The 1,153,433-nt window shown below is 43.3% G+C and overlaps 1 protein-coding gene across 5 annotated transcripts; it reads left to right on the top strand.

Annotated features, from left to right (window-relative positions):
• Positions 1–271,399: 271,399 nt before the first annotated feature.
• On the top strand, positions 271,400–1,148,774 carry PDZD2 (PDZ domain containing 2). Of its 5 annotated transcripts, none has more exons than XM_069220426.1 (24): positions 271,400–272,002; positions 671,615–672,047; positions 697,664–697,806; positions 706,869–707,001; positions 750,397–750,564; positions 822,171–822,282; positions 899,808–899,956; positions 925,516–925,617; positions 940,014–940,128; positions 944,269–944,342; positions 944,518–944,743; positions 953,278–953,395; positions 976,993–977,125; positions 982,860–982,944; positions 986,152–986,255; positions 993,068–993,239; positions 996,854–997,665; positions 998,848–998,992; positions 1,003,422–1,006,920; positions 1,021,139–1,021,256; positions 1,059,430–1,059,531; positions 1,067,253–1,067,523; positions 1,071,698–1,071,826; positions 1,143,936–1,148,774. In XM_069220426.1, exons 1-24 carry the CDS (start codon positions 271,527–271,529, stop codon positions 1,144,100–1,144,102), a joined length of 7,986 nt encoding a protein of 2,661 aa, XP_069076527.1. In that variant the 5' UTR covers positions 271,400–271,526; the 3' UTR covers positions 1,144,103–1,148,774. The 5 variants fall into 5 exon arrangements, with proteins under 5 accessions (XP_069076527.1, XP_069076519.1, XP_069076511.1 ...); XM_069220418.1 differs by having other exon boundaries at positions 925,498–925,617; positions 993,071–993,239; XM_069220410.1 differs by having other exon boundaries at positions 925,498–925,617.
• Positions 1,148,775–1,153,433: the final 4,659 nt, after the last annotated feature.

Genomic DNA, 1,153,433 nt, shown 5'->3' with positions numbered 1-1,153,433 from the left:
ATCGTTAATATTTTAGACAAAGCAACAGCTGAAAAAATACAGTTTTATCAAAGGTATACAAGGACGCTCCTTGCGTAAAATAAGCTACTAACTTTACAATGAGAAAAAATATAACAGATTTGGGATTGACAGATGCTCAGTTGCAAAAGTATTTTTCTTACAACCTTAGCCTGTATCTCACATAAACTATGAAAAATATATACATCTTGCAAATGTCCATGCAAGTTGGCTTTGCATGAAAAGCGTGACTTTTGCAACATTTTTATGGGAGTGTAGTTTGACATATATTTTGTGTGGGTATTGAGTCAACCTCAAGGAAAATTCACATAAAGTATACACTTATATACAAGGTATTTGCGAGATATAACTAAAAAGCCTATTTCACAGTCCTTGCAAGAAAAATGCACATCTGTTTTTACCACTGTCACTCACTCACAAGAAAATGTCTGCGTTCAGCGGTAGGTAGAAATAAAGAGGGAAACTCTATAATATATGCGGGCCAATAAATTGGAGACTATGCAAAATGTATCTTGTGCAATAAAAACTTTACACACACTGATATTTGGAATGTGCAAAATGAGAGAGCACACTTGAATCGCACTGAAGACAAACACCTGAATACTAAAATTGATACAATGAGAAAGACTCCAAGTAGAAAAATATAGGAGTGAAACAGTGCTAGAGCCAAACACACAAGTCGCAATGACTAAGGGCCTGATTATGAGTTTGGCAGTCAGAAAACCCAACTGTAAGACCCATGGTGAGGAGACCGCCGCAGAGAGGGCAGTCTCCCCACCGGCCCCATTATGAGTTTTCCACTGGGCTGACCAGCAGAAACCAACATTTCCACCGTCAGCCTAGTGGAAAATGTGTTGTGGCATTGGACTCGGCTCCACATGGAGCTGAGTCCACTACCAATGCACAGGGGGACTCCCTAACACCCTCGGAATGCGCACTGTCTGCACAGCAGACATTGTGCATTCCGACTGTGCTGGGTAGGGGGCCCCCTGCACTTGTTGTCGGCCAGTCTTTTCATGGCAGTTGAACCGGATGAAGAGGCTGGCAGAGAACATGGTTGTAATCAGCATGACTGCGCTGACGTCAGTGACCGCAGTGGATGATTACAGCCAAGAGCACAGTCATCCTGTCTGGATCAGAGATCCTGGCAGAGATGGCGTTTTTTTTGGCGGCACCGACCGCCATTCTTGTAATATGGCGGTTGGACTGCCACAGCCATGGCGGTCTGACCTACACCGTGAGTCTGGCGGTCTTTAGACTGCCAGACTCGTAATTGGGTGCTAAATCTGGACTGTTGAAATTGTGACAGAGATGGTGGAAAACTAGTGAAAGTAGTTCAAAGAGTTATGCTAAATACAAACGGTGATTGATGTCATTCCAATTGGAAGCATTATAAAACAAAGGAAGCTTTGAAGAATACATCCTCAATGGAACACTGTAAATCACGTGTTGGCTGTCTAGATGGATACTATATAACAAATGTGTACTTGTAGGAGGCTGGCCCTCTATGTAATCTGCAAAACTAGGCACGATGTGTAGGGGGTCCAGGCAACCACATGTTGGTTTACAGGGGTAAAAACTATATCATCTAATGCTCTAATTTTTAAGGTAGCTTGGTTGAGCACTTAGGCCAATCTTGGAGAAGTGCAAAGCATTTATTGTACTCACAGTATCAATCCTGCAACTCACACACTCAAAGGAATAACTCAAGACCAACTTATAAAAATACTTCAGATTTTATGCAGTTTTTAAGACCAAAATTATCAAAATTGGTTAAGTACTTTTTGAGAGATGAATTTTTGAAGTTTAATAAAAATAGTCTTTGTGCGTAATTACACACCATAGGAATCAATGGAAGATCACCTTTAAAAATACATATAAAATCGTACAGTTGGTTTACCAAGCTCTTTTGCAGGTTGGTCGAGGTCCTCGGTGGGCACACTGTGCCAGCTGAAGAAGTTCGGGTGGCTCCTGGTTCCGGTGGGAGCAGCAGGAGAAGGTCTCTGGAGCTGGTGCAGGGCCACTGCAGGGACCACTTGGAAAAGCACTGCACAGTTAAGTTTAAAGATGGTTCCTGGGGGGCACCATGGAGTGTGGAGGTGGGGTGGGGGACCCTTAGGGCACAGCAGGTTCTTCGGTGCAGGGCACAGGGCAGCTGGGTACAGAGCGAATCGGTGAGCTAGGAGTTCTGCGCAAGGATACCTTCTGGAGCAAGAGGTAAGTTGGTTCAAGGGTCGTTTACAGGACCACGGGGGCACTCCAGCAGGAGGTCCCGCATGTTCCTGAAGTCCCTCCACAGGGGCTTCCTCCTTGTCCTTTTTAAGCCCCAGTGGGCTGGTTTTCTTCGTGTCCAACGTTAGCTGCCCAATACCTAGAGTATTGGTACGGTTTGACCACTGGATGGCGCAATGCCACCAAACTTGGAACACTAACAGGGTTTGTCCTCACGGTCATAGGTGTGTTGTTTGGTCTAGCTGCAGTGTTTAGTTTGGGAGTTAGCGGGTGCCAGTGAAGTGATCCTCACTGGCTTGCTGGTTACTTGCTGTTGTAGAGTGGTACCTCCACTCTGGAGGGAGTTCTATGGTGATTTTCAAAGCCTGGAGGTCCTCTGGGGTTCTGTAGAGTTTTTCCAGTTGCATAGCAGCTCCTCTGCAGTGATTCTCAGGTCCTGAGTACAGCAGGCAGGGTTTGGTGCCTTTTCTTTGTTGCAGCAGGCCCACAGTTCTCGTGCCTTGTCGATCTTCTTGATGCTGGTCTTCTTTTGTCTATCAAATCTGATTTCCTGGTCCAGGGATGCCCACTGAATACTGTATTTAGTGGGTGTTTTGGGGGGAACCTGGTAGTGACCAGTGTGTCACTTACTTTGGGTGGCTACACCCACCAAAGTGACCACTTCCTGTGGGAAAGGTCATTACCTTATCCTTGATTGGCTATTGTCCTTCCCTCCAAAATGGAGGAAAATGAAATGGAGTGCCCACCTTGCAGGCAACACCTTAGGTGTGGTGCATGCCAGGTGGGGCCACTCCTCCTACTCTTTGTTTGAGTTTCCCGCCATTGCTCCCCCCAAAAGTGGGAGACTGGTTGCATGGGGTATACCATTGGCTGCTAGCAGCAGGCCTGGGTGTCGAGTTTCAAAAGCAGTTAGCCCTTTGAAGCTCACTGCCAAGGCAGTGCACATTCCTGAGGGAGGGAGTGTTGGCACCTCCACCCAGGAAGGGCTTTGTTCTACAAATTAAAGAGATGGATTTTCCCCTAATGTTTATAGATTGGGTGTCTGGAGGTGGCAGGCTGCATAGGACCAGTCAGCAACCATGACAGGGTAGTTAGCTCTTGCAGGGGCACCCCTAAGGTGACCCATGGGTACTTTTAGGGATAAATCCAATACTGGTACCAGTTTGGATTTATCATTCTGAGTTGTTTGATTCCAAACAACCCAGGGTTCAGAGTGGCCATCATGTAGCTGGGAAACTTGTATTGACCAGAGTTCAGCACATGTATTAAAACGGCTGCTCTGTTCACTCACTATGTCCGAGGTTTGGTAAGGACACAGTGGGAGCATATTGCTCATGCAGCTATGCCCTCACATATAATATGATGCCGTGCCCTAGGGCTGGAAGGCCTGCCATAGGGGTGTTTTATCCATAGTGTATGCAGTGTATTGTTGAGAGGGCACACAGGCAGTGTTTTAGACTTGCATCAGGACACCCAGCCTGCAGTGCTGGGTGCATCAGGATGCATGGCCCTAGAGGGTGGCACAATCAATGCTGCTGCGCTCAAGGGCCTACCCTTAGTACCCCATGCCCTGGGTACCTAAGTACCTTTTACTAGGGACTTATAGTGTTAGCTAAAGGTGTATCCAATTGTGCCAATGCATCACAACAGTTTTAGGGAAAGAGCTATGGCCCAGGGAACCTGGTTAGCAGGCGCCCTGGGCACTACAATTTCTAGGCTACATCATAAATCAGGCAAAAAGTGGGGGGTAATCACTATCCAGTTAACCTTTTTGGACATTTTCTTGGAGGGGACAACTATAGTACCATAGTCCTTCACAAATCTCCTATAGTACCCAGACAAGCCAAGTAATGCCTGACCTGTGTCTTGGTTGTGGGGGCTTCCGATGCCAGAATGGTCTGAATCTTGGGTTGGAAGGTGTTGTACTTGTCCTCCACCAAGGGGTTGTACTTGGCCTTCACCAACCAGATGGCCCAAGTAAACAACATTACCCCAGCCCTATATGGCACTTACTGGTCTTGATAGTGAGGCCTGCCTTCTGCAGAGCCTCAAGGACCTTCCCTAGGTGGATCAGGTGATCCTGCCAGGTGGAACTATAGACAGCTATGACATCCAGATAAGCTGCACTAAAATATTCCAGTCCAGCAAGGACTTGGTTCACCAAACTCTGTGATGTGGCAGGTGCATTCTTTAGTCCAAAGGGTATAACAGTGAACTGATAATGCCCACTAGGAGTAGAAAATGCTGACCTCTCTTATGCTCCTGGGGTCAGACCAATCTGCCAGTACCAGATGTCAAATCAAAGGTACTCAGGTATTTGGCTGCCCCTAGTCTGTCTATGTGCTCATCAACTCTTGAAATTGGTGTGCATCAGTCTTTGTCACAGAGTGGAGGCCCCTGTAGTTCACACAAAACCTAATGTCCCTTTTCTCTCCTTTGGAGTGAGGTTTGGCGACTAAAACTACTGGGCCAGTCCAGGGACTCTCGGAGGGTTCAATGACACCCAAATCCAGCATCTGCTTGAATACTCTCTCTGACATGTTCTGACTGTCTATAAATCCTGTTCTTGAAAGGCAAGCTGTCACCAGTGTCCACATCATGGGTACACCAGTTTGTTTTTCCAGGGGTCAGATAGAATAATCCAGCATAGTGGTTAAAGAATCGCCTGCAATCTCAATGCTGTTGCTCTCTGAGGGTGTTTGATAAGACCACTCCATCCACAGAACCATTCTTGAGGTTTGCTGGAGAGGATATCAGGGAGAGGCTCACTCTCATCTTCCTGTCCTCCCTCATGATGTGAGCATGGTCACATCAGCTCTGTCATAGAAGGGTTCTAGGCAGTAGACATCTAAAATTCTGTTTGGGGTTTTGCAACTGCCCAAGTCAACTAGATAAGTGACCTCCCCCTTTCTTTCAAGTATAGGATAGGGCCCAGACCATTTGTCCTGGAGGGGCCTTGGAGCAACATGCTTCAACTCCCAAACTTTCTGTCCTGATTGGAACTGAACACTAGCAGCTTTCTGGTCATACCAGAGCTTTTGCAGCTTCTGGCTGGCCTGAAGATGTTTGCTGGCTTTCTCTATGTACTCAGCCATGCTTGAATGTAAGCCAAGCACACTGTCCACAATGTCTTGCTTGTGCTCTTTGAGAGACTTCTCCCAGCTTTTCCTAACAAGAATTAGTGGTCTCCTAACAGGGTGCCCAAACAAAAATCAAATGGAGAGAAACTACTCCCTTTTGTGGCACTTCCCTTTATTCAAACAACAGGCAAGGAAGCAGGACATCCCATCTCCTCCTGAGTTTTTCAGGGAGTCCTCCAATCATGCCTTTTAGGGTCTGGTTAAACCTTTCGACCAGCCCATTTGTTTGAGGATGGTGTGGGGTGGTGAACTTTTAGGTCACCCCACATTCCTTCCACAGGTGTTTTAAATATGCAGAAATTAATTTGGAACCTCTGTCGGATACTACCTCCTTAGGGAACCCTACCCTTGTGAAGATACCCAGGAGTGTTTGGGCAACTACAGGTGCAGTAATGGTCCTAAGGGGTATAGCCTCAGGATACCTAGTGGCATGGTCCACTACCATTAGTATGCCTCTGTGTCCTGATGCTGTTTGAGGGTCAAGGGGGCCAACAATGTCAACCCCTACCCTTTCAGAGGGTATCCCAACCACAGGTATTGGCATTAAGGGGGGCTTTTAAGTGCCTACCTGCTTTGCCACTGGCCTGGTAGGTGGGGCAGGACTGACAAAAGTCCCTCACTTTTTGGGACATTCCCGGCCAATAAAAGTGGTTAACTAACCTACTCCAAGTTTTATTTTGGCCCAGATGGCCAGCTAGGGGAATGTCATGGGCTAGAGTGAGGAGGAATTCTCTGAACTGCTTGGGCACTACCATCCTCCTGGTTGCACCGGGTTTGAGGTTTCTGGCCTTAGTGTAAGGAGCCCCTCCTCCCAATAAACCCTGTGGGTACCACCGTCATTCCCTAATTCTTCCTGTGCAGCTTGCTGCCTCAGGCCTTCAAAAGTGCACAGATCTTCCCTAGAGGGTCCCCCTGGGCTCAAGAGCTCTGGGTAGTAAGGCCCAAGCTCTTCCGGCTCAGTTCCCTCCAAGAAGGTTAGCTCCTCTGCTGGGAAGTGGGATCCTGATTCGGCATCTGTTTTGAAGCCAGTCCCCCAGTCTTCTTGCCTTTTCTCTTGGGAGACTGGTCCACTATTACAGGATCCAGCTCTCCTTTTTCTCTCTGTAATTTCCTTTGTGCCCTTGTCTTGACATATGTCCTCTCAGGGATCCCTAGCATTGCTGTATGGGTCTTCGGTTCTACATCAGCCCAGTGGGAGTGTTCCAGGTCATTTTCAAGCAGTCAATCTACTGGGATTGATAAGGACACAGCCACTTCTTTTGCCCCACTTCCCCCCACCAAACAAAGGTTACCATAGCCATTGGATGGAACTTTGTCTCATTGTCAGCATTGGTGACAGGATAAGACTTTAAGACTTCGCTACCAGGAACTGATTTGAGTGAACCAAGTGCTGAATTACCATGGTAACACTAGCTCCTGTGTCCCTCATGGCTTCCACTTTCTCCCCATTAATCAAAGGGTGCTGCCTGTAATTTTGCATATTACTTGGCCAGACAGCACAGGATAATTCTACCCCACCCTCAGTGATTAATGTTGCCTCTGTAGGGTCACTGGCACGGCCAGGCCACACCTCTGATCCAGTCTTGAGATTGGCAACTCCATTTGCTGCAGGTTGACTAGAGGCATTATTTTGTTTTTACAGTTAGAGTGTCCAGTTTGGTGCCCTTTAGTTTTGCAATCATGGCACCAAGCCTTGCTGGGATCAAAGTGTCTACCTTTGTACCCCCCTAGACTGTGAGGAGTCTCTGGGCCCACCCTCCTCTGCAGGTTTTTGGGGGCCTTGAGAAGACTCTTTATTATTTTTGCTTTGGCTCCCACCTTTACACATTTCCCTTGGGGGTACTTTTTGGCCTCTTTCTTTTGGTCTCCCTCACCAGTGGTCGTTTAGGTCACCTTTGTCTTGACCCAATGGTCTGCCTTCCTTCCCAATTCTTGAGGGGAAAGTGGACCTAGGTCTACCGGATGTTGATGTAGCCTATCATTGAAACAATTACTCAGAAGATACTCTTTCATGAACAGGTTATACAGCCCATCATAATCTTGTACCTTGTTTCCAGTTAGCCAACCACCCAGCATTTTTACTGAATAGTCCACAAAGTCTAACCAAGTTCGAACCTGGGTTTTTCAAGCCTCCCTGAACTTTATTCAGTACTCTTCAGTTGTAAATCCAAAGACCCTTAATGAATTCATTGGATTTAGAATCTGCCTCATTCAGTATCAGGACCCTATCCCTGAACTTTCCTGAGAATAACTCCCACAACAATGTGCCCCAATGTTTTCTCTAAATTTTCCACCCAATATAGGCTCTTTCAAAGGTAGAAACTACTTGACTACATCATCCCCTTATGTGAAGGGAGGGACAACTCCTTTTAGGAGCTGGATGTTGAAGGTTTTCTCCCTCAATACCTTGTATGCTGCCATCAGAGATGGGCCCAACTCTTTTCTCTGTTTCTCTATTTCCAAGAGCGGATTCTCGAAGGCCAGTCTCTTGGTCAGCCTGAGAATGTCCAGGTCTGTTTCTGTGGGTGCTCTAGAGCCTCTGGTAGAAGAGGAACCACCCTCATCCACATTATCCACAGGATCTTCTTCATCCACTACAGGTGCATCATCTTCTTTATCTGGGGGATTATCTTTTTTGTGCTGGACCACCACAAACTTTAGTTTCTTTGTACTGGGGCTTTTTCCAGTACGAATTTGGTACAGCCTGCAGAGTCTCCTTAATTGGTCATAGCTATATGCCTCATAAGGTTCCAGGTTGAGCTCCTGGCTCTTGGTCTCTGCATCTGTCATTTTATATTGACTAAAGCTAGGACCTTTTTAAGAATTTAGAACCCCCTTTTTGGATAGGCCAACTGAAGTAAGGAGTTTTGGCGGGGCGGAGCCAACAAGATGGCTGAAAAGACATGTTTAGTCTATTTCCGGCCGGCCCGTAAAGAATCCTAGCAATCCTGAGCAAAATCCTTTGTACAGTCCCGGAAAATAGCTGGGGGACAAAGCCCGGTACAGGAGCTGCCGAGACGATTCCCTGCTGGCGCCCGGCAAGGCCTAAAAATGGTGCGGGTGAGCCCTGAGGTGCGGCCACGCATACGGGCCGACCTGACCATTGTGCCACCTGAGGTCGATGACTGCGACTAACGGGCACGTGTGGCAGCCCCCCGTGATGGCCTGGTGCCGGGGGAAGGAGGCAGTGTGATGGCGGCCGACAGGGGGGGGAGCTGGCAACTGTGGGATGCTGCTGAGCAAAGGCTGCAGGCCAGGGAATCCTTGGTGCTGCCCGGAAGCAGGGGTGAAGCGCCCCCACTGAAGTAAGGAGATGGGAAGCAGAGTCAGCGGTGGAGAGAAGGGCCTGTGCTGCCGGGAATGGCGGAATGGCTGGCCTGCAGATGAAGAGCCACGTGTGGAGGAAGGCCTTTGAGGTAATGTAAACAGAGGTTGGGGGGAGCACACTGGGTCCAAGCTTGACCACCACCCCCGCCCCGAAAATACCAACCCTGGGCCCGGAAAGTGTGGAAACAGAGGCCCTCAGCTTATCAATTGTGCAGCATTATCTAAATGGGCCTGGAGTGCATAAACAACCAAAAGGCCCCGTAAGTGAAGCGTTGATACCTGGAGGCATGGGGGAACAAAGGAATCACCAGCGCCAAGGTCACCCGAGCTGGGGAGTAAAACTTGTACAGTAGAAGCCCATGTGTGAGACTGAAGGGGGCACGGCGTGACAGATCTCAGTGGCTGATTTATTGGTGGGCAGCTAAGGGATCTGCAGGAGCTGTGTATTTGGACAGAGAAGGCTTCTGGAGACCGCCCTGCAGACCACTAGAAAGACCTGTGAAATCCTACTGTACCGGTTCTGGCTTGAGTGTCAGAGGCTGGCACTGGAGACATGATAAAGGAGGGCGGCAGTCCCAGGCCAATAAGATTGTTAATTATATGCAAGTCACCCATGGTAAAGGTAGGACAGACATAAATACCCTGAATGATACTCGGGGCACTGTGAAGAGCCCCGTCCCACGGGAACCCTCCATGTCTGACATTCTAAAAGAAATAAAGGGCACACACACAGTACTGGTCACAGAAATCGACACAGTGGCAGTGGATGTTACACTATTACGAGCAGACCTGGGGAGAGTGAAAGAGATGGAGAACACCATTGGAGTGCTTAACTGAGAGGTGGATACCCTAAAAGACACTGTCTCCTCTCTTCAGAGGCTTACTGTGAGACTTGGGTAGCAGACAGAAGATGCGGAGGGCAGGTCCCCTGAAACAATTTACGATTCGTAGGATTTCAGGAGGTGGTGGAAGGACGAAACATGGAGGAATTTCTGGAAACATGACTGGTCACAATAGCTCCCCTGGAGGATCGTTCCCCTTTTTCAATGTCGAGCATATCCATAGGGCCCTAATGCCTACTCCGTGGCCTAGGGTGCCGGCACATGCCATTATTGCCCGTTTCTTTCACTACAGGGACTAAGATGTGATCCTTCAACAGGTGCGGAACAATGGACAACCACTCTATGATGGGCACCAAATATTGGTGTTTCCGGACTACACCCAGAAGGTGCAGAATCTCAGAAAATACTTTATGAATGTTAAGAATTGGATGTGAGATTTAAATCTACGTTACAGCTTAGTGTCTCTGGCAAAACTCAGAGTAATACATAATAACAAGGTTCAGTTTTTTACTGACTGGCAAGAGGCAAGCGAATGGGTGGACATTGTGTCCCCACGAGTGAGATCCCATCAAGATCCGGGGTCGGACAGGCCAGAAGCTCGTAGGGACCGGCGTGCAAGGAAATGCACCCAGAAGCCATCGGAGAGTGGTGCCCCGCGTCTAGCCTCAATGGGTAGAATTACTGTGCAACTGGATGGAACTCTCGCTGATGAGGGGGACGAACTGTATGGTCATGATTCAACTGGAGAACAGCACAGACACTCTGACTCCGACACTGATGTTACAGGAGATGGTCAGCCTTGATAGTGTTGAAAGAAAGACCTGCCTAGGTCGATGTGGTCCTAGGAAATGAGGGGGAAAACTACACCAGATAAATGAAAGGATGAAGACGGCACAGGTCCTGAGACTCACTTCTACTGGCCTAACCAGTTCTGGCCTCACATGATGATTTATGTATTAACAAGAAAAATTAAATGTCCTATACCAATGTGCGGGGATGGTTGTCCCTATACCCCAACAGGGATCCTGACTACTGGAAGCTCTGCCTCGTGGTTAGCCTCGGTGATGACCTCTGAAGAAACGTAATGATACACCTATATATGGTTAATAGGTTACTAATCTAATCTGTTTTTATTGCCTAATCAGGTCATGAGGCGGGGCACTTCGGCCTCTAACCCATTTTGGTTCACATGGGAAAGGGCCGGGTCACTGCCTTTGAGACGGGGGTAAGTTGGGGAATGTTAGTTTTTTTGTTTTTTCAAAATGGGCTTTACTGCTTGGGATGGTTGTTGGAAGAGTGTACTTCTCAGTCCTGAGGTGCAGAATAATTCTCTTAGAGATATGTACTAGGTTGTAATCATGACAGACGTTTATACATTAATATCATGGAATGCACAAGGTTTGCCCCAGTCAACTAAGCAGCGCCAGGTACATGCTTATCTCTGGTGCTATCGTGCTTCGATAGCAATGCTACAGGAGACGCATACGTGGGGGAGCTGTATCCCTGTTCTTCAAAAACACTGGAGGGGCCAATTATACGTGACTTCTTATTCTGACTATGCAAGGGGGGTATTGATTTGGATAGTCCCTGGAGTACCATTCCAAAACAAAAGCCATGTGCTTGATCCAGATGGAAGGTATGTGGTGTTGTTTGGATCCCTGGACAGCCGGTAAATATGCTTGATAAACGTATATGCCCCAAATGTAGATAGTGGGACTTACTTTAGGGACATAGTGCGGGCTGCCTCCCCATATCTAACAGCAGAAGCTATTTTGGCAGGAGAATGTAACTGTGCCCTGGACGGTACAGTAGACCAGGATCCCCCACAGCAACATACGAAACCCCCGAAACCCCACCTGACTAGACAATTGGTAGATACTATTGAGAGCTTCAGCTGCAGGATCTCTGGCGCAATAGGAACCCCACTCTTAGAGAATACTCCTGTTACTCCCCAGTGGCTACTTAGAGCAGACTGGACTATTGCTTAGTGTTGGAAACCTTATCCCCGCTGATCCAGGCAATTGCATACTTGGCCCGTTACATATCGAATCCCCTCTTCTAGTATCTTCTAGAATCACTCCCCTCTTCTAGTAAAATTGAATAAAGGCTATGCACGGCCTGTGGTCCCGACGTGGTGGTTGCGACCCGAGGCCTTGTTGGATGCCTCGTTTGAGGGGGCAGTCCGGGACGGGATGACGCAATACTTTAACACAAACTGGGGAATGTCCACGCCCAGGGGGTGTGACTGGGAAGCGATGAAGGATGTGATCAGGGTTCTTTGCATGCAGACTACTTAAGGCGTTAGGTGTCAGCTCGAGAAAGATGTTCTGGAGACCTGGAGAAATGCCTTCCAACGCAGCCGCAGAGAATGGAAGAATGGTGACGGACTCGGCGATCGCTTCTAGACAACTGGCGACGACTGGAACGATATGTTTATAGGGCATACCACCAGCGTCTGCATGCGGAGGGTGATAAGGCGGGTGTGCTTAGTGATAAGCTAACCGTATGCCTGTCACTGCCCTGGTAGCTAATACAGCTAGGAGAGTATGTATGCAGGTAGCAACTAAGACGGTGTTCCGGAATCACCTTGATCGACCATATGCTTTGCCAAGAGATGCCCCCTGGAGGCTAGGATGGCCTTCCTGGATGGAGTCTCACTTCCTTGACTGATGCGGACTGCCATGGCTCTATTAAATGCCCCTCTTGATAGGAAATAAATACAAGGGGCCATAAAACAGTTAAAAACATCAAAAGCGCCTGGCTCAGATGGACTCCCAGCAGAGTTCTATCAAAAATATTACGAAATACTTTCTGAGAAACTGTTGGCAGTATACCAAGAGGCGGCTGCCCATGGCTGCCTATCGGATTCGATTAGGGAAGCTTGGGTGGCTTTTATTCCCAAACCAGATAGAGATCCAACGGATTCCACTGCATACAGACCACTGTCGCTCCTGAACGTGGATATTAAGATATTAAGTAGCGTTCTGGCGGCATGCCTACTTCCTCATTTAGCCTCCCTCGTACATGAGGATCAATGTGGTTTTATACCTCACCGCAGCACAATGTTTAATATTCATCACCTTGCCCATATATATCACACACACCTGCAGTGGAAGGAACCAGTAGTGTTTGCACTCCTGGATATAGAGCAGGCTTTTGATTCCGTGGATTGGGGTTATCGTTGGCAAATTATCGCCAAATTAGGCCTTGGCCCGAAGTATATTGCTTGGGTCCAACTTTTGTATCAACGCCCAGTCACTCGTGTGCGAACTGTGGAGGTGGTGTCGGAAGCTGTCCGATTGAAGAGGGGGATGCGACAGGGCTGCTTGATGTCCCCTCTCCTATTTGCTATGGCAATGGAGACATTGGGGGCGCACTTCCGTGATCTACTGAACCCCTGCGGCTTATGCATTGGGGGGACTACTCACATGGTATCCCTATATGCGGACGACATACTAGTCTATGTGCGGCACCCAGAATCATCAATTCCCGTTCTTTTACATGCCTTGGAGAAATTTGGGGAGTGCTCTGGACTCTGGGTAAGCCTTTGTAAGTCCTACCTGTTCCCGATGGGCGCTATAGCTAGGGGCCAGATTGATACATCCCCGTCAGTGGGATTGCCATGGGGAGCTGAGGGCCTTCGCTACCTTGGGATACAATTGGCACATACTGCAGAAACATATTATGACCTCAATCATGGCAAAGTGTTGGAGGGGTTGGAAACTTCTGTCAGATTTTGGAAGGACTTGCCACTTTCCCTGATGGGCAGGGCGGCCGTTATAAAGATGGTTGTCCTGCCGCGCTGCTTATAGGGGCTACAGAATACCCTATACAAAGTGCCTAGATTACACTTTGCACGAATAGCTAGTCTGATCCTAGAGCTGTTATGGGCAAAGAAGAGGAAGAGGGTGGGACAGTCCATGCTACAACAAACATGGGAACGCAGGGGAATTGAGCTCCCACATATGGAACTTTATTACTTTGCCTCTAAGCTGCAGCATGCGGTACACTGGTTTGACCCTGACATTAACTGGGAGAAGAAACTCCAACAGGGTTGTGTGTAGGGGAGACATCCTGTCGGCCCTATTACTGGGGAACCGGACGGTGCAAGATGGAGCCCCCTATATAGTGAAACAGGTTTGTAGTGTATGGACCCGAGTGGGGTCCTCTGTGCTGCACTGTCACCCTTACTCCAGGGAGGTACCCATATGGGATATGCAGGCATTTGCGAAGTTTGCCTTGGACATTCCTATGAAGAAATGGAAGGATGGGGGGGATGTGAAGTAGCAGGATTTCTTTTCCTTGGGGGTAAATTTATCACCCAGCAGGATGCTATGGACGCTTTCCAGATAGGGAGAGGGCAGTCCCTATATTATGCAAAGCTGGTGGCGACAGTTCATGATCTGTGGTCTGATTTCATAAATCATAGATATTTGATGGTGTCTTTTGTATGCATTAGGGTGTGTTTATTTTCATGCACTGCCTGGTGGCTTTGGATTTCTTTGGTGGTTAGTCTATGGTTTTTTTTTATCACTTTTCATATATCTTAACACTGGGTTTCTATATTTGTGCACTTTAGAGTTGTTTGATGAGAATTGGGTTGTGGTATGAAATAGGTGGCTAGCAGAATCTCAAGGAATTGTATTAAGTATAATATTATAGTATTCCTTATTGTTACTTTCTATATTTATTAGATTTGACTCAGATGGGAAAGACGAGAATTTAGAAGAACTGTGATATCAGTCACCGAATATTAAAAAGGAATTGCCCTGATGAAGGCGGTTCTAGAAACCGGAGTTTTTCCGCCGAAACGCGCGTAGGCTTAGTTCCTACAGTTTTTAAAAATGGAATATGAAATTCTAGGGTCCAAGTAGTTTTTCTCCTATGTATTTGGTGGAGTCGTGATCCTGTTCTAAATTTTCATATGTTACAATTGTGAACGTTATTAAGGCTCTAAAGTAGTGCCATAAAGAAAGTATATATCCAATTTGTATTTTGTTGTATTTTGTACAGTTTGGACTTTCTGTTTCTCTGTTTCTCATGTTATGTTTCTATTATCTTTTGTGTTTTGTATTGTATAACTCTTTGTCTCTGTCTAACTATTATATATCAGTGTGTGTGTCTTTCCCTTTGAAGATGTAAATATTTATATATTATATTTGGACTATTATTGTTTTGTTGTTGTACATGCATATGAAATAAATATCATTTTTTGTATTATATTTATCTTGACGGTTTTGGTTGTTTTATATTGTAAACAACAGTGTATATTAGCTGTAGCTCGTTTTCTTTCTTGTGTTCACTGATTTTCCTGATGAACATCCTGCCTCAGCCACTCTGGATGCATTGTTATCCCTGGCTGATTTCTTGCATTTATAAAGCCCTGAGAGAAGATGTACTGTGTATTACCCCGGTGATGCAGCGTAGATGGGGGGGGGGGGCAGTGCTGGAGGTGGAGATTTCAGCTAAAGACTGGAAACACGTATATGAGGGGACTAGGACCAGCAGTTCCAATGCCAGGTTCAAACTCATACAATATGATCACCAGGTGTTTGGAAAGTAGCCTCTTTCTAGCCGTGTTACCCCCACTTTTGGCCTGTTTGTGAGTATATGTCAGGGTGTTTTCACTGTCTCACTGGGATCCTGCTAGCCAGGGCCCAGTGCTCATAGTGAAAACCTTATGTTGTCAATGTGTTTGTTATGTGTCACTGGGATCCTTCTAGCCAGGTCCCCAGTGCTCATACGTTTGTGGCCTATATGTGTTCCCTGTGTGGTGCCTAACTTTCTCACTGAGGCTCTGCTAACCAGATCCTCAGTGGTTATGCTCTCTCTGCTTTCCAAATTTGTCACTAACAGGCTAGTGACTAAATTTAACAATTCACATTGGCATACTGGTACACCCATATAATTCCCTTGTATATGGTACAGATGTACCCACAGTATTGGGGTTCCAGGAGATCCCTGTGGGCTGCAGCATTTCTTTTGCCACCCATAGGGAGCTCTGACAGTTCTTACACAGGCCTGCCAGTGCAACCTGCGTGAAATAACATCCACGTTATGTAACTTATAAGTCACCTATATGTCTAACCTTCACCTGGTGAAGGTTGGGTGCAAAGTTACTTAGTGTGTGGGCACCCTGGCACTAGCCAAGGAGCCACCACATCGTTCAGGGCAAATTCCCCGGACATTGTGAGTGCGGGGACACCATTACACGTGTGCACTATACATAGGTCACTACCTATGTATAGCGTCACAATGGTAACTCCGAACATGGCCATGTAACATGTCTAAGATCATGGAATTGTCACCCCAATACCATTCTGGTATTGGGGGGACAATTCCATGATCCCCCGGGTCTCTAGCACAGAACCCGGGTACTGCCAAACTGCCTTTCCGGGGTCCCCACTGCAGCTGCTGCTGCTGCTGCCAACTCCTCAGACAGGTTTCTGCCCTCCTGGGGTCCAGGCAGCCCTGGCCCAGGAAGGCAGAACAAAGGATTTCCTCTGAGAGAGGGTGTTACACCCTCTCCCTTTGGAAATAGGTGTGAAGGGCTGGGGAGGAGTAGCCTCCCCCAGCCTCTGGAAATGCTTTGCTGGGGACATCTCTGCATAAGCCAGTCTACAGCGGTTCAGGGATCCCCCAGCCCTGCTCTGGCGCGAAATTGGACAAAGGAACCCTGACCAGTACCTCCCAGGGGAGGTGCCCAGAGCTCCTCCAGTGTGTCCCAGACCCCTGCCATCTTGGAAACAGAGGTGTTGGGGGCACACTGGACTGCTCTGAGTGGCCAGTGCCAGCAGGTGACGTCAGAGGCTCCTTCTGATAGGCTCTTACCTCTCTTGGTAGCCAATCCTTCTTCCTTGGTAGCCAAACCTCCTTTTCTGGCTATTTAGGGTCTCTGCTTTGGGGAATTCTTCAGATAACAAATGCAAGAGCACACCAGAGTTCCTCTGCATCTCCCTCTTCACCTTCTACCAAAGGATCGACCGCTGACTGCTCCAGGACGCCTGCAAAACTGCAACAAAGTAGCAAGATGACTGCCAGCAACATTGTAGCACCTAATCCTGCCAGCTGTCTCGACTGTTTCCAGGTGGCGCATGCTCTGGGGGTAGCCTGCCTTCACCCTGCACCAGAAGCTCCAAAGAAATCTCCCATGGGTCGAAGGAATCTTCCCCCTGCTAACGCATGCACCAAAAGACTGCAACACTGGTCCTCTGGGTCCCCTCTCATCCTGACGAGCGTGGTCCCTGGAACACAGCAACTCTGTCCAAGTGACTCCCAAAGTCCAGTGACTCTTCAGTCCAAGTTTGGTGGAGGTAAGCCCTTGCCTCCCCCGCTAGACTGCAAAGCTGTGTACCTCGTGATTTGCAGCTGCTCCGGCTCCTGTGCACTCTTCCAGGATTTCCTTTGTGCACAGCCAAGCCTGGGTCCCCAGCACTCCGTCCTGCAGTGCACAACCTTCTGAGTTGTCCTCCGGTGTCGTGGGACTCCCTCTTGTAACTTTGCGTGGACTCCAGTTCACTTTACTTCCAAGTGCCTGTTGGGGTACTTCTGTGGGTGCTGCCTGCTTCTGTGAGGACTCTCTGAGTTGCTGAGCACCCCCTCTGTCTCCTCCTCCAAGTGGCGACATCCTTGTCCCTCCTGGGCCCCTGCAGCACCCAAAAACCTCTACTGCGACCCTTGCAGCTGGCAAGGCTTGTTTGCGGTCTTTCTGCGTGGGAACACCTCTGCAGGCTTCATCGCGGCGTGGGACATCCATCTTCCAAAGGAGAAGTTCCTAGTCCTCTTCTTTCTTGCAGAACTCCAAGCTTCTTCCAACCGGTGGCAGCTTCCTTGCACCTTCAGCTGGCATTTCCTGGGCTCCTGTCCCCTCTCGACACTGTCGTGACTATTGGACTTGGTCCCCTTGTCTAATCAGGAGCTTTACATGTCTCCTAGTTCAGCCTAAGCTGCTTTGCCATAGCTACCTTCTATCAGCCTAAGCTGCTAGAAACACCTCTTCTACACTAATAAGGGATAACTGGACCTGGCACAAGGTGTAAGTACCTCTGGTACCCACTACAAGCCAGGCCAGCCTCCTACACCAGACGTACCTGGCTCCAAATCTCCTTCAGCGTATATACCCAGCGAGATCCCCTTGTTGCCCGTACTGCGCTATGGCTTCAGCAGACTTCTTCCACATAGTATGGCAGTGTAGTGCGTTGGCCTCATACTGGGAGGATATAGTGATGGCATTGGAGGGGGCCACTGAGTGGAAGCTGGCATGTACCGCCAGAGTGATACTGCTGGGGCTACTTCCCACGCATAGGGGGAAACATTTAACCCATAAATGTATAATGCTGGGACTTTTATTGGGCAAGCGTTGCATAGCGATTAAATGGCTCAACCCCACCCCACTGAGGTATGGAAACTGATTCAGAGACTTCAGAGAATGGGCATTGGCGGAAGAAGTCTAGATGAAACATGTTTGCACAGATCCAAAGCTGGTGGAAGATATGATAGCTTGGGCACGGATGGTGCTAAATCTAAAAGTGCCAAATAATCCACCAAGGGAAGTTGGGGAGGATTAGAACATCTGCAAGTGCTGGGAATTAACAGAGCAAGCTGCGGTATGGGCAGCTGGGAGTGGGGAAGATAAATGTTTATGTATCTGATGACTGTGTAGACTAAATGCACCAGGTGTAGCTGATCGGTCTAAAAATGTATAACAATATGGGGGAAAAAGATACTGAATGTACTGATATGATAGGACATGAGAAATTACCAGAAGCAGTATGTGGGGCGGGAGGGACAGTTGGAGGGTTTGCATGCACTTGCTTATTTGAAGTTAACAGGAAAAGAAAAACAATGATGATTGCTCCAAGCATTACGGCAACGATCAACTGTAATACTGATTATATGTGGTGTGCTACCGCAAAAAATAATAAAATATTTTTTTTTTTTAAAGTAAGGACCTTTAAAACTTTTTGCTAGAGTTGTAGGGACCTAATCAGGGCCCTAACCGTTATTTTAAAAAAATTGCTAAAAATGTTTAGTCAATTAAAAATCAAAAAATAATCAACTAAAGGCAAATTGGAGAGTTATCTGTGTGCTCACAAAATTGACAAAATGGTAACAGCAAATGCAAAGTCTTTATCCCACCGCTGCCACCAAATGTAGGAGGCTGGCCCTCTATATAATGTGCAAAGCTAGGCACACTGTGTAGGGGTCCAGGCAACCACACGTTGGTTTACAGGGGTAAAAACTAGATCACCCAATGCTCTAATTTTTAAGGTACCTTAGTCGAACAGTTAGGCCAATCTTGGATAAGTGCAAAGTATTCATTGTACTCACAGTATCAATCTTGCAACTCACACACTCAAAGGAATAACCCAAGACCGTTTTATAAAAATACTTCAGATTTGGAATTTTCACGACCAAGATTATCAAAATTGGTTACGTTCTTTTTGAGATATGAATTTTATGTGTAATTACGCACCATATGAATCAATGGAAGATCTCCTTTAAAGATACATATAAAATCGTACAGTTGGTTTACCAAGGTCTTCTTTTTGCAGGTTGGTTGAGGTCCTCGGTGGACACACTTTGCCAGCTGGAGAAGTTCGGGCGGCTCCCAGTTCTGGCAGGAGCAGGTCTCTGGAGCTGGTGCAGGGCAACTGCTGGGGACCACTTGGAAAAGCACTGCACAGGTAAGTTTAAAGATGGTTCCTTGAGGTCATGTTGAAGTGTTGAGGTCGCAAGGGGTGGAGAATCCTTAGGGCACAGCAGGTTCCTTGGTGCTGGGCACAGGGCAGCGCGAATCGGTGAGCCAGGAGCTATGCGCAAGGCTGTCCTCTGGAGCATGAGGTAAGTTGGTTCAAGGGTCATTTGCAGGACAACAGGGGCACTCTGGGGGGAGGTCCCTCAACTGGGGGTTCCTCTTGGTCCTTTTTAAACCCCAGCAGCCTGGTTTTCTTGGTGTCCGATGTTAGCTGCCCAATACCCAGGTTGGTGCGGTTTGACCACTGGAGGGCACAGTGCCACCATACTTGGCACACTAGCAGGGTTTGTCCTCGTGGTCATAAGAGTATTCTTTAGTCCAGCTGCAGCATCTGGTTTGGGAGTTAGTGGCTGGCTGGTTACATGTTGTTGTGGAGTGGTACCTACACTCTGGAGGGAGTTCTATGGCGATTTGTGAAGCGTGGATGTCCTCTGGGGTTCTTTAGAGTTTTTTGAGTTGCCCAACAGCTCCTCAATGGCGATTGTCTGTCCTGCGTGCAGCTGGCAGGGGTTGGCGCCTTTTCTTTTTTGCAGCTGATCCACTTGGATCTTCTTGGTGCTGGTCTTCTTTTGTGCGTTAAATCTGACTTCCTGGTCTAGGGATGCCCACTAAATAGTGTATTTACTGGGCATTTTAGGGGGAACATGGTAGTGACCATTGGTCACTTACCTTTGGGTGGCTACACCCACTAAAGTGACCACTTCCTGTGGGAAGAGTAATTTCCCTATCCCTGATTGGCTATTTTCCTTCCATTCAAGATGGTGGAAAATTAAATGGAATGCCCACTTTGCAGGCAACACCTTAGGGATGGTGCATGCCAGGTGGGGCCACTCCTCCTGCTCTTTGTTTGAGTTTTCCGCCATTGCTCCTGCCAAAAGTGGGGGTTTACATGGGGGTTACCATCTGCTGCTAGCAGCAGGCCTGGGGGTAGAGTTTCAAAGGCGGTTAGCCCTTTGAAGCTCGGCGCCAGGGCAGCGCACATTCCTTAGAGAGGGGGTGTTGAAACATCCACCCAGGAAAGGCTTTGTTCTACAAACCAGAGAGACAGATCTCTCCCCCGAGGTTTGTAGATTGGGTGTCTGGAGGTAGCAGGCTGGATAGGACCAGTCAGCAACCATGGCAGGGTAATTAGCTTTTGAAGGGGGTAACTCCAAGGTGACTCCTGGGTACTTTTGGGGTATAAATCCAATACTGGTACCAGTTTGGATTTATTTTTCTGAGTTGATTGATTCCAAACAACCCAGGGTTCAAAGTAGCCATCATGTATCTGGGAAACTCGTATTGACTAGTGTCCAGCACATGTAATAAAACGGCTGCTCTGTCCACTCACTATGTCCCAGGTTTGGTAAGGACACAGTGGGGGCATATTGCTCATGCAGCTATGCCCTAACATATAATCTGGGGCACCCTGCCTTAGGGGTGTCTTATCCATAGTGTATGCAGAGTATTGTGGACATGGCACACAGGCAGTGTGCCAATGTCGAGTTTGTGTTGTAGTCTTGCACCAGGACACCCAGCATGCAATGACAGTGCTGGGTGCATCTGGATGCATGGCCCTAGAGGGTTGCACAATCAGTGCTGCTGCACTCTTGGCGGTCCAACCGCCACATTACGATGCTGATAGTACACCACCACCACTGCCAAGATCATGGATACCGATGGGCTGGTGGCGGTGCAAGTCATGGTCAACCACGGCGTGGCTGTGTTCAGCACCGCCCTCCCGATTATGACTTGCCTTTCCACCAGCCTTTCCATTGCATGGGCAGTGCAGTGGCTCCCATGTCAGCAAACTCAGAATGCACACTGTGTGCCATGGCAATGTGCATTCTGAGTGTGCTGCTGGCACACACAGTGAGCCAGCATTTTCCTGGCTCTCCCTGAGAGCTGAAGCCAATGCCACCAAGTTGTGTCTGTCGGCCGGCTTCCCTTAACATATCTAGCTCCAGTATGATTCAGCCTCAGCACCCCTACTTACAGCACCAGTGACTACCGGCCAAGAGTGAGTCTTGCCTGTGGGGGCAAACTGAGAAAACCTCAAGCAGCCTAGCTGGATGTCCCATGAGTGGCCCAGGCCGGATGTTCCTCAAGTGGACTGGGCTGGTTGCTCCTCGAGCATCTATGAACATGGAGTACAAAGAAGTATCTGTGAGGGGCTAGCATTTCTTTACAAAATGAAAGGGATTAAGAAGCTGAAGCACAAGAGGCGTCCTACTAGACAAAGTTTTATGAAGGCATTTTAGATTTAGATGCTAAAGGACAATCAGATATGACCTCTATGCTATTAGCTAGCATCAAGAAACCTTCGGGTATACTCTGTGCTCCATAAATTGAATTAACATAACATAACATAACATAAAAAGAAGGAATGCAAACACTTGTAAAGAATTGGATCTCAAGCAGCATCGGACTGGCCCAAAGACTTTAGACATTTACCCTACTAGCTGGCCTGCCTGCCCTTGCTTAACTGTTCCCCATTGTTTCATCCTAAAACTCAAAGCCCACTTAGTGATTCAGTGAGCTCACAGTGGTACCTGCTTCATGCTCCAAGGGCGACTGCAGTACTTGTCCAAAGATCATCCACAGGCTCTTGAGTCCCACAACCCCAACGAACTGGCCTGGCACGTTCGCTTTGTGTATACTAATGTGAGCTTTTTCTTTGTTTGACTAAAACTAATTTACATTTTCCTTAATAGAAAATAGCCCTTAATCCAATGTGAATCAATTCACAAATACATTTTCACTTGTTCTGCAGATAACTATAAATGGTGGGCTTTTTTTCACACAAAAAACAAAAATGGATGGAATTGTAACCCCTTGCTTACCGAAGCGGGTTCTGTCTATTTAGGGGAAATCAAAGAATTCCCAGAGTAGGAATGAAAATCTGTGCAATTCACAGCTTTCTAAGAGTGCTCAAATGTGTAGCCGTTTACACATGCAGAATTATTGCAAAGTTTACAGTTCTGCTTCCATAAATCTAATGCATAAGTGCTCTTCAATAACTATTTTCCTCCAGGGTGCACATATGTTTTATGTGGTTTTGAGGGGGCATAACCACTCACCCTGAAAACAGATTTATTCCTGACATTGGCAAGAATAATTACCCAGGTGTTTTCAGGATAGCAACTTACTGGCAAATGTGTGTAATTACAGACAGACCATTGGGTACTCACCGCCTTTTGCGGTTGTCCCTAGAGCTGCCAAGACTCCCAATGCTGTGCATGTGGAGCTCATCCAAGGTGACACAAACACTCACGTAGTATCCCCACAACAAACAGAACCACCCTCATACATATCTCACAAACTACCAGACACCCGCAAACTACAGACAACACATTCCATCTCAAGTTCAGGATCTCTCGCTCTGCCATACTGCATACCAGATGTCACAGATCTCCTTACCAACCACAAGGTTGACACCCTCTTCAACACAGAAACATGGCTTCCCCCAACCTAGACTCCATCCTTCCTATAGGCTACAGCACTCCATTGTGTGGACCATGCATATAAAAAGAGAGGTGGACTCGCTGTTATCCATAATTCCTCCTGGTCCTGCACCCTAGGCAAGCATGTGACTGTCAACTCTTTAGTGACCTTGAAGACAATAAAACCAACATCCACAAACATGAAAAAATGGAAGAAAAACAGAATTCCTGATGATGCTGAAGTCCCTCTGCACAAAACTCTGACCTCTCTTTACACCGGCCAAAGCACAGCACTATACCAATACCATCAATGAAGCTACTAACAAAAGCAGAACACTTTTCATGAAAATCAAGCACTTCATTAACCCTCTGCCTGGCCCACTTATCTCACAGTCCACAGACAAGTGCAATGCCTTTCTCCTTTTTTTCCAGTGAAAATATAAAGAAGTTCTGACAACACCAAGCCTGTGTCCCCTCTTACAAGCACCACTTCTTGTAGAATCCCACAATGGTCATCCTATAGCCCTGTCTCTCACAGATCTCAAAGACACACTCAGTACCCTCAAAGCCACTTCCTTTCAAGATAATTCTTACCCTCGTCCTTCATCATAGCTCTCTACGGACAAGCTCACTCAGTCCTGCTCACCTTTGTCAACACCTCGCTCACTCAGTCCATCTTCCCAGAATCTCTCAAAACAGGAAGACTCTGCACCCTTACAGAAACCTACATTAAACCCTGATAACTTTTCTTAGTGCAAACCCATCATTAATCTACCTTTCATCAGCAAGATCTTTGTAAAACAGTTTACACTCAACTCACAGATCAGATAATTGCTACAATCTCTTCCATGATTACTAATTTGGTTTCAGATCTTTCTGCACAGAGACCCTTACTTTACACATCCTAGATTATGCCCTCCCAGCCAGAGATGAAGATAACTCCTGTCTCCTGATATTGCTGGACCTCGCTGCTACCTTCGACACAGTCGATCATCCAACCCTTATCAGCACCCTGAAGTACTGATTCTGATTCACAGGACATTTCCATCATTGGTTTTCCTCCTACCTTGCCAATTAATACCTGTTTGTTCATATAGGCACCAAAAGGTCCCTATCACCTGCCATCTCCCCCTGCCTCCTATCATCTTCAGCCTTTATCTAAATTCCTGGGTGCTCTATGGGGGTGTAGATAACAGAATCAAGATTCGTTAGTATGATGGTGATACACAACTCTACCTGAAAGTCTTCTCTGCTGCAGACAGCCAGTTCTTCAAACATTGCCTCCACCTCTTCCGGACCTGGATGTCCAGCGCCTACATGAAGCACAACCCAAGACAAAATTCCTATAATTTGTATAAAACTGCAAGCAAGAAAAAGTACAAGCTTGGCTCAATGACATCGACCTTGACAGCTTTAATCCCAAAATTTCACAAAATGCTGAATCATTTGGATTCACTATGAACACCACGCTCACCCTCATGGAACACATTGCCAAAAAGATAGCAAAAATGGCCTGGTACCATCTTTCTCTTCTAAAGGAAGTGAAACTGTTCCTTCCCGAAAGAGATTTCAGAAGTTATGTTCATGCTTACATACTCTTGCATCTGGATTGTGTCAAGACACTGCTCCATGGCCTCAAAGACTCCACACTGTCACCCCTTGAGAGCATCATACATGCTGCAGCATGTCTCATCCCAGGCCGGAACAGATACGATCTCCCCAAAATTGATGGAACTCCCTTGGTTCCCTTTGCTGGCCTGCACCATTTTGAGCAGAATCATTTATAAAAACCACCATGACCAGCGCCCGCTTATCTTGCAGATGAGCTCACCATCTCTGGTGGTTCTCGGAGCACCTGCAGGCAGAACCCCATAGGGCTTCAGACCAAGAAGTGAAAAAAAGAAAAAATATATGGGGCCTGCCTTTTCCATATATGCACCCATGATCTGGAGCAACATTTTTGTACCCATAGGGTCTCGTCCCACCGCGGCTCCAATTTAGGATAGAGTTGAAGACTAACCTCTTTAAATAACACACCATCACAATGCAGTACCAACACAATAACCAGCTATTTCTATCTGACTGCTTGTCTTTGATTCTGTACAACACTTCACTGTGTATTTTGCTAGGCTTGCTGTATACAATTACAGTATACAGACATCCAGTACAGACATTGTATAGTCGCTGTTTATTTACATTGTGGTATTTGCAGTCCTGGTTTTCCCATTATAAATTAAGGATTACAAGTACCAGAATGCAAAGTGAAATCTGGATTGGATCAACTAGTCACCTACCAGATTGAGAATCTTGAGATCTCTGTGACCCCATGCAGTTATTACCACAGCTCATGCCATCGAGCAGATTCAAACACACCATACTGGAGGAGTTTTAGGTTTGCTAAATCCATGTACATGAGCAAAATCACTTCGACCTTTAGCCCTTGAATCACCAACTCGATTTTGCCATCATAAACGCTGCAGTTACAAGCAGGGACAGCTTGAAGGCGGCCCAACCGATGCAGCCGCACCTATCGCTGATCTTGGGGGGATGCTGGATTTAGGAAGAACTTATGGTTTTAAGAGCACCTGTGGCAGATTCCCTGGAGTGTCCAGCAGTTCTCAGGCAACAACAAAAATGCCAGGATAATTCTGGTGTTTAATGTTCCTGCTGGAGAGAGATTGGAGTTGTGTCTAGTGGTAATTTTGAGTCATCGTAAAGTAACACAGAGAGTTTAACCCTTTGGACGCCATGGACATAATGGTTACGTCCAGTGGCACTGAGGCGCCACAGATGTAACCATTACGTCCTGGGACCGGTCTTCGGGGGAAGCGCTAGCGCTCCCCCCAAGGGCCTCCCACCCCATCCCCTGTGCTGGGGGTGGAAGGGGAATCGCTTCCCCTTCCACCCCGACCTCTCCCAGTGACGTCTGATGACATCTGACCTCATCAGAGGTAGCCCCCATCTCGTTGGAAGCTCAGCTTCCAGTGCGATCAGAAGAGAAATGCTTGCATTTCTCTTCCGATCAGGTGTGAGGGTAGGCAGAGAGACATGAAAGGAAAGGATAGGCCTTTCTTTCCTTTCATGCCTTTCTGAGCATTTCTGCAGTCTGATCGTAAAGCGAATGGGCTGCAGAAATGCCCACTAGACACCAGGGAGGTTTTTTTTTATAAATAAAGAACGGGAGCGACCCCTATGACAAGGGTTGCTCCCCTGGGGGCAATTTTCTAGTAGGCCTTTTCTGCCCGACCTGGGGGCAGATCGGCCAATTTAATTAGACCGATCTGCCCCCGGGAGGGGCCAGAAGCCACTAGACACCAGGGACATTTTTTTAATATATTTTTTACTGGGGAGAGCGACCCCATATGCAAGGGTTGCTCCCCTGGGGAGGAAATAATTTTTAGGCCATTTCTGCCCCCCCTTCCCAGGGGAAGATTGGCCTATTTTTATTAGACCAATCTGCCCCCAAGGAGAGCAGAAACCACTAGACACCAGGGATTTTTTTTCGCGACAATTTCAGTAAAGGGGAGCAACCCCTCAGGCAAGGGTTGCTTCCCTGGGGGACAAATTTATTTTAGGCCATTGCTGCCCCCCTTGTGGGCAGAACGGCACATTTTAATTTGGCCGATCTGCCCCAGAGGGGGGCAGAAACCACTAGGCACCAGGGATTTAAAAAAATGTTTTTTTACAGATGGGGAGCGACCCCTTGGGCAAGGATCGCTCTCCTGAGGGGCAATTTTATTTTGGGCCATTTCTGCCCATCTTGGGGGCAGATTGGCCTATTTTATTTATGACAATCTGCCACCCAGGGGGGCAGAAACCACTAGACACCAGGGATTTTTCTTTTTTGCCCCAATTTCATGCAAGGGGAATGACCCCTTAGGCAGGGGTTATTCCCCTGGGGGCAAATTTATTTTAGGCCATTGCTGCCCCCCTTTGGGGCATATCGGCCTATTTTAATTTGGCCGACATGTCCCCAAGGGGGGCAGAAACAACTAGGCACCAGGGATTTGTTTTTAAAAAGTTTTACAGATGGGGAGCGACCCCTTGGGCAAGTGTTGCTCCCCTGAGGGGCAAATTTATTTTGGGCCATTTCTGCCCATCTTGGGGGCAGATTGGCCTATTTATTTTATGCTAGTCGTCTGCCCCCCAGGGGGGCAGAAACCACTAGACACCAGGGATTTTTCTTATTTGTGCCAATTTCATGCAAGGGGAGCGATCCGTTAGGCAGGGGTCGTTCACCTGGGGGGCAAATTTATTTGAGCCCATTATGGCTTATTTTAATTAGGCCAATCTGCCCCCATCGGCTTAGGCAAGGGTCGCTCTCCTGGTGGGCAAATTTATTTTAGGACATTTCTGCCCCCCTTGGAGGCATGAGGGCAGATGGGCCTATTTCTATTAGGCCTATCTGCCCCTGGGGGGGACAGAAAACTCTTATGCACCAGGGATTGGGGGAGGGGTGTGTGTGTTTTCTGTTTGTAAGGGTCGCTCCCCAAGAGGGCACATTACTGTTGTCCCACCTATTTTTGTAAGGCCCATTTGCCCCCAATGGGGGCAGAAAGCCCACCAGACACCAGGGAAGAAATGTTTTTTAAAAAAAGAGGGCAGGGGTATGGCCATACCCCCACCCCAAATATATGGGGACAAAGTTCTTCTGCCCACCGGTGGGCAGATGGAGCAATTACACCGATACACTTCCTGGGGGGCGCAGAAAGCCTATTAGATGCCAGGGAATTTAAAAAAAAAAAAAAAGTAGTGGGGTGGTGGCTAACAACCAGTATGGGCATGGTTATGCCCCAACCCCGACTGAAGGGGGTAACAGTCTTTCGGCTCTCCCCCCCGCACACTAAAAGATCTTATCCGAACAGCAAGCAAGAGGACATTTGATTATTTGGGGTTTTGGTTTTACATTTGGGCCACAAGAGCTTGTTTAACTCTCAAAATCGTCCGCCTTGGAATGGAGAGGGATGCACTTTTTGGACTTTGGGAGGCTACCATATAGAAAAATATATGAGACTTAGACACATCTGAAAACTAAAGATCTGGGTGAGTCCAGGGTGGTGTGCTTCACATGCACCCGCACCATTTTCTTACCCACAATGCCCTACAAACCTCCAACTTTGCTTGAAATCACACATTTTTCCCACATTTTTGTGATGGAACCTTCCGGAATCTGCAGGAATCCAAAAAATTCCTACCACCTAGCATTATCGCATCTATACCGATAAAAATTCTGCCCCACTTGTCAGCCTAAAAATGTTTTTTCTCAAACTGCCCTTTTGGACCCGCTTTGCTTCCTCCTCAAATTTGACATGTTTTTGGCTCTTCCCTGTCACAGGTACTTGGCTCACCTACACAAGTAAGGTATCATTTTTATCGGGAGACTGAGCGGAACGTTTGGTGATAGGACATTTGTGCTGATGCAGTGATCCCACACAGAAATGTGGGGAAAATATGATTTTTAGCTACATTTGAGGTTTGCTGAGGATTCTGGGTAAGAAAACTCTGGGGAACCATGCAAGTCACACCTCCCTGGACTTCCTCAGGTGTTTAGTTTTCAGAAATGTCTGGGTTTGGTAGGTTTCCCTAGATGGCTGAAAAATGGTAAAAACACATAGTTTTGTATATGATAATTTTGATGTGTCCACGTAGTGTTTTTGGGCATTTCCTGTTGCAGGCGCTAGGCCTACCCACACAAATGAGATACAATTTTTATTGGGAGATCTGGGAGAATGCTGGGTAGAAAGACGTTTGTGGCTCTCCTCAGATTCCAGAACTTTGCAGCACCGAAATGTGAGGAATTATTTTTGTTTTTGCCAAATTTTGAGGTTTGCTAAGGATTCTGGGTAACAGAACCTGGTGAGAGCGCCACAGGTTACCCCATCCTGGGTTCCCCTAAGTGTCTAGTTTTCAAAAATGTCCCGGTTTCCTAGGTGCAGGATGAGCTAGAGGCCAAAATCCATATCTAGGCACTTTGCAAAGAACAGGTCAGTTTTCTTTGGGAAAATGTGATGTGTCCATGTTGTGCTTGGGGGCATTTCCTGTCGCGGGCACTAGTCCTACCCACACAAGTGAGGTACCATTTTAACCGGGATACTCAGGGAAATGCTGGGTGGAAGGAAATGTGTGGCTCCTCTCAGATTCTAGAACTTTCTATCACCAAAATGTGAGGAAAAAGTGTTTTTTTGGCAAATTTTGAGGTTTTCAAAGGATTCTGGGTAACACAACCTGGTGAGAGCGCCACAAGTTACCGTATCCTGGGTTCCCCTATGTGTCTAGTTTTCAAAAATGCACAGGTTTGGTAGGTATTTCTAGGTGCTGGCTGAGCTAGAGACCAAAAGACACAGCTAGGCACTTTCTAAAAAACACGTCAATTGTCAACGTAAAAATTTGATGTGTCCATGTTGCGTTTTGGGGCGTTTCCTGTTGCGGGCACTAGGCCTACCAACACAAGTGAGGTACTATTTTTATCGGGAGACTTAGGGGAATGCTGGGTGGAAGGAAATTTGTGGTTCCTCCCAGATTCCACAACTTTCAATCACCGAAATTTGAGGAAAAAGTTTTTTTTTCTGCCAAATGTTGAGGTTTGCAAGGGATTCTGGGTAACAGAAACTGGCGAGAGCCCCACAAGACACCCCATTCTGAATTCCCCTAGGTGTCTAGTTTTCAGAACTGCACAGGCTTGCTTGGTTTCCGTAGGTGCTGGCTGAGCTAGAAGCCAAAATCCACAGCTAGGCACTTTCCAAAAAACACGTCAGATTTCAATATACAAATGTGATGTGTCCATGTTGCGTTTCCTGTCGCGGGCATTAGGCCTACCCACACAAGTAAGGTGCCATTTTTATCAGGAGACTTGGGGAAACACAGAATAGAAGAACAAGTGTTACGGCCCCTTGTCTCTACATTTTTTCCTTCCAAATATAAGACAGTGTGTAAAAAAGACGTCTATTTGAGAAATGCCCTGTAATTCACATGCTAGTATGGGGACCCCAGAATTCAGAGATGTGCAAATAACCACTGCTTTTCAACACCTTATCTTGTGCCCATTTTGGAAATATAAAGGTTTCCTTGATAACTACTTTTCACTCTATATTTCACCAAATTAATTACTGTATACTGTGTATATAATGAAAACCAATTGCAAGGTGCAGCTCCTTTATTGGCTCTGGGTACCTAGGGTTCTTGATGAACTGTAAAGAAATGGCTCCCTGTTGCAGTTACCCCCCACTTTTTGCCTGATACTGATGCTGACTTGACTGAGAAGTGTGCTGGGACCCTGCTAACGAGGCCCCAGCACCAGTGTTCTTTCACCTAAAATGTACCATTGTTTCCACAATTGGCACAACCCTGGCACCCAGGTAAGTCCCTTGTAACTGGTACCCCTGGTACCAAGGGCCCTGGTGCCAGGGAAGGTCTCTAAGGGCTGCAGCATGTCTTATGCCACCCTAGGGACCCCTCACTCAGCACAGACACACTGCTTGCCAGCTTGTGTGTGCTGATGGGGAGAAAATGACTAAGTCGACATGGCACTCCCCTCAGGGTGCCATGCCAACCTCCCACTGCCTGTGGCATAGGTAAGTCACCCCTCTAGTAGGCCTTACAGCCCTAAGGCAGGGTGCACTATACCACAGGTGAGGGCATATGTGCATGAGCACTATGCCCCTACAGTGTCTAAGCAAAACCTTAGACATTGTAAGTGCAGGGTAGCCATAAGAGTATATGGGCTGGGAGTCTGTCAAAAACGAACTCCACAGCTCCATAATGGCTACACTGAATACTGGGAAGTTTAGTATCAAACTTCTCAGAATAATAAACCCACACTGATGCCAGTGTTGGATTTATTAAAAAATGCACACAGAGGGCATCTTAGAGATACCCCCTGTATTTTACCCAATTGTTCAGTGCAGGACTGACTGGTCTGTGCCAGCCTGCTGCTGAGAGACGAGTGTCTGACCTCATGCGGTGAGAGCCTTTGTGCTCTCTGAGGACAGAAACAAAGCCTGCTCTGGGTGGAGGTGCTTCACACCTCCCCCCTGCAGGAACTGTAACACCTAGCAGTGAGCTTCAAAGGCTCAAGCTTCGTGTTACAATGCCCCAGGGCACTCCAGCTATTGGAGATGCCCACCCCCTGGACCCAGCCCCCGCTTTTGGCGGCAAGTCCAGGAGAGATAATGAGAAAAACAAGGAGGAGTCACTGGCCAGTCAGGACAGCCCCTAAGGTGTCCTGAGCTGAGGTGACTCTGACTTTTAGAAATCCTCCATCTTGTAGAAGGAGGATTCCCCCAATAGGGATAGGAATGTGACCCCCTCCCCTTGGGAGGAGGCACAAAGAGGGTGTATCCACCCTCAGGGCTAGTAGCCATTGGCTACTAACCCCCCAGACCTAAACACGCCCTTAAATTTAGTATTTAAGGGCTACCCTGAACCCTAGAAAATTAGATTCCTGCAACAACAAGAAGAAGGACTGCCTAGCTGAAACCCCTGCAGAGGAAGACCAGAAGACAACAACTGCCTTGGCTCCAGAAACTCACCGGCCTGTCTCCTGCCTTCCAAAGAACTCTGCTCCAGCGACGCCTTCCAAAGGGACCAGCGATCTCTGAATCCTCTGAGGACTGCCCTGCTTCGACGACGACAAGAAACTCCCGAGGACAGCGGACCTGCTCCAAAAAGACTGCAACTTTGTCTCAGAAGCAGCTTTAAAGAACCCTGCAACTCCCCGCAAGAAGCGTGAGACTTGCAACACTGCACCCGGCGACCCCGACTCGGCTGGTGGAGAACCAACACCTCAGGGAGGACCCCCGGACTACTCTACGACTGTGAGTACCAAAACCTGTCCCCCCTGAGCCCCCACAGCGCCGCCTGCAGAGGGAATCCCGAGGCTTCCCCTGACCGCGACTCTCTGAAACCTAAGTCCCGACGCCTGGAAAAGACTCTGCACCCGCAGCCCCCAGGACCTGAAGGACCGGACTTTCACTGGAGAAGTGACCCCCAGGAGTCCCTCTCCCTTGCCCAAGTGGAGGTTTCCCCGAGGAAGCCCCCCCTTGCCTGCCTGCAGCGCTGAAGAGATCCGTTGATCTCTCATAGACTAACATTGCAAACCCGACGCTTGTTTCTACACTGCACCCGGCCGCCCCCGCGCTGCTGAGGGTGAAATTTCTGTGTGGGCTTGTGTCCCCCCCGGTGCCCTACCAAACCCCCCCGGTCTGCCCTCCGAAGACGCGGGTACTTACCTGCAAGCAGACCGGAACCGGGGCACCCCCCTTTTTCTCCATTCTAGCCTATGCGTTTTGGGCACCACTTTGAACTCTGCACCTGACCGGCCCTGAGCTGCTGGTGTGGTGACTTTGGGGTTGCTCTGAACCCCCAACAGTGGGCTACCTTGGACCAAGAACTGAACCCTGTAAGTGTCTTACTTACCTGGTAAAACTAACAAAAACTTACCTCCCCCAGGAACTGTGAAAATTGCACTGTGTCCACTTTTAAAGTAGCTATTTGTGAATAACTTGAAAAGTATACATGCAATTGAAATGATTCAAAGTTCCTAATGTACTTACCTGCAATACCTTTCAAACAAGATATTACATGTTAAATTTGAACCTGTGGTTCTTAAAATAAACTAAGAAAAGATATTTTTCTATAACAAAACCTATTGGCTGGATTTGTCTCTGAGTGTGTGTACCTCATTTATTGTCTATGTGTATGTACAACAAATGCTTAACACTACTCCTTGGATAAGCCTACTGCTCGACCACACTACCACAAAATAGAGCATTAGTATTATCTATTTTTACCACTATTTTACCTCTAAGGGGAACCCTTGGAGTCTGTGCATGCTATTCCTTACTTTGAAATAGCACATACAGAGCCAACCTCCTACATGAACCTACAAACCCTATCCCGGCAACCAGTTGAGTCCAGCAGATGTAACGGTATATTGCTTTCAAAAATCTGCCACAGCTGGAAAAAGTTATAGAAAAACACGTGGACAGAATTCTTTTTTTTTTTTACCTCAATTTCAATATTTTTGTGTATTTTAGCTGTTATTTCTGTAGGAAAACCTTGAAGGATCTACACAAATTACCCCTTAATGAATTCAGAATGTTGTCTTCTTTTCAGAAATGTTTAGCTGTCTGGGATCCAGCATCGGTTTTACATCAATTTCTGTCACTGGCTGGAAGGGGGATAAAAGCACAAAAGATGGTAGAAATGGGGTATGTCCCAGTAAAATGCCAATCTTGTGTTGAAAATGTGATTTTATGATTCAAGTGTGCCTGTTCCTGAAAGCTGGGAAGATGGTGATTTTAGCCCAGCAAACCCTTTGTTGGTGCCATTTATAGGGAAAAAAATGCTTTCTTCTGCAGCACATTTTTCCCCATATAAAAAAAAAACAAAAAACTTTTAGCTGTACTTTGACTAAAATCCTGGTCTCCTCCAGGGGAACCCACAAACTCTGGGTACCTCTAGAACCCCTAGGATGTTGGAAATAAAGGACGCAAATTTGGCGTGGGTAGCTTACGTGGACAAAAAGTTATGAGGGTCTAAGCACGAACTACCCCAAGTAGCCAAAAAAAAGGCTTGGCATATGAGGGGGAAAAGGACTAGCAGCAAATGGGTTAATAAACCTGCTGCAAAGAATGTGTACCATGCAGATCACAGAACTGTATTTTATATTGATAGCTCAGTGGGTTACTGCTTTTTTTGGAGATGCTTTTGTTACTTGCATTTCCCAAGTTACAATTCTAATATACAGTGCTTAATTTGTAATAAAATAAGTGCAAGGGTCCTCATTAGGAGGCCACTGCGGCTTGCATTACCAAGTGCCCCTGCCAACGCTGCTAATGACAAAACCAAAACAACTGCTAACCACCACACTCCTAGAAGTGTGACAATTCAGAGTTTTCCAGGCCCCCAAAGCTACGAGGCTTGCTTGAGCAGCAGGATTAGTCATTTTAAATTGTATTGGATAAATAAAGAACTGTAGTTGCACTTAACTATAAATAAGTCTAACAGCCCCACCAAGTGGCAGTGCGGGTGTTGACAATTAAGTGCCAGTGCTGAATACCAGCTCAAATTAAGCACTTCTAATATAGCACGGTGAGCTATGAACTGTCATCAAAGAGTTGCATGCAAACTGCATGGTAAAGTTTAGAACCTCTATGTTTTTCCCTAGTCTTTCATTATCCTAATGTTGCTAAAAAAGGTTTGTTGAACAGAAATGCATGCTTATTAGTAAAGTCAACCCAGACCACTGTGGAATGTTTAAAATCCAGAGTTTGTGTGATTCCAGACCAAACACTTAGAATATACTGGCTACCAGTATAGATGGCGTGATTATTACACCTGGTCATCCTCATTGTCTTGTGTTAGGTGTCCCATACATCGATGCACACAGGTGTGATTCTTTGTATAATGTGTGTGATGTTAAGTGCTTTGACAACCTATACTAGCGTTATAACCGGTCCCGGTTACCAGTAACTCATAAGTGCACTATTATGAGCCCTTTGGGGTGTTTGAAAAGCTTTAAAAAAGTTCGTCGACTTTTCTGGGCCGTCAGAGCACACATACGCGCCGTTACCTGGCTTTGCATCCTGGGGAGGCCGGCCACGGCAGCCAGTGCTGTTTCGGATGAAGTAACGGGAGTCGGCCTGGGTGCCGGGCTAGTGAGCGGGCGCAGGAAGCGGAGCTGTGCGGGCTCCCTCTGGGGGAGGGCTCTGGGTGAGCCAGCGCGAGACCGCCGCTCCCCAGCCTGACCCCGGGCTCTTGCCGATTCCGGAGTGTGGGAGGGAAGCTAGGATCATGGGAGGAGAGCGGAGGGAAGGGCTGGGGACCAGCCACTGAGCGCTTTTCCAAGCCCGGCCGCAGCCTGGGGCTGGCGGGGAAAAACAAACAGAGCATCAAACGTGTAGGAAGGAAGGGAGGCGGAATAAACACTGCACGGACCCCGGGACAAGCCGTGCTGCGGCAGGAGAGGCGGCCGTGCTCGGCAAGGACGGGGGTCGCAGGATGCAGGTGAGCGAACATCCATGTTTTGTTCAGTCTGAGGGAACTTTTTAGCGCCTCTTGTGAGAGGCAATGCCAGTGTTGCCCCTGACAGGCTTGATGTCACCGTCTCACTCCCGGTGAGAAGTGATCTTTGTATTTTGGGTATTTCAGCGTGCCTCTCCCCATAATGGTGATTTCATTGCCTATGTTCTTTGTTAGAGCTGTGGAAATACTTTATACTCCGTTGAGGAGTATATCACTCTCCATTCACTTGATGGAACGTGTTGACGTGTTTCACTTTATCTGGGGTTTGTTAGGCTGTTTCTCGCTCACGGGAAGTTTCCAGTTTCAAAACAGTTCCATCTGGTATTTCTAACGCCCAGCAACGGCATAAAGCGCTATACTAAACTCAGGCGTTGATACTGCGCCTTTCTGCGATGGATGATTACGGCGTTTCATCCCATCTGTGATGGTTGAACTTAATGTTTCAGTCTCTCATTAACAGTGTTCCACGTATTTTTCACGCCACAGCACAATATTTGAACCCCAGGTTTTCCTGTTACCATCGTTTTTATTTTTAATTCTATTTTACGTTTTAGTCTAAATGGTGCAAATGAATTAAACTAAGACTACAAGATCCATAATGCACGGATTTGCGAATTGACGCCTCGGGCTGGAAACTAGTTGCACGTGACTTCACTCCTCTGCTAGACCTATCCCACTAGTGGTTTGTTTGATCGTTTGTTACCCACCGCCCCTCCCAGCGAGGGACAATTTCAGCATCTCATCGCTGGTATTGTAGTTTAGCATTCCCTTAGCGCCATTTATAACACTAACTATAGTCTCAAGGCGCTGTGGCGATTTCCGTCTCGGTGACTCCGTGGTCTCGCGCTCCAGTCAGGTACGCTGTGCATTCTGGTACTTGTAGGTTGCCATTACACGTTTCTGCATCGAAGTCCCGCCGTGGATATTTCTATTGGTTTGAAAGAGAGGAATTGTAACACGTGCAGTGGTTATTCCAAAAACCCGACTCGGATCTGTCTCTCTGGGTTTTGGTAGGACACCCTCCCTGATGCAAGGAGGGCTGGATTCAGATGCGAGCTTTGCGGCAGAGATGCCTGTACCATTCATGACATATTTCCGGTTCGTTAATAACTACCGCCATCCCCTTTGTGTGTAATGTAACTTTCACCCCTAAATTAAACCAGATCTGCTCTCCGTGCCTTCAGTAACTTTACCGCTCGGCGGTCTGTGGACCGAGAGCTCATTCACTGGCGTAAAATGCAGTGAACACCGCGGGCCCTCCGCTGCCAGTGATTCATTCAGCAGCACAGGGCTGGCCAGTTATTTCCATGTCCGAGGTATTTTCCTTGCGCGTCGACTGAAGCAGGGACGCTCTCTGAGGTGTCTCTGTCAGAGGCTTGTTTGACACTGAGACGGGTGTCAGTGCGCCTGGAAACTCCTTAACGGCCTGGCAGACGCCTCTCTACCCATTTAGCGGGCAGCGGCATCTTTCTGTTGGGTCTTTTCAGACCTTGTTGTAAAAACCTGTATTTATTTATAGCGGAAAGAGTGAGGGAGTCGTTCTGGATCGAGTTGCGCGGTATTTTTGGAACCGGAGGGCTGAAGGGGACGGAAGAAGAAGGGATTTGTTTAATTTCCGAGAGCAGCGAGATCTTGAATACGTTTATGTGGGCAGATCCTCTGCCGCCCCTTTGGCAGGGTGGGCCTACATACCCTTTGTTAAGAAACGTTACCCCTCTCCTAATTAAGTGAATGGGGTGGGTGGTCCCCCTTTCAATGCTAAATCACCCTCTGAAAGTTGACAAATCGCTATGCTTGATAGTTAAACAGAGTTAGCCAGATGACTCGAAACTACAAGTCCCAGAATGCAGCATGCTAAGATGCAGGCGGCAACTGGGAGCCAGAGCCAATGAGAAAGTCAAATTGCTGGGGCCACTTCTTTGAGTTTCAGGGTGCCTGTGGGTGGACTGGCAAGTTCACTTCTTTGTGGGTCTCTGCAGTTTCTCAGTGCCAGTGCTGACAGCACAGCTAAAGCACTTTTATATAGATATCCCCATAAACATTAAATATTTGTCTTCTCAGTGCAGAATACTCTACCTCACTCTGCTCTTTTTATTATTTTTTTAATTTATTTTTTCTTTAATATTCATACTATGTAATGCAGTTTTGAGAACATCGATTTATACCATGCTGGGCGTTTTTACCCACCCAGCATTGATTTTTACATAAAGTATTTCTTCTGTTTCAGCCCATATTTTCCTTCCTAAAAGTGAAATCCTTTTCAGTGTTGTTGACTTGACAATATCCAGATGCATGTGATAAATAGCTCGTGCCAGAAGGTGCGCCTCCCTTGCTTTCCAGCTCCAAACCCGGAAGGGCGCCTGAACATTAACAGCAGACAAACCTTTCAGGCTGGTCCTTTTGGGAGTGAGCCACGCTAATGTGGTGGTAGTAATTGCAAGGCACGTTTAAGAGATTTGCTACATTGAGTGTGTAAGAAAATGTAAAACATTTCAATGAGCTCATCAAAAAGCCATTAGTAATGCACTCAAATGGAGGCCGAGCTCCCAGTAAACACTGCAGGCACGAGCCAAGGTGGTGGTAGTGGTATTTGTATAGCGCTTCCCCTGCAAAGCCTCCAGCGCTTTCCAGTAGAACTGGGGAGTGGACGTCTGCTCCTAATCTAAAACCACCTTCAACTTTTCATTGTCACCCATTAAGGTCCTCATTGAGACTCGCCAGATTTACCAATACGGGAGGGTGTGATGACTCCTGGTTGCGCGTTGAGGTGTGACTACACCTTAACCCCTGTTACGCCTCAGAACTGGGAATATTGGTGCAAGCTGGTAATTCTGCGCACATTTTTCACCCTTTCCGAAGAGCTTTTTTCAGATACATTCCAAAAGCTTTTGACCAACGAAATGAGTGTGGGAAAAACCCAAAGTGCCTGTTTTCCCACATAATTTGTAATCCCAATTTGGACGTGATCTCTATTTTATAGATTAATCAGGACTGTTGAGAAACTTTTAATGCGGGCCCCTGACAGTTCGGCGCACATTAGAACATTTTAGCATCGCACGAGCTGCAGAACATTTTTTATCAGTTCACAGCTTGTGACCAGGCATCCACAAATATATGAAAACCATGAAAGGGCTAAGCAAAAATGGCTGCAAAAGTCTCAGCCACAGGCAGTCGCCTTGGACACCTATCATAGTCTATTGTTTTCCTCCCACTGTGACACTTCAGACAGAGATCAGCCATGATCCTGCTTCAGTAGCAACAGTTCAGCTTGGATTGCCTGCCCAGACCTCATCTGGAGGGGAGCACAGGAACTCTAGGCTAGATTTGACCTAGCTAGGCCTCAACAGTGAGGTAAAGGCTGATCCCAGTGGCACAGCAGCAGGGGACCCAGGTTTGGGCATACCCAGCCACCTGAGTCTGAAACTGGTCTGGGGTTGCAAGGCTTCTTTACAGGCTCCAGTAGCAGGGATAGCTCTCAAGCTACAAGGACCTTCTAGGCCCATGCTTCACACACTAGAGTTGTACCTTAAGTAACATAGAATAAACTCAGTTTTGATTTAAATAGCAAAGCTATTATTAAGGTTACACAGATCTTGCAGGTGATGGCTTAAGACAGCAGAGCTGTCTCTCAGGTTACACAGACCCTACTTTCTAAGGTCTTGTGTATTTGGAACATCTTCAGGCATCCAAGCTATCTCACACAGCAGATCCATCCCTCATGTTGCACAGCTTCTATTAAAATTAACAAATTGAGCACATCATGTATCACACAGGATGTCTGAAAGCAGGGAGGACATGTTCACATCAAGCCCAGCCTCTGTCACTTGTCTGTTTTCTGCTCTGACCTTGCCTGCTTTTTTGCATTGGTTTGAAATATTCAGGACATTTGATTTATGCACAGTGCATTAATGGCAATTTCTTTATGCACAGTCTCACTCACCAGTTCTCAGTTTGCATTAATCACCTTTTCTATCTCTCTCTCATCCTTTTTCTGTCTTGCATTCGAACTCTTGCTCTGTCTACCACTCTATGGCTCTTCAACACTACTTTTCAAAAGTTGATGGATTTATTTGCATCTATAAAGTCCCTCCCATGTATTCCTATGAGAATAAGAGAAACAGTTGTTTGACTGCAACATCGCCGCGTAGTTGGATACCACTGTAAAGGAATGTAAAAGTTCTAAGGTTAATAATGTATAGAAGTAACCCTGTCCAGCAGTACTAGATAATAGGGTGCCAAGAAGTCTGGATGGAGTTGTACTTTCTAAACAGCTTGGCTGGATAAGTAAGTGAGCTTTCATGTTGTTGAGCTTGCTCCAGAGAAATTGTCTCTGGATAAACAGGGTAATGACCAGCAAGTAGGCACCCAAGATGGAGGTTCCTTTGCAGTAGTGAAATACACACCTGTGGCTCCTCCCACTGGGCTTGCTCCCGAGGGTATTATTTAAATTATCCAATGGTGGATCAGTAACCTGAATTCTTCGATAGCAAATTAATCACGGTTATGTTCATTGTGGCCCCCCACTCTTTTTAGGTCGAGCATAGCAACGCGCAAGCTCTGCTTTTCCGACGTGCTGGTATCTATGTAGGCTTTTAACCACGCCCACCTCACGCCCATCACTTTCACTCATTCGTGGGCTTGCCGTTCAATTATCCTTTGTTATCATTGGTAAATGCTTTACGTTTTTCCCTCCTTGGGGCAGTTTTGTTACAGCCTTGGCCATCAACCCTATTACATGGATAATTGCACATTTGCTGATATGTTTGACTGTGAGAAAACTTATTTTTCTTTTTGTGTCACTCGTTCGCAGTTACGCTCATGGCGGACGTGGCGCTTTGAATTGGCTCACTTATGTCAACCGTTTTACTTTTCATTTTCAGTTTACGTGGCAAGAAAAGTCCAGTTGGGAATTTATAACACTAATAGCTCTAACTCGAGCAAACATGAGACCCATTGCATTGCAAATGCTCATTTTGCTTTGATGGGGGAAAGGGACTAGGCTTAAGCCCTTTTGAATAATGATTAATGAGGAATCTGCTACCTGCAATTACTTTCACATTTGAGAAGACAATGAGAATAATTAAAATATAATTTGACTGCCAAACAGAACCCCTTCTCAATCTTCTGTTATCAGTCCATTTTCTCTGAGGTGTGCTGTGCATCCTCATCAGGTCTGGCCTGAAAGTGCATCTGTCTCCATGACGTATTGATACCAATTCTTGTGGAGTATTATTCTCTCACCTCATACTATGGCTATTTGATGTATCTTTTCACCGAAAAGTGCGTTCTTTGGAATGCATGAGGGACTATGCACATCTGGAAAAAGCCATCACTGTGTTGTTTGTCACATTAACTTCTTTATCTCCTATATGCATTCTATAGAGAAATCAGCCCTATTTAACAGACATCATCCTGGACTATTCCAGCAGGTGGCTCTATTTACCCTACTTTGTTCTAGTCTTTAGTTGGTCATTGGCTACTGTAGTACAGCGCCACCATTTTGTTTACAATCTCGCAGATTTTCCGTCCTCTGCATTGCAAGTTTTCATTTTCCTTTGAGATCAACACACATAACCCTCGTCCCATCGTCATTGGTTGATTTGCATCATGGATATATTGGCGCCCCTCAACCCTGCGGTAGGCTTCGTTCGAGGACTGTTGGATGCGACCATTAAATAGTTGGCGCCTTCCCAGTTGGATGCTCAGAACGTATTTATCTTGGCCCTTTGTTTCTTCTGAAGCCAAGGTGCCATGTGGGGTGTTCCAGGCCTCCACGCTGCTGTCACTGCTCATGTTACACACTTTTACCAAAAGCACCTTCTCTGTCATCATCACTAGAGGGCTATATTATCGGTTCTCTGCTGACGAAACACAAATGTATGTGCATGCCGAATGCCTTAAAGAGGGATTGAAAGAAAATGCATTTTGGGTGAATCAAAGTGGTTTGAAGATGAACGGGGCAAACGTGGTGGTGCTACCAGCAGCAATAGAGAACCAATAATCTTTCGGACTCACCAGACCATTTTTGTTCATCAGGGACCATATTATGTATTGGGTGCTTTGTCCCATTCTGCGTCATGGTGCAGCCTTAAATGGATGTGTCGGGCACAGACCTGTTGGTGCTCTTTATTTCAGTGAATGTGCTGTTCTCAGTGCAGGATGGAACTCCCACCTGCACTGTAAACAGTGATGTCAAGCTCCTGGTCTACGTTTCACAGCAGGCAGCCCCCTGTATGCAGTTCAAGGAGGTCCGAGGTCGCACTGCAGGTGAATGCTGTGAGCAACTGCACCCACCTGCAGGCGTGGTGCCTGGGGAGTCCCTGGGACCATTTCCAACCACTGTGCCTCCTGGCTGCTGTGAGTGACTGCATCTACCTGCAGGTGTGATGCATGTGGAGTCCCTGGGACCCTTCCCAGTCAGTGTGCCTCCTGGCTGCTGTGAGCGACTGCAGCCACCTGCAGGTGTGGTGCCTGGGGAGTCCCTCGGACCATTTCCAACCATTGTGCCTCCTGACTGTTGTGAGTGACTGCACTCACCTGCAGGTGTGGTGCCAGGGGTGGTCCCTGGGACCCCTCCCAGTCAGTGTGCCTGATGTGAACAACTGCAGCCACCTGCTGGGTGGTGCCAGGGAGTCCCTAGTGCTCCTTCCAGTCAGTCAGTGTTCCCCTGACTGCTGTTAGTGACTGAATCCACCTGCAGGTGTGGTGCCTGGGAGTTACTAGGACTCCTCCCAGTCAGTGTGCCTCCTAACTGCCTCTACACCCATGTCTGTTGTAGGGTATGGGGCAGAGGAACCACCCTCTTGTGATCGTGTCTATGCGATCCATATTATAGAAGGTTCTGCACAAGCATCTGTGGCCCGTTCTACACTAAGAAAGCACCATGGGGCCACAAGAAGCAGGTACACATGCCCTCTTAGTCTCCGGTACACTTTGTAATAAGGCCCTGAATGTCTTCACAAAGAAAGTAAAACATGTAGGATTTGTGTGCAGTCCTAACTTTTTTTTGTTTATTAATTTTCCATTTGAAAAACAATTTTGAGCACGTATAACAAACATGTCAATAAGACTGTTAATTAGACATCATGGGCACGAGGTAGCATAGATCAAAGCATTACTCTCACCATAGTCCTGTAAATCAGACCAATTTGCGTATTTGAGATTTCAAACCGCTACTTCTCCCCCCTCGTTTACTAGGTCTTGCCAAGGCAGTGCATGCGCTGTCCCTTCGAGGCATGGTGTATCTCATATGTGGGCTCAGAGCACGCCCATGTCTTGTAACTCGTTCCCTTGTGTGCCCTTCGAAAATCTGTGCTTTTCTGTGGGCAATCGATTTGGTACCTCCTTTTGGTGTGTTGCTCACACTAATGAGGACTGGCCCTATTACTTGTAGCCTTTCACTTCTTCCCAATTGTCTTACGTTTGTGCACTATTTTCTTTTCTTTTGCGCCTGGCCCTTGGGGATCAGCAGGCGGTTAAAGCAGTCTCGTAGCTAAAGCTCATTCAGTATTTACAGCATGTTTTAGGCACAGTGTGTCTCTGTTTTACGAGGAGAGCACACCATAACTTAATTCCGGACTGTTTCTTGGTGTCTCTCTCCTCGTGCTTTCTGAATGTTGGGTTTGTGTGCATTTCCAGATAAATGTGACGAACTGTGCACCCAGGCCCAATTACTCTTCTTATGTCTCAGTCACACGTATTCTGAGACATTTACATCCAGATCTAACATCAGTCCATCCAAAAGTTCTCTGGCCCTCTCTCCCTCTGATTTCCCACACCTCTGTGCTGTTTTGCCTTTGCCTATAATTCTGTTTTGTGTGCTCATGGGCAGTGAACCTGAGTGAGTTCCAAGGCCCCACCCCCTCCATGTACTTTGCTGCCCCCCCAATCAAGTTTTGTTTCGCCAATGTTCCTGGGTTTCACTGTTCTGGGGATCCATCAATGTCTAGAGCATTTGTTCCTGGTCTGCTAGGTTTTCAGTCGGTGGTGCTGGAACAATTTTCAAAGTGGGGAGTGCTGCTATTAATGTTACATCACTAAAGTCATAGTGATTGTGAAAAATCCAAAGGTCCAACCAGAAGCAAGTTTAGCAAATGTATCGTGCCGATTCAGTACGCGAAGAGTGTTCTCTGTAGCCAGTGGTGCATTTTGGAGCACTGGTGTGGTAGTGGTCTGTCATTAACAGACAGCACTGTTTCCATTGAAATGGCCACAAAATCTGCATATACATACAGTTTTGCTAGTAAAACTATGTTGCAAACAAAGATGTGTGAAAATCGGGTTTCAGAGATTATCATTTGTGCATCACCTAGCAAGGTGTCTTGATGTTATTTTGATCCTATTAAAATCTTTATTTTCATCACGCTTCAGAATTACAAAAAAATGTGCTTCATTTCTTCTCACCTAATGCTGAAATATTTTGAAATACATGTGTGTGTGTGTGTTCATTCACAGGTATATAAATGTTGAGGTGTGTAGCAAAAAACTGACATCCTGCAGCCTTTCCTTTCACTTCCAGTACCCCAGCAAAATTGTCACCTATGTCACTTTTACAAAATGCTCTCACTTTGCAGCCAGAGAAATAAAAACTAAACAACAGTTTTTAAATAAGCAACAATTTGTCCAAGGCATAGCCCGACATTTGACCTCTGTTTTTAAATACTGAAAATTTGACAAGAAGGTAAACAGAAAACCTAAATACATCTTTATTGCTGATTCACCTTCTGAACAGGTTATTTTTGGGGGCTCCTACTTCCAGCGCCTGTACTCGGTGTTTCATCTCCTCTGGTGTGTTTCATGTATGTTTCTGCTGCTCGCCCCTGCTCTCTAATCCACTGGCTCAGCTGTGCTGCCTGCGCCTGTAGTCAGTGTATCACTATTCTTTTGGCTTATATTGTACCACAGTGATGTGAGTTTTTGTGTCCTTTTACCCTTCTGTCTCCTAAAAAAAATTCGCAATAAGCATTGCCTGTGAGTCAGTAAATTGTATTTAACGTGAGGTGCAAGATGAATCCTAAACAATTAATTGAATTCAGTGATTTAAACCTGGTGTCACTCAATGTTACTTTAAACTGTACGCATGGCTTGTGAGAATGGGCTCTGGAGTACCTGCATCTCATATGTCCCTAGTCTTGGCTGCTTCTCTTCTGTCTTGTTGCATTGCCTCATGTATATGGGTTGTCCCCATGCTTTGTAGTAGGGCCAGAATAGTTTCCGTCATCCAAGTGGTCGTAGATGGCTCCATAAATGTTTTCCATACTCCCCTGGCAGTGTGAGTTGTATGTGCATATTGGAGGAGTTTCCCTGTTTCTACATCTAAACACTCCTGGATCACTGGGACACAAGCCAGCAGCCGCCATACACCCTTCCTCCTGCCATCTGCTCCCATAAATCTCCTGTGCAGTCATCCGGAATGGTTGTATACAACACAATGGTATATCTTCTGCATACAGAGCCATTTTCGTTTTGTCTTGACCACTCTTTCCCATACTCTCCCCACATGTTTATGAATGCAAGGGCAATTCTCTGGTCTCTGTCCTTATACCATGTACAATTCTGGTTGTGGTCTCTGACCATTTGCATGTATCTTTTAGCAATTATTTTCCAGTGTGTGCCATCCTCAAGCCAAGTAACATACTGCAGCTGGGAGGCTATTAATGTAGTTCAGGTTCTCCAGGCTATTTCAGCGTCTCTAATCTCAGCTGGCTATATTTACCCGCCCATACTAGCAATGGCATTAGTTTATCCCTGCAGAGCATGTACGCATTAAGACAACATACCATCTTAACCAAGGAGCTCTTGCCATTTATAGAGTGGGGATATAGGAATGTGTTTAGAGCCCTCCAGTACTCCTATTTACTGAGTGTGATGCATTAGCATTATGTGACACCTGCATGCCCAGCTGTCAAAATCCATATGTTCCCTAGTGATGCGGGCATTCATGCCATAGCCCTCGCGCAGTAACTCAACTCTCTGAAACTGTGCGCCCCATTTTCATAGGGGCTGTCAGCTTGGACTAAAATAGTTAACACTATCTTCTGAAGGACTGACCAAAACCCAGCAACTCCAGCACTGCCCACTATTCTTCCCCTCCAAACAGTGCTTAATTTGAGCCGGTGGTATTCGGTGCTCAGCACCGGCACTTAATTGTCTACACCAGCACTAATGACACCCTGCCATATAATGACGCTTTTATGTAATTTGGAGATGAGCATAACCACAGTTGTTTATTAGTTCAAGTTACTTTAAAAACGACTAATGCATGCTGCCCAAGCCGTTCTTGAATAGTCTGGATTGCCACACTTGTGGGAGTGTGATGATTAATTGCTGTGTTGGCACGGTACTGGCATTGGCTGCATTGGCATCAGCAATGGGTGGTGCAAGCTGCAGTGGACTCCTGACGGGGGCCCTGGCACTTATTTATTTATTTTACAAATTAGGGACTGCGCCCCTGTGATCCTAATATTGCTTTTAATACTGATAGGCTAGAGGTTCCTTTAGCCTTCTTGTGTCTCAGTTGAAACCAACACTCCCATTCCCAGACACAATCAGTTATAAGAGTATAGTCGGCTTTCTCATCCACTCCAAGCTTAAGGGTGCCAGAGCCATGTTAGGGAGCCTGTCTAAACTAAAGAACCCGATTGCCTTCAAAATATGGCAGCCAAGCTTGTTCTGAATCTTGTTAAATGTGGTAGTACCACCTTTGGACTCTGAGTTCATCGTTGGCTGTGTCAGAACGTCTACATTTAAAGTGGCTGGCCTAGTATTTAAATGCATGAAAGGAGCAATGTCTGCTCATCTTCAGGGGAAACAATGACACCAGACACAGTCGTGTGGTAAAGTCATCAGGTGCTGTTTCTGGTTCCCAAAACCCAGCTTCCCTGGAAGGGAGAGCACAGATTCCGAGTACTGAGATCTCGAATTTTGAGCTTGTTGCCAGAAAACATAACAGAGAAGCCCAGCCTGATTAGCTTTAGAAAAAGCTCCTTGAAATCAACGGTGTTCAACTCACATCGGTAGGATGGGGCTTGAAATGACACCCTAGAATTATAAACTCGCTATTCATTTATAAATGAGTTGGTCCTTAAAGAAAATTGATGAGGAGACTTAATAACCCCTAAACGCTTGCTGTTACAGTTTCGTGGTTCCTGGGGGCCCATGGATAGCTGAGACATATTATTTGCCAATGTGGGAGGGTGGGGGGAGAGATGGGAGAAGATCCAAGTTGAATGGGACTGTTGTGATTCGTATTGATTGCCATAGCAAGTGAAGGGCTATAGAAGGCAGTATTCGACTGTGTGAGCTATGTAGAAATTGTACTGTGCGATGGTGCAATTGCTTTTTGTATTAACTTGTGTTGAAAAGCATAAATAAAGAAATTAAAAAAAAAAAACTTACTGCCCTTAGATGTCTAAAAATCTCTGACCCCTATTCATCCACCTACCTCCAGTGCTCTGAGGCAGCATACAATGCAATATGTGGCTCATCAAAAAAAGCATACAATAATGTAAAGAGCCATACACGGATATATAACTCATAAATATTACATTTCTTTTCTGAAGGCTAGCCACCTGACAAAATCAAATAAAGTGTCTCTGATACTGAGGATCTCCCTAGTGTAGGGTGGCTTGGCATTCATTCCATGCAGACCATTTTAAAGCGGTCTTTCACATATTAATTAATAAATATTTACAATACTCAAATGTATATACCATTCCACACATTTGATATTTGAGGAAGATGAAGGTTAAATTATTTGCTCAGAATTGCACAATTTTAGGCCTGTCTTACTGACCTCTGAGCTGTTTCTCCTAATTCGTATATTGAAACCTCATATATTTAACAAAAAAAAAAAAAACAATCACATTTAGATGCTAAGGGTCAGATTAGGAGTGGATCGTTGTTTTTTCGACCCTTGTGTAAGCCCCTGATTCAACAGAGACAGAATTAGGAGTTTGGTTGTCCTTAATATATCCAATAATTATCAGATATGTTAAATACCTCAACCGTAGTTACATTTCGGCAGGTCAAACCTGCTGAAATTAGACCGAGGGAAAGCATACAATATTTTCTGTATCATGTGAACTTTAGTGCATTAGACACCTAGGGCCAGATGTACGAAAGGATTTCACCCATTCTGTGTCTATGGGAAAAAGCTTTCGTTCATATGGCCCTAGATCTGTATCTTATGCCCCAAAACTCATAATAACTGCTATTTATCACACCCAATAAATAACACACCCTGTGCTATAGTTATTTATTAGATGCAATAAATGGCACCCACACTGTTAATCGGGCCCATAGTGAGATTTTGTCAGCCCTTTCCATCCATTGCTCTGTTTAACAGTCATTCATATTTTGCTTCCGCCCCCAACTGCATACAGCATGAAGCAATGGCTCAACCTACTTCAGCCACTGGCTCGCTAGCATTGCAATTCAGTTTTTGTTCTTACACACATGCACATCCACCGAAAAAGAAGTGCACTTCATTGCTTGGGGACCAATACTTTACTTGGCCAGTATTTTTTTTCTTTCTATTCATTATGTTTTAGTCCTCCTTGTATTTTTAAACTATGTCTTCTAGTTACAGTAATTCAAAACCAAGAATATCATTTTTTTATTCCATTAAAAATCATATTTCCTGTGATCGACGTTAAAACTAAAAATAATGTCTATAAATGTTATAAGTACACCTGCTTTATATGAAGCACCCGGCCCAATTCAATATTAAAATTATACCCAAGCGTTATATTTTTTTAATTTAAGTTTATCATGGCAAATGTGGCTTCTATGTTTAGGAGGCAGTATGTATTTTCTTTGTTTTGTTCTTTTTATTTTTGTGGCATATGCTTCCAATAAAATAAAAAAAGTAACCATTGCGCCATCTTGCCAAGGCCGGACCTGTTTGCTTTGCCACTGCTTGTTGCTAAAGTGTTAAAGACTGGATTAATACCCTGGAACCATTTCTAGCGATACAACTTTAGCCACTAGGCCACCTTTATTCAAAAATCACTTTCAAAGTGTAATTGTACAAGTTGGTTCCTGAAGGGACTAGTCCAGCTGCTTTTAAAAGCTGGTTTAGCGCGCAAATGATTTGGCGCTGGGAATTTATATCACCAGGAAGCAGGAAAAAGGCTCAGTAGATTTGGCACGATAAATTAATTACCGAGCAGAAAACACTTGTTAATGTTTCATTCACTGCAATCAATCAACGACTGCACAGGCCCATTACATTATTTATGAATCAGTTGTTTTAATGAGAAAAAATAGGTAACTAAAATGAATTTTCAGGAAAATGTAATAAAATATGATTGACTGAGGCACTTTTATGGCTTCTGAGAGGCTTAAAAAGCCCTTGTTAAAATTTGGTATCATAATAATTCTTGTGTTTGCTAGGAAACAGAAGGTTTGAATAACTCTGTGTTAAGTTTCCTCCCCATAAACGAAAAAATAGTTTCTGCTTTTTTGCGCGTGCATGCTTGAAGAGCCAAGGTGATTTAGGTGGTTGGCCTGAGGATTAGAATATAAAAGTTGTGAATAAATATTGATATAAGTGAGTCCCCTTCCATTTCTGGTTAGTGTTGAGTGTGGAGCTAATCTGAGTGGGAAAGATGGGTTGACTGTTCTGAACAACTTGATCTAAGGAGGTCCACGCAATGTTGTAAAGTGTGCTGTGCTTCATCTTGTTTGTATTTGTGTATGACTCCAGTGCATTGGCTTGACATCGAGTTGTGCATGAGCACAATGTAAGATGATGTGCATGTTGAGTGATGGCGGGGCTAGTTCCTTGCACACTGTTCATTGCAGTATTTTGAGGGGATTCACAATATTGATTTTGTTCTGACATATATGAAAATAAAGGATCTGAATTTGGTGATTGTGAACTCTAAAGGTTTAGTAAATACCATGGTTCTTACCTATTTGACCATGTCTACAAACGGTAAATTAAATTTATTTATTTACAAGGTATACATTAATTCGAAAAACAGGTCTTCCACTGAAACAAAGTCAATCTTGCCAGATATTTGATTAGCTTTAACAATCTTGCAATCCTTTTAGAAACAGGGAGGTAAAGTGATTTTTCCAAAATCGCACAACTTTGCATTGAGAGCCAGGCTGGGATTCGAAACCTGTGTACCCAGGTTCCAAAGGTGGCAGCTCTAGCCGATAGGCTGCATCTCCAACCTGGATCCCCATTTTCAATCATATAGTTTGAACGCTCTGAGTAGTTAAAATTATACAGAGCTAGCTGACCTCCTTCAGCGCCATAGATTCTCCACTTCTCTTTGAGACTCGTAAAAGCCCATCTCGCTCCCACCTCTCTGCAGCTAGTCATTGTAGACCTTAAAGTTTAAGTAAATACTGTGGTTCTTGCCAATTGGACAATATCTACACACAGGGGGAAATCAAATGTGCAAGGTATCCATTGTTTCAGTGGAGGACCTTTTTTTTAGAATTGGAGTTCTCTCAACTCAATAAAAAGCAATGATATTGAATTTAAATTGGCTTTGGAAGTATGGGTGGTTTCAGTCTGGGAGCTCTGTAGCAATATAATGTCATTTGTTGTTTTAAATAAAAGCTTCAAAGAGTCACTAAGAGATAGAGACCAGTAGAGTAATTGAATTAATACAATACAAAGGAGGAAATGGTGAACATTTATAAGTAGGACCTAAGGGTAAATATAGAGACCATGTAGGGTTTAATTTGACTAACTAAAATGACTGGGCCTTCAATCAATTAATCACAGAGTTATATAGTGCGAGCTAGTCACCTGGGGGGTGGGGAGATGTCTTTAGGCTCTGGGGTGGGGGGGTGCTGCATGCCTTGTCTGGCTGGTGCTGGCTGTTGAAAAGGCAGGTCTTAAGCTGCTTTCTGAAGTCCTCCAGGAAATGGGAAGTGTGCAGGTGGAGGGGGAGGTCGTTCTGGGATCTGGTGGCAAAGTGGGAGAAGGAGCGACCTACGTAGTGTTTGTGGCGGTGCAGGGGGACTTGAGCAAGGGTGAGGGAGGCTGAGCAGAGGTCTCTGGTTGGCTGATGGAAAGTGAGGTGCTTGTTGATGTAGGCGGGTCTGGCATTGTGGAGGGCCTTGTATGCGTGCATGAGAAGCTTGAAGAGGCATCTTTGCTGGCTGGGGAACCAGTGGAGGGACCTGAGATGGGGGGTGATGCTGGTTCATTTGGGGAGGTTAAGGAAGAGTCTTGCAGCTGCTTTCTGGATGGTCTGGGGGTGGTTCATAAGCCGCTTTGTAGTTCTGGCATAGAGCACGTTGGCGTAGTTGAGTCGGCTGGAGATGAGAGGCTGGGTGATGGTTTTGCTGGTAGAGATGGGTATCCATTGGAAGACCTTGCAGTGGATTTTTAAACAGGCAGAAGAGACGGGTGTTGATCTGTTGCTTCATGGTCAGTTGGGTGTCTAGAGTGACCCTGAGGTTGCATGTGTGGTCGGTGGGAGTGGGTGGGGAACAGAGGGCCGCGGGCCACCACGTGTCATCCCAGGAGCAGGGCTTGTTCCCAAAGATGAGGATCTCCATTTTGTCTGAATTTAGCTTGAAGCAGTTGGTCCTCATCCAGGGGGCAATGTCTGTCATAGTGTTTTAGAAGTTAGTTTGTGTGGTGGCGTCTGTAAGGGATAGGATGAGCTGGGTGTTGTCGGCGTAGAAGACGATGTTGAATCTGTGGGTGTGTGCGAAGACTGCCAGTGGAGTCATGTAGATAACGAAGAGGGTGGGGCTGAGGGAGGAGCCTTGGGGGGTGCCACAGAAGATGTCTTTGAGAGCGGAGATGTAGGGAGGGAGGAGGATCCTCTGTGTTTGGTCAGAGAGGAAAGAGGAGATCCAGTTGAGTGCTTTGTCTTTGATGCCAATGCTGTGGAGTCTTGTGTGAGACTGTGTCGAAGGCTGCCAATAGGTGGAGGAGGATAAGGGCTGCTGTTGCCCCTTGGCGAGGAGGCACCTGATGTGATCGGTAGCTGCGATCAAAGTGGTTTCGGTGCTGTGATTGGGCCAGGAGCCGGATTGGGATGGGGTCGAGCATGTTGTGTTTGAGGTAGTTTGTGAGCTTGTGGTTGATGGCTTTTGCCAATACTTTGTCAGGAAAAGGGAGATAGGGCAGTAGTCTTTGAGCTTTCTGGTGTCAGCTGAGGGTTTCTTCTGGAGGGGCTTGATGTGGGCATGCTTTCAGCTGCCAGGGACGGTGGCTGTGGATATGGAGGTGTTAAGGAGTTCTGTGAGGGAGGCTCTGATTGTTTCTCCTCCTAGGTTCTAGAAGTGGTGTGAGCATGGATGGAGGCCTTGATGGATATAGTCTCTTCCTGTGGGGGGGGAATCATGATGGGATTGCGTTAGGGTTGGTTGAGATCAGTGGGTTGAGAGTCGAAGTTGCTGTAGATGCCGGCAATCTTGTGGTAAAAGTAGGTCAATAGAGTGTCATGGAGGGCTTGGGAGGGGTGGATCATGTTCTCTGTGGTGGAGGGGCAGGAGAAATCTCTGACGATGCAGAAGAGTTTTCTGGTGTGGTTGGTGCTTGTCTCGATAGGGGTGGTGAGTTCTTCTTTCTTGGTCTCTCTGAGTCAGTGGTGCTATCTTTTGAGGGCGGCCCTGAAGGAGTTGAGGTTGGCGGTGGTCTTGTTGGAGTGCCAGTGTCTTTTTAGTTTTCTGCAGTGTCGCTTCAGGGTCTGAAGTCCTGGGGTGAACCATTTGGCTTGCTGCTGGTGGTTCTCTTAGGTGGAGCTGTTGTTTCGGCAGCTGAGGAGATCCAGTTGGAGAAATGTTGCATGCAGCGATCGAGGGTGTCTGCGGGGACGGGTCTAGCTGCTTTTGAGGGCTGCGATCCAGGGTGTTTCGGTGAGTTTGCTCTAGTTGTGGCAGGGGATGGTGGGGGATGTCGTCGGGACTCCAGGCAGCCCCTCGAGGGTGAAGGTGCTGTCGTTGAGCCATGTTACCTGACAGGTGTTTGAGAACTTGGCTTTCGCTGGAGGAGAAAATTGGGTCAAGTGTGTGTCCTGTGCTGTGCGTGGGGGTGGTGACCAGTTGAGAGAGGCCGATGATGCTCATGTTTTTGAAGCGTCAGGCAGAACTGGCATCATCCAGGTCTATTAGGTGGAAGTTTAGATCCCCCAGGAAGATGTAGTGGATGGAGTCGATTGCCAGGGGGCAATGAAGTCTGGAATGGAGCTGTAGAAGCTGTGGCAAGGGTCAGGGGGTCTGTAGGTGAGGGGTCCTCTGATGCTGGTTTTGACATCAAGTTTGATCTGGAAGTTGAGGTGTTCCATGATCGGTGTTGTGTCTTCTTCCAAGGCAGTGCAGTGGAGGCAGTCCTTATGGATGATGGCGATGCCTCTGCCATGCCTGTTGGGACAGTCACAGTGGATGTGGCAGTGGCGATGTCTGGTGCAGAGTCGGGGGTTAGCCATGTTTCAGTGATGAACATAATGTCAGGTGGGAGGGTGGGGATGATGTTCCAGATCTCTATGGCATGCTTACAGACGGATCAGAAATGCTACACTTACATTGGCCTTGTAATGATGGGAATAACCAGAGTCTAGCACCTGCCTAGAGAAAAGAGTAGCCCGTATTTTGTAAAAGAAGCACTTATCCCATTTCCGTGTTCATAATTGTAGGATATACTGGTGTGAGGTTTTGCTAAGGATACCCCTTAACTCCTGGTCATTGAGAACACCATTTCCCAATCCTTGGCATTCCTTTAACTACCTAATGTAGTCTGAGACATATAGTATTAGCTTAACTCAGCTGAACCAATTAAGCTAGCTCACCTGAAAACAGTGTTTTGTAAAATGCCCAGGATTGAAATATGGTGATATGGTGTCATCTAGAAACCTTAGATGTGTCCATGCTTTAATGAGGGGATCGTTTTGTAAATGAATGTTACTTCTCATGTGAAGATCAAGCAGGATATTTAACTTCTGTTTTCAATATGTATGGATTGGTATTTATGTAGCACAAACCTAGCTATGAAGCAGCGCAGTGCTGTACAGTTGGGAGATTGTGTACATGAAGTCGGGATTACAAGATTATTTCTTACACACTCTACAGTTCAAATTCTTATGCTCAATTAGATTGTGATGCTCCCAGAATCACATGATGTTAAGTCCAACCTGGACCTACTTTTTCATTGATATATTTTGAACTTTATGGCTAGATATGATTTTACCCACTTAGCTGACCTCTTGCAGCGCCACAGATTCTCCCTGTCTCCTCTTTATCATAAAAGGCCATCTTGCTCCCTTCTCGGAGCTATTGGTCATAGACTTCCTTCAGTCATCTTGTCATCCCTCCATCTTCCCCGTTTTAAAAAATACTTTCACCGCCGATCTGATTGATAGTTACACAGTTGATCTGTTACAAGTCATGTTTACCTTCTGTTTCCAAAGACAGCATGTTTTCGCAGTGCTTGGAGACCCTCACTGGTTAAGTATTCATGCTATATAAATATTGATAGACACCCCCCTTCTGCATTTCCCAGCTAGACTGATAATTGTGTATGGTTACCGATGCCTGTAACAAACTCTAAAGCCCTTCCTGCATTAATGAGTAGTATCTAAGCTGAGTGGTGGCCACCACTCATTACAGAAGTACCCCGGTGATCAATGGTGTCATCTGCTGGCAAGTAGTTAAATATTTATGTGGTGCGGTACTACATTTCTACTACAAGCCTTGATTGCCAAATTAGTATTACAAGGGTGGTGTTTGAATGGCGCTCACTATCTAAATGTTGACCAGTCTTCAGCCTAAGGGGTCTGTATATGGGAAAAGAGGGGTGGGACAAAGAGTGGGCTAAATGGGATCTACGTTTTGGTATGCTCACCACACCTCTGTTGTTTGTTACCGAAAGTTCTCCTCTGTTGAGTGGACATATTTTTTTAACAGTGATCTACAGGCATGGCATACGCTAAGGGGTTGACTGTAGTGAACCAGACTCTTGGAACGCTTCATGCCTGCCCCTACAGAGAGGATTTACTTTTTGTAATTCATCTCTATCTCTATATTTTCTGACCAGGAGTAAAATTGCCTGCCAAACAAGCAAGCAAACACATTTAGTTAAGATCACCCTGCATTGGGAAACTGTATGAGAAGGAGAGTTGGATTACAAGACCATGTGAATCTGTCACCAAGGATACCAGGTTCCAGTCTTGTGCTTTCTTTTCGCAAATCGGTTTCAGATGTGCTCGACCAGTTGGTTCAGTTAAACTGAACCTATACTACAAGATCCAGAATTCATTAGGTTGTTAAAGGAATGCTGAGGACTAGAAATTGTGTTACAGATAACTTTGGAATCATTTAGTAGCCTAATGAATGCCTGGCACTTCATGTTAGTGTCCTCTGAGCAAGTTTTGATGTTAATTCCTCATTGTGGACTTTAGAACTTCACAAACCCATTTTGTTTGCCTATCAAGGCCTGCTGGTTTGGCCACCTCTCGCTCCCACTCATGTCCATCAGCCTAGGTGGTTCCTGCTGGGGTGCTGTTGTTTCTGACACATTTGATTGGATTGGATGTCTGGTTGATCAAGTCTGTTCACCCCTGTTTTCCTAGCCCACTGTCAGCGTTGTTGTGGCTACCATTAACTCCAATACTAATCTACCCTTTCATCCTCGGTAGGCAACCTACCGACGAGTTTACGCAAGTGTTAACTTTCCTAATGAGCAAATTATTGTTTTTTAAGTTCTAGTGGAACACAGTCCTGTAAGCGATTGTCTTCATTTGTTTTTACTTCAACTTTTTTTTTTTACTTGGTCAAGGATAGATGAACAGATAGTATGGGAAACAGGAAGCACAAAACAACAAATTTCATTGTATGGCAACCGGCTTACAGCTCAGCCAGCGAATGAAGAGGGTCCTGACAGGGAAGTTTCGCACAATTACACGGAATTTCACTAAAAGACCAAACTTTTCACGACAGACTGATCTGTTTAGAGCTAATATTTTACGAAAGTCGAGTAAAGCGATCAGAACCAGTTCAAGGGCTAAATGAGGCTTCAGTAAAGACACTTTATACCAACCACATCAGTGCAAGATGTAAACGAGTACTCTTGGCAGGCTGGGCAGAGTGACCTAGCCCTGCACAGTTTTGCCAAATGATACAGGCGGCCGCCTCCTGAGGGTAGAGAGGGCGAGGACGCAGCACAGTTTCCACTGATCACCGCTCTGCTCATTTTGACGTATGTTTTTATCTTTTTGCTGACAACAGCATGTATGTTACCCAATAGAAAAACCACAATTAAATGTTTTTGGAACACGTACGTGCAATAAATCAAGTAAAAGGAAAAATTGGCTTTTCCTTTCAGTAGGTGAAGATGTGAATTTAAACAGGGCCAGCTGTGTCGTCATGGATGCTTTGGCCTCTGTAACCACCGTGAAAACGTCTCCAGCTGGAGCCCAAATGGAACGTGCACACGCACATATTAAATTGTGTTTTATTGGCCACTTGTCTTAACATAGGAGCAAAGCTGCCCGGCGGTAGGTGGATCTCAGTTAACGCACGCTTACGCACGCACACGCACACTCACTCTCACTCTCCCCTCCCTTTAACTTGTTACGTTGATATGTTGAGATAAACGGTGCTTACAAATACGAAAAAACAATTATTGCATTGATAAGCAACGCTAATAGCGGCCGTAAATCATGCACAGCATACTCAGTGTCTCGTCCGGCTCGTGACTGTCGGCGCGCCTCCAGCACGGCCCGTTTATTCTCCCCTCCGGCCTCCGGGACCAAACCAACAGTCCCGTGAATGACGGGGGATACAAACTGTTGTAATGAACACGCACGTAGGCTAAAGGACACCCCTGCCAGCCCGGCTGACTTGGGGAGTCCCAAACATAACATTCCTCCTCAACTAACATTAAATTAAACTAACAGTGAACCAAAACCCACGAACTCAAATACAATGCCATGCGGTTCAAAATCCCTGTCCTCACAGCTGCCTGGCCAAACAGCATGCCTTTGCGCCCCACACATTTCAGTCATCTGCTTCTCCTTGCGGTTGAACAGTATTAGCTGTTGTGTACACCATATCAAAACAAGTCCAATTACTCACATATATAGTCCTTTAGTCTCTCGGGGGTGACGTGCGGGACCGCAAATCATACCTGCCCCTACCTCGTCTTGGGACTGCATCATTTCTGCTGTTCTCAGGTGACACCTGTGTTAGCCGGCCCTCCTCACTCTGTGCAGGGGGGCCCTGTGCCATGAGGTTGCTGTCTTCCGGTCCCTCCCGGGTTTTCAAAAGACTCTTCATCAAACACCCCTCCGCAGAGGCGTCGGGTCTCCTAAATTCTTCATCTTCCCTGTCCTCCTGGTCTCCTCCATACTGACTGCAGTCATTTTTGCTCCCTTGACCATCCATTGGATCTCCTATATATGTCTTAAAACAGGATATGTTCCTCGTCACACTCTCGCGTCCTCTAGTGGCTGTCACTAGTGTTCCTTTCACTCGAGTGACTGTCCATAAACCAGATTCAAATGGTGTTTTAAATTTTCCGCCTGGGTGTCGATTCTTCATCAATACCACATCCCCAATGGTCAGATTTCTTGTGTTAGCTCTTCTCTTCCTTGACATTCGGTCATTGTAAATACGTCTTTGTTGGAGTCTTGTTTTCACTTGGTTTTGTCTGGTTCTCGCCTGGCCCGGCGTCTCTGTTAGGGTCTCCACTTGAGGAATCGTATCTCTCACTGTCCGTTGCATACAAATTTGACTCGGGGATACCCCCGTCGTGCTATGTGGGGTCAGGCGATATTCCCTCAAAAACTCAAAAATGGCACAGTCCAGATTCTTCTCTCTCACCACCGCAATCCTTAATACTTTGTTTAGCGTCCTCATAAATCTTTCAACCTCTCCATTGGCTTGAGGCCACCGGGGAGTAATCTTCCTGTGTTTGATGGCATGTGATTCTAAATAGGCTGCAAAATCATGGCTGGAAAACGGGGGACCATTATCAGTTCTGAGCTCTTGTATAATCCCATGTGTGGCCATTATTTTCTCCATGCATGGTATCACTCTCTCAGTGACCGTGGATTCTAATATCTCTACCTCCGGATATTTTGAGAAATCATCGATCACTACCAGCATGTGTCTTCCATCCGGTAGACTCCCCAAATCTGCACTCGCTCTCTGCCATGGTACTGACGGGATGACTTCAGTGATGATGGGGGGTGGCGGATCTGTCGGCCCCACCAGTTGACACACATGACACCTTTGTATTGTCTTCTCCACTCGGGCGTCAAGGTCGGGGAACCACACTTTGCTTCGTAGTCGGGCCTTGGTTTTCACCATTCCCTGATGAGTGGCATGGGCCAAATCCACTGTCCTTTGTCTCATACTGTCTGGAATGACCAGTCGGCTTCCTCTCAACAGACAGTTCTCTGACGACACCGCCAACTCGTTCCGGACTCGGAACAAAGCCTGCAGATTGTTGTTGGCCTCCTTGGTCCTTAATGCCAGATTGTGCTTCAGTAGGTGCCATCTTCCATCACTGACGCATGATATAGCCAGCTGCAATACCTCATCTGCTCTCGTAGCCTCCTGTATTTCTTTCATGGATATTGGCAGTGGCCGGGATCTCTCTACTACCAGCCTCACGTATTCCTCCGTATTTTCAGTTTCCTCTTCTTCGAGCATGGTGAATGGTCTGGTGTGACGGGACAAATAATCTGCTGGGTTCTGGGCTCCTGGACGATATACCACAGAGAATTGGTACCCCTGTAGCTGAAGAATCCATTTCTCAATTCTTGGTGGAGGTTGGGAGGCTGTTTTATTGAACAATGGTATCAGTGGCTTGTGATCAGTATATATTACAAACGGGTGACCATAGATGTACAGATGGTAGTGTCGACAGGCCCAACTAACTGCTAACGCCTCTTTCTCAATGTGTGAGTATCTTTGTTCCGTTGCCGTCAGAGCTCGGCTGGCGTACGCTACTGGAGCCCACACACCATCATTTTCTCTTTGAGACAGTACTGCTCCGAGACCTATTGGGCTGGCATCCACAGAGAGCTCTGTTTCTTTGGCTGGGTCGAAGAATACTAAAGTTGTCTCTGCCGACAGGGCCTGCTTGGTATCTTGAAACGACCTTTCATGTATCGCATTCCACTCCCACGGACTGTGAGCCTTTGTTAGTTCCCGGAGTGGGGCAGTGAGTGATGTCAGATTGGGAATGAATCTCCCACAATATGTTACCATTCCCAGGAAACTTCTGACACCTGTGACTGATGTAGGAGGGGGTGCCGACTTTATGTCCGCCACCTTTTCTGGGTCAGGTCGGACACCTCTTTCAGAGAAATGATATCCGAAGAAAGCAATGTCCCTTCTCAGGAATTCACACTTCTCCCGATGCAAAGTCAGACCGTGTGTCTTCAGCCGTTGGAAGACTGCTTGTAGCCTCTGTAGGTGTGCCTCAATCGTTGGTGCATGTACCAGAATATCATCACTCACATTGATGACTCCCTCCAACCCAGCCAGAACGCCCCTTATGGTGTCTTGGAATACTTCAGCCGCGCTGGCGATCCCAAAACTCAGGCGTTTGTATCTTCTCAGTCCCACATGGGTGGAGAACGTGGTGATTGCTCTGGACTCTGGAGCCAGCATGATCTGGTGATATCCCGCTCTCAGATCCATTTTTGAGAACCATTTGGATCCGCTAACCTCCGTCACTATGTCATCCACGGTCGGAGTGAGATGGCGTTCCCTCCGGATGGCCACGTTTGGGAGGCGCATATCTACACATATCCGAACTTCCCCTGGTTGCTTGGGTTTCCTCGTGACTACAATGGGTGACACCCATGGGGTTGGTCCTTCCACCTTCTCGATGATGTCTGCTTCTTCCAGCTTCCGTAGTTCTGCCTCCACCTGTGGGCGTAGATGAAATGCTATGCGTCTGTGTTTCAACGCGACTGGCTCTATGGACTTATCGATGTGTAGTTTTATTTGACGATCCTTGAGGCATCCAATGCCTTGGAATAGATCAGCGTACTCTTCCTGCAGATATTCTAGCTCACCCACTTGTATGCTGAATGCGAACGCCACCAACTTCAGCTCTTCCGCCGTGCGGCAGCTGAGCAGCATCCCCGTTCCTATCTTGGTAACGTATACCTTTGTTCGTACCATTGTATCCTCATGACTGATCTCGGTCACAAACACTCCTGCCATGGGAAGGGGTCTTGTAGACCCAAAAGCGAATACTTGTACTTTTGTGCGCCGTAGAAGGGAGCGATGCGTCATTTGTTCAAAAACAGATTCAGCCAGTATGTTGATTGAAGCCCCTGTGTCGATTAGAGCTGTCACTTGGTGTCCCGCCACTTTGACCTTACACTTTGGAATTTTCTTTCGTCTTTGGCAGCCTGATTCTGTTGCCTGGATTATGTACACCGTTCCTTCTGGCTCATCATCATCATCCATGTCGGGGATCAGATCTGGTGGTTGCACCGCCTTTGCTCCTTGACTTGTCTTTGGTCTGTCGCCTTTTCCTCTTGCGTTTGACCGGCAGACTTTTGCAAAATGATTTAGTTTTTGGCAGTTGGTGCACTGTTTTCCCAATGCAGGGCATTTGCCCTGATGTGGAAACGTTCCTCCACACATATAACATGATCGGTTTGCCCCGGCCGGTCTTGTCTTCTCCTTTCTTTTTATTGCGCTGTTAGAGGCAATAACATTTACCGGCTCTGTTTTGATGGTCTGCGCGAGCGCCGATTCCATGTGTGCTGCCCTTACTCTGGACAACTCCTTTGACCTGCCCATCGTCAGCATGTCAGCCATTGTCATTCCTGGTATTTGAAGGATGTGTTCTCTTAATTTGGTCGAGTGGCATCCCTGGATGAATTGTGCTCTTATCTCATCATCCGGGTCCGGTAATGTGCATGTGCTTGCTAGTTCCTTTAATCTTGCATAGTATGTGTCCACAGACTCGTCTGAGTGCTGTCTGGCTTGTCGCAGGAGGAAACGCTCATAGTCTGGATTCGCCATGGGTTCAAAATATGCTGTTATTGCTCTTTTTAGGGTTCGGTACGTGAATGGGGGTCCTTCCTCAGCCACTGTTTTGCTGATTTTGTGCAGCATCACTCCCCCCATATGAAGGAGCATCGGTCTTTGTCTGTCCGGGTCTAGTGTGACCGCTGCAAAATAAAATAGTTCTCTAACCGTTCTACCCATGACTTCCATTTAGCAGCTTGTGCTGACGGGGGCCCTTCCATGACAAACGGCTCTATGATCGGAAAAGTCGCCATTCTTTTCTCTTTATTTTTTTTTTTTTTTTTTTTTATATTCCTTTGTGGCTTATTTTCTGTCTGTGTGTGTGTCCTTTCCCCTCACTGCATACTGCTATGTACGAGCTTTGGGCCCAATTCCTCCTATGCCGATTATTCAGGCCTCCCTCTCCCAGAGCACAGGCTTCTTTCTTTCTCACCTCTTCCTGTTGTGTGGCCAGGCTCTCGGGGCCCGTAGGATCAGGTGTACCTTTCACGGAGCGTCACTGATTCACTTTTTTAAATGCTGCTCATCCATGTGCACGCTCCGGGCGTTTCATTCACAGCATGCGTCTCTGCTGTGCCGGGCCTCCGACGCCGTTCTTTTCCCCACGTGGGTTGTGCTTTTCTCCTTTTTTTTTTTTTATTTCTCCACTCGTCGCCAATTTGTTACGTTGATATGTTGAGATAAACGGTGCTTACAAATACGAAAAAACAATTATTGCATTGATAAGCAACGCTAATAGCGGCCGTAAATCATGCACAGCATACTCAGTGTCTCGTCCGGCTCGTGACTGTCGGCGCGCCTCCAGCACGGCCCGTTTATTCTCCCCTCCGGCCTCCGGGACCAAACCAACAGTCCCCTGAATGACAGGGGGATACAAACTGTTGTAATGAACACGCACGTAGGCTAAAGGACACCCCTGCCAGCCCGGCTGACTTGGGGAGTCCCAAACATAACATAACTAGACGCGAACAAACCTACACAACCTTGAGCACCTGAGTTCTGCAACCACCAAAAACCAAAGGAAGCGGTGTTTGGCGAGTCTGTTTTGTAGGTACTGCAAAGAAACGTGGGGAGGGACTACACTGGCTTGGACATATTCAAATTATGTTTTCCTCTGTGACTCAATTTAATTTAAATTGCAGAAAATTCGAATTGTAAAAATGTTTACAAATATAAAGTTTTACGTAAAGAAAAAAATGTAAAACCACACTACCTAAAGGAAAACGGCATGAAAGAAAGAAATTGGGAAAATTGTTTTTTCATCATTCAAAAGAATTTTGACGTGTCATAAACTATTAGTATCTTAGTCCGCTTGTGGGCCCACTGGCCACACTGATCTACTGGATTTATCACAGCATTTGATAGTCACCAAGCCTTCCTCTAGCTGCTCCAGCCGATAGCAGGGAAAGAGGTGTCCATCGTTACCTGAATCATATATATATATATATATATATATATATATATATATATATATATATATATATATAAAACGATGGACAGTATATTTTTTTTTTAAAAGAACTCCAATGAATGGTCCATGAAGGTATTTCTTTCCTGCAGTAGTGAACTGAATTGTTGAGTATCCTAAGGTTCTACTAGTCACCTAAGGCGCTATACAGTCCCATGTGTTCAATAATGGTTATCATTTACTTTCACCCAGGTATGGGTCCTATAGCTTTAGACCTACACTCATGACGCCAACATCACTGCAGCACTTGGCTGCTCCACACAAGATGCCACAAAGCCATCAAAATGTAGATGCCCAGCAGTTTGTTGCATCTAAACAGAAAAAGAAACTCCAGATTTGCTTTTTAGGGAACTTTATCTAAATCACTCTTGTTCTCCAATATATACTACGTCTGTATGGGCTGTGATCACTGGTTCTTTACTCGCTAATGTTTTAGGAGATTTTGTAACAACTGGATCGTGGCGGCCTTGCTAAACTCTGTCCTCGATTATGCTGTCTCTACCGCTACCATACAAAGCTACAAGTTGAAGCTAATGTAGGCGTTGAGTGGTTATGCTCTTTTGTAGCAAAGGTTGTGGGTCCTGAAAGGATCTGAAGTGGCTTCATGCTGAAAACTGAAAACAATTTAAAAGCCTCTTTTTAATAGACAAGGGCTTTTCTAATTGTGCACTATTGTATTTAGCAAAAACATTGCACTCCACCAGAGCAAAAGGACACTTAGATGATCTAAAAGGGGCCTGCTGCATTTTTTCCTTTTGCTAATTATCAGTAGTTGGGGGGGGGGGTAGGTGTGGAGCGGAGGAGGAAGGAGTGACTACAGTGTGCTTCAGGAGGACAGCCGTCTATTTAGCAAAGCTCTTTGTTGTTCTGAAAAAAAAATGTTTTGTCTTATGCCTCACCTTTCTATCTGCGGTTCATGCAATAGGGTTCCTTCATCCGTAAGACGTAAAGGCACTGAAGTCCCATCCGGTTAATGTCATTCTGGCCATTGCCGACAATGAGTCTTCCAAGAATGTTTAGGTGTTGTTTGTATAGCCTGGCTTGTCACCCAAGTGGCTATCTAGGTGCTTACTGCAGGTGTTTATTTGAAAAGCCAGGTTTTCAGTCCCTTTCTGAAGTGGGTCAGCAATGTTGTGGTGCATGGGTGGGAGGGTGTTCTAGGTTTTGGTGGAAAGGTGGGAGGAGAAGTGCCCTCCGGCGCAGCAGCTGCATATGTGTGTTATCTTTGCAAGGGCGATGTTTGCTGAGAGGAGGTTCCTGGTCGGTTGGTGGAAGTGAAGGCAGTGGTTCAGATAGTTGGGTCCTTGGTTATGGAGGGCTTTTTAGTCATGATTTGGGAGCTTGAAGTGGCATTTTTTCTGGATCGGGAGCCAATGGAAATCCTTCAGGTGCTGGGTAATATGGGTTCTCTTGGGCAGGTTGAGGATCACTCTGGCAGCTGCGTTCTGGATCGCCTGGACTCTTTGCATGACTTCGGTGGTGGTGCCTGTGTAGAGTGCGTTGCTGTAGTCCAGTCGGCTGGTGATGAGGGCCTGCATCACTGTCTTCCTCGTGCTGATGGGGAGCCACTTAAAGATCTTGCGGAGCAGGCATAGTTTGTGGAAGCAGGCTGAGGAAACTGTGTTGCATGGAGAGTTCGCTATTGAGAATGATGCAGAGGTTGTAGACTTGATCTTTCGGTGTAAGGTTGGGTCCAAGCTCTGTTGGCCACCAGAAGTCGTTCCAGAGGGTTGAGTGTCTGCCGAAGATCAAAACCTCTGTTTTGTCTGTGTTGAGCTTCAGGCGGTTGTCCTTCATCCAGGCAAATATGTTCTTCATACAGTTGTGGAAGCTGCTCTTCGTCTTGGTGGGGTCTGTTGAGGGCGAGCGGACGAGCTGGGTGTCGTCAGCTTAGGAGTTGATGTTGTTCGATCTCACAATGTCTGTGAGTGGTGACTTGTAGACGTTGAAAAGTGTTGGGCTTCGTGAGGAGCCCTGGGGGGATGCTGCAGATGAGTGCTTAGCCTGTGAGGTGAAGGGGCTGAGGCGTACTTTCTTGTGGCACCCCGGGGGGAAGGATGCCATCCATCTGAGTGCTTTGTATGTGATCCCAATCAGTTTGTGGTGGGAGACTGTGTTGAAGGCGGTGAAGAAGTCGAGCAGGATCAAGGAAGGCTGCTTCTCCTGCTTTGAGCAGGGCGTGGATGTCATCTGTTGCGGAGATCAGAGCTGTTTTGGTTCTGTGATTGGCTTTGAAGCCTGATTGGGAGGTGTCTAGCTGGTGGTTTCTCTCCAGGTGTTCGGTGAGTTGGAGATGATGGCCTTCTCCGTGACTTTGGCGGAGGAACGGGAGCAGAGAGATCAGGTAGTAATTCTGGAGCTTCCTGGGGTCTGCAGAGGGTTTCTTGAGGAGGGGTCTGATGTCTGAATGTTTCCAGGCTTCGGGAAAAGTGGCTATGGTTAACAAGGTGTTGAGGATGTTAGTGAGCTGGCGGCTGATCTTGTTTTTTCTGAGGTTGAAGACCCTGTGGGGGCAGTGGGCAGGGGTGCCTCCAAGTGGATGGACCTCATGAGTGTGATTGTGTTTGGTGTGCTGAGTTGTCCCAATGCGGTGAGCGGGTAGTTGGCAGTGGAGGTTGATGAGATGCTGTGGAGGTTGGAGGGTTGGTGATCGAAGTTACTGTAGATGGGTTCTATATTGTGTCGGCAGACTTCTTGTGAGGGGGGGATGGAGTTTTTGATAGCTGATGGGCAGACAAACTCTCTAATGATGGTGAAGAGTTCCTTGGTTTGGTTGGTGCTGTCCTTGATCTGGTGGGCCAGGGCCTAATTTTTTGTGGCTTCGTTCTGGCGGTGGTAGTCGTTGGGGCCGTTTTAAAGGTGGCTCAGTCAGCATGGTCCTTGCTGGTGTGCTATCTTCTCTCCAGTTGTTATATCCACATCCTTAGTAGACATTAGGCATGGTCTAAGCAGCAGTTGTGGTGGAATTGGAACCTTCTAAAACCCTTAAGTGTATCTCCCACAAATAAAAGGATCTTGTGTCAAACATTCGACTAACTAAACTGTATTCCAAGATCTGAGACCTGATGATACAAAATATCCAACTGAAAGAGAAGGAAGGCTCTTATTTCTCACAATATCACTCCTAAATATTAACATTGTGTTCTACTGCCCAACCTTTAAAATGATGAAGGCAAGTTGGTAACCAACAGTCCTAAAAAATATTTATTAACTCCTGAGCAAGAGGAAAATGGTGTACACCGACTTTGAAGGAACCTGAAGAAACAGGTGCGTATAGTGTTTTACATTAGCAGCTCCAACCAGCCTAATATTGAAGTTCAAACGCAGTCTGATTTAAAGTGTTGATGTCCTTGTTCGTAGTTGGAAGACTTCCCGTCCATCCATTTCTTGTAGCAGCGACCATAGAAAGTAAAGCTGGACACCAGAGACTCCTAGCTCAGATATGGACCTTTCAGACTGGGCTGGTAATCCCACAAGGATGGAGCTCAAAGTTTTGTACCCTCCACAGCCACCGGGCTAAACTAATACGGGAGGAGATAAAGTTGCCTTAAGTTAACGTCAGCACTTCTCAGCTGAACAGGCACTTGCTCAACAATGTGAAAGTTCTAGGACAGACTTCCTGAGTTGTACATTTTTTTTTATCATACAAGTCTTTGGACTATGACAGTTGAGTGCTGCAACGCCTACTAAATAATAGAGATGGCATTGTTAGTGGACAATATGGAAGCATTTGCTCTTAATTTGAGATTGATTTATAGTACGATCATCTGATGCGTTGCTTTGCAAAGCCTCAAGAAATTGTCAGCTGAAATGTCCATGGGACGTGTCTCTTCGATTCCCACCCCTCTCATATGAAATCTAACTTCTCTCCTTACCTCCATGGGCTTGTGCTGTAGCCACAGGCCTAGTTAAAAAAGAACCATCTTAAAGCTTCTTACAGCATGTGCCGACTCAACTTGTGCAGTTGGGGCATGTGAGATTCTTATTAGCTCTTTTGCTGCCGGTGTTTGTATTCATCATTTCAAGTGTCAAGTGGGGGCAATTATTTAATTGACTGCATATTGTATGAAAATACATCACATGAATAAATACCCAATCCTGTCCATGTGCACAGCCCTGTATTTGCAAACATGAGTGCATAGAAAGTTATGCAAATCCCCATGTAGATAGTGATTCATTGAATACTTCAATTAATCTAAGCCATTGATTATTACTCTGGGCTGTATTTCAGTCCATTGTTTTTAAGCTTTTCTATGTCATACTAGACCACTGAGATCCACAAAATACTAATTTATCTTGGCCCTGCGGTAGAAGGAGTGGTCCAGACTGAACTGTCAGGCCAGCCTTCCTCAGAATGCAAACTAAAGCAACCCAGACCAGATTTTATCTTTTTGGGCTTCAGTTCAGTTATTGTGGCCCAGCAATCTCAGGAGCTGTGTCTGGGTGTGCCCCCATTAATGGAGACCCATTTGCATAAGAGAAACAGAAGACTTCTACAATGGGATATTTTCTTAATCCTAGAAACTGATAAGCAAGCATTGTGTTTGCAGCCTAGCATGCATATGAAGCCAAGAACATCAAGAATGCCCAAAACAGATCTCCCAGCACCTGAAGACCCTCCACTGGCTCCCGATAGAAAAACAAAATCACCTTCAAGCTACTCACCCCCACGTACAAAGCCATACACAACATCGGACCGGCCTACCTGAACCACAGCGTCTCCTTCCACACCCCCACCAGATCTCTCCGCTCTGCTCAACGGGCTCTGGCCCCTATCCCTTGCATTAGAAAAACCACAGCCAGAGGACGATCCTTCACCTACATAGCTGCAAAGAGCTGCAACAACTGGCCCCATACCTCAGACAAAGCCCATCGCTCACCATCTTCAGGAAGAGCCTCAAAAAGTGGCTCTTTAGATGACGCTCCATCCTTCTCCCCATCCCCTCCAACCCCCCTCCAGTGCTTTGAGACCCTCACTGGTGAGTAGCCACGCTTTACAAAAACTGATTGATTGATTGATATTAATACATGCTGGGGAATCTCTTTAATAGTACTCTCACTCAGAACTTCATAACACGTTTCTGTATAACCATTTGGCACTACACTATATGTTAAGAAAGGGATAAGAGGTTAATTATTCGCCTAGCCCAGGAGTGTTGCACTATAGGGAATGCACCATTTGCAGTCCTATCAGCTTTGCTAGGGTTGAGGTTGCGTGTGACTTCATGTGATTTGGATACCTATGGATTACTGGACGAGTCTTCCAATACAGAGTCTAGGCTACTTAGTGGCCTCTGACCCTCCTGGGTGAGGGTGTATTTAGGACATAGTTTTTATTACAGGATAACCACCACAACACCTTGTAAGATTGCAGCACTGAAAGAGTAGCAACTGAACTCCCTATCAAAGGCAAGGCACTTCTGAAATTGATACACACTAAATAAGCAGATATTGTGAAGCTTGGGCAAACACCCTTGTTGCCTCCTAATGTCCTCAGATTGATATCCACATTAGATCCTCTACAGTACTACTTGATGGCACAATCCAAGACTAGAGGTGCAGCAACCTTATTTAGGATAGGGACTCCTTTTGCTCTTGAGAAGTTTTGCACTTATAGGGTTGAGAAGGAGATTGCCTTGTGAAGCTGGTTCAGTGTAAATGCTGCTTGCAGTGTACTAACTGTGGCACAAATTACAATATAAGTGCTTAAAATGCATGCATGTTCCCACTGTGGCTGGACTTTCTGCGGGGACCTTATTTGAATGGTGCTGTTAAGGGCAGGTCTATTTGCTAAAGTAGGTGGAATATTCTTGTTGTGCAAATAAGGCCTGCTACTTTCAGTAATCTGCTCAGCATTCAGATTAAGGATGGATAGAAAACAAGAAGTCAATGATTGCAGACTGAGACTTCAATACTTCAGAAGGAAATAACTAAGAAGTCAGGAAAACCCCTTCTGAAGTGGCAGTTAGACCAAAATTTGATGGACACTAAGGCTTCAGGAAGAAATAAAGTGCTCATGATCAGGAGGCCACTGAATCCACAACAGTGTCCATCTGTCGGGACTATCAACACTGCAAAACATCCTGCTGGTTCTGATCTCGCAGTTAAAATATATGGCTAATTTGACTTGGAAAAGGAAGTAGTGAGAAACGGGAAGCTAAAATCCTCCATAATACCATGAGAATCGCTCTAAACAGAACTTCTATTAAAAAAAAAATATATTTTTATTGTGATTTTCAACTTTTCAAACCATGTTGCTTTAGAAACCCAAACCCAGACAACTTTCTTTGTAATCATGTCTGTTGTTTCCTAGCACCTTATAACATATTTGAGAACAGAACCAATTACAGTGAAAAACATATGTTACATCCATGATGACCTCACATTGGATTTCACCTGGCATAACATCATTGGAATGGGGTCATCGTTATTTTGACCCAGTCTAATTATGTTGTGGTAATCTTACTGGGGGACCTATATCTTTGTGTGTTTGGGGGGGGGGGACACATCCCCTAGGTTTATAAATCAATTCTTCTGCAAAGGAACAGTAATCCATCCCTCTTAACCACTCCGAGAAGTGGGGAGCCTTCTTCGTCCTCCAGTGGCTCGCTAGATCCCATTTTGTCAACATGCATCCTATACCAGTCAGTATCTTCTGGCCCATTGATTTCCCGACCCTGGAAACACTCCCAGTATGGACGTTATCCTCCCTGATGGAATTCACAAAAGGGCTCAAGACCTGGTTACTCAAATGAGCCCCTGCAGCAATACCCCCAGCACCTAGATACCCTTATGGGTGATTAGCCATGCTTTATAAATCTATCTGGTTTGGATTGGCATAATGCTAGTTTAGGGTTGCGATCACAAACATTCCCTCCAGCTTATGATATTGCTGCTCAAAATTTATGAATGATGTGGCATTCCCATATCGCATGCAAAAGGGTGCCCCTGGCTTGCCCGCATTTGAGACGTTCTGATCTGCTTCTTCTCCCCATCTTTCATAGTCTACATGGAGTATAATATATTCAGTGGAAGTACTTAAACTGAATCTGCAGAGCCAGGACAACCAGTTGTCTTGCTGCAATATTTGCCTCGGCCTAGTCTTCCTCACCTAATGTCCCCAGATCTGAATCCCACCTCTCCCTTAACTTTGTCATAGGATCTGAGACATTAATCACAGTTGCCCTGTACAGACGAGAAATACCCTTTCCTCTAATAGCTTCCATGGTGAGTTTTGATTCCAACAGGTTAAATTCTGACAGTAAGTCTATCTGCATTCTGTAGGCTCCTAACACATGTCTTATTTTCAGATAAAAGAACTGGCTTACTGGGATCTGTGTAACTTGCATTCCTCTACAAGGTAATTCAAAGGATAGCATATGATTGTGTGACCAAACATCACCCAACTTAGAATTTCCCAGTCTATCCCAGTTCTTAAATCCCTGCTGCTTAGATGTTTCATTTAGCCATGTCCCTGACTACAACAGTATTTATTTAGTAAGTGTTTAATTATATCCCGTCCATTTCAAAGCTCCTTACCAACTTCCTGTTGGTATCGCCGTCACTGCAGGTTTTGTGACAGGAACCTTGTTGCCATACAGCCAGGTCCTTATCCTGTCAAAAGTCACCAAGTTTAACCATGTGCCAGGGTCACTCCTATCCCCAAAATCCCAATAATTTATTTGAATTGGGTGAGCAGCCAAATAATATAACCTAAGCTCTATTCCCCAATCATATGGGCACAGTATACATTTCTTCTGCGAGTCTCTTTAAGAGTCTGTTGGAGGAGCACCCCATCCCAGGCAATCCCATGTAGGTAGTTCTGAAATATGTGCAACATCTGTGTCAAAGCCGCCATCTTTACAAGGGCATTGCCCTCAACACTTTTAATGGTAGTCCACTCCAGTGCAAAATGTGCCCCCTGATCTTTTTATGCTATGGGGTCCATGTTCCTGTCCCTACTTATATCCAGGTTTCTGGAGATATATATATGTAAGAATTTAAAGGGTAGTTTTCACATAATGGGAGTTCCTTGCAGTAAAAATGGGGACACTCCCCAGCAACAAGATTGCAGATTTCCCCCCAGTTCATCCAGAGCCTGGAAGCATCCCCATAAACTTCCAGGATTTGGATTAACCTCTGGATGGACTGGTCAGGGCATCTCACATATATATATATATGGACATCGTCCGTAAAGAGTAAGATGTGATCTTCCGTTTCGTCCTCCAACTGCAGAGCCCCTATTTCCTTGTCCATTCAGTTAGAGGTAGAGGTTCAAAGATAAGGGCAAAGAGGAGAGAGAACATCCTTGATGATAACCTTCCTTTTTTGGGAATTCCCTGGACCTAACACCATTCCTTTGAACACTTGTCCATTGTGAACAGTATAGCTATTTTATGCAAGTTTCCCCGATGATGTGTAGGAAGGGCCATTCGACCAAGTCTAAAGACTTTTCTAAGTCTAGCTGTACCATTGTGGCAATTCATCCAGGTGTGCCAGTGCTGTGCTAAGTCCACGAATACTGTGTCTTCTTCCCCTAGCTGTCATGAAGCCATTTTGGTCTTTATTTACCAGAGACCTTACGTCTTTCACCAGCCTGTTAGCAGGAGCTTTCCCCACCAGATTGGCTTTTGTATTTATGAATAGGATCGGCTGGTATGAGGCACGTTCCATTAAAAGGTTTGTCGAGTTCGGGGATGACCACCACTGTGGGCCAACAAAGGTCGGGTAGTACCCTCTTGTGAACATCCTCTTCTAACATGGTGAGTAGAGGTGGGATGAGGGTGTCAGCCATTTGTTTAAACAAATTAATTGGTACACTTGTTAGGAGCGGGGCCATTCCTGTTGGCATGTCCTGTATTGCTGAATTCAGTTCTTTCTCCATAAGCAGAGAGTCTAAATCTGCTTTAACAGCAGGGGAAAGCATGGGCAACACCAAGTCTCTAGCTGTAGGATTCTGCCATTGGCTACCCGTTTGGACATTTTGGTGAATACCACGTTGTATACCCCGCAAACGAAGTCCAGACGTTTGTGACTATTGCCTAACGAGTGTGTTGCCTCAAGTACATGGACTGCTGGAGCCATCCTGTGCTTCTGCCAGATATAGCACTCCTCTTAACATTGTATATCAACTCATTAATGTTCCAGGAAGTTAGCTTTTAGGAAGTGACCACTCCTCTGTTTGTTAGGGTGCACGTTGTGTTGTGTTGAATAATACAGTACAGAGGGAGAGAGAATGTTCTCCATGCTGGCCAGTCCTTGCATTGGCCACAGATGCTCCTTTCAGCAGCAATATTGGTACCCAATGTCCGAGAATTCTACCAACCTGGTCTACGCACCCAGGTCTACGAGTGTCAGCCAATTAGGGCCTCCCAACCTTTTGCCATTATGTCAGCTGCAACCCGCTGCTCCTCACTGGAACCTGCCATGGAAGAGTCTCCAAGTCTGTTTTCTGCTTTCAAAAACCCTGACACATTCGGTTTCATCTCCTGGATTTTCTGTTCCTGTGTGGAAGCACATATTCAGCCCCACTCCCCTTTTGAGACGTCATTGGCTCTGCGAATGACTTGGGGAATATTTTTCTTTCCTTCACCCAGTCCGATGACATCCAAAGGCTCTAGAAGAAGAGGGATTTCTCCTGAAAGGTACCTTTTAACTTGGCAGGATACAGCAACATGTACTTAAACCCAGATATGATTTACATTGAAGTTGTACTTTGGTTGGGTAGTCTGGGAATATCAGGGTTTTGGATGTGTCACCTCTGACGTCTGGGCAGCAATGTGCCATCAGAAGGATATTGTCTACATATACAGTAACCTGATTGTTATTTGCCTGGGGGGGTGGTACATTAATGTAATGGAGCAAATCAGTAATGAATGCAACAGGTTACGATTTTGTAATGTCCCTTGACCCTGACTTTCAAAAAGGCATGATGAGTATTTTACAACCATGACAATAGAGGCATATAGATTGGCACATGTAGTACATTGGGCATGGCAAGGCAGAGTAAAACAGGGAGCGACTAAGGATGCTAATACCTACAACATGGGCTTGAGGGCGTTTTTTTATATAGTGCTTAGGACAATTTTTTCAGTCACTTCCAGGGCCGTAGCTTTGAGGTGTTACACCCTCCTAATAAATCTATTCTCTAGTAAATAGTTGGGTGGAGGTGTTTTCAGTTGGGTATGGTGAGGAGTCTATCGAATTTCATCTGGGATTTTTACATATACACACAGACAAAAACACCCTCTCCCTCCTATGTTTTGAAGTTCTTAAAAATGTTAGTCACTTTACAAAATATTGTGTTTTAAGCACTCCTTACACACTACGCATTGCTCCTTTTTCACCACCTCTTAAACTCCCCTTCTGCACTGATTTTCTTACAATGTATTTTAACATGAAATGCCAGCATGGTTGTTGAAAAACCAGAAGCTCCCCCCCCCCCCCCCCCCCCCATCTTACTGACCAAGCCACACCCCTGATCCCTTTCATGGTCAAGATCTGGTCTGGAGAACGCAGACGAACATTTCCAAAAGCTCTTTGGATAACATCTTGCAGAGAGAGGATACATCTTGTTTTTTGCAGACATGACAAGGCAATGCTGACTAGGGAGTTCAGAGGTGGTGTCATACTCCGGTAAGGTTAAGCACAGTATTTGGCAGGTCAGCTACATGTTGGAAAGTAATGTGGTGACACTGGTACTTGCTATCACATGTGGTGCACATCCGATCAAATACAACTTTTTGCAAGGAGCTCTGCTTCCTTGTTAAAGTTATTACCAATTTACACCGACCAATTGTTCTGCTGATTGTCCTGCTTAGATATTTTGACAGGGAGCATGGACACTCTTTCATTGTTATCTGGCAAAGTAATTTTTCCAGATAATAGTAGCCAACATGCTATTTCCCAGAACCAGATCTTCCTAGTGGTCAAAACTAAGGCATATGGAAAAACTAACAGCGACCATTAGCGACAGGTTGTCGTGCTTTGGGAGAATGTAAACTTCTTTCCACATCTGTCAGACAGACCTGTCATGCATGCCTGCCCCTACCTTAAGTGACTCTTACCACAAGCAAATGTGCTTTACCTTAAATAGCCATTTTGTCCATGGTAGGGGTTTACTTGCTTTTGTCTCGCCTTCTGTATATTTCTCCAAGTGTTTTTGTCCTGCACACCCTACAGATAGGACGACTTAAACGTATTTGTGCTAATCAGGGGTGTGGAATTTATTAAAATATCTACTTGTCCATGGGACAGGTTGCTTCTCAAATCTACTTGTCCTGTAAAAAGATCTACTTGTCCCTTTGATGCCATGTAGTGTGGCGACAAATTATGGCAGCAATCTCATTATGTAAGAGCTCTGATAATAGCCTCTCTGATTATGCCAGGGCTACTACCATAGTAGGGCTTGAATACTTGCAGTTTCAATCCCTACTGTAGCAATTTCCTTATTTTGCCACCTTTCTGCAGATCTGCATACTGGGGCTGGAGGAAGCAGTAAGCAATAGTTCCAGGGCTGTAATGCCTTTGAGTCTGCAAACCTACTAACCTGCATGTTTTAAAGATTTTCACCAGCTTCTCTCTAATATTTTCCCATAATAAGAAAGGTTGGACATTTACTCCTGACAATGGCAGAAATTAGAACTTCTTCCAGGGTTGGGAAGAAAGTGGCTGGAGGGAAAATGAACTTGCAAATGCTCAATAGATTTTCACATGAGCAAATCTACACATCGTATTTACCCATGCTAAAATACAGTTCACAAATATTTTATAGGGGTACAACATATACCATGGGTGCACTTTTGTGACTTTCTTTAAGAATTTGGGGCCACATGTAGGTAGGTTCAGATTTGCGACTCGCAAATCCGAATGTAGGATGGTGTCCCTGACACCATCTGTGATTCGCAAGGGCTTCGCAAATGCCCACCTCATGAATAATCATGAGGTGGGTCGCAATTTGCGAACCCCTTGCAAATGGCGGCCCTCACAGGGATGGTGGCCTGCTGGAGACAGCAGACCACCATGTCTGTGACTGCTTTTCAATAAAGCCTTTTTTTTATTTTTTGTAATGCAGCCCGTTTTCCTTAAAGGAAAACGAGATGCATTACAAAAACAAAAATGAAATGTTTTAATTTCATTTTTTCAGAGCAGGCAGTGGTCTGCAGGACCACTGCCTGCTCTGAAAAAATGTTTACAGTGACATTCACAATGGTTTTGCGAAAGTATTAGCACCCATTTGAAATGGATGCAAACTGCGATTGGTTTGCGCCCGCGGTCACGAAACAATCCTACATTGCACTGCGATTCGCAATTAGGAAGGGAACACCCCTTCCTAATTGCGAGTCGCAAACCCGTTTTGCGATTCGGTAACCAGGTTACTGAATCGCAAAACTGGGTTTGTGCATCGCGATGTGCTTTTTGCACGTTGCAAACAGCGAAAGTCGCTGTTTGCGTCATGCAAAAAGCTACCTACATGTGGGTCCTGGTCCCTAATTAGGTCTGGTGTTAACAAAGGCATTTTGTTTTTATTAAACTTCTATATCTCTCTCTTTCTGCTGGCTTTACTGTGAGTGATCGCATTCTGCTCTTCCACAAGGAGCATATTGGCACACAAAGTAGTTTTGTTCAGTGTCAGCAACTACAGTGGCAATCAGTGACGTAACGAAACTGGAGGGTGCCCCTTTGCAAAGAACATGGAAGAGCCCTCTCTCCAGACTCACTCAGGGCAGGTGCTGTGCTGAAGGGGCCCCCTGGAGGGCGGCTGCGGGGCCTTTGTTATGCCACTGGTGGCAACGTGTGCTTTTAGAGTTAAAAAGCTTTTTGGTTTTTTTTTGCCAGTGTTTGTTACAATGTTGAGGGCCTGGTAGCTCCCACAACAATAAAGTGTTACAAAAGCCATGTCAAAACAAGACACGCATTGATGAAACTAAAAGACTTATAAAAATATGTCAGATCAGTTGGCTTTGTCAGTGTTTGTTTATTTCCATGCTTCCCATAATCGTGTTGAAAATTGTTACACTGATTTTCCATTAGAAATATTTTTGGGAAATACTAGCATGCATCAACACATTTTACTAAATGACACTTCATTTGCATCTAATCAGAGAGCATTCTGGGAGCATTATACTTAGCCTTATAGCCTAAACTTTTCAAACATGTGTATACACGTTTGTTTTTTTTGTACTGGAACCAACGTCCGTAGTGAAGTGTGACCTTAAAACATTTATTTACAGCACTCACCCTAATAATGAAGGCTTTAAAAAAATGAACCATAAATACAAGTTCGAACAGCATTGTCTTTTGGAAACACATTACCTCAACTGCAGAGAGTTCCACTCTCTGTAAACAGGCAGCCAAAGGGCTTGTGCTGCAGAGGGTTGGGCCTACTTGTCCCAAGGACAAAGTAAACATAAAAAACTTGTTGCCCTTGACCCCAAACAATATGTCCCGGGCTTCGGGCGATAGGAATTCCACATCCCTGCTAATTGTTTTTTTATATTTTGCAGTTATGTGTGACTACTTCAGCTATTTATGGTTGATAAAAAAATTTGTTGGTAAGTTTGTGTGACTCCTTGTACAATTGTTTATAAAAAAGCATGGCTTCCAGCTCTGCAGTTTTTCTCCCAGGTTCTTGGCGCAGTCTGAAACCTGCTAAGAGAGAGTTAGGCACAAAAGTTCCCATTTCTAAAGTATTTTGTGCCGGTAAGTAGGTGCATGAAAGTAGATTTGCAAATCCTCATTTGCTTAATCGGGATTTGTGGCGTTTTATGCCTGCAAATTAAACTTCCCACTGTTGAAAATTCAGTAACATGGTGAAATGTCCTCAGTCATGTGTTAAGGTTTAGAAATGGGATTATGAGTCTTCACAAGGAAGGGGGAGAGGGCCACTACTGGGAAGATAATTAACCACAAAGCCCTAGCTTTTGAGTATCCACCAACCTCAATCATTTTCACACCTTGGGCCTGATTTAGAATTCGGTGGACAGGCTATTTGTCACTGTTGTTGAGTAATCTATCCACTGAAATCTAAATCAGGCCCTTGGGTGTGGTTTGGTTTGGTGGACGGGTTACTCTCTCAGACGTGAGGGATAGCGCGTCCCGGTATTACGATATCCATAGGACATAATGGAATCGTGATGCGGCAGACAGGATATCTCTCACATTTGTGAAGGAGTGACCCCATCCACCACGCTCTCAATCAGGCCTTTAGTGCACATGCCTTCAGCTAGTGCCGAAAAGACTAAATTCTGTGTGAAAATTGTTGTGAAAGCACCAACATTTCACAACCGTCCATTTCCTTGTCCTCTCTTGGAAAATGGTTTTCCACCTGTAAGAATACTTTCCGCCAGCAGAAAAGAAAATTAAGATACATTTGCATCCGAATACACTTGTGGAGGTTAATCCGAGTTTGTGTACCAAACTAAGAGCAATTTTGTCTGAATTATTTGGAGACAAGGACGCAAACGTGCAAGTGTTTTGTTTTTATTTATATCTGTTGGGGGGAGGTCCGGTTACCGCAGGGGCGTGGTGCTTATTAAAATAAACATAATCCATATTTTTTAAGGAAGTGTGTGGTTGATGCATCATCTTAAAATGACTGCTTGCTGTGTACATCACAGATCAGACAGTAGTGATTCCAGCACCGCTGCTCAGCGCGTGCCTCCCTGCCATTCAAGGTTTCCAGGTAACGAGAACCCCCCTCCCTCTTCCAGGGTTCCGCTCTCTCCCGGGCAGACGCCCACATTCGACTTAAGGTTCTGAATCCCGCCACAGTTTTATAGTGGAATTCAGAACCTTTCATGCAGCCATGAGAAGTTGCTGGACACTGATTTTTATGAGAGAACTCGACATCAGATTTTGACTGAATTCATATATGAACACCGCTGTAAATCTGAGCCGGCAGAAGGTCAGGCGCACCCAAGGACAGTTGTGCTCTTCATGTGTGTTACAGCTGCAGGCTCTGAGAGTTATGTGACTCTCATTATAAGAGTAACCTAGATAAAATCCTAACCTATAAACTACTAATCCTAAGGGAATGTCATTTAAATGCTAGAGTGCCATACGGTTTGGTGAAGGCCCTCTATAAAGACTAGTAGTATTTGTGTATGGGCCCCATGTGGTTTATTAAATGGTAATTTAACTGGTGGGACACATTGTTACTCTTAAAGGGCGGCTACCCAGACTCTCAAAGCAAACCAATATCTTCATTTGTCATTGTGTTTTGCCCGCACAAAAAGGTTGCGTTTGGACCAGTCAAGATGAGAGACTAACAACCATTGAAGAAGGATAACAATACACGTAGGGAAGGTGGTGAAAGTATGATATGTCCATTTATTTCACATTCGGAAATAAACAATACAATACAGTGGTTTATGTGCACAGAGTCTGCAGAGCTGCATATGCGGTTTATCTATACTTTGTAGACAGGGGGAGGGGTGAGAGGTATTTATTCGATTAGGGGTCCTGGTACATCCTTCCAAACAATGAAATTACTAACAATAGGTAACAGGGCACCTGTGGATGGGGTACATAGGAGGTTCTTACTTAGAAACCAAGAGCAAGCAACAACTGATTACCGCAAGAGAGTCACATAACCCTCACCGTTAGGTGCTGCTACGAATAGTATAGGAGCCCTACCCACCAATAGTGTAACATAGGCCCCCCTAGCTGCTGTGGGGCGGGGGTGTGGTGGCATTGGGGCTGAGCTCCAGGGGGCCCCTCAGCACAGTACCCTGGCCTGAACAGCTCCTGACTGAGTCTAGAAGGGGGGGGCACCATGTAACTTTCCGGGGGGCCTCCCTCCATGTACCTTGAAGGGGGCCCCCCTAAAGTTTCGTTACGCCACTGCCACCCACTTCCAGTGGCATGCTTCATCATTGGGCACTTCCTCACTATAACCATCATGTTGGTGCGTAGCCGGCTTCTTGGAGAGCTGTAAGCGGGGTTTGAGGAAGAGTGCATCAAAGAGTATACCCCAAATAGAAAAAGGAGTAAAAGGATTTTACTCCAGGATGTGTTGTAAATATTTCTCCTAAAACAATTCCAGTGAGTATAATAATGACAGGGTCCAAGGAAATGGAACATGTGTGAAATGTTGTTTTAGTTATTTAGAATGTATTTTTTGACCCCCTTTTCAAATAGGTGAAAGCAATGTTACAATAGGAGCTGTGTAATGCAGTCTCCCAGTGTTATATCTACATGTTTTTGCACACTATTAAGATGTTATCATCATCATATATATCTTAATTCGATTGTGGATGCGATCGTAAAAGAACATAACAACAATATATACATTCATGTACCAGCTTAAAAAAATTAAAAGATAAAAATATTAACAGCAAAATGCATCAAATAATACTCTAATACCACATATGAATCAATCCGGCCTGGAGCACCTAGATTTCACAGCAGCACATAAAAAACATGAAACAGAAAGAACGTCTACATTAGGCAAAAGCTGCAAATACAAAAGTGTCGGGCGAGCTTTTGCAAAGTTCAAAGCCTTCAGTATGGGAAGAAGGAATCCCTTCCTGGGCATGCTAAAATATTTACACAACAGTACAAAATGTAGGGTGTCGGGTGGAGACACGTTGACACAGCCATAGGATCCTAAGGTGCCTGGACAAGATCAGCCACTCGGGGTGGCTAAAAGGTGACGTAACAAGTTGAACCTAAATCGTGGCAATACAAATCTTCCCTTTTCATTGGGTAGCAGGGAGAGATATGGCTCCTTACTCTGGACAGATTTTAATAATAAATGACTTCTGAACCATAGGTTTCCAAAGCTCTAAATGATCATGTATAGACGCACGTTCAAAGAACAAATCCCTTACCCTTTTCTTCCACTAAGGGCAGAGCGAGTGATGGCTATAAAGCATGTCCTCCCTCCCCAAGCTAGTGAAAGCTGCCTTCACATAGGCTACCCATAGGATTTTATACATGTGCTCAAGAGATTAACAATCTGACAAGATTAACCTTTCCCAGTCCATATATTACCCCAGCAAAGCAGGGGCCTGAGAGCAATAAGATCGCTAATGTATCTAACATGGACCAAGAAAGCGAGGGTACTTTGTGGGAATCGCAGAATACGCCTCAAAATGTATTTTATGTGAATTGAATCTTATCAACCAACTTATAGCCCCAGACGTCACTGCCATATAACACCTTGGAGATGCACTTGGACTGAAAAAGCTTGACTACAGTAACCGGTGACCACAAGCCCAAACTCTGGGGAAAATCTGGCTACCACCCCAGTGGTCTTAACCAAATTGTAAGTCTTGCCTGAACCAGTGGGGTTCCAACTCATATTAGCATCAAATAGCACCCCTAAGTAGGGGACAGCTGGAACCTAAGCCAAGGTATGGTTACCCACCATGAAAGTTTTGGAGCGTGTGGACAGAGGGCCAGCTACCAAGACATATGACTTACAAAAGTTGACTGCCAAGTCCAAACTGTCCATATAGGTAACAGAATTGTCCAGCAAAGACCTCAATCCCCTGTCTGTCAGTCTGTCAGGGGCATTCATCAGGACTGAACCCCACTAATACTAGTAGTGAGGCGATGACAGTAAAAAGATGATGCCCCTGAATGTCACGGTAGAATACCTGGTCAATTGACCTGTAACGAAAATAGAAGTGAACGTTAATGATAAACAATGTCCAGGGACCACTGCTCACTCTTTGTGAATGTATCCATTCATTCATAACTTCTACCATCCATAGTAAGATGAGCTCAGTTGCCCTTCATGGTCACGAGAGCACAGAGTAACGAAATGTGTAAGTGGTTACTAGTGTTTAAAAAGGATCGGTCAGGAAAACGTGAGGCACCATACATAGAGCCCTGCACGTGACATTACTGTACAACAAAATCATGGCTGGCTTTGAGGGGGGGGGGTGCAACCACACAGGGGGCCAAGCTCAGGGGTGTAAAAAGAACACATTTGTGGGGAGTTATTCTTCCTTCTCGTGTAGAACATATGCTGAATTGAGACACTTCTAGGTGATTTCATGGTGTGGATTTATGTTTGTGACAAGCCATGATTAAGAGCTCTGGAACTGATGCTAAAGGAAGTGCGTGTTTCTCACACTGTCAGTGGGTCATAAATGTGTGCAGACTACATGCTCACGCAATCATTGGCCACTCCGGAGAGCTATGTTCACTTAAGGCTTTATGTAAAAGTGTGTGAAGGAGTTACACAGTTGCAGAAATATTGACTGTGCTAAAGGAAAAGAAAATTCTATATCTGTAGGTGAGAGTGTGTGCAGGTGCATGGTGAAAGGGAAGTGATGCATGCACACGATCAGAGTAAAATTACACTGATGAGAAAGATGTGTGACATGCAAAGGGATGGTTTATGAAAAATGTGGGGACAAAAGACAGAGAGAGTGTGGAGGAAAATGGTTGTAATTGCATTTATATAGCTCTTGCTAACCCTGATGAAGCGTTGAAGTAGAAGGAAAAACTGGAGGAAATGATTCACTATTTTTATCTTTGCAGAATTGAAACATTTTCGTTTCTGGTTATTCACAACATCATCAATGGTTTTACTCATTAATAAAATGCAGCTATGGTAAAGCACAATAGGGCCCGCTTAACACCTCCATTTTAGAATGCAGATTTTAAGTTGGCACTGCTTTCTGATGGTGACTTTTTACATTACTTTTTCACTCGTGATGCACTGAGAAATCACTGTATATGCAGCTTGTCTCTTGTAAGCGTTGCTGCCTTTCTGTCTGTACAGTTCGTCCATGGTTAGGCACACAGAACGCAATGCCTTAGTATTGCGATTGTCCATGGAGACAGCTCCTTATTCGCAGACATATCATCACCTCTGACACAGTGCAACACAAACAGTGCTATTATTATAAAAACTGGCTCTCCGCTACATTCAGCAAAGGAGCATTTCTGCTAGGGTTGTCCTGGTACGTGGTGCACTGTGTCCAAGATGTAGCCTTGCTGACTATGACCTCTATCCTGCAAAGGACGATAGCCTGCACTACACCAGAGCAGCTTTTTGACTTCCTGGTACATCTTACCTAGGTGTGGGGAGAGGTTAGCCTATCCCAATTGATCTGGCAGAGGGTACTCCCACTATGCTCTTGATAGTGTAGGTAGTAAGATAAAGGAGTGTACCAACACAATATCTTTATGATGGCTGAACAGTTTACCTTTTTCACCATTTTTGTAATGCTGGTTACCAGGCTTTGTCTCGTTTGCCTAATAATTGCAGCTCATGTTTTTTTCTGCAAGAATAGGATTGTTGAAATAAATGTTCAAAAGAAATGTTCGCATCTTTCTTGTGTCTTGTCGTGGGTACGCAGAATGAGACAAAATGATAAATCTGTTTCCACCATATCCTTAGGAATCTGAGTAGCCCTGTTCGAGGGTGCAGATGCCATCTGGTACCCTGGTATGTTTAGGGGTTCAGATGGGGCACTGTAAGCTAGCTAGGAACAGTCTCATCATTTCCAGATGGCATATGCAAACTGAGTCCCTATACACTGACGTTTGTGTTGACCAGATACACAGTCCTACTTGGTTTGCAGGAACCGTATCACACTGCTATTAAGTATTGATAAAGCCAACATGTCTGGCTTGTTTCAATCACATGTTCCTTGCTGTGTGATATGTTAGGATGCAATTATAGAAAACTCAGACACTGAAATACTGATCAGGTGGCCCGCTCTTTAAACAGGGTTCTGATATAAATGTTTTAAGGCACACCATTAATTAAATAGACCACTCTTACCAGAAATTATAGCTAGTTAGGCTTCTTTGGCCATGCCCTTTTCAGAGACCCACCACACTTTTGATTTGTCAGACGTAAGGCACTGTGGCCCTCATATACAAAGATTCTATTTAAGGAATCGTCAATTACGACAAATAACGAGTCACAACTTGAGATTCCTTAAATGGAATGTACAAAATGGATTTGTTAGAAGTGGTCGCAATTTGTGCACGGACTTCTAACACATCCATTGGTATTTTGAAAACCAACCTATGGATTATTAGGTTAATTCTCAAAATACCAATTTGTAGTGGGTTGCTATTCAACATGCCTCATTAATATGCATGAGGTAGATTGTACATTGTGACCTCCTATGATTGGCTGCATTCATGGGCTTGGTGGACTGCTCTGGTCAGCTCACGACCATGTTTGTGACTGCTTTTAAATCAATCTATTTTTAAAAAAATGCAACCCGTTTCCTTAAAGGAAAATGGGATGTGTTTAAACAAGAGAAAGAAAAATTACATAAACCAATTTTATGAGCAGGCAGCGGTCTCATTGGCCACTGCTTGCTCATAAAAAGGTTTTTTTTATGAAGGGGAATGGGTCCCCTGGACGCCCCCTCCCATTTGCAAATGCCTACCCCCTCCTTCGTTGAGGTGGTGAAATATCAATGATTTGCAACCAGATTTTGGTTGCAAAACATTAATACATCCCTAAAGGAATCAGTATTTGGAAGCGACGCACTTAACACACCCTTTCCAAATACCGATTCGGTATCTATTCTCAAACCCAATTAGCGATTTGGCAAGATTCATTAACCTATTAATGAACAGCTATTTGGGTTTGGTGAATTACAAAATGCCATGTTGCAGTCACAAAGGCACTGATTGTATTAATCTGAGTCTTACAGACTGTTAAATGTGATGATACATTAGGGCCTGAGAGTGGTAGAGAAAAGGGACAACACAGATTCATATAAACACATTCATATAAACACACCTGTAAAAGAAGCATATACTTTAACATTTCTGACTTTGCTTTATGTATGAAAGGGTCCTACTAGTGGTCAGCACCAGCAGTAATTACAGATTGACATTCAAACGTCTTTAAGGGGTCCTATAGTCAAGTCCTTAGCTTTACAAATGAAACAAGCATTTGCAATGCAATAGGTCTCGCATTTTCTTGAGTTAGAGCTGTTGGCATTGTAAATTCAGGACTGGACTTTGCTTGCCACATAAATTGGTCAACCCTGTCTCATAATATCATCTTTTCCTGACATATTTTAGTGGTCACTGGTGGCTACTGACACCAGAAATCACAAACCCTTGAGGAGAGATGAGGAGATGACTCCACTACCTCACGTTGTGTAAACATCTGGACAGAAATTAGAAAATAACTCTGGAAAAGTATTTTCTTTTTATTTCAACAGAATGAAAAGTTTTGCAAGCATTCTTGCCTCATATTTCAACTAGCAGAGCAGCCTGAGAAGATTTATGGCCCCAATAAAGGAGATAAGCAATGCCCTGTATGAGATGCCAGGAGTGCTGGCAGGTAGGGGCCCTGGAGAGAGAGGCTCAAGATGCGATGCAAGGCTAGGCAAGTTTCACATAATTGCTTCTAGGTTTAGCTACATTCTACCAGAAAGGGCATATTGTGACTTTCATGATCAGTGAGCTTAACGACTAAGTCTTTCTTTTGTAAAATAAGCTTATTTTAGGAGAGGTAAACGAGGCCAGCACTGGAAGAAAGACAAAACAAATGTCAGCGACATGGGAGGAGATGGGAGGAGCAGAATGCTGCAGTAAAACGCAGGCAGCTACCAGCCTAAATCACCTATAGTGAAAGAGGCACACCTAAGAAATAAAAATAGTCCGTCACAGCAACAGATAAAGACACCTAAGTGGAATAATACAGTAGTTGGTTACTGCTCTGAAACATGAAAAAGGTAAAACTGACCACTAGCAACCAAGAATGCTTTCAACCAACAAATAAAATCACTTTAAGCCATAAGAAGTATACTAAAAGTATACACAAGGTCGAACACTTACGCTCGGCCTAAAAAGCTGACGTGTTCCTTGGCAATGAGTGCAAAATCCTTAATGTAATCCATGCATGTGATGCAGTCTCTTGTTAAATTCCATTCATTTTAGTTCATGTTTCATAGTATATGTGTTGCTACCCACTAAGGATGTTGAGTTTCTATTGTTTTGCTTCTCATGCAACAATTGGGTCTGGTACAGTGCCTACTTTTTTTGAGCCGCTTCTGGGTGTCTGAGTTCAGAATGTGGGTGCATGTTTAGGGCTGGTCATGATTGAGAGCTCTGAAGGTGAGACGGAAAGCAGTGCATGTTTTTTTACAGTACCGGTCAGAAAACATCCAGACTGTGCTCAGCCAGTCCTGGACCTCATTGCAGAGAAAGTGATGGCACTGGTTACATGTGATGCAGTGCCCTCCCATGTACACTGTCCTCTATGTTAGAGAGACCTTATGGAGCTCATGCCGGCCAAACAACTAAGAGCTCTGATGACAGAATGATCGTCACATATGGGTCAATTGAGGTTATGATTATACGGGAAGTGAAGCAGGTATATAGGTGTGGAAGTATGGACAACACTAAAGGAAACAAAATGCATTGTACAGCGTGTGGTGCGGGGGGCGCCAGTACAGATGGTCACAATGGGCGCTACCAATGCTAAAGTCGGTCCTGACCATGACAGAACCCTAAATGTCATCTCACTTATATAAGCATTTAGATAACGCCTCAGTGAATCCAAAACTAGAAAGAAAGGTAAAACAATGTGTTTTAGAAACACAAATGTATGATTTTAATATGGCTGACTCACAAACAATGCAATATTCCCAAACACAGTGATTAGCTGCATATTGTTTCAGATAATCTCTAGATAAAATGAAAATAGCACAACCTCTGTGAGTTCTGAGAAAGTTTAAGGCATGGTCAGTAGCCTAGGGCTCCCATCCTCCAAGGGGGGGGGCTGGTAAAATGATTAGGGCAGTTAGAATTCCAACTGAAGTAACATAATAATTGTGTCCCCTAGAAACGTGCTTTTTCCTAATCTGACAACTGGACATGCACACTTTACAGAAGCGTATTCTGCACGCACAGCCTGCCCACCCTTAACCATTGCGCTCTTAGGCAGCTGGTGGCAACTAAGTTAAAAATCTAATTTTCTGACTCATGCCTCTCCTTACTTCATCTCTGCTCTTCTACCTCACCCTCTCTGTTGCTCTATGAATTTCAAAATCTCTCTGTCCCTACCGCCTCTCTATCTAAATTGTCTCTGCCTCGCATTTACTTCACCTCTGCATATGAACTTCACATTTATCATTTTATCCTTAATTTCTCTCTCGCTAACTTTCTCAATACCTCGCTTTGTCTTCATCTAACTGGTCTCTCTATACCTCTTTTCAGTTTTCCTCTCTGTTAACTTTTTAAGAAAAGAAGTAGGGAAAGAAATGTAAGTTACATTTCTCTTCAGCTCTCCTGTTGGTCTATCCAAACTAAATCTTGCTCTTGCTACATTGTATACTACTTATCTCTCCCAAACTCTCTACTTCCCTCTAAAATCCTACCTGTCTCTTTACCTACCACTTCCCCTTTCTACTTCTCTGTATATGTGTTTGAGTACCTCATCTTTCTCTATTTACCTTTCTCTTTATCTGATATCTTTCCCTACTTCTTTTTTCACACTGCTTTACCTCTTTTGCTATACCATTCTCTTTAGTTCTTTGTTCTTCTCCTGTGGCCCGCCCCTCCCACATACACCACCCCTCCCAAATGTCACTAACTAGCCAGAGAGCTGTGGATGTCAAAAAGGAGAGCGGGACATAGCACAGGTATATAGTTAAGGAGAAAATTATCATATTTTCCCCTGATGGAATGGTAAAAATCCTTAGAGCAGCTTTTGGTTTTCACTGTTAGAGTAATGATGCCACTTGTGAAGGGGGAACTATTTGTGATTACTGATGTTCAGCAAGTGCTATGTGTATGTGTCCTACTTTATCATTATGCTAATCATCGACCCAGTCACCCTTGTTGTTGCAAAGCAAAATATAATCTAGAATAAGGCACTAAAAGTAATGCTTTATCAACTCCTATGCAGGCTTTTTGTGGCACTTTTTGATCGTGAATGATTATGAATGGGTGGACAGAATTTTTGTATATTTCTGAGTGTCTCCAATTTCTTAAAGTTTATTGAGTAATTTGACACAAGGGCTTGGTTTAGGTAAGAATGACTTATTCAAATTGGTTTTGGGTGCAGGGTTATTTATAACTTGTATATGTTCTCTTGTTCATCAAACTTCCCACTCCCAATCTTTCAGTAACTTTCATCCATGGTCAGTGTATCCTATGATCAGTGTACAGTGTCATGGCCCGGTCAAGTGCTTTAAGAACGTTTCAGGTCGCTCTAAGATATATAGTGGAACAAAGGAACCTGGTATTAGCAGCTCCAGTAATGGAACTTTAAGTGGAACAGAACCCATTTGAGGAATACATTTCAGCTAGTGAATGGTACTGATCCGGTGCACTTTCCTATACCTGCAGGTTCTAGTGTAGTCGTCAAATAAGTTGTGACACTGGTTGTAAGGTTTACTTGACTATCAAATAAAAGTGTATAAAAGGAGCTAATATCAGCACCACAAACCAAATTACAGTGAAAACCAATTTGACTCACATGGATGACTGAGAGGATGGTTTCAAACCACGAAGGTTTCTTAGCAAGTGAGTCAAAAACTCAAGCTTAAATCAATCAGTAAATCAGTTATCAAAATAAACATGAATATATCTATTCGGTTATACAAACTGAAATTGTATATTATAAAGATGAAAAGGCATCAAATACAAAATGCAAAACAGACCATATATTGCTCCATAAAGGAACTTCCCTAGCTAAATAATCATCGAAGATGGCAGGGGGAATTCTAAGTGGAAGGTGCCAGAGTCAGATGAACCATATTAAGGATTTAGGGCAAAAGGCAGAAAACGGTCAAGATTCTAGCTCGAGAACTTAGGAGGTATGGGTTCTCTTGCTTGTACTTTTCACTTAGGTACTGACATCTCAAACAAGATATGTACAATACATTTGTCTTTAGGGGAAAAACCCTTTGGTTTTAGTTCACATTATGAATTTGATCTGGCGGATGTCTCTGTACCTTAATATTTTAGCATAGTCATCATACAAGATCCTCCACTGTTCGTATGGACCTTTGGTTGTTGACTGTAAGTGTATGATAAGAGCTAGCATCAGCGATCCACTTCAATTACAGTGAAATCACTGTGTCTCCTCAAAAATGGCTGAGGGGTTGATGTCCAAACCATGAAGATTTTTTAGCAAAATTTAAGAAAGGTTGCAACTCAATCATTTAGTAAATTAATTGATCAAAAAGCCTATACATCAATTTGATTATGCAAGCTGAATTTGTATATTGTAAATGGAAAGCAAAATATAATGACATAGCACAGAATCAGGAAGTGTGTTACGTAAGGGAGTTTTCCTACTCTAAATAAGGCATCAAAAGTGACAAAGAAAAGTTCAAAGAGGCCAACATCAGAAGAACCTAGATAAAGTTCAGGGGAAAGACATGGGTTCTTAAGCATGAAGCTCAACACCCTGGACAAGGAGAATTAGCAGAGTTTGAGAAAGGTCCCCTCTCAATTAAGTCAGGACAGAATCTGCTAAACTAATTTATGGAACATGAAATTAAATCACAGTAGAAGGTTCTGGAAGCTTCGTCCCACCAACCTCCTCTGGATGGTCCTGTCAGACGACAATGTTTTCTAGGAGCAGGTAGACGTCCCAGGCCCCCGGCATCTAACGAAGTGTACAACTGTTTGGCCTGCAAGCTAGCAACAGACCAGTTTACTTGGTAGAGGTGGCTCTCTCCCATCCCCACACACTACAGGTCCTCAGTCAAGTTTCAATTAAATAGTCTAACCTAAAAGTTTTCAACAGTAAGTGAAGTCCATATTCTAACTAACGAGTCTCTTCGATAAGACACTTACAGAGAAGAGAAGAACATGGAACTTTCAATGCAGTTCATAAAGAAAATATTTAAAGTGACTCAGGCCTGGGCACAATCGGAATCGACATAGAGTGCAGTGTCTATTTCAACAATACGCTGCCCATCAGTCCCATGTCTTCACCTGCCTCTGGCATCTTTAGCTGATAAGGTCATGTTATGGATAGTTGTGTATTGAACATCAATTTCAAGTAGCTATGTAATCAACTTATTTTGAAAATTTCTTTCAGCTATTGCTGAAATGGACTTGTTTTGTGTGCATGTCATGTACAACTAGAGAGGGACTACCTTGGTGTGTGTTAAGTGAAAACAAGTTAAACTGTTGAATTGCTGACGGGTGCTCACATGGTTCTTGGAAAATCGAATACAAATGTGATTGGGAGATGAAAGACAGTAGTGGAGATTGACAGGAATAAAATGGGAGAACATTGTTTGGTATGATGTCAGAGAGAGTAATAAACTGACATAGACTTTAACAAAAACTGATGTTTAAGAGAAGAAGAAGGTATAAAAGTGGTAGAAAATGGCTGATTGGGGGGGAACAATTGAAATGAAAGAAAATGAGTTACATTAGGAGTTAGTTGAAGCAAAATACAATTCGTTGTGAACAGTAGCAAAAGTTACAACAGATCTGAGGCTATTATACAAAATGCATGATAGAACCGAAGAGGGACTAGTTTTGGAAAATAAATGAAAGAGGGGAAAGAAGAATGAATACAGGATAAGATAAGAGCACAATACACAGCCATATGCGCCCCACAAAGTGCTGTTAAAACAGTTTACTGTCATTACTACACTCCAGTGAATCCCAACAAAATTTCTTAGTGATACCCACATCTCCCATGAAACAGAAAGCCCTACAGTACTTTATATGCCCCTGAAATGGTTGTTGCAAGCCAGAAATGCTTTATAGAGAATCTAAAGATAAACAAAGTCTGAGAAGTGCATAAAACTACACCAATATTATATAATAATTACAGTTATGAACTTCATTATCACGCCTGCCCCCTGCACTGCTGTTTACCCTGATGTATACCTCAAGCATCATCAGTGACCTCACTGGTGCCATTATATACAACTACCCTTACAGCATAACCTGTGGCAGCACAGAAGCTGCACTCAATTTTTGCAAATTTCACTGATTGAGGAAATACACCTTTACTCTGCGCTTAATATATGTGAGGGCTTTATTGACAGTAGTAATACAGCCTTATAATACATTTACTCATGTGAGGATATCTATTGCATGTCAGGGTAAAACACATTAGTCTTTTTTCTTCAGACAATCAATCAATCAGGATTTGTAATGTGCGGTTAATCACCCAACAGGGTATCCAGGCGCTTGCAGGTCCCGGAGGCTCGTTCGAACAGCCAGTCCTTGAAGGCCCTTTGGAATTCCGAAAGTGAGGTGATGGTCTGGAGTTGAATGGGGAGGCTGCACAAAAAAAGGGGAAAAAAGCAAGGATAAAGCAGTGAAAACAAGGAAAGGGCACACAAAAAAGGGGAGGGGGAAGCAAGGAGAAAGCAGTGAGATGAGTGAAAAGCAAGGAGAAGGCACCCAGCTAATGGGGGAGAAAGCAAGGAGAAGACAGGGCCTCGAGCAAGAGCGATGCAGCAGCACAGGGAGAGCTGGGCCTGGGACAAAGACTAAAGGTAAGAATCTGAGATTGTGTTCCATAGGATTAATGCAAAATTTAGTGCAAATTTACTGTTCTTAGGAGTCTTTTAGAATCCCAGGAGTACTCCAGGTAATCTGTTACCTGGAGTGCTTAATTACATAAATATTGTCTATACTTATTTTTTCCAGGTAGAAAATTCTACATGCTGCAAATGAGCATGCCTATTGGAAACTATTTTTCCTTATGGAGAAGCACCTTTCCCAAACACTTCCATTAAATATGGGTGAACTTTGTCCCCATTCCAATCTAGTCACCTACATGTGTCTTTGACAGGAGAAAATTTGCAGGCATTTCCATAAGCTGCTGACCTTTTAAGGTTTATAACAATATCGAAAAGCCCTATACGTTTCTTTTTTGGTTTTCACCTACATTTGACTATTGCTTTCCCCACGAATGCTCAGAATGTCACGAAGAGCAAACCTATGAATGTGAAACAAAATTGTGTCAAATTGATAGATCAATCATAAGTGCACCTTACAAATTGAATACCTAATTCTATGATTGAATATTGCAATTTTGTATTTATAACGTGCTTAATTTGGGCACATATGCTGAACTAGACAAAATGGTCCAAAACAGTCAAAAAGGGTGAAAGCATGGTTAAAAATGGCCCTCCAAAAGTGCAATAAGAGACTAAGGGCCTGATTACGACTTTGCCTGTCTGACCATCGGACCGCCAAAGTCACGGGAAAGAGGCCACCGTCAAGCCAGCAGCTTCACCCCGTCCTATTAAGCAGTCACGGCTCGCTACTCTCTCAAAGGGCTGGGGGGGGCTAACATCTAATTAAAAAAAAAATATATAATAATAAAGAAAAACTTACCTCTTATGATGCCGCCGCACCGCTCCTCTGCCCCTCGTCACTGCAGGCACAGGCTCCCATTGTGCCCTCCAGCCAATCCTGACGCTGCTCAAAGTATTAGGATTGGCTGGGAGCGCCCAGCTAGGGTGCTGTCAGGCAGACTGGGAGCCTGTGCAGGCTCTATCCAGCCCAGCAACTGTGTTGCTGGGCTTGAGAGAGCCTACTGCACATGTGTGTTTGGCTGGCCCGAGACGGCCGGCCGGCCAAACATACATGCACACTGAGTGGAGTGCTCTGTGCACTCCCCTCAGTGCTTGTCACTCCCAATGCCCCACCCCTTTACAAGAAAATTATAATAAACCTGGATTATTATCGTTTTCTTGTAAAGGTTTTGCAGCTGCTGCTGCTGTTGGGGGGGTGACACTCCTCTGCCCAAACGGAGGAGCCACTCCTGGTATCAAGATGTTTCCACCTGGCTGACCAGCAGAAACGTTGCAATTACGATGCTTACGTCAGTCAGCCTGGTGGAAACAGTACGGTGGCATTGTCCTCGGCTCCCTTAGGGAGCTGAGGCCAATGACGTCACACACAGCACCCTCGGAATGCGCACTGTCTGCATCCCTGATCCTGGTGGAGGCCTCCTGGTGTTCCGACCACCAGGAACATAATCTGGCGGTCGAACCACCAGGAGTCCAGCGGTCTGACTGCTTCTGCGAGTTTGACAGCCCTCGGACCGTCAAACTTGTAATCAGGCTCTAAGGGCCAGATGTAGCAAAGGGTTTTACCCATTCTATGTCTATGGGAAAATGTGTTTGTACATATGGCCCTAAGTGTCAGATGAGGGAAGAAAGAAAAATGAGGTTTAATAAGGGAACCTTTATTATCTTCAATAGTTGCATTTGGAGGTACCTTTGATGGGCTCCTAAGAAACCTTCTTAACCCCCACAAAGGAGGGAAGGAAAGAGGAAGAAAATGATAGAAAAACAGTGACAATGGGAAAAAGCAGAGATGGAAAAGAACAGTTCTAGTAAGAGGCAGGAGGTGTGGGGTGGAGGATAGAAGAGGCATGAGTGGGAATTAGGATTACGCAGCCCTGGTATTCGGCACCCCGACCTTTGGTGTTCTTCTAAAAATGAAGCACTGCAGTAGGCCGAGCACTGCCAAATAAGAGGAACGTTACAGAATTAGCTGGGGAGAGCACTGGGTCTAGGGGATTAGTAAAATATCTAAACTACCTCACCTGAAAAACTAGTACAAGCTTTGGCCTAGATTTGGGGTGATGCAAGTCTTGGTGCTGACTTGTCATAGCTCTGCACAGAAGATGATGACTTTTGGCCACGTCGGCTATATTAAAGAGAGGTTGGTGGTTGGTTTGACCCTGGGCAGATGTTGCTCTTAGAAGACAAAACTATGAAGTGCTTATAACTGATTACAATACATGCTTAAAAAAGTTTTTATGTAGTGCCTCACTAACGTATGTTATCATGGTGCTTTGTAGGATTGAGCATGCAAGCGCTCTGGCCCCTGTTGTAATCTTTCTGTTGGTTCATGGGCTTGCCTTTTAAAATTCACTTGATTTAATTAATGAGAGGCATGCATATGTCATGCCTTTTCCGGTGTTTAGCCCTCCTTGAGAGCACCGGTAAACTACTGAAAACATAACGAGGCTCCGTGTTTTCCACATGGCTTCTGAACTACTTTTTATTTATATTTCCTACGCAGCGCGATCTCGCTGGGCAGTAGTCAAGCGCTTTGCATGACATCAACCCTGTTGCACGGATAATTGCACTTTTGCTGTTTACATGGATAATTGCACTTTTGCTGATACGTTTGATTGTGAGCGAACTGCTGTTTCCTTTTGTGTGTCTCCTTCACGCTCATGGTGGCCGTCGGCTCGCTTATGTGAAACTGTTTTACTTTGCATTTTCAGTTTATGTGGCAAGAAAAGTCCGGTTAGGAGTTTAGAACGCTAATAGCTCTAACGCGAGCAAATGCGATACCCATTGCATTGCAGATTCTTGTTTGACTCGGGGACAATAAACCTCACTGTTTTGCAACAGTCAGAAAAAATACTGGCATTGTGCAGGATTAAGAATTTGCAATCGCTTAGAAATGGTAAGAAATCATTTGATGAATGTGGTAACAGCAAAGCATCAACATAAAATATGGAGGCTAACTAGAACTGTCTCAAAACTTCTTTCTTATTATCCGTTAAAGGTTTATTTTATTTCACTGAAAATATAAGTTCACAGTGAAAAGAAACTTAATGCGGCTGTCTGTGCTTTAAATTAATCATTGAAGGTGCTTTCACTGTAATGAATACCCAGAGCGTGAATCACAGCAGTATATTTACTCTTGTAAAGACTTCTGCATGGAAAATCTAATTCCTTGGCCTAACCTCTCAAAAGTATAAATACTTTTTTACTTTAACCATACAAAGTGATACGTTTAGCATAATGAAGATTAATTTTGAAGCCATTTTAATGGCATGAAGTTTGTGTTACTTAGCTGCATAACTTTCCAAGACATAAACTGAGCTTTAGTCGTGGGCAGCCGTAGCAGGAAAATATATTTCCAGACTTAGTTGGTATGTGGTTGGTGTTAAATCCAAGATGCCTGTCTAGAGCAACATAATTTTTTTGCCTCACAGACTATTTTAATGGGCTTTAAGGAAGGAGTACAAGTAGTCCTACTCACATCTACAGATTTCCCACATCAGACAGAACCTTTAGCCACATCCAACACACCTCAGATATTCCATAGATTTGCTCATCACCAAGCTTGCAGCAGATTCAACCATAATATTAATACAACATTCTCAACCCCAATGCAACACATTAGTAAGAACACAGAACAAAGCACAACATATAATGTATTTCAGAGGCCATATATAGTTGACTATTACTAATCTCACCACAGTACCCCATCTTTCACCAAACCGTGTACCGTGCTATTGCAGCACATAACATACTAAACACCGCACCCCACCCCACAGCTAGTCTGCGTAAAAAGGTGTACTGTGAACCCTAGCAAGATGCAATGCTCTTGATTACCACAAAGACATACATGAAACCCTGACAAGGCACTCACCAAACTTCCTGCATGCATACACCTAAATACATTTACACAAAGTACCACACTACTGACGCAATTCAAACAGTCAAAAAACAGACTACAGCCTTTGGTGAAGGCTTTGGTGTGAAGGTACCCGAACTATGACAGTGCTCTACGGCCATAGCCAAGTGGTATACAAATCGCTGCAATATAGGACACTGTTTTAGCAGTCTAGCTATTATTAATACAGTGTTTGATGTGGCACCGGAGTGCGTGGGTTACTACTACCCCAAAATGGCTGTCCGTTACCACCTAACTAGAAGGTGGGACAATTTTGCTTTCTTGCATGGCACCGTTTCTTACAGCACTGCACGTGTGATTCAGAAAGTGCCCAAATTCTTCTATTTTTCAGAACATGGAGAAAAACCATGTGGGAGTTTAAAAGCTGCAAAGTGTAGCTGCAGCTTCTCAGTAGTCTTGGCAAATCTTGCAGCAAGAGGAGGGTGGCGGGAGGTACTCAAGTAAGCCACTGAAAGAAATGGGCGTCATATCAGAGTGTAGAGAAATGCAGACACACTTCACTTATTAGAACTTATTTATTGAGCTTATTCCATTACTTGCAAGAATAATGCTCAATATTTACTTTTATTATCAATAACAAGCAGTTTACTAAAGAAGCATGCCCAGGGGGCTGTGAGAAAAACAGCTTGATAAAGATACGCATCACCAATTAAATTAAAAAATGAATTTAAAGTGTTCTGGAAGGACAGACTAGGACTGTGTGAAAGAAGACAACGGGCGTGCTGAACACAAATGACTTTTTAATAAAAAATTTAAAAAAACACAAAAGGAAATATATTTGTCAGATTCAGAATACTTTTTTGCAAGAGGCATTTGGAACAGCATTCAATTTACTTAAAGTGGAGTTTGTGTGAATGGCAGACCAAAGTTGCCTGAGAACCACAAATTAGGAGAGAAAATCTGTATACTATATTTAATTAAAAAGCATACTTGAAGGTTTGCCACTAATGCCGAGTAAGGGTTGTGTGAGGAAACACAATTTGAGAGAAACAATTGGAACACCTATTTAAATTAAGTCGAAGAGAGTGATTTACCAGAGAATCAGGCAACACTAGTGAATTGAAAAATTAAGAAAAACAGAATATACTGCATTTGGAACTGGCTTAATTTCTTAGAAGACAAGGCTGCTCCTTTCATTATTAAGCAGTCAAGATTTTGCCCAGGTGATTTTCTTTTAATGTCGGATTATTGATGCTTAACTTTTGGGGACTTTAGGATTACTTCAATATGTACCCGCCTCCTGTCTTTTTTTTCCCCACTTATCAGAGCCTTTAGCACTATCAAATTGCTTATCTTCAGGAAAATCTGAGATTCTACTCTCTTCCAACTTTGGTCTAACTTAGTCTTCGGTTTAGTTCTCTCTGTATGGCCTTTAGCTAATTAAGTCTCTAACTGTATCATCAGACCTATGAGCTCAGCACATTTAAAAGAAAGGTTGACTACCTCTGTTGTTATATCCTTCAACTCACTTCATTACTCTTGATAGAATAATTAAGGGCTGCAAATATCTCTTCTCATCAGGGCAATGAGGCTCAACCTCTAAATGATTAAATGTGGTAGTGTAATCTAAAAGGTCTTGATGGGCCTGTGTCAAATTTAACAACTCATTAGCTAGAGAAATAGTATGTGACTTCCTATCAAACACTTTCTGCATTTGTTTTTTACATTATATTTGCAAGACAAAGACAACTTAGTTTGGTCATCTGGAAAGGTCATAGGTTTACATAGGAAATGTAATTGATATTGATTGAGAAATAATGCAAAAGTCTCCAGATCTCCCGAAAATCTCTCACGTATGCTAAAGGTGTAATGGGAATTACTTGTGGATGTGAACCATAGACCTTTCAATTTTGTATTGGAGTTAGTGAGGCCCAAGGATCATTGGTTTTAAATTCTGAAGGTAATGGCACTTGACTTGTGTTTTTCCTTTATGTTTTGTGTATGGCAACTACCTCCTGTTTACTGAGTGTAAGGCCTAATTTTCAGACCCTCTGAGCTGATTCTGAAATTAATTCTATATGGAAGTGGCATCAAATTGTAAAAACTAGGAAAATTCCAGTCTCAATTAAATCAATTGATAAATCCTTTGTAAATGCTGCATCCACTGTCATTCTTTTTGTAATAATAGTTTATCCACATTACCACCCCTCAATGGAAGTTTCAGTTGTCCATAATAAAGAAGTCATAATTGTGACTAACTGAGTGCTGCTTCAATAAAATGTCTCGTCATTCTGGATAATTGTGACAGTGCTAGTTTTAAGATCACCCTACGGCCTTCTCTACACTATGACAGACAAACAACTGTTGTGCTCTGGCCCGTGAACCTGGATGTTAATGAAGAAAATATTTTCACTATTATGATATGGTTTACTGCAAGAACCTCCCATATCACAAACATGCAAAAGGGTTTGTAAGCAGAAAGCGGTCGTAATGAAGAGTTTGGCACCTGATTTTATTTTATTAGCATTTTTATCCCTCTCTCACTGTTCATGCAAAAATTAACAAACAGGCAACATTAACTCAAAAATCTAAATGATGTAAACATAAAAACTAAAACAGTTGGTGAAGGAAAGCTAAGGGTGTAGACATGTAACTGGAAACAATGGGACAACTTGGCAAACAGGAAAATATTTGTAGGGAATGAAAACTAGATGTTAATAAATTAACTGAAGACAGAAAGTAAGGAATGGTAGTTTGCATTCTTGGGGAGAGTGGGCTGTGAATTAGTTTTCTACTTTCTTTCAAATTCCTAATGGTATTTGACCTCCCTGTCTTCCAGTGGTTTCACGTAGTATTGTATTGTTTTTATGACACATATCACAAGGCCAGAGGGTTCATTACTATGCACATTGCATTATATATTATTTGTCTGTTTTTTTGTCTCCAGGTTCTTCTTGAAGCACCCTTTCTGCTTTAAAGAAACACATTGCCTTATTTGACTTTTCTGGTATTCACTTGCCTTTGTTTTCTGATGATATCTTCCTTCTTTTCAGTGTATAGCTCATTCAGATTACCATGGTTTGTTCGAAGCTTCCATTTATCCCCTCCACTTGAGAACAAAATGCCAAGGTGTCTGTCAAAGATGTAATCATAAATAAGGAGACATATCTTTCTAACACAAAACACTGTCTAGTTTATAGGTGCAGTAAGTGAGCTGCAGGCACTTGTCAGTTTGTATATCTCTGGTTAAAGCACATGGAATGGCTTCAGTAGACCTATTTGCATTTTTGTTGTTGTCTGTGACTCTCTAGATAAAACCATATCTTGGAATACGAACAGTAAAAAAAGAGGAGATGAGTAACATAGACAGGACAGAATCTGTTGGAAGTGAATTAGGTACAATCAAGAAAGAATAACACACACGTCCCATAATTCTCTGGCCCTAGACTCCTATCCCTGCATGCTACAAGACTGGGGCAGATGGGGAGAGCCGAGATAAAGCATTCCAGGAAAGATTGTTGATATTAGCTGCTATAAGGTTTGTGGCATCAGTGCGCTTTTCACAGTCAGTCCAATACTCACAAGTAATACAGTTGATCTGGATGTTTATTAAAATGTAATAGGATGGACAAAGAAAAGGAGATATAGACGCTTTGTACAGTTAGAGAATTTCAGTAGCATGATAAACCTTCAGACAAAAATTGCAAATGACATGATGGCTTGTAATAACAAGTGGTTAAAAGTGCAATAGAAACATCGGAACTTAAAAGGAGTGACTACTGCAACCAGGAAAAGTAAAGGTGTAAGTACATTTTGCCATGAGTCAGATAAGAGAAATACAGGATGAAATTGCAGTATCTCCAACTCGTTGCAGAAAGCAAATGAATCGGAGACTTGGTCAGGACCAGACTTCTCAGACCTTCCCCTCCCAACCCTCTTCCGATGCAGGTGTCCCTTCATTTTAATACCATTACTACAGGGGCAGAGAAAGCATTATTTACGAATTTGATTTACTCCAACCATTATTTTTCCTGATGACCGGCTGCCTATCATGTGCTTTTCACATTACTTGTAATCTTTGTTATTTGTTATATGCTTGGAATTGTTGTTTATATGCTTGATAGGCTTGTTGTTAATACAATTAGATTACTTGTGACTGAGCCTATTGTGTGTGATTAGCACTGGTTTTCTAGAAACTAATTCATGCTAATTTTACAGTTCTTTGGACAGTTGGTTCTAGGTTGTCACAGTATTTCTTTTATAAAAGCACTCTTTTAAGGCTTCATCGGCCAAGTGATTTGAAGTCGAGCCAGTCAGTTTAGGATGGTGGTACCATCCTTATCCTCTGTTCGACTTGGACTGTGTCAAGATAAGATCTGGTATAGTGCTGTAGTTGAATAGTATTTGGGCTTGATGAGTAACATGTATTGTGGGTTAGCCTACTCCAAAGTGTTGTCTGTTTTTCCTTCCTAATGCATCTTGTGTGTGTATCTGAAGCTAAGCATCTTAACTTTACTGAATGTTAGAGTATTTGTAAATGCTCATTCTCACCATGGTAGTGGAGAGGACCTGTCTTGAAGTGGTGATGCTGCTTGTCTCAGCTGAGATTCTTGGGCCATAAGTCAAGACACCAAATTCTTCTTGCTGCTCTGTGTGTCTTTTCAACATTATTGATGAGAATGGGCAAATGTCAGTATTGTAAATGAAGAGCAGGATAAACTACACAGTAACCTAAAAAGCCTTGTATTGAGTCCCAGTAAAGTGGGAACATGTTCCCAAAGATTCTATTCAGTCTAATGATTGAGTATGTTCATCTTGATCTCCAGCTGGATTCAGAGGCTTGTGCTACAATCATTTCACATGACTGTGGCATATTGGAGTAAATGTTAAAAGAACCTGATATTAATAGGTGGGAGGATTTTCAAGGGGCAAAACAGATTGGCTACTTAGACTCATCTGTTTCTTTTAGATAGTTTAACATTTTTGGGAAAGTATATGTGTCTTTCAAGTCAAAAACATTCTCGGTGGATTCATCGGGGAATGATCAACTTTGCTTACAGTTATCTTCTTGGCAAAAGCACAGTGACTTATCAGTTGCTGATGGAGACTATTGCCCTTCACTATATTTGTTCCCTAGCGCGGGATGACTAGGTGCAGTCATGGGTGATGGACGAGTCTTCTGGAATGGGTGAGCTTAAGGTGGTTTCCCATGTAGGCTCCTTAGCCTACATTAGCAAAGTTATAAACAAGTACAAATCATCTTTGCCAGGGGTTTGGGGATCTTAGGAATTTTGAAATAAAGTTAAGACTGACTGAAAGTGGATGCTGTTGTAATGAAGCATAGACTAGAGCTGATCCACTTAGTGTTAAGCAGCAGCATAACAGTTTTGAAGCTGAGGGAGATAGTGAAGCTGTAAATAGCTCTTTGTAGTTATGTTTTATTGTTAGATCATGTAAGAGGACCAAAGAATTGTGAGCAAGTGATAATTGTACTCCCTTATCGAAGCTTTTCCGACTGGTACTCCCTTCCAACAATATAAGAACCTTTAGCCTGTCTTGATGGGGCTTGAATGTCCTCCAGTTTTGACTTGTGCTCTGCTTATCATATTGTTTATCCACTTGAGTTATGCCACTTAACTGCTTTCTTTTGTCATCCAGGATGGTGTTCACCAGCATAAGAGGATGCCGTTTGGTTTGGCATCTAGACCACTATATTTCAATGCACCAAGGGGTAGTTCACATTGAAAGACTTGACAAGGTGTTGGGAGTGCTTCAGAGAAGTAGAAACTGGTTCAGCATTGATGACTGTTTTTGTGCAAAATTAGATGTAATAGTTGGAGCATGTTGTAAGTGAGAAACGTTTCATGCCCAGACCAGGTCTTGTGTGGGAGGTGAAAGATGCTCCAGCTCCCAAAGACACAGAACAGATTCTGGCCCAAGATTAGGTTTTCTAAACCCTGTAGTGCAGTGGTTCCCAACCTGTGGGCCAGGGACCCCTGGGGGCCCGCAAAGCCTCTTCAGGGGGTCCACAACAGCTTAGAAAATTAAATAATATCAACAGACTAGGTCCCAAGCTTTTAGTAATGACTCAGTGGGGGGTCCCCAGATTACAATAATGATTCATTGAGGGTCCCTGGGTTCCAGTAATGATGATATGGGGGTCCACAGAAGTCAAAAGGTTGGGAACAACTGCTCTAGTGACAATACAGACTCAATGCTAATTTACCAACTTAGAGATGGAAAACCTGGTGGATTGTAGGCCACAAACCACCAGAGCGTTTTGTGATGCTGGTGTGTTCTGGGTAACAACCAGTCTTGTGACTCACAGTATTATTTGTTGTGAGTTCTGAACCTCTTTCCACTATGAATAGATACACTCGAGAATATATAGTAGGAATGTGTTTTATGATTTTTATTAAATATTAAAACTAACATCCTATCCTAAGGCATAAGATGTGGTTAGTTGTAACTATGACAAGTAACAAAACAGTGACAATAAAAAAAAAGTATAAGGAATTAAAACATTGCAACATTTTAAAGTGTTTCTGAATATTCCAGCAAAAAAGATGGAACCAGTCTCTGTTCTCCAGCACCTCCGTTCTTGCCTCTAAGATGTCTTAACATTGAAAGGCCCTGTGCTGGTTTCTAAGCTGGCCTCTCACCACATACATAGTAGAACAACAGAAATGTGTTTGTGTATGAATACGTTTGTTGCCTGTCTCTGCGCTCAGTAGCTTATCCCAGCAAGTTGGTAATGCTGGCTGGTTTCAACCTTCTTGTAGCTTTCCTGAAGGGTGCTAACTGCTTCTTAAATCTCGGTCTCCACGGAAGTTTGATTCCTCCTCTCTGCTTTATACTTGTCTGTACCAAGCTCTAATACACTTTTCTGTTTATTTTCAAAAGGCAGGCCTCATGTTAAATGATGACTAAAGCAAGAATGAGCCCTTTATAAACCATGTGATCACATATATGTGAAAAATTGATAAAGAATAACACCAAACGCAATATACATTTATACTTGCGAAATAAATGAAATGCAATGGGGTTGGTATATAAGCATATAATACGAAGATTACGTCGGTTTCAACCATATGTTCCTGAGTTTCCTGTGTGTGCGTGACAGTGGTGCGGCTAATTATGGCTTAGATGCAGTCTTGACTCAGAGAGGCAGAAAAGAAGAACACACTGTTGCGCCTCTTGCGTGCTGAGCAAGGTGAAAAACCAGTATTCTAGAAGTGGAAAGGCCTACATGTAGTGAGTTATTGGAGTTCAATTTTGAGGTGGAGCATATTCCAGGGAAAGCTAAGGGCATGGTGCATTATCCTTCATGATTACCAGTGGCAGATAAGTATGAGCAGGTTGGTGAATTAGGCGATGCTGAATGATTAACTGCTGTTTGAATCGACATTCAGGAGAACATTTATGCCACGGAAGAGCAGTGGAGACATGCAATGGTTTCTGAGTATGTTAACCAGAGAACATTAAAGTTTGTAAGTGAGGGTTGGAAAAAAGAAAGTTGTTTGGGTGGTGATTAACAAACATTGCAGAGGTCACTTCCGAATTACCCAGAGAGGAAAGGGATTCTTTTCAGACAGGAAAAGTTGGTTCATCCCTTGGATTTAAGGAGTAATCTTGGCGTGGATTGGGAATTTGGGGATGATTTTGAAGAAGATAAAGTTATTTGTGACCAAAGATGTGGAACAGAAAAGTCGAGGATGTGCAACCTATAGAATTCTTGACAAGAATCTTGTCAGAAAAACTCCGCCTATGGTTCAAGTGGCGGTTCTGGAACGTGTTTGGGAGAGGGCGGCATTTGATTTCTTGGGGGCCTTTCTATGGGCTACAGACAGGGCTTAGGCTTGCCTTTTTCCTGATATATTGCACGTCCAGTGGATCAAAGCTAGGTGTGTGAGACAACCTGATACGAAATGTGGATGTCTTTGTGCATGATGGCCCCCTACAGCTTTGGTGATAGATGAGGGCTTTTTACGTCTTTTGGAATGAGAGTGCTCTTGTAGAGACCGGAGTTCTGCACTGGACTGGTTAAAAGAGTTCATTGGCTATCTGGGTTGCATCAGACTGGCGGCGGTAGCAGGGAGTTTGCTTGTTGAAGAAGAGATAAAAGAAGCTTTGTGATTCTGGCATTCCACTACAGGTGCTGGACCCATCAAAGCATTGAAAAGGACAAGACACATATGATAATGGAACCTTAGAGGCTGAATCTCCACTTCAAAGGGACTGCTTGCTACTGACAATCAGGCCTTTGCACACATCAGAATGAATTGTAAGCAAGAGCAGGTTAATTTTTTGCATTATGTTAAGCAGGAGATTCCCAGGGGTTGACAGAGTTTGGCTTAAGGTTTGCAGGGTATCAGAAAGAGAGAAGTGAAGTTAGGGCCACAGAAAAGTTGCAGAAGATTTCTCGGAGTCTATTGTTAGTGTGTTTGGAGTTAAGTGATGGAACAAGGGGGCAGTAGTCTGCATTGGTCCCAGACATTGACAGGGCACAGAGGGTTAATGTGGAAGTTCCCAGGCACACTCAAGAAGCAGAGGGAGATGATGGTCAGGGCAATGTTATGCTGTCCTTTGTGCACTAGTAATGGTGAAGGGTCAGTGGTACTTAAATAGAAGCTGTCACAGTCTAATTTCCTACCGTACCAACAACTAAAAAAGAAGTGGAGGAATCTCAAAAACTCTCATCTTCAGGTGCTGGAGAAGATCCTTCAGCTTCTGTAATAGTTGCTACCATACTGCTCCAAATGGCCCGAATGTGTTAGTTGTAGCTCCATCACTAAAACATTCTATATTAAAATCAGTCTTGTGAAGGTTGATGGCTCATCTGATTTCCTTCAACAGGCTAAACTGTTCATCCTAACTGGAACCACCATATAGAACTATTTCATTCTGTCATTCATAGTCACATACCCTAATAAAGAATCCCAGAGACTCAGCCTACCAACCTAAAAACGAATAATTAACAACCAAACATCATGCAAGAACAGATCAATCACAGATGGTATGGTACACCATCATTTCACACCTTCTAGATATAATTCTGATATTCCTTGACTCATGTTAGCTTCCTTGGAGCGTGGTACCAGCTTCTCATGATATTTAGTTGTGCTTCTCTACCTTTCCACAGTTGGTTCAATTCTCCGATTTTTCTTTGTCATTTCTTTGACTGGATTGTGTATTAACTGATTAGTAAATATCCAGGACCCTCTAGATCTAAAGGTAACTGTGCCTCCTATGTAAGTGGAGTGGTTCAATGCTGTTGTCAAATCTAATCCCGTATACCAGTTACTATGCTAAATCATGTATTTTATTACTTTATAAGATCTATGTATGTTTGAAAAGTGGGTATGATCTATTGTAGCTGGGCGAAGGTCTCGCTATGTATTAGCTCTCTGTCAAGAAAATGATTGGTAAGTACTATTGAGATTCTACATGTTGATTTTCTCAGAACTTACTTATTGTTTCCTTCCAAGGTGATGAGTCCAGGCGCAGCCCGACCTTTAGGGTGGAGGGGCCACGCACCCCCCACCTTTTGCCCCTCATGAAGAGTGTCTGGCAGGCTGAACAAAGGTCAGCCTGACAGACGCTCTTCATGTTCAGGTCAGGCAGCCAGGAGCAGACCTGCGTGATTTGCTCAGACTCCTGGCTGCCTGAGCTGAACTTTGCTGGGCTGACGAGGTCACAGCTCCTGTGGGCGTGACCTCCTCGGCTCAGCAAAGGTGCCTTGAAGCCCTCCCCTGCGTGACGAGGAAAGCGTCAGCCATTGACTTAGACCTGGGTGCTTCAGATTTAAGCCCTGAAGTGCCCAGGGCGAGTGTCAATCAGTGACACTTCGTCACAGAGTGGGGTGGGGTCAGCAGTCTCACTGACCCCATCCCACTCTGTGACGAGACTGGGACTGCTGCCTTCCCTCATTGGCTGACCAAAGGTCAGCCAATGAGGGAAGGCAGCAGGTGTGTGTGTGTGTGTGTGTGTGTGTGTGCGCGCGCGCTTCCCGCCTGCCCCTCTCCCTCCTAAAGCTGCCGGCTGCCACTGGATGAGCCCCTCTTAAAATGCAATGATTTTCTAAATTGGAAAAATGCAGGAAAAATGGCCTTGTTGTTGGTCTGGAGAGTTCAGGAGAACTAACACTCTTGAAAGTCCTGCGACACTTCAGTAAGTAAAAGAAAGAAAGTTTGTGAATGTATGGCCTTTCTCTGAGCTCACAACACTACTGATTAGCACTAGGATATGTTAAACAATGATGAATGTTGAACCAGGTATGGAGGATCTAGAGGTGATAACTTTATTATTCTTGGTTACCACCAACATGGTATAATCTTTATTTACTGAATTAATACATTTATATGGTGGCAACTGCTGCCCTAGGAGCATACTGGCATGAAGAAAAACGCTAAGAAGGCAACTAGGATTATTCCATTGTCCTAAATTACGAAGTTTTGAGTCTACAAACCAGGTATTTTTTTTTAGGCTTTAAAGCAACGGCACATGGCTTTGAGATCACTGGTGCGTACGTTGATTGCTCTTCATGTACACCGAGAAGATTATGATGCTCCAAATAGTAGGTGAGGTATGGAGAGGCTATGTAAAAGGTTGGCTTGATTTGAAGGGAAAGTGGATAAATACCCTAGGAAAACTTGGAGAACTCAACAAGTCAGTCGAATTAGTCTTGCTGCAAACTCCACTACTGACACTAAAAAAGATGGCCTCCATAGCCACTTGTTCTCTTCTCCTACATCTGCCCATTTAAAACTGCTGAGGGAAAAATTTAGTTGTGTTAAAATATGTTTGTTTTTTAATTGTGTATGTGGAACCTAGGAGGATGAATGGTAAACCATTAACTTTAATTTAACTTTGGGCGACCAAAAAAATTCGGTTGTATCTTTGCTCTTTTTGCATCCAAATGCTGCATAGATGAGCAGGCCCACAGTGCAATTTTTTTTTTTTTTTTTTTTTTTTTTTTTTTTTTAGTTTTACTCAGTCAGTTTCAGTAAAGGCTCCTGAGAAATAAAGAAGGCGACATATGAATTGTGTCAAACATTAATTTGCATATCATATGATTTATAGGGGAATTAAGATAACTGTTGAAACTCGGTCGTGCTTATGCTGTGGATATGCATATTGCTAATGTATGTTAGACAGAGTGCCTTTGATGAGGTGGTAAGTCTAATAGGCCTGTTTGAAAGTCTTGAGAGTCTGTCTCTATGAGATGGGTGCAGTCAACTTCTGAGATATTGACGCTGCCCATGGTCAAGGTGCCATTGGTTGTACCTGCCGTTATTAATGAGTTTTTGAGCTTCTTTACCCGTGGCCTATTCCACCAATTGACGAAGTCTTGCACAGTATGTTCTCATGTACCAAAGCAACTGGTGCCAACTTTCCCCTCCTCTGTGTTTAAGTATGGTGTCTAGAGCAGTGAATCCGAGTGTTTCTTGAGGTGCCTGAGCTGATTAAGTCTCTCTATAGAACTTGAGATGATTTCTCCTTTCTCATTTAGAGCACCTTTCAGAAACTCTTTGGGAAGGACCAAGGAGGGTCCTCTTTAGGGGACTTTCCCTTCAAGGGAGTGGAGTCATAAACTCCCCTTTGTTGGGGATGGGCGTCTTGCATAGGATGGATGTGCTTCTGTGCGGGCAAGGACACTGCAAACAATGTGGCAAGTGCTGCACTGTCAATAGCTGAACATCTCAGCATTCATTTTAGGGGGGACCAGGACTTATTTGTAATTATTAGATATTAACCCACAACGAGAGAGAGAGAGAGTCTGGAAAAGGGGGCAGAAGGAGGAAGGAAAATGAGGAAAACAGTGAAAAAATGAGATAGCAGGAATTAATAAGAACTTGCAAGAATGAGTTGAAGGGGCAGGGAGAGGAGGTTTGTGGATGAAAGAGGTATGAAGTGAAATCAAGATGTCAGCCGTGGTATTAGGCACAGCACCGACGGTCTTCCGAAAAAAAAAAATTTAAGCCGGGTACTTATTCTTCTTCAAACTGAGCACTGCCTTGAGGTTTCTCACTGTCATGGCGGCCACCAGGTCCCTTTTCAAAGGTCAGAAAAGCTCCAGGCACAGATCCACATTCTCATTAACAAAGATACGTCTATATGGAGATAATTCCTTATGTCTTTAAGATCATGTACATATATTTTTTAATTTCTTGTTTAATCTCACCTCCTCGTTGGTTCTCAATGCGATGTGCTGCCAGCACTAAAGTCACATTTTAACTGTTCCAAGACCTTGTTTTGCAATTATTAGCTATTTCTTCACAGCCTCTCAGCACGATGCTCCTGCTTTTAGGGCGAAAAGTGATTCATTGTACATTTAAAGATTAATAATTAAAAGCAGCATAGTGCAGTGTTACATTTTTTGATGAGTTTGTCGTTTTCTGTATTTCAATAAGTTTATTGCGTATAAGACTTGCAAGAGGCTGCTGTTAAATATTTTCTAACATTTAAAGGAGTCGCCATCTTGTCGCTGTCATGGAAGGATGTAGAGCAGTGGTTCCCAACCTGTGGTCCAGGGACCCCTGTGGGTGTGCGAATCCTCCTTAGGGGGTCCTGGACTGCTTAGAAAATTAAATAATATTAACAGATTAGGTCCCCAGCTTTCAGTAATGACTCAGTAGGGGGGCCATTGAATCCAATAATGATTCAGTGGGTCTCCCTGGGTTCCCATAATGATAAAGTGGGGGTCCACAGATGTCAAAAGGTTGAGAAGCACTGATGTGGAGTTAAGATGTGTGAATATTTACTTATTAATATTCATGAGCATTCAGTAAAAGTTCTGTTGTGACGTAGTTAAAAGGCAGATGGCAGTGGACTTCACACTGTAGAGTTCCAGTAGGGTTTATTGGACATCGCGAAGGTGGGTACAAGTATAGATGAACAGACAGACCCCACCAGTAGCAGCCCGAGGTGTAACTGCCTAGTGACATCTTTCAGGAACTACCATCCCTCATTGGATGCAAGTGAATCATTCATACCATACTTTTTTATGTTTGTATGTGGCTTGTGCAGTGCTCAGTGCAAGATTTTGATGCCTAAAATAACATGAGCATTTTATATGAAGTCAAAATTAAGGATGAGCAATACAATAGCCCCTAACAAATGCAGTGCTTACTTTGCAAAAATAGTAGTGTCTGGAGGGAGTGGGCTTTCTGTGAAGAGTTGTGCACAGGCCGAGTGTAGGAAGCTGGCTTTCTATATAGTGCACTAAAAGAGTCCAGTGGATCCCCAAAGGTTTGCAGAGGCTGAAATAGATAGGTCTAATGCTCTATTTGTGGTAGTGTGGGCGAGCAGTTACGCTTATCAAGGAGTTGTGTTAAGCATTTGTTGTACTTACAGGGGCAATAAACGAGACACACTCAAAGAATACATTTGAGACTAAATTAGAAAAATAACATTTTCTTTTATATATGCTTTGAACCAAAGAACTTCATTATAAGGTAAGCAGTTTTTAAATAAAAACGACTTTTCAGTTTAAAAAATCGATGCTGGAATTTTCAGAGTCTTCAATGTTAACCTATGAGAGGAAAACAAGAACACAGTTTTGCAGGTAAGTACTCGACTTACAAATCCAGTCTTTGTAGTTTTAGGTCAACACCAGGCAAGGTTGGAATCAGTACCAAGAGTGCACCCACAGCTAAACCGGGGCGACTGGGTGCAGAGGTCAAATTCAGAGTCGGGTGCCCAACGATAACCAATGGAGACTGGGGATGAAAGAAGATGCGCTGCTCACAAGTGAGTACAAGTGGTAGCAGAGGTTTGTCTCATGGGGTCGAGGCAAGCACCAGGGAGGCCACAAGGCAACACCAAACTTACACCCTCAGTGCCACTGGGGCGTCTGGGTGCAGGGTGTCAACACAGTGTTGAGTGCCCAATGTTAACCAATGGAGGCAGGGGGTAACCCGAAGATGCGCTGCTCACAGGTGAGTAGAGCGGGCTCAGGAGTTGATCTCCTGGAGTTGAGGTAAGTACAAGAGGGGGGCCACAAGGCAGTACCAAACTTACACTCTCAGTGGCAGAGGTGGCTGGGTTCAGAGTGCCATCACAGCGCTGGGTGCCCAATGTTATCCAAAGGAGATCGGTTTCAGAAATAGGCTGAAGGCTCTGGCCAGGAGGCCGGGTTATGACAACCCACAGCTGCCCACGTAGGTAGAGATGCTGTGGAATGTAGGGGAGCTGTTGGTCGTGCTCCCCAAGGCCCAGGGGCTCCTGGTTGCAGGGGTGTTCTTAAGCATCGGAAAACTCTTACTGGGCAGGTAGCGGTCAGTATTTGCGTTGAGGCTGCAGGCATCACTGTGGAGTACGGCAGGGGTCAGCCCACGGCGAACTCTTGCTCAGAAGCACTGGGGAACCTTCACAGGACCAGTGAACCACTTGGATTTGGGCAGTGGGCTTCTGGTGCAGAGGTTGGCCTTGAGGCAGTTTTTCGGTTCCTCAGGCAGAATTCTTTTTCTTTAAGGTTGGTTTCTTTTGGACACGGTGGATCTTGGTCTTTATCAAAGGCAGGCAGTCCTCCCAAGGCTTTGGAGGTTGCTGGGCTGCAGGACAAGTCATCCTTTGGTGCAGGATCTTCGAGGGCTGCAGACAGGCCAGTAGGGCTGGGGCAAAGTCACTTGGTGTCTGCAGTCTTCTCTGCTGGTGCGACTCTGTGGTGTCCGGCTCTTCTTATGTCGTCAGGAATCTGAGTTCTAGGGTTCAGGGGAGCCACCTAAGTACTCAATTTAGAGGTGTTACAAAGAGTGCCAGGCAGTAGCCAATGGGCTGACCACCTTGAGGGTGACTATACCCTTCTTATGACCACCTCCGCTGGGAAGTGGGCATAACCCTAACCACAGTGACCTAATTAATTCCAAACAAGATGGAAGAATTTAAAAAGTAGTGGCTGCTTCAGCTCATTCACCTTAGGGGTGGGACTGTCATGAAGTGAGCACTCCTCCTAATTTAACTAATTTTCCTGTCTGCGCTGTCACCAAAAGTGGGGACTGGAGGGTTGTTCACCTCCGCCATCTGAGGAGACCTGGGTCATACTACAAAGGCGACAAGGCCTTTGAAGCTCCCTGCCTCAGAATATCTGTCCTGCCTAGGAGAGGACGTAACACCTCTGCCCAGTGAAGACTTTTGTCTCTAGACTTCAAGAGCACTGTCTCTCACCGTGGGGGGGTCCAGAACGTGTCTGTGGTGGCTGAACAGGCCAGGACCAGTCAGTCAACACGCTAGTAGCTGGTAGGTTTTCAGGGGGCACCACTAAGGTGCCCTCTGAGTGCATTTCTTAATTAATCCATCAATAGAACCAGTGAAGATCTATTATTTTGATATGTTTCACACCAAACATCCCAGGGTTCAGAGAAGCCATCATGTAGCTGGGGAACTCCGTAGTGACCAGTGCTCAGCACATGTATTTAACATGGCTTCCCTGTGCACTTACTATGTCTCAGAATCGACAGAGGCATAGTAGGGACATATCTGCTCATGCATATATGCCCTCACGTGTAATACAATGCACCCTGCCTTAGGGCTGTAAGGCCTGCTAGACTTACATATATTGCATGCAGTGTTGGGAGTCAAGGCACACAGCTGGCACATGGCACACAGCTGGCACACACCTCTGAGGGGTGATCTTCAGTACCCATGCCCTAGGTACCATTTACTAGGGGCTTATAGGGGGCTGAAGGGCCTGGTCACTTGGGGATCAAGTGACCAGGTGTCTTTGTTTTAGGTAAGGAACACTGGCGCAGGGGACCTGGTTAGCAGGAACCTAGTGCACTTCAGTAGAAGTTGCATCTAAAAACCAGGCAAAAAGTGAGGGGTTACTGCAACCAGAACCCAGCTCCCTACAGCGGGGGCTGTACGTTGTAGGGGATTGGCCACCTGATGGGATTTTGGTGTCTGTGTCTGGAGGAATAAGCACTCTGTGAAGATGCTTGCGTAGAGTGAAGGCTGTGCATAGTAGAGGCTTGGCATTATTATTATAAGATAACTTCGAACAGTAGTAGGGCGGCTGATGTCATCAGTGATGTCATTGAACATGACATAAGTGATATAATTTATGAGGCCATAAGCAGTGTGTGGCGAGAGCACAAGTTATATTTAGCTCAGTAAACTATAACTTGTTGAGGTCTGTGATTTTTTTTAATTTTTTTTTTGTTTAAAATGTTACATTAAAAATGTCATTTTCACCAAACTATGACATCACTTTAAGCTTTGTTTTTTTCTGTGACTTTCTGATTTTTTTTTTTTTTACATAGCACGTAATATTATTCCCAGACCTAGCTATAATGTCCTTTTTAACTTATGTTTTTTCAGTGAATGTGTAGGGTTTTTGTAATGTAAAATAAGTTCCTATTTCCATGCCTAACTAAAACGTTACTTTGACCTTTGTTTTTTTTCAATGAATTTCTGGGCTGTTTTGATCGTATTTATAAAATGTCCTCAGCCAGCATGCCTTTCTGTGTTGCACAGTTGGCCAAATGCCCTTTACCAATCCCCTTGAGGGTGGAAAACCCACTGACGTACGCACAGAATCGGCTGTGCCCCATGTGGGGTTGGCTTGCTAACCCCCCCGACTGTGCATAGCTTTAGGCAGTTGTCAGGTAGATTGACCTCTGATTACCCCTCTTATATCCCATTCCACCCCGCCCAACCCCACATGTGTGTCTTGGGCCCCATAAGCAAAACGCCTCTCAACCTATTCCAGATGCACCCTCAATACAAGGAGATGTCATTTTAGATAAGGCAGGCCTACTGGCTTTGTCAGTGGGTCAGCACATCAATATGTATATTTTTAAATAAAGCAGATCTATAGGCTTTGTCAAGGGATCACCAACTTACTATATCAGTAATCACATATATTCAAAGGCATTTAATAATAATAAAACATTATATTATTCATCAGCAAAATGGTCAATAAAGCATTTTAAGTCACATGTCTGAGCCGTTCTTTTACACATTCAGACCACGAAATGTTGCCATATGACCAACCACAGGAGGTGCCTGTACTCGAAGAACCAAGGATCGAAAGCTCTATGAGTGCCTGGAAATGATGTAGCTTTGCCTAGGAGTCATTCTTTCGATTTTCCCAAAAACATGCAATTTCACTGAACACTTCTTTAGGAGGCTGTTGCAACTTCTATTATATATGTGCATATATCTCTGAAAGTGACAATAGATACCGTGTAGTTATGTTTGGGATAGGGTTTACATTCGAAAGCCATTTATTGATTTGCTTATAACATTTGATCCTGTGGACGAATTTACAGAACACATGGCAGTCTTTCTGCTTATCCAGCTCAGTTTTGGCATGCAGAGTTTCATGAAGATCCCTTGATGATAAAAAAGTTGAGGAGGGGTGAAAAAGTGTATCATTTCCCATTTTAGCTCCCATAGAAACTTTTGCTGAAACATTGAGCAAAAAATGCTGAATGAACTTACACCAAAGTGAGCATGAATATAGAACTTTCTTCAGAAAGCGTGCTTTTTACGGCTGAGCCTGCGTTGCATGCGTATCACTTGCAAGACGCTTTAGTAGTTAGAAAAGGGCCCGGAGCCCCGTCCATGTCACAGCAGTGTCTTTCATTGGTTCATGGGCTTGCCTTTTAAAATCTGCTTGCTTTCATTAGTGGAGGGCATGCATACGTCATGCCTTTTCCAGTGGTTAGCCCTCCTCGAGCGCAGTGACCAAGTACTGAAAACATACGAAGCTCGCTGTTTTCCGTCCGGTTTGTGGACTACTTTTTATCTTTTTTTGCAGCGCGATCTCGCTGGGCAGAAGTCGAGCACTTTGCATGACCCTGTTACATAGTTAATTGCACTTTTGCCGGATACGAAGATAATTACACTTTTGCCGATAGTTTTCACTATGAGTGAACTGTAGCAGCGTGATAGCGCTCTTTTTTTTTTCCATTTAATGTGGCAAGAAAAATCTGGTTGGTAGTTTACAACTGCTAATAGCTCTAACTCTGAGAAATGCGAGACCCGTTGCATTGCAAATGCTTGTTTGTTTTGGTGTAACACTGATCAGTAGTTTTTGAGATACAGTTGTTTGAAAAAGGTGCTCTGCGGGCTTGAAAGGATTAACAATTTTGTAGATCTTGACAGTTGAAAACCCATTTGTTAATTAGCTTATAACTTTGGCACTGTCTAACAAATATACCTGAAGTTTGGCAGACACGTGTTATGTTAAGTTTACTGTTGGCGTTTTTTAAATTTGTGCAGATCTATAAGAGGGACCCAGTTAAAAAGAGGGTAGGCAAAAATTTTCATTTGCGAATAAGGTTGGCACTGTGTGAGGAATCGGCACGAAATCTAACAGGAGTTGTGAAAGATTCGTTTTCTACTGGTATGTCCGGTTTAGTGCCAACCCAGATGGGGGAGCGCACTTAAAAGGGGGATCGCTAGTATTTTCATTTGCTTCTAACATTAATCAATCTGTGTCTATTGTGCCAGGTAGCTAGCAAGTGATACCCAGAGCAGGGATATTAGTTTTCATGAGGATCCAGTGGGTGGAGGTACAGTTCGGAGGGGAGGGGAAGTGTGTGGAAATATTATTTTTTTTTTAAGTTCATGCAGATCTATTAATGTGGGCAAATTCATGAATGCAGGGGCACGGAAGTGTTAATTTGTGTTTTGAATCTGCATGAAATTTGGCAGTACTTTAGAAGGTTTGGTTTTTAATTTTGCCTTTTCTTGAAGGGGTGAAAAGATAAAAGGGGAGTGATAAACTTTCCAGTTGCTTATCATTTTAATGCTTTTTTATGCATCAAAATGTGACAGGCAGTTAACAAGTTACACACAGTGTAGGTATTTATGGTTTAGAGCAGATCCAAAGGAGGGTATTTAAAAAACGGGGGGGGGGGGGGGGGAGTTAAACCATTTCTGATTACTAATAACTTTGACACCATCTGATGGATCTGCACGAAATCTAGGAGACACTTAGCATGTGTAGCTTACTCTTGTTCTAATTTCGTGTAGGCCGATCAAGGGCAGGCCCAGTGCAAGACCAAGCAATCCCTGCAACCAACCACTGCTGCTCACAGCCAAAGGTGGTTGGTCACAGGGCCTGACCAAAGTCTGTGCATAGTACAGAATGGCAGCCTTTGCGCAGTGGGGTTGGGTGGCCACAGTGGGTTGGGATCAGGACTTAGCCCTGCAGCCAATCCCAACAGTGCACAGCCAAAGGCCTTGCACTGCATGGTTTGGGCACCCATGGTGTTGGGCGCAGGGACTGGCCACAGCCCCACTGTGCATGGCCAAGTTCTGTGTCCAAATGGGGTTGGAAATTAAAATACCAATGAAATTCACTAAATGAAGAACACTGCTAAAAATATAGCAAAGTTGTGTTGAGGGTCAAAAGCACAAAAACACTGACATCCGCCAGTTATGAAGAGAGGCTGCCACAGGATGTGGAAAAAACAAACTAGGTTTAAGATAAAAAAAGTTCTTCCAGTTATAGATTTTAGCAATATGCAGACTGTACCGAGTGCAAACATTTTTTATAACTTTCTTTTAGAAGTTGCTCTGAAAAAGTTACTGTCTTAAAGTCTGGTGCAAAGAGTTCTGTTTGCGGTGGAGGAGGCGGCGAGGAGCAGGCCGAGCATTGCAGATGGTCATTGCTGTACAGCGGAGAGCTTTTGTGGCATCACGGACAGTTGTTGCTGAGTGATCTGGTCAGTTGTCACAGATGGTTGCTGCTGAAGCTTCATGTTGGCGTCACCCTGGGATGTTGTTACTGTAACGCAAAGTGCAGATCTCGCTTTGCCAGTTGTCGCTGGTGGTTTCTTTTGCACAAAGAGTTGGGTTAACCGAAGCTTCGCATTGGTGGTCGTTGTGGGTGGCAGGGACTTGACGTGAATAAGTTCGCAGTTGCAAAGACACTAGAACATCAGGGATTCATCTTTCTTCACAGAGTTCAAATAGTGCCAGGCAATGGTCCAGGACCTGGGGAGGCAACTCTTGGGGATCAAGGAACTCACTCCAGAAGAGGCCAGTAGGGCTCAGGCAGGTCCAGTTGCAGGTTCAGGTAGGTCAAGTGCAGCAGGTCAGCTGGACAGTTGCAGGGAGGCCTCTGGAGCTTATGTCCCAATAGCTCAGACAAAAGGTCCACTAATCTCTTGGAATCACTCAGGTTACATGGGGTTAAGGGGGAAGGTCCAGACTTCCTTCTCATAGAACATGGCGGTCCTCCAGCAGCTGGGCATTCCTCTGGGGGAAAAGGCAGTCCTTCTTCTGTAATGTCCACGGTCCAGGCTTGTACTGATGAGTGTCTCAGAAGTCTTCGAATTGGGGGGGATGCCCTATACTAGCCCTGCATCTTGGTCTGGAAAGTTCTTCCCTTCCCCTGTAAAGGATCCAAAGATGTTTGATGAAAAGTCAGGTTTATTTATGTCTGCAGGAGGCAAACCCCTTTAAAATGCTTGAGCAAGTGTTTTTTCCGACTGTAAAAATCCACAGATCTCTATTCTGGGAACAAGCTTTTGAATTTAAGTACATAAATTCTACTTTTGTGCAGCTAAATGCCTGTTAGGTGCTCACGTTTTTGTAAATCAATTCTATAATGCGGAATGCAACATTGAATTCAATGACCCTTAAACACTATGTTTATGAAAGGATTTAAGAAAAACCACAAATTTCAGGACCATATAATCAAAAATGTGTGTGTTTCAAATCCAGCATATGAAATTGCAGCCTTTAGAAACCACGTCATTGAAGGCATTCCAACCTCTGGAAAAACATAAAATGCAAGCGAGAGAAGTGTTCGTGTGTAGGAGCTGAAGAGCTCGCTTCATGATTGGAGGGGATTTAATAGTTCAATCTGTTATCGGTGGCAGTCTTAAGGAGCTCGTGAGCATCTTTCTCACAAATCTCAAACACACGTTCCCGCCTGAAAATGCGTAATACGTGTATTTGAAATTGAGTAACACTTGCTGTGCTCTGAGTGCACTAAAAAAAAAACATTGCCAAACCTACCCCATTATACTTTCTCCTTAGTTTATTTTCTCTACAGAGAAATCTATCAAGAAAGATGGTGCGACGTGTGGACCATGGGAAAGGACAGATGTCCATAGTAATATCCGGCAGTTTACCTACCCACAGTATGTTTGGTGCTGCCCGCAGGGATGAGCTGTCCTTCGGTAACCGATGCCCCTCCCTCCCATTCTGTAACGATTGTAGGAGAGCGCGTCCTTCCTACACAACTGTACCGAAGCTCGAAACACATTGATAATCAAGGAATTTGTTTATACTCCCAGTGTGCGCTTATCAAAAGTTAAGGAATTCAAGGCTATTGCATGAGTAAGCCTGGAATATATGAGAAAGTATTCAAGTTGGAAACTGAATGTTTACATTGTTTCCCACACCACCATGAAAGAAAATACCTTTCACATTAAGTATAGAGCTATAATTGTAAAAATAAACTTTAGAATGGAATTGATATTCTGTTTTAAAAAAATTAAAAGAAATGACCTAACGTACAAAGCTGGAGGAATTGAATGGAAAATTAAGATTCCCTGCACTAATGTGCAGGTGGATTTTTTGTAGTATTGACAGCAGGGCCAGTCAATAGCACTCACTGGACTTGGAGTTAGTGTGTAGGTCAGTGTTCTCCAACCTTTTCTACTACTTATGTTCAATATGTCATGCAGGACTACTCCTGTTATTAGTGTTGTAAGAGTGACCACATCACACGAGATTACATTGGTGGACACCATTTGCAAAATATATCAAGTGATCACCTCAGTGCATCAGGTGTGGGTACCTGCAGGGATGTGAAAAGGGATTGGTCAATGTGGAATTCCTTTACGAGCATAATACATCACAGCCGTAGCTGAAATGCCCATGGCAAGAAAGGTAATAATATTAATTATATGTCTCCCCAATGCCGCATGATTTGTCATTCAAATATCAACTTTAAATATAATTTGGAAATTCAACCATTTTCCTCCAAACATCAGCTTATAAGTTCTGAAATATACACATTTTAGTCCTGGATACATATTTTTCAATTTTTGCATACATGCATTGATTAAACCAAGCAAAAGCTTCTAATTGAATAGGTTGGGCTCCCACAGGAGAACTACCAGTAGCTGACAAGTTTCTCGTTGGAGAAGCCTGGTGGATGGGCATCTCTAGACATGAATCATTATCACGTTTCATGTGAAGGGACAAACGAATGCAGCGAGGGGTGCACTAATGCTACAACTCTGCAAGCTAGCATCTGTGCTGCAGACAGAAAACAATGGAAATCGTGTGGCAACCAGTATATTTATGTGCAGTTCTGCAGCCTGTGCATTAATTCACAGAGTTTGATAGACTTGGCACACATCGGCTTTTTGCCACTGAATCCACAGGACTGCTACTTGATGCTCATTCTCGAGCCTCGGACGAGGGTGCATGACAAAGGGCAGTTACTACAGGTAGAATTACTAACTGGCGCTAAAGTCATTAATCCCATAGCACATGAATTTGCCCATATGTAAATGCCAATTACTTCCTTCAACTTCCAGTATCTCTACCTCCTCCAGTAAGCTTCTTCTCTTCTTATTATCAGAGTTTGAATTGAGATGTGTTCTGAGTCCATGAGTAAAGCGCGGTCCAAAACTAATAGTTACTGACTACATTAAGATGAATTTTACTGGTTTTCCCTAAGCCCCAGTATTCCATCAAATTAGGTAGTAGATAACTACATTCGGCCTCTGGCAAACCAAAGTATGAGTCGGGGTTGCTGCATCAGTGTTCGTGGTGAAGGTTACAAAGATGATGTGGAGAGAGGTCACCAAGTAACTATTCTTCACTGATGCTGAAATCACCCTCTAATGCAATCATTCTTTGAAGTTGGGGTAGCTTGTTTCTGCTATTCTGCTTCTGAACGAGTTTGCCTGATGTACCCTTTCCAGTTTCACGGCTTTCTGTTCTCAGCAGCATGTGCTCACAGATGCCCACTCTCCAGTTCAGCCCCCGAGGTCTAGTGTCCCTCTTCTGTAGGTCCTGTTTTGAGCAGTAATGCTGAAGAGCTTCTACTCAACTTTGCCCTTTCTTTTGTGTTTCTTGTATTGCTGTTTGTCTCCTTTCAGCAAACATTCAGGAATCTATCATGCTGACTGCAGGGACCCTGATTCTTGATTTGGTGTTCTCTCTGTTACATGTGGACTGTACTGTAATGCTCACAGTTCATCCATGTGAGATACATAGATGTTTAAATATGGATGTTTATGTTGCAAAACATACATTTTTAAATTCTGCCATATGCACCAGGCCATTTGGTTACAGTATGGTCTAGGTATCCGTGTGACTAACAGGTGAGGCATGTTATCATTAATGTAGGATTTCATCCAGAATTACATAGGTGGATGAGTTTTGATGAATCGAGGAGCCCAAAACCCTTCTTGGGTTCATGAGGAAAATCCCATGGAATACCGTGAACAACACCCTTCTATGACACATGAAGAGGTCCGATGGAGCACTATATTCAACACCCTGCTATGGTGCATGAAAAAATTTCAGTGAGCTCTGTGCATGGCACCCTGCTATGATGCAGTGCTATTGAGCATAAGGAAATCTTGTGTAGTATTGTGCCCAACATCACCCTGTGGTTCACAAAGAAATTTCATGCATCATTAAGACAAACATCCTGTAACACAAAAATTATATATATATTGATAAAAATTATACATAACTTGAATGTCCAAATCTACTCCTGTATTTTATTTTGCGCAAAGAATTTAAAAGCCCAATTCACAAAACACTGTGTGACTCTAGGTTCAACTTAAGCATAAGCAATTTCTAGTTTCTGGTGAAAAACATACAGATACTGAACCACAGAAACATGATTTGTGAACTTTCCTGACTGTAAATTCCAGTTAACAGTTGGGAAAATCAATAAGTGGTGTAAATCCTTGCAGAATTTCCATATTCACAAATCTTGTTTGCAAAGGTCATATCCTGCCAGTACAATTCATTATGTGAATAATGACCCGGATCCCCTGCAAACTAAGTTATTTGCACAGCTAAATTTAACTTGTGTGAACAGATAGCTTTGTGAATGGGGCCAAAACGACCTTGTCTTAGAGGATTTCCTGGGCCTAATGAAGTTCTCCAAAAAAAACAGCTCGAAGACTGATAAGTCTGAGAGTTGGCTCATAATTTATTTGGATGTATTATTTACAGAGACATTAAAAGCGAAGACCAAACCTAAGGTACATGCCATCAGCAAAACTAAAACATTTTGACAGATTTCCTAAACAAATTGATTTTAGAGGTGGTGGAGTTGTAGCTGTAGACCATTTTAGAGTTTGTGGCCCATGCGCCTTAATGAATTGCCGAAGGTGCCCCCAAATTTGATTTGATGAACTTCAATTAAGGTAAGTGAGCTGGAGGACAATAGTTCTGTATAAAGAGAAACATTCCTTAAGACAGACATGGCCAAGCTCGAGGAAAGTTTTTTTTATGCTTGAAGCAGATGGTCTTAAAATAGGCCCCCTGTTTTGCAGGGAACCGATAAAGTGCAATACAAGGGCAAGAAAACGTCTTCGAGTTATACTGTGTAGAAACACACTGCAAATTTTAATTCACCTGGAAGTTATTTAGACATATGGATAATGATCTTTAGTTACTTGTATTGCATCTGCTGTGTTTGTAACAATCAACAAACTTTGTAAAAATGTTTTTAAAATGGGTTCATTTGTGTCAGTGTGTTGCAGAACACAAGTTCAGTGATTACCTCTCTCTCCTAGGAGATGTGGTGCTACGTGTCGCTATGAGACATACGTTGCAGATCTTAAGCCTATTTTTATTTATTATAATGGGTTCATAGCTGTTTATGCTAATAATTTGATCCATATTAATATAATTTGGGTTCCAAATTATATGCAAAGGGTGTAGCTACCCCACTGGTAGGTCTGATGTCTTATTGAGTGCAAAGTGACCAGCCCAGGGATATAAAGGTATACACTGCAATATAAACCTTAAGAATCTACCTTTATCCTTAATAATAAGCACAGGAGTAAGAATGCCTTCACCAAAGTTGGCTCGGAAGGCAATCAGAGTGTCTGTGGGTGACGGTAGAGCAGCTTGGGCAAGTGGCGATAATGGTTTTACCACAGACTGGCCACAAATATATTAGGCTGTTCTAAAGTTTTGGAACAGTCTGAAATCTGTCTAAGTGAATGGCAGTGGTGTTCACTTCCTCATCTCTATATTTTCATTGTATACAGAACCATTTTCTCACCGAAACTAGGACAAGTCAGACAGACTGAGATTTCAAATTAAGGGATATATCAAAAACATTTTTGCTTCAACAATGACGTGCTGCTTTTGTCCTCCACATAAAGGCAGATTACACAGCAGAGCCGCATTGATGTACTCGGGAATGTATCAGGATTTGAAATTAATACAGACGTAACTTTTTTTTTTTTTTTAATTTGACTGGACTTAGGTTCCGGGGAAAAACATAAGTAGGATTTGGGATCACCTGGTAGACGTAGCCGGCATAAAATGTGCAAGGATGTTAAATAAGAGGTTGCCCAAAATGGAGTTATTGATTCATATATCCAATTAGTACCCAAAGAAAAATGGCGTCTTTTCTTTGGGCATAGAAAGCAGTATATAGCTCGGCTTCAAAGTTGCAGCACACCCATTGTAAGGAGGGGTTGGTAACACATAGTACATAACACTAGGCTTCTTTATGTAGGATATGACATCCGGCGCAGTATTAGTAAAATATGCATTGAAAAACTTGTGTAACAACTTATCTCAAGTTCTAAATAAATGTAACTTGCATCAAGTTGGTGTGACATAATAGTTTAGGAATCTATAAATGTCTAATCATTTTAAGGTTCCTAGAAAAGATAAACTTTCACAGGAGGAACTTGGGAACATCTCAACTCATCTCAACAACTATGTGTAATGTCTACATGAAACCTATAAGTTAGTAGTTGTTACTTTAAGTTTACAGTTTTACAACTTTGCTAATGAAACATGTTGCATAAAGGCTAACTGGTGATGTTACTATATCAGTAGTATCCATGCAGTCTACTGTAATATACAGGCATGGATCTGGTTTTACAGGATTAGACGAATGAGCGAAAAAACAAATACCTCCTGTGTAACATCCTGTGAAATAGAAAAAGTTGGAAATCGCTGAATGTGACTTCCTATCGAGCATCCTGATATAGCTCCACTATCCAGGTAGGAGATCTTAGGAGTTTTCCTGCAGTCCACCTTATTTGCAGCCAGAGTAGATGTACTTAGGCGGTCTTTCACAGGACTGATTTATTTAGCTTTTGGTCAACCTCCTACAGTAGCGCAGGCTATTGTTAGAGCAAGGTTTGATAATTCTATGCCTTTTACCCTGGTATAACCAAGGAATCAATCGAAATTTTTACAGATGTTCAGAACCCGGCTGACAGCATTCGTATGGCACCCGATGAAAACTACGAACGATCCCAGTTCCACAGTTTACTTTTATAGTTCTCTTGGTGGGTCATGGAACTATCTTCAGCAGTGTCCCCGTATGCATTGAGGACATCGTTAAAATCTGCAGACCATGTCTTATGCTTCACTCTTTTGAAATACTTTTAATTTCTAATGTTAGAATGGGGATTTTTTTTATACCTCACAGCTAAATTTTGTAGCTGCCACCTACATTACTCCAGCTCATACAGAACTATGCTAGTATTTGGGGTATGGTACCAGGATATCATTGTCAGAACACTGCAGTAATTTGCTGCTTATTATTAGTGCTTAGATGCCCTCTTTGTTAAGCTCTCTACAAACGCTCTTATATCAGGTGATTCTTACACCACTCTAGGAGGACTAAAGAGGCCTACACAGGTACACTCACTGAATAAAACATTATCAAATGCAGGATTTCTGCTCAGAATTGTCTGAACCCTAAATACTTATTTGAGACTTTAAATTAGCTTGTTGAACTATCCTGTGCCATTCAGGGATCACTGGAGATTATGGCGTTATTTTCCATTTGATGCTAATATTAGTAAGACATCCCATTGGCACAGTAAGAGAGACTCAATTGGACAGACATTAAGATCCATTACAGCTAAGCTTCCGAAATACAATGCCAGAAAAAAATACACAGATGCATTCCAGTAGTCTCTTTGTAATATCCTCATTGAATTGCCTCTGGGAGTCCTTCCTGAAATGAGTTGTGTGTGCTTTTATGTAAAGCCCATGGGGATAAAATGAGGTTACCTTGCTTCCCCGGATTGTTGTGAGAGTTAAGATGATAGCAATCCTTTGTTCTTTGGCGGCACTGTGACAGGTGGTGTGCCTTGGAGGGGAGGGGCAGCATTGAGATATTGAGCATACTCGCACCTTGAGGTCCCTGCTGCTTGAAGTGGCTTTGGCACTGAAGAAACTTGTCAATGTAGTTCACAAAGAAGAGCAGGAAGAACTCTCTGGTGGGTGAGAGAGGTGCATTCCCTGTAACATAAAGATAAGTTGAACTTTGAGACTGGCAAATGTGGTGACTGTGCTGGCACTGGGAGATATTTCCCATGACCTGAGGAGGGTCCTCTGTTGCACGAGTGTCAATCTATTTGTGATCTGACATGTCTCCAAAGGAAAGAGCGTCTTTCACTCAAAAAGACTTAATACCCAAAAGTTCCCGGGGATCCGAAGGAGTCTTTTTCTACAGGCATGGGTATAATTCAAGGTCAGATGCTGATGATGTCCATGTTAAAAGAACAGTTCAGCAAGCATATGGTCTACAATTCCTTCAGTGAAGGATGTCCTGGTGGTTATAAAGGGACATGTAGTAGCTAACAAGAAGGTGTTGGACACTTTAGACTAGTGAGTTACCTCCTCACTGTCTGTGAGGGGAAAGCTGAAGTTGGAGGCTAAGGAGTCAGAAGTTTGAGCAATGCAAGATAACTGCTCCAACTCACCTGGAAGCAAACATAGAGGATATGGCGAATGAAGTAGGATACTGAGTTGTTTCCTCCCACCCCCAAGAAGAGTATCAGACATTGATTTGGGCATGGACTCTACATTTTAAGTAGTTGTTCTTCAAGTTATTAGGCTCCCTACAACGGTACTCCCAGGAGCTGGGTAGGACTCTGGCACCGTGTTGGTGGAGCTGTCAAATACTAGACAGTGGGAGTTGATAGCGAAAGTGGCTGTAAAGAAGTCAGACTTGTGTTTGTGGGGTGCTAAGGTCCTTATGTTGCAAGAAGTGTGCTGAGCTACACACCTTGCCTAAAGCAGGAGCTGCAGACTCTTGTTTAGTCAGTATATACGAACAAAGGGAGAAGAATGTTCGTATAGTCAAGTGAAGTTTTTCCCCTGTGCATTTCAGTTTCCTGCTAAAGCTCATAAACTAAAGAATGTTTTACACCCTCTAGTAGAGTATACAGCAATAAACTACCTTGCATAGCACGGACTACATTCCTTTAATGACGTATTTCTCCATTTTGCCAATGGAAGAATTAAGAGTGATGCTAACATACGCAAAGTGAAGCCACTATCTATTTTGAGATGTCTTCTGGCTGAGTGTAAATTCATCCCAAGCATCTGTAATACTGGTATTAGGAGCTGAATGATCCATGTTGACTGAGCCTCAGACAAACTGAGTTTTAGCATTCACCCCTTGTCTGTACCATATAGCACCAAAAAGTAATGTAAAAATTCTATTTTCATGTCTTAATCTGGCGGCCAAACTAAAGGGTCGGCAATGGTGAGCTCTGGACAGAGGTGAAGGCCCGCTGTATTCTAGTGCTTTAACTATTGTTCAGTATCGCCCCCTGGAGTGGGAGGGTGACTGCAATTAAGCATAGCAGATATAAACGTTTTTATTCTGTGTCCTGTCCCTTACTGTGAATAATGGAGGCGGTATTCATTTTCCAATTTAAACCTAAAAGGTACAGTGGCAAGTGAAATATGGACTAAACTTATGTCAGAGCCTGAAGCCTGCCATAAATCCTAGTTTTATGGAACTAATGTTTCTGTGGGTTGATTTTCCCTACTCTTAAAAACAAATAATTGGATATTTGGAAATAAAAACTTGGTCAGAGTCCAATTGTTTTGAATGAGTAGCCTTCAAATACAGAACCAAACATCAGTGGCCTTTGTAAAGTTGACACATGCGCAGTGCTGCAGCGCAAGCACACAGACAGCATACACTTTATGATGCCAGCTGGAAGTGAGGATCGAACAGCTTCGCTCGCCTTTATTTTTCCCCTCTGCTGTGCCATCCCTCCGGGCGTGTGCAATGCATCCCATCAGACGTAAGCGCCGGGTGGCTCCCTACATCCATTCCAACATTAGTTATGTTCTTGGTAACACCTTGGTATTTTGGTGGTTGTTGCTATCCACTACAGAGATAGTGTATTAATACTTGGCTTGGGGCAGGGTTTCTTCATAAGTCATAGCTCTGGTTTTGTGTCATAGCTGACTGTTTTTCCACAGGGACCATTGGCTCTTCCCATTCCTCCCTTCTCGGGTGAAGTGATACTGTCTTCCAAAGGTACTTGAGTGCCTTGTGTCCTACTCAGGGCCATTAATACATCAGGAGTGTCCAACATTTCCTCCTTCTCTTTTCCACTGTCATTCTATGCTGGTATTTTCCTGAAGCTGATGTTTCTCAGGACCTGTTCTCACTGGAAAGCTGATATGATTGTTCCTTTTACTTGTTCAACCACTCAGATGCTTTTCAAAAGGCTTTGGACCTTCTACTCCATTTGTTGATCTCATTTAAGCACCTGATCCCCCAGACTTAACTTGGAATTTTGGGCCCCTTTGGCTCGACTAGTGCATTTGTTTGTCTTTTGTCACCACTGTTGGGCCCTTGTGATATTAAGAGCTTTGGGTCACCATGTTGGGCCATCTGGAATGCTGTCCTGCATGGGCCCATTTAACATGAGCACGTTGGATAAATGTTGAGTGGTCCTTTGGGGTGTGTTACCATACACTCTCAGGAAATAGATAGGCAGTATTCTAAGTTTTCCCCTTGGGCCAACCCAATGTGGAGGACCTTGTTTTGAGAGGCACGGCCTGCTTTGATTATATCCTCCACCCCTTTGCCTATCCCTAGGAACTGTAGCTTCTCCCTTAATCTGGCCTTCTTTTTAGTAATTCCTTGAATTGCCAGTTTCATAACCTGCTTCGGGGGTTACTAACGCACTACAGTTTGTTGCTCCCTCAGGAGGAGTCTATCACCTGTGGTGCTGATCTTGTCTTTCACCTGCTACAGCTGCATGAGTATTACTTTTGTCTCCCTTCCCCTGCCTATAGGAATCCCTCAAACTTTTTCCATGCATGTGTCGTAGCGCCCCTACCACTTCTGCACACACTCGTCCTCCCGTAAGGCCAATATAATTTCTGCCAGATCCATGTCCTTTGGGCAGGCTTCTTCAGTGACCAGGTGTACAAAGTCTTCAGTGTCTTCTTCTGGGGGGTGGGTATTTTTAGGTCACTGTGTTGCACGTCTCTCAACAGGTAATCTGTGGGGTTGCTCAGTCTGTGTCTATAGAGTACCATTAAAAAATGCACCTGCAAACCAATGAGCTTGTGGTCCATGATGACACTGATCTCTTGCCTAAGGAGATAGATGTGAAAATAGTGACAGCCCATTTGATGGGCAGAGCTTCTCGCTGAGTGGATACCTGGATTCCATGACCGTCAGTGCCCTGCTTGAACATGCAATGGGTGTCCATATCTCATCTCATACTCCTGCACGAGGAAATCCTCAAAGCCCACCAAACTTTCGTCCACGATCAGTTCAATGTTTTTTCAAAGTTTGAAGTAAACTATTGAAGTATCCTGAGGAAGGGCATTCTTGATATCTCTAAATGCCTCTTCTGATGTTGCGCTTCCCTCCCACTTGATGTTTGCTTAGTCAGCACTCTTAAGGGTTCAGAAATCACGACTAAATTAGACACAGACTGTCTACAACATTTAGTCATGCCCGAAAAGCTCCTCAGCACTGTGGCTTTGTGTGGGACCAGTGCATTTCATATTGCTTCTGCTTTCCACGGGTCTACTCGGAGACCATCTTTGGAGAAGACTTCTACAAAGAAGTCGATTTGATTCTTGAAGAATGAGCACTTGTTATGTAAGATGAGCCTGTGTTCATTCTAGTCTGTTCAAGGTCGGTCAGAAGCCATAGTGGTGTTCTGCCTGTATTGTGGAATATATGAAGATGTTATCGATGATTTTTAGCACACCTTTGATCCAGACAGGGATACCAGAATGCCTTTCTAGAACACTTTGGCTGCCAAAACGTTTTTAAAAATTGAAACTTGTATAGTTCCTAAGTCTTAGGTGGGTGGAGAAAGTTGTTATTCAGCTGATGGTCGATTCAGCATCAACTGTTGGTACTCAGCATTGACGTCTAACTTCGAAAACTGAAGTGCCCCACTGAGGTCTGCAATGATGCTGTCCAATGTAGGTGAGATGTCTCATGCCATATACCTTTGTTAGGCAGCCTCATGTCGATACACACCTGGGCGACCCCTGGCTACTTTGGCTTTGCTGTGTTGTTCATGGGAAACACCCACAGAGTAGGCATTTTCAATCATGTCCAGGTGTTCCAAATGCTATATGTTTTCCACCAATGGGCGTAGGTAGAATGACACCCTTCAATTCCGCATGGCATGATCCTCAAGAACATCATCCACTTGCAGCTCGTACTTTGCATACAATAAATGCCGCTCCAGAAATCCGTCCTGGGCCAATTTTGGTTTTCCTCGGAGAAGTTGTGTACGATATCCAGAGCCAGTTTAAAACCAAATTACTGGGAGTGTGTTGTTGTCGAAAACGTGTTGAATTGCAAAGGGTCTCTATCGTTAACTTTCATTAATTTTAAACCCAGTGCGCACTATGAGCACACAATTGATGAAATATTTCCTCCCTTGGAAAGGAAGCTGCAACTGCAATTTTGGTACAGACCTTTACCCATTAAAGCCTTTAGTAATAAATGGCATGAAAAGAGCGTGCTTGCCACGGGGATCTGGAATAACTCACCCATGTACTTTACTTTTTGTCCCTCTTATTGGCAGCTTCTGAAGAAGTGGATTGTGCTATCATGTGAGAACCTGGGCATCAGAAAGTACATGGAAGCATTTAGCCTACTGAAAACTGATACTAGCAAAGTAGTGGTTTTCAGAGAAGCCAAATACCTATTTGCCCTGTGGGTAAGCCAAAAAAAAGCATATCATTGGTAACCACCCCTCTGCTAGAATGCAAGGGTGCATAAAACTAGAGCTCCACGTAAGCGTAGTATTGCATGGGTTTTAAAATGCTAACTTTACTGCAGTACTGTACTATTTGTGTTCGTCAAGGTTTTTTCTGTTCTGCTCATAGTTATTCTGACAGTTCATTGTACCTATGCACTGGTTATCCCATTATACCTATGATAATGCATATTGTTGCAGGATTTCATTTATTGCTTTGGCTCTTTGAGTGCAATACTAAGATATTTATCTAGCTCTTTCCTTGGCCCCATGAACTCCTTGTTGCTATTATGTTGTATTGGGTCCAATACTAAGCAACTTATCTTCCTCTATCATTGGACCCATGAACTATTTGTTGCTATCATGATGTATTTACTCAGGAGTGTGGAATTTATTAAAATATCTACTTGTCCAGGGGACAGGTTGCTTCTCAAATCTACTTGTCCTGTAAAAAGATCTACTTGTCCCTTTGGTGCCATGTAGTGTGGCGACAAATTATGGCAGCAATTAATAGCCTCTCTGATTATGCCAGGGCTACTACCATAGTAGGGCTTGAATACTTGGAGTTTCAATCCCTACTGTAGCAATTTCCTTATTTTGCCACCTTTCTGCAGATCTGCATACTGGGGCTGGAGGAAGCAGTAAGCAATAGTAACAGGGCTGGAATGCCTTTGAGTCTGCAAACCTACTAACCTGCATGTTTTAAAGATTTTTACCAGCTTCTCTCTAATATTTTCCCATAATAAGAAAGGTTGGACATTTACTCCTGACAATGGCAGAATTAGAACTTCTTCCAGGGTTGGGAAGAAAGTGGCTGGAGGGAAAATGAACTTGCAAATGCTCAATAGATTTTCACATGAGCAAATCTACACATCGTATTTACCCATGCTAAAATACAGTTCACAAATATTTTATAGGGGTACGACATATACCAAGGGTGCACTTTTGTGACTTTCTTTAAGAATTTGGGGCCATAAGTAGGTAGGTTCAGATTTGTGACCTGCAAATTGCGAGTCGCAAATCCGAATGTAGGAGGGTGTCCTTGACACCATCTGTGATTCGCAAGGGCTTCGCAAATGCCCACATCATGAATAATCATGAGGTGGGTCGCAATTTGCGACCCCCTCGCCAATGGTGGCCTGCTGGAGACACGTTTGCGGTCGCAAAACAATCCTACATTGCACTGCGAGTTGCAATTAGGAAGGGAACACCCCTTACTAATTGCGAGTCGAAACCCGTTTTGTGATTCGGTAACCAGGTTACTGAATCGCAAAACTGGGTTTGTGCATCGCAATGTGCTTTTTGCACGTCGCAAACAGCGAAAGTCGCTGTTTGCGACATGCAAAAAGCTACCTACATGTGGGTCTTGGTCCCTAATTAGGTCTGGTGTTAACAAAGACATTTTGTTTTTATTAAACTTCTATTTCTCTCTCTTTCGGCTGGCTTTACTGTGAGTGATCGCATTCTGCTCTTCCACAAGGAGCATATTGGCACACAAAGTAGTTTTGTTCAGTGTCAGGAACTACAGTGGCAATCAGTGACGTAACGAAACTGGAGGGTGCCCCTTTGCAAAGAACATGGAGGAGCCCCCTCTCCAGACTCACTCAGGGCAGGTGCTGTGCTGAAGGGGCCCCCTGGAGGGCGGCTGCGGGGCCTTTGTTATGCCGCTGGTGGCAACGTGTGCTTTAAGAGTTCAAAAACTTTTTGGGGGGGTTTTGCCAATGTTTGTTACAATGTTGAGGGCCTGTTAGCTCCCACAACAATAAAGTGTTACAAAAGCCATGTCATAACAAGACACGCATTGATGAAACTAAAAGACTTATAAAAAAATGTCAGATCAGTTGGCTTTGTCAGTGTTTGTTTATTTTCATGCTTCCCATAATCTTGTTGAAAATGGTTACACTGATTTTCCATTAGAAATATTTTTGGGAAATACTAGCATGCATCAACACATTTTACTAAATGACACTTCATTTGCATATAATCAGAGAGCATTCTGGGAGCATTATACTTAGCCTCTTAGCCTAAACTTTTCAAACATGTGTGTACACGTTTTTTTTTTTTGTACTGGAACCAACGTCAGTAGTGAAGTGTGACCTTAAAAAATTTATTTACAGCACGCACCCTAATAATGAAGGCTTTGAAATAATGAACCATAAATACAAGTTAGAACAGCATTATCTTTTGGAAACACATTACCTCAACTGCAGAGAGTTCCACTCTCTGTAAACAGGCAGCCAAAGGGTTTGTGCTGCAGGGGGTTGGGCCTACTTGTCCCAAGGATAAAGTAAACATAAAAACTTGTTGCCCTTGACCCCAAACAAGATGTCCCGGGCGTCGGGCGATAGGAATTCCACATCCCTGATTTACTGCTTTTTCCCCTTTTTGGATTTTCAGTGATCTTAGGATGTCTTTGCGTAATTCTTACTATTTTAACTTTTCCTTGCTGACATGGCACCTTGATATTTTGTTTTTTAACTAATAATTATTCAACTATAATTTTAAATGTTTTATGTGACGTATTGCTATGTACTGTTATGAGCCTAGTGATCGATAATAAAGTCTTTGATGACAAAAAATACCAGCCATAAGTCTTCCATTGTGTGACATGACAGGAGTGATCCTTTCCCTTTTGCAGTGATGTGGAAAAGAGCTTGTGTCTCACCTTCACCATTGTGAATGGCTACTTCAGTAACTTCAGCTAGTGATAGGGGCTGTGGCTTGTTACTGATTTAGTCATTTACTGTCATTTAGTGTGGTGACTTGTTTGGCTGTTGGTTTGTGGTAGTCTCCCATTTATGCCTTGATTGCCAATGATTTTAGAAAGATGTCCTCATCCTCATAAATGCTGTGTCTGGGTGTCATGGCTGGTTGTTCGTCGTTCAGCATGACTTATCGCAGTGCTGAGATGATAATTTGTTCCCCTCTGATTTTGCACCCACGTTCTCCACTTCTGCACACTCGGGCAAAATGGTTTCCCTTGCCACATTTAGAACATACGCTTCCTAGAGCAGGGCATTTGCCAACAGCATTGGTGTCTAATTCTCACTTTTGGCATTTGGTCACTGTGCCCTGTTGTGCTCCTTTCATTGCCCATGGTGATGTTCTTCCTTGCACAGCTTCTATAACTATTCTCTGCTTCGCACTGCTCTGATGGTATTGGAGTTGCATGGGTTGCCTTGAAAGAACTACTTTCATCTATTCTGCTCTGCTGTTTGATGTAATATCAGATGTTTCAACACTGACGACCTGCACTCCTGAATGATCTGAGCTCACACTTCCTTCTTTTTGACATAGAACCCATTGACTGTTTATTTATCTATTCGTCGGGCCTGATGCAGTTTGAAACTTTCATAGTCTGGATTCAACTATAGATCAAGTGGGCTTCTTCCCCAACAAAATGCAGTAGCAGGGACCTAATTACTGTGCCATCGGTTTCCCCCAGTGTTTGGAAGTAGTTCTTTAGATGACCGACCTATGTTTTCCAGTGTGGGGCAACAGTAGGTGGGTTCATCAGCTTACTAAACGGTGGCAGAGCTGTGACTGACACGTGTAGCTGCCCTAACCTGTGAAGAAGCCACTCATAGAGGGCCTTGTTGTTGGGCCGGTGCTTTTTGTGGGGGGACATCAGCTATGCTAGGTCAGTCAAAGTATTAATTGGTAGATTGACTTTTAATGTTTCTTATTTTTTTGGATTGTCCTCCTTGATTTGTGCATTCTTGAAGGGTGTAAGTCATCATTGCTGATCTCTGCCTTTACCAGTATTACAGTGTAGTATGTGCTGTGTCTGAAGTGTGGATTCAGAGAAGTATCTGCATGGGTCCCTTGTCAAATAGTATTGATCTGTTGCAGCCATTTTGAAAGTGTCACTCTCTCTCTCTTGTGGTGTTCAATATCTTGCACTGACCCTCCTTACTTCTTTCGGAGGTATTCACTGGAGGCAGTTGTCCACTGGGGTACACTGTGTGCATATCTCTCGCCTTGTGTACTATTGGCAGTGGCAGCTTGCTACAGCTATCTGGCTTCGCCCTGCTCCACTGGTTCTGCTTGAAGGTCTGGCAATGCAATTTACGTCCCTGCTGAAGCCTTCTAATTGCAACAGGCAGGAGGAGGATGTCCCATGGAGTCAGGTAGGACAGACCACTTTGACCTTCTCTGTAGAAGACTGCGTATGTGAGCTAGATGAGGCGCCACACCAGCTGCAGGTCAACTGGGTGGTGTGGCGAGCGTGTTGGTTACTACATGTCGTGCAGGGTAATGCCAATGACAAGGACCACCTTGAGTGTCATCACTATAAAGTGGTGCAGGGTCACAGCGTAAGCACACAGACAATGCACACTTTATGATGCTATCTAGGAGTGACCCCCCCCAAGCAGCAACACTCCCTTTATTTATCCCCCTTGGCCTGCCCTGCCATCCAAGGTGTGCAGTGTGTCCCATCATAGACATAGGAGGCGGTGGCCAATTACAGGCTTATGTGAATCAACTGTTCAGACACTTTCTATGAAAAGCTCCTGCCTATGGGTGCGCTGCATTAAGGTAATTACAAAATTTAGCATGCACTAGCAACATATTTCCTAAATTACTTTGCAACTTGACAAATGTGTAAGTTTCCGTTTGTCCCTTCCCTTGGCAACAAAATAGACAATAACTGTGTGTTTCCTGATTAAGTAGTAATAATCTTAATTACATTGACTGTTCCACTCCGAGCCCACACTCCCTGTCAATCTTTCCTACTAGCCCTTGTGGAGAGTATCAAAAGTTCCTGTCTCTTACTTTCGGGCCCATTCGGGCCCTGGGTGAGTTGGGTGAGTACCAGGGGAACTGGGGGTTTAGCCAACATACTTTTGGTGGTATTGGATAGCTTCATCCGCCATTGCAAATGCAACACCAGAGTTGACCATCACTTGGGATTGCGCTTGAGACCAGAAAGGCAGAAAAATATGGGAGATGCTGTGATAAATGAATGATGAGTATTTATAGAGTGCAACTGTCACTCCAAGAAGCATCTTGGCACTATACTAAAAAAACTGCTACAGATCCAGAAGGGTAATCAGGTTGCCCCTAAGTGAACGATTAGCGCAGTGAGTCTGAAACTTTAAATAAGCAAGTTGTTAATTCCTTTTTAGGTCGAGTGTAAGCTTTCGACCACATGTATACTTTAAATATATTTCTTATGGCTTAAAGCGATTTCATTTGTTGGTTGCAGTGTCCTTTAAAAATTCTTGCCCGCTTAGTGGGCAGTTCTGCCTTTTTCTCCCACCTTTTTCTCTTTCAGAGCAGTGACCAACTACTGTATTATTCCACTTAGGTTTCTTTATCTGTTGCTGTGCCAGACTTTTTTTTGTTTTTTCTTTGGTTCTCCCCTTTCACTGTGCGTATTTTAGGCTGGTAGCTGCCTGCGTTTTATTGCAGCATTCCATTACTCCCATCTCTTCTCATGTAGCTGGCATTTGTTTTGGCTTTATTCCAGTGCTGTCCTCATTTACCTCTGGCTCCTAAAATAAGCTTATTTTACAAAAGAAACACCCGGTTGTTTAGCTCACTGTTCATGAAAGCCACAATATATCCTTTCTGGTAGAATGTAAGTGAACGTAGAAACAATGATGTGAAACTTGCCCAGCCTTGCATGGCATCTCAAGACTCTCTCTCCAGGGCCTCTTCCAGCTAGCACTCACGACATCGCACACAGGGCATTGCTTATCTCCTTTATTGGGGCCATAAATCTTCCCAGGCAGCTTTGCTCTGGCCAAGAATGTTTGCAAGAGTTGTCAATCTGTTAAAATAAAAGGAAAATACTTTTCCAGCCTTATTTTCCAATTTCTGTTCAGATGTTTACACAACGCAAGGTAGTGCAGTCATCTTCTCATCTCCCCTGAAGGGATTGTGAATTTCTGATGTCACTAGCCACCAGTGACCACCAATACATGGCAGGAAAAGACAACATTATGAGACCGGGTTGACCAATTTGTGTGGCAAGAAAAGTCCAGTTCTGAATTTACAATGCCAGTAGCTCTAACTCCAGTAAATGCGAGACCTATTGCATTGCAAATGCTTGTTAGAATTTGCTTCAGCTTCAATGAAACTCATGCTATGAGGAAAAAGGTTCCATGGTTTAGACCCTAGAACTGCAAAAGACTGTCTGCCACAAGATTTTGGTTGGAAAGAGGGAGGTCTCAAAAGATACTCTGAGGATTATCTTAAGGTATGCTGAGGCAAGTAATGGCAAAACCGGTGAATAAGGTATTTGGGTCCTGTCTTTTTTTTTTAGATGCTTGATAGACAAGCAGAAGTAATTTAAACAGAATCCTTTATGGATCGGAAGCCAGTGCAGAGTACAAAGAGTGCCTGATGCAGATCTCCTACTGGGAAGTTCTAAAATCAATCTAGCTGCTGCATTCTGTACCATCAGCAGTGTATGGATGAGGCGTTTGGTACTGCCAGCGTAGAGGCTATTACAATAATCCAGTCTCGAGGAAATGATAGCAAAAGCCACCGTTTTCCTGGCCGCTAGAGATAAAAGTTAGAAGAAATCTCTCAGAGCCTTTATGAGGTTAAAACACATCCCTGCAACAGCCAAGGCTTGCGGCCAGAAAGAAAGATCAGTGTCAAATTTTACCCCAGATTTTTGGAAACTCTTACAGTGGCTGGAGGAGGAGGAGCCATACTTGACCACTGCTGTCTTGGGGGGGGGGGGGGGGGGGGAGAAACAAGTAAACTTCCCAACCATAAGTATTTTAGTTTTTTCAGAGTTATATTTGAGATGATTGTCTTGTATCCACAGACAAATATCAGCGAAGCACTTCCGCAGGTTAATTTCTGTTTTTGATGAATTCTCGTCCAGAGACCGGCTCAACTGAGTGTCATTGGCCTATGGCAGTGTCAATTCCATAAGAGGCAATTAGAGACATAAGTAGAGTCATATACATTTTAAACAGGGCCGGGCTTAAAGAAGAACCCAAAGCCACACCCACCATTACCATTGTTTCTGTGGAAAATAATTGTCTAAGTGAAACTGATTGTCTTCTATTAGTCTAGCAAGATGACGTGTGAGATGGTATCAAATGCAGCAGATAAGTCTAACAATATTGGCACTGCTTTGCTTCCCGAGTCCAAAATCATTTTGATAGATTTTAAGACCTCGAGAAGTGCTGATTCAGTTGAATGATGAGGCCTAAAAGCAGATTGTCAGAAACGTAGTATGTTGGAATGCTCAAGAAAAGATGTGAGTTGTTGATTGACAATTTTTTCCAGGATTTTACTTAACATAGGAAGGAGGGAGAAGGTACTTCAATTGGACAGAGGGGTAGGGTCCACCAAAGATTTTTTTGTAAAGGTTCAACAATCGCTAAATTCTCATCGGGAACTGCCGCTTTTTTAAGTGAGGTATTTATAATGTGGTTAATGATAGGATTTACCACATCAGTGGCTGCAAGCAGTATTACTGGAGGACAGGGCTAGAGTAGAGATCCTGACTTACATGAGATAATCATCTGGGAAAAATGAATTAGAGAAATCTCATGAAATTGGGCTAGCCCCTCCTTTAGGAAGATACTGCTGACTTAAATGGATGGGACATTTGATAATTCTATACTTGGAGTGTAACTGAAGCCTTATTGGATGGCGGAAATGTTATCCTCGAAAAAATCTGAGATGCGCTCACAAAGAGTCTGGGAAGAGGGAATATTCCTAACAATTCCTAACCTAGCCTCTTCAATTTTTAAAGTACAGTGAGGCGATAAAGCAGGCATCCTGCAATTGACAAAGAGTGATTGACTTAGAGGCAAAAGCCTAAATTCTTAGCTCCTTTAAGTGGAGCCATATCAAAAGGATTACATTGCCAACAGTCCTAGAAGATGATGGCTATGCCACCTCCACAGCCTTCCTCTCTATCCTGTTGTTTAATCGTGTACCCTGGAGGAAGAGCAATCACAATATCAGGGTTAGCTCATGGCTTTAGCCTAGTTTCTGTAATGAGCAGAACATCCGGCTGGTTGCCAATTATTAAGTCATGTACTTCCTGAGCATGCTTGCTCATTAGCAAATTCTAATTAACCCTCCCTGTGAAAAATGTGAGGATAGAGTGATACTGTGTGGTCTGATCAGAAATGGCTCAGTATCGCTCCCAAACTCCACTGTGCACCCATATCAGGCTGTTTCTTGTAAAGAATTATGGTAAGGATCACAGTAGTTGCAATTTGAGATTGGGTTAAGGCTTTTTTTTAAATCTGAGATAAGAGCTTTACTTGAGGTAAATCTGCCATAATTGCTGGCGCTGCCTGTGGAATGGACATGTACCGGTGCAGACATGCTTGCCTTTGGTGCGCTGGTGGCACACCTGCTGCATGCATCCGCGCTGCAGGTCTGCAAATAAAGGTAGCTGAGCCCCACCTCCAACAACAACTAGTATGGGGCAAGGATTGATAAAACAAAGATAAAAGCAAAGCAAAACTGATAAAATCCTCAAAACACAAGAAACTGACCCAGGGTAGAAAGAAATGGCAGTGAAGTCAGTTAAGTTGCGTGCTACCGCCAGGGCCAAGTATCTGTTACAGAACGGAGTGCCTCGCGTGGACAACCTGCCTACAGGATATCGGGACGTGTAGTGTTTAGAATCTACTCTCCTTGAAGGAGGTGGATGTGTTTGTTTAGGGAGCTGGGATGGTGTCTTTCTTACAAGGTGGATAACTTCGAAAACAAGCATTGGCTAAGCTGGCAGGTCTGGCTTGCTTTATGAGTCTAGTTTAAAACTTTACAAAAAGGCTGCTGTGCAGAAAAAAGCAAAACAATTTTGCTTTCTGTATAGAATGCATCTATGGCAGTGGTTCTCATCCTTTTGACTTCTCTGGATCCCCACTTTATCATTACTGGAGCCCAGGGCCCCCCACTGAATCTTAATTGGAATTCGGGACCCCCCTACTGAGGCATTACTGGAAGCCGGGGACCCAGTGCTATATATTGTTGAAGCATTCCATTATACACATACACAAATAACAAATTTTATTTAATTTGCAAACAAACAAAAAAACATATTTTAATTTTAATAGGATGAATGGAGCTTTTCTACATTCAGTTGATTGTTTTATGCACTTTCTCCTCTCCCACAACTCAATTTGAGGATACCAATTTAATTTTTAGTCTCCAGTTTCAAGTTCCTTGACATCTACAGGATGTTTTGACATTTTCAGCTGTACATTCAGCCACATTATTCATATACACTTTATTAATCTGTTAATAGTAAATTTTCTAAGCATTCACAGCCCCCCTGAGGCTCTGGGGACCCCCAGACCACAGGTTGGGAACCACTGATCTATGAGATGAAAGTGCAAAGTGTCATGATTCAGTGTACTTTTCAGATGTAAAACAGTCCCTCATGCAGTGCAAAGCAAGCACTCCTTGGGAGGTGGAAAAACAATAAACCTACCACCCAACTGCTCTATCAAGCCAGATCTAATAAAGGACCATGACGAGGTAATGCCTTGTGGACATATATTGCTTGATAGTAACTGAAAGCTGCCTTGTGTGTCTAGTGCAGCTTAATAATAAAAAAATCTAATTTCTTTAATCTAACCCTTGGTGCTGCTGAATTTGCAGTTTTTATCTCCGTGGGTAATACTATTAGCCAATTCGTGATGGTGCGACTCGACTTATCTACATGGAGCGTGAAGGGCTTAGCATTGCCATGCTCGGATTCAAACCTTTGACCTCCAGGCCACATACAGAGTTCAGCAGCCAGTCGCCCACTTCTTGAACTATCCAACTGGCCACCATGACTCAGATTTCAGATGCTAATGACATTTCCATGCATATATATCCTGAAACTTTATATGACGCACACTTGCCAATTAAAAAATATAAAAGAAACTAAAAATACACAAAAATACACTTATTTTTTGTCTGCTTTGTTTTATTGTTAAAGGATCTCAAATGGAAATTGTGTAACAAAGTAATCCACTCCATGTACTTTAGAAATTTGAGCGGCACAGAATGTGTCAATTTTGCAGGCACCTTTTTAATGCTAACAGGTACAGATAATGCACTTCGTTTATCTTTTAAATCTGTGGTTGTAAAGTGGCAGAGTGTTTCCAGACGTCTTTTCCCCAAACCATTTCTGCTATATTTCTCCCCATGACACTCACAAATCTTAGGCATCAAATTTAGAGACAGTATGCCATGTGAAATTGGGATTCTGTTATTTGGAAACTAAGTTGCCGTTTCATATTTCGTATGACTGAAACATTGTTGGATGAAGTGCCTTTTTCCATTTCCATGAAAGTAAGGAATGGGCACGCGCTGCGTGGGGGGCGTGCGGGCCTTGACGTGAGCTGCGGGGGTTACAGACTTTCTTCAGAACGAAGAAAGGCAACTCTCCCAGACACAGGCCTGTGTTTTCCATCACATGGGCTCTGAATGATCTCTGCTCTTAGTCAGACTGGAACAAAAATAAACTCAGGCACCAAAATAAAAGTACCCCCCCCCCCCAATTGGCGAACACAACAGCTGAAAAAGTGACCCACATTTGCATACCAGGCCTGTGCTGAACTTGTAAAGACACACTGTATGGGTACTTAGCAAAGTATGGGAGACTGGATAATTTTGTGCTTGCTGTAGGCAATGCATGGGGTAATATCAGTGATATTAACAGAAACAAGCATTGGCAAAGCCAACAGGTCTCACCTATACAAGAGCTATTAGCTTTATTAATGTGTTTTAGCCATTTTGTACACCAGCATGGCTGCTGTTCGGCATGGGTAAAAGTTAGTGGGGTAAAGGAGAGTGGCATGAAGTGTAAAGTGGAGTAGAGTTGAGTGTTACGGAGTGGTGTAGAGTGGAGTAAAGTGGAGTATCATGGCGTAGCGTGCAGTGTTGTGAAGTGTTATGGAGGGAGCAGCGTGTCAGAGTGGAAGGGGTAGATTGGATGTAGAGTTTAGTGTCATAGAATGGTGTGGATTAGAGTGTTATGCAATGGTGTATAGCAGAGTGAAGTGGTGCAGAGTGTTGCTTAGGTGGAGTAGAGTGGCATAGAGCACAGTAGATTGTTGTGGAGTGGCATAGTGTGGGGTAATGTAGGAGAATGGAATCGCATAGTGTAGAATGGACTGGCGTGGAGTGGCGTAGAGTATCATAGGGTGAAGTGGTGAGGAGAAGTGTGTCAGAATAGAGTTGAGTGAACTGGCATGGAGTGGCATAGAGTGAATTGTGTAGAGTGGAGTAGTGTTATAGAGTGGAGTATCTAGAGTGAAATGGCATAAAGTGCAGTGGTGCAGAAGAAGATTGACATAGAGTGCAGTGGGATAGAGTGAATTGGCTTAGAGTGGCATAGAGTGCTGCAGAGTAGATTTCAGTGGTGTACAGTAGATTGTTTCAGAGAAGAGCGAAGTGGCCTAGAGTGGAGTGGTTCAATGTAGAGTGGAGTGGTGCAGGGTAGAGTGCAGAGGTGTAGAGTACAGTGGTATGGAGTGCAGTGGTGCAGAACAGATTACAGTGGTGTGAAGTGATGCAGAATGTAGTGTGGTGTACAGTTGAGTGGTGCAGAGTAGGTTACAGTGGCGTAGAATGCAGTGACATAAAGTAGAGTGTTGCAGAGTAGAGTGGTGCTGAGAGCAGTGGCATAGACTACAATAGTGCAGAGTAGAATAGAGTGGCATAGAGTGCAGTGACATAGAGTGCAGTGGTGTAGAGTGGCATAGCGTGCAATGGTGTAGAGTGGTGAGTTCAGTGGTGGAGAGCACATTGTTGCAGAGTACAGTGTTGTAGAGTAGATGTGTGCAGAGTAGAGTGGTGCAGAGAGCAGTGATGTAGAGTACAGTGTAGAAGGGTGTGGCTTAGCATTCAGTGGCGTAGTGTGTAATGTGTAGAGCACAGTTACATTGAGGATTGTTGAGTAAAGTGGAATAGAGTGCAGTGGTGTAGAGTGGATTCGTTTTGAGTAAAATGGTGTTTAGTCCAGAGGTAGGTTTAGAGTAGAATAGAGTGGTGTGGAGGAAAGTGGCTAGAATGGTGTAGAGAAGTGCAGTGTAAAATGCAGTGGCTTAGAGTTCTGTGTCTGAGAGTCCAATGTTACAGATTAGACTGTCATAGAGTATGTGTACAACAGTGCATTGTCATAGAGCGGAGAGTAGAGAGCAGTAAGATAGAGTACAGGGGTGCAGAGTAGAATAGAGTGGTGTAGAGTGCAGTGATGTAGAGTACAATGGGGTACAGTGAAGTGGCTTAAAGTGTTACAGAGTATAGTGGTGAAGAGGGCAGTGGTGCATAGTAAATTGGCGTAGAATGCAGTCATATAGAATGCATTGCTTTTGAGTAAAGTACTGAAGAGTGCATTGGCATACATCGCAGTGGTGCAGAGTAGAACGGAACAGTGTAGAGTGGAGTGGTGCAGAATGTAGTGGAGCTGAGTGCAGTGGCGTAGAGTCAATTGTTTGAGTAGAGTTGTGCATGGTAAAGTACAGAGGTGTAGAGTAAAGTGGCAATAGAATGCAGAATAGATTAGAGTAGAGGGCATCGGTACAGATTGGAGTAGCATGGAGTGCCTTGCTGCAGACTTGAGTGGCACAGAGTGGAGTGGTGTAGAGTGCAGTGGTGCACAGTAGAGTAGTATGGGGTACAGTGCATTGGCATAGAAGAGAATGGAGTAGAGTAGAGAGGCGTAGAGTAGATGGGAGTGGTGCACAGTTGAGTGCAGTGACGCAATGTGGTGTAGAGTGGCGTGGAGTGGTGCAGAGTGGAGTGGCATAGAGTGGAATATGCAGGGTGCCATTACAGACAACACATCTTCAGTTGAAATGGCCATTACATTTGCACAGACATACAGTTTTACCAATAAAAGTATGCAGTTCACAAACAATAATGTGTGGAAATGTCATCACCTAGTGTATTGATTTGTTTTGATCATATTAAAATATTTGTTTCCATCACACTTCAGAATTACCATCAAATGTGCATTATTGGGGCTTTTAAATTCTAATATATTCTGAAATATCTGCATAGTTCATTTACAGATATTTAACTTTTGTTGTGTGCTCATTGCTCCCTCAGCAACCAGCATGATTGCCACATAAATCCTCTCACTTTGATGTCCGAGGAAGAAAAGTAAACATCAAGCGCCCTGGAAGACAGAACCTGACATTTGACTTCTGTCTTTGAATGCACATCAAACGTGACAAGATATCAACATGATTTTAAGGCGTGTTTACAGAAATCCAGTACTGGCGGAAAATACAGTAAATAGGGTTTGGGCAAGTACAGGGACAAACTCAAGCTGGACAGCCTAAAACAATAGAGTCAGCAAACAGGAAGCATGTAAATGTGAGTTACAAACCACAAAGCCAGTGGCCAGTATTGGGTGGAATGCATTCCCAGGGAAGCTTTCTGAATGTCCCCAAGATGTTGTTAGCAAACCAGACAGCATAGGCTTTGGCCTACAAAACAGCCCACCTGGCCATAAAACAGGTATGCAAACTGCTAAAAAAAAAATGGCTGTACTAATATGTGAGACCAGCCCATCGGGCACTTCCTGATTGCCCATTAGGCCAGTCCAACCCTGTCTCTGGAGATAGGCAGAGGGGGACAAAATAGCATTTCAAATAGTAAGCGTCTTACACTGGCCAATACACAAACATTTGGAAATACGCTCTTCTGAACTAAGCCCATCTAACCAGAGTATAGGATATCTATGCGAGTCTGGTAGCTCTCTGTCTTTAAAGTTTATAGTCCTGTTACCAAACCTTTGCACTAGTGCTAAAAACCAGGGCAAATTCATTTACACAGTTCTTACTGCTAATGAAACAAGGACCGAAGCAAACAGTATTTCCACCCGGCTAAAAACATGGCACAAACTATTTGTTGGAGTGGCTTACATAATATGTCAGCGGTGCTATTATTTTTTAAGCAGGATCAGTTTGTGCCATTTTTTTTTTTTTTTTAGTAAATAGTTATGTCCCAGTCCCAATTATATTCATACTAATGCAAATATGAAGAGACAGATAGTTGTACATTGCTTAACATATGTAATATTTCCCTATGCTTATCAGTTAATTGACGTTTGGTAAAGAGATTTTAACAAGTAAACCAACAATCATTTAGTTAAAAAAAAAAAAAAAGGAAATTTAGCTTGCATTGATTCTTTTATTTGTTTGCACAATTCTGCATTGGACACACAGCACACCAGTACATCAGAGCAAAGTTCTGTAGTGCGCCCCTTGGACTCGCTTAGCTTGCTACTGACGGGCACACAGTGCATTCTGTGTTCCTTTAAGTGTAATGGGTAACCACGTCTTTATTAAACAGAGAACGCTGAAGGCTTTTGGCTCCCTGGACAGGTTATCTCTGTAGTGTGGCAGATTTGCAGGATTAAGGGTTTAACCTTTGAACTTTTGGCTGGGTGACCTGCACCACAGAGTTCTTACGTTTCCAAGACAAAGGAATGCCTAAATCAGTTACAGGTTTTAGTCCAATCACATTGTCTGTCTGGGAGGCACGTGCTTGCGGTTTTGTAGATAACTATTTTAGAATGTACTCTATCTTTGTTTTTGTCTTTTTCCATTGTTGACTTATAAAATGTTGGTATGAAATGTTCAAGGAAATTTTAACAATTCTTGGTTAAAAATTCCCATTGTGGATGGTGAGTTTATCTCGACTCCTACGAGTGTGTCCTACATGACGATAGAAAACACATAGGGTCGTATTCACAAGCAACAAAATGCAGGTTGTACCGGTCAAAAGCCACGTCCTTGTTCACACAATAGAAGACGTGCTTCGCCAGCCCCACAAACTGCAGTTACAAAATGGAAAAGCCATCAGTACAGTGGATGAAGAAGCAGGGAAGCCGGCATTTCTGGGAGGCAGGCAACCTGTAAGTGTGGGAGAACACTTTCTTAAGTTTGTGGGCATTCACATTCCCTTTCTAGGTAGTTTCTCATCCTGGAAAAGCAAGTGGGTGAAGAAGCACTGTCATCTTCTAAAGATGATGTAACTAGTTCGACATTTTTATAGTTAAATTTTTAGCATGTTAGTACTCATGCACACATGCAATCGCGTGGATTTCACAGTACTCCATGAATTGCCGGTAAATCCCATGAAAATCAGAAATGTACTGCATTTCTATGTCTACTGGAATCACAACAGGGGTAACAGTCACACATTTAGTTTAGTTGGACTTTGTGAACCTAGTAATGGCCTGTGAATGACCAGTCACCCAGAAATGTATGTTGTGATGCCCCTACCGCCTTGCTTTCCCCATTCCACACCCTGAACCCACTTCCTATGTGAGCAGTGCAGCGAATGAAGAATAAAGGGCTATTAAAAAGCAAAAAGCCCTCCTTGTTACCTCTTCTCTGTCGTTATGATGTCTGGGATCACTCTCCATCCAGACCAAGACCATGCCCACCCCCAGATGTTCTTTATTGCTTCCCTTCTTTGGCTGTCACTGTAAGGCTTGATAACCATAGGGGCTTATCCTGGGTTTTTGCCCTATCAATTTAAAAAAGAAGGGTACACTTCAGTGTAAACTTAAGTCTGGCTTAGGTTCTACATGTTATACATTATGAAACTGCACTTATATAATGAAACAAACAACGTCTCCTCGTGCAGGCTGGGCCACTGACTCGATAAAATAGCAATTAACTGATACTTAAAGTTTGTTTTACATTTTCTATATGTTTTATCATCATAATAGCAGATAATACGACAAAGTTGTAAGCCAGGTGTTAGATGAGCATGGTACGGTGGAGGTCCTCTGAACCACGGCACTGCCACTCGATCCCTAGTGTGAAGCATGAGTGTAGCAGAAGGGTTTCTGATTTGCTTAGCAAAATTATCAATGTATCCCAGCAGGGCTTGGAGTAGGGCAGCTCATCATGAGTTTGCTTTACATCTGTTATTATATTAATTTTTGCTTTTTAAAAGTTTTGAATACAAGGGCAGTGCCATACTATGCCATAAAGGAACCTGGCATGCCTTTGCGTGCATCTGCAGCAGGCCGAGCTTAGAGTAGGTTAAAATTGTGATTGGTGTGTAGCACATAAAAGTTACAAATTTAAAATGTAGTAGTTTGTATCTGTAATTTAGAGAGAGAGTTCTGTTTGAGTGCAGCACCACCTCCTACAATCTTCACTGAGCGGAAGGTTTAAGTCTCTCTCCTGAGTCCTGTGGGATGGTTGGTTTTCTTAAGTGCACTCAGTGAGAAACTGCCTTCATGTCAGGAATATCGCGCTGAGAATGACATGTGAGTGTATTGTGCTTGTAAGCAGAGCCCATTCCACTGGTTCCTCCAGGAAAGTATAGTAGGCAGTAGGCACTGAATTTTGTAACCTGAATATATAGAAATACATCCAAGGAAATGTATAACTGCCTGCCCTCAATTGCCCAAGCCACTCTTTAACAAATTACCTATTTGAGTTAAATCTTTGCCTGCTAAACTTGCCTTCACAACTTTCCCCAGTGAGAATGAGAGCACTCCTACAAGCCTCCCACCATGCTTATGCTGTGCAGTGAGTAGTCTGTATCAGTACATCTGATCTAAGCGAACGCCCAGCTACCACCAACTCATGCATAAGGTTGAGGCTCAAGGCTCATTCTAGGAGAGCGAGATAACTGGACCTAAGTAAGTGGTTATGCTGCGGCGGTAGATGCAGGAGAGCCTGGGGTGGTGCTGTTGCACACCCTTTACCTGTAACTAAGGTTCCTTTTCTTAGCTTTGAGGCTGCGTGGCAGCTGAAATGGACTGGCACATATCAGTATCTCCTGTTCCCAGAGATCTCTTGCATGGTCTTGGGACGGTGAAGAGACTTGTAATTCTTTCAGTACATAGTTACGGGGGCAGGTGAGATACTAGCTAGCTTGGGACAGTTCTTTTTGGTGGCTTTGTCTCCAAATAAGAATAAAGAAAAGTATAAAGTATCTAGTTTCCATCTTGGCTTTTTGCATGGCTTAGTTGAAACTAATCTAAATATTCCAGCACGGAGGGGAACCACATTATGTCCTTCTTCCTCTTCTGAATTCCGATCGATGAATCCTAATCTGGGTTTCTGAAATTATGCACCAAATTATGCAGCTGTGTTGGCTGAATTATGCTACAAGAAAAGGCTTCATAATGTGCCACATTTTTTGATAGTATACTATATTTTTATTTTTGTAATGTATGCACTTAATAATATTGTCTGGGCACAGATTACACCTTATTACTACCTGTTTATTCACCAAATATAGAAATATGAAAAATGAAGGATGACCAGTTAACCTTTGTGAATGGCCTTCCACTGTGCGCAAGCACGTTGCCACAGTTTTAGTAACATTTAGTCTGAGCTAGAAATAATTTTTTTTGTTAACATCTGCAGATTGTGCAGCAGATGATGGGTTATGTGGCAAATGCAGCAAATCCATAATTATGAGATTCTGTGGCTGCGGCTTTTTTCACATAGTTCCAGTTGCCCTGAACATAATAAGAGCAGTCTGAAGCATCTTGCTGACTGATCGGCTTTAAAGTGACATCACAACTCACATGAAAGTTTAATGTGTTTTGGTCTGCAAACATCATTTTATTGTTAAGAAGGCAACAATGCATTGTATGTAATTGTTTGTCATTGTGCTTGCTACATCTGATGAGCTGTTGAAACACTTTACTCAAGGTAGCACGCTGCTCCGGAACGCAAGGCTAGTGATAACCTGTGTGCGGCTCCATCTTTCCCTTCTCCTCCTCTGATTCCTTTACACAAGCTGTTCCCCTACAAGGTACCAGATTTAGAGGTGCAAAGTAAATATTCATGAAAGTATATTACAGGTAATTAGAGGAGAAAACAGATATTCAAAGGGTGCCCCAATTCTACAGCTTCGTGAGACCAGTCTTCTGTCTTTAGCTGCTTGATGCAGTAAGGGATTTCACTCTTGGGAACAACTTGATCCAAATGGAAATTAAATTCCAAAACCCATGTGAAAAAATGACTTGTTTGAAAGACCAGATTATGAAATGTATTATATTATTATATCATATAATTGAATGTGTTGTACCTATGTATGTATGTATGTATGTATGTATGTATATGGCATTTCTATAGTGCAAACCTAGCCAAAAGGCAGCGGAGGTCTGTACATGGTTATAGCCAACCTTTAAGTCAGTAAGTAATAGAAGAGGATGCTGAGTCGTGGATGGTTAATGCATTGTGATGTAGCGTTCTTCAAAGAGGTGAGTCTTCAGCTCTTTCCTAAACTGGAGATCCTAGGAGCATATGTGGAAAAGGCATGTTATCTTTCTTTTTTCTTTTTCACACTTATTAATCTGAAGTTGGAGGGTGCTCTGACTGCAGGTTTGCCAAGAACCACAAGAGATGGTGAACCTGTCTGCAAGAGAAGTGGGGGTGCTTGTTTGAAAATGATGCAACTCATTGTAGATGGTGAGGGCTGGCAAGGGGAGCCAATGGAGTTCCATCAGGGTGTTGGTGATATGAGTATATTTTTTCAGGCCCTGGATGAAATGTGTTGCAGCATGTTGGATGTCCTTAAAGAATGCCTTTGTGGGGCCTAGGGGTCCCTAGCTTAGGACATTACCATCATCCAGATGCAAGAGTATGAGGGCTTGAATCACCGTTAAATAGACAACACATTGTATAATAATAAGATCTATAACAATAGAAAAACTAAATCAAGAACAAGAATACTCCTCAGTTTTTTCCGCTCTACACTTGTTGTACTACATCCTGCGCTCACTTCACAAGATTGTGTGGTATCTAAAAAGTCAAAAAAATCAAAACAAACCCAAGAAAGGAATGAACTCCGTGATTATCCTTGCCAGCCCAACCTAATTCACATTCTGTACACACCAGTCTTACTACATCAGTCGTTCTATAGGCAACTACCAATGCCACGAACGGCCAAGTGTGTGCAAAACTCTCCTTCCCATAATTGAGCATCCTGTATCCAGCATTGTTACATTGTCCTGTAACATTAATACATCAAGCACACGGTTCACATGTGCTCTATCAGTATGAGTAGAGTTCGCAACCTATGGCTATCCAATCACATACCACTTCATATTAAATAAAGGGGAGCATCATACACCACTGTGTGCAAACCTTAAAATGGAATACACAGATCACCCTTCCTCCACAGATGGGAATGCAGCCTGCAGTTCTCTCAGGGCAACCTCTCTACAGCTCCAGTTTAAGCTAGTGTAACAAAGCTCTGAACAATCAGAACATTTATATCCAGAAGCCCTCACATCCATAGCATGTGCTCCCATGCTAAGCCAATGGAAACGACATACCCAGCCATAACTATCGAATCACCTTATTCTTCTAGTTTTAAGCTGTCATGCCTTAATATTCAATTACCATCACAACCTATGCACATCTATTTATACTCTATAAGCCTCCAGCCTAGATATTATCACCTTTCACCCAATACATAATTTTCCACACACTCCTCTAATAATTCTCCCCCTTACCTGATAAACAGTATACCATCGAGTGTAACAGCATCCTGGCCGAGTAACAGCATGTCTTATCAACTTCACAATCTGCTACAGATTAGTTTTATAACAAGTATGCACCAATCACATGAGGTTCAGACCCTAGCCATCCAACTATAGTGTGCCTTAAGTCAGATTGTGAAAGGTGCGACCCTAAACTCTTACATCTCTTTATTGGCCACATTAAAATCCACATATCATCCAATCACATTATTCAGATTTTCAAACAAACCCATCATTTCTTTAGCGCTTGTCTTATCAACTTTACAATCCGCTATTGAGAAGTTTTATAATATGCATTCACCAATCACGCAAGGTTTAGACTCTAGCTATCCAATCATAATGCCCCTTAGGTCAGAATCTGAATGGTGCGACCCTGAACTCTTACATCTCCATATTGGCCACATTAACATCAACACATCATCCAATCACACTCTCCAGATTTTCAACTAATCGTCTCTCTAATCGAAACATGATATTAAAACCCTAGCCTTCCAATTATTCTGCACCTCAAGTTGGAATGTAAATAGAGTAACCCCAAACAATATTGTCTTTGACCACACCAACGCGTATGTATTATCCGATCACATTCTTCAGATTTTTGAGTGAGCAAATCGTACAAGTTACTTACCTTCGGTAACAAGATATCTGGTAGAGACATATTCTAGTTGCAGATTATTTACCTTAGAATTTCCCCCAGGCGTCAGACTGGATCTGGAGATTTTTCTTCGAGCAATACCCTTGGCGTCGGTTGACTCAGCGTGCGTCATTGGCGGCGTAGTCGCCATATGACGTCGGTAGTAGTACATAGACGTCACCTCAGCGCAGTGACGTCAGTTTCTTTTAACGACTTTCCACGCCAAAGTGCAGAGCCGCTAAGAACACTGAGATTGGTGCGCAAGAGCTAAGGACCTGAAGGGGGAATCCCTGTCCCGAGAAATCAGTTCTCAGGCAGGAAGGATGGGTAGGCGGTAAGGAATCTGCAACTAGAATATGTCTCTACCAGATATCTCGTTACCGAAGGTAAGTAACCTGTACATCTGATAGAGACTTCTAGCTGCAGATTCCTTACCTTAGAATAGATACCCAAGCAATGCCATCCTCTGACGTGGGCTGTGAACCAAGATCATACTAGAAAGGACCAAACGACCAAAGTAGCCGTCCCGACGGACCTGACTGTCCAGGCAGTAGTGTTTAGCAGATGTGTGCAGGGATGCCCACGTAGCTGCCTGGCAGATATCCAGGACAGGAACTCCGCGTGCTAATGCAGTGGAAGCAGCCGTCGCTCTGGTGGCATGAGTGTGCAAGCCCTCAGGGGGTTGCTTCTTGAGCAAAGAAGTACCCATCAAGAGATCGTACGTTTTTGCACCGCCTTCCCTTTCTTTACACCCACATACCAGACAAAAAGTTGATCGTCCACCCGGAAATCTTTAGTACGATTAAGATAGAACGCCAATGCTCTTTTTCGGTTCAGACAGTGGACTCTCTCCTCCTCATGGAAGTATGTAGGGGTGTGTAAAAAGTAGGCAGGGTGATGGACTGGCCTACCTAAGAAAGCGTAACCACCTTGGGAAGGAAGGAAGCCTTAGTGTGCAACACCACTTTGTCATGGTGCACAGACAAGAATGGAGGTTTGGACGAAAGGGCTTGAAGCTCACTCACCCTGCGAGCAGAAGTGAAGGCAACAAGAAAGACAGTCTTGAAGGTGAGGAGCCGTAAGGGACAATTGTGCATCGGCTCAAATGGAGTACACATTAAATAAGTAAGGACAAGATTGAGGTCCCACTGAGGCATGATCAATGGAGTAGGAGGAATTAAATGGGTGAGACCTTTTAGGAATCTACTCACAATAGGAGATTTAAAGAGTGAGGGCTGGTCAGGTAACCGAAAAAAAGGCCGAAATGGCAGATAAATACCCTTTAAGGGTGCCCAAAGCAGAGCCCTGCTGGGCCAAAGAAAGAATGAACAAAAGAACCTCAGATAGAGGGGCAGAGAGGGGATCAACAGATTTGTTGGTGCACCATGCCACAAATTTATGCCAACGACAGGCGTATGCCGTTTCGGTGGAGGGACGCCTGGCTGCCAAGATAACTTAGTCAACTGGCACCGCTCAATCTCCACGCATGAAGGCGGATATTGGACAGGTTTGGGTGGAGAACCATTCCCTGCTGCTGTGACAGAAGATCTGCCTGAAGAGGCAGTCTGAGTGGAGGATCGATGGCCATACACAATAGCTCTGGATACCATACTCTCCATGCCCAGTCCGGAGCCACCAATATGACTTGGGCCCGTCGTTCCTGATCTTCTTGAGAACTCTGGGCAGAAGTGGTATAGGCGGAAAGGTGTGAAGGAGGCCGGAGTTCAACTCAAGACGAAAAGCATCTCCTAGTGAGTGCCGTCTTGGTCTTGAAAACTCCAATGCGCAAAACAGCTGACATTGCACGTTCTCTGCAGAGGTGAACAGATCTAACCTAGGCTCTCCCCACTGCTGAAAGAGACCTTGCACCACCTCCGGATGGAGATGCCATTCGTGATTGGCTGTGCATCGACGGCTGAGTTCAGCCCTCTGGCGTTGAGAGAACTCCCCAGATGTTGAACCACCAGGGTAATGCCCTGATGTTCCAGCCATGTCCAGAGACGTTGTGCCTCCTGACATAACATAACATGTGTATTTGTAAAGTGCACGTTCACCCGTAGGCCTCTTCGCGCTGAATAACAGATGTTTTATTGTTACCCAACTCAATGGTCCAGAACCCTACTCCGCCCTGTTTGTTGCAGTACCACATGGGGGTAGTATTGTCTGTGAATACCTGCACTGCCTTCCCTTTGAGAGAGGGAAGCAATGCTTTCAATGCAAGCCTGATCGCTCGGAGCTCCAGAAGATTGATATGGAGCCCAGACTCCACTGGAGACAAGAGGCCTCTGGTCTCCGCCTCTCCCATGTGGCCGCCCCAACCCAAGAGCGACATATCTATCCCTATAGATAGATCTGGTTGGGGAAGGGAGAGGGATCTGCCTTGGACCCAATATGGATTCGAAAGCCACCACTGCAGGTCTTTCGCATTCCCCTCCGAGATCTGGACCATGTCGGAGAGATTCCCCCTGCGCCCACTGGAACTTCAAGTCCCACTGCGGAGCCCGCATATGCCATCTGGCATGTGTCACTAGCAGGATGCAGGAGGTCATGAGGCCCAGCAGCCTCAGAGTCCGTCTCACTGAAACCCAAGACAGAGGCTGAAAGATCGGAATCATAGCCTGAATATCTTGGACTTGCTTTTTGGGAGGATAAGCCCGAAACTGCACTGTCCAGAACAGCTCTGATGAATGGGAGCGTCTGAGAGGGAGTTGGGTGTGACTTTGGCACGTTTATAGTGAACCCCAGCATATGCAGGAGGCTCGTCGTAGTCTTGAGGGTGGGAGACGACTTTCTGGGGTGAGTCTGCCTTAAAAAGCCAGTCGTCGAGGTAGGGGAAGACTGTGACCCCTAACCTGCGCAGATGAGCTGCAACCACTGCTATCACCACGAATCGTAGGTAACGTCTGTGGGCAGGCAGGATGGGGATGTGGAAATAAGCGTCCTGCAAGTCCAGCGTTACTATCCAGTCTCCTGGGTCTAAAGCAGACAGAACCTGAGCCAGGGTGAGAACTTTGAATTTCTCCTTCTTGAGAAAGCAGTTGAGGTCCCGAAGGTCTAGGATAGGATGTAAGCCCTTGCACTCTTTCGGCACCAGAAAGTAGCGGGACTAACAACCACAACCTACTTCTAGCACAGGGACCTTCTCTATAACTCCCTTGGCCAAGAGAGCCACACCTTCCTAGCGGAGAAGTGCGAAATGTTCCTCCGGGAGTTGGCTGAGTGATGGAGGCATGGCCGGTGGGGCAGATGCGAAAGGGAGGAAAGAGCCTTTAGAACGATCTGCAAAACCCACCTGTCCATAGTGATGGATTCCCAGTGGGGCAGGTGATTCCCCAATGGATTGGAGTGAGGGGATGGACTAGGAGGGTTTGGAGGCTGCAGATGGGGCAGAGGTGGACTGGGCAGACTTCTGGTTCCCTGTCTCACGCCCACGTGGCATTCCATGTCCCTGGCCACACATCGGCTGAACAGCATGGGTGGCACAGTGGCTGGGTGGGGGATGTGACAGGCAGCCCCTTCCGTGGCCACAAAAGGGGCAAAAAGTGGGCTGCTGGGGACGAGAGGCAGCGGAAAGACCAAGGGACCGAGCTGTAGCCCGGGAATCCTTGGATCTCTCCAAGGCCGAGTCCGCTTTGTCTCCATAGAGATGTGTGCCATCAAAGTGCATGTTTATGAGAGACTGTTGGACATCCCCTGAAAAAACAGAAGTACGCAACCAGGCATGGCGTCTTAAGGCCACCGTCGTAGCAACCGATCTGCCCAGAGAGTCGGTCGTGCCCAGCCCACATCTGATCATGAACTTCGCCGCATCTCTCCCATTGTTGACAGCTTAGGCGACGATAGCACGGGCCTCCTCCAGTATCTGCAGCAGAACTTGCGCTACCGTATCCCACAAAGAGTGGGTATAGCGGCCCAAAAGGCATGCGGTGTTCACAGACCGCAGCGCAAGATTCTTCCCAAATTGTTCCAGCCTGTTTGATTCCATATCCAGGGGCACGGAAGGGTATGCGCCTGAGGAAGCCTGGATGACAAGATGCTCAGGCGTGGGGGGTTGGGACCGGAATCTAGGGTCGTTTGGGGTGGGGCGATGGCGGCGTGCGATAGTCCTATTCACAGGAGCTCCTGTGATGGGTTTGGACCAAGTACTCAAAAGGACATCGGTGAGTGCTTCATTGAATGGTAAAAGGGGCTCAGATGTGGAAGCCCCAGGTTGAAGCATCTCTGTCAGGAGGTTGAACCTGACCTCTACAGTTGGTAGCTCAAAGCCAAGGACCTTAGCCGCCCAACTGACCACCACAGCATAAGTTGCTCCCTCCGCCGTAGCCACGGTAGGAAGAGACCGCATGCCATCATCTGGAGAAGTGTCCAGTCCACTGGCCTCGCCTAATTCCTGTGCCCAGTCCAAAGGGCCATCCTGGTATTCAGGACCCCTCCAATCCTTCCCCGATTTGTACCGATAGGAAAAAGGGTCCAAATCTGTCCCGGGGTGAGTAGGCCCCATGGAAGACAGAGGCTGCGTCGGCCGACGCCACTCCGACTCCAAGTCGTTGGGAATAAGGATCGAGTTGATTTGGATAGTAGGCTCTACCGACGTCGGGAGCATCGGCAATTGAACCTGCACCGGGGAAGGTCTCAGTGGTGCAACCGGCATCGGTGTGGATCCGTGAGAGGATCTAGAGGGAACCTCGGTGGCCGGAGACAAAGTCGCCGGCGCAGAACCCGAAGGCCACTCAACCAAACCCTTTGGACCCAAAGGTGCCATGTCGGGGTCGGTCCACCCAAAAATGAGGGACATGGCCTCATAGAACTCTTTAAGTTGGTTGGGAAGCAGGGAGCGGACCCAGAAGCAGAGGCTCCAAGGACGGAGGCCTTGAGCGTCGACGCTCCTCCTGCATTGCATCAGCAGAACGACGGGGCAAAGTCAAAATGCGATGGGTCCATTTCGACTTATTATTTTTCTTACCAGTACCCGAAGATTTGGAGGAAGATAAATGGTGATGGCGGCTCTGCGAACGGTCTCTAGACCTTCCTCTCTAGCGAGACTAGGACCTACACGGAGTCGAGCACCGGGCCGCCATGAGCTTGAGAGAACGCTCCCTCAAGGCCTTCGGGTGCATGGCCCGGCACTCAGAGCATGACTTTGGGTCGCGGTCCAGGCACCACAAACAAACCTGATGTGGATCCGTCACCGACATCATGCGGTGACAGTCCTCGCACTGCTTGAATCCCGTCTTTGGGGACATCCCCAACGCACCAAAAAACTCACACAAAACTCGACAAAAGGGTCGAAATCAGTCAAAGAGAGACCAAGGTAGCTCTCTCCAGATCAGCGCGTGGCACAGAAAGAAAAGAACTGACGTCACTGCGCTGAGGCGGCGTCTGTTTATAGTCAGAATATTGATTATTGATGGAATACTTTTAAAGACATTATTATTGGAATCCGTTTGGGTCCCTCTTTGTATATGGATTAACAGAAGAATATTTTGTGCAATGACTGTATAGATTAGTCTACATTTTCAGATTGAGTGTGCAAAGAATATTTCAGTGTTCCTGCTTCATTGAAATTTGTTATGCATGTGTAGTGGTCACCAGGCCGTGAGACCACAAGGGGTTGACCACCATTCAGAGACATATTAGACCCATACTTCGGTGTGGCTGATCTAGTGCCAACACTGTTCTATTTGCTTTGCAGAATTGTCAGAGAATGCATGGAGTGCTGTTTAAGTGACAAAGCTTGCAAAACAAGAGTTCAGCTGTTGCTTGTGATATACATCCCGGAGACATTGTGACAGGAGATTTCTTTGAATATCTTAGGACCAGTGACAGGCAGAGCAGGTCAGTTGTATGTATTAGTGCTGATGAATATGTTCTCGAGCTGGCCAGAAATAGGTATCACACAGAACATAGAGACTTGTAGTGTTATTGCTTTTCTCAGGGACATTTTCAGCAGGGAGGGATTTCCAGACTATATATTGACAGACACTAGTGTTCTATTAGTCTCTAAGGAAATGTAAGAATTCTTGTCCCTCAGGGGTATTAAACACAAAGTGCTCACAGCATGGTAGAGTGATTTAATAGAGCATTGAACGAATTTACTCAGATTTCAAAAGCTCAAAACAAGGATTGACAAAATATACCTGAAAGAGCTGAGGTTTATTGTTTAACACCTTGTTCGGTCACAGGTAGACTCCCTTTTGACGTATTTAGAGGTACGGTGCCTAGCACAACGATGAAACTGTTCTGGATGATGTGTACATAGGGGTGCTGCCTGACAGTGATGAATGGAAGAGGACTAAGCAAGAAAGGGTTTGGAAAAGGAAGCAAACTTTGCTGGAAGAAAGGCTGTTGTGACAATAATTTAAAGGTGTGTGACATGGTGAAAGTAAGATTTCTTCAGAAAAATGGGGTTTCAAAGTTTTCCTCTCCTTTCAAGGTTAAATTGTTTCTTAATTCAAATAATCCTAACGACAACCATATGTGGAATTTGAACAGAATTGTTGTGGTACTTTGTTGCCCAGTTAGTAAAATTGTTTGTACGGATGTGTGTGGTTACAGTGAACCAAGACGTGGCAGACGGATTGTGGTTTCTCCAAAATTCTTGAAGGACTGTGTATGAACGTTCTTATATATTTTATCAGTTACCTATTGTTCATCTTTTATAAAGAACAAAAACAACAAAGGGGTGGGAGATATTTGGTATCTATATTTAGACAATTGCTTAGTACATAGTTTGCTATACTAATGCTTAGTGTATAGAATTTTTCTTAGAAACTTAGAATATAGAACGTGTCAGTTGGATCTTTGATGATGTGGTGGCTGGGACATTTTTTATGTTCTGCTGTACTTCAGTAAATTGACTCTTGGATCACCTTCCCATGTGCAGTCATCTTCATCACAATAGGGCTTTAACAGTTGACCATTGTGGGATTCTACAGAAGAGGTTGGTGTGAGAGATGAAGCTGGTTTGACATCAACAGTGTGCTATTGGATCTTTTGTATTTTTTCACTAAAGACGTTAGTTGCTTTTTCTATGAAGTGCAGAATAGGTGGGCCTGGCAAGGGGTTGATGCAGTGCTTGATTGTCTTGAACAGTGGTCTGCTTCTATTGGACTCTTCATTGAATGTGATGATGTAGTACTTTACTTTCATTGATGTGATGAGGTATCTGCATGTTGCGCAGAAGGCCTTTAGTAACCAGAAATCCTAAGGAGATCTGGTTTTCTTCAATTTTCTTACCTGCATGCAAAAGGATAGTTTGTCAGTAAGTTTTTAGAATACCAAAGTGCTGAAGGATTTGACTTGCTCGTGCGTGTTGTAATTGGACCCTAACATGATTCCCCTCCTTCTGCTCCAAGGAAGGGATGGTAGAAACATTGAGATGCCTTCAAAACCCAGATGCTTGTTTCTCCTCAAGGGTAACCGATATGTGCATAGGAATTGCTAACAAAGCAAGATAAAGACCATGTTAAATTGATGTGAGAGTGGAAAAGAAGCTGGTCAGCACCTTCATGCCAGGAATAGTGTAAAACAGTGCATTATGAGTTTTTGTTCTGAAACTTTGAAGGGATGTGTCAAATCTTAAGGTGAAGGGTGAAGCCATGCCACAGTCTTGGAAGATTACATCACAGTTCCTTCTCAAGGGTATTCAGCCCTACTTTACTGCTTTGGAAGAAGGAGTAGAAAGATAAATTATATGATCTTGCTTTCATAGATACACTACTCCTGCAACAGTCACCCCAACATTAGCAAGGTGCCTGCTGAGGATTTGTGGAGGGGAGGCTGAGGCAGTCGAGAATAATAATTAAGTTTATTTTTCTAGAAAAAAAGCCAATTGTCACTCAGTTGGTTGTATTGCTGAAGAATTTACATGGGAATATATTGCATCCACTGCAATGTCAATTCAAGACCAAAACCTCAGGCTGTTAATTTCATCCTTCGAGGTAGCAGTACCAGCATCCTTGCAAACCTGCACCCTGAACAAATGATGACGGATCGGGGCATCTTAGTCCATTTCTGTGTTTTAGGCACTGCATCTTGTGGGAAACCTCTCCGAGCCTCTTGGAGCTTTGCTGAAAGGTCTTCAGTTGAATGACAATCATCATCCAGACATTGATGTCCTTTCATGTTGTGACTGTGTGTGGATAGCAATGGAACGGTGTTAGATCTGGAATGCAAGGGAGGGCAATTTTACATATAATCCTTGACTAGGGCTTGCTGGGAGGAACAGTCAGAGCTGAATTTAATATTAAATGCCAGTGTGTCTACAATTTCACGGAGGAAGAATCTTTTTACAGTAGTCTCAGTTGGAAGTTGAATAGTGTACCGTTGACCTCTCAAAGGCTTACTGAATACAGAAATGAGGGGTAGAAGGATACACTCCGCTATCTCTTTCATATATGCAAGTTAAGGATTGCGCCCTGAGTTTATGTCCCAATCTGCTGTCTCATGTTGAAAATCTCGCACTTCCACTCAGTCTTAGTAGTGAGACCGCACATACTTCTTCCTCACGCGGTCTCTGGCACGCTACAGTTCGTTCAGGAGTGGGGCTTACCTCCACGTGCACACACGTCATAATCCACAGGATGCGTGTGGTACTGCCTGGCTGTAATTCATCCTGATCATGTAGTAAGCTGTAGGTAATGCACATCTCTGCAGGGACCATCGCATGATACAATGGCTGCCAGCACATAAATACCATTTAGCCATTTCTCGGTGTGGGTCAGATCATGACAACAGAACGCACTATACTTACTGCATGAACATTGGGCCCTGGAAACCAATGGGACCACCACAAGGTCTAACTTGCATTCATTACTGTGTCCTTCAAGATGGGAGAATCACCTTTGTGGTGGGAGAGCGCACGTCTGGTGCGGCGCCTTGTTAAAAGAAGGGTGAATCTTCGGGAAATAGCTTTAAGCTGACATTGGGCGGGTGACGCTTTGTCTATTGTATCTCTCCGCACACCTGAGACACCTGCATTGGCTCCCAGTCAGCAAAAGGATCACCTTCCGACTTCTCACCCACGCACACAAAGACCTCCACGACAAGGGATCGGAATACCTCAACAGACGGCTCAACTTCTACGTCCCCACCCGCCCCCTCCGCTCCTCTGGCCTCGCACTCACCGCCGTCCCTCGCATCCGACGCTCCACGGCGGGTGGGAGATCTTTCTCCTTCCTGGCGGCCAAGACCTGGAACTCCCTCCCCACCAGCCTCAGGACCACCCAGGACCACTCCGCTTTCCGGAGACTCCTAAAGACCTGGCTGTTCGAGCAGCGATAACCACCCCCTTTGTCCCTAGCGCCTTGAGACCCGCACGGGTGAGCAGCGCGCTTTATAAATGCTAATGATTTGATTTGATTTGATTTGATTGTATGTCACAGCAGATGCTCTCAGTGGATTAGTAAACGTGAAAGAAATGACGCTACAGGTTAATAAACACTGTGATCAATTTTGTAACGTTGCTGTTAGTAAGAACATGGTCATGTACGTCATGATCGTGCTTACACGTTTTCGTTGTAGGCTTTGGTTTAATTATACGTATTATTGGTAACTGTTGGTTAAAAGAAAATCCGTCACATCGAAACACCATACCACTTCTACATAAGAAAGGAAAACCGAAGATCCATGGGTAAAACGGGTGGGGAGGGGGGGGGAGGGATAGTTTGGTGCATGTGTTAGTAATTCTGGCGTGTTCAGTGACACCAGACAGGAAGCGTACGTTCGGAGGGGCAGGAAGTGCTTAGGCAGCAGTCCGTGGTTCAGGCCATATCCGGTGAGGAGTAGTTAGATTAATTTGAAAATAGTCTACGACGGCTAACGGTACATTTTAAACCTAAAACTGGCGTTGTGCTCCGAGACACTGCTTTATATACGAGAGGTCAAGGGAAGAATAAAGATGGACATGGTTTTAATGTTGCATTACATATTATAGCAGCTGCTTATAATTTTAAGGATGATGTTTTTATGGACCATATAATGGCGCACGTAAATAACCGTAGATTTCAGAAAAGATCGTGTGTCGTGGGAATAACTGCAACTCAGTGAACAGCCAGAAAAATGTCAAAAGCAGTGAAAGCGAACAGGAAAGCAGAAGCCGAGGTGCGGGGTGTGAACCCAAGTAATCGTTGGGAGGATCACAGGAGGCAGGAGAGGCTCAGAGAGTTGTACGTGCAATAATTTTATAAACTATACGCATCAAAAGTACATCTGCCATTATAAGGATCAACTAAAAACACGTCGTTAATGAAATGTTAAAGGGGCAAGAATCGTAGTTAACACTGAGAAAGGGTGAATATTCTACTGTTCTTGTGTAGGGACGAGGACAAGAAGTGAAGAAGGAGGAAGCTCAGCGGCGCGTGATGTCCATGTCCAGAGTTGGGCATGACGGCTAATTCGGGATCACCACATCCAATCACAATATCCAATCACAGTGCAGAAACCACAAGCATCTGCAATGCATTGGCTATTAGCCTCGTAAATCTCTATCTGGACTTTTCTTGCCACATAAATTGAAAATGAAAAGTAAAGCAGTTGATATAAGCGAGCCGATTCACAGCGACAGGGCTCGCCATGAGCGTGAGTGCGAAGGAGAGACACAAAAGGGAAAAGAAGTTCGCTCACAGTCAAACATATCGGCAACTGTGCAATTATCTGTGTAACAGGGTCGATGCCACGGTGGTAACAAAAGTGCCCCAAGGAGGAACAAACATGAAGCATTTAACAATGATAACAAAGGGCTTTTGAAAGGCAAGCCCATGAAGGAGTGATAGTGATGGACATGCGGTGGGCGTGGTTAAAAGCCCACAGTACTTCCAATAAGTCCAAGCGCTTGCGCACTCGACCTATAAGGGGAATGGTAAGACTAAGATTATGTTGCATAAGGTTTGCTTAGTAGGTCCATCATTACCTACACTTACTGTTACAGGGAAGAGCCGTTGTTCAACTACTACATACTCTCCTTTTTGTGCTGTTTTACAGAAAATATGCACTTTTGCATTGTAGCCAATGTATATTTCCATAAGGTGTCTTTGTTGCTTGTGCAAATAGCTATCAGGACAGTTATCAGTGGAATATTACCTTGTAAACAGACAGTTGTTCGTAATAACTATCTATTTAATTCCCAGAGGAGGTGCAAAAAAGTTGTCAAATTTGCCAAACTGCTTGCTTGATCTGCCTTTTTACACCTTGTTATAAGATGAATTACAAACTCTAAATTCTGCAGTTTAAGCTATTGTAAAATATCTTCAGAAGGAGCTTTGTTTGTTGTGGTGAAGGTGTATTTGCACTTTGTAACTGGTACATTTATTATGTGTAATTATTTTGAAGTACGTTTTATGGGTAGCTTTTCACTCAAAATAAACTTTGTAATAATAAGGACCTTTACTGCCATAAACGGTTGGTGCATTTATGGGACCGAATATGTAATTGCTGAGATGGGAATGTCTCTTTCATGGTAAATTGTCATGTACTCCTGCCTGTATGTGAAACTGGTATCCCTTTGACTTTTATTTGTCCCACGCTAATCTAGTCAGTGTGCGCAGAGCCCTAGGTCCCTCCCTGGCAACGTGAGTGCCTTGTTTGCAAAGGGCTGCTGACTAGTTATTCCTGAGCATTGCCATTTAGTAGATTTTAGGGTGAGAGGTGGGCGGCAGTTTTGCTTGTTCTAATTGAGGAAATTTCTAGACAAGGCCTTCCTCTTGCCTGCCCAGGGTTACTACTTCAGGGAGGCTGATGACCGCAAGGTACAGCGATCTCCCACTACATGGTACCCTGTCCTGCCTACAGACATCATGTTTGCTGCCTGCTGTGAAAGCCATCACCTAGAGGCTGTGTCTGATGAATAGCCAGACAGTGATATTTGAAAGAGCACCAACTTAAAACCAGTTCTGATACTTAAACATTTAATTCACATCCCCTGTCTGAAAAATGTGTGAAAATGGAATCCAAACCACCCCACTTTATTCTTCAGGACCAAGGAAGGGGATGGTCTGCAAAGTACTTGGAGGACTGCTGTGTGACCAGGGTTGGTGTCTGACAGCCAGCTTCCCAGAGGTGACAGGCCATCACCTGAAGTCTTCACTTCCGCTTGAAGAGCAGAGAGTCTGCCTAGAGCCTCAAAGCCTGCCTGCCAGCTGAGAGAGGGAAGGCGTGTGTCTAGCCCTGCAGGGAGTGATATTGTACAGGGGGTGGGAAATGACCAGAGAAAGTAAAGGACCAGGAGGAAGTGAAGCCAGGAGTAGCATGTGTGTGGCAGTGTCCTCCAGCGGTTATTGTTGCATTGTCTCCTAGAAGTGCAAGCATTGTGTTTGACTAGCAGCCTGCTCTGGGATGGAAAGACAGACGCTGCTTCTACTGATGTCAGTCAAGATACTGCATTGCCACCTATGTGGGAAGCTTGATTGGCGTGGAGACACTTACAGGTTCATAATTAGCGTGAAGGCCACACTTGTCATCCCAATTCCCTGTCTGCCGCTTACGGAATACCTGTGCTGCCATAATGACATCTCTCAGCCATCAAGTTCAGCTCCCATTTCCTGCCCAGCCCACACAGTTCAAGAGCTGCTGTTGCAGGACCTGCAACTGCACATGTTTGTCCTGCACCACTCACACTGCACCCATAAGAACGCTGGGGACCACAGGACAAAGCACTGGTTAGGAACGGGTGCAGTTCACTCAGAACACTCCCCCATAACAATTCACTTTGCTTTCACCTCCTTAACAGGACTTGTTAACAGCCTCAAGTTCCATCTCAGACCTTTGTCAGCTGTCTGGCTTTTTCATTCCATTCACAGTTTTAAGGCCTGTGGTCACCTGAGGTCTTGTGGATGCAGTGTGAGTGGTGCATAGCAGACGTGCAGCTCCTGCACAGCAGCAGCTCTTGAAGGACTACTGACTCCCCTCGAGACAGACAGACACACACCCACACACACCCCCACCACTCCCCTCCTCGAAGCCTTTGACTTCTCGTCCTCTCTACCATGACAGACAATTGTGGGAAGGGTGGTCTTGGCCCTGTTTGCAGAGGCCCACAGTAGGATGGACCCCATGGCACCTGTGGCAACATAGCCTCAATTTCCATGTTAGGGGCTGATAACGCGTCCAGTCCTTATAAATTACTTGTACCTGGACACGTTGGAGGAGTTGGGCTCTCCTCATCCTAGAATAGTCGGATCACTTAAATCTATAATCAATAACTATTGTAATTGAGACCCAATACTCTATTACTAGATCAAAATAACACGTTAGGAATCAAATAACAGTTGGTATTTCGACGCAACATGACCTTTCGGTCATGAATAACCACACCAGTTTATTAAAAGTTAATGAGTTTATTTCCCTATATTAACAAAGCTAAAACAATATATATGAGTCTCAAAATCAAATGATATATGTATACGAACATTACTAGCTGTCCATAAAGGCGGAAGAAACGCAATCTAAATCTGAATTATAATACACTCGGTTATAGCAATGCAAATCACTAATATGAGTAACTGAATTTGACTAATTACATACATCGGTCAGCATAACAAGATTTCAATTCAACATGGTGCGTCAAGTGAATACCTCGACTAACCTCTAATTAGCATTGGCATGTGGGGCTTCATGCAAAACGAATTTAGTCAACACAAATTTGGAAAACTTCTAGCTTGGGCCCTATCAAAATAGCAGTTGGTACCTAAAAGGAAAAGACAATGCATAATACAATTATACTTTCATAATTACCAAATACAATCAACATTCAAGAAAGTCTTCGTCCTTCAGGTACCGGTTCGATCAGCATGGGGCAGCTTTCAAAGGGGCAGAGTTAAGGGCAAGTTTCCTTGCGGCAACAAGGAGAATGGGGCAAAGTTACTGCATGGACAAGACTGGGCAATTTATAGTTAAAGTCTCTAGGGTGAGAATTCTTAAAGTCTCTTTCTCTGGAATAGAGAAAAGGGGCATCAAGATGTCGTCCAAGATGGCATCTGGCATTTGGCTTCAAAGATGGCATCAAGGAAAAATGGCTGACTTCTCTTTGTCCGGTGGGTTTAAGTAAGAAACATTCCAAATACTTAAGGGCCTTCCATTGGAGGGTTCATAGGGTGGCTTCAATTTGACCAATGAATAGTGTCTTTCTCCTAGTACTCATTTTTGCATACATTGTCCTTGGAGCCTTGGAACACAAGTTGCAACAAAGTTTGCCAATTAATTTTATCTTAAAGCCTTTATTGTCCGCACCTGCAGGAGCTGACCTTGTATCAAAGGGGATGAAACCGGCCTAGCACGAAACCTTGGAGATAAGTGTATTAGTCATCCCTACTGGAAAAATACAGAATAATGTATTTTTGTTAATCAAAGTAAAAACCACGCAGTTAAATTTGAGATCAGGTGACTAGGCCAAAGCCTCTACTAAATTTAAGCTAAGCATAAAACAGTTTCAACAAGAAAATCATAAAACACATTTGCAATTAAGACGGATAACTACATTTTTCAATTCTTCATGATTAATTAAGCTCGTTTATAATAATGGCGAACTACTCAGTGGGCACAATTTCCCACGTACATTATTTTCTTTACTAAAATTACACTGCTTTATACGATTTTGGTTACGTGATATATGAATATATGTTGGTCCTTCTTTTTCTGCGTCATCAATCCCTCCTCTGATGACTAATTATGTAATCACATCAAATTTTCCCACAAATTTTATTCCATTAAAATTCTGTTTTAGTAATTTGGCGCTTCAGTCAATTCCCTCTTTCTTTTGGGTCCCTTTGATTTTTCTCTGTATATTTCTATCATTTTATTTTGTTCTTTCTCTTCTCTTTTCCTTATGTTTCTTGTTTTCAATATTTTAATAGCTTTCCATATTCCCCAAATACCTAATAAACAAATTAATACTATTAATATTCCTTTTACTATTTTCAGTAATAATCCATTGCAAATGTTGCTGAGCCAATTTTCCACGGAAGCAAATCCTTTTCCCATACTCCTGGTTCTTTCAATTCTTTCAAATCTGTACTTTCGCTAGTTAAATTTGTAAGCATTTTTCTAATTTGCCCGCTGTTGTCCGGAATATAAGTACATCAGTGACGTGTACCAAGCATTTTGCAAACGCCGTCATCCTTTGCTAAAAGAATGTCTAAAGCAAGCCGAATTTGAAGAGTCATAGCTCTTTCTGAAGCAAGTTCAGCATCCATCAGGATTATAGCTCCTGAGAATTTCGTCAGAATGTTATCCACAACAGTAGCAACTTTCGTATTTTAATTCAGTTCAGTATGACTCCCACTGAAGGAATAATTGCTCCAAATATATCTCCTACCACACCAGAAGCTGTCTCCCTTTTCTGAACATGATGTGATACAGACAGCTTTGGGAATTTCTTTAAGTCGTCCAATTGATAAACCTTTGGGAACACTATTCCCAAATAACATCTCCCATACCATCCTTTAGGAAGACGATAATAGGCGTTAAGTCCACAAATATAATATACTCCTGGAATAACTGGGTCTTGTCCATTCAGCATAAACGTCCATTTAGGTTGAAACAAAAACGTATGTTTACATTCACTCATTCCCACAAAGACTGTGTCATAATATGATTTATGTCTATGTACACAGAACCTCCCTACGTGTAATGCATCTAAAGCTATTTTCCCTTGTGTCTTTATCGCGGCAAAAGCATAATTATCTACAGATGTCCTTTTGTGTAATACCCTTTCTAATTTCTCCTTCCCCGCTTTCCTCCTATCGTCAGTGTGATCTAAAAAGCTTTTCTCCATCGGTGAAAGCAAGCATGTAAGGTTCTCTCTGTGAGCGTAAGCTGTGTGAAAAGGTGACAATGGCTCAAAGAAACCCCTCATTATCTTTATATAATAATCTCTTGCTATTTTACTAGGTGCTCTATTATGGGGATATATGCAAATACAACATCCTGATTGGAATAAAAGTAGTGAATATACTCCTGACCATAAAATCTGGTCATTATTAAACTACATGAAATTCCATACGTAAGAGGCATGCTATGATATGTCACTCCTTCCATTACTGAGGTAGGTATTTGTGTGCACACATAACAATCTTTTGCATCCATGGTCTCAACATACTCACTCAACAAGTGATAGAAAATGTTGGACGAAAGTTCCTTCTTATCATGCAAATGTCTTTCGTTTTGTTCGAGTTTCTTCAAAGGAGTTAGTTCAGTAATAGGTTTAGAAGTAGAAGCATCATTCACGTCTCTCTCATTCTTTCCATGCATTCCAAAAACTATTGCGATAACTGTTAGTACACATGCAGTTATCAGACCTAAACACATGTATTTACAACACTTCATCTTATGTCCCTGTGTAGTGTAGCCTGTCATGATCTATATAGAATCGGAAAGTTGAAGACACTTTATCAAATCAGATTTGCAGATATATATATATAAAGCTGAATGAGTTCAATGTTCACGCGATTCTTTTTAGCAGCATTAGTCTCTTATCGGTTTAGCAGCTTTGTCTCAAAATCGGTTTCAAATCAATCAGATTAGCAATGTCTCATCCGGTTCAAAGTTCAATCAGATTATCAATGTCTTATTTGGTAAGGTTCATGGTAATTCACTTTTCAGGTACCAAAGTGTAATTCTGCTTCTTCGTTCTCAAGACTGAGAGATAGGAATTCGTCTGACCAATCGTTAGTGGCTATGTACGCCCACTCTGGACCAGAATATCTTCTGCTCGGTATTCTTTTCCTTTTCACTTTTGCCTCTCCTTTTGAATCTCTCTCGCTGGTACTTTCTTCCTTGGCCGGGTCTTTCTCTTCACTTGGTGTTGTTATTGCGACAGACCCTTCTTTTCTTTTCTCTTTCATCTTTGGCCCTTCACTTTCGTTTAATATTTCTCTAGTCCTTAATTTCACTGGCGATATGCTTTGTCTCCGTTTCGCACTGTTTTCACCTGATGGACCTGCAACTGGTCTTGGAAGAGTTTGAACAGTTTCACCCTGTCCTGTCTTGTCTTCTCCCTCTAGGAGGTCAATTAGGTTCTCCTTTTCTTGTGCTGTATCGTCTGCTTCTGGGAAAGCCCTCCTCTGATCAGGCTTTCCAGCTCCTTCACCTATCTCAGGCTCTTTGTCACCTTCAGGACCTTCGTCACTTCCTGAGGCTTCTCCTTGGTCCTCCTCAAATGAATCAGTTATTTCTTCCTCAGAAAATATCTCTCCTTCCTCTATTTCTGCTTGTTCGCCTCCAGGTTCTCTTTGTTCTGTCTCGGTGCCTGGTACTCTTTTGTCAGTCACTGGTGATTTCAGCGCTTCAACTTCCTCTTCTGTGGGGCACGTCACCCTTTTCATGTGACTGGCGTGAATCCAGTTGGGAACTCCCGCACACTTCATAGCGGTGGTAGTTGTCAGAATCACTTGGAAAGGTCCTTTCCAACGGGGTTCCAAACACGACTTCCTCACGTGCTTCTTTATCACGACCCAATCACCTGCTTTCAGGGCATGTCCTGGACCTTGGATCGGTGGCAAAGTGGTTGCCTCCACCTGGTGAGAAAAAGAGCGGACCACATCAGCTAGACCTTTGCAGTAGTCCAACACCATATCATCTGTAATATTCAAAAGAGCATTTGCAGGAACTGCTGGAAGCCTCATGGCTCTGCCCATGAGGATCTCATGCGGGGACAGTCCAGTCTTTCTATCAGGGGTGTTCATCATTGACATTAACACCAAGGGCAATGCGTCAGGCCATTTCAAGTTTGTTGATGCACATATTTTCGCCATCCTCGATTTCAAAGTGCCATTCATTTGCTCCACTAGTCCTGATGCTTCAGGGCGGTAGCTACAATGCAATTTTTGCTCAATGTTCAGCGCTGCACACAGTAATTTTATGACTTCGTTATTGAAGTGACTTCCCCTATCTGATTCTAAGGAGATCGGGAATCCGAAACATGGTATTAGTTCTCTTAAGAGTAGTTTTGCAACTGTAAGGCTGTCATTTCTACGTGTGGGGTATGCTTCAATCCAGTGACTAAAAATGCACACAATCACCAACACATATTTCAAGCCTCCATGCACAGGCATCTCAATAAATTCCATTTGCATCCTGCTGAATGGACCACCTGCTCTTCCAATGTGGCTCAAATTTACTACTGTTCCCTTCCCTGCGTTCATTTGTTGGCAAATGACGCAACGATGGCATACTGCTTCAGCAACTTGACGGAATTTGGGATTAAACCAATCAATTTTGAATAGCCTAACCATGGCATTCCTTCCAAGATGGGCTTGTCCATGATACAGTCTGGCCAACTGCGTCAAAAGACTGTTTGGTAGAACCAATCTCCCTACACTTGAAACCCACAAATCATCTGGTTTCTTTACGCACTGTAACTTGCTCCATGAGAGTTTCTCATTTTCACTAACATCGTTCTGCAGGGACTTCAATTCATCGATTGTATCTACAACCTTTAGAGCTAAAGCTTCACTTGGTTCAAGTTCTGGCTCATTTATCTTGTTCCATTCGTCTCTGAGCAATATACAGTTCAATGCGCAAAACCTTGCGACTTGATCTGCATACCCATTTCCCAAAGAAACATAGGGCCTGATTCTAACTTTGGAGGACGGTGTTAAACCGTCCCAAAAGTGGCGGATATACCACCTACCGTATTACGAGTTCCATAGGATATAATGGACTCGTAATACGGTAGGTGGTATATCCGCCACTTTTGGGACGGTTTAACACCGTCCTCCAAAGTTAGAATCAGGCCCATAGTCTTGTGATTTTGAGTGTGCACTGCATTTTACCACTGCTACTTCTCCTGGTAACTGGATGGCATGTAACAATTCCCTTATTCTTTCACCATTTTTCACTGGTGATCCTGAAGAGGTCATGAAGCCTCTTTGTGACCACAACTGTCCAAAGTTATGCACTATTCCAAATCCGTACTGACTGTCAGTGTAAATTGTGACTTTCATTAATGCGGAAAGTTGGCAAGCTCTAGTAAGTGCTACCAGTTCCGCTACTTGTGCAGATTAAACTCCTTGAAGCCAAGATGCTTCCAGAACACCTGTTATTGTACATACAGCATATCCTGCTTTCAATATTCCTAGTGCATCTCTTAGACATGAACCATCAACAAAAATAACTTGATCGTTTTCTTCCAATCGGGTATCTTTGATGTCAGGTCTTGGTTTTGTACAAAATTCAGTCACCTGAAGACAGTCGTGCTCGATGTCTTCAGCGTTCTCGATTTCAACATTTTCACTGGGAAACAAGGTTGCTGGATTCAACGTAGTGCACCTTTTCGGCTGCACATTAGGTGAACCCAAAATTATTGTCTCGTACCTTGTAAGCCTAGCACCGGTCATGTGCTGTGTTCGGGAACGTGTCAAAAGTATCTTGATTGAGTGAGGGACCATGACTGTTAAAGGATGTCCCATCACTATTCCTTCACTCTGATTTAGGCTGATACCAACTGCTGCTACGGCACGCAAGCACCCTGGCAGTGCTGCTGCTACCGGATCCAAAGTAGCTGAAAAATATGCTACTGGTCTGTTTACGCCACCATGGGCTTGAGTCAAGACAGACAAGGAACATGCATCACGTTCATGACAAAACAATGTAAAAGGCTTTGTATAATCAGGCATACCTAAAGCTGGAGCCCTGCACATGCATTCCTTTAATTCAATAAAAGCATCCATCTCATCTCTTTTCAGCACTATTTCATCCAGCGCATCTTTCTGGGTCAGTTTTAGTAAAGGTTTTGCTAGAGTTGAGAAATTGGGAATCCATTGGCGACAGTAGCTCACCATTCCCAAAAACTTTCTCACCTCTCTTCTCGTCTTTGGTGGACTCATTTGAAATACGCTTGTTATTCTTTCTTTCATAATTCTTCTCGACCCTTTCTCTATTTGGTGACCCAAATATTTCACTTTCTTCTGGCAGAACTGTAATTTTGAAGGGGACACTTTGGGGGTCATTACGATGCCCGCCAGGCGGTAACCGCCGCGCGGCTGCCAATGCAGCCGCACTCACGCGGCCCCCATTATGACATTCCCGCTGGGCCGGTGGGCGAAAACCAAGTTTGCGCCCTCCGGCCCAGCGGGGATGAGGCCGCAACATAGGAGCCGGCTCCTAATGGAGCCGGCGGTGTTGCGGCCGTGCGACGGGTGCAGTTGCACCCGTTGCGCTTTTCACTGTCTGCTATGCAGACAGTGAAAAGCTGGCCGGGGCCCTGTTAGGGGGCCCCAGGACACACCTTACCGCCAGCCTCGTCCTGGAAACAGGCTGGCGGTAGGGGTGTCATAATTCCCAGGGCAGCGCTGCTTGCAGCGCTGCCCTGGCGGATTATCACCGCCGGGGCTAAAACGGCGGGAAACCACCGGCCCCGGCGGTGCGACCGCGGCGCTTCCGCCGAGGTCATAATAGGGCTGGAAGCACCGCCAGCCTGTTGGCGGTGCTTCCGTCCTTTTAGCCCTGGCGGTCTCGGACCGCCTTTGTGTCCACTCCTTCCCAAATGGTTCAATAGGGCAATGGTGTCAGCTGTACAGTCATTTTCTTTCTTGAACGCGATCAGCAAATCGTCAATATACTGTACTAAGGTTGATTCAAATGGTAATTCCAATGATTCCAAATCTTTCTTTACAATCTGATTGAAAATTGATGGTGACTCCGAAAACCCTTGAGGAATTCGACACCAACTGTAGACTCTGTCCAAAAATTTGAAACAAAAGAGAAATTGTCTGTCCTCATGAAGAGGCACAGAAAAGAAAGCTTGTGATAAGTCGATGACTGAGAACCACTCAGCATCACAGGGAATTTGAAACATTATCACAGCTGGATTTGGTACTACGGGACAACATTTGACTATTATGTCATTTATTTTCCTCAAATCCTGAACAATCCGGACCTTTCCTCTCAGTTTTATTAGTCCCATGATTGGTGAATTACATGGACTACTTAACACCTCTTTCAGTACTCCCTGTTTCACAAACTCGTCAATGAGTTGGGTGACTTTCATGAGGGTGTCTTGCGGCATATGGTATTGTGGTGTCTGGGGAAAATTTGCATTGGGTTTTACGGTCACTTTCACTGGTTCTACTCCTTTGACCAATCCTACTTCTTTCCCTGTCATATCCCACACTTCCTTTTCAACTGTTTCCTGTAACTCAGCAGGAATATCTGCTTCAGTGAGCATTGGATAAAGAGTAATCCGGGGATGCTCTTCATCGACATTTTCCACTTCGTCTCCTCCTAAACTGTCCTCTTCTTCCTCATCACGGTTTGTCTGAATTTTAATTCCATCGGTTGAACACATAATCGAGCATCTCAATTTACACAATAAATCTCTCCCTAATAATGATATCGGGCTTGACTTCTTGAATTTTTTGTGACCCGTGATAGTTACCAATTCTGACTTGCACTGGGTCTGTGATTGGGTTTGTCAGGTACCTATTTGCTACTCCCACTACTTGAACTGTTCTCCCTGAAAGTGGCAAATTTGGTACTTCGATGCTTCTAACTGTAGAACGTGTAGCTCCGGTGTCAACCAAGAACGAAACACGGTGACCCATAACTCTTCCTTCCACATACGGACCCTTTTGATCAACTTCCAAGGATGCTGCAAGCATACAATTTCCCTCCTCATCTGAACTTTCACTTTCCCACACATTGTTTATTCCATTCTCCCTGTGTAACGGGAATTGGTGTACTGTGTCATTTTGGTTCATCCCTTGACCCGCGACCTGTTGAGGAAGCATTACTTGTTGCTGATTCATTGGTGCTAAGGGTATTTGCATTTGCTGATTAGGTACCATAGGAAACTGCTGTTGCATTGGCTGCAACTGTGCCATTTGTGCACGGGACATTTGCACCTGCTGCAGTTGTATGGGTTATAAACCCTGGATCTGATTTACATTATTTTGAAAATTTAGATTTGGACCTCTCAATTTCGGTCCTCTCATATTCTGAAATGCATTGACATCATTGTTTTGCTGACCTACACCTTCCTGCACCATCATTGGGCACTCCCGTTTCCAATGCCCGATGATTCCGCACGTGTGACATGGCATCACCTTCTTCATTGCCTGTATACCGTTTGGAATCATAACAGTATTTAAATCAGGACCATTATTCACAAAACCTCCTCGGCTTCTGCCTCTCATTTGTGGCTGAAACATAGCATTTCCCTGCTGTTGCTGCTGCGGTAACTGTTGTTGAAAACCTTGCAAACCCGTCTGAGCTGCTCTAAGCTGCATCCCCATCACCTTTTCTTTCAACCTTTTCTGCTTTGTCTCAATCTCATCACTGCAGTATTTTGCGTAGTTCAACACTTCGTCGATCGATTTTGACTGCCAACAAATCAAATGCATTTTAATCATCTGACTGATCTCGGGTCTCAACCCTTCCACAAATCTGAACACAAAATGGAGCATGTCCTTTGCATCAATCGTTTCCATGCCACTGTAGTTTTTAAACGCTTTCAACAATCTCTCATAGTATGCATGTATCGACTCTTTAACCTCTTGTTCTGTTCTGTCAATCCTCTGCCAATCCACATTTTTCGACGCAACCTTTGTTTTCAAGTGCTCAATCACCTTATGGTATAAACTCATTACCGTAGGTGATGGTGCACCTGTATCCCTATCTCTTTCTGGTTCACTTGTCAGCCAACCTACAGCCCTCTTACAATATTCCCACAAATCTGCCGGAACCACAATTTCGAATAAAGTGTTCAGGTCTTCCCAAAGACATTTTGCGAGTTTCACAAATCTATTCGTTTGTTGATACCATTCAATCGGTTTCTCTCTTAATTTAGGGAAATCATCCGTAAAGGATTGAATATCGCACCTGTGCCACGGTACATGTACAAGTTTTCCCCCTGCTGTTTCTCTCATTGGCAACATGGTTATCAGGTCGTCATTCTGTTGTGCTTTTTCATTCCGATCTGGGGTACTTTCTTTCTTTTTGTCCTTTTTCTTACCCCATCTACTTTCCCACTTGTCTAAACATCTCCAGATCTGTGCGCTCTGCAGTATCTCCTTAAGCTGTGTTTTCATCCCTGCAGATCTCATGTGTTCAAAATCTTTTGTCTCAGTCTAGCCTGTAACTTCTGCTCAAGTGTTTAGTCTTACCTATATCGATCTCGTTTCTGTCTGCAATTTCTTGTAACTTCTTATGTACCCTGCTTACTTCTCTTGTAATCCTAGGGCACGTGTATCTCAGCTCTTCTTCTGTGTATGATTCTAACCTGTTCAGACCCATCGTTCCCTCCACTAGTTCATCTGCTTCCATGCCCAATCTTATTTTATTCAGGTATTCTTCTCCCTTCCCGCTGGGTGTACTCTGTGGGGAGTTCAAACTGTTGAACCATTGTGTTAGCTGTTGTGTGTTCAGTCCCATCAATGTAGCACTTACATCAACTGCTACCGATGGTTGCTGTAGCACTTCAGTTTTTGAAGTTAGCGGTACTATTAGTGGTGGATTTGACCTTACCATAGTTGACGGAGCACAAATTGGAATTGGACTAAATTCCGACAAAGACCCAGATCCATTTGGCAGTGTTCCTACCGGAGTCGTTTCTGGAGTGTTTTCTATACATCTTCTCCCTGTCTCACTTTGTGTCATTACCCCTTGATCGCATACGTTTGGGTTTGCCTGTATATACAATGGCACTGGTGGACCTACAGTGATAGGCAGAGATATTGCATCTGGATTCTGTCTGTTCCCCGAATTCTGTGGCATGTTAATCCCCACGTTATGGTTCATCATTGCTGACATACCTAACTGGCTCTCTGTTACTCGAGTGTACCTCGGCACTTCTTGTACCTGCTTTTGAGGCATCAAAATTTGTGTTGATTCGGCTTGAATCAATGTCGGTCTTTGATAATTCTGTCCTCCCTGCGCCATTAAATCAGAAGTCATTCCCAGATTATGCTCATCACAGCAGCACCTTTGAACCTGCGGCTGATAATTATCGACAGGATTCAATTTAGGCACGTCAGGATATATCCTCTGAATTTGTGGTATTTGTGGTGCAAAGGGCATATCGGAACTGCTCTGCCTCTGTGATATTCTCAAATTCAGTGTCACATTACCTTGTATTGGTTCTGGAGGGGCAGTACTAGTGCTTGAGCCTTTTTCGCTTTCCACATATGGTGGCGGGCGATCATTTAGCAATTGTCTAATGAACTCCTCATCGTCTGACTCCTCTGATCTTTTCGAATTTCTGTTGTTTTCTCTATCTCTGGACTGACTCCTGTTTGTTTTATAGGTAGCTTTCCTTCCTTCCGTCTCTGCTTCATCAGTAATTGCTGGAAACAATTTAATTCCTTGCAATACGTCTGATCTCCAATCCTTTTGTGTGCTATCCCATCTAGCATCCGCTAGTGTCTTTTCTACTTTTTTCACTCTTGTCTCAAATTTCTTTTGTTGTTGGTTTCTAGCTATTAGCTCCCAAATTGCTAATGCCTCAAACTGTGCTGGTCTTGGTGGTACTTTCATGTCGTATAGCGCAAATCTTAGGTTCTCCAAAACCCTTAGATTAAACGACCCATGGATAGGGAACGCTACACTTCCATGTTTTTCTGTTAATTTGCACCATTGCTTTAGCCAAAGACATGGTGCGACACACCTTTCTTCAATCACGATGTAAGCTGGTGTACCCTCAGGCGGTGTTTCTTCTCCTACATTTGCTTTAATATATACGTCTCCCCTCAAAGCACTCTTAAATGCTTTGAAAAATTTCATCTTTCCGTCTTTTATTTTTCTAAACTATGTAATCAATACGCGACTTTAATTCCTGGAATACTCTTTGCTCGTCTTTCCACACCAATTGCGCTTCATGGACTGCGTCCAATCCGTGCGCGACCCTTCTCACCAACCAACCTATCCCAGAGCGGATCCTAGTGACGTCACACCCACACACTGCGGCTGACAAAGTCCCGCGGCTTGTCCTCTTTCATTCAACTTCACTCAAAACTTATTTCCGCAATATATCGCGAGCACTAACCAAAAGAAGAAAACAAATCTGTTGGTTTACTACAGGAAGGGTAATACGATCGCTTCAGAAACCTTAGGGATTTTTCACTAGCCTCAGCAGTTATTCCATCTTTCTCGGTTTCCCACTTTCGCAAGCAAAATTTCACCCGCAAACTTTACTCTCAACTGATTAATGAACTATTCTAGTGCACCTTAGAATTCGTCAAATCTCAAAGTCAAAAATTGTCTTTAATTCCTCAATATTCATACTGCCTCGTTGACCACGCCCTATCAACCTAATAAACCGAACAGATTACAACATCAGTCAAGTGTCTCATACACTTTTCAAAATATTTCGGAGTCTCTTGACCTCGCAGGGCCCGTCTCAACATCAACAACCACGTGGACAATTTTTCCTGCACAAAGCGCTACACACGTGAAGTTCGACGACTTCCCTACTCTCACACTTTGGAGTAACACTCCTCTAAAACCTTTCAATTGGAGTTCGTAATCCCCTAAAATCCTCACAAACTTCTCAATTAATCTGCGGCAATAAGCTGTGCAAGCGCAAAACCCTAACTTCTCTCATACCGTCACTAGAAACGCCAGAAACATCCTCACACCTCCATTTCCTCCATTCGCAAGCTCCGAGATTCCGGGAAAGTCATTGGGGATTTAGGGCATCATCATCTCTCCAACTTGTTTTATCAAAGAAAATTCAAACTTGACTCCGTCTATTGTTCGGATGCGGTCCCAAAGGGCGAAACCATCAGTCTCTGCTACCATCTACTGATAACGCGTCCAGTCCTTATAAATTACTTGTACCTGGACACGTTGGAGGTCAGTGAACCTTTTAGCCGAGTTGGGCTCTCCTCATCCTAGAATAGTCGGATCTCTTAAATCTATAATCAATAACTATTGTAATCGAGACCCAATACTCTATTACTAGATAAAAAAAACACGTTAGGAATCAAATAACAGTTGGTATTTCGACGCAACATGACCTTTTGGTCATGAATAACCACACCAGTTTATTTCCCTATATTAACAAAGCTAAAACAATATATATGAGTCTCAAAATCACATGATATATGTATACAAACATTACTAGCTGTCCATAACGGCGGAAGAAACGCAATCTACGCAAAATCTGAATTATAATACCCTCGGTTATAGCAATGCAAATCACTAATATGAGTAACTGAATTTGACTAATTACATACATCGGTCAGTATAACAAGATTTCAATTCAACATGGTGCGTCAAGTGAATACCTCGACTAACCTCTAATTAGCATTGGCATGTGGGGCTTCATGCAAAACAAATTTAGTCAACACAAATTTGGAAAACTTCTAGCTTGGGCCCTATCAAAATAGCAGTTGGTACCTAAAAGGAAAAACGCAATGCATAATACAATTATCCTTTCATAATTACCAAATACAATCAGCATTCAAGAAAGTCTTCGTCCTTCAGGTACCGGTTCGATCAGCATGGGGCAGCATGGGGCAGCTTTCAAAGGGGCAGAGTTAAGGGCAAGTTTCCTTGCGGCAACAAGGAGAATGGGGCAAAGTTACTGCATGGGCAAGACGGGGCAATTTATAGTTAAAGTCTCTAGGGTGAGAATTCTTAGTCTCTTTCTCTGGAATAGAGAAAAGGGGCATCAAGATGTCGTCCAAGATGGCGTCTGGCATTTGGCTTCAAAGATGGCATCAAGGAAAAATGGCTGACTTCTCTTTGTCCGGTGGGTTTAAGTAAGAAACATTCCAAATACTTCAGGGCCTTTCATTGGAGGGTTCATATGGTGGCTTCAATTTGACCAATGAATAGTGTCTTTCTCCTAATACTCATTTTTGCATACATTGTCCTTGGAGCCATGGAACACAAGTTGCAACAAAGTTTGCCAATTTATTTTATCTTAAAGCCTTTATTGTCCGCACCTGCAGGAGCTGACCTTGTATCAAAGGGGATGAAACCGGCCTAGCACGAAACCTTGGAGATAAGTGTATTAGTCATCTCTACTGGAAAAATACAGAATAATGTATTTTTGTTAATCAAAGTGAAAACCATGCAGTTAAATTTGAGACCAGGCAACTAGGCCAAAGCCTCTACTAAATTTAAGCTATGCATAAAACAGTTTCAACAAGAAAATCATAAAAAACATTTGCAATTATGACGGATTACTACATTTTTCAATTCTTCATGATTAATTAAGCTCGTTTATAATAATGGCGAACTATTCCGTGGGCACAATTTCCCATGTACATTATTTTCTTTACTAGAATCACACTGCATTATACGATTTTGGTTACGTGATATATGTCATCAGGGCCGAACTGCTCCTGTCTGCTCCTTGGCCACCTGAAAGATGTCTGACAACTCTTGGGCTAATTCACGCAGCCAGAACTATTCTTAAAAACTTATGTTGCAACTAACCCATTGTTGTCATTTGTATGGAAAGATTGGATGAAAGGTTACGTGAAGTTATTTATGTTCACCACAGCAGGTTACAAAAGTTTAGAAAAAATCTGAAAAAGCTGTGCATATAAAACTTTTTTTGAACAGTAGTGTCAACACGGCCAGGCATAACATCTACTGGGTGCCTATCACAGTGACCGAGAAGTGAAGAAACGTGTTCTACGAGTTGTTTAGAAAAGGATAATAGAGGAAATAAGTGTTTGCACAATGGACTGAGACATTCATTTTGTTCAGGGAAGCAAAGCTTGCACACAGATTTAAAACATTTAAACACATTCTACTAGACTTCTCTTCCCTTCTCCACTTAAAGAAATTGGTCAGTAAACTCAGGATGCCCTGGAATTCTTAACATTACATTTCTGTTTTGTGTTCCTTGAAGTGCATCTGCATCGTGAGTCAATGCGCTTGACAGCATGTCTGATACGGAAAGATTTATTTAAGTTCAGCTCTTTTGGTTTGGTGTCAGGCTCCTCAGTTTTAGAAGGTTCTGTGTCCCACTTCTTCTTAAACATAGATAGATAAGACTTTCTATTGTTTTTAAGATGATATTTAGTATATTTGTATTTGTGATGACATAACGAATATGGAAGTATTGGAAAATGGGTGACAGTTTGAAGAGTAAATACTGAAGAATAAATAGCCTATAATGAATAGATTGTCGAATGAGTTTACCTGTTCTTTATGCAAAGTATTTTGGGGGGCGGCATCTATTCCAGTGGTTGCATAAAGTACAGGTATACTCATTCGGCATAGAATTTTGGGGGCCAGCACCTATTCCAGTGGTTGATACCATTGCAGTACCCTAAAGACAAAGAACAAATTATCTGATTTTGTGAGTTGTGTGAAGAAAATGACAAATATTTTGGGATTCTTGAAGGTGAGAAATTAGTATTCCAGTAGGGAAAAGAACGCGGATCTGTTTCAAGTGGTGAAGGGATCTATTGTAAATGCTCAAATTTTCGATACGTTGAATGGAGCGGCTTTAGTTTTTATGTGGTTTTATCTGAGGAGTGTGGGTAAGTGATTGTAATACTGCCTATGTAGTTCTTTTGCACAGATAAAATGTACTCCGTTTTAGAAGGGTAGTATCTGCACTGGTATGGGCTGTGTAACCACCAAGGAGGCTGAACATCAAACATGAACAGATGACAAGCTGCTGCTATAAAGTCACCAAGCGGAACAAGGAATTAAGATTGCACACATTGAATTGCAAGACAGTAAGCGGTATGTGATGGGTAAATTTACATAGCAGATTGCTTTCCGTTAACGCCATAACAGTAGGCACATCTTGCGCGGGAAGGAAATGTGGAGGAAAGTGTGGCACCTGTATGGTGTGCAGTGCTTAATTTGTGCTTGTTATTTACGGGGCTGAGCACCGGCACTTAATTTTGAGGGCACATGCTTATTCTTCTGCCTCAAGCATTTACTATGTGCAAAAGATACATATGGGAAAGACGGAGGAAGGGAAAAATGAAAAAGCATCACAACGGGAGAAAGCAGAAAGCTGAAAAAGTGAGCTGAAGGGGCGGGGGTGGCTGTAAATGGACTGAAGAGGCCCGAGATGGCTTCAGGATTACGCTGCCTCAGCATTCTGTATTCCCACATGTAATTGCAGCAGCCGTGTGTTTAGGAGGAGGGCTTTGGGCACCGCCACATTTTTATTTACAAATTAAGCACTGATGGTGTGCAATATCATTTGAGTAATTTAGAATGCGCTGAAAGGTTGCAAACAAAGACCAGCTTCCATCAAGACTTAAGAGTTATCTGCAACAAGACTGGCCTAGAATGAAAATGCCAGTGGTGGATTGAGTGTAGGAAAGGCACTGTGTGTTGCAGGATAAATGAGACACAAGCTGAATTTGTTCAAACTGAAAGGATAAGGAAACGTCTGATGGAATGTGCCCACCAGCGACAGTGTAGAATGCCCGGGATTAAAAGGTTAGTACAGTAAATGTATTGGCGTCTGGCGATGAATTCACATTGATAACATGGTGAGAAATGTTCAGAGTGTGCAGCAAGTGACTGAGTAATGAACATGAGCTGCACCCCTGTTACAGTAAAGTGGCCGAACCGACCCTGCAGAAAGTAATATTAGATACTGTGAACCTATTTAGAAAATTGACAGAGGGGGATCATTTTAATTAGTAATAGTTGATTATTATTTTGCAACGGTTTTGATGTGATTTGTTTCAGCAAATATTTACCATATAAATAATTACCAGTGAAAGTATACACATTCTCAGGCTGCGAAGCAGAGTTTGCTGTTGACCTTCTAAATAGGACAAAGTTGGAGAAAATTGTAGCAGAACACCATTGGTCATACCACACTGTGTAACCTGAGTGAAGAAGTAAAACTGGTGTCAGCTGATTGGTGGTTAAAATATGTGCAGAAGAGGTAGGACACATGCTAACATTAGGTGAAAAAGTGGTGACTTGCATGCAGCACAAAAGTATTAAGTGTTATGATGTACGCAGAGGGGTAAGTACACAAAGTTTGCACAGGCCTTATAATGAAGTTACTTTTGCCAGTTGATAGGGAAAAGGGTGAATCGAGGGTCAGTAGCCTGAAAAAGGTTAATTTAGTGTGACAAAACTGTGTGTGGTTGGAGGTAGGAAACTACTGCAATATTTGAATGGTGTCAAGGTGTGTGGTAGAATCAGCCAGTGTCAGTATTGACTGGGTGAGTGGTGGTTGGGCCCGCATCAGTTTGTGTTGGGTGTGTATTTAACTGTGTCTTTCGCCGAGATACGAACAGAAAGAATACATGGTAATGTGGCGAATTATTGCAGCAGAAACAATGTGCAAAATAGTCAACTGAGTCGGTACAGGAGCAGATTTTGTTGAGTGTGATGATGGTGTACAGGGTGCAGGAGGAGGAAAGGGTCGGTGAACGCCAAGGAAAATTGGATAAGATAGTTATGTAGAGTTAGGTGGTGGATGTGTGATTCGTTGGGTAGGCATGCTAAGAGGAAGTGTTGTGGGTGTTTATGAAAATATGTGTAATTGTTGAGATTTGTGTAATGGGTCAATTATATCTGTCTGTATATCCTGTTTTGTGTGATGTATGTTTGTATGTGAAGAGGGAAGTGTGCCATGTCCTCATTGTGTGTTGTCAGTGTTGGGTCACTAGGGTGTAAGAGAATGGGGATTATGTGGATGATGACTTGTAAACAGCTGATAGGGAGACCACCTATTTTTGGATGTATTTATTCCTGGTCGTCTATCTATAGTGAATCTTTATCTGAATATCAAGGAAGAAGCCTTTCTCTGACATTACATGGGACAATACTGACATTTTGCTTGGAAGAGGCCACCTATAAAGCACTGTCTCCTTAGGACTTGGGCTAGGTTTACCAATCAACATTCTTGGGTCCAGAACATCACTGCGGAAGTAGTCGAATTTTATCCCGGTGTCATGTTTAACCACAAACACAGTGACATCCAGCTAACTGGTACTAACCCATTAAATGGACTTTTGTGAGATCACCCTCAAATTGACTAAACGAAATATGTGCACAACACAGCATATGTTAATGACTAATAACGTGTTTTCCTCAAGCTAATGGTGTCGGTTTACTTCTAATGAGAGAAATGAGCTACGTCTGTGCATCTTGGGGTATATAACACAGTTTGCTCCTCACTCTGAACAAATTCAATTAGCACCTTAACCCTTTCCCTGCTGGGTTGTCTGTGCAAGAGCCTTTTAAAAAAAATCTGGCATTAGGATGTTGAAGCACTTTGGTTTCTTTGTGCAGTCATGCAAAGTATATTTTCTGGCACATTCAGATCTATGGATTGGTGTGAACCCCACAACAACATTTAATTTCACCCTGAAATATACCTATAAATATGTGGAGCATTATTTTTTTCAAATCAAATGTATTACATTATTTGTGCATTTGGATGGACAAACCCAGAAATGTTGCCCTGAATGTCTGGAGTCTAGCAATAACAAATGTGTGGCTTCCCCAAGGAATGAAGTCTGCACAAACAATTATATAAAATATAATTATATAGTAGAGCAGATCATATAATTGTGGCACAATCACTTTTTATGGTGCACTGTTCATTTCATGGCCCATATAAAATTAAGGACTACATAGGATATATAAACACTATATACTTGCTAATTCTATATGAACTAAAAAAAATATTGTTGCAGGCCGCACTTACCTTGTATTTAATGACTGCCCAGTAGAACAATCTGACTTTTGTCAAATTTTTAGCAAACCTAGTACTTCTCCCGATAATTCACTGTGCAGGAGCATAACCTACCAAGGCTTTGACTCCCAGTTCTGTTCCTCTGGGTCTCCTGAGGGTATTAGACATGTACATACCTGCTAACTTCAATCAAAATATAACAGTGTGGTCAGGGGGTGGGGCCTCAGAGGGCAGGCCTTGTGCCAAGAAGCATCTAAGAGTCACTTTTGCCCCACCCCAGCCCCAAACCCCCTCCTCTGAAAATCAAAACCGAAAGCTTGCTGAAACTGTTGCCGATGTCCTGGGAGGGTTTTCACACCCATTAATGGGCATCTGCAGTTAAAAGCCTCCAAAAACGAGCTAAAAACCATTGTTGACAGTGGTCTTTAGCTCGTTTTCCTTGCCATCTGTAGGAGGCTGGACTGGCTTGTAGTGAGTACCAAGGGGTACTTGCACCTTGCACCAGGCCCAGTTATCCCTTATTAGTGTATAGGGTGTCTAGCAGCTTAGGCTGATAGATAATGGTAGCTTAGCAAAGCAGCTCAGGCTGAACTAGGAGACGTGTGAAGCTACTACAGTACCACTTAGTGTCATATGCACAATATCATAAGAAAACACAATACACAGTTATACTAAAAATAAAGGTACTTTATTTTTATGACAATATGCCAAAGTATCTTAGAGTGTACCCTCAGTGAGAGGATAGGAAATATACACAAGATATATATACACAATAGCAAAAATATGCAGTATAGTCTTAGAAAACAGTGCAAACAATGTATAGTTACAATAGGATGCAATGGGGAAACATAGGGATAGGGGCAACACAAACCATATACTCCAGAAGTGGAATGCGAACCACGAATGGACCCCAAACCTATGTGACCTTGTAGAGGGTCGCTGGGACTATTAGAAAATAGTGAGAGTTAGAAAAATAACCCTCCCCAAGACCCTGAAAAGTGAGTGCAAAGTGCACCAAAGTTCCCCTAAGGACAAAATAGTCGTGTTAGAGGGAGAATGCAAGGAAAACACAAATCAGCAATGCAACAACGATGGATTCCTGTCTGAAGGTACCTGTGGAGCAAGGGGACCAAGTCCAAAAGTCACAAGCAGCTCGGAGATGGGCAGATGCCCAAGAAATGCCAGCGGTTGGTGCAAAGAAGCTCTTACTAGGCTGAAGAACTGTGAATACTGCAGGAACGACAAGGGCTAGAGACTTCCCCTTTGGAGGATGGATCCCCCACGCCTTGGAGAGTCGTGCAGAAGTGTTTTCCCGCCGGATGGACGCCAACAAGCCTTGCTACACGCAAATCGTGCGTTTGGCGTTTTTGGACGCTGCTGGGGCCCAGGAGGGACCAGGAGGTCGCAAATTGGACCTGCAGAGAGAGGGGACGTCGAGCAAGACAAAGAGCCCTCACTGAAGCAGGTAGCACCCGGAGAAGTGCCAGAAACAGGCACTACGAGGATGCGTGAAACGGTGCTCGCCGAAGTTGCACAAAGGAGTCCCACGTCGCCGGAGACCAACTTAGAAAGTCGTGCAATGCAGGTTAGAGTGCCGTGGACCCAGGCTTGGCTGTGCACACAGGATTTCCGCCGGAAGTGCACAGGGGCCGGAGAAGCTTGCAAAGTCGCGGTTCCCAGCAATGCAGCCCAGCGAGGTGAGGCAAGGACTTACCTCCACCAAACTTGGGCTGAAGAGTCACTGGACTGTGGGGGTCACTTGGACGGTGTCGCTGGATTCGAGGGACCTCGCTCGTCGTGCTGAGAGGAGACCCAAGGGACCGGAGATGCAGCTTTTTGGTGCCTGCGGTTGCAGGGGGAAGATTCCGTCGACCCACGGGAGATTTCTTCGGAGCTTCTGGTGCAGAGAGGAGGCAGACTACCCCCACAGCATGCACAAGCAGGAAAACAGTCGAGAAGGCGGCAGGATCAGCGTTACAGAGTTGCAGTAGTCGTCTTTGCTACTATGTTGCAGGTTTGCAGGCTTCCAGCGCGGTCAGCGGTCGATTCCTTATCAGAAGGTGAAGAGGGAGATGCAGAGGAACTCGGCTGAGCTCATGCATTCGTTATCTAAAGTTTCCCCAGAGACAGAGACCCTAAATAGCCAGAAAAGAGGGTTTGGCTACCTAGGAGAGAGGAAAGGCTACTAACACCTGAAGGAGCCTATCACAAGGAGTCTCTGACGTCACCTGGTGGCACTGGCCACTCAGAGCAGTCCAGTGTGCCAGCAGCATCTCTGTTTCCAAGATGGCAGAGGTCTGGAGCACACTGGAGGAGCTCTGGTCACCTCCCAGGGGAGGTGCAGGTCAGGGGAGTGGTCACTCCCCTTTCCTTTGTCCAGTTTCGCGCCAGAGCAGGGGCTAAGGGGTCCCTGAACCGGTGTAGACTGGCTTATGCAGAATTGGGCACATCTGTGCCCAACAAAGCATTTCCAGAGGCTGGGGGAGGCTACTCCTCCCCTGCCTTCACACCATTTTCCAAAGGGAGAGGGTGTCACACCCTCTCTCAGAGGAAGTTCTTTGTTCTGCCATCCTGGGCCAGGCCTGGCTGGACCCCAGGAGGGCAGATGCCTGTCTGAGGGGTTGGCAGCAGCAGCAGCTGCAGAGAAACCCCAGGAAGGGCAGTCTGGCAGTACCAGGGTCTGTGCTACAGACCACTGGGATCATGGAATTGTACCAACAATGCCAGGATGGCATAGAGGGGGCAATTCCATGATCATAGACATGTTACATGGCCATATTCGGAGTTACCATGGTGAAGCTACATATAGGTAGTGACCTATATGTAGTGCACGCGTGTAATGGTGTCCCCGCACTCACAAAGTTCAGTGAATTGGCTCTGAACAATGTGGGGGCACCTTGGCTAGTGCCAGGGTGCCCTCACACTAAGTAACTTTGCACCTAACCTTTACCAGGTAAAGGTTAGACATATAGGTGACTTATAAGTTACTTAAGTGCAGTGTAAAATGGCTGTGAAATAACGTGGACGTTATTTCACTCAGGCTGCAGTGGCAGGCCTGTGTAAGAATTGTCAGAGCTCCCTATGGGTGGCAAAAGAAATGCTGCAGCCCATAGGGATCTCCTGGAACCCCAATACCCTGGGTACCTCAGTACCATATACTAGGGGATTATAAGGGTGTTCCAGTAAGCCAATGTAAATTGGTAAAAATGGTCACTAGCCTGTCAGTGACAATTTGGAAAGAAATGAGAGAGCATAACCACTGAGGTTCTGATTAGCAGAGCCTCAGTGAGACAGTTAGTCACTACACAGGTAACACATACAGGCACACTTATGAGCACTGGGGCCCTGGGTTACCAGGGTCCCAGTGACACATACAACTAAAACAACATATATACAGTGAAAAATGGGGGTAACATGCCAGGCAAGATGGTACTTTCCTACACCATCTTATGCTCCTCAGCGGGTAACCGTGTGATGGAAGCCAATATCGTATGTCACACGGTGGCACCGTCTGAGTTGGCAGGTCTGCATGTATTAGATTTCAGTGGAGTTAGGGCGTCCCTAGGCAATACACTGGGTGTAGTGCATTTTAGAGATGGGAATGCAGCTGCAAAATAAATTGTGGTCTAGGGCGGCTGTATCTTGCTTAAAGATATCATCTCTGAGCTGTACTTGAGCATGCCACAACTGAATACTTTTGGCTTCTATATATTCTAATGACTGTTTGAATTAAGACAAATAAGGTAAGCCCCTATGTTGAATCTACTTAGTTCAGATGGATGACAAGGGGGATGTTACTTAGATGTAATCTTGCCCTTGAGGCCATGAACTCAACAAAGCATGCGATAAGCAAGCATATATCATCAAACAAGATCAATAAACAAGCAAGAGAATAATAAGGAATGCAACGGGCAATGGCAATGCCAATCGGTCTTGCTTACCGTTACATACAAGGGGGACTGATAGGCATTACCAATGCTTTTTGTATTGTAGTCTTCAATGCCTTTCAAGCTCGGTGTTGTCTCTTCCACATTTCTGCTGCAGTTCTTCTAGTGACTACCAGGTGGCATTGAAATGCAGCAAAGTGATGTTGCCTAAACATGGCACTGTTTGCAACACTGCATTCGGAGCAGGACACATGATAAATGCAATTACGGAGAAACCAAAAAGTTCTTGTGGGCAGGACACACACAGAAAACGAGGAAAGCAATAAATAGGAGCAAGGTAATAGAGATTGACACGAAATCCATCCAATCTTGCAAGGATTGGCTCCATGGAGTATTGTATACAGTGCTGCCTCCGGACAGGCAGCTGGAGCTGTCTGCAGCGAGAAACAGAAAGTGCTTGACAGAAAGAAGGGAATAAAGTACAAAGTTACTTAATAAGCATTGCTATGTACTATCTTCACATAGTACCTGCCTTTTATAAAGGATCCATTATGACACCACATCCAGTGACCTGGAAGTGGGTCCAAAGCTATAGATCTTAACTCAATTTACAACAAAGAGTTACGCATGCCTCATGTTCCTACCTCTACAAAGGTACCCCCAAGCGGTGCCAGTTGTCTAACTCTGTGGTCACGCCCAATAATTACTGCCTTCCATATGGCAAAACACTACTAGATGTGCACATAACATCCAACACAGGCCAACAAAGCTACTAGCACCTATGCACACAGACCACCAGACATAAAGTCACCCATTCATGGAGGCCAATACATAGGTGCTTGCATTCTAGAAAGGTTCACCTACAGTGCAACACACCACTCATACAATACGAAAGTCACAGCACACAAAAGGCACAAGCAGATTGGTCGAATGGACAGATAAAGGGATGGCAGCAGGAGAGGCTCCTCCTTTGGGGCGGAGGAGCATTGATCCCCTCTGCCCCCCACCTGCAGCAGCAGGAGCTGCAAAACTTTAGAAATAAAACAATAATATACACTGTTTATTAATATTTTATTTTTAAAGGGGTGGGGCCATGGGGGTGACGAGCAGTGAGGTTGAGTGCACAGAGCACTCCCTGCAGTACGCATGTATGTTTGGCCAGCTGTCTCGGGCCGGCCAAACGTACATGCCCACAAGGGCTCTCTCCAACCTGGCACTGTGTTGCAGAGTTGGAGAGAGCCGGCCCAGGCTCCCAGTCTGCTTTGAGCAGCGTTATGATTGGCGCAGGGCAGGCTGGGAGCCTGTGCCTGGAGAGCGACGGTGACTTTAAGGTAAGTTTAATTTTTTTATGTATATTTTTTTTATTATTTTTGTTTTGTTTCCCCCTGCCACTTTGCCGTGTCGCCAGCCGCGACTGGATGACAGATGAATGCATAACTGGTGCTTGTGAGATTCATACATCTTTCCCCTTAGTATTCAACCCCCCCAGGAGAAAATTGCTTTCAAGGTGGTGAAAGTAGTGGAATGTCAACATCCAGTCTATCCTTTGTCTCTCCTTGGAGAAACCACTTCTTGGTAATGGAAAACTTTAGGCTCCATGTCTATCAAACTTTCCCTCTCTAAGATGGTCAAATGAATGTAACAATACCGAACACTGTGCATGCACATTCCATTCTTGGCCTTTCTGGTATATTCATTCATATGTAGCACTGCAATTCAGTACAGGTGTCTATCTAGGGATATTATCAGTATAAGTGTCTATCTAGGAATATTATTTGTTATTAATCATTAGGTTACTGTGTGTTTTAAACCATAGTATGTCTCGTAATATAAACATTGCTTTAATAAAGTACATTATGTAATGTTCTTGAATAAATTAGTATTATTGATTACAGACATATTAACAGTCCCATTAGTTCAAAATTCATCCACGTGCCACAGCTCATAAACTAAGTAAGAAAGAAAGGCTCAATGAAATAGACCACTGATACTTCATAGAGGGCTACTGTATAAAATATGAGATACTGTATCAAATTGGCCAGAACAGAAGCTCTATGGTCTTCCATCTTGTGGTATTCCATATGGTACAATCAGTACTTCAGGGAACGCTTTTAGATCCAATGAGCACCAAGGGTTCTTTCTATCCTAACCTATCATCTAACCCCAGTTTCTGAAGCAGGTCAGAAAGAGAACAGAACTTTATCATGAAAGACCATGGTAAAGTAGTTTGATTGGATAGTCAGCACATCGCTTGGTCACTCGTTCGGGTATTAAATTAATGTAGGCCTCCCCTTAGTAGGTGTGTTTTTAAATTTAATGGAATTGAATGGAAAAGTTCTGTCAGTATGGGTACCAGTATGGAGGGAAAGTCCTTGGAAAAGTTGCCAAGGTAGCCATTTGGCCCTGGGGTTTTGCATAATTTAAATTGCCCTTTAAACTATATAAAGGCCTCTTCCTTAGTAAAGGGACTTTCAAGAACCTTCCCTCCCTCCTGCTCTTATCTGTGAGGAAGGGAGTAGTTGCTAAGTATTCATTTTGTTTTTCATCATCTGAGCATTTGGGTCATTATTAGCTTTTGTAGTAATCTGTGAAGGTTTCTAGTTTGTCTTTTTTCAGTTACTTTAGGTGGCATTGGGATGTATTACGTCTGTTATGTATTTTTGTTCTAACACTTAGCTCAATTGCTCAGCTAAATGGGTACTCAGTTTGTTAGTTTGACCATATGTGTTTTTTGCAAGCTATAGACATTTACATTCAATTTCTTGGTTGCTGTGGCATTTAACTTGCCCCTTAGTATGATGACTTCACGCTGCAAGGTTCTGGTAAGGTTTTCTTTATGTTCCTTTTCTGATTGCTGAAGTTCTTCTTCTAGATGCTCACGTTTGTATTGGTTCATTAAAAAAAAAAAAGATTGATGAGCTCCTTGATGCGCTTGCCTCAGATTGCTTTAAAAGCCTCCCATGTATGCATAGTGTTTCCATTTGAGAGTTCAGTTGAAAGTATTCCTAATGTGTGTTTTCAGCTCTTCTTTTACTCCTGGACCACAAAGGAAGGCAGGTTGGAAAAGCCATCTGCCTTGAACTAGGCCAGAAATAGATTTAATGGGACATGGTCTGAAATTATTTCGGGATACATTTATTAAGGTTTAGCCAGATTTGTCCAACACTAACATGAGAGAGTATTTGTATTTTGCTTATTTACTTTCAATTGAGCCCCTTGGTTCTGCAGTGAGGTAAAGGGTGTTTATTATTACTCAACTCAGTGGTTCCTCAGTGACCGCAGAAAGATTAAACACTGAGTAGACATGCCAGTGTTCAAATAGGTGACCACGAAGTCAAACACTGGCCCCCCTAGTAGAGGCATTAGTCCACTAGGCCACCAGATCTAGCAACATTTGTCACCGAAACCAGATCCATGTGCGCTTCTCAGGATACGCGTTAGGGATATTTATGGAGAGGGACTCAATAGAAGTAATTCATTTAGTGGTTAGTCTGAAAATCTGGCATTAATGCAGCCCTCACAGACTAGTGTTGTAAACTATTGGTTTAAAGTGTTGGGATCTTGGCAGATGTTTGCCATTCTCATTTCAATGCTGCAGGTTTTTATTTGGAATAGTTTTGCTGTGCATGCATGTCATCTAGGGCTCTGAAAGCCCACTGATGCTCGAAAACTAAAAGTATGAGTCAGAAATCTCTCAGATGGAAGTAAGGCTTCCAAGAGATTATAGTTAAGAAACTAGTGAAGAAAACAACTCTTTGATAAATTTACAATCCACATGCTGCTTGAGTTAAGGATAGTTTGTTCAGGCAGTTTCTCCAACAGTTTACATTTTGGCAGGCGTTGGTCAGAAACTGAATGTGAATATTTAGGGATTGCGGATTATATTAAGATCGCGACGTAAAACTGGGCAGGCCCTGAAAGGCTAAATCTTTCTAGAACTGATTATGGAAATACATCATTTGCTACCTTTCAGAAAACCTCCGGCAAGCTGTTTAATAAAGCATTTGTCCAAACAGTAGGGAACGATTAGGTCCTCTTTATTGGGTGGTCTAAACTTAAGCATCTGGGAGTTGACGCTGTAGCGATTTCCAATACAAACACAGATGCAGTTTGTGAGGTTTTCAATCAGCCTTGAGTACATTTGAGGGCTGATCTACACTCTGCAATTACTGGGTTATTTTTCCTGTCAAATCTGGCTGAAAGAATGCCACATAACGACTAGAACAATAGTCCTAAAAGGTACCCTTGCTCTCCTGTGTGTGTCGAATAGGAGGCTCAAAAGAAATACGTGCAGTTGAGCAGAACAAATACGTTATAACTAAGGTCTATATTTCCAGTTCAAAAAGGAAAAAAGTTTTATTCATATTGTAACCCATCAAATGAAAAAAGCCCAAGCACAAATAACTGAGGCCTTCTAAATGTACAATACAACTCTGTTTAACTCAAACAGGGAGTGGACCACTAAACGTTAAGGGAATCGGTTTTTTTTTCAGAGTGTTTTATTGATTTTTTCTTTTTGCCATTTGTATTCCTCCAATGTCAACAATATAACCCAGCACGTGTACTACCGTAAGAAAAGTCTGTAGCAACCCGGCCACAAGTCTCAGGAATAGTGTGGAAAAGATTTATTTTGGAAAAAAAGACTTTATAGGGACACCAACTCCTTTAAGTGCACAATACTGTTTCCTCAGGCCCCATACTTTCTCAGATGTTTTTTAGACATCCTCTTCCTACATTTTTGTACCATGCACCAGATACTCCAGCCCTGACTGACTTTTCAGTAAGCCACATTTTTGGGCGCCTCGCCGTCATCAACACCGCACCATATCACAGAACAATTTAGTGTTTTGAGAGGGGATGTTTTCATTCCATGTGTCATGTTGCATGACTTTTACTTCCCCAACCTCCGGAACATCATCTACTCCACCTAAGCATTGCCCGACTCTCTCCCACAAGTGCTTGGGAAAAGTTAGGTTCGAACTCGGGAACTTTAGCAGTGACTGGGAAATTCTCTGAACTGTCTAAGTGGTGCAACCTTGGCATCCGCATTGATACAGCTCAGAGTTTTGCAGATGATTGAAGAAACTTTTGTTTTTGTGACCATTTACTGTGGATGATCAGGCGAGGGCACAGAGGGCATCCTGTAGGAGAGGACAAAGTCAGGTGGGCAGGGCTAGAAAAGCTACAGTAAGGACTGGAGGAGAGTGTGGTGAAGGCCCACATGACTTGTGCTCCTCTATACCTGCTGCTTTGTTTTGGGGTCCCTTTATAGGCTGGTAACAGGCTTATTATTGAGGTTGCAGTGGGTATGGACAGATGGACTGCATGCAGAATTGGAGGAGGGTTTATGGCTACTTGACCAGTCTCTGTCCTCTGCTGCAGCAGTACAATGCTTAGCAGCGTTTTGACAGGGAGCACGTGTTTCCCTCTGGAATCTCTCAAAGGGATATATTAATGATCTCACTCTAGCATTGGTATGGGAGTCTTCATTGATGAACAGTAAATCAAAGTGCCCTAGAGGATAATACCCCTATCACTCATTGACTGAATGCTTGCCTTGGCCATGCACAGTGCTTCAGTACCTTCTGGCTAGGTTCGCGCCTGACAAATACAACATACTCAGAGACATTTTAAGGCATTGCTAAAGTGGGCTCTGGCCAGGGCCCCACCCTTTCGATAGGGGATGCCCTGTTTGATCCGTCTCTATTCTCCCCACAGTCCTGCCCCGATGACCTTGAGTTATTTTTGAAACAGAGATTATTTTAAATGCCATTTCCCCTATGTTTAATATGGGTATCTGTGGGAGTCTAGTAGAGACATTTTGCAGAGAATTGTTGTGTTCATCTTTGTCAACACCATATAACCTCCATAAAAAGGTAATTTTAGATCAAAGCAGCACCTCACATACGAGAAATGGCTGTAGGTCTGCTGCTGTATTGAAAACACAAATGACTACCTCTAAATATTAAAAGGGAACACATTTGGAATTTGGACTAGTCTCTCCGTGCAGTGTCAGTGACCTTTGCCAAAAAGGGCATGAAAAAACTGAAATCGGATCATAAATGCAAAACTGCTCTGAACAGGGTCCCCCAAGTGTGTCTGGCCTAGGGCCCCCAAAATCTTTAAGATATCCCTGCATGCTAACATACATACATATCTACATACATAGAATGCATACGCAGCACAGATGATTGATTTTACACAAGCTAAATGTCAGGAATGTGTCAAAAATATGTTTTCATATGTCTTTGGAGTCTTCTTCAACTATAGTATATGGATTATTTCAACATCTTTATTTACGCAAGCAAATGCATTTCACGAACAAATAAAAAAAAAAGTGTTTTTAGTTAATTAACACAAAAAATCCACTTCCATATTTTTGTTTCAAATATCCAAATTACATTAATTGTAATCCTTAAAGATTTGTTGGTAAGAAATTGTTTAAACATGGCAACCCCTGGTATTACTAAATGTACTCCAGTATATTTCCCTATACAAGTTGCAAGTCATGATAGGATAATCTTTTCATTTGTTTCTGCTAATCAATGCATGGGAAGTAAAGACAAAAAAATGGGGATCCTCAGCCAGTTTATTACTACCCCTGCATTTATTTGTATTAATGTTTTTAACTCTGAGAGATTCTATAATTCCTGTTTTTAATCTCTGAGACATTCTATAATTCCTGTTTTAACTACAACATCTCTGTAACCTTGGGGTTTTTAAATGAATTTCCAAGGTTTTTTAAATTCAATTTCATAGCTATAACATTCCTGTAACCTTTGTTTTTTTCAGTGAATTAAAGATCTAGATGCTTATATATATATATATATATATATATATATATATATATATATATATATATATATATCCATGCCTATGAAGCCAGATTTAACATTTGAAGCAAACAACATTGTTTTCCAATGAAAGTTATTTGGTTGAATTAACGTGTGTCCTAAGGTATGGTAGCAAAAGAGCAGATCCTCAAAGTTTGGAAGTCAAGGAAGAGTCCCATGGTTCAAATTGCCTGGAAGATTTGGTGGTGTTATCTAATTTTGACCCGAGGCAAGGCCAGAAAAAAGGAAGAGTTTAAGGAATGCAAATGTCAACTCATCTATAAGCATCAGCACCATAATATGTAGATTTTCAACATATAATTCAGTTCAGTTAGCATTCAGGTATTCCAAAGATGCCCTGGCATGGAAACCCTTGTTAGGGAAGCTGTTGGATTCTCATAAATCTAAAAAAAATGTCTAAAATATTTTGGCCCTCATTACAACCCTGGCGGTTGGCGGAGAAGCGGCGGTCTTACCGCCAACATACTGGCGGTAATTTTTTTGGAATTATGACCATGGCGGTTACCTGGGTCTCCAGCCCGGCGGTCGTCACAATACCGCCGGCGGTATCATGACCCGGCTGACCGCCATGGATTTCATGGGGTTTGGGGTTTTGGTGAGCATGGAATTCTTTCCCTGGCACTGATAGGGGTCTCCCCCACCCCGAGTCCTTCCCCTACACCCCCCACCCCCAAAGGTGGCAGGACCCCCCTCCCCACCCCTACCCCCAACATCACATTACACATTCACACCCGACACACACGCAGGCACCACCAACACACATACCCGCACACACACCAACATACATGCCAACAGCCACACACACAGTCATACGCACACACCCACATTCAGACATACACGCACACATCCATACATACACGCACACATCCATACAGACATACATACAGACAGACACGCACTCATTTCCAAACACCCCCGCATGCATACACGCACTCACACACCCCCTCTACATACACACATGCACACCCCCATGCATGCACACAACACACAACACCCCCCACCCCCTCCCCTAACGGACGATCAACTTACCTGGTGCGTTGATCCTCCGGGAGGGGACGGATCCATGGGGGCTGCTCTGCCGCCACCACACTGTCAACAGAACACCGCCACGCCGAATCACAGGACGTGATTCGGTGGGCGGTGTTCTGTTGACGTGGAGGTGGAGCAACCTCCACTTCCCCGCCGCCCGCCAGTATGGCTGCTGGCGGTTGTCCGTCCGAAAAAAGGCCGGAGGGCTGCCAGCAGTCATAATACGCCGAGCGGAAAACCGCCACCACTGGCGGTCTTCAGCACGGCGGTCCTCTGCGGTCTTGTCAAAAGACCGCTGAGGTCGAAATGACCCCCTTTATGTTCTCAAAAGCACATATTGCCATAGTAGCCCCTGAAACTGGAAGGAACTAATTTGTGTGTGAAAAGGTCCTCACTAACAGTAAAGCTAGCTAATGGCAGAAGTTGCCTGACCCGTCCGCCCATGCTTTAGTGGGTGAAAGAAAAATGTGAATGAAATGACACAAAAACAGACTAACGGATTAAGATTGCTGGCTGAAAGACCCTATCAGTAAGTATATTATGCATATCATTTTAGTGAAATCAGGTGGTCTTGGAACGCCAGGCCTAAAAACGTACTGTAGAACTCAGCATTAAAGAAAAGTTTCCCACACGCTTAGTGCAGTAACCAGTTCACTGCAAGGAGTTTGAGGCAGATGTTTAAATCTCACCTAAAACCTCGATACAGGTCAAACAGTAGCCCAAGCATGCACTACAAAAGGCAAACAAGGAACGCAGTGGCACAGCGCTTCGTGGCCTCGTCAGAAGTGTTAAATGCTGTAAAATTCTACAATATAATTTATCAAGTCACCTTTACTTAGCGTTCAGGCCCGAGTAGGCCCTTCGGAAATTCACATTTTACACAAAGGACACCAAGTTTAGAGACAGGGGCGTAGTATGGTGTGGAACGGTTTGTTTCGGGTGTTACCTCCCCCCAACAAATGTATTTTCTGGAAAATAGTTTGGTACAGCTGCTTTCAGTCGGGTATGGTGAGGCATGTGTCGGATATCAATAGGAATTTTTACATATATGGTGACAAAAACGCACACACAGTTTCTGTCTCTCTGTTATGAAAGTCTCCAAAAATGTTGGCTACTTTACAAAATATTGTGTTTTCTCTCACTTAGTATCCCTACCAATACCCTGACCTCTCCCTTTCCACGGTCCCTTTAGCCCCTCATGTGCCCTGCCTGTCTTATAATGTATTTTGAGATTATATTGCAGCGTCATTGTTGGAAAATCTGAAGCTCACCCCAGTGCCCCCACCCCCGAATCTTACTGACTAAGATAGGCTCGAGTCTTGACCTTATTGATTCTTTGCAAAATCTTTCACAAAGAAACTATCAAAATGGCAGTGCTTTCTGCAGGTAACTGTGACAGCCAGAATCACACTAACAGGGCAAGCTGATGATGTGATGGCACTGGAATTCTTCTTAATTAGCAGCAAGATGGGTGGAATCAGTTGAGCAGCAGATGGCTGTACAAAACAGTTGGCTGCCCCTTGTAATGAGTGATTCACTTCAGCCATGCTGTCTTTGCCTTGAGTGAAGGCGTACTGCCCATTCACAAGGAAAACCTCCGTATACAAAGTACTTCCCATCAGTTTTTGGGACTGCTATGGTAATATGTGCTTTTTTAGACCCAAAAAATGCTAGCCAATGCTTTTTTTTTTTTTTTTTTTTTTTTTTTTTTTTTTTTTTTAGCTTGATGAGTATTGACCACACCTAAATGCTGGTGGCAGCTCCAATTGGTTTTGGCAGTGCTTGTTTACTCGTGTGCCCTCTCATTCTGTTAGTTGATATCTGATCTGTTTGGATATCCAGAGGTCTATGAATATGTTAAGTTGATCAACCTGATTGCTCTTTTAATCAAATTGTCTCCCGGGCAGCAAGTCCTGTTACATATGTCAGAAATAACTGCCCCATGCCTCGGGTGTAATTGCTAAGTACCTCCTCTTCCAGCGTTCATCATGGGAAGATGGACCGGGTCAGGCTTACATGCTGCTAGTGTGAAAGCATCTTATCCTGCCAAGAGCTTCACGTAGGTTAACTCTGCCACGTGATAAATCAACGTTATTTCTTTTTTTACAATATGTCCGCGCAAAGGCAGTGTGTGAGGTTTTACTCAGCAAAATATTTATAGCATGACAACGATCGTGGTTACTCAAGCAGGTAACGGCATGCCCAACAAGAACTGGGCATTTTGCACCATCTCATTAGCACATATGATCCTAGTTAGGAAATGTGTGGAAAAGGCGGCAAAACAATGGATGCTCACGTGTGTAGTCAAATTATTAAGATCTAATTAATGTAAGGTATGGGGACAGAGGCGACAGGAGAGGAAATAGACATGGTGCAGCAGAAGCTGCAAGGCTTTCACCATGAAGGAATAATAAACAAGGTTTATTATTCCTTCGTTGTGAAAGGGGTGGGGCATAAGGGATGACAGCCTTGGAAGGGAGTGCACAGAGCACTCCAGTCAGAGCGCATGTGTACTTGGCCAGCTATCTCGGGCCAGCCAAACACACATGCGCTGTAGGCAATCTCCAGCCCAGCAACACGGATGCTGGGCTGGAGACAGCCTGCACAGGCTCCCAGTCTGCCTCGGAGTACCAAGCCAGGGCGAGCAGCGTCAGGACCAAACAACAACATGGAGGCTTGCGGTTCAGTGTAGTCTGAAAGACCTGACAAGGCTGCTCGATCTTGGTGGTGCTCACTTGATCAGCTATCAGTTTCTCTTTGCAAGTACTGTAATAGCAGCTGCTAGAGTGGAGTTGTTGGACAGTGGCAGTACACAAAGGGGCTTCCTATCCAGGGCTGGGCCGAATATGTCAAATAATAGGTTTTGAAGAGGATGCGCCCGCAGCTTTTGTTCTCCTTGACCACGTTGCCTTTCTGTGCTCCTGACTCTCTATCCAAGGGTCAATTTTTCCTAAAGTCTAGCTCCGTGCCATCAACCAGCAGGATTTCTAGATGGTGTAAGGGTTTGTGTAATTGCAACATGCTCATTTCCAGTGACTCACAGGGTTGGCAGCAGCTCTGCACCTTGCTGGAGAAGGTTTCAGGCCAGGCCAGGGCTGCACTACTTATATCACTGCAACTCCAGAAGTAAGATAACCAGTACTGATGGGCTAAGCCAAGAAATGCTTCTCCACAGTCAGCTAGTAGCAGTCTGTGCAGCCTCAGCGTGTAAGTGGAGGAGATAGGCGAGGGCATTTGTGAGCTGTGTACACCTATATCTCTATATGAATTCTAATGTCCTGTATGTGGGAGAGCTGACCGTTGATGGACCAGATCTGCCTGTTTTGTGTTGCAGTACTCCAATATATGGACCTTGACAGAGGCCTGTCACCCCAGCACAGTCATGTTGTAAAAAGGGGTGTAGCCAGCTTTGCTAGTGCATACCTCAGTCTACATTTCTATTAATGTGCACACAGAAGCTGCCTTCAGTACTTGAAGGTAGACGCTTCCAGCGGGCACCGTGGCACGTTTAATGTAGACTAGGAGAGAAATGTTACATTACTGCCTTCTGCCTCAGCTTGCCCGCAGATGTTGGACAATAAACCTGCGGGTTTTTGTGTGATTTCACATATAAAGTTTAAATGTATTCACTGATCGTAGTTCCAATTTATACCATTTAGAGGAGCTGTAGCAATGTAAATTTAGGAGTTTTGTATCAAAATCTATAAGCTTGTAATCTTTTTACAAAACAAGAGTTGATTATGAGGTTATAGCTAAGTACAATCATTGAGAAGCCTGTATTCCTCCAACTGGAGGAGATAATTAATATTTTCATACATATTTTTATTTATCTCTCCAGAAAGCTCCTATGTTGAGCTGGGAGCAACGCCTGTAAAGACATGATGAGATTTGAACTCGAATATTTCCAAACAGGTATTCCTATTTGTCAGGATATCGGTTATTAAAATGGGAGGAAGGTACCCCTACCAACTTAATAAATCCACTCTGGTTCGGTCAATACACAGTCGAGAGAATCTCTGCTCAAACCCTGGTAGCCATGGCACAACCAGCAGGCGATCGCAGAAAAGCGCATGTTACGTCTAAGCAGTGTCAACAATTTCAAAGTCAGGAAAACAACATAATACATTTTCCACACCAAATTAATATAACAGAAAAAAATGACACCAAAATAATTAAAAGCAGAGTAGTGAAGCCAGAGATAAGAATTTCTTACGTTTCAAGACAAAAAGCGCCAAGAAAAATTGAAGCATTATCAACTCATTGTTTCCAGTGGATTGTTCGCTGACCATGATAAAGAGGAGGTTGGATACATCAAGCAGTCATTGTGGGCAAAGATTTTACATTCTGACTTGGGCTCTGAAATTAAAGGTAAAATATTTCAGCTGGACAAGGCTTAAAAGAAGTCAGATATGTAATTGTTAAACTGCCACTGAAGTCATTGGTTTTACCGCCAAAAGCTCCAAGCAGGACAGACCTGGATTTCTTAACCACGAAGGTCGCTTCACAAGAAAATAGATTTGCCCTCTAATGCTGGTCTAAAGTTTTACCCACAGACTTACACTTTTTTGAAGTGAAGATCCTCCGTCAGTGCAAGACTTTAAGCCACCATTACTTTAGGCTGACAAAGTCAACTTTGGGGTGACATATTAATATCTAAAATATGTTTTTCTACATAGCAAAAACACTTTTCCTTGCCATGTATTACCGCAGTGCCTTTAACCTGCAGCTCTGCCAAAGCACAGTAGTGTTCCTTGCATGTCTGTCCTTTTTTTCATATGTTCTTGATGTAAGTGTGCACTGCACTGCGCCCTCATACAATATTTAACTCCAATGATGTTGGTTCAATTTCTGCACCTTCCCCTCGGCCTTGGAAAAGTTAAATAGACCAACCTGGTGAAACCAATTTTACCAGCACCATTTTAGGGTCAGAAAACGTGCACTGTGACGCTGAAGAGCGTAGTCACAATGCATAGAATCCCAATACCAGCAAAAGTAATGGCAAATCTAGGGAGACTATGCAGAAAAATTGAATTTGTGCACTATTCTGCAACCAATAACTGACACTCGCTTAAAGTAATGTGTGTGGCTGACAGACTGTCAAATGGTCCCGGCTTTAACATAACAGATAAGTAGAACATTTAATAACAGAAAAGTAGACAATTTTCATTTTCTTAGGAAATGTGGTGTGGTGTGTGTCTCTTGACGACAATAAAAGTATCAAAGGGGATTTTATATTTTGTTGCTTTACGTGCTTAGCCAGAAGTAAAGACTGTCCCGCCAAGCATTGCAAGTCCAAGCCGTAAATGAGAATGTTACCACTGCCTTTGTAAGGTCACATGTTCAATCCTCTTTAATTAGGAGGGCTTTCAGGGCCTTTGCAGCAAGCACTTTTAAAGATCTGACACGGCTCATGATCTCATTATGTTTAGAAGCATGCAATTGGCTGATCCCATGGTTTGTGAGGACTAGGACACAGTGGCTAACGGAACTGGTGGGGGTCTCCTGCACAGAACATGGAGAGGCCCCCACTCTGGACTCACTCAAGCCAGCTGCTGTGCTGAGAGCCCCCCTGGAACTGGGGGGAGCACACAGCAGAGGCTGCGGGGGCCTTTGCTACGCCCCTGCTGGGACATGGAAGAATTACGTGGATTCCATTAGCACTTGCACCATGTAAAAGTTGAAAATGAAGGCAGTAGCTTGTGATCATTTGAGGAGAAGCCTGGGAAAGCGATATAGCCACAACCCAAGTTCTCTCTGTCAGGAAAGCTCTAGCCAAGTCCAGCGATTACCATTGCTTAATGGAGGAAATCCCCAGGGAGGTTATGGTCGGTCATACACGCTAGTAATTGATGCCCATTGTAAGTTTATGTAGTAATAACTGTCTGTCTGCATTCTTGATTGACTGAAGGCGACCTGAACTCGATTGGGAACGATGATTTCAATGAAGTGCCAATAGCTGCATTGTAGATCTAACAACTTTGCCTTTTATGGAAAATGTGGAAATGGCTGGTAATTTCATAGAGTTGAGTGGCCTGCCTTAAGCATCCCAAGAAGAGTCCTACTAACTTTCCTTGTCAATGAAATTCGAACCACAGCTTGTTTTCCAAAACATGTTGCCCTGGGCATTGGTCATAAGGCTATACTAACATCCCAGGAAACAACCTTCCTGGCCTCTCCAGCTACTTTATTCGCTCAGAGTAAGCTGTACTTGCTACTGAGAGTGGGGATTTAAAGTCGGGGAGGGGCAGGCAGAGATGTTAAGCACAGATATGGCATGCTGAGCAACAGGGAGCAAACAGAGCAATGGGGCTCAGAAGATGGTGTGGTACAGGGAGTGGAGGATCACAGGGATTGGTGGTCACAGTGTGTGGTAGAGCAAAGAGCGATACAGTGCATAGCGAGTGGTCTGTAAAGACGGGGCATTTAGAGAATAGAGGCAGTGGGACAGATTGGTTGAAACACAGCAGAACATGATGCACAGAAATCTATGCATTTATGTATGTGGACTATTATATGGTGCAAGCATTCTCTTTTTAACCACCTCATCTGCTGCACTGTCGCTCCCATATAAATGTCTCTTCTTTCCCACTCCTACCCTCCATACCGCATCAGCAAAAAGTTTTTTTTACTGATGCTCAATACCATCAGCAAAAAACAATGGTAAAACCATTAGGTACGCATTAGCAGCCAAAGGGGAGATCTATCTGATTGGCTAGTGCTTCTTGTTATCTTGCTTTTGAGTGTCTTACAATGGCCCCCAGAGAGACTGACCTTACCTACCAACTATGGTGGGGTACCCGAGTTTACCCCCTCCCCTCAAAGTATTATGGGGTACCTGAGATTACCACCTGAGGTACCAAGCCTTGAAGAGGATGCTGGTGTGTTGATAGAGAGGAATTTAGTGATGTGGTGTGGAATGACTCCTAAGGTGTACAATAAGAGAACATGCTGACCTATAGGGCATTTTAACATCTTCGCCAAATAAATGTCAAGATTGGGGCTATTGTACTGGTGTGCATTTGTGAGATACATCAAAGACACGTTTTTCTCCTCAACACACAATAGCTTTTCAATATTACCAAAGAGAGGCCTGTTCACTATCCTGTTCATTACGCCAATGCGTCTTTATACGTTGCTGTTGCACGGCAGTGTTTTGGGGCTAAAAAAGCAAAGTTTACTGTTTTAATGCCAAGACTTGAGTATGTGCAAAGACCACAATGTAACAATTACGTGGGCATGTGATTGATAACAGTGCAAAATGGCGCCGTTTCAAACTTCATCAAAATAATCTGACTGGTTTTCAAAATCTTTATTAAAGAAAACTTAGAGCGTGTGTAAGGTCTTCCCCTGTTAACCTTGGTGTATGGAAATGTGGGTTGCAATGCCATTACAAGCACATTTTCCCACAGCATGTTGAGAATTCTAGGAATGACGGATTACTTGCTCGCTGCCTTGAAGAATTTAATCGTATAATTCCTACAGCGCGCACAAGACTGCTGTAAAGTGTTTTATAAAAAATGTAGATCATAAAATTGCATTCTAAGTGAAACAGAATATGTCTTGGTGTAATAGATTGCAAATATATCGCTACTGTCTCCTCATAGTGCCAAGACACACCTTGTTGTGTAGTTGCAAAACATTCTCACATCTTCGCCTTGAAGCTTGGAACACATTGTGGGCTATGTTGCACAACTGTTGTTCTTATGTAATGTGTCCCTGGTAGCTGCAAAACAGCGTGTTCAGATCTGTCTACCAGTGTTCAGAGGAGGTTCATCTCTCGCGCCCTTATGATTTGTAACACAACAACTACAAACAGTACAGCAAAGGAGGGTGGGCATATGTTACCCCCAGAAGCTCTAACAACCGTGAAGGGTGAAACATTGCATCTGTGTTACAATTTCACTTACCGTGTGGACCAGAGGTGTCCAACGTGGACCCAAGAGTGCAAGCTCAAGGTCACATTTTCATGATATCCATCTAAGACAGGGGTCTTTAGCGGGTGGCTCGGGAGCTACTGGTATCTCACCAGTACCCTGGAGGTAGCTCCCTGCAGTGCAGCCCAGCGCAGTACTTAATCCAAAGGGTTTTCTCTAGTCATATTGAAGAAGGCCACTTTGCAAGAAAAAGACAAGATTTTTTTATTGAGTGTGTTAACCCAAAATATAACGTATATATACAAACCCACGTATTTTGAGAAACTGGTATGCTAAGGTATGAACACAATATGATTGAAGTAGTCAAAACATATTCAAACTGCTCTTTGAAGGATACTTCATAAAGAGTTATGGAGATATATATATTTTAGCATTTCCTTCATGCCAATAGGCATGTAGTGCTGTGACTGTTATTTCATCAGCAATGTGGAGGCATTTGATTATGACAAACCCAGGCTTAAGCATGGAATAGTTGGTGGTCAACTACAATATCGAATTCTAAATATTGTTCAACCAAAATATTGTGTGCAGCATATAGATTGCCACAATATTATGAAGTACATAAAGATAAGCATAGTTTAATTTACATTGTTAACTCCATATCTATTTAACTTGAATATATAAACCTTCAAGATATGTAGATGTGGAGTTTAGAATTGTAAATCTATGTTTATGTACATTTATTATACTGCATTAGTTAATATTCATGGGCTATATATTTTGGCATCACTCGATATTGTGACATACATTTGGGTGTTTGCTACTTGTAATTGTACAAGAAGTGGCTACTGTTGTGCTTGTGTCTGTGACCTTTGACATTGTGGTTTACAGCAAGGGAATGAATATTTTCATCAATCAGAAGTAGCTCATTATTAAAAAAAAGGTTTGGGGATTCCTGATATAAGATAATTTTATTTATAATGAATCTAATTTTAGCTGGTTTGCATAGTCTGTGGTTATCATGAAAAATCAGTCCATATCTATCCTCCTCTCCTCTCATTCTCCCCTCCGGGGCATACATCAGGCAATACTGATTATTTCCCATTTTAAGTCCCATAGGAAGTTTTTTATTTCAATACAGAAAAACTGTTAAATCAAATTACACCAACTTTAGCACAAATTTAGAAATGTATTCAAGGGAGTGCCTTTTATGGTTTGGTGTAAATCGGTTCTGTAGGTTTTGAGAAATTAGCATTTAAAAAGGAGCCCAGATTGGGCATCAACTGGTTACATTTGGGTAAACTACAGAGTACACCTGAAAGTTGAGGGTCAGTGGATATCCGCTAATGCAAGTATACAAAGAATACTCAGATCATCTTCCAGGGGCAACCCCCATCTCCTGCAAAAATCTCTTCCTACTCATCACCCTACAGGAAAAGTTTAAGATGCTCCAGAAAAACATAGTTGCTGACAAAAATATTGATAAGCTCTTTGTCATATATGTCAGTGGTGTAACATAAGCCACCGCAGCTTCTGCTGTGGGGGGAGGGGGCTCCTGAGCTCCAGGTGGCCACTGTCAGCGAAAATGATAGGAGGTGGGCCGAGGGGTGGGGGTGATGACGCAGAAAAGAAAGGGCTAACAAATATTCATATATCATGTAATCAAAATCGTATAAGGTAGTGTGATTTTAGCAAAGAAAAAATAATATACGTGGGAAATTGTGCCCACGGGGTAGTTCGCCATTATTATAAACTGGCTTAATTAATCACGAAAAATTGACAAATGTAGTAATCCGTCATAATTGCAAATGTATTCTATGATTTTCTTGTTGAAACTGTTATATGCTTAGCTTAAATTTAGCAGAGGCTTTGGCCTAGTTGCCTGGTCTCAAAATTTAACTGTGTGGTTTTCACTTATATTAACAAAGACGTATTATTTTATTTTAAGGCTGTATTTTTCCAGTAGAAATGACTAATACACTTATCTCAAGGTTTCGTGCTAGGCTGGTTTCATCCTCTTTGATGCAAGGTCAGCTCCTGCAGGTGCAGACAATAAAGGCCCTAAGATAAAATTAATTGGCAAACTTTGTTGCAACTTGTGTTCCAAGGCTCCAAGGACAATGTATGCATAAATGAGTACTAGGAGAAAGACACTATTCATTGGTCAAATTGAATCCACCCTATGAACCCTCCAATGGAAGACCCTGAAGAATTTGGGATGTTTTTTACTTAAACCCACCGGACAAAGAGAAGTCAGCCATTTTCTTTGATGCCATTTTGAAGCCCGATTCAAGAAGCCATCTTGGACGATATCCTCAATGCCTTTTCTCTGCCACAGAGAAAGAGACTTTAAAGAATTCTCACCCTAGAGACTTTAACTTTAATTTTGCCCCGTCTTGCCCATGCAGTAACTTTTGCCCCATCTTCCTTGCTGCCGCAAGGAAAACTTGCCCTCAACTTTGCCCCCCTTGACATCTGCCCCATTCTGATCGAACCGATACCTGAAGGACGAAGACTTTTCTTGAATGCTGATTGCATTTGGTAAATATGAAAGGATAATTGTATTATGTATTGTGTTTTCCTTCCTAGGTACCAACTGCTATTTTGATATGGCCCAAGCTAGAAGTTTTCTAAATTTGTGTTGACTAAATTTGTTTTGCATGAAGCCCCACATGCCAATGCTAATTAGAGGTTAGTTGAGATATTCACTTGATGCACCATGCTAAATTGAAATCTTATGCTGACCGATGTATGAAATTAGTCAAATTCAGTTGCTTATATTAGTGATTTGCATTGCTATAACCGAGTGTATTATAATCCAGATTTTGCGAAGATTGCATTTCTTCTGACGCTATGGACAGATAGTAATGTTCGTATATGTATACCATTTGATTTTGAGACTCACATATATTGTGTTAGCTTTGTTAATATAGGGAAATAAATTCATTAACTTCTAATAAACTGCTGTGGTTATTCATGACTGAAAGGTCATGGTGCGTCAAAATACTGATTGTTATTGATTTCTAATGTGTCGCTTGATCTATTGATTAAGTATTGGGTATTGACTACAATGATTATTGATTATTGATTTGAGTGATCCGACTATTCTTGGATGAGGAGAGCCCAACTCGGTTAAAAGGTTCACGACCTACGGCGTGTCCAAGTACAAGTAATTTATAAAGACTGGACGCGCTATCAGGGGTCAAGCTTTGTTACGCCACTGATGTGTGCAAAACAACAATACTGTTAATACATAGGAACTTGTCATTTTAATACATAGGAATAAATTATGGTTTATACTCATGAGTCTCCCCCACCAGATGTCCTATACAATGCCACTGCATCATCTAGTGATGCGTAATGCTCAGAACTCCTTTTCTCAGAGAAGACATCATTCACTCATTCAACATTTGGCGATTTCAGATGATGAATCACTTGCAAGTCCCCTTTTTCATTCTTTGGAACTACTACTGCTGGGTACACTATCAAAGCCCCCTCCCCCCAGTCATCAAATGGGCCCTGCATCCTCCCTCCTCAGTCATCTTCAACAGCTTCTTCTTCAGTGCCTCTCACTTTCAAAGCTCAAATTCTCTGCCCACCTTGTTAACCTGGGTGTTCATATTCCAACATATATCTTTCCATTAAACCTGCCCCCCACTTGCCCTGCCTGATTGTTGCTGCCAATTACCTCCCTGCACACTTGCTCCCCATTCCAAACATCTGTCTGAGGCATTGTAAACTGGATGCATAGTCATTCACTTTGAGCACTTGTGCTTAAACTTGCAGTGTTCCCCGTTGCAAAGCTCATTGTTATTGGTCCAGTAGCCCCTCCCCTTGTGGAAACTGCCCTCTACTTGCTCCACCCACCCCTTCCTGGACGGGCCGAGCTTGAAAGGCCCGATACAAAACTGGCAGCCCGCTTGCAGTATTTATCTGTTTGGTGCCGGCCTAGTTGTTGCCTGCTATTAGAGTCAGAGGTTTGTATCAAATTCACCTCATTTAACATCCACATCCTCAACCAGCCACACTCTGAACCCTTCGTGATAGCAGTCTTACACAAAACCACCAAATGTTATCTCGTCTTTTCTGATGATATCTATATATTTGGAAAGATGCAGACTCCTGAGATGTTAGTAACTGACACTGGCATAAGTTAACAATAACACAGTCAAATTGTCACTGGCACTTTCGACTTTTGGGATAGCTGTCACTATTCCTCCTTTTTAACCCTCATTTCCCTTTGTAACAAAAAATATAAACAAAATCACCTTTACACATTTTTTTTATTTCCCCAATAAACATACCTCCAACGTCTCCATAACTCCATAAATGGCAATTTCGTTGACTTCTCTTCCCTTATACTTTCTGTGTGCACCCTTTCACACCGTGCCAACTCCTACCTGTCTTTCTTTCACTCCCTCCCTCATTTGTGTTCTTGTCATCAGCTACAATTGTGTGATCCAGCCCCACACCCTTGTCCAAGACCTACTTCCCTACACAATTTCCTATTGTGTCCACACCTTTACCCCAACTCAGTGAATCTAACCCTTTGTTCACATCTGGCCATTTTTCTATTCCTTGATCTCAGTGTGGAGGCCTGCTCTGTAATACTTCACCTCTTGTCTATCTTTGCTGGCTTGCTTCCTCTCACTCATCGAGGGCCGTCTCCCTCTTTCTTCCTATAACACACCAACCTCCCTCTCCGAACTGGGGCACTGTTGGCATCCACCAGCTACCAGATTCTCTTCCCAACAATGCCATCCTTCAACACCCTTCCTAGCAGGACTTTCTCTCTCTTCTGCAGTTTCACCCTCTTCCACTTCTTCACCCTTCTATTCCTTGTACCAATTCTTACCCCCAAACATTTCAGTAACCTTTGTCATACTCTGCTACTATCCATTTCCCCACATCAAATTTAAATGCAGTAGTCTTGTGATGGCCAGCCTGCAAAGTGGCTGCACTTGAACAACCATGTTTGTCATCTTCAAAGCCCATTGCTGTCCTTGGACACCCGTGAACATGCCCTCTCTTTGGGCCGGGACCCATCTTCATCACTGCCTGAATAGCTAGGCCTACCCCTCCGTGCAAATGCCCCACTTGGTGGTCACCCCTTCCTACTCTGTACATGGGCCTTGTGTACCATATTAACCTCCTGAAGTGACTAGGGCGACTATTCTGCCTCTGCCACTCATACCATTGTCTGATACCCCACTGCCACAGGTGCAACTGCCCTTCTCTCCTCCCATATGCCTGCCTTTCTGCTCAACAGAAGGCTTTTTTTTCCTGGTGAGGACTGCTGAACCTGCTGCTACCTCCCTGCTATCTTCTCCTGCCAAGCCTGTCTCCTCTGCATGATTTGCCGCACACTAGAGGGAGGGGAGCAGGTTAAAACCGTTGTTGCCACCTCTCTTGTCGGCTTCCTCAGTGGCCCTCGCTTCAAGACACCCAGGCAGCGCTTAATTTGTGCTTGTTGTTTCTGGTGCTGAGGGCCGGCACTTCTTTTTCTGCCTCAAGCATTTACTGTGAGCAAAAGACACAAATGGGAAAGACAGAGGAAGAGAAAAACGAAAAAGCGTCACAAAGGGAGAAAGCAGAAAGCTGCAAGAGTGCAAGGGGCAGGAAGTGGCTGCAAATTGATTAAAGAGGCCCAAGATGACTTTAGGATTACACTGCCTCAGTATTCTGTGTTCGCACATTTAATTGCAGCAGCCGTGTGTTGCAGAGGAGAGCTTTGGGCACTTTACACGTTTTTATTTACAAATTAAGCACTTCACCCAGGCATGTTCTAGGACCTGAGCTCCAACAGATCCTCTCAACCCCCTCTCTCAGCACCACAAGGGCCTCAGCCACCACACCTATTACCCCTTTCTCCATGATCTTTAAACATAAAAATGTACTTCTAGTAAAACTTTGACTCCAATCGACCTACCTGACCTAACAATGCCGACTACTAGCCCAGCCTGAAAACTAACCAAGGCGCTGGCTACCAACAGCTCAAAGGGCCCTGCTGAGACAAAGTGTCATCTGAGACCACCCGCTGCCGCTAGCACCACTGGCCCCTGCCAATAACCACCTGCTGTGACAATAAGAAGAAATGGTTCACATTTTTTACAGACAGGACTACTGCAAAGAAAGTAAAGAGCCCTCTTTCAAGTTACACAAGTCCCCCTACCCTCCCTGACAATGACACCGTATTTAATGCTTATTGGGGCAGTTATGCACCTACTTCTGTTAGTGCCCCGAGTCAATTAATAGTGTTATATTTTGCCTTTCCTCCTACCCCTTGGTTCATATTTGATGTTTCATGTGGCAATTGTGTGTCCACTTGCTAGTAATGTCCTGCGTAGCACTTACTGGTAGTCCTACTGTAGAACTGGCCCTGTCTGAATGATATGCTTATATTAATTCATATTGCGCACAGCACACTGTGGGGCAATAGTGAGATTGGATCTGCTTAGCCAGTATTTATGAAGAAAAGTGACGAAGATAGATACTCAGTGTTTACAGAGAGCTTCTTCCAAAGCTGTAACCCAGTTGTAGCTCCCCTCGGGGTTTCCAGGTCACCTGAGGTTGCACCAGTAAAAGCTTTTATCTGATCGCAGGGAGTGATTCAGTTCATATGTCAGTTATTTTCTTAAGATAAATGGTGCCAAGCTCTTGAAATATCTTTTACACAGTCCACAGTATATTTTTGTTAATCCTTTTAATTATTTTTCAGCTTAAAAGAAAAACATTATTAATTTGTTGTAGAGCAAAATCTTACTTACCTTTGGTAATGATCTTTCAGGTGGATGCTCTCCGCATGGATTCTGAACCTTTGGAACTCCACCATACACCAGACTGGAAATGTTCATAGCAACTGCTCCCACACACTGACAGGTGGTGCCACTGAGCCTGCATTGACCATGTGCCACCTCAAGCAGTGACATATATACCTGTATGTAGGCGTCACTCCTGCACAGTGATGTAAGTTTTTCTTGGAACTCTTCTAATCCCTAAAAAAGAATGGCGGGTAAAGAGTGCATTGAGGAGGACTAAGTATCCACCAGAGAGAGCGCTACAGAGCGCAACTAACTTGTTCTTTTGATACTTTTAACTGCAGATCCCTCTTCTTTTGAATAGATACCAAAGCAGTGCCTTCTCAAATGTGGAGAGCCTGAGCAGTGTACTTACACCAGGAAGCTTTGAAGGACCAAGCATACGAAATGGCCCTCTGTGTGGACTTGTTGAGATAGAAATGCCTGGTGAAGGTGTGGACAGACGCCAGTGTTGAAGCCTGGCTGATGTCTAGCTCTAGAACTCCTCTGCCTAACATTGTCATGGCAGCCTTGGCTCGGGCGGAATGAGCCTGAAGTCCCTATGGAGGTCCCTTTTTGTTTAGAGCATAGCATGCTTTAAGACACAGAGCAGTCCTCCTGCATAAGGTTTGTTTCTGGACTGTATTTCCCTTCTTAACACGGAAAGCCAGTAATCACTTGATTTTTAACTCTGTGCTCTATTGTGTGCTTTATGTGAAAGATGAAAACTCTTCCAGGGTCCAGCCTATGAAGCTTCTCTTCCCACGAAGAAGCAAAAGATTCACAGAGTGATGGACTGTTCCATGTGGAAGGGGAACACCATCTGTGATGAAAGGAGGCATAAGTTTACAGCACCAAACTGCCTGAAAAGAATCTGGGTTAGTGAGTTTACACTGATGGCACCTGCGCTCACAGACATAGCACGCTCAAGTAATTGTGATGAACCTTACCATCTCAATGGTTAGCAATCTTAGTGAGTAACTTTGCACAGACACAAAGAGTGTGGGTATCAAGAACATAAGGACAAAGTTAGGATTGTCTTAGGCATAATAAATTGTGCAAGAGGAAACATGTTGATGAGCCTCTTTAAAATACATCAAAACTAGTGCTTAAATAACAAAGCTTAGTTGGGCAACCACAGAAAGCCCAAAAGATCTGAGAAATAATCTTTAACATTACCCACCACAAACCTTACTGAGCCAGAGATAAAATAAACATCAAATCCTCAGCCATTTTGTCCTGGAGCAGGTCAACTTGTCTGTCTCTGCACCATGCCATGACTTCACCCATTGACCAGATTAAATATAGTCAATAGATGGATGCCTGACCAGGAGAATAACAAACACACTTCCACAGGAAGATCATACCCACTCAGTTGGTGCCATTGAGACTCCACACATGGAGATCTTGGTTGTGGCGATTTGGTTGGAATATGCTTCCCTGTTGTTGATACAGGAGGTTCTCTCTATGAGACAGACATATTAGCAAATGCTAAAGCTCAAAAGATGGTAGTATCACACTCTCCTGGCCTAATCTTGGGGCTATTAGAATGATCTCATCTTGGTTTTTACTGACTTTCTTCAGAACTCATGCAGTAGAGATAGAGTCAGGAAGGTGTACAGGAGACCAGAACCTCACTGAAGGTAAAATAGATCTGCCAAAGAGCCTCTTAGTGGACATTCTAATGTGCAGTAGTTGTGACACTGTGCATTCTCGACAACAGTGAAAAGATCTATCTGTGGCAAGCCCTGCTGGGTGAATATACCTTGAGTCATCTCCAGTTTGAGACACCATTCGTGGTCCACCAGATGACGTCTGCTGAGCTAGTCTGCCCTGCCACTTGATGAGTGATGGATCCCCTGGGAGTCCAACCACTTCTAAAGTTTCAGCACCTCCTTGCATAGGGGCCCACAAGTTCATACCAGCCTTCTTGTTGCAGTACAACATGATGGTTGTGTTTTCCATCAGGACATAAACCAATTTCTCTTTGATGGATAGAAGGAAAGCCTTCAGAACCAATCACATGTTGCAAAGCCCCATCAGGTTGATGTGGGGCCTCTCCTGCTCTCCACCTCTCCCAGATTGCTACCCCCAACCTAGAGATGATGCTTCTGTCACTACTGCAAGCTCTGAGTGAGGTATGGGAACGGTCTGCCACAGGTCAGGGTGGTGTCCTACAGAGACCATTGAATGTCTGGGGCTGTCTCCTTTGAAAATACAGATCTTGTCCTAAAGACAGCCCCCGTGTTGAATCTACTGCAGGCATAGGTTCCACTTCAAGGCCCACATGTGCCATCAAGCCTGAGGACCAGCAGGATGCATGAGGCCAAGTGACAAATAAACCTCAGAACTGTTTGTGCTGGAACCTAGGAGTGATCCAGAAGCATTGGGTTTATAACCTGAATGTCACAGACTCGTAGCAGGGCTCAAAAGGCTTTGAGACCCACATGCCCAAGATGTCCCTTATAAAAGGAATCATATGTGTAGGTTGCATGTGCTACTTTATCTCATTGATCGAAAACCCCAGGGATGGTAGAAGGGTGACAGTTCTCTGCAGATGATCTATGATTAAATGTGATGATCTCGCCTTCAACAGCTAGTCTTTCATTTGTGGGAATACATGTTTCTCTGACTTGCAATGATGGGCTGCAACCACTGTCATCACCTCCATGAACACTTGAAGTGCTGAGGTAAGGCAGAAAGGAAGGACGATAAACAGGAAGTGTTCTGACCCCCCACCACAAACCAAAGGAATTGTTTGTGGGACTACAGGAGGGCCCACGAAAGTGTGTCACTCCAGGAAGGGAACATGAAAGTGTCTGTCCTGCAAGTTCAATTACACCATCCTGTCCCCTCAGTTCTATAGTGGGAAGTAACCTAAGCCAGAGTCAACATCTTAAACCTGTCCTTCTGCAGGAAGATGTTAAGATATTGAAGGACTAAAATTGGCCTGAGAGTTCGGTCTCGTTTGAGGACCAAAAACGTAACAGTAGCAACACCCCCTACCATTCTCTGCCTATGGGACCCTGTATGTGGCTCCTGTGGCAAGCAGAGACTGAACTTTCTGTGCCAGAATAGAGGCATGATCTACCAAAGTCTGAACAGCGACAGGTGCAATGTGAATGGGTGGATGTGAAGGGGAGGGTGTAACCCTGATCTTCAGCACCCACTGGTCTGAAGGTATAGTATGGCAGATAGAGCAGGAATGAAACTCTGCTAGTTTCGGTTGCATGGGACCATGGGTAATGGGACTCAAAGTGACTTAGTGACAGCTGTTAAGGAGGAAGAGGGCTGCTGAGTATGATGGTGCCAATGGCCTCTGCTGTCACTGTCTCACGACTGCTGTGAAAGGGCTATACGAGGTGTCCTGTGGGTTGTGAGGGTGCCTCTGGCAAAATGCAAGACCCAAAGAGCATCCTCTGAATTTTCAGTATTGCTGATGGAATTGATGGTCCTGGACTGGCGAGAGCAGTCCTAATGAGCAGGCTGGAGAACTGCTGCGCCTAAAGTGTTCAAGTGCAAAAAGGCCTCGAATCAAATGGCATATTTATAAAGGAGGCCTTTCCGTCACCAGAAAATACATTGACGTTCACCCAGGCATGATGTATGACACCGGTGCCAGTGGTGTGACCCGCACAGGCTGTAATGTCCAGGCTGACCCTCAAGAAATAGTACGCCAAGTCCTGTCTGTCTTTGATTGTCTGAGTTAAGGTGTTCTTAAATTCATCAGGGATGGATCGTATGATTTAACTGGCCATATCCCACGAAGCATATGTGTAGCATGTCAGCAGCAGACACCATATGGGGACCTCGGCGCCAGACTGGTGGAGGAAAAGACTCTTTTACCAAATGCATCAATGCGCTTTGGTTCTGAGTAGGGGGGTGCAGTAGGAAATGTGTTGGGCTTTCCCTTGCCAGTGGTGGCCTGAACCACCAGGTTCTTGAAAGTCTGGTACTGGGTCAGGAAAGCTAGATCCTCTGAAGCAGGTATATGATACCTAGCTGCTGGAATACTTACAGGAGGAGCTGAACACAGCTTAGACCATGTTGCCATCAGTGTTTCTGTCACAGCCTCATTAAGGGGCAGCAGGGTATCTGAAGGGGGGCACAGACTGCAAGATGTCTGTCAGTAGGTTTGCCTTAGTCTCTGTATAGACCACAGGAGATCCAACATCTCTGTTACTCTGCAGACGACTACTAGTGCTCAGTAGGCACTGCCCTCCATAGGGAGTCAGATGACAAGTTTAATTCTGTCTCAGGTCTAAGTATCTCGGCCACTGGCATTCTGTAGGTCTAAGTTGAGGCAGAGTATCTGTAAATAATCAAAGAACAGCTGTTAGCCACACTTATTAAGCTGTTTTGGTGTAATTGGTCCAAATCTAACATTTTTGAATACTGAAAAATGCGTGCAGCCAATATATCCCAAAATGTCTCAAGTCTTCATCATGTTTATGGAGTGAGTTATTTGTGGTGTTATCAAAGTCCACAGGCTGTTAAAGTTCTGGTGGGAGCTCTGTGAAAAGTTCCTCTTATGCCATCACAATGGCTGTGGCCCATGAAACTGGGTTGGCAAGGTCCAGACAGTTTGTAACAGCTCGCAAGTTGATTATTGGCTGAAATTATTTTATGATACATGGGAGCTTGCAAGCATTTGATTTACATTAAACTGACTTAATATATGTTTTGCAAAAAATGCTAAATGCTTTTTGATGCCGTTTTAAGTTTGCACTTCAGATTATGCTTTTATTCTTTGTGTCTATAATGAACATGAAAGAGCAGGGCACCATGGATTTAAGTGGTGTGTGGAAAGTGTGTTGATGTAATTATGTATTATGAGGAATAAAATACTCTCTGCCATATAATAGAAGGATTTCCAAGTCACCTCGGAGTTCCAGAACGTTATAAAGAAACTCTGCCTTCAGCCTTGTTCCTCAATATCAGGGGTCCCTTACCTTTTCTGTAAAAGGGCTACTTATGTTTAATGCAAAATATGATTACATTAGTGGTAATGAAAGATTACCAGCAGTGATCCTCTCAGTGCACAATGCAGGGTTGCTATCAGCAATGTGCAGTGATCCTCTCAGTGCACAATGCAGGGTTGCTATCAGTAATGTGCAGTGATCCTCTCAGTGCACAATGCAGGGTTGCTATCAGCAATGTGCAGTGATCCTCTCAGTGCACAATGCAGGGTTGCCGTCAGTAATGTGAACCAGCAGTGATGGTCTCAGTGCACAATGCAGGGTTGCCATCAGTAATGTGAAAAAGGCTTTATCAATACAGAATGCCTCTGTGTGGTTAATGCATGCCAGCCATAGCTGCAATGGCCCTGAATTATCAGTAATAGAGCTCTCCAGGGTCTCATGATTTATTGCTTGAATATCAGCTTTTAAAATAATATTTTTTTTCTCCAAACATCATGTAATCAATTCTGAAAATACACACATTTTCACCCTGAAAAACGTATTTTTGAATTTTGGAATTAATTTATTAATTCAGCCAAGCAAAAACTAATTTACTAGTTTGTGCTGCACGTAGTAGAGCTACTCACGAATAGTTCGAGAGCTACCAGTAAGTAGCTCACGAGCTACTCGTTGGAGATGCCTATTCTAGATCCTCACGGAACTCCTCAGTGACATGCACTATCCTTATTAAATATGGTAGGGGGCAGTTTATCCCATGTTAGTTGCCTGCTTCCATCTTAGAAATGGGTTTATATGTGAGAGGATGATCATTACAAACGTTTTGTCCTTATCCAGTTATTTTTATTTTTTTCCATTTGTCTAGTAGCCACATGCTTTCTGAGTAATTTAAGTCTTTCTGCATACAGTAGGACATTGTGTGTCTCTGTGCATTATTATTGTTCATATCACAAGGGCTGAATCACGAGGCAAACACACTGGTTAGTAATTGTAGTCCTGCCCACAATGAGCCGCATTATTTCCATTTCTCCTCACTCTAGTGTAGAGGAGAGGAAACTTCACCGGCTCATCTACGAGTGACTTGAGTGGGATATAGTGGCTCATATTAATGATAGGAATGACAAGGGGCCAACTGATAATGCACAAACAACTGAACTCTTCCTCTGCTCCCTACCTCTAGGCGCTTTCTAGTTTAATAATGACTTTCGCTTCCTCCTGCCTCGTATTTCGTTCGTATTGACGCTTAACAGACCCACAAACTGATGACGTTGTGGGGTACTTTTGTGCTTTTCTAAGAAATAATTCCCAAGCACTGCACGCAAGGGTTCTCAAATGCACTGAAAATATGGTTGTTTAATTGATTAAAAACGTGGGGCTTGATGAAGAGGTGATTGGTAACTAAATAAACGATGGAGTTCACGTCCACCCATCTCTGCCTCCCCCCCAGCTCATTGAGACTGAGGTGGAAGATGGAATACCCAGTGCTTTATTTGTCAAATGATAAGTGCCGGTGCCCAAAGCGCTGCTCAGACAGCCACGCCGGTGCAATGAAATGTCAGCTTCCCAAGCAGGAAGGCTGAGCAGCCCTGGATACACCTCAGGCCACTTGAATTCGCTGCCAGGAATTCCCTGTCTCCTCTCCTCACTCCAACAGGTTTCTGCTTTCTTCCTTGGCGACTTATTTTCTGTATTTGTCTTCCTCAGTCTTTCCGTTGAGTTGTTTTTCCATCTTTTAGTCTCGGTAAGGTCTGATGAGAAGAAGTAGGTTCCGGTCCCCAAAAATAAGTGCCGGTGCCCCCCACCGGCAACCGCCGGCTCAAATTAAGCACTGGGTGTACCTGATGTTGAAGCTTCACTGGCTCTGAAGTTGGAGATACCCTGTGGTGGTGATGACTTCTACCGGAGTGGTGTACAGAGGGCAGGGGTGTAGCATTTATTGTGTCGCCCTGTTTCCGAGCGCTAGCTTTTGCTAAGACTAGGAGTTGAATGTATGCGATTTAGAGATTGTATAAACACAGACGCAGGTTGCGTAAATACAGCCTTGCCTCGCACGCACGCACACACACGTTCATGATATGATTTATATGTGTGTGTGTGTGTGTGTGTGTGTGTGTGTGTGTGTGTGTGTATATATATATATATATATATATATATATATATATATATAGTGAAGCTATTCCTGTACCGTGCAGCTTTCTCTCCTGCCCTGGTATCTCTGTGGGAAGTGAGCATCCTAGGGCTTAGAGACTGCAATCCCAGTCAGGTAACACCGTGGAGCGCCCTGATGCATGTAAACGCCATATTCAAATGCTGAAAAGATGGCTGGGTGGGGAATGGCGCTTGCTGGTGAGACCTTTAAGGCCTGCAAGTCACAGGTTAAACCCCAGGAAGGTAGCCTAGTAGGTTGAGCACATGCGATAAAGCGAACGCAGCCTTCCTTCCATCCTTTTGAGACTGATAAAGTAACAAGTGCACTGGTGGATTAGATTTGAAGGTTAAACAACTTTGTTGGTTCCCACATAATGAACCTTACTTATATTTAGTTTAACTTATGATGGAGCTGAAAATCTTGTACTAACAACCTTAATAAGGATGTCTAGGGGTCTCTGCCTTGTCCTAGTGCTTACTATAGGCAAGACCTGGTCTGCATGCAGTCGTCGGCTCCGTAAAGTCCTCCTCGCCGTCTCTTTCCGCTCCCCAGTACTCTCTGTGCCTGCCTGTTATCTGGAAACCCTGGACAGGAGACCGACCCTTCTCCCTCCACGCTGCAGAGCTTTGGAACCAGCCTCTCTCTCTGCGTCTGGTCCAACCACCGCCTCTTTCCTAAAGCTCTGAAACCCGCTGAATGACCGGTCTCGATTAATTTACGAGTTGGCCTCGCAAGAACACACCCCAGGTTTATTCAGCATTTTATAAATTACTTATCCTAGCCACGTGTCTGTAATTTGGTATTAAGGGGTATTTTTGCATTTAGTACTTTCTTTATACAATAAGCACTTTAAAAATGAGGACTGAGTATTTTGGTTAATATCATGTTCTCAAATACCCCTTACCATACCTTATAAGGCTGCTGTAGGTCTCTGAGGAGTCTGCAACTAAACAGAGGGAAATATTTCAAACCTCTGATAAGGTAGCCTGCCCTTTAATTGGCAGAAAGGTGCTCCGGAAACAGACTAGTTTTAGGTCAAGCCTACAAGACCGCAAATGCTGTCTGGCTGAGAAAGACGTATTGTGGCCTCACCGAGAAAATACAGGGACTTGTACCCCACCCACTGCTTACAATTGGCTCGCTTTACTGACACTCTTAACATCTTACTTTCTATTCAATGGCTTTTCTTCTTTCAAGCTGTCCTTCTTGTGTTTGTCCCGCCCATCTTTACCATCTCTTTCAATGGCTTTTATGCTTCTACTGCTCGCTTTTAGTGAACTGTTTTTTTTCTTATTGCTTAAGCACTCCATAATAGTGCATGTGTTTTCCAGGTGTGTCCGTGTCCTTTTTCCCCCCTCCCAATTGCTCTCTCTTGCCCTCCACACACTCACACCCAAGTGGCTTTCTCCCCCACCCATACTTATGGTGCTCTCTCGCCCATGTGTTTCTCCCCCACCCTCCACGTTTCTCTCTTTCGCCCACGTGTTTCTCCCTCTGCCCCTTGTTCTCTCTCTGCCTGTTGTGTTGCTTCCTCTCCTGTCTGTTGTGTTACTTCTCCCCTCCATGGCCTGCTGTTTAGCCACTCTTACCCCTGCCCAACCGAAAACCCACTCATCCATTTTCATTTTTTTGTGCTTCTTTTTTTTTTTTTTTTTTTTTAAATGGATCGGTCCACCTTAAATCAGAGTATAAAGAGAATAAAAGCCTCTGTCCTTTTGTAAGCAGGTGCATATACCTACAAAGTGACGTGGGAGTGCCACTATGCTTTTTTTCTTTGCTGCTGCTTGTCAGCATGGCAATGTGTGTAATACGTGTGTGTGTGTGGATGTGGTATTAAATATATATATATATATATATATTTTATATATATATATATATATATATATATATACACATATCTTAAGTTAAAATAAAAATAATAAAGTTTAAAGCAAGAGTGTTTTGGTGTTTATCCCCAAAATTAAGAAACAAAACAAAAAACCTTGTACATCGATGTTTTTCTGTATGTATAAAACTAAAACGATGCGACACGCATTAAAGTAGGGCTTTAAGGTTCCGTGTTATAAGAATCACACTACAAACAACGAGTCTGGAACTCCTTAAAAAAGCAAATGCTGGCCGAAGTCCATCCATTGTTATTGCGAGTGATAGTGTGAGGTGCTACAATGCTAAATTACAATACCGGGCACCTCCCTGATAACAATGATATTTTCTTCATGCAGCGCATTATTGAGAAAATGGAATGAACTCGAGTTGTTAATCCCGCTCATGTGAGGGGGTTTAGCATGGTCTGCTGTTAATTATGCAAGTTATATATATATTTTTTATTTGAAACGAAGCTGTTAATAACAAATGTATTGAATGTAATAGACAAGCCATGGTGAATGGATTCTCTGAGACGTTGATGGATACCTATCAAACATATTCATTCTCCAAGTGTTGACTTTCAACTTTGTAGCCAGACAGTATCTTGGAGGTCCTTAGCTTTTAAACTCTTAAAGTTTCTCAAGTTGTTTCTCTACTGCTAAGACTCACTTAAGATTATAACTTGGGTGTCCTCAAGGGAACTAATAAAATATCTGAACCTCATTATCATTTCTTTTTCTTTGATTTGAAATTCAATGCAGACTCGTTAAACAAATAATAACTAGGTCCAGGGGGAGAAAGTTTTCTTTAGGAACCTGCTCCCGAATGCCGGGTTTGCAGATTATCGTAGCTGCCTAGTCTTTGATCTTATACTTCTTTCTTCTGCCCCCTACCCAACCTTTCCTATCCCGATCCCACTCAGAGAGGTTCTTTTTCATTCCTCCTTCCTTCTTTTCTCAATGTTCTCCTACCTTGCTCTGCCTGCTTTCTCCCTTTTCTGCCCTTCTCTCTCTTGTTCCGAGTCGAAGTCTGAAGAGGAAAAATAAGTCCTGGTTCCCAAAAGTGAGTGTTGGTGACAAACACTGGGAACACCGGAGCAAATTAAGCACCGCAACGGAGAAAGTATTGTTTTCGGTGCCATTGCCACATAGCCAATGCTCCTTCCTGTTTTCAAAACTGAAAACCTATATTCTGCCACATGTCATTTAAAAGTTAAACTGGATGTTCTGTAAATTATAACATTGAGTTTATTCGGTAAGAAATATGGACTTTTGGCCACATGTTAATGTGTAGAACTTCTGATGTGGTTCATTCTGCCTCTGAATTCTAGTTCACTGCCAGTGTATCTTAGACTATAATTGCAGCCTCAAGCAATCCTCTTGTAGACTTCTCAGGACCCACCCTCTTGCAGAGTTGAGTAATTTAGGATTCATGCCACTGCGTGTTGAAACATCTGGAGCATAAACTTGCCTTGTGTGCATTTTATTGGTCAGAACTGTTCTTTGCAGTTGCACCTTGATCTGTTTGCTAATTAAGAATGCAAATTTAAAAGATTGAGGCCCTCATTACGAGTGTGGAGGCCTCAAGCAGCGCAGCCCTGGGGATTACGGGTCCCCTTTCCGCCAGCCTTAACATTGCGGTCACACTTGGCATGGGCAGTGCAGGGGCCCCACGGACAGCCCCGCCACACATTTCACTGCCCTAATTATGGGCAGTGAAATGTGCAACGGGTGCTGTCGCACCCAATGCACAAAAACATTGCCACTGGCTCGATTGAAAGCCGGCGTCAATGTTGTGGTGAGTTTTCTGCTGGGCCAGAGGGCGGAGACGCTGTTTTCGCCCTCTGGCCCAGGGGAAAAGTCCTAATAGGGTGGCCAGCATACCACCAGCACTAATGGTATGCTGACTGCAGCGGCTTGGCCTCAGTCTCTTAGAATATCTAAGGACACATGCTTTTGCTCAACCATTTGTATCAATTTGTATTTTGTTGATCTTCTAGATATTTCTAGTCAGTTAACTGTTATTAGATACCTTTTGTTCATGCCACTTGAGTACTTATACATTTAGGGGGTCATTCTGACCCTGGCGGTAATTACCGCCATGGCGGAGGTCGGCGGTAGCACCGCCAACAGGCTGGCGGTGCACCGCTGGGCATTCTGACCGCGGCGGTTCAGCCGCGGCCAGAAACGGAAAGTCGGCGGTGTACCGCCGACTTCCCGCTGCCCTTGAGAATCCTCCATGGCGGCGGAGCGCGCTCCGCCGCCATGGGGATTCTGACACCCCCTACCGCCATCCTGTTCCTGGCGGGTCTCCCGCCAGGAACAGGATGGTGGTAGGGGGTGCCGCGGGGCCCCTGCAGTGCCCATGCCAATGGCATGGGCACTGCAGGGGCCCCCGTAAGAGGGCCCGACGAAGAATTTCAGTGTCTGCTTTGCAGACACTGAAATTCGCGACGGGTGCAACTGCACCCGTCGCACCTTCCCACTCCGCCGGCTCCATTCTGAGCCGGCGTCCTCGTGGGAAGGGTGTTTCCCGCTGGGCTGGCGGGCGGACTTTCGGCGGTCGCCCGCCAGCCCAGTGGGAAACCCAGAATGACCGCCGCGGTCTTTTGACCGCGGTACGGTCTTCTGGCGGTTCCCGCTTGGCGGGCGGCTACCGCCGCCCGCCAAGCTTAGTATCACCCCCTTAATCAAGAGTCGTGAAGTGTGAGCCAATAAATAGTGGAGTGCAAGAGCCTGAACGCAACAGCGGGGTGTTAGTGAGCACTTTCGGATTAGTTGTCACTAGGTATTATTTAAAAATGTCCTAGTTTGATTTGAGCCGTCCCTCATTCATCTGGAATGTTCTGCCTTTTTGGTTATATTAATAACTTTGCTCTTATTTTTTCAAACCCAAACCACTTAGAGTTGTTTTCTGCCAAACCAATAAAAGTATTAGTGGGTAGCGCCCCCTGTATCTTGTAGGGAGCCCAAACAAAGTATAAAATCATGTTGAAGGTAAGTGTGTTCCAGTGACAGTTTGTCTTTTGGTCACTCAGTCAAACAATGCTTTTTTTATTATAATGCTGAGATTAAACACAACTACAGAATTCACAATAAAATGAATATAAAATGTATTATTAAAAAAATGTTTTTTTTAATGCATAAACTCTGGTTGTCTTTTCAGTGTTATAGTCCACAATAGTATCATTTTGGAAAATTAGTGGTAAAGTTTTCTAGTTTGGCTGAGTTTAGCAGAACTTCCATACAAACCAGGATTGCCAATAAAAACAACCCCACCCTGTAAGAAATGAGGTGTGAGAATCTAACACTCGCTCTGTTTTATTGGTATATTTATAAAGTGCAGTCCCAGCCTCCTGGGGCAGCTGGTGTTCATAGCAACAGGGTATGTAGCCCACATATGAAGCTAAAGAAACATGCAAGTATGCTTACAATGGGAAGTCAAGCCCAATGCAAGTGAGAAATGTAGAAGAAAACAGTATGTCATTGGGGAAAGAATGGGGGCGGGCATATCATCTAGGATGGTAAGGAAACTGTGAAGTGGTGTTACACCTACCTCTATGTACTCCTGGCTCTCTTCATTAATGCACCTCACTTGCCCTCTTAAAGATAGGGTTCGAGTGCAGCATGAAAAAAAAGTAATCCCTCTGCTCCTCATCGCTGATACCGCCGCCTGGGCAGCACCCGTTCACCGTCTTGAAGTTGGCCGATTAGCGGTACCAGTTATTACACACAAACAAATTAACATGCGCAGTGTGATGGTTCACTAGCACTACCTTATGGTGAAACAGGATGTGCTGTGATATTTTGGAACATTGTGAAGTAGAAGGAAATGAGAAAAGCATTGTCTTCCACCTGGTGATCCGAATTGAAGTGACAACTACCACAGACCGAATAGTGGTACTATCCTCACGCAAAACTGATACATGGTTCATCTGCTTGTGCAGTAGACCAGTCTTGCTGAATGACCATATTTACCTCACCCTTCTCTAAATCAAGGACTGTCTATTGTAATAAAAGTGTGTTTTGTCCAAAAACACTTTCAGCATATAAATCTTCAGCTTGTTGAGTTTTTAACTTGTAGGGGTCCTCACAAAATCTCAAACAAATGCCACAATATCAAATTGGAAGCATATTTGGAAGAATGTTCCATTGCTCTTTATGCAGCATTACATTGTGCTTGTATGTTAATAGCTATCAGCATCTCCTGGACTCCTGACGTTTGGTGAAGGTGCCTTAGTTTTAGGTCAGGTTTTGTTTAGTTTATGTATGGAGGGAAAACATTTTAGACATTTACTATTAAAGGTGGGCTATGTGGAATTCCAGGTTTTGTGACTGGAGCAGTAAGAGACATATGAGAGAGTCATGCTTAAAGAGAGGCTATTTGTGGTTGAACCATGCTAATGGGGCATCAGGAGTTTTCTTTAGTGGTGGTATTAAAAGTTCTGTTCTCACACTGCACTGCCTGACTGTAATTCATTGTTCATTTTCAAAGTAATTTAATGAAATTCATTTTCTCATGTCCCACAGCAGTCATTTAATGCAAGGACCCTTCATGGCAGCAGGGCAATGTGAACATGGGTTAATAAAAGAGTGGTTCACTGCAAAATGACAAGGATATTGAGGCCAGAGCACTTGTAGGCATTCAGGTAGAAAGGATGGGAAACAAGACTCAGTGCTTTATAGGATCTGTGCAGCTATCTAGACCATTTTAAACATGGGGAATTTAAGTATTGTATCTACCCAAAAAATATTTTCTGACCTTTTTAAATTACTCAATAGCATTAGATGTAAAACTGAAAATCCCATTCCTTGGCTGCCAAAATATTTTCACATTCTCTCTAGTCTGGGGTTGAGTGCCTTGTGTTTGCATCATGGTACGTGTAGCACTGCCTTTATTATGGGAAATGTAATACAAGCACCGAATGCAAAGAAAACACAAGGACTAGAGAAGTCTTGAAACGGGGAGCTTGAGATCTCTGTAACGCCACCCTGTGCCCACCAACTGCAAACTAATTTTATTTAAAACATACATTATATTTTATCATCTGTCACTTATTTGCCCAGCCCTCATGCTGCACATTGCCATGTGCCCCATTAGAGCACATATCCCTGCACACCTGAACTGCACATAAAATAGGTCTTCTCGGATACACATCATCTAGTGTTTCGATGAGGCACATCACCCAGATATGCCAGAGTGTCAGCATCAAGCGTTTCCTTGATGAGCGCCACCCGCTATTCAAATTGATCAAGGCACCATTTGCTCTCATGTGCCCTTCACTCTGTACTCTCCTAGTGCACCTAATACTAGTGGTGACTTCACCTTATGCCCCCGAGTGCACATTACCTTTTGCTCATGTGGTGCCCTGCGGCATAGGTTTGTGTAGAACTGTTCTGTGTGTGTCTCAGTGCTTAATTTGAGCCAGTGGTTTCTGCTGCTCAGCATCGGCACTTAAATGTCAGCACCGACTCTCGTGACAGTCCACCACATGGGGGCGCTGTATGTTTAATTTTAATATGAGAACAAAAATAGGGTTTAGTGAGTCAGTATACATTAAAAATGAACATTACCTGCGCTCACACAAATATTACAGCTTTGAATGGCCTAGAATAGGATGAATTGTCACACTTGTAGGAGTATGATGAATAAAAGTTGTGTTAATACTGTCATTTGCAGAACTAACAGGGGCAATGGATGATGCAGGCTGCAGTGCCCCCCAGAAGGGCCCTGGAACTTATTTTTTATTTAACACATTAAGCATTGTTGTGTTTGCATGTTTGTTTGCTTGAGTTCCTACCTTTGTAGTTGTGTGAATGTGTGTTTTGGTCTGTTCATGCGAATGTGTGCTTTATCTGTGCATGCCTTTGTAAAGCCCAGACCTATTTGCTTTGACCTATTAGCTTTGTTATAGTCATTCAAATAAACCTCCCACTCAAACTTCATGACCGTGGACCTTCATCTTCCTGGACCTTTAAAAAAAAAAAAAGAAATCCCTGCAGAACTTTTACTAAAGTGGACTATTTATTGGTTAGGGAAAGACCTTTCCTAGAAGCATTGCATATTTCATTTGTTTGCTGGCTGCTCAGGAAATCAACGAATATTAGGCGGAAACCACTGGCAGTTAACCTCTAAAACGTGACTACAGTTTTGAAGTCAAAGGTTTTCTTAAACTTGCATTACTGTTGCTCACAGAAAATACAAGTTAGCAGGGAATCTTCATGTTAGAGAACTTTAACGCCCTTTAAAGAAATCTGGAGAAAATGAGAATTGGAATCGAGAGCAGTTTTTCTTCAATCAAAATTATGTTTTATATGTTTTCTAAATTCAGTGTCATGGGAATAAATTTAGTAACATTGTAATATAAATGTGTACATTCTTATGGCCCTAATTTATGCTAATTAGGGCGTAGCAAATGCAGTAGGTGTGAAAATAAAAGGAATAATAATGATAAAGGATCCATCTTCTACTTTGCTTCATTTTCGCTGTTGTAGGTAACAAACACAAAGCAACATCACAAAACAAAATAAAATGATGGTCAGAGTGTTGAAACGTTTCAAACACTCATCCCCAGTCACAGATCTGGGTTTAATCCATCGTTATTTTGTGAGCCACGTCACCCCAGCTTGGACCCAGCCATATGCAAATCAGTCTTGACCCTGATCCCAATGGGGATAGTCCAGCTCGAACTGCCAGGCCGGGTCCTCCCTGTGCAGGAAACGAGCATCCTTTGTGGTTTCAGGGTATCACCCTTCATCAGCCAGGCTAGGTTTATCAGCCAGGCTGGCTGGACTGTTCCCAGTGTCAAGACTAATTTGCGTATGGCTGGGTCCAAACTGGGTGGCGTGGTGGGCAAAAAAAAATGGATTAAACCCAGATCTTTGTGACTGCGGGTGAATGTTTGCATTGTTCAGCATTCCGCCCATCATCTGTTCTTTTTGCCTTTGTCGCCCGTAGGTAACAAATACAACCGAACTACTACAAGAGAGACGAGTGGCAGCGCTTCTAGTATTTGCAATAATGGGAAAGCTCTTTCTCCATTCTGTACTATAGTTATCTTCACATTTTGGTCTTTGGCTGGGGGTAGTGGTTTACAGATCGGTGGACTTCTCTAGCAACCTCCTTTATCTAGTCAAGGGATGTTCATCGTAGGTCCAGGAGGGACAGATCTAGGCCACATTTTTGCAATACCCATTGACTATGTGAATGAGTTCCATTAACATGCATTGTGTCTTAATGTATTTGACGTAAATATCTTGAATATCTAGGATGTATCTGAACCTACTGGACATAAGTTGGACACCCCCTGACAAGGCAAATGCAAACCTTCTGTTTTTAATATAAAATATGAGTAAATAAATGGTCTTGCAGTACACGCGCCTGGGGAGCACTGCTGCAAGGTGGCCAATCAGTGTGTTCATCTCTCTTCTTAAAGGTGATGCAAGCCTCTGTCACCTGGGGGAGGTGGTGTTGGGTGTCTGAGCCAGTGGTCTGCACCTGAGCACAGTTGGGTATTTCCCTAAAAAAGGACCAAGTCAGACATCTCCACAGAGACTCTCCCTTGTGATGTCAAACTTTAGTCTCACTCTTAAAGCCTGAACATGTACATTACAAACAATAAGCAATAGCCCGAGAGTCCCCTGCATCCGATGAACACACATGCTAAAGTACAAATGCACATAGAACACTTTTATGGGTTTTTCATACACAGTCACCAAAGGAGATCATGTGGCTGAAACTGTTATAAATGAGACAAAAATGTAAACTTTCCATTGCTGAAAGCTGCTTGAGAATTTTTCCATACTATATCGCAAATCAGAGAAATTTGATGAGTTCCAAAAGTTCAAAACATACTATATTAAGCACTGCCTGTGCTTGAAATGATCAACTAATACTATCAAAAATGTCAATAACAGTCTGTTCTGTACTACATCTACCATGATGCATTTGAGGACTGTTGCAGGCTAGCCAATCAGTCTAGAAATCCTGTGTTGATATCACTAAAAACATCTTTCTCTTGTCTAAACCAGCTAAGGCGTTCTTTTAATTTTGGACTTGAATTTCTTAGTGACCCCCTGCCTGTGAGATCCTTATTTTACATTGTACCAGACTGAGAACTGGGCACATTTATGCATCAACCTCTTCTGTGCTGTTATTACTACCTTTTGCACGTCAAAGACAAATTGCTTATTGGAAAAAGATTTGCCAGCAGGACATACCCATATACTGCCATGCATCTGGGGTAATTCATTATTTCTTAATAGTTTGTTAATAGTGGCCATCTGTACAGTAGTTCAAGATAAACGATGAACTGTCGTTTAACCTAAAAAAATAACAATTAAATCTTAAGTTTGAGCTATTATGGGAGGATGTATTTGTGGGACAAATACCAAACTGGATGGACATAAAGAATAGAGGATTCAGTGAATCCAGACATGGCAAACTGTTCTAAACAGCCAATTACTCTCAAGGGTTTTAGAAACAGAAGCCAGAGCAGCCAATAGTAGATTGCAAAGAAAGGACGTAGAATTCGAAGGATATCTATCTTTTTGCTGTTATTTCCAACATTTTATTAATCAGTGTGTTTATGTACCATCCCAGGCACCACGTAATTCATTAATAATGTGGCGAGTGTAAAAGAAGTGACACATTTGAAATCCAGATGCTCTCCTGACCCTGGCACAAAATAGAACAGTATTATAATGGATAATGCTGAATGATCGAGTAACGTTACTGGACATTTGTTACTGCAGTAATGCAATTTAACCAGTTGTCTTGGTCAGAATAATGGAGTATTGTAGTTATTCATCTCTATGGTGCGCATCCAGACGGTGGTAATAGGGTCAAATCTAGAGGCCTGTGCAGGGTTGACAGACCGTATTGGACCAAGTACTAGGATACTTGCAGACACTGACACCCCACTATGTGCTCTGTGATGGCTCACAACCTCACTCAACCATCTTTCGAGTGCCGCATTATGCAAGCAGAACAACCTTAGTCCAGGGCCTTAGGGTGTGGATGAACTGAATCCAAGCCTGAGGGAAGTACTGAAGTACCCAAGCCTCAGAAAGTGCCTATAAACTGAACTATTCAGGATGTATTTCAACCGCACTCCATGAATCACTGTGGTCCTGCTAGAATATTGGGTGATCAGGCTCTAACTAGACACAGACTTTGTCAAATATAATTTCACTTAGCTGTAACTAAAAAAGAATGTGCAGTGCTATATAAAACTTTGCAATAAATTGATAAATAAATGGTGGGCAAAGGCCCGCCCTCTCTGGAATGTTTCCTAGACATACATTGACTGCAGGGGCGTAGCTTTGGCAATATTATTGGGGGGGGTGGGTGGGAGGGTGGAGGGGGTTGAGCTTCAGATTTCCCAACAGACACACTAGGATATTATAGTGAAACGCATCATATGAGAAGGGCGACATGAGGGGGGCTTAAAGGGCAGTGGAGAGAAAGAGGAGGGCGCATTGTTAATGGCCTTTAAAGCACAAAATATTTCCAAATAATCAACATTTTTTTATTGTCTTCTAAACAGAGTGAGTGAGAGAGAGTGTGTGTTTGTCACTGTGGGCATGCAAACGTTTCAGGTGATATCCAACAGTGAAAGCACTTGAACTCAACTATTTACTAAAAAAAAATTTTTTTTAGGGAGGGTGTGACATCCCAAACAACCCCCCTGAAGCTAGCCCCTGATTGATGCTCATTGTGCCATGAAGCGGGCATCTTTGACATGTGGTGGCTACAACAACCATATAGCCATTTCTGGCACATCATTTTCTTCTTGGGCATGTGAAGGTGGTCTGTCCATCTACTGCAGTAGTGCATGTTGGGTAGATTGTATTCGGGATCAAACTCAGATTTACTGAAAAGGAAAAGCTGGTATTCTGTGGAACAAAATGTTATTTCCAAAAGAGGACACACATTGGTTTGTGGCAGTGTCATATCAAACAATATATGAAACCTACCCCAGCCTTAGTGCTCGATTCTACATATAAAAACATCACCCATTCTGATTAATAACTAATCAGAAACAATAGTTGTATTTCCTAGAAGACTTCTAAAATGAAAAGTTAAATAAAAGTTAAAAATGCCTAAGATGTCTTCTGCCTATTGATGTCTTCTGGGATTCTCATCATTTGTGTGACCTTCAAAACTCAGGGCTCATAACGTTCTAGTTCCCGCGGGGACGCTTTTCCTACTTGAAACAAAATGGTTGCACCTAGCACTGATTCAGCCGTCTACTATTTCCCTATTTTCCTGCCAGTTTGGTTGGGAGAATCATTGGTGGTTTTAAACAATGTAGTGGAGTTTTTGCAAGTTAAAAGTGCCAGGCTACGCTGACAAGCCTTTATTCATTGTGTGCTGGCACACAAATACAAACCAAGCCACATGTAGGTACGTTTTAATCAAAGTCGACGTGGGTAACTGCTGTGTAACTTAGGCAGTTTTCTCAGGACAGAAATAACAAAACAAGCATTGACAAAGCTAGTAGGTCTCGCCTATACAAGAGCTGTTGGCTTTGGCAAAGTGTTTTACCATGCTCTACACCAGTGTAGCTGCTATTCAGCATGGCTAAAAATTAGTAGTGTAGAGTGTCAGAGTGCAGTGGCGGGAGTAGAGTGTCCTAGAGTGGATTTGTTGCAATGTCTTGGAGTAGAGTTCAGTGGTCCAGTGGCAAAGAGTGTCTTAGAGGGGGGTGGAATAGGGTGGAGTGGATTGAGGTAGTGGGCTGGAGTGGATTGAGATAGTTTGATGGTTTGGACTAGTGAGGTGGATTGGATTGGTGTAGAGTGGGGTGCAATGGAGAGGAAGTGGGGTAAGGTGAATGGGATTGGGGTAAATTTGATTGGGGTGGATTAGAATGGATTGGGGAGGGTGGTTTGGATTGGAGTGTTACGAGTAGGGTAGATAGGATTGGGGTGGAGTGTAGTGGGGGGATTAAATTGGACTGGGGTGGATTAGACTAGACTGGTGTGGGGGATTGGATTGGAGTGGGGTGGTTTGGATTGGGGTGGGCTGGATGGATTGGAGTTGGGTGGGCTGGATGCATTGGAGTGGGGTGGAATGAACTTGGATTGGGTGGACTGGATTGGGATAGAAGGGGTGAATGAGTGGATTGGAGTAGAGTGTGGTAGATTGGAGTGAGTGGGGTGGAGTGGGGTGGATTTGGAGAAGTGGATTGGAGTTAGATTGGGTGGATTGAAATATAGTGGGGTGGATTGGATTGGGGTGTGTGGGGATGCAGTGGGTTGGATTGGAGTGGGTGGATTGGGGTGGAGTATGTTGATTGGGGTGGATTGCATTGATGTGGGGGTTGATTGGAGTGCACGTGGGGTGGACTGAACTGGGATTGGGTGGGTTGGATTGTAGTGGAGTGGATTGGAGTTGGGTGGACTGGAGTGGGGTTGGCTAGATGGATTAGAGTGCAGTAAACTGAACTTGGATGGGGTGTACTGGTTTGGAGTGGGGTGAATTGGAGGGGTAGATTAGAGTGGGGTGGATTGAAAAGGAGTGGCTGTGGTGGACTGGATTGAGGTGGGGTGCATTGGACTGGGGTGGGTTGGATTTGGGTGGATTGGACCGGGATGTATTTGACTGAGGTGAGGTGGATTGGATTGGCATGGGGTGAATTGCACTGAAGTGGGGTAGATTGGAGTGGGGTGGCTCAGATTGGGTTGTATCTGATTGGGGTGGAGTTGAGTGGACTGGATTGAGTAGGGTGGATTAGGTTGAGTGGGGTGGATTAGGTTGGGACGGGGTGGACTGGATTGAGTATGGTGGATTGGAATAGCATGGGATGAATTGGGGTGGGGTGAATTGATTAGAGAGAGGTGTACTGGATTGAGATGGGGTAGATTAAGGTGGTTTGGAGTGGGGTTGATTGAACTGGAGTAAGATGAATTAATGTGGACTCAATTGGACGGGAGTGGGGTGTATTAAAGCAGATTGTATTGGAGTGGGGTGGATTGGATTGGAATGAGATAGAGTGGACTAGTGTAGGGTGGATTGGACTGAAGTGGATTGGGTGGGGTAAGGTGGATTGGAGTGGGGTGAAGTGTATTGGATTGGAGTGGGGTAGATTGGATTTGGCTGGATTGGATTGGTGTGGACTGCACTGGGATGGAGTGGGCGGATTGGATTGAGGTGAGGTGGATTGGAATGGAGTGGGTTGCGTAGAGTTGGAGTGGGGCAGGCTGGAGTGTGGCAGATGGTTCTGGATTTAAGTGAGGCAGACTGTTTTGGAGAAGAGTGGTGCAGGTTAGGAGTGGAACAGATTGCTTTGGATTGGAATGGGTCAGATTAGAATGGGACAGATTGTTTTGGATTGGAGTAGGATAGATTGGACTGGGATTGAAGTGGGGTGTATCGGGTTGGTGTGGGGTGGATTGGATGGGAGAGGGGTGGATTGGAGTGTGGTGAATTGGAATGAGATAGAGTGGGGTGGATTGGTGTGAGGTGGACCAGAGTGGGGCATATTGTTTTGGATTGGAGTGGGGCATAGTCGAGTGGGGCGGATGGGAGTGGAACAGATTGTTTTGGATTAAAATGGGGCAGATTGGAGTGGGACAGATTGTTCTGGATTGGAGTAGGACAGATTGGAGTGGGGCAGATTGTATTAGGGTGGGGTGAATTGGGTTGGTGTGGGGTGGATTGGATGGGAGAGTGGTGGATTAGAGTAGGGTGAATTGGGATAAGGTGGAGTGGGGTGAATTGGGGTGAGGTGGAGCATATTGCTTTGGATTGGAGTGGGATTTAGTCGAGTGGTGCGGATTGCAGTGAGGCAGATTGTTTTGGGTTGACGTGGGGTGCATTGTTTTGGATTAAAGTGGGGGAGACTGGAGTGAGGTGGACTGGGGTGGGGCAGATTGGTTTGGAATGGAGTGGGGCAGATTGGTTTGGAATGGAGTGGGGCAGATTGGTTTGGAATGGAGTGGGGCAGATTGGTTTGGAATGGAGTGGGGCAGATTGGTTTGGAATGGAGTGGGGCAGATTGGTTTGGAATGGAGTGGGGCAGATTGGTTTGGAATGGAGTGGGGCAGATTGGTTTGGAATGGAGTGGGGCAGATTGGTTTGGAATGGAGTGGGGCAGATTGGTTTGGAATGGAGTGGGGCAGATTGGTTTGGAATGGAGTGGGGCAGATTGGTTTGGAATGGAGTGGGGCAGATTGGTTTGGAATGGAGTGGGGCAGATTGGTTTGGAATGGAGTGGGGCAGATTGGTTTGGATTGGAGTGGGGCAGATTGGTTTGGATTGGAGTGGGGCAGATTGGTTTGGATTGGAGTGGGGCAGATTGGTTTGGATTGGAGTGGGGCAGATTGGTTTGGATTGGAGTGGGGCAGATTGGTTTGGATTGGAGTGGGGCAGATTGGTTTGGATTGGAGTGGGGCAGATTGGTTTGGATTGGAGTGGGGCAGATTGGTTTGGATTGGAGTGGGGCAGATTGGTTTGGATTGGAGTGGGGCAGATTGGTTTGGATTGGAGTGGGGCAGATTGGTTTGGATTGGAGTGGGGCAGATTGGTTTGGATTGGAGTGGGGCAGATTGGTTTGGATTGGAGTGGGGCAGATTGGTTTGGATTGGAGTGGGGCAGATTGGTTTGGATTGGAGTGGGGCAGATTATTTTGGATTGGAGTGCAGAAGATTGCAGTGGAGCAGGTTGCTTTGGATTGTTTTAGACTGGAGTGGGGAAGATTGTTTTGGACTGGAGTGGGGCAGGTTGTTTTGGAGTGGTACAGCTTGTTTTTTAATAGAGTAGGACAAATTGGAGTGCCGTGGGTTGCAGTGGATTGGTTTGGGGTGAGTGGTTTGGATTGGAGTTGGGTGGATTAGTGTGGGGTAAAGTGGGGTGGATTGTAGTGCAGAGAATTGGTGAGGGCGAATTGGGGTGTACTGCACGATTATGTGTTAAAGCATCATTTTCGAAATTACACATAATAAAGAAACAATGTCACTTTGCAATATTTCAGACACGTTTATTGTCCTCTTTTGAGGAGAGTGCCCACTAGCAAAAACAAAAGAAAACATGAGTGGAAAGTGAGAAAAGATGACTTGGCAAAATATAGGAAAATTAGCATTAAAAAATAAAACTTTGCAAATTTGTTTGCCCTACCGGGAACACTTTTGCCAGTCACAAGCCTACTGTTTGCATGGCACTAGAAGTTAAAAAGAACAAAATAGTACCTCAAACTTGTTGGGAGCAGCGCACGGGCACTAATTAATTTGAATCAATCAGTGCTTGGTCCCTGCTCCACAAAGAGGAATGGAAATGATACTTGTGTATGTACCAAAGTTAGGACATGTGTGGCCTTGTGGCTGGTACATAACATGAAGGCCTGTGGGTTCCATCTTGGAGGCCCAAGGCTTGGAGAACCTGAAGGGGTGAAGACTGCAGCACGCACACAGGAAATGTGTATTGCTGACACACTCACTCTCTCTCGCCCTCCCTCCCTCCTGGTCAGTGGAGCCTGGGCTTATCATCAGGGAGATGGTGGGACTGATAAGGTTCGCACTTCCAGAAAAAGTGATAGAGAGGAACGCTTAGGGCCTGATGTAGAACTCAGTGGATGGGTTCCTCCCTCACAATAGTGACAGATATCTTGTCCTCTGGAAATCTAAATCTCATAGGACATAATGGTATTTAGATTTCGACAGATGGGAAATCCATCACTGTTTTGACAACGTAACCCGTCAACCGAGTTCTAAATCAGGACCCTAGTCCTTTGAAGTGATCATTAGTGTGAACAAGTGTTTGTACCTAGATCACTGAAGTGGTGCCTACTGGTTCATCCTTGTAAAGTTCCATGATTGTGAACCTGCTCACCTTTAGCCTGCATGGATTGTGTGTAGCAATGAACAGAGTATGATACTTTTGTGTGCAAGCTGGGATGTGTTTGTGCCCTTGTATAGTACATAACATGGGGGCCTATGGGTTCCACTTTGGAAATGCAGAGCCTATAAAATCTATGAGATGTGAGGATTGCAACCCTCCGATATGAAACGTTCGTTGCTGACTGTTGGACCTGACATTTTTTGCATGTTTAGACCCATGCTTTTTGCCTTCTTCCTCTTATTTTTTTGACTGTTTTTTGTTGGCTCTGGGAAGTTTACCACTGCTAACCGATGCTAAAGTGCTTATGCTCTCTGTTTAAAATGTAGATGTGATTGGCATGGTTGATTTACTAGTAAGTCCCTAGTAAAGCACCCTATATGTGCCTGACCAGGGACTGTAAATCAATTGCTACTAGTGGGTCTGCAGCACTGGTTGTGTCACCCACATGAGTGGCCTTGTAAATATGTCTCAGACCTGCCACTACAGTGGCATGTGTGCAGTTTGAAGCTGCCATTTTGACCTGACAAGTGCAACCACTTGCCAGGCCCAAACCTTCCTTTTTACTACATGTTTGTTACCCCTAAAGTAGGCCCAAAACAGCCCCAGGGGCATGGTGCAGTGTATTTAAAAATTAGCACATGTGCTGTGTGTCTTATATGTCCTGATTTTGAAATACCACTAAATTCGTTTTTCACTATTGCAAGACCTATCTCCCGCACAGGGTAACATGGGGATTGCCTTGAAATATCTTTTAAGTGTAATTTCTCACTGGGAGAAGATGGAGATGTGGAGTTTGGGGTCTCCAAAATCACAATTTAAAAATACATCTTTTGGTGAAGTTGATTTTTGAACTGTGAGTTTGAAAAAACCTTTAGAAAGTGGGCATTTTTTTTGCTTAACCATTCTGTGCTTCTGCTTGTCTGCAGAATACACGTTTGGGTCAGGATGATAGTTGGGCTGTTTGTAAATTCACTCTAGACAGTCACTCAAACGGAGGTGAGGTGTGCGCTGCAAATCCTGATGAGTCTTCCTGGGCTAGAGTGGTGGGAGGAGCGGGAAATTACACCTGAATGGGGCTGTGCCTGTCCTTACACAAACCACTCTCCAACCCCCTGGAGTGTGTCTGGGGCTAGGACAGAAAAGGCAGGGTCTTGTACACTACAAATTCTTTCCTTTGAAGTTTGCCTACTTCAAAGGCAGAAGTGAGTATAAAGATTGGGCTTCTGAGACCACACAACTTCAGAACACTTCTGGACTGAGGATATTTTGCCCGGAAGAAGAGATGGATACTGTAGAAGGGACTGCAGCTCTGCCTGTTGCTTTGCTGTTCTGGCCTGCTGCTTACTGTTTCTGTCCTGGACGTGAAAGGGCTGAACTTTGTTTTCTACATCCTGCTTCCGAAGGTTCTCCAAGGGCTTGGACTGAGCTTGCCTCCTGTTAAGTCTTGGTACATCAAAGGCTTCATCTGCCACAGCCTGGGCTCTCTTGCTGAGGGTTCAGAGCGTTATGTCACTGACGTCTGTGACCCCGACTCCGCTGCAGCACCTGTGGCTCTGTGGTGTGACTGCGACACCACAAAGTTGACACCTCAGATCTTGACCTACTGGATCCATCAACACCGCCGTGTCGTAAGGAACTGACGCCTCATTGCCAATGCCACATCACCTCCCCTGCAACCGTAAGGAACCGAGCCTGACCTCCCCTGCCTAGCAGTAAGGAACCAATGGCTCACCTCTCTGGTGGCAATAAGAAACCGATGCCGGACCTGCTCCAGCAACGCCTTACCTCCCAGACTCCATGCAACGTCTTTGTTTCCTCAACGTTTTCCAAGGTACTGTAACTGGGGTCTGTGCAACTCCTTGACCAGCCTGCATTCTCTGCGAGTAGCGTCGGACTGTTGAAGACGACTCCGTCAATATGTCGTGATAGCCTCAGTTGGAGCTATTGTGCTCATAAGCTATACACTACATTTAATGTTAAAAAATGTGTACTTTTACTTGTCAATATTGGATTTTTGTCATTTAGATCTTGATTTGCTGAAATAAATATTGGGTATTTTTAGGGTCGAGCCTGCGTTGCATGCGCTCGCGCATGCGTATCGCAGCGAGACTCTTTTGTATTTAGAAAAGGGCTCGGAGCCCTGTCAACTTCACGTCAGTGTTTTTTATTGGTTCGTGGGCTTCCCTAATAAAATCTGCTTGCTTTTATTAGTCGAAGGCACGCATATGTCATGCCTTTTCCGGTGCCTAGCCCTCCTCGAGCGCAGCGACCAAGTACAGAAAACATGCGAGGCTCGCTGTTTTCCATGGACTTTTTATTCTCTAATTTACAAGCGCAATCTCGCTTGGCAGAAGTCGAGCGCTTTACATACTTGATTTCACTTTTTCGGGTTATGTACATAAATGCACTTTTGCCCGATAGGTGAAAAGTCGGGTTAAGAGTTTACAACGCGATCAGCTCTAACATGAGCAAATGCGAGACCCGTTGCATTGTAAATGCTTGTTCTAAACTGGTGTGGAGTACTTCTGTGGTGTTTTCATTGTGTTACTGTGTGTGTGTGTGTGTGTGTGTGTGTGTGTGTGTGTGTGTGTGTGTGTAAAAATACTTTACAGATTGCCTCTGAGATAAGCCAGACTGCTCGTGCCAAGCTACCAAGGGGATGAGCAGGGGTTATCTTGGCTGTGTGACTCCCTTACCCAGACTAGATTGAGGGTCCCTACTTGGACAGGGTGCAAACCACTGTCAACTAGAGACTCCATTTCGAACATTGACATTCCTGAGGGATGGGGTGGGAGGACACACTGAAGGAAGTGGAGCAGAGAATCCTGTGCGCACATCCAAGGTATCTTTGATTCCTTTAAGAGTTACTGGTCAGTGGGATGTAGGCTCATTCTCAGGAAGATGGTGGGACTGATAAGTTTGGCATTATGGATCAGGTAATTTTGAAAGAGAGGAAGGCTAAGGCGTTCTTTGATGAGGGATAGTTTAGTGAGGATTAACAGTAAGGTGTCATTCCCGGTTACACCCTTAGCCTGGGTTGTGGGTCACTAAGAATTGGAGCAATCCTCATGTGGCAGACTGTCCTTTTGAGAAAGGACAGTGCAGAGGAGAGAGCACTTCAAAGGAGCTGACACCCCATCACAAGTATCGAAGGCCAGACACTAAGGGGGTTATTACAACTTTGGAGGAGGTGTTAATCTGTCCCAAAAGTGACGGTAAAGTGACGGATATACCACCAGCCGTATTACGAGTTCCATAGGATATAATTGACTCGTAATACGGCTGGTGGTATATCTGTCACTTTACCGTCACTTTTGGGACGGATTAACAACTCCTCCAAAGTTGTAATAACCCCCTAAATCACATATGTGTCTGGTTTGGATTCTAAAGATTGGAGCATGTGCCCCATAATTTTGTTGAACATCATCTCATCAGCAGTGAGAAGACTGCCAAGGCTTCTTTGCTGCTTGAACCAGGACTGTGGCCCAAGGTCTACCAGTCTTCCATCTAGATTGGGGCCCAAGGTCTACCAGTCTCCCATCTAGATCAGGGCCATCATCAAGGAGCCAAGAACACTTGCCGTGTGTCTGTGCCAGTAGCCTCTATGAGGAGGAGAAGGAGGCTTAGTGGCGTGCCTGCCAAAACCAGTGGGTCCTGTGAGGAGGAGGAGAGAGTCTGGAGAGAGTGAGGCAAAATGGGAATGAAAAGTCTGAGGTACCTGGCCCAGTTGGGACCAGTTTCGCGAGAGAGCCACCTACTCTCTTGTGGTAGTCGGAAGCCCCCATCAGGGCTGCTGTGAAATTGTGGGCCATTGCCTGGTGTCACTGGTCCCACTGGGGCAGTCTCCCATGTCTGTGACCACCATATGCCAGGAGGGGCTCACCGAAGACTGCAGAGGTGATCGCCCTATGCCACAGAGTGCAACTGAGACTGTGGACCATCGCCTGTGTGTGTGACCCGGAAACATGCAGAGGGATTTAAAGAAGAGCAGAAGCTCACTTGCCGAAGGCCACTGCTTTGCCCAATTACCTGCGAGGACTGTGAATTAGAAGCTGCTATATCTGTAGGATGCAGCTATCTGCAACCGCCTTCTAATTGCTGGCCTCACTGAACGCAGGAGAATGCAATGCCCTTTACGCATTGTGGGAGCATGAGCGTGGAAGAGCCTCGGCTCCTGGACACTTTGGAAACTGCATTCGAGTGAAACTAAAGCAGGGCTGCAGGCCCTTTGTAGAGACTTGTGCTAGATCGGCGGTGTTCCACCCGAAAACTGATACCCAAGTTCAAAGCCAGACTTAGATGTGCTTGCTAGTGTGGGCTGCACCTGGGGGTCACCTCCCGAGTTCCACTCAGAAATGCGGAGTCAGAGTGGAAAGAAAGGGGAGGGAAGAAGAGACATGAAGGTGGGAAATCTGTCCTGGTTCAGCGGGTAGGGCTATAGTCTTAGAAGGAGGCTGCTTTCGTTTAATATGTTGTGTTTTACGTGCTTAGTAAATACTTCTTTTATGCTAACATCAGTATTGGACTGGACTATCGCCTTACTGGGGGCACTGTGGTTATTTTGAGTTGTGAGCCCTGACTTACCTTGCACCTACCTCCTCCTATAGAGCCTTGGACCGCATGGCCCGCACTTCCACTGAGAGTCAAGGGCTGAAGATGTAATACTTGGCCCAGTTACTCAGAGCCCATAGTGGGTCGGTGACACTTAGAAAGGGGTACTGACACAAATCTAAACATATTTTTCATTAAATTATGGCACTAGTACTTTCCAATTTATTTGACCTTAAGGAATACAAATGCTACAATTTAAAGGGAAACAGCAATTGGGCAAATTACTCACACCATTCGTGGTACGACTAGGATCAGTCTCTCTGCAAAATGCTGCTTATATGAAGATACTGGTGCAGTGCACCTCATTGGTATTCTACAGTGCTGCATATACTTAGTTGAGCAATAACATAGTGCTGTGCATTGCAATAGGGCTGAAGAGCTGACATAATAATTATGACGAAAGGACAAATATCTAGTGGTGGAAACTGTTTTGTAAAGAGGGGGGTAGTGCTAGGAGTAAATGAAGGCAGCCATTACCCCCTTAAGAAATGTTTGGACCTTGGCACTCATTTTAGCTACAAACTAAGCATTTCTGATAAACGTCTGTTGTCTGAACCTGCAAGGTCTATGCAGCGTGTGTCCTAGCCTGCGAGATCTGCCTTACCTGAGAGATTAGTCTGCTGCCCGGCCGAACTCTGTGTAACTAATCACTTCTTTACCCATCCCCAGGAAAGTTGATTCTTAGTCATAATATATGACCAAAGATATACCTAACAGAGGCGGAATGGGAAAATGAGGGGAGATGAAACATAGTTAATGAAAGGAAATGTCAAATAGCATCGCCAGATTATGTGAACTGCTTCTACACCTGATCTCTTTTTTAGGGAAACTGTCCTAGGAAATACACTGTTTTCCAACTATTTTTGCAGGCTTTCTTGTGAGAGGAACACCAGAATGTTAAAACAGAGAAAAGCCAGACTTGTTTGGCATGTTATGAAAGTACTGGAATGTGTCATGCATTCACCTTCCGGACAGCCGGTAAGACCTACGACATTCCAACCAATTTTCCTGTAAAATACACTAGGAGACCCAGTTTTTTTCTAAACGTTTCTCCAGCCACAGAACCTTGTGCTTTTTCAAACTTTTCTCTAGGACGAACCCCCCCAGGCTCCCTTCGAAGTAGTCGATTTCACTTTTTGCTTCTCTCTGGGTGCAATGTGTGGACCTGTTTATGTCCCAGTAAGTCCAATTACACAGGCCCAGCATAGCTTTGGTAATAGGCCTCATTACTTAGAGCTCCTCCCACAGTCAGCTTTGCCAGAGCGTGTCTGGAATCCCTGTGTGCACTCACTCTTCCGCTCCCTCGATTCATCACTTGGTACACTGGTTCCCTATTCACTACCTCTGTGGACAGAAAGCTAATAAACTGTCAGGTGCAGAAATGTATCTGCCAAATGGAACAAAAATGGAAGTACATGACTTGCCAAGAAATTCAGTGCCAAGACGAAAGGTGCCTGCAAGTAAATATCAGCATGGATGTGTCTGGAAGGAGTGTGTACGCATCTTCCCTGAAGTGTCTTCACATTTAACAAAACTATACAAAATACAGTTGTCACAGGTCTACGAGGTGGCGTTCGCATTCTTGACCGGCTACTCCCACCATGAAAAGAAATACAGTTGTTTTTCTTTAGAGAATGTCTTATAAATCCAGAAGAATTAGTTAGTGAACCTGAATCCTACCACATTTGATAGCTATTTCCTTCACAGCAGGTAAGCAGATGGCCTGACCACTGTAGCCATCCATGAATGTGGAAATGCAACTAAAGATTCAGCCCTTCGTCCACATGCACAATGTAAAGTAAAGTGAATGTACTGAATGTATGTGCTGTCTGCTCCACATGATTAGAGCTATTGCACGTCCCCATTTCTTCCCCCTGTGGTATGTTGGTGCCAAACATCAGCAGTAATCCAAGTGGGGAGAGGTGATGGGAACCTTGATGGGACAAAATGGAGATTCTCAACAAGCCACCGCTCGTCCCTGTGTGGTCACACGTGGCCCACGGCTTCATCCTCAGGTCCCAACTTCCATGTTAGACCTGAGTGCGTTTGGCGTACATCGAGGACTTCAGGATACAGGGAGTGGCATCTTCTGTCTTGTGGGGCCTCAATAAAGCATGCACTGGCAACATGTGCTCTTTCTATAGCTTCCTTAACGTCTACTCTGCTTGGACTAAGAGGAGGAGCAGCTGCCTAAGACCTGAACTGTGTCATGGGATGAATGAGGGTGACTGGTTACTTTTGCTTGTGTGTACCTGCATGTGGGTATGTATGTATGTATGTTTGTATCTAAGTTCATTCATGTGAGTATGTGACTGGTGTGTTGGTGAGCATTCCTGGCACAATAGTCTGCATCCCTGGCATGATAGTGGACCTCCCTGGCATAACTGCGGTACTCTCTTGCATTATAATGATCATCTCTCCCATGATAGCAGCCAGGCATGCAGTTTGGTGCCCGACCCTGAAACGACAGTGGCTATACCTGGCACACGGTTGCCATCTGTAGTAGGTGACTGGCATCACTGACATGGTGGTGGAGTTCCCAGTCATTATAGTGGGGATGAAAAATTAGGAAGGGATTTGCAATTAACACCCATTAGTGATTGACAGCACTGGGGATACCTTGAGTTTCATAGAGCCAGTCTCATCCACAATTTGCTCCTATTACAGCTGATTGATGTCTCCAAAAAGGCTAACGTGCTGCATACAGCAGAGGAACGGTAAATTATGGTAGCAACCTTCTCTTCTAATGCAGTGCAGGTTAACTGGAATAGGAATATACAGTGTCAATAAAAAAGTCAGGAATGGTGCAAGCTTTATCAGCGTTTCTTGAAATGAAGGGAACTGTATTAAGGGGTGACTTAACAAGAAGGGCGCCGAGTCTCCTATCCTCTAGCAGACTGGACTGGAACCACATTGAGTGAATCGGAGTGAACTAAAGGAAGAAAAACATATTGCTATCAAGCACACAATATTTTGGTAGATCTAATGACGAATGTGTTCTTGATTTTAGTTCGGTGTATATTGTGACCATACCATATGATATGGATTGTCCCGTCACAGTTTCTGTAATCCGAGCATGGCCTCCAATATGGGTAATAGTATTTTTGACAAGCCATTTACTAATAAAATGTCAGGTTGTTCAACTGGTTCCCATGCATTATATACTGCATTGTTGCTGGTTTCCGCAGCATTCACTGGTATGTAATGTTTAACCGACAGTCTTTACCACGCAGGTAGTTCCATGCAGGTAAGTGACTTCAATTGATTTATTAAGCTTAACCTGCACCCTTTCCCACGCAGTACTTTCCTCTGCAGGCAAGTATTTTTAATAACATTTTGTAAGTGAAGTTGCAAATAAAGGGGAGTAAGGATTATAGCACTGGATTGAGAGGCATTTATTAAAACAGATAGGTTTCAGTCTTGGACATAGAAACATTCATCATGCTTCTCCCTGCCCTGACAACAAAGCCAGTAGTGAACCAAGAGGCAAGTCAGTTGTCTTGTGCACCCTTGGGTGGCTTAGGTTGTTGTTATGCATAGAACAACATTATAGTTTATTAACTCAAACACAAGAGAAGGTTTGCACAGCGGACGTTGTGAATTTAAGTATTTCAGGCTGCTCTCTAATGTGATGATGAGGAAAAAAGAGACAAAGTGAATGAAACAATTGCTTAGGATTGCACACTTTGGTCAAATTGGGAAGCTGGGAAGCTGGGATTGATGCCAGGTATCCTCTTCCACACTATAATTCAGCCACTATATGTGTGTCTCTATTCCTCTCTCAATTTACAACCAAAATTAATACTATGTCCTTAAGTCTTGCTGTCTGAACTTATAGAATGCATGATGGACATAAGTTATATGAAGGCTCGGCTCGGTTTAGGCTCAAGGATCCAAATTAACCCCGAGCTGAACCAGACATCTTGCTTGAGATTGGCTCAAGCCTTTGGTGGCTCACCCACCTCTATCATGTAAAGGCACTTAAGGGAATAGAGGTATAAGAAGGATATGATTTTACTAACTTCAAACAATTTGGTGACACAGTGATACCTACACCATAGTGCAGGTCTCCTTGTTTCAAGGTTCCTAACTTTCTCACTAGACCATATTTTAGTGAGTGGGCTATGAGACTTGGTGGTCTCTGTGGGTAAAATCAGTTGATTGTTGGGTTACATTACTGTTTTCTTATCACATATTTACTTTCAGTGTTTAGTTTGAGTTAGGATTTTTGTATCTCTGTTAAAAAAGAATAGACAAATATGACCAGAAAGTGATTATCCTAGGGTGCACATAGTTACCATCTTGTTCATTAAATAGCAACTGTGGTGTGAGTGGTTCCGAGGGAGAGACTCAGGGGTTAATCTCATCAAAGAAATGCCACTGTGTTGTGGAATCTTGACAGACTTTAAATACAGAGTTCAAAGTCATCATATTTTGCCAAAGTGGTAAAACCAGGATTAAATATCAAGTCTCTGGTACCATGAGTTTGTGTCTGCCAACCTACGTGAATAGTACACCTTGTTCGTGGGGGGGGTCTGTATGAAGGATTTTTTTATAGCACTTGCTACCTTAAAGGAGCCTGTTTCTAAGCACTCCTAGTGCTTTTGGATAAGAGACTTTAGGCATGAGGGGATTGTGAGGCCTAAGTTTCTAGTTAATTCCATTTCAATAATCAAGTTATTTGTTTTGCACACTAGACTCACCAAAGGTAGCAATAGTAAGAGATAAGACTTACCCCAGGATGTGGTAGAGGGATAGTCACTCAGATACAGCCTAACACACTACTGTCAAATCTATGGCTCTTCTGGAGGCTAGGGGCTTAATTTAGAGGGCCGTATGGAATGAAACCCTCAATCACTTCCCAACTCACTTTCAACACCATACTTTGCTTCCCCTATGCCCACCTTACAACCCCCCACACATTTGAACCCCACTCTGCTAACATCTATGTGGCCCTCGTTTACAACACTGACCATACTTTTTTGGCTTGTGGAAAAATGTTTGAGAGTACACATGCCCTACAACATGGAGCAATGGTCAGCCCGTGTCAGCAATTGGCTAACTTCACTGAGTTCAGGCTGGACTGTTCCCATGAGGAACAGGGTCAAGACTGATTTGCATATGGCTGGGTCCAAACTGGGGTGGCATAGTGAGCAAAAGAACGATGGATTAAACCCAGATCTGTGACTGGGGGTGAGTGATTGCATTGTTCAGCACTCCGTCCATCATCTTTTTGTGTTGCTAAAGTTGCCCTAAGTGGGAAGGGTATTGCCAGACGTGGGTCCCATGCTCACTGTGCCAATGGATTCAAGCTAGCCTGCCTGATGAAGGGTGATACCCTGAAACCAGTCCCAGGATGCTTGTTTCCGGTCCAGGGAGGACCTGGCTTGGCAGTTCGGGCTGGACTGTTCCCATGAGGAACAGGGTCAAGACTGATTTGCATATGGCTGGGTCCAAACTGGGGTGGCATAGTGAGCAAAAGAACATGGATTAAACCCAGATAAGATCTGTGAATGGGGGTGAGTGTTTGTATTGTTCAGCACTCCGCCAATCATCCTTTTGTGTTGCTAACTTCACTGAGTGACAGCAACCTGCTCTTTTTCAAAGAATATATCCACATACAAACTAGTTCCATTTATTTCCAGTAACTACTACATTGTAATGTGTCCTTTCTGAGATGAAACACATATTTTTGCTTTTAGCCAATTTTTTTATATTCACGAGTGTATGGCATCTTCCCCAGCAATAAAGTTTGACACAAACCTTGAAATATCTAAACAAACATTGACAAAGCCAGTAGTCTGGCAACCAGAGTATGACCAATTGGTTTTGCCCATGCTTGTTAGAATTTGATTTGAATACGGAAAAAGTTACAAGTACTGCATGCAAATCTGTGAAGTAAGGATTTCATTACAGGCACCTCTGCGTTGTTAACAGATGTTAAACCATTTCGATCCAATTGTCTTTGTAGAGCAGCCTATGGCTGTTCCCAGGTACCTTTTTTATTTCCGTGCTTTGGCTGTTATTCATTTGCTGTTTTTTTACGATTCAGACAGCACTGGTTGCAGTCTGAATTGCAGTGGTTTTAGGGCCTTCTCAAGGCTTATAATGCCACCTTCAGTGAGATTGCATTTTGTTAGTTTCTGTCGAGCGTGTCAGTCTTAGTGTAGTTTGCATTTGCTTTCAGTCTGTCTGAGTGACACCTCACACCCTAGGGCCTTGGCTGTAATTTACTAAGTGCAGCCCATAGTGTGGCGTGATTCAGAGTGGAATCAGCTGAGTTTTTCTTGAAGTGAGCTTGTTTACTGATGTAGAGTGTGAGTAAACTATGCAAATGTTTTCCTTAGTGTCGCCTGCAGGAGAGGTTTCGAGTGTTCCCATGTGACAGTCAAGACAGACTTTATGTAAATGCTTTGCAAATGAGATGAACACCCGGAGTCATAACTTTGTCTGTACTTTTTATGAAGATGTTCAAAGCCCGTAGCGCTTGCTTCTGCACTTGGAGATGTGTTGTTGAATGAAGGAAGCCGTGCAAACAGTGCAAGACAGTAGGTTGAGTAACGCACGACCAAGGGGAAGATTTCACACGGGATAACCATTTCCCTCTGACGAAAAGAGCTGTTTGTGATTTTTTTTTAAATAAGATTTTCTAACTATACAGGCCTGGATTTTTCACCGGTGGAATCTCTTCACGTGTCGGTCCTGAGAAGAGAAGTACACATGGAAAGTTATAAAAACAAATCGTAAACTTCCACGTAACGTATGGCACTTCTGTGAACCGGGTAGAAATCATCATAGCCCCATACATGTGAATTTACATATTTATAATCTTTGCACTTTTTAATCAAGTCCTACGTATTTAGCAAAATAGTGACGGAAATTCTACTGGATAAATTATTCGGGTACAGTTTTTAACTAGAATCTAATTCCTGGCAGTGAGATTTCCAAGCACCACAACAACCTCGGGATTGTGAGCTTTATCTTTGTACCAGGCGCTAGCCTATGTTTACTGCCTAGAAACCCAGGTGCAGTTAAGTTTCCTCCTTCTATTTACTGTGAAGGAAACCCAGGACCATCATCGGTTGCCCTTGAACTTTAGCTGAAGACTCTTTAAAGAGCTATTTTTTTTCCAGGATGTCTCAACCCTCCTCCTTTCAACATCTGAGATATATTCTTGAGCGCAGTTCACACGTTTTTTTCTTCTGTTGTAGGGAACAAGTTATCTTTCAAGGTTGACAAATAGGAAACCGATAAGTTTATTCTAAGAAGTGCCTGTCCGGCACTGGTTTGTCAACATGCAGTTAGAAAATGTGATTCTGGCGGTGTATGCTTACTTGTTCGTTTTGTACTGCACCCTCTCCCCCCCACCCCCATCGCTCCCTCACCTCCCTGTAGCGTCGTGCACCTAAGCTTATGCGCGGCTACTAGAGTAAAGAAACACATGGAGGCTTGTGTGTCTTTTACAGTGCTTTATTCAACTACCAGCAGCTCTCGTTCCCTCTCTAACTTTCCCGCTTTTCCCCATCCCTTTTATGCCCTCCTCCTCCCGCCCGATGGTGCAGCCCACCTTCCATCGGTTTAGAGGGGTCGGGCTCAGACACCCCTCCCCTACTCGTTCCGTTGGTGTTGACCACTTTGTTGTCAACACTACATCCCTCCCCAACGGGGGACGGGAAGAAATTTGAAACATTAAAACAAACGAACGTGGTTAGTTCAACTAGTTCTCAAAACTCACACCAGATGACCACCCCGGGAGGTTCGGGTCGGATGAAAACCACAATGGAAAGTTCACTCGCATGCATAGTCCGCATACCGCCGTGATGGCCCAGGGTTGTGCCGTAGCGAGTATCTCTCTGTGCCCGACCGCCCGGCTGTTTGTGGTCCTATTCTGTTTGGTCCAGGCGCCTCAACTTCTGTCGCCTGTGTTTGCCTTAATTCTGTTGGTGGTTGGTTTCCTGGTTGTTCTTGTTCGAGTCTTGGTTCATCTAGCGTGACGCCCCAATCATTCGGATCTGTGTCAGGTTCCCCTCCTGTCTCCGGGTATCTTCCGTTTCCACCGCTAGGCGTCTGTGGGGTTAGCCGCTTGAAGAAAGCTACATTCCTGGTCACTTTCTCTTGGCCTCTCTGGGCCGTCACCATCGTGCCTTTCATGTTGATCACAGTCCACGGTTTAAGTTCGAACGGTAATCTGAATTTGCTACCTGGGTGGCGGTCCTTTACCAACACTGTGTCTCCCACTTGCATCGTTGTTAGCTTGGCCCCTCGTTTCCGGGAGGCGTACTTGTTCGCGGCGCTCCGCCTGGTTGCTGATTTGCTTGGTGGTTTTGCGCCTACTTCCCAGGACGGGTGGTGTGGGATGGCATCTACTACTGTTCTGCCGAAGCAGAGTCGGCTGGGCGTGAGTCCAGTGGTAGCATGTGGTGTTACTCTGTATTCTCTTAGGAATACATATATTGCTCTTTCTATGTCTCGGGCTTCTGCTACCGCTATTCGGATGACCTTGTTGAGTGTTCTCACGAACCTTTCCACCTCCCCATTTGCTTGAGGCCACCGGGGGGTGATGCGTCTGTGTTTGGTGTTTGTTGATTCTAGGAACTGTTCCCACTCGTGGCTATTGAACGGGGGTCCATTGTCCGTGCAGATTTCACCGAAAAACCCGTGAGTGGCCATGAGCTTCTCCACTTTGGGAATGACCGCTTGTGCCGATGTAGACTTAACTATTTCGACCTCTGGATACCGTGAGAAATCGTCTATCATGATGAGCATGTGCGACCCATCAGGTAGGTGACCAAAATCTGCACTCACTCTCTGCCATGGTGCCGTCGGGTCTTGTTCAGTCATGACGGGTGCAGGGGGGTCAGGGTTGCCGCTGGCTTGGCAGGCCACGCACCTTTGGATTGTGTCTTCCACTAATTTGTCTAACCCTGGAAACCAGACTTTGTTCCTGATGCGGGTTTTGGATTTGACGACTCCTTGGTGCGCTTCATGTGCTAAAGATACTATCCTATCGGTGAGGCTGGCTGGTATGACTAGACGGAGTCCTCGAAGTACACAGCCTTCTTTGCTTACTGACAGTTCGTGGCGCACGTTGAACAGTGCGTGCAAACGAGCTTGAGCTTGCTGCGTGCGGATTGAGTACGGTCTTTGGAGGGGTCCCCATTCACCTGTGCGGGTTGCTACTATGGCTAGTTGCAAACATTCGTCCTGTTTGGTTGCTTCCACTACCTCTTGGAGTGGTATGGGTGTTGGCCGTGCCCTTTCGATAATTAGCCTCACATATTCTTCTGTATCTTTGGCTTCCTCGATTTCTTCCTGTGGCCGGGCGTGCATGCCTGGACAGAAAGTCTGCTGGTTTTTTTGTGCCTGGCTGATATGCGAGCGTGAAGTCATATTCCTGTAACTGCAGGATCCATTTTTCAATTCGTGGGGGTGGTTTGGATGAAGACCCTTTGAACAACGGAAGTAGTGGTTTGTGGTCTGTCACAACTGCGAATGGGTGTCCATAAAGGTACAAATGGAAATGTCGGCATCCCCAGTGGATTGCGATTGCTTCTCTTTCGATTTGGGAGTACCTTTGTTCCGTGGGCGTGAGCGTACGGCTTGCAAACGCGATGGGGGCCCATTCGCCGCATTCCTGTTTCTGTCCCAATACTGCCCCTAGACCAGTGGGGCTCGCATCCACTATGAGTTGTGATTGTCGTCTGGGGTCGAAAAATGCCAAAGTGGTGTCGGCAGAGAGCGCATCTTTGGTGGCCTGGAATGCGGCTTCTTGCTCGTTCTCCCACACCCATGGTTGGGCGGATTGTGTGAGCTTCCTGAGGGGCCCCGTGATGTCGGCCAAATTTTTCATGAACCTCCCACAATACGTGACCATTCCCAGGAAGCTCCTCACCCCTGTGACTGTTGTTGGAGCTGGGGCCTCCTGGATGTCTTTGACTTTTTGCGGATCCGGTCCGACTCCGTGTTTCGAGAATCGGTAGCCGAAAAAAGAGATTTCTTCTTTGAGGAACTCGCACTTGTTTTTGTGTAGCGTTAGCCCTTTTGTTTGGAGCCTTTGGAAAACAGCCCGCAGTCGTTTCATGTGCATTTCAATAGTCGGGCATGGACTAAAATGTCATCACTGACGTTTAGCACTCCTGGGAGGCCATGCAGGACATTCTTGATTGCTTGTTGAAAAATTTCCGCGGCACTGGATATGCCAAAATTCAATCTTTTGTAGCGCCATAGGCCGTTGTGTGTGGAGAAGGTGGTGATAGGCCTAGATTCAGGGTGCAGCATTATCTGGTGGTATCCCGATCGGAGATCCATCTTCGAGAACCAACACGACCCTGTCAGTTCGCTTAGGATGTCGTCGATTGTGGGTGTGAGGTGGCGTTCTCTCTTTATTGCGAGATTCGGTAGCCGCATGTCCACACAAATCCTGACCGCGTCAGGTTGTTTGGGCTTTTTTGCCACTACGATCGGGGACACCCACGGTGTGGGTCCTGTGACCCTTTCGATGATCCCTGCTTGTTCCAGCGCGTGTAGTTCTTGCTCCACTTTGGGGCGAAGGTGGAAAGCGACTCGGCGGTGTCTCAGTGCTATTGGGGTGACCGACTCGTCGACATGGAGCCGTAGGGGGGTTTCTCTGAGGCACCCGACGCCGTCAAACAGGGTCTTGAATTCTTGTGTGAGCTGGAGTACTGCTTGCACGTGTATGCTGAACGCAAAATGTACCAATTCGAGGTCTTGGGCCGTTTGACAGCCTAGTAGGAACCCTGTTCCGTCCTTTGACACGTATATTTTCGTTGGTTTAGTGGTGACGTCATGGCAGACTTCAGTGGTAAACGTCCCTGCTATGTTCAGAGGTTGACTGTGCCCAAAAGCGAACACCTGTACCTTTGTGGGTTTTAGTGGTGGCCGTGGTTCAGGTAAAGTGTCGTATACATCTGAGGCCATTAAATTTATCTACGCTCCAGTGTCTACCAATGCTGTTATCTGCGTGCCTTGGATGTCAACCTTGCAAGTGGGGAGTCGCCGGCCTCTTATGGTGTGTATAATGTGTACCACCTGAGATTCGTTGTCGGTATCACTCTCTGAATCAGGGTCCCAGGCGGTGTTTAATGTTTTGACTGTTGTTCTGGGTGCTGCCGTAGGCTGTTTTGGGGTTGATCGGCACACTTTCGCGAAGTGGTTCATTTTTCCACAAGCACTGCACATTTTTCCCCACGCTGGGCAGATTGTTGGGTGCGGCGCTGGTCCTCCGCACCATTTGCACTTCCTGCAGTTGGGCTTGCCCTTGTATGTTTCATTTCGGCGTGTGTGCTCTTTTTTTATCGCATTTGCTGTCTCGGCTTTCGGTTGGGCTTGCAAAGGCTGTTCCATATGTGCTGCGCGAGCCCTCGCAAGTTCTTGTGACCGTCCTAAAGTCAATATGTCTTTCATCGTCATATTTGGCTGTTGTAGTATGCGTTCTCTGAGTTTGGAAGATGAACAGCCTTGTATGAATTGTGCTCTGACTTCATCATCTTCATCGGGCAGTGTGCAGGTGCTTGCTAACTCCTTGCGTCTGGTGTAGAACACATCTACTGACTCATCGGTCACCTGTCGAGCCTGGCGCAGGAGGAACCTTTCATAGTCTGCATTGGCATACGGTTCGAAATGTGCTGTGATTGCTGCTTTGAGCGTGTCGTATGTGCGAGGTCTGGCTTCGGTGACGGTCTTGAAGATATGATGTATGTCTGCTCCACCTATGTGGAGAAGGAGTGGTCTTTTCCTCTCTGCTTGTATGCCTAGGGCCTCAAAATAGGTTTCTAGGCGCTCCACCCAGACTTTCCATTTAGCTGCTTGGGTGGGGGGGGCACCTGTAACTTGGAAAGGCTCTATAGGGGGTATTCCTGCCATGCTGGTGAAAACAGTGTTGCCGGGAGTGTTGTATACCTTCTGTTTCTTCTTCTTGCTAATGCACCAATGTCCCTTGTGCACCGCCAGTTGAAAACCAGGGAGTATCTGCGAATGACTATGGTAAGGATTTTCTTTTTTTTGTTTGTTTTGAAGCTTCACTATTCTCCCTGTTTCATTCTTCACTTTTTTTTTTGTTGTTGTCCTGTGGCAGGGGTTTATGCCGCTATCTCCTTTATTTATGTTTTCCCAGTGCAGAGCGGCGCAGCGGGCGTCTGACGCTCGTTGTGTGTGTGCCTGGCGTTATGCTTTCCCAGTGCAGAGCGGCGCAGCGGGCGTCTGACGCTCGTGTGTGTCTGGCGTGCCGGTTCTTTCTTCTTTTGTGACCCGGGGTGCAGAGTCGTGCAGCGGAGCGCTCGTTCGTTCTGGAAACGCTCGGAGTGTCTCACCTGGTGTGCTCTGATGACGACGCCCTCCTCCGGGGCCTGCGGGAGTGCTTCTTTGTGGCAGGCGCGTGGTCTCCTGGGGTTGTGGGCCGCGCCTCTTCCGGTCGGCAGCTCACACCGGCAGCGGCTCGCACCAGCGCTGTGCTGGCCCGTCAGCATCTGCCGTGGAAATCAGCGTCGCGGATGGCGTGGCTCAGTCGGGTGAGTGTGCCTCGCTGGGTAAACGTCGGTCGGCCCTCTTGCTGCGGAGTTTGTCCGCAGTCGGAAACTGGACACTGCGCTTGTTCCTTCTTCCTGGACGGGGCACACGGGGATCGTAGGTACCCTCGTCGCCAAAATGTAGCGTTGTGCACCTAAGCTTATGCGCGGCTGCTAGAGTAAAGAAACACACGGAGGCTTGTGTGTCTTTTACAGTGCTTTATTCAACTACCAGCAGCTCTCGTTCCCTCTCTAACTTTCCCGCTTTTCCCCCATCACTTTTATGCCCTCCTCCTCCCGCCCGATGGTGCAGCCCACCTTCCATCGGTTTAGAGGGGTCGGGCTCAGACACCCCTCCCCTACTCGTTCCGTTGGTGTTGACCACTTTGTTGTCAACACTACACTCCCTTCCCTTCTCCATTGGGTATGGTCAGTTCGTTTAAAACCTTTTCTGAAGCCAAAACAAATGCATGACTTGAGCTAGGAAGCTTGGTGCCTGTAATTAAGAAACATAAAGTGTCCATAATTACTAGTTTGGAATGGATTCACTTTCCTACCTACCTTTGATTGCCTAATGTCTGTTCGTATGATAAGAGCCCGATTTACAAAATGTTTGCACACACACATGGTACTTCAGTGCACACGATGCCAGTATGCGATGATATATTTTAAATCCATATTGCGAGAATGCTCTGCAAGAGCTAGGTGACCAGCTGTAATATCCGCCAGGAAAATCCTAGTTTTACGAATTGAAGAAGTGTCCATGTATAGCCCCCATTTCCACAGCATGGGTGCGGCATGCCCTTCAGTTTGTGCAGCAAGTTTCAGTTTTTATCATTATGCCTGCATAAAAGCTAATGGGGCACCTCATTTCTAAAAACAAACTAAAAAAGAAAATTAAAAAATGTGTTGGGCCCAAAGTTATTTTAGGAACTCTTTGCTGCTGTTTCCGTTGATTTCACCTCATCATCCCTTTTTATTGCGATGCTCTACACTTCCTGTCTCTCTATATCATTTTAGTAGGGTATTTTTCATGCCTGTTTTCTCCCTTTGTTAATGTTTTTATATCTTTTCCTTCCTCCTCTGTTCTACCTTTCCTGCCTTTCTCACTCTTGCTCTGAGTCAAAGTCTGATGAAGAAAATAATGACCACCGCCGTAATTAAGTACATAACTACCCTTCCCTTTGCTTCATGATTACTCACACATCACCCTCCCCACCTATGGATAGCCAGTCATCCAGCTGCGCGGCTGGCCCATCGACCTACAAATCCTCAAAAACTTGGGGTCCTGCACTAACGAGCGCCGTGACAGGTCATTAACGAGAAGGACATAGTAAGAATGATCTGTGTAGCTTGCATCACACATTGCCATGGAATTCCATTGTTAAAGGGTGTGCCAGGAGGAATATACTGGGATAGATAGCTTGTCGGGGGCTATGGAAGTATTCTGGCAATCTCTTCACCCAAAACACATCCTCAATGTACCAATAGAAGCAGAACAACTCTATGCCCTGATGCTTTTAATTGCTGTAGTCGGTTGAAGAGCTTGTCTATATAAACAATCTCCTAGGCAGGTATAAAAAAAAAAAATCACTTGTCAAAGCCGTGGTTCTCAAAAAGACCCATAGGCTGTAAAACAAGTCTATCACGTCTAGTACAAAGGGGGTCTTTGTACTAGACGTAAGTCCTAAGAAACCTAGCACATCTAGGGCAGACCCCATATACAATAACACAAACACCAATTTTACCCCTGCACTTTAATACCCTCCATATACTTTCTTTATGTATATATATTCACCTTGATACCCTCCATATGCTTTCTTTATATATATTCACTGAAAAAAAAACGTTTTTTTTAACATCACTCATGACATGTTAAATGAGGTTGACATCACTCATGACAATTAATTGTGGTTAGCCAAAGGGTCTGGCCTGTGGCTTGGCCCTTCGCTCTACTCTCTGTGGGCATCCAACGCCCCTTTGGCACATTTGCCTTATTTATGTTTTTCTTAAGGTTTTGACAGACATCCTGTGGTACCATGACCAAGCATCACCTCCATGGTACCCCAGGATTGTGCAAGCTTCACTTAGTGAAGCATGGACAATCCTGTGGTATGGGTTCCACGGGAGTACCGCAGTGCTTGACGGGAGGGCCACCCTGGGTCCCGCAGGAGTCCTGTGGTACTCGTGGAATGAATTGTTTGTTTGTTTTATTTATTTATTTATTTTTTCAGACCCTGGGGCGAACCACACTCTCTGTAAAAATCTTTGGAGACAACCACTCTTCCTGTACCTGAGAAGAAAAAGAAGCTGTGAGTACTTGATGGACTGAAAATTGGTGCCGGAATTGGAAATCTACCCCATTGATCCACAGGACTAGTTAGATTATCTGTAATGCAGTCACATACTTAATTTCCATTGATGTGCTCTCAGTGTGAGCTCAGTGAACAGGGCTGAGTACCTGTGGACCCTCATCCCTTAAGTCCAAAATAGGCAAAAGGATTCTTGAGTAAAAGATTGAAAACCACTTACCTCTAGATGAGACCTGCTGATAAACTCCATGAGCTTAGAACTGTTGTTTAATTTGTGACGACTCTGACTGCAAGAAGCTGGCATTACCACTGAAAATGTTGGCTCAAGGTATGTGTACTTCTGAGAGTGTCATCTTTCGAAGGGGCCTGGAATGAAACTTAAGTCTGAAAAAAAATGTCAAGGACCAGACTGACTGAAGGCAGCCCGCTGAGTGCATTTGCGGTTATCCAAATCCATTCAAATGGGGCAGACAGCGAATTAAGTCACTGGTCAGCCTGAGATTTTTATCATTTAAGAGACTCTTAAAGAGAAATTTGAGTCAATGTGAAGTCGTGAAACCCTAATCAGAACCACCTCCACTGAAATCAAAATTTCTACAAAGTGACATCCAAGAATTGACTGTCAAAAACAATTTATGGAGTTGACTGCATGGCATTTGGGTATATACCACCCTTCAGCCACTGAAGGTTCCCTTTCCTCACCTCAAGTTGTCTTTATTGGGGTGTTGTGCCAAGCCTCCTTGATCCTGCAGAGCTCGCCTCAGACAATGGAGCAATACAGATCAGCTCTAGCTTCAGTTATTGAAGCTCTCAACTTTGCTTTGTGGTCCAAGGTAACCTTTATCACTGTGTCTGATCCCGGACGTAAAGCCATGCCCATCCCTGCCTAACACATCCTCCACCTTCCATTTTGCAAATAATAGAATTGACACTCTCGATGAACATGGTGTGTTAATGCAATTGGTTACCAATAGGTCCTTTGCAACACTCCTTTCTCTTGATATTCGTAAATTTACTCCTTTCATATGATTCATAAAATCCCCAGGCTATGCATACAATCAGTGCAAATTTCAGATTTATATGTATAGACCTAACTGTGATCTCGAAACTGTTGTGATTTTGGGAAATCTACATTGTATATTTCCTTTCATGTCGCAAATGTATTTTAACTTTAGTCTCTACTAATATTTTAGCAATTCGAAAAACCGACACCCGTATTTCAACACTCCAATAAAATATGAGGGTGTTTTACACCAAGCTTTCACATTGATACCAGCCTTAACCTAGAAAACTACTGCCTCGTGGGTGTTAGCTACTGTAGAAATTGCCCGTCTTCAGCTTCTCTCCTGGTAAAATGTCTGTTCCAGCCTTAATCCTAAATTCAGCGTCATGGTCATTCTTATCCACTGCCAAACTATCCTCTGTACTGGCAGATAATCCTCTGAATCAAGAATTGTGGATACAGAAACCTCAATTCTTGATTCTGTGAATTAAGATTTGTATTGTGCACCGGGCAATCATCATTTTTGCATAATTAAATTGCACTTGAAATTAAAAGGGCTCTGTGAATCGACATCCTGTCTCTAGTGTAGCTTTGATTTTGTTGATGCCTACCCTCCCACACAATTCTACAAAGTTTTCTAAATAGCTCTTTATTGTGTTCAATTTCTTTTGAAGTGCACCTCATATGGAAGTTGCTTGGCAGTTCATGCTTGCCCTCAAGGAGATCTGCGCTGTGGGCAAAGGCTCTCTAGTTGGTGCACACGAGAAAGAGTGCAGTGATCAACTGCTTTCCTTTTATAAATTTCAGCATGGCTGTAGGGTGTTATGCAAACTGAACAATAGAGACATGCATCAAACACACTTGCCTAATATGTATGTGTATATATATATATATATATATATATATATATCTATTACCTACTGGCGGTCGCCAATAGGTAGCTATAGTTTTTTCCATAGACTGAGCATGTTTTGTTTTGCCAATAACTTTGGTGCCGGTTAACGAATCTTAATGAAATTATCCAAACTTACACTTTGGTCAGTTCAGCTACTGTATGGAAAGTTTGGAGGTGATCTGTCAAGCGGGGGCCGAGAAAAAGGGAGAGGGGCCCCAAAACACTTTTTCCCTATTTTAATTCAATGGAGTTTTTCAATTTTTTTAAATACAACTACAGCCCAAACCTCTGAACGGAATTATATATTAAATTCAACAGAAAGTTAGCTCTTGGTCCAGAAAGCGTGCTTTTTATGATTTGGTGTAAATCCCTTCAGTAGCATTGGAGAAATGAGAGTTTAAACATATGGATATATAGGGACGCGGATCATCCGCTGATCCAACTGTCCCTGTGCTGATATCTGATTGGCTGCCAACACTTCAAACAGGACATGTTGGCAGCCATCTTGGGATTCGGCTTCAGCTGAGTCCCAGGAAAAAAAGTAAAAACGAAGAAAAATGGCAAGGTTAGGGACTTCCTGATACCTTAGCTGTGGTGCTGGTGTCCCAGAAGGACCCTGCCAGGACTCAAAAAGCATTAAAAAAAAAATGTTGGAACAATCCATGGAACCAGATCTGCAGATTTTTCTGATGTTTAAAAAAATAAAAGCGGTGGCGGGGGGCACATTCCTGGATCATGCCAAAAATAAGGAGGGGGCACACAGGTCCCACCTCCTGGGCTTTCTAAACCCCTGGGGACCACCACCTTCCCAGAGTGATTATTAGCTTGCATGCAGGGGGGCCGCCCTGGGGACCACCACCTCCCTGGGGCAAAGATTTAGTTGTGTGCAAGGGGGCCAAACTGCAGCCCCTGGGACCACCATCTCCCTGGGGCTAAAATAAAACAATGAGGGGGGTTGTCCATTTTGGACCCCGTGGCCCTGGTGACCACTACCTCCCTGGAGCAATACACAATGGAGGGGGGGGGGCTCATGGCCCCCCTTGAGGAGCCAATGATAGACCCTCCAGGGCTGGCTCCTGGGATATCCCAGGATGCACACCTCCGGGACATAGCTGTTTGCTTTTGCTTGGTGGGAGCTTATACCTTGGGGGTTCACCAGTAAGGTGCAGTTTAAATTATTGTCTGTTCCACTGGCGAGCAGCTTAATCAGGCCATCACTGTTAGGTGCTGCTTCCGTGCAGTTCAACAGGAGCGGCCATAACTCGTAACCACCATTTGAGGCGCTACTGAAAATAAACTCAAATGCTAGAAACAACGCTCAAAGGAGACCCAGTCATTGCAAGTAATGCAGATCCTTCCATCAGATATGTGGTTGGCTTTGAGTTTGTATCTGAATGGGCTATTATCAAGATTATTGGATGGCTGAAAGCCTTGGTGGGAGAAACAGTGTTTAGACACATGTTTTATTTAGTAATTTCATTAGTGATTTTCCACACTGGCTAGAGGTTTCCATGTTTACTGCCTGAAGATGTGTTCCTAATCAATGGTTTCATTCCACAAGATTCTCTGAATATTGCTAGAAAAAAAACCTGAAAAAAATAAAAAAAATTATTTTGCTTATTGACAACCAATCGGGACTTTACTCAGCTACTTGAGGTTTGGCAGTTCAGTTCTGTCTGAATGTAGTTTTAAGATCATGAGCGGATAGTAGTTTTTTAAGGGTGTATTTTTTCACTTACTTCATAAATTATTTTTATTTGAGAACCCCACACAGGTTTATTATTTCCTCGCCTTGTTTTACAAAAATAAAATAAATATGTGGCTGCTACTCCTTTATTATATGACGATCGTGCAGTTCTCATTTCAGGGAATAAGTGGCTTACTAAGACGTTATGGTTTTTCGCTTAACTTTAAAATTATTAATATCGCCATTACTAAACTAACAGTGGCCTAGATAAGGTTGAATGATTCAAAATATTCAGATCAACAATTCAAAATGGTTGAAAAGATGTGAACCCTGTCTAAACCTTCACCATGCAGCTAGAAGAGAAACTTTTGTTTCTGGCTCCGTGTCTAAGCTCAACCACATAATATTGATAAATAACTACACATCCATCACAGCTGAAAGAGCTTACCAGCATTGTGACTGAGCATCCTGGACAAACCTGTGTTAAAACCGTGCACTTGTCTGCACAGCAGGTGAATCTGTCGGTGAAAGCAGAGTTTGTCTGCGTTGTTAGCAATGCAGTAGTAGCAGAGGTTAAAAATAGCATCCTGTATCCTGTTATGGGCCATCCATTATTATATGCTTTAATTGTTTTTCAGGCTTTACTTTTCTGGAGTTGTTATTGTATTTTTATATCTATGCAGAGGCGCAGCTGTTCAGGGTGCAGTGGCACCATGACTCAGGGGACTGAGGGCCGCCTAAACCATGACTGTTGTTCCATTTTACTACCAAACAAGAGGTTGATTTTACTTGCTTTCTCTGGGGCCCATCTCACAGTCTCCTTACTACTCCAGTGTACCCACACCACATTATTCATCAACTGAAAAGCACAATGGGGAGGAAAGGTGGGTTTTCAAATCTGTTTTATCTCTTTATAGGAGATATAGGGTTAAGCCTGCACAGCTTGGTGCAGTAATGATTGTTTCCAAGAACACAATTTCCAGTATAATACTTGGATTCTCTATGTCGGACATCAACATTTCAGACTGGGATAGACTTTTTCTCTGCGGCGGAATACCCACAACCCTCCTCCCCCTCATCGCCACCCTGCCCCTCCCTCTACCTATACCTTCCCCCACCCAACTTTGCCACCCAACTTTGCCACTCAAACGTCCCCCTACTTCTACTTCCCTTTACCCCAAAACCATCCCACACCCCCTCATTCGCCCTACCCCAACTCCTCTCTGCGAAGCGAACAGACCAACCATAGATCTGATGAGATGTGTGCAGCCTCCTGCCCAAACCCAGAGTGAACACCAAAACCAACCCTAGTGTGAGCACTACCCTACAAGGAAAATCTACAATACAAATAACTAGATCATAGACTACTTGTCTTAACAAGAAGCTGCCAGTATACCTTGAGGTTCTTCTTGACTTGACTAAGTGTTTCATCAGCAGGGGGCCTCTATGGGCTTGTTGAATCTCTCAGAACCAATTCCAGTCAGATATCTCAGGAAAGGCCTTTTAAAACAGTTCCACAATTAAGAGTCTGGTATCAGATCTTTCTTTAACTTCAGCTATTCCTAGAATCTGGAGGTTATTGCAGCGCTGTCGATTTTCTTGATCCTCAAGTTTCACTGAATGTCTATAAGCTGGGCTTTATGTGCCTCCTCCTGACCCTGAACCCCCGCCAAGTCTGTCTGTAGTGCTGCCTCCAGTTCCTAAGTCCGATAGGCGTTCACCTGTGAAAGCATCGGACTTTGCAATTTTACGTACTGCCCTTTACAACTTTCGAGTGGCCGTCCGGGCCATGCCGCTATCAAGCCTTTTTTTCCTCTCTGTGGAACTTGATACATTGATAAATTGTCTGCAGAGTTGTGGGTTGGGGGTTAGAGCTATGAGGCTCATGGGGAGCTCCAGGTAGATCTCCTACGAAGTGGTCTGTTGTGGAAAAATCACACTTTGAATCTTTCCCATTGGAAACCATCCGTTTGTTATTTTTGCCCAGCTTATGAGGAGGATATCCCTTTATCCTGGACCTCCTACACTAAAGCGTTGTTACTAGTCAGAAGCCGCTACGGAGTCCCCCTCAGACCAATTGGTATCATCTAATAAGGAAAAGGAATGCTTATTGCTGTCCAGATCAGGCTTATCTTTCCTTGCTAATATGGGGTCTCTTATCCATGCTAGTATTCTTTCAAGAGTCAAAGGTAGACAGGATTCATTACCGCCACCTGTAATATCCATAGCTTCTTTTTGTAAAGTCTTCACAGAATTAGGGCACCTTACAGACATGGTCTCCTGCCCTTCCAATATAGAATGGAAATGGCTTATCTCTGAGTTCCCCTGTTGCTGTTCAGAGCGTATCTCCTTACCAGTTGTCACCCCTGCCATGGATGTGGTGTATGCTCTGGTTTCTGAAACTACCAATGGTTGTGAAACAGCCTGTGGGCAAGAGGCCTCGAATGGTAGAATTGATACTGTCCCATAGTGGACCACCAGAAATCAGACTTTCTTTCTCGCCAGCCATGTGGGGGTGGGCCATGGAATTGGTCCATAACAATAGCTCTAGGCACTGGTACGGGGGTGGGAAGCTTGCCCTTCCACTCCTTCTCCATGGCTTTAACTTTGCTCCTGAGGGGGGGTGCTGTCCACTTTGACACTTTGCTCCTACTCCTACTGGTTTGGCGCCCCCCAGACCATAAGGATGACAGCATCTGTGAGTGTGTTGGTGCTCTCAGAAGATACCCAGCTGGCTGCTTTGGGACCCACCCATGCAGTCTGGTGGGGTCCGATAAAGCTACAGTGGAATACCCTGGCTTTCAGAAAGTTTACGGTCCCCACCGTGACTTGCTCCCGGAAACAGAGGAGCTGCTTGCAGCACTTATAGGTGGAGAGAGAGTGGACCCTTCCAGGGCACCTCTCCAGTAGCGTTCACATGAGCCCAATCATCAGGTCAGGGAGCATAGCACGCTAGACAGGCACGCAACTGCAGTTTAGCCAGTGTGTTCCATCTGCTGGGAAGCTGAACAGAGAGCTGCGTAAAGGCCGGATCAGCCATCCGCCATCTTGCTTCCCTTCCTACAACCACATGGTGCAGGTCAGTTCTTAAAAGCATGCTCTGCCCTGGGTATTAAACAGTTTGTTTCTGACCTACGCATATTAAGGACCACACCCTGAATTTTATATTTTCTAACAAGGAGAATGTCAGATCGCCTGACTGTACTGCTTTTGCATGGACTGATCACAGGTTAATTACCTTTTTCTGGGAAGTAAGTGTAGTTGTGAAAGTATTTACAGGCGTTAGAGAACTGTTGAAAAAACAAGCTTGGCCCAAAATCTCTGCAGATCCCAGGTCGGCTTCCTCAGAGGAAACAGCCAACCATTTTGATTGTGAGGAAGTTGATATAGACTGTGTTAAATGTTTCGGTACAAAAAGTGGATCACCACAGCTTTAGCTACTGGTGCTCCAGTCAAAGAATCAGTATCACACAGAAGAGATTATCAGCACCTTGGTTTTCAGAGGAACTATGCTTAGCCAAGCAGGATTGTAAGAAATTGGAAAGAATATGGCATAGGGACTATGCATCAGAGAAAAAAGATTATTTTATGGTGGCTGTTCACAGATTTGAAAAATTGCTTCACTTATCGAAAAAGAGTATTATTTGGACAGTATCTTTAGAATCTGATAATTCAACTAAGAAGTTATTAAAAAATGAAAACATATTTTTAACTGCCGTTGTGTAAATATAAGCACCCAGAATGTGCAATAAACATCAATGGTGTTTCATCAGAAAATTATTAAGATGCATGACTTATTCAGTCCTGTTAAGATAGAGGCCTAATTGAGCTTAGACCATGATGCAGGATTTGGGGCCAGATGTAGTTAGCCTTTTGCGCCTCGCAAACGGTGAAAAATGCTGTTTGCGAGGCGCAAAAGGCCTCACGCGATGCAGAAACACATTTTGCGAGTCGGTACCGGCTCGCAAAATGTGTTTCCGACTCGCAAATAGGAAGGGGTGTTCCCTTCCTATTTGCGACCGCATCGCGATGTAGAGTTGATTTGTGACCGCGAAAGCGGTCGCAAATCAACTCGCAGTTACCATCCACTTGAAGTGGATGGTAACTCATTCGCAAACGGGAAGGGGTCCCCATGGGACCCCTTCCCCTTTGTGAATGCAAAAAAAAAAAAATTTCAGAGCAGGCAGTGGTCATATGGACCACTGCATACTCTGAAAAAAAACGAAACTAAATGGTTTCGGTAATTTTTCTTTAAGGAAAACGGGTTGCAAAAAGGAAAAAAAAAAAACTGCTTTATTCAAAAGAAGTCACGGACATGGTGGTCTGCTGTCTCCAGCAGGCCACGATCCCCGTGAGTGCCTAGACTCGCTATGGGGCTGCAAACTGCGACCCACCTCATAAATATTCATGAGGTGACCCCTTAGCGAGTCGCAGAAGGTGTCTGAGACAACTTTCTACATACCAGTTTGCGAGTTGCAAATTGCGAGTCGGAAGGACTCGCAATTTGCAAGTCGCAAAATGGTTTGTACCTACATCTGGCCCTTAATTGGGTAGTGGAAGGATTCTTTGATTTTTGAAGAACATGAGTTGAATATGGTGCAGGATGTATTGCTTTAGGTGAAATCTGGATCTCTGGAGGAACCTTGGGCTGCACATCTTTTCTATCTAGGTTCTACTACCATAGGGCCAATCCTGATAAAACTCAGAGTGGTCCATTTTAACCTCTTAAGTGCGGGCGTCGGCCACTGGCCGACGCCCACACACCCTCCCTGGTGCGGGTCACGACCAGTGGCCGACACCAGACCGAGGATTTTTTAATTTTATTTTTTCCCCCCCGGGAGACACGGAAGCTACCGTGTCTCCCCCCGCCCCCCACCCGCCCCTTTGCAAAGGTGTTTTCCCCATGAAAGCAGGAAGCAGCCTTGCGGCCGCTTCCTGCTTTCATGGGGAAAACGGCCTTTTACACGTTCGGGAAGGCCTCGTAAGAAAGGGGAGAGTCTCCCCTTTCTTACGAGGCCTTCCTGAAAGTGTTTCCTGGCCCCCGATCGCAGCTGTGCTGCGATCGGGGGCCAGGAAACACTTTCAGGTTTCCTGGCTCCCCCGATCGCAGCACAGCTGCGATCGGGGGGGTCAGGAAACATTTTGAAAAGGCCTCGTAAGAAAGGGGAGAGTCTCCCCTTTCTTATGAGGCCTTCTGAAACGGTTTCCTGGCCCCCGATCGCAGCACAGCTGCGATCGGGGGCCAGGAAACCCCACTAGACACCAGGGATTTCACTTTTGGGGGGCGGCCCCACCCGGAAAACGGGCCGCCCCCCCCCCCCCCGGCATAATTTTCTTTAAAAAAAAAAAAAAGGTAGGTGCCATTTTGGCCCCCAAGGAAACCATACAACAACTAAAAAAAAATATATGTATATATCTATATATATATATCTATGTAGATAGATATATCTAGGTACATGGATATATCTATAGATATATCTATGTAGATATATATTTATATATATATATATATATATATATATATATATATATATATATATATATATATAGGTAGATCTGTATCAAAGAGATTTATAAAGCGCGCTACTCACCTGTGAGGGTCTCAAGGCGCGGGGGGGAGGGAAAGGGGCTAGGAGGTTCACTGTTCAAAAAGCCAGGTTTTGAGGCCCTTCCTGAAAAGAAGTAGGTTTTGGGTCTTGCGAATGTGGGTTGTGAGTGCGTTCCATGTTTTGGGTGCAATGTAGGAGAAGGATCTGCCCCCGGTGGTGGTGTGTTTGATGCGGGGGTCAGAGGCGAGAGAGAGGTCAGCTGAACGGACGTTTCGTGTGGGGGTGTGGAAGGTGACTCTCGTTGAGGTAGGCAGGGCCTGTGTTGTGGAGTGATTTGTGTGTGAGGATGAGGATCTTGAAGGTGATCCTTTTGTTAATGGGGAGCCAGTGGAGGGATTTGAGGTGTGGAGAGATGTGTTCGTGTCGGTGGAGGTCGAGGATGAGTCGTGCTGCTGAGTTCTGGATGCGTGTAGTTTGCACTTGAGTTTTAGAGTGGTGCCGGCGTAGAGGGCGTTTCTGTAATCAAGCCTGCTGCTGATGAGTGCGTGAGTGACAGTTTTTCTGGTCTCTGTGGGGATCCATTTGAATGTTTTTCAGTATACGGAGTTTGTTGAAGCATGAGGAGGTAAGAGCGTTGATTTGTTGGGTCATAGAGAGGGAGGAGTCTAGGATGATGCTGAGGTTGCGTGCGTAGTTGGCGGGGGTGGGTGCAGGGCCTAGCGTGGTGGGCCACCATGGGGGGTCCCAGGTTTTTTTGGTGAGGGCCAAAGAGGATTATTTCGGTTTTGCTTGAGTTGAGTTTCAAGTGGTTGGCTGTCATATATACATCACTTTTGTCAATATGTGTGTGGTTTCCCTGGGGGGAAAAGGGTCCGACTTGTCTAGTGGCAGTTTTAGTGCCATAAAGAAGCGCAGAAGGTTTATATGCCTACTGCAAAGAGCACATCTGTATTTTATGTAAATAGCTGAGTACATTAGTAAAGTCTATGGAGAGAGGAAGGGCACTTTTGCTGGGTGGTAATGAGGGAATCCGAGGAGGAGGGAGTGGGAGCACTAATAATGATTGTTGGACTGGGCGCAGGAGGTGTTAAAGACTGTGACGAATGGTATGTGACAAGGTGTTTTTTGAGTGTCTTGAAAGTACGTGCTGATTGAGGGAAGAAGCGCAGGTAAGGTGGCCTCTACTGTTGCATGTATCTCACACACACCATCGATTTTGTGACTGTCTACGTAGGCTAGTGTTTTAGAGCAACAGTTTAGCCAATAGCAGAGATGGCATCTTGATGGATGACTGCTGCCTGCACTCAGGTTATAGAGGACCGCTCTGACATAGGATCAGAGACTGAGACATCAGATACTGAGACAGCATCTGAGGGATAGGACAATGGCGCAGACTCTGGGAGTGATTTTTCAGTCAGAGGAGTCCCATTCGAAAACTCCTCTTCCAGTACATTATGAGGGAGGTGATGAGGACAGTCCTGCTGTCCCTTCGCAAGCTGTTCGTGCAACTGGGTAATAGTGGGTTAGGCCAACCCAGAGAGCAGGTGAATGCGGCAGCAAGCAGAGAGAGAGTGCTCTCTTGGGAGCTCAACAATTTAGTTCAGCCCCAAATTCCACCACCCAAATCATATTGTGGAGACATCAAAATTGTCTATGGCAAAACAAACTGGTTTTGTAAGGCAGGCACCTGTGTTTTTGGTCCTGGATTCGGCGGCCATATAGAGAAACACACTAAACCCAAACATTTCTGGAAACTAGACATTCAGGGGAGTCCACAGAGGTGTGACTTGTGTGGATTCCCCAAAGTTTTCTTACCCAGAATACCCTGCAAAGCTGAAATGTTGAAAAAAAACTCTATTTTTCTCGCATTTCTGTCACACAAACTACAGGAATATGCTGGGAGCCACAACATTCCTACCACCCAGTGACTCCTCACCTGTCCTGATAAAAACACTACCCCACTTGAGTGCCTACACCTAGTGCCTGTGTCAGGAATGGATCAACCCAGGGTCAACAGCTGCCTCACGTAAGGACCAACATTGACCGTTGTGTGATCTATTCCTGTCGCAGGCACCAGGCCTAACCACACAAGTGAGGTATCATATTTATTGGGAGACTTGGGGGAACGCTGGGTGGAAGGAAATTTGTGGCTCCCCTCAGATTCCAGAACTTTCTGTCACCGAAATGTGTGGAAAACGTGGTATTTTAGCCACATTTTGAGGTTTGCAAAGGATTCTGGGTAACAGAACCTGGTCCGAGCCCCACAAGTCACCTCATCTTGGATTCCCCTGGGTTTCTAGTTTTCAAAAATGTGCTGGTTTGCTAGGTTTCCCCAGGTGCCGGCTGAGCTAGAGGCCAAAATCCACAGGTAGGCACTGTTTTCTATGAAAAAATGTGATGTGTCCACGTTCTGTTTTGGGGCAATTCCTGTCGCGGGCGCTAGGCCTACCCACACAAGTGAGGTATCATTTTTATCGGGAGACTTAGGGGAATGCCGGGTGGAAGGAAATTTTGTGGCTCCTCTCAGATTCCAGAACTTTCTGTCACCGAAATGTGAGGAAAACTTGTTTTTTTGGCCACTTTTTGAGGTTTGCAAAGGATTCTGGGTAACAGAACCTGGTCCGAGCCCCGCAAGTCACCCCTCCTTGGATTGCCCTAGGTCTCTAGTTTTCAGAAATGCACAGGTCTGGTATGTTTCCCTAGGTGCCGGCTGAGCTAGAGGCCAAAATCTACAGGTAGGCACTTCTCAAAAAACACCTCTGTTTTCTTCCAAAAATGTTGATGTGTCCACGTTGCGCTTTGGGGCGTTTCCTGTCGCGGGCGCTAGGCCTACCCACACAAGTGAGGTATCATTTTTATCGGGAGACTTGGGGGAACGCCGGGTGGTAGAAAATTTGTGGCTCCTCTCAGATTCCAGAACTTTCTGTCACCGAAATGTGAGGAAAACTTGTTTTTTTAGCCACTTTTTGAGGTTTGCAAAGGATTCTGGGTAACAGAACCTGGTCCGAGCCCCGCGAGTCACCCCTCCTTGGATTGCCCTAGGTCTCTAGTTTTCAGAAATGCACAGGTTTGGTACGTTTCCCTAGGAGCCGGCTGAGCTAGTGGCCAAAATCTACAGGTAGGCACTTCTCAAAAAACACCTCTGTTTTCTTCCAAAAATGTTGATGTGTCCACGTTGCGCTTTGGGGCGTTTCCTGTCGCGGGCGCTAGGCCTACCCACACAAGTGAGGTATCATTTTTATCGGGAGACTTGGGGGAACGCCGGGTGGAAGGAAATTTGTGGCTCCTCTCAGATTCCAGATCTTTCTGTCACCGAAATGTGAGGAAAACTTGTTTTTTTGGCCACTTTGTGAGGTTTGCAAAGGATTCTGGGTAACAGAACCTGGTCCGAGCCCCGCAAGTCACCCCTCCTTGGATTCCCCTAGGTCTCTAGTTTTCAGAAATGCACAGGTTTGGTAGGTTTCCCTAGGTGCCGGCTGAGCTAGAGGCCAAAATCTACAGATAGGCACTTCTCAAATAACACCTCTGTTTTCTTCCAAAAATGTGGATGTGTCCACGTTGCGCTTTGGGGCGTTTCCTGTCGCGGGCGCTAGGCCTACCCACACAAGTGAGGTATCATTTTTATCGGGAGACTTGGGGGAACGCCGGGTGGAAGAAAATTTGTGGCTCCTCTCAGATTCCAGAACTCTAGTTTTCAGAAATGCACAGGTTTCGTAGGTTTCCCTATGTGCCGGCTGAGCTAGAGGCCAAAATCTACAGGTAGGCACTTTGGAAAAAACAGCTGTGTTTTCTATAAAAAAAATACCAAGTGAGGTATCATTTTTATCGGGAGACTTGGGGGAACACAGAATAGCAAAACAAGTGTTATTGCCCCTTATCTTTCTCTACATTTTTCCTTCCAAATATAAGAGAGTGTGTAAAAAAGACGTCTATTTGAGAAATGCCCTGCAATTCACATGCTAGTATGGGCACCTCGGAATTCAGCGATGTGCAAATAACCACTGCTCCTCAAAACCTTATCTTGATCCCATTTTGGAAATGCAAAGGTTTTCTTGATACCTCTTTTTCACTCTTCATATTTCAGCAAATGAATTGCTGTATTCCCAGTATAGAATGAAAACCAACTGCAGGGTGCAGCTCATTTATTGGCTCTGGGTACCTAGGGTTCTTGATGAACCTACAAGCCCTTTATATCCCCGCAACCAGAAGAGTCCAGCAGACAAAACGGTATATTGCTTTCAGAAATCTGACATCGCAGGAAAAAGTTACAGAGTAAAACATAAAGAAAAATGGCTGTTGTTTTCAGCTCAATTTCAATATTTTTTTATTTCAGCTGTTATTTTCTGTAGGAAAACCTTGTAGGATCTACACAAATCACCCCTTGCTGAATTCAGAATTTTGTCTAGTTTTCAGAAATGTCTAGCATTCCGGGATCCAGCATTGGTTTCACACCCATTCCTGTCACTAACTGGAAGGAGGCTGAAAGCACCAAATATAGTAGAAATGGGGTATGTCCCAGTAAAATGCCAAATTTGTGTTGAAAAATTTGGTTTTCTGATTCAAGTCTGCCCGTTCCTGAAAGGTGGGAAGATAGTGATTTCAGCACCAGAAACCCTTTGTTGATGGCATTTTCAGAGAAAAAACCACAAGCCTTCTTCGGCAGCCCTTTTTTCCCATTTTTTTGGAAAAAACTAAATTTTCACTGTATTTTGGCTATTTTCTTGGTCTCCTCCAGGGGAAACCACCAACTCTGGGTACCATTAGAATCCCTAGGATGTTGGAAAAAAAGGACGCAAATTTGGCGTGGTTAGCTTATGTGGACAAAAAGTTATGAAGCCCTAAGCGCGAACTACCCCAAATAGCCAAAAAAGGGCTCAGCACTGGGGGGGGAAAGGCCCAGCAGTTAAGGGGTTAACTGGATTAAGGTGGTTACTACCACCAATGTTACAGAAAATTAGAGCAGATCCATCTGTCCCTGCTAATTATCATCCAGTCTCCTCACTCCTAATGCTAAATAAGCTGTTGGAAAACTATGTAAACACCTCCCTTTCCACTTATGTACACACCATTAATACACTGGATACAGCCTAATTTGGATTCAGAGCTATGCATAGCACCGAAACTGCTCTATCACTTTATCAGTGATGATGAGATTAGATAGATACTCCATCAAGGTGGTCATTCAGCTGTGATATTGTTGGATCTCTTGGCCATTTTCAACACTGTTGTGTTTGCTTAACAGATGCACTAGAACTCCATTGAATTAGCCAAAACTGGGTTTATTAGCATAATACAGGAACAACTCCAAACAGGTCTTGCTGATCCCTCAGCCATCTCCAATATCCCACCAAGAACCCAATGACATGGTAGCTTACTATGACCTCATCGCTTGGGTTTCTGGCAATCAACACATAACACACAGAAACAATTAAACATTCCCAAAAAACTAACTACATAATTTCAACACTCTATAAGTAATAATTAGTTAAATACTCTCCACTTCCTGGAAAATTGGCATGACAAAATTTGCAAGTACATATGCCAGGATATACATCCTTTAATACATGTGAAACTCTTATTTTTTGTGCAGTAATCTTTCATCCACACTGGAGCTCTCATCCACTTTTGTGGCCAATTGTCTCTTTCAAAATGTGTGTTATTACCAACTTCCACCATACTTTCTTGACCATTCCCTTCTACTGGTTCCTCCCCATCTTCTTTCTCTTTCTTTTTTTAACTAGCCTCAACATGCTCCATATTTGTCTAGACTCACTTCCTCTATCACAGTACTAAGTCTTGACAGGCAATCTGCAACACCATTACGTTGTCGCGGAACATAATGCACTTTAAATAAAAAATCCTGCAACACTACAGTCCACTTGAGCATGCGCATAGAAATCATGTTGAGTCCTTTCTTAGTGAAAACGTCCACTAAAGGTTTGTGATCAGTATAAACAGCAAACTCCTTGCCCCACAGGAAGATCTCAAGTTACTTGATAGCCCAAGAAACACTCAATGCTTCTCCCTCAATAGTAGAATACTTTTCCTCAGCTCCCAGTAAAAATCTTGATATATATACAATAGGTCTAGGATCAGAATTAATTTCATCTCTCTGTTACAACACAGCACCAATACTTTAGTGCTGGCATCTGTCATCATGAAACAATCCTTCTTTGGATCAAAGCATTTCAGATATTCTACATTAGCCAACTCTTGCTTAATATTTGAAAATACAGTTTCACATGCTTTGTTCCATACAAACTCAACCTTTTTTTTTTAGCAATTTCCTCATAAATTGGCTAAGGATTTTGCATGAAATTCCATTATTCGCAAGAATGAATGTAAATCATCCTTTGACTCTGTTGTATGCAATTGTAAAATAGTCACCAGACCAAGAGGCATATGCACAAAACAATAGGTACCATAAGGAATCACAAATGTAGTATAATCCGTATTACCCGGATGTAATCTGATCTGATGATAAGCAGCAGTTAAATCCAAGGTGGTGAAAAACTTGCACCATTTAAAAAGGAAACCATTTCCGAGATATTAGGTAGAGGGAAATGATTACTTATCACACACTTATTGAGGGCCCTCAGATCAACACACAGTTGGATCTCGTGTGAATGCTTCTGTGTGACCATGACAAGTGCCACCCACTCAGAACTTTCTACAGATTTGATAACCCCTAGCTTACATAGGGGGTTATTACAACTTTGGAGGAGGTGTTAATCCGTCCCAAAAGTGACGGTAAAGTGACGGATATACCACCAGCCGTATTACGAGTTCCATAGGATATAATGGACTCGTAATACGGCTGGTGGTATATCCGTCACTTTACCGTCACTTTTGGGACGGATTAACACCTCCTCCAAAGTTGTAATAACCCCATAGTCTCTTAATTTCAGACTCTAGAGCATCTCTCACCGATAAGGGAACCGGGCAAACCTTAGCTACCACTGGTGTTGCTCCTTGCTTCAAATTAATTTGATCCACATAACCCTTCAGACAACCCATTTTTCTACTAAACACTTCAGGAAATTCTTTCAGAATTCTGAATAGTTATGTTGTAGTTGAATATTCAGTTCATGTACACCATTTAATTATTTCATATACTCCTCTTTGGGCATGACAGGAATAAGGGAATTGGGATCAAGGATGACGCCTACGCCCCAGATGAGGCCAACGTATTACACAGTCTCCTTTCACAGGAACATAAACTTTACAAGAGATGGACTAATCCTTGAAAATCTGATTCAAAGTAACCTTTCAGATCTATTGACTGTCCACCATAGGCTCCTGGTATTACATCAGGATCTCTTAACGTTATCCTGTGGCTATGTTCTTTGTCATACCCTTCATTTGATATCAGTGTAAGTAAAGCTCCAGAATCAGCATTTCAACTTCCAAATCACCCACTCTAACCTATTCTTTGGGATGTTTCTTAGATTCATGTTTGGGAGCAACAGACAAAATGTAGTCATCTACCGAATTTACAAGTTCTTGCTTGAAACTCATTAATGATCTGCAACATCTTGCAAAGTGCCCCTTCTTGTTGCATACTTCACATGTCACATTTATTGCAGGACAGTTTTTGAATGACAAAAAATGTCCTGCATTTCCACATCTGTAACACACACCGTTCCTTACCTTAACAGGTTGATTCTGTGTATTTTTATTCTTAGCAATTTCTTTGCTTTTATTTTCCTCAACCTTCACACCTACTTTACTGACAGTTGCACTTCTGTTTTTTTCTGATTCTTCTACACATGCTAGTGTGTGTTAAACCTTTTTTGCAATGGAAATCACCTCATGTAAAGGCAGATCCTCTTTGGTCCACAGCTCATGCCTAATTTTGTCACTACGACACCTTAACATGAACTGATCCCTAATCCGTCCTTCTAAAGCAGTACCAAAATTACAAGTAGAAACTAACTTCCTCAAAAATGGAACATATTGTTCAACACTCTCTTCTGGTTTTTGTTCCCTCATCCCAAAATATCGCTCAAGTATGGTGCTGACCTTTGAAAGTGCAAATCCAGTTTTTTTTAAACATTTTGAATTCATTTAGATCAGTTGTATCATCTCCGACATCTGGAAGATTGTAGGAAGGTGGCCAGGTGTGTGGTGGGTACCGTATACCAGGGCCAGGTATCCCCTCTCAGTGAAGTGTAGGCAGTGTCTATAAGCCAGGCTCTCTAGAGGTAGCTGTGGCTGAGAAGCCAAGGCTTATCTAGGAGACATGCAAAGCTCTGCAAAGCTCATGCAATACTACTACAGTCACACAGAACTTACACACAAGAAAGAAAACAATTGGGTGTACAAAAATAAAGGTACTTTATTTTTAGAACACAGTATCAGAAAATACTAGAGAGGCAACCCTCCAATAGGAGATACGTAAATGCACTATATATATATATATATATATATATATATACATATATACATATATATATATATATATATATATATATATATATATATATACACACTAATGAACAGTAAGATGCATAAAAAGGTTAGAAAACCGTGTAAAATAGCAATATGCAATAGTAACCCTAGGGGGAGCCCAAACCATATACTAAGAAAGTGCAATGCAAACACAGGGCCCCCACATAGGTAAGTAAATCGTGTAGAGGGGAGCTGGGAGTACTAGGAAACCACACAGGTAAGTAATGTAATACACCCCAGCGACCAGGAATACAGGAGTAAAACACTGGATTTCCCCAAAACCACCCCAAAGGATGAAAAGAAGAAATAGAAGACACCCAGAACAGCATGCAAGGAACTAGCAGTGGAAAACCAAACATGGAGACCTGTGGAGACAGGGGACCAAGTCCAGAAATGTCTGTGGAGTCCAGGGGGAGTAGGAGATACTACCTAGCAAGAGGTACCTTTTGGAGTTGGTCAACAAAGAAGTAAGACAGGTCAGCACTGCAGCCCAGAAGCTGGAGAAGAGTTCCTGATGTGTGCAAAAGGTGTCCCATGCTGGAAGCTGGATTGCAGATGGGTGTCAGTGAAGGATTTCCACCAACAAGCCTTGGCAAAGGCAAACTCGTGGTTGGAGGAAAAGTGTTGCTGCCAAACACCAGCAAGGTCCAGGAGAACTCTACCAAGGAGGGGGAATCACAGGGGACCTTATGCATTGCAGAAGGCCCACAGGAGCAGAGGCAGCACCCACAGGTGTCCCAAAGGGCAGGGACACAGAAGGCGCAGAAGCAGCCCATGCAGCACTACAGAAGTTGCTCTCACCGGAGGACCATGCGGAGGTCCAGAAGTTGCAGGAGAGAGTGCTGTGGGCTGGAGCTAAATGCCACCTGGAGTTCCCCTTGGAGGTGAAGCAACAAGCCTTGGCAGCTGCAAAGGATATGGTGCATGGGGGTACTGTCTTGCATGGAGTGGAAAGGACTTACCACCACCAAAGTGCGAAAGGTGGTAGAGAGGATCAAGGGACACTCTCCAGACCACCACCCTTGATGCAGGACCCACGCCACTCAGAATGAGGGGAGATCCACGTAGCCAGTCGTCGATGCAGCCAGGTTCCTGTAGTTACAGAGGAGGGATACCTTCACCCCAAGGGAGATTCCTTCTTCTTGTTCAGGCTGAAGATTTGCTGTTTTCTTAGGGTGCACAGCTGGGGAAATGTTGCAAAGCTGGCAGGAGTTCCAGATACAATGTTGTAGAAGTCTCTTCCTTGTGGATCTGCAGCTTGTAGGTTCCTGGAGGATCCAGTCGTGGTTCCTGAGGCCAGAAGTCAAAGCAGAGGTTGCAGAGGAGTCCTGCTGGAATCGGAGGACCCACCCCAGAGGAAGACCCTATATAGCCCAAAGAGGGGGCTTGGTCACCTGACCAGGTAACTACCTATCAGAGGGTGCCTCTGACGACATCTGCCTGGCCTGGCCACTCAGATGCTCCCAGAGTTTCCTGCCAACCTTGGAATCAAGATAGCAGAACCCATGGACCTTCTGGAGGAGCTCTGGGCACCACCCCTGGGGTGGTGATGGACAGGGGAGTGGTCACTCCCCTTTCCATTGTCCAGTTTCACGCCAGAACAGGGACTGGGGGAGGGGGTCCCTGAACTGTTGTGGCCTGGGTTATGCACGGAGGGCACCAAATGTGCCCTTCAAAGCAAAACCTGTGGCTTGGGGAGGTTACCCCTCCCAAGCCAGTCACACCTATTTCCAAAGGGAAAGGGTGTTACCTCCTCTCCCAAAGGAAATCCTTTGTTCTGCCTTCCTGGGCTTGATCAGATCAAGCAGCAGGAGGGCAGAAACCTGTCTGTGGGGTGGCAGCAGCTGGGCTGCCTGGAAAACCCTGTAAGACTGGTCTTTGGAATGCTGGGGTTCCTCTAAGGAGCCCCCAGAGTGCATGGAATCATACTTCAAATACTTGCAAGAGTATTAGGGTATGATTCTGACATGTTTGATACCAAACATGCCCAGGTTCGGAGTTACCATTATGTAGCTGGACATAGGTAGTGACATATGTCCAGTACATATATAAAATGGTGTTCCCGCATTCACAAAGCCTAGTAAAATGAAGCTGGGGTTTGTGGAGGCACCTCTGCTAGTGCAAGGTTGCCCTCACACACAGGTACCTGCACCCTGACCTCTGGGCTAAGAGGGCCTACCATAGGGGTGGCTTACTGTGACCTGGTGCAGTGACCTGTAGTGAAACTGGGTGCGTGCACCCGGTTCACGCAGACTACAATGGCAGGCCCGCAGAACCCTTTGCATGGGCAAACTATGGGTGGCAAAATAGCTACTGCAGACCATAAGGATCTCCTGGAACCCCAATGCCCTGGGTACCTAGGTACCATATACTAGGGACTTACATGGGGGCACCAGTATGCCAATTGTGGGGAGAATACGTTAGTAGCAACCAAATTTAGAGGGGAGAGCATAATCACTGGAGTCCTGGTTAGCAGGATCCCAGTGAACACAGTCAAACACACTGACAACAGGCAGAAAATGGGGGTAACCATGCCAAGAAAGAGGGCACTTTCCTACTAAGATTTTCAAAAACTTCCTGAACCTCACTCCCCAGACAATGCAATAGTAATGAAGTTTTTCTTTCACTAGAAAGGTTTGTTCCACAAACTCTTGCGCAATATAAAAATGTTTTTTTCCATTTTGCCCATCTAATAGGTGGGTCACCAGGAGTGGTAAGGAAAAAAGGAGGAAGAGTAACATTCTGCATAGTTAGCTGTGGTAATGTTCCTTCACTTTGGGAATCAAATGGCAAAAGCGTAAAACTCACCAAGACAAGTGAGGAAATCTAAAGAAAAAACCCAGGTACATTTATCACCGTGCAGTAGGTTCGTTGAGAAGGTGTGTTCATCGCCGTACAAGGTAGATAAACACTAGCGTGTTTATCACCAAAGAAGAATGAAGATATATTGTAAACCAAACCTGTGAGGTTTACGTAGTAGTTGCCGAGCAATAAACTGAGAATTTTAAATTAAATACAAGCATGTGCACTACTGTACAGTGTATAGAGCAGGCGTGATTATCGCCGTACCAAATAGAAAAACACGGGCGTGTTTATTGCCGAAGGAAAATGGAGAGATGCCGGTCAGACCCGGCGTTGTAGTTCCCAAGCAATCGTGATGCTTCAGCGTCCAGCTGCGGAGTGACATTGCGGTTGCTTGGCTTTGCTGTTGCCAAGCAACCATGACTCCTCAGTGTCCTGTTCCAGAGTGACATTGAGGTTGCAATGCAACCAACCTGTGACGTCCAAAATTGAGCTCTATAGGTCTTCCAGTTGCTGGGTAACAGTGACGTTGCTGCTCGCTGAAGCGGAGTGATGTTGCTGTAAACAGCTCATCCATCAATCCAGCTTCCCAGCATCTTACAACTGTCCCCAAATTCCAGCAGAACTCCAGAATCAGGAACATACCACCATTCTCCATTCTCCATTCCCTGTCATAAGAATACTAAACTACTGTAAAGTAAGATAATGCTATTTACAAGATATCACACAATGTAGTCCACCAAGACTATAACAAATCTTTCATCTTTAGTTAGTACACTAAACGGCCCTACAGTATCCACAGCCACCTTACTCCATGGTTTCTCAGGCACCTTCACCGGCGACAGACGGGCAGTTCTGATCACTTTACTCTTGTGCAGTATGCACACTGAACACATTCCTTAACCACTTTTTCCACCATGTGATCCATATGTGGCAACCAATAACATTCACTCACCCAGGCTTTGGTCTTGTTCCTGCCAGGATGATCCTCATGTGACAAATTCACAATTTTGTCCTGCAGTCCTTTTGGTGGCACCAATCTCTCATCTCTACACAGGAAGTCCTCTACAATCGTCAAATCATCCCACACCTTCCAATAATCATCTATATTGGCACCCAATTGCTTCCTCTATGGCCACCCTCTCACAGCATATTCTTTAATGTATACCATTGATTCATCTTTTTCCATCCTGACTTCAATAAAGCTTTCTCTTGTGTCTATGATACGATGACTTCTTCATAACCCTTACAGGTTCCGGCCATAAGTAATCGTGATAGACAAACAGTAGTCTTGTTGCGAGACCCACTCAAATATTCCTCCTGAAAATTATAATCTCTCACTCCTTCAATCCACCTATTGATACTAGATGTAGCTCTCACTACCTTTACAAGGGAACAACTTCACTAGGAGTTTATCATCTGACCGCACTACAAATGGTAAAACCCACAATTAGAATTTAAAAATGCAATATGGCCTATGTACAAGCAAAAGCTTCCCCCTCGATAACAGAATAGTTCATGTCTGCACCCTTCAAAGCTCTATAGGCATACGCCACCATCTTCTCTTCATCATCAACCATCTGAGGAAGAACCACACCCAAACCTTTTAAATTGGCATCTGGGGTCAAAATTTGTTTTTACAATACATAAAAATGCCCCAGCATGGGCAAGTTACCAATATTTATTTTTTTTTTTTTTTTTTTTTTTTTACAAAACTCAATGCCTTTCTGCACTTATCCGACCACACAAATTTCTCTCCCTGTTTTTAAAGTAACCTTATAGATTGTCCCACACTCTCAAAACTCTGAATAAACTTGTGGTATTATTCTGCTAATCTCAGAAACAAACACACCAAATCCTTGTTGGCGGGCTCTGGAGCATCCACCACTGACTTGGCCAAATCCGGTTTAGGACTGATCCCATCCCTGGAAATAGTATGTCCAAGGTAAGATGCTGTTGTCACTATGAACCTGCACGTCTCTCTCTCTCTTTTTTTTTTTTACACTGTTAGTCCTCGATCACGCAACCTATTTAGTACTTCAAACAATTTCAAATCATGATCCTCTACATTTTTACCATCCAACAATATGTCATCCTGAAAAACTTTGATCTGAGTAATTCCCTCCAATACTTTCATCATCACTCTCTGGAAGCATGCTGCTGCAGATGCAAGCCCAAACGGCATACGCACAATACGGTAAGCTCTGAGATGGGAACTGAAGGAGGTTAAATGTCTGGATTCCTCCCTCATTACCACTTGGTGATAAGCATCCGAAAGGTCCATTATGCCAAACAGAGCTTCTCCTTTTAACATAGACCATTCTTGTCCTATAATTGGCAAAGGCTGCCTATCCACCCAAATGAGCCCTTCAGACAGTGCAATCAGTGGTCAAGCATCTCAGGGTTTAGTTAGATAAGGAGTTGGCCTTTGGTTCCCAGGTAAGTAAAATTATGTTAAAAGGCTTCTTCTGTCTTAAACTGTTGATAAAGGTTTTTCCATGCTTGACTCTAGAGATTCAGAAATTAGCTCCACAAACACTTATTCTGTCAAGAATCAGTTATGGGAATAGACTCTATATTGGCATTTCAAAAGCTGCTTTGCCTAGGCTACAGGTACTACAGAATTTAGCTGTCCGGTTGTCTGGCTGATATTTGGACTGAGGAGACAAGAGCTTGTGTCCGATTTCAGACATAGATTACACTGGCTGCCTGTCGAGAAGAGAATCGTATGTACCTGGTTCAGCATGCTGTCCACGGAAGATGGCCACTCTCTCTACAGACCATGCATCAGTGGTATCAACCCAAACGCCCACTCTACTTGGTCAGTGCTTATCTGTGCTTCCCAAGATTAAGAAATCTAAAATGGAAGGTCGAGCGTTCATCTATTTAGCAGCCAAAAGATGTAAAGCGTCACCCCCTAGCATAGTGGGGAGCCCTCTTTACTATTCCTCTAGAAAGACTTTTAAAATCTTCCTTTACGAATAACCTGGAGATGTTCTGAGTGCAATGTTCCCTCTTAGCTGACACCGCAATGCTCTTTTTTGAGCAACAGCTTTCATAAATAAGAACCCTTAACATAACATACTCTTGTTTATGCACTGAAAGTTTGTGAGTGTGGGATCTAGCAAATATGAATCTGTTATGGGTGATGTAGGCCTCTATTAATGTAAGCTTCTTAGCTTTATTTCTGATGTATGATAACAGGGTTTGTATTGAAACAATTGCCACAGACTATATGTACACATTTTTTGTTGTTCATATTATAAAAGCCAGAGAAGAAGTGATCCATTTTCTGCTGCACAGTGGTTAAAATCTGTTTGCAGGTAGACCTTGTTTCAAGCTTGGGGAACTAAAAAATAGTACAATATACTTCAAGTGTTTCCTAAAAAAAAAAAAAAAGCAATGTTTTCTATCCTATGTAGCAGATGCAAAATGTGAGGTGCACTTCCTTGCTCCACAGGCTTTGAGGCATTAAAAGTTATAAAAGATCCTAGCAATTATGGCGGAACAAGCAAACTGATTGGTTGCTGGGTAGAGATGCTGACAGAGTTATTGGCAACAGGTATTCCAGATGGCATTACAGGACTCGCAAAATCTTAAGCTAAATATAATATTTTAAGCTGTAAATCGGCTAAATATAATAAAGCTGAGGAAATATACCCCAGAATGTCTGAACTATGGTTTGGATAGATCTAGTGTTAACCTTTTTTTCAATTTTGATTGGTGGGATATTTCTAATAATACTGATATTTCTTGTTCACATGCTTTATGCAAGAATAACATATGATATAGTCTGATATATTATAAAATACTATTGTGTGTTTGTGTGCTAACTCTGGGCCACCGGGTGGGGCTCTGCAATATTACTTTCATATCTAAAAGGTTTTCTGACAGCTATGACTGATGCCTTATCTTTCATGTGCATAATACAGTGAGAGGTGTGAGAGACACCTCATCCCCTCGAAAAATGGTCATAATATCACTTTTGGGTTGAAGACATCTACTTTCTGTGTGTGACTAAACAATTCTTGTGGCATAGACCATTTTGAGCGCACAAGTATTATATTGTTGAACATATGTTCACTCTATATGTTGTATTTTGAGTTAAAGTTTTATGTGAATGGGAGAGAGGCGCCATATATTAAGTCGGTCACAATCTAATTCAAAATCAAGGTTAGTTTCTTGCATGTATGAATTCAATGTTTAGGGTATCCAAAGGTGTAGTGACTTATCCCCAGTCACTCATGATGCTGATAACTAGTCAAGCCGGAAATCGGAAGCAGATGTAGACTCAGACATGGAAGTGTCATTGCTAGAGTACCCTCCACGTAAGTCCACAGCTAAACTTTTGTAAGACACTCCATGCCATCACTAACTCTTCTAGAAAGTGGTTTGTCACCATGCAAATTACAACCATCACCAACAAAGATTATCACCACTGTAGGGATGAGACTGGTTAGGTGGTGTGGCAAAACAATACTTTGCCAAAGGTGGCAAAAATATTTGCACTAGCCCTGTGATGCCAACACATTAGCACATATTGTGTGTATTATTGATTTGTTATCTTATTATTTGAGAAATGTTGAATGTTTAGAAATTAACCCATCCCACCTTATTAATCAAGTGCGCCAGCTCTTTACAGCTCCTTTGTAAATTGACTTCCCACATCTTTAACCTGCTCTTTCTGTTCCTCCCATATAGGGCACAGGTTGCTGTGTGTGCGCACTGGATGTAGAAGACAAATCTGTCCTATTGGGATATCTGGTTCAAACATCACTCGCAAGCAGACATTTATAATAATCAGCTAGCCAGGAGTTCAACAACACTTCCTTCCTCCTCTTCTTGATGGTCTGATGAAAAAGTCTGTGTGTTTGTACAAAGGTTTGTTCCTTTGCCAAGTACTTATACACAATATTATTTGATCTGGGTGTTTTTTGGCACACACGGTTACTCGTCTTGATGTGAAATGTGTTTCTGCAGATGGACACAAAAACCCCAAAATGTTTGAGCAAACCCTAGCTCTCCTAGCTAAGAAACAGTTCTGCACATGATGTTGGCATCGTTGGGCCAACACGATGCCCATCACTCAAGAGAATGCCGGGTATTATCTCCAGCTCTTCCGCCAATGGCTGCAAGACCACCGGGGTCAGGAGCTCGAGGGACCAGAGCAGAACCTTTATCTGTCTGCTGTTCAGAAGATCAGAGAATACATGCAATTCAATTTTACTCTGGATGACAACCGCCTACAACAAAACCAGTACAGACTGGACATGGAAATCTGCACTGTCTACCTAACGAAAGAGGCCGATGACACAGAAGTTCTTGGCCTGAGTTTTGGTAACATACCAATTTTTGGAGACTACGGTGAAAAGCGCAGAGGTGGGAAAAAGAGGAAAGTGCACAACGGGCCTGTGTTGGATGTTGGCTGCATCTGGGTAACCAATGTGAGGAAGCATAGTGCTGCAGCGAAATCAGGACGACTGAAGCTCCGAGATGAGGTGCTTTCCCTCAATGGGCAGCTGATGGTGGGTGTGGATGTCTGTGGCGCAAGGTAAGTTATGCTGCAATAAACTTCCTATGGGAGGTGTAGGATCCAATGTTAAATAATGTTTGGGATACGATAGCAGGGATGTTCAGAAGAAGCGTACATGAAGAGGCAGATTTACATAGATTTTCTCGTGAATGTAAATGTTGAATGAGATGAATTCATTCTTGAGTCTCCATGTCTGAAGACCTTGGAAAAAGTGTTTGTCCTTCCTTGTCCTGTTGTAAGATATGCAATTGAGAGAAAAGGGTGAGAGCAGTGAACAGGAAAAGACCAGCACAGATCAGTACCTTCAACATTCTGTGGGCATTCTACATTGTTTTACAGTTATTTTTCTGATGAACCCATGCATGTTGCAGTAGTTGGATAATATTTTATAAATGTGTCACTGAGTGTTCCTTGTAATGCTTCAGTGCTTATAGTAATGCATGGAGTATATTGATTGTAGAACCAAAGAGTGAAAGATGAAGCCTGGTTCTTGCTGAACTTCCTGATCCATGGATCCTTAATGTAACTCACCAATGAGGCCCTACAACATTTAAACCAATAGGAGTTGGTGATGGATTGGAATTCGTCCCAGAAAAATTCTCATTGGTAGGAAGCATTTAATTCAGCACTTTTTTGTACTGAATGAAATGCTTCAGTACCATGTACCTTAGTGGATGGATAGCAGTCTTAATAATTTCTGAAGGTGATTTGTATTGCAATTGACTTATTCCCCCGTGAATTGCTTCAGTATACAACCTTGTGTAGTTAACATTGATACTGCTGTTTGTACAGTGCTTCTTTGCCTCCTGACCAGGGAGGTCAGGAGGCAAAGTGTGTGTGTGTGTGTGTGTGTGTGGTTTGGTGTTGGGGATCAGCAGTTAACTCTGCAGACCTGATTGTGCGCCAGAATTCATATTTTGGGCATCCTCAATATTATTGCCAAGGCACACAGCTTTCCAGGATATGCTTGTTTCTTTCCTTGAACCTCTCTTTCCTAATCTTAATAGCCAGTGCTTAATTTGTGCTGATGGGGGCCACCAGCACTTACTTTTCCTGATTTCCTTTATTTCGCAAGAGAGGGAAAACACACACAGGAGAAAGGAGGAGGAAGAGAAAGACAGAAAAACCATGGTGAAAGGAAAATGAAGGGACTTGCAAAAGTGAGAAAAAGGGAAAGTAGATGCCCGGTAGCAGATGAGAGTCCTGAGGTGTATTCAAGATTATGCAGCCTTGTTTTTTTGGCGCGCTAACATTTAATAGTGCTGGCCGCAGCCTTCTGAGTTGGGGTGGACGGGAAGCTCCGCTCCACTGGCGGTGCTAACAGAGTCTTTGGCACTCCGTGCTCCGCGTGGAGTGTGCCAAAAACTCCGTTAGCCCCACCAGAGGAGCAGAGCTCACCCGGTGCGTACTGTAGCCCAGTTATGGGCTACACAGCGCAAGCACAGACAGTCTGCACTTTCGCTGTGTAGCCCATAACTGGGTTGCAGTGCGCACCAGTGACGGATACAGGGAGGGCTAGGCCTCCCTCTGCCAGAGGCAGAGAGCCAGACCGCTGGAGGAAGGATGACGAGGACCCAGGTAAGTCCTCATCTCCTATTTTCTTTTTTTGTCTCGTTTGTGCACACTGGTGCACAAACAAGGACTGAAACAGCAGCTTTTGCTATGGACCGGTCTGTTTCAGGCATCTTGTGCACCAGAAAAAGAGCATTAAAAAGAACTACAGAATAGGGGCTTTGGCTCTCTTGCACATTTATTCCCTTAGCTGCAGCATTTGATTGTGCAGAAGTTGTGTGCTTTCTCTAAAAAAAAAAAAAACAGTGTTTGTGTTACACTGTATACCTTGTCCAAAAGCTTATTCTCGATACACTAGGCATACTTTGCTTAAGGGGACTAGCCAATGCCATTTGTCAGATGCTATAGGTGTGTAAAGTTACAACAAAAGCAGACGTTGTGACCTGGAAGGGGGTATGTTATTACACTGTGGTAAAGCCTGTGCACAAGTATTGTGTTACAAGGAATCTCACAGATTACATAGATAGCAATATTTTATCTATTGGTTACTGCCTGGAAAATCCCAATTGTTCCAATTTAACAGCGGGTGTATATTGTTTTTCCAACTTGAAATCTGTTCATATTTGAAATTTTATGTCTGCATGCAACTGATTCCTTTCTGGGAAAGCCTGTGTTCAATATAGTAGGCATGACCGTGTTATGGAGGCAAGCCAATGATGCAATTTGTCAGCCTCTGTAGGTGTGATCTGTTATTTTGAAACGTTACAACAAAGACAGCCGGCCTGACATATTTATTGTGAAAAGCATATGTTACAGTCAGTAGGCCTGTAACCGTGGATTGCATTTACACTATGATGAAAGCTGCACACAAGTATTTTGTTACACAGCATCTCACTGATTACCATGACAAGCAAGGAGTTTGGGGCTGGTTGTCATCTCTGACAAACCCTTGGATTTAAAGGTTTGCACTATGAGAATTCCTTTTAGGCTCATTTAGGGAGGGTGTACCTTGGTTTACTAAGTGAACTTGTATTGTAAATGGTTGCTCTAAACTGTAGGCTTGAGTTGATTATGGTAACTAGCTGGTGATAAAGCCTAGGCATGATTGCTTCACTGGAAAAAATTAGGAAAGATACTATGGGTCTGAACTGGTTCCTACGAAATTGTAAAACAAAAATAATAAAGCTGGCTTCTGGTGAAAAACACATTTTAACCTTGTAAGTGCTAAGAATGAGATGGTCTCGTCCACATTGTAGCCAGTCACAGTGGTGCTGAGGACCAAACCAACTCGCCCTTAGCACTCCACGGGGGTAAAGCAAATAAGCCTCTAAGGGTTAACTACTATTATGCTGTGTTAAAGACTCGAGACAGGTTTTTTGTTAAATTGGTTCTCACAGATTACATTAGAAGGCGAGGGTTTTGGTGTTGGCTACCCCTTCTGACGAACCCATAGGCTAGAACAGTGGTTCTTAACCTTTTGACTCCTGTGGACGCCCACTTGATCATTACTGAAATCTGAGGACTCCAAATGAAGCATGATTGGACTCCAGGGTTCCCTACTGAGTCTGTTTTCGGGCTGGGGACTGCGGCTCAGGCAGCTTTGATGATTTGAATCTGAAAACCATGCACAAAAATACAGAAACAAGCATTTATCAGACAAATACACAAAGAAGAAATATTTCACTTAATTCTCAAATAAATAAAAAGATTGAAATGTTCATTTTAATGAGAATGCTGGCAATTTTCCAGATTCAAATGAGACAACCCACCATCCATACTACATTCTGTTTAATGCATTTGTACTGCTCCTACAAATCAGTCATCCACTTAATTAGCCTCCAATTACAAATTCATTCACTAAATATTTTAACATTTTCAGTTTTAGATTGTGCTTCTTTATTCATATGCACTTTATTGATCTTATAATATTTTTTTAATTTACTAAGCTGTAACAGACACCCCTCCTTCCCACCCCCTCCCAGTAAGCATCGCAGATCACCTGGGGTCCCCCAACCACAGGTTAAGAACTGCCTGGCAAGGCCCTCTTGGGAGAACTTGCATATCGTTTTGACAACTGTAATTTCGTGCATTTTTGTAATTTCATGACTGCTGCCTTTTGGCAAAGCATATGCTCGATACAGGAGACGTGTTTGACATGTTACTGACAAAGGCTGTAGGCTTAATTGGTTTATTAGGAAAATACATACCTGATACTGTAGGTGTAATCTGTTTATTATGAAAGGTTAAGGCAAAGTCACATGGCCTGACTTTGTCTGTGAAAGACGTGTTAAAACCAGCAGATCTTTCTTCAAGGGTGTCTAAACATAACCAGTGTCAAAGGTCATCGACAGGTATTTTGTCACATGGAATCTTAGTAAGTGCTGTAGAAAACAAGGGCTTTTGTATTACGTTCTCCCTATGACAATCCTCATACTAGAAGCTTTGTACTGTGAGATTCCTTGTTAGGCCCACTTATTTTGTTAACTCTAATTCTGTGTATATTTGTGATTTAATGCATGTATACCTTGTGGTTGCTTTATTGCAAAGCTTACGTTCAACACACTAGGACAACATTGGTTATGGTGAAAAACCAATGACACAGGCTACAAACCTGATTGGTTAATTTGGAAAAAAATGATGTCCTCTCCCTTATTTATTTATTACAAAACGCTATTAAAAAGTCAGTAGAAGTGATTTATTTATAGTGAAAAACATTGAGACGGGAGATCTTTAAGGTTGGATTGTTATTTTTAGATTGCCTTAAACCTCTAGATGGGAACTTTGTAACGTGGAATCCAACAGATTAATATAGTACACAGGGGTTTTGGTGTTGCTTACCACCTTTGACAATCACTGAGGTTTGAAGAATTGTATTTTAGAGACCTTGTTAGACCTCTTAGGAGGGGGTGTATATTGCCTTACCAACTGTAATTGTATGCATGTTTGTACTTTTATGCGTAGCATTTAGCGGTATTTGTATTAAAGTACTTTTTAAATCTGACTTAACAGCTTTAGCTATCTGCAATAAAAAAATAAAAATAATGACTGAATATCTACATAAATGGACTTTGGAACAACTCTCTTCAGCCTTTCATGTGTTTGAGTGCCATCACATTCTGTTTCCACCCGTGAGGGCACATAGTACGAGTAATCAGTCAGCCTACTTCAGCCATTTGTGCTATTGCCCTCTGAGTGGTGGCAATTTGCCTGACTACATGCTCCCACCACTTGAAATCAATTTTGCACTTTTGTCTTTTCTTTTTGGTGTTTTCAGTTTGGAGCACACAGTAGATCCCCAGACAATTCTACCAGGCAGCTATCTTGAAGGCTGTTTTCTGTACTGTATCATTGCTTACAGTTCCAAGATAACTGACACATTTAGAAATGTGCCAGCCCTCTTGGTTTGGTACAGCAAATAATTACTACAGACAATACCATTCCAAAATGGCAACTCTATGCTAAATATAATATATTTTTACTTTTTCTTTTTTTTTTTACTTTTTCGCAGTTGCTAGCACTTACCTGACACGTTTTTATACTTTTATTATTTTAATTTACCTTGCATGTTTTTGTTGCATTTCTGCATGTTTTTTTTGCGGATGGTTGAGAGGATCGATGTAATACTGAGTCAGTGGGTGCATGAAAGAATGCATGAGTGCAAGGGTGATAGACAGGATGTGTGTGATGAGATATACTCTTAAACGAGGAGGCGTTTTCAGTTATACGTCAGACCTATTGGTGTTGCCAGTGCTTGTTTTTTTATGTGCAGCCACACCAGTCTTAATCTTGTACATGGTAGCCATGGCCAATCATTCTTTTCTGTGTTAATGCAGCAAAATATTTTTCTCTTGACCTACACCCTTTGGTCTTTCTTGACCCACTATATTTTGTCTTCTGGACTATTTGGAGCCCATCAAAGTGTTTCATTTCTGTAAACACTGTCGCTGCCTTTCCTTTGTTTTGATGCAGAATCCGTGCAAGTGTATGTAACTTTTAGTACTTGGAAGCCTGCCTGTGGGAAATGATGGGTGTCAGCCCTAGAGATGAACATTTAGTAAATGCTGGTACACCGCGTTAGTACCAGCACAGATCCTTTTCATGTTTAGTCAATGCTAAGTGATAATGCAAAACATAATGGTAGCGGAATAAAATGATTTCTGACAAAGCAGAATATATTAAAGCACAAAACAAATAAATAGAAGGTGTAGTTGTGCTCTTAATAAGCTTTGTCACTTTGTATAATAAAGAGCTGTTGGTCCTCAGTGACTCTGCACTATATTCTGGTACTTGTAGCCTATAGCAGTACGATATTTAATATTTTCTCAATTTGAAATTGGTATCGCATTGCATGTAAACAAACTTTTTATGTATGTTGTTACCATCTTCTGAGAAGGCCTGCTTTTCAGTACTTGACCTGCACTAAATGATTCAAACAATAACCATTGTGTACCTTTATTCAGAAGCAACGCTGCCTTTCGATGTAACAAACATCAGGATCCCAGATGCCCACAGAACATGTATGAAGAGAAGGTGTGGTGGTGTTGCAAGGCAGCTTCCCACATCTGGGAGAGGTATCAGAGACTTCCAAAGCACTCCTGATCCAAACCACCCGTGAACTCACAGGGGTAGGGCCACAAATATCGGTGTCACACCTGAAACTAGTCAAAAGAGCACATCCACATGAACAAGTTAAGTAGGGCCAACAGTCACCAATACGGCAGCCGATCAGTGTCCAAAATACAGAAGGGAAAAATCCACTGCAAAAGAATAAAGGCCCCCCCCTACACAAAGGCCATGATGCAACATGCCACTGAAGGAGATAAGCCTTGAAATACATGCACGCCATGCACCAAATCGCCCCTGTTTATACAAAGGCATTGTGCATTGGTAGGCCAGGCAAGCTGTCAACCTCCGTATTACAACCCAAGTGGGCCATGAAACATTGGAGAACCTGAAGCAAGGGGCCAAACATCCTCTAGAGCGGATGCAGCTCCCGCCCAGTGCCAAACTGTCAGCACCAGTCAAAGTGCATGACCAGACCTCACATCAAATAAGGGACGGTAAGAGGAGCCAAGGCCCAACAGTTGGAAGAACAGACCCAGTAAAAATCAACCTCCCACTCTAACAATGAGCACAAAAGGGAGAAACCACTAGAATCTGGAGGCTACATGGCCCCTCAGAAAATAGTGCTGCACCGAGAAAATCACTGCAAGGACATCATATGCCCTAAGCTCAAAGGCCCAACAGGCAGCCAGAACTGCAGAATGAGTGTAGTGGAGCAGGAGAGGAAGCAACCTCTTGCAGTAAAGACCGAACATGCACTGCAGACCTGGAAGGGCAAGACCCTCATAAAAGACAGCATTACCCCAGCTCTAGGATATTGCATGAGCAAGGGGAAGCTCACATAACACACATGCCCCAGATGTGGGACCAGCTGGAGTTGTGTTACCCTTTTCAAAGACGCTAACACACAAAGTGTGTTAAAGAAGGAAAAGGCAGCCAACATCATACCTTTCATCCAGAGGCAAACAGCAATGGGAAAGGGTGTGTAGTCTGCAAGAGCCACCTGGGTACCCAGAAGACCATTGACCTAAAATCCAAGACCCTCAGGAAAGGAAACCAAAATCCAGGATTAGCAGTAATGAGCACAATGGAGCCGAGCATTCAACAAACAAACAATACAAGTGCCCAACCCCAAGAGTGTTTGCAACCATACTCCGGCCCACAGAGAGGAAAACCAGACACAAAGCCCACTGCTGCGACCCACACAGAGCCTTGTAAGACAGGGCACACAAGAAGGCCACAACACCAAAGCAAAGAATAGCCTAAAGCAAAAAATCTGCTTAGGGGGAAAAGACCCTCGGAGGATCACCCCCAAACACAACAAAGGTATCCCAGCTGAGGTCACGTCGCAATAAGAGATACATGGAGCTTCTCTCCACCACCTCACATGCCAAATAAGAAGGATAAAGCAAGCTCCACCAGACAAACCAGCATAAAACCAGGGAGGCACAATGTTGCAACATCACTAATACCAAGAACGTAGTATAAAACTCGGGCAGAATGGCAGCAAGTGGCACGGAGGAAGATATGGATAGCAACCACATACTTCAAGAGTGGCAACACCATAAGAGGACAAGGAGCACACCCAAAAAAGCAGAAGTGCCAGTCTAAAGTAAAAATGAACCATCATCAAAATCTCAAACTCCAAACCTAAAATAAGATGGGACAAAGGCCAAGTAAGAAGGCAAAAGCAACCCTTCAGCATTGAAGGGAGGTATCAAGACCTCACAAAACCAACTGAGGAAACCAGAGAGCAACTCACTAGCAGTAAGCCCAACATAGAGGTAGTGGAGACCAAAAGGAAAGTCACTCATTGTGTCATGCCAAGCCAGGGTCAAGTGATCAGCTCTTAGGCCAGGCTGTGCCACAGCATAAAACACAGAGAACAGTCCAACAGCAGTCACCACCCAGAGAAAAAGGGGAGGCAGAAGCGCTAAACTGGAAAAAGCGACCCGACATAGAGAAGGAGGTACTACTCCCAAGTCAGCCTGGAGGCAAAAGGGCAGTGTTGCAACACATGCAGAGTATGCCCATTTAAAGGATAATAGGGTAGCCCACCATTGAACAAAAGGGGGTGTGGCTGGTATAATGACAAGATGGGAGAAAAAGGCAAAACCACATTTCATGTGCCCTAGGACAACCAACAATGGCCACAGAATAGCCAACACTATCCCTAACAGTGCACAAATGACATCCCCCATGTGAAAGCCCCAACATTGTGAACAAGAAAAGAAGGATGCATACCTGCTAGACCCAAGAGGAATGAACCTGAGTTTCCTTAGCCTTTTCTGCATATTGTATCAGTCACTAGAGCACAGTAAACAGTAGGAGGGGTAGTACCCCTCCTGGATGTTTGATGTATTTGTGTCTGGGATAGGAGGGCCTTATGCGAGCTGAGATGAAAGTTGTGGCAGGTTTTTAAAAAGTGACACCGTGTTTTGTATGGGATGCCTTTGTCATTTCTAGGAGTCATTTGCCTGGCATGTGATCTCATTCCTAGATAAATGTCACCCTTCTCTCAGGCTGCATAGCCTTCAGTTATGTAACTACTTCTGCCTGAAGCCTACCAGCGTCTTCTTAGGCCCATCGAGACACTTACAAGTGATGTCACCATGTGGGAGGAGAGTCACCCACCCCAAGATCCCACTGGTTCAGACATGTTCAGTGCATTGTACATGGACATGTTTCAGTTATGTTGGCTATTGCAGCCAGGGTCGGCTGTGCATAGTACTGCAGGCAAGCAGCATCCAGTATTTCTCCTGCCCTGAATGTAGCGTGCTGCCAAGACAGAGCACACTATCCCCGTGTGCCCGTCTCTGCCCCGGAAGTGAAGTTGTTGCAGAGCCTTAAGTGAAGCTGGTGACTGGAGGGCACAATACTGGGGAAGAGATAGAGAGGCTCCCCACATTCAAATGTGTGTCATGCAGAAATTAATGGTGGGCAGAACTCGTGGAGTTTCACTCCGTGGAATTCTATGGCGTTACATAAAAACTCAGTGAGATTCCACTGAGTTCAGTGAGCTTGCTGAATTCGGGCAGGTTGTGCTGCTCACGCTGATTATTAGCACTGAGACTTCGTAAGAAGCAGCACGAATAGCACCACACAGTTCCCTAGTGGGTGCTGCTTTTTTCTACAGCTCGAGTAGATTTTCTACTTGAGCGGCAGCTTTCTCAACGTGAACGGTTGCAACCTGTCGCAACCGCCCATGTTGAGAAATCTTGCTGGGGCGCTTTCTAGCGTACAAAAATCATGCTAGGGGACGCAAGTTCTTGATCACAAATGTTAAGTTGGCTAGCCACACAAGAGGAAAAAACTCCACCACGCAGCAATTGACAGAGTTTTGCCAGAACTCCGCGCTACAAGCAGGACTGGGAGTGAGCAAAACTCTGCAAACTCTGCTGGTGGAGTGGAATTTTTCACCCACCCGTAGTAGAAATTGCTTTTGCATTTTGACCAATGTCACTGGTGAAAAGTGATCGAAAGCGCACCAATGGACAACCTTTTTCTGCCAACGTCCTTTGCTGTAAACTCCTTTTAGATCCCGCGCCATATTTACTCTAGAATTGCAGGAGATGATAAAAACTCTTCAAGAGTCAACAGTGCATTTTTTCAACATGCAAAAGTGTTTCACTCAAGTACATTACACTGTAGCTCTGCATTGAGAGGACTTTGTTAGAGGGTGATACTTTCTAAACGTAAAAATGGAAACATTAATTTCCTCCCACTGCCCCGGCATCAGCTGCATTCACACTTCGTGGCTTTAGTTGTTATAGATAGAACAACATTATAGTCTGTTAAACTATATACTGGAGAGGAGGCCTAACAAAATAAAATCATTTGCTGGGATCACACAATTTGGCCAAGCAGGGAAGCCGGAATTGATCCCAGGTTTGCTGGTCTGTCATTGTGCTGTTTAGATTCTAGATGGGTACCTCTTTCTCGCTCTCATTTTACATCAAAGGTTAATGGTTTGTGTTTAATTCATTGAAGAGCGACATCAGTGCATTAAATACATGAATGTGCTACTTGTTAAATGAAGATGCAGCCTGATGTCGTTCTAGAAAAAATTACAATGTTAAGTAAAGGCAAGATTTTTTTTTAACGTGGGTATCACGTGAAAGAAAACAAGGTTCTGGCAGAGTTCACCGAATTACAGACCCAAGACTTCTAAATTCATTTTATTTTTCATTGCCCACTGGGGGGCAGCAGCATCAAGACTTGTAGAGGGACATAATGCTAATGCTTTTTCAAATTGGCTGCTTTCCCAAACTGTTGAAAAAATCATACATAACATCCCTCTCTGAATACTTTGAGAGTACTCAGCAGTACTATCAGCCCATATGTAAAAATAAAATAAAAACACAGTGAGTGCTGGGAAGCACAACTTCTGCTGAAGTAGGCATGGGGGCACCTGGTGAATGAGCTAAGAGCCTGGTTGCCAGAATCCACACGAACTCTCAGATTGCCTCTGACTCAAGGGTGCAAGAGGGCCTCAAACTGAGCTAGAGCCAAGCAGCTGGCTTGAGCCTTCAGTGGCTTGCCCACCCTTATGGAGAGCCCTCAGACCCTCTTGCAGTGGGTTCAAATCATAACCACGTTTTGTGTATCATTTAGTCTTTATTACTGACCTAACTGGTTATAAAATACACTATTTTGTGTCAGTTTAAAAAAAAAAAAAAACTCAAATCCTCTTTTCAGAAACGCATCCTTGCTTGCTTACTGGGCTCAACCTTTGGGCATTACATATGAATGCTATGGGTGGGACAATTGTTGCCAACAGCAGTGGGCCATAGAGGAAGTGGGCAGTGCCTGAGGGGGAAGAGATGGTAGCCCACAGAAGAAGTAGGCACAGGGGCTTATTTAGTATTCATTGTTAGGTCGAGCCTAGGCAGCATGCATGCTCGGTCTCTCGACATGCTGTAATATATTCTCTGGGCTTTCATCACGCCCAACATATGCGCATCACTTTCATTCGTGCCTTGGCCTGACGTTCAAAATTCCTTTGGTTTGTTAGGTAAATACTTTAGGTTTGTCCCGCCTTGAGGCTGTTTTGTTCCCACCCTGGAGACTGACCCTGTTACATGGATTATTGCACACTCGGTCATATACCTTATTGTTAGCGCACTACTTTTTTCTTTTCCCCTCTGCTTTGCGCTTTCTCTGGCATTTTGCTGTTTCTTTGCCTGTTTGCGTCCGACAAAGGCTGCAACCTCGAGGGGGATTATATAGCGCAAACTCAACCAGAAGATTGGGGCAATTTACATGAGCACTGGTTACATTTGCAGCCCCATTATTAAATTCTTCCTAAGTTTAGCAGTTGAAAATTATACAAACTGGTGCCTTTTAAATAGAAAAAAATGCAAAGGAAACCCTCAGTGGACTCTCCTGCACAGCAGGGGAACTTATATTACAATATTCACTGCACTCAGGAAACTCGTCCCATAGTGCTTTGCGGGGCATTCTTTTTACAACACATTGTTGCCCATAACTCAGCCTTTGGTGGACCTAGGGCAATGAAACCACCACCAAAACGTTCAGTGCCACAAACTCTTTTTGTCCAGCTCATCATCTGGGTTCCCAAACTAGGTTGTGGGGGCCCCCAAAATCGAAACCTCTCCCACCATTCAATGTCTTTTAAGCTCTATCATGGCTGGAACTTTTGTTATACAGTTGGGAGTAGTTTGTGTTCTAAGGGCCTTGTTTGTAATAATATTCTAACAGGCCTGCTAGGCCTGAAAATGTGTAATGCACTATGTCCTCTAGGGACTGAATATATGGTTACACTACGCTGCTCTTTTCTCTCTTCTTTTCATGTGGTTGTGCCCTCTAGGGGCTGACTATATGGTTACATGACCCTGCTTCTTCCAAGTGCTATTTTTATTTTGGCGCCACCTAGGGGATGTTACAGACTAATACCAAGTGTATGAAGAAATTCACAACCACAGTTTATTTCTGATAAAGGTTTTATGTACTACATGGCTAAATACGTATAAGGCCCCAAACACACTTTATTTCTGATAAAGGTTTAATGTGCTGCATGGCTAAATACTTATAAGTTCCCAAGGGTGAGAACTATTGGCTATACCAATGTTTGTTATTTATTTTATTTTACAAATCAAGCACTGTATAAAGGGCCTGCCTTGGTTAACGTTTGATAGCTCCCAGAGAACTTAGAGTCAGAAGGCCCTTTGGTTTAACAGTACACTCTATAAATGAGATCATCAAACAAAAAAAGGAAGGCCCTCAAGTGATTATGAATTAAACCCCTATTGCCCCCAATTGGCAGGCAACCACGCCATCTTCCATTTACACTTACATTTATATAAGGCTGCTTCCAGCAGGGTAAAGCCACTTCTCTTCTCACTTTAACAAATTCAGTTTATCAGAAAAACTATTCAAACTGTATAATCGCCAAGACTGCACTGTCTTACCCTGCTCCCTCTCTAGATGTATACAATAAAGTCATTTTCTGTACCAATAATCACCACTTGTGATTTTAATAACAGAACCAGCACTGTAAAAGAAAATATTGCATTTCTTTAGCCAACCCAGTCCAGGCAATTCAGTGTCCATGCAAACCAGTCAAATCTCTTGGAAGGTCGCCTTTGTGCTGGTACTCTGATACTTCAGTAATCCTCAGTCACCCGGTGCCACCTATAATGTCAACCACATCCATCTAAACTTACATATTCTCATTACAGCTTTTGCTAACTGCCTTAAAGGCTCCAGTGCCTGATGTTACCTATACCGAGCACGGATACCTGAAACAGGTCAATGTGGCTTTTAGGAATGCAGTTTTGATGTTGTTATGCAGGAAGCTTTCATCAGCAGCTTTCGTGTTTCCCTTGTGATACTGGGTGTCTGGGAGTGGTGCATTTTCTACAGTGGCGGTGGATGATATGAAATTTGATGGAGCCATGTGGTGAGAGCTCACGGGGAGGCTCCGCATGAAGCGTTTCCCTTGTTGAAGTTGCTAGCCTGGAAGTGGAGCCAAATGGGCTGTGAAGACCTTTCCTGTTTCTTGCATTAACAAGATGAGGACATTTAAATTAAGTGTGAATAACATAAGGGTTCAATAAAAACAATTATTTGCCCAATCGTCCACTTTTTCGACAAAGCTTGCCAAATGTTTTTCCAGTTAGCCTATTGATATTCTGTAACTGTTTTCTCCTGGTCTCAGTAGCCTCCACCTCATATGAACTCAGCACTAAACCCATCCCCAATCCATAGAGGAATTCACACAGTTGCCTTAGGAGTTAGCCGTTAAGGCACAGAAACCAAAGATCACCAGTATTATAACTGATATGAGAGTCTTAAAGGAAAGATTCTGAAAGGCAAGAGAGAAAACCAATCTAAAAATGAGGTGTAGAATTCAGCTCCATAGCTATTATCAAACTGAATGCTTAACAGACTACTAGACTCACTCAATCGTCTACAAAAAGATAAAATGCACTTACCACAGTGCTTAATTTGAGCAAGAGGTTTCTGGTGCGCGGCACCGGCACTTATTTTTCTGCTTCGAGCATTTACTGCGAGCAAAAGGCACATATGAGAAAGATGGAGGAAGAAAAAAATGAGAAAGCACCACAAAAGAAGAAAGCAGAATGCTGCAAGAGTGAGCTGGAGGGGCAGGGAGTGGCTGTAAATGGATTAAAGAGGCCGGACATGGCTTTAAGATTAGCTAACTCAGTATTCCGTGCTTGCAGATGCCCGGGTTTAGAGGAGAGCTTTGAGCACCGGCACGCTTTTATTTACAAATTAAGCACTGACTTTACCTGCTCAATGTGTGTGAAAACATGACACTGTAACTCCTCTGTTTCTCACCTCTCCTTGCTGTAAATCTTCCAAACTTACCATTACCAGGTATATGCTGCAAGCCCTCACAGACAGAAGTAGTGGACCAAACGTCTCCCAAGATCCCTAGCAAGGAGGTATCATAGCGCACTGAAACTCTAAGCCTCTTTGGGAACAAATGTGTAGAGATTAATATCTAGAAGAAATCTTCAGACCAACTTTATAAAGCTAAATATCGCTATGCCAAAAATCCACCACAAACAAGCTATGGTTGATGCATGATGAGAGGAACCTCGTCATCACCTGCGTGCTGAAAAATGAAACATATCGAACCCTGAAATGCCTGGTGGAATAAAAGCCTTTCATGGTTTAAGAATAAGATTGGTCATTATTATCTTTGGTTGTAGTCTTTACCCCAGGCATACCTGACTTGGACCTCACATCTAAATTATAATAGAGTGTGGCCTATGCTAAATGCATTATAATAGTGTTCCTGACCAGAGGATCAAGTCTTATACATTTTGCATCAAATTTGAACGTACTCACATTTACCTTTTCATATAATGGAGAACATCCATCCTAAACTGTGATGGGCATAAATCCAAACTGACAAAACCAAACAAGTCACCATGGACACAAGACCACAGACAACGTGGCTGCTTTATTTGATATCTCACCTTAAATGGACAACATTTCGAGCATAATATTGTAACAGAAGCAATATGCAATAACCTGATGTCATGGGAAAATGGCCATACCAGGCCTGCTGAAATCTGACCAAGACAAGCCTTCTAACCCTGGATAGCTGCTATTGTTTTACATTGGCCAAGGATATTGATTCCTCTTTCAAGAACATGTATGATGTTTCTAATCCATAAACTCCGATCGTGCTAATGCTGTTGTCTTCGTTGGCCTTTTTCCCCCAGTCTACCGAATTGCCTAACAGTTATCTTCCAAGGACAAGACACACCTGCTTTGGAAACTGACAACTAAACAGCTCATCAGAATTTGAGACCAACAACAATTTGCGTGATCTATAGTTGGGGTTGCAACCCCACCACAGAACTGAAATTTCACATCTGAGAGAACTGCTGATCATGTGAAACCAGGGCCTTGCCTGTGCTTTTAGCCCCTTGGAACTTCTGGTGGCATTAGATGGAGTTGATCATGAGACACTGCTCAATCACCAGTGGGTTTCGTTGGAAACAATCTATTCAGATTTAGATCACTGATGAACAAATGCACCCAGCAAGTTAAGTCTAACGTCTCCATCTCTGAAATTACAACCACTATATATTGGGCCCCAAGGCGATTGGTCTTCTCACTGAACCATTTCAAAAATCTACCTGGTGGCATTATTGTGCATTCTGGAAGCCTACTAAGTTGTTTTTTTATATGACTGATGATGTCACCTAGATTTTCTTTAAATTACAACAATGTCCCAGTGACTTTCAGAGAATGGCAAAGTGCCTTAAAAATGCTCAGCACTGGTGGAAGAATAATTTGCTCTACTTCAATGGTGTGGTAGTGAAGGTCTGGCTTTTGGCACAGTTGATCACTCACCTTGTCTTTTCATTGGTCAGACACCATGCTCTTTCCTTCAAAGCCAGTGGAGCAAATATGCAGACTAGGAATGCTGTTTGACATAGAACTGTCCATCAAACCTCAATTAAAAAGTCATTCATCCTGTTTTTGCTCATCTGTCCTCATACAATAGCTCTTGTTTCTGTGGTGATCACATCACTGTTGGGTTACTACAATGTTCTGTACAAGGGCTTCCATACATCACTCTTGCTAAGCTTCAAATGGCCCAAAAGTAGGTGGTCCACCTTATATGTACTGGAAAACACTGTCATTACCTTAAGCTCAATCTCAAAACCTCACACTGACTCCTTGTTAAGGAGAGATCACAATTCAGAACACTGAACTAGGTCCTTGAAGTAGTGCACAGCAATTACTTAGGATATCTGTCCACGTTCTTCCAACCATATCATCCCTCCAGGAGCCTAGTTCCAGCCAATCATGACCTTCAGGTCTCCTAGTTATACAGGTATAAAGTGTTCAGTGGCAGAACATTCCATGTACATGGCTCTTTTAAATAACCTACTTACTCAACTAAGACTTATAAAATATTTCCTGAAGTACCAAAGAGGACTAAAGACCCATGTCTTCTACTTTTCATCTGATTAGGATATGTTCTGCTAAGCATTGGCCCGTCACACCTTCATGCACATTAATGTGATCAGATGCTTAAGTTCAGACCATCCATTCTTGTTCTTGACTGTCTAGGGATCTGCCATTGGTTTTCCATGTTATGCATTTGGAATGTGGTGGAATCGCGGAGCACAGCTGATCTGTTTCTAATCATTTTTTTTCTTCTCCCACTATGCCATTTACATGCAAAGCTCCCAGAAGTGGCTTCCAACTGCCTATCACAATTTTAGAAATATAAAATAAATAACCGGTTGTTTTGTATCTGATTTCAAAACCTACTATTAAGGCATTCTATCATAAAACATAATGGACCATAAACTTGTGTAAAGGAGAGACTATTTTGACCTATTGAGGAAGCACAACCTTTAATTTTATATTTATACTTAACATATAATATAAACTGTAAACTTGGTACTTGTATAGCGCACTACTCACCCATTAGGGTCTCAAGGAGATGTACGCATACCGCTGTGGAACCCCTCCTGGCTTTTCCCTGTGAGGTGCCCACTCCTGGGCAACCTCCACGGTGAAGCCGGGCAACCTCCAAGGTGAAGCCAGGCATCCCAGCGCTGTTGGGGCCGTTGTGGAGATTAAGCAAGTTATTGCCCAGAGTTACAGAGTGGGACCCATGAATTAGATTAGGCACCGATGCGAGAATTATCAGGTCCGAGGAAATTGAGCCCAAGACCCGCCGAGGCGGGAATTGAACCCTGGTCCCAGGCCAGATTTCTGCATCAGCGTCTGCCGCTCTAACCATTGAGCCACACTTCTCCACTCCAATATAAAGTAACATCGGTTGAGGAGAGACTACTTAACGATTTGTGAGGTAGGATTATTTATTGCCAGGAAGCTAAGGGCTATCTGCAATAATGAGGAAGATATTGAATGGATGTATCTGTGTTTAGAGGGCTTTGGCTGGTAGCGAATATATCAATTAGCGTTAGATTGCTTAGTTGCATTCTCACTCAAGGTCAATATTTTTGTGGCCTCTAGTTTTGTATACTTGGGGAAACAGTGGCAAAGTTGAAGGCTAACTTTACAACTTTGTTGAGGTGTTAGTTTTACCACATTGTAAATAGTGAATATCCTGTCTGAATGGTTTGGGCATTTCTGTGGGAGCACAGGTATCCAATATGTTCTTGTCACATTTCAGTAGCTCACTTGCCATTTCCTTTGCCTTTAGTTGCTTGTTATCAACACCAAAATTTGTGATTGTTTAAATTGTGGCATCTGCAGTATATGTGCTTGTCATACTTTGGAAGAGTTCAGTGCTTCTCTTGCATTTGGTGCTTTAATTAGTTGGAACATGCTCTTGTATCATGACGTTTGAGGTCAGCTGAGCTATGATAACTAAGGCAATTCTTGGTTGGCATTTGGACTCTGGTCCAATCTTTGTGAGCACCTGTAAGTAACTCCTGGAACTTCTTCAGAGATTTAAGAACTATGAGGCATTTGTAGTGGCAGGACTCAATTTTGTTCATCTCTGCAAAGAGTTCAAATTTCCAAGCTTGTTAAATGTAGAGATTTTATATATATTTGGTTGGCCCAATCATTAGACAACACAATTTTCCCCTCTATTTCCAATAGAACATTGAAATCCTCAAGTAAGGGTTGCTGGAGATTCCCATGTTTAGGCATGCCAGTTTAGTGGTAAACATTTTCAAGTAGTGTTGGTGAAGTGGTTGAATGAGCTGCCCCTGATCTCCAAAATATGATTGACCTCCTTCAATTTAAAAGAAGATTGAAAACCTACTTGTTTTAGGTCCCCAGCATGATCATGTTAGGTTGATGTACGTTGCTGGATGCAACACATTGATACTCCTGAATTTTTGACATCCTCTACATGTTTGCTGACTCGACCATTTCATTTTCTTTCTTGCCTAACTATAGTTTTGGGTCTCCGGCATGATCCATGCTTTCTGACGTTTAACCAGGAACTGATCTACAGTAACTCTGATACAGTTTACTTAGTATGCCACTGTGTGGGGATTAATCATAGACCTTTTTTCAATAAATCTCAGGGCTAATGACATGATGTCAGATTTATCTTTTTATTTAGTCAGTGGTCTTTTCACTACATTCATCTAATCTTGACCTTCCATTGCTCGCAGTCATGAGAGGAAGGGGCATCGCTGCGCGTGGCAGGCGGAAGGACAAACAAAAAATAATCTTTTTTTTTTTTTTTTACGTACCTTCCTCGCCGTCTCAGATGAGTCATGCCGCTCCTTGGTCCTCACAGCAGGCACAGGCTCCCAGCCTGCCCTGCAGCCAATCCTAACAATACTTTCATGCTGCTGGCAACATAGCAGCATCGTTTGGATTGGCCGACGCACCCTGGCTTGGCGCTTCGAGGCAGAGTGGGAGTCTCTGCCTGCTGTCTCCAACCCAACAACACAGTGCTGGAGAGAGCCCAGTGCGCATGTGTGCTTGGCCAGCCCAAGAAGGCTGTCCAAACATACATGCACCCTGAGGGGAGTGCTACGCACTCCCCCACCGTCCCTGCCACACCTCATGGCCTCGCCCCTTTTACAATAAAATGATAACAAACATAGTTTGCAGCTGCTGGGGGGTGGGTGGGACCATAGCAGAAGAGCCGCAATACACAGCACCAACATTGTCTTTTGAGTTACTCTTTATCACAAATCCATTTTCATGAAAAGGTATTCATGCAATCCATTAGAAACTGCGTTTGTGTTATTTCAAGGTACCATACAATGTTTTCTATTATGGAAAACACGATTACTTCTTCCGTAAATCAATTTGGAAAAGTAAAACGACTCCAAATTATAAATAAAGGCTCCAACAGTGGAGCAATACTGACTAATCCGTGGCCTTTGGGAGCCTTCTAAAGAGACCTTAATATTTTATTAAACACATCTAATCAGTACATGTATGCTGGTAATAGGTGAAAGCCTTTGACTGGTACATTTATTCTTTACAACAAAGGTAACATTTATTCAAATCATAGGTGTGTACCTGCTCCTCATATTTCTGAACTTTTGTGAATGAAGCCCTTAGTGACTACTGTGACTGTTCAGAAGGAATATGTGGGAATGTTGAAGACAAGGCCAGGAAACAGCATTTCAAAATAAGGAAATGGTCTACTTCCGTATCTATATTCAGAAACCTGTTGTTTATTGTTGTGTAGGCCTTAAAACCATATACAACTTTGCAGGTGTGCTAGCTTTAAGGTGTGGAGGCGTTTTCTTTGTAATATAGGGTGAGAAAGAAGGATACGTACAAACCCCCTTTATCGGCTAAAATGTAACCTTAATCATTTTGTTGAAGGTGCTTATTGTCACGTGCAGTATCAGTCGCTTGGAAACCACACATGCTAAGCACGTACCATTAAAATCTAGTTAACTTCACCAGTATTCCCATTTGGAGGTAACACACTATTTCAACAAATTGCATGCAGGTTTCTTTAAATATATTTTAACTCCTTGAAATTGCGGAAAATCTTGCAACAATCTGAGCAATTTGATTAAAAAAGCATATTAAGAAATGAACTGAGTGAATAGTTAATAATGCATGATGTGTGCCATTTTGCAAAATATATTTTATGCACATATATTGAGAGCCTTTTGTCTGCCCTGCTGCATTCTCCATCAGCACACTCTCCTTGAATGTGCTTTGTAATTAAAGGGAGTGAAGGATCAATGGACCAAGTGAAAGGTAATGATTAGAAACCTATTGCACAGATGAAACTTGGCATTGATTTGTACTTGCAGAGGGATATTGCACTGTTGCCTCAATTCCATGCAGATTGTCTAAAGTCTGCTTGTTATCTTTAGAATTGTACAAAATAAACCTATTGGTGCATCGGGTGTACAACATATAATACACATTATTTATATCTATATGGAAATTGATTAAACCTACTTTTCGCGTTGTAAATAATTGTATGCGATTAAAAATGTACCACAATAGTAGGTGGCAGATTATATAGTTTGCAAAGTATTTGCTCATTTGAGCCATAGTACTGTAGGTAGAATGAGTCCTGCTACTACCAACTACATAGTGGATGTTGTATCCATGTACTGTAACTCTTTGTCCCATGTTATGTACTGAAAACAAATACTTACTAAATAGAGATGAACATTCTTCTCTGAGGATTAATACCCCCCAGATGTTGAAAAGTGTTCCTCCAATGTGGAACGTCAATAGACCATGGAAGACCAAGATATTAAGTTCATGCAAAGTCCATAAGCCTATCAGACGGACAACTTTTCATGCTGAGATTCAGGTTGAAGTCTGCAAATTTTGGGGGACAATCAGAACTCTCACATCTTATCTAATTGGCTGGCAATACAGACTGAGCAGAGGTTGATTTATTTACAAGTTTTACCTTACCTGTTGACTGAGGTTGGATATATATTTGCTTATATGTTTGCAAGCTGTGATAGCCTAGACATTTGTGCCAGCCGCATTCATCATGCCCGCACTTGTGTGGATGTGTTCAGCTGTTTTGAAGTGATAATGTTGGGGCCTCGTGTATGGGATAAAGAGCTGCAGTACATCCTGCAATATATCGAAAGTCATTGTTTCACAATTGTGTATATGGGAATCAGAAGTATTTTTAAAGTGTTTTTAAAGTTGGTGACCCTTCAAAAGCTCCTTGCTCAGTTTCAGTGCTGCAGTGCATCCTGAAATAATAAAAATTAAAGAGATTACGGCTCTCTCTGTAAGTTATTTTTCATTAACTTATGAGTAAACACTCTTCAGAATTTCATAGAACTCCCTCCATATCCAGATTTGTATTTGTTTTGTAAAGACCATGTGACCCACATTCTCACCCATGTGTGTAGAAGAGGACACCAGCTCTCTTCTTCAAATCCAGATCTTCACGTGGCTTGTGCCTGATCTTCACACTGCAATCCAGTTCTCCAGTTTCAAAGGTGATCTTAATGAGACTGTCTCCCTCTGGATCTCTACCCATCAAATGAATGCAACAGGGAGTTGAATGGAGGAGACAACTACTATCCTAGTACCATCTTTGGGTAAGCTTGTGAACAGTTGTTGTCTACCTGGAAAACTTAAAAGATCTAGTTTCTTGTCCGGCTGGATTTCTTGTACATAGAGGAATGGAAACGTCTTCAGCAATTGCAGTGAACGAACTGTGGCTCAGTCTAGGTAACAGTGAAGTGTTTGATCCTTTTGGAACTTCAAGCTGCATTTGATATTGTTGATCACCCATCTTGATTAGAAACCTGGGATTTCTGACTTGGTCTCAAAATTATTTTCTTCTTTTCTGGCACAGTGATGTCGGATGATGCTTGTTTCTCCATGTTGCACTATCTTTCTGAGTCGGTGTGTGGTAGCTCATGCATCTTCTCTCTTTAACATGTTACTTACCTTCTAGGTACACTCATAGCTCAGATGATTAGATCTTTTGGCTGCTTTCCCTTCTTGTATGCAGAAAAGCCCATCTAATCATTCCCTGATCCAGCATACCTAGACTTTCCATCCTGAGGGAGTGCTTCTTATCCATTCAACCCCTGGTGAGCTTCCTACTTTTAACCACAACAATTATTGGAATAGTTATGTGTGGTATATAAGTTGTCTCCTGAGCCCCCCAGCCCACTTTGCAACTCTCCCTATCCCCTACTGTCACAGAAATCAGAATGAAAAGGTTCTCCTTCTATGAACAAAATCACCTCTGTATATTCTGCACACTTTCATTAGCTTCAGCTTCTAGGAAAGGTCCTTCCATTTGTTTCACATGAACATTGTGCAAAGACAGTTTCTGCCTGTGTTTGTCGCATATTAATTACTGTAAGTCCCCTTTGAAGCCTTTGAGAGTGTACACTAACAAAACTGCAATGGATTCAAAATCTCACTGAAATATCAGTGAGCTTCAGAACTAAGGCGTTGTAAGATCTCATCACAAGTCCTTGTACTGCAGTGATGTCTGCAGTCTCATTGAACATTTCTCCCTTTACGTAGCATTGATACCTCTCCAATCAAAAGTACTCTAGTTTTTCTCTAACCTGTGAATTAGGCATTCTCAACTTGGAGGTCGTGTCTACACGTTTCTAGAGTCTAAGCTCTGGAATAATTTTCGGATCCAAATCACAACTTACAAATGCATTTTGTTTTAGATTTTGCTTTCTAGATGTCCTTTCGTTCAGGTCATGTAGTCTCATGTGTTACTAAACTTCAAGAAACCCTTTAGGGAGTGTACGCTGCACTATATCAATTTTATGAAAAAAACAGATGTTTTTCCTAGAAGTAGCTTAAACAGTTTAGAGCATTTGCCTTTGTCACACATGGGACACTGACCCATTTAGTGAGATGCATGCAGGTTTGATGCCTCCTTAAACTACTGCATTTTGGTTTATTTCGTTGCACTGTAAAGACTGCAGCAATTTCGAGTTGGAACAACTTTCAAAGGAGAGGCTCCACCAATGTCCTGCGTCAGACAGGATTGCTGCTATTTCTGTCCACTGAGGCCAAGAACAACCTGTGTCTGAGTTCAACTTTGACTCTCAAGAGAAAACCTCCACTTATGAGCTTCTGAGATTGATTTGAACTGCAAAACCTTGTAAGTAGGTACAATTTTCTACTGAGCCTAAACTTTTATTCAGGAAGCCCACAGACCCTCGTGAGGTAGACCTGGCCCTCTAGTAGTGGGGAACTCCGTAATATTGACACCACAAACTTTACCTCAACAGAATGCCCACAATTTCTATGAATCAGAGACGGTATTAAACCTTGTTTTCTTGAGGCAGTGTGTTCCTGAGGTAAGGCACCTCCCAGAACATCAATTATATCAGAAGTACAGTCAAATTAAGTAAAATGACCCATTTACTAACTGTGTTCTAGATCAGCATAATAGTTTAAAGATTTATTACAAAAATTAAAAAGTATAGTACAGGTTAATTGCCATGAAGGTTCTGAGCAAGTAGAGCACTACAGAAAAATGCAAAATCAAAATATATTCTAGGTCCTAAGTGGGCAGCAAAATCGGGAGGCATGAGCAGCATCCCAAGTAGAACAGGAAAGTCTCTGGCTCATCCCCAGCACTGAGGATTTTTAAACATTATTTTCGCATATGAAAGTAACAGAATTGCAGAATCACTGTGATATGACCAAAGATGCAACATTTATTGCGAATCAGAGCACAGTCTCATAAAACGGCATATTGCCTCAGCGCCTAAGTACCATCCCACTACATGAATATTTATTCTGCCTCCCCCCACCTCTATTCTAATGTCATTCACAGAGGGTAGAACAAACTAGATTGAGTGTGTTAAATCAATGAATAGGGTACAGTGATCTAGCTGAAAGACCTTGACGAAATAGTTGCAGTTTTGTGACTGAGCAGGGAAAAGTTCACCAAATACAGCATAAACAATGACAATTGAAATAAACAAATAATAGCCTACTTGACTATTTGCTGCAGAAATGACAGGCAGTGAGGACAATGGTGACATCCATTTTAGAAAACACGACTGCTTGCCCTAGATTGAGGAGTAGTTGACAAAAATCATGAAAACACATTTCTACACATCATAAGAAATTTGTTTCAAGACAGTAGTACTTTATCTGTGTATGCATATGTAATTGGTTGTGGAATTGTATTCTGTACATTGTTAATGATGCACAAAAATATAAACATGAAAATCCTCTACAACCCTCCTAAAATGGCATGAGATGTTGTAACGTTTCACTTGATTGACAGTCTACTGTTTCATTTCTGTCATGTCCATTGTGTTATTCTGCAAAATGTTTAACCCCATGACTGATTTTCTCATTATTTGTTTTTCTCTTTTTTAAAGTTTTCACAAACTTAATCTGAACCAACACGTTTTGTCTTTCTTTAGCTATATGCAAATTTGGTTTGCTTGAGCAGTAAAGTAAATAAGTCACAGCTCACATGACGACTGTGACCCCTGCCCCTCAACAACACTGCGATCAATATTTTCGTGGTGCAGTATCCCACACAGAGAAAAGGATGATTCCCATTCCTAATTTTCAACAGCTGAGCAAATATCATTACAATTAACTGCACTCCGTTTTGGCATGAAGTACTAAATACAGCAACAAACCCAGAGCTGTGTTTCCAGGGAGCCCATATGCGATCATATTTATGTGGGACACCACAAGCCTTATAAACCAGCTTCTCCACTGCAGCGCTATAGTCTGTGACCCTAGTCCATTCATGCATGGGGGGGGAGGGGTCTGTTCAGCTCTCCAGTGCCTGGCCTGGTCTCGCTTAGCTACCATATAAGCTGTGGCAATGAGGGTGTTTGTAGCCCTTGCCTGCCCAAGCGTGTCCATAATCCCCAGCAGCAGTATTTTGGGATTCAGTGTTAGACTGTGACCGACCACCCACCCTATCCTGTTATTGACCTCTAGCAACTACTCTCTCACAACCGGGCAGTCGTATATTGCATGATAGAGGGAGCCCAGAAACAGCAGCAGCAAAGACAACTCCATTCGTGGGGCGCGATCCATGCGCCAGAATCTCTCTGAGGAGTAGTCGATCCTATGGAAGTTATGAAATTGAATCAAGGGCAAGTGTATGGAGATGGCTAATTCATGAGTTTCTATTTTCTCTTTGACCCACTCATCATCTAGGACACACACGTCGTTCTCCAAGCATGTCCTAAGAGTGAGAGAGGGTTCTGGTCTGTTGTTAACTAAGGTTCTATAGAGGTATGAGTTGCCAACCCTCCCCGGTTCGTCGGTGACCAGTTTTTATTCCAGCGGGGCTGTATTCCAGGAGAGAATCAAGCCACCATTTGTATCTATCGAGATCATGAAATAGTTGGAGATATTTGTACAGTTGTGGAGAGTGCAGAATGAACTCTGTGGTGAGTTCCGGGGAAGGACTTAATGTGCCCTCCCCGACATCCCTTAGGGTGTATATACCAATGAGGTCCCAGGAGCAAAATCTGGCCAACCGGGCAGGCTCGAACAGCCGCGTCACATGCCATAGGGGAGTTGCCCTGGTAAGGGTACAATATTGAAAATAAGAGACCGCCTATCTCTATCTAACAGTTCCAAGGGCAGAGGAAATATAAAATATAGAGGAAATCAACCTGACAAACCTAATCCGATTTATTTTCCAAAACACTTGGCTCAGACGAATTATATATTCTTGCCAACATAATCTTTATTATCCATTAAAAATTGTATTATTGCAACATTTCATTTCTTTTTTAGGAACATAATCAAACTTCACTTAAAAACAAATTTGCCACATCATTAATTCTCTCATATGCTCTCTTGAATTCTACATTTCCACTTCTCATGTCTATTTGTTCTACATACACCTATATACACTCCTACCCAAATCATACTAAAATTATTTTTCCAATATTTCAGACTATTGTACTTAAGCACAAGTCCCACCCTTTGACTCCAGCTGCTATATTTTACAATCTCTGATACAAATGCTTCAGTCAGTTTTATATCTCCAAATATTTAGTATTACAATGTCCAAATTTGTGACTGTCTTTTCTTTATATCACAACTTACAAAAAACTGTACATTCGATATCCAAATGGTGTGGCTCCAATTTCAACACGCGCTTCAGCACTTGCCACCTTCTTCAGGAAAGCCACTTCAGAAGTAAATCACATGGAGTAGACCAAGAAAACAAATTGCACTGAGCCAGGATTCAATCTTTACATTACTCACTTAACGTATTCTATACATAGTCAGAACCCTCACCACAACCCACTTGTTGATATTCATGCTTGGGGTATGCAAGATGACTCTCAACCACCAAGCTTATTGTGTGTGATTTAAGTGTGGAAAAAACCCACATGCACCAAGCATGTCATGATTCTTTAAACAAATATATGATCAGTGCGTTAAAACTAGTGACCCAAGTGGTGTCATTAATTCTAGATTAATTCTTCATCCTTGCATCACTGTCTCAGGCTTTCTAAACTCTCACGCACAATAAGCTTCTTGTTAACTCTGTCTCAGCTCCTAACATCTGCTTCTCGGAGAGAAAACATTTAAGAGAACAAACTCCACATTGAAAGTTAACTGTGAAAACAAAAATGTGTGTGTAGGCCTTCACTCCAGCCAAGTTAATAAAACACAAATTTACTTTCAGATTAAATGAATTCTAAGCATTACATGTTAGACTATACAAAATGATTATGCAGAATAATACTTTCAAAGCATTCGTTTCAAATAGACATACATGAAACGTTACTTAAAGGTTATATCCAATGGTGCACTCTACTTGTGCTTTGTAGTGCAGTAAATATGTGAAACACTTCATCATGTTATACAAAATGTGACCACCAGAAAGTGACCACCCTTCTCATTCTTATTTCAGAGATGTAGTGGCACAACCAAGCTACTCTACGCCAAAGCTCCCTCTCATGACTTTGAGTCATCACAAATCCATTTTCATTTTTGAATGAGACTCTCTAATACCTAGTTTTTTTTACCAACATTAGCCTGGATTCCTCCAAATGCTTCATATCATTGTAGTATCTACAGTGACTATCTTCCAGTTCAACCTCTGCACGTTTTCTCTTTCTGCCTTGTAGCACTTTTGTTCTCTGGAAAATTCGGTATCCTACAAACAAAACTATGGTCATGGTCAAAAGAATCAACAATGGGTTTAACACAAACCCTAATATTCCACTTCCCAGGTTAACAAACCATCTGCCTATAGCAGAAAATCAGTTCCCAGTCGCTTCCCATGCACCTGTTGCTTCCAATTCTTTCACGTCTCTTGTCAACCCTGAAACATTCTGAATATATTTCTGCAGATCTTTACTTTTATCTGGGTTAAAAGTGCAGCATTGTTGAACTTTAAACATCTGCCCTCCTTGGCAAGCAACATGATTAAACGCAAGTCGATTTTTGTAAAACCATTGATCTGATTGCTATCATTTCAGTATTGACAACCTGTAATGCTCCAGCAATACTACTGGCTAGTTTGTCCACTGTAGTAGACAATCTTCTGATTTTCAGATCATTCACAATTGTTCCGACAGATGGAATCATAGCACCAAAAATGTCTCCCACTACTTCTCCTGCACTCACACCTCGCTTAGGTCTAAACCTTTGTGTCCAAACAGAATTATCAAAGTGCTCCATATGATAAATCTTAGGGAAAGCAATTCCCAAATAACACGTACCATACCATCATCTCAGTAGTCTATAATATGCCCGCTTTCCACAAACAAAATAAACACCAGGAATCACAACATCTTCTCCATCCAAAAACAATTGGAAGTTTCCCCAAACTTCAAACGTGTGCTCACATTCACTGTTATCACACTGTCAGTGGTAGACCTTTCCATCCACATGCACCATCTCCCTTCAAATTCCCAATCTAAAACTAAAGCAGCTATGTCTCCAGCTAACTGGTGTTCTATTTCTTCGTTTGTCCATCAATTTTGACTTTGGAAAAGTTAATCTGACTGTGATCCAGCTTCCAAATCTCTCCTCCTGTCTTCAACTACATTCAAGAACTTCTTTTCTACATCTGATAAAAGACAAGTTAAGTTGTGTTTATGTGCATATACGGTATCTAAGGTGGAAACAGGTTTGAAAAATCTTGCAATGATTTTTATTTCCAAAGGGGCTAGACATCTATTCAAATGTTCAATTATAGGAATTTCTGAAAGAACCATGTCGTAGTTGGAAAAATAATACTGATAATGTCCTGTCCCATAAAATAAACTCAACAACAAACTACATGAAATCCCATAAGTCACAGGGATGTGATAATAAGTAATACCTTCTGAAACAGAAACAGGCAACTGAGTACAGTCCTTTGCCTTCATGGTCTCTACATATTCATATAACTTGCCGAAATATACATTTGCAGAATAATCTCCTGTAGATGTATTTAAGCGTAATGCTTTCTAATTTAACCTAATACTTTTCCTAGCACTAATAGTTTGGAAAGGGATATCAGAATGCATCCCTCCCTTCACAGGATCAATGGGGGAAAACACTCTTACTAGTAATATTATGCTTGTGAGTAAAACAAGCAATAAAACACCTATTATGTTTCTATGTCTATTTCTTTGATTTGACTCCATTACGTCTTTAGAATCAGATCTATTATCAAGCAAAGTATAGCAGCAGTAAATGTTTCTTTGCTGATTATACCAATGCAATCAGGAAATAAAGCGCAATTGTTCAAAGTTCATTCAGCAATAACGCATATAAATCTCCGTGAGACTTTCTTACTCTGCTCCATGTTCTTTTAAATGACAACCCTCTTTCTGCTACTGGGGCCTAGGTGTTTTTCTAAATTCTTGATCTCAATCAATATAAATGTGTCTAGTATGTGCACAAACTACATTTCTAGATCACAATGAAAGTTCCAACTACAGCACAATAACAATGTCCAGTTCACAGAGGATAAGTTGAACCAGTATGCTGATGCCAACATTCCCAGAATTCTTAGTCTGCGTCATTTACAAAGTAGGTCCGTTCAGGTAAAGAATACCTACAACTTGGTACTCTTGTTCTTTTTTACTTTCTCCATTTTATACCTTTGTCTTCGCTTTCGCTCAGATCAGAATTCTCTGTTTCCTCAGCAATTACTGATGGCACACACTCTTTAGGCAGGTTCAGTCTTCCACACTCCTGTTGGCTAGGCCTATGGTATCCAGCTTCCGCTCGCTTTCCGCTAGCACTTGTTCTTTCTCCAGGGTCTGAATCTGAGTCTGAATCCTGCACCTCAGGACAACCTTCAATTGTTTCTGTTTCGGAGTCAGACGTGATTTGCTCTAGACACTCTTCTCCTTGATCGAGTGCTATTTCAAGCTCCGTTTGGTCCCCGACAGTTTTGCTGACCTGTTCGGGTTGTCTTTCACACACTACTGGCTCTTCCAGGAGAGCCATTTTCACATCAAGGGGACACTCCACCCTGTGAATGTGGGAAGCATGGATCCAGTTAGGGAGATCTCTGCACTTCACAGCAGTCATTGTGCCAGGATCACATGATAAGGCCCGTGCCAATGAGGTTCCAGACACGTCTTCCTGATGTGTTTCTTCATGAAGACCCAATCACCGGGACTGAGGTCATGCCACTGTTTTTGTTGTGGGGAGGCTGTGACTGTTCCAACCTGATGAGACACAGAATGCACTACATCAGCTAGTCCTTCGCAATTATCTAGTACCATGTCATAAGTTATATTCACAAGTGCATTCTTAGGAATCACAGACTGTCTCATCGCCCTCCCCATCAGGATTTCTTGAGGGGGACAGCCCAGTCCTTAGATCAGGTACACTCTGAAGAGTTATGGGCAAAGCATCAGGCCAATTCAGAGATGTGGAAGCACACACATTTGATAATCTTGATTTCAGCATGGCATTCACTTGTTCAACAAGACCCGAAGCCTCAGGTCTATAGCTGCAGTGCAATCTCTGATCCATCTGTAATGCTGCGCACAACAACTTTAGGACCTCATTGTTGAAATGAGTTCCTTGATCTGATTCGAAAGAGGTTGGAAAGCCAAACGTAGGGAAAAGTTCTCTTAAAAACAGTTTAGCTACAGTGAGGCTATCATTTCGCCTAGTTGGATACTCCTCGAACCAATGGGAAAATATGCACACCCTGACCAAAACATACCGTATCCATTTTTTATATATATCCCCCGGAAATACATCTGTATTTTATTGAAAGGTCCTCCTGATCTCCCTATGAGGATCAATGTAACTGCAGAACTATTCCCAACGTCTGTTGACACACACACACATCTGTGACACAACACTTCGCCCATCATCCTGAATTTAGGATTGAACCACGTTTGTCTGAACAACCTTACCATAGCGTCCCAACCAACGTGAGCAGGGCCATGAAAATGTCGAGCAATAGGGGGTAACAAGCTGTTTGGCAACACTGGCCTTCCATCAATTGAAACCCAAATGTCATCATCTCTTTTGACACAACCTGCTCTAACCCAACCTTGCTGTTCCTCCTTAGACGCCTCTTCTTGTAACCTTTTCACCTCATCCAAAGTGCTAGCTGTTGTCAACAAGAGGTTGAAGTTATTCTCATCCTTTCCCTCGTTCATGAATTCCCCATTAAATGTACAAACATTGTGTGTGCAGTACTTTGCAATCTCGTCGGCATACTTATTTCCCAAAGTCACATGGTCATCTCCAGAGTGTTGTGAAGGACACTTGATCACTGCAACCTGCTCAGGCAATTGTAGTGTGTTGAGGATATTCTTCAGTTGTTCGCCGTTCCGGATTGGAAATCCAGCATTCATCATAAATTCTCTGCAAGACCACAGTTGCCTGAAGTCATGAATGACGCCAAAGCCATACTGACTATTGGTAAATATCGTCACTTTCAATTGATCAGAGACACAACATGCTCTTGTAAGAGCAATCAATTCAGCTACTTGGTCAGAAAATATTCCTTGAAGCCAAGAAGCTTCAACAACTCCAGACAGAGTACAGACAGCAGAGGGTGCTCTCAGACTTCCCCCGCAGTCTCTCAAACAGGAACCATGAACGTAAAGGACATAATCAGAGTCAGGCTATGGTTCGTCCTGTATGTCTGCTCTGGTTCTGGTAGGTAGTTCAGTGACATTTATACAATTGTGGTCTCCTTTGCAATCTTCATTTGATCCTTGACCCACTATTGGCAATAGGGTAACAGGATTCAAAATTCCACATCGCTTGACTGTTACATTCTCTGTGTCCAGGATCATCTGCTTGTCCTTTGTGAGTCTACTGCTGGTAAGATATTGAGTGTATCTCCTCATCAATAAAAGCTCGACTGAATGATGTACATACACAATTAATGGGTGACCCATAACAATATTTTCACACCTCTCAATTGCAGCAGTAACTGCGCTACCGCTTTAAGGCAGCCAGGCAAAGCAGACGCATCAAGATCTAACACGGCAGAAAAGTATGCCACAAGTCTCTTAGCATTTCCATGCATTTGTGTCAGCACCGAGAGGGTTCAGCCCTCCCTCTCACTGCAGAAAAGTGCAAAAGATTTGTTGTAATCAGGCTTTCCTAGGGCCGGGGCATGACAGAGACATTCTCGCAGTTCAAGGAATGTGACAAGGCACTTGTTGTGCCATGGTACCGGATCAGGCACATCTTTGTGCATCAGCCTCTATAAAGGCTTAGTCACTAGAGAAAATTTGGGTATTCACTTTCTACAGCAGCCCACCATTGCCAAAAACATCCTGACTTCTCTCTGTAGTTGATGAACCCATTTTCAGTGTAGCTGAAACCCTCTCTTCCTACACCTTTCTCACTCCTTTCTCAATTTGTCCTCCAAGCTATTGAACCTGTTTTTGACAATACTGCAATTTTCCAGGGGACACTTTGTTTATTCTCTGCCAGGTGGTTCAACAATGCAACAGTATCCTGTTCGCATGCTTTTTGAGTATTCAACGCCACCAGAAGGTTGTCTATGTACGGAATCAAAATTGAGTTGCTAGGCATAGTCAAAGATGCCAGATTTTCTTTAGAATCTGATTAAAGATTGATGGAGCCTCAGTATACCCTTGTGGGCCCTGTTTCTGAGCCGGAATGCAAAAAGGAACTGACCGTCCTCATGCAACGGTATTGAAAAAAAGGCCTCACACAGCTCGGTGACCGTGAACCACTCATCCTCACATTGAATCTGAAACAATATCACGGCTGGATTTGCTACCACAGGGCAACAGGGAACAGTGATATTGTTTCTTTTTCTTAGATCCTGTACAATCCTGTACTTTCCATTTAGTTTATGAAGACCCATGATGGGAGGGTTACAAGGACTACCCATTATTTACCTTCAAAATTCCCTGCTGAATCATTGACTCAATTACAGGAGTTATCCGAGCAATCGTCTCGGGTCAAGTTAAATGGTGGAGTCTTTGGGAACTCAACATTTGGTTTAACAGTGATTCAGACATGTTCTACACCTTTTATTAGTCCAATTTCTTTTCATGAAAATTACATACTTCATGCTGAACAGTTTCTCTAAAATCTATGGGCAAATTATCAACTGTCAACAAAGTTAGAAGTGTGCAATACCTTTTGTTTTTCATCAACTTAAAAACAGCAACCGCATCTTGAGTATGGACTTCTCATCCTGCTGGGGTGCAATAAATAACACAATTTAGTTTCCCCAACATATCCTTTCCTAAGAGATTTACTGGACTGCAATCACATACTATGAACTTATGTTTATCTTCAAAAGCTTCTATTTTTACTAGAACTGAGGCAGTTTTCTGAACAGTCATTTGTTTATTTTACATACCAACAACTCGGACTTTTTTCCTGAGAGGGGTAGGATTGAGACTTCTACTGTTCCCAGAGTAGAACTGGTATCACCAGTGTCAACCAAAAATGACATGGGGTGGCCATCCACTTCACTTTCAATGAATGGTCCACTCTGGTCTACCGAGCACGCAGTCTTCCTCCCCTCTCAGGCACTCTTAGGCTAACTGATTGGAGCCACTTCCTTCTCCTGTATCAAACAAAGGATATTGTTGGAACAAATTTTCATTCTGCGTTCCATTTGCATTCATCCTCAGACTTTGATTTGGATATTGGCACATGCCAGTAGCATTTTGTTGTGGCGTCTGCGGTTGAGGGACTTGCATTGTCAGGGCTTGGGGCACATTGAAATTTTGGTTCTTGAGTCGTCCTGTCAATTTTGACCCAATCAACAAGGCACTTTTCCTTTCAGGAATGCTATGACCTCCTGTTATTTCTTCATAATCAACAGTTGAGGGACCCTTAGTTATTATATTTCTAGGTGGTTTATTTCCAGGCCAGTGAACAGCTATCTTAAATTCCGCCCATAAATCACTCAGAACAACATCAAACAACGTTTCAAACTAACCCATAATACCTACAAGATTTTTACAAACATTTCATCCTGTTCATACCATTCAACTGGCTTTTTCCATGATTTCGGAAAAACATTGGTAATGCAAGGTCACTTTTGCTCCATGGCACATTAACGTAACCTCCACCAGGCACTTCTTTCAAAGGGAAAGCTGTAACCCCTGCCTCTGCTCCAACTGGGGGCAGCTCACCTGAGGGTTTCGTCACCTCTTTCTTTTTAGCTCATTTAGTCTCCCACTCATCCAATTCAATCCTTTTCTTAATGTTCTGAATCAATTCTTTAATCTGAGTTTTTAATCTGGGGGTTCTCATATCAGCAATATCCTTGTCACCAAAGGCCCCTCGATAACTCCTTTCCTTCGTTTTATTTAAATCTACTTCTTATTTTTTAGCCAATTCTGCCAATTTATCATGGACTTGGCCTGCTCATTTAGTACCATCACTACACATGAACGCAAGCTCATCTTCTTCATAGGTTTCTAGTCTTTCCAAACCTAAATTTCAACAATCATCACGTCCAATTCAGTCAGTAATTTTGTTACATCTAAAGCCCTCTCCCTTGTAGTCTGAAGTGTTCCCTCACTCACTCCTGTATGTGCACTCTGCTTAGATGGGGTACTTCCATTAAATTGTTGTACCCATTCATCTATCTCCTTGGTACTAACTAAAAGATTGTGTAACCACAGGAATTTTAGGGGTGGAATCATTTCCCTGGGCACTATTTATCTGATTCAAAGGTGGTTTCCACACGAGTAGTATGGGTAGGCATCTTTTAATAAGTACCTATTGAAGTACATCCTGATATGTTCATCGTCGTATCTGCACTTGCCCCACATGGAGTGCTAGTATGAGTTGGAATTAAAGAAACGAAGCCCCAGGCACTCAAAACACTTGGAACTCCTCTCTGTCTTTCAACGTTATCAGATACAAATTGTACATATTTCTCCTAGGACCTTCTGTCTTGTACGTAGGAGCTACTGGACCAATAGTAACTGGAACTCACAGTAGGATCAATGGGGGCACATTCTCCTTGTCCTCCACTCTGAAACTCACAAGGCATACTAGTGGAAGAAACTCCCACCAGACCAGGGGTCATTGTAATTGGGGCAGTCACAATAACAACTGGGCCACTACCACTAACATTCTGATCTCCACTTCCATCTGCCTCTCTCACTTCCTAAACCTTTTCTTAAATCACAGTTTCTCAAGACGATGACATAACAGTCAAAGCTTCTCGAGTGAACCCCCAATTATTTTTAATTAGAAGTTGCAACTTTCAGAGACCTCGCACAGCCAATCTTTATACTCTTTGCTCTCTGCTAAATCAAAAAGGTTACAGCCGCCAACTTCCAGAATATTCCTCTTCGTCCTTGCATTGCTCGTCTCAGGCTTTAACTCTCACGCACAATAAGCTTCTTGTTAACTCTGTCTCAGCTCCTAACACCTGCATCTCGGAGAGAAAACATTTAAGAAAACAAACTCCAAATTGAGAGTTAACTGTGAAAAGAAAAATGTGCATGTAGGCCTTCACTCCAGCTAAGTTATTAAAACACAAATATACTTTCAGATTAAATTAATTCTAGGCATTTCATGTGAGAATATATGAAATGATTATGCATAATAATTCTTTCAAAGCATTAGTTTCTAATAGCTATCCATGAAACGTTATTTAAAGGTTATATCTAACGGCGCACTCCACTCATATGCTTTGCAGTGCAGTAATTATATACAAACACTTCATCATGTTATACAAAATGTGACCACCAGAAAGTGAGCACCCTCCGCAATCTTATTTCAGAGATGTAGTGGCACAGCCAGTCAGGCTCCTTCAATAGACTCTTGTGTAGCTGTGCCACCCTAGGAAAGAGCAGTTGGTTCCCAACAGATGAGTTTCTTGAATGAGGAGCACTGCTGGGGGATGCCTCATGGCATACGGTAAGACAGCCACTCGATTGATTTTATTGTTGAGCCCATCCACATTTCAAGTGATTAACATGCGATTCTCCAGAGAGGGCAGTCTTTGCATCCCTACCTATTACGTAAACTAGGGATGAAGAAGCTCCGAACACAGATCTCTGAGAGGTCCCACAGCACAATTGCATCTAAAACAACAAAACAACAATAACTTTGGTGGTCCCCGCAACCTGTGGAAATATCAAAAAGTTAAACAAAAGAAACAACAAATCAAATTAACCTACAACCCCCCAACTCTCCCCACCCTATACTTCTCCTGAAGAAGCATCTGTCGCCCATACCTAACTCAATACAGAACTAATTGGGGGTTGATGTTACCAAATGGTCCGGATGGTGCCCCTAATAGACTCTGGTCCATAAGAGACCACTACAAGAATACAATGGTGCTGGCATGCTAAAAAGAGAGAGGGAAAGAATGCCAATAACAAGAGTAATCCCCCCACTCCATGGGGTCATGTAGAAGCATCATGCATCATATGGTCTTTGGCCAGCGCCCTCCCTCTACGCAAGAGGTTGATCTGTCGAGGGTTCACCCTGAACATTGTCACCTTCAATTTTGACCAAGTTCTTTTGCTTCCCCATCTGATTCTGCAGAGGCATCCATGTCTGACGGACCTCTGTGCCCCCTCCAGGAATGTTTACTCCTGTAATCTGCCTTCAAGCCACCCGCTGTGCACCCACCAGGCTTGGATGTGGTGGCCAGCTGCCACTGTGGGGTTGATTCGCAAGGGACACTGCTCAGTGAGCCATTTCCAGGCCTCCTCCCTGCTATCAAAGAAGAGGGATTTTGAGTTGTGGATAATGTGCAGTCTGGCGGTGTAAAGAAGCATCTAGGTTACCAGCATTGCCCGTGGATTTTAGTTTACTAGTTCATAAGATGTACGCCTTGTCCGGAACTGTCAAGTGTAGTCTGTAAATATCAGGATGTGGCCTAAGTTGGATAGCAACTGCCTCTTTGACTGGGCACCCCTCAGCACTGTGTCTCTGTCTCAGTAATTCAAAAAGTTTGCTTTCATTGGCAGTGGCACTTGGCGGTGACTTTGTGGCCAGTGATCTGTGGACCCTTTCAAGGATGAATCATGGGGAGAGATCTCCTGTCTCCATCCAGGACTGGATCCATTGTTTGAGAAGGGCCATCCCTTCAGCTCCCTCCAGAAAACCTATGAAGTGGAGGTTATTCCTACGTGCCCTGTTCTCTACATCCTCCCCCCCCGGTCTTCTGACCATCGAAAGGTGACACACCTCTACAGAGAGATTGTATTCTGTGTCTTCCAACTCCAAGATCCTGCCTTCCACTTTGGTTACTTGCTTCACCATTTGACGGAGATCCTGACACAGCAGGGCAACATCAATGCTCACTTCTCCAATTTTGATTTCCAGGCCCACCCACCACCCCCAGGTAAAGTTGCAGCACCCTGACCTCCCCCTGAGGGCCCCTGTATGTTCCCACCCGGGGCAGTGTACTTTTCCATCGTGGCCTGGGTCTGGGGGGCCTTATCTCATTGGGGGTGTCATCTCAAGTAGGTGCAGTACAAAGCAATGCTCAGCTCGGGTTGCGCAGGGGCCTGCCCATTCCCCTGAAGCCAATGTCCCTCACATTGGTCTGCAAGGGCAGTTGTGTGCAGGGGAACTGACCCTCTTGCTCAGTCTAGGACCAACGGAGCATCACTTGCAGTCGGAAGATGGCCTCGGTCCATCTCAGGACCCTAGTCTTCCACCAGAACCTCTCTGCCCGGCCCCTGGCTACCTCCTGCGCACTTTTTTGCCCTCCATTGCGATTCGTACACTCCAGGGGGCCTCGGCAGTGTAGCTAGACATGAGGAGAACTGAGTGCAAGGTGGGGGTGTCACCCCATGAAGGCACTGGGTAAGGTTACTGTCTCTCACCCTCCACTACCTAGTATATTTAAGGGCAGTATTTGTATAGTCCATGGGGGGTGGGATGCTCTGACAAATAAGCCTCCACCCACTTCTTCCCTCTCTCCCTGCCGTAGGGGGTTGAACGCAGAAGCCTCTGCTTCACTGGGCCTTTGGGCCTAATCAGTATATTTCAGGGCCATAATATTATAGTCTGGGGACAGGGGCACCGACCTTAAATAAGCCCCAACCCACTTTTCCCCTCTCTCCTCGCCGTTTGGATTCAGGCATGGCTGCCCCTGCTTCACTAGCCCTTGGAGCCCAATCTTGTGTCCTGTGGCAGGTGCCTAATGAGGGCCACCTGCCACATTGGTAAGATAATAGCCGATATCCCTGCCGGCCTGGTGTGAGTCAGTGTATGAGTACTCGAGGCAAAGCCGCACTGGCCTGCAGGTTCTCTCCAGGAGTAACTTCCTTGTCTGGGCCAACCGTGTGTCCTCCTACTGCATGCGGGCCTCCGACAGTTCCATCTTGCGGCCAGTGGATTCCACTCGTCACTGCCTCCTTTATTTCAGCGTCAGTCACCGCACCTCAACCGCTCACCGGAGCCTCCGCGGACCAAGAAGCGCATTGGGCCACTCCACCCGGCACGCCAGAACCCAAGGAATCAAGAAGTCGGCGAGGTCAGACATGAGCTCAGAGGAGCACGTCCACTATGCTTGCCATTTAAGTCAAGCACCCCCTAAAAGTTCAATATTTGTCTTATTTCATTCTTTCATTTTGGGATATCCCAAAGTGATACACATCAGTCTTTGTTGAATTTTTTCAAGTGCACCTTCACGTAATTTCCATCCAAATTTATGGCCAGCCAACACGTAACAAAGGTATCTAAACCATGTGGAATCATGTTGTGAGTAATGGGGTGCATTGCATAAGTAATTACATATGAAGCATGTATACAACTATATTGTTTTGAATATATATACCTTTAAAATATATCAAAATAATGTGGTATTAATTTGCCTGACTTTCATTTGCTTTATTTTTATTTTATTTCTAATTGGCCAACGGGATTTGTAAATCTGGGTGCAAAAATATGATGAACCTCCGGGTTAGATATTGCCTCATTAGGGTTGCTTTCTATCGGAATTTATTTCTGTGATGGTATTGCTTTGAATTGTCTTAAAATCTTCTATACCTTTCTTGACTCTATTTAGTAGCTTAACATTTTTTTTATTTTCTTTATTTTCTCGTTCTCTAATTTCTCACCTGTTTCACCTATCTGACCTGTTTCCTAGCAAATAAAAGGTGTATGATTATGGATATGATCAGATTTTTCCTGCCCAGTGTTTTATTGTATTTCACGTAATATAATTTGATTAGATGTTGTATGATGTGTTCATGTTATTTTATGTGTTTGAGTTTAATCTTAATGTGTGTGATTTTGTGAGGAAGAGTGCATGTCCCTTGAAACACATGTTGGCTGGTAGTACACGTGTACTGAAATTAAATAAAGCTGTACTTGAAGAAATACAAAAAAAGTATTCTGTGTATCAGTTTGAAATATCCCAAATACAAGAATGAAATAAGACAAATAATAAACTGATACCTCCTTTCAATTGATTTTAAATAAACCAGTGGAGCTGGTTTGGAGGTGAAGGCGCCGGTCTACAGATCCCCTAACCCCGAAATTCTTGGGTTGTTACGAATATTTGGATGTCTGCAATCAGCACATTTATTGGGACAACGTTGTACCAGGTACTAATTGGCTGAACCTTTTGCCCCGGCAGTATTAATGTGTGCTAAAAAGACAAAAAAGAGAAATAATATTGTTGGAGATTGGGCGGCATTACGCTGCAATTTTTTGTGAACCATGTCCCATAACTTTGTTCTTCACTTCGCCTCATCCCAGTGACCCTGATTAGGGAGTTCCTGTATTATGGTAGCCCAAATAGCTATTGTCATAATTGCTCAGTGAGTTAAATGCTGGGGACATCTCTAGTGATGTACAGGTCACGATTTGGAATTAGGGCAACGCTAATTTAGCATTTCATCCTTCCGAGGTCTGTAAATGGGTTTCCACTACTCTGGGTAACAGTTACATGTGTTACTAATGATGTGAAGAAAAGGCACTACGTTAATATGCGTTACGTAAAAGTATTCTATTATTTATATATAAAAGTTATGAAATCCAATCAATCCACTATAAACGAAATATATATATATATATTTATATATATATATATATATATATATATATATATATATATATATATATATATATATATATATATATGGTTTAACCATCGAAATGCCTCTAGATGGCACTGCGGCAATAGGAATCAACGTTGTATCGGTTTCGTGGTTGTCCATGTTAAACCAGAAAGTCAGATATTTGTTTGCCTGTAATTATGCAATCCATTAGACCCATATCAAGGTTTAGAGCAGAGTATGACTTTTGAGTTTTAGGAATGCCAGTTAAGACAGGGAGATTAGCAGTAACGCACATGCGCTATTTTGACTGATGTGACAACGCACGTGTTTAAAGAGGAGCCTTCGGTTTGAAGGGAAAAGGTTTTTTTTTCGAAACCGAACCGCTCAGTAATCGAATGTTCGTGTTTTAAATACTACGAGAGGCCAACACATGCTTAACAACAATATGTAATCATATATTCCATATCTCCAGTCTGTGAACTGTGACATTTTGCGATTGCAAAACTGAATTTACCACAATAGAAAATCTACCGTTGGCAGACTCGTGTGAATGTCTGGTTGGGGCAGGGTTTTCCACAGTCGCGCGCCAAGGATACCACAGCGGCATGGACGTGCCCTTTGCTACCCCTGGCACTGCCTTTGTGACTTAGAGGTGGCAAAAACAGTGCCAGGAACACAATGAGAGCTCGTCCTTATGGACATCAGTTGGGGTTCCACTCTCTTTGCTTTCTGTCAATTTTTTATTACACTAATAGTGAATGATAAATTTTATGTCAAGACCGGAGGCTCCTAATATGCGTTCTTTTCTTGCTTTAATTTAAATAGCAGCAAGTAAATAAACTACAAATCCCATGGGCGTAGAGAACACGAGCCAATGGGAAACAAATTGAAGTCCATAACAATAACCAATGACATAAGTGCAAGGGCATTATGACGTAACTGGACTGCGAACAGCTCTCTTTTCTTGCTGCTCGCAGCCAGTTAAGTAATTTTTCTTCTTTCTCCGTGTTATTCTGTGAGACATTGTACATTTGACTTAGTATTTTGCTTTGTTTCTACGCGCGTTACGCTAATTATTGCAGTATTTGCCCTCGTTACCCAGTCGGCATGTTGCCGCACGTTTGTTTATCTTATTTCATTTTTGACTCGCGTGCTGTTACCTCGCGCGCACGCTCCGTTCTCCGCTGCGGCGGTTTACCGGACTCCTTGGGCGTGCAGCCGTTACTTCGGCTCGCGCCTAAGGAGATTGGAGTTTTCTGCCGTGGCGCCTCTCGGTCAGCGTTTCCATTCGTGTAGGCTCCACTCTTTTCAAGTTGGAATATTCCGACGAAGCACGTCTCGGGCAGTGTTTTTCCACGTGAAGGACCTGACGTGGTTCCCCTGCCTTCGCTCGCATTCTCCGAAAGACGTCCCAGGTTACACCCCGAGGCGGGGCTTATCGGTTTACTCAGCCACAATCCTCGCATATTAACCCTTAACATCCCATTTTGGCTATTTTGTTCGAGTCTGCTTGGTCCTTTAGTTTACTCAGTAATAATGGAGTCTGGCAGTTCCACTTCACTTCAGGTTGACCAGGAGGAAGTGTCTGCCATTAAACAGGACATTAATATGTTTATTCAAAATTCAGTACAACAAGCTGTCAATACTTCTATGAATAAATTATCAAAAAATCTGGAATGTTCTGTATTAAAGATGTTTAACAAGACTTTTTCCGCCCAGTCTGCAGGGGATTGCAGACAGCGCCTTTCTCCTAAGTCAAGAAATATACAACAAACGGCGCAAAAGACTTGTGAGGTTTCCTCACCGATGGCAGAGGGCGTGGTTCCTCAAAAGACTCCGATCAAGGAGAATAAAACTTCAGAAGGTGCAGCGCTAAAGCGCAAAGCTAAATCCAAACATGTTATATCTCCCTTAATTATTTCTTCCATTCCTGATACCGATGATGATGTACCTGACGCAGATTCAGATGTTAATCTATCTGACCATGATGACGTAGATTCATCACCCATTCCTAAAAAGTCCAAACTTTCCTCTTCCGACGCAGGCACTTCAAATCCGCTTCTAGATTGCGAAGGTGTGCCTATGTTTGACCCCTCCTTTATTTTACATCCTAATTCGACTGAATGGTACCCAGCAGCTCATGTTGGGGAATATGTGTCAGCCAAATTATTTAGTTCTTTGGACAAGCAGACTCGAGCCAAGCTCAAATCAGAGTGTCCTCATCCTTCATTGGTACACAAGTCCTCTACTACCCCTGTCATAGACCAACCCATTTTAACTTTCTTCACTAGGTTTGGCAAAGATCCTAGAAAAGGGATCGATAAAGCCTGGTCCTCTTGCCAGGATAAATTACTGGATACTGTTGGTCCTCTCACAAGGATTTTTGACATGGCTGAATCGGCCAGAATCGACGGATCTTTTATTGATCCAGAAGAACTGTCTTTATGGGTCCAGAGGTCGTTTTGCCTTCTAGGAAACGCTAACTCGGCCATTTCCCAGGAAAGGCGCAAAGGCATACTCCTCAAATTAGATCCCAAATTGGTCCACCTTGCTACCCTACAACCTCAGATAAAAACAGAAGGTTTTTTGTTCAGTGATAATTTTATTAAAGAAATAGGTAAATATGTTGCCACCTTCACATCGCTCGATAAGGCCCAACAGTCTCTGAAGAAAGTATTTCATCAACGGGTTTTTGTCAGGGCCGGCAGAGGCAGGAGCCGCTTTGCCGGCCGACCATACTACAATCAAGGCTCCTGTGGCAATTTCAACACAGGATACCAAGATTTCAGACCCCAGTTTTACCCACAAAGGACCAGAGGCTTCCGCTCCAGAGGCTTCAAAAATACCAGAAATACCAACCAAACAGGTAAATTTGTTCCGTTCTCATGTCTCTGTGGGCGGTCGTCTCCGCCATTTTCTACCAAATTGGTTGTCAATCACCTCAGACCCTTGGGTTTTAAACACCGTTCAGGGTTACATGATAGAATTCTATTCAATCCCAGTGCAATCCATCGCTCCTCCGCTTCCTCATTTTTCTACAGAAATGTCCGCGCTTATCTCCTTGGAGGTTCAATCCCTTTTCCAGAAACAAGCCATCGCTCTCACCCATCCAGATCCAGCGGGCTTCACCAGCTCCATTTTCTTGGTTCAAAAGAAAAACAAGAAAATGCGACCGGTTATCAATCTCAAGTCTTTCAACCAGTTTGTTGTCTACCGACACTTCAAGATGGAAACCATTCTCCATCTCAGAGATTCCCTGTTGCAGAACGATTGGATGGTTCGCTTGGATTTGCAGGACGCCTACTTGGTCGTCCCGATACATCCGGAACACAGGAAGTTTCTCCAATTTCAATGGATCGATCAATTCTTCCACTTTACATCTCTACCTTTCGGTCTTTCCTCAGCGCCATGGTGTTTCACCAAACTCCTAAAGCCAGTGGTAGCGCACCTCAGAATTCGGGGTGTAAGACTCCTCATCTATCTAGACGATATTCTTCTCATGAGTCATTCGCCACAATTACTCATAACAAACCTCAATTTAACATGTGCCCTCCTATCGGATTTGGGATTCATTATCAACAAGGAGAAATCTCTTCTTCACCCTACCCAAAGTATAGAATTCTTAGGTTTTCTAATAAACTCAGTTTCGGCCACCCTCCTTCTCCCTCCGGCAAAAATAAAATCTATAAAGTCAGAGATTCTCCAAGTCTTACGCCTTTCGTCCATTTCACTAAGAACCCTCGCTCGCATTGTCGGTCTCCTCTCATCTTCCATTCAGGCCATATTTCCAGGTCCCTTACATTACCGGGCGCTTCAGCGCCTAAAGATTCAACATTTACGCAAAGGGCTTTCTTATGCAGACGTTATTCCTCTAGACTACGACTCCCGTACAGAGTTGCAATGGTGGACAGACCATTTAGATGCCTGGAACGGGAGAACTATCTTTCCATCAGCCCCAGATCTTGTATTAGAGTCAGATGCAAGCCTAACCGGCTGGGGGGCCCGTTGTGGTCCAATCTCGACTGGAGGTTTATGGTCATTAGAGGAGTCCAAGTTACATATCAACTGTTTAGAGATGCTTGCAGGCTCCTTTGCAATCAGAAGCCTTGCAAAGAACAAGGTCTGTTGCGCTATCCTTCTCAGGATGGACAACATTTCAGCGGTCCGTTACATAAACCATCTCGGAGGTACGAGATCCAAACCCCTAGCAGAATTAGCAAAGAGCTTTTGGGAATTCTGCCTTACAAACCAAATTTCGGTTCATGCAGAATACCTTCCGGGAACTCTCAACTCTGTCGCTGATTGGCACTCTCGTCATCTCCACGACTCAAGCGATTGGATGCTACATCCCACGGTCTTCAATTTTCTTCAAAACAATTGGGGGCCCATGACGATCGACTTGTTCGCATCTCGCCTCAACACACAACTACCTCACTTTTTCAGTTGGCGTCCGGATCCTTTGGCCCTGGCCTCCGATGCATTCCTCCAAGATTGGTCCAAGTTCCTCTCTTACGCTTTTCCCCCCTTCGTTATGATCAGCAGAGTGTTATCTCAGGTCCGTCGCCAGAAAGCTACTTTAATCCTTATCGCCCCTTTCTGGCAATCCCAGATTTGGTTTCCAACTCTTCTGGAGTTATCCATGGATTTCCCTTTTCTCATCCCTTTGTTTCCAGATCTTCTCTTGGATCCCCTGCAACGCCCGCACAACCTCATTCTCGACAACGTTCTATCTCTTTCAGCATGGAAAATTTCGGGAGTTCCCAACACTTCCCTCTCATTTCGTCACAAGCTTCGGAATATATCAGACAGTCCTGGGCTCCGGGAACAACAAAGGCTTACAAATCAGCTTGGGCTTTATGGCATAGCTGGTGTCTGGGAAAACACATCGATTCCTTTTCAGCAGATGTCACTTTTATAGTGAATTTCCTTGCCGCTGAGGCCAGTAAGGGGAAAGCTTATCGTACTATTAATCTGTACAGGTCAGCTATTTCTTCTAATCACCAATTTGTCAACGGAAAACCGGTGAGTGAACACCCACTTATTTGCCGTCTTTTAAAGGGAGTAAAATTTGCCAATCCTCCGTTACCTAAGTACAGTTTTTTATGGGATGTTAATGTAGTTCTAAATTTTTTACTAGCATGGCCTGACAATTCCTCCCTTTCTTTAAAGATGTTGTCGGCCAAACTCACCATGTTGTTGTGCCTTATTTCTATTAAAAGAATTTCTGATGTCAAAGCTCTAGATATCTCTGCAAGACAGTTTACTCCGTCTGGTGTGCTTTTTACTGTGTCTCGAAGAACAAAATCATATTTACACTCTGTTTTTTATCCTTATTTTCCGGATCGTCCTAAATTATGTGTAGCTCAATGTTTAAAAGCTTATGAACTCATGACTGCTCATCTAAGAACGTCCTCTTCTTCTCAATTGCTTATTTCTTTCAGGAAACCTTACAAGCCGGTGTCTTCGGCCACCTGGGCTCGCTGGGTTAAATGGATTATGTCTTTGGCCGGGATTGACACTTCTACTTTTGGAGCTCATTCCTCCAGAGGGGCTATGGCTTCCAAAGCTTTTTGGACGGGTTCCCGTCTTGAGGACATTCTTAGATCTGCAGATTGGTCTAATGATAATGTTTTTAGAGTCTTTTATTGTAAACCAGTAGATAATGTTTCTTCGAATGTCATTAATTTGCTTTAAACTCGCATAATAGGAGCCTCCGGTCTTGCCATAAAATGTAGATTTTCCTAGTTTTTATGACGGAAAGTCTTAATTTTATTAAAGACACGGAGGCGAGTATTATCCCACCCTGATTGTGGTAACTATTTCTGTTTTATATTTTTTCCCATCCCTTTAGTGTCAACATCGGCGGTTCAACCGGCTACCTAATCCTTACAGTCATAGTGGGGATGCTCCATCAACATCTTCCATTTATCCGTATCCTCTACTCAGCCTGGCGGATCACCAGTGTGCGGCTCTCCACCATCAGTTTCCTGGACTTATGAATTTTTGTTCCGAAGTGTTATCTTTTATTATGGCTGTTCTCATTCTGGTTTCTATTTTTCCTTTATTTCGTACCAGCTGATTGTCAAGCGCAAGAAAAGAGGGCTGTTCGCAGTCCAGTTACGTCATAATGCCCTTGCACTTATGTCATTGGTTATTGTTATGGACTTCAATTTGTTTCCCATTGGCTCGTGTTCTCTACGCCCATGGGATTTGTAGTTTATTTACTTGCTGCTATTTAAATTAAAGCAAGAAAAGAACGCATAATACTCGCCTCCGTGTCTTTAATAAAATTGACTTTCCGTCATAAAAACTAGGAAAATTTACATTATTCACTACTAGTGTAATAAAAATAGAGTACAATTAGCTGGAATATGCCCTTCCATGGCACTGAGGTAAGTAAAAATACTTTCAAATGCATGCTGTGAGTGTGCTTATATGAACTAGAGCGTATGTAAGTGTGAATTTGTGTGTATATCTAAGTATGTGTGTGAGTGAAGGTGAAAGGGCGTGTGATGTCTCTTCTGCTCCCCATGGCATTTCGCCCCAAAGTTTCCCCTCGCCCACCGTTTTGTAGGAAAATACAAACATTACTGGGATCCAGAGAGCTCCTCTCAAGCTCCCGGGCCCCGGTGCCGCTGCACCTGCTGCACCATCGGTAGGTGCAGCCCCCCACACCTCTTTGGCTGCCTCTTAAAAGGAGGTCAACAACCACAAACTCGTGCGTTTGTGAATATTCACAAACCTCATACAGGTATTTACTCGTGTTGGCGCTGCAGACAGATGTATCCCTGTGACAGGCTGGAGTAAGTCATTTTTCATGTTGCTAAGTGGTAGGCAATACCCCCTATTTTATGGGGTGTAGGGAAGGAGAGGAGATTCTCCGCAGCAAAAAAAAACTATTCTCCCAGTAGAAGAAATAATGTAAACATTCTATAAATACAACTGCGGTAGGATTTTCCATCCAGTGAAAAAACCGTTCGAGTAAATTTTTTTAAATTGCGTAATCCTAAATCTGTCTGACTGTGGTAGTTTTCATGTGATACTACTGTGATCCTTGGCGAAGCCACAGATCGGGAATTTACTCCAACGATAAGTTGACCTACGGAGGTAAATATTTACCCTGTAAAAACCTTCCCTTGGGAAGCAGGCTCAAAATTCTTTGTACAGTCAATGATTTTTCACAACTCTAAAACATCCAGTGAGCCTGTACGGAGATTGTGTGATCTCCGAGTTTTCGAGCACGCTCCACAGCATTTTGAATGCCTCTTCGACCCTCTTAAGCTTAAGTTTAAAATATTTAGTGTGCTTAATGCGGTTGATCGGGTTTAAGTGCAACATCTTGAGAGCCAGTTTGTCTCCTGTCCTTCGAGATTTTACCCAACAGTGTTTTCAAAATCTGAAATTTTGTTTCTTGCCTGATTTATGTTTGTAGGCCGCCTGCAAGGCGCAATAATGGCCACTCACATTCATTGATTTAAGCCTGATAAAGTTTGCCCCATTCCCCAGCATACGTTTGTTGCAAATGCACCTTAGCACTATGGACGTCAAGTCACCAAAATGCCAGGGGTAGCGGAAGTGACCACTTTCACTCATGCACACATAATTACACATTCACACTTACACACACACTTTATCACATAAACACACGCTAACCCGCAAGCATGAATACAATGTATATTTAAAAGCATTTTTACTTACCTCGGCTGCCATGAAAGGGCATTTTCCCAGCTAATTTACCCGTTTTTATTACCCTAATAGTGAATAGCATATTATTATTCACTATTAGGGCAATAAACATTAACAGAAAAGAGTGGCGCCCCAATTGACGTCTATAAGGACGAGCTGCCATTGTGTTTCTGGCACTGAATTTGCTACCTCTGAAGCCAGGGGTCGCAAAGGGCAAGCCACTGGGCAGCTGCGACCCCTGGAGGCCACTAAATGACATCTGTACTTAGCACTTTGAGGTCTTCTGGTATTAGTCTGGCCTTGTATTTCACACCGAGGTGTGCGTTGTAAGAACAGCGTACTATGGAAATGCAACCTTGCACATACACATTCTGAGGTATTTATGGAGCAGGAACTACAAATTTGGTTGGAAAGCCACATACCTGTTACAAATGTAACAAGCAATGGGAGGGTCATGCTTTTTTGGTAGGAAATGTGTCTAGTTATAGCTGGGTTACTTTGTGTGAGTAAAAACCAAGCTGTCCTAGAAGGAACATCCCAAAGTAAAGCAACATCTTTGGGATGCAACAATATGGAAGCTGGAAGTGATGACTGAGTGTTCCTTTCAGAAGTCAGAAAGTTCATCATCAATTACACTACAACCATGCCATAGCAGGTGAAAGGTACTCCAATAAGTCAGTGGCACGAGCAGAAGGGTATGTACCCACCAAAGCTGATCCAAGATGTGATTGGCTGCTTCAACATCATTGTTGAAGAGGGCTGACCCAAGCAAGTCAATGCTTGAAGAAGCTGTAACACGTTATTTGTGCATTGTTAACATATGGTCTCTTAATCGCTGTGCTGTCAAATCAAACCCAAATATTGAGGCATTTATTTTACTTTTTAATATGTACTGATGCTGCTGTTTGTAAATGTTTTTGATGAAATTCTAATAATACAAAAACATCTAACTGTAAGGATGGAACATTATATGAATAATACAATCCTGAACACACTATGGTATTTTAATATGTTTTAAAATCCAGGCCAAATGATCTCATATTCCTGTCTTCGGTTGATAGTTAATATATTTATTTCTCCAGTCTCAGGCATGGCAGAGTTCACTCTTGCAATAAAAACAGATGCCCTCAATTGGCGAGTCATTATTTACATTCAAGCTAAACTTAACCTTGGGCCATTTGCTCTCCTCTCTGTTTACAACTCAACATAATGAGCCAGTGGTATTTTTTCATTCAGATTTCATAACCAGATCAATATTTTTTGTTAGAACTTGTCCTTTAGGATTATGCCTTACCCTCCCCATAACCCACACCATTAAATTCAGGGGTACTGCTTCAAACCCAGACAATGGCAAAGGGCAAGAAAAGAGCCTGGGCTTTAGGGCCAAAGGTTGCATGTTGGGAAAAATATCGTCATGGGGGAGGAAACAAAGTTAAAAGTGGAATTACACTGCGCAAGACATTTTCACAAGTGCAGAACGTAATTAAAAATCCACAAAAGTTTTCCAAGAGCAGAAATCAAATTTGTGATTGTTGCTGCTTTTCAGGAGTACTTTTGGTATCTGCACCTCAACAGAAGAGTAAACTTACTTGTGAATATCCCCAAGTTCCTGTTTCGAATCCTGCCCGTGTATATGAATTTAGGCGATCTCTATAGCAATTAATTGTGTGTGCTCTTGGGCCGTTTCTTTACTTGGGTATAGTAGTTTGCGCCAAGGTCCAACACCGCCCTCCTGTTGCATAATACCCATATTCATTGAAGTAGGTGGATCACTAGTTGAGGTTTGGACCTTCTATGCCTCACATTCAAGAGCTTGTACATAATAAATAAGTGAATCTACCTGAAATTAAGAGTCTAAATAAATATCTTTTAGTTATTCAGCCATGATTTTATTTGCTGTAAAACAATTTGTCCAATTGTTCTTCAGTTAAAAGCGTTTTCACTCAGCACAGCCCTATTTAGCCAATTACTCATTAGTGCAAAATCATGAAATCACTTTGTACTAATGAATAATTGGATAAATTGGGCTGTGTTTAGTGAAACTGCTGTTCACTGAAGAACAATTGACCGAACTGTCAAACCAATAAAATCACCACAGAAGATCCGAAATATGTTTATTTCGACTTTTAATTTCAGGTGCAGTCACTTATTTGTATACTACAATTTCTTTACCTGGTGGTGAGGATCACTCCTCATCCCAAGGCACTGTACTGTGCCTTCGGGGACATGACTGTAAAACAGGACTGATTATTTTCGTAATGAGACTGCGCTCCTTGTCCCCTGGGGGTGAGAGTCCAGTTGTTGGGTCTGATAGACGTATGTAGGTCAGAGTGAAGTAGTATGAGGAAGAGGACGCAGATCTGTAAGCTCTTGCCCAATGTTCTGAATATCTGAAGACATGGTTGGTTCATGAGACATCAATCAATGTTGCTCTTGGGTCTTGAACCAAAATCACTGAGGTTCTTCATCCTTTTGAGCCGTTTTGGGGTAATTAAATAGGTCTGGCTGGAAAACAGTACCAAAAAAGTGCATGATGAGGTTCCAGTAACCGTGGGTGCTTCAGACATCTGCCCAGACTGCCGTATTAGATGAAAAGTGACCCTTATTTTCTTTTTTTGTTTCACTATAGCCAATGCTGTGCTTAGAAGGCTGGTGTTATGGGCTTAGGTTAATCCCACGTTAAGGTAAATGCAGGAGAGATGATTTTTGCAACCTTGCCCTAGTAAAATCTGGAAAGGATCGGGACTTTGGCTTGCTCATCTCGATAGTTAGAATTTCAGTAGCAGATGAACCATCTTTAGCATGTGAAGTTGCTGTCTCGCATCCATGACCATCAGCTTCACCTGGAGGATGAAGATTCACTCAGTTATGTACATCATCCCCAAGGTTGAGACCTTGCAAAATCGAATGATTTCCTATGTGCCCAAATGACTCCCCGAAAACATCTTCATCAAAACCCTTAACAATGCCATGTTACCTAGTTTCTTTACTCCTCATTCCCTTATCCGGACTATTGTAGCAAGAGACATTTATAGAGCACACACTATTAAATTAGTTCTTGATGATTTACCATCTCAGCGATTCTTTTTCATCAACCTTGAAAGGCTGAAGTGTTTGGTCAGGCATGGCAGAACTGGACTCTGTGACCTTCAAATACACATAGGTTCTTCAGCAGGTATTTTAGAATATGTGGCCTAAGGATATAGAAAGCGCGCGCCCACACACACACACACACACACACACACACACACACACACACACACACACACACACACACACACACACACACACACACACACACACACACACACACACACACACACACACACACACACACACACACACACACACACACACACACACACACACACACACACACACACACACACACACACACACACACACACACACACACACACACACACACACACACACACACACACACACACACACACACACACACACACACACACACACACACACACACACACACACACACACACACACACACACACACACACACACACACACACACACACACACACACACACACACACACACACACACACACACACACACACACACACACACACACACACACACACACACACACACACACACACACACACACACACACACACACACACACACACTTTCGTCGCTCCCTTAATTTTTTTTTTTTTTTTTTTACAAAAAGCATAGTTATATATAGCTAGATAACAGGTAGGCATCGGTGGATGCTATACTTGCATAAGACACTTATACAGTAAACATTTTGTGTAGGCTGCTGTAACACCACATTATGGAGGGAGATACTATATACTTTTTTCATTTTTTGATTGGTTCTTATAAAATAGTTTATTAACAGTACTCTAGGCAATTTGCACACCCTGTTTACGCATATTTTTTTCATATATAATACATCAAGCGCATATGCGAAACAACTTCTGTGGCTGTGCAGATAAACAACCCCATCTGTGCTTTCTCTGAGCCACCAGAGTGAAAAACTCGGTAAAACAACTATTCCCCGAATTGGGCACATATGTTAGGAAAGGTTCAAAGACTGGAGGTGGTCTATCAATTTCTTTAATTGCTCATATGTATACTGTCCATGGTCCCCATGATGATCAAAATGGGCTTTGAAACCTCATATAACCAGAGAGCCAAAGCTTTTTCAAGACAATGATTCTGAAATAAAAATAAATACCTATCACCTCCTCCAACATGGATACTGCGTTGTGATCCTGATTCTTTGATGTCTTCAAGAATTAGAATATTTCATTTTCCCTAGACAGGGCCAGTGCATGTGTCAATTGGTCATAAAATATTTATCTACAGAAGTATAGTGCTGGCTATCTGGCTGCAGGAGACCGCAAACATTCATATACATTTATGTAAAGTTTGGATTACTTACCAGTAATCTTCATTACTCTGATTCTTCCTTCCTTGTATCGATATTTACTTAGATGAGTTCACAGGCCAAGAAAAACTATTGGTACTTCCTACTGAAGGCTTTTTACATTTCTATGAATGCCAAGCTCTTTTAACAACCTTCTACCACCATATATAATTGTCAATGAAGGAGAGAGGATCGTAAGTACTGAGACCAGAAAGTCAGAACTGGAATGATGATGACTGGTGAGTAATTCAAACATTACCTCCTAATCCTCTCCCCATTCCTTATTAAAATCAAGATATACCTAAGAGATCTGGCATCACTGCGATCCGTATCCAAAATTTACAGAACAAACCCCACCTTGAGACAGAAGTGCAGCTAAACGAAACACAATTTAATAACAGCGCTTCTTTGGTAAAAAGAAAATACAGACATTATGCTTATTAAATGTATGCCTTTAATATACTATTTGAACCCAACATCAGCTCATTCTCATTGGCTAGAGGCAGTCTGTAATTAGAAATAAAAGCAGAGGGGGATATCCATGTTACATCACAACAAATGTCAATGTCAGTCCACTATGCGGATGAAGCAGGTGTACCTCTAGTTGAACAGGCTTGAATTAGACTGGAAAAGCCTTTCCTGTGTTCTTGTATAGAAATCACAGTTTTACTCTAACTGGCCAACGTTGTCTTGGAAAACTTGCAACCCCTTCTTGCAGTTCCCAAATTAATAACAAACAAATATTTACTGTCAGTACAACATCCAAAAGAGGTAGCATTCCATCTTCATCCTCGCTAGCATTAGGGCAAAAGACCAGCAATATTATCTCTTGGTCATTATGAAAGGCTGAATTAAAATTGTGAATAAATCCTGTATCCTATCTGAACACAATTCTGTCTTGAATAACTCTTAATAGGTGGGTGTCTCAAGAAAATAGCCTGTTCACAAATTGTTCTGGCTGTCACAATGGCCACTTGAAAAAACACTTTCAGTCATTAATTATTCACATTTAATAACTAAACACTCAAAAAGGAGGACCCTAACAAATGCTAGTACTAATCCCAGGCAGGAAATGACTCCGTCCCCACTGTTCTCAATAAGTCAAACCCTTTAAAAAACATGGGCTGAACTGCAGACAAATCAACCAGGCAGATCCTAAATACTCTAATGACTGCTAACTTTAAAATTGCTAGAGCTAAATTATTTTCAAGGTCCACCTGCAAATATTGTAAAATGGTTTCAGGTAAATAGGTATCCAGGGAAGATCCTTTGCTATGACGCCATCTATAAAATAAGCCCAATGATGGTTATAAGACTTTTTTGTTGAGTCTCACATAGAGGGTTACATAGAAATGGGGGCAGGAGGGGGCAATACTCTTAGCTTCCAAAGCACTGATCACTCAATTTCCTAACCCATAGATACAAACAATTGTAAGTGGCCAGTAGAGGAAGACATGGACATAGAGGAAAGTGAACTACAGGAAAAATGTTGATGATAGTTAGATTTATAGATCAAGAACCTATCCCTAAGTGATGGTTAAGTATGCTTTTGTGAGCATGCTGTCTAAGTGGACTACTACTGAGGATCCTCTGATTTTGTCTGTAAAGGATTGAAGAGCCGACCAAACTGCCATCATCATCATCTTCTTTGATGAGTGAGCCTTTTCTAGAGTTTGAGGGCCTGGTCAACGTTTCCTCCGAGAGTCATCCTAGCATAGAAGTCTGGCATCTGTTGTCAGAACTGTTGGGTCTGGGGCAGATAAACAGATCCCTGTATCCAGGGTGAATGGAAGTAAGTCCATTGAAGTAGGCTTTCCTCTGATAAAAACGGCAAATGATTGAGAATTTGAGAGGGGACTTCTTCCTGGTGCATTCATGCCCAAGAATTACAGAGCTGCTATACGGAAAGGTAAAGAAAAACAAAAATAACTCTTAATACTAGCAAAAAGAACAAATGAGCACTGAGAATTGTGAGGGATTTCAAAATATGGATTCTTACCATATTGCTTCAGACAAAACCATTCTCTCACTGAGTCACTTTATTTTGATAACTGGCTCAGGCTATTCAAAAAATTGATTCTTTCAGAATTTGGCAGGAAATGCTAATTTCTGTCTTGTGCCACTCCAATATATCCTCAGACTCAGATAGAAGGAGCTGGGACTTTGCTTGATCAGAAACTCAATATCTTATAAATTCTGTAACACAATTGTGGTACCCTTTGAAGTCTATACAAAATAAAAGGACTGAATTGGGATATTATCTACATAGATGTGGATTCTTATGCCCCTGCTGTTAAGAAGAGCAATTACTGAAGAGAAGACTTTCATAAAAGCCCTTGGAGAAGAATTTAGTCCAAAGGAAAGTACCCCAATTTAGCAGTGACTTAACCCTCCACAATAAATCTGAGGAACTTCTGATGCAAGTCTGTGATCTGGACGTGGAGGTATGTGTCTTGTAAGTCTGTCTTAACTTGTAAAAGGTCTCCCTTTGAGATTAATGGTATTATTTGGTGAAGAGACTTTATCTTAAAGTGAGCAGTAAGGGTGAACTTGTTTGACAACTTCGTCTCAGACCATTATATAGTTCCCTGAAGACATTATTACCAGGCTCACTATTGAATACTAGTCTGAACCCTCCTCTTGCTGATGTACTGGAAAAATGGCCTTCTTTTCAAAGCGCAAATTGTATTTTCTTCAACAGACCTCAGCTGCAGTAACCTTTTCAGAAAGTTTCTGATAGTCTGCCTATAGCAGTGCAACGTCAATTGTTAGGGAACTTAGTTTTGGCTCAAGGGTACCCTTCAGGTCCTTTATGGCCTCCATGATTTCCTTGAGAGATGGTTCCTCCTCACTGGGCAGACTCAATTCCTGTCCACCGGGCGGGCCCCCTGCAAGGGGCCTGGAGTGCTACTGCGTAGTGGTCCATTTTGTTGATTTGATGTGGGTGCTCCCTGCTGCTCCCCACCATGCCAGAGCCTGGCACTCACCCGCTGCTATGTCCATTCCCTCGCAGCCCTGAGGGTTTCAAGGGTGTGTCCTTTCACCAAGGTCCAGGGAAGTCCCTGCCCGGGTCCCAAAAGGTCTTCACTCTAGGCGGCCCAAGATACCCTCAGCTAAAGTCAAGCGAGCAGTGCTCCAGCCCTCTCCACTAGGGGCCCTGTAAGTAGTGAGTAGTCCCCGTCCTTCGAGTCAGGGGGTTGCTAGATGCTGCTAGCCCACTCCACCACAAAGGGGCCCAGCCTGCAATGTTGGTAGAACTCGTTGCCTCCCTTCTCATTCCTGCTCCTCCGCCCCCATGTCAGCCACCTCATTTTCTGTTGAGGGTGGGAGGGATGGCTTACCTCGTGGACTCCCACTTGAGCAATCACTCTGCAAAGGCAGCTCCGCAACTATGCCACGCGGAGCAATGCCGCAGGCCTCGAAAAGCTGGCAGCCACACCCTCCGTGCAGCTGCAAGGAGGTTCATTCGATGTCTTCAGTAGGACCTCCGCCCGGCACTGCTGAGCGCTCTCAAAACGGCACGGGGTCTCCACTCCACTGGCTGGAGCCCCCAACTCCTCCAGTGCCGCACTGGGTCATGTGGGTCTTGAGGCTGCCGAGCACATCTCAGGGATTGCTGCACCCTCCACTCGGGTCACCGGTGTCGCATGGTCCCTGAGGTATCAGAAGGCACCGGTGTTATGTGGATATGAGGCCCGGATACTGGATGGCTGATGGTGCAGCACAGCTGTTTAAAGCTGCAGCCATCCGTTGCTGCATCAAGCCACGCCCCGAGATCCACTAGCCTTGAAAGAAACTCAGGTGTACTTGCACTGGCTCTGATTTTCCATTTACCTCCACATTGTAAGGAATGCTGTTGAGGGTTCCCCTTAGGGACATAAGCAGCCTGGGCGACATTATTCTGAGAAATTTTTGGTTGGAAATAAGCCCTATTAATTGACCGCTCTTGTTACATTCACCTATTCCTTCCAAAGTGTCTTCTGATCCTTTCAAAAGACCTGGTGTCTTATTGTCATAATGCTGTGTGTGCTTTTGGTTCTGAAATTACATATGAACCATTTATTCCAGCTCTTTACCAAACAGTTTGTATCTAGGAAATGGCATTATTAATTAAAAAAAATTCTGAGACGCATCCACCTTCTTTCCTTTAAGGTGTAAATGTCAATGCACAGCCACAACCTCTCCTGATACCATAGTAGATGACATTGAATGTCACATCTGATTAAAGAGTTTTGTTTGTACAGGTAATTGAAATCCATCTAGTTATCCTTGGCTATTTGTAGCTAAACACTAGAAACTTAACTGAGGACTGTGTACTATAAACTGGATAATTTTCTGTTTTCATTGACTGATTGAAACCTGAATTTGCTATTTTAAGAGCTACCTCTGCCCATCTTCTATCCTTTAAGGTGCAAATGTCAATGGGCAACCACAACCTCTCTCCTGATACCATAGCAGATGACATTGAATGTCACATATGATTAAAGAGTTTTGCTTGTACAGGTAACTGAAATCAACCCAGTCATTCTTGGCTTTTTGTAACTGAACAGTAGAAACTTAACGGAGGACTGTGATTTATAAACTGGATAATTTTCAGTTCTCATTGACTGATTGAGGCCTGAATAAGCTCTTTTAAGGGCTGCCTCTGCCTTCTTATTTATTGCATTTGAAATTATGTTCCCGTCATAAGAACAGATTGATCCCCTTTTGGCAAATTTACGTGGTCAATCATGAGTGACTGAGTAAGCTTCAAACCCCACTTCGCTAAACTGTAGAGCATGCCCATAAAGAGAGGAACACACGACTTGCCTGGACCCTTTCATCTTCTCTTGAACTAATTCAGCACTGTTAGAACAAAAGGAACCTTTGGAACTGAAGGTCTGTGAAAGACTCCAAACCATTCTGTAGTCATGTTTGGTTGTTCATCTTCTGAAGACAATTGAATATTGATTGGTATATAGCAAATAGCCAGTTGTCGCTCAATTTTGTAAATATATTTTCCTGTAAGAGTAGCGGAAACCCCATTTACTCCTCCTAATCAATGGCGACTCAAGATGAGAAGACTGAAGGAGAAGAGCAGTGCATCTGAGAGTTGTCAGAATCCTCTGGAGAATGAAGAGGATTGGAGGGTAGCCACCTCTGCCTATTGAAGACATTAAAAAGGGATTTGTTTATAGCTCGTAGTGTCTTCTGACAGATAGGAGAGGAGTGAGCATCTTTTTCATGATCCCTCCTAACTCCAGGAGCATAACCTCTCCCAGGACAATGATGCCCCCTTTCTGAGTAAGTGCCCACCACTGGAACATTGGAAACAAATGAAATAAACCAGAGTGATCCAGATTATATTGGGCAGTTGACCAAGAGAATGCCCGAAAACGTGCTTACATTTTTTTTTTTTGCAGGCTGCCATCAGGACTAAACTTCATTTCAATGTACCTCAGCCAAACAACGATTGCATCAACAATAGAAGGCAAAAAAGAGTGAAGAATTTACAAAGTTAGGAAAAAGTACTCACCCTGCACCTGGGTGCATGAGGATCAACTATGGCGAAATAGCTCTATTCTCCTTAAGAGAAACTAGGAAGTTGCTTCAAAACAAAAGCGAGGTCAATGCATCACTAGAGATTAGCTTCAAGTAGTTTGTTTTGCGGCAAAAGCACAGGTCTTCACATTACTCTTGCAACAATGGAGCTTAAAGAAAATATCAGTATTTAGCCTAAGGTAAATATTGGGCCACAACAGTGCACAGCCTTCAGTGGCACTTAAGGGGAGAAGTGGGCCCCAGCACCATCAAGGCCCCCACAGGTGATAAAAAAATATTACTGGGACATTGCGCTACCAAACCCGGGCAGCTCCAACAATCCTTGAGCAGGTTAATGCACAGCCATGAGGCTCTCGGCTCTAGCTCCACAATTCTACCACCTTCATCTCATTTATAATATTACCAATTTAAAATATCACCTAGAGTGCGCCTCTACAGCACTCTTTGGAATAATACTAAGGAGAAGACTGATAGAAAATAAATAGACACAAAAATACAGGGAATAGGAAGCCTGGGAAGAATATTTATAGTATTTGGATCGTGCCATTCATGGAAAGGGAAATAGGCTTGGATGGGAAGTGCTGATCGTTGTAGACTGGGCCTTTAACCTGCCGGAGGAAAGAAAGAAGCAGAATGGATCATTTATGTCAATGGGTGGTGGGTAATATAGATCCTAGGATATGGATATGAGTTGTGTAAAGAGGTATTGATATTATGCAGGAATGTGTGTACAATACATGTTTAGTAGGTTATGGAGAGCCTATATATGAAGTGCTAACAATTTTATACTAAGGGTTATGGCTAGTGAATGGAAATTAATGATGGTTTCAGATAAAAAAGAATGTGAATGAAGCCAATATTTAGGTTGTAGACACCAGAGTAAAAGTAGATTTTCACCAGGTGAATTATAAGGTATGGTTATGAGAATTACGGATTAGGTGGTTAAGATGCAAACTCTCTTCAGAGGTCCATGGGCATGTAATATAAATAATATATCAATGCTGTAAGATGTCATGTGAGTGCTTACGGCTGTAATATTAATGTGATTGACTGGGGCAATTGATTAATTGATTGATTAATAAGATTAACATTTATTCTTCGCTAAGTGTGATTTTCGAAAACATGAACCTAAACATAAATTGCTGTTTATTTGTTGATATACATTTTTTTTCAGGGTATCACAAAAGGTACAAGGTTGATAACGCATATAAAGAAAGTAATACAGAAAAGTGCTTTGTGCATCAGTATAAATACCAATAAATATATCCATCATGAAAGCATAATCCATAGAATAATACACTATAGGGTTGATAAATCATGGCCAGTCAATCTCTCTGACTCCCAATCTCGTAAAGGGTCCCAAATACCATTTACTCTTCTATGTTGATCATTATCAAGAATTGCCGTTTCAAGGAGGCAAATATATAAAGATTCTTGCCACCCGTATTGAGATCAGGAGCTCTAGCTAGTAACCAGTGCCGTGCCAAGACTAGCTAAAGAATAGTAAAGAAGTAGAGCCCTCATACAGCACGTGGGATTCGAGGGAGGTGGCAAAGTATTATCAATTTATAGTCCAATCGACAATACATAGACCATTCAACTTCTGTAAAATAGAATCCCAATACCCATGTAAACCATTATATGCAGTCAGTATATTAACTACACCTGCTCCGTCAACCCCACAACAAAAACATCAACTATCTGGCCTTATCCTCATTTGATTTAGCTGGTATGGGATATAATATAGATCATTCAAGAACTTAAAATGATAAGCCTTGACTGAGGCACATTGAGGACTGTGTACACCAGAATATTGCCACTTTGAATTTCTTTCTGTTTCACAGTAACCCCCAAAGGGGCACTCCATTTCATAGCCCTAAGTCGACATACATCTGTTCTCCCTTCCACCTTACCTGTAAGGATCACTTTATAGGGCAAACGTATACTCCCCTTGTGAGTCAGATCCATAAGGAACTAATTATGTGCACACTTAGGGGGTCATTACGACCTCGGCGGTCTTTTCGCAAGACCGCAGAGGTACCGCAGTGCTGAAGACCGCCAGTGGTGGCGGTCTTCCGTACCGCGTATTATGACCGCTGGCAGCCCGCCGTCCTTTTTTGTATGGAAAGCCGCCAGCAGCCATACTGGCGGACGGCGGGAAAGTGGAGGTTGCTCAACCTCCACCGCCACGTCAACATTACACCGCCCACTGAATCACGTCCCATGATTCGGTGTGGCGGTGTTCTGGTGATGGTGTGCTGGTGGCGGAGCTACCCCCATGGATCCCGTCCCTTCCCGGAGGATCAACGGACAAGGTAAGTTGATCGTCCGTTAGGGAAGGGGGTGGGGGGGTGTTGTGTGCGAGCATGGGGGTGTGCGTGTGAGAGTGTAGAGGGGGTGAGTGAGTGTATGCATGCCGGGGGGTGTTGTGTGTATGGGAAATGTGTGCGGGTCGGACGGTGTTCATGTCTGTATGTATGCGGGTATGTGTTGTCGGGGTGTATGTGTGCATGTAGGGGTGTGTATATGTGCATGTTGGGGGTGTGTGCATGTAGGGGTGTGTATATGTGCATGTTCGGGTCGGGTGGGAAGGGGGTTGTGCCATCTTTGGGGGTGGGGGCGAGGATTCGTGGGGGGTAGCGGGGTGGGGGAGACCCCTATCAGTGCCAGGGAAGGAATTCCCTGGCACTGATATTGGTTCCCAACCACCCGAGATCCATGGTGGTATGCAGGGTCCTGATACCGTCGGCGGTCAAGTGACAACCGCCGGGCTGGAGACCGCAATCTCCAGCTCAGAGGTCTTCACCCCCATGGCGGTCGGAATGGTGAAGTGGCGAATACCGCCGCGGTCATAATTCCATTTTTTTTTTTCGCCGGCCTGTTTGCGGTCTTACCGCCGCTTTACCACCGACCGCCAGGGTCGTAATGAGGGCCTTAATCTCTCCCACTACCAGGACCAGCAGGTATTGACAAAGTTGGAGAAATCTTGAAAAGTTCTGACAGAGAAGAGATAACAGCTGCTGTAGTGCCTCAAAAGAAAGCACTGTATCGCCCTCAAACAGTTGTCCTAACATATAGAGTTCCATCTCCCCCCTACAGCTGTGCCCACTTTCATGTATGGATAATGGGAGATTGGGATTAAACCCCAATAGCGTACATTGATTATACTGGGCAACACCATAGAATATGTTTTTTTAAGTAGAGCCAGATTTGATGCTAGACCCAACGACTGTTAACCTAGGCTTCTTAAAGTAAACCATATTGATGATACCTGTGTGTGGTTTAAAATCTTCCCCCCCAGGGTAGATAGTCAGATAATATTGACTCAAGTGGCCATAGTTTCCTACCAAGAACCATAGTAAGTTGAAAAATAAAAGATGCCTAGTAAAAGATTAGAATAGCAGATAGGGATATTCGCTGCTGTCCTGAGGCAGTTGGAGATACTGTATCTTACACTTTGGCATTTTTATAACTACACATGAAGCGTTGCCAAAACAATTCAATTTAATTAAAGAAGTCCTTGGGGAGAAATAATGGTATACATCCAAACAAATACAAATATCTGGGTAAAATAATCATTTTAATAAGTTTACAACTCCCTCTGAGCCCCAGATATTGTCAATTCTATTTGTTAAATGTCTCCACAGAATGGCTGTAAACTTTACCATAACTTAAATGAATAATTTCCTCCAACAATATAGACAGTATTACATTCAAGTAGGTTGCAGACTGAACCTTACTTTTATGAGAACCGAGTGCAGGGACATTAGAGATCACCATAGTTGTATCTGAGTTGAGCTTATATCCAGATACCCAGCCAAACTCCATTGCCAGTAACTCAGGGCGGCCACTGGAGAAGATGTCAAGACTGCAGCATCATTGGCGTAAGCCAAGACATTAGGTTCCAAATGATGTAGACGAGTGAACCGATAGAATCAGTTAGCCAAAAGGCCTGGATATAGGGCTCCAGATATAATGCTGTTTAATTCTTATTGTTTTTCATACACGGCCATAATGTCAAAGTGGATAATTTCTCCTTCATGTTCCTGAAAAAAAACGTTTTTCGATGTCAGTACCTAAGGTTAGAGTGCTCAGTAACTTTCAGTCTACGTCAGCCTAAATATAGTGCTTACAATTTAGGGATCAGAACACTACTTCTGATAAGTAAGTTAAAAAGGTTGATCAGCAATACAATTTAATAGGGCTAAATGAAGTATGCAATTTTAGAAATCATAGAAACATAGTTGCACACATCTTTCTTTAAGTTGTTTTATTGATATTGTAAAACCTATGCAAAAATTACAAATACATCAATCATTACTACTTGTATAACCAAACCTGCTGTCCCTGACGATTCAATCATGTTAAATCACAATAGGTATTTAGCAGATGTCTCTCATTGGGGGCGCATCTCACCTCCCACCATCATGCCTTCTCTGCTGGCCTGTCCCAAAAGACTCTGTTAATAATTATTCAGGGAGGCCTCGTATGTTGCATACATCTAACAAAAATAATTTAGAGGGGTAGTGGTTGGGGATGCGAGATATCAAGAGCTTTTTGGTCATCGTTCATAAACATTCCCATTGTCTTTCAAACTCCACTTTGCACACTTAAGTGCTAAAATAATTCTGTAAGAGTGCAAACTGGATCTGAATGATCTAATTCTGGATCTGGATCTATTTGCCTACATGGTTTCAGTTTGTAACGGAAATCATTTCATCAAATGGTGTCATCTCCTCCACATGGGCAGAAAGGGAGCAAATTGAAGTATGTACCAGCCCGCAGGACTGACTGTAGAGAAGGAGGAGAATTAATCTTAATGTGTGTATATTTCTGCATTTTTGTGACTCATGCCCAAAAAAGAGAAGAAACATGGCTACGTGTGCAGATCAAGACAAGGGAACACAAGTACAGTGATGGAAGGAAAGCCACACAGATGTAGAGAAGTCAGGAGATAACTCAAGTATGTTCAGGGAGTGTGGGTAAGTGGTAAGGAAGAATGTGCATACAGACTAGGAAGAAGTAAGGAGTAGTAATTGCTGCATGATAAGACTACTGTCAAGTGCCAAGAGACCATTGGTAAAGTTGCCTTCTGTAAATAAAATCTAACAGAAAATAAGAGTTGATGCAAAAAAGGGAGCAGGTTTTTTCAAAGTAATACATTTGGTAGTTTTGCAGTATTTCCATTGGAACAGGTTCAGAAGGTTGCAAACGTCCAGTCACTGCTAATCTGTGCTTGCTCCTATCTTGTGGAATAAACTTCTCCACTCTCTGGGAACACCCCTAAATATTTAAATTTTCGTGAATTTCTCAAATCCTAGCTCTTTTCTGCTCACCTTTGCGTATAGGCTAGCTAGCTCCCAGCGGTGTGGTTTCTGCTGAACCTAGCTCACTAAAAAGGTGTGAAATGTGCACTTTGCAAAATACTAGCATGGCATAGACGATGCTGGAAGTATATTGGCACTTAGCATCTAAGTAAGTTTAAAACCATGCTTCCATCAAACAATATAAACATTATTGCAGATAGGTTCATAATGTAATCCAGACATACAAAATAATCATTGTATCAATCCATATAGCGTTTGGAACATAGAGCTCTTGTTCCAAATGTTAAAATATGTGAGCATTTGTGTCACAGTTCCCATTTAGCTCTGTTTAAAAGAGGACCAGAGCTTCTCAACAGTCATTTCAAGTTATTTGTTTTTCCATGGCAGGCCTGGCTGTTGAAATGTGCTGCAATCAAACAACCCCATTGTCAGAGCCCTGAGTAGAGGGCCTTGGGGCAAACAGGCACTACAGGGCCGAGGTGATTGAGGCCTTTTACTCCTGATGTCCAAGGGTCCACACTACTATGGATTCCACTCAACTGGGTCTGCACCTGACTCTCAGTAGCATAGCACAAGCAGTCAAGGCTCTCTCAGAGGGAAATGTAGATACAGATCAGTGAACACGACTCATAACCCAACATGCAGTCAGCGTAGACAATAAATCAATGCCCAGTGAAATACATATTTTGTATAAAAGCAGTATTTTAATTCTAATTCTACACGTGCAAAGGTAAACCACATTCAAAAAGCAATAACACAGTTCCCCCTTGAGGTAGGCACACTTGTAGTTGTCAGGCAACTCCCTGTATATCCCAACTCTGTAACGGTGTGCTGTTATTCCCCATTCACCTGCCATAACATCCAGGGAATGTAAAATACTAGGCCCTGTTGACGGAGTATCCCCCTCTCTGAATCAGTCAATAAGGTGTAGTCACTTAAAGTCAAGTAGGTTTGCAAAAACCCAAGGCGATAGATCTCCTTGGGCATGGTAGGCTCAGTTCTCAGCTTACCCGCTTTATCAGTATGAAACCTGGCAGCAGTGCCGTGTGGTCCTGGCCTGGTCAGCAAAGTCTGGCTCACTTTAGAGTCACGCTCACCAGCGTCCTGATGATTGGAGTTTCTTTGGCTCCAGCCACATGTGTAAGTACTTTTTCTTCCTTGCTCTGGGATGTATGCAGCCTCTTTGCTCTTTGTGGTGGGGCTTCGACAGCGTCTCCTGTATCCTCAAGCCTCCTAGGGTACAAAGCCTCCGTCCTCTTGGTTGTAGCAGCAGTTTTTAGGCCATGGGCAATGACCCAGACCTCGGGCCTCAATGCTTTGAGCAGCCCTTCTTGGCATAGGAGGTCATTCCGGCGAACCTCACTGTCAGTCAGGTTACCTTGTCCTCAGCTTGCCACTTCCGCAGCCTCTCTTGGCACATGGGTCGCAGTAACGTCTTGCACATGGACGATGGCTCAATCGATGCAACACAATTCACCCTCCTGGCATAGGGGTTGCCAACTACCACAACGCTGCATACCGGTGCCGGCCCGATTGATGTGGCGCATGTCTTTGGTGCACGGGTGCCCCTCCTGGCCTATGGGATCTCCAAACTCACAAAGGTGCAGCCGGGCGATGACTGGATCATTGCAGTACAGCTCCTCAAATCTTGCTCAGGAGCCCCACACATCTGGGCTCCCCTCTGGGTCTCGCTCCCTCCAACACACTGCTCTTGCTCACAGGCAACACTGGTCGTAGCAAGCAGCCAGATTCCAGGACAGGTGGTCTTGGTTTCCCTGGGTGATGGCCCCTCACCCAGCAGGGAAAGTAGCAGGCTGTTCCCCTAGTCCTGGTCACAGGCAGAAGTCTCTCAGAGCTCCCCTCCTCAAGCAGCCTGGCTGGCTGCTTGGCAAATGACCAAGTCAGGGGTCTCAATCTCCCCTACTAATAGTTATTTACCAGACACCAAATGTAATTTAGGGTCAGGACCTTTGAAGTTGTATGTTGGAGTTCTGCTTCTTTCAAATGGATATTTCTCCCCTTCACCCTTCCTCCTGAAAATGTCTGTCACAGAAGGCAGGACTCCAAAGCTGATTAACCCACAATGTTCATGGGAGTGATCAGAGTTCATATCTAGATTTCAGCCACCGTGATATGTGCATTAAACGTTAATCCTCGGCCCTCAGCCCTACCCTTTATAATTCTCTTATCAGCCCCATCTCCCTCTTTCTGAGATATGTCCAGGCTCCTCTCTTGTGATCTGTCACTGAATAAAAGAGCCCTTTGAAATGCACAGGGAGAGCCTGGCTCTCCTTGCTTGTCCCACACAGCTTACTGGACTGCAGCAATACACAATCTCTGGTGGCAATCCTCTACTGCTCCTGTTTTCACGAGGCAGGCTTGGGCTTTCCTAAATGGAACTCAATGTCTTCCATGCAGTGTACTAGTCTAGGCATTCTAGCACTCCGTATACATTCACAGCACACTCCGCTGTTTGGTACTGTTGTGCCAATGTACTGTGCTATCACCAGCATCCCCACATGCAGCACATGCACAGTCTGTGCACACAGTTCAGCACTACAGTCTCTCTGTACTGCACCAGTACAGTCACTTCAAACACACATTGTCAGCGCACACACATTTGCCATTTGCACACTGTTCCACACTGCACCCTCTGTGCAGTGTATGTCTTGCACACTCATGTGCATTGAGCACATGTTTTCATCACACATGCACTTCCACATCAACCTGATGTAGGCCAAGGGTGAGTTAAACTCAGAGCAGGGGAACTTTTCAAAAGGTGAGTGAGCCTGTAGGCCTCACTATAGTGCCACAGAGTAAAAAGGGCCTGTTCACTGCTTCTAATCACTACATGGTATGCTGCCACCACCGTGCATGTGCTGTTTAACTCCTGGTGAAGGCAGTAGCCTTCCACCACTATGGGGGTAGTGCTTTGGTCAGTCCTCCTGGTCCAGCAAGACTGCAATCTGAGCAACAAGCCTTTGTCATGATGCGCACGCATGATCCGTGTTCGCCTATGACCAAAAAATAAGTATCAGAGATTCAGAGAATACAATACAATTGCCCAATTTCTGAGTACAATTGGGCACTCAGGGCAGGCGCTCAGTCTTTACCATGCAGAGGACTTACAAGTCATAACACCCTTAATCCATTATTTGTAAGTGAAGTGGTACCTATGGGCGGGACATTTTATAGGGTTGATAATATGAATTTCCCAAGCAACCAAAACTCAAGCAGTGGTGGCAAAGGAGCACCCCAGCCAGACACAATAAGGTACCCAGAAAGAACACTGTTGTGAGCACTTCCACGGAGCCTCCTACTGGGTCTGCCAAGATTAATTTCCTGTGGTTTTATTCTACTTTTAGCTGTGGTGTGCGCGAGCACGTATACACAGGCATGAGCTCGCAAACGCGCTCACACACAGATCACTTAGTCTCACTTTCGCAGTGCTTTCTGATTTGCGAAATAATTATCGGCGCTGAAACACCATTTACAGCTCGTAACTGGGCTGTTCTGTTTAGTTTGTGTTTAGAGATGTTTCGGTTCACAGTGCGGTGCTGTTTAGCATTCTTTTCTTCAGATGTTACCCGCTCTAATTGGAAGAAGATGACGAGAAAACTAGGTTTCAGTAGCTTTTAGCCATGCATGTGTGCATGTATTATTGATGTGCATTTTTAATGCAGGTAGGGATTTCCAGAACGGCACGTGCACGCCTTTCAGCTGATCCATGTGCAGGTTAAAAAAATGTGTATGAAGGTAAATACCCCTCCGTAAATCCTTAAAGGCCTTTTCGTTGTCTGCACTGCAATTAGACACCGTCTAATGCTTGTTGCATCCATCAAAGTGGAATAATATACAAACCCTTCCAACCAATGGAAGGTGGTATTAGGTACTGCCCTGCAATCGTATGTCTTGGAAGTAAATCTCTGTAAGTATGAAGGGCAGCCACATGGGACTCATGCTGTACTTACTAATGGGTTCATTTTCTTTGGAACAAATATGGATACTACTGAGGGGGAGCATTGTGGTCAAGTTTGTACTTGAAATGGTTATACATCCATTTAAGAGCTTATCAGTTGTAATTAAGACATTGCACTATACCGAAATGGCGTCTGCTGAAGCCCGTACATCACACAAAACTTATAGGAACGTACATTTATAAAACTATTGTCCTGCAGTGTGTGATACTGATGGCTTATTTGAAGAAAACTAAAATGTTTATGCCAGGGGCGTAAAGGCAGCCACTGCGGTGTGTGTTTGTGTTTGGGGGTGTTAGGGAGACCTAACCCTTCAGGGGGGCCCCCATTCAGCCAAATGCGTATGAATATCTGCGAGGTATGGGAGACTAAGGGTCCACACTTCTCATTCTGAAGAGGGACCCCCCCATCATTTTGTGTTAGTCACTGAAAGATGTCAGCATAGCCTTGCTACTGTGATGACCAGGTTAGGAGTGAGTGAATGTCAATAAATACATTTCCTTGTTTCATTGAAAATGTAGATTTTCCTAGTAATTTATGACGGAAAGTCTTAATTTTATTAAAGACACGGAGGCGAATATTATGCGTTCTTTTCTGACTTTAATTTAAACAGGCAGCAGTCAAGAAACTACAACTCCCATGAGGGTTAGCTAATGTCTAACCAATGGGAGCAAAACAATAACCAGAACTGGAGCAATAGGAAGGGGCCATAAACCATAGAGTGCACCCTTGACTGCAAGCAGCCCTTTTTTCTTGAACGAGCAAGTCAAATAGAGTCATGGAACAAAGGATAAATAAGTCCAACAATTGCCAGAGATAAAGAAACGGAACACAAGTCTTGAACCACAGCGATGAGCCGAGAGGGCGATGGTTGAGGAAGCTGATCCTGGACAGGTTGCGATGACGCCTCCGGAGATCTCTTCTTGAAGATGGAACTGATTGAGCTAGCGGCGTTACCCGGAAGCTGGAGGCAGTGCTGGAGTCGCTGGGAGGGAAAGAAATAGTACATATTAATAGAAGTACTGTGGTGGGATAATAATCGCCTCCATGTCTTTAATAAAATTAAGACTTTCCGTCAAAAATTACTAGGAAAATCTACATTTTATGACAAGACCGGAGGCTCTATTATGCGCATTTAAAGCTGGTCAATAACTAAAGAAGAAGCAGTTCTAACAGGTTTACAATAGAAGGTTTTAAAAACATTATCATTTGACCAGTCTGCCGACCTGAGAATGTCCTCTAAACTGGACCCAATAGCGAAAGCTTTTGAGGCCATAGCCCCCCTGGAGGAACGTGCTCCAAAAACGGAAATATCTATTCCTGCTAGGGACATAATCAATTTAATCCAGCGGGCCAAAGTTGCCGAAGTCACTGGATTGTGGGGTTTTCGAAAAGAAATCAATAATTGATTGGAAGAGGACGTTCTCAGGTTAATGGTTCTTTTTTCATATTCTTTTAAACAAAGACCTACACATAACTTTGGTTTGTCCGGAAAGAAAGGGTAGAAAACGGAATGTAAATTAGTTTTGGTGCGTTTGGAAATGTGAAATAGGACCCCTGAAGGTAAGAATTGCCGGGCAGAGACATCTAGGGACCTAACGTCCGAAGTCCTTTTTATAGAAATTAAGCATAGCAACATGGTAAGTTTAGCAGAAAGCATTTTAAGAGAAAGGCTTGGGTTATCTGGCCAGGAGAGGAAAAGATTTAAAACCAGAGAGACGTCCCAGATATGTGAATACTTGGCAGAAGGGGGCTTGGAGAGCTTGACTCCTTTCAGGAGACGACAGATTAAAGGATGAGACCCAATAGGGTTACCGTCAATATTTGAGTGGTTCATGGAAATAGCCGATCTGTAAAGATTTATTGTGCGGTATGACTTACCTAAGCCCGCCTGGGCGGCAGGGAAATTAATAATAAGACTTAGATGCGCTGAAAAGGGATTGGAACACTTTCCCAGACACCAGCTTGACCAAAGAGCCCAAGCTGATTTATAGGCTTGTCTCGTGCCGGGTGCCCATGCGTTATTGATGAACTCTGAAGCTTCTGCCGAAATAGTATGGGTCTGTTGGGAAGACCGGAAATGAGCCAGGCTGAGAGTGTTAGAGATTGGTCGAGAATCAGATTGTGAGGGCGATCGAAAGGATCTAGAATGAGGGATGGAAATGTCGGGAGTAGAATAGGAAAATCCACAGTCAGCTCGAGTAGGGGAGGAAACCAAACCTGAGATTGCCAAAAGGGGGTTAGCAGGACGAGGGATGCCTGCTGGCGTCTGACCTGGTTCAGAACCCTGTTGATCAGGATGAAAGGAGGGAAGGCATAGTTGAGGGAACCGGACCAATCTTGTAGGAAAGCGTCTGTAGCCAAAGCCAGTGGATCCGGGCGCCAGCTGAAAAAATGGGGAAGCGGAGTGTTGAGTCTGGACGCAAAGAGGTCTATTTGGAAAGGACCCCATTTCCTTTCTATCTGATGAAAGACTGACTGGTGTAATCTCCAGTCGCTGGAGTCTGTGAGGTGGCGAGAATGCCAGTCTGCATTTGAATTCAATGATCCTGGTAGATATTCTGCTAAGAGGGAAAGTTTGTGGAACAGGCAAAAATCCCAGAGGCTCTTGGCTAGTAGAGCCAACGGTCTGGACCTGGTGCCCCCTAAACGGTTGATGTAACGCACCGCTGATATATTGTCCATACGGAGCAGAATGGAGCATCGTGCTCTGTTTTTTGTAAAGCTTTTGATTGCAAAGGAGCCTGCAAGAAGCTCTAAACAATTTATGTGCAATCTGGACTCCACTGCGGACCATATACCGCCAGTCGATATCGAACCACAGCGGGCGCCCCAACCCGTGAGACTTGCATCTGATTCTAACACAAGATCGGGCACAGAGGGGAAGATGGATCTGCCGTTCCAAGCCTCTAAATGGGATATCCACCATTGAATTTCCATCTGGGATTCCTGGTCCAAGGAGACGAGGTCGGAATAAGCCAGCCCTCGACGAAGATGAAGGATTTTGAGGCGCTGGAGGGCGCGGTAGTGAAGGGATCCTGGAAAGATGGCCTGGATAGAGGACGAGAGAAGGCCGACGACCCTTGCAAGGGCTCTGAGAGAAATAGAATCTTTTTGAAGAGTTAAGATTAGTTCTTTTTTTATTGCAGAAACTTTGGAACGGGGAAGGAACAGAGCGGCCGAAACGGAATCTATTTGGAAGCCCAGAAACTCTATTTGTTGACAGGGTAGAAGAACTGACTTTTCGTGGTTTATCATGAAACCGAGGTCTGAGAGGAGAGTGGATGTTATCTGTAGGTGAGATAGCAAAGAAGATTTGCTCTGGTGCATGATCAAAATGTCGTCGAGATAGATAATCAGTCTGATACCTAGGGAGCGTAGGAAGGTTACAACCGGTTTCAATAGTTTCGTGACGCACCAGGGTGCGGAGGATAGGCCGAAAGGAAGAGAGGAAAAGTGATAAGTTTTTGAATTCCAAAGAAATTGCAAAAACTTTCTGTGAGAAGGATGAATAGGAACGGTCAGGTGTGCGTCCTGTAAATCTAGTCTGACTAGCCAATCGAACTGGAGTAAAATATCCCTGAGATGGATAATGGTTTCCATCTTGAAGTGTCGATAGACGACAAACTGATTGAAAGATTTCAGGTTGATTACCGGTCTTAGCTTTTTGTTCTTTTTGTGGACAAGGAATATAGAGCTGGTGAATCCGGATGGGTCTGGTGTGCAAGGATGGATGGCGTCTTTTTCTAAGAGAGATTGGATCTCTGAAGAGATTAGAGAAGACATTTCTAGAGAAAACTTTGGAAGAGGAGGAAGACAGAGTTGGAGAGGGGGAGAAAGAAGTTCGATCTGATATCCCTGAACAGTGGAGAGGACCCAAGGATCTGCAGAGATTGACTTCCACTTTTGAAGGAAGAAGCGAAGGCGACCTCCCACGGGAGGGCCAGAAAGTTGGCTTACCTTGATTAATGGGCGGTCTGGAGAAGCGCTGGCCACGGTTGCAGAAACCCTTAGTTCTTTGTGGGTCAAAGTGGGGTTTGAACTCGTGAGAATAGGAGTTGAAGGAATTAGCATATCCTCTTGAGCCTTGATTCCTGTATGTGTGGCCGGTAAAGCGGCTCCTACCTCTACCGGCCCGGGAAAAAACACGTTGGTTAAAAACCTTCTTGAGATTTTGTTGGGCTTTGTCCAAGGATGAAAACGTCGAAACGAAACGGCTCACGTCTTTTATGAAGTTATCACCAAAGAGTTTCCCGTCGGCCTGAATGCCAGGGTCTCGAGTGGCCAAGTTAGCTAACTTGGGGTCCATTTTGAGTAGAAGGCCCTTACGCCTTTCGTGAATGATAGCCGAGTTCGCATTACCCAAAAGACAAAAGGCTCTCTGAGTCCAAAGGGAAAGATCTAAGGGATCAATAGACGATTCCTCTAACCTGGCTGATTCAGCTATGTCAAAGATCCTTGCCAGAGGGCCTACCACATCCAGGAGCTTGTCCTGACAAGTGGTCCATGCCTTGTCAACTCCCTTACGGGGATCCTTACCGAATTTGGTAAAGAAAGTGATGAGTGAGTCATCAATAGTTGGGGTTGCCGTAATATTGGAATCCAACGATGGTCTGGGGCATTCTGATTTTAATTTGGATCTGGTCTGCTTATCTAAAGGAAGGCGTAAGCGGGAAGTGATGTAATCACCTACATGGTCTAACGGGAGCCATTCTGTTGAGTTAGGATGGTGTATGAGGGACGGATCAAACATAGGAACACCCTCCGAGTCGACTACGCTGGTAGAGGGACCACCTGCCGCAATTTTGATACGTTTGGGGGAAGGAGAGGATGGGGAAAACGTATCATCTGGATTGTCGGACTGAGATAGCTCATCCATGTCCTCCTCGTCCGTGTCCAAAATTTTTGATATCACAATCTTTTTAGTCGCAGTAATGTGTTTTCATTTTGATTTACATTTCGATTGAGATGTCGTATTTTTGGCGGAAATCCCCTCCTTAGTAGGAGGCCTGGGAGGAATCAAGTCCTCAGTCTGGTGTGAGGCAAGCTCACTTTCTGTCTGTGCGCCTTTACGTGATTTAACAGAGGATAATTTCAGTTTTCTGCTTTCCCCCGCAGAATGGGCCATAGATTTGGACACCATGGACATGACAGAATTCTCAATGTTTTTTGACATTTTTTCCATAGATGCTTTCATGGCGTGTTTTACAGAGGACTGGATAAATTTATTCAAATCCTGTTTAAAGGATTCTTCCTCCTCCTCAGAGGCGGACCTTGAGGGAGAACTCCCTAATTCCATAATAAAACAGAAGTAATTGCGGGCAGAAATGCCTGAAAACAGCCCAGAAGAGTATTTAACAAGGCACTCAGGAGAGGTTAAACAAAGGGTTAATAGGAGCAGCACGCTCCATGTGTAGACTAGGCTCCTCCCCGAGGCGGGGATCTGGGGGAAAAAAACAACCGAGGAGCGGGGCGGCACTGGTTAGAGGCAGCAATACGAACGCTGTCCTCTGGAGCCGGCGCCGCATGGGGCTGAGTGAGGAAAACGGAGAGGACGCGTAAAGCCGCTTGAAATGGAGCTGCGGCGACCAACAGAGCCGGTGAGGTATTCCCTGACAGACGCGCGTCGGACTGAGAAGCGCGCTGACAGGATTAGAAAAATAACTGCGCGATAGAACGCTCGGCGGAGCGCGCGCATATAACGGCCGATACCGGCAGGAGGGGGGGGGGAGGGGAGAGAGATAGCGGAATAAAAACGGGTTAAAACCGCCGTGAAGCGGTGAAGAAACAGTAAACAAGGTATCCCCCCGATATGGGAACAATAAAGAAACGTTAAAATAATAAATGCATCAAATACAATATCTGAAGACTATTAAGTACATAGGAGACGAAAGGAGAGTACTTATCTTGACTGCGAGCAGCAAGAAAAGAGGGCTGCTTGCAGTCAAGTGTGCACTCTATGGTTTATGGCCCCTTCCTATTGGTCCAGTTCTGGTTATTGTTTTGCTCCCATTGGTTAGACATTAGCTAACCCTCATGGGAGTTGTAGTTTCTTGACTGCTGCTGTTTAAATTAAAGTAAGAAAAGAACGCATAATAGAGCCTCCGGTCTTGTCATACAATTGTGTGTGAAATTCGCAGGTCAAATGAGAAGTGTTTTTTTCTACTTTCCTCTTGTTTGCATTTGTTTAGTCAGATTGCCAAACAATATGATTTTGTAAAGCCTAATGTTCAGCGTAAGAGACTTGAGCACCACGTGGCGGATGCTTCATGCCTCTCTAGACTGCCAGGCCAGAATTATGTGCAATGTGATGCGATCTTTGCCATGACTAAATACACAGGGTGGGGTGGTTAGGACATGCAGGACCTTCCCTGTTTCACAAATACTTTGTTTATGGAAGTAGCAGAGGTGATATCACATGACCACACCCTACCTTTGTCCTACAGATAAGTGAAAAAGTAAGTCACACAATTTCAACTCACTAATTTAATGTCCCATAGTAAAAAGTGCATTGTAATTGCATGAAAAGAGAATGGTGGACCGGGGAGGGTTTGTCATCAAAAACACAGACCCTTTTACGTTACAATTACAGAATTGCAAGGATACCAAACTGAGTTAGCTTGTAGGGCATAATGGCGAAAATCTATTGCATTTTCTGCGGTGGAATGGGTGCCTAGGCCATTACGACCTGTGGGATAACACAGAGGCACTTGAATTTTGGTATTTCACTCACTGTTGACCATTAAAATGTTCCAACAGAAAATGAGAGTGACTGCAGTAGTTAACTTGATTGATCGAAAAAGGCATCACATTTTGTAGTTTTTGAAGATGATACTGCTGAAATGATGGCAAGCCTAAATTTAACCCGTTACAGTGATTATGGCCAGTGGTTTTTTCAACATTTGTAGCAGCAATCAATTCCTTCTAAACCTCTACAATCTTTAAGAATATTTTCATTGTCTCTTATTTTGTCAAAGCCATATAATTTGATTTAGGATATAATTTATACGTCAAATTCTTATGGCACATATTATCCTCAATGTATTTTGAAGCTATCTGTGTTCTTCATCATGAGGTAGGTCATTTTTTAAAGAATTTTAACAAATGAAAGCAAAAGAAATATGGCAGGAAATTTGGTATTATTAAACATCATTCTTCCCTCCATTTTCGTTTTTTTAGCTTGTTCCATCACTTGTAATTTATTTGTAAATAATTCAGAGCAATCTTTTCTAAAGCATCAAATAAGTTTTGACTTATTGCAGGCATGTAATGTGTATTTGTAAGGAATACATGTCTAGTCCTCTTTAAATTCTTTATCTGTAGTTGAATAGAGAATAGTATCCCCCAACACATTAAATATGGTTCAGCCTCAATTTTCACATGAATTTGTAAATGCATAGCTCTGTCTCAATGATGGATAACATTTAGGAAAAAATGATGTACCGGTTGCCAAAATTTGTCTCTCTATGTCTGTCAATGATGTTATGAAATATTAATTATAAGACTTGGAATGGCTTCTTAATGTCACTTTTCCTGTTGCTACTTCTGGTATTACATTTCTGCTGGGCTAATACCCAAAACAGCCTTTCTACTGTCTGAGGACCCTGATGGTTTATTGCTATAAATCACTCCATATTGTATTACTGGAGTTATACTGTTCGAAGTCTTACCAACCTGTATATCAGCTGGTGATGTCTCTCTAGGTAATCTGACATTCCCTTTAACTGCATTACACTGTTTGCTGATGTTACCTCTTCAGTACCCGAGTTACTCGTTTTCATTGACCACGTGTATATTTCCACTGTACTGTGATGTGGTGCACACAATTCCCCTGGCTGTAAACAATTTTTATTACAGACAAAAATATCTCTCCGAAATCCTTTTTTATTAGTTTGGTCAGATTCTGTCTGCCAACACCTTTGTTTGATTTGTGTTTTCTCATATTTTGATTTTTATTAATTTCTGTATTTCACATCACTTTCCACTATCATGAGGGGGTATAGCTAATTGTGCAACTATCCTAAGTATGAGGTCCAATTGTTGAATATAGTAAACTACTGCTTTTGAAACTTTTCATTAAATTGGCTAACGAAGGTTTCATGAATGGACCACAAAAGTGGTTTGTGTTCAATAAATTAGAACAAACCTAAGAGATCATCGGTAACTATAATTAGAGGTTGTTGAGTGGCAAGACGCTTCAGCAATGCTTTTGTAGGTGTATTTTATTCTAACAAAACTGACGGTGAAGGTTATTATGCTCACACCTATAGAAGATAAGGCTGCCATGGGAATTTGCAATTGTGGGGGTTATAGGAATGCAATAAACCGCTTTTGTAGACAGCAAAGGGGCTCAATGTACAGTAAAGCTAGGCAGTGGAAAAAGCAGTGGAAGGGACAAAGTAGGCTACCAGAAGCATTATAAAAAGCACTACTGCAGCAGCAGAACATCAAATTCTGGGTCCCTATAGCAAACAACATCCTAGAGTGCCCCAGCGTAGAGGTTCAATCATTAACCGCAGACGCGTTTAATGCATTTTATATTAGCCACAATAAATAAGCATGAGGCAAATATAAATAATGAATTTCATTGGATGCAATATGCATATTTATTAGCCATTCTAGAAACCAACTGGACTTTACCATGCGATGGGTCTAAGAGCTCAGCCATATTATATTTCTATTGTGTTTAAAAACATAAGATAAATACACTGTGGGTTTGAATGCAGTACTTAAACCAGTTGAAGGCATGCAAATCATTTCAATAAACAGGATTGTATCATGATGGGTAGTAGAAGCAGGTGGGAGATACATTTCTATAGTATGGGACCATAAAGGGGTAATCTTACTCTTTAAAAAAAACAAAAACAAAAAAAATGTTTATTGACATTTGCATATGTTCCTTAGTAGTTATGAAAATGGTCTAGAAATCCGAAACAGCTCTGCCAGTTGCGCATGGAGGCAACAGAATGGTACGGAAGAAGACTTTGATTTTTACAATTAATATAACCCCCCCATTTTCCCCTCCACCCACAATGAAGGGGCAATCTTACTATTTTTAATTAAAAATACAGGTGGGAAACAAGAAGAGGAATGGTTTCAACACAGGAGAAAGGACCAAGGGATAAGCTTCAGTGTTGGTAGATCAAGGCATAGGTAAGTTGAGGAATGTTCCCCCTAAATAAGTTTGTGTGTGTGTGTGTGTGTGTGTGTGTGTGTGTGTGTGTGTGTGTGTGTGTGTGTGTGTGTGTGTGTGTGTGTGTGTGTGTGTGTGTGTGTGTGTGTGTGTGTGTGTGTGTGTGTGTGTGTGTGTGTGTGTGTGTGTGTGTGTGTGTGTGTGTGTGTGTGTGTGTGTGTGTGTGTGTGTGTGTGTGTGTGTGTGTCAGCACAGCATATGTGTGCATTATTTTCTGAGTTCTTTGTGCAAATGAAATTTTAGAAGAGACACAATGTGACTAGGTGTGCTTCTTTCAGGAGTAATTCGGGTCAACTTCTCTGTTTCGTTTTGGTGAAAAATAGAGTAAAAGGTCAATATTGAACAATCATTATTCCGACTCTTAGGCAAGGGTCTGGAAGAGGTGGTGGAGCTTCTGAAATAATCAAACATTTAAAGATTTCTCTCTACACTCATAAGTATGTTTACTCTGAAGCAGAAAATTCATTTATATACCTCTGTGATATTTATTTGTGGAGTGTCAGATGACTATCAGGTGCATAGTAGAACGTTTTTGTATCATAGGATAAATCATGCATATACGAGAAATAAATCCATGGTTTAAATCAAATGAAATATCATACACGAAAAAAAAGAACTTGTAATGGCCAACAAATGTACTTTGTTTGAAAACCTGTCCATCAGATTTTATTAATTGCCATGAAACAGAATGTCAGTCGGTATTTCTTTGCACTTTAGAGTTACTGTGCCCAAGGAACAGTGCATAGAACCAACCCGCTGTTCAGACAGTCATGTAAGCACAGTTAATATACACATCTAATCAACTTATCAATATCTAAATACCCTAAACATGACAATCAGGGCTACTGTGGGCAACAGTCGTATGACAAAGGCTTCCAATATTTCAGTTACTTTGACTAGTGAGGCTGAGCCAGTAATGTGTGCTAGACATTGTCATTTTTATCAAAATAGTTATATGTATATCTAAACTTATCAAATTGTTTTATGTATGGACAGAACTCACCTCAGGAAATGCTTGTTCTCTGTAAAGAGCTCCGACACCCAGTGGGTAGAGTGGAACTGTATAAATAACCTTAAGGAGTAGTTGCCCGTCAGTGCCCTGCTCATTGTGTCCTCTCACACAAAGGGGCGTTGAGTACAGCATCAGCTGCACTTGTTTAGTTTGGGACATTGGTGGGTGATTTCTATGAACTATGCTGGCAGCTGAACAGAATATTCAAGGAGTATTCTGGACTTTAATAGAAAGCTGTGTCCATGTACCACAGTATTTCCCATGACCCCTGCTCTGCAGCTTTGCGTACATATATTAAAAGCACTCTATTCCCCCTCCCTCATACAAATGATATATGGGCAGCCATCTTCATTGCATCATCCGAGCCTTGGATGCTTCTGTGACCTTGGGCATGTACTAACCTATTTTTACGCTGAATCACAAAATAACAGCGTCTGCAACCACAAAATAGATTGTTTTTTCCAATGTGTGAATCTCATTTTAAGAGTCAGTAAATATTTACTAACTCCTAAAATGTGGATTCAAACCAAATTGGTATTTTGAAGGGGTGTGTTCTGGTCATGCCTCTAAACAAGGTATCCAATGTATCAATGGCAAATCATTGAAAAGATACCAACGCCACAGGTTGAGTTGATAACCCATTCGCAAAGGGGAAGGGGAAAAAGAATAGTGTAAAATGCTGTATATGTATCATGGACTTTGTGAAAATGTGTAATTTTCACATACTCTCCATTCCGAGGGCTGTAACTCAGAGGTGAGTACTAATTGTGCTCCTGCTACCAACCACACCACCATAAAACTGTAGAGGATATGCAATTTGCAGCAAGTTTTAATGAAGCCCTCACCCTCCTATGCTACCTATCTTACTGTCTGCTTTGTTCCATGTTTTCCTTGGACTAACTCTGTCATGCTTTGATCCAAGAGCACTAGGGGGCAGTAGTGATAGCTGAGAAAATATGTAAATAGTCTGATACAGCCCTCTGGTCGCACCCACTTCCCACCAAAACGCATACATTAATTAAACTGACACACTCACTACTGACTGCTCCTCCCCACCTTCCAAAACACCCCCCCAAAAATCCGACTTGAGATGGAAACATGTGGAAAGTCATACCTTGATTACTGAAAGCTACTGCGGAGCCATTTTAATGGCAGCTTGTGTGTTATGCATATGCTACTTAACAATAACAACTAACATACTGCTTCTAAACAGTAGTAGAGTGGTTGTGCTTCTCCTCTAAAATGTACTTTATGCTTGAACGTTCTGTTTGGCCTATTTAACTTTCCTATAAGACCATTGTAAATAGTACCTTAAGTGCACCAATGGCATGGAAAGTTAAATGTCATGTATAGCTTGAAGTGTGTATATGCATCACCCACATATATGACCAGGGACGGCTCTTGGGTGGTGTAACCAGTGCCACCGCACCGGGTGCTGGCTTCGGGTGGGGGTGCCTGTTTGCAAGTATATTATGGTTCTCAAAGCACCTGCATTCTTCCCTCCAGCAATTTTCAGGCAGCAATAAAAATGTCAAGATATCTCCGGTGATTAATATTCTTCTTAGAGAGAGATAAGAGTTTTGTCTAGTGGAAGTTTTAACTCATCGTAAGGTAGCACAGAGGGTTAATATGCCTGCTGCAAAGAAAGTGTACCATGCAGATCACACAAAAAAAAACGTGTGATGTAAATAGGTCAGAGGTTACTGCTTTTGTCAGAGAGATTCTTTTGTTTCATGCAGTTAATAATTTAAAATCCTAATATAAAACAGTGAGCTATCAACTGTCATCAAAGAGCTGCATGCAAACTGCAAGGCATAGATAAGAGGATTATGATTTTTCTCCAGGCTTTCATTATCCTAATGTTGCAAAAAGGGTTCGTTTGGGTAGAAATCATTTTCTATTACTAAGGAAAAACCCCAACCATGGTGTTATGTTTTAAATTCTGAGTATGTTCTCCAGACCAAACATTCTTAAAGTGTACTGCCTACCAGTAGGGTTGACGTGTTACTCCCTTGTAGTGCGGCATCTTATGTAACATTTCCTATATAGTGATTTACACACACATGATTCATTGTCTCTGTAATGTGTGTGTGATGTAAAGTGCTCTGACACCCTACATTGGTATGAGTGCACTATAAAATTAATTAAATGCATCTGAGAGAAAGTGGTGGAGGAGACTTGAGGGGCGCTCTTAAAGGGTGGTTGTGAGGGAATCCGTGGCAGAGGTGGTCATTGGGGATGCCAACAAACATTGTTGCACTGGGCACCACCAGCTCTAAAGCTGGCCCTGTATATGGCAAAACGTATGTCTGACAGGAGCTCCAATGCGGGAGGCACCTAGGTGACATGGCCAAGCCCCGGGGGATGGGGTCCCCGGGGCTGAGATTGGCCTGAGGAGGGGGCCACGCAGCCCTCTTTGAAAAAAAATGTAATGTTTAGGTTCGGTCCTAGGGGATAGGTTCCCAGGGCCGAGATCAGGACAGGGGGGAGGGATGGGAGAGGGTGCACGTAACCACACTCCCCATAAAAAATATAAATTAACACCGGGCCCCGGAGGATGAGATCCCTTGGGCCAAAATTGGTCACAGGAGAAGGGTGGGCTGCGCGGGCCACATCCTCCCTGAAAAGATTTCTTTTAGAAGGCCAGTCCCTGGGGGATGGGGTCTCCGGGGCCTAGATCCAGCCAGGGGAGGGGGGCCACGCGGACCAACTCCCATTACGCATGGCCAAGGCCGTGCTCAGTGTGGGTTTGGGTGGTGAGAGGTGTTGGCTGCAGTTGCAGCCAAACCCCGCTGCGCACTGCCTAAAGCTGTGCGCGGCGTGGGTTTGGGTGGTTGTTGCCATCCTTTGCCTTGCACGGTTGAAGGCCTTGCATGGCATAGGGTTGGGTGGTTTATAGGGGTTGGTTGCAGGGCCTGGCTGCAGGGCTTGCAGCCAACATGCACTGCGCATGACCAAAGGCTGTGCTCAGTGCAGGGTTGGGTGGAAATAGGGGTTGGCTGAAAGACCTGGCTGCAGACCAGGCCCTGCGTCCAACCACTGCTGTGCATGGCGAAAGGCCGTGCATGGCAGTGGTTGGATTAACGTATAATAATCAAAATTACTTTGTTTAAAAAAAAATAAAAAAACATAGAAATTAACTTAGAAAACCAGAGGTTACAGGGATGTTATAGTTAGGAAATAAAAGAAACTTAGAAATTCACTTAGAAAAACAAAGGTTCATAGTTAGGCTCACATTTTAAATGTACAAAACTATAGAACTTTACCTGTTATAGTTAGTTATCTCAAGTAACTATAACTCGTCCCCTGAGGTAACTATAACTCATGCCCTGGCCATGCACTGCTAATTACCACACAAATTACAGCACTCATGACATCTTTGATAACATCATTGATAATATCAATGTAATATTTTGTAAAATGTTTGATGAAAAAATTGTGCATGGCAAGGGCTCAAGTTATAGTTACCTTAGGGCACGAGTTATAGTTACCTGAGATATCTCAAACTATAACAGGTGAATTTCTATGGTTTATACATTTAAAATGTGACTAACTATAACGCCCCTGTAACCTTTGGTTTTTACGTGAATATATATATATATATATTTCCTTCCTTCCTATTAGTTCTCATTTCTACCTCCACTCAAACTGTCTCATCTACCTGTATGCACTAATGTATTTTACTAGCAGAAGGGAATGCTCTGAAGTTGCCACTAAGTGACATTTTCTGTATTGTGGAAAACGAAATAACCTTAAGGATGGGCTCTTATACAGCCTTTGGTCACACTATGCATTTGCATGGATGAGCTAAAGCAGTGGTTTTAACATTTGCACTCCTAGGGAGCCCACGTAGTCACTGAGCGCTTAGAACACAGGCTTTCTATGTGTGCAGACGAATATATGTTTCTAGAAAATCATTAGGTATTTAAAATTGTTTTTCCTCAACAGCTGACGGGTAATTCGGGCTGCAGCATGTTTGAATGTGAATAGTGACTGTGTTCATTCACACGTGCTCTGGCTTGAACTAGCAATAAGCCTTTGTGTAGAAGAAACATTTTTAAAAGTGCGTAGTCTTCTTTTTAAACATACCTTTATTCATTTTAGTAATACGTACACTGCATACATTGGGATGCAATATAGTAGTGTTCCAATGCGTATTATTGTTACTTGAGGAAACTATTATTGTCATTGGAGCAACTATCTTCACAGAGTTAGTTAGCTCAAAAGGCTTATAATTATTGACTGAAAAGAATGGTTAGAGGTCCTATGGGTCCACAGACCTCTAGAATAGATGCTGTGGACCCCAAGGTGTCAGTGGACTACAGGTTTATAACCGCTGAGATAAAGAACTAAAAATGTGATGACAGAACGTGCTTTTCATGAGTAAAATAGTCCCTTAAACATTTTAATGGAAGCTGAAGGATACAACCAAGAAGCCAAAGATAGAAGGTGAGACAATCTACTATTGTAGGATGCTCTAAGACAGTGGTTCCCAACCTTTTGACTTCTGTGGACCCCCACTCTATCATTACTGGAACTCGGGGACCCCCACTTTATCATTACTGGAACTCTGGGACCCCCACTTAATCAATATTGGAACTCCGGGACCCCCACTGAATCATTACTGAAAGCTGGGGACCTAACCTGTTAATGTCATTTAATTTTCTAAGCAGTCGCAGACCCCCTGAGGAGGCTTCACGGACCCCCAGGGGTCTCCGGACCACAGGATGGGAACCACTGCTCTAAGATGTGATTCACAAAGTGTCACACCAATAGCTCTAGGTTCCTGAGCTAACCAGCCAATGGCTGGTGGAGGCTGAATCACAACCCCTTAGAGAGTGTATTGTATACAATATGTTGACCATGAATAATGCAAGTCTCATCGCACATCAAACACAAAAACCTGGAAAGCAAAAACCCTCGTTATAATGAGTTTGAATAAAGGGAGTGTGAGAAGGACATACATCCAATGAAAATGGGAGTGTGTACGGCAGTGCTTAATTTGTAATTAAAAACATACCGGTGCTGAAAGCCCTCCTTTTAATCAAGCGGCGGCTGCGGCAAATAAATGTGGGAAAATGAAATACTGAGGCAGCATAATCCTGTAGCCATCTTTGGCCTCTTCAATCCATTTACATCCACTTGCTGCCCCTTCAGCTCACTCTTGCAGCTTTCTGCTTTCTCCCATTGTGACGTTTTTTCGTTTTTCCCTTCCTCTGTCTTTCTCATATGTGTCTTTTGCTCGCAACAAATGCTTGGGGCAGAAGAATAAGCGCCGGCCCTCCAAAATAAGTACTGGTGGTCAGCACCAGAAACAACAAGCACAAATTAAGCACTGGTGAACGGCACTGCAAAGGAAGTCCGGCTAGGAGAGCCAATCACATCTTGTTGGGTGGGTAAATGTTGCAGTGAGGGTTGGGGTGAAAGAAATAACCAGGAGTAAACCCTTGAGGAAAGGAAGGCACAGGGTTGAAAGCGATTGGTCTGAAAAAAATGCGATTTACGTGGAAGGTCCGCTCCAAGCGTGTATCAGATCCCCATATACACGAACTACGAATGTGATACGTTTGAAAAATAAAATCAGAAACAGTTGCCTACTTTAAGAAGATGTCCTCCTGCCTAGAGAGATGGTAAATAGTTTGCCAACACAGTACATGGCACGCAGGTCAGGCGTGTAACGTGCTGTGGAAATACAGACTGTTGTGAATTAAAACACAATTTGGCTACACTTTCAGCCTAAATTCGAGTCAAAACATGTCTGTTTCCTTGTTCATCCGTCGGCTGAAGGTTGGTGTATCTGGCTGTTGCTGTTGGGGACAGGGAGGCTAGGCTAACACGTGAAGCTTTTAAGGTTGTGATAACATGACTGAGGCGCAGCGGCGCAGGCAGAGCTCTGTTTGATGAGTGATCTGCAGCCAGTCAGTGTTCATCCTTCTAATCTTCCAGACTCCAGGTCTGGGTTCGTGGGAAGGCCTCAGTGTGTATCTGACTTGACATCAGTCCAGGTTGTTTTTGATGCAGATATCCTGGTCTTTTCTTAGACAGCTCAATAAAAACAACCCACGTTCCTTATAGTTGGTGCTGATTTAGAGATGAAATGAACGTTTCAATTTAGCAGCAAGCAGCCTTTCAAGTCCAGCTTGTGTGTGTGTTTTTTTTTTTTTTCTTTTCTGGTTTTAGCTGAGGCACCATTACAAACAAGTCCAACCACTGCCACAGTACTTCTGCAATTCCGCCCGAAAAACACAGGATATGTCCATAGCTACCAGCTGTCTCCAGCTGACCCCGTGCCCGGCTGCTGACCACACTGTTGCCACCTTTATGGGTTTACTTGACCTCGACAGCAGGGTTTACAGCTGCTCCTTTCATGTCACCTGACCCCGAGCTGACCTGTGGTCCCTCTCTGGGAGGGATTGTTATTTAAGTCCGATGTTTTTTACTGGGATGAAAAGTTGCCCTTCCATTTACGGCAAGACAAGTGACTGGTTTTTTTGGCATATTATTTTCAGGCAGTCCACTAACAAGGACCAATGGTTGGAGTATTTTAAAAAAGTAAATATAGTTTTGAGCAGGGCTAAAAGTGGGAGACGTAGATTCCTTTTAAACGTGATGGGGAAGTTGCTTTTGGTGGTGGGGAGGACACCACTATAAATATATGAGCAGTTCTATAGGTGTCAGTAACTTTTCTAGGCCCTTTCAAGATCAGGTCACTGGCTCAGCACAAAGCCCAGAGCTGTGTTTTTTTTTCGTCTGAGGCAGCTAAAGTTAATACAGATAACTCCGAACGTCTCCAAGTTAATGCATGAACTTTAAACAGAACAAGCCAGAAACAGTGAGCAGAGATAAAAAAGTTGCTACAGGCAGGGGCAGTTTCTTCATAGGAATGTAGGGGCATTGACCCCCTGTTCCCACTGCCTACCATATTCCAATCCTGACTCTTTATTTAAAATAAATCCAAAATACTTATCCGTGCCGCACCGGGCATCCGAACGACCCTCGTCATTGCTCCCTTTCCATGGGGACAGGACCACCACATCGGAGATCTCTCCCAGCAGTAGGTGTGTTTGGGGCAACAGACTGTGACTGCCTGGACTGCGCATGTCAGATTGAGAGCTATTTTGCTGTGGCCAACCTGGCATGCGCAGTTCAGGCTTCCACAGTTAGCACTGTCCGGGAGCTGTGGAAGCAGAGTCACAGCCCCATCAGCCTACGATGGAGCGTTGTGTTAACCTGTCTCAGCCGATCTTGGCACTACTCTTATGCTGTTTACAGACAGCATGAGAGCAGTGCTTGGATTGGCTGGGTGGGGACTGGAGGCGTGGCCCTTAGTTTTCACAAGCCCTGCATGCACTCCATTACAATCAGGCAGAGAGGGACCGGTATGTTTTTATAGCATCCTGCCATCGACCCTCAGGTGTATTAAGAAGAATATTATCGACGTAATGCATAACCGAGTCTTTGTGCAGTGAAAGCAGTCTGTGTTTTCCCCATTTTGGAGGGTAAATGGCAGTATTTTTCTTATGCAGTTTTTTTGGTAAGGGTGACTATGGTCAGGATTTCCCTGACTGTGGTAATCCAAAGAATGCCGGTGCTAATGTTGGTAACCTGGTGTCATGGTGGTGATTTAGCAGTACCTGTTGTACCCTAACCTTCATGAAATAGTTTTTCCTCCTTATTTCTTGGCTAATTTTAATGAGTGTGAAAGAGGGCATGCACATATGTTGTGCACAGTATGGTGTTCATGATATATAGCTGCTGCTGCAAGACATGGACCATGATCATATATATGTGTGCATTTTACCTTTGCAATATGTAAAACAAATGGTTAGATCAAATATATTTTTCTTACAAATAAAAAGGAATTGCAACACACACATCTAAAGGTTGATTTCCAACCGCAGCAGTCCAGCGATCGTATCAGGATGAGCCCCCTCTTTGCCTGCAACATCTTTACTTGGTGTTCCTTCCACCTCTGCTTTACTCACGCACGGTCGGAGCTGCAGTCCTGTCTTGCACCTCTCTCTGAACGTCAGACGCCGCTAAAGGAGAACATCTCTTGAACTGTATGTAAGGCACGCAAGTTCTGGATATCTTTGTTACATGGTAGACACCACAATTTATTGTTTCAGTATTCTGTTTTCTGCGTTTAAAGGTGTTGATATAGGTCTGTTTCATATAGGTTTATTTGTTGATGTGATGTGCTGAGAAATTACAATATAAAACTACATAAGGTGATAAAATCATACATACTGACTTTAGCCCCTGTGTATTTGATAAAATAATTGCACGATTGATGACTAATGGGGTTATTTTGGGGTTTATATTGTTGCTTTGATCCCTTCCTAATATGACTGAACAGGAGCAAACCCTTTTCAGGTAGGCTTATTTCATAATACTTAGAGGTGGGTGAGCCAAACAAATTAATAGAGCGAGCCAAGGGGCTTGCTTGGCTCCTAGAGCCTGTGTACGAGCCAAGCCCTGGAAATGTTTGCCTTGTTAATCATACAACAGACATCACTTAAAATATGATACAGTCTCTTCAACATTTAAAAAAGTTTATTCCTTTAAGAAATAAACAACCATACAATTGTGGTAAGGGAATATAGCTGGCAGCTACGATGAAGGAAGAGGGGGCAGTGCTTTGAGTAGCAACAATGTGAGTAGGGATGTACATCTGTACACAGAGATGAACGCTATTAGCGATTACACTTAAATGGGTGATATGAAATGCACACATTTGCAAAGTGTCCGTGAGCTTTACGCAATGCTCCCTCAGCATGCTCGTCCTAAGAGGCAGCATTGTACAGCTCTGCTGCACGTTCTGCATCTTATCTTTATTATACTACCATTTCAAGCCCCACCACTTTCAAACTTCACCAGCCGCCACTGGTCACTAGGCTGCTCCTTTCACTAAATGCGCTTTTGCACACTTTTTATTATGTTCTAATTTACTGCATTTTTAGAAAACAAATTGCTGTCACTTCATGTCATTTGCACACATATGCTTAGTGATGCACTTGAGTGCTCATGATCTCATGCTGTGGCCAAAATGGTTGCTTCATCATGAAGTATTTGCGTACATGCATGGGGAGGCATGAGCATGCATAGGCCATCACACTAGGACCAGACCTGAGCTTTTTTTTACTTTACCGCTTAGCATTGCTACGAGCATTGGCAAAGCCAAATGGACTTCAAATGCGAGGCACATTTTATTTGACAATGCTTGTTAAACTTTGTAGTGCTTTTTGAAGATGTAAAGTTCTTAGTTTTTAGAGCTGTGTGTTACCTTACGTTTGCTTGATGGATGATAGACAATTTACAATGTGATGGAGGGAAGGTGAGTCATGGGAGGTGGGGTGCGTGTTGAGTCCAATTGATCAGGTGGAGCTCAATCGCAACATCCATGTGGAGTTCAGTTGGAAAGCATACCTGAATTTTTCATTCAATAGTAATGTTAAACTATTAAGATAAAGTGCTCTGAAGCGTTAATTCGGAGATTACTTTAGTGTGGAATTTGCTATTGTGGATACAGTTTCAGTTTTGCTATACAGACTGTTTCATATTTGCTCATAACACAAACCATATCCCTTCAAGCAGTTTCACAAGCTCCTTTGATGCTATTGCAAACACCCCCTAAAATGATACTTTGAAAAGGTCTTTAGACGCAGTCACTCCCATCACTCCTCTCACAACCTCTGACTCAGAAGAATGAGTTCAAAGGTAAGATCTGTAGTCTTCCTGTAGAAGTTAGTTCTGGCCTGCAGTCATTGGCAGGTTAAAACAGAACAGAAAAGATGGAAACAATCCAAACAAATGTAACAATACATTCAGTATTGACTTTCCCATATTTTGTTTTCATTACACTCCTTGCAACACTGACTTTATTACAGTGCTAGCGATACTAAACAAAGGAAGCCGTCAAGGGGAAATCCATTGTGGTTTAGAGGCAGCAATTGATATTCACTGGCCTTGACACGCCTATACACCTGAGCTGCAGGTGCACAACCCAGAGCAATTTCCTTTACTAGTTAAAGGCCATGGGCATCTCTTGACATCAGTGGTTTTGTGAGTGTGCATCTTTTTCTCACTTAGTCTTCCCTTTGCTACAGATAAGCATGTGGCATTCCACTATAATGCTATAATTGTTCAAGTCGAAGAGGTCTACTGGAGGTTGATCAACTGGTATAGATTTAATTGTGAAACGTGGAAGCTAACTGTGAGTGGCAGCTCTGTTTCAGACTGATGATCTCTTGTGTGACATACTTTTTACAAAACGTATTTATTGCCATAAACTGAGATCTTTCTACCATGTAAATGAAGAATACAATACAACACCTCTAAGTATGCTATCATGGTCAATCAGGTACGTATTGATGCAAGGTAATCAAGTAGGCAGCAGAATAGTTGTTCCCTTTCAGGGGGACAACCGAGGGCTATCATAAGTCCAACCGCAAGACATGAGCACCCGGCAAATCCACAAATCGGACAACAGCACAGACTGCAATCATATAGACACCAGTCAGAAATTTGGATCCATTGATGATAAGGACACAACTCCTTAACCACATATTTTTCAGTCTGCACATCAGGCAAACAGTTCATAGACGTTATCTTCCAGTTCACTCGTCTTAGATAAAGCTTTAAGCCAGATATCATGATTGGGCACTAGACATCTTGCAGTGCCCTGCGCAGTTTACTGACTAACATGGGCACTTTAACAAACGCCATCTGGGTAGACTAGCACTTTCTGAACCCTCCCAGAAGACAACCAGTCCAAAAAGGGTAGACCACAGATCAAGCCCCAGATCTGCTGCACCCAACAGAACTGTCAGGATTGAATCATGAACACCATTTAGGGGTCGCCTGGGGCTGTAGTTGTGACCCCTGACCTCAGAGGTGGCGAAATTAGTGCCAGCAACACAGGGCAGCTCGTCCTTATGGACATCGTTTGGAGCTCAAATCTTTTTGTTTTTTTTTCAATTTTATTTACTACTTTAATAGTGAGTAATAGTATTCATTATGAGTCTAATCAGAAATGGAGTACAAATATGATCTTCCCTGGCAGCAAACGCAACTAAAATATGCTTTTAAATGAGTGTGTTTATGTTTATGTGGAAGACAGTTTCTGTATGAGTGAATGTATGTGGAGGTGTATGCATGTGCGTGAGTGAATGTAAAGGTCAAGTGGCATGTGATGTGACTTCCGCTACCCCTGGCCTTTCGGTGAATTGAAATTCATGGGTTGAATTTGTGTGAAAGGGCTGGTATTTGATAGACCCTGTTGAGTAATTTCAAGTGAAGCATACAGAGGCATGAAACTCAATAAATGTTCCTTGCGCACAAGTTGGCCATATTCTAAAGAATATCAGTGAGGGAATTACCCAAATCAAGATCCCTGCCCACGTGAGTTGGCGAGGCATCAATAATTGTGTCAATGTAGGAAGAATGTGTAGCACTGAAATGAACCTTTAGCTATCTCTGTCATGTTTGACTGTGATCATAACTAGCACTTTCAGACAGCAAACGCATCACATTGGGGGATACAAAAGCTGACAAGTTCCTTCATACAGCATAGGCCCTTGTGGATCCAGTTACTTATTAAATAGCTTTGTGTAACATCTACTTGTGTGAAGCGGATGCAACAAGTCTAAGAATTCATACAACATATTTTAAAAGAATGAATAAAATAATAGGTATGACAAAATACAATAACAGAGAGGTGGCCCTAAAAGAGAAAGTTGGGAGAAGGAAAGGAGGACAAAGGAAAAAGGAAATACATGCAGATGGTGAGATCACTGGATTCTGATGTAATAGAACAATTTATAGTTATCTTTAACAGGCATGAGCAATGAGCCCACAGTAGGATCCAAGATGAAACTAAAGTGGAATTAGGATACAGCCTAGAGGCCTTCATATAGACAGTGACCTTCAAGGTATTTGACTAACTGAGCTAATGAGCATGGCTTGCATACCTGCATATATCTGCAAATATTTGATATATTATTTTGTTTTAATTTATTTGCCTTTAACCTTGCAGTATGTCCAGATCAAATCAGATGACATTTGGCAAGTAGCGATGCCAGGCACCAAATTAAAAATAATTTAGATTTTTCACTTCTTTTATTTATTTCACGAACTTTGATATGGTGTTCGGTTCATAGCGTTGCCCTCTATTTAGCCAAACTCTGATACCTCTGGAAAGTAAATGGTTTCTCTGTTACTAGCAGGAACTTCCAAAGGTGGTGACTCGCAAACCTGTTCAATGGCCACGTCTGATTTAATTATTTATTAGTGAGTTTGTTGAAGTTGGAAGTGTCTAATTTACCTTCTGTGAATAACACTGAGCTTCGGGCATGTAGGCTTGCATTTGCAGAACTTACACTAGGGTTGTGCTTCGTCTTTGCAGAGTTTGAGCTGTTTGGCAATACTTTAGCGATCCTGCTCCAAATCATCAAGACAGACACCAATCTCGGAGCTCCAAAACTATGTATTTTATTTATTTGTTTAAATAAAAACTCTATGAGAAAGTGGGGGGAACAATGGAAGAGCAGGTGGGGTTGTGATAAGGTACAAGACAACATTGTTGAGAAGAAAAGCAATGGAGGAGCAAAGGTGGCTTTGAAACTTACATGACATATCAAAAAATATGGGAAGGGGAGGAGAATGCAAAGGGACAAACATAGGAGATGGTGGGAGCAATACTGAGAGCATGGAGAATGCAGTACACAAGGTAGAGAACAAGAAAATATATGCACTGCCATGGAGTGCTAAAAGAAAAAAGTAGTTCCCTGAATATAAGCAGTGAAGGGTTGAAGTAATCCAGTCAAAAGAATGGCAAACAGTCCTTCATGGAAGGGACAAACACAAATGTAAGGAAATTGATTGAATAATAAGCACGCAAATATGATTGACAAGAAAGTCAACCAGTGGTAAGCAGTGGGTTGACCCAAGCCCAATTTGGGCTGATCCAAAGGCCTCTGCAGCTACTGGTATAGTACAATATAAGTTTTCAACAACAGACAACTAAAGCTTTGTCTAGGACAGATCTAAGAATCTCTTCATAGCATCTACCATCCCCAAACCCTGACTAGAAGAGACTGAAAGTGAGCCGGTACCCAGAAGAAGCAAAGGTCACCCATGCTTGTGAGTTGGCAAATGGTAGGCTATCAATGGGATTATATTTGTTATTTAGAAGAGCCTCCCCATCATAAAGAGAAGTTAATTTCAGTGATAAATAAACATTTTAGTATTTGTTGCATTTATCGGCATCCACAGCACTGGTGCCTTCAGTCTTTGCTTTCCATGTGGTCAGATATTTTATTCTCTTCTCCAAAAAAGCATCCAGAATGCTCCATGTTGCTATCTCCAATATTTCTGTTTTGTCAGAATTTAAATAATAACCAGACCCTTTGCGTGATCTGGGACTTTCTGAAGAAAAGGCCACAGTAACATATATCATAACTTTATTAAGAGGTGATCTAATCCCACATATTTGTTTTTCTCATCTAATTCCTTCCAGCAGCGACACAGAAGAATAACAAAACACGTGGAAAGAGAGGGGGCCCATGCTTCACCCCCCACTTTTTTTTTTTTATAAAGGATAAGTAGGCATAATTTGGGAAGATAGGAGGTCAGTTATCTAAGCAGCTGGTACTAGTGTGCACTAAAGCAGCTTGAAGAAACCCCAACTCTCTCTGCCAAAGGCCTTCTCTGCAGCTAAGGCTGTGATTGTCTCAATCTCACTACTTTGCTAGGAAATGTTTAATATGTCATAGATTAGATTAACATTGGAAGAGGATCACCTATCCATTAGAAAGTCTGTCAGGTCTGGATGCACTATGTCAGGAAGAACTGTATAGTGAACATAAGTACCTTTGAAGAGACATAATCTCTGTTCATGATAGAGGTCAAAGTTGTATTCTTTTGGAAGTAAAGACCTTGAGCTGCTTTGGCAACAGAGTTATTAAGGCTTCCACAAATATATCAATATTAGGGATTTTTTTTTATAAAGGATAAGTAGGTCTCATTTGAGAAGATACGAGATGCACGCTAGACATACCCAACTCAAGCAGCTTGAGGAACCCCTACTCCACACCTGCGAAAGGCCTTCTTTGCAACCAGGCTATGATTATCTCGTTTCCATTACTTTGTTTGGAAATGCATAATATGTCACAGATTTGATGAAATAGGAAAGATGAAAACCTATCCATCACAAAGTCTGTAAAGTTTGGATGTGTTACGTAAAGAGAAATTCTTTGTTTATGAATGAGGTCAAAGTGTAATATCTTTGGAACTACAGAACATGAACTGCTTTGGCAATCAGAGATATTACCGCTTCTACAAATGTATCAAAGTTAGCACCTTTTTTAGTGTGGGAACATGCTGTTGGATAAAGCTCATGGACTGGCCATTCCAACCCAGAGCCTTGCCTTATATTCAGTGTTCACTGGCTGCCGGCAAGCCCTCCAGAGTACTTGGGTAACAGTAACACATACCTGCTTGTGCTACCAAATTTTTGTTATGTAGGCTGGTTGATATCATTTTTTTAAAACCTGGAAATACTGACAGGAGTGTGTAAATCTTGGTAGAATTTTGAAATTACTTCTGAACTTGCTTTGTCTTGATATATTAGAGTAGTAGTTTACATCTCCATTTTAGAAACCACAGAACGTATAGTCCATTCTTATTAATATGCCTAGAGGCTGCTTATAAGCAGTTTTAAAATCAGTCCGACCATGCAGTGCATGTTCAGTCTGCACAGCTTTTACATCATGTATGATCTTCTGATTTTTAATTGTATGCATTTATTTTCAAATGCATGGTGCAAAATGTAGTGTTGATTCATTGGATTATCAATACCTGGAGCACTTTACTACTAGTTTTGCCCAGGACAGTAAGGGAGAGCAACCTACCTGTGGCCATAGACAGATGCTTTCTTTTCTGCACTACAAAGGCTAGTCTCTGATTCCACTGTGATGCCTTAACACATTTTAATTGTTACTGTCTAAGTTGTTGCCTGCAATAATACATTTTTTGGGGCAAAATGTTTCAAAAAATAAAATTAAACTCTGTGCCACATTCACAAAGCCTTTTGTGAGCTTAAATTCAAACTACACTGGGTTAACTCTAGTCTGCCCCAGGCCTGTTTAATAGGAAACCACATTAGAGGACTATTTGCGGGGACCTTTCAGAACTCCTGTAAACAAGTGGGTAAGGGAAAAGTTAGTGTGCTTCAGCGTACTCCCTTTTTGTTGAATAAACTGGTTTAATTCCCTAAGAATGTCCCAGGCGTTCTTCCACCCATCAATAACCATTCTGGAGAGTGGTGCAGCCTGAGTTACCTCCCTGGTGCATGTGGGGGCCGGCGGCTGGTGGCGGTGCTGCATGGCCCATGGAGGCAATACATTTGACAGCGAAGGCTCATGCTCCCTCCCGGCGATGGATATGGTGCCCCTGGGGGCTTAGACGCCTCATGCCCTGTAGTGCCATGGACATATATGAAAGGTACATCGCTTGGCCGCATGGTTTTTGAGGGCGATGCCTAATTTCTGCTGGACATTGTGGCAATTGTGATGTAGCCCTGAGCATACAAAGTGGAGATCGTGTCTGGGCTGGACACTTATATTTGGACTGCGCTTGCCTTCCTTGCGGGGAAGTATTCCTGGAGTTGGGCTTTCCCCATGGAGACTTGCGGGGTGCACCCTAGATTGGCCCGTTGGACACTTGACCTGCAGAGCACTCTAAGAGTACCCATGGGATGCTCATTGATGTGGAAAAGTCTGCCGCCTGAATTTATTTTAGCCACGTGGCTTCTACCCTCTCAGCCGACTCTGACGTGTGGCCCCATGCCTGCGTTCTTGCTAGTGTGATCCCTGGACACAGTGTGGGGCACGAGGACCTGTTCCTATCATGCCCTAAAATCATATCTTAAAGTGGTCTGCGCACACCTTCACCTGATGTGGCAGCTGTTCCTGTGTCCCACGGGGCAGCACCCGACATTTTTGGGACCCACACGGGGGATCCCGCTCCTGACTGACTGCTTGTGCCACCCCATTGGATTGCCGTAGGGGGTCATGTGGGTCGTGTGTACCCCTGGTGAGGGCTGTGGGACTAGTGGCCTACTCAGAGACATTTGTGATCATGACAAGGGATAAGGCACCCGCAGCCGCCAAACAGAGCACTCTAGACATATTTATCTAGCGGGTAGGCTCTGCGTCGGTGCCCGTGGTGAGCAGCCTCATGGGGGAAGAGCCAGACAATACTGCTTTCCTAGTGGCTATAACCCAATCCCATGATATGCTCGATGTCAAGATTGGAGCTGTGGGCTTGGGTATCACCTTACTTCGCCAGGACATCCAGTGTGCAGTTGAAAGGATAACAGAGACTGAAACCAGAGACTAAACCAGAGTCTTGCGAGCTGGGGACTGCAGCAGATTATGACTACACACTGATGGCGGTATCAGAGGAGCTGGCAGCGTGGATGGAATACGCAGAGGGTCGTGCACACTGCAATAACCTAAGATTCATTGGATTCCTGGAGAGATGCGAGGGCACATCCATGGATGCATTTCTATCTCAGTGGCTCCGATCGTTGCTGCCTGTGGAACATCTCTCAAATTGCTTTGTGGTGAAGCGCACCCATCTGACTCCCCAGAGGATGTGTTTCCCGCTAGACCGACGAAAAGGTGTCATTAAAACCCCAAGTCCTGCCTCATATGGACTCGGACTCGCCCCAGGAAGGTGGAAGAGATCGCCCTACTAAGATGCTGTCAAAGGGACACAACTGATCCCGGTCCTCCTGGAGGACCGCTCAGAAAGATAGGGAATCCTCAGCTGACCCGGCAGTCCTGGGGAGGCAACACCCTCTGGGTTTACTGTTCTGTACAGGATATGGGTGGCATTTGATTGTTTTGTGGCCTATATATACGCTGCAGTGTGGACACCTAGTATACCAACTGTCAGCCATAGAGTCAGCTGGTTTGTACTCTCTAGTGGTTTTTATCAGTTGGGATGGGGATCCATTGGGAGTGGTCACCGGGGGCCCCACTTTGGGGCTCTGTGTTGACGCATCCCACAATAGACAATTCACATTTCTTGAAATCTGGAGAGGTTGTGTATCTTCCGTGTGATGTTATCTGTTTTATTTCAATGCTCCACACAGACCCACCTCATGCCCGAACTAGTGCCCCAACACAAAAGGTTTGCTTTATCCTGTTGGGCCCCATATTCCTGGCACGAGAACTAGTGTTCCCCTTGGCCTTCTCCGAGTGATACCTTGGAATGCTGGGGGGTTACTGGACAATATCAAGAGAGAGGCTGTCCTAAAACATGCTAAAAGGATGGGAGCAGACATACTGCTGTTGCAGGAGACACATCTCATAGATGCTAAGGTTCCCTGCATGAATGCATGCTGTCTGGATAGATCTGTGCATCTGCTAATAGCTCCTGCATCCAAATGTTTGCTTTTCTCTTCATGGAGTCCATGCTTCATTCCATGTTATCATGTATCAGGCAGTCCCAGTATTTGTGATTGCTGGGCCCAATGTCTGTGCTTCCTGATCCCAGTGTTTGTCTTCCTTTCCCAGTAGCTGTGTTTGCTGGCCTTATTTCTGTGCTCCAGTGTTTGTGGCTCCCTGGTCTCCTGTCTTACCCATTCCTGTGTTTAGGCCTCGCTGACCTCATGCCAATGTCTCGCAGTGTTCATGCCTTCCATTGCTGGGTCTGGCCCCTGTTTAAGTTTGTCTCCCCAGACCTGTGGTCATGTTTTGATATCCCAGTGCCAATACCTCACTATCCAAGTCAATATCTCTCCTTGTCAGGCCTTTGTATATCAATGTCTGCCCCAGTGTCTCAGATTCTGCGCCTCTTGGTCCAGTGTGTGCACCTCTCGGTCCCACTGTCTGCACCTCTCGGTTCCACTGTCTGTACCTCCCAATCCCAGTATCTGTGCCTCCCGATCCCAATGCCAGTACCTCCCAATCCCAATCTTTGTGTTCCAATAGCGCAATGTCTCTACCTCCCAATCCCAGTATCTGTGCCTCCCGGTCCCAATGCCTGTGCCTCCCGGTCCCAATGCCTGTGCCTCCCGGTCCCAATAGCTAAGCATCTTTGTTATATGGTAACATGAAGAAAGCTCCAGGCATGAAGATGGTTCTTATTGATTTATTGTAGAAGATAAAGTCCGCATAAGCGTACCTCAGTGACGACTTACCAGAGAAGACAGCCAGCACCTGTCCACTCTGGAATGTTGTCAAGGAACCTCAAGATGACATAGCAACATATAAAACAATTGCCTACATTCCCATTACAATACATAGGAGTGAGCATCGTGACCTAACACTCTTGATCCCAAGGACTGTGCTTCATGGCCCAGTGTCCGTGGCTCCTGGCCCCAGAGTCTGTGGCTCCCAGGCCCAGGAGCTGTGTCGCCCTCTCCCTGTCTCTCTGCTCCAGTACTAATGTCTGTTATTGTTTCTCTTCTTTTCTCTCCCGGTGGACTTGTGAAGCTTTTCACTGCATTAGTGTCACAGCAATAGATATATTAACGGCTTTGAAAGTAAAGATGAGCAGAGAATTCCAGTGGAGGTAACTGGTCAGGCAAATTTGTGCAAGCCAAACACACATTTATGGAGTACTTATAGCAGTGCTTAATTTGTGGTGGTGTTTTCCGATTCTTGGCTCCTGCACTTATTTCTTAACACCAGCACATACTGATGGCCATCCACCACATGGTGAACAGTCTCTTTTTTTCTTCCAACAGAGCATATACGTAGCATGTTCAATAGTTTAATATACTTAAAAAGAACAATACCACTGTGTCCAGCCCTATCCTACAATGAGTGATCTGGAATAGTCTAAACTTGGGAGAGTGGTGCTTAGTTGGTAGCATTGATACAACCATTTGCCAGTTTCTGCCAGTGGGTAGTGCACACTTCAGTGGCTTCCTGAGGAATATTTTGTGCACTAGCACTGTATTTTTTAGGAATATTAAGCACTGTGTATGAGCTTTAGGTCTGGCAACTGCTTGGTGTTTTCTAACAGGATGACATATTTAGACAGTGGTTGTCTAACATTTGCAGGTGAACAAAACACATTAACAAGAGACATCAGGTTTCCTGATATGGACAGGAATGTCGACTGCAAATTTTCGCTTCCATAATAAATTCAAGGCCAGCCCGCCTGTCTTGAGAATTGGTACGCCTGGACTGATAATGTAATACCTATGTCGGTTTATTAACAACTATTTTATTTTAGAATTAGCAGCGGGGTTTTGATGTAACGTTTCTGCAGATGTTCTGTTATCAGCTGAACTATGTAAATCAGTTTTATTTCTGCACGTGACAACTTCCAGGTTTTCAGTGCAACATCAGATCTGCTGCATTTAATTGACTTGTGAGATTGGGCTTCTTAGAAAAGACGCGGCTTTAGAGACTTTTTCGGAGATCGTAATCAAAGTCCCTTCAAAAGGACACTGTGGTTACACCAAATACAATTTAACGAGTGAAAGGCTAATTGTGAGTCCATCATCTTTATCGATAGCACATCGACTTGCCTTACAAATATACTACTATTAAAATTTACAATAGATTGTGATCATGATACGAATAACAGCTATCGCAGTTTTAGAGGAAACGCAAATTTATGCCGAACAAATATGGAAATTAATTAACCTAGAACTCGCGCCTGAAGCGAGAGAATTTTCAGGCACGGAGCAACCAAGCAGGAAACTGAGGAATCATCTCTTTATCCTGAATGCGTCATGGCCTCGGCTCGACAACTATCACGTTTCAAAGGTGGGCCGGGGTACTGTGTGTAGCAGGCCTTCCAGGACCCCCTGGACAAAGCACACGGACTTGTGGGGTATTCACGTGGAACCTGCCTGGGCGCAGCTCCGTCTTTATTTTTATAAACTCTGTCCGCGCTCCGCCCTGGCGCGCGGAACAGGCAACAAAGTATTGGAGAGTCCAGATGGCTCTCTACATCCCTCCCATGTTTTACTTCACACAAAAGGAATAGGATCGTGGAGAAAGAAGGAAAATTCAATGACGGGGGAAAAGGAGAAGAAAGAACAAAAACAAGAAACACAACTGTTAAGGTGTCCACCAGATTGGTGAACACCCAATTTTCACACAGTAGTCATCTTGTTTAGCCAGATCTCTCGAGCAGTCCCCCTTAGCTGACTCTCTACACCTCCGGGGTCTGGCAGGTGGGTCGGTGGTGCTGGATTACAGTTCAGAACGACCTCGCTAGCAGACAAAATCCTTCAGCTGACTGTTCTGTGCCGGGTTGGGACGCAGATGATACTTTTCACTTCGGGCCCCGTAATCGGTATCACCAGAAGGCGTGTCTCGTGTAGCAGGCACTGCTACCGGGGCATTCGCTGTTCCTTCCTCTCTGCTTTCGGGTGTGCCTGCTGCTTCATCTCTCTCTCCTTCCTCTTCGGACGGGGTAGAGACTCCTGCTCTCTTAAAGTGTGATGCGTTCCTGGTTACCCTCTGCCTGCCTCGGGCAGCAGTTATCATGGCGCCTCGAATGCCTATGATCTCCCACGCTTCGGGCTCAAACGGTGTTTGGAACTTTCATCCAGCCTGCGACTCTTCACTACCACTCGGTCACCTTTCTGAAGGTCGCAATGTCGGGTTCGCCGTCTCTCACTGGCCTTCTGATTAGTGAGTTTGCGGCGTCGCTGGGTGGCTTCTACATCCGGCTCCGGTGACTTCCAGTAAGGACCAGCCGGGATGCAGTCTCGTGGCGGAACCTTGAACATCAAAGCTGCGGGTGCACACCGTGTGGTACTGTGGGGTATCTGGCGATAGGCACTTAGGAATTGCTGCAGGCATTGTTCCCCCTCTTCCCTTTGCTCCACACCAATCCGGAGGGCACGATTAAGAGTTCTCATGAACCTTTCTATGTCAACGTTAGCCAGAGGCCAGTATGGCATGATCTTGCTGTTACGTATGGCCAGGCCATCCAGGTAGGACATGAACTCTTGTCCATGAAAAGGGGGCCCATTGTCTGTCCTGATCTCGTCAGGAAACCCAAACATATCATATGTCCTTGGAAGCACTGTACGTACGTTTTCAAATGAGGTGGATGGTATGACCTCGTCAACAGGAAATTTGGTGTAGGTGTCCATGAGGACGGCGGTCAGCTGCCCATCCGGGAAGCTTCGGAAGTCCATACTCAACTTCGCCCATGGCTTCTGACTGGGGGGTTCGGTGATGATTGGGCAGCTGGGTGGTTCTCCAGATATGATGACGCACGAATTACACTTCCCGACCATGTTGTCAACTTGGCTCTCCATGCCAGGGAACCACACCTTGGCTTGCAACTGAGCCTTTGTTTTAGGCGCACCTTGGTGCCCTTGGTGGGATAACTCCACCACTCGAGTCCACAAGCTCTAGGGGAGTACGATTCTTCTTCCCCAAAGAATCAGGCCTTCGCTGCCCGTAGATAGCTCATCACGCACCCTCCACATCCCTTGCATAGCCATCTTGCCTTCATGGTTGGACATCTTCGTCTTTTCCAGAAAGTGCTTCCATTGTCTGTTTTCTAATGTTTCTTTGACCTGATTAAGCACCGCATCAGCCTTTGTGGCTTTTACAATGTCTGCTACAACAAGGGCATTGGGACAGGCGGATTGTACGACCATGCTCACAAAGATTTCAGTGCTTTCCTCATCTTGATCCTAGGATTCATCCGATGTTTTCGGCGACGGGTGTCGGGACAAGTAATCAGCCAGGTTGTTCACCCCCGGTCAGTAGATGACTGTGAACCGGTATGGTTGGAGTAGGACAGCCCATAGTTCGATTCTGGGAGGCGCTAGATGCAAACTTCCTGCAAATAGCGAGACCAAGGGCTTGTGGTCGGTCACCACTTGGAACTCGTGCCCATAGATGTATAGATGAAAGTGCTTGCATGCCCATCGGATTGCTAGGGCCTCCTGCTCGATCTGAGAGTAGCGTGTTTCGACCGCTGATAATGACCTGCTGGCGTAGCCAACAGCAATCCACTCTTGATGATGTTGCTCCTGCAGGAGAACGGCCCCAAGACCCACTGGGCTAGCGTCTACCACCACCTCTGTTCTTTTGTGGGGGTTGAAGTACGCCATGGTCGACTTGTCCAGCAATGCTGCTTTGATATCAGAAAACGCCTTGTCCACAGCCGGGCTCCATTCCCAGCGGTGCGCTCCTTTGGTGAGCAGCCGGAGGGGCTCTGCCATCGTGGCTAGCTGCGGTATGAATCTGCCGCAACTCGTCGCCTTCCCCAAAAAGCTCCTGACTTCGGTGGGACTCTGGGGGAGCGGGGCTTGACGAATGGCATCTGCCTTGTGCGGGTCCACCTGCAAGCTGTCCTTCGAGAAGATGTATCCGAAGAATTCCACGGACGTCTGATAAAACGCGCATTTTTTCTTGTGGAGCGTGAGCCCCGCGTCTGCTAGTCTCTGTAGAGTTGCCCTCAGATGTCGATGGTGTTCGTCCCGCGTCTTGGAGTGTATCAAAATGTCATCACTCAAGTTGATCATCCCCGGCAGCCCTGATAGGGTCTCTCTGATGGCATTCTGGAACACTTCCGCTACCGAGGACACCCCGAAGCTCAGCTTCCTGTACCGCCTGAGCCCCACATATGTTGAGAAGGTGGTGATGTTTCTGCTGTCGGGGTCTAGTTCCAGATGATGATAACCAGCGTTGAGATCTAGTTTAGAGAACCACTGTGCCCCATTCAGATCTGAAATGATATCGTCCATCGTGGGTGTTGTGTCTCTCTGTCCGGATGGCTTTGTTTGGTATGCGCATATCAACGCAGAGGTGAATGGCTCCAGGTTGCTTAGGTTTTGGCGCTATCACCAAAGGCGAAACCCACAGTGTTGGCCCCTCTACCTTCTCTATTACTCCTTGATCTTCAAGCAATTGCAGTTCCTTTTCCACGGCCGGTCCCAGGTGGAACGGCACACGGTAGTGTCTTAGAGCGACCGGAGTGACATCTGGGTCTACATGTAGCTTGGTGCGCTTCCCTTTTAGTCGTCCAAGCCCTTCGAAGAGCTGCGGAAACTCTCTGAGGAGATGTTCAATGTGAGAGTCATATACTGTGCGCACAAGGAACACCAACTCCAGATCCTCCACCAAGGTGCCTTGGTTTCCAGTCACAACATAGAACCTGGCGTATGTCGAAAACTCCCCACTGGTTACCGACACCTCCACCGTGCCCCTCAGAGGAAGCGGTTCTCCTCCTCCATAGTTATATATTTTGGTGGTGCTTGGGGTCAGAGGTGGTGTAGGGGATAACTGTTGAAACAGGGTCTCATCCATTACGTTGACTGACGTCCCTGTGTCTATGAGCACTGTTGCCGAAGTGCCATTGATCCTTACGTTACTCGGCGTTTCACGGCGAGCGAAACGGGCGGTGTCCGTAGGGTGCGGTCAGCCCAGGTAAGGCAGCAGCAGCCTCCGCGCGTCTGCGGTGGTTGCTGTGGGTGTGGGGCATGTTCCTCGACGTAACTTGGCAGAGGAAGGGAGGGGAAAAAATAATGCAGAGAACAGTCCTGCCGGGAGTTGGTTCTTCCGTACCCTGTGCCCAGAGCGCTGCTCTTTGGGGGCACGGTCTCACACTGTGCAGGTCACTGCGATCCCATCCTCGTCGCCAGTGTAGCAGGCCTTCCGGGACCCCCTGGACAAAGCACACGGACACGGTTGTGGGGTATTCACATGGAGACTGCCTGGGAGCAGCTCCGTCTTTATATTTATAAACTCTGTCCGCGCTCTTCCCTGGCGTGCGGAACAGGCAACAAAGTATTGGAGAGTCCGGATGGCTCTCTACACTGTGTAGGCGCAGAACCGGCTACAAACCTTAACACACAAGTGCGAAGCAATGCGGAGACTGGCTCAGTCAATCAGAATGCTGTCGTTATTGCTTTGTGTTTACTTACATTCTAGGGTGAGCGCGAGTGTGAAGGGGGAATAATGACCCGAAAGGGACAGTTCACCTGCTGCCCATCTTGTCTGAGACTAGGGGGTTGTGTGCTGATACCTGGCCACATCCTTCTGAGAATTGCTGTAAGTCAGCCAGTGTTAAGTGTTAATGCACTTTGAAGAGAACATTAACTGCTGGCAAGGCTCTGCTCAAGAAAACTTAATTAGAACACTGGAATATTGGAATATTGGGAGTTCCAAGGAAGGGAATACCATGGGAGAGGGCAATACTACTTTGCATTTGCCTCAGCGGTGGCCCCCACAATCCTCAAGGGGTGGGTTGGAAGGAAGCATGAGGGGGTGTTATGGTAGTGGCACGTGTTGGGTTTATTGTGGGCATTCCTAGTGATATTCAGGTTCTCGCTGTGGGGGGGGTGGGGCACTGGGGGATAATAAAAAAAAAAATACATAATGGTAAAAAAAAAGGACCTTTTCCCACCACTGCTGCCTCCTGTCGCGATGCTCCTCTGGTCTTCTTGTAGTGTCTCATTTGCTGGGACACCAGCACAGGCTCCCCAGCAATCCTGGTGCTGCTTTCATGCTAAAGCTAGCATGAAAGCAGCGCCAGGATTGGTCTGAGTGGCTTGTACTGCCACTTAGCCACAACCCTGGGGTCTGTGCAGTTTCTCCAGCCCGGCTGTTCAACACAGCCGGGCTGGAGAAACCTAAGTGTGCATGTTTGTTTGGCCAACCTATGACAGCCAGCCAAACACTCATGCACACTTAGGGCACAGACACCCCTCCCCTCCCTGAACACGCTCCTGGCTGAGCCAGCAAATGAAAGATAAAACAATAATTAAATATCACTTTATCTTTTCTTTCATCTCCTGGCTTAGCCAGGGGAGTGACGCTCCTTCGCCATTGCAAAGGACCCGCCCATGATTGGCATGCAATTCGTTTTTTCAAATTTGCATATTTTGCCATACATGGGTGAATATTATAATTGATTTATAACCATTCTGCAATGGGCTACAAAGAGTCTTTAATGCCATCACACCTGTTAAAGGCCCTCACCTGCGTTTTGGCCAATAACACAGACACAGGACATTTCATGGCCATGATAACAGTATAATGCCATATATTATGGTGCTGACATGAAGTTACCACCAACAAATGAAAATGCCATTAGCAATAAAAGTTTACTTGGTCTGGACTCACATAGATTTATCATTCTGTCCTTTCATCACAGCTGTCTCTAAGTCATATGCGAGTGGGGTTGCCTCGGTTACCATTTAACCTTCTCCAGTTTCTCTAGTTTTGTTTTCACAAAGTATGGAAAGTGGCTGAAGGGAGATTGTGTTTTACATCTGAAAAGGTCATTTTCGTGTTTTGTAAAGGTTGCGCGCTGCAACATAGATAATTGACGTCCGTGACAGCTAAGTGAAGGACTGCGCAAAAGATTGACAAATATTGTGCATGTTGTCCATGATGTTTATTGTATTCCTGAACCAAAGTCAGATAATTTTTTTGTACACATTATTTCGCCTAATGATCACTCTTAATGGGCTATGGTGGTGTGATTTTTTTTTATTTTTTATACTTTGTGTTGTTATAAACAAGACAATAAAAATATATTTGAAAAAATATTGAAAACTTGCAGGCTTTCTTGTTTTGGCAAAGAAATTGCTTACATTAGCTTGATGCGTCCACAGCCTAATGTTGAGAATTAGCCAAGTAATGGTTTACAAACTATTAACAAAGAGTAGCAATATGGGCAGGTCATCAGCCCCTTTGTTCTCTAGTTCAAGGAGCACATCCTATAACTAAGTAAACCCATTTGTAGATATTTAAACCAAGGTTCTTATTCTTTTTCTTTGCTTCTCCAAAAAAAGATTCTGATTTGGTTTGTAGTACTGCATGTAAGTTCCTCATTTATTTGTTTGCTCTGCTGGACAGCAGGCATGTTAATATAAATGAAATTAGGTTTGGAATGTTGAGAGCTCATTTGAAGACAATGGATTAGATCTGGGCACATAACTGCTAAAATAAACCCAGAGTTCCAACATTCCAATGTTTGTCTTCATATTTCTCCCTTTTTAATTTAGAACATCCTACTGTCACTGGGTGGAATGTGCTAATAGCCTCTTAGCCCTTCTGCCTTGGGCTTGTACCCTCCCTTGTTATAGGCTCTTGCCTGCGGCTCAGGCATATAACTCTGGTTCAGGGTCTTTAACAACTGGTATAGCCTTCGGCAGCAGGCCATAAGGCTATATTAGAACATTGGAATGTTGAGAGCTCCATTGAAGACAATGCAGTAACTCCGGGCTTATAATGGCTAGTATAAGCCTTGAGCTCCGGCATTCCAATGTTTGTCTTCATATTTCTGCCTTTTAATTTAGAACAGTCTATCCTTAGTGGGTACAGTGTTCTAATAGCCTTATAGCTCTTCTGCCTCGGGCTTTACTGGTTGATAAAGACCCTCTCCTTCATTATAGGCCCTTAACTCTGGCCTTTGACAACCAGTACAGCCTTCAGCATCAGGCTATAAGGGTATAGTAAAAAGGTAGTGACTCAGGAGGCTGGAGATGCAATAGTTATTTTCTGGCCACAGGCGTCTCTGAACAAAAGCTTGCTTGGGCTAACTCTTAGAGGATTTAACATGAGTGTTCATGACACAGGCTCATCAAACATCTGGAACCTGCCTCTGGCGGTCTCAATCAGTTAAGATGACCATAGGTGTTCAAAAGATTGTCACTTAGGCTTTGTTTGAATCTGTGGAGTTACACTGGTGATTTCCCGTAACTTTCTGTATGGATACAATAGGGGTATTTTGGTATCTGTTATATTGACAACCTATCTAGTCATGCATTGTCGACATACATACGAGGGCACTGTGCTTATGTTATTTTTAGGTTGAGCCTATCAGACAGCACAGTTGTTTGGTTGCAAAAGACATAATGTGGGCATACCAAGAACATACAGAGGCTTGGAGTCCGCCTTTTGCTTATCAATGTTTTGTTTTCCTGTCACTCATTTGCCTACTTTTTATTTGTGTCCCAGCTTGTCAATCTTGTATATTTCTCGCCCATACAGCATAGCCCCTGTACCATATTTTGAATGGATGGCTTCTATACTTCCACTGCTCACTTTTCAAGCACTACTTTTTTGTTGAGCAGTCCACAAGAGTACATTTAGGCCTTCATTACGACCTTCAGCCGCCCGCCAAGATAGGACCGCTGGGCGGCCGCCAATGCAGCCGCACCACCGGCGCGGCCATTTGGAGATCCCCGCTGGGCCGGCGGGTGGAAACCTAGTTTCCCCCCGCCAGCCCAGCGGGGATCTCGGGTGCAACACAGGAGCCGGCTCCAAATGGAGCTGGCGGTGTTGCGGCCATGCGACGGGTGCAGTTGCACCCGTCGCCCATTTCACTGTCTGCATAGCAGACAGTGAAAAGCTGCACGGGGCCCTGTCAGGGGGCCCCGCGACTCCCCGTACCGCCAGCCTTTTCCTGGCAGTTCAAACCGCCAGGAAAAGGCTGGCGGTAGGGGGACTCGTAATCCCCTGGGCAGTGCTGCTAGCAGCGCTGCCCCGGCGGATTACAACCGCCGGGGCCATTGTGGTGGGAAACCGCCGGCCCCGGCGGTGCGACCGCGGCGCTTCCGCCACGGTCGTGATGACCTGGGAAGCACCGCCAGCCTGTTGGCGGTGATTCGTCATAACAGCCCTGGCGGTCTTGGACTGCCAGGGTTGTAATGACCCCATTAGTCTTCTTATTGTCTTCAACCTACCACCTGCGTTGCTTCCCTCATCCATGTCCTCCATTTTGCCCTACCCGTGACCTTCTTAGTGCTCCTCCCACACATGGCCTCTATGTTGTCCTTCCCATCTGTGCTTCAAAAATACTTTTGTACATTTATGTCTTTATAATTTTCTGATCCAACTTGGATTGGCAAAAAGAAAGAAGAAAAGTGGGTGCCTTATTTTGTAGGCGGTGTGGTGCACACAACCGCAAAATGGTGTGGCCGGCTGTGTCATAGACTGTTTTTATTTATATTTTGCCAGGCTGCACAGCATTGGGAAATGCTGTCTGCGTGGCTAAAAACCATTGACAAAGCTGATACGTCTCAAAGGTGAGACCTATTGCGATTGCTTGCTTTTTTTTTTATTTTATTTTTTTAGTTTTCCACATGAGAAGTTACAATGTTTTTGTATTTAACTTATCCGATAATGGATTGAGGATTTCAGATGATCTTTCTCTACTGATAGCTGGTAAGTGGCCCGTGTCCTGGAATTGTAGCCAACCCCACCTTGCATTGTGTGACTCTTTGATTCTCTGTTAACATCGTACATGTGTGCTCATAATTCCTTGCATGAAAAGTATTGGTGAAAAGCAAAAAAGTGTCAAACACAAACTGGGGTCGCTCAGCAGCTAGAGGACTTTGGCTCAAAGGCGCTCTTGGTGCACGAGGCCTTTCTCATCAGACAGCAATATGTAATGTGGTTCCCTTCCGCATTAGGGCTTCTGAATGTGAGTTAATGGTGTTTGTATAGTAGGAGCACTGAAAGCACTTTGAAAACTTTCCATAATCAAGAGCTGTCAGAAGAAGTGAAGCATAAATGTCAATACGAGCTAAAAAGCACCGTTTTAAAGCAAGGTGCTCTGCTTCTAAACAGAAAAGGTGCCTGGCTGTCTCCAGGTCTAGTCCTTCTTGTACTGTGGAGGGCTTTAGCAGGTTGTTTTGGTTATAAAACATCTGGCGTGATCCTTGTAAAATAAAGTGCCTTCAATATGCAGACAATATTCTAGTATTGAAGCCACTGCCAAGTTTGCTACAATAATAAAACATAAACAGGATAAAACATCTAACTGAATTTTATAGTTAACATAAACCATATTTCAATATTCAGCATAAATCAATCGCCAAAACACAGAAACAAAATGACATACAGTGAAAAAACATAAAGGGACCTAAAGAATGCAAACCTCAAGTTTTGTGTGAACATTATTTCAATAATTACAAAATGCTTTTCCCAGCTTGTGTTGATTAAAAAAAAAAGAGGTTCAGGTTTCTAAAATTATGTTGAGTCAGTGGTTGTAGTGCCTACTATGCAGTATCCCAAGGGACCAAAATACTCCAGGTGTGATTGATCCATGCAGGACTTTAAATGGTTCCACACAAAATAAATGTGCATAAAAATCTAGAATTAATTTGAGAGTAACTAGTTTACATTGAGAGCAATGAACCTAAAAATCTGTCCTGGATCCTGCACCACCTGGTCCTACATATGACATCCTTGTCCTGCTGCAACGTTCTAGAATCCATATATACTATTCCAGTGCTGTCTATTCACCGCTACATGTGGTAGAAATGTGTTGGGCTGCAAAGCAGGCAGTGGCGTTGGTGTACCTTTCCCATGAGGTTGTCTCAGTACAATCATCTTTCTAAGTTTCATATTTTTAATTGTTCCTCTTTATAAGGCTATCAGCAGATAATTTCTCCCTTTCAGTGTAACCATGTCTATCTACCAATTCCTGGGTGTAGTAGAAATGTGTCCTCCCGTTGCTTTTCACCCCCACCTAGGGTCTGCATAGAAAGATCATGCAGAAAGCCTCTAGAATGCCTAACTCATTACTCGCTGTGGTGTATCTGAAAGCCCTTCAGGTAGCAGTGCATTGAATGAATAGTCGCTCAGTTTGAAACCAATATATAACACCACAACTTCCTTTAGAATTGGGCCATAACCACAACTTTTAAGTTAATGAAGGCTCTTGGATTCCATGACAACTCAGCCTGGTCGTACTGAATTACTGCTTTCATCTTCATAAAACGTGAAAGGGTTTATTATTTTTTACATTGACAGCTTTTTACTTTCATGGATTAATTCAAATGTACCGGGTCTGGTGAGAAATAATCAAAGTTGACTTGAATGTCTGAAACGTCTTAGCAATTGTCTACATTCACTCCTCATCTCTTTCTCAGCCTGTTTATCACTGGCAGGGTTGTAGTTTATGATCTTGGTAATAGAGGAAGTGATTGTGGATGACTAGGGTTTATGCACCACTCCAAGTGTCCTGTTCTAAAATACTTGTTCTGTCCCAACTAAGAATGAGCTTTGTTTTTTTCTTGAAATTGTTGACATCTCTATTCAGTATTTTGATACCTTCTGAGAATATTGATGCTGCAATCAAGGGTTAATTCTCTAGGTCTGAAAAGGTGTTTCTTGCTCTCTTGGGCATTTGTTTACTTCATCCTCTTGACTAAAAGGTAATCGGGAATGAGTTACTACTTCCATCTTGCTCTGCAGATGTGTGAACTAGTCCTGGTTCTTACCATATTTGTGAATGCCTCTTACCATATTTGTGAATGCCTCTTTTAGAAATGTACATGCCTTTGCATAAATGGATTATGCTACTTTTACAAAATCTACTCTTTATTCCCTATTGTTTTAGTGTCATTGACTAGTTTTGAACATGCTACACCCACAAAAAAACAAAGAGACAATGGTTGCTCTACAAGTGCCACTTAACATTAAATCTGAGAATGTTGTATGCTTATTTACATAACATATGTGTCAATGTGCACATGTAGATCACGTCACCTGCAGACTTTTAATGATGCCCAAACAGAAATCCTTCTTTGTGCGTCTGACATAAACTACTAAAATGGGAAAGCTCATTTCAATCTTTTATGAATTATGACTTAGCTATTTTGGTAATCTGACAAGTAAAAAGTTGGTTGAGTTAGCCATCCCAGTAATCGCTTAGGTAAAAATAATGGACCTGTATTCCTCACTTTCAATGAATACTAGGCCAGTACAATAATTAGCTTATCCATCTATTATTTGTTGTTATTCAGTAGGATTAGCCACTACCAATCTGCATCCAGCCACAATTTCTAAAGACATTTTGATTACAGAATAAATTATTCTTTTAATCCATACATGTGCTTCCCCTTGGGTCATGTGCAGATTGCAGATAATCCAAAACCAAGCACTCAGAATTTCCATGAACATGCACAAGAGATCTCTTGTATCTTCGATGCTGAGCCAACATCCTAGGTTCTGAGTGAAGTTAAAGATCATTGTTCGTTTCACTTCCTACATAGATCACTCTGTATGAACGCATTCAGTTATATAACAAAATAAACAAAATCCATACAAAACCAGCTTAAAGAACTCACTATTAGGTCAAAGTGTTTTGATGGTGCTAAAACTTGTATATTCTGAGGCGTTTTTGCTTCTACACTACTACAAGCACTGGGAAACTCTAGCTCAGAGCATCAGGAGGGCTATGGCCTACCACCAGCTTTCAAAGATTGTCAAAGATCCTCATCTATGACATATCCTTTCCTTTAGATATGGTTTCTCTTTGCACTGAGCTCTATAAGTATTTTAGATTTAGTTTTGAAGAAGATTTCAAGTGCAGGATCCACTAATGGGAAACCATCTTCCTCTGAATGGAAACTGTTGGACCAGACCCTTTCTGCAAGGTCAACTTATATTTTTGCCTTCCTTTGGCAGAATTTAGTTTTGTTTGCTTTAGGATTCTGTGGACTTTACTTCTGCTAATCAGTGGTCATGTGCTTGTGCTCTCCTTTCTAATCATGGTACAAATGGCCTACACATGATTGGTACATTTAATTTACTTAAAAGTTCCTATTAAATGATGCTACATGTACCTGAGGCTTGTAAATTTAATGCTACAAGTTGGTTGCTGCAGTCATTGTGCCACCCTCTAATGTAGCACTGTGAAACATGTCTCAGGCCTGCTACTACAGCCTGTAGTGCAGCTGTAACCTGCCATTTCAACTTGGCAAAAGGCAGGGTGCGTGGTATTTAAAAAGTAGGAGACGCGTTCTTAAGTTATACAGGTACTGACAGTGGAACACTCCTATAGGCATTTTTCCCTGTTGTAAGCCTGTCTCTCCCTTAGACTACCATTGGGTTACCTCATTGCACTTAACTGGATTTTAAGTTACTATTTTGAAAATGCAACTTTTAGAAAGTTGCAATTTTTCTTCCCAAATCAAGTATACATTTATGCCAGGGTTCAGGGTCACATGAATGTGAATGGCTTTTCTGTGGTGTACTGTGTACTTCTTCAATACATGGGGACATGAAGAGGGCGTGGGTCTTCTGGCAGGATGCATTGAGAGGTGTTGTACCCTGCCCTGCTCACACTTCAAAGGACTCTGTCTGAAGCACACACAAAGGAAAACCCAGGGGAAGGAAAGAAATGACTGTAACCAGCTTAGGAGTGGGCCAGGGATTGCCCTTATGCAAAGGCTGGCACTGGGTATAAATGTGGCACATTCAGAACCTCTCGTCAGAACACTGCTGGGCCTGTGGAAGATTCAGTCCTGTTGTCTGATGAAGGGAGCCTGGACCTGCTTTCCTTGAACCCAGAACCCCGAAGTGAATCCAAGGACAGTTGGCTGATTCCCTGTTTCAGCTATAGATACACAGCAAGCTTCCAGAGGCCTTCTCTGCAACTGCCCAGTCGACCACCACCACCTGGACCTGCCTGAGCCCTGTTGGTGGCCTCTGCTGGAGTTAGTCCTGATCCCCCAAGAGGTGTCCTCAGGTCCTGGACCCTTGAGTGGCATCAGAGTGTACTCCACCAGCCTCAAAGGCTCAAGGTGAAAACCCAGAGGTTTTTGGGTTCCTCTGGTCTATGAGCAAACTCCTTGTGCTAAGAAATCACAATCTTCGATGAACAGCCAGCACAACACTCCAGTAATGCCCTGCTCTTTGCATCAGCTGCAACTGTCAGCAATGACTGACACGTCTCCTGTCAATGGGAAGGTTCAGTGATGACCTGCTCTGTGCGCCAAATAGTGACCAACTGTGTCTACCATCAACGTGAAGCTCCAGCGTTGACCTGCAGCATGCACTGACATTGCACTCTTTGCGGTCGTCACAAAGCTCCAGCTGAGGCTCACTGTGTGGACTTCGACTGTGAGAAGGAAAAATCTTCAGCTTGTGCCTGTGTTCAACCCATGCTCCATCACTGTCAGCCTGAACTTGAGGCTTTGACCTGGTCTAGCTCAACCAGATACCCACGAGCTGCACTTTGTTCTCTATGGTGCTATTTTCTCTTACTACTTTAAAAATTCATAACCCAGATTCCACTTATTGGATTTTTGTCTTTTTAGTGTTATATAATGTATTAAATTCTACTCCATTTTTCGAAATTGGTTTGGAGTTTTTCTTGTGTTGTGTTTTTACTTTGTTATTGTCTAAGTGCTGCATAAATACTTTACACATTACCTCCAATTTAAGCCTTGCTGCTTTTGTGCCAAGCTACCAGAGGGTTAAACACAGATTTATTTACTGACTTTTGTGGTTCACCTTGACAAGGATTGTGTTTATTATATGAGTAGGGCTTCAGCCGCTCTCAACTAATAATCCAATTTCTTACAGAAATAAATTTATGAAATACCACAAGAGACATCACAGTTACAAGCAGTAGATTCAACACTACATTTATAGTAAATTTCTGACTTGTTGGAATCAACAGGAGATTCTAGGCGTAGTCCTGATAATCTGTGACAATCTGGTTCCATGAGTAGTTCTGGAATTCTTTCAGGAATTCCAAGTTAATCACGTGTAGAATTTTTCACATGCATATTTGTACAATGTTCACACTTGCACATGCTTAACTACTGTGCAATATTGCCTATAATCTGTATTTTTTTCTCCACTGGGAAATAATTTCCCACATGGAAAAATCACTTTTCCTAAACCTCCTAACAGTTTTTTAGATGCCCCTCCCCACTTCAACCCTGCATACGTATTTACTGGTGCCCTCTCAACATGTGAAAGTTTACGACCATGCCCATCACGGAAATAAATAGCTTGCAAATGTATTTGCTCACACACACAGATTTGCCCACACACATGTTAGTTGTGAGGGTTTCTTTCACTGAACATAAATATATATTTTGCGTACCTCAGTTCAGGGAGGAGATGTGGTCTAATGGCCGGAGCTGCCAACTTTGGTACTGGGGAACCAAGTGCATGTCCTGGCTTCTCCTCAACATCATGTGAGTCTGGGCAACCAGGGGCGGCTCTTCCACAATGGCGGAGGAGCATCACCCCACTGGTTAAGAGCCTGCAGCTGAAAAATGAAACAATATTTCAATATTGTTTTCATTTTCAGCTGCTGGCTCAGCCAGCATGTACAGGAAAGGGAGGGCCTGGGCCATGGGAGGGGAGAGGAGGAGTGGAGTGCACTAACTATGCCTGTCAGTTTGACGGGCCGGCAGTGCACAGACTCCAGTGCACCCTCTGAGCGGCAGACCAAGCTGCTCGGACCAGTCATGATGCTGCTGTCATGCTAGTCATAGCATGAGAGCAGCACCAGGATTGTGTGGGTAGCCTGTGCTGGTATCCCAGGGACTGCTGGGACACCAGTAGAGCAGAGGAGCGAGGCAGGTGTTGTCATCGGAATGGTAAATGTTTTTAAAAACATATTTGTGTTTTCCGCCCACCTCCTGTCATCGTCCCTCACCCACCATCTTCCCCCAACATGTGTGGCGGCTGCCGCTGTGGGCACCACACTTAATCTCTCTGTACCCTTAAAATAAAAATCTGTGATGTAGTGCTCTGGGGCCACGTTTTCGCTATGTAAAACTGCAAAAAAAAGCTCATCTTGGGTGCATTAATGGATTTGAAAATTAAGTCCATTCTTTGCCAGCTGATGGCTGAGTGAGATTTTGAAATACACAATAGAGCTAGCTTCTTCCAGAAGGGAGGTGTAAATTCAGGGGAATGACCGGGTTCTGGTACGTGCGAGTCAGTGATCAGAAGCCTCCTAGCATCCAAAGCTGGGGAGGATGCCACTTTGTATGGAGTGCTATACTATGGCCACGGCAGAAGCTTGCATAATTGTTCCCAGGCTATGAGAACAGTCTAAACAAGTACTGTGCCTGTTCCATCATGCAAGCAGTTTCCTGCCCTTTCCAGGTGCCCTCTGATCACACATATTCCATAGGCTTTAGTTGTTTCTTCAACATATGTTTTCGACAGCTGACTCTTTCGTTTGGATACTAGTAGGTTTCAGCACTAAAAAAAACAACCTTATTTTAATTCAGTCTTGACTAGGTCCACTCCTTTTATTGTACCCTTGTGAGCAGGTATGTGTGTGGTTTATTAAACACACACTTAGATTTAAATCTGCTACAAACCCAGAGTACACCCAGATGAGGATTGCAGCTTGTATTCCGTTAGATCCCCACCACTGTTGCATCTAGAGTCATCAAAAATCTATGTTTAGGATTTCATAGGCAGAGAGAAGTGATGACGTCACCTGAGAGCGGCCCTATCATTTGGTCCGGAGGCTCGGAGGCCCTATTATCTTGGAGTATTGCCCTCCTATTCATCAACCTGTGTCTGCCCGCATTTCCAAGCGGCATGCTTCCTGAGCGTGGCACGGCAGGCGATAAGAGCTCAGACGTCTTGGCATAGATTGCACCGGTGCAGTTTTACATTTATTTTCCAGTTCATGTAGATTGCGCTAAGGCAATATTACTCCAAGGTTTCCGCCACGTGCAAATAAATGGCAATTGTGTAGCAGTAAAGCCTTTCAGTGCCAATCCATCGGGCCAAAGGTCGGTGCGAAACCTGACGCGAAATTGCGCCATGCAGTGTACATAATCTCAAAATGTTGGTGCAAAATTGCTCCGACATTAGTGCTCCCTGTGAAATTCAAGCCCTGTATTATTGTCATTGGTTCGCCAGTGTGACATGTCTAGAGTGAGTGAGTTTTCCTGCGTAGCTTTGGGTTGAGGAGAACATTTTTGTTTAGCGTTTCTATAAACTGATATAGAGCAGTCGTTAATTAATTGTTACACTTCTAAATAAACTCCTCCCTTGTCCCGCTCTGCCCAAGCTTGTTACAGGTGTTTGGAAACGAGACTTAAAAACCACAAAGGCATCTGATCCCAAAGTGAGCAATGACTGTAAAGTCTGTTTGTACAGAGCGTTTGCTTTGGGGTTTTTTTTCACCGAGCAGCCTCTACATTCTGGCAGCGGACTGTAAACAGAGTAACTCCGTCGTGGGAAACCCTGCAGGGTATTTAGAAACTAAATTAAGACAGGATATGGCTGTAGAAAAGATGCGTGAAATACTAACTCTTGCCGTTAATTACAGTGCTTGCTTCATACGCTCTTGTGGTGATTTGGGTTAGTATTCCAGACAATTACTGTAGGGGTGTTAGAGTCTCGAAAGTGTACTCCCACGCTGGGCGGGGGGAGGACAGGATGCTGAGGGAAGAGCAGGAAGTAGCCGTGCAACAGGATGCAGGCTGCAGCCACAACAGCAGAGAGCCTGTGAGGAGATGTGGGTGGCCCAGTAATCGGCATTACTGGTACCCAAAACACTGGCGCTCCTTTTTATTGACCTTTTGAGGTTACAAGACTGAATTGGCCCAGGATGATATTAACCATTGAAAGTCGTGTTATAGACAAATCTCTGCAGCAGGCTGGTTAACCAACTAAACTGCCTTACCAATATCCAGTCACCTTTTCTCTGTTTTCTTGCCTTTTTATGTCACGGCGCAGCTGTCTGGTTTGCTGCAGGCATCTTGGGAACTTTCAGAACACTGACCCAGGAATGCATTCCACCCGTTGCTTACCATTAGCTTTGTGGTCTGCAGCTCACATTTTCTGGATTTCTGTTTGCTGGCTTCATTTGCTTTAGGATGTCCAGCTTCAGTTTGTTCCTCCCGGTGCCCAAATCTTGTTTACTGTATTCTTCCACTCCACTCTAGTCTGTCCCACTCCACTACAATCTATCTCAATACTTCTCTCTCCACTCCCCCACCACACTACCACATTCCACCCCACACCAATCTACCCCAATTCAATCTACCCCACTCCAATATACCAAGCTAATCTACCCAACCCCCCCCACTCCAATCTATCCCAGTTCATTGGACTCCAATCTTAGCCAATCCACCCTACTCCAATTCTACCCTATTCTACTCTATACCAAGTTATGCCACTCCACTCTCCCCCAATCTAACCCACTCCAATCACCCCACCTCATTCCACTCTACACCACTAACATTTAGCCATGCTGTAAACGAGCCACACTGGTGTTCATAATGACTAAAACACATTGCCAAAGCCAAGAGCTCTCGCATAGGTGAGACCTATTGGCTTTACCAATGCTTGTTCCACTTAAATGGACAGTTGGATTCCTATAGCCAACTCTTTTGATCACTCTCAAGTCTTTAATAATTTTGAAACCAATAGTAGGTAAACCTTTGCACTGTCTTTCTTTTAATGTTTCTTGTTCGCCTCCCTTCCAAGTCACACATTTTTATCAGTTTGAAAATGTCTTCCTGCCATTTTGTGCAGTTGTGCTACACTTTCATCTACCACTGCATGTACAACAGACCTAAGGTAATTTAAGCAGCTAAAGTATTTCATTTAGAGAATGAGTATGAAACACTCACTGTCCTGGAGAGGGCAAAGGTCAAAGTCTTAATGCAACTTACTCACATTTGGTAGCTTGGCTGAGCTCCAGGCTTAACCCTGCAGGTGCTGATAGAAAGTTCAAGACACAGATGAAAACAGGTCAAAACACTCCCAGAGATGACACTATCCCTACACAAATACTATATTAATCATAAGAATGCATCACTAGAGATCATTGAAGAAAATATCAAGCAGTATTACTGCAAGCAAAATGAACGATTTTCAAAAGGAATTTCAGCAGCTTTTAAAGATAAGATGTAGTGGGGAAATGTCTAAATAATCACCTACTATTCTCAGGAAAAGGCTTAGAAGAAATGCCTTTCGGAATGAGGTGTGTGAAAGTGGTACCTAGCTGGCTAAAGTGTGATATTTTCTTCTGTCAGATGTAAAAGGGGACTTTGAGCATGAGATGCAGAAGGATGGGGAGAATGTGCCTGATAAAGGGCTAACATCCAGGGACCATATGCTGATGCTTTCCCTGTCATTCTGGTTATACATGTAAAGGATCCCTCAAATATGACCTAGCATAGAGAAAAACTAAAGAAGAAGAAATGCACTCTGCTTAGCCCAGTGCTGGCCCTGGGCCAGCATCTGTTTGGATTTAAAAACAAAAATGTGCTCTTCTCTGTGGGATCCACACATCTTGAAAATCCTGATTTCCCGCTTTACTTGAGATCTACAATATAGGCTGCTGGAGTTTTCGCACCCTCATGACACCATCTTAAAGGCGATGCCACTCGCTGTTCTGTAGATAATGGTCTTTGGTTGAATGAGCCGACCAATTGACGTTTGAGTTTCTAAGCACAATGGCTGGCCCATTTATAGAATATTGATGGTCATAACTTGTGGAAGTTTGTAGCCCTTATGGCAACTTAGCAGAAATATAGCTGGCTGAAGTAGAACTATCTTTGGATAGAGAAGGGCATATTTCCCACAATGTCACCGATTATGCAATACCTTCCCCTACGTGACTTAATACTAGGTTTATGTAGCAATGCCGGACGTTCTAGAATTTCAGCTTCCCATTTCCTTTCATAATGGAGAACAAAGGAAGCCTGAGTACTCCATTACTGACCCAGTCATACTGGTGAACGTGGCTTAAGCAAACATATATTGTTTTGGATGTTTGTACAAGAATGGAACTTCTTTCCAATTAACACTACAGCTTGTGGTCTATTGAAAAGCACTTTCTCTTGGCAAAGATCATCTTAGTTGTGCTTTGATTTGAGATATGTAGCGTGCCCAACTACCTAGGAAGGTGACTAGAACTGGTAGTTTAACTGAAATGGAGCTTCCAAACTAAACAGGTAAATAGATGGGCAGAAAAAAGCCTGGTTTTCATGGCTTTCTGGAAAGCTAACCGTACTACTGCCTATGGAGGTCAGAAGGGGGATTCTTTTGGTTTACTCAAACACGGGGGCGTCTCCTTTGCAATGGCGAGGAGCATCGCCCTTCCACCCGGCTAAGTCAAGAGCTGAAAAATAAAACAATATATCATTATCGTTTTATTTTTCAGCTCCTGGCTCAGCCAGCAGCATGTGACGGGAGGAGCAGGGCTGGGCCACGGAAGGTGGGAGAGGGGGAGTAGAGTCTGTGCACTTCTAAGTGTGCATGCATGTTTGGCCAGCCAAACACACATGCGCACTCAGGTTTCTCTATCCCGGCTGTGCTACACAGCCGGGTTTGAGAAACTGCACAGGCTCCAGTGCACCGTCTGAGCAGCAGAACAAGCCGTTCAGGCCAACCCTGGCACTGCTCTCATGTTAGGTTTAGCATGAGGGCAGCACCAGGATATCTGGGGAGCCTGTACTGGTGTCCCAGTGAATGCGGAGATACCAGAAGAAGAGCAGAGGAACGAGGCGGCGACGGGAACAGGTACTTTAAAAAAATATATATCTTTTTAACCCCTCTACCCCCTCCTCCCCATCCCTTCCCCCGCCCGCCCCTCACCTTGAGATTTGCAGCCGCCGCTGCTCCAACAGCAACCCAGGCCTCTTACCACTCAGCTCACCAGCCTCATCTGCCAATCCAGTTCCAACCCAAGAAGGCAAGAGCCAAGGTTCTAAAACTGGATGCAAACAGTGGAACGTGAGCAGCAGCCAACAGGCCAACACTACATTAACAGAGAAGTTATAGCATGAATGTTGACACACAGAGAGCTCCATTTTCTTGCTGCAAGCACAGAAAGGGCACAACTGACACTTGAGAACAAGCAAATTGTGGGACGACCAGCAGCGGAGCTAAAGAGGAGCGTGGAGAAGGAAGGAGCTATTAATGCCTGAACTTATAATGGCTATATAATTGGCCAGTTCAGCCCAAGGCCCTCTACTTAAGGCACAAAGATGATCCTTTTAACAACTCATGCCAATGAAGGGATTGGAGGCAAGAGGAAAAATGCATGCAGCTCAGAAAGTTGAAAGTGAGTTGGATTCTGAAACTGTTGATGATGCTCTAGGAGGCAAGAAAGAAATCCTAGAAAGAGGAACTTTTAGCATTCGAGCCTGAAATGCTAAGCAGTGTGAATTGAAAGGCAGGAGCGGGAGAATTTTCAAGAGGAGTTTCAAGTGAACAAAGCAAAATGAAAAGATTTTATTAGCCTTGGTGGAGAGGGACAGAGCATGCTCGAGAGGGATACCAAGACTGAGAACAGACAAGACCTCAGCAGGTGAAGAGCCAAACTGAAGGGACCCAAAATCATCTTGTAAAGATGACGAGTTGTTACGATCAGAGTATTTGTTTGTCAATGTTTAATTTAAGAGAGCTGTTCCACAACCAAGTGACCACACCAAGAAAACAATTCTGAAAGTTGTTGCTTGCAGTGTGGATGTGATCGTCCGCTGAGATTAAGATCTGTGTGTCATGGGCATAAATCAGGACTGAGAAGAAAGAGTGAGCAAGGCTAAAGTAGGGACATAGAAAACCAAAAGAGTAGGATTTAAGGAAAAGCCCTGAGGAACCCCTTGCGACAGGAATTTAATGTCTGAATGGAAGAGAGGAAGATGGACTGCTAGAGTGAGGTAGGATAAATATGACTTGATCGATAACAGAGCCCTACCTTTAATACCAATCGCCATCAGGTACTCCATCAGACAGTGGTTCTTAACCTTTTGGCTTCTATGGACCCCCCACTTAATCATTACTGTAACTCTGGGACCCCCACAGAATCATTATTGAACTCTGGGGACACTCACTGAGTCATTAGTGGACCCCAGCCTAAGCATTTTCCATTACCTGAATCGCAAAACAAATATTTTAAAAAACTTTTAATGTTGGGAAGATTGGAGCTTTTCTAAATTCAATTGAGGCCACTCATCATCTATATTAATATTCTGTTTGATGCACTTGCACTGCTCCGATGAATCAATCTTAGGATACTAAAAATTTTTAGCCTCCAATTTTACAATCCTTCACATTAACAGAATGTTTTAAATTTTACGTTTTGCTTCTTCATTTCCATACACTCATTGAGCTATTATTCAATTTTCTAAGCAGTTGCAGACCCCCTGAGTAGGCTTCATGGGACCCCCTGGGGTCGCCAGACCACAGGTTAAACACGGCAATAAGAAACTGATGTCAAACGTGGCTTAGAGGTCAAGCAGGACCAAAGCAACTGCTCAGGTCAGTGAACATGTCAACATCATTAATGATGGAAATCAGGGTGGATACAGTGGTATGAGAGGGGTAAAAGCCAGATTGGGCGGTATCCCAAATATGGCAAGATTCCAGAAAATGGGTCTTTTCCGAAATCTTGATAGGAAATGGTAAAATGGAACTATGCAGAAGATTGCTCAATATGGAGGGATCAGCAGAAGGCTTCCACTCTCAGGAATGTATACTCCCCCAAAAACAACTGACACAAATCTGTGTTCCCCCAAGTCTTCTGAGTGTGACCTAAGTGGGTTTTCCATGGGTTTGAGCAGGGATTAGGCAATGGGGAATGTTTATTTTGATGGAGGGAAGAGACTTAGGGGGTGTCTGCAGGATTTGGGCCCTGAGTCTGCCAACACCCAAAGATCTCTACCAACCCCAGACATTTTTGAAAACTAGGGACATATCAGATTCCACAATGATCCTGCTTGCATAAAGCCTAGCAAGTTTTTACTATTCATGTTACCCTACAAATATGAAAGTAAAGGTAAACCAAATCACACTTCCTTCCATTTTCTGCAACTGAAAACTCCTAAACTTCAGGCAAAGTCCTATCATTTGTTGTTCCCATTCTTCTCCTGAATAAAGTGGTACAGGACGTGTGGGCCAATTGCATGAGACATAAATCGGCTAGCTTTTTGACCACGTAAAGACTACATTTACTTTATACTGTGACATATTTGGCCTGTTCCTGTCAATTGTAATAGGCCCACCCACACAAGGCACTTTTTTATTGTCAGACATGAAGGAGCACTGGATGGTGCGAGCTTTGCTGTTCCCACATATTCTGGAACCTTTCGTCACAGAAACCTGAGGAATTTTTTTTTTAACTAATGTTTGAACTGTGCAGGAAATTCTGGGTAAGGAAAAGTGGTGGTCACCTTCCAAGCCACACCACCCAGGATTTCTCCAGGTGTATAGTTTTCAGAAATGTCTGGAGTTGGTAGGTGTCCCTAGGTACTGGATGGTCCCAGGCACAGATATGTATGTCTGTAGTCCTGCGAAGGACCAGGCGTGGAATTGACTTTTTTTAGTCCAATTGGCACACTTGCCTCCTTTCTCATTCGGCATCTGTTAACATCAACAGTACTACACCTGCCCTATCAGAGTGGAGTATAAGGCATTTTACTCATATGATCAGTCGCAGCTCGGGGGGCGCGGATGGGGCGGGGCGGCGTGCAGATTTGGGAGGGGGGAATAAACATTAAATTAAAAACACTTACCTGTGCTGCCGCCATCACCACCACACTGCTCCTCTCCTGCAGACAGGCTGCAGGCACAGGCTCCCAGCCTGCCCTGTGGCCAATCCTGACACTGCTCAGAGCAGTGTCAGGATTGGTTGGGAGCGCCCAGCCAGGGCTCTTCCAGGCAGACTGGGAGCCTGTGCATGCTCTCTCCAGCCCTGGGCTGGAGAGAGCCTACTGTGCATGTGTGTTTGGCCGACCCAAGATGGCTGTCCAAACACACATGCACTCTGAGGGGGACTGCTCGTCACCCCCATGGCCCCGCCCCTTTACAAGAAAACGATAATAAAAGCAGTTATCATCGTTTTCCTGTTTTCTTGTAAAGGTTTTGCAGCTGCCGCTTCTGGCGGGGATGGTGGTGACGCTCCTCTGCCCTAACGAAAGAGCCGCCCCTGCATATGACCCAGGAGGGATACCTGAGCATCTCAAAGTGAAGGAATAATTTACCTTCATTTCTTCAGCATTGCAAAATTGTCCTTTAATTATCTAAGTTTTCGTCGGGTAAAATATTAAAACTATTTTAAGGTGCCCTTTGCCATGAGACTGTGTTTGCTTAAATGGTTTGAACTGTACATGTTGTGTTTTACTGTGTTAACATGTATGTATGCTTAAGTTTTGAATTTCTTATTTGGAGACTTCCTGAAGGAAGGGGTAAGAGCGCCTTTAACTTATCTTTGGGAATATGTCGGGCTTGGAAGTTTAGTTATTGCACACATCTTACGCCACTAAATGGCTAGTGATTTACACCCAGGTAAAAACGATTCCTTTCCTTTCACTGGCCGGCCGGCTACCTCACATTTTACTCAATGTGCTTTTTAATAGTGACATACAGTTCTGTTAGCTATTTTTTCACGGAATCCATATGATTCTCATGATTGCATTGTATATAGTCATCCTTGGTTGCATAAACATACAATTCGATGCATTAATAGTAATGCCTTGACGTAGTAATTTACCAAGGAAGTCAAATCAATCAATGAAATAGGAACAAATAAGCAAGTAATTAGTCCAAAAAAAGCGAATGTACCTTTAAATAAAAGCATTTATGGCAGATAACCTCTGCAACAAGACGCGCTATATTTCCGCCTGGGGAGTGAAACGAACAATACTGAATCTTTGCAATGACGTACAGCTTTTAATCTGACCTTTAGAATTGTACAAAATCATGTGCGGCCAGTGGGGGTTGAGTCCACTGGAAATGACAAATAGTTGAACATATAGAGCTGAAGCCAGAGTGCCCCCGAGGGGTCTGAACTTGCACGTGCGTTGCTTCTGTAAAAGGCTAAATGCATCCTTTTAATAATGTATAACCTCAGTCGGACTGCAATCAAAATGCACTCCCTGGCACAAAATGTGGAGACTAGTTGAGTCTTCATTCTGTGGCATTTGATTCTCTGGATACCTTACATCGTTGTATAGATGGTTGCAGAGTTTGGGCATCTTTATGAGAAGGGAGATGGTTTTACAACATAACATACAGGATGTGACGCAAAGCCAGGGCTGTCTCAAGGAGACTTGTCAATAGTGTGCTTTATTTTCATTTGCCGGTCGGCTGACATAAACGGGGATGATGGGGGTTAAGAAGGGCCCTGGCTGGAGCTGAGCACTATATCTAAACTAGTGTATGGCAATCCCATGTTGGTTCCTCATAAAGAATAAGAGCCCATTTGCAACCCGCGCACTCCCACTAACTCACATTGCACAAATCAAAAAGTGCACTCTGAAAAACACAGAAGCACAAATCATACTAAAGCTGTCAAGATGGCTCAGTGATTTAATCGTTCTCCGCCGATATCTATTGTGCACTGCAGGTTATAATCTAGAATATTTGGCAAGGCCAATTGAGGCTTCCATCCTTTTAAGGTTGGTGATTGTATGCCATTTAATTGGATAATAGTAACAAGTGTGTAAGTTATAGCACTTTAAGACAACAAATTAATAAATTAATATTAACAGACAGTGCATTCTTTTTGAAGTGCCGGTAATCTAGCTGGAGTGCTGATACCCGAAAAAAACATACAATGCCCTAAACTGTCCATAAATCCAATTACGTTAAGATACAGTAGATGTTGTCCCATCTGTAGTGCTGTCTCTCTCAGTAGAGGTGGAAATGATGGCACAGACTCCATGAAAGCACCATAGGGAACATATGGTCCCCCTCAGACGTGTAGGGATAAGCACTATAGATCAAGGAGATGGGATCGGGCTTGGGACTATTTTAACAGTTTGTTTTCTGGAAGTGTTCCTCGAGGAAGCGGCGTCCTCCGCAATTGGTAATTATAAGCCCCACCCAGGCCAATTGTGTTCAGCAGTTGTGGGACTGACTGGGACTTCACCAAGCTCTGAGATAATGAACTGTGAATGGCCCTTCTGTGGTCATCCATTTGCAGCTTCAACCAGGCCTTCAGCGATCAGTGTTGAAATTTCTGCAAAGAACTGGAGAGAGAGTCTAGGTGGGCCATCGTGTAGCAGTGTAACTAGCTCCAAGCTGCTCATATGCAGTCAGCTTCTTCCTGGACACCACAAAGCTGCTGGGGATGTGCTGGATTTTGTTCTTTCCTCTTCCCCTGCAGAGCCACGCAGGCTCCTTCCCACTCTCAGCAGGTAGGAAGACAGGCTTCTAGGTGCTTCATTGTAGGTTCACAGCTCCTCCATCAGTAAACCCAAACCTTAAGTGATTTCTCCTCACAATTGGGATAGTGGCTGTCAGACAGACACTATCCCTGGTTCTACAGGAGTCCTTCAAGTGCTCTGGACAACCATCCTTTCCTTGGTCCTAAAGGACATGGAACACTTTTTTAATACACAACTACTAGGCAGGGAATGTGGCTCCACTATTTGAAACTCTAGAACAGGCTTGTGGTGGTATGTCTTTCACATGTCCTTTCCAGGTTGTTCTCTAGACACCCAGCTTTTGTGTAGTGATGCTTCTCACTGCAGGTAGCCCTAGGGTTGTCTCCATCATGAAGCATCCGCAACAGAAGCACAAATGAGGTGTGAGGTTTCTGCACATGGTTGTGATCAGCCCAATTGAAGAAGTAATCGTATCAAGACAAAATGCCAGGCCTCACCTCTTATTTAACCTTAGACAAGAATTTGTAGTCCCAGCCCTCACTGCTACCATCCACCAAGTGACAGTGCTCAGGAAAAATAATCAGCAGCTTTTTGCTAACAAGAAAGCTACCCTATCTCCATTCCCCTCTTCATAGGTCCCCTCCGACCGGCATGTTACCTTTACTTCATAGGGGGTCTATATCAGAGGTCATTACTTTATGAAAGTTAGATTGCATGTACGTTTTGAGACTTTTACTCTGCAGGTAAATATCTTTCTAAGTGGCTTAAACTTCACAGTATGTATCTGTGTGTAGAAACATGTACATATAGAAACTAAACACATGGGTGTATATGTGTGCATATACACACCTACACACACACACACACACACATATATATATATATATATATATATATACATATCTCTGTTCATTTTCTTTAATTTCTAATAGTCTTTTAAATGTAATGAAATAATTAAGATACCAGTAATGTATTTTAAATAATTTAATTTTATAAAATTAATATCTAAAGTAAAACTAACTAAAAATAGGATTGTTTAATATTTATAATTGTGAATGTATGCAAATAGTTTTCAAACATCTCATTTGTGGATACATGGTTTAAGTTATGTACGTTTTTATTAAGGCTTTGTGATGGTTGCCTAGGTTCAGGGGTGGGTGGTGTTTAAGGGTGTGAGGAGTTTTTCCGGAACAGGGTGGGTACTCTTTAGGCATAGTAAAGCGGTTTTAGGTTTCAAGGATGGGTAGTGTTCACAAGTAGTATGGAGTTTATAGGGTGCAGGCATGATTAATGACTGATATTTCCTCCTTCCCTCCAGCTACTGGAATGCAAGCAATAGACTGTCTAGGAGCAAAATACTCCCCCTCCATCTGCAAGGCAAAGCCAGAAGTTTTCAAAATGGATCCCACTTGCCTTCATTACTCTGGCTCACTCACATCATGCATGTAGTCCACTGTTAGTACTAAGGCCACCCTTGGCATGCCCCTCTAGGTCACACAACAGCTCCAAGACCTCTTATAGTCGGGGACAAGACCAGACCTCTCTACATACACACTTAAAGTAGCGTGACAGCAGGACCAAAATAAATAATCAGGGTACAAGATATGCCATACGTACACACAGTTGGACACTCAGGACAAGGGGCATTCTCCTTCCAACGTTCATGTATGATTTACTTTTTGAACCTTGAATAGCACAGAGTCTCAGTTGCAAAGCAATAAAAATCATCCCCAAGGCTACGCTTTCCATAGATTTTTAACGTGGTCTGTAGAGCAGCAAATCATAAGGTGTTGTGTGATTACGACAGTGGACCATTAGTTGGTTCCACTGTGGTGTGTTCACTTCAGTTGGCTCACAGTGGCAGTCACAGCTTCCTCTATAGAGCAGAGCTACTTTCAATGACTTTTTCTGCCTGGGAGTCATATACGAATCTTGGTGGCCTGGAAAAGGAAAATAGTAACATGATCCTGAGGCACAGGGAGAAAACTCCCTGAGTGTCAGGCACATTTTTTATTTTGTTCTGTTGAATAAAATCCCTGCTTTTGGGGTTTTCCATTTTGTTGGCCACATCAACATGGTCGCCCTCTTGCCATTTAGCCCTGCCTCGGGTGCACCTGCTGCACCGGTGCATGTGCTTCTGGCACAGAGCTCTCTGGTTGGCAGAGTTGGGTCTCTTGATATAGAGGGTAGTCCTCCACCAGGTGGGCAGAAGCCAGAGTCTCCGCTGACCTACTGGCCGGCCTCATATATCAGAATACCACCATGAGTTTTTATTAGCCCCTTAAAGTAAATGTGTGTTTTTCTAAAACCGAAGCCCTAATTCACCGATGCTGGGCTATGTCCATCTTATTTTGTTAATGGTATTACTCGATTATGTCTAAATGCAGGTTATTTTGTTTTATTAATTTCCTTGTGTAAATTTGGCATTCTTTATCTCATAAGCTGATGCAAATTGTCCCAAATTGTGTTATGTTGTGAGTTGCATCCATATGCTCAGCGATGGAAATAAATGGCATGACGAAAATAACTTCAGAACATTTTGGCTCATCTCGGTCTGTGAATAGTGGTGCCTAAATGTGGAAGCTTGAGTACTGCACACTAAACCTATGATACATTACATACCCTCTTCCAAATCCACCGGTCAGGTTCGTCTTCCCATAATCTAATTAACTACTTATTGCAGGATTGAAGTTAAAGCCAATCGATCTGTGGATGTCATACTTGAATGCAGAATGTTACTATATTCTTAAAATAGCAGTTACAACTGTGGAAAGTGGAACACCTATTTTCTCTTTTTTGATGCTCCATAGCAATGTGTTCACACCATACCGGTGAAAGCACACCGAAGGTTTCCGGTTTCGTTTGTGATGGCACTTTGTTCTTGGATATCTCTCTCTACCTCTCACTCTCCACCTCTCTCTATACCTCTCTCTCTACCTCCTTCCACCTCTACTTATCTCTTTTTACCTCTACCCCTCTCTCTGCCCCTGTCTCTCTCTCTACCCCACCTCTCTACCTCCCTCTACCGCTGTACCTCTACTTCTATGTCCCTCTTCAGCTCTACCTCTCTCTTCCTCTCCCTCACTACCTCTCTACCTCCCTCAACCTTACGATCTCTTTACCTCTACTCTTTCTACCTCCATCTACCCCTCTCTTTCTACCTCTACCCCTCTCTCTCTACCTCTCTACTTCTCTCTTTCTCTAACTCTCTCCCTTTCTATCTCCACCTGTCTATCTCGCTAAACCTCTATTTATACCGCTACATCTCTCTATCTCTACCCCTCTCACACTACCTCTACCCCCTCTCTCCGTACCTTTTTCTCTCTACCTCTATCTCTCTCCACCTCTACATCTACCTCTTGTTGACGCAGAGAAATCCTAGCTATATATTTAGTCACCAAAGACTGGATCGTGGATTTCACACAATAGGTCGATGAACTGCATCTGTTTTGGAAAAATGTCATTCGAAATACATCATAATCATCACACATAACATATGATAATCATTTCAACTTTAATAACCACAACAGTTTATTAAGAAGTTAATGATTTATTTCCCTATATTAACAACGCTAAGGTCACGAAAATAATTCTCAAACATAAATGATACATATAGAGAAACATCAATAGCTGATTCGAACGCCGGATATATCTAAGTTTAATCAATGCAAAAAGACAAATGATCTCAATGGTTATAACACAAAGCCATAGCAAAAGGATCTGAGCAAGAGAAATTTAATACATCTGAATAATGATAAGACAGAAAATCTCAATAACATTTCATGAGCATGTGAGTAACACCTCACTAACCACTAATTAGCATTAACATGTTGGGCTTCATGTAAACGTTTTAGTAACACAAATTTAGAAAACATCTAGCTATGGCACTATCAAAAATAAGCAGCAGTAAATAAGCATTTGCAGCTGGTACCTGAAAAACAAAAGACAAATAACAATTCACATCTTATATATTTACCAAATCACTATGAAAATCAGCAACAACGTCTTCTTCGTCAGTGGGATGGCAACATCAGGCACCAACATTAGGACAGGACCAGGAATAAGGGTAGGGGTGATCGTTTCGAATGTGGACTATAAGATAAACTAAACCATCTAAGCATAGATTCAGTATTGAACAGACGTAAACTAATAAATACCAGAAATGTCAATAGACTATCTGGAAAACATGAAATGTCAAAGTGACAGATCATAAAGTAATAGAATCTCTAGGAATCGGGATACATGAAAATCCCAAAGAAGAATGACCCACAAACAATGGTGACTGGACCTTAAATTAAACTTGTTAAATGAAAATGATTGGATAAAGTATGAGGTGAGAAAGTTATGACCAATCAGAACATTACCAGATATCAAAAGTATACAATTAGTTTACTCCAAGCTAACATTTTGTTGTTATTCCATTGACAAAATCTAAACTAATACTTTTGTATCCTATTCTTCCTCTTCTTCAGCTTCATCTGTGAAGCCATTGTTTCCACTCCACCGAAATACAATGTCACTTGAAAACAATTAAAAAATATGTTACCACACCGTTTCTTTTCCCTGGAGGAAAGACATACAAGTTATAAACATAACTACAAACAATGAAGTCAGTCAAAACTATGGAACACACTAGAAACATTTTATACAGCCTGCATTGCACAGTGACCTTGCATCTGCTTCTACTTAAGTCCAGCAGGGGCCACTAAATACACATTTAATTCTACCATTTATTTTAGTTAAGAAATGCACTCGCTTGTAAAGACAAAATTATTTCATCAGCTTAAGTTAGCATGGACAAAATATAGGCCTTACATAAGATGGTGGCCATTCAGTTAGTCACAATGCCTGTAAGCACAATATTATCATTAAATTAATTCACACATAAATCTGTATGTATAATTACATAAGGACTAAACATTTTATCAAGAAAATCTCAGCTCTCACACTCTCTACACTTCTACCTCTCTACCTCTACCCCTCTCTCTACCTCTGTCTCCACCGCTATCTCTACACCTCTACCTCTCTACACCTCTACCTCTCTCAACCTGTACCCCTCTCTCTCTACCCCTCTGTCTACCTCTACAGCTCTCTACTACTCTACCTCTCTCCAGCTCTCCCCCCTCCACCGCCGCGCTGATTGATTCTGACACAGCGGGCAGTTGTATTTCAATCACAAAGCATATTGGTAGTCTAATACAAGGTGCTGGCTAATGCTCTGAACACAGCCCCCAACTGTCCTTTAATATTTTTGATGTACGGCGTCACACACGTCTCTAGGGGTGTTTTTTCACTTGTAGTGGCAATGTGAGATGCTAAACAATAACACAGCAGAAACGCAAACATAGTGCATTCACATCGAAAATGCGAGACCTACTGGCTATGCCAATTCTTGTTTTTTTGCAGCTGATTATTAAAGTATGCCTCATTTTAGTTAGAAAGCTTTTAAGATGTACTTCGAAAAATTATAAAACACCACCTGTGGTTGGAAAACTCACAGAAGTTATATGTGGGTAAGACTTCTATACTTTGTTTTTTGTTTTTGACGTTTTATTTGTATTCGACCACTTGAACTTTTCCTAATAAAAAAATGTACATTAAAAAACCAGTTCAGTAAAAAACTCTTCTGTGGTGATACTGAAAAAGGGGGAGGAGACAAAGTGACGAAAGCACGAAGGAAAGAGGAAGAGAATCTCTTTTACTTAAAAAAAAAAAAAAAAAATTGCTGCTTCTCTGGTGTCCTCTGCAGAGGCTGGATAGTCCTGCAATACTTCTCTCTCTTCATAGATCAGCTTTAGTATCCTATAAAGTTTGGTCTAATACTTTGGAGTTGGGTTAGGTTTTAAGGCTTGCGGGGTTCACAACACACTTATTATCCAACCATTTGCTTGGACTTGAACATCTCGGGATTTAATGTGCCCAGATGGTGGCTAATCAGACCCCACCCCTTTTTCACAGTTTTCTTTGCATGTATTATTTTACTGAAGACCACTGCTTTTGATACATCCAAAAACTGATCTGATAGCAGAAAGGACTTTAGATCGTGTGTATCCTGGTCTGTTGGCTTTACAGATCTTCTTAACAAAGTCAGTTCGACAAAATGTGGAGCCCATGCTTAATGTTCCTGTTCCAATAATTTAAAGGACTTACATGGACTCACCCACGTGCGAGCCGATGCTTCGAAAGAGTCTAAGGCTCTGTAATTTTCTCTGACCTCTTCAAATGACTAGCGGGAGATGTGTTCTTATTCGAATGGGCCACTTCAATAATCTACTCGACTTAAGCTCTGGAGAAGGGAAGTTCTTGCTCCCCTAGTTTATTTTGTCCCCCCCCCTTTCTGTCCTTACTTAATGTTTCCTTATTTCTGCCCTTTTCACTCTCTACCCTCCCTTTTTACGACCCTTTCCCCCACTGGCCTGCAGTTGTAGTTGGTCGTATGTGTTAAGACGTGTTTTCCAATAAACATATTTGACCATAGAAATCTGCTTCGTAACCTTGCCCATAGATAGCAGCAGCAATGCCATCGATTCAACCTGTTCGTCATTACATTGCCAGATGTTGGAGGGATTCTTTTTTCTTCTTGCTGGCATCTCGTTGCTTGGTAACAAGTTGAACCTATCAAGTGCAGTCTGCTTTCTGTTTTCCACTGTAGTCAGATAGTTCATCAATGTATTCAGTCTTCTGACCCTTCAAACCAGGGGAGATTTTCTGCTAGTCAACTTTCTTTTCTTCTTTGCATTTTCAAAATTCATGTAGGCTGTATCCAGTTGGACTTTTAAATTTGACACAGGAGAAGTTGTGTATTTCCTGACATGAAGGGGAGATGAGCGAGCCCTAGTAGTGCAGTTTCTAGCTTGATCCTAGCATTTCAAACCTTCATCATTAGCTCTGATTATCTCCTTGAGGGGGTGGAACACATGGTCATCTTCCGGGTTCTGAGAATTAGTGCTTCAAAGCCACATTCTGCCTTCAGGACACATGATGAAGTTGAAATAGGAATCACTGGTGCTTTTATCCAGGAATTCCTTTGTGCCATATTTGCCTGACTAGAGTAGTCACTGATGACTCAGACTTATGCTCGATAAATTGCTATGTTACTCGGCACTTCGATTATTAAATGTTTTTCACATACTTGAGCATCCCATGAACTGCTTGCTTGTAGCTTGACTTATTTGAGGGTCCCATGACATGGTTTCGGATTTCTGTTTATTCATGATTATTCCTTGGATCTTGGAGAGTATTTCCATTTGTGTCAGTAGCAGCTGCAGCTTGTTCCCGTTTCTTACCAACAGAACTCAGTCATCAGCCAACAGTACTTGACTTTGGGTATCATTAATCTTGGGCACATCCCATATTGTTTCTCTCTATATCTCCTGGAGATCATTGAATTGCTTATCAATGTGACACTGGGGCATCCTCCAGAGCACTTTAGAGTTTGTGTGGAATCTCCTTAACTCCCTATCTTCAGTTTGGTAATGTTGTGCATAACTGAATCTACATACAGCTCAGGTCCATTTCAAAATACCAGTGTGAAAAAGGTGTCAATCACATAGGTGTACCTTGGGATTCTGGAAGTATGCGCCAGTGTCCGGGACAGTTGTTTAGATTCAACAGAATTCCAGGCACAGTAATGTGGACGTAGTTAGGAGTTAATACCATACAGCAAGAAAGATGAATTAATGTTAAAGAAGGGAAAGGTTTTCAGAGAGTCAACAACTGGTACAATTTTCTGTATAACGAGCATTGGGAAGTCCAGTGAATCTAGCATTGGCTGCCAGCATTTTGGCACTGCCAATGCTTGTTTTGTTTTGTCATGGTTTTTAGTAAAACTTTATTGTTGGAGAATCTGTGGGATATCACAAATATAAGAAAAACAATGGCTAGAAGCAAAAATATCATTGTCTCTAAAAACTCATAGTAGTCCTGGCCATGAATAGAACTACTTTAGTTTCAGTTGTGCTCCTTGAGAAAGAGCAGAATGCCCGGTGATGGTTAGCCAATGGCTGAAGTGGGCTGAACTACCGCTCCATGCTGTATACTCTGTTGGGCGGAAGTAATAGGTTAATGACACAATAGTAATAAGTACACTATATATGTAATATATAGATGCCTTCTGGTATAGAAGTGCTCTATAAATCCTCAAATCAAATATTAGTAAAATCAAAAGGCCTTTGTTAACTTCAGACCTAAAAATGATTATGCTAAAAAAAAGCTAATGCATCTGCTGTTGGCAAGCCTGCACTGCTTTTATATATATATTTTTTTACAAATATATGCAATAAACAAATGTGTAAAAGTGACAAAAAGCAAACATTTTGCCATCTAATGTGGCGTGGGTATGTTTGCAAATAAAATGAACCATTTCAAAATGAAACAAAATAATGTATATAGATATCAAAGCTCAGATTGGCCTCCCAGCAGTGGCTCTTCAGTAGAATACTTTGTAGGGAGATGTGCCTTAATGCAAGAGCAAATTGCATTACTCGCAGAGAAGAGAGCCAATAGCTAAAGTGGTCTGACACATTGCCACAAAATGTATACTATGGTGGTCAGAAACAAACTGTGAATGACACTTGTACACACCAAAGGGGATGAACAGGGCTGACCGAAATTCCCTCAGTGTTTGTGTGTGTGAGTGTGTGTGTATATATATATATATATATATATATATATTGTGTATGTATGTATATAGATATAAAAAGGGGCACCACATCTGATATGTATGAGCACCAAGGAATCACACTCCTCCACAGGGTTAAAGAAAACGCTTTATTGGCGACGCAATCTTTTCCATCTGCACTATCTTTTTCCAATCCAGTTGCACTTACCACTGGTACTTGTAGTTAGGATCATGTTTCCATAGGAAAATGCCTTTTATGAGTTGTATGAGAAAGTGAGTGGTTTGTTCATGGTGATATGAGCCCTGGTCAATCAACAGCCACAATCCCTTGCAGGGTGAACCACAAAAACGTTTCTAATTTAACCTGTGCTTAACCCTGGAGTGGCAAGGTGAGCAAAAGAACAATTGATTAACCTCTGTGACTGTGGTCAGTGAAAAGTTTCAGCACTCCACCCATCTTCCTTTTGTGTTGCTAAAGTCACCCTAAGTGGCCAGGGTATGCCCAGGGGTGAGTTCCCTTGCTCACTGTGCCACCAAATTCAAGTGAGTGTTTGAAAAGTTTCAAGTACTCCGTCCATCATCCTTTTGTGTTGCTAACCCTGGATAGCTTGGCACAAAAAGCAGTCAGGCTAAACTTAGAGGCAATGTGTTAAGTATTTATGCAATACATAAAGAGCAATGCAGTTAAAACAGAACACAATAAACATTCCAAACCAATTTAGAAAATGGAATGCGTTTTAATAAATTATTTGATGCCAAAACTATCAAACTCCAACTATTAGAACTGGAGTTATGAATCTTTAAAATTTAGGTTTCAAATTAGCAAGTCCTCAGTTTTAGAGAATGTCCATCTAGGCAACTTTGGTACCACAACCAAGATTCCACTGAGTGGATGGAGACCCTATCCCACAGCACTGGCTCAGTGATGGTGTCCCAGAGTTCTCAACTCCCAAGACATTGTCTAATTCCCTGCCTCTGGGCAGGGAAAATGCAAATGTTCTCCCACACAGTGGTAGCAGAAAGCTGCTCATGCCTGGTTGGAGAAGAAACATTTTTTTTTCTTCCTGTGCTATCGGGCAGAGAAATGCACTGAATTGCTCTCACCAAGGGTGAGCAAAAGAAAACTGCTCCCACAGGGCGGGACCAAACGGGGCTCCTGCTGCACCCATGATGTGTGCAAGCATGGGATCTGGTGATCTGCAGGGTCCCTGGGCCTCTCCCCTCCTCACGCAGCCCCCATTGTGAGACAAGCTGTGGGGTGCCCCGGGTGGACACTGCAACACCCAACTTAAAAATAAAATAAATGATGTCTCTTGCAGGTGCAGGGAGCCAGTGGAAATGCAGAGGCCCTGGGGCGCCCCCCGCAGACCCCAGTAGAAAAAAAAAGTGGGTGTCATAGGTGGGACCAGGGCACCACAAAAAAAAAATGTATAAATCAAAAAGAGAATAATAAGTGAGCGGTCACAGCTTTTGTATTTTGTATATTATTGAAATATACATTTGATAAAAATGATTGAAAGATTATAGATCTGCTTTATATGTAAAGTGTTGGGGGAGAGGATGGGGGCGGCAAGGCCTTGTGGCTGCCTGCAGGCAACACCCTTCTGCACATGGCCTTTATGTATGGTAATAAAATATTACTTTTCATTTTTTTTTTTAAATAGAAATTAATAAAAAAAAAAAAAAAAAAGGTTAAATTAATGTTATCGTTAGGCGAAATGTTCAGTAACAACGCAAAGTTTTCAACTCTAAAAACCATAGAAATTCACCAGTTATAGTTATCGTTATTTCAAGTAACTATAACTCATGATCTAAGATAACTATAAGACGCACCCTCACCATGCACTGCTAATTACCCCACATATTGCATCAGTCATGACATCTTCTATGCTATTAGTGATAATATCACTGCAACATATGTAATGAAATTATTCATGAAATAACTGCGCATGGCAGGAGTTTTAGTTACCTTAGGGTGCAAATTATTCTTACATGAGATAAATAAAACTGGTAAATTTCTATGGTTTTTAGATTATAAAATGTTACGTCATTACTGAGCCTTTCACGGAACTATAACGTTACTTTAATCTTTTTTTTCTTAAGTGTATGTGTGTGTATAAATATATATATATACAGTGCTTTAAATGGAAAAATAGAAGTGCAGGTACTCTCTATCAGAGTACCTGCTTGTTTCTGAGAAGTGCTGGTACTCTCCAATTAAAAGTATTACATTTTTCTTGAGATATTCCGGTACTCTCCCTCTCAAAATAAAAAAGTGCCGGTACTCAGTACCGGAGAGTACCGGCCCATTTAAAGCACTGTACATATATATATTTAGATATATATATATGTATTTATTTACCTACTGGCAGTTGCCTGTAGGTAGTTATAGTTAGGACCAAGTTTCCATAGGGATAGCGTTTTTTGTTTTACTAATAACTTTGGTGCCGTTTGACGAATCTTCACAAAATGTTCGAAACTAGTATGGCAATCGGTTCAGCTGCTGTGTTTGAAAGTTTTAGGGTGAACAGTGAAGTGAAGGCAGAGAAAAGGGGGGTCCCAAAACACTTTTTCCACATGCATTTTCCGGTAGGGTTTTTAGACTCGACTACAGCCTGAACTACTGAACGGAATTACATCAAATGTGTCAGGAAGCTAGATTTTGGTGTGCAGATCGTACCTTTTGATATTTTGTGTATATATTATCAATAGTTTGGGAGTTATTAAAGAAAAAATAAATATAGATATCTGGGTGGAGCCTAAGCACAGATCTCATGGAGAGAGCTGAGTAGATGTCAGCACTTGAACCAGGACCCCCCTTCCCCGCCAGCAGCAGCCACTGCAAACTTTTAAAAACGAAAGAATAATAAACTAAGTTTAAAAAAGTGTCCAAATATAGTACAAATATCACCCAAATATAGCCCAAGTAGAGCTCAATGACAAACATGTGCAAAACACTTAATTGTTTTTTGTTCTTTTGCAGTTTGATATAGCACAGACTTGACCCAAAGGTATTGAAGTGCTTTACATTAGCATCAGCTACATTACACAAATACACATTCATTTTGGATTTAGGAATGGGGAGATTAAGTGATTTGCCCAGAATCAAAGGATATCGAGCTGACATTGAAACTCGAACCTGGTTCCCCATTTGCAAAGTCTGCAGCTCTGACCATAACGCCACATCCTCTCTCCTAAGTGTAACATATAATCAAGTGATCAACTGGATAAAAAACATAAAGATAGCAAATAATTTAAAAATGCTTTGTCGCTATTTGAGAGCTCAGAAAATAGGTCTTCATTTTAGTTTTTTAGATCACTAGATATTTTTATAATTTTTTTAGGAAATGCTTTAGGTCTTGTCATCTTGATGTAATCAAAACTATGTCAGGCATGCCACACTTTGTAACAAATATAGAATGTTAGCAATCTAGTTGTTCATTAGACTACTGTGGGGAGGAAGAGGTCAATGGCATGAAAAATTGAGGGCAAGGAGGAGGGTGCAAAGACAATAGGTTGAGCATGCCGGGCAGGCAGAAGAGGCAATGGCAGTACAACGGACCATAGAGGACAAGGGAACGAGGGCAGGGGCAATGAACCAACCATGCAGGACAGGCAAGAGAGGCTGTGGCAATATAACACACCATTGAGGGCAGAAGGAAGCGGTAGTTGCAGTACCACCATACATGCCAAGAGGCCTGATTCAGGCATGAGATGCCCAATATTTTTAAGCCCAAACGGTCTTTATTTTATCTGCCTCCTGCATATTATCTCCTCTTTTTCAAGGTAAGTCTATGGGGAAAATCAAATCTCTAAGTTTTTTTTCAAAATCTCCCTCTTACCAAGTTCAAAACGTTGGCAAGTATGGTGCACTGGATCACGGAGGGCAGGAGGAATGGGGTAGGGACATGGACTCTGATAACAGAGGGCAGGAGGGAGATGGGCAGGGGCACCAAACAACTGACCTTACAGTGGAGGCGTCAGGGATTGCAGCAGCACAATACACCACACAGGGCAAGTGGGAGGGCAGCACAGCACAACGGACCATAGGAAGCAATAGGGAGGGGACAGGGTCAAGCACACGGACAACAGAGAGCAGAGGGGAAAGAGGGAAGGTCAGAAAGCTGACTATACCGGACAGCCATGAGGGGCGTTTGCAGCATAACGGACCATGCAGCGTAGGAAGGAGGGTGTAGGGGCACAACAATGGACCAGACAAGGCAGGAGGGAAGGAATAGAGGTCTACACATGGAAAACGGAGGGCAGGGGGCAAGGAGGCAGGGCAGGAGCAGTAAGCTAAGCATGGAGGACAGGCAGAATGGGCAACGGAAGCACAACACACCATCCATGGAGGGCAACAGTGAGACTATAATGACATACACACAGACAACAGAAGGAAGGTGGGAGGGGGTCAGGGGCAGCAAGCTGACCACTCATGGCAGGTGGGAGGGGCTGTGGCAGCACTGAAGACCATGCATGGAAAGCAGGAGGGTTAGTGGCACACAATGGCCATGGTGGGCAAAAGGGAGGGGCCAGGGGCATGCAAACAGGACCATGGAGGACAAAAGGGGGAGAGGTGGGTGTAGACACAGACAAGAGAGGGCAGGGGAAGGGGCTTCACAATAGACCACGCGGTACAGGCAGGAGGAGCAGTTGCAGCACAACAGATCATGGAGGGCAGAAGGAAGTGGCAGCAAAATAGACCACGGAGGACAGGAGGGAGGGGATAGGGGCATGGAACTCGGATAGGCAGGGTGGAGGTGGCAGGGACAAGTGGCAGCCATCTGACCATGCTAAGCAGGTGGAAGGCAGTGGCAGCTCAACAGAACACTCAGAGTATATAGAAGGGGGAGTTGCAGATCCTTGGAACATGGTGGAAAAAAATGAGGGATCAGGAGCATGCACACAGACATCGGCTGGCGGGGGAAGGAGGGTAGGGGCAGCAAGCTAAGCACAGAGGCTATGCAGCAGGGCAATGACGGGACATAGAACTGGGCAATGGAGGACAGGAGGACTGGGCAGGGATATCAAGCTAAATGGAGGACAGTGGCAGCCCATCGGATCATGCATGGCAGGACAGAGGGGGCTGGTGCATGGACTCAGACAACAGAGGGTAAGGAGGAGTGGATGGGGCAGCTAGCTTAACTGTTCAGGGCAGGTGGGAAGGGCAGTGGCAGAACAACAGACACACGCAGGTAATGAGGGAACAGGGGCCTGGACTTGGACAATAGATGGCAAGGAGTAAGGGGGGGCAGGAGCTGCAATCTTGGGGGGGATTGGGATCAGCTAAATGTCAGCTCAGGCCCTGCATCCATCCCAAGCACCCTTGCTCCCCCCCCTCAACCCCCCAGTGCATTGCGATGGGCTTCTTACTTAAAGTTAAATAAAACCTAGAAAATCACTGAAAAAACAAAGGTTACAAGGAAGTTATAGTTAGGGAATTGAATATAAAAACATTAGAAATTCACTAAAAAACCAAAGGCTGGAGGGACGTTATAGTTAGGCTCAGATTTTACATGCATGAAACCTTAGAAATACAGCTGTTAGAGTTATTTCATTTAATGCTTGAAATAACGCTAACAGCTGTATTTCTATGATATATATTTTGATATATATATATATATATGTGTGTGTGTGTGTGTGTGTATTTGTTATGAAGTTCTGAGAAAACATGAGACCTAGAAAATATACCATTGTGTAAGCTTAGAAACACACTAGGCGGTAGAGCCTTCACAACCTAACAGACATCTGGACACACATTGGGGAATTCTTCACACTGTGTGCATACTGCTGACAACGGCAGAAACACAATCATAACACAGTCCGCTCTTCGTTGGACATTACGAAATAAAGTGAGTGATCCGGCCCCAGCCTTTCTGATCTTTCCCCCGTAACTCCGGCCAGTGGCGAAACGAAACTCGAGAGGGACCCCTGCACAGTACATGGAGCACCCCCCTCCATCCCCCCGCCCCATCCCCTCCTCTCCCCTCCAAACTCACTCAGGAGCTCTCAGGTGAGGGTACTATGCTGAGGTGGGGCAGGGTGAATAAAGCAAAAAAAATATTTTAATGCTATGATAAACTTTCAGTATTAGCTGTGGAAAACATCAAATCATTCGGCATTTAAAAAATACTTTGAATCTGTGGGTTGATGTGCCATGGTGCATTCGTTGCGATTTTTGTGATCTCGCTTATTAAGTGTAGGAATGTTTTGTTTAAATACTTATCCAGGCACACTTCACAATAAAAAATATACTCTTTCGAATGTTGCCCGTGAAATCAGGCTGCAAATATAAACGTGTCTGCTGTCGTCCAGCTGCTCTTCCTATAGCTGACTTATTACTGCCCGCCTCAGAAGCCCCGCTTTCCCATGACCAGGCTCTTCCAGCAGGGATTACACAGTCCTGCCAGAGGAGCTTTTAAATAATTGAGAAAATATATAAATGTCTGTGGCTGAGATGTCTTCAAAAACTCCTCTTCTGACGTAACGCTGCTTCGGTGCTAGAGTCTGCTGTCCATCTGCCTTTCTGCTAGTTTTTCAACTGGTCCAGACACAGTGGTGCGCATGCGCAAGCTGTTGGAGTCCTGTGAGGGCCTTTAAACGGCAGAGCCCCTGCATCCAACTTCGCAGGATGAATTATTGCAGAGGCAGCTTTTGACAAAGACGTCTGGCATGATAGTTTGTGCACTAAGATGATTGTGTTTTGGGTGGGGATTTTCCGTAGGGATGTATTTTGGGAATTGTGAGAGCGGCAGGAGAAGACTCCTCTTCTTAAATGCTCGCCTCTGAAGCGTGCGGTGATCGGCAGCTCATGAGTTCGAATGCCGAATTTTGGTTTTGTGTAGACTAATAAATTTAGTGCCATTAAATTAGTAACACTATTACTTACAGTACTTAAAAAGGAAAAAGTCTTGGTATGAAGCACAATAATTTAAAAGAATTATAATTATTATTTTGGTTTTCTTCCCCATAGCAAATGTTTAAACATATCACTCCTTTCATTTAAAGGTGATGCACATTTTACAACAGAAGAGGGGGCTATTGAGCACATACAGTTGCGAGTTCTAACAAGTCTGGTTGCCTTCTAAACGAATTGAAAACGACCTTATTCATAGAATGATACATTATAATGAAACCACAATGGCAAACCAGGACTTGGCCCATCCTTCCACCAGAGCCTCAGAATAAGTCAGCGTTCCATTATTTCATGAAGGGCTACAAAGTAGCTTTCAGCAGCGTGTTTAGGGCGATCTACATAAATGAAGTAAACAGGGCAAACATGCTCTTCTGCCCTTGAGAGCAGTTAATGGGTCATTTCTGGTCTACTTGCTTGTGGGACCAGGCTCTTATAAGATGTCAGTGTGAAGAACTGGGGCTGCAGAGGAGGCTAGGCTGGCTGGGGTATAGTTGCTGTGTGGCCTCCGCGTCAGGGTCCACTTAAAACAACATTGCTGCAGCTTGGTCCCAGGAGATGGGTCTAGACTAGGCGGTGCCTCTTCCTATAAGTGCCACAGGAAACGTTGTCCGATCTCAGGTAGGTTATCCAGTCCTGGTTTCTCTTTGCACTTTGGTAATCATAGTCCAGGATTGTTAAGCGGATGGTGAAATGACAATCAATCACACTGCAAAGAAAAAGACCAGTATTTCAACAAGCCACTCACACCTCAAATGGGACCACTCAACGTCTCTGTTTTTTAAGGCTGGCACCAGGCTATCAGAATAATTCTCTCCAAGGGGCTGAAAATTCAGAAGCATAAGTTTCTGCATAAGAATTTACATATGTGAGTCACTGTTACATGCTTTCCCTTCTAAGGTATATGCAATGGCAGCCAAATTACAAACTTCTTCATGCATGGGTTTGAAGTATTGGTGGTTCATGAGTTAGGACAAGGGAGTGCTTGCGGTGAAGAACCTTCATCAATGATAGTTGGGTCGCATCTCGTTGTCAGCTGACATCAGGCTTCATCCCAGTGTGGCTTGGGCAACACTCCTACTTCTAGTAGTAAGTTCAGAGCCCAGGTCAGCTCTTAAACTCCTCATGGAAATGTAAAAATGCACATGGATTTAACATTGCAAGTCTGTCACCTGCCAACCATAATACAGAACAGGGGAGCTTGGTTGTTAACGGTTTGAGGGAAGTGTTCTGTTCTTGTGACGTTTATGTTGGATCGTAAAATACTGTAGCTCATGGTGTTCATGAGAAAAATCTAGCTACTTAATAAGAAAAAATATATTATCTATAACCTCATTAATGTAGTCCTCAAGAAATTTGAAAGCCACCCCAAAATTATTTATGAGAATCTCATGACATTTTAAATTATTCCTATTGTCTTTGTGGTTAAATTAAAAAGTAACATGAAGCTCATTATCTAGCAAGTGTTACTGTAAGACACTTAAGACAAATATATGTATCAGACCCAAACATAATTTGATGTCCTGTATGGACCATCAGGCCTGTTGATCTAGTTAACCTTTTTCTCTGCCCACTTTTACTATACATTACCTTGCATTGTCTTCAGTGTTATTTACCCTTTACATTTTGTTAGGTTGAATCCTACTGCCTAGTTTGCTTAAAACATCTTGGGGACATTCTGAAAGCTTCATTGGAAATGTATTTCGCTCATTGCTTAACGTTGGCTTTGTGGTTTGCATCCTTCCACCAATGCTTGATTTCTGTAAACATGGCTTTTAAATCTTGTTCTTATCTTGCCACATTTGCTGTGCATTCAAAGATAGAGGTCAAATGGCAGGCTCAGCCTTCCAAGAGAGCTTGGTATTTACTTTTCTTTCTCTGACTTCAAAGTGAGAGGACTTATGTGACAACCATGCTAGCTTCTGGGGGGGTGCTGGACAAAAGGCTCTAAGATGTTTTTTTTTCTAACATACAACAAAGTTAAAATGTCTGTAAATGAAATGTAGATATTTCAGAATATATATTCCACACATCCATGTATGTTCCACACATTGTTTGTGTGCTGTATACTTTTATCAGTAAAACTGTCTGTGCAAATGTAATGATCATTTAAAATGTAATGGTCATTTTAATTGAAGATGTGTTGTCCGTAATGATAGTGTGCTACCACATAATGCATACTCCACTTCACCCCACTCCACTCTGCACCACTCCACACTGTCATTGCCCTCTACTCTGCACCACTCCACTGTGCACCACTTCACTCTACGCCGATGTACTCAATCCCACTGTACTGTGCACCACTGCATACTTCACTACTGCACTCTACTTCACTCCAGTCCAGGTCACTTTACTTTACTCTACTCTGCACCACTCCACTCAGTGCCACTCCACTCTAGGCCACTGCACTGTACTCTCTACCACTCCACTATGCGCCAGTGCACTTTATGCCAATCCACTCTACCTCCCTCTAATCTACTTTGCACCCTCAAAGCCAGTGCACTCTTCCCTCCACGACTCCACTCTACAGTGCACCACTCTGCCACTTCACTCTACTCTGCGCCACTGCAGGCGTTGCTGCACCACTCCATTTTGCACTACTCTATGCACTATTCTACTCTAGGCCACTTTGTGTTACTTTTATCACTGCACTTTACTCTAACCATTGCACTCTATGCCACTGAACTCAATGTTGTCAATACACTCTGCACCAGTTTACTCAAGCCCAGTGCACTCTACGCCATTCCTCTCTGCACCAATGTACTCCATGCCACTCTACTCTTCAACACTCTATGCCACTTCACTCAACACCACTCTATACCATTGTACTCTACATCACTACACTCTATGCCACTATGTTTTAAACCACTGTTCTCTTTGCCAGTGCACTCTATGCCATTCTTCTTTGCACCACTCTAAACTGCTTCTCTGCACTCTATATCAATGCACTCTACGCTGCACCACTCCACACCATTTCACTCCACTCCGAAACAATCTACTCTGACACTCCATGCCAATCTATCTTCTCTGCAACACTCCATTCTATGCCACTGCACTCTTTCCAGCTCCACTTTATTCTACATTGCACCATTCTAGTCTATACCCCTGCGCTGTTTGCCACTTTCCACTAAACCACTACACTCTCCTCCAACACACTCTACACCACTTTCCACTAAACCAATACACCCTATGCCAATGCACTCTATACCAACTATTCTATGCCAAGGCACTCTACACCCCTGCACTCTCTTCTACTGCACTCTGTGACAGTGTACTCCACTCTATGCCACTACAGTCTACTCCAATCCATGACACTACTCCACCCTATAATGCTTTAAGCAACTCCTTCTATGCACCTCGATGCCACTTTACTCCACTTTAGTCTGACACACTATCCTATGCCACTCAACACCACTCCATGACACTCTGTCACAAAACTCTGTGCCATTCTACTCTGCCCAATACTGCATTCTGCAACACTACTCCACTCTACACCCCTCCATGCCACTTTACTCCACTCTATTCTGTGACACACTACTCCACTCTATGCCACTCTACACTACTCCACTCTAATACACTACTCTATGCCACTCCACTCTGCTCTATGCCACTGCACAACACACTACTCCACTCTGCGCATCACCCTCTATGCAGTGTCACTCTGCTATATGCCATGCCACTCTACTCCACCCTGACACTCTACTCCACCTTATGCCACTCAACTCTACGGCACTCTATTCCACTCTACACCCTTCCACTCTACAACACTCTACTCCTCCATGACACATCATTCCACAACACTACACCACTGAATGCCACTCAACTCTATGCTGCCTCAAAACACTCCACTCTACTCCACGGCCGTCCATTTTACAACACTCCTCTCCATGCTACTCTCCTTTTTGCCACTTTTAGTGATGCTGAACACAACATACGCTGGTGCACAACATGGATAAAACTTATAGGTGAAGCCAATAGCTCCTTCATAGGTGAGAGCTATTGGCTTTGCCAATGCTTGTTAGTATTATTTTCGTTTAGTGTCTTCTGCCAATGAACACAGCATCTCAGATGAGGCTTCACAACTGAACTGAGCAAAGATGGCATAGTTTCAGGTCTGAACTGGATAGAACCCTCCAGTGCCCACTTAATTCTCCAGATTTCGTTTCTGTTCACGCGGCCTAGTGGCGTGGCCTGGTTGTCATGGGACCTAAACTAGCAAATAAAACCAGTCAGCCTCCGCTCCGCAAGGTCAGTTTTCCGTCTCCCGGTGTCACTGCACCTGCTGCATTTCATTGCTCCTTTTTCCTCCCTCTCTGCACTCTGCTCTCCGCTCCCATCTCCTCCCTCTTTTTCGCACGTCTTTGCCCCACAGACTGTTTAAAATACTGTCAGCGTGCAAACTCAAAAGCTACTGCAGCTAGAAAAGGGCAGGCTGGACCCCTTCTCTCTCTTCTGACCCCCCTCCTCCTCCTCTTCCTCTTCCTCGGACACCTCCCCTCCCCTCTGACGTACAACACCCCCTAATGCCACCCCCCTCCCACCCGACACCCTTCTCTCTCCTCGGACCCCCTGCATCTGCACAATCAACAGCTACGCCCCTGGGTCCGTGTTGAGATAGTCGGATACCGCCTGCTCGACACTGAACTCTGATTGAAGACTTTTGGTACCTGACCTCCCATCTCCAGCCATAGAGATGAAGAGGTGGAAGGGCCGCCAGGCATCCTGCGGGGGGGCCCTGCTACAGTGATGAAGGAGCCATCACTGGGATCTTTTTTAAAGCCATTTCCTGCCTAGTTTCTAAAGCCACAGTAAAGTTATCCTAGAACTAGGCTAATTTTGATTTTTAAAGTGAATTATTGTTAAATATCAGGTTTGACGCACAAAAAGAACCGTAAACCTGCACTCGTAGAAGTAAAAATTGTGGCTTCATACTACTTAGTGAACTATGCGATTGTTTTCAAACCTCTTTCTCTAATGCAGAATTGCACACCGTTTACAATTGTACACAATGGAATTCAGTCTAATGTTCACATTCACATGGATTTCTTTCTCCTTCCTCTAACCCACGCCCCAGCCCCGACAAAGTTTAAGAGTGCTCCAGGACTGGTGGAGTAAATCTCGAATCGTTTCCTGGGTGTAAAAGAGATACGGAGAAGCTGTGAATGGCGCCAAATACACAAATGTGTCTGCATCCATACATGTCAAAGGCAAACCACGCCTTGAGCCTCCCTCCGTCCACTCCTTGCGTGCGATTTACTACTGCGAAATTGGAATTTGTGCCGTGCACTTATGCAGTAGTAAAACGTTTTGCACCTGACTAGCGTCCTTTTAACTGTGAGGCGCACCCGTAGCCATTCCCTGCCATAAAGGTAGGTTAACAGCCTAAATGATTTTGTGACTGGGGCCTTGGTCTCTATGTTCTTGTTAAGCCCTGCAGCCCTCCAATGAAATGTGGTGCTTGTGATACGTGTTCTGCAGCTGGAGCCTATATGATAGGAAGCAGAGCAGCACCATCTACATCCGGTTTGGAATGTAGCACGACAAGGTCAAAGGCTTCTGATTTTATGACCTTAAAGGAGACGCATCATGTGTGAAAACAATGAGCAGACCTACATTTGAGGAGCTGGAACACCTGCGTCCCATATTAAAATCCAAGAGGACAGCTGCACTGGGCCCCACGTAATTTGCCAGAGCTGAGGGAGTAAATGGCTGACTGTAATGACTTGAGACAAAAAGGAAGAAAGCAGGTGTTTTATTCCGGAGAGAATCTTGGTCAGTAAGATTGTGGGGGTGTCAGCTTCAGGATTTCAACAACCATGATGGTATTTCATAATAATATACGATACTAGAGAAGCTGTGCAGAAGGGGAGTTTAAGAGTGGGAAGGGAGCGGAGTGCAGATTGTAAGAAGTACTTAAAAACAATATTATGTAAAATATCCAACATTTTTAAAGTTTTCAAAACAGAGCCATAGACAGTCTGTGTGATTTTCTCTGTGTGTATGTAAAAAACCCGGTTGAAATTTGACAGACGCCTCACCATACCAGACTGGCAACACTTGTACCCAACTATTTACAAGAGAATAGATCTATTAGGGGGTGTAACACCACAAGGACACCCCCCCAGAAGCTCGGTCCCTGGCTTTATTGGCAAATACCACTGCATCATGGGTCTTGTGGTGTTGCTTTTAACATCGTAGGTATGAGCTCTAGAATCAGTCCCAGAATGTAAAATGTTGTTACCTAATGAAAACAAGCATTTGCAATGCACTGGGGTCTCGCATTTCTCCGAGCTACAGCTATTAGCAGTTGTAAACTCCCAACTGTATTTTTCATGCCACAGTGAATGGAAAAAAACGCAAAAGTGCAATTAACTATGTAACAGGGTTGATGCTATGCAAAGCGCTCGACTTCTGCCAATTGAGATCGCACTGCGAACAAAAGATAAAAAGTAGTCCACAAACCGGACGGAAAACAGCTAGCCTCGCATGTTTTCAGTACTTGGTCACTGCGCTCAAGGAGGGCTAACCACCAGAAAAGGCATGACGTATGCATGCCTTCCACTAATGAAAGCAAGCCGATTTTAACAGGCATGCCCACGAACCAATGAAAGACACTGACGTGATATGGACGGGGCTCCGAGCCCTTTTCTAATTCCTAAAGCATCTCGCAAGCAAAACGCATGCAACGCAAGCTCGACCGGCTGAATGAATTCCATGTCACATACTAGGTGGCTAGGTGCAACTGGTTTGTCTCTTTCTAGTGTAAAACTGGAGGCTGTTAAATGGTTGATGTACAAATGAATATTTGAACGAACCCAAGTATTATTATTGTATGGAAGAATGTTTTCTGTTACTTAAGTTTCAATGACTAGCTATTAGTTCTTTATGAGTAAATTGAGAACATTTGTACAGTGAGTAAAATTAGGGCATTACTAATGCAATCTGAAGGGGGCAGTTCAGTGATTAAATAAAAATAATATGGCTAGTAAATCTTTTTAGAGAGAGAATAACACATCACCTCCACGCTTCTAGTCTAGCTTACCAAAATGAAGTGTTCACAGTTGCAAAAACCCTTTGTACATCTAGCCCTATATTTTCGTCATATTAAACAGTGTTTACAAAAATCACAAAATACCTAATATGTGGTAAGTGTGTATAATATTGAAGGAGATGCACTTCTTTGATAGTGACACTATATCTGAGTTCTTAACCCAGCCTAACCTTGCCATCCCCAAAATAGTCCAGACCCAACAATTAGTTCTAATACTTATTCACTTAAGAGATGCCCCCTAACCATTGGCTATGAAAGAGTGGAATTCTTACTCTCATTTTGTTTTATCTACCTACAGCACGTTTACGAACTTCGTTGAACCATTTGGGCACTTTCATTTCTTTGCATTGAATTTGTACTGCTATTTGAGTATTCGTTGTGTCCTACCACCACACCTCTGTGAGTGTAAACCTTAATTTATAGCTATTCAAATTTTTATTTCCTGTGTCTGTCAGAGGTTACGCATTAGGTTTCCAGGAGTATTGTTTGGTCTGTTTCCATATTATTATTCAATGTGCTCTTGGCTCACTTTCTCCTTATTGTGGCTTTTCACAACAAGTTACTTGGAATATACGTTTTTTAAATGTCCCCAGAGTCTATACTAATTTCACTGATCTCTAGTTACGTTCTTTACATTCCCTGGTATCATAGTGATCCGGCTTTATCCATTAGATCGTCATTCATGCTCATATGCATTTTTTGCCTATTTGTAGTGTTTTACTGTGTTATACTATCTTAATAACAGTGCAGAATATGTGATTCTACTTCACATCTTTACCGTATTGAGCAATAACCATAAAACAATAGGGTAATTGTTTCCCTTAAATATTTCATGCACGCCATAAAAGTGTATTGTCTAGGATACCAGCAGACCATTAATATTATCAGTTTAATTTCTTTCTTTGACCTCCTTTTTTGTCTTTTATAGTTACCAATATTTTCACAGCTACACATCTGTATTCAAGCAAGGATTACACAGCAAAAATGCCTGAGTTCTGTAAGGCTAGCTATATACTTTAACAAATAGAGTCCCATCAAATGTTCAATGGAAGGAAACAACCCATCCTTTCAGAACTAACTGAGACCAAAAGCCTCCTAGATTCAGGAAACAACTGATATGGATAACAAAGACATCTAATCATGAGAAATGGGCTGACAAACCGAAAGCCCACTCTAAGTATATGTTATGTTTCAGAAAGATAGATATAGCAACAGATTGCAAAAACTGTCTTTAGTGGAGACCTAAAAAGGGAACTAATACCTCTTGAAGGCAACAGATTTTGTACTTTTGTCACTGCTGTACTGATCCAGTCACTCTGCGGGAGAGTTTAGGAGGTAAAGACATCTTTTCAGCACTTAGGAGAGAGGATGGTCAGTGCATCCTGTGAGAGGTTGGTCAGAGGAGAAGGCAGTGTTTCAACCTGTGAGCCTTGGGCCAATGGCACATCAGCAGGATAAAATAGTTGTCCTGTGTTTTAGAATTACTCTGTTGATGCATTAAGTGCTACCAACTAACAATCAAATATTGTTACCAATAGCTCCATTTTCATGGAATTTCCCGATGAGCATGTGGTTTGTTTTGTTTTGTTTGTGTTCCAAAGCATGAGTTCCTAAACACTAACTGACCAAGCCCTGGGCTTTTGCCATAACTGTTGCTGAAAGAAGGCTTACGTGTTGACTTATTGGGGTGTCCTGGTCTTTATGAAGTGATGCATCTGAAATTGTGGTTGTCTTCAACCACCAGTATAAGGAATGGGGGAGATGGAGGCGGTGGGAGGAGTGCTGTCACTCTGCTTCTTTGAGGGTAGCTACATTTGCTAGATGAGCTGTCAGAGTATGTTCTGGTATGAGCGAGTTGTTTGCATACAGAGATAAGGCCGATTTAGGGACACTATTGAAATGAAACTTAAAAATGAATGGGAGAGACTGATATTTTGGTGTCGCTCACCAAATGTTGCCACTGTATATGATGTTTTAGCCCCTGCTGTGACACTGCTCTGGTACAACTTGGTCACTCCTGTGGATTCTGTTGTCATTACGGATGTGGTCAGTGATCTGGTACAGGCTGTGTTTGGATCTGTTGTGGCAGCTATTGTGGGGGGAACTGTTGTTGCTGCTGTGATCCCTCTTTAGTGATAGCTTTTGCCACTGTTGTAGTTCCTGATATTCTGGCTGCTGTTGTTACTATTATCCATCTGTGTTAACTACTGTTGTTCTCCTCCTTGCTGTCAGCTTTTGGTCCTTATGTTGCCATGGTGGCAGCTGTGGTCAATGATGTTGTCTCTGCTGGAGTTAAAGCAGTGGTTGCTGATGTTGTCACTGCTGCGCTGGCGCTTGTTGCTGCTGTCCCTTCCATAATGACGGGTGTAGTCTCTGCTGTGGATTCTGTTGTTGCAACCGCTGTGGTGGCCGCCTCCGTTGTAGATGCTATTGTATGTATGGTGGTTGTTGCTGTATTGCATGACAGTCATGGCAAGAGCCAGAGCAGAATTTGTATCAGAGACTTTCCTCAGTGTAATTGTAAAAAGGGGGCACTTTTTTAGCCTCTTAAAAAATGCACAATACAATGCAAAACACGTAACTGTTCAAATGAGCCCCAAAAGCCCTTTTTGGTTGTCCTTTGATTTCTGGCTGTGAAAGATGTCTCTAGAAAGATCTAAATTATAAAACGAACATACAGTGTACTTGAAGATATAACTGTGCTCTATAATTGTTTCTCATTTTCTGCAGGCTAGTCCAAGAACTAGTTAGTTTCTTGGTATTCAGAAGTCTTTGCTCTGCCCATGCGCTTCCTAGAAATAACTGGAATACATTTGTTGTTAGGGTGGGAATGAGATGCAAATGCCCCCAGAGCTGGTGTAGGGAAAGAGTCTTCTCTAAGGAGAAAGGTTTTTTTTTCTCTGGGGATTTTTTTTTTTTTTTTTTTTTACAAAGTACAGTTGCAATCGTGAGACATTTTCACATGTGTAATTAAGCACTGCCTTGCTCACAGAAATGCCTTTACAAATGATTTAGCATAGATGCCAATTCTCTAAATGTTTCCAAGACTACTCCTGACAACTGACAGATTTAGCTGCATTCCTGGACTACTGGCAGCCTTTGCGGATTTCACAAAATAAGTACGTCTACAATAAAATGTAGAAGAAAACTTAGAAGTGTAGAATGTCAATGTATTTTGTAAACTGAGCCCTACTGTAATAATGCTGAAGATAGTTGTGCTGTCACACTATCGTGTTTCTTTTAGCAGTATATGGGTGCACATGTAGAGTCCAGGTGCAACAAAAGTGAATGCTCCTGGCACTAGCAGGGCCCAGTTGCACAAAAGCTCTACTTACACCAGCATTATTTCTTGTGCACACTACCTTGTTCATACCAATTCCCTCTCGCTTCTGAGGACCCAGCATGCATGACGCTCAAAAAATCTATGCGGTGGCTCTCCCTTGACTAAAATATTTATAGGCTTATTATAAGGAACCAATAAAAATTAGGTTAAAAAATACCCAGTGGAAATAACAAATCTGCATGGTATGTGGCCATTTTTTTACTCCGATTGAAAGATTTCTCTTGGTCATACTATGAGGTAACTTTCTTTGGGACCGATATTCGGACACTAAAACCCCTCAGTGCAGTATTAAAGCCATGCAAAGTCCTCCAGGTCCAACCTGGAAGACGAATTTGCGAGTACCTTCAGGACCGGACACAATCTGCCATGAACCTGTGTTTTGAAGAGGCGCAAGAACAAATTGTACCCAATTTGAATTCTCCAACGCCCATCAGAATAAGGCTGTTAAAATTCTTTAGAGCCTAGGCCTGCCTTTATTTATTTGGACTACAGAAGTTTGGAAACATTCATTTTCCAGTAAATATTTTTGATTCAGGGGATGCCGAAAAAAACGTTCTATGAACAGCAAACCGGATTGTCCCTTCGCATTTAGTTTGCCATTAAAACAGGCAGGAAGCACTCGGTGGGGTTGATGTAAATAGGGCAGCTGGCGGGATTACACTTCCTAAGAGCATTCCCGCCCGGTAGCGGGCCGCGCGCTGCACGTCACAGGCGCGCTGTGAGCTGAGGTGGCGCGCGACAACGTGAGGCTGACGGAGAAATAAATAATAAAGCTGTCTACTAAGTGGCCTCCGGCTCGGCAGTGTCAGAAAGCGCCGTCAAACTTTTAATACAACCAGAATGGAAACAAATGATTTGTCTTGATTTTGTGTAATTTTTCGCAAGAGCAAAATATAGGCACAATTGATTTTGCAAAAGTGTTTTATTTATGCAGTTCGCGATGGAAGCAAAAAAGTTATTACAAAATACATCTGAGCCTTATTCCACCTGGTTTTATGTCAGACAAATGTGGAGCAAACCGTCTTTCTCCACTTTCTAATAGAGCAAGACGCCACATTTAAGGCAAAAATAATAAATTTAAGCATACATTTAAATATAAGGATCAAAAAAGTGTCTATAGTTTCCAAAGTTCTTACTGTGTACGCAGAGGCCTTACGAAACTTAAAGTGCCCCCCCCCCCCCCCGCAAAGTACCGGGAGGAGGTTCCCTGGACCCAGTGTACTGTGGGGGCCTTTGTTACCCCTTGTGTGTATGAAGTAAACATAGTGCAAATGTATTTATTCCTTTAAATATTTTGAATACAGGGGTCGCCCTGCTAAAGAAAATGCCCCCAGAACGGAAAAATAAAATGATAATAAACTTTATTTTTCAGCACCCCATCCTGGAGTGTCTGGACGGGGCGGGGCAATTGCTGCTGAGTGGCAGCAGACAGCTCCACACTTGTTTAAAGCGCGCATGACCCTTTGGCCGGCTGTCTTGGGATGGCCAGCTGACGTGCACTTTAAACATCTCTAACCCAGCTGTCTTAAGCCCAGGTCTCTTGTGAGCACCGAGAGAGGCCACTCCCATCAATCCTGATTCTGCTTTCATGTTGGTTACCAGCATGAAATCAGCTTCAGGATTGGCTTGTGCAGTTTCCTTAGTACCATTGTGAATCAGAGCCAGGAGAGACAACAAGAGGAGAGAGAATTGTCCTCGGATAAGTACCTTTTAAAAAAAATTGGTAAATATGAGCCACTGCTTTAAGTAATGTGGCCTGCCAGACAGAAAAAGCTTTAAACCCAGCCTGCACTTTTCAAGCTAGATGAATGACATAACTGCCAAGCTTCCCACATTTGGCTTTTATGTGCATCAGGATTTTTAAGTAACAGCACTTTCTGCTCCTGCACTTTCTGTTTCAGACTTTTAATGGGAATGCCAAGCACCACGTCCCAGCAGGCACAGTGCTGGTTGCTAAAAAGCCGATTGCTTGAGGTGCCAAAAGCTGCAGGAAATTTCCTTAACTCCAGGGTTGGACTGGGAACCCAAAGCAGCCATGGCAAATTTTGTCAGGCCAGCCCCAGTAGGGCGCGTATCGGGCGAGCTTGACCACTACAATGGGGCTTGGTGGGATTTCCCCAGTTAGGAAAATTTTGGGAAAAAATGGCAAAAACGCTGCATTTTACAACACATTTTCATTATGTATTCAATCGTATTAGTTTTTAAAGCGTAGCAAATGATGACCTTAGAGCGCACAAGGATACAGCAATCTTTAGTGGGGTTCTTCAACGATTCCTTCACCATTGCCCTCTAACAGTGCCTCTCAACTCTCCATAGCCCCTCTCTCGCATGTATTTCATTTGTTTATAGCGTCTCTCTTAGCAGCATAGGGTGTTGAAACACTGTCTCACACACACATACAAAGACAATGATTCATGTGTGTGCAAATCAGTGTATAGAAAATCTTGGGAAAGGAGACTACAAGGTGTAGGATTCACATGTCATCCATACTGGTAGGTATGTTTTAAGAGTGTTTGGTCTGGGAAGCATAAACTCAGGATTCAGATTGTAACACAATGGTTAGGGTTGACCTTCCTAATAATTTATTTCTACCCATGCAAACCTGTTTTAGCAAATTTAGGATAATCAAAGACTGGGAAAAAATATAACTCTCTAATCTGTACCTTGCGGTTTGCATGCAGCTTTTGATGGCAGCTCATAGCACACTGTGCTAGATTATGATTGAAACTTAGAACTGCACAGTAACAAAAGGAGCTCAGTGACAAAAGCGGCAACTCACTGAGCTATGCACATAAAATACTGTTCCGTGATCTGCACAGTATTCGTTCTTTGCAGCAGGCATATTAACCCTCCACACTACCTCAGATGAGTCAAAACTGCCACTAGCCCATCTCTCTCCAGCAGGTACATTAACCACTAGAGTTATCTTGGTACTTTCAGTGTTGCCTGAAAACTGTTGGTTATACAAGGAACTCTGCAACGCTTTTAAACCTGCTGCATTGCTACAAAATTGACCCCCAGTAACAAAAGCACCCCCTCTCTTCCAGCCTCCCGGGGAAGCGCCTGATGCCCAGTCCGGCCTTGCTTAACTCTGCTCCCCTTGGGACCAAAGAATCCTGGATACAGCGCAAATAGACCAAAAACACTTGTCGGATAATTATTTATTTCGGCAATGTTTACTCTAGAAATATAACTATATGAATAAAGCCATCTCTGCACCAGCTTCTACAACATTTGCAGGGCCACCGAAAATATTTGATTCTATAGGTGCAGCCAGCTTCTGCTTTCTTATAGACTTAGCGAAATAAATCAGTTTCTTTTGCATAATTTGAAGATTTCGACAATTAAAAGTTCTTTCAAGCTCAAACTTATCAAAATTTAGCAAGGTAGTGTCGAACACTGTGGAGTAGATAGCTGGTCATCTTTCCATGCTGACTGTTGTCTTCATAAACTAAAAGGTGAAAGTGTTGTCCATATAGAATCAATGCCCTAGCTGATGGTCTGTAGAAAGACATCTGCAGCAGAAAAACAATCACGCTTACATGTAATTTAAACTGGGTGAAAATAATGATCCCCTCTTTGTTTGGTATTTCCTGCACATTCATGTAGCACCTCAGTTGGACTGGCCTGTCTGCCATTCTGTCATTTTTATTGGCCCAGTAGGCAGTGACTGGGTTAAAGACAAACATTGGCAAATGCAAACGATCTCTCCTTTGAAACTGATCCGAGTTAAATTGGTAAATTAATACATTTTAAAAAGTAGTGCAAAAACGGGTGGGGGAAGCGACAACGAGGGTGGCTGCAGGAGATGGAAGCAACACAGAGGGCGGGGGCATACGGAATACAGAGGACAGGGTGAGAAATAAACACTACAGGCCAGCGAGAGAGCTCAACATGGAGCGTGAAAAGAGAAGAAAAGCACATAGGTCAAAGGGAGTAACATTGAGCCTGGAAGGAAGGGCACATGGATGAAAAGCACACAAGGGCAAGCCTGATATGGAGGGTGGCGTGGGAGAAGCACATAGGCAAGAGAGAGCAACACAGAGCAGAAAGAGAAGTGAAGATAAGTACTTAAAAGTTGAAAAACACAAGAACTCTTATGGAGTGCTTTACTAAACCGAAACAAGCATTGGCAAAAACCATAGGTCTACCGTTGGCTGCCAGCATTTTGACTTTGGCAATTCTTATTTTATTCTGCCATGGTTTTTGCAAAACGTTATTGTTGTGACAAACCACTCTGCTAGATGCTACCGGGAAAATGTTTGCAAAAGATGGATTAAACCAGCTACGGGGCTGGGCAGAAGAAAATAAAATAGTGCCCTTGGTGCACAGTTGTTCCACTTTGGATAACATAACTGTGTTGCATCTAATTGTTGAAAAGTATGTCCAGAAGCTGGCCAATGTTTGCTCAATTTTTCCACCACCTTTGACCGTGTGGACAGGCATACCTTGTGCAGGAATCTTAGGGATCTGGGTAAACAAGCCCTACTAAAACTGATTATAGCCCTGCACACTTCCACGTAGTGTCATGTAATGCTCGGTGGTAATTGTGGCCTCCAGCCAAAAAAAAACAAAAATGGCCTAAAACAAGGCAGCCTATTGGAATCCTTTTTATTTTCACTGTAAATTGCTGACCCAAGGAGCTGATGAGTTGTGTAGGTGGAGATGCCCCCCAGGTAGAGTTTTATCTGATAGGGACACTGCTTTACGTGGATGATATTATGTTATGAGACCTAATACCTAAAGGTTTGCAGAAACATCTTGACTTTTGTGTGCCTGAAAGTTAACCTAAGTAAAAGTAAAATCATGCAGTTTTGCACTAAGGGCTGTCATCCAATGACAAATTTTAGATGGCATTTGGGTAGTTTTCTCAGCTAATTTTTCAGAGAGAAAACATAACGCACATTTTATGAAGAAGGCATTGACCCATGCAAATGCACTTAAAGCACTTTATGGCACCATGAGGCGAAGACACCATAACAATTTATTAACTATATAGGATGAAAATCCCCCCCAACACTCTTATATGGTGTAGAAATTGGAAATGTTGAGCACTGGCATTTTATGCATATAGTAGAGGGGGAGATTCTGTGTACAATTTGTAATTTAAATACAGTGGCACCAATCAAGGCACTACGCATTGAAATGAGTCTGGTAAGGCCCTTTATAAGGGGCAGCCATAATACGTTGGGAGATATCATCTTTTCCACTCGAAGGAGAACACCATGAGTATGCTTGTAAGTGTAGAATGTTTCAATTCAGTAAGGTGTGATCGTATACTGATGACAAATGTTTACCACCCATGTTAGATTTTTCATCCTTGGCGTGGTCTCCCATAACTTTTTGCCTCTGTTTCCCAGGTTGTTGATGTGTGCTGGACTCTGATTTTGCTGTTTTTGTTACTCTGGGCACTTTATCACTGCTAACCAGTGCTAACGTGCAAGTGCTCCTTTACAAAATGTGTATGTAATTAGCTTATCCATGATTGGCATACTTGATTTATTAGTAAGTCCCTAGTACAGCGCACTAGAGGTGCCCAGGGCCTGTAAATCAAATGCTACTAGTGGGCCTGCAGCACTGGTTGGCCCACCCACATAAGTAGCTATGTAATCATGTCTCAAACCTGCCACTGCAGTGTCTGTGTGTGCAGTTTTTAACTGTAAATTCGACTTGGCATTTGTACCCACTTCCCAGGTCTAAACCTTCCCTTTTTTTACATGTAAGGCACTCCTAAGGTAGGCCCTTGGTAGCCCCAAGGGCAGGGTGCAGTGTATGGTTAAGGTAGGACATACAGTAATGTGTTTTATATGTCCTGATAGTGAAATATTGCTAAATTAGTTTTTCACTGTTGCAAGGCCTGTCCCTCTCATAGGTTAACATGGGGGCTACCTTTAAATCTGATTAAAGTGTAGATTCCCTTTGGGAGCGGATGGACATGTGGAGTTTGGGGGTCTTTGAGCTCACAATTTAATGCATCCTTTAGTAAAGCTGATTTTAAGATTGTGTGTTTGAAAATGCCACTTCTAGAAAGTGAGCATTTTCTTGCTTATACCATTTCTGTGACTGCCTGTTTGTGGATTCCCTGTCTGGGTCAGTTTGACAGTTGGGCTAGTTGCACCTCACACTAGACAGTGACACAAAGGGTGCTGGGATGTAGTCTGCATTCCCTGATGAGCCATCTGTGCTAGGAGTGAGGGGAGGAGTGGCCACTTACACCTGAAAGGGCTGTGCCTGCCCTCACACAATGCATCTCCAACCTCCTGGTGAGTGTCTGAGGCCTGGCCTGGGCAAGGCAGGATTTCACATTCAAGAGAGACTTTGCTTTGAAGTAATCCTACTTCAAAGGAGAAAATGGGTATAAGAAGGGCACCCAAAACCACAGACTTTAGAACACTTCTGGAAACCAAGAGGAAACTCTTCCTGGAGAAGAGCTGAAGAGCAGAGGAAGAAGAGCTGCCCTGCCTGTGACTGTGGTTTGTGGAGATATCCTGCAGTTGCTGCGTCTGCCATAGTAAGAGGGTAAGGACTGGTCTTTGTGTGCCTTCCATCTTGTGAAGATCTCCAAAGGCTTGATTTAGAACTTGCCTCCTGTTGTTTGAAGTCTCAGGGACAGCAAAGACTTCTCTCTGCCAGCACCTGGAGTCTCTGGAGAGACTCCTACTCTGCCAAGTGGTGCCCATCCAGTTCCTGGGACCCTGAAAGATGAAGCTGGCAGCCTAAGAGGAAGAAATCCTCGCACTGACCGACGTGCGGGGAAAAGATTGACGCAACTCTGATCTGCGGCTGAAAAATCAACACGCCGCCGGCTTCCCGGCTGAAAATCGATGCTCGTCTGCAATGCGACAGTAGAATCGATGCACGGAGCTAGAGAAACGACGTGCAGGATCGCTGACGGAGGCTGGTGGGATCGCAATCCGCGCTGCGTGATTTTCGGATAATCGTGCTGCTGGATTTCCGACGCAAACACCGCTGGGCGTGTAAAAACAACGCAAGGCCTGCCCGGGCCCCAAAGTGCTGACCAGATCAACGCATCGCTCTCCTGCGGAGAGAAGAAACTACACACCTGACCCGACGAAAGGAGAAACGACGCATGGTCTCACTCGTGAGTGAAATAGACGCAACACAAGCCCTTTTTGACACACACACGCCCGTGCGGGGTTATTTTTGACGCACCCAAGGTACATTTTCACGCTAACAGTGTTAGTGTGTGATTAAAACACATGAAGACTCTTTTTGCTTTTTAATTGATAACTTGACTTGTGTATTGTGGATTTTTGTAATTTTGGTCTTGTTTTGCTTAGATAAATATTTCCTATTTTTCTAAATCTGTGTTGTCATTTTGTAGTTTTTTCATTAAGTTATTGTGTGTGTTGGTACAAATACTTTACACCTAGCACTCTGAGGTTAAGCCTACTGCTCGTGCTAAGCTACCAAGGGGTAAGCAGGGTTAGCTGAGGGGGATTCTCTTTTACCCTGACTAGAGTGAGGGTCCTTGCTTGGACAGGGGGTAACCTGACTGCCATCCAAAGACCCCATTTTTAACAACACACTTGAGCACTTTAGTTTAAAATTGGTAGATTTCCAAAATATGAGTTTTTCTAATCTTAAAAGCTATTTTAAATCATTTATGAAAAATACCTCAATGGAATATGACAATCGCCTCTATAGCAGAATAAAGAGGCTGGTGGAAATAATGCGGTCTGCATGTGTTTTAACACCACAACCTCATCTAGGATGGAGCTTAGAGCACAGTGTCCACTGTTGTATATGGAACTTAGAGCACAGTGTCCGCTGTTGTATATTATTGTTTAGACTGAATTGTGTCCCTTTACCCTGTGTTACTGATGCTTGGCTGCGAATAAGTTGGGATGACAGGTTATGTAATCTATGTAAGGGTGGTGGACAAACAGTAGATCATGTTTTGTTCTGCTCTAAAATCTAGGTATGGAAACCAAACTGTCTCTTAGAGTTCTCTTGGTAGCAACAATACCACCATGTCCTTTGTGAGCCACTTCTATCACCTTTTGTCGTAGACTCTCTGGAATCAGTATCCTCAATCCTTGCAGGAATCTCATTCTTGAGTTAGACAATTAATCTTTGATATTCTTGTATTTTTGATATTCACCATAATTACTGAGAGGTCAAACATGTTTGTTCCATGATTGATGTGTCATTATGTCTTTTAACTTTATAAGGTCACTAACATGACTCATAGCAGTGACAATCTGAGCTAACGATGCAGAAGCTTGTGTACTTGACTTGACAATGAAATTGATGTAGGCCTCATCCATTTTGGATGGAGTACCAGGACCTTGAATAGGCACTCTCGAAAAGTAGTCAGCAGTAATCCTTTCCTGGTTGATGCACAATTGTATAATCGTACTCTTGCAATCGTAGTCCCCATCGTTCTAGGAAGCATCTTAGCTTTTGGATTGATGAAGATGGTAAACAAAGCTTGATGTTTAGTCACCAGTGTAAAAGGCTTTCTGTAGAGGAATACATGGAAATGTTCACACGCCCATACAACAGCCAAACTTTTCTTTTCAAACTGTGAGTAATCACGTTCTGTTTGAGGTAAACTTCTACTAGCATAGGTTGCAATATGTTACTTTACATTTGGGTATCCACTATGCTGTGCAAGTATAGTGCCTACCAACGGGGCTAGCGTCAACTACAATCTCGGTATGGCGCTTTGCATTGAAGCAAGCTATTTTAGTAGCATTTTCTGTGGCATGTTTGAGTCTCTTGAAAGTCTTTTCACATTGGCGTGACCATTTAAAAGAAAAACGTTTCTTGGTTAACTCTTGTAATGGAGCACTAACAGTGGCAAACTCTTTATGAACTGTGAACAGTAACAGGCCATTCCAGGAAAAGAACATACCACTGAAACTTCTCCAGGGGGTTCAGCATTTGTCAGAGCCTGTAGTTTTGCAGGATCAGGCTTCATACCCTCATCAGAAAAGATACAGCAAAATAATTTAAATTTTGTCTCATTGAACTCACACTTGTCTGCTTTTAAAGTTAAACCTGCATCACTGAGGTATTAACATACTTGTGTGAGGGCTCTGTCATGGTCCTTTTGTGTAGCTCCAAAAACCAGTATGTCAGTCCTATAGTTGAATGCGTTCACAACAGGTTGTATGATGCGTGGTATGACATCTTGGAAAAGTTCTGCAGCAGATGACACACCAAAACTAAGTCTCTGGTAACTGAACAAACCAACATGTGTAGCAAAGGTTGTAATATATCTGCAGTTTTCTTCTAGTTCTAACTGATGATAACCTTTATTCAAATCAAGTGGAGAGAAGACTTTGGCACCATTCAGTTGTTTGATTATGTCAGAAATGTGCGGACTGAATGTCAATCGATTTGTTCGCCTGGCGCACATCAACGCATATGCGTACAGCCCCTTCATGGTCCTTTATAAGCACTACTACCATGGGAGAAACCCATGGCATCAGACCAGTGGAACGTTCAATAATGTCATGCTTAATTAATGATTCAAGCTCTTTTTCAACAGCTTCTTGCAAATGAAAAGCAAGTTGTCTGTCTCTGAGCAACTGGACAGACATCCTCATTAATATGAACTTTCACTTTCATACTCTTTAACTTTACTAAACCATGAAACAGGAAATTTACTTACTATATTGTGATGAGCATTCAGGTTGTAATTTACTGAAATCAGTCCCATTTCAGCAGCCATGTTGAAACTGAGCAAGCAGGCACTGTGCCTTGAAGAACATTAATTGTTGCTTATACTTTCATTTTCTTATATTTCACCGTTGCGGCAAATGAACATTTACTCTTCATGGGTGTCAATGCAGCCCAAGTTTATACTTTGGTCTTTGACGGTGTAAGCTGCAGTAACAGAGACAGTTCATTGTACTTCTCTTCAGGCATTTTATTTATCGACACACCACTATTGATAATGAAAGGTATTGAACATCCATTTATTTTCAATGTAATATTTGGACGGTGTTTGCATGATTTCATTGCTTTTCTTTGACTTTTCTCCTCACATGCGACCAGTCCGACATGTGCATGTTTTTCTGAGGTAAGCATTGACATTGCACAATCACTTTCGTTATTTTCACTTACTATTGAGGCTGAAGAACTGTTTGACAATGACTTAGATAACAATTGACTTAGTTTAGTATTTATTTACGTCAAATGATGTTGCTACTTGGCATTGTTGGTGTGTGCTGAATATAGATTCTGGAATGTTCTGGTGGCCATTTTGTCTTTTACTGTGATGCACCGCGGGACACTTTCCTTCATGTGGAAACGCTAATCCACATCTGAAACACAACTTCTTTTTGGGTGTAGACATCACTTTGTGTCTTTCAGACTTTTGTCTCAAAATACTTTTCACACTCATGTCTGACTAACTGTGAGAACCTCTGGCCTCCATTGTCGGCAGCTTATCTCTCAGCATGTTCCTCAGCGGTGGCAGCCATCAACACTCACTCCAGACTAAGAGATTCTCTCAGCATTTGTTGTCTGAATGAATCAGACAATCATCCATCGATCACTCTCAGGCGCATAGCATCTTTGTCATTAAATTAGTTGAACTTACAGTGTATGATGAGTATGTCGATTCTTTCCACAGATTCATCAGTTGTTTTGCCAACTCTTTGACCACCTTGACTGAAAACATATTGTTCATAGTCAACATTTGGTACTAGATTGAACTTGACATTCAAAACTCGGGCTTGGTAGGTTATTTACTTAATTGTTTTAGATTTCAATTTGCATTTTTCACACCTGATAGATTTCTGCCTTGCAGTTCTGTTTGATATCTGATAATTGTCTTCAACTGCACTTTGTAAACTTGGTTGAATACGCCTTCACAGTTAACGCTCAGTATATTGTATAACTTTATTTTGCGTGGCAGCCACACACGGAGCTGCAAATCACATGTCTTTATTCCTCTGCGTGTACTTGTGCATTCCAACATTCTAAAGCAAGCTTCCATTACATTCTATTCTAGCAATGACGTCATACAAGTATGGCGTCCTCTGGAAGCCAGAAAGGTTCCATTCTAAAACATGCAAGACACTACAAAAGACACCGTGAAAACGATGCAGCAGTTCCAAGTGCAACATGCTGATCTGGTTTCCCACAACCGCTGCGATGCATCGATTTTGCTCCCACAGCAGATGCATCAATTCCACTGTATCAAACCCCTAGGTCCACTCCCAGGGGTGCAGGACTGGGGTGGCACCAATTGGCAGGACAGACTCACAAACAGATGAGCCCGAGGGTAGGAACAGGAGAGTTCTAAGTCTTTTGCCTCTCTGAGACTTAGGCAATAGGAGGCAAGCCAGCAAGCCCTTGGTGACACTCTGCGGTCACAGGCAGCAGGGCATCTCAGCAAGGCAGGAGCATGGCAAAGCAGAGTTCAGCAAAGCAGTAGTCCAGCAGAGTTGCAGTCCTTTCAGCAAAGCAGTTCCCCTTCCTGGCAGAGAACACACATCCACAGAAGTGTACTGAGTTGGTGATGTCAGGGGTCCAGTACTTATACCCAGTTGTGCCTTTGAAGTGGGGTGGAATTCAAGTAGTAAAAGCTCTGAAGTGCACTTGGTCCCTGCCCGTCCTGCCCTGGCTCCAGGCTCACTATGGGGGTGGTGGGGATGGGAGTATGCAGCTCTTTGTGTGGGAACAGGCCCAGCCCTTTCAGATGCAAGTGACATAGCCTTCCTCCTATCCAGCACAGGAAAATCCACCAGCCTGGTGATGGGCCATCAGGAAGTGAATGGCCTATCAGTCACAACTAAGCTCCCTTTGTATGTGGCTGTCTGGAGGCAATGCTCAAAGGCCAGTTGTCACCCACCCCAGACATGTATTGGAGACAGGCGCAAAAGGCACAGAATGGTTTAAGTAAGGAAATGTCCACATTCTAAAAATTGGCATTTTTAGACTTGCAACTAAAAATCCAACTTCACAATGAGTTGTAATTTTAAATTGTGAGTCCAGGGACACCAAACTCAAAACACCTATCTTGTCCCATTTGGAAATGACACTTATAAAATGCAATAAAGTAATCCCAGTGTTAGCCTACGATAGAGATAGGCCTTGCAGTAATGCAAAACAAAACTGGGAGTTTTTCACTACCAAAACATGTAAAGTTTAAACATACATGTCATGCCTTTTAAATACACTGCAACCTGCCCTATCGGTTATGCAGGGCCTATTTTAGGAGTATATTTTTATGTATAAAAGTGAAGGTTTAGGCCTGGCAAGAGGCTTTCTTTGCCAGATCGACATGGAAGTGTGACATGACACACACAGGCTCTGAAGTGGCAGGCCTGAGACATGGTTAAGAGCCGAATTATGTGGGTGACATAATCTGTGCTACAGGCCCACTAGTAACATTTAATTTACAGGCCCTGTGCACATGTAGTGCACTTTACTTGGGACTTATAAGTAAATTAAATATCCCAATTGTGTATGAGCCCTAATGTTACCATGTTTAGAGGAAAGAGCACATGCACTTTAGCACTGGTTAGCAGAGGTCAATTGCTCAGAGTCCTAAAGACAACAAAACTAAGGTCAGAAAGAGAGGAGAAAGGCAAAAAATGTGGGTGTGACCCTTCAGAGTGGGCTGTTTTCCAACAATGTATAACTGTAGTCCTCAATTAAAATACATACTAGCATGAAGTAAGGGAAGGCAACTTCATTGTGTGCATATTAAAAAATAGGAAATGTTTTAAATAACAGTTTGACACAGCAGCAGTAAGATAACCAAAGGCCACTCCAAAAGGAATTTACAACACCATTAGCAGGAGACAGGAACTGATAAAGCTGGACTATGCCTTGAGTTCTCATTTGGTGGAAAACGTCCTGCTTTACCATCAGGCTCTAAACACAAAGGCAACACTAAAGTAATAAAGTAAAAACAAAAACACTGTCACTGAAGGGAACTACTGTACAGATGTGCTCCTTGTAAAAGGGCTAAATACAGTGCCTCAAAGTGAAATTAGCCAGTGTCTTACGTAGGCTGACCCGTTTCCGCATGCTAAAGTGGACACAAGCAAAATGTGAAGACCAATGGATTAAGATTGGTGGCTGAAAGCTCCTGTAAATAAGTATATCATCCATATAATTCTAGCCACATAGTTTTAGTAAAATCAAAAGATCTTTTCTAACACCAAACCTAAAAAGTAGTACCTGAAAAGTAGCAGTGAAAGGACACAAATAATGAGGTGATGCTTCAGAAGAGAGACGAACACAAGAAGAGGAAGGAAACCCCACTCAAGCTAACAAATAAAAAGCTAGCAGATGAGAGTAACCGAGAAGCCAAAACAATGCTAAGCAATGGGCAAACTCCAAATCCACTGTAAACTGACAACAGGTCTTTTTGCGAACACACAGCTTGCTCTGTCTGATAAACGGCCACACATTGTCCTTTTCCATCCTGTTCATCTGGCATTGCCAGAGTGCCCGACAGGTCAGTTTAACACTTGACTGTGCCTAAAGCAGCAGGGAAATAGTCACCCCAAAAAGATTACAGGAATCTGAAATGTTACTTCTCTTTGGAAGCTTTGCTACCTTGAATATTACAGTGCCTTCTAGTGAGGTGTCTTTATTGTACACGGCCACTGGGATTATGCGAGTCTAGGGCAGCTGCGTTTTTCGCATAATTATGGACTGGCCACATTTGCCACATAATGCATCACCTGCTGAATTATTTGCCGATATTAACAATAAGAATTGTTTCAATCTCAGACAGTTCTAAAGTTGCTAAAAATGCCACAGCACGTAGTGTGCAGCAAAATGCACTTTGCAAATGTTGATTATTTATCTTTAAACTGGCACTGCTGTACTTTGTGTTTTAAACTAGTACGAATACGGTGTGCAGTCAGTGTTAACGTGTAAACATGACAAAGTCATAAACTGACACTACCGCAAAATGTGCCACCTTATACTACATAATATAGCGAACCTTGCTGCATAAAGTAATCCTTCCTTTGCAGTATAATTCCAGTGGCCCTGATGATACATCTCCATTGTGCTAAACTCCTCTGCAAGGCCTGCTTTGTTCCCTGAAGGCCTATAGCACGTACAATGAATACATCAGAACGTGAAGACCAATGTTAAAACATACTTAGGATATGCAGAATAAAAGAGGCACACCTCTAAATGCAGGATTACCTATTTATACTATTTTATTCTAGGTGTTAGAGAGGACGGTGTGAATAAAAGGGTGCTTTAAGACTCATTTTTTAGGCAATTAACATTTTGAATTGGGATCTGCTCAGTGAGGGATGTTTTCTCTAGAAAGGTTTGTATTTTCTATAATATTTGAATCCCTACTGTCACAATGATAAAATGATGATATTGCCAAAGAAAGTGGTGCATAATACCCAATTTATCCCCTTTTGAAGATTGGAAAGCTATTTTTGCCATGCCAGATTTCCAATCAAAGTACCGAGCCATCCTTCCACTTAAACTGATGTTTGTTTTACCATAACTCGGTGGTACTCATTTGTTCTTCCTCAGGACGACGAAAGACTTGCTGGACCATCTGGGTGTTGAAATTGTGACCAAGCGGTCAGAAACATTTCTGTAGCGGAAAGCGCTAGCTCACTGAGCCACCTCTCAGCAGCCCCTGGCGCTCAGAAGGAGAATCAGTGCGCGAGGCGGCTGTGGGATTGGATTACGGTCTGATCACAGCCTCCCGCGCGCAGGGGCGATGCTCCCTCTCTCTCTCTCGCACACACTGACAGATATTTACTTCAGATGTGGAAATCTCAGGCAGACGGCGCTGCTTCGAAAGCCTTCCGCACAATCAAGTGTCAGATCAACAAACCACGCTCGGAAAAGCGTTTGTTTTAGTCCTCAACCACGACGTCACCTTTCTAATGGCGATTGCGCGGAGTGAGGCAGGCGATTAGACGAATTAAGAGTCTCTAGGGACTGCTAACCCGCTCCCCGTGCGTGGATTAACCCCCAGGCGGCGGCCTCTGCTCCCAGGAATTCAGAGGAAGCTGCGAGCGACCCCGGGGGAGACCAGGGAGTCTACTGAAGGGATTTAAAGACCCAAGGTATGGGAAAGTCCTGTGTGGCAGAAGTGCATAAAAGCGGTGACCTATATGCGGTGAAGGCATAAAGTATACGTTTTATGCAGAGACGACAGAAGGCGTGAGGAAGCCCTGTATTTTAGGGGGAGGAAGAGGTACCGGAAAGCCAAAAGTTTCCTGAAGTTAAAGCAGGGGTTTTCTGTAAGGATTGGGGTTTGTGTGGCTAAGGCAGAAGGCGTGGGAAGGTCGTGCCTTTGGTGAGAAGGTATGGATAACTCCCACATTTTATTTGGAGAGAGCAGAAGGTGCAGGAAAGACGTGAGTTGTAGGTGACAGCAGATGTGTGGTAAAGTCATTCATTTTATGAGATGAAGGCGGAAGAAAAGTCTTGGGTATTGTGATGTCTATTTTTAAGCTTTCAGGGATTGGGGTACAGAAAACGTTTTCTATGACAACATAATTTCTACTGCTTTTATTTTAAAGGATTAAAATATACGTCCTGTTCTAGGAAGTCTTGTGGAAGCTACTTTAGTGGCACACGGATTTGTGTACAGAAATAGTTGAATTTTCAGTTGAACTGGATGTGATGCCTTATTTATAAGGCTGTCAATAGGAAAGCTACTGTGCATTAATCTGCATTACAGATTCCAGTTAATATGCTGCTTCTATTTGCTTCTGAATTCATGCTGCTGTCTGTGGAGACGAATTTAGTGAAGGGTCTGAACAGGGCACTTTATAGAAAGCCATTACGTTCATTTACCCTTTCACCGCTGGCACATACTGCAGTCATTGGCCGAGGGCTCTGGTGAATATCCCAGATGCTGGACTAATGCGTTTTCCTGCATGAGTTCTTTCACAAATATGCTATTTGCCATTTGCTAAAAGTAGCATGGAAGTGAATCTAGAAGTGGGCTCCCCTCCCAGTGACCCACATTGGGTGCCTCTGCTGACCTTCTGTAGACCTGCTGGGTAACATCTCTTCTATCGCACATTCCAAGCCCCACATCTAAGGGGTGCAGTTCCTTTTGTGATGGGTTGTCTTCCGGATGCTCTATATTTGATTGTGTGCTGCTCTGTAAAATACCAATGTTCAGTGCCACACTGATGCGATTATAGTGGCATCTCTCTCTGTCTCTCTCTCTCTATATATTTATATATATATATATATATATATATATATATATATATATATATATATATATATATATATTATTTTTTTAATATATATATATATATATATATATACACACACAAACACAGACCCCCGTGTTGTGTACAGTAACTATATATATTGCTTGCTACCATTGTTTTAAAGTTTACTGGTACTGTTAATAAGAGTTGTTATCATTACCTAAACTTACGGTGCTCAGTTTATCGACCTAGTAAGGATGACTGGCTCAGTTGCACTGCCTGGATTCTAGCCTGAGTGATGCAGCCCTACTTCTATAATCCAAAGAACCCTTCCAAGTCTCATTTGGTGTCTAGGTAGGTAATTGCAGAACTTTATCTGATAGTTTCTCAACTCAATTTATCTTTCTTGGAAAGTTAAAAAGCAGAGCTGGCCAAGTGGGATAGAAACATATTCCTGAAACGTTAAAGTTATATCCCACCCATACAGTCTTTCAAGTTGCCCCTTACCATTAACTAATATTTAAATGAATTGTATGAAGTGAGTAATCTAGTCTAGCGGAAAGATAATGAGTTGAGAAACCTATGTTTCTCCTGTTTTCCAGCAGAACATTGAAGACTTTTTAAACAATGGATCTGAATTTTCATCATTTTTATAATTGTTTTACATGTTGCTAAAAAATATTGGATTGACTATTTTTGTGGGTGTGTCCTGAGAAAACCTTTTGCAACTGTGCATACAGCTGAAACATGATGACACATTACTAAAACGCAGGCTACGTTCCTAATTCATACCTATGGGGCTTTGTGGCTTAGGATAATATTTTGTACCGATCAGGGTCTTTTATGACACTCATTGTTGCCACTCTGTATTTTTCTGTTGTTTTAAAATACTTGCTCATATTTGCTGTCCTTCCCATTTTTGTAGTATACTTGTTTGAAGTGTCACATTTGAATGCACTAAAATAATCTAAGTTTGGTAGGAGATGCGTAAATGTGATTTATATTTTTTAACATTAACTTTGATGTCCAAATAAAGCATGTATTTTATTCAATTCATTTAATGTCTTTTCGGAGCGCAGCGGTGCAGCAAGGGTGTTGTAGATCCTAATGCAATCAAGGAAAATAGCCTTTAACTCCAGCTGAAAAGTAAAATCTAGCCATAACTGGTTTGCAGAGAGCCCCTTGGGCCGCTGACACCAGGGTTGGGTTTAGGGAGGTGCGAGCGGTGCGACCGCACCGGGTGCTGACCTGGACTGGGGGAGCGCTGCCCTCAGGGGGGCGCTGTTTAGCGGTGACTCTCGAAACTTGAGATTTAAAAGCACCTGCTGAAAAGTTCATTGTGTGTCCAGCCTTCAGGAAACAAATAAAATGTCAAGATACCTCTTGTAATTAACATTCCTGCTAGGGAGAAGGACTGGAGTTTTGTCTAGCAACAGCTTTGACTCACCATAAAGTAGTGCTTGCTGCAAAGAACAGAACGCAGTGGAATAGAAAAGCCAGCCTTTACAAGCGCTTCAAAACAAATGAATGTATGTGAAGGGGGGGGGGGGCTACGGAGAGATGAGCGGTACATTTTCCAGGTGGTAGTGAGTGAATCCGAGGGGGTGGTCATGGGGTGGTCATAGGGTGGAGGGTGCCAAAAAAGACTGTCGCACAGGGTGCCACCAGCACTAAAGCCGGCCTTGGCTGACACTGCACCTTCTGCTGAATTGATTGTTATGCCCTTGTCAGGGATGTACGGCACACAGTTCTCCTCATCTTCTTCGGCCCATCGATTTCCACTCTACTTCTGTTCCCCTTCCTTTTCCATTCTTTCACCTTCTGACCCTGCTTTTAACTGATCAAGGACATTCTACTTTTCCTGTAAAAGTACAAGGCCCTTGAACTTCTCCATTGAGTTGTTTATAACTTGTTAGAATAATGCCCTTCTAACTTCATTCACTTGGCATCCCATTTCCAGGGCTCTCTCCTGAAGCATCTCTGCCCTAGAGTTGGTACTCATAGTGACATTAAATCATTACAAAGTGTGCTAATTGTGTCTTGGTACAGCTGTTTCTAACTTTCCAAGAGGCCGCAGAATCGTAGAAACAGTTGGGTAATCCCAGCACTTCCACAAACATGAACCCACTCACCATCCCGGTATTTATATACAACATGCACCCACACTCACTCTCTCTCACCCATCTCTTGACATCTTCGTCTCCCACTCTCAAAATGCAAGCTCTGGACTACACAGTATCCATGCAGCACGTCCGGTGCTTCCGAAGATCAAGGTCTACAGCAGGTGCTTCTGCACTACGTCAACAGGATCCATGCTATGTTTTAGAATGACCACTATATAAGAGATATGTATTTAAAATAATTGTACGTACATTAAACCAATCTGAATAGCTTTAAAATCCCGAATTGGATCCAGCCCATATGAACCTATAAGAGACACACTGGGTCCACTTTATTTTTGTTGGCCAGGAGCCCACCGTGACTAGAGGTCCAATCAATAGATGCTGACAACTTTGGACCCCGTCAGTCTCCAGTGAACAGTGTGAATTTCTTGCCAGACTTAAACATTAATTATGATTCTACAGTGGTCCAATACTGACTAAATTGTCCAAGGTATGCTATGAACAAATATATTTTTGATTTAGCAGTATATATCCTACTTTCCCTTGACTCAAAATCCAGAACTGAGCCAGCTGGCACATATTTGCATTTGTTTGGCAGAGAGGTCTTTGCACCCAAATCACTGAAACTCATGGCAGAGGACATCCAGACCCAGTTGGTGTGCCTATTTCCTACCCTACACTCTTTTCTGGGAGTGCAGTGGCCTCATTCACCGCTAAACTCCAAGACGCGCACTATTTAAATCAAAGAAAGTTTTCCGCGAATATCCTTTGCACCCTGACTTTGGACTGGGCTCAACGTTAGGAGTGCTACAGAAGCCAGAGTCATCAGAAGTCAAAATCTTTTAATGTAAAAGTTGAGAATAAATGTGTTCCAATGCTAACACTATAATAAAGAACCAAAAGCACTGTCTTGCAAAGTATGATCGAAAGATAAAGAAAAACTGTAGGCAGTACTAATGAGAATTCAGTGGAGGGAAAAACGGAAGATGTCCACAGTATTTGTCACATGTAGAATCTTTGTGTACTTAGAGGCAAAATAAGCCTTAATGTTCCAATCAATTAATGCAAAAGACATCCAACATATGTCAAATACCAGGCTTTAAAGTGGTAAACAAAAAATGTTCTGCTTAATTTCCCATGTTGGTTCCTTCAAACACATTTACTTAAATTTAAATAGAATAAATTAAACTGTCAATATCTACCTCTGTATTTTACCTTAATTTAAGTTTCATTAGTCTTTCTAATTTTCTCTCCTACTATTGTCCTTATTTTTTAACCCTCAACCTTTAAACCAATAGGATAGTGAAGGGAACATCTTTCCTATTTGATAATAACACCAGTGACCAAACTAATGTCATATTTAAACTCAGGGTTTTGGGAATAGCACTCTTAAAGTGCCTTAATCGCTGGGCAAGCGTCTTTTCTTTCAGTCATGGGTCATGTTTTGGTTGTCTGTGTACCACCCTGATGGTTGCCGCGAGGGAAGGCCAAGAGAGAGGAGATCAGAGATAAGACAAGAAGATATACCTTGCATCCATGCTATGTGATATTTATTCAGTTGTGGGTCTTCCTGGTGAACACCTATGGCAAAGTTCTTTTTTTTTTTTTTTTAAGTGACACCAAGTCCTGGACTTCTATTACTTTTGAAAAATCTTCACCAGTTGATTATGATGTTGAATGTGAAAAGTGCACTTTTGGTAACCATTTTTTTTAATCACACATTTAATTTCTTGAGAATTATAAATAGCCATCTGCGACATCTGCAGTAAACATCTGATTATATTTTGCAATTTGTTATAAAAGATCAAAGCTGGATTTCAGGGTTATTCATCATCTCAGCACAAGCTCTCTGGCTGCAAATCCTTCCCCCAACTTGTTTATAGAATGTAGAAAGTGCAAACTGTTGTTCAACACTTACATCTGTGGCTAAATGTACACTTGGGGCTTTACCCAACACCTTAACCCTTAATGGTGGTTCTCCTTCGAAAAATATTTCCCCTTATACAATTCGCAATCTTAAACTTAAGTTGTTATTATCCATCAGCAAAGTGAGTACCGCAAATCAGCAATATTGCTGTAGGGTGGGGAAAATATGTAGTCACCTAGTTAATACATATTTTAAAGATTCACAGTAAGTATTACCGGGTAATGCTGCATCCCTCTGGGAAATATCAGAAAGCCCCTGATTGCTTTTAGAAGCTGAAGAGGAGATGAGGAAATGACATTGTCACACTGTATCAACCCGCTATTGCACAATCACCCATTCTATTTATTGTGGCAGTGGGTGCCATTAATAGTAATGGATTTACCATTTCTGCCATGTTTATCTTGGCAAGGCTGCAGTAATAAAAGAACCGACTACCACTGACTGTAATGCTTTTCGCAACATAATTCTCTGATGCACCTCCCACCTCAAGAGCTGGTAAAAAACAACCTAAAGTCTGTAAAAGGTCCATGCATGCACTATAAGTTACTGGATCCATTTTTATTTTTCCAAAATTAGACGTCCCTAGGTTTACCTTTTGCAGGGGCCGGTGCTGCAGTTTCACCAGCAGTGATTCTACAACAGTTTTCATAAGCACGGCTCTTGAGACCTGGATGTAACTTGTACTTGGAGACCAGGAATTTTTTTGATGGCTCCTAGTGGTTAAATCCAGCACTCGATTATACATTTACATTAACAGGTGAAGGTGGGCAGGGCAGTGTCCAATCAAAATGAAGGAATGATATAAAATTGGAGAGATGCGGCCTGGTGCCTTATCATGTAGCCACGTAGTAGGCTGTTGCTCCAGGTATGGGTGCATCCTATTAAGCTAACACTTAACTGTAGCTGGAACTGTGGCTCAGCGTTCATGATTTGGGTCCAGTGGAGACAGAAACTGTCTGCATGCCAATGAGCAGTTGTCATGAGTTTATACCTCAGGAAAGTTGATGTGTTTGGAGTTGCTTATAGACAACGTGCCATGTGACCTAGGCATGATGAAAGGACCTAAGGCAATGCCACTTAATATGTTTCACAATAGATATGTATGAGAATTTTGGATTGAGAACACTTTAGTAATAGTTTTTTTGCTCTGAACTCCCTAGGATACTTAATGGAACATTTTTACCCATTAAGACATGAGGGGTCCTTGGAGTTCTATATTAGCTTATCTGCTCATTTGAGATTCTGGAGTATTTTTCATTGGATATGTCATGAGCCGATGTTTTTTCTTTTTAAGTTTATTGGCTAAACCTTTTGATAACTAGGACCTTGTGTATTGGTTTCACCTTCATTATTTGTGTTGATCTTGCTAATAGTGAAGTGAGATATGCATGCCTTGGGTGTGTTGAATTTATAAATGGATTGATTTCCATTTTCACATTCACACATTTTCCATGTGTGCCATGCATTTCATGGTGGCCATGAGCCAATGTTGTGTTCTGGGCTGTTGACCGGTAGATGGTATGGCATGTTCTCCTGGCATCCTACATGTGCATGCCCCTGTAGCCCAAGAAGATTAAACTAATGGTGTTTTCTGCAACAGACAGAAAAGCATTTTATTGCAAAATCACATTATTTGCCCTTTAATGTGCAATAATGTAAAATACAGAAACAAAAACATGATTGTAAGCCATAAAAAATAATGTTTACACTATTGTTATCTGGTGTCACAAACTGATCTTCTTCAATGGACACCCGCCAGTACAGAACACAGGTGGTTACCTCCTGCTCTAGTCATAACAGCAATTCGATCATTATCTTCTAAGTAGACTCTCAGGTAACCAAACACTGTAGTAGTGGATGTTACAATTACCCGTCATTGTGCTGCGTAGTTCAGAAGACTGAAGGGAAATGTCGCCTCCTGAGGTTCAGTCCTGTGAACTCTGCAGGGGGCTCTTAGCCCACATACCTATCTTACCTGCTGTGTACCTTGCTAGATTTCTAAATAGCCTTGTTTATGGCTAACTCCTTTAACTGGCAGAGCTAGCTTTTGTGAAATCAGCTCTTGTGAGCTGAATGGCTAGCTCCTGTGATTGATAGGGCTAACTCTTGTAAATTGGAGGTCTTGTTCTTGTGAACTAGAAGGCTACCTCATGCAACTTGGGCCTTTTTTAAGCTTGGTGGAAAGAGAACAGTTTTCCTCTGTCGGTGTGCCAAGGTCCAGCCACCCTGCTATTAATTTAATGGCGGTGGTAGAGGCAGATATATCCTTAACCAGATGGCACTATCTCGAGTCTGAGTGGAATTCTGCCACTTTGGGTTTTTTGTTAGGTTGCAGTGTAGCAGGTTACTTTCAGAGCAGGATGGGCTGCCATGACTTAGTCACACCACCATTTCCCCTTTCAACCACTGTCTCCTGAGACGAGTGGTCTGGTTTGAACAGTTTTGGAAGAGTTGATTTTGGTTTTCAGTTCCCTTCCTCGCCAGCACCCTGCCAAACCCCTTTCCAGGTCAAGATCAGATGGTGGCTTTCTCCACCATGTTGTGAGATGGCGAATCGGGGGTGTGGCAGAAGAATGGTGCAGGAGTTCAGTAAAAAGGTGTGGTCATTACCAAATTGGGTGATACTCAATGGGGATAATTTTAACAACATCAAAAGGATGAAGATGAGTGGACATGTTGGATTGGAAGTCTTTTGCTAGCATGTTGAGCACAGATTACAGTAAGAGATACCTCACTCTCTGCACTATATTGACGAATGTACAGTAGATGAGATCAATTCTGGACTAAAGGGCAAGGAGAAACACTGCGGGGATGGGAGCTGCAGGAAAATTGAAATGTTCCCAACTTTTGGAGTACATATTCAACATACCTCAATGCATGCATTTGAAGCTGGGAACCCAGCTGAATATATGGGATTTGAAAGGTCTGTCATTAACGTATATGGTTGATCACAGACTTAACTTCACTTCACAGACCTGCTTACTCGCACAGTGTATCTCACGATAGTGGCTTTATTCACACGGTCACACAGAGACAATATCGCATGACAGTAGTGAAGACGAGCTTGGAAGCCCCTGCACAGAGTGAGTTTCCATATCGCCTTTGGAGGACGCAAGCAGCTGATGTCCATAAAGTGTGCAAAACACCTCAGAACATCAGCAAGTTTTTTTTCTTTGAGGTAGGGATTGTTAGTATGGAGAAGGGGATAGTACTGCCACTCGGGCAGTTCTCGTCATCAAGCCCTGCTCTCTCCCCCTTACACAGTGATTTTTTGGTCGAGCATAGCAGTGCGCAAGCGCTGCTTTTCCGACGTGTTATCTATTTGGGCTTTTAGCCACGCCCACCTCACACCCATAACTATTGTTTGTTCATGGGCTTACCCTTCAAAAATCCTTTCTTATCATTGATAAATGTTTTACGTTTGTCCCTCCTTGGGGCGGTTTGGTTACCGCCTTAGACACCGACCGATACACTTGACTGCGAGCGAACTTCTTTTTCATTCGTGTGTCGCCTTCACGCTCATGGTGTGGTGCTTTGAGTCGGCTCGCTTATGTGAAACTGTATTACTTTTCATTTTCAATTATGTGGCAAGAAAATTTCGGTTAGGAGTTTACAACGCTAATAGCTCTAACTCGAGCAGATGGGAGACCCATTGCATTGCTCGTTTTTTGTGGTTGGCAGCGCTAATTTCTAGTAACAAGAATTGCCAATACAATGGAAGAGTAGTTTTTATTGCTCCAAAGAGCTCTACGACGGTACCATGTTTGGTCTTCTTTAATAAACCCTTCTGTAATGCTGGTAAACCTATTTCATATTTCAGGCATTGCAGTCATATAAATGTGCGAATACTGTTTTACCATTTCACTCTCAAGTGTTGAGTACTTCCGGGTGTCTTCATGGAAAGTGTTGACGGAAGTGAGCGCGATTACCGGCTGTTGATAAAACTTGGAGAAATAAATCCACTGCCAGATGTCGTGGCGAGAGCTGCCTTTGCGGTTATCAGCTGCGGGATCCCGGAAAAAGTTGCTTACGCCCTCTGATGATTTATTATTCAAGGCGCATGAGATTCCTCATGCAGAGGCACTTTCTGACTTGTCAGAAAAAATATTTCCTTTCTCTTGGCCTTAAACTGAACTCAAAAGAGAAATGGTTATTAAGCCTAAAGTAAGCAAAGGCAGATTTATACTCACTTTCTGACATTGGCCGTGGTTGCATTGAATCGCTCACAGCTGTGTATTAACATATGTGAGTTTTGACAGATGGGGTGTTAACGCACGTCAAGGAAAGGCTAGTCACAACTTCAGAAATCCATGGTCATTTGAAAGCAGTGATGCATATGTGACTTAATCAAAGTCCTGTATAATAGTTTGAAATAGTCGCAAACTATTTTTAGAGGTAGGAGTTTTATTTGTAGTGTTTTTGCCAGTTTTTGCCCCATACCAACAACTCAAAGTCCTATGTATATCAGACAGTCTGTAGTAGCATATGGGTCCCCACTTGCATTGAGAAGGACTGACATTTTTACAACCACAGCAATTATTATAATATAAAATGTGTTAATGTGACTCAGATGAAATGAGTGTCCTAAACAATGCATTAAGGTGATTTAGCAGTGTACAAGTGGTTGAACGCGAGTCTAAAACCCTTGGTCAACCCAATGTTCTGCACACGTGAAGCCCAGACTCAACAAAGTGTAGGGAAGGGAGCATCTTTAATTATGTTTAATGTCCGGACCTTTAACCGTTAATAATGGACTTCCACAGCTCAAGACCATTTTCAAGAAAAATGTAAACATGCTTTAATCAAGATTCCTTATTTCAGTCAAATGTCAGCAACTCGTGAAGCCACATTGCTAGGTCTCCAACCCAAATAATGCAAATTATCCTTTGACCACTTTATGGGTTGTCAGATAAAGGTAAAAAAAAGAGGTATGAAAAGTGCAGGGTTGTGGCACCACTGGCCCAGAAGAGATGAGAAATACAAACACACACATCTCAGCCCCCTGTCGCTTTCCTTTCTACCACCACAAAGAAATTGAAGTGGTTTAACTCTACACTGTGTGTGATCATGATCTTCTGTGGCAGGTTATAGAAGGTGCTCCAGAAGCTAAATTGAGAGCACATTTTCTATAAATTCACATTATCTTCCTCAGCCATATAAGAAGAAAGTCTGATATTCTGAGTAAAAAATGTACTTCCACCAGCGGCTGTAGGCCCAGTGGTGTACTACAGCTTCCCACAATGTTCTAACGAATGACTAAAGTGCTAACTTTCTTCATTTATGACAAAAATTGACACACATGAATGCCACTTTGAAATAAAAGCTGTAAAACAAACAACATTTCCTATAGAAATTACAAAATGAGGGGTTCATGTTGTCATAGAAGTTATGGTAAGTGCTCTAGAAAGCTAAAATGAGGACACATTTACTATGAGTTCTCAAATGTCTCCCTCATCCTTGTCAGTAAACCGTTCTGAAAAGCAGAGATAAACACCAACATTAGTCTAAACATTTTTCCTAATGATCAACTGAAGCTTCACTACAGTGTTGTAATGAACAAATAGTGCTAATGTTCCTTATTTGACCAAAGTGGGGCACACCTGAAATATATTGATGGAATCAAATCTGTAAAACTGAAAGGAATTAAAAGGAATTTCCTACAGAGGATACAGCAGTAAATTTACAAAATTAGGGGGTTCTTTTTGTAATAGAAACTATGGTTAGTGCTCTAGAAAGCTAAAATGTATACATTTCTGAGAGTTCTCAAATAACTTCCTTATCCAGTTAAGTAAAAGATTTTGAAATAAAACATGGTGTTTCCAATGCTAGAGTTGCCACCTTTCCCACAGGAACATTCCAGCCATTTGTTCACGTTTTGATGTTCTGCAAAGGCCCAGATGTGATCTATAAATAAAACTCTATATAAAATGGTTTGTTTTGATTATTTTTTTTTTTACATGGTTGTTCTTTTGTTTACTTGAATTATCAGAAACGTTTCATTAAGGTTAATCTAGAAAACATTTTTAGGTGCTTTCTACTACATAGGAAGGTAGATTTGTACTAATCATAAGCCATCAATTTGCCATTTATTGATTTGGTCTCCCTAGTAGACTTTGATAGACTATTTACACAAACCTTCTCCAATGATAAAATTGTGCTGTCAGTTATGAAACAGGCAATACATCTTTTTTTTCTCACCAAAAATAAAGAGAAGTCATACATTTGACAATTCTCTGCAGCTGGATTTAAGATCCATTCATTATTCTAAACTAATGTTCAATTAGATCAAAACTATGACACAGCATGAAAACCATCTCTAATAATGAAATGTCTTGACAACAAGGGCTTCTTAACCCAGGCCCATCTTCGTATCATCACCTATAATTAAATCATCAACCACATATTCCTCATAGAGAGACTACAAACACAACTGAGGTGACAGCATTGAAAACTGCCATATTTGTCATATTTGTAATGAAACTACACGCATAATCAATAACAGGGCAAGATCCTCAGCTTCGGCATTTCTAAAAGTCTCTTCTTTTTTCCATATTGTTCCGTGTCTGTCTCAGCCTACTTTCCACATTTTTTTTAAAACTTAAAATTGTAGATTCTTTATGCCGGCCACACCACCCAGGGTTTGGATTTTTTTTCCAGTGTATTGCTAATCAGTTTGAATCAATCAATATGAAATCTGCCACAATTGACTGTACATAATACAAATAATCTGGTAACACAATAGGTTACAAAATCCTGCTGCCAGAAGACCACTAACCTTCCTCTTTGAAAAGTCTGCATTCGTTACCTCCAAATCCAGTTCAAAATAATCATGTTGCCTCAGATTTAGTGGAGAGTGCTTCTGTATAGTGATGTCATACATTTTGCTACAACCTACTATAGTACTCTTAACCTCTCCAGCACTAAAGAGAGCCTTTTGTTTTTCATTGATAGCCATCCTTGAAAATCAGACTTTTACGGCACCATTAGTTCTCTCCAACCTCAAGATGTAATCTAAAACTTACATATTCCTTCAATGATTTCTCTAAATTCCTTCCATGCAAATTCTGGACGCACATTGCTTAAAATCTCAAAAAAGCATTCCTAGGGAAGATAAATATTTAATTAATTGGTTCCTTGGGTGGTATTTTGAACATCCAGCACCCTGACAGTTAATTATTCTATTTGATTGAGATATCCGAAAGGTGGTTACCAAAGAGTGAAATGTTCTGCAGTACTTTGGTGCAATACTTAGCATAAAACCCATACAATTTAAGATTATGTTTGACAGAGCCTGGTTAAGTAGTTTAATGATGATGCTTGCATTGTCAGGCCCAATAACTAAGCCCTCCATTTAGCCAAGGATGTGATGCATGGATAGCCAGTGCTAGCAGGTTATTTACACGTCGAGGCCAATGTAATTCCATACAATTACCTCCCCCCCTTCATTCTTGAGAATATTGAGGAGCAGAAAGAAGAACAAGTAACCGGGATGTAAGATCCATATGTCTTTCTGTGTTTTTTAACCCTTGTCCTTCCCTACCTACTCAGTCGCAACTAGCGGGCTGATGAGAGACATTGTGCTTAGCAAGATGTCAGCCGTGTGAAGTCATTGTGATCCTTCAAACCATGCATGATGTCTCGAATCCTACCCCCGGCATTCTGGTAACTAAATATCCATGTCTTTATTTTAAACAGTTTTTAGGTAGCAAATTTCTTTTGAAAATACAGGTTTTAAGGTTTTAAAGGTTGATACTAATGTGGACGTGAAAGAAGACAGTACAAACGGGCTGTCATCTCTCACTAGAAGAATGTTTTTTTTGTCCAAGGTAAAATTACTTCCAAAGATTGAGGTTTTTGAAGGTGTATTCCTTTTCCTCGAACAGAAACGTATTTCAAATTAAAATTGTATTTCAACATCAAAGTAACAGTGTCGCTAGGCTTTCATATACTTACACATATTTTTTCAGTAATTTATTAAAGTACTAAATGTGTTATCTTCCATCTTGCCAATGTAATACTACTTTGTATGTATATTGTGTTCCTTAAAAGGTGTCTTACTTATTATAACATCAGTAAATATTGTTTGTAAACAGTATGCTCTCTCTTTCAGTTGCTAATTGACTGATCACAAAGATGTAAACATAATAGATCATCTGAAAAGTTTCTCCTTCATCTGTATACCAGATCAGATGTCTCTTACTAATGAACATAACATATTTGTAAGAGGAAAAGAACAACGTGTTCTAAAAATACATTGCCTGCAATCACAAATGAATCAAACATTCACGAGTTCTTTATGGAAATTGTGAGTTCAAAAACACCCCCTGTAGAAAGTATTTGTGCCAGGTGTTGGTTGTTTTTTTTGTGCCCAATTTACATTTCTTGGACAAAGAAATGGGTGTTACACAGGAAAGGGTTTTTCTACCTGTTTTGCTGCATAGGGACCTCATTTTTATTAGGTGTCACCTAGGCAGTGCATGCGTTGTCTCTCAGAGACATGCCGTTATCTACTTTGTGGAGTAAGTGCAAGCCCATTGCTGCTTGTTTCTTTTAATTGGTTATTTGTAGTGCCGCTTAGAAAAGCACATTTTTTGCTGGTCACTTAGTTGTATCTGTCCCTCCTTTCGTTTCTTGGTTTCCTCCAATGGAGCCTGCCCCTGTTAAATGTACCCCTACTCTGTTCTCAATGTATGTGTTTGTTGGTGCCATATTTTTTTCCGTCGGTTTGGCTTGTTTTCAGGTTCAGAATGGTGACAGACGTTCCTGTAAAAATGTAACGCAAGTTCGACATCCACACGCTACTGTCCTCCCTCATCCCCGCTCCACTCCAGGCTTGTGGAACTCTGCATTCATACTCTCGCAATGCTGAGACTTGGAACACAGAGTTAAACCACATTTGGAAATACCAAAATGGAATGCAAGTTCGGCATCCAGCCGCTACTGCGCTCCTTCATCCCCACTTCACTCCTGGCTTTTTAAATTTTCACGAGCATTTCCCAAAAGTGTGCACTTTCCTTTCCCTTGCTTGGTGTGGTGCCCGCTTCAGGGCAGTCACGCTTCCTCTGCTCTTTGCTGAAGCTGCTCTCTCTCCTCCCCCTGCTGTCGCTGGCCCCCTTGCAGCTGCCGCCTCCTTCCTCCTGCTTGACAGGCGTGTTCCTGCCTTGCAGCCTGCGCGGTACTTCTGATCCCTTTCATTTATGCTTTTGGCTCCTGCAATGATTTGGAATCATGTGTACTATATTTTTTATCAGGTAAATCTCTAGGACTTTGCAGTCACAATGTCACTGATTGGATGAGTGCAGCGTGCACGCCCGCATCTTTTAAGGTGTATTTGGTGGAGACCCAGAGACCAGAGTTGGCAGTGTGCGAAGGGGAGCAGATTCACCAGGTAGCTATAGTCAGGTAGCCACGTGATGAATGTGTATTGACTGTCACATGATGCAAGCTCAACCAGTGAGCGCAAGGGCGCAGGACGGCTGAGCATGAGGATACAATGCCTCCATGGTTAGTTTCTGGTGCTATCCAGCTGTGGAAGAGCTGGTACTAAGTGGGCTGCGTGCATTCTGGGATTTCTTGTGCGAGTTTTGAAATTGTCCTTTTTAGAGAAAATTGTATGCAGGAATCTTAGTGACATAGCTCATATCACTTCAAATAAATCTAAAGCTAAGAGCCAAGCAAGAGGCTTGGGTGCATTGTATATGACTACGGGGAAAATACATTTTGGCCACCTTTTAGAGGTCTATCCAACTAAGATTCCTGCTTCTCTCTTGTATGGTTTGGAATAAATAGATTGTGGCAAATGTTTTTCTTTTTTTAAACCTTTTGGATGGGAAGATTCACAGAAAGATTCTGTCGGTAAATACAGCTGTTTCAGTGGTGGCCCTAAGGCTGGAACTGGGCCTAAGAAGTGTGTTTTTCCAGGGTCTAGCCGGGGTTTTACATTGGGCTGATTCCCTCTATAAAGCTGAAGATGACACTTTTTAAGGCCTTATTGCAGAAAGAGCTTTTTGGGCAAAACAATGTCTTCAGGTACACCTTTTGTAACAATCTTACGTACGCCATAGAGATGCTTGAAATAGAGTTCAATCAGTTTTTGCGGATGCCTTCTGCACAAATGAAAAGTGGTTTAAAACAGGCAACATGGTCCTTGTGCCGTTGATTGGATTTTGAGAGCTGTGCAGAAAGAAGTTCTTTTTCGATCGTAGCAAAATCTTCAGTAGTTAAAAAAGCACAACCATATGTAACATGGAATCTGCCGCACGGGATGAGGCGCTTTTGGCTGCTTTTGCGTTTGAGATTGCTACCTTTGAATGTGCTGTTGGCAAAATGGTACGGTTCAGGTAAAGAATGTAATTTTTGTTTTGCCAGCACCCAAGATTTAAATCATGTTTTATTTGTTTGCCCTTCTCTCACTCCTTATATACGTAAATGGTTAAGACCTATTTATCTCAAATTTTCTGTGAGGACGATGTCAGAGTTTCTTTACGTCTTGAATGTCCCACCAAATTGTTTTGTCATAGAGTTTTTAACTTTTTAAAATGTTTTTTTACATTTATTTTAAGGATGTGCATAATTACACCTTATGAGGGGTTGGGAATGAGGGAGCTCTGTTCGAGCTGAACTGTGATTAATTTGCTTCTCTTATTCTTTTTTTTTTATATATGTCAGGAATTTAGTTAATGTTATTGTTTCTTTTAGAGATTTTTTGGACAGTCGTGTATTGACGGTTCAGTAAATGCCTTATCTTGCTTCTCCCCCGTGGGCGGTTTCTGCCCAATTGGTCTGTAGTATATATCGCACTGCTGTGCACTTTAAGGTATAGATGGGTTATTGGGGGAGCTTATTAGGCTCATTGACTCTTATAAGCTTGTTTTTAAATGATTGTATTGTATATTTGACCGTTGTTTTATTATGTGGACCTCATTCAAGAGTTCCTAAGCATAAATAAAATTGAATTGAATAGTAGCACATACAAGCATTCATCTGTGGTCCAGTTAAAGGTTTCAAGCAAAGCTTTGTTATTGTTATTAATTGCCTATTTGAATTCTAACTCAATTATCCTCTAGGGATAACCTCTTTCTTCTATCTGTGTTGTCAAAATATCCACACGTCATTAACATGAACATATATCTGTACACTTCTGCCTGACTCCTAGGAATTTCCTTACTCCTAGAGTGCTGGGGGATGATAACTTGTGAAGTGTAGAAGATAATTTTTATCTGTAGATTTTCTACAGACCTTCGTGGTTATCCAAAGGTCTAGGAAGGCAAGATGTTTGCTGTCAATCATGTGCATAATGATCAAATGTAGGTCACGGGTATTGATCCATCTAATGAATTCATGTGGTTTTGTTTCGCTGCCTTTCCTGATGACATAAGTATCAATTTTCGATTCCAGGTAACAACAGAAGTATAATATGGCTTATTGTCTGAATAAATGTATGTTCAAATTTATGCATGTATTCTGGGAGTAAAGCTACTTCCCATGGAAGTACCGTTGACCCGAAGATAGAGTTGGTCCTCATATTGGAAAAAACATTTCAATCTGACAGTAGTGGCACACTGCATAATATAATCTGCAGGGGTTATTGTGTCCAATCATACCTCTTTCAGCAGTTACTATAATGTCATAAATGTATCTTTTTGAGGGATATTTGTATAAAAGAGCTTCTACTTCCAATTAGTAATAAAGTGGTGGAGTGAAATATTCACTCTTTCAGCCATTTGAGGACATCTTCATTGTACAGAAGATAAGATGGCGTATTCTTAACTAATGGTCTCTGGAAACTGTCTAAAAATTGCGAGAGAGGTTCAAGTAGTGATCTGATACCGGAGACAATCACTCTACCAGGTGAAGTTATCTTTCCCTTGTGTATTTTTGGGAGAATGCAGACGTAAGGGATGGTCGGATTTTCTGTAAGTAGGAACTCTCCAGCTTCAATCAATCAATCAATCAATCAGGGTTTGTCAAGCGCGGCTACTCACCCGTAAGCGTCTCAAGGCGCTGGGGGAGGGGTCATGTAGCAGCCATCAGTGAGGTGGTTCTTCAAAAAGCCATGTCTTCAGCTCCTCCGTGAAGTTGAGGAGGTGGGTAGTCTGAGGTGTAGTGGGAGGGCGTTCCAGGCTGTGGCTGCGATGTGGTTGTTTTCCTAATGCGGGGTACTTTGGCGAGAGAGAGCTGGGCTGATCGAAGGGTCCTGTGGGGTACGTGGAAGTTGAGTCATCTGATCAGGTAGGCTGGTCCAGTGTCATGGAGGGCTTTGTTTGCGTGGATGATTATCTTTAAGGTGATTCTTTTTTCTACTGAAAGCCAGTGAAGTGTTCGCAGATGTTGAGAGATGTGACAGTGTCGGGGCAGGTCGAGGACCAGTCTGGCGGCAGCATTCTGGATGTTCTGTAGTTTGTGGGTGAGTTTCTTGTTGATCCCGGCGTAAAGTGCAATGCCGTAGTCCAGTCTGCTGGTGATGAGGGTGTGTGTGACGGTCTTTCTGTGTTTTAGAGGGATCCATTTGAAGGTCTTGCATAGGAGGCGGAGAGTGTGGAAGCAGGTGGATGTCACTGAGCTGATTTCACGGTCCATGTTGAGTCTGGAGTCCAGAATGAACACGAGGTTTCGTTCTTGGTTCGTGGGGTTGGGCGAGTTTCCGAGGGTGGGTGGCCACCATGAGTCATTCCATCCGTCGGGTTGGGGCCCATGATGAGAACTTCTGTCTTGTTCGCGTTGAGTTGGAGGCAGCTGTTTTTCATCCAGTTGGCTACTGCTCCCATGCCTTTGCAGAAGTTGTTTCTGGCTGTGATGGGTTCTTTGGATAGGGAGAGGATGAGATGGGTGTCGTCTGCATTGGAGACAATATTGATTCCGTAGCTCCTGACGATGGCGGCCAGCGGGGCCATGTAGATGTTGAACAGAGTAGGACTGAGGGGGGATCCCTGGAGAACTCCACAGGTGGTAGGTGTGGGGTCTGAGAAGAAGGGGGCGAGTCTCACTCTTTGGGTTCTGCCGGAGGGGAAGGAATGTATCCAGTCGAGAGCCTTGTCTCTGATGCTGGCTTCGTGAAGTCTGCGTATCAGGGTGTGGTGGGAGACTGTGTCGAAGGCTGCCGATAGGTCGATCAGGATGAGGGCCGCCATCTCTCTTGTCCAGCAGGGAGCGGATGTCGTCGGTAGCGGCCAGGAGCGATGTTTCAGTGCTATGGTTTTTTCTGAATCCAGATTGGGAGGCGTCAAGGATGTTGTGGTCTTCAATGAAAGTGGCAAGTTGGCTGTTGATGGCTTTCTCAATGACTTTCGCTGGAAAAGGGAGCAGAGAGATGGGCCTGAAGCTTTTGAGGTTGTGGAGTCAGCTGTGGGTTTTTTGAGGAGGGGGTTGATCTTGGCGTATTTCCAGTCATTGGGGAAGAAGGCATCAGCTAGGGAGCGGTTGATGGTGAGCCGGAGCTTGGGAGCAATTATGTCAGCAGCTCTGTTGAAGATGTGGTGGGGGCATGGGTCCGTGCGGGCCCCGGAGTGTATGGACTTCATTGTCTTTAGAGTGGCTTCAGTGGTGGGGGTGTCCAGTTGGTGATTGTTGGTTTCAGGTTCTGTAGGTTTTGCGTAGGTTGTCCTCGTTGAAGCTATCCTAGATGGTCCTGATTTTGTGGTGGAAGTAGGTGTTGATTCTGTTGCAGAGGTTCTGTGAGGGTGGGATGTCTGTTGTTTCGCTGTCCTTGCTGATGCTGAAGAGTTTCTTGCTGTTGTGTGCGTGTGAGGAGATTCTGTCTTGTATTGCTTTTCTTTTGGTGCTTCTGATGAATTGGTGGTGTGCGGTGAAGACAGCTCTGAAGTTGTTTTGGGCTTCTGTGGATTTGGTGTTTCTCCAGATTTTCTCGAGGCGGCGACAAGTGCGTCTGGATTCTCTGAGTTCTGCTGTGAACAAACTGGCTTTCTTGGCGTCTGCGCTGTTATTTTTCTTGAGGGGGACTATGTTGTTGGTGCAGTGGGCAATCCATTTGTGAAAGGTGAAACGGGTCATTGTTGCGTGCGATGGAGGGGGCGGAGTTAGCAAGGGTGGTAGCAAGCTGGTCGTTGGTGATTCTTGCCCAGCTTCTGCTAAATGGTTGGTGCTGGGGTCTGTGGATGGTGGGTGAGTTGGAAGTGGATGCATCAGTGGTCTTTCCATGGAAGTTGGGAGGTGTGGCTGAAGGTGACTGACGTTCTTGTTGTGAAGATGGGGTCGAGGGGGTGTCCTGCTGAGTGTGTTGGTTCCGTCACGGTCTGTCGGAGCCCTATGCTTGGAGGTTGTCTAGGAGGGATGTGATGTTGGGGTCTTGTAGGTTGTCGAGGTGGAAGTTGAGATCTCCTCGCAGGGTGTAGTTGGTGGCTGCGATGGCTTGTGTGGTGATGCAGTTGGTGGTTGCGGAGAAGGATGCGTGGACCCAGTGTGCAGCAGATAAGGGTTCCTCTGAGGGTGGATGTCGGGCTGGTCTGTAGTTTGAATTGAAGGTGTTCCATCAGGGGTCTTCGGAGTGTGTGCTCAGACGAATGTTGGATTTCTGGGCTGTTCTTGATGGAGGAGCTGCATGGAGACTGAGCAGTTCACTGACCAGGTCAGTGGGTTTCTCCTCCTACCCCGCATAGCTCTCCCACTAGACACAAGGGATGAGGGGCTGCACAATGCAATCAGGACCCTTCAGACCACAGTTTGGCACTAAGTTCTCCAGTTGTTTGTCTCCAGCCACTCTTCTTGCCGGTCCATGGCTGCCTTCAACGTCCTCTTCGGGAAGCAAATGCATCTGCTTTCCTTGAATGGGATCTCTTCTGTTTACCAAACGCCGTCAATGCCCACAGAAATCCTCTGGTATTACACCTTACTCCTGTGTTAGCATGGGGCAGAGCCTCAAAATGAAATCAGACTGTCTCCTTGCTGGGGATGGCGTGAGGTCCCCAGGGCTGACGCTAAAGACTTGATCTTCGCTTGTCATTTGTTATGTTTGAGAGGCAAATTGATGGCCTTCGATGTGCTTCCAGTGCCTTATAGGCCACTATAGCATCCAGGCATAAAACAGGCTGCTTTAGTACCCCTGTCTGGCATCAGCTACAGACGTTCTAGTGCATGTCACAGCTACAACCAGTCCTGGGTAGCGCTGGTAGTACTTACTGCAGGTTTTGTAGAGTCATATTTATAAGGTCAAAACAAATTTATATGTGCCAGAATTGAAAGTACTACTGCCTACAAATGGGCTGAAGCTTAATCATGTGGTATTTGGTGTCTTGGAACCTAGGTACTTTTTCTCTGGTCAAACTATCCTTTTGCTTGTGGCACAGCCAATGCGACTGGAGCCTTATAATGCAAACAGGTTCCAGCTTGTGCCGGGCTGCATCACCATTGGGTGCTGCCTATAACAGGACGTGATTGCCCTGCATGTGGGTTCAGTATTTGACCTGCCTGGATCATCTCTGGGACCCCTGCAATCCTTCTCAACAGGTACAAAAGGGTCTACAGAAACCGAGTGCCAATTAAGTAGTGCACGTTAGCACTCCCTCTGAGATCCTATGTTAGTAATGTACACTGGCAGGGTGTTCTCTTATTTTTATAGGGCCACTCCTGTTCGAATGAGATAATGCTCCCTTGACATCAAAATGTTCGCTTATATCAGGGTTCTGCGAAATCGGTCCTGGAGAGCCGGGTCCATGCCAGGTTTTTAGCATATTCACATTTAGAAAAAAGATGTTTCAGAAATCTACACTTTTCTAAATGTGGATATGCTAAAAATCTGGCATGGACCTGGCTTTCCAAGACCGACTTTGCAGAACCCTGGCTTATATTATAGACAACACACAACAGATCAAAAAATTGTCATAAATTACACCAACATGACTATCGTAAGGTGGCCCAGTGGCCGCCTGCTGCACAACGTCTTCCATTATAGACACTCATAAGTGCATCGATGCACACACTCGTGTTAGGCTCACATACTCTCAAATACTCACGCACTCTTTGCCGTTCTTTGTTTTGGCTCCTATGGCCAGTTTTCTGCCTGCCTGCTATATCATCTCACATTCCCACTCAATGACTGATGTATACTTCCACAGACCCCAGTACTGAATATCTAAGCCAATTGGTGATTTTAGATCACATGAGAAATTTCCTCATTCCCCGCTGCCTTTGATCTTGGCTGCTTTGAAGGCTAGCAGGGCACTACTTCTCAATCTGGTTTTAATACACAGCTGTTAATCTACTCATCTCTTAATATAAGAGTACCACACGATGAAACACAAATATGTCCAACTCCACTCTAGCCAGTAAGACCTTTGCTTGTGATCTAGTTCCAGAGTGCTTGAAGTATGGCTGTCATGCCACGAGGCTTTATCCCGCTCTGTATTTAACTTGTGTGTGAAGTGAAAATAATGCTGTTTGTCCGGTCTCTTAGAATAGCCGTGCCAAGTACATGTTCTGCTCCAAAAAGTCTGTTTATTTCCTAGCTGGATTGTCTGTTAGTTTCATCATCCAGGAACACATTGTTAACATGCTTTGGGTAAATTTCCATGGTAACTTGTTTTGTTACGACTTCTAACTAGCACATCAAGAATTTTAAAATTAATCTAATGTGGGATTTCTTTGTCTGTGCGTGCCTGTTTTTTCAATATACCATGGTTTCGGAATGATGTTGGCTCTGCCTGTCCACTTTAGATTAGGTATAGGGAATAATCACTCCCTAAAAACGTCTGTAACTTAACTTTCACTATACGGTTGTTTTCTAAAATACGAAGGTGTGATAAGAAAATCGATGATTCACCTCTAATCATTTATTATAGGTACCTTGTGTCCTTACAGTGCCCCTTCTGCATGCCGGTATCAAGAGGGTGGCTGCCTTCCCTCGGAAACTATGACAGAAGGTTACTCTAGCTATTGACAAGAAATAAATATTTGGGAAAGAAGGGATGGTGGGGAAGCGGGTTAGGGGTCAGTAGGAAGCCTTAATGTGTAAAAGGTGAAGAGTGAAAGGGAGGGGAAATACCTAATACATATCTGGAAATGAGGGGGGGTCATGGAAAGATATCTGGCAAAGAGGAACTGAGAAGCATAAACACAAAAATAGTTGTAACCAGCAAAAGGGGAGGCTAAAAAGAACACACATTTGGGAAAGAGGAGGGAGAGCGAACAGGAATCATAGTAAATAGTTATTTGGAAAAGTAGTGAGGTAAGGCATGTGGTTGACCATGATTTGTGTTGTGACCTATGACCCATGTGCTTGTAAATATATGCTTGTTAGGAGATTTCCAGACCATGAGCATACATACAAATCAATGGAGCTCGGCTAAAGACTGAGGTTGACAGTACAAAGAGGGCACGAGCGATCCTTCTGTAGTTTTAGGGTTTACTGACCTGGTGGAACTATGTACAGAAAAATACAACTTCCAGTAAACCTAATAATTCTGAAGATCTTACTCAAATATATTGGCGAAAATATGGACATATGTCATCAGAAATTGTTGGTTCTGCCCATAGCACTACAGAAAGGTATCTTGTAAGGTTTTTGGGGTCGTTGAAGTTTGAGAACTTGGTTTGTCAGAAGGTTGCTTAATTGCCTTTTCCATTTTCATTTTCATTTTCACTGATAGGAAGAACTGACTTTTGTGGAACTTCTTCACAATTCTGTTTTGCAGAAGGCAAATAGAAAAAAATCAGCCCTAACTATGGCCGCTCTAGTATTATGGATAATGCGGAAACATCACATCATGTCATTCTGAGTTCCAATGCTTGATCTAGGTTACTGAGCATCAGACCTTTAGGGGATCCCACGTTACTAGCACATAGAGAGTAGCAGTTGCTGCCTTGCATGATATTTTATGTTAAGTAGATATGTAGAGTGCACTCTCACGCAGAAGGGCATCCTTGTGCTGAGCAGGTGTGAAACTTGCCAAGCCTAGGGCCTAATGTGATTACTCGAAAAGCCAGGTATTCAGCTTCTTGCGTAATACAAGAAGCGAGTGGGAGGCTCGGCTGTGTAACAGCAGGTCTCTCCATGCTTTAAGAGTGATGTACGAGAAGGCTCAACTGCCGGATCTGGTTTTCTGAATGTGTGGGATGTCTGGCAGAGAGAAGGTGTTTGGAAGGTTTGTGAACGCTGATGCGTTGGTTGTGTTATGCTGGCCCAGAATTATGTAGTGCTTCGAAAGTGTGGGTGCAGAGCTAGTGCATTTCCTTAATGTGAGGTGAGATGTGCGCACAGCATTGGAGATTGAGAGTGATTCTGGACGCTGGGTTCTGAATGATCTGCAGCATAGTAGTTAGCGTTTTTTTTGTCCTGGCATAAATGGTGTGTTCTCATAGTCCAGTTTCAAGTTTGCAGTTGATTATGATCCCAAGGTTCTTGGCATGGGTGGTGGGGGTGGATGTTGGTTATAGCTGTGTCAGTCACCAGGTGGAGTCCCATGGTGAGCAGCTCTTCCCAAAGATCATAACTTTGGTTTTGTTGGTGTTTCACTTCAGACAATTGTACTTCATACAGCCTGCGATTTTGGTAATGCATGCTGTGAACTTGCCTGGGTGCTTGGCGTCTTGTCTGTGAGGTAGAGGATAAGTTGTGTGTCGCAGCATAGAAGAGGATGTTAATGTCATGTGAGCACATAATGTTGTCCAGAGGGATCGTGTAAGCATTGAAGAGGGTCATGCTCAGTGAGGATCCTTGCCGGACTCTGCAGAGAAGGTCTAGGGCGTCTGAGGGGGAAGAGTGCCCGGCTATCTGGCTGGGCCCTGCCTGTTAGGAAGGATCAGATCTAGCGGGGCACCGGGCCTTGTATTCAGATGTCATTCAGGCATTGGAAGAGGATTGGGTAGGAGACTGTGTCAAACACTGTTGAGACGTTAAGAAGGGTGAGGGCTGCTGTTTCTCTTCTGTCCAGTATTATGCGGATATCGTCTGTGGTGGTGATGAGGGCAGTTTCGGTACTGTGGTTGTGCCTGGGTGGTGTCAAGGATTTAATATTCCTAGTGGTATTTGGTGAGGTATTTATTTAGGGATTTCTCCAGTACCATGGCTGGATAAGGAAGCAGTGAAATAGTTCTGTAGTTGGCTAGCATACAGCAGTCCACTGAGGGTTTCTTCCACAAGTGGAGTACTATTACATGTTTTCAAGTCTCTGGGAAGGTTGCTAGAGAGATGGATTTGTTCAGGAAGGGTGTGAGCATGGTGCTGATAGGTAGAAGTCCTCTGGAGTAGGTGGGAGGTGGATGGTGGTCCGACTGGGCCTCGGCGTGGTTGGACTCATAATGGTGGCAGTTTCATCCAGGGAGATGTTGGACTATGAGGTCAATGTTGGCTCTTTGGATGAGATTGGGAGTTGACTGGCGAGGTCATTCAAGTCTGCATGTGGGCTGAAGTTACTGTATATAGTGGTATTTTTGTTACTGAAGACAAGATAGAGGTTGTTGCAGAGGACCTGTAAGGGGTGGTTAACCTGGAGGTGGCCACTGATGAGGTGACATCTTTAACAGTGATGAAGATTTCCTTGCTGCTGTTGGTACTGGCGTTGATGCGGTCTACCAAGGTGGCACATTTAGTAATCTAGAGAACTTGGTGGTACAGTCTCAGGACAGACTTGAATGCGCTGTTGTCTTCGCTGTCTTTGCTCATTCGCCATTTGCGATTCAGTTGTTGCAGTGATGTTTCATCAGCCTGAGTTCCTTTGTGTACCAACTTCCTTAGGGTTTGGATCTTTTTTCGTTGTTGTGCTAGAGGACAAGGGCTTTAGTGCAGGAGGTGGTCAAATTGTTGAAATAATTTGTTATAGCTTTGTGGAAGTTGTTTTCACATAGTGCCTCATGATTTCAAACAGTGAAACAGAAACATGAAAAAAATAACTGTTTAATCTCTTCGAAGAGCCTGGACATGGTAGAAACATATAGAGGGAAAAACAAAAAACAATATTTTAAAATGTTTCAGAGGTATACCAACAGAGTTGTTGCACATCCCAGTTAATGCATCCCTCAGGATTACATTTTACTGGATACAATTAAAATGGTTCTCTAGTAGAATGATGGGTGTGGCCAGGGAAGCACTGCCAGTAAAGCACAACACAATTTGGCCAAAGGACAATGATGACTGTGAGCCTTGAGTACCAGAAAGGCTTTGCAGATATAGAAATGAGATGGGAAGCGTGTAAATAGTAGATAAAGCCAGGTGACAGGAGTGAAAAACCATTTTCTTCCAAACGATTCAGCCTCTGCTCATATGCTGTCAACATGTAAGATTTTGAGGCAGATCAGAGCTAGAACAAAAGTTGTTTTCTTGGTGCAAATTGAAGGGAAATTGATTTAAACCATGCTGTGTTAGGGGCAGCATTGGCATCTGCAACAACTACCCTTAGTAGGACGCTCCCATCACCTTAACTATAACTGCACCTCTGGAGTGAAATTGGACTACAGAAATGCTCAAATTCACTCTGCAAACAACCCTTACAACATGGTGGATCATAGTTTATAAACATTCTGCTGTTTTCTTAGAGAAATCGGACACATTGCCCAACTTTCCACAAGACAGTCACTTGAGGTTTTGTCAGAAAGGTGCCTGGTTGCTTACTCATTTTTATTTTCACTGGTTGGCAGAAGTTAATTTTGTGGAATTTCATCACAATTAACTACATATTGGAAAAATAAAAAATCTGCCCTAGCTATGGCCGCTCAAGTATTGTGGACAATGTGGATACGTCCCATCATGTCCTCCTGAGTTCTAATGCCTAATCTAGGTTACTCAGCACCAGGCTTTCATGGGATCCCAGGGTCCTTGCACCTAGAGGCCCCACTCACAGCTCAAATGGGTACCGAATAGCTGTGGCTGCCGAGAGAGGAATACTCTTGGTTGGAAATGATACTGTCTTCCTTTTAGGTTTACGATTCTGGGGATGTCGATGGACAAAATGCTGACGTTTGTTGCTCTAAAATTAAGGCTGGCTACTTTTCACCAGACGTGGCTATTAAAATGTATTTTCACTTATCTGTCTACACCTACATAGCTTACCTCACCTCACCGACGTACCTATAGCGAAAGCAGCTGTAGCAAACGGAGCCCTGGTCATTTGTAAATTAGAAAATACAAACTAACTAGCCTTTAATGGAGGCTCTAAAAAATAAAAAAATAAAAAAAAATACTGCCCATTTGTTTAAATACTATTTTAGAAGGGCCAGCAGATGGTAGGTGGTAGAGAAGTTGCATTAAATTCGAATTAATTCTCATAATAGCAGGTAACCCTCTCTGCTTTAATAATCATTTTTAATTAATTTATACTGCTTAAACACTTTTCACTTAATTTCCTCAATTATTCGCAAATTAAGGTGTGTATTTCAAAAGGTAAAAAAATATGACACTACTTTTCCCAATGTTTTTATTAGCATGGGCATCGAAATACAGGTCAGACCGGTAAAACACTAGCCAGGTGGCATTCCCTTCCTATGTGGCATCCATGTAATCTGAGCGCTTAAGAGAAGGGACATCGTGTCCTCTTTGCCTGTAGCACTTCTGGGCTTTCAGTGGATCCAGCACTGCAATTTAATTAATCAAGTGCTTCCAATGCGCTGATTTTTATAATATTACAGAGGTTCCATAGTCCATCCTTTCCCCTCTGTCCTCCTCTAACTGAATGTAATTATCAGCTGAAAGAAGGGTGAGGGCCTCGAATGGCATTTTCAGTTCTTTTAAATTTGCCTCCTTTCACATTGCTTCGCGTGGCCTCAGTTTAAGGCAGAATAGCAAACTGCTAAATGAATAGCTATTCTGCTAATTCAGAAACGGTTACTAAATATTTGATACATTATGTTCCTTCTTTATTTATATGTGGTTTTCATAATCCTATTTCACTGTTTTTGCAAGTAATTCTGCCCGAGTTGAAAACATGTGGGCGAAAGCACTCTCATCTACATATTATAAAAGAAAATAGTTTGAGAATATCAGTACTTGTTTTGTACTCTTTTGAAATAGGGTCTGCTCGCATGTTTGATCGCCAATGCCGGAGTTCCTTGCGTTTTTTTCTCTTATGGAATTACTGCACTAACACAATACTGATGCTAGCGACCATCTTTGTGAGCATATTTTGCAGCCCTATTTCTCTCTTCTTTCATAAAGAGTTTTTTAAGTTAATACAATGGCGGGATGTGGGAGGGAAAAGGGGCGGGGCAGCAGGGGGACGGGGAGAAATAAAATAATATAATAATTTAAACAAAAAACAACTTTGAGGAGACTGTGCCTGCTCTCTCCAGCCCGGCAACACATTGCCGGGCTGGAGAGAGCACACACAACAAGTGTTTGGCCGGCCCCAGATGCCTGTAAAACACACATGCGCTCTGAGGGGAGTGCACAGTGCACTTCCTTCACTTCTCGTCACAGTCCGTGGCCCGCCCCTTTAATTCAAAACGATAATAAGCATAGTTTATTATCATTCTGTATTAAAGGGTATGCAGCTGCTGTTGGCGGGGGGCAACCCTCCTCCATCCTAACGGAGGAGCCGCCCCTAAGTTAATATATGTAACAAATGTGTTATACAAAAAGAAAAAAACACAAGCCTTTTCACAATCGCGCTTCAGAGTCAATTTTCTACTTTTAATTCTCTATTTCTAACTGTAGATTACCCCTTCCCCGCCTCTCCTTCCCCCCTGTACCCCCCCGGGAACCCAGTGGTTGGAGACAAATTACAGGTATAAAGTTACTACTTTTAACTTTTCATATGGAGGTGCAGATCTACAGCACTTCGTCTGCCAAAAATAGTGAAAATGACTGCAGGATTGATTTATTTATTTTTATCCTACAACTAATAAAATACATTTTAGAGCGCATTACCTCTTCAAAATAGGTGCTAAATAATTTGAATACACAAATTTATTTGAGAAATACTGAGTTTTAAACAAAATAAATTAAAAACACCCTACCAAGCAATGTTATTTTTTTTAATTAATAATCAGTACATTTAACTAAAACTTGGTTTTAATTAATGTAAATTACATTTTACTGTTTAATAAAAGTTTAAACTTTTAGATATTTAATAAGTTAACCATTCATTTTTAAACTAATAAAATATTTCACTATTAATTTTGCATGCTTCTCAAGACTATGGCCCTCATTACAAGTCTGGCGGTCTTAAGACCGCCAGACTCGCGGTAGCGGTCTGACTGCAGCGGTCTTGGCATTCCGACCGCCACATTACGACCGGTGGCGACTCCACCACGGTCCAACCGCCAACACCGCCAGGTTGCTGCCAGTCTACAGCCTGGCAGTCTCGGCGGTTGTAATCCGACTCCCCAATCCGCCACCCTTTTCATGGCAATTGATGCGCCATGGAAAGGCTGGCATAGGCAGGGCAGGGGCCCCATGGATAGCCCGTTGCGCTTTGCACTGCCTGAATTACGGGCAGTGCTAAGCGCAATAGGTGCTGCTGCACCCACCTCAAAGCCACATTGCCGCCGGCTCGTAATCGTGTGTTAGGGCCCTGTTCACAGCAGGGCCGACTGGCCTAAATGCTGTTTCTGCCCACCGGCCCTGCGGTGAACTCGTAATAGGGCTGGCGGTGTTCTGGCCGCTCTGGCGGTCAGGTGGCAGTACAAGTTTGGCGGGTGGCCATTCTTTTGATCTTCTATTGGTGCACCAATAAAAAAGAAAATTCAGAATTTGTCTTCATTGTTCAGTAGAATTTAATGTGACACTCTCTTGCATGAGTACTGCCATTTAACATCAAGCACCTTTTCCATGACTTCCCAATGACCCTTCTTTATATCCAGTGCAGGGATTTGACCCAGTGGTTTGTTCTTGAGGCATTGATGTTGACTCTCCACAGGCAAAGTACAGGCCTTCCAGCCTGAAAAGTCTAATGTAATGATTTAGTTATGGGACTGGGTACAGCAAATTAAATTTTTAGGCGGTTCTTCTTGGGGAGATCATCAGAGAGGCCTTTTGATGTGGTTCCCACCTGTTCTCATATTATTGCACAGGGAAATGGACCTGGAGAATTACTTCAAGATCAGAACAGCAGTTTGGACATGTTGGGAAATAAGTGAACTGTAAATATTAAATTTGCAAATTCATGAGAGATTTAGTTACTTGCTCATTAGTAACACGTCTACCTGTGAAATGGTTGTCAACAGCGTCCTGGGGTTCTGTGCTTGATTGGCTCTGTATTTCGGGTAGAAAGACTGAACTCGGTTGCTTTTTGACATGCTTGCGCATGCTGAGGAAACATGAGGGACAAGTGGGCCAGCCATGTGATTTATGCCTTTAGAAAAGGCTTCCACAGAGGGCCACTGAAAGATAGCCACCTCCGATTGTTGATTCATGGCAGAGCATGACTGGGTAGGGCAGTGGGTCTGACGGGCTGTAGAATTGGCACCTTTGTCTTTGCGGTTCGTTAAGAAGGGAGGGGCATGGCAAAGGCTTAGGCCTTTCCGCAACAGTCAGTATGGGTCTGATTTCCTCAAAATGTTCTTCATTTTTCTTCCCTTATTCATGTGGAACAAGAGACCATATGATTCATTTGCTAAATTTTATTCTGGAATGTTCTGGAAGAATCAAGAATTGTTAAGCTCCTCTGGCGTGCCCGTTTTAGGCATTTTTATCTTTCATAGGGCCTGGATTATTTCCAGGGGTATGCTCTGTAATGAACTTGATCACATACCTGATGAAACATGAATGGAAATGGCTGTCATGACTGACGTCACGTATGAAAACACTATGTGGTGGACATCTGTGAGCTGCTTTGTGGCCCCGGTGCTACCTGTGGCTTCTGTAACCAGTCAAACCAGATGTTCCTGGTTTAACACTCATTCTCCATTTTCCTTGAAGGGAGTTATTTAGCTGGTGTCTAAGCGAACTTTGCAAAATGGAATTAAAGGAAATGAGGTTTCAGATCCTCGGCAAATTCTATTAAAAGTATTGCATCTCATTGGTTCCTTGTGCTTATTTCAGTTACTTATTGTTTTTTAAAAAAACTGTAGCAGCTTGCTTATGGTTAGCAACTGCCAAAGCAGGACTGAAACAATCTGTCGCTAAATATAGGAACATATTTCTGTTAAACTGATAGCTTGTTCTTTCCATATATTTTGGCTATGTTCATCCAGTTATTTAGTTAGTGTGTAAATAGCCATTATATAAAACCAGGTGCCAATTACATTATTGCACTGCAGAAAGTATTCCGTAGCATGTTTCCAAAATATTGATTATTTATAAAAAAATGTCTGCAATTTGGAAAAAAAGCACAAATCATACATGCTATGATTCAGTGATATGACCTGTATATTTATTTAGTTTGTGGACACTTTTTCTTAGCGCTATGGTTGTTTTTATGTGAGAAGGCATTTCAGTACTTTCAAGGCTCTGTGTTATGCGTGGTAGTCAGCTCTTAATGTAATGTTAACTCTCAATGTAATCAATGAAAACGTTTTGTTAAAAACAATGTTTAGGATATATACCGTGCTTGCACTTTGTAAGTATATTTACCAGCTTCTAATTATGTCTTGCCTCTATAATGCTCATTATTTATTTTATCTTTTTTATACACCAGGATAATTATCAATTAATACATTTAAGAAGTAGCTAGGTATAGTTCACACCAGGGATAATAGTTATATATCTCAAAACATCATAAGGGTTAACGGATATGTTACTAAAAATGTATCTATATTCAAAACACGTCCAGGTAAGGTTATACCAATGAACGTCATTTAGGTGTTTCCAGGGGTCACAGCTGCGACCTCTGGCTTGCCCCATGCGACCTCTTGCATTGCCTTTGCGACCCCTGGACTCTGAGGTGGCAAAATCAGTCTCAGAAAGACAGGGGGCATCGCGTTCTTACGGGCAGCGATGGGGGCTTCGGTCTCCTTGTTTTTTGTTATTTTATTTATTACACTAATAGTGAATACCATAATATTTACTACTAGTGCAATAAAAAATGGAGTACAGTTAGCTAGAATATGACCCTGGCAGCTGAGGTATGTAAAATGCTTTTTAAATGTATGTTTTGTGCAGATGACTGTTTGTGAGAGAGAGTGAGTGTGTGAGTGATTGTGCGTTGATGTGTAAGCATCTGTGTGGGAGGAAAGCATAGGTCAAATGGCATGGGATGTCACTTCCGCTACCCCTGGCATTTCGGTGAATTGACGTTCATGGTTATACCCGCTCCAATCCTCTGCTTCATGCCAGCCAGGGTACAAGACTGCATGTGGTCGACTTTAGTGACTGTTGTCTGGTTGTAACAGAAAGGATCTTAAGGGCCCCCATGTGTCTTTTGGTCTACAGTAGATGAGAGCATGTTGCTCATGTTTAAAGTTGCTCATTACAATATACTATATCAGTTAGCCAGTGTTTCCTAGTCGGGGGCTGAGCCACGTCCCCGGGTAAGGGGACCCACTTTTTTGCAGGAAGCAGCGTGAGGGCTGTGCACTTCCTGACCCTGCTGGTATGTATCTCATATAACCCAGCAGGACAAGTGTGGGTGTTGGCTGGAAGCTCAAGTCTCATCTATTGGAAAGAACCCTTAATACTGCCCGCCACCATGTATTCACCGCAGGACATGCCCAGGCCAAATTAACAAATCCTGTACCTGGGATGTTGCATCTCTGACATCGAGAGACCTTGCTCAGTCCTTATTTTTAGCTTCTCTGGGGCGTATTATGTGCTTTGAATGAACATAGCGTGTTGATCTGAGCCTGGTATGTGGGAATGAAGCCCTGGTTTGCGAACAGCAGTAGTTCCATCTTTCCTGTGGTTTGTGAACAGCAGTATTTACATCCTTTAGCTGATATTTGGGGTTACAAATCTTAATTCTATTTATCCCTGGATGAGGGACAGATAATGGCTGGTGCCTCCTGCATGAAGTTGTACAGCTGAGGTAATAAATGACCAATGCGGCGAGATCTCCTCAGGAGCATCAGTGCCTTAATTTGGGTAGGTTTCTGCAGGAACGTTAGAACACCAATTCACATGCTGCTCTGAGTCTGTAGTATAAGAATGTCAAGTGAAGAGTGCCCTGATTTTCTCTATTGTAGTTTTTATTGTTAGACAGACACCCTGGGGAACATATCCCTCCTGAGTATACAGATGAAGAGCTAAACAATCAAACACACAATCTCCTACACCCCTCACAATCAGTTTTTAGGGCCCTCTATAGTACTGAGTCCGCATTGATAGAAATCACAGATTTCATCAAATTCACACTGGATGCTGGTCATACTGCCACACTGATTCTATTAGACTTCTCAGCGGCATTTGACACAATCTCACACAAGACCTTGCTTCACCGTCTCACCCATACTGGGGTGGAAGGGAAGGCCTGGGCCTGGCTTAGGTGCTTTCTATGGATAGGGAGAGGGCAGTGTGGCTTAAACCATACTACTTGGATGCCAAAAAACTCAAGTATGGCGTGCCCACACTATATATATATATATATATATATATATATATATATATATATATATATATTTTTTTTTTCAACAGATGGAACGATAACCATCTGACGGCTGCACCAATCCCGTTAATTAAATCCCAACCATTCAAACAAAGTTGTACTCAACCATGCGGATTGAGTTCATCGAATTTATTTCTTGTAAAGGTTCCACAGAGTCCTGAAATAAAATGTAAACGCGTTTTCGGCGGAACGCCTTCTACTGGACAAATCTGGCCTACAAGCCAGCACCATATATATACAAGTTAAGATCCATCATTTGTTTTCATAGCATTCTAGTGTGAACTACTGCAGCGGCCATCTTAACACATGCAAAAGCCTAAAGTATATACTTACACACATACACATTACCTGCTGGCAGTCGCCAGTAGGCAGTTTTATTTAGGACCTAGTTTCGATAAAAGAAGCTGTTTTTTGCTTGCCTATATCTTTCTCGCTGCTTGATAAATCTTCATGAAATTTTACCAAAATAATTCACAGTCACATGAGCTGCTGTCTGGAAAATTTGGGGTGATCTGTCAAGCAGGGGCCGAGATAACGGGGGTGAAATTTAGAGCTTTTCCAATTTCAATTCCCATAGGAAAAACTGAACAGTGATACTGAAAAAAACGCTGGACAGAATTAAACCAAATTTGGCAGAAAGGTAGCTCTTGTTCCAGAAAGAGCCCTTTTTGTTATTTCGTGTAAATCCATTCAGTAGTGTTTTTTTTTTTGTTTTTTTTTTAGAAATTCAAGGAAATCCAAATTTGTAAATTTAGGGACGCAAAGGATTCACAACCCCTCCCGACCTCGTTCAGAGATCTGATTGGCTGATAACACTTCAACAACAGAAGTGTTGTCAGCCATCTTGGGAATTGGCTGAAGCCAAGTCAAAGAACAAAATAATAAAAAATACAAAAGGAAACAGGGTATGAACACCCTGACCCCTTAGCTCTGGTGGTGAGGTCCGAAAGGGACCCCTCAGGGCTAAAAAGCATTTTTTTTTTTTCACGGTCGGATCCGCGGCTGATCAGCTGTAAAATCAAAATAAAAATAAAAACAAAGCGTGGATTCCTGCGCTTCGTTATCATGAAGCCCCCTGGTGGGCCAAAAGCCTCTGGGTAGGCCAAGTCCCGGGGTTATTTCTTTACAAATGCAAGGGAGGCTCCTGGCCCCCTCCTGCTGTACTGGGGACCGCTACCTCCCCGCGGCTTATAATATATAAATGTGGGAGGCTGCGTGTCACCCCGCTGCCCTGGGGACCACTACCACCCCACGGCTGTTATGATATCCTGGGGGCCACCTCCCCAGGGCAAGTATTTAAATAAAAATAAAAAATAAAATAAAAAATAAATAAAAATAAAATAAAAATATTTAAATAAAAGAAAAGTAGGTCCCATAGGGACACCCATTAACCTCAGGGACCACCACCCCTCGGGGCTACACTGAATTTGAGCGGCAGAGCCACACGGCCCCTCTGCCCCCTGGGGACCACTACCCCCTGATCTTTAAAAAAAAAAGAGATAGTGGGTCTCTATAGGACTGAAAAGCCCCGGGGACCACCATCCCACTGGGCTTTTATATAGATATATGCGGGAGGGCCTTTGCCCCCCTGCGCCCCAGGGCCCCCCACCCATGGGACAAACAGAAAACAACAGAAAGGGGTCCGTTTTTGAAACCATTTGCCCCAGGGACCACAACCACCCCTGGGGCTAACCTCACGTTGGAGGGGGACTGCATGTCACCCCCTTGTGGGGCCCCAGATGGGGGCCCCCCCCCCCTTCCCCAGGGCAGCTCCTGCTATGTCCCAGGGTGCCCACCCCTTGGACATAGCTGTTTGCAGTGGCTTGGCTGCAGCTCTGCAGCTGCAGTTAAGCCACAGCAAACACTTTGGGATTTGACAGAGGGACTTTCAGCAGTTATAGACAGCAGTTAAAACTCATGTCCTCAGGAAACTATAACTCGCGCCCTCACCATGCACTGCTAAATACCCCACAAAATACAGCACCAGTGACATCTTTGATAACGTCCTTGATAATATCAATGTAATATTTGCAGTGGAAATGTTTAGCAAAAACTGTGCATGGGGGGGCATGAGTTATAGTTGCCTTAGAGCACAAGTTATAGTTACTTGAGGTAACTCGAACTATAACTGCTGAATTTCTATGATTTTGTACGCTTGAAATGTGAACCTAACTATAATGTCCCTATAACCTATATATAAATATATAGATATAGATCTATATATATATATATATATATCTATATCTATATATCTATATATATATATATATATATCGCCCAGCAATTCCCGAAATACTCATTAACGTGGCGGTCCGACCATGGATTCGGGGATTTCCATAAAACATACCAAACATTTCCTTGATATCAAAGAAAAGGTCAGGACACTTCCAGCCAGTCGCAAAAAAGTTTACTTTCACCCAGAGAGTTCCTCCTAACGCGTTTCAGCCGTAGCCTTGTTCACAGACTCCTTAAATAAACCCAAACAAACTACTCAAAAAGGCGGTGGCCATATTGGAATGGTGTATAGTACCTAATTAACCCAAACAACAAAATCACAAGTTAAAAGGTTTTTTAGCTTTTTGTTTGCTTTTTTTAAAAGATTTTTTTGGAAACACCGTAACTAGGTGATAAAACAGCATGATACATATTTATTCTCCAGTGATGTCTTTTTTCTAACGTTATGATTATAATTAACATCACAGAAAATATCAAACTTCCAATATTGTCCTTAACAAGGGTGCTTTATACGGTTTTCTTCAAGGATTTGCCCATTAACAAGCATTAGCAAAGCCAGTAGGCCTTTCATTAATGCAAGTGCCGAGATGTTGTTGTCTTATGTTTGTCTATAAAGCATTGTTTAAAAAAAAGTTAATGAAAAAAAAAAAAAATACTGTAGGAAAAACAAGCACGTCTTATGGTATCTCAATTTATACATTGACTTCAGTATTTTCAATATTTATAGATGACATGGTTTATTTTTCAAATACATTTTACTTAGAGAACTCCAAGCAGTATTAAAACGAATGTAGAAGAGTCCGAATATAAATGGAACTGCTTACCATGGTCTAATTTACTTTCCTCAATATTCAGACATTTGTTCAACAGTTGAGTAGGTGCAGCAGACGGCTCTTCCTTAGTTATCATTAAAGCCTTTGTATACCAAAGCAAGTGCTTTGACTCAATGTGTGGAAAGAAAGAGATGAAACAAGAACAACCCTTAAAGTCTATTCTTTAGTATTTACCCAGCAAAAATATCCAGGTTTCTGTACGTTTATACAAAGGGCCGGGGTTGGAGGAGTGAGGTTAGGGATGAAGCAGCACAAAAGGGAGAGATGGCTAGAAAACACAGGCACTCTCATGGGTGCTAAATAAAAAGAAGAGCATAGTTCCTTGACTGTGAGGAGTAGTGGTATATAATTCAACCAATCAAAAGGATTGTACAGAGGCTATGTTCCAGGAGAGGGACAAACACTAATGGAAGGCAATAATAATTAGCAAGCAAACGGGAGTGACAATAAAGCTAGCAAACGGTAAGCAATGGGCAGTCTGTAAGCTCACAATAGGTCTTTCGTAACCAAGACAGCATGTGCTGTCAGTCTAAGAATTAATTAAGCTAATTCCGAACTGTCTGCTTTGAACTCTTTGCAACTGATCCCCTGCTGGTTCATTACACGTTCCTCACTTAGCTTCTCTGAAGGTATTCCTGAAGCTGCAATTTCCAGGAAACCTTCTGCTGCGTAATTCGTCCCCGCCATTCCGCAACCGAATCGCCTTTTAACAAACAATGGTCCATCAAAGGGACTAAAGCCCAGCTCATTGTCACAGTGCAAGGCTGGACATCCTAACCTGCTCTTGCATGGCCTGCATCCTCATGCTGAGTACGACTTAGCATCACCCTCTGAGATGCAATAAACAGGACTTTGGTGTTCCCAATCCAGGTAACTGTTGAACATGGACGAGCTATTCAGCTATGTGGCCATGGCGGTGAGGCCCAAGCCGACACTCTCGCCTTCATTTTGAGCAAAGGCCGTCCCCAAAGGGGGCATAAAGGGCGACAACGTAATGGCTGCTTTGGACCCGGAAGGGACCGGTTAATCCGGTTTGAAGGGGCGTGCCAACTTTACTGCGCGGTGCCCCCTCCCCCTCCTGAACTCCACACTGGGGGGAAGGCGTGAAAGGAAGTTGGCCAATGGGGGAGTTTGGAATCATTCAAACCCCCCAATAGCTTTGCAAGTAGATTCAAGTAAGGGGGAAAGTGGGGGACATTTAAGGAGCGCGCGGCCTTAGGTGGATAAGTTGGACGACCAGGACGGCGCACTAGCACGACCAAGAAGAATACCACCCTCCCACCCCAACAATAAAGCATCCAGTCACAATGCTGGACAAACATAAGGGGCAAACAGTAATTAAGGAGGTTTTACCTAAATGGATCGTAAGCACACCTAGTAAGGCGGCGTGCAAACAAAGGCCACACACCTAGGGATGCCTTATGGCAGGGTGTAAGGAGGCCAACTAAGGAGAGTAAGCGGAACATGGCACTCGCAGCCCAGACCCGCCAGGTGGGATGGCAGGGCACAGGCACACGCCAGGTAGTGAGTTGGGCCTAATCCAAAGAACTTGAAGCTACCCCCTTCGAGAAACATGGTAAAATGAACACTATGGAGTAAGCCCCCTCCAAAAAACGAAATGTGGTATTGCCGACAAACCTAAGGGCGAAAGGAGACATGACAAGCAGAGGCCAGGACTCGAAGGCCGACCAGTCACTGCTAATCCTAATCATGCAATTCTGATTATTGAATTCATTGTAAATATTTTGATCTTGAGATATGACTAAGCGCAATGATTGTTTTGTCAGAACTGTGATTTTAATAGCAGTAAAATTCATGCTCGCCGAACCAAAGAAATGTGATACCTCACAGGCAGTCACACATTCATTTGTCCATGTCAATAAAGTGGCCAAGTTATATCCACTGTTAAAACATTGTTCGTCGTTTGGTTTATGGCAGTACACCATAGTGGACTTCGCAAATGCAATATTCTGGAGTGAGACAAGTGCAGGTGTTACACACTCTGCGAAACGGGTTCATTGAGTCCTCCAGCCTTGGTCCAGTGAAGGGTTGATGAATAGGGTAGTGGCTGTTTCACATGCCTAGATTGTCTCTGCACAAGAGTGACTGCTTGCAACAATGCAGGTAATTATTGCTCTGTACATGTGATGGCGAGAATGGGGGTCTTGACTTTTGTAGGTAGTGAAGCACTGTCCCAGCATCCCTTGCACAGTGAGGGTGGCTGCACTCTCAAACTAAAACAGGGCATATTGATGATGAAAGCACTTCATAGTACACTATACATTTGTAGTTCCACTAAATATTCATAGGGCCATGACATGTTCTTGGAATCAATAGGGCCATGACATGTTCTTGGAATCAATAGGGCCATGACATGTTCTTGGAATCAGTAGGCCCAATGCTCTTTTTATCCACATTGCAAGTGCCTACATCCGACCCCTCCACCAAAGGTTACACCCAGCCACAGCAGCCTGGCTTTTAGTGTTCTCAAGTAGGTTCAGTGCTAAACTACAGCACTACGGTGCGACACCGGTGACAGCACCATCTTATAAAGGTCTACTACACTTGAGACTAATTCTACGTGCAGATTTTAATTAAGGGCTAAGAGTAGTGATGGTGTTCATTATTTTGAGAGTATCAACTATTCATTTTTGGGCAATGCAGTACTTAAGCTGCCTTAATCTAAAAGCAGGGCCCCTTTTAAATTCAATGTCTTGATGTGATCTTCTATAGGCTGGGGTGCTTCCCTGGTGTGCCGGGGTGTGAATAGTAGTGTCAGTCGGTGCCTTTGGGGGCTTTGAACAGACCCGTCACCCTCCACAGAGCTAATTCCATTGTTGATAGGCGCTCAAGGCTAAAAGCTAGCATTACGTCCTGTTAGTTGTTCTCTCCCTATGCCAGAGTCACTCTGGCTCAGCTATGAGCTGATTCTCCTGCCCACCTTAATGTGTGCTCCACTGTAGGCTCCGCGTGCCTTGTCATAAGCTTTTATACTCATTACATCAACGCACAACTGGAAATAAAGTGGAAGATGGCACTGCCGGGCTTCCGGCTGAAACTAGGGCTCTGATTCCCGTCCAGCTCATCAAATTTTCAGCACTGAAAGCAGCAGCTCTAGGTCCCCCGATGCTCAGTAGAATTGCATGTCTACTGTAGAGTAGCTGTTGTATATTGTTTTTCAGGCAGAACTCAGTAAAATATTTTGTTATAAAGTGTTTTTTAGTAGCTCTGTAATAACAGAGATTACTCTTTCCCAGCTCAGCTGAGGTGTATAAAATTCTATATTTGCCTTTAAAAAAAAAAACTTAAAAATGCGAGACACTATAAACAATACAATAATTCAATAAAATGATCTATTACATAATACCTTCCCATACAATATTCTTAGTTCACGCCAATTCATAAATACCATATCCTCCTTACATAATTCAATTAATTATTCCAACCTCAAACACAAATTTCATTTTATTACTAATTTACAAAGTGCATTGTGCATACTCACTTTCCCGCTTACAATTCTACTGAGCCTTTAGTTTTCATAATTTCCATGAGGGCAAATCCTAAATAAAATGACACCGCATTTTGTTTTGGGCCTCATTATAGCAAAATAATTGTCCTATATTACGAACAAACCTTGTAATTTTTAAAACAATCAATTTATAAATTCTTCGTTCATCTCTTATTCAGCCTCTTACATTTTATGAGACCCTATAAGGTCAATTAAAACTTCTTGTGATCCAATAAAAAATCTGCCTAGCGCGCACGTTACATTAAAAAATCTCATGTCTACTAGTAACTTAAGCGCTTGATCCCTATTTATAATATTATATTCCCTAAAAAATAGTTTAAAAAACTTCTTATGCACTTTTAAAAACCACTGGCAATCCAAAAGTATATGTTGAGTATTGTAGTTTTATAGTAAGCCACAAGCTCAGTTGTGCACATTTTATTCACCTCAGAAGGATGAAAGATGGAGCCTCCCGTACTAGGTAGGAATCAAACTTATATCTTTCAGGTTGCTGTCAGCCACAAAAGACTACAAACTCCAAAATCTTTATCGCATGATTAATTAAAACCATTACATACATCCCATAATAAAAGGGCACAAACAACTTGAAACACAAAAAAATAAAAAAAAATATGGAAGGGTTTAAGTCGGTAAGCCACTTTAGGGCAACAATCCATATGGACATGAGCTCCATCTTTGTCTGACTCAAGTAAGTACATGACATTTCTGAAAGGATACAATGGTTGTTTCACTTTGACATAGGAAATGAGACATTTTATATCCAGGTACTAAAAAATGCAGTGCTTAATTTATACTCTTCGGCCAGCCTTTTGCACTTTTAAGGTAAACTGGTAACGTCACTCTTCTGGCAATGATGGGTCTTCCTACATTACCCTTTTCTGATTGAGTCACTTTAATCTTGAATTGAAGATCACTATGTATATGTTCAATCATTGACCTAACCATATTTTTGCCGTTCTGTCTTCTTGAACATTTTTTTATTTTCTTTACGTGAATGTCAGTACTTGTAAGAGGCACTTGATGACGGCACCAGGGTGTGAAAAGAATACATTCAGACTATCTGTAATGTCATCATTTGCAACTTAATGAAATTTCAAATTTATGAATTTTTGTATCCGGTGAAAAACATGGCTAAGTTTTTCCTTAAGTACTTTAGTTGCTGGGAGAATTCTCTCACAAGTTATAGATCGATTTTCGTGTTTTCTTTGCAACAATATAAGTGGAAAAACAACCTCTGAGGATGCCTTACCTATTGTGCTGAAACAAACTTAGCAAGATGTACATTGGCTTTTTTTTTTTTTTTTTAAACATTTTTTTCTGTATTCTTCCAATTTTTTTTTTAAAAAAATTAATCAATTGTTTCGATTTTGGCCACGATTTTAAGGCATTAGAAGCAAAAGCTTGCACGTCCTTAGACATCAAATGAAAGTTTCTAGAAGTAGGCATATATTGGCGTCTAGAGAGACTCACAATGTGCCTTTAGATCTGAAAGAAACAAAAAGATAACAAGTATTATTCATAATCTCACTGTCATTTTGTCATTAGCTTTCCAGTTGAATTTTCCTACAATTTGTGCCAGATAGTATCACACTGCAATGGAATTTACTGCGTGAAAATATGGACACTGTAAAATGGAAACCTGGAGTGAGACCCTAAAAGTAGTTCACTGATCTTAAGAATATTTCTCCTGTAAATTGAAGAGAGGCTTTCCCTCGTTCCTCATTTTAGGGGTGTGAAGGGGAAGAAAACTGTCATTTTTGTTACTCCTGGTTTTTGGGATGGCGCTAATTCTTCCTGGGACAAGCAATAGGGATCATTCAGCACATTGTTCACTGAAGAAGACTGTGTATCTCAGTTCTATTGCACTACTGTGCAGTCTCAAAATCAGTACAATGTAATCTGTGAATGTGCAGAAAATCTGCAGAATTCATCTTTGTTTCCCAACCCAAAACTATCTTGGTGTGAATATCGTAGTTGTATTGATTGTAAATAAATGCCTCTGATGTAAAATTCTTATTTAATGCTGACTGTGAACCTACGGGTTTCAGATGCAATAGATTAATTTTACACAATATAGTAGATGCAGATACATGTTATCTAATGCACCAAGGCATTTTCAGAAACAGTTCTATACTGTACACGACTGGCTTTTTCACTACATAAGTGCCATTGAACTAGCGCTAAGCTTCCTGAAACCTATTAAAACACAGACCCATGGGCTGCAGTACATCTGATGTTTAGGCTGTTTAATTTGGCAGAAGACTGTAGCTTGTGCAGCATCACAATAGCCCTAAAGATCATCTGAGCCACATTGTTGTTAGAGGAGCTGCAAACTGAACCATTTAAGAGGCTGAAGACAGCGCCCTGACTAGGAAGGACATCACCAACACTCCTCTGAGCACTGTACAGTGCTTTGAAACGCATGTGTTGTGGTAATGGGTGGAGTTAATTAAGTCCATCACTGCACCACACAGATGTGTTGGAGGATACGAAGGACCCAGGTGTCAAATACCAGCATTTTGTTGGGAAAAAATCTCCACATTCGAGGAGCTACTGTCTGGTCTGGAATTTCCAAGCTCTCCTCCACAGATTCCAAAAACTTGGAATACACGCTCTTTCAACAATTATCTTTTATGACAATTTTTATGAATGTTATAGCTTCAGAACTAACATTTAGATGAAACAACTGCATAAGCTGCATCAAGAATGGCTCTTGAACTAGCCACTGCCCAAACCAAGAATTTCAGGGTCCATATAAAGTACTGAGAGTACACCTCCAGTTTAAAGGGCCATGCAGGGGTGAGATCACTGTGGGGCAGTGAATTTGAAAGATAGAAGAGGAGATTTACGTTCAGATCTCATTTCCCCTCTCTGAAAACTAGGAGTGTCAGGAATCACCTTAGTAACATCAGCAGTAGGACATGCAGTTATAGCTGCAAAAAAACAGGGAGGGGGGAGAGAACAAACTGCAGTATTGTCACTGGGCGCAGGCACAATCTTTGCTCTGATGTTTTGAAAATAGCTTTGGCTACTTGGCTTAGTTCTGAAGCACAACGTTTCTTCCTTTCCAGCACCATTATTCAACCTAAAGGGTTGGGCACACTTGCTTGAGCACCTAGCACGACGAGGAACCCTTCCCTCTCTCTGTAACTGGGATGGCATCAGGGCGAGAGAGTAACTTCCATGCCAGTAGAGATTTACCCTGATCATCACTACTGTTTTGCTTTCCTTTCGTTGAAAGTAATATTACCTTCCTTGAAGCAACAGCATGAGTTCCTTCAGCAAACCCCTCAGCAGGCTGTAGGAAAGCTTCTATGACCTCCAGTCTCTGCTTCCATCCTCCAGCCATCCCAAGAGCCACATTTTAGGTGGCCTTTTAAAAGTTGTAGTTTTTCTTACCCATCCTCTGATGATGAAGGTGGTAACTCGCTGCTTGAATCCAGTGCAACGTCATTAGTTTCTTCTTGCCTGGTGAAAAGGTCTACAGGGGCATGGATGATACTTTCTGTACCCGTGACCCTACCCGAGATTGCATATAGAGTACCCCCACTGTGTCACTCTTTTTTCACTATTCCATCAATTTTCCTAAGTAAGCTCTTGAAATATACCATTAAATGACTCCCATCTGGTTTAGAAAACATTTAAAAACTCACCTTTTCTGACGTCTGGGTTGAATTTGAAAGTTCACTAGGGAAGCCGTAGAGATTTTTGAAATATGCGCTGGGAGGCCTGGTCGGGTAGCTATGCGCTATATAAAAACATCTGAACAGAACAGAATCTTTGGGCATATCTGTATTGATACTGCTGGAGGCACCTTCATTTTTGGTCCCCTCGTCGCCTGAGGGTTTTGTGCCAAAAGTGCCTCCCCAGATGGTGTAGCCAATTGTGGAGGAAGAAGTCCAGGTCTTCAATGAATAGTCTTATTTGGAATAAGTGCGCCGCATACCTGCAAGCTTTCCATACAGATTCTTCCTCATGCTTGCAACAAATAGTATGTAATCTCGGACCTTGGTCCCATGCCATGTAATTTACTGTGATGTTATCATTGGGTTAGCCAGTGCTAAATATGTTTAAGAAAAAAAAGTGCCATGACTGTTCTCCGGAGGCCACTGAAGCTTGCACCACCCACAGCCGATGCCGGCGCTGGCAGTGACAGCACTAACAGAAAGCTTCACACTCCTACAAGGGTGACAATTCAGACTATATGATGCCATCCAAAGCTATAAGCATGGCATGGGCGACAAGTATTATTAATTTTTAATGCAAACTGAAGTAATAGCCACGGTTGATCTGCTCATCCAAAATTAGACAGACTGAGCCACCATGTGGTCGGCTGTCATTAGTGCCAGTGCTGGCAATTAAGATCTATGCCCAGCACCTGAAACCACTGGCTCAAATTAAGCACCGGGCAGTCACATTGTCATTTTCAGTGGTATGACTAAGTGATTTTGAAACTGTAAAAATCCTACCTCTTTTTGCGATGTTAATGAGTATGTATGTATTAATGTTCAGATAAACTGAATATTACAAAAGTAACAGTCCATCCACTTCGACACTCAGATCCCAGTTTTCCCGCCAATCATGCATTGACTGCATCTGTGTCTTGGACTCTGTACACATCCCATTGCTTTGTCTCGGTTTGCACCGTCCGTATACCCAGTGCTTAATTTGTAAATAAAAAGGTGCTGGTGCCCAAAGCCCTCCTCTTAAACGTGCAGCTGCTGCAATTAAATGCGCAAGCACAGAATACTGAGGCAGTGTAATAGTAAAGGCATCTCGGGCCTCTTCAATCCATTTAAAGCCACTCCCTGCCCCTTCACCTCACTCTTGCAGCTTTTTACTTTCTCCCTTTGTGACGCTTTTTCGTTTTTCCCTTCCTTCGTGTGTCCCATATGTGTCTTTTGCTCGCAGCAAATGCTTGAGGCAGAAGAATAAACCCCGGCCCTCAAAAATAAGTGCCGGTGCTCAGCACCGGAAACAACAAGCACAAATTAAGCACTGCATATACCACATACATACAGCGGAGCATGCAGTTTATTTGTGGGTGTGCGGGGGCCATGTAAAAAAAAGCTGTCACTATTTTCATATTTTCACACCAATGTTTTGCTTTTGATGACTGTCTTAGGTTGTGGTCCACGTTACATGAACTATTCGTTTATAAAAGCACTTTATGCCGTAAATTTCATGACAAATTACAGGAACGGGATAATAATTTGGTAATCAAGTGTAGTTGCATCAATTGCTGCCAGCAAACTTGCAGGGGCAGCGGATAACAAACATGCCTGTAGTTCCCACAGAGCGCTTCGAAGGCATAGACTCCAGATATCTGGAGTTTCTTTGTGTCAATATACGGTAGGAAGGGGCAGTGCACACCGCAGGTTGAGCGCTCTATGACTTCTTGAAAGGCCCTCCATCATGTTCAAAGAGCTGCTTGATCCCCCCTTGGTATTTCACATTGGAAGCACGAAACTCTGAGGGTGGAGAGTCTAGAAAAACAGAGGCGCCTCGAATGATGGGAACCACATGGCAGAAGAAAAAGCAAACATTGCAGAATGACTTATTAAAAAGGTCGAACATCTTATTTTCCATGAAACTGCAGATATTCACCCCACACATATTCTTTACAAATGTGCTGGTCATTACGAAAAAATGCAAACATATAGAAGCCATTTTTTCGTTCATCACTTCTAGACATTCCTACTTACACTAGAATGAATTGTCAGCCTGCTGGGCTTGGAAGGGGATCAAACCTCTCGTGCAATATAAAGAGCCGTCTTTTGGTTAAAGCTGAGTGTTAGCTGTGGCCAGTGCTATAAAAAAGAATAAAAAAACTGGGGAGGGGGTCCCTAAAAGGGGCGGGGTTTACATAATTAAGGCGTGGCTTAAAAATGTAAGCTAATATTCAGTGCATCCCATTGTGAAGTAGGCCCCAAAGACGACGCAGAGTAATAATAACCATTTTATTGCACCAACTGAACTCGGTCTCGATCCCTGCACTAACCTTTCCCGCCATTCCCCTTCTCACTTAAAACCTTCTCCTATGTCATTCCTGACCCGACCATCAAGCCTCGCCGTGGAGGGGTGTGGTCGTCTATCCCCCTCTGAAAACACTGCATCTTGGATTTGCATGGACACAGGCAAACACTACATTCCTGTAGTACTGCAAATGGGGACTGGTTTAATCAGTAACGAAGTCTGCATAGCACCAGGACGGGTCTGGATTGGACCTGAGGTTGTACCGCCCAGCTCCCGACCTCTCAGATAGCGGCTCTTGGGTCTCATCAGTGGGCAGTGTTCTTCTGGCAGGAGGCTGGGTCAGACTAACCACTGGGAGAGAGTGGAGCGGCGGTGTGGATTGTTCCAATGCCACACTCCCTGCTGCCGAGAGCTCGCCGCGCACGGGGGATCTGTGCTAAGAGGTAGTTTCCGCCTGATAACTCTGGGGCCCATCCGCCATGGACCCATCCCCCTCGGAGAGAGGAGAAGGAGGAGAAAAAGCATTTAAACTGGGACACATTCCTTGTGACGCTGTCGCCATCTCTCATGGCGGTTACCATGGTCCCCTTGATGGTGGTCATGGTCCACAGCTCAGGCTCAAAAGGTAGACGGAATTTCCCTCCTGGGTGGTGGTCTTTTACCAGGATAGTATCTCCTACTCGGACAGAGATTTCCCGGGCTCCCCACTCCCGTGAAGCATAGTCCTTGTTGCGTGACCTGAGTCTCGTGGATTGGCGTTGGAGATTGGGCTGAGTAGTCCACAGAGGGTGGTGTGGGATGGCGTCTGTGATGGCCCACCCGAAGCAGAGCTGGCTTGGGGTAGCCCCGGTGGTGGCATGGGGTGTACCCCGGTACTCACGGATAAAAATGTAGAAGGCACTCCCACTGTTCTGTGACTCTGCCACTGCAATGCAGATTGTCTTTGATAGTGTCTTTACAAATCTTTCCACCTCTCCGTTCGCCTGAGGCCACCTGGGTGTGACACGACGATGCTTGGTGTTTCTGGAATTTCAGAAACTCAGACCACTCACGGCTGTTGATTGGGGGCCCGTTGTCTGTGCATACCTCTCCAAACAGGCCATGGGTGGCCATCAGTTTCTCCATCTTCAGGATGACTATGGAGACAAAGGTGGACGGCACAATCTCCACTTCGGGGTACTGAGAATAGTCTTCTATCACTACTAGCATGTGGAACCCGTCGGGATAACTCCCAAAGTCGACACGGACTGTGTACCAGTGGGTCATGGGGCCTTCCTCGGTAATGACTGGTGCTGGGGGTTCCGGCACGCCATTTGCCTGGCAGACAAGGCATCCTTTGACTACCTCCTCTACCTGTTGGTCCAGTACGGGAAACCAGACATTGCTTCTGAGCCTGTTTTTTGATTTGACTATACCCTGGTGGGCTCGTAGTCTCAACAGACTGGTAATACAAGGCGGGGTCCTCGTAGTAAACACCCTTCCCCACTCACCGATTGCTCATGGCAGACATGAAAAAGGGCTTGGAGCATGGCTTTGGCCTCCAGGGTATGGAACATTGCAGGGTGCTGTAAAGGGCGCCAGTCGCCGGATCGTGTGGCTTCCATGACCATCTGCAAACAGTCGTCTCGACCAATGCCTTCTACTACCTCGGCAAGGGGTATTGGCAATGGTCTGGGCCGGTCCACTACCAACCTGACGTACTCTTCAGGTTTGAGGGCTTCCTCTGCTTCCTGGGGGTGGCGGGACGCGCATGGCGCGACAAGCAGTCGGCCAGGTACCGAGTGCCTAGTTGGTATTCCACACTGAAATCAAACTCCTGTAGTTACAGTATCCACTTCTCAATTCACGGCGGCAGCTTGGACGAAGAACCCTTGAGGAGGGATTGAAGTGGCTTGTGGTCAGTAACCACCATGAAGGCCTTGCCATATAGAAGTTGAAGTGGTGGCAACCCCAGTGGATGGCGATGGCCTCCGATTCTATCTGGGAGTACAGCTGCTCGGTAGGTGTTAGTGTTCTGCTGGCAAAGGCAATGGGAGCCCAATCCCCACGGTCCTGCTTCTGGGCTAGAATCGCCCCTAAACCGGTGGGGCTGGCATCGACAGCTATCTGGGATTCGCATTGGGGTTCAAAATATGGTAGCATGGTGTCAGCTGAGAGGGCCTTCTTGGTGTTCTCGAAAGCATGTTCTTGCTTTTTGCCCCACACCCAGGGGTGATTGGCCTTTCTAAGGTCCCGCAGCAGGCCAGTGAGGTCTGATAGGTTCTCTATGAATTGCCCACAGTACGTGACCATGCTTAGAAAGCTTCTGACCCCCGAGACAGAGGTCGGGCTGGAGCTTCTTTGATGTCCTTTACTTTGGTCAGGTTGGGGCCAACCACTTCCCCTGATAACTGCTATCCAAAAAAGCAGACATCCGTCTTCAGGAACTCAACGTCAGTGCGTGTTCCCGTAACCTTGTGAACACCGCTCGTAGATGGGCCATGTGGCTCTCCAGCATAGGGGCATGCACCAGAATGTAGTCACTGACATTCAGAACCCCCGGGAGTCCTTGCAGGACTCCTTTGATCTTGTGCTGAAACACCTCAGCGGCACTGGAAATGTCTAAGTTCAAACGGATGTACCTCCAGAGGCCCATGTGTGTGGAGAAAGTGGTTATCAGTCGTGAGTCTGGGTGCAGCACGATCTGGTGGTAACCCGACCGGAGGTCCATCTTGGAGAACCACTTGGAGCCTGAGAGCTCCACTATGATGTCATCTATCGTCGGTGTCAGGTGCCTCTCCCGCTTGATGGCCTGATTGGGCAGGTGCATGTCTGACACAGATGTGAACCACGTCTGGCTGCTTGGGCTTCTTCACGACTATTGAAGAGACCCAGGGGGTGGGCCACAACACTTTCTTGATGATTCCTGCTTGCTTTAAGAGTAGTAACTCTCGCTCCACTTTCTGGTGCAAATGGAAAGCCACTCGCCTGTGTCGGAGAGCAACTGGGGTGACTGAATCGTAGATAGGCAGTTTAAGGAGTGGCCTTTTCAGGCATCTAATGCCACTGAAGAGCAGGAACCCTGATCCTTCTTGTGATACGTAGACTTTGGTCGTGAGCTTTGCGTTTTCGTGCACCATATCTGCCATGAAGATGCCAGTTATCTTCAGCGGTTGAGTGTTCCCAAAGGCGTACACATGCACTGTTGTGGGTTTGAGCGTGGCGGGTTCAGTAGGCTGCAGTACATGTCGGCAGCCATGAGATTAATTGAGGCCCCTCTGTCTATTAGAGCTGGGATGGGTTGACCATGCACTACTATTTGGCACATGGGCAGTCGTTGGTTATTGGCCGCTCCTTTATCTACAGCTCTCACCTCATGAACCACCTGCTGGTCCTCATCCATGTCACTGTCTGACGAGGTGGTGGGGAGGGCGGCTACTTCCCTGACTATCTTCTTGGGAGTGGTCGGCACTGACTTGGGCGTTGAAAGGCATACCTTTGTGAAGTGGTTTAGCTTGCCGCATGCGCTGCAGGTCTTCCCTCATTTGGACAGCCACCAGAGGGTAGCAGGGGGCCAACACCATCTGCAAATTCTGTCCCTTGGTTTCACCCTAGTGCGTTCAGTCTGGGGGGTCTCTGTGGTTATCGCGTTGACTGGTTCAGACTTCACTTGGACGGTTGGTGTCTGTTCCATGTGCACGGCCCATACTTTTGACAGTTTCTGCGAGCGCGCTAGAGTGAGGATGTCTCATCCTTACGTTTGGTTCCTGCAAAATACGCTCACGGAGTTTTGAAGAAGTGCACCCTTGGATGAAATGGGCTCTTATTTTGTCTTCGTCCAGCAATGTGCATGTGCTGGCTAGTTCTCTTAGGCACTCATAAAAGACATCCACCGACTCATTGGACATCTGGCACGCTTGGCGCAGTAGGAAGCGTTCATAGGCGGGGTTCGCATTGGGATTCAAAATGTGCTGTGACTGCGTCCTTCAGCATGGCATACGTGTCGGGGGTAACCTCTGCCGCTGACTTGGAGACTTTGTGGATGTCCGCCCCACCCAAGTGCTGTAGTAACGCTCATTTCCTTTCATCCTTCACCTCCAAGGTGTCGAAGTAGGTTTCGAGTCGTTCGATCCAGGCTTTCCACCGTGCAGCCTGTGTAGGGGCCCCCCCCCGTAATTGTGAATGTTTCAAGGGCTGGAATGCCAGACATGTTGGAGGGTTAAGGGTGATGTCACTGGCTGTGCAGTGGTGTTTTATGTTATCGCTCAGAGCCTCTTTGACTGGATGTTGTCTGCCAGTTCAGTGGCCTGCTCTCTTCTCTTTTCCCCTTGTCCTTTGGAGGTGGTGCCTCTAGCTTGACACATACACCCGGGCGTTAGGCACTGTTTTGGACCAGTGAGGGAAAAATACGGGCGATAGGGTGCCCGACTGTGACCTCACTTATTGCACAGGATGAAGTGGGGGTCCTGGCAGGCAGAGCAGTGAGCACGCTGCAGGCACGGTACCTGTTCACTGTTGTGGTGAGTTTCCAGATAAAGTGGTGGACACGCTGTGTTGTGTGCCAGAGCATGAGGCGGGAGGTGGCAGCAGGTTTTCCAGCAGCTCCAGCTCACGGCATTAGAGGATGCCGTGCACCTTGCAGAGGAGGTGGGGTCCTCCTGAAGTCAGCAGGGTGCTTGGAGGTCGGCCGCACTGCTGATTGGAGTCCGTGGGCGGCCAGTGGCAGCCACGGGTGGTGGGCGGAATCCCGCATCGTTGTCCAAATCGCATCTGAGGAACAGTGCCGGTAACGCACCATGGTGCCGATGGAGGTAAACGCCAGCACGGGAGCAGGTGAGGAAAATGGTATGGCTCCACCCTCGTCACCAATGTGAAGTAGGCCCCAAAGACGATGCCAGAGTTGGGATGTGTGTTAATAACCCTTTTGTTGCACAGACTTAATTCCGTCTCGATCCCTGCACTAACTTTTCCCGCCATTCCCCCTTCTCACTTGAAACCTTCTCTTACGTCATTTCCGACCCGACCATCATGCCTCTCTGTGGAGGGGTGTGGCTGTCTATCCTTCTCTGAAAACACTGCATCTTGGATTTGCCTGGACACAGGCAAACACTACACCCATAGAGCGCCGCCCGACTGATATGTTGATGCTTCTCTGTTCTTTAAAACTTTGCATCCAGATATAGAACACAACAACTGACATACACCTAAAATAAGAAAATAAGACAGGGCTACTAGCTTTGACAATGGTTGTTGGCTTTATACTATAAATGAGTAACAAGAATGATTTTGCTATAAATAATGTTGAAAATATTTCGAATCTGACATCGTGACACTGTGAAGTAAAGATTGTGGAGGTGTGTATAAGGAGTAGTGGACTTCTGAGTGTCTGTCACTCCTGTTCTTTTCTTCATTTCGCATTGCTCTGCAGGCTCTGTCGGACCGCGTGCCCTTTTTCTCTTCACATCTATCTGAAATCCTCCCCAGGCATATCTCTTACCTCATATTTTTCCTCTTCATCACCCTCTTTTCACTCTCCGCCCATGTACTTACTCACATCTCCTTCTCCTCACCATCCCCAAACACAGACCTGTAAGCACTGCATTGTTTTTTACTTATACATTGCCAATATTCTGACCACTGTGTATCTCCCTTTCGCACATTTGCATAGAATCATGGTTTTAACTTGCATTTGTGACCATTGCTTTGTGCACTCTGCAGAGAGGCCATGCATTGTATGAGCATTTCTATACCGAACACCTTTTTCACCCAGTGACACTCTCTGTGAGAAAGTCACGCTGCTTCAGCCTCAACTACAGAACTCTCAGTCGTAGGCCATGTAAACACATGGATTCGATTTAGTTCAATATATGTGCTATACAACTGTAGTATGCTTCAAAAACAAACTACAGAAACACAACTCTCAAGAAATAACAAACACTGACATGGATTTCCTTAAAGTGTTTTACATTTCTTGCTCAGAACTCAATGAGTTTCTGCAAAATCAGGGACATGATTATAGGGCCCGATAAGAAGCCTTTTCATTTTTAACTTATAATTACTACCTGGTCTGAGACCCGGAGAGACCTGGCCCGCTTAAAGATCTGATTGTGACAAAGCAGTGGTGAATCTGGAGTTTAAGTGGGGGGTTTTACTAAGTAATTGGCTGCTTGCTGATGCATAAAGTGGACACCTTGTGCCTGAATCATGTGAGTGTGGGTAAGATGGTGCAATTTATACTTTGAAGTTGGGTTTCACTACTCCACCTGACTCGATCTTAGAGCTTTCAACACACAGGGTTTCCTTCCGGGAGATGATTTGCATGTGACTGGTCACCCTCCACGGGCACTTTCTGCAATGCACTCCTCAAAGCCCACTGCCTGAGAGTCCCAGGTGTGTGTCAACCTAATACCGTCTCCAGGAATACCTTCCACCAACTCTATCTGAATACTTCCCTGTGCAGCTGCCAAAGAGTACTTGCTTAGTCACACAATGGACCTCTCCTCATTGACTGCTGCACCTGCCTTTGTAGTAAATTCATGGTGACCCCGCTGGCCAGACTCTGAACATCCTGAGATGAGTGATGCCTTTCATTTCATACCTGTTCTGAGATGGGCAGATGAAGTCACACCAACCTGAACGTCACTACCCTGACGTCCAATCAGCCAAAGGATTATGTTCAAAATTCTTCTGTCATTCGCTGACACAGCCACACCTCCACTTTTTATCACCAAGCAGAACCCAAGACTTGCTTGGTGAATATAAGTGGTTAGCTTTAGGATCTTTTAACGTAGAAGGCTAGTTACTATGGAGCTCTTTGGTATTGCCCTCCCACCTCACAGATGACTTCAGAAAATAACAGAAAGACGTGCAGCGCCGGTCGTAAGAAAAGAGTCTGATACTTGGGCTTTGAGAACTGCCTGGGCGGAATGAGTCAAGTGCCTTCCCATCTGTAAGACCCCATTCTCCACTCCCACCCCAACAGAGCAAGTGCTCGGTAGCAGCCGCTTGGCAGCATGGGCGCATAAAAAGAGGGGGAAAGAAATATAACAAAGGAAACTAAACTCCTATCTGTAACGTTTGGCAAATGTAGTCTTAAAAAAGTTTGTTTTTTGTTTGTAGGGCATACAATGGAAGCGTGGTAAGTTTACTGCCACCAAGTTGTTTTTTTAATCCTGATATAGAATTTCCTAATACAAATAAAAGTGGAAAGTATGTGTGAGAAAAGGACTCCTCGTGTCAATAAGAAAAATCAAATATTGGGCTTCCGTGGAGGGGCGAGGACAGGAGAGTAACACAGGGCTGAGTAGGTCTTGTTCTATCAAGGCAGCAACCTGTCAAATGCTATGAGACTCACCCTCACATGTGCAGTGGGTCATTTTGGCTAGAGGTTGAGCCATAACCCGACAAGTGCTTGCCCGACTCATGCTCACCCCTCTTTGGGAGCCTGCTGGAGCATCAGAAGAGTGTGGGGGTGTGAACCCCTGCTCAACATCTGTCCCCCTTAAGGCTCACAGGCCTGGGTGAAATCTGGATTATTGTGTAGTCTGCTCAGGTTACAAATGTTTATTACTCTATCACATCTTACCTCACCCATTAGTAGTGTGTATACAGCAATAGGCACTGCCATTTCCCCTATAAAGGTGCATGACTCCCGCTCATCTCACCCACTCTCATTGCAGCACCAACTGTTACTTCACCAGTTTGCCTTCATTTTCCTCATTTGGCAGTGTACCCACCGTGCACACGTTGCCTGATGGGTATTGGGCCTTCGGTTTTTATGCCTCATTTGGTATTAGCTCTCAGTGCCTTGCTGGACCTCTGGATAGGCTGGTGCTATGCAGCTGCATCCCTGGTTCAGTCCCTACCTTCAGGGCTACTTTTACTCTGGTTGCTTATCACAGCCTCCAGAGGTTGTGCCTCTGTTGCTTCGCAGTGGACCCTCCACCCACTGTATATGTAACTTGGCCATTTAGCTGCGCCCACCAGGTTTGAGTCTCTGTTTTTGGGTCTTCTACTTATAACATACTGTCTGGTGGACTTAACCTATCCACAAGTTATGTACTCTACGATGCTCTCACCCTTAGTAAACTAGCAACTCAGAAAATGTGCAACTGAGTCTGTTTCTCCCACACTCTGCTACACCTCATTCGTATGCGGAGAGATGTCTCTGGAGTGCGTCTTCCAACCTTACAGCTCATGCAACGCCTCCATTATAAGCCAAACTACAAATAGCACCATATTACCCACGCTCTACGAAAAGCCACCAGGACCCCAGTGTACATCTGAGGGCTCTGTGGCCTCCACGAGGGTATGAAACCCTCCAGGTCAATACAATACATCTGGCTTTGATCCCATGTTCAAATAGAGGCTTTCTGAGGATGTAGGAATTGTCCCACTGAGAGATGAAGCAATTCCAACAATGGATTAAAGTTGCAACCATCTGTGATAGTCCACATGTTTGAGACACATCTGAAAAGGAAAACGTGTTCCTAAAGGGTTTGATCCCCAACTTCCCCTTGCAAACCAGACAAAGAAACATTAATCTTTATTGGTTTTGGTGATGCTTCCTGAACATCACTCCTAGTTCATCATTCAGATGAAGCAGCATTTCTTGGATAAGTGTTTATAGTGTGGCTTATGCAGTACTTTAAATGGGCTGGTACTGTCCAGTACTGAGTACTGGCACTTTTTTTTTATTTTGAGAAGGAGAGTACCTGCAATTCTCAAGAAAAATAAAATACTTTTAATTGGCGAGTACCGGCACTTCTCAGAAACAAACCGGTACTCTGGTACAGAGTACCTGCACTTCTATTTTACCATTTCAAACACTTATATGGTTGTCACGTTGGGCAGTTAGCGCTTCTATTGATTCATCTGAGAACAGTTCAGAAATGTGAATGTAAATGTTCCTTGCGATCTCCGCACACAGCGGAGGACAGATTGCATACAGACGTTTCACCGGGAACACAACAGCTGCCAGCGAGCAGCGTTCAAAGAGGAGGCGGCGCAGTAGTGCAGGCTTCAAATAATGCAAACCAATTGCAATCAGATTCCTTGTCCTGTCTCCTCCGAGTTGGGCGCTGGCCAGCATTGATGGACCGCTCCCAGAGGCATCTTCAGTGCACCTGGAAGTAAGTAGCCGCTTCTGCAGACCAGTGCTTTCATCAAGACCACGGGCCAGATGTACAAAGTCCTTTTGCAATTGAAACCAGCGCAAAACAGCATTTTGGTGTGTATGAATCCCAAATTGCGATTGGGCAACGCTTTACCAAATCGCAATGTGTTTAGGGCATCCCGTCCACCCAGTTGCAGTGGTATGTATTAATGTTTTGTGGCCGAATTACAGTTGCAAAACATTCATTATTTTCCAGTCTACTAAAAGATAGCGGTCGCTGTTTGCAGATGGGAAGGGCTCTGGAAAGGACCCCTTCCTCTTTGAAGCTGTGAACTCATATTGCTCCATCCAGCTGGGAACAAACATAAGCAGCTGCTCGCGCACGGCGAGAATAGTGCCTGCTCTTGCTGTGCGTGGGGAGCTGAAGTCGCTGCGGGAGGCAACTTGCCCTGGACCTTCCATCTGTAATTGAGAGGCTTGAGGGGATGAGGACCCCGGGGTCACAATAGGGTAGGGGATGGTAGACATATGGCTCCCCTCCCGTTAATTATGGTAATCAACCCGAAGAGATGGGGTCCCCGGGCCTTTTAAGACGTGGGGAAAGGGCCCATGTGTGCCCGCCACTTTAATTAAAATATGGCCCCAGGATATGGGGTCCCTGGGGCCCATTTGGTGAGTTATTTGACCCAAGGGAATGTGGTTTCCGGGACCTCTTACGGCTCAGGGAGGGTGGCTACAGGCCCTCCTCCCCCAATAATACATTTTGTGGACCCAGGGGATGGGGAAGGAAGGCTGCGCAGCCTTCTCTCCCGGCAGGGGGGTCGCTGCCTGCAGGGAGCAACCCCACACCGTGCATGGTCAGGGCTGGCTGCTCTCATTTGGGTTTTATGTATGGTAATAAAATATTTGTTTACCTGTTAGAAAAAATACCCTAGAAATTCACTGGAAAAAAAAAAAACAAAGGTAAAAATATTGTAATAGTTAAGTGACAATTTCAGTGACTATGTAATGTTTTGAACTCAGAAAGACACTGAAATTGACCAGTTATAGTTATCTCAAGTAAATATAACTGGTGCCCTAGAGTAACTATAACTTGCACCCTCGCCATGCCCTGTTAATTACTCCACATTTTACCTCACTCATGATATCTATTACATCATTGATATCATTGCAACATGTGCAATGGAATTAATGATGAGAAAACTGTGCATTGTGTTAATGTCTGGTGGGCTGCAACCTAAACAAATGTCACAAAGTGAGAAAGCAGGATCCTTTAAAAGTGAGATAAAGGGGCAGGGAGTGTCTGGTAATCGATTAACGAGGCCTGAGGTCAATTCAAAACTATGCTGCCTTGGTAGTCAATGCACTGACATTTAATTGCACCAGCCATGGCTTCAGAGCAGAGCTTATTGCACCGGCATTAATTTCATTAGAAATTAAGCACTGTGTCTTAGAACACATAACACGACACAGGGCAATTAACATAGTTCAGAGGAAAAATATATTTTCCTATAGTCTATTCACTATCACAGAGTGTGAGGCTCAATAACTGAGCTCCAACTTTGCCCACAAGTGGGACCCGTGCTCACTGTGCCACAGGATTCATGCTAGCCTGGTCGAGGAGGGGTGATGCCCGAAACCAGTCTCAGGATGCCTGTTTCTGGTCCAGGGAGTTTGGACTGGACTGTTCCCATGGGAAGCAGGGTCAAGTCTGATTTGCAAATGGCTGCGTCCATACTGGGGTGGCATGATGAGCAAACAAACTGATGGATTAAACCCAGATCTGTGACTGGGGCTAAAGTTTGATTTGTTCCACATTCTGTCCATCATCTGTTATTTTTGCTTTGTGTGGATGATATAGGCACAAGTGCAAGTGGCTCTCATTAAGTTGGGGGTGAAGCACATGTGAACCAGTAGAGGACAAACACCCCCGAGAGGGGCAGTCAGCCGGCAAACCACCAGTGGTGGTTAGATCAGTTCATGGGGCTTCTGGTCCAGAATCCCAGTTCAGAGGGGCAGAATGCACCGCTAATATAGTAGACGAGTATGCACCCCTAATAGGTAGATAAAGATGGTTGGCAAGGGGTGGTTGACTTAGCAGCACCAAAGAGTGTGGAGTTGGAGAGGGCATCCCCAGTGTTAGGAAGACTTGACAATCAAACCAAAAACATGGTGAATATGGGAGATACACAGCTGAACTGCAAGGAATCTGGTAAGCCAGTGCTGCACAGAGCTGCTAACAGGTTAACAGTGGTGATAGTACCAAGGACAGGCTAGGCCAAGAAGCCTGGGTCAGAAGGTCTAGGGTCGGTAGTGTAGTCATCTGGTACAACTCACTAAACATGTTTAGTGTAATTACACCAAATTTGGGGAAAATGACGTGAAATTATGCATAATTATACAAAATGACAACCTGTCACTGAGCTCTATATTTTTCCTCAAAATGCATCCTCGTGACATTTTTTGACGCAAGCACACATTTTGTACTAATATAGCATGAAAAATTAAGGTGGTGCGAAAGTGAGGAAGTCCATACAAGTGTGGTCAAGTTGTTTTTTGGAACAGAACAATGTTCTGACCCAGTGTCTTGCACAGTAAAGATTATTTTGGACTCAGGGGATTGTTCTGGAAAGTTCTGTGGTGCAATGAGACGTGGCGAGAAGAGCAGGGTGTGAAGCTTCACAGCATAGTCTTCTCACAATTCTTTCCTGTTGTGCTGATCATCACATTGTACTGTTTGATGTTGAGAGACATAAAAGTGTGACCTGAGGGGGGTTAGCAAAGCGGTGGTACATTTGATAAGCAAGTTATCGCCCATGTATATGTTGCGGCTGTTGAGAAAATATATGTTGCTCTATTGGCATTGGAATGTGCTGTTTTGAGCTAAACACATTCAGAGACTTGACAATAAAGTGACTGACGTTGTATGTTGGTCACAGTATCTTATGTGTGTTAACAATTTTGTAGATTGTGACTGCTACCCTATAGGGCGTCCAAGTGCTAATAAAGGCTAGCAGAGAGAGAGAGTAACTAAAGGGGAGAAAACTATTGATCTGTCCCACAGCGGGGTAATATTAATGGGTCGTAAACAATGGAGTAGGTGAGGTTCTCTGGCTTATCCTAGAAACTGGCCATAGTATGACTTCAGCGCAGCAAGTATGCGGACAGTGGTCTGTCAAAGTGATGCAGCTGGTCAAATAGTCTTCAGCTGTACCGACTTGGAGAACCTATTGTAGATGGAACTTTTATATTCAGGAGCCAGGAAGAAAAGTGGTCGAAGACAGGGGCTGGAAAGGAGGAGTGATAAATAACCTAATACTTGTTTGATGATTCAAGAGAAGAGGGATTTAACAGAAATACCATCTCCTGAGAAACTAGCAAGGGTTGCTTTCTATGGAAAGTGTTTGTGGAGATGTACGCCCCCTGGGGTGAAATAGGAAGGAGGGTCCTGGAAGGATGGCTAGGGAGTGAGGCAAGAGGTGCTGATGAAAGGAGGCTGATAATTGCTGATATCCTGAAAGTAATACTTGCCCAGGGGAGATCTGTCTTTGCACTTAGGTTATTTAGGGCAATATTTTATGTGATATTTGTTGGGGTATTAGGATGTCTGAAGTGTTGGGAGCAAAGCATTAATGCTAAGATTGTTGTTGTATGATATGGAGATGAGAGGTGATGGAAGGTGAATACAGGTGAGAAGGTGCAAGATCGACAGAGGGCGATGGGGAGAGAAGTCTGGATTGGTTAAAGTGGCAGTAATCGGTCTGGTGAGAATAATGGGCGAGTTTTTTGAGGTTGAGAAGTGGTCCACCGGAAGGTTGTTTGTCCATGAAGATAGAAGAAAAAAGTTACTGACGGACAGATGTTGAACGTGCTAAGCCTGAAACAGAGGTGTGAAAAGAGAGCAGGTCGATGTGTATTCCTTCTAGGCTGGAACGATGACAAAGGGTTTCTGGCTGGCTCCAGCATAAAGATATTGTACCTGTTCGGAATAGGAAGTGCATGTGGGGTTATGCTCACCCAGGATTTGGAAATTGAGGGACTTCTCCTGCAGGCTTGGTAGCCCACAGCAATAGGAATGCAGAGATTTGGATTTGAGAATGCAGGGCGGCAGAGCTACGGTGAACAACTTTGTTCGGATTTTGAAGAGCTGGTTATGTGATGTTCTGATATTGGTGGCACCAGGTTGGGTCAACTAATGCCTGTGTTGTGGGAGCTGAGAGAAATGTCTGAAACCAGACTTAGTCTGATTTAGATTTCAGTGGATGGGTTACTCCTTCACAAAGGTGACAGATATCCCGTCCGCTGAAATATAAATCCCATAGGAAATAATGTGATTTATATTTTGGCAGAAGGGATATCATTCACCATTGTGATGGAGTAACCCGTCTGTCGAAATCTAAATCAGGCCCTTAGTATTAGACATCTGGGGAGAGCAACCTTGTTCGATCCACTGGTCTAGGTCTGATAAAGATGATGAAGCATTATTTGGGTCCTGTGTGGGAGAGATGGGTTAGGGAAGCGTTCTTATGGGCACAAATGCTTCCCAGGAAGGTTTAAGGGCAGTGAGAAAGGCAATTAATAGAGTGAGGAAAGAAGTTAGCAGGGAAGTTTTTGGGCTCTTGCACATCAATGAAGATTGGAGTTATTGAATATTTAGATTAAATATAGCTTTTAAACACTGGTGCTGTTTAAGCATAAAGGAGATCATCTGCCCCTACTGGGTAACTGGTTACATCCAGAGAAACTGCTAAAAGTGCTGGAGGGCTGGAGAAGAGATAAATGTAGAGGTGAGGTGGAGGACTAACAGAATACCTTGAGGAGTGATTTTCTGGTCGTTGTGTGACTGCACCCAGGATAGAGAATTAGGTGGCATTTGGAGGAACAGGAGAACAGAGTGAAGAAAATGCCCGTTCCTGGGGAAAGGCGGCTACCCAATCCAAGTGAAGCATCAGGAAGAAAGAAGCATGGCACAATTGTATAGGGATGCATAATGTTGATTAAAAAGTTATTTTGTTGATAAGGACAGCTGATGTAAAGTGTTGGGTTGATAGGTTGCTTGAGGGCCGGGGACGGGATAGTCATCATTGTAAGTATGTTGGTTATGGCATGACTGATTGGGGGATATATCAAAGGGGATGTAAACATTGTGAGCCCAACTTGTTCTCAAATAAGGTTGCCGCTTGCACATCATCGAATGTGGTGTAGGTCAATGTTCTTCCCAATTTGCTGTGTGCAGGCAACCGACTTTGTTCTTGCATGGTTCTTGCTGTGCAGGGGCTGCAAAAGCATCTGTGGTCCCTTCTGCATAAGAAGAGAGACAAATATTGAGTTGCTTCTGGGACACTTTATTAATATCCACCCAGCGCTCCTGCATCTTGGAAGCTAGTCTGAGTGGAATGGACGTGGCACATTTAATAACAACACGTAGGTACAGTAGTTTTCTGTCACAATTCAGTTGAAATTGGCTAGCGCTGAAATGGAATGCATTTAGAAAAATTAAGCAAGAGGTGCAGCTATCCTCTCTGTGAGCAGTTACTTTTGGATACTGGGTGCACCCAGCGGTGTAGGTTTCCTGTTGACATTTGATATTTCAGACTATAATGACTGCCTGTAAAAATAGACAAACCACGCAATAATGGTTACAGCATGTGCTTCAAATCTTGACATACTTTTTTTTTTTTTTTAGCTATACTTCTCTTCTTTCAACTTTGCAAGGTTAAAGTTGCCTAGACATGGGTCCCGGGGCACACACTGTCACTGGAACCGAGCTATACCAGACTGACAAGCCCTCATAAGGGTGAAACCAGTCTTGGGTTGCTTGTGTTCTGGTTTTGTGAGGACCTGGCTTGGCAGTTCAGGCTGGACTGTCCCCAGTGGAACAGGGTCCAAACTGAGATGACATGGTGAGCAAAATAACATGGACTGAGAGGCAGCGTCAAGTGATTACCAGTTGCTGAGATTAATTCAAGCCTTCCATCCATCACTTTTTGTGAACGTCTTGTGGTGTTAAATATCATTTGAGTTCTATTTTATCTGTGCTGCTAACCTACTGTAAAAGACAGTAGAAATGTTGTCATATAGAATTCAACCATTGTAAAGCTTACATTAGTTGTCGATTTGCGCAATCAATAGTTTTGTGGTTTCTAGAGGATTAAATCCTCCGTAGGGCAGTGAAAATAATTTTGAAGGTTTCCGCACGTTTATTTATTTTTGGGAAAAATATGCATAATGGAAATAGTTTTTGGTTCTACTGAAAGTTAACTTTAAAAAATCTAATTTTGATTTTTGGTAGCCGTACTGACATTCCATCTTTGTCGGTGTTCTGGCCCGAGATCAGAATAGTCTGGGCCTGGCAGCGTTTAGAATTTTCAGCACATTGTGAACCACTTCCCTGAAAGAGGATTTAATGTTCAGAGGTCATAATAAACCCAGGCTTTGCAGTGACTTCGATAGGCCGCGGTGGGCAGACACCTTCCCTAGTAAATGAGAGGTCTTGGACCTCACAGTTTCACTGCCCCCACAGAAAAATGCTGCTCTCTGATGGCACAATGCAAACTGACATCACTAGCTGAATGCATACAATTTCGTAAATTTGGAAGCGAGATAGTGGGCTTTAAAATGGAAATATGTTTTTCCCCTCGGTGTGATTTGACGTTGAATAACTTTGAAATTATGGCAATTTTGCAAAGATTAAGACTTCACACGAGTTGGGTTCTGCTTTGTATTTTCATGCCTTACTTTGGGTAAAGAGTGCTGTAATTATTCAGCTGGTGTGTGGCTTGCATGAGTCACTTCCGCACACTGTGTGGCTAGGCCACAGATTATTAATGCGGCTTGATACTGAGTATTAGGGCTTCCTGACATTCACGGGCTGCTGCTCGGCTATCAAGTGAAATGGCAAATTGCCCTAGAATTACCAGGGTGTGCGCCTGTGATCAGGGGGATGAGGATTTGTACAGGTTAGCTAATGACGCTTGGTAAGTGGCACCTCTGGAGCAAATCTTATGGGCAGCTTAAGGCGGCTCGTGCACATTTAGCAGATAAACTGATGAAATGTGTACTGTGCTTAGTAGCTGAGTGTACCGCCCCTTACATTAAACCCATCAGCTTTTCTTCCAGACTCCGCTGTGAAACAGCTTACACGGACCTAAATGGGAGGGACCGAAAACAGAAAACCAATGAAAAGCGATTACTCCCTGCAGTCGAAAAAAGGTTCAGTAAAATAAGTGACATCCATTTTTTTAAGTGTGTCCCTTTAGTGTAGGAAAATATTCTCTGTTGCACCTACACAATGTGCCAGTAAAGAGCACAGTATTTGTTGAATGCAACATGTGCTGTGTTATACTATAGTATTATGATATAGTATTGACACACTACGAAACAATCTGTAATGCACCCATTTCATTCTGCACTGTGCAACACGTATTACACACTGTGCTGCACTGTACACAGCATTCCATCGTTTTGCTGTGTTCCCTCGTTTTTTGTTCTAGACAGTTGTTCTTTAGACCTCTGCAGTGGCTTTGGCCTACTAACTAGGCTCAAATGTCGATTAACTTTACAAACTGTTTTATTTGTAAATGTAACTATAGCTGTTAAGAGGAGAGCACGCTGCTTGCTATAACAGCACCAGTTCTCCCAAATGCATCCTGGTAGATGCCATTGAGAGCCGGCCACTTTAAATGATAGTGGGATGCTCAACATGTATTGGCGCATGCTGTACTTAGATCTTTGGACAGGTTTTCTGGATTCTTGAAGGGGGATAATACAGGGCCCCACGGCCCCCAGGGATCACCATGAGGTTTCGTGGGACCCGGAGAGGGGTCCTTAATTTAGGGCTACCAGAATCTTGAAGCCAAAAACCAGGACATTTCACAAACATAGAAGGAGGACTACAATTTTACTTCAACTGAGTGCGCAGAATTACAGCGCTCATCAGCATAGAATTACAGAAAAGGCGCTAAGAACATTAAAAAAATGCAATTGTTAAAGTCAGTATAATTCTAGTTAATTAAATTGCTTTCTCGTGACACCTCATAACTATCTCTGCTTTGAAAAAGGAAACAAAATCACTTCCCACCGTTTTCAGGCTACCCTCTCTAAAAACCAGGACATGAGATAAATTTCCTGAAATCTGCCGGGTCAGCTGGTGAAAAACAAGAACTCTCCCCGGCAAATCCGGGACGCCTGGTCACCCTACCTTAACTCCTTCTGCCGTGCAATGTCACAGCTCTGAAAACAACCCCTGGCATCCTCTTAACAGGAGGTGGAGGACACAGGTGCGGGTTCCTCCGAGGTGGGATAGCTTACAACAGTCCACTTGCACTGTGAGGACCAGTTAGTTTCACGCTCTGTGCCTCCCTAGTCTTCTGTGCTCGAAAGTGCAGGCAGGGGCGCAGCTTTGTGGGGGTTAGTGGGTGCTACACCCCCCTAACACATGTATCTTATAATAAATAATTGGGTACAGGGTAGGGCTTTAAGTGGGATGAAAAAAACTGGGGAGTCTCTCAGAGGAGCGTGGCTTAAAAAACGCAAGCTAAAAATCTGTGCCTAGCATAAAGTGCCTCCTCACTGATATTTGACTGACTCGTCCTGTCCTTGCATAATTGTCTCATTTCTGGAATGATGAGACTGTGAAAGAACTGTAACAAGGCTCTTGAAGTTACATCAAAGTTATGAAGGGTGGTACTGCTGGTGAGTTAAGATTATTTTTTCACCCCGAGGGTGAGGGCAAAAATGGAGAGCCCGAAAGGGAACCGTTTTGGCACCTGCTTTTTAGAGCTGCCAGTGCTCAGCACCCACATGACCCAGTCCACTTAGCGCCCTGGTACAGGGGCTTTTAGTCGGGTATGGTGAGGTGTCATGTTGGATTTTGCCAGTAATTTTGCACACAGTCAAAAACACTCACACACTCTTTCCCTCAATCTGTTTGGTAATACTTCAATAATGTTGGTTATTTCACAAAATAATGTGCCTTCTCTCACTTAGTGCACCTACCAATCTGCGTTTCTCTCCCTTTCCGCTGCCTCAAGCCGCTCTTGTGCACCAGCTTGTGGTATAATGTATTGCAACATTATGTGCCAGCGTGATTGTTGGGAAATCTGAAGCACACCAAGACCCACCCAACCCCAATCTTACAGACCAAGCTACGCCCCTGAGTGCAGGCTCTGGCTACAAAAGAAAGGAGAAAGAAAGTCTGGGTTTGGCCTGCCTCAGACCCAGGGAGATCAGTCAGCATCCCCGGGGCCTGTAGCATGGTTTTCTTGAGGGCTGAGGCCCTCCTTGGCTTTCCTCTCTAGATCACACTAATTCCTACAAACTGTGCCTTTTTAAAGTCCCTTCCACAAAGTGTTTAATGTCCAAGCTGCTGCTGGGAAAGAAAGCCCCCAGAAGGACTTCTCGCCTTGCCCCTGGGGCCTTATTTGTCGTAAATTAAATCTATTTTTAAAAAAATGGGAATCTGTGTGAGTATCTGGTCTTTCTTGCTCGGTATTTGCGTGCTGTTCAGCGGATTTCTAGCTGGTATTCTATCCTGCATTATGTGTAAATGATAATGTTCACTAAAAGCATGTTTCATATGGGAGGACATGTCAGATTGGTCTGCCATCGGTGCGGGTAGCTCTAGGACACGAACACCACTTGGTAAGTACGCACTCTGGTGCTAATTAAGAGTTGTGCAGTAAAAGTACAAGTGATTGTACCGTGACTGTGCGATTGGAAAATCACCATGTGGGACAGATTTTTCCGGTCTTTAAATTACACAAAATTCCCACCTTCTGCTTATATTTAGTATCTGCTCTAAATCTCCATATAAGGTGGAGGGTGAGGGTGAGGAGAGGGGAGGGGAGAGGAGGGTGAGAGTTGTCTGTGCCCTTCAGAAAAAATATTAAGAATGAGGCTTGTCTGCCGCTGCAGACAAAGCCTTAGCCTTATGCGATTTTTCCAGACAGAATAATAGGTAAATGAAATTACACGTGTATCACTGAGCCTGGTAAGACTGGCCTACAATACCAAAAAGAACTGGCCTGTGGTTTGCAGTGTGTTAATCATCACTAACTTAACTGTGACTGAGGTGGGTGGGGGATGCACATACCAGCCCTGCCAAGTTTCCTAGGTTCATATGCAGTGGTGGCCGGCAGCTTTAGGATGGAGGGGGACGGGACACACACACCATTTTGAAAGATCGCACACACTCATTCTTTCACGCACGCACCCACATCCATTAACAACAATCATAACACTCAAACATGCACGCGCGCACCAAACATTCAATTTAAAACATCACACACATACACACACACACACTTACCTTCAGCCTCCAGGTCCCAGGAGGGTTGGGACTGCTGCCTTCCCTCATTGGCTGACCTTAGGGAGTGACCCCGGCCTTAGGTCAGCCAATGAGGAAAGGCAGCAGTCCCAGCCTCGTCACAGAGTGGGATGGGGTCAGTGAGACTGCTGACCCCACCCCACTCTGTGACGAAGTGTCACCAATTGACACTCGTCCTGGGCGCTTCAGGGCTTAAACTGAAGCGCCCAGGGAGAGTGTCAATTGGTGACGCTTCACTCGTCACCTAGGGGAGGGCCTCGAGGCACCTTTGCTGAGCCGAGGAGGTCACGCCCACAGGAGCTGTGACCTCCTTAGCCCAGCAAAGTTCAGCTCAGGCAGCCAGGAGTCTGCGCAAATCGCGCATGTCTGCTCCTGGCTGCCTGAGCTGAACATGAAGAGTGTCTGTCAAGCTGACCTTTGTTCAGCCTGACAGACACTCTTCATGAGGGGCAAAAGGTGGGCGGGGCGTGGCCCCTCCGCCCTAAAGGACGGGCTGCCACTGTTCATATGAGATTAACTGCTCCAGTCAAAGTGTTTCTTTCTCTGCAGTCAGAGATATTTTGTCTTGATTCTCCCCTTGTACAAGTGGGACCAAAAACAGGCCCTAGAAGGCAAAGTAAAACTTGGACAGGAGTAGCTACTCTTACATGAACCTGGAAAACTTGGCAGCCAAGTTCCCACTCCTCCCCATAAATCCCTTTCTTCCATTTCCCTCCATTGTTTAGGCCACTAGTTCCCAACCTGTGGTCTGGGACCGCTAGGGGTCTGCGAAACATCCTCGGGGGGTCCGCGACTGCTTAGAAAATTAAACAATATTAACAGATTAGGTTCCCAGCTTTCAGTAACAACTCAGTGGGGGGTCCCTGGAATCCAATAAAGATTCAGTGGGTGGTCCCCGGGCTCCAGTAATGATAAAGTAGGGGTCCACAGAAGTCAAAAGGTTGGGAACCACTGGTTTAGGCTATATTTGTATTCTTGTTACAGAAGGCTAACACCGGGTCTGTTTTATGGGTGAAAGATCAAAAAAACACAGTTTAGTTTGCAATAAATAATTGGAAGGTGCTGAAAGAACAAACTTTGGAAGTGGAAGCTGGTGAGGCTTGAAAATATATCAGTTTGGCCTAAAAATAGTGGCAGAAAACTGGAGGATAACAATATTCAATTCTACTTTGAACTGTTTGTAGGATTTTGAGGCATTGAAAGCTTTCTGGCCAAACAGGTGAAAATACTTCCTCTGCTAAGCAGGGGTCAGTTGTCAGTTATCTTCGTGTTTTCTTATTGATTGGCGGGCTAGGAGTGTGACTTCCTGTGTCACAGGGCATTTGAACAGGAAGAGTTTACTGTGTAGAGTTTAATGGAGTGATTTTGTAAAGATGCCTCTCATCACTTTACCTGTGGAAGGTAACCTGGTCCTCAATGCTTGTAAAGTCTCAGGAATTAGGGAGATGAGGAGGCAGAACTACACATCTTCCATAATGATTTTGTTTGAACCTCAAAAGATTGTGAATAGTTGTCTGTATGTTAATGGGCAAACCATAGTTATACATAAGGGCTCCCGGCTTTAAGTTTTTTTTTTTTTTTTTTTTTTTTTTCACATTTCTGCCTGTATTTATCCATATTTATTTTTTGCCCATTTTATCTGCATTTATCCGTATTTGTTTTGTGAATAAATGAAGCAGTAGCTTCCATATTTCCACATTCACTTAACCAATAAATGTGCACTTATACTTTGTTGTCTGCTTGATTTTAGCTCATTTAGCGTCCAAATATAATACAAAATAAAGCTGCGTGAAAATATTTGCATTATCGCCACACATATGTTACGATATGCAGTTAGTTAAGGAAATGTTATGTTTTTTTTACTCCATATGCTCTCAATCTGTACAACTATTAGCTGGGAATTCATGAACAATAGCAAGGGAAATCACTGAGAAGATGCTCAATATTTTTCCTCTTTTAAAAATAAATACAGACTGGAAACATATTGTTTTCTGTCTGTATTTATCTGTAAAAATCAATAAAAATGGAAAACTGTGAGCCTTAGTTATAAAGGTTTATACACAGGTAAATATGATGAACATATTTTACCTGCCACTGGCTTCAGAGCACAGACATACAATACTCTGCAGGAAACCCCCTGGCAGCAATTTCATTCATCTATTTGCACCTAATTGTCTATTAATTTATTCTTTCAGGTATTACAGCATCTATACCTATCAGTCTGTCCCTTTCTTTTATTATCTATTTGTAGCTGCCATTCCTGTCTCTCTCTGCCATGCTCTTTTTGTTCTTAGCACTCTGTTTTGGAAAAGCCTAAGTTACCAGGTTGTGAATCAGTCCTTGTTTGTGACTATATCAATGGTTTGAACAAGGTTTAGCACCCAGGATCTGTAACAACAGCCCTGAATCCATCAGATCTACCCTCTCACTGCTCCAGTTTAGAAAGGAGTTGCAGACTCTCCTCTTTAAAGAACACTACGTCACAATGCATTAATTGTCCATAAGCCAGCTGTCTCCCCCGATCACTCATTGACTTCATGCTCGTCTTTCACCCCATGCAGGGCTCCACTGCCTTTTGGTAGGTCTGAACTATAAAAATGCCACATACAGACTTATTTACAAATATTTGTCTTTTGCGCATGGAGTGGATTTCTGAAAGGCACATATAAGATTTGAGGTGTAGAGAAGTAAGGATGCTGGCATTCTCTCTGGTTTTGAGGTGTTCTAAAAGTTTTCCTTTGGCACCCTTTGTACAGTCTGATTACTTTTTAAACCCTATTGTAAAAAGCATAGTTTGGTATTATATTTCTCCAAATTGTCAAAAAGCAGGAGTAACCTCCACCCTCAAGGGTTTGGCTTACCCCATCATTCTAATATGTGGTTAGTATTTATGCCTCAAATGTAAACCGAATCACTTCTAGGCGCTCCCAGCGCAGGCAGATAGGAGGAACAAGGTACAAGGACTTTCAGTGACTTGCTTAAGTTAAGATCTCATAATTTGATGAATGAGGCGGTAGGATTCGAGCTGAGGTCTCCTGTGTACCACATGTTATAGGCAACAAAAGGCAATCCTTCACACAAATGAAACAGTTTTCTTTACCAGTGACACGTCGGAGGCATCATAACAGGTGGACTATTGCTCATTAAAATAGTAAAATGCAGAATTGCACACAAGAAGGGAAAAAGAAGAATATTTAATCAAGGGATGAAGCTAGTAATGGTGACAGTGGCGTCTTAATTTCTTTTTGTATGGATTTCATTTCCATCTGTTTATCCCTCACAAAGTAGCCCCCGAAGAACCTTTTCTTAAGGGCTGCATTGATTTAAGTTTTTGTGAGCCCGAGAACAACCAAGTTAGCTCCTCTTCTCTCATTTTTTTTTTAATCTAATTAATGATCATGTCCCCCGAGCATGGCTATATGTTTTAAGTTATTTGTAGGGCTGAAAGACTTGCTGCTGGTGCGGGCTTTGTGGGTGATGAACATAAACACGACGGGTGGCAGCGTGGTTGTATGGGGGGCGCCTTACACGACAGGCAGCCATGTGATTATTTGAGGACCCCCTTCTAAAGTTCTTTTTTTTTATGCCACTGGTTCTTGTCTGTCATTGGCAGAGAGTAACAGGTCCGATGGGGTGCTTGAAATGCTGCTCAGTGTCTCGCAGGTTGAGTACCACTCCAGAGGGATGGAGCATCCTCCAGGCTCGTCATCTGAAATGGTCCAGGAGACTCAACAATCGAGACGGGAGGGGACCAAAGTGCTTGTTACGAAAGCAACCATTTCCCTAGAGGCATTGTGGTAGATGCAGTTCAAAAGTAAATGATTCTAGTAGTAGAGTGCCTGTTGTGTGTTGGTACAGCCAATGCTTATATCTCTATACAAACATGATTCTGGGATCTTGCCCACACTTGCTGGTAAAGGGTTGTGAGTATGAATCCTTTTGAGGACTGCATCTACCAGAATGCACTGGGAAATCTAGTACAGGCCGGCAGTGTGTTCCTGTCAGCCATCATTTAAATGTGATAACTTTTATTCTAATAAGACAAACAGACCCGCCCATGCAGTTGCAAAGTGCACACAGGAGGACAGGGGGGAATGGAATACTGTCACGTAGAGTGCTGTTTTATTTTTTCTGCATGACTTTTTTTTAGCAGCCTGCGAGATGTGACAAATCCCTGCCATGTAAAATGCAAGGAAGTCTTAAATATATGACTTATAATAGGAAAGCACTTTCAAAACTAAGCGTATAATTCATAGACAGTAATGGGAAGACGAGTGATGGAGCTACAGTGAGTGGTATTAGCAATGATTCTTATCTCAGCTTTGAAAAATGATTGTCGGAGCTCATTCACACCTTTCTGAAGCGGGCGCCTCTTTTGTTATTGTACACATGAAGCTTAACATGAACGTGCACTCCCTCCTGCACTTCAAAGAACACTGCACATAATACCCTGCTTGAAGACCGAGGACATACCTGTGGTTGTCATGGGTGCCTTCTGCTATGCTGCAAGCCATGTAAGAGATGTGAAGACAGTAGAGATATGCAAGCCCTGTAGCCCGTGTGTAACAAGGGTACCCTACTTGGTATCAAGGCTCTCATGCCGGGTGGGCTCTCCCGCCAAATCTATTGCCCACCAAGAGATCTGCAATATTAGGAAAGCCCAGACAATGAGTCATCCTCTTCCACAGCAGCACTTACGTTGTGGATGTGACTGAGACTGACCCAGTGGCGTAACAAGGCACCCGCAGCCCCCGCGGTGCGTGCGGATGGGGGTGTGGGGGCCAGATCCAGGGGTTCCCCTCAGCACTGTGCACGAGTGGCAGGCCCCTGACTGGGACCAGGCTTTGCAAGAGGGTGGGGGAGGGGCTCAAGTTTGGTTACGCTACTGGACTGACCCCTTTTCTTAGTTGCAAACCAATTTATCAGGATAAAGGTGTATATGTATATATATGTTGTCAGTATTCTTGTTAAGCTGACATTTATTAAAAAGAATAACCATAACTTATTTTTTATATAGCACTTCATGCCACACTTCTGCAGTTTCTAAGTGTTGTAAATTAGATATTATTACCCAGTTTAATAATTCTCAATGTACCTCCTGGGAAAGATGGTCGGTAGAGTGAGCTTCATTGTCGAGCTTGTGGTTTGTCAATCAACGGTAGGAATCAGCAGTGAGCATTAAACTCTTTAAGACGTTCTACTGATTATTAAAATAAAAATACATTAATGATTATACATTTTTATTAAATTTCATCCTAATCATTTTGTATGTCAGTGCCTACATTTCAGTGATTTTTTTTCTGAGAAAACTGAAATTCTTTTATTTGGCTCCAGTAAAAACTTATGGAGCGCCTGCTGGTGGCCATCTGTGTGCAGGGTACTACCTGTGCCGACTGGCGCTATTAAGAACTTTGGAGTCATTTTTGACGCTGCCTTATCCTTTAAGCCTTATATCAACTCTATCACCAAATCCTGTTTCTGGATACTGAAAACTCTGAGGAAAATATTCCCCTATTTACAGGAGAAGCTTAGAATAATGATGTCGCTCGCCTTGGTGATCTTGAAAATTGACGCGTTATTACTCAATATTGACAAGCTGTCACTCAGCAAGCTTCAACTTATCCAGAACACTGCTGCCCGTTTGATACTCAATCTTCCCTGTTCCACTTCGGCCAGTGCTATGCTGAAGCAACTACACTGGCTACCGGTGAAGAAACACATTGCCTTTAAGACAATGTACTTAACACATAAGGCCTTATACACCAGCAGCACCGAAGATTTGTCTTTGGGGCCTCTGCTGGTATACCCCTAGCTGCCATCTCATATCTGCAAATTCTAATTTGGCCTGCGTATCTCGGACTTGGAAGTCAGATGGGGCGATAAGGCATTTACGGTGGCCGCGGCTAAATATTGGAACACGTTACCTCCTAGGTTGAGGCAAGAATTTGATCTTTTGGCTTTCAGAAAGAAGGTAAAAACTTGGCTCTTTCCACAGGACTTGCTTTTCTTTTTGCTTGTTCTTCGGTCCTTTTATTCCTCTTTCTAGCGTTTCAATGCCTCTGCCGGAACGCGCTTTATAAATATGAACACATGACGCTAGATCTTCACCTCACTTAAGCACCATTTATACTTCTTAAGACCCCACAATGAGCAGTGTTGTTGTGGTGTGCATTACTTAGCACATTACAAGAAAATCTATTTTTTTGCACGTATCCAGACCAATCGAAGAATACTAGATTTTTGTCAACAATCTGCCAACTTGGGTGAACCCCTGTACATATTGCAGTCCATATGATCCCTGGCAAAAGAACGGGTCAGGAAAGCCGTCGTCAATATTCAGGAGCAAACATGGCGCACCTGTGTCCCCGTGGCGCGGCCATTGTCCTCCTGCGCGTTCCAGCTCTTGTCTTTTAAGGGATATACAGCGTACCCTTGGAGCCTCCTAGAGCAGTCTTCGGCCTCTAATACATCTGGTAAAATAGCCAGTGAGGCAGATACGTGATACAATGATGACGTTGCAAGAACACATATCAATATTTCCTTTTCTGTATTCAGAAACGCGATGCTACTGCTTTTTTGTCACAGACTCGCTGGATCTGTTTCAAGAAAGAGTTTATCTGGTGAATATGACGCAGTATTGAACCTCGGAATGGTAATAGGATTACATGTACGTTTATGGGATCCGCGTGAAATCGATTTTCCTAATCCACATAAGCATTTTATCTCAAGTCTGCAGATGTTCTCCTTGGACAGAAGGTGAACCTTTGGAAGGACTGCGCTGGCGCTCTGCTACCGTCCCCGACCAGGTGTTGTATGCGCTGTGTTAAGAAATGGCTCTGGTGGGCGACCCTGCAAGAGAGCACCCCTTCTGCGGACCTGAGAACGATCCCCGCGGTCAGATGTTTGACTCCTGACACATCAACTCAGCCTTTCATCCGCCAGAGGTCAATAAAACGAGTGCCACCGAATTGGGTAGACCGACATTTCTTTTCTTAGTGCCGAGACGTCTTGGAGTGAACCGTGCGATACAAACGCTTGCTATGTTGAATAAATACTGCAGGGACTATTTGTGAATGAAAGCCAAGGATCTGATATTTGGAACTGAATTCCATAACAATATCCACGGGCGGATTAAGATGCCATTTGACGACGCCCACACGTCTTCAGCCCAGGAGTGACCCTGAAAATGCTAATTGTTCCCTGGAGTGTCCAAGACCAGCCAGATCAAGCCTGTCTGCAAAGCCCTTTCCAATAACAAGAGGCAATCCAAGTGCTGGCCGCCGGCAGCATAAACAGACGAGTCAGTTATTTCAATTGCAAGGACTTGTGGTTCACAACGAGGACGAATTAGATGCTTACAGACTAAAACTTTCTGAAGTACTCCAGAAATCATTTCAAGGTCCTAGACCACGAGCCTGTTTCATAAGTATGTTTGTATAGTGTGTACAGGAAGCCTTGATTTAGTGCTATGTTTGGGGTTCGCTCGCTTCCTGCTGTAGCTTCTATTTCGAAGTCTGTCATTTCTGGAATTTTGGAAGTAGTAATCCACATGCACTGAGCATGCAAGATTCCAGATGTATTCTTTCCCAAAATGGAACAATCATTGTGCAATCCTGAAGTACTCGAAATGTCACAGCAAAATAAACAAGCATTTACAATGCAACGGGTCTCGCGTTTGATCATGTTAGAGCTGATCGCGTTGTAAACTCCTAACCCGACTTTTCACCTATCTGGCAAAAGTACATTTATGTACATAACCCGAAAAAGTGAAATTAACTATGTAAAGCGCTCGACTTCTGCCAAGCAAGATCGCGCTCGTAAATTAGAGAAAAAGAAGTCCACGAGCCCGATGGAAAACAGCGAGCCTCGCATGTTTTCTGTACTTGGTCGCTGCGCTCGAGGAGGGCTAGCTACCGGAAAAGGCATGACGTATATGTGCCTTCAACTAATGAAAGCAAGCAGATTTTATTAGGTAAGCCCACAAACCAATAAAAAACACTGAAGTGAAGTTGACAGGGCTCTGAGCCCTTTTCTAAATACTAAAGCGTCTTGCTGCGATACGCATGCGCGAGCACATGCAACGCAGGCTCGACCCTAAAAAAGTGCAACTGAAAGGGTGGAGGCAAAGGGGTCAGTACATAGGTTCATCTGTAATGGAACCTTTTCAGACAATCGTTTATTATACGTATGATTTTTCTTATTCTGCGCTAAGCTTAAAGCCCTCGAGCTCCTCCCCTCCACTCTTCAGTGACGTATACACGTCTCCCCCGAAATACTCACAGCACATGCACTTACCTCTGTTTTCCACTGCACCACGTCCTTGTGCGCCTTGCACTGCTACCTCCCCCACATGTTTATCCTCGCCAACTTTCCACAGGAGTCTGACGGGGCACTCCAACATGTCTTACCCCCATTGAAACTGTCACAAGATCCAGGTCACTCGAATTACTTGTCCCGTAATTTTCCAATCATGAGTTCACTTCTTGCCTCTCACACTTGATCTAGGTCCCCTAACTGTTCTCTCTGCCAAGAATTCCTCCAAATACCGTGTGACCGGGTCGGCCCGATCTCCGCCGAGGCGCCTGCAGGACAAGAGTCGATTCCGCGTTCCCATGTTGCCATGGGAACGCTTTCACTGCGAGGCCGGCGTTCGGAGGTTGCCTCGGCAACCTCCGATGACGATGACTCCTCGGATTGGCTGGCGGGAGGCCAAATGCCGGGAAATCTCCCAGAGAGAGGAGGAGCAGGGCGAGAGGAGGACGGCGGCGGCGACAGCGGGAGAAGCAGAGAGTGGAAAGCGAGCAGAAAGGAACCCCGGGAAGGAGAGGAGAAAGGCGGCGGCGGCGGTCGGAAAGGGCAGCCACACCATCCTGACGGCAACCTCGTGGACCGAGGGCAGCCCCAGTGGTCAGAATCCTACGGAGACAACGGCAGGAGGAACAGAGCTGCACAGGAATCCAAGGGGACCAGACCAGACGACAACAGGACAGGAGACCAACGAGAGGACCTCCACAGAGCCAGCCACGGCCCCGGAGGGTCGTGGCTCGGGAAGGTACGGTCCTTGTGGACAAACCGAGGGGCACTGTAAAGGGAGACAAGCTGGGGAAGGGAGGGAGGCAGGGCGAGGGGAGGACAGGGAGGTAATCAGAGGGCACAACAAAGACAGGAGCACGTAAAAAGCACCAAAAGCAAGCACATTTAGTATATAAAGTAATAGGCACATAGCCCACAGTCCTCACTGGCACCCCCCCCTCCTTAACCCATTCCTCAGTATTTCAAATAATTAAGGGACGTATGTAAAGGCCTTCATTCCACTCACCCACGGTATTTGTTCCCTCTTTTCCTATATGGTACCCGGGACCCCATGAGGAAGATCCAAAACGACACCTAAAGGAAAGAAGAAGAGGGATACCCATTAGGAAGAAGAAGCTCACCACTCAAAGAAGAAATAGACTCTAAACCGTTTTGAGGATCCGATACATCATTCCTTTGAAATTAACAAATAAATACTTACCTTAATAATCCAAACCTACCTCTACTGTGTGTCTATACTGTGGGGACTGCTACAGTGGTGTCAGAAGTGGGATTTCGTTAACCCCCCCCCCATTTGCAGTCCAAACAGTATCCACAATGAGTGAAAGTCCGTCATTAGAGACCATGGTCAAGCAGCTAGCAGAAGGGCAAAGACACTTACAGCTGGTATGGGAGGCCCAACAGCGAGAAGCCAAAGAAGACCGAGAGGCCCTACAATCCGCACTGAAGAGTCAGGCGACCATACTGGCGAATAACCAGCTAGTCCATGAAAGCGCGATGAAAAAACTAACTGAGACTATTGCCGCTAGTAAGGTACATCCGAATGTACCTAGTTCGGCACTACAGAAATATCAGGAGGGAGAGGATCCAGAGTCCTTTTTTACCAATTTTGAAAGAGTGGCTTCCTCCGCCCTGTGGCCGGAAGATAAGTGGGGGCAGTATGTTGCTCCCTTGCTCACAGGTATCTTACAATCAGCATATCAAGCAGCCAACCCGGGCGGTGTCACCCCTTATCAAGACATAAAAACTAGTATACTAGAAAGGGTGGGCCACGACACAGAATATTACCGGGTTCAATTCCGTCAAATGGGGCGTCAATGAAGATCCCAGAACCTTTTATTTTCGAGTAAAGGATTTGGCATTGAAGTGGTTAGGCCATGTTGGAAATAGTCGGGAGGAGGTTATCAAAACCATCATACTAGAACAATATCTAGACGGTCTACCCCCATCCACAAAACACTGGATCAGGCAACACCCAAAGGTAGACACTGAGACGGCCATTGATCTCGCCTGTGCTTTCCATCGGTCTGCCGATGTCAGGAACCCTCCAACGCGAAACACCCTTAAACCGATTCTTCCGAATCCAAAGCCTTTTTTTAAAAATCCACCAGACCACATAGTACCACGAAGATTTCCGGAAGGCCCACCCACAATGGGACCCCAATGCTATAATTGTGGCGAATGGGGACACATTGCACGTATGTGTCCCCAAAAACAAGATATCGGGGAACCAATGGAGATAGGAATGACAAAACGAAGGGTACTATGTACGGGAAAGGGTGCCCTCAAATTTAAACTAATGATAACCGTTAACGGGAAAAGGGTGTATGCCCTGGTTGATTCCGGCTGTAGTCAATCGGTAATCAGAAAAGACTTGATGCATGATGACACAGAAGAGAAACAATGGGTATCTATATGTTGTATACATGGAGATAAGGCCCAGTATCCTATAAAGGTGCTCCAGATCGTGTGGGGACCCTATCGGGATTTCCTGCCAGTGGGAATAATGCCCCAATTAATCGAGGAGTGTATCATCGGGACAGACTATATCCACTTCCAAGAGTTGTTGGATCACGTCAGAGATAACAAGGTAGTCAAAGATTGGTGGAGAGAGGCTCCTTTTGCAGAGAGTTTCATTGAGTGTCCAGCTGATCGTAGAAAGTTGTCACGAAGAGAAAAACGACATGAGAGGGAGGAATATCGGAAAAGTACAGGTGGAAATTCTTGCGGAGAAATAGTCGCAGAACTCCACGAAGCTCCTAGTAGTTTTAGCCAACAACAGAGAGAGGACCCCTCCCTTACCCATGCTTGGAGGTCGGCCGTACCAGAGGAAACTGAGGAGGTGGGTCCCTACTTTGTAGTACAGAAAAACTTATTATATCGGGTAACTACCACCCGGCTGGGTGTACGTAAACTCCAACTTCTAGTACCTACCGACTATCGGGATCATGTCCTCACACTAGCACATAATCACCCAGGGGGAGGACACTTTGGGAGAGAGAAAACCGAAGAATATTTGCTCAGAAAATTTTACTGGCCTGGGGTATACGCCCACATACGAAGGTATTGCACCCAATGTCCCCGATGTCAGTTAACCAAACCTGGTAGGCCTAGGAAGGCACCTCTTTTACCCCTTCCCATTATAGACATTCCCTTCAAAAGAATAGGGATGGACTTGGTCGGACCCCTAATTCCTTCATCAAAAGGACATACCTACATCCTAGTCATTGTGGACTACGCCACACGATACCCCGAGGCTATTCCCCTGACGAGTATGACGACCAAGACTGTTGCCCAAGCAATGATTAATGTCTTTGCTCGACTTGGGTTTCCCCATGAAATCCTTACAGACCAGGGTACCCCTTTTATGTCCACCCTAATGAAACAAGTGTGCAAAACATTGGGGATAGCTCAGATCAGAACCTCCGTATACCATCCTCAAACAGACGGACTAGTAGAACGATATAATCGAACCATTAAAACGCTACTTAGAAAAATTGTCAATGAGACAGGGAAAGATTGGGATCAAAAGTTGCCACTCGTTCTGTACGCCATACGAACACACGAGCAAGCATCCACTGGGCATAGCCCATTTGAGTTGGTGTTTGGACGCCAACCTCGCTCCCTGCTAGACATGGCGGTAGAAACCTGGGAGGCTGAGGCTGAGGAAGGGGGAACTCCTTTGTTAGAATATGCTCAAAAATTGATAAAACACCTACACAGCTTATAGGCCGACGTACATGCGAACATGGAACAGGCCCAACAAACTCAGAAGGTCCAATATGACAAAGGAAGCAAACTACGAGTTTTCCAACCTGAGGACCAGGTCCTAATAATGAGGCCCACCTCCGAACACAAACTCCTCGCCAAGTGGCAAGGGCCACATCGAATAATCAAAGCAGTTTCCCCCGTCACCTACCTTATTGAAATATCCTCCCATCCGAGGAAAACACAAATATACCATGTAAACCTGCTAAAAAAATGGGAGACACCCGAACAGCCTGACCGTACCGTAGAAATGGGTCAGTTTATGTGTCCCAACAAGACACTAGATATCGAGTTTTACCCTACCACCCCATCCACGGAGGTTACTCTACCCTCAGTGGATGATACTTTATCTGAGGGGCAAAAACAACAAGCACATAAAATATTAAAACAGTGGCAACCGTTGTTTTCGGAAAAGCCAGGAAAAACTTTCCTAATCCACCATAACATACGAACAAATCCCGGTATTATCACTAGAGAGCGTCCATATCGCGTTCCAGAAGCTAGAAAACAATTAATTGAGGAGGAAATCAAAAAGATGTTAACCTTAGGAGTCATCGAACCGTCCAATAGTCCCTGGTGTTCACCAGTAGTCCTAGTACCAAAACCTGACGGTAGTGTCAGGTTCTGTATCGATTTCCGCAGACTTAACGCGAGCTCCCTGTTCGACACCTATCCCATCACGAGGGTAGACGACGTTCTCGAAAAACTAGGAAGAGCAAAATACATGTCCACTATCGACTTAACAAAAGGATATTGGCAGATTCCCCTAGCTGCTCAGGATAAAGAAAAAACAGCCTTTTCCACCCAGTCAGGGTTGTATCAATTCACAGTACTCCCGTTTGGGCTTCATGGAGCACCAGCAACCTTTCAGAGGTTGATGGATAGGATCTTAAAACCCTATCCTACATTCTCCGCCGCATATCTAGACGATGTAGTCATTTTTAGCGAATCATGGGACGACCATTTAGTACACCTACAGAAAATATTCCACGCCCTTAAAACAGCCGGCTTAACAGCCAATCCCAAGAAATGTATCATAGGTAAGACAGACATCTCCTATCTGGGTTATCGGATTAATCAGGGTACACTCCAACCTCAAAATCCGAAAGTGGATGCTATTTTGCATGCCCCTCTTCCGCACACTAAAAAGGATTTACGCTCATTTTTAGGATTAGTGGGCTATTATCGACGTTTCGTTCCGCATTACTCCACCATACCAGCCCCTCTTACGGACCTCCTCGCTAAACACCATCCAAATCGGCTTTTGCCTTTTTCGGAGACACAAAGTGCGAGTTTTGAACAACGAAGGAACTCCTTAACCTCTAACCCCATCCTACGCTGCCCGGATTTTACAAAACCCTTCCACCTTTACACCGACGCCTCGGATGTTGGGCTTGGAGGGGTTCTAACGCAACCTGATGATGAGGGGCATGACCACCCCGTAGTCTACATCAGCAGGAAGCTATTTCCTCGAGAACGTAATTACCCAGTTATTGAGAGGGAATGTTTAGCTATAAAATGGGCCATCGACTGTTTACAATACTACCTCCTGGGTCGGCCTTTTATACTATTCACGGATCACGCTCCTCTTACATGGTTAGCTGCACATAAGGATACAAACTCCAGAATACTCCGCTGGTTCCTTGAACTCCAACCATTCTCTTTTCAGGTCCGCCACGTACCCGGATCTCGCCAGGCCCCCGCGGATTATCTATCTCGGTTTCCCCTGTCTGCAACTGTCCTAGAGCAGGACAGTTCTTGGGAAAGGGTGTGTGACCGGGTCGGCCCGATCTCCGCCGAGGCGCCTGCAGGACAAGAGTCGATTCCACGTTCCCATGTTGCCATGGGAACGCTTTCACTGCGAGGCCGGCGTTCGGAGGTTGCCTCGGCAACCTCCGATGACGATGACTCCTCGGATTGGCCGGCGGGAGGCCAAATGCCGGGAAATCTCCCAGAGAGAGGAGGAGCAGGGCGAGAGGAGGACGGCGGCGGCGACAGCGGGAGAAGCAGAGAGTGGAAAGTGAGCAGAAAGGAACCCCGGGAAGGAGAGGAGAAAGGCGGCGGCGGCGGTCGGAAAGGGCAGCCACACCATCCTGACGGCAACCTCGTGGACGGAGGGCAGCCCCAGTGGTCAGAATCCTACGGAGACAACGCCAGGAGGAACAGAGCTGCACAAGAATCCAAGGGAACCAGACCAGACGACAACAGGACAGGAGACCAACGAGAGGACCTCCACAGAGCCAGCCACGGCCCCGGAGGGTCGTGGCTCGGGAAGGTACGGTCCTTGTGGACAAACCGAGGGGCACTGTAAAGGGAGACAAGCTGGGGAAGGGAGGGAGGCAGGGCGAGGGGAGGACAGGGAGGTAATCAGAGGGCACAACAAAGACAGGAGCACGTAAAAAGCACCAAAAGCAAGCACATTTAGTATATAAAGTAATAGGCACATAGCCCACAGTCCTCACTGGCACCCCCCCCTCCTTAACCCATTCCTCAGTATTTCAAATAATTAAGGGACGTATGTAAAGGCCTTCATTCCACTCACCCGCGGTATTTGTTCCCTCTTTTCCTATATGGTACCCGGGACCCCATGAGGAAGATCCAAAACGACACCTAAAGGAAAGAAGAAGATGGATACCCATTAGGAAGAAGAAGCTCACCACTCAAAGAAGAAATAGACTCTAAACCGTTTTGAGGATCCGATACATCATTCCTTTGAAATTAACAAATAAATACTTTCCTTAATAATCCAAACCTACCTCTACTGTGTGTCTATACTGTGGGGACTGCTACATACCGTTTCTTAACCTCAGCACGTGTATCCATTTTCCATATATTTGTATAATCTGATCCTTCTGATGCTCCTATGTCCGCTTCTCCTTCTACATCTTAAGCTCCATGGCCCTGCTTACTCTTCCTCACCTGCTCTGGCTCTTCAAGCAGTGGAATGTCTCAAGGAGCCAGCCCTCTCCTCATTCAGAACTAATAGAGGCTTCTCAAAAAGTCCCCTGCCAGTCCGGTGACTGCCTCGTGGCCTCTCCATCTCATCATCCTTCCTCAAGTCTCAAACATGACCTCAATTCCAGCAACCTCTAGTGTCTCCTGTATTAGGAATTCCAAGCATGCATCCTGTCAACATCTAAACCCAACCTTTATAACATAATATTTAACATAATAGGATTTTAACATCAGAAGCACTCAAGCTACAGCAGACGTGAGGCAACCCTTGTCCTTTTCAACCACCTTCAGTACAGTTGAACAAGGCACCTTTCTTAAAGCCCTGTCCTTGTATTGGACTACCAGTTATGGTACTCATCTGCCTCACTTCATATCTAGATGGCTTTCCCTATAGTGTGGATCTCTTCCATCTCAGCCTTTAGTCCTCCAGCCTTAGCATGACTCAAAGTAGGCTGTGTCCTGTGCACTTGTATATCCAGTCTCGCCCCTCTTCCCTTGGGTTCACTGCAACTACACATTTGACCTCCATGCTCACTTCTCTTGCTTCTGTTGAGTCCTGGTGCATTTCTATCTCCAGTCTCGCTCCTCTTCCCTTGGGCTCAATGAACCTATACATTCGATATCCATGGTCGCCGCGCTTCCCTATGTTGGTTCCTAGTGCGTTTCTATCTCCAGTCTCAGATCTATCCTTGGGATAAGCGAAACTATACATCTGATCTCTGCTGTGCACTGGTGCTCTTCTGTCTCCTGTCTCACTCCTCTACACTGGGACTGAATGAACCTATACATTCGATCCCCATGCTCGCTTCTGTTTCCTATGCTGTATCCTGGTGCTCTTCCGTCTCCAGCCTCACTCATCCAACCTTTGACTGAGTGAACCTATGCGTTCCGTCTCCACACTCGCTTCTCTTCCCTCTGCTGTGTCCTGATGCTCGTCTCTCTGTAGTCTCACTTCTCTTTCCTTAGGCTGAGTGAACCTACACATGACAATATGCCGTAGGTCCCCCTTCCGGCAACAATTACATACAATATACCACTTTCGAAATGTTGCTATAATTGCTAACCATAAGCCATGGGTGACCATCATGTCAGCATTTACCTCCAGACAGCTTTTTGTCATGGTTGTCCCCCTTCTATATGCAATGGCAGTCCTTTATGCTAACGATCACGTCCAGTGTTCTAGTGCCAGCAATTTGCCATGGGTGACCCATATGTCAACAACTGCTTTTAGTATTCTAGTGCCAGTATTTTACCATGGGTGCCCATTATGCCAAGAATTACTTACCCTATGCCAGTGGCAGCATTTTTCCGTGGGTGTCCGATACCAAAACTTACCTCCAGTATGTCAGTGCCAACCTTTTGCCAAGGATGTCCCATATGTCAGGTTCATCTCTGATATGCCAGTATTTTGCCACAGGCCCCGTCATGTTAGGAATTGGCTCCAGTATGCAGTGCCAGTATTTTGTCATGGGTGCCTCAATACGCCAATAATTACCTTTGATATACTATGGCCAAAGGCAGACTCACAAGCACAAACACCACATCCTCTGTCAGTCTCAATCTGACAGTCAGTCTCAATCTGTTGCCCTCCGTCTTGCTCTCACTTACTCCTTCTCACTAACTCATTCTTTCTCTGATTCACTCATATGTACTCACTCCCTCTGACTTCCACTCACCCTTACTCTCCCTCCCTTTCACTCATTCTCATTCTCTCTTACTCACTCATACTCCCTTATTATCATTCAATCTCATTTATTCAGACTCACTCCCTGTCATTGACTGTAACTTAAACTCCTGCGCACATGCTCACATCCAAACATACACGCTTACACATGAACACTCCCCTTCTGACACACCCGTACCCTCAACACGCACACACATACCTTTAGAAACAATATTTTATTTCTCATCTGCCAGAGAAGGTCATATTCCATCCATTTTGATGCTCCATTTTCCAATCCGCTGAGAGTGAATAATGTACAATTTTTCACTGTTAGCGTAATAAAAGTTGGGCCACGGAGGGTGGAGCTACCCCTGTGTTCTTGGCACTGATTTTGCCACTTCTGAGGGCATGGGTTGCACGGGCTGTGCCAGGGCTCACAAGGTGCAAGCCAAAGGACTCCGCTGCGACCCCTGATGACCTTCACATGGCGTCCATCATAACGTATTTTCTCCTTAATGTGCGAACACACCAAAATTAGTGAAAACTCCCTTTTTACTCTGTGGTGCAAGTTCTGTTTGCTTAACATCTTTTTAGGCAAAGAGCAAAAGTAACACAAACAGATGTGCGCAGGTTGATTTATTTGTGCACCAGTACAAAGTGCCTGCTCTGTGTACCCGGAAGGACATGAATCTCCAACAACATGGAGGGCTGGGTAGCTCAGGGAGAAGCAGCGTGCCTGGGTTGTGCGTTTGAGGTGTCTAAAGTTCATACATATAACCAGTGCTTGAAATGGAAAAACAGAAGTGCAGGTACTGTGTATCAGAGTACCTGCTTGTTTCTGAGAAGTGCTGGTACTCTTCCTATGAAAATAAAAAAGTGTCGGTACTCATTGCAACGATTTTTATTAATTATGCTTTAAAGGTTTATCAACGGAGAGAAACACGTGTAGAAAACAGAGAGGGTTCACTTTCGATCGTTTAGGTATAAAAAGAGCCTCTGGGCTGTGGCAGCCATCTCTTCATGACATGCCCCGAGGTGTTACACATCCCAGGTGCCTCAGTCAAAGGCAGCAGTCACTGCCATTACCTAACCTGGGGTCAGAGGTCACGAAAGCTATGGCAGGAACAGAAAGTAAGCAGAACCAAATAAATTAACTGTTATTCCACTTGGTCCTAGAAGGTTAGGTAATCCTGCCGCCTTGGGCACCACCACCATGTTCTACCACATCACAAGAAAAGAGCAATAAAAAAGCCTGTTTCTGAGGAGTGCTACAGTGCAACATGTCTGCCAGCCCCTGATCCTGCGCGCAGCAAGTGGGAGGCAGATGAGATTATAATGGTGGAAGGAGGGATCGCACCTATGATGGTGTAAAAGTCAAAGATTGCGGGATCTCCTCCTCCAGCACTCTGACAATTTGGCTAATCCTTGCCTGACGTATGCAGCGTGTAAAGAAAAATCCTTTTTAAAAGCCCTGCAGATCCCCTTTTGCCGATTAACAAAAAACAATTTCCTTGGAATAAAAATAAGAGTTAGTATTTCTAAAATCCGGATCCCAATTGATCAGGGATACAAATTATGCAGACTCTACCAGTCAGCTGTCAGACGGGCTGCGCGCGCCTTGCTACGTCAGGTGTTCGGTGCATTGAGATGTCAGGCAGATACCGCTGCTCACCAGCTCCCACCTTCATTGGGTGTTATTTTGAAAGTTTGGCAGAACATTAGCATTGGGAGAGCGGGCGCTATATTTAATCACATCCTTTGTTTTGATGGTTGTGCGGAGAAGCGAGCGCTGCATTTTATGAGCTGCCTGTAACTAAACTAAAAACAACAGACATGAAAACTGGCTTTATAGGTGTAAACAACATAGCCCTCCTAAAATGACGTCAAGACAAACAGCAAAAGAGCGGACACCTCCTCACAGAAGTCCAGGAAGGGGAACCTATCGAAAACCAGACTGGACTTAACTCATTCTGGGTGTAGCTGTGTGCGTTATGCAGTGTGCTGTCTTTTAACACGCATACAGGTGCTGTGTGTATAATGCAGTATGTTGTAGTTTAACATGCTTAGCGGGTGCTATGGCTGTGTGCGTTATGCAGTATGCTGTAGGTTACACACCAGGTGGTGTGCGTTATGCAGTGTGCTGTAAATTAACACACATACCGGGTGCTGTGGCTGTGTGCGTTATGCAGTATGCTGCCTTTCACCACACATAGCGGGTGCTGTGGCTGTGGCGTTATGCAGTGTGCTGTTTTTTAACACACTTAGGGGGTGTTGTGGCTGTGGCGTTATGCAGTATGCTGCAGTTTAACACACCAGGTGATGTGTGCGTTATGCAGTGTGCTGTAAATTAACACACATACCGGGTGCTGTGGCTGTGTGCGTTATGCAGTATGCTGCCTTTCACCACACATAGCGGGTGCTGTGGCTGTGGCGTTATGCAGTGTGCTGTTTTTTAACACACTTAGGGGGTGTTGTGGCTGTGGCGTTATGCAGTATGCTGCAGTTTAACACACCAGGTGATGTGTGCGTTATGCAGTGTGCTGTAAATTAACACACATACCGTGTGCTGTGGTTGTGTGCGTTATGCAGTATGCTGTCTTTTAACACACCTGGTGGTGTGCGTTATGCAGTGTGCTGTAGTTTAACACACCAGGTGGTGTGCTTTATGCAGTATGCTGCATTTTAACACACATAGGTGCTGCAGCTGTGTGCGTTATGCAGTATGCTGTTGTTTAACATACAAGGTGATGTGTGCTTTTTGCAGTGTGCTGTGGTTTAACACACCAGGTGGGTCTACGTTATGCAGTGCTGTGTTTTAACAGGTGCTGCAGCTTTGCGCGTTCTGCAGTATGCTGTAGTTTAACACACCAGGTGACGTGTGCGTTATGCAGTGTGCTGTGTTTTAACACACATAGCGGGTGCTGCAGCTGAGTGCATTATGCAGTATGCTGTAGTTTAACACACCAGGTGTTGTGTGCGTTATGCAGTGTGCTAACACCCAAAAGGGGTGCTGTGGCTGTGTGCGTTTTGCAGAATGCTGTAGTTTAACACACATACTAGGTGCTGTGTGTATTATGCAGAATGCTGTAGTTTAACACACATACCAGGTGCTGTGTGCATTATGCAGTGTGCTGTAGTTTAACACACATACCACGTGCTGTGGCTGTTTATGTTATGCAGTATGCTGTAGTTTAACACATCTACCAGGTGAAATGTGCGTTATGCAGTACGCTGTGTTTTAACATATATAGTGGGTGCTGCGTCTTTGTACGATTTGCTGTGTGCTGTAGTTTAACACACATAGTGGGCGCTGCGTCTTTGTGCGATATGCAGTGTGCTGTGTTTTAACAGACATACCGGGTGCTGTGGCTGTGTGTGTTATGCAGTATGCTGTAGTTTAACACACATACCAGGTGCTGTGGTTATGTGCGCTGTAGGTGATGCAATGGCTTATAACCAGCTGTTGTGTAACTGTAAGGTATGTGGGGTGACTGTTGATCTTTGACTTATATGCAGGGCCACTGGAACTATTCGGCAATGGATCACCAAATTGCAGCAGGTTTATTAAACCAGAGGTGTTCAAACTGGGGGGGCGGGCTCCCCTGGCGGGGCCTCAAGTGGTCCCAGGCGGGCGCCAGACTGTGGCCAAAAAAAGCATTCTACAGATAACAGGCCATTGTTTTAAGCAGAAGCATGTCATTGCATTTTTAAAAAGTTAGCGGTACTTAACTGAAATGTTTAAATAGGTCTAGACATATTTAAACATTGACAACTTTATAAAATAATTGTGAAAAATTGTGAGGGGGGGCCTAATGATTTTTATTTTTCAACTGGGGAGGCGCAGCATTCACACGTTTGGAGACCACCGTACTAAACTATTGTGATCTCCACATACCTTAATACTGTCTGGGCAAAACCCATGTCTCATTATTACCAGTTTAATACACAACAATCTTTGGAGGGCCCGCCACTGCCTAGTACCACATGTGGTATTTTTTTAAAATCAGTTTGATCTGTTCAGAGCTAGAAACCATTTTTGATGAACTCTGCAAGTTATGCGGCAGGTGGTTGATTATGTAGAAAGTGTGGCTAATCGATAATTATTCAGAACATTTTGCGGCAGGAGACTTGCATGATTCCAGTGGCTTTTCCCTAGTTACAGGAAATCTGGTTATGTTGTGAACTTGTATTGTGCTGTTGCTTTATGTGATAAGTGTCTGTTTTATTCTAGCATTGGTCATAACTCCTCACCCCTGCGGAGGCCTCAAAGCACTTCCACTAGTTCAGTAAGTGACTACTCCGTTTGTTGTGTGTGGTTGAGTTTTTTTTTGGTGTCGTGTAGAAGTAGAACTTGGACCCTGTAAAAGTTCCTGAAGTCAAATGGGGGGAAAGCAGGGGTGGCTCCTCAGTTAGGGTGGAGGAGCATCACCCCCCTCTGCCAGCAGCGGCAGCTGCTAAACCTTTACAAGGGAACAATAATAAACTGTGTTTATTATTGTTTTCCTTTAAGGGGGTGGAGCCACGGTGGTGACGAGCAGTGAGGGGGAGTGCTGCATGTGTGTTTGGCCGGCCGTCTTGGGCCGGCCAAACACCAATGCGTAGTAGACTCTCTCTAGCCCAGCAACACAGTTGCCAGTTTAGAGAGAACATGCACAGGCTCCCATTCTGCCTGGAACCGCCCTGGCTGGGCGCTTCCAGCCAATCCTAATGCTGCTCTGAGCAGCATCAGGATTGGTGGCAGGGCAGACTGGGAACCTGTGCCTGCAGCTACGAAGCAGAGGAGGTGGAGGAGTGGAGCGGCGGCGTGCAGGTAAGTGTTCCTTTTAATTGATTTAAGGTTTATCCCCCACCCCTCCGCATGCTGCACTGCGAGCTGCGAATGGGTGAAAGTATTTCCAGGTGAATGGGCAATTGCTCTCTCACTGAAATATCCATTGGGTTAAATATTTCTATGTGCAGAATTCTATGTACATGATGTGGTCATGAAGGAGGGAAGAGTGAGGGCGTCAATGCAAGGTCATGCTTGTGAGCGCATGAAGTCTTACACTAATGTGCATGTGGATGCACGACCAGAGGGAGAAAATCCCTGACTTCACTGTGTGAGTGTAAAGTGCGCGCATAGATTTGGAGCTGATAGGTGCATCAAATAAGTTAGCTTTGAATACAGCAACACTTGAAAGTTTGAGGTTATAAAATACTTCTTTAAATCTCAATATGTTATCCTCCTTATACATGTATACCTTCTCTGTGGGTATGCATTGGTATGTATACCCTCTCTGTGTACTTATGTATCGATATATTTATTACATTGCTCCTACTGTAGAAAAAAAAAGAAGAAATAAAACCTTTGACTCTCTCCATTGCACTACTCTGTCTCGCCCTATACCTCTCTCAATATATCCTTTCCTCCACTCTGTGACTCATCCCAAACCTCCTCCTACTACTACGTTCTCCAAAATAACCCTGTCTAGACACAGGCATAGCTTGGTCAGTAAGAATCGAGGTGTGTGAGCTTCAGATTTTCCAACCATCAGGCTGGCATATAATGTAAAAATACATTAGACAACAAGCAGGATGCATGTGAGGGACTTAAGGGGCAGTGGAATGGGAGAGGAATGCAGACTTGTAGGAGTATTTGTAGAAAAACACAGTATTTTGTAAAATAACCAACATTTTTGAGCACTTTCAAAGCAGAGAGGGAGAGATGTGTGTGTTTTTGTCTGTGAATATGTACACAATTCTGTTGGAATCTGACAGGCATCTCACCATACCTGACTGAAAGCACCTGTACCCAAGTATTTATCAGAAAATACAGTTATTGAGGGCTGGGGCTGTGTAACACCCCAAACACCCCGTGAAGCTACACCCCTGTTTCTAGACTCCTCTATTCCTCTTTAGATCACCCCAAACTTTATTTTACTACTGTGATCTCTCAAACAACCCTTTCTAATTTTTTCCGTCCTGTATCCCTTGTTAAATACAATTACTATTATTTGCATTTAATTCACTTCAATCTGTCACCAATTAGACCAGGGACTGGGACTGCTGCTTGAACACAAGCCCAAGACTTCTGGACCTGGCATGCTTCAGTTCACAGCTTCACATTGCATTAGGCTTGAGTGTTTGTGTGGGAAACTGTGGAGGAAGGCACACAACCGGTCTATTTGTTTCTATGTGGCTGTGCACACGCTCTCCGCTGAGGTTCTCATGCACACACAAAGCAGCTGTTCAAGAGAGAGGGTCAAGCGAGCAGATCTTTGAATACATAAACACAAGGGTTAAAGAGGAAGCCGGGTGCAGGAATTCCACGACTGCGGACTTTTTTTCATTTTTTCTGGCTCTTCTATATGACCTTTTTCTCATGTTCAGTCGGATTTTCAATCTTGCAATATTACTCATAAACCACTCAGATCTATCCCTTCAGAATATGGCTAAACATTTTTGGTTATGTTGAATGGCGGTATTCTCGGCAATGATGAGGTTAATATGTTGTACAGAATGATGCATTATCCCTTGTCTTCGATAGTGTGTTTGCTGTCTGTGATCTTGTGTGTACTAGGGTGGTGAGGGATTCACGTTGGTTGCGCTGGTTTAGATGAGTGCGTTGGCATCTACTTTGGTGCAGAATGTGTGATTGTCAAGTTGCATAGAGCTTTGATGTAGTGGCAGTTGTGATCATCTCTGGCTGCACCGTGTCAGAACCCACTCGAGGACCACAGGACAAACAGGGCTACAAGGGTCATTTGCTGGGGGTTAGGGTCATTTGATGCTGGTTTCCTGGGATCCATCCTACAGTGGTTGTGCAGACTGGGCCAAGTGCACCCCTTTCTCACTTGACTCTCAGGGTAGGGAGGGCAGACAGTCAAGTGCTTCTTAAGGAAAATATGTTGGAGCATCTACACCCAAGCAGTCAAACAGATGCAACAATTCACTATGTTATGCTATGTTAGAGTTTTATAGAGTGCCTGGTTACTGGATTCACACACCAAGAAAGCCTGCAGACTGCATCGCTCTAATTTATGCTTGCCTGAAAGAACCATGTCTTAAACATTTTTGAAAGGCAAATTCCGATCCTTCTATCCGACTCTCCATTTCAGTGTTTGTCTTGCTAAAAAGAGATTTCAAAGCAAAATTAAATACAATACGTATTAATGTGGGTTCAGCCACAGGGACTTACAAAACACAACTGTGGGGCTCTAGCTGAGTTCTAGAGGGCACTCACACCATTGGCAGTAAACAAAATGATCATAGGCAGAAATCAGACACTGGTACAGGTCTACAATTAGAGTGTGCGAACAAATACTCTGTATAGTAACTCATAGGTTAGCTTGTTTTGTGCCTTTATCAAACAGTGTTCTTGATGGTAATAGATTTAGGCCTCATGTTACCTGTTCGCTTGGATGCGGTACATCAAAGGGGTTTTTGGTGACCTTTTGAATTCTGAATGTCAGCACCTCAGACAGTGGATGCAGCATCATGGGCAGTGGCCCTGCCTTTTCGATATTGACACTAGATACAGAACAGTACAGCAGTTTCCTGCCTCAGTTACCCACCTGCAACATTTGTAGCTCCTGGCCCTGGGGACTCCTCCGCTACAGCACATTTGATGGTCCTCAACAGAGTTTACAAATTAACCAGACAGGAAGGTCAGGCGATCCCTCATAGCTCGAATCAGAGAAAGTTATACCTAGGATAGTATGTCTGCTTGTGTGGGTCTCCCACACTTAAGGAACATGGCTGCACCCGTTCTCTTAGACAGTCTCTCCTCCTGTGGGGTGAGACACAGTCCTTCACCTTTTGAGCAGGTTTCATGCTTCCGAGTGATTGGCAAGACCCACAGTTCTTCAGCAAGTTGCACAAACTTCAAATGATATTCCCTCACCTCCTGCAGACTGGCTATTGGAGAGACCCTATTTCTTTATCGCAGTAGCCCTTTCAGTACTTGTGGAGCACTGCGTTGGTCAAGAAAAACGTAGAACTGGAACAAAGTGGGATGGTTAGAGTCCCACTTTCATACTGATTTTCTAGACATGAGACGTTGATCAGTGACTGAAATTCAGGAACTGGTTTCAGGTAGTTTCTTTTCTAATATAATATAATTTTCTGGCTGCAGTGCAAGCTCCTCCCCAATCTCCATCTTGAGCCATCTAAAACAAAGGAACAATGCAAAATGGATCCCATTTGTCTCACCTGTTCTACACGCACAACAGCACAAAGTCCTGCTGCCATCAATAGTTCATTGATGTAGGAAGCTGGCTATCTACGTAGTGTACCAAATGTAGGGGTACAATATGTATATAATAAGGCGACCCATATTGGTGTACAGGGTTAAAAGTGACAATCTCTCTCTTATGGTAGTGTGGGTGAACAGTTAGGCTTATTAGAGGGTAGTGCTAAGCATTTGTTGAATACAGTCAATAAATGAGATGCACTCGAGAAGGAACTCAAGACCATTGTTTAGAAAAAGAGTTACTTTGTTTATGTTATGTTTCAACATCAGAATATTTTCAAGAAAATGAATACTGTTGCAATTTGTATCAACTTAGCAAGTAAGTAACACTTTTACTCAAATGCGTTTTTACTCTGTAAAGGTTCCAAAGTACTTTTAATGCAAAGGGGTCCTTGCAAACAGTTCAAGGGTGCACACTGTAAGTAGTAGGGTGCTAGGGGTGTAAGGTCACAAGCAAGACCAGCAGTATAGTTTTTACCTGCCCTGGGGCGTCTGAGTGCAGTGGTGTTAGTCAAGTCGGGTGTCCTGCGCACCCCAAGCTAGAAAACGAGGGGGGGTCACCTAGGAAGAGAGTGCAAGGGGGGGACAGGCCTGGGAGCCCCCAATGGCGTATTCAGTCAGTGTTGGGTCCTTGGGGCAAGAGAACCTTTGGATGTCATGGACCCGGGCCGGTAAGCTTGGGTGCTGCGGATCTTCATCGTCGGTGCTCCTGCATCAAGGAGCCCACTGTTCTTTGGGGTACCTGCAAGAAAAGGGACAAAACAGGGCTGTGGAACAGCTCTGGAAGATGTCTTGTGCAATGCCCCTCAATGCTGGTATACGGATGCATCGTTGGAATCTGGTTTGGACTTCAACAAGCCTCAGTAGTTGCAAGGGGTCCGGTACCACAGAAACTGGTGCACCTTGGCTCAGGTTAACCCTGATGTCTTTTCACTTGGAAGAGAGATGGGATTGGTCTCTTGGAGTATGATGACCTTCTCCTGAATGGCTGCTGTGTCAGTGGATCCAGTGGTCGGCAGAGCGGTGAACCAGACGTTGCGGTTGGTGCCTGCAAGAAGAAGGGAAGTGGCTCCTCCACTCCATGGAGATGCTGACAGGTTGGCAAAGTGCTGCAGAACCTTGGTCTCTTGGAGTCCCCACACTTTCAGGACAAGTTGTGAAGTTGCAATTGTCCGGACCGGAGCAGGTAGGCAGGGTTTCGCTCCAAAAGTTCACCAGTTGTCCGCAGTTCTAACTCTTTTGGCTCTTTTTTGTCATCTTCTTTTTTGGGTCAGATGAATCGGTTCTTCTTGTGTCAGGGGGCCATCTAATACTCAAGTTAGGGGAGTGTGCAGTAGTAGGCAATGGGTGACTACACCCCCTATATGGCCACTTCCTGTGGGAAGTGGGCATAACCCTGTCCCAGAATTCCTAGTTCCACCACAATCAAGATGATCGAACCCTGCCTTGAGTGTCAATTTCGGGGGTGTGGCTAGCCCAAAGATGGTAGACCCCTATTTGCCTGTCCTGGTCCCAATGGGACAACAGGGCAGGGGGTTGCTTCTCTCAGGTCTTTGGGAAGCTGGGGTTGCATACCAAAGGTGGCAGGGATTTTGAAGTCCCTGATATTGGTATCCAGATTCACTAGCCATCCTGCTGGAGTGGGTGATAACACCTACTTCGGGAGCAGGCATTGTTTCTGGCATCCGAGAGCATGGGATCTCATCTCCAGGGGGAAGAAACAGGCTGATAGCAACCAGTCAGCTAGCACACTAAGAGACTAGTAGGTTTCAGGGGGCACCTCTTAGATGCCCTCTCAGTGCACGTCCGGTTAAATCCAAGGCTGGCATCAGCCTTGATTTATTAAGATGAGGTGTTTGATACCAAACACCCTAGGTTTCATTGAAGCCATTGTGTAGCTGGAGAACTGGTAATTAGTGCTCAGTGCATAAATTAAGAACGCTTCCCTGTACACTTGCAATGTCCAATAATCAAATTAGACATCATAAGGGCATGGCTGCTCATGCTGATATGCCGTCACATGAAATATAATGCACTCTGCCTTAGGGCTCCAAGGCCTTCTGTAGGGGTGACTCACATATATTTAGATGCACTGAGTAGGGGTATGGCACACGATGGGTGTGCCATGTTGTGTCCTCACCTGGCTTGCACCAGGACATGCAGAGTGCAAGGGCAGCTGTGTGAACCTTTTAGTGGGGGTCCCTGAGGGTGGCACAATAGATGCTGCCACCCTTAGGGGCACTTTCCCATACCCAAGCCCTAGATACCAGTGGTACCATTACTAGGGACCTTCAGAGGTATAGGAGTGTGTGCCAATTGTACACATTTTACCTGTTTTAGGGAAATAGCACAGGCACTGGGGACCAGTTTAGCAGGGATCTAGTACACCTCAGTCATAAAACTTCAGTAACAGTGAGCAAAAAGTGGGGTTGACCATGTCCAAAAGTGGCACTTTTCTACAAACGACACATGCTCAACATAGGGTGTCAGACCAAAAACATTATGCTTCCACCACTGCTTTGTTACAATCCCAAGGTAGGGATAGAAGTCCAGTATTGAGTTAGAGGTACATTTGGACTGCCCCTTCTGGTAACAGAACAGATTCTGGGCCTCAGACTCCTCATGGCTAGGCCTAGGCCTCACCCTGTATACCAGATTAACATGTTAGCTGGGCCAAATAAAAGTCAGGATACCTGTTTCGCATGGAGTCGGGTCACTTGGGCCTGGGTACGTGCCTGTTTACTATGTAGGAGACATTCCCATCCCAACAGTGGGGTAGACTGACTTAGTGGAACTGAAGTGTGGAGGGGTTTGGCTGGCTGTTGTTCATATTTGCAGGTGCTTCTACACACAGGCTTTTTAACTTTTTACTAGTGTTTTAGGACAGGCCTTGACTCTGTAAATGGAATCCACTGAGAATGATCATATATAAATGTTCTTTATGCGGATATCTTGAAGATCAGATAGGTATATACTGGACACGTAATCTCTACAGCTATCTCCATCTTAGGGCTCACTGCTTGAATGGTTTACATTCACCTCTTGTCTGATAAGACTCCTGCAAAAATAGGGTTCATTTAAACTTTTAACCCCAACTACTAGTGTTTGCTGCGTGGAGATCAAACAATCATCATTAGACACGAAGACACAGAAAGGATCTAGTTGGTTATAGTTTGAGCAAAATAGAAATCCCATTAATGGGTAAAAAGGGAAGCAATTCACCAAAATATGAATACAGTCCGTGATGCACTCAGTCTGCAGCTTCTGGTGTAGTATTTCATAGATTAGGTTAACTGTATTCTCAAGACTTTCCAGCACTAAGGATAACAAGCTGCCCCTCCCAAATAATACTTAGTGCTTAAGGCAGTGTTACGAGTTCGGTTCTGGGGAGAACAGACTACCCAATGTCACAAAGACTGCGCCAAACAGTAGCTACAGTGGAATATAAGAATATTCTCAATTCTCCATTATTACATAACTCACATGAGTGTACTAGACTAAGTAGTGGGAAGATCAAGCATAAACATGCACGTTTCGGAGACATTGATGTTATGGAAAAGGAGAATTTGGTTGAAGTTTGTGTAAGATCACCGGGACCTATTGTGGAATCGGATGGATGGATGGATGGCTATGTTGCTGCTGGGCTGAAGGTAGGCAAAAGTACGCTGCCTTTTTTTTAACGTCCCTTAATATATACTTTTTAGAGCTTCATTTGTTGCGTATTTTTTTCAGCAGTGCAAGTGCTTTTGTTGTTTACAGCGCAAGGAGTTAGAGTCTATTATTTAATATGGTATACACTACATGGCCATTTCCTGGAGTAATCTGAATATTCTTTAAAATATGCCCCTAAAAAAAGTCAATTTTTGGTAAGAATGTTTGAATTTGTCACAATCATCTACTACATCTTTTTGTTGTATGTTTTAGGAGTTTGTCAAATCAGTGTAATTTGTATTTGCATATTTATAGGACATTTCAGGCTCATTACATGAAAGTATGCACATATGTAGAAAATGAGATACTGACATTTGGCACAATAGCACGGAATGCGTCCTCACATCCATGTTAGATGTAAGGATGCCTTTCATCCGAAGGGAAAAAGCAGAAAAACCCAAGTGCTGCAAACAGTAGCTGCTCGTACTATAGAACTTCATGTTATTGTTGTGCACCAGTGCTACCTTTTGCCTGCGAATGCCACATACTTATGTGAACGCGATTAATCTGGTTTAACTAAAATATCACACAGGCCTCATCTGTTTGCAGCAGCGGAGTGCATCCATAGATTTAAATGGCCATCCAGCAGTTTTCTGCTCACAGCAGAGGTTGGTATGTGGTGAGGCCCTTTTTATTAGGGTCAAGCCTGCGTTGCATGCGCTCGCGCATGCGTATCGCAGCGAGATGCTTTAGTTATTAGAAAAGGGCTTGGAGCCCTGTCGACGTCACGTCAGTGTTTTTCATTGGTTCGTGGGCTTGCCAAGTAAAATCTGCTTGCTTTAATTAGTCGAAGGCATGCATACGTCATGCCTTTTCCGGTGGCTAGCCCTCCTCGAGCGCATCGACCAAGTACAGAAAACATGCGAGGCTCGCTTTTTTCTGTCGGATCGTGGACTACTTTTTCTCTTTTTCCCTAGCGTGATTTCGTTTGGCAGAAGTCGAGCGCTTTACACAGTTAATTTCACTTTTTCGGGTTACGTACATAAAAGCACTTTTGCCGATAGATGAAAAGTCGGGTTAGGAGTTTATAACGCGATCAGCTCTAACATGAGCAAACGCGAGACCCGTTGCATTGCAAATGCTTGTATTTCATTGCCACAAATTCTTCACTGACCTATTTCTTTTTAAACAAAATATTTGTATTATGTTTATGGCACAGAAAGATGCACTCACAATAATCACATGAAGAAACACTCTCTTCCATGACGAAACTCCCCAGCTGCCATCGCCCCCCCACCCCGTCCAGACATTGAGGTAGATCTTCTAAAGCTCCCTCTCCCATGAGATCCTCCCTTGTTCCTTTCAGGTGGGGGGATTTTAGGTGGGGCTAGCCAGGCCTGTTAAACCACACATGCATTCAGTTCATCCATGATAAACTCTCCCTTTCCCCAGACCTTATCGAATTTCTTGGGGCATCCCTGTCCTCCATATCACCACCCTTTCACCCTCCATGTTCATGCCCCTTGCCACATAGCTTTTGTTGGTTTTGTGACTGCCCCCACAATCTGGTCATATCCCTTTTTGTGACTATGAAGCTAAAAATGCAGAACAACAATTGTATGCTACGAATGTCCAGGTCATTTGGCGTGTCCAGTATAATCAGGTGGGCTGTTTTAGGAATATTTTTCCCATTATTGCTTCCAATTCGTGAATGATTTCCCACCAGTATACGCAGGGACTGCACCAAGCCTTATGCATGGATGTGTCCTTTTCTGTGACATAGGCAATAGCGATCTGCCCCCTCCCTATTTTAAATAGCTTCGACCTTTTTAAATATATAATGTGCAAAATGCTGAATTGTATCAGTTTCAGTCGAGCTTTGATTACTAACTCTCTGGGATGCATCAGGGCTGCCTCCTACTTGATATCATCTGGGGCTCCCAGTTCAGCCTCCCATCTATCCCAGAGGTTCCAGAGGTTCCAGAGGTTGTCTGGTGAGTGGATAATTATGATGCAAGCAGTTTAGATAGCATGATCATTTAAAAATAGACGCCCCACCCATAAGCAATAATGGGAGTTTGCGCTACCTTTATGCATCTTCCTGTAATTCCCGTAGGACCTGGTCCAGGTTCAACTCCAGGAACCTTTCTTTCTCCATTACCTCCATTATCTCAATCTCCAAATACTTAAAGCTTGCTTGTGTTATAAGGAAGGACCCCGTCAACCTGCCTTGGCGCTCCCAGCCTCCCATTTCGCAGACAGTGGATTTCTCCCAGTTAATATGGCAACCCAAGTAGGTTTCAATGTTACGGAAGACCGACAGAACCCTTGGGATCGACATTGCTTGGTCCGTAAGATATATCAAAGCATTGTCTGCATAAAGTGATATATTTTCCAGTTCTTTTTTACTTCAAGAAAACCCACTATGTCGGCACTCTGGCCGAACATGCCAATTGGTCTAGTCACAGTATAAATAACAGGGGTGACAACGGGCGCACCCCTCTCTAGTTCCCCTTCTGAAATCAAACGTGTAGGACACTTCGCAGTTTTACCTTCACCACCACCATGGGTGCCTTACAGAAAAGGGCCAACCATGTGCAGAATTTGGGCCCGAAGCCGAACCGACTTAGGGTCACATATCAATATCGCCATTCAATGGAGTCAAATGCTTCTTTGGTATCCAAAGTCAATATGGCTCTGGGTTCTGCTTGTCTTTAAGTCTGTCCAGCAATAAGAGGATCACCTGAGGTTAACATGTTGCGCTCCCCAGCATAAATCCTGTTTGATCGGTTTAAATAACTGAGGTTATTACGTTGGCCCCTGTGTTCGCTAGTTTCTCGGCCAGGATTTTTTTTTACAGTGTTTAGGCCTGTATGAGGTACAGAAGTCACCTGGTTTTCCTTTTTTGTGGGTTACTACAATAATCATGTGATTGAGTTCCGGTGGGAGGCCCCCTCTTGTGCCCCTGGCTGCGTTGACCAAATTCAGCAAGTGTGGTTCGAAGAGTGAGGCCAGTAACTTATACAGCTCTGCAGGGAGACTGTTGGAACCCAGTGATTTTACTGATTGCATGCTCATAAGTGCTTTTCCTATTTCTTCCATTGTGTCTCAGTCTGCCTTGTCCAGGACTGGGACTGGCACCTACCACCCCTAGCAACACTTCTATGTCTTGCTCAGTACGGTCCCCCAAGTCACATAGAGTGTTCAGTAATACTGCACTATACCTTGCTCTGAGTGGACTATGTCCCCTGTCTCAGTTTACACCTCGGCCACTCAGCACGCCTCCTCCTCCCTCTTACCTAGCCATGCAAGGAGATGGCTTGCCTTGTCCCTGGTGTCATACAATTTCCTTTGTATATAAAAGTAGTGTTACCACTCTATAATTTCACTGATGTTGTGATACTGTTCCCTGATCTCCCCAATTGTGCGTATGTGATTGGGTTCTTGGTACATACCCAGGCCTCCTCCAGCACTGTTGTATTCGATGTACCCAGTATTCTCTGTGTTTTTAGTGCTATTATGATTTGGGTTTTGTCCCTGACCACTGCCTAATAGGCCTCCCAAAGTATGATGGAGAGGTCACTGACCCCTTGTGTCCCTCAAAGTACAATTCGGAGTCAACCTATAGGGTCTCATCAATATCCTCATCTTTTAGTGTCCAAGCATCTAATTTTGTTGTAGGTATGCTTGTGCATCCAAGGGTCCCCATTGTGATATGCAGGGGTGAGTAATTCGATATACCTTTGGTTAAATATCTCACATCTCTCACCTTTGCGACCTCATTCACTGGGATGAACAGGTTGTCAAATTGCAGCAGGGATCAATAGACTCCCGAAAAAAAATAGTTTTGTTTGTCTGATGGATGCAGAAGCCTTCATACATCAACTTGGACCACTGCATGGGAGTAGCGTGCCAAACCCAAGGGTGCTCTCATCTGCAACTCATGGGGTACACAGTAGTCAAGCTCCCAATTCATGACGTCATTGAAGTCTCCACCCACGATATGTAGGTCAGTATCTGAGTTGACCAGGATGGGCCCCAACTTAACTAAGACCCCATTTTGCAGCCTTGGAGGTGCATAGACATTCATAACGAGGATATCCCTCCTATTCCACCATCCTTTCACTGCCACATAGCAGCCCTCGGGGGGTCCCCCCATTGCCACTCTACACGCTGCACTCCAGGAAAGTTCGTACGCTTTTAACTTCAAACTAAGTAGATCACCTACAACACTACCGACTCGTTTCGACCACCAGGTCTTGTTCACAGTTGGTGAGTATGTTTTCTATGTCTTCCATTTAAACTAACCCACTTGTGCCCATAACGAGGCATTGTGGGATATGTAGTGCTATTATAAGCAATATGAGGTAAATAACAGAGAAAGTAAATGGGACATCAAAAGAAAAGAACTTCAGACTCATGTAAAAAAAATAGGGCACTGAGTCCCAGAACAAGTGATACATATTGACAATATTCACTTATACTGCCATAAATGAGAAAATTAGGTTGATAAATTTAAGATATCACAACAATATTTGTATTGAGTCCAGACACATATACAGAAATGGTTTGAACTTGTGTTGGGTCACTGAGACCAATTGGCATACTAAATTAGAAAATTGAATACAAAAATGTAATGCAAAAAGACACAGATATATGTGAAGAGGTACTGATATGTATATTTGGTAATGGCTAACAATGAGTTTGAATGTGTATGTTTACTTACAATGCATGTAAATAGCAAATCAAAACCATCAGGGAAATCTTTGCTTATAATAGCACTACATATCCCATAATGCCTCATTATGGGCACAAGTGGGTTAGTTTAAATGGAAGACATAGAAAACATACTCACCAAATGTGAACAAGACCTGGTGGTCGAAACGCATCGGTGGTGGTGTAGGTGAAATTAAAAGTGTACAAACTTTCCTGGAGTGCAGAGTAATCTTTGTTTAAAAAAAGACATACATACTTATATACTTTTTTTCTTTTTTTTTAATCAACAGCGATCATTCATCATCACTTTAATAACATTCTTTCAATGTTTCTCAGTACAACTCCGGGAGTAGAAATGAAGTCTGTGATGTGCACTGTATGCACGAGTGAAGTAGACTATTACTTTGTAATTGTTAAATGGTGTGCTTGAAAAAATCCTCTTGGACAGGTTTTAGTGTGACAAGAGATGGCTTTACCGCTGGTGGTGTCATGTGCGACAGTCTTTTTTGGCGCCCTCCACCCTATGACCACCTTCTCAGATTCACTCACTACCACCCAGCAAATGTGCCCCTCATCTCTCTATAGCCCCCCTTTCACATACATTAATTTGTTTGAAAGCGCTTGTAAAGGCTGGCTTTACTAATGCACTCAACTAGCCACATAAAATATAGTTCTGTTCTTTGCAGCAGGCACTACCTTATGGCGAGTCGGAGCTGTCGCTAGACAAAACTCCCGTCCTTCTCCCGAGCAGGAATGTTAATTACAAGAGGTATCTTGACATTTTATTGTTTCCTGAAGGCTGGACGAACAAGGAACTTTTCAGGAGGTGCTTTTAAATCGCAAGTTTCGAGAGTCATTGGTAAACACAGCGCCCCCAGTCCAAGTCAGCACCCGGTGCGGCCGCACCGCCCTAAAGCCGGCCCTGAGTGTGACTTTTGTCCTCCTGGTGCAGTATGACGGCTGAGTGCTGGCTAGTGCTTCATATAAGGTTTTCCATTTCGTATAGCAGTCATGAAGCTTCATGAGGCACAGAATGAGTGAGCCCCTGGGATCGGAGCAACATTTAGAGAGTGAGGACACTTTGAGAGCTGAGAAGTGCAGCCTTGCACATTTTCAGAGACAAAGCTGACAGTCTTTCTTACAGTGTCTATAATCGCTCTTTAGAACAACTTATCATATTGCACAAGCAGGCGTGTATATTTGCAAGGCAGGATACTACAACGTTGCATAGGTAATTTGGGGGTGCTTTAGCAGTTTGAGAGCCAAGGCAGTTAAAGGGAAATTGTTGGAACAAATTTAGTAAAAGGGCAGTGTGCTTTCTTTTAGGCAATCCTTAATATCTTGCCAGTAGCTTACGAGTTTTGGTTCATTATTTTGAAATTCAGGCTTATTATTCCCTTCTGTGTGTTGTTCGGTGCATTCTTTCTGGTTCAATTTAACTGTAAAATTGTTATTTTTCTGCTTGTTGTACAATGCTAGATTGCACGTTTCAAAATGCCACAGGCAGAGGACGTCCCTCTCCAGATGTTTTCTGCACAGTTGTTGCAGCACATTAAAGGACTAGTGGCATGGAAGAGGAGTTATTCCAGACAAATGTGTATCATGGCTTCAAGTCGTGGTGGAGGGGGCTACTTGGATTTCAGCTAAGCAACTGACACTGTCACATGCAGAAAACCCTAACCTGCCAGGCCCCCGGTATGGTGCAGGGCTGAAGAACCGGACAGGAGACAGCACTCAGTCCGTGCTGGTGACAGGGCCCACCTTGGGACAAAGGTTAGCAGTGCTGTGCAAGGCCGAGTAATAGGCCCCTTATTATATTGTCCGTTCTTGTCACTTCCTTGCAGGTGACCCCAAGATCTTTGTCTCTTCTCATTTTATAACTCGGGTCTCTCCTATACAGTGCTTAATTTGTAAATAAAAACGTGCCGGTGCCCAAAGCCCTCCTCTTAAACATGTGGCTGCTGCAATTAAATGTGAGAACACCAAATACTGAGGCGGCTTAGTCCTGAAGCCATCTCCGGCCTCTTCAATCCATATAAAGCCACTCCCTGCACTTCGGCTCACTCGTGCAGCTTTCTGCTTTCTCCCATTGTGACACTTTTTCGTTTTTCCCTTTCCCTGTCTTTCCCACATGTGCCTTTTGCTCGCAGCAAATGCTTGAGGCAGAAGAATAAGCCCCGGCCGTCAAAAACAAGCGCCGGTGCTCAGCACCGGAAACAACAAGCACAAATTAAGCACTGCTCCAATACCATCTCTTAACTGTGCTTGCCAATCAGTATTGGGTTTCACCCTGTTCTCTTCTTTGTAACCACTTCTATTATCTCTTCCATTAGTGCCTGCCTCACTGCTACCTCAGATTTTTCTACTGCACATATAGCAAGTCCTTGGCCATGAAGTATCCATAAACTTTCATGTTTCAACTTCAAGGTTGTGGCGTAAGAGCCAGAGCTGCTGACTGTGGAACTGTGGAATCAGGGTTGTATCTCGGGGTCGGCTAAACATCCTGTGATTCTAGGCAAATCACCTAGGGTCTGATTTGCATAGAGCCTCCGCAGTCGTGGCAGAATCTCCCCACTCATGGCTGAATCTCCACAATGAGCACTGCAGTGTGGAGACTCCCCCACGACTGAGGGGACTCCGCCACGACTGAGGAGGCTCTGTGTGAATTGTCTCCGTGCCTAAAAATTCTTTTAAATGTTGTTGTGTAATGTAACTGGTGCTAACCTAAAGCGCACCAGTACCTTTGGGTCAGGTTCACCCTGTATAAATTTGCACAAAAACCCCCCAAAAAAACAACCAGTTAATGCTGAATTATTAATGAGTCTTATTAATAAATATCCATGTATTTTGAGTGTTGGATTTGCGTAGAAAATGTATTAACTCAAAGAAAAATAATGCCCACATTTGAAGGTGCGCTTATTAGAGTGGCCGCCAATGTTCACTAAATGTATTTATTAATGGCTTATTAAAATGAAATGTTGAGTTTATGTTTAATTAATGTAGTAGTGTGTCATATTAAGGGCTATGTATTATGTATTAGCTTTATTAATTGTAGGCCTTAACTTAGCGAGGTCTTGGCCTAGTTGCACGGCCTCATGTCAAGCTGCATTTCTTAGGCGTTTTATAAAATGTCTGCTTAGAGAATTAAAATGTGATTTTCCACTGCTCTGACTATGTGCTCGTAGCTGAAGTTTTTTCTCATGAGAAACTGCTTGCTAGAAGATGGTCTACTTGCTAGTGAAACAATATTTAATGTAATGTGTGTAAGACTGACCTTCCCATGAGAAGACACTGGTTGCACTGACTGGAGTATAAGCTGCAACAATATTGATGCCTGATGAGCCGAATGACGGAAGCGGGAGAAGAGGAACCAATCATCAACATGTGAATCATGTAGTAGTAGAATTATAGATTTACAGGTTTAGTTTAATTGGACTGAGTAACACGCGATTCCCTGACCAATTAGGATGTGGAAAGTAGTTTTAGGAAATCTAACTGCACCGAGAGGAGAGAAGCTATTCACCCTATTCTTCTAGAGAGTTTAGTCTATTATTTTGTTGTCCGTCTTGAGAAGAGGTGTGCTTAACTTTACAGCTTAGAGAGACTTTGCTGATCTCTGATGTATTGCTGACCGGACTAATGTCCTATTGACGAAGACTGTCACAGATTGCTGAACTATATTGAGGACAGGTATACTGACATCGTTATTGATTGTTATGACTATTTGCTTTTGTTTCCAGGTACCATCCGCTATTTTTATAGAGCCAGTTAGATGTTTTTTTCAAATTTGTGTGACTAAATTGTTTTGCATGAAGTCCAAACATGGTGTTCAAATCTGATGTTAGATAGGGTTCTCACTGATGAAGATCGATACATGTAATAACAGTTGATGACTTTTCTTTGTTGAATCTAAATATATGTAATATTTGAGCAGTTATTCTTGCTGTTAATTTGTACTGTGACTTTAGAATGTGTCACTTTGGAAAGAAAAGGCCCTGTACCTTCCCTAAAATGAAAACACTGACATGCGTCAGTGTGGCTGTTGCAGAATGTATTTATTTATTTTCGTTTTATTTTGTTTGTTTTTAATTTGCACAATGTAGACGCTAGAGTGGTCCAGTGCTTTTTATAAAAACAAAAACAAAAACTCAAAAACATAATTATGAAATCGGGCGCCGATCGTATACACAATATAATTACAAACATATGAAATCAATCAAACAGCATGCAGTTCACGAAAGGAGAGTGATGCGTGACTCAGCCTTGTATGGATGATACATACTGAGTAGTTACCACTGTTGGTAAGGCGCTTTAGGACTTGCAAGGGGTATGAAAAACGCTGTGTATCTGCAAGTATAATTGCAACATTTTAGCTCTATGAGATTTTCATTCATGTAGTCAAACTAGGTATTTAAAAAATAATTCCATGAGTAAATTGTTAAATGAATGTTGATTGAGCTTCTGTAGATCTGTTTCTGATGCATTAACCATGCGGACAAAGCAGAGAGGTTGGTAATAAGAAAACTAGGCAGAGTAACAAAGCATTTCAACTTGTAGGTTTGTGACATCATTCGAACTAGCAGCGGTGGTCAGTCAGGAGGTGGTTCTTTAAGCTTCCTTTGAATTATTTTTCGGGGTAGTTATTCAATTTTCAAGAGTGCTTCAAAGAGGGTGTTTTTTTTTCTTGAGCTAGGGAAGGTATGTCTCTTTCCATATTCCTCTGGGGTTTCTGACCTGCTTAATACCCCTAAGGTAGTAGGACGGGGTGGGAGGTTTAGGCAGGCCTTGAAAGTGATCTGAAGGAAGAAACCCAGGCGCCATGAGTGGAAAATTGTGCAAATGAATCAGAAGCCATCAAACAGGCTAGGGATTCTAATGTTTGGATGCAGTGTGTTGCAGTGCGTTTGAGATTTGCACCTTGCAGATTGTTTAACATGAAAAATCAACAATGAATCAATGTCAGTGAATCACGTTAGGCCAAACAAGGATGACCGAATAGTAGACTTGCAAACCTTGAAGATTTTATTAGTGGATTAGCAAAGTTACATACATAAATCATCAAAGTTTAACAGAGGATTGTGGAGATGCAACAATTACAAATTACAGTAAATATGCTGTTTTCATTTACCCATGAACAAGCATTGGCAAATTTAACAAATTTGACACAAACGTTTTCAAGAAAAACCTGGGTATCAATGTTGTTACTTTGAGTTACTTTAGGTAACCAATTCCTGCCGGGAGGTAGTCTTGGGGACCAGCAATGTCTCAGAAACAGTTACCTCAGAGGAAGAAGCTATCTTCAGTCAGTTCCCGCCACTTTCATCTCCTTGCCATAGACTCCTGTGGAAGTGGTCCTGATGCAAGTGATAAAGGATGCTGTGGATGCGATGCAGTCAACAGGGGCCTTTCTGCAGCTACTCCTTGGCCCACTGGGTGGTGAGGCAACTCTAGCCATCCATCGGGGCCAACGTCCTTCAAGTTCCTTTCGGTCCCAGCAGAAGTCCAGTCACCACTGGGCTACCAGTCGCCCTGTATTGCAGTCATGGTGGAGTCCTTCCTTGGGCGATAACTTGCCTTATATTTTACCAAGCTGCACTCCAAGACTCTCCCTGGTTCAAAAGACTCAGAAAAAGCTTTGAGCATCAGGTTCTGGTCCTTGGCGCTGAATGGTGGCAAGGAGCAGCAATCAAAGTTTGGACTACCAACTCTCTCTCGCAAGCAGTTTCAACCGTTGTGACCATGTGCTTTGAACAGGTCAGCCAATTGAACCTTGCAGTCTCTTGCTTCAGCTGGGACCTGGAAACGACTCATCCACAAGCAGGAACCAGCAGGCACAGACCCTTCTCCTTTGCTAGCCGCTAGGTTTATTAGTTAGAGTCCAGATCAAAGCAGCCTCTCTTTACCAGCTTCTCGGGGCAGCAGGGCAGTCCTATTTCAGTCATCTTCTCCAGTCCGTTGAGATTTGAGTTCTGCATGCCAAGGGTACCCTTTTTATGCCCAGAAAATGCCCTTTTGATGTATGCGGTCAGTAGCCAATGGGCTACTTGTTTTTTTTCTGTTCTGATGACCACTTCTTGCGAAGTGTGGTATCTGACTATCCCAGAATTCTCCATTTTGCCCACTCTCAAGATGACAGACCCCTCTCCTGGTGTGTAAAGCTCCCCAGCCTAACCCAGAGATGTGGCTACCAAGAGCGCTACACACCTGGTTTGGCAACTGGTTTCTTCTCTTCTTCCTGAGTGCGAGCCTGTCTTCATACAGACCGGAGTAGCAGAACAATGGAGGAGGCAATTGAAAATTAACTATATCGACAAAAGACACTTTGGTGTACCTCGGACAGTCCCTCAATCACTATCCCCATGTTTAAGTTGGTTTCCAGTCAAAAGAAAGCTGTTATTTTAGTTAAAGATATGTCACTTCAACAGAGGTTTACTGTCTATATTCTATTCTGATGATTTGCAGAATAGCTTTATTTCTTCATTGTTATTGCCCAGAGCAAAACCAACTCCTAGAATGTTTCAGTTTCTTGAAGGTAAAGTAAACCCCCTTCTCTTAAAAAAAAAAAAAAAAAAAAAGAATGTCAGAAATGATTCATAATGCTGTTATGAGAAGAGTAATATTCCTCCCTCAAGGCGAGGAGTTATAAATCAGCTGTCATAAAAACACATCAGTGGGTAATTACCCAACCGCTTAGGTCTAAGTCGCTTGGGGGTGTTTACACACAAAGCTTTGAAAAATTGAATTAAATGTAGCTGTAGCGAAAGGTTAGTTCAAATCTTTAGGACATCCTCGCAGTATCTAAATGTGCTCACTATTTCGACGAGACGTATCCTCTGCAGTCTCCCAATTTGTGACTCACCAAAAAGATAGACCCATGAACCTCTGCTGTTTTCTCAGCTGCTACGTGTCTGGCCCTTTAAGAGCCAAGTCCAGAACGTACAATGTTTCCCTTGGTCAAGCTTAGAATTCTGTATGTGTGTTTTTAGGCTCCAAAGAGAGATTAAGGGACATGAATGGAATTCAAGCCCCTGCTGTCCTCTGCTAATTATCACATAGGTACCATGTGATGCTGCACACAGCTGGGCACATCCAGGCATCAAGCCAGAGGCTACAGTAGCAGGAAGGAAGCAAAGACCACTTCTCTCCCATGCAGTCCTTGGCCTCTCTGCTAATGCTGCGAATAAAATCATTCCTCTTGGTGCAAGTAAACCAGGGTCACTGTGCTTGGTGGAATGGTAACTGCAATGGAGCTCAGTTCACTCAGCTCATCAAAGTGTTGCTAGATGCTAAAGGAAAGTAATCACCACTGACTTGTTGAAGATTATTGTGCCTTTCCATGAGGAACGTTTTTGAAGAACTGACAGAGGGGTTTAATTAAGCAAACAAAACTTGAATCATTATATATATATATATATATATATATATATATATATATATATATATATATATATATATATATATATATATATATATATATATATATATATATATATATATATATATATATATATATATATATATATGATTTTATAATTTAAAAAATCTGCTGTCCCTTCCATCTCTACTCCCTCTGATTCATTCCAAACCTTCTGACTACTATGAACTCCCACACAGCCTTCTCATTCTTTCACCCCTCGTTTTTAGCCATGCCATCCAACTAACAAGCACACACAACCATCACTTCCAAAACAAATGGCTACGTCCCCCTTTCAAGTCCACTCCTATCATTCTATCCCTACCCCAAATTCTACTACACACACAGGAAATCAAGAGCACGATCCTAACGCACAAGAAAAACAAAAACTGTACTAACCCACTAATTACTAATGTTGCATTCTGGACTAGCTGCTACTCACCGCCAAAAGCGCCTCAGTGCCTCGTCAGGTGTTGTAAGCGCTATGGAAGTACATTTGCAATTACATTATGTGAAACAGAGTGCCCATAAATAATAGTTCCAGTTGACGTGTGTCATATATACTCATTATTTCCCAATACTAATCCAGCACTAATAGTTGTTGGGTTCCAGAGTAGCGTGCTACTCACCGAAAAGCACTTTGACGCCTCATCAGGGGTGGTAAGCGCTATATAAATACGATTACAATACAATATTGTCGCTGTTGTCTGAAAGATGTCTGGATTCCTAGTATATGTAGATTACAGACTGGTTAAAAAGTGGTCCATTGAAAAGGAGTGAGCTAAGTATTTGTCTGGGTCTCTCAGGCACAAGATGAGGATTTTAGTTTTTGCCCCATTAAGCTTTGCTTCATTTCAAAGTATCCATCCTTCCTAGGGTCTCGGAATGATGTCACCAAGAACAGGCTCTGCAAGTGAGAGCTAGATTTGAATGTTGTCTTCTTCGCTGTTTGGTCCTGCTGAAGTAAGATAAGTCCGCACAGTGACAAGATGGTAATAGAGTTTTCAGCCCAGAAATATAACGCTGTTCACATTTGGGAAAGTGATATTGTTATCCTCGACCTTTTTGTTTATTTATAGGCCTGCAGCAGATGCCCTTTCGATTGGCTGCACCTGTGAAAGAGTCTACATAGTGCTGTGATGTACATTTTGTTCAGACTCGGGCCCGTATAAAGTGTGAAAAGGGCAAAAATGGCGTAGAAGCTCTAATATTTAAAATCTAATTACCTTGGGGGTTCTGTAATAAGAGAGTGGTGTTATACAGACTGTGAAACAGTCTTTCTAGTTTATATGTAATGATACTGCTACAGGTGTGAGTGGACATTTAGAGATTTAGTTTCATATGAGTATGTTATAAGCCTATGGGTGTGTTAAATTATAAATCTGTTACATCATAGGCTGGCACTTACTATTGTTAAAATGGATTATTTACAAGTGTTTTATCTTAATTTTTAGAAGTATGACACAAAGGTAACTTTAATATGTAAGTCTAAAGTTGGTTGATCGATTGTGTGAAAAAATGGCAAATAATTTACAAAAAAGGCTAAAATGTACTAGTTTGGTTCGCCAACAAAAGAGCGTCTCAGCAAGAGTAGTCCCAGGCCGTCAGATCACTGCCTAGCTCAACCTATACACCCCCTTTGAAACTCTGGTCCTGTAACATAGCTGAATATTGACAAAGACGACTGAACAACTGGTATGTGAGGGACTTGAGAAAGTGATGAGAGCTCTTAAAATATTGTAAGCAGTTTGCTTCACCTGGCATATGCAGGATTGTGAAGTGAGTTTAAATAGCAAATAAGGACGTTGTGTATGATATATATGCAAACATTCAGCACCTAGGCAATGCAAATGCATGGTTCCATCTTTTTCTCTGAGAATCTCTAAGGTGGAGAGGCTAGTTTATACACTTTAATAGTACATGTGCTAATGGCCATCTGTGGTTCTCGGATTAGTGTGTGTGTGCATGCGTATGCACACATATGTGCATCGGTGTGTATTTGTTCTGTGTACCTCCATCGTTTTAACTATCAATCTGCAGCAATGTGGTCCTCGATAGTGCTGGAGACGCGCTCTTTGAATATGCCTCCAAACCCCTGCTTTTCTTGCTTTCTCTGCCTGCCGTGCTCACAGTCTTTGAAAACTGGGCTGTGCTTGGCTGAGGAAGCGAATGGGAGAAATGGTTGCAGCATTTCCAGTCCCCACGCCTTTGTCAGCTCCTCAGCTGTGCCTGCTATTGAGCCCCTGGTTTCTGATGGGAAGTATCTCACCCCATCCGAGACAATAAAGTGGGACCTGGGCATGCCCGATAGCCACACATGAGGTTCTAAGGAACAGCTTTAGCAGGTACCAATACCTGCAAAAATCCGTCCCGTGTCCCTGGCATTTCAGAAGTGAGTTGCAGTGAGACAAGGGCCCATTCAATATGAAATCACTGGACCAAAGGGGCATGCCAGCACTCCTAAGATAGAAGAGTAGCACAGAGATGTGGGGGCACTAAGACCTCAAATGCCTTCGCCCTTGAGAGTACTTCCCTAGAAAGCAGACGGGCACCCTTCCGGCTGCTGCATATGTACGTGACCACACAGAAGAACTGTAGGCAGACAGATGATTGATTTCTTAGTATTTTTTTGCTCAAAAATATATTTTATGTCTTTCTCTGCATGTTTGTGTTTCCCATTCACTCGCGGACATGGGTTGCACCACTCCAAGATGGTCGTCATCTCTCCCAGACTTCAGGGACTCTGCTCATTGTCCGTTCTCTCTTACTGAGGTTATACTGTGCAAGAGTATTGTGAAAACAGACTACAGTTCCCAACATGCTGTGCTGCCACCAGGAAGCCGTGTGCATGCGCACTTTGATTGCAAGCCAGAACCTGGAGTTGCACAAGGGTACACGTAAGAGGTCAGCGGAAGAAGAGCAGAGAGTAGCAACTGGAGTTCTGTGCCAGGTAGGGGCTAGAGAAGCGTAAACCTCATCTCTAGGACTTATAAGGGCCTAGAGATGCCGTGTCAACCCTGACACTGCCAGTGGTAGTTAATGGGCACCTTCCAGCTTAGCTGCCATGTACTAGGCAGTGTGAGGGCATCAAATGACTGGCAGTGTTAGCACATCTGTGTCATGGAGACTATGTGGCTGATATTGTACAGGGCCTGGCTATGTGGAAGGTCACCTATGACATTCATTGCAAATGCCAAAATTGTAAAAGTGCATGGCTGATAAAGAAATTATATTTTACCTTAAACTGTGTAAGATAGTCAGTATGGGATCTTTAATGACTTGATATTGGCAGGACACCTGTGCCACAGACTACACAAGCCAACACTGTCAAAGGACTTTAATTAATGCCTGGTATTATAAGGACCACTATTCCATAGATGATTTACCACAAACTTTGATGTAAGGAGAATGAGCTGCGTGGCTAACCACTTATAAGGCCACAAAGACCAGACCTGTTGGTTATGCCAGTGTTTGTTCCTTCTTTTTTTCTTTCTTTGGCTCTAAATTCATCTAACGCTGTCAGTGTCTCTCCTCACCTCCTCTTCTCTTTCTCTTTATCCTCCCTTACTTTCTTATCCTCCTCAAAATCGCACTTTCTGTCTTCCATTCTAGTGTTCGGTCCCCATCTTAACTGTCCTTATCTTCTACCCCAAAAGTTATGAAAAGTAGTTTGAGGGCATGGGTTGAATGATGTACAGAGGAGAGCGACCCATATTTCCAATGACTAAATAAAAATGTGTGCGGAATTGTTTTTTTAAAAGAATTATCTGAAACATGTACTGTTTAGTAGTATTGTTAGGGCAGATTTTTGAGTGATGCGGCTTGCTGTATGTCTGAACTTGCCGAACTATGAACCAAGCACATATCTTGTATGATTGTTGGCATGTGATTAGTGGCTGGTGGCAAATTTCTGGCATGCTTTTTATGTCCTAGTCGATATATCTACGCTCATATTTTAGTCATTCCACCTGTTTTTTAGCACAAAGAATTTCAATTACAATTGAACAGCGAGAGAAGGGAGAATATCTAACCCAAAATGAAACAGATCTTTTTTTTTACATGTTGAAAAGCAAGTTAATTAAATAGCAGAGATATTAATTTACAAAAAGACCACAGAAATATCTTTTGTACACACAATGAAACACGTTTGAAGATTGATTATAGAGAGTTGTAGAAAGCAAATGTGCTCTTTTTGGTTGCGCTCAAACCATGGACGGACTGGCCTAGAGAGTAATGTGGCAGCACAGAATGTCTTGTATGAAAGGCCAGTGAGTCGACAAGTTTTTGGCTGTTTGTGTGCTTGCTTTGTGTCCTGGGTTTAGGTCTCGTCTAGACAGCATATATATATGCCTGCTCTTTGCCTACCATTGGTTGACTTCATTGCCATTCTCATATGCCTGTTTCTACGTTGTCAAGCATGTACCAGCTTGACTCAGGGCCTCATTACAAGGACCGCCAGCCTTGTGGTCAGGATCGCCACATTAAGACCCTGTCCGTGTCTGCCGGGATCGGGGATACATGCAGCGCCACCCTGCTGATTACGACCTTGTTCTCCGCCAGGCTGGCGGTTTTATCACCAAGAAAAGGCTGGCGGGCAACAGGTGCAGGGAGCCACAGAGGAGCCCCTGCACTGCCCAGGCACTTCCCTCTACACTACTTCACTCTCCTCTACACCACTCTACTCTCCTTTGCCACGCCACTCTATCCTACACCACTCCATGCTACTCTGTCCCTTTACTCAATGCCAACTCCACTCTATGCCACTTTAATCTATGCCACTTTAATCTATGCCACTTTACACCACTCCACAACACACTACTCTACACCACTCTACTCTCCTTTGCCACGCCACTCTATCCTACACCACTCCATGCTACTCTGTCCCTTTACTCAATGCCAACACCACTCTATGCCACTTTAATCTATGCCACTTTACACCACTCCACAACACACTACTCTACACCACTCTACTCTATGTAACTACACTCTTTCTTTTGACATTGGCAGCTTCTTTCTTTGTACCCATGTATTTCTTTATTTGTTACTTTCAAACAGTTTTTTGTGTAACCAAAGGCAGCATATGCCTTAACGTTCGCGCTCTTTACATTTCATGTATTACTACAACTTCCATTTATGTCCATACCAGATTCTTTAAATAATCCCTTTGTGTGCATGTTTTTCTTTTGCAGTTACCCACATCCTGAGGTTTCTTTTTTCCACATTGCCTGTTTTTATTTTTTATTAGTATAATTTATTTTTGTGTGCATACCAGATTCTTATTCTCTGTGGCACTCTACTTTACGCTATGTCACTCCATGCTGTCACTTGACTGTATTCCACTTTATGCCACTCCATTCCACTCTATGGCACTCCATTCCACTTTATGCCACTCTACTCTTCATCACCTCACTCTTCATCATCCCACTCTTCACCACACCATGCTGCTCTGCGCAACTTCACACTACTTTATACCACTCTGCTCTAATCCACCATGCTCTATGCTACTCCGATGTACTCTAGGCCACTCTACTCTCAATCCCTTAGCTCTATGCCAGTCTATTCAATGCCAATCCACTATATGCCACTCCATGCCATTCTGCTCTACGGCTCTGTGCTGTAGGCCACTCCACAGCACTCTTTGCCGTGCCACTCTACTTCAATCTACTCAGCTCTATGCCACTGTGCTCTGTACCACTCTGCTGCTGCCCTCTGCTCCATGCCACTCCATAGCACTCTACTTCAGTCCAATCTATGCCACCCAACTCAATGCCACTCCACTGTACATCACTCCACTCAGCTCTGCACCACTCCACTCTGCACTGCTGTACTCTGCCCTGCAACACTCAGTGCCACTCCACTCTGACCTGCTCCACTGTATACCACTCCACTCTATGCTTTTATCTCTTCTCTACGGCCATCCACTCAATTCCACACAATGCAACTCCATCCTACTACATGGCACTCCACTCCTTGCCACTATACTCTATGGCACTGCATGCCACGCCACGCCTCTCCTGAACTGTCTCTCTATTCTGTGCCCCTCTACTACATACAACTGTCCTATACACCACTCTGCCCTTCATCACTCTGCTCTGTGCCACTCCAAGACACTCAACGCCACTTCACATCACTCCACTCCACACTACTCGATGCCGCTGTGGGCCACTCCATTCTACACCACTCTACTATACGCCATGCATCCTACACTATGCCACTCTAATCTACACTACTTGATGCCACTTTACCCTACACCACGCTACTCCATGCCACTCCACTTCACTGTCCGCCGCTTCACTCCACTATACTCTGCTCTGTGCCACTCTGCTCCGTGCCTCTCCACTATACACCACTACTCAGCTCTCCTCTATGCCACTCCCCGCTCTTCTACATCACTGTACTCTATACCACTAACTTTTAGCCATGCTGAACAGCAGCCACGCTGCTGCACAAAATGGATAAAAGACATTGGCAAAGTGATTAGCTTTCACATAGGGGAAACCTATTGGCTTTGCCAATGCTTGTTACTGTTGATTGCCCTGATATTACCATAAATATTGCCGAAATAAACACAAATGCATGCTTTGTCCCATACCTTGCAAAACACCAATACAGTGTGCCTTTAAAAATTAGCCCGATTTGCAAATGTCAGTCACTTTTTAGCTGTAGGATTTCTTAAAGGGGCCATTGTTGGTTTGATACACTCTTCTGTCCCAGTCTGGCGTTGGTGGGAACCACAAATTAGAGCGGAACTCCTGGTGTAATCGATAAGTGGTGGCCTTGCAGCCACAAGAAAGGGTTTAAATCACACTTTAAACATTTCACTTGCTGTTTTGTTACAAAAAAAAGAAAACATTCCGTATCCCCTGATAATAACATTGTCAAATTCGACTTCCAGGCACTTTAATTATCGCAGCATTCTTTCTTTACACCACATTCAACAGAAGTGGAAATCATTCACTCCTTTAATCTCCATTATGCCAGCACACGAGTCATTCCTTTTAACTGAGTGCCCTTGATTTCACTAATGACATAATACAAATAGTTTGGGTGAAATTTACCAGGAGCTCTTTCGTGATGTGGACTGACTGAGTCGCTCTGTACCCTCAAAGAGTGTTTAAAATCCGACGTTTAAGCAGCATCAATGCACAGGGCCGGCCTGGAAACCACAACCAGGTCTGCCAAAAATACTTCAAACCATTTGCGAGTGAGTGTTGTGAGCCAATCTGGCTGTGTGGGCGTGTTGGGGTTCAGACATTGCAAATTAAAGCTCATAAGAGCCCATCCCGACATGAAACAGTCCCTTATCTCGCAGTCCGCCGTGGAAATGCCAGAGACACAAAATGGCCAGTCTGGGCCTGTCATTGCGCCCCCTTCTGCACATGAGTAAAAATATGTGTTTTAAATTGACTGGAAAACTAGATTAACATCTCGGGGACAATGTGGGATTGGTTACACCCATGTTGTAGGAGTCCAGGAGTCCAGGAAGCAGATCAAATCAGAGTCCACCACTCTGGAGCACATAGCTCTGCGCCATCACCTCACCTCTTCATCCTATATGTGTTATCAAAACCTGCATGGTAATGATTGGCCTTTGGCTAAACAGGGATACCACTAAGCAGTGGCGTGACCCAAAACAATGGGCCCGCTGCAGAATGTGATGAGGGACCCTTGAGTTCCCCATATATCACAGATATTCCTTGGCCTTGGGCTGAATGTGGGCCACATGAGGAGTCTGGGAAAGTAAAGGATTGCCCCCTCCCCCGCACAGCGGGTGCCTGTGTTATCCCCTTCTACTAAGATTATAGGCATTGGCAAAGTCCCTAGTAGGAAGTGTCATGGCCCTTTCATCTTGGTCAACCATTGCCGCGGTGGAAATGGCAGGAAATCTGTCTGTATTCTTTGACCCACAGATCTCTTTTAACCCGCAGCTAAGGGCCTTTGTGAAACCTGCTAAGTTCTACCTGCTTATCACAAACTTGACCCCGATCACCGCAAACCAGGACAATAATCCCTAGTGACTGGCTCAGCCTTTTAGTAAAATGTGCTAAATTTTACTGAAAAACTTTGTCTCAGTGGAAAATTATCATTTGCACATCGCTAAATAAAGCGCCTTGATTTGTTTTACTCCTATTATGTTTTTTCCATCTCACTTCAGAATTATACAAGTGTTTCATTTGTGCTTTTTTAACTCCGGATATAGTTCGACATATTTGTACTGGCCATTTACTAGGTATTTAAACGGTGCCTTTCCTTTCACACTTCCTGTACTCCAGCAAAAGTATCCCGTAGTTCACTTAAAAAAAAATCCTCCCACTTTTTAGTCACAGAGTGAAAAGTAACCACCAATATCCATGTTATAGGATAAATCAGCAATTTGGCAGGACAGCCTGACATTTAACATTTGTCTTTGAATGCACCCCCTCCCACCCTTGCGCACCTACTCTCGCGCTACTACTTCCAGCGCTTACAATGAAAGATAATTTTCAATGCACCTTGTAGAGGGCTAAACTTGATGAGCTTGAAAAGGAGTATGGTATAATAACAAGGTACTTAGTTGAACATGGAAAGTGCAGTTTTCCACTGTAAATTCCAGGATTTGTGGAATTTTCCCATCGATAATAGAGATTTATCAGCCGAAAATCTGACGGTATGGTGTTTTTTTCAGCAGTTCTAAATTTAGAGTTAAAGATAGGATGGAGAGTGTGTTTTAGGGCAAACAACCCGTTAGGAGTTGATGAAGACATGCCAACTCGAAAATGTGTGGGTATCTACATGTTTAGGGCAGATCGTTTTCCATCAAGAAAGCACGTGTACATTTCTGTGACTTTTCAATGTGTTAAACTAGAGACAACATCACAATACTTCATTGAGTTGAGCTTGATTAACTAGTTCACCTGGGGGTAAGTTTTCACAAGGACATTTTGTGAAGTTGAATTTTGGAAATCAAGGGCAATCGTGGATTTCGTGAATTACTTGTGCATTTCTTGTGAATCCTATAAAAGGCAAACATCTAATAGAAATGAAGGACTATGCCAATCACGTAGGAGCCTGATATTTACTTTGCAGCTCTTTGAGAAATAGGCCCTTAGACAGAACTAATATAGATGGTTGCACGGCAAGGGTATGTAGCAAGATCACTTACACCCTAAAATTAAAATGAGCATTGACTAAGCCAATATGTCTTTCTTTATGGCGTTGCCAACGCTTTTTGCTGATTTTGTTCAGCACCGTTGATGAGCATACACGCATGTATCATCGTGCAAGTGTGGTGGTATACACTTGTGCATGAATCACCAGCTATGATTGCACTTATAGTAGGTCAGCTGCCGTATATTTAAATTTAGTGTTTCAAGATGGTTTTTGTCCATCTAGGTATGGTAAATGAAAAAAAAATGCTTGAAAGCGCCTTCTAAGAAATTAGCATCCTGGCAACTAATTTTATCTACTGGTCCCTCCAAACACAATAATGTAAAAAGGAATAATTAATTTCAACCAAATTAACCTCAGCACCCTATACAAAAACGCTATGCAGGGCCGTAAAAGCAGCCCACCTAATCATCAATGGCAATGCACAAAGATACAAGTTTTATCTACCTTTTATTTGTTCCATATTTAATTGTTGTAGCCATACTAATGCTTGCAGCCAATGCGCTTCCTTCTTCGAGAAACATCCTCAGGGATACAGTCAGAAAAAAATTATAACAAATTAGTTAAAAAAAAAAACTTTGGACACCTTAAAATATTTTTTATACTTAGACTATAGAATTATCCACAAATTTACAAAATGTAGTATGCTTGTTTAAAGTTATCCAGAATTATCCAGAGATTAAAATGATTAAATATATGCTTAGTTCCACACAGAAAAGTCACATATAATCATAGTATGAGAAGTTGAATTGCCTGAACATTTCGAATGAATCCAAGAAATCATGTAACATTTGATTTGAACTCATTTTTGTTATCAACTTCCTATATGGAGGAAAATGCATGTTGTCCAAATTTTTCAGTGTCCGTTATATACTACAACTTTTTTCGTCAGCCTCTGTTAGTTACCCATGTTAATCACAATATCAACTTACAAGATGAGGAAAAAGAAACAATTAACAGTAATTTACCACAAAAGTGGTATTCGTAATCTGTCCAAGCATCTAATTTTTCCATTCCTTACTGTGTGCTTCACTCAACCTTTACAAAATGTATGCAAATATATATATATATCTTTTTTTTTTTTCTACCCAATGAAAAATGCCATTGGGTCGTTACAGGTAGGTCAGCTGTTCCATAGGAAAAGTGTTTTTTGTGTTGATAATAACTTTTGCCCCGTTTGACGAATCTCCATAAAAAGCAGGGGGCAAGAAAAATCAGGGTGTTCCAAAATGCAAAATCCCCATGGATTGTCCATTTAAGAAGGACTACAGCAAGAACTGCTGAACGGAATAACACCAAATTTGGCAGGAATCTAGATTGTGGTTTGCAGATTGTGCTTCTTATGATTAGGTATAAATACATTTAGATGTTTTTGTGGAATCAAGGTTAACAAATATAGATATCTGTATGATTGGGTCCGCGAGAGAGCTTGAGGTACTTTTACGGGAGCACTAGTTTAAAAATTGAACATTTGTATTGGCCGAGGGAGCTATTTTTCCCCTTGGGCCAATTTACTCCTGTGAGAGTGAATGCTTTGATTGGCTGCCAGCAACATCAGAAAAATTTTGCTGGTAGCCATTACAGGACTCCGGGACTTAGTCCCCTGTTCTGCAATAGTAATTTGAAAAAACATAAAAGGGGGTAGGGTAGAGATACCCGGCCCCCTAGGCCCCATGGCATTTTTTGTTACGATTCTGCAGGACCCCCGCCGTATTGGGAAAAACAACAGAAAATGGGGACCGGGACTGCATTGTTCAATTATAAACCCCAGGGAGCCCAACCCACAGGGCCATATTCAATATAGGGATGGGGACAACGCAGGTCCCTTCCCCCCCCCCCCCACACACACACGCACACACTCAAACCATTATAGGCCCAGGGGAACTGTTGTATTCTCTATCAAACTGGAATGAATCAGGAGTCTGGATTAGCCCTTAAACACAAAGTTTATTTCCCAATCAACACCAGCGTCCTCACAGCACAGAGTCGCAGCAAACTGTCCAACCCAGCATCTGTGAGGTCATCAGAGTTCTTTGCTGTTAAGATTCCATAAAGGCATACTACAAATTACAGAACAGCCAATGTAGAACTAAAAACAAAGCACAACACATCTTTCCCCTTAACAAACAAAATAAAACCAGAGAAAACCATCTGCAACTAACTAAAAACTACATAAAATAGTTCCTAAAGCATCACATATTGATTTAAATACTTTTGATATATGATAAATACTCAATACATAACATATTGATTTAAATACTTTGGTTTAGTCACATTCCTTTTTGGCCTATCCAGCACATCCTCCTGAATAACACCTCCCTCTGACCTTTCAACTTTATCCAATACACCCATAGCTTGAGTGCTCGAATCACCACATACATCCAACACCCCATCACCCCGTATATCTACTTCCGAACTCCCTGCGAGCACTCCAGAATTTCCCTCATGAAGAACTCCGCATTGCCTCGCCTTCTCACTCACACCCCTCTCAAAGGTTCCACCATCGCAAGTATTAACGCCCATTTCTCCACCAATCCAAACACCCGAAAAATTCACCTCTGGAACCGCACCAGCCACCTTCACCACATTCCTCATATTCCACCACTTGCCTACTTCCACCATAACAGAATGTTTTGACACTCTAATAACCTTAGAAGTGGGGAAAAAACTCGAAACTCCCTTCCCTTTGCCCTGAGGTTTCTTCACTCTAACTTCATCACCAACGCCAATTGGAACCACCTCGACTCTTTTGAGATGGTCATATCTCCATTTGCTTCTACCTTGCTGTCTTTCCACTTTATCTCTTACTTGACTTATGTCAACACCTCCGTCACTCCCCAAAATTTCCTGTACAACCCACTCAGGAGACAGTTCGTTACCAGAGTGTCTGCCTTTCAAAAGCACAAAAGGAGTAACACCTGTAGAAGAATGTGGCGTGTTATGATAACTCCAGATCCTTTCTGAAACCACTTCTTGCACGTTCTTCCCTGAACTATTGGCCAATTGTATAGTCTCCTTGAATATTCTGTTCACCCTTTCAACCAAACCGTTGCCCTGCGGACTATACAATGCAGTTGTAAGATGCTTTACATTAAGTTTCCTTAAAAATTCAACCATATGGTGTGAGATAAATTGTACGCCATTGTCAGTGACTAGAAACTCGGGAATCCCTTCCCAATGAAAAATCTCCTTCAAAAATTCAATTACGCTGGTGGTATTCGTTTCTCTTAGAAACCTGTACGATACCCATTTAGAGAAATAATCCCCTGCAACCAACACATATTTCTTTCCATCGTTGCAACCCCTTATTGGACCCATAAAATCCAGACCCAATTTCTGCCAAGGCTTGTCAGGGAAAGGTACAGGACATAAAGGAACTTCCCTGGTATGCAAACTTGTATTTGCCTCTCTGCAACAACAACAATTCTTAACTGCTACTTCAACTTCTGTGTCCATACCTGGCCACCAACAATACAAACATAATCGCCTTCTCGTACCTGTCCTTGATGAGCCAACCTTACCAACATGTGCCTTAACTCAAAAGGAGGTATCAAACGTTCCCCCCTCAAAACTAGGTTGTCTGCTACATTTAACTCCTCCTTGACTTTGCCATAAAGTTTAATCGTGTCCGGAACACCATTCCCCGTTGGCCAACCTTCACAAATATATTTGTTAAGGAGTACTAAAGACTTATCCATGGTCATAGCCTCCTTCCAAACCTGTCTAGAAATGACCTCACCAGCTACGAACACACCATCAATCATTCCCACCAGAATATCCTCATCCACCGATTGCTTCCCAATCCTAGTGTTGCGAACAGGACACTTAGAAAGAAAATCTGCTCTGCAGTTACTTGCCCCCGCAATGTGCTTCACTTTCATGTTGAACTCATACAATTTAGCTAACAACCTGGTCAGCCTAGGACTGGTCTTATTAAAGACTTTATCATTCCAAAGATAAACCAATGGCTTGTGATCCTTGACTAACGTAAACTCCCTTCCCCAAACATACGTTGAGAAATGATTTACACCTCAAACACAAGCCAAAGCTTCCCTCTCGATCGTGCTATAATTCATCTCAGCTTCAGAAAGATGTATTGACGCAAATGCAATAGTATGCTCTTTACCTTTCTCCATCTGACGCAGAACAGCTCCCAGACCAACCCCACTTGCATCCACTGTAATCACTGAAGGTAGATCCTCATCGAATGGATGAAGGGCAGGAGCCTCTATGATGAGAGACTTAAGCGTAGTGAAAGCCTGCACCTGCTCCTCCTGCCATAAACATTTCTCACCCTTCCTCAAAATCCTTCTCAACGGCTCAGACAAATAAGCAAAATTGTGTACAAAACGTGAGTAGTACTCACAAAGACCCAAAAAAGACCTTAACTGGTCTTTATCATTGGGTGCAGGAGAATTGTCAATAACCAACAACAAATCCCTCTTGGGAAGAATGCCTTGTGCAGAAATGTCATGACCTAAATAATCAACTGAATCCACCATAAACTTGCATTTATCTTTTCTTACAGTAATCCCGTGATCATTTAGAATTCCTATAACTCTATCCAACTTGAGCACATGATCTTGAATTGATTCCGAGCCTATCAGAATGTCGTCCTGGTATGCCAGAACTCCCTGTACATCTTCAAATAGCTGAAACATACGTTTCTGGAACACAGATGCTGCATAAGCTAAACTGAAATGCATCCGCAAGAATCTGAAAGCGCCAAACGGTGTGATGAATGTGGTAAGAGAACGGGACTACTTACTCAACTTGATGGTAGGCAGACCTGAGGTTAATCGTGGAGAATACTTTCATCCCCCCCAAACGAGCCAATAAATCTTGAATTTTGGGTAAGGGAAAACAATCAACCAAAATGTTTTTGTTCAAGGACCTCAAGTCCACACACAACCTCAACTCCCCGGTTTTCTTAACAGCGACTACAATCGGAGACACCCATTGTGATGAGTTAACTGGTTCAAAAACGCCCTCCTTACTCAACTCACGCAAGTGCTCTTTCAACTTCCTCCTGACATTCAAAGGCACATTACGCACTTTATGCACCACAGGAACAGCATCAGGTTTAAGAACAATTTTGTGCTTGTATCCATTCACCAACCCAAGCTTATCTCCGAAAACCTCAGAGTGCTTAATGAGAACATCCTGGATAGAATCCAATTTCACATTCACTTTCTCTACCAAAGTGATGGGTTGTTCAGTGCCCGGCCTAAGAACCATTCCAAACTGTCCCTGATCTTTCCACCCCAAAATATTGTACCCTTTCTTGGCTACGTACACTTTCGTGTTGATGATCTTATGCTGGTAACCAATCTTTCCAATAAAGTACCCCATCATATCAATCTCTTGGCCATCAAATGCCACAGCTTTTATATCAGGAGCAGATAAAGGAAGGTCACACCAAAAGGAATAATAATTCATATCAGATACTATCGTTATGGTCACGTGAACCTGAATCCACTGTAACTTTCAGCCTAACTTCTCCTATCATGATTTCACAGACAGGATCCTTGGAACATTTAAAGCCAGAATTACAATTGGACACATCATCAACAATCAAAACACACTTTTTGGACGGATCCAAATCACTATCATCCATTTGTCTCTCAACAAGTTGTTGTTGTTAAACTAACATCACCTTTTGTGTCTGCCTACATACTCGAGCAAAATGACCAGACTTCTTACATTTCATACACATCTTTCCTAAAGCTGGACAATTAGGGGAGTTGGCCATGTGTGATTTAGAGCCACACCTGAAACACAACAAACTCTTGGTGTTGCTCTTTTTCAAATCCGGGGTAGTAGACATTACGGTTTTGGATTTCTGTGCTGCCAAACTTACATTTTCAACTTGAGTCCCTCTCATTTTACCCAACTCCTTAGAGGCTAAAACAGAACGTTCGATGCCTCTAGCAATTTCTAAAGTTTTGCTCAAAGTCGGGTCCCTGCAACATAAGATCTTTTCCTGAATTTTTTAATCAAAACAATTTACTATAAGTTGATCCCTGAGATACTGATCCAAAGGACCTATGAACTCGCAAGTGGATGCTAAGACTCTAAGTTCAGCTACAAAACTATCAATTGACTCATGCTGAAGTTGCTTCCGTGTAAAGAATTTGTGTCCCTCAACAATGATGCTAAGGTCATCCTTGAAGTGATTTTCTAATCTTCTCACCGCCTCGGTGAACACGTCCCAATCACCAGTGGCAAAAGGTTGCGCTTGGGGTTGATGATCGAAAATTCTCTACCCCTCTGTACCAAGGCAATTGTACAAAATCGCCTTCTTACGAGCAGCAGAAAAGTTAACGCCATCCATAGCAACCAAATAACTCTCAAAAGATTTGAACCAGTGTTGCCATTTTATCGTAGGTATGCCAGGTTCGGGTAGAAATGCCACAGGTAAGTTGGCCGTTTGCATTGTGAGAGCTAAAAAGGTGTGCACAAAGTACAGCATCAGACAGCGAGGTATAAGCGTGCGGATCGCTGCGCAGATCTGCAAAATTCTATAGCAGTCAAAATACAAGTGTGTGAGACAGAAACTAAAATCACACGAAACGCCGGTCAAAATTTGTTAAGTGGACGCCTACTGTAAATATACTGTATGAAACATGTGTTAGACTCACTTAACACCCAAAGTGAAGTTCCTTTTGGATGCCATATGCCAGCAACAGTTCAATTAATAGCTTGTAGATTACTGTGCAGATCTACAATAAACGGTAAGGGTTATAAATTGCCAGACTCTGTACTCATCCGTAAGAAATCACAGCAACTTTGCCGTTGGTAAATCCTTGTCGCGTCTGATTTATTTGTTTTTCCTTTTTACTTGCGGCAACAACAACGTGCTATTGTTTTCAAGTCTATTGCTGAGGCTGAACTTGAAGCTATTCCTCCAGCTGTGCAGTTGCTTAGCAACTTTCGCGTATCTTTGACGCGTGACGGAAATAAAAACACAATTGGCGAAGAGTCAATGTTTAACATAGATTTTGTGCTGCACGCGTCCAGATGCCGTAATCCTTCATGCGTCTGTAACTAGGTAACGGATTGGCATCACAGATGCCGCGCGCATCCAACCTTGCGTGTATTGAATAGTAGACGTGGCGTCTGTTACCAGGCAACAGTAACAGTGCTGCGAGTGAGCAAAAAACAGACGGAAAAACAAAGGATCAAAGGGTTACCGCAATTGAACAGAGGTGGAGTCCAATCTCCATTCACAGGATGCCGGCTATTTCAATGCTGGTTACAAGAATAACGAAACGAAGGGCTGCGAGGACCTGAAGCAATAAATGAGGCCGTGTAGGTTCGAATGGTGTTGATGAGCCCCTTGTCGCCAAATAAATGTTGTATTCTCAGTCAAACTGGAATGAATCAGAAGTCTGGATTAGCCCTTGAACACGAAGTTTATTTCCCGATCAACACCAATGTCCTCACAGCACTGAGTCGCAGCAAACTGTCAAACCCAGCATCTGTGAGGTCATCAGAGTTCTTTGCTGTTAACATTCCATAAAGGCATACTACAAATTACAGAACAGCCAATGTAGAACTAAAAACAAAACACAACAGGAACCTATCCCCTTGGACGCATTCAATAAGGAGAAGTGGTGCTCGTGGCTCCCTGTCCCAAGCCATCATAGACGCCCAAGATCCCAGTCCTGTGGCTGAAAGTATTTAATAAGGGGAGGGTAGGCCATGCATCCCCCTCCTCAATCAATGAGAGGCCTCAGGGCACCCACCCCTGGTCCTGAAATTAACTAAAAAGCAGCGCCCCTCCCTAGTCCTCTAAAGGTCATAGGGACCCCATCACCTGGGGCAGATTAGCTTTTTAAAAGAGAAGGGCCTTGCAGCCCCCTCCCTGAGCATTCAGTGGCCTCAGGGACTGCATCCCCCAGGGCCGGTGCACTAGGTGTATCCCGGGGAGCCCACCCCGGGACATGGGGGTTTCCCTGCCCGCTCCAGCCTGCTCCCAGTGGGGGGAAAGCTTTAAAAAGGTTCCCACCAACAGGGAGCAGATTTTTGATCTGGTTCCCTGCTTGCCCTGATGCTAATGATGTCATGTGAGATGTCATCAGTGATGTCATAAATGATGTCATACATCTTTTCATGGGTGATGCAATATATGAAGTCATAAGTAGTGCATGAAAGGAGCACACGTTATAGTTAGCTTTGCTAACTATAACTGGTGAATTTCTGTGTTGTTTTTAATTCAAACTGTTAATGTTGTCACTAACGTATTCACCTCACTATAACATTACTTTAACTTTTGTTTTTTTCAGGGAATATATATATGTATATATATGTGTGTGTGTGTTTGTGTGTGTGTGTGTGTGTGTGTGTGTGAATATATTCACTGATGAATTGTTGAAAAACAACTCTCTGGATTATCATTGTATATTGTATCTTACCAAAAGGGGACTTAGCTTTTCACTAAATAAATGGTGTTTCCTAATCCTATAGTCCAACAAATATAGTTAATTCTTGTGTCCTACAGGAAATGATCACAGTATATACTTATTACAGGCATCCACCAATATAATGCTTCCATTCATATAGCAAATATATTAACAGTATATCATTTGATCCATTTCTTCAACAAGTCATATGAAAGGCCATGTTATATGGCTCCAATGTCCTACAATCATGTGTTTCCCATATTTTGCACCCTGTATATCTGTTTGATGGGACCTTGTATTCTATCTAGTTCAAATGATGTCAAGGTTGAATCAGCCCTTCACCTTCCACTGAGCACCATTGAACTAGTTAACAATAACATCTGTCATTGAAATATGGTATGCAACCGTGACACTACAGTAGTTACTGCTCTATTATTTGTTACTTATATTGGTGTATAGATCTTTTAGGGTCTGCCATTCTTGTCAATCCTGAGGTGACTACACAAGATGCCTTTATCATGACTTTGAGAAACCCTTTCGAGTCATGACATGCTAAGGATTCTTCAAATTAAAGTACCTGACCCTACATTTATTGAAAGTCACGATATCCACGCCTCCTTCAATGTCCTTCTGTGAAAAATTGATTACCTGTTTGCTTTATCCATGGTACGAAAGTAAATATTTTACTTTTTAATTTTTAAAACTTTTTAGGAAAGCTTGCAGGTTTAGATGTTTTCATTTTTTTTGTTTTTGATATCTAGCACCTTTATTTGTTTTCTTTCATAGTGCCTTCATTTAGGAAGCTATCTAGGTGGATTTGTGTTATTCTTTGGTGGTCTTTCTCGCCCCAAAGCAGAAGAAACTAACTTTTGCTGATAATTTTATAAGCTAGAACACAATCATTAAATGTGAACATCTAAGCTTGCATCCAAGCGCCTGGCTGAGCTTGATACTTGCTCTACAAAGGATAAGTGGCATCTGGTTAGATCATTGGGTGCTGGGCAAAAAATTAATCTTGAATGAATACGATACGGTGCCAGGTGTAGTGATCGCAGGAAAGAAACACGACTAGTTCTTGGATGTTATACGGGCTGTTGGGTAAGCAGCTAGTCTTGAAGTAGGTGGCCTTGAACAAGAATACACTAAAGGGAAACAGTTCCAATGGATTATTTTCTTGGCACATGCGTACACTGCATTTGCAGAAGTTGCTCTCTATACTTTAAGACACATACCTCTTCTTACCGTGTGCACTGCTTCATTGCTTTATAGCGAAGCTTTACCCCACCCTAGTTCTCTAAATGCATAGTGTGTGTTACACAAGAGTAGCACAACCAGTGCTTAATTTGATCCGGTGGTTGCAGGTAGGGCCCATTTCTGAGGCAAACACTTACTTATCCTCATCAGACTTTGACCCTGAGCAAGAGAATGAAAAACATGCAAGGGGAAAGGAGGAGGAAGCGAAAGATTGAAAAAACCTGACAAAGGCTGCAAGAGTGAGATAAAGAGGAAAAGAGGGACTGGTCCTTGATTAAAGAGGCAAGAGCTGGAATTAAGACTAAGCAACCCTGGTTTTCGGCACCTCCACCTAGGATAGTGCTGGCCACGGTCTTCTGAGCCAAACTTTGGGCCCAGCAATTAATACAAATTAAAAACTGAGCATAACCATTAATTGGATCGACTTGCTCAGTTAGTAAGCCTGTTTGTTTCAAATTTAGCTCAAAGGCATTTTTGCTATCCTGTTACTCTGTAGTTAAATTAGTTCTTGAGAAAATCCTAGAAAATTAATGTTGAGGCACCTTCATTGAGCATATTTCAAAGGAGGACTTTCATGGACCCTTAAAATACTATAAGTGTTCCCAGTGTGGAGTCCGGGAGGCCATGGATTACCACTATCTTAATGAGCTGTAAAGTATATTCTTACTTGCCGGTTAAATATAGTGATGCTTGCTGGGGCACACGTTGCTGGGACACGTACTATGGTACCAATGGAGTTCAACTGTAGGTTGTTTCTAACACAGCATTCCTAGGCATGCACGTATCCAGCTATTCTACATATTAAATACCAAAGAGCGCCTACCGTGAACATGAAACAAGTCTCTAAACTTAGACCATTCCCACATAGGCTGGAGTGATCAAGCAAGTTAACCAGAGTTTTTCCTATTTCAGCACTATATCGTACATCTTTCCAGATCCTAGAGCGAGCCATGACTTTGTTTTGCAGGAGGGAACTTTCCATTTCGACTCAGCCACTTTTGCATTTATTTTTCTGCTTTGAAAAGAAATGTACTTCTTAAGCTCAGTTTATTTTTCCACATCATTAACAAACAATATGCTAGCAATTTGCCCCATACCTTTACCGTGGCGTGACCTGGTTCTATTTACTTTTCAGGAGTTGATGACTGTTTCTCCATCAGTATCCTTCACATTCCCAGATCCTTTGGCTCTTGTTAAAAGGGCCTTATTGGCCTCCAGGAGAGCATCATAATGAAAAGATCATTGAGCTGGTCGTATGTACCTAGGCCATGAGGCACGCACTAGGAAGAGGTTGATTTACGGAGACGAATTATGGGACATTCGTTATTTATGCTGCATACTTTAAGGGGGATGCTCAGGGAATGATTGAGGGCATTTTGCCAGAAAATACTTATAAAAACTGGGAGCACAAGAATCCCAGTAAGAAATCATGCCTCGTCTATGGATTGCTTGAACATTTCCTCAATAAAGATTTGAAAGTTGGTCTTCTTTTCTTGTAGGAGTGTAGGATTACCTCACCAGGGACCACATGTTTGACGGTTTGCAACACTGAAAAGAGTTACTCAGTTCCCTTCGTTAGCTCAAGGACTTGAGTGTGAACTGCAAACATAGGTAGGTGACCTAAAGTTAACAGCTTTGGAACTCAGCCTTGCATCATTCAGTGGCCAATAAAACAAGCATTACTGAGTTTGTACTCAGTGCGTAAGGTTAGCTTCGGGAGCTATAATCCAGTAAATAAGGGTTAGCGCACGGTGCCTCATATCCCAGCACTCAGTTCGCTCCAATAATTTTTTACTTTATTCCCATTTGTAATTGGAGGAAATAATATTGATATAATTTTGCGTGCACATATATACATCTGAATAGTATGTCTACCTTATGTGTACATACCTTATAAGGTGAGTGTGTATGGAAAATGAAGTACTGGAAGAAAGTTTCCTATACAGATGCCTGCTTTAATTAGTGTGTACAAGTTTGGCAGTTTCCTATGCATGTGTAACAGAGGGGTACACGTGCATATTTTTTAATTTTCACAGAAATAGACTTTTATCCAAATACTTGATGCAGTATGCCAGAAGATGGCCAAGAAAATGAAGAAACATGACACACCAAACCTGCACACACAATCCACATCACCAAAGTGTACTTGTTTGCCCCGCAGGCTGCATCTGCATCTTCACCGCCCATCCATTGTTTCTATGTAATTTTTATTTTTATATTGGTATTGAGATACCCAATAGAATTAACTTGAGTCCCCTGCCAACTTCTGCAGCTCTTTTCATCTTATGTTGAAAGTGTTTTACTTCAAAATTGTAATTAGTGCTTTAATGCTGAGCACTTCCTGCTCTAACTGGCGTCTTCATGGCGTCCCATAGCCCATAAAAAAGCTGTTTTGCTCAGTCTAATTGTGAGATTGTCATTCTTCTGGTGGAAAATTTGAATGAATTTAAAGGATTAGTTACTTCTGTGCTGGTTTATAGTGATTGTATTTTTGGTATGTGGGCAGTCAGTGATTGTTTACAGCACATGCACAAAAACATGGTTCTATGATACCGGTCATTGCAGGACACCCCAGCCCCTTAATATTTCAATTACTTGATGCAAAGCCCTTTACTTAGATATGGACAACAATATGGGAGGGCTAACCCCTGTCATCCCTCCTTCTCTGTCTTCCTCTTCACTTTTTGCTGAAGTTCTCAAAGTAGTTCCTCAGAAGAGTTCCTAGCTTCCTTTATAAAGGTTCATTTGAGAACTCTTGCTCAGAATGTAGAATGCTTTATAATCCACGACTTTTTAATACTTGTGAATTTCTAGTCTTGGCATTTTTGACTGGTCTTTTCTTTATAAAAAAAAATATGGTAACGTATTTTAAAGACCTGCAATTATGTCTCCCTTAGGAGTAATGTTAAAAATAAACATGTAAGGAAATCAACACTTTATTGGGACTTTTTTTGTTAAATCGTTAGGAGGCAGAGGTGAAAATATATACATATCACGGTTAGTCCAAAATTTCATTTGCACTCCGTCATTATGATCCCTTTTTCTCTTCTCCTAAATACCTACCTACAATTTGGTATTTGGTTCTCATTACACGTCTTCTATGAAACACTGTGTGAGGAAACATGGTTGGTGACTCCAGGTGGCATGATGAGCTGGAGAGGAGGGCGGTCTAAAGATTGTAAAATTGCAACCTTCAGGAGAGAAAGTCCCTCTACTTCAAAGGCATTTACCTTCACGCCAAATCCCAGAAACCAGAAAACAGTCTCAAGGCTTGCGTTTTTTTCAGGATGACATTCTTGATGTTTAAAGTAATGGGCTTTGTTACAGACAAAGATCAATGGACCATATGTACAATTTACTGCTCGCAAAATTCCGGTAGCAATTTAGCATCTTGATTTATTTTTCTCTTATTTCAGATTTATTTTTTAGTTCACAAAAAGGACACGGCCCATAAATGTTGTAGACCACATCTATACCCGTATCAGATATGTTTTCCCATGTGCCATTGACCTGTTGCTCTACTTTTCCCAGAGTGTATAATATATCCTTAATGTATGGGTATTATCAGGTGGAGTTTGCAGGTCTTAGTGTCCTGTTGGTACCCGATCAAATATGATTATATTTTTGCATAAACTAGCAAAGAAATCAACCAGTTACCCAGTATTGGATACATATGCATCTTTTCTAGTTCTGCTGCTAGATTGGCCATAAATAAATTAAATAACACAAAAGCCTGAAAACCTTTTTTAAATTAGGTCACTGGTGATTTCTGCTTTTCAGGGTTAGATAATTTGGGCAGCTGACCTTAATTCTTTTCTGCAATCATGAAACAATTTTGTCATTAACCTAAGCAAAGATGGATTGATACCTCTTCTCCCTGCCTTAATCCGGAAAAGTGCACCAAAGAGACTTTCAACAGTAGTGAAATAAGCTATGCAACAGACATGAACTTGTGCACTCCTGAATCCATTGTTTCTTCTCCAATATTGTGTCATCTTATACATCATCCAAAAAACACCCTTCTGGCCTGAATTCTGTTTCATTGAAAGGTTACATATTATTACATGCCAGTATGGTCTCTGTTTGATTTAAGCTACCCTAGATTTGTGCGCCAATGTTTCCCAGAATTTCTCAGAAATGTGTGGGATGTTTTGGTACAATGGTGGCATCAATAACCCAAACAAGCACCCTGATTGGAAGAAGTATGTGGTACAACACCCAAAAATTGGTATGCAGGAGACTTGGATGTGGCGTTACGGGCAAAACTGACTACTGTGGAACTGGGGAACCAGGTTTGAGTCTCGGCATCGGCCCAACATCCTGTGATTCTGGGCATATCACGTGATCTCCCGGTGCCCAATAAAATAAAATAAATGAATGTGTTCTTGTGTAATGTTAGTGGTGCTCATTTAAAGCGCCGCAATACCTTCAGGTCATGTTAGCGCTAAAGAATACTGAAAACAAAATTGATAAACAGGCCCTTATTACCTTTCATTTGTCTGGTACTGAATCGTGAAAAAGAAGACCATCTGTTGGTCTTATAATCTGTGAATATAACGCATTAGTATGGTTCAATACAATGGATGGTATTCACTGCTTTGGCTTTCAAGCTATCCTTATTTCGTCTGCTGATAAGCCTGTCTTGTTTATTGCAAATGTGAACATATGTCCCTCTATGTATATTCTTGGCTATCAGTTTGGAGCAACAAGTGGTTGCAGTCGTAACCTCTGGCTAAACCACTCAACCCTGGCAGAGGTTTTGCTAAACTTGGTCCCAGTGGTCATGACAGCAGGGATATGAGCAAAATGTTAAGTGGGTTCTCAAAGACCTTTTACTTTGTGCAATTTTCACTCCTGGCTCTTCATCAGCCATTAGGAGGAGGTTTCCGTTTTGTTTGATAACCTTGATTTGTTCCTGGCAATATTTTGAATAACACGCGTGAGATGCGGTTGACAATAAAGCATTATAGCCAAGATGCAAATGCAATTCTTTATACTTTTGATGCTTCTAAAGGAAAAGTGGTTTGGGCTTTAACCAAACCTGACCAGACTTGATTCTTAAAACAAAACATTTCAGAGGCTTCTATATGGTGGACCGCTTCAAGGCGCAGGAGGGCAGAGCAGCAGTCAAGGGCAGAGGTTAGAGGAGAGCGTCAAGGCAGAGGACTACTAGGCAACTGGTTTCTTTTGATCTCTTTGATCTTGCACCATTACCTCTGAGGCAAAACTATCTTTTTCATAACAGTACAATGTAAATGGTTTGGTATAGTCAAGCAGCCCTAGTGTATGGGGGAGGATAATGCCCATTTTAAAGTCACAAAGCCTGGTTCTGCCTCCATAGTCCAGTACAAGGAAGGAGAGGGTTAACAGTGGTTCCATATCTCAATATCCATTGACTACAATAAATTTGCCATTCCTAGCAACATGCGTACCTGGATAACTTAATTTCGGTCTGTAGGCAGATGCCTCTCCCTCTCTGAGATGTCATGACCTAGAAAGCAAACATGGGGAAGACAGAATTATACTTTTTCTTTAGAAGCTTTCTGCTTTTTCTTTGCTAACTTGGTGAGGGGATACTGGAGGTCAACCTTCCATTGGTTTAAGAAGTGGGACACTACTAACAAATTATCTACATGTTGAACCTATGTGGATCCTTGAGGTAAGACATGAGCTTCCAGATATTTCTTGAGTGCTTGTGAGAAGACAGATGGTGACTCAGTAAAGCCTTGGGGACAACCACACCATGCCAGCTGGCCACTGAAAATTAAGCATGTTAAAAGATGGGATATGCAGCATTAATAGGTGATAGGTCTTGTATAAAACTGCATGCGCCTTATCTTGTTTTTCGATCTGCAAAATGGGGCTACTGCACCCACTCACAGTGGCACTAAGACCCCTTGTTTTATTAAAACCCTAATAACATCTCTGATTGCTGCGTCTGCTTTGGGGTGTGACAGGTCCTGGGGAATAAAATAAAGGAGTTTCTTCATTGGATTGTCCTTCCTTTTACAGCTACACAGCGGTTTGCTATGGAAGGTAACTCCGCGAGGCTTATAGTTTGCCACCCAGTGCAGATAGTGTGGAGTTGCTCCTGCATCATTGGCAGCAAACTCTGGACAAAAGCAGCACCAGCAGCCTCCTGTGCATTCTCCATAGCTTGTGTAATATCAGAGTAACATTCAACCACATCTAATCAAGATAATCAGTGGGAGCATCACCATTATTTTGTTTGAAGTTACTAATTTTAGCCCAGACTGCCTTGATTGAACATGCATCATTTATCACTACTTCACTGAATGAGAGCAGCTGCATCACCAGGGGTCTGTCACCAATTATCCATTTCAATAATACAAACTTTAACCTAACTCTGTATAAGATATCACAACGTATTCACATCAGTCCAATGCCAATACAGCCTGTCATTTTTCAGTGAATTTCTGAGGATTATCAGGGATAGTAGGAAACTGTTGTTTTATATTCACTGGGGCAGCAAGGGAATAAGGGATGTTGACGGTGACGCGCTCTGCAGCCTGGACACTCTCATATTTTTGTAAGGGCAGGAGGGCATCTACAGCGTGCTAAGGGGCATCCTGGGAGTTTCCTCTGTCAGTAGAAGAGTGGGCATATTGGAGGTTTTGGTGGTTTCTTTCAAATTCCAATATTTGGACTTAAAGGCAAAGACTAAAGAGGACAAAGAGAGAAGTACATGGGAAGAGAGAGATAAGAAAACAAAGAGAAAAAAGCGGGATAACAAACCTGTTGAGTGAAGTAAAATAAAGAGAATGTAAGTTGGTGGAAGAAGGCGGACTCAACTCCAGTTTACGCAACGCATGAGCCAGGCTTTTATGACAAGCTTTGGACCACAGTACCTGTTTGTTTTTTAAACAAATTATACACTAACCTCACCGTGACACTCTAATCAACCTCATACTGTGTATTAACACTTGTAGCTCAATGGCACCTACTGTCTAAGTTTTTTTTGTTTTCTGTGATGTTCAATATAACCGATTTCACAATAATCTGGAAACAACATTGACCAGCCAAATCTTATTTCCTGCCAGCAGCCCATATCATGCCATTTTGGAGGTGCTCTACATTTGATGGCTGTTTGCTGACATTAGGCCCTGCACGATTAACAGATGAGCTGTGCCAACAATACTTCCCTTTCCATTGCAGGGTGGCAACGTACTCCCAATACCCGTAAGAGATTAGCAAAGGCTGATGCTAGTGCAATTTAATATTTCAATACTTTTTATTGCTTCGCAAAAAAATACATTATCTTAATCAGTGTCGGTGTCCTTTCTGCGCCCTGAATAAACGCATGTGATGCATAGCATGTTGTGGTGCATGATAGTCGGGGTCAGGACAACCCAAGATACGTTCTGTTTGTGTTTTGGAAACCACAAGTACAAAGAACAAGTTAATCCTAATACCACCTTCATCTCCAACAACTTCATGTTTTCGTCCTTCCTTCAGTCCAGCCCCGTCAAAGCCTCCGAGTGTCCTGACTAGCGTGAATACTGTGAAATTTAAACTCTTGTCTTAATGTAACTACAACTGCTGCACATATCTTTCTGCTGAAAATTTTAAAGAGAATTTTGAAGCGTCAATTAGGTAGGTAATGATGGGACAAATTGCTTAGGGTATGCATTGAGGGAGAGTCCAAGGAGACTGAGAGTTAGAGATGCAAGTGACAGCAACGATGCAGAGCAGCTGCACGAAAGGGAAAATGAGGCAAAGGAGTATCTAGAACCCCCATCCCAGATCCTAGTGGATGAATAGGTGAATGAAAGAGGGACAGTGATCCAACCACAACAAGAACCTCTGCAAGCCCCGGTAGGTTGTGTCCGGGGACTTTCAAAAGAAAAGAGATCAATGGCTAATTGTGAACAAACACTGCTACTTCCATTCACGAGGATAGATGGGAGAAAGGGGGGTAGTCTCACCCTTACCCCTCTGTTTCATCCTACCCCACTCACTCCACAGGATGAGCTGCTACAGAGATCTGGCATAGACCTTACTGTTTTTCTGACTGTGAATGAGGGTGTAGACAGAGAAACAGAAAAGTCAAAACGAGAAAAAAGCCCAGCTAAATGAACTCCCACTCATGTGGCCTACCACCAATATGGCAAAAGCCCTAAATAGGATGAGAAGTCCTTTGCAGAAGGACCTTCACATGGAGTACCTTTGACGTTTGACATGGAGCACTTATATAATCTCAGAAAAAGATTAAAGGAACCCGAAAGCAAGGCCAATGCCAATCATTCTTTTATTGGTTCATAGAAGACAGTATTCACAAACAGTAACCTCAAATTTGGTGTTACTAAAATCCACAAGAGACTAAAATACCAAATTACCCACTCAAGGGACAGATTTAGGGCTGGTTCTTCTACTGCTCCTCTTCCTCAATCATTTCCACAGATTATAACAGAGAAAGTAGAATTAATAGAAAGAAACTAAATGTTTTTATTTTCCCCATGCTGCCAGAGGATGCCGGGGTGCAGCAGCGGAGTTACACAGTAATGGAGCACCACCTGCAGTGCAGCGGGTCAAAGGGGAACCAGCAAATGAAGCACAACCACGAACAGGCGCAGCGAACACGGTAAATGCAGTGAGCACAACAGACGGTACAGCTTGAGATGACAGTGCAGTGCAAGCAAGATGAGAGGCTGATTCCGCGACATCACACAACTCTAGCAGGGCGCCTTATTGCTTGCCACACTACCATTCTGATGGCTAACATCGGAGCAGCAGGGTGTGCAGCCCGGCTAGCCGCACATCAGGACAGAGACCGTACTAATAAGCAGTGGCTAAGGTTGTTTTCAGCAGCCCGAGCCTGCTGGATGACCAGCTCCCCGGCGTCTGCAAAAAAAACACTATCCCCAGCAGGCAGGAAATACTAGAAAATCTTAACAACTCCTGAGGCAACACGCAATAGAGGCTGTGTGGTGTTGGCCACATGTAACCCGTCGGGTATCATCTACTTCAGTGGTTCCCAACCTGTGGTCCAGGGACCCCTGGGGGTCTGCGAAGCCTCCTCAGGGGGTCCGCGACTGCTTAGAAAATTAAATAATATTAACAGATTAGGTCCACAGCTTTCAGTAGTGACTCAAGTGGGGGTCCCTGGATTCCAATAGTAATTCAGTGGGGGTCCTCGGGTTGCAGTAATGCTAAAGTGGGGGTCCACAGAAGTCAAAAGGTTGGGAACCACTGGTCTACTTAGTGTCCTCGCGTTTATCAGATCGACAGGTCACCTTCTAAATTACTGCGCCGAACGAAGAGAGGCAGCAGTTGGCTAAAGCAGCTGGTATTGTTGCATCGGAAAAATGTATTTTTAATCCCCCCCCAATGGCATATGTTTTCTAGTTTTACCATAAAGTGCAACGTTGGGGGCTGTCCCCGCCCCCTCTCTAAAATTGGGCTGGTTTTGCTTGAAATGGACGATCGCCGAAGCTGAAACCCTGCAGTTGTTGTTATGCAGGATTTATTATTTGACGACACCGCTTGTGATGAATACATGTCAAAGATGTCACTGCTGTGCAGTGAGCGCGGCCAGGCTGCTATGGCGACAGGAGCACGTGCGTGATCCGAGGGCACCTACATTATATTAGCTCCTTCCATAGGGAGGCCGCTTCTTCTCAATGGAGAGATTTGTCACCCACGGATGTCAGATGGACAACACAAGATGTATCAGCAGTGAATGATCTCATATGGTGTTATAACAGCTCTAGGACTGAAATCTAGTCAAATCATGTTGTTATTGGGTAGTTTGACATTTTATTTCATAAGGAAATACTTTAACTCTGTGAAACTGGGATATGAAAGCAGTGCATCATCCATACTTCTGGTCTCTCTGTAGGAAGCAATTAGAAATGAAGTTATTTTGGATCAATTGTTTTTCCTGAGACGGAGGCACTGACAAGTAGGCCCTAGACTAGCAACGATTTGTAGTTTCTCCATAGGACACGCACTGACAGTGATTCTCCAAAGAAAATTTCTGCCAATAAGATTTCATACAACCTGCACAGAATTACCTATGGTTAATGCAGCACCAAAACTATTAATTCTTTTCGGGTTTATCAAGTTTAGGGTGGATTTCCGGACTCACATGCCCAAGTTTACTTAATGATGATCCTTATGTTTTTTTACTTGATTTCTAAGATGGTCTGCTAGTTTTTTACGTTTCGCCTGCGCAGTGCTTGCACTGTGCTTGCGAAGTCTTATGTCACAAAAAAAAAGTTCTATAGAGGGACTTAGAAACCGCCCCCTACTTACCTCAACTTCCCCTTTGTTCATTCAAACGTCACTCCAACGTCGCTTGAATTTTCTTGCTTTTATTGGCGAGCAGGTCACTTCCTGCTCTTCTGTTCTCCTTTCTGTTCTACGTTTGCTGTCACGTGGAGCGTGGCCAAAAGTACGCCTTCTGGTTTTAGTGATTTACTTATTAGTGTTTGTACACAAAAAGATAAACTGAACGCAAGTCAATTCACGTTGAAATGTGTGTAAACATGTCAGTTGAGATTTAAAGCAAGCTCATTATGTTGTGTTTTTCATTACTTAAAAATGACATTTCTGATGAATACCAGTTGTGAATATTAAAATTATTTGTGTGCTTGTTTCTTAATTTACCACTCACTCATTTTTAATGAAAAGTTGTGTAATTGGGCGACATTTTATTTCAAATTGTTATTCTCTCCGAGACTTATTAACAGGCAGTCACAAGTGCAGTTATCTTGCAGGCACTAGGGTCATGATCTGAGTGGTGCAGCAGGTGTGGTGGCCCCATAGCCAAAAGTTGTCATAACTCCTCTAAACACCAAATATTGCTATATTTTGCTACTAAACAGGCAGTCACAAGTGCATTTATCTTGCAGGAACCAGGGTTATCGTCTAATGGTGCAGCAGGTGCAGTGGCAGTGGTGCCACAAGGTGTCAGAACCCCTCTAAACACAGATTATAGCTACATTGTACTACTAAACCGGCAGGCACAAGTGCAGTTTTCTAGCAGGCACTGGGGTCATGATTGCAATGGTGCAGCAGGTGCAGTGGCACTGGGAACAAAAACTCTACGGACCACAGTAAACACTCACTATTGCTATATTCTCCAACTAAACCTGCAGTCACAAGTGCAGTTATCTTGCAGGCACTAGGGTCATGATTTGAATGGTGCTGCAGGTGCAGTGGCACTGGGGCCAAAAGATGTCGTAACTCCTCCAAGCACCAAATATTGCAATATTTTACTACTAAACAGGCAGTCACAAATGCAGTTATCATGCAGGGACTAGGGTCATGGTTGTAATGGTGCAGCAGGTGCAGTAGCACCAGGCCCAACAGTTGCCAGAACTCGTCTAAACCAAATATTGCTAATCTTTACTACTTAACAGGCAGTCACCACTGCAGTTATCTTGCAGGCACTAGTGTCATGGTTTTATTGGTGCAGCAAATGCAGTGACACCAGGGCCAAAAGCTCTAGGAACCCCTCTAAACACCACATATTGCTATAATTTACTGCTAAACAGGCAGTCAGAAGTGCAGTTACCTTGCAGGCAATAGTGTCATGATTTGAATGGTGCAGCAGGTGCAGTGGCACCAGAGCCAAACGTTGTCTTAACTCCTCTAAACACCAAATATTGCTATATTTCACTGCTAAACAGGCAGTCACAAGTGCAGTTATCTTGCAGGCACTAGGATCATGATTTAGTGGTGCAGCAGGTGCAGTGACACCAGGGTCAAAAGCTCTAGGAACCCCCAAACACTAAATATTGCTATATGTTACTACTAAAGAGGTAGTCACAAGTGCAGTTGCCTTGCAGTTAAAAGGAGCATGATTTGAATAGTGCAGCAGCACTTTACTAACTTCATATTACTATCTTCTAATACAATGCCATGCTAAATAAGTTACAAATTACGAGTTTGGAACTCTAGGATATTAATTCAACATTCTTCACAACATAAACACCTATTAAAGGTTTATCAAATTTAAAGCAAACATCATAACTTTTTAAAATATTTATAATCCAGTTAGTAAGATAGAATGCAAAAGAAAAAAAGTGAAACCTATTGGCTTACCAATGCTTGTTTTATATTACATTTTGTTCTTATAGTGCTCCCTGTCTACTTTTTTGACATTTCAAAGTGCTGCAAAGTACTAGTATTCATATTGTCCAATGGAATAGCTGTGAGTGTTTTGTCCCTAGAGAAATAAATGGCTGAATGGGCAATGCCTGTACACAAACCCAGGGCTACGGGCAACAAGAGGTGATATTCAGAGTGCTTTGGGTCACCCAAGATAACTGAAATGTGTGCTGAATTATTGAAGGTTGGGGAAGACACTCTTGTGAGCACTTAATCTGGCTGAAGAGGATGAAAGGTCCACTTCATGGACTTAAACTCGCACATCAAGACATTAAAAAACTGTTTGACTCCTTCTGAAATCCACATTTGCAATAAGGCACTGAACACCAAATGTTCGATAAGGCTCTGAATTCCATGGTCACAGTTTACCCTGTCTACACATATTTCAAGTTTTGCATGTAAGTATCATGTATTTATTTCCATCCTGTGAACCTGGCTAGGAAGCAACTGAGTGCCATACATTGTGGGTGGCAGTGGATATTAAGTGGGAATTTACATCTATTACACATCTACATTCCATATCACATATATACAATTGCATGTAACATAGTTGCATTTTTTAGGCACAGGGAATTTAACTAGTTTGTCCAGAAACACATGCCTTAGGTCAAATGCTGTAGCAGAGATTCGAACCCTGTTCCAAGGTTCCAAAGTCCAATACATTTCCTCCCCGTTTTGGGGCGATTAATCTTTGCAACTGCTAAAGAAAAAGATAAAAATGGTAAAGCATCAAATATACTTTTCTTAATAACGCACAGAGCACACGGTAAGATTAGTCTTTATATCTTCCCATCAGCGGCACGTACAGGTTGGGAATGGTTCATAGGAAGTCAGTGCTTTGAAAACAGATTACGTGCTGGAACCATCTTGTGTAAAATGGAGACTGGACCATGGATGAAAGATTGGTAGCAAACCTGATGAGAAGCAGGACCACCGGCTTCATCCTGACTCTCGTCTTCCTGAGGTACCTCCCAAAGAGAGACTTTGGGCCTGAAAGAAGCACAGGAGCCTCTTCTATAGTTCCTCGTTTCTCAGGATTGCCACTGAGCTCTTTCAGTAAACTCCTTTATCTCGCCCACTGACTGAAAGCATGACCAACCATAGAGTGAAGAGCAAAGCGAGATCTGGCCAATGGACATCATGCTGTTCTCATAGAGCACGCCCTCGCTTCCTGCTGGTGCCACTGAATCACGTGATGGTTCTTTCCAATCAGGTCACAGTAATTGTGCCCTTCAAATAAGGACTGACTATAAATGCTAGGTAATTGTCTTTGAATCTCAAACTAGTCATCGAGGTTGGCCTCAAATTCCGTGTAACGTAGTTTAGTTGTGTTGTGATACATTTAGGCAAACGCAAAATGCGCCGATGAAGAACTCGAACTCTAAGATCTCCCAATAATGCCTGCACTTTTCACCTTTCTCAGTCAGTTTAGGGCAGGAGATTTGTTGAAATGTATTTTGTAAGCACTTCTTTTATGGATCGGAGTTATTGTATGAGGCTGCCAGCTTTGGCAGTTATAGTGCTGTCTGCAATGTTTACTTTGCTAAGGTGTGCTTTTCGCTTAGCTCTTTGCAAAGAAAACATTGAATAAAACTCTAATGTTTACAAAAGGAATTTGCATTTCTGTGCTACTTGGCAGTATTTTTTAGTATTGGTTTGTGTAGCAGTGGGCACATTTTGCATCAGTGTAGAGACAAACATGAGATGTAAGTTGCCACATCAATAGATGTGGTCAGCCAATGTTTATTTTGCTCTGGGAAGCATACTTTGAGATGAGTTGTTTTTTTCATTCATTTCCTCAAGTTGGTAGATTTTTTCCAGATGTGGGATTCTACATGAAATGCCCTAAAGCAGCCACACGCATTTTTAGAGTCAGTAAATCACACTGTATAAAAATGCAATTTGTGTCAAAGAATTAGAAATGATGGGTTTAGCTTTTCGCTTTCATTGTTATAGTACACAGTGCCAAAAAATGTCATCGTTTCAAGTTTCTCCCTGACTTAAAGCAACCTTTGGGATGCTTAGTGTGCGGGTTACCAATATTTACCAACACGACAGTGTGAAGTCAAACAAACAACTCTATATGAAAATGTGTTGCAAAGAATTGAAACAATGTATCCAGGTTATCCTCTTTCTGCAGGCCCAAAAGATATTTAAATTGTCTTGGAGAAACATAAGCGATTCACAGTTCTGTTAATGCATAACATACAAACAGCGCCGAAGTTTGAGATATCTTCACTGTGAACATGTTGGCCTTTTTCACAGCAAACAATATTCTTCTTAGTATTTCCATTAAAACCGCATGCTACTGACAGGAGATACTTACCTCTTAAAATACTAAAAATGTGTCTTCATATATGTGGATGTCAATATTTGTCATATCGTGTCTGGGTTCTGTGAGCCTCTCTCACTTCGCTAAAGTCACCTCTTCCCCCGTTTTTTATATGTTTTTTTCCTACTTTCATTGATGTTTGTTAATTGTATAGGATCATACATCCTGCATATTGTAGTATAATTAGGCATTATAGCACACTACTGAGGGTTATTGATAGGCCAGAGTTGCAATGGAGGACCTATAACAAGAGTGTAGTCCTTTAACAACCTTCCAACCAGAGGCAGAAGGCTGTAAGGCTATTAGCACGTTGCACCCTCTCTGGGGGTACATTGTTATTAATGAAAAAGGGAGAAATATTGGAGCAGACGGTATGTCCCGCTATTATTGGTCTTAAGACAACTCATTGTCTTCACTGGAGCTCTCAACTTCCCAAAGGTCTAATTGAAAGTGGCAACTTTTTTAGTTACAGGATTTACTTTTTAGTGTTACACACTTACAATAGTTATTATACATGATTCCACCAATTATTGGATACATGTATACATATATCAATAATTAAGATAATGTATCTTCATTCTGTGACCATCCCTCTCTTCCCTTAAGTCACTTCCCTTTTTTATGCTTATCTTTATATCTGTTGCATATATAGGAGAATTTGATCCTTGAACATTTGTTTTACAGCTGTTTTACGGGAGTAGTTTGTGTTTGAAGGGCCTTGTTGTAATATTATTCTAGTAGGCCTGCTAGGCCTGAAAATGTGCAATGCACTATGTCCTCTAGGAGCTAAATATATGGTTATATAATACATTAAGTTCTGCCATTCTGTTTTCATGTGGTTATGCTCTCTAGGGGCTGGCTATATGGTTACATGGCCATGTTTCTTAAAAATGCTATATTTGTTGTTGTGCCCGCTAGGGGCTGTTCTGAGCATTACAGTCAAGATACTACAATATTTTCTGCACTCAAACTCGCCCCATAATGCTTGGTGGGGCATTCCTTTTACAAAACATTTTTGCCCACTACTCACCGTGTGGTGGTCCTATAACAATGGGACCACCATCAAAACGGTCAGCACAATGTGCTATTTCTATCTAGGTCATCTCTGAGTTCCCACACTAGGTTTGGGGGGGGGGGGGGGGGCAATATATTGATATAAATAAATATATTACACAATAGCAATATTTTCATTTTTTTGCTGCAGATATAGGAAAAAGGTAAATGGAAGTGCTTTAGTTACATGCAAGGCCACTGGAATTATGTGGCAGAGAAGACCAAATTATGCAGCAGGGTTCACCAATTTATGTGGCCAGAAAAGTCCAGTTATGCCTTTACAACGCCAATAGCTTTAACTGAAGCAAATGCAAGACCTATTGATTGCAAATGTCTGTTTGCTTTTATATTGTACACTTGCTATATTTATCAAGTATGGTATTGCCAATCACATATAAATCTTGAATACAAATTTAACAGAAAAAGATGATTCAATAAGGCTTTTCAGACAGTACAGTGAGAACAGACTCCAGTTTACTAAACGCCCAGAGGAGCCTGAAAGTGATTTGTGCAGGCAGCAATGCTGTCTGGCACTTGAGTTGGGTGTCACCAAGTTTTCATGAGTGACAAATATCGTCAGACAGTTTTTTTCTTTATTCCAAAAGGCATCCCATCAGCTATTCATCAAAGCATTGCTGAGCTCTTAACATGTGAAGGCCCCTAATTGAGAAGCCACAATTAACTGTAGATTTCGGCCTGACCATAGAGGGGTTTGTTGATTAGCGAGAAGGCAGAAGATGGTTGTTTTTGTATTTTCTTTGTGTTATAACTATGACGCCCTTGTAAAACGTGGGCGGGCTTTATTGGTATTGAACTATTTGTCCATTATTCGTTTCCTGTGAGCTGATGTGGTGGTTTGCATCCTTATTCCTTCCCTATACACTGGTCAGGACTGTGCATCAGGATGCTGTATCTATCCATTATTCCTCTCTTTTGAGTTGGTCTAGAGCTTGCATTATTGTTTCTTCTACAAATTGGTACAGACCTCGGACTGGTATTTTGTGTATTATCCGTCTCCCATGAAATCATACACAAATTTGGAGCCGTATTTAGTTCTTGTAAATCACCCCCTTCTTTGAACTGGCACATGTGGTTAAATCCCTTCCCAATGTTTCTCTCCTGTAAGCCGGTCAGGACTGTGAATCAGCGTCTGTTGCTTGTCCGTTATTTCCGCCACTATTAAATGCTCAGACCTTTGCATTATTTCTCTTCTGTGACTTGAGTTGCATTACTCTGTATTGCAGTTCACATCCCCATGCAATGAACTGACACCTTACTTTGGATTGGTATTCAGTGCCATCTGCCATACCGATGTTATGAACTGGTACCTAACATATAGGATTAGTGTAGAGCACCTTCTCTACTTTCCCTACGCTGTGGACTGGTACCATACCTTGGATTGGTGTCTAGCACTCGTCTACTTTCCTTATTCTATGAACTGGTACCTTACTCTAGATGCTGTTCACTCTGTTCTGCGAACTAGTACCTTACTTTGGATTGGTGTCTAGCACTCGTCTGCTCTCCCTATTCTATGAACTGATACCTTACTCTGGGATGGTGTCTAGCACCCATCTACTCTTTCTATGCTACAAACAGTTACCTTACTTTGGATAGTTGACTAGCGCCCACGCCCATCTACTATTTCTGTACTATGAATTGATAACTTCCTTTGCATTGGTATCTAGTACTCATCTACACATATGCTATGTGCTGGTACCTTAGTTTGGCCTGGTGTGCTGAGCACCTGTCTACTCTCCCTACGCTATGAACTGGTACCTTACTTTAGACTTGTGTCTACCACCTATCTACCAAATGCTGTCAAATGACAGCCTACTTTTGATTGGTGTATTGTGCTTGACCCTCATCATTCCCAACATAAGCTCTGAATTGAGCAATGGAACGTTTTATGTTTGACTCTGTGCACATCACAGTTGCGGTTGCATTATTTGACTAGTCTGTTATTTAATATGTCATAAAAGCATCTAAAGATTGACCAGTATCTGCTGCAATTCTTTATAAATCTCAGCCTGTTTCTTTAATTTATCTTTCACCAGTTGCAGTCACAGGAACAAATGAAGTGAATTTGGTAGTGTGGAGACCTATTCCACCACTTCTACAGCAGAGGGACTGTCTATGTTGCTTGTTGGGGGCAATCTACTGCTCGCAACAGTTAGTGCCAGACAGGGGAACCAAAAGCAGCCCTTGAAAAAAATACTCAAACTGGCCCACTGCTTTCCTCTCCTCGCTGTCAGCGGCAGCTCCTCCGGTATGACAAAGGAGCATCACCCCCCGCCAGGAGCAGCAGCTTCAAAAACGTAAAAAGAAAACAATAATAAACAATGTTCATTATCGTTTTATTTTTAAAGAGGTGGGAGTTTGGGGGGGATGACAGCCATAAAGTGGAGTGGTGTGTACTCCCCTCAGTGTGCATGTGTGTTTGGCCGGCTGTCCCAGGACGGACAAACACACATGGGCACTGAGCTCTTTCCAAACTGGCACTGTGTTGGTGTGTTGGAGAGAGGAGGGACAATCGCTCAGTCTACCTGGGAGTGCCAAACCAGGGTGACCGGCCAATCCTATTGATGCTTTCATGTTGCCAGCAGTATGGGAGTAGGGTTAGGATTGGACGCAGAGCAGGATGGGAGCCTGTGCCTGCAGTGGAGCCAGAAGAGCGGCGCAGCTGCAGGGAGTCGGGTAAATTGGGTTTTTTTTAATGTCATTTTTCTGTTTGTTTTGTTGTCGTTTGTCATCCCCCGCCACGCGCCACCCTCCACATTTGCTGTGACTGCTCGCTCTATCTCTTTTTCCATCAATCAATTCTCACTCTTCTTCTTTTTTCTCTCTTCTGTCTCTTAGATTTATTTTTCTACACCTAACCCGCTCCCCCATACGTTCTCTTGTAATTGCTCTCTGTGCCTGTTGCAAGTAACCTCTGGGGGCTGGAGAAAGTGACACACACAAGCAGTGGCCTGTGGCTTCATTCCACTGGGGGAAATGTCTGATGACTAAATAGCCATTCCAGCCCTACCAACATTAATGATAAAGATGGTCACACAGTATTGACACGTTGTAGGATTGGTCCTGGTCCATACTTTATTTCTGCTAATGGCTGGAAGTAAGGGGCACCAACACTCATGTTTGGAGACTGGTACTTATTTTTCATCATCAGACTTTGACTTAAAGCAAGGGAGAGAGGAAGAAAAAGGAGAAAGAGGGAGGAAGAGACAGATAGATAATGTCAAATGGAAAAGGCGAGGATGAAAAAGCATGTGAGATAGTGAGACAGAATAGTTGAGTGATGGAGAAACAAATGGTGAGGTCTGAATCAAGACTAGGTAGCCTTGCTAGTCAGGAACTCTGATATTTTAAATTTCCTGCAGCAGGCTCTTAAAAAACAGCTTTGGCCGCTGCATGTATTTTCTTTAAAAAAAAATAATAATAAACTTTGGGCTTTACATTTGTGACGCGGATATCTTCTATTTATGCTGAATTAATATGTATGCATTAAAGTTCGCTTGCAGAGAGATAGCCCGAATCTACCCACCTCCCCCGATGAAAATACTGAGTTTAATGCTAACACCTTTTTCATAATTAAGATTTTGTCTTTTAGTTTGATTCGCCTCGATGCAAGTGCCTCCTTGTGTAGGTTGGCGGCTGTTGATCCTTATTAAACAGACTGAAAGTCTTGCTGTACGCGGCCTTTTTCTGTGGATCTCTTTGAGCTTTGTTTTCATGCCGGTTTGCTCTCAGGCCGAGGGAAGAGAGCCTGGTGTGAAACAGTATGTTAATCTGTGTTAAATTCCTGTGACTGCAAGAATCCTTTTCTGTTAACTAAGCAGCCTGGCTGAATGGAAACTGGCGAGGAAACACCCAGGACCAGCAGATAGTGCTGACATGGAGACCTCTTTTCACGTGCTATTTTCAGACCTGCTATTTTCAGTCTTTTTTTGTTTGGTAAAAACAAGAGAAGGATGATTGATTTTCACTTTTTCAGTTTATCCCATGAGTGAAAAAAGGTTATTTTTTACTCATGAGATACTGTAGGTTGAACATCTCGTGTGCATCATTTTCTCTTTGGGAACTAGGGTGGGGCTATAGATGTTTTTAACATCAGCAGTTAATGGTCTTTGTGACTCAGAACAAAACTTCGGGAAAACATTACACTTCCATTGAAACAAATGTTTGCATGACAGTTATAAGCAGCAGGGAACAGGGATAATCCATCTACAGTATGGACGTAAAATATAAACTCGACTGAAGAAAGTCAAGTTTCTAAATTAATGTACAAAGCTAAGAGGAACATATTTATTCTACATTTCAGTGCCTATTTTCTAATATGTGCACTCTTCCCAAATTTTAAGAAGGACTTATTTTTCCCTGGTTTTCAAACGAACATTTTCTGTGCTCTAAACTTTACATTTTAAATAGGAAATCAAATAATTAAGTTGCTATTCAGCCATATTTCGTGCGGTACTTTTCTTTACTTGAAGGCATTCAAGCTTTTAACAGTAGAGTTATGCTTGGAGACATTTAATACTAAGGAGACCTAATCCATACTGTAGCACCAGGCAACTGTCCAATGAATGAAGGTTTGTGATAGTAAGATAGAGCTTTGTCCATAGCCCCAGGTGTACGGTAGCTGTTCAAATGCCTGAAGGCATTTAATAGTAAGATGGAGCTTTGTCAATAGCTCCAGGTGTACTGTATCATGCTTGACCAAAAGCGAGCTATTACTCAGCCTGAAAATTAAAATTTATAATACAACCACTCCCCATGTTTTAGTATCACTGAAATAGTTTTCAGGCCAAGTAATAATGTTTCTTTAGGTCAATACAGAGAAATGTATTCTTAAAAAAACACACATTTGCAGACATTTTTTGTTTATGAAATACAATTTTAGAAACACTGAAATGTGTTTGTTATGATTAGCTGTACAACCTATACTTCACTCCAAGCAGGTCACATATGACATCCTAAATGACGTAAATGATGTCTTGACTCTTGGGATGCCACTAGAGGCAGTCAAACAGATAAAGGAGAGTATGGGAATGCAACAACCAGGACAACTTCAACTACGATCCTTCTTTAGAAATAGATCAGACCGACAGGAGTTGTCAGTCTAACGCTGGAGGGCGAAAACAAATTTTACTAGAGTGAGGTTAGGCATAGGCTTGATTTAGAAATAGGTAGTGGAGGCGTTTCTAGCGCTCAGATGAAGTTGAGTGGACCACTCTTGGTCCACCTGATTGTTGGAAAGTGCTTGTTATAGGTTTAATGAGTTTTGGTAACACAAATGCCTTGCGCAATGAAGTTGAATTTGGGTATGGATGCAAGGCACTAGAGATGTTTTGAGCCACATTAAACCACAATCCTTCCTTTAGTGGTAGCAAGGGAGCAGTCTTGCTTCTTGGTATTTCAGGCCTTTGTTGCTAGGTGCAAATTTTGTTATACGACTAAGGTTGCTGCTTGATGGTTTCCGGACACTGCACAGATGCAGCCTTCCAAGACAGCGTATGCTCCATGTCTCTTGGCTCATTGTCTCATTGAGCTGCCCGGATAATCATACTAACGACTTGACTGAAGTATGTTTGTGATCATAATGGTCTATTACAGTTTGCTGGGTTTCACTTCTACATATAGCAATTTACTAGATAATACTCCAGCATGTTGTACTGGAAACAGCCTCAGCTTATTGTATTATTTTACTCCCCCCACACTAGCCATCTCTGGGGCCAGTGTGACAAGCCATGTAATGGTCGTATTAGTCTGGAGATTGTAAGGAACTGTGTAGGTTATGTTATGTGAGCAGATAAGCAGAATCGTATGTGGCTAGCAGATATTAGAGGGAGGTTATTAGAAGGAGGGGTAGAGCGCCCTGTGCAAACCCTGTACGTTGGAGAATGTCTCTTCTGCATTCCTTCTTTAGGCTATCGTCTGATGCTACTCTTCACCTACACCAGTTTGCCTATTCCACTTACCCTGATCATCCTCCTTTAGTCAATTTTTGTTTCTGCTGTCTACTATTCTTAAACCCTTTAGTAAGGATGCAAATTGTTTTTGGCTAGTGGATAGCACAGTTTCCAAAATATGCATTTGATCCGATTGATTCCTGTCATAGCTGCCTACACGATCAGCTCCCACGTGTACCTACATGAAACATACAAATGCGGGAGTGATCTATGTACTGACTTAAAACTCAAATTCAGACCTGGGTGCAAAAGAAGAGGCACTGCCTCACTGGCAGATGCCACAAGCCTTTCATTTAGTGAGGTGTTTGTGTTGTGATTACCCCACTACTACAAGCATAGATGTTGCACAGCTTTGGAGTGCTCGCGAGTACTGATCAAACCTTGAAACCCAAAATTAAAATGATAATGTAAAGAGGATTCTATTATGTAGTAGTTCTACCTAGAATGTTCTTCTTGTTACCTTGCCACACAAGATAGCCCATGTCCTAAATGTTCATATCCAGCCTGGCCTAGGACATTTCTATAGACCTAGGACACCACGATACATCATTGAGTACAAAAGCCCAAACCCATGTGACCCACACATCTTTGGGCTAAAATGCAGGTACTACATTATTCTTGTCTTAGATGTTCTCCACTGTGTTCTCGTAGGGAAATGAAAACCCCCCATGGCATCCTGCGTAGTCCACGAGGCACTGTGGACCGCAACTCCAGCGACCTCGGGATACTAATAACGTAGCAGCCAGGTGCCGGCATTCAGTGACCCACAATCTTTCTCATGACCATGTACAAAGGTTTTGTAGGTCCGTTGTTCCACACTTCCACTCATCCCTCTAGAATCTCCTCTCCCGGTGTCTCCATCTTGAAAAGCTACTACAGTTCCACTGGTATTGGAATGCCTGTCTCAGTGTTTAATTTGTGCTTGTTGTTTCCGGTGCTGAGCACCAGCACTTATTTTTGAGGGCCGGGACTTATTTTTCTGCCTCAAGCATTTGCTGTGAGCAAAAGACACATATGCGAAAGACGGAGGAAGGGAAAAACGAAAAAGTGTCACAATGGGAGAAAGTAGAAAGCTGCAAGAGTGAGCTGAGTGGACAGGGAGTGGCTTTAAATGGATTGAAGAGGCCCGAGATGGCTTCAGGATTACGCCGCCTCAGTATTCCGTGTTCACACATTTAATTGCAGCAGCTGTGTGTTTAAGAGGAGGGCTTTGGGCACCCGCACCTTTTTATTTACAAGTTAAGCACTGGCCTGTGTAATCGTCAATGATGGCGCTAGCAACTCGTGAGGTTGATTGCCTATGTGACCACAGGACCAAGGAGTTGGCAGTGGTTGCATCCTCGACCTTTCGATGTTGTAATGCAGCTGACAGCGTTGTCAGTACCCTTACCCCAAACACACCTACTAATACACCAGCCCTGAAAGAGCTTTAGAACATAGAAGCTATAATCTCGCACTAATGCTCAAGTCTTGTCAGACATTGTTGAATACCACACACTTGCATACGGTGCCCGGCTTGCAGAGAAGACATTGATGTTTCTTATGAATACGATATTTGTCTTTTTCGGCTCCCAGCAAATGTGGGGGTCAGGGGAGGATTGTTTTGACCTCATCGCTATTTCGGATTCTGAGGTTCTGCGCTGTGCATGGGAAATCTTAGGCCGTTGTTCTCTTGCATTGTTCTAAAGATGTAAAAGAAACAAACACACGATTGTTTAAAGAGTTCGGCGAGGACATTGTCCTGTGTAATTTCCTTGTTTGCTACATTAATTCTGTGAACAGCAAATTGCTATCAGAGACTTAATACCAAAACATAGATTTCTTTGTAATGTTACAGTCAAACTATTCAGTCTTCTTTATTTATTTTTTATTTTTTTAAGTTTCTGACTAATAATTGAACGTGTTTAAAGACTAATAATTTAAGGTCCCAAGATCACGCTACATTTTTCTTGTGCAATGTTTTCTGTTAGTAGTAATGTTTGGACGGGAATGCCCCCTGCATGGTAGAGTGGGAGTATGCCTGCCCTGATTGCCTGGCAGAATGTGAAACGGGTATCATGATTTTTGTTGGCCCTGGTGTCTCACGAATCTAATATGTGTGCACCGAGGCCTAGGCCTGTCCCTGGTGATGTCCAGAGATCTGTTCTGTGACCTAGAGGGGAGCACAACATATACCCCCTCATAGTGAGCATGGGACTACAGTCCATGCCCTGGGTGAATCATGTACAGAGATTGTGTGAATCATTGGGGTGACCAGACCAGTCCTCTTTGTTGGGGAGAAGAGAACCTAATGACCCCTTTCATGTAAAGTTTGCTGGTATGTGAATCCAATAACCTTGTGCTGATACAATGTGTTTATTGAGTGTGTGTTTGTCTGCACTGTGTGGCAGTAGTACTCTTTGTGTGGTATGAGTCTGAGTACTGGCACCAGTGGAAGGAAGTTTCGAGGCAGGTCACATCCTTTTGTCTGTGCTTGATTGCTGCCTAATGAAGGCTGCTGAAAGCCAGGTGCAGGGATCTTACATTTCATTGTGCCCTTGTTTTGGCTATTACTGCTTGGAGCGTGCCCCATTGCTAGTTGCTGTGAGAGATGTCACTTTGCACAAAGGCAGTGTCTGAGGAGTGGTCTGAAAATGACATCTGAAAGAGAACCACCTCATACAGTTTTGAAAATGTAGAGAGTGAAGCCTCATTGCCTGTCAGGAAAATATGTATAGAAGTGGGTTCCAAACAACCATGCTTTGTTCCATTTCCAAGATCTTCTTGATCAAGGAAGGGAGTGCTCTGCAAAGTACTGAAGAGCTGGTGTGTGACCAGGACTGCTGTCTACATGACCGCCAGTTTCCCATAGGTTAAGGGTTATCACGTGAAGATAGCACAACTTGCTGAAGAAGCTGATGGTCTTCCTAGTGTTTAGAAACCTGCCTGCCTCCTCAGTGAGGGAAGGGTAATGCTTGGTCATGCAGGAGGGGAGGTTCTGCAGGAGGAGAAGCCAGTGGTGTTCCCAGCATGCTAAACACCAGGAGGGTGCTACACTCACAAGCAAAGTCAGAGCCGACCTGTGTTGTGAGAGGTCTGCTGGTCTCTCATAGCTGCAGTAGGCTCCATGTAAACATAAATCCAGAGAATAAATCACATACTGTCTCGCAACCCTGCAACACACAAAGGCCTGGTGACGTCCGATGCCAAGCAAATCCAGCTGAGGAGCTGCCGCAGAACCTGATTTCCCCCATCCCGAGAACGCCCCCCCAGCCCAGAGGCTGCACCTTCAAGTCTGGCATTATATTTGATACTGGTCTCTGTATGTCTGGAACGAGCACCCATCAAATCAGGAGACAGCATCTGCCAAGACCGCTTATGCTCTGCAGCTCACCATCTGTGGCTTGAGGGAAGCCACCGTCTAGCCCTCTGTCAGTTGCTGCTAAAACACTGGCCAGAAGAACTCCTGTCAGCACCACACTATTGCAGCAACATGAGCACGTGTGAAAGACTGAGTTAAATGTGCAGAGTGTCTTATGCAGCCAGAACATTGACTGTTACTTATGCAATCTCATTTTTGGTATGTACTGTTGAACTGAAGTACGAAATACTGCACGAGTAGAGACCGGGTGAAATGTACCTGTGCCTAATATGTGCCTATTTCTAGGCTTGGGTGGTAGGAGTCCCATAGTCACTAGAGGAGCTCCTATAATGGGAAGAGGGTGCTACAAAGGGTCTAAACGCTTACATAACAATCGTAGGTGAAATAATCATGTGGCTGGGCGCCATTGAGTTGTGTACTATTATATTTTGCTAAGTTATTAAAGTACTTTCTTTTTACTACAATAGCACTGGACTGAGAAGTGCATTATTGTGTCTGTCCTTTGACTATTGAGGTCTGAGCTCTGGCACCCCACTCTTCCTCCTTGAGGAGTCAATGCCTGCTCACCCTCAGTACCGTCAGTTAAGTGTAAGATGGATATAGTTGGCCCAGTTTGCAGAGCCATTATAGGACAGACCCCAGGATGCCAGTGGCAAATGGCCTCAATCTCCACTGTTTGGGCCCAGCCTGTGGTCCTCCAAACAGGATCTCACAAGTAACATTTCCATTTTTTGGACTTAAAGTTGCATTTTTCTCTTTTCTTCAGATTTAATACTATAAATCTTTAAACCTTTTGCAAATAGTTTGTTATTGGCCTGAACACACATATTTCAAAAATATTTTTACATCTTCACTCAGCAACTCTTGTCCTATTGTTACTGGGGATCATAAGTATATTTTGGAGAAGTAAGAAGCAAACCTTGTCATGGAACAGTTAGATTCTGAAGCAATGACTGAAACTTTTCTCTCGTAGCTCCTTCCCATCTCAGCTGAGTTCTCATCCATTTGGCCTGTGCATACGTGCTGTGTGATGGGACAGTATGGAGGCATTCCTATTGTGTTTCCGTGGCGGGAGAGTGTGGTGTGCCTTCTGTTCTGTGTGGTGGGATTTCTCTAGGATGACAAAACTTGATCAAGGTGGTGCCGGCAATGAGTGCGAGGAGGGCATATCAGGATACTGTTATCGCTTGAGGATGATTTCGAATGTCAGCTAAAAATACTTTGTAATAGGACCTCATTGGTTCTTGGAGTCAGTTGAAATTTGGGTGGCCTCCGGGAAGCATGTCTTAAATCTTTTAACCAGTAAACCTGCAGAAATCACATTTGGATGAATGAGCGTTTTTTTTTTACAACAGAATTGCTGATGAGAATGGTATGGAAAAGGACAAATGAAATCCCAGCAGATTTTGATCCAAGGTGAACCGGTATCATCAATTTTTAAGCCTGATGAGCCCAGAAGTGGGGATAGTGAATTATGATTGGAAACAGAAGCTTGTTGGATTATGAAATTGAGATATGTTGAAAAAGGCTTAAATATTGATCTTGAGCTCTGGCATTTCTTGGTAGATTGAATTTACATTGGATTGTAAGTGATACAATAACCAGTGTAATATGGAATGTATCTACTATGTACTAACTATTAATTGAGAGTAGAGCTTAGCTTATTATGATGGTGTCCCATGCTAGGGCTGGGTGATAAGACTGTATATATTCTCTTTAAGAATTTTGATCTGCTGTACATAAATGTATATCTTTTTTCACATAGATAAATAGCTTGTATTGTTACCACTGTACAGAGGTGGCTGTTAACTCAGTGCTTAGTATGATCAGATGTTCAAGGAAGGAACCATTAAGCAGGGGAGATGCACTGAGATGTGATTCCCTCTTCTGTTTCCCAATATGTAAGCTCTGATATTATTAATGTTGCCAATGTCAGCGCTGTGAAACGTAGGTTGGTGCCCATTTTCGGTATTAGCTGGGGAGGTAGATTGAGATTTTTTTTTTTTGTTTTGTTTTCCCACCACATGAACTCTGATTTTATTATTACTAATGTTGCCAGTATCATTTCAGTAAAAATGAGGGGCATAATATATGATGGTTTTTTTTAGATTGTGATAAATTCCAAAAGCTTTCCAGTCTGTCTTTTATTGGAAATAATTGATTTTCGATTATATATATTTGGTACACATGATGCGTCCTATTAAAAAATGGTGAAAATATGTTTTTACCTTGTTCGCTGATTACTGATTATTCTTTTTAAGGATGATGGCACAATCTACTATTGTCCATTTTCTAAATTAGGTTCATAAACCTGTCCCAAGATGGCAGTCGTGTAGTATGCCACATACACGCTGCTCTATGAATACACTTATATTTTCTTATGGAGGTAAGCGGGGCAAGAATCAAGACACATATTACTATTACAAGGAAAAAAGTAAGTGCCTTTATTGATTACAATTTTGTTTTTTTAGACTTAGATTTGACCCTTAAACGAGGACACCTAAACTTCTCATCACTTGGATAACTACTGACATTAACTATATTGTGGATAAGCGTACCACACATAATTGTCTCTGTTGCTGTTTTGAATTTGACTAACGATTGATGATAAGCCCCTGGCTTTCTGGGTTTATTATAAAAATGTGTATGGGGTGGATCAAAAATAGATGGATTTCCATTTACTAAACTGCAGGATATATTTATTTTGAACGTTGAACCTTGACTTAGCCCACAGATGGAAGACTGCCACTTTGGATTTAGTTTTCCATTATGAAAGTGGGGTGATAATCACTTACTCTGGGACGTTTTTGTCTGTGCCACGTTTAGCATGGGCCGAATTGCTCTGTGTTACCAGTTTTGAAATGGGTTGATTGAGGAACTTTGTTTTGTGTCAGCTTTAAACATAGAGGTCCCTGACATAAACTGGGCCCTTCACTAACTTTTTTAATGTTTTTTGTGTCACAAATAGGAGACTATCAATTCTATTGTGCACCTAAAACAATGTTTACACTGGGGTTTTAAATCTACTGTAGATAGTTGCATAATGACTACTGGAAAATGGTAAGCCATTTCCCTTTATTCACTAGTTGGTGACTGTAATCCCATGGTGCAGGGAACTTGTGTTTACAATGGATAGAGTAACCAACAGTAATCTATGTGTTACATGATTTCTTTACCTATGATGAAGTTAGAGATGCTGAAACGCCTGTTGGCTTAATAGGATTAATTAAATAAAGAACTGTGGAAAGATTTTGAGCTGTTTGAACTCTTTTAGCATAAGGAGCGCTCGAGGGTGACCTTTACATAATTGGAAACATTTTTTTTGAGGGGTTCCTGGTGGCCACTTCATCCCCCTGGAAGCACCAGGACTTCATGTTAAAACCATTGTTGCTTTAACCTTTGACAGTGTGCCTTGGACTATCCTACAATGCTCTAGAATGATTTTATGCTCAGGATCAAAGTAATACTTCCGAAATGTAGTCTTCATTATGTTGTAATTGAAGTACTGAAGAATACCTCGTGAGCCCATGTTTTAACGTTTAAAACGTGTGAGGCAACATTCTTTATTGGTTAAACCACTAAAAACATGAAATCCGTCTTACAAAACACAGAAATTGAGCTGGTCGTGATCTTTAGATAGGTTTTTATATGTATTTTTAGATCTGCCTTGTGCTGATTACTTCAGTAGAGCAAGTGATTCTGGGGACTACAAGCATTTAGTTATACATCGAAAATTAAGGATTTCTCAGTTATGAGAGAATCCTATATGGTGCTAGTTTACTGCTGCCCTTTCCTGTTTAATTGATGTTTTAGCGGGAGTGGGTCCCTGGAAAGTATTTGATCTTAGAAAAGGAGAAGTTCTAAAATACTAGCTATGTGGGGGGAGGTCTTCATAGTCACCCAATGCTGGTAGGTCCAGCTCTGACTTTCTAACAAAATTTGGTTTGGAAGAGTAATGGCCATCTTGTGGACTCCCCTTCGGGTTAGAAGAGTGTACTTTTTTATGAGTATGACATAGCATGTCCGGCACACGATTTTTACAATTGGACTACCATTTTGGCAGTAAAAGGTATTACTCTACTTTTCACTTCCAGTCGTTAACAAGAACATATAAATGTTATCCTTTTGTAATTGTACGCTTGACATTAATGGTGCCTGGGACCTGACAAGTTAGGCGGTCAAATGGGAATCTTCAAGCCTAGTTTGCGACAACTCGGTTACCAAGCAAGTTTAGTCCTTCATGCCACCCGCTCAGCACGCCCACGCTGAATCCCGTAGAATCCATAAGAAGAAATATTTTAGGGGGTGTGGCCAAGTAACTAATTTGTGTATCAAGCATTTGACTTCAGGACTAATTTCAGCTTCATTGCTTAACCATGGTACGCAATCCATGGAGGTTTTGTAACCAGTCTAAGCCTCAGCCCCAACATATGCCCAAAAGCTGAAGCAGGAATAGAGTAAGCTCTGCTAGAATGAACTTTAAAATACGAATATTTGCTTGATTCTGTTGTGTCCTGTTACTGGCTGTTATTGCCATGTGTGGTGGTAGTTTGGAGCAGCCTCCAAATAAGGTTAGTAAAGATGGTACACAATTATTAAAAATTAATATTTTTTTATACTGTGTATAAGAGAAATGAATCTCCCAAATATGTGAATATTAAAATATTCTGAAGAAATATATGCAAGATGGAATAAGCTATGTTAAGTCGATATTCATATTGTGTCATTAGAACACTGTCAACCCTTGATTACTTTAATCAACATAATGACTTTCTAGTATGCAAAATAAGGCTTATTTACACATTAGAGTATTGTAGTGACGCATCTCAAGGGACTCGCGTCCTGATTTCGGTTTACGTGTTGATTAAAATATAAGTATTGCTGGTAAGCACTGGCATTTAATTAAAGAGCACGTGTCTGCCCCAAAAAGTACTTAAGCTCGGAAATAAACTGTTGATTGCAATAAAATATATTAGACAGTTATTTTCTATCCTCGAATAAACGCAATGCGTGCTCTGCCTTCTGTTATCTTAATTACCTGCTATTTTCTCAATTCCAGGACAATACTTCATAATCCCATTGCAAGCGGCACTTAATTATGCAAATGTGTGACATTCTGCGTTTCCAAATGCAGCACATTACGTAAGCTGCATTCTTTATTTCTGCTGCTTTTCAATAAGCTAATGAAATGTAAAAGTCTAAGAATAGTTTGCAGTTAGTTAAATTCAAGATTCGATATAAGACTGCAGGACAGAATGGTGTCACGTGCATCAAAATGGCATTGTTCAAAGTGCAATTAGTTGGGCTGTCATGCAGCAGTAGCTACAAATTACCTCTACGTCACCCTCCCTGGCACACGTGTGGTCTAGGACTTCCTCATTCCCCTGTGCATTTTGGAAGATTGTCAGTTCAGTTAAACATCTTTATTGGAACTCATTGAAATGGATCATAGAAGAAGAAACACACATTTAAACCATAACTGTGTGCAAGGTAAAAAGCATTTAAAATATAAAAAAAATAGCAGCATCTAAGCAGGCCTAAACAAAAGGATACATGACAAGTGCAAATGTATATCCTAGCAGCATTTCAACAGATGAATAATAGCAATTACATCCACTCGAGAGTTAAACGGGTTCGGGAAGTACAAGCCATTAACATTTATCATAATCTGTCCCAGAACCGCTTTAACAGCACATCAAAACAGCATGTTTTTTCCTATGCACTAGGATACTCTTCAGGAAACTTCCAACCCGAAAACATGTCTCAAGATCATTAGGACTGCCTTGTATTTAAAAAACTTAAGCCATCTCACACATTTGGCTTGAGCACCTCCCCCACCTCCCTTGAGGCCAGCCTGTGACTTAGATAAAGCCTGGACTCAGGAATGTTTTCTTTTTTTATTAATGCCTGCAGGGCCTCAAATATATGCCCACAACCTAAAGCCAAAGAGGTGTCCCTAATGTAGTTTAACCGCAGGATTTTTAATCCCTGATCACATGGCAAGCTGTCTCCAATGATGCCCTGATTAAGCTTGGCTTCACTGTTCGTCCATAGTGAGCACCCAAGAGCTAGGAGGGCTATAGTAATAAGATCTTGGATGTAGTCCAATCCCAGTTCCATATGTAAACAATAATGGGGGGAAGATGGGGGCACCCCAGCAAATGTCCGTAGAATCTATTCCAGGCTTCTCCAACGAGTAGCTTGTGAGCTACTGGTAGATCTGTTAGTAGCTCTCCTGTGTACCTCACAGACTTCTAAGTTAGAACATTTTGCTTAGTTAAATTAACAAATGTGCGACAAAATTGTGTTATTCGAAGACAAATACATGTGTATTCTCAGAACTCATAAGCTGATGTTTGGAGAAAAATAGCTGAATTTCCAAAATATAGTTATAGGTGATTTTTGAGTGGTAAATGATTTGCAGAGACATATTACTAACATGATTACTTTTGGGCCAAGGGCACTGCAGCATAGCTGGCATGTATTACCTAAGTATGGGTATTCCAAACTAACAAAGTCTTTCTTCAATTATAGCTAGCAACCCTTCTGATGCACTCAGGTGATCACTGCTGGTAATCTTCGGCATGGTGTTTACTAATGAAATCTTGTCTCAGGTCACTATTTCAACACTAATACTACTGGTAGCTCACAATGATTTTCGATTATCACAAGTAGCTCTTATTCCAGAAAAGGTTGGAGACCCCCGATCTATTTTCTTCCACCTGGATCACTCCAACATCTATGTAGCCTCAAATTCACATCCCATAAGTTACAACAGGGATGCACTTCCTCTTATAAAATTTCAACATCGGTCTTCGACCAATACAGGCAGCTAGGGAGAAAGTAATGTTGCTTGCATGCAGGTATCGTACTATCCTTCTTCTAAGGCAGGGAGACCAAGAGCAAGCATTGTCGAAGTCCAAGCCGAGGTAAGGATTTGAGGTCACCCTATCCAGTTTCCTTACTCCAATATTAAGAGTTCTGGTCTTGGTATATCTAGGGCCGCCACATGTCATTGAATACGTTTTGGAAAATTTGTCTCCAGCTCCAGTCCCCTTCATAAAAGACGCAAAAGTAGCAATTAAAACCTTAACCCCATTTGCCATCCTAGCAAGGAGTATTGTCATCTGCATATAATATAGGGTGGGCACAATCTTGTTTCCTACACGATGGACGCCCGCCCCAGCAGAGGCCAACACATCACCCAAGGCATTAGTATATAGCAAAAACAAAATAGGGGCAAGGACATAGCCTTGGTGGACTCCGCGTTTGACTTTAAAAAAAGGAGTGCACTCCCTGGCCTTCCCATACCTGACAGAGGTTGAAAGATCATGATGTAGAAATCTGAGGTGAGAGACCAGATCCTCTTCAAGGCCCATAGACTCAAGAATTGCCCATAATTTGGACCTGTTGATGCAGTCAAATGTGATCGACTGGTCCATAAACGCAAGATGAATAGGAGCACGTTTCACAAACTTGTATTTAACCACTATGAGATAAAAATTCAAGCACTGTTCTATTGTCCCCAGACCCTTTCTAAAGCTGCATTGGAACTGAGATAATATATTTCTCTCCCTGACCTTAGAGAGAAGGCGTTCCAGAACCACATGGCTGATAATTTTAGTTGAAGATTCAAGTAACACCTAGGTCAGGCGGTCACCCTTTTTAAAAATGGAAACAACTGTTGACTTACATCAAGATGGTAAAGGTACACCTTCTCTACAGACTGCATTAAATACACTAACAAGCATAGGAACCTCAAATTCTAACAAGCATAGGAACCTCAAATTCAAGGTCTTCTTTAAACAAATACAGGGGAACTCCATCAGGACCCGGGGTCTTTTTCCACGGGCTATTATAAATAGCTTTGGCTACTTCGTCCACCTGAAAGAGTGGACACACTGTTCTTCATTGATGGGTCCCCCATCAATGGGAGAATACACAGCCGAAAAGTGATCTATCCATGCCTCAGCAATAATGTGAACAGTAACTTCCTCCATTGGTGGAGTGGAAGATAAGCCTGCTCGCACCGCCTTCCAAAAGGATTGTGTGTCCTTTTCACAGCAAGCAATAACAATAGCCTCCCATTTCTCATCTTTGACAGCAACTTTCCTCTTTTTTTCAGGTCAAAGCATAAGCCCTTCTACAAATGTCTCTGGGGGCTTACTTTAAAGCCCCGCACATACTGTCATTGGCAGCCCTACAATCCTTGGCAAACCAAGATTCCTCCTTACTGCGGGCCTTTCCCACTGGCCTCATTAATACCTGCTTAATGCATAATAGGATCTTAGCAAAACAGGCTAAGACATGTAAAGGGGCTTGTGACCTACTGGATTCCACAAGACCCGTGCTAGAACAAACAACTTGGTTCAGTACCCGTCTCATATCAGCAGTTCGCCAAACCAGCCTGCGCCCAGCATATTTAATGCCTATCACCTGGTTGCATTTTAGGACACCTAGCTACTACAAACCGTGCTGCTCGTGGGTTATGATCACTAAAGGCGAATACAATGACCTTTGCCCCCGGACTAAAACAGGAAGCTCTGGGAGCTAAAAATATTATTGGTTGTAGACCCAGTAGAAACTTGCAGAATAAGTTGGCACATTAGAAGTAGATAATTAAAAAAAACATAGTCCATCACTAGGGAAAGAAAAAGTAACCCTTGGCGCCCATGGTGCTCAAATCTTCTATCCTGGAAAATGGGTCACAAATAGCTTGGGTCAAAGGGGACATGAGACCAAGTTTTGCATTAAAATCGCCTACTAACAGGAGGTTAAAGGAGTTGCCAGATTCCAGCATCCTCAAAAAAAGAGCAAACTAACAAGACAAGACCTGAAAATTCCCATTGTCCTTATTGGAAAAATTACCATTATAAAAAAATTACCATATACACCCTTAAGTTACTCCCCCGACAGAGTTTAAAGACCTGCACTATAGTCATGTCGGTTACAGTTGGAAAAATTATACAAGCGATAGTAACCATAAACCAGGTCGCCAAGCCCCCCCTTAGCATGCCCCGCTAAGGAGGGCACAGCCGGAAGATTGTAACACGTACATCCATCATAGACAGCATCATTAGCATCCCATGTTTCCTGCATACATATAATATCGGAACCATAATGAACTATTTCCAGCTCACATCACATAATTTTGAGGCCAGACCCACTATGTTCCAGCTAGTAACCCTAACAACAGAGCAGTCATTCGTCACAGACTCCCCTTGCTAGAGGTAGCTCAGGCTGTGTAGGACAAGACAATATATCAGGAGCATGGTCAACAAGGGATATGCTAGATTATGTCAACTACCAATTAGTAGCTGGGGGGTTAATAGCTTCTAAGTCACCAAGGGTCTCCCTGGCCCACCAGTAATACTCTCTCTGGTACTAGGTATGCTCATAACCTCAGAGTCTTTGGGTCATTCCCTCTAGATTTTAAAAGGGGCAACATCATGCATACTGATATATTAGCGGTATGATCCACATTGGGGTTACAAAGGAATATCCGCTGTGGGAGGTGAATGATTCTGCGGTGGACCCAGAAGCACCACAAGCCTCCAATGCTGCATCACAGTCACTAACCCTGCTGAGCAGTCAATAATTCACTTCCAACTCAGACAGAGTTGCAAAGCGATTGTGGCGGGGCAATGGCATATGGTGTTGCAATCTATGCAAAACTTGTGATGGGACGTGTGGCCTGTAACCCGTAGATAAATCTGGAATCAGGTGCCTATAAAAGAACCCTAAGGGCAAAATTCTAATTTGATTTGATTTAATCATACCCTCACTAGCTTGTGCCAAGATCTCGCTTCCCAATAGGGGATTATGAATATGAATAATTATTGTCACCATTAAAACACTTACCCATGCGATCGATTTTATCCCCCCCCCCGAGCAAAAAGTACCTCATTACAGAAATCCCAAAAACAATGCACATTAGAGGTCAGCCAATGAATGACTTTGTTCATAAGGGAGTTAGTGGGTTCTGGATGATCAGCAGGTAAACTGGGGATGTACGCTAAAACAATAACATAGGGGCAAGGGTCAGGTGGCAAGTCTATCGCAAGTAGAGAGCACGGTCTAAAATGGAGAGAATCAATGTGTGGCAGGGGCAAGAGGGGTTGATGAGGTCTGAACGGCACCCCTCGATGGAGTAACTGAGGAAACAATGGGCACGGTAGCAGTTCCTGTTTCTGGAGATGCAAATTCCACAATGTCATTAGCATTAACATTGGAACAACTCCTCTCTCCATTATTGGCCGGGCGTTGTGTGGTTGATGACAAAGGTCCTTGCATAGGGCTAGATCCAAGATTATCCAACTTAGCCTCAATCATGTCAAGCCGTACAAACAGCGGGTGCAGCTTAGCCTCCAATAAATCACTAACATTTCACGGGTGACTGGCATCCGCAGAAGCCATCATGCCATCCTGTGATGGGTATATCGCTGATTTGGCAGCAAGATCCATCGACTTTGCATTCAGGACCCTCCTCCTGCGCCTAACGTTTGGCCCCATGTCACATTCCTGTGCTGAGCCTGAGACCATGTCCGGTGAACCTAACTCGGTCCCCTCACCCAGTTTATCAACAAGAGCAGGAATGAGCCCCCAATGAGCCAAACTCTAAGGCTGCCCTTATCAGACTGCGGTAACTGAGTTACTGTGTCCACCGTAAGACCAGGAGGGATCTCAATACCCAGGGACCCAGCCTGGCCATTTGTTGATCATATGAACAAATCCCCATCCTCTGCAGTTAGAGAGAGCTGACGTTCAGCTAGTTTGATCTCATTTACTACCAGATCAACTGCCCTTGTTAGGAATTATCAATGGTAGAGGAATGAGGACGAGGAGCTGGCAACTGGGGTGGGTGGGGGGTGAGCACCCAAACAAGACCATCCTCTTTCTCATGGCAGCCCACTAAGCAAACTCAAACTTACTTAGATAATGTAATGTGATCAACAGTCATGAAAGCAGTACTCACAAGACCCTGACGATTGACCATGCAATAAAAATAGAAGGGCTAGATAGCCCCAGCATCAAAACCAAAGAATGGGACCAGTCCTTTCCTGCTGGTTTATGACGGGCTAAGTCGGGGCAGTCTTGGACCAGTCTTTCCCTGGGCATTTCCTGCACATCCCACGCTGTGGGCTACGGCTGGTGCGTATATGTGCATTGGAGTCCTCAGGCCCCTCCTCACTGGCAGGGATTGCTGGGGAAAGTAGTCCCACCCCAGCCGGGCCGCAAACAAGGCCACAAAAGTGGCCTGGGCTGCGGGTTGCGGCTGGTGCTTAGCTGCACGTTGGAGTCCTCAGGCCCCTCCTCACTGGCAGGGATTGCTGCGGGACATAATCCCACCTAAGGAGGGCCTCACACGAAGTCCACAACAATGAAGATTGTCTGAGTGCTATGCCGTGCACAGTGACTCTGATTTACCCCAAAGTAGGGGGACACCTGGAAAGGGTGAAATTTTGACGCACGCCACAGGTATTGAAAGGGGCATAAAGACAATGTGATCACAGGGAAAATGCATAATGGGATATGGCAGGAAAACGCTGCTCTACACGGTGAGTAACAAGGGCATAACCACAGATGATGGGAGGGGAGGGAATGCAGTGCAATGTAATGCCACCAGATTGGGATGGTGGCAAATCCAAAAGACACTACCTATTGCAGTTCTGCTCAGGAAATTAACTAGCAGTGTCAGTTCCTCTTCAAATGTGATAGCACACCACCCTACCACAATTATGACAGACTATTAGTGTAGAGTAAACTGTTCAATGACTCGCTGCGTGGTTTACTCGGCACTAATCAGCCATCTGTCACTGACGCCCCTTTAAACTCTTCTAACTCCCACCTTTCCTGCCTTGTGCATGAGCCCTGTTTCTTCACAGTTTAGGAGGCTGGCCTTCATGCTGCAGCTCTCTGCTTCCTAGGACACGATGAGGCCTACCTCTGCATGTCTGAGCAGGCTCTGCCCTACGCCTTCTGGCAGTGTCCTCCTCCCATGACCAGCACTGACCAGCTGTGCCTGGGGGAAGATGCCAGATAAACACTCAGGGGCGAAAGTGGCCATCTCCAGATACCTTCAGTCTTTTACTGGGATTCGTATTTCATTGGTAGAGTAAATGTGTGAATTTTGTAGTGCAACCTTTAAAATGACTGTATGGCTGACTGTCCCTAACAGTATCCTGTTAGATTCTGCTCTACAGCAGACATACAAGCATATAATGCATCAGCAGCTGAGACGTATCGGTGACAATTATCAACTTAGAGGACTAAAATGGTACATAGACCTATGAGACGAGCTTTTTGCTTCAAGTAAGGGTGTGATTGTTCAGAGGAACCCAGGTGGGATAACCTTAGAAGCTACCGTGGACATGTCTCATGAAAGCCAAAGATGAGTTGTAGAGATCCATTGATATGAAAGTCAATATGGTTCTCAAGTCCTACCTCCATTGTGAAACCAGTACCGCATCTACCAAGACGTAGTCAGAACCATTATTAATGACACCGCCATCTGATGATTTGTTACACACTAGCCACTGATTTATTTTGACCTTTTGTGAAATAAAATCTACTGGTCATGACATACAAACACTTGAAGTTTCCTCTACTGATGTATGTAGCATTGACAAGGAGCTGCTGCTGTGCTGCCTGGTCTTCCCATTCTGTTTGTCAAATGGGGAATTCCTAAAATACCCCAAACTAACAACGGATTGCCTTTCAGTGGCCATGGAAATGAGAGATTCTTAGGCTAACTAGGAACAGCTCATTAGGAAATAACACTGTTGTGGCTGCAAGCCAACTGGATGGTTCAGTGGCTATGTCTGCACAGGGAATTAATTTGAGCCACATATCAACAAACCAGCCACGCTGCCTAACACCAATCTTCTGGCCTCAAATGATGATCTCCCTTCTATACTGATCTACCCAGCGCAGACAAGACTTCAGTGAAGTGGGATTAGCCAAAAGATGACATAATCAAGCAGCAAATGCAAATGGAAAAAATATGATAGGAGGCAGGATTGAGTTTATTTCTATGTATTTAAACCTTTTGTGTCTCACAGGCATAGTTTTGTGTATGGTGCATTTTCCTGACTCTGTTCCTTGCTTGCTGGATGAAATTGAAGGTACCCGAATGTCGACCACGCAGTGTTGTGTTATTGGCATGCGTGTAGTGCTTATGTACGATTTGTGTGTACTCTTAGCGCTTTGAGAACGTGATGCATCAGGCTGGGATGCTGAACAGGAAAGTGTTGGCTAGAGGTAAGAATTCTCGTAGCTGTTCCTCACCCCAGGCATTGAATAACAAGAGCAGACATCACCTTTTCATACAGAGAGAGGGAGATGTTCCTTTTATCTAAGAGATAGTCCGTTTCTCCTTTATCCCCACAGGCTCTGAGTGCCTCGCCTAGCCCGCCCGAGGGGCTGGAGTCTCATCCAAGAACGTGTGCTTGAAAGGGTTGGGTTGCGTGGGGTGGGGAAGACGAGAACTGTGATGACTCCTCGGTATGGAAGTAATATCTAACTTATTGCAGCGTTCCCCTCGGAGGGACCTGTTGTTTCATGCCCTGTCATTGCCTGTGGTAACAGGACGAAGCATCGATTGCGGCACTGACTGGGCTCTGGTTTCCTGCATTCTTCGTGCGGCAGGAAACCACCAGGTCACTTTCGGTTCCTAAGTATTATGAGGAATGCAATTCGGCGTAGGAACAATGTATGCGGTGGTAAGGCGGGGTGATTACTAAAAGAAACACCGTGGAATCCATCATATTTAAAGAAAACGATTCCCTTTGGCGACATCACATAAATAGGTCTGATTTACAAAAATCAGTGAGAAATGTACTCCTGTATGTAACTCTTGTGTCTGGAGTACACTTTCTACTCTTTCGAAATTCACAAAGACAACTAAGAGTACTCTTGCACATTTGAACATCACGAAGAAAGTGCAAATTCAGTTCTTGTTGTTTTACTTCCCTGAAGCGAAAATATAATTCCCCACTGGAAAAATCTCATCTCCTCCTCTCCCACAATTTGGGGTGGTGTTTCATTCCCAACCAGGAATTACTCTTGCCTTTGACAGATGGAAATCTCTGATCACACTGAGAGCAAAAGCTTGCTATTATCCACAAAGTCACAGATTTCTAAGTAGTGTTCTATTTTTCAGGGCATCCGTGTTTTGGAACGCCCACTCATCGCCCCTACGAGCAGACTCCCATGTATTACACCACACTGATCTAACATTACACACGACTTTATTGGAATATAAATTCAGGTTTTGGAAATGCAGACTTTAATCTCTACTTGTGAACCACCCCATTTTCTGACCTGGGTTGAAATTAGCTGTCAAACATGCTTGGAAATCGAGCCCTCTGTGATTAATGCTTATGTGGTCTACTTAGTAGGCACCCGGCCAGGCTAGAGGGATCTCAGCTATTTGCTATTTTTAGCAGCATACTTCAAAATATAATATATGTTCCTTCCTGTCAAACTCTTCTTCATATACAAATAAGAGGTAGGAACATTTGGTGTTTACGTATTGTCTTCTCAACCAAACCGTTCACAACTCAGTGATACTGAGTAGGAATATGAGTTTACCTTTTTTTAATGCTCTCCGTTGCTAGGCAACTATGTTTTCGCTCTAGAGATGCCCAAATACACAAAAGTACAATGCAACCAGTATGTTAGGTTGGTCACCTTAATTCGTGTCATCACAGACAAAATCACCCGCCCCCCTGCACCAGGTCCATCCTAAAATCCTTTGTCTAAAATGTTGGGTGTGCACCACCTGGATACCATGGGTTTCTAGTGTTGTCTAAATGTACTTGGTCAGCCGTTGCTCTAGAAGTCCTTGAAACTCACTAAAGGCTTCATCGTCTGCTTTATCCATAGCGAGAACCAGTGCCACATTCGTCTTCTTTTTGTTGGGAACCTGCCACATATCACGACATGAGGAGGGTTACCATACCCTACAACACATGCTGTCCCTGCAGTAATGAAGACAACCTCAGATGACTGTGGCTTGGATTGTTGACATTGCAACAAGCGTCCTGGCTGCTAGGGCTATGGGTCCCTGGCTCACTTTTCACCCCACGGTTCTTCGCAGAGGTAAGGTCGAAGCATGGATGCATGGCCACCAAAGGGAGACGCATCTATGGCAGACAAACTCCCTAGTGCCAAGGCATTGACCTTCCTTCTACTAACTCCCTTAAACCCAAACAAAACAGTGCAGAATTACTGCACGAGGACACTCGGCCTGTGAAGAGCAGCGCCGTCTGTGCACATGGATCGTATGAGTACACCCTTCTGTGTAGATCTGGATATTGTCATAGGTGTATAATGGTTTCTTTAGGCATCCATATTAGTTATCAGGATACATGACTGTTATCACCTCAAGGTGCAGTTTTGGGGTCAAATTTGGATCCAATCAAAATTGGCCTGCATGAAAATGAGCCCCACCCACATTACACGCTCGTTCACATTGACATAGCTTATCGTGTTGCTGTGTTAGTACAATTACAACCATTAGCCATGATGAAAAATAAATCTCTGACAAGGCTCATATCTAGACCTTCCTGGCTGTAGTAAGCCTGCATACATTACATGGACACCATAGGTTTGTAGTGCGGATGGCAGGACACTGAGGAGCAAGGAGATGACACATGCATCAAACGGGGGCTCTGGGATTATTATGTAAGTAATGCATTAATTTGCTCTGTCCTGCATACATGTTGAGAGGTATGTTACAAAGCTCTGAGGTGGCTCCGTGAGGTAATGTATCCACCCCAGGAATCCGTGTTTGACCTGATTGGCGCAAGTTTGAAACCAGTGAATCCGCTCACCCTTTATCCTTCAGAAGTCGATTAAATGAGTGCTACTGAGGTAACACTAAGCATCTGTTAACCAGCGCCAAGATGACCCAGGTGTGTGAACGTGTGCTTTGTAAATATATATGCTATGTTGCCAGATGCTAGACCACTGCCTTAGATCATAACCATCTTTTCCGACCTTCTCCCCTCCCCCTATACATTTTACGATAAACATGAACTTGCAATCCTGCACGTCAGCAGCACAGATCTGAACCATGTCTTGGTGTTTTCCTTTCTGAGGCACATTGGGTCCAGTCGAGCTACTTCCTGGGTACCATGACAGGATTGGTGGCCACTGAATCCATTACTGCGTGCCCATCTTAAACGCCTACTTCTGGGCCTCTTAAGCATCAAAGTAACAGATCTGCATCCGCGAGGCTCGCTCATTACTTTTAATCCAATTCTGATTAATAATTGGTTCTATGGTCGTCGGGGAAACCAGGCTCGACTGGGCTTGTAGCTGAACGTGTCTTTTGTTCCGAGCATGTGCGCGGGTCCTGAAGTGCTCACTCACTGCTGTGTTTCCGGACTATCTCTTTAAATCAGCAACTGCATTACAATTCAATTATGGGCACAAGTTGACGTTAATAACACACAAGCGAGCCTTCAGCGGGCTCCTGGCGCGTCACCTCATCCAGCTGGGATTCTGTGACGGGTAGGCGCTAGACATCATCACTACTTGGCAAGGATCAGAAGGGCCACTGCGCTCCACCAGTCTCCTCACGACCCCACTCTACAAACATGTGGGCAGCGGAGACAGACACTTCGCTGCCCGGGCCCCTGGGGACAGAACCATAAAGAACATCCCCACCTGGTCGGGCAGGGGACTCAAAATCATACTATCTCCTCACCAAGGAGTGTCCTACCAGAGCCCTCACCCCGACGTGAGCTGGAACTAATGGGAACGGGCATCCCTATTGTTTTAAGGTTTGTATAGTTCCACCACCTTTTACAGCCATGTACACAGTCCCTATAATTAACTTCGCGAGCTTTGGCATACCTTTTTTAAACTTAAAATTAGACTTGGCCACAAGAGGCCCAAACCGCACCCCCAGCCCGCCCCTTCACCTAGGCTGCAAGTCACAGTGCCGCCACATTCGTGTTACCGTTCAGTATCTGGACACATCTCTCTGCTGGTGTGGTTTTTGGAACTTTCTTTATTTTAGCATTGTAACAAGGGGATAGAATCGGTTGTTGGGGGCAGCTAAGTATATTTTAACCGAAGAACAGCTGATGATTGTACGAAAGTGTTGCAAACATGTTTTATACTCATTTGAATGGGGAAAAGTGCCAAGATTGCACGAGTGCGAGCTAGGGAAGCCAAACCCTGGATTGTTGTCATATGTTTTCCAGCCTGACTTGTGTACTTCTCCCTCTGACTAGCACTTCAAATAAAAAATATCAAACCTGGAAAAAGTCCCCTAAGGTGCTCCCCTCCCAAAGTACAGCACTGAAGCACCAACGGTGTCTTTTTTCGGTGCGGCTCTCTTTGTTCACCAGTACATTTCGGTTTAGTGTTTAAAAGCAAAACTGAAATTGAGCAGTCATCCACTGTTTGGGTATCTAAATACACTCTTGACTGCTCCCCTGCCTGCCCTGCCTTCAATCACAGACAAAGAGTTGCAGGTGTGGACCTGTCAAACCACGAGAACTAACCAGCACGAGGGATCCAATTCCAAAGTGAGCAATACATGTAGAGAAAAGACTACAGCCTGCTTGCACACAGCGCGTGCCTCGTATGTTTTTTTCATTTTATCAGACCCCACTCAAGTAACGCTGTCACGGGAAACCCTGCATAGTATTTGGACACTAAATCAAAATAGGATGTGGGTGTCGAAAAGATTGTTATGTGTAGTATCCAGTGACGAAACTGGTACATGTCGGGGCAGACCGATCATGACAAGGGGCGTTTAGGTTTTGTAACCCACAGAACGGGTGTGTCGTGTCCCCGGGCCCCATCCCCAAAGAAAACACGCGGAGGCCGGTAAGAGTGTGCACGCGGTTGTTTATACCCCCCGCACAAGTGCAGCCACTTCCTTCCTCCCTCCTGTTCCCGCACAAGTGTATTGCCCCTTTTCCAAAGTGGAGTCCGGTCGCCAGTCCTCTCCTCCCTTCATGTGTGCGTGGTCCTAGTGCCCACTAGCACAATTTGTTCCAACATCTCCCCCATTTGTTGATGAAATATGCACATTCCCATACTTGTCTTTGTTGGTACCAATGGACACGTTCCATGCTCTCCTCAGGCTACCAATCCAAAGATGCAGAGAGAGAGAGAGATCTTGTAAGATGGAGCCATTGCGGCTGACTCTCCCAGCAGCTGTTCTTCGAGTCGATCCCCATGGTTCTTCAATCAGTGTTTTTGGCCTCCTACTTGCTCTCATTGGTCTGGAGCTCTCCTTTCCATGGCCCTTTTCTTTACTTGTGTCCTCGGCGTGTAGGGGACCCTCTATGTTGGTCCAGATGATGCTTGCATTGGCTCTCCAGTGTCTTCACTCGGAAACTGCTGATCGGACCGTGGACGGGTCTCCCCTTCATTGTCTGGCACTCTGAATGCTCTGAAGTGAGAGCTGCTAATAGTGGTGGAGTGGAACCCTTCTGCTGCCGTGATCATAGACCCATTGATGTCTGTTATCTTCAGAGGCTGGCTCGAGAAGGGACTGTCTGATTTTCGCGTTTGCTGTTGACACTCAAGGACTAGATCACCAAGCTTTAATCTGTGGGTCAGCCTGTTGCTTCATTTTCCTTTTGACCTCTTGGTCACGTGTGACAATGTCACTGTGTTTTGACGGGACCTTGGCTTCCAGTGGGGGCAGATGGGTTCTGCTTACTCTCCTCAATACCAGTTCTGCTGGGCACCTCCCCGTGGAGCTGTGTGGGTGTTGCAGTAATCCCAAAGTATTTGGCACAGTGTTTGTTCCACAGAAATCTGCATCAGTTTGGCTCATTGGACAGCCTTCTTAATGTTGCCCATAAATCTTTCCACCATGCCATTTGCTTGCATCCACAGCGGTGTTATTTTCCTGTGATGCACTCCCAGGTATGCCATGAATTTGTGAAATTCTTCTCCTGAAAATGGGGTTCCATTGTCTGTCTTGAGTGTTAGAAGGGTGCCCCAGGCTGCAAAGATGTTATCCAGAATCAGTAGAGTGGCTATAGCTGATGTTGAGGTCATCTGGCGTACTATGGGGAAGCAAGAGTATTCATCGATGACGACCAGCAGGTAGTCACTGGTGTCCAAAGATCCATAGAAGACTGCAGCCTGTGTAGTACAAGTGGTCTCGTGGAGGTCCGACATGCATAGTTGCTCTGTTTTGGGTGGTCTACCTGTTATCTGACAGAGATAACAGTACATAACTATATTCTCTACCAGTCGTTCAAGTCCCGGGAACCATACTTTCTCTCTCAGCATTTGTTTTATCACCCACATGCCTCTGTGAAACTCATGTGCAAGGCTGGCTGTCTGTCGTATTAGTGTCTTTGGTATGATTAGCCTGGTGCCTCAGAGCAGTATCCTTTGATCTGTCTCCAACAGGTCCTCTTGTACCTGTTTGAATGCGAGTATTTCCTCTTTTCTGACCCTTTCACCTACTGGACTGCTGTTGGTCACGTCTCCACCTCTGTTGATGCATCAGTGTTTTGACAGCTTGTAGCGTGGCATCAGTCGTCTCTGGCACCAGTTTCTCCATCCTGAGTGTGGCAGGTGTGTTTTTTCGCAGCACAAAATTGAGATATTCCTCAGTCACAGATGGCGTCTCAGTTGCCCGAGGCAGAGGATGTCGTAAAATGTAGTCGGCAGGGTTATGCTCATTCCCAGGTTTGTGCACTATTTTGAAGCCATAGTCCATTAGGCATATCCCCCATCTTTCTATACGCAGTGGAACTTTTGCATTGGGATTGCGTAAATCGTGACCAGTGCCTGGGGTTCTGTCACTTTGGTGAATGACTTCCCATCGATGAACAAGTGGTAGTGCTTGCACACCAACACTACCTCTAGGCTTTCTTTCTCTGGTTGAGTGTATGCTCTTTCTAGGTCTGACAAGCTCCTACTTGCATACACTATGATGTGCCTTGGTGAGTGTCCGTTGTGAGAGAATGGCTTCAAACCCCACCGGGCTGGCGTCTACAGTGAGCTCTATGTATAGGGATGCGTCAAACTAGACAAGGTGATCTACGGCTGTGACGGCGTACAAGAGGTCCTCGAACATTCCAAGGTCCAGAGGAATTGTTTCCTTGTTTAGTCAGTTCCCAAAGTGTGGTGCTCACAGTGGCAAAATCCTTGATGTAGCGAGCACAGTAACTTACCAACCCCAGGAATGACCTTGCTTCTGCTACATTCACTGGAGGTTGTTTTTTGCAGAGTGTTTCTACCATGCTGGGGTTTGGCCACATCCCTTTTCAGGAGAAGTGTTGTATTGCATGATGGAATTTTGGAACCTTGGAATGTGGATTTTTGAAGGGACAATCCTGGCAGTTAGTGGGCAGCTCCGCCAGGGTTGGATGCATGTACTGGATGTCGTGTACTTTAATTAATAAAGACAGAAGAAAAGGAAAAGGGAGCTGTGGCATCTTTTCAGTGGCAATGAGAATGGGATCCAGTTCCAACCCTGGCGATATTTGATGGTCGACGTTTCAAGAAGAACAGAGGAGTTCATTTCATGGAAACCCGGTGTTCAGGAACAAATACATGTACTTCGTTACAAACGAATGGCCAATGGAAGGTAACTTTTGATTAGTAGATATTTTCCTCCATTATTTTTGTGCTGATTCGTTATCGCGCGCTCGTATGTTATTTTCTTTCAACTGCACGAGCCTTTGCATGCGCAAGCCGACATTAACTTCGTTGCCGTCTTCGTGTGCGCGAGCACTGGCGCTGTGCTGTGGTGACGTGCACTATTATTGTTTGGAGCATTGCTTAGCAATATTTCCTGAAACGCACAGGTCTTTTCTTGTGTGTCATCAGGAATGTGCCTTACCGTGGCTGACGCTGATTTCTGAAACAAGGTGAAGCGGCTGAAAAACACCAGGAACTTCTGGGCACTAACGCTGTGCCGTATTGACGTTATAATTGAAAGTTCCTTACTTCCTGGATTGCATGTATCTTTGCTCGTGCGTCACTGAGGAACTGGCTGACATTGTTTTTTTTTCCAAAACGATGTGGAGTGGCCAGAGAAAGACATTAAGAGTTGCTTACAGGAACCTGTTTCCTAAAACGACATGAAGCTGTTGAAGGAAAACATTGTCTACAGAAGCTGGGTGATGTTATTATTGAACAGCTGGTGCATGTTTTAAACAGTTACAAAAATTTTAAATATTTATTTTTCTATGTTCACCATGGACAACTAGTATACATCAAGTAGTATACCTCAGCTTTGACTGAATTTCCGACATTTATTGCTGGTGTACGGATATTAGAACTGTACAACAACATTTCTGAATCTGCACTTGGATCGGCGTATGACAGCGGTGACTACTTTTTGTATTTTAGTTTGTTATTTTCATTGACTTATACAGTGTAGTCTTGTAAAAAAAAAAAAGAAAGAAGAAGAGATTGTGTGTGGGTATAACATGCAGTCCATAGTACCTCCACCGATTCTTTTGGCAATACCTGGGGAACCAAGCATGACATGGGAGGATTGGCGTGATGCTTTTGAGACATATCTGGAAGCATTGGGGGGAGATATTTTTACAGCAAAAAAGAAATTAGCTCTTTTGAAACATAATCTGGGGTTGGAGGGAAGGAAGGTATTGAAAACTTTACCACAAGTGAATAGCTTAGGAGAAGGAGAGGGTGCTTCAGATGAAGAGACCAATGGTGATGATGTGTATACAAGGGCAATGGGGGCATTGGAATCTCATTATTGTAAAAGAACTAGTATTGTGGTAGAACGTCATAGGTTCATTTTGAGGGTGCAAGCTCCTGATGAGTCAATTGACCAGTTTGTATGTGCATTGCGTACTTTAGCAAACACATGCAAATTCAGAGAGTTGCATTAAGAGATTATAAGGGATCAACTGATAAACCGTACAAAAAGTTTGAAAATTCAGGAAAAGGTGTTGAGTCTGAAGGATCCCTCGTTGGACGAAACAGTTACAGTTGCAAAGCGTGTTGAAGACCTTTTCTGCTACGTTGAAGAATTGGGAAAGAAGGACGTAGGAAGTGCGTCTGTGCAGGTGATTGATAATGAGAGAAGCAACAGGGAATTTACAAAAGGCAAACCTTGGAAGAAATGTTATAGATGTGGGAGTACAAAGCATCTAGCGTCCTCTACAAATTGTCCAGCCCTGGAAGCCAAATGTTATAAATGTAATAGGAGAGGACAATTTTCTAGAGAATGCAATCGGAAAGAAAAGTGTAAATTTAATTCACCCGGAGGACAAGAGGTTAGAGCTAAGTGATGAGCTAAGTGAGAGGTTAGAGCTAAGGGAGTGGTCAAGTAGAAGTATTCATGTTGAATGATATTGCAATCAATGTAACTGAAAAAATAGATTTCACCTTAAGGGATGTTCAGTATAGACCACCAAGATGCATTGTACAAATTAATGGAATGTTGGTTAATATGTGGGTGGATTCATGTTCTCAGGAAACATTGCACAATTTGGGCCAAAGTAGTCTATCCGAAACTGATGTCAAGTTGGTGGGTTATGATGAAAATCCAATACCTATATTGGGGTGTTTTCATGGTACATTGGTGTTCAAACACAGAGAAATCGCATGTTGGGTGTATGTAGTGGAGAGGGGTCGATGTCTATTAGGGTGGAATGAGCAGAGAGAATTGAAAATGTTGTTGGACCCTAACTCGATAGAACAAGTTTTGTCGTCTCAAGTTTTGTCTGTATCTAATGATCAAAACGCGGTGAAGTGGAAAGGAGTTTCCTAATTTATTTGGAGAAGGTTTAGGTTGTTTGAAGAAATTTCAACACAAAATTATTTTGGAAAAGGGTGCGACACCGAAGGTGCACAAAGTGAGAAGTGTGCCTGTGGTATTAAAAGCGGCATTGAAAGTTGAATTAGAAAGATTGTTGAAATTGAATATAATAGAGGAGATTGAGTCATCAGAGTGGTTGAGTCCAGTTGTATTGGCTCGGAAACCCAATGGTAGCATCCGAATGTGTGTAGACTTAAGGGATTTGAACGATAACATTTGGATTGATAGGCACCCTTTGCCAAACATTAATGAACTTTTGGCTTGAGTTCAAGGAGGTAGAGTGTTCTCGACGTTGGATTTGTCGTGCGCTTACCATCAGATAAAGTTGCACCCCGATTCGAAACACCTCACATCATTTATTACACAGTAGGGTGCACTCAGATTTAAACGCATGCCGCTTGGTCTTGCGTCTGCATCGGCTGTGTTTCAAAGAGTCATGGAAAGTTTGCTGGGACGGATAGAGAATGTGAGTTTTTTTACAGGATGATGTGTTGGTGTGGGCTGAAGATGTAGTTAAACACTATGGAGTAATGAGAAAAGTGTGTCAAGTTTTGGAAGAGGCAGGACTAACAGTGGAGTTGAGCAAGTGCAAGTTCGGATGTTCCAGTGTAGAGTACCTGAGACATACAATTTCAGGTAGTGGAATAAAACCAAAGATCAACTTGCTGGAGGCAATTGAGAATGCGCCAAACCCTGTGAATAAGGATCAAGTAAGATTGTTTCTTGGTTTGGCGGAATATTACGAAAGTTTGTGAATAATTTTGCTGATGTGGCGCAACCGATGCGTGAATTGATGAAAAAGAATCAAAAGTATATCTGGTCGGAGGAGTGTCAACGCGCGTTTGAGGAACTTAAAAAGTGCGTGGTGGGTGCAGTGGAGTTGAAACCTTTCATAGCACATAGTCCAACTATTATAGAGACAGATGCCAGTATGCATGGATTGGGTGCTGTGTTGATGCAGGTAGATAAAGCAAGGGAGCTTGTGGGGGCGTTTGCATCAAGGGCATTGAACGGTGCCAAAAGTACGTATTCTGCAATAGAAAAAGAAGCGCTTGCATGTTGGTGGGGTGTCCAATATTTGAGAAACTATGTATGGGGAAGGAGATTGGAATTGCGTACGGATCACAAACCGCTTGTTGATTTGTTCTCAACCAGAGGGGCCAGTCGGGCGTCGTCCTGAAATGCAAAGTGGTTATATTGCTTACAAGAGTATACATTCACAGTTAAATATGTTCCAGGGGCGAGGAATGTGAATGCGGATTGTTTAACAAGATTACCGTTCGAGAATACCAGTGTTGAGGATGATGAAGATTGGTTGGTGGCAGATATTCGTGACACGAAAATTAAAGCAATATCAGAAGACATATGGAAGGCTGCTGTTGCGGAAGACGTAGACATGCAAGTGTTGAAGGGAAACTTAGATAAACCATGGCACGGGTTGGATGAAAGTGTGAGTAGGTTGATGAACTACAAGAATGTTTGGTCAGAGTTATCTGAACAAGAAGGAGTGGTGAGAAGAGGAGACAGACTGGTTGTACCTAGCAGTTTAAGGAAGCAGGTGTTGGAAATTTTGCATGAGGTACATGGTGGCATGTCAGCCATAAAGAGGAAGGTGAGAGAAGATTTTTGGTGGCCAGGAATGGACAGAGATGTTAAGCGAATTGTGAGAAACTGTATGAGTTGTGCTTGCATTGACAAAACACATAGGTGTGAGAAAGTTCCGGTTACCCCAATACCATTTCCAAGTGAACCCTGGAAAAAGGTAGGAATGGATATATGTGGTCCGTTTGAATTTGGCAGCAGTGGAAAATATTATGCTTTAGTGATGATGGATTATCATTCTAAGTGGCCGGAGGTAGGTGTGTTTAAAGATGTTAAATCTAAAGCTGCCATTGAGTTTTGTGAAGAGGTATGGAGAAGGGAAGCTTATCCTGAGGTTTTAATCACAGATAATGGTCCTCAATTCACGTCAAAAGAGTTTTGTAATTACTTAGAAATTTGTGTTGTCAGACATATTAAGACAGCGGTAGCCCATCCTAGGGAAAATGGTCTGGTGGAAAGGTTTAATAGAGTGTTAAATGAGATTGTACAGCTGTCATTTCAAAGTGGTTTGGATTGGAGAAAGGAGATTAAAAATCTGCTATGGAGTTATCGTACCACCCCGCATTCTCTTATAATGGAGACTCCTTTCATGTTATTGAAAGGAAGGAAACCCTGTACTATTGCCGTTCCAGGATGGATGGGAAGAGCTGGTAAAGGAAAGATTGATGAGGAGAAGTTGCCAGAAAGTGTGAAAAAAGAGCAAGAGAAGTATGATGGTAATGTAAGGGGTGAGGTAAAGAAAGACTGGTTTGTGGAAGGAGATTGGGTGCGAGCTAGATTATATGATGGTAGCAGGAAAGGTTTATCAAAGTGGTCACTCCCAAAACAGGTGATTGACGTAAGGAGATAAAGTGTGATTTTGGAGGATGGAAAGAGGTGGAGCACAGAAGATGTGGTGAAGTGCAATAAAAGAGAATTGCATAAATGTGATGATGGTGTGTATGGTAGTGAAAAGAGTACTGAGGAGAACGTACAGGTAGAGAAGAGATTGAGAAGAAAGCCAAGTTATCTAAAAGAATATTATATTGATTGAGTACAATATTTTGTTCTTAAAGGAAAAAAAAAAGTGTGTTTATATGTTTATTTTCTAAATAGTATTACACTTACTATTTCGTGTACATATGTTTTGATTTTGTTAGATTAGTCTCATGTTTGTTACGATGGGGGAAATGTTGTATTGCATGATGGAATTTTGGAACCTTGGAATGTGGATTTTTGAAGGGACAATCCTGGCACTTAGTGGGCAGCTCTGCCAGGGTTGGATGGATGTACTGGATGTTGTGTACTTTAATTAATAAAGACAGAAGAAAAGGAAAAGGGAGCTGTGGCATCTTTTCAAGAAGATGTGTCCAAAGAATACAAGTTCTCCTTTTCCCAGCTCACATTTGTCCTCATTCAATCTCAGGCCAGCCACTTCTAACTGCTTGCATACCTCCCACAGTGCTGTGTCGTGCTTCTCATTTATGCGACCAAATGCTAGGATGTTATCGCTGTAGCTTAGACTGTTTTTCACTCCTGATCACTCGTCTCACCAACTCTTGATACATTTCTGCTGATGACACCCCAAAGCTTAATCAATTTTAGAGAAATAGCCCTAGGTGGGTGATAAATGTGGTGATGTAATGGGACTACAGGTCACGTTCTAGCTGCTGGTAGCCTTTGAACAGGTCCAGCTCTGACAACACACATGCCCCAGTGAGGCAGCTGATCATGTCATTTAAATGAGGTCCTGGTGCTGTTCTCTTCCAATAGCTGTGTTCGGTACACGCATGTTGACACAGATTCGTATTTTTTGTGTTTTTTTCTTTGGCATGCCCACAATGGGGGGACACCAAGGGAGATGGTCCATCCTCAGGCTCGATGTTGTCCTAAGCTAGGAATCTCTTTAGTTCCTCCTCTACCTGCAGTTGGTGGTGTATGGGAACTCTGCGGTGATTCTGAGCCACTGGTTTGACTGCTTCATTGAGTGAAGGGTGACTTACGTGCCCTTCAGTTTTCCAAGCCCTTTGAGGATCACAGAGTATTCTTGCAGGATGTTGTCGCTCAGCTATGTGGCATGTCAAGGCGAGGAGGCCCATTACTTGTGCAGCAACGTTGCTGAGCAGACACAATGCTGGAACATATCCCTGAGGACATGCACCTCTTCTTGCACCGACGTGGCTTTGTAAGTGTGTCTCCACAAATTTTCCCATGTTTACTGCTGGTGGATTAACACCCCACGTAAGGACGTCAACAGTGGAAGGCACCAGCAGAGGTTTGTATTTCATTTTTTCATATTCGGACATGCACATAATGCTGCACGTGGCTCTGCTTTCAAGTACAAATCTCGTTGTGTGATTTCCACCTGAAGGTCTACCGTAACCTCTTGATTTGTTGTGCATCGAATAGATGGATGTGTTCAGACATGCGTTCTTGTGCCAGTTCGTCCTTCATGAGGTGTCAACGCTTGTTGGCTTCCTGTGCGTTGGTGGCGTCAGAGTCTGTGGATGAGCTACAAGTGCATGTTTCCACATGTGTCAGGCTCAATGTTGTTCGTGGTCGGGCAGGTCGCCTTCTTTCGGCTTTGATGTGTCTACCCATGCAGACGCTTGCATGTTGATTGTCGCGGTTGCATTTGTGACATTTGTGACACATGGCAGGACAGGTGCCGGCATGTGGGTATTTAAGGGCAGGGCATATGCAGTTCCATTTGTGTTTCTCTTTCAGTGGCAGGAATGGCTTGTCATGTCATGTCTGCTGCTGTTCCTGGCCATGCAATGAGCCTGTTTAATGGCCCGCATTCTCCCATTTTTCATTTAGACGGCATGTGATGTGGCCCTGGCCTCTGACTGCGCCATGGTCAAAGCTGTCTGTGAGGCACATTATCAGACCTTTGTACGTAGTTACTGAGTCTGGCGAGAAAGTCACGAGCAGGTCTTCAACATCATCACCGACTAGGTTTAGGAATAGGTTTCTGGCCTGTTCATCCATGTGATTTTTGCAGGAAGCACACAAGTAGCGTTCAAAATGACTCCATTTCTCCCAGTGAGCACCCTTTGTTTGAGAGTCAGAGAGAGATCAAATGGCAGTGGGTACCTGAAAATCACGCTTGGAATTGCGCCCTCATTGCACTCTTCGGTCGTGGTTGTGTCAGCTGGCAACAGACACAGCATATGCTGCTGCAGTTGTAATTGGGGCTCCTGTGATTGCAGTTAACTGCTGTTAGTTTGCAGGAGTTCTTTCTACGACAGTCCCTCTCGTATGCAGTAATTGCAGTTTATGCAGTTATTTTGCTGGATTTCTTTTCTGATGTATTCTCTCTAGTACAGTGCCTTTCTTTAGTAGTCCATGTTTTCTTTCATATTGTCTGTGGTATGTTGCAGCCAGTCACTGTCCTTAGCTTATCCAGGTAATGCCTGATGTTACGATTGCCTCTGAGGCTTCCACACAGCCCATTGGCTGCTCTGCCTGACTTAAAGATGGCTGCTGATAGACATCACACACTCTCAAGATCTCATGTGAACTAGAAATCAACGCAGGAGGTTTGTGCGCCAATGCAGGAGCGGCGATACTTACCGCTTCTTTGTGAGTCCTTTGTTGAATGTGGACGCACGGCTGGGGTTTGTTGTGTAGCGGAGTGCTTCTTATTTAGTGCGTCGTGCCGACTCTGATGTATGGGTATGTTGTGGTATACGGCTCACCGCCGTCATCACCAGATGTAGTATCCCCGTGCCCCAGCCCCAATGAAAACACACTGATGCCAGTAAGTGTGTGCGATACCTCCCGCACAAGTGCAGGCATGTCCTTTCTCCCGCGTCTTCCCATGCAAGTGTGTATCCCCTCCCTGACCGGAAGTGGTATCCGGTCACGAGTCCTCTCCTCATGTGTACGTGGTCCTAGTGCCCACTAGCACACATCATTCTGACATTGTGTATTGGTATAACCATACTGTCATGTGGAACTTAATAAGTATATGGTGTACGCCTATGCTACTAAACCACAGAATGTCTCTGTTTTATTTGGCCTACCTGTTTGCCACCTGAAAGTTACCTCCTGGCGCCGTCCCGGCACTGCTTGTGTGTGGGAGCTCCCATAAAACATTGATACATTATTTAGCCAGTAGAATGTCATTTTTGTACATTTGTACGCGAGGTATACATTATATAGGTGATAATTGCCTATTTAACTGTGTAATTTTTAACCCCCTATATCCTTTCAGTCGAGCTAACATTAAGACGCGAAGCCAGATTGTTGCATCATCAGGTCACTATTCGGCATTGTTGCCTCAGCAGATATTCCATTGTTTGGCCCCAGGTTCCACCACTGGCAGAAGTTATATCAGGCACTGTCGGCAATGCAATTCATGGCATACTCCAGTACCTCAGTGGGTTTCGAACCGAGAGAGAGGATGATGTGGCACGTGCCACTAGACTAGTGTAGTGTCCTGCTGCATAAACCAAGTGTACTTCTCATCTAGGATTCAGTCTGTCTCAAGTTCATAGTGTGAAAAATGTAACAACGGACATAGGGATAGCACCATGAATACAAGCTTTATGTATGGGTGCATTATTGATGTAATAATTGCTTTCTGTAGATCTAGAGCAAGTTAGACAATGTGGTCGGGATAGCGCATCGGTTAATTCTTACAGGTACTACCTCTTAAAACTTGCTCCTGGCCATTGTTGCTTTGTGGGAGGCCTTGCACAACAATTTAAGGCCTTTTAAAGTGCCCCATTGCCTGTAAATACTTTTAATGAGAGCAATTCATTTTTCTGTCTGCATAGTTATGAATGAGTAATACAGGTTTTACACTCATCCCTTAATGTGTTACACAGGAAAATTGTTTTGCCCTTTGTTTTCTATTTACTTAACACCACATGGAGCAGTTCAATTTGCTTTGGTTTTAACAGAGTTTGCACAAGAAATTGTACTACAGTAGTGTTCCCATTCTCTGACAGTAGGACCGGGCTTCATTGTTCCGGCAGCTACATAAGTCCTACTGGGAATGCCATAGAAAACTGGCTGATTGATTGATTGATTGATCGATTGTGAACTTGTAGAACGCACCATTACCCTTGGGTGCCCTGGCACTTGGTTCAAGTTCAGCTATGACCAAGGCCCCATAATCTCTAAAGCAGTGGTCTTCAAACCCTTTAATGCTACCCCTCCATCTATTCTCCTCCCCCCCAGTAAAAGTATCCAAAGTGTTATTATTAGAAGTGGGGCTGGGGTGGAGGTTTTGAAGAGTATTTTGAATCCCTTCCCTTTTCTACTCCCAGCTTGTATATAAATGACAAAACATCTTAGTGATGGCCCATTACAGAGTGGTTTACTGCTGCCCATTTTTTTTCAGCTTAAAACAAAGCCCGGGTATCAGCAAAATGCTTCTCTTGGCCAGAGCCTTGTGCCCTCTCCGGGATCATTTGAGCCCATCCCAGACACAGTTTACTGCTTCCTAAGTCACGTACTGAGTGTTTTTCATGATCCTTATGACCTGACTACCATTTCCATATCAATGAGCTCTAGGAGGTGCTATGCCACACAGTGATAACTTTATAAATTATTTCACTTAAGCTTAACACCTTGGATTCAATGCCAGAAAATCATTTATCAAAAAGCTGTCCCATTGGTTTGGATGCTACTCATTTTAAAAGACTGGTAAGAGAGATATTGAGCCAGTTGCATGCAGTGCTTAATTTGTAATAACATAAATGGCAGGTCCCTTGTCAGGTTGCACCAGTCATTGCCCCTGCCAGCACTGCCGAAGACAATATCAACACAACTACTAACCATAGCACTCCGACAAGAGTGACAATTTAAACTATTCCAGGCCACCCAAAGCTATAAGAATGCCTTGGGCAGCAGCTACTGGTAATTTAAACCTTATTGAATTATTAAAGAACTGTTGTTTTGCGCACCTCAAAATTAGAGAAACAGACCCAACATGTGGCAGACTACCATAAATGCTGGTGTTGACAGTTAAGCGCTGGTGCTGAGCACTGGAAACCACCCACTCAGATTAAGCACTTGTCAACCCTTTACCGGTTATCATATGAAAGAGAGCTAGCAAAGTGTACATTGGCATCAACCAGTAATCCTGAGAAGAGTCAGGCCTTCTACCCCCCACCCCCACATTGTCCTAGATCAGTGGTCTATAGACTTTGTTAAGCAAAGCCCTTCTGAGCTAAACCTTTTCAAGATGCCTCTCGCCACACCCCAATTTTGGGTAGAAGTTGATGGGGCAGAAGCCTATTAAAATCTTCAAATCTTGGGATATGCTTTTATTTTGATGTTTCTCTTTTTATTTTCTATCTTACTTTCATCATTGTCCGTCACGGATCCTTCATCCATCGCAGTTTTCTAATGCAATTGCTTGAATTACATTAATTGCCTATATAATTGGTGAGAATTCCCATCACCGGCCCCTTGGATACCACTGTCCACCTCTCCTGTCAAACCCTAACTCCAGGGTCAGACTGGCCAATAGCGGAACTAAGCAGTGCCTAATGGGCTGACAGGTTTTTGCTGTTTGTAGGCCCGTTTTATGCCCTGATATTAAATTATTACTACGCTCAAATCCATGCAGTCTTCCATACCCAGACGCATACTGCATGTCCTTACAAGTTCAAAATTATCCAAATTTGCAAATACTGTTCACTTGTTTAGCTCTGTAATTCACTATCAGGGATCACTTTTATTTTGGTGCCTGGGCCTATTTTGTGTCCCAACCAAACCCTGCCTAACTCTTCTATCAGAGCCTGCCTCGTCCACCAAAGCCCCACCTGTTAAGTCAGTGTTTACCTCTTCCTATGCCTATCTTTGTGGGGCCCAGGTCAGTGCTGGAATTGGAAAACAACTATGAGAAGAATCTGTAAGAAAACTGGTCTCTCTGCAGATGCACCCCCACACTTTTTGCCCCATTTGAAACCTTGGATGCTGTTTTTATGACTCTGATAGTGCACTGAGACCTGTTAGCAGGCCCTTGTGTATGTGTTCTCTTTCTAAATTATGTCGACATGGTAAATTCCTGATTAGCAAAATGTAACCCCTTTGTAAGTGTCTAGTAGATGATATCCAGGGCATAGGTGGTACAGGGGTCCCCAGGGCTGTAGCACAAGGTTGTGCCCCCCTAAGGGACCCAGGCAAACTACGGATGGCAGGCCTGCCATTGCTAAGGAAAGCCTCTGAAGCCCAGGAGGCACGGCACAACTGCAGGTTGGTCCATAGGATAGCATGGGACTTAAACCTCGGTGACCAGAGCTTCTAGCTCCATTATGGTAGATATGTCAAGTTTGATGTCAAGCAATGTGTCTTTTTTCCCCCAACCCGAGTCTTGTGTTAAGTAACATCTGGCACCTACCCAGGTGATGCACTAGAGGTTGTCCTCCTGTTTGCCACCCTCCTTTGTGCTCTAGCCGAGCAGCCCACACCTTTTCCCGCACCTGCTGCCACCACAACATGTTTCTGATCTATTGCCAGTTGGCCTGGATGCTCCCAGAGGTCAGGAACAAAAGGCTGAGGCAAGCAGGAGGTCACAGCCCCCGCCCATAGTCAGGCTAGGGAATAGAGCCATCTGGGCAGTTAGCTTCAAGGCCCTCCCCCTGCCTCCAGGCACATTTGCTTGTGGAGAGGCAGAAAAATAGGTATGCAGGACTGTACACACCCCCAACAGGCTGACCACACCTCAAGGGTGAGCAGCCCGGTCTGTGCAGGACATTTTGATTTCTGCCATCTTAGGAGTGGCAGAAGAGAGGATTTTGGGTAGCTAAAGATGATCTGTCCCACCGAATGTGATCACCTCGGTAGCGGATTCCCTGTAGGAGTTAGCCACTGACAAATGGACACTGCCCACTGCTCCAAAGCAAATGAGGGAAACTCTGTCCCTGAGGCAACAGCCTGGGAACTCCATGGTCGATGTTCGTTCTTGGCTGAAACTTGTCACTCCCGACCAGAAGGACCCTTGTGGAAGCCAGAAATGCTACCCGTCTCCCTTGGAGTGGTGGCACCAGTCCCCTGCAAATTGCAGGTAAAAAGATGCTCTGAAGCCAAAGAATTGCCTCTCATAGGACCTGCTGAGGGATCAACTGGATTCAGTTGGCAAAGTGCATTGTGGGAGTCGTAGTTCGACCTTCCACAAAGTTACAGGCTGCTATTGCACTCCCCTGGACCTCCAGATGTCTCCAAAGCATTCTGTTGTGCTTACCGCTACCAAGGATTGTTGGTCACCAGCCAGGTGATCGATCCCTTAACTCTATGCTGCAAGAGGTGAGCACTGCTCACCACTTGTGACCGACACCGACAATGACCCCACGGCTGAGTTTTTGCATCTACTTTGTCGTAGAATCGTGTGTATGGTAAAATCAGCACCAGCGAGAGCCCTGTTCAGCACCACGGCCACAGTACAACTCTGCACCCGGATCCCACGGACCTAGTAGAAATGAACTGACTGTTGTGGCTTGGTCCCAGGACCCACACTACCTTAACCCTGCAAGGGTTCTCTGTAGCTCGACCTTCAAGCGGTCGTTTATCACCAGTGGCATAACTGCTATTGACTTCAACGCGAGTCCCGTTGAGCTCCACGGACAGCCAGGACAACTCTGCACCCGCACTCCATGGGCCTGGTAAAACTGCTCTGACTGTCGGATCTGGTCCTAGGGGCTGCACTAGCTTCACTCTTCCTCCCCACCACCTCAAGAGTTCCAAGCATCTACTCCTTCAAGTGCATTTTGCAACACATGCTATTCTTGCCATTGTCTTCAATGCAATATTAAATGCCATTTCTGCAGTGATTTTCTATTGCTTCTAATTTCGGGATCTCCTGTTCTATTTTTACCTATACTGTTTATTTTGGTGTCTAAATTTATATAAAAATAAGCTCCAGTTTTATAAATTAGTGTTGGATTTCTTTCTAATTGTGTTAATTAATTATTGTTCATGTTTGTTTCGTGAAATGTTTAACACGTGTTCCTAAAGCCTGACTGCTCCTTGCCACGCTACCAGGGCTGATCTAAGGATTTACTAGTGTGAATCAAAAGACCATCTTAGGGTAATGTGAAACTATTATTAGTGAGGACTAACCTGCAGAACCCTTAAAACAATGAGACTGCCAGGTAGGGTTAAAGGGAGTGGGATAAGAGTCCTGGGAGCAGGAAGCAAGGGAGTGGATTCAGGCAGGACAGTTTAAAAGTCAATATATAAATGCAATTACACTACAACTACAACTCTAACAGGTTTGTGATGTATTTAATTTTGCACTACACTTTGTATTTTACTCTTTGTGTGCAAACATACTCACTTTCATATGAAAGAGCTATTTGTTAAGTTTTTAAGTAGTTTATGGGAAAGGTTGTGATGTGACCATTTATTACATGGGATAAAGTGCAAGGAGGTCCATAACTTTATAAAGGAACTTTGGCCTTGTTCCTCTATATGGTTATGGAACTCCTCTCCGACTTAAAATATCCTTATAATATACGCAGGTGGTACTTTATCCCTTATATAATACTGAACCTCAAATCTTTGGTATAACCTTGACTGCTGTATTACTATGTACTGCAGAAATGGTTACTATTGTAGCTACCATTTCCATTTCAATCACAGCAATCTTTCAAACAGTACATGGATACACATAAATAAAATGCAAACAACAATAAGTAAAAACTATAATATGAGTTTCTTCCTTGGCAGATTCACTGATAAACTGCCTCACTGTGTGTCTAATCGGCTGCACTATCTGGAGGTGATTAGATGTGAAATTTGGCACCTGTACCAAGTCCAGGAACAACCTATTGAAGGAGGAATAAATTGCCTGTGAACTTTGCACACATGGAGAGCTCATGAATGACCCAGCCCAAATTTTAACAATGCTGGACTCTGAAAAGATAGTAATTATTTGTCAACATTAGCTCCATAACTTCTCTTCCTTGGTGAAAAGACATAAATTATTTTTTGACAATGGAGCACTGTGAAGAAGAGGAGTAAAAGAGCCTCAGCAACCCCATGCAGACAGCTGCTCCTCAAAGATTCACACACTGCATGTGTGAGGCTACTGCCTTTGTCCAGGACACTTTGTGTCACTGTTTGGAGACCTAGGCTGGAGAAGCTGCTGCACCAGCCAGGGACCTGGAACCGGAACCGGAACCGGAACCGGAACCTGGCAGGTTCCCGTGCCATTCCAGCACTGGACCCAGGTCATAAACAGCAATCTGGCCCCTCTGGTTTTCTGGTAGCATGAGCACCTCATTCAAAGCACATAAAAAGCAGTGTCTTGAGACTCAGCATATGGTGCCACCTAGTTATGGCCGATGTTACCTGCCTCATCACAAATCTACCTGCAGTGATAGTCAGATGCCCCTAGTGATGAAGGGTGTATCATGTAGTGGCAGGGGCCTGCTTTAGTGTGATATAGCCTCTGCCTGGCCATTGCCCTTCTGGTGATGCACATGCGACTCCTGAGTTGGCAATTGTTATATCTTATTGTCTTTTATTATTGGAATATGGGTAGACTGTACTTGTTATTATTCAATGTTATGGAATATTAGATGTGTAATGTTCTAGAGCAGAATATGGAATGTGGGGAGAAGTTGCCTGTACTGGCATTATCAGTTGGAGGTGGTACTGTGCTGCAGGAATAAAGATAGTTCTTGAATCCACTCTCTTGTGTGTTTGGATTGAATTTAAAACTTGGCAATGAGCAGGAGAAACACTTGTTACTATGCAGCACAGGGGTAGTGTTTTCTCCTAAAGAACTTGCTACTGGCATAATCTGAGTATTTTATCTAGAGTGTGAGTAATTCTACTATTCAAGTAGCTCTGTGCGGACAGCGAGCAAGAATACTGGTGCAAGAAGAGAAAGTGAGAAACCTTTGGAATTGGTAATCTATTGTTTTCCACACTTTATTATATGAGAAGCGATTGCCTGGTGAATTTCACACGAGCTGCTGCACGCGCTTGTGTCTGCTGTAAACATTTGGATTCAAATACCAACCAGTCAGTCAATATATTTTTATACTGCTACACGAGTCATACTCACTTACTATACAATGGAATAACTTTGTCTGTTGCTATCTATAAAAATGAAAAATCTCACCTTACTTTTCTATGAATTGCTGTCCCTGCATCCATTTTTCCTGATGTAAACTCTTATGCTGAGCAGCTTGTTTTCCGATGGGTCATAGAAAAAAGGACCACCTCGGTTTCATGCAGAGATATAGAAATAAGACAACAAACTATTCATAGAAAAGGGACTAAAAGTCTGGATTTCTCTGTGATTTGCACATTAGCATTACCAATTTTACAACATCAGCATATGACTGGCGATTTGCACGCTTTTATAATTTATTGTGCAGATCTCAAGTGCAATCCTTTACCAGCAATGTGCATGGGATTATATGATTAATACATCAGTTATTTGAACACTTGTATTCAGCAAATTAAATAGTATTGTGTAATTCTTCTTATTCAAAGCATTTCAGTGTTTGCACACTTTCTTCAATGATTTACACTCTTCAGTGTTACATTGTGAAAAACTATACATTCAGTTATTTGCTCACTTTAAATAATAAAGAAAAGAAAAAAATCCAATTTGAACCACCAACCAAGTTTCTCCAAAACAAAGGTGATCCACCCATTCCTTGGATGAGGTGGAAAGAAGAATTTTTGGCCTATATGGGAGCGATTGATGATGAAGACATGTCTGAAGAAAGGACAAAAAAGTATTCTATTGCATTGCCTAGGTCCAGAGGGACAAATGTCATTTAAAACAATACCACCAATGATAGCTCAAGACATTCAGGAAGAATACATTTATGTGTTTCAGTAAGCATTATTGAGATTGGAAAATAGGTTTAAACCCACTGCAAGTATAGCTTTAAACAGATTCATTTTTTTTTACCAGAGCACAGAAAAATTAGGAGACTTTTGATGAATTCCTACGTGCACTGCATGGTTTATCTGTACATTGTAATTTTGGTGTAATGACTGATAGATGATTAGAGATCAGATAACTGTGCATGTTAAAAGCAAAAAGATTCAGGATCAACAGTGGGTAATGGGAGATCCTAAATTAGAAGACGTATTTGGTGCAGCTAAGGCATATAGAACAGTCTGAAAGATGGATTAAAGCTGTGCAGGAATCTGAAAAAATCAAATGCGGTGAGAGTGATGTGGTATGTGCCGCAGGAAACCGCAATTCCAATCCTCGAGGCTATAGGTTGGGGAAAAAAAGTATGACAAACATGATAAAATTGATAAACAACTATTGTTGTGGTAGCACAAATCACATTGCATCTTCAGCTCATTGTCCTGCAATATGTAAAGAATGCAACAAATGTGGCAGGATTGGTCATTTTGCTTGTGTATGCAGATATTTGAAGAAGGGAAATAACAGTATGAAGAGTCAAGTGTAGTATTTGAGCAATGGGGAGTCTAGTGTATGTGGGTGCAACTGTAGTGGGAAAGATGATAGTGAAAATAGGGGTAGTGCCTCTAAAAAACAGTTATGAAGAGAGAGGTGGAGTCAAAAGTCCTCCGAAATATAAAGTGAGGATAATGGAGATTGAACTGGAGCTTATGGCAGATTCAGGATCACCTTGGATGATTGTTATGCAAAAATACTTTATTCAAACGTTTGAGAAAGTTTGGAAAGTGGAAGATTTAAAAACATCCAATATTATAGCAGACATTTTGTATGGTACACTGATTGATATTGTAGGTTCTGTTGAAACTGATATAAATTTTAAAGCAAGGGGTGCAACTATAAAACTGTATGTTGCACCTAAATGAGTAAATGTACCGGGTTGGAAGGACCGATGGAAGTTAGGAATAATATTGAGCCCTAGGAGCTGTGAACCTGTATTGGTAGTGGAGAACTGAGAACAAAAAGAATGAATAGCGTCCAAATTTCCAGACGTTTTCATAGAAAAGCTTGGGAAACTGGCAGGGTATAGCCATGATATCAAAGTTGAAGCTAATGCTAAACATGGCACAAAAAATAAAAAATATTGCCTATTAATGTGAGGGAAGAGCTAAAGCACATGCTGTTGGAGGTGGTTAGTGAAGGAGTTATTAAAAAAATGTAATCGTCCGAGTAGGTGTCTCCAATAGTTTTGGCCCGCAAAGGTGACAGTTCATTGAGGTTTTGTGTGGACCTCCAAGCTGTGAATGCAAACACTGTAGTCATCCTCTGCCTAATACAAATGAGATCATTAGCATGCTTGATGGAGCCAAAATATTGTCCACATTAGATTTCAGGTTGGCACATCAAAGTGAACTGACTGAAGACTCTTGCCTCCTTACAGCATTTATTATGCCACATGGGTTATTCTAAGTTAAGAAAGTGCCCTTTGGATTAGCCTCTGCGGCGTCGGTGTACCAAAGGGCAATATTCCACTTGTTCATAGACGTGGAAACATATGTAAAATGTTTCCAAGACGATGTATTGATATTCTCCAAGAATGAGAATGAGCACATGGAACATATTAGGAAAGTATGTGAAGTCTGGAAGAAAAGTGGTTTAATTTTAAAAGAGAAAAAGTGTAAATTGTTCTCTGTCAGTGGAGTATTTGGGACACACAGTATCAGGAGAAAGAGTGTTGCCAAAAAAATAATTTGCAGATGCTATCATCAATGCTCCTGATAACTGTGAGAAGTTATTGTCATTTGCTGGACTCTGTGAATATTACAGCAAATTTATTGTAAATGTTGCCACTAAAGTGGAACCACTCAGAACTTACACAAAAAGGTTCTGAGTATGTGTGGACAGACAAACAGAAATCTGCTTTTGAAATGATAAAAAAAGAAATTGCTGAAGCACCCACACTGAGGCCTTTAAGAATGGGGGGGGGGTAGAATGTATAATTACAGTAGATGCTAGTATGTATGGGGTTGGAGGAGTGCTATCCCAGAGATGTGGTGGTGAAACATGGAATGTTACATTTGCCTCTGGTACACTTAAACACAGAGATGAGATATGCAGTGATAGAAAAAGAACTATTAGCATGTATATGGGCCATTGAACTTTTCTATAATTATATATGGGGCTCACGTTTGGTACTGAAGACAGATCATAAACCTTTGCTCGGTTTTCTTTCCCCTGGTGGTGTTTGAAATGTCACATCTTGTATTGCTAGATTAATATAAGTACTACAAGAGTACTGTTATTCTGTGGAATATGTGCCTGGGTGAAACATTACAATGGCTGATTGTTTCACATCTTCCTTAAAAGGATGTTAAAGTGGACCAGAGAGAGATTGAAATGGATGTTGTGTCTGTGGTTTCAGAGTATGTGACTGGTGAGTTCACAGGCATAGAAGAAGAAAAGGAATGGAAGAAGTGTGATGAAGAATATTTGATTTCACAGCAGGTTAAAATATATATAATGGAAGGGTGGCCCTATAAAAGAGATGTGCCAGCAGAGATAACACCTTTGTATAAAGTAAATGATGAATTGGAAGTGGAAGGTGATTTAGTTTTCAAGAAAGGCAAGTGTATTCCACCTAGAGGCATGCAAGAAGTTTTTCTAAGATGAGCACATGAGGGGCATCGGGGATGTCTTCCATGGAAAGACCGATACGCACATGTTTTGGTGGCCAGGCTAAGGCAGAAGCCTGCAATGTTTCTGTGGATTTTATTCAGCCTCTAATAGAGGTGGCGCTGGGTGAGGAAGGGGCTTTCTTGGAGGTGAATACGGGTGAGTATGTTGGGAAGGGGTATATGCCTATTCCCCCTCCCACGCAATAGAACAGGGGCAGGCCGTTGGAGTATATACCACAAATGTACAAAACACTATGAACAGTAGCCATTTTACCCAGTAGACTGTACACAGATTAGAGCAGTGTTCTTGACCTATGGTCCAAGAACTCATGGGGGTTTGCAAGGCCTACTCAGGGGGTCTGCAATTGTTTCACAACAGGAAATAATACTGACATTTTAAAAATAACATTAATAAAGTATATACAAATGAGGAATCAAAATTTTACATTTTGAAACTTTCTACATTTATGAATTAAACAAAATATTACAATATTTGAGCATGTGTTTGATGTATACTTGTTATGTATTTTTCTCTATTGATTTGAGATTCAAATAATAGAAATTGATTAGACCAGTGGTTCTCAACTTCCAGTAATGACACTTTGGGAGTTCACGGATTCCAGTAAACCTTTGTTGGGGGTCCACAAAAGTCATAAGGTTAAGAACCGCTGGTCTGGAGGAATGCTTCAAAAGGAATGGGAGTGTTTCAAGGCTATGTTTATTTCTTGCTGAAGTGCCCTGCTCCTGATCTTGAGCTCCACCGTACCATACTGTCCTTTTACACATGCCCCATCAAAATAAAGCTAACTTTCCCAGGTGAGCAAGCGGGGGGCGGGGTCGCACACCCCATGGGATAACGCCGAGCCCCCAGAAGCAGACTGCACCCCACACATTAAATACAACTGGTTAAAGAAGCCTGCCAGTGAAAGAGGTGCCAAAACATACTTGCATCGTTCATACATGCCAACATTTTACAAAAGAAGATTTCTCAAAAAAAATTGTGAGACTGTATTTCCCCCATTAACTTCTGTTGGGGCCTGAATCAGGTTACTGTTAAGTATGGGATTTGCAAGTCTGCTGCTGCTGCAGGATCAGATATTAAATACGGAAATGTATGTTTTTTTTTCCTTACTTGTCAGGAGCATGAAGAAAGCGCTATGGCAGTCAGAGAGACTATGATGCAGGTGCTGTGCACTAGCTTGCAGGTGCAGGTTACTGGCAGTACATACTCTGAGTTACACCAGGCCAGGCCAAGTCAGCTGAAGTCCGTAGAGGAACTGGATTTTTACATGCGGGAATAGGGGGGAAGGAGGCTAGCCATGAAATCAGTAGTCTCCAATGTAAATCGGGAGGGTTGGCATATATGTACCCTTACATAAGTAATTGTATTTATATAGCACTTGCTATCTCTAATGAGGCATTGAGTTGCAAACACAACTAGTTTCCATCTGTTTTTTTTTTTTAATTTAATATGAACCATTGGCTAAGCCGAATTTGCCCTATTGTTTTTAGGTTGAGCGTGCAAGCGCTCTGGCCTGTTGTAATCTATCTGTGGGCTTTTAACCACGACCACTGCACACCCATTACTATCACTCGTTCATGGGCTTGCTTTTTTAAAATCCTTTGTTATCATTGGTAAATGCTTTACATTTGTCCCTCCTTGGAGCAGTTTTGTTACCGCCTTGGCCATCGGCTACGTTTGACTGCGAGCAAACTTTTTCCTTTTGTGTCTCTACGTCACGCTCATGGCTGCTGTGGCGCTTTGAATCGTCTCGCTTATATCAACTGTTTTACTTTTCATTTTCAAATTATGTGGCAAGAAAAGTCCAGTTAGGGATTTTCAACCCTAATAGCTCTAACTCGAGCAAACGCGAGACCTATTGCATTGCAAATGTTTGTTTATTATGGGAGTAGAAAAATGGGTTGCTCCTTCCAAACTCTTAACTAGCCTGACCTTTCAGTGTTTTCGAATGGACGAGGTATCAGACCAAAGTGAATTGCGTGATTTGGTTATGTCCAAGTGAAATTTCCATCGGTTTAAATAAAATCTAACGCAGTGATTTTTCTAGCACGCCGGCTGGCCCATTAAAATTAAGCAGAGTTTGCTTTGCGATGCCTTTCGTTGAATGAAGGTATTCATGGGCTCGGCAGACCCCGCTTCCAGCGGGAAAGGGAAGTAAAGGCAGAGACGGCACAATTCCATCTCCGGTGGGCGTGGCCTCGGTGACTACTTGAATGAAAACCGAGTCCTGCCAGGGCTAGGGGGCGGGGCCTGTCAGTGTGCAGTTGGAGGGCGCAGAAGGCTCTGTTTGTGTGCAGCAGCGGCGTGCGAGGCAGGCAGGATGCATGGAGAGGAGGGAGCGCATGCCTGACATTTTTCCCAGCCGTAAGTAAATCAGCAACATTTATTTGCGTGGAGATCAGAAAATGAGCAGGCAAGACTGTTTGAGGAAGTTAATATAAAGTTGCTTGGTTGATGGACAGATTCCCGGGTGCGCACAGAAGCAAATTAGTTACTGAAACCAGACGTTCAGAAAAATGTTACTTATTGTTTATACGTAGTTCGGTATAAGGTGAACGGCGATAAGATATTAAGATAAATGCAAACTGCAAAGCTGGCAGAACAAGCTGAGGCCTGTCCAGTTCAGGTGTCCTAATGTGTTGGCACGTGGAACAACAGTTCAAGTGTTGAAATATGTTCTACTGCGATGGGGTGGCTGTGCCCATGTAACAGGTGCCAGCGCCTCCCAGGGAGAACTGCATGGCGAGCAACCAGGCGCTTCAGCCCTCCTCCTGTCATTGTATAAGGTAATACCCTAAACTCGGGAAGGGCGCGCAGGAACTTTAATTGCTTCACGTAGAACAGGAATGTTTCTGCGAATCTGATCTGCCTACAGCTGCCTTACATCCTCTTGCCATAGGGTCCCGCGTATATGGTCCTGGGCTTTTCACATTCAAATCATTGCTGTCAGTTCTGTTAGTCTAGTTAGTTCAGTGAAAGCAACTCATCCCGTCAATGTCCAGAATGCATTAGTTCAGTGGTTCCCAAACTTTTGACTTCTGTGGACCCCCACTTTATCAATACTGGAACCCGGGGACCCCCACTGAATCATTATTGGAATCCTGGGACCCCACAATGAGTCATTACTAAAATCTGGGGACCTAGTCTATTAACATTATTAAATTTTCTAAGCAGTCGTGGACCCCTGAGGAGACTTTGCGGGCCCTCAGGGGTCCCCGGACAACAGTTTGGGAACCGCTGCATTCGTTTGTTGCATGAAAGTGCAGGTTTGTAATCATTTATCTGTCTTGACATAGAGTGAAGTGGTCTGTCTCATGCAGTCTTAGTCGTTTCATTAAAAGAGGTGGCGCCTCATTGTTTGTAGGTAATGGTGACTACCGCATGAAGCCTGACGCTCGATTAGTGTGAACGTGTTAGCATATAGCACCTGCATTACCTTCTGCCGCCAGCTATGGACAGGAAGCCAAAAACAGCCCTGGCAAAAGTGTTCAAACGAGCACCTTATTGCAGGAGGCTCAACTAGTGTTGGGGTATTTGTAGCAGAGTTAGGAGTGTAACTTCCGTTTGTGCAGCAGGTGCAGTGACACTGGGGCACAGAGGCCCAAGGTGCCCACTGACCCTGATTACTATATTTTATCGTTCAAACAGTGGCCCAAGTGCATGGGCCATTCCACTGGGTCCCTTGAGACACTGTCTATGCTACTTAGTGGCCCATCCTTTTTTGAAAACCGCCCCTTTGTCCATAGCACACAAGTGAAATACCAGGGTGGCAGAAGGGCCAGTCCGGCCAGGTCTGTCGAAACCACCTGTGACATAATTGCCCCACTGTAGCAGAGGTGTGATATCAGACAATAGCTTTATTTAAGAGTTGGTTTCCTTTGAGACATGCTAAGAAAGTGACATCTAGGTTTTCAGACACCTTTCATGGAGCTCACGTTTAGTTCTATCCCCAGTCACACTCATGTTCTGCCATTGAATCTTGCCCCATTACATAGATTGCACTGGTCAATTTTACACTAAAAACACAAAAGTTGATGAAAGGAATGCCTAAGCAATGGCAATCAGTCGGTGTAGCATTCTAAACCATCATTCTTTTGGCCACCATGCCAACTCATATTAGACCCAGCTATATGCAAATCATTATTGGTCCTGCTCCAGTAGGAACAATCCGGCCTGAACTGACAGCTAGGTAGTCTCTGAACCAGAACACAGACAACCCAAGCCTGGCCTGAATCTAATTGGCCCTGTTCAGCTGTATGCTGCTTAATTCCAGCGGCACAGAGAGCTAGGGACCTGCGTCCCTTGGCAGTTTAGGGAATTACATCAAACAGTGATGAGGAATACTTTCAAATATTCTGTTAGACTATGTTTGCACTGCTGAGGAGTTCAGATCAAGCGGACAGGATGGCTCAGTTAGCTAACACTTGCCACTGACATCCGCAGTTATCTCGGGGTAAAAAAGTTAGCATCCCAGCAAGGGTGGCTTAGCTGTCCGTACATCTCAGATCAGTTAAACGAGTAACATCAAACTGAGTAATAGTAATGTCTTTTGTTTACAGTGCTTAGGATGTCAGAAGTGTGGTAGGAGTGTTATTTAAAAAAAGCAAATTAATAAATACAAGCTATTATGTGTTGATTCCCATACCTATGTGATCTAAGCAAGTGGTTCCCATCCTGTGGTTCGGAGACCCTTGGGGGTCCGCAAAACCTCTTCAGTGAGTCCATGACTGATTAGAAAATTAACTAATATTAATAGATTAATAAAGTATATAGACCATGTGGCCATCCAATCAGTTAAATTAGTAATGTTGTGGGTATGTTGTTATTTTTGTCATTGGGGCACATGAAATCAGAAATAAGGAAGAGAAAAAGAAGCAAAAAAAAACCAAAAATGTCTTCTATGTTCATGATTTGCAAGAGTTGTTATATTGGAAATAGGAGGGGCCACATGGTTTGTGCATTTTTTCCTTTGTGGGCCAATGAAGAAGACCGTGATGGTTGAAACGCGTGGCCCCATTCTTGTTTTTTGGAAAATTGTGAATTTATTGATATGATATGGATTTTTGGGTCTGAATAAATTATTTCTGTTGCATGCCAGCGTTTGAATCATGTGTGGTGGAACTTATTAAATGGGTCCTGCGCCCATTTTGGAGCACCAACCTCGCCAGGCGAGCGCAGGAAGAACAGCAGGACTTTTTCTCAGAGATATATATATATATATATATATATATATATATATATATATATATATATATATATATATAGATATATAAAGTGGCTACATGCACAGTTGAAAAAATTAAAATGCACTGTAAATGTCACAGCTTAAAATTAAATTATTATCCTCAGATTCATTTGTGGGAGCAATGAAGGTGCGTCAAACAGAATATAGTATGGGCCATGTATGGCTTCAATTGAATTTAGAAGCCCTCCAACCCACCTATTAAAATTATTATTTTATTTGGTTGCAAATTAAATAAAATGTCATATCGTTTGTGTATGTGTACTGGAATGCTTGCTTCTGTTTTTCTGTGTATTGTTTTGCGATTCAACTCAACAGTTTAGACTTGGGTCCCCGGCTTCCAGTACTCACTCAGTGGGGTCCCCGGATTCCAATAATGAATCAGAGGGAGTCCCTGTGTTCCAGTAATGATAAAGTGGGGGTCCACAGAAGTCAAAAGTTTAGAAGCCACTGATCTAAGCTTTTGCTGTGAATGGCCAATCCAAAATATTCTCTCAAAACTTCACCATTGTGCCTAAAACTTTGCATAGATGGCACAAGGGGCCAGATGTAGTAAACTCCAATTTTGCGACTTGCAAATTGCGAGTCTGACCGACTCGCAATTTGCAACTCGCAAAATTGGATGCAGAATGGTGTCTCAGACACTTTCTGCGACTCACTATGGGGTCTCAAAGACCCACCTCATCAATATTCATAAGGTGGGTCGCATTTGCGACCCCATAGCGAGTCCCTGCACTCACAGGGATGGTGGCCTGCTGTAGTCAGCAGACCTCCATGTCTGTGACTGCTTTATAAATAAAGCAGTTTTTTTTTTTTCATTTTGCAGCCCGTTTTCCTTAAAGGAAAACGAGCTGCAAAATGAAAACTAAACCGAAACCATTTGGTTTTGTTTTTTTCAGAGCAGGCAGTGGTCCATGGGACCACTGCCTGCTCTGAAAAAATTTTTTTTCGGCATTCACAAAGTTGCGAATGAGTTACCACCAGTGTGTCACTGGTGGTAACTGCGAGTTGGTTTGCGACCGCATTCGCTGTCACAAAGCAACTCTGAATGGCGATGCGGTCGCAAATAGGAAGGGAACACCCCTTCCTATTTGCGAGTCCGCAATTTGGGGATGAGCATCGCGTTTGGCCTTTTGTATGCCGCAAACTGCGTTTTTCGCAGTTTGCGACATGCAAAAGGCTTCGTACATCTGGCCCTAAGTTCCTAATGTACTTTCAGACATTATTCACCTCAAAGTCTCCTATGCCAAGGAAGAGATTGCAGTGCAAAGAGCTTGTAACCTAACCGGTTCATTGGAACTGTACGACTGCATCCTTGACTGTGTCAATAGATCCTGTTTATCAGCTGACATGAGAGTATTGGCTTCAGTGTGTATATATGTCTATTTATATATGCTTTAGCTTACCAAGTACACTCTCACATTAGACGTGCCAGCACAAAGCGAGTTCCTTTATTATACAATGCCGAATACACCTGATTCCAGGCTTAGGGCCTGTGCAGGGCCAGGGGATTCCAAGTGCCAAGAAGCTGCCTTTGTACTTCAAAATGATTCACCGGGGGGCAATGCTGTTCATTTTTGGAATCCAGTGAGACGTTAGAGGCTGCATTCCTCTAGAAGCCCCACATACTTGACCCACCTGAATAAACAGAGCCTAGTACTGAGCATAAGTGCACAATCCTTCTAGCCGCTACACGCCCTTATTCACTTACTGAAAGCAGCACAGTATCTAAGCACTCTTTGGGAGATCCGCGTGTAATTTGAAGGTCCAGGCTTGAATCCTGTTAGGTGTGTCTTTCTGTGGGTGATGCAGGTTGCATCAATTGGTTGTCGGGCATCATTATTTTATTTACATTTTTCGAATAGCAGCTTAAGTTCGCAGTATCAGGCGCTGTCCTGTTACACTTACGCAAGGACTCTACACCCAGGATGTTTGGCAGGTACTGATGGTGCATTTTGTACAAAGTTGGCCTAGTTTATCCCCTCAGCAGGTCTGTGGAGTTTACAGACCTCTTCTATTTGTCTGTTGCTTGTCTGACTTGCCGCTCACCTTTTATAGATTAAAAATTATGCTGAGCAAGCTTTAGCTGGCATTCGGACATTGCCAACAATTTCAGTTCACGGTCAAATCGGAGTTTAAACCCGAATTATCATTAATTTATTAACATTTATATAAAATTACTGCACAGTTTAGAGTTTTTAACACGCACACATTTTGCCAGATGAAAATGTCCAACATGCATTCAGGGAAAATCCAATATGCCTGCCTGTATGTATGTGTGTGTAGGGGACCGGGGAATGCGTAAGCATGTGAAGATGTTGCATTATCCTGCGTAACCTCCAATCATAGCAATACCGCAATGGGGGGAAATCCCAAGAACACAAGGGAAGTGGTATGGGTTTTTTGCTGGATGGTATTATCGCACAAATGACCATTTCGATCAGACTTGAGGGCCTTAGCCGCCAAGAGTTTATAAAAATCCTATTTTCTATATGTCTGTGGCCTGCCGTGAGAGTCTGGGCGACTGACGTTTCCACGCTGCAGCGCGGCCCGTGACATGAACAGACCTGACAGGTGACAGCGCGCTGCGTTGCATGCTTTTAAAAATAGCTTTGTTCTACAGGGTTTATCCTATGACAAGGCCTGGCTGTAATTGTCCGCGTGTGATCCATTTACCAGCAGTTTCCAGCCTCTGCAGTTTTGTTCGCTCAATAACAGAGCGGATTAAGACCGCGAGCGAGGCTGGATCCGTCATCGAGAAGGTAGCATCAGTCAATCTGGGGCTGGCAGCAAACGAGTGTCAAACAGAGACTCATCTCCGGCGTGGAGAAGGTACAACAGATTTTGTTTGGATATGCATGGGTACATAGAATGCCTGGATTTGCTCGCGAGAGGTGCGTTTTATTGTCTGGCGAGAGAAGAAGTCCTTGTTTGGATCGAGTTTGCCAAGAATAAAATGTGCAATTATGGTTTAGAAAACTGTGTGAGCTCAAGTACGGCAGGCGTGGCAAACGAAGCCTTAGCAAAGTGCATATTCTAGTTTCATGCACAATGTCCTTCTAACATAACGGGGCAAGCTTGCTTACCATAATCCTTCACCTCTGGGTTTTTACATGTTAATTCATTCAAACATTTGATATTATCATATAAAATGCTTTTTGTTGCAGTTGTTGGAAGTCACTTCTGCACATGTCTCGCATCAAGTCTAACACTTCGCCAGAAACTGGTTTATAAAATATTCGGATAATGTTTGTAAAAGTCAAGCAATCACCAGCTTCGTGTGGCAAAGACGCACCACCTTCCGCGTCGGGCCACATACGCCCTGTCCAGTGATAAAGTTGTCAGAAGGGCATTGTCTCATTTAAGAGGAAGCGTCCCAAAGGTGCATCATTTAAAATCAGTTGATCAATTGCTTCTGCACCGCCCTATCTTGGTAGACTTTCATTGTGTGTGCGCCTTATAACCCGTCAACCCAAGGACTGGTACTTAAATGTAATAAACCAGGGTAGTTACTCACCCAGGTTGAAAGCATGCCATTTGTTGAACGATTCCCCATATCCCATATGTAAACTGTTGTATTTCCTCTGTTTCTAAGCACATCAATATACCAAGGCGCTTCAGAACTTTATAAACTCCACCCTTCACCTGGAGAGTCACATATTACTCTCTTCCTAAAAAAACAATAAATCAAGTATTATTCTCTTAACAAAATAAACCCCATACTCAAAACTACATTTCTGATATGCTCAAAGTCTTTACACCCACACAGAACAATAGCTTACTCAAAGAATTCAGTTCCACATTAGATATTTCATTTGAATAAGCACATTCCTCCTCGCCTACATACTCCCCCTTCCTAATGCCATTTTCATTTGTTTCCGTAACTTGTGTGTTGGAACGCTAGCCTCCATGAGCACTTCTTGTTTTATTTTAGTCTCCATATTATGTTAGCACTGTTGAGTTCCAGGACAGTGTTCAACCCCCAAAAAACAACTGTAATCCTGAGTATGTTATACTGAGTAACAAATCCTCCATCTTTGTCTAACACTTTTCCAACTGTACTTCCACCTTGTGATAATTCTGTTGCCACTTCACTCACAATATTGAAAACGAAGATTAGTGCCAATTTATTACTTATGTTCAGACCTTTTCAGTTTTCTTTTTATTGTGCTTTGGCCAATATTCCCTTCAAAGCAACATGTATTAGCCTAGCTGTGGTATGGTAAGCCTTTTTTAACGGTTTCCTGGATAACAACTTGCCTCACAGTTAACAATTTCAGTTAGATTGTTTTTCATGTAGATCTCTTATCAACTTATTGTCACCCCTTTTAAAGTTTATATCAAAATCTACCAATAGATATTATCAGCTTATTGCCGCACTTTTTAAAAGTTCATATAAAACTCTAACGATTTACCCCTGCTCAGCTCGCCACTACTGTTAAATAGAATAATGTAGACCTAATAAATATTGTGAGAATTTAGAGAGTTCATGTTGGTTCCAATCCCTATCACAAACACAGCCTCTGAGTCTATCTAAGGTTGAACTACCACTGAAAAGTTTGGAGTTTGTGAGCAAACTGTGGGAAGAAGGAACCAGTCTGGGATGAGTAAACACAGTATTGTCTTGAGTATTTTGTTTTTGGGGCAGCTACACAAGGGATTAAATGACAGAAGTGTTTTAGCATATCGCATACCTCCTTATACTTGAGCGCCAGGCATGGTACAGTGATACCTAAGATTTAAGAAGGCTCTTCTCACTAAAACCCCGGTTTTAGTGCATTAAAATATGTTAACTATCACGAACTGCAGTTTTTCCACTAATCCGTTGATGGTAATGCACTTCTGGCACTAGATTGTCAATGGAAATGTTAGAGCAGTAGACATAATCCATATGCTAAGTATAATCATTTGTCTAGGCCATTGAACATTAATGTACAATGTAAAAATGATAGGGAATGTGACATAGAATGCCACAGGAAGAAGACCTAGGGCCTGATTACGACATTGTTGGTCCTAGGACCGCCAATTCCGCAGCGGTGGTCAGACTGCCGCACTCCAGGTGCTCCGGCCGCCACATTACGACCCAGATGGTTGGACCGCTGTACCCACCAGGAACATGGTTCCAGATGGGCTGAAGGCAGTCGGAGTCGTGGTCGGCCACGGAGGTGCTGAGTTCAGCATCTCCTCACTGATCACAAGTCCAGTTTCCGCCAGCCTTTTCATGGCGGGGAGCCTGCCATGAAAGGCCTGGCGGAAACACAGTGCAGAGGGCCTCAGGGGGTCCCGGCGCTGCCCAAGACCATGTCGTGGGCAGTGCAGGTGCCCCCCAGCCCCCTCGAAATGCGCACTGTCAGCAGCCACACTGCCAAATAGAAGGACTCACAAAGTTAAACCATTTTTCCTAAGTGCATCCTCATCTCACCTTTGGTAGTTTGGCATGTGCAGCAACGGCAACCTACCTGGCAAGGTGTGTGAAGTATTTGGTGTAAATGGAAAAAAAAAACATATTTGAAGAAATTGAAATAAAGAGCACAATGGTATGAACTAAATTGAATCAAAAAGCTTAAAATATAATTTGCAAATTGCTGTAAAATGTTGTTGAGGGTACATATTGAAGATTGAAAGAATAAGTAAATGTCATATCCTTCTGCAAAATAAGTCGCTTCATGGAAGTTTCACCTCAGGGCCAAGTGTGGTTGTTTTGTGAATCCTTGCAGATTCCAGTTGTTGCTGCTGCTGCTGCTACATTGGCAGTTCAGATCAGTCCAGTTCGTTCAACCCATTAGGCGGCATGGAGCCAGATACTTGCATACTTAAAGCTTGTGTAACAGACTTTATATTGCCCAGATGTTTGTCTTTTTCGGATCTGGTGGCTCAGTGGGTTAATGCATTCTCTCCAGTAATCTGCATTTGTCTATGGTGACAGGCCCATTCAGCCTTGCATCCCTGCATGACCCATAACATTGGTAATATTGTGTTGGTACCAATGAATGTTCTATAATTCGGGGTCAAGAAATCTGTGGGTGAACAGGACTGTACAAATACACCTTATTGTATGTTATCATGTATAAAGTAATGCAGTCCTAGCCCAAACAATCAGTAATGGGTTACAATGGTTGAAATGTGAATACAGCAATTGAATTGAGCTGATCAAGCAATTCCCCTTCTTACTCTCAGACATGTTGTGTGCCCTTGGTGGCCTCTAAGTGCTTAATAAATTATTAGCCTGTAGTAGTCCAGCTATTCTAAAAGTTAGAGAATGGGATGATTCCTTTTTAACGTGCCAGTCTTTTTAGGTTTCACCTAGAACAGTGCTGTCTGTTTTAAGAAATGTTGCTAGCTTACAGCCAGCCCATTAGTTACCATTGGTTGACTTCACTGTCACTCTCCTTTGCTTGATTATACTTCATGAGTGTGTGGACTTCACTGCGTCCTCTTGGGTTTGTCCCTCCCCTAGAGCATGGACCCATCACTTGTGTCCTTCCATTGCTCTGTTTCCAGGCACTACTTTTTGTTTAAACACCCCACAAGAGTGCATGTGTTTTCCTGGTGTCTCCCTCATATACTTTTCTGCCTCTGCAGCGCTCGGTGCATGTGGGCTTATCCCAACCCTCCTCGTTGCTTTTTCACTCAAGTGCTTCTCCTCCACCTCCACATTGTTCTGTCTCTTGTTTGTTTGCTTCCCCCACAGTCCTCTCTTTCTCCGTTTGCTCCCAACACATTTCTCTTTATATCAGTTTTGTTCCCTGTGTTCCTTCCCTGTGCCCTCCGTGTTACTTCCCCCCCCTCCCACACCAACATGTTGCTTTGCACACCCCAGATCCCGTTGCTTTGCCCCCTCATTTAGCTGATCGCCTTTAGCGTTGGCCCCCCTCATTCCTTCCCCCAATTCTGCTATTTTTTTTTGTTTACCGTTCCAACTCTGATCGGTAAACAGAAAAAAAGCTCCAGTCATTCTGTAGGTGCGCACGTGCTTGGTGTGCGTGCAAACAAAATAATGCAGCAGAGCCCTTATGCTTTTTTTTTTTTTTAATAAAAATAAATAAAAAGAAACACACATGCTTCACCGCATCAGGGATGCTGCATAGTTAGAACATTTGGCAAAGTCAATAGGTCCCAAAGACGAGACCTATTGGCTTTGTCAGTGCTCGTTAGTAATTGCACCGTTTCACGCTGCAGGCATTCTCCGGAGCTGGGTTGCAGTGGCTTGTGTGGCGTGAAGCATGTGCGCTGTAGCACCGTGGCATGATAGTTACAGGCCAACCTGGAAGTAGTTTTCTCTAGGTGGTATTAACATTTTGTTCCTGGTATTGTTCTCTACAGCTGTGACCATTGGAAAAGGTGGATTGGTTTAATTTACGGGTAAGGTGTCATTAGAAGTGATTTGTTTTTTTTTTGCTTCGGGGTGGGGGGTGGAGTGTACACAATGTGTCCCAAATAACTGGTGGGGTCCAACTATATAGGTACGTAGAAAGACATGTTTCAACATTTTAAGCAAACAGGTAGGCGTACTATTGCCACGAGGAATGTCGTTTTACAGGTAAATATATATTGGATATATTTGTGCGTGTGGCCTGGGCCTGCGTTCAACAGCTGTGGTGGGACTGAAGGTGGGAGCGAGGACAAACAGAGCTAGTGCACGCGCCTCATGCCGCCCACTCCCCCTAGAGATTCTTGTGGCCCCTTCAGGGTTACCAAAGTGGCCATAGTGTGTGTTCTTCGTGGAGTGGCCAGGTAGGTTGACCCATGTGACAAATGTGGGAATTAGTTTTATGTTGACATCTTGCTCGCTTCTCTCAGCTGGAGTCGCTGGTATTGCGAGCGATGACACTTGAGTGTATCTAGGAGATGATGACATCAGGAGACGTCCCCTCTGCTCGCCTGCTACAGCAGCCCACAGTTTGCACAGCCCTCTCGCTGTATGTATGGAGGTTGCAGATACAACCTCGTGGTTTTCGAGTGGACAAGGGCTGGCTTTTCCACGTAGGTGTTAGATTTGTTTTAGAATCGCTGGAAGAAAATATGTGGTGAGGGGCTCGGGAGGGGCAGTGGAACCCCTCTCCGAATCTGTCCTGCATGTTAAGGGGCCGTCCGAACTGTAGTTCCTGATCCAACAGTGAAAACTACTATCCTAATTGTTGTATCGCTCGTAATCAAAACTTGTTAGGAGAATACTTTTTATTTTCTTTAAAAACTTGATCCGAAAACCTGATATATATGTCACTGAAAACTCACCGAAACAAAGCAATCAGTTGCACGGTGGGAATAACGAACACTGCATATTCATTGAAAACTGTTTTATTACAGTCTCACAAAGCACGCATGCAAAAGCATCTGTGAAGTACTGCAGAAAAACAAAAATGAAATCTGTTGGTGTGAAAAAATAAATCGCTGAGTGGGTGTGTAACAGCTTTCCTGGTCGCTTACTGCCAAAGTTTTCATGTTTCTCACATTCTAACTCTGTTTACGTGGCCGGACTGTGTACATTCTGCACCTATATCCAGCCACAGAGGGTTGCGCCAATTTATGCCTCGTGATGTGGGGGCGGGGGCCGGGGGGTGGGGGCACCTTATCAAAATTCTGGGTGCTGAGGAACACCTTGCTTGTTAATCAGATTAGAGAAAGGATGGGAAAGGAAAGCCCCTCTCCATCCTCGCAACAAACGAGGAAATACATCAAAGGTTTGGCGCAGCCATTGGAAGGTTACCGACTGCTGAGAGCAACCAGTATCCATTCGGAAGAGCATCAGAGGACTGTTGCGTGCTCTTAGCATGTCCATCGTTTAATGCAATCATTTTTGTTACTGTTTCTCCTGTTGTTCATGGCACAGGGCTTGCAAGGATGGATTTTTGAGAATGCAGAGGTGCAGAACCGCTGGTCCTGTTAGCTTTCATCTTTGCTTCGCCTGCATGGGACAGGATTTCTGTGAATCCTTTCAAATGGCCTTCTCCCACTTTGACGGATTAGTACATCTGGCCCAGTGTGAAGAAGGAAAAGCTGTGCTGTGTCACAGATGCACCGTCCGCCATCTGACCCTTGCCATAGTGCTCCTGGCCCCATATTACTGAAAATGTCATTGGTTTTAAAAGCTGGGCTAATCAGTTTTGCACTTTAGTCTGCATGCAAAATGCAGACTAAAGCGGAAAAAACTACCTTGGGATTGTCATTGTCAGTCCTACGCAGACTGTACACAGCATGTACCTTGGCGGGGCTGGACCTCGAGCGCTCCGTAGACAGGTTATCCTGATGGTCAGTTGGCTGCACCTTCCTATGGTCTGCTCCTTGGCATCCTCCATCCAACCTTTTTAAACAAACAAACCACTGAAATTCACCAGTTATAGTTATCTCAAGTAACTGTAACTTGTGCCATAAGGTAATTATAACTTGTGCTCCCGCCATGTACAGTTTACTCATCTATAATTTAATTGCAAACGTTGCAGTGATTTTTATCAATGATGTCATAGAACATATCATGAGTGATGTAATAAGCAGGGTAATTAGCAGTGCATGGTGAGGGTGCGAGTTATTGTTACCTTAGGGCATGAGTTAAAGTTACTTGAGTTAACTATAGCTGGTGAATTTCAGTGGTTGTGTTTGTTTACACCAGTATGTTTTAACTAACATTTCACCTAACTATAACATCACTTTAACTTTTTGTGTTTTCAGTGAATTTATAGGGTGTTTTTTTGTTGTTGTTGTTGCATAAAACGTCCACCCAACACCTGTGGCCAGGCCCTACATCCAACTCCCGGGCAGTCAAACCCAAATCATAAACACCCTTCGTTTGTGCACGGTGTGCGGTTGGCTGCAGAGCCTGGCAACAACCAACTACAAGGGGCTGCAGAGAGAGGCCAGGGCCCACACAGCTCCACAAGCCAATTTCTTTTAGAGACCTTCTCATTTCTAAAGCTCCCACTGGGTGGGAGTGCACTGGTTTCCCTGCTCGCGCAGGCAGGGAACCTACTGTGTCCAGTGGGTGAGCTCCTTGGGGCAAAGTGAGTGAGCTGGCCTCAGGGGGTGGATTCTCCAGGGCCTTTCAAGACTTGGGGAGGAGGTCATCCCCCACCCCCTTTTAATTTAAATCCGACCCTGGGAAAAGCATTTGTAGAGCCCATTTAGGCTAGGGGGTGCGTGCCCCACTCCCCTTTATTTTAAGTCAGCCTTGGGAGGATGAGGTGCCCGGGGCCATTGCAGGATCAGGGAGGAGGGCTGCACCCTTTTTCCGCTTTTATCAAAGTTTGGCCCCCGAGGGATGGGGTCCCCAGGACACACATCCCCACCCCCAAAATATGTTTTTGCATCACCCTCAGGCCCTCCCCAGGTTTTTTCTTTTGTAGCACAGTGGTCTGCACTTTTTTTTTTTTTTAATGTTGTGGATTTGTAGATCTTCCACAAATTTGCAGCAAATGTGAAAAAAGACAACAGTTTTAGCCCCCTCCACCAGGCTTAGGGGCCGGGGTATCCCTCTCCTGCCCCCAGGGTCGGATTGGGATCACAGTTAGGCCCAGGCACTCCCCAAAAAAGTGACCTACATTCCCTGATCGTCCCTTTCATGTATCACCATCTGATTAGTATCATTGGAATCTGGCCAGTTATTTTTTGTTATTATTATTGTTTTTGTACTTTTATATAGCTTGAACTCAGTTCAAAGGCACTGGATCAATGTACACGAGCACCAGTTACATTATTCAAGATCAAATTAATTTTTATTTTAAATATGATTAAGTGATTTTCGTTGAATCACGGTATGTAGAGCTGGGATTTGAATCTGGTTCCAATCTCTGCAGCTCTGACCACAGCGCTACTCCCAAATTTATGCAACCCTCTCTTTGCCCCCAACAAGGCCTAAAAGGCACTTGGGCTGAGGTAACAACACCTGACCCCTAGCATAGCAGCATTTCTTACTCACTCCTTCCCCACCCCACAACAGCCTCAGGGCAATGACCTGGCAAGGGAGGTGCCAAAGAAGCACACTGCTTCTGCTCCAGGGGGGCTTAAGTGACAATGGCCCAAGGGTACAGAATCACCTGCCCCCCTGCGAGGCACCTGCATACTTCCACCCTCCCCACACCCGCCATGTAAGGGTACAGAATCACCTGCCCCCTGCGAGGCACCTGCATACTTCCACCCTCCCCACACCCGCCATGTAAGGGTACAGAATCACCTGCTCCCTGCGAGGCACCTGCATACTTCCACCCTCCCCACACCCGCCATGTAAGGGTACAGAATCACCTGCCCCCTGCGAGGCACCTGCATACTTCCACCCTCCCCACACTCGCCATGTTCTAAACGTAGACATGGCCCAGCGGGGGATCACACTGCTTCTGGAGGGGGCAGGCAATGCATGGCAGGGCACCGTGGAGAGAATGCCCCAAAGGCTAAAGCAACACCTGGTCCCCCAGCCTCAATTTACTGCATGGCAGGGGAGTGCGCATGATCCTAGCACCACATTAAAGTGAGCTGGTGGGGACTGGGGAAGAAAGTATGTTTCTTGGGCCAGTTTATAGATGCCATAATAAACTGGCCCACTTGTGAGCCCGAGGCACCCGCCCAATGCCCAAATTGCCTGCCTTCCTAATCCGACCCTGCCTGCCCCTTATACTTTTTTATTCTCCTTTTTTCTAGGACTTGGGACTAAGTCCTGAGTCGTAAGATGGCTGCCGCCACATCAGTGTTGATGTGGTGGCAGCCAATAGGCTCTCAGCTTGATATCTGTTGGGTATGTGTATCCTCTGCAGCATAAAATAAACAATTCTTTTTATCATTAATTGCTCAAAAACTACTGAATGGATTTACACCAAATCACAAAAAGCATGCTTTCTGAACTAAGATACTAACACATATCTTCCAGTCAACATCCGCCTGCAACAATGCATAACAATGAAAATAAGAGCAACTTGCAGTATTGACTATATTTCCACTACCATGCATTGCTGCCTCATGAAAGCTGGAGTGCATTATGTGATATTTCTATGAAAAGTCATGCTGCTTTTCTACAAGACCTCTGATTTTCAATGAATCTGAAGTTTTCTTACCTACATGGCTATTATACCATATGGGTGCTACTGTTAAATATAAAAAAGTAAAACCTTATGGACAGGTAAAGTCTCTCCTCCTCCTTTTGCTCATGTAAGTTTTCTAAAGCCCTTCAGATGTAATTTCTTTTATGCATGTTTTTTTAAGACAAAATGGTCCCATAGCATTCAGTGAGGGATGAGTTGGATTAGAAAGAGGAAACATGTGTATTCCAGGACTGAGTAGAGTAAGATCATGGAAGTGAAATTATTGGCCACTCTCGGTTTGGAAGTTTTGTAGTAAGCTGATTTTATTTGTGCCATATTCCAGTGGCCACTAAGGACTTCACTACATTTGAAAAGTTCCCCTAAGTAACTCAGCTTTTTTTTTTAACTTGAGCAAAGTTCATCATTAGTTTCTTGCAAGGTGTAAAGTAAAGATAATTTACTTAAAAATTAACATTAGTTCATAGAAAAAGGTAGCACAGTTTCAGAGGAAATAATACTATGTTATTAATTAAGCTTTTCTATAACGGAATTCTGTTCTGGGGAATGTCCGCATTAGAAGTAAGAGAGACAAAACGGCATAGGGAAAGATTTACACTGCATTTTTGTGGTGGTGAATAAAACATTGTAAGATTTAGAACTTCCTGCTATTGAAATTAAAATGAAGATTTGAGGAAATGCTCTAGAAAGTGAACATATATTCTTTTTCCATATGATTCTTTTCTTAAATGTTCTCTAGGCCCTGCCTTCAGGAAGTCACACATTTGCACTCGGAGACTGGTTAGCTCAACGCAAGGGAAACTGACTGAAGGGACAAATTATAGGACAGAATCGCAACATGGTAGACTTAGTCCATGCAGCTAGGCTCATGCACTCATCCAAGACAGAATTCCTGTTACTTGCCAAGAACAGTAAACAAGATACAATACAAATCTAGCTCAGTAACAAAAGCCTTGCCAGCTCCAAAGCCCAATTTACACCCAATGACAAGCCAACAAAGATGGCCAGGTACCAGCTCTCTCTCATAAAGAAAGTCAAACAATTTTTCCCAGAAAGTGACCTCAAAACTGCTGTTCAAGCTGTCCTACTCTTACAGCTTGATGGTGGAAGATCATCCTCATATCCATCAGGCCACCCAATGCTGCTTCAATGTGTAAAGTTGGAAAGAGTTGAAGACTCATTTACTAAAGAACACTACATTGCAATGCATTAACCACCCACAACCATGCTTCCTCTTGCCTAACTTGTTGACTTTATGCTTGTCTTTAGCCATGTACAGTGATCCTCTGCCTTTTGGCTGGATTTGCACTATAGAAATACCCTATCCATATGTACATGCATAAATTACCCACAATCAGAAACACTTTCCTCTCTTATCTGTTGCTTTGTGTGAGTAGACCTTGGTGGCTTACCATCTAAATTCTAATTACTTTCTATACCCTGGGTTTAGTTCCAGGTTCTTTGAAACAATATTGAATTGCATCTTGTATATATGCATATGTGTGGTATGTATATAGCACAGCCCTATCGCTGGAGGACTGGAACATGCACAATAGTAGAAGTTGTGAGGCACTACAAGATTGTGTACATAATGGTGTAACTATTAGTACAGCAGGCACTGGTGTCGGAGTCCTCTGCACCCCAATTATGGGTGTATTGACTTGGAATCCTTCGCTGATTTAACTGTTGAAATTGAGGGGCTCATTTGGATTGTAAACATGTCCCCTGGTATGTATGATGGAACAACGCATGCGCCAACCACGCATGCCTGAACAATGCAGTCGGAACAACAACCGCTTTGTTTCCACGAATGCCTTTACAAGGATTTTTCGTTGTAAAGGCATGCCTAGTAAAGGCATGTGTGGAACGGCATGCATGGACTTCACATGCCATCCCCCCGCCCTCCCTAAAAATACAACTACCCCGACCCCCCAAACCGCCCTAAAAATAAAACTACCCCAATACCCCCACCCACCCTGAGCCCTAAAACATACCCCGACCCTCCTACCCGCCCTAAAACATACCCCGACCCTCCTACCCGCCCTAAAAACAACTGACCCCCACCCCAAAAATAAAACTTACCTGCCCCTAAAAATAAAACTACCCTGACCCCCACGCGCCCCAAAAATAAAACGACCCTAACCCCCCATCTGCCCCTAAAAAGTACCCCTATACCCCCACCCACCCTGAGCCCTAAAACCTACCCCAACCCCCCACCTGCCCTAAAAATAACCAACCCCCACCCCTAAAAATAAAACTACCCCGCCCCTAAAAACAAAATTACCCCGACCCCACCACCCTGCCCCTAAAAATCCACACTAAATACAGAATTGTCCCGATCTCCCCCACCCCTGCCCCTAAAAACAAAATTTCCCAGACCACGTACCCTGCCGTAAAAATCATAGTACCCCGCCCTTTAAAAAAAAAAAAAGAATCCCAACCACCCCACCCCCTAAAAATAACCCCACCCTCTCCCAGCCCCACTTACCTGACCGCGTCCTACCCTGACCCCACCCTAAATACAAAATTACCCTGAACCCCACCCCGCACCTTAAAACCCAATCCCCCACTTACTCTAAATACAAAATTACCCCGACCCCCCTCACCCCTGCCCCTAAAAACAAAATTACCCCAGCCCGCCCCTAGAAACCCGTCCTAAATACAAAATTACCCCTGCCCCTAAAAACAATATTACCCCACCCCAAAAACAAAACTAACCCTCACCCCAAATAGAAAACTAACCCCCAGCTCCACTTACCTGACCGCGTCCTCTCCAGATGCTGACTCCCTTTTTCTCTCCCTTAACCACACATGTGCGTTGTTATGCACATGCGTGGTTAAGGCAGAGAAAAAGGGAGTAGGTGTTAACGCAAGCGTGGTTCCGCTTGCATTCGCAATGACGTCATGGTTCTGGCGTCATCGTTGAGGATGTTTACCGTGCCTTGGACTCCTTGCTACACCACTGTGTTTTCATTAATGGGAGACTGACATTTTTTTTTATTACACTACATTGTACATATTTAAAGTTCTAAGTAGAGCTGCAATAAGTGAATTTGAATTAAGTAAGTTTGAGTAAAGTGTCAAAGCCAGGACTACGTCCACATGTTCTAAAGTCAACAGTAATATCAATAGATACCAGCTTCTCCCTCCTTTGTATTCTCTGTATCTCTGGTGCAAGGAATTATTGGTAATTCTCAGCCTTCCTGCGGAAGCTGATTTGTTCCCAGGATTAATCTACCTTTCTATTCTAAGGGTCATGTTCTCCCACTTTGTCATCTTATCTCCGCATACACTGTGCCAGGCCCGTTCAGTGGCCAAAGAGGCAAACCTTGAAACAAGAATTGTCATCCTGGAACCAAGGGCTAGGGACTAACGAACTGAAAATGCAAAGTACCTTTTTGTGCTTTGACTTTCGAGGGGAGCTTGAATGAACAGTTACGGCTTTGCTCTGAAGGTTGTTGTGGAGGCAAAAATGATGCACAATAAATATTTTGCTTCATAAAGAAAGAAGGCTTCAGAAATGAGACTGTTCATTCAGTTAGTAAATACGTTTTCAGTAGCACAAAAATACTCTTATTCAGACACAACAGTGTCATAGATTATAACTCACTACAACATTTCTGTTCTAAACGTTATCTCGGCCTGTGCGTACAGTGTCTGATTTAGGAAGGACCATTCGCACCAGTAGTCTTTCATAGTTTGGTTGCACAGAATGTGGCATTCAGTGTGAAGTGAGCAGTTTCCCAGCTCTGGCACTTTGGTCCTTTGTGGGGAGCTGCAGTCAGTTCCTCCACTCTCAAGGTTTGCATGGCACAAGCCACCAGAGACCCTGGAGCCCCTGCTGTGAATAAAAAATCCTCAGCTGTGTTGATCTGAGGTGATGACGAAGGGAGTACTGGCAGCAACTTTGCAAAGGATCCACAATGTTTGAGCGCTATAATTTTGATGCAGACTTTTAGATGATTATGGTGCTATTTCAGCTGAGAGTTGAGATTTCTGTAGCTCCCGTAAAGAGCCTTGCTGCCTGGCTCTTGTGGTTCTCCTGAAACGATAGCAAGCTGTCATGGTAAGTGAAGGCTGGGCAGCGTCCAGGCCTCCTAGGTTTAGTAACTCGTCACCAAATGATAAGTCCCCCCCCTACCCCCAGATCCACTAAATGGCACAAAATGATATTTTTCTCTCTGGCTCACAGCCAGGCACATGGAGAAGGCAGATAGACACCCTGTCTTACAAGAGTGTTCAGTCGTAGTCTCTGGGTACTTACAAGTACTCACAGCCCCCTGGCCTTTCAATGTGTCGACTATGAGAATTAGGAACAGTCACCAGGGACAAAGCAGTAGACAGATGACACAACTGGTGCCCTGGGAAGCATAAAGAACTGCTTGACTCAACTTTTTAGATTGTTTCAGTTGAAACTGGAGTCAGGCACATGCAAATATGTTTACTCTTCTACTGTTAGGGTTCAGGCAAACATGTTTACTCTTCTGCTTTCAAGGTTAGGGGGATATCATTAGAGTTGTCTGCACAGTGAGTGGACTCTAGCACAGCATAATGGTAAAAAGGAATTATATTCATTCATGTTTCGTAAAATATAGAAGCTTCCCAAAACCTTTTCAGTACTGCATCTTACAGGAAAAATACCCCTTCAGAATCCAACCTGAGTTGCATCCAGACTACTAAAATCTAGTGTGTGTTCTGCAAAATCCCTATGGCAGAGATTTCACATTTATTTACTTCCAAACTCCTCTCGGTTTTTAGTCATAATCTCCCTGTAATTAAAGCAGCTATCATGGCTTCACCACAAAGACCTGCTTCCTTTGAGGACTAAAGATTGCTCATCTGTTTAATCAGTGTGAAATATTCTTCCTTGATTAAGCCAAAAGGAGTGCTGTGGACTTTAAATAGGAGATTTATTGGCAAAAAAAGTACCTTTCTCCATCACGTTGAAGAAAGCCTGGAGACACTCAGACAGCTGTAGAGTTGCTGTGGCCAAGTTGTATTTAAAGCAACATTTTATAATCTCAGACAAAACTTTAGAAACGAAATGCCCGCAAATAGAGGAGTAGGTACTTTCACCACATATTGCGCATACATTTTAAATGTTTTCAGTCTAGCTGTTACTCCCAAAAAGGTATGAGTTGAGATTTTATTTAATAAAATACATTGTCTTGATACCTCTGCAACAAAATTAGCAGAAACATGGGAGCCGGAGAGCGAGGAGCATCTCTCTTGTGTACTTCTATAAGAAGCGAACGGTTGTGCAGAAGCAGCTACCTCACATGCATCAGTTACAAAGAAGTACGTGGATTTTTTTTTCGTTTAAAAATTTTTTTCTTGTCTTTAGCTTTGCATAGCAGTGTTTGGATGTCAGTGTGCTAATGCGAGCTCCCTCCAGTCTTCAGGGAACGAGGACAGGGTGCAGTGCTCTATCAGAATACTAAGCCAATGTTGGGCACACCACACTTTTGGTAAAATGTAGAATTCAGAAAGACATTAACTTTTGATGATTTCACACCTTGTAAGAAGACAGGAATATTTGAGAAATAGGCTGTACAAGATAATAGGTATTCTTCCACCTTTTCCTACACCTGTCAGGGCATTCGTTTTGAAACCATGGTAAAAATGCTTAAATGAAAAAAATGTACAACCTATCTTTTAATAATAGGGATACAACTTCCGGGTTCACTTGCATAGAGGCATGAGGCAGGTCACTGCCTCCCTGCGGCTCAGGGGAAGCCTACTCTTAAGAGGGTCCCCTTTTGAGTCTAAACCATATGCATATCGGTGGGGTTTTGGGGAACCCCTCACCACATACTGCAGAGGGCCACCATGTTTGCATCACACTTTTGGCTGTGCACAACTTTATGCGTTTGCAACATGCATGGGCACCCCACACACCAGTTTTCTCCAGGTTTTGCAGGGCACAGCACCAATCACCTCAGATAACTGTTTTGTAGTTTTTGTTCAAACTACAGCTCTGTGTGTCTTGCGCTGGCGTGCTTCCTGTGGGCACCGGAGAGCCTGGGTGGCCGGGTCACACGAGCTGATCATCGACCACGTGACCCAGGTTTGAGGTGTGCAGAGAAAGTTCTGGAATATTTTGAATTTCTGCGGGGGGAAGGATGAAAAAGCGAAACCTCACCAATTTTGTTTGGCTAGAGAAATTGTCAGTACATCCCAGCCACTTCAGAAAATATGCACATCTAGTACCCCAGCGGCTTTACAAAAACAGCCATAATTAAGCTTTGATGTCGTGCCGCCGCTCCTTTGTTTTTCAAACCTTTCAGTTCTTGAAGCCAAGAGTGAAAAACAGAGTCTAACAACCCAACTTGCACTGCATGTTATTTTCGCCTTTCAGTGCAGCAGGTTTTGCCCTTCCTGAAAAAGGATATTGTTTTGAAAGCTGGAAGTAGATGGCAGACTGTGGGGAGGGTTGCTTTTTCTTGGCACTCAAACTCAGACTAAAAATGCTTACCTTTGAAAGGGAAACAGCAGTAATCTACCAGTCCCCGGGCTTTGAATTGAGCAAAGTATGTTTTTAGAGCCATGCAGATTAACTAATTAGCGTTATGTACGTTTTTACTTTCCTTGTTCTTGAAGTTAGGTATGTATCCTTTGTTTGTGTGTCATGACATTGTAAATCAAAATCTTTGACAAGGTTTATCAGCACAGGTCAAATCAGTGAAAATGTTGTGTTCTGCCTTTAGTATTTGTTTTCTGCATCCATACGTGGTATCAGTATTGTTTTGGATTTCAATTCGTCATCCTTCAAACCAGACTGTCTGCAATTTGTATACTGACCGGTATAGCATTCGATATATAGCTCCAAGAATCACTAGATTGCTATGCAGACAATTTTTATTGTAGCAGGAACCATGTGTGATGTGCTGGACACAACGGCCTGGGGTGTGTAGTTATGTGCCCCAGGTAGAGATATCAGAATAGAATGGGGAGCGGCAATATGTAATTGGAAAATACCAATCAGCACACTTTATATTGGATTTCAATATTCAAAACAGGCAAATGAAGCACTTCTACGATTATCAAATAGTTTAATTCTGTCACGTGCCAATACCAGGACTATAAATTAGATTTACAGATTTCGAGGTCAGGTGCATTGAATAGGAGTCATTCACTTGTTTTATCTTTGCTAAACACTTGTTTTAGTTTTGTTAATATATTTGGTAATAGGTTGGCATTGAAACCAAATTCAAATTAAAACAAGCACTGGAAAAGACAACGGGTATGGCTATATTATAAATAAATATGCTTTTTCGTTGATTGGGAAGCACATGTGTGTTTTTCCTGTCGATGGGTGAGTGGATGAAATGTGAAAATCACTCAACAGTTAGATGGACGAGTAAGTGCAAAGAGGCATTAGTGACTGAGTATGGATAGTTAATGTCCGTCTGCATAGATGGATGAATGTTGGTATTAATGTAGACCGGTTTCATCGGTCTTTCAGGCCAAGGCAATAGTTATAATAAAAATGCTAAGAATTCTAGTATTTTACTAGGACTGGGCAACATAATGCCAAGAATGCCCACAATATGAATTGTTTGCCGTTATTAAAGATCAAGATTTATGGGCACCATCATGCCAGGAATGGCAACAGAATGTCAAAAATTACCCCTGTGGAATTGCAGGTTTGCCTCCTCACTCAGTAATAATTATTGTATGTTCAGATTGGCACGAGCTCTCATACATACTGAATGCGTGTTCTGATTGGTGCTCAGAAGTCCTCGTAATTCTCAGTCTTGATGGCGCTGTAATATCACAGAGTTTACCAAGTAGACACAGCTCACTAAGCAGACAGCTTACCAATTAAGACTCATTGTACTTCTGCAAGCAGTTGGCACTACTGGGGACATGAAGCAGTCTTACACATATTTGGTGACCAACAGGACTGCCTGTTTTCATAATGTTTGTTGTGCCGGGGAATCTGCAAAAAAAGCCTGGCATCACGTACACATGACATAATTGTAACCTCTTACTTAAACACATGCTAACAGAAGAAAGCTTACCTGTTTATAACGAATGCAAGCATGATGCGTCTTCCACTGGCTTTACCAGTACTAGCAACGCAGACCTGCTCCTGTGTTCATTTGATCTGTTAAAGGTCCCTGGAAGGAGCAGGTAGAAGGTGCTTCTGTTTATTTTGTCATGTTGGGAAGTGAAACAGGGCTATTATGGTCTGTTCCTTTTCCAATCTGTCTTCACTCTAGGAAGAGGAGTGGCTTCGTGAGGCTTGCTTATGTTCTGGACTGTGCATAAGTTCTGCGTGTGACTGTGCACTACACAAAAACATCCAACCTGTCACTCTAGAAGAACATCTCATATACACTCACACAGCTCAAAACGCCACAACCAGCAACATGGCTGTCTCCACGGGCCATTTGATTGCCCATTAATTGCTGGGAAAAGGGCTTTTTCAGGTCCTAAGAGATGCCTGAGCAATTGGTAAAAGTCATCAGGCACAAATCTCGGACTCCAAAATTACCCACTGTTAGCTTATTGAACATGAGTGCCACCCAAAAATAGATGGCTCAGAATCCCTTACTTAGCTGTCTTTAGATGACCCAGACTCCGATCTGCGATGGAGACCCTAGAATCATGTGCCGAAGAACCGCTCATAGTGCCATATATTCCACGCTAACCCAGATTGTGCCCCATTCAAATGCCAATACTCCATTAAATTTAGAAAGCAAGGGGTGTGAAGGCAGATGTATAAGAAATGCAGGCTTGAGGAAATTGCTGAATGACAGTGAGAAATGTCCCCTCACGTAGACACTTGCACCAGTGAAAACACCTCCCACCTGAGCAGGAAGACTCAATGCGCTTGTTTGTCCGGACAGGGGGCTGTTTTATTGCCTGTTCAGGCTGTCAGCCATATGAGTTTCGTGGTTGCTGAAATTTGCCTCCCTGGATTTCTGGCTAAATTATTTTTGCAGTGTGCCCTCTCTAATAGCAATATAGGCACAGTAAGCTGCATACTGGATCCTTTTTGCTTTCATTATAATCTGTTTAACTTTTTTCCTACCTTCTGAGTTACAGTGAGCAGCTAGCATGCAAATGAGGGCAGGACTGGAGCCTGAGGAACACAATGGAAATGTTTGTAGTAAATGCCTGTCATCTGGTGCAGGTAGACAGAAGGCTGGGGGCAAATCTCTTCCTGAGGGCCCCCTGCAATGGATGTAGATATAGGATGGGTGGGAGAATAACCTCTATTAGCCAAGTCGAGAAGTGCAGTGAGAAGCTCCTTTGTCTGTGGATGAGTTTAGTTTGAAATACCTTCCGAAGCCAAGACTTTATCCTCCGTGGCTCTGGTGCTGCGTGTCTCACGAGATAGGATGTGTTTGAAGCCACGGTTCGGCATTCTATCTGCTTTAGCCCAATTCTGGTGACATCTTCAGACCTTAACATGTCAAACATTGCAAAACAAATATAGAGAATTCGCTGTTGGTACACAGAATATATCGAGTTTGATGATAGACACATCCCACCAGAGAAAAGGGCAACTCCAAGCCATGGATTTTATCAGATACCAGAAAGTATCATTGTATAAGGGCAAAAATTTGTAAAGCTACTGCTGAAAAGGATACACATCAAGACTGGTATACTGTATACAGAAAATGTACTAGATATTTGGTCACTGGGGGTGGGGGATATTTTCTTGTGCCACATGATGGTGCTAGATTTCTTGTGGACCTCTGACGCATGTGGATAGCCAGGTAGGTCCACAAAGATGAGAAAACAGACTGTGCTTGCATCAACTTCCATAGCCTAAATCACTATATAAAGATTGAGACGGAATTTACAAGACTTCTGCAGTTATTTATACTCTTGGGTCATTGTACTTTGATATTGAGAAGCAACACCCCCCCCCATTGTATGGCAAAGACATAATACATAAACACCATCATTATGAACTCAGTGTGTAGATAATAAATACTGTGGTTATATTGAAGTCTTCATTTTAATGTATCTTTGTACATAAGAATGACAAGTATGTAAATTGTCGCTAGTACAGTCAATTATTAAAAATGATGAAGTGAACAGAATACCCATTATTTTGTATTGATTAAAAACTCTTTTGGTCTTGTGTGCAATGTGATTTTTAAAACCGAGGGTCAATTCAATATGAATGCTTGGGTACTTGGCACTATCAAATATTCATGATGCAAAGCTATCTGTATTTATTTTATTGAGACCTTCAGGAAACTTTCAGTGTTTTCAGCAGTGTTAAGAATAACGACAACAACTTGCAACAAGTTGTACACTCCCAGAGAATATCTCAAGTGAGTTACATGATATTTTTTTTTTATTTCCAATCCACCTTTCTGTATAAGGACCAGATGGTTCACATGTTCACCAGCAAGGCCTCGAGATGTACATCATCATTTATCTACCTTAGGCATTTCTTGACCTGGACCTGAGGTTGTTTACAGGCATTTTGTGACGAATGCTATACGTTTTTTGTCAGGTTTAGTGGTAATTTATACCATTTACTTTCGAGCTTGTATTGCTGGGTGCTATAATGACTGGCTGTCATTAGCCTACAGAGGAATCCTAATTTTTGCAAGCCACGAGTGCTTCAGGGTTGCTCTGTAAACGATGATCACTGGTGAGAGGATGGGGTCTTGGGGTATGCCACAGGCTTCTGGTATTGGCTGAGACCTAGCCCAGTTGAGATCCGTTCTTCAGGTATGATTCAGACCACCATAGGGCAATACCATTGAAGCCTGTTTGGTGAGAAACATTATCTTGCATGGCTTCGTGGGCTTCAAAGTCACAATATCAAGGTCCATAGTATCAAACTGCACATACATTGATTCCACAGAATCGACTACCAGCGTATAACGAAGACACGAATATGTAGGAAAATAGATATTTATTATTCTTAACTCCACATCTACTTAGACAATATGCATGTAGTCATTAATGTGCAGTTGATATATGTGCAGCTTGCCATTGGTTACAGGTTCATGAAGAGTATAGCACAGTTATAATTAATCTAAAGTATTGGATTGGCAGGGGGAGGTGTGACGTCCTGATGGGCCCAACACAAATGATGGCCTAATTTTATAGAATCATGGTATTAATTACATTGGTGTTTAGACAGTGTCTCCTATTTGCCAAACAAAATGATTGATAGTTATATTTATATTTTTATAGCTGGCCAATGGTCAGAGTGCATTGGAGTGCAAACTGAGTTATATTCTGCAATCTAAAACTTTATAAAAGCCAGATAGTATGATTCCAAATCTTCATGTGTAAGGATAACCAATTATACATGATGCTTCCTATTGCTGAAAAATATCACCCATGGGCTAAGCAGGACAGCTGAAGTATTATGAGAGAGTCAAAATTATTAATTTTCCACCCAAGAGGACAGTAGAATGAAATGAGTGAGCCTCTTGGTTTGTTTTTCTTCTTCCTTCTGTCAGTTTTGTGCAGTACTTTAAATTTCATGCTATGTTATGTGTATTTGTTTAGCACACTAATCACCCTTGAGAGTATCTGGGTGCTTTGTAGGTTGGCAGTTGCTGTATCCTTTTGAGGTTAATCGAAGAGCTAGGTCTTCAGCTTTTTGCAGCACTTGAGAAACGATGATGAGACTGATGCGTGAGGGAGGTTGTACCATGCTGTGGGGAAGAGATATGAGAAGGTGCGTCCTCTGGCGGTGGCTTTACAGATAGTGGTATACTTACCAGTGAGAGTCTGGCTGAGTGGAGGTGCCTGAGAGGAGTTTAGAAGTGTACGCGGCTGTTAAGGTCTGCAAGGCTGATGTTGTGTAGTGCTTTGTATATGTGTGTGTTAGCAGTTTGAATTGGGTGCTTTTGTGGATTGGGAGCCAGTGGAGTTTTCTTAGGTGTGATGCGAGTGCAGTGTAGAAATGCCACCATTCAGCACAATGCAGTTGTGTGTTGCCCCATCAGAGGAGTTGAGCTCGTGGTGGAAGATCTTGGTGAAAACTCCCGTTGCTATCTTTGAAATCCTCCTGAGAAAAGATCAGCAGAATCTGAATTCTATTTTTGGTGGATTTCCTTCTACTAACAATCTAACATCAATAAGCCCCCTAATGCTGGCAAGGGATGAGGTGGGTTTCATTTGCATGGGATTATAGCCCCTAGAACTAAGGCACTCCTTCCTTGTCAATGCACCTCAGTTGATAGGTGTGTTTTAGAGTTAGACTTTTGAGCTGATAGAAATCTGTCTTGCAGAACACCCCATCTATCACCACTTGCTATTGAGTAATGGGCGGTACGAGATAATAAGAAGTTTCCTTTACTTGGTGTAATGGTACAAAAACAATATTACATTTCAAGGGGGATTACTGACAATAATGACTTTTTGACAGAGGTTTAGGCTTTTGAATTGCGATTGTTTTATTCTTTTAAGACAAAGACATGGATCTAAAAACACTTTTGAGCGGATATTTTGAGAGCAATAGCGTCAGCACAGAAGTTTAGATGAAAAGGATAGAACGTGCATAAATTAGAATATATTTATTTTTGTAAATGACGAAGTATAAACGTTTCTCATCACAGCTGATTCTAATAATAAAAGTGCTTTTTACCTCTTATCAGCCATCCTCCGATTGCCATCCCCAAGAAGGAAAAGAATCTGAGCATCAATGAAAAGGATGTGATGCAAAAATATATGCAAATTTATGACCAGCTTTGCCATGGCATGTTAATTACACAACATTCATGTTTCTCTGCATTTCTGAAAAGAAAGTTGATTCACTGCAAAAATATGTTTACAAATCTTCCTGGTTAATATTAAATCATTTTTATTAGATATTCCCAAATGATCTTACTACTGATTTCCTCCTTTTTATCGGGCATCCATGGTCAGCCTTCCATAGATGACTATCTGTCCTCTAAGCAATGTATACGTGCTTTTGGTCAAATGCATCACACACAAGGCTCTATCCAAGAAAACCCCCGCCTCCTAATCCTTCACCTGGAAGGCGACTTTGTGAATCAACACAAATGGGTGGGAAGACACATTTTTCAGGTTGCATAGACCGCACATGTTCTCACTAATTCCTGTGCCACACCTTGTGTCCCTCTACACACCCTTTTCTTCTTCTTCCTCCATATCAGAGTATCCAAGTGTTAACTCAGATTCGCAGAGAACATACATGGCTGCCATATAAGAGTCTGTTTAGCAGATGATAATAATTACATACAGTGGAACTTTCAAATTGTATGTTTCACCAGATTGGTGTGACTTCGCTTTCACTGGTTACAATTCAAGCTTTATTTGCTAAGGGTTGATAACTATTGGCTGTATCAAACGGTAGCTATTGTGGTCATCTATGTCATTTATTGCTATGGAGGTTGTTTGAGCCTGCTCAGCAAGCTGTTGAAGCAATATTTAGTAAAGTGTGCTTTGGGGTCTTTGCACCATGCTACGTTTTAGTCTTTGTAATTGTTTTATAGGGTCACTTGGGTAGTAGTTTTCTAAACTGAGCTTGCTGTGAGGCTTGGCTGTTTCTCAGCTGAAGTATAGACAATGCATACATCTCTTAACTCCAAAAAGGAAAGCAGCAGTGTTGCAACCTTGTGCCTTACTCAGTTGTAACCGCTTAGTGGAGGGTCTCAGGTGAGCCATCAGCTATCCAGCATGAAATCTGTACCATATGTATATGGCTCTGAAGAATAAAAATATCAAATATGAAGTGGGGGAGACCAATTCTGCACAATCATTCATGAAGTTGAATTTAAGAGAATTACCAGCATTATCGTCATTGTAGTAAATAAATCATGAAAGTAAGCAGAACATTTTAATGTGTTCAAGTATTATGCATGATGGGTAAACACGTATGTTGCTTTTTCCTGCATGCTGGCTTGTATGGGACTAACACAGCTCAGTGATTTAAGTGTTCACTGTTGACATCTGTGTGCAAGATGCTAGGTAAAGATTTGAACTCCAACAGTTATGACTGAACTTTCTTCCTAGGCAAGTAAGGTAAGTACCTTTTAAGCTCAAAATGACTAAGGCCCTGATTTAGAGTTTGGTGGATTAGTATTTACTCCATCAGAGCAATTGAGTAATGTACGGTTGCGCATTGAGGAAGTACCCCCCTGCTAAATTTTGAGACGTTCGCTGGTCCAGCAGGCAAAGATAGTCAGTGAGCGATTTACAGGAACTGCCATCTTGGTGGTTCCTCTAAATGCATTGAAAGTTTGAAAGATGGGCCGTCAACATGATGGAGGCATGCAGAAAACTTTGAAAGTTTTTTTTTTTTATTTTCAAAAATAATATGCTGAAGTGAGGTTTTCTTTTTGAAAAATAAAAAGAACAGTGATTACCCCTCCTCCTCCCTCCCCAAACAAAATAGGTGTTTCCTCTCAGGGCATGGGTGTCATTTTATAGCTTTCACTGTCCCTGACGAGACAGCGAAAACAGGTCATTTGTCCACCCACTCTAAATAGGGTGGATGGACAAATGGCCAAACCTCTGAGAGTCCTTTCTCTGTCAGGCCACCGGAGGTGTATGTCGGCAGTGGAGACTGGGTGGTCTCCACTGTTGACCTGATGAAAATCAACCCAACTCTAAATGAGGCAGGCGGACCTTCAGTTTGGTGAAGAGGGCACAGTACCCTAAACACCAAACTATAAATCGGACCCTTAATTCTTTTAAGTCCTTAGTCCTTTGCTTAGGTTTACAGGTATTCTGTTTCTGCTTGAATTTAAAACTGAACTTTGCATTTGTTCTGTGGACAGTGTAGTGAAGGTGCAGTGACTAGGCTTCCCTTCCCATTCTTTGCTGAATGACTCTTTGTGGCGCATCGTGTTATTAACGTGCTTTGAAAGTGAATTTTAGCCCCTTCCCCGCGAAGGACGTAATGGTTACGTCCGAGGCTGCGGCGCTCAAACGTAACCATTACGTCCTGGGACTGGCCATCGGGGGAAGCGCTAGCGCTCCCCCTGAGGGCCGCCCCCACACTCCCCCAGGTCAGGGTTGGAAGGGGAATTGCTTCCCCTTCCACCCCCACCCCGCCAGTGACGCCTAATGCTTTCAGCGCACCAACGCACACTGATGTCATCAGAGATCAACACCCGTTGCGCTAAAAGAAATGCTTAGTTTCTCCTTAGTATGGGGGGGGGGAAAGGGAGGCAGAGAGGCAGGAAAAGGGAAGCAAAGGCTTTTCCTTCCCTTTTCATGTCTCTCTGTGCATTCCTGCAGCACAATTGCATAGCGATCGAGCTGCAGGAATGCCCACTAGACACCAGGGATGTTTGTTTACCATAGGTAAACAAAGAAGGGGGAGCAGCCCCTTAGGCAAGGGTTGCTCCCCAAGAGGGGCAATTTATTATAAGGCCATTTCTGCTACCCTGGGGTCAGATCGGCCTATATTGATTAGGCTGATCCCCCCCCTGCCACTAGGCACCAGGGCTGTTTTTTTTTTATTTTTATATATTGATAAGGGGAGCGACCCCATAGGCACAGGTCGCTCCCAGGGGAGCAATTTTTTATTAGGCTTTTTCTTCACCCCCCCCCCCTCCCCCAATTAGGCTGATCTGCCCCCAGGGGAGCAGAAGATACTAGACATCAGGGCTTTTTTTGAATTTATATTGATATGGGGAGCGACCCCTTAGGCAAGGGTCGCTGCCCGGGGGCGGCATATTGTTTTTAGGCAATTTCTGCCCCCCTTGGGGGCAGATCGGCCTATTTCTATAAGGCTGATCTTCCCCCAGTGGGCAGAAACCACTTAGGCACCAGGGATTGGTGTGTATGTGTGTGTTTTGTTGGGGGGAGGGGCAGCCCCATGGGCAAGGGTCGCTCCCCATGGGGGCACATTACTGTTGGCCATATCTATTTTTGGAAGGCCCATCTGCCCCCAAGGGGGGCAGAAAGCCCACCAGAGACCAGGAAAGATTTATTTTCCAAAATAAGAGGGTGAGGGTATGGCCATACCCCCACCCCAAATAAATGGGGCCAAAGTTGTTCTGCCGACCAGTGGGCAGATGGGGCAATTACCCACAATCCACACCCTGGGGGGCAGACAGTCTACTGGATGCCAGGGAATAAAAAAAAAATAGTGGGGTGGTGGCTACCAACAGGTATGGGCCTGGTTATGGCCCCCGCCCCAGCTGAAGGGGTAACAGTGTTTCAGCTCTTCCCCTGCACACTAAAACATCTTATCCCACGGCAAGCAAGAGGACATTTCATTATTTTGGGTTTTGGTTTTACATTTGGGCCATGAGAGCTTGGCTAACACTCACAATCGTCCCACTTGGAATGGTGAGGGCTGCACTTTTGGGACTTTGGGACGTGCCATGTAGAAAAATCCACAAGACCTAGACACATCTGAAACTAAACATCTGGGTGAGTCCAGGGTGGTGTGCTTCACATGCACCCCGCACCATTTTCTTACCAACAATGCCCTGCAAACCTCCAACTTTGCTGGAAATCACACATTTTCCCCACATTTGTGTGATCGAACCTTCCAGAATCTGCAGGAATCCACAAAATTCCTACCACCCAGCATTGTCTCATCTATGCCGATAAAAATTCTACCCCACTTGTCACCCTAAAAATGTTTTTTTGTTCAACTGCCCTTTTGGACCCGCTTTGGTTCCCCCTCAATTTCGACATGTTTTAGACTCTTCCCGGTCACAAGCACTTGGCCCACGTACACAAGTGAGGTATAATTTTTACCGGGAGACTGAGGGTAATGTTGGGTGGTAGGAAATGTGTCCTGGTGCGGTGATCCCACACAGAAATGTGGGAAAAATGTGATTTTTTTTTTAAAGCTAAATTTGAGGTTTGCTGGGGATTCTGGGTAAGCAAACACTGTGGGATCCATGCAAGTCACACCTCCCTGGACTCCCTCTGGTGTCTAGTTTTCAGAAATTTCTGGGTTTGGTAGGTTTTCCTGCATGGTTGCTGAGCCCAGGACCAAAAACGCAGGTTCCCGCCCCCCACCCCTGCAAAAACAGGTAGTTTTGTGTTTGATAATTTGTACGTGTCCAGTTAGTGTTTTGGGGCATTTCCTTTCCAGAGCACTAGGCCTACCCACACAAGTGAGGTACCATTTTTATCAGGAGACTTGGGGGAACGCTGGGTGGAATGAAATTTGTGGCTCCTCTCAGATTCCAGAACTTTCTGTCACCAAAATGTAAGGAAAGTGTTTTTTTGGCCACAATTTGAGGTTTGGAAAGGATTCTGGGTAACAGAACCTGGTGAGAGCCCCACAAGTCACCCCATCTTGAATTCCCCTAGGTGTCTAGTTTTCTAAAATGCACAGGTTTGGTAGGTTTCTTTAGGTGCTGGCTGAGCTAGAGGCCAAAATCCACAGCTAGGCACTTTGCAAAAAACAATTCTGTTTTCTTTGGGAAAATGTGATGTGTCCATGTTGCGTTTCCTGTCACGAGCATTAGGCCTACCCACGCAAGTGAGGTACCATTTTTATCAGGAGACTTGGGGGAACACAGAATAGTAAAACAAGTGTTATTGCCCCTTGTCTTTCTCTACATGTTTGCCTTCCACATGTAAGACAGTGTGTAAAGAAGATGTCTATTTGAGAAATGCCCTGTAATTCACATGCTAGTATGGGCACCCCGGAATTCAGAGATGTGCAAATAACCACTGCTTCTCAACACCTTATCTTGTGCCCATTTTGGAAATACAAAGGTTTTCTTGATACCTATTTTTCACTCTTTATATTTCAGCAAATGAATTGCTGTATACCTGGTATAGAATAAAAACCCATTGCAAGGTGCACCTCCTTTATTGGCTCTGGGTACCTAGGGTTCTTGATGAACCTACAAGCCCTATATAGCCCCGCAACCAGAAGAGTTCAGCAGACGTAACAGTATATTGCTTTCAAAAACCTGAGATTGTAGGATAAAATTACAGAGTAAAATGTTGAGAAAAATGGCGACAAAGTCTGGGTACCTCTAGAATCCCTAGGATGTTGGAAAAAAAGGACGCAAATTTGGCGTGGGTAGCTTATGTGGACAAAAAGAACTGCCCCAAATAGCCAAAAAAGGCTTGGCACCTCAGGGGGAAAAGGCCTGGCAGCGAAGGGGTTAAAAAAGATTTCAGGAAAACCTTTTATACACATCTGTCTGTAGAGGCTTTTACAAGGTAATTTTTCTAACTAATGTTGAGAAATATAGAATAAGCACATTACATATATTTGCTTAATAATCTCAAGAATAAACATACAAGACCTGGAATGCGTTTTCCGATGTTAGCAACAGTTTATCCAAAGACAGAGATTTCAAATACATTAATGCCTCTGATGGGCCAAACAACAAACTCGTTTATGCATCGTAGGGCTCTAGTATGGGATATATGTATATGGGAATTGTATAGCGCGAACCTAGCTGAAAGGCTGTGGAGCGCTCTATAGGGTGAAAGACTCAGTGAGTGATTTGAGGGAAATCTAGGTTCTGATAGTGTTGGTGGGCTGTTACATTGCTGTGGTGGAGTGTTCTTGCCCTGGTACTCTAGTGCATTGCTGACTTTGACATAGATAAACCCACAGTCAAGGTGGCTATATTTGACTAACCAGACAGGATTTGAGTGTCCCTTTCACAGTATTATGTTCCATTAAAATGCATCAGGCACAAGACAGGAGAAATGCTGGAAAACATTCACATGCTGTACTGCACCATGCAGTGTCTGTAGGTTTATGCAAATCCTCGTTCTCCATTCCTTTGAATAGTTCTGCATGGAACCTCTATTTTAAAGCCTTGGAGACATTGAGGCAGTCCCTCTGTTCCTTGCCTGTTCTACTACTTTTAATGATGAGGGACGGACTACTGCCGCTCTTCCAAAAGCTCGCACTTGACGTCTGAAAGCTGTTTCTGTAAGGCTACAGTATTCAGGATACAACCACAGCACCCGGTGATGCCTTTTACCTCAAACATAATGAGCCATTCATGAACACTCCGAAACTGAATGATCTTCGACGTTAAAACCTTTTGTGGACTATTAGAAGAGGATCCCTGAAGGAGCAGCAGGTAAAAATCAAAGTCTTTTCTGGAATAGTTGCTTTGACTAATGCACCATTTTAATTGGCTGTTAGGAGGTGGCACTTCCGTTCATTGGTAGATGAGTGCTTCACAGGTGAAACAGTGCACATCTGTGAGATGATGTGCAGTTCCATCCATCTCTGGATACGTCAGTCCCCTCCAACCCTGTATTATTGTGTGGGCTAGTGTTAGCTGGTTGTGTGGGACAGAGATGAGTTTGGAGGAAGGTTTGTGTTACCACCTAGGTCTTGAAATGAGTGACTCTGCTAGAAACTGAGCTAGCAGCTATATAGGGTGGACTGGCCTGTTCTGTGTTCCCTTTTTTCCCGGGTATGCCAAATGCGTATCTGATCTTAGCAATGTGTCAGTGCAAAGTCAGGCCTGCCAATGGGGGGTGGGGGGCACATGGGAGAAAGGCAGACCGGATGTTTGATGCAGCAGGGCTGACTTTCACTTTGCAGGTGGCAATGCACCCTGCCTTTCAAAGGGGGAGATTCCCCTGCAAGTGGGTGAAATGAGTGACTGCACCTGTCCCAGCGAAGTGTCTGGCAGGGGGGATTCCATGGTGCCCCTTTTCCTCACTTTCAGGGGCTACCCTGAAGGGGGTGCAGAGTGCACACTACCTCATATTTTGCTCACAATCCGTAGAGGCCTTGCAGCTCCTTTGCCTCTACAACTTTATCTATAATATGGCGCAGATGCACAGGCAAAATATTCCCTCATATAAATGAGAACACCTTTTTGGGATTGCACTGGAGCATTGATTCCTACCATCATGAAACACACAAACAAGAGTCGAAGAGGGTACAACAGTCTAGTAGAAAAGAATGGACGTCTTAATAATAAACTAATGTTGTGGCATTTCCTAGCACTATAAAGGGCAGGTGTTATTATCTCCCAATTAATTTCCAATCATCATATCAACATCAGAAGGATGAAAGATTAAGTTGATTTTCTAACTTTTGTTCTGCAGAACACCTCAGATGTAATTCATGAGAGTTTAACTCGCTGGGCCATTTTCGTGTTGCCACTTGTTGCTGACCGGCATGATGAAGTTCGGTGTGCATTCATATGTGTTATGTAGGTAGTGCTTTTATAGGTGTGCACGTGCGATGCCTGTGTGCGCAAACGTGGTTGTTTACATGTCTCTCATCTAGTCTTCTAGCCTCTGTGTTATTTAAATATACAGTAATGATTATCTTGTGTGGTTACAGGCCTACATGATATATACCTTCACCGTCTTTCTTCTATTTCTTCTAGAGCCAACGGCCTTTCTGTTTTCTGTAGTCCGACCTGAGGAAAGGTGACGATGCTCCTTCAGGGATTCCCATCTTTTTCCTGGGAACCTTGTGGCTATAAGTAAACTTTAGAAGTTCCTGGCTGTCTTGCTATTCTTACGGGTCACGTGGATCACACAGTTACAAAGAGCAGGTGGCCATGTAGTCAAGCCGGCTTTAACTGCTGCTCTAACTCGTACAATGCATGTACACCTATGTCACAAATCCACGGCGTCTTCAGCCAGCGAGACATCCGCTTCCGCTCCCAGTAATCCCACTGCTTGTTTATCTGCATTCTGCACCTGGCGTGGAACAAAGCCCCGCGCTCGGATGCTGAACAGCATCCCAACGTGGTGATGAATATGCCCTTAATTGTGTGTAATCAAACCGACGAAAATGCAAGAAATGATCAAAGTCGCATTCTTGGGTAATAGTGGTGTTCGTCTGCCGCTGCTTTCCACAGGATTAGGGCCGGTTGTGAGTCCCCCCCTCCCCCCCCCCCCCCCCCTTGAGCGCGGAGGGATGGGTGCGCGGCGGGTGGAACTATTTCACCGGCGCTCGAGCCCTTGCATTTGTGCTCCTGTCAGCACCCTTGCGCGGTGCGAACCTGGAGTGGCTTCAGCGGGAGTGTGAACGCAGGAAACCCGTTTCTTTCATAGTTCATTTGCCTGCGCACAATTGACCTGGTGTGACATTTTTAAAGCAAAATGACACTACTTGTTCTGGCTGTAGAAGCACCAGGCTTTTAATTGCATATATTTTTGCCACTTTATTCTATCACCGATGGACAGTTTTGAAACCGCTTTTTTCTGACTCTGTCCTCGCTGTGCACTGCTGTTTTCTTCCCATATGTTACACACACACACACCACACACACACACCATTTGAGGGCGTAGCCCCCCGCCACCCCCCCAGTTGAAGGCACAGCCGAAACGCGTAGGCCATTTAACTTTCCTCAAAGGTGTTTCGTACTTTATTTAATTTAGTATTATGATGCCGAAAAAGAAAAAACTATAATAAAAATCAACAAATGTCGCGAATTGGCCCAGGGGCAGTATGTCCTTGTGCTGCTGTTCAACTTGTCTGGTGGAGTGGCCTAGAATTGACCTTTATGTCCTGTATATGTGTGTGTGTGTGTATATATATATATATATCTTTTTTTTTTTTGCATGGCAGATAGCTAAGCTTGTGAGATACTAGCAAGCATTATTACAATGGAAATCTTTGACCTGTAGGGTTTGTCTGACGTGGTAACCAACACCAAAATAAATCCCTTTTTACAGAGGTAATGTGTGAAATTTCATGTAAAAGATACCTAATCGTAGGCTTTAATAAAGAATAATAAACCACTCTTAAATGCCTACTGACTCTAACTTCTGCTTTTCACAGTTAGTATGTTAGGCCTAATGCCTTTATTGTATCTTGCCATTATAAATAAGGCTACCAGTTTTCCATTTTGAACATTTTTTACAGATAAATATAGGCAGCAAACAATCTCTTTTCTGATAATCCGGCTTTCTTTGATCGATTTTTCATGCTGTCATTCATGTATTCCAGATCAATAGGTGTACAGATTGACAGCATAAGGAGTTTAAAAACAGGGTGAAATTTGCATATCTCAGATGTGTTTGTGGTATAATGCTAATATTTACATGTGGGTGGACAGTTTTACATTTTTTTTTTGCAGTGTTCCACAATGGTCTGTCAGACAGATGTTTAAAGTATAAGTGCATATTTATCTATTACATAAATGTGGAAAGATACAAATTGCAATCTCATTGTTCACAAAATTCAAAGTAAAAATTGGTTAAATACTAATAGGTTGGCCAAAAATAAATACGGATAAATACAGAGGGAAATGTTAAAAAATAAACACCCTAAAACCTGATGCCTTAATTATAAACAATCAGGCCTTTCGCCAATAACAGAAGCTTGTCACCATAACCAACTCAGACCAACTGTTTTGACCATAAACGTTCCCACAAGGCATCTATCAAGTATACTGTAATATTATTAAAAGTAAGAACACCATTACAAAACAATATAAGAGCCCGACCAACAGTACCTAATGACCCAGGGAAATCATCTACTTACAAAACTCGTATTGCTCTAAAAAAAACAACTCCAGTGTCTGAAGTTAATGATAGAAAAGGAAGGTCCGTGCTGCTGTCAGAAAAAAATCACAGCATGGAATATCCACTTATGTAAGGTACTTTAACAGTGTCCTATGCAGTGTCCCTGAAAGTTCAAGCTCCATCCCATTGAAAGCTGGATACTTTATGCACACTAGTGACCTTTCTCTCTAGGCAGGCATACTGCTGCTGGCTTAATGTAGCTGGATTAACAAACAAAATAATCACAGCCACATGGAGGTGAGACACTTTTTTGTGTAAGCACACAAATTCTGCCCAATCAAAACTTTTAATTCATGTCCACCAATTTTTTTTAGGTTGATTATATAAGGTGTGGTGACAGCTGAGCTGTCAAGCTAGACCTAAAGTGGCAGGACACAGTATGTGGTTGTTATGAGACCACACCCTATTTCAACTAGACTAAAGTAGTTTAATTAATCTCTACCTATTTTGAGAAAAGGCAGCTCTTTCCCTGTTTAGAGTCATCACCTGTAAAGAAATAAATGCTGAGCTGCAAAACTATTCGCAACAGGTAGCAAATTCAACTTTGTTGGTCACAAAATATTAATATGCCCTTTTGAATGAAATTACACCAGTGTGAACACTTTTATTCTCGTTGTGCGGCGGGGGTTGTAGGCATTCCAGGATTGACTACACTGCAAAAGGTGGTGAACAATCAATCAATCAGTCAGTCAATTTGTACAGCACGGCTAATCAACCACAAGGGTATCCAGGCCCTTACATGTTGTGATAGGCTCAGTCGAAGAGACTGATCTTGAGTGTTTTTCGGAATTCCGGTAGAGAGGGGGAGGTGTGGACCTGCATGGGGAGGTTGTTTCAAGCTTTCGCTTCAAGGTAGGAGAAGGAATATTCTCCACTGGTGTTGTCCGTAGATGCGGGGAATGTGGGGGATCAATAGGAGGGTGGATCAGAGTAGTCTGGCTGGTTTGTGGAAGGTGAGGTGGTGGCTGACTTAGGCAGGTCCCCGGTTGTGAAGGGCTTTGTATGCATGGATCAATAGCTTGAATTTGCATCTCTTCTTTACTGTGAGCCATTGGAGTTCCTTGAGGTGGGGTAGATTTGGGTACAGGGTGGTGGGGGGGGGGTCGAGGACGAGTCTGGCTGTGGTGTTCTGGATGGCCTGTAGTGTGTTGAAGTGTGTAGAGATCCCATAGTAAAGGGTGTTGCCGTAATTGAGTCTGCTCAAGATGAAGGCTTGTGTGACAGGACATCTGATATTGGTGGGGAGCCACTTGATGATCTTCCATAACATGTTCAGAGTGAAGGAGGAGGCTGATGAGACTGCCCTGTCCAGGGATTTCATAGTCAGTCTGCTGTTGAGGATGATGTCAAGGTTCCTTTCGTGATCTGACAAGGAGGGTGTTGGTCCTAGTTCCGTGGTCCACCAGGAATCGTAGCGGGTTGGAGTTTTTGCCAAAAGATTAGAACTTATGCTGCTGTTTTGTTGTTGTAGTCTGGTGATCAGTGTGTGGTCAAATATCATGTTGAACACTGCAGAGTTCAAGGAAGCGCAGAAGAAAGAATTTCTCCAGGGAAGAAAGTACTTTTCACATGAATAAAAAAAGGTTTACAGTGCTAATGTATGTGTGCCTTAAATTTCCCTGTTTGGAAATATACACCACTGGCATATCCAGGTGCATCAGTGTTCAGCTATGTAAGGTGCACACTGAAGGTGGACATGAGAGTATTGTTCTATTGCTTGATTAAGGGTTTAAAAGTGCGGTCTGACCCCTTCCTCTAACATTCTTGCACTCCACCACTTTTCTTTCACTTATTCCTCTCTGCATACCTTTTCCTTTATCTTCCCTCACCTTGTACCTAAGACCACTGCATTCCCTGTACCACACCCTCAGTCATGCTGCTCATGTACCCCCTTCATTTTCATCTCTCTAACTTATCCATTTCCTTCCCAGTTCCTCTCCCTCATCCTTCTTTTCCATATTTTAACTCTAAATTCTTCAGGGATTTCACGGTGTCCCATGTCTGCACCATGAAGCTCATTCATTTATGTTTTCCCTTTCTATTCTGGAACCTGTGGTCCTGTACTCCTGAAATGTAAAACTACATCGGCAAAGACACAATACACTGAAAAGCTCTTCATGCTTGGCTTGACACAAATACACATCGCTCCAACCTGCTTCTGTCATTCAGACTCTTAGCCACTATTTTTTTCATTTCTTCTCTGGTCTTGAGCACTGTTCCTTTTTCTTCCATCCAGTCCTTCCTTTAGTCTCCCATCATTTTCCTAGTTTTCCTTTTCCCTATTACTATTTCTCTTTTGTCCACTCATTCATTTCCTCCTTTGTCCTCGGACTCCCGCCTCGTGCACTTTGCTTTTTTTCTCGTTTCCTCCTTTATTTTCTTCCTCTTACCACCCTCTCCTTCCTGTATATCAGAGTTACTGACTATGAAGCTTATAGACCCAGGTTTGAGTCCCAGCCTTGAGCATCCCGCGATTAAATACAAATCACTTAGGCTCCCTGTGCCTACAAATATAAAAATGTAATGTGTGAAATGTACTTGTGCAATCCCCACTCGATGCGCACAATTTTGTCATGCATCTATCAGCCCCCCATGTAATGTACAGTACTCCATTTCTCCTAGCTAGATTTGCACTAAAAAAAATCAATGCTTATGTACATACAAACCTCTCTTCAGCTACAATGTGAATTCAGTGTTACTGTAATGCAACCTGAGATTTTGTGGACATTGGAAGGATGGAGGGCTTGGCGTACCTTCTGTAGAGGGGGCACGCAAAGATGTGTGCATCGAGGACCAAACTCACTCACCCCTCTTTCTGTTTTCCCAGAGGTGGTACCTGTCTACTGCACGTAGTAAGTTCAGTAGTGGCAGGAAGATGACACTTCATGCTAGTTTTGTTCTCATACTAATTAAATGAGGCGAATTTACCGGCTGCTGGGATTGGTGGTGGTAGTGTTACCAAACCAATTCATGTTTTAGTGTCTTTAGTGTCAGTGAGCCACAACTCAACCTTGGCTTTTCACTAATTACTAACTCCGCTATTAATATATACTTTTCAGTTCTGTGGTGTACTGTTGAAAATATATCATCCTTTTGGTAAGCATTTTGACAATATACATCACTTAAACGTTTTATTACTTACTTAATATCTTCATGAGTTTATAGCCAATCTTTGGACTTTGACTTCTTCATGCTATTGTCAACTATCAACATTTTCATTTTGTTTGTTCAAAACTTAAACACCTCTTCCGTTTAAAACATTTCTTTGACCTTGAGTGTAGTTAAGGACGTGAAACACTTATTTTGAGAAGTGGAAAAGCTCAACTAACATTGCAAACTGTAAACCCCCCTTCCCCCCCCCAAAAAAAAACATATCCTCTATCAACAACACGAACCATGATGGATTCAAACCCTAACTTTCATCCAATGGCAAGTCACTCAGACTCACCATTGACGCTAACCTCACCTCACCCTCAAGAAGCACATTGTAAAGTAAACCAAGAAAGCATGGTTCCTTCTCTCAATAATAAAGAAAGGGAATGATTTTCCCAGTTATCTCATACTTTATCAAACACCATAGAGGCTTGCCTTGCCCCGAAACCTTGCCTGCTCTGGGGCTAACCGACCCCTCCATGGTCTTGAAATTCGGCTCCTCAGGAATCTTGGAAGACTAATGACATATGACTTGGTGCTTGGAGGTGACCGGGTGGGAGGAAAAGGGTTTGAAGGGGTTTGTTAGGAAGGTTTACAGGTGGCTGTGTCCCCTGATAGTTTTGAATATTTGTTCTCTTGTGGAAAACACAATACAAACTATTTAAAGTAAAAGAAAATTACACAGCAAAGTAACAGACCACTTTCACTCTCAGAACTCAACTGCCAGTCTGTTCGCTAATTGACTGTATCTTTGCGTTTGAACCTGTGCAGTAGTTCCCTAGTTTTTACCTATACTTACAAATGCCTCACACACACTCACACATATAAATATTAATGCTTCAAATAAGTATAAAAGAAAATTGCGTATGAACCATATGTAAATTGATCCAGTTGTAAAACTTTAATGCTAGTTAGGACCAGATCTTGTATAGTTTCTTAAATACAAATCTCAAGAACGATAATTCTGTATCTTTTGTTTAGGATTTAGTTGTGTACCTTGTTTAATCCTGAGGAACTCCATTGGGTCTCCTTGGAAGCCCGCACCATCTTTGAACCCAGCGGCATCGTTTACAAAGACATCACGACGAGCACCCTCTCTTACCTTGGAGACAAACTCAACATCTCTGGTGGTTCTTGGTATACCTGTAGCCAGGACACCATCGCACTAGGCACTGCAGACTAAGAAGTATAACAAATAGAAAACAGGGCAGACAGCTTTTTCCATTTATGCGTCCCAGGATGTGGACAACATCACTGTATATATCAAGACTGCCCCAATACTGCTCCATTTTACATCAGCTACTTCTAACACTCTTTGATTTATGCTTGACCTTTGGCTACGTTCATGTTCTAGAAATAGCACATACACACATAGATACATAAATGTCACACTGTCTGTGCTTAAAATATTGTGGTCTGAAAATATAAACTACAACCAAATGAAATGGTAACCTTCAGTGTACTTTGTAATGTTTTTTAAAAACTCATGTATAGTTTGAAATTCAATCCCTCGAAGACAGAGTCTACTGATGCAGAATGCCCCTAAAATCATGAAATCCAAGTTTGTGTCCTGTCTCCATCGACTGGGCCTTCTCTGAATGGAGTGGTCAGTAACCTGAGAGTCGTGCTTGACTCTGAGATACGTCGGTTCTTCCCAATTGCAGGGTGTACAGGACAGCTTCTATCGTCTGAGAATGTTATGCTGAGTGCTGCCCTTTATAAATTTTCCACAAATTATATATGGCGGTTATGGTCGTTTCTGGGCTCAAGAAATGTTTGCCCCATTTTTTCCAGAATCACAGACCTTCATTGGTTGCTGGTGGAAACAAGGATCATATTTATTTGTCTGATGCACCAAACTTTATGCAACTCACACCCAGTGCCCAACCACAGACTTGTAGTACGGGATGATGTGAAGAATACAGGGGACAAGGGCCAAAATTCTGGTTTTCTCTGTATCATCACTTGAAAGCTGAGGTGCCACCAATTAAAACATTTAAAATAATAAGAAAAGACATATTTGTTTGCTATGACACTTTAGTAAAGTGATCATCTCTTGAAATCCCAGGATCAACTTTGTCAGTAGTGGTGAGAGACCTTAATGAGGAAGAAATAACCTAGTAGAATAGAACGTTACAAATAAGTTTCACTTATTTTAGTCTCATTAAATTAGGCCTTAGGGAATCTGCTCCACCTCTGCGTCTCCTGATTTTTTGCCTCCTTTTAGATTTGCAACATAGTTCTCTGGGTTCTAGGTCCCGGGTGCTAGAGTCTGTGAAACTTCCCCAGGCATAGCTTTCCTTCTTGCCTATGCTATCAAGGGTGTTCTTAGACTGCTCTGTGATCCTGCAACGCCATCCCTTCAGTCGTTGCCTTTCTTGGTGGGTTCAGAGCAAACTCTTGCTCCTGCTCCTCTGTGTCCAAGGTGCTCCGCTCCGGCGGTCACAGCCCTTCGTACCTAAAAGTACGAGGGGGAAGAGAGAGAAAGGGGCTGGCAGTGAGATGGGTCTGGTAGAAAACAAAGCAGCAGAAACAATGGCTTTTTAAAAATATCCTCCATAACTTCTGATGTATTGTATATTTGGTTAAGGTTCAATGTGCTTATCTGATTGAAATGTGTCTACATGGGTACTCAGTCTGCAGTAGAGCGAGGAACTGGGGATGAAATATGTAAAACACCTGAAACACAATAAAACAGTTACACGACACAATACAACGAGGAATCCAGGGCACCAGGCGATGAACAAATTGTAGTATTCACAATCCCTAAATGATCACTAACACTGGAACACACCATAAAACGAGAAAAAGTCAGTACCAATTGTGTTACTGTAATGAAAGAATGGTACAAGTAACACTTGGGAATATGCACCATTCTCAGAATCCCTGTCTAAATGTTGTTACAGTCGACCAACATTTACCATTCATGATCTTATACCTCAGTCATCTACAAAAGCTAAAACAAAATTAGAAACCGTGTTAACTGAAAGAGGGCAACAGTAGGATGTTGATGAAATCGGTGGTCTCACTGAGTTGTAAAAAGTGAGTGTTGTATCAGGGAAGATCGGTTTATCACTTTGTGTGAGGTGCGGGGTGTAGGTCTCGTGGCTTTTGGTTACTTATTGCGGCACCCAATTCAAATGTTAGGGGTTCACTACTGTTCCATCCCACTTGGCTCCTTGTTTTCTTCTCCTTGGACTCTTCCCCTTCAAGGCTTTGGCACCTTCTTGGGATCGCAATTGGTGTACTTTCTCCTGCACCGTTCTCTGCTGCTAGTATGAGCCTTTCTTCAAAGCTCAGTGCTTAGTGGGTTCTATGGATACCCCAAAATAAATAGGGTGGTGATATGTCTCAACCGGGGAACTCTAAATACCCCAGATCTGTGGCTCCTCATCTGGTGGAGTCAGACACTTGTGACCAGCCAAGTGCACCCACTACAAAAAGTTCACCACTTGTGATGTTTGTGATTATTATCACAAAACATAAACATATAATGTTCACTACACTAACAAAAAAATGAAGGGGGTCCCTGTGTTCTGCAAGCCACTAAGCATAGGTGTTGTGGGTGAAATAGCAGCACCCAGGGTAGATGCCTACTGTCCTCCCAATGTAACCTATTTTTGCTGCATACAGCCAGTGGATGTGTAGAGAGGGTCCTAATCCAAGATGACTTTGGTTCTGATTTAGATATTGGCGGATTAGTTACTCCGTCACAACGGTGATGGATATCCTGTCGGCCAAAATCTAAATCCCATATAATATATTGGGATTTAGATTTCAGCAGGCGGGGTATCAGTCACCGTTGTGATGGAGTAACTCATTCGCCAATATCTAAATTAGGCCCTTTGTCTTTTGCACTATTGTAAAATTTTTAAAGATTAACAGTGACATCCTAAACAAGGGCCCTGGCTGCAGGCAATATTTTACTGCACAGACACACAATCACTAGTTGCAGCAAATTATATTATAAAAAAGTCTCTTAGCAAAGTGAAGAAAGGTCATAGTATCCTGTTATGCCATTTAAGGATGGCACAAGATTAAATGGATGGGGGCAATGCCCATTGAAAACGCGTTCTTGTTTATTGACACTGCAGTAAAACCTATCTGGTTGCAATGGTGGTTTCTCAACAAAATATGCTAAATTCCCTAGAGATAGAATAGATCTTCATGGAGATACTTTTTATTTAATTATAGAGAGCAATGCTCATCCAACGGTATCTAGGTACTAGGAGTAGGCAGAAAAGGACACAGAGACCAGCAAAGCAAACCCAACAAAAGATGGGTCTTGAAAGCCCTGCTGGTTTAGTTCTACATGCAGAGCATTCAAAAGGTGAGGACCAGTGATCTGAAAAACTCTTCCCTCACACCAACTACACTTAAAGCTATTAGCAGTGCTGCATGTTTTTACCCTGGAGAACACCACCATTCCATCCTTCAGCTATAGGGAGATTCAGTAGTAAAAGCCTATTGTGACTGAAGCCTCTTCACATGTTATCTGTACACAGTGTACCAGCATCCACAAAGTATTCTGATAATGAAAGTCTCTGAAAATCAAGGATTAAGTGTACCCACTCTTTGTACGCACAGCAGGTATGATAAATGCTGAACAACAGGTTGGTATTGGACAATTATCCTGGGCGGCATTTGTCATTACAATGGCCTTTTGCAATATAAGTCTGCAGAAATTGCATAGAGAGGTATCTGAAGGTGTTTGAGAAAAACATTTTGAATGCTTTCTGGAGTTTCAAGTGCCCATTGATGATGTCAGTGAAGAATGGCAGCATGCCCCAAGAGGAGAGCAGCTTATATTAGCTGGGAGTTTGAAGTCATCAATCAACATGTCAAATCCCCATTTGACTGCGGGCAGTGGGTGAATTTTGTAAGTGTGTATTTGTCTATTCAATGTCGATTGTTTATCATTGGAGGGCTGCAGTTCGAAAGTGCTCAGTACAGGCATTGTTTTGTATGCAGTCTAGGTGCTGAAAATATAGCACGGTTTTTTCAGCATTGAAAGAAAACATTTGTGACAGTTTTTCTACATTAATATCCAGACTTTCCAAGAAGCTCTTCAGTTGTGTGTTTTGGCGGGAATAAGAATACAATCTATTTAACAAGGCTAAAGTTCTTCTGTATCGGTGTCTAACTAAAATGAAATACATACAGCAGGAGCTGCTCTTCGGATGTTAGATGGAGAGTGCATGACTTGATCTCTGTTGCGTATAGTGGAGAATTAAATGGTTACTTTGTATTTTTTTTTACATGTTCTTGATGCAGTTGAGCAATTTTGCTTCACAACAATTCCTTCATTGACACACAATAGAGATCATGTATGTAATGTCCAATAAATGAATGTTTATATGGATTTCATCGTTTTGTATATATTAATATGGTTATGCCATTCAGTGATGTCTGATGTTTGATGCTCCATTCTTTAGTAATTTGTACTGTATCCGTAAGTAAACTTCCTGTGAACCACTTCTGAACTGTGAGTTGCTGCTCTAGTGTGATCCACTTTGTGTCCAAAGTGATCCACTTTGAGTCTGGCCAATGAAAGGTAAGGTAGGAGAGTAGAAACGGCCCCATGCTTACCAATTCAGCGCATGATATCACATAGATGCAATTGATTTTTCCAGCCAGCACCCATAGAGCATTACAAAAGGGTATTAAACTGACAATATCGAGTCTCCTGAATAGCTCTACTATTTAATTCTGTGTCCATGAGATACATTTGAGGCGCTTGAGGCATTTCTATCCGGCCTGGTTGTGGTTAGTGATGTTGAAATCGTGAAAAGGGCTAGTTTTATGGCCGCTCGTAAAACTGTTTTTACTTTCTAAGTTTACAAGTATTTGTAATTGGAAGGTGTTCACATGGAGCTCTATGGCCAAGGTGGAAAATGAGTCTGCCAACTTCAGGAAAAGCAAAATCTTAGACCCATAGGGATGCTCTCGCTTGTGCAGGAGTGATTGAAATATAAGTGGAAGGGGTGGCGCGCCTTACAAGCTCTGCACGGTTAGTTTACAAGGCCTACTCGTTTGTCAGAAGCAGGTTTCGTGGCGGGAAGCAGGGCTACCGAGGAGCACATCTGCGGCGCATCTTTGTGCGGTGATAGATGACAGGAAAGCAGGGACATGAAGTCGCATAGCTGCACGCACCGCCGCAGGATTTCAGTTTTTCTGGAGGATTTGAAAAGCACAAACATGGTTGTATGTCTTAACAAGAGCCCTCTTTCTTAATTTCTTTAAGCTTCAGTGCACGTCCTTCCTCTGGTGTTGGCAACCAAACAGTCAGTCCGCTGTGCGTTGTGTTTCTGTGTACAAAAACTGTCTGTAGGGACTCAACCAGGAATTATTTAAGATGGAGAAAGCATTTCATGTGCAAATACCGTTTCTCACAAATGTCACCTTGCTGATTATTTTTTGTTTGTTGGTGTAATGGAAAAAGTGAAGAACTAGACAGTGGCGAGATTGTTGTGGTTACACACCTGCCATGTACATATATCTGGAACTTGGGATTGTCGGGTAGGGGCAGAGAAGAAGCCTGACCTTTGAGTCCATAGTTGGTTTTCCTTCATTCATCTGTATTATCTCCGAGCTGAGTTATTAAATTAGACATTCACCATCTAACTCCCATGATGTAAAAAAACCACTTCTCATTGACAGGTCAACCTTCAAACCTATGAGGAGACACGAAATCCAGGGATACACTTTTTACTGAAAATCAATTTCAGCATATGTACTTTGTCACGACCTGTGTTTCCATAGGAATTTATGTTAAATACAGTTACACACAGAATCCATTGCAGATTGTGAGCTCCTAAAAAGTCCCTTGGCTGTTATCTGCATAACTGAACCATGCATTTATTACATACCAAAGATCACAGATAATGTTTTGTGGTTTCTGGCAAGTTTTGTAAATTGACAGATTATGTATTTTGAAATGCCAGTGCATCCATCATCTGGCTTGATATGCAGATTCATTGTATGTAGTCAGGCCGTAGTTGAATCCTTTTAATTAAAATGTGTCTCTTGTATTGCAGCTACCTGGCTGAACAGTGCTGGAATGGCGGATTCATCTACCTGATCATGTTGCGTCGCATTAAACGCAAAGCCCCTCTTCCTCCTTCAAGCTCAAACAATAGCAGTATCTGTGAACCTAAAGCATCTCCTACCTCGCAACCAAGTGTCAAAGCCCTCCAGAATGGCAAAAGAACTAGAAAGTTTGGTGTCATCACCAGAGCAGCAACCAATAAGGACGGCAGAGACAGTACAGAGGACCAAGACTCAGAACCAGAAAATGGATGTCACACCCCTATGGAGGTGGAAGGCCCACAATCAAATTTATCAAGGGGAGGCAGTGACATGGATAGAAAACTGCATGGAGCGGAGCCCTTGTTTCCTGATTCACCATGTCCCTCTCGCGTTTCAGATGCTGGAAGAGTGGGCAGTAAACCAAGTGACGCTTTTGCACAGGTAGGTGTTGTTCCAGTGTTAAAGATCAACATACCTAGATTTATTGTGCATACTGCATTCTGGTGAGATTTTGATACTTTTTATAAAATGATCATTTGATTTGGCTTAAGTTTAGAATCCAAAATCACAGAATTGGTATTAGAGTGGTGACCACTGGTATCGCCCAATTAGTAATAATTATATGTTTGGGCTACTGTCTGTGCCGTGCTGTTAACTTTTTTTAACAGTGTGTAACCAGACTGGTTTCTCAGACCTGATTTTTGATGTTTGCACTTAAAAATATTCCTCAACACTGCTAGAATTTTTATGGCCAGTAAATGTGAATTATTGTTTCTGTTACTTTTGTTTCTGTAGGGTGCAAGGGATATTTGTTTCCATTTTATTATAAGAAATAATTTATTGACTCTCTGTGGAGTCAGCATGAAAAATCACATACGACTCGTACTGTGAAGCATGCAATCAGTTGCATTCTCTTACTGTTGTCTGCGAATTGTCCTATAGTTTCCGAACAGGAGGAAATACCAGGTGAATCGGAACTGCATGTTTCATATTATTCAACTAGAAATTCAAGAAGATGTTCACTAGTGTAGATCATTTGTTCAGTGGGTAAGTTTAAACATTGGTAGACGTCTCAGTGATTTACAACAGGGAGGTGCGCTGGAAAGATAGTTTGATACTTAACCTCACTTTTCAGTTCACAATTATGCTTCCAAAAAATGAAAGGCACAATGAAGTGTGTGTATTTCAGATAGTGACATCAGGTGAACCTTCCTAACCACATAGAAAGTGGAGCTCTCACAAATCACAGAACTACTTACACAGGAGTGCAAGGAAACTGTAAAAACAAACATTTGTAATTAAAACTAGAAGTGCAGCAGTACCACTGATTAGAGTAGGAAAACCAGATTTAATAAATACATTTCTTGCTCCTTCTGAGAGTCGGGTTCTCCAGGAGCTTTAGTAATGTCCCGCAGGAGAGTACCATTAATTAGGTCTAACGCAGGAGGAAGTGAGGTGCAAACATTTATTTTTTCGAGGTCAAAGGCTTTCCAAAATTATTCTGTGTTCATCGTGTACAGTGAGCCATTGAAACGTGTCTTCTAGAGATATCTGTTGATGAAGCGAAGGGCTTTAAATTTAATGCTAGTCATCTGAAAAGGAGTCTAGGCATCTACAGGGGACCGCTGAAGGGTCCCCCAGAATGGGAGCAGCGTGAGATTCAGTTAGCACCAAGAACTAGGCAAGCAACTGATTAAAGGACAGATGTAATTGTCCCACAGTGGATCAAAAGGATCTGCTACGGTAGCAATTCCCTTTTCATGTGTGTAAAGAAAAAAAGGGCACGCACAACTGTCCTGAAATCATCCTTCTCAAAATATAGTTTTCCTTTCACTAGAAGGTGTGAGTGGCCGAAATCAGTTTTGGAGTTTTCTTTTCAGTATGATGTTGCATTTAGAGTGAAGGGTGTAGAAAAAAAGACAATTTCTCAGAAGGCGTCTGGAAAGTGACATCTTCAAATACTACTATCACCAGAGACATGATTGCTTTGCATTGTTGTCCTATCTCATGGGACAGGACACTAGTTGAATGGGGAGCGAAATCTAAGGGTGCTGGTCATCATAGAACTGTGTCGAGCAACTGGATGATGTGATCACTTCAGTACTTTTTTAGTATGAAGACAAATCCATATTTTTGCCCAGAAAAACATCTGGTATATTTTTTTCAACAAAACAACAATTCTACCAAAGATTACCTTAGCCATTATATATGCAACATCTGAACACTGTTTTGGACAGTATCAAAAGAAATTGCAAAAAGGCCATAAAAATAAAACCTGGCCTGCTGAGGACACAAATTTGGATGACTCAATAACAATTCCTATAGTGTTGAAAGCAAGAAACTGAGTCAAATTAAAAGTGTCGTAGACTAGATAACATTGAATTGCTCTTTTTTTGCAAAGTATCAGAGGGAATTGTGATTCCCCTAAATTCTGGATAGGAATGGAAGAGAATATCAAATGCCTTATTTTAGCAAGTGTCTGCAAGTTTTACTACAACTTCATCATAACAGTGGTACCAGTGGGGATTGTGTGATTTGCCCTTTCAACTAGATTTCTAGGGATGTTGGGCCAGATGTACAAATGTATTTTACAGTTGCAAGCCCTGTGATTTGCAAAAATCATTGGGTTTCTGACTGCGGAATGCATTTTTATTATTTACAAAAGATTTTCTATAAGGTCCTTGCTACTCTGCCTCAATTGCATCCCTTTGCGACTTGTAAATAGGAGAGGGTGTTGAATGGCTGACCCCTCCTAATTGTGATTCAGAACTGAATTTATCAATGATTTTCGACGCGATAGTGGTTGCAAACCATTGATCAGATACTAACACCACAAAGAGGATAGTATTTGATTTGTAAAGGGGAAGATGTCCCAAAGTACTATTCCCTTGAATGGGCATGGTGGGCTTTTAAAAAAAATAAAAGCATACCATTAATTTGTTATTGCATATGCAGGGTCTGCTGTCCCATGCACGCTGCTTGCGTTGCCCTTGCAGCTAATCACAGGGGTCGCAAACAAACACCTGAATAATTGCATTCATTATGCAGGCCTTTTTGCAAACACTTCCAATCTATAATCTGGGATGCGATCTACTATTACATATGTTTCACCACAAATAGTATTTCCCTTTGCAAAACTTTCGGTGTGAAAATTCCACATCCCTGGTTTGTTAATGGGAATAGTGCATTTGTCCCATAATTATTAATCTGTGATGAATACTAGCTTTTCCATTCAGCTCAGATAGTTGGCTGCACGTTTTTGGCAGTAACACAATTCATTCGGTAAATTAATCCAAACATCTAAGTTGTTGCATCTTGCAATATTCTGCTTCCAGCAGAGGTGATGGTGTATCCTATAATCAGTTGTGTTTTAGTCGAAAAGCCGGCAAAATGGCACATATTGGACAAAGGAGATTCAAATTTATTCCTTCTGCAGTTATTCGTTTGCTACCTTTTAGACAGCTTAAAATTAAAGGCAACTTCAAAAGAAAGCAGAACATAGCTGGAGTAGTCATGTTTAGTACTTTTATTTTGATTTCAGTCAACTATGGATTTTCATGTTGGAACAAATATTTTTAGACTGAATGAACAAGGAGGAGGCTGGTGGGGCGGGGGTAAGCTGCACCACGAGTGCCTAGGATGTGAAGGAGTTATTGAAGAAAAAGTGAGGAAGAAAGGTAACATACTCTGTCTGACTTTAATTTTTCCATGCAAATAGGTTGTTGATCAAGCATAGCTGGATTCTTGTTCTACAATGAGGGGTTATTAATGGACTCTACTATAGAAATAGGCAGTGTATGCCATTGGACTGTGGCCCAGCTCACCCTTCAATTCATCTGAGGCTCAACTCAGGGGCCGATTAAGACTGATCTCGAGAAAGTAAAACCCTTATTTAGTTCCAAAGCATTGAAAGTTTCTTGTTCCTCTGCAGGAATTTATTTTAAATTGTTTACCACCTTCATGGCATTAGTTTACAAGGTTTCATATTGGTTAGTTATGCCTTGCAACTAGGACTGCATTGTGAAACCAGAAGATTTGGGGTGCAAAATATGCAAGAACGTGAGAAGTACCCTGAAGGAATGCCCTTTTTTGGGTCTATCACCTTTTTCCATAGTAGCAGCAACTATTTATGAAACTATCAGTTTACGTTGAAAGGCCACATCGCTCTATGTGTAACTGCCCAGTTTATGTCAAGGGCATGGAATCCCAAGTATGATGCACAATTGAGGCCAATCATGACTCTGTTCTTTTCATATGTAGTCTGAAGGGTTTTATTTTTTCACCAGTTAAAATGTTGAATGTTGCATGTGTTCTTAATATAAATTTAGGATGTTAATAATTGTGTAACATGTACATATATAAATCATACCAAATGTTTAGTAAGTCGATAGTTGTTAGGTTTCACATTTGTAATACAGATCAGGATGTTAATTATGCTCAAATCATTGTTTGAAAAAATGATCATACGACTAAAGCAGAGGGAATCATGTGGCAAGATCCAGTGCAAATTCTCATTTCCTTTTGTAATAACCTGCTAAATGCAATCAATAAAAGAATCAATCAATGGAAAACCCATAGAAAAGCGAGTTGGTCACACCCACAACAAGCCCGTATTGGCTAAATTTATAAATTATAATGAGCAAACCTATTGCCTACTTTTATGTTGTCCACATTGACCAGTGAATTTGGTTAATAAGAGTCCTGTCTAAGAAGATCCATCCCACGTTTCAATACCTTAATCTTTCATGTGAGGAACAAAACCACCCTAGAAGCTTCTTGAACATTCCAACCAAGTGATTACTTACATTTCACATTTTTAAAATGAATAAAATCCATCCTTTACTTCATTGTCCCTTGAATCAATTTGTAATATTTTCTCATTTTAAGCACTCAGACTGTAGAATAACTTTGCAGGCATAGGTTTAAACAGCGTCCTTTGTTTGTAGAACATATGACCCCCCCTCCCATCTCCCGAATGATTAGATTCTTTCTTTTTTTTTGCTACTTTAGTTAGGAGAAAAAAGCTGAAATGTAAGGTGCCTCTACAGCACCCTAAGTCCAGATCACAAAGGTACACTCTTGATTGACAGGTGTATCTAAAGCAAGACGTAAGAAAGTTAATGGGGTGTCTCTTATATTAACATCTCATAATGTCCCTCAGGAAAAGCCTTTACTTGTCAGTGTCATAACTGACTATAAAGATATAGACCCTTTCAATTTAAAACACAGAAAAAATATTCCTCATTTGAAAGACTAGAATAGAACTTTTTTTCTGACAATATTTGCGAGGAGCACGCTGAAGATTAATCATTCTGGTTGGAGAAAAATTCTTATTCAATAAATCCATGCAACAAAGTGAGAGTTGTCTAGAAGTTCAAATAATTTATGAAGACACTGTGTTCCTCAGTCTGCTACATGAGAAGTGGTAAAGTTTGCCCAAGTATTTATAGAGGTTTCTTTTACACATAACTGATGGATAGAGGCTTTTGGGTAGGAATCATTGGGATTAATACGCATTAACTATGACTAGAAACAGAGATGCTAAGCTAAGTAAAATAGTATGTAATGGGTCTGGAAAATATACATGTCCGTTGTTTTTAGAAGTTCATTAAAGTTTGACATTCCTATTTCGGAACATGGCAGACTCTGTATACATACAGTGGTCAGAGTGGATCTGAAAGAAATACTGGGTGAATAGTAAGAGGGCCTTGGCTTTTATTTATTTCATTTTACGGGTGAATTAAAACAAATACATAGCTGAACACAGTGGAAGTATCATGCTTGGATAAGTGGATTATTTATGGTGCTCCTCTGGCAGGAGCACAGATGGGAGGATGGCAATCACGAGGAATGTTTTGCTCTTTTCCAGTCTGAGCACCCTGATGGTTGCCAGGTTGTGCACTTGGGCAGACTGTGTTGATTATGTTGTCAAGCTAATGATAAACGCTGTGGGCCTTTTCAGTTCACTTAAAAACAGTATGCCAGATTCCCTAGGTTTGATCTATTCCTTATGAAACGTTATGACAAAGTCAGTAGGCCTGACATACTTGTTGTGAAAAGCATGTGTTAAAGACAACAAGCTATTACATTGTGCTAAAGAGTGTAAGCAGGTGTTCTGTTACTTGAATGTTGCAGATTGCCATAGTAGGCAAGCATTTTTTTGGTGTTGGTGACCCAACCAAACAAATGGTGGGGATAGAAGATGGGTAGTTCGATAATCCTTATTATGCTGTTTTAGGAGGGATTTTATATTACAGATTTGTAATTTTAGTATGGATTCCTGATGATTGCTTTCTGTGAAAGATTATGCCCAACACAGTGTCTCTGAGTTGGTCATGGTGGAAAAACAATGATAAAGGTTATAGGGCTGATCGCTAGGTATGTGTCAAGGCAGTAGTTCTGACATATTTAGTGTGAAAAACATATGTAAACGTCAATATATATTTAGGAGTGGCTTATTATTACTGTGTGTTAAAGCCTATAAATTGGTATTTTGTTACATGGAAGATCGCACATTATCATAGTAGGGAAGGGTTTTGGTGGTGTTTACTCCTCCTGGCAAACTGTGGGTAGAGAAGATTTGCACTTTGAGAATCCTTGTTAGGAGAGATAGTATTTTTCTTTTTCAACTGGAATTTTGTATACTTTTGTAATTTATATGACTGCAAGGCTGATAGTTGCCTTGTTGGAAAGCTTAACCTCAATATAGTAGCCCTGGGTTGGGTATGGTGGCCAGTCATTTATAAAGTAGGCCTGATTGGTTGACTAATAAAAAGTATTTCAGATGCCATAGGTTTGATCTATTTAATATAAAAAGTTATGACAAAGGAAGTAGGCTTGATTTGTTTACTTAGTAATACTTATATTAAAATCAGTAGGCCTTTAATGGTAGGCTGTTTGTGCAGTGTTTTAAAGACTGCAGTCAGATATTTTGTTACATGAAACATTACCTTTGTAGAGATTGATTTTGGTGTTGGTTACCCTCTTTGGCAAACCTTGGCAGTGGGTGATTTGCACTGTAATAATTCTTGCTCAAATCCGTGTATATAAATATTTATCCATATAGATACATAGAGAATCCTCTTCTGCCATTGGTCGGTCCGTCATTTATGTTTCCAGACACAGCAGCATAGGGCAATGGTCCAGTCTGCATTAGTCATTGGCCCTCTTGCTCTGTGAATAACGTCCTTTTCTGATCAAATGTGCACATCCGCCTGAAAACAGGTACACTCCAGTGCCAAGGCTAGTTGGCTAGTCCTATAGTTTTCAATTTCCTCATTTTGTAGTTTCCCTTTAATTTATTTGCTCGTGCTTTTTTTTATTTAAATGTTTCTTAAGTAGATCATACAGCTCTACAGCCAGTGCTAACAGGTCGGTTACTTGGCGTCCATTTCATCTGCAGTAATCTGCATCCCATATGACCACTTGATCTAATCCAGACAACCATTATGGAATGCTGCTGTCCATAGGGTGTAATTGTTTTACCATTCCAAGGTCGCCAACATATTGGTTCTAAAAGTGAAGGTGATGATGTAACTTTAAAATCATAGATTGTACAATACCCCAGCAAGACTGAAAGCTGTTGCTATGTTTGGTTTTGTTATTGCAAGCATATTCCTGCTGTCTTTAGATGGCAATTTTTTTTCTTTTTTCTACTTGTATTCTTTTAATTTAACTTGTATATATTAATAAGCTTGTGTGTCTTATTGTGGTTGAGTCGGTGAGAGAATGCATGAATGAGTGAGTGGATGGATTAATGGATTTACAAGAACAAAGATGAGTGACTGACTGCGTGTATAAATGAGTGCCTGATCGCTTTAATAACAGAAAAGACATTTTCCTTTGTGAGCCCTACCTATTGGCATTCCCAATTCTTATTTAACTGTTCCAACAGGCAGATATGAGACCTAATACCTTAGGCTGCTTCATACTGCGACAGGCCAAGGAACCTGCCAATGTTGCAGTGATTTCATGTTTCCTGCTTCACAAACCACTCCTGCCTTCTCCACATGTACGTCATTTATGGGTCCCCAGGGGCAGTGCTTAATTTGTGCTTGTTGTTTCCGCAAGCGTCACAAAGAGAGAAAGTAGAAAGCTGCAAGAGTGAGCTGAAGGGCAGGGAGTGGCTTTATATGGGTTGAAGAGGCCCGAGATGTCTTGAGGATTACTCTGCCTGAGTATTCCGTGTTCACACATTTAATTGCAGCAGCCGCATGTTTGAGGAGGGCTTTGGGCACCAGCACCTTTTTATTTACAAATTAAGCACTGACCAGGGGTCGCAATGGCGATCCCTGGCCTTCCCTTTGAGACCCCTGGTGCTATCCTTGCAACCTCTGATGGCAGAGGGAGGCAAAGAGAAAGGAAAAACAATCAGCAAGTATAGCAATGCCTTCAAATGGCTTGTAAAGCTGTGAAGGCAAGTTTATTTGAGATCCAAAGAACACATAAAAGTTGTGGAGACATGTGGGCGGGGCGAGGCAAGGTGGCTCCTCTCCCAGCAGTAAAAAGATGAACCTTCTATGGTCGAGGCAACAATATGCCGGAAGTGAAAATAAATGCTCTCCATAGAAATGAAAAACGTTGCTCCCTCACTTTTTAATGTTTAGATGATGCAAATAGTTTTGTTTTTCTTTTCCACTTTCTGTTTTCCCAAGTAAGAGTTTCAGCAGCTTTCGTGTCTGAAGCTGGACAATGGTGCACTGAATTTGAGAGACCTGTAACGCGGGTAATTCAAACAAACTTATCCGCGTGTCCACATTACACTTAGATTCTGAGTGAGTCATTTTAAAAACTCGGGTAGATTTGACAAACTGAATTGATCTGGTGCACTTAGAAATGCACAGTTTGCAACAACTTCTGCTAGTAAATCATTTTGGAGAGACATTGCTGTCTTCGCCCTCAACACGGTTTCAGTAGTTATTTGTAAATATTAGCCTGTTTTGACCAATGAAATTGCTTCAGAGTGCCTCACATTAGCATCTGTAAACTGGCTCTCTGATTTTCACACCTTCCTCTGCAAACCCTCCCTATAAAATTGTGATTACTTTATATTTAGTTTGCCAATCGCTCTGGCCCAATAAGCTTTTATATTCGCCATTTGTCACACATATGCCCAATTATTCCTCATGAAACAGTACACTCATCATAAGTATGCTTGATGTACTTGAAAAGGTAACTATATTGCACAATGTTTTCTGGATTTTCTGGAGCAAATAGACCTCTGCTTTCATGCTACTATCATTACATGGGACCATATCAGACACGTATCTGTTTGCATGTCTGTGTATGCATGCGTGTTTGTGTGTGTAATATACATCTGGAAGTGAGTGTAGGTGACATGTTTGGTTGTATTTGTTTATAATGTGTTACTGCAGTGTGTGTGTGTGTCTGTCTGTCTGACTGACATTCCAATTAGTTTAAAATGGCCTTACTAGGATGTATGTGTCAGATATAGTCCGGGATTTATTCTTGGCATTCTGGTACACATCCTATTTCTCCTCTTAAAAATCCATGATTACAATTGACAAAATGAAAAGAAAAACAAATTGGAATGAATTAACTATTCATACATGGAATGGGGATACTTGAAGGCTTATTCAGAAAGAGCGTGGGTGAGTGTGTGTGTTAGACTTCTTTTCAGTAGGTGTTTGTTTCTGTATTAATGTAATGTCTCATATCGTTAGTGTAGGTAATGTGTGTGGGCTAGGGACATCTTTATGACTGTGTGTTTCAAGAATGTGTTCATATTAGATCTGTACCTATTTTATGTGCCTCTTGTACTAGGAATGCATGGTTGGCTGTTCTGACTGTGTAACAAATGTGTGCTTTTTTGGAAGGTGTGCGCTGCTGTGAGTCTTCAAAAGGTGTGCCTTCCTTCCTAAGTGACGCGTGGTACCAGGTGTACTGGGACAGACTGGAAAACAGACCCAGCCCTGGAAAAAAGTTCAACCCAGCCATATATTGGCCCAAGTAAGGGAATATTGAAGTGAAGCCGACCGTCAGCACTAGGTTTTAGAGAGATGCTCTTTCAAAGAATGTTTTTGGGAAACATTTCTAATATGGTGCCTACCACATAGGGGACGAGCCAACTTCGAAGGTACCTTTCAGCCTGGCACCTCTTTGACATCTAGCCATTGTTTGCTTTGGAAATGTTACTTTATTATTTGGAACTGGACCCGTAAAGAGGGTGACTGCAGAGTTTATTTGGGAAAACATATTTCAGTTTAGCTGCTATACACAGCTGAGACATGGTTCTTTCTTGCTTCAAATATAATACTTCTGAGTCCTAGTTACAGGTGTTGCTCAGGTGTATCCCATCTAGAGTGGGCATTTTATGAGCCTTGAATGCACTCATTGATACATGCCCATGGACACACAGGTCCTGAAGGCCTGCAGGAACAAAGAACGCAAGCAAATGATATGTGGATGGATAGATGATGGAAAGGAATTTATAAACCGAGACCTAGGGATAACAGCGTGGAAGCAAAGTTAGATGGTATGAACTAAAGAGTGAATTTATCAGTGAATTAATGGATGAGTAAAGGGATATGGAAAAGGAAGAAAGACAGAAATGAGAGAATGGAAGAAGGGAATGTGGTAAAAAGGAAGGGGTGAGGAGATGAAGGATAGGGTGAGAAGAAAGTGAATCCAGGGAGGCTTGCTGAAAGGAACCAACAGGGGAAGATGGGACTGACAGAAGCAAGACAGGAGATGATGAAGAAAGGAATATGAGAGCAAAGAAATGTGGTTTTACTGAATTAGCAACTAGACAATCTCCCCTCTAATCCCAGCTTCCCTATTTGACCAGAAATGTGTGATCTTGTCCTAACTATCCTAGCGAGGACACGTTCCTGACACATGTGCTTCTCCCCTGGACAGGGCAGTCTTTGAAATTATAGCAGCATACTTGTTCGCTATATCTGAAATGTGAGCCCCCTCATGGTCTGCAAAAGTCTCCAGAATCAAGTAGCACACATTTACAGTAGTCGGATAGCATGAAGGCTACGTCTGTCAGGCCGAAGGTGGCAATGTTAAAATTGCGCCCTTGTGTACAAGGTGAGGGACACAGGATAGTATTGCTTTAATGAGATTTGTCTGGAACGCTAGATGTTTGTATAATGCTCAGTTATTGATTATCAGATACTATTTTGAAGGCAGAAGCAGACATTTACACGAAAAGGGACACAGTAAATGCAAGGATATTGTAAAATTGGCGCATGACGTATGGCTCCAATTCTGTTAGCATGTTATTTCCAGATAGGGGCACTAGTTGACTAACGAATTGTAAAATCTATTAGGAAAGAATGCAGAAGATGATTTCATGTTCCAACATATAATGTGTTAGAGGAAAACATACGTCATGTGTGCATGAAAAGGTCCCTTGTTGTTTAATGTAAATTAGCACTTGTATAGCGCACTACTCACCCGTTAGGGTCTCAAGGCGCTGTACTCATACCGCTATGGAACCCCTCCTGGCTTTTCCCTGTGAGGCACCCACTCCTGAGCACCTCCAGGGTGAAGCCAGGCATCCAAGCGCTGTTGGGGCCGTTGTGGAGATTAAGCAAGCTATTGCCCAGAGTTGCAGAGTGGGACCCATGAATTAGATTAGGCACCGAGACGAGAATTATCTGGTCAAGGGGAATTGAGCCCAAGACCTGCTGAAGCGGGACTTGAACCCTGGTCTTGAGCCAGATCTCTGCTTCAGGGTCTGCCGCTCTAACCATTGAGCCACACTTCTCCACTATGTGTCATAACACCGAGTAGCTTTCTTTAATTAAACATGTGTTTCATTGAATTGTCATGCTTGTCCCCTTCTAAACGTATAGAAGTGCATATTTACTAACCTAAAACATGTATCTTTATTGTTTTTTACATATGTGTATGAGTTGGATTTTTGCTTAAAATTTATTAGAGGTTCAGCCTGCGTACCAAATTTCAAAATTCCCACTAGGTTTGTGGCAGAAAAGGACAGGCTCTTTTCTAGTAGGACATGAGAGGACGGAAGACATGTATCTAGCTATGCAGATGTCCGATGGACCAATCACCAGTGCAATGGTGTCAGTGGTGAAATGGCATAAAACAGTGATAGCTTATTGGTGGAAAAGCTGATAAAAGGGGGAGACTGATTACTAGATGAGTATCCGATGGTAAGACCAGGAGGGTGCCAGGAGCTGCATGGATAACCAATAAAGGATCTGAGAAGCCAATGGAGACAGAGGAGAGAGAATCAAGGTTTGGAGGAGAATTAGTTCAGCCTCTAATGCAGAAAGGTAAAGGCCTCAAAGGGAGAATAGATTTTCAGAAGTGACTGAATAGTATTGAATCCGAGATGAGGGCTATTGCAAAAATAAAGAAATGTGAAAGAAATAATGAATGCATACCTTAGCCTTCTTTGTAATACACTCAGTTTAAAGGAAGTGATGGAGAAAGGGTTGACATTAGATAGAGGATTTCAGTTTTGTCTAAGATGATTTTTTTTTTTTAGTAAGAAGAGTAATTGGAAACTGAGGAATATATATTTTTTAAATTGTATTGGAACCTGACCTATAGTGCCGGGGTAATGATGTGCGTACAGGTAGGTCTTTCCATGAGAGAACTTAATAATATATATATGTCCATGATCAGTGGGAATTCCTACCTGAGAGAGACTAGTAAGGGAATTTGCATCTGACTGGCACAATATTATTGAATTGTGCCATCCACTCACCACTGATTTCCCTTATTTACGAGGCCTTGATCTGGCCCATAAATTATGATTTCTATTGTCCTACACAGACCCACTCCCTGGCTCCATACCCCATCATCATGTGCCTCCTATAGCCGCAGGTTCTTGGCAATGTCTCTCTTAGAAAGAAATAGCACAACCAGGTGCATCTCGGTAATCACTGGCAAATCCAGTTAAACATTTTCCGGGGTCAAATTTAGCATCCGCCAGAAGCATCAGAAATATCTGCAACCGTCCTACGAAAGAAGCTTTGCACTAGGGCAAAACATTGTACTGTTCAAAATAAATACCTGCCTCGTCAAGCAACATAGACACAAGGGCGAGATGCTTCTCTTTATTTTTCACATTTTAACTGTTGTGCAATACCACCAGTGGAGGTAACTAAACTGAATTAAGCTATGTTGACTAGAGATATCTGTTTCTCAAGCCACTCTCAGGCCAGTCATGCCACAGCTATCCTGAAGTGTTGAGGGTATTTATCACCAAGGTTTTTTTTTTACAGCTGTCAGATCATTGGACGGAGCAAGCCTATTCACAATGAGTGTATGCTCGAGAGTTAAAGCCAGGGAGTAAGTCTAAGTCTTAAACATGCAGCTAGAGAATATGTCACAATTCGAGGTGTTTATACAATTACCGTGAGTGCTGCTGAAAGTGTTATTGCACATCTGCAAATTCTCACAAAACTCTCGTGCTTTACATCATACAATTGGGTCCCAGACATCAGAATATACAAGGGTGGTTGCCTCCGATCTGTCTACCCCCATCCACCCTCTCTCTAGTAGGGCCATTTCCAGATGTAGAACATGGTTGCATGGCATAGGGGGAATCATCAGGAGGGCATCCGCCGTACACCATATAGAGGGGCTCAAACCAGCCAGGTTTAGATTGATTTGCCTAATTGGCCGTCTGGTTAAACAACCAGCCATTCACCACTGCCCAATGAGATAATAGAGCTGCACATGTGCTATCCACAGACCCCCATCAACTTTAGATTTTCAGCATTTATCCTTTGAGACCCTTGTGTCTGCCTCCTTTCCAGAGCAAGGAGCGAATTTGTGATGTAAATCTGCAGAATAATGTTTTAGAAGCCTTTGTGAGCAATTATTTCGGTAGAAAAGAAGCTGTGGGAAATTCACTGTTTTTAAAAATAAATGACATCTCTATCCATGTTCTAAATGAAGAGATTTTGCCAATAGGTGAGGTCGCACACGATGACCTCTAAATGCAAGCATTAGTTGAGTGCCCAGCATATTTCTTTGTAGTGTGATATGTTACTACTCACATAAATAAAGCCTTCTCACTCAGCCTTGAGCTGTAAAGGCAGTTCAGAAGCACGAACCTTGCCTTGAACTGGTAGTAGAACTGACTTCACTTGGACTACTCCAAAAGAGTCCATTATCAGTTTGGCTTTATGGATGGACCGTGGATACTGGGGTATAATTGAGGATGGGTCGTAGTTGTCTCTGTGTGGGGAGATAGGATAACAGATGTAGGAAAGTCTATGTACATCTGAGAATAGCTGCTTTGTTGCCCTGAGACCCCCTTCCACTAGACTATCTGGGTCCTTTTAATGTGTGTCTCAAAAGGGACCCACATCCTATCAAATTTGTACCCCTTGTCATGAACTACGGCAGATAATTTCTCAATTACGAAAATTGACCATACTTTACCCCACCACATGTTAATAGGCGGGACGTCTACTGTTTTCACATCTCAATGACTGAGTGTCGTGCCCCCAAGCAGCAGGTGGGAAATCAGTTTTCCTGAGGGTGTAGTTAAGCATATCCTGGCTCTTGACTTGAAGTGGAGCAAAAGTTAGACCAATTGAAAGCTGGCTTCATAACAGATTAAGTTAATCAGAAGATTGATTTCATGCAGGAAAAGTTATTGAAAGATGGCATTTTCAGACCACCTCTTAGCCACTGAGCATCTGTCAACAATGTTGAACGTAGTTGAATTTCCAATCATAGCGAATCACACTAAGGCTTTTTCATTATTTGTTACCTTTGAGTTTGCAAATACTCTGTGATTTCAGTCATAGACATTTAGCTGTGTTGTCTCTTTTCTTTTGGATGTGAATAGGTCATTTGAAAATGTTCCACCAGTGAATCTTTCCTGTCTATTAACTGTGTCTAATTTGGCTAGATGAAAGATTGTTTGTACAAACTAATGAAAGTGGAGGTCGTTTATTGTACAACAATTCTGAAACTTAAACTAGGTTGCTTACTCGAGTTGCTTTTCAGACTTTTGTGATGCTCATTAGACAAGGGTAACAGTAAAACACAGCGCCTCTTCAAAAGGTTTCACCGTCGTCACAATGTTGTATTGTATTTCTCAGTGGTGTTATGCTTTGAGATTGATCCTGAAAAGTGGCCAGATCTTCAGAACCCGAACCCCGCTTGGAGACGAGAGTACAAAAATACATTTGTGATAACTATTTTCTCCTTTTATGTAGTGTTACAAGGTACTTCATGGTTTAAAATACGAAGGATTCATTTGTATTGGCCACTGAACATAGACATTACTAGTTTCTTTGAATCAGTTTATTTTAGGCTGATGATCTTATTTAACATGATAAGTATGAAAGGATGAAATCAGCACTGATTTTTATCATTCCAGTGTTCAGTTTGATTGATGTTATGTGGCTTAGAGTGAAACTAGCTTCCAATGAAAGCTCGATCGCAACTTTGTCCACAAGTTTCTCAATAATTTCCGGTTAGTCTTCAGTTAGGCATATCATAGTCACCTTGATGAACATTAGGAGAAGAACTGCTCAGTATATGGACCAAGGTGTGGACTGTGCCTTGATCCTTCTCTATATTTCTTTGCCCTTTAACAAGGTAGACTAAAATATCCTTTTCACTTTGGAGTGAGGAACAGAGGAGGAGACAATCCAGAGATTCAGTTCATTCAAATCAAAGTTTATCAGAAGGTGAACAATACTCTTTTTTTTCCAAGGCCACCTGAGCGACCTACTGTGTGCCCTAACACCTTTTTTTCCTCTCTCTTTGTCTTCAGTGGGTACCACATACATGTTGATGATTCTCAGGTTCATACTAGTGTATCTAATGCTGTAAGAATACCTGCTCTGTCGAAGACTATGTCTTGCATAGTGAGTAAACTGCCCCCACCCAACAGAATAAAAGCAAAGGTTAAGATAATAGCTTACTGGGACCATCTTGCCCACTATTTTATTGAGTCACCGCCATTGGTGCCCCACTGAATGCGTGTTTGAGGTCACATGTGACACAAGGTGGTCTTTCATCCTATAAATAGACAATATAGCCACAAATGTGCTCCCACCTTCATTGCCTTTGTAATGTCCCTCAATGCCTTCTGATGCCTCATATGGTTGCTCTTATCCTTGCAGCATCTATTGCATTCATCCACTATTAAAAAAAATACCACAAGGTTGTATAAGCTACAGTGAGTGCATCTTGGAGCTTCTGGTTAATTTAAAGAAAACCCTATGTTGTTCATATTATGGCCCTGCACTGCCAAAACAGTTCAAATACCTGCTGCCATATTCTGCAATGAGATGCTGAGGGCCCACCTGGAGCCATTGCAAACAGTTGATTTTCAATAGCTTGGAGGTGATTCCTGTATGCTAAACTGTCATCCTTTTAGATTTCCTTTGCTTCTTCTCCTTGAGGTGGACTTCAGTAAGGAACATAATTGCTTGACGAATGCTCACTCTCATTGCCCAATCATGTGGATTCAGTAGAAGTCTTTTGTTTGTTGTTGTTCAAGGTCTCTGAAGGAACCTTCCCAACTTGACTAATTGTATACAAAAGCAATAAATAAATACATGAAACATTGCTATCCTGCTCAGCAGGAGACAGAAAATGATACCCCATTTGAAAGAAAACCCATGAAAGTTGTTGTATGAAGGGTCCCAAGATAGCACTGCGGTCTTTTGGGTTAGGGGAAGGGTTGACTACAATAAATTATCAAAACACAACCTTGCAAGAAATAAACTCTTGAAAGAAATAGTCTTTCTTCAGACAAGGGGAAAAGAGGCACATGGGGAGGCAGAAGAGTTAGAAGGAGGAGGGTGGTATGTGATAGGAGAGCATAAAACTAAAAATTGTAAGATTGGAGGAGAGAGCGGAAGAGACACAAGCTGCAAAGATAATATAAAGGTTCAAAATGGACCATGTAGGAGGGAAGGATACTAAAAGACACATGGAACAACTATAGGGATTAAATGGTAGGGTAGAGACAAAAGAAATAGGAATGAAGAAAAATGGGAATGGAGACAAGTTGGGTAAAAGGAGACACGAGGACAGACAATAGGAAAGTGAAGAAAAGAGGAAAGAAGCAAAATGTATAAAATTTAAAGGCTGAGAGAAGGAGTCATATGGGGAATGAGGAAAAACAAGATGGAGACGATGAAGTGAGAGGAAAGATTGAGTGGGAAGAAGGGGTGAGAATGAGAGATTGGGATAGTGAGGGGAAGAGTGGAGAGTGGGTGAGAAAGTGGAAAGGAGACATCACAAGGAGAGATTATTGAATGGGAAATTGAAAGACGGGGACAGAAGAGGAGATGGTGTCAATAGATTCCTGATGTGGGACAAAAAAGGAAATACTTGGTTGTCTCTCAGATCTTAGTTCACTTGTGATCCAACATTCTAGAAAACTGATTTAGTGGTAGGTACTAATGCAGAATCTTCTGTTTCCTGAATGAAGTGTTGAATCTGGTGAAGAATCCACTAGTTTATTTTACTTCACCATAGGGACATTATTGCATAGGAAGTGTGACCAGTCTATTCTTCTGGTTTTAACCCTTTCTTAAAAAAAAAAAAAAAAACAAGCATTTGAAATACAACGGGTCTCGTGTTTGCTTGCATTAATGCTATTAGAGTTGTAAACTCATTTTTTCTTCCCACATAAACTAATAATGAAAAGTAAAACAGTTTCACATATGCAAGCTGATGGTCGCCATGAATGTGAAGGAGACAGAGTATCAGCAAAAGTGCAATTATCCATGTAACAGGGTCAATGTCCTGCAAAGCGCTCCACTTCTGCCCAGCGAGATCGCGCTGCGCAGGAAATTAAAAGATAAAGTATTCCAGAAACCAGCTGAAAACACAGAGCCTCGTATGTTTTCAGTAGATTACCCATGCGCTTCAGGAAAGCTAAACACCGGAAAAGGCATGACGTATGCATGCCTTTCACTAATGTAATCAATCGATTTTTAAAAGGCAAGCCCACGAACTAATGACAATGACAGGCGTGATATGGGCGTGGTTGGAAGCCCACAGAGAGATTACAACATGGTTCAGAGCGCATGCTTGTGCTCGACCCTAAAAACTGAGGATTTCCCATTAACACACAATTCGAATTAAAGACCTGGGCCTGCCCAGCCAAAGGTATAGAAGGCCTCCTTGCTTCCCTGGCTCGCTGCTGGAAGGATTAGGTACCCAAGGTGCTTGAAGTACAAAACCAATGAACCATTAAAGGGGAATAGTTCACATCTGCAAATGTAAAGGTCCATTACTGAAGTCAGTCACTGACTACTGCTGTGTGTGTTTATTTTGGAAGAGTGTCAGTCACTAATCATCAGTCGTGGTCTAAACCCCTTCATCAGCACAGGGCCCAGATTTATACAGTGGAAGGAACATTTGGGTAAAATAGGTGCCATGCAGCCTATGTCCAGTAAGGACAGAGATAGTGACATCAAACACTCCGGAACGTTGCATCTATTTTAAGGCCGAATCAGGCTCGTCACATTTTACACGTAATTGGACCCTTTCTGATACTTACCTCATCACATAAAAATGACTGCTTTCTTGAACTCATTATAACATATCACTCAAACTGTCACACGTAAGGCTGTGAAATGTCAGTCACAAATGTATTGAATACGTGCAAATGTCACACATAAGCAGCCTGAAAACTTGCCAGCTTTGAAAGATTGAAAACGGTTTAGTAAAGTTTTACAAACAGAGGAGACCTGTGTCTATTTTTGAAGGTGACATGAAATGCTCATGGCGTTAGTGTTCTTTCTGTGATACAAAAGAAATGCTTGCGCTGGTTTCCAATGATGCATCATCGTTGCTGCCCGCCCAAAGCCTCGCTTTGTGTCCTGTGCCTTTGTTTGCTCATTCTGGCCCTGACAAGTCGTGTCCTGCGGTCCAGGCCTCTCAACTATTGCATATTAAGCCATTGTTTTGACTGCAGTGTAGGGTAAACACTGCAGAAGGGCTTTCATCTACCTGAAGCCTTCTATAGCTCATGGTGGCATCCCTTTTGGTTTGAAAGTATTTCATCTGCATGCATTGCTGACCTTTCCTGAATTTACAAAACACCTCTGTTCAATGCAGCTTTTCCATTTACCCGTATTTTCAGCTTTTTTCACTCTGATGGATCCTGTGGGAATATTTTGTATTTAATTAATTTATAATAGGCATTGAGTATTAGTTCTTGGCTGTTTGCGTTATAAAACCTCAAAATACAGCAAACAGCCTTAGTCGTTCATATGTAGCCGTCCTCTCAGTCTCTGAAGCAATCATTTTGCTTTGATTCCCACACACTGGAACAACTTTTTATGTAGCGCTGAATCAGGACGCTAGGAAATCGAAGCGCTGTATGTGAATCTGTGGGCAGAACTGAGCAAGACAACCATTAGTCAGAAAACATTTCCAAGCATTTTTGGATGCCCTATTCAGAAAGTGGACAACACAGAGTGAAAAGTTGTATCTGTGGCAGTCACAGGTCCATCCTGCTGAGATACATCCAACATTAAAAATCACAGATCTTTCAGGAGGGTTTATCCAGAGGCATGGGTCCAGTTTGTTGAAGTTTAATGCAAAGGTAGCCAAATGTCTGAGGTATGGGATTGCGGGATAACAACCAACGTCCAAGAGATTAGAATGAAGGAGATGAACTGAGGCAAAGGTCCAACCAGCAGGGATGTGAGTGATCACACCGAGGTGTTAGTTGTGAAGCCTGCTTCTTTAGTGTCATGGAGCGGGTAAGGAGGGCGAGATCTATAGTTAACCCTCAATCTCACCCTCCATCAAATCACTTCAGGCCGGGCGGTAGGGAGAAGATGTGGCATAGTGGCTAGAGCTGCTGACTTTGTAACTGGGAATCAGGCTGGAATGCTACCCTCAGCTCAACATCCTTAGATTCACTCCCCGGGCCTAAAAACCTGTAACATCTGGTTCTCTTTTGCATCTGGCCCTTTTGCTAAGTTTTCGCTATATACAACTGCAAAAAATATCTCCAGGTTTTCCTGTAAATAGGAGAGACAGCTCATTAGGATGAAGAGGGTGTAGTGTAGAAAGGGGAGAGTAGAGTCAGGGTTTTACTAACAGAAATATGGATAGTTAGGCCTGCTGCAGGGCCAAAGTGATTACAAGCGGCTACTTTGAACGACGTAAGAACATGCCCTCTACGAGTTGGCAGTTCATCATTTGTTTTGTCTGCATTTAGTAGTTGGAATGCTGGTCATGCGAAGAATTGTATGCATGCAACAAAGCACTTTTCATAACTAACATTCCACGTGCATTGAGAGCAATTAAGTAAATTTGGTTGCCAAGTGTTTTAACCACATTGTAACTACAGTGATAGAACTTTAAAAGCCTGCACTTAGACCAGAAAACTATACTTTATTTTGGACCAACAATGGATTTGTTGTTAAGTGGTGCAATTTTAATAGTTCCTGTGTGGGTGACAAAGGCGAGATCAGAAAACTTTATACAGCTTGTATCTTTTGCAGCTTGTAATAAAATTCGTGAGAAGGATGTGCTGTTAAGATAAATTTGTGCTTTTCATAGAAACGTCAGTGCTTAATTTGTGTAGGTGATTGCAGGTAGTGGGACCAAAAAGATTGAAAAGAAGGAAAGTAGTGTGTGTGTGTGTATATATATATATATATATATATATATATATATATATATATATATATATATATATAAAGATAGATATAGCTATAAATCGCCCAGTACGTAGTTATAGTTAGGACCAAGTTTCCATAGGAAAATATTTTTTTGTTTTGCTAATAACTTTTGTTTTGCAAAAAATCTTTACAAAACTTTCAAAACTAGTTTGCCACTCACTTAAGCGGCCATCGGAAAAGTTTTGAGGTGATTCATCAAGCAGGGGCAGAGAAAAAGGGAAGCCCTAAAATGCATTTTCCCCATGCAGTTTCCCATAGGGATTTTAGACGTGACTACAGCCCAAACTGCTAGATGCAATTGCACCAAATTTGGCAGAATGCTACACCTTGGTCCAGAAAGATATGATTTTGCAATTTGATGTAAATCGGTTTTGGAGTTATTAAAGAAAAAAGATTTATTTATGTCTAGAGATGCGGCTCTGCAGATCCACGTGCCAAGAGCAGTGCCTTGATTGGCTGACTCCAACCTGAGGTGAAAGTTTGTGGCTGCGATTTTGTGTATTAGCACTCGGTCCTGAGGTGGGGGGAGGGGCAAGCTTCAGACTGATAGAAGGAGTCAGAATAGAGGTACCCTAACCACATAGAACTGATAGGGAGGGGGGGGCGGTCTGTGAGGGACCCCTCAAGGGCAAGAAATTGTCCCAAAATGTTTATTTTTATTTTTTATGGGGCACATGAGGATCCGCGGGATCCTTTGCAGCCCCTTGTGTGAATCCATGATGGATCTGCAGATCCAGACCCCAATTAAAAATAAAATATTCCCACTCACAGACCTACTCAAGCCTTCACTCGCACACCCATTCACACACACTCAAAACCACTACCACACCAAGGCACAGACCCACACGCCACTCACACACCCACTTACACACCCACATAACCACTCAAATACCCATACACCCACTCACAGACCCACAGCGTGGGGTTGGCTGCATGCGGGGTGGCTGCCTCAGGCGGCAGTTGGATTAACATATGGTAAGTAAATATTACTTTACGTTAAAAAACCCTAGAAATTCACAGATAAAACAAAGGTTGCAGGGACGTTATAGATAGGTTCAGATTTTGCACTCAAAACTATAGAAATTCACCAGTTATAGTTATACTTATCTCAAGAAACTATAACCCGTGTCCTAAGGTAGCTATAACTCGTGACCTCGGTATTCACTGCTAATTACCCCACCTATTACATCAGTCATGACATCTTCTATGACATCATTGATATCACTGCAACATTTGCAATAAAATTATTGATGAGAAAACTGTGCATGGCTGGGGTGTGAGTATTAGTTTCTTGAGAAGAGTATATCTATAACTACTGAATTGAACCTAACTATAACTGTAACCTTTTTTTAGTGAATATATGTATATATAATTATGTTTATATTTATATTTTGTTTTTTTCCAAGGTAAAATGAAATGCTCATGATGTGAATGTTCTTCAGATGATACAAAAGAAACACTTACATTGGTTTCCAGCGCTGCATAGTCATATCTGCCTACCCAAAGCCTCGCTCTGTGTACTGTGCATTTTATGCTCATATATATCGTATCTGATGATGTTAAAAGAAAAATATATGCAAGGATGTCAAAATAAACATGCCCTCTCCTTTACAGTTTAGTTAATGGATGCATAAGCCTGTGGTGTAAAAGGGTGGGGACTTTTTGGCCATTTTGAGGCTGGCCCACCCCAAACCACTGAAATCCCACTCAGTGACCCCGGGGAGGGTCAGTTAAGCTGAGAAACAAGGACACAGAGAGGGGGTTCGTTTACAGTTGGTAAATGCATTGCAGATTAGAACTGAGAGTCACCTGACGTGCATGCATTGTAATTCTTCTTGGTGTATTAGCATGCGTGGAAAAAAATCAGCATATTTAGTTTTGCGTCATAATGTTTGACTTTGTGTGAGCAGAAAGAGACGGAGGTGGAGGGAGCAAAGTGCAATCCCTGTATCCACCGATGCTTCTGATTATCTAGTGGTACTGAGCCCAACACTGCAGTATTAGCCACACATTTTCATTTTGTGATCTGCAGCAGCGTCTGCTGCGTCGCCCCATGACTCCTTCACCTACTTATCTCCCTCTTCAGTTGCTATGACAATTATTGACATATACAGAAGGCTTTCAAGACACGTCAATGACATTTCTAGTTACAACCACAATAGCCGTCATCCCTGCCACCTGTTTGGCGCCTCCTGGTCCTGAGGTCAAAGATGTTGTGCCCAACTCGAATCAGCAGCCATTGTGGTAACAACTCCAGAAAAGGTGTCTCTTGGTCTTTGGTTTAGACTCATACTGGCCTGGTTCAGCGCTTAATTTGTGCTTGTTGTTTCCGGTGCGGGCACCGGCACTTATTTTTGAGGGCCGGCACTTCTTTTTCTGCCTCAAGCATTTACTGCGAGCAAAAGACACATATGGGAAAGACGGAGGAACAGAAAAACGAGAAAGCATCACAATGGGAGAAAGCAGAAAGCTGCCAGAGTGAGCTGAAGGGGCAGGGAGTGGCTATAAATCGATTGAAGAGGCCCGAGTTGGCTTCAGGATGACACTGCCCCAGTATTCCGTGTTCGCACATATAATTGCAGCAGCCGTGTGTTTAAGAGGAGGGCTGTGGGCACTGGCACGTTTTTATTTGCAAATTAAGCACTGGCCTGGTTGTTGTTGTCCTAGTTCAACTCTGCACAATTCTGATATCGAAAGCACAATGTCGACTTCTCACTCACCAGGGCCAAACTGCCTTTACATCCTGAATTCCACAGAAGTCAACATAGACACTTGGTTTATTTGTAAATTTGTTTCTAACTACATAGAAGTCACCCCTTGTGCATTGGTACAATCTGTTACTCTAGTCCTCATAGCACAAAAGTCAATCAACTGCATCTACCATGGCACCAGCTCGAATGTTCAGCCAAGTACTGTCTGAAGCGCTTTTTCTAGTCCTGCCGTGCTTCACAGTGGTATCTGGTGAACTAATAATACAATGACCCACCTCCCTCCACAGTCATGCCGTTCACCGATTCTCCCTCTGCTGAGCTGCATCGGGCTCCGAAGGACTCTGCGGCCATCTTTGCTCGGACACTCCTCCCTTTACCACAACAACCCAGTCACTTAGCGGCCCTCATTGAAAATGAATGAAGCAGAGTGCTGCCCCAATGGAATATTTTGAATGAATTAGGCGGGGGGGAAAGTTCTAAAATTATTGAACCGTAGGTCTCCAAGTTAGTGTATATCCTTTGAAATCTGCTTTTTTTTGTAAATTGTTATGACGCTGTTATTTTGTAAAGACCGCTGGTAAACTAAGTGTGACATTGCAAACTGCTATCGTGTTATGAAAGTCCTGAAACTATTCTTATATAAATTATATGCAGTAGTAACCTTTTCTGAAAGGAATCTAGCACGTTTTGGGGTTTTGTTATCAATATATAAACTGCAAAAAATATTTCAATTAAATAACCTAAATATGTGAATGTTTGCATATAGTAGATGGAATTTTAATGTTCCTCTTATTCTTACAGTTTCAGATTTAACATAGCAGTAAAAGTTAGATTGCAGGTGGCCCCGAACCCAGACACTAGGCATAAAGTCTGCACTGACATGTTTGCCCCCCCCCTTCCCCCCCCCAGACTCTTTGACTCTTTTCGGCCAAGCCACAGCAGCTTTGTATTCGGAAGGACAACAATTTAATTACATTAATACCACCACAGGTGTACTTGTATACGCACATTAAGAAGAAGAACCAAATAATGTAAATCATACAGCTCACTAGCTATAAAAACACACTACACAGGAAAAATACTTGCAGCTCTGGTCCCAAAATACATAAACTATCACGATCACAACTGATTGTGACAGAACAGTAACTCCTCGATTCTGTTCGTGATCATGATAATAACAAGCATGCAGTAGAAAAAATGCAGCCTTTTGGGAAAAAGGTTAGCATAGTAAAATCAACTAACTGGGCGGGAAACCTTGCTTTCTCTCTTGGTTTGTTTTCTTTCTTGGTTTTCGGTTACAGGGTTGGAAAGCCTTGCTTTCTCTGTTGTTTTGCGGTTGCAGGGCTGGTAAGCCTTGCTTTCTCTTTTGGTTTGTGGTTACAGGGCTAAGAAGCCTTGCTTTCTCTTTTGGTTTGCGGTTACAGGGCTGAGAAGCCTTGCGTTCTCTCGCTAGATTTGCCTTCTCTCTTGGTTTTCGGTTACAGGGCTGGAAAACCTTGCTTTCTCTCTTGGTTTATTTTCTTTCTTGGTTTGAGGTTACAGACCTAGAAAGCCTTGCTTTCTCTTTTTGGTTTGTGCTTACAGGGCTGGGAAGTCTTGCTTTCTCTCGCTTGATTTGCTTTCTCTCTTGGTTTGGGGTTACAGGGCTGGAAAACCTTGCTTTCTCTCCTAGTTGGATCATCATCTCCATGTTGAAGGGCAGAGGGATTTTTGTACTGAAAATAGTTTAGGAAGCTGCAGCAGTCTGCTCGCATGTTGATGTTGAGCTGTGGACCACAGGTGCAAAGTGTATGCACAAGGGCTACATCTGAAACTGGGTAGCACACAAGCCAGTTCGTTGTAGGCCCTCTGCTCAGACGCTAGGCCTGAGTTGTGAGGGGCCTCTGCTCTGCTGAAACTGGGTAGCACACAAGCCTGTTGGTTGTAGGCCCTCTGCTCACGTTGATTGGATGGAGGCTGGTGGGTACCAGGAAGGGTTAAGTGGAGAGGTTCCACAGAAATGAATGAAACAGGTGCCACAATCAGGATTTGTGCTTGTGTTTCAAGTTCACTGTTCAGCTACTCTGTGGTGAGAGGCAGAGAGGGCTTCTCGTTGCTCTTTGTTCCTGTCTCTGAACTCCTTGAACTGGTTTAGCCCTTGTCTTTCGAAAATGGCCAACATGAATCACCATGTTCAGGCAACCATACAGCAGGGACCATGCATGTCTTGTCTTGTGGTCTTTCACAATCAATATTGCAAAATCAATTTGAACAAGGTTTTCAAATTCTCATGCACATTACCATATACAATACGGACTGCTTTCTGTGATCACTGGACTTAATTTATATGGGTGCAAGTACACCTTACCCCAAGAGCTACTTTAACCCAAACGTAAACAATTAGAAATGCAGCAAACTTGTAATGGGCCGAGGGGAGGTTATCTCCTGATGCTACTGGGTGGGAAGAGCGGATCAATTCTCCTTTGTCATTGGCTGTTCCTGGAAGCACTCGTTTTACCCATTGGTTCTGGCGTTCCTCCGGATAATCAAAGAAAGGATACAAGCTACCTTGTCTGTAACTGACTTTTGTCCTTACACTATGATTGATAGCATTGCATGTCTTTGTGAATTGGGTCTTATGGCTTTGGCGAGATGTGATGGTGTGAAATGGCCACTTGCGGCATTTATACTTTTTGACAAATCGAAACTAAATGTATTTTAACCTCTTCATCACCAGCGTGAAGGATGCTGTATATGGAAGATGCATATGGTGAAAGGGGAAGATGGCCTCGGGGTCCAGATTACCGGAGGAAGGGGATCTAAGCGTTCACCGCATGGAATCATAATTGCCCACGTGGAAGAAGGAGGCTCTGCACACAGGTTTTGTGAATTCCGTTTTCTAGAATTTATTAATGTGTCCTATGTTTTTCAGTTCCATACTGAACACTCTAAAAATGTCGACCGAAATTGAAAATGTGACTAGTGCCCCACACACATAAATGAATGTTTAGTCATCTTGAAACCTTCCAGTCGTGTTGGTGAACACAGTGATCAGACTGTGCTACGACTCTTGATCAGCTCTTCGCAGTCACCATACTTGGCCATGCATCTCATCTCCTTCCATAAAGGAATCCCCCATCCTGCACCGCACACATTTCCTCCCACACCTGCAGTCTTTCACAAAAGAGAACTCAAAAGCGCTGAGAGGCTAATGCACACACAGAGACTCGCTCAGTGTTTACACAGAGCATTCCCCACAGGTAACGCACGTCACTTGGACAGAAAGCCCCACAGCATAGTTAAAACTTAAGGCGCATCTGATGTGATGTGAGGGGAGGATCCCACACGGGCAGTGGGATTTACACAGTAAGGCCCCGCTACTCCTCATAATAGCACACACACACAGAGTTCATCACTGGCAGCTCCCAATGCCCTATAAAGTGCATGCAATACGTCCCATCTGTCTATTCTTACAATCGTCCTCCATTGACATCTGTGCACCCCCCCACACACACACACAGTCATCAATGCACAGACAGAGTACCACATTGCCTGTCTCAGTCCTTGCTTAGCTTGGCACTACTCAAGGCTTGGCGCTCTGAGGATCAGGTGGGTGTGGCCTCTGTGAGGATGTTTTTAACCACGCATGTTTATAAACTGTGCAAATCATCCGCGGAAACTGCATGAAACTGGTGCTCACGAGCCATAGCTAGCGTTTAATATGGTCCTTTAAACAAAATTGTGTAGGTAAATGAAACATAGGCATGCACTGTAAATATAATGGCATCTCGCCCCAGCTGCCCTTCATCATGTTAGAAAGAATTTGGAAATTTTATGTAAAGTTAAACAGCCGCAGTTCTTCAGAAAACGCATCTCTAAATTCCCCGCATTTGTAATCCCTGAAGTTTCTGCTGCAGCAGTGCCCACCCCATGAGCCTTTTTAAACTTTAGCATAGCTGCTCCCCCAGCAGTTGTTTGTCAGCGAACCAATCAAACACCCACTTTAAACAGTGGATACTGAGTATGAGACTGTCAGCTGGAGCAGTCAAAGAGCAGAATCATGGCTGGACCAGAGGCAGAGTTCTTAATCTAAAAATGCCGGATTAATTAGAAACTCATTTAATGCGGAAAGTTCAAACCCTGGTGCATACTGTACCCCTGGAATGCTCACCACCATAATTAGAGCGTCTGCTACTTCTAGGAGCAACAATGGAAACCTCATGCAGGTTCAAGATTAGATTCAGCCAGGTGCAAATGCCTGAGGGATCTCAGACTGCACCTCCACTTGTAAAACAATAAATAGCTTGTCTAACAGCCTGGCCCTGTGCCGCCCGCTGCTTTAAAAATACCCGCAAGGATAAAAAAATATATATATGGCAATTAAGAGGCGGTTCTGTGTATGCAAGGCTGGAATTGTGCGGTTTTGGGCCCCGGCACCAAAGAGCAGCCAAGGCACGTGTTTGTCGTTTGTGTTTTAAGGTATGTGAGATGGAATTCATAGCGCCAATCAGACGTTTTAAATGTTCCTCCGGCGTTGTCTTTTTAGCACAATGATAGCGGGACCTGAAGTGACATGACATACATGTTGTTTAGCGATTATATCACGTCGATTTACATAACAAAGCATTTACTTTAACCCCTTAACTGCTAGCAGCTCCCCCTTCCCCTAATGCTGACCCATTTTTAGGGTATTTGTGGTAGTTCATGCTTGGGACTGTGTATATATATTTTTTTTTTTCACATAAGATGTCCGTGCCAAATTTGCGTCCTTTTTGTGAAAAAGAGGAAAAAAGTGGTCTGGATAAAAGTGTTTTTGTTTTTTCCCCTAAAAATTACATCAACGAATGGTTTGCTGTGCTAAAGTCACCATCTTCCCAGCTTTCAGGAACATACAGAGCTAAACATTTTTTTTTAACCACAGTTTTGGCATTTTTTCTAAGAAATATCTCCTGTTTCTTCTTTTTTTCTGCTCTTAACCTACTTTCAGTTTGTGGCGGAACTCAGTGTGAAACCCATGGATGATATTTTCTGAAATGTAGACAAAATCCTGAATTCAGCAGGATGTCATGTGTTGAATAAGGTTTTTGCAAAAGAGTAACTGTTTAAATAATGAAATATTGACAATGAGTTGGAAAACAGCCGTTTGTGACAACACTTTCATATATAACTTCTTGTCACATTGGCTGATTTCCAAAAGCAATGTCTGCTAGACCTTTCTGTTTTGCAGCAATAGATAGGGTTTGTAGGTTCTCAGATAACCCAAGGTACCCAGAGCCAACAACTGTGTACCGAGCATAGACCAGTTCATATGGTCAAATATGTAGAGCGAAAAATTGGTGTGAAGGAAAATTATGTATTTCTGAAATGAGCACAAGATGTAGAGTTTAGGATCATTGGTTATTTGTATATCTCTATATTTGTGGGTACCTGTTCTAGCATAAAACTTAAAGGGTATTTTTCAGAATGTCTTCTATGTTACACACTGGCTTACTTTGGAAGGCACAAATTCAGCAAAACCCACTTGGTAATAACAAATGTTCTATTATTCTTTGTTCCTGCATGTCTTCTGATAAAGATGGTGCCTCACTTGTGTGGGTAGGCCTAGTTCCTGCAACAGGAAATGGCCCAAATCTCAACATAGATACAACACACATTTTTCCACTCAAAATTGACCCCTTTTTTGCAAAGTGGCTAGCTATTGATTTTGAGACCTAGCTCAGCCGGCACCTAGGGAAACCTAGCAAACATGCACGTTTTTGAAAACTAGACACCCGAGGGAATCCAGGGTAGGGTGACTTGTGTGGCTCTCACCAGGCTTTCTTTACCCAGAACCCTTTACAAACCTAAACCTTTGACCCAAAAAAACATATTTTCCTGCAGGGAACCACAAACCTCCTTTCAACCAGCATTTCCCAAAGTCTCCCTGTAAAAGTGGGACCTAACTTGTGTGGGTATGGCTAGTGCCCGCAACCCCAAGCGGTCCAAAACGCAACATGGATATATCACATTTTTTCACTCAAAATTGACCCTTTCTTGAAGGGGATAGCTGTGGATTTTGGGACCTAGATCACCCACACCTGGGGAAACCTAGCAGACTTGCAAATTTTTGAAACGTCCTTCCGCCCAGCATTCCCTCACATCTCCCAATAAAATTATACCTCACTTGCGTGGGTAGGTCTAGTGCACGCAATAGGAGCTGGCCCAAAACAGAACATGAATACATCATGTTTTTTTACCCTTTCATTTTTGCGAAGTGGGTAGCTGTGGATTTTGGGTCGCAGCTCAGTCGGCACCTAGGAAAACCTAGCAAACATGCACGTTTTTGAAAACTAGACACCCGAGGGAATCCAGGGTGGGGTGACTTGTGTGGCTCTCACCAGGCTTTCTTTACCCAGAACCCTTTACAAACCTAAACCTTTGACCCAAAAAAACATATTTTCCTGCAGGGAACCACAAACCTCCTTCCAACCAGCATTTCCCAAAGTCTCCCTGTAAAAGTGGGACCTAACTTGTGTGGGTATGGCTAGTGCCCGCAACCCCAAACAGTCCAAAATTGACCCTTTCTTTAAGGGGATAGCTGTGGATTTTGGGTCGTAGCTCAGTCAGCACCTAGGAAAACCTAGCAAACATGCACATTTTTTAAAACTAGAGACCTGGGCGGATCCAGGGTGGGGTGATTTGTGTGGCGACGTGTGGCTTTCATCAGGTTTTCTTTTACCCAGAATTCCTTACAAACCTCAGACGTTGACTAAAAATACATTGTCCTCACATTTCTTAGATAGAAAGTTCTGAAAACTTCAGGGAGTCACACACTTTCACCCCCCCTGAATTCCACCAAGTTTCCGGATAAAATGGTGCATCATTTTTATGGGTAGTCCTAGTATCCCATGACTGGAAAAGGCCCAAAACACAACATGGATACATTAAATTTTTCCACTCAAAACTGACCCTTTTTTTTTTTTTTTGCAAAGTGGGTATGTATGGATTTTGGGCCCTAGCGCAGCCAGCACATAGAAAAACTTGCAAACCTGTTCATTTTTAAAACTAGCCCACCAAGGGAGTACAAGGATGCATGACTTGTGTGGCTTTCACTAGGTAATTATACCTAGAAGCCCTTGCAAATGCCAAACGTGCTAAAAAAAATAATTAAAAAAAGCACACATTGTCTCACATTTTTGTGATGGAGGCTTCCAGAATCTGCAGGAATCCACAAGATTCCCACCACCTAGTGTTACTTCACTTGTGCTGAAAAAAAACACTGTGCCACATGCGTGGCTTGGATTAGTGCCCAAAACAGGAACAAATCAATTCAAGGTCTATGCGAGCCCTTGGGAGAGGGCTCCTGTTGACCTCAGACTGATTCGTTCATGTCACGGGCACTAGTGGCTCAGAATATTTATCGGCACAAGTTCAGTAATGCTGGGAGGTAGGATTTTTGTGGATGCTGGGAGTTTCCATCACAGAAATGTAAGGAAAATGTGTGATTTCAGGCATCATTTGAGGTGTGCAGGGCATTGTAGGTAAGAACATTTCATGGGATCCACACAAAGCACACTCCTGTGGAATCCACTCATTTTTTAGATTTCAAAAATGTCAGAGGTTGGTAGGTTTCCAAGGGTGGTGTTTGAGCATGGCCTCAAATCCCGCAGCCACCCCTACTGCTAATCTCTCCACATAGTGCTTTAGCTCATTTTGTGTCAAGTTCTCTTGGCCCATCCACACAAGAGCCTTTAGGGATGAGAGTGGGGCAGGTATTAGGATCGGGAAGACCCAACCCATTGTTTTATTGCAAAAAAAAAAGGTCCTTCCAAACAATGTTGTTTCTGGCCCCAGGGGCAAATTGAGGTGGATCGCTTGTCTGCCTGGGAGGGAGGGGGAAGGAGTTATGGAGCTGGTTTGTCCCTTTTTAGGTTGGGGTTTGGCCAATGCCAGAGGGCAACACCAACACCACTTTCTTCTGCCTCAAAATTCCTGGTGTCAGGTAGACTCTGTAGCTCTCCCCTCCCCCCCTCCCCTCGAGGGGCATATTTGAGGCACTCTATTATACCTAATCGCCCCCAAGAGAAACCTTCAATTACCTGACTGATTCAGGGATATCCTTTTCTTTCTTCTGCTTCTGACAAATTCAATTGTTGTTCATGTTTAAAAATTTGTTATTCTCAACAGTAGACAGTAAACGTTTGATAGGAGGGCATGACAGTCCTTGCTAATAACACCAGGCTGCATCATGGTAATAAACAGTTACAAAACCTGAAAACAGACACAAATAACAATATCTTAGAGTGAACAATGGCTTATGGCTTCACATTTATTAAAAGACCAGCAATGTGATACACCGATTGACAGGGGTTTCAAAGCAGTCAATAAATATTGTATAACCCAGTTTGTGCTCGCCTCCTGTGACAAAGTGCAGCTTGTCTCCATTTCAAGCACTATGCTTTGTCTTTGGTGCTATTATGACAGTAGGAAAGGGGTATACAATTTTCTCACCCCAGTGAGTAACATTGACTTGATTTATTTTTTAGAAATACACTGATCTTAGTGTCACTATAACTGAATACCATGGATAAACTTGTGAAAAAGTTAATGGTATTTTGTTGTAAATACCTTGGTGACCCTTTCATTGTGCTTAGAGATAGGGTGTACTTTGAGCCCCCACTCTACCTAAGTTATGAAGGAATGGGCATAACTATCCCCAATAAAAAATGGGGAGAGGTGAGTTAAAAGTCCAGAGCACCTCTCCCCAGATTATCACTAAATCACAAGAAGTACGCCAAGAGCCATATTATGTTCAATGCTCCATGGTCGCAACTGGTGTCTGCACCCATTTGTTCACCCCAAAGGCTCTGTAGTAGGCCCATCGACACTTGTGTGGCCACTTCTGTATTATGGATAGGCCTGGTGCAGATACTGCACTGGTGCTATCTTAAGAGGGTCTACACCATGCACATGAGAGAAACTGCCTTTGCGCCCATGACGTATTTTGGATTTGGGAGCATAGGCCACAATGCTGTCAAGAGGTCACTGGTTGCGCACCACAAAAAGATGGCATACAGTCAATGCACTCTCTGTGAGGGTAACCTTCTTGATGGTTGGGGGAAAGGAGATCCCAAGGACCCCTCAGACATCTCCCTTTCCCAACGTGCCTATCTTGGGAAGTTCAAATGATGCTGCAGCTAGACCATGGTTGGGTTCTACCTTCTATCTTTTGTCCTTCGAGTCATTCTTTACATCCATCCCAGAGATCTGTCGGTTTCATACCATTTCTCTATTGTAGTCACCTCCCCACCCCCATTTAAGCCACTTTTGGTCCCAGGGATGAGGTACCTGGGGCCAGTATTGGCTTGAAGAGGGGGCCACACACCTGCTAATTTTAGAGTGAATTTCAGCCCGGGGCGTCCTCACCATGCACTGCCAATTACCTCCAAAATTACATCTCTCATTACATGTTCGATAATATCATCAATAACATCACTGCAACATCTGTAATGACATCATTGGTAACAACACTAGGCATGGCAGGGGCGCAACTTATAGTTACTTTAGGGCACGTGTTATAGTTACTTGAGATAATTATAACTGGTGCATTTCAGTGTTTTTGTTTGTTTAAAATGGTATGTTTTTACTGACTACTATAATGTTTCTTTATCCTTTGTTTTTTCAGTGTACAAATGTATATTTAAAAACATATTTTATATTGTGTAACTAATGCAAATGTGTGGTAAATGATGTTTCCCGGTGTCTAAGCAGGCTGCGAGTCACTCACAAATGGTGGTTCCAAAAAGGGGTGCACTTCCCCGGTATGACATCCAGCTTGCCTTAACATAGTCCCTTTATGTACAAGTGGGTAGGCTGAACATGTCGATATGCCACACATCACCCTTCTTCTACCACCATCCTGACACTTGAATGCATGGATGTCATTAAGGGGTCGCCACTTTGTGAACCCTGGCACTGTCTTTGTGACCCCTGGCTTCAGAGTTGTCAAATTCAGTGCTAGGAACACAGTGGCAGCTCGTCCTTATGGATGTCAGTTATGTCTCCGCTCTCTCTTTTCTGTAAATTGTTTATTACACTAATAGTGAAAAATAAAATATTATTCACTATTAGTGCAATAAAATGTGAATATGCCCTTCCATGGCAGCTGAGGTATGCAAAAATGCTTTTAAATGTATGTTGTGCGCTTGCTTGCGGGTGAGTGTGTATTTATGTGCGAGTGTGTGTGTAAGTGTGAATTTGTGTGTATGTGTGAGTATGTGAATGAAAGTGAAGGTCAAAGTACATGTGATTTCACCTTCCACTACCATTGGCATTTTGGTGAATTGATACCCATGCTTGATTGATATTCACTACCTAAGCCCTCATTTCAAGTTTGCCATACTTTGCAATACCTGGGGTGGTGTGGAATTAATTTTACCAGCAGGTATCTCAACTGAAAAGTCTGGCCATCATGAGTTTTTTTTCATCCGAAATGGGGAGTAATTACTCGCACCTGGGTTTACTGAGCGTTTACTGTGCAGTTTTTCACCATTTTGAAAAAAAAGCTGCATACATTTTTGCAGGCGGAAAGTATATACACCAGGTGCGGCTGGGACTGGGCAAAGTGGCGTGGCAGGAGCAAAAAAAATAAAATATATATATTTAAAAAAAAACCTTACCTTCTCTGCACCCCTGCTCTCTGCCGCTGTGCAGACACAGGCTTCCAGCCTGCCCTGCGGCCAATCATGATGCTGCTCAGAGCAGTGTTCTGATTGGCTGGGTGCTCCCTTGTGCGCCTGTGTGTTTGGCTGGCTTGAGATGGCCAGCCAAACATACATGCGCACTGAAGAGAGTGCTCTGTGCACTACCCTCAGTGCTCGTCACCGCCATGGCCCACCCCCTTAAAAATAAAACGATAATAAACATAATTTATTATGGTTTTATTTTTAAAGGTTTGCAGGTCCTGTTGCTGGCGGAGGACGATGCTCCTCTGCCATAGTGGAGGAGCTACTCCTGGTATATTCAGCTGACAGTGGGAGGAGTGTGGGGTACAAATGGGGGTGCAGTGGTTGAAGGCATGGCTGCCTTGCACATACTCCCTCCCCAAGGGCTGAGCAAAGCTGTTCCTTTCAGGTTCCTGTTCTGCCACAAGTTTCGCAGGCCTGGTGTTTCCGGGCACAGAATCATCAATTGATTTGTAATGAGGGAGATAATGAATCCAGCTGCAAAATGAACCTAGAGTATTTCCCTACAGGTTTATCTTTTGCATAGTTCTTATGTACCAAATGGCAAATGTTTGCAGCTTGTTTTTTTTTCTTCCGCATGTTTACTTTTCCTTGTTCCTTGTGGCATTGCAGAGGAAAAGATCACTGTTTTTTGTATTCTACGGTCTTTTGGATACAAATGCTGTGCAGCATAATTTGCCGCAAAAAGTCTCGATTTCCGGAAACGAGTAGCAAATTTAAAACCTTGGCAACTTTTCCTACTTTCCAACGTTATCGTCGGTATTACCAAATGATGTTAAAATTATTGGTCATCCCTAGTTACATTTATCTTTGCTACAGTTGTTTCATTGCTAAAGACATAGCACTGCTGGTATTTGGTGACCTTTTTGCGCAGACTTTAGGGTTACAGGACAACAAACAGAGAACAAACAGAGTCAACATTATTTTTTCTCGAATACCTTTAGCATAATTGTGTAAAGACAATGTAATTTTTGCAGCAGTTTACTATAACTTTCATAAGTGTGACTATAATATTGTGGCAATAGTTTCCTTTCCAGCTTGTAAATACATAGACAATAACTTCTTATGCTATCACTGTGAAACAGAGACACGTTAGACTCGCAGTGAATTCAGTTTAAACATTGTGTTAAATGGTGATATTCACATTTCAAAGTTACCTTTCTGTCGAACAAGTCATTTAAAACTTTGTAACCACTATTTTCTCTTTCTCTTCTTTAGAGATGGTCGCCTGACGTCAGGTGATGAGTTGCTGATGATCAATGGGCAGTCATTGGTTGGGCTCTCCCATCAAGAAGCTGTGGCAATTCTTCGGTCAGCAGCTGGATTAGTACAACTGGTTGTTGCAAGCAGGGTGCGTAAGTACATACTGTAGTGCTTCATTTATAGATCTAAGGTCTTTCATGCACATATACTAAAACAGGTATCAAGTCATTTGAAGCAGAGAGCTGAATTCACTTAACTGCTATGCATTCAGAAAATTGTATATTGCATAGTGCGCATACCCCATGCAAATTAGAATGACCACCGGCAAAATAGAGCACATCAAGTGGGTGTTAAGAGCGGCCACAGGAAGAGTATTTTGAGTGTCTATGAATAAATATTGAATGCTCTTATATTACAGTATTTCTTGCTTCAGATGTCCAGTAAATGGTGGGACGATTCTCAAAAGTATTTATGAGTATGGGTAGTAGTACTATAAGAGTACTCTTTAACTTACTCTTCCAGGCCTTTGTGTATCTGCCCCGAAACATCCAACTCTCTCCTGGTCAAAGTGTGCACAGTCCTTGCCATTTGTACTAACTAATGTGAATAATCCCTGAGTATTCCCAATTTGTATGTTTTGGTAATACAATTAAAAAAAAAACAAGAAAATTCACTGAAAAAACACAGGTTAAAGTAAAGTAATAGTTAGATATGGGAATATTATCTTACTTTACATGCAAAAAAACCTCAAAATTCACTGAAAGAAACAAAGATTAAATTGACATTATAGTTAGTTGAAAATATTAGTTAAAAGGTAACATTTTAAACAAAAAAAATACCAAAATTCCACAGTTATAGTTAGCTGAATTATCTATAACTTGCGACCTCGCCAAATTCTGCTTATGACCTCACATATTACATCACTCATGACATGTTCTGTGACATCATTGATAACATTCCCTGATGACATCATCTATCTATCTATCTATCTATCTATCTATCTATCTATCTATCTATCTATCTATCTATCTATCTATCTGTCTATCTATACACTCTTTTTAGTTCCCCCACTAATATCTGAAAAATCTATGCAGTGGTATATTGAAAAAAAAAAATATCTTCATTATCACAAAAGCACTAGCAAGCAAATTAGCTGGAAGATTTTCATAAGAGCTACTTGGAGTTGAATAATGTACACTAGAGGCAAATAAATTACTGTTCGCCTTAAAAGTTAATAATGATAAATAATAGAAATGGATGCTCTAGGTAATCAAAAATAGCAATATCCATGCTGATAGTTGACCATTAATCATTTAAACTTGTGCACCAGATTATTAGTGGGGCTCAGCACAGGTAATATTAGCAACTCCATTGAGTAAAGAGGATGAGCGTATTACAGCAAGATGCCTCATCTCATGTACTCGGTGGTCTGTGAAATACGAATATTTAAACATATTTTACCCATTGTAAATCACATGCATATTTTCTGCATATTAAGGGGGTAGGGGAATTAAAAATTACAATATTGTACAAAACAATATTGTATAAGATATTTTAAACAAGTATGAAAAAAAGAAAATCTATTGCACCCACTCTGTGTATAGTAAGCATTTTGGCAGACATAGCATCATATGAACGTAATGTACAAACGTAATGACCAATTGCAGCAATTTGAGGACATCTAGTGTGCTTATAAATGTTAGTAAAGTTTAATATGAGATATTACTTAAAGCATATTGTCTTGCAATAGCTCTACCTATCTTAATGGTGTGCTTCAGAATAGTATAATGTATTTCCTATCCAGACTAATTTTGCAAATGCAGACCTATTTTATGCTTACTATACACAGAGTGGGTGTAATAGATTTTTTTCTTTTTCATTTTTTTCGCACTTGTTTGAATATATTATACAAAAGTTATCACCTGCTTAGACCATACATGTTTGTATCGGTATGGGGGCATAAATGCTAAAATCAGTACAAAAAGATAAGTGAGACAAGGTGTACAGTTATAGATTTATGTTTGCCTCCAACGTCTTCTACTATACTCTATTTTAGAACCAGGTCTTTCTCAAAGCAGAGACTTGTAAACGTATCTAACCCTGGAGTGTTTAGGCTGGTCAAATCAATATAAACAAGATGAAAATCCTTGCCTGACCTTTGAACCCTTAATATAAATTATTCGGGGGGGGCACTATAGACACCTATAAAATGGTGCTTGTGACACTAGCAACAAGGAGTGCAGTGCTTCACATTTTAGCTGATTAGTACCATTTTACTTATGTACAGTATAATGCTGTTTAAAAAAGAAAACAAGGGTGCATTATTACGGACATGATTATGACCCTGGCAGAGAGGATTAGTCTGTCCCAAATGTGACCGGTATCCCACCCGCTGTATTACAAGTTCCATTATAGCCAATGGAACTTGTAATATGGCGGACGGGATGTCCGTCACCTTTGGGACGGAGTAATCCCCTCCGCCAAGGTCATAATCTGGCCCTGTGTCTGTTAGAATTATCCATTGCACATGTGGTTTTGGGAGTGACTGCCTAGGCACCAATGTTGCTGAACTATTCGCCTGCGGACAGGAGTTTTTCACAGCCTATAGAAAATGCAAAAGGCATGACAGCCGATTTTGGTGGAAAATCAAATGTACGTAAAATTAATGTTACTCCTTTTCATAGCTATGATCAGGGTGAATCCAAAGACTGACTGGAATGACCAAAACAGTGCCAAGAATATATTACATTTAGCAATAATGTATTGTTTGGAGAAAAACGCTTAAAGCTTGACTTTCTTTAAAATACATACTCTGTATTGTACCTTCTAAACATAATTGTAAAAAAGAATGTTTGCAAACAATATCTGGACTAAGTCTAAGTTTGGTATGAGGAACAAACCACTTATAAATAGAGAAATTAGTCTGTGGTCTTTATGAACAAATATAACAAAGCATTAACAGTCTAAATGTAAGGAAATGCCTAGGCAACAAAAATACTTCCCATATCTTGGTGGTAAACCAAAAGCTGTCGGTAGGAAGAAACTAAGTAAGGTTATTCAGCTATGTAACAAAATATTGCCATATGGTTCTAGGAAGAATACATGTTCAGAAAATGTAATTAATCTTGGTATAATTCATTTCCTCTATAATTAGGGGTTAATACGTCTGAAACATAATAGAACTGGTATTAAATGTTTAAGGAAGATTAAAGGATTATACTACAAGTAGATCATTTTCTTTTAGAAGTTATACCACCCAGGAATGATCAAACAAAGGACTCCATATTATTCATTAGTGTGGGAGCTTCTAATGAATGGTTCTCAACTTCAAAATACAGTTAATTTGGAAAGTTATTGCAAAAGATTACATGTGTGAACACAAGAGCTCATATTCCCTTTACAATGGTTTGTGTTTTTATTCATAAAGAGAAATTGTACTTGTAGTTGTTGTTAACTGTCTGCTGGGCTATTCCTTAGGGGTGCCTCCCATTTATATGTGGGATAACGGATGCTCTGCTGTCCGTTATACGGATATTGCAAGTCACAGAGGAAGTCTGTGACTTTGTCTCAGTTTCTTTATTCAGTCACGGAACTCCAAAATGACTTGCAGTATAATTTTAAATTATGGCAAAGGGTATTGTATTGTTTGTACACAATCACACCATCAAAATTTCCACAAATCCTTGGTATCTTGCTCTTTCGTATAAAAGAGCGAGTCTGGTAGTAGATGAAGAATAAAACAAGAATCTGCGGTGTGAAAACACGTCAAAATTAATTTAGTAATGTGCAAAAAAGATACTAGGATCAGTTTAATGTAAGTCGTTTTACGAAAAATTCCATAGCTCAGAACGTGAAGAAATATAAAGAGAGATGCTATAATTTCTGATTCTGATAGTGACCTGTAGTGTGCAAAAATAAACTTTGCATAAATGCTGTGTTTCTGTTTAGCATTTCATTAAAATGCATTTGTAATTATGTTCTGCGACCTGTCCTTTTGATCATGGGTGCTGGCTGTAGCAGCAAGTAAAATGCCATCTCAAGTCAGCGGTAATACGTTATTACAATTGAGTAGCTATATCATTTTTTTACTGCAGGTAATATTGATGTTACAACTCAACTGTAATAAGAAAATTAGAGACCAACTTTTATACAGCGACTGAATTTTATGCAGCTGTTATAATGCAGCCTTTACTCCCTTGAATAATAATGCCATTTTCACTAAAGTCCGATTACTCAAAGTAAAAGTTTTGAGAACATTGTGATATGAATTGTTTTGAAGAGAAACAGGCAGAAATATTTTTTACATTTTTAAAATTTTTTTTTTTTACATATTCAAGATTTAATCCAGACCTGGTTACACATGGCCTAATTGACATATTAGGCTTTGCTTCCAAGGATCTTCACCTCATTAAGCAAATCTGTCTCAAATGTATATGACTGGGATAGTATGAAGTCGACAGCAGCAGACACATTCTGCAAATTTAATCTAGAATCTTGGGAAAACTATTTTTTTTTAATCCGTTCTTCTGATCCCTCTCCGTAGTTATGTAAGCCTCCTTGTGTTGACATCTCCTTTACAGATGACACTCTGAAGACACCTTCCTCCAGGAAAAAGGAATACACCATTTTCCAAAGACCTGGTTGAGAGGAACGTTTCTTGAACTTTAAGTGTATGTGCTATCATTGAGAAAGAATTTGGTTCAACTGATGCTAATATTTTAATCTTCTCAAACACGTGTTTTTAAATATGGCATCTTACAAATCATTGAGCCGTATTCCACCTTAATATTATATATATTTATGCTACCATAAGCCTGCTTTAAAACCTTCAATAGCAGCAGAATATTTTTTTTAACTTTTTATTTTCCATTTAGCATGTACCCATACAAAGTATAACTTTAGGCATCACAGTTTACAGAGCAAACAGGCGCTTTAAGCAGCAGAATTAAGCACACAGTATATTGGCCATCAGCTAATATGGTTATGAAAGTGCAGAGAACAATTGCACCAATAAATCCCTGCTGAAAAGGGATTTAATTTGGATGTCAGCCAGATGGCCCTTTTATGCGGTATCACAGTTACGTAGTTGTGTTCCCTTGTATGAAGTTAGATGTTTGGACCATTGAGCACATATGTACTCCTTTGCTGATTTGAGATATTGGTACAATACCATTGAGACAATGGCAGAGAGGTGACCCATATCTTATTTGGTTTCTCTGCCACATTTAATACTGTTTCTTACCCCGGCTTACTGAAAAGTCTTGTCTTATTGGGCATCTGTGACATGGCCTCAAACCGATTTTCTTACCTTGTTGTAGACATATGGAAGACAGTTTCTTTGACCCCTTTTCACTTGTCCTTTAAAGTTATATCCTGCGGGGTTCAACATAGATCTGTCCTTATTCCAACACATATTAACATTTTATGTGGTAGTTACTTTTCTAACATTTAAATTAATGCTAATTTGTGATTCTAAATCTTCGCTAATTCATTTCCAGGATTTAATGCCCTTAATTGCTATTTCGATGTATGAAAATTCCCATTGTTTAAACTCTGAAAACTGAGATACTGCTATATTGTAAAACTTCTGTCTGGGATTAGTCTTGATTGCTTAAAGAACTTTCCCCATTTCCACAAGTCAATCAGTATCTTTAGAATTGTTTTTACCAACTCTTATCATTTTAACAAACTTACTTTGGTTTGGTTAGATTAACCAAAGGCTTTCTGTTCCCCCGTTAGGCATCTGAAAGCTGTCCTTCAAACAAGCTGCTGCAAATATTCCCCAAGAAATTCATAACATACATCATGTAAGAAACTGCGACAATCCACCCTCGACCACAAATCAGAAGGTTCCACCTTTCTGTCTGCACAATAGCCAAAATCATGTCTTTTTGACCAATGTTCCGAGTCTCAAACTAGATCAAAAGGAGTCTACAGAGTCCCTGGTGAATAAGATGAACCATTGGATCAGATCACAAAGACAGTGTCTTTCAATTGCGCATACGGACATTGTTTTTGCCCAACGCTTATTCACTCTTAATGATCTTTGGGACAAAATTAAGCTGTCACTGAGGGAAATATCATTAGTCAACGGCCTATTAGCGCTGGATGCTCGATCTTACCCACCCTTGGACTCTTAGATTCAATTTAAAGAGTTCTGTGGGCTGCCAATCTAATAGAATCTCTTGTTTCCCTTCCCGGCACACTTTGCAACCTCAAGCCTTCAAATATGCGGGGCAGAGTAAACGTGTTTGCCCAAGAAAAAATAACTACACCAGGGAGAATAGAGATGCCCCCCTCTAATGAAGTCGACTGACTAAATGGTACTTTACCATTTGCCTGTCCCATTTCTGAGCACCCCTTCACAGCGACTTGTAAATGTTCACGCACCAGCACCTTTTAGTGGTACATATCCTTTATCCATATTTATGCACACTAAAAGCCATCTAGATGAGCCTGCCCAGTACCAGCAGCTTCCTGTAACACCTGGCATACTTGGTTATCAATCTACTGATGTGGCCATACTACAAGAAACATGGGCTTTGGAAAAATCATTTAGGCAAAGGTCTGACTAATAATAGCATAGAGACAGTACCATCTATGGCTGGTTACTGGGTTGGTTCAAAAATATGGCCAACATTATTATAAAGAGACTAGGCCTCAACAGTAAAGACAGCTTAGGCCTGAGTATTAGTGGGAAAAATGGGCACAAGGTAAAAGTGTTATAGCATCTATAACCACTCTACACATAGGAATAATGACTCAACCACACTAAGGGCCTTATTATGAGTTGGGTAGTTGAACCTCTAAAATTCCATTATGGTGGTGAGGCCACTGTCAAGCCAGCAGCCTCACCTCTGTCATATTACAATGTTTTCCCCCAGGCTGACTAGCTGTCCAGTGGAAACAGTGTGGCAGCATTGGCCTCAGCTCCTTTAGGGAGATGAGGCCAATGGTGTTGCACAAAGCACCCTCGGAATACGCACTGTCTGCAAAAGCAGACAGTGCGTATTCCGAGGGTGCTGGCAGGGGGAGGCATGGCACTGCCCATTACATGGTCGTGGGCAATGCAGGGGCCCCCATACTCCACCATGAAAAGGCTGGCGGAAAGCAAAGTCGTTATCAGCACAGAGGTGCCGAACTTGGCGCCACTGTGGTTGACCACAACTTTGACCGCTGCCAATGATCCTGGTGGAGGTCCAACTGTGCGTAATCCGGTGGTTGGACTACCAGAATTGTGGCGGTCCGACCGCCACTGACAGTATGGCAGTCCTGTTGCCCACCAAAGTCGTAGTTAGGCCCTGAGACTGCCGGACCGCCACCTCAAAGAATGCCCAGATAAATTGCCAGTTGTACAGGCAGGTGACTTTAATACCACTTTTGAGCCACTGGAAGGGCTAACAACTATCACAGAAGGGAGGACGAGGTAAGGGGCATTCAGAGAATGGAGGCAAAACCATTTAGAAACTGGTTGACTGCTGTATTACAGCTAATATCGTTTACTATGACTTTTGGCCTGAGTGCCTGTAATGGTAGACTTAGATCAGATTACAAACTTGCTCCCGCTTTTACTAGAAGGGGCAGCCAGAGTCAAATTGATTATTTCATCTTAGATATAGATCTCTCGCACCTTGCCCTAGTTTTTTAAATTGTGACCCAAGCAGACAGTGAATGTTATTGCTCTTATGCTGACAATGAAAGATGACCTGTTAACTATCACAAAATCAGCCTTTCAATCTGCAGTAACCTGAACTCTCTCAAATAACAGACAAGCTGTTAAATGTTCCAAGTGAAGACTTAACTCAAATATACTAACGCAAGTACACGCAGTATTTAATAGCATTCTGGGGCATTTGAAACCTTTCCATCTAACAAGATCCCAAGCTACCTAATGATCTTTTTAAGGCTTTACATTCCATTTGCACGAAAGAAATGATATGGAAGGGAGGAGTAAGTCATCAGCCCTCCCCTTCCTGGTACTCAGGAGAACAAACTTTGGCAAGGATGGGTGTGGATCCCACCTTATTATATATCCTTATTAGGCTTAATGAAGGAAATTTTGCCCAATTTTGGTGGGGGCTTTGGGGATCTTACAGACCGTTTATATATTGCTCACGATGTGCGACAGGGATGTGTGCTCACCCCACTGTGTTTTCCCTCTACATAAATGACGTGGTTAATTTTCTATCATCTTGTGTTCACGACTGTCCAAAGCTGGGGGCGGGGAGGGCAAGAGGGGTTTGTCAGTTCCCACATTATTTGCAGATGATACTGTGTTACTGACTCACACTCCATTTGGGTTGCAGAATCTTCTAAGTAGATTTGCCAATTATTGTAACTTCTGTGAATTGAAAGTAAATTGTTCCAAAACACAGATAATGGCCCTGAAAGCACACAGATCTTTCAAAGGAGAGTTTTATATGAGAGGGACTAAAATACAACAGATAGATCACTTTGACTACTTGGGAGTTAGAATAGCTAAATCCATTACATGAAAGGTTCAAATTATGAAATCAGAACTATCCCTCTTTCATAGCAAATCTGAAGTCACTAAGCGCTACAATTCCACCACCCCGAAAAGAGTATCACCAGCCATTGAGGTCTATAGGGCTAAGGTGAAATGTGCATCTCTTCATGGCGCAGAAATATGGATAATGGGGAACTTGAGTGGGCTGACTTTTAGGAAGAACAGTTTTCTAAAATCCTTGTTTAAATTGCCAAGAAGTAACCTTACTTTCCTGCTATTCTTCAACATTGGCCTTATAGGGATAGGAGATTTGGCCCAACTGAAGCTGCCACTTTTTTGGATAAGACTGTGGTCTACCCCAGAACTGACCTCGTACAGATCAGCATTGGAGGAGGTAGTTAGCCTAGGGAATAGTAGTTCCATTCCCTGGCTTCCATACATCAAACTACAACTGAGCCTGTACTGCTGAAGACCTTACCTAATAAATAGTAACACTAAGGTAGTTGTCAAAGAGAAATACTGGGCTAATATGGTCCACTTTTACCATTGAAATGCCAAGGCAGGAGGGTTGGTTGAAGAGTTTCTGTCCTTTAAGCCTTCCCCAAATCTTGAGCTGCATATGGATGTGTATTTACCACCTCTGGCATGAACCCTGCTTCTAATCCTTAGAGTAGGCACACTGCTACTGAATAATTTTACTTCTAATTGGGACCCTAGCCACTATAAGCCACAAAACTACTCCTTTTGTACCTCCAGCATAGAAGATGTAGAACACCTGCCATTCTTCTGCCCAGCCTACGCCAAACCCAGGGGTTTTTCGCTCATACCCGTGTGTATTTCCTTGGGCATGAAACACTTTAGAGAAGCCTATCACATTTTAAAGACAGATTGTTGTTTTTCAACTGCATTAGGCCTTGGTAGGTATCTACAAGCTGTCTGGTGCATAAGGAAAACAGTGGGAACCTCACTCTAGTATTTTTATCAGTTACTACACAATGAACTGTTGATTGACATGACTGTAGTAATTTGCATGTGTCTGTTTTTAGTCTTTTATAATATATCTTTTAAATACTGTATTTTATTGTGATGAATGATTTGTGGGTGTAAAGTGTTTTGTACACTTTCTTAAAAATTATGATTGTATGATGTGTTTTATGAGCTGTGCCCGAAATAAACATTATTGGCTTTGCTTTGGTTTGTTTGTTCATACTTTAGATTCTATAGAGAGTTCTCCCCAGTCTTCTCTCACAGCCTTTAATCAGTAGTCTAGTTTCTAGGTATGTCTCAACTTGGTTACTGTAACCTCTTATACCCAGGTTTACCAGGCTACCTCATGATCCTACTCAGGCATGCCCGACATGTCCCCATCTGATGTCCTTACATTGTCTCATGATTTGCAAGTGATGTTTTTTTTATAATGTCCTTTACCTTGGCCATAAAGACAGGTTTGGCTATTTACCATCATATATGGTCCAGTGTTTCTCTTTATATAAGCGTACTCAAACTTTGTTCTACAAGTCACCAGATTTCACCTCTTCAGATTCGGAGGCCATACCTTGGCAGTGGCTGCTGCCAGAGCTATGAATACTCTCCATTTTCCCCTGTGTCATTTGGAGGATTTTACTTGTTTTCAGAAAGCTCTTAAAACTCACTTGTTCTCCATGGTCTAATTTTTCCTTATTCTTCAAAGTCCTAGAACACCCTGTCCCTGGGTTGGAGTGTGCTTTATCAAAACATTCATTCGTTCAGTATGGGTTGAGTATGAATGAATTATAGAATCCGGGTCAAACAAAATCATTCAGATGTGCACACAATGTGGTATTTTGTAGTGAAATTGATAGATGGTACTATAGAATTGAATAAACTTTCTTCTGCAGATTCTTCCATCAATAATATATAAAAAGAAGTGATTGTGTGGAAGATATTGGGATCCATATGGATGACAATACATATCTTATTATATTGAACAGATCACCAAGTCTGGCCTAGGTTAAAAAAACAACAGGACACACCCACAACTTCTCAGCATCACCCTTCTGAGTAAGAAACCATGGTGTGTGGTTGTGGGTGTTTATCCAAGTTCTGCTGGCCACCAGCTGTGGTCCCATATGGAGGTATTCTTCCCGATGATAAGTACTTCTGCCTTATTGAGGTGGAGTTTAAGGCAGTTGTGTCTCATCCAGTTAGCTACGCTGGTCATGGCTTTGCAGAAGTTGATTCTAGTTGTGGCGGGGAGCGAGAGGATGAGTTGAGTGTTGTCTGCATAGGAAATTATGTTGCGGCTGTGAGATCTGACGATATCTGCGAGTGGGGTCATGTAGGTGTTAAACAAGGCGGGGCTGAGGATTGATCCTTGGGGTAAGTCACATAAGATGTTCTTGGGTTCGGAGGTGAAGGGAGGCAGCCAGATGCTCTTTGTGTGTCCTGCGAGGAAGGTGGCGATCCACTCGAGGGCGTTTTGCTGAATGCCGATGTTGTAGAGTCTGTTGATGAGTGTGTGGTGGGAAACAGTGTCGAAAGCAGCACAGAGATCGAGGAGGATCAGGGCCATCGTCTCCCCGTGGTCGAGGAGCGTTCTGATGTCATCTGTGGCAGCGATCAGGGTGGTCTCATTGCTGTGGTTGGCACGGAATCCTGATTGGGAGGCGTCAAGTACCTGATTTTGTTCCAGGTATTCGGTAAGCTTGTTATTAATGGCCTTCTCAAGTTCTTTGGCTGGGTAAGAAAGCAGTGAGATCCGTTGATAATTTTTTAGTTTGTTGGGGTCAACAGAGGGTATCTCTGTTAGGCATCTGACCTGTACGTGTTTCTAACTGTCTGGGAAGGCTGCTGTGGTAGTGGAGGCTGCTGGGGAGTTCTTTGCTGATAAGGTTAGTTCGGAGGTTAAAAAGACAGTGGTGGCAAAGGTTGTGGGTGCCCCGGAGTGAATGGATGACGTGATGACCATGGTGGTCTGAGCGGGGACCAATTGGTGATCATTCGGCTGTGTTGTTTGGTCGAGATTGCAGAGGTTGGGAGCCTTGGGTTGGGGGTTGAAGTTGTTGTAGATGGTGTGAATCTTGTTGTGGAAGTAGACCAAGAGGGTTTTTATTAAGAATGGTGTATAAAATACTTTGTGACAGTAATGGTCTCTGAACAAAATATCTAAATTATCTGTTTAAATTACACTCAATGGAGGTTGTTTGTTGGGGTTGTGGAATTAATGGTGCATGATGTTTACACATGTTCATGAAATATCAGCTAGTTAATATATTTTGGAATTCGATATTTCCTAAATGTAACATTGTGACAGTTGGATCCTTGTCAAAATATAAGAATGTGGAAATTTCGAAGAAATTGCTTGGTAAATTGAACTGGAAATGTGGAAAAAAAAATTGGTTTATGAATGGATTGATGGTGGGTAAACTTTGAAATGTTATGAACTGGAGGAATACACAAAAGCTTTGTTTTGATATATGGACATTGAAAATGTTAAGTGTGTTTTGATAGAATGCATTTTCGCAGAGAAAGAAAAAACAATGTATTTGAAAAATACATGCATTCATATTTTGCAATCGACAGGAGTGAACTATTATTCTTCCTGCAATATAACTTTCTTTGGTTGCACAGATTTATTTGTATATTTATTTATGGATATATTGCTTTTATTCATGTTTTATTGACTTGCTAATTTATTAAGTATGTTTACATGCATCATTCAATGGAACAGTCCAGTTTGTGCAGTTTTTAAATATTGTATTGAATTTTATATTTTGAGAATGTCTCAACCTCTTTAGAGGTCAACTCCCAGCCATTAAAATATGTAGATCGTTTCCAACAGGGTCCTTTATTAGTTTCAAAGTCCCTGGGGCTCCTCGTTTTCCTCTGAAGTGCATCAAGGATTCATCTAATTTCCTGTCGTCTTCAGTTTCTATATGGGATCCCTTGAGACTCTTCTCACGGTCAGCAGAAATCAAGATCCACCATTACACTCACAGCTTGCAACTCTATCTGAAAATCTTCACTGTCGATGGCATTGAGTAACCCAAAATCTGCCTCATTCACATCCCAAACTGGATTACCAGTACCTACCAAAAATATAACCTGTCCAACAGTGCAGACAGTAAAGTGTTACAAAGAATCACAAAGCAGCAGGCATCTTACTTCAGTGCTCCGAGGATCAAGAACAACATCCCCAACTTTATGCTTGTCTTTGACCCTGTACAGTGCTCCACTTCCTTTTAGCTAGGTTTGAGCTATAGAAATACCATATACAAACACATGCATACACATACATCCTACTCTCCAAAGGCAACACACTAGAAATTCAAGCCCTGGTCTCCATTATGAACCTGGAAGGCTGCAAATCCAACCAACAACAAATAACTTGATTTAGTCCTAATCCATTACTAAGACATCCTAGACAGCATGGTAACCAGCTCTCCATCCCAAAGAGCACTAAACCTTTCCTGATTTAAGATTAACTGTATAAAGCTTTGTCATCTCAGATCTGGATAGAGGCAACACCCTGCTTTGTCATATGCCTGCTTTCACTCTTGCTCCCATGGAGAGTCATCCACTATGTTGCAGCATCCAACCATTAACATTAAAAGAGCTGCACTAGAGCTCTCAGGAAGTCCATAACATAGTCACAAATTCAACTTAATCAGCATTTCTACATAGATGGCCTACAAATGAACCTCCTCATCTGCTCAGTTAAAAGGATAGGGGTTGGCCTCCCCAAATTGCCTGGTTAGGGCGAGCATAAGTGTTCGACCTCGTGGAGACTTTTGGTATACTTTTAATGGCAATTTCATTTGTTGGTTGCAGTGTCCTTTAAAAATTCTTGCACGCTAGTGGTCAGTTCTGCCTTTTTCTTCCTCCTTTTTCTGTTTCAGAGCAATGACCAACTACTGTATTATTCCACTTTGGTTTCTTTATCTGTTGCTGTAACAGACTATTTTTGTTATTTCTTTCCCCCTTCACTGTGGGTGTTTTAGGCTGGTAGCTGCTTGCGTTTTATTGCAGCATTGCATTCCTCCCATTTCCTCATGTCGTGATATTTGTTTTGGCTTTATTTCAGGGCTGTCCTCTGGCTCCTAATATAAGTTTTTATTAGAAAAGAAACACCAAGTTGTTTAGCTTACTGCTCACGAAAGCCACAACGTGCCCTTTCTGGTAGAATGTAGCTAAACCTAGAGGCAAGAGATGGGAAACTTGCTTAGCCTCACATCCCATCTCGAGTCTCTCTCCAGGGACCCTCGATGCCAGGACTCACAACATCGCTCACAGGGCATTGCTTATCTCCTTTATTGGAGCCATAAATCCTCTCAGGCTTCTCTGCTGGTTGAAATTCGAGGCAAGAATGCTTTCAGGACTTTTCATTCTGTTAAAATAAAAATAAAATACTTTTCCAGTCTCATTTTCCAATTTCTGTTCAGATGTTTAGACAAAGCGAGGTAGTGCAGTTATCTTGTCTCTCCTTAAGGGATTGTGATTTATGATGCTGTATCAGACTTTTACAGCACTGTTTGTTGCAAATTTAGCAAAACGCTACGTACATTTAATATGGCTGATTCTGCATCAGTATGTTCCAAATTATATTTATGGTGCCTTGTTGCTAGCTGGCACTCTGTGCACATGTTGTGTTCTGTTATTTTATTACTAAGCCCTAATTGATTTTAGTATTAAACACACACTTGTACCTACAGCATTGTTTTTACATGGGATTTATATGATTTATGTGCTATAAAATTGATGTGCCTTACTGGCCATTTATTAATAGCAGGTTGTTATATATAACAGGCAGCAGTACTATCCCTGCTTATATTTCACTCATTTTGACTTGCTTTACTGGCCCTAACGCAACACCACACAAGTCAATGCCACACAATTCCACACCCCTCAACATAATTCCAGTCCACACAATTCCATTCCACACCACGATGCACAATTCCACTACACAGCACATACATCTAATACACACCACCAAATTCCACATCATGCTATATAATTCAATTCCACACCACATAAATCCCCTTCACACCACGCCACTCCACAACACATACCACTCCACATAATTCCACTACACACAATACCAAATAATTCCTATCCACATAATTCCAATACACATAGCTCCACTCAACTCCACAAAATTCAAGCAAACACAATTCAAAGCCAAACAATTCCACACCACACAATTCTACTGAAACCCATATAATTCCACTTCTCACCACATAATTGCAGTCCACACAATATAACTCAACACCATTATACATAGTTCCAATCCAAGCCACTCAACATAAATCCATACTATACAACATAATTACACTCCAGCGCCATTAAATGTCAGTGCTCTGAATAGCAAGGTTGCATACTCTTGAATCCACCCCTGGCCTCTGAAATCCTCTGCCAGACACTCTGTGCCCCTTCAGCTTTCTTCTGTTGGTTCTTACTTTCTTCCTTTGTGAGTTTTCCATCTTTCACTTCCATTGTCTTTCCCCTTTGTGTGTTTTTCCCTTTCTTGCTTGCAGAAAATGTCTGTCCACTGGCAACCACCGGATCAAATTAAGCACTGGGTGCTGCCCCTCACTCAACAATTCTGTGCATCTCCAGTGTCTTAGGGTCTCATTCTGATGAGTTGTTTAGAGTGTGTGTGTGTGTGTGTGTATATATATATATATATATGTATATCTGTTTGTGGTTATGTATATACCTGTTTGTGGTTATGTATATCCTGCCATTCTATGTCTTTTTAAGCTCTCTCATGGCTGGAACTTGCTTTACAGCTGAGAGTAGTTTGTGTTTTAAGGGCCTTGTTTGTAATACTGTTTCAGTAGGCCTGCTAGGCCTGAAAATGTGTAAGGCACTACGCGCTCAAGGGGTTACATATATGGTTACCCTGCATTACTTTCTGCCATTCTGTTTTCATGTCGTTATGCCCTCCAGGGGATGACTATATGGTTACATGACCATGTTTCTTACAAATGCGATTTTCATTATGGTGTCTTCTAGTGGCTGTTCTGAGCATTACAGTCAAGATAGTACAGTATTCGTTGCACTTGGAAACTCGCCCAGTAATGCTTTGTATAGCATTCCTTTTACAAAACATTTTTGCCCATAACTCCCCTCATGATGTGCTCTTTCTAGCTAGGTCATCTCTGGACCCCAAAATAATAATATAAACAATATTATAAATAATGGCACTATTTACATTTTTTGCAGAAAGTAGAGGAAGATGGTAAATATAAGTGCTTTAGTTCTTAGAAGTGCCACTGTTATTATATGGCAGAGAAGACTAGATTATGCAGCAGGGTTGACCAATTTATGTGGCAAGAAAAGTCCAGTTATGCATTTACAACGCCAATAGCTCTAACTCAAATAAATGCGAGACCTATTGCATTGCAGATGCTTGTTTTTCTGAAGTGACTGTAAGTGTAAGTGGGCTATTGTGCAATTTATGAGAGTATGTAAATGGATATTAGGAGCAAATAACATTTTTATTACTCCGAGTTCTAAAACATGTGGCATGTGGTGTTAGATTCCATGATTGTCCTAGCAGCCAATGCTGCAGCTCTTAATACTACTGAAACCATATTTGCAGTTTTGCGGTGAAATTCCTATTATCTATCACCTTTATAACTATTTTAGTCTGTGGCATATATTCCACATGCACTTAGCTGAAGTGCATTACAAATGGCATACTCATTTTTACCAGTGATTATATCTCATGTACATTTCTTAGTCGTCTCTAACTAGCAGCTGCTACTTCATATGACTGGTCACACAGTGCCTAGGCTAGGAGAGGGGAAGGTCCTGGGGCGGTCATTAAGGGAATCTCTGTTTAACTACATCCCAACAACATCTTCTCCTTTGAGAGATGGGAATCGGGAAACACAGGACAGGCATTTTGCACAGAGGGCCTGGTTAAAGTGGAAACTCAGGAGAAAATATTTATTTTGAATTGCATTTAGTTGAGTTAGGAGAGCTGGTGGTGGAATTTGGAGGCAAGACAGAGTTTCACACAGCTTTGACAGTACTCATGATTCGGTTTTGGTTGAATGGAACATGGGGGTTAATTTGCTTATAGACTTTATTTTTAGGTTTGACTTGTCCTTGCCACTTATGAGCATCTGAGCCACTCTGTCTTCAGTTCTGTCTTGAATGTCTGTTTCCTGCTTTTTTGTTTGGGACTGGTGTTGCCAGTCTCATGACAACTCCCAGAGGAGCTTTCTTGGGGATCCTGCCTTTTGTGGTTGGGTGTTTCAGACTGTCTTAGAACAGCAGAAGTTATCGCCTCCCTTCAACTATTCCAGTAGACCATATGGAACAAAATATGTCTTGTGTTTTTGGAAGAAGTCTGTGGGAACTATCATGCTACTAAGAATAAAGTATTGGAGTTTAAGGACTAAGCCCTGAAGATTTGAGGACTTATTGTAAGGTAGAAAAAGATTGACTCCTAAAGGATCATGACAAACCAGCCATGATACTAGCTTTTTGATGGAAAGCTTGAGGCTTTAGCAGGAAACCTCAAGTCACCTGTCACAGTGGAATCCTACCTCAGTGAAGATATTCAACTCAGGACAAATTTCAAACTATGAAGTTGAAAATTTTGACTGCCTTCTACCATCAATTTAATCCCAACCATGTGCACTTGCAGGTCACTCACTGAGAGTTTCCAGGTCCCAGTCAACTGCTTAGAAGGCAATTTGTCATTTTACTACATTAGTTTGCAGTACTGAACCATAAACAACAGTAGAGGAACCAACTGGATCAGCTGGAACACATTATGGAAACCCTGAGGCAAGTCGTGTTAAGGATTACAACAAACATATATGAGGTCGTCATAGCCCTACAGAAATGAGACATATGCACTACAGGTGTTGTCACTCAGTCTTGATAATCATGCTCTAGTAAACACCAGCTTCAACAAATATGCATGGCATTTAATAACCTAGGAGATTATTCAGTCATCTTCCCAAGGAAGATGTTAAACCCCTGTACAGTCTTACCAGAGGACCTCTAAGGCCCACACTTCAGTTCATTTAAAAAGACAGACATTGTCAAGCACTAATCAACATAGAACAGAATTCAAAGAGCAACACATAAATCCTGTAAACTTGATCATGATTCCCCTCATCCCAGTCAATGCAATCAATCCCCAGGTAACTGGGATAACTCTGAAGTGGATGTCGCATAACTGCAGGTTGGCGGTCAAACATGCCACTGACATAGCTGAAGCGATCATGATTCACAATCTTGACATACCTTTCCTGATAGAAACATGGCTAAATGTATCATCCACCCCATTGTGGATATTTGTACGCCTCCAAACTTCAACATTGTATGACTAGACCAATCACAAAAGGGAAGACTGATCCTAGTCATTGACTGGAGCTCACTACACAAAATCCATTCCCTGTAGATAAAATGTCCACATACAAATTCACAGGTGTAGAAAGCCTCATATCAAACAAATCTTTAAAGAACATCCACATATTCTATTACCCCACTGGGTGACACCCAAACGTTCATTGAGCAACTGATAAAAACAAAAACTGTCCACTCCCCTCTTCATCCGCACACCATATTCCTGGGTGAATTTGACCTACACTAGAATGATGAAGTTGACACACACGTCCTCCTTCTAAAACACTTTCTTAAAGATTAAAATCTGGTCCAAGCATGCACAGAGCCAACACATGACAAAGGGGCCCCACTGGATCTGATAATAGTCCTAAGCCTTAAGTTTAGACTCCATGTATCCAATGGACTGGTCGGTCCATCACCAAATATTATTTCATAAGGGATCAAACCAAAAGACTGGGCTGAAGATGCCAGAAACATTAACAGATATGAGCTTGCCTCCCTTTGTAGCAGCAACCTCTCACCCCGAGTGACCTTGTGAGCATGCAAGATTTAAATGACCACTATAACCACAACATGACCGAGTTAATGGAGGCTGTAACTCCAGACCGCCTCAAGAAACTAAAAAAAAAGAAGATGCCCAGCACTGGTTCACTCAGAACCCAAACGATGAGAGAAGACGACTTTGGGCCTAATTTAGAGTTTGGGGGATGGGAATACTCTGTCACAAATGTGATGTATATTCTGTCTACCGTATTACGAATATGTCATATCCTATGACCAGCAGACAGAATATCAGTCACGTTTGTGACAGAGTATCTGTGCGCCAAACTCTAAATCAGGCCCTAAGGTTCACTTAGAGATGATAGAGAAGATTTGTCAGCAGAAACCTTAAACAGCTATGGTAAATAACAAACACATTCAAAAAGGCTATATGGAAAACCAAAGCATCTTTCATAAGATCTCAACTGCACACTGCTAAAAAATGCCCAGGCAAACTCTTTGAAATTGTTACCTGACAAGTCTGCAACAACAAGCCAAACAGCATCACAGACACCACAGCAGAGAATTGTGAAGCATTTGCATCCTTTTTTGATTAAAAAAAATATGGAAAATTGGAAAATCAATAACAGTCGACAACAAAAGGCCAATGATTTGAAACATCAACCATCATCTTTCTGATTCAGAGACTACTAATTCAAGCATTACCTAGATGTCCTTACATTCCACGGAACTCAAATTGGGCCACCATGGAATGATTTAAAATCCCAGAATGAAGAGATTTCCATGATCAAAGTTAATTAAACCAATGTCACGCTTCAATGAACCAATCCCCTCAATAATCATAAAGGAGATCAGCCATATTGTCTCCCCCACTTGGACAAAAGTCATACCCACATCATTAAGACAAGGCACCATTCCTTTGGGAGGAGAATAGAACCTGGCTCGTGACCGTGTCCTCAACTATACCGGTTCCCTAGACCACTGCACTGCAGCCAACAGGGCCCTCATGAATGATGTTATGTTGAACCATGACTTGACAGACCACTCCCATGTCCCAATCCAATGGGAAAGTGAATTCCCATCAGATCGGGAATACACTTTAATGTCACCAGCTCATGATACCCACTCCTGTCCAGATTATTCTTTTGGTATGCCAGAGGTCTTTAGCCCATATCGGGGACACCCTAATCCTAGAGGCCGCACTTTCAGACCATTCTCCTGTCCTCCTCACCCTAGACCTGAGGACTTGCAACCCCAGGGTGCAAACCGAGGCAATTGAATATCTCTGGTTAACGCACACTGCAGGGCAAAGCCTAACTGCGATCGCATGTTGCTACCTATCTAGGAGACAACAGAGACTTGATCCCTTCTGGCAGAGTCCTGTGGGCAGCAGCAAAAACGACAATTGAGGCCAACTAATGAGAGAAGCAGTCATCACAAACGCCCAAAGGCACACCCAACAGACAGACATAAAGGGTGCAATAATGACGCTAGCGCGCCAGTACACTGCAAATCCTACCCCCGCCATTCACCGTCGGCTTGAGAGAGCTAAAATGGACCTCAATACCCTTTTTACATCCAAGGCGGAGTAAGCCCTCCAAAGAATGAAGGGATGCCATTATGACGCCAAATGGTGAAAAGGTGGGCTGCCTTCTGGCAGTGCAACTGCACCAACAAGAAGCAGCCCTAGCTATACCGGCCATTCATTCCTCGACTGGGGACGTCCTTACACGCCCCTAGGAAATCGTCAACAAACTTACAGCCTTTTGTCAGTCTCTCTACACCTCTGAAACAACGTAGGACCCTGTACTCCTAACCGCTTTCCTAGCGGACATACCCCTTCCCAGACTCAACGACGACGGCAGGAGCTTACTGGAGGGGGAAATCAGATTGCCCAAGCCATCTCTAAACTCTCCTACCATAGAGCACCAGGGGAAGAGTGGGCGGTCGAGAATGTAGTAAATCTCCTGTATGAGGCATTCCAGGACATGCCAGACACTGGCACCTTAGGCCCCATCTCTAACAAAGCAGCCCTAGTAGTTCTCCCCAAACAGAGAAAAAATCCCCTACTCTGTGGGTGCTGCAGGCCCATCTCTCTCCTCAATGGGGATATTAAAATCCTGGTGGGGGAACTGGTGGCCCAACTATGTAAAGTCAAACCCGTCCCTTGTACACCATACGCAGGTGGTATTTATGCCTGCCGGTGATCCAGAAACCACGTCCGCACCTTGGCACATATGTTTGGTTGGCAAGGGACCTGCAGGATGAGACCCTGTCTCCATCGTTGGACGCTGAAAAAGAGTTCATCAGGATCTGATGGTGGGAGCTCTTCGAGGTTCTGAAACGCTTCAGTCTGGCGATGATTTCATATTCAAGATCCGGTGACTCTGACTCACCCACGGCACAGGTGAACTGCGGAGGCTTCCTATTGAACACATTCCCCATCAAGCACGGGACTTGCCAGGGTGGCCCACTATCACCAATCTTGCTCCTCCTGGCCAAGGAACTGCTGGCCGCCACCACTCGCCATACCCCTAATATATCGGGAGTCGCCCTCCCTGGCTGAACATCTACAATTTACATATATGCAGATGACATTCTACTTACCCTTTGGATCTCCTGCACTCAGTTCCGAGTCTGCGGGAGGTCCTCATTAACTTCACAACCTTATTAGGATACAACGTAAACTGGGACAAGAGCGAGGCGTTACTCATCTCGTGCATCACCACATAAATGGGCATAGCGGACACACCGGTCCAATCAACTCCTTCCATATCTAGGGATTTATAACAACAGAGGCATAGGCCGCATTATTGCGACAACCTCGACCCATTACTATCACACACACAATTGGATTTCGCCAGATGGTCTCAGGCCTCTTCCTCTGGGGGAGAATTCAAGCGGTAGGTATGGTGACATTGCCCTCGTTTTACATATGTACTGGGCATGATACCCTTGTTGACTCCCCTCCGTACCTTACTCTCCATAGACAGGAATATCCACTCCTTTTTTATGGGCGTCCTATCGCCCCCGCCTGACCAAAGCCAAAGTGATGGCCCATTGCTCCTGTGGCGGCCTCAACCTACCCTCCGTAGTCATATGCGATATATCTACACCTCTCACAGCTTGCATACATGCTCCCCGGGACAAGAGACCCCCCACAATAGATCCAAATGGAACAAACCCTACTGCAGGGGTTAATTCCACTCAATGGGAAGACAGGAACACAACCCACCAACTCCATGGTGCAAGCTATGTAAAATCCTGAAACAAACCTGTTTGAAGTAAAGACCTGTCTCTACGAACCTGCACCAGTATGAAGCAATACCAGAATATGGACCAGAGGAAAGATGCTTCACTTGAGAGTATGGCGCACAGCTGGCATACTCACCTGGGCCAAGTACTAGCTGATGGGAATCTGAAACCCATCACCACAATACACAATGAATATATTCTCCCCCACACCAAGACTGGAGATAGACCCAGCTCGCAAAATTGCCTTGCCAGTAGTCTGGGGCCACGCACATGGTTAATGCAGTCCTCACTGGTAGTCTCCTATCTAACAACCTGGGGCCACTTTTGTGGTGTAATGTCTGGCCTCCATGCCGTCTTGGTCTGCCAACTCTACTTACTGCCCCTCCTTCACAGCTTCTGACTCTCCTGGCAATTAAAGGTAAAACTCGACCAGGAGGACTGAGCAGATCTCCTAGAAGCCCGTATTCACAGTGCACGGGAAGCCCGGATGAAATTCTTTCTTTTTAAAATGCTTTACAATTGGTACTGGACACCTGTTAAGCTGAAAGCAGGATGCCTTCTGCACCACGCACACTGTTGGCACTGCCTGCACTTACCCCTGTGACTCCTTGCACATCTTATGTGACTGTCCCTCCATCATGCCCTACTGGGAAGCATTGGGACGCATGCTGCGGGAGACTCTGCCCCTGCCAAACCCATTACCCCATCCATTAATCTTTCTACACGACTCAGCAGGCTGCCCGGAACTGATGTGCCCCCGGACCAGTCTCCTTCACACGGCACTTGCCACAGCCAAACTCCGCATACATTGGCACTGCCCCCCTCACATGGTGAATGACTCACAGCCGTGTACCAAACTGCTTTGTATTAACGCATCATTTACAACTTGCAGGACAAAGCTGACCTATTTCTCCAAACCTGGACACCTTTTCTCCAAGACAACGCATACCAACCCTGAGTCGCCAAACTCCATGCCACTGTCTACTCCTCAACAGTCTCCTGTCCCATCCTCCCCCCTCACGGTCGAATCACACACACACCACTTCCCTAACATTTCCTTCCCCCATCTCACCATGAGCATCATACCCCCTACCCAATGCCTTACGCTCCACACCCCTTCCGCACGCCACACTCCAGTTCTTGTCCCTCCCTGCATCCTCCTCACCGCCTTGTATCTGATATCATAGGCCCCATCTCCACTCCACTACAACACATATGTTACCCCATCACACAGAAGTGCTCCAATTACCATATCGGGGTCACATATTATATTATATTGCACTGTGTCATATTTTCTTATGCAGTGTTATTACTTCGCAATCACACAACTACTTTACATAACCAAATTATTGCTCCATTATCTCCCTCCATCTGACTTCGCCGACAGTGGCCCTATTCTAGTAACACCCCATAATGGAGTTTTCCCCTACCCCGACATTACATCCCCCTCATGCCACACCTCACCCTTACGAATTGTGGTAACCTGCTTGAACATTTGGTGCGGTCCAATGTCTTTCGAACTCAATTGCTTATCAACCTCCATACAACATCAGGACACAAACGTTCCTGAACATTTGCAGCACAGGTTTGACCCAGGATCTCCCCCCACTCTCCCAATTGGCTCCCCCTTCCTGGTAATGATATTCCTGGCTTTCCTCTCTGGAGCAAATCAAGTGTCATTATTGTATACTTTGAACCATCTGTGGGCAATATTGATGTTTTTCTCCCATGTCACCACAATGTTCATCTCTGCCTATGTGGTATTCTGTGTTTTGGGATAATACCTAATAAAGAATTGCAAAACGAAAAGCACCATTCTTGCTTGAAAACCGTGTGGCACCTCTCTTGAAGAAACATGATGCTAACCTGGCTGATCTCAATAACTTTTGCCCGATGTCTAACATACCCTTCCTATTGAAACTGCTAGAAAAATGTGTTCACAATTAATTTTGTCAGCATATTGATCAATTCAACCTTCTTGGTAAGTTCCAATCATGTTTGAGGTCTGGTCAAAGCATAGACTCAGTCATCCTACACATCATGGACAACATATTAAAATTACTGGACCAGAATAACTCATGTCTCCTCCTTCTACTTGATCTATCTGCGGCATTCCACACTGTAACTCATGTTTGTCTCCTGGAAATACTTCAAAATAGAATAGGGTAATGTTCTCAAATTGTTCACCCCCTTTCTACACAATGGTTCTCAGTGAATCAAACAGGGAGGCTCACTATCCAGTGGGCACCCAGTGTGTATGAAAGTTCTGTAAGGTTCTAATACGTACCCATAATTTCCATCCTATACAATGAACTATTGATGGAGATGCTCAACCAGACTAACCTCTGGTACCACATGTATTCTGACAATATGCACTTATACCTAAAGATCTCCTTCCAGGGTGATATCACATGTCTCAATAAGATTCTGATAAAAACACAAATGTGGTTGTCTTATAACCACCTTAAACTAAATCCCTTGACAACATAATTCCTACTAGTCTCCTTTCCCAGTAGTCACCTTCCATTTCAAGAATGGCTGAGCCAAAAAGATGCCCTCAACTGTAAACCTACCATAGTCAAATATACAAAATCTCTGGGCATAACTCTTGATGAATATCTTAACATACATGGATATATCAGTGTATCCACATGCAGAGCGGTCCACCACCTCAGCCTCCTAAAGAAGATAAAATCTTTGTGCCACAACAAAACTTCATGACTGTGGTTCAATCTCAGTAATGTCCAGATTAGACTATGGGATTGTAACCTTAAAAAAGTCACCAGAATCTTGCGCAGCTCCAATAAAGGCAACCCTAAATGCTAAAGCAAGATTAATGACCGGTATAAGGCGTTTTGACCACATCACGTCCAGTCTAAAGTCATTACATTAGCTCCCAATAGAAATCAGGATACAAGTGAGAATAGTGTGTCTGACACACAAAACTGTGCACCACGAATCACCCGGATAGCTCAAAAATAACCTCAATTTCTCAGAAGGCAGTTCCCTTCAAAATGCTTAAAACTTTCAGATTCAGGGGAAAAAAGATCTACATACGCACCTTCTTCGGTTTTGCCCTGAGAATATGAAACTCCGTACCGGCATAGATCAGAGCAAACTCATTGACAGACATCTTTCAAGAAAGAAGTCAGAAGGATTTTACAAGACAGATTCCTTATAAGTGGTCCTAGACTATGCTCTGCATCCACGCAGTGAACCTTCTTAGAGAACATCAACCATCTCAATAAGATCATGATATAGCTTTCTTATGTCGGGTTTATTTTAAATGTAAGTTACAGGTTTATGTGTGTTAATGATAAGGAATTTACTGAAGCGGAATAGAGTTGGTTATGTACAGTGCTCTGATATCCGTAGGTAATGTTTGCCCTTCATAAAACTTTATAAAAAAGAAAGGAAAATTCTATTAGGATAACACTAAGTGCCATTACCTAAAGAGGCAGTTATATTTCTATATTGCTTTTGATCCGTAAATCTGAGTTTTGTGATTTTTTTTTTTTTATTTTGCTGTATTTTTAACCAACTTAGTTTTGAATCTTTAGAACCTTTGTTTTTTAACTCTGGTGTTTGCTTGTTTGTTGTACATATAATATTCATTTTCTCTGAGGATGACCTTGGCGCTTGTGCCAAGCTACCAAATTTGTTTTCCCACAAAAATGTTGACCATTGTAGTTCAGATTATTTGGGTTTGGTGTTTGCTGAGTCATGGCTCGCATCAGTACGGCGCCCTCTTTCTCCCTAACCTACCACACTAATCCCCTATTTTATGGTACTTTGTTGTCATAGGGGATTGTTTCATACTATTTTCAAAGTCCTTAGTTTAGAGTGGATATTACTTATGTTAAAATCTGAAGTACATTTTTTATCTTGATTTCTTCTATGTTTAACCTCACAATCACCATCTATTAACTTATCACATTAAATGTGGATAGGATATCTACTTTTATCTTCTTGGGACTCAAAAATCGGGTATTGGAACAGCACTTGCCCAACTATCATTTTTCAGAGACTGGTGCCAAAGTGTCCATGTTCTTAAATAGAGCTGGCCTAAGCAAATAATGGTTGGCACAAGGAAATCTTGAAATTGACTCCCTTACTGTATTTTGTGCCTCCAGGAACTGCTGAAACAGATGGCCTTCTCTCAGGAATAATCCTTGTACTAAATAAGCATCTAGTAAAATGGGTAGCGTCAAAATTCTGAATTAGCCATGTTTGCAGGACTCAAATTAACAGCTTAATTCTAATTTTAGACTAATCACAAATCCATGCTGAAGCAGTCATTTTCAACATCCTCTTCTGTAGGCCTGCTTTCACATTCACTAACCTCTTCAAATCTGAGATATTGACTAATTGATCTGGCACGGGATGAACTCTCAACTCAGAGATTGTTAGTTAAGTGGTGGCATCTTTAGTTTTTTTTATTTGAGGGTGAGGGGATTTGTTTTGGGGCTTAGAGACCATATAATCATACTGTTTATCTGCACCAGTTTCTCTCCCTTTTTTTTGCTTCGCTAAGACAAGAAAGTCTGGGTGTTGTGGTTCACTAACAAACTGCCAGGGACAACTAGATTTGGACTTGCGTTTGCAATATGTCTTGGCTTTGTTCGCTTTCCTTGACATTTAGCTATCTCCTCTTTTGGTGCCAGCATCTTTATCCACTCTTGACATAGTAAATAAACTTGAGTGCATGTATTAGTTGGGCGTGCTATAAGAGATGCAACATTACAGACTGCTCAAACCAAATTAACTTTTCTGGGAACCTTCCGCTGAACCTCAGCCTGGTTGGTGTTTGGTGACCAGTCCCAGTAGTCACAATGGCTGGCCTGGTTACTGCCATTTGTTCCTGTTTTTAACATGCACAATCTCCAATGCTATTTCTCTGAGCAGTGATTCAAAACCTGCTCCATCAATACTTTAAACACTTGCATTGATCTGGTTTTGTGATGAACAGGACTAAGAGTTTGCAGTGTTTTTCTCCGGCTGTAGCCCTCTGATTGTCTTTTTACATAATCAGCCCCTTTGGATATCTTACACTTCTCTTACAATAGACTGGGGAAAGTTGTCAATCATTGTGGTATCTTTTTGGGCTAAAGAATTGAGAAAGCAGTCTGTGCTATTCTCTCTCAGTGTAACTGCTTCGCTGGCAGCTGTACTTTGGCAGAATATGCTCTTAATAATCTCCGGTTCACTCAAAACTCTAGAAAACTGCAAAGTCTTTTCTGAGTATGTATACATTTAAAAGTGCCATGTCATATCAATACGAGCACTGGCAGGAACATGTTACTCCTTCTGATTCTACGATGAATGTCTGTTATTATATGGCACATGACAGCTCTGAATTGCCCCTGTTTCATTAACCCATCCCACTTTTGTGCCATTCTATCTCCCTCACAGTCATCCAGCAGCATGATAGGGAGGATTAAAAGTCAATCTTTACAGTTATCACTAGTAAAGTATGCACCTAGGGGATGGAGGGTGTGCTTGCCAAGATGGCTGCTGGGCTGTGATGTCGAGCTAATGTACTTGCCGGTAGACAACATCAGATGTTACCAGTTATTTCCACTGACAGGCTTCAGGAGCTCCAGTGTTGATGATGCCACTGCCTTTTCACTGCACTCATTTGTAAAGTAGAGCTGCTATTACAAATGGTTGTTGTTGGCAGACATGCCCCCTAAAGCACTGCAAAAGTTCTCCCAAGGCTTCTTTTAACGTGATGAGGAAGGCGGAGGTCTTGTTTAGTTCCCTCCCTTAGTATAACATAGCCATTGCACTGCAGATCTATTAGAAGTCTAAACATCTCTTGTACATTTATATTGGAAATTAATGTTTAACATTCTTCTGCTGGATAAAGTTAATACTCATACTTAAATAAGTAGGGTAAAACAAAAGCAGGTCAAATTATTAATACTCCAAATACTCTATAATAATTGTCTATGCTTCTTTACAATTTTGAACACTATTGTATTTCAAAAACAGACCAAATAAATTTCAAATTTGGGAAAATAAACCTCCAAGATTATATTTTAAAAAACATTAAGTCCATCAACGTAATAATTACAAATGATTGCTTGATTTCTATAAACATCAAAATGCCTTTCTAATTGGATACAGATCCTATTGGTTTCAAAATATGGTTATACGTTTTCCTGACCCACATAAACTTAACAATTTTTAAAGTCTAGTTGAGCAAACTTTATTTAGTTTTTATCCTACAAAAACAGCCATAAAGCACAATAACTCCAATCATTATTAATATGCTAATATAACAACATAAAACTAGCTCATAGGTAACTCTGCAAGGACATGAGTTACCATTTGTATCTTAAAAACAATGCACTTTTAAAAACTTTCCAACATAATAAATGCTAATATTTTAAGATAGCATTTGTAAGTGTTAAAAACCCTCACAACAGTTGGTACATTCAAATCGCACAGTAAGGTTTAAGATGTGTGATTCTTGAGGAGTTAGGTACATTGCAGGAACCCATTGTTGGAAATTTGCCCTTTCAACAGGATCCTCTGGGATTTTTTTGCCTTTTTGCTGAACCTTAATTTTGCTGTCTATAAAACTCTGTGTGCATTACCCCTCTGCTAACTAGTGCTAAAGTGTTTGTCTCCTGCTTTCAACAGGATAAAATTGGTATTCACCTCATTGGTTTATTTAATTTGCCTATACATTCCTAGTGTATGGTACAAAGTGTGGGCCTATAAATTAAATGCTACTAGTGGACTGCAGTAATTATTGTTCCATCCATGGCAGTGGCACTTTAAGACATGACTGCAATGTGTAGCACAACTGTGCTGGTTTAAACTGCAAATGTGACCTGTGAAAATAGCCTCTTTTTGACAGGCCTCAACCCTTCATTTAAATATTAATGTCACCTCTAAGTAGGCCTTACTACCCATAAGCAAGGTGCATGATGTGTAAAAGTAGGACATGTAAAAGATTGATGTTAAACATGTCCTACAGTGAAAAGCCCTAAAAGATGTTTCACTGAAGCGAGCTAGGTGGTTCCACCGGAATGCACTGTGAAACATTATTCAGTTTAATAAATAATAATAAATTGATAAAAACCATAATAAATAAATAAAAATTTCCCTCTGCTTAAGTCTCATTAGTGTCAGTAAGTATGGACAGGGGACAACCAACTAACAGGGAAATAATGCATTCTTAGTATCAAATGCTAACTGGGAGAAAGATTTGTATTCTGTCACAAAAACAAATGCCATCAATGCATTAACAGTAAAGTGCTAATTGTTTTACAGGTTACATAATTAAAGGGCAAAGAAAAGGATAGGGCAACAGTAAGCAAAGTGCAATCAGAGCATTAGCAATAAGAGTTATGTCATGTCACTGTGGGTCTTGTTTAATCAATTTTCTTTCTGCCAGTGACATACATTTCAAGAATTTCCCACAAAGTGCAGTTAGGGCAGTGTGAGAGGGGGTAAAAGGGAGATGGTAACTGTGCTCCCGTAATGTAGATTAGTTTTGGGGGGAAAGAAGTGCAAAATGTGGGTAATATGTATTGGATTTGTAGTCACCAACAATTTTCATGCTGAGGAATTGGGCCATATTTTGCTAAGAGCAATGTGAATTTTACCTTCAGTTACATGATTCAAGGTAATGCTGTTACGCTGCACCCATGATAGCACAACTGTGAAGTTGTATTTTACTTGTTAGATCTCTCCTACTTTGTAACAATATATAAGATAACAAAGGACCAGACAATGCTCTGTTACACATGCCAAGGGTTGATACTAATTTGTTTTCTCTAATTCCCATTAAGAGTTTAGCACTCTGCTATTTTGAAATATCACATGTGCTCACATGTCAAATTACTTATTGCTGCTGAATTTGAGATTTAAGGCTTGGATGCTGTTGAAACAGAGTTGCCACAGATCCTCAAAGAATCATTGTTAGTTCAACACAAATTTCACAAATGTTTAGGCATTTATTTGACATATTTATGGGGAATATACCTGTTTTTGTTTCCGATATTTTTATATTTTTGTCACATAATTGTCAGAACCATTATAGTATTGCAGATGATTCAGTAAAAAATATGTAGATTGTCCCGTTGAGTCCCAAACCAGCACTGTGGGGTATTAATGTAAGATAATCTCAATTGATTAAGCAGCATTCTGAACATTGGGCACAAACAGATTGTATATTCCACAGCATATGGTTGTTGTATACAATGATTGCCCACATTTCTTCAGTTGCAAAATAATGGTTCCAGTTGAAGACTAGTGACCAGTACTCTGTATTTTGTATTCCACCAATTGTATTATGCTTGCTGAAATGCAAGTAATAATGTATTCTGTGGGTGGAATGGCTGAGCTTTGTTGAAGGATCTGTGAATGAGCAAGGAAACCACAGTTGACGATAGCAGTGAGAGTGAAAGTGCCCTTGAATGAGTTGGATATGTTTTTTCTTTTGCTGAACCTTTACTTCAGCAGTCGCTGGTCATGCACTGGGAGCTAACAGAGGGTTCACTCTGTATGACACTCTCCACGATAAGTGCAGCTATCTAATTTATCTAAGACTACAATTGAGAACCTGTTTAGAGGTTTGATTAACTTGACAATTTAGGGATGTTGTTGGAAGCAAGAATTATGGAAACCTGACTAAGAACTAGTGTGTTAATTCAATGTTCCTCTGGATTTGCTTTTTCAGTGAAGAATACAGATGCCAAGTTTGTGATGTTAAATAAAAGAGAATCACTTTAGAAACTACTTAGGCTCATCTTCAATGCACCACTTCCACGTCAGATTTAATTATATCCCTTTAGTTTCCCACCAACTAACTGGATGCAGTGTGGATCACAGGTGAATCAGCAAATGGCAAAAACAGATACATGGGAGGACCAACACCTACAAAGTCCACCTGCACCATATGGTACCCAGCAGTAACACACATTGCAAAGCAGACTGTGGTGAAAAGGCCAGAAAGCCAAAGTGCTAATTGCTGGGTTCTCACCAAGAGGAGGCACAGCAAGTCATATCACTTGAACCAGTCAGGGGAGGGGAAAATACTATATAGGTGGCCATTTCTGCAGGTGAAAGAGTGTAAGTATAGCAGGATTTGAACTGCATCATTAATAGAAGCTGCATCACATCTTCCTTCGCATTACTATCCTAGGTGACCTTTAAGGGCAATCCTTCCATGGAAGTGTGCACTATGGATACATTATCTTACTTTTAGCCTGTATAGCTAGTCTGAAGTGACAAGTTACATGTGGAGTTTCCGAATATTACCTGTGATAAAAGCCAGTTTACCATATTTGAGAAATACTGTTACAATTCATCTTGAGATCTGATATTTTGCTCTGGCTCTATTATAATCAGGAGATTTACTAGATGATGACTTCTCATCTTGGCTTGTTTCCACTGAAAGCTAGTTCCTTTTGTCTCAGATGAACAATTGTACAGCTTTTAAAATCAATGTAGAACACAGAATTATTACAAGTTATTGTTAAGGATGAGCAATAATGCTATTATCAGCTACTATACTGACAAAATAATATATGAAGCTTAATTTCCAGTGTTTTAGGATGATGCTGAAGCCTCCAGGATCTGGTATTAGACTACCCACAGATGCTTTTTTTACTGCATTTAATATGAGGATGAACTGCAGCGTGGCTAATGGATGTGTGAGACCGGTGCTCCGGACCGTGTTTTGACCCCAAAATCCACACAGTTGGGGAACACTTTCACTCCATGCCCTGCTGACCTGCTACCATGGACATCTTGGTGCCCCAAATGTCATGAAATATAGGTACTGCTTTGGGTGTGTGCTTAGAGCAAAATGTTAAGGCTCTAGCCAATCGTATGGAGGAGGCCGAATCTAGGAATAGTAAAGTAGAAGATAGAAATAACTGCTGAAAAAATCCGACATAGTACCTCAGCCGCCCGCCAAACTATTTGAGTCGGAAAACCACCACTCCAGTTTCCCACTTGGCCAGTGGGAAATAGGCCACAACATTGATGCCGGCGTGTAATCGAGCCGGTGGCAATGTTGCAGTGCGTCAGGTACAACAGCACCCATCGTGCTTTTCACTGCCTGTAATTCAGGCAGTGAAAAGCACGATGGGGCTGTCCATGGGGGCCCCTTCACTGCCCTTGCCAAGTGCATGGGCAGTGCAGGGGCCCCAAAGGGGCCTTTGGCACCCCAGCTGTACCAGCCTTTGCATGGCGGTGGAACTGCCAGGCAAAAGCCAGTAGAGAGGGGACTCGTAATCCCCATGGCAGCGCGGCGGTGCCGGCGGTCCTACTGTGGTGGCTCTGCCACGGTCGTAATATGGCGATCAGACTGCCACCGTGAGTGTGGCGGTCTCAAGACCGTCGCACTCGTAATAAGGTCCATAATGTCATGTCAAAATGATGTCACTTGAAAGGGAGTTTTGTGATTTGGAGGATAGAAATAGGAGGGGCAATTAGGAAATTTTTGGTCTTCCTGTAACACAGAAAACAACGAAATGTCACATGTGGTCTTTGTAGAATCCTGGCTACCACATGTCCTGGAAATGTCATTTGAGAGAAATGTTGAAATAGAAAGAATGCAAAGAATTCCAACGAGGGCACCATCAATCAATCACTGTTCTTATAAGAGGGCGGATAATCATTTGTGAGGGTCTGAAAGCGCAGGCGGGAAGAATGGGTTCAGTCGAAGATCCAGGTTTTGAGGTCCTTCTTGAACTGAGGTAGTGAGTGCGACTGCCTGAGGTGTAGCGGAAGAGCATTCCAGGTGTTAGCTGGAGGAAAATCTTTCTCTTACCTCACTGCAGAGTTCTTGTGTATCCTTGTGGTAGTGGTGAGGGCCAGTTGGGAGGATTGGAGGTGTCTGTTGGGTGTGTATAAGGTCAGGCGGTGGTTTTGTGAAGGATCTTGTATGCATGCATGAGGAGCTTGAAGGTGATTCTTTTCTTGATCGGGAACCAGTGAAGGTCCCTCAGGTGACTGGAGATGTGGACGCGATGGGGTATGTCCAAGATGAGTCTTGTCGAGGCGTTCTGGATTCTCTGCAGTTTCTTTTGGAGTGTTTGGTTTGCCATAGTCTAATGTGCTGGTGACAAGTGCTTGGGTGACTGTTCTCCTGGACTCGATCAGGATCCATTTGAAGATCTTTCGGAGCAGGCGGAGTGTGTGAAAACACGAGGATGAGACAATGTTGACTTGGCAGTTCATTGAGAGCGAGGAGTCGAGGATGATGCCATGGTTTCGTGCATGGTCAGTGGGTGTGGGGGGGTTCTGAGCGCTGAGGGCCACCAGGAGTCATCCCAGGCGGATGGGGTAGAACTTAAGGGGAGGACCTCGGTCTTGCCGGATTTTAGTTTTAAGCAGCTGTCATTCATCCAGGCAGCGACTGTCTATGTTCCATTGTGAAGTTGTTTTTTGCGGTAGTTGGCTTGTCGGTGAGGGAGAAGATCAGTTGGGTATCGTCAACTTAGGAGGAAATGTTGAGTCCGTAGTTTCTTATGATGTTAGTGAGCAGGAACTTGTAGATGTTGAAGAGGGTGAGGCTCAGAGAGGAGCCCTGAGGAACTCCACAGCTGATCTGTCGGTTGTGAGGAGAACAGTGGGTTCCTGACTCTCTGGGTTCAGCTGGTGAGGAAGAAGTGGATCCAGTCTATGGCTTTGCTGCGGATACTACTGTGGTGGAGTCTGGTGCAGAATGTGTGGTGGGAGACAGTGTTGAAGGTGGTGGAGAGGTCCAGGAGGATGAGGGCTACAGTTTTGCCTCAGTCAAGGAGAGTGCGAATGTCACCAATTGCTGCGAGGGTTGTTAGGTGCTGTGGTTGCTTCTGAAGCCTGATTGGGAAGGGGTCCAAGATGTGGTTGGTGTTGATGACCTTCTCGATGACTTTAGCTGGGAAGGAGAGGAGTGAGATGGGTCTGTAGTTCTTGAGGTCCGTCTGATCGGCCAAGGGGTTTTTCAGCAGTGGGTTGATTTGTGCGTGCTTCCAGTCTTCCGGGAAGGTGGCAGACTCAATGGAGCAGTTGATGGTGCAGCATAGATCTGGGGCGATGGTATAGCCTGCTCAGTTGAAAATATGGTGAGAGCCTAGTTCCGAGGGGTCTCCGAAGTGGATGGTTTTTATGATCTTCAGGGTGTCTACAGTGGAGAAAGTGGTCCAGTTGTGCAGGGTCGGATTGGAACTGGATTCTTTGGGTGAGGTGGGTTTGGGTGGGGTTTGAGGGTCTTGGGTGGCAAAGCTCTTGTAGATGTCTAATATCTTGTGGTTGAAGAAAGTGGCAAGGTTGTTGCAGAGCTCTTGGGAGGGGAGATGTCTGTGGAGTCTGTGCTGGGTTTGGTGAATTCTATAATCACGGTGAGGAGTTCTTTGCTGTTGTGTGCATTGGCATTGACGTGTTCCTGAAAAGCCGTTTATTTTGTGGTTCAGATGAGGTGGTGGTGTGTGGTGACGATGCATGGTCGGCCGTGGTCTTGCTGCTCCTCCATCTTCTCTCAAGCCTTCTGCAGGTGCGCTTGGACTCTTGGAGGGCAGGGGAGAACCAACTGGCTTTCTTTGGGTGTTGCTTGTCAGAGAGTTCTTGAGGGGGGCCAGATGTGGGCACAGTTGCTGATCCATTGGTGGAGGTTTCATGCTGATGAGTTGGTGTCCGTGGTGACCAGCGGTGGTGTTTGGAGGTGGGCGGTGGTGAGTTGATCTTCGGAGACCTTGTTTCAGCTCTTTCGTGGATGATAGTGGGTGTGGTGGTGTTCAGTGGGTTTGGTGAAGGAGAAATGGACACAGTGATGATCAGGCCAGTGCAGTTCAGAGGTGTGGGTGACGTGGATGAAGACCGTGTGTCCTTCTGAGCAGTTTGGTGAAGTGACCAGTTGTTTGAGTCCCAGGGTGGCGAGGTTCTCCAGCAGGGAAGATGTGTTTTGGTCATTACGGTTTTCTAGGTGGAAATTGAGGTAGCCGAGGAGGATGTTGTCCGTTGAAGTGAGAGCTTGGAGTGCAATGAAGTTGGCTATGGATTCGCTGAAGGGGGGCTCTGTAGACGTGCAACAAAGGGTGGTGTTCGGGTTGGTCTGGAAATGGAGGTTCTCCATGCCGGGAGCTTGGTCATTGGAGCTAGTAGTGAGGCGGAGGGTGTTTGTGATGCCTTCTCCTGGACGGTTGTAATGGTCCTTGTGTATGATTTTGTAGCCGTTGGAAATGGCTGTGGCGATGTCCGGGGTTGATATGGGTGTCATCCAGGTTTCAATGAAGAAAGTGATGTCTGGACAGATGAAGTCAAGCAGGTCCCAGATATCTACCACATGTTTGATGAGGGAGCAGGTGTTAAGGAAGATGCAGATGAGGTGGTTGGTTCTGGTACTGGGTGGGAGTGTGGTTGGAGGATCTGGTTTGCGGAGGCAGGAGAAGACGCAGTTGCTGCAGGTGAAAGGGCCTTGAGTGTCCTTTGGTGATGCAAGGTGGCATGCGGTGGGTCGTCTGGTGTTGAGGGCATGGAGGGTGCCGGCGTTGTAGTGGTGAGAGGTGCGGGGACCATCGTCTGGGGCTCTGGGTGCGGTCCAGGCACGGACGGGCACAGGCAGGCTTTCCTTTGGCACGCCAGTGGCGTGGCTGACATTAGGAAGGGCAGGGAGGTGGGGGTGGGAAAGCAGTGCTGAGAGGGGGGTGGGGCACAGGGATGGAGCAGGGGCGGGAAGGGAGGGGAGTGCGGAAAGCAGCAGAAGGGAAACCTAGAGCAACAAGAGAAAAATAGAAAAGAATAAACGAATAAAAGAAAAAGGAGAAGCAGAAGGCAAGAAAACCAGAGACATAGCTCACCCCTGGACCACCAGGAATGAGGTGCAGGTGGGAGCCTCTGGGTGGAGGAGAGCTTTGAACGTGTGAGTTTGCGAACCTGAAGGGCGCGAGAGGCAGCAGCAGACAGGTGGTGCTGCACGTGGGGGAGTAACGGACACTGACCAAGGGTGAGCAAAGTCGCTCTTTCACTACGCAGCAATCGCCATTAAGAAGGACAGGGAGGTGGGAGGGGCTGAGAGGCGGGAACCGGTTCCAAGAGGGGTGTAGACCCTTAGGGACAGAGCAGCAGCAGGGGCGGAAAGGGTGGGGAGCACGGGAAGCAGCAGAAGGGAAACACAGAGAAACAAGAGAAAAGAATAAAAGAAAAAGGCACAAGCAGAAGGCAAGAAAAACAGAGGTATAGCTCCCCACTGGACCACCAGGGATGAGTCGTAGGCAGGAGCCTGCGGTTGGGGGAGGGCCTTGAACACACGAGTGCGCCAACCTGAATGGTGCGAGGGGCAGCAGCAGACCGGTGGTGCTGCGTGGTGGCGAGCAACAGACGTTGACCAAGTGTCATGAAATCGCTCTCTCACCACGCAGTCAGCGCCATTAAGAAGGGCAGGGAGGTACTGGTGAGCTGGGAGGTGGGAAAGTAGTGGTGAGGGGGGGAGGGCTGCAGGGACAGAGCAGGGGCATAAAGGGAGGGAGCGTGGGAAGCGGCAGAAGGTAAACCCAGAGAATCAAAAGAAAAATAGAAAAGGTTAAAAGAAAAAGGCACAGGAAACAAAGAGAAAAATAGAAAAGAATAGAAGAAAAAGGCAGCTGGCAAGAAAAACGGAGACAGAGCTCACCACTGGATCACCAGGGATGAGGCATAGGCAGGAGCCTGCTGGTATAGGAGGGCCTCGAACGCACGAGTGCTTGATCCTGAATGGCGCAAGGGGCAGCAGCAGATAGGTGGTGCTGCACGGTGGGGAGCAACAGACGCTGACCAAGGGTCAGTGAAGTCGCTCTTTCATCTGCTTCATCTACTAACCCAAGAGAACTTTTCTTCAGACCTCTAAAGTATCAACACACTGAACGGATTCTGGACTGCATGAGATGGACTCAAGCCACTGATTGGATGGGTCACAAAATGGGCATCTCCCAAGACTATGCCCAGCCAATGGTGGATCACAGGAAGAAAGTTGCTGTATTACGTACCAATCTTAGATCACTAAAAAACACGTTTGTCTTTGTTGGCCCAGCAAGTATGAAGATTAAAAGGGCCACTCATACATCATTGACAAGTCCAGAGTTCTTTAGGCTTTTGTGAAGAACTTGTTGGACTCCAGTATGACTCACTGAATATTTTCACTACATTATTGCTTTAATATAGATGCCACACCCTGGTCTCCTCTGGCATAAATGAGTTTTGGGAAGTATCCTCTCGCGACAAGTATCGTTTGCTACTCAATTAATTTATCCGCCATACACAATGATGTGGTGTATTTGTGTAAACTCATGTTCAGTGATATCTTTAAAGGGGCTCAGGTACTGGGTTCTCCTGTTAATGGTTGTTTTTCTCTTCTATACTATATCACTTTTGGGCCATCTATTCCTTAGAGGAGATGTACCCTACTATAAGTTTCTCAAATTGTATGAGTTATTGAGGTGCTCTGGTGCAGCCAGTTTCAGCTGAATTTACTTTTAATTCTAACTCTAGACAGGACATCTAATAGTAACTGATATGACAAATATCCTCCTCTTTCTGACTGTGATGTTTGGCTCCTTGTCCCTTATGTAACTCAACATTTCCCTGATGTTTCTATTACCCTTTGCCACACGGGCCCTAAGACTTCCCTTTGGGTTTTGTTCCTGCTAGAGGCCTATATGGTCCTGTTTTCTTTATTGGGGGTGGGATCACTGGGTGGAATAGGGGTGGGGGTGTTGGTTGGACTTTTGGTTTTGTTTATGGTTTCTAGAGAACTTTACTACAAAACTTTTTGTTATTGTGATATATGCCCCTTCTGTGTCTTTCATTGTCTTGTTTTTCCTCTTTGTCCTTTTTTTTTTCTTCCCCCTCTATATTCTGTACATTTGTGGAAGATCCTCCTTTGGACATACCATGGTGATTTGAAATTTCTCCCTTCATTGGCCAAAATCATTTCCCTTAACACAAAGTGTCTGAACCATCCAATACAACTTGAAAAGATGCTAGATTATTTTCCTCCACAAGACCAGGGATGGGTCTTTGGAGGCTCGTAGTATTCAACACACCTGGATTTGTGATAGCACATGCACACTGCCACTCAACAAAAAAAAATGGGGCATTTATCGTGATTGCTAAACAGGCTATGTGCTTGGCTGACACTTTAGCACATGATGATCAGGTAGGTGGCCCTTGTCTAAAATGCCTAACAATGGCTTTTCTTTCTTTATTGTAAATATATATGCTCCATTCACGGATGACCCATCCTTTTTGGCCCTCCCTGAATAACAAGCTACATGAACTGTTCAAGGATAGTTGAATCTTTCTGGGGAGCACTGGTGGAATTGTAACCCACCATATGACACTACTCAGCATGTCCTTACAAACCCAACCTCTCTCTTGGACAGCTACTTACACAATCTGAGGACGATAAACTGGTTGATATCTGGAGAATACACAATCTGATGGGAAGCATGGAGAATGCATGACGATACACTTTCCAATTAAGATTCTAAAGACTGAATGGTCCACTCCTTATCTCTTTTCTTTCAAGAGAATAAAACTTTGTGGATGGATACTGAAAACTCCGGGATGCTATGTAAGAGACTGTCAAGGGGGAGATGATTAACAGAAGCTGATCACCATTTTGGAAAATGGCAGGAAATAAACTCTAGGTTCCTTATTACATTCAAAATTAAAAAACTTAAATTTGAATATAATGAAATCCTAAGTGAGAAAGCTACCATTTGGTTATATAAAACTAAAGCCAAAGATCTCTTAGAACGTAATAAAGTGGGTAGACTTCTCTCACTAACCCTTAAGGATGCAAGAAAATCTATTAATATTGTGGCCATTAGAGATGTAATAGTCTGATAGAAACAGATCAATCGAAAATAGTGGGTGCCTTCTAGACTTTTTACAATGATTTATGTATCCCTTCCCGAGTTGGGAAAAAGGACCATATGAAGGAATGTAGAGGTTTCCTGGATTCTCTTCAGCTTCCCAGACTTGCAGATAAAAACATAGATGTTCTTAACAAACCAATTACCCAGTGGCCTTCAAAGATTGGTGGCTTATGCTGATGATGTCTTAATTATTTCAACTGAAGCTGATACAGCTGTCCTGGAAATGCTTAATATCATCTCAGCTTATGCTTCTGTCTCGGGGTACTCCTTACAGAGAAAAACTGAAATTTTCCCATTAAACATACTGTCTACCACCCATAAAACGGCAGCCTGTCAGGTAGAAATAACTTTTTCTTGAATTTGCAGACTCAGTAAAAGCCAGCAGGATTCATATAGAGGAGACTTTATTGACCAAAATCAAAAAATTAAGTGAGAAATGCCCCTCTACATTTATCACATGGTGGGACCATATGGAAATGGTTAAGATGATGCTTATTTCACAAATCAATGTTTTTTTAAGTATGTTTCCTGTCAGACTACCCACATCTTTTCATAATATTATCATCTTTTGTATGGAATAATAAAAGAGTGAGGATCTCGCTGTGGAAACTTCAGTCAAACAAATTTATGGATTAAGAATTATTAAATTACATTTCTGGCCAGCCAAACCATGTGGTGGTTTCATCCAACAAAAATTCCTAATCATCTGGCATGGGTTGATATTGAATCCGGTCTTATGTGCCCTCTTTCAAGCAGCTTCCAGTTCCTCATTCCTTTCAGATTATTAAAGACTGGCTATAAAGTCTCTGGACAGGTGTTTCATACATAACATAAAGGGGGTGATTACGACCCTGGCGGTCTTAAGACCACAAGGGCCACAGCCGGACCACCAGCACTACCAGATTATGAGTTTTCATCATTCTGGCGGTCCTAATCTGCCAGCGATTTCAAAAGGCTGGTGGAGACGGGGTGCAGGGGGCTCCAGGGGGCCCCTGCACTGCCCCTGCACTTGGAACGGGCAGTGCATGGGCTCCCCTGGCCAGCCCGTCGCGATGTTCACTGTCTGGCTTTGCAGACAGTGAACATCGCTCTGGGTGTTGGTGCACCCTGTGCACTACAGCATTGCCACTGGCTCTATAATAAGCTGTAGACAATGCTGTGGGCCGTTGCATCCTTGAGTTCATTTTTAAATAAGGATAGGGCCACATTTTCCTTTTAAGTTTAAGAGATGGCTGTATTTACATTATTTTCATCAAGGACCTGATAACAAGCATACTCAGTCATATTTATGATCCAGGCTGGGGCACGGAGGTGAAGAATTGAAGCACTGAGGTATTTAACTTTTAAGCAAAAGTCCTTGTCAACTCAATATTGGCGCATGAGAACAAAATGCTTTTAAATGGGAGAATATTACAATGAAAAGTTACCTTAATGAATAAGTTAACCCTTCATTTTAATTTTCTCTAATTTCAAAGTGTCACATTTACAATCAGTAGGCATTTTGCTTCAAAGGCCAGTAGACACTGTCCCAAATTCATAACTGAAAATTTGTCTTTTTTTGAATAGGGGAAATTTAAAGTGTAGGGTCATTTTTATCTGAAACATTGTCTTAATGTCTTTCTCCACTTTCATAAAAGCCAGTCACATATTAATGTTTTATGAAGCATGTTTCTTCACTTAAATTTCTCTTATTTCAAAGTGTCTCCTTTACGCACAGTAGGCATCTTGCCCCCAGTGGCCGGCAGACACGGTGCCATATTTATAACTGAATAAAATCTGTTCCATTATTTTAAATGGGAGAGCTTAAAAGTGCAGAAAAACGTTCAAATAGTCTAAATATTTTTGCAGATCACTTTTTTGCACTTCAAATTTCTTCCATTTAAATTAATGCTTGTATGTTTGTAATATATGTAACAGTGCCACATATGGGGAAATGTATGTCCTGTGCCACAAGTACATACAACAAAGGCTGTTAGTCACCCATACACATATATCCCATTCATGTGCACATATGTTCATACATCCCTAATGACCACACTCTCACTGACACACATGGCATCCCTGTCACAGTGCCCCTAGCCAAAGTATTTTGTTCAAACCATAGTATCCTGCTATATGAACATTATGCTTAAGTTAATGAAACTGAGAGTGGAGTTGTCTGGTAACAATGTAAGTGTTGCATAGCCTTCAGTAGCTCACTGTCACTTATCAGAAGTAGCTCTAACTACATTAAAGGTTGGAGATCCTTGCCCTAAACCATACAATAGTTACACTAGTGATACTAGCCAGGTCTGACAGCACCTGTTGGGATCTCTAACTAAATGGGACTGCTTCCCGCACTTTATTCTGTTCTCTCTAGACATAAAAACATCCTGCCCCACTGGAAAAACGAAAACATTGTCTCCTATCTTACATGGTGGGCCTGGGTATATATTATTAGAAACACGGACAATAACCTGCACAATGGTGACTTCAACAAAACCCCCTCATGATTACTGTGGTCGAAACTAGACCTGTATCTACAAAAGATCAAGCCCCTTGAGATATGAATTCTCTTGATTGGATTGGTTATATACCATTTTATAAATCCTTATCTCCTCCTCTTCTCTATTTTGCTTTAAGGAGTTTAACATATATCTTCTTTTGCTATATTTTTGGTATGATGTAGCTGGGTTGACGCTTATGTCAATATTACTGTTACTGTATCGTATGCTGATTTTAATCTCCAATAAAAACAGTTGAATAAAAATGAGGGTGAACTAGTAATCCCAGCGAAGTAATTCCAGGCTCAATTTAACAAATAGTAAACAGGAATCGGAAGACTAGTTCAAGATTTGTTGTCTCTGTAGAAGCGCCAGGTCAAACGAGTATAAACTTTAACATCACCACACTCCACCCACACTTACTGAGAGCCTTTGACGAAAGGTGTTCCGTACCTTTCTTAGAGTTAGGACGTTTGCCTACCCTTCTGTTGGGATGGCTTGGGAAATTGAGCTCATTAGCTTTTCATGCCTAAAGAAAGGCTAAATAATAAGCTATTTCAATCAGCCCACCCTTGGAGAAGGGCATCAAACTCAGACACATGAAAGAGGAAAACTGATGTGAAATAGGCATCTTTGAGAAAGAGGCATTTCGTTGCATTGCCAGTCAGAATATTATAAATATCCCTTAGTAGATATTGACTGAATAATGTGCAGTTCATATAGCAACAAGGATTATATGATTAATGGCTTTCAGGGCACAGGTCGAATGCCATTTTGGAATATTTCTTCTAGAGCATGACCCCTGAACACACGCTTCAGAATGGTGAACTTTAATGATTGGACCAAAGAACACTTTTATTTTTTATAGAGGATGGTCTTTTAATATCTGACGTTTGAGCAAAGCTATCTGATTTCCCCTAATATAATTACAAAATACCCATTTTAAAGTTGCTAACTCTGCCCTCTAGCAGATACCAGTAATGTTGAAGTGACTATTTGACATCTGTTTATGGACACTCTATTTATGCTTATGTGTCACCCATAGACATACTTGTTTCATGTAGTGCTTCATATTCTACTTCTTACATAACACGTGGTATTATTACCTAATTTAACTGTACTCAGTTTTCCAGCATAGAAGGAAGGAAGGCTGAGGTAGCCTCACTGGGACTCTAATTCGTATGTCATATATACTAAAAAAAAGAGATTGTTATTCAACGGAAGCAGCTTTTTTTATGCATTGAATTGAGTTCAGACCCATCTCTTAGCAGGAAGGACCATTACGGATAGAATTTTGTTCACCTTGCCAGGACCTTTTAGAACCCCAGGTGATACATGGTGATATACACTGAACAGGTGTGGGTGTGGGTGTGAAGTAGCACCACTTTGAGACCCGATTACATAAATCATGGAGTTTTTGGGGGAGCGGGGCTTGTAGTGAGTACAGCTTGACAGCCTACTGAACAGTTGATGACAAGGCAGGCATTTACAATACATTCGATTTGCCCTGAATTTCAGGAGTTTTTGTGAAATGCTGAATCCGGGTCTGTGCTTTGATATGTCTGTGGGCTTTGTGGTTAACACATACACTGGCATTTATATCTGTTACTGTGGAAGCACTATACAATCAGCTGTAGAGCAGTTCAGAGCAGTCATATAGAGCTTATTAATAACGTTTTGTGTATTGCGCTTCATACCAAACCTCTACCACTTCGAGCTGCTGTAAATGATCGGTATCACTATTACCCAGTGTTAACAGTACTCAATTTACTGACCTCATAAGGATGGAAAGGTGAGTTGGTCTTGTAGTAGTTCACACGTGTGTCCAAAAGATCACTTATTCATTAATCAATGTGTTTAACTCAGTTCTCTATCTTCCTAGGTAAGTGAACAGAGCTGTAGAAAATGCACAACATTAAAGGAAATGTATTATTCAATTAAAAGAGGAAGACTCCGTTGAGTGCATGTGTTCTGCTGTGAAACTTGATCGAGATGTAGAGCCATATAAGAGTTAGTCTGTAATGGTGTCAGCCTCTGTATTTATGTACAATAGGAATGCATAAAGGTTTCCAAAATGGCATTCTCCAATCACTGTACCTTATTGTGATCTTTCCTTCAAACAAGCGCGAACATTTTGTTTCTGCATGGGGACAGATGTTCTTTGCGGTCTCTCACTGGAATCGAGTACATTGTGGGCACAGAACTAGTAGAAGTCTTGTTATCCTTTGTCGAATGGAAACATTTTTGAGAGTCTGTAGCTCCTTACAGACACTAAACTTAACAGCAAACACATACCTTTCTATTTAATAACTTCGAAAATTATCTTACATCTTCCTGCTCTCAATTTGTACCACCCAAGACATATTCAACATTTGAGTATGAACCAGTTATAAAAATAAATTTGTACCATATGTGTCTGAATATTTCTACATCAGGTTCATTCTTTAATTATCATTCGACTTAAAAGTCTGTAACTGTAGCCTGGAAATGTGTTGACTTAGTGCATGTTTCATCTAGGGAGCCTATGTATTTCCTAGTACGTAGACCCTCCATTAAACGTTGATTAAACATAAATTTAAATCTCCCGGGGATCCGTATCTCATGCAGCTTGCATTTGTTTGACACAGGGGCCCACTGGAGTGGACTGCAGCAGATTCCCATCCACAAGCTTGCCAGACTTGGTGAGCACCTGCGCACTTCAAGATCACTCGCCTTCCTTCGATAATAAAGAAAATGTGGAACCTGATGCAGAAGACCTTACCAGGCCCGGCACACCATTGCAAGAAACCCCAGCTGTAAGTGTGCCTGTGTTCATCCGTTCATGTTGTTTTTGGAACTATTTGAGGAGCATACTCAGTGCAACATGATTCTATTATTGCAGCCCAGTGTACCTATGGGATGTACTGTTCTGTGATTAGTGGATTTTGTGAAGCACAGAGAAACAGAAAGAGAATGCTATTGTGTTGGCCAGAATGGGACTCCTCCTTGGAGACCCCCCAAGACCGAATTTGAGGATGCATATTAACCGAAGTATCTGTTGCTCTGGAATTGAGGTGCAGCCATTCCTGACACCGTATGGCACTATTTGGAACTGTACATTATAAATACCTGTGGCATATCTTCTGGTCATCCATCACCCTCCCTTTAATGAGTGTTTGGATTGGCAACTGAATTGCAATTTGTGCTGCTGCCTTCCGCACCCCACTCAGTGTGTGTGGACAAAGCAAGTGTCAGGTGCCTAATTGTGTATCATAAAAAACACACATAAGGTGCCTCCTATAGCCATCAAGAGATGGTGGGATCGAACGATAACAGCATACTCTCTTGGGGACAAGTCAGGCCCTTAGCGTAATATGTGTCAGTTGGCTACTAACTGCAGCTCACCAGGGAAATCTCCTGAATATGAATTTAATTTGTGGATTCTATGTCAAACCTATTGTTTAATTAATCATCATTTATTTTACAGAAATGTAGAGAAAGTGCATTTAGATTCGTCAGTGCATTCGTGAAAATCATGTCTTAAAAACAAATAATACTTTAGGCAATCTTGGCAAATAACTGCTCGGTATTCGAGCTTATTTGTAGAGATGAGGTTCACAATTTTCCAGGACAATATTGTTCACCCATTAATTAATGTCACCGTAATGAAAACCCTTCATGTCTGTTTTCCTGTGGTAGGTTGGCCTCCTAAGGGTGTTTACACATGTACTTTGCCACCTCTCCATTAACTGGTTGCAGTACTTGTACATCGTTTTAAAGAGCCAGCAGTGCTACTAAAACTGGACATTAGTCCACAACCACTAAGCTGATTAATCCGTGCAAAATAGTGTATTGTGATTGTGGTAGAGTATCCGAAGCCGACCATTTACTGCACTCTGATTGCACAGCCATGTAATTTCTGTTGATACTAATTTGTTTGTTTTCTTCAAGATGGTGCCTCCTATCAGCAAAACTGGCCTTAGGCAGGCAGATCCTACTGAAATATTCATGTTTGACTTTAGTTATCCATGAACCTCTGAAGGGGTTTGAAGGAATTTCTTGAAATTGGTTTTCATTTTATGAATAGTAAATTAGTGTTTATAACTTTAAATTGCTTATCTTTGTTACACGCTGGAAATCAAGTCACTAGGTAGGACTGTCAGTAAAGTTGGTTGATGTTGCTATGTTTAATTTGTGATATTGCACTCACTGCTTGCTGTTTAGTTACACACATTGCTGGTACTTGGAAAAACAATGTAGCATGTGTTTGGTATTTCATGGATTTGGATCCACATGGAATTTTCTTGCTAGGGAATTGCACCATATCATGCTCTAATCAGTGTGAAATTTCCTTACGAAGTGCAAGCTTTAGGTGATTATATTATGTCATTGTGCGTGACCGTTGTACTGTCATGGTGAATTTTGAAGCATGTGCATTCCCTGATAAGTAACAATATGAAGGATAACATATGCCTACAGGTGTGGCATTTGTGGGTTGATAGTCGTGTGTCTCCTTTTCCAATCCAAAAATTCAGGACTGTGCTGTAGAGAGCTACTGCAGATCAATTATTTATCGCTGGCGTCCTGGGTAGTGTTTTCTTACCCAGGTGTATATTTTTTCTTAGAGTATGGCAGCTTTAACAGATGACCACTGTAGACTTAACCTCAAATATATATATTGCCATATCTATAAAAAATTTACTTTTAGTTTTATTTTGCAATGATTTTCTTTTATATCATAAGTAACATTGGTCTTCTAATATGGCAGAACTTTCATTTGAAAAATAAGGACACAGACTGCAAGACCATCTTGCCTTAGTATTCTAACAACCTGGAATACAATGCAAGATGTTCTTCACTGGCGATGATTTAAGCTGTACTGTGATTGAGGGCTTTCACAAAAGGCAGTTGAGCATTCCACAGTAAATATCTAATCATAGGAAGTAAATCCTAGTCCATTGCTTTAAATGCAAATCTAGGACTCACCAGAAACTTTATGCTGTGTTCCACCAATGGGAGGTTTCTTCCTATAACGTAAGTCTTTATTTTTGTACGTAAAAGGTGAGATTTATTGAGATCTAAGAGTGAGCTATATGATCCTGTGTTTTCTCCAAATCCTTTTTTATGATGACAGTGAAAGTGTTAACCGGTGGATATGTTTTCTTTTACTCAGCCTTTCCATCAGCATCTGTTGGGAACAACTTGAGGAGTCACATTGTTAGACCCTTTTAGTAGGAAGTATTGATATCTAATTTAGCTAACAATAAAATTTGAAGCACTGTTTTTTAAATTTGATGTATTCAACTGTTTGGGTATTCGTATTTTGAGCAAAGTAATAGAAACTTCAAAAGTAACAACAAACTAAGGGGGTCATTCCGACCCTGGCGGTCTATGACCGCCAGGGTCGTGGATGACGGAAGCACCGCCAACAGACTGGCGGTGCTTCATTGCCCATTCTGACCGCGGCGGTAAAGCCGCGGTCAGAAAAACGGGGCCGGCGGTTTCCCGCCGTTTTTGCCCCGGCTGGGTGAATCCGCCATGGCAGCGCTGCTGGGATTCTGATCCCCTTACCACCAGCCTGTTTCTGGCGGTTGTCACCGCCAGGAAGAGGCTGGCGGTAATGGGTGTCTTGGGGCCCTTGGGGGCACCTGCACTGCCCATGCCACTGGCATGGGCAGTGCAGGGGCCCCCGAACAGGGCCCCGGCCGGCTTTTCACTGTCTGCCTAGCAGACAGTGAAAAGCACGACGGGTGCAACTGCACCCGTCGCACGGCCGCAACACCGCCGGCTCCATTCGGAGCCGGCTTCTGTGTTGCAGGCCTCCTTCCCGCTGGGCCGGCGGGCGCTAACATGGTTAGCGCCCTCCGGCCCAGCGGGAAGGTCTGAATGCCGGCAGCGGTCTTTTGGCCACGTAGCGGTCAAATGGCGGTTCCCGCCTGGCGGGCGGCTACTGCCGCCCGCCAGACTTGGAATGAGGGCCTAAATGTCATGCTGCTATTAGATCATGCCTGTTTTAGTCTGTTTTTCATGGCTTTGGGACCTGCAAAGACAAAGCTCAGTTATTAAATATTCAGTCACGGCATGTTTATAGGCACTTTGTCTGGGCAGCCAGACAGAAACAACCAGTCTTTTTGCTATCAAACATGGATTGACTGGAAAACTAACACCATCGGTAATGAAGCCTATAACCTCCATTTCTCGAGAATGTGTTGCAGATCAGATATTTTAATCTCAATATCGTGTTAGACTTTTCACTTGTTTCATTATATCAGGCGTCATTTGGTTGGAAATGGAGAGCTGGCTCCTGTGTCGATTCTAGAGATCTGTCATTGTAGCATTTTCCTAGATTTTAACCCGCAGCTGAAACATCTTCAAATATTAGTAAAATCTGTTTTCTCCTTTTGGAGTCATTCTATAGTATTGCAAATCAGAGCTACATCACTGATTACCTTTTCTTTTAACTTCATTGAGAGGCATCAACACATAAGAACCTATTTTGTTGATAGGTTGGCTCCTACCTTTTCATGTATCTACTTTCTGTGTTGTGTATATGATACTTTATTCACTGGTATTTATTGCTTTGGGAGAAAAGAGTTTAGTTTAATTCCATTTAAATCATTTCTTGACACCAAGGAATTTTAAACCCTTTTGTGTTTCTTCCACTTGGTAACTCGTGTTAGATGTTAATTATCTTAATGCTCAAAATGCTGTAGGTTTGCCAGCACCATGATATGACTCCCAGCTGTTTCTCTCACCCATCTGCTTGCAATATCGCTGCATCACTGAAGTTGTGTTTTTGTCCATTCCTGGTAGTAATAAGGAACTGTAGTTTTGAGTTACTTTCTTGCTTCACATTAGCAGGGCACCATCTTTGCAGCTCTCATATAGCAACCAGATGAATTCTCATAGTTGTAGCCTTATTTTTTCATTGAATACATTAGGCTGTTGCACCTGAGAAACAGTTTTGTTGCAGAAAAGATCAGGACTGGAAATACAGCCCCTTGTCAATATGTTTTATTTCAGATATCTTACTTTTTTGTCATATAATGTCCTTATTAGGATTCCATTCTTGTTTGTAACAACAATGTGCAAATATTGAAAGTAGTGAATAGTTTGTTAATGTGCAATCCCTGCTCCTTGTCCATGGTTGGCTATCTTTTAAATGTGTGCCTTGTAGTGGCAATATTCATAGATCTGATCCTGCCATTGTTCTGTTCATCTAATGGTGCCACTTTATATAACATTTGATATGTCAGTCCTGTCCAACGGTTATTGATCTCATTACCCAGTGCGTTACCTACTTGAGATTCTCCAGTTCAAAGGTATTTATGCTTATATGGATGAAATAGTAAGAACATTTGTGATCTAATTCTAAGAAGGAATGTAATTCTGTGTTTTTCCTCAGGTCCTCATTAAGACATTAGCGAATGGGAAAGCCCGTCCGCCAAACTCAAATCAAATCATGGTTTATAAAGCACAACTACTCACCTGTCAAGGTGCTAAGGGGGGGGGGGGTTGGGGTCCGTCCTCTATGCTTCAGTCGATGAGCCAGGTTTTAAGGTCTTTACTGAATTGGGGTAGCAATGGTGACTGCCTGAGGTGCGGAGGTAGGATGTTCCAGCTCTTTGCTCTGAGGTAGGTGGAGGATCTCCCACCAGCCGAGGTCTCCAGTCTGCGGGGTAGGGTGACTAGTGCTTGTTGAGCGGAGCGGTCTGGTTTGGGAGTAGAAGGTGATGTGGTGGTTTGGGTAGGTGGGTCCTAGGTCGTGGAGGGCCTTGTAAGCATGGACGAGGAGCTTGAAGTTAATTCTCGTCTTGATAGGGAGTCAGTGGAGGTCTCTTAGGTGATTGGAGATATGTTCGCAGCAGGGAATGTCCAGGATGAGTCTGGCAGAGGCGTTTTGAACATTGCGAGGGTGCTGGGCAGGAGGGCCCCTGCACTGCTCATGCCAAGTGCATGGACAGTGCAGGGGCCTCCCTGTGGCCCCCTGCACCTTTTCTCCGCCATCCTCTTCATGGTGGGGTTACCGCCATAAAAAGGCTGGCAGAGAACAAGGTCGTAATTTGCAGGGCATTGCTGCATGCAGTGCTGCCCTGGTGGATTACGATCTCTACCACTGCCAGACCGCCAGGATCATGGATCCTGGCAGAGCTGGTGACAGACCGCCAGGGTTGTAATGACAGACTTAAGACCACCCCACTCGTAATGAGGCCCTTAGTAACAAGACTGCATTGTGTTGCTTGTCGGAATGACAGAAAATCAAATAAATACATGTCCTCCTTTATCTTTTAAATATGAAGAGTGAGCAATAAATACCAGTTCAAGCTAAGAATGCTTACTAGACAGCGCAAGAGGGCAGGAGGGCGCCACCCTCCAGATGACACGGCAGAAGGTGTAGGTCCCCTGCAGAGGTCTTTGAGATCTGAGAGACCTCCACACAGAACAGGGAGCAAGGCAGCAAGCCCTTAGAGAGCACACTTCATAGTGTCACACTGCAGCAAGCAGTGTGCCCAGGCCAGCCACGATTCAGAAAAGAATCACCATCTCTTCCTAGTACAGATTATATACTCCTGTGCACAACAGATTCTGCTGGCAGTGTGCACCCCGCAGTTTGGGGATTCTGTCCTGTGCTCCTGCAAGTGCATCTCTAAATTGCTGAAGTGTGGTATCACTGGTTACCCTCAAATATGCCTTTGAAGTTGGGGGTGGTTCAAAGGGTTGCCTTTGCCATTATTGTTGCCTATGAAATCACTGAAACTGCAGATTCATCATAGTAGGATCACATGTGTTACATTTATAGCAAATCAGAGAACAGTTTTATTAAACTTCACATTGCCGTAACTCCTAAGTACTATACCACCTCATGTATATTGATTCCACCCACCCAGCTCTATGGCCACCTGGAGATGGTGGAACAAACAAAATACAAACTTTTATGAATGAATTAGGCACGGTGATCTAGCAGAAGGAACTTGAAGTAAAGTTGCAGTTTTGTGACTGAACCGGGGAAGATTTATCAACAACAGCATGAACAATGATCATGGAAATAAACAAACATGATTCTGTATGACTGTTTGCTACAGAAATAACAAACAGTGAAATATGCTAAGGGAAGCCAAGGAAAACATCCACTTTGTAAAACATAACTGTTGGGTCCAAATTGAGGCCTGGTTAACAAGGTTCAGGAAAACACATTTCTTCACATCCTAGAAAATTAGTTTTTTTTTAAAGAAAACAATGCTATAACAGTACAGGTGTAATTGAGTGAAAACCCACATTCTGTATGTTGTTAATAATGCACAAAAACATAAATGGCCAAAAATCCTCAACAACAGTGCAGCAGGAAAGGCTAAGCTTAAAGGGGGAGTAGTCGGGCACATGCTAAGAGTTAGTTGATGGCTCGTGGAGTAGCAAAGAGAAGAGACAAGCTGTACAAAGACAGCATAATCTAATTTGCTCTATTGAGCTGCCAATTGAAAGATCAGAGGAAAAGACGCACATTAGAAAAATAATTGTTGCCACAAGCTTCTTGGGAGCTTTAAAGATATTTATAAGAAGAGGCAAGCATATTTTAGTTTCTGGTAGATGGGTGGCCAGTGACGACATATGGAAAAGAAAAACTTTGCAAATTGTAAAATATTTTAAAAACAATCTGCAGTATACCACAAATGCACTTGATATGAGAGAGAAAGGGCATGAACGAGCACAAGGCCAGAGACATATTTCATCGATTAGTGTCGGAAAAGTCTGTAGAACTATTATGAAAAGACATAAGAAAGTAATTATGGTAATGTGATGGCTAATATAACGGTTAGAATTCAAGTCAAACTGAATGGAAAAGGGGAGGCTAATAGAAGGTGGGAGGGGTGTAAAGTAAAGTTTTATTCTGCTTTCACGAATTAGGCGGGGGGGGGGGCGGAAGGGCTGCAGTGAGATAGCTGAGCATCCTAAGCGTTCACTGTGTGTCACCTGAAGGTCACTGCGCCCAATCCTAGCAAAGGCAGAGTCAGCTTTTTATCCTTCTACAAAAGCGCTAAATGAAAAGAAGCTGCTGTTTAGATGTTTGCAGTGGAAGGTTGCAGGAAAGACATGCACGAATGCTTGCATGGAGAACATGCCCATAATTCCAGTAGGAAAACCATCCATCTAGGGAATGTGCATCGTGGCACAACCTAATCCATCTCATCCGTAAACTTGGAGAATGCATAATGCTGGATCTAAAATGTGGAGTCAAAGTTCACTTTGTTGTAAACATATAAAAGTTATTTGAAACATTTACCTTTACTGAGCTCCCCTCGGCACAGTGAAATGAAGGAGCAAAGCTTATCTAAGGCTCACAGGTGTACATTTGCCAACAAGAGCAAGCAGGTCACGCAGCCTAGACTTGACAGGTGCAGATAACTCTGATTCTGCTAATTGTGCCTGACTTTCTTTTCCATGACACCTAAGACCCCTAGTCCATGCTTGTCCAGGAGTGACCAGACAACACAAAGACAGTGGTGGCTGCTGCAAATTTAAAGTGTTGTGACAGGAGGTAGGGGCAGAGTGTTAGGTGAATAATAAAAAAAAACAAAAAACGTACCTGTCGCTACTGCAGAAGCTGCAGGCTGCCTCAGTGCTCCTCTTCTCTTTGGCAGTCACTTGGGCACAAAGTGTAGGCTCCCCAACCAATCCAGACGCTGCTCTGATGCGATATCAAGGATGAGAGAAGTGCTGGGAATGGCCTGAGTGGGCTGGTCTGATGGTCCCTCAGGCACAGGGAGCCTGTTCCATTTCTTCACCTGGCTGGCCAAACCAGCATGCGCACTTACAGTGCCCATCGCTCCTCCTCCCTGCCATAGGCCGGCCCACCCTTGAGTCCATGGTTCACCCAGTCAGTGGAAAATAAAATAAGATTGTTTTATTATCATTTTATTTTTTGCTGACTTACTCTGATCAGTGGGACGACGCTCCTCCGCCATTACAGAGAAGCAACCCCTGCACAGAGGGGTGATTGGCATCAGCAATTTTTTGGATTTTTTAATATGCTTCTGTGCAGAGAATGAGAAACTGGTGAACGCCATTAAGGGCAAAAGCTGGAAATAGGCAAAAATTGACAAATTAAAAAGAGCACAAATATAATCTGGTTGTACTCAAGGGCACGCAACCAAGCTTGTCCTGTAACGTCCATAATGTCAATGTTTTGTACGGTCAGTACTGTGGTTATCTCTGAATTTATTTGGCTAAAATATTGTCTACCATGAATAAGGCTATTAAGGACTTTATGATTAATATATTTTTTTAACATGTTTATCTGGACATAACTTTATGCAACAGGTAAATCTAAGGTCTGTGATTTACAATTCTGAGAAAATAATGGCCGACATAGAAAATAGTGTCTTCCTTTACATAAAGATACAAAATGTGGTTTTATTTCTTTATATGGTTATGGTATGGTGCTGTATGTCTGGAGACCTGCCCGTAAAGACGCTACATGTTTGAGTATTGGCTAAAGGAATCAACTTTTTAGGGCTTCATTATAAGTCCAGAGTTATTCACAAAATTCCATAACTAGTAATATTTAACCCCTCCAGGCTTCATGGAAATGCTGATGCGCCTCCTGTGAGAAATTTCATGGGAGAAAATTGTCAGACTCATATTGGGGCCCTAGGTGGTTTTCTGGATTAATTTAAATTAGACCTACTTTGAAGAGAAGTGATCGATGCATCACCACAGATTTTCTTGAGTGGTAAACTAAAGGAGTGTAAGAAGTTTGTGAAAGTGCATTCAGTGAAAGGAGTGGCCTGATAGCAAATTTAAGCTGCTGGGCCCACATGTTAAACATTAAAGTAAAAAACAAAAAACAAAATCTGGTGTAAGGGGGAGCAACAGAATGAGAGTAGCAAGTCAACACCATTGATGTGCAGCAGAGATGTGCGCCATGTAACAGTGAGCCAGGTGGTGGTTGTAGTGCATTAAAAAAAACAAGCCTAGAAGGACAAGTTGGGTGGTGGAAGAGCAAGATGGAGTGTGGGGGTGAGGATCTGATTGAAACAGGTCAAAATAGGCCTTGCAAGCAGCTGCACTGTCAAACGAGACCTAAAATATAGTTCACTGAACCTTCGAAGTAGATTTGCACAAGCACCCAGTCAAAGGTATGATGAAGAAGGTATGTTACAGGGAACTGACAGACACAAAAAGAAGAAATAACCCCATTGAATAAGAATTAAGCAAATGGGACGGACAAGAAAGCCAAACAATGATGATAAAGCCCAAAGCCTACCATCAGTACTGGTATTGTATACAATAGGCCTTTCAACAACAGACGCAGCCTGTAAACAGGACTAAAAATTTAGACTTGGATCTTGTTTCAGATTATCATGGCCTAACAAAATAAGGTTTCATTGACTCAAAGAGTGTATCAAATGTTTTTTTTCGGAAGTTTAAATGGCATTGCTATCACTGGAGGGCTGAAAGGTTGCTGGAGCAGTCTATCACTCCAAATGATTCTGTACCTTTGCTGTTATTTAGAGAACAGGGTAGAAGAGAGTCCTGACATTGAAAGTGTAGCATTAAAGAACAGGAAGGACTCAACTTCTGACGAAAAAAACGAGCACGGTCCTTTGAGTCTAAGTCTCTGGAGTGTGGTCATCCCTCATTTACACAGATGTGTCCCCATGCAACTCCGGAATCTCCTTACTTCATTACATGTTCATTCCTGTTTGTCGAGGTGATGCCTTGGCCTGCACCCTTCATGTCTTCGAGTGGTGTTCTGTCCCTTTTCAGTTTTCAGGGCTGGGGTTACTTGGCTCTGATCTCGACAGGGAAGCCATCCAGTATTGTTCTATACCAATAGAGCTCTGCAACCAGCCCTTCATATGGAAATGCAGGCTAATTAATTTTATGGTTGTCACCTCGGTCAAGCACTACACCTTCCAACAAAGGGACCCTCTGGGCACTCTGAGGCAGATGAACCCCCAGCGCTGGCAGAGAGTAAAGGGTGAGACGTCTCTGTTGGGCTGAGCAGGTGTAGAATTCGATTTTGCACACACAGGGCGCTAGGAATATATTTGACACCCGATCTGATGTCAGGCAAGAGCAGTGGGACTTTGCTTGCACCCAGACAGTACGGTGCGTTTTATTTGTTCAGGTTTTTCAGAAAAGTTCAATTCTCCCGCAGTATTTATAGTGTCTAGCTGTTTGGTAACTTGTGGAGGCATCTTCTGTTGCATGCCGCCGCAGCTGGGTACTTCTCTCACCATTTGCTGTTGTTGATGCCGGGGCACATTGTTATGCACTTGTTACAATTATAATTGAATATTTTACGACTCAAGATGTGGGCTTGTTGTTCAATTTAAAGTCCTGGGAGGTCGGTTTCTTTGTTTCTCAAGCTCGTAGCTTTGAAATCTGGTGTTTGTTTACATTGCTCATTAGCAATGAACTTCAATTGATATTAATGACAGCATCGTGTGCATTTCAAGCAAAGAATAAAGACATGTTGATTTTAACAGGGAACCATGGTTTCTATTTACTCACGAAGACATATGGTTCAATTCCTAATATGGCTTATTGCCAAAGAATGGAAATTCACAGTTCTGTAGCCTTGTAGAGGATGTGGAAAATAAATAAGACACGTCTTCTCGAAGCTTCTGTTACATTTTTCACGGCTGCAGGGGATCTGTGTGGAATGATGGGATCGTTAAAAAAAAAAAAAATGGAATGGAATTTGCCTGCTTAATATCGGACATCTGTGGTCAAAGGGTTTTTCCTCAACCATTGTTCTCATTGTAATTTTCTTTCCAATGGACTCTTCTGTATCCGTATGTTGACAACTGTAAGACCTTTACCAGTTAATGCATTTAACCTTTCCCAATGTATACTGTGACGCGGTCAGTGGCCACTATCATGAGATAATTTCCTGAACCCGAGCTAAGGTGTCCCACCCGAAGAGGAGTGTCTCTAAAGAGGGTGCCCGCTGCCTAAGTTATTAACACTTTCAGGGCCTGCTTGTGAGGTCTCTGTGTACTCCTGTAAACATTTATTGTGTTTGACGTCTCTAGCTTGACTCCCACCGGCTCAGGGTGTGCATATGTGCTACTCAGTCTGATTACCTGTATCGAACCAGTTCAGATGGGGAGTCAGCCCTGCGTCCACAAGGTGTGAAAATATCCTGTAGTTCCTTGGCTATCTCCTTGTCCCTAATGCCTGTGGATAGTAGAAGAAATCATCACCCCCGCACACACCAGTGTTTCTGTCGCCTGCTGCTATTAGTTAGATGCAGCAGTGTAAATACATGCACCTTCTCAGGAGTGGACTATTGCCATTGGTTAGAGTAGGAGCAGAAGTTGTTTACAATGGATATCTAAAAAAGTCCATATTCAAATTATCATAATATTCTTCCATAGGTAGGTGATTATGCATGGCGGCCATAGGCACAACATTATTGTTAAACATCCATCTGCCATTACAGTACAACCAAATTTCAGGATGGTCATCCGTAGTTTTTGACCTCAAGTGTGCATCCGACCTCTTCTTCAAAAGTTGGGGTTATCGTTCACTCTTCAGTAGTAATTTGAAAGCTCATAGCTGTTACTAGAGCATGTTGCAAGCATACCTTTAACTATACATTTGTTTATATATTTCTTCAGTGTTACTGTCTTAGTATGAGTTTGCTTTTTGGGTTTTATTCTCCAGTCTTTGTGCTACGAGTAGATATGTGCTGGCAGGATGGAAATTAAAATGATGTGGGTTTCCCTTCTGATTATCTGCAGACCCCCTCGCCTCTCCACATCCCTCTTGACCAGACACTGTCTATCAATTTAAATTGATAAAGTCCTCAAGGAGAATTAGTCCTCTCTCTGCTTCTCTGGTTTGGTGATCCAGGAATGGGTGTCTTATCAGGGCCCATAGAGTCTTGGGGAATCCACAACTTCCCATTTACCAAAAGGATCCTTTTTTCTACTTTTGACTTTGCAAGACCTCAGGCGCCTGGTCATTGAGCTTTTTGCAAAGGATCCCCCATTTGGCCCCGACTAGGGCTCCTCACTGTACAGCCTGCAGAGTGATTGCAATTCCCTGGCTCTTTTCATGCAGCTGTCTGGTGAATTGTCACATTCTTCTGCTGTTTACCTGGGGCTGACGGCCAAATGGGCAACTTTAAGGGGTCTTGTCCTGATGCACCTCTGGGAACAAGAGCTTGAACATGCCTAGCTCTAGAACTCCTTATAAGGAATGCAAACACCAACAGTGAAGAAGTTTTTATTTTCCAGTAACAGCAGCGTACTACCTCTATTTCTTTTCCGTAGGTTCATTAAGTTAATAGCGAGCCTATAGACTATTGATAAAGCCGGAGTTAAACCGTTCTGCTGTCTGTAAAAACGAAAATACAATTTTGTGACTTCAGTAATCCAGTGTCCTACACTAAGCTGAAGTTACAAGTTTGATTATTTCACACCGCTGTATAATGAGGTAAGAGAACAGACAGAATTTTAGCAGAAATATTTGCAATAATGTTTTTTGTATAACATTTAATGTGGTATCTAAGTGTCGTAAATAAAGGATGTTACTATTGATCAATTTAACACAATCCAGTTGCAGACCTTGGAAGGATACGTGTGGCTTGCGTGGATTCACAGTTGCGACTGTTTGACCATTGCATCGATCAGCAGTAAGCATTCATTTCACTGAGCTGCTAAATAATGTCTTATGATGTTTCATTAGTCTGGGACAGTGACAGTCATTACTATCCCCCATTTAAGCATGGACCTATGATACCATGATTTTAAGAATACACAATTTGATTACTTGGGGTAGCCGGGAATAACTCCCACACCCTCTAATTCCACTGTTTCAGTTTGCTCCCTGCAACACACCCGGGTGGAAAGCGTTCCTCTGGTGAGGCCTCTGGTAAATTATAGACCTTTTTGTGGGTCTCCTTGTGATATTTTTGCAGCGCTCCCCAACTTAATTGAGTCTTTTTCTTAGCCCTTCCAGTCTTTTCAAAAAAAGAAATAAAAGGCAGAGGTTACAAGATCTTTTCTCCGGATTGTGATGCAGCAGATGTGTATTGGGGAGAATGCAACCTCATAGTGCTCCATAGTGGGCTAGACTGGGACCCAAGGAGGTGTGACTGGCGTGGATCCCCCTGTGTTTTCTTACCCAGAATCCTCAGAAAACCTCAAATTTAGCTTAAGAAGCACATTTTCCCACATTTCTGTGTGGGATCACTGCACCAGCACACATTTCCTACAACCTAACGTTCCCTTTAGCCTCCTGATAAAAATGATACCTTGTGTAGGTGTGCCCAAGTGCCTGTGACAGGGAAGAGCCAAAAACATGTTGAAAATTAGGGGGAACAAAAGCAGGTCCAAAAGGGCAGTTTGGAAAAAAAAATGTTGGTCCGACAAGTGGGGCAGAACTTTTATCGGTATAGATGCGACAATGCTGAGTGGTAGGAATTTTGTGGATTTCTGCAGATTCCGGAAGGTTCCATCACAAAAATGTGTGATTTCAAGCAGTTTGGAGATTTGCAGGGCATTGTGGGTAGGAAAATGGTGTGGGGTGCATGTGAAGCACGCCACCCTGGACTCACCCGGATGTTTAGTTTTCAGATACGTCTAGGTCTCGTAGATTTTTCTAGATCGCAGCGGCCCAAAATCCAAAAAGTGCAGCCCTCACCATTCCAAGTGGGAAGATTTTGATAAACAAGCTCTCATGGCCCAAAAGTAAAATCGAAACCCAAAATAATCACCCTTTAGTTGGGATTGGGGCATAACATGCCCATACTGGTTGGTAGCCACTACCCCACTATTTTGAAAAAAAATGCTCTGGCATCTAGTAGGCTTTCTGCCCCCCCCCCCCCAGGGAGTGGATTGGGGGTAATTGCCCCATCTGCCCACCAGTGGGCAGAACAACTTTGCCCCCAGTTTTTGGGGGGTGGAGGTATGGCTTTTGAAAAAAAAATCTTCACTCATGTCGGGTGGGTTTTCTTCCCCCCGGGAGGCAGATGAGCCTCACAAGAATAGGCCGATCTGCCTCCAAGTGGGGCAGAAATGGCCTAAAATAAATTTGCCCTCTAGGGGAGCGGCCCTTGACTAAGGGATCGCTCCCCTTTTTTGCTATTGTTGCAAAAAAAAATCCTGGTGTCTAGTGGTTTCTGCCCCCCTTGAGGGCAGATCGGCCTAGTAAAAAATAGGCCGATCTGTACCCCAGGAGGGCAGAAATGGCCTAAAAACTAATTTGCCCCCACCCAAGACCCTTGCCTAAGGGGTCGCTCCCCTTACCAATATAAACAAGAAAAAAAAATCAGTGGTGTCTAGTGGCTGATTGGCCTAATTAATATAGGCCGATCTGCCCCACGGGGGGGAACAGAAAAGGCTTAATAAAAAAATTGCCCTCTCGGGAGCGACCCTTGCCAAAGGGGGTGCTCCCCTCATGACCATTTAAAAATAACAAACAAATCCCTGGTGTCTAGTGGCATTCCTGAAGCACGATCTCTATGCAGTCGTGCTGCAGGAATGCTCAGAGAGACATGAAAAGGAAAGGAAAAGCCTTTCCTTTCCTTTCCTTTTCCTGCCTCTCTGCCTCCCCTGCCCCCGTACAGAGGAGAATCTAATCTGTTTCTCCTTGGTCACGCTGGAAGCCATGCTTCCAATGCGATGGGAGGCGATCTTTGATGAGGTCAGAGCTCTATCGTGTGCTGATGTCATCAGATGTCACTGGGAAGTGGAACGGGAAGCGATTCCCCTTCCAGCCCTGTCCTGGGGGTTGGAGGGAGACCCTTGTGGGGGAGCGCTAGCCTCTACCAGGATGTAATGGTTACGTCCGTGACGCATCAGCACCACGCCACCGGACGTAACCATTATGTCCGTGGCGGTCAAGGGGTTAACAAGTGAGTGGGTCTTTAATGGCTGATACGCTGGGCTATAAAATTAATCAGAATATTCCATCCGTTGAGGGCAGAATGTCCTATTTGGAGAAAAAAAAGGCATTGGAGGCCGAGAGGGTAGTTGCTGTGAACGTTTCAACAGCTAACAGACATTCACAGCAATAGCTGTTAAACTGCGGCTAAGGTCAGACTCTGATTCTCCTGGAGCTCGGCTAAACTGCTTTTGTTCGTGCAGCTGGGACGGAGAGACCCAGAAGGTGAGGATCTTCCCCTCTGTCCTGCAGAGGCTGCAGTGACTCTGAGCTTCTGGAGGATGGAGGGGAAAGGCTCTGGTGTGCCCTGCAGCTCAGCCTCTGCCTTTCGCTTTCCCCTGTGAAATTCATATATTTTGAAGCAACAGGAGAAAGAGAAAGGCAGAGACTGATTATTAGAACATTGAAATGTTGAGAGCAGCGAACAGCACCAGTTTATATAGGCCGCTGCTGCTCCATTGTCTCACGGGGAGCTCTCTACATTCCAGTGTTCTAATGTGTGGTGGACACTGTTGTTTAGCATTAGTGTCCCAATATTATTTACATTTCAAAGGTATAACAAAACTGTCCCTTAGACCACTTGACTCTCAAAAGGTAGAAGGGTTGTGATCATGGGTCCTCAAGGCTGCCCCTCTTGTAAAGCAAAGGGACTGAAACTAAAATACAGCAGGACATGCTAACAACACTTGATAAACTCAATCTCTGGTCAGTTCTATATTTATTAAAGCAACCAGGGGCCTAATTTAGAGAAGAGCAGTGTGGAATAAAATTATTGAAATGTGCTCTGTGACTCAAAATCCCTAACTCACAATTTTGTTCTGCTCAGTGTCTCCCGTCGGATTCAGTGCCGTCCTCAGCACACGCCAGACTGTAGTTTTGTCCCCTAAGGAAATGTTTGTGAGTACCTGCGGCCTATATTGACGTTAAAGGATGTTCAGAGTCACACTACAAAGCTTTGAGAGGGAGTGGTTTGCTTGCTTTGCCAACCTTTTTGCTCTTAGAAAAGAGTATATTTGTTTGCTGAAAACAGTCTGAAGCTGCACTTAAGTCTAGTAAAGTGAAAAAATTCAGAAACCAGTTCAACCCTCCTAAGTTGTGGAATAACTGTCCATCTATTTATTCTGTTAATGAGTGTTAGGATTAGATTGGCACTGTTCTGAGGTTCTGAAGAGTGCGGAATAGTGTCAACATTTCACAGTCCGACATTTTAGTAAGGTTCTGTTTTTTTTTTTTTTTTTTTTTTTAATATAATTTTTAATAAATGTACCGGCAGATGGAACCTTCTTGAAGTTGAACCTTGAGGCAAGTAGCACACTGCTAGGATGCCACATGTACAATTATACTGAAATGCCTGTGCTGTTAGTGTTACGAAAACTCATTTTTAAATATTTTGCATCCATTACTTGGTGTGTGGAGATCACGCTCACTAGTTTATGTATATACTTTTGAATTACCACATTAATCGATGGTGAAACAACCCTCAAGGAGTTAGACTGAAAGTGGAAAAAATAATTTGTGTCTGTCCTATTAATGTTACAAAATGCCAATCCAATTTAATTAACCTGGAGCACATGGTAATTGTATCCACAGTCCTTTCTTGTCAAGTGACCGATGTGAAGTCACACATCTGTCAATTTTTTTGTTACTATATGTAAACATGGACAACAACTGATTTCATAAGGTTTTCATTTCTACACTTGAGGAAATTGTATGCTTGGCCTGTATCCTGCAGTGCAGGAAATTGTGTGAGCTCAACAAATGTGTGCCTTAACTTGATACCCTAAAAATGTTTGTCTCAGAAACATGTGCTGCTGTTACCTTTTTCTTAGTTCTTTCGCTCAGTGGGCCAGAAATTGAAAGTCTGCCACCTATCGCGCTTGATTACAATTAGAAGTATGAACACTCTTGGATTGGTTGCAGTTGTGATCTTTAGGTGTCCTATAAACCACAAACTATAAGTGTGAGTTTCATCAAGTTTATTCCTAACACTCAAGCCACTTGATAACTCCATCTATGAGTTCGCACACAGCGCCAGGTCCTTGGAGAGGGCACATATACACCATGATAGACCATAACTAGTATTAGTGACTGGCTTGAAAATTATTATTATTGGGAGATTACTGTAAAGATGGTACGCCAGCCAAGATGATTTCTGGTTTAGCTTTATTTTTAGAAGTCTTGTACACGACACCTCCAGCACAGCTCCTTCAAGCTACCTTCCTCTTCTTTTCTCCCATCATCTCTGACCTCCTTACTTTCCATATATTACATCATGGACCCTAGACTTTCCTCCCCACAGCCTGCTTCATAAGACAACTCCACACATCTTCCCCTTTCCCCCTTAACCTTTCCTCTCTCTCTTAGCCACAAAAGACATTCTTTTACTCCTGTTTCCCTACCCTTCAAGGACACAAACGGTGATACACCAATTGTTGAGTGAGGAGTCGTCCTATGTGCCCACATCATTTTCATCAACTCACGCCTCTATGGAAGATGGTTTGCAAGTGACAATTGAGTTTTATCCATTATAGTGCGATTTACTCTTTCTACCAGCCCATTAGCTTGTGGACGGAACAGGGCCACTTTTTCAAGAACTATCCTCATCCTAGACAAATAATCAGTCATCTCCTTAGAAACAAATTGTACCCCATTGTCCGATACGATTTTTTTAGGTATACCCTCTTCAACAAAGATTTCCTTGAAAAACTCAATAACCACAGATGTGGTCACTTGCATCACATCCTTGATTACAAACCACTTTGAATGATAATCCACCAAAACGATAATGAACTTGCTCCTCTCTAAAAGTTTAGCGATTGGACGCATAAAATGTATAGCTAACTTTGCCCAAGGTTTATTCGGAAAGGGCACGACCATCAAGGGAGGCTGCCGCACAACCTTAGTTTTGTCACTGTTTGCACATGCCATACAGTTACTTACCATTTCCTCCACTTCTCTATCCATTCCTGGCCACCAAAAGTATTGCCTCACTTTCCTCTTCATCATTCCTTTACCTACATGACCTTCATGAACAATGTTAATTATGTGCTTACGAACCCCAATTGGTGGAACAAACTGTTCCCTTCTCATCAGTTTACCCTCCTGTACACTCAATTGATCTTTTACCTTACAGTAATTAGATAATTCACCCTTCAACTCATCATCATCCTCCCAACCATGTACTACTCTCTTTTCTACCTCATCCATGATTACATCTTCCTTTCTAGCAAGCTCCCATTCTTCTCTACCAACCGCCATGCTCCCCAATAGTTCACCAACTTCCTGCACAACCTTGCCTTCATCCTCTCTCACTCTTACATCCACCGGCAATCTTGACAAACAATCAGCTATTACATGCTTATTTCCACACAAAAATTCAATTTGGAAATTGTAGCCCATGATTGTTAATAGCCATCTTGAGATTCGTGGTGTGACATTTCCCTCTAACCCCTTTCCACCTTTGAAGATGTAGGTCAATGGCTTATGATCCGTTCTTAGCTTAAAGGGTATACCCCATACATAGAACTTAAAATTCCCCAACAGCATGCTAATGCTTCTCTTTCAATGACCGAATGACAATTCGGAACCTTGCAACCTCCTGGAAGAGAAGCCTACTATATATTCCACATCATCCTTGATTTGGGTTAGAACTGCACCTATTCCAACTTTACTCGCATCAGTGGTAATGTAAGTTTTCGCTGTGACGTCAAAGTGTCCCAGTGTTGGAGCATGTGCAATGTACCTCTTGACTTCACCGAATGCACACTCACATTGCTCATCCCATACATATTCTACATTTCTTTTCATCAGTTTTCTCAACCTCCGAGAACCTTTTTATAAATTTTGAACAATATTCCGCTAAACCCAGAAATTACTTTAGTTCATCCTTATTACTAGGTACTGGAGTGTTCCTGTCTGCGTCTACAATACTCTTTTTTGGTTTAATTCCTTCCCTACTTACCACATGTCCCAAATATGTCACTTCCCATTGTTTGATTTGACACTTTCTCTTTTTTATGGTTAACCCGTATTCTTCGAGTCTCTTTATCACCTCTTCAAATAACGAGTCATGGCCTGTTCATCCCTCCCCACGATCATTATGTCGTCTTGAAAACACAACACGCGCTTCATGTCACCGAAAATGTTCGTCATTACTCTCTGAAAAACAGAGGATGCCGAAGCTAAACCGAAAGGCATCCTTCTACATTGGAATGCCCCTAGTGGTGTCACAAAAGATGTTAGGTGTCTAGACTGCTCGTGGAGTTACACCTGATGATAAGCAGGTGACATATCTAGAACACTAAATACTTCACCCTTACCTTCCATTGTTAACATTTCTGAAATATTTGGTAGTGGCTGTCTGTCAACCCATATGTTTTTATTCAGATCTCGAAGGTCAATGCATAAGCAAATTTTCCCTCCATTCTTTGGCGCTACCCCAATTGGCGCCAACCACTCTGACGCTTCAATTGGTTCAATGATACCTTCACCTAGTAATTTATCTAACTCCTGTTTCAGCGGTTCCTTCATCATGTAGGGGATGTTGCGGACTTTATGAACTACTGGGTTAGCTTTGTCCTTCAATATAAGTTTGTGTGAAAACCCTTTGAGCAAGCCTAATTTATCTGAAAATACTCTCAGTTATCTTTTGAACAACTCTCTATGAAGTATCACACTAACCTCCTCATTAGTTTCAGTTAACATCACGGGTTCCTGAGCATTCAGGTTTAAAATGATCCCTATGTCCTTTTGGTGCCGCCACCCCAACAAGTCTGTTCCATAATCAGTAATGTACACCCTTCTATAGACATCCCTGCCTCTGAAAGATATTGTCATCCATTTCATCCCTAGTATGGTTATACGTTGTCCAGCATATCCCACTACCTTTATATCTGAATCACCTAGTTGAGGTTCCTGAGTACTTTGCCATTTCAATTGATATGTTGTTTTAGAGATAAGTGTAAACAAGCTCCCTGAATCTACTAACACACTGATAGATACATCATTAAAGTTTACTTGGGCATGGGTTTTTTTCAACACATCCACACTCTCTTTCCTTATTCCCCTTATCGAATTATCCACGCACTGCATACTCGACAAATCAACCTTTTCTTCTCCCTCAACGATCAAAATTATCTCTTCAACTCTCTCATCTCTCTCTTTAATTTTTCTGATCAACAACATGTATTTTCTTGCTGCTACTCACTTCCGATTTGAATCTACACACCTTGGCAAAGTGCCCCCTTTTTCCACAGCTCCTGCACAAAGCATTTTTTGCAGTACACATTTTGCTAGAAGCAATATGTCCTGGAGCTCCGCACCGGTAGCACTTAACCTCCCTCCAATCTGTTTTCCTTTGACTTTCAAATCCTTCATTATTTATTTTTCCACCCTCTACACATATTTAATTTTTCTTGTTCTTCGCGCCACTACTCAACCCAGATTTATATTTTACCTCATCTACAGTACAATACGTTTCATGGGATGGCTTGTCAAATTCCTGTAACCATACGGCTGTACGCTCCATCCTTTTTGCAATTTGTATTGCTTTATCCAAGGATGGATCTTTCATTAACAACTTTTCTCTTTCTATCATACGAGCATCTCACAATTTGGTCTCTTATTAAAGAGTCGGTAAGTTGTTCAAAACGGCATGACAATGCTAGTCCTCTCAACGCCGCCACAAACGATGCCATGTCTTCATCCGCTTTCTGTATCCTTGTGAAAAATTTGTGGCGCTCTAAAACTAAATTTGTTTTAGGAATAAATTGAACATCTAACATTTGTATTGGCATGTCAAAAATATTCATTGGTTGGCCCTCACCCATCCCCAAAGAAACCTCAGGTAAGTCCTCATAATTCTCCACCCTTCAACTCCCAAGTGGTGTAGGAGAATAGCTTGTTTTCTCACAGGGCTATAACGACCACCCCCAATTGCCAAAATGTAAGTCAAAAATATTTTTTTCCATTGCTTCCATGGTATTGTTGGTTCCCCTGGTGTCGATAGGAAGGGTGGTGGTGATGCCATGCTTTGATCTCCCATTGTTCTCTATGTACTCTAAATATGTTATCTGCAGAGAAGTTAAAAAGTAACAAACTAATATAATTAAATAAAATAATGAACTAATATAACAAACTATTATAATAAACTAAAAAAAAAAACGAATACAATAAACTCCTTGTACACTTCTTCTTATTTGAAAACTATAATTAGTCTTTTCTTTGTGTTCATCTTTCTTCTCCAGTTAGTCCTTCCTTTATTTTAACCTTTCAATGGTGGTCCTAAGTTCAGGTAATAACCAATTTTAATAGCTTCTTTTCATGTCACTTTAAAAAAAAAAAACTGAACGGTGTATTCCCGCAAACACCACAGTCTGTGTTTATTCACGCATGTGTGCGTGTGCCTTTGAGATATAAATAGCACGCTGCCAGTGCCATCGTTGTTGTGCCGCGTGCTTTTGCAATGATTAACGGTGTATAGCCGTAAGCAATATTGTTCCTATGTCCGCGCGTATATGCGCGTGCCTCCGAAATGTCAATAGTGCACTGCCGCTGCAATTGAAATCGTGCCGGCGCGCGGAAGGCCGCGTGTTTGTAGAAATGTAAACAACACATGCTCGCAGCACTTCCAGCTGCGCGCGGAGAGCCGTTAGCTGTTCACTTTAAACAATGCGTTCTTGTACAAATACTTCAATGCTTCTCAAGGAAGGTTTCACGTTAATTAAAACGCTTTGTTATATCTATACAAGCGTTTAGTCCTACACTAATCACTTTAGATATTATCTATCAAAGTTCAGCCCTTATATTCAAAATTAAAGCTGGACAAACTTTGCATTCCACATACTACTTGTAGCTATTACACTCGAAAATTTATACGCCACAAGACCAGATCGGTTTATCCATAGCACGCTGATAGTTCTAATAATGAAGAAAAACTTGCCTTTGCTCTTCCAGATCTGCTGTCTAACAGACACTATTTTGCAGGGGTGAAGGTGTCTCAATCTGTCCCCTGCGCAGAATGTCCTTCGTCGCCAGTGTAAAGATGGTACGCCAGCCAAGATGATTTCTGGTTTAGCTTTATTTTTATAAGTCTTGTACACAATACCTCCAGCACAGCTCCTTCTTCAAGCTACCTTCCTCTTCTTTTCTCCCATCATCTCTGACCTCCTTACATTCCATATATTACATCATAGACCCTGGACATTCCTCCCCACAGCCTGCTTCATAAGACAACTCCACAATTACCTTCCCCAACCCCCTTGCTCTCGTTTATTTTGGCAAATCTCTGTTGTGAGAACTTCAGCTCACTACCTGTGCCTGTAGAAACTGCATAGCTAAATACCAACATTAAAAAATATATAGCCCCTCATTTTGAGTGGCCCGCAGGTACTGGCAATCCTGATTGGAGAAAAACCAGCCCATTACAAGTTGGCCCCTAGGTTCCACTAAGAAATTAGGAGATATGGGGAATCAGTAATTCTGTCTTTTATTCCTCCAGTAATTCCTCAGTTTCCCTCCTAGTTTTACACAGAGATTTCGGTGTTTCTGAAATCTTATATTTCTGATGCTGCTGGTAACTATTGTTACTGATTGCATCAAGAGTAAAATGCTGCCCATAATGAGGGCCATTATGTTGTCATATTCCCTTGGTTTTATGGTGCAGATAATCAAAAGCTTCAACTATGCATCAGAGGGCTTTATATCCACCTTTGTGTAAGTTATGATGTCAAATAATTTAACATTACTTGCAACAGCTAAATTCTGTTACAGAAAATGCAGATTTACTGACCACTGCTATCAGTAGCTGCACACAGTGGGATACACGTTTTGCAGTGTTTTGAGCATGCTGCTGCAAGTCGTTTTAAGATCACTATTGTTCTGTGTCCTGTCACTGACATGGGATGATGTATAAGACAATGTTGCGGGAACATACGTTTAGCCTTCTTGTAAGTCTCACATATTATATTATGAAATATTACTCATATTTGATAATGATGCAGATGGTTCGTGTCCCCAAAACATATGTTTCTTAATTCATGCTGCTCAATGTTTACTTTTTTTTATCAAGAAGTGATATAATCCTGGTGATAATTTTCCTGCCGTATGCTCCTCAATTAATGTGTTCAATATTATAAGTGCCATAGATAATATATTTGCAAGGTTGCAACTACATAGCACTTTTTCTGCACTAAAGTTTGAAATGCCAGCTTTTCTATCCAGCATACGGATTGCAGATCTGTTTAAAACAGTACCTCGCCAGCTTGTTTTAAGAGGAGATTCTCTTAACAGAGTAACCACAAACTGTTTAATGCATCACAAATTTCAGCATGATGTACAAATTCTGATATTGCTTAATTAGGTCACTTTGTTCTTGATGACATCAATCAGAAATGCCACTAATGACCTGAAAAAATGAAATCCCTTGTTAGTTTAAACTCTCCTAGCTGCTTAATCACTAGGTAATAATCCCAACTTGGGGAGAAACCTCTGAAGAGACTGAGCCCTACTATTTCTTTATACACTTCCTTACCCAGACATTCATTTTTCATATATATATATATATATATATATATATATATATATCAAAACAAGGCCCTTTCAGGGTTAGAGTGACGCATAAAATATGCAAAAAACAAAGGAGAACTCTGGGAAGTTCCCAAATTTAGGTGGAGAGCAGCTCTAGTAAGGAGCACCCTGCAACACCAGCAAAACTCTAGATTTGCTCAAATCTAGAGTGTTGCCGGTGTTGCAGGGTGCTCCTTACTAGAGCTGCTCTCCACCTAAATTTGGGAACTTCCCAGAGTTCTCCTTTGTTTTTTGCACATGTGTATATATATATATATATATATATATATATATATATATATATATCTACCTAAAAGATGCTTTGGAAGAAAACTCAAACTTCAGGTTTTCAGTCATGCCGACATCCATGTACTTTGTGTTTACAAATGGTAGAATGGGAGAAAATGCCCCATTGGTCCCCTCAGAGAAATGTCCATAATTTTGGTGTAAGCATTGAGAATGATGGGCCTTCATTCTGTTTCTTATAATATTGATAACATGCAAGTTCTGTAGGCTAAGCAAGAGTGTGAGGATTATTAAGTAGGAAGGTTAGGTAAGGGATGACGTTGGTGCTCAAGATATGATGAACAGTCCCCTATTGATCCTGTGTTATCTGGCATAAATCCTTAAATTAAACCTGTTACTGGGCCAGAAGGAAGTAAACTTTTCTCAATAATGCTTCTCATCTGAAAAAAAAAAAAAAAGGCAAGCAGCTCAACGATAAACCATACTATCTTGTTGTTCCATTGGGAATCCCCACCCGTGGTGGTCCTTTTAGCCTCAGCATTTCCCAGAAACAGGTCTTACTATATAAACCTATGATAGCATTCATAGCAATCCATAACTGATTAGGAAGTAAGCTCAGTGTAAAATATCAGTCCATATATATGTGTAATTCTCTCTTAGCTGTGTAGGCTGATACACCGTTACATAACCAGTGGCGTATAACATGTACTCTTGCAGTAACCACAGTTTGTGACACTGTTCATATGAAAAAGAGGGATCTAACCAAGGACAAAACCTCATTCTCTTTGCTTAAAACATCTGCTTTGGTGTGGAACCTCTAGTATTGGAGTCTCTTCCAATGAAAGATTTGTCAAAACAGATGTGATCTGTAATCTCAGATTGCTACCTTTTTATAATAAGGATTTCTGCTGTGTAGCTGTGGTACAAGGCTCTGCTGAGGTGGCAGTGAACACCTGTGTTTGCAGACTGAGCAAGGAATTTAGACTGTCTCAGCCGAGCATTTATCCACAGTTAGCACTGTTGCTGACTAGACCAATATTAAATTGACTTTGCCTTTCGAAAGCCTCATAATTCCGTTGAGAATTAAAAAATAAATGCTCTGTGTCATTTTGGCCAAATTGAAATTAGTATTTAGTCTAGTTTTACTCTCGATAAAGTGGCATAGGTAGAAAGGTAAATTAATTCTTCCTTTCCTATCATTTTATCATATCACGAGTTCTTTTTTTGATCTGTATTAGTCCATTGATATGCTTATAAATTGGGAATTTTTGCCTTAGCCAGTTTTAATTGGGTTCATGTTTTAGGTTGCCCTGCTGTTAAGCTTAGTTATTATTCTGCCCTGCTGGCAGCTGAAAGCGGCATTTAATTAGTGAGCCCAGCAAGATTTCTCTCTGCAGAGAAAGGGGTTGGGGGGTCAAATCTCTATAAATTGATTAGCAGGACCTCGTGGCAGTGTAGCCTACAGAAAGTTTCAACATGGGACAAAGGAGTAAAGGGCAGACCTCTGCCCCCCCTTCTCCACAGGAGGTGTTCTTTAAAGTCTTGGAAGGAGGAAACCAGGCCAGGGTGGGCAGATCTTGGTTCGGGGAAGAAGTATGCTGCATTTGTACTACAAGTTTCCATCTCTGCTTCTTCCCAGAAAACTCTGCAAAGGTGTGGACCACAAGTGGGCTGATCCTTGAAAGTGCAGGTTAGGGGTGGAGGGGTGGCATGTCATTTACTGTATTGGGAGAGTGATATATAGATGAAGGCAGGTGAACCAACATTGGTGGTAAACCCATGTATTGAGTTTGTGGGACCCCACTTTTATTCCTGGGCATTTGTAGACTTTGTGTCCAGGGTTGGTGGCTCTAGCTCCCTGGCTCCCCCTCAGGACAAGTAGATGGTAGGCTTGCTAGGGACCCAGAAGATAGAGGGTCCACTTTGATTTTTGTAGACTGACACTATTCTGGGTGTTGCCCAGAGCACCACCTGTCTGTGCCAATAGTGCTGTGGAAAGGGAGGCCTTCCCTGGTGCCAGGCTTCACACCTATAAACTCCTCCCTTATGTTGGAGAAGCAACCTATAGGGAGAACATGGAGTCCCTGTTCAGCCTCACTGAGGAGAGTACCAGCTGCTGGATGTTATATTCTCCAGGGCTACTGCACAGAGTTGGAGTGGAAATGCACAGGCGTCCTGTGAGGTTACTAGAGGGTACAGGACAGAGCTGAATTAATATATGATTTTGGAGTAATTCCAATGTATTTGACGAGTCCAGAGTACTATGATGGTACAGTTTTAGATAATTTATTTCAGTTCTGTAGACTTCCAAAATGAAAATCACAGGGTTTCACAAAAAAGTAGCCAACACATGTTTTGCGTCCTCTTGGTCTGCAGGCTTGGGCTTTTTCAAGGCCGACCATACAACCCAAGGGTAAACATGTTATGAAACAATTGTGATGATATTAAGTAAGAATACCCATAGAGACAAGTAGCATATTGACATTGTGAACATATAAATGAGTTAGAACACAAGAAGAAAAAGATGAGAAAAATTGAACAACCGAAAAAGGAGACGGTGTGAAGGAAGTAAATTGCAATAGGATCAGTCCAAAATTGTTTGAAGAGTATACAGTGTCCCAACCGTTATACAATGAACATCCAAGTTGAAATGGTCATAATACCCACCGACCAAAATAAATCATAATGTCCCATATTTGGGATTCATGTCCAACATACCTCAAGGTAGCATGCAAAATGTTCATCATAACGAAATGTATATTGGGGCTCAAAAAATAAATCGTAATACCATGTCCAAAGAGCAGTCAAAATCTAATCCAAATAACACCCCCCAAATAATCATCACAACCAAGTTAAATTGCATTAACAATCACAGAAAATATATATTTATTCACATAGCAATATAGGATCCCATACGAAGTTCATATAATCAACAGTTATAACTAAGCATTGCATGAATGTATTGGAGAACAAAATACGGATGATATCAAGACAACAGTAGAACTGATACATACTGAGCCCAATAATCACTGACCTCCAGCATAGAGTTTCAAGATAATCTGCGCAAGTAATGAAGAAAAATATGCGAGAAGAATCATCAAAATGGTGGAAAAAGCAACCCAGGTATAAGGAAGCCATTTTGCCGCTACAAAGTTCCACCTTTAGTGACACAATCATACCCTGGTGTTGGGAAACTCATGCTGTAAGTAGTGATCAATGGCAGACCATAAGCACCAGAAAAAAGAAGCACCAAATATAGATATAAATCCTAATATCTAATCACCAAGGTGCAATAACAGGGGTAACTGACCGGGGAAGTGTACCCTTTAAGAAGGGACAACCAGACTTGGAGCATGCTCTGTCGGCTGACTCTGGGGCTCACCATTTTGAGTACTCATGCTAAGGAACTCATAGGCTGCTAGTAGACAGAATGATCTATAACCAGAGGACTTCTTCAAGATTAGTCCACGTACCTTTTATTTATCTGAATTAGAAGTGTGTTCAAACACTTAGATGACACCCATGAGGTTAGGTGCAACTGCTTGAAGCTAAATAAAGGCCCAGTGGGCACATCAGAAAAGGAAACACACAAAAGGAAAATGTCCTTGACATAATTGAACTCCTCAGCGTCAAGGAGTGCCCCATAAGCCACCGGTCCTTCTTAAAATGTGCATATTTTGTTGTGTGGTGCTTCCTGAAATGCAAAAGTGTCCAGTTTTGTATTGGGGGCTGGCTGCAGCAGCGGAAGACCCTCACATGTGTCCCATATCCTGGAATAAATTTGCTACTCCAAGCCTCCCAGATTAAAGCAATAGTTACACTAGGAGCAGGGAGAGTTGGTAAGCAAGTCTCTGGCATGGCTAACCTTTTACGTTGTCCTGGCAAAGTCAGACTTTTGTGTGAGGTTGCTAGGAAACCTGGTGCAAAAACTGGAATATTCACTTTCACTCAATGCAAAAACTGGAATATTCACTTTCATTCAAATGCTTCTTGCTGTGAAATGTTGCCCGAGCCAATAGGACTGGGTTTGTAATACTGTACGGCTTGTGGCATGTCACTGAAATGTTCTCTGATCTTCTATGGCACTGAAATGACAATTGGTTTTCAAGTGTTCATTTTTCATTCCTGTTTGAACTATGTTAAAAATAATGAAAATGTCTACTACTTTTAACTTGTTAAAAGTTAATTTGATGATTATTGTGGCAAAGCATGTAGGCTTATAATTTAATATGTGGCGTTGACTGCCAAAGACTGCAGGCCTTCTTGTTACATTGTACCGCCCCCCTGGCAAAGTTAGCGGGTCAGACATTTCAAAGGTGTGTACGTTGTATGACTATTACATTCATATTTATGTATATTGTTTAAGGGTTAGTGTCTCCTGGCTCAAAAACAGCTACTTGTGCCTCCAGGGTCTAGTCTGCGTTTAGGTTTTTAGTTTCTCACTGGGACCGTTTTCTAGAATAAGCATCTCGCACCCGTGTATAGTGTGAGGCCTTTCAAAGAAGGTTTCCAATTCTTTTTTCCACCCCATATTCTGTGAATATTTGCAATTGGTTGTGGAATTATTTAGTTGTGTGTGGAACAAAGAAGAATCAACTGGAGAATGATTCATTATGTGATGCGTTTGCTAAGCTCTGAGTTTCTAGCCCACAGTACCTCTCTGAGTGAGCTTTTGAATTACTCGGCCTTGCTACCCTGCGAGTCAAGTGCTAAAAGAGGTAATTAGTGCCCAGTTTCACAGTGTGAAGACAGAATACACCTGGGTCCGCATTATGTACCAGGTGCATTGTTCCTCTTAGGACCACGTAGCACATTACAGCCTTTACGGTGGACCTACACCTGCCAGGGGGCAACGCAGTTGTGAAAGGCAGAGCATCTTCTTGAAGCAGCCTTGCTGTCATGGGCTTGCACTCTTAGAGTTGCACCCACCTGCCCTACAGAGGGAACACAGAGTTTCCCCTGCAGGCGCGTGCATTGAGAGACTGCACCTACCTGCAATAGGATGTCTGGGGAATCCATGGGACTGTCTTTTCCCTAGGACAAAGAGGAAAGCCCCTTGAGAAAACACCGGCTCCATCTGTATTACAGAAGGGGAGCTTGAGCGCCTGCGTCTCCTGTAATCCAATAGCGGCCAGAAGGTGCAGTAAACAGGTGCACCTACCTTTTGCGCCCCCAGGGCACATGGCCCCTGAGGCAAAAGGCTCCAGCTGGCACAGTATGGGGCCCAGTAATATCTGATAACCCTGGGATCTCCCTACGTGGACTTCTCACAGTCCAGAAAAGGCCATACTTTTTTATAAAGTGAGCCATGTTGTAAATTCCTCCTTTTATCCCCTTTGCTATTTTAAGAATAATCTATAATTAAGCAAGAAATCTTTATATGGCAGTAGAACAGATTTTCATAGAGTGCAGTGATCCATGTGCATAAAGTCGATGGAACAGGCGGCTCTGTTGTAGCTTCAGTCTTGCTGGAGACATTGTTGCTTCAATCTTTGTTAGATGATTTTGTGTGAAAAGCAGTTCTTTTTTTACTGGTATCCCCTCGGATAAAATCTAACATTCCTTGTGAATGCTGTAATTATTTAAAGCAGACAGCTCACTGTGCAGACCTGATGCCGTGATGCTTGTCCCGTTTTTGCCTTGTTGATTAACTTTTGTTTTCTCTCCATGGTTGTTTATGTGAACTGGTGGTCGCGGCTGTGGAGATTGTCTTGAGCAAGCGGATCTTATATTTCTCCTACAACAGTGGCAGGATGTCCTTAGGTCACGTTTTAAACACAACTTATTGTGTGGTGGTTTCCTACACATTCCAGACAGGGCTTGGAGACAGACTTAATCAGATATTTTAAACTGGATTGTGATTAGACAGTATTTTTCATAAGCATGGAATTCAGGTGTCACTGCGCTGTAAATGGAATCACTTGAGTTGCATATTTTAGCATTTGAAAGTCCATTCCTTGAGGCATTCGTGGTGAATGGAAAAGGGTAGTGGTTCTAACCATAAAGCCAGTATTTGCCCTCCTCTCTCTACGTGGAAGTCTCAGTGGAGTACTCCACGTACTCCTGCTCACTGTTGCAGCAATTTCTTGTATGAAAGCTTCATGCATTTTTAAAATGTAATTTGAGGAAAAGGTTACCACATAAATTACTTCCTTCATCCCATTTCTATGCTTTGATGGCCTGGTAAACATTGGACATTATGAAAGTTGCATGATTAAATGTTAATGACTAATTTTAGATTATTGGCACACCTGGCAAGGTGAGTCTAAGTTGCTCTGCAGGCATCTTTTATCTAAGAAACAAGCAATGTTGGCCTTTTACTGTTTACTGAGAGACGTATTTTGCTGTCCACAAGATTACCGCAAGTTGTTGGGTTGGGAATTGGGGGGCTGTGAAAGGTGGATAAATAATTTGAGTGTGGTGTGGTCATGGACCTGTGCAATGCAAGTGGATAAGTGAAGTTGATGAGTGACTGCAGGTATAAAGGTGGACTGAATAATATAGAACGTGCGGTGACTAATTGCTTATTTCCAAATTTTAGTTACAATAAATCATTGGGCAACCAATGTATGCAGAGCCCTTTCAAGCTCAAGAATTCGAGTTGTAACCAGGATTTCTTGATTCGTTTTATTGTTGGCAATTGATTTATTTCCAGTAACACACTGTTAAAATGCAGATGAAACTGCCCAGGAAATCAACTTTAATCAAGTGGTTTTGTACACTAGGTAAATTAATGTCCCGTATATAAATTGGAAGCATACTTACCTATATCTGTGCCTCTGTACTGGAGCAGAAAGGTCACTGTACTAATATACCCAAGGGTTTTTAAACTTTTCTAGAGATTATGCTACATTCACCTTACATGGGAGCCAAATCTGCTATTGACTGCTTTGGCAAGATGTTTTCTAAAGAACTTAGGGCCACATTTACAAAAAAAAGTGTTTGTGGTCGCAAACGGAGAATTGGCCCATTTGCGACCACTAAAAAGCCTTTTTCCATATACTAATGGTAGTTTGCGAAGGTAACCTATTACAGACTCTCAAAATTGGTTTTGTGATTCAGTATTAGGCAGGGGTGTTAATGGTGCAGAAGATGCAAAACATTCACATTTTACCGACTCCGTGAAGGTAAAACCGAACCCATTTGCAAGCGGGAAGGGGTCCCAAAGAGACCCTTTCCCTTTCTGAATGTGGGCGCAAACATTTTTTAAGAGCAGTCATTGGTCCCATCGACCACTGCATACTCGTAAAAAATGAAAAGAAATTTTTTTCATTTCTATTTTTGAAATGCATCCAGTTTTTCTTTAAGGAAAGCAAGCTGCATTTTTTGTAAAAATCTATCTGTGTGACTACAGGCCTCTCCAAACGGGTTGCAAATTGTGACCTGCCTCATGAATATTGATGAGGCAGGTCCATTTGCGACCCACTGGGAATCATAAACTATGTCAGACACACTGTTGTACATCACAGTTTGCAAATTCCTAATGGTGAGTCCATCCTAACCACCCAACCGCCATCTAGTCCACCTCACCCAGCCCAATCCAATCCACCCTGCCTCCATCCAATCCACCTCCGCCCATTCCAATCCACCTCAGCCCAATCCAATCCACCCCAATCTGATCCACTCCACCCCAGTCGGATCCACCCCACCCCAGTTCACCAAACCCTACCCTGATCTACCTCACCCCCAATCCACCCCCACCCAATCCACCTCAGTCCAATCCAATTCACTGTAATCCACTCCAATCTGCACCCACCCCTCTCAAGTCCACCCTGGTCAACACCACACCACTCCAATCCAATCCTTTTTACCCCACTCCAATCCACCCCACCTCAATGCAATCCACCCCACTCCAATCCAATCCACCCCACTCCAATCCATCCCACTCCACCGGAACCCAATCCACTCCACCCCACCCCAGTTACTCCACCCTTACCCCCAACCTACCCCTTCTACTCACCTCACTTTACCCCAATCCAAACCACCCCACCCAGCCCCTTTCAATCCACCCCATTTCAATCCTCCCCACTACATTTAAATCCACCCCACTCCAATCCAGCCCAGTCTACTCCAGCCGACTCCACTGTACCCCAATCCAATCCACCCCTCTGTAGTCCAATTCACCTCAGTTTAGTCCACCCCACTCAATCCAATCCATCCATCCCAAACCAATCCACCTCACCCCAGTTCAGTCCACCCCACTCAACCCAATCCATCCAGCCCACTCCAATCTTCCTTACTCACACCAATCCAATCCACCCCACTCTAATCCACCTCACTCCAGTCCAATCCACTCCACTCCAGTTCAGTCCACCCCACTCCTATCTTCTGCATGCTAGTCCAATACACCTCCTCAAGTCCCGTCCAATCCACCCCCTCCTGTCCAGTCCAAACCACTCCAGTCCAATTCACCCCACTGCAATCCAGTCTAAAATACCCCACTCCATTTCACCCCACTCCAAACCACCCCACTATAATCCAATCCTCTACAGCCCTATCACTCCAGTCAAATCCACCCAAAGCAATCTAATCCACCCCTCTCCAATTCACCTCAAAGTCCACCCACTCAATCCAACCCACTCTACCCCAATTCAATCCACCCAATCTGCTCCAATCCAATCCATCTCACTGCAGCCATCCACTGCTACCCACTTCACCCTATTCCACCACTCCACTCCACTGTATGAACTGCGCTCTTCAACACTCTCTACCACTGAACCCTACTCCCCTCTACTCAACTGTACAACACTTTACTCCCCCTACCTCTTTCTGTGGTACTCTACTCCAACAAATTCAGTCTGACACTACCCCCCAACTCCACTTTAGGACATTCCACACTACTAACTTTTAGCCATGCTGAACAGCATGCACTCTAGTATACAACATGGCAAAAACACATTGCCAAAGCCAATAGCTCTTGTATTGGCGAGACCTATTGGCTTTGGCACTGCTTGTTTCAGAATCTTCTACTAAGGTGAGGATTTGTGAAAAAAGTCATCACCCAAATCCCCGCTTCTCTGTCAATTAAGTTGTTTTAAGCCTTTCTCTAGCTGGATTCTAGAACCATGTGGAATGGGACATAGCACTGAGAGCAAGCCTAGTTGGGCTCAGCTGGTGGTCTCTGCTGCTGCTCACTAGCCAGGTCAGCTTTCCCACAACAGGACAATTCAGAGGATGCTTGCAAAGACAAGTAGATGAGTGGTGAAGTTGGGGATGAGTGAGAATGAGTTCTGGGCTTTAGTGAGCTGGGCTTTGTAGGTGCTCGTTATCAGAAACGATAAAGGAATGGCTTTCAAACTGGTTCTTTATTGAGCCTTGTATACTTGACCTCAGCTGAGCCATTTTCTGTTACTGAAAAGTGGTGTGAGAGGCAAAGCTGTTGGTCTCACACCGCAGAGGATCTTCAAGTATAGTGGCCTTACACTGCATGGAAGAGACTAAAGACAGAGAGGGTATGACCTGAGATTTGTGTTCTGCTCACTACAGCCTGGCAGAGCAAAATGTTTTTCAGACGTACAGCACAAATTACACAGACCTGCCAACTCACATGGTGCCACCGTGTGACACACAAGATTTTGGCTGCCTTCCCACAGTCACCCGATGAGGAGCCGACATCACATGGTGGCAAGGAAAACGTGCTGAAACCCACTGCAAATAGTGGATTTCCCCCTTTTTTTGGGGGGGCTCTGAATTGCCGCTATCTATTAAGGGGTGTGAAAACACTCCAGGATATCTGCACCAGCCTTAGCATTTTTTTTGGGGGGGTAGAGGTTTGGAAGTGGGCAAAAGTGGCTTTTAGGTACTTCTGGACACGAGCCCCCCCTCTCCAAAGCCTCACTCACTTCACACAAGGTGCATATTTTGTTTCAGTAGAAGGTCTGATTACGTTAAGTGCTATTCTAGGTGCATAACACACTGAACATTTGTATAATGCTAGTCGCAAATTAAGCAGCATGATTGAGCACAGGAAAGAAGCCTGACCTCATCCAGTTTTTAAAAAAACATATGACCCAATATCACATATTTCTTCTACAATTGTACATATGTGTTGTCTAAAATGTAATAGGAGATGCAGACAGTCTTAAATTAGTCCACATGGAATTTTCAAATGATTTCATGGTTGCTAAACAAGCTTAGTTCTCTTCAGGGTTTTGGGGGTGACTCCTCCAAAAAACATATTTTAAGCATTGGCAAGCCAGTAGGACAGGCATTGACTGCACTGTAAACAGCCCAAGTAAGTAGCCGAGCACTCCTTGCGCAGTGGGGAAAGGCCTCTGGTGCTTAAATGGACCATCGACAGGATCAGGAGCTATACCAGGGTAAAGTGACTAGTGGCAGACCTCAAACAAAAGTATTGGTAGTGAAGGGATGAAAACTGCATCTATATCGTCATCCATGCACCAGAAAAGCACACCTTCATTTGTGCTCAGACATAGAGCTTTGTCTAAAATGGCAGTAAAGAAAATTCGGATGGGGGTTGAGAAGATGGGCGGTTATGAAGCAAATGCCCCTACCCCTCCAAGTGTCATTGTCTCTAGACCACCTCCCTCTTTTTATTGGTTATTTTGTTGCACAAGCATATTTACAGCCTTGTGGTTGGATACGCAGTGCTGCCTGTCATGCAGAAAGCTACACCAGCTCCTCTCACATACATTGAGGAGTGTGTTGGGGCGGTGCAGAGACTACTGGTGTGTAGAAAATATAAACAAGCATTTGCAATGCAATAGGTCTTGCATTTGCTCGAGTGAGAGCTATTAGCGTTGTAAATTCCTAACTGGACTTTTCTTGCCACATAAATTGAAAATGGAAAGTAAAACAGTTGACAAAAGTTAGCCGATTCAAAGCAGCACGGCCGCCATGAGCGTGAGCGCGAAAGAGGGACACAAAAGGAAAAAGAAATTCGCCCACAGTCAAAAGTATCGGCAAAAGTGCAATTATCCATGTAACGGGGTCGATGGACAAGGCGGTAACAAAACTACCCCAATGTAAAGCATTTACCAGTGATGATAAAGGATTTTTTAAAGGCAAGCCCATAAACGAGTGATAGTGATGGGCGTGCGGTGGGGTTGGTTAGAAACCCACAGATAGTTCACAACAGGCCAGAGCGCTCAACCTGAAAATGAGTATCAATAGCCAGTGAAGTCACTGGTCACAGGAAGCAGTACTTGGTCCATGCTCCAGAGCATGGATGAAGACTCTGAAGCCCAGGAGTAAGCCAGGAGCCAATGACCACTAGAATTTAAGGAAGCAAGAGTGACATGGTAGGCAACCAATAGTAAGTAATAGGGTGTGGGCTCTAAGCCCCTTTTAGGATTTTTTTCCCCATTACAATAGATTTAGAAGGCACAGCACAAGCACTGTGCAGCGGAAACCTGAGAGCGAGATGTTAATATTTTAAGTCCAGTGTCCATAAATATTGGACAGAGGTTTTGCATAGAGTTCAAATAATCTAGGTATGCCGTTTTTCTTGCTTATAAAATATGTCCTTAATTCTAACTTCCATTCCTTTACCCATAATGCCCTTCCAACTAGATATGCAGCCATGAATTATTACAGAGAAAATGTGGCGTTTGAAATGAAAGTTCCAAATTAAACGTTTCACAGATCTCTTGTTCTTTACCAACAGGCAGCAGACTCATCTCCCAATTTATGTAGATCACAAAAACTGGGGGCCAGATTACGACCTGGGCGGAGGGGATTACTAAATTCTGAATGTGAAGGATATCCCGCCCGCCATATTACAAGCTCCATTATATCCTATGCAGCTTGTAATACGGCGGACGGGATAGCCGTCATATTTGAGACCGAGTAATCTCCTCTGCCAAGGTCGTAATCTGGCCAGAGTCTCTGACTGCTGCTCAGGTTACAGATATATCATACGTTGCGACATGAGACACCCATAAGTATACCAGTGTCATAGGCTCAGGTCGCAAATATCAATGATGACATTTTATGTCATAAAAGGTGTTAACAGTATAGCTAGTGGAATCTTTCTACGCGAGTCATGATATGACCACCATAGCAGCAAGGTCTGGCTTCAAGAAAATAACATAATTGTAACTGTATCCTGATCAGCATGAATTAGTCCTCAAATCGCAACATTTGATGTATTGTGGAAAAGTAACTATTTTGATCCCTAAATGTCAGCTGGCCGTTCTCTTAAAACAGTAATTTTGTTCCCGGTAACAGTTTCTACCTTACATGGCTACTATATGACAAGGGCGGAATAATGACTACCAGCAGGATGGCTAAAATTTGTCAATAGGGCCACTTAATATATGGGCCATCATGATGACTAGGTTGTCATAATGCCCAGAATATTCAAATGTGCCAGTGAGAGCCACTTTATATTACATGCATCATAATGGGCATATGTTCCAGGACCGGGAGTGAACACTAGAAAATACTATAGCACATAGAACATATTCATACACGTACGTGTATCTGTTTCTAAAGATGGTGTATGTGAACCTTTATTCACACAAACTAATCTAACTATTTATTTAACATATTAATTAACACATGTATGATGCGCTTCCGGTACACAACTGGATCCCTGTGCTTGATAAACAGAGTGCCCCATTATTCTCTTTGGCCCGTGCTGTTGTCAAATGCCACAGCACTCCTGTTTCATATCATACAGACGCCTTTTGCGTATTCTAAATCAGTGGTTCCCAACCTTTTGACCTCTGTGGACCCCGACTTTATCATTACTGGACCCGGGGACCCTCACTGACTCTTTATTGGAATCCGGGGACTCCAAATGAGTCATTACTGAAAGCTCGGGACCTAATCTGTTAATATTATTTAATTTTTTTAAGCAGCCGTGGACCCCCTGAAGAGGCTTCGCAGATCCCCAGGGGTCCCCGGACCACAGGTTGGGAACCACTGTTCTAAATCATTCTTTTAACATAAAATAGTCCCTAGTTTATGCGTTCAATTCTGAGCTACATCCCTAATGAAGCTAGCTAGCTTTGTACGCTCGCTGTAACTTAAGTCCTGGATTCTTGTCCTAAGAAATCTAGTGAATCGAGTGTATACTTATTTGTTTATCTTGCTTGTTTTAACTTGTGGTTTATTCACCTTTTATTCAAATCAAATCAAAAAGATGTATTGTTTTTAGTTAAAACCACAACATTTTTTTTTATTACAAATACAATTTAAAATGAATAAAATTAAAGTGCCACTGTGCATATTAATGTGCCGGTTCACACTTCTTTTGTAGTTTATCAAAAGGAGAAAGCTAGAAGTGCATATTGAATTAGGTGAAAACTGACCCCCCAAATCTATCATCCAAGACCCTAGCATTGATCTATCCATCTCCAGGGCAGTAATGAGTTGTTTTTTGCAGGTCGTCATGGTTAAGGCTCGCAGTTCTAGTACCTCTGCATGATCAAATGTCTGTGTCATTATAAGACTTTTATAATAACTTTGATCGTAGTGGGCACAAAATAGGACAGCTACCGACTAGGTAGATGAAGTCCTCCTTTTTGGCTTTACAAAGTCTGCGTTCTATGGATCCACCATAGTCCCGTTTTGGCTGGTTTGCCAAAGCCGGCGTACGGCCGAAGAGAATGGCCATTAGTCTGAGTTTATGTGGCTGGGTAGGGGATGTCAAGATACGCTGCTCGTTTCGGGGCACCATAGCGATTAATCACTGTCCAGGCGTGAGATCGAGCACTGAATTGATGCCAGGCTCGAGTGTAGTTTAATTGCTTTGCTTACAGCCCTCTTATTTGGTGCCCATAGTCCGGCTAAGTCCAATAGTTAGATGGAATTTTCTAACTCTTTACCGTGGGTCGACTGTGAGTCATTTCGCATGGAGCACTGTTTAGTGGGGCGCCCAGCATTTTATTGCGGTTGATTTCTATCCAGGTCTTGTTTTTTAAGGACAAACTAAAGGGGGATTTGTGCCGGAGATGGTGTTTGTGGGAGGGAGAATGTTTGCCTGTAAGCGTTAGTCTGCAGTTTATCTGCGTCTTGTCCTCCCATGGCAGCACTTGCATCGGTGACTGTTGGGAGCAGTTTTGCTAAGATTACTGCCAATAGCAGCTGGAAGGGGGGTATCTAGATTTTTTTCTAATAAACTAAAGGCGTGGGTTAGGCCTTCCTTTTTTTGCATCCATGTATAGTTTTTGGTGAAGGAAATTGCCATTTAAGTCCAGATACAGATATTTGTGACTGCCTACCACTTCCCAGGGGGTGGAGGGGGTGTTTAGCCAAATCATGTCAATGCTCCGTGGCCGGCTTGAGATGGACATTGTTTTAGATTTTATTGTATTTACCTGTACGTGGTTTGTCTTGACATAGTTGGCCAATACGTTTACTAGGCTTTGCAGGCCCACTGTCGTCGTACTGAACAGCACAATATCTTCTGTGTAGGAGAGGAGGGAGAGGTGAGGTGGACCAAGTCGGGGCGGGTGACAGTTTTCCTGATCGAGTGATGGAGCCATATCCGCCATAAACAGATTAAAATGGTGAGGCGTTAGCACACATCCCTGCTTGATACCTTGATTAGTTTGTGGTTTTCGTGATGTCCTTGTACCGTTGCCTATTTTCACCTGGATCCAAGTATCTGAAGAGCAGCTTTGATGGGATTCCCCATTTCCTTAATTTATGTCCGAGTTAGCCCCCTGGTGATACAATCAAAAACTTTCATTCACCTTTTATTACGTGTTATGCAACCTTGACTTCATTTTCCTTCTACTGCTTTGAAGTGAACACCAGGCTACATGTTAGCACCATGTAAAAGTACATAAAATAAACCAGCAGTGGAATATCAGAAGCTGTATCGTGAAATCTGGCTTTCCTTAGTTATCTTTGAAGTTCGCATAACGTGTAACCAGACTTGTTTTATTGATACTTTATCTTATCAGAGGTACGTGTGCCCTGCTTGATTTTAGCTATTTATTTCACCAAATGATGTTTTACATTGTTGCCAGTGGCATTTAAAAAAAAAAAATTGTTTGGTAATCAGATACACACCTTTAGTTCATAAATGTACCAAGGAGAAAATATGTAAGGAAACTAAACAACTCATTAAGTTCCAGTTCATCCACTTACAAGTAAAAAAAAAAAAATTTTATGAGTCACAAATGTCACATTATACATAATTATAGGGCGCACTTTTGCTTTTATACTAAAATATCATATGCTAGCAGAGGATGCTATACTCAGTTGTCCTCATCGGCTGCAACCCCACAAGCAGAATCCCAGATTCCCTTAGCCTTCTTTAGTTCACCCACCCTCTGAGCGTACAACTCCTCTAGTTTCCTGACGCCCTCCATTTTCGTTAACCAGCTTTCAAATGTAGGAGCAGTGGGGCATTTCCACCTTTGGAGAATAAGTGATTTGGCGACTAATGACCCAATGACGAAATACTGTTGTTGCTGTATCTTTAGATGGCAGTTAGCGGGAGGAGTCCCAAATAGAGCCCCCTGTAAGTCGGGTTCAATTGGTACTTGCAATTTTGCACCCAATCAATCAAAAACATTTATAGAGCGTGCTACTCACCCGTGAGGGTCTCAAGGCGCTTGGGGGCGGAGTCGAGGGGGGCAGGGAGGCTTACTGTTCGAACAACCATGTCTTGAGGTTCTTTCTGAAGAGCAGGAGGTCTTTGGTTTTGCGAAGGTTGGTGGGGAGGGAGTTCCAAGTTTTGGGGGCGAGGTACGAGAAGGACCCAGTGAGGCTATAATTTTGTACCAGAAATCCCATAGCTTAGGGCAATAAAGGCCCCACATGCGGCCAGTCCCAGCACAAGTGTCCACATCTAAACATTTAGTAGATGAGGCCGGGAACATCTATTGCATTCGATGTGGGGTATTTTAAAGAGCCCATTTCGAATAAATGGCCATCCATTTAAAATTTGCCCCACGCACAGCCTTATGAGTCATTCGATTCAATTTGCCCCAGCTAGCTAATTCAATTCTCCCCTCAATATATTGTGCAATGGAGGCAAGAGCCTTACGAGCAATTGATTCATGTGAGTGCAAATATAAAATGCGATGCTAGTTTCCCAGCCCTGTTACTTATTTACAAAATGTGCTTTACTAATGCACTCATGGGCCGTACAGAGCCTCGAGATATAACTCTGAAGGTGGTTATAAATATGGAGATAAGGAAAAGCGAGATCCGAAGAAACATGGACACGTTTTTACCTGCCCGGCTAATAAAAAAAAATGAAATATCCCGCCTTCTCCCATTTCGTAATAGTGTTGTATTGCAGGGGTAATCCTACTAGCCCACTTTCTATCAGGGGCATCAAAGAATGCATCAGGGGGAACTGGTACTCTTCTATAAGTCTTGCGTACTTTTGCACAAACACTTGTAGAAGCTTATATCACTGCCTCAATAAACTTTTTTGGTATTTTGCCCCCTCTAAAACCTCATTGAATAACACCACTTGAAAAACCACCAGCTGTGCAGAAAATATCTCATAGAATTCTGGTGGTAAGCTGTCACTGTTGCAATCTTTAGCATTATGAAGAAGTTTAATCGTTTCACTAATTTCTGCCCGCGTAATAGGAGCTTCTAACCTCTTACACAATTCCTCCTCCAAAAAAGGAACTTTGAATTAAAAAAAGATCTGAGCTAGGCGAGGGCTGACTCCGGGGGGATATAGAGTTCTGCATAGTGATCTAAAAATAACCTGCCTATATTGTCTATATCTGTCACAATGCAGTTCAGCCTTGTATCCAGGGCCGCTTTTATAGCCCCTTTATTGCATTTATTTTTTATTGACCAGGCTACTAGTCATCCTACATGTTTGCTCTCCTCATAAAAATGTTTGAAGGTGGATCTCCGATTCCCTACTTCCCTGGAGATAAAATAGTCTTTGAGACATTGGCTCGCCACCGAGAGGTTAACATTGGACTCTGTAGTATGCAGACTAAAACCCGACCCTTTAGCCCGCTCAAGTTCTAGTTGCAGGCTAAAGATTTCCTTGCCCCTGGCTTTGTTGACTCTGCAGTATAGGAGATGACTTATTTGCATATGAAAGATAACACGCACCCCAGACTGACCAGTTTGCAGCTATACCGACATTTCTCTGAGAGAACTCGGTTAATGAGGCTTGCATGGTGGTGACCCAAGTCTCTTGTGTTAGCAGTGATCTGTTTAAGGATCATCTTGGTCTTTCCTTTAAAAAATCAATAATTTCCAAATCTACATATGGGACGGCGTGGTCTGAGAAAGGATTTGAGAATATTCCCTAACCTGCTCTCCTCAAACTATGAGATACCAAAAAGTAATTGATATGTGAAGCTGATTTAAAGCATTTGGAGAAGCAAGTAAACTTCCGTACAGTGGTGGTGGTCATTCCTCCTAGGATCAAGCAAAGCGAAATCCTGCACCAGATTAGTCAAGACCCCTGCTGATTTTGGCTTGTTTTGGTGTTTATTCTGGTATGAACAATTGCTGCTCACCTTCTGGATAAGGTTGAAATCCCCCGCAATCAAAACCAATCCAGTAAGCGGGGTTAAGATATACCTTCTCTAAAGGAGTCACCTCGTCCCCAATAGGCCGTAGAAGCTAATTATATGCACCACCCCATTCTGGACCTTTAAGCTTACCTGGATCCACCTAGCATTGGGATCATGCACCACATGCGTCACTTCACCGACAAACGTTTGTGTTAGTAAAATGGCAGCTTCCCAAACTGCCGCATTTGCTAACGTGACAGATGCCTGTGAAATTAATTTGGGCATTTTTGGCAGCTTGGCAGCAGCTTTCAGATGTGTTTTTGTAGCAAAATTATCTGAACAACTCTTCACTTGAGCCATGATGGAATAGATCATAATTTTCACTGATTATTGATGCTGTGAGTATTGCAAGCAGCTGCTGTGATAACTGCCATTTTATGCTTTTTATGCCTTTCAAATGATAACGCTGGCCTTTTCCCACCACCATCTTCCTGCCTAAGCCTCCACCTTATTCTGGTTCCAACAAGAAGATGCTCCTTGTCTCCCTGCAACTTATTCAGCAAAGCAAACTGGGTTTAATATCTGCAAACCTTCTCTCCCTGATTATCATTTCCCTTGATTACCCCCGCTTACCGTCCCCTAATCCCCACCTCCCAACAACCATTGGTATTTCAATAAATTACATTTTGTACACCAATAAATAATTGTGTAGGAGCTGAAACTATTACAGAAAAATTCAAATACCTCTGATAATGTTTTGTGTGCACACTGTAGCCATTAGAAGGTGACAAATTCGAATACCCCGGCAATAAACTGATTACTTGACATGGCTCCATTTGTTTCGAATCTGCTCTGTGGCTGAGGAGGCCCCCACTTCCATTTAATGCCCAGTCCTACTGTTACTGTCCTGTCTGAGTAACTATTATATTCATTATTTTATCTACAGCTATAACGTTAGTTACAAACCCTGAGCTAAAACAGATTTGTGGATAATGTCATCTACCTATAAATCATTCCGTCTACCTGTATTTATAATCACCACAGGCTAGGAAGGTGTTTCCATTTAATGTGTACATTTAGCACTTTTCATGAATATTTAGATTTTTCTCTCGAGTGGAAAATCTCCCCTCCCCCCGAAGCAGCAGTTGTGAAATGTTTAAGTATAAAAAGAAAACCCTGTGAAGGAGCCGGTAATATTTTTTATCTGTGCGAAGTATATTGTTGCAAGTAGAGTCGATCAAGTAATCGATTTTTTATTGCTTTTTCCCTGAACTCTGTAGAACAAGCATGTTTGATTATGCAGTGCCTGAAAGAAGCATAGCTGCATAAGAAAATTCCTGTTAGACAGAACCATAATTGGATTAATTTTAAATGGAGAATATGCGCGAGCACAGCGCAGCAGAGTGGCTGATGTGAAACCCACTCACATTCTATGAATTTACTTTTTCTATGAAGTTTTTTTCATTCAGCAGCCTCTTCTTAAAAAGTAGTTGAACACGTGGCCCTTGCCTATTTTGCTGTGTGCCTACTTGCTTCCATATAGGTTGTATTCGGGCTCTTTTCAACCAGGACAATGCAGTAATGGTCTTATCACATAATACACTTTATTTATAGTGCATCAACTTGCTTTAAAGTGATCAGTGTGCGTGTTCCTATTTGTACATCAATGTTTCTGTTGTTTTGTGTAGCTCGGAGGGGGTTTTAAATCTTGCAATAACACGCAATGGTTAAGTAATATGCCTGTGTAATATTTCCTTCGTGTATGGACAGTGCATTTCCTATTGTATAGCCATATGATGGTCAAGTTGCCAGTTCTTCAGTAGACATTGGGGTCTTAATCAGAGACATTGGTCTCTTAATCCGTCAGTCATGTGGGTACTACAGGTTGTTTGTATTTTCCCTGGGTCAAACAAAGGCAAAGGACCTACTGTTCACTTGTCATTATTTCCATAACCCTCTGATGGAACATTGGAAACTTACACTACAGCCATTTGCAGGAATATATATCTTTCAATGGGACTCTCTTTCCACCCTCATGTAATTGGAGTTTCTCCCTCTTCCCACCTTGGAAACACACTGACCGTTGCACTTTCCTGGAGTCGAGTGAATAATAAATGGATATTATTCACCCGACTCCTTCACCTTGTCTGAAAGCGCTCCATAAGGAGAGGCGGCACTACAAATTATGTCACTGGGCAATACTGTGCCAATGTGCAATACATATGGATATATCTCACTTGACTCCTTCTCATTGTCCACCATTTTTACATCAAACAATTGGAATGCACTCCCAGCGGGACCCATGGGAGGTGGAAGATCGAACGGTAAGTTGGGCATTGGCCTGTGCACCGTCTAAGCGTAGCTCTCAACTTTTCAACAGGGCGGAGGGAAAGTGCTAACTCTTGCTGTGTGAAAAGTGTCAGCGACTGGCGCATTAAGCCGTAGTAAGAGAGGTACCTGTGGTATGTGTTCATCTCATGGAATGCATATATAATATAATTTTTGTAACATCAAATGGAGTTGTCTAACTCCTTATATACATTCTTTAAACCAGACGCTTTGAGCTTGTTTTTTTTAAATTCTACTGCATTGCAGGGCCAATTTTTGCTGGCTAATACAAATATTGTTATTCAACCCCCTCCTTCCTAAACCACTGATATTCAAAACATGCCTTGTGTTCACTTAGTAAACACTAAAATAGAAAAAGTTTCTTGTGGATCAAAGGTGGGGAATTCTTTAAGCGTTTGAAATTAGACTGAAATTTGCATCAACAATGTGCTGTCTAATCAAAGGAAAACACAGAATAAATCCTCAAAAGTGTATTAGGAATTTGCTCTTAGTGACTTATCGGTGTTCAGTATCGGTCAACAAATCACAGAATATCATTCATATCAACAGTGCACATCTAAGGTGATGTTCTTGTTCCTTTCAGTGATGCAAGCAAAGCTGAACACCTATTTCCAACTTATGTTTCATGATAGTCTGTTTCATTCTAACCTACAGCAAGACCTTCAGCAGGAGATAAACTTTGTGTAAGGTCGAGGAAAGCACTGATAAATTGACATTTGTACTCAGAGACTTGTAGGAAACCTACAAGAGTAAATCAGACTTCAGTTCTAATTGGTCCTGAGATCCCGGGATGGAAATGTCTTAACACAATGTATAATTTTGGCGTGAACTATATATTTTGTCATCCGTACTATTATCATCATTAGTGATATTTGATATTGTTACTGTTATTAGTTTTACAACTGTAGTTTAAATTGTGCATTTATATGATGCCAATGTTTGCTAATGTCATCAAAAAGATGAAATGCAAAGATAATGACTCCGTTTTTTTTGCCATGAACAAATAAATATAGCAAAGAAGCCATAGCCACGTAGTCTCTTGCAGTTCCTAATATTGTCTTGACATTGTTGAGGAAGTAATTCATTTGTACTGCAGGGTACTTCTGCTTTTCCACGGTGAACTTTGTGCATTTGTCAATCTAGTTAATATTGTTGCCATCTGTTTCTCTTTTGGTCACTTGGGCATCTGCCAGGATAATGTGGAAATGAGCCATCCTGTGAAACTAAAAATAAATGGGATGCGACATTAAAACAAAAAATAGTGACTTTCAGCCGGCTCGCAGTCAACTTTAGTTATCTACAGCAGCCATCATGCTATAATACAAATATCCCCTGAGCTAGAGATGAATATTTGTAGTCCTGTATACGGAATACATAGATTTTAAATGAAGAGGTGACAAAGCTGCTGACCCAAGAGACCAGGGTTCTAATCCTGGCTTCGGCACGTGGTCAAAATAATTGCAAACTTACTCAAATCACTTAATTTCTCTGTGCCTGCATTTGCAATTGCAAATAAGTATAACGGAGTGCAGTGCAAAATGAAATACAACTGTGCAATATGCTGACCGTCTAGTACAATTTAACATTCTAAGTCCATTTCCTGGTTGTGTGTAAAAATGTTTTGTAACAAAATTTGTGATTAAAAAATTAAGTGGGAAAAACGTTGAAACAAAATGTTGTTGTTTACATATATTTCAATTTGGGCTACAAAAATAGTCGCTTGGCCAAATCTAAACTCTGCCTTTAATGTTAACTCCTGTTTTACTGATATAATAACCGTCCAACTCATACCACATTCCTTGCCAGGACCTTAACCACAACCCAAAAACTCAGCCTTTATACCATCCCTATTTTAAACCTGTCCCCAAACCTAAACCTACCTTATCCCTTACCAGCTCATCCTAAGCAATAAACTGAATTTAGTTAAACCTATATTTAATTTAATAGACCATTCAAGTCAAATAAAAATGTATCACAGGATTAATACAAGTTATGACAGTACTCCACAATTCGAAAACATTATTTAATGGGACCCTACAAGCTAAACTCTGATCACAATCTTACCATACAATCAACATAATATCCCATTCTCTGCATTTATTAAAAATAAAACAATAACACTCCTAAATCTCAAATATTCTTTTAGTTATGATCCCCTCAACTGCTGTTTCTAACCATCAATACATCGACCAGCTAGTTGCAAATCAGCCACCCCCAAAGCCTGCATATTAGTCTCACTACAGAGATGAGCTTGCTCTCTTGCCAAAAGTTCTGTAAATATTTTATTCTTACGGACAACAAAATTAGGCATGTGTGCATACTGTGAGTGTTACTTCCTCGGCTACTGAGCAGCCTAGAGGGCCACTTACCACCCTCAACACCATGATCTCCTGACATCAGCCAGAGGGGTATGAAAGAAGCAGCTCCTAACAAACGTATGGCAGGTATGCTCCTTCACACGTCACAGGACCGTTAACTCAATCTTTCATTCATTGTCCCCTCCAGCGTACCTCAATAGCATTTTTCTGCACAAAGATCTTTTAATTGCTTTATGGCCTTTCCCAGATACATTAACTAGATCTCCAGGTAAAAGACCCTTCTTTTTTCATCACATATTGTATCTTCTTCCAAATGAATCCTTTGAACATATAGGTCCTGATTACAACTTTGGAGGAGGGTGTTAATCCGTCCCAAATGCGACGGATATACTACCCGCCGTATTACGAGTCCATTATATCGTATGGAACTCGTAATACGGTGGGCAGGATATCCATCACATTTGGGACAGATTAACACCCTCCTCCAAAGTTGTAATCAGGCCAATAGTCTCGACTGCTCACAGTTGGAACAAAATTTAAAAAAAACTATGAATTTTTAGCCAAAGAATGTTGAACAGCACCAAATCCCAACCGTTTTTGGTTCTGAGTTGTCTACGGAGGCAGCACAAATACAGAAGATAAGTAATTGCAGTGCGCTTACTTTAATATTTTATCTGCCGAGCCAAGCAACGCCCCCTCCATTCCATAGGTTGACAACAGCAGATATTTACTTTTAACAATTTGAATAATTGGAATGATTGGTGGGCTTTGTAAACTTTTGTATATATTTTTAAGTCAAAATCAATTTATTTACCAAACAATGGTTCCAGATAACAATAACTGGGGACGATGCTAATGGGCTGCCTATCTAACAATGTTTTGCTGGGGCTCATGTCATTTACCTTTTAACATCCCTGCTATCCCAGTTTTTGATATATTAATTATCAAATCATTGATCCTGATATATCTGCTTAAATCAAATATGGGCAATTGCAAACCAACTTTGGTTTGATCAATCAAAATGGTATTGTGTTCATATTGTAATATACTAACTGAAAGTTGTGCAAATATGAGTGAAAGAATTGTTCTGCCAATTAAGTACCCATGTCTGTGGTATGTATATATTAAAAGGCATGGATGTAACTATGCATCGCTGCTTAAGGTCTCTTTTGGTGCAGGCCTTACTAGGGAGCTTATTTTCTATACCCAATTTGATCCTGACCCATATGGCTGACAAGTTAAGTTTGAGCCACATAAAACCTCTATTAATCCAATCAAAGGCCACTTTAAATACAGTAAATCAGGCACTCAGTCTTCCTTGATTCTTGTCCATTCCATTGTTCAACAAGACTTAAAAGGTCATAATGAACTAACATGTTAGAAGACAGCTTTCAAATATCCTTCAGAGCCTTTAGTTCTATCAAAGGATTGCAATTCCAAGTCCCTGCTAACAAGCATGGACCAAGGGGTTTAAATGAGCTGTCCAGAAATGTACCTTATTTTTAAAAACACTTGCACACATACATATCACGTCCATGCCTTTCTAGGGCCTAGGTCATCAACTTTTTGAGGATAATTGTTCTCTTTAGTGATGTATACACTTTCACAGTGTGCCTTCCAGATTAATTGATAAGTGCTACTAGATCCACTGCACACAATTATTACGCTAAATTACTTACCTCCAGAATGTCACTTTTCTTCAACTGTAGATATGAAAGATTGTATGCTATTCTGCCTCAGATAATACTACTTTGCTTCCCAGATTGCTTTACAGTATTCAACATTTAGATTCTGATTTTATTTTGCAATTGTTGTTGCATGGATATTGTCAATGATTTTCACATTTTTCAATTTATATCCTGTTTCTTGTACTATCTAAGTAACCTGTCGCATAATAATATTTTGATGACTGATATTGGTGTTTCCTCACCTTGCAATCATTAGAAACAACATAAGACATCTTTCAAAGAGGTTAATATCTCAATCCATAGTGTATATAGGTCAGGGTTTATCTGTCTATGAAGCTTAAATTCTTGTGAGTTTATCCATAAACTCAAATACCCCAGTAAGATATGGATCTATCCCAGTCTTTTAAAACCACAAAATTGAGGCAATTTTCCAAATTCTTGTATATCTTCCATCCTGTGTTTCAATATCGAAGTCTAGGCACACAGAAAATAAGTTACAGATAACATATGTTCGATGGCATCTGTCGCTGTAGATACGCATGTTTTGCATAGCTCGCCATCTGGTGTTGGGCCGGAGTGTTACAAGTTGTTTTTCTTCGAAGAAGTCTTTTGAGTCACGGGACCGAGTGACTCCTCCTTTTGTCTCCATTGCGCATGGGCGTCGACTCCATCTTCGATTGTTTTTTTTTTCCGCCATCGGGTTCGGACGTGTTCCTGTCGCTCCGAGTTTCGGAACGGAAAGATAGCTAATTTCGGAAGATTTTCGTCGGTATTGTTGCGTTCGGGATCGGCGTAGTTAGATTCAACACCGCGTCGAAAGATCGAAGAGCTCCGGTGCCCTTCGGGGTAGTTTTTCGATCCCCCGTCGGGGCCTGGTCGGCCCGACCGCGTGCAGAAGAACGCCGATGGAACGGACCCCGTTCCGCTTCTGCCCCAAATGCCACAATAAATACCCCTATACAGACCAACACTTGGTCTGTAACCTGTGCCTGTCACCTGAGCACAGTGAAGACACCTGCGAGGCCTGTCGTGCGTTCCGGTCCCGAAAAACACTCCGAGACCGTCGAGCCAGAAGACTTCAGATGGCGTCCGCGCCGACAGCCCACCGAGAGTTCGAGGAACAAGAAGAGGAAGGAACCTTTTCGATCCACGAATCGGACTCCGAAGGATTCGACGATACACAAACCGTGAGTAAGACGTCGAAAACCACTCAGAAGAAGATTTACAAGGCCCAGGGGACGCCACTGCCACCAGGCCATGGCTCGACCCATAAATTCGGTGACCGACCGTCGGCACCGAAAAAGGCCCAAACAGTGCCGAGATCGTCCGACTCCGGTCGAGACACCGGCACGCAGCCTTCTCGGGACCGAGAAAGTGCTGGAGACAAGCATCGACACCGAGATACCGGTGTAGACACGGCTCGACGCCGAGACAGCGGCCCCGACGAAGATCGACGCCGAGAGGTTTCGGCCCCGAAAAAGAAAAAAGTCACCTCGGAGCCGAAAAAAGATGCAGACAGGGTTTCGGTGCCAAGACAGACTGCAACCGACCCAGTTTCAGGCTCTTATACAGAAGAGCAATCGCTAACCTCCCAAATGCGAAAGCATAGGTTTGAGGAAGAGCTACAATCAACTGATGTAGACCATACGCAAAAGTGTATTTTCATACAGGAGGGGACAGGAAAAATAAGCACCCTTCCCCCTATTAGAAGAAAGAGAAGATTGGAGTTCCAAACTGAACAAACACCACAAACAAAGGTGGTGAAAAAGGTTACTCCACCACCCTCTCCTCCACCTGTAATTAACGTCTCACCAGCACAAACTCCATCACATTCCCCAGCTCACACCACCATGAGCCAGGGTGACCAAGATCAGGACGCATGGGACTTATACGACGCCCCAGTGTCAGATAACAGCCCGGAGGCATACCCTACGAAGCCATCTCCACCAGAGGACAGCACTGCGTATTCTCAAGTGGTGGCTAGAGCAGCACAATTTCACAATGTAAGCCTCCACTCAGAACAGGTCGAGGATGACTTTTTATTCAACACCCTCTCCTCCACCCACAGCTCCTACCAAAGCCTGCCTATGCTCCCTGGTATGCTCCGGCACGCAAAAGAAATCTTTAAGGAGCCGGTCAAAAGTAGGGCAATCACACCAAGAGTGGAAAAAAAGTATAAGGCGCCTCCTACAGACCCGGTTTTCATCACTACACAGCTGCCACCAGACTCTGTCGTTGTAGGAGCAGCTAGGAAAAGGGCCAACTCCCACACATCTGGAGATGCACCACCCCCAGATAAAGAAAGCCGCAAGTTCGATGCAGCTGGTAAGAGAGTCGCAGCACAAGCTGCAAACCAGTGGCGCATCGCTAACTCTCAGGCACTACTTGCGCGCTATGACAGAGCCCATTGTGATGAGATGCAACATCTCATTGAACATCTGCCCAAGGACCTACAAAAGAGGGCAAAACAAGTGGTTGAGGAGGGACAGAACATTTCAAACAACCAAATACGCTCCTCCATGGACGCTGCAGATACAGCTGCACGGACAATTAATACATCTGTAACTATCAGAAGGCATGCATGGCTACGAACGTCTGGATTTAAACCAGAGATTCAGCAAGCAGTTCTCAATATGCCTTTTAACGAAAAAGAACTGTTCGGTCCAGAAGTGGACACAGCGATTGAGAAACTCAAAAAGGACACGGACACTGCTAAAGCCATGGGCGCACTCTACTCCCCGCAGAGCAGAGGGAATTACAGCACATTCCGTAAAACACCCTTTAGAGGGGGGTTTCGGGGTCAGGGCACACAAGCCAGCACCTCACAGGCAACACCGTCCAGTTACCAGGGACAGTACAGAGGAGGTTTTCGGGGACATTATAGAGGAGGGCAATTCCCTAGGAATAGGGGAAAATTTCAAAGCCCCAAAACCCCTACTACTAAGCAGTGACTCACATGTCACTCACCCCCTCCACACAACACCAGTGGGGGGAAGAATAGGTCATTATTACAAAGCATGGGAGGAAATCACTACAGACACTTGGGTTCTAGAAATTATCCAACATGGTTATTGCATAGAATTTCTACAATTCCCTCCAAACATACCACCAAAAGCACAAAATTTGACAAAACATCATTCCAATCTCCTGGAGATAGAAGTGCAGGCACTATTGCAGAAGAATGCAATCGAATTAGTACCAAACACACAAATAAACACAGGAGTTTACTCACTGTACTTTCTGATACCAAAGAAGGACAAAACGCTGAGACCAATCCTAGACCTCAGAATAGTAAACACATTCATCAAATCAGACCACTTTCACATGGTCACACTACAAGAAGTGTTACCATTGCTAAAACTACACGACTACATGACAACTTTAGACCTCAAAGACGCGTATTTCCATATACCAATACACCCATCGCACAGGAAATACCTAAGGTTTGTATTCAAAGGAATACATTACCAATTCAAGGTATTGCCTTTCGGATTAACAACCGCACCAAGAGTCTTTACCAAATGTCTAGCAGTAGTCGCTGCACACATCAGAAGGCAGCAAATACATGTGTTCCCATATCTAGACGACTGGCTAATCAAGGCCCATTCGTTAATAGAGTGCTCAAACCACACAAATCAGATCATACAAACCCTCTTCAAACTAGGGTTCACCGTCAACTTCACGAAATCCAACATTCTGCCGTGCAAGGTACAACAATACCTAGGAGCCATAATAGACTCAACAAAAGGAGTAGCCACTCCAAGTCCCCAAAGAATCCAAAATTTCAACAACATCATACAACGCATGTATCCAACACAAAAGATACAAGCAAAGATGATATTACAACTCCTAGGCATGATGTCTTCATGCATAGCCATTGTCCCAAACGCAAGACTGCACATGAGGCCCTTACAACAGTGCCTAGCATCACAGTGGTCACAAGCACAGGGTCATCTTCTAGATCTGGTGTTAATAGACCGCCAAACTTACCTCTCGCTTCTATGGTGGAACAACATAAATTTAAACAAAGGGCGGCCTTTCCAAGACCCAGTGCCACAATACGTAATAACAACAGATGCTTCCATGACAGGGTGGGGAGCACACCTCGATCAACACAGCATACAAGGACAATGGAACGTACATCAAACAAAACTGCATATAAATCACCTAGAACTGCTAGCAGTTTTTCAAGCACTAAAAGCTTTCCAACCAATAATAGTTCACAAATACATTCTCGTCAAAACAGACAACATGACAACAATGTATTATCTAAACAAACAAGGGGGGACACACTCCACGCAGTTAAGCCTGCTAGCACAAAAAATTTGGCGTTGGGCAATTCACAACCAAATTCGCCTAATAGCACAATTTATACCAGGGATTCAGAATCAACTCGCAGACAATCTCTCTCGAGATCACCAACAGGTCCACGAATGGGAAATTCACCCCCAAATTCTGAACACCTATTTCAAACTCTGGGGAACACCTCAAATAGACTTGTTTGCGACGAAGGAGAACGCAAAATGCCAAAACTTCGAAATCCAGATACCCACACAAGCAGTCCCAAGGCAATGCCCTATGGATGAACCGGTCAGGGATATTTGCTCACGCTTTTCCTCCTCTCCCTCTCCTTCCTTATCTGGTAAACAAACTCAGTCAAAACAAACTCAAACTCATATTAATAGCACCAACTTGGGCAAGGCAACCCTGGTACACAACGCTGCTAGACCTATCAGTAGTACCCCACATCAAATTGCCCAACAGGCCAGATCTATTGACACAACACAACCAAAAGATCAGACACCCAGATCCAGCATCGCTGAATCTAGCAATTTGGCTCCTGAAATCCTAGAATTCGGGCACTTACAACTTACCCAAGAATGTATGGAAGTCATAAAGCAAGCCAGAAGGCCATCCACCAGGCACTGCTATGCAAGTAAATGGAAGAGGTTTGTTTGCTACTGCCATATTAATCAAATCCAACCATTACACACGACTCCAAAACATGTAGTGGGTTACTTGCTTCACTTACAAAAATCTAACCTGGCTTTCTCTTCCATTAAAATACACCTTGCAGCAATATCTGCATACCTGCAGACTACCTATTCAACTTCCCTATATAGGATACCAGTCATTAAAGCATTCATGGAGGGCCTTAAGAGAATTATACCACCAAGAACACCACCTGTTCCTTCATGGAACCTAAATGTTGTCCTAACTAGACTTTTGGGTCCACCTTTTGAACCCATGCACTCCTGCGAAATACAGTTCCTAACCTGGAAGGTTGCATTTCTCATCGCCATTACTTCCCTAAGAAGAGTAAGCGAGATTCAGGCATTTACAATACAAGAACCTTTTATACAACTACACAAGAATAAGGTCGTCCTAAGGACTAATCCAAAATTTTTACCAAAGGTTATTTCACCGTTCCATCTAAATCAAACAGTGGAACTTCCAGTGTTCTTTCCACAGCCAGATACCGTAGCTGAGAGGGCACTACATACATTAGATGTCAAAATAGCATTAATGTATTACATTGACAGAACAAAGAACATCAGAAAGACTAAACAACTATTTATTGCATTTCAAAAACCTCATGCAGGAAACCCAATATCAAAACAAGGTATAGCCAGATGGATAGTTAAATGCATCCAAATCTGCTACCTTAAAGCTAAACGACAGCTGCCCATTACACCAAGGGCACACTCAACCAGAAAGAAAGGTGCTACCATGGCCTTTCTAGGAAACATCCCAATGCAAGAAATATGTAAGGCAGCCACATGGTCTACGCCTCACACATTCACCAAGCACTACTGTGTAGACGTGTTATCCGCACAACAAGCTACAGTAGGTCAAGCCGTATTAAGAACATTGTTTCAGACTACTTCCACTCCTACAGGCTGAGCCACCGCTTTTGGGGAGATAACTGCTTACTAGTCTATGCAAAACATGCGTATCTACAGCGACAGATGCCATCGAACTGAAAATGTCACTTACCCAGTGTACATCTGTTCGTGGCATCAGTCGCTGTAGATTCGCATGTGCCCACCCGCCTCCCTGGGAGCCTGTAGCAGTTCGGAAGTTACCTTCAACTATTTGTATATATATCATTTCAACCTTAAATAAGTACATACTTAGTCACTCCATTGCATGGACACTATTACTGCAATTCAACTCCTACCTCACCCTCTGCGGGGGAAAAACAATCGAAGATGGAGTCGACGCCCATGCGCAATGGAGACAAAAGGAGGAGTCACTCGGTCCCGTGACTCGAAAGACTTCTTCGAAGAAAAACAACTTGTAACACTCCGGCCCAACACCAGATGGCGAGCTATGCAAAACATGCGAATCTACAGCGACTGATGCCACGAACAGATGTACACTGGGTAAGTGACATTTTCATTATAGTCTAATATTGATTGCCTTCTTACTGAATTAAATGTATATGCTGAACAATCTAAATGAGAGTGGCCATTCTGGACCTTTCACTCTAAATAGTACATACACATTATTATCTCCGAGCCTAGTATGTCTTGGATGTGGTCAGTATGATCATTCGCAGCGATCTCTCACTATGCATTCCTCTGTTTATTTTCACCATAATTTGCAAGCTTTTGCAACAAGTTAAAATTAAAATCTCCAGTTGAGTACCTCCAACTCATTGTCTTAATTACTGGTTATGTTACCAATTGTTGTTTCAATTTACAGTCCCCTTCTTACATGTATGTCCTGCATTATAAATACATTACGTTACACATAATATACCTATCAGCTTGTCTTACTCATTAAACTTATTGTTTACTGATATTGGTGATGCATCACTCTCTGTTAAGTTTGTAACCAAAGAATGATCAAGTTCCATTGAAAAATGCCCTGCTAAACCAACCGTAGTATCCAATCTTAAATTTAATCCTGGCCAGATATTTCAGCCACAAGTTTTGAATAACTGAAACCATTGTGATCTGTCCCTACTATTTCCAATAAGGGGGACACTTGTTCCAATGGGGGCCTATTGGTCGTATCCGCTATCACTTTGTACCCCGTTAATTACTCGTTCTTCATAATGTACAGTTCGATCCTTCATTATCTTCCATTTATCAAGGTTAGAATTTTTTTTTTAATTCCTACTGTTTAATAACATTTAAATGAAGCATGCAAAATTATGATGTTTTGAGTAGAGTCAACACCCAGTGTTTTCTCCTGGGTGACAGGGTTATCAAAGGCTGTTATATTCTTTGTCGCTCGTGTTTATTGCTTAACTTAGTTGATAGAGTACAGCTTCATTGGTGGGGATCTCTTCCCCTTTCCTTTTAGATTCATCCTAGACACCCTGGTTCAAAGTTTGAGTTGGTCCACTGCGTATTTATAAAGAAAGAACACCTGCACCGATTTGCCTGTTAAATCGAAAACACCCACTGACAGTCATTCTGGCCCCAAGCTCTTCATCACAGTGGCCAGACAGCACAAAAGTGATGCCCTTTGTGTAATTTGCACTCAACGTGTGCTCTGACGTTGCGCCACAACTTGGAGAGCTGCCTCAACAGAGCTCCTTCGCTCCAGTTCTTTGCACTACTGCCAGAGCACAGGGATCAGGCATACCGGGTTAAAAGCCATTTAACAGAAAATAATGTGCAAGATTTGCTATAGAAACCAATTGCTTTAAAGAGCATGGTGTAAACAAGAGAACAAAAGCAACATCATAAGCTTAATTTAAATACAACAATTTTGAATTTATGTAAAAAATGACAATTTTGTGAATTCAATTAAATAAATTCACGTCTACTATATTTTTGACTCAACCTTTTTCCAACAACTTTTTTTTTTTTACTGCAGACCCCATTCCCATCAAACCCTGGTTTGTCTAATAAATGATGAAGTGGTCCTCAAACACCATACTGTTTTTAAGTACCTTACGGTTCAGATGCTCCGGCTACACTAAAAATGTTCTCAGTAAGGTGCTCCACTGCATATTTTGAGCTGGGTCTGCTCTACATTAAATATCTGAAATAATAATAACCAAGAAACTGAATGACCCGTTCACTTTCCAGTCACTTGGAGACTTGCGCTGTGATTGGTGCAAGTCACCCAGAGAGAGTTGGTCCCCCCCAATGAAGTATGGAATTTAGCGACAGTTAATGCATTTGCCATCCATCAGGGCTTCCTGCACATGACTCAGACAGCAACACATGTTCCAAAGCCAGTCCCCCTGACCCTTTTTCGGGTTGGCCTCATGGGAGTGCAAGTTCAAAAGTAATAAGGCCCAGCTGCCACAACAATAGGATTGTTATGCCAAGGTAACTACTGTGCATATTTTCATAGCTCGGGGCTCACTGGGGGACGCTGGCCCACGCGCCGTTTGATCTCTGCAGACTTGTCCAGTCTGTGAAAGCGCTGCCATTGCTGGAGCGCCTAGCACAAGAATGTTCAAGAATGCATCCTGCAGAAGAGTGTAACTTTCGTTCCAAGTTTAACTTGGCAAAAAATACATCTACTATTTTGTCTGGGAAATGTTTTCTTTTAAGCCATTTTCATATCATGGCCAGGTCATTTGTACCCAAGAGGCTCCACTTAGCAGGGAAACTCGCAAGCAAGTTAATGTGCTTCCCTCAGGGGGTTCTTTTATATAATTTAGTGCTGTTTATAAAGTAGTTAAAGTAGTAGAAAACAGCAGTTGGCCATCACAACTAGTCTATTGGGTACTTAAATTGCCAAACTGAGAGTCATGATAAATAAAGCTTTGAATTTACTTATCAAAATAGAACCACATAAAAGTGTCCAACTCTATCAATCCCTCTTTTAGGGTAGGCGTTTTTATACATTTAAAATTCGATTAACAAGACAAAAACACACTAGATTTCGCATAATATGCTGCTGTGCGTTAGGGGAGATTTTGAGCACCTCTTGGCATTATCTTCAGTAATTGTCACTTCCACTACAAGTACATTATCAGTTAAATTATCAATTCAATTATCTCCTGCTGTTTTTCACAGTTTTAACAACACAAAAGGATGATGGACAGAGTGTTGAAACTTTTCAGTCACAGACCTGGGTTTAATGCATTGTTCTTTTGCTCACCACGCCACCCCAGTTTGGACCAGCCATATGCAAATCAGTCTTGACCCTTTCCTCATGGGAACAGTCCAGCCCGAACTGCCGGGCCAGATCCTCCCTGGACTGGAATCAAACATCCTGGGACCGGTTTCAGGGTATCACCCTTCATCAGCCAGGCTAGCTTGAATCCAGTGGCACAGTGAGCAAGGCACCCACATCTCTGCATACCCTTCAGACTTAGGGCAACTTTAGCAACACAAAAGGATGATGGACGGAGTGTTGAAACTTTTCAAACACTCACCCCCAGTCACAGATCTGGGTTTAATCCATCGTTCTTTTGCTCACCATGCCACCCCAGTTTGGACCCAGCTATATTATTGTGCCTCTGGATTCAAGCTAGCCTGGCTGATGAAAGTTTCATCACTCCATCCATCATCATTTTGTGTTGCTACAGTTTTGCAGTTGCACCATAACTTTGTATTTCCCAATAAGAAAATATAGGAGTGATATACCGAATTCTCACACTTACTATTGCCTTTGTGCACATTGTGTAGGTTGCAGTTTGTTGGAGAAAAGCCATTGGGAAGGTTTGTGAATACACAACGTTGAGTGGGAACATGAACTTAATACCTTTCCACTCAAATCCCTAGACTTTGTGTCAAGTCCTGGTATTGCAGGAAATATAATGGACAACAACTAGGAAATTGTATGGAATGAGAGAGAGAAATAGTACTTGCATTAGACGTCTGATCATAACAAGTCAGTTTATTTAACCCTTGAACCTCAAGAGCTCACTGGTCATATCCTATGACAAAACGGTTTAAGTAAATCATAATAAGGGCTCCCAGGTTTCACTTTTTGATGATTTTTAAAGATAAATACAGACAAGAAATTCAGATAATCACATACTTATCCTGATTCTAATTTTTGTAATTGTATTTAAGAACCACATTATTGCATAACAAATGAAACTATATGTATCATAGATATACAGTATATATAGGTTGCAAATATTTGTTCAGTCTTATCCTAAGTATCGGTAGTGATTGAGGTCAGGGAATGATCATGAATACTCACCTCACTGGTGACTGCACACCCAATATGCGTCCCTTGCCATTAATTAGACAGCTCTGATATATAGCACAATGATAACTGAAATCAGTTGTAGTATATTTGCTTTCATGAGAGCCTCTATTGTATGTTTTGCTTTAGCTGAGAATGGATTTGATGCAAATGCCATAACGTAGTATTAGGCCTCCTGGCCGTTCCTTTAGATTTCAATTTATTTGTGGATATGTTTCTTTTATTTCTTCTTTTCTTTATCCTTTTGAAATCAATCTATGGTAATCTGACTGAACATCTTGAACATTTGTTTTATTAAGAAATTTGTGCTCTAGCCTTATAGGTGATTTATTTGCATTAGTTTACACAATCAACCAGAATGAAACAGAAACGACCAAGACCGCCATCACTAACTGGGTTAACTGGTTGGAAATAATTCAAAATAAGTTAATGGAAAAATATTTAGCGGTGAAGCCCCTAAAAAGAGCCACAAGCCTGAAACCAAACTCTATCCAGAAAGAACGTCAGCTTCAGCATCCCTCCTTCATCACTTCCGATAGAATTATTCATGAAATGCGTATCATACTTTGTTGTGCATGTTCATCACTGTTCATTGATGTGATGAAGGGTGCCTGTGTATCAGTCTGTTGATGAACATCCATCTATGAACATCAGAGGCTTGTAACACATAAGACAATCTTACACATTACAGACCCTATTACAGGATGATTACAATGACGCTAAACAAACAAATGATAAGATATGAACCACAGAAGGAAAATAAAACAATATGCTATTCCCTTAATAGATGTATATTTGATAACTTTAAAAGAGGCAAAACTATGGTATCCAGCTTTATGGAAAATGCATTAAATGAAGATGTGGTCTGACAATAGAGTGGGTCTCCACATATTTACTGTGAGCTGCTGGAAAAACATTGTGATCTTACGTTACAAGTAGACACAGTCACAGTACCGGTAGTACGCTGGATGCAGCTCCCAGGGATACTGTGTCTAAGGTGCATCCATTTTTTGCATGCATGCAGTGATGAGGATGAACCTCTTTGCTGACTTAGCATATAAGAGGATAATATTCAGCGTTGCATGCCGCAGTGCATCATTTCCTCTTAACCTTCCTATGACCGGTTAGATGTCTGACGCTTGCATGACTTTCTGTAACTGTTGCTATGGTGTTATTAATATGGTAACAGTGTACTAGCAAGTGGCAAGAATGTGCCATATTTGTCACGTGTTGACAGTTCTGAAATCTCATGCCATCACCCGGGCCAGAGACGGCGGGGACACCTTTTCAATTGGATGTTGTATGCTGGTGACAGATCTTGCAGGTACTTAATAGAGACTCTTTTACAACAAGGATAAATGTACAATCAATCAATCAGTATTTGTAGAGTGCGGATACTCACACGTGAGGGTCTAACGGCACTGGGGGGAGGGGCCTTATCCGAAGAGCAACTTCTTGAGGTTCTTCCTGAAGATGGTGAGCGATGGGCTTTGCCTGAGGTGCAGGGGGAGGTTGTTCCACCTCTTAGGTGCAGTGTAGGTGAAAGATCATCCTCTGGTGGTGGCTTTGCAGATGCGAGGGACGGTGGCCAGGGGCATCTGGGTGGAGCAGAGGGACCTGGCGGGTGTGGAAGGAGACGCGGTGGTGCAGGTAGGCTGCTCCTGCGTTGTGTATGGCCTTGTATGTGTGGGTGAGAAGCTTGAAGGTGATTCACTTCTTGACCGGTAGTCAGTGGAGGGTCCTCAGGTATTGGGAGATATGTTCTCAGCAAGGGAGGTCCAGAATGAGTCTGGCGGCGCCGTTCTGAATGAGTTGAAGTTTTTTGATGTTCCTAGTTGAGGTGCCAGCATAGAGGGTGTTGCCGTAGCCGAGCTTGCTCGTGACTAAGGCATGGGTGAATGTCCTGTGACAGTCTGCTGGGATCCATCTGAAGATCTTACGGAGTTTGCGGAGTGTGTGCCAAAGCTGAAACTTGAGGTTATTTTCATCATTGACATTTGTAGCACCACTGTTACCAATATGTGGTATATGAAACCTTCCACAATACTCTTCTCCTGTGGTCCTCATAGTAGCAAACCAAAGGCCTCTTTAAAGTCGCCCTGTGTTGTCATTTGATAGCACGTGCGGAACTCAAGAATTAATATTAAGCAGTGAGTGGACAGAACAGACGTTAAAAAAAAAAAATACAAGGTGTGAATCGTTTTTTTTTTTTTTTTTTTTTTAAAGGAAACGTCTTTTACTGAACTTACATAAAAAAAAAAAACTCAAGAAATCCATAATCAAAAATTGGGAAAAATACATTGAACCATTTTACGACACAAAGTGGTGGTAACCTTTATAATGAGTACCTGATGAAACTATGGTTAATGAAAATAAATTAAAATTCAGTAAAGTAACTATGTGCCTTTTCACAAGGACCTTGGCCAAAGTCAGTCAGGCTCTCAAAAATAAAAATCTTGAGTTGTTGAAAGGTATCTCTCTTTGACTAATGTTGGATGCATGGTTATTGGATGCTCCAGGTATCTTCTTTTTGTTTTTTCTTCTTTTAAAATTTTGATGGAGCATTTATCTTACTGGTGGATGTGGGAGACAGTGTAGGACAACACAGTTCTTCACTGATTAAGTTTGTGTGGACGGGCATTGGAGAGCTGGAACAGTGCCAGGTTTGTGGAAATGATATCACAGGATGCGACGCTTGATCTTTTTCTAATTGGTGCTGGTTAGATTGGTCCTCCAAAATCTCCTACAGTTTTTGGCGGTACGTTTTTACTTCAGCTTAGTAAAGGATACTGCTTCTTTGCAGATTTTGACTCTCACAAATCAGACCGGAACCCTTAGCCTTATATCTCTCACTCCGCCACTCCTCTTTTAGCTAGTCTGGGACTGAGCCTAACATAGGGCAGGGTGGCTCCTTCACTATGGTGGAGGAGCACCCCGCCCCCCATGTGCCAGCAGCAGCCGCTGCATACCTTTTACAACAAAAGGATAAACTATGTTTATCCTTTCATTGTGAGAGGGGCGGGGCCATGGGGGATGACGGAGACGAGGGGAGTGCACTGTTCACTCCCCTCAGTGCACATGTATGTTTGGCTGGCGGGCCAAACACACATGTGCAATGTGCTCTCTCTAGCCCATGACTTTGTTGCTGGGCTGGAGAGAGCAGGCACAGGCTCCCAGTCTGGCTGGGAACGCCCTGGCTGGGTGCTCCAAGCCAATCCTAATGCAGTTCTGAGCAGCATCAGGATCAGCCGCAGGGCAGGCTGGAAGCCTGTGCCTGGGGAGATGAGGGAAAGAGGAACGGCAGCAATGGAGCAGGTACTTTTTTTTATTTTTTAATTACATGTTCAAACACCTTCAGAGTACAGCGACGCCACTGACATACTACTGAAAATAACTGGCCCTCAGTCATTCCTTCCTGGTACCAGACAACACAAGATTCCTGACATGTTTGGATTTCAGGAGCAGTCATCGTATTATGTAATCGGTTATATATTAGAATAATGCCACTTTGTACTCGTAAAAAAGTGTGCAGCCACACCTTTGCCTAGAAGGAAGAGTTCATCATGCAGAATGGATTTATTTGTATGGATACAGAGTGAAAGTGAAGCTCCTTCCTTTAATGTGTTTTCCTGACTGCCTCTTGTCTGCTGGCCACTATCAGATGTGATGTACGATTTTAGCGGTTAATAGTAGACCTTAAACCTGGTAGATAAGGTTAGCAGAAAGGACAACAACATGAATCAGAATTGTATGATCAGTAGATTAAGTTGACAGGTACGTGGTTTAAGAGGACTATACATTTCAGCGGACCCACTAGCTGGAGTGGAACACGTTTCCTTGGTTTTAGTGTGTGCAGCAAGTAAGATGTCAAACGTATAAGTCTCTTAATGCACCCTTAAAAACATGAAATGGGGAATTCCAATGCCGTCCGCCCACCATGGAGAGTAGTTGGTCTAATAAAATCGTTCTACTACACTTAAAATATAATTTGTAATAGCTTTTTCTTGAAGGCACACAGTCATGTGTTAATTTCAAACCCTGCAACCTCACTAATGCACACAAGGTGTGCTGCTTTGTCTTCAGTGAAACAGAACCACAGAAATTTGATTTTTGACATGAATTAGAGTTCATATTCTTATACCATTATGAAACAACACTAAAATTCAAATTTCAAAGCCAGTGAAAATGTATGGGACCGTAGGCATACCTATGTATACGTGGGTCACAGCGCAAAGATAAAAGTTAGTTTATAAGTAACACTGTGATAGATGACAATCTAAAATGTCATGTTTTAGAGCCCATTTGTTTGTTCATTCATCCAGTTGTTTGCTGTGGACGGCTGCTGTTTTTGATCTCTATGGTACTTGTGGCATGCAGAGTTTGAGTTATCCATGAGTAGGCTCCTGGACACCTAGCCTGCCACTTGCCTGTGGCTTCCAGTTCCTGCTTTGCCAGACTGATCCAGTGACACCACAGACGCCTTGGTTTTCCTGCCTGGGTTTTCCCACTCACTGTTCTTCCTGCAAACAGAAGCCCCACCCACCCCAGAACCTACTTACTGCAGGCTGCAAAGTGACCGTGCAGCAGACACACGCAGCGAGCGCGCTGAAGGCAAGTGCATCTGTGCCCGTCCGTGAGTGGACCGCATCCAGTGCCATGGCCCCTGGCCCTCCCTCCCCTGAAGATACACCATTACCAAGCTCTACACCCTTGACCCCAGACGCCGCAACAAACACTGCCACTGCACTGACCCAGGCTCCTCATTAGGACCCTTTACCTGCACCCACTGCTATTTAGCCTGCCAAAGCACACTCTCCAGCCCACCGACCAACCCCACCCTGGACACACCACAGACACCACCTGAACAAAAACACCAACTCACATGCACCCTTCTCAACACATGCTCACTATGCAATCATTCCACCGAATTATGGGACCTCATCTCCACCGTTGCACCCGACATCATTTTTCTCACCGAGACCTGGCTCAACCTCACATCTGCCCCAGACATTGCCACAGCGATCCCCGACTGATATAAAATCACTCACCAGGCTCGGACCAACATGCCGGGTGGCGGAACAGCCATCATCCACAAAGAGATCATACTGTGCACAACCACCACCGACAACACCACTACCCCCATGGAACATCTAAACTTCAAGCTGCACATGGACGACAAAACAACCGTCAGAGACACCCTTGCATACCACCTCCCAGGCCCGCGCTCAGCTTCTGCAACACCATCGCAGACTTCATTGCACCCCTAGCCTTAGACGCCAAGGAGTACATCTTCCTTGGCGACCTAAATTTCCACATCGACGACAACAACACTGCACACCTCCTTGTAAGTCAGAGCAGCCTCAGATTGACCAAGATCATCCACGGCCCTACACACCGCTGGACATATGCTGGACACATTTTCACCCCCAGCAACTGAGTCAAATACAGCCATGTCACAGAACTCACATGGACCGATCACTCCCTCATCACCTTCAGCAACGCCAGCCCCCGCACCTTCACCCCCAAGATGACCAGTGCCCTCCACCGGAGGTGGAACAAAATCTCAGAAACCAGCTTGGCGGATGCCCTCAACACCTCCAACCCCGCTACTGCCACCAACCTCAAACAGGTTAGTGAAAAAATTTAATTCCTGGATCACAAGTTGCACTGACAGCATCATCCCCATTAAGAGTAACATCCATAGAAAATCCTCCAAATAGGCCAGCTGGTACACCCAAGAACTCAGAACAGTGACACAAGACAGCAAACAGCTAGAGAGGAGACGGCGCGCCAGCAAGAACACCTCAGACAGAACAGCCTTAAAGACCTCGCTCAACCTGTACGACGGCTAGCTGAGGGCAACAAAGACAGCCCTTGCCACATGCATCGAAACCAGCACCAACAACACTAAGGAACTTTTCAACATTGTTAAGGAATTCTCCACCCGGCTGCCAGCGAAAACATCATCACACCCTCACAGGAGCTGTGTGACAACCTTACCCACTTCTTCCACAACAAGATCGCAACCATATACAGAAACTTTGAACCCCAACCCACACCTACAGACTTCCCCAACAGATATTCTACCACAGTTTCAACATGAACCACATATTGATCACCTGGAACATCCCCTCCACCCAGGACATCACCTCCACCATGAAATCCATCCACTTGGGAGCTCCCCCAGACCAATGCCCGCACTACATCTTTAACCTTGGAAACCAAAGGCTCAGCCAGGAACTCACCACCCTGTTCAACACCTCTATCAACACCGCACCATTTCCTGGCACCTGGAAACACGCTGAAGTCAGACCACTATTCAAAAGAACCTCTGCCGACCCCAGCAAACTGAAACACTACCAGCCAGTCTCCCTGTTCCCATTTCCAGCGAAAGTACCGGAAAAGATCATCATCAAACAACTCTTGACATACCTGACGCCTGCTTCCTCACTTTGTGCATGCTACATAAGATCTTCAAGTGGCTACCACTAAACACGAGACGCACTGTGACACAGGTTCTCATCACCAGCTGACTGTACTATGTCCCTCGTCATAGGAATCAACACACACCTCCTACAGAGACTTCAGACCATACAGAATGCCGCAGCCAAACTCATCCCTGGCCTTCCCTGACAAACCCACATCACACACCACCTTAGGCAACTCCACTGGCTCCCTGTACAGAAGAGATGCCAATTCAAGCAACTGACCCATGCACACAAGGCTCTAAACAACCAAGGACCTGTGTACATTAACCAGCACCTGAACTTCCACCAACCATTGAGAAGACTATGCTCTGCCTCCCTTTCACTTGTTCATACTCCCAGCATCTACCGAAGCAGAAGTGGAGGACGTTCCTTCTCTCATGTTGCAGCAAAAACCTGGAACAGCCTCCCCACCCACCTCCGGACCATCACCTCACTTCCAGAATTTCGAATGGCCCTCAAAACCTGCCCATTAGACTAAGGCCCTCATTCTAAGTCTGGCGGGCGGCGGAGGCCGCCCGCCAGACTTCCCCCCTCCAAAATACCGCTCCGCGGTCCAGAGACCGCGGAGGGTATTCCAAGTTTTCCCCTGGGCTGGCGGGCGGCCGCCAAAAGCCCGCCCGCCAGCCCAGGGGAAAACAACCTTCCCACGATGAAGCAGGCTCGTAATCGAGCCGGCGGAGTGGGAAGGTGCGACGGGTGCTACTGCACCCGTCGCGTATTTCACTGTCTGCTATGCAGACAGTGAAATACTAGCGGGGCCCTCTTACGGGGGCCCCTGCAGTGCCCATGCCATTGGCATGGGCACTGCAGGGGCCCCCAGGGGCCCCGCGACACCCCCTACCGCCATCCTGTTCCTGGCGGGCGAACCGCCAGGAACAGGATGGCGGTAGGGGGTGTCAGAATCCCCAAGGCGGCGCAGCGAGCTGCGCCGCCATGGAGGATTCATTTGGGCAGCGGGAAACTGGCGGGAGACCGCCAGTTGTCCCGGTCCGACCGCGGCGGTCGGAATGCCCAAGGGAGCACCGCCGGCCTGTCGGCGGTGCTCCCGCCCCCGTTGGCCCTGGCGGTTCTGTACCGCCAGGGTCATAATGAGGCCCTAAGTCTCCAGGACCTGCAAGTGCCGGGATACCCTATTGGGTGATTAGCCGCTCTTTATAAATCTTGATTGATTGATTGTTCTGTTTATTTGAACAGCTGATTTTTGTTCAAATTGTCATAACTGTCACTAGAATAAATCAACTGTGAGCAGGGCCCCTACACACACATGTACTGAGTGGGAAGATGGGTTGTTGAAGGCTGTTAGACATATTCCCAGTAAAGTGTGTAGATTATGTGTACTGAATAGATCAGTAATGCATTTAAATGATACTAGTAATCCGTCTACTAGTGTGGGTGTGGTCACTACTTTTCCTCGACTAAATTGAGTGCTTTCCAAGCGCATACTTATTTCTGTCTGAAATCACATCTCACAACGTATAGAAAGCTGTGCACGCCATCTGTCACTTATGAGTGTCTACAAGATATCTAGGATTGGAAAAGGGAGCTTCCAAATAACCGCTAAAGGAAACAATTGTGTTTCTATAGACATTTATAGCACCTATACAGCGGATGTCCCAGGATCCCTTGAGCCATTTACTAAAGCATATTTGGACCAACTGGCTAGCAAAAGATTTCCTTTGAAGTCTAGTGGTCTGAACTGGGCAGGTCAGGAGTGATGCTACAGCCAGGCAGGTGTGTCACACAGTTGACCAATGACTAGTCTTGTTGCTGCACCACTGTGCAGAAACTGAGGGGAATGGGAAGCCTAAAATAATTTTTTGATTTGCGTGAGAGCACAAGCAAGTAATGACAAAATTCAAAACACTCTGGTTAACTGGCACCAAGCAGAGAATCTGCTTGGAAATTAAAAAGTGAGAAGACTTCCTTTGCTGCTGCACTGAAGAATTTTTAGCTGCTGAGGGTTGAAGGGAATCGTCTTTGGCTTAATCACAGAGCTCCAAGTCCTGCCACTAAATCCTGTCTGTCTCTGTATAATATCCTTCTTGTGGCTGGAGAGGGTAGAAGGTCCAGAGATAGAAACTGTTGTGGTCTGCCTGTGGATCTAAAAACTGGACATGTCTCCTGCTTGCTGCTATGTCTCTCCTATAGCTAGAAGGTGTAGAAGGTCCTTAGTACAGAAGAAGCTGTGGCCCACGGTGAAGAATTCCTAAGGACCAGCTATAACTGGATCTTTTGTTGTGAACCTGAAACAGAGTGCTGCAAGCCTTCTGCAAAAGGTATCCATGGTCTGGCTCTGAAGAATCAGTCGAGTACATGTAAAGAATATGGGTGTCAGTGGCATTAAAACTGTAATCCTCGTGGTGGGGAGAAGGCACCAACGTCCAATCTGTAACCAAAAAATATAAAATCTGTTGAAAGCTATTATGGATAAACCTTCTGTGCGTGTGCCACTGAATGTTTGCAATCACTTGAAAATGTAGTCAATAAAACCTTCAGCGGGATCAACTATTGATCTGTTCCCACCTGCAGGCACTTGAAAGACACAGAGTGTTTGTTTCTATGCCCTAGTCAAGCACATGAAAGTCACTTTCGCCACCTCTCCCTTTTCATGAATTGACTTTCGGCACATTCTTATATTGTTATTTTAATTTGTTTTACTTGCCTTGATTTATATTTCTCACGCTTGATTTGCATTTATTTTGTTTTCCCAGTAACTGACTTTGCAGACAGAAATCTTCTGACTCCTTTTAAGCTGTTGCATAAAACCGTCTTTTTTAGGTTTTGCCAGCACATCACTTGTGAAATCTCTTGTAAATAGAAACAAATTGTTAAAAAACCCAATATTTTACTTCACTTACCATTGGTTGGCTCCGATGTCACTTATGTGTCTTTCCTCCCTATTGGTCAGTGCCCCCTCCTTGTCTCAGGCTTCCTCCTCAGGTTTTGCTGTATGTCCCTACTGTGGAGTATGGACCAGGTACTGCTTCATGTGGCCAGTGTCGTTTCACTGACCGCTGGATCCTCCTTTTTTTTTTTTGTTTAAATATTTTTTGACATCCTCCAATTGAGTGCATGCCTATGCAGTCACTCTTCTTCACTTCACCATTCTCTTGCCACCCTCTTTCCACATTTCTTACTACCCCTGACATCCCCTTCTTCCTGCCGTTCATTTCTCATGACTCCCACACCTCAACCCAATCCGTGAAACACAGGATGGAAGCCTCTGCTCCACAGTCAAGGTTTCTCTCCCTGTTCCTTAAGATATCCAGTACTGGGCACCGGCTCTTTTGGATACCTTTCTACGTGGTCACAAAGTTAAATGCTTACTGCTGACCTCTGTGGGCCCCATTGAATGGTCTCTTGTGACCTGTAATGTTTTCAACACTCCCTGCCCTCTGTGCTACCCTTCATAAACCTTTCTATGCTCTTCTGTTCTTACTTCGAAAAGTCGTCTTCCCCACATCAAAGTTGTTGCATCAGGTTTCTCAGCTACTCGCTGTCCTCCCTTCCATTCCTTCAATCCCCTCCAGCTCACATCCTTTGCTCCTGTGCCTCATGCCACAGTTGAAGAGTACTCTGTAAATGTCCTTTCTCTCAGTTGCTTGTTAATTGTACACACACCTGATGTTAATCCTGAGAATACTTCCGGTTGCCCCTGTAGTTTACTTTGAAGTGCATTTCTTAACTACTTGCCTGCCATAACATGGACCTAAGCCCTGTGAGGAGCACAGCACAGAGTATTTTTTATGTAACAGGATTATCTCAGACCTGGAGAGCTGTACATTGGTGAGTGTGGTATGGTGTTGCGCCTCAGACTGGATCATAGAAATCTGGATGTGAAGGAGATGGGGAGTGAAATATATACCTGGAAAACTAGACTTTACTTTTGTCATCACCCCTGCTCCCCATCATCCCACTTGTCACCACTCCTTCAGCCACCCATTTCTCACCACCCCACCTTCGCTTGTGTTGCATGACCTCTCACCAACCCCCCCTCTCTTTTTAGACATATTGTGCAGCAGCTCGTGCTGCTGTGCAAGATGGCTTGAAGCAAAAAACAAAAACAATATAACTCAGTCAACGCTGGCCACATTGTTGGCTTTTGTGTTTTTTACTGTAATCTATCTTGGGCAGCAGTTTACGCTGCTCTGCAATGTGTAAAAAAAAAAAAAAAAACACATTGACAAAGCCAATAGATGTTGCATAGGCAAAAACTATTGTCTTTGCCAATGCTTGACATTTCTATTCTGTGCTGCTCGGACAGTAACCACTCCCTTTGAGAAAGCCACGCCCACTGCCCTATGCTACACAAGCACCATTTAAGTAACAAGAGGATGCAACCATGCACAACGGGCATTCCCATTTCAAGCCTGTCCGCCCCACACATGTAGCGGCTAGTCCTAACCTTTACTCCAACGATATGCTCTGTTTTGCCTTTCAAAGCACTATTCAGAGATTGTTGCATTATCGAGCCCCTCTTGATAGTAGGTCCATCTCAGCACGCAGCCTTGGCAGCAGAATACACTTTTTGTAACCTTGATTTTTCTTCGACTAAACCCTCACTTAATTTAATGCTGATTAAATGCTGCCCTTTTCAATGTCCTTTTGACCTGTTGGCTGTCCAAATCTTCAGACCTGTTCTTTACCCACAAAGCAGTGTGTCAGGACCTTTCTCCTGGATTGGAGATTGCCCAGTAATACTCTAAATAATACATCCATATCCCCTCTAAACAATACATCCAAATCAACATTCTGCCCCCTATAGGTTTACCTTTAGCTAAGTTACTCTGGGTCATGCCTCTAATTATCACAATACTTTGCTCTTGTGGCTACTCACGCTTCTAATGATACTAATACGTGTGTAGAAGACATCAATCAACTTGAGGTCAATAAACTCATGGGTACCTGTGGTCCCTCTGGCCTTCACCAGAATGTTTTCACCTCCCATCTCTATTTACCGCATCGTTTCCTTCATGGAATCTCCTCGTAAAAGCTCTAATATTTTCTTGCCCAGCAACTACCATGAGCTTTTGCACTTTATCTGGTGTGACCTATTACTCTGTGATTTCGCTACATTTTCGAGTTGCAGCAAAAAGTTGTTAATTACAGTCCTAAAGCAGCTTCACTCAGAGCTCCTCATCTCAATGGCAGTCACAATTAGTTGCTTTATCAAGTGTCTCGTGTTCCCCAGAAATCACATTGTCCCCCTTAAAAGAACCTTCACTCTTTGCAGTTATCCTAATTTACCGTAGTGCAGCCAGGGACGTGAGACTAAAACTTAAACTGTGTAAAAAAAAAAAACAAAAAAAAAAAAGCCCTGACACCATACCATCCGCAATATCTTATCACAGATTTTTATCGCACAGTTCGATGATTTATGTTGTGATTTCTATTATCTGCTCTTGACTGTTTTGAAAGTGTTGAGGCCGAAAACTGCACCTCACCTCAAACATACAGGGAGGACTCTTGAGAAAATATTGTAAGTTCTATATTGGCTCCCCGATCCAGCTATGGTTTTCCCCACAATGGTTATCAGTAAACCTTTGAAGATTTCCATCCAAAAGATTTGTAACTGTTGCTTTACTTTCCTCTTGACTGTACTTATTGGCTTGGATCATGTATAGGTAAAGTGACCCAGACAACCTTTGTAAAGCCAGTCATACACAGGTGCCGGCATCTGGTTCAGTTGTTCTACTCACAAATGTTCAAAGTAAGTGGAGTTATCATTATGATTGAGAAGCAGAATGTAAACCTTCTCTGGGATCTTCATTATTATTCAACAGAGGGTTTTCTCCCCATTCTTCAGTCTATAATTTCTCTTCCAATGTGATGGTTAACATTGGAGAGCTAGATCATAATTCTGTTATCCTCCCAGGTTACAGAAGGTTGTCACCTACCCTTGCTCCTAAAAGTCAAAAACATAGAAATATTTGGTAGATCCCATTGCTGCCTGAACCATTTGAGCATTTACATAGGAGCTGACTCCTTTTTGACTGACATTCTTAAATACCTGAAACAGGGTGAGTGACTTGTGCTTCCTTCTAAAGATAAAGTACAAACGTTCTTGATAGAAATGACCTTACTAGATTCCACAATCTTGGTAAACTGCAAACCGACGGATAAACTCCTTACAATCTCCAGATTAAAATTGTGGTAGGATATCTTCAGGTCCTCTACTGGTAGCAAAAAGTATTTCATCCTACTCAATTTGTATTTTCCGCTCAATGGATATGTTATTTTTTCTAGCATTTATTTAACAGGCAACCAGTACTAGTGTAGCATTGTCACACTTGAACTGTCTAGAGTGACACAGGATGCCTCATGCAGTGTTTATTCAACATACCTGACTGATGCATTGTTGAATAACCATTTGTTCCATTCATTACTCTGGTTACCTTTTGGGTATTCATTAGAAGCTGTTGTAAGTATTAGAATATAGTTGCTTAGAGTGTTTTTGTGTTAGGGAGCTAAACATTCTCTCACATGTTCTATCTGCATATATCTATGTGCTAACGTTACTGAACGTTTCCATTTTCTGCCACTCTTATTCCAAAGTTGTTCCTGTTTAATGAATTGCAGAACTACCACTTCGATGGCTCTAGTTTTTCTTGCATCGATTTCAAATTCAATTGTAAAAAGAAAGATCTGCTTTAGAACCAGCAAATTGACTTGTGGGGTATTAGCAGGCATGTTCGTTCTCAGTCTGTGTCAGGCTTCTATATCTTTTGTCCAAGAGTATAGACAGCTGACATCCCAGAACTAAACTATTGAACATTTTCTGCTAATTTTATTGAGAGCCAATTGGGTTAGAGAATGTGGGCAGGGCTCCCAATGCACTGAGTGTGCATGCACTTGGGGAATTCTCTCCTCCTCTCTACCAGCCTATTTCAAACCCTTCCCTTCCCTACCCCATCCTATCTTACTCTGAGTGGTGTGAGAGGGTGTGAAGCAGCACAGCAACCCAATTCCTCTCATTGGCCAATTCACAATGGTACCCATACCCCTTCTCCTGACCCGCTGTCAGTTGATGGCAGAAGGGAGGCGTCAGGAAGCGCATTAAGCTATATTCATGGGATCCCGGAAACCTGGAGAGTGCTGATAAGTATGGGATTATGAAGAGATTTCCCAAATATACAGGTAAAATAATGTAGATAATATATAATGCTTAGTGGGTAATACGAAAAGTTTGTATTTTTTTTAATTTATTTTTTTTACCAAAAATGAAAGTCTATTTCAGTCTGCAGACAAAAAACGTACTGTTGATATTTATATAATGACAACTATGGTCACATACTATGTTTTCTTTTATTTTGCAGGCAACAGAAATAAACACAGTTCAAGATTGTGGCTACACAGAAATTTCAAAAGGGGTCTGCAGAAGCCCCACCCTAGGAGGCAGTCTTATGAAATACAGAAGCCGGTCTCAAGGTAAAGAGTCTTAACAATTTCCACTGACTTCTGTATACATTGATCGCATCCAGAATGATGTATTATGCAACATAACAAGACTAAATCTTTACTGTTTCTGTTCTATGCGGTACAGTATGGGATCACCCCATCCCTTCTATACAATTTACTTTATTTCCTGTGTTTCTGGGATCATTGTTTGCCAAAATACATGGAATGCCGGCATATGATAGTCACAGACAGGAGACACATGAAATAATGTACTCAGTAAAGCTCCCCACCAGTAGCCATGCTGTTCACTTCGCTAGTATGTACTAAAGTTTATAGAAGCCACAAACTACATTACACATACTTAGCAGATCAGTCACAGAGCACACCGCACCAATGGCCTTTGGTGAAACATTCCGCTTTCAAAATGTAAACACATACTTTAGTTATCCACAATCAGACACATTGTTTTCACATGTTACCTCAGAGCTCTTGGCACTCACCCTGTCATGACAGACCCTACACACCCAAGAGCACATGTGACACGCCAGCGGTCTCTCACACATATTACCATATGTGGATCCTTTTCTCCATACAACTCTTTAGGCAACTCCTTTTATTGATTCTTATGCTTACAGACTGTGCTGCCTTCAGCACACAATGCTTTCGTTGCCAGCATTCGTCAAGGACTCCTGTGTCGTGTAGAGATGTCTGAGCATGACACGATTGTGTCTTGTAGCACCAATGTGGCCCCATCTGTTGAGATGAGACCTGGCTGCATGATACAGTCTGGGCCAGTCCTTCCTGCATCCTGAGACTAGGTGATGGGTCACCTATGCCGTTCCCTTACCAAAATGAAGATGAGCAATCTATGTCCTTGTTCATGCTCCATCGAAAAGGGTAGGGAATAGGCACTGGCGAAACAAGCATTGGCAAAGCCAAAAGGGTTGAATTTAATGTGCCAACCTTCGTATACAGAGGCACACAAAATTTTTGTTTACATGCACAAATTCTGTTTATTGTATTAAAGCCTGTCTTGGTAGCATCGCTAATGCTGGAAAAAGTAGTCTCAGAGGGTATGATGATTGAGTACCACTTTCCAAATAGAGAAACTGTCATGCATTTTAATAAAGGCAGTCCATGGAAGATGAAATCATACTCTAAACAGTATTGGACTGGCCTTTCGGCACTCCGGCAGTGCCAGATGATCCGGCTTCAAAGAGCCAATGTGTAGTCCGGTTCTCCTATTCCTGTTATGGCCCACAGGAAAAAATTACCTACTCACAGGCCCTTTCAAGCTGGCTCATCTAGCAGTTTGTTTATGAATTTATAAAGCACATGGCTGCCCTAAGGCCTCCCAGCGCAGTGACACAGCGCCGACTGGCCAGTCGTACACTGACCCTAAATAGCCAATAGCATGAACTGAGCAAATAATACTCCTCTGGGTGGAGCCAAAGCTCATTCTATGTATATTTTAAAATGTTGGCAACAAAACGTCTTTAAGACGTCTGGGTATCAAGTAAAAAAGGCTGGAGGAAGCAACAGCAGCATAGAGCAGGTTTGCAATTATACTACCTGTATCCTGGCTCCACATCTCCCCTGCTCACACTTCTTAGACAGGATGAAAGTCATCAGTGACTTTGAGGGCCAGGATATCCAGCATATCAGGGAAGCTATGGAAGCATTGTTATATAAATGATATCTATAGTTACACATTAATTGCAGGGGCGTAGCGTGGTCAGTGAGATTGGGGGGGGGGGGAAGGCCGTGAGCTTCAGATTTTCCAACAATCACTCTGGCATTTATTGTTAAAATACATTATACAACAAGCAGGGCGCAAGAGAGTGGCTTAAAGGGCAGTGGAAAGGGATAGGGTTGCAGATTAGTAGGGTTTCTAAATAAGAGAAAAAACAAGAGCTTATAAAAAAAACAAAAATGTTTGAAGACTTTCAAAACAGAGAGAGGGTGTGTGTGTGCGTGTATGTAAAACAGTTTGGTGAAATCCGATAGACACCTCACCATACCCGACTGAAACCACTTGTACTCAACTATTTATCAGAAAAATACATTTATTAAAGGTTTGGAACACCCCAAACACCCACCTGAAGCTACTCCCCTGATTAATTGCACTGTAAAATACTCTACGCACTCAGCATAATTCGAGGGGGTTCATATTCCACCATGTACATATTAAGCACAGACTGAGCGCCAGTATTCCCGGTGCACTGCGTTAGAGGTGGAGTACACAACTAGAGTAGGTAAGCTTCCTTAAAGCATTTACCTCTTGTAAAGTCAGGAGATTCAGTAAACATATCAAGTGATTTAACTGTAATCCAACTCGAGATTAGTCATGCAGTTCTATAAGGCGAGAGAAGTAGCTCTTTTTGTAATTGAATCATCTTGCGGGATAATGCAAATCGACAACTTTGTCAAGAAGATGGAATAAGCAGATTGCTTACCGAAAGTATTATGAGCATAAATTCATATTCCATTTCTTATTTATAAGGCTTACGTAATTCATACATAATTGAAGGCAAGGCGTTTGAAAAAGATCGAAGTAAGACAGCATTAATTTCACATTTAAAAGCTGCTACATTTACCTACCTACTTCAAATGAAAGATTAAATAATAATAAACATTGCATCTAGCCACGACTAATACTCGAATGTGAGGTTAAAAACAGTGACCTGATTCGTAAACGTCTCATGGGTGCAAAACCATGAGTTTACGAATGGAAAATTATATTTACAAATGTAAAATTATATCCCTGATGTGCGGAATCTGCAATGGCAGAAATTCCTGTGGATGTGGAAAGGGCGCCTGTGAGGATTAATTGCAGTATTTTCAGGTATACTTTTTGTGGGTGGAAATGCAAGTCCCTTCAATCTGAACTAGATATCTGAAAACCTACAAGTTTGTGGGTATTCACAGCCATTTGGCAGGTTTCTTCTCACTCAACGTAGGCTCACATAACTACTCCTGGCAAGGGCAGGAGTAAATTAACCCTACCGTATTTAATGCAGGTGTCAGATCACTACATTTACCTGTCTGATGCTGACTTAGATTGAGCCTCTCATTCTCCAGTAGCAGAGTTTCAAAACAAAGCACAATTGTGTGTTTTTTACACATAGGAGGGGTACTATTGTTGCTGGATATACCCTGGCCGAGCCTGCTTAAAGCATGAACGTTGCAAAGGATCATTCATATTCTCTTGTACAACTCGGGTTTGCTAATGTTTTCCCAGAAACAGACAGCCTACAAATGGTATAATTGGAAGTACCCCTAAACAGTTCATCGGAGTGTACTTTGAGACGCACTGACAATCTGCTTAGAACATCCTTTCCCCACAGGGAACCAGAATTTCGATTGACCCCTCAAAATATAAAGCTTCCTGCACACTGGTCCAATACGTTGAAGAAGCACCATTGTCTGCTGCTGGATAATTTGTCAATAAATCAAAATGAGCTAAATACTGCAGCACTCAGGACATTCAACAAAAAAATATTTAAACCAATAAATATTTGGAATGGGTATCAAGTTGAAAGGCAATGTCTGACCCTGTCAAATGTATTATGTCAATGATCATCCAGTTAGGTTGTATTTATTCAAAGCTAATTGATGCACAAATGTTTGTGGGGGTGGTTATTGTATGCGCATGGGGGCATGCGTGTGAATGTACAAACTCTTTCACTCTAAGATAAATGAACCTTCAGTTTAATTCAATGAACCATTCGTGTTTCACTGAGACTGAATTGAGCTTATCACCTTTCAAGGAACACAAGATAATTTCTTATATAATTGAAGTTTCCTGTAACTGAACCCTGAAAAATTATTACAGTGCAGCGTACCACTATTCTGAAATTTGAAGTCTATTACAGGTGTTTTCGTCAATGAATGCCTTTCCTTCAGGAGTATCTCTGCATCAATGAAAGGAAAATGAGTTAAATACAATTGGCAATTGAACAAATGAGCAAAACAAAAGCTATAGGAAAATGTAAAGCAAAAAAGTCATTGTAGTACACTTTTTGCAGGGAAGCTGCATGACAGAAAGACACGTTTTGCCTAGATTGCTTCTCTAAAATCCAACTCTTTTTCTAGGTGTCAGTCTATATGTCCCATTCGGGCGAAACAAATGGAGAAAAAAGGCTATAGATCAGAAAAATAATTTTGAGTTGTTTGCTTAGATCTTTTCTCTTAAGTCTCAACTTTTAAAAATGTATTGTCCCATATATTGTGTTGTAGCCTGAGAGATATCACTGAGCAGGTAGACAATAGATTTGTTTTCTGTCTCTGTTTGTTATCCAGGGTGCACTTTATTATATTTCCTCTGATCCAGATCACCTCATATATTGGACATTTCAGCTAGAAGTTTGGCAAGTACTCAGTTATGCTGTAGGTGCAGTCTGCTGAAGAAACTTGATTTATTTTCTTTACAAGGGCTCTCAGGAAAAGGGCTGGACTTCTTGTCATGGCAAACAGCACACCTTCCACTGTGTGGGGTGTGTTAGCTTCACCAAGTAAAATCGCACATGTTGTGAATCGTCAAAAAGGCCAGATTGGCCTGCTGGATGAACATTTCCAGTGTTCTGAATTTTGAGCTCAAATGAAATTAGAAAATTGCATAGTTCCATTAATATTAATTGTTTTTACAGGCTTAAGCATCAAAACCGTGTTTATCTCCTCCCAGAGCGAGTCTGAATCGTTCAGCTTCATTCTCCCGGGATATGGCAGATTACGGCTTGATGCACATGGAGAAGTGCTCCTTTATGCATTATCTACTACATTTGTCTGCCCTCCCTAAGACTCTTCAGTCCATATTTTAATGGTGCAATTTTTCATCTGTTATGTATGGGGCGTCTGTGGAATGTCAGATACCAGTGTGTCAGTTTTGACTTTGAATTCTCTTTTGTGGCAGCTTATTAGGGTCGAGTGCTCAAAGTGCTCTGTCCCTGGTGTAATCTCTCTATGACTTTTTAGCCATGCCCATGTCACGCCCTTCAGTTTGGTTGGTTTGTGCGCATGCCTTTTAAAATTCACTTGATTTAATTAGTGAAAGGCATGCATACGTCATGCCTTTTTCGGTGTTTAGCCCTCCTGGAGCACACCGGCCGACTACTGAAAACATACGAGACTCCATGTTTTCTTTATGGTTTCTGAACTAGTTTTTCTTTTTATTTCATAGGCAGCACGATCTTGCTGGGCGAGTAATTGAGCTCTTTGCATGACATTGATCCTGTTACATGGATAATTGCACTTTTGGCGGTTACATGGATAATTGCACTTTTGCCGATACGTTTCATTACAAGCAAACTTCTGTTTCCTTTTGTGTGTCTGCTTTGCGCTCATGGTGGCCGTCGGCTCGCTTATGTGAAACTGTTTTACTTTTCAGTTTATGTAGCAAGAAAAGTATGTTTAGGAGTTTAAAACGCTAATAGCCCTAACAAGTGCAAAAACAAGACCTATTGCATTGCAAATGCTTGTTTTTAATGTGTTGTTGTCCAGGCACCAGAGTTGTTGTTCTATTACTATTTGGCTTTCAACCTTCTTTCGGACCACACAATTGATGTGAGGTGAAGAGCGATACCTGTGGGGAATGCACATCAGATTTCTCTATTGCCTTTTTAATGTGTGTATCCCACTGTAGTGTATTTGATATGGTCAGATACAAAAAAAAGTTAACTTCTTCAATAGTTGTTCTACTGTTGTTAAACAATTTCTTGTCTATCAAATTTTCTTGGCCATATATCTTCAGTGTGTATTCTTGGCAGTACCTATCCATGGCTGTTACTTGGGACTGCAACCCTTTTACTGTGCATGCAATAATGATAGAATCTGCAGAAAGGAGGGCCAGAATCTTGAATCCATCAATGGAAAGCCCATCTTGGCAAACTTTTAAAACTTTCTGATAGATGTCATTTGTGTACAGGAAAACATTAGGTGGAAAAATAAATACTCCTGTTTGACTCTGCTTGCGATAGTAAACTGCTTGCTGAGAAGACCTGTCCCTGAACAGCATCTTTATAAGGCATAACAGTGCTGGATCTAGGCCAATAACTAAAAGTTCATTACAAAATCTGTGGCTTAGCACAAGGACGAATACTGGACCGTAAAACCTACAATATTGTATATGAAACGTTTTAAATTAAAATGTATTTACATTATTATTCTTTTAAAGTAACATTTGTAATGCACACAAAATTCTAATAAAATATTTTGGGAATTATAGTTTATTTTGTTTCAATTTAAATTATATATAAAATAATAAATACATGATTTGCACCCAAAATTGTTTCACATTAAACACATATGATACTGTAAAGTATGGTAAAGTAATAGTTAATTTAAATTACTTTAAGAATAATGTAATAAAAATCTAAAAATATTTAAGTTCAAATAAAGTAATATTTTAGAGTTTAGTCGAGGTACTGTTGGTAGTCCTATGTGAATAGGAGTTAATTAGATGTGTTACACTTGTTTAGTTACAAATATTCTTTAAATTAAATTTTGAACTTAAAATTGGAATTTAAATGTTCTTAAAATTCTTTATTGCTTTCTAGAGGGAAATCTCTACCTGGTGATGGAGATCTCCACAAGCAGCCTAAAAGTTACTCTTAGTAACGTTTCAGTTCTAAAGTTGATCAGATATGTCTCCAACTCCTCAATTACAGGAATAGAGACTTTTATGTCCGCATATAGGTGGAACATCCCATATTACACTGCGGCTCACGTAGAGAGCTACAGATGCAGACTTACCTTTGTGAATAGGGCCGTATGAGCTCTCTTAAAATTGAGATTTAGAGTGAAAACACTTAAAGAATTAATAGTAAAATGAGAGCTGTAAATAACACTCATGTTTCATTATATGAGCATAATAAATAGTTCTTGTGGGTGAATGTTAGCCTACTGCATGGTTCCTGTGACAAATGAGATGTAGCTGTTCGGCTTGGGCAATGGACAATCATAAAACAAAGCAGTGTTGCAAACACACCCATACACTTGGTACCCTTTGAATATGGGGCACATCATAATCATTCAAAGGAACTAACAATAACCATCCCTAGCATAATAATATGCCAGACCTTGATGATGCCAGTCATTGAGAATTCAGAACTCTCCAGGTTTCAAAAAGTGCTACTGCATTAGGCAAATACACTACATAAAGTATGACCACAAAACAAACTGCCATAAGTGATGATCTGCTTTATGTAGAAAGACTTTTTAAACTTCTCTCATGAAAATACATTGTAGGTTATATTATTTTCTTTCTGTTGTGTTTTCTCATGAGGTGACTAGACATAGAAAACTGACTAGTGTAATAGTTTTCATAGTTCTCTACCAAATAAATAATTCAATAAAAGTAGTTCTTCAGTTGTATGAAGCATTACTTGCTTTCACACCTCAGAAATTTGCTTTGGTACTGGGGTTGTGGAAAATAATTTGACGATTAGCCAATTCTTTTTACTTTAATTTTACGAAATATCAACATGACCATCTGTCAACATGAAATTTAGTCAAATTACTCTTAAAAGATTTGTATTCCTCTACATGGACTTTTGTAAGAATGATAGAGGGCAAAGTGACACCATGTTAAAGAGACCAACTTTTTTTGATAGTGTTTGATGGCAGTATTTGTGCATTTAAAATTAGCATGTGGTTGAAGAGCTGGGCACAGATGTAAATCCTAAAAGAATGCACACTCTATCTGAAGGTATTGATGGGTTTATACATTACTAATACCATGCATTCACATCATCTGAACGCTTTGTCTCTCTCACTACCATGTAATGGAAGATGTACTCAATTCCTCTTCAAAAGAATACCAAGAATCGCGCCTAATGAAATAATTTTTCTGTTTTATTGTGCTGTTTTGTATGATTTTAATTACCTTAAAGTTACTCTCTCAACCTCCTACATCATACGTTTTGAATAGGATGGGCGGTAAAACCTGTTCCCATGCATTTGGAGAGCAGACACTTCACTGCATTAAGTTTGCTAATCTTTCAGGCTGAAATGCTTAGTTTTAGATGCAGTAGTGTTTCTTTCAGAGATTCTGCTGAGGGAAAAACCTCTCCTTTAATTTTAAAGCTACTAGCACTATCTATGCTTACTGTTTCTAAGGCATTGGTACCACAGATGTATACTCTTTATTTACAATGCCATATCTTTCTCTAGGAGAGCACATCAGATGACCAATGACTAGGATTAGGGAGACACAAGAGAGTCACTTGCAGGCCTTGGTAAAGGTGGGTGGAACTAAGCTGGGAAAATATCCCTCCCACCATGCCCTCGTTTCCATATTTGTCTTCAGAATTGATATCAATATCTTTGCCAAACATCAGGATAAAAAAACATAGCTATTAATCTGATGAAGCATGGGGTGCTAGTGTGTTTTTGTCTGGATGTTAGTCATGTGGCCATGCACTTTTTTTTAAAGCTTTATAAGCTTTATGATTCATGACTTATCTAATGGTTATAACATCACTTATTTATTCAGCTGTACATAATTTAGTGATGACTCCTTACCCCTTGTTAAGCCTTCCTTATAATTTCCTATTGCTGTGGGATCCCAATACCACTTAACATTTTAGAACATGCTAAAATGGTTCTTGCTCCTTTAATAACTGTTTTATTTGAGTGTTGTTTGCACCTGGAAATGGATCACAATTAAACCCTGTAAAAGCCAAGTAAAATACAACCTACAAAGTGTGGGTTTGAAATCCAATAGGTTGACATGGCTTTGACAACTTATCCGTTTAATAAAATGATCTATAATTTATTTGGGTAGCAAAGGTATTTTAACTAGCAGTTTTTATATTATTGTCAATCTTGTATCCATATAATTACTAAACATAGAAGTCATAAGTAGCTTAAATATGTCTAACGCATGTAGATGTGGGAAATATGAGATCTTGCAGCATGAGGTGGTTATAGCTTTGTTACGATGCTCCCACCCGAGACTAGGTGTCAAAAGCTGAATTTAATAAGTCAATCTTTAGGCCATCATAAGCTCATGCATTGATCATGTTGGCAACACTATGATATTTCAGGAACATTGGGGAGTGATTAAGAACTATTGAATGATGGGTAGGGTACTGGGCAGCTTATATTTGTTTGCATAGTGCACACTCCTTCGGTTAATTACTTCTAGATGCTTAAGGGTTCTTCTGATAAGCGTGAGACATTCAAGGATACAATGACTTTCCCCGGCCTTCTAGTGGTGAACTGAACAGTAGGTACGGATGCATCAAGGCAATGTTTTTGTTCAAAGAAGATGTAATTATTGGTTTTGTGATTAAAAATACAGCAGTTGCAGGTACAGCAGGAACATATTTATAAAAGAAATGAAGGACACAAGGGTAGCAGGACTTAGGATGATGATGAATGGCAGACTCAATAACACCCCATTCCACTCCACTCTTTGACACTCTATGACATGCTACTCTACTCTGAAACACCCCTCTCAATGCCACTTCACGACACACTACTCCACTCTGACATGCCACTCTGTGCGCCTCCACTCCCCATCCCTCCATTCATGCCCCTCTATTACACAATACCCTACCCCACTCTAAACCACTCCAATCTACAACATTTAACTCCACTGTTGCTACTCCACTTTACTCTGATACTTTACTCCATGCCATTGTACTCCTCTCTATGACACTTCAATCCACTCTACTCCACTCTGCACCACTCCACAACACTCTATGCCACTCCATGACAATCTAATTCACTCTAGGCTATGATACTCTACTCCACTGTACACAACTACCTTTATGCCACTTTACACTACTCTACAACACCCTGCATCCCTCCACTCTACAACACTCTATGCCACTCTACAGCACTGTACTTTACTCTATGCCACTGCACTGTACAACATTCTACTCCACTCTAAGCCCTTCAACTCTGCTCCACTCCCTCCATGACCCTCCACTCCCTGACATTCCAATGTAGGCCACTCCTTACCATTCCACTCACGCTCCATGACACTCCACTCTATGCCACTTTGCTCTATAGCACAACACTCCATGCCACTCTTCTCTACGCCACTGACGTTTAGTCATGCCGAGCAGCAGCCGCACTTGTTTACAACATGGCTAAAACACATAGGCAAAACCAAAAGCGCTTTCTTAGGTGAGTCCTATTGATTTTGTCAATGCTTATTCATTTCCTGAAGGCATTTAGGAGCCAAACTGCCAGTAAATTGTTGGTCAGGCAAGTGACGTTCTTCTAGTTTTGTTATTGGGATATCAGTGAATAGGTGGAGGCTGACTTTCAGGGTGTTTTTCAATATCCTAATCTGGTTTTCGGGAAGACATGCTTGAAAGGTGGTGTTATAGTCAAGGAGAGTTTTACCAAGACACTCACAACCACTGTTCGTTATTCTGGTGTGGTGTAGGGTAACGTCCCTTTAAGGAGTTTCATTTGAGACAATAGGGCTGTTCCTGTCTGAGAGTTTAAACTAAGTGTTCGATGGCATCTGTTGCTGCAGATGCACATGTTGTGCACAGTCCGCCATCTGGTGTTGGGTCGGAGTGTTACAAGTTGTTTTTCTTCGAAGAAGTCTTTCGAGTCACGAGACCGAGGGACTCCTCCTCTTTGCTTCCATTGCGCATGGGCGTCGGCTCCATCTTAGATTGTTTTTTTTCCGCCCTCGGGTTCGGACGTGTTCCTTTTCGCTCCGGGTTTCGGGACGGAAAGATAGTCAAAACTTCGAAAAATTACGTCGGTATTGTTTCGCTCGGGATCGGGATAGTTAGAATCGACACCGAATCGTGAAGAGCTCCGGTAGCCCTTCGGGGTAATTTCGATCCCCCGTCGGGACCTGGTCGGCCCGACCGCGTGTAACATCGACACCGATGGAACGGACCCCGTTCCGATTCTGTCCTAAATGCCACAGTAAATATCCATATACGGACCAACATTTGGTCTGTAACTTGTGCCTGCCGCCCGAGCACAAAGAAGAATCTTGTGAGGCCTGTTGTGCGTTCCGGTCCCGAAAAACGCTCCGTGACCGTCGAGCCAGAAGACTACAGATGGCGTCCACGCCGACAGAACACCGAGAGTTCGAGGAACAAGGAGAAGATGAGGAAGCCATCTCCATCCATGAAAGGGACTCAGATGAATTCTACGTCGACGAAACTGTGAGTAAGACGTCGAAAAGCACACAGCACAAGAAAATAGACAAGGCCCAGGGGACGCCACTGCCAACTGGCCATGGCTCGACCCATAAAGGTGACCGTCCATCGGCACCGAAAAAGGCCGAACTGGTGCCCAGATCGTCCGACTCGGGTCGAGACACAGGCACGCAACACTCTCGGGACCGAGAAAGTGTTGCCGAAAAAGATCGACGCCGAGAAGGCGGAGCCGACGCTGCTCGACGCAGAGACAGCGGCACCGAGGATGATCGACGCCGAGAAGGCTCGACTCCGAAAAAGAAGAGATTCGCCTCGGAGCCGAAAACAAAAAAGGACACAGTTTCGGTGCCAAAACAACCAGCAACCGAAACCACTACCGGCTCATATTCAGAGGAACATTCATTGTCCTCTCAAATGCGTAAGCACAGGTTTGAAGAGGAGCTACAGACTACTGATGTAGACCATACACAAAAGAGGATCTTCATCCAGAGTGGAACAGGGAAGATTAGCACTCTTCCACCAATCAAGAGAAAAAGGAGACTAGAGTTCCAAACTGAACAACTAACACCACAAGCAAAGGTGGCAAAGAAAGCAACTCCGCCACCCTCTCCTCCACATGTAACTCAAATATCACCGGCACAAACTCCGTCACATTCACCGGCTCACACCACCATGAGCCAAGATGACCAAGATGCTTGGGACCTATACGACGCACCAGTGTCAGACAATAGCCCAGAGTCATACCCTACCAAGCCATCACCACCCGAGGACAGCACAGCGTGTGCGCAGGTGGTAGCTAGGGCAGCAGAATTCCACAACGTGGCGTTACACACAGAACCTGTCGAGGATGACTTCCTTTTTAACACCCTCTCCTCCACCCATAGCAACTACCAAAGCCTGCCTATGCTTCCGGGAATGCTAAGGCACGCGAAGCAAATCTTCAAAGACCCCGTCAAGAGTAGAGCAATCACTCCAAGGGTAGAGAAGAAATATAAAGCACCTCCCACAGACCCTGCTTTTATCACCTCTCAACTGCCACCAGACTCAGTCGTGGTAGGAGCAGCTCGCAAAAGAGCCAATTCACACACATCGGGCGATGCACCACCCCCGGATAAGGAAAGCCGAAAATTCAACGCAGCTGGGAAAAGAGTCGCTGTACAAGCTGCCAGCCAGTGGCGCATCGCCAACTCTCAGGCGCTCCTAGCGCGCTATGTCAGAGCCCATTGGGATGAGATGCAGCATCTCATCGAGCATCTACCCAAGGAATTTCAGAAGCGGGCAAAACAAGTGGTTGAGGAGGGACAAAACATCTCCAATAACCAAATACGCTCCTCTATGGATGCAGCGGACACAGCTGCAAGAATAATAAACACTGCAGTTACCATCAGAAGGCACGCATGGTTGCGCACATCTGGCTTTAAGCCAGAAATACAGCAAGCGGTACTCAACATGCCGTTCAACGAACAACAATTGTTCGGACCAGAGGTTGACACGGCGATTGAGAAGCTGAAAAAGGATACTGACACAGCCAAGGCCATGGGCGCGCTCTACTCCCCGCAGAGCAGAGGCACCTTCGGCACCTTCCGTAAAACAACATTCAGAGGAGGGTTTCGGGGTCAGGCCACACAAGCCAGCACCTCCCAATCCACACCGTCTACCTACCAGGGACAGTACCAAAGGGGAGGTTTTCGGGGCCAGTACAGAGGAGGACAATTCCCGAGAAACCGGGGGAAATTTCAAAGCCCCAAAACCCCAACAACCAAACAGTGACTTACAGGTCACTCAACCCCTCCACATAACACCAGTGGGGGGAAGAATAAGTCAGTTTTATCAATCATGGGTGGATATAACAACAGACACTTGGGTCTTAGCAATTATCCAACATGGTTATTGCATAGAATTTCTACAGATCCCTCCAAATATCCCACCCAAAACACAAAAAATGTCAAAACAGCATTTAGACCTCCTAGAAATAGAAGTTCAAGCACTACTGCAAAAAGAAGCAATAGAACTGGTACCATGTACAGAAATAAACACAGGCGTCTATTCACTGTACTTTCTAATACCCAAAAAGGACAAAACACTGAGGCCAATCTTAGATCTCAGAATACTAAACACCTACATCAAATCAGACCACTTTCACATGGTCACGCTACAGGAAGTATTACCACTACTAAAGCAACAGGATTACATGACAACCTTAGATCTCAAAGACGCGTATTTCCACATACCGATACATCCTTCGCACAGGAAATACCTAAGGTTTGTATTCAAGGGAATACACTATCAATTCAAAGTCCTACCGTTCGGTATAACAACCGCACCAAGGGTGTTTATCAAATGCCTAGCAGTAGTAGCCGCACACATCAGAAGGCAGCAAATACACGTATTCCCGTATCTAGACGATTGGCTAATCAAGACCAACTCGTTAACAAAGTGTTCACAACACACAGAGTATGTCATACAAACCCTCTACAAACTCGGGTTCTCCCTCAACTACACAAAATCAAACATTGCGCCGTGCAAAATACAGCACTACTTAGGAGCGGTAATCAACACAACAAAAGGATTAGCCACTCCGAGTCCACAAAGGGTTCAAAATTTTCACAAGGTCATACAGGCCATGTATCCAACACTAAAAATACAGGCAAAAGTGGTTTTAAAACTCCTAGGCATGATGTCCTCATGCATAGCCATTGTCCCAAACGCAAGACTGCACATGAGGCCCTTACAACAGTGCCTAGCATCACAATGGTCACATGCACAGGGTCACCTTCTAGATCTGGTGTTGATAGACCGCCAAACATACATCTCGCTTCTATGGTGGAACAGTACAAATTTAAACAAAGGGCGGCCGTTCCAAGACCCAGTGCCACAATACGTAATAACAACAGATGCTTCCATGACAGGGTGGGGAGCACACCTCGATCACCACAGCATCCAAGGACAATGGGACGTACATCAAACAAAACTGCATAAAAATCACCTAGAATTATTAGCAGTATTCCTAGCGCTAAAAGCATTTCAACCCATCATAACCCACAAATACGTTCTTGTCAAAACAGACAACATGACAACAATGTATTACCTAAACAAGCAAGGGGGGACACACTCGACACAGCTATGTCTCCTAGCACAAAAGATATGGCAATGGGCGATTCACAACCACATTCGCCTAATAGCACAGTTTATTCCAGGGATCCAAAATCAACTAGCAGACAATCTCTCTCGAGATCACCAACAGGTCCACGAATGGGAGATTCACCCCCAAATCCTAAACACTTACTTCAAAATTTGGGGTACACCGCAAATAGACCTATTTGCAACAAAGGAGAACGCAAAATGCCGAGACTTCGCATCCAGGTACCCACACAGACAGTCTCAAGGCAATGCCCTATGGATGAACTGGTCAGGGAAATTTGCATACGCTTTTCCCCCTCCCCCTCTCCCTCTCATTCCATATCTAGTAAACAAATTGAGTCAAAACAAACTCAAACTCATATTAATAGCACCAACATGGGCAAGACAACCTTGGTACACAACACTACTAGACCTGTCAGTAGTACCACACGTCAAGTTACCCAACAGGCCAGATCTGTTAACACAACACAAACAGCAGATCAGGCATCCAAACCCAGCATCGCTCAATCTAGCAATCTGGCTCCTGAAATCCTAGAATTCGGACATTTAAACCTCACTCAAGAATGTATGGAAGTCATAAAACAAGCTAGAAGGCCATCCACTAGACACTGCTACGCAAGCAAATGGAAAAGGTTTGTTTGCTACTGCCATAATAATCAAGTTCATCCATTACACGCATCCCCAAAAGATGTGGTAGGATACTTACTACACTTACAAAAGTCAAACCTAGCCTTCTCTTCCATAAAAATACACCCTGCAGCAATATCTGCATACCTGCAGATTACTCATTCAACTTCACTGTTTAGGATACCCGTCATTAAAGCATTTATGGAGGGCCTAAGAAGAATAATACCACCAAGAACACCACCAGTTCCTTCATGGAACCTTAACATTGTCTTGACAAGACTCATGGGACCACCTTTTGAACCCATGCATTCTTGTGAAATACAATTCTTAACCTGGAAAGTTGCATTTCTCATTGCCATCACATCTCTAAGAAGAGTAAGTGAAATTCAGGCATTTACAATACAAGAACCTTTTATCCAAATACACAAAAATAAGGTGGTACTAAGAACCAATCCTAAATTCCTACCAAAGGTTATTTCACTGTTCCACTTAAATCAAACGGTAGAGTTACCAGTGTTCTTCCCACAGCCAGACTCAGTAGCTGAAAGGGCACTACATACATTAGATGTCAAAAGAGCACTAATGTACTACATCGACAGAACAAAGGAGGTTAGGAAAACAAAACAACTGTTTATTGCATTTCAAAAACCTCATGCAGGAAACCCAATATCAAAACAAGGTATAGCCAGATGGATAATTAAGTGCATCCAAACCTACTATCTTAAAGCAAAGAGACAACTGCCCATTACACCAAGGGCACACTCAACCAGGAAAAAAGGCGCTACCATGGCATTCCTAGGAAATATTCCAATGCACGAAATATGTAAGGCAGCCACATGGTCCACGCCTCACACATTTACTAAACACTACTGTGTAGACGTGCTATCCGCACAACAGGCCACAGTAGGTCAAGCCGTTCTGAGAACTTTGTTTCAGACTACTTCCACTACTACAGGCTGAGCCACCGCTTTTGGGGAGATAACTGCTTACTAGTCTATGCACAACATGTGTATCTGCAGCAACAGATGCCATCGAACTGAAAATGTCACTTACCCAGTGTACATCTGTTCGTGGCATTGGTCGCTGCAGATTCTCATGTGCCCACCCGCCTCCCCGGGAGCCTGTAGCCGTCGGAAGTTATCTTCAACATCTGTACATTTGTGTATATATATATATATTACTTAACCTTAATTTGTACATACTTATTCATTCCATTGCATGGGCACTATTACTAACACACACAACTCCTACCTCACCCTCTGCGGGGAAAACAATCTAAGATGGAGCCGACGCCCATGCGCAATGGAAGCAAAGAGGAGGAGTCCCTCGGTCTCGTGACTCGAAAGACTTCTTCGAAGAAAAACAACTTGTAACACTCCGACCCAACACCAGATGGCGGACTGTGCACAACATGTGAATCTGCAGCGACCAATGCCACGAACAGATGTACACTGGGTAAGTGACATTTTCATTAGCATCCATATTTGCACCATAATTAATTTGACAGGAGATCCAAGTTCCTATGTAATGGTGATTAGATGTATATGTACATGTTTTTTGTATAATTTAATTTAGCACAGTGGCTATGGGCTCCTTGAATAATTGGTCATTGGAGGTTATGTTGAGAGATGTCTTAGCTGATGACCTTAGTATCTGCATCACAGATCATGAGTTATTTTAAAGAAAGAACTGAAAGAGTCCACTGTCTTTTATTTGAGAGCAAACAATTTTGTATTTTTGTTAGCATCTTCCAGAAGAAAAACATCAAAAAACTAACAATTGTTGCAAAAATATGCAATATCTGGTATACTAAATGCTACTTTGCCATAATTCAGCCTGAGAACGGTGCTGAAGTAATTCCTTTATGTTCTATTGGGATTTTGTCAGAATTCTTTGGTCGGATGTATATCCAGGAATAAATTCCTTTGGTGATACAAAGACAATACATCACTTAACAGTGTATTTTAAAAGTATCTCATAGTGACATTTGTAAATATGAACATATACTGGAGGACCAGCACCCATCAGTGACCGTGAATCACCAGTTAAATGCAGATCAGCAAAGCACTCCACTTCAGGTTCTCTTTCGTATCCCCTATTCAATGTTTATTACTACATGTCCCAAATCTGCTTCTCTCTAAAAAACAAAACAAAAAAAACGTTAAAAAAAATAAAAGGCTGCCAAGTCAGCCTAAAATAAACCACTGACATAATCATTCTCTTGCCATAGTTCAATGCATTTTCTTCTGAAGCGATATGTTGAAACATAAGTAATCCTTGGTGTCCTATTTTTTTTTTTTGTAGCATAGAAGAAGAAAATCAGCAAATGTATTATTTATGCCTTTCTGAAATAGTAAAGGATAAATCTTTGATGACAAGAGCTCAAGTCGTTTACCCTTAGTAATTTTTCTGCATTAAAATGATCCAAATGGCAGGAGTCCCTAGCGGACACCTATGACAAAATGAATTTGCTGGGACGCTCGAGAATTCTGCCTGTTGTGATTTTTGTGTGCCATTTTATTGTTAGTGTACTTAAACCAGGCTGTTTGCATGCATAATATAGAAAGGGTTCGATATTTTTTCTTGGGCCTAATGGTCCACGAGCAATGCATTTTTTAATTTAAGACCTTTCTTGGGGTTAATGTTCGAGGAGTAATTAATTTGTTTTTTAAAGTTAAGACCTTCATTGTACATGCACATTAAAATTGAACCATTCCTAGCAAAATAAAATTCTTCTTCATTGAATGCTGCATGGGGCTACCTTTTATTTTTACTCACTTTCTGGTCTATATTTTTGAGCGTGTTGTAGTTAAACCTTTTTTACCGACTTAGGTTAGACTGCTTTTGGGAGGGGCCTGGACCAGGCAGGACCCACTATGTCTCAGTTTCTCTTGGTATTGGCCCGACCCTTCTGTAAGGGTAATTAGGAATAGAGTGAATCAGTCTCAGGTGGAGTTCAATCAGCCAGAGTTCAAAGTCTGTTTGCTTTAACCTTTCACATGTTAAAAGAATCTTATGGGACCTTTCAGCAGCTGGCTTGGCACTCAGAGAGCTTCTTCTGTGTGCTTGGAGAGAGGCCTGCAGGTTTCTTGAAACTTCAGGTCAAGTACACCGCTCCTCCAGCAGGAAATCCAGGCTTCAGGTGATGTCTCATCTCTGATTCGGCTGTAAGGCAGACAGCATCTGTGGTTACACAGCAGCCCTCTGAGTAGTCTGTTGAGCAATCTCTTCTTTGGTCATAGAGGGCTTGGAGCGGGAGCCAGGTAGGGGGGCTTAGATCCCAGTTTTATGTACAACATCCATATAGGGGATGTAGATACACTGTCTGAAGCTGTATAATCAGTGTGGGGTGGTTCTTCTTTTAAATGTCCTGTTTTCTTTAAACACTGCCTTTATGTAGTGAGGCTTAACATAGCAGGGGTTGTCTCAAACCTGGACACCAACAACAGAGGCACAAAGATGTGTGAGGTTTCTATATCTGGCTGAAGGAGTATTCAAGTGAATCAACTGAAGGAGTAATCGAGATAAAAAGGTGGACGTAACCTACAGACTTACTCATCATTCAGAACTGAGTCTGCAGTTCAACCCTTCACTCCCTACCATCAACCAAATTGCGGGCCCAAGAACAGTAACCAGTATAACCAGTAGCTCTTGCTAACCAAACAACTTCATACAGTAGCTAAAGGAGCCCTGTCTCCACTCCTCTCTCTAGGAATTGCCCCTCCATCTTTAGGTGTGGAAGAAATACATTTCCACTGTCAGGGAGCGCCGTCCTCACCCTCCATCTTGTGCTAGCCCAGGCCAGGTGTATCTAAAATAGCTACATCTCTCTCTCTCTCTCACACACACACACACACACGCACAGGTCTGGGCAAATACTTAGACATGGAACTTTGCACAGGTGGTCCTCACCTTAACTGATCCAGATAAAAAGGTGAGGTTATACTATTGATTCTCTTAACCATGGTATGCTGCCACCACTGATATATTTTCTAAATCTTGATGAGAACAGTGGTCCACTAACACAAATGAGGGTACACATGGTGCACCTCCTCGTGTCATATGACAGATCCATGACACATACCTAGGGGCATGCGTAGGGCTCTGTGCATGACGTGGATTAGCTTGATTCCAGGGACAAAGTCAGGAAAGTAGAATGTAAACACCGTTGGGCACTCAGGGCAGTGGAACACACCCATATACGAGGCAGGGGACATTTCAATACCAATAGCTTAATATTATGGTGCATATGCAGGATTCATCAGAAGGAGAAGTAGAACAGCCCATCGAGGAAGGAGACAGGAATCGGGGCAGGGGTCTGGTTTACAAGCAACCACAGTAGGGCAACTCCACTTTAAATACTGGTAATGGCAAATGTATAAGTTTGCTGGATGCTCATGAAAGTATTGTACATTGTTTGTTAAATTAGTGTGAGGCATTATGTAGAATGTGCCAAAGCATGGTTCTCATTTCTGTAAAATGGCTGCTAATTAAAAGTTAGGCACGCTCTGTAACTTGGACAATGGAGAGTTAGATCCCTAAACTATGGTCAGATTGTCAGTTCATGATCAATGTGCCACTGTCACTCTGTGGGGCTGTTAGTATATTAAACTACGTTCTAGACAGACAGGAAGTATGGGAAGGTGTACCACCTAGATAGGAAATATATTCACAAAATGCATGTTTGATAACAAGTTAATAATTGTAATAGATACAGTTAACACACGCTAAAACTCTTATGCCGGCTCCAGTAAAACCCAAAGAAAATCAGCCCTCAGTAATTCTGAAAAGCACATAAAACGTTCAAAGGAAAACTCGCATAAAATACAGAAGACGTTTAAGGATGAATGTAAGATCCATGGAGCCAACAATTCAATTCACTTGCAAACAGTAAAATCAGTTAGAAATAATTCTGATTATAGAACACCCCCTTCCACGCCACATTGATCTTTAGGCACCTGCAGCAGTTTCCAGCTGAAGACAAAATTACATTTTAACTTGTAAACTTCTGTATTGCAGGCATAATCTATTTTCTGCCCCACCTTAAAAAGAGTCTTTGACCATAATAGTCCTAGAATGAGTCTACAAACGTGATTTCAAAATTATAAAATGGCAAATGCTCCAGGTCAAGGTCACATGCCCAGGAATATGGTCCCCATGGCTTTAATGGCAGAATGTGTGACAGAATGTGGAGAAAGAGTGTATATGCTATTTAGTGTTCTCCTCTGAAGCAATTAGCTTCTGTATCTTGCTTTAACTTGTCCTATGTGGGAATAATCTCCATTTCTTCGAGGAGGATTTAGAATGCAGGAAAAGCTCTTTCTCTCAAAGTGTGCTTCTGGTGTCTGGGGTCAAGCCATGACTCCAAGAACTGTGGAGACTGCACATCAGTGAACCCGAAGGCCATCAGGGAGTGCCAGGCAAAGCATTACATTCCTAACGCAGTGTCCAGATCGCTTCAAGTTTAACTCCACGTTCAAGGCACAATCCTATACCCGCTCCTGTTTCGGGAGCCATTCTAGAGGCCGATCTTCGTCACTCTCCAAATCTTCAGGTGAGCACAAGAAACATAAAAAGTTGAAACAGAGTGTTGCTCCTTCTCGCCATTCCCACTCACCTGATGAAGTTCTTTGGCAGCACCAATGGTCGACTTTGGAGCAGATTCCACAGCTGGTCTGGGCACAACCTAAATTTCCAGGGCCTTCATGCATGCTCTGCCAGAACGATCCGTTCTGCACAACTATGTTCCCACTCTTCAGATCTTTGTTGACTCCCTCTGGCACTCCTTTGAGTCTCGTGAAGTCAACAGTCCTTTCCCCTGGGTTACTGCCAGGGGGGTCACCCTCAGTGCCAACAGGACCCTCTGAGCAGCTTCCACTCACTGCTCCTGTTCGGACGCCACACCTGGTGCCAACCACCATCCCAGGCCCGGGTACACTGATCACAACTTTTCCACCAAAATTGATAGCTATCATTGTTCTTTCTGATGTCGACTCAGCGCCGGTCCTACTGCCTGATGTTGCAACTGAATCTGACAAGTTTGGACGTTAACTTTATCTCAAGGTAGACAACATTTTCTCCACTTTCTTATGGGTAGGAATTCAGACAATGGTGGTGACTAGGGTGATGAGTTTGCTCAATCCTATACAGATGAAAAATGGTATGAGGACTTGTGAGATGCTAGTGGAATGAACAGCCCTTTTTCCTCCTCGAGGACCTACAATGGAAGAATCGGCCTCCTACACCGTGGTTTTGCATAGGGTGTCAGAAGTGCTTGACCACTGCCTCCCCATTATCAAGTTGAAAACAAATGGACTGACTGAAGTCCTGCAGCCTGGTCTGACTGCTTAGGAGCCTTTTCTCCCATTCAGTATGGCCCTGACTGATATCCTCATAAGGTCTTGTACCAGTCCTCCAGTGAAACATCAGATTGCCATGCGCCACTCTCCTGCTTCTTGCGACCCAGCCTTCTTGTCCCAGCACCCCTGTCCGGACTAATCCCAATACTTTTCTGGCCACTCCTTTCCAAGAGGGTGGAGATGTTTGGAAATAGGTTATTCTCCTCAGCCAGCTTGGCCTTCTAATCTATTAATGCCTTGTGTCTGCTAGGCTGCTACACACACACCCTTTGGGACTCTGTAGCACAAGTCCTCCCAAGTGTTCATGAAGACCTTCGTCCTATTCCTTCACAGGTAATTCAGGATTGTTGTGATGTGGCCAGCTTCACAATTTGTTATGGTTTGGACACCACTTACTCCATTGGTTGGCCATAGGCACAAGTTGTACCTTTCACTGCCACGGTTGGTTTTAATCCACTGGGTTCTTAGGCAATGTCTAATCATCATATATTTCAATGGCACTCACTTGATTGGGAAGAAGTCTGACTCTGCCCTTCTGCACTTCAATGATAGTAGTGCTACAGCTCACTCTGTACCTAGCCTTGCCAGCAGTAGCAAGAATTGCACTGGTCCTTTTTTGACTTTGTACAAGGTATTCCTTACCATCAGCTAGTCCCACCCTAGGAGAGAACCCATTAGTTTCACAGGAGAGGCTGTGGTGCCCCCATCCCCTGTGGTTAAGGTAAGCATGCTGTCCAGTTCACCAGCTGCCCTGCCAATCCTCTCCAGTGTATACTTGCAGGGTCACAGCCAGGGTCAATCCACCGATTCCATATGGGTTGGCAAGCGATCACATCAGACAGATGGGTTTCTTATAATTGTCTGCAAAGTTTACACCTTGCCCTTACTTTCATCTTCACTGCACATTCCACCATCCACCCAACGACTGAGGGAGGACCATCTCTCCTTTTTGTAGCGGGAATTGCTAACGCTTTTGGCCAAGGGGGTTATGGAGCAAGAGCCTGTATCAGAACTAGGACTTGGTTGCTATTCCCACTACTTTCTGGTGCCCAGGAAAGATGGAGGTCTTCAGCCCATTTTAATTCCGTGCCTACTCACTCTTCCCCTGAAAAGAGAAATTCAAGATGCTTACCCCGTCCCAGGTCTTGTTCACCTAGACCCTGGAGCCTGGATGGTGGCTTTAGGCCTGCAGAATGCCTATTTCCATTATTCCATCCTGCTGGTCCATCTGCGCCACCTGCAGTTCCTGGTGGGAGCAGAGCATCTCTAATTCGCTGTGCTCCCCTTTGGCCTTCTGAGCACCCCTCGGATACACGCGAAAGTGGTGGCAGTTCACATTTGGAGGTCATGGACGCCCCCCACTTCCTGCAACTTGATGACTAACTATTGAAGGCAAGCTTGCTCCACAAAGTCATTAACCAGCCCCAGACTATGGCGAACCTCGTGTAATCCTTGGATTTACTATCAACATGCTGAAGTCACACCTGACTCCTTACCAGACACTCCCCTTTATCGGAGCCATTTTGGACACGGTGTGGTTTCATGCCTTTCCTCCAGGAAGGAGAGTGTAGCACATTCAGACTATGATCCTGATCTTTTTTTCAGCCTTGGTTGTGGATTTCAGTGAGGTCAACTCTGAGGCTGCTGGCCTGATGACCTCTTGCATCATGCTGATTGAGCATGTCAGGGTCTGAAGTCGCAGTAGGCCCAACATCAAGGGGACCATTGTGACAATGTCCAGATTTCAGAGGAGACTGAAAGATCTGCAGTGGTGGTTACTGGAATGCAATTAGGTCAGTGGCAGACCCCTCTCCCTTCACCCACCCAGAGGTGACCGTGGTGACTGATGCACCACTTCTGGTTTGTGGTGTCCATCTGGGAGAGGTGAGATCAGAGGCCTCTGTTCTCTGGCAGAGTCCCAGCTCCACATCAGGCTTCTGGAGCTGAGGGCCATCTTCTTAGCGCTGTAAGCCTTTCTGCCATCCATCAATGTAAGGCTGATACAGGTGCTCAAGGAAAGCACCAATGTTATGTGATACTGCAACAAACAGGGCAGGGTGAGCTCTTGAACCCTCTGCCATGCAGCTTTGTGGGTGACAATTCATATGTTCATGAAGCATTATTGTCTGTATAGTCAAGTCCACTGAAAAGGCCACTTTGACTGCTTTTGCAGGATTTCAGAATTTGATTCCATCAGCAGCCCTCCTCCCCTTGGGTACTAATGTGGTATTTATAATAAAAAATAAAAAAAAGAGGTATCTGCAGGTATAAGTTTTTTTTTATCAGAAAAACAAGTTACTAACCTTTCTGCTAGAGACTCTATCTAACCACAAATTCTTCACCGACCCTCCCATCCTCCCCATTCTGTTTGGACTCAACCCATTAATAAGGTCCCATGTCTGGGATCTGCACAGTCTACCAATTCGCGGTTGGGCTCCTCATCTGGAGGCAGAGACAGTTTTGAAGCAAATTACTTAAGCATGCGGTAGTGGTGACTATATGGGCTCTGCACATAATTTCTGGAGTGAAATGGCATCAGTGAGGAGCCACAAGGTGCATCAGTGCAGAACTGCAAGGAGCCACATTGTGGCTTGCAGAGATACTATGAAAATGTTTCTGGATTCAGTCTGATGCTTAGGAACAATTGAAAAGGTGAGAAATTTGCGACTAGATAGTGTCTCTACCAGAAACATTGTTCCTGAAGGTTAGGAAATTGTTCATCTGGATTTTACTTGTCAGTAACTAGAACTTCCAGCTCATAGAGCAGGCATAACGTGGATTTTTTTTGTACTATGCAAAACACAGTAATGAAATCATTTAAAAACTGTTTTACAGTCTTGTCCACAGTGGGTTCTTATACCAAACCACAGTGATCTGGTAGAGTAATATAATGATGGCTAGTTTGCTATAGGATTTTTTTTTTTTTAAACAGCATGCATTTCATGTTTCTGAAATGGGTACGGAGCTTCTTGATGGTGCTATATGTTTAAGGTAGACTTACTTGCTTCCATTTAGATACAGTATTTGCTTTTATGGTTTTTTATAAGTACTTGCACGCTATGTAGACTTCTTATTGCTGGAAACACCAATTCAACATAGCAGAAACAAATGGGTACTTAACTTATACTACAACAATACTCTGGTAAATTTGCTCCTAAAAACAGGACTATCAGTGATTGTACAGAGGTTAAACGGTATGTTGTTCCAGAGAGATGTTGCTGTGGCTTGCCAATAGTTGGCTCCCTAAGTTTTGGTAGGAAGAGTAAAGACTCGGAGATAACAAAAAGGGGATGTGATGAAAAACAGTATTGAAACGTTTCGGCCAGGAAGAGGAGCCTTCCTCAGGGGCCGCACCCGTGCATGTTAGAGTGGCTTGAAGGCAGAAAGGTTTGAGACCTGGTGGCCGTGAAGAGTCCTAAAGGAGGATAGCTTTATGCTCGGATTCCAGCCCGAAGAGCAAGACCATGCAATCACTGGGTAACATCAGTGCTTAATTTACACCGATGGTGGCTGGTAGTTCTTGGCTGGTGGTCAGCATGAGGACCAATTTTTAATCAAGCTTTGACCCAGATCATGACGGAAATCCAGACAATGGAGAGGGAAGGATGAAGAGAAAGCTAGAAAGTAGTTGCAAAGGAAGAGACCAGTGATGAAAGAAAGCAATTCTGTAAGAGTGAAACAAAATGACAGGAAGAAGCGGATGGTGGAAGAGGAAAGCATGAGCTGGAATCAAGACTGTACATCTTTGGCATTTGGATACCCCAGGGTACAGCAGTGCTGACGGTAGGTTCCCAAGAAAAACATTGGGTCTCAGCACTAACGTGTTTTGCAAATTAAGCTCTGAATAAGGGAGAGGATCTCACAATCAGTACTTCCGGCATAGCCAACCTTTGAGATCAACAGTGGAGGGACAAAGTTCAGTTTATGAGTAACGCTTAGTAGAGACAATATCCACCACAACAGAGGGACAACGAGCGCATGTACAGACACATCAAAGGTGGTCGCTGTGCGAGGAAGAATGCAGCAATGATATTAAAATGAAGATTTTCTGATTGAACTTCCTTTTCAGGAGCTCTCTTGAAGAAGGACTTTTCATGCACAGATTACAGGATGAACCATGCACCAACACAGTCTCATCTCAGCTTCTCAAAAACAACTTAATTGATGAGCTAATTAGTTACTAAACATGTGCAAGGTTTGGGGTGAACCCACGCTTTACCCACGTGTGTGCTGTTGTGGCTTACAAAGAGCGTGACTCACTGTGCCTTCAGTACACGAACTTCTCTTAACGTACTGTGAGTCACACTCCATTAGCCAACACCGAAGTTGCGTCAGCTCTGACCCCAAAGCCTTTTACCAATTATTTTCAGATTCACTCTCTCATTTTAGGCTAGGTTGGAATGTGGATGGTAGTCTTGTAAACTAAAGCGCTCTCTCCGCCTGACGTTTGCACTATTCTCTTCTGAAAAGCGAATTGAAACACACACTTTTGATTGTGTGGATTGGGAGATTGTGCTGCAGGCTCCGTGCGGAGGTTCATCGGAGACACACAGATGTGAGACACAGAATGTCGATCTGTTAACATAATAGCTGTATTCTGAAACCATTGGAGAGCGGATGCTTGCAGTTATCAGGGTTAAAATGGAACAACTGAGTTAACTTACTTTCAGAAGCAAGTCCCACTTCGACTTTTGTGAATATTCTTGCATCTTTTACAGTGTTAATTCCATTTACCACTTTGAATACCATGCATTTATTCTTTTAGTAACTATTTAATTTCACTCTCTTATGTCTTCAGGGCACATTGAAGCGCTATGCATGCTTTCAAAAAGGCAGTGGTGTTCACGCTTGGTCGTAGGTGCTTACGCTTGGTAATTGGTGCTTCAGTAGAGGTTACTGCAGGCAAAACCAGTGCTCCGATAAGTCTTTTCAGTGTCTGATGTTCAATGTAGGGGTAGTTAGTGTAATGTTGTGGTTGAAGGGTAAGCCAGGTAGATGGTTGCTGCTCATAAGAATAGCACAAATAAGCTATCTGGTAATTTGGAGAATATTGTGTGTGTTGTTGCATATCTCAACTCATAGGATAGACATCAGCGGCCACTTGCAAATTCCTATGGCATGCTACTACCATGGGTATCGACTACAGTCATCTCTATGCTAATTTCCTGGAGGATAATATTACTGTGTAATTTGCAGGGAAGGTTATCTCACTTCAAGAACTACTGCAACAATGTCCTTTTGGTGCCCCACATTAAAGAGATGCATGGCTGTTGATTCCTGTTACCAATAACACAACCAAGTAGTGCGATGCTATCCTGGAAACAAAGAAATGCCCCTTGTAAGGATATTGCCATAACAGCACCCCCACTAGCGTTATAGTTAAGTTTGACAAATTTACCCTCTCGTATACGTTAACAATAAAGCAATTAAAAAATAAATGACAAAACAATATTGTAATTAAAGGACCCACCTGTTACAAGGCTGTTAGATGTTTTAAATTAATTCACAATATTTTTCAGTATTTTTCAGCATGTAGCTAATTCGTTCTAAGTGTACCGCCCATGTACCGCCCATCTAGAAACTTCGTACATCGCTGTAGGTAAGATGTACAAACATAAAAGCATCTTTCAAGATACAAAGAAGACTTGGCTAACTTCCACTGATCATCATACTACTGGCAATGCACTGAAATGTGTGCACTTGTGTTAATGCGTCCCTTTATGAGCAATTTACTCACACTGGGCCTCGTTTTAGGCCAATGAATCTTTTGACCCTGTTTGAAGACACCTTAGGACGAGATAGCTAATCAACATGTCAATCAATACGTCAATAATGTCATCAATATTTATTAAAACAATGCAATTCACCTTAGTCAATGACATTTAATGAAACTCAGAAAACACTATGACCTTTCAGTCATGAATAACCACACCAGAATAATATGATTTTTTGAAGTTTATTCCCTATTGATTACAATTCTACTAGTAAGTTTATTAGTCTCAAAACCAAGAAACACATTAACATAGTCACAATATGGCAACTCTGATTAGAATTCACTAAAGCAAGAATCACAAACATCAGAATATACACGGCGTCAGCATAGGTTGTCTTTAGCAGAGTATCATCATCACGTTATTCAACAAAGCATAGATTCGGTCATTTGTCTATTTGCGTCAGTTTAGTGGACCCCTCTCAACTAACCTCTAATTAGCATTGGCATGTTGGGCTTCATGCAAAACAATTTAGAAACACCAATTTGGAAAACATCTAACTATGGTCTCTGTCAAAAGAAGCAGTTGGTACCTAGAAAGGAAAAGCAAACAGACAATCACAATTTTATTGTCATATAGTTACCCTCCAGTTTGGGGTCAGCACTCAGGTTCGGTCTTTGTCCTCAGGACATCAGTTGGTTCGCCATCAAGGATTCAGCTCCGGTAAAAAGGGGCACTTCCCTCATAAGGAGGTAAAGTGTAAATGGGCAATCTAAGGGCAAGGATGGTTCTAAGTAAAAATTTGCAAGTCACTAATCAAAGTGACAAAGTCTCTGGATCACAGCAAATCGCATCAGCATCTCCCCCTCTCCTAATCTCCTACTCCCTAGTACTAATTTACTTTGTGGTGTCAAGGGTTTTTATCCCCTTTTTGTTGTACATTCCCCTAAAATCTGATTGGACAAGGGGTTGCACCCCCCTATCTTTAGCCAATTAACTTCACATTAGGTCATCAAATTTGTTACCCCATAACAGTTCTCAAGTATTTTATTGGTCCTTATGATTGATGTCTTTAGCGGGTGGAATGTCCGGTATGATGTCATAGTCTTGTGGTCCTTTGCACATCTTCGGTCAGTGGCTCCATTGTCTGTACCGGTTCAGGCGACCTTGTACCTACGACTAGTCTACAGTGTTGCATTCAGCTAAAAATGTTTCTATAGGCAAGTCGAATTTCATGAGAACGGATCTACTACAGTTACATTCAGCTTCTAGTTGGAAAAAAATAAGAGTTCATGTCCTTCAGCAAGTTAGCACACTGCACGTTAGAAAAATACATTTAATAAGAGAGTCAGGCAGATAGGCCACGACTCATGCTAACTAAAGGCCTAGCGATTTATTAGCAAAACCTTTACATATACTTATTTATTAGTGTAAAACCATATCATAACATATCTCTTTAACAATATTAGTCAGTTTCATTAGTCCCCGTATATGTTGGTGGCCACTGCCTGTGGGCACATTTCAAGTGCATGTTTGAGCAAAATACATTAATACAGTTTTTAGACAGCATTATTATACATTAGTACATATACATTTCATGTTAATATAGATTATATAAGCTACGCTCTCTCAGTCCCTCCTCTGATGACCCTTGTCATCACACGAACCTTTCCCTTAACATTTCACTTTGCGCATAATGCGCATTTCAACATCTTTCCCTTTGTGTGAGCTTTCCTAAATTTCATTAAACATTTTCTCTTTCATTTTCTTCATTTCTTTTATTTCGTTTTGTCAGATTTTTTTTAATTCTTTCATTAATTTTGCATGATCCCCATAATCCCAATAGGCAAATCAGAACAATCAATAGACCCCCTAGTATTTTTGCGAGAACCCCATTCCAAATATTACTAAGCCAATTCCCTACTCTCGTAATTCCTTTCTCAACCTTTTCCCATATGCCAGGTTCCTTCAGCTCCTTCAAATCTGCACTATCTCTTGTTAGGTTAGTAAGCATACCTCTAATCTTTTTGCTATTGTCAGGAATGAACGTACAGCAATGACGCTCGTTAAGCATCTTACAAACTCCGCCGCTCTTTGCTAAAAGAATGTCTAAAGCAAGCCGGTTTTGAAGAGTCATAGCCCTCTCCGCAGCAAGTTCAGTATCCATCAGGAGTATAGCCCCTGTGAAGTTTGTCAGCATGTTATCCACAATAGTAGACAACTTTCTAATCTATATGGAGTTTAAAATAACCCCTACTGAAGGAATTATGGCTCCAAATATGTCACCAGCGACAGCAGCCGCTGTCTCTCGCTTTTGTCTAGCATGTTGTAATTCAGACATTTTAGGTATTTGCTTTAAGTCATCAACCTGGTAAATCTTTGGGAAAACTGTCCCCAAATAACATGTCCCATACCATCCCTTAGGAAGATGGTAATAAGCATTAAGTCCACATATATAATAGATCCCAGGGATCGCTGCATCCTGTCCATTTAACATGAATGTCCATTTACTCTGAAACAAAAACACATACCTGCATTCACTCCTTCCCACAAATAAAGTGTCATGCTCAGACTTCGGCCTATATATACAAAGCCTACCTACATGTAATGCGTCTATAGCTAACTTGCCTTGTGTCTTTATTGCAGTGTAAGCATAATCATTTGCTTGCTTTTTTCTAATACCTTTTCTAGCCTTTCCTTTAATGCCTTTCGTCTATCATTAGTGTGATCAAAGAAGCTCTTTTCTACAGGCGTTAGTAAGCAGGTTAGATTGTTACAGTGCGCATAGGCTGTCCCAAATGTTAGTGTTGGTTCAAAGAAACCCCTATCTAATTTTATACTGTGCTCTTTAGCTAATTTATTTAGAAACTCAATCACAGGTACAAAAGAAAACACTACATCCAAGTTAGAGTAGAAATATTGCACATGCTCTTGATCATAGAATCTTGTTAGTAGCAAGCTACAGCTTATCCCGTAAGTTAGCGGCAAGCTATGGTAAGTAACCCCTTCTTGTACTGACAAAGGAATCTTGTGCACACATAACAATTCTTTGCATCCATTGTGTCAACATACTCATTCAACAGGTGATAGAAGACATTAGTAGCTAGTTCCCCTTTTGAATTAGTTCCCTCGTGCAACTATTTTGCATCCTGTTCAAACTTCTCCCACATTGTTAGTGTAGCAGTCTGTTTTTGAAGCATTGTTAGTCAATTTCTTGTCAATCCATGGCATTCCCACAATCACACCTATAATTATTATTACACACACAATACCTAGAATAACACTCAACCAACCACACATCCTACCCTTTTTACTCTTACTCTTAGTGTAACTCATGATCTGTAAAGAATCAGATAGCAGAATAATATAAAGCAAACAATCAACTTGAGGACGATATAAAAGCTCTTTTTTCTTTTTTTTTCTTTCATTTTTTTTTTCAAAAGTCTCTCTCTCTCTGCGTATATTTACAGTGTTTTACTCACTCCAGGACCCCTTTGTCAAAGCAGGTTAGCAGCTTGTCATAATCGGTTTTCCAAGTCAATTCAGGTTATCAGCATCACATCCGGGAATTTATCAGTCTCTTTTCTCAGCTTTTCAGCTTTCAAATTCAATTTCAATATTTTAACACAGTCTCTTTTTAGAGTTGAACTCAGGTGCTGTAGTATTGACCTGGTACCTCTCGATCAAAACAGAACGCCAAGAATTCTTGTTGCCATTCGGCTGACGTTGCATATGCCCATTCTGGACCTGCGTACCTTCTGTTTGTAACTCTTTTTCTTTTCAGTCTGCGTTCACTCTGCAATTCTACATCACTGAGATCCTCTTTTCTGGTTGTGTCAACTTCTTCCTCTATTGTTTCACAAGGGACCACTTTCTCTCCTGCAGTTTGTTGCTTTGGCCAGTTATCTCCTTTATGCGTTTTCTTCTTGCTTGGCCCTTCAGAACGTTGAACAGCGCCTTCCTCTTGTAGTATGGTGTTTTCTCTTGATGGACCTGCAACCGGCTCAGGAGGAGTCAGTTCGCTTTGATTTCCCTCTGCTTCTTCCCCCTCGCCTTCAGGGTTTGTCACGGGCTCAACTTCAAACCCAAATCCGTCTGCTTCTGGGAGAACCTCTCCTTGTGCCGGTTCCCCTGTTACCTCAACTGAGATAGACTCGCCGTCACCCCTCTTGAACTCACTTTGAGTGACTAAGCCGTCCTCAGTGGGCTCTCCTTCAGTCTCAGTTCCCCTTTGAATACTCTCCGGCCCTGAGACTTCCTTTTCTGCAGCTGTTGTTTTGGATACTTCAAGTTCCTCATCAGTTGGACACGTCACCTTCTTTGTGTGACTGGCATGTATCCAATTCGGAACACCTGCACATTTCACAGCAGTAGTGGTTGTCAGTATTACTTGAAATTGCCCCCTCCAACGCGGCTCCAAACACAACTTCCTTACGTGTTTTTTGACAACAGCCCAGGGTGTGAGCTGGATCACTGATCGGTGGCAATGTGTTAGCCTCCACCTGGTGAGAAAAAGAGCGGACCACATCAGCCAGACCCTTGCAGTAGTCCAACACCATATCATCCGTGATATTTACAAGAGCATTTGCAGGCACTGCAGGCAATCGCATAGCTCGACCCATCTGTATCTCGTGAGGAGATAGTCCTGTTTACTTGTCAGGTGTATTTCTCATTGACATCAGCACTAAGGGCAATGCATCTGGCCACTTCAGATTGGTAGCTGCGCACATTTTTGCCATTCTCGACTTCAAGGTACCATTCATCTGTTCCACTAGTCCTGATGCTTCAGGGCGGTAGCTACAATGCAGCTTCTGCTCAATGTTTAATGTGGCACACAAGAGCTTAATCACCTAATTTTCGAAGTGTCTGCCCTTATCTGATTCTAAAGAGATCGGGAATCCAAAACGTGGTATTAACTCTCTAAGTAACAGCTTTACTACTGTGAGACTGTCATTCCTACGTGTAGGGTAAGCTTTAATCCAATGACTGAAAACACACACAATCACCAACACATATCTCAGTCCTCCACACACAGGCATTTCAATGAAGTCCATCTGCATCCTGCTAAATGGACCGCCAGCTCTCCCAACGTGGCTCATATTCACCACAGTCCCTATTCCTGCATTCATCTGTTGACAGATGATGCACCTGTGACAGATAACCTCTGTAGCTTGTCTGAATCTTGGATTGAACCAATCAATTTTGAACAATCTGATCATTGTGTCTCTCCCTATATGGGCTTGGCCATGATAGAACCTTGCAAACTGTGACAGAAGACTGTTTGGTAAAACCATTTTGCCCTCCTCTGAGACCCATAAGTCGTCAGCTCTTTGTACACAGTGCATTCTCTGCCAGGAGCGTTTCTCTTCTCTGCCAACACGTCCCTGCAGTAATTTTAGCTCATCTAATGTGTCGACCACCCTTAATGCAAAATTCAAACATGTTTCATTCTCAGTTTCAGGTAACAATTCCCACTGATCTCGGAACGATATACAGTTCAATGCGCAAAACCTTGCGACTTGATCTGCATAGCCGTTTCCCATTGACACAAAGTCCTGTGACTTAGCATGAGCATTGCACTTCTCCACGGCAATTTCAAGAGGTAACTGAATCGCATGCAACAAATCCTTAATCTTTTCGCCATTTTTCACTGGTGAACCAGAAGAGGTCATGAAACCCCTCTGTGACCATAATTGGCCAAAACCATGTACAATTCCGAATCCGTATCTGCTGTCAGAGTAGATAGTGACTTTCAGGTTTTCAGCTGCGTGGCATGCCTTAGTAAGGGCAATTAATTCAGCCACTTGTGCAGAGTACACTCTTTCAAGCTAGGAAGCTTCTATAATACTGGTGATTGTACACATGGCATACCCAGCTCTCAGTAACCCCACTGAGTCTCTCAAGCATGAACCATCAACAAACATAATGTAATCATTTTCTTCAAACTGAGTATCTTTGATATCGGGTCTTGGTTTGGTGCATAATTCTGTTACATCAAGACAATCATGTTCCATTTCTTCGGCATTATGAATGTCTGCATTTTCAATAGGAAGTAAAGTTGCCGGGTTCAATATAGTACACCTTTTGAGAGAAACATTCGGAGACCCCAGTATAACGGTCTCATATCTAGTTAACCTAGCATTTGTCATATGCTGTGTTTTGGTTCGGGTTAACAGAATTCAACTGAATGAGGAACCATTACTGTTAAGGGATGTCCCATCACTATGCCTTCACACTGTGTGAGGCTTTGACCAACTGCTGCAACTGCACGCAAACAACCTGGTAAGGCTGCTGCGACTGGGTCCGAAGTAGCTGAAAAATATGCTACTGGGCGGTTTGCACCTCCATGGACCTGTGTTAAAACAGACAAAGAACATGCATCACGTTCATGACAAAACAGTAGAAAAGGCTTTGTGTAATCAGGCATACCTAAAGCTGGTGCCCTGCACATACATTCTCTCAACTCCATGAATGCCTTCATCTCTTTCTCGGACAAAATTATGTTACCCGGGTCATCCTGAACTTCCTTGCCTGTCAGTTTTATCAATGGCTTAGAGATAATCGAAAAGTTGGGAATCCACTGGTGACAGTAGCCCACCATTCCCAAAAACATTCTGTCATCTCTCTTGGTTGTCTGGGGATTCATCTGCAGTATGGCTGTCACTCTCTCTTTGGATATTTTTCTCGACCCTTTCTCAATCAGGTTACCTAAGTACTTCACTTCTCTCCGACAGTATTGCAACTTCTCTGGGGACACTTTATGTCCGTTCTTTCCCAAATGGTTCAGTAAGGCAATTGTGTCATACCTGCAATCATTTTTTGTTCTGGACGCAGTTAACAGATCATCAATGTACTGTACTAGAGTCAAACTGAAAGGCAGTTCTAACGACTCCAAGTCCTTCTTCAATATCTGATTGAAGATGGAAGGTGATTCAGAAAACCCTTGAGGAATTATGCCCCAACTGTACACCTAATCCAGGAATTTAAAACTGAAAAGAAATTGGCTGTCCTCATGAAGAGGCATCGAAAAGAATGCTTGAGACAGGTCCACTACTGTGAACCACTCTGCATCACACAGGACCTGAAACATGATCACTGCTGGATTTGGCACTACGGGGCAACATTTTACAACAATCTTGTTTATTTTCCTTAAATCCTGCACAATTTGAACCTTCCCACAAGGCTTTTTCAGACCCATTATTGGTGAATTACATGGGCTGCTCAACACTTCTTTCAGAACCCCTTTCTTTACAAAGTCCGCAATTATTTGCGCTACCTGAATGAGGACATCTTGTGTCATGTGTTACTGCGGTACCTGTGGAAACACTGCATTTGGCTTAACCTGTTCTTTGACTGGTTCTACTCCTTTTATCAATCCCACTTCTTTTCCTGTCAGGTCCCACACTTTCTCTGTCACTGTCCCCTGCAACTTGGGTGGCAAGTCAAGTATTGTAAGCATCGGGAATAAAGTTATCAGAGGGTAATTTTCATTTGCAGTCTCTGTCTCTGACTCTGAAAACTGCCCATCGTCCCCTTCATCATCACTGTTTGTCTGGACTTCAATCCCTTCATTGGAACAGGTAATGGAACATCTTGTTTTGCACAGCAGGTCTCTTCCCAATAGGGATACTCGACTAGAATCACAGACTACAAATTTGTGCAGTCCCTGGAAGTTGCCAATCTCAACTTGGACCGGGTCTGTAATCTGATTTGTCAAGAACTGATTTGCTACTCCTACCACTCTTATGGTATGCCCCGAAAGTGGTAATTTTGGAACCTCTGCACTTCTGACTGTAGAGTGTGCAGCTCCTGTGTTGACTAGGAATGAAACCTTGTGACCCATTACCTTCCCCTCTACATGGGCTCCCCTCTGATCTACCTCTAGGGATGCTGCAAGCCTGCACTCCTCACTGTCTGAACAATCATCCGACCATTCATCGTTTATTCCATCCTCACCACGCAATGGGAACTGTTGTACTGTGTTATTTTGACTCATCGTTTGGCCTGTGACCTGTTGAGGAAGCATCACCTGTTGCTGTCCCATTGGAGCTAAAGGTAATTGCATTTGCTGTCTAGGTACCATGGGAACCTGCTGTTGTACCTGCTGCATTTGTGCTGGTTGAACACGCGGAATTTGCATTTGCTGCATGGGTTGTAACCCCTGCATCTAAACCATGCTATTTTGGAAGTTCTGATTTTGGCCCCTCATTTTGGGACCCCACACATTTTAAAAGGTACTGACATCATTGCTTTGTTGAACAACACCATCCTGCACCACCATTGGGCATTCCCGCTTTCAGTGCCCCACGACCCCGCACACGTGACATGGTGACACCTTTTTCATCCCCTGCACATCATTTTGAACCACAACAGTATTCAAGTCTGGACCTCGGTTCACAAAACCTCGACCTTTACCTCTCGGTTGTGCCTGAAACATGCCATTCCCTTGCGGTTGCTGCTGTAGCACCTGCTGTACACCATTTCCCTGTATCCCTGCTTGCGCTGGCTTAATTTGCATCACCATCACCTTCTCTTTCAACTTTCACTGCTTCAACTCAATCTCGTCACTACAGTATTTCGCATACTGCAACACCTCATCAATCGGCTTTGCTTGCCAACAGATCAAATGATTCTTAATCATCTGGCTAATTTCTGGTTTCAGCCCTTCAACAAACCTGAACACAAAATGATTCATGTCTTTCGGTTCAATAGTCTCAGTGCCACTGTAATGTTTGAACGCTTTCAGCAATCTCTCATAGTAAGCATGAATCGACTCTTTGGCCTCCTGTGAGGTTCGATCGATTTTCTGCCAATCAGTCACTTTCGGCGACACTTTCTGCTTCAAAAACTCAATCACCTTATGACAATACTTCATCACCTCCTCAGATGGTGCTCCAGTAACCTTGTCCCTTGCCGGTTCTTGTGTCGGCCAATCCACACCTCTCTTGCACTCAAGCCATAAGTCAGGTGGAACTATAATCTCAAACAGGGTATTTAAGCCCTCCCAGAGACGTTTCGCAAGTTTCACAAACCTGTCCGTCTGTTGGTACCATTCTATTGGCTTCTCTCTTAACCTGGGATAATCATTTGTGAATGACAGGATGTCTCCCCTAGACCATGGTACATGGACTAGAACCCCTCCGGCTGTCTCTCTCATTGGTAACATTTTTATTGTCCCTGTGTCCGGTGCGGCTTTAGCCTGCTTTGGTTCCGGATCATCGCCTTTCTCCTTATCTCTTTTCTTTGCCCATCTGCCTTCCCATTTCTCTAAGGCTCCCCAAATTTGCGCACTGTGCAGTATTTCTTTAAGATGCACTTTCATTCCGGCAGATCTCATGTGATCAAAATCTTTAGAATCGAAGTCTAATCTGTAGCTTATTTTCAAATGTTTAGTATTCTCAATATCAATTTTGTATTTATCCGCCAGGTTTGCCAACCTCTGATGTACCTTACTCACTTCTTTAGTGATTTTGGGGCACAAATACCTCAATTCTGCTTCCGTGTATGACTAATCTGTTCACCCCCATTGTTCCTTCCACTAGTTCTGCAGCTTCAACACCCAATCTCACAAAATTCAGGTATTCATCTCTTTCTGACCTCTCTGCAGTTATTGTAGTAGTTTGTGAAGCGTTGGTATTTCCTAACCACTCATTCAGCTGTTGCACGGAGAAGCCTTGCAATGAAATAGTACCTGACTGCATCAATGGTGACTGTGACGTATTTGTACTCAGTGTCTGCGGGGCTAGCACACTCAGCCCTGCCTGTCTCATTGCCTCTAAAGGATCTCCAATCGGACTGAGGTCTAGAAAAGACCTGAATCCTTCTGCTGCTTGTCCCCTTGGTGTCATTGGTTGGGGAGTTCCTGTGAACCCTCCTCTTATCACCTCTTGGGTCCTTACTTCCTGACCACACACATCAGGCTTACCATGCGCATACAGCGGTACTGGCGGACCAACAGTAATTGGCAACGAAATAGCAGCTGGTGTCTAACCAGGTCCCAAACCTCGTGGAGCAGTAACTCCTAGAGCTTGGCTCACTGTGGCTGGTGCAGGTACTGACTGTGGTCCTGCTACTGGATTGTAACCCGGAATCAGCTGTTGCTGCGGCAGCAATTGCGGAGTTGGCTCAATCTGCACTAGCTTTGATCTTGTATATATCGGATCAGGCGGCACCATTAGAGTCGTATTTGTCTCTAGTACTGGGACATCTGGATAAATCCTTTGTATCTGTGGCGGAGGTTGCAACTGTGTCTGCATGTCTGGTGCAGTGGGTACACTGACACCATTCTGTATAAAAACTGTATCGTTTGCCTGCTCTGTACTTGCAATTCCCTTACTTTGTGTCAAACCCTCAGGACCTGCACTAGTGCTCGGAGCATTGTCATTTATAGCATAAGGTGGCGGGCGATCATGTAACAACTGATTAAGAAAATCTTCATCGTCTGAATCATCTTTATCCACCCAAGAACTCTGAGTTTCTTTTGACTTGCTAGCGCCCTTGTCTGTCTTACAGGTGGCTTTCTTTCCCAGTGTCTCGTTTTCTTGTGTTATTGCTGGAAACAATTTAAGTCCATCAACTATTCCCCTTCTCCACATCTTGCTCTCATTGTCCCACCTAGCCTCAGCTAAAGTCTTTTCTGCCCTTTTCATTCTCTTTTCAAATTTTTGCTGTCTTTGTCGTATGGCCATTAAATCCCAGACTGCTAATGCCTCATACTGAGCTGGTCTCGGAGGCGGTTTCTGTACACTTAACATCCACCTCAAATTCTCCAAAATTCTAGTATTAAACATCCCATGCTCCAGAAACACTAGACAACCCTCCTTCTCTGTTAACTTTCGCCACTGCTTCATCCAAAGACATGGCGCGACCCCCTTTTCCTCCATTACTATATAAGCTGGAGTACCCTCAGGCGGTGTGGGCTCCCCTTCACTCACCCTAATATATGTATCTCCCTTCCAGGCACTCTTTAAAGCCTTGAAGAACTTCATTTTCGTGTCTTTTATTTTGTTTTGAATCTAATCAGAAAGTGACTTTAATTCCCAGAACACTCTTCACCCACCTTTCTCAATCTATTGCCTCTCACGGACGGCTGCCAATCCGTGCGCAACCCCTCTCGGCAACTGACCTAGCCCAGCGCGGCACTACTGACGTCACACTCACACACTGCGGCTGACAAAGTCTTGCGGCTTGTCCTCCTTACACTGGATTCACACTAGTGCAAAAACTATTGAGAGCACCTTTAACAACAAAAACCCAAATTTCTCGGTTTACTACAGGAAGGGTACACAATCGCTTCAGAACTTTACAGAGATTTCACTTGAAGCCTCGGCCGCTACTCTCTCCTTCTCAGCTCCCGCACCCACAAGCAGAATTCGACCCGCAAATCCTACTCTTGACTTGTCAATGGTATGTTCTAGTGCACTTTAGAACTTGCCAAATCTCCATCGAAGGTTCCATTCACACAATTGACTCAAACTCGACTTGTCAACCACGCCCGATTGACCTATTAAACCGCAAAAATTACAACATAAACCGAAGTGTCTCCTACACTTGTCAATATACTCCGGAGTCTTAGACCACGACGGGGCCGTACATCACCAACAACCACGTGGATGATTTTTTAGCATAAAGCGCCACACTCACATGAAGTTCGCCGACTTCCCTACTCTCATTCTGCGGACTAAGCCCACTCCTACTAAAACAACATTACCTGACCTAAATCCACACAAACTTCACAAAACCCCTGCAACATGCATAAGCTAAGCAAAGCGCAAATTCTACACCACATATATTAAAACGCCGAGAACATACCCAACTCACTTAGGCAGGCTCCGAGATTCCGGGAAAGTCATGGGGAATTTAGAAACGCATCATACCTCCAATTTGCATTATCTCGAAAAACAATGTAAACAATAAACCTCCGTCCCAGGGCCCCAAAGGGCCTAAACCGTCGCTCTGCTACCAGAACTGTTAACGCGTCCCTCTATGACCAATTTACTCACATTGGGACTCGTTTTAGGCCAATGAATCTTTTGACCCTGTTTGAAGACACCTTAGGACGAGATAGCTAATCAACATGTCAATCAATACGTCAATAATGTCATCAATATTTATTAAAACAATGCAGTTCACCTTAGTCAATGACATTTAATGAAACTCAGAAAACACAATGACCTTTCAATCATGAATAACCACACCGGAATAATATGATTTTGTGAAGTTTATTCCCTATTTATTACAATTCTACTAGTAAGTTTATTAGTCTCAATACCCAAAAAAACACATTAACATAGTCACAATATGGCAACTCTGATAAGATTTCACTAAAGCAGGAATCACAAACATCAGAATATAACACGACGTCAGCATAGGTTGTCTTTAGCAGAGTATTATCATCACGTTATTCAACAAAGCATAGATTTGGTTGTTTGTCTATTTGAGTCTCAACTAACCTCTAATTAGCATTGGCATGTTGGGCTTCATGCAAAACAATTTAGAAACACCAATTTGGAAAACATCTAACTATGGTCTCTGTCAAAAGAAGCAGTTGGTACCTAGAAAGGAAAAGCAAACAGACAATCACAATTTCATTGTCATATAGTTACCCTCCAGTTTGGGGTCAGCACTCAGGTTCGGTCTTCGTCCTCAGGACATCAGTTGGTTCGCCATCAAGGATTCAGCTCCGGTAAAAAGGGGCACTTCCTCAATAAGGAGGTAAAGTGTAAACAGGCAATCTAAGGGCAAGGATGGTTCTAAGTAAAAATTTGCAAGTCACTAATCAAAGTGACAAAGTCTCTGGATCACAGCAAATCGCATCAGCATCTCCCCCTCTCCTAATCTCCTACTCCCTAGTTCTAATTTACTTCGTGGTGTCCAGGGTTTTTATCCCCTTTTCGTTGTACATTCCCCTAAAATCTGATTGGACAAGGGGTTGCACCCCACTATCTTTAGCCAATTAACTTCACATTAGGTCATCGAATTTGTTACCCCATAACAGTTCTCGCGTATTTTATTGGTCCTTATGATTGACGTCTTTAGCGGGTGGAATGTCCGGTATGATTTCATAGTCTTTTGGTCCTTTGCACATCTTCGGTCAGTGGCTCCATTGTCTGTACCGGTTCAGACGACCTTGTACCTACCACTAGTCTACAGTGTTGCATTCAGCTAAAAATGTTTCTATAGGCAAGTCGAATTTCATGAGAACGGATCTACTACAGTTACATTCAGCTTCTAGTTGGAAAAAAACAAGAGTTCATGTCCTTCAGCAAGTCAGCACACTGCACGTTAGAAAAATACATTTAATAAGAGAGTCAGGCAGCTAGGCCACGACTCTTGCCAACTAAAGGCCTAGCGATTTATTAGCAAAACCTTTACATATACTTATTTATTAGTGTAAAACCATATCATAACATATCACTTTAACATTATTAGTCAGTTTTATTAGTCCTCGTATATGTTGGCGGCCACTCCCCGTGGGCACATTTCAAGTGCACGTTTTAGCAAAATACATTAATACAGTTTCTAGACAGCATTATAATACATTAGTACATATACATTGCATGTTAATATAGATTATATAAACTACGCTCTCTCAGTTGTTTTGAGTGGTAATCCTACCACAAGAGGATAATATGCCTTATTCTTTGCCCATTACAGTGCTGTAGTGGTCAGTGGTGGTCTTCTCAACTCAGGGACAGACATTACTTTTTTATTGTTTTGGATGGGCTTTATATACGGGTCAGGTGTCCAAAAGGTCTTAGCTGCCAGGTATTAGAGGGAGTGAGATTATACTTGAAACTACTTTTTTTTAAATAGAAAAAGATTGCTTTTGAGTGATAATCATTTAAGCAAATGAATATAAGGCTTTGAGAAAGATTCCATTTAATCCAGTCAGTGTGTATGATATCATATTATTTGTGTATAAATTATAAGATACTATTTTTAGTAAGAAATGGTAGGCTTTTATATTTTGAAGATCATCAGCTTCATAGAGGAATACAATGCGTAGGTAATGACTACATCTGTGTTAAATGTAGTTTACATACAGAATGTTGTTGCAAGCTTTTTTAAATGTTAACCCCTTCGCTGCCAGGCCTTTTCCCCCTCCTGTGCCGGGCCTTTTTTTGCCTATTTGGGGCAGTTCGCGCTTAGGCCCTCATAACTTTTTGTCCACATAAGCTAACCAAGCCAAATTTGCGTCCTTTTTTTCCAACATCCTAGGGATTCTAGAGGTACCCAGACTTTGTGGGTTCCCTTGAAGGAGGCCAAGAAATTGGCCAAAATACAGTGAAAATTTTGTTTTTTTCAAAAAAATTGGAAAAAGTGGCTGCAGAAAAAGGCTTGTGGTTTTTCCCCTGAAAATGGCATCAACAAAGGGTTTGCGGTGCTAAACTCAGCAGCTTCCTAGCTTTCAGGAACAGGCAGACTTGAATCAGAAAACCCAATTTTTCAACACAATTTTGGCATTTTACTGGGGCATACCCCATTTTTGCAGTTTTTTGTGCTTTCAGCCTCCTTCCAGTCAGTGACAGAAATGGGCATGAAACCAATACTGGATCCCAGAAACCTAAACATTTCTGAACAGTAGACAAAATTCTGAATTCAGTAAGGGGTCATTTGTGTAGATCCTACAAGGGTTTCCTACAGAAAATAACAACTGAAAAAGAAAAATATTGAAATTGAGGTGAAAAAAACATAAATGTTTCTCTACGTTTTACTCTGTAACTTTTCCCTGCAATGTCAGATTATCGAAAGCAATATACCGTTACGTCTGCTGGACTCCTCTGGTTGCGGGGATATATAGGGCTTGTAGGTTCATCAAGAACCCAAGGAACCCAGAGCCAATAAATGAGCTGCACCCTGACGTGCGTTTTCAATCTATACCGGGTATAAAGCAATTCATTTGCTGAAATATAAAGAGTAAAAAATTGCTATCAAGAAAACCTTTGTATTTCCAAAAAGGGCACAAGATAAGGTGTTGAGGAGCAGTGGTTATTTGCACATATCTGAATTCCGGGGTGACCAAACTAGCATGTGAATTACAGGGCATTTCTCAAATAGATGTCTTTTTTACACACTCTCCTATATTTGGAAGGAAAAAATGTAGAGAAAGACAAGGGGCAATAACACTTGTTTTGCTAATCTATGTTCCCCCAAGTCTCCCGATAAAAAAGATACCTCACTTGTGTGGGTAGGCCTAGCGCCCGCGACAGGAAACGCCCCAAAGCGCAACGTGGACACATCCTAAATTTTGGAAAAAAACAGAGGTGTTTTTTGCGAAGTGCCTACCTGTAGATTTTGGCCTCTAGCTCAGCCGGCACCTAGGGTAACCTACCGAACCTGTGCATTTCTGAAAACTAGAGACCTAGGGGAATCCAAGGAGGGGTGACTTGCGGGGCTCGGACCAGGTTCTGTTACCCAGAATCCTTTGCAAACCTCAAAATTTGCCTAAAAAAACACATGTTCCTCACATTTCTGTGGCAGAAAGTTCTGGAATCTGAGAGGAGCTACAAATTTCCTTCCTCCCAGCGTTCCCCCAAGTCTCCCGATAAAAATTATACCTCACTTGCGTGGGTAGGCCTAGCGCCGGCGACAGGAAACACCCCAAAGCGCAACGTGGACACATCCTAAATTTTTGAAAAAAACAGAGGTGTTTTTTGCGAAGTGCCTACCTGTAGATTTTGGCCTCTAGCTCAGCCGGCACCTAGGGAAACCTACCAAACCTGTGCATTTCTGAAAACTAGAGACCTAGGGGAATCTAAGGAGGGGTGACTTGCGGGGCTCGGACCAGGTTCTGTTACCCAGAATCCTTTGCAAACCTCAAAATTTGGCTAAAAAAACACATGTCCCTCACATTTCTGTGGCAGAAAGTTCTGGAATCTGAGAGGAGCTACAAATTTCCTTCCACCCAGCGTTCCCCCAAGTCTCCCGATAAAAATGACACCTCACTTGCGTGGGTAGGCCTAGCGCCGGCGACAGGAAACACCCCAAAGCGCAACGTGGACACATCCTAAATTTTGGAAAAAAACAGAGGTGTTTTTTGCGAAGTGCCTACCTGTAGATTTTGGCCTCTAGCTCAGCCGGCACCTAGGGAAACCTACCAAACCTGTGCATTTCTGAAAACTAGAGACGTAGGGGAATCCAAGGAGGGGTGACTTGCGGGACTCGGACCAGGTTCTGTTACCCAGAATCCTTTGCAAACCTCAAAATTTGGCTAAAAAAACACATGTTCCTCACATTTCTGTGGCAGAAAGTTCTGGAATCTGAGAGGAGCTACAAATTTCCTTCCACCCAGCGTTCCCCCAAGTCTCCCGATAAAAATGATACCTCACTTGCGTGGGTAGGCCTAGCGCCGGCGACAGGAAACACCCCAAAGCGCAACGTGGACACATCCTAAATTTTGGAAAAAAACAGAGGTGTTTTTTGCGAAGTGCCTACCTGTAGATTTTGGCCTCTAGCTCAGCCGGCACCTAGGGAAACCTACCAAACGTGTGCATTTCTGAAAACTAGAGACCTAGGGGAATCCAAGGAGGGGTGACTTGCGGGGCTCGGACCAGGTTCTATTACCCAGAATCCTTTGCAAACCTCAAAATTTGGCTAAAAAAACACGTCCCTCACATTTTTGTGGCAGAAAGTTCTGGAATCTGAGAGGAGCTACAAATTTCCTTCCACCCAGCGTTCCCCCAAGTCTCCCGATAAAAATGATACCTCACTTGCGTGGGTAGGCCTAGCGCCGGAGACAGGAAACACCCCAAAGCGCAACGTGGACACATCCTAAATTTTGGAAAAAAACAGAGTTGTTTTTTTGCGAAGTGCCTACCTGTAGATTTTGGCCTCTAGCTCAGCCGGCACCTAGAGAAACCTACCAAACCTGTGCATTTCTGAAAACTAGAGACCTAGGGGAATCCAAGGAGGGGTGACTTGCGGGGCTCGGACCAGGTTCTGTTACCCAGAATCCTTTGCAAACCTCAAAATTTGGCTAAAAAAACACATGTCCCTCACATTTCTGTGGCAGAAAGTTCTGGAATCTGAGAGGAGCTACAAATTTCCTTCCACCCAGCGTTCCCCCAAGTCTCCCGATAAAAATGATACCTCACTTGCGTGGGTAGGCCTAGCGCCGGCGACAGGAAACACCCCAAAGCGCAACGTGGACACATCCTAAATTTTGGGAAAAAACAGAGGTGTTTTTTGCGAAGTGCCTACCTGTAGATTTTGGCCTCTAGCTCAGCCGGCACCTAGGAAAACCTACCAAACCTGTGCATTTCTGAAAACTAGAGACCTAGGGGAATCCAAGGAGGGGTGACTTGCGGGGCTCGGACCAGGTTCTGTTACCCAGAATCCTTTGCAAACCTCAAAATTTGGCTAAAAAAACACATGTCCCTCACATTTCTGTGGCAGAAAGTTCTGGAATCTGAGAGGAGCTACAAATTTCCTTACACCCAGCGTTCCCCCAAGTCTCCCGATAAAAATGATACCTCACTTGCGTGGGTAGGCCTAGCGCCGGCGACAGGAAACACCCCAAAGCGCAACGTGGACACATCCTAAATTTTGGAAAAAAACAGAGGTGTTTTTTTGTGAAGTGCCTACCTGTAGATTTTGGCCTCTAGCTCAGCCGGCACCTAGGGAAACCTACCAAACCTGTGCATTTCTGAAAACTAGAGACCTAGGGGAATCCAAGGAGGGGTGACTTGCGGAGCTCGGACCAGGTTCTGTTACCCAGAATCCTTTGCAAACCTCAAAATTTGGCTAAAAAAACACATGTCCCTCACATTTCTGTGGCAGAAAGTTCTGGAATCTGAGAGGAGCTACAAATTTCCTTCCACCCTGCGTTCCCCCAAGTCTCCCGATAAAAATGACACCTCACTTGCGTGGGTAGGCCTAGCGCCGGCGACAGGAAACACCCCAAAGCGCAACGTGGACACATCCTAAATTTTGGAAAAAAACAGAGGTGTTTTTTGCGAAGTGCCTACCTGTAGATTTTGTCCTCTAGCTCAGCCGGCACCTAGGGAAACCTACCAAACCTGTGCATTTCTGAAAACTAGAGACCTAGGGGAATCCAAGGAGGGGTGACTTGCGGGGCTCGGACCAGGTTCTGTTACCCAGAATCCTTTGCAAACCTCAAAATTTGGCTAAAAAAACACATGTCCCTCACATTTCTGTGGCAGAAAGTTCTGGAATCTGAGAGGAGCTACAAATTTCCTTCCACCCAGCGTTCCCCCAAGTCTCCCGATAAAAATGACACCTCACTTGCGTGGGTAGGCCTAGCGCCGGCGACAGGAAACACTCCAAAGCGCAACGTGGACACATCCTAAATTTTGGAAAAAAACAGAGGTGTTTTTTGCGAAGTGCCTACCTGTAGATTTTGGCCTCTAGCTCAGCCGGCACCTAGGGAAACCTACCAAACCTGTGCATTTCTGAAAACTAGAGACCTAGGGGAATCCAAGGAGGGGTGACTTGCGGGGCTCGGACCAGGTTCTGTTACCCAGAATCCTTTGCAAACCTCAAAATTTGGCTAAAAAAACACATGTCCCTCACATTTCTGTGGCAGAAAGTTCTGGAATCTGAGAGGAGCTACAAATTTCCTTCCACCCAGCGTTCCCCCAAGTCTCCCGATAAAAATGACACCTCACTTGCGTGGGTAGGCCTAGCGCCGGCGACAGGAAACACCCCAAAGCGCAACGTGGACACATCCTAAATTTTGGAAAAAAACAGAGGTGTTTTTTGCGAAGTGCCTACCTGTAGATTTTGGCCTCTAGCTCAGCCGGCACCTAGGGAAACCTACCAAACCTGTGCATTTCTGAAAACTAGAGACCTGGGGGAATCCAAGGAGGGGTGACTTGCGGGGCTCGGACCAGGTTCTGTTACCCAGAATCCTTTGCAAACCTCAAAATTTGGCTAAAAAAACACATGTCCCTCACATTTTTGTGGCAGAAAGTTCTGGAATCTGAGAGGAGCTACAAATTTCCTTCCACCCAGCGTTCCCCCAAGTCTCCCGATAAAAATGATACCTCACTTGCGTGGGTAGGCCTAGCGCCGGAGACAGGAAACACCCCAAAGCGCAACGTGGACACATCCTAAATTTTGGAAAAAAACAGAGTTGTTTTTTTGCGAAGTGCCTACCTGTAGATTTTGGCCTCTAGCTCAGCCGGCACCTAGAGAAACCTACCAAACCTGTGCATTTCTGAAAACTAGAGACCTAGGGGAATCCAAGGAGGGGTGACTTGCGGGGCTCGGACCAGGTTCTGTTACCCAGAATCCTTTGCAAACCTCAAAATTTGGCTAAAAAAACACATGTCCCTCACATTTCTGTGGCAGAAAGTTCTGGAATCTGAGAGGAGCTACAAATTTCCTTCCACCCAGCGTTCCCCCAAGTCTCCCGATAAAAATGATACCTCACTTGCGTGGGTAGGCCTAGCGCCGGCGACAGGAAACACCCCAAAGCGCAACGTGGACACATCCTAAATTTTGGGAAAAAACAGAGGTGTTTTTTGCGAAGTGCCTACCTGTAGATTTTGGCCTCTAGCTCAGCCGGCACCTAGGAAAACCTACCAAACCTGTGCATTTCTGAAAACTAGAGACCTAGGGGAATCCAAGGAGGGGTGACTTGCGGGGCTCGGACCAGGTTCTGTTACCCAGAATCCTTTGCAAACCTCAAAATTTGGCTAAAAAAACACATGTCCCTCACATTTCTGTGGCAGAAAGTTCTGGAATCTGAGAGGAGCTACAAATTTCCTTACACCCAGCGTTCCCCCAAGTCTCCCGATAAAAATGATACCTCACTTGCGTGGGTAGGCCTAGCGCCGGCGACAGGAAACACCCCAAAGCGCAACGTGGACACATCCTAAATTTTGGAAAAAAACAGAGGTGTTTTTTTGTGAAGTGCCTACCTGTAGATTTTGGCCTCTAGCTCAGCCGGCACCTAGGGAAACCTACCAAACCTGTGCATTTCTGAAAAGTAGAGACCTAGGGGAATCCAAGGAGGGGTGACTTGCGGAGCTCGGACCAGGTTCTGTTACCCAGAATCCTTTGCAAACCTCAAAATTTGGCTAAAAAAACACATGTCCCTCACATTTCTGTGGCAGAAAGTTCTGGAATCTGAGAGGAGCTACAAATTTCCTTCCACCCAGCGTTCCCCCAAGTCTCCCGATAAAAATGACACCTCACTTGCGTGGGTAGGCCTAGCGCCGGCGACAGGAAACACCCCAAAGCGCAACGTGGACACATCCTAAATTTTGGAAAAAAACAGAGGTGTTTTTTGCGAAGTGCCTACCTGTAGATTTTGTCCTCTAGCTCAGCCGGCACCTAGGGAAACCTACCAAACCTGTGCATTTCTGAAAACTAGAGACCTAGGGGAATCCAAGGAGGGGTGACTTGCGGGGCTCGGACCAGGTTCTGTTACCCAGAATCCTTTGCAAACCTCAAAATTTGGCTAAAAAAACACATGTCCCTCACATTTCTGTGGCAGAAAGTTCTGGAATCTGAGAGGAGCTACAAATTTCCTTCCACCCAGCGTTCCCCCAAGTCTCCCGATAAAAATGACACCTCACTTGCGTGGGTAGGCCTAGCGCCGGCGACAGGAAACACTCCAAAGCGCAACGTGGACACATCCTAAATTTTGGAAAAAAACAGAGGTGTTTTTTGCGAAGTGCCTACCTGTAGATTTTGGCCTCTAGCTCAGCCGGCACCTAGGGAAACCTACCAAACCTGTGCATTTCTGAAAACTAGAGACCTAGGGGAATCCAAGGAGGGGTGACTTGCGGGGCTCGGACCAGGTTCTGTTACCCAGAATCCTTTGCAAACCTCAAAATTTGGCTAAAAAAACACATGTCCCTCACATTTCTGTGGCAGAAAGTTCTGGAATCTGAGAGGAGCTACAAATTTCCTTCCACCCAGCGTTCCCCCAAGTCTCCCGATAAAAATGACACCTCACTTGCGTGGGTAGGCCTAGCGCCGGCGACAGGAAACACCCCAAAGCGCAACGTGGACACATCCTAAATTTTGGAAAAAAACAGAGGTGTTTTTTGCGAAGTGCCTACCTGTAGATTTTGGCCTCTAGCTCAGCCGGCACCTAGGGAAACCTACCAAACCTGTGCATTTCTGAAAACTAGAGACCTGGGGGAATCCAAGGAGGGGTGACTTGCGGGGCTCGGACCAGGTTCTGTTACCCAGAATCCTTTGCAAACCTCAAAATTTGGCTAAAAAAACACATGTCCCTCACATTTTTGTGGCAGAAAGTTCTGGAATCTGAGAGGAGCTACAAATTTCCTTCCACCCAGCGTTCCCCCTCGTCTCCCGATAAAAATGATACCTCACTTGTGTGGGTAGGCCTAGCGCCCGCAACAGGAAACACCCCAAAGCGCAACGTGGACACATCACAGAAAACAGACCTGTTTTTAGCAAAGTGCCTACCTGTAGATTTTGGCCTGTAGCTCAGCCGCCAACTAGGGAAACCTACCAAACCTGTGCATTTCTGAAAACTAGAGACCTAGGGGAATCCAAGATGGGGTGACTTGTGTGGCTCGGACCAGGTTCTGTTACCCAGAATCCTTTGCAAACCTCAAAATTTGGCTAAAAAAACACATGTTCCTCACATTTCTGTGGCAGAAAGTTCTACAATCTGAGAGGAGCCACAAATTTCCTTCCACCCAGCGTTCCCCCACGTCTCCCGATAAAAATGATACCTCACTTGTGTGGGTAGGCCTAGCGCTCGCGACAGGAAATGGCCCAAAACACAACGTGGACACATCACATTTTTTCATAGAAAACAGTGCCTACGTGTGGATTTTGGCCTCTAGCTCAGCCGGCACCTGGGGAAACCTAGCAAACCAGCGCATTTTTGAAAACTAGAGACCTAGGGGAATCCAAGATGGGGTGATTTGCGGGGCTCTGACCAGGTTCTGTTACCCAGAATTCTTTGCAAACATCAAAATCTGGCTAAAAAACACTTTTTCCTCTCATTTCGGTGACAGAAAGTTCTGGAATCTGAGAGGAGCCACAAATGTCCTTCCACCCAGCGTTCCCCTAAGTCTCTCCATAAAAATGGTACCTCACTTGTGTGGGTAGGCCTAGCGCCCACAAAAGGAAATGGCCCAAAACACAACATATTTTTTCACAGAAAACAGAGGTGTTTTTTGCAAAGTGCCTACCTGTGGATTTTGGCCTCTAGCTCAGCCGGCCCCGAGGGGGGGGGGGGGAAATGCCCTAAAATAAATTTGACCCCCCACCCCCCCAAACCCCCCCTGCCCAGGTGCGACCCTTGCCTACGGGGTCGCTACCCCTGCGTGACATTGGCGCCAAAAAACAAATTCCCGGTGCCTAGTGGTTTCTGCCCCCTTGGGGGCAGATTGACCTAAAATCGACCAATCTGCCCCCAAGGGGGGCAGAAATGGTCTAAACACAGTTTGCCCCCCAGGGGAGCGACCCTTGCCTGATGGGTCGCTCCCCATCTCTAAAAAAACAAACATACAAAAAAAAAAAACACACAAAAAAAATTTGCCCTGGTGCCTAGAGGTTTCTGCCCCCCCCTGGTGGCAGATCGGCCTAATAATAGGCCGATCTGCCCCCAGGGGGGGCAGAAATGGCCTAAAATAAATTTGCCCCCCGAACATCCACCCCCCGCCCCCGGAGCGACCCTTGCCTATGGGGTCGCTCCCCCTGCGTGACATTGGCGCCAAAAAACAAATCCCCGGTGCCTAGTGGTTTCTGCCCCCTTGGGGCAGATTGACCTAAAATCTACCAATCTGCCCCCAAGGGGGGCAGAAATGGTCTAAACACAATTTGCCCCCCAGGGGAGCGACCCTTGCCTGATGGGTCGCTCCCCATCTCTAAAAAAAAAACCAAACAAACAAAAAAAAAACACACAACAAAAATTTGCCCTGGCAACAAGAGGTTTCTGCCCCCAGGGGGGGCAGAAATGGCCTAAAATAAATTTGCCCCCCGAACACCCACTTCCCCCCCCCCCCGGAGGGACCCTTGCCTACGGGGTCGCTCCCCCTGCGTGACATTGGCGCCAAAAAACAAATCCCCGGTGCCTAGTGGTTTCTGCCCCCTTGGGGCAGATTGACCTAAAATCTACCAATCTGCCCCCAAGGGGCGCAGAAATGGTCTAAACACAATTTGCCCCCCAGGGGAGCGACCCTTGCCTGATGGGTCACTCCCCATCTCTAAAAAAAAACCAAACAAACAAAAAAAAAAACACAAAAAAAAATTTGCCCTGGCAACAAGAGGTTTCTGCCCCCCCTGGGGGCAGATCGGCCTAATAATAGGCCGATCTGCCCCCAGGGGGGGCAGAAATGGCCTAAAATAAATTTGCCCCCCGAACACCCACTCCCCCCCCCCCCCCCGGAGGGACCCTTGCCTACGGGGTCGCTCCCCCTGCGTGACATTGGCGCCAAAAAACAAATCCCCGGTGCCTAGTGGTTTCTGCCCCCTTGGGGCAGATTGACCTAAAATCTACCAATCTGCCCCCAAGGGGGGCAGAAATGGTCTAAACACAATTTGCCCCCCAGGGGAGCGACCCTTGCCTGATGGGTCGCTCCCCATCTCAAAAAAAAAAAAAAAACAAACAAAAAAAAAACACAGAAAAAAAAATTGCCCTGGCAACAAGAGGTTTCTGCCCCCCCTGGGGGCAGATCGGCCTAATAATAGGCCGATCTGCCCCCAGGGGGGGCAGAAATGCCCTAAAATAAATTTGCCCCCCGAACACCCCCCCCCCCCCCCGAGCGACCCTTGCCTACGGGGTCGCTCCCCCTGCGTGACATTGGCGCCAAAAAACAAATCCCCGGTGCCTAGTGGTTTCTGCCCCCTTGGGGCAGATTGACCTAAAATCTACCAATCTGCCCCCAACGGGGGCAGAAATGGTCTAAACACAATTTGCCCCCCAGGGGAGCGACCCTTGCCTGATGGGTCGCTCCCCATCTCTAAAAAAAACCAAACAAACAAAAACAAAAACACAAAAAAAAAATTTGCCCTGGCAACAAGAGGTTTCTGCCCCCCCCTGGGGGCAGATCGGCCTAATAATAGGCCAATCTGCCCCCAGGGGGGGCAGAAATGGCCTAAAATAAATTTGCCCCCCGAACACCCACTCCCCCCCCCCCCCGGAGGGACCCTTGCCTACGGGGTCGCTCCCCCTGCGTGACATTGGCGCCAAAAAACAAATCCCCGGTGCCTAGTGGTTTCTGCCCCCTTGGGGCAGATTGACCTAAAATCTACCAATCTGCCCCCAAGGGGGGCAGAAATGGTCTAAACACAATTTGCCCCCCAGGGGAGCGACCCTTGCCTGATGGGTCGCTCCCCATCTCTAAAAAAAACCAAACAAACAAAAAAAAAAACACAAAAAAAAAATTTGCCCTGGCAACAAGAGGTTTCTGCCCCCCCCTGGGGGCAGATCGGCCTAATAGGCCGATCTGCCCCCAGGGGGGGCAGAAATGGCCTAAAATAAATTTGCCCCCCGAACACCCATCCCCCCCCCCCCCCCCGGAGCGACCCTTGCCTACGGGGTCGCTCCCCCTGCGTGACATTGGCGCCAAAAAACAAATCCCCGGTGCCTAGTGGTTTCTGCCCCCTTGGGGCAGATTGACCTAAAATCGACCAATCTGCCCCCAAGGGGGGCAGAAATGGTCTAAACACAATTTGCCCCCCAGGGGAGCGACCCTTGCCTGATGGGTCGCTCCCCATCTCTAAAAAAAACCAAACAAACAAAAAAAAAACACAACATTTTTTTTTGCCCTGGCAACAAGAGGTTTCTGCCTCCCCTGGGGGCAGAAATGGCCTAAAATAAATTTGCCCCCTGAACCCCCACCCCCCCCCCCCCGGAGCGACCATTGCCTACGGGGTCGCTCCCCCTGCGTGACATTGGCGCCAAAAAACAAATCCCCGGTGCCTAGTGGTTTCTGCCCCCTTGGGGCAGATTGACCTAAAATCTACCAATCTGCCCCCAAGGGGGGCAGAAATGATCTAAACACAATTTGCCCCCCAGGGGAGCGACCCTTGCCTGATGGGTCGCTCCCCATCTCTAAAAAAAAACCAAACAAACAAAAAAAAAAACACAAAAAAAAAATTTGCCCTGGCAACAAGAGGTTTCTGCCCCCAGGGGGGGCAGAAATGGCCTAAAATAAATTTGCCCCCCGAACACCCATCCCCCCCCCCCCCACCCCGGAGCGACCCTTGCCTACGGGGTCGCTCCCCCTGCGTGACATTGGCGCCAAAAAACAAATCCCCGGTGCCTAGTGGTTTCTGCCCCCTTGGGGCAGATTGACCTAAAATCGACCAATCTGCCCCCAAGGGGGGCAGAAATGGTCTAAACACAATTTGCCCCCCAGGGGAGCGACCCTTGCCTGATGGGTCGCTCCCCATCTCTAAAAAAAACCAAACAAACAAAAAAAAAACACAACATTTTTTTTTGCCCTGGCAACAAGAGGTTTCTGCCTCCCCTGGGGGCAGAAATGGCCTAAAATAAATTTGCCCCCTGAACCCCCCCCCCCCCCCCCGGAGCGACCATTGCCTACGGGGTCGCTCCCCCTGCGTGACATTGGCGCCAAAAAACAAATCCCCGGTGCCTAGTGGTTTCTGCCCCCTTGGGGCAGATTGACCTAAAATCGACTAATCTGCCCCCAAGGGGGGCAGAAATGGGCTAAACACAATTTGCCCCACAGGGGAGCGACCCTTGCCTGATGGGTCGCTCCCCTTCTCTAAAAAAAACACCAAACCAATAAAAAAAACACAAAAAAAAAATTTGCCCTGGCGCCTAGAGGTTTCTGCCCCCCCTGGGGGTAGACCGGCCTAATACCAATAGGCCGATCTGCCCCCAGGGGGGGCAGAGATGGCCTAAAATAATTTTGCCCCCCCCACCCCTACCCCCCCCGGGGAGCGACCCTTGACTACAAGGTCGCTCCCCTTGTGTGACGGCGCAAAAAAAAGATCCCTGGTGCCTAGTGGTTTCTGCCCCCCTTGGGGGCAGATTGACCTAAAATCGGCCGATCTGCCCCCAAAGCGGGCAGAAATGGCCTAAATACATTTTGCCCCTCCAGGGGAGCGACCCTTGTCCAAGGGGGTCGCTCCCCATCTGTAAAACAGAAAAACAAAAAAATCCCTGGTGCCTAGTGGTTTCTGCCCCCCTTGGGGGCAGATCAGCCGAATCAAAATAGGCTGATCTACCCCCCCAGGGGGGCAGAAATGGCCTAAAATAATCCCCCCCCACCCCCCCCCCAGGGAGCGACCCTTGCCTAAGGGGTCGCTCCCCTTGCGTGAAATTCACACAAAAAAAACAAAACTCCCTGGTGTCTAATGGTTTCTGCCCCCCTTGGGGGCAGATTGGCCTCATCAAAATAGGCCAATCTGCCCCCAAGGGGGGCAGAAATGGCCTAAATATAATTTGCCCCCTAGGGGAGCGACCCTTGCCTAAGGGGTCGCTCCCCACCTAAAAAAAAAAGAAAACATAACAAAAAAAAAAAAGATCCCTGGTGCCTAGAGGTTTCTGCCCCCCCTGGGGGCAGATCGGCCTAATAATAGGCCGATCTGTCCCCAGGGGGGGCAGAAAAGGCCTTCCCAAAAAATTGCCCCCCCTGGGAGCGACCCTTGCCAAAGGGGTCGCTTTGTTGCGTGACATACGCGCGCAAAAACAAACTCCCTGGTGTCTAATGGTTTCTGCCCCCCTTGGGGGCAGATTGGCCTTATCAAAATAGGCCAATCTGCCCCCAAGGGGGGCAGAAATGGCCTAAATATATATTGCCCCGTAGGGGAGCGACCCTTGCCTAAGGGATCGCTCCCCACCTAAAAAAAAAGAAATCATCACAAAAAAAAAAAAAAAAAAAAAAGGTCCCTGGTGCCTAGAGGTTTCTGCCCCCCCTGGGGGCAGATCGGCCTAATAATAGGCCAATCTGCCCCCAGGGGGGGCAGAAAAGGCCTTCCTAAAAAAATGCCCCCCTGGGAGCGACCCTTGCCCAAGGGGTCGCTCCCTTTTGCCAATTTCAAGGGAAAAAAAAATAAATCCCTGGTGTCTAGTGGGGTTTCAAAAGCCGGATTGCAAGCAATCCGGCTTTTGAAACCTGTGAGAGACTTCAAAGGGAAGGAAATACATTTCCTTCCCTTTGAAGCCTCTCGGGGCCTCCCCCATGGGATTGAAAAAGAATTGCAAAAGCATTTCTTTTTCAATCGCGCTGGAAGCTCTGCTTCCAGCGCGATGGGGGAGACCCTGTGACTAATCAACGCGCGCTCGCGCGCTGACGTCACAGGGGGGCTGGGGGGGGTCGGGGGTGGGAGGGGAAGGGCTTCCCCTTCCATCCCTGACTTGGGGGGGTGGGGGGGAACCCCACAGAGGGAGCGAGAGCGCTCCCTCTGGGCTCTGTGCACAGGACGTAATGGTTACGTCCTGGGCACAGCAGCACTGTGCCTCAGGACGTAACCATTACGTCCTGGGCACAGAAGGGGTTAATAGGACGTTCTTTGACAATTGTAACTTTGAACCTCCAACACAATTAGTTAAAAAAATTTAAACCAGTCAACAATATAGAATTGTCTTTGCATGGGACAATCTTCATGGCATCACCACATACACATCAAAACATACAGGGCATAGTCCTCTTGATACACTCTACCAGATTAACCAACTCTTGTCTACAATATTTGGCAAAAGGACTCTGTCCTGTATTTATAGAAATGCATGATGCTATTTACCTTATGCTGTGTCACAGAAATCAAAATAACACTGAGGACAAAACATAAGACCACACTGAGTTGTTTTAACTGTATCTCCTAATAATTAGGGCCACCAAACAACATAAGTTCCAGGCCATCTCAGTGAGAAGGATAGAGAGGCTCCCTCAATGACTCCGGCCACCACAAAATCTAACATAGCTATTTGACACAAAAAATTTGCCTTTTCTCCGTAAGGGAAGGAGTGGGAAATGTACGTCTCAGTATGGCCATGAGGATCATAGAACTAAAAGGTGCCTTAGACACTGGGTGCACCAGCACTTGAAGCCCGCACGGACAACAATGTATGGAGAAGAACAAATGATTGCTTAGGTTCGAGAGTACAGGTATAGTGTGCACCAGTCCAGTGCCAGTCTAATTACTCAGTGGAAGATCTTCCAATAAAAAAACCTGATTCAAGGTTTTAATTGTGTTGAAAGGGTCGATGTCAAAGAAGCAGATCTTTTACTCCTGATTACATAAGTGCTACATTAAGTTTACCGTAAAGTGGCTTGATAGTTTGCTTGGTTAATCTGCTTGAACTAAAATGGGTGTTTTATCAATGTAATGATTACGGGGTCACATACACTGCTCATTGATTTAATTAAACCTCTACAAAGTACACTTTGTTGTTCAAATCTATATCTGATATCACATTGATAAGTCAATCGGAGCATGTTTGGCATTGCTTCCAAAACGAAAGCAGATCTTTTACTCCTGATTGCATAAGTGCTACCTTAAATTTACCGTAAAGTGGCTTGATAGTTTGCTTGGTTAATCTGCTTGAACTAAGATGGGTGTTTTATCAATGTAATCACTACTTCTAATTATCATGGGGTCACATACACTGCTCATTGATTTAATTAAACCTCTACAAAGTACACTTTGTTGTTCAAATCTATATCTGATATCACATTGATAAGTCAATCGGAGCATGTTTGGCATTGCTTCCAAAACCCATGACTGAAATGGCTGGGCAGGATAACAAAACACCGAGTCTAGTAAGATGGTCTTGTTGTGTAGCTATTTTGGTTATAGCTTCATACACGTTATTTTAGCAAACCAGGCCTGCCGCTGTGCACTTTAACCTATTTAACCTATGCATATTGTATTCAGCTTCGAGTATTATTTTAACAATAGCCACATTTACGGTGTTGTTTTATTTCTTTCTATGTAGCTGTTCTTTGCCTAGGCCAGCACTGCGTTCCTAAACAAGACATTTCTTTCACTCAAGGCTGCAGTAGGATAAGTTGCCGGTAAACGTGGTAACGCTTTGTCTCTAGTGTTCATAGAAACATACACACTCTTATGTAGGGATCTTTTCTCAGAACATCAGGTGTTTTATTATTAAAACACTTCTCTGTCCCTTACACCTTAGAGGGAGATTCCAGCCAGATGACCACAACTGTATGTTGATTGCTGAATGCTTCGCTACAGTTGCTTCTGTAGGCTACAGGCCTCTTGCTCAGGTATGAAGGATGATGTCTTCCTAGGGGAACTAGAGCTTAACATGGTGTGCTCTAATATAGCCTAGGTAGGAATTATTTTAATGACTCTAGTGCCAACATGGTAGCGTTATTTTTATGCTTCACTCTCCTTGTCACAATTTTAATCATGTCATGCTACATCGTCCTGGTTAATTATCTAAGATATAGTTGCTTCATTAAAACCTTATTGAAGCATATACCACCTCTGATTGTCCTTGTGTATGTGAGACTAATGTAAATGAGAGAAACGGATGAGATCTGAGTGACCACGATTTCCCTGAGGAGTCAGTTGTGTCATGCGCTCGGCTGACCAATCCATCCCTGCTTATGGGTGGAGATGAGGCACTGCTAGTTAGCCGGAGCAAAAACCCAGATTAGGCCGACAGGTGTCACCTGTAGTGGGTTAGACTCAGTCCCCCACACCGCAGGTGATTCTGCCGCTCAAATTCAGTAGTCTCATTAGAATAATGAGAGCCTACGCGATAGTCTTTTAACTGGATTTTAAGGCAAATGAAGGATAGCTCTCACAAAAGCCACCTCTTTCCCAACTCTTACTGATGGTTTCATCCTTAGAGAAAGTTTGCAAGCAAATGTGGAAATACAACCAATTTCCCACAAGATGTGCATTTGTAGCATATCATATGTACTTAAGACATCACACACCAATAATTAAAAACAATGCATGCTTCTTTCTTACGGATTAAATGTAAGAGACAATAACATAAAGTATTGTGATTGTTTTAACACTTTCAGATGACTTGGTTGCTCTATAGTAGTGATGGTTGCTTTTTTAACATATATGTTTAGTGTTATGTTATTTGTTAAAAAAAACTTGTTGCGTGCTCTGAATATCCATTTTTAGTGTCCTATTTAAATGCATACTTCATACATTATGGCTTAATTATACAGAATGGCCACTGTGCTACTCTGTTTGACAGGCGACAACCAAAATTATCATTGGACAGTGTGATAGAGGATGCTTAGCCCTATATTTGTCACTTGCTGAAAAAATAATAAAATATTAGGGCTCACTTCTATTTCCTTTTCATGGTATGTGCTTATGTGAGTTCACAGACCCAAATGAATCTATAGGGCGCAATAGTGTTTTCAAATTTTTGACAGCGAGGATACTCACTATCACTGTTGTAATAAATGTTTGATACAAACAATGGTCCGTACAAGATATGCTACTAATAACATAAGAATCACATGGCTTATCATTCATCACCATAAATACTATATTCTATCAGATCCTGATACTTATGTGGGAGCAGAATGCCACCACATGCAACCTACCACTTGGATCAGCAGGCGGTACTATTTACCACAGAGAACCGAGACAAGTTGGCGGGGGAGGGAGCTAGGATCGTAACACTGGAGAATAGATCTTGTGGAGGATACAATAGGTTACTGGAGATCCTCTCACTTAGGCCCTCATTATGAGTCTGGTGGTCAGTAGACTTGTGGATGGTGCCATATTTCAACACTTCTCATTTGACAAGCTGAATTGAAAGTCCATGATATTGCTTGAACTGGGACTGAAAACCAGGCAATTATTGTGCAGGACTGTGTCATGAGGAGGGTTATAACCCCTTTCTGGATCTGCAGTTGGGATTCAATCTTATGATCTAGAGGGGTTATATACAGTGTTGTTGTTTATGTAATGGACATTCGTTGGAATTGTTGTACATGTTTTAGAACTTCCTGAATCCTATTGAGTAATATATTGGATTTTAACAGTACAGAGTTGTCTTATTCATTAATTGAAGACTGGATAATATGTACGCACACTATATCTAAATAATTCCTCTGGGAGCATTTTTAAGTGAGATATTTCAACCCTGGCAGTCGTGCTGCGGGGGGGCCACCAGCTCCGCCAGGATCAGGAATCCTGGTGATCTGGCGGTAGGTGCATGTCCTAATCCATCAGGGCAGCACTGAAAGCGGAGCTGCCTTGGGGATCACAAACTCATTCTCCGCCAGCCATTTCATGGCAGTAGCACTGCCATGAAAAGGCTGGTGGAGAACGGGTGCGTGGGGTTTCAGGGGACCCCCTGCACTGCCCATGCACTTGGCATACTCAGTGCAGGGACCCCCATGGCCAGCACCCTCGCTTTACAGACACTGAACATTGCAAGGGTGCTGGTGCACCTTGCGCCATACAGCATTGCATCTGGCTTGATTACAAGCCGGAAACAATGCTGTAGGCTGTTCCCTGCGAGGCCAGCGGGTGGAAACTCAGGTTTCCACCCGCTGACCTAGCAGGAAACTCTTAATGTGCCCGATAAGGAGGTAGCCAGTCTGGCGGCAACCTCCCTGGCGGAAGTTGGGCGGACAGTGTAAACCATCCACCAAACCCATAATCAGGCCCTCAGTCTCTTTAAATTCTAATTTTATAAATACACTTATCTGGAAGAAGGGTCTGTGCTGACCAGCAGCAGAAAATGAAGGCAATTTATCTCACCCAGCGATGGGGGAAATCAGTGGAATAGTAATCTGTATTACCAAGAGAACAAGCATTTGCAATGCAATAGGTTTCACATTTGTGAGAGTTAGAGCTTTTGATGTTGTAAATAACAATGTTTTTTACCTTTATGTTTTGGTTTGGAGTGTAGTGGATGTATGCCAGGTGCCACAGCAACCCTTCCAGGCCTGTTGCTGCAGGAGAGAGGACACAACAAAGCTACAGTCTTGGTTGGGTTTTTGCCTCATTCCTACAGGCTGCCTGTGATACTCTAGAGATGCAACCCTTTCTAGTGTGTTTACCTAAACCTTTATAGCACCAAACAAGTCACAAAGACGCAACTTTGTGGTATTTAACCAGAATTGAGGGTGTCAAGAAGAGTTAGGAGCAAAGAAAAGGGGGCAGCCATATATTTCTGTGTGGTAAACTTTTAAAGGAATTATTCCTCTACATTGGCAGTACCAGCCTAACTTTTAAAAACATTGACTGTATACAAAGAGAATAACAGAAGAGGATAAATTATAGCGAATTTGTTAAGAAAGGCACCTGCTTTGCAGTGCTATGAGATGGCAGAACCTGTATTACCAAGTGCTATTTTAAAAAAATGAGTTCTTCCCAGACTTCCCCAACAAGCACCAGACAAAGTACCCTAGGTAAGAGGATGTGACATAAGGGCCCTGAGCTGCTGACCTTGGAGCTGGGGAACATGGTTCGAGTCTCTGTGCCAGCTCCACATATCCTGTGATTCTGAGCAAACCCACTTACTCTTGCCTTGCTACCAAAAATAAATGTGTTCCTGAGTAATTTAACCGGTGCTCATGTAAAAAGCTGTATTACCTTGGTATCAGGTTTGCGCTAACTGAACTCTATTTGAAGAGGCCCAATTTATAGCCAAAGGCTAGATGGTTTTTGCCATCGCGCGTGAGGCTGTGAAGTGCTTGGGTCTGGTGTCACAACTCCTTTTCCACCATTTTGGAAACAACACCTTTCGCCATCTTCTTGCGTAGAAGTAACATATATGCTTGGTTAGTGAGTCTCTGGAGGTTAGCAAGAGCACGTGCTATCGCCTAGTGTTAAGCTGTGCTCAAATCAGTTGGTTATTTTACCTATTGTAGAGGTCTTGACAGAACGAGAATGGCACAGATTACAATCCTGACATAGGTTTTTCAATTCATCTCTGCAAGATCGAGGCAAATGAAATATAGAGATTTTGTTAAGAATGGTACCTGCTTTGCAGCGTTATGAAATGGCAGAACCTGTATTACCAAGTGCTATATAAGGAAAAACAAGCTATTCTCAGACTTCCCCAACACGCACCAGATAAAAAATACCCTATGGGGGGAGGATGTGGCATAAGGGCCAGAGTTTCTGGCTTTGGAGCTGGGGAACATGGTTCGAGTCTTGGCACCTGCTCAACATCCTGTGATTCTGGGCAAATCACTTATTCTCCCCTTGCTACCAAAAATGAGTGTGTTCTTTTGTAATTTAACCGGTGCTGTTCTAAAGCGCTGGAATACCTTTGTATCTAGTTTGCGCTATATAAAACTGCAAAAAAAATAAAGCGCTCCAATACCTCTGTGTCGAGTTCGTGCTACATAAAATTGCAAAAAACCTCAAACTAAATAAAGAAAAGCCCGCAGACATCGCAAAGAAACAGCAAGATGTCTGAAACCAAGGAAGATGAAGAAACAACATACCGCCATGAGCGAAGCAGAGAGGCAAAAGGAAAAATAGTGCGCCACACTAAGGTACGTGCCCAATCGTGCAATAATCCAAGTAGCAGGGTCAGTCTCCAAAGTGGTAACAAAACAGCCTCAAGGCAGGACAAATGTAAAGCATTTACCAACAACAGCAAGAGATTTTCGAAAGGCAGGCCCAGGAATGAATGAATATGATGGGCATGCTTAAACCCCACAGAATAGAGCATGTCGAGAAGAGCTGGAGCTAAAAAGCAGTTGACGAAGAACACCAATAATTGTACATCTTCTCATTCAGCTTTTTACATGTTAATTTCAACAAGTCTCTAAGTCCCTCACTCGCTTGTGATTTTCTTCAGGTTCTTTAAATCATGTCTTTAGCCTTCATGCCACAAGTCGTATAAGACTTAGAACCTTTTTCTGTTTTCTCCACAGGAAAAGCCTAACCTGCTTCCCTATATGTTCTTTTAGACTAGAGTCTGTGGATTTTCAACAACCAAAATGTCCTGTACCTCATTAGTCTCCACCGACACAAGTTACCTATAAATATTTTGTGCTTGTGAGGAATTATTTAGACGCCCTTTAATGAAGTCTGTAAATGAGTTACTCCAGGTAGTCTCTATGAAATAGCTTGGTGAGTCTTTTTATAAAGATTTGGTAAATGCCAGGCGTGGCTCCTCCATTTGGGTGGAGCATCGTTACCGCTCTCCCCGCAGCAGCAACTGCTGCAATTTGTTTTACATGGAAAGAGTAATAAGTTATGTTATCCTTTTCATGTGAAAGGGGGGGGCATTGGGGATGATGAGCAGAGGGGAGTGCACTGTGCACTCTCCTCAGAGTGCACGTGTGTTTGGCCGGCCAAACACACATGCGCACACGGCTCTCTCCAGCCCAGCAGCATGGGAGAGACGCTCCTGGTAAGACTGTGTCCTGAGGTTTTGCCGCCTGGAATACCAGAACTACTCCTTTGGTTGACAAGCTAAAAGCACAAGCTAAAGCCTCTCTAGTGGTCCATAACAAAGACTGACCACGTGCTGACCCCCCCGCGGCCTGCATCGAGAAAGACGTATGGAAGGTTGAGGGTGGAACCTGACATGTATGCTCCGCAGGCAGTCCACCGCCCAGTGCACAACATCTACTGGCACCATTGCTTAGTTTCAAACTTATTAGATGTAGGGTAGCTGTTGGCACACAGAATTTTGAGTTGTTTCCTACAATTTTCATAGTCTAGTTGCACACACAATTGACATTTCAGACCAGCTTGAGTTCTGAATTGTGGGACTCAAGAAAGCGCTTTGCCTTCTAAGAGGCTGCCATACTGCGGCCAGCAGTGTTGTCAAATTGAGCTGAAGCACCCAGATAGCCAGGCCAGGGACATAAGTATGCATTTTTAAGCTAATTGGGCAGTTTGGCATTCATCCAGTACTTGATCATTATTGTTTTAGGAACTGTGTGCGCAAATTTGTTTTTTTTTTGCTGATTTCGTGAAAAACCTTAAGTCACTCCTGAGACAGTATGGAACATGTTTTAAACATATGGAAGTTGTTTCCCAAGAGTGTGATTGCACATGCATTTAGATGGATGGTATTGATTAAAATAATGTATTCTGTGCAGAGGTATTGAAAAGGCTGTTCAAGGTAGAGAAGAGATGTTTCTCGGATCTGTTGCCACCACAGTGTTCTACACATTCTCCCTTGATTTAGTACGCATAGACTGTCAGTTTCCTCTTCAGCTGCAAGATCAGTTGGTTTGTAGTGCCTGATTTGTTTGCTTTGCTATTATTTATGACCTTTAAGATGTGGTGTTGAGTTCTTGGTAGAATATCTGTTATCAATAACATCTCTGAAAATGCATGGGTAGGAGAATAAAGGTGGCTTTATTTTGTTAACAAGTTCCACATTCAAAAATATTTAAGCTATTATGTAATATGGATGATAAAATGTTGAAATTATTCTGTTTTAATGTTCTGTATTTATGTCTGGGTACATAGATGTGAATGGCATGTAAACGCTATCAGCCCATACAACACTGGCATTCCCCTTGCATTGCCATACAAGCAGCACCATAAACAGTTCACATGTTGCTTCCCTTCTCAGCAGATAAGTAGCCCAACGTATGTTGGGCCACAGCCACCTTGTCAACTATGATGATGGACGATCGGCTCATATCATTGTATTCTCTCAATGACATCTGAGGAAACGGATCTTGTGTGTGAAAAAGGCTACATAGTCCTTTGTGTGCATATCTGTGTATTCATTTATGGAATAAAGTGTTTACAGGTGGTTCAAGCAGTACAAGACTCCCATGATGCATGCTTTTATGCAAGAATTTGTAATGACGTGTCTAGTGTAAGCCAAAACCATCCTCCAAGAGTCTCCAGAAATTAGGTCTGTGCCAAGACTCACTACTAGCCACTATGGTTGTGGGTACATAATGCCTGGGTGACTCTCTAATTGTACCAAATATTTTCTTTCTATGGACACTATTGTTGTTACACGGAGGTTTTGACTTAAGTGCTAGATTTGAGTTTCATTACCTGAATTTATCTGAAGGTATGAAGTCTGCATTCTTTTAAATAGTGATTTCAGGAAGTATTGCCTCACTGCATTTGAGCAATGGGAGAGCCATAATTAGCTCAAACGTAATGCTGATACAGATGAGCTTCTTGTAATATTGCTTGCTGGGATGCCTCCCTTTGGACCAATCATATGGGACTCCTTCCTGTCCTTGAGGAAATGGTTAAATCCCCAGCAGTGATGATTGATCCAAATTTCTCCCTTACAGCATAAGTGAATTCAGTAGTTTCAAGCTTCTTTGCTGTGCTACTGCTATAAGTGAATTCAGTAGTTTCAAGCTTCTTTTCCGTGCTACTGCTACTAACTCCTGCCTTTACTCCCTGGAGATGAGCAGGCCCCGGTGGTAGCATCACGTGTTTTGTCTAGGATCAATTGTCAAAGTAGCAAATGGCTTACAGTCTGTTCACTTTGCAGTGCTCCAATTTTGAACACTACTACAGCCCGAACTTCTGGATGGGATTACACCAAATTTAGGAGAAAAGTAGCTCTTGGTCCAGAAAGAAGCCTTTCCGTTAGTTGGTGTATATCCATTCAGTAGTTTTTGAAATATTAAAAGAAAAACAAATTTGTCTATCAGGAGACGCAAAGGCTTTGTGAATACACCTAATCTTGTGCAGGGATCTGATTGCTGAGTCTAAAAAAAAAAAGAGAAAAGGGGGTAGGGTACTGTTACCCTAGTCTTGGTGCAGGGGTCTCCCAGGGACACCCCCTCCCATGGCCTAACCTTTTTCTTTTAAGAGATCACAGTGAAAATTTCCGCAAATCCATGAATTTTACCACAATAAAAAAAAGCAAACACCATTTCCTGCGCTTGCTTTTCATTTTGCCCCTGGTGGGCCTGGTCCTGGGGTCATTGCCAAAATATGGGAGGAGGGTTCAGGGCCCCCCCTTCTAGGGCTTATTGAAGCCCGGGGACTACCACATTCCCAGGGCACTGCTCTTTATGTATGCGGTCTGGCCTGCCTGCGCCCTGGGGACCACCACCTCTCCAGGGCGAAAGTTTTCAAGGGGGCACGCGGCCCCACCTCCCCGGGGCAAATGTACTGAAATAAATGCAGAGAGGGGCCGCATGGCCCCCCTGCAGCCCCACGGACCACCACCTCCCTGGGATATGTATGTTTAATAAAAGCGGTGGAGGTGGGACCCCGGGAACCACCACCTTCACAGGGCTCCAATAGCTTAACCCGGTGCTGGGGGTCTGTCGCAGAACCCCATCCCCGGGGACCATCACCTCCCTGAGGTTAAATTCAAAGATGAAGGGGGGGGGGGGGGCGTCCGCGTGACCCACCCTTGTGGAGCCATAGATGGCACTGGGTCCCACCACACCCCAGGGCTGGCTCCTGCTACCTCCCGAGGTGCCCACCCTCGGGAGGTAGCTGTTTGCTTTTGCCTGGTGGGAGCTGACAGCTCCCACCAAGCAAAAACAAACATAACTCTGCTTTCAGTAAGTGGGAGGTGTCAAACAGCTCCTGCTTGCTGAAAACAGAGTTTTCGTCTCTTTCTGTGCACACAAATATGCGTGCAGGGAAAGAGATGAAAACATTGCCTCCACAAGCAGGTACCTGCTTTCAAAGCAGCTCCCTGCTTGCGGGAGCAATGCTGGCTCCTGCAGGATGCAGGGAGCCAGCTAGGACTGTTGGGACCTTTGAGCTCTCATCATGGAAGTCACCTGGCAGCAAGAATCTTGCTTGTCTGCCGCTTTGAAGTCATTCAGTGGCGAGACCATTGCAATAGAATTACTTCAAAGTGGTACAGAAGCAAGATTTTTGGTTCGAATGCTATAACTATGTTTTGATGCACAGTACAGCAGAGTCACTTCTGGCCTACTGGTAAAGCTCTTGGACTGTCACTCAGTAGGTTGAGGGTTCAAATCCTAATATCTCATGACAGTGTGTCTGTTTATTTACCAGTGTTTTGACTATTAAACATTTCTAGTGATGGAACATTTACATCTTTTCGCCATCAAAATCTTTAGGTTGAATGTCATATCTATGTCTGGAAATTGCATAGCAAAGAGTCACCTGTGGCCTAGAGGTTAAGGTCTCAGGCCCTCACCGTGAAGGTTGAGGGTTCCGGTCTAGGTGTGTCTGTAGACACATATTTGCTTTAATTACTTTAGAATTTCAAATATTTAAATAAAATCGGAAATGTGATTGCACTCTTTTTATTTGACAAATACATTTTTCTTTTCAATTTGCCCTAAAATATCTCATTCTAAGTGTATCTTTCATCAAAGCCTAGAGAAACATTCTGTCTCTCTCACAATTTCTTTCTGTCAAAGTCTTCCTCTAAATATCTCTCTCTCATTCTCTCCCTTTCTCTCTTCCATTCCATAATGGGATGGTAGAGAGAGCGAGAGAGATTGGTATTGCAATGGTCTCTATATACGACTTCATAGTGTCACACTAGTAAGATGTTTGGTTCGAATGTTATAGCTATGTTCTGATGCACAGTACAGAGTCAATAGTGGCCTATTGGTAGAGCTCTTGGACTGACACTCAGTAGATTGAGGGTTCAAATCCTCCTGTTTCATGGTGGTGTGTCTGTTTATTTACTAGTATTTTGAATGTTAAATGTCCCTCACGATGAGGATGTGGGATGTAAGTTACAGTTAGTGCTGGTAACTATACCTGCTGAATTTATATGGTTTTTGCGCAAGTAATTTGAGTACCTAACTATAATGTCCATGTACCCTTTGTGTTTTTCAGTGAATTTCTAAGATTTATTTTATTTCTATTTCCTAACTATAAAGTTGCTGTAACCTTTAATTTTTTTAGTGAATTTCTAAAGTTTTTTATTGTATTTCCTAACTACAGTGTCCCAGTAACCTTTGTTTTTTTCAGCGAATTTCTTGGGCTTTTATTGTTCTATTGTATAACTATAACTTTCCTGTATCTTTTGTTTTTTTAGTGCATTTCTAAGGTTTTTCTGTTCTATTTCTTAACTGTAATGTCCCTGGAGCCTTTTGGATTTTTCGAGAATTTCTCATGTTGTTTTCTAACTATGACGTCCCTGTGTGTATGTATATATATAATGTTGCAGTGTGTCAGTATAACTTAAAATTTGTCTTGAAATTTGAAATTGATCCTGGAAAGATAGTATTCGGTGATTGATATTTCTTTGGCTTCACCTTTCTCTTTTTTGTGCTTCACCAGTTTCCACGATTCTAGTGCCCAATGCAGTATTCCTGTACTGTGTGATGTTCCCCCAATTGTTTTTCTTGGCTTATTAAGTAGGGTTGGTGACTTAACCCTTGGCATAACTTTAGACTCTCCACAGGTCGAATACATCAAACTGGTTTGTCCTGGTCAAAGGTTTTACCTTCTAACTTAGTCCTTTAAGTGCCACACCACCACAGGAGTTCACTTCTAAAGACCCCCATGGCCTCAGGGAAGGCTTTTAAAGACTCATAGATTATCAGGCAGAGGCCAACAGCAAAATCCAGTCCAGTTGCCACTGGTCATTTGGGGACTTGCAGGAAAGGCATCTTGTAGCTTGTTGTATGCCTGATGATTGAACAAGGGGATCAGCTTCATGACCCTTGCAGTTCCCTTCTTTGTTGTGGGTAGAAGAGGGAGCAGGTCCAGTCCTTGTGGGTTTCTCTCAGGTACTAGACAGCAAGTCCTCTTCTGGTCTCTCTCAGGTCCAGAAAGTGTTTTGAAGTGGGTGCCTGGAGATCCCACACTTATGCTTAGCACTAACTAATGGGAGGGAATCACTCCTGTGTACATCCAAACCAATGGGGTGAAAGTTCCCATGGCCTATTACACCCACTTAGGGCATTTTCAAGACGATGAAAATCTTCAGCATTTCAAACCTTATTCACATGAATTCAGATACTAATACCTGGCTGAGAGAAGTTGGAAAGCAAATGCAAATTGGCCTCCGGGAATCACAGGCAGGCGAAAGATAACTTTCTAAATGTTACTTTTCTTTAATATCTATTAAAATCCAACTTCACCATTTAGTTATTAAAAATAGTTGCTTAATTATTTCCTAGCTAGTCCCCTCCCAGAGATTCAGTAATTTTAATCTGTACTCTCGTTTTCTACTTAGGAAAGCTAGGTCTCCCGCAATGAAAAAAAGGTTTTGGGTGCTAGTCATTGTAATGAGTTATCAGTAAATGTCTAGATGTCCCACTGCCCTACTTTTAAATGCCATGCTCCCCACCTTGTAGGTTGTAGGCTATCAGGCTTAAATAGATGTATCTTATTAGTATTTAAAAGGGAGATTTTGACCTGCCAAAAGAGTTTATTTTGACAGGCCGAATTGCAGTGTTTACACTGCTACAATCAGGCTACTCAGGCTGTGTAGGCTGTGTTTGCAGTGAGTGTAGGGGATGGCACAATAGGTGCTGCAGTCTACTAGTGGCATTTTACATCCAGGCCCTGGCTGCAAATTGTAACATAAACTAGGGACTTAATGTAATTTAAATATATGTGTAAGGAGTATGCCTATTCGACCATGTTTGAAGGGGGAGCACCAGCACTTTACTACTGGTTAGCGGGGTAAAGTAAATTGAATTCTAAAGTCAACAACAATATGGGGTCCAGCATAAGGCAAAATACCTGGGGTGACCACGCAGAAAAGGCAGATTTCTTCCAATATGAAAAAAGAAAAAGAAATCTTTGATAACATTTGTTCAATTTTTTTTAGTTTCAAAATGTTTTATTGAAGAATTAACATACCGAAATACAGCAAAATATTTAAGTATGCAAAAAATTGAGACATGTCTTAGTAGAAACAGCATTAATTTTGAAGACAAATCAAATATATCATGAAAAACAATTAAATTGCCTATGTGAAATAAGACATCTCTCTCAAACTAAATAAGGGCACAATTTTGCAATAGAGAACAAATTGCATTTGATATGTTTTTTTTTTTTTTTTTAAAAGAGCGAGAAAAATAAAGGGGGGACTAACTAAACCACATTTGTTTTAAAGTTAATAAAGAAGAAAAAGAGGATGGCAAAGAAATTATGGTACAAAATATCCCAAAGGTATATAGTCAGCCATTTAGTGGGAGTGCATGAAGAATACGAAGGGGAATATAAGTAATTCAGGGAGGATTTAAAAAGTCACCATTTTTAATTTTGATGGTTTGATAAGTAAGAAGCCAAAGGCAGCCATAGCAAATCTCTCTTAATGCCTATCTATAGTGTGGGTGAGTGACCAGTTTCCTGTCTGTGGTTATGACAAATCATGTTCTCCCATGTTTAAAAAAGAAACGTATTCAAGTTCCCCCAACTAGAGATAATAATCTGAAAGGCCACTGCAGTAGAAGAACCACCAATTTACCCTTAACCTTATCTGCGAACCATATATCCGAACAACCACCAAGAAAAAGATGGACGGCGTTTAAAGGAGTCGAAACAGAAAAGAGTTGAGAAAGTATGCACCATACTTGCTGCCAAAAAAGACAAGAGCGTAGGGCAATGAAACATATGAAGAAAGTCTCTGTTAGAAGTGTTACAAGTCCAGCAATTGTTATTATTCAAGAGTTTAATTGTAAATAAAGAGCAAGGAGTTAAAACAACCTGTTGGAAAAGAAAAAACATGGTCTGAATAGTGCTGGCAGATTGAGAACTATGATCTATCTTGAGCCAAATTTATTCCATGCAGAAATAGAGAAAGTGAACACAAAAGAGGCTTCAGTTTTAGTTTTGGCTCTAACTAAATCTGAAGTAGAAAGCTTTTTATAGATAAAAGAAGCTTTGACTTCTCTGGAGAAGTCATAAGGTATTGTAGGATCACCAGGGGACTGAGAGAAAGTAGAAGAGGGATTTATGACATTTTGTCTGACAATGTCTAAGAAATCAGCATATTTGGGTCTATATGAGGGGGGAATTTGGAAGTGGATATATAATTCCTCAAATTAGATGAACTGACTATTAGAGATTGTCTGGGAAATTGAAGTAATTCATTTAGCCAACCAGAGAGACCACTTGAGTACTTGTCTCTGCATAGGTAGTAAATTTAATATTTAACTGTGATTATAGCCAGTTAGAATCTGGGATCTACGTAGAGGTTTTAGGAATGGTTCCAAAGCAAAGATGAAGAGTAATGGTGACAGGGGGCATCCCTGTCTGGTGAGGAGGAAGTAAGGAGACTGGAGGCCGTTCGTGAATACCAAGGTGGAAAGGGAAGCATAGAAAATTTTACTGCAGAAATATGTGACCAAAACCATACCATTTAAGTGCTTTGAACAAGAAATCCCAATTTACGTGATCAAAAGCTTTTTCCGTGTTCAAGGTGACCGCTGCTAATGAAGGCGCCCTGGATAATGTTTGAGAAGGTTCAGGAACTGCCAGAAATGTACTGTCCATTAACAAAACTGGACTGTTCAATTCCAACAAGAGAAAGGATTGTCTCGTTTGCACAGAGCACCAACATTTTTGGAAAGATTTTACAATCTGTATAAATGAAGGAAGTTGGTCTACAGTTTTTGCTGTAAGCCGGATCCTAATCTTTTATAGCAATTAAAGATGTCATGGCCTCCAGGAAAGAGACAACCATAGTGTCAGAGACTAGAAGGTTTTAAAAGAGTAATAGGATTTTAGGTACCAGAAGATTTGAGGATTTAGAGTAGAATTAGATTGTAAAACCATCTGGACAGGTTGTTTTGTCCTTTGAGAGTTTGGAAATTGCTGTATGTATCTCAGGATGGGAGATGTCTGCCTCCAGCGGAGACAAATAAACTTGTGTGGCTTGTATTTTTGTAATCAAGAGAAAAAATGAATCCGAGTAATCATGAGTGGAAAGTGTGTCCTTTGTGTATAAACTTGCACAAAATTTGGCAAAACAAATAATTTCTAAATCTTTAAGTAATCAATCATCCAGTGCATCATGAATTACTTCTATTTTAGACCTTTGTTTTTGGACTTTTAAATAATTGGCTTGCATCTTACCTGCCTTATTGGAGCCGCCATATTACTTCACATTAATTTTTATATTATTGATGGAAGTTGTGCTAAAACTGAGTCTGGCCTGGATGAGTTGATCCAGAACTTCTTTGTGGGACAAAGAATGGTATTTGTGTTTCTTAATAGGTTGTAAGAGAGCAGAGGATTCCTTAGCAGCACGCTTTTTTCTCAGATACATAATTGATAATATAGCCTCGTACTGTAGCTTTGAAAGAGTCTCAAAAATGGTAGAACTTGACATCTGGACGAATGTTATTGTCAAAGATTTCATTGATGAATTGCTCTAATCATGTAGCAACCAATTAGAGTGAGTGGACAAATGGGTAGACTCTAGGTCATCAATCACTGGGACATGGTCGGAGACAAGGAGAGGGCCTAATTCAGCGTGAATCAAATGTTGTGTAAATTTTTGAAAATAGAAAAATACAGCCTGTTCTAGAGGAGGAAAGATAGGTAGAAGGGAAAAAAATGAATATTCTAAGCGATCAGAATGATAAAGACGCCATGCAACTACTAAACCTCTTTCAGAAACTGTTCAATGGAAAGCCTGTGGACATTAAAAAAGAAATAGGGGCACCCGTTAATGGTTATATCTAGATGAAGCATCTACCATCCACATCAATTTCTTGTTTTAAAATATTAACAGATAACGCGTTATGGAATAAAATAATACCACAATTTTTAAGGTGAACAGCAGGTGATGGGTTTCTTGTACCATAGCAACATGACAAGAGTTTAGAGAGATGAGTGAGTACTCTTTGTCTCTTGATTGGGCTCCGAATGCCTTTGAAATTCCAAGAAACATATCTTAATCTATTCATAAAGAAAATTGGTAAACAAGATACATAACAGCAACCTCCTCAAAAATAGAAAAAGACATTACACAATAACTGCACATAACAGCAACCTCCTCAAAAATTTAAAAATACATTACACCATAACTGCATACCATCCAATTAAACTAAACTGAACAAAGAAACATGTTATTGAAAAGGGGAAGAGGAAAAGAGGAAGGGACAGGAAAGAAGGAACAAGGAATGAGTCCAAGGAAGATCCAAAAGATATAAAACCAAAGAAGTATGGCAGAAAGTCAGAAGGATCAGAACCATAGAAAGAAAATTTGAGAAGGAAAAATTGTAGATGGAGCACATAGGAACACCATGAAGGATGAACTGACTGAAACACCCTGTCTGAGAAAAATTAAGTTAGAGATGTAAGTAACTCAAGAAAAGAAAGGGGAAGAAGATGGGGACATGCATAAACCATAAAAAGATGTCTTAGCCATTCAGGAGGAGAGACTTGAGATGGACGTTCAATTAAAAGGAGACTAGCCAACATCTGAACAATGAACAGTTAAATGAAGCCATAGCCAACAGACAAGGGACCTGAGGGGGAAAAGGAGAAAAGACATTGGTAATAGAAAGGCAGCAATGCAGTAACGTCAGCCCATTGAGTAATAAGAATAGGAATCTAAAGATACAGAAAATAAATGGAACTTCAAGTGCCGCCAGTGTCCACGGCTTCTCTATTGTGAAGATGGACGAATTCCTTGAGTTGTGCTGGAGAATCATAAGAAGCGGTTCTGTTCTTGTAAGTAACCTTGAAGGTACATGGGTGGAGAAGGCCATATCTTGTGTTCATAGCATGCAAAGAGGGGCATAGGTCCAAGAATTCCTTATGACGAGCATCTGTGGCTGGGGAGACATTTAGTGAGAGGAAAATTCTGTGACCTGACCAAATCATCTCCTTGTGCTGCTTGGAGGCAAAAAGAACTTGCATTAAATCAGTATATTGGAGGAAAAGGATGATAAGTCCTTTAGGTTTAAGAGTAGAATTTGTGCTAGAGAGTTTGGGTCCAAGAAATTAGGCCCAGACTCTCAAGCTTTAGGGGGGGAACTTGTGGTGAGACCCACTATATTGGATAAATTTACATGTAAAAAAGTAATCATATCACCCCCTTCCTGATAATTAGCCTGTTTTTGTTTTCTAACTCTTCAGTTTGTCCTTTGAGGGCTGGACCTTTTCCTTGACCATTATGTTTGCTTTCGAGGTTGCTTCCCGAGTCTATGCAATATGAAGTTCAATATCCGAAACCCTAGATTAAAGAGAAGACTATTCATCTTCAAAATGCTAAAGAATATTAGTGGTTTCCATCATGAAAGGATTCAGTATTTTTAATTCATCCAGTAAGTCCTCCATGGTAATTGGGAGGGGAGATTTCCTTGGAGAAGCTGGATCTTTCTTAAGTCTTTTAATGTCACCACCTGAATTTTCCTTGCGTGAAACAGCTGGAACATTAGTGGGGGAACCGTTATTCTAAGACGTAGTGCCTCCCTCTGCCATTTTTGAGTATGCAGTATAAAGAGAAGTGCCACCAACTGTAACGTGGAAGGAGAAAGTGACCGCCAATGTTTGAATTGGCTGACCAAAACTGCAAAAAACAATCCAGCTGTAGAGTACGAGATATCATATGACTGAGTGATATGAGCTGTCCCAGCAGAGATACTGTAGACTAAGGAGCTGAAGAAAATGTGGAACAATCCTGAAAAAAGGGACATTAATGGCGTTTCTGAAAGCTTGGCCATTATTTCGATGAACAGGACCCAGATATGCACTTAAGAAAATAGCAGCCTCGCAAAGAACAAGCAGGCGTTCAAGTTCCTGTCAGCATAAAGTCGTGGGAAAGACGCCGGCCACGACCTGCCGTGCGTGAGAGTGGGCTGCAGGAAGATGGATGCTTAGAGCAACGAAATGAACTCACCACAGAAGTTCCCTGCCCTCCAGCTGCTGTGGGATGAGGTCAAATGTGTCTCCGGTCAAAAAAGAGGCAAAGTCCGGACCATGGAGCAGGAGCTCTGTCAGCCGGCAGCCATCTTGGGAGTGTCAAAGACACACACCCTCACATTTGTTCATTTTAAAATAATTTTTTGGATCCTTTAGTGAGTAATCCCACGTCCTAGACATTCTGAGTTATATGGTCAAATGATGGATTTTTCCTTGAGGCTTCTTTGCAACGAGATCTATTCTATCACCAAGGAAATCTTTCATATTCTCAGCAGATGGATATCTACTTATCACTCTTCATATATAATTGACCCCTGTCAAAATTCAGCCAGTCTATTTCTCAAGCTCTGTCTGTCTTTTTTTAGGCACTGCAACAACTGAGAGCTTGGCATTTTCAGTTTTGCAAGCAAGAACCTATCTATTTTAATCTTTGACTGTCCAAAGATCTATGTTGCAGTTACTTCAGTATAAGAATTACATTAATGCCAAATGGTTACACCATTTATTAATTTAAGTCACTTTTACCAATAAGGCGTCTAGGTTCTTGGAACATGGGGAGCAAAAAAACACCAACTGGCCAGAGACCATTAACAAAATAAGTTCATTTTTAAAGTTTGCTTGAGCTGTCTAGAGTGAGGTCAGCAAGGCAGCACATTCTTAGGGTAAGGGAATTACCAAGCTTGGGGCCTAGCATATACAGAGAGTTACAAGCGGCTTCTTGCATCAAGACTAGAGAAGAGAATAAGCCCGCAAGGACCTTGCTGTAACATAAGGCAGCCACAGAATGAACAAGCTCATTGTCAGTATGCCATCAAACATAGAAAGTTAAACAGCTCATGCTGCCATGAACAGGAAATGTACCTGCTTCAATTAAGTAACAGTAGTAAAGTTAGAGGACAGCAGATATGTGAGGACAATCTTATGTTTTAGAGCAAGCTGATAATTTTTGCTCAAAGCCATGGCAAAATAAGCATAGTCAATGAACCTCAATTTATATGATCTGTGATTTAATATTTAAACATTGTCATCATTATTTTTCCTCCATTCTTAAAAATGTTGACAGATAAGTAGTTATTGAAAATTAGTTTGTAGGGATTTGAATGGATTCTACAAGTGGGGTGGTATTGGCAACAAGTAAATGGAGGGCAGTGCACGCACTTTTTAGAAAAAAAAGTAAATATTTTGATTTTGTTACACAAATGAATTGCAGTGCAGAGTAACTGCAATCCAAATAGTGTTATTGTCTTTGTCCTTGCTTGAAAGATTGCTTTCATAAAGTGTAAGTTCTTTGCTTTGTTGAGCCTCCATGATGTTAGTGTCCTTTGAAACAAATTGTTATGAGCATGGGCGCCCTAACAAATTTGAATAAAACTAAAATTGATTGTATGACTCCTATGAAAACTTTAATTACAAAACAGACAAATTAGTAGTTCGATGATGGAGTCGGGACTAGACCCCTGGTTCAAACTGGTACCTGATTTATTACTTCCCATGCTCCTTTTTCATACTGTAATGTGAATGATGCGGCCAACTATTGGCTTTGTCTCCAGGAGAAAGTGGCCTGGGTTATTTTTTCATTGTGCTTACAGGATAGCTTAAAGAGTTAAACTCCCACCTCTGAGGTGTGCAGTGTAGCTAGTTTGAATCCCAGCAGCTCCAACTCAGCCTTCATTCTTCCAGGTCTGTAATTTGAGTGCCGTTAAATGTAATGATAGTAGCATCTATTAGTTACAGTAGTTAGAAACTTCATGCGTAGATGTATGTATGTATATGGTATTTCTAGCCAAAAGGCAGCAGAGTGCTGTACGTGGTCAAAAATGAGCATAAATTCAAGGAGGAAGAGGAGAGAAATCTGGGTTGTAGGCAGTTAGTGCATTGAGATGCAGGGTTCCTTAAAGAGGTGCATATTCAACACTTTTCTAAATTGGAGCATTGTTTGGCCGGTTAGGATGGATATTGGGCTGTTGTTCCAGAGCGCGATAACGACCTATTGTCTGTTTAAAAAAAAAAAAATTACACTTCTTAGCTTGCTATCCAATGGTGTCCTGGCTTCAGGTGTACCGGGAACCACCAGAGATAGTGAACGGGTCTGCAATAAAAGTGGGTGTGTTAGTTGGGGTCACTTTGTGAAAGATGCAGTTGGTTTTGAAGATGGTTTGGGCTAGCAACGGGAACCAATTGAGTGCCATCAAAATGGGGGTGATGTGATCATATTTCTTCAGGCCTTGGATGACGTACTAAGGTGTATAGAATGTCCTTAAGTGCTGGTAGATTGGAGTAGACATTACCCCAATCCAGATGTGAGAGTACGAGGGCTTGAACAACAGTTATGAAATTGCTTCAGCAAGAAACAGTTTAGGTTTTCTTTAGAAGAGAGAACTGGTATCAGGCTGTCTTTGTTTTTGGCACTGTGTTCACTGAGGGTGAGGTTGTTGTACAGAATGAATCGAAGTGACTTTGCATTAGATAAAAGTTAGGGTTTGTAGTGGTTAAAGATCAGGTAATTGAGCCATGTTTGTACTGTGTTTTGTTTATTGTTAGCAAATAACAGGAATTCTGTCTTAGTTGGGCTGCAAGGAGTGTTTGAGGTGCTGGATGTTTGAAGCAGAGAAGACTTTCAAGTAGACTTGTGCGTTAGTGAAGTATAAAGAGCTATATGCAAAAAACGAATTATTCTTATTAGCAGGAGTGTGATTTTCTCACACAATTGTAGAAAGGAGGAGTACTTATGTAGTGTTCTCCTGCACCTGTTATCCTCCTAATGTACACCTGATCTCCCCGTAAATTTGATGAGGGTATAGCATAACCACCCTCTTGGGTGTAACTCTCATATAATTTATTGTGTATACAGATAACTTAGTATTCCAGCTGTAGACCACATAGACACGTATTTGTACTAGCAGAATATGCATCTGCAAATAACCTCCACATAAATGTACATAAACCAAAACATTGACGTTTGGAAGATGTGTGAATGCCTCCTCTCAAGGATGGTTGTTGAACGAAGTTAAACTTTATTACGTTAAGTAATATCACTACCTTATCTTCACCCTAACAAAACTTGTCTAGTTTAAATCACATACATGTACAGAAATAGCGCGCCCTAATTTTATCAGTAGAGGAATGTTGCATTTTTAAGGCAACTGATAGTGATGTGAAGCCTTTTTAAGAGTGTAAGCAGATAAAATAACTCAAAGTGGCATGTTTGGCCTTGAATATTCACTCATGGAAGCCTGTAAGGCGAATATGAGGATAGAAGTTGAATGTGAGGATATTATTTGACAATAACTAGACAGATGCCTTACTGACACCGAAAGAAATAACTCTCTCAGCTGGCTGTCCAGAGGCAAATCACAGACCCCTTTGGCGCAAGGGGGCCAACTCTTCGAGGGGCCCCATTCAGCCATAGACTATGAATATTTAGATACCCTTCAGCTGATGAGCGCGCTATACAAATCCTATTAACATAACGTTTCATGTGTTATTGGACCTTGCTGATGTAGAGTGGCGCTTCTTTAAAGCAGTGTCACCACCTCACACCAGGTCATTACGGACACTGTCTCCAGTCTAGAGCTTCTCACCTACACATCACTGATGTCAGGTATTTTAGTCTGATTAGTTCATTGAATGCAAAGCAAGGCTGATGAACAGCTTATTTAGCTCTACGATGAGGAACTTCATTTGAGGGTAAACAATTGGATTGAAAAGGTTGTTGCTCTTCCTCAGGTGCGATGCTTCTAGGCTTATGTAGAATGGGAGGCTTGTCACTTGGGGAAATAACTGACTTTTACTCACAGCTGTAGATAAAGACAAGTGCTGCAAACTGTGTGGTTATCCTTTACAGGATCTTGTTCATGTACTCTTCATTTTTTCTTGCTTTGAAATAGATGTTGAGCTACTTTTTCATAAGCTCACTATTACTGCTGTGTCCGATGCCATCTGTTTATTGTAATGTCCTGATGCAGTGAATGCATGTTACACATTATAAACAATATAAATGTCCTTTTACATGTTTAACCTAGCTAGTTGATTTTAGGGGAGCACACATACTGATAAATAAAGTGTAGCCCATGACTAATAACATTGCTATGTTCTGATTTTGTAATTGGGCTGCTCCTTTACGGATGTAAGATTGTGCAAGACACCAAACCATGCAGAGATCAAATTAACAAATAACAAGCTTGGCAGAGCTGGTGTTGGCTTTGAGCCCTTTGGCTTTGTCAATGCTTATTTTGTTTTGCCATTTTTTTTTGCAAAACGTAATTCTTAGTGAAGCTGCCAGCCCCTAGTCCATAAAAAAATAGAAACACTGGCTAAAAACAAAAATATGTTTTGGTCTCAAAAATCACATATTGCCATATAAGTCTTACACATATTAAAGAACTACTTTGTGCATGGACGTGCTCCTTGTGATAGGTTAGAATGCCATCACTCACAGTGAAGTTTGCCAATTGCTGAACTGAACTGGCCCATTGCCCCTTGCTATGCGCTGTAGTGTGTGGAATTTTTTTTAAATGACAGTAACTGGCCAATGGTTGAAGAAAACTGACTGAAAGCTACTATTAGTAAGTGTATTATAAATGTAATGTTGGTAAAATATTGGCCACTGCCAGACCTAAAATGCATACACAGTGTTCATGGAGTAGATCTCTCAAGCTCTCTCAAGAGTGAGGAATGGCTGTAAAGGTAGTCCTGAGCACTTCTTTCTGACAACTCAGTGTTAAATCAAGATGATGCATTTACGTCTCGTCAGAGCTGATGTAAGCCTTGATCCTTCTGAGGCCAACAACTTAAGTAAAAAAATGAAAACTGCTCCGTTTTTTCACTAGACATTCATATACTTGGCCTCAAAGATGTATACCAGAAACTTTCCATGAAGTGTAAGAGTCAATTTCGGTTTGACCTGAAAGTACATTTTAATGTTGCGTGCTAAACATATACCTTTTTGTGTGCAACAGGTGGTACTACCCGTTTGGAGTCTGTTGGGGAAGATGATGAACTGACTGTGGAAAATGGGGATCCCAGATATCCAATTCGAGAAAAACTATCCAGGGGAGGCAGAAAGCATTCCCTTCCTCAGCAACTGGAGTCAGCAGCGGCTCGACAGGTTAGTTAATAGTGTATTTCCCTTTGTGAAAGATCTGTATATAGTTTAAATCTAATACACCCTCTGCCTGTCCTCTCTACAAACTTTGTGATTTGTATAAACCATTTGCAATGGATATACGTCTTCTTTTAATTACGTGCTGATCTAATGCTTGGTGGAAGAATTGGTCAAAGATAGTGAGAATGTAAACTAAAAGATGCTCTTTCTAAAGGGACATTCTGAGAAAGGTGGAAATGATGGAGTTTTGATGTCAGAAAATGTTTGTTCTGACTAAAGAAATGTTCCTCTTACTGGGAACTTAAGTTTCTTCAGGAGATAGTCTTCGAGAAGGGTAGCCAACCAGGACATTCACAAGAGGAAAGCAGCTAGGGATCCTTGCCCTGGTCACTGCTCTCCTACTAGCCTATTTAATCAGAAAGCAGGCATTGGATGGCCATTGAAGGATAGGACAGCCACTAAATGGTGCCAAATATGGTCTTTTTTTCTGCTTAAGAGGTTGGGACCAGCAAAATCTTATTGGCCCAGGCTTCGGGAAAGCGTCGGACAGACTTTCTGCCAGAACTGCTGTACCACAAACTATAAATTAACCAGTAAGCGGGATATTCTTGGCAGTTGCAGCCTGGACATCGACTACAGACAGCATTTCCTGTAAACATATGTTAGGTATTCACGTCATTCAGGACTTCCATTCCCTGGAGTTAAAGCTCTGATTGATGGATTTAGTGGCATGGTTGCTGAGTGGGATCACAGAGCTTTAGTTGTTAACTTTCCAGACACTCAGGGAAGCCTGTAAGGTGGATGTAGAAATACTATCTGCCAATAGCTGGAGAGATGCATTACTGGCACCGAATGAAATTACTATCTCAGCTGGCTATTCAGGGATGTAACACAGGCCCTCTACTCCCTGAGGCACAGGGGGGCCCCACCCCTTATGGGGGTTCCCATTCAGCCCAAAGGCAATGAATATTTGCAAGATATTGGAGACGATGCAGATATTGGAGACCATTATCACATTGTGTGAGGATAGGTGGATACTGTTCTGTGTTACACCACTGTGGCTATTGACGGACACAGAAGACCTATCAAGGTAGGATGTACTAATCAGATGAAGGCTATGTAGGTTAGCTCACTTCAATGCCTGCACTATCAGGCTAGACAGGAAGACACTATACCCGCAGTATGGGGGATGCATAGTGGTTCAGGGCTTCTGGGTAAGGGTGACCCAAGTTCTTTCTGAGCTGATTAGATTAAGATTCACTCTGAACCCAACACACACCATTTAAGGTACCTTGAAAATACAAGATACACTGAAATGTTTATCAGCTTGGTGCTTTCTTTAGTCAAAAGGCACCATGCAAGGGAGCAGTGAGTGACACATTGCGAAGGTATGGACTTGTGTGGATAAGTCCATTGGCAGTAGTGCAGGACATGTACAACGATCTGGGGGCTTTGGACAGTGCACTTTAACCTAAACATGTCACTGTGAACTAATATTGAGTTGGGTAGCTAAAAAGATTTTCTTGCTTGAGGTTCAGGTGGGATACTGCACTGAAGTTGTTTTTTGCAGTGCCTGGAAAGACAACCATGCATATTTGCTTTTATTTGTTCACTACTTCTCCTCTAGATACTATATCAAAATGCCAAATAAGGTTGTTAGTAGGAAAACTGAAGTGTATTTTCAAGACCTTACTTAATGGTGAGCGAAACAGTCAATTACACTTAGAGCACAAATACTTTGACATGCTAGGCAATTTTTGACAGAGGGATAGGCCTTTATATAGTGAAAGTTCAGATGTTCAAGTGCAAGCCCCTCTGAGCAGTGAACTTTGCTTTCTTATCAGGGAGTGTATAAGAAAAAAGATTGAGGATAAGGAGCATTAACAAAAAGAGCAAAGGAAGCATAAAGATTTAGGTAGAACAACATGATCAGATAGATGATATGACTAAGAGGCAGACAAATTTACGTATGGTTAGATGAACATAAAGATGATTGAAAGGGAGGGATGGATGATTAGATTCAGATGGACAAACTAAATGCCTCTGTGAACAGAATGATGGATAAACAGATAGCTGAACATATGTACATCAGATGGGAGAATTGATGAATTGATAAATTAACATGATAAATGATGGACTGATAGGCTGACATGGATGGACAGATGCATGAATAGAAGGACAGAGGAATGAATGGGTGGATGTATGTACGGGTGATTAAACAAATGGAGGGATGAACATATGGATGGACACCTTCAGGATCAGTAAGCAAGTCATTCCACCTTTGTAGCCTTTCCCATGGGAAGAAGGAGCCCCGAAAGAGTCACACTGTTCAAGTGTTTGATGCGCAGGCATACTTTAACAACTTTTAATTCTGTTAACTTTTCTCCCCTAGCAGAGGCCTGGACTAGCTTGATACAGGATGACTGTATCCACTGCCACCATTCTTGCTGAATGGGCTCAGTTCCCACCTGACCCGGGGTTTTGGATGAGTCCCCCTACACTGCAAAAAGGCCTAGAGGGGTTGGAATGGATGTTAGCTACTGAGTAACCACTTCCACTGCTGATGTAACAAACTGCCTCAGTTTGCTTTGCCAATCTTTTTTGCAGATGGCTGCTGAGTGAGTGTGGAAACACTACAGCCATCTTAAAGCAATTTTTCTTGTTATGGATGGCTCTCACTGAAGCCACAACCATAAACACCAGACTCTAAATCTAGTTATACACTGCTATGACATAGTAACAGTGAGTAACAAATGTGGTTACCCTCTGTTGGGTCATTCTTACCCAGAAACCATTAAACACTGTGCATCCCTCACACTGCGAGTATAATGTCCAACCTATTCAGTCAGCCAGTTAAAGCTTTGCTCGTGTTGTCTATTTTACATCCTCAGAACCCCTTGGTGAAGAACATGCCTGTTATTCACTGTTATCCATCTGTAATTCTTTATCTGCTTCCTAAAAAGCCATTAGCAGATTTTCACCGTGCATGCTCACCATCTTGTAATGTTTTTTCATAAAGCAGCATGTTCAGCAGCCATTGCTGAATGATTTTTTTTAATCTAGATTGCCGCGTGATGTAAATAGCTTTGACAGTGCTTATGAGTAAATCAACAAGCACTGGCAAAGACAAGAGCACTGGCAGCATTAGATGGTGCAGAGGCAACTTTCTGCATGGGGCACAGAGACAGCGAGTAGAGGGCAAGGTGAACGGAGACAGAGGTTACTAGAGGGACTTACTTAAAGCCCAGTCCTATTACAAAAGTCAATATAAATTATAATTCTAAAACTATGTAACCTTCCATGAAATGCCATGTTCTTAAGAACAGCCCAACCAACTCATTAAAAATGCCAATAACTAATGGTTGTTGGGTGGTGACCCAAAGTCCACACTCTGTACCCAAGGGTAGGTCGCTCCCCCTGCCGCTGCAGCTCCTCCAGGTTCCTGAGTTCCTGAGACCCACCCCACAGTAAGTACCCCCCACCTCCCAGCCCCTCGTTCTGCCCCGCGCTACTCACCCTCTCTCCTGCTCCTGCTTCTTTTCCTCTTTCCTTCTTCTCTGTTCTTCCTCCTCGCTCCTCGTCTGTATTCTTCTTCTGTACTCCTCTTCTCCCCGTCTTCTCTCCTCTTCTCTTCTTCCTCATCTTCTGCTGTGGTATTCTGCACCCTGTTTCTTCGTTTTTTGTATCTCCCTCCGTGTTCTTCTGTGTTCTTCTGTGTTCCTCTGTGTTCCTCTGTGTTCCTCTGTGTTCTTCTGTCTTCCTCTGTCTTCTTCTGTCTTCCTCTGTCTTCTTCTGTCTTCCTCGGTGTTCTTCTGTCTCCCTCTATGTTCTTCTGTATTCTTCTCTGTTCTTCTGTATTCTTCTCTGTTCTTCTGTCTTCCTCTGTCTTCTTCTGTCTTCCTCTGTGTTCTTCTGTACTCCTCTCTGTTCTTCTGTGTGTCTTCTGCTCTTCCGGTCTTCTGCTCTTCCGGTCTTCTGCTCTTCCGGTCTTCTGCTCTTCCGGTCTTCTGCTCTTCCGGTCTTCAGTCCTTCCGGTCTTCTGCTCTTCTGTTCTTCTTTTCTTCTGTTCTTCTTTTCTTCTGTTCTTCTTTTCTTCTTGTCTTCTTGTCTTCTGCCTTCGGCTCTTCTGCCTCCTCCGTCCTCTTCTCCCCGCGCCTGCCCTCCTGCTCCTGCCTCATCCCCCTCCCCCACTCGCATCCCCCCCTCTATCTCCCCTATCTAACCCGTTCACTTTCTACCTCCCTCACTCCTCCTATCTACCTATCTCTCCATCTCTCTATCCCACTATCCAACTCCCTCACTCTCCACCTCCTCCTATCTTCCTATCTCTCTATCTTTTTCCCTATCTATCGATTTCTCTATCTATCTTTTCTCTCTACCTATTTCTCTATCTCTCCCCCCCTCCCGCCACCCCCTCTATTACCTATCTTCCTATCCCCTCACTCTACCTCTCACCCTCACCCACCTCTACAACCCCCCCTCCCCTATCTTCACAACCCTACACCTATCTTTCTCCCTAATCTCCTAAACCTCCTAACACTCTCCCCCCTCCACCCTTAAACCCCCCTCCCCCAGCTCTTCTCACTCTACCTGTCCCCCCCCCTCCCTCGCGCTTTCCCGCCGCGACCTCCTGCACGCCCCCGCCCCCCAGCTCCCATTCGCCCCCAGCTGACCCCTCCCCCCCCTCGTACCTCATATGGTGGCCGCTGCGCGACTGCGCCGCCGGCGCGCCAGAGGCAAGCCCATCTGCGCCCGTCCGCGCCTGGCCCGCGCCCAGCGCCATGACCCCTGGTCCCCAGCACTCCCAAGCCCCGATGATCCGCTATGACCCCACCACCCTCCATGCCCTCAACCCAGGACGCTCCAACACCTGCTTCCAAGCTCTCCCCAAACGCACCCATGGACCCTTCGCCTGCAACTCCTGCAAACGCATCTTCCACCACGCAACAACTACGACCACAAGCCCACGCACCATCAACCACCTCAAGTGCATCCTAGTCAACGCTCGCTCCGTTCACAAACACGCCGTTGAACTCTGGGACCTCCTAGACTCCACAGCACCGGACGTCGCCTTCATCACGGAGACCTGGATGAACGCCTCCTCTGCTCCAGACATCGCCACCGCCATCCCCGAAGGCTACAAGATCTCCAGGAAAGACCGCACCAACCAAGTAGGAGGAGGCATCGCCATCGTCTTCAAAGACTCCATCAGCGTCACCACCTCCACTGAACACTCCCCTCTTGCCGCTGAACACCTGCATTTTCAGATTCGCACCGACCCGAGGACCACCCTCCGAGGATCCCTCGTCTACCGTCCTCCCGGACCTCGCGCCCCTTTCAGCGACACCATCGCCGACTTCATCTCCCCGCACGCCCTCGCCTCACCGGACTACATCCTCCTAGGCGACCTCAACTTCCATCTGGAACAAAACAACGACCCCAACACCACCACCCTGCTCGACAACCTCGCCAACCTCGGCCTCAAACAACTGGTGAACACTGCCACCCACATCGCCGGACACACACTCGACCCTATCTTCTCCGCCAGCAAACACGTCTTCTTCAGCCACGCCTCCGCCCTTCATTGGACCGACCACAGCTGCGTCCACTTCACATTCCGACGCGAGACCCGCCACCTCCGCACTCAACCCATCCCTCGCCGACAGTGGAACAAGATCCCTGAAGAGCAACTCTTCGCCGCACTCGCGGCCAACCAACCCAACCTCACAAACTGGATCTCCAACTGCGCAGACAACCTTTCTCCCCTCAAACGCTCGCAGCGACAGAACACCACCAAGAAACCCCTCTGGTTCTCTGACACCCTCAAAGAATCAAAGAAAACTTGTCGCGCACTTGAGAAAGCCTGGCGCAAGGACCGCACCGCTGACAACATGACCGCCCTCAAGAACGCTACCCGCAAACACCACCACCTGATCCGCACTGCCAAAAGGAATTTTTTCACCGACAGACTGGACAAAAACAGCCACAACAGCAGAGAACTCTTCAGCATCGTCAAGGAGTTCTCCAACCCCAGGGCCAACGCCAACGCCGTCACGCCCTCACAGGATCTATGCGAATCCCTCGCCACTTTCTTCCATCGCAAGATCAGCGACCTCCACGACAGCTTCGGACACCAGACCCAACCTAACACCACCGAACCCACATCCCCGACCATCACCCTCAACAACTGGACCCACATCAGCACGGAAGAAACCAAATCCATCATGAACTCTATCCACTCCGGCGCCCCTTCGGACCCCTGCCCGCACTTCATCTTTAACAAAGCCGACAACATCATCGCCCCGCACCTCCAGACCGTCATCAACTCTTCTTTTTCTTCTGCTACTTTCCCCGAATGCTGGAAACACGCCGAAGTCAACGCCCTACTAAAGAAACCTACGGCTGACCCGAGCGACCTGAAAAACTTCCGCCCCATCTCCCTTCTGCCTTTCCCAGCCAAAGTAATAGAGAAGACCGTCAACAAACAGCTGACCACCTTCCTGGAAGACAACAACCTGCTCGACCCCTCACAGACCGGATTCCGAACCAACCACAGCACTGAAACCGCCCTCATCTCAGTCACAGACGACATCAGAACCCTGATGGACAACGGTGAAACAGTCGCCCTCATTCTTCTCGACCTCTCGGCTGCCTTTGACACCGTCTGTCACCGCACCCTAATCACCCGCCTCCGCTCCACCGGGATCCAAGACCAGGCCCTGGACTGGATCGCCTCCTTCCTCGTAAACCGCTCCCAAAGAGTCTACCTCCCTCCGTTTCGCTCAGAACCCACTGAGATCATCTGCGGCGTACCTCAAGGCTCATCACTCAGCCCGACACTCTTCAATGTCTACATGAGCCCCCTCGCTAACATCGTACGCAAGCACGACATCATCATCACCTCCTACGCCGACGACACCCAACTTATACTCTCCCTCACCAAGGACCCCGCCAGCGCCAAGACCAACCTACAAGAAGGTATGAAGGACGTCGCAGATTGGATGAGGCTCAGCCTCCTAAAGCTGAACTCTGAAAAAACTGAAGTCCTCATCCTCGGCAACACCTCGTCCGCCTGGGACGACTCCTGGTGGCCCACGGCCCTCGGCACCGCACCGACCCCCGCAGACCACGCCCGCAACCTCGGCTTCATCTTGGACCCCCTTCTCACCATGACCAAGCAAGTCAACGCCGTGTCCTCTGCCTGCTTCCTCACCCTCCGCATGCTCCGCAAGATCTTCCGCTGGATCCCCGCCGACACCAGAAAAACCGTGACCCACGCCCTCGTCACGAGCCGCCTGGACTACGGCAACACCCTCTACGCTGGGACCACCGCCAAACTCCAAAATCGCCTGCAACGCATTCAAAACGCCTCAGCCCGTCTCATCCTCGACGTACCCCGTAACAGCCACATCTCCGCACACCTGAGACACCTGCATTGGCTCCCAGTCAGCAAAAGGATCACCTTCCGACTTCTCACCCACGCACACAAAGCCCTCCACGACAAGGGACCGGAATACCTCAACAGACGGCTCAACTTCTACGTCCCCACCCGCCCCCTCCGCTCCTCTGGCCTCGCACTCGCCGGCGTCCCTCGCATCCGACGCTCCACGGCGGGTGGGAGATCTTTCTCCTTCCTGGCGGCCAAGACCTGGAACTCCCTCCCCACCAGCCTCAGGACCACCCAGGACCACTCCGCTTTCCGGAGACTCCTAAAGACCTGGCTGTTCGAGCAGCGATAACCACCCCCTTTGTCCCTAGCGCCGTGAGACCCGCACGGGTGAGTAGCGCGCTTTAGAAATGCTAATGATATAGATATAAAATGTGTGTGTTGTATGGATGTTGTAATGTACTGGTAACAGCTGTCTGTAGGCAAGACATAAACAAGCATTTGCAATGTACTGGGTCTCGCATTTGCTCGATTTAGAGCCATTAGTGTTGTAAATTCCTAACTGGACTTTTCTTGCTACATAAATAAAAAATGAAAAGTAAAACATATGCAAGCTGGCTCAAAGAGCCACGGTTGCCATGAGCATAAATGTGAAGGAGAGACACAAAAAGAAAAAGAAGTTTGCTCTCAGTCAAACGTATCGGCAATCATGCAATTATCGACGTAACAGGGGCAGCCTGCAAAGCAGTAACAAAACCGTATTGTTGAAAGGCAAGTCCACGAACGAGTGAAAGTGATGGGCGTGGCTAAAAGCCCACAATACTTACAGCAGGTCAAAGCACTTGCTCGTTCGACCTAAAAAGGAAAGAGTGGCTCTAAAGACTGCAGTTAAGCATGTTGTGGGATGATACAATAATTGAGCCCTCCTCCCATAGTGCGAGGCAGCTGTATGTTAGGTTACACTGCATCCATAATGAAAACTTCCCCAGCTACTCTGCATGCCTATGGCTACACTACTCTTTTTCAGCATACTACAGGTAACATTTTAATTTGCACATTATAAGGTGTAAACTATCTCTAAACTTTAAAGTGACCTTGGAATTCCATGATCTTATTGAAGCACTCGGCCAGTGACCTCATGCCTCTTTATTATCGCAGAACTCCTTGGTGACTTGTAATATCCATGCAGGTTACAGTTTGGGGTACCTAACCCCATCTATTATTGTGGCAGTTTCAATTATTACTATGAACGGTAAACTTTTTAATCCTCTGGTAAAACTTTGCCTTTCAGCTCCACTTTATCATCTTTGCAATTTTGTTAATGTGGCTTTGTTTACTGCAGCCATTAATGTTTGATATAACAGATGCAGAAACATCTGTTTGAAGATTAAGTTTGTACTTTCTCAGCATCTAGCTTTTCTTATCCGGTCTCATTTGTATAGATCTGCTAGCCCCCCCCCCCCCCCCCCCCCCCCGCCTTCGTTTCCATGTAGCTGCAAACATGCTTTTGACTGGGCAGTGCTCACTTTACATCCTTACTAATGCTGTGTTTGTCATGTCAGAACTTTACATCCTTACGCATGATGTGTTTGTCATGTCAAAAAAAAAAAGAAATAGTGCTAGGTAACTTGCCAGGAGGCCGCTGCAGCTTTTACCACCCATTGCCCCTGGCATTGCTACCAAGGGTAGTACCAACACAACTACTAGCCATCAGACTCCTAAATGCTTGACATTTCACTCTATTCCAGCCCTCAAAGCTACGAGGATGGCTTGGGCTGCGGGTATAAATCATGTTAAATGTTCATTGAATTAATAAACAGCTGTTATTGTGCTCATCTCTAAATTAAACAAATAGCCCCACTGTGTGGCAGACTCATAGGTGCCGAGGTTGACAATTAATTGTTGGTGCTGAGCACTGGAGACTTCCAGCTCGAATTAAACACTGCCAAATACATATATTTGCTCACCTTATGCTTCCATGACTGCTTCCAGTCTGCATTTTGTGAGGCTTTCTGGAAAGCAAGCAGTCTAAGATACAACCCCTGATCTCTTGTCACTAGACAACCGGGGACGGACAATAACATTCACATTTACAGTTTCACGGATTATAACAATTATGATAACGATTTCACAGAGTATTGCTTAAATTAAAAGTGCAGAGTCACTTCACATGACATATTTTCAATCCAGATATCGTCTAAATAGGAACCTAAAAGTGAAGGTATCATGTCAGTATATCATTATGATCATTTTAAATAATCTAGTGTCTATTAATTAGTAAAATAAATAAGTAAATAAAAAATAAGTTCACGGACGCATGATTTGTCGTAGAACCCCACTTACGAATTCCTTGCTTACCCAGTGGCAAGTATACTTAGTCTGCATTCCCTCTCTTGCTTCTTTCTGTCACTCTTAAAGGTTCTTTTTCCTCTCTGTGTTATCCCTTTATCACAATGTTCTTATCTTTTGCTTCCTCCTTTCTCTGTGGCCTGCTTTTCGCGCTCTAGTGCTTTGCAGTGTTCCCTAGGTGGTAGGGATTTGAGGAAAGAATTCAGATGTAAATTTGCCAATCCTCCTTACTGAGGAATCTAGCAAACCAGGAAATGTGCTACTGGTGGTTTGTAATTTTCACGAGACAAAATCGGGGTAGGAGAAGAGGACTTCCTCTGTGCGTCTTTGAGGATTTATGGGGGCTTAATAGGACTTTGAATAGTTGGGTGCACTCTGTGTTGAGATGCATGTAAATAACCATGCCAATTACGAAGAAAAATTAGGGTTATAATTTCATTGATTCATAGAGTGTTAATATTGCCTAGATCAGTACTTTCATTCAGTTCTGCACAGAAGCAACAGGTGAGACGTCCTATGTCGTACCTGGAGTCTCACTCCGGAATCAGCCAGTATTGAGGAATCACAGCCCTTCTCCCCAAATAAGGATTGGAAACAATGAGGCATGAAGCAGCAAGGAAAATGGGTCAGGTATACTTCTGCAGAAGCTTCAAGTGGGATTGCTTCTGTTGAAAGGGGAGATTGACAAAGTGCCAAGGGCACCAAGCAGTGACCTCAACACTAACGACAGTGGGACTCATAAAACCCTTGAGATCTGTGGGGTGTCTGTTTCTTCTGGGTGCCTCTACTTAAACTGCCCCAGAAGTGTTTGACCATTTTCTGATTGGATGTATTCTGTCTAATTCACTGAGGCCCCTTTCTCTCTGTACCCTTGGAAGCTCACCCACAGCTATGGTGCTCCAGCTGCCAAAGACCAGTTCTCCACATCTCGCATCTGACCTGTCTCTGGCCGTGACTAGGTGATTGTTTTTTACAGCTCGGCTGCACTGCCCTCCTACTTTGCCAGAATCCCCATGATCTTGCATGGATCCTGACATTGTTCTGGGTCCAAGTTTGATGATGAAAAATAAGTCCTGGTCCTGCTGGCTCTGTTCTTTCGGGAGGACTATATACTACTGGAGAAAGCCATGTCTTTGGGTATCAAAATGTTTTTAACAGCAAAAAAATCCCGTACATCTGTAACTTCTTCAGTCTTCCTCTGTTCCATGCCATATGGGAAAAATGTGCCATAAACAGTGGCAGCTCGCGGGAGGGAAAATGGGCGGAGTGGTGCGGTGCGTGGCGGGAGGAGGGGACAACAACAAAAAAAGTTTTTTTTAAACTTACCTTGTGCGCCATTCCGATCAGCTCTGCTCCTCTCCTATCCTCCACTGCAGGCATAGGCTCCCACCCTGCCCTGCGTCCAATCCTAACACTGCATTTATGCTTCTGGCAGCATGAAAGCAGCATTAGGATTGGACGGAGCGCCCAGCCATGGTGCTCCGGGGCAGAGTGGAAGTCTCTGCCTGCTGTCTCCAAACTGGCAATGCAGTGCCGGGTTGGAGAGAGCCTAGTGTGCATGTGTGTTTAGCTGACCTGAGACGGCCGGCCAAACATACATGTGCACTCCACCTCAGTCCCTGTCATCGCCCGTAGCCCCGCCCCTTTTACAAGAAAATGATAATAAAAGTAGTTTTAGTTTTCTTGTAAGAGTTTTGCAGCTGCTGCTGGCGGGGGCGACACTCCTCCTCCATATCGGAGGAGCCGCCCTCGGCCATAAGACAAATCTTGAAGCATGATCTACTGCCGCTTAGCAGTCTAATCAAGGATGACTGTCCAATGGAAAGCCTGAGTACGCCAGTGGTAACATAGTTCTACTATATATATTCCCTGAGGTTTGTTATGTTAATTTCTGTTGTGGCATCTCATTTGCCCGAAACATTAATTTTATCATTCATAAACTAAGTGCATGATTTTACAAAAAATATGTGTTGGTTGTAATCTGGGCTGCGTATCGTCCTGCCTTCATCCTGGATTCTGAATACTGGCAGCATTGTGAGTGGTACTGTAGCAATTCTGTGGTATATCACTTTTGCATTTGATTCCGGGCACAGAGAGCATCCTCTTTAAGCTGTGTTTCTAGCCAGCCAAGCCAGTTTTTATGCAACTATGGTCAGCTAATCTCTGATCCCTCTTTCACAAATTATCATGTGTCTTATAATGGACCAGTGTCCTAACTTCCCATGTGGTGTCCCAACCTATGCGTGGTCTTTCCTGTTTGCAGGTGCTCTCAATTTCATCCCTTGTTCTGTGGTACAGTGATCATGGTGTATCACAAAGATGTGTGCAAGTGAACAATGTGTTTGGCAATTTAAGACTAATTCCCCAAAGTGTGGTATCCCTTTCCATATTACAAACATTTCCAGCATTTTATTCATTTCGTTTATTTAGTTTCCATCAAAACTAAATTTCTTCTTGGTAAACAAACGCGGTGATATTTAGGCTAACAGTGGGTCAAGTGCCAGTGACTTAACGCCTCCACTATTACTTTTGAAATTGCACCTTAAAAGTCCTTTGAATTACTTTTTTCATTAGAAAGTTGTATCTTTTTTTTTATTCAGCTAAATTTTCTTATCTCTTGTATTATAATCTGTAATGCACCACTCATACACATAATCATGAAAAAAATATTAAACAATGCACTTTGAGGGGCTGTGGCCAGAATTGAGGACATCTGTGCACCTACTTGGTGCAACTATTACCACCACCACTGCCTAGATTCATATAGTGTCTTTCTACAGGCACTGATTGTTTAACAAAATGTAATCTCGAAGAAATTAACTAGTTCATGAGAGATTCAAAAGCTGTTTGAATCTGACAAATAAGGAAGAGGGTCTCACATCAAAACAGAGTGACCCAGGCTTTGGTAGTCTAGAAAGAGGCATTTTTACCTTCTGAGGGGCTCCGTTTGAAGTAATCACAGTAAGAACTCCTGTCCCTGACCAGTAGCCAATCTTTGCATTTCTGCATTTTTCCCTTGCCCTGAGGTTCTGCATTTTTCTTCTTAAGAAAAAATGTATTAGATCTCTGATGTAATGTGTCCCTGATTCCATCAGACTCAGACCTAGTGTACCACAAGGACACACTTGATATGCTCTAAAGGAAGGACCCCCCTTTGTTCTCCCACTCAGTAGTCTGTTGGGGGTAGTGCCCCTCTGGCTGCTTTGGCCAGGTCCTGGCTGATGGCAGGAATCACAGTTTTTTCAGGTGCGTTGTCTGCACACAGTGATGATACATAGTGGCCTGACCATTCTTAGTGAAGTCAAGTGACCTGGGGCGTATGTGAGCTTTTCGTGTTTGAATGTTGATCACAGTAAATGGTAATAAATATTGGTTATTCAGGATAATGATTGCAAACATCGGAGTGTTTTTGTAAAAAGAAATATTTGAGAGCACTTTTGGTGCAACTGTTCTTATGATTACTCTTAGATTATTGTAAACTCCATGTTATTGAATACATTAATGTGTACTAGATGGATGAGGTCTGTGCACATAAAGAACCACAGATACAGCCTATTCCCAGAGGGCTCCTTGCCCGAGGAAATGCCTGCACAGTGTACCTGCTTGGTGGTCCGTATCCAACGGGGCCCCACTGCTTGGGAGAAGACCAAGAGAACCCTCTGCCGTGATCCCCTATGATGAAGGAAATGCTCTGCTAACACATTTCATTAGCCTTTGGAATTTGTGAGATGCACTAACTCTTTTTAGCAGGAGGTTGGTACTCGACTGGCAAGGACTGAAAATATAAGATGGGGATCCCCTCTAAATTACAAAACAACGGCAAAGACTAGCATATACTCTGCTGTGATGCTTATAGAACATGGAGCAGTAGAAAATGGAGCAGAGTGCTGCCCATTTCATTAAGGCTAAGAAGAAGCCTGACATGCTGCTGATCTGCTCGACTACCTTTCTGCTGACTTAGCCTGACAGGAACCCCCAACCAGCCATCAATAGATGTGAACCTAGAAGAGACCATCCCCCAAAATAGACATGAGGCGAGCTTTATCAAGCCAACAACATCTAAAGGCATACTTGAGAGGAGTATTGACTCTGTAAAATTAATTTCTAACAACACCTACTATTTATTTTTTATCACTTGCCCTGCCCTTCATCCAGCAGACTGCCTTTTAGTTTACCTGTATATTAGCTCAATGGAGATACTGAAAAGGGCTTGAGAGGTTCCAGTGTGTGCCCTTGTATCACAAATATTCCCAATTGGCAGTTCTTACCTAGGCAGTCAGGCTTTGCCTAACAGCTGCAAAGATAAGGAGTTGAAACCTACATTTGATTTGCTCAAGGGAATAAACTCACAGACCTTCTACTTATGCTTCATGCTGGAGGCATTTTGATAAGTGGTGTTCTGCCTACGGTCTAGAATCTGATAAAGACATCTAGTTGCAGATTCCATCCCTTTGAATTTCCCCCAGGCATCTGACTCGATTGAGAGAATTTTAATGAGCAGTACCCCTGCGCTCTGTTACGTGGTGTCAATTGGCTCTGCATCAATCGTCAGCATTGTCCATGCAGGATATGACATCACGATTCCTATACAGGGGTCACCCCAGGGAGCTGACGTCAGTTCTTTTCTTTACAAGCCAGCTAGCACTGATCTGAAGAGAGCTACCCCTTAGACATTTTTTTGACTGTCCTTTTCTGACTTTTTGTTGAAGGTTTCCAAAATGTTTCAATTCCTGGAGGATTGAGGATGTACTTGAGGAAGATGTGGTTCCTGTCATCGGGTGATGTCTGTGACGGATCCACACCTCGTGTCTTTGGCGCCTGGAGTGTGACCACAACCCAAACTCGTGCTTAGAGTGTCTGGCAATACATCCGCAGGCTTTATGGGAGAGGTCCCTAAAGCTGATGGTGGCCCGATGCTCAACTCTGTGCAAGTCGCGATTTCAGTCACGAGTAAGGTCCCGAGATCAGTTGCGGAGTCCTCCATCATTGTCGTCCCGCTCCACGTCCTCGGGGCGATTGACTAAGTAGATGCACAAGAATAAATCGAAGAAGTCGGAGCGTTCTTAAAATTCTCCTCATTGTCGGCTGATGAGCTGAGGGAGCGTCGACATTCTAGGCCTCACTCTGCAGAGCCTGTGCCGACTCTGCGCCTCCCTGAGTTTCTGTGAGGTGGAGCAACCCCTGCCCAACTTAAAGTTTTATGAGGCCATGCGCCTTATTTTTGGACAGTCTAACAACGCCGGAGTTCCTACGGGCCCTGCAGAGTCGGATAAGTCCCCTTCGCGTTCCTCGCTGGCAGTTTGTGCCTCAGGAGCAAGGGGCACCCATGGATCCATTCCTGTATCCGGACCAACATTCGTTGTACTACTCCCACCTTCCCCAACACTGCTCCAGATGTCTCCGCTCCCAGCACCGCCCATGGGCAGCACCATCCCCATTCTAATACCCAACTCCAATTCAGAGCCAGATGGTCATTGTACGATACCGATTCAGACGTCGGCAGGATCCTTCCTCCCAATGTCATATCCTGAACCCCTTACTTATCAGCTGGGTTATGGTGATGAGTGAGAGGGGTTGTTGGACCCTTTAGAATACCAGCTCCAGGAAGAGCCTCCTAAGGACTGGCATACAGAATTGGGTGAGGCCAGTGGACTGGATACTTCTCCAGATACTGGCATGCTTTCTCCCCGTACCATGGCTATGGAGGAGGAAGCCTCCTATTCTTTTCCTCAAGAAGGAGCCCTATCTGCCGTGGTTACAGGAGACTGGATAGTCGTTTTGGACTTGCAGGACACTAATTTTCACATTCCTGTTCTGGCTGTCCACAGACTTGACTTGCGGTTCATGGTAGGTCACATGCATTTTCAGTTTACTGTGATCCCTTTTGGACTTACCAGTGCCTCCCGGGTGTTAACCAAGGTGATGACAGTGGTTGCAGCTCATTTTCTCAGATCACGGTTTCCTGTCTTCCACTATCTCGGTGGCTGGCTGTTAATTTAAAGACGGGGTCACCCCAGGCTGTTGTCTTCCATCTCCAGACTAAGGAGGACCTCCTGCATTCACTGGTGTTCATTATAAACATGCCAAAGTCACCCCTGACTCTCTCTCAGATGCTCCCTTTCATCTGGGCTGTTCTGAACACAGTGCATTTTGGGGCCCATCCTCCTGAGCAGAGAGTCCAGGATATTCATTTATGATACTGATGTTTCAGCCTCTATCCTAGATTTTGGTGAGAATGATGATTAGGTTGCTGGGTCTCATGGCCTCCAGCATCCTGTTGGTGACACATGCCAGGTGGCATATGTGGGCTCTGCAGTGGGACCTGAAGTTCCAGTGGGCGCAGCATCAGGGGAATCTCTCCAACAAGGTCCAGATCTCGAAGGGAACTACAAAAGATCTGAAGTGGTGGTTAAAGAACTGTGATTGGGTCAGTGGCAGATCCTTCTCCCTTCCCCAAACATATTTGACAGTAGTGACAGATGTGTTACTCCTGGGATGGAGCAGCCATATGGGAGAGGTGGAGACCAGGGGCATCTGGTCTCCGGCAGAATCCGGACTCTGCATCAGCTTGTTCGAGCTCCTTGCGATACGTCTAGCATTGAAGGCATTTCTTCCCTCTTTCAAGGTAAAGATTGTGCAGGTGTTCAGGGACAACACCACCACCATGTGATAATGCAAGAAGAAGGGCAGGGTGGGGTCATGGATCCTTTGACAAGAGGTTCTGTGCCTCTGGATGTAGCTGGAACAGCAGGGCATATCACTGGTGGTTCAACATCTGGCAGACTCTATGAACTCCAAAGCAGATAAAGTCAGCAGAAAATGCCTAGCAGATCACGAATGGCGTCTCCATCCGGAGGTGGCACAAGATCTCTTTAAGCAGTGGGAAGAGCCTTGGTTAGATCTGTTTGCCTCCGTAAAGAACATTTATGGCAGCAGTTTTGCATGTTGGAGTTTTCAAAGTGGCAAACGCTCAGAGATGCTTTTCCTATTGACTAGAACTCAGGCCTCCTGTACGCCTTTCTGCCCATGCCACTTCTACCCAGAGTTCCCAAGAAGATCACAAATGAGTGGGCCCAATTAATCCTTGTGGCTCCGGACTGGGCCTGGGGAGTCCGGTATCCCGAGCTGCTGCGCATGTCCATCGAGCCTTCGATAAGACTGCCCCTTCAGAAGGATCTTCCGATGCTGGGGAGGGTTCTGCACTCAAACCTGCTCACTCTCTGTCTTCTTGCATGGAGATTGAGCAGCAGTTGACCACTTTTGACCTTCCACCCAAAGTCTGTAAAGTAATCTTGGCAGCCAGGTGTACATCCACCAAAGTGGTATATGCCCGTCATTGGAAGACATTTGCGGCATGGTGCACAGACAAGCCTGTTGACCCCCTTTCTGCCCCTCTCTCCAAGCTCCTTTCCCTGGCCCAGCAGGGCTCTCCTATGGGCACTCTTAAAGGTTATTTGTCTGCTATTTCTGAATTTTTGAGGTTGCCTGTTAAACCTTCTTTGTTTAAGTCCCCTATTGTGTATAGGTTGCGCAAAGGTCTGGCACATCTTTTTCCTCATTTTGCCCCACTGGAATCTGAATATAGTTTTAACATTTCTGATGTGCGCTCCTTTTGAGCCTCTCACAATTGTCCTCTCAGGCTTCTCACTTTGAAAACAGCTTTTCTTGTGGCCATTGAATCTGCCTGCAGGGTGACTGAGCTGCAGGTATTGTCATCTAAGCCACTCTACCTTTATATCGATCCTGACAAAGTGGTACTTTGCACTAAGGCTTCCTTTTTGCCAAAAGTGCTTACACCCTTTCATGTAGGCCAATCCATCACTTTGCCTACTTTTTATGCATCCCCACCTCCTTCTAAGGAAGAGGAGACACTCCACAGCCTGGACCCAAAAAGAGCGTTGGTGTTCATCCTTGATCATACAAAAGAGTTCCGGGTGGATGATCAACTCTTTGTAGGTTTTGTGGGTACAAAGAAAGGTCAGGCGGTGCAGAAGCTGACCATCTGAAAGATAGGTCATACTGTGCATTAAGATCTGCTACGCACCTGCCAAAAAGCAACCCTCTGAAGGTTTGTGTGCTCATTAAACCTGAGCAAAAGCTGTGATCACTGCATTAGCATGTGGAGTTCCAGTCCTTGACATCTGTCAGGCAGCAACGTGGGCATCTCTACACATGTTTAGCAAACACTACTGCCTGGACAGGCAGGTCCATAGGGACAGCTACTTTGCCCGTTTGGTCCTGCAGGAATTTCTAGTATAATCTTGGCCCTCAGACCCACCTCAGGGGATAGTATTGCTTGGGTATCCATTCAAAGGAAAGGAATCTGCAACTAGAATTCCCTATCAGATGAACAAGTTACTTATCAGTCAAGGTATAATTTTGTATGGCAATAGCATTGGCTTAAAGTAAAGGAAAATTAGGGGCTTGGGTAATTAATGACCCACACCTCATATTGTAACCACCCAGAAGTAATTTTAAGACCAGGCTTGGGCTCTTAGTTTAAAATGTGTTCTTGTTTATGTTTAGAACAAGAAATAATTCTACATATAGCCCTGACTTTCCCAGAAGACAGCTGGCACACTTTAGATGTAAGGTGAGCTTCATTGATCTATTTAGCTGAAACTGAATCCTGTCATTCATGACATTCTTTTTTTGTTAATTTTATCAAAGAAAGTAAACATCATAAACGTCACAGATCACTCTTTCTAATGCATATAAATATGTGGAATGGCGACCACAAGGGCAAAAGCATGGGTTTTTTCTATGTCTGACAGGAATTCAACCACGGTGTTCCTTACACTTTTGATCAAAATTATCTTTTAGATGTTTTTGCAGGCCGGCAGCAGCCTTCCCAATTAGTGTTCTACCCATGGCCAATGTGTGTAACTGATTGGCATTTCTTTAATTTTTTTAAATAGAATTAAAGGTTTGGTGTGATTTTTGGCATGCAAAGAATGTATTAGCTCCGAATGGCCTCATTTGATAAGCATTGGATTACTCCGATTCTGGATCCTCCTTGAAACAGTCCTCAATCCTGTCTCCCCACCTGCTGGACGTTTATGCTACCAGATGTTTAAAGCTTCCTGGGAAGAATGAAACAAATCTGAAAGCCAATAGATATAACAATGGGCATAAACAAAAAGGAAAGACGTGCGTCCTATTAGAACTTTATTAGTATGCAGTGTGGAGGTGCCTGTGTCATGGGTAAGGCCTTACACCTGGTGGTAAGGATTGTAACGAGGAGGATCTAGATTTGGGGTGATGGCGATTATTGATGAGTAATCCAAGCATTCTTATATGCTCAACTGAAAAAGCCAATATGCTTAATAATTTTGGTTTTAAATTGGCGAAAGCAATAAGAGCCTCTTTCTATCAACCGTGCATTTCTTTGTCCTACAGTGAGACAAAGAACATGTTTCGCATCCTGAATTGATTTATCACACCCCGGGAACTCTGCTTCACTTTGTCTTATTACTTCCATGATAAAATCACCTCCATTCTGGATATTTTTCAGACTTCTTAAAATGTGAAAGCTGTTGTGTTGAGCATTTGGCTTATTTTCTGATCAGCTCTCACCAAGATTATCACGTATGTCTCAGCAAGATCAGCCTCACCAATTTAAGCAATCAATTCTGGGTCTGCCTGATGAGGATAAACGTTTGGCAGGTTCTGGCCCTCCAGTGTACCCAGCTTTGCAACCTCTTACTCTGTAGTGGTATAGTTTTCTCTTTCTTAAAGAGATTTGCTTTCTTAAAAAACCTAGGGCAGCCCCATAGCTTCACTTCCCTTTCAATGTACATTCACTGAATATATGGTTAAGTTCTCAAATCTGAGCCTTTTTTGAGCAATGTGAGCTTCTAGACCCTGTCTAGGATTGGTGTTAGATCTGCCCACGGCACTGAAGTAGTCCTGAAATCTGTACTTAATGGCTTAAGGTGTATCTTTGATTAGAGTGGCTCTGATGTGCTAAACTTCTTAGATCTAAAAGCAGCTCTGGGAAGCTGGGTTGAGGGACTGTCCTCTGAACTGGGTCAGTTTTCTTACTGAAAAATCCAATTGCAATTGTTTTATTACTGAAAAATGCAAAGTGTTTCCTGTACACCCACTCATTTCTGGTGAGTAAATCTCTGGGCTGCAGGGCACTGCAGGCTTCAACTTTTTGGCTGACTCTGTTAAGTATTACCCCTGGCCTAATGTCTGTGCACACACAGATAATATGCAGGTAATCATTTGAATACCTGTAGACAGTATGAGTAACCATTTCCATTTAAAATAATTCATCCTTGCCCGGATGGATGTTAATTCTCTCCTCCTGAACACCTATAAATATGGTCTTTGGAGACAGCCCAGATGCGTGGAGGCTCTCCAACATTGTTCTTCCTCCTCTAAGAGTAGAAATCATTCACAACGTAGTAGCCATTTTTACCATCAATCTTACCTTCAAGGCAAATGTTAGTAAATTGAACTCCTTGTGATTTCCTCCCCTAAAAGTGATGAGAACGATCATTCTCCTTCTACCATGCTCGTTCAGGAAACTGGATCATGATTCAGAGAACTGTCATGTGTATACTGGGTTGTTCTAACTCATTATCTCTGGGAATGCCATAACCTATAGCTACGAGACTTCAGCTCATTAAACCATGAGCTGACAGACTACATTAGAGTCTGTGTCAAAGGTCCCACGTCCCTTCACATCTTGCAGGCCTCCGCTGGCTTTCTGTCAGGAAATTGGCTCTTTTGAAGGCTTTGTGCCTTGTTCCATAGGCAATTCAAATGCAGATCCTCTCCTTATTTACAGAATGTTCAAACATCCTGCGGTCTAATATCTTCTTCTCCTCTCTATTTGTTGCTCTTTGCTTTCCTAAGGCTTGCTTTGGGGGTGGCGCCCTTTCTCCTTTGACACCAAATGCTTGAATCAATCGTTGACTTGAATTGTAAGTCATCAAATGCCATCTTGACTTCCACGAGAAATTCAAAATAATGCCATTATTTGCTCATGTTTAGCATTCATTTGTCCTATCACTATTCTCACTGCCTTCATGTGCTTTCTTAGTACTGACCACCCTGCTCCTGCGTATCAGCTGTACCCTTGCGGTAAATAACCCCTTCTGGTCATTCTCCAGAGTAACACAGTTTTCAAAAACCTCCTCTATCAGAAAATGGAAGGATGTTTAACTATAAATGGATGTGCTCTGATATAGGTGGTCTGGGGGTAGCATCTTCAAACCCCTGCCTTATTCCTGGTACTGCCACTGATTCAATGGTCACAGGGGTCACGAAGGCAGCTCACAGAACAGAAAGTGATCTGGACTCTTGTCATTTTTGTAAAATGTGAGTAGCATCTACTCTGCCTAATCACTGAACAGCAAATAGGATTCTGTGGAGGTAAGAGACTGGGTCAAGCTGTGACATCTTTAGCGGGTCAAAGGGTTTATGATTTTGCTTCCTCTACTCCTGGTGTTTTGGGTAATCCATGCATGTTTTTATTTTCTACGTCCCTGACACTATGTTGACTTTCTGTAGCTACAATTCATATAAATATCAAAATGAAGTTGGAAAATTGAAGAATTGACTCTCTTGAAGTTTCACAGCATGCTTTGCCCCATTTCGATTTACTAGACTCATCTTCCAAGGATCGGGGTGCAACCAATCTTGATGCTATAAATAGATGTGCTGATAGGAACCATCCTTTATTCTTCACACTTGAATGGTCCAAGAGTAGTGTTGTCTGTCACATTGGAGTGTACTCAGCCATTACTTATATCATCTACAACCGTTAACACCTTCCAACATGAATCAAGAACTAATCAGAAAAGTTCATAATGTATTGGATAACTAGCCACAAGATCTCTAGAGTAGAGCCCGGGGGCTGGGAGGAAATAAGGCGGATGTATAATCTGGGTATGCTATAGATGCTAGATATCATTTTGAGCAATGCGAAGAGACAGCAGTGGAACAGAGCTCCTTCCTGGTATGTGAAAATATTTCATGATCCGAAATCTCTTATTCCATGTGATGTTTTGCATAGACGTGAATTAAATGAACGATTCTAAACTGTGCCACGGGGTAGAATTACTTGATGTTTTCCTGGATGCTTAAATGAAATGTAATTGCAATTAAAAACTATGAGAAAAACTAAATTGTTTAATAGATCGAGTGAGAAAACCCACTTTTAACGTAGCTGCATATTTCTGAATACGCCCAGGTGCTGCATTGATAGATCTAATTTATCCTGAAGTCAGTTATAGATGTTTAGTTTGTTAATCTTTTTGCTTTGTTGCACAATCTTGAGCATGTTTCCCATTTTCAATGATTGCATTTGTTAAATGTCATCCTCGGTTGCTTCGCTTACCCGTGACCACAGTTGTGTAATATTATTATTTTTTTCTTTTTTCCATCTGCCTTGCGCCCTCCCATATGTTTTCATCAATCACCCACTATGTGCATGTAAGTTATTGATTATGTTTTCCATTTCATCTCTTGCCATTGTTACTCATGAGTGCAGTTGCATGCATTTCCCATGCTACACTGTCATATAACACTGATTGATTGCTGAGCGTATACCTTGTGGTCGTGTGCCATGAGCTTTGGTGGCTCATTAATCCCTTTGCTGCCAGGCCTTTCCCCCTTCAGGCGCCAGGCCTTTTTTTTTGGCTATTTGAAGCAGTTCACACTTAGGCCCTCATTACTTTTTGTCCACATAAGCTACCCACGCCAAATTTGCGTCTTTTTTTCCCAACATACTATGGAATCTAAAGGTACCCAGGCTTTGTGGGTTCCCTTGAAGGAGACCAAGAAATTAGCCAAAATACAGCAACACTTGAGGTTTTTTTCAGAAAAATAGGGCTGCAGAAGAAGGCTTGTGTTTTTTCCCCCTGAAAATGACATCAACAAAAGGGTTTGTGGTGCTAAAAAAAACATCTTCCCCCCTTTCAGGAACAGGCAGACTTGATTCAGAAACACAGTTTCAACACAATTTTGGCATTTTACTGGGGCATACCCCATTGTTACTATATGTTGTGCTTTTAGCCTCCTTCCAGTTAGTGACAGAAATGGGTGTGAAACCAATGCTGGATCCCAGACAGCAAAACCTTTCTGAAAAGTAGACAAAATTCAGAATTCAGCAAGGGATCATTTGTGTAGATCCTACAAGGTTTCCCTACAGAAAATAACAGCTGAAATGAAAAATAGTGAAATTGAGGTGAAAAAACAGAAATGTTTCCCCACGTTTTACTCTGTAACTTTTTCTTGTGATGTCAGATTTTTTAAAGCAATTTACCGTTATGTCTGCTGCACTCTTCTGTTTGCAGGGATATGTAGGGCTTGTAGGTTCATCAAGAATCCTAGGTACCCAGAACCAATAAATGAGCTGCACCTTGCAGTGGGGTTTCATTGTGTACCAGGTATACAGCAATTAATTTGCTGAAATATAAAGAGTGAAAAATAGGTATCAAGGAAACCTTTGTATTTCTAAAATGGGCACAAGATAAGGTGTTAAGAAGCAGTGGTTATTTGCACATCTCTGAATTCCAGGGTGCCCATACTAGCATGTGAATTACAAGGCATTTCTCAAATAGACGTATTTTTTACACACTGTCTTAAATTTGAAAGTAAAAAATGTAGAGAAAACAAGGGGCAATAACATTTGTTCTGCTATTCTGTGTTCCCCCAAGTCTCCCGATACAAATGGTACCTCACTTGCATGGGTAGGCCTAATGCCCGTGACAGGAAACGCAACACGGACACACCACATTTTTACATTGAAAACTGATGTGTTTTTTGGAAAGTACCTAGCTGTGGATTTTGATCTCTAGCTCAGCCGGCACCTAGGAAAACCTACCAAACCTGTGCATTTTTTTAACACTAGACACCTAGGAGAATCCAGGATGGGGGTGACTTGTGCGGATCTCACCTGGTTCTGTTACCCAGAATCCTTAGCAAACCTCAAAATTTGGTCACAAAAACACTTTTTCCTTACATTTCGGTGACAGAAAGTTCTGGAATCTGAGAGGAGCCACAAATTTCCTTCCACCCAGCGTTCCCCTAGGTCTCCTGATACAAATGGTATCTCACTTGTGTGGGTAGGCCCAGTGCCCACGACTGGAAATGCCCCAAAACACTATCTGGACACATCAAAATTATCAAATACAAAACTACCTGTTTTTGCAGGGGTGAGGGGGTACCTGCATTTTTGGTCCTGGGCTCAGCAGCTGTATAGGGAAACCTACAAAATCCAAACATTTCTAAAAACTAGACACCCGAGGGAGTCCAGGGAGGTGTGACTTGCTTGGACCTCCCAGTGTTTTCTTACCCAGACTCCTCAGCAAACCTCAAATTTAGTTTTAAAAAATCAACTTTTTCCCACATTTTTGTGTGGGATCACCGCACCGGGACAAATTTCCTACCACCCAACGTTCCCCTCAGTCTCCCTGTAAAAAAGATACCTCATTTGTGTAGGTGGGCCGAGTGCCTGTGACAGGTAGGAGCCAAAAACATGTTGAAATTGAGGGGGAACCAAAGCGGATCCAAAAGAGCAGTTTGAAAAAAAACATTTTTAAGCTGACAATTGGGGCAGAATTTTTATTGGTATAGATACGACAATGCTGGGTGGTAGGAATTTTGTGGATTCTTGCAGATTCCAGAAGGTTCCATCACAAAAATGTGGGGAAAATGTGTGATTTCCAGCAAAATTTAAGGTTTGCAGGGAATTGTGGGTAAGAAAATGGTACTGGGAGCATGTGAAACACACCACCCTGGACTCACCCAGATGTTTAGTTTTAAGATGTGTCTAGGTCTTGTGGATTTTTCTACAAGGCAGTGTCCCAAAGTCCTAAAAGTGCCGCCCTCACCATTCCAAGTGCGACGATTTTGAGAGTTAGACAAGCTCTCATGGCCCAAATGTAAAACCAAAACCAAAAATAATCAAGTGTCCTCTTGCTTGCCGTGTGATAACATGTTTTAGTGTGCAGGGGAGAGCTGAAAGACTGTTACCCGCTTCAGTTGGGTTGGGGGCATAACCAGGCCCATACTGGTTGGTAGCCACCAGCCCACTATTTTTTATTTTTTTTAAATTCCCTGGCATCTAGTAGGCTTTCTGCCCCCCGAGGAGTGGATCGCGGGTAATTGCCCATTCTGCCCACCGGTGGGCAGACCAACTTTGTCCCCATTTATAGCCATACCACCACCCTCTTTTAAAAAAATAAATAAATAAATCTTCCCTGGTGTCTGGTGGGGTTTCTGCCCCCCTGGGGAGCAGATGAGCCTTACAAAAATAGGCCGATCTGCCCCAAGGGGGGCAGAAATGGCCTAAAATAAATTTGCCCCCCTGGGGAGCGATCCTTGCCTAAGGGGTCGCTCCCTTTGTGTGAAATTGGCGCAAATAAAAAAATCTCTGGTGTCTAATGGTTTCTGCCCCCCTTGGGGGCAGATTGGCCTAAGAAAAGTAGTCCAATCTGCCCCAAAGGTGGGCAGAAATGGCCTAAAATAAATTTGCCCCCCCAGGGGAATGACCCTTGCTCCCCATCTGTTAAAAAAAAATATATATATATATCCCTGGTGCCTAGTGGTTTCTGCCCACAAGGGGGGCAGAAACAGCCTAAAATAAATTTGCACACCCAGGGGAGCGACCCTTGCCTAAGGGGTCGCTCCCCTTATTAATGTAAACAAACAAAAAAACATCCCTGGTGTCTAGTGGCTTCTGCTCCCCCTTGGACTCTTCCAAAAGCGATGTTGAGTTCAACACAATGTGCACCTTATTGTCAGATAAGCATAATCATTTATTTGCATAACCTTGGATGATTTCTTTCAGGAATACCATATTGTGAAGAAGACAACGCGGTCTTTGAGCACAGCTCAGGTGGAATCTCCCTGGAGGCTGGCCCAGCCCTCCATCATCTCAAACATTGTGTTGATGAAAGGACAAGGCAAGGTGAGGCTTTTATCAGTGCTGTACTACTCAACCATGGCTCTCTTTACCCAGATAAACTCTGAAGGTGCTGATGTGTGTACATTTCGTTGAAGTTTACCTTACTAGTGTCTGGTAAGTAGAACATTGATGAGTGTCGCCAAAGGTTAAAAGAATGCCTTATGCTTCATAGAAGTTTAGTAAAAACTACGTGACCACTTCTCCTGCAAACAGTTGACATGATTTGGCTGATTATTGACTATTACTACAAGCCACCAGCAGTAATTTTATGTTGCTTGGAAAGTAGCTGAAACATAACTCGTGTTTTCTACAATTTCCTCATCCTAAAAATATCTACTATATTGGCTGTAATACATGAGATCGCAGAATATGTGTATAAACTCCCACTCTGGTACTTTCTCATTTTAGGCACGTTCTGACAAGTGAACTCACCTGTAAAGAGAAAATCACGTCATCATTCACTTGTAATAGTTTGTTACAAATGGGTAGTGATGTCAGAAAGCCCCACCCTCCAAGTTCAACAAAGGGATCGCTGTAGTTTTCTTCACAATCTGTGAGAGAAATGGTGTGTTGCTGCCCATAGACACACAATGTAGGCACATGAAGCAGGGACATCATAGCATATATCTGTTATGGAGCTCAGAGGCTGATTTTCGGGGTGTGTGCAGCATCCCACGCCCAGACAGAGGAGTCTGAGCCCTGTACACCAAAGCCGAAACGCTGACAGAACTGTTAGCAGCAGAAACACATTGTAGCAAACTGCACAAGTGCCTTATTTTAATAGAAGGCAATTTTCAATGGTCTGCCAAGTAACAAGATTGCCAGGAAAGCAACGACCAAAAAAGAATCTCTATATAGAACGGGATTATTTTTTGCTAAAGAGAGTAATTAGAAAGATTTGTTTGTAGAAGCTATTTGTTGTTTGTCCCTGAAAGCACTATTTCATGCTTTGTCAGTGCTCATATTTTTGCTTCTGAATTGTTGCTCCATAGCTATCAATTGGCCTCTACGTTTCTGTTACATCTTAAGCCTCTCCTGGCTTTTTAGCTAACATAGTACCTTCTGTGACTTGAAGGTTTCACTTTTAAAATGGTCAATTAGTGAGGAAAATCTCAACATGCAAAGTGGACGTGGCTAAAATTACAGGACTTTTTGAAGGTAACAAAAATGGCACAAGAAGGTGGCAGCCATTTACGGAGACATAGTGTCTTCAGGAAAGTAGCTGATGCAGCAGGCAATACATTATAAGGAAATAAGGTGGTCACAAATGTGCATGGGAAGGATATTGCAAGTCTCATCCTGAAATTCCGTGCCCTCTAAAGGCACAAAGTGTGTGGCCTCACGCTCCTAAATATCCATGGCACTCCTTAGTGGTTTGCAACAGCCCTATAACTTATGATTGGCGGTACTTTATCCAACACATATTTACTTTCTTTCTATTTTATTTTAAAAAAATTTTAAAGGTTCCTTGTGGCCACATGGTTAGAGATGATTACAGAACACCACAACTTTCACTGTTGCCACAGTTATGAGTAAGCTGATAGCCAAATCTGAGTTCAAGCTAGTAGGCTTGTTAAAGCCTTTTACAAGCTGGTCAACCATGCGTGGACTGAGGGGTCATGCTGTCCTACATGGTATACAGCCACCTTGCCTGATTGGGTGGCTGCTGCTATCAGCCTGCACCATCTGATGTTGGGGACTTGGGGTGGTTTTGCCTATGCTTACGGTGCAGGCATTCATAACCTTTTGGTAGGTGGAAGTATTGTCTCTTCATGAGCCTCTGCCCACCTTCCACATCCACAGTGCATTTGTGTACCAGAGACAATACTTCTACCTACACAGATGTTTATGAATGCCTGCACTGTAAACACAGGCAAAATCACCACAAGTCCGCAATATAAGATGGCGCAGGCTGATAGACAGCAGCGCGACCCAATTAGGGAAGGTGTCTGTATACTACATAGGACAGCATCGCAACAACCATGTGCCCTTCCCAATACTCTCTTTGCCGATTCCAGCCCTTTGCATCTCCCATGTGGACCCTGAGGTGCTGAGGCTGCTGGGAATGCAGAATACATACTTGAAGCTCGCTGTCTCATGATACTCCTATGTAGGGCCTGTGTGGGTACATATTAAACCCATTTCATAATCCTGTATGCAGATCCTGCACCAATGCAGTGTGGCCCGCCAATCCCTGACCCTAACACGCCTCTGAAACCCCAGGCTACGGATGGATTAGCTATTGACTTGTAAAGGGATTTTTTAATTTGAGCCTATCCGTGGGTATTTTTTGTGTTCATATTTATGTAACTTAGGAGTATATAGTTGTGTGTGCCTGGCATGACGTTGAGCATCTCTGGCATCATGTTGGCCATGCCAGGCATAGTGCAGGAAATAATTGTCATTATAGTAGCTATTTTTAGCATACTGCTCCCTATAGTTGACCTGATAATGGGCATTTTTGACATATTATAGCTGTTCCAGGTATCTGGTAGCACGGTGGTGTGCTACACCCTGTGTGATTTTGGGCATTCTTGAAACAATCGTCATCTTTTGTAATGGTGGCTAAACTAGTCTTGATGGTAAGTATCTGTGCTATCTGGTGAAGTTTCATGATAGGTGACAGAGACGTCTGGCCATTGGAGACTGATCTTGAGCACTCTGAGCCCTCAAGGTAATTGTGAGGTTGTATCTTTCCTTATCGAGTAGCATTAGATGAGAGTAGTGAATGAAATTGCTAAAGGGATATTGGGAACTTAGTGTACGTATTATAAACTATTATTTCAGGGTAGAATGTAGAGGTGTCCAGAAATAAACTAGCTCATGTTTTGGGCCAAGAAGAACAGACTTTCACTCTAAACGAGTCTGTTTTCAGAATATGATAAATGATTGTTTCAGGAAAAATTGTGTACTCACTAAAAGTTATATGCTGCTAACTGGAGGCCTTATTTTCAGACAATGGCAAGGAGATATTTAATGACAATTTATTCTCAAACTGGCATCTGAAGGCAAATCGGTGTATTCTGAGAAATTGATAAGGTGAAGTATGGGGACAAATTATGTGCATATCCAAAATATTTTTAAAGCAATATGTGAATGGGTAATTCATTATACCTTTGGGACACTGGGTACTATTGTGGTATAATTTCCTTTGAACAAGAGGCCACTTAATATGGGAGAATTCCATCCTATATACGGATAGGCTTGCATGGCCTTATCATTAATACTGTCAGATACTGAAAGGATGTGTTTGCTGACTGTAATGGTAGCTCTGCTCTTTGAGCCTTTAAGATTGATATATTCCGAGGGAAATGTTTTACTTTTCATTTCCTCATCTGGCTCCTTCCCAGTGGATTCTCAGCAGAGCGTATGGTAATGATCGTGCATGCACATTTGTTCGGCCAATTCATATCTGACAGCACAGAATGAACTTCTTTTGAGTCACTTGTGCTATGTAATAAACTTTCAGCTGTATTCAATGCATCATCCTCATTCACTGAAAATGTGCTAGTGAGCTAGGCCCTGAGTTTCAAAGATATTATTATTTTTATGAAAAGCCTACTGGGAAGGATGGGACAATAAAAGGATGGGGAAGATCTAAATGAAGGCAGATGCTCTAGACAGCTTGAAAAAATGATAGGAGACAATTCTGTATTGTATAACAAGGTTATGTGAGCTGCTTCTAAAGCATATATTTTTAGCCGGTTTCTTAGGGAACTTATGCCAGAAAATGAACCATTAGACACATCTTTTAAAGTGGTGTTGGTGGGGGAGGGAGAAACACCCCTTTGGACAGATTTGCTGTCCAGATTACACGTTATTGGAATATTGTCAGTGTTTTTTATGAACTCTCTTTTATGCAATTTCTTTTAACCTTGTGCTGTGAAATGCACCTTTACTGTCATGTTTGTGGTGGAACAGCATGGTGCAAATTGTGCAAGGTTTGCAAGCTTCCAGTTACCCTTGTATTTTTTCATTCATTCATTCATTTATTTATGTTATGGAACACCGATGGAGGTCCACATAGGAAATACAAAAAATACAAATATAACATACATTTACACAATCATTGTTAGAGCAACAATATACAAAGAACCATCTTAAAAAGTGGGGACAAGTAAAGTGCAAATAGGGCATATAAAACTACATAATTTGAGTTTGATACTTGAATACAACAAGATGCACACCAGTACACCTAAAAATGAGTGCGAATACAAACGCACATTTAGGCTAGCATGATTACAACTAACAGTGACGAAACAAGAGTTTAAACATATTTAAAAAGCATTTGGAAAAGTAATCTTTTTTTGGGAAACCATCTTATCGGGGACGGGGGCAAACAAACCTTGCCCATCCTCAGCTGTCGAATGTACATTATACTTTAGAAAGATTAGTCTTAAAAAGTGACGACGTTTAGAGTGCAAATAAGGGCACAACACACAAAGAGCGCATAACTTTAAACTTCTACATGTATATAGACATAGTTCCCAAAGTCTCTCTTCCTTTGGTACGCCTTCCCATATTCTTGTGATCACATGCAAAGGGAGTAAATTTAGCCTTGAAGCAAACTAATTCTACTCTCTCCATGCGAGAGATACCAGATGAGGCTGAGACTTTTTCCATATACAACTTTAATGAACAATCACATTTCTCGCATACTGCGTACAGAGTGAGAGATCCCTTTTCATGGCTACTTTATACAAGGATTTTTTCAAAAGGTTTTAAAAAAAGGGATTTTGGCAATGGAAGATTCTCAATTTGAACTGTCTCAAACATTTCATTAGACGTAGTAAGGGAAGAAAAAATGCCCCTTTACCTCTCAGGAGGTCGAAAATGTCATGCTTTCATGCGGCTCGCATTGACCCCATTTCACTTCTGAGCAGGCAGTTCCCCCACCTCAAAAGTACCGCTAAAAGGAGCGCAACAGTGGAAAGTAGCCCAAACTCAAATCAGGGAGCATAAGGTGAAACCAGAGAATTCAAATTACTAACTTGATGCCAAATACTCCCGTCCACTATATCAACAAAGCCCCAATGCCTCATGTCCATCACTTCACAGGCATAGCTTAATGTGGACGGAATTTGTGCTTTCTAAACTTACAGGGGATGGGCAAAGTCCCTTTTCCCACAGCTCCTATACAACCTGTTAATAGCAGAAGCTTGGGAGTGTCATACTACAGTACAGTGGTTTATCTAATCTCTATCACAACTGCTGGAGAAATTCTTGCCCACAAAAGTTTTAAACTGTACTTTTTCCATCTTAACGCTTCCCAGTTGGCATTCTGCCTGATTCTAGCACCCTTCTTTCTAAAAGTCAGGACTTTACTTTTTGAAATGTTTATCTTTAAAAGGTGCTCTGCGGCATATTCTTCCAAGGCGTTGAGACTTCTTTGGAGCCCTATTGGCACTAAATCCAACAGGACTGCATTATCAGTGAATAAAAGGCAACATACATCCATGGAGGCACTTTTAGGTGGAATGCCCCTTGCCATTCCTAGTCTACATGGCAGTTCATAAATGTAAAGTAAGAATAGCACTGGCGCCAACAGATACCCCTGCTTCAGTCCAATATGTGTTACAACTCTTTGCAATAGACTTTGGTTCCCTCCCATCAACACTTGAGCTCACATATAAGAGTAAAGAACTATGATTATCCTCAGAAGATGTGATGGAATTCCTGGCAGAAGCAGTTTTCTCCACTGTGTCCCTCAGTCTACTTTATTGAACGCTGTGGAGAAATCAATGATTGCAGAGAACACGGGCAGGAACCTCTGCTGGGGGTACTTTTCTATAACTGTTGGCAGTGCCGCGGTGTTATCCAGAGTGCTACAATAACTATGAAAAACGGCCTGCTCTGCAGTAATATTATTTCCAGATGCCCACTGTTGGAGATGTATTAGGATGATTTTAGCAAACAATTTTCTGTTGCATCAAGAAGTGCAATTTGCCTATAACTAGCTGGGGAAGTTTTCAGTTCTTTTTTATACACAGGAACAACAATGCTTCCGTTTCAGGAGGATGGGATAGAGCCTAAAAGGAAGCAATGATGGACTAATGGATATAAAAATGTAGCTCATAAGAAGTCCACCTGTTTAATGATGGCTATCGGGATTTCACAGGACCCATGACACTGGAGACTCTAGCACTTCTAATAAATCCCACAATCTTCAACAATTGGGTGGACCATATGAAGCTAAGGAATATGCATCAGCCTTTAAAGGGTCACTGCTGCACGAGTTACATGCATATAACTCAGAAATGTATTAACCTTGTGTAGGATTTATAACTGCACTGTTGTCCCAATCTAAATGTTAGGTGCTCAGCGTAATAGAACCATTTTTTATAGTTGGCAAGTTTTCAGATTCCTTGTGTGTGACATTTCCATCGTTTCAGTGTGGGCATGTGTGATGTTCTACTGCCAAATGAGATACTTTGACACTTTATGAGTAAAGCCAAAGAGTGAAGTCCATGTAATGAGATAAATATCAGAAATGACTCACTTTTGTGCAATGAGAGGCTCTTGAATGGTGTTGAAACTGTTGTAACCCTATTAAAATTGAAGATGATTTACCTACTTAATCAGCATGGTGGAGTAATCTGGGTGCAGGTTTCTCATAGGTTGGGCTCACCATACACCAGCCTAGTGAGCTAATGTGCCTTCTGCAAAGTACGACGTGGATCAAGCAGGTCACTGTTTGTATTTTATGTACACAGCTCAGTGGATTACTGCTTTAGCCGGAGAGATCTTTTTGTTAGCTGCAGGTCATAAAGTATAATCATTGAAAAGTAGCTCAAAGAGTTATGAGCTGGAAACAAGCTGCATGCAGACTTCTACACGTAACGCAATTACATTACTCTTTTATTCATTATTCTAAGGTAGTTAAGAAGGTGCTATTAAAGATGCATTAGTAAGTTCTATCTAAGTGGTTATTAGACTAATTACTCAAATATCCAGCTATCTGACCTTACTACAGTGGACACCTAATCTCGTAAATAAAGGGCTTGACAACTCGAGACCTGCATCAAAATCGCAGTTTCGCCCAATCACTTGTTAGGTGACAAGTTAAATTTACTTTTTTTCCTTGATGGCATTGGCAGCTGGATGTTTAGTTCCAGCTAGCGTTCAGCTAGAATGAGATCTGAACAGATGGAGGGCTGATGGTTCATTAAGTGATGTATTTGTGTTAGGCCAAGCTGGAACTGAAAGTAAGTGACTTTGCTTACCCCAAACACAACAGTTTACTGGACTAAGTGGCAAAACAATCCCTCTGCATCCTGATATGGCACTCATTCCAGGCCTGATGTAAATGTACCCCCACAGTTCAGTGGCCAAGGTGCATAGTTTAAGGGGGAAAAAACTTGACGATTCATCACTCAGCCACATGGTCTGTGAAGTCCAGGCAGAAGCTGTGTATGTTGCTCTCTGACGTGGCTCAGCTTGTCTGATAACTTGCATTCAGGAGGCACTGGTACACTGGCTGCAGTAGGGAGAGGATGAGGAACTCAGCTCAGAGGCACTCTGCTGCTCATACACACCGTGCTACCCAGGAACAGATGCAAATATGACCACTCCGTGTACCACATATCACAGCAGGGTGGGGCCAAATGGCCAGACAAATGCTAAGGTGATTTGTATCCATCACACTTAGTCACCTTTCCTTGACCCTGGGCTAAGCTCACACTCTGCATGGGACACACAGCAGAGAGGCCGCGCTGGTTGGACCACCAAACTGACTGCTGCAGCGCCTCGAGCAATTTGTTGCTCAGCCCAGGAGCATTACCAGAGATACGTTGCCTGCTCATTATTATTGTTATTTTTATTATTTTTGTTTTATTACTATTGTTATTGTTGTTATTAGTATTATTTAATAATTATTATGATTATTGTTATTATAGAAAAATAGCCTTATTAATAGGATTTTGCCATTAGGTATACAACAAATAATAGCAATGATCATGCAAATATCATTACAGATAGCAATAACAGCAATGCAAGTATTTTTTGTAGCTAATTATGAATGAGAAGTAGAAGGAATATTACCCTGTTTATGGCATGTACACTTGACTGGATACTCATATACATTACTATTTGATTAGTCAACACACTGGTGCTTGTTTTATTGGCTGATAATTTTGATGAACCAGTGGATGTTTTCTCGGGGATCTGTACCTACTCTACTCGCAGACCTCTCCAGCAAAGAAAACCAATAGGTTCCTTTGCTAACCCTAATCCACTAACCCAAAGTGGTATACCTGGGTGGGTGGGAGGTAGCCAGGTTGTTGGCATGAGGTATTCAGTTGAGACACCTCTATTTCCTATTGTGTAGGCACAGTTAGGTTACAATTAGGGCAACAGTAGTGTCCGCTTAACTACAGCTAAGAGGTTGAATGTGATGTTGTCTGTGTTATGGAAGACAAATCAGTACTTAATTTGAGCCAGTGGGTGCCTTCAGCTCTCATATTTGGGGACCAGTACTTAATTTTCTATATGAGAGGGAAAAATATACAAAGCAGAAGATGGAGGAAGAGAAGGGGGGAAAGCATTCACAAAGAGAGAACTCGGGAACCTGTAAGCGAGAGATAAAATGGCAGCTGTATCTAGTGGTGGATTAGAGGACTGGGGTGAATTCACCAGTTCTCAGCCTGTATATTGGACACGCAGATGTTTAATTACACCAGCCACAGGCTTCTGAGCCGAACCTCGGGCAACGGCACTCTTTCTTTTGTAAATGAAACAGGCCTCAGAGAATCACAAAACTGTTACTAGACCTCCAGGTCGAGTAACTTGGACAATTTACTCAACTTGACTGTAATGTACTTGACCAGTAAATAGGTCTCAAATCGTTAGACAAATATTTTATTTTACAGTCGCATTTTTCTTCATTCTCACATGAGTGCACCTTCAAATATGCAAGTTCAGCATTTCTACTGTACAAAAATCTATTTTGTTTTATTAAATAGACTAATTATTTGCTCCGTGTATAATAAGAATCTAGTCCACATACAGGGTACACATGATCCATGACTTTCCTCTTAGTTTACTAGTAGCATTGCCATGAAGGCAGAAGTGTTGCTTAGTTTGTTTTAACACCACTCACTTTTAATAAATATATTACTGAAGCATGATGTGGTAGCGCACTGTCATTTACAGACAGTACATTTCCAAGACATGTCCAAAAACCTTCCCACTAACTTGCAGCTTTACTGTTAAATCTATGAACTGTATTAACAATAATCTGTGAATTTAGGTTTCAGAAAACATATTTATCATTTGCAGATCTCCAAGCAAAGTGTTCTGATTTGTTTTAATCCTATTAAAATACTTATTCGGCACATTGTGGCACAAAAATGGGCTTTCCCAACTACTGAAATATATTTTGAAATTTTTATACAGTTGACGTAGTTACTTAAATGTTGTTTGTTAGGAAAAGCCTTACACCCTACAGCCTTTCATTTCACACTGTTTGTACAACAGGTCAGGCAGTTCACCTTACAAAATCCTGCAACTCTGTCAGAAGGAAAAGTAATTGTAAGAAGACAAACTGACTTTTTACCTCTGTCTCTGAACACAGAGCAAATGTTACAAGATAAGAACAGAATTTAAAGGTGTCTTTATTACACCTTCACTTACTGACTGAACAGAACACATGTTCTTTGTCAACTCCCGAAATGGGTGAGTAGGTCCTAAAAACAGCTGGACCTGCTAAAATATGAAGCACGGAAACAAATGAAATCCTATCATTGTGTGCAAAGCACAAATTATTTAAAGAATAATGTAAAATAGATTTCAATTAAATAGTTGAGAGTCATCATGGCAGTGTGAGTAGAATGGTGTTCCACAGAGGATGTGGCTTAATGGTTCGAGTCACGGCATTCGCTCAACATACTGTGATTCTGGATAAATCACGTAGGGCTAGGCAGAGGGGCTACTCCATCTCAATGGTGATGGGTATCCCGTCGCCCAAAATAAAAAATCCCATAGGGTCAAATGGGATTTATATTTCATTTGACAGGATATCCGTCACCGTTGTGATGGAGTAGCCACTCCGCCAAACTCTAAATCAGGCCCTTGATCTCATTGCGCCTAAAAAAACTAATATGTCCTTCTGTAATGTAAATGTTGATCATGTAAATCCGTCCAAAACATCCGGGTCAAGTTCGCACTATATAAAACGACAAAAAAAGAAACACAAATGGAGAAGACGGTGAATAAATAGGAGGAGAGAGATAGTGTTAATATGAGGAAAGCTGTTGCTAAATAGCAGTACCAGGTAGAGTACATTTGAACCTCTGACATACGGTAACATTTGTTGAAAATTGTTGTTGTTTCGAAAATGGGGTTTTCTGTCGCTGGATTGTGCGTTAGTTTTTACAGTAGTATCATTTTAAGCATTTCTTCCATACCTCGGCTAATGGGGAGGCTTCTTGGTACTGTTATATCATGGCATAACATGCATTTTGGGATTAAGAGAAAATTTATGAATGACATGGCAAATGTTTTCAGCTGTTAACTGAAAACATTCTGTTCCCTTCATGACCAAATTGTCAATTTGTGGATATTCCACAAAATAGCAGTCTGATTGAAAAAAGAACATCTTCCCGGTCTTCCCTTTGGAATCTTAATATTCAATTATACTTTGACTGTCCCTGTAGTACTTGCACTGCTCCATTACACGATCACTCAGAAAGACAATATAAATGTCATTCACCACCCACACAATCCTCAAAACACGTCTTTCACTCCTCTGTGCAAATGGAACCCATACCTTGCATCCTGCACCCACACTCCACCTTACAGGCCACATTCGGTGTTCTGGACTCCTCCATATCCCTAGATGGCTGTATAGCGGTTATCCTGCACTTCTTCAAATGGGGTCACCCAGATAAAAGATCCCACCCCTAGTTTCTGCACACCCCTAAGTAAGTAAGCATTACATTACAAGCATCAGTTGCCTGCACGTTGTTCTGCCTTAGTCCTCTACTCATGGTCCCTGGACAGAAGGCAGGCTTGTGATGTAACCATAGGCCATTTTGTAATTGTGGTTCCTGGATGAAAGATTGGGTTGTAGAGGCAGTCGGCTCGAGTGTCCCTGCACTTCCTCTCTCTCTCTATCTTTATCTCTCTTTCTCAAGGACTTTAGGTGTTCTCGTGATGAGAACTTCAGCAGGGCCAGGGAGGGCACATATGCGTTTTACTGGCCCATCATTGTGGGCTAAGAACAATATAACAAATATGTAAAAGAAGACCAGCCCTCTCATTGGGTGGAAGAAATAATTGAATGATTTCTCTTTATCATATTTTGCAAGATTGACAGCAATAAGCTGCATCTGGAGGATTTGATTATAAAAGATATGTAATTTATTGAATGAATGCATTTGATTTGTGTGCCATAAAGCACCATCAAGCACCAGAGTGATCCCTAGGATGTGGCTGTTTACGGAGGATATTGCAGGTGAATGTAGAAAGTTTCTGGATACCCATTGAGTGCAGAAATAGTCAGTATAGTTTGTAGGCAGTGTTGGTATTTATGGATATGCATACTTGTACCTCTGGATATACTTGCAGCTCTTTATTCCTGCTTTGATCACAGTCCTCTATTCACTCGGCATCATAGTTTCGGCATTCCAATGTTTTCCCTAGTACTCACCTTACTGCTTCTTCACTGTATCCTGATTGTCCTCCAAGGCTCTGTCATGGTTGCCCCTTATCACTTTCTAAACCACGCTTGTAGGTGACTTCATCTCCACACCCCTTCTGACAACTCTACAGAGATGGCACTCACATTTTCTTCTCTTTCTCTACATTCTGCTCCCATTGCGAATCTTAGACTGCCTTCTTTCAATCCATCACTGGGTATATTTTTACTCACTCGTGTTGCACTCCTCCAAAAATAAGGTCATCTACTTCCCCTACATCTTCAGTCGCTACCTAATTGCCTGATCTCCTCTCTCCCAACAGTCCCTCTAACTAGTATGTGTCATCCCATGGGCTGGGATCTCGGGTTCTCCAGTAAGGATGTGCCCCACATTGACAGAGAAGGTTTGCTGAAAAATCACATGGCATGTTTTGCACTATGGCAAATAGAGGCACCTACCCACTTGATTCACAAGTAGACTTATGTGCCACTTTTAAGACCATGATGTGGTTTGATTCCTTCATCACAGCTACCATTGCTGTGGCCAGATTTCAGCTAGTAAATATCTGCAGAATTTTCCCACACCTCCTGTTAACCACAACCACCTCATTCTTCAAGTCCTTTGATGTGAGCATTGTGTATGTTCTGTCAGTGTCATTATTGCTCATGAACCATACCCTTAATCTACTCACAAATATCCATCAGTACCAGCATGTACTTATGTGTGTTTGATTTTGCTGAGTTGAGTGCTTTCAGAGTCAATGAGATTTGTGCTCACATAAATTGTGTGCTTTAAGCTTCAGTGCTTTTTGGTAGTTTGTTACCTAGGATGTTTTTACTTACTGTTTGTTGATATGCTGCAATCTCGAATTTTTAATACATATTATTGAACAAATATGCAGTGCTATTCGATTTCTGCTACCCTCAATGTTTTTTGTTAAATAAATCAACATTGGCTAAAACCATTTTGAAAGTTATTTTCCAGCTGTGCACGATTGCTGCTTGGTTTAAGAGAGAAGCCTGCTCAAGGCTTGAGTCTAATACCTCCTTAAATTGTGGATCAGGTTGTGGGATGTTGCAGCAACAAAAGACCATAAACAATCCAGATGAGGCATGAGGTCCTTACCTGCTGTCAGTCTCTTTGGAGCTGTGATCACAGGAGCGTGGGAAGAAACGGCTCACTTTGAGCAGATGTCGAATTGGCATTTGTTCATCTGTGACATGTTGTTTTATTCTCTCTTGCTCTGTCAGCTTTACATTTCATTGTCCAACATGTATTCCTTGTCAACCTTGACTTCAGAGTTTGACTTGAGTCTGATTCTCCTAGTAACAACATCTCTTTCAAAAGACAAGTTCCTAGGTTTAGACTGCAAAAAATCTTGACTTAGCTTGAAAAACTCAATATAAAGATTTTTACTTGCACCTAATCTTAATGTCAATCCCTTATACTCAATCAGATACGACTCACGTTTGAATAGTAAGTTAAACCCATCCTAAAATATATGGAAAGCGGGGTTGACTGTATTTGGGAATTATATAGAAGTCAATATTTTAAGGAGGTCTTTATGTAACATTGACGTTTTGGTACGCTATGATTTTGTGTTTTTGCAAAAGATGTTTTTGCGCTCTGTTTCTATGTAGAACTTCTTGGCTGAGCCTTAAACTAATGGCAGTACTGCTAATTCTGCTATTTCGGAAGCACTGCATGCATTTTGTCTTTAAATGTTGTATTAACTATATCATTGTTGATTACTTGGGTAACTTAAATGTGCATTTAGTTATTTTTATTTAGCATCCATAACATTTCAAACAAAAATCCAGTGGCGGCCAGTGATTTTAGGAGGGAGGGGGTAAGTTACTCCTGCACCTCATTCACTCCTTTTCATTCACACATGCACTCAAACACCCATTCACAACACTTACTAACAAATACCCATACACGCACGCAACGCACGGACCCTAAAAAGAAAAAGAAAAAGAAAAATATGCAACTTAACTCAACAGCTCCGACAGGGGTGCCTCGGTGGTCCCAGGAGTGTTGGGATTGCTGCCTTCCCTCATTGGCTAACCTGTGGTTAGCCAATGAGGGAAGGAAGAGGTCTCAAACCTCGGAGGTCCCAGGAGGGTTGCGACTGCTGCCTTACCTCATTGGCTGGTCTAAATAAGGGAAGGCAGCAGTCCAAACTCATCACAGAGTGGGATGTGGTCAGTGAGATTACTGACACTCAGCCCTGGGCGCTTCAGGGCTTAAAACTGAAGCGTCCATGTCACCAAGGTCCAAAGCAATCAGTAACGCTTCCCCTTGTTATGAGGGGGAGGGCCTTGAGGCAACTTTGCTAAGTTGAAGAAGTCACGCCCACACGGCCCAGGTTCGTCAAGCTACAATGATGACAATATTAGATATGGTTTTGTTCCTCTTTGTAAATGTTGAACTTTAATCTCTCCTCTTATATTTGAATTATATAAATGTGCGTTGATTTTAATGTGATTGTGGTTGTAAATGTCGTGCGATACAGCAGTTGCACATTTGACGGATGCATCTAATGGGCTTAAGTGGTGTCGGTAATGAGACAACAGGAAGCATTTAAATGTCTGGTGTTATAAGTAATGGAATGGCCTTCGCTTCTCATCTATCCCTTTAAATTTAAACAAAACTCACTATGACATCATTAATAGAGAGAACGTTCAAGGTGACCGTGTAGGGTGCAAACCAGTTACAATCGTTAATTCTTGTTCATGTTTTTTTCTTTTCTTCATGGTTTAGGGTCTTGGGTTTAGCATTGTTGGAGGACAGGATTCTGCTCGTGGACGAATGGGAATTTTTGTGAAGACCATATTTCCCAGTGGAGCAGCAGCTGCTGATGGGAGACTTAAAGAAGGTATAGACGAAACTAAAACGTATAGAGGAAAATAGAAAGCCACAACCTTTTTCTAGACCATCTTCGAAAATACTTGACATGCTCCTCAAAACAGGAAAGCCCGCATCTTGCTATTCAGTTTGTAGCTCTATAACAAATCATATATTTATTTTCCTGTTTAGTCTTAAGATGGCTTCTCCATCGGCATCAAACACAAAGGTCTACTCATGAATGCCATAGCAGAAAGTAATATTACTTATGTTTTATCCAAGTTGCCTTACAGGAAGTAATGCTGCGTAACCTCTTAACCTAATGACATCACTTAATGTGACACAATTAAAGGTATGCAAAACTACTATAGGGATAATAAAAACATTACTAAAGCTGGTAAGTCAATTTTAGATACTGCACATATATTACCTGACATTATGTGCCCTGATAAGCCAATAGGTTGAGCAGTGATTTGTCAGGAGTGTATCTGTTAAACAGTCAAATGCAGCTTTTTTGCGCAGAATTGCAACCTCAAATAACCAGTGGCTGCATCAGAAGCCCGGGCACCACCACCTTGACTTCCTCCACATGGTAAGGGAGTCTCTTCCCACAAATGGCCCTGGTATACAAAGCTGCAACATAGACTGAAGGCTAAAGAAAGTCAAATCCTTTGTAAATAAATAAGAGAAAGAAAAGTATAACGAACCAGAAACCTGAAAGTGTAATTGAATTACCTTGGACTATGCCAGTTTCCGAGTTGAGGCAGTGTCCCCTGCCAGAGGTACCTCTCTAGTAGATTCCCTTTTTGCCAACCTCTTGTATTCCTGTGAGCCCTTTAGCACAAAATACCCTGGAAAGGGACCCCAATTTGAATCCTCGGGTTTCCCAGGAGCATGGCTAGGCTAGAAGAGAGAGAAACCCCACATAGCCCAGAGTGAGACTTTAGGAGCTGGAAACCCAAGATATGCCTAAAAAATTGAAGGAAGAGCCTGGATATTCCTGTGTGTACAATCAGACTCATAGTGGGTGAAGCCACCGATTTCTCTAAATGTAGAAAGGAACCAAATAACCCAGATAATGCTGACTGGGTACGGTATAGCCTGGGGTGCCCAGGACAGCATCAGAGTGCTCGAGTATCACCTCAGACACCAAGTGCAACCAATGTATATGCCATTTTAGCCCCAATACCTGCTGGTAGCCTTCGTATGCACACGGCAGTTGCACTCAGATGACCAGTGCAGCTTTCCTGTGCATAACTCTTGCTCCAGATGTTTAGTACAGTTTACCCAAATGTAGGTTAAGTCTCAAGTGTTTATGCATCCTCATGCGCGTGTACTGCCTCAGATGTGCAGTAAAACCAGCCTTCCCATGCACAGCTATGGTCTCAAAAGCCAAGTGCAGCCTTTTCAAGTGATACTAGGACCTTAGCGGCCCAACAGCAGCCCCCACTGTAGCCTCCTAATGTGTGAACTCCTGCATGTTGGTCAGTATGGTGAGGCCACACACTGGTTTTGCACCAATCAGTACCCTCATATTAGGATCATTTGCAGGGCAGATATTCCTTTCACAGAGGCACACAATGCCAAATGTGCAGCACTTTCTGGTGTTAGAGTCTCAGTTCACCATTCTGAGGTGCAGAGGGAGGAAAACCCCTTCTATACTATTAATATCGAATAAGATGATGTTTGGAAGTAGGGGAGGGACAAAGGAGCAGTAGTAGTTTTCACCTCATGCCCCTCGCTTAGTTATTCAACACCCTACTCTTTGCTGAGATGCCACTGATGGAGCCTACAGCAAGACTGCCTGTCTCTCAGAGCCCTATTACCCTTTTGATATGCACTGCCCCTGCCAGCGCCGAGTCCATGGCCAGGAATGCAAGCACTTGGATTTCCAGTTGGGTACGAAGTGGAAATTCCTGATACCTACGGCTTTTCTTCGTAAATCCTTAATGATAGGTGAGGTGAGTGCAGCTCATTTTCATAGACCTATACAAATGGTTCCCGTCTCCTTCCTTCACCTAAAGGTTGTGCAGAGCAGTTATTAGTGTGCTGGAAGGATAATTACATCATTTTCATTGCTTAAGTCTGGTCAGTGTTTCATTGATCCTCGGGTAGGTCTCCCTTGTAATGCACAGTGGACTGTGTTTGGCGGTTTCCCTTCTTTTGGGGTGGGCCCTTCCCAATACTATGGAGTATACTTACTTTTGGCTGGCACTCCACTTGAAGAGAAGGCAATCATGACATTTGTGGACAACTCTGAAAGAGGCAGCTCCATTTAATTGCTTTTCATTCAGATTTAATACTCGCTGCACTTGATGATAGCATTTTTGTAGGACGAGTGCCTTTGTTTGCCAGAAGTAACCACCATGCCTAAAAGTTGTTTTAGTTCGTAATCCCTATGAAAATCCTTTCCCCAGTTCAGACCAAAAATCAACGTTGTATACTTAATCACAAGAGAATTTTAGGAATACTCATGCTTCCACATTCACATTCCATTGTTTGCGGATCAATTCCTTCTTCATTTTCTGATAATTTTCTGTAAAGTAATATGTACCTGTTTGATCTAAACATTCAACTTATTGTATCACATTTCAGAGTTTCATGTAAATTCTTGCTAAAATGTGATGACAGTTTAGTACGACGGCGAAAGTTGACAAGAAGTTATCACTGGACTCTATCCTAATGCATTGTATATTATAGCATTTTTAAGTCGAATCAACAACATGGATTTGTCCTCGTCAGTAATAATAATTCGGTGGAGGTCCCTGGGTTCCAGCAATGACTGTGTTGGGCTCAACATAAGTCAAAAGGTTAAGAACTGCTGCCTAGCATTTGGTGTCACACCCCTCTGGGACCACCAAAAAAGTCCCATCCTGTCATAAGATGCCCTTCTCTGGTCACCCCACTGCAGCTCTAAGCATTATGGTGGCTGTGATATAAAGTGACCTTCATTTGCATATAGTGGCAATTCCAGGCACTGTGTAGTCCTGGGCGCATAAATTGGCCTTCCTTAACATATTATGGACATTTTATACATTATGGCATTGGAGCAACAGTGCGTGGTCTATGGGCTGCGGTCATGATATGTTTAACCGTTCATTTTTCCACCCAGTCCTATCCAAGCAAATTCTCATTCATAATATGAGATTGAAAATCTACTTGAAAGGGAAGAATTGGAACCTAAGAAGATATAGAAGACATAAGTGAGGAAATGTTTACATTTTTAATACAGCGTAGGCACTTTCAATTTCACTTTCGATTTCTTTAATTGGCCCTCCTTCAGAACTGCTACTAATATCTATGGTGTTTTTTAGCCTAGTTTAAAGTTCTGCAGTAAAATACACTGTTTGGTCCATTTTAATTTTGAAAAATGTCCTGGTGGGACATGTTCTTTAATACACAGAGAGAAGTCTGGCATGCTCTTTACATTCGGACATGCAACTTACATCCTAACCCTTAAAAATGTCACCACGGACAGTCAGTATATTACCACTGCCTAGACACCAGCCTTTATTAAAAAAAATCAATAGGAATAACGCACCATGAATTTCCGGCATAATTAACACACTTTAAGTAGATACTGAGGGAACAAAAGTCGAGAATCGTGTTCCCAATTTTGCTCACGGTTTTAAGAGTCTGCAGTTTTTAGCCTGTCCAGTGATAGTGCAGGAAATAACGGTTTCCCGCTATTCTATACTCAGCAATTTTAGCTGTTTGCAGTATCCTTCTTCCTACCGTTTTGATCAGCAAATTTGTCAGGGCTTTTATGCATGCTGTCTAACATATGTTCTTATTTTTTTGTTCCTAATCATGCTTGGTCTTCAGGATAATTCAAAATGTTAAATTGCGTTCAGTTCCAGGAAAGAGAGGCCCTGTCTGACAATGTACAATATTTGTTTTAATCATGCTTGTGGCATTACTCCGAGAAAAGTGGTTCAGGGTTGTCAGCTAATGAGTGCAAAAGGTGCTCGACAATGGAACCACATCTAATTTGCATGCGCTTGCTTTCAGAAATCTTTAAGCTTGTTTTTTCATGTAATGAAGTAATGCTGCAGAAAAAATCGAGCACACATTGTCCTGCTGCCCAAGGGCATTACGCCATCACTTCTATATACAGATGAATTCTGCATCTCATTCTAAATCCTGCTGTCTCTTTCCTTTTCATCACCAGGGGATGAAATCTTAGAAGTAAATGGAGAATCTTTACTGGGACTGACCCACCAGGAGGCCATTCAGACTTTTAAGGTAATACATTTACAGAGGCAGTCAGATTGCCTAATCGAATGGCCAACACACTTTAACACCATTAAGCATTGTGTATGTATCACGTTTTACATCAATTATGGCCTGCTTGGAGATGTACTGTGTTAAACGTGGTATATCTAATTATCAGACTCCATTTCCTTTCTTCTGCCTTTAGCAACTTAAGAAAGGTGTGGTGACGCTGACTGTGCGGACGCGGTTACGGAGTCCGAGTCTCACCCCGTGCCCCACCCCGACACTGCTGAGCCGATCCAGCTCTCCCAACTCGAATGCTAGCGGAGGGACTCCAGTCCCTGGTTCTGAGGAAGGCGAATCCTCTTCCTTGAGTCGAAGAGGACCTGGACCCAAGGACCGCATTATTATGGAAGTAACCCTTAGTAAAGGTACAATGTTATTCAGTTACCGTGGTACTAACCTGATAACCTTCATTTTCAACGCTGTTTGTGAAATGCACCAGCTATTTGCTTTTAAAATAAAGGTATCATCAGCATTGCAGCTAGCGCATGGTGAAGGAAGATCAAGGATTGAGTAAGAGTGAAGCCTGAACAATCTACTCACCTTTGGGCAAAGTTTTGGTGTATACTTCTGCTTCTCGTCTAGAAGCTTATTATGCCCCACGTTTTGCTGTTCAAATAGTAGTGTTTCAAAATAAAGAAGGTGATTAAAAAAAAATCTCAAAAATGTATGTCAGCTAGTGGTTCAAATGCAGGAAGACGGGTTGAGACATACAATACAACAGAACCTATTGCATTTGTTTGCAGAGAAGGTGAGGTTGCGGTGTGATAGACATAGACACAAATAGACTTTACCGTGTCATTTACAACCAGGAAGTGACCTGGGATTACAAGTATTACTGTAAGCATTTACCTACTAATGATGCAATATTTTAAGTGCTATTATGCACTCCAGAGGTGACTATTGCCAACCTACTTTATACATTACAACAGAAAAGCAATTCCTGTGTCTAAATCTAAATACAGTGCTGATTGTGTAATCTTGTAGAGAAATGAGTTTCAAATATAACACAACATATTTTCAATTGAAAGGTGACACTCACTATGGATTCATTATCTCTCTTTCTACACATCTAAAGCTTTCCATTGACTTCCAAAGGGTCACCAGCCCATTAAAACGTCATCACCCTCCTTTCCTTGGATTTTAATTAAATCACTCTTCACAAACACCAGATTTCATCTTCCTTGGACATCAGTGTGTCAAGAGATAAGATGACCTTGGAGTTGCTCAGTAAGCTTAAAGGAAGATTTGTCAAAGAGGGTGAAGGGACTTTGAGATGATATCTTTGATATTTTTTACCATTGAGTTAGGCCGAACTCTAAGGAGTGGTCCAACTTTGGGGGACAAAATTGTTCAATTTCTTATTCAGATTGAGAAAGTTTTACTTATATTATACTTCTAAAGGGCATTTGTTCAGTTCTTTGAAACTTAAGCTTAAGTTTTGAATACTGTTTTTCTGGAATCGGGAGAAGGCAGTTTCAAAACAGTCACAATTTGCAAGCTAGTTGCTATCTTGTAACTTTATTTCACTTTCATATAGAGACGAGATTGAGGCTGTAGTCCTGCCAAGTGCCACACATCTGCTAAACTAATGCACAATGGAAAATTTGCCGCATTACAGCAAAGCCCAATTGAGCATTTAAGCTAAAAGATGACAGCTGTTCTTGTAATCTATTCTTGCTTCAGAGAATTGGCCCGCCCTCTTGCCACATACGGCCAATCCTGTAGGTTTGTAAACAAACCTTCAACTACTTTCTGAGTTTTATCACTTGCCTTTTCTCATTTGCTTCCTCCCGCATGGCACTGGACTGTGGAGTTGATTCTTTAGTGACCCTCATGTGCTTCGTAGCAGTGCTACTGCACTGACCGGGTTCTGTGTGTTTCCTTAGAACCTTGATCGCACATTGCACTGCAGCTGTTGAAGTGATCCATTTCAGACCATTCTGTGAGGCATTTAGCAGTTTAACCAAGTCTTTACTTTTTGTCCCCAGAGTAAGATTCCCAGAGTGACCGACTGCTGAGTCCAGATCACTGCTGGCTCGTGGGGCATACAGCCCTGCCGGGAATATGTAAACACCCCTCCCTAGTCTGGTTCCCGTTCCTCTCGTTTAATGCAGACTTTGGGGGTTATTACAACTTTGGAGGAGGTGTTAATCTGTCCCAAAAGTGACGGTAAAGTGACGGATATACCACCAGCCGTATTACGAGTTCCATAGGATATAATGGACTCGTAATACGGCTGGTGGTATATCCGTCACTTTAGCGTCACTTTTGGGACAGATTAACACCTCCTCCAAAGTTGTAATAACCCCCTTTATCTGTGCACAGACAAAACTCCAGAATGGCTATTTTTCTGGCTGGAAATGCCATCCTCGGCCTCCTCCCCTCTCCAAGCCTGCAGCTATAAATGGGAAACTCATTGTCAGAGACAAAGTTAGGCAAAATCACCTCACCGTGCAAGATCACCTTGACACCAGGCCACTATTTCATTTCAATAGCGGCCAATTGGTTGAGGGTGTTTGTCACCTTCAGCCAGCACTAAAATTGGATTTTAGTCTGTATCACTTTGCATGTTGGGTGTTTAAAATCAAAGCCCGGTTGCGAAACTCAAGCTACAAATGCCAAAATAGAATTGGGGGCAGATTGAAAAGCTAGAAGTAACAGTAGGTGTCAGACACAATAAAAAGGCCAATTGGATAGCTAAACATTGTAAGTTCCCGAGTTATTCACGCCAGGAATAGCAGACGATAAAAGCGCAGCAGCAATTGGATTAGCTAATCTGAAATACTTTTCACTTAAAGTTACTTTACAATATTCGAAAACCAGAGTGATCTGATTTGGGGGAGGGTGATCGATATGCTTTGAATTGATCAGTAACAAAATGAAAGAAATAACTATTGAATTAATATATGTGCCAAGTCAGTACGCTGAATTTCACACAATCTGCAGTTGAATGCATGCTTTTCTTAATCATGTGCATGCACTCCATTTATATTTAAAAAAAAATACTTTTTTCATACAAAAAACATCAGCTATTTGAATAATGACTGCCAATGAAACCCCTCATTCTGAAAGCAGGAAACTCAAGTTGTCTAATATCAGGCACGAGTCCTATTTTTGTCCTTAGCATTATGGTTTTGCTAGGATCATTTTAGGGAATGAGCATCAAAATGCAATGGATGAATGTAAAGTAAATGAACTTTTAACATTGGAATATTACGAGGTCTCTGCAAAGGTGATGTGAAGGATTCCTTGGGCATAATATTTATATTTGCTTCTTCATATTAGTGGCCTCCAAAGCAGAAATATGCCACAGCACTGGCAATCTTAGTTTTTAGGTTTCCAAAATAGGGCCTATTTCCCGTTTGAGATGGTTGTTAATCACATGAGAGCAAGTCAAGTTTTAAGGGCCTTCGGGATGGGAGCTGTGCCTTAGGTTTTACAAGGCGGGTGATCGTGGTTGGTGACCGTCATTGATAGTTTGCTGGCAATGAATTCCTGATGATATGAGAAGCAACAGTGAAGTGAAGAATTTTTCTGCTTGGGCCAATGATTAAGTTTGCCTTTAAGTGTCACTCAGCATCTCACACATGAGACCAGGAAATGTCACACACATTGTCACACTAGAACATGGAACTGTCACACACAAGCCGACTGGAAACACAGCAGTCCTGTCTATTGCACTGAAAAGTGCCAACGCCATTGCGCTACTGTGCTGGTTTTAATATGCTTATGATTTGATTTTTCACCAGTTTGTTTTAATTCTTTTCCTGATCCTTGTGACCGTGCTGGAAAGTAGTTCTCACTTTGTCATGGACAATGCTGAGTCCTGGGTCGTTTGCTTTGTTTTCCATCAAGTAATCCTTCTTTTACGTTTGTAACACATTAAGGCTAACCATGTGCACTACTTCTCGTATGCCTTATTTATCGCCTCCGATGGCGCAAACGCGCAGATTACGCAGACTGTAAGTGACTGTTAATGGATTCCAGTATTGATCTACTGTGATTCTCCTTCTATTTATTATGTTTCTTGCATAACGAGGTTCCTTGCCCAACTTCTTTCCTTATTTTAGGTTGTTACTCTTGTTCTAACTGGCAAACGCCATTACGCTACTGTGCTGGCTTTAACATGTTTATGATCTAATTGCCCACCCTTACATTTTAATTTGATTTCCGTTCTTTGTAACCACAACTATGGTGTAGTTTACAGATCATGGTGGGGATTTCCAGATACCTTGCTAAATTCAATATGGAAATGTACAGGCTTATTTTGGACCACCCTCCAGACACACTTTTATAGTGGAATCCCGGCTTCATTACCATTCCACTCCCAGCATTCCTTTAGCTTTACCCTCGGACTGTAATGTCCTCCGCTGTGACCTCCTGCACAGAAAGGGTGGCGGACTAGAGTTATTTTTAAAATCATTCTATGAACATTAAGCTCCTCGAGGCCCAATCTTTCTATAAGCCCCCAACTCCTCCAATATCTATTTCCACTTCTCCCAACTCTTTGCTCATTTTTAAAAATGAATATGTAGGTCTCCTGCGAACAGTCACAATCTCTTTTCTACCTCTTTTGACCTGATCACTGCCATTTTTTTGATCTCCATCACGTCCATTACCCTTGGTGACTTAAATTTACATGTCACTTCTCTCACTGAGCTGGATTTTTATTGATAGTCGAAGGCTGTCACAGCCTCGACTTGACCCAGCAGTTGAATGGCCCAGCTCTTCTTAAAGGCCACATTCTTAATTTACTCTTTGTGCTTAACAAGCACATTTCCAAATGCACCTTCATGCAACTGGCCTGGTCTGATCCCCATTCAGTTATGTTTAGCTTTTCCTTCCGGGCGTAGTCTTCCCACCATGAAGAAAACCTATTTCACTTTGCTTCAGAAAATCTTGGGCTAACGCATCGACAGACTATGTTGCCCAAACATCAAAACAAACCTTCCTGCTATCACAGAGGATACTGAAGAGAGTACCTTATCCTTAAAGAACTGGGTCCAAACAAGGTCATACTAAACAGGCTCTGTCATGGTCCACGCAGGCCACGAGAACCAAAAAGCAACATTGCAAATGCCGAGATCCCTTTATCTACCTCAAAATAAAGCACCTTTATCACCCAGCACTTTACAAATACTAAAAAAAAAGTTGTATTGCTAGAATCAAAATGTTTGGTAACAAAATGGGCTCCACTTGCATTAAAACTTATTATTTTAATAAACTTAGTTGCTGACTTTTTCCCTCCCATTGAAGTAGATGATATACTTTCAAAGCTGCCTCTGGATCCTTCCTTGATCACTGCGAAGCCTTGTATTTGAAAATCTGGGCTTCCCATCCTTTCTCCTGCCTGAATGTTAACTGCTTTAATCCGCCCCTTCCTCAAGAAACCAAACGAGGATTCCTGCTTCCTGGCCAATATTAGACTATTCTCACTACTTCCAAGTCCAGCCTGAATTTTCAAAGCATATGTTAATACTCTTCTGGGCACTCGTCTGGAAAATCTTTTTTTTTTTTAGCCATATTTTTCTTGTTTCAGACAGGGTTTTAGCAAAGAATCAGTGTTTATTGGTGTTTTGGACGACCACCACATTTGACTCGACTCAGGCACTGCTGCTGTCTGAAGTCTGCTCGATTTATGTGTGGACCTTCAACACAGCCCTCCCACAAGATTCTCTTGTCGCAACCCACTGAAGTGGGTGTGGAAGGATGTGCCTTAAAGTGTCTCATTTCATTTCAAACCAAATGCCCCCTCTGGACTCCTGCTTCAGAGGTTACATGCAGAGACTCTCATGGCATGGCTCTCAGTCCATCTCTATCTAAGAGGACATTTTCTTTTCATCCCCTTCCCACGACGCTAAAGACTAGGAGGAGGCGCCTTCACTTTTCTCAGCGCTAAGGCCTGGAATCAACTTCCAGCAAGTCAGTGCACCCTTACATCTCATCCTGTCTTTAGGAAATAACCATAAACGTATCTATTCTCTCTCTGATTCCCTGGCTTTTGTTCCCTCTACTTACTTCTATGTTCTCCAGCACAAAGATGCCCTTTTTAGGTAACCCCGCACTCTAAATGTTTTTATTCATTCAGGTAGCCGAGTGTCTCAAGCCAGGTGCAACCAGACTTGAGGGGTTTGAAGAAGTGTGTTTTCATGAAATTCATCAGACAGTAGTGCTTCTCTGCTTCAGGTAGTTTCAACACAACTAGACCACTCAACCATAAAGATACACGGAAACATAACTTTTTAGCTGATCTTGAACTGACCTAGCACCACAATATTTGTCATCTGATTAGGTAGAGCACGTGCCACTTCACTCCTGTAACTTGCAGCAGTTCACTCCTTCCAACATATGTCTCTTGATCCTTGAGACCTCAAGAAAGCTTATCTCTGTGGGCCTGATAGCCTCCTAAGCAGTGACTTAATCTTGGTTTCCCAATATAACAAAGCTTGTTACTGGAGAATCTTAAAAATCAGAACGAGACCTGAATTTAATAGTATACACAGAATAGCAAGCAGGAGGCGCTAGCAGCTCCCCGAGAGACGGAAACAACAGACACATTTCACTTGATACAATTTAAATATGTGCACTGAAACATGATTCCTCACCCTTATGTGTTATATGTTGGACAGAGGAAAGGAATTTGTTACATATTATCTGGGCTTTTGAAACCTTGCAGGGGTTCTGGAGTGCAGTGGAAGACACATGCAGTGAAGTCATGGATACATGGATATCACTCAACCCGCGAATAGCCTTATTAAACATCTTAGATGATATAGGTCTCAAGAGATATCAGAAACTGTTTCTTGGTCTAGGCCTGCTAGTGACCAAAAGAGACATAGCCCAAATTAGAGTGACCCAGCCACACCAAGCACTACAAAATGGAAGCTTGCTCTCGATGAATGTAGATGGGTGAAAAGGCCTGTTGACAAGGCAAGGGGCGTCCTCAGCAGCATCAGAAAATCGTGGGTGTTGGCCAAGTACTGGGATCACATGGATTGAATGTAAATTACTCCTCCTCGAGAAAACTGAATAATCTCTGCATATGTCAGCAATGAGTAATGCTATATACAAAGGATTGGTATGGTTTTTGTACTGAATAGACCTTGAAGACATTCATTTGTAGATTAGAAGGTTATAGCTGCACTAACAATGGTTGTTCTTAACCTGTTAAAAAAATAGTTTGTTTCTTGATGTTAATTATTTTTTGAAAACTAAAGAAAATGTTAAAAAAAAGAAATTTAAATTTCTGAAGGAGGATAAAAAAGCATCATGCAGCCCACCGAGGGGAGCCAGTGGGGTCTTTGTGAATTGGGTGTTACATGCGGGTCTTGAGATGGACCTGCTACCATCCGGGCAACAGATGTGTGAACTCTCTGAAGGTGCTTTAGAACATTATGTCACTCAAAGCCTATAGCGTAGAGATACATCTTGACAGCTTTTTCCTACCATATTAATGTTGGGAATTTATTGGATTGGAAGTGGAGTGTAGTGCTTGAGTGGCCTGTACTTAAGGGTGTTTCTTGTCAGTTGGTGGGTGGATGTGTAGCTCTACTCTTAACGCTTGGAGCATTTTGCAGGCTGATTATTACGTCTTTTAAATTGCTTTGTAAATCAGCAAGGTTCTGAATTCTGTACACACTGGGCCTGGGTTTTCCTCTAGAACACCCAAGGCGGAAATCCATCCAGCAGCCTCCTGATGAAGGGTGAACTCCGAAATGCATTGGGTGATCATACAATATAACCATGTTTAAATTGTAGATTAATGGAGTACATTTGGAATTATGACGTTAACTTGAATTGAATAAAGCATTTCAAATGATCCAAGTCTTTGTGTAAGGCTATGTTATTGGGGGAAAAAAACTGACAAGCGTTTGAGCATTGTAAGCTGTACCTTGTGTGACACTAACCCAGGAGCGATTTTGTGTATTGAATGCTGTTCTGTGGTCACAGGCGACCATAATATCAAACTACTTATACATAAGCGTAAGTACATATTTTTTGCCTATCCTGTACAGTTACCAGTCGCGGCTCACGGCAGCCAGAAGGGGCGGGTGGCGGCAGGAGGAGGGGTGGGGGGGCGGAATATATAACAATTAATTAAAAAAAATAATTTAAAAAACCCACTTACCTCCTCTGCCATGCCGTTTCTGTGTCCCTTGTAGGTCCAGGCTGCAGGCACAGGCTCCCAGCCTGCCCTGCGGCCAGTCCTGATGCTGCTCAAAACAGCATCAGGATTGGCTGGAAGCGCCCAGCCAGGGCGCTCCTAGGCAGACTGAAAGCCTGTGCAGGCTCTCTCCAGCCCGGGAACTGTGTTGCTGGGCTGGAGACAGCCTACTGCACAAGTGTGTTTGGCCGTCCCGAGACGGCCGGCCAAACACACATAAGCTCTGAGGGGAGTGCTCTGTGCACTCCCCCCAAGTGCTCATCACCCCCAACGCCCGCCCCTTTTCAAGAAAACGATAATTGACAGTTTATCGTTTTCTTGAAAAGGTTTTGCAGCTGCCACTTCTGGCGGGGGAGGGGGACGATACTCCTCCACCCTAGTGGAGGTGCCACCCCTTACAGTTACACAGAGTGGACAAAAATTGCTATGTAAATATTGGTCAGAAGTATGGTCCTAGTTAATTTACATGATTGAGCACTGAAGAAATTTGGGGAATCAGGCTTCCGTACCTACATGTTTTTGTATATTTATATTTTACATTTACTGCTTTTGCTTAATGTTCTACCCAACAAATTAAATATAATAGCCCATATTTAGACGGTCCATTTTGTGCTCAAAAACATTAGTTGTGTCCTCTTCATGTAAAATGCAAGGTTTCTTATTGGCTCATTGCTAAGATTGTATTAAGGTAGTTTTTGTGAGATGTTCTCTTCACTCTGTGTGGTTTTTTTTCAGAGCCCGGCGTTGGCTTAGGCATTGGTGTATGTTGCCTTACACTGGAGAACACCTCTCCTGGAATATACATTCACAGCTTGGCTCCAGGATCTGTGGCCAAAATGGATGGAAGACTAAGGTCAGTAGGGCAAGGGAAGCATTATAAATGTGCATTGGTGTAATGGCAATTGGTTGTTACTTACTTTAAGTAACATGTCTGAAAGTGGTCAGTAACTCCGTCATCAGCATCATAAAACAATGAATACCCAGAAAGTGCTGACGTTAAGGGCATCTTTTCAAGACACTTGATAAGCAAGTTGTTTTAGAATAAATATGTGTATAGAATATGAAATTAGTTCAAACATTCCATCCAGCACTTTGTTTTTCATGCTAGAAGTGTTGCAGGTATGCCCATATGTGGTGTCCTTGATCACTGTCCTATTGGAACCAGGCTAGATGTGGCTGGTGAGCCTTAATGAATGCAAAACCGGTAGTGGGTTTCTTGTTTTCCGGTTCAGGAGGACTTGGCCTGGCAGGTTGGGCTGGACTGTTCCCATTGGAGCAGCGTCAAGACTGATTTGCATATATATTGGTCCAAACTAAAGTGGCATGGTGGGCAAAAAAGAAACAATAGCTTGGCATGCTGCATGAGCTGTTGCCAGTAGTTGAGATAAATGCAAGCATTCCATCCATCATTTTGTTTTTGATATACAAGTTTTGTGCTTTTAATTTATTCCCTTTCCATCTTAATGGTTATTAACATTAATGGTTAGGCATATGTAGACAACATTCAGAAAGCTGATCTATTGAATATTTTTTGACAATAAAGCTATACATCCATAGTGTCATAGTAAAACACATAATGTTACCATATTGTTATTGTATTATATTGCGCTTACTTCCTCCTCTCAAGTATTTGGAAGGCCTTGCGGTCGGCAGAATGCTGCTCCAGGAACTAGGGGTCACTGTTCAATCCAGTGTCTTTTGGTTATTGTTGTTTATTGGAATTATGCTTGGGCACTTCAGAAGACCGTTCAATGGATTTGTTTCACTTTGATGTGGTAGATTTAATTGATAGGGTTAGATATGATCGGCATTGGGGGTATGTAAATGCATGCCCATGATTGGTGAGGTTATCAGATAGGCTAGAGGCAATTAAATATTGCTAGATGGTAGGGGCGTGGTATCAAAGAAGGCGAGGGTGTTGTCTATGAAATGGGATGTGGTGATTTTTGGCAAAGACAGTAATTGGGATTAAGCCAAACATGCATGCAATTTAGAGTGGGCTGTACTCTGAGAGAGAAAGCATGCAGAGAATGGAAAATAAGGAGAGTGGAATTTGAAAGAGAACAAGGAGAGACAACAGTGGGACGTTTTAAGTGCGGGTCAGTTTTTTCATGCATGGTTTTAGGAATATAGAGAAGGATTTTGAGACAGCATGAGGACTGTATTTACCAAAACGCATTGGGCCTTACATGTGATGTGCCAATGGAGTCCCTATGACACAGAGTGAAGGCAAGTATAAGAAATTGGGTTACTAGTTGAGGGGGATGAAAACCTTCTCAAGCAGCAACCACAATTCTTCTCAAGGTGAAGTCACAAGCAACCCTAAATTAACCTGTGCTCAACCCTCAGGTAGCTTGGCACAGAACAGTCAGGCTTAACTCAGAGGTAATGCGTAAATTATTTTTGTAAAACCTCAACCACAAAAGGAGACCCCAACATATTTAGAAAAATAGAATATTTTTATTAATTAAAACAAGTCCAAAATGAAAAAAATCTAATCAATAGACCCGGAGATATTTAATTTGAAAGATTTTAGTAAAAATAGTGCCAAAAAGCATAAATCCCCAATTGTGGATATCTGGTTGTGCTAGACCGGTATAAAGTTGCAAGTTCAGGATGATGCCAAAGGAGCGTGGGCCAGCTAAAGGGACCCAGTTAGGCCTGCTGACCACAGTACCTTGAATCCTGGTTTGTGAAGCTTTGCGAAGATCTGCATTGAAGATGCATCGCACAGCTGAAACAATGCCTCGGTTCGGTGATGCGGCGAGGCTGATGTGTGAGGTCCTGCATTTTCGAGGATCCTGACGACTAGGGCTTGCAATGTGAAGTCCAGAGTCGAGGAAGTGCCACACAGTCAGGAGTATGCATCAGTTCCGATGAGCTGCAAAGCTGTGATGCAGAGTCCAGCATTGTCGTTGTGGATGCCGTCATAGAGGGATACGAAGGCCTTCACCAATGATGCATTGAGCAGTGACGATTCTGATGCGGCAAAGGGCTGATATGAGGCTCTTTGCGGTGGTTCCGGTCCACACAGCAGCAGTGATTTATCAGTTCTGCTCAGGGTTGCACTGCGTAGCAGAGGAGATGCGCTGGTTCCACTGGATCCAGACAGGCTGACCTAGGCCCACTTCAAAAAGTACAGGACTGGGGTGGCATCACTTAGCAGGATAGGCTCACAAATGGTGGGTGCTGGGTCAAGGTTGTTGTAGCCTTTTGTCCTTGAAGCTCAAGTCAGGCGGCCAGCCATCTAGCCCTTGGAGTCACTCTGGGCTCAGAAGATGCAGGTCAAGTTCTTCTCACCTATGCAGGGGCAGCAGAGTTAGTGTCTGAGGTTTAGTATTTATACCCAGTTGTGCTTTTTAAGTAGGGGAGAGGTTTCTGGAGGGTTCCCTTGGAAGTCTCCAGGCATCCTGCCTCCCCTGTCCTGGCTCTAGACTAAGTACAGGGGATATGCGTCCCTTTGCGTACAGGCATAACACAGCCTATTCAGGTTTAAGTGGGGCTGTGCTCATTTCTCCCTCCCAACCTGGCAGTGATGGCCCATCCAGGCACACCTAAGCTCCTTATTGTGTGTTTCTAGGAGGAGTATACAAAGCCCAACTGTCAACTATACCCATTCATGTGAAACAGGGGTAGGCTACAGGCACTAAATGGCTAAGGCAGGAAAATGCCACTTTCTAAAAGTGTCATTTTCAAAATTGTAATTTGAAATCCAACTTAATCATGTTAGGATTTTTCATTACATTTCCAAAGACACCAAGCGAGAACTGCTCATCTGGTTGCTTTTGGAAATTATAGCTTACGAAATGTAATAAGATAACTCCAATGATATCTCATGGGAGAGGTAGACCTTGCAGTAGTGAAATGAATTTACTTTTTTGACTACCAGGGCATATAAAACTTACAATTATGTGTCCTACAATTTAAATACACTGCACCATGTCCAGGGCAAACCTTCAGGGTGACTTATAGGTATTTAAATGTAAGGTTTAGGCCTGGCAAAAGGTTTATTTTGCCAGGTCGAAATAGCAGTCAAAAACTGCACACTCGGCTGCAGTGGCAAGTCTGAGATATGTTAAAAGGGCTACTTAAGTGGGTCGCACAATCAGTGCTGCTGGCCCATTAGTAGAATTTAATTTATACTCACTGGGCACATGTCGTGGCACTTTACTAGGGACTTACAAGTAAATTAAGTATGCCAATTAGGAATAAACCAATGTAACCATGTTTTTTTCACAGTTATAATTTGCATTTCTAAGAGCAAACAAGTGGACATGACACATCGTAAAATTCCAATTGGAATAATAAACCTTGCCCAAGGAAAAAGGAAAAAGCAACCCCAGTACATCGGACTGTAATGAGGACATCAATTTAAAATACCACCCCACCCCAGTTAGGTACTGGGTAGGAAAAAAAAGTTCAACCCTGTCTTAAACAATTCCAGAGGGGAGAGCTGGGGAAAGAAGATTAAAAAAAAAAAAGGAAAAAGTGTGGCATCCCAGTCAGGGTGCCCTTTTACATGAGGATTACATTTCAACAGATTATTCCTCAGGGACAGAAGAGGACATAATGTGGATGTCAGATGCACGTAATGTTTTCAACATCGTCATATGAAGCCCTCCTACCCATTGCAAATTCTTAATGTGAGTTGTAAAGGGGCACCATATAGCACTGAATTTGGCCACCAAGTCTCGGATGATAGCAGTCAGTTTTTCCAGGGCATAGATGCATGAAATCGTCCCACACCACCTATTTAAAGAAGGAAGTAGTCGTTGTTTCCACATCTCTGCCACACACAGTTTTGCCGCAAAGAGTAGATCGGAGAATAAACAGCCCTGAGGGGTCAAAGTGGATAAAACTTATTTCAGCCCTTGGGTCACCCAAAAGAATCAGAGGTTTGAGTGGTAGTTGAATGTTTGTAATGGTCTGCACTTTGCTCTGGATCTCTACCCAACCTTTCTGGATCAATGGGCATGACCATCATGCACGTATGAAGGTGCCTGTCTCCCCACACCCCTGCCAACACAAATCCGAATACCTGACTACTCTAACAGGTGTAAGATAACAGCGGGTCAATATTTTGTATGTATTCTCCTTGTAACGAATGCAAATCGAAGATTTAGCTCCTCTTTGCCAAATGGCCCCCCAAGTGTTGTTGAATTTCTCCATAGCCAGTTAGCCCCCTTTCCCATTGTAATACAAAAGCATATTTTTTTTGGGAGGGGGGGGAGTCAACTGCAGGAAGCATCGGTAGAGCCACGATATGCCTTTATGGTGCACCTTGTTGAGATGGAGGGACTCTATGGGTATGTCAGTGCGGTGGACAGCCAGGCTCAGAGGGGGCCTGGCTCAATCTATAGCTGTCACGTCGGGTTTGGACAAATTTGATAACTAAGTTGCCTTGTGGTCACAAGTCACCATTGTCGTAGAAGTTGCCCAAGATGGGGGGAACAACCCTGAACCCAGTGGAATGAGCCAGGATTCGTCTCTCCCAGAGGAAAGTCAGGCTTATGTGTTAGTGGGGTGAGTCTTAAATTGTGGGTTGGGAATGCCGTGCTCTGTCTTACCTCTCTCCAGTAGGCTAGGAGTAGTGATGTGAAAGGCAATAGTGTGAGAGTTTTCACTTTGAATGACATCAGTCCCAACTGGAGGAGAGGCAAAAAGCCTGTTTTACTTGAACCACAGGGTTTCCTTTCAGGGTCATGGTTCCAGTCGAGACAAAGTCAGGCAAAGTTGTGCCGCTAAGATATAAGTGATGACGTCGGGGAAGCCTAGGCCATCCTCCAAGACCTGTCTGCATAGAGTTGCTCTCGCTACCCTTAGGGACTTGCCCCTCACCTCACAAAGTCTAGCATTTTCGCACAGATATATTTACAGAGCGAGGGAGGAGGGGCCAGCAGAACGGTTTATAGGACATACAACAGTCGGGGCATAAAGTTAATTTTTAAACTATTAAGTCTGCCTAACCACGAAATCTCAAGTCTCCCCCAGTGATACAAATCCTTGAAGAGGGGAGTGAGGAGGAGTGTATGTTACAGGAGTTTAAATCTTTCATTTGAAGAGGCAAATGGATATATAGACAGGTAACAACCGGTGTCTCCCATTGAAAGCTGCTCATCCTAAAAGGGCCCTCTAAGCTGCTCTGAGAATCTGCAAAACCCATGCTTGTGACGTGGCAAAATTGATTTTAAAGCCTGATAACTAGGAGAATGCTTCCAGCTCCTCCATCAATGACTGTAGTATTTGGGTTCGTTATGAAACAGGGGATGTTGCTGATAAATAAAGCAAGCTTACAGTGTTGCCATGTTCTATGGAGTGAGCACTTCCACTTTAGCGCTGGTTAGCAGTGGTAAAGGTCAAAGAATCCTAAAACCAGCAAAAACAAGATTACCAGAAATGGAGCAAGGCACAAAGTTTGGGAGAAGACCATCATATGGATGACAGGTCGAACAATGGGTATGCTTCAATTGATCTAACAACTGTTGCGTTGGGTGCATTCCATTCCATTGATTTTGGTCACTGTGCCACTACGGATAGTCACAATCATTTACAAATAATCTTGACGTGGCCTGAAACAGGACACTGCTAGGCCATGTTATTTCTAAATGAGACCACTTGGAACCCTTACATGTTTTCGTTTTATTGGGCCTCATAAGTGAGGTGTAGCTCGGGTCACAGTAGCACTGATAGAAATGTGACTTTACCGGGTTTGTAATAGAAAAATACATTGCATGCATCCAATCAAAGTCATATTCATTGGTATAGCAAAGCAGTGTAAAGTGCAAAAGAAAGCCCGCTTTGAGGTACTAAGCCAGCAGGTCACTGAAAATCTTAGGTGTTCTGAAATTTGCTAGTCTTTTTCTCTGACAAGATCACAAATATTTGGTCTGACATTAGATGTATCTGAACACACATTCTACCTCCCAAAACAACCATTTTCTTTTTTACATTCCTTAGCCTCACTTAAGTTCTTCGGGTGATGGGAAAAATCAAAGTATCAAATGTCCTGACTGCTTTGTGTCCTGCATTCACTATTGAAGAGCACATTCACACCACAGTGCCTGATATCATTATGATGACAAATGTGTGTCTTGAAGTCCTATTAACCACCTGGTAGGAAATGAGTTACTACTGCCACATTCCTACCTTCCCAAGCAAGGTCATAGAAGGTAAAATGCAATGACACCTTTGGGATGCTACTTGAAGTAACGCAGAAAATACAGTTTGTGCTATTTGAAGGTGCGTCAGATTCCTAATAAAGGGAAATTGAGGTGTAATTAATGTTGGAGACATATTGCTGTTATCCCTTTCTCCAAGTCTTACATGAGCCCTAATCCATATCGCCTTGTCAGCAGCATATCACACAATGAATCATTAAACGTTGCCAAAGCATTTGGACATATGGAGTCTCTGTACAGTAATAGGGCTGATCCGTTCTTCCAGGCTGTAGCCAACAGGTAAGAATCAGCACCGCCGCCCCTTCGATTAAACATGTCACTGTGGCATTCACTTGCACTCCCTACTATCACCACTGTGTTTAACATTCACGCAAGTTTCTTGGCACATTTAATTTAATGCCACCAACTGTAACGTTAGATGCGCATGGACTAGATTCAGTTTCATATTTGACTGGGCAACAGGAGCTCAAGTTGTCCCAGTCACATTTGCTGCTGGAAGACTGAGCAACAACTGGGGTGCCGGAGGCTGGTTTGATTCACATCTTACTTTGCATGTCTGTTCCCAGTGGTCCCAAAATACACATGGCGTGACGAAGGGTCCTCCCGTTCATGCGCATTAAAAGGAACATTTTTCTAAGGACTATGATATGGCTGCTGCGCTCCTGTGATGATAAGGATGATATTTATTTGTAAAGTACACAGGTGCCCCAGAGGGACTCCCAGCACTATGTTTAATATGCACAGCCCAAAGAGTTTATCAAGTAGATATGAAAAGCTGGGGTTTGAAGGATGGAAGCCACTGCAAATCAGACGGTGATGTGATGGTGAAGAATAAAGGCTTAAAACAAGTCTTCTGGTGGAGATTGTGATGAGTTGCCGCTTTTGCATCAAAAATGTGGTTTAGCCCAGATATGAAGAATTCACCTGTAGTACAGGTAAGATGCTATGACTTCCTGGACCAAAGTTTTATGAGCGCAAATGTGAAAGATTAGAGGTCTTCAAGCATAAATATATGCAGAAGTTAGTTTGTTTATTGGAGGTTCGGGACATAGATTCTAGTTAAGGCACCGTGGTCAGGACATGTTTCACTGGTCACTTGACACTGTATTATCTATTAATGCCACTGGATGTACCTAGGGAAGGCCAGGACTGTGCACCCAGGACTCTGACTGTTCGCTCCCATGCTGGGGACAATGCGACAGTGAAAGACAGATCCAGAGACCCGCCTCATTTTTTAATAGGGGTAGAATTCTGCCTGCGGGGGATGCCTAAAGAATCCTTAAGACTCTTGTGTTCCCCTCTGAAGTAAGACCCTCAAGGGGACGCACTAATTGTGTACCACCTTCTGTGTGGAACACTGTTATAGCACCTTCCAATGGTGTCTTGCTCTGTAAAACAATGGTGGTACAAGGGTGAAGGAATTCTGCCTACCTTGCAAATGAGGGAACGCCCCTGTGCTTACAGTGGGGCACATTTTGTTCCAGTTTGATCTATATTATATAGGGGTCCCCACAAGTGTCTGGGGGCCCCAGTGTAATACCAGATTGCCCTAGGGATGCACCAAGCAAACAAACACCTGTTGTGATTCTAATGCACATTGTGGAATGCAGCCCTAGGAATCCATCGAAAAAGAGGTAGCTTCCTCAACTGCCATGACCTCCATTCTGTCACTGTTGAGTTTCAAGGAGTCGGGGTTCATTCAGTATTTAATAACAATCAGGTATTTGTTAAAGCACTGTAGCGCGGTCCCCAGCACTCCATCTACTAGATGATGTACTGTGTAAATCTGCATAGAAAAAATATAAACATGAAAAAAGGATCTGATTAAAGAAGTGAGGGATAAAACATGAATGTCAAACATAATGAGATTTAAAGAAGCCCCCTTTGGACCATTGTATATGATGGGATAAAAAGTGCAAGGTGTCAAGCTAAGCAATAGAGCTCCCACTCATACCCACTGAAAATAAACTTTGTAAAATATGTAGTAAGAGATCACGTTAAAGGCCAAACAAATTAAAAAGGATCAAGGTAGACAACCCTTGCTTTTTTCGAAACAGATGAACAAATTATCCAGGACTGCAACCAAAACTGATTCAATCCAATGAGCGGAGCGAAGCCGAGTTGTGAGCAACCAAAACCCATTTGGTCCCATGAAGAGGGGGAAAGCCAGTCTGCTGCACCAATTACGGAAGCACCAGTTCATCACATTGTTCAATGAGCAATCTAACAGTCAACACACTTGGTAAGAATATTGTTGACTTCCAAGTCGTAGGAGAGCTCACAGTTGAGTACTTGGTCTAAGTCTTGAGCAAGAAGGCTCAGAAATGTCTTAAACCATAAATGCAACCCACGGTTCGGCAGAACTATTAGGTACCGACACTCCCAACTGTGGGGTGTCTTGAAACCCACTAACCCTGGCGGCTTTCATCAGATGGAGTCCTACTGCCAGTTCCACACTAATTCCTTATTTATTGGTGGACTCGTGAAGTTAACTCTTAGTGTTCTGGATTTCCCCCACTTTCGCTACCCCTTTTACCGTGCCACTCATAATGGGGGCTCATCTTGTGTAAGAGTGCTTGAAAATGGCGAAACTGTTGTAAGAAGAGCTATATTAAAAATACCAGTTTCTGTTTCTTATGTTTCGGCGGAAATCCAGGTCTGTATACTTTGAGTTAACAAATACATTAAAAGGAGCTCAGTAGTTCTTTGGCTACTATGTGCAGAGCTCTCGAGACAAATGTGCGAATTTGGTCAAAACAATTCTGAAGGTCAGATGTGCAGCGAGGCAGAGCCAGGGCAAGAGTATATGGGTCACTTAAAGAAATCGGTACTTTTTTAGCTTGGTTGGACAGTATAATATACATTGTGTACAAACGAACACCTCTGTCCTCATATGAATGTTTCCAGTAGAATAATTCATGCCTCTGAATGGAAAAAAAGTAAGGTAATATAAAGATAGATGTTAATTTAGTTATTGTTTTCATTTTAAAAGGTGGCCAGTAAGAGGTAAAGGGTGGAGTGAACAGCTCCGGCATGCGTTCTATTTCATTCATAATTTTATGCAGCAGATCACACATCTGTAGCAAGTTGACAATACTTCTTTGAGTGCTGCTCGGTGTTAAGAATTATTTAAGGAGCTTTGGAGTAAGTGCTCATTTAAGGCATCAATCACTGCCCCATTCGCACCACACCGAGATCTTGTGAATTTTGGGGCTGTAATGAAATATGGTTCACATATTCCGGGGAAATCCTTTAATGACAGAGTTAGATAGTGTTACTTTCTCAATGGGCTCCAGATGTGCGCGGATCAAGGGCCTGTCGAGAGTGGGGAGCTTCTGACAAGCTCAGGCTTCAGCTGTCCCACAGTGAGGTCTTTGTTGCCTCATCTGGGAGGGGTGCTGGGGGATTTCACTTAGTTAATTTAAAGCAAATGTAAGCAGTTCCCACCCACTGCTTCTTTCCCTGGGATTTAAGTCGCTTACTGTTCCTTTATACCGCATTCACATCTTAAACACCGGGCATTCCCTGCGGAAAGTTCAGTTTCATATTATGTCATTTAAGAGGTAGTGCATACAAGCACTTGGTAGAAGTGCTTTGCTGGCTTGTTATAAGTGCTCTGCAAGGTATGGAAGACTGCATGGATTTCAACTTGCTGCAAACAGTGTTTGTTTTAATATGAAGGACATCAACAGTTGAACCGTCCCTGCAGAGCTTAAGAGGCCACAAATAGCCAGAAAACCGGACCACACACTGACCTATCAGACCAGCCCGTCCCGCACGGTCTCATTCCCCTACAGGCCAGTCTGACCTTGGTTAGGTTTGGTGCAGCAGCCACGAGGGAATGCAAAGCCAAGAAAGTACAAGAGGCAATGAGCCAGTTTTAATGGAAGACGCAGGACGTGGCCATGTTGGCTTCTCGGCCACTGCACGTGGTGCAGAATTGCACCCATAAGAGGAGGGGGCACAGTGTGGCAGGACCAGTGCAGCACAGAGAGGAGACCCCTTGGGCAAGAAAATACAAGGGGCAGAGGTGTGCAGTGATCCAGTTTTAATGGAGGACGTGACCATGTTGGATTCCCGGCCACTGCATCTGCTGTAGAGTTGTGCGCAGAACAGGAGGGGCCACAGTGTGGCTGCGCCAGTGCGCCGATCACGGTGCATGCACTTGCTGCAGTATTATGCCTAAGGCGGTGGGTGGCAAGGATGCTGCAGCAGTCAAGGGGGGGGGACACAAAGATGAGCCATTGGCGTAAAGAGGATCCAGCGAACTCTTGAGTGTTTTCCCGTTGTTTTCCTATTGTGTATCCTCTTCAGGTTGTTAATTTCATGTATCTTCTGTGATGAAACGTTTTTCGCACTTATCCATTTGTGGATGAAGTGGCTATAATCTCCGTCTTTGTTTCACCCTGACTTCTCATTCAGAAACCCCGTATACCTAAGCTTCCTTGGCCTCACCCATGGGCGTCAGTTCACCGAAATCCCAGGGTTAGCGGAAGTGACATCACATGCCATTTGATCCTTACTTAGGCACACACACACATGGTTACACATAAATGCACATTTACACACTCTCTCACATAAGCACACTCTCCCCGCAAACAACATACATTTAAAAGCATTTTTACTTACCTTAGCTGCCAGATAAGGTCATATTCCAGCTAATTGTGTTTCGATTTTTATTATACAAGTAGTGAATAATGTTATTCACTACTTTTGTGATCAAAAAAACTGACAGGAAACCAGTAAAAGTGGAGCCCCAACCAACGTCCGTTAGGAGGAGCTGAACCTGAGTTCCAGGCACTGATTTGGCACCTCTGAGGCCAGGGGTTGCAAAGGCAGTGCAGGGGTCGCAAGGGGCAAGCCAGGGGTCGCAGCTGCGACCTCTGGCAACCTTAAATGACGCCCCTGGCCTCACCATTTTGCTTAAATGTGGGCATGTAAAGCATTAGATGACTGGATTCAAAAACCATGTATGACTAAATTAGCTGTCGAAGTTGCTGGCAGTTGTAAGAGAATATTATCAAACCCCGTCCCTGAAGTCTTTAGAAAAGTATCCACTTTGTCAATTTTATTCCAGCGACAAAAAGCCCACTAGAAACCGAATTCTTTGCATGTAGTCACACATGTTCTAGCTCTTGAATATTGGCTTTTGGTAGCAGTGGCAATGTTTAAGAAAGTACGAGGATTGAATCTTGGCAACTTCAAGAATTGTGGATAACTGGCACTATGTTTTGGGTGAAACAACCCTAAAAATAAATTAAGTTGTAACTAAAGAGAGTATTCAGGTTTTAATGTAGATTTTCCTAGTAATTTATGACGGAAAGTCTTAATTTTATTAAAGACACGGAGGCGAATATTATGCGTTCTTTTCTTACTTTAATTTAAACAGCAGCAGTCAAGAAAACTACAACTCCCAAGAGGGTTAGTTAAAAACTAACCAATGGGAGCAAAACAAAACCAACAATGGACCAATAGCAGAGGACCACCAACCATAGAGTGTACACTTGACTGCAAGCAGCCCTCTTTTCTTGAGCGATCCAGTCAGATGGAGTCATGAAACAAAGGATAAATAAGTCCAACAATTGCCAAGGATAAGGAAACAGAACATAAATCCTGCAACACAGCGATGAGCCGAGAGGTGAATGGATGAAGAAGCTGATCCTGGACATGTTGTGCAGACGAGTCCAGAGGTCTATTCTTGAGGATGGACGAGATGGAGCTAGCAGCGTTACCCGGAAGCTGGAGGTAGTGCCGGAGTCGCTGGGTGGGAAAGAAAAAGTACATATTAATAAACGTACTGTGGTGGGATAATATTCGCCTCCGTGTCTTTAATAAAATTAAGACTTTCCGTCATAAATTACTAGGAAAATCTACATTTTATGACAAGACCGGAGGCTCTATTATGCGCGTTTAAAGCTGATCAACAACTAAAGACGAAGCAGTTCTAACAGGTTTACAATAAAAGGTTTTAAAAACATTATCGTTTGACCAGTCCGCTGACCTGAGAATGTCCTCTAGACTGGACCCAATAGCAAAAGCTTTTGAGGCCATAGCTCCCCTGGAGGAGTGTGCTCCAAAGACGGAAATATCTATTCCCGCCAGGGACAGTATCAACTTAATCCAGCGGGCCAAAGTTGCCGAAGTCACTGGATTGTGGGGTTTTCGAAAAGAAATTAACAATTGATTAGACGAGGACGTTCTCAGGTTAACGGTTCTTAACCTACACATAACTTTGGTTTGTTCGGAAAGAAAGGGTAGAAAACAGAATGCAAATTAGTTTTGGTACGTTTGGAAATGTGAAATAGGACCCCTGAAGGTAAGAATTGTCGGGCAGAGACATCTAGGGACCTAATGTCCGAAGTTCTTTTTATAGAAATTAGGCATAGTAACATGGTGAGTTTAGCAGAAAGCATCTTAAGCGAAAGACTTGGATTATCTGGCCAGGAGAGAAAGAGGTTCAAAACTAGAGAGACGTCCCAGATATGTGAGTACCTAGCAGAAGGAGGTTTAGAGAGTTTAACTCCTTTTAGAAGACGACAGATTAAAGGATGAGACCCAACCGGGTTTCCGTCAATATAGGGGTGGTTCATGGAAATAGCCGATCTGTAAAGATTTATAGTGCGGTATGACTTTCCTAAGCCCGCCTGGGCCGCAAGAAAATTAATAATAAGACTTAGATCTGCTGAAAAGGGATTGGAACACTTTCCCAGACACCAGCTTGACCAAAGAGCCCAGGCTGACTTATAGGCTCGTCTCGTGCCGGGTGCCCATGCGTTATTGATGAGCTCTGAAGCTTGTGCCGAAATAGCATGGGTCTGTTGGGTAGACCGGAAATGAGCCAGGCTGAGAGAGTTAGAGATTGATCTAGAATGAGATCGTGAGGGCGATCGAAAGGATCTAGAATAAGAGATGGAAATGTCGGGAGTAGAATAGGAAAATCCACAGTCAGTTCGAGAAGGGGAGGGAACCAAACCTGAGATTGCCAAAAGGGGGTTAGCAGAACTATGGATGCCTGCTGACGTCTGACCTGATTGAGAACTCTGTTGATCAGGATGAAAGGAGGGAAGGCATAGTTGCGGGAACCGGACCAATCTTGTAAGAAAGCGTCTGTGGCCAAAGCCAGAGGATCCGGGCGCCAGCTGAAAAATTGGGGCAGTTGGGTGTTGAGTGTGGACGCAAAGAGGTCTATTTGGAAAGGACCCCATTTCCTTTCTATCAGATGAAAGACTGACTGGTGTAATTTCCAGTCGCTGGAATCGGTGAGGTGGCGAGAATGCCAGTCTGCATTTGAATTCAATGAGCCTGGTAGATATTCCGCTAAAAGGGAAATTTTGTGAGACAGGCAAAAGTCCCAGAGGCTCTTGGCTAATAGGGCTAGAGGTTTGGACCTGGTGCCCCCTAAACGGTTGATGTAGCGCACCGCTGATATATTGTCCATACGGAGTAGTATGGAACATCGTGCTCTGTTTTTTGTGAAGCTCTTGATCGCAAAGGAGCCTGCAAGAAGCTCTAAACAATTTATTTGCAATCTGGACTCCTCTGCGGACCATATACCGCCAGTCGATATCAAACCACAGCGGGCTCCCCAACCCGTGAGACTTGCATCTGATTCTAACACAAGATCGGGCACAGAGGGGAAGATGGATCTGCCGTTCCAAGCCTCTAAATGGGATATCCACCATTGGATTTCCATCTGGGATTCCCGGTCCAAGGAGACAAGGTCGGAATAAGCCAGTCCTCGACGAAGATGAAGAATTTTGAGGCGCTGGAGGGCGCGGTAGTGAAGGGGACCTGGAAAGATGGCCTGAATAGAGGACGAGAGAAGGCCGACAACCCTTGCGAGGGTTCTGAGTGAAATAGAATCTTTTTGAAGGGTTAAGATTAGTTCTTTTTTTATTGCAGAGACTTTGGAACGAGGAAGGAACAAAGCGGCCGAGACAGAATCTATTTGGAAGCCTAAAAACTCTATTTGTTGGCAAGGTAAGAGGACTGACTTTTCGAGGTTTATCAAGAAGCCGAGATCCGAGAGGAGAGTGACTGTTAAATGAAGGTGAGAAAGCAAAGAGGCTTTGTTTTGGTGCATGATTAAAATGTCGTCGAGATAGACAATCAGTCTGATACCCAAGGAGCATAGGAAGGATACGACCGGCTTCAACAGTTTCGTGAAGCACCAAGGAGCGGAGGATAGACCGAAAGGAAGAGAGGAAAATTGATACGTGTTTGAATTCCAAAGAAACTGCAAAAACTTTCTGTGAGAATGATGAATAGGGATGGTCAAGTATGCGTCCTGTAAATCTAGCCTGACTAGCCAATCGAACTGGAGCAAAATATCCCTGAGATGGATAATAGTTTCCATCTTGAAGTGTCGATAGACGACAAACTGATTGAAGGATTTCAGATTGATTACTGGTCTGAGCTTTTTGTTCTTTTTGTGGACGAGAAATATGGAACTGATGAACCCAGAAGGGTCTGGATTGCAAAGCTGGATGGCCTCCTTTTTTAAGAGAGATTGAATCTCTGAAGAAATTAATGAAGACATTTTTAGAGAAAACCTTGGGAGGGGAGGAAGACAGAACTGGAGGGGGGGAGAAAGAAGTTCGATCTGGTATCCCTGAACCGTGGAGAGGACCCAGGGATCTGTAGAGATTGACTTCCACTTCTGAAGGAAGAAGCGAAGACGACCTCCCACGGGAGGGCCAGAAAGTTGGCTTACCTTGATTAATGGGCGGTCTGGAGAAACGTTGGCCACGGTTGCGGAAACCTCTAGTTCTTTGAGGGTAGAAGTGGGGTTTGAACTCGTGGGGATAGGAGTTGGAGGAATTGGAATATCCTCTAGAGCCTTGGTTTCTGTAAGTGCGCTCGGTAAAGCGGCTCCTACCTCTACCGGCCCGGGAAAAAACACGTTGGTTGAAAACCTTCTTAAGATTCTGTTGGGCTTTGTCCAAGGATGAGAACGTTGAGACAAAACGGCTCACATCTTTTATGAAATTATCCCCAAAGAGTTTACCGTCGGCTTGAATACCAGGGTCTCGAGTAGCCAAGTTAGCTAGCTTGGGGTCCATTTTGAGGAGAAGGCCCTTACGCCTTTCGTGAATGATAGCCGAATTGGCATTACCTAAAAGACAAAAGGCTCTCTGAGTCCAGAGAGAGAGATCTAAAGGATCAATAGGTGAATCCTCCAACCTAGCAGATTCGGCTATGTCAAAGATCCTTGCCAGCGGTCCTACCACGTCCAGGAGCTTATCCTGGCAAGTGGTCCAAGCTTTGTCGACTCCCTTCCGGGGATCCTTGCCGAATTTGGTGAAAAAGGTGATAAGAGATTCATCAATAATTGGGGTTGCCGTTATATTGGAATCCAACGAAGGTCTGGGACATTCTGATTTTAACTTAGATCTGGTTTGCTTGTCTAAAGGAAGGCGTAATCGGGAAGATATATAATCACCCACATGGTCTAACGGAAGCCATTCAGTAGAGTTAGGATGGTGTATGAGTGACGGGTCAAACATAGGAATGCCCTCTGAGTCGACAACGCTGGTAGAGGGACCATCTGTTACAAGTTTGATACGTTTGGGGGAGGAAAACGTATCATCCGGATTGTCAGACTGGGATAGATCATCCATGTCCTCATCGTCCGTGTCCAAAATTTTTGAAATCACAATCTTTTTTGGCGCAGTAACATGTTTTAATTTTGATTTACATTTTGATTGAGCAATCGTATTTTTGGTAGAAATCCCCTCCTTGGACGGAGGCCTGGGAGGAATCAAGTCCTCATCTTTGTGTGAGGCAAGCTCACTCTCTGTTTGTGCGCCTTTACGTGATTTAACAGAGGATAATTTTTGTTTTCTGCTTTCCCCCGCAGAATGTGCCATAGATTTGGACACCATGGACATGACGGTATTCTCAATATTTTTAGACATTTTTGCCATGGAAGCTTTCATGGCATGTTTAACGGAGGACTGGATTAGATTATTCAAATCCTGTTGAAAGGATTCTCCTTCCAAATAAAATAAGAAAATGCAGGCAAAATGCCAAAAACAAAGCCCAGAAAATATGCTGGTTAACGAAGGGTTAATAGGAGCAGAACGCTCCGTGTGCTGGTGCTAGGCTCCTCCCCGGGGCGGAGACCCAGGTGAGAAAGCTAGACGAGGAGCGAGGCGGCACTGGAGAACAGCCGTTATAGTAACGCTGAGCACAGTCCCTTGAAAACGGCGTCGCGAAAAGAAGAAGCATAAAGCCGCCTCGAGAGGAGAGCGGCGAACAGCTGAGCCGGTAAAGAATATTCCTGTCAGGCGCGCGTCGAACTGAGACGCGCGCTGACAGGATTAGCAGATTAAGTGCGCAATAGAATGTTAAGCGGAGCGCGCGCCTGGGACGGCCGAAGCCGCCGGAGGGGAACGGGGAGGGAAAAATAATTAATAAACCGGGACAAAACCGCCGGAGAGCGGTGGAGGAGCAGGAAAATCGGGTATTCTCCCGAAATAGTAGTTAACAAGAAACAGTACAATGGAATATGTAATAAATACAGTATTTGAAACACAGTCAGTACATAGAAACGAAATGAGAGTACTTATCTTGACTGCGAGCAGCAAGAAAAGAGGGCTGCTTGCAGTCAAGTGTACACTCTATGGTTGGTGGTCCTCTGCTATTGGTCCATTGTTGGTTTTGTTTTGCTCCCATTGGTTAGTTTTTAACTAACCCTCTTGGGAGTTGTAGTTTTCTTGACTGCTGCTGTTTAAATTAAAGTAAGAAAAGAACGCATAATAGAGCCTCCGGTCTTGTCATAAAATTAGGAAATAATCGACGACCTTGTTGAAACAGATTCATGAGCACTCCCATCTTTAAGATGGCTTCCAAACTGTGCGTTGTGGACCATAACTACTATGCTGATCTGCTGTCATGTAAGTCTGCCCACCAGGGTGCAGTTTCCCAGTAGATGCCTGTCTGCCTCCATTGATAATTTACTGTAGCCGCGGTGACCTCAGGTTCTGCTTCTGGTTCAGACATGAGGACACCCAAGGCGTTGGTGTTCCCACATTCCCAAGAATGAGCCTCATTTCCGAGTCCGGGAGTGCTGGGATAATTTTTAACCTTTCTGTTGAGGGCCCGATTTCCATCCTATTTCCAGGTGTATGGGCTTCATGTCTGCCATACCCGAGGGATGTTGGACTTGTGCAGTTGTTGTGTGATTGTTAACAAAACTGGCAATAAGACAAAACCACAGAAGAGTCATCAGTGTTTTCTGAAGGTTGGTCACTGGTGAGATTGTGTGCTCGTGCGTGCTACAATTTAATATGTAACTAGTATTTATCTTGAAAATAAGCACTTCAGGAGTTCATTACCTATGACTGTGCCTGTTGTTATTCTGAGTCTTAACTGTTATCTCAAAGTTGAATTTAGTTTGTCTGCCTTTAAATGTATGCCGCTGAAGGTGAGTTTGAACTTCCTCATTGCAGGTTTTTCGGTTATGGAATGGAGTTGCTGTACTTGCTAACAATATTAGCTCAACACATGGTGTCAATATTTACAACATTTGGTAAAAATGAAAATTGATATTGCTCTAGATATACAGGTGTTTACCCTAATGCTAAGCCTGGAGGCAGTCTGCAGGCCTGGGTTTAGGGGAAGGTGCGTTGCATATTTTTCCTTTTTCCTTCCATTTCCAAGTGGAGAAATAAATCCCTCAAAAGCCTTGCGTTTTAGCCTTCTCACCTGCAACCATTTTTCCGAACTAGAATTAAGTGCCAACATTCACCATAAAAACCTATTAGATGTGTTCGTGAATGATCACATATTTAAGAGTTTTAAAATTATGCTCACCGCATTCCGAAAGGTTCCTTCTACTCCTATGTAGAACATACACAATTCAGGGCACTTTAATTAACATACAAGAGAACATTTTCCATACTGACGTGCTTTCAAAAGATTGGGGATTAGTTCTGGAAAATTCTTGAAATCTTGATCCTTTCAATCAATACTTAAGAATTCTGATCCTAGAGCTTACAATGGTTATTATATTGCAGTTTCTTGACTCAGGCCTTGCAGACGTAGCATGAATATCATATCGGTGTGATTGTTTTTCAATAGACTGCATGCGTCCACTTTCATTACAGTGCATAATTTTAATCTTTAGATGTACTCCAACACTAGTTTGGGAATAGGAAGAAAACACAGATGGTCTAAAGAGGGTTAAAAGTTAACCGGTATGTAACAACACATTGTGGTGTTCATTAGGTTGAAGGTCATTGAGCCACCCTGCTGGGTCTAAACATTTTCCAAATTGCATAATACTCTGTAGGAGGCTGGCTCAATTTATGGTGTACACTAATTGCGTGGCACCCTATACTGAGTCCAGGCAACCCTTAGTGATAGTGAATAAGAGTCCACATAGCAGGAGTTGTCTAGGGGTAGCTGAGGTAAGCAGCTAAAGCTTATCCAGGAGGAATGTAAAGCACTTACAATACCACAGTAGTCAATCAGAAACTCACTCACAAGAAAGAATCACACAAGTGTTGCAAAAATAAAGGATACTTCACAGCTCTACGAGTAGAGTAGCGTTATTATATCTCCCTTTGGAGATATCTGCACTCAATATATAGGCAAAATAACAATCAGAAATAGCATAAAAATAGACAGGGCTCTATGATGGTACCAAACCATATACTAAAAAAGTGGAATGTGAAATAGCGACACCAAACAAAGTAAGTGTGGTAATTGGGTAGGAGCTGGGGGCAGATAAAAACTCCAGAGGTAAGAAGAGTAAGTGTCCCCAGCAACCAGGCGGAAGGTAGTTACCAACCAACCAAATCTCATAGGCTAACACAGAAAGTAGTGATTGGAGTTTATGGAATTCAGGATCCTTCCCAGTGAACCCCAAGAAACCCAGCAGACCAGAGGATGGATGGAGAGTGCCCCTACCCAAGGATACCCAGAAGACAGGAGTAAATACACCAGGGACCTGGATGCAGTGGGGTGAAGGGACTCTCTCTGAAGTCAGAGGATGCTTCGGATTGTCCAGCTGTTGTCACGGCACATGGACCAGGCTGGTGGAACCCAGGCACGTAATCCAGATGTGGGGGACCTGCAAAGGAAGAGGACAGAGCCCAGCACCCTTGGAGGTGCCAAGGTGATGAAGGTGGCAGTGCACCCTCCCTTCCCCCTACTCCCCCCCGATGGTGAAGTTCCTCCAAGTCAGTGGAAGAAGTCCAGCTGCGGGTTCCAGGAGGTGCAGAAGATCCCACGAGTTGCCTACAAGCTGTCCCTCGACAGTCACCAGATCGCAGGAGGGCCAGTGACCAGCCAGGTCACCAACAAGCACTGGCAAATGGAACCAGGAGCTGAAGAGGAGTGTTTTCAATGTTTTTGGGACCAAAAAAGTCTAGGAGACTCTACCCAAGAGAGGGAGTCTGGGCTGACCCTCAGCACGCTGTGAGGCCAGCAGAAGTCAATGGGGCCCCACAACAGACCCACAGGCCAAGGACACAGGGAGTCACAAGGAGGCCTTCCCAGCACAATAACACAGAAGTCCCATGTCACAGGAGTTGCAGGACAGGGGCTGATCTTCAGGTTGCAGAGTGCTGGAGGCCGAGACTTCTTGCTGCATGAAGATCTCCTGGAGGAAGAGTCAACAAGCCTTGGAAAATACAACAGTCGCGGTGAAACGGGGTTCCAGTCCAGTGGCAGGAGCAGGGGCCCACATTCTCCCAAGTTGGTTAGAAGACAAGCAGGATCCAGAGGAGGCATAGACACACCACCTGTGTTGCAGAGTCATTCGATATCTGTGGGACAGCAGACCCCACCAGCCAGTTGACCTCGTCTTGAGGTGCCTGTGGATGCAGGGGAGTGACTCATTCACTCAAAGGGATATTCCTTTGTGCTTCCTGGTGCAAAGAGAGTCCTTGTGACCCTGGAGGATGCACAGCCTTGGATGTTGCCGGATTCTTGCAGGATTCGGAGAAACAATGTTGCAGGGGGAGCCTTCCCACCAGAAGCAGACTTACTTGTTTCCAATGCAGACCAGCAGTGGTTCTAGAGGCCAGGAGAAGAAGATGTCTTGCAGAGAGTTTCTTGGAGAGTCTTGCTTGACAAATCTAGGGACCCATCCACCAGAGAGCCCTTAAGTAACCCTAAAAGAGGGTTGGTCACTCTCTTAAGTGACCCACCTATCAGAGGATGTCAAAGACGTCATCTACCTGGCCTAACCAGCCAGATGCTCCCAGGGGTCTCTGCACATATTATTTCCAAGATGGCAGAACCAAGTGGCCACCTGTCATAGCTCTTTGCACCTCCCTAGGGGAGGAGCTGGACAGGGGGTGGTAACTCTCCTTTCCTTTGTGTAGTTTAGCGCCAGAGCAGTTCCTGAACTGATGGAAGCCGGATAATGCAAGGAGGGCACCAAATGTGCCCTTCAAAGCAGTCTGGTAGCACTCAGAGGCCACCCCACCCCAGCCCTTAGACACCTAATACATGGGGGAGGGGATAACACCTCTCCTTTGCAGGAAATCCTTTGTTCTTCTCCTCTGGCCTGAGCCTGGCTCACCAGCAGGAGGGCAGAACAGTGTCTGGGGTCAGCAGCAGCGTGGGTTGGCAGCTAGACCCTGTAAGGCTACACCAGTGAACTGGGGGATCCTCTAAGGAACCCCTAGAGTACATGATATCATGCAACTAACATTGGAATCGGTGTAGTTGCATGATTCAAAAAATTTTTATACCAAATATGCCTAGGTTTGGGAAGCCGTCATGTAGCTGGACCACTAGTGTTGTCCAGTGTCTGCTACATTCCTTAAGATGGTTTCCTGCACTTAGAGTCCAGGAATTGGCCTGGAGTCTGTAGGGGCACCTTGCTCATGCAGGGGTACTCTCACACTTAGGAACATGCACCCTGCCCTAGAGGGGTGACTTGTAGTGTCTAAGTGCAGTGACCAGGTTTTGTGGTGAAAGGGAGCATGCAGCAATTCAAGCAAGTTGCAATGGCAGTCCTGCAGACACAGTTTGCATGGTCTCCCATGGGTGGCACAATACATGCTGCAGCCCATGGGGAACCCATGGTGCACCAGTGTCCTGGGTACCTAGGTACCATATACTAGGGACTTGCATGGGTGCACCAGTATGCCAATTGTGGGTGTAAAGAGATTACTAGCAACCAAATTTAGAGGAGAGAGCACAGGCACAGACATTGGGGCCCTGGTTAGCAGGATCTCGGTGAACTATAGTCTAAACACACTGACATCAGGCAATAAGTGGGGGTAACTATGCCAGGAAGATGGCACATGCCTACATACTCTATAATAAAACATTACACTGAGACCAGTCAACCTTCCTTTTCATTTTGATATGTCATTATATATCATTATCAGCATTTGTAGAACTCATTTCTAACACCTTTTTGGCACCATTGCACCCTGAGACCTTGGCGTCCTATTCCAAATGGTCTTGGGATTTTCATCAGCCGGAGTCAAGTTTCTTTAAAGCCATTGTTTGTGGTTCAATACGGTTGGTTTGTCCAGTGTGATATTTAATAGTTCTGTGTGTTGGTTGATATGAAAATCAAATATTTGATGCAGTCCACGATCACCTGTTAAGTGCTGTGATGCTTCTTTGCTAGGGTAGCGGTATATAAACACATCTACGTTTATATATTGAAATGCATTAAGTGTATGTATGTGTGTCCTTAAATTGCTTGCCATTTCTCTCATCTCTGTGGGTTGAACAGTAGTTGATTGAGTGGCCTAAAGCCAATGTTCTTGCTCTAGTTTCTTCATTATTTATCTGTCTGTGATGGAAAGGTGTGCACATTGGGAGTGGTATTCTTTATCTAACTAGCTATAAATGGTTCTAAGATGATTGGTGGTATTTTGATATGGGTTTGCTGTTAAGGTGCACTTTTTGCCATCTGTTTGGTGTTGCTGCCTTCTTGTGCAGATGAGGATGCCAGGAGGATTCTTTAGAGTGCAGTAAATAAAGTTGATGTCTTCAAAGAATTAAATAAGAAGCATTGTTGGGCAGTAAGTCCTAGTGGTTGTTGTGATAGTCAGCTACATGAATGGCATACTAGAAGTCTGTGGGTGCATGTGGGGTGTTTCTGAGTTTGTTATGATTGATGTTAGACTGCCTTGTGGAATGAAACTAAACAGCAAACAGTACAAAACTGACATTAATTAGAACCGCCTTTCAGATCATTATCATGTAGGGCAAGATCTACTAAAAGACTAGTCCTAAAAAGTGCTGGTGAATTGTGCACCAACTTTTTACAAGGGGACCTATGTACTAATAGTTTGTATCAAAAACTCTGCAGTTGCAGGTAGTTGCTAGGTGACCCCTCTGTAATTGGCTACATACACAGATACAGTGGCCCTCAAGCAATGGCATAGCACCTTCCCTGGGTTTGTGTTCTCAAACTGGAAACTTTTTTCCTTTTTAAAGCAGACTATGTTCATCAAAGGAACCAGTGCTGCTATTAAAGAAAGGTTTCTGCTTGCGAAAACATTGGTGAGGGTAGGGGAAAGCAGGCTCCTAGACTACTGACACCATTCCTGAATGGTAAGCTTTCCTAAGAGAATATCTTCTCCTGTGTAGATCATGTGCCACCTCCTTTGAAGATCAATGGTCTCCTTCCACAGTTTTGGATGCAAAGCATTGATGCGTGCCATCCAAATGACAATTAGGAGAGCCTACCCCTTTCTAATTGTGATTCAGTATGGGGTTATAAAGCCATTTTGCGATTCAGAAAGGCTACTCGGACTAGCAAAATGTTTTCAATACATACCCAAAAGTCATTTTGCAAACCCTGCGATTTTGTGAGTTTTGCTTTGTACATCTGGCCTCTAGTTACAAAAATGTGTTAGAGTGTATTAAAAAGTTAAGTTAATATGCTGCCAGCCCTTTTCAGCAGAGACATTCATCATCAAAGACGAAGCTTTGATTAAACTAAGTTAATGTGTTGACAAATGATTAATACGTATTTCTCACAAATTGCGGTGCAACACTATATCCAGGGAACAGTAGATACAGTTGCTGCACTGTTTGCAGTAAGCAATATGAACAGACCGCAGTCAGGTTTTCATCTAATTTTCTTGACCATAAATTGTGGTAAAACATCTGACCAGCTTGAATGCTGGCATCATAAAGTAACTATTTGATGCTAAGTAGATGCTGTGAGCAGCAGCTGTTATGCTGTATCCCCACAGAGCTATCTTGCAAATTTAGCACCACATTTGTACAAAATATGTGCGTGGCCCAGGTCCATATCAATAAATTTTCTTTTCAATCCCATTAGTCGTGGAGATCAGATCCTGGAAGCAGATTCCGTGAGTCTTCGCCATGCAGCTTTAAGTGAAGCTTACGCCATTCTGAGTGAGTGCGGTCCGGGGCCTGTTAGCCTTATTATCAGTCGTCATCCGAACCCAAAGGTGAGGGGTCAACCTATTGAAATATGTTTGTCATTGTTTTTTAACATGTGCTCATTTAGGCTTTTTAATACTCCACTATTGATGTTGTAAAGGCCATTTTACTCACATATATGTTATTGGATTAAAATGAAGTTTGAAACTCAATGGAAGCTCGCTATGAAACTAAATGTTAATGCAGTAATTTGTTTTAAAGAAATATAGTATGCTAAAATGTGTAAGGAAGATAAAGAAACTACAAAACCCAAACTGTTGTACAATTTACCGAAATCTGCTCTAAATCTCCTCATCAATCATCATTAACAATCAACAATGCCACGCCTTCGCATCCTGGTCCTCTAATCTCCAAAGTCTTCTCTGCTAGATGGCCCCCTCCCATGTTGACTAATCTTATTTTATCTTCATTTCACACAATGTAGTCAAGTACTAATAGCCACCACTCCTCACTTGACCATCTTCCTTGATGATGTAAAATATGCCCATGCACTCCCTCCTTTCGAGAATGAAAACTCATAGTGCCTCATTTACAGCTATCAATTAAGAGCAAGCAGCGGTCTGTTCCCAAAAAACACAACCTCAATCTGTTTGGTGAGCTGACCATACACAGGTCTCCCCCTTTGTGCTCATCCTAAATTTGGATGTTTTTCTATCAGTTCTAGTCTCAGTTCATAAACTCATAGTGAAACTCTTTACAAATCAGCACCTGCCTCAAACTCAAGAGAGTTAAGAACGTTATAACACCTATTTCACCCCTTCTGACTGCCAATTTGTAGCATAGGCTTATAACAACTCCAGAATGGACTCTAGATATGGTAAATGGGTGCTAATACACATGCCACATACACTTCGTCAAGCAAAGTAATTCCATAAGCAGCACATTGTGCTACAGTTTACTTGTTAATCCAGATATTAGCAAAACAGTATACAGTTTGTGGAATCAACAGAGTTTTAGGTGACACATGATTGGTTCAGTCCATTTAGCCTCTGAGCTTTATCAAATCTTTTGTCATTCTGTATCATCCTTGGATCAAATATATAATGTGAAAAATTTGCAGCAGGGGTACCGGAGAGATCTGACAGTAAGGGAAATGTATATCTGGATTATCAAATAAGCTTTATGCTTTCAAGGAATTATAGAAGTACAACATGATTTTGGGCTTATGGAATGATTTCATTGATGACTTGCATGTAGTGTGCGGATCAACTCCCATTTACCATTTTGAGAGTGCATTTTGGTTGATAGTTTTTGATCAAAGGGCTATAGTCTTCACCACATACAAAGAACCTACAAAGCAATACAGAGAAGCGCCTTTTCTTTTGACACTCTGCCGTAAAACCATCTCAAGAGTATACCAGTGCCATACCTAGTTGAATCCCAGATCATAATCTGTTCATTTTTAAAATCTAAAATTAGTCTTATAGTGAATCAAAATCTTACACCAACCCCAGTGTTCTTTGCAGCTGGCTTTGTGTTCCCTCTCATAGCTATTCACTTTCTAACATTGACTGTGCCTTGAGACCAGTTTCTTACAAACAGCATAACTCCCTGTGCCCATCCTGCTGTTTACTTGCACTTTTAGCTTCTGTTAGACCGGTCAGCCTTAGGGTGGCCTTCCCCAAACTTTGTCTGTTTGCCTCACATTTTTGCTGATTTCTTTTTGTTGGTCTTAGGACTCTGAGCACTTTATCACTGCTGACCAGTGCTAAAGTGCATGTATTCTCTCACCCCTCAATATGGTTTGGTTGGTACATCAACAATTGGCATATTTAATTTACTTATACGTCCCTAGTAACATGAACTACGTGCTTCTAGGGCCTGTAAATTAAATGCTACTAGTGGGACTGCAGCATTGCTCATGCCACCCCTTAAACATGTCTCAGGCCTGTCATTGCAGAGCCTTTATGTGCAGTTATACTGCCATGCCAACTTGGCATTTGAAACCTCTTGCCAAGCCTTAAACTCCCCTTTTGCTACATATGTCACTCATAAGGCAGGCTCTAGGTAGCCCATAGGGCACAGTGCTATGTCCATATGTTTTTAAGTTTTACATCTCCTGGGGGTGAAATACTCCCAGATTAGTTTCTTACTACTGTGAGGCCTACCCCTCTCATAGGTGAACATTGGGGATTCCTTATTACATTTAATAAGCTGTAATTTCTAATTGAGAAGGAGTAGATATGTTGTTTTAAGTACCTATTGAATTGTCATAATAACTCTTTTTTTGTGGTTATTTATTGTTATTTAAGTCGGATTTATTGTTACAATTTTGAAAATGGCACTTGTAGAACGTTGGCATTTTCCTGCTCTTCGTCCTTTGTCCCTGCAGTCTGTCTCCAAAACATGTCTGGCCTGGGTGACAGCTGGACTTTATTCATTCCTTCTAGACAGCCACACACAAAGGGAGCTTAGGTGTGATTGATGGGCCATCCTGGGTAGGAAGGGAGGGAGGTACTGACACCGCTGAATAGGTAGTGTCCTGCTTCAACACAAAAGGCTGGAAAACCCCCTGCAATGAGTCTGGAGCCGGGGCAGGAAGAAAGGACCTCTTTGCACTTCATAGACCCTTCTTTGAAGGCTGGTCCGTGTATCCGACCCACACCATCGCAGTCAGCCTGACTTTTCAGATTTGACCTGGTCAGGTGTGACCACATTCCACGGTTGGCGCTTTATGCTCTTAAGCACTACAATCTCATTTATTCTTTAAAAAATAATATCTCAACTTCTACTTATTGGGTTTTTGTTGTTTGGATCTTGTTTAGTTTATTAAAGTAAGATCTATGTTTCTAACCCGGTGTGGATTCTTTTTGTGGAGTTTTCACTGCGCTACTGCTTGAAGTGTTGCACAAATACTTTACACTTTGCCTTTTAAGGTAAGCCTGCCTGCTCTGTGCCATGCTAGCAGAGGGTGAGCACAGGTTAATATATGGGGTGTTTCTAATTTACCCTAACTAGGATTGTAGTTCTTGCTTGGACAGGGTGCATTCCTCTACCAACCAGAAACCCAATTTCTAGCAGCTTCTGTAACATAGTTGTGTGGTGCTTGTTCTGATTATTTTGCTTTGCTGTGGTAAAAACAGAAAATTATTTTGTTATTGCTGTGCAGTGCTCAAATACAACCATATCAGGTCCATACTAAAGAAAACACATAGGGCCTGATGGAGAACTTAGCGGAAGAGTTACTCCATCGCAGCGGTGATGGATATCCCGTCCTCCGAAATATAAATCCCATTTGTTTTTCAGCTAACGGGATAGCCGTCACTGTTGTAACAGGGTAATTTGTCCGCCAATATCTCAATCAGGCCCTTAGTATATTTCGGTTTTGACAGCGTGAGGCAACATCCACGTCGCATTTGTATTTTTACACTGAGACTGCTGATGTCTGTCAACCTTGTATGAAGAAATGGCATTCGTCAATTAAAAGACAGGACCAGTCTGGAAACTTGACAACTTCTTTTCTTGTGAATTGCAAATATTGGACTTGTATTGAGTGCTGTGGTTTTACCTTGTTTTTTTACTGTATTTGATGTAGTCTGAGTACAAGTTTATGCCTTGGTTTAGCAGGACATAGGTAATTTTTTAGCACCACCCTTAATTTTTGGCTGAATAGAATAACCAATTTGTTTATATTACTGTATGTCACTCACAGAATATGGAGTTAATGAAACCACTACTACCCTTTTCTCTGTTGTGCACAATTTCCAATCACACTGCTTTAGTTTAGCAAAATCTTTTGTAAAGTTTTTTCTTGGAGTTTTTAAATGATGATATTCAAAGGCTGGTTTGTAGCACCCAGGTTTTTAAGAAAACCTCCATAGATCATTGCGCACAATTGCATACTAGGTGCCGTATTATACTTTGTGCATGGAGGTGCAACGGGCATGTGCTCCCGTTTTGTGTGCCCATGAGACTCATTGGTATTATAGAAGGGACCGCAGATGATTGTATGGCCCCTTCTGTATTACTGGTAGCGCTGGCACACATATAGTACCCGGCCTATCATGAAATGGCGTTCCGTTGTTTGCATGGGGGTGTGGCTCGGTGCAAATGAGCGGATCTCTCTGCCTCTGCGTCTTATTACAGGCATGGGGGTTGATGCAAACAGGTCCTTAGGGGGCGCACTTACGGTGTGCCACAAAAATCTGGCACGTTTGGAGTGACGGCAGCCCTCTGGAGGGGTGGATCGTGATCCCAGACATCCCCCTAAAGCAGTGGCGTAGCGTGGGGGGTGCAGGGGGGAGCCGGCTGCACCGGGCGCAACATCTGGGGGGGGGGGGGGCGCGCTCGCACTCGCGAGTGCTAAAATCCACAGGTTAGGGGGCGCAAATTACTTGCCTTGCCCCGGGTGCTGACAACCCACGCTACGCCACTGCCCTAAAGGCAGGTGCAGTCTCTGCAAAGAAATCCCTCTGTCCCCTTTAAAGTGCAGACGGGTCGCCGCCTGCATTTTGAAACATGGAGCGACTTTGAAGCAGCGCTCCTTATTTTACTGCATGTGCTGCCCCCCGGGCACCATGAGTTCGCGGCTGCCCTGGAGGCAACACTTTGTTGTGTAGGGTGCTCTGTCTGTATTTGCGCAAGGAGTGCGGTGGTGCAACAGGGACAGTGCGCTCTGTTATTACTACAGCCCTAGAAAGGTTTGTTGATTAAGCAGATTCTTTGTTGGGTAATTATTATAAACATACCTGCAGAGTGGTGTGAGGAACGGAGCACGCCCCTGATATTAGTTGTGTTGGTATTATTTGCTTGAGTTACGTACAGCAACGTTTTTCTTAATAGCTGGGGCAGTATTATAAGCAGCGGCTGGACTAGACATTTACAGTTTATGATGCAGGACACAGGGCGAACTCCTGATGCAGGACTTTGAAAGGTTTATTATAAACCACTTTTCACTTAAGCAAGGGCAGGTCAGAATATATTTCAATAAAAATTCTAAAATAGTATTGTATTTTTATTTGAAGACTTTAGCTGTCTAGAGGTTTCACAATGTGTCTGTTTCATGAAGATATATAAAAGTCATTATGATGAGTTTATAAAGTATTTCTAAGATTTTTCCATGGCTGGATCAATCACCTTTGGAATGCTCCAGGAATGCGTGGAAACTTTGACTGATACGTATATTTATGGCTAAAGATGCGGAAAGAAATTGACTAATCTTTTCCTCTTTATGATTTTATTGTGGATGTCGTGCGCCCTAAAGCTTGAAGGAGTAGGAAGGAAGCACAGGATAGAGGAGATGCGGTCAAAACCAATAGGATCCAAGTGCATGCATCATAATTTCCTCTCTGTCCTAAGCAGTGCTGGATGCATCCCTTCACCCAAATGTAAATTAATTTAGTTTGGGGGAAATTTCTTTTTTTGACCAGCCTCTAAAAGGTAAAGCATTATAACTGCCTGAACAAATAAAAATGGGAGAGCCAGGCACACTTTATTGGAAATGCCTCATTTCCTAAATCATTGCATGTGGTTCTTGTTTTTTTAATTTGTTATAATACTGGTAGTCAGACCCGTCTCCAAGAAGTGTCGGGGAACGTGAGATACTTTACATAGAACTGTATGACAAGCCGGATCCTGGTGAGACAACGTTAAAAAATAAAAACAGGATGTTCTGATGAAGGAAGAAGGAACATTCAATAAATACAATATTTAGCACTGTGGTTTGGATTAATATTCAAAACGTTCTATCAGCGGGAGATTTAATTCTTATGTATGATTTTTTTTTTTTTTTTGCATGATAAGGTTTCTGAGCAAGAGATGGACGATGCCATCACGCGTACCACTCATCATCGGGAGACCAAGGATGCTGGATCATCTCACATTTTAGGTGGGTGCCCTTTCTACCTCTATATCAGGGTCGGACTGGGAACCCAAAAGAGCCCTGGCAACTTTGTTGGACCAGCCCCCTTGGGGGGGATTGGTAGGGAAGTTGCAAGAGTGAAGATCTGCTGCTTTTGTTACTAGGAGCCGGTCTTGCAGCGCTTCTGCCGGCCTCCCGGGAAAACGCCCAGTGCCTGCTACGGCCAGTCCGGCCCTGCCCTACATAGTGCCACTGTTTATTCAATTGACAAAATTATACTCTTTTTTATTTTTGATATCCGGCTAGATTACCTTTTTTCGTAAAAGCACCTGTAATGTCAGTGATAGCAATTAAGGTCTGCCTTATTGGAATGTAGTTATAGAATGTAATGGATTTTAGATTGGTGTGTTATATTTATGGCACTCTCTCTGTTCTGGTTCTTCAAGCATTTATTTATTCCACCAAAAAAACTTAAAATGGTGTTTGCACTGACTGGAATGAAGCCAATGAAGTGATTTCTGTGGATGTGAAACACAATATTTCTTAATTTAGTCCAAAAACCAACCAGCCTGCATTGTTCTGCCCAGCCTTCAAAACTAAGAGCGGAAGAAGGCAACCCAGCAAATTGTGTTTTCTCGTAACATAATTTCAAATGCCCAAGTGCTTTCTCCATAGCTGAGCCTGGTTCATTCGAAGAAATAGGTGCTAATAGAGACAAACGAATTCCCACTGAATCCATGTGCAGACTTGGGACTCTCTGCTGAGGTCAGCATCCACACACCAAACAGATGTTTTTGTTTCGTTATCCCCACGCCTTGTTATCATGTGACATATATGTGACCGTTTAACCACCACACCCCACTGACCACTTTTGGTGTGAAGCTCAGTAGGATGCCCTTGGAGTTTGTAGAGAATCTCCGTCTATCAATATGTCGATGCACAGTATCAGCACCACTTCAGGCACCACAGTTTCAGAGGCACTGTTCCCTCCCTGGATCTCATGTCATCTTTTTGCATGCAGGTCGCAGTAACCTGACAATTTCAGAAACTCTAGACCCCTTGGCGCTAGTGGTCATGGGCTGATGTGGTCACAAGATTCTTATTGTTTGGTCTGTCAACAGAGAGCTGCCACTCAGCCATGGTATGTGCATTGACTTGTGAGAAACTCTTTTTCATCTGGTCAGACCAGCCTTACTTGAACCATTAATTTAATTCTAGTAACCGCATTTGTTAATGTCTTGTTCCCCAACCCCCCCCACCGGCTATCACAGCATTCATAGGCTTTACAGGTAGCCTTCTGATAAGTGGCCACATGACGTGTGAACTATGCATAGATTTAGGTGGTCCATGTCAATAAGGGCTACCTTTTAGACTGCGCAGCCCGAGACCCACCAGCCATGGCCTGCTTCTGTATTTCCATTAACCGCTTTACCATGCTCAATGTTGCAAGGCCACTTAAAAACAAGTGATCATCATGAGTTTTTGAGGACCCCAAACCTATTAGCAGAGCACATTGGATCTTGCCACTGAACTTTTGCCCTAGAACATGGTGAGGTTACGTAAAAAAAAAAAACGTGTTTCAGCATCACAAACCTGGCCAAAGAGATAAAGTAACAGGATCCGATTGGCTACTATTAATGCGTGTAAAATCCTGTAAGAAGCAGATGAGGCTTCCACTTCCAAATACTTTCCGTAGCAGATTACTATAGATCCTCCTCCAGCTGGACCAGTAAGAATAACTCAAAGCCCAACAGTCATTGACATTTTTACTGGTATTCTCTTTTTCAGATCATTAAAATAATAATTAGAGCCTCAAAATCTCTTTCCCACATTACCCGACAAGTCAGCCTTTTAATTTGGCTAAGGATTGTGCAACTTAAGGAGCTCAAAGTCAGTGATAGCTGTATAATTGCTGTCCACGTCTTGTGCAATAGTACTGGTAGAAGAAAAAACAGAGTTCCACATAGACAAGTAAGCCCTTACGGTTCCATAACTGTATTCCTCCTTGTGAGATGCATAGCCACGTGGTGCACATAAGTGCTGAGTCTTTATATCTCGACACAACCTCCACTATGGTATCAGACCTAGACTCTGTGCCGTTGTGCTGGACTCCTTGCATAGGCTGCTGTGATTTAACTGCTATATATGCTTCTATTTTCTGTTGATCAACGTTATGTCAACTACTTGGGACTTATACAATCTGTTTCCACCAAACTGTATACCAGAATGTGAGTTTGAGATGCTGTAGGACACATTCCCACTGATGGCTGACATTATAACCAACAGCGGTGCATCAGAAGATGCCCTTTTGGGAATGGGCTGTATTGACTGTTGTAAGTCAATTGCAAGAGAATGTTTCTCCTAGAGAGGGAAGTACTTGAGAGAGGGTTGTACTTTAGGAAAGCCTTCACAAAAGCTCACTCTGAAGATAATGGATTTTGTATCTCGGGCATGAGAGATGGTGTGCAGTGGTCTTTCTTTTTAAATGCCCTAATTCAGAGAATTGGAGAAAAGACTCATGAATAGAAAAGAAATGGTGGATATGCCAGACCTACGTTGCTGGTTGATTATTACTTTTTGATACTAAAGTTGCAGTATCCATTCAATGAGAGGCGTTGTTGGCTCGATGTGATGGCTCCTTGATTAGTTAGTTGACGCTACTTTTCTCAAAGTTTGACAAGAATGATGATTTTGTGTATATTCCTACATTCATCTTGATGTTACTCCAAATGTTCGTATGAAACTGGGTTGTATTGTCACAATGTGATTGTTATTTATATATAGCAGAGTCACATTGGTGGTAGGGTAGACACGACAGTGAAAAATGACCCACTCAGGTTTTCTAAGGTCAGAGTCAAAGCAAATGGTCTATAGTGTCTTCAGCATTCCTCCTGAAGCATAGCTGCAGAGGCAGTTCACAATTCACTATTTTGGGTCAATTTTGATTCACTCCTCTTACGTGTAGCTGGGATTCCTAAGAACAGTTTTTTCTGTTCTTTTAGTATGCCACGGCAGAACAGATCATATTACAAGCTGGCCAGGCTTCTCTTATTGTGAAGTTATTCTGTGATTATTTTGATAAGGTTTTTCCTTTTTGTTTGATGTGCAAAATAGTATGATTGCTGCATTCCAACATAGAAATACAACTTGCTAAATAAATGCAAGACGTCTTATGGCCAAAATGTATTATTTTTTTATTTTTTATTAAACTCTATTGTGGTCTTTTGTTCGCAGGTAGCCTATCCAAAAGCCCGTCCCCTACAGTGAGGCCCAGACAAGGTGATGGGTCTTCGCCCCTCAGCTGGACAATGAAGCGCTTCCTGGAACCAGCAAGTCGGGTAAGTTCACGGTGTAGTGCGGACTACACTTTTCTTTCAAGAAACAAAAGTGTGTTGCTTGTATTTGGAGTTCATTTGTTTCCACAATGTCAGACCGCCAGGTCATGTTTACTTATCTTTGAGGGTGGAACTGTCATCTGTTGCTTAGTCCACGGTAATGGTTTTCATTTAAGGATGAAAGGGGTGGATCTCGTCACTTCACTGAGCGAGCTCAGCAACAGAAGGGAAAACAAAATCCGGTATCAGAAGAAAGCTTAGGAAGTGAAATGAAAATCAGAACACAGAATATAGGCAAAGCCGCCCTTCCGGTACAAAAATAAAAAATACCTTCATATGTGAGTTTAGGACATTGGAATGTTCGGAGCTGCTTGGAAAACAACTGAGTGCTAGCAGACTAGGAACGTTTCCAAAGGAAACGTCACTAACAACGCAGTCAATGCAACGCAATGTATTTACCACGCTGCCATTACCCCGCATGAGCGGTTAGCGTGCATGCCTTTACTACACATATGCGTTGTGAAGGCAGAGAGTGCTCTAGCTGTCTGGGGCAGAACAGGAAGGAGGAGAGAAAGGTAAGTGGGGACGGATTGAGGGGGGGAGGTTGGGTTAGTTTTTAGGACGGGGGGTCAGGGTAGTTTATAGGACAGGGTGAAGTAGGCTTTAGGGTTGAGGGCAGGGGGATCAAGGTACTTTTTAGGACTCGGTGGGGTAGGTTTTAGGCTTAAGTGTGGGGGCCGGGATAGTTTTTAGGACAGGGTGAAGTAGGTTTTAGGGTTCAGGGCGGGGTAGTTTTTAGGACAGGACGAGGTAGATTTTAGGGTTCAGGGTGGGGGCGTTGGGGTAGTTTTTAGATAAGGGCAGGGTAGATTTTAGGGTTCAGGGAGGGGGTCTGAGTAGTTATTAGGACAGGGAAGGATTACATTTAAGGTTCAGGGTTGGGGCAGGGCGTTAGGGTAGTTTATACGACAGGGTGGGTTATGTTTTAGGGTTCAGGGCGGGGCAAGGTGGTCAGAGTAGTTTTTAGGACAGGGCAGGGTGGGGGGTCATCAGGGTAGTTTTTAGAACAGGGCTGGGTATGTATTAGGGTTCAGGGTGGGGTGTTTGGGGTAGTTTTTAGGACAGGGTGGGAAAGTTTCAGGGTTCAGGGTTGGGAGGTTAGGGTAGTTATTAGGACAGGGCTGGAAAGGTTTCAGGGGCAGGGGGGCAGGGTAGTTTTTAGGACAGGCCGGGCAGGTTTTAGGTTTCAGGGCAGGGACGATGGGATCGGGGTAGTTTTTAGGACAGGGTGGGGTAGGTTTTAGGGTTTAGGTCTGGGGATCGGGGTAGTTTTTAGGACAGTGTGGGGTGGGGTTGCGCTAGTTTTTAGGACAGGGCAGGTAGGTTTTAGAGATCAGGGTGGGGGTGGGGGATTGGGGTACATTTTAGGACAGGATGGGGTTACTTTTAGGGCTCAGTGCGGGTTGGGGTAGTTTTTAGGACGGGGCATGGCAGTTTTAAGGGCTAGGATGGGGTGGGTTACAGAGTATGGTATCAGATGTAAGGGGTCAGACCAGGGGGACAATTTACCACGCGTGTTCCTTTACTAAACATGCTTTTACAACAACATTTGTGGTAAAGGCATGCATGGTAAAGACGCGGTCGTTGTTGGACCGCGTTCTTGAGGCATGCATGGTTCAGGCATGTGTGATTCCATCATAAAACCTGTTTCCACAGATTTCTGCCTTTAACTTTACAATGCAATTAAACTAGTGAAGCCGAGATTTTATTTGGGCCACAAGAGAGGAGGCTTCCATCACATAATGCTACTATTCTGTACCTATTTATAAACGTTGCGTTACAATATATTGAGATTTTCAATATTGTTCTAAATTAATATCATACCCAAAATATATACCCGTTACTGTGTTGTAAGGGAATTATATTTTTATTATGCTTAACTCATCCATATAAAAATGGGAAGAACTCTAATTATATACTTATCATATAAAGTAGTGATCAGTCTATGTGGTGGATATGACATGAGCACTCTGCCACCTTTACTGGCAAATGCCACTATTTTGTTATGTTTTGAATTGTAATCATAACCAGGTCCATCTTGAAACATAGGCAAGATAGATATTCAGCAGGTTCGCCCCTAGCTAGGAATCACAACCACAGTTAGACATGTTAGATTTTTGGATTAAATTTGTTCCAAGTTAACGCAGTGGTACCTTTGAGGCTTTAAGAGAGCATGTAGATATCTCCACACACAATCCCATATCAAATGTAATCCACATCTACATGAAATTGAATCCCCTGTCAGAGCTTTTTAGTGGTCCATCTCAGGCTACTTGCTGCCATATTCCACCACAACTAAATGCATTCCTTGGCCTATGAGGTCGGAAGTTCCAAGGGACCAAAAATGTCCTCTTGTTTAGGCCATTACTTGAGGGATTCACCCAGGCCCTACATCCTTGGGGTCCAGAAGAATCGTTGAGCTCCATCATTCTTTTTTGAATGGCCTTCCTGACTGCAACTCTGATGCTTTTTGATTTACACTGTTAGCTATGTACCCGTCTGCTGGCAGAGCCTTTTGCTTTAGTTTTCAGCCTGGTATCAGCATTGAACACTTGCAGCTTTACTGAGAAACATGCACACTATGTGAAGGCAAAACCAGTTGCACAAGTCTTTAAATATCACCACGTTTCCTCTGTCATTAAAACTTCCAATTTCATGGTGGTACTGTGCATTCGTGTCTCACAGTTGTCCTGTTTGTATGTTAATGTGGGCAGGAACCTGCCCAAATCTGATGTTCTCTTACTTCGCATTCCACGGTAACCAAAGTGCCATTCAGGGGCCATTAGCGAAGCACGTGCCTGGAGCTGTTTCTTCCTTGCTCAGCCTATACATATCACAATCTAGACCAAATGAAGGTGTCAGACCAACTACAAAAGTGCCTATTGGATATGTGTCAACTGTGGTTTTAGGGATGTAAGTATGAGGGTGTAAGGATTAGCAGGTATTACTTGTTAGAAATTGGGTTGTTGGTTGGCTGGGGTTTGAACCCTGGTCAAGCGGCAACCACAGTCCTAGTAAGGGTAAGTGTAAGGTAACCGTAAATTAACCTGTTCTCACCCTCTGGTAGCTTGGCACAGAGCAGTCAGGCTTAACATAGAGGCAGTGTGTAAGGTATTTATGCAACACTTCATACTGTAAAACAGTGAAAACACCACAAAAAGGATCCCGCACCAGGTTAGCAAAAAAAAGGGTAGATTTTAATAAAACAAGACCAACATCAAAAAACCCATTAAGTAGAACTGGAGTTATGATTTTTTACAGAATAAACTGTAAAATAATGCTTAGAAGCAAGAAGCGCCAACTGGGGATAGCTGGTCGCACTGGACCGGGACAAAGTCAAACGTTCAGGCTGACCGTGATGGAGCGCAGGCTGGCTACAGGAATGCCAGCTGAACCAAAGTACCCTAAAACTTGATTGTGAAGGCGTGCATGAGTTTGAATCAAAGATGCGTCGCACAGCCAAGGCGATGCATCTGTTCCAAGATGTGGTGAGGCTGCTCTGCGAGATCCTTATGCATCAACATGGAGGGTCCTGTTCATGGGGCTTTGTGATGCAAACTCTGGTGTCGAGGATGCGCAGCTCAGTTGAGACAATGTGTTGGTTCTGACTAATGCAGTAGCAGCGATGCGGAGGTTTGGCAATGCTATTGAGTCTGCTGTCTATGAAGGATGCAAGGTGCTTGTGCCGGGTAAAATTATGCACAATGGCAGTTCTGAATGCATTGGTCCCAAGATGCAGGGGCAATGAGAATCTTGTTGCGTCGGTTCTGACCGACGAAGTTGCAGTGATGTGTCAGTTCTGTTCCTCGCAAAGGCAGATGTGTCAGTACTACTGGACCAAACACGTTAGGCCCACTTCCGAGGTTCTAGGACATGAGTGGCAACACTTGGAAGGGCAGAGTCACAGCAGAATCCAGGTGCAAGAGCAGGGCAGGTGAAGATAAGCACAGCAAAGTGCTGTGGAGGAGGAGTCCAGCAAAGCAGCAGTCCAGCAGAGTGGCAGTCCCTCAGCAGCACAGAAGTCCTTCTTCCTGGCAGAGTGTGCACTGGTTCAAAAGTGTACTGACGTGCTGGTGTCTGAGGTCTAGTATTTTTATTTTGGTGCCCTGGTTCTGGAAGGTGGGAGAAGCTTCTAGACAGTGGCTTTGAAGTGCAAGGACAGGTCACAGCCTGTTTAGGTGTAAGTGAGGCTTTGTCCTGCCCCTTCTTCCCATCCTGCCCAGAGTGACCCATCATACCTAAGCTCCCATTCTGTGTGACTGTCTAAGAGGAATACACAGAGCCCAGCTGCCAACTACACCCAGTCCAATGTGACTAGAGTCAGGCTCCAAATGGCTAAGGCAAGAATATGCCAACTTTCTAAAAGTGGCATTGTCAGAATTGCCAATTTAAAGTCAGGCTTCACCATAAGTTAGGATTTTAAATTGTGATTCCAGAGACACCAAACATGAAGGGGTAATCTCTTCTCATTTGGAAGTTTAACTTCTAAAATGTAATAAGTCCAATGTTTTCCTATGGGAGAGCTAGGACTTGCAGTAGTGAAAAACTAATTTAAGAGTTTTTCACTGCCAGGACTTGTAAAACCTAACAATACATGTCCTAGCTTTTAGATACACTGCACCCTTCTATTTGGGCTGTCCAGGGCCTACTCTAGGAGTGATGTGTGTAAAAGGGGAAGGTTTGAACCTGGCAACAGGTTTATTTTGCCAAGTTAACATGGCATTTTAAAACTTCATAGACAGGCTCTACAATGTCAGGCCTAAGACATGTTTAAAGACCCACTAATAGCATTTAACTTACAGACCCTGGGCACATGTAGTGCACTTTACTAGAGACTTATAAATAAATGCAAAATGGCAATTATGGATACACCAATATTACCATGTTTAGAGGCAAGAGCACATGCGCTTTAGCACTGGTTAAATTCTCGTGGTCCTAAGGCCAACAAAAACGAATTCAACATAAAACTGGAGGAGGAAGGCACAGTTTGGGAATGGCACTGCAGAAAGGGCCAGGTCTAACACGGGAAGGGCATAGTGCCACAATATTAAGTTTCTCTGCTTTAAGAGTGGATACATCATTCCACCATTTGTTTGTTCCATCTTGAGTTTGTTTCTCTGAAGTACTCCCCCCACTCCCTAAAAACCTTGGTCTGTTTAACCTTTCCATTTGTATGGTCTTGAGTACCACCGCCCAAGGTTGCTTATTGGCCCTGGTCTGTTTTTCTTTGGTATCAGAGTATTAGGGCAGGATCCTTTACTGAAGGGTCTTCCCTTAATATACTGTATGAAAATCCAGCATGGATTCCAACCAGTGAACTATGAATACTGTGCTGTTTAGCTCTGAATTGTGAGCTGCTCCCTTAGTGCTTCCATATTCGTTGCCTTTACGAACAGGCTCACAGGACTTCACATCTGATTGGTTCTTACAGTTTTTAAAGGTTAAAATACAGTAACTAGAGGTCTAGATTCAGATATGCCCCATCAATCTCCGGCCTCTTCCTACATTCTTGATTTGTTAGGGTACAAATAACGTTAGGGTTCCCTGATCACCAGGAGGTGTCAGATTGCGGCCCATGTGTTGATGGTGCTGCGTGGGACAGTGTGGGTTGGTCGCATGACTGAGTTGTTCTTTGTGTCAGTTTCACAGGCTCCTGCGAGGGTGTAGCATTGAAGCTTTTGGTGCTGTATGTTGGGGTCCACTCCACTCCATGTCATCATGGATACTACCTCCAGTATTGGTCTTGTCACCTACAAATAATTACTATTGGATGAGGATGAAATCCTAACACCTAGAACTAGAAAGAGTTCGTGTATTAACATGAAAGGAGGTGGTCAGCCTCATTATTTGACCTCTTCAGGTCTGCACCTCTTGTCACAAATACCTATTTTTAGTGTTTACATGTTAACTTGAATTATTACAATCTAAATTTCAGAATGGCCTCACAATTAAAAAATACCTCTTTAAACTTCACTTCTTTTCCGGTGAGGCAGAAATCCCTCTCAAAGAATTTTGCCAGCCTCGCATTCAACCCAACATCTTCACAACTCTTGAAATTAAAATAGTCTGCAAGCTATAAAATCTCAGTAAACCAGTGCTCACAGGTGCTGTACAAATCAAACACAGATGCAGTTCAGTAATTTAATGTCATCCAAAATGTAGGGACCGCAACTAAGAGAGTGTATTAAATTTAAACAAATATGCACTTTTGAGGTCTACCAGTTTCTTTTACAACTTTTACATTTTTAATAAGTTTAAATATGCATGTTTTCTTGTTTTTGTGAATTATCAAGTAAACCTTTGTTGAGAGTTTAACCGATTTTTAACGGTACACCCAGTAGGAAATTGTGTAATGCTCACACACACACTCTCTCCCCCCCCCAATGGCGCCCAGGGAGAGTGTCAATGGGTGACGCTTTCCTCGTCACCCAGGGGAGGGTCTCGAGGCACCTTTGCTGAGCCGAGGAGGTCACCCCCATAGGAGCTGTGACCTCCTCAGCCCAGCAAAGTTCAGCTCAGGCAGCCAGGAGTCTGCGCATGTCTGCTCCTGGCTGCCTGACCTGAACATGAAGCGTGTCTGTCAGGCTGACCTTTGTCCAGCCTGACAGACACTCTTCATGGGGGGCAAAAGGTGGGGGGGCGTGGCCCCTCTGCCCTAAAGGACGGGCCGCCACTGGTAGTATGGAACTTACCTAACACTTACAGTAAGGTGCTAAGTCAACTCCACCAACCTTGTTTGTGCGCTCTCTCTCCAGCAGGAGTCCGTGAGTTCGGAATCCGAACTTTCGCAGTACTTTTCGCAAGATGTTTCGCACCAGTTGTCATTCTCAGAGACCGCGGTTACAGGTTCCAGTGACGAAGAGCAGCGGGGCCAGCAAAGCAGAAACAGCTCCATGGACGACGGGACAGCGCCACCTTGCAGTGCAGGTAAATGCCAGTAATGTTCATTCTTGCAGATCAGCTTTATACTTGCATTGCCTTTGGAAACGACATGACTATCCGTATGTGAACCATTTTCTGTTGTTGGATAACCATGATAGTCCCTAAAGTGGAAACACAATATCACAATAGAAACAGTGTGTGCAAATAAATGCCATCAATTAGGTCTGGTGGAGGCTATGTTGCTTCATTTTCTTATTTTAATTTTTATCTGTGAACAATGTTTCTTTGTTGGGAAGGTTGAACATACAGTTTTTCTTGAAATGCCTCAGTTAACCATTGTGAGGTGCTGATAAAACAGTGGTGTGTGGCTGTTGACTTCATACATAGATAACAGATCCCTTGCAACAATGATTTTCAGTGTAAATGGTCACTACACGCTGTTTTTAGGAGCTTGATTTGTTTATTTAGATATAAAACATATGCGTGTCTATAGCAATTCTATGCCTAATTACGAGTGCCCCACAGCAATCTGTCCCTGAAATTTCCATCACCGGGGTCCAGGTAATTCCACTAGTGGCCAAATGACACTTTTTGGAAATAACATGGAAATCAGTTTTAACGTGTCAATTCCTACACGATTCTCACAATTTGTAACTCCAATGGAGCCAGCCATAATCTTAAAATTGTCCCCATTCGTATTATTGGAGACACTTGTGACGAGACCATTATGGTGTGAGAAGGAAATGCACATTTTGTGGCTGCTTTTTAGGTATGCTTTAGTTGGTTGATTTTCTCATCTTCTAAATTTGCCTGTTCAGATTTCAAGTAGCATCTCTAATAATTAGTCAAACCTGCAGTATGTAGGCTTAAATATGGTTCCATTTAGAAATACAACAAATACTTTAATAGTGCCTTGTACTTCCTCTTTTTTCAGTATCATTCACGGCTTAATGATTGATTCTCAGTGTTGTGATTAAGCAAATTGGAGAAGGTTGTCTGAGTTCCAACTCAATATGTATTGATTTGAGGTTTGTTGGCTAGAGGTTCCTTTTGCTATTTCAGCATTTGGGTGGCCAGGTGCTGAGCGGGTTGAATATAATGCTTCTGAGCTGGGGCACACCATTTTATAGTGACTTTTCCTGATGCTTTCTGTCACCAGCACCCAGGTCGGTTGAGCAGTCCACAGGGATGATCTGCATCTACATTAAGGGGATACCTGTTGGTTACTATCAAAATAGCCTGTGAAGTATTGCTACTGGTTCTGGCTGAAGGTCGTTTATGAATACCCACTAACTCACATATTTGTCAGTCTGCTTCTTTGTATCTTTTTGCGACTGTACCATCTTCAGAACGTCAAGGGTCCAATTAAGCTTCAGCTTCCACCTGCCCCTCCCCAACAAGCAAGTTATGTTGAGGAACCTATTCCTATGTTTAAAATACTTATTCGACTTTTATGGAATTTACGAAGAATTCCTGGCTATCAACAAAATCATAGACACCCATGTCTACTCAAATGGATAAATAATTTACTTAGATATTCATCCTTTATTCTCTTCAAAGTGATTGTTTTTCACATGAAGACTCCCCCCTCACCGATTCCTTCATGATTTGGGGATGTGCATTTTCACTCACTCCTCTTACTGAAATCTACTCATTACTGACCTTGATAGGACAAAATCTGCAAGTGATTTCCCAGTGGAAAAGTACTAGAAATTCACTGGTCTCCAGCCCGGCAGCTGTCACGATCCCACCTTTGGGATTACGACCCGACCTACCGCCATGGTTTTCGTGCCAATGTTACTGCCACGAAAACCATGGCGGTAGGCACTATCTATGCCAAGGAATCTCTTCCCTGGCACTGATATGGGTCTCCCCCGCCCCCCTCCCAATCCCCAAACTCCTCCCCGCCCTCCCTGTCCTGCCCCCCCATATTTACACACCCACATGCGCACCCATATATATACACACATACCCATGCATATACACACACGCATACTCACATCCACCCACACATGCACACATACATACCCAAACACCACAACATACACCAACATATTTTGTCGCACACACGCATTCACAACATACACGGACACTTACATTCAGTCAGTCACGCACTCATTCAACGCGACTCACACCCGCATGCACGCATACCAAAACATACACACACCCCACACACAACTCCCCCCACACAGCACCCCCTCTCCTGTTGGAGAACCCGACTTACCTGCTGGCTGGAGACGGGATGCGGTGCTACTGTCAGCAGCGGCGCCTGCCAGCAAAACACCGCCAGGCCGTATCATTGCTCATGATATGGTCGGCGGTGTTTTGCTGGCGTGGGGGTGCTGCTGACAGCAGCGCCGCCGTCATGACCGTCTGCGGTATTCCGCCAATACCATCGATGGTCATAATACGCGTGGACGGTTGGTAGCCACGGAGACTGTATGTTGGCGCCCGTTGCCGTGGTGGTAGGCAGAAGTTACCGCCAATGTCATAATGAGGGCCATAGTACTTTATTGTTTTCTTAAGTCACAATTTTTCATGATAATACCTAGCTCAGAACATGTTTACTTTTATAGTGTGGTGTTGACCGTAAGGGTGTGTTGATGCCGAATTAAAAGATGCCTATTGTTACCCTACTCAGTGGTACTCATACTATCAACCACCAAAGGATAAAAGGCTGAGTGGGGGATTTGAACCTGCGCCCATGATGCCAAGCACAAATCACTGCAGTAAATGTTAGTCCACTGAGCCACCCGGTCTGACTTAATACTTGTAGACACAAGTTCTACAATCAGATAAAGTGCGACATTTAAAAGGACAACAATGCTAGCCCAGGTTTAATGTGGATACCTTCTAGAAAATATAAGAATACTTGTACAGAGGCACCACTTCATACGGGAAATACCCCTAAAGACCAGCCTATTTAGGAGTAACTATATGCTTTTAGCACAAACACTGAAATCGACAAAACAAGTTAAATTTAGCCTCAACACATGGATAATATCAAGGTTAAGTGGGATATAACTTTATAAATAGAAATTACTGCGGTCACCAAGGAAATGCAGCTCAGTAAATGTGGTAGTTACTTGTGTGCAGGTGGCATATGTTCCATGTTTGGTGCTGAATTAATGGGCAAATAATGAAAAACATGGAGCAATGTTTGTCTGTTTACCCCATTGCAAACCTTATCACTTCTTCACAGCACTAAATCCATTTGATGTCCTTCATACTTGCTTCTAGAGATGAGATCTATCTAATGAAGGCATTTCTCATGATCTGACAATATTTAGGGCCTGATTACAACTGTGGCGGAGGGGGTTAATCCGTCCCAAATGTGACAGATCTCCCACCCGCCGTATTACAGGTCCATTATATCCTATGGAACTCGTAATACGGTGGGCGGGATATCCGTCACATTTGGGATGGATTAACCCTCTCCGCCACAGTTTAAATCAGACCCTTAGTGTTGATCCTTAGTCTCGCTGTTAACATCAGTACTTACCAGGTTGATGTATTGATGAGCATGTTTGTTTTTTTGTGGTTGTGAAACAGACCCAAACAATGGTGTGTTGACATCTAGCTTAGTTTAGTGCCAAAGGTGTGTCTCAATTTAAGTTTTAAGAACATTTAGATAACTGTTCTTATGCATTCTTTTCCAGTGGCCAAAGAAGTTAAAGCAATAAAATCAGAAAACTTTGGATCCCTCAGCAATGGAATGTGTCCTGGCCCTATTAACAAGCACGTAACAGCCGCTCGTCAGACTAGCCTTAATGGCAGCCCCCAATCTGTCCGCAGCCCACTTCTGCGGCAGGGAAGGATTATTTCTTACGAGGGCGACTCTAGTGATGAGGATGATTTTGTAAAAGAAGAGGATCACCTCCTTCTTCAAAGAATCCCAAGAGAAACCAGGAAGAAAAGTTCAGGCGAAGAGTCCAGTGTCACCATAACATCTTCTGTCGAAGTAGAGGAGAACAGCCAGGACAACGAACCACCCAGGAATGCTTGCAGCGAGATCACTACCCCTTTATTTGGCAGCTCAGTGGAGTCGGAGGACAGCAGCATGGAGCAAATGGTGGACTCCCCCTTTTTCCCAATAAAGACCTTCGAATACTCAGGAACACCTGAGCCCTATCCCACTAATCTGACCATCACTGAGGGACAGGTTGAAGTAAAACGATCTCCAAAACTGGAACACAAGGCAGTCACAAGGGTAAAAAGCATGATGAGTGTTGAGTGCCCCAGTCTCCCAAAGCAGAAGAGTGAAGAGAGCTGTTCCTCCACCAGGCAGAGTGTGCGGACCCAAGCACACAGCAGGAAGCCGGAAGGATCTGATGACTTAGGACACAGCAGCCCAGAAATCGTTCAGGTGTCGCGCAACGAGCACGAGTCATTCGGGCTGGATTTGGAAATCAAGTCCACGCCCTTGAAAGTGCTGATAACACGATTACGAGCTGGAGGCGCAGCAGAAAGGGTATAGTGAAAACTACAATTTTTAATTTTTTGTTGTTGTGGTAAACAAACATTTAGTAACGTAAAAGTGTGTAATGGGCTGTTTGGTGCACTACTTTCTTAGTGGTACAATGATGCTGTATGTGTCATTGGGATCTAATGAATAACCTACCATGTGTGCTCAGTTGTACTTGGCAGCTCTCTCACCTGTCTTATAAAAAACTGTACAAAATCCTGTTGCCAAATAGGTGCATTTGAAGGCGTGTCTCTGATCAGTTCGGATTTTGACCGAGAACCAAATTTGATTTAATGATTCTATTGCACTGAGGTACATCCTGCAGCAAAATTTACTTTGACAGTTTCTGTAATAGCAAAATGAGGTGTAATTGCGAGAGCTGACTTGCAACTTTTTATTCCAACTTCCACTCTTGATGTGAGGCTTTCATTCAAAAATAACATTTGACTGCATTATTATATTAAAGGTAACACGCATGTCAAGAATCTGAGTGGTAATGCCCCTTATGACCAGCTACTAGGCAGTCTAAAGAGTGCATTTCTGGAGTTAGGGGCAAAAATGTTGCCTACTGAGTTATGTAGTTCTTAATTTGTTAAAACAAAAATTTAAGTTCTAGGGCCCTTCTCAGGAGGCCAATACGGCTTGCACCACCCTTTGCCCCTGCCAGGGAGGGTACATACCCAACTACTAACCCTCCCACTCCTGCAAGTGTGACATTTATATTTAAAGTTTATTGAATTCTTAAACACTGCTGTGCTCATCTCAAACTTTGACAGCGCCACCATGTGGTGAACTCTCGTTAGTGCGGGTGTTGAGAATTTAGTGCTGGTGCCAAGCCCAGAAATCCCCGTCTCAAATTGAGCACTGGTGTTATCACCGAGATGGAACTCGTACAGCAAGCTGGGAATATACATCAATAAAGAAATAAGATGTTCTCCTGAGAGTTTACAGGTTATCAAGGTCGCAATGTTGCCCTGATAAAAGATGTGTGGAAAGAGAACTCCAGCGATTGGTTATATGTGTCTGTGCATTTTAACAACAGTTTTTATGAGTTTTACTGCAGCAGAAAAGGTTTAATGATTGTTGAAAAGTGTTGTGACTTATAAACTTGTGTGACAGGATTTGCTCCAGAGGTGTGACTTTGAGGTAATTTGCTTTCTGTTTGTCACATCTATGTCTTTGGTGTAGGAATCTATGGGAAAGTTGGCGGCCGGGGATGAGATTCTGTCCATTAATGGTGTCTCGATCAGCGCAATGACATATGAGGAAACGTGTGACTTCGTAAGGAACCTACCGACCTCGGTGTCTCTGGAGGTGCAGAGATCTTTATCGGGTATGATCATTTTTTCTGCTGTAGTTTTCAGACATTTACTTAAAGCTGCCTCTGCTCACAAATTGAAATATGTTGTGCGTATAACATTTTTACATCACTTTTATCGAAATCATTTGACAGATGTGGCCAAATGAAGTCAGTAAAAAGGTGTCGCCGTCTTTTGAGATTAACTATGCAGTCGATTACATTTCTAAATTCTGTGCATCGCATGAAATAGATTGTATTGCAATATTAAAAATGGTGTACTTCGATGCAAATATTATAATAGATTCGTCTTGCCCTGCTTTCCCTTAGCAGGCCCCCTATACACCTTTGCCTGCCTCCAAAACATTCAAACTGGTCATGCCGCATTCCACCGTGCTGTCTTACCAACTTAATTTTATTATTGATAAATATTAGGTTTACTGTTATCCTATGTAATGGAGTTCAATTAATCAATATTGGAAGGATAAACATCTGAATAGGCCCTTCCAACGTTTGAGAGAGTCAGCTGCAGGCCACCTAAAGATCACTAGATATGCCCATACCAAGAGAGATTAACTCACATTTTCCGCTCTACCACTCTTCCACTGGAGCACGGTGCTCATCAACATTTAGGTTACCACAACTCCAGATGTGGCTCATGAACCATATCCCCAAGGCTGGTGGTTTCCATTCCAACCATAACATCTGCTCCCTTGCCCAATGTAATTAGCCATTAAAAAAGGTTCCTCCTAGTCGCTTGATTGATAGGTCACTGATGCACTATCCTCCCTCTTTCCCATATGCATGTTATTGCAGAGACTGGTTTTCCATTGAAGCGCTACAGTAGATGATTATAGCAGTTTGTGGTGTCCTATGAGCAGTGCTGAAGAGATGTATGCCCCCTATATAAACCTATGTTATAGATTAAAGGACGTTACCAGCGCCAACAGAATGCCTCCCAACTCCATCACGAATTCTTCAAGTGCAAATTATTAGAAGAAATTCAACTTTCATGAACCGAAACTTTACTACACATCCTCTTTTTTTTTGCATCAGCTGTACCTTTTCCTGTGGCAGTTCTTTGATGCCATTTTATGGAATCTCCAGCCAGGCTGAAAGCGAGAGCCCAGCAGTTGGCACTGTGGGACCAGCGAGTATCACCACAAAGACACGCTCCTTTACCAGCTGGACTTCATAAAATAGTTACTCGTTTTAAAAATAGTTTCTAGGCAAACAATTATTTTTACTGTTGCCAAAAACTTGTGGTTTTGGAAATCCATGAAATCTGGCATATGCCCAGGCTTTCAACCTGTAAATACATTCACCACGCCCTCGCTACTTCATAGTTTACATTTCATTTTAAGCATTAAGAAGGGCCCTGTCTTTTATATTGCATTTAATGTGCCACCCTAAGGTTTAATGGGTGTTAGAAGGTAGTATACCTGAAAATGTGTAAGTGTGCGTTAGGCAAAACGGCAAACAGTAAAATAAAATTAAAAAATATCTTTCAAACCTATGTGACAGCCTTTGCTTTAGCCATGTTGCTGTCACACTTATTGATAGTACAAAAAAAAAACGTAAAATCCCAAATCTTCTTTATAAACTGCAGTTGTGTTTTAAACTAACTGTTGAGCTATTTTTAAGGGCATAGACTCCCTAACTTCATAACATCGAATCAAGCAGAGTGTGTTGAGTTAAAGAACACACCTAGGTTCTAGCGATACGAATAATAATGTATGTACTCGAAAAGAATTAGGAGCTGCTTCAATACCCCAATGTTTCAAAGTATGCCAATTCACTTGGATTCACCCTGGACACCAACATCACCCTCCGCAAACATTGCCACAAGAGACCAACTCTGACTTCTGAAGAAAGTCAAACCCTTTCTTACAGAATGCAAGTTTGGAACTGCTGTTCAGATGCTTGCACTCTTGCATCTGGGTGGTGGTAATGCCCTACTGCATAGCTTCCCAGGTGCCACACTGGCACCCTTTAGGCACATCCTACATGCTATGGCACTGCATGGGCTCCCCTTGCCTGCCCACACCATCTTCAAAACCAGCTGCCTCGTTTACAAAGTTATCACAAACAGCAGCCCTGCTTATCTAGCAGAAGTTCACCATTTCTAGTAGATCTCGGCACACTCACAGCCAGGACACCATCAGACTGCAAACTAACAGTGTGAAAAAGAAAATACAAGACAGAAGGTGTTTTCCTTCTATGCATCCAGATTGTGGAAGAGCATCCCCATATCCAACTGGACCTTCTCAGCGCTGCTCAAGTTTAGGGAAAATGTTGAGAAGTCACCTCTTGTAGGAACACATCACAATGCATTAACTATCCTCTGCCCCACTCCGTTTGGAAAATGCTTTTTTAATTGAGCGATTATTCATCTTTTGGGGGGCATCAGAAGAACTACCATTTAGTTTTAATCCTTTTTAGCCCTTAAACAGCTGGTAAAGCTGTGAACCTTCTGTCAAATCCCAAATCTGCTGCCTTCGGTGTCTCACAGGTGGCATAATTATTTACTTCTCTTTGTAACATCAACTCCTTGACTTTATGCTTGTCTTTGACTAGGTACAGTGCTCTGCTGCCTTTTGGCTAGGTTTGTGCTTTAGAAATATGTGTATTTATATACATGCATTGATTGATAACCTTCGTTGTAGAACCCTATGTTTGGAAATCTTCTTTTATGGCTTGTTATCCAATAGACTCACTTTACTTATCACTATTGAAACTTAAGGCAGATGAGAGGCTGTGGATGCTTTTTCATTTTGGACAGTGGCAGCTATTTCCACCTCCAGGAAGTTGGTAAATTCTCCCTGTAGGGGTGCAGCTAGCGATACTGCAGCAGATGCAGTGACTCTGGGCCTCGTAGATGTGAGGAGCCCATTGCCTCCAATTACAGTTGTTTTTTTACCACACCATGACACATAGGGAACTTTGCAACAGTGCTGCTCCGTGTTGTAGATTGGATGAAGTTAAGGTACCAAAGTTTGTTTTCTGGAAAGTGCGCTGCTCTTTACTTGTTATGCATCTTTATGTAGCTGATATGCACATTGCTATTCCCAGGGAAGGGAAGCAAAGCCATGCTCACAAAGGAGAGTATAGAAAAGATGGAGGCTTATTTGAGACCAGCTATCTTCCTCTCAATTACTCCCCAGCCAATGTGGATAAGGTCCTTGAAAAGATGATTGGCCAACAATTGTAGCAATTTTTAGACTTTTGCATGAGGCTGAAAAAGTTCTTCAGGGCTTCTGAGATTACATGCTGTGATACATTCATGTGGGGAGAGTGGCATCCCTTTTTGTTATGTTCGGTATATCCTCAATCTTCAACATATTGGAACCTGCTGTTTTAATTGAGCAATTATTCATCTTTTGGGGAGCAGCAGAAGAACTACCATTTGGTTTCAATTCGTTCTGTGCTGTGAACCATCTGTCAGATCCCAAATCTGCTGCCTTCGGTTTGTCACAGGTGTCATATTTATTTACTTCTCTTTTTAACATCTACTTTAAGCTTCAAATTGACATGGCTAAAGGTAGACAAGTGGCATGTTACTGTTATGCAGACAACACCCAGATCTGTGTTCTATTCTCCGGGGTTTATAATCTTGTGTGGATCTGGAACACCCGCTGTATGTCACCCAGGATTTGGTAAGCTCCAATTACCTCATATTGAAGTAATCCAAGGCTACAATTACCGTTTTTTGAGTAAAGGATAGGACTTCTCTAATGCCTGTTGATATCCCCATAATCTATGGTTTTCAATGTCCCCATTGTATTCATGAATCTGGGCTTTCTTTTTGATGTGGAGGTCTCTCTTACACCACAGGTGAGATCGGTGGTCAAATGTTGTTCCAGATCAACAGACCCAAACCTATTCAGCCACTTCTTTCTCGAAGGAAAAGAGTGAATCGGAAGGTTTTGCGGATATAAATGCCCATAATGATAACTTATTTAGTTAAGTAGTATCATTATTTAGGCCATCACCCAGAGATTCCGGTTGGGGAGGCAGGTACAACACAAATGCTGTAGTTAGTCAGGAGTAAGGTTATAAATGGTGTATTCTACTAACTGGATAACCAGGTGCCTAAACCATTGTGGCATTGTGATGAGTTCAGATTATGGGATTGACATAGATGGAAAGGTTTTGTAATTAGGCAGTAATCTAGATTACTAGATTTTCATTGCATTATAGAACTGACTGTATGGGTATAGTTAAACAAATATATTTGACCCATGATTGAGTTCACATTGCCTGGGATTGAAAAGTGTATATACTATTCATAACTAATTAAGATCAGTCAGTAGTGTACAGTACATGCTGTACATTTAATTAACTCAATAAAATACTATAATGCAATAACATATGCCAGGAATACACATTTATGAAGACATATATTGAATTGATTGATTTAAAAAAAATATATATATATTCACTATCTTTTTACTTTTTCTTACAGCTGTGAATCAGTTATCAAATATCATCATGTCTTCAGGAGGTGACTTAAGCAAAGATGATTCAAAAACAGAAACCAGTCCTGAACAATATGAGGAACATTTACAAAATGACACATCTAAATGCCTTTCTGACAGAACGTTGCTGTCTGAACCATTCTTGGTGTCAGCTGCTGAGGCAAAAGATGTACTGCAAAGTCCCTTGGAAGACTGTGGTGGGAGTCCAGTTACTAATATTGATGAGTTTGATGGTGAGCTAATTGATTCTGAGAATAGTCCGGGTTTACAGACTATGGCCACACAACGAGAAGGGAAGGGTACTAAAGACAATGCTCGTGTGATGATTCAGGAAATGGATTTGTGTTGTTCCAGAGTTGATACAGCAGTAACACGTGAGCTACTTGAACATCCAAGAGAATGCACAAATGCTTCTCCTGCCAAAATGGAAGACATGTTTGGATTTTCTGTCTTGGATTCCATTGATCCTACCAGAGTTTTCACTGTAAATAAAAATAATCTCAGTAACTATTCAAGGAATTTCAGCAACTTGACAGAAACTGATTTGCCCTCATCAAACTATTTAGACAATCCCAATGATGCATTTTCAAAATCCATGTATGGAGCTGCAGAAGATTCCTTCTCAGATACTGAATCAATAATTGAAGCTCCCACTGATTCCACAAGTGATTTTCAATTGTCATCCATTGAGACCAGTTCACATTTTTCAGAGACGCATCATGCTACTGACTCTGAAGAAGAGCAGATTGAGATTTGCTCCTTAAATAGCAGTCTTTTTCACTCACCAGTGACGCTGGTCCAGTCATCTGAACAGTCACTTCCTGAGACTCTATTGTTTCCTAGTAAGTCAAGTGATATTGCCCTTGAAAACTGTGTTTACCCTTCAGAAACAAATCAATGTGAATTTACAGATGCACTTGAAAAATCCTCTATTTCATCTACAAGCTTGGAATGTCCTACAAATGTAGCTGGTATGATGTGTTTACAAAATCCATCAGTTTCTGCTTCTCATCTTTCCAGTAACAATGACCATGTAAACCAGCTCATTACTGACAATGTCACTTCTCCATCAGGCAGCTTACATAAGAACAGTGACTTAAATGTGAAGGAGAGAGCAAACGTTTTGGAAAATGCTAATTCAACTGGGATTTGTGAGTCTTCTAAGAATATTGGGCATTTTACCAGCCCATCTATACATGGCTTCTCTGCAGACCACTTAGAAGAAAACCAAAGACAAGATGCATCAGCAAAGGAGAAGGGCTGTATAAATTATGTGAGTGAAGCAGGCAATAAAAATGTTACTGCATTACAAATTCCTGTAAGCATGCCCAGGTGTCCACTCCTGACTAAAGCTGATAGTTCGAATAGGACTACTGAAATGGAACAAAACAAAATTCAAGTAACCACAGATCTGCCCAAAGGCCACAGTTCAAGTGCCAATAAAAGCAAAGAGAGTACAGTGCCACAGATGATTTCTGTGCAGCAAAAGTTGTCAAACAAGGGAATTTCTTCCAGAAGTACCATTGAATCACTTACAGACAGCACACACAGATTACGAACAGGTCCAAAGTTAAAGGGTCTAACTATCAAAAGCAAATGTAAAGCTAATATTGATGTCTCCAGTGCTGCAAACAACGATGGGAATGATTACAAAAAGACAGTTGCTTCCCCACAGCCATCTCCCAAGCTTTTGACAAAGAGGGTCTCCCTGACTCATAGTTCAACAAAGAGCAAAGAGATTGACAGAAATAATTCAAATTCATCCAACAATGTTAGATCTGAACAAGACAACAAACCCCAGCAGGTTTTGCCTAAATTGGAACCATCCTACATATCAGCCGATCAAAATCAGTCTGGGTACTTCATTATGAATGGTGAAACAGCAAGACATTTAAAGGAAAGCGAAATTTCAGGCCCTCAGTCTAACATTCCAGAAAATGCCCTTCTACAGAGTTTAGAGGACAGCAAAGGCAGCATAACACAACTCCAAAAGACATCACTGACACATAATTATATACCGGAACTTGAGTCAGTTACCAAAATAAATGAAATCCATAAAAAGAGTAGGCCTTATATTTGCAATTCACAGTCAAATGTTGATCACACTGACAACCCAGTTCTTCAGGAAATACCTGTTTCCCAGAACTGTTCTGTGTCATTAAATTGTTCAGGCATTTGTGAAGAACGATCTGAAAGTCAGGATATTCGTCGTACCTTTATAGAGGTGAAGCTATCGTCATCATTGGCACCTTTATCTAATGTCCCTCCAACTGAGACAAAGCAAGCTAATTACAGGTCTAAAACAGAGAGCCCTGAGCAAAAAGATGATTCAGTGGAGCTTGTCCACATAGACCCACCTGTTAATATGCATAGTATGTCAAGGCCAGTAACAAGAACACAGTCAGTGCCAACACACCTGTTACATAATTTAAAAGAGGAGGGCAATGTGCAAATTCACTCATACCTGGTTCAGCATATTCCAGAAAGTATAGAAGCTCAAAAATATAATTATGATTTTAATTCACAATCAGGGATATTGCAGAAGAGTAAGGTAGATATAAGGAAATCTGACAATGTTCAAGATCAACACCAACACATAGAATCTTCCCAAGCAATCCCAAAACTAGACCATAAAGAATCAACATCAGTAAATGTAAAGAGAAGTCCCAGCAAAGCAAAAACAAGACACGCTAAAAGAAATTACTATTATGAACTTTACTGGCCTCATGACCCCAATCCCTCTTTTTCTGTAAAGCAACGAATCAAATCTTTTGAGAATCTGGCAACTTTTGAGAAACCTCTTATTAAAGCTATTGATATCCACTCCACTTCGCTCACTTCCAAACCCCCTCTTTGTAGGAGATCTTCAGGTTACATATCCTCGGGAACAACAAACATTGGAGATGTCTCTCGGTCTTTAAGACGGAGTTTGAGTTCATGTAGCGACACCCAAAATGAAGTGCCCTTATCCCCACAACTAAAGAAATCTCCATCAAGTGGTGCCTTAACACATTTTGAAGACAATTCAATGGATTGTAACTCAAATGTTCCTACAGTTGAGAAAAGTGTACCTGCCCAAGATCAGGTTATATCACTTCAAACGCCACCTGTTAGAAGAAACCGGTATTCAGGAGGACCGAGCAGACAATCCTCATTATCACGTTCCAAATTGAGGGAGCTAAGAGCACTCAGTATGCCTGACCTTGACAAACTGTGCAATGATGACTTCTCAAGTGAGACCACAGACAGTCATTTCAAAACAGAATTAGAAGGTGGTCCTAAAAGATCTGATGAACTTCCGGCTCAGAGCTATTGTCACATGAATGGGTCCAGTCTGACAGGCAATGCTAAAGGGGGCCGACAGAGTTCAAAAGTGAGTAGCCTATTGGCTAATGGGTGTGGCACACCAGGTTCAGCATCGGATGATGACATGCCACAAGACCACTGCCTTGAGAGAAAATCGCCTGGAAAAAGTTGGTCTATCAGGTAAGAGATCTCCTTTTTTTATTGACTGAATTTTTCTTTTAAAAATGGTTGAATTGTGTTTTGAGAAAGGAGAACTGAGAATCTTGCTAATGTATAATATGGTATGACGTGTTTGTTTTTAATGTGAAGACATTTACATATTTAGGAGTGGAAAAATGACAGTAGATACGTGACTCTGTCATCTTACCTCTCCGAAACCTTGATACTGGTTGCTCTGTCATCACCAGTCCATGTGTCCATGGGATTTCGTCTCCTTCTTCCTCTTTTTCTTCTTCTTCATTTTTCCTCTCCGTCCTCTTCTGTGGAACCTTCTCTTTGGGACAAATATAAATTTGAGTTTAGCACTGCTCTAATAAACTTGGTTTGGGAGCTCAGATGGTTATAGCGGGAACATAATTTCGAGGACTTTCAGTTTAAAAGGATATGAAAAGGGGGCTTTCAGCTATGAACCAGTGGATAACTTCATCTTGTAATGGAATACATACTTTATTTTAAAATGTTTTTTCTACTATAGCAATAAAACATTACTGTTATTGTAGGAGACTGGCCTGGTTTGTAGTGGGTACCAAGGGGTACTTACACTCTGCACCAGGTCCAGGTATCCCTTATTAGTGTAGAAGAGGTGCCTAGCAGCTTTGGCTGATAGAAAAGGGTAGCTTAGCAGAGCAGCTTAGGCTGAACTAGGAGACATGCAAAACTCCCACTATACCACTAGTGTCATATGCACAATATCATAAGAAAACACAATACACAGATATACTAAAAATAAAGGTACTTTATTTTTATGACAATATGCCAAAAGTATCTCAGTGAGTACCCTCAGTATGAGGATAGCAAATATACACAAGATATATGTACACAATACCAAAAATATGCAGTAATAGCAATAGAAAGCAATGCAAGCAATGTACAGTCACAATAGATTGCAATGAGAGCACATAGGTATAGGGGCAACACAAACCATATACTCTAGAAGTGGAATGCGAACCACAAATGGACCCCCAACCTATGTGAGCTTGTAGAGGGTCGCTGGGACTGTAAGAAAACAGTGAGGGTTAGAAAAATAGCCCACCCCAAGACCCTGAAAAGTGGGTGCAAAGTGCACCTAAGTTCCCCAGAGAGCACAGAAGTCGTGATAGGGGAATTCTGCAAGGAAGACCAACACCAGCAATGCAACAACGATGGATTTCCAGACGAGAGAACCTGTGGAACAAGGGGACCAAGTCCAAGAGTCACACTCAAGTCGTGAGTGGCCAGATGCCCAAGAAATGCCAGCTGAGGGTGCAAAGAAGCTGCCACCGGATGGTAGAAGCTGTGGATTCTGCAAGAACGAAGAGGACTAGGAACTTCCCCTTTGGAGGATGGATGTCCCATGTCGTGAAGAAGCTTGCAGAGGTGTTTCCGTGCAGAAAGACCGCAAACAAGCCTTGCTAGCTGCAAGGGTCGCGGTTAGGGTTTTTGGATGCTGCTGTGGCCCAGGAGGGACCAGAATGTCGCCAATTGCGTGAGGAGACAGAGGGGGCGCCCAGCAAGACAAGGAGCCCACTCAGAAGCAGACAGCACCCGCAGAAGTGCCGGAACAGGCACTACGAAGAAGAGTGAACCGGAGCTCACCCAAAGTCACAAAAGAAGGTCCCACGACGCCGGAGGACAACTCAGGAGGTCGTGCACTGCAGGTTAGAGTGTCGGGGACCCAGGCTTGGCTGTGCACAAAGGAAATCCTGGAAGAGTGCACAGGAGCCGGAGCAGCTGCAAATCACGCGGTACCCAGCAATGCAGTCTGGCGTGGGGAGGCAAGGACTTACCTCCACCAAACTTGGACTGAAGAGTCGCTGGACTGTGGGAGTCACTTGGACAGAGTTGCTGAGTTCCAGGGACCACGCTCGTCGTGCTGAGAGGGGACCCAGAGGACCGGTGATGCAGTCTTTTGGTGCCTGCGGTTGCAGGGGGAAGATTCCGTCGACCCACAGGAGATTTCTTCAGAGCTTCTAGTGCAGAGAGGAGGCAGACTACCCCCACAGCATGCACCACCAGGAAAACAGTCGAGAAGGCGGAAGGTTCAGCGATACAAGGTTGCAGTAGTCGTCTTTGCTACTTTGTTGCGGTTTTGCAGGCTTCCAGCGCAGTCAGCAGTCGATTCCTTGGCAGAAGGTGAAGAGAGAGATGCAGAGGAACTCTGATGAGCTCTTGCATTCGTTATCTAAAGAATTCCCCAAAGCAGAGACCCTAAATAGCCAGAAAAGGAGGTTTGGCTACCTACGAAGGAGGATAGGCTAGCAACACAGGTAAGAGCCTATCAGAAGGAGTCTCTGACATCACCTGCTGGCCCTGGCCACTCAGAGCAGTCCAGTGTGCCAGCAGCACCTCTGTTTTCAAGATGGCAGAGGTCTGGAGCACACTGGCGGAGCTCTGGGCACCTCCCAGGGGAGGTGCAGGTCAGGGGAGTGGTCACTCCCCTTTCCTTTGTCCAGTTTCGCGCCAGAGCAGGGCTGGGGGATCCCTGAACCGGTGTAGACTGGCTTATGCAGATATGGGCACCATCTGTGCCCATCAAAGCATTTCCAGAGGCTGGGGGAGGCTACTCCTCCCCAGCCCTGACACCTTTTTCCAAAGGGAGAGGGTGTAACACCCTCTCTCTGAGGAAGTCCTTTGTTCTGCCCTCCTGGGCCAAGCCTGGCTGGACCCCAGGAGGGCAGAAACCTGTCTGAGGGGTTGGCAGCAGCAGCAGCTGCAGTGAAACCCCGGGAAAGGTAGTTTGGCAGTACCCGGGTCTGTGCTAGAGACTCGGGGGATCATGGAATTGTCTCCCCAATGCCAGGATGGCATTGAGGTGACAATTCCATGATCTTAGACATGTTACATGGCCATGTTCGGAGTTACCATTGTGACGCTATACATATGTCGTGACATATGTATAGTGCACGCGTGTAATGGTGTCCCCGCACTCACAAAGTCCGGGGAATTTGCCCTGAACAATGTGGGGGCACCTTGGCTAGTGCCAGGGTGCCCACACACTAAGTAACTTAGCACCCAACCTTTACCAGGTAAAGGTTAGACATATAGGTGACTTATAAGTTATTTAAGTGCAGTGGTAAATGGCTGTGAAATAACGTGGACGTTATTTCACTCAGGCTGCTGTGGCAGGCCTGTGTAAGAATTTGTCAGATCTCCCTATGGGTGGCAAAAGAAATGCTGCAGCCCATAGGGATCTCCTGGAACCCCAATACCTTGGGTACCTCAGTACCATATACTAGGGAATTATAAGGGTGTTCCAGTATGCCAATGTAAATTGGTGAAATTGGTCACTAGCCTGTTAGTGACAATTTGTACAGAGAGAGCATAACCACTGAGGTTCTGGTTAGCAGAGCCTCAGTGAGACAGTTAGGCATCACACAGGGAACACATACATATAGGCCACTAACTTATGAGCACTGGGGTCCTGGCTAGCAGGGTCCCAGTGGCACATAACAAACATACTGAAAACATAGGGTTTTCACTATGAGCACTGTGCCCTGGCTAGCAGGATCCCAGTGAGACAGTGAAAACACCCTGACATACACTCACAAACAGGCCAAAAGTGGGGGTAACAAGGCTAGAAAGAGGCTACTTTCTCACAGTTATAAAAGTGTTTTTTATGATCAGGCATGATAATGCGTTCCCATGTTTTTTGCAAGTAGAAGTACATTTTGCTCAATCGTCAGTGATCCACCTCCTTTTGCAGTCCTCTTTAAACCTAAGGACTACTAAATGTTCTCTAGGCATTTATCTCAACTTATATAAAGACTTTTGCCCATGATGGTTGGGACAGTCAACATGATGACCTTATGTTATGTATCACTCTATGTATTTTGAACTGAAATATCTCCAAGACTGTCAGACTTTGTGTCCTTAAAAGAGTCAGGGTGAACTATGCCTCCTTTGGAATTTTGGTGAATGATAACCATCAATTTCTGACTGTTTTGTTCTTTGAAACTTGAAAACAGACTTTCGGTCACCCATAGATCAAAACTATCCACTCATTAGAACTGCACCACATGGACTTTGTTCTAGTGGGGATGGACTCTATTTAATTCATGTTGCCATTTTTTTAATTGAGATATGCAGAACCTGACAACATTTCCTCTAAAAGCAGTGATGTCATCAAAACAGTTTTTAAAATCTTCATGAGTCTGCCTAGCTATTAATAATGTGCCCAAAATAGTAGTAAAACAATAGGTGCATAATGAACCATGCAGTCAACAGTTTTTAAATATACACAAGTTTGAATCAATAGCATTCTGGTATATAACTGTAGTTTATGCTTCATTTCATTTCATCCCTTTGTAGAACATTTTTTTTTCTCCACTGAGGGAGCTGTGTCTCTTATTGTCAGAGGCTTTTTGTTGACTCAGAGACCTACTCAACATAATATATTCATGCACAACTCAATTAAGAAACTTGACACGAGGGGCATGGCCAACCAACATGGCTGTCCGAACGTGATTCCCGGAGGCTCCGCTCTAAGCCCTCACAGTCACGAGGATTAAGGTGTCTAAATGTGAGCCAGACAGTTGCTCTGCCCCAGAGAGGGTCTGTGGAGTTTTGGAGATTGTGGTGCGCCGTGGTTCAGGCGCCGTGCTGGAGCGCTGACCGCCTGAGGCCCCGCGGCGGCAGAGTGACGGGCCGGTGTGGCTGCCGGAGCAGCCTTTTGATCGCATCCCTGCTGCACTTCGAGTTGACGACAGACGCAGGTACAGAGCGGAGGCGCTGCGGCCCCATTTTAAAACTGGCAACGGTCGTGGTGCGCATCATGGGAGGAGGACGATTATAATGGGAGGCAGCGGTGCAGCCATGGTTTGAATTGGACGGAGCCTGGCCTCTCACAGATGATGGGCGGCGACCTGGGGACCATCGGGGATCGCCAGAAGGGGCCTGTCTCCCTCCCTGTTGGTGAGGGGTAAAAAGCGAGGGTGAGGGCCCAGGTGAACTAAAACTGGACTCACCAGTAAAACTGCCTGACTTCAAGATGGTGCCCATCAGCGCGGTACAGGGGAAAACCACAAGTCACTTTGCGGGCACCCTGGAACGCGGTGCCGCATGACTCACCCCCCTCACCTGAAACGGGTACATAACGAGCAGGACCTACCCAACGGGGCAGAAGACATGGTAGCAGGCACCACGACTGAAAGTGGAGTAAGATGGTGGTGATGACCTGGGAGGGCGCCTATGCCTCGACGGAAGCCACAATGTACTAGGGTCTCTAATTACTTTGCACCCACCAGAGCAGGTGGATCCTCCTTGCCACAGACAGGAGAGATGGCGCTAACGAAGGAAGACCTCCTAACATCCCTCCACGCTTTCAAAACGGAACTTCGTGAAGAACTGACGGCCGATATAAAGGCTACTCTTGATGCTTTCAAAACTGAAATTAACACCCGGTTGTCCTCCCTTCAAGCCGATATGGATTCAGTGGGGACCCACACACTGGATTTGGAAGTGAATGTCCTAGAGATGAAACAGTAGATGGATCATTTGGAGGGAGAGGTCACCCACCTCAAGACACAACTCCAATTAACTCTTCTCAAGTGCGAAGACTTGGAAAACTGCTTCCATAGAGATAACATTAGATTGAGGGGGCTGGAGGAAGGGAGCGAAGGTGCGGATCTGGAGGCCTTCGTGGTTGGTCTCTTTTCCACTATCCTGGGCACTGACCATCCAGAGGTCCAATTGGAGCAAGTACATAGGGTAGGGATCCGCACCGCAAGCGAGGGGAGGAGGCCTAGAGATATCCTTGCGAAACGGAGTTTGTTCAAAGTAAAGGAAAAAATCCTCCAATAGGTGAGAAAGCAGGACTCCGTGTCCTTCCAGGGTGCAAAGTGCCCATTATTTCAGGATTTCGCTCCAGCTACGCTGACCTGAAGGCTGCAATTTTGACCAATCACGGACGCACTGCGAAAGAAAAGTGTTAGGTATAGATGGACATTTCCTTTCGGCTTAGCTTTTTAGCTCAACAGTAAGCCACATCATTTCACGGAAGCGGGCTTACAGGAAAGTTGTACAGCAGAATCGGTCAAGACACCAGGTGGAACACGATGACAGGAGGAGCCATCTACCTCCACAGATCAGTGGAAGCAACCGAAGAGGGGGAAAAAGATTCCCAAGAATAAAGCATCCCACCCGGGATGAGAATAAGATTAGGATCCAATACTGGACAAGTGAGGGGCCTGGTCGTGGGTGACATGAGAACTCCCATTGGGAATGAGAAGGGGTAGGGAACCCCAGTGAAGTGTACCAAGAAAACCCGCTTGGAGTCTTGTAAGAGTCTTGTAAGAAAGCAGGGTGACCGGTCACTTTTATTTTATTTTTTTCTCCACGAGCAAAGAAGATAAGCGATGCTTACAGTTGACGTTTTTAGGGTTTTAATAAGCAGTCTCTGTGGGGGACAAGAGTGATTGTGTATTCACTCCCTTCCATGAAGATCTCAAAAAGGTTTGAGAACCTGCAACAATATGTCTACATGTTTATAATTGTTCTGATGGTCTTCTATGTTTTTTATTATTATTTTGTGTCCTCACTTGGTGTGGATAGGCTTACTAGGGGGGGTGCACGGTATCTCCAGAGTCCTGTAGGGGGAGGCAAGGGTTGAAGGAGACCACGGGACAAGCAGGGAAATGGGCTGACCCAATTATGGCAATACCTAATAGACCAGCAGGATGCTAGAACTCCTGTCATGGAACGTCAAGGGTCTGAATTGCCCTAAAAAGAGATCGCAGTTGGGGAAGTTCTTTGATGACCATCATTTTGATATTATTGCCCTGCAAGAAACACACCTCAAGAAGGGGGAGTGACATTGACTACACTACAAACACTACCCACAGGTATACACGGCCTCAGTGACAACAAAACATTGCAGTCTTGCCCTGATGTTTCACAAATCCATCTACTTCCAGGTTCTGGGCACAAAACAGGTCAAAGAGGGCAGATATTTAATGGCCAAGGGCAATCTGGGAGGGAGGATTTGTACAGTGGCCACTCTATACGCTCCCAATAGTGGACAAACGCAATTTCCTCTTGGGTTTTCTAGATAAGTTGGAGGGCTACGCCGAGGGGGATGTTTTTTTATTGGGAGATTTCAATATGATATGGGACAATGGCCAAGATACAACCCATCCCCAGAGAGCCCAAACAAGTTCCTTTGCAAAGACTGTTAAAACGGCCCTCAACAGGTTGGTTCTTATCGACACATGGTGTACGCTCAATCCCACGGTGAGGGACTATACTTTCTCCTCCCACTCACACAGATCCTATTCAAAGATCGACTATATTTTCATGATTCAACCCCTTCGACAAGCACTTAGAACAGCAAATATCCACCCAATTATCGTTTCTGATCATGCTCCGATGGGGATTGCACTTGACTGGCCCACCACGCGCTCTAAATTTCGTAGATGGTACTTCCCTAACATTTTAACCCACGACCCAACGCTTCGAGACAAATTGCGGAGGGCTACTAGAGACTTTTTGTCAGAATAATGACTTTGCGGAAACCTCCACCTCACTAATTGGGATGCATTCAAGGCAGTCATAAGGGGTGAATACATTTCTTTAGCAACTTCTCTACACCAATTAAAGGCCAATGAAAGACAAACTCTAGAAAACAAACTGACGGCAGCAGAACAGGCCCACAAACATTCCCCCACTTGGCTTTCACAGAAGAAGGTGATCTCCATCAAAGAAAAACTGCAAATAAAATAGGCTTACTCCTGGCAAGACAATTACACACCAAACAAGCTAGGGAATAAAAACATAGCTCAAACACAAGATGAGTTAGGGGAACATCAATCAGATGAGGGAAAAGCACAAGCCTTTAGAGATTTCTATACCTGACTGTACAAGTCAGACAGACCAGAAACCCTAACACAAGGCACATACCTCCAACAATCAAACCTTCCGCAGGTATCCCAAGAAACCAATGACACCTTGATGGCTCCTTTTACAACAGACGAAGTGCAGACGGCCATCGACTCTCTCCCTCTACACAAAGCACCGGGACCAGACGGGTTCAATGCCCATTTCTATAAATCCTTCAGTGCGGAGCTAACACAGCACCTCACTGATTTGTTCAATCATGTTAGAATGGGGCATGCACTGTCCCCCACCATTGGAGAAGGCCTAATCACACTTATCCCCAAAGCTGGGAAAGACCCTGAGTCCTGTGCCTCCTACAGACCCATTGCCCTACTTAATCTAGACGCATAGCTATACTCTAAAATCCTGGCCAGGAGGCTTGAGGAGGTGCTACCAGACTTATACACCCCGACCAATCAGGATTCATTAAAGGTTGCCAAATGCACGATAACCTAAGACAAGTAATTCATCTGATGGAAAAAGTGACAAAGAAACAGATACCGGCGATGTTACTGGCACTAGACGCCGAGAAGGCTTTTGACCGGATGGAGTGGTCCTTCTTGGTGGCTACTTTTCGGCAGTTCGAGTTCAGTGACCAGTTCAAAGCAGTGGTGATGAGCAATTATTTCTACCCCGCTCATGAATATTGGTGCATGGGGTGGCGTCCGGCTTTTTTGACCTGACAAGGGGAACGAGAAAGGGTTGTCCTCTCCCACCACTGCTGTTTGTGCTCAGTGTGGAACCCCTAGCAGCTAGGATGAGGGCACATCCAAGAATCCGGTTTGGTCCCTACCAGCATAAAATTTGAATGTTTGCAGAGGATATTTTAATTTTTATTACTGAACCCCGAACCACCCTACTGACAATCCAGGAGAAACTCGCTCCTTATGAGCAAGTGCCGGGCTTTAAGGTGAATAAGGGGAAATCATATCTGCTCAATCTGATAACTCCCACATCTGAGATGGGGGAGATAGCGTCCGAAACATCATTTGTATGGGCAAAAAAGGAGATCACTTACTTAGGCATTAAACTTACCCCCAAAGTTGCTGACTTGTTTAAAGCCAATTTCCCACCCCTCCTCAAAAAGATACGAACGGACTTTAAGAGATGGCCGCCTCTCTGGCTTACTTGGCTGGGACGTATCAATACCATTAAGATGACGGTACACCCCCATATTTTATATCTGTTCCAGAGCCTGACTATCGATCTCCCCAAATACTTTTTTATAGACGCCCATACAATGATCACCCGATTCATATGGCAAGAAAACTTTCGGCTGCCCCCATCTGAACACTTCTATTACACTCAATTGAAACACTGGGTTACACAGCCTCACATGCGACCCGCGGCTACCAGGGACCTCCTTCCAATTGAAACATTTGTACAACAAGGAGGGGTAGCAAGGGGAAGCATGCTGTATAAACTACTGACTTCGGCCCAGCGCACTTTCACACCTCGCCATATTACTTTTTGGAGCAGGTATGGGGTTCCACAATAGAGAACGGTCCCTGAAGCCTACTGTTCAGCGATATAACTAAATACAATAGTTCTATGGGGGCAAGAGAAGCACACTACAAACTGCTTTACAATTGGTACCTCTACACAGAAAAACTTTTTAAAAAATGTATCCCCACATGTGCGATAGATGCTGGCCGGGCTGTGGTATGCTGGGTGACTTCCAACATATCTGGTGGGATTGCCCAGCTATTTACCCCTACTGGGAGGAAATCTTGTCCCACTTAAGACATTCTAGGTTACCCCATCCCAGCATCTCAAGCACACATTTTGCTAGATAAACGTGCCCCAGACCTGAAGTACCAAACTCTGGGAGACCGCTCAATTATGTGTCTAGCATTGGGAGCTGCAAAGACGGCTTTAGCATCATACTGGAAAAAATCAGAACCCCCCCCCCATAGCACTATGGTACACTAGATTACCACACAGCCTCTCCATGGAACGCTTGACAGATAAATTGGCAGAATCGAGAAGAAGCTTTGACTATATATGGGACCCCCTGGTGCGGATCCTCTCCAGGGGCCTGCCTCTTACAGCCTGTAGCCCACATCTCAGGGCTTTGCATCTCTTCCACATGTAGGGGGGAGTGACCTTGGGGTGGACGGGCACGATGGAACAAGGTACACCTGAGGAAAGCAGATGGACCCCCTGGTTGGAGCATCCCGGGGTTCGTTGGACACGCTGAGTGAGATAGGACACACAGCTTTGTTGTTATGTTTTGTTTTTCTTGCTTATATTAGTTACTTGGCACTTGAGCACTCATGCTATTATCTGGTTTGATTATAAGACATATAATGACCACTTTTAAATCAGATAGCCGCGTTCTGTGGAAGATATGGTCAGATGTAACACACGGCGAGATATGTCAACCCATATGTTATTTTGCAATGTATATTATAATGTACCATAAACACGCCAATAAAGATAGTTTAACAAAAAAAAAGAAACTTGACACGTTTCGATCTTTGCTTAGGAGCTATGCTTTGAGAGATGTCTTCATCAGGAGTATGATCCTGTGTTCTTCTATCTCTATTGAAATTAAATGTGCCACACTGTATGAAAATTAATGTATTTTCACTTGTAAGGCTTAGAAAAGTTTATTTTAAATTTTTACCTTACTGTCGTCTGTGTTGGTGTCTGTCAGATTTGGTGCTATGGGCAGGGTTCTATGTGATACTTCCAGGAAGAAGATAAAACATCTTTGAGTCACTCCAAATAGGTGTTGCTTCAGTCAAAGCACGCCTTGCCATTCAGCTTGCAAAACTTACTACTAGTCTTCAATGCAGGTTGATATTACATCTTTAATAATCTTAATTAAGCATTAGGCGGAGGTGATCAATACCGTGATCCTAGTTAATTGTCTGTGAATAAATTCCATTTGGTGCTTTTCTAGTCTGTTTGAGGAGAGCACGTTGACCAGTTTAATTTCTTTATGCCCGACCTTTGCAAGCTTTAAAGGGCTGAACCTGTTAACACATTATTTTCTAATCTGTGCATCGATGGTATTAGGTGTGCCATTAAACAAAGAGTTGGAGTAATCCTGAGTGCTCCAACTATTGTTCTAGGAAGTATCAATTTCTTACTTTCCTGTAGTACAGGTTACACTTTATGTGATATTTTTATATCAGAATTGGTACTCTTTTTTACATTATATAATTGCTGAGCATTAAAATATTAGGGAAATGTCAAAACCATATTTTATCTTTGTGACTTTGAAATTTGACAGCTATCAGTCCAGAAGAATGTATATTCTGGTGACAGTTTTTCAGAAACATTTGTCGATCTAGCCTTCATCAGCTCATTTTTACTAGTGTTGAGACATTTGTCATCCATCCTTTTCTCGATTTTCCTATTTTTATTAAATCATATTTATTCACATTTTCTTACTAAATAAACAGCACTTTTAGTGCATGCTTTTGTTCAGGATTAGGCATTGTATGCAGCAAGCAAAAAGCAAATATTGTATGTAAATAATGTGCATGGGATTAATGTTGTGTCGCTTGTTTATGGCTTTCGATTATTTGTGAGTAAATTGGGCTTAGAATAATATGAGCAGGGGGGAGGTGGTGAACCATCTCCCCGGGTAAAAATGAATTCCAGAGTAACCCCAAAGTGGAATAATGAACAGTTAATAACATATTGAACTGGAGGGGAAGGAAATGTGATGTAGGGTAAGAACAAGTTGGACTCCGAGACCACATACTGAGAGTATGCAGATTTAGGCACTGGTGGAAGGGAAGGGAGATTGTTTTAGTGAATATTTTCTGTTTGGCTTTCCCCTTGGTCCATAGTCATCTGGTGTTCTAAATGTTATAACAGTTGCCTTCGTTGGTTGTCTCATTGTCATTTGGCATTACTTGGTTGTCTCATTGTCATTTGGTATATTCATGGATGTCACGCCTGGCTAAAAATAGTCACATATGTGCTCAGTTAGGCCAAAACGCTTACGCTTTAAAAACAGTAAATAATAAACCATCACATTTACATATTCTTTATATGTGCCAGTATGGTAATGGAACAAATCTGAATCACTTTATTCATAGTATAAAAATACAATTAACATATCCCAAAAGGCATCCTGATGTCCTGGTATTGACATCATATTATTTCTTTCCATTTTACATTAATCACACAACTACAGACACATTACATCTTGTGTGAAAAAGATAACACATGAGAAGGATTAATAAAATTGCTTATTAATCCTCCTTAACGTCATCAAAAGGAAAAACCTGTTAATTGAAACAAAAATCTAAGGCTTATATCATATTTGTAGATGCAGTGCTGAAACTATATTGCCAAATTATATGCTGCACCCATTGTTGCGAATTACAGCAAAGATGACAATATGTTGTGTAGGTTTGGCTAATGATGGCACTGCAGTATTATATAAGATTTGGCTAGTGATGGCACTGCGGTGTTGTATAGTACCATTATTATGGTATAATGTACTAGCATTAAAAGTACAGATATTGACCTGCTCCACTTTTGACAACAATGTATACACTTGCACTACTCCAGTGCTGTCAATTCAGAGCTCTACGATATTGTTCAGTGTTTCATTTAAAGAAATTTTTTTCTGTACATCTCATTGATACCTTACATTTATCTAAAGTATATTACTTTATAACATAAAATACAGTCTTCTTTCCTTTAGAATCTCTGTGTACATTGCCAGATCTACATTATGTGTTAGGAAATATGATACTTAAAATGCTTTCTGTCAAATGGTATCTTAAGAGAACTTCTCTTCCTTGGTGTCTGAATTAATCTTAGAGCTCACAGTAGGAGAATGTTTAAACCATTTCTTTATGTTTGGTTTCAACGCTTACATCTATAGTGGCCATGTTCAGCAATGTAAAAATGTATTCATATGTCTGTCAAAAGACATCCATATATTTTTGTTAAATGATAGCATTATTTAAATGACCACTTCAGAAGTAAATAACAATAATAAATGAATAATAAAAATAGGGATATTTTTAACCTCATCACTAGTTCTCATAAAGGAACTGAACCTGGTCTTTTAAAATTTTGGGTGTATCTTTGGTCCAGCATAGTACATAGTAAGGCTGTCACACTTTCCCATGCACAATTCCCCAACTGTTACTAACTAAAAGTAGGTGTAATGCTCTCTTTTTATTAAACTGCTACAGTGGTTATAAAGATAAATGCAACTGTTCAATAATAGTACAGTGTTTGTTTAATTATGAAAAATTGAGGGGCAAAGTGACCAAACTTTTTCTGCATGAACATGTAACTTGCAGGTAGTGACACACCTGCAAAATTCACAGACCTTGATTTACAGAATTAGGATCTTGTGTATTTTATTTGTTGAGAAATATGTTACTGCTATGAAATTTCCACATGGTAAGTGGAATTTCTGCACTAAATGACTGGACTCTCATAGATAAACCTTTGTGAACATTCACAAAACATTTGCTATTTACTTTGCTATGTTATTAATATAGCATATTCACTGAAAGGTAGGGCCTCCACATACTCCCCACCCTTTAGAAACTCATGACTGGACAACCAAAGGCATCAGGCATGTAGTAAATTTGGGAAAATGCACAAGAACCAGCAATTTTCATATCAGGCAATGGAGAATAAAAGATATTACTTGAAAAATTATTTCACTTGAAAAAGGGAGTTATACAGTTCTCTGTTTACCCGATTGTACTCAAGGTTTGGAAATTAGAAAACATTTGAGACATGTTCTAGATCATGAGATGTGATGTAATAGTAATCTTGAACTGTAAATGTAAAAATATATTTGTGACTTTTAGGAACTATCCTAGTCATCCGAGAAAGTTCTGTAATGCAGACATTCTCTGGTCAGATGGTTAGGTAAATGTTAAACGCTAGGAAATGTTTTGTTACTTTCCTTGCTGTGTGCCTGAGGCCTTTGTCAATCAGCTTTGGGATAGTATGTCTCAGGATTAGTTCATGTAAGTTTATGCATGCTGAGCCACATGATTTCTGTGTAAATATAGATCAATCTTTAATATTTAACTTGGGCACTTAACAGTGACAAAATTAATCTCAGTGGTAAATGTTTGGTGAGCTGTATCCCATGTACGTTAACTGAAAAATATGTTCTCATCATCCACCTAGCACATGCTGTAAAACAACCAGAGAACAAAAGAGAAGTTGTACCAACCAGTTATGTAATGATCATTATTATATGATCTTGTCATGTATATTGGCCTGGCCAATTGCGATGACTCTTCTAAAAAGAGGTGCTTTGCCCACATGTCTTTACTCAGTTCACAAATATTCTGTATTTGACATTTGTTCTACCTTTTCTTTTTAGCTTAGATCAATTGATGATCTCAACACTAGATCAACATAAGTTGCAATCGGTCTTGGCGTTGGTGATGTCAAAAACTGACATCATTGCTCTGCTTCAAGAAACCAAAGCTCAAGCAGAGGTAAGTAATGTGGTTAATACAAGAGCTCTCTGTCACACACATCCTGTGCAGCACTGTGATATCAGTAGGCCTATTTAAGTAAGTAATACATGATAAATGTTCAGCATTTTGAGGTTACATTCATTAAAGGTTTCTAAGTCTTTAGTAATTGCCATAGGTCTCTATTCCGAACATAAGCACTGCCTTTCAGCTGCATTGTTTTTCTTTTATTTGTTCTAATTAGTAATTCCCTCACCAAAGACCCAGTATCCTGTGTTTGGTTATGAGTGACTGTATCTACAATTAGACAATTGTAATCAGTTAATGGTGAAGGAGGAGTCCTTTTAGTTTGATTAGTTTCCTATTTCAAATAGATAGTTTTTTATCTAGTTGCACAAGGCCATGTGCAAGAAGTGGTTTGGGCCCAGTCAGTGCTTAACTATGGACTTAAAAAATAATTTCTGAGACAAATGTTCTGAGAAGGTCAAGTTCAGTGCGGCAAGGCTGCGGGAGGCGTCTGCGGAGGGATCATCGTCATCGGATAATCTGGGGTTGAAGCCACAGTTAAGATTTCTACACTTGGACTTAGTCTCTGAAATGGAAGTTGAAAATCTCCACTGGGATGAGGCATTTGACTGTAATTGAAGACAGTTGCATGAGGCAGATATACCCCTTTGGCGAAGGACCTCTGCAAAGGACTTTCTGCTGCAGAGAAGAACATAGCGTAAGTCCCCGCTTTTGAGTTCTGGTTATCTGGTCACCTTCAGCATCACTTCCAAGGGTCTGGGACTGGTGAGACACCACTCGGAGGGTCGTGACCACTCAGGCTGGGTTAAGATGTGGGTCCAAGGTGAATGGGAGGCTTTTGTGTCCCTGAGGCTCAGATCAGGAGGCCAGCAAACTAGCCCTTGGGAGTCACACTGGTGGTCCTGGGTTCAGTTTGCATGCCTGGTTCTTCCTCCCCAGTCAAGAGGGCAGCAGAGCAGAAAGGAAGCAAATCAGCTAGGTAGCAGTCCAGTAGAGTGGCAGTCCTTCTTCCTGACATAGTATCCACTCTGTAGTAGAGTGTACTGACAAGTTGGTGTCTGAGGTCCAACTTTTATGCCCTGGTGCCCCGATTCTAGAAGGTGGGAGAAACTGCTAGACAGTGGGTTTTTGAAGTGCATGGAAGTTCCTGACTCCCCTGTCCTGGCTGCAGTGACTGTGTGGGATCATTAGGTCATTTATGGAAAGGCAGAGCACAATCTGCTCAGTTGTAAGTGGGGCTGGGCTCAGCCCCTGTTCCTCCACCCACCCCCCCAAAAACAATCCAGCCAGTAGATGGGTCATTGAGGCACACCCAATACCTCTATTGTGTGGCTGTCTGTAAGGAAGTCACACTCTAAATGTGAGTTACACCCAGTTGTGTGACCCAAGACATGCTGCAAGCACAAAGGGCTGGAAAATGCCAACTTTATAAAAGTGACATGTTTGAAATTGTAATGAAAAATCAGACTTTATCATTAAAGAGGATTTATCATTACAATTTCATAGAAACCAAACATGAAATAGCTACCTGCTCCGAATTGGAAATGACAGCTTATTAAATATAATAAGAAATCCCCAAAGTTACCCTGTGGGAGGGGTAGGCCTTACAGTAATGAAAAACAAATTTAGAAGTTTTCAGTACTAGGACTAAGAAGTACATGCCCATCCTTTTAATTACACCACACCCTACCAGCTACCTAGGGCCTACCTTAGGGGTGAACTGTATGTAATAAAAGAGGAGTTTACGGCTTGGCAAGAGAGTTTAAATGCCAAGTCAACATGGCAGTTTAATACTGCATTTAGGCTACAACAGCAGGCCTTTGACATGTTGTGAAGTGATACTTAAGTGGGTGGCACACTAAAGGCCTCATTATGAGTGTGGTGGTCTTACAACTGCCAGACTTGTGGTGGCGGTCCAACCACCACATAACAATTCTGGCAGTCAAACCACCAGGGAACCTCAACTCCGCCAAGATCTTGGATCCTGGCGGTGGCAGAGATCCTAATCCGCCAAGGCAGCGCTACCAGCAGTGCTGCCCTGAGGATTACGGTCACGTTCTCCATCAGCCTTTTCAAAAGGCTGTTGGAGAACAGGTACAGGGGGCCACAGGCGGGCCCCTACACTGCCCATACACTTGGCATGGGCAGTGCAGAGGCCCCCCTGCCCAGCACCATTGCAGTGTTCACTGTGACCATTGCGAGGATGCTGGTGCACCCTGCTTGACTAAGGCATTGTTGACTGCTCGATTATGAGCCGGAGACAATGCTGTAGCCTGTTTCCTGCTAGGCCTGTGGGTGGAAACTTAGGTTTCCGCCCAGCGATCTAGTGAGAAACTCTTAATGACTCCGGTGGGGAGGTTGGCACGCAGGCGGCAGCACCCTGTTGGGAGCTCGGCAGAAGGAGTTTTCCGTCTGCCAAACTTGAAATGAGGACCTTAGTGCTGCAGGCCCACTAGTGCCATTTAATTTACATGGCCTGGGTATATGGTATACCACTCTACAAGGGACCTGGAGGTAAACTATATATACCAATTGGTTATAAGCCAATTTAACCATGTCTTAGGGGAGTGAGCACAAGCACTTTAATACTGGTTAACAGTGGTAAAGTGCACAGAGTCCTGAGGCCAACAAAAATGTGTTTAGCAAAATGGACGCGAGGCAAAAGGTTGAGGGGAAGACCAGCCTAAGGCTGCCAGCTCTAACAGGGACAACCTAGCTGAATCATTCAAAGAAAATGCTTGTACGTTTTGCTTTTCATTGGTTGTTACCTCATTTAAATTGAATTTGTAATTTTCGGCTGCATGGCATTTAATTTTGGAATTTTAAGAACATAAGAATTTATTATTCTTTTATCTTTGACCCAAATGTAAATGCATTTATGGTGTACTGATTTGCATGCCGTTTGATTCTGTCTATAGAAATACACCAATTACATTTTACTTGGAATGAGGTCTATCAATGATATATTTGAAAGAATTTGTAAAATCTTGAGGTGAACCATGAGCAAAAAAAGGACAAAGACTGTTAATGTGTAATGTTCTCTTTGTTATTACAGTTAGGAGTACAGTATTACAATACTATCTTCTTATCCTTTATTTACTCTACTTTACCTAATATTGTATCAGATTTGGTCTGATACAAGAGAAATATTTTGGGAGGGGGGGCACTCTTTATTTAGTTAATTACATACCGCATAATAAATAAAAGATGATAGTCACACTGCTTGCTAAAGGAGTGCATCAAACTTACATAGATAATCTAAAAAAAAAAATGCAAACACTGAGGTAAAAGCAGTCGATGAAGAAATTTCATCAGTCCTCTAACCACTGCATAACACTGTAAGAGCCTACAAAAAGTTCATTCTATGCCTTTAGGGGAGTACATGGTGTTCATTTACTACTTCTTCACCATTTTTCACATTTGTCTCTTTTTACATAGCTTTCACAAACGTACTTAAAATAACACGAATCTGGGTGAATAAATAAATGCCATCTTGCTTTTCTGAACTACATAAAGTCTGTTTTCTGTTTCACTTGATATTTAAATTGCAATTGTTTTTGTTATCTTGTTCTCTTAACATCTAACACGTTACATGATGTTGTTCTATACAAGACCTTTCAGTCAGTTCAACTTAGCTTGGAAACTTATGTCCATTCTGCTGCTTCCCTTGTAGGAGGTTAAATCAGAAATGGTGAGATGGTCCAAATTAAATATATCTATTACCCACACTGAGTCAGAAGATGCACTAGTAAATGTCTCGGCAATATTTGAATGGTAGAAACCAATGGTGATTTATATGTCTGGGTTTTAGCAGCGGACCTGCCAAAGAGACCTATTGCTTACAGTATAAATAGTGTGGGCTTTTGGTCTGCACCTTTAAGCCATTTGTTTTCTTTGATCTGACCTTTTCAGGCATGTGTTTGAGTTGTTTTGTCAATAATTTCTTAGCTCCGCCAGTTGAATATTTATCTTTCACCTCATGCTATTGGGCATTTGTCTGCCCTTCCACCTGAATGCTTAGGTTGAATTGCTTGATTGAAAGCTTTTAGCTATCGCCTTTTCTGTCCACTTGTGCTAACTTTAATATGTTTACATTGCATGGATTAGCACATTAATTCAGACCTACTGGTTTTGGTCAGTGCCTGTTGTAAGATTGCATTAAAGTGCCTAGGGATTCACCAAAGTGATAAGATACATAGCATGAGACTCAAAGGGGGCAACAGTGATCAGCATTAAGCAAGAGTCAGTCTAGGTCCTGCATCAATAGGAACAGTGCAGCCTGTTGTTGAGCACAAACATTTGCAGCTGTATTCATGATTGCGCCTGCAAATTTATCTCAAGGTTTTCAGACTTGTCTCATGATGTCTTGGGGAAAATTAAGAGTCTTCCTAGCAAACTAGCATATTCTTTTTCTCCACTCAGGACTCCATTTACAATTATTCTGTATGTTGTGTACTGCCCAGGAATATATAAAATTTTAAAAATGAGGTGTAAGGTACAGCCAGTTAGTTTGTTTATAATCCATACATTCAGCTCTGTACAGTCAGCTCGTGAACTACTGGGATCTCTCCAACTATCTGCACGTAGTTCTCATGAGTGCAGCCCAGATTTATAAATTAGAAGCTTTTGCTTGGTTGAATTGAAAAAATCATAAGCTATTTGAAATTTAAAAAAAGGCTAAAGTTCCAAAATATAAATAAAGCTGATATTTGAGTGATAAATCATATTTCATTAGGACAAACTTTTACAAATATTACCTTGGTATCAGAAGCATTGACGCTATGGCTATGTATTACCCATGTAGAGGCATTTATTACATCCCTGTTGGCAACCATGCCTCATGCGCTGAGGTGATTGCCGGTAGTAGTAACCATGCATAGCGTGGCCACTGATGTAATCTTGTCTGATGTGGACACTGTTACAGCACTAACAATATTAGTAGCTCTTAGTGAGTTTCACTGAACATAATTAGCTCCCTTTACAGAAAAGGTTGGAGACCCCTGCTTTACACACTGTCTGAAAGGAATTTCACTTTTTGGCCCTACACTGGCATTCTATTGTTACTTTTCCAAGCATTGTAATTTGAATGTTATTGATGCTAGACTGTTGTTAGTACAGTTGGTAACATCTGGGCAAAGTCAATGGACTGAGTAATTCAATGTCCATGTTGCATGAAAGAGAGAGGGAGCAAGACAATTAGAATCACACCAAAGTATGATGCAAGTGGCCTACTAGGCATCATACTAGTTAAAAAAATAGTAATTTACTCTTAAAATTGGGAGAGTGAAAGTGATTGTACCTGTACAAAACGAAAAAAGGTATATAAATAAATATATTTTTATGCTAGTACTGATTTGTTCTTTTAGTTCCCCTTAATGGGTGTATATGGAGAGAATGCTAGAAATGTGAACTCTCACAAAGTGGCCACTATCTTTCCTTTAAAAGGGCAGTAGTTGATTACTGAATCTATAAGCAACTCCATATTTGTCATTAAAAGGGAAGAAGACCACCAAACTAAATGTTGTTTGAGCCTTTCTGTGTTGTAAGCCTCAGCTTACATTTAGGTTGGTGATCGGTCTGGCTGATACTTCAGCTCCGATCTACATAATCAAATTACCTCTTGTCTTGAATACAGCAAATGTGCCTTCCTCCACTGTAAAGTTCACAATTCTAGACATGACTGGATTTGCCTCTTCCAAATAGAGGAAATAATTGTAATGTTTTAATATATTCTTAAAGTTAGAAATACCCTCAAATGGGGGCGATGAATGTGTTTCTTAGAACTATTGAAAGAGTCGTCCATAACATACATCAAAGACAGTAATTCCTTACTGCTGACTTTCAGTATCAGTCCCCAATTTTTCCATTTGAATTCATACCCAATTCCATTTGGTTTCTGTAAAAAAATGCCTGTTTTTGTAAGGTAACCCGATTTGTTTGGACTGATGCTGACGTTTTTGTGACTGCGCACTGGGGCACTGCTAACCAGGCCACAGTGCATGTGCTCTGAATCCTAAAGCATGTTGAAATTGGCTGCACTCCTTATTGGCATATTTACCTTAACCTACAAGTCAGTAGTGTATGGTACAAAAGTGTAACGAGGGCCTGTAAGTAAGTGTCAATAGTGGATTGCAGAACATATTGTTCCACCACTAAAGTGACAGTGCAAAGCATGTCTCCAGGCTTGGCCCTGCAAATTGGATGTGCACTTTTAAAGCTGCCAAATTGACCTGGCAAAATAAACTTTTTGCCAGACCTAAACCTTCATTTTTAGTTCTTATGACTCACCTCAAAGGTAGGCCCTAAATGCCCATCGGGCAGGGTGTGTGGTAATTAAAAAATAGACATCTTAGTACTTTGAGAGATAGCGAGGATTTAAACACTTCACTGCTTCCTGAGACACATCATAAATCATAACGGTGCGATAAGTATATTGACAGAAAGGATAATTCTTATTCCTAACTCCTTGTTCCAGGGTTATTGGGCCACTTTTGGGTCACAAAAGCAACATCTTACTCTGACTCAGACCTTTCAGGAGCAATATGGCAAGAAATAAAAGGGGCTGTGGACAAGGACATCAAGCCCAGAATCCATACACCTAGGACCACATGGGAACCAACAATGGGAGTGGCCATAACCTTATGGATTCCTGCCTTATCCCTTTTAACAGGGATATCCATGGCAACACCCATACCCCCTTTATTTGAACAAAGGCAGAGGCCAAGGAAGGTGGAGAAAAAAAGATTGCAGGGTCTAATTGAAGGGAACAAAGGCAGAAGAGGGTGGGGAAAAAAAAAAAATAGAGCCCCAGCCATGGACGAGCGAGAAAATAATGATACAATCAAATGATAATGTCATCAACCTCAATGAGAAAGTCTTAACTGAAACTGAAAGAGGGCTGATCAACAAAGGTTGGTTATTTGTCCCTACTAATGATGAGCTTTTTAAACTCAGATGTGAAGTAGCTGAATTAGTTAAGGAAGTAAGACTGAAGGTTTTCTTTGATAACAAGGAAATGGCAGGCCAGATGAGAGAGAAATGAACACAGGACTACACAAAAGATCTGTCTTCTCGCCGCCCCTAAACCAGCTACCCCTGAGGTTGCCACTTTCCATCAAGCAGTAAATCATGGTGTGGGTGTTCCAAAAAATAACATATCACTCATACTTGGGAATACGACAAAAGTAGAGCTGGATAAATATCACTTTGTTGTAATTAAACCAGCAGACAATGGTGGGACTGTGGTCATACTACTCAGACAAAAGTACTGCGATGAATGTCTTAGGGTATTGAAAGATGACAGGTACTACAAAGGACATGATGTAGGGGATCACATTTCTAGTTGAGGCAGGAAAGAAAAGATGTGGATCATGACAAAGGAAGCAAAAAAGACCTACAATCACCCTAGTTTTACATACTAGCCAGTTTTGTGACATCTTCCAACCCTCTCTAGTAAGGGAAATTACCTGATACTTAAAAGACACACAGTATGTCCTGAATCTACTAAATTAGATAGACTTTGACCCAGAAAAGGGTCATTAGATGTAGAGCCACTATATGAGTCTGCCCTTGAGGTACTTGAGACTTTAGTAAGGACATAATGTTCAGAATACATGACACCCCCAGATTTCATACTAAATTGTGTACATATGGTACTAACAACAAATTATTTTCAAATGTGAGGGACAGTTTTTTCTCCAGGTACATGGGACTTCCATGGTTAGCACATGTGCACTGAGCCAGGTGTCTTTATGTGCAGAATTTTGAATCAGAGTTCATTTTTCATGATTCTATCCCCTACAAGACATATGGTCTTATGGCAGAAGTACATAGACGACATCCTACTGATTTGTAAACTGTCACACGAGAAGGCAAATACTTTCACCGACAGGATGAATGGGCTAGATCCCATCTTGAAATTCAATGATCATCAAAGAGATGTCCTTTTTAGACTTGAGACTTTACCCAGATAGGGACCCATCAAAACCTAGGTGTACTATAAACCCACTGACAGCACTAGCTTTCTATGGTATGAAGGTTTCTACTCGAGTTCCCTGTGAGAGCAACTTCCTGTGGGCCACTTCCTACGCCTGATGCTAAATTGGACCTATATTGATACATACAAAGAACATGTTAAAAAAACTAAGCACTAATCTGAATGAAAAACACTATCCCCAAAATATAATTAAATAATGTTGAGAAGTGGTCAAGAAACATCAGTACGGAGCTGCTCTGACAACTCGCGAAAACCAGCTTTAACTAAACCAATATTTGTCACAACATATTGTCCGAGTTCTAACAAGTTAAAGCAACACCGCAATACCTTGAACTTGGGAGGCCTTAATATTGAGAAACCAGTGTTTACCTTTAGGAAAAGCAAAAGCCTCTGCAATATCCTAGTACATACCTACTTGAGGAAACAGAAAATGTGGGACAGAAGAAATGCCCTGTGGGGAATGCCAAATGCGGAGCACGCAGTGTGTGCAAATTCATGAGGAGATTCAAGCCTTTTTCTTCTGCCTTTATAAGAAACAGTGGGACCATACCAAGGATGTACCCATAGTTACACAAATTATCAGGATAATCATCCTAGTATTATTAAAAAATATATACCTCTGCACACCATGATAAGGATATACATCTTTAAACTAATCTTCTTCTTCTTTGGTGATAATATTGAGAGATCTACTCTCCCGAACCAACTGCCAGGCAACCTCAAAACTATTCAGGCATGCTCAATGTATAGAGTCTCCACTGAGGGCTTGCAGGATAAATAGACTTGTGAACTACCTACCTTTCCCATGACTATCAGCGACTCACACCACAGAAAGGCATGCATCTCTATTGACAATTGTGCCGTTATCATACATCACTCCACTTCTTGAACATGGTATCCCAGCAAAATGCACTCTTCCATATGCACATCACTACACCCCACAGAGTCCTTAGTTCATGCACCTTCTAAGCAATGGTGGCCTCCTGGATAGTAGACAGGCTCTACTACCAGCCACTCCAGCCTATACTCCATGAATAAATGAGTGCTGCTCGTGTGATGGAGACTCAGATGCCATTGTGATCGTCTTGCTCCTCATGCAGCTGTTTTGAGTTCTAGTCTTGTATATCATAGAACACAAGGTATAAATCAAGACGCTCTCAGTCAGCAGTTCAACAAGGTTGAAACTACACTGAATTATAGTATTGGGAAGAGCATCTGATGGCAGAGTGAAACTGAACTTTGTTGAAAGCATACATATGTGTTGAAGAGCCCACTTGAATGTGTTATCTTTATGGTATATAACTAATAAGAGAGTGCAGCAAGTTGATTCTTTGTCTATTTGGAGTCTTTTAGTTAAGACTGCCAATTTAGTTACGGCTGTTGCTCTCAGCTGCACCATGAATACATGTTCTTCGGCCTGTGTTTGTTTTGTGGATGCTGTGCATTCTTCAGTTATGTTGAAATGTGATTTCCACATTTTGGAGGCTTGTTTGCTCCCTGTCGAGACTGATGTAGCCATTCTTAAAACATAACCTTGGTCATAATCATGTGAGCTTGTGGTGGAATGCCTGTCATTTTGTTTTTCTTTCTTCAAGTGATTCTGGAGATTCTGCAACAGCTTCTGCTGCGTCGATAGTGCCTGATGCCTAGGTCGTCTAATATGGATCCCATACACCTGGATTTTTTTAACCAAAATTCAGAACCTAACCTCACTGTGTGATCCTGGGGAAAATGTCTTAATGTTCTTGTTCCTCAGTTCTCACAAGTCAGTATAATGGGGCTATAATTCATTCTTGGTTATTGATATCTATCCAAAGGTTTTGTACTCATGACGTCTGCAATGCATGTTCTCGTGATAAGATTGTAGCCCTATCTTTCTTCTAGATTCACCATAAAGTTCTACTTTGGGTGGTAGAAGCTTCAAGAAGAACTAAATACGTCAGCTGAGCTGTCTGTATATGTTCATGCTATCCCACGTTTAAACATCTTACATAATATTCACTGGTCATTACTCACGTTCAGCAATGACCATCTACAATGAAGTGAAGTGTTGCCTGTTTAGTGTTAAAACATAGTGAATGGTGCACTACATCTTGTTAACTGATGCCCTCCCCTTTCTTTCTGCACTTAGATGATGCTCTGCCTGTAATATGTGTGTTTGCGTGCTAGTCCACCTATATTTTTCTCAGAATAATAATATTCACTTTTTTATATTGAGCGTCATCCTGCACTTTTGTCAATGTAAGTGCTTTAATTAACAGGTGTCACTGTTATCCAGTCTGATAGTTCCCAGTTCACCGATCTCAGAAGAACGTAACAGTGAATTGACCCCGCCTTGATTCGAACTTGTGACCTGCAGATCACAGCTGATGTCAGAGTTGGGCATTACCTTACTATGCTACCTTACCTTATTTAGTGTGATGCTGCTTTCTTGCTCCCTGTATGCAGTGCTTAATTTGTAAATAGAAAAGTGTCGGTGCTCAGAGCTCTCCTCTGAAACACGCGGCTGCTGCAGTTAAATGTGCGAGCACGGAATACAGAGGCAGCGTAATCCTGAAGCCATCTCGGGCCTCTTTAATCCATTTAAAACCACTCCCGGCCCCTTCAGCTCACCCTTGCAGCTCTCTTCTTTCTCCCTTTGTGACGCTTTTTCGCTTTTCCCTTTCTCTGTCTTTCCCATATGTCTCTTTTGCTCGCAGCAAATGCTTGAGGCAGAAGACTAAGCCCCGGCCCTCAAAAATAAGTGCCGGTGCTCAGCACCGGAAACAACAAGCACAAATTAAGCACTACCTGTATGACTTCCATGACAGCCAGCCTGTCTCTCTGTCACACTGGCTTCAACCTCGTTGATTCTCATTTGGGGATCATTCAGGGTGCTGCGTATTGACTCACTTTGGAATCATGATTCTTTTAATGTTCGTCCCAACAACGACATTATGTGATCAACAGTAAAAAGTCTATAAAAAGCAGTAGTGAGAGAGGGAGTTACACTGCACCCCTGTGTTGATTTTCTCTTCTACAAGCTATAAATCTATAAATCAAGAAGAAAGTGTGGGCATCCACTGTAAAATAGTGCTTGTATTGCTGCAGTTTCTACCTTGTTCAAAAGCTTAGGCTCTATACAGTACTGAGGAATTATAACAAAGGCAATAGTTCTGACTTATTTATTGTGACTATCTTCTTTCAAAGCCACAGACATTAAAGTGCTGAATTGTTTTTACACTGTGGTAAAGCCCGCAAGCGGGCAATATCATAGATTACTCTGGTAGGTTTTGGAGTTGGTTACAATTTGTGACATATTTCGGAATAAAAGATTTGCACTATGAGAATCCTAGTTAGGTCCTCTCAGCAGGAGTTGTATATTATTTAGCCAACTGTAGATTTCTGCATACTTGTAATTGTATCACATTAATCACATGAGTGTGTAATAAATTACATTTTATATCTGATGTTATGGCTTTAGCTGCGAGACTCTTGAAATTAAAAATAAATTGCATTACAGAAGATCCCGCAAATGTGTCTGCGGCCCCTTCTGTAATACCAAAGTTGCACAGGGGGTGCACAAAGTGGAAACAAATGCCTGGTGTAATATGTCCACTGGTAGTTTTTTTTAACAATATAGTTTCTGGAGGCTTGTTTGACACTAGATAATGACCGATCTTTCAGTTTTAAAACAAATGAACTTACATGTCACATGACATATGGGTTAGAGATCAGAAGGGTGAATGATTTTATTTGACCTGTCTCTTTTGTCTTCTCAGCGCAATGGTTGAGACATGTTTTAGCCCTTCCACATACTGAGATCTGTGCTTTATTATATGTGCTTTACATGTAAAGCTATTAAATGGGTTTTCAGTAAGCATCCCTGATCTCCTGAGATAATCATAAGATGTGTGTGAAGTTAATGAGTGTTTAGAACCCAAGTTACTCCTATCTGCCATAAGATCATTTTGTTACTGAGGTTTTGATGTCACATATGGCCATCCGGTAATGTAATGTAACAGAGGCGTTGTCAAGCAAGACGCCCGATTCAATGGAGGGACAGCAAATGGTTGCTCATCTTTCTAACCAGATCCCTAGAAAAAGTGTGATCAGGGAATTAGGAATTGGGGAAAAGGTCTGATCTGATTTACTGAATGGTGTCTTCATTCTGGAGCATATGCTTTTTAACCGAACTGAACAACTCTACAAATGCACCTAGATATGAACGATGCTTGCTGGCCAGCGTTTCTCAAACCCCTCCTTTCTAAAAGAAAAGTGCTGCAAACCAAAACAATTCCTACATCAAACAAAAAAGAAAATTGCCGAAGAAAATGAGTGCTGCCCGCGCGGGTAGATCAAACAGCAGGGCTGACGAGGAGCACGTGCCACAGTTGGATGTTTGCCTCATCAAGAGGTTGGCTCCAACACTTAGTGGCTTTTTCCTCGCGCCCATGTTTACACTGGTAATAGGGTCCCTGTGGCCAGCTGCTTTTCACTGGTCATTGCCACACAAACAAGTAACCCGATTTAAAAAGTGATCACTAACCTTTCCACAACACTCGGGGAACCTTTGCTGATATAACTGAAGATAAATATTTATTGTTGCTGCGCAATTCGCCAGGCCATCAGTCAGCTACAAACATGACTTCGGACTGATTAAAATTTGTCTGACGTAATCAAGTTTTGACTGACATCTCTTATGGATCTCCAGTAGAGGACGGGCTGTGCACTTGGCAGAAAGTGCCCATTTTTGCCCGTTTCTGATTTCCGACTTAGGGACCAAAACTCTGCATGTGTTGTGTCATAAGCATATATTCTTAACATTTACATACCACACTTGCATTTCAGCCGCAAGGTCATTTAGGGGTTGCGTGTAGGGTGACATGTTTACTAAGAGGATGTTAAACAGCTGTCAGTTCCACATTCTCCTTGGATGTTGTTTGGTTGTCGCCTCGCACATAGCTTGTTACATGAAGCTCTGCTCCATCTCGAAGCGGCCCCGTAGCCTGCGGCCTAGCTTTGGAATGGCAGAGGGGCATAATGACCAGTCCGGCCCTAGCTGCGTTGTGGTTCACCCCACTTCATTGTGCTGCAGACATGTTTGCACTCCATACACACATACGATGACTACACATTGTCTGGTCTGTTCGTTAGCTCTTTGATGACTGACATATTATGCCAAGACTCATCCAGGTGTATTTCAGTGAATGCACGGTCCCCGGAGTTTGAGGTATTGGTGTGTGAAATTCACGAAATTCTACATAAATTATGCGAAATGTAAAACTGACATTTCATGCTAAAAAAAAGTGCTGTAAAGAACAGCTGCTCGCAATCTTGTTGTTCCTGTGCTCGTGCTCTAAAATGTTCCTGCCTGGTGTAATTTGGGGAATTTCGCATAACACAAACTTTGATTAATTAGCCAAGATTACAGCAGCATAATGGTAAATTTGATGTAGTTTTAATTTGATTTGATTTGGCCAGGTCCATGCCAGATTATCAGGATAACATCTGATTATGTGAATAAATTCTATTTAGATTCATTGTATTCACATTTTATCTTGAGTAAATATTTTGAAAATATGACATTAAACTGGCCCTACACTGGACGACGGTGGTTTACCCTAAATTAATATTTAATATTCCCATAAGTTATTTACTTTGTTTACCATTTGCCTCACACTTGCCTATCTGCTATATCTTAATTTTAACATATGGGTTTAATGAGGATTTTGCCATTTGTGTGCTGTTATCGTTTAAGCAGCTAAGCAATTCTTATTGCTATATTGCGATCTAGCAATGTTTAGTGGCAGTTAGCAGGGCCGCCATATATCACCTTCCTATGGTGACACCAACGTAGCACCAACCCTGTGAAAACTAATCAAATAATTTGATAACAATAGGAATACAGGTCAAACAGTGTTTCTGACAGGTTATATATATTTTCTCTGTGCACTGATTTTTGGTCTTTGCTAGTTTTTAGATGTAATCTTTATTTTGTTTTGATTCCTTTTCCTCTACAGCTTAACTGGCAGTATAATCTTGAATAGCCAGAGCTGCATTCCAAAGTGTTGAGGGCTTGAGCACAGAGCTCAGAGGAATGTGGCGTCCATGATCAAAACCTTTGCCCACTTGGCAGAGTCTTAGCCCAGTCCAGACCAGTACAGTCTGTATTCAGGACACAGCTTGTTAATTATTCACCACATGAATGTTTATTGGAGTTTTTCTTGGGTTAGCCTTAGATGTTCATGAGATAAGATCATGCATCCGTGCCAGTGCCAGCAGGTTGAAGGAGGTGCTGAAAACATTGTTTAGCAAAGGCTCAAATTCCCTCTTCACCTCACTGCCATGATAGCATTTTTATGGTATGACCAGCACTCTCTATTTTATATTACGCTTATTTTCAGCCAGTAGAATACATACAGATTTTCGTACGCACAAATTGTGCTAGAATCCCAAAAAGTTATTAAGAAATAAATAGGGGAAAGATGACAGTCCCATCACCAGTCCTCCTAATCATAACCAGAGCTATGCCTGAATTACAAAATAATTAGGAATTCCCAATGTTCTTATGTTGTTGTGTTTCATAGCTATGATAGATCTCTTCGACAAAAAATTCCAAGTAAGCAATCACTTTTTTCTTTATAAAAATTCTTAAGCTTATAACTGGATTAAAAATGTGTGTATTTTGCAAAGCAGTAGAGATTTCTTAAAATAATTCTTCTTGACCCAGGACATTCGTTTTTTTATGTTGAGGATAGTCTTATGTCTCCCGGTTAGAAAATTGCACACATTCTATTAACATGTTGCTCTAAACTGTAGATGAAGAGGAACTAAAGTTATTCAGGAATACATGATTTTATGATATTATGTTTATTGATTAAAGAAGCATAAATGTGAACATAGTTGCATGAGAATTCCCTAATATCTTCCTAGTCCATCTCAGAAAATCCTGTAGCACGCTGAGTGAAGCATACATTTTCAACAGAAGCCTGTTAGTTGATTTCACAATGCAGTGGTTAAGCACATAACAGCATATTAATGAACAAATAGAGAACGATATCCTGTATTTATAACAAGCGTAAGCGTGTTCGCTGAAATAGGAGACGTTGAATTCAAAGAATTTCCTATGGAGGAGACAAGAGAAAATCAGCAAAATGTCATGCTTTACATAAAAAATCATACGCAATTTTATTTTCTCATAATGATGGTGCATCAAATCCCATGAGAGGATCGACATTGTACATGGTGAAGTCACCTTAAAATGAATCCCAATCTGTAAAAATCAGTGTGGCACAATCAATAAATGACTTATTTGTGTTTGATACCCCTGTATAATGCTAATGCAGAATTGAAACTGTCTGTTCAGAAAAGATTGGGGGCTATATGGGTAGTTGGTCATTTATGGCATGACTTGGTTTTAAAGTGAAATAAGAACAATTTACTAGCCAAGTAATATTTCTAGTCTTATTTTGCATGGCATGGAATAAGACGTTTTAATATGATCCTGATGCTATTTAAATTTAAGATAGATCATATGTTGAAAATGAAATCTTGTGCTCCCACATAGGTTCCAACCCTCAGAAGGAGAAGATTGCTCAGATAGTATCTATCTACATAAGTCACCGGTTTTAAAATGCTTTTGTAAAATGTTGAAAAATGTGATTAATACATTAAACATATGTATCGTCTTTAAAATTCTGTTTATGTATACCTTTTAAATGGCTACATTCAAGGCTAATTAATTATAAAGTGTTTCTAAAATACATGATCTAAAAGAGTTGGAAAAGCAAGCAGCAACACACTTTGCTTTCCCTTTGTGGTCCATAAAGAAAACAAACATAACTATCCACCCGTGGCAGTTTTTCAGAGCAAATTCTCATAGTTTGTAAATCGTATTAAGTGTGTAGCTGTTGTATCTGTTGCAGTGCTTCCCACACAATTTTAGAATGTCTTTTAGCTCACAATGTGGTAATGTTTAATATTTCATATTATATTCTGAGTGCATATACTGATGTTTACATATAAGCAATTTATATTGTACTAGCAGGGTGTGAAATCTGGGTGTCAAATTTGATGCAGAGGTATCCTCCCTTAACCTATATATTGCCCACTGCTGGCACCTGTTTTTCATTGTGAGCTCCTTAAATAGATATTTGGACATCGTGCCTGTCTCAGTGCGAAAGACAGTTATGCACGCTCTGGTTACATCCAGATTGGATTATACTAACTCACTTTATTTTGCTCTTACTCAGTGTTTGGTGAAGCTGCTTTAACAGGTGCAAAATACCAGGGCCAGGCTGATCTTGAAGGTAATACATCATCAACATATAACAGCACATCTCAGATCCTTAAACGGGCTCACGGTGAGCAAGAGAGTTCAATTTAGAAGCTCAGTCCTCAAAAAACCAGGCTTTTCATGGTCTAGGTTCCAGGTATCTGATTGAACGTCTAAAACATTATCCTCCCATCAGAGACTTGAGATCATCACATGCGCGACTGTTAACAATTCCTAGGATGGAGCAAGGGAGAAAAGATTGGTGTTCCTTTGCCCTTTTGGCAGCAAAATTTTGGAATGATATTCCTGTTACTTTACTTCAAAAAATATGTGAAAACATGGCTCTTTAGATCTGTTTAACCAAGCTCACGTACTGTCATTGTGCCTCCCCCTACTTACTGTAGCTCTGGGATGTCAGTTTTGGGAGCGGTTGTGCTTTACAAATGATATTCTTTGTGAGATCATTGTGAGATTGTATGTCTCTTTGTTTTCCAGTAACTGACAAATGACATTTTTGTTAATAACTCGCATTAATAACTCTCTCCACTCTTTCAAATGTCTTTTAGTAGTTTTTATTCATTCTTTTTGACCTGTACATTTAAACATTATTGCTGAGGCCTCATGACAAAAGATGCAAAGCTTTTTGCCATACTTTGAGAGTTTGTTCAGTTTTGATAATGCACTAAAGATGTATAATTCTGATGCAGATGTATACTTCAACATGTTTGTTTTCTGCAAATGTTGGTGATTTATTTCTGTCTTCTATTGGAACGTGAATTGACTATACAGCATGTTTTTGATAACATGACCTTGCATTTGTACCTTGCACTTGGTTATTTCTTTGGTAAATATTGTCAACCATTGCCTTCTGAGTTCACCATAATTCTCATGCTCTCTTCATGTATATTTTATTAAACTTCCCTACTGTGACACCCATCATTAGGCAGGGTGTAATTGTTTTCTTAAAAGTCACACAACCATCACAACGAGTGTCATATTGACCGCACAATATTTAAATAAAATAAGGAGATTCTTTTTAAATATTACTTGTGGGCTGTCATGGTGGATATCTTGTACATTACCACCTATTGTTTACAGTCTGTTATGCATCGGTTTTCCTTTGTGCCATTGCGATTCTGTTGTAATTTACTCTAAGGGCCTTTCTGGGTTATAGAGTGGCCCTGCACTTGTATAAGTTACTTCCGAACCAGGGAGTTTTCTTGTTTTTTTTTTTGTCACGGGTAATAAGCGTTTCAGAGGCTGGCTATTGCATACACTCAATCTTGCCCTTTTACCTCCATGATTTCTCCGAAGTGCCCAGGAAAACCTAGTAATACATTTTATCGGTTGATTTAATTATTGGTGATTTTGTAGGCACAATTTGTAAGCGCTCAGGTGATCACATAACACACACAGGTCACTTGGCCAGCCAAGCTTAGCAAGGACATGTCTCCACAGTTCGCAGCCCAAATCAAGGCAGTTTCTACCCATATTTGAAGTCTCTGAAATAGCTGTCTTTTTTATCATCACTATAATGTAGAACATTCATGGAGATAGTTTTTTCTAACAACATATCCTACTGAAAAACTATACAGCTTAGTTTGGTCTTCGTGATGTAATCGTAGACAACAGTCCAGTAAACTGTAAAAGGGCAGAATTGTAATTGAATTAATATTTCAACATTTATAAATTAACTTTGGAAAACATCTTAAACACAATTCCCTTGTAACTCCCACATTCCTTTTCCCCAAACTTTCACCCCTGTCCTACTTGTTTCATTCTCACTTTCTCCTTTCCCTCCATGAGGTCCTTCCATACGCAGTCTCAGTCTCATTCTCACTTCGTTCACTCAAACATCCTTCGATGAAAACTCCTCGCCTTGTCCCAGGCATCCCAAACACTGTCATCCTTCACCTATGCTCCCTTCTCCCCACCCCCAGAGGGGTGGATAGGCCCGCATCTGACTCTCCACCTCCCAACGAATGCCACCGAGTAAAATCCTCAAGAGCATTTTACTGCCCCACCAGCGAAACCCACTGCAACACAGCACCTCGTTCCGTTCTTCTGCACCAGATTTTCGCATTCCAAAGTTCCCCCAACATATTCCTCAGTTCTAACATGTAACATTCATTGCCCATGTCAGAGCTGCACCCCATCAATCAGATAAAAGACCCCCATGTCTTCCTCCTTAAGAACCCCATGTGCCAAAACCTTGATGTCCTGATCCACACAAAAAACCTGCGTCACCTGATTCAGTTTCCTCCTGGCTCTATCGATGGCCCATACTTCATTGCTCCACTACATTGCCTACGGAGCACAAACTCTGTCTATATCACACTTGTCCCTGCCAGGTTTTATTGAATTAGCAACACACCCGCTGCATGTGGTGGAGTAGGGTGAGCCCTGATAAGCTTATCAGATTGTTTCCCCCCCAAGGTTAAGAATCCTGCATGTCCAGACAACCCCATTGTGGTGTCACTGTTGCTAAAAAAAAACTTTAAAAAAAACCGCAACCCCCACCTCATCCTGCTCTTTCCCCACCAGAGCACCTCATGCCGACTGCTGGAGAATCCAAGGTTACATCCATAAATCTATTGCTCTTGGTATTTGGCTGCCCAGTGTTGTATCAGCCACTGGACCATTTTAAACCTGTCAGGGCCACTAACACACCCTACGAGAGAAGGTAAACAGGTTGCACCCAGTACCCCCAACTCCTTCCCTTTCAACCCCCCAATTGCTTGTGCACATATCTCTCACAACAGAGTGACCTCCACCTGCCATTTTTGCAGATCTGAGTTCAGTTCCAGACTAAGTGAGCAGCAGCTGTTTGCTGCTCCAGTTCTGAAAGAATGAGTCCCAAAATTGTCCTCATTCTGCAAGGCCACATGTAGCACTGACAAAAGCTGAAAAGCTGTAATCTTGTCCCCATTTGTGTGACAAAAAAATTGCGTTCTGTCTGCGCCCTGGTCATTCGCTAAAAGTGGACTCTTCACTCACAGGGCATGTTGCCTCGTCCCTGCTGTAACCAAACCCATCCCCCCCCCCTCACCAGCTGGTCCATCTTGGATTTTGGAGATCCCCAACTGACCCCTTCCCAGATGCATCTCCCCATGTAAACCCCTGACTCTTGTCCTGAACCTAGCAGCTCAGACACCCGGAAGGCTCCAAAGAACATCCCTATCATGTATAACCAAAAAATAGCAATCTTCAAACACATTCTTACAACACTCAGACAACACACTCAAAATAGCTAATAGTAAGTCAAAAGTAATGGCCTCATGCAAAACTCTGTCCTGTCCCATTTTTTTCTTTGCCCCACCCCTTCAAAATCTTCCTCAGTATGTTGTCCTGAGCTGGGTGAAACCCCCAGTATAACTTCCCATAAAAGGACAAACCTTCCAACTTGCCCCCTATTGTTGCAGGTGCCAAATCCTTATCAATCAAAAACATAACAAAATGCATGACCTTTCTCTCCATGGCAAAGTGATCCTGTCTCAAAGACCCCCTAGGGTGCCCCTCAAAATGCTCAAATTCAGTCCATGCCAGGCGATAGCTCCTCTTTGTGGACTTCGCTAAGGACTTCTTGACCAGCCTAATGACTTTAATGCCCCTCACTCCAAAAGCGAAATGGCAACTGGTTGTCACACTTCGCCAATTCAGCTCCTTGACCACCCAAACAGATCAATCGAATTGTGTCCTTTGAAGCAATAAAGTAATTCACAGAATCCCTTTCCAACAAGGACAAATGGTGAATCCGGTGGAGCCCCCCCTCCCTCTTTTTGGGGGCAGCGCCGAAAAGAGAAATAATTAAATCCAGCAGTGGCCACTCAGGGAAAGGGCCCACTATCCTCTCTTCACCAATCTCTTTCGATAACTTTTCTGCCTCCACTCCGGGTGCATTTTTGGCTGACCACAAATTGTTGGCTCACCTCCTGCCCCTGAGCCCTTGGTAACCAACTCTGAAACCCTCCCACAAACCCCACTCCAACCTCAAAGTCGTCTCTCTATCAGCATATAATTCCAGCCCTGGCAATAAGCCATCCAGCCCAATTGGTGTTGGAGCCTTTTAGCCCAGCAGCACCCTGAGATACTCTCCCCTTGGTTTCCCTCCATTACTCGGATGAGCTTGCCAGTGTAAAATACTGTGTAACTGGGTGCCTCCCTCCACAGTTCAAACACGCATTCTTCAGTTTGCACAGGTATTGTGAGCAAAAGCCTTTACTGAAGTTCCTGCATTCCCCACATTTGTACTCTGGGTCCTTGCTGCACCCACCTGCCCCTTGCTGGGTGGGACGAGGCTGAAAGGGTTCATAAATGATGAGCAGGCACTCGTTGTAGGCGTCAAAGCTGTGGATTGTGACAGTGCCATCCGCTGCATCCATAACTAGGAATCCATATTCCCCCAAGGTTTATCAGGATTAAATCTTACCCTAGCCCTGAATTCCTCATCATAACTGAGCCAGGCGTAACTCCCAAAGTGCATCTGGGCTTTCGATAATGTCCATGTATTTGAATAGGGCGATATTCGTATCCTCATATTTCTCACAGTAAATGCTAGCTAGCAAATATTAGGAAGGCTGATGTTCAGTACTCCAGTGTAATGGGCACTCTGGGTGGCCGGGCTAATTCCCCCTTCTCCTCTTTAGAACCCTCTTTAGCTTGTATGTCCCTATGTAACAACCTAAGTACATCCATCTATTCATGTTTCCATATTCTGTTTCTGGTTTTCGCTGAAACAGGTGACTCCACAGTCGTCACTTGGCCCATGTATGGCAATCTTTTTTTATGACCATCCCTTCTTTGCTGTCAGGGCTTGCATCATTCTCACCTTGCATGTTATCCGCTGAGGCCTCCATCCTCACCTTCACCTTCCTGTGTTGTAAATCCTGGTTCTGCCCTTTTTCCACCTTAGCGCCCTTCTGTGATGCCCATTCCTTCTCACTTACCCCATCACCTGTGCCCACTGATTTACACAATACCTTATCCGTGCCAGGCTGAGAATTCTCTCATATGAACCACCAATTCCTCTTGCATGGGGGTAACAGTCCGGGTTACCAGTTCATCTTGTGGCTTCTGCCACGTGCCTCTCTTCGCCACCCAGCCATGTCTCCAGGGTCCGCACTTGACACCTGCAAAAAAACAATTAAAGAGGACGCTGCACCACCGCTCTGCACTTTTTGCACCACATGCAAAACCCTTTGTGATGTCACCCATCTCACCTTCCTCCCACTCATCACAATCTCCCCCTAATCCAACTTCACTTTATCCTGACATTGCTGCGCTTCTGACATCATGCTCTGAGCCACACTTGTACTATGCACTCTGGGCACTTTCTTATCACAACTGGTGTATGAAGCCGTATCAGTTACATGGGTCCAGTCCCTCATTGTAGGAAAGGCCACCTAAGATCCCCCTATTGCTTCAGACCAATGTCCAGAGGCTGTCTTGCACCCCATTGGTATCTCCGCCTGCCTGCTAGCCTCATTCACCGACATTGCTGCTCTGTTCCCCACCTGGTCGCTAAAACCTTGTGGGCTCCTTACACTACTAGGGACGGAGGCTGCACTGGCCCCGTTTTCATCTCCAGGTTCCTCCTCAGAAATCCATACCCAGCGCTTACCACTAATGGTGTTCCCTGAAGGTGCATTACTGTCCAGGAATCAGACATGCCCTTCATCCTCTTGGATTGCCCTGCTCGCTCCATAGCCCCATCCATCTCCCTACAAAGCCTGTCCTAGCGCTGTTCTATCTCTGACACCAACCTACCTGTATCCTGCCCTCGAGGGTCACTCCAGGCCATTCACTGACCTGGCCACTCCACAAACCTCTAGGCTAAAAAGGCATCTCCAATAAATTTTTGCCCTGAACCTGAGGCGTCTGTGGCCCTAACCAAGTATTCCCCGCCTGTCTCTGTTCTGGTCCTAAATCCCTCGGCTCTGCTCCAGCATCTTGAGGCCTATCGGCTTGGTCCTTAAGCTTCACCATATGTGGCTGTGCTTTCCCACCCTCCCAAACAAAAACGAGGCCCTCCAGGAGAGATCAATGAACCCTTTATTTGACGGGGGCCCACTTGTACTCGGGCCCACATCTCCAACAATAATTCAGCCTCACGCTTACCCTCTGTTGCTGGCCCGCCCCTTGAGGAGCCACCTTATCAGGTGAACCACTGTCCAGAGCAGCTCGTCGTGCAGAAGCTGGAAGGCTCTGACACTTTCCAGCAGACCTCGCTTTTGCCAGTGCGGGTAATGTGCTACACCCCTGCCCCGCTTGCCCTGAGCATTCCCACCAAGTGAGGTGAAAGCCACCAAGGCTGCTGCCACCCTGCATGACACTGCCCTCATCAGGCGCAAAATGCTGACCCAGGCCTGGTTGAAGATGCCAGGCCTGAGGAGATCGGACCGCCCGCCCAAAGTTCACAGTGCAGCCCACACCACATCCACCTATTCCCTGCCCTCAGTCACCATCCAGGTAAGAATTAAAGTTTGAAACCTGCCTCGTCCTGACACTAATGCTTGAAACCCAAAGTAAAATCTTGGTAGCGCGAGGCAGAGCCTAGAAAGAGGACAACCGCCTTCCTGTGTCTCCTAATATAGTATTTCCTAACACCCTGCCCTCACCTATCTACCTCCTAACTTGTCCTCCGACGTACTCCCCACCACAAAGAATTCCATGGGAAGACTAGGCTTCCCACTAGACCCTCCATTGTTTTTTCATGCCGATTTTATAGTGCTGGGATTTATAAACTGGGCCCACTGTGCTGCTACTAATGTGACAGGCTGTGTTATTTTTTGCATTAGGTTAAATAAAGTGTAAATGTTTAATTTTGAGAATTGTTCTAATCATTTAATGCTCGGGATATAAAATCGCATTATATAACCATGATGCCAACTAAATCAGCTATATGTCTTTTACTTTGTAATATCAAGGCAAAGTGCAAAGCAATTGTAAAATGACCGACTGAAATAACTGATCCATTACCTTGCCATGAAAGCTTTTATGAGAAATATAAATATAGAAAGGTAGACTGTCCATTTCAAGAAGTATTTCATTTTCAAAAATATTTTCTTCCTCCTAGAAATTGGCAATGACTTGACCGATCCTTCACCATTATTTCATGGAAAACGTTGAAGCACATTTTGGCCAGCAATAGTTGTATTATTTTAAGATAATATGCAAACCCACCTCCTTATAAGTGCACTTCTTGGGGGAACTTCAATGTTGAAGATTGCAATGGAATTTAATAACTAACTTCATTGTAAGAAAACTGCATATCATAAGATGATACTTTTTAACATTTATTGCAGCTAAAAGTTTATTTTAAAGGGTATTGTCAATCATCGTGCTATTTATATGTAGTGCTGCACCGTATACTAATTTGAAGCCAAACAGAGTGCAGGCTAATAATCAAATTGAAACTCCCTGCATGTAGGCCCATGGCTAAAAGATCGTCACTGGTGGGACAGATATACAGATCACATACAATATCAATGGCTCTGAGCTTTACTGATCTGCCTTGTGAAAAAGATCGGCATTTGATAAGTCTCCTTTCCTTGTTTGCTTATTGTGGTGTCCATGCTCACATACACCGTCATTTTTTGGCAGTAGAACCCATTATTCCACTTACCTGTATATGATGATGTTTTGCATAAAGGTTCAAACAATGCCTATGCTTGTAGTCAGTGACATGCAAAGCAGCAGCTTCCTTTGCAGTAGTCAATACAATGAATGTTTTGCCCCCTTCTTGTTGATAGTTTACTGGATGACTGGAAAATCCTTTTGCTTTTAGTTGGTACCCTTCATTTTTCTTTTATTTTGTCATTGTCGCACCTCCGCATCACTAAGGGTATTCATGTGCATCGGTTTTATTAATGGTTTTGGGTGGGTGGGTGGGTGGGAAGTGACTTTACATTTTCTGCTATGACAGAGTGTGTCCACAACTGTGTATGACTGCTGTAGTAATTCCTACAACGTCTGTGGTGCTGTAATATTTAATTCAGATACTCTGAAGCACTAATCAGATGAACTGATTGGGATTGGGACGTTACAACCTGACACACTATTGGAATTTTAGAGGTTTGTAAGATTTTGTCAATCCATTGAGTTGGTATCCTTTGGATGGAGGGCATTACCCCCTTCCTTGATGGATTCTTAGTCAGTATAGTATAGCTAAGCGTATCAAGGCAATCGCAGTGTAAGTGTCTACCAAAATAATTTTTTAAATTATTATTATTGTCACCACAATTCCAGATCCCAAAAACCAATGTTGATTGGTTACAAACGTCACCTTCCCCTGCTCTAACCATCTGGGCCAATTACATGTAAAATATTTAATACCTCAGAACTACAAACTTACTTCATTACTTCATATATTTTATGCTTAAATGGAACAGTGCTTTTTGATGAGAGATTGGTGGGACAATCCTGTTTTATGTAAATTGACATTCAGCAAACAATATTTGAATTTTGCATTTTACATATCTCGCATGAAAATGGCTAAATTCATTCTTCTGAAACACACAGGCCCAAATTCACATAGAGTTTGCTCTTCACTTGATCTTGAAGGACTCCTGACCTCCGGGCTTAGTCATACATTTTATGAGTGAGTCAGGACTCACAAGTGTAAGTTGTGTTTACTTATACACATGCCTTTGTGAACCAAACCCACATAGGGTACAATTAAACATCATTTATGACTTTTATGAATATAAAATCAGAAAAAGTACTGGGAATTAACTTATTATTCCCCCTAAAGTATTGCTGACATCTGGGCCATTGATACTTTCTTCCTGTGTGTTGATGCCTTACTACAAGTTGCATAATTTATTGGTGTAACAGTATCCAATTGAAGCTGTTGATCTCACTGCCTTTCTATATTTTGTGTTTTTATGCCTGTGGTGCTGATGCTTTTATTTCTTTACTGATGATCAGTGTTTGTATGTATCATAGACTGATAGTGTAAAAGCCATGGCATCACATGTAAGAGTGTGTATATGCAGACTAGGCAAAACAGTACAAGTGAGCATTGACATGTACAGTGCATATTATTACTTTAAACCTTCATGCTTCATTGAGAAAATCTATAATATGCCCATGGCTTTATGGACCTAATGTAGAAATCTTGCAATGTGACCCAGATAATAACCTAAACTAATCATAAGCAAGTAGGAGTTTAATTCCTACATCTTACAGAGGTGCAGTCCATTTTAAGTAGTCTTCACCTTCACTAGTAATGTGTGTACTACTGGCACTATAATATCTGGCTAACGCAGCAATGTGAGTGTCCCTCTCCAATGGTCAGGGATGAGAATTACATGGTTGCAAATATCATGTTTGTCTTGTTGGTCTTCACTCCTTTCTGTCACTCAGAGGGCACGTCTGTAATAGATGTGTTGGACTTGGTCCTCTTTGCAGGGTCACACCTAAACCTTTTGTCTTCACCCCTACTGTTTTATGAAAAAACAAATTTGTTGGTATTTGGACTTTGTGCATTTTACCACTTCTAACCACTTCTCCCATGGTAAAATTGCCCTACACCTAATTGGCACATTTAATTGATTTATTAGTCCCTAGTACATGGTACTACATGTACACAGAGCCTGTACATTAAATGTTACTAGGGGGCCTGCAGCACTCATTGTGCCATTCACTAACATAGCCCTTTAAAACATGTCTCAGGTCTGCTATTGCAGTCTGTATTGCAGACTTCCATTTGGACCAGGAAAATAAATCTTTTGCCAGGCCTAAACCTTCTTTTTTAATACATATGTCACCCCTAAGGCAAGGCCTAAGCAGACCAAAAAACTATGGATTTAGGCCCAGATCACTGTACTGGGGGTGAATGTTTGACAATGCTCAGCATTCCGCCCATCACTTGTTGTTTTTGCTTTGTCGCCCTAAGTGGGAAGGGTGTGCCCAGATGTGGGTCCCGTGCTTCCCATGCCACTGGATTCAAGCTAGCCTGGCCGATGAGGGGTAAAACCCCGAAACCGGTCCCAGGATACTTGTTTCCAGTCCAGGGAAGACCTGGCCTAGCAGTTCGGGCTGGACTGTTCCCATGGGGAACAGGGTAAAGACTGATTTGCATATGGCTGGGTCCAAACTGGAATGGCATGGGCAGCAAAAAAAACGATGGATTTAGGCCCAGATCACTGCACTGGGGGTGAATGTTTGACAATGCTCAGCATTCCATCCATCACTTGTTGTTTTTGCTTTGTCACCCTAAGTGGGAAGGGTGTGCCCAGACGTGGGTCCCGTGCTTCCCATGCCACTGGATTCAAGCTAGCCTGGCTGATGAGGGGTAAAACCCCAAAACCGGTCCCAGGATGCTTGTTTCCAGTCCAGGGAAGACCTGGCCTAGCAGTTCGGGCTGGACTGTTCCCATTGGGAACAGGGTCAAGACTGATTTGCATATGGCTGGGTCTAAACTGGAATGGCATGGGCAGCAAATAAATGATGGATTTAGGCCCAGATCACTGTACTGGGGGTGAATGTTTGACAGTGCTCAGCATTCCATCCATCACTTGTTGTTTTTGCTTTGTCACCCTAAGTGGGAAGGGTATGCCCAGACGTGGATCCCGTGCTTCCCATGCCACTGGATTCAAGCTAGCCTGGCTGATGAGGGGTAAAACACCGAAACCGGTCCCAGGATGCTTGTTTCCAGTCCAGGGAAGACCTGGCCTAGCAGTTCGGGCTGGACTGTTCCCATGGGGAACAGGGTCAAGACTGATTTGCATATGCCTGGGTCTAAACTGGAATGGCATGGGCAGCAAAAAAACGATAGATTTAGGCCCAGATCACTGTACTGGGGGTGAATGTTTGACAATGCTCAGCACTCCGTCCATCACTTGTTGTTTTTGCTTTGTCGCCCTAAGCAGACCATAGGGCAGGATGCATTGCATTTAAAAAGTAGGACATGTATTATTATTTTTTTCGCAATTCCTGGTAGTGAAAACTCCTAAATTCATTTCTCACTACTTGTAAGGCCTATCTTTTCCATTACATCACATTGGGTTACCTTTTTTCATTTAATAAGTGATAACGTTTGACTGGGAGAAGGTTGAAATGTCAGGTTTGGACTCAAATGAATTGTCATTTAAAATCCTCTTTAATGGTAAAGTCAGATTTTAGATTATATTAGATCTAAAATGCCACTTTTAGAACGTTGGCTTTTTCCTGCCTAAATGCTTATATGTGTTCTAGGAGTTTCCAGCCTCTTGTGGGCCTGTTAATGGCTTCCATTTAAGAATGTGTATTTGGCCCCGACATTGGTCGATAGGGGCCAGATGTGGGTAGGATAGGCCTTCAGTACACACAAAGAAACCTAACACTTGTCTTCTGTCACCATAGTTGTCTTTGAGCCTTGTAAGGTGAAGGGAAAACTTTCCAGAGCCAGACATGGGGGTAGCCTAGAAACTTTCCCCACTTCAAAGGATGGCACCAGGTATAAATACTTGACATACTGAGCAATGCTCTTTTTGGGTCTGGACGGTGGGGTCTCTCCTCCTCATGGGGTGGATGTGGGGGTGCGTAGAAGGTATGCAAAGTGATGGACTGGCCTACATGAAATGGTGTAACCACCTTTGGAAGGAAGGAAGGAAGCTCTAGTGCTTAACACCACTTTGTCAGGGTGTACAGACAAGTATGGAGGCCTTGAAGAAAGGGCCTGAAGCTCACTCACCCTGCGAGCAGAGGTGAGAGCAATGAGAAAGACAGCTTTGAAGGTGAGGAGCCGCAAGGGACAATCATGCATTGGCTCAAAGGGGGTACACAGCAAGTAAGTAAGTAAGTACAAGATTAAGATCCCACTGAGGCATGATGAAGGGAGTGGGAGGAAATAAGTGGGTGAGCCCTTTTAAGAACCTATTCACAATAGGAGATTTAAAGAGTGGGGGCTGATCAGGAAGCCTAAGAAAAGCGGAAATGGCAGACAAATACCCTTTAAGGGTGTCCAACGCAGAGCCCTGCTGGGCTAAGGAAAGAATCAACAGAAGAACCTCTGAAAGAGGGGCAGAAAGGGGGTCAACAGATTTGTTGGTACACCATGCCACAAACTTATTCCAACGCCTGGCTGCCAAGATAACATTACAGACTTTGGGTGGAAGGGCAAATGCCATCAACTGTTGCCACTCAATCTCCACGCATGAAGGTGGAGGTTGGACAGGTTCGGGTGGAGAACCGGTCCCTGCTGCTGCGACAGAAGATCCGCCAGAAGAGGCTGAGCTGCAGCCACCGCCGTCACTTTCATGTACACCCGAGGGGCGCTGGTAAGGCCGAAAGGGAGCACGGTAAACTAAAAGTGCTTGTGACCTACCACGAATCGTAGGTAACATTTGTGGGAAGGCAGGATGAGGATGTGGAAATAAGCGTCCTGCAAGTCCAACGCTACCATCCAGTCTCCTGTGTCCAAGGCAGACAGAACCTGAGCCAGGGTGAGCATTTTGAACTTCTCCTTCTTGAGGAAGTAGTTCTGGTCCCGAAGATCTAGGATAGGACGTAAGCCCTTGTCCTTCTTTGGTATCAGAAAGTAGCAGGAATAACAACCACGACCGACTTCTGGCACAGGAACCCTTTCTATAGCTCCCTTGGCCAAGAGAGCTGCGACTTCCTGGCGGAGAAGAACCAAATGATCCTCCAGAAGATAATGGTGGCATGTGTGGTGGTGCAGATTCGAAAGGGAGGGAGCAGCCCTTCCGAATGATCTGCAAAACCCACCCGTCCGTGGTGATATGTTCCCAGTGGGGCAGGTGATGGTGGATCCTGCCACCAACTGGACGGGAGTGAGGGGACGGACTAGGAGGGTTTGGAGGCTGCAGCTGGGGCAGAGGCAGACTGGACAGACCTCAGGTTCCATGTACCACGGCGACGTAGGATTCCACGGCCACGCATAGGCTGTCCAGCGTGCATGGCACGGTGGCTGGGTTGAGGACGCGACAGGGCGCCCTTCCATGTCCACGAAAGAGACCAAAAGTGGACTGTGGTGGGCATGTGGCAGAGGAAAGACCAAGGGACCGAGCCGTAGCCCAGGAATTTTTTTGTCTCTCCAAAGCCGAGTCCGCTTTGTCTCCGAAGAGACGAGTGCCATCAAAGGGCATGTCCATGAGTGACTGTTGGACATCCCCCGAGAAGCCAGAAGTACGTAACCAGGCGTGGCACCGCAAGGCCACTGTCGCCGCAACCAATCTGCCCAGAGAGTCAGTCATATCCAGCCCACAACGGATAGTGAACTTTGCAGCGTCTCTCCCATCTTTCACTGCTTGGGAGACGATAGCACGGGCCTCCTTCGGTATCTGTGGCAGGACTTGCGCAACCATATCCCACAGTGAGTGGGAATAACTGCCCAAAAGACATGCGGTGTTCACAGACCGCAGTGCAAGACTGGAGGACATGGCCTCGTAAAACTCTTTAAGTTGGGCGGGGGTCCCTCCGGCTCCGGGAAACACTGGGAAGCGCAGAGTCGACCCAGACGTGATCCTGAGCTTGTGAGTTTCCCCTGGTCTAGCATGACCAGATGACTGTGACTGGCGTTTTGTGCTTTTAGGTGCTTTACTACCTAAAACTTTTTAATTGCATATCTTCGGTTCTACTGATTAGATTTTTGTTGTTTTGGTCTCATGTTATGTATTACAGTGTATTGTTGTGGTGTGTTTTATTACTGTAAGTTAAGTCAGACTGCTTTTGTGCCAAGCTGCCAGAGGGATAAGCAAGGTTAATTTAGTGCATTTTGTATCTCTCCCTTACAAATATTGTGGTTGTTACTTGAGTAGGATTCAATCGATAACCCAATTTCTTACAAGTTGTTATTCTGAGTTAATTTAGTCTCTTTCTCATCGGACAACTCTTTGCCACTCTCCGTGTCCATTGTACATTCCACCTTCCCCCCCACATCCTTCTAAGGCGGTACCAGTTTTTCTTTTGATGGTTCTTGCGGCTCTTCCTTTCAGACTTTTTGTTCTTCTTTCAGACTTATCTATATTTCTTCTCTTTTTATTCTGCTCTTTCTTTTACTTCTAATTTTAAACCATACCATTGCTCTTACATTTCCATCTATTCTCTAACATATTCAAATATTATTTCCCTTCTTCTCCTTCTCTCACATGGTCTCTCTCTCTCTCTCTCTGTTTTTGTTTCTGTGTCCATAGCATAATCCTCACTGCTACTTATCTTTTTATTGAACCAATTGATTCCAGTTGTTTCCTCAATCTTCTGTTCTTTGAAATCCATATCTCTCATTTCTTCTCAGTTTTTTACACTCATGTTTTTCTCTTCTCCTTTTTTTCTCTTGCTCTTCCAACCTCTCTCCCAAGCCTATTTTCATCTCACAGTACATTGTTGCATGTAGTGGCTCTTGTCTATCATCAGACACAAACTATCGTCCCATCTGGACACCAGATAGAGCGGCTGCCAGGGAGAACTATGAGGTGTGCGGACATCACAGTATACCGGGCACTACCGCTTTCACCTCGAGCCTTCAAGTGCGTTTACCACATTTCAGTAAGGATAAACCGTCCATTCATAGTGCTCTTGCAACCCTCAATTAAGAGCCAAATGAATTTTATACACAGTTTTCCATTCCAAGATGCATTTTATTGTAAAGATCCATTTTAATGTTAAGTTCCAGCGGGATTAGGAATTCATCATAGCAGGGCTGTTTCATCTTTGGTAGGTTCAAAAAGAATGTCCTGGTGACCCAAGCACTATCTGTAGAGCATCTGTAGGTCAATCTAACACATTGCTATTACCAAATAGTTACATTTAACAAAAGCTACAACAGGATTGTCAGTGTTCTGGCTTTTAGTAAAATACTTTTTATGTTAAAGTGTTCTGTTGCCCACAGTGATCAGGCAATATTTTAAAATATATACTTTTGGAGATGGAAAACAAAACTTCTTGTTTCTAGCGTATTATTCCTAATAATAAACACTTCACCACCTGTTGCTTCCGTGGCTGCTGTCCAGTGTATGGTAACTCCTCAGAATAAATCCAATTTTGTTTAGTACATTTGATTTCATTAAGTAGGGTAAGACATATCTCTCCATAGCATATTCTTTTAGACTGTTGTGGTGGTGTTGAAGATGGCACTGGTCATCCTCCTTCTCACTGCCTCACCAAGTCAGTTAGTGACCTGTGCTGACCTACTGTGAATTCCATGTCTAAAGTTATGGAGTGGTAGGAGAGGATGGCCTTTTGAAGTCCCAAGAGGCAAGCACAGAGTGGAAAATCCGAATTCAGGCTGCCTTACTGAAATGTTATTTTTGTTTGTAGGAGCTCAGTTAGAGTGATAGCCTCTTGTTAGGGTCTCACCCTCACTTTGCTATCTGGTTCCTTGTCACCAGTGTTGAAACGTTGCCTTGTAGGGCACAAAAGGTGTAATCCTAGAGATATTTATGAAGCTATCTCAGATTGTAGAACCATCAACATTACAACAGGCAGCTGCATTCCATATAACTGGTCAAGAATCTCCTTTCAGTCACATTCCATGTGACATCCCCCAAATTCCAGACTCCTTCAATGTCATTGCAGGTTGAAGCAAATTGCAAGCTATAACACATTCCAGCAGGACTCCTGACTGTATTCTTCACTATTCAGTCCTCCTGTTTAGTTTAGCAACCTCATGCTTGCTTTTGCACTAACTCCTGATTTGTTTCCATGAACTTCTTCCTTCTGCCTCTGGAGGTTTTTCTTCCAGACATATTTGATGGCCCCTGCTTATGGAACAGTTTGCTCTGCAGAGGTGGGATTGTGGCTACAGGACGGATTTAAGATGGAAGTTGCAGTCCTGACCAGAACCTGATACTGGTTTTGCCAATGCTGAGAAAAAGTAGCAATTAATGATTAGTTTTGAATCGAAATGGACAGTGATAATCTGACCTATAAATGAAATACGATCACTCGTGCGCCGCCATGCACAGTTTTCTCATCAATAATTTTATTGCAGATGTTGCAGTGATATCAATTATGTCATTACTGATGTAATATGTGGGGTAATTAGCAGTGCATGGCGAGGGCACAGGGTATAGTTACCTTAGGGCTCGAGCTATAGTTTTAGTAACTATACCTGCTAAATTTATTTTGTTTTGTATGTGTAAAATAAGCTTTGTTTTTTTGTTTTTTACTGGGCTGTGCAGAGTGCTGCGGAGGATATACGGATTCCCATGCAACACCAAAAAACTGTTTTTTGGACAATTTCTTGCCCATGAGGGATCCTTCAGAGACCCATTTATTGGTCCCATGGGGTCAGGGTACCTCGACCCTGACCCTTCTGTCAGCTTTCACTTTTTGTTTTCCTGCTGGGAACTGTGTCCTCATGGACAAAATTGTGACCACAACTTTCTGTCAGGTTGCAGCCAGCCAGTCACGGCATTGCTGTTGGTGTGTGGATCCAAGGATTCACCACAGTGGATCTGCGTCTCTGGATATAAATAAAACTTTTTTCTTTCATATCTCCAAAACTACTGAACACCATAATACAAGAGAACATCTTTCTGGACCAAGAGCTAGCTTTCTACCAAATTTGGTATAATTTCCTTCAGTGGTTGAGGGTTGTAGTCGTGTCTGAAATCCCTTTGGGAAATTGCATGGTGAAAACTATTTTTGAAGACCATCCTCTCCCTTTTTCTCAGCTCCTGCTTGACGAATCATCCCAAAACTTTCCAGACAGCAGCTCAATTGACTGATACACAAGTTTAGGACATTTTGTGACGATTCGTCAAAGTGCTCCAAAGTTATTAGCAAATTAAAAAATGCTTTTCCTATGGAAACTAGGTCCTAACTATAACTACCAACTGGTGACTGCTAGTAGGTAATGAAATGCATTAAATCAGTGGTTCCCAACCTGTGGGCCGGGGACCCCTGGGGGTCCGGGAAGCATCATTAGGGGGTCCGCGGCTGCTTAAAAAATGTAATAATATTAGGTCCCAGTTATCAGTATTGACTCAGTGGGGGTCCCCCGGTTCCAATAATGATTCAGTGGGGGTCCCCGGGCTCCAGTATTGATAAAATGGGGGTCCACAGAAGTGAAAAGGTTGGGAACCACTGCATTAAATGATTCAGTATTTTAAAAGCAAATAGGTGAGCTGTTACAGCAGAGCAAGCAATGCAACACATTTTTGCAGTTTTGTCTAAAGCAAACTTAGCATAGAAGCAAAAGATCACATTACAACAGAACGTTACACAGTTATTTAAGGCATGGAAGATTACGATTTGCCCAGAGTCACAGGATGTTGAGCTGAGGCTGGATTTCCAACCTGGTTTGCTTGTTCAGAACGTGGCATCTGTAGCAGCTACCCACATCTCCTGTACCTAATCTGAGCCTGTAGTTGCTGGTGTGCTCACCAGCAGTAATGTTTTGGGACATGCACTTATTTTCTTCATTACACATAAACCTGGAGCAAGAGAGTGGAAAACACAGAAGGGACGAGGACAGGAGGAAGAGAACGATGAAAAAAATCTGATAAGGTATAGAAAGCAAGAAGTGTGATGAAAGGACAAGCAGTGTCTGGTAGTACATGAAAGAGGCTTATGGTGGAATCAAGAGTATGAAGCCTTGGTATTGGCACACCAACATACAATGGCACCGGCTGTAGGCTTCTGAGCAAAACTTTGGGCCCTGGCACTTATTCTTTAACAGACTAAGAGCTGCACGTATCCCCTCTACAAACATACATAATAAGCATTCAGTCATTCAGGTAGGTCAGTTCTTCAATAAAAATTCAGATAATTGTATTTGGAGAGTTATTTCAATAATTTTCTCTCTCTTGTGCCTTGAAATATCTAGTTTTATTGAACATTTGATCTTAGTAATATAATTGATTTGCACATGTCTATTAAAAGCTATATGGCATGCACTACAATATTGCACTACAATATTTTCCGGATTAGGCGCTGTGTCCTGGGGCCTCCCTCCACCATCTTAATAGAGGCCTTAGTTGTAGTTATCCTTATTAATTCCAACCTCAGTGAGTGAAATGTGAAAGCTTCCAACTCCAAATTGCACATCAGCTGTTTTTTTATACGAGATGTGTACTACCAGGTTTTATTATAAGTAGTCCATTCTTTGCAAAATGATACGTGTAATGAATATCAATGAAGTATTTCATATTTTGCAACCCCACATAAATGGATCCAAATTTAGGGGTGCTGTCCTGCAACGGATAGATAGCTGATCACGATCCTTGTGTGACTTTCACAAACGGGAAACATTTTTTAAAGCAGTCCGTGTCCATTAACTATACAAGTGATACTTTCAAAAAAATGTTTCTTGTTTGGCAACACTGGCCCTCTGAAGCACTTTCTGGGTCCCGCGAGGCTACCTCTCGCGATTTCCAAAGAAGAAGTTGTTCTACAGGGACAGCACCCCTTTTGTGGACCTGCTACCACCCCAACTTGAGAGTTATAACTTTTCAAAGGGTTGCTGTGAGGGAAATAGGGTAAATACCTCTTTTACGTCCCCTCTTATTTGTGATTCAGGAAGACGCACAAAACTATTTTTACAAGTCTGAAATATTTTCAAATTCATAAAACGAGGTTTGGACCTTGTGTCATTTGCAGTCACAAAAATCTTCAGTGCATGAGACACCATCTTACATTGTTAACAATTAAGTATGACTTATTGTACGTTTATTAGCATGATTATTAATATGAAAAATCCATGTTTTCAAAAAGGAAAGGTTTATTGAAAACAGAGTGAAATACTGGGCTATACTGCTCGATTGTCTGCAGTAAAACGAAGAGAAATATTTTGTTAAAATATAGAATTATAGATAAGACAGCCTTTACTAGCAAGACAGGGCTAACAATGGGTGCTGATTGCAGTTGGAAAGGTCAGCTTCATGAATAGTCTGTTAATTAAACAAGAGACCATAAGTATTCTCTGAGATTACTGAAGCTTTTGCTAGGTTGGTTTACATAAATAGATTCATTCAACAATAGTCTATAGTTAAGTTCAGTTATGTTTGAAGCTTTTCATTATTAATTATACAATGGCCATTGGTGAAGCTATGCTGAGGCTATCATTATGATATGATTTCCATGAAAAATACAAACTATTTCTTACGCTGCTGTGAAATATGGGTTTATGCTACTGCATTTAATGCTACAAAAACAGCCAAACTTCTGATATATGATTTAAAAACAGATATGCACATTTAAGCGTGCTATTTATTGCTATTGTTGATTATGGGGAAGAGTTATGACTCACGAGAAATGTCTTGTGTGGGTCACGTGACCCTCTTTTCCCTCAACAGCAGTAATAGACAGAAAGCCATGTTATGTTTTCATGTGGAGTAGTTATAATAAAACTTATGAAAGCATATCTCGAGCACAAGCGTCTAAATCTGGTAGTGACCCCAGTTGCTTTCATCTGCCATCTGATTCTAGATTAGAATCTGTGAGAATATAAACAGTGTTTTCTCAAGGCAGTTACACTGTAGGCTGGTAATAATTAGGGATTGACATTGAATATTAAGGAAATTGAGAGATTATATAATTTCTTTAGCTTATGAGCACAGGTTCATGTTAGAGCTAGATAGGCAGTTCCTGCTCTGTTAAGATGTGGGTGTCCAGACCTATAGCCTGCCCCTTCGCATGGCAAAAACTGCCCATTGCCCTGGAACCATGGCCAGTCCTTTTCAGACTCTCCTGCATCCCATGTTACCAGCAAAGTAGTCATTGAAAAATCCAGAAGAATTGAGTCAAAACATCTCCACATGTGTATCCTTCAGGAACGGAAGAAATAATTCTAAAGTTGCCTATGCTTTGTGATAAGTAATGATGATTTATATTGGTAGGCGTCAATCTGTACTTCCAATATGGCAGTCACAATTTGTCTGATATTGTAAAAAGCTTGTATTTTGTAGCATGTTAGCAGTCTAGATGTTGTATGCTTTCCAAATGAGACATAACAGACTCAAAGAGAACAAGGGGGTCTAGATGGCCCACTCTTCGAACCATGGGGTGCGCCTTCTCTAACTTAACCACTTAACCATAGAATGCAGAAGCGCTATCTCACAAGCATCACATATTCTCTTGAATTGTGGGAGCCAACAGCTACCAGGACATCAGGAAAAGCCCTCTTGTCAAGTGGTTCCCACCATTTTTAGTTCTCTGGACCCCCACTTTATCATTACTGGAACCTGGGCGACCCCACTGACTCATTATTGGAATCTGGGGACCACCCACCGAGTCATTACTGAAAGCTGGGGACCTAATCTGTTCATATTTTTTAATTTTCAAAGCAGTCGCGGACCCCCTGAGAAGGCTTTGCGGACCGCCAGGCGTCACCAGACAACAGGTTGGGAACCATTGCTCTAGTCCCCAGGTTGAAGCCTGCTCCAGGGAGCACCGTCAACCTCCCACATCTTCCTCATTTCTTTATATGTACACCCACTTCCCAACCACACTGCATGTGGATAAATAGGTGTGGCGGGTGGGAGAACAGTATCTTTATTGCAGTAGGCAGGAAGTTGGGCAGTGAACAGACCTGCAAAATTGTATCTCGTTCAGTCCAAGACTGCTGTTAGCCGGCTCAAATTGCCTGATCTGGCGGGGACCCCCTGTTTCATTATCTCACCTCTTAGTCTCTCCTGGATCATTCCCAGTAAGCCAGCAATGTTGGTATTTTAGGAACAGCAGAGAGCCTCCAATGGAACTTATGCTCTCATCTCCTTCTAGGCACCCCAGGGGCGGGGCTTAAGGGAGGAGGAGCAGGGGGTGTTTGGGGTGCTACATCCCCATAATAAATGTATTTTGTGATAAATAGTTGGGTACAGGTGTTTTCAGTCGGGTATTGTGTGGTGTGTGTTGGATTTCACCAGGAATTTTTACACACAGCCAAAAGCACGCACACACTCCCTCGCTCTGTTTGTAAAAAAAAAAAAAAAAAAAAGACTTAAAACATGTTGGTTATTTCACAAAATAATGTGGTCTCTCTCACTTGGTACCCCTGCCAATCCCCATTCCTCTCCCTTTCTGCTGCCCCTTAAGCCCCTCTTGTGCGCCCTGCTTGTCATATAATATATTTCAACATTATGTGCACGTGTGATTGTTGGAAACTCCGAAGCTCCCCCCCCCTCAATCTTACTGACCAAGCTACGCCCCCGAGGGCCCCCCTCCCACCGTCGTCTTGGGGCACTACTAATCACATTAGTAGGGGGAGTGGATACAGTCACTCTGTGAAACACTAAAGCACACTTGGCACGTGGAAGGATTTTCGCTGGTGTAAGAGAACTTTAATTTTGACTACAACCCTAATGCCCCGACAAAGGGGCCCCGCTTCCAGCTCGCACGCGGCTGCAGGGCACTCCATATCATGGTGGCGCCCCCGGCATTCCCTTGAACTGGCACTGAAATTTGAAGACTGTGGAAAATGGATTCAGAATACACTGAAGGAAACCTGCAACATATTTCTCCACAATAAATCATTTGACGACATATTTAGGATAAAAGTATATTTTCGGCATACTCATGAGCTGTGGAAAAAGTGCTTTTGTGTAGATTCCATTATGTAATAAACTTTGTAGGAGGGACGATTTTGACATTAAAGTAACAAAAAAAACTAATTTGGAGTCTGCACTTGCGGTTTTTTATCCAGTTGTGGTTCGTAGATGATAGAGTTGGCCTGGCCAAACACACAAGGCTGGTGGTCTCTGTAAAGATGTTTTTTAATCCTTAGGCCGAGTACTGGAAAGGTTTGATCAGTCAGGGTCAGGCTGTGCTGTGTGATAGACCATTCCGGCATGAAATGTGCAGGGCTGTCGCCCGCTGGCCAGGCCAGAGGGCGCGCCCTTCAGTTTACAGGCCTTCTCACGCTCAACGCGCCCCTCCACATACTAAAAACAAATAAGATTATAACACACTTGTTGCTCGGATGTTCAAAGTCCCCGCTGACGGCTGCTTTCGTTGTGTTTTTGTTTCTGCAGAGGAAAGAAGACGTGTACTTTGTGGTGCTGAACAAAGACGCCGGCTCCGGCCTGGGGTTCAGCATTGCGGGCGGAGCCGACCTGGAGCATAAGTGCGTGTCTGTAAGTGATTACCGCAGCCGGCCTCGGGTAGGGCGGGGGCTGGAAGAGCGCGTGGAAACACCGCCGAGGCGTCATGAATCCGAAGGCTGCTGCTGCGTCCTGGGTGACGGGCTCCTCTGGCCGCGTCACGGGGGAACTCAGGCTCGCATGGCAAGCAGCGCAGTGCGGCCTGAACTAAGCCCAGGGTCGGGGGCTTTATAGCACGGGCGGTTAAGGGGTTCCACTGCAAAAAAATATCATGTGCGCCGGGCAGGTGCAAAACCTCCCCAGGAGCTAGACAAATGCATGGGGCAGGGGTTAAAAACGCAGTGTAGGAATAAATGCAGAGATGGAGTCCAGCGTGTTACAACAATAACAGAAATGAGCGTGCTAAATGTTCTTATCTTCTAATTATGTCTGTGTTCATTAACACCTTCGCTACCAGGCCTTTTCCCCCTCAGGTGCCAGGCCTTTTTTTGGCTATTTGGGGCAGTTCGCACTTAGGCCCTCATAACTTTTTGTCTACATAGGCCACCCATGCAAAATTTGCGTCCTTTTTTTCCAGCAACCTAGGGATTCTAGAGGTACCCTGAGTTTGCGGGCTCCCCTGGAGGAGAACAAGAAATTGGCCAAAATTCAGCAAAAATTTCATTAAAAAAAAAAAAAAATTGGGAAAAAGGACTTGTGTGGGTAGGCCTAATGCCCGCAACAGGAAACGCAACATGGACACATCACATTTTTACATTGAAATCTGATGTGTTTTTTGGAAAGTGCCTAGCTGTGGATTTTGCCTCTAACTCAACCTGCACCTAGGGAAACCTACCAAACCTGTGCATTTTTGAAAACTAGACACCTAAGGGAATCTAGGATGGGGTAACTTGTGGTGCTCTCACCAGATTCTGTTACCCAGAATCCTTAGCAAACCTCAAAATCTAGCATTAAAAAAAAACACTTTTTCGTCACATTTCGGTGCTGCAAAGTTTTGGAATCTGAGGGGAGCCACAAACTTCCATCTATCCAGCATTCCCCTAGGTCCCCTGATAAAAATGGTACCTCACTTGTGTGGGTAGGCCTAGTGCCCGTGACAGGAAATACCCCAAACCACTATGTGGACACAATAAAATTATCAAATACAAAACCACCTGTTATTGCGGGGGACTGGGGGGGACACCTGTGTTTTTGAGCCTGATCTCAGCAGCCAACTAGGGAAACCCACCAAACCCAAACATTGCTGAAAACTAGATACCTAAGGGAGTCCAGGGAGGTGTGACTTGTGTGGATCCCCCAGTGTTTTCTTACCCAGAAGCCTCAGCAAACCTCAAATGTAGCTAAACAAATCACATTTTTCCCACTTTTCTGTGTGGGAGCAGCGAACTGGCACAACTTTTCTACCACCCAACGTTCACCTCAGTCTCCTGGTAAAAATGATACCTCACTTGTGTAGGTGGGCCAAGTGTCTGTGACAGGGAAGAGCCAAAAAAATGTCGAAAATGAGGGGCGCAACCAAAGTGGGTTCAAAAAAGGCAGTTTGAAAAAAAACATTTTTAGGGTGACAAGTGGGGCAGAATTTATATCGGTATAGATGTGACAGTGCTGGGTGGTAAGAATTGTGTGGATTACTACAGATTCCAGAAGGTTCCATCACAAAAATGTGGGGAAAATGTGTGATTTCCAGCAAAGTTGGAGGTTTGCAGGGCATTGTGGGTAAGAAAATGGTGCAGGATGCATGTGAAGCTCACCACCCTGGACTCACCTAGATGTTTAGTTTTCAGATGTGTCTGGGTCTCGTCGCTTTTTCTACATGGCAGCGTCCCAAAGTCCAAAAAGTGCAGCTCTCACCATTCCAAGAGGGACGATTTTGAGAGTTAGAGAAGCTCTCATGGCCAAAATGTTATACCAAAACCCAAAATAACCAAATGTCCTCTTGGTTGCCATGGGATAAGATGTTTTATTGTGTGGGGGGAGAGATGAAAGACTGTTACCACCTTCAGTTGGGGTGGGGGCATAACCATGCCCATACAGGTTGGTAGGCTCCACCCCACTATGTTTTATTTTGTTTTTAATTCCCTGGCATCTAGTAGGCTTTCTGCCCCCACTGGGGGCTAATGGGCCTTATGAAAATAGGCTGATCTGTCCCCAAGGGGGGCAGAAATGGCCAACAGTAATGTGCCCCCATGGGGAGCGACGCTTGCCCGAGGGGCTGCCCCCCCAACAAAACACACACACACACACCCCAATCCCTGGTGCCTAAGTGCTTTCTGGCCCCTCTGGGGGCAGTTTTTGCCTAAAAAAAAATGGCGGATCCACCCCCAAGGGGACAGAAAGGGCCAAAAAATAATCCCTCCTAGGGGAGCGACCCTTGTTGAAGGGGTCGTTCCGTACATGTAAAGAAAACAAATAAAATAATAATCCCTGGTGTCTTGTGGGTTCTGCCCCACCTGGGGGCAGATCAGCTTAATTAAAATAGGCCGATCTGCCCCCGGGGGGTCAGAAAAGGCCCACTAATAAATTGCCCCCCTGGTGAGCGGCCCTTGCAAAAGAGACCGCTTCCCTTATGTAAAAACACATACAAACATAAACACAAAATCCCTGGTGTCTAGTGGGCATTTCTACAGAAAAAGCTTTCCTTTTTCCTTTCCTTTCCTTTCCTTTCCTTTCCTTTCCTTTCCTTTCCTTTCCTTTCCTTTCCTTTCCTTTCCTTTCCTTTCCTTTCTTTTCCTTTCCTTTCCTTTCCTTCGCCTGCCCACACCTCCTGGTCGGAAGAGAAATGCTTTGCATTTCTCTTTCGATCGCGCTGGAAGCTGAGCTTACAGCGCAATGGGAGGTGACCTCTCATGAGGTCACCGCGCAATTGCGCCCTGATGTCACTGGGGCGGATGAGGGGTGGGTCGGGGTGGAAGGGGAAGCGATTCCCCTTCCATCCCTGCCCTGGGGGGGAGGCCCACAGGGGGGATTGCTGGCGCTCCCCCGTGGGCCGGGTGCAGGACGAGCTGGTCTAGTCTCGTCCTCGGCACACAGTAACCATGGCCGAGGGCAAGACCATTTCATCCCAGGCATCCAACCGGTTAAAGCAATAATAAATATATCCATAAATATTGGTCTTAAATTGCATCATTTATCATCCATTATTCTATTCATATTGGCCTATCATTACATAGTTCATTTAGGCCATACGTTAAGTTTGTATGCAGTTTTGTAGGAGCGTTTATGCATATTTACTATATAAAGGTTTGATTATAGATAAAGTAGACAAGAACCTCTTTACTTCCAAACCAAGGGGGTCAAATTCTTATACTCCTCATTCACCAAGAGTACATTAACATTTAGTGCCTCATTACCTTGAGTCCATTTCATAGTCCAGTTTCATCTAATTTCCTGAGCGAATATATTTCATGTCATTCATTATCTTTACTACAGGCACTACTGCTACAATATCCATTACAGCTACTACTAAGTCTTTCCAGTATAATTATACCAGTAACAACATAAGTTCTGCACCCACTACAACATAAAGTATCACTACATCGAGTAATACTACTAGTACTTCATAAATTGTACTAATATGGCCATTATCCTACTACTGATACTGTTCTTACTAGTGGTGTGCCACTTACTATTACATTTATAGCCAGTGCTGAAGCCACTTAACTGCTATTATTTGTAATGCAACTATCAGTCCTTTGACTATTACTACCACCAGTAGTATTTGTCATGAAAAAGGTACTGCTAAAACTGCTTCTAGCTCTGCTTTGTTTGCCACTATTGCTACTTCTGCTGTTATAATGACTATTGACGTTACCAATATTAACTCTACTGGTGTTACTTTTACAGTCCTTGACACTACTTTCAGTAATACTGCTTGTACTACTACGAGTAAGTAAAAAAACTACTGAAATTATTTGATGTTTCACTTTTGTGACATCATGAGGACTGAGTGAGAGAAGGTAAACGGCAAAGAAAATGAACAATGCAAGACAGTTTGAGTATTTATAAAGCCCTACCAGAGAAATCCGACACCCTAGTCCATCAACAAAAAAGAGGTTCTCTAAGCAATCACAAACCCCAGTAGTTGAGTCCCAGTAGTAGACAACTGAGACACAAGTACCAACAATTAGAATGCAAGGCAACCTTGCTTGCAGTTTATTCAGAATGTGGCTCCCCTGCTCATATAGAGCTAATTAGGAAGACCCTCCGTTCCAGTTTCTTACATTGTGCTAATATTCCCAAATTCAAGGGAGCTCGCATTGAAAGTTGTGCATTTTCACCGGCTGTGATCCTCCTTTGCTGAAAGAAACCTCAAATTCAAAGAAACTTTTTTAAGTTTCAGGAATGTGACTCAGCATGTGTGCGTAAAAATTAAATGAGGGTCTTTCATATAGTTAACTGAGCATCTGAATCACTTTTTGCAGAAACTTAGGCTGATTGTTAAGCTTAGGGACCTTAATTAAGTCCATTGCTATCAACCTAAATTTCAAGCATTTGTGAATCTGTAAATATTATCTTAAAAATATTGAATCTTGCCTTCCTAATGAAGGGACAAACTGTTTCCCCCTCTTACTCTACTGTTGCAGTGTGTAGATAATCCGCTTTAGTAGTAGACCGCCAAAAAGCCTCCATTGTTATTCAATTCTTCAATGAAGGAATGGTCCCTGTCCCTTAAACTTGCAACTATGGCTCTTACACAAAAACGATGAAGGGTCCAGAAGCTATGCATCCAACTTCGAATTTGCCAGTTGCCTGGAAGGTTGTCTAGACACACATTTTATGGAATTTTGCTCAATACCTGGAAGTCAAGTTTCTATCCAGGTGATGGGATAGAGTCTGCTCCGAAAGATGGCAAAGAAATTGTTATGGTACTGCAGTTGTGTGTATCGTTTGGTTCCTATCATTTTGGAGCGGTCTTCTGTTTTCAACACAGTGGGCAATGTACTTAACTAGTAATAATGGATTAAGAGTTGGGCATAAGGAGGAGGAGCTCATAGAGGGTGATGGGCAGTTCCCTTGAGCAATCAACAGTGACTCCGTGATGTATTCCCAGTATGTGGGAAAAGCAGGTTGTCTCTTAAAAGATCTAAGACAGAGAGTTGGGATAGTGCCTTCTCCTTCTCTAACTATATTTAGATACCCAAAATGCTAGTGAAACCTGCAGAGACAACTCCAGTAGTAAAATAAAAAAAATCAGGGATTGTAGTTTGCTAATGATCTGTCTATAAATTGCAGCTGATTGAAGTTCACTAATAATGTTTTTCTTTTCCTGTACACCTACAGCAGAGTTTATTCATCAGGACACTAACAGCCTTCACTTAAACTATGCAAATGCAGTTTTTACAAGCTGGGTCTCGTGGCTTAGTGGACTAATGCGTCTACTGTAGGAACCTGTGTTCAACCTCATGGTCACAGGTTAAAATCCCGGCAGGTCCACTCAGCCTTTCATCCCAAAATTCAGAGGTCGATAAAATGAGTACCATTGAATTGGGTAACAATAAACATCTGTTATTCAGTGCCTAGATACCTACGAGTTATGTGCGCTTTATAAATACACATGTTATGTTATGTTAAATGCAGTTTTTATGTCACTGCCACCCTATAATCTGCTATAGAGACAAGCTGGATTAAGTGTATGCTACGAAAAGTCGGCTTTGAACTAAGGGTATGAGCTCACTTTGGTGAAACATCATGTACAGTTTAATTTATCTGCCTTGGTCAACTGTGTGATGTGGAACAAGATCCCATAGTATTTGAAATCAGCTTTTCAGAAATATTGACCAAATGGGACTAACTGATCTAGCTACAGCCTCAGACCTAATATAACTCAAAACAAGAAAGTTTAGGTAGGTTTAGGCTGTTGGACACACCATGGCCAATTAATTCGCTAAGTTGTTAAATGATCTTTATGGGTTCTCAAAACCCAGGTCATTATAGAACAAGCAAGGTCCTAAGGAAGATACTGCTGCTTTAAACTAGATATTGCACAAAAAGTTTGTTCTCTAGATCGCCAGTGTCACGCCCCATGTCTTAGAGCAATCATGAAGTTCCACTGTGTGACATGAATACTATTTATTTCCTAACATTGTAGGGCACTCTCTCCAACATCATTACCTTACCTTCCTTTCGCTCATTTAATCACCAAAGCTATGGAAGGGTAAGTCTTTAAAATAAAATTGCAGTCCACAAGTTATTTTATTAAATTGACTGAAAGTAAATTGTGCACAATGAATGTGAGTATAACCTTCTTAGGTTGACAGAATACGCAATATTTTTCTATCACTTTTGGGGTACATAGGGGAAAGTTCCCATGATCTGCACCAGAAATCCTAAGAAAAAGTGAAGATATTTTAAGGGAACAATTAAAAATATATCAGATAACACAGAGTGGGCCTCAGGCCCCGGGCAGATTGTCCTCGAAGCTCGGGCCCGGACGCTGACTTTTACCACATGGTGTGGTCCTGCCCATCCATAGCGACTTACTGGAGTGCGGTTATGAGGGAGGTCTCAGGGCTCTTGAGGGGTGAGGTGGAAGTGGCTCCACTGCCCCTCTTGCTGGGGGTCATGGGGGTAACAGGATTGAGAAGAGCAGACCAAATCTTTCTGGGAGTGGCATGCCTGGTGGCAAAAAGAGACATAATGGCGGACTGGAAGGCCGGGGCAGCACCGGCGCTGGCCAGATGGAGACGAGGTGTGGACTGGTGTGCCCGGAACGAAAAACTTGTATATGAAGCCAGGGGATGCCCAAATAAATATTATAAAGTGTGGGGGATATGGGAGGCCACGGGGTGCACTTAACTTGCTCATGAGCTGCATGGCCTGCTGGGAGGAACCACCCTCCAGTAACAACTCGTGGGGGGTTTCCCCCCTCTCCTTTTCTCTCTCTTCTTTTCTCCTTTAAAATATGTCCGTGCAGCTGTATACTGGTTGTTAACATTGTCTGTATAGCTTGTTTGGGACTTGGGAGGTGACCGTCTCCAGGTACCATTTGGTGCCATGTTGTGTGTATTTTAATCTTATTGTTTTCGCAAAATCATTAAAATTTCTTCATAAAAAATATATATATATCAGATAAAATACAGAAATAGATGTCTGAATTTTTCATCAAAGGGGTGGATCTATAGTACACACTTATGAGGGAGCTTGGGAGCTCAGGATTAGCAGAGGTAGATATTCTGTTCACAGAAATGGTAGTTAACTCCTGCTCCTATCGTGAGAACACATGGTTAATTGTACACTCAGTGAAAAATTGAAAAAACATTTTGGAAATCTACTAGGAGGCAGAGCTGGATACACTCTACAGTGTAGTGTATTGAAGCACAGGGAGAAAGGACTGCAGTACCTTGCACAGTGGTCTTTTCTTTGGACCAAATTATGGCAGTTGTATCAGTGCACAGCATTATGTTTATGGTCATTTTGTTTTAGTGATAGAATATTGGTGCGATAATGTTTTGATATAATTCAAACTTTGACTCTTCCAGAGCCATACATGTAACTAACATTATGCACCCTACCACAAACCAATATTATGCATGTGGAAATATTTCAAGTGAGATTGTGCATATAGTATTTCATAAGACAGCTCTTCGGACATTAATATTTGTGTATCCTCAAAGCATTCAATGTCTGTGTCCTCTTTTACTTTCACTAAGACTCCCTGAACAAACAGCATCCTCTCTTGCTTTGGCCTTTTCTCTAACACATTGTAGTACATTTTCTGGTAAAGTAACCTGGGAATTTTTTATTTTATTTTGCAGGTACACAGGGTGTTTTCAAAAGGTGCTGCATCTCAAGAAGGAAGCATTGAGCGTGGAGATTGCATCCTGTCTATCAATGGTGTCCCTCTTGGGGGATCGGTGCATGGGGAGGCTCTCAATGCTCTTCATCAGGCAAAGTTGCACCAATCCGCCATCATCGTAATCAAAAAAGGGATACCTGGAGGGCTCAGGTCTGCTCTGACAGATCCATCTGCTGTGGGACGGACGATGCTGGCGCCTGGAGAAGATGTCTGCAAGGACATAGGAAAAGGTATGTGCTCAGGACAATTCTGACTGGAAGTGTTCTTTACAGGCAAAAAAAACTGCATTTGTTCTTGGAGGTACTTGATGTGATACAACATACCCACCTAATTGTAGCTCACCATTTCAGAAAATATTGCTATAATTTTAGAATTATGGTATGCATAGTTCTGTACTGTGGTCAGTGTTCAGATTTCCTGAGAAATTGCTATTTTATGGTTTCTTAGAACGTTTTTGTAAAAAAAGGCATAGATTTATTATGCTTCAGAAACTGCTAAATCCAGGAAGCCCTCCACAAGCCTCTACAAACACTTTAGGGATAAACGAAATCCAGATTTGTCATTTTTTTATTTTCTTGCTTAATAATATTCTGGGTGTATTTAAATAACAGTGACATTTATGTCCAAATCTTGATTCACCTCATTTCCAAATGAATTATTTGTTGCATGAGGCTTATTATTGTAACTTTTATCATAACAATGTTAACCCTCATAATAAAGGCATAGTATATTCCCTTGATCAGACCTCAGTAAGGCACTTGATGAGTTAAAAGGGGATTTTATGGTAACCTGGGAGGAGATTTTAATTGTAGGGTTTGCCCAATTTCTATAAGCTCTGTCTGTGCAGTGCTGGGATCCAACATTACAGACTATTCCCCTTTTGAGTGCAACCCATGTGGTGACGCCATCAACTCAATCATGCAAAGCACTATCTTCTGTTTGCTTTAGATTTTATTGCTGCCCTAACTCACGAACATATTACTTTTACTGGTAAGGGCCCAGGCAGTCTGATTGCTTTTATCACCCTCTCAGAGAAGTGCAGACACAAGGTCATTGATTTCTCGAGCTTACAGAACTGCTTGAGCGAACATGAAACCTTGGCATTTTGTCTGTTTTGTGGGTAATACACAGCAACAGGTTGTGCTTACCATACTACCAGTAGAGGCCAGTCGTAACAAAGGTATGCTCAACAAATCGGTAACGGCAGACCCCAGACACATGTTAACTGAGCTTGTAACCAGAAATGGAGAGCAGATGGTGATGTGTCTGGTGAGTACTGAGATCTGTAATGCTATTACGGTGCTCCTAACATATGCAGAGACCCACTGGGAGCCATGTTGTAAGACAACAACATTGAATCAAATAATTATTTTCATACTACAGTGGCCGATTGTCCATGGGGCGGACCTGATCTGGCAACCATTACTCTAGGGGAGGTTAGATCTGCAATTGAATGGAGTGCAAGGAATAAGGTACCACAACTCCAGTAGTAAAATAAAAAAAATCTGGGATTGCATTTTGTTAGTGATCTATCACTGAAAAACAAGTATCTGATGTGTTAATAAACTGCAGCCAATAGGGTTCCAATTGATTAATGGGCATCTCTAATTGTCAACATATTAATGAGTGCAGTTTCTGTAGGTCCTTCCAAGTCATGGTTGAATTCATTATTGTTCCATTTTACAAGAAGGGTGATAGAGTTTGACCCCTAATGTTATTGACCCATCTCCCTAATCGATTCAACTTTTAAGATATTGAGTAGGATTTTATTGGCTCCGTTGGAGGCTAGGGTTGTAAAAAAGGGACCCTTTCAATTGTCCAATATGGGTTCAGGAAGGGCCTAGGAACTGTTGACCAATATCTGAACCTACACATAATTCTTAGTAAATATGCCAAGGTGTAGAAGGTTTGCATGCATCTAGCATTCACGGACCTCAACACAGTATTTGATTGTGTTACTAGAGGGAAACTTTGGGCAAAAATGTTGGAAATGGGAGTGGAGGCCTCAGTAGTGTATTTTGTAGCTCAGTTGCATGAAGACGTGGCAGGGTGTTTTAGGGTATGGGTCTAATGGTGAATTCACTGCTCCAATCAAGCGTTGTGTGAGACACGGGTGCATGGTGGCCCTCTTTCTTTCCTTTTTATATATTAAAAACCTTGATATATTTTTTAACAATGATCAGGGGAGGCGGATATGCGCAGGGTTGGAACAGGAGGTCTTCCCACATTTTTATATGCGGATAACATTGTATCCTAGTATTAAGAACAGGTCTGGGTCTTCAGAGGTTGCTGGATAGATTTGTTCTATTCATGAGTGACTTAGGATTAATGACCAGCATAGCCAAGCCACATACTGTGGTCTGTGGGTGCTCCTCCAACAATTTGAAATCCTATTTAATTAATGGCAATAAACGTCTCTGTGTCCTGAGTTTTGCGTATTTGTGGGTACCCTTTGATAGCAAATGTAATTAGATCCATCTAATGAATGTTAGGAAATCCCACTTTGAACAAACAACAGAGGCAACATCTAGGTTCACAGGAAAGTTACGCTCTAAATCGCTAGATATGATGATTAATGTCTATAAAGTACGTTGTTGCTTTGTTGTGACTTATGGTGCAGGAATATGGGGGTACTGTAGTATCTTTGCATTTGCAGGCTCGTGAGAATGTGTTTCTGAGAAGATTGCTTTCCGTTTCCACTAGTGTGCTCACTTTTTCTTGTCACACGGAGTTGGGACTATCGTATCAGGAGGACCAGGTTAAATTAGCTCCACTTATGTGGTGTCACTCTAGTTAGATCACATCTGCATTTTGAATGTATTAGTTAAGGATATAGGTACATTTTGTAAAATGAGTGTGAACACCAAATATGAAGCATTATGGTCCATATAGGAATAATCACACCTTGTTCATGGAGATCCTAGTAGTTATCTTGTTTGAATCTCAGAAAGAGACCTGGCATCTAAACTGCAGTGTGGGCTCTTCCTGAATGGTGGTGCTTGGTATCTGTTCAGGTGGCCAATATACTCTAATATTTGGAGATGAAGTGTTGGAATATGCTTGGTTGCTTTAGGTTTCTCAGCTTGGATTGTTCCATTGACAGGGCTCCTAATTTGTGAAAAAGAAGAGTTATGTGTGATGTATTGCAGTGTATGAGAGGGAATCGTTTGTGCCTTACCCTACACCCAGTGTGGGTCGCCTATTACAGGCTTACCATGAGAGGGTTCATTTTCTGCTTCTTACTGTGGTGTAGGTTAGGTATAGTTCAGCTGGTTTAAGAGACAATGGTCTTTGTTTAACAATAAAGGTCCAGTGTCAGACTTCTACTCCTTAAGGTTGACTGTGTGTCCATCATAGAAGTCCTGGACTGGTAGGCACATACACCATCTCGGGCACAGATCCTGAGATGGCAAAAGTGAGAGTGGTTGGAGGGTGTCTGCTGCCTGAGGTTGTACACTCCACTCTGAAAAATCTAAGAGTCAAAAAGACCTCTGGAGTAAGTGGGCAACTCCTTGCCAGCCCAGCACCTGGAAGTGATCCTACTGAAGGCACCAGATTGGAGCATCCTCTTTTAGTGGATAGTTAGGTGCCTACTTCCTAACACTGACAGCTGTCAGTTACCTTGGTTAGTGATTTGCTTTTGTGCAGAACTAGCCCTCACATGGTGATTATAGGCCAACCTAGTTGGCAGGATGAGCTGCATCACCTTGTTGGTCATGATGGTCCTATTCTCTTGCTGGAAGCCTCCTATGGGTAGGCTAAAGATAGCTCTATCCCTGGTGGGGTATGCAGATGAGAAAGGTTCCCGTAGACCAGGTTAGTGACTAGGGTTCAGCTAAATAGTGTGGCAGTCCTGAAAATGCGGAACATGAGTGTCGGCCCAAAACTGTTGAGGTGGTCCACTTCTACACAGGGAGTGGATTTGGCAGTAGGATGTGAGGCTGGAACTGACCCCACTAATGCAGAGGGTCTTTCCTCATCCTTTGCTTGTAAAACAACGAGAACTGCCAAGGGAATGGATGTTACTTCCTGCTTTCCTAACTAGTGTAGGCCTGTGTGAGACAATGCAGATTTTGTGTGGTCAACTCCATTTCTTGCTGGTTTTTAGATGCACAGTGGGGCGCACTGCTGTTCTATACCCACTGTGTGTTCTGACCCCTAAAATATGGGCAAATCGACTTGGTTAATAATGCACTTTCTCACATTTCATAATTAGATTTAAAAATAAAACACTGTTTCTCACTGATTCTTTTTCTAGCCTGTGACACTACTGCTTTGGTATTATTACTGTACAGAACGGTTTCCTAATGCACGTGGGATTCATAATCAGAGATGACAATTCCAGCCAGAATGCATTCAATTATTGTGTTGAGCATTGATTAACTTTCCTTGCTTGCTTTTCAGGTGCCACCTTGAGTGACGCAACATGTGTGGAGCTATTGAAGACCTCTGCAGGCTTAGGATTTAGCCTGGATGGAGGAAAGGCTTCTATCTATGGCGACAGGCCTCTTTTTATAAAGAGAATATTTAAAGGTATGGAAATATTTTGTAATTTCTTATTATCCCTCATCTTCCACAACCTGCCCCAGAACACACTGGTCGTGAACCACTCCCAGATTTCAGAGGATCTCTTAGCAGTTATAGCCGGATGACTTGCACCAGTATGACCGGCATTCTGTTCCTGGACCCTAAACAGTGGTTAATTTCAGCAGGTAGATGGTGGATCCCACCGTCACTCATTTTTGGGGACCTGAACTCTTCTGTCCCATATCGAGGGTGGTGGTCTTGCAGCTGTGTTAAGCTAACTGCTAAACAATGTTGTGGGCCACAACTGTCCACCTGCCTGTTCTTACAAGCCTGTGACCTGCCCGGTCCTAAACAATTTTTTCTGCATGGTATAGTTAACACATGGTGATGTCCCTTTATTATGGGAATGGTAAATGTCACAAGGATGCCAGCTTCTACTCTCCACTTGAGTAGTACTGTTTGCACATGTTTCTGAGCCACACTGAAAGTTACACTGTCACCAGAAATGCACAGGCAAGCAGCATCTGGACCCCACCCAAAGTCTGGCTCTAAAGAAGCCTGGGTGAGTCTGAGCCCGCTGGTGGGAACTGCCCAGCGGAAATGCAGTTCTTTAATGGTTGCCAGCCTGCCCAGGCCACAGTTCTACTCATTCTACTTGCTGCTAACACCTGTGGCATCAGATGCAATACTTGGTGCGAAAGAAAACCATTGGGTGAGTGAAGAGCAGCGACCACCGCCTCAAATCTCAAGAGGGGGTGGGGAGGGAGGGAAGATGACGACGGGGGAAATAAATAATAATATATATATTTTTTTAAAACATACCTTTCCACTGCTGCCTCGCTCCTCTTCCCTCCTGTTCTCCTAGCAGTCCCTGGGACACCAGCACAGGCTCCCCATAAAATCTTGGCACTGCTCTCATGCGAAACCTAGCATGAGGGTAGCATCAGGATTGGTCTGAGCGGCTTGGTCTGCCTCTCAGACATTGCACTGCGGTCTGTGCAGTTTCTCCAATCCGGCTGTGCAACACAGCCGGGTTACAGAAACCTAAGAGTGCATGTCTGTTTGGCCGGCCTAAGACGGCCGGCCAAACTGACATGCGCACTTAGTGCACTCCACTCTCACCCCTCCTCTCACCCCTCCCATGGCCCAGCCCCACCCCTCCCTGCACATGCTGGCTGAGCCAGCAGCTGTAAAATAAAACGATAAACAAATATCGTTTTATTTCACAGCTGCTGGCTCTTAGCCAGTAGGGCAACGCTCCTCCGCCATTGCGGAGGACCTGCCCCTGGTGAAGAGCCCCCTATTTTTGTGGAAAAAACCTGGGTGATCAATAATGAAGTGCATGCATTCGAGAAGTGCAGCGAGCGGTTCACGGGTTACACAGGTCACTGTGAAAGGGTTGTCAAACTGTTCTTTTATTAATTTCCGATTCCTCTTAAATTGTATTTAATAAACATGAGAATATGAAATGTTGAAAGAATTATTGCTAGACCCCATACCTAATCCATTTTTTAATGCTATGTTAACAATTGTTTTAAACCGCAAACTGCTGCTAGTGAAAAGCATCCTGGCACTGAGAGCTAAGAACTTCACTGAACAACAGTATCTCTAAACCATTGTTAAGCAAAAAGCAGAGTTTTAAGATCTTTTCTGGAAGTAAGGTGGTAAGAAATGTCTTTTGGGTGTGTTGTAATGCGTTCCAGTCTTTTCCTGCTCAATAGTTAAAAGTTCTGTCTCCAAAAAGTAATTTACTAAACCTGGGGATCACCAGATTATGGTTGTTGCATGAACAAAGAAGGCGGCTCGGAATATAATTTACAATTGTTTCCTGCAGGTAGTGTGGTCCCTTATTGTAGAGTTGTTGAGTAACCATACTCTGAGACCTAAATAGGATCCATTTCTCATCAAGGAACTAATGTTGTTTGTCTGATTGCATTTACGTGTCCTTCCCCTAGGTCTGAACAGCAAATGAATCGCTGCGTTCTGCAGCACCTGAAATTCTGACAGTCCTGCATTAGAAATGTACAAGTAGAGGCTATTACAGTAATCCAGTCTTGAAAGTGTTAATACTTGTACAGCAGTTTCCACCCTTGAAAATGCAAACAATGGATATTTGTTTTCAGCAACTTAAGTTGGAAATATCTGGTAGACACAGTTTTATCTTCTAGGTGTTGAGCAATATCCTGTCATCAAGATACACTCTAAGGTTCTGCACCACTGAGTTGGGTAACGGTGGACTCCCAATTCTATAGGCCACCAGCTGTCTCATCATATCGTCTTATTTTAAAACCTCTGTCCTATCTGAGTTACATTTTAAAGCATTACTGAAAATCCATTCTCGGTCAAAAACTCCGATGTAGTGAACTCATCTAAAGGAACCTTTTGAACTAAAACAAAAATCTATAAAAACTGCTAGCCCACCTCCTCCCCTTCTGCACGATCTAATGTATTGATATTAAATCCTGGAGGGACCCCTAAAGCTAATGCTGTATTGGACCATTCATTCAGCCAAGATTCAGTTAAAAAACGAAAAAAAACAATTTATGATTAGGAATGAGATCTGGCACCTCCATATGATGTTTAGGTAAGAATCGTAGACTTAGTAGGGTGTACCAAAGGTTTGTACGAGGTGATTTATAGCTCAAGGTCTCCACATAGTCAATGGTCTCGTTCTTTTCCTGATCAAGCACTGCAACCCCCTCCATTTTGTTTAGCAAAATTCAGGGCGTAATGGACAATAACTCACTGTTAGAATGGGTGATGTGTCCCCCGTTCTGCATACAAATGAGCAACGTGGCTAGTGGTAGAAGCTGAGTGGTCACTTACGAGCGCAGATAGGTTCACCTTTTTCGCCACCGCTGCTTTGATGTCTTCCAGTCCAACTGACATAAATTGCGCTGGCTCTCTGGCACATGCGCAGTTTACCCTCAATGACTAGATTATTGCATTAACCAGTGCCTGTACTCAAAGCATGCAATTTTAGGTGACCATGTTAAAAAAATAAATAAAAAAAACGCAGCGCACATAGTTTACAACTTCTCCTTAGAGCAGTGCACAGCTTAAAAAAAAAATATATATATATAAAGAAAACAATGAAAAATTAATTAGAACAAATAGTGAAAAACGTTAGCTTAGCTGCAAAAGTAATAACAGAAAATTCCATCTGCTGTTTTACGTCTTGCAAGCGTCACATGAAAATTTCAAAGAATTATTTTCTCCTGCTGAAGGTTGTCTTCCTTCCCGCTCAGTTTTCCAGATCTGCAGTTCATTGCCTTATCCAGCATTTGAGGGTTGCCACATTTTAAGGATTACCCACATATCATCTCTTTATGTAAGACTCAGCACGTGACGAAAAGGTGAAAGATTGAGACACACTCTACCAGCGATTCATCCTACACTCTTTCTCGCAACCTTGGAAAATTGAGCAGCGATGGGGTTGATTTATCGTGAATGATCATTTTGGTTGTATTTACCAGTGAATTTGTATGGTCACAAAATATTCAAGGATTATGTTTACTTCTAGGCTACTAGACAGGAAGGGCTGACAATGATTTTTTAACCTCGGATGCCTCGTAAAAATCCCGAGATAGTCATTTGAACTTGAGTTTAGACCTAGTTGCAATTAATTCTGTAACTTTTTTGGTACGTGGTTTGAAATTATTATTCTCCAGGTACACATTGTTTTATGTTTTTATTTTTGAGCTAGTTATGTTGCAAATTTACTATTGCATCAAATCATGGTATTTGATCTTCGTGATGACTTATCAAACCCAACTATATGAAATGGGACTAGCTATCAAAGTCTTCAGAAGTACGAGGACATTGTGTGCAAAGTAAATGCTCTTTCAGGACACATTGCTAAGAAAATAAATCAACACTACTAATTTATTTACAGAGCAGTACTGTTACAGAACAATCACTATGCCTTAGTGTAAAAGGAATGAAAAATAACATTTACTTTTCATTCCTTTTGCTCTAATGCAAATTAAATGTTCTGTGGCTCTACTGCTTATAGATGGGCGAGCCAGCACATTAATAGGTTGAGCCGGGTCAAGAGTTTATTTGGCCTTTTGATAAAGTTGCTACAAAATTCTAAACATTATATTTAATTTTTCCTGATGTTTCACTTCAGTATGTTAAACTATTTTATTGTTTTGAGTAACATTTACTAGAAGTTGTAGTTGCAGAAGCATTCATGTACTCTCCGACCTGTTCACGATGCCATCAGTGAATCAAAAGAAATGCCAGTGGTTATGGTGCCCCAGCATGTAGCCATTATTGTTATTATACTGAAGGCAACTTATAGTCTGTTAATTCATTTACTTGAGAATTCTTTAATAGTGGATGTTCTGCACATAGGGCCTAATTATGAGTCTGGCGGTCACTACCACCAGACTCGCGGTGGCAGTCTGGACCGCCACCGCCGCTGCTGCTGTGGCGGTCCGACCGCCACATTAGGACCCTCGTGGTCCGACCTCCAGGATTCTGCCGTCTCCGCAGGGATCAGTGATCCCAATGAGCTGACGGCAGGTTGCAATCAGCCAGGGCGTCGCCGCACGCAGCGCTGCCCTGCTGATTATATCCTGGTTCTCCGCCAGCCTTTTCATGGTGGTTTCACCTCCATTAAAAGGCTGGCTGAGAACAGGTGCATAGGGCCACAGACGCGCCCCTGCACCTCCTGTGGCATGGGAAGTGCAGGGGTCCCCCTGCTCAGCACCCTCGTAATGCGCACTGTCTGCTGTGCAGTGCGCATTACGAGAGTGCTGGTGCCCCCTGCGGGCAGCAGCATTTCCGCCGGCTCGATTACGAGCCGGTAACAATGTTGGCGCCACTTTCCCGCTGGGCTAACCGGCCTAATTCTGTAAAGTGCTCTGCTGGTCTGTGTTGTTAGGGCTGTGTCAGATAAAGGCCAGCAATAAAAATGTAACAGAATTTATAAATCAAGGCTTTTAGTTAACTGTGCGCATCTCTTCACCTGGCTTCCTTTGTTTAGTTAGATTGTAGTGCTATATAAACAGATAATCTAACAAACATGTACACAACATATTTATATAGAAGCATCATTCTCTGCCACTGGAATTGATTTTGGGTACAAATGACGATAGTGTCCATTTGGGGGTTCCTCTACCAAGGTCTATGAAGAAATAGTTTGCTGAACTGGACTTAATAATTCAGTTAGGCATGTCTAATGATTTAATGCAGGATGCCACGGTATGACTACATTCATGCCAGATTTTCTAAACCACCACTATTTAAGTAAGTAAGATCTCTGTGGATTCACTCCATGTAAATGTATCTTCAGGCTCTCCTGAAATTGTGGCAGGGATCCAACCACTCTGTATCTACATTGTACACAAGTTTTAACTCATGGGCATCAAACGCCTCTTGTAGCCCAACAAAGTACTTTCTATGCAAGATCAGGAGGCTACTTGGTCCAAGTATTTCTTAAATCTTATCCGTAGAATACGTAGGCACACTGACCGCCTTTGCTCCCGGATATTACCTGAAACTCACATTTTGTAGATTCTTAATTTCTATTGGCACTTAAGAAGGCTTGCTTTCTCTACTGGCATGATGTCCCTTGAGCTGTTCATGCGTTTTATAAACACTTAGTGACAAAAATAAATAGAAAACAGAACAACGAGGATTATTTCATCGTCTACCCAAACATACACTGAATTATTACATGGGGGTTTTCTTCAACATTTTCCAGGCTACATTAATTCTATTGCGGTTTCCATTTGCAGAATAGTATTAAATTAAGTATTCTACACTAAGGGTCTCAGCAAATGGAAAAATGTTCCATTACTATTATTATTGTACCTAGTTATTGCAGTTATATCGAAATAAAGCAGAATTTTCGAGCATGAGGATCAAAACATATTCCCTTCAGTGCTTTTTTAATTTGTATTGTGACAAACTGCTATACTTGTTCAGTGTAATCTTCCAAAACACCATTTATCCACATTTGGAACGAATAGTATCTGAATATGTTTAACGCTCATCTGTTAAAACGTTGCTTATAACTAAGGCTCCCGGTTTCCCGTTTTTACGTGTTTATACAGATAAATACAGACAGAAGCCAAACTGTTTCCTTGTCGGTATTTATCTATGTAAACGAAAAATAACAAGCAGGTTTTGTTTCTCAGTGGTGGTGTGATAGAGAAATTAACTGTTTTTAGGGGTTTGCACCAGTTGTAGGGAGAATGGCCTTTAGATAGCTCGAAAACATTTTTCGAGCCAGTAAGATCTATCCATGCTTTAAGGTATGTTTTGTTAAAAGAAAATAGCTTGAGAAATGCGTCGGTGCTGTTAAAAACTTACCACAGAAACTCAACTTCTGGTTACAGGCTTCTCAAAGCAATTGCTCAGGGGGTTGAGTGTTTGTTGCTATGACCTCTGTGTAACCTTAATGGCTACAAATGCAGTAAGATAGCTTTCCTAATAAATACACCTGCTGAAAAAATGTGTTTGTGTTTGTATATGGTCAAAATTATTTTGTTTTTTTGTTAAATATCTGGTGTAACATGAATTTAACGCCAGCAAACATAGTGGCATTGTATCCCTGCGCTCCCCAGAGTCTCCTAACAGCCTTTTAAACAATAAACAAATGAAAACCTTCTCACTTGTGAAGGCATTGCTGTGAAGCACCGTTTTTAATGTGAAAATCTTCTCCAAGAGAGCCATCAGCTCTTCACCAGCCTTAATTGACACCTTTGTGTTCCACTGTCCTTAGGAGACTATGGTGAACTTTGATCTTTTATGGTATTGGATTTGTCTTTGAGACCTGATGCTTCACATGCCTTTTCCATTCAAAATTGTTTTTCATCCTTCCTGCCACTAGTGAAAAAAATTGTACACTGTTTTATTTTTGTATGGGCTATCTGAACACTCGGATGCTCAAAGAGACACGATTCTAGAGTAAATATCCTGTGATGTGGTGGTGGTCATACGTGTCCTCTGGCAGATTTATGATGTGTTGATTTTTGTTGAGTATATGTAAAACAGTTTCGTATGTGGTATCTTACCCCTTTCTTCATTCAGGGCTAGTGGAATCATCTTTGAAAGAGTTAGGAGGCTATGTGAATGTGAGGCTGTCCAACAATATTGTTGATATGGCAACAGTTTTGCAAATGTGTTCTGAATAGGCCTTTGATAGGAAATGCAATTTGTCTTGACCCACACTTTAATCTGGGACTTGTTTTTCATTTGACATAACTTGATCTGCATGTTGATGACCTGCAATGGATGATGCAGTGGCTTTAGAAGGCATTTAAATGGATAGAGTCTTTAGTTTCTGTTAGAAATGGGGTCTTTGGTTGGCAGTCAAGTTACCCCCTGTCCTAGCAAGGACCCTCACTCTAGTTAGGGCCAAGGAGAAACACACCTGGTTAACCCCCTGCCCACCCCCTTGGTAGCTTGGCACAAGCAGAAAGGCTTAACTCCGAAGCAATGTGTAAAGTATTTGTACCAACACATACACTACAAAATGGACACCACCCCAGTTTAGAAAAATGGGTAATATTTATCTAAATTGAACGAGACCAAAATAACAGAAATCCAACATACACAAGTCAAGATATTAATTTTCAAAAGAATAAGAGTCTTACTCCATAGAAAACAATGGAAACGTTGATTTTACACAAAGTACGTGGTTTACGTAAAAAATAAAGCCACACGAGCGTGCATCGGAAAAGTCAACGATGCATTGATTCCTTACTCGCAAGTGAGGCCGTGCATCGTTTCCTTCTCCGGTCGGCGACACGTCGATTTCTGACAGGGCACCTTGGATCCGTGCAGGTTCATGATGACTTTGACACCCAGCGATGATGCGTGTGACATCCGGTCGCACAGTGTTGGAAAACTGTGCTGCATGGGGTTTGCGTCATTATCAGCAGCTGCAAGCGGGTGTTGCGTAATTTCTCCAGCCATGATGTGTCGATCTCTCAGCTGCGATGCAGTTGGAGCGTCGATTTTAGCCGTGAAGTGGGTGTTGCGTTATTTATCAGCTGCATTGCAGATGGTGCGTTGAAAATTTCCCCACACGATATTCTGTGTGTGAATTTCAGTCCTTGTTCTGCCATCGTCACCTTTCAAGGGCCCAGTGACTGGATAGGCACCACTTGGCAGGGCAGGAGTCTCAGCAGAGAGTCCAGGTGCTGGAAGGGGAAGTCTTTGATGGCCCTGAGACTTCAAAACAGGAGGCAAGCTCGGTCCAAGCCCTTGGAGATTCTCCTCAAGCAGGAATGCACAACAAAGTCCAGTCTTTGTCCCCTTTCACAGGCAGAAGCAGCAACTGCAGGATAGCCCAACAAAGCACAGTCACGGGCAGCACTTCTCCTCAGCTCTTCAGCTCTTTTCCTTGGCAGAGGTTCCTCTTGGTTCTAGAAGTGATCTAAATGTTTGGGGTTTTGGGTCCACTATTTATACACTGTGCTGCCTTTGAAGTAGGCAAACTTCAAAGGAAAGTCTCTGTTGTTCACAAGATCCTGTCTTGCCCAGGCCAGGCCTCAGACACACCGGGGGGTTGGAGACTGCATTGTGTGAGGGCTGGCACAGCCCATTCAGTTGTAAGTGAACACTCCTCCCTCCACTCTAGTGCAGTTGGCTCATCATGATATGCAGGCTACACCCCAGCTCCCTTTGTGTCACTGTCTAGAGGAGATTCCCAAACAGCCCATCTGTCAGTCTGGCCCAAAAAGGGAATCCACAGACAGTCACAGAATGGTTTAAGCAAGAAAATGCCCACTTTCTAAAAGTGTCATTTTCAAACTAACAATCTAAAAACAAACTTCACTAACAGATGTATTTTTAAATAACGAGTTTAGAGACCTCAAACTCCACATTTATATCTGCTCTGAAAGGGAAACTGCACTTTAATGATATTTAAAGGCAGCCCCCGTGTTAATCTATGAGAGAGCTAGGCCTTGCAACAGTGAAAAACGAATTTTGCAGTATTTCACTGTTAGGACATATAAAACACATCAGTACATGTCCCACCTTTAACATACTCTGTACCCTGCCCATGGGGCCCGCTAGGGCCTACCTTAGGGGTGCCTTACTTGTATAAAAAGGGAAGGTTTGGGGCTGGCAAGTGGTTATATTTGCCAGGTTGATTTGGCAGTGTTAAAACTAAACACACACACCGCAGTGGCAGGTCTGTGCCATGTTTACAGGGCTACTCATGTGGGTGGCACAATCATTGCTGCAGGCCCAATAGTAGCATTTGATTTACAGGCCTAGGCACCTCAAGTGCACTTTACTAGGGACTTACGAGTAAATCAAATATACCAATCAGGGAAAAGCCAATTACACATAGGGAGCACTTGCACTTTCGCACTGGTCAGCAGTGGTAAAGTGCCCAGAGTAACAAAAACAGCAAAAACAGAGTCCAGCGCACAGTCAACAACCTGGGAAGCAGAGGCAAAAAGTTGGGGGAGACCACGCCAAGGATGCCAGGTCTAACAGTTTCCTGTACTGTATTGTATGCTATTTTGGTGGTGCATCAACATTCACATACTTAGCATCAGGTTGAAAAATAATGCTGCACATAAAACTGGTAAATGAGAGTGTAAGGAAATGCCTCCTTGGCATGGTTGCCCCCTGACTTTTTGCCTTTGCTGATGCTATGTTTACAATTGAAAGTGTGCTGAGGCCTGCTAACCAGGCCCCAGCACCAGTGTTCTTTCCCTAACCTGTACTTTTGTATCCACAATTGGCAGACCCTGGCATCCAGATAAGTCCCTTGTAACTGGTACTTCTAGTACCAAGGGCCCTGATGCCAAGGAAGGTCTCTAAGGGCTGCAGCATGTCTTATGCCACCCTGGAGACCTCTCACTCAGCACAGACACACTGCTTGCCAGCTTGTGTGTGCTAGTGAGGACAAAACTAGTAAGTCGACATGGCACTCCCCTCAGGGTGCCATGCCAGCCTCTCACTGCCTATGCAGTATAGGTAAGCCACCCCTCTAGCAGGCCTTACAGCCCTAAGGCAGGGTGCACTATACCATAGGTGAGGGTACCAGTGCATGAGCATGGTACCCCTACAGTGTCTAAACAAAACCTTAGACATTGTAAGTGCAGGGTAGCCATAAGAGTATATGGTCTGGGAGTCTGTCAAACACGAACTCCACAGCACCATAATGGCTACACTGAAAACTGGGAAGTTTGGTATCAAACTTCTCAGCACAATAAATGCACACTGATGCCAGTGTACATTTTATTGTAAAATACACCCCAGAGGGCACCTTAGAGGTGCCCCCTGAAACCTATCCGACTATCTGTGTAGGCTGACTAGTTTTAGCAGCCTGCCACAAACCGAGACATGTTGCTGGCCCCATGGGGAGAGTGCCTTTGTCACTCTGAGGCCAGTAACAAAGCCTGCACTGGGTGGAGATTCTAACACCTCCCCCAGGCAGGAATTGTCACACCTGGCGGTGAGCCTCAAAGGCTCACCTCCTTTGTGCCAACCCAGCAGGACACTCCAGCTAGTGGAGTTGCCCGCCCCCTCCGGCCCGGCCCCACTTTTGGCGGCAAGGCCGGAGAAAATAATGAGAAAAACAAGGAGGAGTCACTGACCAGTCAGGACAGCCCCTAAGGTGTCCTGAGCTGAGGTGACTCTAACTTTTAGAGATCCTCCATCTTGCAGATGGAGGATTCCCCCAATAGGGTTAGGATTGTGACCCCCTCCCCTTGGGAGGAGGCACAAAGAGGGTGTACCCACCCTCAGGGCTAGTAGCCATTGGCTACTAACCCCCCAGACCTAAACACGCCCTTAAATTTAGTATTTAAGGGCTACCCTGAACCCTAGAAAATTAGATTCCTGCAACTACAAGAAGAAGGACTGCCTAGCTGAAAACCCCTGCAGAGGAAGACCAGAAGACAACAACTGCCTTGGCTCCAGAAACTCACCGGCCTGTCTCCTGCCTTCCAAAGATCCTGCTCCAGCGACGCCTTCCAAAGGGACCAGCGACCTCGACATCCTCTGAGGACTGCCCCTGCTTCGAAAAGACAAGAAACTCCCGAGGACAGCGGACCTGCTCCAAGAAAAGCTGCAACTTTGTTTCCAGCAGCTTTTAAAGAACCCTGCAAGCTCCCCGCAAGAAGCGTGAGACTTGCAACACTGCACCCGGCGACCCCGACTCGGCTGGTGGCGATCCAACACCTCAGGAGGGACCCCAGGACTACTCTGATACTGTGAGTACCAAAACCTGTCCCCCCTGAGCCCCCACAGCGCCGCCTGCAGAGGGAATCCCGAGGCTTCCCCTGACCGCGACTCTTTGAATCCCAAGTCCCGACACCTGGGAGAGACCCTGCACCCGCAGCCCCCAGGACCTGAAGGACCGGACTTTCACTGGAGAAGTGACCCCCAGGAGTCCCTCTCCCTTGCCCAAGTGGAGGTTTCCCCGAGGAACCCCCCCCTTGCCTGCCTGCAGCGCTGAAGAGATCCCTAGATCTCCCATTGACTTCCATTACAAACCCGACGCTTGTTTCTACACTGCACCCGGCCGCCCCCGCGCTGCTGAGGGTGAAATTTCTGTGTGGGCTTGTGTCCCCCCCGGTGCCCTACAAAACCCCCCTGGTCTGCCCTCCGAAGACGCGGGTACTTACCTGCAAGCAGACCGGAACCGGGGCACCCCCTTCTCTCCATTCTAGCCTATGTGTTTTGGGCACCACTTTGAACTCTGCACCTGACCGGCCCTGAGCTGCTGGTGTGGTGACTTTGGGGTTGCTCTGAACCCCCAACGGTGGGCTACCTTGGACCAAGAACTAAGCCCTGTAAGTGCCTTACTTACCTGGTTAACCTAACAAATACTTACCTCCCCTAGGAACTGTGAAAATTGCACTAAGTGTCCACTTTTAAAACAGCTATTTGTGAATAACTTGAAAAGTATACATGCAATTTTGATGATTTGAAGTTCCTAAAGTACTTACCTGCAATACCTTTCGAATGAGATATTACATGTAGAATTTGAACCTGTGGTTCTTAAAATAAACTAAGAAAAGATATTTTTCTATATAAAAACCTATTGGCTGGATTTGTCTCTGAGTGTGTGTACCTCATTTATTGTCTATGTGTATGTACAACAAATGCTTAACACTACTCCTTGGATAAGCCTACTGCTCGACCACACTACCACAAAATAGAGCATTAGTATTATCTATTTTTACCACTATTTTACCTCTAAGGGGAACCCTTGGACTCTGTGCATGCTATTCCTTACTTTGAAATAGCACATACAGAGCCAACTTCCTACATTGGTGGCAGCGGTGGGACACAAGACTTTGCATTTGCTGGACTACTCAGCCAATACCTGATCACACGACAAATTCCAAAATTGTCATTAGAAATTGATTTTTGCAATTTGAAAAGTTTTCTAAATCCTTAAAAGACCTGCTAGGGCCTTGTGTTAGATCCTGTTTAGCATTTCTTTTAGAGTTTAAAAGTTTGTAAAAGTTTGAATTAGATTCTAGAACCAGTTTTAGATTCTTAAAAAGTATTCCAACTTTTAGAAGCAAAATGTCTAGCACAGATGTGACTGTGGTGGAACTCGACACCACACCTTACCTCCATCTTAAGATGAGGGAGCTAAGGTCACTCTGTAAAATAAAGAAAATAACAATGGGCCCCAAACCTACCAAAATACAGCTCCAGGAGCTTTTGGCAGAGTTTGAAAAGGCCAACCCCTCTGAGGGTGGCAACTCAGAGGAAGAGGATAGTGACTTGGAGGACAATTCCCCCCTACCAGTCCTATCTAGGGAGAACAGGGTCCCTCAAACCCTGACTCCAAAAATAATAGTCAGAGATGCTGGTTCCCTCACAGGAGAGACCAACACCTCTGAAATCACTGAGGATAACCCCAGTGAAGAGGACATCCAGTTAGCCAGGATGGCCAAAAGATTGGCTTTGGAAAGACAGATCCTAGCCATAGAGAGGGAAAGACAAGAGATGGGCCTAGGACCCATCAATGGTGGCAGCAACATAAATAGGGTCAGAGATTCTCCTGACATGTTGAAAATCCCTAAAGGGATTGTGACAAAATATGAAGATGGTGATGACATCACCAAGTGGTTCACAGCTTTTGAGAGGGCTTGTGTAACCAGAAAAGTGAACAGATCTCACTGGGGTGCCCTCCTTTGGGAAATGTTCACAGGAAAGTGTAGGGATAGACTCCTCACACTCTCTGGACAAGATGCAGAATCTTATGACCTCATGAAGGGTACCCTGATTGAGGGCTTTGGATTCTCCACTGAGGAGTATAGGATTAGATTCAGGGGGGCTCAAAAATCCTCGAGCCAGACCTGGGTTGACTTTGTTGACTACTCAGTGAAAACACTAGATGGTTGGATTCAAGGCAGTGGTGTAAGTAATTATGATGGGCTGTACAATTTATTTGTGAAAGAACACCTGTTAAGTAATTGTTTCAATGATAAACTGCATCAGCATCTGGTAGACCTAGGACCAATTTCTCCCCAAGAATTGGGAAAGAAGGCGGACCATTGGGTCAAGACAAGGGTGTCCAAGACTTCAACAGGGGGTGACCAAAAGAAAGGGGTCACAAAGACTCCCCAGGGGAAGGGTGATGAGACAACCAAAACTAAAAATAGTAAAGAGTCTTCTACAGGCCCCCAAAAACCTGCACAGGAGGGTGGGCCCAGAGCCTCTTCACAAAACAATGGGTACAAGGGTAAAAACTTTGATCCCAAAAAGGCCTGGTGTCATAGCTGTAAACAGCATGGACACCAAACTGGAGACAAGGCCTGTCCCAAGAAAGGTTCCACTCCAAACTCCCATCCAGGTAACACTGGTATGGCTAGTCTCCAAGTGGGATCAACAGTGTGCCCAGAGCAAATCAGGGTCCACACTGAAGCTACTCTAGTTTCTGAGGGTGGGGTGGATTTAGCCACACTAGCTGTCTGGCCGCCTAACATGCAAAAATACAGACAGCAACTCTTAATTAATGGGACTAGAATAGAGGGCCTGAGGGATACAGGTGCCAGTGTCACCATGGTGACAGAGAAACTGGTTTCCCCTGGCCAATACCTGACTGGAAAAACTTACACAGTCACCAACGCTGACAATCAGAGAAAAGTACATCCCATGGCAATGGTTACTTTAGAATGGGGAGGGGTCAATGGCCTGAAACAGGTGGTGGTCTCCTCAAATATCCCAGTGGACTGTCTGCTTGGAAATGACCTGGAGTCCTCAGCATGGGCTGAGGTAGAACTAAAAACCCATGCAGCAATGCTGGGTATCCCTGAACTGGTGTGTGTGAAAACAAGAGCACAATGCAAGGCACAGGGTGAAAAAGTAGAGCTGGAGTCTGGAAAAATGGCCCAGCCTACCAAGAGAACAGGAAAGTCAGTTGGGAAACCAACTGCAACACAGCAAAAGAAAGGGAACCTCTCTTCTCAGGAAGAAGTTCTGCCCTCTGAGGGAACTGAGCCTTTGGAGCTTGAACCTTATCAGGTTGAGCTCTTAGGCCCAGGGGGACCCTCAAGGGAGGAGCTGTGTAAGGGACAAGAAACCTGTCCCTCTCTTGAAGGCCTTAGGCAGCAAGCTGCTGAAGAGTCCAAAGGCAAAAAAAATGGAACACATAGGGTCTATTGGGAAGATGGACTCCTGTACACTGAGGCCAGAGACCCCAAACCTGGTGCCACTAGGAGAGTGGTAGTGCCTCAGCTGTTCAGGAAGTTCATCCTAACATTGGCCCATGACATTCCCCTTGCTGGACATTTGGGACAAACCAAGACGTGGGAGAGGTTAGTCAACCACTTCTACTGGCCCAATATGTCCAACATGGTTAAGGAGTTTTGCCTCTCCTGCCCCACCTGTCAAGCCAGTGGTAAGACAGGTGGGCATCCAAAGGCCCCCCTCATTCCACTTCCAGTGGTGGGGGTTCCCTTTGAAAGAGTGGGTGTGGACATAGTTGGTCCACTAGAACCTCCCACAGCCTCAGGAAATATGTATATCCTGGTAGTAGTGGATCATGCTACCAGGTATCCTGAAGCTATTCCCCTTAGGTCGACTACTGCCCCTGCAGTAGCCAAGGCCCTCATTGGTATCTTTACCAGAGTGGGTTTCCCTAAGGAGGTGGTGTCTGACAGAGGTACCAACTTCATGTCAGCCTACCTAAAGCACATGTGGAATGAGTGTGGAGTGACTTATAAATTCACTACACCATACCATCCACAAACTAATGGCTTGGTTGAGAGATTCAACAAGACATTAAAAGGCATGATCATGGGGCTCCCAGAAAAGCTCAAAAGGAGATGGGATGTCCTCTTGCCATGTCTGCTTTTCGCTTACAGAGAGGTGCCACAGAAGGGAGTAGGATTCTCACCCTTTGAACTTCTGTTTGGTCTCCTGTAAGGGGACCACTTGCCCTTGTTAAAGAAGGCTGGGAGAGACCTCTCCATGAGCCTAAACAGGACATAGTGGACTATGTACTTGGCCTTCGCTCTAGAATGGCAGAGTACATGGAAAAGGCAACCAAAAACCTTGAGGCCAGCCAACAACTCCAGAAGTTTTGGTATGACCAAAAGGCTGCACTGGTGGAGTTCCAACCAGGGCAGAAAGTCTGGGTTCTGGAGCCTGTGGCTCCCAGGGCACTCCAGGACAAATGGAGTGGCCCTTACCCAGTACTAGAAAGGAAGAGTCAGGTCACCTACCTGGTGGACCTGGGCACAAGCAGGAGCCCCAAGAGGGTGATCCATGTGAACCGCCTTAAGCTCTTCCATGACAGGGCTGATGTGAATCTGTTGATGGTAACAGATGAGGATCAGGAGGCAGAGAGTGAACCTCTCCCTGATCTTCTATCATCAGACCCAAAAGATGGCACAGTAGAGGGAGTGATCTACTCAGACACCCTCTCTGGCCAACAGCAAGCTGATTGTAGGAGAGTCCTACAACAGTTTCCTGAACTCTTCTCCTTAACCCCTGGTCAGACACACCTGTGTACCCATGATGTGGACACAGGAGACAGCATGCCTGTCAAAAACAAAATCTTTAGACAGTCTGACCATGTTAAGGAAAGCATCAAGGTGGAAGTCCACAAGATGCTGGAATTGGGAGTAATTGAGCGCTCTGACAGCCCCTGGGCTAGCCCAGTGGTCTTAGTCCCCAAACCTCACACCAAAGATGGAAAGAAAGAGATGAGGTTTTGTGTGGACTACAGAGGGCTCAATTCTGTCACCAAGACAGATGCTCATCCAATTCCAAGAGCTGATGAGCTCATAGATAAATTAGGTGCTGCCAAATTCCTAAGTACCTTTGACTTGACAGCAGGGTACTGGCAAATAAAAATGGCACCTGGAGCAAAAGAGAAAACAGCATTCTCCACACCTGATGGGCATTATCAGTTTACTGTTATGCCCTTTGGTTTAAAGAATGCCCCTGCCACCTTCCAAAGGTTGGTGAATCAAGTCCTTGCTGGCTTGGAGTCCTTTAGCACAGCTTATCTTGATGATATTGCTGTCTTTAGCTCCACCTGGCAGGATCACCTGGTCCACCTGAAGAAGGTTTTGAAGGCTCTGCAATCTGCAGGCCTCTCTATCAAGGCATCCAAATGCCAGATAGGGCAGGGAACTGTGGTTTACTTGGGCCACCTTGTAGGTGGAGGCCAAGTTCAGCCACTCCAACCCAAGATCCAGACTATTCTGGACTGGGTAGCTCCAAAAACCCAGACTCAAGTCAGGGCATTCCTTGGCTTGACTGGGTATTACAGGAGGTTTGTGAAAGGATATGGATCCATTGTGACAGCCCTCACTGAACTCACCTCCAAGAAAATGCCCAAGAAAGTGAACTGGACTGTGGAATGCCAACAGGCCTTTGACACCCTGAAACAAGCAATGTGCTCAGCACCAGTTCTAAAAACTCCAGATTATTCTAAGCAGTTCATTGTGCAGACTGATGCCTCTGAACATGGGATAGGGGCAGTTTTGTCCCAAACAAATGATGATGGCCTTGACCAGCCTGTTGCTTTCATTAGCAGGAGGTTACTCCCCAGGGAGCAGCGTTGGAGTGCCATTGAGAGGGAGGCCTTTGCTGTGGTTTGGTCCCTGAAGAAGCTGAGACCATACCTCTTTGGGACTCACTTCCTAGTTCAAACCGACCACAGACCTCTCAAATGGCTGATGCAAATGAAAGGTGAAAATCCTAAACTGTTGAGGTGGTCCATCTCCCTACAGGGAATGGACTTTATAGTGGAACACAGACCTGGGACTGCCCATGCCAATGCAGATGGCCTTTCCAGGTTCTTCCACTTAGAAAATGAAGACTCTCTTGGGAAAGGTTAGTCTCATCCTCTTTCGTTTGGGGGGGGGGGTTGTGTAAGGAAATGCCTCCTTGGCATGGTTGCCCCCTGACTTTTTGCCTTTGCTGATGCTATGTTTACAATTGAAAGTGTGCTGAGGCCTGCTAACCAGGCCCCAGCACCAGTGTTCTTTCCCTAACCTGTACTTTTGTATCCACAATTGGCAGACCCTGGCATCCAGATAAGTCCCTTGTAACTGGTACTTCTAGTACCAAGGGCCCTGATGCCAAGGAAGGTCTCTAAGGGCTGCAGCATGTCTTATGCCACCCTGGAGACCTCTCACTCAGCACAGACACACTGCTTGCCAGCTTGTGTGTGCTAGTGAGGACAAAACTAGTAAGTCGACATGGCACTCCCCTCAGGGTGCCATGCCAGCCTCTCACTGCCTATGCAGTATAGGTAAGCCACCCCTCTAGCAGGCCTTACAGCCCTAAGGCAGGGTGCACTATACCATAGGTGAGGGTACCAGTGCATGAGCATGGTACCCCTACAGTGTCTAAACAAAACCTTAGACATTGTAAGTGCAGGGTAGCCATAAGAGTATATGGTCTGGGAGTCTGTCAAACACGAACTCCACAGCACCATAATGGCTACACTGAAAACTGGGAAGTTTGGTATCAAACTTCTCAGCACAATAAATGCACACTGATGCCAGTGTACATTTTATTGTAAAATACACCCCAGAGGGCACCTTAGAGGTGCCCCCTGAAACCTATCCGACTATCTGTGTAGGCTGACTAGTTTTAGCAGCCTGCCACAAACCGAGACATGTTGCTGGCCCCATGGGGAGAGTGCCTTTGTCACTCTGAGGCCAGTAACAAAGCCTGCACTGGGTGGAGATGCTAACACCTCCCCCAGGCAGGAATTGTCACACCTGGCGGTGAGCCTCAAAGGCTCACCTCCTTTGTGCCAACCCAGCAGGACACTCCAGCTAGTGGAGTTGCCCGCCCCCTCCGGCCCGGCCCCACTTTTGGCGGCAAGGCCGGAGAAAATAATGAGAAAAACAAGGAGGAGTCACTGACCAGTCAGGACAGCCCCTAAGGTGTCCTGAGCTGAGGTGACTCTAACTTTTAGAGATCCTCCATCTTGCAGATGGAGGATTCCCCCAATAGGGTTAGGATTGTGACCCCCTCCCCTTGGGAGGAGGCACAAAGAGGGTGTACCCACCCTCAGGGCTAGTAGCCATTGGCTACTAACCCCCCAGACCTAAACACGCCCTTAAATTTAGTATTTAAGGGCTACCCTGAACCCTAGAAAATTAGATTCCTGCAACTACAAGAAGAAGGACTGCCTAGCTGAAAACCCCTGCAGAGGAAGACCAGAAGACGACAACTGCCTTGGCTCCAGAAACTCACCGGCCTGTCTCCTGCCTTCCAAAGATCCTGCTCCAGCGACGCCTTCCAAAGGGACCAGCGACCTCGACATCCTCTGAGGACTGCCCCTGCTTCGAAAAGACAAGAAACTCCCGAGGACAGCGGACCTGCTCCAAGAAAAGCTGCAACTTTGTTTCCAGCAGCTTTTAAAGAACCCTGCAAGCTCCCCGCAAGAAGCGTGAGACTTGCAACACTGCACCCGGCGACCCCGACTCGGCTGGTGGCGATCCAACACCTCAGGAGGGACCCCAGGACTACTCTGATACTGTGAGTACCAAAACCTGTCCCCCCTGAGCCCCCACAGCGCCGCCTGCAGAGGGAATCCCGAGGCTTCCCCTGACCGCGACTCTTTGAATCCCAAGTCCCGACACCTGGGAGAGACCCTGCACCCGCAGCCCCCAGGACCTGAAGGACCGGACTTTCACTGGAGAAGTGACCCCCAGGAGTCCCTCTCCCTTGCCCAAGTGGAGGTTTCCCCGAGGAACCCCCCCCTTGCCTGCCTGCAGCGCTGAAGAGATCCCTAGATCTCCCATTGACTTCCATTACAAACCCGACGCTTGTTTCTACACTGCACCCGGCCGCCCCCGCGCTGCTGAGGGTGAAATTTCTGTGTGGGCTTGTGTCCCCCCCGGTGCCCTACAAAACCCCCCTGGTCTGCCCTCCGAAGACGCGGGTACTTACCTGCAAGCAGACCGGAACCGGGGCACCCCCTTCTCTCCATTCTAGCCTATGTGTTTTGGGCACCACTTTGAACTCTGCACCTGACCGGCCCTGAGCTGCTGGTGTGGTGACTTTGGGGTTGCTCTGAACCCCCAACGGTGGGCTACCTTGGACCAAGAACTAAGCCCTGTAAGTGCCTTACTTACCTGGTTAACCTAACAAATACTTACCTCCCCTAGGAACTGTGAAAATTGCACTGTGTCCACTTTTAAAACAGCTATTTGTGAATAACTTGAAAAGTATACATGCAATTTTGATGATTTGAAGTTCCTAAAGTACTTACCTGCAATACCTTTCGAATGAGATATTACATGTAGAATTTGAACCTGTGGTTCTTAAAATAAACTAAGAAAAGATATTTTTCTATATAAAAACCTATTGGCTGGATTTGTCTCTGAGTGTGTGTACCTCATTTATTGTCTATGTGTATGTACAACAAATGCTTAACACTACTCCTTGGATAAGCCTACTGCTCGACCACACTACCACAAAATAGAGCATTAGTATTATCTATTTTTACCACTATTTTACCTCTAAGGGGAACCCTTGGACTCTGTGCATGCTATTCCTTACTTTGAAATAGCACATACAGAGCCAACTTCCTACAGAGAGCATGCAAGCAGCATGTCTAAAGTTGATGCACTGGGCACATTTAAAGAAGTTAGGGCTCTCAAAATCTGCATCATCCACCGCCAGATACATAGCTCCTAAATAGTGATACCACTGCAGTACCACTTTGTGGGAGATCCTCTCTTGTTTTGTATAGTTAAGGTTATCTACTGTTAGGTTTCGGTCCTTAATGATTGTCATCAAGACCATGATGGCCAACATGCAGGGTCCAATATCCCTGGTATTATTTTGGTAAATAGAATGGTCCAATGAACCTTTTCCACACTCTGTCCATGATGTATTGCTTAAGCATCTGATCTTCCAAAGACCACATATCTTTCCTCTGAGTATTTCCTAATTGGATATCAAGTCAGATGGGCAGTCATCAGGCTGGTGCAGGAGACTTTCTCTGCCTCAAGTAGAGCAAGATGCGACCTGGAGGTCAAAGAAGGAAGCTGCATAGCACTCACATAAAGAACTTGTGGGCACTGTTTTTCAAGTTGCCTGTATCTGTCATTCATCGGCAAGTAGTTCTGTACAGTGCGACTGTTACCCCTAGTAGTGTCTGGCACTTTGAAGTGAGAGGGTAGAAGATGAGGTCACATGTGACATTAGGAGAAGAGATTGGTTTTTAGCCTCTTACAAAATTGAGAGTGAAGGTGATCTCTATAATCGACATTGAGAGAGCGTTCCAATGCTGGCCAATTAAGTAGGTGAAGATTCTTACTCCCAACCCTGACTCCTGTGCCTGAGGCACTGTTACATTAATCTATTGGGTAAAATGCAGCTGCCAGCTCTCTATTTGATCTTGGAGGTATATTGGACCTTTCCCGTGAAGGGCTTGATGCACTCTGCAAAGTGTTTTAAATAGAATTCGCTTCTGGAAGTCAATGAAGCGATTTCTTATAAAATGACACAAGTCTGTATTGGTGGAATGCACAAATCATTCTGATTTTAAAGTTCTGTAGAAGTTTAAATTTGGTGAGGAGCTTATTTGTGATTCCTGTTATTCCAGTAGTAATCTTGATAAAATCAAAGCTTGAACCACTATTCTTTTAGTGTCTCCCATCAGGAAAGGTAAAGTTGTTTTGAGAAGTTTTAAGAAGAAGGAACCAGGGGGCACTGTTTTATTGGCCAGAGCAGTGAGTGTCAGTTTGTCGTCGATCAGTATTCCCAGATTCTTGACTGTCTCTTTTGGGATAGGAGGGCAGCTCATATTACTAGGCCACCAATTATCAGGCCAACTAAGTTTGTTAAGTCTGAAAATCATGACCTATGTTTCGCTTTCTGGGATCTGCTCTCTGTAAAGGATGATGAATTAAAAGTACACATGCCATCCAATCGATACACTAGCTAGGTGTTATCAGTGTACATCATAAATTGATATCCACAAGAGGTAATCACCTTGGCTAGAGGTCTTACATGAATATTAAATAAAGCGGGGCTAAAAGATGACCCCTGTTGTGCAACATGAATAACCTGGTGACTCTCAGAAAGTGCCAATTCAAATTTCACTTGCGTTCTATTAACAAAATAAGATTGGATCCAGTTTAATATTAAACTATGAACAATAATCTTGCGTAATCTGGGCAAAAAAACATAGCATAGAAAGCTGCTGATCCAACAAGATGAGAGAGGCACTTCCACCCTCATCATGAATCCACCTGATGTCATCAGGAATAGGGAACAAGGCTGTCTCAATGCTACGGGGTTGCATGAATCCTGATTGTCTTGGATCTAGTAAACTCTAGGTATTTAGAAAGGATAAGACAAGACATTATTTACATGTTTTTTTCTTAAATCTGAACTAGGGGTGGTAAGAGCACTACTGCCCTGAAGTTGGTCCTTTGCATTGAGTCTACGTTGGCTTTTTTTTATACCAGTGTTGTTATGGCTTGTTTCCAGGCTGTGGGTGCTTCTCTGGAGTTCAAATAAATATTTTAGAGCTGGACTAAAGATTGTGCCAGTATGTTGGCAACTATCAGCAGAGAATTTACCTGGTGCAGGGGTCTGTAGGTTAATCTGATTTGATAGAAAGCAGTCACTTCAGTAGTGTGGTGGGGGTTAACAAGTCAAATATACTGTGAGAAAACAGGGCTGATTGCAGAGGCCCCCTAACTTTTTTCCCCATTTTCCACTTTTTGCTGGTGTTTTCCTGACTCTGATGGTGCCCTGGGTACTGCTAACCAGTACCAGGGCCTGTGCTCGGTGTAAAATCAATATGAAAATTAGGCTAAATATAATTGGCTAAGTCAACCTACCTGTAAGTCCCTAGTATATGGTAGGGCATGTAGGTTTAGGGACCACAGCAAAGGTAGTGCACCCATAGGTGCACTGCTGAGGTGCCCAGTGTCATTTTAAAGGCAGACCTGCCTTGCTGGCTGCTTTTAAATTAAAGTTATATGCAAATTCGACTTTGGAATTTAATAGTAGTTCCAAAGTCTTAAACTACCTTATTTTTACATATGTCACCCCTAAGGTGTGCCCGATGTGCCCCTAAGGCTGGGTGCCATGTAACTATAAGCAGGGACCTTATAAAAATAGTTTTGTAACCCCTGGTGAGGTGAAAACAGCCAAATTAGTTTTTCCCTCATTGTAGTGAATGGCATTCATAGGCTAGAATGGGGAGACTTTATTTTAACTTTAAAAGTCCCCGTAAGTAATGGATACCAAGTGTTTGGTATCAAATTATTTGTTATCAATCCAGTTGTTGGATTTAATATAACTTGTTCAGGTAAAGAGTTTTAAACTTTACCTGAAAAGTTGCCAATTTCAGCCCTGCATTGTTTTTGCTGCTGTGCTCTGATTGGCCAGCCTCTGGCAACCTGGCCAGGCTGCCTTGATGAGGTGTGAAGTGGCCTGGCTTCACACAAAGAGATGTGCCTGTGGGAGGGAATTTCCCCTCAGAAGATGGTGAGGCAGAAAGGGGGAGGGCTGCCAAAATGGTCTTCAAAGGCAGAGAAGGACATTTGGAGCACCCCAGCAACACTCCCACATCCTGCAACCCCAGACAACTAGGTGCCCCCTTGATTAGATTAGGAGAGGGCAGGAGAGGGGTGTGTTTATGATTTTTAGCCACACCAGTGGGTGGGCTCAGCCAGATGTAACCTCCAAAAATCAGATTCAGCCATGATGGATTTTTGAAGAATGTTGCCTCCTGGGATTGATTTTTGCCACACTTCCCAGCAAGTGGTCATCACAGGGGGAAGGACCCTGCACCTGATTGGAGAATCAGGACCCCCTGTTTTTCACCCAGGAGCAAGGATAAAACTGGCAGACCTGCACCCACACCTCAGTTCCCTACCACGAAGAACTACAGAAGAAGGACTGGACCCCTGGCCTGCACCTGGAACCTACACTCAGAAGGACTGCACAAGCTGCACACTTGGGCTTCACCACAAGAAGGACTTTGCCTGGCTTCAACTGGTTCAAGGAGGGACTCCCTGTTTGCTACAGATGAAAATTGCTAACCAGAGTCCCCTGCACCAACTCCTGAAGAAATCAACCAGCTGGCCACTGCCCAGTGGCCAAAAAGGAGTTTGCACCAGGTGCATTCTGGGAGTTGTAGTCCGGACCCCCAAGGATCATCTCAGAGCTTCTGGACCCTTGGGGTGAGCTGTGGACCCCAAATGAACCTTAAAAGAACATCTGGGAGAAGCCCCTGAAGTTTGGAGTACTTTTCAAAAAAAGCTCCATAGAGGGACTGACCCGCCGTGGCAACTCTAGCAGGCTAGCCTCAACTGAGACCCTGCCTGATTTGCAGGTTCGTCCCGGTAAAAAAAATCTATGAAAAAGAGACTAAGTCCGAAGGTAAAAAGTTGACTGGGACCTCCCAGCCAGCGTATCCGAGGAGGGCTCCAGAGACGTCGGATCAAGATCCAGGTTTGCCCCGGTCGAAGGATTTTCACCTAAAAAAAACTACTAAGTCCAAAGGTAAAACTCTCCACCAAGGGCTCCCGCGACGCGTACCCGGAGAGGAGTTTCAGGAGGTCAGATTGGACTGGCAGGTTCGTCCCGCTGAAGAAAATCTTTAGAAAAACGACTAAGTGTGAAGGTAAACTATTGACCGAGGCCTCCCGTGAGCTGTAGCCGAGCAGGGCTCCATCGCGGTCGGCCTTAAACTTTGACTTTGCCTCAGTCAAGGTGCAACCAGATGATCCGATTGACGCTTTTTGTTTCTAGGCGCTAAAAAACAATAATTCTTTAAAAATTCATATCTCCGGTTCCCCTTATCCGATTTTATTCGTTTTTGTGTCATTTTAAAGATAAAAATAGATTATATTTTTATAAATTGGTTTTGGATTTTTAAACTGTTACCTGTGTTTTATTTAATTACTTTTTTGTGATATTTGAATGCTTTACACTCTGGGGGTCATTCTGAGTCTGGCGGGCGGCGGAGGCCGCCCGCCAGACTTCCCCCCTCCAAAATACCGCTCCGCGGTCGAAAGACCGCTGAGGGTATTTTGGCTTTTGCACTGGGCTGGCGGGCGACCGCCAAAAGGCTGCCCGCCAGCCCAGTGCAAAAAACCCTTCTCACGAGGACGCCGGCTCAGAATTGAGCCGGCGGAGTGGGAAGGTGCGACGGGTGCAGTTGCACCCGTCGCGAATTTCAGTGTCTGCAAAGCAGACACTGAAATTCTTTTTGGGGCCCTCTTACGGGGGCCCCTGCAGTGCCCATGCCATTGGCATGGGCACTGCAGGGGCCCCCAGGGGCCCCGCGACACCCCATCCCGCCATCCTGTTCCTGGCGGGAGAACCGCCAGGAACAGGATGGCGGTATGGGGTGTCAGAATCCCCATGGCGGCGCAGCAAGCTGCGCCGCCATGGAGGATTCAATAGGGCAGCGGAAAACCGGCGGGAGACCGCCGGTTTTCCCTTTCTGACCGCGGCCAAACCGCCGCGGTCAGAATGCCCTGCGGGGCACCGCCAGCCTGTTGGCGGTGCTCCCGCCGACCCTGGCCCCGGCGGTCCGTGACCGCCGGGGTCAGAATCACCCCCTCTGTCTCCTAAGTTCAGCCTTGTTGCTCGTTGACAAGCTACCAACGGTTGAGCTGGGTTTAATTTACTGAGACCTAACTGGACCTAAGTGGAGGTTAGTGGCCTATTGCTAAGTGTATGTACTTACCTACCCTTACCAATAACCCACTTTCCAACATATACCTAAGGTTAGTTCTCTTTGGGGAGTGTGTTTCCTCCATTTATTCCTCAGCCAAAATATCTGGGGGATTAAAAACCTTACAGATCCAGTGAATTTCTTCATAGAAGAGTGTACCAAGTGTCTTACAAGTTCAGTCTTGGGTACTAAAAGGTTTTGGCAGCTGGGATTCATAAGTGAATTGACTAGTTTAAAAATGTCTTTAGATGAATTAGATGACCCAGAGATATGTTCTTCATAGTAAAGTCTTTTACTAGTTTCACTCTTTTTTTTAAAAATCTTCGCGAGCTAATAAATAAATGAAATTACTTTACTCATTTTACTCTTTTCTCACTAAGCATGTATAACTTGTTTTTAGCTAAGTCAGTATATTTGACAAACCACGGGGCTGAAGAAGACATTTTTTTTTTCTTTTTCAGAGGGGCAATGACACCTAGTGACCCTATAAGCGATTTGCTTAATCTAATATTGGCTTCCTCCACAGTTGTGAGTGCCTCTAATCTTAGGTCCCCCGTATTGTTCTAACTTGTGGGAATAGAGGTGGCGGTAACTTTTTTCCAGCCTCATGACCTCACAGTTGTCCACTTCCTAGTAATAAGATGAACAGACCTTATGCGCTGTAGAAGGAAAAACATGATGGCCATAAAATAGGTTGCTACTAGATGGACTGAATGTTCTCTTCTGTGGAGAAAATAAGGTCAAGTGTGTGTCTATCACAATGTGTTTGAACAGACACCAATTGTTTCAGTCCTAGCAAACTGCAGAAATCGAGAAATTGCAATGAATACAACTTTATATATTGTTTTGCCCGTACATTTAAAACACCTACCGTTAGTAGATTCAACATTTGAAGTATGTGTGTTTTATATTAGTGTGTAGACTATCAGGATTGTATAATAGCAAAATGGGACAAAGCGCAAGTGTAACTGTTAATGTTTCCACATTGTTCAGCTTTTCTGTCTGAATAATTTGAACTACAAACTCTTTTTAAAAAACTATTGCCACCCCACTTCCTCTACCAATCACTTTATCTGCCCTAATGATCTTCTTTTCTCGTGTGCTTAACCAATGAAGGATTAGAGTGTGTTTCTACATGGTGTTTTGGCAAAGATCTAACATTTAGAAGGGCGCAGTTCAGGATCATATTGGTCTTGGATATGCCACATGTCTTCACACTAGATGCACACTCTGTGTATGTAGGGTTAGACAGAACTGGTGCCATATAGGCAATCTTGAAGTGAAATTGGCAGTGTGGATGGTGCTGGGCGCAGACCGGCTTGCCTTTGGTGCACCTTTAGTGTAATGGTTGCGCAATGTGCTCCAGGGCGAATTATATCTCTCCAAATAGTTCGCTTGCACAATCCTAATTAATAGCAGTGCAAGCTAGACTACTAACTTTCTCTCTCCTCAGCATGAGTGCTACTAAGTTTAAAAAACACAATCAATAAACTCAGTTAAAATAGCCTACCCTTTTTTAATTCGTCAATGTGCAAAATGTGCTCTGTTTTAAAAATAATGTCGCTCCTTTGTACTGCAGATGCGCTCCAGGGTGATTTATATCTTATGGAGTAGCTCAATTGTACATGCCCCATAAGTGCAGCGAAACCTAGACAGCTAGCCTTCTCGTCGTTCAGTGCGTGAGTTGTACTAAATTCTAAAAAACACACAGTGAATGAATGCAACACAGATAAACAGTCTCCCCGATCGAAATGTCAAACTACTAATCTGTGAACTGCAGTGTATTTGTATGTATGTGGCACTACTTGTAAAGTGCACACCTAGCTTGGAAGAAACGCAGCTGCTTCCAGTGTACTTGTTTATTGTTTATAGCCAACTATGGAATTCTTAGTAGCACCTAGATCATAGGTGCATCTGTGTTTTTTTGAATCTGTAATATGCTTTGTGGTAATGTCTGAGGATGGAAGAATTGTGTTTTCATGTGCAGTGCAGCATCACATAAGAGCGGCCCACTCCACTGTGTGAATACTTTCTCTGAGTAACTTAGGAATATAAAGCACGTAAGAATAGTGAAGATCCATATAAGCTCCTGAAATGCCAGAGTCTTCCATGGCTCCCATGTTCACATCACTGGTGACGCCATCTAACGTCACTGGGGGTGCGAAGTGGACAGGATAAACCATGGTTGTTTCTAGTCGCGTAGTATTCGTTGGCCTACTGGTCAGGGTGCCCTTGCACCTCCGCCATCTTGATCCTCTAGCATATAGTAGTAGCTCCATTAGCACCACCCCCTCTAGTGCAGAACAGGCATTGATCCTTACAAGGAGCGACACCCGCTGCGTAAGCTGGTCAAGGGATGACGCAGCAGGGTCACGGTCATTGTCGTGAATTAGGAGTAAGTCCTGTAATGTTGAGAAGGATACAACTAGATACCTGATCAGAAACTCAACCATAGAGATGTTTTTGCTAAGTGGTTCTGGTGAATGAATGAATGAATAAATAAAAGCCTTGTCTTGTATAAAGCTGCAGACGGCATAGCAAATGCATGTGGGTAAGACAGATGGGATATTAGGATTCATATCTTTAAATGTCGGAAGTATCACCTTGGGTTGAATATCGAAACAGGTGCCCTAAACTCTTGTTTAGTGTATGTAGGTAACAGGATTCTCAATATTCGGCATTGAAAACAGAACTATAAGATAGGAATAGGAGAATGTTGTCAAAAACGAGCATGTAAAAAAAATATAACGAAAGTCACAGGACTTAACAGTGTCCAATAATTTACATTTCGAAAACATTAGCTTTAAGGGATTTTGTAGAAGTTAATACTTGATTTAGTCACAATTTGTTATAACATATAAATGTAGAAAAAGCAGACATGCTATTGGATTTGTTGAGGCCACTCAAAACATGAAATATACCACCTTCACCAGTATGAGCCATCTAAAGTGGACAAGCGCGGACGTTAAAAGCTACCAAATACTTTGGGCCTGAGTCACACAAAGTGTCTCTGCAACCAGTGATGTGGGAGGCTGTCTCCTGTAAGTGTGGGCAATGAAGTAAGCCGAATTTACATATGTCAGGATGCATTCCATGTTGCTGACAAAAACTCCTCTCCAGATCATTGATGGAGGACATTAATACTGTCTACAAAAACGCCATTCTGTTAAACCCTGAAAACCACATCAGCCCCTGAAGAGGGACAAGTTAACCTTTGCAAAAAGTCTGCCACTAAGCAGCATCACTTGAAGCAATTTTTAATACTAAGGCTGGATCCTTTGAGAGCTACACAAACTTTAGCAAGTGGTGCAACAGAGGATGGAATATGTGGCTAAACAGCCAATCATATTTATACTTTGGCTGTGCCTATAGGGAAGTGTCCACACACTATTATGCATTTATGCATGGAATTGTGTATATATATGTTCAATGGCATGTGTAGCTGCAGATACACATGCTGTGCACATCCCGCCATCTGGTGTTGGGCTCGGAGTGTTACAAGTTGTTTTTCTTCGAAGAAGTCTTTTTTCGAGTCACGAGACCGAGGGACTCCTCCCATTTCGACTCCATTGCGCATGGGCGTCGACTCCATCTTAGATTGTTTTTTTTTCCGCCATCGGGTTCGGACGTGTTCCTTTTCGCTCTGTGTTTCGGGTCGACAAGTTAGTTAGAATCTCGGAAAAAACGTCGGTATTGTTTGCGTTCGGTATCGGGTTAGTTACAACAGATCGACACCGAATTTTGAAGAGCTCCGGTGGCCCTTCGGGGTTTTTTCGATCCCCCGTCGGGGCCTGGTCGGCCTGGACACGTGCGACTTCAAGGCTGATGGAACAGACCCCATTCCGCTTCTGTCCAAAATGCCATAACAAGTATCCGTATACGGATCAGCATCTGGTCTGTAACTTGTGCTTGTCCCCAGAGCACAAGGAAGATACTTGTGAGGACTGTCGAGCGTTTCGGTCCAGAAAGACGTTAAGAGACCAAAGAGCCAGAAGACTGCAGATGGCGTCGACGCCGACAGGACAAGAGCTTTTCGAAGAGGAAGAGGAAGCTTTCTCTATCCAAGAGTCGGACTAGGAAGAGCTCGAAGCCGAAGAAATGCCGAAAACCGTGAGTAAGACGTCGAAACATAAGACTCACGAGAAGTCAACAAAAGCCCAGGGGACGCCACCGCCAACAGGCCATGGCTTAACCCAAAAAATAGGTGACCGAGCCAAGGCACCGAAAAAGGGCACGCTGGTGTCGAAGTCATCTGACTCCGGTCGAGATACCGCCACACAGCAATCTCGGACCCGAGATATCGGCTCCGAGAAATTTCGGCACCGTGACAGTGGCACCGAACAAATTCGGCACCGAGAAACCTCCACGCCGAAAATTACAAAGGTTTCTTCGGAGCCTAAAAAGACGTCCGAAAAAGTTTCGGTTCCAAAACATCCAGCCTCGGAGCCGAAAACAGGTTCCTATACAGAGGAACAAGGATTGTCCTCCCAAATGCAAAAACATAGATTTGGAGAGGAACTTCAAGCTGTAGAGCCAGACTATACTCAAAGGAGGCTCCACATTCATCAAGACACAGGGAGGATAACCACTCTTCCCCCAATTAAAATAAAAAGAAAACTTGCCTTTCAAAAAAAGGAGAAGGAGCCACAGGCAAAGGTGGCAAAGAAAACAACTCCACCACCGTCTCCACCACCATCAGTGCACACATCACCAGTAGCAACTCCTCCACTGATGCACTCCCCGACTCATACTGCCATGAGTCAAGATGATCCCGATGCATGGGACCTTTACGATGCTCCAGTATCGGACAACAGCCCAGACTCGTATCCTGCCAGGCCGTCCCCTCCTGAGGACAGTACATCTTACACACAGGTGATCGCAAGGGCAGCGGCTTTCCATAACGTCACCTTGCATTCCGAACCAATTGAGGATGACTTTTTGTTTAACACGCTATCCTCCACTCATAGCCAATACCAAAGACTACCTATGCTCCCAGGAATGCTAAAACATTCAAAACAAATCTTTCAGGATCCTGTTAAAGGCCGAGCCATAACTCCAAGGGAGGAGAAAAAGTACAAGCCACCGCCAACAGATCCGGTTTATATTACAACCCAGTTAACACCAGACTCAGTAGTTGTCGGGGCAGCTAGTAAGAGAGCAAACCTCATACCTCGGGGACGCACCACCTCCAGACAAAGAGAGTCGCAAATTTGATGCTGTGGGCAAAAGGGTTGCAGCACAAGCAGCAAACCAATGGCGCATTGCCAATTCACAAGCACTTTTGGCAAGATATGATAGAGCTCACTGGGATGAGATGCAACATTTGATAGAACACTTACCCAAGGAGTTCCAAAAAAGAGCACAACAAGTGGTGGAAGAAGGACAAAGTATCTCTAATAATCAGATACGGTCTTCAATGGATGCAGCAGATACGGCTGCAAGGACAGTAAATACTGCAATAACAATAAGAAGGCACGCATGGCTACGCACGTCAGGTTTCAAGCCGGAAATTCAACAAGCCGTGCTAAATATGCCATTTAATGAACAGCAGTTGTTTGGGCCGGAAGTCGAAACTGCTATTGATAAACTCAAAAAAGACACTGATACAGCAAAAGCCATGGGCGCACTCTACTCCCCGCAGATCAGAGGCACATTTCGCAAAACACCTTTTAGGGGAGGGTTTCGAGGACAACCTACAGAAACCACAATATGACAAACAAGGCCCACTTACCAAAGCCAATATCAGCGGGGAAGTTTTGGGGGGTAATATAGAGGGGGACAATTCCAAAAAAATAGAGGAAAATTCCAAAGCCCCAAAAGTCCTCAAAATAAGCAGTGACTTACAAGTCACACATCCCCATAACATAACACCTGTGGGGGGAAGACTAAGCCAATTTTACAAACATTGGGAGGAGATAACAACAGATACTTGGGTACTAGCAATTATCCAGCATGGTTATTGCATAGAATTTCTCGAATTCCCTCCAACAGTCCCACCGAAAACACACAGTATGTCAAAACAACATATAAATCTTCTAGGATTAGAAGTTCAAGCATTGCTCCAAAAAGAGGCAATAGAATTAGTACCAAAACAAGAACTAAACACAGGAGTTTACTCACTGTACTTTCTGATACCCAAAAAAGACAAAACTCTAAGACCTATACTAGATCTCAGAATATTAAATACATACATCAAATCAGACCACATTCACATGGTTACATTACAAGAAGTAATCCCACTGCTCAAACAACAAGACTACATGACAACACTGGATCTAAAGGATGCATATTTCCATATACCAATACATCCTTCACACAGAAAGTATCTAAGGTTTGTATTCCAAGGGATACATTACCAATTCAAAGTGTTGCCATTCGGAATAACGACTGCGCCAAGAGTTTTTACAAAATGTCTAGCAGTAGTAGCTGCACATATCAGAAGGCAGCAAATACATGTGTTCCCGTACCTAGACGATTGGTTAATCAAAACCAACACGCAAATACTGTGTTCACAACACACAAATTATGTCATAGAAACCCTACACAAACTAGGTTTCTCAATCAATTACTCAAAGTCACACCTTCTGCCGTGTCAAACACAGCAATACCTAGGAGCAACAATCAACACAGTAAAAGGAATTGCCACTCCAAGTCCACAAAGAGTCCAAACATTCCACAATGTAATACAAGCCATGTATCCAAACCAAAAGATACAGGTCAAATTAGTAATGAAACTCCTAGGCATGATGTCCTCATGCATAGCCATTGTCCCAAACGCAAGGTTGCACATGCAGCCCTTACAACAGTGCCTAGCATCACAGTGGTCACAGGCACAGGGTCAACTTCTAGATCTGGTGTTGATAGACCGCCAAACATACATCTCGCTTCAATGGTGGAACAGTATAAATTTAAACCAAGGGCAGCCTTTTCAAGACCCAGTGCCACAATACGTAATAACGACAGGTGCATCCATGACAGGGTGGGGAGCACACCTCAATCAGCACAGCATCCAAGGACAATGGGACATTCAGCAAAGACAGTTTCATATAAACCACTTAGAACTGTTAGCTGTGTTTCTAGCGCTCAAAGCATTTCAACCCATAATAACTCACAAATACACTCTTGTCAAAACAGACAACATGACAACAATGTATTACCTAAACAAACAGGGAGGAACACACTCGACACAGTTGTGTCTCCTAACACAAAAAATATGGCATTGGGCGATTCACAACCACATTCGCCTAATAGCACAATTTATTCCAGGGATTCAGAATCAGTTAGCAGACAATCTCTCTCGGGATCACCAACAGATCCACGAATGGGAAATTCACCCCCAAATACTGAACACTTACTTCAGAATGTGGGGAATGCCACAAATAGATCTATTTGCAACAAAAGAAAACTCAAAATGCCAAAACTTCGCATCCAGGTACCCACAACATCAGTCTCAGGGCAATGCACTATGGATGAACTGGTCAGGGATATTTGCGTACGCTTTTCCCCCTCTCCCACTTCTTCCATATCTAGTAAACAAGTTGAGTCAAAACAAACTCAAACTCATACTAATAGCACCAACATGGGCAAGGCAACCTTGGTACACAACACTACTAGACCTATCAGTAGTACCTCATGTCAAACTGTCAAACAGACCAGATCTGTTAACACAACACAAACAACAGATCAGACATCCAAATCCAGCATCGCTGAATCTAGCAATTTGGCTCCTGAAATCCTAGAATTCGGGCACTTAGACCTCACACAGGAATGTATGGAGGTCATAAAACAAGCTAGAAAACCTACCACTAGACACTGCTATGCAAATAAGTGGAAAAGATTTGTTTATTACTGCCATAATAATCAAATTCAGCCTTTACACGCATCTGCAAAAGAGATAGTAGGATACTTACTACATTTGCAAAAATCTAAACTAGCTTTCTCTTCCATTAAAATACATCTTACGGCAATTTCAGCTTACCTGCAAATTACGCACTCAACTTCATTGTTTAGGATACCAGTCATAAAAGCGTTTATGGAAGGCCTAAAGAGAATTATACCACCAAGAACACCACCAGTTCCTTCATGGAACCTCAACATTGTCTTAACACGACTCATGGGTCCACCTTTTGAGCCCATGCACTCTTGTGAAATGCAATACTTAACGTGGAAAGTAGCATTTTTAATTGCCATCACATCTCTAAGAAGAGTGAGTGAAATTCAAGCATTTACCATTCAAGAACCATTTATTCAAATACACAAGAATAAAGTTGTTCTACGGACCAATCCGAAATTTTTACCAAAAGTAATCTCACCGTTCCACTTGAATCAAACGGTAGAATTACCAGTGTTCTTCCCACAGCCAGATTCTGTAGCTGAAAGAGCACTACATACATTAGACATCAAAAGAGCACTAATGTACTACATTGACAGAACAAAACTAATTCGAAAGACAAAACAACTATTTATCGCCTTTCAAAAACCTCATACAGGAAATCGAATTTCAAAACAAGGCATTGCTAGATGGATAGTTAAGTGCATTCAAACCTGCTATCTTAAAGCTAAAAGAGAACTGCCTATTACACCAAAGGCACACTCAACCAGAAAGAAGGGTGCTACCATGGCCTTTCTAGGAAATATTCCAATGAACGAAATATGTAAGGCAGCAACATGGTCTACGCCTCATACATTTACCAAGCACTACTGTGTAGATGTGTTAACTGCACAACAAGCAACAGTAGGTCAAGCTGTACTAAGAACATTATTTCAAACTACTTCAACTCCTACAGGCTGAACCACCGCTTTTGGGGAGATAACTGCTTACTAGTCTATGCACAGCATGTGTATCTGCAGCTACACATGCCATCGAACGGAAAATGTCACTTACCCAGTGTACATCTGTTCGTGGCATTAGTCGCTGCAGATTCACATGCGCCCACCCGCCTCCCCGGGAGCCTTTTAGAAGTAGATCTTAAACATTTGTACATTTGTAAATATATTACTTGAAACTTCATTATGTACATACGCATTCACTCCATTGCATGGGCACTATTACTAGCATACACAACTCCTACCTCACCCTCTGCGGGGAAAACAATCTAAGATGGAGTCGACGCCCATGCGCAATGGAGTCGAAATGGGAGGAGTCCCTCGGTCTCGTGACTCGAAAAAAGACTTCTTCGAAGAAAAACAACTTGTAACACTCCGAGCCCAACACCAGATGGCGGGATGTGCACAGCATGTGAATCTGCAGCGACTAATGCCACGAACAGATGTACACTGGGTAAGTGACATTTTCCATATATAGCATTTGGTGCATTTTGTGACTGCCCTGTGGATATTGTGCACCCACACCGCAGTGTAGCTTCTCGTGTCGCTTACAAGTGCAGCTTTATATTTTAGTTTGACTTGAACTCAGTGGTGCTGGAACAATTTTCAGAGTAGGGGTGGTGCCATTCTGTTACTGAAATCCAGGGGTGTAACACAGGTCCTTGCAGCGCAGGGCACTCCCAAGTCTTCTGTGGGTCCTAACCATTGAGGAGGGCCTCATTCAGCTCAAGGTCAATGAATATCTCTGAGATATAGGAGACTTGGAAGCTCATTATCACATTCTGCGAGGGAGGGGCATCATTTTGCGTTATGCCGCTGCTGAAGTTATGGGGATTGTGAAAAATCCACTCGTCCCTCACACAACAAAACAAGTGTAGTAAATGTGCTAGTGGTGTATTTTGGAGCACTGGTAGGGTTGGGATCTGTCATTTACAGACAGCACATTTTCTACTGAAATTGCCACTAAATTTGCATATACTGCAGTTTTACTGGTAAAACTATATAGTGCAAAAACGCTGATGTGTGGGCTTCCAGTTTCAGTGAATATTTTTAATTCGCTTATCACCAAGTAAAGTGTCTTGAATTGTTTTGATTCTATTAAAATCTTTGTTTCCATCACACATCAGAAATACAAAAAAAGTTCTTCATTTGTGCTTTCCTAAGTGCTGATTTAATTTGAAATATGTGTATAGTTCATTTACCAATGTTGCTGTGTGTTAGGAAAAAAAACTGACATTCTACATCCTTTCATTCCGTTCCCTCTACCCCAGCAGGATTGTCCCCTAGCCCACCTTTACAAAATCCTCTCACTTTGCAAACAAATAAAAGCACACTCCACAAGCAGCAATTTCTCATTAGAAATAGCCAACCTAACATTTGTCTTTGAACGTGCAGCTAATATGTCAACATAAACATAAAGGCACCTTTGTTGCTTATTCACCTTCCGAATTCCAGCATGATTATTTTTGGGGGTGCTGCAGCACCCCCAGCACCCCTACTTCCGGTGCCTGTGCTTGAACCACAGTCGTCTGAGACCACGTGTAACTTTCCTTGTAGTCCAGGTGGTTTCTTCTGCTTTTACTACTCGCCAGTGCTGTCATCCATCTCGTGTAACATGTGGCAGGTGGAGACATTCTTTGCCTCCGCACTGCCTGTAATTCATGTTTACACTATCGTGTTTCGGCTCCAAAGCCCAGATCTTGGCTGCCCATCCATGACCTTTCTGGTCACATGATTCAGACACAGCACGCTCCCAGTCCCACATGTCACAAAGACAACACATTGAAAGGTGAAACATTACTCAGGTCTCTGAAGTGCACTGGTGTGATGATTCCTGTGTGTAGATTATGTCTGCACTTCAACTATAAATGGCATATTTACAAAATATCTGCGCCAATGTTTTACTTTCCATAAACACAAAAAAGAAGAAAACTGTGTTGTAGAGAACACACCATATTGGGTTTTTAGCATGCTTAGATGGCGAATGTGCATACACGTTCCAGGCACCTTTAAAGATTCTTTAAACCAGTTTGGAGAAATATCTCAAATCTGCCTTGAAGGCAGTGGTGTCCAGTGTCGGTTCGGGAGCTGTCTACTCTTGACAGATTTCCAGACTATCACAAAGAGTAAATTGATATACAGTGGATTTATCTGGAACTTGCTTACATGGTCCAAGGGAATTGTTAAGATAACACCGTTAATTCTGCTAAATGATAGTTCACTAGGACTTGACATTTTACCTCTTGTGGTCAGTATTCAGATTATTTTTCCACAATGGAGTATGCACTTTGTATTGAAAATGTTTTTAAGGGTTTGCCTGAGGGTTGCGATCAAGAGGCCTAAAAGTGATTCTTTCATTTTCTAAGGCTGCGTATATTTCATTTAACATTCTAATAAAACAATTAACACTTCCTAAACGTGAAATGGAGGCTTGAACCACACAGGTGATTACCATTCAATCTAAAGAAAGTACATTCATATATATTACAACGACTGCCTTTCCTTAAACAATAATACATCACAAGATAATTGCACAAAAGGCAAATACATGTTCTCAATGTTGTCAGTGGAGGAGCTAGAACCTCTCTACTGCGGGATGAAGTCTTTGACTGGCCCCTCTGAACCTGTTAGTAGCCATAGTCCTTTGGGTTGTGTGTACCTAAATGACGTCTTCAGGGTGGTGTATTGACAATGCACCTCTTTCTAGATTAATACACAGTTAATGCGTCTCCTGAAAGACTTTTGCCCCTGCATATTGGTAATATTTCAGGTGCATACTTAAAGATGTTCCCTCATCTGAGTGGGTGACACCCCTATGCAAATAATGAAATTCTCCCTTCACAATTTGGAAGTTCACAGTGTTATGTGTATTGATTTGTATAGTGCACTAATCATCCAAGAGGGAATCCTGGCGCTTGGGCAGCTGCATAGGTTTGTGGTTTATGCGAAGAGTAAGTCTTCAACTTCTTGCGAAACTCTAATGTGGGCTTTAATGTGTGGAGGGAGATTGTTCCATGTCTTGGGTGCGATGTAGGAGAATGAGCATCCTCCAGTTTTGTTTCTGCAGATGCGGGTAATGCATGCGAGTGAGAATGAGGCAGAGCATAGGTATCTATTGGACTGGTGAAAGTGGATGCAGATGTTCAAGTATTTTGGTCCTGCTTTGTGTAGGGCTTTGTGTATGTGTGAGAGAAGCTTGAATTGGCTGCACTTATGAATGGGGAGCCAGTGAGGTACGGCTGATGTGGGTGCAGCATAGGAGGTAGAGAATGAATCTTGCAGTGGTATTCTGGGTGGTCTGGAGTCTCTGTAGGAGTTGTTTGGAGATTCTGGTGTAGAGAGTGTTGCCGTAGTCCCTCCTGCGGCTGATGGGTGCTTGTGTGACTGTCCGTCTGGTGTTCTGAGGCAACCATTCGAAGGTTTTCACAGCATGTATGGGATGTGGAAGCAGGAGGTGCACACTGCATTGACTTCAACAGTCATGTTGAGCTTGTTGTCCAGAATGATCTCTGGATTTCTTGCGTGGAATGTGGGTGTGGGTGTTGGTCCTAGTCTGACGACCACCGGGTGGAGTCCATTCTTGTTGCCGAAGACCATTACTTCTGTCTTGTCAGAGTTGAGCTTCAGGCAGTTGATTCACATCTAGTCTGCTACTATGGTCATGCAGTTGGTGAAGTTGGTTCTGGTGATGATTATTTTGTCCATCAGGGAGAAGATGAGTTGGGTGTTATCGGCATAGATGATGCCAGTGATGTCTTGTAATCAGATGATGCTGGTGAGAAGTATCATGTATATGTTGAAAAGGGTGGGGCTGAGGGACGATCCCTGTGTAACTTTGCATCAATTTCTTGGTCTCTGATATGAAAGGCAGCAGACTTATCCTTTTGGTTCTTCCGGTGAGGAAGGAACAGATCCATTTGAGAGCAGAACATTTTATCAGCATTTTATCCCAATCTCCTGGAGTTTTCTGATGGAGGTTTATGAGAGACCGTGTCGAAGGCGTCAGAGAGGTCAAGAAGGATAAGGGGCGCTGTTTCTCCTCTGTCCAGGATGATTTGAATGTCATTGGTGTCCACGATGAGTGCTGTCTCAGTGCTGTGGTTCTTTCTGAATCCCGATTGAGTATTGTCTAGAAGCTGGTGAGGTTGAAGATGGGTTGTGAGTTGCTTGTTGATGGCCTTGTCAATCACTTTGGCTGGATAGGGAAGCAGGGAGATGAGTCAGAAGTGGCTCAGTTGATTCAGGTTGTCTGTGGGCTTCTTGAGGAGGGCATTGGTCTCTGTGAGTTTCCATTCATCCAGGAAAATGGCAGATGTGATGGGGGTGTTCATGATATGGGTTGGTGTGGTGCTGATTGGTGACGCTCTCAGGTTTTATATGTGATGGGCGCATGGGTTATTTGGGGCCGTGATGCAATGTTTATTATAAAAGGTGTTGTGCCTGCATGTGTGCACCATCTTTAAGGCAGACGTTTCCGGGGGCTGCAAAAAAAAAATAAAAAAAAAAATAGAAGATGCAAGAACTGGCTGTACTGCTGGGCTCTTCCATGACCCATTCAGATACATCTCTGCTGCTGCATTGGTGGGATGACAGTGCATCATTCTTGCTGCATAACCTTTTTTTTATCTCTGAATCTGATTTACTTTACTGTTCAGTTTTAGGCATAATTTTCCATTTTTTCTGTTATTTCTTTAAAAATATGCATTGATATTTTTCCTTTGCCCTCTGACAGTACATTTCAGATGAGCAGTATCAATCTGTCATCATTTTAGACATTTTTTTACTGTAAAACATCATCCTAAATTGAATTAGACCCCAGTCTGCGATGGAAACCGCCAAACCATGTTGGAAAGCCACACTGGCTGCCAAAAGTGCTAATAGGCCATGGCAGCCGCAGAGTGTGCTTCCTTTAAATGCAAGTAGCACAACATCTGTTTAAATTAATCTACACAGATTTATAGTAGTGGCAGTCACCATCTGTGTGTACCTTTGTTTCCTCATGTTTTCAGGCAGGAGCTGTGTTGAAAACCTTTTTCACCCTTACAAAGATTGATTAGTATGAAACAGTGGACAAACAGGTGGCTTTCAGTAGATGAAACCCTGCACAATGATACGCCAGAAGTACTGGTGAGACATAATGTTTGGTGGATAACAACACTAGCCTCCATTTCGTTAAAGGAGAATACAAACATTGATGTGACAAAACATAGTATTGATTGCATTATGTGAAATACCTTGGAAAGGGTATACTGACATATTTTCAATTCAGGAATACTTGGTACAGAGACCATAATTATTTTGGGAACCATTCTTATTTATAAAAATAATCTTACTGAACACAAGTATTCAAATTATATAGCTGCAAGGTGGAAGCAGTTGTATTTTGCTGAGAATCACTCACATTATCCAGTTCATTGGCACCAGTAGATATATTCACAAGTAGACAAGTTGGATCCATATTTTGGAAAAGAAGCAGTTACCCTACCTATCACTAGTTACCAGAGGGATGATAGAGTGTTAGTAAAGTGAGCTGTGGGAGTTTCTGGGTTCTGTATCTGATCCCACTTCAACAGACACATTATCCCTCACACCAAAGACTATCAAGCTATGCCTGGTGTCAAAAGCTTTCTAGCCTACTTTACAACAGTAGACATCACTCATTCACTTGAAATCTTTCATAGCTCAACAGCATTTTCAGTCGGAAATTCTTTCCTTTGATGGGGTTGTAGAGCAATCCAACACTACTCGTATTCAGATACTAGAGGTGAGCTGTAACTGCATATGAGGACCTTGACAAATGCTTTTAATTCAGCATCGTGTGTCACAGGCAGAAAACAGCCTGTATTTCTTTGGCTATCCTCACACCCTAACTTGGCTTGCCAGTAGTTTCTTTTGGTGGTGTCACTGGTCCTGCAGCTGGATGTACCTGCCATTAATTAATTTACTGCTGGTCCTTTAATTGTAAAAATGCAGAAGACTCTGGACAATCAAGGATCATATCAGAACTTGGAGCTCTTGAATGTTCATTGTTCTAAAGTGAATGCATTCAGTTTACCTCCTAATGTGTCCCACATTTATTCACACTCTAAGAAATAAAGAACACAAGCTAATCATGCCATTGTTATGGAGAGAGGATGCTATTTTGACCTAACACTGCCCACATCAGATCCAAAGGAATTTTAATCAATTTAATAATTTCTAAAGGACCTATGTGTCTCTACTCAGACGCATATCTCAGCCTGTCACAGTCTTCTCTGGTATGGCCAGAGACCACCATTCCCAAACTCTTGGGTTATTTTTCACCACCTAAATCAGATAAAAGTCAAGCATCAGGCTTGACCAGAACTGCGAACTTGAACTACATCAAGTGAATTCGTTTTTTTTCCATATATATATACTCGGAAACAAACTGTTCCAGAACTCGGATTGAACTGTTTTGTAATGTCATATACACAGCAGGGACAATATTATGTGGTTTTCTACCACGGCACCCATGGCTAGTCTTTCAGAATGCTGCAGAGAATTTTATTTATGTTCTGTCTGGGTAGTGCCTTGCTGACTGTGGGTCCCAGTATGCAGCGAATAACTGATTACATGTCTTCGTTTGTATTATGTTGTTAAACTACTAGAATTATTTAGTTCCTATTACCGTCCATCTCGAAACTTCTAACAAAAGTGCAAATCTAATTTATATTCTAGTTACAAAAACTGAATATTGTTTTACCTCACTGCTACATAGCAAAACAATTTTTTCTCAATTACTAGAATGTGTACCTTTTTATTACAACTAACTGTGCATCCTGTTTTACCTGTTAATCACATTGTCCAATTGTTTGTCCACAATAAATACCAGATATTTCAAATCTGTTAGACACCGCCAATTTTATACATATGTTGGAAATCCGAGCACACTAGGTGTACAGATTTCGTGTATCTGAAGTCAGCCTGCCTTGCTTGTTGTCGGCCATGTTTTATTACCTCTCTGGAACTTTCTATCATCTTCTATACACTTATGTTGTGCACCTGTTTAAACCACGTTTCCTCCAGCATAACAGTGATGTTATTTTTGTGATCTATACATCGAAATCTGGGAATGCACCAGAACTCTCCCCTCTTGCCAACTATGTGTGTTTCTTAAAGGGGGGGGGGAGGGGTAGAGGCTGGCCCTCCATATGCCACACAGTTCCACATGGGTGGGGCCGAGAGTTAAACTCCCACCTCCTGGGGGACTTTGTCACTCGTGCCCTCTTTGATGGTTCCTGAGAACTTTGTCATCAATGATGCTATATACTAACCCCGTTCTTTCATGTATCTGTCAAGTGAATTCTTGAAGATGCGGTCCTGGTTCACATGAATTGTGCTGTTTGTTTTAAAGTTCTCGATTCCGATAGCTTGTTGAACAAAAAGCCTGGGCAGGTATGTGGTTCGCCTAATGACACGGAGGCATCTTGTAACTCCAGCGTTTGTCATCAGACATCAGTCGAAGTGCATCGAGTTTTCTGCCTGGATTGAGTCTGGTCTCTCTGCAATGCCGCTCTCCCTAAAATGTTAACGAGGCTCCTGTATAATTCGTGTTTAGAAAGATGGCATTAGGTTTGATGAAATCCACATTCCTGTGTGTCAGTCTCCACAAAGACCTGTGACTCCCAATCTGCTCTGCCTCTTTCTGAGTTTAATCTCGGGTTCCACTCTCGCGGCACACTGGGGTCACCAGGACCCGTCATACTGGGCCGTTCAAGCGCCCCCTGCCCCCCGTTCAGATTTCCTTGCAGCTTACCCCGCTGAGAGGGGACTCTGTGCCTTTCGAGCCCAGCTACAGCAGCCTCCCCTCAACAGCTGAAACCTCCCAGCCGACTAAGTGTAAATGGGTCTGGGAGGGGAAGGTGCGCGGTAGGCTGCCCACAGCTAGGCTTGGTTTTGAAAAAAGCTGAGCGAGGAGTTTTGTATCGGAGTCAGGTGTCCACAGGTTCAGCGACAGATGTTAAATTCTACACGAACCCAGCCTTCGTGATTTGACAGAGGAAATGGGGTGAGAAGGGGAGAGAGTGCCGTCGTGGAGGTGATCCGGCATTCACTCAGCGGCAGATTTTGTTTTTCATTATAAACAGATGTGTGCTGTCAGGAGTCCAGTAACATGAGACGTGCAGTTTGTGGTAGCAGGCCTGCCAAACATCCTCATCTGTAGACACCATTTGCTCACAGTTGTCAGGTGAAAGCAAAGGTTAGTTGTAGGTCCAAGGCTGTCTCAATTTAAATACAGCCATTGGCAAAGCAATGCGTCTGGCCTTGGCTTGCTGACGCAACAGTTAAATTTACTTTTACATTTTTTTATTAGCAAACAAAATCCACAAAAAAGGAAAACAAATGGTGTCTCCTCATTGTGATGGTTCCATGCCTTGAACCCTCAGAGCACTGCCATGCTGTTGGTAGACTGTGTTCCTGCTTGAACCCATGGCTACCAAAATGACTTCAAGGGCTAGTTGGCTAGCCTCCTGAGCCACAGAGGCACACAAATCTCCATCAACTTCACCCTGCACCTGGAACCTGCCTGAAGTGAGTCCTGCCCTACAGGTCGTTCCACCCAGTCCTGGATCCATGGAAGTTATGCTAAAGGTGCCCAAAGAGCCTAAAACCAAAACCTGGGACTTAAACAATTTTCAGCCAGAAAGTTCCCAGAGAACCAAGAGGAGACAAGGACTTACCTGTTCGTCAGTCCACCCAAAATACATTGCAGGTCTGCCTGACTTCACTGTAGCTCCCGCTACATTTTGCTGAGCAGCATCTAATCCTGTTCAGAAGCTCCTCACAGAAGGGGTTTCTGACCTTGTGCAGCCCTTGTCTGCAGCTTCATCTCGCTGGAGATTTTTGACTTCCAAAAAAGAGACTAAGGCCGTAATTTAATTATTGACAATAAGGAGGCTCCATCGCAACAGCGACTGAGTATCCTTATTGCAAAGTATAAAGTTCACCTGCCTGATTTTTATGGAGGTGGACCTTGGAGTTAAGCACAGCGGAGCCTACTCTATCTTCACCGTAATTAGCCCCCCTGAGAGCCCTAAGAGTAAGAGTCTCTGGCGGCTGACCTGTCATTCCGGCCACCTAATTCAAATAGGCAGAATTACTGGTCAGTAGTTTTCACTGCCTGTCATTGCCAGGAAATCCCTGGTGGTAAGGGGCTTTGGAAACTGCCAAATGCTTCTCTCACCATGGGAGAGGACTCCCATGGGAATGGAGCATTGCATTTTTTACTTTAAAAAAATCCTGTTTCGTAATATTCTTTTTGAAAATGAAAAAAAAAAAAATATCTGTTTGCTACAGGGCCCATCCCACTGACAGAGCCCTGTACCAAACAGAAAAATGCATTGATAGGAACCACTATAACTAAGGTCCCTTCCAATGCTTTAAAAATTACCGCCAACATGGTAGTCATCTCTTTAAATTTGATGAGCAGAGTAGTCTATATCTGGTGGACATAAATTCCTCCGCCAGGCCAACAGAGATTATTCTGTCTGCTAAAATCTAAATCTGGCCCGAAGTACGGACGTAGAAATCTTCAGAGCAATTTTGTCCAGCGGCGCCACTGATAGAGATGCCTCATCCTCTGTTGACTTTGATTTTTTTAAGCACTAATCTTTACTAAAAAATAAATAAATAAAAAAAATAAAAAAATAAAAATCACAACTTCCATTCTACTGATTGGATTTTTCTTGTTTTGGTGACAAATAATGTATGACATTATTTTTCTATTTTCCTAAATTAGTGTGGGATTTTTATTGTGTTGGATTTCCACTTTATTGCTGTGTAAGTGCTGCATAAACACTTCCCACATCACCTCTAAGTTAAGCCTGACTTCTTTTCTGAAAGTCTACCAGAGGGTTAATTACAGGATACTTTAGTGACTTTTTGTAATTCACCATGACAGGGATTGTTATTGTTGCTTGAGAAGGGTTAAAAAACCCCTCAACAAAAAAAGAAAGAATGTCTAACTTCCCTATAGTAGAGGGGTATGTGAATTCAGTGTTCCAAGACTTTGTTGTTTTAGCTAGCAAGACAAATGTCCCAGTTGGAGCTGGAAGCAGTGCTATGTATGGTTTGTAATTAAAGGGCACCTTTAAGCATACCTTTGTCCACTTTTGAAAATCTTTGGCACTAACACCTGGGTAGGATGATGAAATGGTACCATTGGTTATATCTCAAAATGTTGGGCACTAACCACACCCTGAGAAGCCTGCACTAAAACTGCAAACCAATGAATTCACAGCCTTTATATGGAGCAGTCCCTCCCTTTGGAACGTCATTCTTGCTGACTTGAGACACTCAGGGAGGTTAACGCAGTGCTACAGAAAGCTAAAAACTCTCTTGTTTAAACTCTACCTCAATTAGCCCCTGCTTCTCTTCACTTCATCACCTTTTGCCCCTTCTTTATTCTTTCCTTTCATCAAACTTTCTGACTGTTAGCACTATATTTCTCTAACACTTTCTCTCCCTCCTGGCATGTTGGTTTTTCCTATTCCCTCTGTTCTCCTCCCTTTTTACCACTGTTTTCCCTTCTCCACTTTCCGCTGGTATATTTGCCATAATACCTCCTTCTTCTTCCTTTCCTCTCCTTCTCCTCCTTGTCCTTCATTTCCTCCCAAACAGGATGACGAATGCAGTCCCATGTGAAGCACTCTGTTGAGAAAGAAAACAATTTTCGTATTTATGTAAATTGTTGTCTTGATGTAGCAGTCTTTGGATGTCAGTGGTAAACTTGCCATATCATGAAATCCCTAGATACTGTACATGTCAAAAGTGCCCAAAATCATATGTGAATACTATATTTCTTCTTCATTACTCAATAAAGTGCTGTTTTAAGGATAAAGTTGTCCTGAATTGTTAGATTAAGTGGGACTTGTGGTAGTTCTCTTAACTGCTTTGTCTCCTAATTGTAGTTTGGGTTCTTGGTTATCCTACATTATGCCGAACATTTGCTCCTGTGATGTGGGTGGGAACCAGACCATAAAAGACAAAGAGATGAGATAGGACACTGGGCTAAAAACGCTTCTTATTTAAGCATGTCTCAAGCCAATTACAGGCCATGTGCCCCGTCGCCCACTTAAGTGCCAGGACTCTCCTGCACATTCAAGTCTGAGACCGAAGACCGGTGGTTGGAACTCCTCTGCTAAGGTCATGCTGTTTGGAAGGTTAGTATTGCGAATACAGATTTAGGGTTGAAACTCCTAGTCAAGGGCAACTCTTCACCGCATCTCAACAAGCCATCCCTTACTGGGTTTTAACAGGTCTGTCTTACTGCCCTGCTCTAGCAATTCCAGGTGACACAAATGATCGAGTCACTAGTAGAGTTGCTGGGGATCTCGTCTTCCCAGTCCTCCTACCTGTGGAACCATCATTAAATGGGAGGATTATTTTCACCATTTCACTCCTCTGCCCAACAATAATGAGGTAAGATAGGATAGGTTGGTGAATATTTGTATTAAATGATCATGTCCCTGCCTAACTCCAACACTGAATAGAGCAAGCACTTGCTGTCAAAAATATAATTAGGAACTATAGGTGAATAAGTAAGAAAATAACACATTATTTAGAGCGGTTGTGTAGTGCACCATAATCAGATTCACATGTGAACCCGTAATTTCTTTGCATGTCCTACACGAGTAATGGGCAGTGGGAAAGAGTGACCTTCTTCTGGGCCATAGTGTAATGTCTCCCCTCCTCTGTTTCTGAACTTCCCTACTGCCCAGGGAAGACACCTGGATATGGTTCTAAGGAGCTCTAGTCTATGACAGACTTCCGGTACTTCAGCTGCAGGTGTTGGTGGCCTCTTCCTTCCTGTTAACCGGCTGGTAGGACCATTGGCTCATCCTTCTGCATTCATGTGCAGTGTGGACACAATCCAGCGTGTATGCTCCTCTGCTTCGTTGTGTATTCTTGCAGTAGATGCTGCTATTGCGCCTGTCGCCACCTTGAAACTGAACATCATGGAGACTGAGAGCATGATATCGTCTTGGGTGGTAACTGAACACCTTTGATGTTCTGGAGAAATTTTAAGTATGACGTAAGTTGCACCGGATGGATATGAGCCTTCATAGGCGTAGTATTATGAAGGATATTCTGTCTGTCAATTCTACTCTGTATTTAGAGTTTCCTCCACAGAAATTGAAGTATTTTCAGTTACCTCCGACCTCTAAATCAGATCATGAATAATGTCTGGAAGTAGACATATACATTGTGGTGCAATAATTTTGGCATGGCCATTTGAACAATTACGCAGCAAACAAACTGGATAAATAGAAAAAGATACACAAAAACCACGAGGTGGACACAATATTAACGCACAAATAAATAAAGTATATTTATGTACATATGAGCTCGGAATGGGATGCACACATATAATCGCTGGAAATATTACATCTGATTACGATAAAAAACTTGGGGGACTTGAAATAACACCTGCACTGAGACTTGTTTGTTTCACATTTTGTTTTGCAGAGATGAAACAATACTTATTTTATGTATCCAGTATAAAGTGTGCTGTCTAACAATGATTTTCGTGTCTGAGTGTGGTTTGGGACACCAACCTTAGGGACACATTTAGTAGTTGGTATCTATTGACGTATTTAAAGATCAGTAAAAATGACTGATCATTGATATCATTTAGTGGTTGCCAAGGTTAGCAGCTGCGTCCTTTTGCTTTGTATTTAGCACTCCATGTGCAGTGTCAACAAGGACACAGTGCTCCAGTCCTGTGTTTCTCTTTAACAACCTAAGGCATTCTCAGAATTCTCATTCTGGTTCACTCGAGCTGATTCAATTGAAGTGGCTCACCCGAAAATAATGATCTATAAAAAGAAAGCGCACAACTGCAGCATATGGAGTCATCTGGCAACCTTTCATAGAGCACCCTAAGGACTCCTGCTCTAATATATTCCCGGGTCAGTGCTATGTGCACATGGATTGCAGGGCTCTAAGAGTACTGTTCAGTTTCTGCAGTTCCCAACCTATGTCCTATCACTGTTCTCTAAACGGCTAATGGTGGGCTCGACAATTACATTTTCACCCTAATCCTTCCATAGCCTTGTATGTAGTACTGAAGGGTATGAGGAGGGTCAAAGGGAAACTATTCTGGACTCTTGACTAATCAGAGAAAGGTGAAGAAAAATAAACATTGGCAAAACAAATAGTTCTTACCTTTGGAATGTACTTAAGTAGGAGAACGTTTGACCACTGTGTGTTGTTTTCCATATGTCTGTGATTTGTGCAAGTAGAAGTCTGGATGGGTAGAGTTATCTGGAAGGTTTGTGAAAGCAGATGCGATTGTTGAGGTGTACTGGGAAAGTGTGGGTAAGGAGTTTGAATTGTGTTCAATTGTGAATGGGGTGGATAGTGGTTTGGTTTATGTCAGGGTGGTGTGGGAGGTTGAAACTGCTTCTGAATGGTCTAGAGCCTTCTGGTGCATTTTTTGTTGATACTGGTATAGGGGGTGTTCCCATAGTCCAGTTTGCTTGTAATCAGGGTGTGCAGGCTATGGAATCATGAGGCAGTGACAGCACTGACTTGGACGATCTTATTGAGTTCACGGTTGATGATCATCCTAAGATTCTTGGAGTGGGTGGTGGAGGTTGGTCCTAACTCTGTTGGCCACCGGGTTGAGTCCGAAAGTGATGTGCTCTTCCTGAAGATCATGATTTCAGTCTTGTTGATTTCCAGTTTTAGACAGTTGGTCTTCATCCAGTGGGCGATTTCAGTCATGCAAGCATTGAACTTGATCCTGGTACTGGGTGTCTTGTCTGTGAGGGAGAGAATGAGTTGCATGTCATTGGCAGTGGAGAGGAGGTCATTGTAGCGAGAGCAGATAATGCTGGTTTCGATGGATCATATATGCGTTCTAGAGGGTCGGGCTCAGGTAGGATTCTTGCGAAGATCATGTTGCGGCCGATCGAGGTGTACGGTGGTGCCAAGCTGAGAGATCCATTTGAGTGCATGTCCTTGGATTCGTGTGTCCTATAGCTGTTACATGAGGACTGGGTGGTAGTCTGTGTCAAATGCTGTGGAGAGGTCCTGGAGAATGAGGGCCACAGTTTTCTTCTGTACAGAGTCATGTACATGCCATTCATGGTGGTGATGATGGCTGTTTCCACACTGTGGTTAGGTCTGAAACCAGATTGAGTGGTGTTGAGGGGTTGGTGGCCATTTAGGTATTCAATGGGGTGTCTGTTAATGATTTTCTCGAAGACTTTGGACAAGAATAGTAGCACGGAGATTGATCTTTGGTGAGCATTGAGGGGTCTGCAGAGTTTCTTAAGCAATGGGAGAACAGTTGTAGGTTTCCAAGCATCTGGGAAGGTTGTGAAAGAGTTGGAGACATTCAGAATGGGTGTGAAAGTAGAGCTAATGGGTTGCAGTCCTTGAGTAGGCATGGTGGTTCAGGGGTCCAATAGCACATCTGAGTGGATGGTCCTCCTGGTGAAGCAGTTTCTTCTGGGTTGATGACAGACCATGTGGTTAGCATTGGTGCTTTGGCTAAGACCAGAATGTGTTTGCTGAGGTCTGTCTGGTCTCGTTGCAGGCTGAAGTTGCTGTATATTGGTGTGATTTTGTTGCAGAATTGAGAGAAACTGTTGCAGCGGTGTCCTATAAGGGGAGTAATTGAGTTGGAGGAGGCTGATGGTGAGATGAAACCCTTCATAATGGTGAATATTTATTTGCTTCTGTTGGTGCTGGCATCAATATGGCCTGCCAGAGTGGTGTGTTTGGTGGTCTGGATCATTAGTTGGTAGCTTCTTAGGGCGGATTTGAATGTGCTCCAGTCTGGATTGTCCTGACTCATTCTCGATTTGCGCTTCAGTAGTTTGCAGTTGCATTTTATTAGTTTGAGTTCCTCCATGTACCAACTAGCTTGGGGTCTGGGTCTTGGTGTATTGCTGTGTCAGAAGGAAGGCCAGAGAGTCTGCACATAAAGTGATCCAATTGCTGAATTGATGGCTTTTGGGAGGCTGTTGTGTTTGGTTTGGTGGTTTGGTTTGTGTTTGGTTTGGTGTTCATTTTCAGCTGACTTGTCTGGCGGTGGTGCATGTGCGTTTGATGGGGCTCGTCGACTCAGAATTTGTTGAAGCTGGTGAAAATAAGATGGTGATGTTGGTAGGTCCCTTTACTCATGGGATGAGAGGCCCAGGCTTCAAAGGTCTGAAATGAGTGCTCTTAAGTTGCACTTTGTGTGGTCTTACAGGTGGAAGTTCAGGTCTCTGAGTAGGATGTAATTGCTAGCTTTGAGGGCGTGTGGTGTAACGAAGTCTGTGATGATATCGGTGAAGTTGGTCGCAGTCCTGGTGGTCTATAGATGAGACTGGATGATAGGAAATCCAGTGATATGTCTTCCTGTGCAGATGGATGATGAGAAATCTAATGATGTTGCTTGGCTTCTTCTTTCAAAGACAGTTTTGACAGTATACCACTGATGTCAATTCCTGTGATGGACAGAGGGAAATCTAGTGATGTCACTTTCAGTTATGTTGGTTGGTTTAAAAACAGTTTTGGCAGAATACTAGTGATGTCACTTCTTGTGTAGCTGCTGTGCAGTTTGGTCAAAAGTAAAAAAAAAAAAAATTAAAAGGCGCAGTGATGCAGTGTAGTTGTTTTTTAGCCAATGCATAGACTGATGTGCATACATTCAAATCTACAAAATTACACAGGTGCAATTTTTTTTAATTTACAGATCCAAAATGGATCAATAAATCTTTTTTAAAAAGTCGTATGAAAGATGGAGGGGCTTGCAGTAATTTGCTGCCTGGTCCGTCTAAAAAATAAAAGAATTATGGTGAGGGGGCAATGGAGGAGCAGGGGCTTAGCAACAGGAAAAGGGCAAGGGAAGGATAAAGCAGCACTCAAGGGGGAGCAAAACAGGGGCTGGAGGAGAAAGCAACACTGCAATGGAGAGGTGGGAGTTTGAATGGTGGGAGTTACATGAGAGAAAGCTTGCAGCACAAGGGAGTCAACCACTCGGAGTGTGGGGGAGAAGCATATGATGGGGAGAGCCATGTGCTACATGTGTACTGTCATGGGGTGCTTAAGCACAAAGAAAGAATAGTTTCCTAAAAGTGAGCATTGAAAGGCTACAAGTCACACAAGCCAAAGGATGGTAAAGGTGGTATGATTCTGTGTAGGGACAAACACAAGGTGGACAAGGAAAGTGATTCAGTAAGCAGCAATGAGTGACAATAAAGGCAACCAATGGTAAGCAGTGGGCGGGCAGTTAGCCCACTGTAAGTTATTGGCAAGCTCTCAATGTGTGTTTTCCAACCAGACAGCTGATGCTGTCTGGTAGGCTCTACCCAAAACACTGCTTGGAAATGAGAGAACATGCATGGCACCAGAGACTAAACAAGCATTTGCAATGCAATGGGTCTCGCATTCGCTTAACTTGGAGCTATTAGCGTTGTAAAGTCCTAACTGGACTTTTATTGCTACATAAATTGAAAATGAAAAGTAATACAGTTTTACGTAAGCAAGCCGATTTAAAGCGCCTCTCCGTGAGCATGTAGGGGCACCCAAAAGGAAACAGAAGTTTGCTTGCAGTTAAACATATCGGCAGTTATGCAATTATCCATATAACAGGGTCGATGTCATGATTACTTGCCCAGCAAGATCGCACTGCGTAGGAAATAAAGAGAAAAAGTAGTCCAGAAGCCATGCGGAAAACATTGAGCCTTGTATTTTTTCAGTAGTTGGCCGTTGCACTTGAGGAGGATTAAACACCGGAACAGGCATGACATATTCATGCCTTTCACTAATGAAATCAAGCAATTTTTAAAAGGCAAGCCCACAAACCAATGAAACTGATAGGTGTGTGGTGGCTAGAGCGCCTATGCGCTCAACCCCAGAAATGAGAACCCGCCACCCAGAAGTGACCCTGGCTCTTTGCATAATGATCTTCATGAGCTCAAAGCCAGCTGCATGACAAAAAGTGTTCTATTGTCTGATGCTTTAACATCACTTGTGTGTATGAGGAGGCAGAAAGGACTAAGGAGTGGAAAGAGGAAGTAATAAAAAGAGATGGTAAAAGCGGGCAGAGAAAGAAATGGGCAAGGGGAGAAGTAAAAGAATGATAAAAGCAAGCAAAGGCAGAAACTCAGAAAGTGGAATGAAAAGAGAGTAAAAGCAACTGCAGGCATCAAACAGAACGAGGGAATGGAAGAGAAAGGGGAAAGTAACATGAACAGAAAGAAAACAGGTAAAGAGATGATGGGATATAGACAATGCATAAGAAAGGGGACAAAGGTATAAGATTGCAGGAGAAAATCCCGGAGTGAAAGGAAAATAATGAAAATTGATAGAAGACACCAACAAATAAAAGGCAGAGCTAGAGAAATCTGCAGCCTGAAAGAAACAGTTAATTGAAAAAAGGATTAAGAACTAAAACTGAGCACAATCAAAATAGAAAACCGGCTCTGCATCTCTCACATCAGCGAGAGATGGCGTGTGCATGTACCAATTGCAAGTTTCTATGTGTAAGCTGCAAGTCTGATATCTTACATTGTGAGATAGTTCCCTGAGTTAATTGTGAGCTGTATATCAGCATAGCTTTTTTGATGGGGAATTTATTAATTTTTTAAACCCAAAATTGAAACATTTATTCCTTACAGAGACAAGTGTTTTCATTGAAGGTTTGCTAAAACTTTCTTAGGTGGGCCTGAAATTCCTAAAAGTGGACCAAAGATACTGCATTGAAGCTCTGGTCGATCCTGTGCTTGTGAATTTTTCTAGTGACCTCTTCTAAATAGGAATTCTCAAAATTAGCCAGCAGACCGGACCATGTTCAAACTGGATCACAGAGGTCCAGGTGATATTTCTGGACCTTCTTGGAAATGGGCATAATTATTCACCCCCCCCATACTTCACTGAATCTTTGCATCAACCATAATAATAATGATTAATTTTACTTAAAATTAATGTTCTAATATTCAGCCCACTACTTCTGCTGAAAATCCTATAACCTGACATGAATGCATCTGAGAGGTTTTCCACTCATTCGCATTTAAATTCTGATTGGTTATATCTCCCCTCTTCCTTTCCTCCAATAGATACATCTGTCTTAATTATCTACTCGCAAGAGAAATTAATTAGATTGTATGGTATTGGGATTTTGTTGGACATCTGTGGACATCTTTGGCTGTCTGACATTCTGGTATCCAGCATGGACACAATATTCCACACGAGGTCTTAGCATACTGTGTAGTGATAAAACAGCCTACCTTGTTTTGATATTGGACACACATCACATTTGCGTCCAGACAACTCTTTCGTATGTCCCCATGTCTTGTTCTCTTCAACTTCAATTTCAATTGTTGGACATCTCTACTGCCAGGTGACTTAGTCAGATGCAGGCATTTTGTGATGACGTGCTGCCCCCACCTTCTGCAATGTCGATAAAGGTAGCACATAACCCAGAGGTAAAACCACTATTTTGTTGAAGGACTTTTCCCACATTGACCTCAATAGTTTGTTATTTCTGCTCCTACCATCTCCGAAAAAAACTATTTGTAGACTTTGTATAGAGAATAGATGTGTAAGCAATGCCTAATTCAATTTCAATATGATTGTCTCAGTGTTGCTTACCCTTGGTGCTTTGAATGTTTCTAAAGGCCCTATGCCTGGGGTCTCAGTTCACCAGAATACTTTTCTCGGCCTGATGAGTCAAACACAGCTTTCACCTGTATCTTCCTAAAGTTCTGAAGGCCGAATGCAGGCCATAGGCTTAGCAGAAGTGGTGTTTATAGATGCCTTCATGGTTTGGAAACCCTTCTTAATGTGAGCCGGCTTTGCAGAGCGAAGATCCCTGTACATTGCAAGATCTGCTGGTGAACGTTTTCAACTTATAGAGGGGGATGGCAAATACATTTACGGCATCAAATTTCTGGCTTCTTGATGATTGATAAGACAGCAATCTTTATAAGGTAGTCATGACTGTAACAATGCATGTAGCTCTCATTCTCTGAGGACCAGTCATTTACAATATAATATGAGTTCTCTTGCTTGGCTTCTTCTTTTAAAGACAGTTTTGGTGGGAAACCCGTGATGTCACTTCTGGTGTTAGATGGATGATGGAAAATCCAGCGATGTCATTTTAGGCCAGATATAATATGAACAGCATGATTCTAAACTATTATGTGTGAAGATTTTCTATCGGGATCTCCATATAAAAACTGCTGCAGTAGTTGCCGCAAGATATTGTTACATCTGGAGAATCAGCCAGGGCGACCACCCTATAGCAGACGCAAAGACGTATACCACTTAGTAATATACATGGTTGTGTGCAGTCACACACAATAGATGGTCAAGCACAACTACCGCCACGCGCTGTCAGACATCCCGCAAGCAATGAGAGGCCACAACAGAGGCACATACAGACTACAGAACAGATAACAGGCCTCAACAAGCACCTGAGCTCCCACATCAGATACTGAGAACTCTACCCAACACTAGGTTTGAATATCCCATCAACAGCACACAACAGAATATAAACAGTCAAGGTTTCAACACTTTATTTCGGTCAAAGGCCATAAAAGCACAAGCAAAGAACATTTAGTTTGAGTAATCAGTTTCGATCATTACATGATGGTATTCCAATGTGATCAATGTACTCAAATTCATAAGACATTGATATGAAAAAGAAATGCTTGGGAAATGCCAAAGTACAGCAGTACAAATACAATTAAGACTTTTTATAAAAACGTCATGTTAAAAATGCAGCTACTTGGAAGTATTTAGATCAGTACAAAGGGAACATATCTAGTAATAGACCACCTTCTGGCATGTCTGGTTGGTGATGTGCATGCTGCAACCTCCATGTAACAAAATGCTAAAATGAACAAACCATCTTCATTCAGTTCAATGGAGTAGAGTCTTGGATCGGACATGTCATACACCTTCTAGCTACACTGTACGGTGTTTTGTCTGACCTGCAGACTCCCAGTGTTCCCGTGATTGACATGTACCCAAGGCTCGGCATAGTGGAACAGTCCATCGCTTTCGCTGCCCGACAGCAGAAGAAGAGTTGCTCAACTCATTCCTCCTGCTTACTGCAAGCTGGGCATAATTTGTCACCCTCTACCTACCCCTTCCATCTGGTGGTAAAAGATGCAAGTGGGAGGATCCACAGCCTGAATCTTATGTAGAGAGCCTTAGTGAAGGGTGGGTCAGTCTCCTCCATATAAGGATCAAATCGAGGTGTAAGTTTTAATTCAAGAAAATTTGTTGTTGAAGAGCCAAAGATTAGTGGGCGAGTCAGTCATCCAGCCTTTCTCCCAGCAGACTCTTCATCAGAGTCAATGTAAAGTCACGTGTTTGTCATCTTTATGTGAAAAGGGAAACCTACCGAACTTTACTAGATGAAAAATGCTTGGTAGATACAGAGACACATATTGTGCTGTAGTTAGCCCCAACGTCTGTATGGTATGATTAATATTGCTGCAAAGCTTTAACTGTTATTTATTTCAACAAGTAAATGTGTTGCTATTTATCAGGTGCAATAAATAATGATGCAGGCATGGACGTCATTTATGGCTTACTACGGGTCTCAGCTGCAACCCCTTGGTTGGCCCTAACAACCCGTAACTTTGTGTTTGTGACCTCTGGTCTCAGGGGTGAAAAAAGCAGCATCAAGAACAGAAGGCAAGCAATACCCTGGTGACCGTTGTCACTGTCTACAGTTCCCACTGGGACATGACACTTTGTTTGTTGAAATGAATGCTTTGATTGGTGTGGCACTCTTTAGACTACATATTAAAATGAAACCAAGGAAAAAAAAAATCATTTTTAGGGGCGAGCGCAAACCGCTCCGTCCCCTGATGTAATCTCTCTTTTGGCTTCTAACCACGCCCATGTCACGTCAGTCCCTTACATTGGTTAGTTGGCTTGCCTTTTAAAATCTGCTTGCTTTCATTTGTGAAAGGCATGCATACGTCATGCCTTTTCCCGTGTTTAGCCCTCCTCGAGCGCACCGACCAACTACTGGAAACATACAAGGCTCCATGTTTTCTGTATGGTATCTGGACTACTTTTTCTCTTTATTTAGCAGCGCGAAAAACACAGCGCGCTCATGCTCATTTTTTTTCTCCATTTAATGTGGCAAGAAAAGTCAGGCTAGGAGTTTATAGCGCTAGTAGCTCTAACTCATCGAAATGCAAGACCCATTGCATTGCAAATACTTTTTTAAGCTTGTGCTATCCTTCATTATTGCAGACCTGCCGACTTGAATACAGATCTCACCATGTGAGGAGGGACGGGACCTTGAAGGGGGCTGGGCCTTGTGCAGCGGAGTACCTAAGAGGCACGTTTGTCCCCATCCTGCCCCCAAGCGCCCTCCTCCAAAAAACAAACAAATGCTTGTAGAGGCTGCTGCTGATGTCCTAGGGTGTTTTCACAACCATTAATGGACGTCAGCAGTTCAACGCCTCCGAAAACTAGCTGAAAACCTGAGTTGGTAGGTCTGTTATTGTGAAGACCCTAGAAAAACTCCTTGTGAAAGCCAATGGGTCTGACCTAGGCAAGCTGGTAAGGTGTTTATTTTTTTAAAAACATTATTGCAAGGATATGCCACAAAAAGAAGATGAAACATGCCATCTAAATGTGGCCCCATATGCTTGCATTAACAATTTTGATAGAACACAGGTTCCTTCCGGACAGGCAAGTGTACTTTGGACAAGTAAGAGACTCTTTTGTTTTAATACATGTCAAAGGAAAATATGATTCTTCCTGACAGCAATAAAAGGTGCTATTGTATTGAATTACTCTAACCTAAGATATAGTTAAAAGACAAAGGGCCTGATTACAACTTTGGAGGAGGTGTTAATCCGTCCCAAAAGTGACGGTAAAGTGACAGATATACCACCAGCCGTATTACGAGTCCATTATATCCTATCGAACTCGTAATACGGCTGGTGGTATATCCGTCACATTTGGGACGGATTAACACCTCCTCCAAAGTTGTAATCAGGCCCAAAATAACTATTGGCCCACCATCCGTGACTCTGAGGTGCACTTTTTTAAGAAGACAGCAGAGCATATGTGATCAAGCTGAATGCCGCCACTCACAGTGAAAGGCAGCCAGTGGATGAACAGAGTGACCGGCTCCTTTCGGAGTGGACTGCAGCGCAATGCGAAGACTGTTGACAAGATCAATAGATGACGCTGACCTAAAGCTCCTCTATGTATGTATATGTTTGTGTTTTTTTGAGATTTTATTTTTGGACGCAAGTGTGGCCAAACAACTAAAGCTATTTCTAGGCCTCAATTAATGATGAATTTTAATGAAATAGTTACCTCTGTGTTAACAAGTGTGATAGCTCCTTACAAGTTCATAATTTAGAACTTGCATGATAAGGTCCTCCCTGTGCAGGATTCAAGCATCCTGGGACTGGTTTCAGGGTATCACTCTTCATCAGCCAGGCTAGCTTGAATCCAGTGGCACAATGAGCACGGCACCCACGTCTGTCATACCCTTCCCACTTAGGGAAACTTTAGCAACACAAAATGATGATGGACGGAGTGTTGAAACTTTTCAAACACTCACCTCCAGTCACAGATCTGGGTTTAATCCATCTGTTTTTGCTCGCCACCTCACCCCTGTTTGGACCCAGCCATATGGAAAGCAGTCTGGACCCTGTTCCCCATGGGAACAGTCCAGCCCGAACTGCCAAGTCAGGTCCTCCCTGGACAGGATTCAAGCATTCTGGGACCGGTTTCAGGGTATCACCCTTCATCAGCTGAGCAAGGCACCCACGTCTGGACGGAGTGTTGAAACTTTTCAAACACTCACCCCCAGTCACAGATCTGGGTTTAATCCATAGTTATTTTGCTCACCACGTCACCCCAGTTTGGACCCGGTTCCCCATGGGAACAGTCCAGTCCGAACTGCCAAACCAGGTCCTCCCTGGACAGGATTCAAGCATCCTGGGACAAGTTTCAGGCTATCACCCTTCATAAGCCAGGCTAGCTTGAATTCAGTGGTGCAGCAAGCAAGGGACCCACGTTTTGGGCATACCCTAGACACTTAGGGCGCACAAGGCAATATCAGAAGAAAAAAAAATGTCTAACTTGAACATTTCTAAATAAATTCTTATTTTTTGCTTTCAAAATGTGGAGTGCCCTGCCTAAATCAGGAGCGTTGGCATGTGTATATCTTACTTGAAGTTTTCCTCTGCGCTTTGTCGTTGTGGTCTATGCCGTCTTCCGGTAGAGTTTGAAGTTCACTGTGTTACCATCGGTTGCTTGTTTTGCACTGTGCAGATCTCCATAAACCTCTTTGCTAAATCATCACCTTGTTTGGCAAATATATTTAAATCCATGGACCGCGCGGGACGTAGCTTTACGGGTCATTGGCATTACGCAGGCTGACCGATTAGAAAACAATTCTGTTGCTTCTGATGGCCAAGTCCGTGAATTTCAAATCAACAGCGCCCTCTAGCGGCTACAAATTAGAATTGCGTAGGTATATAGGTTTTAATGTTTATTTAAACAATGAAAATAAGTTTAAGGTAATGTGTATAGGGATTTAAAAAAATGCGTATCACGGAGCACTAGTAAAATGTGCTTAATCCAAGTGTAATCCCAAGTATTCAAATGGCCCGATTGACTGCATCTCACCATAGAATAAAAACATCGATGGCAAATTTAACTTTTTTTTTTTTTAAATACAGCGCTTCTTACAGCTTTTAGTCCTAAGCGTCCCCTCGCTGTTCTTGTTGGTCTTCGAGTATCTTCTTACTGCATTTTAAACGACCTTCTATGTCTCCAACCGACTACAAACCAGCAAAATCATTTGGCCCCCGTTCATGGGTCAAGAATTCCCTTACTTCCACACATCAATACAATACAATACATCACAAGTGGTGCCTAACCTGCTGAAACCGAGACAGCCATGGATATTCAAGCGGTGGGCGTGTTTACAGCTATCATGATCACCATGTCTGTATGAGGACCAACATGGTCCTGCTCATTGGAGGTGGCCCCGGGCCCTCGACCACTTTTGGCAGGATCCCTGAGGATGCATCGTGGGGGTTCGTTCAATGATCCTGCTGTTTCCTGTTTCTGGCTTGTCTGAAGCATTCACCGCAGCTGTCCACAGCATCCGTCAATAGACACTTAAGGTAAGAATCGCATTGTCCAGATGTGAACCGAAGGAACCAAACTCCCTCTCGATGCAGACTCCAGTTCCTTCTGGGCGGTCCCCATGAATCCACCATTGTTGCCCAGTGACCTGCTGCACAGCCGCTGAGGCTCTGTTCATTATTATGCTGATGACGCAGCTCTACCTGCAGGACAACAGAAAAAAGCCCGATTCATCGAACAACGGCCTCTTCACAGGTGCGAAATATTATGTCAAAACGCATACTAGAGCACAACAGCCAAACTTAACTACAAACTCCCGGATGGCTGGGCATATTAGTTAAAGCTATTGATGGTTAACAAACCAGTCACAAATGGATAAATCAGTAGACGTGACGCTAGACTCCTGGCGCCACCTACCGCACGGACATTGCAAAGTCGCAATAGACCTTTCGTTTCAAAGTCTGACCTAAGCCACAGACTAACGTATCATACGAAGGCTCTTTTTGCACTCACCGAGGCACTGCTGCCCTCAGCAGCTCCCATTGTATCTGCTTTGAAGAAAACAGAATTTGTAATTTTGCACCAGTGCCAAGGCTGCGTGCAATAAATGTGAATCCCTTCACCTCTGTACCCCGGGATTTCTGGACGATAACCTCATATTATTTAGTGAAATTAGGGGCCACCGTAGTAAAACCGCCCTTACACTTTCATGTATGAACTTGCAAGAAAAAAAACACTCTCAAAAACCATTTCTCTAGAAATTCATATGCGATCTCAAAAGTCCACCTGTTTCAAGCCAGTGCCATTTTTTTCCGATATTCAAAAGATGCCTAAAATATTTTATTGCACGAATGTGTGAATTCTTGTGACAGTGTATCTTTTTAAGTTCATCGACTCTGTTTTTAACTCAGTCCCTGATATAACCTGTAATCTGAGAAGCTGTAATTATACACTGTGTTATATCTGCGTTTAGCGTCACTGTATTAACTGAGTTCTTCTTGTCAAGCACTCGGATACCCTTGTTGTAAGGTTTAGTTTGCTCTATAGAAAGTTCAGAAAATAAATAATATAAAACATGATGGATCCATTGCGCATGTGTCAGAAGCCTTCGACGTCACTCATGATCAGGAGTAGACTTCTTTATTCAGGCACACCAGCCAACAAAGGAGACGTTTCCACCACAAGCAGTGTGAGACACATTTTGGCAAGATATACAAGCAGTATTAAAAATGTAAATTAGCACTTGTATAGCGCACTACTCACCCGTTAGGGTCTCAAGGCGCTGTACTCATACCGCTATGGAACCCCTCCTGGCTTTTCCCTGTGAGGCGCCCACTCCTGAGCACCCCCAGGGTGAAGCCAGGCATCCAAGCGCTGTTGGGGCCGTTGTGGAGATTAAGCAAGCTATTGCCCAGAGTTGCAGAGTGGGACCCATGAATTAGATTAGGCACTGAGGCGAGAATTATCTGGTCAAGGGGAATTGAGCCCAAGACCTGCCTTAACAGCAGTAGAGAAGGTTTCCTCTGCACGTCATGAGCAGCAGTACCAGAAGTCTCCTTCACACACAGTGTAAGCAGCGCTGGGGCAAGCTTCCTTCACACAAAATATGCACAGCAGAAGGCCAAGCTTCCGTCATACACAATATGCACAGCAGCAGGGCAAGATCCCTCACACACAATATACACAGCAATAGGGCGAGCTCCTTTAACATACTACATACATAGCAGCCGGGCAAGCTTTCTTGACACATAATATACACAGCAGTCGGGCAAGCTTCCTTTGCACACAATATGCATAGCAGCAGGGCAAGCTTCCTTCACACACAATATGCACGGTAGTAAAACATGCCTCCTTCACACACAATATGCACAGCAGTAGATCAAACTTCCTTCTCACACGGTATGCACATTAGTAGAGCAAGCTTCCTTCACAAACAGTATCCACAGCAGTACAGCAAACTTCCTTCACACACAGTATGCACAACAGTAGAGTAAGCTTCCTTCTCACACAGTATGCACAGCAGTAAAGCAAGCTTCCTTCACACACGGTATGCACAGCAGTAGAGCAAGCTTCCTTCTCACACAATATGCACAGCAGTAGAGCAAGCTTCCTTCGCACACAGTATGCACAGCAGCAGGGTAAGCTTCCTTCACACACAATTTGCACAGCAGTGGAGCACACTTCCTTCACACAATATGCACAGCAGTAGGGCATGGTTCATCCACATATCTCATGCGCGTTAATGGCCTGTCTTCTTCCTACACAGCCTGGACATCAGTAGGGGACTTCCACAGTACGTCTGTAGCAGTAGAGAAGGCATGCCCTACAGACAGCAGAGGCAGTAGTAGGGAAGTATTTCTCTGCATAGGTCAGAAGTAACAGGTGGTAAGGTTTGTGAACTGCTCTTAAAGAGGCATCTTCCACAAACAGCAGGATCAGCAACGATAGGCCTCAGCAGGCCCCTCTAGAGAGTCCAGCCTAACAATTTAATATGAAATGTGCATGTTCCTGCCCAGGCACTGCTCGCAGGAACTTCTTGAAGGCAGCCTTGTTTCGGCATCTGTTTCCGTTATCAGTATTTCTTCAGCTCCCAGTCCGTTGTGCTTCCCAGGCCATCTTCTTTCCATAGTCTCCTCTGCTACGACACTATTTGACTGCTATAGCGCCTGGTTACTAAGTAACGTGTGATAAAGTGTACACACTTTAAAACAGAGCAGGTCGTCCTGTAGTTTTGAGGAGGCCCTATGCAGATCTGAAATGCAAAATGATGTCACTGTGGTAGTCAGTGCCCTCTCCCAGGTCCCCCGCCCCTCTCCCTGTCGGCCGGGTTCACGTAGGAACCATTCAGGCTCTTTGCAATCAAGTTGTAAAGTGCTCGTATTCCGCCCCGTCCTCCCCTCGGATTTAGTCCAAAGTAAACGAAACCCTCGAATAAACTCCAGCCTCCGCCACTTAAATCAACGGATTGTTATGACTTTGCCTAGTTTCCCCACCTCTCCTGGACTATTTTTTCATCATACACAGGATTGCTAGTCCACTGGAAAGAACTTTTCCTGACAAAAGCATTTATAATCGCTTCACATTTTGCATTCTATTTGACATATTTCACGTGCGCTGCTGAGTAAATTTCATTGTTAGAAATATGCTTCGTTACTTTTAAAGTGAGACTGACATAAGATTCCTAACCTGACCCCGCAACAGCTGTATTCAGTAAACACGGGGTGGGCACGCGAGAGACACAGCCGATGAAATATGAGGTGACCTGGAACTGACTTTAGGTTCAGGCTCAGGCCGGGCGCAGTATCGGAGCAGCGGATGTTCTCAGGCAATACAACCGTGTTCGGCTCTTGTTGGTAATATATGGCTCGTTTGACTAACAGAATTGAGCCCAGATTAGTTAGGCCTAGTATTGTATGCCCTGTAATATGGACTGTTTAAAAATAGTTCTAAGTATCCAGGAGCAGAGAATGTAAAGGAATATATCAACGCTTTCTCAGATATGTGAAGATAAATAAACTAAACTTTGGAGATGCCGTTAGGTTCGACATGGGCTGCTAGGCTTTTGGCTCGCGCACACGGAAGTGGCTGTCTTTATTTGTCTTCGTAAAAAAAAAAAAGTAAAAAGCATTTAGAAAGCCAATTGGTCTGGGTGCCAAATCCAGACCAATTGGCATTGCCAGTGTTTGTTTTACAAAACCATTCATGATGGCCATCAAAGTGTGCACGACCACACGTATCGGCCATCTTTGAATGGGATTTAACTCATTCAAAAACGCCCAACGCTTCCAGTGCCCACACAGGACACAGTGCACTGCAAGCCACAGCAAGGGGCAGAAGAACAATTGGAGCTATAAAGTAACTGGAAAAAGTTGTAGCCTGCTTCTAAGGGCTATACTGGTTAATTACCCGAACCCAAGGTATATGCTAGAGCCACGGGCAAGGCCATATAACAAAGGAGAGGACATTAATTAATTGATATGGCCTGAGGCAGAGCGGTTATAATGTTATTAGAATATTCCACCCGCTGAAATTAACAGGGAGTTCCCAGCATTCCGCTGTTCTCTTATAAGTGCATAGTCCATAAGAGGTACTGACATACATGCTTCTCTTACAGGATATAGTTAAGAAAACCCTTTATCTGTTACAAAAGTCTACAATACTCCCAATGTCCGTGAGTGCCTACCACCTTCCAGCCATCACTATTTGCTACTTTAAATCCCATCTATGTGTACTATCTCCTATTCCCCACCCTGTGTTTTGTGGGAAATAGAAGACAGGTTCTTGGGTGATAATTTAATATAGGTTGTTATTTTCTGTTGTGCGGTGGCGGTGCAGTTTCACTGGTAATTTACGCCTCTGCTCTGTTGTGATGATATTTTGGTCTTGTACCGTCAGCTGCCGCTATTCACAGTGCATTGAGGAAATGTGAAAGTGCATTATTCTTAGATTTGTGCATGAGTTGTATGATGCGGAGTCAGATTCTTTTTCCATTCTAGAATGTGTGCATGCACTGGTCACACAAACTGTATTTCACATGAAAGTGTGCAAGTATTGGCATACCGTAAGATGATAACAGTAAAACGTGACCCACGCGGTCTCCTCCACCACACCTGTTGTGGAAATAGGTTCAGGGGTAATCAGAAGTTACTGGGCTCCAACTCTGGCCATTGACACCTTTTCCACTGATGGCCTTGGATGCAAAGTAAGTACCAAGCACAGCCCTTTAGTATTTCTTTGTCAAGCTAATGAAGGAAAGCTCCCAAAGTCCTAGTAAAAAAAGATGGTGTAGGTTATAAACTCCAAACTCCATTTCCGTGAACTCGCACTTTAGCAGTTAATAAATCAATGATCGGCCATTGATTTTACTTTAAAAAAGTAAAAGGACATCAATCTAACTATGCCGCTGAATACTGCAAATGAGAGTAATAATGCACAGGTACCTTGAAACAACATCCAAAGTAGAAGTGAAGTCATTGCAGCATCTTTCATTGGCTGGGTCGGGGGTCACAAGGAGAAACTATGAGGAAGTTTTGGTATTGAGGTTATGTTTCGAAGTCTTGCTTTGATATGTGATGCTTTTGGAGAGAGGTAATTATGGGAAGTAGTAGTATTCTGTTTTTCTTAAGGATTTGCACAGGGGAGCAACAAGTAGGAGAACAAAGGGGGGACCTTCCTTATTACTTTGTTAACTTTGTCAGTAGAGATGTTCTGCATCCGATGTTGCTTTCATGGACAGGAATGGAGAGGTTTGAGGTTGTGACACTTTGATGTGGCATAAATTGGAGAGACTAAGGTTGTGAGTGTTGCTGCAGCATCTTTGGGAAGTAAGTACATGAATGGTCAGCTTTGGGGTAGCGTTCACTTTTGGTGATCAATTGCAACAGTTCTCTAGGCTTTGGCAATTTTATCGAGGATATTTTATTTTAGCCATATTCAATTTTTTTTTAAATCTGTTTATTAGTTTGTCATTACTTGCATTTAGTTGAATATATCCACACAGTATTACAGCAATTTATCGTTACATTTGTTGTGTTATTGCAATTTACATAATGTGTCGACAGGATAATGTATAAATCATCTAAGAAAGGAACAATAGGAACAAGGAAGAAGAAAAAGGAAAGAGAAGAAAAAAAAAAAGACAAAGGTTAACAATAAAATTTTCCGCCGTGTATACATTGTTTATGCCTGTATATGTTGCCGGTTTGTGTCTCATGCTGTTTGGGAGAATAGCTCAAGGGGAGAGAGGGGGTATGGCGGGAGGGGGAGGAGGGCTGGTGTTGGGGGAAAGGGTGGATAATCTAGGTTCAATAGTATAGATGATTCTGCTTTTTTTTTCTTTTTTTTTTGTTGTTATTTCCCCGTATTATCTATTTTCGCTAGTTGATGACACTCAGGTGTGTCCGCTCCTGACGTAGACGAGTGCCTGATTCACGGAGGCCGGGTATCATCTTTTTGCTCTAGTTGTTCTATGATAGAGTCCCATATTTCTGCCCCCTTGATTTCCACCCCGCTATCGCATAGTGTCAGTAGCACTTGCATTTCTGCTTTGGACCAGTGTAGCATGTCTTGTGTCCAAAGGTGTGTGCTTAGTGTGCTGGGTGATTTCCACTGTATGGCAATTAGGCGTTTGAGTAAGATGAACGCGAGGTCAGCGCTTCTGTGTTTTTGCTTGTCTGCGCCTTTTCGTGTGCGTATTCCCAATAGGCAAGATTCTGGAGAGGGGAGGAGGGGTAGTCTCGACCAGGTGGCTGTTCGTGTCGTTGCTTCCTGCCACATACTATGTATCGGGGGCAGTTCCATGTCATATGTACAAAATCTGCTTCCTGTGTCCCTCATCTAGGGCACCCTGGGTTGGATTGTGGGAACATGCGTCTTATTTTAGCTGGGGTGAGGTAGGTCTGGTGTAGATAATTAAATTGCGTGTACCGGAAACGGGCATTGCACGATACTTCTTTCGTATTTGCTAGTGCCATGTTCCATTTATTTGTGGGTACGGGAGCTTGCAGTGTCATCTCTCATCTACTTTCTGCTTGAGTTTGGGCCTCTTCTGGGTGGTTCTGTAATGTGCGATATATCCAGGATATATCTGTTTGTGTGCCTGCTCCTGTCAGCAACTCGTGTAATATTGGTGCAGTATTAGGTTCATTATTGCCGTTGCTCCATATATTGCGTATTACTTGTTGTAGCGCCCTATATGCGAGAAATTCGCCCTTGCCTAGGTTAAACCTGTCCATCAGCACTTCATATGATAAGAAGTGCCCTGCCTCGTATATGTCGTCTATTGTATTAATGCCTTTATCTACCCATGTTGTTAGTTTAAATTGTCTTGATATGTTGTCTAGCCCTGGGGTAGCCAGGAGTGGGATTCTGGGTGAGTATGGTGGTTTACGACCTGTCTGCACTACATATCGGCGCCATACCCAGTCTGCTACTTCCAGCAGAATATTGTCATTGTGCGTTGATTTATCTTTACCAATGAGCCAGTTTATGGCGTCTGGTTGTCCCAGCAGGGTGTTTACCATATGCCCCTCCGATCCATTTGGGTTACGTGTCCAGTCCATGATCCCGTGTATTTGTGCTGCTGCATAATATAATTCGAATTGGGGTACTCCCAGCCCTCCTTTTTCTAATGGCAGATAAGTTTTGGTTAAGGCTACACGTCAACGGCCTGTGTTCCACGTCAAGTCTGTCAGCAGGCTAGCTAGGGGTGTGAAATAGCTCTTGGGGAGTTTAAGCGGTAATGGCGAGAAGTAGTACACAATACGTGGTAGTACTATCATTTTGGCTATAGCTACTCTGCCCATGGGTGAAAGTGGAAGTGAGCTCCAGAAGGGCATTGAACTTATTATAGACCTGATCGTGCGATCTAAATTGCCTTCTCTTAGGTCATGTTCGTTATGGTATATTTGAATCCCTAAATACTTGAGTGGTGTAGCACCACTGTAGCGTGTTTGTGGGGATTGCTTCTCTTTGGGGGATCTGGAGTTAATTGCATTGGGAACAGGCATGATTTTGCCCAGTTTACTTGTAGGCCCGATATGTCTCCGAATGCGTCTAACAGATGTAAGAGATCTGGTAGGGATTCCGAGCGATCACATAAGTATATTAATGCATCATCCGCATAAAAAGAGACAGTCTTGTGTGTTTCTCCGTCAGGAATGCCCCATTTTGGTGCCTTCTGGCGCAGTCTTGCTGCTAGTGGTTCGATTGCTATTGCAAACAATAGTGGTGATAATGGGCATCCCTGCCTGGTGCCTCTCCCTATTACAAATTCCTCTGATATTATCTCACCTGTCTTCACTCTGGCTTTCGGGTCTGCATATAGTGTTTTTGTCCATCTTATGAATGTATTGCCGAAACCCATACTTTTTAGGGATCTCAGCAGATATGGCCAACCCAGCGTGTCAAATGCCTTTTCTATGTCTAGCGATACCGCCGTCATTGTATAATCTGATTCTGGGGTTTCGGCTATGAGTCGTAATAGGCATCTGATATTTGTGTGTGTGCTGTGGCCAGGTATGAAACCGGATTGATCCGAGTGGATTAGTATTGGCATTAATGGGAGAAGGTGGTTTGCCAGCATCTTACCCAGTAATTTACAATCGGAGTTTAATAAGGACAATGGTCTGTACGACCGAACATCTAGTGGGTCGCGTCCTTTTTTGTGGAGGACCACTATGATTGCCTCGCGTTGTGATTCTGGGAGGTGACCTTTTTCAAATGCTTCTTGCAGCATTTCTAAATATGGTGCCGCTATTTGCGTTGCAAAGGCCTGATAATACTCTGCTGGGAGTCCGTCTCTCCCTGGGGCTTTATTATGCACCATTTGTTTCAGCTCCTGCTGGATCTCTTCCAGTGCAATGGGTTTTTCTAATTCTGATAGTTGTTCTTCTGTGAGCTTAGTTAGTTGGGGTGTCTGGAAGAATTCCCTTATTTGGCGTTCGGGCGGAGGGGGTTCTGCCTTATATAAGGTGGCATTGAATTGTTTAAAGGCCTCATTTATTTCTGTCTGTGTGTTAACTATGGTGCCTTCCTCTGTACGGATGGCGTTTATGGTGGAGTGTTGTTGCTCTCCTTTCAATAGCCAGGACAGTAGTCTACTGGATCGGTCGCCTTCAGCGTGTATTCGCGCTGTGTAATGCCGGTAATCATATTTTCACAAGCGCGCATCGGTTTCAGCCCATTGTGTTTTCAATCCAATCATATTGTCTTCGCCCTCCCTATTCTGTCCCGCTGCCCTTTCCGCTTCTCTCAATCCCCTCTCGATATCGTCCAGTTCCCTGTGTAGTGTTTTGCGTACTCCTCCTGATGTGGACATGCACAGGCCTCTTATCACCACCTTGTGGCTGTCCCATTCTATTGCTCTTGACGACGCCGTGTTTGCATTTGTTTTAAAATATGAGACTATACCCTCTGCTAGTTCTTCCCGAAAGGGGGGGGGTCACGCAATAGGGACGGCTGTAGGCGCCAAGTGGGCGTGCGCGTGTGTGCTCTGCCCGATTGTATTACAGTAACTAGGGGGCAGTGGTCTGATATTGTTTTAGCCAAATAGGTTGCCTTTATTAGCGATGTGTGAGTTCGCTTGTGTATAGTTGTAGATCTATGCGGGTGTGTAGTTGATGGACAGGGGAGAAGAAGGAGTACTCTCTGTCAGTGGGGTGTAGGTTCCGCCATGCATCGTGTAGTCTTCTATCTGACATCCAGTTTTGTAACGTTTGGGATAGTCTTCTACTTGGGGCGCCTTCCAGTGGGGGGTGGGATCTGTCCATGTTAGCATCTGGTACGCAATTGAAGCCCCCCCCCCCCATATGCTGGGTATCAGTGGGTCCCATGTTAGTGCTGCATATGTGGATAGTAGGAAATCCGTCTGTTTAATGTTAGGTGCGTATATGCCTGTTATACATAATTGTTTCCCATCCAGTTCCCCTCTCAGATGGACATATCTGCCGTCTTTGTCTATTTGAGTGTGTACCACTGTGTAGGGGACATTGGGTTCTATCCATATCAGCACGCCTCTTGTGTACATCGAGATGTTCGTACCCTATACCTTTCCTGACCACTTCCTAGCTAATTTATTTAGGTCTTCGGCTGTGAGGTGTGTCTTCTGCAATATTGCTATATGCGTTTTATGCCGTTTGAGGTAACTGTAAATTCTATTGCATTTATTTGCTTTAGCCATCCCTCTAACATTCCAGGTTAAGATATTGTATGTAGCCATATAGTTAATTTTGTTAAGTTCGATGGCGCCATTGCTGTGATTGTGGGTCCCTGCCTATTCATCGCCCTCTCCCTGGGTCCCCCTCCCCTTGAGCGCGCTATCCGTGTCCACGGTTGGGATATATGTACTGGCGAACTAATACTAATAAAAACCAAAACCATAACAAACTGTGTGGCACAACTGGTGCCATTCTCTACGTTACTTGATTTCAAGTCCATTCGGTAGTCCCACTGGTTGTGGAGGCGTGGCCAAAGGAGATCTGGTTTAAGTGCTATACGTGGCCCACATGGATGATCTTTGCATCTCTGCGCGCCTCTGTTGTTCGGTCTTTCATCTGCTTCCGGTGCTTGAGGGTAGTCTGTTCGTATCGGTTTGTTCGGGTGGTCTTTTGTTGTTGTTGTTTCCGCGAGAATGTAGTCTCTCCTGCATGTATTGACTTTTATCAATCCTTAGTTGCCCTGGTTCAGCTGTGCTACTTGTTTCTGTAGTACGTTCCTTGTTTGTGTAGTGTTTTAGTTTTTGATAACAAGTCTGCACAGTTTCATATGTCGTCAGCAGAGCGTGGGGTCAAGGCGGGGCCGAATATTAGTGGTGAAGAAGGGGGACTTGGACAATCACGTGTAGAATTTGAATCTGAGTCTCTGTTTTCAGTTCTGGGTGGTGATTGCGTGGATGCGAATGTGGTTGCTGCTTTGAGGACCTGTGCTTGCGCATCTGCAGCCTGAGATTTTGATGGTCTATATTTGATCCTGTTGTTGGTTTTTCTCTTTCTTCTGGGACGTTGTTCCAGCCATTCGCTGTTTTCATCCGGTTCTGTCACTGTGTCTACTAGGCCTTTGGCATGTAGCCATGTCCATGCATCATCTGCTGATGGGAAGAGGAGAGTCCTATCTCCATCGATTACTCTCATTTTAGCCTGGAACAGGAGAGAGTAGGCTATGTTCTTGTCACGGAGAATCTGTTTCACTTTGGTAAAAGTGGCGCATTTACGTTGGACTTCCATCGTCAAGTCAGGGTATGCTGTTATCATGGCATTCTCGATGCGGACAGGACATTTGTTTCTAAAACTTTGCAGTACCTGATCTCGGTCCCTGAAATTTAGGAACCTTGCTATCAATGGTCAGGGTGGAGCGCCTGGTCGGGCGGTCCACCCGGGACTCTGTGCGCGCGTTCTACTACCAGTGACTGTGATGCGGTTTGTGGCAGTACTTTGTCTCTGAGTAATCGTTCCAGGTAGTGTTCAGCGTTCTGGAGTTCTGTTCGTTCCGGGACCCCTAGGAACCTTACATTATTTCTGCGTGAGCGGCTCTCAGCGTCCTCAGCTCTGCGTTGTAGCAATACTATGTCGCTCTCCATGCGTTGAATTTGAGCTTTCAGCTCGGCTATTGCTGGTTGGGCCGTTTCAAGTACCCACTCAGCAATGGTGACTCTCTCCACCAGTCTCCGTTGGTCAGTGTGAAGGCGATTGACTTCCAGTACTACTGAGTCTATTTTCCCTTCTAGTGAGGTCTTTGTGTCTAATACCGCTTGTAGAACTTTGTCGAATTGTGCGGAGTGAGCGGCCAAGGTTTCAGACATCTTTTGCAAAGCGTCATTTTGGGTGTCTGTTTCTCCTATGGGGGAGGTAGTCTCAGCTTCTGTATTTGGTTGCGGTTTCAGAGGTTTTGGTTTGCCCATGTTTATAATAGTAATGGTAGCGGCGTTTATTAGTTAAGGTGCCAGTTGTCCGGGTCTTATCGTTTATTGTGTTTTGCTCGGCTGTTGTGACTGGTTGCTGAGTTTGTTTCAGGGCCTTACTTTAAAATTTTTTTTTTTTATTTTATTCTCCCTCTAGCTTTATTTTGTTTCTCTTGTGGTCTGCAGCCTGTTCCTGAGGGGAGTTGTCATATATTAATGTTAAGGCCTTCTTGTTTTCTTTGCCCTGCTTACTTTTAATATTTTCCTTTTCCCCTTCTTCTTTTCCTCTTTGTTCTCACTTTCTCTTCTCCCTGTTTGACCTCTACTTCCTACTTAGCCTCTTCCTTCTTTTCTCCGCCTTTTTGCAACTTGTTTCTCCCACTTTCCTGTCTTATTTTTTCCCCCTCTGGCTCTTCTGTGTCCGACGTTTCTGCTGTCGCCGGGATCGGTCGCGGGAGGGCTGCGTGCAGGCCTGCACACTTGTGTATTTGCACGATTATCGTTTCCGAGGGGCAGTGCCAGTTTAGTGTTTTTCTCGGGAGTGGGGAGCGTTAATTTGCCAGCAGTTGTCTTACCGTTTGGCCCCCTCGTTGCGGTCTGTCTTCACCTCACGGGAGCCGCGTCTGCGAGCGCCGAGAAGTGCCGAAAGGGCGCGTCGCTGTCCCCTCGGCTCTGCGCGACGCACAGAGTCCGAGCGCCGTCCCACACTGTTACCCCCGATGCTGCCGCACTCAGGGGATGCCGCTGGTGTGTCGTGGCCCCTAGGAAGGGGATCGTACCTGTGTTCGAGGGGGGAGGACGCCCCACCTCGATTCCCCTCTCCAACAAGTCTGGCGTTTCGCTGACCGGCGTTATTCTCGCCGCTAGGCTCCAACAGTCGGACAAGGCCTTCCCCTTCCTATCTGGGCTCGCTGGAGGCTCAGCGCAGCGCTGCTCTGCTGGATCAACTCGATCCTCGGTTCGGGTGTCGGACGACTCCGGAGGCACTCATTACCTCTGTGCAACCGATTTCCATGTGCAGACGGCTGCAGGGACGCCCATTTTCGTCAATTAGTGGTGGGCCACGAGGGGAGTTCGGATCATGCGTGTTAACCACGCCCCATTTTAGCCATATTCATGACAATGAAAACCTGAAAAGCCAGCTATATTTTAACTTGTAGCTTCAAATCTTTTTTGTTGTAATAGTTGCCTTAAATTCCCCAACATGCGTATTCCTTTGACTTTGTCTCTCTATGGCTTAATTGTAAGGTAAAAAATAGTAATATTTAGCGAGCCCTAATGCCATGTAGTCCAGGAGCGCTACATAAGAATAATAAACAAATAAATAGTAAATACATTGCAGGTTCATAGTCAGATCTACTTTTTGGCTATTTTCATATTTATTGCTTCTCTTTTTAGGGCTGAGGCCACACATTTAGCAGCTCTTTTTTAACATATAGCCTTATCTCTATTATCTATGAGTCTTCTTCAGTTGACCAGTTGTGTCCAGATATTTGGAGGTTGTGGAGTTTAGGACGAGATTAGGAGAGCGGTAAGTAGGAAGTATGCGAGTGAAGGATGCCTGAACGTTCCAATGGTTTTTGTTTTTCTCTAAACAACTGAGTTTCTATAGAGAAGTAATTATTTTGTGGAGTGAATGGAAGCGCAGTAGGAAAATAATCTTACAGTGGCCAGGCCAAATCACAAATAGGGAACCATCATATGTCAAAATGAGATCTAACGTGGAACCGGCCTCGCAGACTTCACTCTTGCATTATTGACTGATCCAGATGCCAACAAACTAAAGGTTGAAGTGGTCCATGAGTTGCTTTTTTGATGCCAGGTCACAGATAGAAGTAAACTTGAGGAAGTCACAGAAAAAATGATGGGCGACAGATTATGCCAAATGTGGTGGAGGTGCTGTTAGGAACCCAAATGCAAGAGGCATGTTTTTGAAGATCATTGTTTTTAAGGTCATTCATGGAAATAGAGAGGTCTCCTATATAAATCATGGTGATTTTACTACACTTTTCATGAGGGAGTGGCCTAGTAAGATCTTGTGACCATTTGAGATGAAGATCAATGTATTCATTAAAGAGATGAGGATGGTTTCAAATATTAGTAGCGTATCTATCTTGCAGTCAAGGTGGAGATCATGGAGTAGAAAGGTAGATTTACTTGATGAGATATATAAAGTAATTTGATATTAAGTATTTTTTAGAAAGAGATTGCAACTCATGATCCTCTTCACAGGATCTTCAATGCTCACAAGAGCTTTAAAAGGAATGCTTCAAATGCATCATTTTACTCATTGGTTCAGTGAACTGTTTCCTACAACAGTATGCAGGAGTGCAACTGTAATGACAATGTATGTGATTTGAAAAGGGATGCTAAGTACTTTCTCTACATGGTACCACCTAGCTATGTAGGAGCGCGTTAGTGCATACTTTACAATATTACAAGTGAGTCGAACCATAGAGTAGTGTTGATGGTGAGATGATGTGAGCACTTTCTGCAGAAACACACATGACAAACTCTTAACACTTAATAATTGTACAAGTCTGCGACGCCTCTATGCCACTTAAATGTGCAACAATATAGTATGTCTAATGTAAATTGTAATTTAGATTTGTCAGTGCTTAATTATGGCATATACTAACTGTTTGCTCATATTCTTCCAGGTGGTGCTGCAGAGAATGCAGGAACCATAGCGACCGGGGATGAAATTCTTGCCATCGGAGGAAAGTCTTTGGTGGGTCTCATGCATTATGATGCCTGGAACATTATTAAATCTGTCCCTGAAGGACCTGTTCGATTGCTGATCCGGAAGCATCGGACCTCCGTATGACAACAGCAGCACATAGCAGTCCCCCTTAGCAACTACTTGTGTATACTGTACAGTAAAGACTTTTTAAGCCTTCCTTCTCAAAATGTGTCAAAGTTGCATCTACTTCTCGGCAGCTTGTGTACAGTGGACTTCAGTGCTACAAAGAAGGAAAACCCAAACATACCTATGAAACATTTGAAAGAAGATGGCAATCTTTGAAATCCAATGGAAAGAAGATGAAGATCTATTTTTTCTGCATTTTAGAGTGATGTTATGTGCACAGTTGCTAGTCGCAGAGTTACAAGAGACGTAGAAAATATCAAGTGTACAATTCTGGTGTGACTTGCAGTTTCCACCCTCCTGATGTTTTTGTTTTTACTGACACTTACTTCCCATGGTTAAAATTATTACTTTTAAGACAATTTTCTTGACTGACTCTGGCTAACTACACCTGGTTGGCTAGTCTTGCATTGTGCCGAGGGCCAAGTTAACATCCTCTGGACGCTTACCGAATTCCATTTACATTTTCAGGTATATTGTGCAACTTTAGTTAATTTTTCTTGGTCAGTCCCTGTTTCTTCTTTCTGTTTTGTATATTATTTATGAAATACATTCTTTTGTATAAAGTTATGGTCTGTGTTTGATACAGTAGTGAACTTTGGGGCAGTGAGAGGACTAAGGTGCATCATGTTGCTCAGTAGCAGTGAATGGATGCTTTGGAAGGTCTGAGAGTTGCCCTTCAGAGTATCCATGAGTTACAGGGTCCAAAATGGGCAAGACAAATGCACTCCCAGCCTTACTATGCTAAGTTGCCAGCTGGATGATGGCCACTGTTCTGATTTTTTTTGTTTTGTAATTTTTTTTAAACAGAATAATTTAAAAGAGCATCAAAATTGGTTAGTTTTTTCTTAAACATTTGTACGTGATTTCTCAACTGTATAATATATCTGCAGTCACAAAAACACACAATCTTCATTTAAAAGAAAAAGTAATTTCATTTGTTTAAAAGATTCATCGAGCAATGTAGGTCAGAAGAGCCTTTCTGTTACAAAAATATGTAATGTTATCTTCTTGGTCATTAGTTGCATGCAATTATATGTATATGCAACAGTCTTAATGTTTTAACTAGAATGCAACACTCTGTCCTAATGCTTAAGTTTCATATTTTACTCATGGATCTGATGTATCAACCTTCTACAATGCACCTTTTTTATTGATACATTTTCCTTTTTTAACATTTGAGCTATTCTCAGTCTCTAACTTTTATTTTATTTAATTAATGGCTGTAAACACATATAGAAGGGGACAGAACGTTGAACCGTAAACGATTGCCTAGCATTTGTATGAAATTGGTATTTGAACTAAGAGAGCGCTAAACATACTCATTATTTAGAACATGCCAAGCTTTGGTGTGGTTAACATTTTGTGCTGCTGTATACAGATTGTATTTATTGGAAGCGACAGCCTCCGTCTATATAACTTTTTATTGCTTGGTATGGATATTGTTCACTGTCCTTAGATTTGGTACTGGCCAATATATACATGGGCATTTAGACCCTGGCAGGGAGTGTGCAGGTGTGCCAGAGGCCCTCGGTTCCACTCATCCAGCGGAAACCCTCCTACAATACAAATTGCTGTCATGATTGTGGGAGTTATCTTGAGATGTCACTACCTTACCAGGGGTATTTTCCTGGAAAGCAAAATATCAATTGCCAGTTCTGCAAGGAGATTTCTCCTATTTTGGGCCATTGGCTGTTTTTCCTGCATGGGACTGCCAAGCCTCGCGTGGAGGTCCTGAGCAAGAAAAGTATGTGTTGGAAGTCCTGTCATAAATATGATGGGCCTTGTGACATATCAACCAGGTAGCCCTGTGGGGGATCAACTGCTGGGCTAGTGGTTTCCAGAGTCAAGCAGACTGGTCTCCTCAGTTGGAAACCTAAAGTCTCCCCCACCATATAAATAAGGCAGGGGACCGCAGGTTTGGCAGTGTGGAAGCACCACTGATAGAAGTAGGGTTTCTGCTCCGCCAAACTTTAAGTGACCCCCCAGGCACAGAAGATGCTAAAAGGTCAAACAAACAAAGCACAAGGAGAACTCTTTCATAGGCCCAAGAAGAGTACTATCACAGGCCAAAGAAGGGCACTATCACAGTTTGTGAATGATAGCAGTGAAATAAAACATTTATGACCGCAAGAGGTATCTATTTAATAGAAGTGCCTTTAGTATTGCATTTTGGATAATGATTTTATGAGGTAAAACAGTGAAGGTATAAAAACTACAGGTAAGAGGCTAATCAGACACAAGTTTGGCATGTTATTTGTTTGCATAGTAGAACTGTGCTACTCCCCGATTGCCTTTTAAACATCATCCCTAAGATGAATAATTTGTTGTCACCCCAAATTATAGGAACAGCAAAGATATGCATAGTGCATGAAAAGCAATGGAGCATAAAATGTTCATAGTCAAAGGAAGTGCTTGATATGCTAAGGATAGATAAGAGGTGGTTAACTGTTTGATATTTTACAGAACACTCAGTTAAGACATCTTCTATGACCACTGGAAGATAAATCACCTTCTCAGGTTTAGGTACTTTTTAGAATATAGATCTGGATATTGCAGGGTAAACCTGTAAATCCCTGTTGGAACTAATATGCTGCTCTGGGTGATTAAAGCTGCTTGCAAACAGTCAACAAGTAGAGTTGAGATTTGGTCTTGGGTATACTATGTACTCAAATCATGCAAAATAAGTCATATTAAAATTGTGCTGACATTTTCAGTGCAGGGAATAAAACATTAAGTAATTTCCCTCCATTTAAATAATATTATACTCATTACTGTGCTCCTATTCTTTGCATATGTGTACAGACTTATTTCCACTGCAGGCGTTTCCTTACATTACTCTCTGGCACTAAAGGTCGTTTAGGGATAAGGTTTTGGGGATAATTGCCCTGTTTATTAAAACACAGAAGAAACAGTAGTTTACTTATGCCCACACTTTTAGGGAAATTAATTACATTTACATTTAGTGTAGTACATTTATAACTATGTACTGGTAGGATCATTTTCTAAGAACAGAATGGTGCATAAGCTGTAGTTTATAAGTTGCATCCCATTTCAGATCCATTGCAGGATCATGTAATTGATAATACACAGTCTCTTATCATTGTAATGACATATTGGTTACCTTGCTCTTAGGAACATTTTACAAACATTGATGCATGTAATTTGCTATAATATGGAAAGATGTATTTGAGGGAAAAGAGTAGACTTAGTTTTTCATGTATTCAGATTGTCCCAAGAAATCCGCAGAATCCCCCTGAAGTAGAATAACTTATCAAAAAACCACATGCAGCTGAGCATCAAGGCATCTTATGCTAAAGAGGATCTACAGTACAGAGGATGTCATGAAACCAACACATGTGGTTATCATTGCTGAACATTTGACAACAGTATTATAAAATATTGAAGACAAGCAACAACACTTGACGATAGGTACATCCATGTACTTTTTCTACAACAGACTTTGTTCATCACAGAACTGGGGACCATAGCACGTGAAATATTAGTGATGTTAGGACAAGCAGCAAAGGTGTTTACAAACATGTCCAATAATACTATTCTACATGCCTTTAGATGTTTAATGAACGAAAAAATCAAGAGTGCCAAGATAAACAGGTTTAAGTAGTTGTGCAGATATTGATAAAAAAAGGTTCTTACTTCATAGCACACACTTGCTTTTCTTTGGCGTAAGTGCTAACGTTTTAGTGACATGGTGAATGGACAAATCCCTTTGTCCCAGCTTTTTTTTTTAAATAATAAGCTTGAGTATATCGCAACAGCTCACAGGTTTTTGGACCTAATTCATTGTTCCCTTGGTACGTTTTTTTAGTTGGCATACAGTAAATCATCTCAAAACCCTATGTTATAATATCAAATAACCCTTTGAAAACATGAGGGTATCTCTAGCAAGCAACCTCGTTAAAATGGTTAATACTAGTTTGGGGAAAGAAAACATGCACTGTGCAGTAGAAGAGATACATTCATCTCCGTCATCTCCCCTACCCATGTAAAGCAGCGTAACAACTTTGATGAAACTGATAGAAGTTACACATGGATGTCCAGTGATATGTTTGTTTACCTGATAGGTTTATCTAATAGAAAGGTTTTGAGATCAACTGGGAAAAGATGCTGTTAGGGAGACCAGCGGCCTGGACGGAATAAGTGTAGTGGAACTTGAAGAAAACATAAGTTGACTGAAGCAGCGCCATACATTGTTTATTTTCAAGACAACTCTTTTGTGTAATAGGTACACTAGTGTAAGTCCCAAAGAGCAGGTACATAGCTAGCAACCATGCTAGTTTATTCATACATTCAATTTTGAAGTAAACGTATTAAGGGGCATGACCAACATTACTTACCTTTTAAAAGTTGCATTCATTGCATTGAAAGCTCCTATTGTAAAATATTGTAAAATTATACTGTAATTTATGAATATATATAAATATAAAATGTTTATTGTCACTTCAATTCTAAATGCCTTGTGTATTATAAGACAGCGTGTGGAAAAACTATGAAACAGACTGTATATTTTCAGAGTTGCTTTCCTTCTGAGCTATGTAAATCTGAATATCTATAAACTTGTTTTTTAGTGATTTTTCAAAAAATAAATATTATCACAAGTATGATATACTTATTTTGGTATGTCTAGTGTTGTGTGTAGATCCAGCTGTGTGGAAGAGTAAAGTATTTTCAGGTACCAGGTATCCTTTCACCCATCGATGATCGTTGATTTACATACATTTGTTCAAATGTTTGTAGTCTAATCGTAAAAGTAATAATCACATCATCGCTGGCAATCAATAACAGCATTCAAATAGATTTAGCCTCAGACGATGTCACTTTAAGTCTGTTAAATGTCTTCTCAGTTTATTTTTGTGAAATGAACATCTGAAGTTGACCAATGTGTACATTTCACTGCCACCACTTTAAAAGTACAAAAATCCTTTAAAACAATCTACAAAAGAGGCTAATGAAATTATAGATTTCTTTAGTGAGGCAGAGGTAGCTGCCCTGGCTCAACTGGGCAAAGACCTTGTAAAATATGCCTTGTATAGACCAATAGTCCTTATTAATCAGTACACCAAAATGTTTAAAAAGATACTGCCCTACCTGATCAATACCATACTCCCTCGTTTCATACACCTGCATCAAATAGGCATCTCAATGGGCAGTCAAACCAATGGCAGTGGATGGCAGGTGATTCATCTTTTTGAGGATGTGGAAAGGAAAAGAATGCCCATGATACTACTGTTGTTAGATGCCGAAACTCCAATAATGGAGGCCAATCATTCTTTGACAGAGTTCTGAAATAGCCTGTAAAGATGTGTATTGAAACTTCGTGATAACAGTTCAGAACTAAAATTGGTGTTGAGATTCTGTAATGAACTGTCACACATGGTAAGAGTATTGGAGACGGTGTAGTCTTTAATCATCATATATGCAGAGATGAACCACCCAGATGCTTGCAGGGAGACAGTAAGCCTCCAACTTACTATGCTCAATCCCACACTTGAACAGTAACATTTCACAGAACATGAGGCCCCAGACATATAAGCAGGCAGAAACAAAGACCTTAAGTCCAGCAAATGTTGGAGGAAGAAGGATATTGCATGACATTTTTCTTCACAAAAAATACAAACAAGGAACAAAAGGTAAAACTGAGCAAAACAAGCAACATGCATATATAGAAGATATCGTAAGAGAGCAAAACCTATGCATGAAAATGAAAAGCAAAACTCTGCTAGCAGACACTCCTGAGGAAGGTGTGAGCATCAGCCAAAGAAATTCTTCATGTCACCTTGTTGTTGCAGTTGATGCCCTAAGTGTGAGGGGTTTGTCAGAATGTGAGCCCCATGCTCACTGTGCCAGAGGACACAAGCTACACCCAACTGAAGACCCACAAGTAGGGCAAAATCAGTTCAGGTTTGTTTGTGGTCTCTTCTGTAGGGGGCCTCACCTGGAAATTCTGGATAGACTGTTCCCATGAGGAATAGGTTTGGTAGTGGTTTTCATAAAGTCAGCCTTGTCTAGAGCAGCATGCTAGATGAAAAATTAGGGAATGGAATGCGGCTGGACTGGTTGCCAGTGCCTGAGATCAATTGAAGAATTCCATATACCACTCTGGTTTTGTTGCAACTGGCAACCTAAGTTCAACGGGTATGACCAGATGTGGGTCCCATGCTATCTTTACCATAGGTCTCAAGCTACACCCTACCGACGAACCCCAAGTGGGGTGAAATGGTCATTGTTCACTTTTGGAGGGAGCCTCACATGGCAGTTCAGGAGGAGTAAGGTCAGTGCTTGTTTGTATAAGATGGGTTGTTGTCTAGAGGGGCATGATGGGTGAAAATGATTGAATGGAATAAGACCAGAGTGATTGCCAGTGGTTGTGATAGTTCCAGCATTCCATCCTTCACCTTCTTGTGTTTGTAGTTGACACCTTAAGTGAAATTGGTACACCTAGATGTGGTCACATGATCGCTGATAAGCCCCAAGTAGAGCAAACCCAATGTGGGGTTGCTTGTGGTCTATTATGGAGAGGGCCCTGCCTGCCAGTTCGGGATTTAGTGCTCCCATGATGAGCAGGATCGATCATTATTTGGATGTGGTGTACCTTTGTCTAAATTGGCATGGTGAATGGAAAAGGATGGATTTAAGTGTGGCCTTAGCTATTGCCAGTGGCTAAGATTAATTGCAATCTCCTATCCACCATCTTTTTTGTTGTTCCCCATAATATAATAACCATGGAGTTTACCTGAATGTAATAGGCAGCTTTAGTTGGCGGAAACTGATGTCAACAGTGTCTGCAGCCACTACCAAAGAAGAGACACCTCTTCCTCCTTTCTCACACTGTACAGAAAAGTGTTCATCGTCCCCCACCATGTGCCGAATAGAGATCGGTGCAAACTTGGCTACCATTTCCATATTCCACCAGTGCTGCCCACTCACTCTGATGACACTAACAACTGATCATCAAACTTTCTCTCACTCTTTCTTACATGTCAACATTTTTTAATGTGTACCAGATCACTCACTTTTTTAAACAGGATGATTCTCACTTTTCTTCTTCCATCAAAGCATATTTCCTGTTTGACTTTGACATCTTCAACACTCACCCTGACTAAACAATTAAGACCCTGGACTGAGACACCCTGCTTGAGCCATTTCAACTTTCAAGCAGGCCAAAATTCAGTGGCAGGTTTCCTGTCCCAAAGCAGTTCAAAAGGGAACCCATTTGTTACAGAATTTGAAGTGGTTCAATTAAACCATAACATTCCTCCTACAGCACTATGCACCACACAGTTGCTGGCCATGCCAATTGTATATGAATGCTCCACAACTCTATTAGCTTGAGGATGATGTATAGAGCTTTTGAGGTGTTTCACCCTATTAGACTTTAGTAACTCCATCATTGAAACTCTCATAACCAGAATCCCATTGTCTGAGATCACACTCTCAGGAAATGTTCTTGTTCAGAACACATCCTTCAAAAAATCCACGTCTACCCTATAATTGAACTCGGCGACGAACCTAACCTTGGAACACTTTAAATAATTTACTAATACCACAGCAAAACAGAAATGGTAGGGTAAAGAGTTAAACTGCCATGGACCAGAAAGTCTCTTTATCAACATCCAGCGAGGAGAACTCACCATGATTTTTTTATTTATTTTTTTTTACAACTGGCGCATATATAACAATCCTTAACTGCTTGGTTTATTTCCCTGTCCATTTGTGACTACTAAATGACAGCTGAATCCCTGTGCTTAGTCACAGTACAGTCGTATGTCAATCATGAGCACTGGCCACTAGTGTTGAACTCAAACATTCCAGTGCAGTGGATTCACCTTATTGAGATATCCGACTTCTGGCATGATTAAAAACAAGAGTTTGGGGAGAGAACAAAATAAGGTTGGATATCTCAATAAATTATGTTTTACCTCTAGTCATTTTTAACAGCTTTTCTTTTGCATACCAATCCTATACTAGCACACTTTTTGACCGGCTGGTTACCGTTAGAAAAAGATCTCTGGCAAAGAGCCCCTCTGTGGGGCCCATCAGGCATCGCAGTGCCGGCCTGACGAGGAGCATAGCCCAGTGATGAAGCATGTCACCAAATGGTGAGTGAGGGCTCTTGCTTCAAATATTTTGACTCCCAGGGACCTGTGAACTATATGTACACACTCTTACTCTTACATTTGTTGGGAGCACTATACACCGTACCAGGACTTTGTTTCTGAACCTCCCATATTTTGTAGCCCCCCTTTTTTGTTGTTGGCTGTATCAAATCTGCCTGCCCCACACATAACTGACACCTTTGGATGGCTTATAGCACACCAAAAGCTCCTTGTCTATAATCATGTAGTGAAGCTCAGTGTACTTCAAGAGTTGCGAGGCAAAAGCAAATAGTGACCTCTTCTTTTCCATTTCTGTGAGTGAGTACTGCCCCAGACCATGGTTGATTTTGGTCAACCATCAAAGGACATAACTGTGCGGTGACATGTGGTTTCAAAGCTTTAACAGAAGTCAGTTGGCTCCTCACTGAGTTAAAAGTCTGCTGACACTGCAAATCCCTCTGAAAGCTTGTACTCCTTCTAAACATATTATTCATGGTTTTTTTCCTAGAAGCATAACTTCGGACAAACCAGGAGTAAAACTCAATCAATCCTAGAAAAGATTTGAGCCCAGCCTTACCAACCAAGGGAGCTGCATCAACAATGGCTCAGACGAGTCCAGGCCTTAATTAAATTCCAGCACAAGAGATAACATGCCCCAAATATTACACCTTGGACGTGTCTCATGTTTCATCACCACCCTTACTCTTGGACGATGGCCAACAATTGATTTAATTTCTAGTCATGCTCACCACTTTCTGTCACATAAATTAAAAGTTTGTCCTAAAAGACAGCGACCTCTTTGACCCATTTAAATATGTAAAGCACCATTCATTGAAATATGGATCCTACCCAGGCCAACTTGAATGACATCTGAGAATACACAAAATGAGTAAAATGCTTGGATCAAGGTCACATTCCAGCTGGTTGTGAGCCGAGAAAAGATCAATCTAAGGGCCCCTGCTATCATAGACAACATCTTTATTATTTTGGGTAGAAGGTATGAGTCAACCCAAATCTTTTTGTTAAGAAGGTCAACACAAACCCTCAACTCACCGTTACATTTGTGCGCTTCTACCAAAAGAGACAATCACAGTGATGATTCAACTGGTTCAATGATCACCGTATCACAAAACATATTTATCTTTTTAACAAATCTTCCTCTGCATTGACCAGGG

The sequence above is a fragment of the Pleurodeles waltl genome, chromosome 1_1 (assembly GCF_031143425.1).
Source record: "Pleurodeles waltl isolate 20211129_DDA chromosome 1_1, aPleWal1.hap1.20221129, whole genome shotgun sequence".
In the NCBI taxonomy this organism is placed as follows: Eukaryota; Metazoa; Chordata; class Amphibia; order Caudata; family Salamandridae; genus Pleurodeles; species Pleurodeles waltl.
Note: the sequence above shows the minus strand (reverse complement) of the source record. Positions and strands in the feature narration are given on the sequence as shown.

What these genes read in the sequence shown, in the direction of transcription:
- PDZD2 (XM_069220410.1), top strand. Translation starts at nt 271,527, where the DNA reads ATGCCCATCACTCAAGAGAATGCCGGGTATTATCTCCAGCTCTTCCGC. An exon ending in CAAGTGACGCTTTTGCACAG is followed by an intron (nt 672,048 to 697,663) that starts GTAGGTGTTGTT and finishes CTTCATCACCAG; the next exon opens with CGTGAAGGATGCTGTATATG. An exon ending in AACTGGTTGTTGCAAGCAGG is followed by an intron (nt 707,002 to 750,396) that starts GTGCGTAAGTAC and finishes TGTTTGACACAG; the next exon opens with GGGCCCACTGGAGTGGACTG.